Here is a 972,359-nt window from a genome sequence, read left to right as displayed (position 1 = left end):
ATGCACAACTGCCTCCCTTTGTCCGCCCGGTCTGTACCCCCGGAATTTTTGGGCGGCAGCAGCCTGGCTCCCATCCCAGTGACAGCACAGTCCGGGTGGGACCCCCTCCCTGTTTGGGGGCCACAATCACCATCACTTAAAAATAAACCTCACGATCAAAGCAAATATCCGAGTCTTGATTTCATTACGGATTATTTGAGTTCCAGAAGCTGATTCCAGCCCCACCGATGTTTTTTGGGGGGGTTGAATGCATCGGTTTTCTGTCCCCACAACAGAGGGACAGACGTGACAGCTGCTCTGCCGTCACCATCTGCCCCACGTGTGATGTGGGGGTGCCTGCGGGCAGGGAGTGTCTGTTGGTCCCCAAGTGGGGACGGGGGACCTGAACACAAGCGGTGATTGCCCAAGGATGAGCAGTGCTCGCTGCCTGCCCCTGGTGACCGAGGGCAAGTGACCAGCGACACGGGAGCTTGTGAGGAGGGTGTCAGTGTGACAGGATGAGTCCACAGGATGCAGATAATTAGCCTTGTGGGTGATGGGTTTTAATCAGAAATGTTCAGCCGTCACCCACTGCCCCTCTCCGTGTGCCTTGGCAAGTCGCTGTTCCCTGGGGGAAGCAGCACACGGAATCCTGGAGCCCTTCCCCATCCCCCAGGCAGGTGGTCCCGGTGGCTCCAGGAGAGATGAGCCGGTCACTTGGCTGAATGCAAACACAAAACCCGCTCAGTCCATCAGTCCAATGAGGGGAAGAGCCTCCTTTCATCTACACTGAGCGTCCCTTGCCGGGTGTCCCATCCCTGGAAGTGCCCAAGGCCAGGTTGGACGGGTCTTGGAGCACCCTGGGACAGCGGAAGGTGTCCCTGCCCATGGCAGGGGCTGGAACAAGATGATTTTTAAGCTCCCCTCCGACCCAAACCATTCCCTGATTCTGTGACTGTCATTAAAGCCCAGCAGCCGCCTCGGGCGCGGTGCTGCCGGGTGGCCGCCACTCTTGCAGCCCCCACACCCAACTTGCCCCGGCGTCACTTTGGCGCTGGTGACCAGCTTTAATTCCCTGGCACGCTTGGCTGAGCACTCCCCACCCCCTTGCAACTGCCTCCTATTCCAGGAAGGCGCGCAGGAGCTTTTGCCTCACTTTTCACACAGCTTTCCGCGGCTCCAATGTCATTGCCTTGGCGACCGGGACGCTACTCCGGTGTAGTGCAGTAAATAACGTAGATCCTCAATCCCAGGCTACTCCTGTCTGCGGGAGACCTCCGGGGGAACTCAAAACGCAGGTAGGAAGGAAAAAAACTACCAAAGGAAACCCCTTGCTATGGGTATGTGTGAGTTTCTCGGCACGACCCTCTCCTGAGCGCTCGATAACGCGGCTGCAAGATGATTTGCGGCCGCTTTGCTTCGTGGGCTTGTGGCACAACATTAAAGTGTCTTGGAAAGTTTGCTCCCAAGTGCCTTGGCTCTGGAGTTAAAGCACTTGCGGAGGAGGCTTGAACGGGCGAAGCAGAGGAGGGGCTGGATGCCGGTGGGATGCGGGGGCCGGCGGCCACAGGCAGGTCCCTGAGTGGGGCTGAGGGCTGGGCTGCCGAGGAGGGAGGGGGAGCAGCGGCCTCAGCCTCCTGCCCCATCACGAGCCGCTGTCAGTGAGTGCAGCCAGAGAGGGTTTCTGTCCAACCTGCCTCCTCCTTGGAAAGCAAATCGTTGATAAGCTGCTGGACTCCAAGGAGGGCTCCTGAGATTCCAAGTGAACTGCAGGAAAGCTCACTCACTCACTCTCCATTGCTTTCACAAGCCTCATTTTGCAGGTGTGGATTTAACAGTCCGGGACAAAGGAATGATAGCACAGGGCAGCGTTGGCACCTTGGGACTGGCAGCATTTTTGCGAACATTAAGTTGTTTGCTGTGGGCTGGATGAGCCTGATGGGTCTCACTGTGCAGAGGAGAGAAGGTCCAGGGCCAGTTCCCAAGTCATGGAGCAGCTCCGTGGGAAGTCCTGCTCTCCCAGAGAGCCCTTAGGAATTAGTCATAGCCCTGTTACATCGGCTTTGGGCATTTATCTCCCTTTAAGGTGGCTGCAAAACGCTGCCGTGTTTCGTTCTAGGCTGCTGGAGGGGCGGGATAGCTGTGAATTTGTTATCTGCGAGTGATAACAAATACCGGGCATTTCTGAGTGCTAAACCGGAGCCCTAAAGTTGATGATGGGATCAGAGATGCTCCTTCCAGAGAGTGCAGAATCTCAGCGGGCAGGCAGTGCTCCCAGCAAGGCTGAGAGCCCATGGTGCCCCTCACCGTCCTCATTGTGACGAAAAAAGCTGAGTTTTAATCTTTCTAGTAATTTATTCAGGCTCAGGAACCGTGAGTGAAACACGGTTGGATAGACAGAGGTTCATCTGCTCTGCTTCTCCAGGGAGTTCTTCTCCCATATTGGGGTGGCTGTAAGGACCTTGGTCCGTGCTTTTCCTTCTCCCTGTGTCTCTGGGGCTGGGTTTTCCACAGCAGCCTGGAAAACTGAGAACGTGGAGCTTTTCCACACTAATCTTTGGAAATTATTTCAGCGGCAGTTCCCAGGGAAGTTTCATTGGCAGAAGGCACCGGACCCGGTGCGACCCCGCCGGGTCCCGCATCCCGGGCTGGCCGCCCCAGAGGGAGCAGGAGGCTGGAGGATCGCTGCTCGCAGGCTTTCTGTCCCCGCTGCCGGGATCTTTCCCGTGTGCAGTCTCCCTGCAATGCCCTGGCCAGCAACAGAGGGAAGCAGCAATCCAGCGAACGCCCGAGCCGGCTCTGAGTGCGCCTCTCCCAGTGAACGCCGGCAAATCCCGCCGGCAAATCCCTCCGGCAACCCTGGATCCCAGCACCAACCCCCTGGTTTGCACATTTTGGTCTCTTTTCCTCTAGAAACCTGCAATAAATCCAGTGCAGGTCCCTCCCGAGCTGTGCCAGCCGTGCCAAGCATCCACCACTGTCTCCCTTCCACATCGAAGCAGAAGGGATGGAGATTTCCTTGCTGGACCCTTCCCTGGGCGAGGAGATCTCCACTTTAATAAGTAGTTTGGGGTCTCTGGAGGTGATAATTAATCCTCCTGGTGGAGTCTGGCTGGAGGACTCTTGCTGGAAGAAGTCAAGGATGATAGCCCAGGTCTTCCCTTTGGTGTGGGGAGCTGGTGACAGCAGGGAGCTGACACAGGGCAGAGGCAGAAGAGGCTCCAGACTGGGTGGGGCAGGGAGCTGAACCTGGGCTGTGGCTGGTCGTGAACTCAGCCCCAGGTGCCATTTACTCATCCTTGGGAACGGGAATTGCGCCCAAGCCATCAGGAATGCTTCCAGAGCAATGCAGAATTAGGCTCTAAGGCTCTTCCCAGTTTAATTTTGATGCGCACAAAGAGCTCCCACTGCTTCCCACCAGGTGTCTTTTCCTTCTGCAGGGCCTCACCACCACAGAGCTTTCCCAGCTTCCCAAATGTGAATGTCTCCACCATTCCCTGCATAACAGGGCTCTAAATGGCACCTCCTTCCAGAGGGGATTTCACCAGCACCAGGCAAAATTTGGGGAACCCTATTTGAAAGTAAATTGGTCGGTAAATTCTTTACCAACCCAGGTGCCCGGTGCCAGGCTGTCACTCTTGCTGCAGAGGCACTTTCCCAGGAGGAGCAGGGATCAGAGCAGCAGGGATGTGCCTTGACAGCACCACCGACTCCAGCTTCCCTTTGTGCCACCTAGCTCAGAGCTCAAACACGAGAAGAGGCTGGCCTGGCTTTGCACACTCAGCCTGTGCTTTGAAAGAGTGAAAGGGAACTTCCAAAACGCCCTTAAAATAGTCAGATTTCTTTCCTTTTGAAAACGAGAGCAGCCACGTGGTTAGAGCTGGTGTCACCCGTGATGACCACACAGCCGGGGCGGTGCGGAGGTGCTTTCTCCTCTGGAGGAAAAGGCCTGGCTACTTCCTGAAGCTGCTCTGGGCCAGGGAAAGCAGCATGGAAGAAGGGTAAGGCCACCAGCAGTCACCTGCATCTGTTCTAGGCTTTTCCTCCTCTCAAAGCTGCCCTGTAGGTCCTTTCATTTCTCTGTGTGTCACACGTGGGATGAGGAGGGACGGGAGGACACCAGGCTCTGCCTGTTAGCTGTCCCTGGCATGGGACCTGTGGGGAATGAGCCCTCCTGTGCCCTCCTGTGCCCTCCTGTGCCCTCCTGTGCCCTCCTGTGCCGTGGGAATTCCTCCAGGCAGGGTGGCTGCGGATGCTGTGTTTTGTAGAAATCAGCTCACGGGATCTGCTGACAGGGAAAGCTTCCCTGCTTTCATTTTAACTCCCTCCCCTGCAGCCACCCGGTCTCCAGCTGAGTCAGAGGGGCCCGGGCCACCCCGAGCATCCCTCACTCAGAGAGCTCGGCTCGGCAGCTCAAGCCCAAAAAGCAGGAAGTTTCGGGTTTTCACTATGAGATGTCGCGGCTGGGACGGGACGCTGACACCAGCGGGGGTGAAAGGGGCAGCCAGATGTGCCTGGGGCGTATCCGAGTCAGCCAGGGCAGGGGAGAGGTCCTGCTGCTTCCAGGGAGTGGGTGAGGGAGCAGGAAGATGGTTGCCCATCGAGGCAGCACGAGGCTCAAGATGGCTCCGTGCAACCTCCGGCTCCGGCTGCTGGGTCCGAGAGGTTCTGGGCACACAGGGAGAGCTGGGCTGGGCTGCTTTCCTTCCATGCCTGAGAGACGCCAAGAATCCTTGTGCAGGGGCGAGGGGAATGGACTGGACTGAGCATGGCTCTGGTTGTGACTGTGCAGCAGCATCCAGGAGGCTTTGGCTGAAAAACGGGTTCATTCCACTGAGCTTGGGTCACCCCTGCCTGCTGCCCTGGCCTGCACTGCTGGGGGTGTGGGCACTGTCCCCCATGATGGCCCATGGGGGTGTCCTGTGTGTCCCCAAGATGGCTCTGGGGGGCTCTGGTCCTGTGTGTCCCCCATGAGGGACACTGGGGTCTCTGGTCCTGTGTGTCTCCCTGTGATGGGCCCTGGGGGTCCCTGGTCCTGTGTGTCCCCATGATGGCTCTGGAGTTTCTGGTCCTGTGTGTCTCCATGATGGCCCTGGGGGTCTCTGGTCCTGTGTGTCCCCCACGAGGGGCCCTGAGGGGTCTCTGGTCCTGTGTGTCCCCCACGATGGCCTTGGGGGTCTCTGGTCCTGTGTGTCCCCCACAATGGCCTTGGGGGTCCCTGGTCCTGTGTGTCCCCCACAAGGGGCTCTGAGGGGTCTCTGGTCACCTGTGTCCCCCATGAAAAACCCTGGGGATGCCAGTCCTGTGTTTCCCTCACGATGAATCCTGGGGGTCTCTGGTCCTGTGTGTCCCCCACGAGGGGCCCTGAGGGGTCTCTGGTCCCTGATGTGCTTCTGGGAGCGAGTTGGGATTGAGGAATTCCCGCCCTTGGCTGGCTGATTTGCTGGAGTGAGATGGCACGGCACAGCGTGGCACGGCACGGCATGGCATGGCATGCTGGCAATGCTAACCCTGCTGTTTCCCTTTGCCCCCAGAGTGATTTATCCCCTGTCAGACTCCCCCGCTCTGAAGATGTCCCAGTCGTCCGCAGCTGACGAAGGCACCACGTTCGAGCACCTCTGGAGCACGCTGTAAGTGGGGTGTGAGCGTTCCCCATGGGGGTGTTCGGAGGCAGCTGTGGCTCTTTGGTGGCTCTATGCCAAAGGCAAATTTCCTTTCGCATCCTCTGCTTTCCACAGACGCCTTTGCCACCTGACAAATTCTGCTCCCAGGTCCCAGACTCTCTGCCCAGGGATTCCTTTTGCCAAACAGCACGGAACTCTCTGTCTCATGGGTAGCTCCCTCCTGGCTGCAGGGCTCCAGGGCAGCATGGGGATGGTGTCAGGGCCAGAGCAGAGCTCCCCTCAAGCTGGGACCCTTAATTCCAAAATTAAACATCTTCCAGCCCCACCAAGACATTTGTAACTCTTCTGGCCCTTAGGCCTCATGCCCTAATCCAGCAAGGGAGAAGGACTGTGCTTCATTTTGTCTTCTTCCTCCCTTGGTCCCCTCATGTGAAGACATCCCAGGGGGACAGATATGCTGGAGCAGCTGGGTGGATGCAAAATTTCCTATATTTCTGCTTGCTTTACCTGCCAGGTAAAGCCTGCTCTGCCATGTGGAAATAAAAGCAGAGGATGGAGGAAGAAGTTGGGAAAGGGACACGGTCTGAGGGGACAGTGAGTTGCTGGTAGGGGGGTGGTAGGAGTGGCACAGGCTGCGTTGGAGAGCTGGGGAGATGACTGTGCCCTCACCTTCTCCTCAGGGAGCCAGACAGCACCTACTTCGACCTCCCTCCAGCCAACCCCACCGGCAGCAACGAGGTCTCCAACCGCACAGAGGTCACGATGGACGTGTTCCAGATGAGAGGCATGACTGACTCGGTGATGGTGAGTGTGCTCAGACAGCAGGGACGGGGACCTGCACCAGGCACAGACTTGATTTCCCTGCAGGGGTGGGCTGGGGGCTCTGGGGGGAGGCTCTGGGGTGTTTGCTGGTCCGTAAACCGAGCCCAGCCTTGCTGGTGCAGCACTGCTGGCACTGGCACAGGGTCTGGTCACCTGTAATCGATGGCACAGGGCTCTGGTGCAGGGTCTGGTCACCTGTAATCTCAGGGGTCAATAAAACCGTGACTATTTATTGTTGGGTAACATCAGTGCAGGCAGCAGCGGGGGCTCGGAGCTCTGGGGGAGTACCAGGACAGGAGCCGAGCGTCATTCGCTCTGGGACAAACGGTGTGGAGTAAAAGCCATTTGTGAGCTGCTGCGGGGGCAGAGCTGCCGGAGGGGCGCGCCGTGCTCCCAGCTCTGCTCCCACCACAGCCGCAGCTCCGTGCCGGTGCCCGTCCTGCGAGAAGCCTTTGCTTCTGCCTAAGACAAAGTCTTGGAAAAGCATCGCGGGCGCGCGAGACATCCCGGCCGCTTGCGCGTGTTCGGTGGCTCCCGGGAGCATCCCTGAGGCTGCCCTGGCTCTCCGCTGCATCTCCCTGCGGAGAGACGCTGTTTCCCTCCAGAAAGCCGCCGTTTCCCTCGCTGACAGCTTGCCTCCCCTCCCCCAGCCCCTTTTCCCTCGCTTTCCGCTCGTTTTCCCTCCCTTCCCCGGCCTTTCACAGCGGGCAGGGGCTGGGCAGAGCGCTGCTAATCGGGGCTGTGCCCCTCGCTGAGCGAGCCCTCGCCTTTCCCCTCGCTCCCGCTGCAGCCTAAGCCGAGCCCGGCGGGGCCGGAGCAGCCTGGCGGGCATGACAAGAAGTGCTCTGGTAACGGGATGCCAGCGGCCTGAGGGAAAGGCGAGAGAGGGGAGAGGCTGCGCAGGGTCCGTGCTGATTCCCGCTGCTCGTGGCGCGCAGTGGTGCCAGAGTGGTGCTGGCGCTCTGTGGCTGCGAGCACGTCACCCCAATGCTCTGCCAGGCATCTATCCCTATCTGTTCCTGCCTATCCCTCTAGATATCCATCCATCCATCCATCCATCCATCCACACATCCATCCATCCATCCATCCATCCTCACCATGGATGCGTATCTGTCCATCCAGATAGAGACAGCTCCGTATCTCCCAGACACGGAGCTCTCACAGAGTCACAGCACTGCCTGCTCAGGGCAAGGGTGGGCACCTCCGTGTGCTGGTGACAGGTGCCAGCCCAGCAGGTCTCCAGCCCCGTGCGGCTGGAAGAAGCTTTTGAGAGCGGGATGCGGGCAGGTTTGGTGGTGGAGCTGGACCCCCGCTCTCCCTGCAGTGGGAATGGTTGGTATCGCCCAGTCCATCACTGGGCAAGCTGGGGCCTGCCCTGTGCTTTAATGAATACTCATGAGGGACAGAAGGGGTGGGCCCTGTTTTGTTGTTGGATGCAGCGAGTTGACAGAACTAAGGGAGATGAAAAAAGCAAAAAAGCCAACAGACGGCGGCACACGGGTGGCCGGCGCAGCATCCCTGGCGCTGCCTGCCCGGCCCCGCTCCCGCGCTCCTTCGTCCCACCCGCCACCCCACCCCGGCCACCGCCCCGACCCCATGACTCCCGTGGCAGGAGGCTTCCCGGTGCTGCGTGAACCCCAAGACAACTAAAATGCTCTACATCAGCGACCCGATGCAGCATTACACCACGGTAGGTGCTGCTTGCTGTGGGTGGGGGTTGCCTTGATGCTCTGCTTAGAATTATCCTCTACTGCTGGGGCACCTGCTCTGGCTCTGCCTGCCCAGCCTGGCTGCTGCTGCCCAGGATGCTCAGGGGTTGTCCCAGTGCACACCCATCCCCATGCTACAGCTGCACGGAGGAGCTGGGGCTGGTCCAGCCCCGCTCATGAGCCACGAGCCGTGTTGGTGCAGGATGCTGCAGCCTCAGTGATCGGTCACTGTTCCTCTTGCTTTGCCCCATCTGGTGCTTGCAGAGCCCAAGGTGTGATTTGAGCCTCAGGTGCCAGGGGTGCAGGCTCACCTACCTGTGTGTACCCAGGTGGGAGGGATGTCAGCTGGAGCATCCATCCGAGGAACACCTGGAGGTGCTGGACACCACCAGCACCACTTTGACCTCCCCAGCCAAGCCCACACCACACTCCTGCCTCCCCTGGCAGGCTTCCTTTCCCTGGTGGGGATCCCTGGGAGGGTCGAGCGGGTGAAGCAGGACCTGTGCTGCAGGTAATACACTCCCAGCCCTGTCCTCAAGCGCTGAGGTTGTTTCCTTAGGGAAAGGGGGTTGTGTCTGTCCCTGGCATTCGGAACAGTCCAGCACAGGCACAGAGGCAGTTGGAGATAGAAGGAAATCACTTCATTCCTGGTTTTTACCTTAAGTGTGTTGGTACCAAGCCCATGTGTCCCGTTGTCGGGGCTGTTCCGTGGGAGGTCGTTGCTGCAGTTGTGTGAATAATTATTCCTGTGTGTGTAGGTACATATTTACAGACACACACACACACACACACCTGCCTTCGATTGGTCTTTTAGGGAAATGTTTCCATAATGTCATCAATTTTGAACAGCAAGTCCATCGTTTTGCCCTGCAAACGATGCACCTGACTCTGGATGTCTATGCCAGCAGATTCCCAAAGCCCAAGCACTCAGGATGCTGCCTCTTGCTTTGTGCTAAGGCAGCCCAGCTCAGGGCAGCCAGCCTGGCTGGCAGAGGTGATACCCTGGGTCTCTTATCTCATCATTCTTCCTGAGGGAAGGTTTCCTCCCATGCAGAGCTCAGGATGCTCCATTCTGTGGTGGGTCCCCATTCACTTGCCCATTTACAGCCACAGGCTTCAGCCATGAATGGTCCTGGCTCTCAGCATGAGAGCAAAACAGCTCAGTCCTGATACTCCTGGATCATCTGGGCTGTGTGCAGCCCCATTCTGCAGCAATCCCTTTTCCCTTGCTGCTGTTCTCGTGGTTGATCCCTGAGCTTTGCCTGTGCCACCTCACTGCTCCCCATGGCAGCTGCATTTCCCAGTTGGATGGCAAGAGCTTTCCTAACGTGCCTGTTTTGCCAGAGTTTCTCATAAGTTTTTCTCCAGGTGAAGCCTGGATTAAGGAAAGCTTGGCTTGTCTTCGGCTGGGCTATTTATAGAGCGGTGAAGAGGAATAGAGGGATTTAGGCACATATTTTAGGGGAGAAAATGGTTGGATGTGTAAAAGCAAGCCAGATCTTGTTCAGCATTCCTCCAGTTAGTCACAGGCTCCAACGACCTTGTGAGAGATGCAGGCAACAGGAGAACTTCCCTGGAGAAGGATGATTGCCTTTAAACCATTCCACATCGTAGAGGGTTGGGTGAGGTTGGGATCCCAAGTTAAAACACGTCTCCTGATTCCTGAGCTGTGAGCCTTGCTGCCCTTTGGAGAAGGCTGAGCCTGCTGGCTGTGCCTACGGCTGCTTCCACAGCTCCTGGCTTCCCAGAGCTGCCCCAGTGGGTGCTGGGGACAGGGACAGGACAGTCCCTGCCAGGCATGAGGGCAGTCAAGGGGGGCTGTGTCGCTGCTCCAGTGCAGGGAGCGAGGATGACGCACAGCGATGCACTGGACACTGCGCGTGGTCACCAGCACTGCCACTGCCTCGGGGCTGCAGGGTGAGAGCAACCCCTGAGCAACTCGGGAATTGCAGATTTCTGGGGGAAAAAACCATTCCACTTGCTCTGAGAAACAGTTGTATTTGAGTCTGATTTTCCAATGAAATGCTAAGGTCGCTTTAGCCACACGGCTCTTGGGAATGTTGCTGTGCTTGGGCTGTGCCTGCGGGTAAAGGAGCTGCCAGCTCCTATTGGAAGAATCTGAGAGTAATTGGTCAGAGGAGGAATAAGGAAAAAATTGTAAAAAGTCATGATTTGGTCCAACAGGTCTGGAATAAGAGCCAGGACCTGCCTAAGTGGGTCCGTTTGCCCTGTGACTTTCCTGCAGTGCGCTGCATCGCAGCCGCGTGCTTTGTAGGTTTGAGGTTTTCCCCAAATTAGAGCAGCATCGGGCCCTGGGAGCAAACATCCCGCTGGGAAACCAGCTACAAATCACTGCTCGGGGCTGGTTGGCTCAGGGCAGCACTCCCGGGAGCGGTGTGTAGGTGTGTGTCCGTGACCAGCGAGCACACGAGGGACAGCTCGGAATACAGGACGGCCGCTCGGTATCGCCGTCGCGATGGAGCGATGTCATCGCCAGGGACTGCTGCTCTCCTTGGCAGGGTGGCCTCACCGAGCTGTGACACTCTGGCTGCTGGAAGGGACACCGTGGAGAAGAGCCCTGCGTGCAGGACAGGGCTGTCACTCCCTGCCTGCAGAGGGACATTTCCCACACCTGAGCAAACCCCACAACATCCCTGCCTTCTCGCCGCTGTCAGAAGCGTGGCTTCCCCAAGGCAGGTGCGCTAGAAATCCGGGATTGTGGCACCTCGCTGCCTCCAGCGAGGATGGAGCAGCTCGAGGGGGGTGATTTAAGCACACGGAGTTTATCCCTCACACAAGTGGTGACCTGTCGGAAAACCCGAGCCACCCAGACCAGCTCTTTTGGCTCCCCTCCTGCACGCTGGCCCTTTAAGGAGGCTGTAACAGGACACCCCAGCCCTGGAGAAAGGTGGCTGAGGTTTCCCTGTCTCTAAACTGGCTGGTGTTTTCTTTTTTCCCTCCTCCCCTTTTCCCTTCCTCCAGTCCCAGTTCAATTTGCTGAACAACAGCATGGATCAGAGCATCGGCAGCAGAGCAGCCTCCACCAGCCCCTACAGCTCCGAGCACACCTCCAATGTCCCAACGCACTCGCCCTACTCGCAGCCCAGCTCTACCTTCGACGCCATGTCCCCGGCTCCCGTCATCCCCTCCAACACCGACTACCCTGGTCCCCACCACTTCGAGGTGACCTTCCAGCAGTCCAGCACCGCCAAGTCAGCCACCTGGACAGTAAGTTTCGTGTCTTCTACCTTGGCTAGGGAGATGCTCAGCACCGCCGGCCGCGTCCTCCCCGCCGACACCCAGCGCGGCGGCGGTGGGGAGGCTCTCACGGGGCAGCTGCGGGATGCAGCCCCCACTGATGGGGACTTCACCGGCGCAGGCGGTGGCCCTGGGAAGCAAAGCGTGCTGGAAACATCGGCGCTTGCTTTCCAGGGGGTTTCTCCCAAAGGGCTGTGAAGCACAGCGGCTGGGATGTCACTTCTCCCGCCGCAATTCCCTAAACTGTGGGTAAATGTCCTCCGAAAAGAAATGTCCTGGGGAAGTACCTGCCTTGTTCTCACGGTGCTTCCCGGCGTATTTGCCAGCGGGTGCTGTCAGAGACGAGGCTCGTGTCTCCCAGCTTCGCTGTAAGTGCCTGCTTGTCATTTACAGTCTTTCTCCATCCCGTACTAGACGAGTAATGTAATCCCTGCAAGTCACAGCAAATAAGAGAGCGGGCTTTTAAGCGCAGTAGGTTTTGATGCACAGAGGGATGGCTGCACAGCTCCGTGCTGTCTGCTCGGGAGCCGGGATGCAGCTTTGGTCCACGGCTGCTCCGACCGCCCTCCTGCTGCCGAGCACAGGAGAGCTCTGCGAGCAGGGACCCAGGGACCGGGCAGAGCGCTCGGGGGCTGCTTTGCTTTTTGTGGCAAAAGGTGCTAAATTCGCATCCTTGCTACTGGCTCAGCGCAGCGTTTTTAAGGAGAACCAGCACTTGTGGCCGGTGCCGGAGGCATTCCCACAGCGGGTGCCTCTGGAGTACCGGGGAGAGCCGCTCACCACGCTTGAGCCGGGCGGGTTTTCTCCTCCGGGAAGCACTGGCAGAGCAGGAAGGTTGGGGCGGGACGACTGACACACCGCAGCAGCAGCAGTTTCCTCCGGGGCTGCGGTTTGACACTGTCATGGAACGGGCAGAGCAGCCCAGCGATGTTTAAGCCCCGGGCGTGATAATGACCTTTGTTTGCGGAAGGTGACGTGTTTAATTGCCAATACGGTCCTTCCTGCGGGAGACAGAAAGCATCCTTGGATGCTGTCGTGCAGGGACACCCCGGGCAGCGGCCGGCGAGATGCTCCCGGTTGTCCTGGGGAGGATGCAGGAGGGGACGGGCTCCGGTAGCGGCCGCAGCGCTGGGGCTGTGTCCTGCGGAAGCCAGTGGGTGTGTGGAGTGGGAAAGCAGCAGCGAGCCGGCAGCGGTCGGGCGGCTGAACGCAGCCGAATTCCCGGCTGGTGCAGCCCAGCAGCTTCCCCGCAGCCGGTGGCTGCAGCTTCACACGCACCGGGGGCTTGGGGCAGCGCCGTGGTTAAACAGGACTTGCCCTCGTAGGGGTGGTAAAGTCTCCACTCTTTCCACTGTCTTTCCTTGCGGGATGTTGCTCAGGGATGCATTTCATTAGGAACTGAATAAACCAGAGGTCCTCGGGCAGGATGTGACTCCAGCCCACTCCTATCCCTCCTGGGGGATAACTCAGTTACAGGTAAAGCTGCACAGGGAAGGGAGGCATTCCCGTGCCACTCACGCGTCCCAATGGAAACCGAAACAAGGCGCTGCAGGGTGTCTTGTCCCGACATGCTGGGATGGGGACCAGAACGTGTCCGACGCTCGTTTGTTTGCCACTGTCCCCAGCTAGGAGTGCCGGGGGATGGCTTTGGGATGGAGCAGATGCAGCGCAGCAGGGCTCCCCTCCTGAAAGCCATCCCATTCCCCTGGGATCTTTCCGCGGTTCTAACTAAAGGGAGTTCAGGCTGTCCCTCATCACACTGTGCTCCTGGAACTGCCGTGTCCCACTGGGAGCTCCTGTCCTCACCAGGACAGCATATGGCTGTTTTTCCCACGCCTTTGAGGGAGATCAGGGCAGGCACACGATGCCAGGAGAGCAGCTGGACCCGGGAGCTGCCCGGAGAACACGCTCATTCTAGAAGTGGCTGGGAGCATCCGGGGAGGATGCGCCCACCAGCCGGGGCTGGGAGCCATGGCTGCAAGGAGGGGTCTTAGGAAGGGTCCACAGTGAGGATGTGAGTGCCTGAAGTGACTTTAACACTTGGGAAGGCAGTGAGAGGTGTGTGGCCCTCTGAGCCACCATGCCAGGGTGGCTGCATCCCCCAGAGCAGGTTGGCTGCAGGGCCAGTGCCCACCTGTGCTGGAGCTGAGCCTTGTGGGCAGCACCAGTGGGTTGGCAGCATCTGGCACCCTGGAAAGCACAGGGGACGTTTCATTTGAAGCAGTGATTCCTGCAGGATTGCCAAGGTGGGTGCAGTGTGTCCGGCTTGCCACGGTGCCATGTGAGGAATGGTCCTGCTGCGGTGACAGCTGGTGTCACTCCGTGTCCTCCTGGCTGGGGCTGTCACAGGCATGGTCAGTGCTGGAAGATGAAATTGCTGCCTTCCTCCCACTCACCGTGAGCTCTGCAGCGCCACTGCCACACCTGAGAGTTCGTCCTGGTTTAACGGGGAAAGGAGCTCAGCAAAACAAATGTGCTCCATGCTGTCAGTGAACACACAAATAATGCTGGATGGGACAGCGTGAGCCTCCACAGGAGGTGGGAGCACACATGGAAGATAAGGAAAAGCCATTGGCAGATGCAGGCACTTGGGAAGGGAAGGTAAATGTCCGGTCAGTAGGGCTGGGGACAGAGAGGGACATGTGACAGGGCAGTGATGGTCACACCAAGCACAGCAGCACCGACTGTCCCGGTGCTCTGCAGGACACGTGTGGTTTGGGGCAGCATTTGGGAAGAACCAACCCAGCCTGTTCCTCCTGCAGAAGCCTCATGGCTTTCGATACGCTGAGCTTCGCTGTGCCCAATAATTTATGCCAGGATGGTTGATCAATTTCCACCAAGCATTGACCACAAGCTCGGCAGAGCCAACATGCTGAGCAGAAATTTGGAGCTTCCTGCACTGGAAGGAGTCTCAGCTGAAGGTTTCCTGCAGTCTGGGGTTGAATCATGGAGGATCTGGCCACGGAGGAATGGACAGCTGGTGAGGAGGCAGTGCCAAAGCAAATGGTTTGTGTGAGTCACCTTGTCAAACAATCCAGCATCATTTTTTGATATAATCATGAGCTTTGGCTGATGGAAGTGTGTAGCCCAATGGCCTCCTGGTTTTGAAGGGTTTGGACTTGAATCCCTCTGGAACATGTGGCATTATCCATTCTCCCTCACTTAGGAGAGGAGGCTCCTAAGGACCAGGTGAGCTGGCCACTCTGGGCAAGTGAGCTGGACAAGTGCTTGCTCTGCAGGGCTGGGCAAGCCAGTGTCACCCAGGGGAGCAAAGTGTCCCCAGGCCCTGACACACACACACAGTGCTCCTGTCCGCACTTCAAACCTTCTGCTGACAGAACAGACATGGCTTGGGAGGGAGATGCGAAGAAGATGAACGATTTGGAACAGATGCCTTGTAGAGCAACACCAGAGAAATGTTCTGCATGGAAGTTACCCCCAAGAAGAGCAAGGGGGCTCAATCGTGGTGTGTCCAGGAGATGGTTCCTGATAGCAGCCAGCTCTTTAATCTAATAGCAAAAGACATAATGAGATCCAACACTTGGAAGCTGAAGCCAGGCAAATTCAGACTAGAAACAAGGTGAAATATTTTTTTTTAGCAGTGAGGATAATTAACCATAGGAACAATTTACCAAGGAATGTACCCAAAGAATCCCAGCTCCTGAAGGATTCAAATGAGGAGTCTGCATATCTCTCCAGAGATAAGATGTGCTTTAGCAGAAACCTTTGACTCAATGCAGGAGGAGAAGGAAGGGGTCTGAGGGCAGCACTGTGGGCAATGGGACCGGAGCATCATCAGCCGCTCTCTCTTGCCTCAAAACGCTGATTTTCTAATTTTAGAAAAGAGGTGAACGGAGAAAGGTGAAGCCTTGGGACTGACTGAGGTGTGCCCTCGCAGAGGGACTCTGGGCAGTGGTGGGTGACACTGTCTGTCCCAACCCCTGGGCTGAGCACTGCGCGTCACCACCAGCTCTGGACGGCAGCAGCCGCGCCGGTCCGTGCTGTGAGAAGCCCTCCAGGCTGCTGCCACCTCCCTTTTCATTTTTAATGGCCTTCTTATCGCGGAGAGCAACGGCCAGATGCCGAAAATAAGGTTTTCCCTGTGGGTTGGAAGCCCCCCTCTGGCAGGCTGCTGCGGCGGGGCGGGCCGAGGACCGGGAGCTGCGGCACGGCAAGACGGGGCACGCCGGCATCCTGCCCGCCCGCCGGGGCCACCGGGGCTGCGCTGCCCGGAGCTGCCCGGACACGCTGCAGCCGCAGCCGATCGCGGCGGTTTTCTCGCCGCAGCCCCTCGCCACGCCAGCCAGCTGGTAACTGACGGATAATTAGGATTTTTCTCAAGTCGGGCTGGCGGCGGAGCGGGGCTCCCTCCCCGCCGGACGCTGTCACATGTGCCGGAGCTGCAGAGGTGTTAATGGGGTCTTTGGCCTCCCGCGGCCGGGCTGCAAAGGGACGTGGGGGCTCGGGGCCGTGGTGCGGGGGAGCTGCCCGGGCTCACACGGAGCCCCTGGAGCCGGGGGGAGACGGACAAGCCCCCGAGCTGAGCAGGCAGGGCGGTCTCTGACACAGGCATGGAGGGTCCGAACCGCACCCAGGCTCTGGTTGCTGTTTCGGGGAGCAAACAGCCTGCGAGGGAAAGGCTGGACAGGTCCACAGCCAAGGAGAGCTGCTCCTGCTGCCATGGACAGCAAACCAGTCTGCTTCCCAGTGCTCGGCCAGTGGGAGATGGCAGTGCGGAACTGGTTCCACTTGCTTGATAGATCTTGCAGCTGGAGCACGGGCACTGGGGAGCTGAAATGATTTCTCTGTCCCAACTGAATGAGGAGGATGGGAGTAATTGGTGTGGTGGGAGGCAGGCTCTCCCTTGCTGGTCGCTGTCTGAGGCTTGTTGGGGTAGAGGCAGATATAAAGAGGAGGGGAAAACCTTCAGGAGCATCTACAGTCCAAGAGATCCCTCTGCAAACTCTCTCTGGCATTTTCCCATATCCCAGGGAGGTTGCTGTCCAACAGCCGTGGCCTGGAGATGATCAGGGGCCACACGCCCTGAGGACGCTCTGAGTGTGCAGATGAGCGTGGGTATTTTGCCATGCCAGAAGTAGGAAAGCAACCTCGGCACCAGCCTTCTCTGGAACCCATCGAAGCCAACCCACTGGAGGCTTTCCACCAGCTTTCTCAGGGTGTGGATGAGGCTCCAGGAGCTCCAGACACAACGGAATTAAGAAAAAAAGGCAAAGGAATTCAGTGTGTGATGTTCCAACACGATCCCGCTATCAGCTCCATTATCTTGAACGTGTCTGGTATGCACAGGTCAAGGGAATGGCTTCCTGGCAATGCTGCTCCATCGGGAAGGCAGGAGAGGTGGGAGAGAGTTGGGAGCCCTGATCTCTGGTGCATGAGAGGGGGAAAGGATGCTGGTGTGCCCTTGGCAAACCCACTCACTCCCCATGCCCACTCAGGCAGTAGCTGAGAGAGAGCAGAGGAGCAGCCCCTCCTCCATGGCACAGCCCTCCTGGGATGCTCCAGAGCCTGTGTTTTCCCCTGAACCCTGCTTTAGCTGTGCTGGTTTTCATATTTCATTCCCAGCAGCAATTCCCAAGACCAGCAGCAATTCCCTTCCCTTCCCTTCCCTTCCCTTCCCTTCCCTTCCCTTCCCGCCCGCTCCCTGCATCCTTGGCAGTGTGAAGTAACCTCCTTGCTGGATTTGTGGCTTCCTTTTTGGGTGGGAGAGAAGGGGTTGGCTTGGTCAGGGGATCTGAGCATCTACCACACAGAGGGAGTCAGACCTACAAGAAGAGATTAAACCCCAGAAGTGCCAGCGCTGGCTCAGCAGTGACTGAGAGAGATCCCAGCTGGAAGTTATTTTAAGGATGTGCTCACTGTGGAAGGCAGGGAGAGGACTCCTTTGTGGGTGAACCAAGGGATTTTAATTAGCAGTAATGGCATGCTAATTAAGGTAGAAGAATGCAGGCTGGAGCACTGGTAGCCTCCCTGTGCTGCTCTAGCGGGGGCCCTGAGACCTCAGTGGTCTGTAGGGCTGGGGGACCTGTGGGTGACAGAGGTCCCCTGCAGCTGATGATGGCTGGGGTGATCAGGGGGGCTCTGCTGGGTGCCTTGAGACCCCCTGTCCTGGGCACAGCTGGTGGTGGCTTGGTGTCACCCCAAGGCATCGCTGCCATGGTGCGGGGACCGTAGGCACAGGGAGGCGGGGTGTTCCTTATGGCCATCACCACCGTGGTGCAGGGACTGAAGGGAGACAGAGGTGGGTGTTAGGGCATCCCTTAGGGCCATCACCTCAATCCATCACCACCACGGTGCAGGGACTGGAGGCACAGGGAGGTGGGTTTTGGGGCATCCTTTACGGCCATCACCTCAATCCATCACCACCACAGTCCAGGGACTGGAGGCACAGGGAGGTGGGTGTTGGGGCATCCCTTACAGCTGTCACCTCAATCCATCGCCACCACGGTGCAGGGAATGGAGACATGGAGAGATGGGTTTTGGGGTATCCCTTATGGCCATCGCCCCAGTCCATCACCACTGTGGTGCAGGGACTGGAGATAGGGGTACCAGGGTACCTCTTACAGCCATGCCCAGGGCAGTATCCCCACTGCCCAGCCCACCTGTGTGCTGGACAGGTACCTCAGGCCCTGCCGGACACTCCCCTCTCCTCTCAAGCACCAGTCATACTCAAACCCGGCTCGTAGTAAATGAGCAACAAAGTAGCTTGGGAAGGAATTTCCAGCTCAGTGAGGAGTTTACAGGCCGGTGATTAAAAAATGGCTATTAAAAAAAAATTAGCTGTGCCGCCGGCACGTCTTCCAGGATCTGCCGTAACAGATTCGTCCGAGCCGGTTAACGGTATTTGCGGTTTGCAAGATGCTACATGTCTGGGGAAGATGACAGACACGTTATTATCACCTCTCGGCTGCGATCTGCCCCAACCTGTCCCAGGATGCAGCTCCGCAGCTGCTTGCTGGGGAGTGCAAGGAAATTAGCAGCCGGAGGCGGCACTTTTCTTCTCTCTGCCTTGCCAGGCCAGTGGCTTTATTGGGGATCCATTGACTGCAGTCCTGGACACGTCTTGAGTAGAGCTAATGAGAAGCCTGGAATGTAGGAGAAGAAGAGGAGGAGGAGGAGGTGGCTGGTAGGGAGGAGGGGGGGGGGAGGATTTGTGGAAAAAGCAATTGTTGAGCAAATCATTTCCTTCAAGAGGGAAAGGAGGCCTTGGCTGCACCTTCCCCAACAGGCAAGTCTAGACGCTTCGGTGTCAACAGTTGACGATAAATAAGATTTTATCAGCTCCAAATCTGTTGGGACACATCCTCCTAGCGGTTCTGCTGCCCAGGAAGGGCTGGGCAAGATGGACTTCGCCAGGAGGTCTTTCCAGGCAGAGGATTCAGGTTATTTTTGGTGTGAGGCTGTCAGCATCCATGAGGAAAACCACCTCTCCCTGCTCATTCTCTGTGTGGGGTGGCAGCACTGGTGGCCTGTGGAACCATCCCCTGATCCTGTCTCAGGTTGGGCAGTGATGGATGCTGAGACTCCACGTCAACGCTGCATCCACGAGCCACTGTGGGGCATTCACTCAGTGGAATCTTGTGATGTCCAAAACATTTCCATGGGGCAGCAGCACTGGGATAACCATGGTGAAGCCTCACAGTGGCCGGTGCCACCATGGGGTGACTTGTTTGTGTCCTGTTCCATCTGGCACTGGTGCAGCACAGCCTCGTCTCACCCAAAAAGCAGCTGCGTTTCAAACACATCCAGAGACCTTCTGTGGTACCAAGCTCTTGGGGACACAGAACTTAGAGCTGATAGGCTGCTAGGGGTTAAATAATTTGGCTTTTCCATTTTTTGGCTTGTTCCTAGAGCTCTGGACAGACAGCACTGGCAGGGAAGGGACAGAGACAGATCTGCCGTAGCAGTATCAGCCCAGAAGTTGAGGGTGACACTGGAAGCTGCAGGAAACCCCAGAGGAATACAGGTTCTGTGTGTTCCATAGGCTCCAGGGAGACTGTCAGTGCTGCTGCTGCTGCTCTGTGCTGGTTGGAGCAATCGAGCACCCACAAGCCACAGAAACCTGTTGTGTTCCTCAAACACACAGTGACACCCAGTAACAGACGCTCTCCGGTGCTTTCCAGGAACAGAGATGGACCTTAGTCCTAATGTAAGCACGGAGACAGACACCAGCAGTCCCCCGGGCAGAGCAGGGTCTGGAGACACAGGCAGGAGTTGCCCAGGGCAGAACACACCCAGGCTCCTTTGTAGGTCTGAAAGGAATCCTGGAGCTGAGGTCTGGATGTACCAGGAAGGTGTACAGGTGCCCCAAAATGTTGTTCCTACACCCAACAGCAAGCTGGCAGCAGCCCAAGTGACCTGAGCTTTGGCTGTGACCCAGCTGCCACATGTGGCCAGTGCTGAGAGGTCAGTTTGTCCAAACACTGCAGAGTGGGGAGGATGTGAGTGAACAGACCGAGGTTGCCCCCAGTGCAGGTGGCAGGAGCACGACCGTGGCACACAGAGAGCCGAAGCAGCGAGGCGGCCGCGCTGGTCTGGGTTACATCCCAGCATTTTGATCTCTGGGTTCTGCTCTGCCACTGCCTCACATCACACTCGAGCAGCATGTGGTGCCTGTGGTCCCTGCAGGGTGCTGTGCAGGGTATGGCTGTGCTGGGACGTACCAGGGCCTCAGGTGATGCAGCACAGCCCGGCAGAGATGTGCATGGCGGGTAATTAGCAAATACAGATAACGGAGGAGAGAGGTGCCTGCCCAGGGACACTGCTCAGCACAGGTTTTGCTGTCCCCTACAGAGAGTGTGCGTAGCCAAGCTGGGGATGCAGCACAGCTGGGGCTGCAGAACCTCCTGGGATCCCAAAACCACGATGCTGGTTGTCCTGGTGGCCATGAGCAGCCTGGGTCTGTGGGACCGGGAGCGCTCGGCTGGAGATGCGGCAGAGGACGGCTCCACACCGAGAGGAATCAGGAGCGCGGCCGCCCAGGGCACAGCCTGGACTTTTCTTGCCCAGAATTATCAGCAGGGAGTTCCTTAAAAGAATAGTTTGTTATTGTGGAGGGATCTTTGAAGGCGATCCCGGAGCTGTTGGGACACGATAAGGTTATCAGCGGAGGCAAGTCTGCGCGGAGCGGCCGCCTTCCCCCTGCAGGGCATCCCTCTGCTATTTAACAGAGATTTATCCATGTCATAACATGGTATAATGAGAGAATTTGTTACCAAAGAACTTGCCATAATGCACCTCTGCTCTTCCAGAGCAGTTATAGTTCCCAGGCATGTTGAGGGCTGCCCGGGAATGTCTACATGAAAAGATCCTTTGACAGGAGTTGTCAGTGTTTTAACACCTGGCAAGCAAGAGCCCCCTCCAAATAACCCTTGTTTTGCCACAGTGGTTCCTCTAGACGAGGGCATTAAACCCCATCGTGGTGGGCGAGTGGGTTCCGTGGGCTGCAGCCACGTGGGAGTTTCCTCTCTGGCCAGGCAGAGCGGAGTCACCACATTCTGAGTGGAGCCTGCGCTTCCAACTCAGGCCTGATCCCTGAGAATCCCTGCTGGGGGTGCAGGGTCACACCCAAGAAGCTAGCCTGGCCATGGAGGCAAGGTGTAGCCAGCATCCTGAGGTATAAGTGCAAAATTTGGGGATTTCAGTAGAAGTTGGTGTTTCCAAGCATCCTCTCTGGTTGGGCAAGTCCAAGTGCCTACAAAAATAAGGATTAATTCTTGCTGTCAGGTTCAAGTTTGTGTTACACCTCTCGGTCACCACCCTCCAGTGACCACAGCACCTTCCTGCTCCCCCCAGCACCGAGCAGGTTCTGATCTTGGGACACCCACGACACCCCATTGTTGTGCCTCCAGGAGCCAGTACCAGCCCAGTGCTGGAGGAGCTGCAGGAACTGCTGCTGTTTGCCTTGGTGGAGCCTCTGACCTTTATGTCTTCCCAGAACTTCCCCAGAGACCACCCAAATGAGACAAACCTGGAAATGCTTTATGTTGTTTGCCCTGTCCCAGTCCTGGTGGTGGGAGCACCTCGCTCATCCACAGGCAGATCCGCTCCTGCAGCCAGGGCAGGGGGACTGGGACACACAAATCCTTCCTGCCTGATCCACAGCTGCACTGGGACATGCTCATGGCCAGGAAAAGTGGGGACTGAGCCATCCATGTCAGCCCCTGAACACCCCCCAGCCCTGTGCTGAGCCCCTGTTATGGGCAGCCCCAGCTCAGGAACCCCCCGCTGGCGGGAGAGCAGAGCCTCCCCTGGGCACACCTGTATTTGGATGGCTTGGGACAAGCTTTAACATCCCCACAAACACTCTGCACGGTGGTATTTTTTTGGCACTGGGCACTGTGTTGTGGGGATGAGATAAAATACCTGGAGCGGGAACATGCCCTGCCATGCAGAGACGGGCTGCTCCGAGCACAGGGGTGGGCTGGTGTATAGCAAACACATTCCTTGCGAGATGGAAAACAGCGTGGCACAGATGAGGTGGAAGGGAATTGCACATCCCCACACATGGGCAGTTCCTGGAAGGTGAAGGACAAGTTCTCCTTCCCCAGCCCTGCTCTGAAGGGGCACACGCTGCAGCCTCCAGAGCTTCCCCCATCCAAGGGCCTTGTGAGAGAAGTTTGCCGCTGAGCAAACCCCACTGTGCCCTCACAGGGAAGAATTTGGTGGCCACAAACCGTTTTCTACTCAGCAGTGACTGTGGGCACTGCCTCCAGCTGCCACAGAGCATCCTCCTCCCACGGCCAGCCCGGGCAGTGGTCCCCATCATGTCCCCACCCTGTCCCTTCCATGAACCACTGCTGCTGCAAAGGATGGAGTCAGGATCAGGACAAACCCATCTGTGTCAGAATGAAACTCCCAGGTCCTGCCTAATGAGCTGTGACACTGCTAAGCACGATTTCCTCAGGCTGTGATGCGCCAGTGCCCTTGGTGCTCCCAGCCCTTGGTCAGGAGCCATGTGTGAGAGCAGATTTGGGAATGTTTTCAAAACGGGCTGAGCGATGCACGAACGAGGGCTTTGCTGATTTTCAGTGAGATTCCCTCTGCCTCAGTGCAGCGGTGACCCAGCTCTGCCAGAGCCCTTGCCCATCTGGGAAACCCTTCCCAGCCCCAGGAGGTGGCTGTACCTGGTTTATGTGGAAAGCAGATACCACATAGTGTGGGTGAAATGGTCAGATTTCAGTATTTCCAGGGGAAAGGGAAGAGAAGGAACCCTGCCTTTATACCAGAGCAGCAGAGGAAGCCGAGGGTGGCCAGGGGAGCACCCTCCACCCCACCAGTGATGCTCACCTGAGGGATGTCTCCTCTTTCCCAGTACTCCCCGCTGCTGAAGAAGCTCTACTGTCAGATCGCCAAGACATGCCCCATCCAGATCAAGGTGTCCACCTCGCCGCCCCCGGGCACCATCATCCGGGCCATGCCCGTCTACAAGAAGGCAGAGCACGTCACCGAGGTGGTGAAGCGCTGCCCCAACCATGAGCTCGGCCGCGACTTCAACGACGGTGAGGGCTCCGAGCTGCCCGCATGGCCTGGGGGGCCGTGTGTCCCTCGTGTCACAGCCCTCGTGTGCGCAGGGTGAGCCCCCCGGGCAGCCACAGCTCTAACTGGAGGTTTGCCTTGCAGGCCAGTCAGCCCCTGCCAGCCACCTGATCCGGGTGGAAGGCAACAACCTGTCCCAGTACGTGGATGACCCGGTGACGGGACGGCAGAGCGTGATGGTGCCCTACGAGCCCCCGCAGGTACCCGGCTGCTCGCGGCGGGGGGAGGGACCGGCTGCTGCCTCCATGGTTTGGGTTGCTTGGCACGGGGCAAAGGGTCCAAGTGTCCCCCTTGCCCTGGCACATCTTAGACCACTCACTGCTCGCCCCTGGCAGCGGTGGCAGCTACACTCCAGCACCTGCAGCTCCCCGCCCTGTGAAGCATCCCAGAGCAGCCTGGTCTTGGGAAGTGGGGTGTAATGGGATACCCCCTCCAGCCCTGCCCTGGGTGCCCCCCCAGTCCTGGTTCAGTCCCCTCTTTCCAGCCGGGACCATTCCCACACCATTGCTGGCGTTCCCCTGCTCATCCTGCCAAGGCACCAGCCCTGTGCCAGAGGGTCCAGCCCTGATTCCTCACTCCCCGGGGGTCCCAGCCTGCCACCTCTCCTCTTCTTCACTCTCCGGGGGTCCCAGCCTGCCTCCCCTCCTCTTCTTCACTCCCCGGGGGTCCCAGCCTGCCTCCCCTCCTCTTCTTCATTGCCCGGGGGTCCCAGCCTGCCTCCCCTCCTCTTCTTCACTCCCCGGGGAGTGCCATCCTGCCTCCCCCCATCACTTCCCGCTCAGCACCTGCTCTCCCCTCTCGGGCAGGTGGGGACCGAGTTCACCACCATCCTGTACAACTTCATGTGCAACAGCAGCTGCGTGGGAGGGATGAACAGGAGGCCCATCCTCATCATCATCACCCTGGAGACGAGAGAGTGAGTGGCTGTGGGAGCAGGGATGGGCATCCCTCCCACCGCGGGAGGGCTGGGGAAGGAACCCTGCCCTGCAGGGAGCACCCCCAGGGAACGGGATGGGGCAGCCCCAGCTCGCTGCACGGGAATGCTCCCTTCTGCCAGCTTGGAAAAGGGCTGGCACGGAGGGACCAGGGACCCAGCCCAGCAGCTGGAGCCTTCCTCTGCCCCATGCGCGCCTCTTCCCCAGGAGCCAGCTGCTGAGGGGCTCTGCTGCTCCCTGGTCTGGTTTCTGCCTGGGCTGAGTCCCAGCGCCCTTCCCGAGCGGCAGCAGGGCCGCTGATTGCTCTGCTCTCCCAGCGGCCAGGTCCTGGGGAGGAGATCCTTCGAGGGGCGGATCTGTGCCTGTCCCGGCAGGGACCGGAAAGCCGACGAGGATCATTTCCGAGAGCAGCAAGCCCTGAACGAGAGCGCGGCCAAGAACGGCAACGCCAACAAGCGCAGTGAGTCCCCTGACAGGGGGCGGGGGGCTCAGGGCACCCAAAGTCCCTGCACTCCCGAAGTTTGGGCTCAAATCCACACTCAGGGGTGATGCTTTGACCTTTCCCCACTAAATCTCACACATCGGACCCCCTTGCAGAGCCCAAAGATGCCTGTGCACGGCTCCCGCGGCCAGATACATTTATTCATTATTGACAATAACAAAGGGACGCTCCCATGCCAGGCCGCAAGGGAATGGTTTCAGCATCCTGCACGGCTTGAGGTGCTCCCTGCCATGTCCTGTCTCCCAGGACTCCACCAATTCTCTTCCCTTCTCCTTTCCAGCGTTCAAGCAGAGCCCCCAGGGCATCCCAGCGCTGGGCACCGGCATTAAGAAACGGAGGCACGGGGAGGAGGAGATGTACTACGTGCCCGTAAGTGTGGCTGAGCTGCAACAGGGTCAGAACTCGGCTTGGGACAGCGCTGGCACCGTCCCCTCTGCCAGAAGCATCTTGGGGAAGAGATGTCGGGCAGGTTGGGGCTGCACGGGCTCCTGTAGGACAGCAGGGGCCTTGAATAGGAGCAAAAGCATGCACGGGTGCACATGTCCAAGGGATTCCTGCATCCCGAGCAGTCCCTGGCCACAGTGACAGCCTGTGGAAAAAGGGAGCATAAGGTGGGATGGGAGTAAAGCAAAGTCCTGGTCTTGTTCCCTCCTCCAGGTGCGAGGCCGGGAGAACTTTGAGATCCTGATGAAGATAAAGGAGAGCCTGGAGCTGGTGGACCTGGTCCCGCAGCAGCTGGTGGATTCCTACAGGCAGCAGCAGCAGCAGCTCCTGCAGAGGCAGTGAGTCCTGCCACAGCCCCCGAGACCTCCAAAGTCCCTGAAACCCTCACAGCCAGAGACCCTCACAGTCCCTGAGACCCCCAAAGTCCCTGAGACCCTCACAGCCAGAGACCCTCACAGTCCCTGAGACCCCCAAAGTCCCTGACACCCCCCACAGTCCCTGAGACTCCCCCAGTCCCCCAGGCCCCTGCGGCCCCTTGAGACACCCATGGTCCTTGAGACCTCTCCTGTCACTGAGACCACCCACAGTCCCTAAGATCCCCACAGTTACTGAGACCCCCACAGTCCCCCCAGAGCCCTGCAGCCCCTTGAGACCCCCGCAGCTCCTTGAGACCCCCACAGCCCCTGAGCACCCTTGGCAGGGAGGTCTCATGGGCTGGAGTGGAGCTCCAGACCAGAGCAGGGCAGCTCCATCCCACCCATCCCAGTCTGACCAGCGTGTTCCCTCCCGGAACAGGAGCCAGCTGCAGACACCTTCCTCCTACGGCCCTGTCCTTTCCCCCATGAATAAAGTCCACGGCGGAGGAATCAACAAGCTGCCCTCTGTGAACCAGCTGGTGGGGCAGCCTGCCCAGCACAGCTCCGGCTCTGCACCCAGCCTGGGCCCCATGGGTACGTCCTCCATCGCCAGGCCGGGCACGGGGCTCTCCCTGCCCAGGCAGTGCAGGGTTATCAGGTCTGGGTGGTATCTAAGGGGTGCATTTGTTGCCACTGCCCAGGACCCGGAATGCTGAACAGCCACCCCATGCAGCCCAACGGAGAAATGAACGGGGGCCACTCGTCCCAGTCCATGGTGTCCGGGTCACACTGCACCCCCCCGCCACCCTACAACCCCGACCCCAGCCTCGTCAGGTAAGGAAGGTGCCCGGTGCCCTGTCTGTCTTGTCCTCTGCTCCTTGCTGTGTCCCTCGCTCTAACCTTCCCATCTGTCTGGCAACTGGTCAACTGGCCACTGGCCCCAACTGAGAAATCACTGCTCCGCAATCACAGACTGTTCCTCTCACCTCAGCCACCAAAGCCCAGCTACCGACCAGTCAGAAACCCCCACTGCCCTCATGCAGCTCCCTGGGAATCCACCCCGATCAATCAGAAATTAAGTACATCCAAACGAGGGTCTTGCCCTACATGTCCACTGGCATGTAGCTTCGTGAGCTTCCCCCTTCCCCTTCCGTCCAGCAACACCTGGAAATGGGTCCATGTGGCTTATTTTCATCAGGAATGCATTAACAGCTCTGCAGATTTTTAAAGTTTTGGCCTTTAAAAAGACCATGGATGTTTTCACAGACCCTGGGCCAGCATCTGCATAGGGCAGAACCCGGGGCATGCCCTGATCCCCCTCCCCAGTAGCTGGAGCTCCCTCGTATTATGAATTCCTGAGCCAAAATCTCAGACAATCAGGAGAAAAACATCTGTAGTTTAAGGAATGAACATAACCCCACACTTGGCTTTGACCTTAGTGGCAGTGGAGTTCTCCACGTCCCCCACCTGACACGGTCTGTCCCACAGAGATGGGACACAGCTGTTGTTCATGAGAACTTAATGCCACTTTATTTTCCAAACTTTCTCTGCAGTTTTTTAACAGGATTGGGGTGTCCAAACTGCATCGACTATTTCACCTCACAAGGGTTACAGAATATTTACCACCTGCAGAACCTATCCATAGAGGTAAATGCTTTGGGGAGATCTGTTCTTACCACTTGTTTCCAGCAGCTGTTGGTCTGAAAAGCAAAACCAAAACTGTTTTGGAGGAAGGGAAACCTGTGCCCCAACCCCTCACACAGAACATGTGCTCCCAGGATTGATGCCTCTCATTCCTGCCCCCTTGGTGGTCCTTCAGAGGTAGCGATAGCTCAGGCCTTGGTAGAAACCACAACCAGTCTCAGCTGCTTCCTCCAGACTCTCAGAAACAGCAGAGATCAAAGATCCCAGGGTCCCAGCTCAGGGAGATTTTCCACCTAACACAGAGAACACAGCTGAGGTGCTCAGAGGGACACCCCAAATCCCACTGAGCCAGCAGGGACACCCCACTGCAGTTCAGGGAGGTTTAACCTGGTCTCACCTCTTCCCCTGCTAATCTTTAAGATGAAAGAGGCTGAAATAAAGAAGTTGAGCCCAGGGCATTTTTATTAATGGAAGCTTGGAATGAAATAGCCCAGGTCAGGTAAAAGCTGTCAGAAAAAGCATGGAAGGGATGCTGGAAGTACCTGTGTGTGTCTAGAGCATCAGCCTCTGCTGCTGCCACACTGCTGGTATCAGGGGTGGCACCTGAGCCAGGGCTTCCCCAGCCCATCAGGGGAACAAGAAAAAGGAAAACAAAAAAAAATCCTGAACCCTTTGAGCCGTGGCAAGCCCTGTAAATCCTGGAGTTGGTGTTTTTGCTGAGACAGAGCTCCTGCCCAACCCCATTTTGCCCCAGGCAGGCGTAGCAGTGTCTCTACCTGGCAGCTACAACATCCTGCAGGAGAGATGATGATTTGTCACTGGTGGCTGGGGCCAGTTGTGTAACCTGAGCCTGGTTTTGGACCATTTGCTGAACTAACTCTGTGACCGTCTGTCAGCTGTCCAAGAAAATGTTTAGGAATGGCCAAAACCTGTGTCAGGGCAGAGCTGTGTGTCTGAGTCGGCGTTTGTAGCTACTAATTGCGTACTCGCTGTCTGCTCCAGTTAACGCTCCCGTGAGTCTCTGTGGCATTAACATGGATCCCCGGCAGCTCCCTGCTGTGCTGGTCTCTGTGCTGGCACAGCTCCCCTGTCTGAGGTCACCCACCTCTCCTGGCTTTGCGAGAGCCGCTGTCACCCACATCTCAGTGCTCGAGGCAGGTGCCATTCCAGCCTCCCGGGCCAGGACCAGAGCAGAAGCAGTCCCAAGTGCACAGGCACAAGGATGCTCCACACGCTGCTCTGCCACCTGTGTCCAAGGGGAACGTTCCCTTCCTTCCCTCCCACATCTGTTTGATATGAACCCCTGCCAAAACAACAACAAAAAGTCTCCAACCTGCAAAGCTGCAGTGGAGTAGCTGGGTTACAAACGAGGAATAACCCAGGGGGTGATGGACCCATGGCCATGGTGGGAGGTCCGTTGGGCATCATGCCCATGTGTCCCCCCAAAAGCACGACCTGGGGGTCCAGGGCTCGCTCCTGCTGGTACAATCACTCCTCTGGCGGCCGTGCCTCAGCGGTGCTGTCCTTGCAGGATCTCGGAGCACTGAAGATCCCGGAGCAGTACCGGATGATTATCTGGCGGGGCCTGCAGGAGCTCAAACAGAGCCACGACTACGGGGCCCAGCAGCTGATCCGCTCCAGCAGCAACGCCTCCACCATCTCCATCGGCAGCTCGGGCGAGCTGCAGCGGCAGCGGGTGATGGAGGCCGTGCACTTCCGCGTGCGCCACACCATCACCATCCCCAACCGCGGCGCGGCCGACGACTGGGCCGACTTCGGCTTCGACCTCCCGGACTGCAAATCCCGCAAACAGTCCATAAAGGAGGAGTTCACGGAGGGAGAGATCAACTGAGGGGCTCCAGAGGTGTGAGACACCAGGGGGGTGACAAACTCCCCCCCCTTGAAATGTATTTGCAGCCTTGCGCACCTGGAGAAGTTTAATTTTGTTATCCAGGGGAACTGCAGGCCCTGAGCCAGGCAGGAGGCGCCTGCCCTGAGGAGGAAACTGGAGGTGAGGAGGAGGAAGAAAAGGAGGAGGGCAGCCGAGCCAGCTCAGCAACCAGAGCAGGATTTCTGCCTGCCCGTGACACGGGGGGCACGGGCCGGTTTGTGTTTTCCTGGAGCGTCCCTGCCTCCAGCAGTGTAAGGATGGCACGTTCTTCTCATCCCTGCTCATCGTCCGTGTTCTCCGTGGTGTCCCAAACTGAGAGGGCTTTGTCACTGCGACACGGACTCAGCCCTGACCTGTGCAGGCATCGCCAGGGACTGGTGTGAAGCCACATCCTGCTTTTCCATGGACTGCCAAAAGCACCCCTTCCCTCAGCCCTCTGTAGAGCCAGAAAGAACCTGTTTGTCCGTTCCCAATGTGTTCTTGTACTTAAAGGTTGGTGTATATAAACAGAATGTACATACAGTAAACTCATTGTGCTGTAAGGAGAGAGAAAGATTTATTTTCATGTAAGCTATAAAAATTGATACTGACTCCTGAGACACTGCAGTGTCAAGTAAATTAATTTCATGTTGTAGCATGTAAACATGCAGCGAATCCTGTCTCCAGCCTTATCTATTCAAAACTCAGTTTTTTTCCTCCTCTGAATCTCTTGCATGCAGTTGTGGAGGAGGGGGAAAGCCAGTGATTGTCCTGGGAGGTCAGAGGTCTGGATAATCCCTCCCTGCTCCCTTGGAGAGTTTTGTTGACAGGTCAGACCTGACAAGCTGGAATGCCATGGCGTAAATTCCATCTCTTTGGAGCATGGCATGGACTGGGTGACCAGTTCTGTTCTGTTCCTGGTCACTTTTCCCAGCTGTAATTTCTTTGTTGATTCAGACAGGGAAAAAAGCCTTCACAGAAAGCAAGGACATGAACAGGTGTGTTCCCTGCCTTAATGTTCATTCCCTTCACATTTGGGAAGGCAATGTCCCACAACAGGTCTTGGAAAAGCACTGGAAGTCACAGGAGCTTCTGCTGTGGAAGGGAGGGCAGGCAGGGAGTTGCTGCATCTGTCCCCTCAGCCCTGGTCACTCAAGATTTTGGGCAGCCTGAGGGAACCTGCACAGAGATGGTGCCACCCAGCACATCCCCACTGCTGCACCCTCCCTCTGGAGGCCTCCAAAGGCAGCCCTGCACCTTCATCCCATCACCCCCAGGCTGGGGAAGGGGCTGGATACCCTTCCCAAAGCCCTGGACCCTCTAAGCAAGAGCAGAAGAACAGCTTAAGTCCCACCAGGGCTCACCTGAGATGCAGCTTCTCCTGCAGGCAGGCAGTGGCAGGCAGAGAGTTCCCTCTCCAGGGGGGACAGGAGTGTGACCACTGGACGTGCTGCACCCACAGCCTTGGGCCCCGGACCCTGCTCCAAGGCCCTGTCTGGGTGTCCCACAGCAGCTCCAAGCCTGCAGCACCCAGAGGTGACCTCTTGTCCCTCCTCTCCCTCGAGTGCTGGTGAGCCGAAGGTGCAGTCACCATCCCTGAGGCCATCCCACCCCTCACACCACCGGGATTGGGAACCTGACTCCTTTTGGCTTGGGAACTCCCCAGGCGTGGCTGACAGTGAACCTGTGGCCCCAGGAAACAGCTCAGGAAAGCACTTTAATGCTTTAAAGCTTTTGCACCAACCACTCGCATTTCCAGCGCTCCCGGGGCTGTTCCCAGCAGTATTCATGGATCACTGGCAGGAATTACATTTTTTGTAAGCTTATCTTTGGAAATGTGTTATTTTTATAGATGTGGTTTTGTTTTAGATGTTTCGGGTTTTTTTTTTTTTTGTAACACAATAAAAGCGCATGTGGGAATTGCTGCATCTAGCAATTAAAACTGGACAGAAAGTGCCCTCCTAACCCAGAGTAAACCTTCACCTGTAGGACCTCAGAGGGCCTGAAGCTGCTGAAACCAAAAAGGAACCCACCAGTGAGTACTAAACTGCTACAGTGAGTACAGAGAGGCAAAAGACAGCTTCTGGATACATAAAACTCTTTTTTTTCCCTCAATAAATGGCTAAAAAATAGCGAATGAAATGTAGAACAAGCATTAAGAGCTTGAAAAATTACAGTTAAAAACAATTTCCCAAAGAGAACACAAATGTCACCACTATTTCTAGTTTTAGGAGTATATATTCCATAGGTAGGAATTGGAAATTGATTGAACTAAAGGTTCTTGCAAGAAGTTTATGAACTAACACCCTGAAATGGAAGAAGGCAAGAATGTTGTTGTAATTCAATAAAAATACAATAAAAAAAGCTTTCAAAAGATCTTGAAAACGGGCATGTGACAGCCAGACAGGCACCGTCAGAGCCACACACCTGCAGAGAGCTCCACGCATGACAAAGGTCCAAAGCTCCTGTCAGAGCCACCGACTGGCCTGTGGCTCTGCCTTCTGCTGGGGTCGGTGTCCCAAACAGGATCATGGAATCCTAGACTGGTTTGGGTCAGAAGGAACCTTAAAGCTCATCCAGTTCCACCCCCTGCCATGGGCAGGGACACCTTCCACTGTCCCAGGTTGCTCCAAGCCCTGTCCAACCTGGCCTTGGTCACTTCCAGGGATGGAACAACCAGGGTTTCTCTGGGAAATCCATTCCAGCCCCTCACCACCCTCAAAGGGAAGAATTTCTTCCATATATCCAATCCAAACATGCTCACAGACCAGATGCTCCTGTATTTTTTTAAGCATTATGTCACACTGGGAAGGCAACTTGCTTGTGACTTCTCCTCCAGGCAGGCAGTGGCTGTTCCCTCTCCAAGGGGAGACTTCTCCCTCATCCCAGCTTTTGGTGGTCCTACACCACCCTGCCTGGCCCAAGGAGCATTTCACTCTTCTCCTGGGAAAACAGAGCTCCGTGGCCAGCAGCACTCTCCAGGAGGAAAAGCCACCTGGACGAAACCACATGGAATGTCTTGCAGGCTCTGGCTGACATGGTGGGAATCCTGCACCGCCCCAGCACCGAGTGCTCCGGGTTCACAAGTGCCTCTGTCTGCTGGGCATTCCCAGTGAGAACATCAAAACCTCCATCCAGGCCTACGTTGAGGCCACTAGGTGGGAATTCCTCCCCGTGTCCCAGCTGAGGGGCTGTCACACGACCTCGGCCTTGACTCTGGCCGGATCCATGGCACCGCTGCGCAAGTCCACGGCAGATCCCTTCCTCCAGGACTGCTCGGCCGCTGCAGCGACCCGGATTGTCCAGAGGAGCTGCTCCTTGGTGACCACGGGGGGCTCCTGGCCTGTGGGACAAGACCGAAATGCTGCATGGAACCCACGGTCCCCTGTGAGCACAGATCCCACCACAGCAGCTCCCGGCGCTGTGGATTTAAAACCCTTCAGCCCCCTCCTCCTGCCCTGTCAGTGCAGCCACGACAACTGAAATACTGGGGAACAAAAATCTCTTGGACTAGACCCTTTTTAAGGTCTCTCCCTACCCAACCCCGTCCATGATTCTGTGATTTTTATCCCTTCTGGGCAGCTAGGACTCTGGCTGAGGATCTCTTGGCTGTCACAAACAGCTGCTTTCATCACAAAGGACACTGAGGTCCAAGGCAATTTCCCCTCCCAACTCTCACTTCTTCCAAGCACATAGTTTCAGATCATCATCCCACCCATCTCCATGACCTGACAGTGCATATCCCAACAAAGCCAATCCAAAGCAACACCAGCCATCAATTTAAGCCTTGTCCCACCTTTCAAGGTTCTCAGGAAGTGCCGTAAGAGCTCCCTGTGTGCATCTCTGTAGCGCTCAGCTTGGGTTTGGGGACAGATGGACACAGAAGTCCCGTGCTCTGTGATGCCCAGGGGGTTCTGGTTGTCCACCCTTAACGTCCCTTGAGACCCGTGAACCTGAGGGAAGGAGCAAAACAGGGAAGAAAGAACATTTTTAAGTTACCACACTTTTGATCTCACACACGTGGCCAGGTTAGAAAAGCCCTGGTGTGTAAAACCAAGACAAAAGTAGGTTCTGAAATGAGGAGTCCCACCTGCCCCAGCCCTGGGATGGCTCAGACACGACAGAAACACCAGGGATGTGCTTTAGTACAGTGTGATACCACCCGTGTGATACCTCACCTGAGCAAAGCCCCTTTTCTAAGTGTTTAACACGAATTCCTCCCCAAGACCAGCCCCCACAGCTGTAATTATTCACAACTGTAGGCATTTACACTTTTCTTCCCCTTTAATATGCTGAACTCCTGCCACACAGCTGAAACCACCCTGGAAAGGACAAAGGAAATCTGCACAATTTCAGCCTTGGGAGGGCTGACACCAGCTCCTGCTCAGCTACGATTCATGCAGCTCCTAACACCACAGAAAGCATGGAACAGAGGGAAAATTTGGGTGAGAAAAGAGAAAGTGGATCATAGATTGAAAAAGGACAAGAAGCCACTGCTGCTGAGGCAACAGCCCAACAACCAGAGGTGGCACTCAGAGCTCTGCTCTGGGTGACAAGGTGGGGATTGGTCACAGGTTGGATTCGATGATCCTGGAGGTCTTTTCTAACCTCAGTGATTCTGTCTTAGAGGGGTTTTGGGAAACGTGCTGCAGGCACACTCAGAGGGGAAAACTTGTGCTGGGCTGTGGAGTCAAAACAGACTGGACTGAGCATCAGGACCCCACCTCCAGCCGCTGGTCACAGCTCCTGGTGCAGTGCTGGCTGACATCCAGAGTGACAATGGCTCCGCTGGGGAACTTCATGCTGATGGCGACCGTGTCCACGTCCCTCAGGCAGCCCATGTCTGGGGACAAAACAGGCCTGGCTCACCCCAGGAACAGCACACCAGCACATTCCACAGCTACAAACTGCTCTTCTTCCTTCAGGAGGTGATACTGGCTTTGTAACACCTTCCCACAGGACGCACTGGTGACAGCACTCCAGCTGCTTTCACCAGCATTCCTGGCGAACGCGGGCAGCTCTGCAGGAACACACAGCCCCAGGCCCAACTCCACCTTCCCAGCCTGCAGCTCTCCCTAACGAGGGCGTTCACCTCTGCTTCCAGGATCAGGCAACGTCCAGCACATTGCAGAGGGTATAGAACCCTCCTGGAGGGCTCTTGTTTGCTGCTTTTCAGTGCTGTGCCACGGAGGAGAGCATTGCATCCTGCCCCTCCTCACCCCAGCCAGCCAAGCTTGGCAGCTGCTGCAATTACCTTAATTAAAACTCTGCATTTCCATTTCAAAAATGGCAGCTTCCACCTTTTATGGATCGTTTAAATGAGTGTGGTAACCCAGAGCGTGCCTGTCAGCCCGACACGACCCAGAGCAAACACACAGCTTTGTGGTGGGATCCACAGGGAAGGGCCAGAAAAAGCAGAGAATGAACATTTCATTGACATTCTTGTGAGCTCAGAGCTTTGCTCAGTGTTTTCTGCACTCTGCTTCCACACCTGGTGTCCTGCAGAGTAACGTTCAATGATAACTCCACAGCAACTGCTTCACATCAGCAGGAAATTCACCACATTCAGGCATCCTCGCCAAATACCCCCAAGGAACCTGTTTCACCAGCCTGTTTTTACAACTGCTCCATGATGGAACAATGCTCATGGCTACCATGCTCTCATTCTCTCTTTCTTCCCAATTTTACCACTGAGGTCCAGAGCTACCCAATAAACCATCAAAAGGCTCATTCCTACCTGCACAGAAGGCATGGCCCAGGGAAAATATTGTATCTGGCACACTCTCTCCCAACAACAAACTGATAATATCTATGTCATGCACGGCAGCGTTGTAAAAAATTCCACCTGGAAGAACCAAAACTGCGAGTTAAGGTCTCCACATTGAAACCCACAGTCAATGTACATTTCTGAATTGCAACAGAGACGGTATAAAAAGCCCCCACAGTGAAGGAACTAATACTAAAAGGACAAAAAAAAAATGCACAGCAATGAAGTTTGGTAAAGAAAACACTCCTTAAAAAAGCCCCATGGATCTTAAGGCTACACAAACTCAGGGGAATTCCCACAGAACACACAGCAAGAGACATTTCCAGGCTGGGTTAGACAGGGCTTGGAGCAACCTAGCCTGGTGGAAGGTGTCTCTGCCCATTGTAGCAGGTGGAACAGATGAGCTTTCAGGTCCTTTCCCACCCAAGTGTCTCCAATTCAAGCCCAGACTCTTCAGCAGGAACCTGCTGGGTACCTGAAGCTTTCAGGAGGCTCAGAGAGGCTGCTGGATAGAGGCTGCTGATGGTGGATATCCGGTGGATCCTGCCCAGCACCTGGCTGTCCCGCACCTTCTTGTACAAGAACTGCAGGGCTGGGTCAAAGCGCCTTGCAAGGGAAACAAGGAAGGAGGTGAAACCAAGCTGATTTGAGGACAAAGTCAGGAAAGACTGAGGAATCAGTGCTGCTTCCAGACACGTGATTTTATCAAGACTAAATCAGAGGAAAATTGCTGATCTTACTTGTAGAACCCGCACACGAGTGGCCTTGCACACCTGTCGGCCTCATCGAAACAGGCTTCTGCTGTCTGCCTGTCCACGCTGGGCAGCCCCTCGCAGAACACACCTTTACCTGTGCAAAACAGGACACACGTGGGGCTCAGGGAGACACAGCTGCACAAAACACCTCCATCTTGCAGTAATGTACACAGCTCGTCATGTTTCTGGTTTTTGATGGCATTTACTCCCTTCTGCCTGCCCGCTGTGGTTTCAGCTGTCCCAGACCCCAGGAGCAGGACTGTTTGGTGACAGCTTTTCTGTGAGTCCTGGTAGGATTTTAGGATGAGATACTGCCCAGTCATACTGGGATCATCGCAAGACAAACCCCACTGGTGTCCAGCCATTAACACCAGCAATGATCTCCATCACTTTAATTACATAATTAGAGTCTGCACATCTCCAGGGCTGCTGTTGAAACACAAACACGCTCACAGGTGCACGTCAACTGGCACAGGGAAGAGCTGAACGTGCAGCTGCTCCTCTTACCTGCTCGTAAAGCATCTCTTATCATCTCAGGGGCTTCATCAGGTGGGGAACAAATAATGGCTCCAGAGACCCTGCAGGAATCAAGAGAGATCCTCAGTGAGGATGAGGTTTGCACTAGATTGAACAATGCTCAAAAGCTCCTTTTGGTTACAGTTAAAAAAGCCTAAAACCCCATCGCTCTGGAAGAGCCAGCTGGTTATTAAAGGAACTTGGTGTCTGCTTCCAGGATGAAATATTGAGTGACACACATAGGTTAAAATCACAAGTGGTATGTAAGAAATGCACTGCTTTTCCTGCATCTTAAAGGAGAAAGTCTTTTAAAGGTGTCAGTTAACACACAAAGAAATCCAAACTAATCATGTGGTAGAGTTGCTGAACAAGTGATCAATGCGATTCTTTACTTTCTAGTATCAAATCAGTCTTTCCTAAATGCTCTGCCTTTTGCTCCTGCAGTATTTAAAACACAAATTTTAGACCTGACTGGAACAACACCACTGAAGTGATGTTACAATTGTTCAGTTCAACTGTAAAGCAAAATGCCACACTCCTCCCTATTTACACCAACCCTCACTTATCTCTGAGAGTTTCAAGAGCCTCCAAACTCAGCCAACTGCTCTGAGACAGGAAAACTGGCAGGCAGCAGGGAAGGTGTCATTTATTGTTGTTCTCTGGGAATGGAGGAAAATGGGGTTTTCTATATTTCTTAACAAAACTGCCTATAACTAAACACCTCCAAGTTTCCATTAATCTGGGTATGTGAGTTCACTTAAGCTTCTCAGAGACTCCTGAAGGACCCGTGGGTAGGTGACAAAAGGGCCCCTCACTCCCACACGTGTGGCCAGAGGCGCAGCCTGGGACTGCTACAGTTCTCCAGAGGGGGAGGCAAGACTTGTATGGAGCCCCCCGCCCGAGCAGAGCCACGCACGGGAGCTCGTGGCCGCCAGTACCGCGGATCGCCGAGCGCGACGGCGGCGTCCTGCAGCCGCAGCGCCCTGGTGCCAGCCGGGAGCTCGGCGCCGAAGGCACGTTCCACCTCCTCCGGCCGATCCTCCACCACGTACAGCAGGCAGCAGCCCGTTTCCTCCGCCAGGCTTTGCAACAAGGCTTTGCTCACGAGCCCCGCACCGAAGAGCACGAGGCCAACGCTGCTGCCACCATGACATGAGGGGGGTGCCGGGCTGTTGGAGGCATCAGGTGCAGCCCCACTTTGGCCAAGAGGTGCCATCCTGGTGTGGAAAGTGGCCAGTGGTGAGGGGTGGCTGGCGGAGGTGGAGGGCGTTGGGTCGTCCCTGTGCGCGGCGGTGATGGGGTGGTGGGGAACCAGCAGCTTGTGGTAGGAGGGTGGCGAAGGGACCATGCTGTAGCCGGTGCTGGATCCAGTGGTGATGATGAAGGAGGGATGGGAGAGCAGGGAGGGCACGTCGAGCGGCAGGGGCAGACTCAGGCTCAGGCTGGAATCGGGACCTGCAGAGCTGAGGAGACAGAGATCAGAAAATATCCTGAGCTGGAAGAGACCCACAAGGATCACTGAACCCATCTCCTGCATAAGAACACCCCAAGAACGCCATCATGTGAGGGCATTGTCTAAACGCTTTTTGAATGGGGTTGGGTGAGACAGAGAATTAAAGAATTATTAAGGTTCGACAAAACCTCCAAGATCATCAGGGCCAACCTTTGACTGATACCTCCTTGTCAACTAAACCACAGCACTAAGTGCCTCCCACAGCTCCCTCAGCCACTCCTCGTAGGACTGACTCCCCAGACCCTTCCCCATCTTGTGCCCTTCTCTGGACACGCTCCAGCCCCTCAATGTTTCTTTTGTAGTGAAGGACAGAAGGCACTCGAGGGGCCTCAGCAGTGCCCAGCACAGGGATGAGCACTGCCCTGGTCCTGCTGGAGACACTGTTTTGAGGTCGGGTGAGGCAGGGAAGGGCCGGCTGAGCCCGAGCAGGGGTCGGTGGGGTGAGACTGAGATGGGGCGGGTGAGGCAGGGAAGGGGCGGGTGAGGCAGGGATGGGGCGGGTGAGCCCGAGCAGCGGTCGGTGCCTCACCGGAGCCCCGGGGCGCGCAGCCCGAGCTGCCGGAGCAGGCGGCGGTTGCGGCAGTGGCGGCCCGAGCTGAGGTGCTCCAGGATGCGGTCGCGGCGCACCCTCAGGGGCAGCTGGCACGGCGTGCACAACAGCGTCTCCACGGCGCCGTCCGGGCCCGGCGCGCTCGGCCCCGCCGGCTCCCGCCGCACCGACAGCTCCGAGAACTCGGCCGCGTAGTCGTGCAGCGTCTTCCTCCTCCGCCCCATGGCCCGGCCCCGCTGACTCGGAAGCGGAAGGCCCCCCCCGCCTCACGCCGTTGCCCGGCAGCGGCCCCGCTCCGAGCCCCGCGGTGCCGGAGAGGCCCCGGGCCCCGGCCCAGCGATGGAAGCCGATGGCGGCTCGCAGGGACCAGCGCTCACCGAAGCCGTGGGACAGCTCCGGGAGGAGCTGCGGAAAGCCAAGGATGACCACAAGATGGCCATAGGTACCGCGGGAGGTGCCCAGCGCACACCTTTACCTGCCTAGGTCTCATTCAATTCGGCTCCTTTGACCTTGAGAACATTACAGGGTGCTGCTCACACAGCGAGGCTGAAAAGCCGCTTCTTTTGAAAACACTTTCTTTCTCCCCTTGGGAGTGAAGAACATGAGGAAACGCAGCAGAGAAAGCCCCGATCAGAGTCCTGGGGCACGCAGTGGCAGAGCAGGGCTCGAGGTGCCCACTCCCCGTGTGCTCAGAGCAGCACAGAGCACACAGAGCCCGGTGGTTTAACACACATGGAGTCACAGAATGGTTTGGGTTGGAGGGAACTTAAAGCTCACTCAGTTCCACTCCCTGCAATGGACAGGGACACCTTCCACTGTCGCAGGTGGCTACAAGCCACGTCCAACCTGGCCTCGGACACTGCCAGCGATGGGGCAGCCACAGCTTCTCTGGGCACCCGGTGCCAGGGCCTCCCCACCCTCACAGAGAAGAATTTTTTCCTAATATCCAATCTAACCCTGCTCTTTATCAATGTGAAGCCGTTCTCCGTTGTCCTGTCAGTCCAGGCCCTTGCAAACAGTCTCCATCTTTCTTGTCGGCTCCTTGTGGTACTGGAAGGCCACAACTAGGTCACCCTGAAGTGAAACCACCTTTTCTTCTCCAGGCTGTACAAACCCACATCCCAGCAAAGCACCACAAGCCACATTATCACCCAGAATCACTGTGGCTGCAGCATTAACATGACCCAAGTCTGTTCCCAGACTGTTCCCACAGTGGCTTTGCTTATGCTCACCTGCAAAAAGCAGCCACAGCACGTTCAGCAGGGATTTGCTTTACTAAGAGTACTCCCACTTTACAGGTGCCATCTCTTCCTTGCAAAGACAGATGGAGATCCAAGAATCCAAGCTTCGGAGAATCAGATCTGAAAAGGAAATGCTCCAGAAGCAGCTCAGAGAGCAAGAAATCCAGCTCCAAGCTGTCTCTAACAAGGTACAGCCCAAGAGTGTGGTGGCTGTGGCTGGCAGGAAAGCTGGCAGCTGGGAATTTAGGATTTTTGCAACAGTTCCCTCTCTCATAGGCAGGAGGGGCACCTGTAGCTGCGAAACTGAAGTGTAAAATATTTTCCTTCCAGTTTTGCAGCCTGACAGAAGAACAGAAGCAGGAAGAAACGATGGTGATGATGGAGGAGGAGAACCACAACCTTCAACAGGTGAATTTGTGCAAAGCCTCTACAGAAAAGTCTGGTATTTGCTGCTTCATTGGGTTGGGAGAGTTTGCCATATAAAACCCCTAGTCAATCCAAGTGGTTTTAGAGAAAACACCAAGTAATAACAGCTACCAGTACTGGTGAGGTTGTTAGTCTGTAGATTCTGCCCAGGAAGCATTTGGACTAAATACTGGGAAGATAAGGCCAAAACTGCTTCCTTCCCGACAGTAACAGCTGGATTTCTGTATCTGCTCAGGTTGTTATGGAACAGGAATCCCAGCTGGCTGAGCAGAACAAGCTGATCAGTGAGTTACAGGAGACAATCAGCCAGCTGCGGGCCGAGGTTGTGACCACCCGCCTCCACCTCCTGGAGCAGAAACAGGCCAAGAAGGAGATCCAGAGCCAGGCTGAGGCACTGCAGCTCAAGGAACTGCAAACCAGAGTGGCACTGGAACGCATCAGCACCAAGGTAAGCGTGGCCTCTTCCACCTCAGAACCCTGTCTCCCTCTTGGGACACACTTGGGAATCTGAGTCCATTTGTTCCCCAGCTGCTTGCTTATAAAGCAAACAGGCCTCAAATACCAGAAACGCTTGAGAAACTTGAGTTCAGATCAGATACATCACCAGATTTCTAACATCGTACCAGACTCGAGGTAACAAGAACCTTAAAGTCATCTCCCTGCAGGCAGATGTACCTGGGGAAGAGCCTTGGCCCACCTAGACCCACATGATTACCACAGCACTTTCAGTGAAGCCCAAACTGCCTGTAATTTCACATAGACACTTTCCATCTCATCGTTCACCAGTCCTTTGCCCAAGAGACTGACAGTGCAGTCTCTGTAAATCCATGCAAATGCCAAGGGAATTGCACAAAAAGACTAAACACACCTGCTCTCCTCTTTTATGCAAAGTTTGAAAGGTATCGAAGCAAAATAATCCAGGCTACGTTCAGCGTGGAGGGCATCCAGGACCCCCCGGGTGAGCTCACGGACGACCAGGTGCTGGAGGCAATGCAGGTACGTGGCTCTTCCAAACAACTTCCAGCAGCCAGGAAAGGACTGCTGAGGTAAGAGAACACTTTGCAGTGGTGCTCTCAGCCTTCCCACCTCTTTACATATCGCTGATTTTCAGAAAATCTTTAACGAGCGGACGGAGTTCCAGCAGATGCTGAAGAACAAGGGTAGCAGGGTGTCCCGGGTCAGCAGCGACAGCCACGCGGCCTCACCTACCACAGCAAGGAGAAAGTACTCTTCCAAGATAGAAAAGCCACCCTGATGGCTGAGCCAGAACCCATCACCAGCCTCAGGCTCTGGGTTCTCAGCTCTGAGCTGGTGACTTAACAACAAATTAAACTCATTTTACTGACACCGGGTTCTGTGGGAGTATCTGATTCAATTGTTTCAGCCGACTCAGAGCACAAGTCACTTTAAGTCCTTCATCTGTTAACACTTGACTGCCCAGAGAAGCCTGAAGCACAAGGATTGCTTGGCTATAAGCAGCTGGGAAGTGTGAAATTCCCATTTTTCCTTTGGGAAGCTTCTAAGTGACACAACTGAACGTCCACCAATGCCAAAACGAGCGACAGTGCCATGGCTGCAAGAGCTGCTTTATTTTTCCATTCCATGTGCAAGTCCCAACACGGGGATGTATTTGACACAGTATCAGTTCAGTTAGAGCTCTGACATACCATTTTTACCAGAAGAGAGTCAATGTGGAGGTCACCCTGGCTCAGGGAGAGGTGTGAGTTCACACCAGTGCTCACCCACGCACAGAGGTCACCCACAGATTGCCAAACGAGAACTGCTCCAACTGCCCGTATTTTGGAAGGTAAAAATATGTGGGTAGGGCAGAAAGCTCCAGGAGGATCACTCTGGGCATCAGTGCCTGTATTTTGGGGGGACAGGGAGTTCAGCAGTGTCAGTTTGAGGCAGCTCTGGATGGACCTGAACCTCCTCAGCAAGAACAAAGCCAGTGCTCGATCACAGTAACTCTCCAGGCACACACAGGGTCACCACAATTGCCACAGGGATGGAGGACGGCCCTGAAATGCACTGGGACACACAAACCCTGCAGCCGACTCAACAAACCCCTTAAAAATGGAAGCTATGCTCATGCCTGAGCACAGAAACCATCATGTTAAAACACATCCCTCAAGTTCTGACAGCAATTAAACGCTTCTGACAGCAACTAAATGTCCGGTTACTCCAGATAAAAATAAAATTGTGCAGAACAAGATGTCAGCAAAGTGCTTTGGCATTCTGACTCCAGGTTGTACCCAGCAGAGGACCTCCGTTCCACACTGTCAATTACTGCATTCCTCTGCTGCCAAAATAACGATCCAGATGAAACACCAGGAGGAAAAAGTGATCTTGCAGAAAAATGTGACTGTGCTTGCTTTAAACATCGTAATGATTTTCTCTACTGCGTTCTGACATCCAGCACCTTCTCTGCCTTCAGCCCACATTGGAAGATGCTGCTCTTTCTGCCCAGGCCTAACACTGACGATCTCTGTTAAGGCTGAAAGATCCCAACTCTCCTTGCTGTAGCTCATCAAACTCTGAAGCCGCTGCCTTCCCAGCAGGATGCTCCGCATCTTTTCTTTAAAAACCCAAACCACCTTGTTGTGCACCAGTTGCGTTGTTGAGTATGGGAACAAAACAAAAAAAAAAGGAAATGGAATCCTCTCTCGGCTCAGGCAGCTGCTAACGGATCACAGTCAGCAGAGAGGAAACTGTGGCCAGGTCAGTTTTTGAAGGATAAAGTACTTTCAAGTTCCCATCCGTGTCCACCACTCGCACCTGCTCCACCACCAAGGGTAGGGTCAAATTCCCTGGTCCACAAAGAGCATCTGATTCCATATCTGAACCAGAGCCTTCCTTGTTCTCCAAGGTAGATCTGTTCAGTTCTGCAATTTTCTGTTAAAAGCAAAATACAGAGAACAAGATCAATTCTGTGGCAGAAAATGAATCAGAGGGAATAATAGTACTGCTGAAATACAAATCAGCTTCCGTGCTCTTCTCAATGCATGTGAGCAATGACACATTTGGTAGAAGCCCCGCCAAGAACAGAAGGATATTTTCCTGAACTTCCTACCAGGATAAGGGTGTCCATCACATCTTTGCAGATCTGTAAACTGGTATCGCTCGTCACTTCCAGAAACAGGTCCCGGGTCTCTTTTCTAATCTGCAAGAGTTTCAGAGATGAAGCAAGTCAGGAGTCAGAGCACCTCACCCACAGCCCCCTGGACACGTCCCAGTACAAAGAGCTGAAGGCTTTCACTCAGTTTAAGCAGGGGCAAAGCTCTGCTCTTCTTTACCAGTCAAAAACCACGTTCTTGCCCTTCCACAAAGCTTTTGCACAGGCAGGCTGGTGCTTTGGAACAGATTTCCAGAGGTAAAACTGTAACTCCCAGGTCCCTCTCAGTCTGACAGTGGGGCCCATATGACACAGGCTGTGAGAGTTTGTATGTGGAATGCAAGCACAACTTTCACAGAACTGCGTACGTCTTCGAGTTAAACACCTCTCAGTAGAGGGAAACACTGTTTAATTATTAACATAAATTAATAACGAACGGGAAGTACCTTTGTTTTCTCACTATTGGTTATTGGTGGGAAGGAAATCACAGCACCTTCAGCATCCACCAGGCACGGGTAGTTGTCTTTGCCATCCAGCAGCTGCAGGTACCTGCCACGAGAAACAAAGCAGCAAGAAGTGAGCAACTGAGAGAGCAGCTGGACACAATGGCAAGAAATAGTGACAAAAAGAATTAGTGTGTGATCTCTGCACGAGCAGTGAACGCACAGGGCAGGGCCACACGCTGCTTTACAGCACATCTGCTACTTTGTCAGCTTTACCTCATCTCTGATTCACTTAGCTCACCACGTGCACCACACACGCTTCATTCCTCTCTGCTTCCCTTGTGTCTGCTGTTCTAAACAGATCTGCCCCATCCCCAGTGCAGTCACCTAAATGTACATGGGGTAAACCACAACAGGGCACTGACTTGTGCAGCCCAGAGACGTTCTGACGCTTCTTCTGCTTCCGCTGCTCCTCAGCCTCCAGCTGCAGCTGGCGGAGAAGGTCCTTTGCCTTGATCTCCTTCCGACCCAGGGGCATGATCTGCACCACACAAGAAAACAAAACATTTGAATTCAATTTCACTCAAACACCAGGGTTATAACACTCTCCTGTAAGCAAATCAATAATTAAAACAATACTCCTGCAAGTTGTCATGTCTTTTTCAGCACAGAAAAATTTCCATTTCACACAGACTGCTGTAACACCCACTTGAAAAACAGGCTCAGTCACTAGTACTAAACCAGGCACCTGGTACAGCAGGGAAAACAGCACAACCTCTAAAGTAAAGTTCCTGGAGTTTGTTTTCTAGGCTCTTTGGGGTAAGAAACTACCCTAAAGCCCTACCTTGAGCGCATCAGGAGGCTGAACATCGTATGTCAGAGGAGCTTTGATGAGCTGCAAGTCATGGGTGGCAATCGTGGCCGCTGTGCGCTTCTCACAGATGTCCTCATGCAGCTTAGTCTGAAACATAAAGGATGCCATCAAAATAGATCAAAAAGTCAACATAATTTACCCCTCCTGAGTGCAGATTCTTCTATCTTTAATGTTAGCAGCACTACCAGCCAGGTGAGTATGAAACAGAGCCCATCCCTTCACCTGTATCTGCACTACAGTCCAAATGCAAAGGTAGCAAAGCCTGACAACACATGACACCTTTCTCAACAGGGAAAACAAGTTTTATATCAGAAAATGATCCCAAATACTCAAGTCTTGCAACCTGAAAGCAGCTCCCACCTGCCACCTAAGGGACAGGTCTGTGGGCATGATACGTCAGTCAGAAAGTTGGGTGTGAAACATGGCTTTAGCACAGATCAGGGAACCTGAAGCTAACGCGGGGGATCTCTACACACGGACACAGGGTTATTTTTAGCTCTCAACAGGTTCCACAGCACTAACAAGCTGCTGTTACAGTCACAACGCAAATATGAGTGCATCCACCGCCCTCATGGCAATACCTGAGCTATGATGGGCCCTTCCCAACAACCAGTCCTGCTGATTTTGGATTGACTGGGCAAATGCTGCTGGCAGGGACCACTCACCCTGTACCCTCACACCTGCAGGGTGAGGAGCTCACCCGAAGTTTCACAAACTCATCTGCTGGAAGGAGCCTGGAACAGTCTATTTCCAACTCTGCCTTTCCAAATGAGTACCACGAGACCGCAGCTGTTACCTGCATGGACAGGAACCTCTTGAGAGCATTTCCCGGCTTTAGGTTCACTCCCTTCAGCACACAGCACACGATGAAGGCTCGAACATCTTTGACACCCGGGCTCACTTTGACCACCAAAGGTGCTGGGTTCTCGGAGACGTGCAGAACCTTCACCAGCAGCTTGCTCGCCTCTTCCACCTCATCCTGCTCTCCATCCCCACTGTCCTTCTTCTGTTGCTTCTCCCTCTTCTTCTTCCTGACCTCTTCTCTGGCATTCTCGGCCTTCCCCTTCCCACGGCCCCCGGCCCGCAGGTACTCCAGGATGGCCTTCGTCTGGCACCCATTGACCATCTTCTCCAGCCGCTTGTCCCTCAGATGGTTGCCCCTAAAGTTGGCCTCCTTCAGGCGGGGGCAGTCGGCCAGCGCGGCGGGCAGCTCCCGCAGCTGATTGTTGGCCACGTCCAGGCTCTGGAGGGGACAGAGATGGGACGGTCAGGGGTGCGCGATGCGGACCCGGGGCGGGGCAGCGGGGTCCGCTCCCACCTTGAGCGCCGGCAGCGCCGCGATGTCAGCGCCCAGCTCCTCCACCTCGTTGTCGGCCGCGTCCAGCCGGCTGAGCAGCGGGAAGGGCGCGGGGGACCCGGCGGGGGGCAGGAGGCCGCCGGGCAGCGCTCGCAGCCGGTTCCCGGAGAGCAGCAGCTCCTGCAGCTGCGGCGCGGCGCGGGCGAGCCCCGGGCCCAGCTCCCGCAGCCGGTTCGCGCTCAGGTTGAGGCTGCGCAGCTGCGGAAAGGCCGGGGCCGCGTCCCCCGCGCCGTCCCCCGTCCCGCCGAGCGCGGCGGGCAGCGTCTCCAGCCCGTTGCCGGACAGGTCGAGCAGGCGCAGCGCGGGCAGGGGCCCGCCCAACCCCGCGCCCAGCCCGGCCGGGCCCAGCGCGTTGCGGCTCAGCACCAGCGTGTGCAGAGCGGGCAGCGCGGCCGCCACGCCCGGGCCGAGCTCCCGCAGCGCCGCGCAGCCGCTCAGCTCCAGCGACTGCAGCAGCGGCAGCGCCAGCAGCGCCTCCGGCAGCCGCCCGCCGCCCGCCGCCACCCGCTCGGCCACCGCCGCGCCCGCCAGCGACAGCTCCCGCCGCCGCTCCCGCGCCGCCGCCTCCAGCTCCGGCCACGGCCCCGCCGCCGCCATCGCGCCCACACCCCGCCCGCGGCCGGAGCCACCGCCCAGGGACCGCCCCCGGCACAGGTCCCGCCCTCGGGGAGGGTCCGGCCGCCACCCGAACCCGCTGCGGGAACGCAGCAGCGGGAGAGCGGCGGCGCGGTCCGGCCGGGAGGGGCCGGGCGCTGCTCCTGGATAGTGATACCTGAAACAAGGGCAAAACACGGGACTGCGTCGCCGCCGAGCAGCGCGTCTGCCCCAGCAGAGCTGCACAGGTCCAGGTTCAGCTCACACACGTACAGGTACACCTCACACACGTACAGGTACAACTTACACAGGTAGAGGTACAGCACACACAGGTCCAGGTTCAGCTCACACACGTACAGGTACAACTTACACAGGTAGATGTACAGCACACACAGGTCCAGGTTCAGCTCACACACGTACAGGTACAACTTACACAGGTCCAGGTTCAGCTCACACACGTACAGGTACAACTTACACAGGTCCAGGTTCAGCTCACACAGGTAGAGGTACACGCACACAGGTCCAGGTACACCTCACACAGGTAGAGGTACAGCTCACACACGTACAGGTACACCTCACACAGGTCCAGGTCCAGTACACACATGTACCCCCAGGTGCTGCAGGAGCCATGCCCTCATTCCCCCCTGCACCGATTTCCATTGTAGCAGCTGGAAAATGCAGAGGTACCCTCCAGATTGGCTAAAGTAATTTATTAAATATGTGCAATAAAAATAACTGACATTTAACACAAGTGACTCCTTTTCTTGAGAAAATCTCCCAGATTTCAATACTTGCTCTGTTCATCCAGCACTTTGGAACACGCAATCACTATAAATTGCTTTCTTGGGGTAGTGGAACACCAAGAGGTCTTTTGGGATGAGATCAGCTCCTGCACACAGGGACATGGGCTGTTCTGGAATAATCTGAAGTGACACAGATGGAAACACCTCAACTGACACTCAGGCACAGTTCACTTGGACAGAGATGACACAGAAACCAGCCCTGAGCTCAGGACCACGCTCCTTCCTTGCATTCCCACTGCAGTCCTGTTCTTGCCAAATCCAGTTTCCAGTCCAACACTTTGCAGACCTTCTTTCCCTTGCTCAGACCTGCACCCATGCAATGGTTTTCCTCTGGAACATTTTGCTCAAGACCTCATGGCACAACATTAAACCTCACAGTGTTTTTCACCCCAGTGCTTATTTTGCCACTGTGGCAAACCCAGGTTGTTTATTAAGGGACAGCCCCAGGAAATCCACTTTTAAAGATGACACTGGTGGTCCTACTGTGTTCCAAAAGGGTCCTTTCACATTCTAAGAAGTTGCCATTTTATCACTGCTAAGTTACTTCCTTATCGTACCACAGAGTAGTTTTCATCCTTACACCTCTGAGCAAGATCAATGGTTATTGTTAGATATTTATTATTTACTCAGCATACAGAATACTAGGCTCTCAAATAGGAACCTGTGTTACTAAAGGGAAAATAAAAATACCTGTGTATTTGTTAATATAGATATGATTGTATGTATGTTCCTAATGTGTGTGTAATTATTGAGATATGTATTTGGAAGAGTTAGAGAAACAATTTATACCAAGATTTTTTGAAATCCAAGCATACTGATCTACCTGGAAAATCCAGAAGCTGCTAAGTGGGCTGCAGGCAAACTAGAAAAACTGTATTACAAAATCAGCTATTTATATATTGAACACCACCACACATTCACTCCATGGGAGCAAAAACCCCCAAATTTCCCCTTATATTATTATGATCACTCATTCCCATGCCCATGGTACCAATTCCATCCTGGAAAGCAACAGCTGGAATGTTACAGGTAGAGATGTGAGAATTGCTGCTTTGGTACAAAGCTTCATGCCTTGGGTCTTAATAGACTTTGTCTCTCTGAAGCTGTTAAAGACATGCTGCAGTCTGTGGCTGGTTGTGTTAATCAAGATCTAACTAGAAAAGCTCAGTATTTGAGCTGAAAGTGCACTAAAGCAGGCAAAAAGGTCTAAATTTACTAATTCAACTCTTCAGGGCCCAACCAAGTTTATTTTTTCATTTCTGTAAGGGGCCATTTCTTGGGGACACAGACTTGGAGGGTTTAGTTTAACCCTCCTGCCAAGTGGGCTCATAAGGCACTTGGTGCACAGTGAGAGAGGCCACAATATCCTGTCACCTCCTACACAGCAGCACAACACAGGAGAACATCCAATCAGCCCTCTGGATTTTCCATTTGGTGCTAATTCCTGGGATTAAGCAGTGCTTTGGGTACAGCTCTGCTGTCTTTAGAACCCTAAATCTGACATACATGCAAGGTCAGGCTTCCCCCACGCCTGGCTCCTGTTCCTCGAGCACCTCAGGGGACCCAGGGAAGAGACTTCACTCCCCTGATGTAATTAATGTGCTTGAACCCATTAAATTACAGACATGGGATTGGAAAGGAGAGCAGAGTTATCTGTCAGAATAATGTTTGTGGCCCAGAATATTTGGTACTTCTAACAGGAGCATTCTTAGGAGCAAAGCCCAGTGCTGCAGTGACAGCAACGCCAAGGGATGGCCGTGGGGATCACACTGGGCACTGATCAAGGCTAAAAACAGCCCACAGAAAAGATGATACAAGTTGCCCACAATTCTTAAATAGCTCTGAACAGCCACGTGCCCAGTTATTAAGACAAAGGAAGAAATACTTGTCTTGTCATCGCTTTGAGTATGTTTTGCCACTGCTTTTATTTGGGCCCCCTCGGGCTCGGGTCCTGTTTCCTACTGAAGGAGGTTGAAACTTTGCTCCTGAAGGACCTGGTTTCCTCAAACAGTAGCCACCTACTTTGGCTGTGAAGAGAAAAATAGAGATCATTATTGCAAGCACATCTAGTCCCAGCAGTGAACTTAATCCACTGTTTTGATTCCCAAGATCTGTTAAGTCTGAATGACTGAAGCAACCAGAAGCTGACAGGCATTGTGCCTCAGCATGTTCCACACCAGCAGAGGTCAGACTCCATGGTCAGGGCTCCTTTTCCTATCTCTAGGAAATAGCTCTGGAATCAGTTTATGCAGGCAGGATTTGCTTCTGTTTCCAAATTCTAAGCAGCAACAAACTAACAACTGCCTGGCATCTCATCAGCCAGGACAAACAGCAAAGCTGAGGACAGACTGAACTGTGGATCCAGTTTAAGACTGGGAAGTGCCGAGTTTAACCCCTATGATTCATTAAGGTCAGCTGGAATGGGCAATTCCAGAGCTCCTTCCAGGAACCTGGAGTACTGACATGCAGATATGAGCAAGCACAGCTCGGATAGAGCAGGTGAACTCTGAACATGCAGCTGACTAAAAATCTCCAGAGTCTGAAGGAGGAAAGGTTTGGATGTAACTGGCTGAAAGTTCTGGTGCTGCAGGCAGTTTGTTTAACTTCTGTGCTCTGGAAATAAAAGGATTTTCCACGTGCTTCATAAAGAGAACTGTTAAAAAAAACACCACCTGACATCAGCATCAAAGTCTCTCTGACAGTAAAAAAGCTGCACAATGATAAATCTGTCAAGTTCCTGGGTCTGGACTGGAAAGGAAAAGCAGTGCACAGCACTCACTGTTCAGTTCACCCTATAATTAGGATCAGATTAGAAGCCTTTGATTGGCCACTAAAAGCTAAATCAGGCTCTGGTTCCCTGTGTCAGCGTTCAGGAGCTTTCCAGAACACTGTTCAGCTGATTGTTCTATTCATGGTCATCCTGTTCCGCAGAAAAAAACCCTGAACTGATCAATTTATCCAATCTGCCAGTTTTCCCCACCAGCTGAGCTTGTGTCCTCCTTTTAACATGATTGTTATTGCATGATTTTGGGAATTTTCTCCCCAAGCACACTGCTCCAGCACAAGAACTATCACTTAGCTCACACAAATGCAAACCATGAGTTGCACAGACCCAGCTCTTGGGGATGAAACACTTTCCTTATTAAGCAAACGTTATTATCACTAACTAATGTCTTACCAGGCTGCACCAGAATGGTTTTGTTCATGGGGGATGTCCTCCGCTGGTTCATTTTACAGCCATCTCTGTCCATCAGGTGAGATCTCCAGGCCTGAAGTCAATTACAAAGAAGGGATAGTACAACTCCAGCAAAATTAGCCAATGTCACATGGGGAAAATGATAATTGTGTACAGGCTTTATGGCAACAGCACTTTAATCTGCTTTTTCAAAGTGTGAGATCCTTGATATGGAATAGAAATTAATATATCCATTATTTTAATATATCTTGAAAGGTATGTCACATGAAAACAACCCATAACAACACCAGAGTGAAGGGTGGCCTCACCTCCTCTCCAGGGGGAAAGTTCTCATGGCACAGAGGGCAACGGTTAGCCACGTTTTCTGGTTTGGCAGCTGAAATTGTTTGAAAAATAATGTAAGAATTGCAAAGAGAGGCTAATTTCAGACACAAGAAGAGAATTTGCACAGCAAATAGCATAAAACTACCCCATGACTAACCCAGCTCCTGCCCCATTATCATTAACTGCTCCCAAAGAAGCTCCATGTTTAATCATCTTCATCAAAACAAGATCAAAAGGAATCACAGAATCCAGAATTGCCTGGATTGGAAGGGATCCTAAAGATCATCCAGCTCTCCCTTGTGCTGCCACTCTTGGCCCTTGTACATAGTCTCTCTCCACCTTTCTTGTAGCCCCCTCAGGCACTGGAAGGCCACAATTAGGTCACTTCAAAGCCTTTTCTTCTCCAGGCTAAACAATCCCAATTCTCTCAGCCTTTCCCCATAGCAGAGGTGACCCATCCCTTTGATCAGCTTGGTGCCCTCTCTGAACTCATTCCAACAGGTCCATGTCCTTTCTGTGCTGGGATAGCGCTCAATCCACAGGGATATGGTAGAGATTTTCCAGTCTTTTCACTCACCCTCCCCACACACATTCACAGAGGCCAAGCACTGTAAAACTCAGGCATTTATCCCAAATCTTCTCCCTCCTGAGGATTTACTTAGATCCCTAAGGCTGAAACACAAGCAGCCTGACTTGCCAAAGATCCCTGGTGTTTGAAAGTCTGAACCTCTGATGTTCCACCTTCCTGTTTGGAGCTACTCACGATTGCAAATCCTGCTCTTTGTGTGTCTGGGCAGCTCATCCCTGGGCACGGCCTCTCTGCAGCGTGGGCACTTCCCAAAGCTGTCCCTTTTGTCACAGTCAGTCAGCAGGTGCTCCGTCAGGCTGGCGATCTCCAGCATCTGCAACACAGCCACGAAGGTTTGTGCTGAGCAAATAGGGATGGGATTTAAAAAAAATCACTTTAGCCTCACCTTCCAAAAGGACAAAGGGAAAATTCCATTTCAGTCCATTTATTAATTCATTTTCTAATGCTGCTCTTTTCCAAAAGCGCTACCCAAATCACACAGGTGTGTTCAGAATTCACCTGCCTGAGCGTTAAATATCTGACAGTGCCTCTAAACCAGAATAACAGCAGTCAATGTCTTTAGTAGCTGTGGGAAGCTCAGTCTGACCTGTTTGCAGTGCTCACACCGGGTTAACATGGGGCAGTGCTTCCAGTAATGCAGATCCAACCCTTCCTCTGTGAAGGACTTGTTCCTTTCACCACAAAAAATACACAAGCTGGGAAAAAAATACAAACATCAGTGACACCAGAGAGAAATGGATGAGCCCTGTTCCTTCTGTTCCAAGCTATTCTGAAAAACAGCCAATATCTTGAAGATGTTCTTTTCCCTGTGTAGTGCTGACCTGAGGATGGGGCAGGTACTGGGAGTAATTTATGGTAAATACAACTATAGAGCATTTTTTCCTAAAGAAAATTCCACAAAAGTTCTGACAGCAGCCCACCAAAACTGGCTTTCCTGGATCCAGAATTCCCAAGGGCTTCCTCTCCACCCTCCCCCTACAACACCCAGCAAAGCCACACCACATTTTCCCCTTATTTCACACTGGCAGCTGAACATTAAACTCTGGCTATTTCTTATCCCACAAGCAAACACTCAGAAAAAAAAAAAAAAGTACAAAGTCACACTGTCCAAGAACTTAAAAAAAAAAAAAAAAAGCAGCTAGGATTGCCTGGCGATAATTCCAAATGTGTTAGAGGAGATTTTAGTCTTTATTGTTTCACTGCTGAAGGTATTAGCTTTGATCTACTGGAAAAACGTTATTACTGTTAGGGGCTCACAGATGACACCAAGTGCTTAAGGTGATTAGAGGCTCATCTCACTTACTTATCCAGGTAATTTGCAACAGAGGAAAGTTCCTCCTGAATATTTGCTGCTGTAGCCTGGGGGCTTCCATATAGCTGGTAACCTGTAAGGAGAGAACTATTAAACCAAAATCACGTCTTAATTCATCTATGTTTCTTAACTCTTATTTGAAACTACCTACCTCGAATCTCTGTCTTCCGAAAATCAGATTCTTTCTCCTATTGAACAAAGAAATTTAACTCAGAAATTTGCCTTCCAGGGAGAAAAGGAACACACTATATTCTGATTTCTGTCTGGAATTTTAAACTTATAAGCAGAGCCAATGCACTACAATGTTTGTGCTTCTGGTTCTAGGGCAAACATCTTGTATTAAGGTACTATTTTATATTATAAAGGTATTATTATATTGTTATATTATAATAAAGAATCCAGATTTTACACTATGTTAGGAAAAACAACATCCCAGATTTTACACTATGTTAGGAAAAACAACACCCCAGATTTTAAACTGGACTGCTGAGGAGAAAAGTCACCCAGGGTATGTCTGGAGTTTCTCTCTTTTTAATGAGCCAACTCCAATGCTCATTGTCTAAGTCCATGATACCCGAGGAGCAAAGGATTAAAATAACTTTAAACCAAAACATGCTCACCTCTTCAGCTTCAACCTCTTCTAGTAACTCTAACTTTAGAGCTGCTGGGTGGCCTTTTAGAACTTTAATTTCCTCCTTTGTCTGTTTCTCTGCTTCTGTTGCTGCTTTCCTCTGCGCCTGGCAGGAAATACTCTGTCAGTTCGAAAAGCTTTGGAACCATCCCTCATACACAAGATATTGCAAAACACATCAGCACAGTGCTCATGGCTGATACAGGACAGGAAATCTCCTGCTTGGTTAAGTGATGAGTGTGATACAGCCACACCTCCCTTCTCCCGAATTCCTCTGCACCACCTGAAAGGAACACACAGCACAGCCTTTGGGCTTACTGTTCCCAATGGCTGACAGCAGAAAATAGCATTTGTGCATTTTCCCAACTGCTTGTCCATCTCTGTACTCCTTGTTGGCTTTATTCCCAGCAGTGAGTATAGGGAACACACTGAGCCTGCTACACTAAGGAACATTAACCACACACCTGAAGACACTCTGCTACCTGTGCAGCATCCAACCTGCCACGAAATCAGGATACTACTCAGCCAACTGCCGTGTCTGAAGTGGCCCTGTATGTTCTGCCCTCTCATTGCATACCCTCATTTCAGTTTCAGAAGATTTCCCGTCGATTTTGGCAAACCCATCGAAGAGTGTTTTGTAGCGCATGGTCTTGCGGGCGCCGGCGTCGTCCGGAGGGAGATGTTCCAGCACGGCTGCCCTGTGCTCCCTGTACATGGCAAAGATGATCCGCAGCACCACCTCACGCACCTCGTGGGCCCTGTGCTCCAGAGCCCCCGTGGCAAACTGAAAATAATTGTAAACAATTATGTCTCTCTTCTCTCGTATTTTTAAGGATTCGTTTATTAGTCCAAGACTCTCCTGCAGCAGGAGAAATCTTCCTACAAGACAGGTTTTGCAAATACTTTTTAACCTATTGATTCTTTTTTCCCCATATCTTGATTCATGGAATCCTAGAGTGGTTTGGGTTGAAAGGGACCTTAAAGCTCATCTCATTCCACCCCATACCATGGGCAGGGACACCTCCTACTAGACCAGGTTGTTCCAAGCCCTGCCCAACCTGGTCTAAAATTACCAGCACTGTTGATCAGGGGAATACACCTCTTCAGAAATTCTCAAGCACTCCAAACCAGCCAGGAAAGCCCCCAGAAAACCATCAGAAAATCCTCCATGTGCTGTAACCTCAACCTCTTACCTTCATGACGTTGTTGATGGTAAACCCGGAGTTTTCAGTCCCCATGGCTCTCAAGAGAGATTCCACCAATTCCACATGGCTCATTGCCAGGTGTGTTGGGGAGTTTGGTTTAAATGTTTTAACCAGGTGGACTGGAATAATCTGGAGAGGTTTCACTTCAGGGCACAGTGCCATTTCCTAGGAACACACAGAGGCAGTGAGCAGGCAGACACCGCATGAGGACAATTACCTGTCTCTGCAAAGGAGAGTTTTCTCATCTCTGTAAGTCACTTGCAACAAAGAACACATGAGTCACACCTGCAGCAGCAGCAGGTAGCCCCAGACTGCTCCAGGTGACCCTGATTTGGCAGGGGGGTGGACTGGATGATCTCCAGAGGGCCCTTCCAACCCCAGCTATTCTCTGATAAGATTCTGTGATAAGGTTCTGTGGTAAGCTGTAACACTTCACAGCAGCCAACCCTGGTCTCACAGCCCACTCTGATCAGGTGTTTCCCACCTGTGAGCTCCCAAATTTGAAGGGAAACACCCACCTGGATGAAGGTTGAAGCCAGAAGACGAAGACGGGATGAGGAGTCTCCTGTTCTAGAAAGCAAATGTGGCAGGGTTTTTTCCACACAATGAGAAGTTTCTAGCTTCCCTAGTTTGTGTTTTGGTATATATTGGGTAATGATCATTTTTAGAAGTTTCAGGGAAGCCTGAAAAACCTAAGTTAGAAAGAAAAAGGAAACACTGAGCAAAAGTAACACAGAGCCCCCTGTTTTCAGACAATACAGTAAAATCTATTCTTAATCTGGAATTAGAGTAACACCCTTAATGGAAGCTACTTCAGACAACTCTCTTCCAGAAAACCTGTTGCTAGGACTTAGATGAAAGGCTTCAGAAATTGTTTTATAAAGAGTAACAACTCGATTTTCTTCTTTTCTTCTTATTTAAGGTTTATTTGATGCCCAAGTGTCCCTCAGCTAAGTGCAGTCCCTTGAGCTCTCAAGTGAAGTAACTAAAAGTTACTTCATTGCTGTATTTCAACTTTAACAAACAAAAAGGCCCAACCTCACTGCACATTCACTGCATCAGCAGATGTTTCTCAAGCTCATGGCTCAGCCCAGGGTAGTGTTCTCCATCTGCTCAATGCCAGATATTGCCCAGTTGTTTTAGAGTTTTGAGGGGTTTTGGGTTTGGACTTAACAGCAGATTTATAAACAATTTGTTCCAAGTATCTCAACCCCACGGTTCTGCAATTTTGGCTGCCAGTTCTTCACTGGAGCATCAAACCTATCCCAACTTACTGAAGACACGGTGTCTTTGATGGCCCTTTCCACAAGGAAAACAGCAGCTCTCAGCATGCTCCTTAAATCCTCCTTTGGAGTGTCCACTGACACTTCCATCAGCTTCTTGGACACAGCCAGTAACGCGTCCTCTCGACACGACCAAGTTCTGGAATACGCTCCTGAAACCTGGGCACAAAACAGGTTTGTCTCTTAAAAGGTCCCTGCAGATATTTCAACACATATTTAACATTTATACAGAGAACCAGACTCACAAAGAACATATCAACTGAAGCATGAAATCCCCAGGTGTTCCCCACAGGAATCTGGCTTTATTAAAAGCACACATTTTGGAATGTGATCACAGAAATGGGATTAACAGGTCAGGGTCATGGAGCCCTTCAAGACACAGTGAGGGTTTCTCTCTCTCTGCAAAAGACAGTGGCAAGTTATGGGTATTCTGGACCAATATCCTAAAGCAGCCTGCTGGATCCTGCCTGTTTGTCAGCACAGCAAGTAATCAATCACCAAAGCTACAGATCTGTAGAAATACTGAAAGCAGGCATCCATAAAGCCAAGGCCTAATTTTAAGTTCAGATTTCTAAATAGCAGCTCTGGACACATAAAAATCCACTCAACTCAACACAGAGCACAATAACCATGGATTTGTTCTACTGGTTCTTACCAAAGTCTCTCCAAAAACCTCCACAACGGGGCTGGCTTCCCTCAGTGCCTTCTCTGTGAGTGGTTTGGGTTCCCCAGCATTGCCAGTCCTTGGAGCATCACCCACATCCTCTTCAGTCACCTCTGGCTCAAGGTAGGCAACAGCTTCATCCACCTGCTTGCAGATGGTTGGGAGAGGCCTCTCATCGTAAGGTAAAAATTCAACCTAGCAGAAAAAATAAAAAATTTGTTGTTCTGGAAATGACTCAGATGTGAAGTGGTTTTATCGCTAACTGGATTCACCTCAGTGCAATTTTTCTCACATCAAAGCAGCATCACTCCCCAGTTAACCACGAGAATAACCCCGTTGTTTGGAAGGTTGGACATCAGATTGTTTGCTCTGACAGATTTCTGCAGTAACAGAGGGAACACTACTCACATTTTCCTTGGAAAATGTTTCCTTGGAGGTTGTGGGCTGCGTCTGAGGAGAAAGAGGGGACTGGTAGGGAACAACAGACTCAGAAGTGGGATCCACCAACTGCTCTTCCAGCACAGACTCTGCCCTCTGGGGCTCTCCTTGGGGTGGGTCTGCAGGCTCAGGAGGGGAGCTCAGGGGGCTCTCAGTGCCACTCACAGACCCCAGAGGCAACTCAGGTGGTTTTCGGATCTGAAAAAAGGAAGGAGATTTTTTACAGCAAGGCTAAAAATGTGCTAAAATCAGTCAGTACAGCTACAACTCTGCCAACAGGATTCCGGGGGTTTCAAGTAAATATTAAACCTGGCTCACAGGTGTGTCATCATTCCCACTGGATGCAGCTTTATGAAACAGTCAAAAAACAATTCTGTGTGGGTGCACGTGTGGAGAGATTATAAAACTTCCTGTTCTGAGAACATTACATAATTGTATGTATGTACAAAATCACATGGATTCTGTATGGTTAGCCTTGATACCAGCCTAAGCCTCCTCTACCCCTCCAAAATAGGAGAAAGTACCTTATTCATGTGCATCATGTGAAATTATGCAAAAATTTCAGGATCCTAATGCCATTTTCTTGAGACCTCAACAGTTTAATGTGATTTACGGAGACTAAGCATGTTCATGAAACACCACATTGAGAGTCTTAAGTTGGGGAAATCCCCAATCCAAACAGAAAGCTGAAAATCTTGAGCAAATCTCAAAATTTCTATTAACTTGTGAATTAAGCTGGGTTGCTGTGCCATTTCTATTTAGAACACCCTCCTGAGTGTGGACTAACAGCACCCACCAGCAGCTGTGCATCCAGGAGGTCGTGCAGCTCCAGCTGCTGGTACACCTTCAGCCTGTACTCGTCCATCTGCTCCTTCTTCTTCTTGGCAAGGTCATAATCCTCCTTCTCTACCGCGTAACGCTTCTCCACCTCGTACCGGCCGAGTCGCTCCCCCACCTAGGATTGGTACAAATCACCTTGGAATCATATTCCTGCACACTTCTTGGAATCATTTTACTGAGCATTTCTTGGAATCACCTTACTGAGCATTTCTTGGAATCGCCTTACTCTACTTGCCTCATTGCCTCCAGCCAAATGACTCAATCAAGCTATCTGACTTTAAAACTATTCTTTTGGGAAATATATCGAAAATCATTACGATTCCACACAAACAGCAAGGCCCTGATAGGCCACTGGAGCACTGCTCCACTTAGGAGCCAAAGATCTTTCAACACCACCTTCTGCAAGTCTGCAATGGCCTGTTTGAGCTTCTTGGCGTGGTCGTAGCACTCGTGACGCACAGCTTCCCGCTTCTTCTCATCCAGCCTCCGGATTATCTGAGCCACCTCTGGGTCCTGGTACATGTCAAAGGCCAAATCGTCCAGAGGTGAAATGGAGTCACGTTTCCTGAAGGCATAAAGTGAATAAAATAATTTACAATAAGCCAGGCTTCTCTTTTCATTAACAGGGAATTAACAAAACACAGAGACCAACAACTACTTCACACCAAGCAGAGGTTTTGCCAGGGTATATGCAAAGAACATCCTTACCCAAGGTAAGTTCCATCTAAGGCAGGGTCATCTGATTTAATTCCCAAGTAGTGATCTATCAGCTTCTCTCTGGAAGGCTTTGGAAGGGTGGAAAAAAAATCTTAATGCACATTCACCAGTATCAGGTGTGTGTTCAAGACAGAATTCTGACTTTCCACAACCAACATCAGCTCTGCAACGTAGAGCACTTTTGTTTGGGGGCACATTGAAGCAAGGAGAGGCTGAAAATGAAAATGTCCCAACCAATTGTGTTTTAATTTTTGCATTCCCATATTAGGGTCAAATTTCTTGCTTCAAGAGAACATTAAAAATAAATTAATGCAACACAGCTCTGCTACAGCACAGAACTGGCAGAAGAAAGGTTCATCCCCTCACTCCAGGAACCTGTTCTTGAAGAGATGGAGCATCAGTAAAAGGACAGGGATGCTTTGCACTTACGCTGCTCATGCTGTCAAAGTCTGCTGGATCCCCAATGATGTTCACAGCTACCAGGGCAACCTGCAGAGATTCACAGAAAATGGAAACATGTGAGCTCATTCCTCTCTTCTTGGAACAAAAACCAGGGCCTGTGGTCATCAGGGTGGTGTGGAAGCAGAGAGGAGCACTGAGTGTTAAATGTGCCTCCTGCTCCACTGAAAATGTATCACCAAATCTACAACCCCGTTGTGCTGTTCCCTTTCCTGGTCTGGGATGGAACTGAAATGAGTCCCTGCAGAACTGAGGCAGGTGTTTGTGTGTCTGTACCACAGTGGCTGTGCAACACCTTCACTTAATGTCACAACAGGTCCAAAACACTCAAGAGTGGCTTTGTGACCCCAAAGCTGTTCTCAGAGGGAGTTCCTTGTCCTCAACACACACCCTGCTGTGTGGGCTAAACCTCAGCACAAACAAGAGTGACAGAATGTGCCCTTGACTCGTTTGTTCTGGATGAGGTGCATCCAGCTGATCCCAACTCAATTCTAACCTGTTATTTGTGTTTTGTGCTTTAAAACAAACTAAAATAAATACAGGAGCTTTCTACCAACATTTTTTGCTTCTACAAATCAAGGGAGCAGACTTCTGTGCCTGCTCTTTACTAGGGAAGTGTCACCTAGGTTACCAGGTAAGGATTTTCAACTCACCTGCCCGTACAAGTTGTATTTATTGGCATAATTTTTATGGAAAATCAGCTTCAGGTACTGGCCAACTGCATCCATGTACACAGATTTCAACTCTCGAGCTCTGAAATCAGTCTTCTCATTGTCTGAGAGAGGGACATAACTGGGAAGGAAAATGTAACACGTGAGCAGAGGATACATCCAAACACACAGGAGGATTTCTGCTCCTCAGGTTTAAAACTCCCTCATAAGTGAATCAACGTGTGCTGTTTTCCTGGCAAGACAATTCACCTGCATCTCCAGCTTTGTCACAGAGCTACACAAGCCCAGGATCTCCCTGCTGCTCACACAGCGTATCCACATCACACACAACCCACAGTGAGTACTATTTTCCCCTGAAGCTTTTCTTATCAAGACAATAAACTCATTCAGAACTTTCTGACTCACCCGAGTCTCTGAAACCTCTCTGACTGATAGGGAGCAAAGTATTCGGGCAGACTCTCACTGATGTAGAACTCAATTTTGCTTGCAATCATGTACTGGTGAGCGAGCAGCTGCAGCTTCCGGATCCGACACCTCTCCACCAACTGCAGGATGATTTCCTGGGGGTACTGACAGAGCCTGAAAGAGACACGGTTTCAGAATTCAATCATCCTTTTAAAGAAGACTTCACTTCCAACTTGAGCAATATTTAATTATGGAACTTTCAAGTTATTAATTGTAAGCCAACATCATAACTGTTGTAAGAAGAATCCCAAGAGTAGAGTGGAAACATTTTTCCCTTCCCTTTACTGTGTGCATATGTTCAGGTGCCCCGCACATGTTTAGAGCATGTGCTGAGACAAACACATTTTTCATACTAAGCCAAAGCAGTTGCAAACTCCAAGACTGCCAAGAACACAAATAGTTCCCATTTTCATTATCCAGGACTTCATTTAAATACAATGCAGTGCCTTTAGGTGTTAACCAAGGTGCTTTCTTCCCCCAAGATGACGATTCCATGGGATTAAAGTAACTTTTTTGCTTTATCAGTTTAGTCTGGGATGCTGCAAACTGCTCTGACCACGCACAGTACATCTGCCACTCATTTTAAACTTGGTGCTTCAGAACTTCAGTGCTCCAAGACCATCGCCTCACAGTACCTGGGCGACCGCCACCCGTTCACTGTTGGTGCATGAACCATCAGCTCCCGAGCACTGAACCCATCCTCGTGTCCCGACGAACTGACCACGGTGAAACCAATCTTGTGTGGCATCCTGGGGAGCTGAGCTGGTCAGAGCCACAGCCTTCAAGCTTAAACTCATCCCTGGAAGGATGATAAAAACCCACTGAGACACTACAGTCAAAGAATTGCATCCTGTGGTCTGTCAAGTCAGTAGATGATGAGTACAAATATATATTCCCTTTAATTAACACTGGCACCATAAATGTTTTTATGGTGCCGGTTTGATTAGTGCTGAGCAAAACGAGGATATAGCTCACTTGCAGAGCAGTCTGACATTACATTAAACCTGCTAATCCAAGATGGAGCTTGAAACTAGGAACTCCAAATGCACACAGGAGCAACCTGCACCAAACCTGTACCTGCACCATGGTCTGTGTGTTGGAGCCAGAGGAACAAAAAGCAAAGCACAAGGTCAGTTTAGTCTCTTTGGGAACGCCACGCACCCACCGCGGCTACTGCTAGGGACACAAGACAAGCACCGGGACCGCCGCTGCCCAGCCCGGGCCGTGCCGGTGTTACGGCACCAACACCGGCCCCGTCCCTCCCTCCCCCATCGGCCCCGCAGGAGGCGCAGGCCCGGAGGGGTCACGGCCGCACCGCTCCGGGGGGACGGCCAGAACGGGCGGCGGACAAAGCACGCGGGGGCCTGGAGGGACCTCGGGAGGTCCCCGGGGCAGAGGGAGAGCGGAGCGCGGAGGGGAAGCGCCGGGCCGGGCCCCACCTGGCTCAGCGCGGCCCCATCGCCGCTCTCATGGCAACGCGGCCCCGCCGCGCAGGCGCGACCGCCCCGCCCGCCCCGGGGCGCCTGCGCGGGGCGGCCCCGACCCCGACCCCGGCCCCAGCCCCGGCCCCGGGCGGGGAGCGGCGCCGGCCCCGGCCCGGCTATGGCGGAGCCGCTGCGGCCCTTCCGCCTGCGCGGGTGCGGCGGCCCGCAGAAGTTCGGGGTGGCGGCCGGGAGCCTGCGCGGGTTGCTGAGGAAGGGCTGTCGGCTGCTGCAGGTGCGGGGCGGAGCGGGCACTGCCGGGCTGGGTGCCGCCGGGTGCTACAGGCGTGAGACGGGACCGTGCGGGGCGGAGCGGGCACTGCCGGCTGTGGATGGTGCGGGACAGGCGGGGAGCTGCTGGGTGCTACAGGGACGGGACGGTACCAGGCTGGGATGCTGCTACAGATGTGGGGCGGGTCTGCCGATGCGGGACGGGACCGTGCGGGACTGGGATTACAGGGTGCCGCAGCTCCGGGCCGGGGCTGGAGCCGCTCGCAGTGCGGTGCGGGGCTGGCCGGAGCCGGGGTCTCACCCGCCCGCGGGGCAGCTTCCCTTGCCAGGCAGCCGCCTCTGCCTCTACGAGGACGGGACGGAGCTGACCGAGAGCTACTTCCGAGCGCTGCCGCCGCAGACGGAGCTGGTGCTGCTGGGCCCCGGGGAGAGCTGGCGGGGCTGTGAGTGCGGGGCCGGGCGGGGGGCGCGGGGGCAGCGCCGGCGCCGGGGGCTCAGCCGGTGCCGCCTCACCTGCCCCAGGTGCCAGCGACATCGAGCGGCTCCTGGCCGCGTTCTGCAGCCAGCAGGACGCTGTGGTGGAGGCTGCGCGGAGGCTGCTGACGGACGAGCGGGCTCCCCACAGGCAGAAGCTGCTGGCGGATCTCATCCACAACCTGAGCGAAAACATCCTGGCCGAGGACAAGGAAGACGACAAGAAATGGTTTGAAGGTGGGTTCGTTGCCGTAGGAGGCTGCTAAGGGACTCCCAGGTCTTGCCCTGCCCTGAGAAGTCGCTTCTGTAAATTTTGCTGCTCTTAAGGCAAAGTCTGGGAACTCTTCTGGCTGGTGGGATTGGGTACTTGGTCTGGGGTTTAGTTATCCCTTCCATCCTGTGTCTTTAGGTTTCTTTAAAGTATATGCATATTTTCTATCAGACAACGTTTTTAAGAGATGGTGTTCCCTATTGCTTTATCAAAGATATCTCTGAAATACATTTTCCCCCATTAATATAAGCGTGCATTTATGATGTTTTAATGATTTACTAATAGTATATTGATAACTTGCACATCTCAGCCAGCTAATCTTGGTTTATCTTCTCTTTACACTCTGCAAGTCCCCCTTCCCATTCCCAAGCCACTACTGCAGTTCTTCCCCAACAATTCTGTTTTCCTTTCACAATCTCTTGGTGTTCCACATAGACGCAGTAACAAGAAACATTTAACAATACCAGCTACGGCTCTCTCAGCAGATGCTCTACAGCATTCTTTTAAGTGCTGAGAGCAGGGTAGTCCTGAACTAGTAAAATAAAAATGGGAAATAAAAAAAACCCTGTGCATCCTGTGTTAGTGAAAAGCCAGGATGAACTCCCAGCTGGGCAGGAGCTGTGCTGAGGTACAAAACACTCTTGTTCCCTCCAGGGCTGGAGTCTCGGTTCAAGAACAAATCCAGCTACCTGCGGCATAGCTGTGAGAGCAGAATGCGGGGCTACATGAGAGAGGTAAAAGTTTCTGTTGAAGTAACTTATAACAAGCTGTAACAGTAATTCTGTGGCCACAGGAGTATAAAGCACTTTTACAGTGTAACATTGTGATTGTAGAAAAGAGCCTCAGGCTGCCACAGGAACGGAGGAGTGATTGCTGGGTTTCCCCCCTCTAGGTTAGTGGTTTTATTTCAAACGTTCATCCTGCAGCACGAGATGCCTACAGAGGGATAATCGACCTGATGGCAGATAAACTGAAATCTGTGAAGTACAATGGGTGCTACTTTGACAGAAGGGAGGAGGAGGAGGCAGCGCGCCTGTGCACGGCAGAGGGGTGGTTCTCCTGTCAGGTACCTGCAGCCTTCCTGAAGAGTCACGGAATGGTTTGGGTTGGAAGGGACCTTAAAGATCATCTCATTCCACTCCCTGCCAGAGTTGTTCCAAGCCCTGTCCAACCTGGCCCTGGACATTTCCAGGGATCCAGGGGCAGCCACAGCTTCTCTGGGCAACCTCACCACCCTCACAGGGAGGAATTTCTTCCATATACCTAAGCTTCCCCTTTTTCTGTTTGAACCCATTCCCCCTTTGGCATCAGGGGAAGGAAGGGGTTTCCTGGGTGCGGGTCAGGCTGGGGGGGATGTGGGGTGCAGGATCACTAGCACATGGCAGGATGAGTGTGACACCTTTCACAGGGCCCTTTCGACAAAGACGACTGCCCGTGTAAGCATTCCATCAACCCCTACAGCAACAGGGAAAGCAGGATCCTCTTCAGCACCTGGAATCTCGACCACATGTATGTACAAAGCGTTAATCCAGACTTACCTGCCTTGTGCCCTTCAGCTGCATCAGAAGCCTTAGTCCTGTGCAGTCAGCTCTGCTGTGAATGTGTTGTGAGAAAAGGTGCTGGGATGCTGCAGCTGATCTGAGAACAAAACCCTGAAGACAGATGAGATGCTGCCTCTCATTAGCTGCTTTGCTTCTGTGCAGCTTTGCTTTGTATGGAACCCCTTCTCACTGCACTAGCCGTGTGAATTCTCCTCTCTGGCAAAACCCCCTCTGACCCATTTCAAATGTAGGTGTGAAGCAAACAAGATCTGCTAAACTGATTTCCTTGGGGGAAAAAATCATACAACTAGTTATGGAGAACGAATTCCAGTTTTGCCTGGCTCTGAAAGGAAGATGGAGGTTTGATTATTCTGAAAAAAACTCTTGATGGCAATTTTGTCTTCTCTTTTGTGTCCCCAAGAATTGAGAAGAAACGTGCTGTTGTCCCAGAACTGGCAGAAGCTGTCAAAACACGAGACGGGAGAGAAGTGAACTGGGAATACTTCTATCAGCTGCTGTTTACCCTGGATAATTTAAAACTCGTACATATTGCTTGTCATAAGAAAACCAATCATAACCTCAGCTGTGACAAAACCAGAATTTACAGAAAGAGGAAGCAAACCCATGAGATTTCGTAGTGCTGTCTCTGGAAGGGACCTGCTGCTTTTTTCAATCATGTCAGCCTGTTGGTTTTAAATAGCTCCAATTTCTTAAATAAGAACTATTTGAGAGTCCCTGGCACGAGACTGGCTGGGTAACCCAACCAGAACCTCTCAAAGCACACTCCAATATCCTGTTTAATTCTCCTCTCCTGCCTTCCCACTCCTTACAAGCTTCCCTCAGCTCAAATCAAGTGTGATAAAGGCACAAAATGAGCCAGAGGCTGACACTGATTCTACCCTGTCATCTCTGGCCAGTGTTGGCCCAAAACTCACAGTACACAGAAATGAAACTTGGATGAAACATTTCTTACAAACTAATCTGCAGGGGCTCATAGATTCTTATTCCTTTGAAGATTAAGCCAAACAAAGAAGGATTTAGAATCATGTTTTACTCTGTGCCTTTTGCAGGTAGCAACCAGTGTATTTCAGGAATGCCAAAGGTGATTCAGCAGCAGAGCTGCCACCTCACCTGTGCCAAACTCCTGCCCTCATCCCCGACCGCCCCTTTGCCATTGTTTCAAACATGCCTCTCCCAGAAAGAAGAGCAAGGCCATGGCATATCCCCGCATTTTTGCTTTCCCCACCTTTATTTGCCATCTTCCCTGCTGATTTCCCTCTCCTTTCTAACACTTTCTGCCTCTTCAGCTTGAGTTTGCTTGAAGCACCAGCAGCAAGGACAGCTATAATGATCATGTTTACAGTAACATTTACTCACTGCCTTGGAAAATATTGCTTTGGTAAAACATTTCCTACCTCAGGCAACAAAATCACAAATGGTTCCATTTTATACTTGAATTTTTTTTTTTTTTTAATACCAGCTGATAGCAACTGAACTTTTGGGATTGTCAGTGTAAATCATGTGAACTTTTTAAATAAAAAAATGCCCCCACATCTGTGTGTGTGTGAGTACGTGGAGGTGCACTAGAGATTAATCAGGTGTGATAGAGCATGAAGGGAAACGTGTTTATGAATGGAGCACCAGCACCAGCTACTTCCTGCTCTGTAAATAATAGGAAAAGCTGTTTTCCCCCATAGTGTTAGTCCTGGATCAGTTAGTCCACGTGGAATTGTGTGGAAATGGTGTTTCTGCCTGAGCTCTGAATTACTGGATCTTGGAAGCTTTGCTATAGAGAGTATTGATTTACTTTAAACAACAAACTCAGTCTCTTTCCAAACACTGTGATCTGAAAAGTAAGGAGATGCATTTTAAACACAGGATTTCCCATTCCACTGCACGCAGTTGATCCTTCCAGCTTCCCTTCCTGCCCTGTTGGACACTGGGGAGGGCAGCACCGGCAGGGTTCTGGTGACAAACCCCGTGTCACCCATGTGGCATGTGTGCCCCAAACTGAAAATGCATTTTGCGCAGTGAAATGAATGTCTGTGAAACTGTGTTTGCTAGAAAGAGCCAGCAGTAAACACAGCACTGAAGGAATGCTGGGAGGAGCTGCTGCAACACCGAGCTGGGCTGGAACCATGAATATGCGATTTAAAAATCTGGATTTTTCCGTGTTACAGAATTAGAGTGAAAAAGAGCCAAGAAATATCTTTGACAGAAACAATGCATCAGCTGGAGTGGAAATGGGAATGCATTACCATGCCATGCATATGCAATTTGTTTGCCTTACAACTTTTGAATGTTTAACAGGCTCTAGCTGTAGAAATTAATATTTATTTAAACCATCTGCTGATAGCATTTTCTCTTTATTTTTAGAAACATAGAAGGAGCTATAACAATAAATATCTGGAAGCTTATTGCATAATCACAGTTTCAAAGAAATATTCCCACAAACACCGGGTGAATTAAGAGTTCCTGGAATCAGCTGAGGTTGCTCCTTTGTTTTTTAAACATGCAGAGGGGGCTGCCCCACAGCCTTAGCAATCTTCCTCTGTCCATCAAATCCAATATTGCTTGTTTATCACCACCAAAGCATTTGTTTCCAAAATCCCTGCTGGAAATCAGTTGAAAATCGATGAAGGACAACACTTAGAGCAGCATGTGGAGGGAGGAGGCAGCACCAGGGTGTGGGTGTTTGGGGAGCTGCTGTGCAATGAAAATGTGCTGAACTCCCAGAGATGAGCACACTGAACCCACTCTGACATGCTGCATTTCATTTTGCCAGCAGAACTGCATTTTAGAGGTTTAACTGGTCCTCAGTTAGGTGTAAACAACCCACACAAGGGAGACCCTTGACCTTCTTTGTACCAGGGAGTCAATTTGCTCCTTTATTACCTGGATGCCATGGACATCACAGAATTAAAAGAAAAAGAACCTTGTTCCAGCATCCTTTTCTTGACTGTTTTGAAAAAAAAGGAGTGAAAACAAATATTTCCTCAAGATACGAGGCTCAAATTTACAAAAAGGCTATAAGAACTTCTATTTTCCCTGGGTTTTTTTCCTAAATATCAGTGGTAAAGTGCTAAGTTATATTTTATTTCCAAATCACTGAAAATTCGGTCTTTGCCCCAGATAACCACTGGAATACTGTATCTGCTAATTCCAGCAAAACAAACTGTCCCAGTTCTCTCCCTGAGGAAAGGGAAACAGACACCTCATGTTACTGACACAGCCATTGCCATGTGGTCACAAAGAAAAAGAAGAAGCATTTAATTTGTTTACAGTTTGCTCTTAGACAACATCCTCCTCCTCCTCCTCATCATCATCATCTTCCTTTGCGATGAAATGGAGCTTCCTGGCTTCTCGCCTGCTCCTGGTCATGCTTGGGAGCACAACTGCTGGGAGATCCTGGAGGGAAAAGATCAAATCAGTAAGGAAATCTGTGGTGGCAAATGGCAGAACTCCTGCCTCCACCAGTTCCCATCTTCCCTCAGCTGACACAGGAACCAACCCTCAGCTTGCAAGCAGTGGCACAAACCCAAAGCTGAAGCTGTGAGACTTTGAGGGGAGTCTGCCCAAACCAGATCCATGGGCAGTCTCAAGGCTGGCCTTCCTTCCACAGGTGTGAGAGGATTTGCAGAGGGTGAAGGGCTCCCTAAACAAATCCTCACTGCTCCCTAAATACCACAGGAAATACCTAAAAGAGGGTGGCATCACTTCCCCCCAGGTTATGCTTGTTAAAGGCATTCAAATCTAAAGCTCTGGCCCTTGGATCAGTTCAAAAGCTGAGGTAGACAGAAACCAGTTTCCATTCCAAACAATCCCAATGCAGCAGGGCTGGAACTGCGTGATCTTTAAGATCCCTTCCAACTCAAGCCATTCTATGATTCTGTTAAGAACCAAAGACTTGCAAGAAACTATTTTGCCAACAATGCTGTGTCTCCATAATGTCATTATCAGTAAAAATACCTATCTTACAGAATTGGACTAAAAAAATCTAAATAAGAAAGATTTTACATCTGAAATTAATTTGGCTAGGCAAGTAGTTTCATCTCTGATGGAGACAATTCTATCTGGGATACAGGGGTATGACTCCAGGTATCCAACAACACAAATTCGCCAAGAGTTTTGAGGCAAGTTTTAAGCAGACCAGGGCTGAGTCTGAAGCAGGAACAGACTCATCATCTCACCAGCTCAACATCTCCAAAGAACCGGTGCACTGGCATGGGCTGGTTGCTGTCCTCATCCGAGAGGCCGCTGCTGTGCTCCAGGAGCATCGTCCTCCGTGGGCGATCCGCATCCTCCGAGGTGGCCCCGTCAAAGCTGCCACAGCTGCTCTCCTCTTCGCTGAACACGTGATGGTGGTGCAGAAACCCCCCCATTTTTAATGGAGTACCGCTGGATTTTACTGAGTGTGGCTCCAGAGAAACACCATGCTCCTTTTCCTGCTTCCCTTCATCAGTCTCTGGAATGCTTTCATCTTTTTCCTGTTGGATAATACTGCTGTCTCCTGGATCTTCTGAACCTACATCCCCATCAAATGTTTTAGGTGTTTCCCCCAGTGCACCAAGGTTTCCGCTTTCATATGTGAGTCCTTCTAGCTCTGATTTTAGACTGCTTTCTTCACATTTCATCTTCTTTGCGTGCTGTCCTTCAACAGCTTCATGCGATGAACACTGTTAAAAAAAATAGACAAGATCCTAAAGCTCACTTGAAATAAACAAGAATAAAATCACAGTATCTCTTTAGTTGCAAAGCTGGCTGTGGAACAGAGGCGCTCCATCACACGAGTGGCATCCTGATCTGAACCTTCTAAGAAAAGTAATTAGTAGAAAATGCATGTGAAGAGACGAGAAGAGGAACAGACAGCTTACATAAACCACAATGTACAGTCCATCACCGGCGAGCGGAAAACACTTCTCAGAGAATAAACTAGCACCGTGCGAGGTCAATCACCATGTTCTTATTTTCTTAAGGATGATGCTAATAGGAATTACTGTGCCACGCCTGACTGTCATCACCCGGCAGGGCGAGTGGCTAAGTCTGCTCATATTTCTGCACTGGCACAAACAACGTCGTGAGAGAAGGGGGAACGGCGATAAATTTACTCAAATTCTCCTGATAATTCCCACATCGTGATGCTCAGACTGTAGCTGGTAATAATTACCTGCGATCCCCCCACGCGGTGACCGCCCTGCCCCGCGGCCTTTCCCTCCCACACCAGTCCACCCGGCCCCGTTCCTCGTACCGGGCTCGCCGTGTCGGCTGCTTCCCCCGCGGGCTGTGCAGGGTCGGCTGCCGGGGCCGCCTTCGCGGAGCGCCGGGCCCGCTGCCGTGGCCGTGGCCGGGCCGGGCGAGCGGGGCCGCGGGTGTCCGAGGGCCTCCGGCCCCGCGCCGCGCCACCGGCCGCCATCTTGGGCCGCGCGCGGGCCCGCGCTCGCCATCTTGTGGAGCCACTCGGCTCAGGAGCCCTGGGGCGACGGCCGGCACCGGGCACCGGGATAAGGGCTCCGGGCCAAGGGCAGTCTCATCCCGCCCGGTGAGGTCGGGGAGCCCACGGTCCTTACAACAGCCCCCTCACACACACAGCAGCCCCTCACACACAACAACCCCTCACACACAGCAGCCCCTCGCACACAACAACCCCTCACACACAACAACCCCTCACACACAACAACCCCTCACACACAACAGCCCCCTCACACACAACAGCCCCCTCACACACAACACCCCCTCACACACAGCAGCCCCTCACACACAACAGCCCCTCACACACATCAGCCCCTCACACACAACAGCCCCTCGCACACAGCAGCCCCTTGCACACAACAACCCCTCACACACAACAGCCCCTCACACACAACAGCCCCCTCACACACAGCAGCCCCTCACACACAACAACCCCTCACACACAACAGCCCCCTCACACACAACCCCCTCACACACAACAACCCCCTCACACACAGCAGCCCCTCACACACAACAGCCCCCTCACACACAACAGCCCCTCACACACAGCAGCCCCCTCACACACAACAACCCCTCACACACAACAGCCCCTCACACACAGCAGCCCCTTGCACACAACAACCCCTCACACACAACAGACCCTCACACACAACAGACCCTCACACACAACAGCCCCTCACACACAACAACCCCCTCACACACAACAACCCCCTCACACACAACAACCCCTCACACACAGCAGCCCCCTCACACACAACAACCCCTCACACACAACAGCCCCCTCACACACAACAACCCCTCACACACAACAGCCCCTCACACACAACAACCCCTCACACACAACAGCCCCCTCACACACAACAGCCCCTCACACACAACAGCCCCTCACACACAGCAGCCCCTCACACACAACAACCCCTCACACACAGCAGCCCCTAGCTTGGACCACAGACAGCGTCACCTTAACAGAAGCTTTGCAAACGGAACATAAAGCAGCTCGTCACGGGCCACAGAATCACAGAGTGGGGTGGGTTGGAAGAGACCTTGAAGATCATCCAGTTCCACCCCCCTGCCATGGGCAGGGACACCTCCCACTATCCCAGGCTGCTCCAAGCCCCATCCAGCCTGGCCTTGGACACTTCCAGGGATCCAGGGGCAGCCACAGCTTCTCTGGGCACCCTGTGCAAGGGCCTGCCCACCCTCACAGGGAACAATTCCTTCCCAATATCCAATCTAAACCTACTGTCTATCAGTTTGAACCCATTCCTCCTTGTCCCATCACTGCAGGCGCTTGTAAATAGTCTTGCCCCATCTTTCCTGTAAGTTCCTTTCAGGTATTGGAAGGCTGTAATTACAGTTTCTGAAGGGAACTTACTGACCTCCCTCCCGGCTGCTGCTTGGGGAAAAACCCAGCCCCATCCTGCCTGGGAACTATGTAGCTTATAAACATTTGATATCTTTTGCTTCCCATTGTGTCTCACTCTGGAGCAGTGCTCGCTCCCATTCAAGACATGGTCGGAGAGTTATTATTCAGATGTTCCTCTCTCTGCTTTCCACAGCCCTCAGGGAACAAATTATGTCAGTAACTCAAATCCCTCTTTAACTTCAAGGACTCAGAGGGTAGCAGATGAATTTCTGCGTAGTAAAGCACCCAGATTTAAGTACGTAATTATCCTGTCTGATGTTCCCGGGGAGGTGCTGCGGGGAGCGATGGCAGGTACCGGTGCCCTGACGGCCACGTCTCCGCGATGGGGCCCGCGGGCTCCATCCATCACATTAAACACAGCTCCTTCTCCAGTTAATTCAGTGCTTTGGGGATGCTGTGGGGATTTTTATAATTCTGTCCATCTGAGGGCACAGGAGCTTGTTTCTTTATAGCAGCCTTTAATGTTCTTGCTCATTGCAGAGTCATCCCACGAGTCTCAGTGGTACCTGTGCTCCTTCATCCAGCTTGGCTGATTAAATGCTTGTCCGTTCATCCCGGCCTTAAAAAACAGAAGCAACAATTTAAATTGCAGAAATAAGTGGCAAGACTGTACCTATGGGGATATTCAAGAAATACATTTTTTCTCAAAAGTATAAAATCCCCCAGTTAAACCATGCAGGTTTGGAGACTCGCCTGCACGTTGTTGTGCAATTTCCCTTGGTGCTCAGGGTTCGTCTGTGCTTTGTTCTCTGGGTGAGATAATTCATATTCTTCTCCAAAACCTCCTCGACTTGCTCCACTCTCTCACAGTGTTGTTTCTTGCAGCCATGGAATACAGATGATTGTTTTTATTAGGCAGTGAACACTTATACTGTCTTGTAAACAGCCGCAGACTAAAACTGGCTGAATAGCAGCATTTCTGCAGCTGGAAAACGTGGTTCTTGTTTTAATTTCCACAACAAACTGAAAATAGTAAGGAAAATTTAATGTTGCCAATTCTAATAAATACTTTTCACAACACTGTATGTTTCTCAGTTTTTAAGCTGCTTTGGAAAGCTGATGTGACTGAGCACTGAGAACGGGGTGGCAAAGCCCTGAGCAGTCCCGTGGCCTTCAGTGACCTGGCGTGGGGTGAGATACACAACTAAAAGCTCCTGAGGCTCTGTGGGGTGGCCTTGGACACTTACAAAGGACACAGCAGCTTAGATGGAGCTGGGAGGGCAGGGCTCCCTCCAGAGCTCTCGTGTCACACTCACCCTGTTCTCCCCTCTAACCACGTTATTTTGGGGGCAGGTGGTGACAATTTCACAGCTGCAGATGTTGCTGCATTTTCTGAAATACGGCCGAGATAAAAAGTGTCACATAGCGCGGGAAGCACCCGGGAGAGACTGCGGATCCCTCTGAGATCCATCCCCATCTCAGCAGCAGTGACTCCCAAGTGACTTGAAAGGCGACAGGGGGACTGCCAACAGCCAACAGCCCTCGGAGAGAATCAGAGCAGCACGAGCTATTTACATTAAACCCACATTTCCACATAAAAGGGGGCTTATTCTCAATACTAAAAAATGGGTTATATTAGAATCTGTTGTTTAAGCAGGCAGGGAGGAAAAAATAAAAAGAGGGTTTTGTGAGCTCCATCATTGCTGTGAAAACTGGCGGCTCTGCAGCAGCAGCTGATGAGCTTATGGAGCAGGAAGGGAGAGCCGGGCTGTGAAACTCGATGTGTAAATGAGCTTCTTGCAGCACTTGTCTCTGCGCCTGTCACTTGCACCAGTGTCCCTGTCTGTTATAATCCTCCCAGTTCATTTGGCTAAACATGAGTGACATGCCAGGGACAGCAGCCAAAAAAAATGCTGCCTGTAAACATGCTGGCTGTTAACTGTTGAATGTGAGGTCTGTCAAGCTCAACAGCCATCCGGCAGGAGCGCTGGCTGGCCTTTTCCTGCCACGGGAGAGGTGGGTTGGGTTCAAGTGGCTGAAATCTTCTGAGGAGAAAGCAGGAGGAGGATCCACTTCCCAATAACCAGGACCAGGATCCTCGCTCCCTGCTGCATCCTTCTGGCTGCCTCCTCAGCAGGAAGAGTTGGTCTTGTGCTCGAGATTGGAAGGAAAAAATATTTAGCTGCTGTTGCCTTCCATCACACGGTGTTGTCGTACCAGCTCAGGTAATGTTGGTGAGCATTGAGGCTGGATGGGGCTCTGAGTAACCTGGTCTATGGAAGGTGTCCCTGCCCATGGCAGGGGGTTGGAACTGGATGATTTTTAAGGTCCCTTCTAAGCCAAACCATTCTGTGATTCTGTGATTCTATGAACTGCCAGTTTTGGACACTGTCTCCTGGGAAATTTTCTGGGAGTCTGTACCCCATTGAGAACTCAATATTCACAAGGATCTGCAGCTGCCATGAGCACTGCTGCCCTGAGGACCTTTGCACCACTCACATGGAATAAGCCCCTCATTTCCATCACAGAGGAGTGCTCGAATCAGTAGCTAGAGAGCCTTGACACAGAAATCACAAGGAATTTACGGTACATAATGAAACTTTATGCTTGCCACGTGAGAAATCTCTTTGAGTCTTATTTTAGATTTCTTGCAAGTGTCTTATCAAGGACCAAATGTGGAAAGGCAATATCTGAAGAAATTAATTAACACAACAGAGCTGTACGTGGGCTTTGTGAGAAAGAGCAACAAAGAGGAAACCTGTGACATTCGTTAATGACAAACCATAAGGGACATGGGAGAACAGCGAGTGCAGAGAAGCCCAGGCTGGGGGGTTGCAATACCTGTCTGAGGGGCTGTTTGGCACTGGGCTCCCTGTGATGGGTACAGCTGGAGACTCCAGAGCTCTGCATGGACCCTTTCCCAAACCCTTGCCTGAAGCCTTGCTGCTAATGGTTTTGTCCCCCTGCTATTGATCCATGTACCCACTTCTCATAACAATCCTTAGTGTTTACATGGCAAACCCTTCCCAAGGCACCTCCAAACACTGCCCAGTGAATTCCACCTGCCCCAGGTCTCCTGCCCTTCCTAAGCCCCTCATTGCTCCTGGCATATTGATTTTTAAAGTGTTTCACAAACCACAGGTAAATCTCTCACAGCACAAAGCGTCTCGCTGAGTCCAGATCCTTACCTTTGCTCCAGGAGACTGATTACATGGATTTAATGATTTACTGGCAACCTGGCCCCGCTGTTAAAAAGCCTCAGCTACAGAAACCTTTTCCTGGCTCAATTTAACGGCAGCAGTAACTGCAGCCGTGGGAACAGGCGCTCCCCGCCTCCGCTTCCCGCTTCGTCACGTCGCTTTGCTACAGGCTTTAATTAGGGTTTAATTAGGGTTTAATTCCCATCGAACTCCTCGGCCGGGGCAGCAGCTCGGGCTCAGCCGCCGCCCGACGCTGGGGGTCAGTGTGAGACCGGCGGTGTGGCCGCGCCTCTCGTGGACTCGGGGGACAGGGGACACGGGGGGACACGCGGGATGGGCGACACCGGGAGATACGGGGGGACATGGCGGGATAAAGGACACGGACAGGCACCGAGGGACAGGGAGCTCTCTCCGGTTCTCGTGAGAGGCTCAGCCCCCGCCAAGCCTTTCTGCCCTCCTGCCAGGAACCCAAAGCAGGGAAACACAGGATGGTTTGGGTTGGAAGGGACGTTAAAGCTTATTCCGTTCCACCCCCCCGCCATGGGCAGGGACTTTCTATTTGACCAGGTGGCTCCAAGCCCCGTCCAACCTGGCCCTGGACGCTTCCAGGAATGGGGCAGCCACAGCTTCTCTGGGCACCCTGTGCCAGGGTCTCCCCACCTCCCGGGGAAGAATTTCTCCCTAAAATAGAAGCTGTATTTTCCTTCCTTCAGTTTGAAACCATCTCCCCTTGTCCTGTCACTCCATGCCCTTGTCCATTGTCCTCTCCAGCTCTCCTGGAGCCCCTTTAGGCACAGGAAGGGGTTCTAAGGTCTCCTCAGAACCTCCTGTTCTCCAGGCTGGATACCCTCAGCTCTCCCAGCCTGTCTCCGTGGGAGAGATGCTCAGATTTTGCCTGATTGCTTTTCGGGAGACCCCAGGGAGCTGGGGCAGTTGTGTTCAGCAGCTCTGAGTGTGCTGCTCCCAGCTGGCAAAGGGGATCTCAGGAGCAAACAGCTTCCCCCTGTTTCCTCCAGCCCCCACTGCCCCCAGGTAGCTGAGCCTGGTCCTGGCATTGCCACCCTGCTGTCAGAGGGACAAGCTGGGAACACCACACTCAGCAAGGCTGAACTTCATCCAGAAGCTGAGCCCAGGCTGATCTCAGCATAATTTGCTTAGTTAGATTTAAAATAATAATAATTTTAAAATGCCCTTCCTCTGTCCTACATGCCAGTGAACATCAGGCTCACCCAGCCCCAGACTGATTTTCCACCAGTGACAGGTAACATTTTGGTGAGTGTTGTACATTATTTACCACCATATCTCTGGGGAGATAAAAATTCTTTGAGTGAATGCAAGTGTCTTCTCTACACACCTGACAAGGGTGGAAGTGGCTGTTTTACACAAGGCTCATTAAATATAAACCCACCATGTTGATTTCAGCATCTTGAATTACTTAAGCCAATGTAACGGGATAAATATTTGATGGTGAATTTTATTAAATTTCCAGCACTATTATGTTACTGCTAAAAATATAAAGATTTCTTTAAAGCCTACTTGGTGGTCTCCAAAGGCAGATGATTGGAAATCTGACTCAAAACCTGCCTGCAGGGATTGCTTTGGGGATGGGAATGAATAATCTCCTTCCCTCTGTCCTCTGCAGGTAACAGCAGATTCTTCCGGCTCCCATCAGGGTTAGTCAGTCCCTGAAAATAGCGACAAGAGCCCAGGCCAGGCATGGAGCTGTGGGAGGGCACACAGCCGAGGCTGTGCCCACCGAGGGTGGCTCTGCCCAGGATAACCCTCAGGAGCAGCGTGGGAGAGCAGGGAGCGTCCCACAGGAGGGTGACTGTGGGGTCGCTGCTCACAGATGTTGATTGGGTTTGAAGTCTCTCGGCTGTCTGAGCTCTCAGGATCGTGTTTGTCTCCTCTCCCAGCTTTTGCACTTTGCAGCTCTGCTTAGAAGGCAGAATGGAGCAGAAGCACCCTGTGACCCGAGAAATGGGCACTTGTGCGAGCTGTGTGTGTGCCCCAAATCCAGAGGGGCCAGGGCACTGCCCCCACAGAGCTGGTGGTGTGGTGTGGGCTGGGGTCACCTCGGTGAGCACTCACAGCCTCTCTGCCAGCCATGCAGAAAGGGAAATCCACCAAGGGACTGAAAAGAGGACATCACCAGGATGTTTTTAAACTCTGATTTGACAAAATCCTACCAGATTTTCTCTCATTAGCACTTGCCTCTGAACGCAGCTTGAGGTGAGACCTACCTTTCAGCAGAACTGTGGCCCACACCAGAGCCCCATCTGAAAGTGCTGCCCTGTGAATTAGAAGCACATCTCGAGTCAGAGCATGGCAAGTTGTGCAGTCCCAAATCTATAAATATTTCTGTTTGCCTTTGAAAGGATTGCTGCACAGTGGCACTTTCTCTCCCTGTCACATAATTAACTCTTGCTCACTTTCTTGCTTCACTGTCTTGCAATAACTCAATACATAAAGTTTAAAACCCCTCAGCAGTTTAATTCTTGACATTTAAGTCACGAATTTTTGGGCAGATGAAATGTTCCAGGACAGAGCTGGTCCAAGCAAAGGCACCGCCCATGGACGAGCACCTGAGATGGAGAAGGCAGCTGAGCCAGGTGGCACTTTCTTAGCAGAGCAAGAAGCCATCAGCATTTTCCTGAAGCGGTGTATCGTTCCCTGGTAACCTACAGGAGGAGGAATTTAAGCCCTTCCAGGAATCTCATCACAGTTCAGTAGCTCCCTGAATTAAAAAAGAATAATTACAGCTGAAACACTGTGGAGCAGGGCTATGGAACAGGCTATTGAGGTCAGTCCCTTGTCCAGTCTCGTGACTTCTTCCAGAACAGGAGCAAACTCGGTGCCAAAAGGTGCCCACTTGGATTTCTTTCTTTTTACGTCTGGTTCCCAGTGGTGGAGGTTGTGTGTGAAGAGCTGTAACTGCACCTCGGAGAGGACCTTCTACTGATGGGGATCCTCAGACAGCATCTATCTTCAAAAGAGCAGGAAGAAACAGTCAGAGGAGACATGTTCTGTTCATGCAACAGCAAGCAATATTGTTCCATTGGCAGGAATCACGCTAGGACAGCGGCTCCAGTGGCCCAGAGCGCCGCGCTCTTACGCGTTCCTTCTGACTGGGGAATGCAGTGCAACAGAAGTGATTCCGTTATCAGCCCTGGGAGGCTCTGGTAATGAACCCACATCCTCATTACAATCTGTACTAACCCACATCCTCATTACAATCCGTACTAACCCACATCCTCATTACAGTCTGTACTTCCTACATCAGGTATTGCCTCTATCAAGCATCGCTGCTGATCTCCTGTGTCTCGACTCTTTTGAAGCAGGTTTTCCAGGAGCAGCTCCATTACACGATGCCACAGCTCTGAGTCATCTCCCACCTCTCCACAGGGCCAGCTGCGTGCCTTTGTCATCTGCACCGCTCGCATCCTGTACAGAAGATGTCACACAACTGTCCAGACACCATCCCAGTGTGTAATAGCTGCTCTTCAGAGACAGATTAATCATGTAAGCAGAGAAAGACTTCAGCCAGGCACTCCTGCTCAAGCAGCGCGTTTCTAGGGCTCTTTTCTGCATGCACTGATAGTGCTTAATGCTTAACACAGAGTTGGAATTAAAAACCGCCCAGGAAGAGGGTTTAGGGCTCAGAGCGTTCTAATAACGCTCTCACAGAGCCAGAAACTTGACTGCCACATCTTCCTGTCCCTTTCTGTGTTTCTTCCCAGGGAAGAGGGGTGACTGGCGTAATCCCAATCCTCCCAAGTTCCAGTGGAAGTGCCTTGGTTTCTTCTTACCATTGTCATGGGTAATTTTCTTCACTACATGACCCTTGCTGGTTATCCTTTTCAGCTAAAAATACCTGCTCCTCACATGTCCGTCTGGTGGGCAGGAGCCGCCAGGGCTGTTGTTTTGACGCTTTGATTTGATGCGAGGACACACGAATAGAAAGCCACCAGTGAATAGAAGAATAAATCTATATGTTCCTTGCTGTCACTTCAACTAGAAAGCAAAGCTGGCAGCTCTCGCTCTTTGGGGAATCTGGGATTATTTGGACAAAGGTTTCCCCATGGGTGGCACACTCGCAGGAACAAAGGAGCGGCATTCACAGGAGGAACAAGTGTCCTGCAACCAGTGCGATCAAAAGCGAGCCCCGGAACCGTGTGTACACCAGGTTGGGCAGGACAGATTGAACAACAATCAGGTGCACAAGAAACCCATTCAGAGAGAGGGTTCTGAGGGAACTGAAACAAGCATTGGCCTGGCTTAGTCTGCAGACAATAGCACTGTTTAAGGAGAAGCTGCTACACTCTGTGTGGCTGTGCTTTTGTTATCCTGCTTAATAGGAAAAGAAGCAAACCAGGTTCCTGGGCAGTACCCAGGAAGGCAGTGGGCAACTTACCTGTGCACGACTGGCACAGTTGCCATGCCCATCCATATGCCAAGGTTTGTCATTGCTTCTCAGCCACCCAGTCACGTCACCACAGACTTCTGCTCTTGTGCTTAACTCAGTGCGTTTTGGTATCAGAAGTGTTTCAGGATAGATTTTAGGGGAGAGAAACAGAGAAAGCACTAACCCCTGTTCTGGCCAGCTTGGAGCATCCTGTGCTGCTCCAGGGGCCAGAGGCAGCAGCACTGTCATCTGTGGACCTCCTGTCCCACCTCCCAACCTCCTGTCCCACCTGCAGACTGCCTGTCCCACCTCCCAGACCTCCTGTCCCACCTCCCGACCTCCTGTCCCACCTGCAGACTGCCCGTTCCACCTTCCAGACACTGTCATGCTCTTCTCCACCAGCATCAGAGCCAGCAGAGCTGTTCTGGCCCTGGAAGTGAGCCTGGCCCCGTGCCAGCCAGCATCCATGGCAGGGTGATCCTCTCTGTAATGGATTTCTTCCAGCAAGGGAAAGCAGTGCAGTGCTCCTTGTTGCTCACACACAGCTGAACACCAGCTTCTCCTCCCCTCTAAGCTCTCCAGAGACAAACTGCTCTGGTCAAGAAGTCAGAAGACTGGAGCAGCCCCTGGATTGCGCTGTTCCCCGGGGACAGCACTGTTTTTACCACTGCTGATGTTCCTGCTGTGTTGGCAAGGTTGAGCTTCCCTCTCTCCGTGTGCAGCTTCCCCGCACTTGACCCGTGGCTCTGCATTTGCAGCTCCGCAGTTCTCCGCGCTTCGTGCTTTCGCTCACACTCCTGCGCAGGAAACAGGCACATCCCTCGGCTTCGTCTCCACGCTCAGTAACCACGGAAGGAGAAACCCCTTTGGAGTGCCTAGGTTGCATCTTTGGGAAGCAGAACTGTGTAAGTGTGCACTTCCATAAGTACTGCAGACAGGAGTTTATTAGATTCCACTAGCATGGCAACTGCTGCATTACAGATGCCGGAGACTTTGGAAGGAAGCCAACCACCAGTTTCTCAAGGAATATTTTATCACCATTGAGCTGTGCTGAGTGAGGATTCTTCTCCTCAAAGCAGGGAGAGCTGGGCAGGAGGAGGAGAGGGGCCACCACAGTCAAGTTGAAGCAATTCTTTCTTCTGTAGTTTAATCCTCTTCCCTCCCCCTGATATGCAGTTTATTTAATTGCGGAGACAAGATGCATTGCTTTCTTGAGGGATTGTGGGAGAATATTTGTAATCCAAGGGCTGTAATTGAACTCGGTAATAATAATTATACTTCTCTTCATTAATATGTCTTAAAGCTCATTACAAACTATTTTTGTGCCAGCATCTTTGCCAAATCCCTACAGGGTTAGAGATAATTTCTTATTCCAGTAGAGCAGTGACTTTAAGGACTTTTGCAGAGCAGCAGCAACAGCCAAACCCCTGAGCTCGCTGTTGAGGCCAGGGAAGCGTGATCCCAAGGGATATGAGGCACTGGCCAACATGGTACAGCTGGTCAGGGGCTGGCCTAGGATGGGGAATCCCCAGGCTTGGTGCCACTCAGCCTGCAGCAGCTTTACTGCTCCCTGCTGGGGATGGAGCACCTCTCCTCTGAGGAAAGGCTGAGAGAATTGGGATTGTTCAGCCTGGAAAAGAAAAGGCTTTGGGATGATCTAAGTGTGGCCTTCCAGTACCTGAAGGGAGCTGACAAGAAAGATGGAGAGAGACTATTTACAAGGACCTGGAGTGCCAGGACAAGGGAGAATGGCTTCCCACTGAAAGAGAGCAGAGTTAGATGGGATATTAGGAAAAAATTCTTCCCTGTGAGGGTGGCGAGGCCCTGGCACAGGTTACCCAGAGAAGCTGTGGCTGTCCTATCCCTGGAATTGACCAAGGGCAGGTTGGATGAGGCTTGGAGCAACCTGGGATAGTGGAAGGTGTCCCTGTCCATGGCAGGGTGTTGGAACAAGATGAGCTTCCAACCCAAACCATCCTGGGATTCTGTGATTCATCTGAACTGGGGTTGGTTGGGCTCTGAGAATGTTGTTCCAAGCTCAGTAGTCAGTCAGGGCACAAAAAATCCTGCTTGAATCTGCCTGTCCAGAGAAGGGGAGCCATTCCTGAGCCACGAGGCTTTCCTGAGCTGTTCCGCCTGGCTGGAATGCCTGCGGAGCTGCGCCCACCGCCGGCATCCAGCTGTGTTCTGACAGGCAGCGCCTGACACGAGGTGCCTGTGTCATTGTATGCCCCGAGGAGTGCATCTAAAAGCGGATGCTTTTCATACAAGGATATCTATTCCAGATCACAAGTCTGCAATTAAAATGAAAAATTCAAACTCATTTTACTCAGACAAGAGATATGAGGGACGTAGTGCATTAAGATGTGTTCCAAACTCTCAAATCCCATTATTGCTGGAGTGAGGTCCCAGTGCAAATCCCAGTGTGCAGAGGGCAAAATGTTCCCCAGGTTTAAGATAATGTTCTGCCCCTCTCCAAGGAAGGGATGTGGCTCTTTCAGAAATACTGCTCGTTCAATATTTAAGCTCAGTCTGTGCGACACGCGAGGTACCTTAGCATTCATTATCCTGTTTGTGCCAGCATCTCTGCCTAGTCCCCAATGCACTGGGGAGAACCATTTTCCTGCTGCAGCAGCAGCACTGAGGTGTGCTGTGGCAATTACAGGGGAATATAAATTTCCAGCTCTCCTGAAATCGCAGCACTCCTATTAAAGCAGCCCACTGGCTATGTGCTAAATTTGCCCAGACAGCGGCAGGGCCAGACAATGATGGCCTGTGGAGATCCTCCGGAATAGGCCGTGTGCCGCTGGGTTGGCTGTGGATGAAATGCACTCTTCTGTCACCAGCTCTCCGGCTCAGAGCAGTTCCAAGAGAAAAAAAAAGAAAAGAAAAAGGAGCAGAACAAGCGGCAGCAGCACAATAGGCTTTCTTTGAAGCAATTCTTCCAGGTTTGTGTGTACTTGCTCCCTGGATCTGCAAGTATTTGTCAAATAAATTCAATTAATTTTCTCAAACAACCGTTCCTGCTTTTCATTGGAATCTCTCCCACTGAGCTCACCCATCGCATTTTAAGTTCCCGTTCCCCAGAGCCATAATAGCCAGGAGGAGCGGAGCTGCAGTGGCCACCCAGCTGGGCACAGTAGGGGACAGTTCTGCCACTTTTGCTCTGCAGAGCCCTCGCTCCATGAGCAAGGAAAGCTCTGAGCTGGATCATCAGCTCCAGATGGAATTTGCAGAGACAAAAGAGAAACAGATGACAGCGGAGGAAGTTTGGAGGTTTGAATGGCAGGAACAGACTCCTGGAGAATCCTTGCCGTGTTCTGCCTTGGAGCAGAACGGAGCAGAGGTCATGTCCATAGCTGTCCTGGCTGGGGAGGGACCGTCCCCTCCTCCCCATCACCCCGTGGCTGCGCATCCCTGAGCTCAGACCAGACCCCCGTCTCACAGGGAATGCCAGAGAGCCCCGGCAGCAGCCGGCATGGCTGAGGGCAGCAGAGCACAGAGAAGCAACTTGGAAGTCCTCTCTGCCTGTCTCAAAGCCGCCTCTGTGCTGTGAGCGCAGCTCCATGCGGGAGCCAGACAGCTGGGATCAGACAGGCACCGCACCGCCAGGCTGGTGCTTGTCAGCTCCTGCCGAGGGATGCGGAGGAGCACGCGCCGCACGCCTCCGCTCCCGCTGGAGCATCCTCCTCTGCGGCTGGAGCAGTGCAAGGGCTCGTCGGAGGGACGCTCACCCTCCTCCACCTCCCCTGTCCCTGTCCTGACGGGAGGGAGGGTGGAAGCCTCACAGAATGGCTGCGCTCACAGCATGCCTGTACCGGCATCTTCCTCCCGAGCCCTTTGCTTCTGAGAAGATTTTTGCCTCTGAGTTTCTCATCTCCTTCCAAAACATGACACATCCCTTAAACTGACTTGAATGTAAACGATGCAAATGCAGGGAGAAGGTAATTAGTCTCTGGAGGCTCCAACTGTGTTTTAAGCAATGAAGTCATTGGAGATGGGGACCGTTTCACCTCACTGAGAAAGGAAGAAATCCCTCAAGAGTTGGTTTGGGGAGGGGTGGGCTTGCAGCCTATCACTACAGAAAGCTGCCACCCTTTCCTAGCAAGAACTGCCTTGGATTTAAGCTGCCTTTAAGGCTTCGTTCCCCAAAGCGGGACAGGAGGAGGCTCAGGCAGCAGCCCCCAGTGACACACACTGTTCCCATCTCCATCTGCTCAGCCCATGCAAACACCCCACCCCTAAAAACCCCCAAATGCTCATCCTCTGTGCCCTGACGTTCACCCCGTGGGTTCTGCCTCCCTGCAGCACCAGCTTGCCAAAACCCACTCCTACTCTTGGCCATGGAGGCCTGAAAGTCATTCCTACCCTGGCCCAGGAGCTGCAGCTGCGATCGACTGGCTGGGCTCATATGTTCCAAATCACCCTAATGGCACTTCAGAAATGCAAATAAAAGTGAGATTATGATATTTTACGTAAATAAGCAATGTGGCAATCCCAGCCTGGCTTGGCCTGCCAGGCAAATTCACTGGAGAGATATTAACATTGAAATATGTGAGCGTGTTTGCATGGAACATTTATTGTATAACTCTGGGCTCCAATAAAGCCTTGTATAAATTATTCATTTTGGAATCGAGATGAAATGCCAAAACCCACCCACCAAGGGACTGCTTTTATTACTACCAGAGATCTAGTCTTAGTTAGCAGCTAAGCTGTTAACACAGCTCACAAGGTGATTCCAAATGGGGAATAACCCATTGCCTCCGTGTCACCACGTGCCCTGTGCCAGGGGCAGCAGCTGGGCACCGCCACACCCGCTGCTTTAGGGGGGAAAACCGTGTCCTGAAGAGTGTGAACTCCTGCCCACTGTGCTCATATGGGGAGCTGCGAGGGCAAGGAAGTGTTTGTAGAGGAAACCAGAGCTCGGACAGGAGCCCGGCACACTCGGAGCTGCGGCCACCTCGCTTCGAGCTGGGCTGCGGGAGCTCAGACCCCACGAGCAGCCCCCACGGAGCAGAGTGGGCACCGCGGGCTGCCTCAGGGCAGAAGAGTGTGGCTGTCGGGCACAGGCAGCGCCAGCACCTCCTGTACCAGGGCACAAAATCCCGGGTAGAAGTTGCCATGGCAACTCCTCTTCTTAAACACTGCTGTTAAACAGTTGTATCGAGGCCTCCGCAGGCATCGCCAGCCCCCTGCAAGCTTCGTCACGGGGGCCACAGTCATGACAGGACCCTGTCCTGGTCCTGGTCCTGATCCTGATCCTAACCCTGGTCCTGATCCTGGTCTTGATCCTGTTTCTGGATGATGCATGGGTTTGTGCTGCTCCCTACCCGGCACACTGTGCCGAGGCATCACCACAGGTCGCTGTTCTTTCTGGAGTTGAAGGCTGACATTAAGGAGCCAGTTACCAATTTGCTGTTGAAAATTGCTTTTTCCCATCTGAAATACCTGCAGTGCCCAAGGTGCCCAGGTGTAGCTGCAATTAGTCTTCCACTCGCCCCTTCCTCCCACCTTACGCCTCCCCCTCTGCAGTTGCCAGGAGGCAGAACAAAGTGATGGATCATGGATGTGAGTTTGGGGACTGCTGGCTTCCCCGATTTGAATGGGGAGGGCTGCAGGGACTTGTTTTGAGCTGTATGTAGCCTGTCCAGCCTCACCTCCAGCCCACTCAGGTGGGTGGCAGGATTCTCCTTCAACCTCTACACAGCCACTGCTTCCCCCTTCTCTTCCAGCTGGGCCAAAGACTCAATGATCTCGGAGGTTTCTTTCTAACATAAATGATTCTGTGATTCTGCATCAACAGCACCAGACATTCCAGCCAGGGAGTCAGAAACCCATGAGTGCCATTGCAGGCCTAAGACACCAGGCCCTGCTGGCACATGACATTCTGGGAGCTCATCTGGGAATGGCAGCAGCAGCAGCAGCCGTGTTCTATTCCAGCAGTAGCAGCCCAGCACTTGCACAGTCCCAGACATCCATAGTCCCAGGCACCCCGTGCAGCCACAATAAGTTCTCCTTCCCTAATGCAACTTTTTTATACCAGCAGCTGTCTCAGCCTCCAGCAGGGTTTTATGGATCATAAGAAAGGCTAAGTGGAAGTTTTCCTTTTTTAATTTTTTTTTTTTTGGAAGCAGATCAAACACTCCGAGTCGAATGGCTTGGTGTGGTCTGGAGCAGGGAGCAGTGACAGGTGGAGGGGAGCTGCTGGTTCCCTGGGAAGGGACACGTGTCCCACAGCTGCACCATGGCCCTGCACCACCCTCCAATGACACCACTTTTGGCCCCAGAGGGATGGGAAATGGGAGCCACAGAAGGGCAACAGTGACATGGTGATCTTGTGCTCCAGCCTGCTCCTGGCTTGTTTTGGCTGCAGGGTGGGGAATACTCTCACTGCAGGGAATGCTAATAAGGGGTTTGTGTGTGAGAGAGAAAGAGAGGTGAAACCACCTATCACAACTGTGAATAATGGAATTAGGAGAGTAATAATTACCCGTGCATGAGATTCCAGGCAGAACAATCATCACAAGTGCTGTATCACTGACTGTCTGGGTCTCCACAGACATCTCCCACCCCTTGGTTTGTCTCACACTGCACAGCTCCGGGCAGCTCCAATGCTCCACCACAGCTGGCAGCCCTGGGACCAGAGCTGTCAGGACCAGGGGAGGCCTGGGAGAGCTTTTACTTTCTTGGGGAAGCAGCCAAGTGATGTCTTTCCCTTGTAACCCCATGCTCAGAAGCTGAAGACAAGCGCACCCTTGTCTGCAGCTGGACCTCATTGGTGGCAGACTCCATGGATGGGTTAGGAAACATGCCCTGGGAATGCGGACCAGGCACTGGGACTTCAAACTAAACTTCATTCTGGAAAAGTCTGGAAAATGCATCTCGGGCTTCAGAGGCCAAGCTGTGACACCTCATTGTGCGGCAGAGATGAGACAGTTCCAGATTGTGACATCTTCAGCGGGGATTTTATCTCCTTGCCCACAGCGGTGTGATTTGGGAGGCTCTGTGCTTTGGCAAAGAGATGATCAAGTGGCTCTGAGGACATGGAGCCAGCGGTGTCACAGCCTCTTCACTAAGTTGGTGTTTCGAGCCTGTGCTGGAACACTCATTGCACAAGTTGCCGAGGCTGTCTCTCCTCAGCATCAGCTGGTGCTTGCAGGGAGGGGCCGGCCAGATTTTGACTGCTAGCTTGGCTGGGGCTGCTGCTCACCTCCCTGGGTGTGCAGGGGAGAGGGAAATTGGATCAGGACCTGCCCTTCCTGTGGGAGACAGGCGAGCATCCCTCATGTGCAGGTGCAGGGGGCTGAGCTGTGCCCCCCAGTTTGTGGAGTGCATCCATCTGATCTTAGTCAGGGGCTCATTGCACCACTCAGTGCTACGTGGGGGAGTTTGCCGTGACTTTCCAGCTGCATCATGCCTGGCAAGTGCATCTCAGAGGGGCCACGTGCCAGGCCCCTTCCCACCTGCCCCAGCCACTGGAGGAGAGTCTCATCCTGTGCTGGCATCTTCCCATGCAGTGTTGCGTGGCACACAGAGGAGATTCACCCTGCAGAAATCCAAACAACGAGGAAAAGTGTCAATAAACATATATTTTTTACAGCCCATTATCTTACCCTTGCCATCTTTTAGCCTGTTATTGCACCAAGCCATTAAATCCCCTCCATGAGGGCAATATGCCATTTGTGTAACACAGCGTAATGGGACCATTAATGCCTCCCCTCCCCGCCACAGCACTGCTCCAGGAGAGGCACTAATATCCACATTCACAAAACCAATCCCTTAGTTCCAGGTTATTTGTCCTAAATGCAATGATATTGCCAAAATCCCCCCTAAAATTAGCCCAGGTGATTTTAACAAAACCAGTAAAGCATATTAATTAATAATCCCCGTGTTGGAAACATGAATACAAACAGGTCGTTCTAACTGTCTATGAGCTCTTTCAGGAGCAGAAGGGCTTGTGATTTCTTGATGACAGTCACCAGAGGACAGGAATAATTTGCAGCCGAGTGGCTCGATGGAGTCACAGCTGACTTGTCCTGAGAGCGGGGCCCCATTTGTTGCTGTGAGACTGGCGCCGTGCTCCGTGTTCACTGGTATTTCCATTTACTGCCTTTCCGTGGTCTATTTTTAAAAAATAATTAAACAGCATTTCCAGTTCAATACTGTTTGGCTCTATTGGTGATACAATCTAAGGTGCAGAATTAAAATAACAAACAGAAGCGGTGCTGTCTCCTGAAGCCTGGAGCCCCTCTCCAGGATGCAGCCCCGTCCCAGGGCTCCCTGCTGTCCCTGTCCCTGCCGAGGCCAGCTCGCAGTGGCGGGGATGGGGACGGGGATGGGGATGGGGACGGGGATGGGGATGGGGATGGGGATGGGGATGGGGATGGGGATGGGGATGGGCTGCCAGTGGAGCAGAGCCCAGCTCTGCCAGCTCAGCCCCCAGCTCCCCTCTGCGCTCTCCAGAGTGTCCTTGTTCCCCAGCCCACAGCTCCACTCAGAGCACACAGCTGAGCCATCTCTGCTCTTTTCCTGCTTCTGACGTAGCGGCTGAGGCTGCTGGCAGAGTTTGCCAGCCAAGGAGAACGTGAGAAACAGCGTGCTGCGATTATTAGCCACCCCCTTCTGAAAGGCTTGTCATTAGCAGGGTGACATGGGGACAGCCACCGAGGTGCTGTGGGCTGTGGGCATGCAGCGAGCAGGGAGGACTACCCAGGGCCAAAACCAGCTTGGGGAAACCCTGTTTTGAGCATGTCTGGCTCTAGAAGTAGGCCAGAGCACTGTGCAGCATGGGGCTGGAAGAATGGAGTGACCCAGACGACGTCCCTGAAAGCAGTGGGAGAAGCCGCCGGTGCCAGGCCTGGACACGCCAGCTCCAGCAGCACGACCACAGAGCTAACACAGAGTTATAAATGTTTGGATGCTGCTGAGATATGTATCGACAGCAGCAATTAATCCCCTGCTTTGTTTGCTGACCTGCTGCATAGGAAGGGTCACACTCAATTCAGCTACTGAAATACGCCGTTATTGTTGGAGGCAGCGACTTCCCTTCGTGTCTCTTGCCAGCTTTTAGAATTCATTCTTCTAAATCCTGGCACTGAAAAGCAGCACCCCAGGCAGCACTGGAGGCTCACGATGGTGGAGATGGGAGTGCTGGCGAGGATGTCCCAGGGGATGTGTGTTCAGGACAGCCAGGGAGGCTGGCACTGCTTCCCTGCCAGCCCCGTGCCTGCAGCACCCGTGTGCCAGCGAGAATCAACATTTTGTGGGCTTTAACCTTCTTCCAACCTCTCCTCCTCCTTTTCCTCCTCCTCCTCCTCCTCCTCCTCCTTTTCCTCCTCCTCCTCCTCCACACAGCTCCAGCTCCTGCTGAAGCAGCTTTGGGAAGGCTGTGGCATGGACATGCCTGCCAGTGGGTAGGGCCCCCACCCCAGCAGGGGGACTTGGCCTCACCCTCACAGCTTTCCCTGCCTGCGCATGCAATCCAAGGAGAAATATGTGCTGAACTCACTGCCTGGTCACGCCACCCGCTTGGCTGCTGCCCTCGAGGTGCCAAACATGTCCTGGGAGCACAAACTCACCACATGTGACTGGTCCCAGCTCTGTTCTGGCTTTTCCTTCCAGCACTGTCCTTATGCATTTTCTGTCAGGAATTGATTCCCACTCTCCTTTCAGAAAAAGATCAAGCAAACCCTTATGTCTCCCTTGGCTGCTTCCTTTGAGGATTTTAAGTCGTTACCCTGGGTTTGAAGTTTGATTAAAAGGGAAGCGAGGAGCCCTGGTGTGGGGAGCTCAGGCTGAAGCCGTTGTGGGTTGGAAGCACAAGACCCCAGAGACCCCGACTCGTGCAGCACCGGCACCTCCCGCCCCACACAGGATCCTCCAGCCTGCTCAGCCCATTCTGCTGCTGCAGGGGAAATCAGAGCCTGTGGCCACCACTCTCTGCCCTCATATTTCATTTCTCCTGAACAGGACCCAGTCATTGGCTCCTTTCATCTCCTGCCCAACACCCCAGCACAGCCATCCTCCAAAAGAGCCATCCAGGAGCACAGCCGAGTCCACAGCCGTCTGCAGCTCGGGAACCATCTGCCTCCCCATTCCACGGCAGCAAGAGCTTTGTTAGGTAACACCTGTGTGTTAAACCTTCATCCCTCACTGGCTGCTGATGCTTAAACAGCAAAGCTGAAGCACGCTGGAATTTACAGGATTATTATGTACATGTCGTCATCTCGAACAATGGACGTGAATTTGTGACAGACGATTTGGGGACGAGCTCAGAGCAGGAATTGTCTCCCCGAAGACAATGCCCTTGATGGATAATAGCAGAGCCACCTCCGAACAATCGGGGGCTGATTTTTATTTTGGCTTGAACTCCGCTTTCTCAGCACAGGTGTCCAATTTGTCCCTGCCTGTATAAATCCCACCAGTTAAATGACTCAGCTGTTGGCACAAATCAGCCCAGGAGATGTTTCCCTGGCTGGGTTTGTACCTCAGGAAGGCAGAAATACCACACCCATAAAAAACCAGTCAGCTCTGACATCCTCATGCCCTAAAGGAGATTTATTGGGATGAATGAGGTTAAAGCAGTAGGGGGTTTCTGACCCACAGCTCAGGCTTCCCAGCACTCCAGAGATCCACCTGATGGCCAAACCCTGCCCCAGGTACCAGTGCAGGCAGTGGCTGGGATTTATGGCTGGGGCTGGCAGTGGGTTAAGCACCATAATCTGAGTGAGCATTTCTGTAACCTTCTGACAAGGGTAATAAACCGGAATGAGATGCGCATTGTTCCCAGGAATTTATCAAACTGAGATTGCCTTTCCCCTTTGGGAAAGGCCGCAGTGCGCCTCATTTTATGGAGAACAAAAGACCAAGGGCAGCTGCCCTGGGGTGCCAGTGAGTGTTTGTTTGAAAACCTTTAGGTGAAAGGAAGTTCATAGTAAAATGATGCAGAGCGAGGCCAGACCTCTCAGCCTCACAGTGAGCCTGCTCCCATCCCATTTTACCTTGGCAGCCTTGTGAATCCCACAGTTTTCCACATACATCAGGCATGGATTGCCCTCACTGGGGCAGGGCTGTTCTGGGCAGGTTGGTGTGGGCAAAGCAAGGTGAGGCCAACCTGTGCAAGCCCACCCTTTGCAGAGAAAATCTCTGTAATGCAGTGTTTGTGTGCTGTGCTGCTCTCACAGGAGCTGTGGTCAGCACCTGCTGCCCGGCCATGTGCCAGTCAGCACCCAAAGGTGGGAAAACTGAGAAAACTTGAAGAAACTTCAGAGCACCCAAATGGAACCATCTTTTTTGTCATTTTTTTTTTTCACTGGAGCAAGTTAACGCATGGGTGTTCCCACCTCATTGCTCCCCCTGGCCAGGCTGAGGTTCCCAGGTCCCCTCAGACTCCCAAATTTCCAAGCTGCCTTTCCCCTCCCCCCCCCCTCCCTGAGCTGCTGAAGCCCCATATACCTCAGCAGCTCCATCAGGAACCACAGCAGGCTTGAGCTGTGGGTCCTTGCAGAGATTCTGATAATTTCCCATTGTTTGAGGCTGAGAAGTAGAGCCTGGATTGTATAAAGTAATTAAATAAAGCCGTTGGTCCTCCCTCTGAACTGGCTGTGCCAGCAGTTTCATTATGGTTTGTTCTCTTTGGAATGTGACCTGGACAGCTCTTACACCACCCTAAGGTTTCACTTCAAGGATCTTAAAAGGAAATCAATTATTTTTAGAAATATAAATATTTTATGAAGCTGCTTCTTTTTGTAATGATGGAATAAAGAAAAATACGGCCACTTGGCTCTTCAGTGACAGGCGGGAAATGCAGCAATCCCACCTCGGAGCCTGCGGTACCTGAGTCACCTGCTCCAGGCATCTTAGCAAGGAGTCTGCCATGGAATATCCTCTGTTAGATTATACATCTTGGAGCTGCCCGAGTGATCAGGCTCTGGCTGAAGACTGCCATGCCATGGCTCTGCCAGGGGAGAGGCCGCAGCTCCCTCCGGCCTCCCTGGTCACGGTGCATGGGCAGGTGATGGCAGTGGCACGAGTGGCCAAAGCAGCATTGGGGACCTCCTTGCTGGTGGGTGATGGTGTGCTCCAGGGAGGGGAGGTGCATTCCCTGAGCTCCAGACACTCTGTAGCCCAGATGGTGTGAAGGTCTGTGGGGGTGCAAGTGGCAGCGGTGCCTCCAGTGCCTGCTGGGAGCCTACAGGAAAGATGGAGAGACACTATTTACAGGAGCCTGGAGTCACAGGACAAGGGGGAATGACTTCAAACTGAAGGGGGAAAGAAATGGAAGAAATTCTTTCCTGTGATGGTGGGGAGGCCCTGGCACAGGGTGCCCAGAGCAGCTGTGGCTGCTCCATCCCTGGAAGTGTCCAAGGCCAGGCTGGATGGGCTTGAAGCAACCTGATCAAGTGGAAGGTGTCCCTGCCTGTGTCAGGGGGGTGGATGATCTTTAAGGTCCCTTCCAACCCAACCGATACCATGATTCCATTATTCTATCAAAGGGCAGATCCAGGGATGCTTCAAAGATGCCATCAGAGCTGCACGTGTGCTTGAACTTCCAACCCTGGGGGACCCAGCCCTTGGGCGGGCTCCATGTGGGAGGGAGCACCCAGCCCTGCTCCCTCCCTCAGCCTGGGACCCCAGTGTGGCTGGAAAATGTGGGCATTTAAATCTTGAAATTGTTATTGTTTCTATCAAAGGAGTGAAATCCCAGCTGCTTCGGGGTGCTCTTACATAATTTAGGCCAATCAGCGCTTCCTCACGCAACACGCGCTTAACTTCCACGAGCCCTAAGGCAGTGCATTTATATTCTGTTCTGCTGCTGTGAAATGAGTGGTGTGACGGTGACAAGAGGAAGAGGGAGCTTTAAAGAGAGAGAAGAAGCCAAAGAGAAAGAAAGATAGTTGAAAGAAACAGAAAGACAGGGAGAGGAGAAGATACAGAACAGCAAAGTGGTTTATAATGGAAGGACTGTAATTTATTTTGACACTAATCATGTATTATTCATTCAGAACAAAAATAAACCTTATTAACCAGGAAAAACAGATCTCCCATCTCCAGCCCACGTTGTGACGAGCGAGTCGCGGCGGTGAGGATCCTGACAGCCGCCTGGCTCCGTGCCGCGTCCTGTGCCGCGCGTGCCGGTCCTCGCCGGCACCGCAGCGCCCACGGGCTCAGCGCGAGGAGCTGCTGCCCTCAGCCCCCCTTTGGCTGCCAGGAAGGCCACATAATGCACTCGTATTGTTTCCATCCCCAGACGTTGTCCCTTGTCTCCGAGGCGCTTGACATCTTTTCCAGGCTATAAATAGCCGGGTTGCCGCGCAGCACCGCGGCGATGGGCCCGGCGGTGGCAGCGCTCTGAAGCCCAGAGGGCAGTGAGTTTGTCCCCGTGAGTCTGTAGCTCAGCACAAGGGTACGGGCACAGCCCGTGGGAGCACTGAGCTGGACACACTTCTGCCAGAGGGTGCCGAGGAGCTGGCACACGTCACCACCGCGCATCGGCATCCGCTGCCAGCGCCAACACAGCCCGTCCCACACGGAGCAGGAGCTCTCCACAGCAGATCTCTCTCTCTTCCCCACCCCGGTGCTACCCATCACTGACCCTGCTTTGTGCTCCCTTCCATCCCTGTTCACAGCACAACAAACACAGCTCATCCGCTCCCAGCCTCAAACCAGCCTGCCCCAGCCGCTGGCAAGACTTAGGGAAGGATTTTAAAGCATTATTACTGACTTACGAGGCTTTAAATAATATTGGACTCTGCGTATCTTTCAAATCTACTCTCTTTTAACACCCCTGATTGGGTTTTAGGGGCTGAGCCTGGAGATGGATGGGGCTGTCCTCTCCGTCGCTCAGCCATGGGTGCTTTGCCACCTCAGCGTTTGTGTTCCAGGCCTTTTAAGCCAGTCTTAATTCACACTTTGGAGCTTCTCTTTTAACTTGAAAAGCAAACACATTTCAGCAGCACTTCCCTTTGCTGTCATAAGAAGTGTCCTGGGCAGGTGAAGGGAGTTGAGTGCCTCACCATGCCCAAGCATCCTGAGGTGCTGTTAACACCCCAGGAATGTCGAGCCCCTCTGGGTTGCGTGGGCTTTATGCACCTGGTTCACCCCTCTGCAAGAGTGGTGGGTCTGGGAATGACTCTTAAAGGAGATTTTTAAGGAATGGAACAGGAATGTTGCCTGTTGGTGGCATGCTGAGGTCAGCCCTTCCCTGGTGTCACCAGCGTCCTGCCCCTGCCCATCCCAACTCCTCTCCTGGTGCTGGGGTGGGTTTTGTGCTCACCCCTCATCTCCACATACTCTGCATCACCAGTTCAGTTTTATTTACTCATTATAACACAGAAAAAATTAGAAGGGGCTCCCCGTGACCCCTTAACAGGAGCGAGGGTGGTGGGAGCTGATGGAGGCGAGGTTGGAGCAAGCAGGAAGCCACAGGACAATGTGCTTTGGGAAGCAGCAAATTATAAACTGGGGTATTCTGTCTCCAGAAAGCTCAAGGGTTTGATTCTCTAGCCAGGCCTTCAGGGAAAAGAAGTAGAACAACAATTATCAATTTGTTCTTTGTGTCCAAGGGCAAATTCAGCACTTAGAGGACAGAGTTGTTGCTGGCTTCTTTTTCCCTGCTCTTTGTAATCTTGATTAGCAGAATGTACTTTAGTCTTTGAAATGAATGATTCCACCTCTCTGGCCCGGAGGGCTACTTCCTTGGAAAACATCCTACATCTGGGAAGCCTTGGGCCATGCTCTGGCTTTGTCTGGGTGAGCTGCCAAAGGTGCCCAGGGGCTCCTCCCAAATTCCCCCTCCTGTATCTGGAAGAGCAGCTTTGCCCAGAGCTGGCTGTCACCTGACACTTGCCAGCGATGGATGGTGCTGTCGGTGGGGTTTTAGTGGCTCGAGGCTGGAGGGTGGCAGAGCAGGGCAGCCCCCAGGCACCCACCCATCCACCCACCCACCCCTGCCTGCCCCTCAAGCCCACCTTTCTCCGTGGGGTTCCCATCACAGCCTGTTCCCTGCACTCCCTCTCATTATTGATTCCATTCCCTGTTAATAGCCCCTGTCATAAGCCACATCGACAATAATAAGGCATTTTATGGTGATCTATGGGAATTTCCAGAAACCACATTCTTTATTTATTCAGCGGTGTAATGGTAATTCAATATTGTAGCGAGGCGAATTAAGGGGTTTTTTTACTCCTGGGCTGGAAGATGTGACTTTCCAAAACACAATTGCTCCTGAGCAGAGGGGTGAGAGGAGTTGTGGCCATCCTGGCTTTAATTTACAGATAATGGACATTTTTTACAGTCATTTTTTACAGTCATTATTTGAATATATCAGGTCCCGCTTGACCTGTCTGAATAATTCTTGATGGGTCTTGAACCTCGTTCATAAAGGGAGCTTATCCTTCAGCTTAAGGAAAGGATGAAGCATTAACAAGAAATATAAAATGTAATTTGCCCTCTTCATGGCCAGAATAATTCCTGGTCAGGGCTGGTGGTAGGAGGCAGGAGCACGGCATGGAGCTGCTCTGCTCGGCACGGGGACATCGCTGGTGCCACCCAGCCTGGCCCCTCCTGCCTTGGGCTGGTGGTAGGAGCAGAGCTGTTTGCAGGCAAACACGGGCTCTGCTTCTTTCTTCCTTGTGGGTTGTTTTTAGAAGTATAGGAAGGAGGATGATGCCAAAGCCAGCACGGAAAGGCTCCTGGAATGAGCTACATGATTCAAAAAGCCCGATGTAATTCAGATTGATAACTGCATTAAACTCGCGGGGTTTCCCTTCCGTAATCGAGTCACACCTACAGCACTGAGGGCAAAATGATGTTAATCACCAGCAGCACTGGGCGATGGATGCAAACTCCTGGCGTCAATGCCGGTGCTTGGGGACGTTAATTAGGGATCCTGATTTCTGCTCCTGCTCTCCTCCCCATCCCACGCTGAGTGCCAGGGGAGAGCTCGGGCTCTGGCTCTGCCCTGACTGAGCTCCTGACTGCTCCTTGCTGCCCTTGTCCCTGCGAGCATCCCCAGCACTGCCAGCCCTTTCTCCCTGTCCTTTCCTGAGATATTCCTTTCCTTGATGGATCTGCAGGCACCTTCCACACTGGCAGGTCTGTGGCACCATGCAGGGGTCCAACTTTGATGCAAAAAACACCAGGACCGGAGCTTGCAGCCAGAGAGGACATGGTTCAGTCCTGCCACTGGGATCCGGGTGAGAAGCTGGAGCCGGAGCACATTCCTGAAGGATTCTCCCAAGAAGCTGCAGCAGCATGACCTCGGTTTTCCCCCTCCCCCATGTGATGCCTGGATATACAATGTGGACACGCACAAACACACAGCGTCCCCCGGCCAGGGAACACAGCCCTGGTGCTCTTTTATTTTGACATCAGATAACCTTGATAAATTCTCTTATTAAATTTAATATCTTTGATCAATCACAGTAAAACTTGAGGAGATGAATTATTAAAATGAAGAATTGCTTTCTAGGGTTTATGGTTATTGTGCTACCTAAATTAAACATGTAGGTCCTGTTATTTAAAAGAAAAATACTCCCCTGTCCCTAAAGCCAGGTGTATCACCTCAGCTCGGCCAGAGATCTCCGATAAGCAGAAACCACATCGCCCTCCTTGCACACGCTAATTACACAGTGCCCTGTTTTCCTGAGCCATACGCAGCAGCCAGTGCCACCTGTGCCATGGTGACACCAGCTCGAGGTGCTCTGAACCTTCCCCCATTAAAACCCCAGAGCTGAGGGCATCACCCCTTCTGCTGCCGCAGCTGCTCAGACCCAAGATATGCATGGTCCCGAAGCCCACTGGATGTTCCCACTGCAGGGATGAGCATGCAGCCTCCATCTCTGCTCTCGCCCATCTCAGGGCTCCCGAGGTGGTCTGTGCTCACCAGGCTGCTCCATGAGCAGTAAAACATTGATGCTTGAGCCACGTTTCTTTCGGAGCACCAGCAAGGTCTGTGCGTGCCAGAGGAGGGATGAGGAAGGCTGCTCACAGCTCCCTTGCCCGCATTCCACAGGTAATCCCTCCTGCTGCCCATAAGCAAGGGCCATTTTTCAGAGGTGGTCTCTGTTCACTGACTGCTCCGCTCTCCAGCTCCCGCTCTCCCTGTGTGGCTGGACAAGGTGTCATTACAGTGATTGAAACCCAGCTCAATTTCCTGCAGGGCCTGTCTGTGCTCCGCAGCCACCGTAACGCTCACGCTTCCATTTCCCAGCTAAGTGCCTCCGTCTTTTCCTGGCTGTTATTCTAATTTGATAACATTCTATATTTTTTAAGCTTAACTGTACAGGATGTAATGAAAGTGGTGAACATGTCAGCACCAAAGGGGCAGGGATGGGGAATGGGATTCGGATGGGAAGGTGCCGTGCAGCGCTCTCCAGCATGGCCAAGGGAAGCATTGGGCTCACAGGATCATGACTTAAAACTTAACAGCAGAAACGTTTGGGGCAGAGAAAACAACTCCTCCACCCAGCAGACCTTGAAATGAGGTTTAACCTTTTCCAGACTTATTTCAGTGCCTAGAAGTCCAGGAGAAAAAGTTCAGGGTTTTTTCTGTGTGTGTGTGTGAAGAGACCCACAGTGACATATATTTTGGGGTCAGCAAGGAAAAAAGAAGTTGGGGATCTGACGGGAATGGCATGCAGCTGGCTCTGGTGGGTGATGCCAGCCCCTGTCTCCTGCTTTACCTGCAGCTGCGGTGAGCAAGTGACTTTGGCCATCACCAGTGACCTCCCAGATATGTCCTTACTGGGCCTCACCAGCAGTGCCAGGGCTGCTGGGGCACCCAGCCAGGCTTGGAGCCCCTGGAAACATCAGCAGATGGGGCAAGGCCAGTGTGCCCCACAGCTCAGCTCTGTCCATGTCCATCCGTCTGTCCATCCACCCATCTGACACCTGCACAGCCTCCCTCCTGAACCCAGGGAGCTCAAAGATCCAGCTTCTTAGGCTTGAAAGCTGGCAGCTTTATGTGGCTTTTTTTCCCCTCAAGATCTCAGGGAAAAACAATTAGAAGGGATAAAATCAAATGTTTTTTAAAAGAATGGGTTATTAGGCACATGCAGTGCTGCCTTGTCGGGATGAGCTGCAAGGGACCAGCAGGGTTCGGGGTGGATTATGTGTTTAGAGGGATAAAGAGCAAATCCAAAACTACAATTCTGCCTGAGGGAAAACCTACAAGGGTATCGGTATGTGAGGCAAGAAGCCGAGGTCCAGGCAGGAATTCATAATTACCTGCTGCCTCCTTCCCTGAAACTTTGCTGTGCCATCAGTTACAGGTTATTTTGGGACAGAAGACACTGAGATGACGGGCATGCTCCTGCCTCAGCCACGCAGCAGAGAGGCCAGGCAGGCAGATCTCAAGGTGGGAGAGCTGTTCCCAGCATCTTTGCAGCTCAGGAATTTTTTTGCAGCAGTGTCATGAGGAGTAACGACCAGCCCAGCTGCCAGAGCAGGAGTACAGCAAGCTGCCGTGTTTCAGGAGACTTAATCAAGGTGAACTACATTTCTCACCCACCAAGAATTTTCTCTGTATCCTTAAAACCAGCTTTAACCACTAGGCTGCAGATATTTTCCTCCCACTGCTTCCTCTGCGTTGGTTCTTTCCATGACAGCGTGTCAGTGCCCCTGCTCGCAGCTCCTCAGCAGTGATGGACGAGCGAGCCCCCGGCTGCCGGCAGAGCTGCCGAGGCAGACGGGCTCAGCACGGGCTTCCCTGTGGCACCGGCCTTGCTGGAGCTCTGCTGGACACGGGAGCTGGACTTTCACAGGCATATTTTGGTTAGGGCTAGCAGGGCATCCAGCTGTGCAGCGCAGCTGCCGAGGGCAGGGCTGCAGATGAGAGCAGCCACCTGCAGCAGCAGCTCCTCCCCTGGGCTGTGACAGTCCAGGAGAAGCTCTTGTCCTCCTGGTGTGATTCCTCCCAGATGTGACACTTGGGCCACAGCATGGAGGCAGCCACAGCTGGGGTCAGCATCCTGGAGTGCCTAGGTGGGGTCTGGGATGCTGGGAGGAGGCAGGGCAGGGCAGGGCAGGGGAGTGCCAGTCCTTGCAAAGGTCTGCCATATCTCCCTGGGTGGCTTTGGACAGACACCCCAGGCCTCCAAAGCTCAGGTCACCTCCCAGCAGGTGGGATGGGACCAGCCAGGCCCCAGGAAATATTACTCTTATATTGACTCCTCCATTCCTTTGGCACCTGGAATTAATTTTGTATTTGTTTGGACTGTGGTGGGTTTAACCTACAGGAAGAGCCAGCCCTTGCCAACCCCCAGCAGTTTAATAGCTAAAGCGTTTGATTAAAAAATTTAATAGCCCTGGAATGATGGAACAGCTTCTGTCCACAATGTATTAAGCTTCTGGCATTCAGATTTATACGCAGTGTAAACTCCCTTTATATGAAAACATTTGTTTCCTTTCCCGCATCCACAGCAGAGCTGCCCCTTCTCCTGCTTCATTTCCAGCCACTTGTTTAATTGCACAGTTTTGGGAAGCTGCCACATATGAGGAGGCGGATTCCAGCGGCCGTGATTTGGAGGAGCAGAAGGAAACGCCAGTGCTGGCAGCTGCAGCCAGCCCAGTTGGTGCCTGTGTGCTGTGTGTGCTCCAAAGAACCCCAAAATGAGCAGCTTTCCAGGGGAGAAGCCACGGTGAAGTCTTGTGCCTTCATTAATTTCTTGTTGCGGCCAGTTTAGTGCTCATGTCCGGGCTGGGCTGAGCGACACTTCTGGTGGCCTCTGCCATCCTGTTGAGTTACACATCCATACCCCTCTCTCAGGAGCACTTTGCAGGAGCCCAGATAAACTCTTGCCACTAGCAGACCCCATAAATCCTCGTTACCCTTTGCTCCAACCGATCTGCCCAGTGTTTCTCCTCTCCCCGAGAGCTCCCAAAGCCACCATAACTCTTCTCCAGGTCAAGTAGTTCATGGCAGACAGATACATCCAATTTACATTTGCTGCCTCAACCTCATGTTTTTAGGCAAACCTTGTCCCTTCATCCTGGAGGAGCAGCTTGGGCTGGGCAGGCAAAGCCAAGTGCCAGGGCCACGTCTCTGGGAAAGGCAAAACCCAGCCAGGCTCATCTGGGACAGACCCAAGGGCAAGAGGGAGGGGACAGTTCAGGGATTCAACGCTGGCTCCTTCTCCCAGAAGGACATTTTTGTCAACCAGCGTCTCTCAGCACCGAGCCCATGGCCAGGAGGGCACCAGCAGAGCCTCCTCCGCTCATCTTCTGGAGAAACTGGCATTTAATTTCCCATCACTCCTAATCCTCTTACTCCCGTGGACTTTGCGAGGGTGGATTTTGAGCTGTTCCGAGCTATATCATAATGTCAGGCAGATCCACTGGCTTTAGGCTCTGCTGAAGGGCTTAATAGAGATTTTTGTCACCCTGGAGAAGCTTGGGAGGAAGGAAAATTTCCTTTGGGTTGGGGGGCTGGTGGTGGCTGGAGCTGGGGAGCACAGAGGAGCCCAGCTTGGCACAAGGAACTATAAATACCCAGCCCGTGTACAGGCTCTACAGCGAAAGGAAATTGCCGATTATCTTTGGCGACACTTTATTAGTGAAGAACAGTTTGTTCTTACACTCCTCTGCCTGTCTGCCTTTTTTAGATGAGAAACTACATGAAATATGCTGTAAAATACCTAATGTGCCTTTTTGGGGTAATAATTCAAAGTCCATGTTCATAAATTCACATTTTGCTAAAAAAGTGGGGGGAAAAAAATAGAAGCAGGAGATCCTGGGTAATTTATAACCCTTGCTCTGTGCTATCGCTCCCCAGCCACCACGATGCTGCTGCTCGGGGATTTGGATCCTGCACGGAGCCAGCTCTCTGCAGTCCTTCATTTCGGCTGTTCAGGCTACATTAGGTTTTTCAAAGCTGAAGAACAATTTGGAAAACACATAAAGCCACTTCTGAAAGCTGGAGGGAAGTATCACATCCCTGGGATGGAACAGCTCCGATACCTGTTTTGATAGACTGGCCAATTAAGAATTGCCAACAGAGCTGGGAAATTTGCATTGGAATGTCGTTTCTGTCGTGATGAATTGGAGCTCCCTACCTACGCTCTACCTGGTGGATGATCTCATTTCACTTCTAGTGAGGTTCTGTCACTGTGCCTACACTCATGGCATTACTCACTCCACCACAGAGAACACTCTCATCTCTCCCAAGAGAACCAGCCAAGGGGGGCTGCAGCCAGGGACCCCCAAAGAGGCTGTTTCAGGTCTCCAGTTCTGCGTTCAGGAGATGCCCAGGGCAAAGGCAGCTGCAGCTCTGGGCTCTTCCTTCCCAAGGCAAACAGCGGGACAGCTCTCTGTTTGCTCTCCCTCCTGCTCGCAGGATTGAATTATTATCCCTGCAATCATATTCTTAAGGTTAAGAACAAATACATATAAGAACCTCGTGGAAAATTGGTCCACTTTGGAGCTGACAGAGGAGCACAATACTTCAAGCTGTCCTAACAGTTTCTCTGCTTAACAGAAACATTTTTCATTCCATTAGTGCCAAGTGCCCTCGTCATGCTGAGATTTTAAGGCAAGTTTCTGTGTGAAATATGAGGAGTCTCCACTTGAGGCCACGTGGAGAGGGCTTGGTGCTCTGTCTGAAGGGCCAGGGAATTCTCCAGCTCCCAGGGAGCCCAGAGCAGGCACATGGGCAGCAGCAAAGCCACAGCACCCCAGCCGAGAGGGTCCCCTCCTAATAAAGCCCTAACAAACCCAGATTAGGATTTATGGTGCCTCACAGACAGTTCTTCAATACCTTGAGCCATGACCTCAGTGCTGGTTTTGAACTATGGTTCAATTTTTGCTTGTTGGGATTTGACACTCAGCACGTGATCAATCACTGGAACGTCCAGGGCTGCACAAACAGGGATGTGGAGGGGAATTAGGGAAAGATATTTGGATGCACGGCTCAGCATCCTGAGTGCCTGGAGCTGCTGCATCCCAAACCCCGCCAGCACATCCCAGACCTGCAGGAGAAGTGCTCTGTTCCCTCTGGGAAGGCCAGGATTCGGTTCCAAAGAGGATGTCAGGACCTTCAGGTCTGATAACAGCTTCAGGCAATCACTGCACCCTGTGAGAGACCCCAGGGTCACCATCACTGCACCATGACCGGCCCCGGAGAGAGATGCAGGAGATGTCAGTGGAGCCACTTTGGAGACATCAGGAGCTGGGGACAAGGATGTCAAGGGATAGCAGCACTGGGGCTCTGTGGAATGAGCAGTAGCTCCCACTTAGCTTTTATTAACCAGATACATCATGTGCCAAGCGGGCAGGAGGAAAATCGATGGCAAGGACTGAAGTAATGGACAGTGATCCGGCAGCTGGAGCTGCTTCCCAACGCCTTCTGTAGCCACTTCTCAGGGGCCTTGTGCAGACAGGCTGTGGATCTTCCCAGCAGAAGCCCCGACTGATGAAAAGTATAGATTTACAGGGATTTGTGGACACTTCAGGGCAGAGGGCAAAGCCTTTTCTCACAGAGAAGCATCCCTGGGTGGACCCAGCTGCATTCCCATCCCCAGCACGGAGTTCACTCGTGCTGCTGCACCTCCCTTTTGGGATACCAGTAACTACATGAGAGCCTGATTTCTTCCTCCCAGCTCAGTCCAGATCTGACATCTTTTATAAAAATTTAAATCCCCACCAAAGGTAGCACACAGACAAGGACAGAGCCCAGACATGGCTCAGTCTTGACGACTTTATTAAAGTTTTAATATTCCTTTCACCTCCAGCTAATCTGGCAGTCGTGATTGGGACAAGGAGAAAATCAGGCTGAGGAAATGATGAGTGCTGTGCCTGGAGCTGTGTTCCAGTGAGGGCAACACTCCCTGGCTTGGCTGCCCCCGTGCCCCCACTTTCTGCCACATTTGGCATCTTGTGGGAGAGCGGGCTGGCATCCTGTGGAGCCCTTCTCTGGCTGCCAGTGTTAATAACACCCTTACAAAAACGGTTCAACCAGGATGGATGGATTTGCTGGAAACGCCCGCACCTCCCGCAGCTCCTGCAAGGACACCTTTTAAAATGGAAATGAAACGCTGAGAGAAACCTGATTTGCTTAAAATAACTGTGGAGGTTGCATTGTTTTGTGCTGGAAGAACAAATAAACAAACAGAAGGCGCAGGTTTGAGGAACGAGAGCGCGCTGCGTGTGACACTTTTAATACAGAGTTATGGATGGCACCATCGCGGGAGAACATCCTATTGGGATGGTGGAACATGGCTGCTTGTGCAAACAACCGCATCGCCAACCTGCGGGCCGGGGGATTATTAATGAGCGCTTCATCAGGACCTTCTTTTGCAGAATTTCTAATGACTGCTTAAAGAAATATGTAAATATGCATCCGTGCTTTGGCAGCCTGTGCCGGTATCACCGAGTGCTCTGTCCCTGGGAGCCTTGCAGGGGTGGCTCAACCAGGACCAACGGGGCTGTTGCAGCCCGAGCCGGGGTCTGCAGCCCCCTCCCCAGCTCGTCCCTCCCACAATTCTGGAATATCCTGTGCAAGGAGAACGCGGTGTCGGGTGTCACTCGCAGGGAGCTCCAGCACCGCAGGAGTCAGGACGGCGGAGATGCTCCTCATCCCCTGGCTCAGCTGGGTTATCAAGAATGAGAGATGACATTAAGGGAGAGGCTCCCTGGTCCCGTTACTGCTCCAGAGGGATGAGCTTTGGGATGAGCATCTTTTGCCAGCAAGGCTGGAGGGAGCAGCAGGAGCATTCCCAGGCAGCACCGGGCAGGTCGATGGGAGACAATTGAGGTGTCACTGAATTGTTCTGTCCTGGACGCAGCTCCGGGCAGTGAGAGGCTGACAATAAACAGAACTTGCTGGGGGACTGTTGGTGAAACCCTGCTTATGGCCAGCTGTAAATTCGCTGCGGACACTTCCACCTTTACTTCTCACCCAGGGAACAATATCCCCTCACTGAACTGGGATATACTGCTGTCGTTCTGCTCCACCAGCCTCGCCGAGGAACTCGTAAAAATTAAGGCACGGATTTAGCTCAGTGAGATAAGGGCTCTGTGGTGCCAAAACCCAAGCACAAAGTCGTTTCAGCCCAAGGAGGCTGTGGCAGCAGTGCCAGCTTCCCTCTTCCATGTTCAATTTGCTAAATTCTTGGAAACTACGATTAAAGAAGTGGCAGCAGTTGCAGAAGTTTCATCCAGCTTTTCTTTAACCCTTAATTTTTTGCAAGGAAGGATAACATGAGATGAGCACATGCTGGTGGCACTCAGGTCCCACATGGGCCTCAAGCAGCAGCTCCCACCTTCTTGCCTGCCACCAGAGGAGCAGAAATGGGGGAAAATTGGGTCTCCCAGCCAGCCCACACCGCCCTGAGCCTGTGGCCCAGCTGAGCCCTCACCCTGCGCTTTGCAGTGCTTTCAAATGACTAATCAATTATTCTTTATTAGGGTTATTTCTTTCATTAGTCGTTTCTTCAATGCTTTCAATGTTTCATTAGTCTCCTCTCAAGTTACAGTGGATTTCGAGCACTGTGGAAGAGGATAATTCATTTTATTAGGTCATTTATTTTCTGGGCACATTTTTAAAGGTCAATTAATCCATCTAAATGGAGGAGGAAGTATGGAATAGCATATAGAGCCTCCCTCCCCCTCTGCCAGAGAGCCCAGGGTGAGTTCACTAGCCCAGGTAGGGAGGGATGCACCGGTGCCTGTGAATGCCACGTCCTGGTGTGACATTCCATCTGGAATTGTGCTTCCAGAAGCTACTGGAAGCTATTCTCCAACTCCTTCCCAAGTATGGAAGAGCTGCTCAGCCCTCCCAAACTGAGTGTGGTTGCCATGCCCATCCCGGTCCCCTCTGCTCAGAGCATCTCCTGCTACCAGGATGGGTCCTGTCACACCTCACAGCTCCCAGCAGGGACAGCAGAGCTCCAGAATCAGCACAGGGTGGGCTTTGGTGGTGAAGGTCCATGGAGAGCTGGTCAATCCCGTCTGACACTCCTCTATCACTCCTTAGAGGACCTGAATCCAGCTCAGCCCAGGGAGCCAAACCCAGGATGTGCATCGCTGCCACTGCTGTTTCGGCTTGTGTTTACATTTATATTGATGCCCATGGTGTAAAACACCAATTATTTTAACTGGAAAATCCATGGACCGACCTAATAAAGCCTCCCTTAAAACAGGGATGGAAAAGCATGAACAGCTTGATGCCTCCATAAAACGTTAAAGGTGAGTTTTTCTCCAACAGGAAAATACTTGGAAATCTTTGAAAAGTCAAACCCCTCCCATGCAGGAGCTGGAGAGGAGCCTGTGTCCTGCCTGGTGACAGGGAGGCACGGACACCCCACCTTTCTGGGAACAGCAGTGAGGCTGCAGGTGATTCCTCTCGCCACCCCCGGTCTGATCCAGCAAGAAGGTGCCACTCTGCCAAAAACACCCTGTTTTGGGGTCAACTCAGCAGCTTTGTCAACTGCTGGACTCTCCACGTGGGGTTTTGGCAATGATGAGCTGCAGCCAGCAAAAAGCCGGGCACTCCTTTCTGGAAAGAGCCACCAGCCAGGGAAAATACAGATAAAACACCCCAGCATGAGGATTCAGAGAGCAGTTTTGGGTGATGTTGTAACAGCTTGGTGAGGAATATTAAGGAGGATGTGTGATTAGTCCCTGTGCATGGGAAGGGGAAGCACGGAGCATGGGCCGCTCCTGTTCACTGGTCACCAAACCAGACACGACACTCATTTTTAGGCTGTTCCAAACCTCCCCAGGGGTGTGCGCCAGCCAAGGGCACAGGCACAAGGTGCCCTGGTTCAGATTAGCTCCTGCATCTTCCACCTTTGCACAATCTCATTAAAGGAGCAGAAAAGCTTTGCCGGGGGCTCTTTATAAACCCCGGACTGCCGAGCCGATCGATGCCACCTCCACAGCTGAGGGGATGCTCCTCTAATTACAAAACAAAATATTTTTTTTCTCTCCTTCCAGCGCAGGAACGAGTTCCAACCTCTCGTGATGCCAGGCAGGTTTCAAACCACTTATTAAATAATGCAGAGCAAGAGTTAAAAATTGATGTTAAACTCGATTTCCTGTAGCCTCCTGAGAGGCTGCTCAGCTCGTTATAGCCGACGTCTGCGCCGCTCACCGCGAGCCTGCAGCATGTTAGTGCTTATCAAACTCGTGGAAAAGCTCCTTTATTAATCTCCTTTCCCATCCCTGACTTTTCCAGGGCCCTGAAAGGCTCTTTCTAAAGGAGCTGGGTGCTAGGGGTGGGCAGGGCTCACTCTGCTCTGGGTCAGGGTCTCATCACAGTGCCACAAGCTGCTCCCTCTGTGTCCTGGCACAAGCACCCTGCTGTCCCTGCGGTTTTATCCAGAATAGTTGCCTAAAAACGGAAGGGCATGGATGGGCTCTTGGGGCTCCTCTGCCTCCTGGACTGCAGCAACTGCCCCGCCAGGTGCTGGCAGAGGGCAGAGAGATGAGCTGGATCTTTCTGAATCCCAGAGGATTTTCGGAAGCCTCGTTGTCCCTTCTGGTGGTGCCAAAGAACTGATGCCTTGAGAGGCCACCTAAAACAGAGACTAGACAGGAGTAAGGAAATAAAGGGAGGTATTTATTTGAAAGGCCTTCAAAGGTACCCCTGGGGAGGCAGAGGCTATTGCTGAGATGGACCCCAAGATGGACAACAGGTCACGAGTTCTTCACACTTTTATAGGTTTGGTTCATTTGCATATCGGGGTTAATTCTCCAATTAAAGCTTCAGTTTAATGCTGTAATTCCCCTCAGCTTACCCCCCCTTAGCAGCTCTTTGGTTTATACTTTTTGGGCCTAGGACGGTCTGGGTGTCCTTGCAGAGCAGGCTCGGAGAGGCTTTGTTATGTCTGCCCAGCACGAGAGAGAGAAATGAACAGGCTACAAGAAACTCCAGAGTTACACACCAGGCAGTGCAGGATTTGAAAAATAGAAAAGTTAAAAGCTAAGGCATCATTCATAGGCAGACCTGCGCTGAGAAGATGCTGGGGACAGGTGGGATGTGTGACCTCGGAGCAGGAGCAGCTCCCATGGATTTGGGTTTCAGCACCAGCCACCACCTCCGAGGGGATCCCTTTGCCACACCCTGTTTGCCCTCTGATGCCACAGCAGCACCTGAGCTGGGAGATTAAACCTTTGTAGATGTATCCCAAGTCTCCTGCAACAGGCTTAGGTTTCAAACAGACCAAATAAATATTAATAAACCATAAAGAACCCAAGCTCCGTTAGCAAAGGAAGGGGATAACAGATGGGCTGGAGGTAACAGGAACATTATTTCCAGCTGAGGAGCTGGGCTGATCCACGAGCTGGTGAGAGCAGCCCTGGAGCTCCTCCCAGTGCTCCAAGAGCCCCGAGATGGGAATGCTGTGAAGGACTCCAGCCATGGCCCCACGTGCCCCGGCGCTGGGCAAACCCAGCGCTGCCACCAAGCACTGCCACCACCACTGCCACTGTCAGTCAGGGCATGTAGGACACCCTGTAACCCCTTGCCACCACCACCCAGGGCACCCAGGGCACCCACCATTCTCTGGAACTGCCACCCAAAGCACTTGTGGCACACAGCACGTGCCACCACTGCCACCCCGGGCATGCAGGGCCCTCAGTACCCCAGTCACCAGCACCCAGGGCACCCAGCACCCACTGTCACTGCCACCCAGCACACCCAGCACCCCCTGTCACTGCCACCCAGCGCACCCAGGGCACCCAGCATCTGCTGTCACTGCCACCCAGGGCACCCAGGGCACCCAGCATCTGCTGTCACTGCCGCTTAGGGCACCCAGCACCCCCTGTCACTGCCACCCAGGGCACCCAGGGCACCCAGCATCTGCTGTCACTGCCACCCAGGGCACCCAGGGCACCCAGCATCTGCTGTCACTGCCACCCAGGGCACCCAGCACCCAGCACCCGCTGTCACTGCCACCCAGCACACCCAGGGCACCCAGCACCCGCTGTCACTGCCACCCAGGGCACCCAGGGCACCCAGCACCCGCTGTCACTGCCACCCAGGGCACCCAGCACCTGCCATCAGCACAAAAAGCTGATAGCCCAAAAGCAGGGCAGGAGGTTTTGTACTCGGGCACTGTCCAGCCACAAGTGCAAACAGCAATCACCAGTGAGGGAAAACTTCCAGGAGCCAGCAAGAAGCAGAACGATCTTCAGAGAAGCTGTTGAAGTGAATGAGAGAAGAAAAAGCCGTTCAGCTTTTTAATATTTTGCGCCAGGCTTGGAAGAACAAACAACCTCGTGAAAAGGAGCATCCTCTGTATTCGGGGGAACCAGGGGGCTCCCAGGCTGGGGAGGACTTTCCTGCATCCCATAAAGCACTTTGTGAGGTCTGCTGCTGGGAAAATGATGAAAGGGGTGGGAATGCATTGAGGGTTTTCTCAATTTGTTTTGTGTTTTCTTTTAGTAGGGTAAAAAATGTACAAAAAATGGCCTGGCCGCCTCGGATCCTCATCGGGGGGAGATCAGAAGGCTCCTGGCTTTGCTGACGGTGTGTGGGGGATGAGGAAACAAGAGGGAAGGTTGGCGTTTATAAATTGTAGCTATTAAATCTAAATGGGGGGAACGAAATGGGCCATAATTGAGCTAACCAGTCGTTTCAAGAGTAAAATCCCAATTTCGGCAGTCAGCAAGAAAGTTTTCATAAATAGAAATACCAACTGTTCAGGTGGAGAACTTAAAGATCTCCGCAGAAGTGAATGATAAAAGAGTTACTTGAATACATTCAGAGCCCATTGTTCGAGAGAAGAAAGCAGTAAAGAAGAGGAAAATAGGGCTCCTCAAAGTAATGAGTGGAGCAGATGAGGGAGAACAAAGGGCCGGCAGCTCTGCACCCACTTCATTTGTTCGCAGCTCATTGAGGGGAATGAGAAGCGAGAGGCAGCAAGCGCTGTTTGATACCACTGAAAGGGTGGCGTTATTAAAGCTCAGATAAATAACCCAGCAGGCACGGGCTGCGGGCTGCTCACACACATCGGGCTCCTGAAATGGAGTTTGGGGCTTCTGGAGAGGGATCAGCGTCTCTGGGGTTGTTGTAATGGATCCAATTGGTGCTGGTGCCTCTGGCAGTGCCAGGGGCACTGGCTCCGTGTTCTGCTCAGGATGTGCCAGGACAGATGGGCCAGGAGATGTGCCTGCAGAGGTGTGCCAGGAGAGACTTCAGCAGAGATCACGTTAGGGAATGTCCAGAGGAGGCTGCGAAGGTGGGGAAGGGTCAGGAGGGGCCACACGAGGAGCGGCTGAGAGCACTTGGGGCGTTCAGCTGGAGGAGACTGAGGTCAGACCTCATCAGGGTCTGCAGCACCAACCTCTGCTCCCTGTGACAGGGACAGGACCTTGGAGCTGGGCCAGGGCAGGGTTAGGTTGGATTTTGGGAAAGGTTCTTCCCCCAGAGGGTGCTGGGCACTGCCCAGGCTCCCCAGGGAATGGGCACGGCCCCGAGGCTGCCAGGGATGCCCAGGGTGGGATTGTTGGGGGGTCTGTGCAGGGCCAGGAGTTAAACTGTGGTTAAATCTTTGTGGATCTCTTCCATCTCAGGAGATTCTGTGACTCCATGAGAGATGTCCCAGTGCCTTGGACAGGCTTTGAGCCAGCACCACACTCGCTGCTGCCCATAACCTCTCCTACCAGGCTGTTTATTGTTTTGGGCTGCATTTATTTCCAATTATGATTCAGTTTATCCCAATTAAATGCCACTTATACTTCAATGTAGTTATCCAGTCCAATACTCCTAATTAGTTTGTAAAGTATTAGAAGTCAATTTTAATTATTTCCAGTGGGTTTCGAGGAAATCTCAATTAGATATCTGTGCTTTTACTCCAAGCAGTGGCTATTCCTTCCCCTCCCTAAGCGCCATTTCCTTCCCCACGGTTCCCTGTGCCCTCTGGTGAGTCCAACAGGAGCCACGGGGATCCACGGGGAGCTCTGGAAGTGGGGGCCACCCAAAGCCAGCGAGGTGATTGGGCCAGGCCACCCCTCCCTGGCAGCAGGAGCATCCCTGCGGGGGGTACCAGGCAGGGCGAGCGGCTGCCACAGCCTCCGTGCCAGCTACCTTCGGGAGCCTCCTCGCTGATAATTATCTGTACTCACACGGTGCCTTTTTTCGGTAATTGCTTCGTTTTGCACGGGATTTAATTACAGAATCCACATGGGGAAAGCACGGCACGGTTCAATTTTCTGGGGCTCGTTAGCAGCGGGGGGAAGCTGCAGCTGGGGAGGTCTGGCCTGGATGTCCCTGTCCTTGGGACAGTCCTGTCCCAGCAGGGAGGTGACAGGTGTTGGTGCAGAGAGCGGAGCAGGCAGCATGTGGATCTTTGGCTCCACTTTTACTTATTCCGTGCAAAGCCAAGGCTGAATTGATTTGCTCCAGCTCCTCCTTGACAGGAGTGGTACTCACTAAACTTAATTTTGTGCACAAAATCCCTCTTTTAAACCCCAGCTTGCCAAAACAAGGAGTGGCACGGTCAAAACGGTGTCACCTCAGATGCTGTTGAGCAGCTGCTGGCGCTCGCATCCCTTCCCGTGTGGATAAAGGCTCCTCCTTGCACTGGGAAAGATGAGTGGCAGAATCCCCCCTTTAGGGTGGCAAAATAACAACACCAAACAAAAATAACAACATCCAAAAATAAATAAAAAAAACCCAAAGCAATTCTGGGCTTTGACTGCAGATGAATCCTCCTCTTTGCTCATTATGAAATACCTATTATCTTCCTTTATCTCTAAGCCACCAGTGTTATTTCAATTTAACAGTGTATGGGAAATACAAGGAAATATAATAGAAGAGCCATGGATGCACTATTTAATGTCAGAATGACAGATGCTTCAATTAGGCAGACACGGCTATTTCTCCCCAAAATAGATAAAGATGAAATTTTTATAAGATTGCCCTGTTTGTGTTTCCGATACGGTGCTGGTACACGCTTTCATCACAATACAAATGAATACAAAAGCTCCGATTTCAGTGGAAACCTGAAGGGATTTGACAGCAGTTTTGCAAGCTGCCGAGCTGACTGGTCATTCCCTCAGCACTGGGAATGCCTTGGCTTTGGCAGGGACAGAGTGGCACCGTGGGCAGACTCAGGGCACCAACACAGCACGGCACTGACACGGCACTGGCACTGCAAGGCCACGCTCTCCCAGCCCCCTGGGAACCCTTGATGCCTCTGAAGGTCTCTCCTTTCCAGTGCTGCTCCATTCCAAGGCGTGTTTGTACAGTAAGTGGGTCAAGGAATAGTCAACAGAAAAGTTATGTCTGTGTTTATCCAGGAATTATAGATATAGCCTGAATTATGCATGAATTAAAAAAAGTCAACACGAGCGGCACAGTAAACACGTTGGCTTTGCCAGGGGTTTGAAGAGGGGGGATCAAGGGAGGGGGGTGCAGGGGAGGTTCCTGTGGTGTGGGAGTCAGAGGCAGAGTGATGCCATGGGGTGCCAGGATGCAGGAGCCGTGTCCTGCCTGTGCCCTGGAGCCCAAGGGACTCCTGCAGCAGCGCTTGTGGCACTGAGTTTATTCCTGGCTTGAGCCTGGTGTTAATTGTTTCCCCCTTGTCAGCTCTTGCCGTTTGTCCCAGGTCAGATCCCTCACCCAGTGCTGGGGATGTTTTGGTAACGAAGAGCTGCAGACGTTATTTATTGCTCTATTTCAGCCAAAACAAGCATTACTCTCATTTATTTATTAATCACTTTTCAAATTCAAAGGAAACATCTGTGCAGATTCGCAATTAAGGGGGTTTGTGGCTCGAGCGAGATTTCCCTGTAACTTCTATAAATAGATCCGGTGTTTACTGCTCATTGTCTCAGTAACTCTGAGCAGTGGTGATCATCCTGATAACCCTTCCCGAGAGCTGTAACCTGTCCATAGCCCTGTGACCCGGCTGCATCCTGAGAGAAGGAGGAGGAGGTGATGCTGCAGTGCTGCTGCTGCTCTCCAGCAGCATTCCCACCAGGATAGGCTGCTGGTAGGAGAGAATCCTCCTTCTGTGAGGTGGGTGATGGAAGCAGCCCCATCCCAGAGGTCACACCAGCCATCCCAGCAATCCCAAGAGCGTTGCTGCCGCTGCCTGACCACCCTCGAGCCCTGGGAGGAGTCTGTTGCTGCTCTGCAAACCCTGAACAAGGGGCAATCCCAGACCCCTCGTGCCACCAGCACGTCAGGGATGACTGTGCTGAACTGCTCTCATTCCTGCCTGCTTCCTACATGCCACTCATCCATCACAGCCTGGAGCCTCATCCCACCACAGCACTGGGCTTTGCTGCTCCACTGGGGGCATTCCGAGCTCTCCCCACTCCCCAAAGCCATCACTGTGCTCCTGAGAGCCTGGACCAGGCTCCTGAAGTGCCATGTGTTTTTAGCAACAGTGAGTGTATTTATAATCCAAAGGCATCCTGGGGGATGAAAATTATAAATGAGGTGTTACGACTCAGCAGTTTGATGCAGTTCTGGGACTTAAAACATTTGTTAGTGATAAACACATTAATGCCATTAGCATTTCAGAGGAGGAGAGGATGATGGAGCACAGGAGAGACCTCAGGACATCCAGACAGCTTCATCTCATGGCAGTGACGTGTGACAGGCAGAACATGCTGCCAGCACTGCCACAGCGAGTCACACCTTGACCCCAAGGCCACCAGGCCACCAAGTTTTGTTCTTGCCCCTGCTCCAGCACATGAGAAGCATCTCATGTCACATCTCATCATTTTGTGTCATCTCATCTCATCTCATCTCGTCTCGTTTCATCTCATCTCGTCTCATCCCACACTCCTGGGTACTGGGGCTGCTTTTTCCCCATCTCATCCCAAGCCTTGGCCCCAGCCATGCTGGCTGCATTCTCAAAACTTTCACACCTGGGAACTAAACTGCTCCTGAGGACTTTGAGAACTCCATATTTCACCAATTTCTTCCATTTCACTTTCAGGTCTATCCATCACCGTCTCTTAGCAGGAATTTCCATATTCCAGCCGTGCTCTGCTCTGCCAGCCATCCCCTCTGAGCGGGCTCTAACCTGGTTTGCCTCACGCAGATGTGACTAATGCATTTAACCTTTCTTATGAAGCATATTTATTGTTTTCAGGCCTCCACTTTCCAAATCTGCTCCCAACAGACATTTGTCTTTTTGAGGTTCCCAGGGTTTCCTGTGCAAAGCCTGAGAATCAATACAGCTCCCATCCCTTCAGCTTTCCCAGCCGCCGGATCCAGATTGGATTTAAGCTGGGCTCCATCCCCCGTTAGGCTTTAAGCAGCCCGAGATGGAGCTTTATTGACTGCGGTGGGAAAGTGTGATTTATCCCTGCTGCTCATCAGCTCTATTTGCCCAACGGAGCCGCTCCTAGGGATGGCTGGGAGTGGGACTATAAACATATTTCACACTCTTCTCCTGAAAGAGGTAAAATACAGAGTAGACGGCTCTATTCTATCAGCCTCTGGTTATTCTCTCCAATATTTATTTCAAAGCCCTGCACGAGCCCCTTTTGTGCGGGGAGGAGATAAACCTGCGTTTGAACTAATTGCAAATCACTTTTCCTGGCGGAGGAGCCGTGCGAGGGCGGCTTCGCTGGAACAGCTGCGGGTTTAGGCAGCGGCTCTGAACGTGCCGGGGAACTCACCCAGGAGGGAGAGAGCTCAGCATAAACCCGGGGCTGAGCCCTTCGGTGTCTGCCCTCACCCCACGTGCAGCAGGAGAAGCTTTGCCTCCTGCGCGGCAGCTCGGAGCCGGCTCCATGCCATCCTTTGGATGCAAAGCCGAGCAGATCCTCCTGTCCATGGGATGCCTCGTCTGGAGGCATCGGCAGCTGCTGCTCCAGGTGCCGGTGCCTCTCCCGGCACAGCTCCCGCCCCGTCCCGGCGGGCGATGTGCAGGAGCAGATGCCTGGCACGGGGCTGGCAGAGCTCTGCCTTTGGGAAGCCTGGGGGAGAGAGCTTTGCTGGGATGTGCTGCAGCTGCTCAGCCGCGCCACGCTTACAAACCCGCGCTCCAAAGAACCAGTGCCAGCGCTGGAACTGCGAAAGACCTGGCAAAAAAAAAAAGAGGAGGGATGTGGAAGGTGGGCAGGTGGTCCCTCAGCTGCAGCCTGGAGCCTGGCTCCCTGCTGGCATCCCAGGCAAATCCCTCTAGGGCTCTGACCTCTGGGCAAGCACAGAGTGTGGTTTGTGAGCTGCACGAGGACCTGGGGCCACTCAGGTCCTGCTCCTGCTGGGATCCACGTTATCACTGCTCCGTTGTTGGCAGAATCCACAGGCAGAAGCCAATCCATGTGCCAGCCATGGCCATCTGACCAAGAGGGGAAAGGGCCCGTGTCGCCGGGAGCTGGGCTATTCCTGGCACTTGCTGTCACTCTTTACTTGCGGGTAGTTCCTGCACGGAGTTCTGTTTCCTCCCGGGAGAGGGCAATGCCACACGCACTGCGGCCACCCTGCTGGGAGGGCTCCCGCCTGCTGGGCCGGGGAGATGCCCCTGGAGTGGGCAGCAGGACAGGACAGTGCCCCCACTCACATAGCTCCTGCTGCTGGCGCTCCCACGGGAGGCAGATCCGTCTGAAAAACAAACCTTCCCTTGCCTCCGCTGAAGGTGGCCTGAAAATCCCAGAGTGTGTGTGCTTTAGCAATTCAGGAGAAATTAAACCAGCTTATTCTCAGGAAATCATCCGTTTCCCGGAGAGTCTGGGATGACGGCTGCTGGCACCCGCCCAGCGCGCTGCTAACAAGCGAGCTCGGAATATGAGGCAGCAGATCCGATGCGAATTATTTTTGCAAAGCCGGAGGATTTCATCTCAGATGAGCTGCCAAAGTGGGAAGTTTTAATAAGTGTAATCCTCCAACATAATTAACCAGTGAAGAGATTGGCCCTGGAAGGTTTAAGCGCTGCAGTCCGAGGGCTGAGAATGGGTGCTGGGACTGCAGCCTCAAGCCCTCCTCCTTCTAATCAAGGGGCAGGGAGGCAGTCCTGGAGCCCGCCCTCCTCCTGGCATCAGGTCTTCCCCAAGGCAGCAGAAGCAGGGAGAAGAGCCTTGGATCCAGCAACCTCCCCCAAACTGCTCCTCAGAGAAGCTGTGCTGGGCAGAGCTTCACACCAGGCGAGTCTGGGATGGCCCCTCCGGTGCTGGTTTAACACAGGGAGATTTGGAAGCTGATGAACAGGAACTCTGCAAGGTGCTTGGATTTGGGATGAGGTTCCTGTCCACAGGTCCCCACTGATAGGAGTGGGAGCGCCAGTGCAGCTGATCATCCTTTCTGCTGTCAGCCCCGCGCGATTCCCCAGCGAGCGGAGTTGCTCAAAGGCGCGTATTAAGGCAACCATGTTGTCTGCTCTGCCCTGCTCCTGTGACAGCTTCCCCGGCATGGCCGGAGCGGGAGGCTCTATTCGTGGCACGTCAGGAGTGCGGATGAGCTCTCAGGAGAGCCCTTCTTTACTGGGAAGTGGCATCTCTGTCGTGTAGTCCAGAGAGAAATCAATGAGAAAACGAGTCAGGGATCAGCGGGCGAGGCTGATGACTCGTTCCTGTTACGCTTTGGCTTTTATAAAGTGGGGGAGTGGTTGTGGGGTAACAGGGGCTGCCCTGTGGTACTGGGCCTGCTTTTCCCCATCCCACCTGTGTTTCCCAGGCAGCGGCTCCCCTGGGAGCCTGGTACAGCATTCAGCAGGTCAGCTGTCCTTGGGGTGAATTCCTTCATGCTCAGCAAGTCTTTCTTGCCACAAGTAACAAGAAAGAAATAGAGGAAAAATGATCAGATTTTCTCCCTCATTTAAACGGTGGAATATTGGTTCCTGATAGATAAGACAAAGAGGCAATAAAGGGTCGCCTTTCCATTAGATCTTCTTAATTGGGCTTTTTTCTGAAAGCACAAAATCAATATTTTCATCTACATGAACCCAATAAGCTCTTTGGGTCACTTGTAATAACACAAATCTGGGCCTCGTACATGTGGGCTGCAGGAGTGTGGGCAGCTGCCTGCTGCAGCCCTGGCACCCACGGCATGGGGAAAAACTGCCCTGTGCAAGGAGCTGCTGTGCTGTGCCACAGGGATCAGGGCTGTGCCACAGGGATCGGGGCTCTGCCACAGGGATCGGGGCTCTGCCACAGGGATCGGGGCTGTGCCACAGGGATTGGGGCTGTGCCACAGGGATTGGGCTGTGCCACAGGGATTGGGGCTGTGCCACAGGGATTGGGGCTCTGCCACAGGGATCGGGACTGTGCCACAGGGATCGGGACTGTGCCACAGGGATTGGACTGTGCCACAGGGATTGGGGCTGTGCCACAGGGATTGGGACTGTGCCACAGGGATTGGACTGTGCCACAGGGATTGGGGCTGTGCCACAGGGATCGGGACTGTGCCACAGGGATTGGGGCTGTGCCACAGGGATTGGGGCTGTGCCACAGGGATCGGGGCTGCGCCACAGGGATCGGGGCTGTGCCACAGGGATTGGGCTGTGCCACAGGGATCGGGGCTCTGCCACAGGGATCGGGCTGTGCCACAGGGATTGGACTGTGCCACAGGGATCGGGGCTCTGCCACAGGGATCGGGGCTCTGCCACAGGGATCGGGCTGTGCCACAGGGATTGGGGCTGTGCCACAGGGATTGGGCTGTGCCACAGGGATCGGGGCTGCGCCACAGGGATCGGGGCCATGCTGGCATTGGGATCCCAGCTGCAGTTCGGTGTTGGAAGCCCAGCTGGGTGCCAGTGTTGGGATCCCAGCTGGGGGACAGTCGTGGGATCCCAGCCAGTGGCTGCTGTTGGAAGCCCAGGTGGGTGCCAGTGGTGTGTGAGCGATCAAAGACTTCAGCGCTGGAGGAAAAAGAACCCCAATTCTGAGCCTGGCATCATCAGTCAATATCTGCCAATTCCTAAGAAATTGGCCACCTTGAAGTAACCGAGGTGCAAAATAGAGACGATTAGAAAAATTAAACTCAGGCTGAGCTGGAAGAAAGGCCATTCAGCTCGCTGCAAACATTATCTGCTCTAATTGGAAGCTTTGTTTAATTTGGCTTTGAAATTGAATTCCTTCTCCTTCCTGGAGAACTGTTATTACCTTAATTCTCTGCTTTGAATAAGACCATTTATACGGTCAAATCCAGCTTGTTTGCAGCACAGCAAGCCCAGGAGCGGAGCAGCCACTGCCTCTCCCGCGCCTCCAGGCCCCTCCTCAAACCCTGTGCTGTTCCCTGGTGTCGATGCACGTTCACCCTCCCCATGCTGGCCTTGCTTGGTAATTACATTATTCATGCAAAGAGCGAATGATCTGTTCGCACTTCACCCTCCCTCGCAGGCAGACTTTCCACGTTCCCCGTTTGCCTTTAGGGCAGCAAAAGCGGAGGCAACTCCAGGGCAGGGAGATTCCCAACCAGGGACACTGGGCTTCCCCAGGGAAGAGGAGCATGTCCTCATGCATCCATGGCTGCTGCTCCTCGGGATGAGACATCAAAGTGGATTTTCCTCTTCCCAGTGCTCGCTTATTCCACCGTCCTGTTGCTTATTTGCAGAACAGCAATTGAGGGAAGACAACAGCGTAATGAAGGAATTGCATCCCAATTTCCAAGTGTGGCCAACAAGATCCATCAGGCACTTTGGGAAAATCAAGAACTTTATCTCCAATCAGCCAGCTTTTATCTGCTTAGGGATAAACAAGGCTGAGGAACCAGCGGTAGCAACAGCTGCATCGTAAACAAGCCTGAAACCAGACCCTTCTGCTGGAAGTAAATAATTGATCTCCGAAAAATCCTGCTTAGGCAAAGCCATTTCAATTACCTGGCAGATGACGACGAGTGTGGAGAGAGGTTAACGGCTCTGAAATATTTAAGGAGATGTTTGCCTGGGCGCACCGTAGTTTGTCTTTCATTTCCCCTAAAGAGGGAGACTATTTGAGAGGTGAAGTGATGGGGAGGCACAACCCTTTCCAGCCCCAGGCTGGACTGGGCTTGGAGCAGCCTGGCCCGTGGAAGGTGTCCCTGCTCATGGCAGGGGGGTTGGAACAAGAAGAGTTTTAAGGTCCCTTCCTCTGCTCCAGTCCATTCCCTGGAGGTGACAGGTGTCCCCTGGGCGGGTACATGTGGGAGAGGAGCACTCCAGGCTCCAGGGGAGCACACGGTGCCGGGCCGGGGTGCCGGGCCGGGGTGCCGGGCTGTGCCTGAGCTGTGCCGCGCCGCTCAGAGCGCGCTATCAAAGCCTCGGTGTTATCGCCGCGGCGGGTGCGAGCAATCGGCTTTGGTTTCGTGGGAGCTTTGATCATGCTACCTCAGCTGTGGGAAATGCGTGGCTCCCTTTGTTTCGCTTAACTTCCCTTTCTTCACTTTCATCCTCATAAATAATTTATTCTTGTTTGTTCTGTTCACTTTCATATTTTTGTTTTCTTCCCCATTAAAATTCAGCTTCAGTGGCTTGTGGAGAAACTTTGAAGATCTCCCTCCCTGCCCTCAACCTTTCAGAAGGAACAAATTCCTCCCAGATGTGGTCACAGGGAGGGAGACACTTAACCCCTTCTCTCCCGGCTGCTCCTCACAGAGTGCCCACCCTCAGCCCTGGTCCCCCACACCTCTGGGGCGTGGAGCATCTCCAAGGATGCAGCAGGTCCCAGGAGTGAGAGCAGCTGTGCGGGACATGGACAGAGGGACTGACCTGCCGAGGGACTGACCATGAGGATGAAACTGCTTCTGACATTATAACGCGTTCTGCTTCGGATCTGCCGGGTCAATAAAAGCCTTCTCTAAGGAGGGAGTGCTTCTCTCACGTTGAAAAGATTTTAAATTTTCAAAGCAGAGCACATATTTGGTGGACAGAAATGCCCTCACGCAGCTGCTGAGGAGGTCTCTCAAAACCACAGCACGGCTCATCCCTTGCCCTTACCCTGGCCTCAGCCACCTGCCCCCTTCCCTTTCCCTGTAGCAGCTTCCTTAGCAAATCCTTTTTTTTTTTTACAGACTTCTCTTTTTTTTACATTTTGCCACTATTTTTCCACACTGAAAGACGGATTTTATTGTATTCACCCTTAAACCCTCCAACACAAAGTGCATCTGCCATTTCCCATTGCATCTCTTCTCCTCATGTGGCTCGTCCCAGGTTCAGTAACTCCACCTGAGTTCACATCAGCATCTGGGGGTGTAGTGAAACACACCTGATGGCACCAAGCTTTCCCACTTTGGTGATCAACCCTCAGGCTTTAAAATCCCCAGGTGAGAGCTGGGCTGTGTCTAGCATGCTCTGGAGCTTTCCCGGGCTAGGGTTGGTTGCCCTCCTGGAGAAACATACCGTCTGCAGCCTTTTCCGAGCATCAGGAAGGTAATTACTCAGAGGGGAAGCGAGATGCCTCTGCATTAGCAGGTATCATTTGTTCTGGGGTCGAAAATTGCGCTGCTGTCGCTGGTAATGCCCTGACAGCAGCACCCGAGGCCCTTCGGAGGGGGAGGGTGCTGCTCCTTGCTGTGCTGAGCCCAGCATCTCTCGTCTCCTCGGGTTACCATCCGTATTTAAAAGTGTATCCTGGAGAATTGGGCAGTTCAGGGAGGCTCAGCGTGCGTGTGCCAGCTCCAGCTGCCCAGTGCAATGCAGGGGCAATTACCGGTGATTATCAAACATGTCAGCGATGTGACTTACCCCAGAGGAGCTGGGAGAGCTCTTTAAACTGCTGATCCTGCAGCCCACAATCCAGGGGAGGACCCGGGAAAATTGGCTGAGAGCGAGTCTGGCCCCTCACACGCAGCGAGATCCTCCTGCCTGCGAGGCTGCCTCTGCGGAGACCTTGCTCTGATTGTAGCTCCTGTCTGAAATTTCTGGGTCAGGATTATTGATTGGGATCATTAATTGGCCTGGCTGTGTGAGGGTTGGGGCCGCAGGGCTCCGAGGTGCCTTCGTAGGCAGATCTCCACGCAGCCTGCTGAGGCTCTTTGCTGGGGCTCCTGGCAGCTGCTGATGGCTCTGTGCCTTTTCCCTTTCTCTCTTCCATGGCTTTTAAACACCGGGATGGACCCTTTGCCCTCCTCTCTGCCTGTTCCACCCCTGTGCGGCCATTCCCTGCTCCTGGGCTGGCACCGTGGATCCCTGGGGATGCAGAGGGACTCGATCCAGGTGTGCAGGAGGTCTCCCTATGGGATCCTCAGTGCAGCTGGCACAGTTTTAACTGCTCCCACAGGAGGGAGAGGGTGCCAACCCCACCCGTGAAAAGGCACATTCCTTCCTAGGGAAGCTTCCTATCTAGGACTCTCCTTGCAAAAGTGTTTCAAGCTGAAGGGCTTATGGCAAATAATCACCCTCGGATGTGTGTCTCTCTCTGCTGCTGTGGGATTTATAACATCCAGAAAACAGACAAGCCCAGGATAGCACCTTAACCAACACGTGTTATGTCAGTTCACACCATGTTACCCTCCCTGCATATTTTCCGTGCTAATCGGATTTGACTTCCCTGCAAACTGACAGCGCTCGCAGGTTGGCACACAGGCACACACCACTCCTGGAATTAAAAATAGTCAGTAATCGGTACTGCTGGGCAGCTTTGATCTCAATCCCATGCAGACCGTGATGGTTTTCCAGCTCAGGCACACAAGCCGGGCATGGATAGGAGTCTGTCTGTGTGGGGAGGCAGGTGGGCTGCTGAACATCCCGAGGGGTGTGCTGTGACTTCCTGTGCCTCTGCAGCGTGCCAGAAACTACCCATTTTAGGGCTGGGGATCGAGGTTGAGGTCTCAGAGGGACCTGAAATTCCAGATCCTGTCAAAATGAGTGGGTTCACTTCCAGTGAGTCATCCATGTGAACCAGCAGGCTGGAGCCTGAGGTGGTGCGGCGGGCTGAGGGGCCCGGTGGGGCCCGGTGGGCAGGAGCAGCCCGGCACATCGGGCACTGCTCCGGCTGCAGGAGCAGTTCTGCCTCTGCTGACACCTCTGCAGATTGCAGTGCACCGGGTTAACTCGCAGCAGGCAGCTCTGAGCGCTGCCAAAGTGCTGCTGCTCATCCTGAGGAGAGCTCCAGCCACCCGGAAAGCGGGGAAGGGTCTCCCGAAATAGCCTCCTCGGCTGCTGTGGGAAGAGGCTCCGCTTTGGGGAGGAGCCGAGGATATCTCACGTCGTGAGCTGCGCTTTGGTCGTGACAGACAAAGCAAAGGCTCAACTCCCAACTGCAGGGCTTTCAGCAGCAGTGGCTGGTTGGAAGAAAACAGGAATTTCTTTGCCCCGAGGAGGGAGGGAAGACAATAGGTAGAGTTGGGTTAAACAGTAATCACAGGTTGAGGGAAAGAACAGAGGAATTTAAAGCTAATTAAAAGTACCTGAGGTTTTTAAAAACCACTTCTAAAGCAGATAAATGGAAATAACCCACCGGGTGCTGATGAGCTTTGAATTTTGTTAGGAATCACAGAAGAATAAATTTAGCAAATCACCAGGAAAGGCTAATGCAGCCCTGGCGCTCCAGCGCACAGCCAGCACTGGTAATTCTCCAAATTCCTGACAATTATCCATTTCAGGAGACACTTCCACTTATCTTGCTCACCTTAAAACCTTCCTATTGAACTCTGCCTGTGATTAATCTTTGTTCTTGCTCACCTTTCTCTGTTCTCCATTATCGCTTTCCTGCGCAGTGACATCCATCCTCACCTGCCTGCCCCTTTTCCTGTGGCTGCTCCATTTCAGAGGGATTAAGCTTTTAATTGCAGGGAGTTTTTTTGTTTCATCACTGCATCATCACAGAGCTGCCTGCCAGCTCTTTGAGCCTTCTGGGGCAGCTCAAAGCCTTTCCAGAAGGATGGATGGGATGCTGCCGATGGCAGCTTCCTTCCGGGAGAGGAGGATTTGGTTCAGACCCCAACCAGACACTGGTGAGGGTGGCAGCTTTGGGCTCTTGAGGGATATGGAAGTGGGAATTTTCCAGAAACTGAGGGGTTTTTGAAAGAAAGATAAATGCAAGATGGAAAATACCAAGGGAAGGAGGATGGCAGCCTTGAGATGTCCCGGCATCCCTGGCGACGGAGCTGGGGAACAGGGAGGGGAACAATGTGGCATGGCAGAGTAAGGAAGAGGAGATAATAATAATAAAAAGGGAAATGAAATAAATACAAGAGAAATCCAAGCTGCATCTCAATAGACTGTAGGGTTCAATGAGCAGCTGGGACAAAAAAAAACCTGCAAACACCGTGGTTCCTGAATAATAGAGATGGGAGAGCAGGTGATGATAAGACGACCGAAGGAAGGAAGGAAGGTGGGAAAAAATAGAAAGGAGAAATTACTGGAGGGAGAAACCTGCAGGTGATGTGCTATTTTGCTATGCTAATAAAGAGATGAAAGCAACTGGAACAGGAGCAGAGACTGGAAAAAGTCTTACTTTTGTTGGAAAGTATAAGAGGATAAACGTTTTTAACATTTATGAAGTAGCAAAATAAAGCAAAGAAAGGCTCAGAACATCAGCTCGTAGATGAGGAAATTAAAGCACATAAAATATTTATTCATTTGTGCTTAGTGGCTGTCAGCCATGCATGCATTGGAGAAATGGGATGTTTCTAGGCACAGTTTTATTCTTGCTCCTATTTTTCCCTCCTTTCCCAGGGATGAACAGGAACAATTTGGTGAATAGTAGCTGAACGCTCAGCTCATTTTCTACATTCCATTAATGTTTCATTTCTTAATACCCTTGAAACAAAAATGGGAAGTTGGTATAAAACATTATTCTCCTTTCAAATCATGGAGAAGAGGAGCGTGGTTCCAGGCCAGGCAGCAAGATTACAAACTGGCATCTGTGCTAAAATGGGAATGCAGTGCTGGTGTCAGTGCCAGGCTGGAAGAGGCCCTTTAATGAGCCACAGAAAGAGGGATGTAACACAGGTTTTTCCGTGTCACCAGCTGTCTCCAGCCTGGCCCAAGAGGACCATTTCTGAACAAAGCTCTTGGCTCCTTGTCTCTGAATATTTCACCTGCCATCCCCACCAACACAGGGAGCAGATTCTTTGCTCCAGGCAACTTATCAGTTACTGCACTGGCAAGGAAAGCAGCTTCCTAATGACAGATGTGGGCCTCAATGGCTGGAGGTGGCACCGGAGCTCTGCGTGTTCCCCAGATCTTGGTTGGATGCTTCACTCAGAGGTGCTGCAGGAACGGTGACACCGGCACTTGTCGGGTGCGCCTTGATCTCGGCAGCAGGGAGAGGGGCTGTGAGGAAGATCCAGCTTTGGAGAATCCTTGTCTGTCCCTTCTTGTGTCTTTCTGGAAGAAATCCAGCTGTGCTCGGGGGGCAGGAGCGAGGCACAGATCACCCACTGGGTTGGGGCGCTATGTCTTTGTCCCCAGGCAGGGCGAGGGGTGGGCAGGGGCTGCACCTGGGCGGGACTCACCTGCAGGGCCGCCGGGATGAGCAGCACGGCGGGGCTCGGCCGCTCTCTGCACCGGGATCGAGGCACGGGGAGGGCTCACTCAGCCCCATCGCCTGCGGGGCAGCGCCGGCCCCAGGCAGTGCCGTGTCAGCCCCTGGCCTATTGCTGACTTCAATTTGTTGGATGGCGAATCCCGGGCGCTCCAGCCTTGGCTGGCACCGCCTGCTGCCTGTCAGATACATTTACTCTCCAACAGCAGCATCCCGACTTGACCAGCCCTGAGCTCACTCGCTGCTCCTCTCCTTTAGGAAGAAGTTCTTTCTCTTAGCCAGGCTGCCCTGATTTACCTGGGCAGATGTGGGCATGTGCCCACCTACCTGCCCCGTTTGGGCTGTGGGAGCCCAGCGAATCAGACAGCCACGATTTCCTGGGATGGGTGGGCAGATGTGCCTGGAGGATGCAGGGATGTAATCCCGGGTGTGGAGCAGCTCCATGGGCAGCCTGGGGCTCTGTGTCCCTGTTGTGCCTGGCCTGGCTGGGTGTCGGGGGTGGCAGGAGCACGGGGATCTCCAGCTGGATGAGGAGCAGGCAGCCAGGGCTGGAGCTGCACCTTCCTGGGCCGTGCCACGGGCAGGAGCTGTCCTGTCCTTCCAAGGTCAGGTCAGCGCTTGTTTTTGCAGAATTACAAGTGCTAGTGTTACATTACGTGTTCTCCCGGGTCTCTTGGGGTTAATGGCAAAGCTGCTGGTTAGCCCAAGGGATTTTCTAAATCCTCCCCTTCCAGGAGTGCTCTCGTGGGAGAGCTGTGCGTGAGCCTTGGGCAGGGTGGGAAGTGCAGGAGAGCCTGTGCTGCTGCCTTTGCAGCCTTCTGTAAAGCACAGAGGTGTCAATATTAATTTCATCATAAAGCTCAAAACCTCCCTTGATTTTTCGCCTTATCAGAAATGATAAATTCTTAGAGAATTTCTTAGTCCGGATGCTACAGTTCCGGTGAGATACTTGGATAATGGAAGGTAAAATCAATCCATTGACTTCAATTGGGATCTGCCAACTTGTATCAGCTGAAAATATGCTATTTTTTTTGTCTTCTGGTGACAATCTTATCGAAGTAGGGCTAACCCTGCCTGAGAAAAGGAGAAGCTGATAACCCCAAGCAGTTCACTGCACACCCAGATGATGCAACTTCCATCTCTGATTCGGGATCAGAGTTTTCTCAAGGACAGATAAAAACAGAAGCAGCAATTTCTCAGGGTCGTGGCTGACAAAGCACTTTAACAGCTTCTAATGGCACTTGTGGAAGGTGCACAGGAGCTCCTGCACTGTGGCAATTACAGAGTTCGTGAGCTACAGGTGCCACGCGTCACAGTCGTGCCCAGCTAGGAGCCGGGTGCCACAGAGAGCTGGTGAGCATCCCCTGCCTAACCCTAATCCTTGCCTAACTCCAATCTGCCAGCTGCTGAAATCAAGGAAAGCCTTGATTTACAGGGCTCCTTTTTCCTAGGGGGATGAAGCTTGCAAACACAAGGGAGGGGGTGGTTGATCTGTGTGTGGATGTAACTGTCAGGAGGAAACCAGCAGCAGAGTGAGGGATGTGTCCTCTGCCTCGCCATGCTGCTCCTGCCTGTTCTGCTCTCCTCTGAAGAGCATCCTGTGCTCATCTCATCCACACTGGGCTCCCAAACCCTTCCTATTCCCTTGAGGCCTTTGGCATCAATGTTCTGCATATAGACTCTCTCTGAAAGCCCTGGCACTTGATTCAATCACTGCTTAATCTAACCCTCTAATTTAATCAATGCTTCATGGACAGGGTCTTTGTTTAAAAACCCAAACAAACACAAAACCTTCCAGTCTCTTTTGTGATCGCTTTGTGCAGGTGTTATTAGGTTAATGCAATCAGCATCGATAAAGCTGCTCTCCATGTAATGAGGGATCAGCTTTGTTGTGGGCGCTGTGGAAGGGAGGGAAGCAGAAGAAAGAAGCCACAAGCTGGATCCTTGAGATGTTACCACTGATGCCACCAGACTCAGGGTGACCCTTCCTGCTGCAGGAATAATGGGAGGCACCAGCAAGTGTCCCACCCCCTCTCCAGATGCTCTGAGTGAGAATCAAGGTGTGCTGCAGCATCAAGAGGCCAGGAAGGATGGACACAGGCAGGAGGATGGAGGTGGACTGCACGGATTTCCAAGCTTGTGCGGCTCTTGCAGTGGGAGTGAGGGCTCTGGCTGCTCAGGGTGAAGCTGCTTTTCCTCCCTGGAGCTCCAGCTGCAGGTTCTGCCCACCCCATGCCCACTGGTAGTGCTGGGAGAGCACGTGCTTGGGGCTGGCTCCTGGCTGAACGATACGATGCAACAGCTCTCGATAAGCACGAATCCTTCAGCAGTCGTTCCGTGTTTAATCAAGTTTGTAGAGCCTCAGGCCATTCATGGGGGGAAAAGTGTTTTCCATCTGTAATAAGAGGAAAGTTTGGCTGTCAAGGGGTGTAAAGCCAGATAATGAAGTTATTCTTTCTCGTTGCATTTTGCTGTGAGCTTCTTGAGAACGCTCTCAACAAAGTAATGATGCATGGAGGAGAGGTTTCCAGGCTTCGTAAGTGGTGGCAGCACCTTCCACTTGCAGGGCTTAGGGGTGCCAGCATGTCTCCAGCTTCATAAAGCCAGCCCCTATGGAAGTACAGGGTGGATGGGCTTGGTTTAAAGGGATAAAAATGCAGAGGTGCCCTTGATACTGCAGGTGCAAACCCCGTGGGGCAGAGACTGGGGTCTCTGTGGAACAAGACCCATGGTGCCTGCTGGGATTTTTCCATCCTAAAATTGCATGAATAGTGCTGGTGGACTGCCCTTGCCATCTCTGTCATCACCTGTTTGGGAAATTTCCCTGATTTTGCCTGCAAAAAGCTGTGGTGTTTTGTTCATGTTGCATTTCTACTGAAGCAAATCAACCACAGGAAAGACAGCAAGGGAAAAAAACCACAGAAACAAACTACAGTAAGTATGAGGAAGGGGATAAAAAAACCTAACAAAAACATCTCTACCTTCTTGGGTTTTTTTGGGAAAGCTCAATTGACTCCCTTGGAGCCCCCAACAAAGTCAATGATACTTCATCTTTAATTTGATTTTTCCCTTCAGTAAGGGTGGTGAACATTAATGTCACCGTAATTCTGCAAAGTACCATTAGATAACGGGGGAATATCAAACGTGAAGATTATGTGTGGTATCAGTGGCAAAATATTATACTCAGCAGTGATTTAGAAGAACATTGATGTCTCAGGCATGCTGTGAGAGATGTCAAGAATTGGACAATAAAATGTCTCATTCTTCAAACAATCACTCGGGGCTGACGCCTGGCTGCTGGGGAGGCAGATGGGCGCCCGTGGAGCTGAGCAGCTCCTCTGCAGCCGCTGCCCTGCCCGCGTATCTCCGAGGGCAGACACCTCCTCTGCGCGGGGGAGTGATGGATGCTGCCCATTTCCAGCGGGTCGATAACGGGATCGCTGTAGACCACCGTTATTTTTGTGCTTAATTCACTGAATAAAATGAACCAGGTAAATCACTCAGAGGAGACGGGAGCGGATGTTAATAGGCACATTTGCAGCGCTATCTAAAAATGAGCTCTGCAATTACTGACTCATGCCAGTGCTCCTGTTTGGTGGCGCGGCTGGAGGCAGCGCTCACCTGCCCCGCCAGTGCCCTGGGGAGAAGCCCTCGGGCTCCCCAGAGAGAGCTGGGGGCTGCAGTTCAGTGGGGCTCTGCCAGGGTGATGCCCAGACCTTGGCAGTGCATCACAGGGGAACAGGGCCCTGATTTTTTTGTAGGCTTGCAGGCCTGAGGAGGAACGGAGCGGGGTTGGGCAGCTCTTCATAGACTCATAGGATTGGGTTGGAAGCGACCTTAAAGCTCATCCCATTCTAACGGAGGTGGTGCCAAGCGATTTGGGCAGTGTTGCCATAGAAGACACGGCGCCTTTCTCCACAAGAAATGAGGAAGCTGGGCCACGGGCTGTGTTCCTTCTCTCCCTGGGGCGGGCGTGGAGCCTCCTGAGCATCCTCAGCCTTGAAGTTTCCCAGCCTCCATGAGAGGCTCTGTGGTGCCAGGCTGGACCAGGCGCTAGACAGGCGATGTGCAGCACTCTGCCAGCTCCCCAAAATAGCACCGTTCCCGAGGCTGGATTAATCCCTGCGGAGCCTCGCTGCCAGAGCAGGCCATGGATGGGTGCTGGGAAGCGCTCCCGCCAGCACGCAGCGTTCCCGTGTCGGCAGGAGGAGAAGGAAAGGGTGGGGGGCCCGGGTGACATGGCCATCGACCCGTTTATCACGGCGGAGCAGAATTAATCGCTCGGATCAGCAGAGTCATTGTGGCTTACAGAAAACAAAACAAAGGCAATTATTATTCCTCCCTTGTCGGGGGGCCGTGGCTAATCTCGTTACGCGCAGCAGCGAGGCGCCGGGGAAATCTCACGGTGCCGATAAAGCGCTCGGCAGCTGCACAAAGCAATTACGGTGAGACCGTGGGGCTGTGCTGGGGGCTCAGCCCTTCCCTGGGGCCAGGCAGGGCTGTCCCCAGCTGAGCATGTCCTCTCCTCACAGGGAGCCCTTTGGCAAGGTAAGGTGGGTGCTCTTCCTCACCTCCAGGTGCCTCCTCCCATGCCAGCGTTGATGCCTGCTCTGCCCAAACCTCCTCCAGAACCAAAGCAATTTTGGGGCTGTGGGACTGATTCCCCCACAGGCACCCTGAGTAGCATCATCCCTGTGGCCAGAATCAGCCAGAGGCGTTGCCATGTCACCCTCCTAGCACTGCTCGGCAGAGATGTGTTGTCCCAGAAGGTGTCACAGCTGCTCTGGGCGCAGTGCAGGCTGGGATAGAGCAGCGATAGAGCGGTGCTTGGGTTTTTTTATAACTCTTAAATCATCCCCCAGCTCTCGCTGCTGCTTTAAATTGTAACTTGGCTTTTAAAAAGTTTATCGTGCACTAATTCATTCAGCCCGTTCATTTCCATTCTGCTGACAGGGGACAAAATTGCTTCTTTTTTCATCCCAGAGAATTCTAACTTTGTCAATTTATGGCGCCTTTTTGATTTAATCAGGAAATTTCCTAAACTTCCGTGGCAATAACAAGACATTTTTCAAGCAGTACCTGAGAGCGACCCCGGTATTATTTATAGCCCTGGTGCACACGATATTTCGGAAGGACTTCCCATGAGTCCCTGGTGGTCAGAAGATGCAGGTTGTTCCCAGCATCACTTGACTCTGCTCCCGGGGAGCAACTGGAAAACCCCTTGTTTTGCCTTTGTTTTGCCACTGTCTGAAAAGTCCATGTGTTGCCCTTTCCCTCTTTCCACCCTGGAGGAGCCCAGACCCCTGGGATGACCTGGTCATCCTGGCCACCTCCACTGCCAGCACGTCACTTATGTGCCACGGACGGAGCCGCTCTGGTGCTGCCCTGCAGAGCTGGTATCACACTGCTCTGTGCTGAAACACTGTCATTTCACTCCTCCAAACACTGTCAGAGCAAGCCATGGGAGGGATTATTTTTGGCTCTGTTCAGTGTAGTTACCTAGCAATTTGCAGGAGGCTTGGTGATACTGGGGAGCTACTCAAGCGACGCGAGCTGCACTGCAGCGAGCGATTCAGTTGCTGCCTTTGGTTCCTTCTGCTGCTCACAAATAGTCCAGGTGCCAGCTTGGAATCTTACAAATTTGTTCTCCGTTGGACGGATTTCAGCCCCGTTGCTTGTGTGTGAAATACTTCCTCTGATCGTTGCTTTTGAGCGCTCGCCGCCTGTGATTCCCCCATCACGCCTGGGCTCGGCTGCCGGCGCGCAGCAGAGCTTTTCCTCTGCCTCGTGAAAGGAAGGGAAAACCACGGCATGTGCTGATATGGATGTTCTGTAGGACAGCGCTGGGAAACCTCTTTTGATGTTTTGCTTTCACATTTCTCAAGTTGAAAAGAAATAACGTGCGAACGCCTTCCCCTTCTGCTCCCAGCGCCGCATGCTCCCCTGCACGCTCAGCACCGCCGCTCCAACCAGCCGTAAATACTGTTTGTGTTTGGCTTATTATCTCCAAGGTAATTTATGCTTTTCTGCTCATCCAGGGCGTTTACAGGGCTTCTGTTCTCTGCAGAACTCGAAGTGTTGTGATGAAGAACTGCTGTTGTTCAGTTAAACAGCAATATTGACTGCCAAGCACCAAGCAGAATCAGTGTTTTCCATTCTCCCAGTGTCAAACTGGAGGGGAAAAGCCTGAAGGAAAAGCCAAAGTGGGGCAAGACAGGGACAGTAGAATCCAGATGGCAAAGAGCCATGGTGATATGGTAAATTGTCAAGAATCTTAATTAGGAACAAATTAAAGATACTCCAATTCCACATATAACATGACCCATGTTATTAAATTATTGCTAAAATGCTCTAGACTTCTTCCTCCTACGGGCATCTCTGGCATCTCTCCCTGGCACTGCTGCCGGGCTTTGTGCCCATCCTGGTGGGCAGTTCCATATCCCAGTTGAACATTTGATGTGGGCAGGAGGTTGGATCCCATCGATTACCGTGGCTGAAGGACACTTGCTGAATCTCATCAGGTTGTGGCAGTGCACATTCTGCAGTGGGCGGTGTCTGCATGGTGACGTTTGCAGAGACAGACGATGCTCTTCAGGGGAAACGCCTTCAGGAAACTTCTTCCGTGGCACATCCATGTTGGCTGCATCTATTATCCAACCATTTTGTTCTCCGAAGCACTGCAGAGAAGACAAAATGAGAACCACGGTCCTTCCGGAGCTCCAGCGGGTGCTGGATGTTTGCTTTAAATAGAATTAACCATGCAAATTGAATCATGTGAGCGTAAATTAGCACTCGTTCCACCAGTGCTCTCGGTGTCGCTTAACCTACCATTTACCCCAAGACATCTGCTAAGTGCCATTCTTTCGAGTACTTAAACAGCACCTCTCGTTACCAGAGAGCCCCAGCCCCGCGCACCAGCAGAGCTGCCGCAAGCCTGTAATTATCGTTAAAGGACTATTGTGCTCCTGGCGCTGATGAAGGCAGCGGGTGAGGCTTTCCAGGCTGGCTCCCTGCTTGCCAAGGGGAGGATGAGTGGGGCTGGGGCTGAAGCCTGCCTGCTCCCTTCCCGTGCCCGCTCCGGCAGCGGGGAAGGTCCTGGCACATCACTACGCTGGTGTTGCCTGAATATCAGCAGCGGTGGTCGGTGTAAGAAACTGAAAATGCACTGCCAGAGGAAGGCCGCCCAGCCAGGGTTGCTGCCCGGCAAGGAGATATCAGTCTGCTGGAGGATTGCAGCCCACACTCTCTCTTGCTGGCATTGCTTCCTTTGAAGCCGAAACGGAGGGAGAGGGCCCAGGGCTGCAGCCAGCACCGTGTGGCTCCAAGCCTTCTACAGAGTGAGCAGTTATTTAAGCTTTGATGTCATAACTGGGAGAGTTAATGGTTAACCTCGTGGAGAAGGTGGTGTGTGGGCAGGCTGGAGGCACCGGCGCTCTGCCCTGCAGCACAGTTTTGCTGCTGCGTGTCACATCACAACTGGAAGTGCAATGAGGGGATGAACAGGTGGAGGACGATGGCATTGCTGATGCCCAAGCAGCTCAAAGGGGTGCCTTGGATCCTCGGTCTGCTCTTTGGCTGGGCCCCTCCTAGGAAACGTGGATGTGATGCTCATTGGCTTCTCGTTTTTCCAGCCTCTTCCTGCAGTGTGAGAAAACCCATTGTGGCTGGTGTGAATGGAGTTGGACACCATTCCTCCACAGTGGTTATGCAAATTCCCGGCCATAATGACACGTTGTCGTGTGTGATGCTGCGAACAGATGGCCTGAAGACAGGCTCAAGATCGGAATTAGTCCTGGACTCCTGCAACGGCACTGGGAGCATATGGACCTCATCGATCCCTGCTTTAGCCTTAATAGCAAAGGGAATGGTAACATATGAACGACAGCCAAAGGAGAGCAGAAAAAACAAGATTGTGGTGATTCAGTGGTACTCAGGCTCTTCTGAAAAGCTGAAACGGTCCCTCCTCAAACTCGAGCATCATTCCAGCAGCAGACGGGGCTTTGCTGTGGAGGATCCCGAGGGCTCGAGCAGCTCGTCTCTGCAGCAGCACAGACCGGTCTGCGTGCACCCAGATCAGAGCCCCTCAGCCCTGTTATTTATGCTGTGGCTTCCCAGCGGCATGAAAGCACCAGCGGTGGTTTAGAATTCCATTTGGCACTTTGTTTTACGGGGAGGCTTCGGGAGCTGCGGTGATAGATGGCTGCTTCCCTCCTGTTTGTCACATCCGTGCTGTATGACTTATCAGCGGCTGGTTTCTGACTTGGAGCCGGTGCGAGGGGCTTTGGAAAATGGGGCATCACTTGTTCATTGCTTATAGCTTTGTAAATCCGTGAAGGACTGGGCTTCTTCTGCCTTTTATTTCAGTCTAATGGTGTTTTAAGGCAGCTCGCTGATGCTGCTTGGGATTTCTCCAAGGACCAAATAGGAAACTGATACGTACCATGGAAGTGCTGAGCAGAGAAGATTGATTCTGTCAGTTAAACATCACACAAGCATAAACAGTGTGTGCTGCTGTGCCTGCTCCCCTCTGACATCAGCAGAACCAAACCTTCCCGTCAGCAGGCGAGCTGTCACTTCAAGCCCTGAATGCAGCATCTGGATGAAAAGGGACTTTTTTTTTTTTTTTTAAACTCTCCTATTCCTAATCAGCTGGGTGTCTGGGTCCTAATATTTGCCTAGAGCGAGTTCTTTCAATAATCTGTAAGTGGTCCCCAAGGCTTGTCGCTCTGAAAGCGCACAAAAGGGATCTTGGTGCCTGTGCTGCTGAAATTAATTGATCCCGGTATTTCCTTGAGGAGGGATAAAAAGAAAAGAATAATGTGGTTTCAGATCAGGACAGTTGAAATCCCAGGGAAGATGGTATTCAGTGGGTGCCCTCGGCTGCTTTGCCAGGCTTCAGGGGAGCTCTCATGCCAGCGCTGGGTGCACTGGTAGCCAATGGCCAGGAAACACCCCAGGATTTCTTTGTCCTGGTTGCACATGCCCTGAAAACACCCACTGGAAAGGTCTTTCAGCCCTCCTCATCCTCAAGGACAGTCTGTCCCTCCTGCAGTCCAGTGCTCTCCGGCCACCACAGACCTCTGTCGGGGACCGGCCCCACGCTGACCCCCAGCCCTGGCCGTGCTGTCAGCATCTCTGGTTTCCATGGCAACTGCAGAATGCCAGGCATGGAGCTGGTGCACACCACAGCATCGCCAGTTTTCCCTGGTTCCTTCAGGAAGTGGGTGGCACAGGCTGGAGCTGCCCACGGGACCCCGGGTGTAGGACACTCTGCACAGCCAGACCCAGCTGCAGGGGGTTTATTTCAGAACCACCGTGCAGGAAGGGAACTCTTCCACCCTCCAGAGAAGCACATGTGGATATTTTTAGCAGGGCAGGAAGACAAACGAGCTCAGCTCTTCCAAGCATCCATCTGCTTCGTGTGTTCTGGGCCCCACAGCCTTTCCAAGTAAATTGAGTCCTGTGCCAGGCCCCGTTTGCTCTCCTGAGCTGCTCTGCTGCGAGGCCGTGGGGTTTGCTTTTAGGAAATGCCCATCCCTGCTTTCTTCTGCACAGGGCAGACACGTGCCTCGATTCCTGGGAACTCAGCTTTCTCTGATGCTGTCCTTGAGGCAAGAATTCAGGTTTTTATCCCTTGCCTTAACCAGAGGCAGCTCGGCTGGATGCTCAGGGCAGGCCGTGGCTCGGTGGTGTCCGTGGCTGCCCGCAGTCCCCGAGCAGTGCCAGCAGCACCGTGACTCCCACCCCTCGCCCCGGGCCTGCTGGGATGCTGCAGGTGGAGTGAGCACATGAGGGGAATGAGACTGATAAAATACTGTCCCAGGATAGTTCCAAGAGCAGTCTCCCGGTGTATGAGGCTCCCTGCTGTTTTCCAGTCACTGACACTGAACTGAGCAGCTCTGATCCCAAATGTGCTCCCAGCTCCCATGGCAGGGGGTACCTGGCTGTGCCAACGGGAATTACGGATGCTTGGAGCTGATGGGTAGGGAGAGGCGGGTTACACCTTTCCTGCCAGTCCTGAGAATGTGCAGATCCTTGATGCTCATCTTGGTTTTTGTGAGTTTTGCGCTGACGGGGGAAGGCGCACGAAGAAGAGAGACCGGGGAGATTTGGAACACACAAAGCACAGACCAGGGACGTTTGGGACCATCCTGGCCTCGGTGAAGTTGCTCACGGAGCCGCAGAGCAGAGCTCGGTCTCCCTGGCAATGGTTGCCATGCGATCGCTGCTGTGGCGCTGCATCTGCCTGACTTCAGTCAAACGCGCCCTTCCCAAGGGAATGTGCTTGTGTCGGAGTCCCCAAGGAGGACAGGATGGATGGGCTCCCGTTGATGGGGAGAGGGCAACAAGAGGGAGCAACCTGAGGGAGGTCTGAACCCAGAGGTGGAGCTGCCCGCAGTCTGCAGCGAATATGGGAAGCAGACGTTGTGCAGAAGCGAACCCCATGCTCCCCAAACTGCTGGCAGGGTCCCTCCCAGAATCCCATCCCACTGAGGAGCACGGCTGTCAGACAGAACCCTGCAGTGGATGCAGTTTTCCACACATAACATGGCCTGGAAGACATCTATAACCTGTTTTTCGGTGGTTACTGAACCTTTCCGGGTCGATGCCCAGGCTGCAGTGTGTCACCGTGGCCTCTGCGCTCCTGGATTTGATGGAGGAACAATTTCATTTAAGTGCCTTCCCAGTGAATGATCAGAGTTACTCTGTGAGATAACTCTGCTGGTTTGAACAAAAAGTCCTCCACAGGAATGCAAGTTCCTCATTTTAAATCCAAATGTAAAATTAAAAAATTCCATTACCACAAGAAGCTGGTCGGAAACCAGTGGCTTGGGTAAAGCATTTGATCACACATGGAAAATTATCGAGTCAACATTGAAAATGGGTTGAGAAACACATGCTGGCTGCTCAGAATCATCTGTCACCGCTGGGCAGAGCCAGGTCCTGGAGAGTGAGTTCAGGATTGGTTGGAGTTATCTGGAGAGAGATGTCCCAGTGTTTCCAGATTCCTTGCATGTGACTTCTGTATCCACTTTTCCACATGAACGGTAACGCTGAAGCGAACGTCAGTCATCAGACAGGCATAATTGGATTTGGAAAATGTGATATTGTGAATTAAGTTGACTGATGGGGAAGTGTCAGTTTTATTAACAATCTTCCTTCAGATGATAATTTTATATCTATAAGGATGAATTACAAGAGTGCTTGAAAGCATCAGTCTCAAATGATGAAGTCATTTTAATAAAGGCTGACTTTCTCTTTCATATACTTGTTTTTAAATATTTTATCTCCTTATGGGAAACTGTGTCCAATTCAGAGCCAAAACTGATGTAAAAAATGCCATTTTCATCTTCACACGGAGAAACACCTTCACCCTCAGGCGAGCTCCCAGCTGGGTGCAGCCTGGCCTGTCACCTGTTCTTGGGGTTTCAGTGCAAAGCTGAACATTGAACAAATCTTCTTCCTTCCATGGTATTTTTCCAGAAGAAAGAGGTGGGAAATGCAGTAAGAGAAGGAGTAAGACAGAAAATCTGACACTTGGAAATGTCCCCACCTCCCTTCAGCTGAAGAAAACTTGTCATTGGCTTTATCCACACATTTCACAGCAAGGGGCTGGTTTTCCCCTCATCGTTCCAGCCATGGTGCTGCTGGGATTGAAGGGTTTGGGCTTTTTACGTCAGTGCTGTGGGGCAGCTCAGATGCAGGTCACCATTTCCCTTTTCTACCTCAGTTTACTCTGATTTGGGAGCGCCTCAGTAAATGTTTGATGTGCCTCCAGCCGCAGTGGAGGCTGGAGCCGTGTCCCTCACGGTCACTGGGTGTGCACAGCCTGTGGTCCCCTCTGACCGAGCCTCTGTCAGGGCACGGTGGCCACTTCATTATGTCCCTATTGATCAATTAAACACTTCGTGCCTTATTTATCCCGCAGCCAGGAAGGAGCACTGCAGGAGCAAAGAGCAATCGTGTTGGACTAAAATCTAAGGAAGAAAAATGAGCTGGTAAAAGCCCTGCTGCACCCGGCTTCCCCCTCAGAGGAGCCTTGAGAGATTCAGAGTGGGTTTTTTTCCCAATGAAAACGATTTGATGAAAGCCCTTTCTGGCCAAAGTTTCGGTGTTTGCGAATCGTGACATGGTGAGGGAAGGAAGCTCTGTGCTCCCAGGGGAGTGGAGCCTGAAGCACAGCAGAGCTTTGTGGAGCTCTGGGCTTTTGTGCCCAGCCAGGCACTGAGCCCCTTGCACCCAGGAGCTGGGGATGGGCAGATGGGCAGATCCCAGCCCTGGGATGAGGCACAGGCAGCAAGCGCAGTGCCCATTCCCTGACACAGAACCCTGTTCCCACCAACCTGATGGGATGGGTGACGTATTTATTCATACTTGAGAGACAAATGGAGGGAGGCAGCTGCTGGACTGCCCAATGTTGAGATGAAAGATACCTGCAGAACACCTGGGGAGGCTGGAGAGACAGAGCTGCTGCTGCCGCTGGGGCTGCCACAACTGTGAGGACACAAACCCCCGCAGTGGGTCTGTCCTGACCCACTGCTGGCGAGGAAAAGGTGCCATGTCAGGGTCTGATATGCCCACCATTTCTCCCTCGCAAAAGGAATCCCCAGTTTCAAAGTCTGACTAGAATTCTGGCTGCTTTTTGGTGAAGATCTGAATCTGGTGAAGCGGTTTTGTTCTGCGATATTTTGAAGTCAGATGCTTTAGTGGCACAGAGAGCGCGGGGCTGGATTTGCATGTGAAATGAATCATGCCCAATGTGATTAAAAATGCCATAAAGGATGAATTTAAGATTTTTTTCTTACTTACTATTAAAGTTTTTCAGTAATTTTCCACCCCCTCAGCTGAGCATCGTTCAGATGAACTGGAGAGAAACTTTCTCTGCGATTCATTACTGAGGGGTCTGAGGGGAATTCTCTGTATTTCAGTGAAAAAGGAAAGCTAAAAATAAAGGTTTTTCCATCAGCAAAGTATTTGTGTAGAAGCTGAGACTGTGGGGAGCACAAGGGCAGCAGTGTGCCTTGTGAGTGGTTGGTGGAGACTGACCAGGAAAGGGAGAAGGAGCAGACAGGGTGTGGTGTGGGATGGGCACGGCGAGCACCCGCTGCCTTTCAGCGCGTGGCAAGGCCCCAGAGCCACGGCTGGGAGGCAGCTTGGCACTGGCATAGACACTGACACACTCAGATCTGGAAAACCCAGTGCGGAGTGATGGAGAAAGGGCAATCTCCCTGCCACAGGATGGTTCCACAGGCACAGGAGATGTGCTGGGAAGTTGGGACCTGCCTTCAGCGCCTGCTAAATTTGGGGACTGTGGCAGAGCAGAGGGTGCTCTGGCTCACAGGGGCGGTGTAGGGTCTGGGCAGAGCAGCTCCAGCATTGTGAGCAAACAGGAGGCTGGGCTGGGATGCCGTCGCTCCCTGTTCCAGCAGCTGAGTACTGCCAGTGTGACCCTTTGAAAAAGCCACCGCTGGGCTCAGCCTGCGGATGAGGAACTGCTGTGCTCTCTCCTGCCCATCTCGGGCACCAGTAGCACGAGGCTGTTGCCAGCCCCGGAGCTGAATGTGAACACCCGAAGTTTGCACAGCACCAGCCCGGCTCTGCGTAGCTGGCTGGCACAGATGTGTAACTGGGTGAGGCCCAGGAGCAGCTGCTGCTGGTACCCGCACCCCACCCGCTCCCCATCCCATCCCATCCCCATCCCACCTGCATCTCCATCCCACGCACATTTCCATCCTGCCTGCATCCCCATCCCACCCACATCTCCTTCCCACCCACGTCCCGGTGCCCACGGACACAGCAGTTAGTCCCTGAGGAAAGATTATTTGCATGATTAGAAAAAAGGGGGAGGAACACTGCAGGCAGCAAACCACGCTCCTTATCCATGCTCTTATGAAACAGATGCGTGTCAGCAGATGTCTTAATGCAGGCGTCTAAACCAGTGAGAGCAGAATCAGCCTGTGGCTGGGGGAAGAAAGGAGATCCCTCTTCACCTCTAAATGCTGGCTGCAATCGTATTTGTATGTAAATGCAGTTTCTGTAAATGCACACTAACTCACCAGTAGCTGCAGGAGCCATTGCGTATTCATGGCAGAAGAGCTTTTTTACCCGAACAGGAGTTTGCGAGGGTACTTTGCATGATTCTTTTCCTTTTTCTCTGCGTGTCGGAGTTTGACTAACATGTTGAAAATTAAAAAAATAATTGAAACGGATCATATGCAGCTCAGCAGGGGCCTTATTTTCCGGTGAGTGGCAAGGGAACGGAGGAGCGGTAACGCGCAGCTTTTGTAGCCTTGTCACTTTAATGAATTCTTTAGGAACATCAGCGGCAGCGCAGGGGGGCTCCGGCTCAGCCAGAGCAGCAGCACAGGCTGGGTCGGAGGAGTCTTATCCCAGAGAAGGGCCTGAGTGTTTTCCCTTAATCTGCAGTCTCCTGTTTCCTTGTGAACGCAAACTGGAGATGGGACGCGCCGATGGGAGGAGCGCTGGCGCTCGGCTGAGCTTCTCCCCAGGAATGGCCCCTTCAGCGCTGGCAGAGGAAAGGACCCTCCTGGATACCCACGGCCAAGTTCAGCTCAGGTGTCACATTACCCTGGTGCCCATCGTGCTCAGCCCGGCGACAGTCACATCCCCGGTGGCATCGGTTCCTCGACAGCCGCCGACCTCCCGGCGTGTCCGGCCGTGCCGTCCCCCAAACCACACCACACCCCTCCAAAGGCGCAGAGCAAACAAACCTGGGGTCGCACGAGTGGTCCTGGAGCCCCCAAAACGGACTCCCAGTTCTGCCAAGGGAGGGTCTGCCAAGGACGGCTTCCCAGGGAAAATCAAACCCAGTCGTGGCTTGGAATCGTGTCTGCCTGCAAACATTTCCATGCCACATCTGCTGCTTTGAATTAGGACCTGAATATTCATCTCCAAAATGTATAATTTATACTTACAGCAGACAATTCATAATTTAAGTGTTATTGCTCTAAATTAAGTATTACATTTAAGCTGGCTGTGGAGCAGATAACTAAAACCAAGACACCACAAAGAGGAAACCCACGCTCAGGTGGTTCATACCATGAGGTCCCAGCTGGATGTCAGCTGCCAGGCACACCCAGAGGGAGGATGCCCCATCCAGAGCAGGGCAGGACCCAGCCACTCCTATGCTCCCACCTGCCCCTCTCTCTCCTCCAACAGCAGTTGCAAGAGAAGGAAACAAAAAAAGTCAGGAATGAAAAAGGAAAATTAAACATGAAAATTTAATTAAATCACCCTTTGATCACTCTCTGTGGAATGGACTTCATTCGGAAGATTATTTGTTGGAGAGCAATAACAGCTTCTAATTAGGAGAGGATTCAATGTGGAACGAGGGGGTTATTATATTTTTTAAATCAACCCGGTTTCCCCTACACCAATCAACAAGACCGCCTGCACATTACCAGCTAAACATTATTAAAGTTGTATTTTACAGCCTGGTTACTCGCCAGTGTTTATGAGTGTGAAATATCTGGTTTAAAGCTGACACAGAAATATCATCAAAGCGGTCCACAGAGAAACAGCTTGTGCCTTAATTGCAAAAAGTGGGTGCTGAGAGCAGCTGTCTCCCATGGAAGGCAGGGTGGGAGCAGCCTGGCTTTCCACACAGAGCCTCCATGGGCACTGCTGTGCTGGCGAGTGCAACCACAGCCCCACCATCCCCAGGACCAGCCTTCCCAGCTGGGATGAAGAGCTGGAGGCAAGAGGTAGAGGTGTGGTGAAGAGTTGGGACCTTGGGCATCAGTCAGCCAGGCTTTATCTCCCGCTGAGTAAATCCCCTGGAAGAGCGGTGTGGCTGCCTCGGCTTTGTGAATGAGGCCCTTAAAGATTTGCATATATCATAATCCATGTGAGTCATAACCAGCCAGTGCTTCAAATGCTTTCTGAAAGAAAGAACCAAATATCCCCATTAGAGCTTTTATCCCCTGCTATTTCATATCACAATAAAATGTCAAAAGGAAAAGAGAAGCAGATTTCTGATATTATTACTTTGAACTTTTCTTGGCTATACTCCCCTGAAGCATGACATTTACTGAGGAGAGGGAGAAAAGAAGAGGCTGGAATATCTCCTTAATCATCTTTATTTCAGCACTGTGGCATTGAGCAGCTGGACCATGTCTCCTGCCTGGATGGGAGAGATGATGGGTGGCACCATGGCCCTGAACCCTTCCTGTCCCCTGGCACCACAGAGGACCTGTCACCTCCGTGATGATCTGCCTGGGTGCAGCTGGAGAGAGGCAATGGACATTTGTACCACCACCATCATCATCATCATCATCATCACCACCACTGTCATACCAACATTAAGATAAATTCAGCAACACATGGTGTAGTTTGGTAATATCATAATATCAACATCTAGCACTTTTGAAGGCATCTGGTGCTCGATCCCGAGCTCTCCCGACAGGAGCAGCCTGAAGAGCCAGTCCCTGGAGATCCTGGCACAGGATCCTGAGGGATCTGTCCTAACTGTGTCTCTGAGGTCTGGCTTTGCCACAGGATTTACACCACAGCATAAAGGTGCCTGCAGGGAATTACAAATGAGTCGGTTTGTAAAAAAAATCCCAAGTCATTAAAAGTTCATAGTGAAAGGAAAAGTGGGAATAGATGTCATAAAAAAGTTAGAAGGATAAAGTGGTTCTTCCATCAAAAGCTTTTACAAGCCCATTTAAGAAATCCATTTTAACTGTATTTTAATTTCTTTTATGGACCTAGTAAAGCCAAATGGTGTCGGGAGATTCAGAAAGGTGGGGCATTAGCACTGTGCACAACTCCCATTTCTGAAAAATCCCACTTTTTCCATGGACTGAGCTTCCAGGGGCTATTTTGATGCATGGAAGCAGATGCAATTTAGCAATTTCATCTCTCATGTTTAATTTTCACGTGAGCATGGCAGAGTTATGCCCTGGCACAGCAAAGATCCGGGAACAGGATGGGGAATTTCCAACAGGCAGTACCTGGAGAGGGAGGTTCTTGGAACAATGCTTTTCCTTTGGGGTCAGGTCAGCTTTTGGGGCAATTAAAAAAATAATTAAAGCCACCAGAAATGAAGAGCCTCATGCCATGGGGACTCAGTGATTGGGGCAGAGCTGGCAGGTGGAGATGCTGACCTGCTCCTGCCAAGGACATGCTGCACGTGGGACTCTGTGCCAGCGATGCCAAGGGTGGCTGGAATCCTGCAAAACTCAGAGCCAGGTCATAAGTGACCATGTGAAACCCTGGCAACCAGGGAAGCACAGCAGTATTCGGGGTCCTGCCCACACCAGGGGTCCTGCCTGCACCAGGGCCAGCGTGTTTTGGGGGTGGGGAGGGGAGCGTTGCCACGCTCAGGATGGAGAGTTGTTGTTATGGTAACAAATGACTCGTATTCTCCGAAGGAAGCACAATTTCAGCTTAATAGGGGGAAAACGCAGGGAAGAAGAAAAGGATAATATTTCAAAAAGCTTTAATGAGACGTGAATGGTACGCGCTCGTCCTCTGGAGTGTGTAATGGTTCAGCGGGGAGGACGAGCCGTGTTTACAACCGGTCCCACGCGCCCAGTGAAGCTGAGTCCAGGGAGAATCCAAACTTCAGGGTGCCCGCTCAGCTCCTCTAACACCAGCCAGAACACCAGGGAGATTCTGGTGGCTCTAAAGCCTCATCCCCTTCCAAAAGGTGCTGCCTGTGCAACGGCACCATGGGAAAGGCAGAGCTGAGGTGCCATCCACAGGGAAGCCTGGTGAAGGGGGGACTCCAGCAATGCTGTGGAAGGACGATGATGCCCGTGTGGTGGAGGCAGAGCTGCCCTCATCCTGCCTACCTGCTCCCTTCACCCTGCCTGCCCTCTGCTGCAGCCCCCTGGTCTGGGGGCATCTGTCCAGTGTGGCACAGCTGTGCCATTGCCTCTGCTGGTGCAGCCAACGCCAGCCTGGGCTGCCTGGACTTCCCTGACAGAGCTCCACACGGGCTCCTGCCTTCACTTCCTCTCCCCAGAAGCCGAGGAAAAGCAGTGCTTTGATAAGGAATGCAATCATTAGGAATGTGCCAGAAACCAGGTATTAATAGAAGCACTATTAGAGGATTTATGGATGATTTAAGATGCAGCCCATTCTGCTTGTGAATGCCTCGTCTGTTTAAGAGCAGTAATTGCCTATTATCCAGCAGCTTCTAATGTGCTTGGCTCGTGCTGGCGTGACACGCGAAGATGCAGCACATCTTAAAAACAGCCAATGCCAATTCCAAGGACCTGCTTGTAATTTCAAACACAAGAATCCAATAAAACTCAGATGGTGGCTGAGAGGTGAAAAAGCCAATGGCACACGGTGGGCATGGGCACAATGACCAGGGAAGAGCTCATAGCTCGGAGGTGGGCACAGCTCTCAGCAGGTGACAGCTCTGCTTATCCTCTGAGTGTGTTCTACCCCTCCTCCCCATGTGCCACTTGTCTGGGGCCCTGCAGCAGAGACAGTTTCATGGATCAAACAGAGCCAGGTAACAGCCAAAGGGACGTGAAAAATGCCGTGGCACCAAGCGCGCCTGAGAGCCTCCTGGGTGTTTATCTGCCTGTTGTCCTTTGCAATACACTGATTTGAATTTTTTTCACAGTATTTTGGAACATTTTCGCCCTTTGAAGTGCACTAATCTGCCAGAGAAGCCTTAATTTCTGAATCGGGGGTGAGATTCCCCCCGCATCCACTCCCGCTCTGTGCAGGAGGCCCTGGGATGCGATGCTTGGGGGAACATCAACAACCTCTGGAGCTCCACAGCAGAGCCCAGCTGTGCACACCGGTTTATTGCAAAGAGAACGGGCTAAAACCAGCCAGCGATGACGCAGGAAGAAGACCAGACCAGTGCCACTCTCACTCCACACAGCCAGCCCTGGGCCTCCCTGTGCAGCACAAACCCACCTTCACTGTGACCTGCAGCAGAGGCTTTTCATATCTGCTGAAAGGAATTTTCTGGTGGCAAAAAGCCTTCCTGGTGGTGGAGGGAAGATCCCGCTGTTCATCTCACAGGCTCTCGCTCGCTCTGCGAGGAAGAAAAGCCTTTTGAACAGCAGCCACAGCAGCCAGGCAGCGCCTTCCACTGTCTCCTTGGAGGCTTTTAATTTATAGTGCCCACACTTTGACGTGTTGATCTTCCTGATTGCACAAGGAATTGAATTGGATTCAGATTTATTTGTTCTAATTTGCGCCTCCTGTTACTTATCACCGCAGCATCACCGGCCGCTGACGGGCTTTGCTCAGGCATCCCAATTAAAGCCTGCGAAGTGCAAATACACACAGGAGCAGCTGGAAATGCGATGAGCAAAGAGCAAACAGGCAAACAAGCCAGAGCCCACGGTGACTACAAACCAAGTCATTTTGGTGCGAGTTTCACCAAGAGGAATTGCAGCTCCATTCGTTTCCCAGGAGTCTCTCCTCCTGCTGCTCCACCAGCGAGGAATGGCAGCCAGGCTGCCCTGGCCATGATCCCACTCAGGTCGTGATACCCTGCCTCCCCCGTGTCCCTGCCAGCCACATGATTTAGAGCCTCATTTTTGGACAGCTGAGCACTGGCTTCAACCAGCTGGTCTGCCAAGAAGGGGACAACAAGAGTGACCTGCGTGATCCAGCCCTTGGAGGTCTGCTGATCCACAGCTGCACTCAGAAGGTCGGGATTAAGAATGAGGAGTCTGAGTAAAGGTTAAAGGGCTTTGGGCTTCTCAGTGGCTGATCCCTTCTGGCTCTAACCAGCACCCACAGCCTCTTGGTCTGGCCAGCGCCTTCCCTGCTTCCTGGCTGAGCCCTCGCTCCCAGCTCCGCTGTCAGGAGAGATGAAAGGGTCCTGCTCGGGCTGGGACTGCCCATCGTTTCTCTCAGCATCATTAATAGTCTGTTGGTGCTATTGGAAGAAAAGGCCTTGCTTTTAAACTGGGGAGTCCCATCCTCTGGGTCTCTTTATCCTCCCCTGTCCCTGGCAGCCCTGCAGGGCTGTGACTTCCATGCCAGGGGGCCAATTGTCCCCCCTGCTCCTTCTAATAAGCTCAACAGACTGAGCTTTTTAATTCCTTTAGGGGAGAGATTTTTCCAGTCCTCAGCTCACCTTTGCCTGCCTCCTTTCTGCAGAGCATTTGCTCTGTTTCTGCTGCCATCAGGTGGGATTTTCTTCTCTCCTTATTAAACCCCCCCCCGTGTTCTCATCGCAGGTGGCACTACAGCAATCCATACATAAACACCAATAAAAAACAAACAGTTTTGGCCAGGCACGCCATCATTTCTGGCTCTCCGGAGCTCGGAAGTGTTTGGAGTCGGCGCTCCCTACGAGGCAGCTCGGGGCACCAGGGAGCATCGCAGCGCTGCCTGACCCGGGCACACCTGCCCTCCCGGGAAGCATCAGCTCCCCACCTCGCTGCTTCCTGCCGACAATGTCATCTCGCTCCCCGGGCCTCCCGTTGTGCCCCGGGAGTGACAATGACACGGCAATCAATGGCAATGATCTCCCGAGTAGCCTGGCTGATAAACATGCTCTCGAGGCTGCTACGAGCGTGTCTGAGCTGCTCGTTCTGAATAAATTGGGGTTGATGTACACACTGTGAGTTGTGTGTACTTCAAATTCATCCTTTCGATTCACGGTGCTTGCAAACCCCGGCTGCTGTGGGGATAATGGGAGCGCTGATGAGCTCCCTAAAGAGCGGCCAGGGCGTGCTGGTGGGATGAGAGGGACCCGGCCAAGCGCCCACCTCTGCAGCCACTCATCACTGTGGCTGCTGGGGTTGTGCCTCTGCTCCCTGCGGATCAGGGCCAAAGAACAGGTACCTGTGCGCTCCTTAGCTGGGCTGCCAGGCTGCTTACCCAGACAGCAAAGCTCTGATCCCAGGTGATCCACTGGCTGGGACAGCAGCCACTGCCAGTGCTGAGGGGCTTTGGAAGAGGAGATGGAGCTGGAGCTGGGCTGGGACCCAGTGGGTGATGCTCAGGGCCAGTCATTGCAACGCTTCAGCCCAGTCGGGATGGGTGTTTTGCTGTTTGCTTTGTGGGGGCGGGGGGAAGTTGACCTGAGGCGTCCTGATCTCCTCTGTCCCCGTCCTCGTCCTGTGCCTGACCCGCAGCCAGCAGCTTTACATAAAAACATGGTGTTTGCACAAGCAAAACCCAGACTCCCTGCCCCCCATCCCCCAGGGCCTCCTGAGCAGGTATCCATCATCGCCTTTGTTTGGTTGTCTTAATTGAGCTTGCTATTTATAGCTGATTATTGGAACCAGGTCGAACTTATCTCGGTGTGGTTTCCATAAGGAGAGAGGCAGCGAGGAACTCTGAGTCCCTCTGCCCGTCCCCGGCGTTGTGTTTGTGCTCGGTGATGGAAAATGGGGGGATGCACGAGGGAGGAGATGCACCTGGCGGGGGATCCATATGGGGGGATGCACACAGGAGGGGATGCACATGGCAGGGGATCCATGTGGGGGGATGCACACAGGAGGGGATGCACACAGGAGGGGATGCACACGAGGGGATGCACACGGGGGGATGCACACGGAGGGGACACACATGGAGGGGATGCACACGGGGGGGATGCACACGGAGGGGACACACATGGAGGGGATGCACACAGGAGGGGATGCACACGGGGGGATGCACACGGAGGGGACACACATGGAGGGGATGCACACGGGGGGATGCACACGAGGGGATGCACATGGAGGGGATGCACACAGGAGGGGATGCACACGGAGGGGATGCACACGAGGGGATGCACACGAGGGGATGCACACGGGGGGGATGCACACGAGGGGATGCACACGAGGGGATGCACACGGGGGGGATGCACACGGGGGGGATGCACACGGGGGGATGCACACAGGAGGGGATGCACACGGGGGGATGCACACAGGAGGGGTTGCACACCTGCAGGACCCCACTACTCCTCTGCTCAGCACCACCACTGCCTTGCACCTGCCAGTGCCTCACAAGCCCCAGGTCAGCCCGGGAGGTGCAGCTTCGTTCTGCAGGACATACACATTCGCCTTTTGATCCCCAAAGTGGCTGCTGAGAGGGATTGCTGTGAAGTCCTCGGGACACGAGTCCTGAGCTGCGTAATTGTGCTCCCGGTAAGATAACGAATGGCCACAGACAGCAGCTCTGGCTGGGCCTCCGTGTACTTCAGCTGCTGTTTAACACAATCGTTTTCTTTACTGGCTATAAATATGTTGGAATACTCTGACCTCGTGAGCCAGCATTATTCTTGGAGGCAGAATTATTTCTTGCTCTGTGGCTCATCAGTTAGTCTTGGCCTTGAAGCTGCCTGGCCCTGACAAGCATGTGAAGCCCCATTTTACACAGCAAATGAGACGCCCACAGCAGGCCTTGGGGGAGGCAGGGCAGCAGGGGGGAGCACCCTTCCCATGCCAGCCCTCACTGATGCTCTCCAGGTGATGATCCACGTGCTCACAGTGCTGCCACCACAATGCCCGAGTGGGCAGTCAGGGTCCCAAAATCCATGGAGCCCATCCTCCCACATGCAACTCCCCTGACACAAGGTGGACATTGCACGTCCCCGTGTCCCCGTGGAGGCTGGAGCGTCTCTTCCCATGGGTGCAGCTGATCCAGGGCAGGTGGAACTCGTCTCACGGCCGCTGCCTGCTCCTGCCCACATCAGCACTGTGCTCTCCCTCCATCCGCAGCAATTTGCTTGCATGAATAATTAAGGCTGTAGTCTCCCATGACTTGCTCCTTGTATTCACTGCTAATCCCAGCATTTTGTCCACATGCCTCCCCAGCAGTGCCACCTCTCCCAGTTCGGATCAGATCTGCCTGCCCGCCCACCAACCCTTGAGAAGCCTTTTTTGAAACCCTGTGCAATCTGGCAGACAAACACAACGAAATTTAAGGAATGGAAACATCCAGAAAACACTCAGATTGGCCTACAGAAAGTGAGGTGGGAGCTGGTGCTGGGCCTGGGATGTGCAGGATGGAGACCCAGCACTTTTGGAGCAGCCTGTGGAAGATGAAAAATAACGGAAGGAAAGCATAGGAGAAGTGAATTTGGCAGCAGCGTGTGCCCATATGGCTGGTTTGTGCTTCGTGTGTCTCTCCATATGTTGCACGTACGTGTGTTTGTTCGCCCCCGTGCACTTTGCACGCCAGCGCCAGCCTCAGCCCCAGCAAAATCCTCCTGTAACAGACTGCCGAGCTTTAGGAATGCTCTCCTTCCCTCGGCTGCTCCTCAAAGCCATTTATCCAAACGCCTGTGGTCACTGAGGACCATTCCAGCTGTCTTTTCCCTGCCTTGGCTTTGCCCTCCATGAGCTCTCCCCGTGAAGCCTGGGCTGTGCAGAACAGGCAGCACTTGGGGGGCTTGGCCAGCGGGTTTGCCACAAGCCGGGTGAGGTTTGCTGGGAAGGAGCCGCTCTCGCTGCCTTCAGTGCCTCGGCTGGAGCCGTGTTCCAATCAATAATTCAGGTGCCCTCGCAGTGGCCACCAGCAGATCCCTCCCTGTCTGCTTAATGGGAAATCATGTTCCGGTGCTGAGCAGGCAGCTGTAACCCAGGGACGCTCCGGGCATCCTCCCACAGCTGGGCCAGCCCGCACTGCTCTGCTCCTCCAGCCGGGTGGGCAGCTGAGGGGCTCAGGGTGTGCCGCCCTCTGACACCGGCAAGACAGGACCCGAGGGTGAAGCTGACTGTGGAATGGGAATCTCCAGGGAAAAAACTCCCGTGGGGCTGCAATCATTACAGCCAAATAGGTCCCTCCAGGTTCCAAGCCCACCCTCCAAGTGTGATTTCAGCTGAAAATTCAGAACCCTTTCCTGGTACAAATCATTCAGGCAGGGTGGATCAATGGGAGATATCATCTGTGGCTCTCCTCGGTGGCCAAAAACGTCTTGTCTGTGAACACAAAGTCATTAGGAGTGTGATTAATAGCGTCTGAAGGCAGAAGCTGGGGTAGGGAAGCTATCTGTGAGCTCTGTCCTCTGTGTAACCACAGCGAGGGGTGCCCAGTGGCACGGCCACCTCTCCCAAATCCCAGCATCGAACCCGCTTGAGGGGCTGGCAGAGGGCTGATGAATCTGCACCTCATCAACTGCCTCGAAAGTGATGGAATGCCTTCGTTTCCCAACAGCTTTTCCTTTGCTTGAGAGAGGGAAGAAATTCTGCAGTCGCTGGAGCTGAGGTGAATATCCAGAACCCTCCATGAGCAGGAAAAGTGACCCCAGACTGTTAAAGATAGAAATAATGACCAAAACTGGTCTAAAGGAGCAGGAGAATTTGTGGGAGGATACAAAGAGAGGAGAGTTGACCACAGTGACCAGGTGGCAGATGCAGGGCTCTGCCCAAGGTCAGAATAGGAGGCAGAGGTTTCCCTGTACAGGGAGGTCCATCCTCCACCTGCTGCCCTGGTGGGACAGCAGTGCTGAGCCACAAGAGCAGCCAGCAAGGATGCGCAAGGTCAGGCAGGATTAGGGAAGCAAAAAGCCGTGAAGATTTTAGGAAGATGGTTCAAAGAGTGAGGGAATTAAATCTGGAGGTGCCATGGAAATGATGGCCCATAAAGTTAATGAGATATTGCCAAAGAAAGGGTAAACAATTAGGACTATTAGCTGCAAAGATAAACCAAGACCTATTGCCCTCAGAAACACTGAAACTAATTAAATTGAAAATTACAACATGGGAGTACAAAAACAAAAGCAAATAAATTGAGAGAAAGAATTAACTGGCTTAATATCATGATGATAATATTATTAGCAATAGGAAGTGGGGATTGTATGATTAAAGCTGTTTATTCTCAGGCTCTTTCTCTGGAAGCAGGCGAGGGACACAGAGCAGGCAGGAGGGACCCACCGCTCCGGGGGTGCTTGGGGGTCCCAACCCAGCACTGTGGCCCCTCCTGGAGGGGATTTGCTCATCCTGGTGCCCTCCCCAGTGCCGTGCCCGTGCTGTCCCTGCTGTGCCAGGCTGGAGGTCAGGCTCATCTGCCCGCAGACCTTCCCGTGCCCTGCTAAGGAGAGCCCTCCAGGAGAATCATTATCACTCCAATTACTGGTTCTGTTTAAAGGGATTAGAGCCAAATTAACTTTGCACTTTGCCACCCAGAAATAATCCTGTTTTAAGTGGACAGATTCTCTCATAATGTCCAAGGAGATGATGAATGGGTGAGGTGCTGCTCGAGTGGATTCCGGCCCTTCCTCGAGGGCACCTCTGGAGCGAACAGAATTCACCTCCTTGGAGCTGGTGAGGTGGGGGCTGACGCATTAGCGATGGTTACAGCAGCATCCCAGTAGGGGTGACAAGTTGAGGAAGAAAAGGCAGGCTGGGAACAACAGAAGGACGCTTTGGGCAGGACTTTGTGCACCTTGGAGGGAATGGGAAAAAGAGGAACGCAGTGTTTGCAGATCACTGGCTCCCACAGCCAGCCCTGTCCCAGCTGAGATTGCTGAAGGCTCCAGCTGATAAAACAGCCTTCGTACATCTTTTGTGCTTTTTCCCATTTTGGGAAAGTGATCTGCCCTGCTGCATTGCAAAGCCAAGGCTCAGGTATGTGTGGCTTCTCTAGAAAAGGATGTCTCCTCCCTTCCCAGGTTGCGGATACCCAGCGCAAGCTTTAAAGCCGCACACACAGGGCTGCTGAGCCCCTCACACGCTTTCGAAGGACGGAAATAAAGCCAAGCAAAAGGCAGCCAAGACGCTGGAAATTAGGTGCAAGCTGAGAAGTTTGTGAAGGCAGAAAGGGGCGAGTTTATGGCGAGTTTATCCACGAGTGCCTGGCAGCCCTGGCCCTGGAGTCACAACGGTGTTGGCAGAGTCGCTGCGGCTGCGCTCATGCCCCACTGGGCTGGGTGCAACCTCTGCGATATTTGTGATCCGGGGAGCAAGCAAGGGGCCTCTTTTTATGGTCCTTTCATTATGGTGCTTAATTTCTTCTGCAGAAGCAATTACCTTCTCCAGGAGGGCAGCAATATCGCTTTCAGATGTACGGCTGCTATTGCCACCCCCCAGCTCCACCGCTGCCAGCGCTTCTGCCACCACCGCCGGAATAGCAGTCAGGATGGGATGCAGGAGCCAGCAGCTCAGGCTGCACCGGGACAGATAAGAGACTTGCAAAGGGGAAGATAACCCCATCCCCATGCCAAATATTTACCTGAGGGGGCTTGTGTATCGCATCCAAAGGACAGTCTACAAGGGCTGATCAAACACTCAGTGACCTCCAGGAAAAAAGCAAAAGGGATAACGTGTACCTGGGCTGGTGATTTCATGGTCTGTTTTCATCACCAAGTTCCCTGTTTGTTGAGGAAACTGCAGCATCCTGCATTGTTTGAATTCTGCTTATTATTTCTCACACCATCTTCAATTAACGAAAGGAATTAGCACCAATACACGTAATTTTCTATTTTCATGGGCTAAAAAAAAGTTACTTCTTCGTCCAGTTAAATGAATATAGGAGGAAATCCAGTATTTTTTTCTAGCCAGGCCCACTCTGCAAAGGTGTTGGAGGGGCCTGACTATAAACCATATGACCCAACTGGGTGTGATACAGCCATCAAACAGGAGTTTGTTGGGAAGATTATCCAACTTAACAATGTTTCCCCTCTAATTAAAAGTAGCGTATCAAGGGTTAGAGTGCTGGGATAGAAACTGAGGGCAAAGGAAAGGATTGCCTGGTTCCATGTCGGAATACCACCATGGGAAGGAGCTGGAAAGATGCTAAGCAGGACCAGGACCACGCAGCATCCCTGGGGAGATGGCCCAGTGAGGGCCACGGATCCGGCTGCAGCTCCGCAGTGAGAGCTCTTGGCAGGATGTGACAGGGGAGTGATGGCCACTGTGGGGATGGCATCGGGCAGGGATCATCCTGGCATTGTCTTCTGAGGGTTGAAGGGAACTAAGTGGGGCAATCACAGCCGGGTGGGACAGTGATGACTCCTCTGGGTGTCACACAGAGCACGGGCCGGGCAGGACGGGGACACTCGTGAGCAGGCAGTGGCATGGCCTCAGAGCTGCTGTGTCACAGCAACTCTGCAGGGTGTTGACATTGGCAGAGCCCAGTGCCACCGGGAGCCATGGAGGAGCTCTCCGAGGACTCGAGGTGTGATAGATGCTGCCCATCAAGAGGCAGCCAGAGCTGAGCTCCGCTTGCCATCCAGTTGTCTGCTTTTAATGGATATAAATGGTTACCTTTAGCACTGAAAAAGCTGAATAGATACAAATATTACTGATAGCATGTGGGTGCACTGGGCCTCATTATCCTTGGGTAATCGAGGTTATGTGGAGCTCTTCTCCTGTATCTGTCACTGTCTCTCTTGGCAATGTGCTGAAGCAGGGAAACCTTGAGGACAAATTGCCCAGGGAGCTGGGGAAGGGCTGGGACCCAGATCCTCACTGGGCAGAGGGAGCACTGGCCTCCTGTCGTGATGCCCCGCAGCCCCAGGCAGCCTCTGCTGGTACACGGTTTTGACTAAACCCCTGCAAGCAGTCACACATTCGGTGAGTTTTGTTTCTCTTGCTCTTCATGAGTCACTGGTGAGAAGCCAGCGATGGACCCACAGCTATTCCTGAGTTTCTGCGGGAAGCATCGTGATCCATCCTGCGTGCCCAGGGCTGGTGGCACACAGGAGAGCACCTTTTCCTCCCCCCAGAACCCGTGAGCTGCCCTTTGCTCCGCGCGAACGCCACTCTGCAGAGCTACAGCAACATCCCTTCCACAAATAAACCCAGTTCTGAGGCTGCCCTTGGCGGGGAGTTTCATGGGGTTCCTCAGCCTGGCAAAGCTGGGGAATCCCACAAGCCACACACGGCTCTTCCCACTCTTGATGGGAGTTATCTCGCAGCACACGTTGTGTGTTTTACAGCGGAATCTGAAGTACAACATTTGCAAGCGCCGAACGCTGAGCGCTCACGCTGAGAGGTGCCTTCCTGCAGGTACTGCTACTAATGAAGCTGAGGCCATAAAATATTCCTGGAAAGTGCTTACAAAAGGCTTTCAGATATGTCAAATGATGTTTTTCACGTTATCTCAAATTTGCTTTCTGTTTCTCAGGAATACTCAGCCTTTCAGCTCCTCCCTGCCTTCCCCCCCCCCCATTTGGAGGAGGAGGAGGGAGGTGTGCTGTGTGCATAATCACACAGCTCCCTTACCCAAACCTCTCTGAAAATATTGAGCTGCATTTTGGCACTGAAACACTCAAAACTGACTCGTAAAGCTCTGACTCTATTTACTTCTTGATTAAAAGGAGGGAAAAAAGCCAAGTGTCAAATACTTTTCCTCCAGTTGGCTCCTTGGCTGAGGGGAGGAACAGCCCACAGAGGCCTCACCATGTCCCCACCCAGCTGTGCCATCCCGAGCAGACCCCGAGATGCTGTGTGTACCCAGACCCATCGCTGACTCTTCCCCCATCACTCCCTCTCTGTCGCAATGATCACCAAAACCAGCTTCTCCTCAGAAAAGCAGTGCCATTGTGGAGCTGATCCAAGCCCATCTCCTTGACTCCCTTTTCACCATAGGCAGGAAACCCATTAATATGATGAAAATGACCTCAAATTGCTATTGCTGGTTTATTTAATCTGGCCGGGCTCTTTTCAATGCCCAGCCACCGTCAGCGAAGACAAATTGCTTGTCGGATGTTTAAAGGTTTTGGGATGTAGGACAGCATTGATTTTGTGTGTCTGAAAAGGTGACACTCCCTGGGCTTGCAGCGAGTGGGGCCTTGGTGACAGAGACCTGCTGGTGCTGATCCTCCCACTGATCCTGTGTGTGTCACTGCCACACAGAGCAAGTGGCCAGTGGGCACTGTGGAAAACTCAGGGAACAGAGCAGGAAGAGGAGGTGAAGCGATGGGGAGGAAGAAAAGCATCAGGTCACTGGGCTCTCTGCTGTTGTCCCCCGCACTGTCCACCCTGCAGCTCTGCCAGGGGGTGGCTGGGACCCAGCACGGCACCGTGGGGCCCCTCCGTGCCCGCTGCTCCTCCAGGCAGCCAAAAAGTCACCACTGACTCCTTCAGGATGCGCCGAGCAGATGGAGCGCTTTGCCTCTCGCTGGGAAGCGTTATTGCCGGTCCTTGACTCAACAGGGATAAGCATTCCCAATTCCAGGCACTTATTGAGCCTGGAGGGCAGCGGGGTCCCCGTGGTGCTGGGCTGGCACTGCGGCCACCTCCTGCTCTCCCAGTGCCGGGGCACTTCTGACCTGGACCCTGCAACCACGGAAACAGGTGGGAAAGTCTCCATCACTGCCAGGGCATCCTGGGGCCACCAGCCCCCAGAAGAGCCAAAATTGCCCTCCAGGACTACGTGTCCCCTCCGAGAGCCCTCAAGCAGAGGGTGCAGGGCTGCCCCTCTGCAATCACGAGCCTCTAAACCAGGGCAGTTCCACACCTGATATAGCCTACATGCAAAATAAAACTGATTCCTTGTTCCTGCTTCCTCCCACAAATTCCTAGGAATAGCCCTCAAAGGGGAAGCTCCAAAGAAAGGAGCGATTAATTCTCGGTGGCACATTTAAACACCGTTTTTATTACAATTCAGCCTTTCACGCACTTTGCCCTTTTCCGATTCATTCTTGCTCTTTTGAGGTGGAACGAGGCTGATGTTTTGCAGCTCCTGTTTTCAAGGGGAGTTTTTAACTCCTAGTTTGCTGTTGTGGCTGTGCTGGGGGTGAGAGCCTTTCCCAGAGGATGCAGCTGGGATGCTCCTGGGGAGCGGTGGGTGCTCTGCCCTCCCAGCACAGGCAGAGTGGGTTCAGTGGGATGCAGTGGGGCTCAGAGGGGCTCAGTGGGGCACAGCCTCCAGTTCCCTGGTTCCACCACGCAGTGCTCGTGCCATGGTGTTTTACAACACACAGCAACAAAACCTGAAATGTACTGGAAATAATTCTACTATCAAATGCATTCAGCTCTGTTTGTTTGCTTTTAAATTAACATTGGGGATGAAATGATTCACTGAACTACAAAGAGATCCCTCGACTTGACAAGAATCGCAGGCAGGATTCCTTCCACTTTCAGTTATCACAGGAAAAAAACATTTCAACATCTTGTCTGCTCAGTGCAAGAAAAATAGTTCTGTGCTCTGTGCTGGGGAAACAAGGAGCTTATCAAAACAATCTCCAGCATCAGAGGGACGAGATGGCAGAGCCTCCGGTGAGGCACCTTTTCTCTCGCTGTGCACAAGCCTGGAGCTGCTGCAAGGAAGAACAGGGCTCTGAGCAGCTCAGGGCCACTTTCATGGACTGCTGGCGCCCGTGACAAAGGGGATGGATCCCACAGGAGCCAGAGCAGGAGGAGCAGCCACTCTAAGAGGCTGCTCAGCGCCAGTGCTGCAGCCTGAGACCCTAAAAAAATGGGGAAAAGGGAATGTTTCTCAATGATTTTCCTTCAGAGAGAAGGATGGAAGTGTCCCAGAGGTACAGGGAGAGGACGAGCAGCAGGCTCTGTGCCCCCATCACCCCACACACTGCGTGCAGATCCTTTGGAGGTCACTCATCCCTCTGCACCATGCACATCCTCTCAGCCTGAGCAAAACCAGACGGATTTGATGATCCTAAGAGGTCTTTTCCAGCTTAAATGATTCTCTGGTTCTAAGAAAAGCTTCTCCCTGCTCCCTGTCTCCTGCCTAGATGAGGATCCTTCCTGCAACCACAGCAGGGCATTGCAGGATCCTTGACATGATGATTAGGAGCCATGGCAGAGCAAGCATGGCTGGATAAGCCGGACTAGTCAAAGAGCACATAAGCTTGGAGTCATAATTAGACATGGCTAATGGGGACAGAGGGACAGGAGCCACGACCTTGAAGGTATCGGGGAGGAGGACTGATAACAAGGAGGCCAAAGGGCTGGGGGCTGCTTTACCTATTCTGAGAAGTCATCAAACTCCCCTGAACGACTTAATTGCCAAGAAGTTTTGGAGGATGTGCTGACAAACTCTAGCAGAGCTGAGTGAGTGAGGAGAGCAGTGGGCTGGCAGCAAGGCCATGCTCTGCTGTGCCCAACCCCTCAGGCTGCCCCTGCCACTGGCCAGGGACGGACACTCGGATCCCAAACAGCTCCTGAGAAATCCCCATCTGCCTGCCAAGGAGCAGGAGCGTCCAAGAGCTCCCTTTGCAGGGCTGGTGTCTGTGCAGCAAATGTTTCTGGGTGGTTTAGGGCTGGGCAAGGACAGGTAACTCCACGAAGAGACCAGGAAGGTTCTGCTGCCGGGAAAAGCAGAGGGAAAGATGGATGCCAAGGAGACGCTGTGGGAGAGCATCTTATAAAAAAGTCATCAATTTCCAAATCATTTTAGTGAGCAAATTCCTTTAATTTTGGTGTCTTGGGGCCAAACACAAAACAAACAAGCCTAAGGAGTTAAACACTTCTCTCCATGGGTTGGATTTTATGAAGGAAGCTCCAGCTTCCAGGTCTCCAGATGTGCAAGGACTTCTAAAAGGCCTTTTTGACACAACACCAACACTTCCTCTGTGGGTGGGCTTTGGGGAAAAGCCAGAGTTTGGACAGCTGCTGACACAGGCAAGATGCTGAGGGGTGTGGCAGTGTAGGCTTAGGTTGGGTTTTATTTCTTTTTAATCAAGCTGGTTTGCTCACTCCGGTTTGAAAACTTCCGACTTTTCCTGAGTCAACAAGGTCACCTGACAATCAAGCTCCCTGCTTCCATCAGGGCCCTTCCACCCACTTAATGAAAACAAATGCTGCTGGGACAAGGGCCATCCTTCTTTCTGTCCTCTGGGGCCCCGAGAACGGGCTTGCTTGAGGCTTCTGCTTATAGATGTTGTGTTAACAAATGAACCAAGTGATATTCTGGCTGCTCCCAGGTACATCTAATTCCCGAACCATAATGGAGCTGTTCCTGGTCCTGGGTCACTAATGCTGGTGGTGTCGGCCTCTGTGTCTAGTCCTGGGCACATGAAATTCATGTTCCTCTAAGAAGGTGCAGAGTAAAACCCCTCGGAAGCTGTTTCCCACAGCAGGTTTTGAGGGGCAGGGGAGGGGCTCAGTGGGCAATTAACAATGGCTAATTGACGCCTGCCTCCTTGCCCAGGTCCATACCCTCGGAAGGAGGGAGCTGACATCGCCTGGAGGGGCAGGTTAATCCCCTTTTATGAAGTTTGAGTTCCCAGCTTTGTAATAAATCCAGTGTTTCGGGTGGTGAAATGCCACCGTCTTTTAAAAGCAATGTTAAAGCTTCCTAAACAGGTCATGGCAGGTCCTGACCGGGAGAAAAGCCCCAAGAATCCAGGCAGCAGGAGGGGATGTTTGTGCTGTAAGCCAGTCCTGAGGCCGTGCCGGGAAGCAAACATGACCTAATGGGGATCAGTCGGTTTGCAGCAGGACCTTGGCTGCAGCAGCTTCTATTTCCAGCAGCATCGAGCTTCCCTCACTTCTAAGGGCCTTCAGCCTGTAGGATGCCTTTTTTCCCCTCAGTATTCAAGTGCTGGCACAGTCTCTGGCTGCCGGCCCTGCGGGTACCGGGGGATGAATGAGGGCAGTTGGAACACAAGGGAAATAACAGCTTACTTTTATTGGGAGATAAAAAAATGGAGACAAGGCGGGAGTGGAAAGGGGCTTAAATAAAACTCTGCAGCTCAGGCTGGAGGCAGTGGAAAGCAGCAGGGAAGAGGCAGGAACTGCCACGGGCATCTCCAGGCTGGTAAACACATCCTGTGCCTGCCCATCTGTCTGTCTGTCTGTCTGTCTGCAGCCTCAGCCCATGCTGGCCAGCACCTCGCAGCCTCTGGCACTGACTCCAGGAGCAAGTGGGCATCCCTTTGGAGGCAAACATGGGGAACCCAAGTCCCCTGCCTTGCCCTGTCCTCCCTGCTGCTTTCCTTCCCTCATTGCTGCTCACCTGGAAAACGGCCACAGCTGTTGCATTAAAGAAAAAAAAAAACAACCAAAAACAAAAACCCCAAAAAAAAGGTGTTAAGTGCTCTGTTTGGGGCATAGCCCAAATATCTAGGCTTTTCTCCCAAACTCGTTACATTTATTATTCTCCTGGGAGTGTTTCCTTCCTCCCTGCGTTGAAATCAGCGAGTGTATCCAGCGGCAGGAGCAGGGAGGACCCGGGTGGATGAGGAGCAGGAGGATGTGAAGAGGTTTTCCCCAGCTGTTTCAGAGACAGCGAGCCAGGCTCCCCAGAGCCCTGCGGGAGGGTGGGATGGTGGCTGTCACCTCTCCATCCACACTGCCCGCTGGGTGTAGGAGAAAAGGAGCCCAGGAGCCTCATGGGGTGGTCAGGATGCTGCTGGAGCACCCTCGGAGCGCTCCGGGGGAGAGCAGCGGGGGCTGAGGAGCAGCCGTGTCCTTCTGCCAGAGGACAGCAGCAGCCAAGGGACACTGCCCACCGTGGGAGCCAGGCAGGGCCACCCTCGCCGGCGCAGGGAGCTGCTGGGGGGCTGCGGCGCCTGGGTTTTACCCTTGAGCTCTTGTTTTGCTGCTGTTCTCTGGAGCAAGACACCTTCTCTTCCCACAAACAAAGCCATAAATCCTGGCGCAAGCAGGCTTCACGGGGAGAAAAAGTGAAGCTGGGATGACAGCGCCAGGGAGCTGTGTGAGGAGGTAAATTACTTGAAATATTGCTGAAAACTTCCATGCCGTAAATATAGTTCTGATCCCAGCTAATCAATCATCACAATTATTCTATAAATAAGGGAGAGGTTGGCTCTGGTGGTACCAGACTTTTTTCCGCAGGCCTCTGGAGCAAATTTGTTAGCACCTTAAAATAAACTATTTGCTCCAGGTAGTTTGTTTGTTCTCTCCAGGCTGCACCATCCTCTCATTCATTTTTCATCACCTTTGGATTGGTCGTTGGGAATCTTTTAGTGCTTTCTTCCCTGCCTGGCTCTCGCAGAGGGATACTGCAGGGAGCAGGTTTAAAAACCAGCCAGACAAAACACATCCAGGCGGGTCTCAGCCCAGAGTTCTCCCCCCCAGCTCCTCGCAGTGCTCATGCTAAGGAAGCCTCTGTTTAATGTCTTTTCCACAGGGCTATAAACTCACAACAGGCCATTTTTTTCCCTTTTATAGATCAGCATTACTAATTTATTGGCAGTTTACTATTTGGAAATGTTCTCATATAAATTAATGGGAAGGTGATATTACACCTAAGGCCCTGGGGGAGGAGAAAGCCAAACAAACCCATGGGCCCAGTGCTCAAGGAATGGCAGCATGTTAAATCACCCCTTTGCTCTGCAGAGGCCGTCGTTCCAAGGGCAGAGCTCGGGCTCTGTCTCCTCCAGGACTCCCACGGATCCCATCCTGGGGAGCCAGCCTGGTTCCAGGGCACACAGGTTGGCATTCTTCACTCGCCACATAATTTGCTTCTCTCCAGCTCCCAGGACCACCTGATCTTCCTTCCTAACTGTGCTTTCCAGGTGTGAAGACATTCCCAGCCACTTCACCAGGGATTTAATTACCTGCCAGAGGAAGATGCACCCAGCTCAGACAGCTCCAGTGCCCAGTGAAAATCTGTGCAATTGTGCAGTGAAATGGGATAAAAGTGGCTAAACCCAGACAAATTGGTACTGGGGAGGGGATGAGGAGCCACAGTGTGTGTGGGAGGGAGGAGGAGGGTTTTTTCCAGAAGCATGAGCCATTGTTAAAGACTGATCCTTCATCTCATGCACATCAGGGGCAAAAATGGAAGTTTTCCACCCCAATAAGACCTCCCCTGCTTGATAGAAGTTTTCCCAGTTCCAGGTGCTTCCCAGTGCAAGCTCAGAGCTGGAGAGGGGCTGAGTTCTGTGGCTGCTGGGGGGTCCTGCAGTGTCCCACACACAGGGCAGGACCCAAAGCCACTCGGCTGAAGGGGAACACCGTGTTCATTGACACACTCCTTTTATTTTATCAAACTATTGCTATTTATGAGGGAGGCTTATTGAGTTAAATCACTTCTCCCGCAGTAATATAAAAATGCTGCGGCTCGGGAATGCTGACAGGCGGGAGAGCCAGGCTCACTTTTCTTGCTGAGCAGACGAGGAACAGGAATGATTATTTTGTATCGCTTTGCGAAAGAGACCTTCTTGTAATATACCTGCTGTGCATTGATAAATAGCACCAGCAGATAATAAGGGCCTTGGGCAAGGAGCAAGGAAGAAAAAAGGCTTTCCAGCATGTGAACACAAATGCTTTAAATGTGAACTAAATTGGCCTGATCATTCCTCAGATTTGCAGAATTAAACCGTGCCCAATTGTCAACATCACTGAGATTGATGAGACAAATACAGCCAAAGCAAAGGGAATCTGTAACAGCCCTGCTAGAGACGCTTGCAGGGTTTAAGAGCCACACACCGTTCATGAAACCCAGTGCTGTAATTTCATCCCCATCCGAGCCACCTGCCAGCAATGGGGAGCTGGGAAAGTTCATCAGCCAGGGACACAGGATGAGGACACTGGTGCTGGAGCTGGAGATAAGCCGAGCTCAGAGTCAGACCTCTGCTCTTACAAAAACCTCATTGCATGGGAGCTGCAGGGCTCAGCCTGTGAGCGTTGTGCACCCCATCGAGGTGAAACCCCGAGATTCAGCACAGGTAAGGGTCCTGGGAAGCAGGATGGGTTTCTTTGCTTCGCCCTCTGTAGCACACCGGGATGGGATTGGCTTTCCTCTCCTGTGAGGAGCCTGTGACAGCCCCTCTCCTTCACAGAGCAGAGGAGACCTTTGCTTCAGCTCCACTTCTCCGGGTTGTTAACAGCTCCCAGCTGACAGGCACCGTGAAGGAGAGACGCCTCGCTTCACCTTGCAGCAGCTCGATGGAGAACCTGGGGAAACCATGGCAATGCCGAGGCCAGTGTCACCTTTCTAATGGTGCCGAGGATTTCTCAGCAGAGGTAACAAAGGCAGGTACCTCTCCTGCTGGTGAAAGCCTGGTCTCTCTGTGCCCTGTCTGAGCCCCCTGGGCTCTCCAGCCCCAGTCTCATCCCCCTGGGGTCTCCAGACCCTGCCTGACACCCCCGGCTCTGCAGCCCACGTGGCAGAGGTGAATCCAGCCGAGCTCTGCCTGTGCCTCCATCAAAACAAAAGGTACCTGAGGACAACATGCAGGGTGGGCAGGTGGATTCCTGCTGCTTGTATTGAAGGTGATTAAGATGCTCACTCATCTGTCCTCAGGGTCCTGCTTCAGTCAGGGCTTTGCAGCCTGGCCAAGGAAGCCAGTGAGTGACAGATGATTGATTTGAGCTCATTCCTATCAGCCCTCACTCCTATCAGCCCTCACTCCTCTCATCCATGCTGGAAGAGTGGCAGAGCCAGAGCAGCTTCATCGACACAGTCCTGGACACCTGCCTTCAGGATTCTTGTACCTGGAGATATCTCACATGAGGAGCGTGTCCCCACCACACCCCACACAGAGACATGCTGAGGATCGTGGCATCCCACACTACCCTCAGCTGAACCAGGGGCTCATAAATTTCTTAAGCCAGCGCTGGAAGTAAGAGCTGTAGGGGAACCTCAGGGCTGTTCCTGAATACCAAGAAGAAGAGGAAGCACTGAGCTCCCTGCTCAGCTCCAAGGACAAAGCGTTGCCCAGCTCCATCCCCATCCCCTCTGCAGTAGCCTGTGGGTGGCTCCTACGGGACCTGCAGGCACTTAAGGGCAAAGACCAGAACCTGGGCAAGCTCTGGGGCTGTCAGGGACAGACATTTCGGGGCTTTGGCTCACTCTGGGGCTGGAGGAGGGGTATGGAGGGGGCAGGCATGTTCCCCGCTTTCACTGAGATCCGAGGCTTTAGCGCAGTTCTGCTGCCGGGCTGCTAAGTCAGGGCTTCACGCTTTCTAATTTTTTCTTTTGTCTTGCATACACACACGAGACAGATTTTGCTTCCACAAGGGATATTTATAGGACATATGTTGGAGCTTGAAGAAGCTGATTAGCAATGTTTAGCTTAAAAAGGGAAGAAACTGCATGAGAGCAGCCTGGCCAGACAAGTGCTACACAAGATGTGAGCTTTGGGGAGCAGCTCTGTGAGAGACTGTTGAAGGTTACTGACTCAAACAATGCACCATTGGCAAAGCATCATGTGCCAGGTTTGCACCCCACAGCTGAAGGGAAAGAGGGAAGGTTTTGGGGGTGTGGTGGCTAAACTTCTGGTTTGCATAAGAGCAGCCCAGGTTCAGAGGGGGTGAGCACCCACCACTGGATGGTGACCTTTGTTGAGCAACAAGCTGGGTTTGGAGCCAGGCAAAGGAAAAGGCTGATAAGAAGCAGATCCTACGAGGTGGGGTAATGCTTTTTCATCAGGGCAAGGTCCTCCCTTGCACAACCAGCTCAGGTGTAAAACTGCCGCCCAGGGGAAGGTATCAGGACATTCACACATAGGCCTGAGGGTTTTCATCCCTTCTGAGGGGCCATAACTGGCTCAGCTATGTTGGCAGCAGCTGTCATGTCTTAAAAGGGGTAATAAATCATCAAAGACCCCCAAAGTGCCCACAGACTCATTTCTGGGGCCCTCCACCAGAGGACTGCGCAGTATTGCAACACTCAGTGTAAAACTTCCATCGAGGGAGCTACCTGGGCATTCCCACCTGAACCTGAGCCTGTATGAACACACTGGGGTTTGTAGGCTTTCCCCACCCCCAACAGACCGAGACCATCACTTCAAACAACAGACATCTAAATTGCAACAATCGATTGCAGGATCCCCAGGTGCTGAGATCCTTCCACTATCTACCCTTATCCTTTCTTTGTCTTTATTTTCCTTTTATATTTTCTTAAGTGATACCTTTATACTTTTGTATTGCTGTATTTTTATTAATGATAACCAAAACGGCTTCATTTTTTTCCCTTTCCATTGCAACCAAATTGTTTTAAAATAAACCTCTCACACACACACATATATATATATCTAAAAATACTGGTCATTCAGCGTCATTTCACTCTGATTTGCCCCAAGGGGCCTATTAACAAGAACCTCAGTTACCCTATTTTCAGCTCCCTCCCTTCCTCGCTGGGCCCCAGGACTGGCTGAGCATCACGGGGCTCCTGGAGCTGGGGATGTGAGGTGGGCTCTGCCTCCTCTCCTTGGGGAAGGACTCTGGGGACAGAGGCAGCACCCCCCCTGGAAAAGCGAGCTGTGGCTGCAAGGCTGGCTGACACCTCCAGGCAGACAGCCCCTGCAGCAGGGAGGCTCTGGGGACTTGGGTGACTCTTCTAGGCTTGCAGAATGGGATCATGAAATCCCATCCAGCTTTTCCCCATCTCATCCCTCCCCTCCCGCTCTCCTGCCTTGTAATTCCCTTTCAGGGGTCCAGCATGCCAGGTTGGAGCTGTGTCTTGTTAGACAACCTGGTTTAGACCATTAGAGGAGTTTGGGGCAGTGGGGGATGCTTTCTGAAGGGAATGCAAGTCTCAAGAGAGCTGCTCAGTGTATAAAATCCCCGAGGTGCTTTCCAGAATCCTATTCCCTGTCAGCACTGGTCTGAAAAACGAAAGGACGATGCTACAAGGAGGCAGAAATTGCATTATACTCCTCTGTGCTTCACAAGCTCCAAGTAACACTTCTGCTTCTCCTGTATGAAAGGAAAATGGGTAATGACAACCTACTTCTACTGAAGAGACAATTTTCACTCCTCCTTGGCAAGCGTAGCTGGGGCAGTGTCTTTCTCTCCACTCAGAGGCAAATTAACAGATTTTGCCTCAGAACACGGTGGATGAAGTGCAGCACAGCTGGCAGCGTTCCCCTGCTGTGGTTCACAGCACCCTTGGGGTGCCCACACCTGATCCAACCCATGGTGGGTGGGTGGGTGAACACACAGGGGCTGTTATGGACAACCTGGGAAGCACAGACCAGATTGCAGGGAAAAACCCTCTTTTCTCCCCTAACACGGGTCTGCATGAGCATCTGTGCCCCCCAGCACAGCAGCCAGCCCCAGTCAGCGCCTGCAGCTTTTCACCAGCACCAGGAACTTTACTCTCTTAGAGCGACGACTCTGAGAAGAACAAGTTAGACAAATGAACTCGCTAATGACTTCCTTCCCTGCTACTTAAATGGTGGGATAATTCATGGTTCCCGCTCCTGCAGCGGGCTGCTCCATCGCCTGCCCGTGCAGGCGGCCCCGGCAGCGCTGCTGAGGAGATGAGTGAGACAAAGAGGGCCAAGATTGCCGAGTGGCACCGCCCGCCTATTCAAACACCACAAAAAATGCTGTGCTGGCTGCTTCGGGGAGGCACGGAGTGCGTGCTGCACGTGTCACTGGGCAGTGACAGGCAGGGCTCTCCGGAGGGCAGCAAGGATGCACACTCTCTGGCCAGGTATCTCCCTCCCTGTGAGGTTTCCGCTCCAAGCATCCCAAAGCAGCCCTGAAAACCTAAATAATCTCCTGTGTATAAAAGCTTTGCCTGAACACCTTCTTTGGTACTGTCGAAAACCTCAACCCTCCTTTGATCTCTTTTGTTTCTGGAAGCTTCTGGCTGGTGATGTTGCAATGTGGAATTGAGGCCAGAAGCTTGAGAAGAGGCTCAGGGCCAGAAGAAGGCTGATGATGAGGGCATGGGACCTTTCCATGCTTGCTGTCACTTGCCTGACCAATGTGCATAGACTAAAACAGATGTTTATAGCCAAAAATCCAGTAGCTCAACCCGCACTGCCAGGCGCCAGATCCCCAGCATGGTCCTCCCTGCAATCCTCCACCAGCTCCACACACTTGGCACAAATGGGGAAATAATATTTTTTTAAGTGGGGCTGAGTTAAGAGGATTTGTTTGAGATACAAGATAGCTCTCATTAACGTTTGCTCGTTTGGGTTTATTTAAGCCTTAATTGATTGTCTTTTACTTAACTGCGTTCCAGTATCTCTCGGGCTCCATCGAACGCTCTTCCCTTCTTGTCTCTCACGATCTTTCATGTTGGTGAGCTGGGTTTAATGGCTGATAAAGTCCGTGGGCTTGCAGTAAAGCTGAGCTTTCTCTTCCAGGTCCCTGCACATGCAGCCCCCAGGCAGGTGTGCCCAGGTGAACCCCGGGTTTTGTTACCTGTCTGTGCCGCAGCTGCCGTAATCAGCAGCTGAGAGCACTGTGAGTACAATCCTGGGATTGTTTGTAATGAACACGCCGGGGCTCGAGGCTCCTTCCCTTCCGGAGGCAGACTGGACAGAGCCACAGCCCGTTTGTAAGAGGCTCGCTCCAGGAGGTGGGGAGGGGACAGCATCGGCTTTGTGGCACCACCGAAGGTGGGATTCCTTTGGTGGGGGAACCAAGCCCTAACCACCCCAAGAAGTGAGGATCGTGCTTAGTGAAAACCAAACACAGCTCGGCCATTATTTAGGTACTTTTGTAGCCCTGGATCTGCCTGGGCTGGGATGGAAGACTTTGTTCCCCGGGCAGCTGCCACGTCCCAGGATAAGCTGGTCCGCAGTTCAACCCCCGAGATTTCATCCTTCCCACATGAGGTTCCTTCTGACCAGGAATCCAGCCCCAAGGAACGTGGGGATTTGGATGCTGAGCTACAGCACTTCTAGCGGCAGCTGGAGCCGATCCAGCGGGAGCGCACGTGAGGAGCAGGGGCTGGCAAGGCGTCCAAGGGACAGCGCTGACCTTCCATCCAGCTGCCCTGTTCACAGGAGGCTTCTTCTCTCCGGAGAGTAAGTTTCTCTGGAGGCAGAAAAGAAACCCAGTGAGCCAAAAAGGCAGCAGAGAGACTCATCTCTCCACAAGCCTTGCTTTCCGCTGTGGCTGTTCAGAGCCGAGTGAGCCGTGGTCACTGACGTGCCCCTTCCTTGCAGGTGGTTTGTCCCCGTGAGGGACACCCCGGCAGCGCTGGCTCTGGGCACCACGGTTCTGCTCCTCGCTTGTAGCCAGGAGCAGCTTTGAAGAATGTGTCCCCAAATGCATACAAAAACTTCTTTTATTGCAGCAGCTGAACAGAAAAGCAGCTCGGCTTTTGAGAGACACACTTTTCTTACAGTACACCAGGAATAATGTCGCTCCTTACTGGCAGCACCCCCGGAAAGAGAGAAAACGCATCAGGCTCTGATGAAACACCTCCCAAAATAACCAGCGCCTCTCCCCGCAAGCTCCCCTTTGTGCTCGGCTGTCTTTGGGCGAGCACGGAGCACGAAAGGCACTTCCAGCCGAAGGGAATTCGGTGGTGGCTGCGTATCTCTCGGTGCGGGGGCCCGAGGCGGCGGTGGCGGATCCGCGCTCCCGCTGGCCCGACACTGTACCTGCGGGCCAGCTGTGCAGATCAGGATGGAAACTCTCCCAGGGTTGGCTCGGGAGCAGGACGCCCGCTCCGGGAGCAGGATGCCCGCTCGGCCGGCTGGTGGAGCCCGCTGCAGAAGCAGCCGGGCCCGCTCCGCCGGGCAGCGGGCCGGGGCTCCCCGGGGCTGCTGAACTGCGGGGGACCCCTCGCCCTGCCCGCAAAGCACGGATTGAACCCGCACTCCCCTGCTGCCCGCCCGGCGGGGACGGGCTGTACGGGACACCGGGGCTCCGCGCGGTGACACCGCGGTCCCGGGATGCGGAGCTGCTGGGCCAGTGCCCACCGGCGGAGCGGGGGCTTCGCTCCCCGGGGCCGCCGGCGAGCGACTGCTCGCGGGGTCCGGGGAAAGAAGCTCTCCAGCGGGGGAAACGGCTGCCGGAGGCGGCGTCCCGGGGAAGGACGGGCCGTTCTCCGGCGGGGTCCCGGCACTGCCCGGCGATCCCCACGGAGACGGAGCCGCAACCGGGTCCGGGCGCGGGTGCCGATCCGGGTCCACCCCCGCTCGGCCGCGGCGCGGAGGGGCCGCGCTCCGCCCCCGCCTCCGCCCCGCGCAACTTCCCCGCGCCGCGGCCCCCCGCCCCCGCCCCGCGGGTGCGCGCACAGACGCGCGCGCGCCCAGCCCCGCCGCGCCGAGCCGAGCCGAGCCCCGGTGAACCGCACCGCGCCGAGCCGCACCGACACGCGCATGGGGCGCGCAGCCTCCGCGGGCGCGCAGCTGCCCCGCCGGCGCTGAGGGGCCGGAGCACCGGAGCACAGACCCCCGGTCCTCGCCGCCGCCGCCGGGCATGCCCGCCCCGCCGGCCGCCGCCTGCCCCGCCGCTGAGCGCCGCCGCGGGCGCGGGGCGGCGCGCCCGGATGGAGCGCTGAGGCGCTGAGCCCCGCCGGGCCGGGCCGGGCCGGGCCGAGACGTGACGATGTGGATGCGACGGCTCCCGGGAAGCAGGTAGGGCCGGGGAGCGGTGGCCCCGCGGGGCAGCGCCGGGCGCATCCCGCCGCCGGGCGCGCTCGGGGAGCGGCGGAGTTAAACCATGAACTTGGAGTGGGGAGCGGGGAGAGGGCTGGGGAGCGGAGCGGGGTGCGGGACGGGGAGCGGTGTGTGGAGCGGAGCGGGGAGCGCGCGGCGCAGCCGGCGGCTGCCGGCGCCCGGGGAGGCGGCCGGTCCGCGCTCCGCTCGGTGCCGGGCTCCCCCCGCCCGGTTTCCCCGGCCCCGCTCGCCCGCCCTGCCCAGGAGATGGATCCGCGGTCAGCGTCCCCTCGCCGGCTGCTCGCTCCCCCCTGGCCGCCCCGGCGGGGGCCGCTCGGGGGAAGGGGCTGGAGGGGCGGCCGGGGCGCGGGCAGATGGATGGATGGATGGATGGATGAATGAATGGATGGATGGATGGATGGATGGATGGATGGATGGATGGATGGATGGATGGATGGATGTGTTCGGGAGATTAATCGAGAATTGCAAAGCAGAGGAGACGGAGGCAAAGTGTTACGTAACACATTTTCATTACCGCTGCGAAGTCATCTGAGCCGAAATCTTGTTATTTCCATGGTGCTGTGGCTGGAGAGCCCTGGCCCCGGACCCTGCCTGCGTGCGGCCCCGGGGCCCCAGCAGTACCCGGGCTTTGGTGGCTTCAGCCCATCTCAGCGGAATCGAGTGAAAGCAGCAGTGGGTTAAACAAGTGAGACCCTAAAGAAAAGTGAAATCCACGATCTGTTTCGTTCTCCCCAACCCGGTTTTGTATTTGGAAAGTCCTGGTTTTGAGCGGTTGTGTTGGGCAGGGGTCAAACATCCAACGTCCCTCCACCGAGCGGGACGGTGGTTCCGGCACATCACCTGCTGCTGGGGAGAGGGGTCCCAAGGCGAGCAGTCCCGAGCCGCCACCTCACTCCCGCAGCTCGCAGCGGGCCCTGTGGCTGCTCCCCGGGGAGCAGGACTGGGTGGGCAGGGGAGCAGCGGGGTGAGCGGATGGGTGCGTGTAGCCCCCACCGCCAGCCCTACCCCACGCAGCACCTCGGGGAGCCCATCAGCCCGCGCCGCCCCCCGCGCCCCTGCGCTCCGGCAGAACATGGCTGCAGCGTGGGGGCACGGAGGGAGGCGGGCAGGGCCCCCCGAATCCACGGACAGCGAGTGGTGATGCGAAAAGCCTTTGTCCGCCACCCTCGGGAATCGCTGGAGGCTTTGCCCCTCTGCCCGGGCTGTGGATGGAGTCCTGGAGGGTGAAACCTGAACTGAGGTTTTGTCTGTGCTGAGCAGCTGGGGGAGGCCCTCGGCCTCTCTGTTACACTCCCGTGCCGCGCCGCGTATTCCAGAGGCACGTGGCGAGCCGGCTTCCAATGCCCCCCCGTCTTTGTCCCGTGCCTCCGGCTGGTGCACCCCGACAGCCCGGGCACACCGGAGATGTCTGACATCGGAGACAGCTGCCGCCGGAGATGTCTGTCCATCCGTCAGCCGAGGATGCGCTGCTGCGTGTGGGAAGGACAGAGTCTGTGGTGATGTAGTGACCTTAGGAATTCCTCCCGGCGAAAGCACCCGAGGGTTTTCTCAGGGTGCCACGCGTTTGGATTTATCGTGTGTCCGGTGAAAAGCCCAGTGGAGCTGGAGGGCCGTTTCCCAAGGCTGGCGCGGCAGAAAGCTGTAATCCTGGGAACAGAGGACGCCCTCTGCTTTGTTATTTTTGAGGAGAGTTTAGCAATGGAAACAGGAGCCCTCTGCTTGCTTCCCTCCTCGATTCATTCGCCTTGCGAATTTCTGTGTTGTGTATCCTGGATCCCCAGCACCAGGCTGTCCTTTCTGCCACCTCATCAGCTTCCAGTCCCTCCGTGTTTTATTTTTAATAAGAGATAACTTTACTGCTAACCTTGCCTGCTGCTCTCCCTTCTCTCTAACTCTAATTGCTTCTGGCTTTATTTCTGACATTTCCCATGTCATTTCTCCTCATTTTCTCGAAGACTACTAGAAAAATAGCTCCAGGAGAAGCAGTGGAGCTTTGCAGCGCCCGTTTCACCCCACGCAGCCTCTGCCTGGAGCAGCTGCCTGCGGCGGGGAGATGGTACCGTGCTGCTCCTTTCAAGTCGGATTCCTTTCGCCCGGGGCAGTGGCAGTGCCTGACCTCGCGGTGAGACGTGCTCCTCCGCCGGGGAGGGCAGGACCTGTGCAACTGCATTGCTCAGAATTATTCGGTTCCTGTCAAGGGGAGCTGCTGCTCCCCGGTTCAGAGCAGGGCTGAGCGAGCAGCGCTGCCCTGAAAGCCTCTGCCAGGTCCCAGGGATGCTCCAGCCTTGCTCTGCTCTTGGCAGGTGTGGGTGCTGCGGGGCAAAATCTGTTCTTTGGGGAGGTGGCAGTGGCTCTGTCACTCCCTGAGTGTGCACAGACATAGGTGTACGTGCACACGCCTGCGTCAGTGCCTGCGCCCGCCTGTGAGGGCACGGCAGCTTTCTGCAGCATGCCAGGCTTCCAGCGCTGCCGAGGACTTCCCCTCCATAGCTACGAATATAATGTTTTAAACAATATGCCACGGTTTTTACAGCATTGAGCTGTGGAGTGATTTGCAGTAGGAGTAAAACCACCGTTTGCAATTTCTCGGCGATTGTATAAAACAACTCATTAAAAGCATACATCCCTGCACATTGGCTCCGTGGAAACTTTATGGGCCTTGTAGTTACTGCCAAAGAAAACATTTTCCATGAATTTCACTCATCAGGTTCACACTGTCAAATGTAGATTCAGCCGCTCGTCAAAGATGCAAGCCTTGCAGTCTGGGAAGTAATGAGAGCAGTAAGAAGTGGGAGTTAATGGCCTCCACTGAGGAGTCCTTACTCATCCCGCATCCACACAGGGGCTGAGCTGGCTGCTCCCGGGTGGATTGATTGCCACAGAAATTCATCTGGTGTCACTGGCTATGATACTTAACAGCCACAATAATGCTTGAATAAACTGCACTTTTATGCAGCGGTTCGTACCTCCACGCTGGCAGCAATTTCCCAGATGAGGCGAGGGGAGTGGCGCGGGGCTTCGGCAGCCGCTTCCCGGAGCATGAATAATTGTTGTAATAACGCTGGAGCCACTGCCTTGTCTTCGTGGTGTCTCCAGTGGGGTGGCGGGTGGGAGCTGTTGTGGTGCCACTGCTTGCCTGGGATGTTTGGGGGCTGGCCCGTGTGGCAGCTGCTGTGCCAGCCTTCGGCAGGCAGGACACGGGACGGGCGAGCTGCCGGCCCAGCTGCTCCCGGTGCCGGAGTGCCATGGCTTGGCTCTGCCTTATGTACATGGTCATCTGCTGGAAAGAAGGAGTTGCTAATGTTCCTTCAGAACCCAGCCTGTAACAGGGAATGGCAGCCAGGCAGAGGCCAGCTCTCCAACCTTGTTCCCACCTTCTCTCACCCAATCTGATCCTCGAGCTCTCTCAGCATGCCTTATTTACCTCGGTATCTATAGGTAGGTACGGATACAGGGCAGTGGTGAGCACTGCCAGCAGCTCCCAAGGGCAGCTCCATAGGGTGTGAATAAGCCGTGGGACTTCCAACAGGTTTGAGGTTCATTATGAAAATGTATGCATGCTTAAGCCTTTAAATATAGCTAATGGGAGAAGGACTGGGAGGAAAGATTACCAAGATTACCGGAACCTCAGTGCGCCGAGCAGGAGGAGCAGGAGCTGCTCTGCTCTGGGTTGTGGTGCCTGTTGTTCTCCTCGAGGGCTGGTGGTGACCAAGTGGGCAACAACAGTTCCAGCCCAACAGAGTTTGGGTTTGACAGCAACACTCTTCTAGCAGGATAATTTCTGGAGGCTGAATGTGTTGGGTGGGATCAGTGGATGGTGTGACATTGTTGGCGCTTTCACCCCCTCCTTTAAAACAAAAGGGCTTTCCTTCTGTTCTGCCTTCCATCCTTCCTCCCTTCCACCTTCCTTCCCTCCCACGCTGGGTGGTGCTGCTGGGAGGGGGCTCCTGGCCAAGCCCAGCATCCCAGCAGCCACCATGGGTTATGAGGGGTTGTTCCCGAACCTGCTGCTTGGCCCTTCCTCACCTTGGCTCACTGTTTTCATCAGAGCAAATTTTATCACTAAGAGGATGTAAACTCTGGACCTGAAGTGACTCCTTAAAAATGGAATTTGAGTTTATATGAATATTTTTCTGTGGCTCTTCTTACTGGGACTTGCACCTACAGACTTTGATAGCTTATATAATTTCCTGTGATGGAGATGTACTTCATCTAATTTCACTTGGAAATGCATTGATTAAATCAGAACTGCTGAGAGATTTAAACTGAGTCTCAGTGGCCTGAACTTAACTGTGGGAGGTTTACCTGCCTTCATCCTTCAACATTAATTTGGTTTTATGAGGATTCCTTGTGAAATGAGGTTTTCTCTGCTGCTGAATCTCTGCTGCTTTCTGGGTTTGTCAGTTGCTTTCTCTGGCCTCAGAGGCTCTGCAAGGCAAAGCTGCGCTAAAACCTCCGTTCAGTGCAGCACTGAGCTCCTTCACTGGGGATGTGGTAGGGACTGACAGGCATTTTGGCTCCATCACCCCCCAGTGCCCCTCGCACTCTGCCCAAGCTGGAGGCAAAGTGCCCACACTGCCTGTGGCGTGGTGGCAGGGCCGGGTGCTGTGCAGTGGGGTGCTGACATGAGGCCAAGGTTGCTGGGTGTGATGCTCTGGGAGCAGGGTGGAGACCTGCCCCAAGTGCAGCTGTGTGGGAGTGTCCTACAGTCAGTGCTGAGAGATTTGGCATTTATGGTCCCAAGCAACACTGAGAAAAGGAGGAACAACCCAGCTTGGCTGGAGGTGGGTGAGCAGGGGTGGGGTCAGTGGGTGCTGGGTGCCCAGGGCAGGAGGCCAAAGCACTCACTGGGACTCGCCTGAGGACTTACAAAAATAAATAAAGCACATCATTCACAAAGTGCTCATTTCCAACTCTGATCTGCAAAATGTCTTCTTGTGACTTGGAAATGATGCGTAGGCAGGAGATACGCTTTGACATGCGATGATTTTTGTTGAAGTTTGCTCTGAAGGTCTTTCTTGGCAGCTCCGCTTTCCTGGCAGTGCTGGAGCATCCCAGGGGCACTATGTCCCTGCTGCCAATGGCTGCTGTGTCCCCACGAGCCAGAGCCACTGGGAGCAGAAGCTGTTCCCTGGCACAGCATCTCTGTGGGTATGGAAAGGACTCTTCAGCTCCTGCTGCAGAAACTGGCAGGGAGGAGAAGCAGCGCCTTGGCTGCAGAGCTGCTCCGGACCCCAGCTGAAGCATCCGTGGGATGAGGCTTAGCCGTGGCGAGGCGGGAGCAGTGAAGCTTCGCTGGCCTGGCTGCTCCACTGCTGGAAGTCAGCTCCACTGACTTCCAAATAAAGGCTGAGCAGAAGCTGCTTCAAAGACAACACGTAGCCTGGGAGCGGCAAGGCACTTCCTTCAAAAGGCAAGTCTGGATCCTTGAGGTGGAAAAACAGGAGCTCACCAGAGGGCAGATGCCTTAGCACAAGAGAAGCGTGGAGATGGGAACGTGCCGGTGCAGGGGTGACCGTGTGCCGCAGGACACCGGCAGCACAGCACATGCTGTGTGAGGAACCACCTTGTGCCACGCAGGAGAGCGGATTTGTAGCTTTCATCTACAGCTTGGTGAGAATTGATGGCTCCTGTCCCCAAGGGTATTGGCTGTGCCTCTTCTGCAATATCCTGGGATGGTCAGAAGAAACTCCAGCCATGTTTTATAGCACTATAAATAGGGGATGTGGCTGTGTGATGCCAGCTGAGGAGCTGTGCAGAGCTGCTGTGCTCGGCATGGGAAGGCTGGGGACATGCTGCTCAGCAGCAGCGTTCGAGGCACTGGTGAGAGCAAATGCTGCTAATTGATGTTGCCACTTCACTGCACGCCATTCAGGTTGAAGATGTGACAAGGTCGGGGGCAGCTCAGGTTGCCCCCCCGGGAATTGCCTGCCTGGCGAGCACACGCGGCTTCCTCAGGGACGCGTTCCGTAATTGCCTGAGTCCCGCGCGTGACCCCAGCCCTGCTCCCGGAGCCTGCGATAGCATCTCTGCTCCCTTTGCAGGACTCCAGTAATGAGGCATCAGTTAATTGACATGGATGAGGACATCCACTTAAGGACCCACCGGAACGCGGGTGATGAATGCCAGGAGATGAAGCCGCGCATCCCGCCGGGAGCGTGGTTGGCTCTGCCTCATCCTGGCCAGAGCCAAAGCTTGGCTGAGTCCGCAGCGGCGGGGCGTTTATGTAGGGAAGGTGTGACCATTCCAGATGCCAGCAAGTGTTATTTTAGAAAGAGCTCCAAAATGAATCAACCTGTCTTCTACAAGTAGCTGTCATTCATGCGTTTCCTTACAAAGTTTTTAATGGAAAGGACAAGGATGACTTATTCATCTTCCTGTTTCTTGTCTTTGTAAGGGGCTCTATTTTAGCATCATCCGACATGATACACTCAGGACTTACTCTGGGCTCCTGTCAAAGTGACATATTCTCTGGCAAAATCAATTTTGCTAATTTTGATGGATGAGGATGGATGCGCATAGGTGCCTTTGAAGGAAGTTGAGATTCTGAGGGATGCAGGAGGTCATCCCTTGCTGCCAACCCATTGGAGATAATGCTGCAAAAGTTTAATCTCTCCCGCAAAGGGGATTATTGTTTTTTAATGAGATGCAGAGCGCAGTGATCCCTGACTCACTGGCAGTTGGGCTCTGAGGGGCTGTGCCCCCAATGGCACAGTGTTCTTGAGGTCCTGGAGGCAAATCCTCATCGTCACTTTGATCCATCAGGATTTTGCCGTGGCTGCAGTTGGGAGAGCCTGTGAGCTGCCTGGCTTCTGTATGCGCAGTGAGATGGCCATGGCAGGGAGAATGGCTCTTCTCCATGGAAAAGAAACTGCTCGGTGCTAAAAGGGATTTAAAACTCTCTGTGACAGGATCAAGAGTCTTTGCCCTGGAGTTCATTCCCACTGCCTTCACTTTCTATTTTAGCTTGGCTTTTTCATCATCTTTTTGGGCTGTTCTTTCTCCATGCTGCGTGTCACGCTGACCCTTCTCTGGCAGCGGGATGTCCCTGTGGTGGGGCTGGGCACAGCCGGTGCTGTCTCAGGAGTTGGGGGGGGGGGGGGCAGGAGCTCCCCAGGACCACCAGCCAGAGCCTCGGCTGGGCAATGCAGTGCCCTGCACTGAGCTCCCAGCTCCCAGGCCTTGGCTTTCTCCAGGCTTCCCTACTGACGATTCACACCTTCAAAGAGAGCTCTGCTGCTCCATTTTTTCCTATTGTATTTCTTGCTCCATAAAAGCCATCTGTTCCTCTTTCTGCGTTCAGAGTCTTCATTCCTCTCATCTTCTCCATTTCTGTTAGAGTTTATGGAGCTTTTGAAATTATTGACGTGTTGCCTGTGTTCATTCCTGGGGATGGCTGCTGAGGTTTCCGGGCAGGCTGTGCATCTCTGGGCTGCCGGGGACTTCCCAGGAGAAAGACAGGTTTGGATCTCAGCCACTGCAATGCAAATTGAGAGCAGCTCCACCAGGAGACTGTGGTGCTGGAGTGAAGACCCGAGTTAGCTGGACTTCCATGTGTGGACATCCAGCCTTTGCTGTGGGGAAGGGTCGGCTGGGCCTGTGCTGGTCAGCCAGACGCTTCCAGCAGGTCAGTGCTTGTCTTTGCTCCTGGGAAAGCAAGGCACTTTGGGAAGCCATCATTAAAAATCCCGTTATGAGGTATTTTCTCCCTGGGTCTGTTCCATGGTTGGAGGCGTTTCCCGTTGATACGGATACCACTGTACGCTCTGATGCGCGGCTCCTGCGAAGACACATTGTGTTACAAAGCCACCACAGACCTCTTTTAATTGTTTTGTTTTAAAGCTTGTTAAGCTGCTACTTTAGATGTACTGAGCCAACTTATCTTATTTTTGTTTTAGATCAAAGCGTTTCCCGCATTCATTGTAATGACACGCTCGAGCACATTCATTTAGAAAATAAGATCAGTGCTGGGTTATTTATCTGGAAAGCGGTGGGGTTAAAGGGCAGCATAAGCTGTAGCTTTGTGCCATGGTTTTCCTCTCTGTAGGTCCTCCAGAGCCGAGGGCTGGGTTGAATTATTTGCTATCCCTTGGAATCACATTGTGAATATGTATTCAGAGGAACAAAATCCCTCATAAGCTCCGGTCTGGGATCTGGCAGGACTATTGCCATTCTGGTGGGGAGAGCCTCGCTTCTGCCATGCCATTCCCATTCCATCCCATCCCATCCCACCCCATCCAACAGTGCTGGGCATTGCATCCTGCTTGGACACCCCAGTGCAGTCCCTTTATCCAAGGGAGAGACCTGATCATGCTGCAGTTGATTGTACAGGAGGCAGATGTGTGGCAAAGGAAGAAAATTCATGAGCAAAACAGGGAAAGCAGAAAATCCTTGGATGGCAGCTGTGGGGAAGTGCGCTGTCCTGCCTGCGCCTGTGTCCACAGCAGGGAACCCCTCAGCTCAGCCGCTGGCCCTATTTATTGTGGTTAGCATTAACTAACAGCAGGGATGATCTCTAAGCTCTGGTTTTAATGTGCTTCTACATATGTTGCAGCCCTGTTCCCTCAGCAGACTGATTTTTGTACATGGGGGAGTGTTTTCTGTCCTGTGATGGGGATGGGAGAAGGTGGCACTGTCTCGTGTGCCAGGACCTCCTTGGTCGCCATCAGTATGTAAAGCCTGGGCAGCAATTCTGTGGTGCACGAGAAGGTGGAATACACGAGGAGGTTTGGGTAGAAGCTAAAATGAGGGGGGAAACCCCTGATTTCCTTAGGTTTATGGATTGTTTTTAATATCAGCAAGAGCAGAGCTTGAGACTGTGGCTCTTCAACAAGATTTTGGTGGATCTGGGTATCTGAAACTTCCCAGCAAGTTGTGTCTGAGCTGGAGCTCTTGCTGCTGCCTGGTCCCCAGCGCTGGTGCAGAGCTCAAGGGGGGGATGAGTGGGGTAAGTTGGCGACAGGTGCCAGTTTGGGCTGGAAAGCCAGCGCTCACAAACCCCCTTTATCCGGGAGGGACAAAAGCCGAGTGTTATCGCTGCCGGGTTGATGAAACGCCCCACTGTCCGTCCCTGCCATGCTAAATGCACGCAGTGTTTGCTGGCTGGGGCAGCCGGGTGGCAGTGGGGGAAGCGACGGCCGTGCTGTGCCCACTGAGGGGGATGCTCCAGCAGTACCCACACCATGTTTGCTGGGAGGGATGCTCCAGTGGTACCCACACTGTGTGTGCTCAGAGGGATGCTCCAGTGGTACCCACACTGTGTGTGCTCAGAGGGATGCTCCAGTGGTGCCCACACTGTCTGTGCTCAGAGGGATGCTCCAGCAGTACGCACACTGTGTGTGCTCAGAGGGATGCTCCAGTGGTACCCACACTGTGTGTGCTCAGAGGGATGCTCCAGCAATACTCACACTGTGTGTGCTGGGAGGGATGCTCCAGTGGTACCCACACTGTGTGTGCTGGGAGGGATGCTCCAGCAATACTCACACTGTGTGTGCTGGGAGGGATGCTCCAGTGGTACCCACACCGTGTTTGCTGGGAGGGATGCTCCAGCAATACTCACACTGTGTGTGCTGGGAGGGATGCTCCAGCAATACTCACACTGTGTGTGCTGGGAGGGATGCTCCAGTGGTACCCACACTGTTCGTGCTCAGAGGGATGCTCCAGTGGTACTCACACTGTGTGCTGGGAGGGATGCTCCAGTGGTACCCACACTGTGTTTGCTGGGAGGGATGCTCCAGTGGTACTCACACTGTGTGTGCTGGGAGGGATGCTCCAGTGGTAGTGATGGGCTGTGCCCACTGAGGGGATGCTCCAGTGGTATCTGGGCTGTGCCCACTGAGGGGAATGCTCTGGCGGTACCCAGGTTGTGCTTATCGTGGGGGATGCTCCAGTGGTATCCAAGCTATGCCCACTGCAGGGGATGCTCAAGTGGTACCCAGGCTGTGCTGCTGGGGGAGATGTTCTAGTGGTACTTGCCCCATGCCCACTGTGGCAGATGCTCCAGGACCACCCACACTGTGCCTTGCCAGGAGGAATGCTCCAGCAGTACCGTGGGGTGCAGGGCCTGAGCCTGCCACTGTGCTGTTCCCCTTGGGGAGCACTCAGGCCAGTTCATCCCCTGGCTTGTCTGGGACCTGTCTTGCCATGCTGGCAGATGAGCCCGCAGCACTTGCCAGGGAGCCAGACTGGGCTCAGAGCTCCTGCTGCCAGAGTGGTGGCAGATAAATGACCGAGCACTGGTTTTGCACAGAAATTTGCTGGAGACATCTTTGTCTGAAGATGCATGCAAACTTCTGGGCTTCCCACCCACTTTGGCACTTCTCAAATCCTGCCTGAAATAATCCCTGAAGACCAGGGAAAACACTCTCAAGCAGATGTCCTGCCCTCTCTAATCAAGCTGAGCTGGACTGGCCATAATGGGCAGTGTTGGCCAGCTCACTGTGTTAGCTCTCACACTCATCATCAGGCTGCCTGGAGGCACTGGGCCCTTTGTCCCACCAGTGTCTTTTAAAACATTTGAAAATGGGAACTGAACTTGAAACTCAGGGTTAAAGGTTGGCCCAACTTTGGCAGCAACTGGGCGCAGCTCTTGCCTTCGCAGCGATGCCATGCACGCCTGCTCTCTGCCCGCTCCCTTTTACTCTTCCCCACATTGCTCTGTCAGATCCTGACTCTTCCCACTGTGTGGGTGTGGGATGCACTGGAGACGTCCTGCGCTGGCAGGCCCCAGCACCAGCCCCAGGCGCCTGCACTGGGGCTTTGCCCTGCCTCTGCCTCTGGGAAAGGACGGGCCTGGAGGCGAGAGCAGCCGGGGCCGCGCGCTGCGGAGCCAAAGCTGTGCGCTGACGGCGTTGGCAGGGGCTGCACCTCCCGCATCAGCACATTGGCTGATGGTACCACTGGGTATTAATTATGCCTTCCGCACTCGCGGCTATTCAAATGGTAAAATTGTTTATTTGCAGCTGGGTGAGCTCAAGGCAGAGGCAGAAGAGCGAGTGGCTCCCCCCCCGCCACGGCCGCCCTCCTGTCCCCCTCTCAGGGCTCCCCAAGCACCACCAGGGATGGATCCCACTGCCTCCATCTTGGCATTCCCATCCTGGGGGGACCCGTGGCTTCCCAGCCCCACCCAACCCCTTTCTGCCCCGTTTTCCCAGGGAAGTGGGTGTTCACTGTCTGCCTGGCTGCAGCAGCGTGGCGGGGAGGATTCAACCTATTTCACCCTCTACTGATTTCCCTCCATGATAAATCCCATCCCCTCCACCGTGGGAAGCCGCATCAGTTTAATTACTTGTGGGGAGAAAGGGGCAGCGGAGGAACTTAGGACTTGTTTTAAATATCACTTTTATTAGCAGGTAATCCTGAAGCTCAGGACTGTAATATAGATAGGTAGTGATGTGGCACATTTAATTTACTTAGGTGCTATTGTGTGTCAGCCTTTGTGCCTTAAGTCCCAGTCCTGGCTTTAAAGAGCTTGGCAGCCATATTTTCACAAATTTATAATTATCTAGGAAGAAGCTGGGGCTACAGATGGCACAGTGGGTTGTATGTTCCCGATTCCCATTGGGTCTGGGATCAGAAAAACTCATCCCATAGCAGAACACAGCTCAGGAGAGAGGTCTCCATGGTGCTGCTGATGGCAGGGGTGTGGGGTGGGACGTGGTTGACGCCATGCGGGAGTGGTCCACAAGGTCTCCTGCTGATCCCACAGCATCCATCATCCATGCCGCCCTCACACGGGATGGTGCATCTCCCCTCCTCCCAGCCTTGGGGAGCGTCCTGGTCCAGCCCAGAGTGCAGGATGGCAATGCTCCATTTCCATGGTGATGGTTGGTAGTGTGACAAGAAAGGACAGTCGCTGCACTGCAGGGTTCATCACACAGGACAGAGGGAAGGAGAGGAGAGCAGCTGCAGTGGTGGCTGCAGTTCCCACCTCAGCGAGGACACACAATCGCGGGCCAAGTATCTGCCACTGAAGTTTTCCCCTCTTCTTCCTGCTCCAGTGTGAAAGTCACCCGCTGGGATGCAGCGGCCTCGTTCTATTCTGTATGGAGCCAGCGAGTTCCTGCACGTACTCTCATAACCTGCCCCGCTCCGAGCACCTTTGTAGGACACGCCGCGCTGCCAAGGATGCTTTTCCTAGAGCTTTCTTGCCTTGTCTTGCCTGGGTCAAGGAAACATCACCCCAGCTCTCTGACCACAGCTCGTGCTCCGGGCATTCACAGGAATATTTCTGTCCCTGCCTCGCTTGGTGTTCAGAGATATGAAATGCTCAGAGTGCGTAAATCACCCCAACAAGGACATAACCTTGATTCCCTGTGCAATACCGATAGATTACCTAACAGGAGGCATGAAATGGAAGAACGGCTCCATTTGTATAATTCTGCATTAAAAATCAGCCTATTCTGCAGTTAATGCTCCTCTGAAGTGTCTCCACAGGCAGGGGAGAAAGGGGCCAATGCTGGAGAGCAAAAAAGGACCTTATGAAAGGGACTGCACTCAAGTGAGCCTTTGAGGCTTTGGGGAAGTGGGTTAGTGCTGACGGGTGGTGTTTTGATGTTTGTCAGAGCCGTGATCCCAGTTAATTTTCAGACACATTACCAGAGCCAGGGGGTTCTGGGAGCACAGCGGGTGCACTGGACTAATCCATGTCCTGTCTGCAGCATCAGGGTTGCCTGAGGTGCCGCCACCCCTGAGAGTGCCCAGGACTGGGGCAGGGGCTATTCTGTCCCACTCCATGCAGGATGCTTCTGCTTTCTCTCCCTGCACGTGGAGGTTGGTACCATGTGCGCAGTGGCGGCAGCAGCCAAGTTCCACAGCAGCCTCTTCCCGGCTGCCGAAGACCGCGGCAAGCTCACGTCCTCCAGCATCCTTGAAATTAATCTCTCTCTCAAGAGCCAACTGTCCTTCTTCAAAGCACACAGCTGCACCTGGAAGCATTCAGGAAGGGGTTTCATACAGGGGAGGACTCTGAAAGGTGTGTTGGATGGGGAGGCCGTGGTGGCTCCAGTGCAACATCCACTGTTCCATCACCTTTGGAACCAGGATGGGCTCGGGTGGGCTCAGGAAATAGCCCCGGAGTGCCTGGTGTGCCTGATCCGTGTCATTAGCCCGGCAGTTTCCTTGAAATCTGCTCTCGTGCTTCTCGCAGGTAAATATTTGTGGGAGTTCCATTTCCTGTGTGTGAGCGTGGCCGCCTCACCATCCGTGGAGCCAAGGGAGAGGATTTGTGGCTGCTGGGAGCCAAGGCCTTGGATGAGGAGATCAAGGACAGGATTTCATTTTCTCAAATATATCCGCTCTGTGTTGCTTTATCTAACCCAGTTTCAGAGTTTTATTGAGTTTTTCGTAGAGTTTGAAAAGTATTTTGGGATACCATTCCCATTCACCTCCAAGATGGGAAAGGAAGTAATGTGAAAATTGCCCACGCTCCTCAAATTTCTTTGCAAAATAGGTTGTGTGTGCTTATAGGGGGGTGAGGAACAACCAAAGCCCTGATTCCCGTGCGAGGAGCGTAACCCGATGCATCCCTCTGGCCCATGTGTGCCCCTGGCCAGGACTGGCTCCGTGCCCCCAAACTGAGGCAGGTGGGTGCTGTGTGTGGGTCTGGATGATGTGTTCCCTTCCCTATGCCGGAGCCCCTCTTTGGGTGCAGTTAGGGAGTTATCCCATGCACTGGGAGCAGCACAGGGGGCTCTCCCTCTGCTCTGCTGTCCCTGAGGAGCAGCTCGTGCCACTGAGGAGGTGTTTGAGCTGTTTGATGTCTCGGCAAAGCAGGAACGCCCTCCCGGCCTCCGAGCAGCGGTGACTTTGTGCTGGCGCTCCCGAGAGGCGTGCGGTGCTCTCCTGCCTGCTCGGGCGACGGGGAGGCGGAGGCGCGGGGGCTCCCGGGGCGCTGTGCCGGGCCGGGCCGTGCTGTGCCAGCCGCAGCGGGCTCTCCTGGGACAGCCCAGGTTTTCTGGGGCAAGGACAAGGTGGCAGGAGCTCCCGCTGCCTGGGTGTCCTTTGGGACGTGTCACTCCCCCTGCCAGCCTTGGCAGGGTGCTGGTGTGGGGCGGGGGCAGGGGTGGCAGGGGAGGGCCGGGTGGTCCTGCCTCTGGCCGCGCCACGCGCTGCCGCATCCATCCCCGCCGCCGCGCCGGGCACATCACGCTGCGTTGCCACGACAACGGCAACTCCTACACGCTGCTATTTATTCTGAAGGACACTTGCTCTTATCTGTTGTTGCAAAGCCCTCAGAAGATCGCATGCCACGCAAAATTCCTCCGAGGTAACCGGACTTGGCTGCTTCTGTCCCTGAAGCCATCTCCTGGGCACATGCCAGCCGATGTGGTGGCGAGGAGGACACTCCTGGGGTGACAGCCCCTTGGGTGGCATCACTTGATGGGACACGGGTGGGACAGTGACCCAAGCTGTCCTCAGGGCAGAACGGGGTCTGCCCCATCTGGGTGTCCCTTACTGCATCCATCCCAGAGCCTCTGGCCTGGGGAGCAGTGGCAGCAGTGAGGGACACTGGTGTGGGTGTCACCAGCGCTGCCTGGCTGCGCTGGGACACAAGTTTCCAGCATGACCCAGGGGAAGACAAGGGTTGGAGGTTGTTTCTGCCCACAGATCCTCCTGGTGCTGCTGTGAATGATGCAGCCACGCTCAGGCAGGTTCTGCAGGAGCAAGCCCCTGCAAGCTCATGCTGCCATCACTGCAGCCTGGAATGTCACAAGGAGACAGCAGGAGATGGAAGCAGGAAGGAGGAGTATCTGGTTTTCCTGTGAGCTGCCAATCCCAAGCACCGGCATTTTGTCTTTCAGAAGTTTCCAGGCAGTGGCTGGGATGCAGCAAGCACCAAGTTTGGGCTGGGCACATCTTCCCTTGCTCTGTTCAGCAACCGTTCATAAAAGTTCTGAGTGTGACAACACAGAGAGCTGGGAAGGGGGTGAGGTCTGGGGGTGGGCACAGATGATGTAAGAGGTGGCACCTAGGGTGAGTGACATGCCAGGAGGTGCCCAGCACCTTTCCTTCCTTGCAAGGAGAGGTGTCAGGTGATGCTGGGGAGTTTGGCAGAGGCTGAAATCAAGCCTGACACACTACAGGAGTGATCCTGAGCATTGCAAAGGTGAGTAAGTGTTTGATGATCCGGCTGGAGCATGAGCTTGTGACTCCTCGCCAGTGGAAGCACGACATTGCCTACAGCACGTGGGGGACACTCTTCGTGCTGCCACCACTCTGCTGGCCTCTAAAAAAACCCACCACCACCACCACGGTTTGGGTGGTTTGTGGTTTTTTTGAAGCCTTGAAATCCTTCCTCCCCCAGCCTGAACTATTTTGGTTTCTGTTGTCTGTTTCTGGCTCTTCCCTTTCTCCTTCTGCGCTCTTTCCTTGCGTTGCCTTCTCCCTCCCCAAAATAAATGCTGTTACGCTTTGAAAAAATACCCAATTAGGAAAAAAGCAGAGATCCTCTGAGCAGAAAAAGCCTGTGCCTGGGAGTATCCAGGTCAGCTCCTTTAGCTTCGCTTGCTCAGGCACGGAGGGAGTGTACAAATGCTTCTGTCAACCAGATGCACATTCTGTCGTGCTCCCAAGGACTGTGCGGGCGCCGCTGCGGAGGATTAGCCTGTTTAGCCATGTAAAGCTCTCATTAACTCCTGCTGAGTTCAACAAAAGTCTTTCTCATGTAAAAGCTGAGTAAAATGGAGGAAAGATTTTTGGGCTTTGGCCTAATAACTTTTTTTCCGGGGGGGGAAAAAAAAGCAACAAAAATTTGCCTATCAGAGATTTTCTTGCTGCTTTACGTGGGGCAGCATCGGAGGAAACATGAGGCAAGCAGGGCCCTGGTGCTGTGCCACCGGGGAAGGGAGAGGGCTGTGACGTGATGTGACGTGATGGTGACATGAAAGCAAAATTGTAACTACTGAAGCTGCCAGCAGCTCAGGGGGGTTCCAGCTACTCTGTGGCAGAAAGGGCAGCAAAAGGGGCTGCTCCTCCTGCCCTCCGTGTGCTGCAGGGTCGTGTTCAGCTCTGGGTGCCCCACGCCGTGGGAGGGGATGTGCCGTGCTCCGTGGGAGGATGTTCCTGCTGCGGCGTGGGCGACTGCCATAGTGGGAGATGGGCTACACGTGCAAATGCAAGAGCCCACGGACTCATCTGCTCCAGCCCTTTGAGGGACTCATCGTGCTGCCTGTGGGCTTGGGAAGCAGGGGATGGGCTCTCTGATACCCCCACATCTCAGTGTCCCTGGAGTGAAAGCTTGTGCTGCTGGAGCTCCACTGGGCCGTCTGCTTTGGATAATTCACCCAAAAGGGCTGAGTTCAGACAAAGCAGGCACTGGCCGCTTCTCCAAGGTGTTCCCTGGTAAAACCCATCCTCAGGTCATTCCCATCATTCCCAGACCAACTGAAAAGTCACGGTTGCAAATGGGGATCCTCAGCCTGCCATGTTGGCAGTGGTAGTTTTCAGGGGGAGCGAGTGCAGGGTGCCCCACGATGCCATTTTGGGGGCCTTTGGCTGGAGAACCAGGGAGGATAATGATACCCATGGAGCTGGGGGATGTTTTGGGTGGCTGGGCTGGGAGATCTAGGGTGTGCCATACTGAGAGGGAGTGAGGGGTTGCCCCACTGCCCTTCTAACACGGTCCCTGTCTGTCCACAGGTCAGGTTGCCCGCTCGGAAGCCATGCTTGGATTTTAATAGCCATGTTCCACCTAGCCATGGACCTTGCCAGCTGCCAGCCCCCAGCCACCGGCACTGGGGGGAGGCTCTCGCCACGGCCGGCGCTCCGGCACAGACTGTCCCGTGGCTCGCCGTGGGGCACGGGGAGCGGGGAGGAGCTGCAACGCCCCGGCCCCCCCTGGACCTGCGCCCCCGCGCCCCCTCTGCAGAGACCCCGCTCCCGCCGGCCGCCCCCCGCTGCCCCACTGCCCGCTGGCCGCCCCCTGCGCCGGCCGCGCTCCCGGAGAGGCCGGCGGCACCTGCGCGGCCGCGGCTTCGCCCCGCGGGACGGGCGGCCCACGGCGCTGCCCGAGGTCATCGTCTGGGGCCCCACGGGCGAGGAGGACTCCCTGGAGAGCAGCACGCTGCCCGGCGCCTTCGCCACCACCACCACCACCGCCGCCGCCACCACCGCCGCCACCACCGCCGCCGCCGCCGCCGCCACCGCCGTCACGGCTGCCACGCCGCCCCGAGGGCCTCCCAGCACCCCGGGCCCCGCGCCCGGCGGGGACGTGCCCCGCAGCAGCCCCGGCCGCAGCAGCACCGCCGAGCCGGCCGCCGGCCACAGCAGCGGAGGCAAGGATGCTCGCCCGCCCCGCGGGCTGGGAGACAGCACAGGTAGGGTCTGCCGGGGGCCGGGGTGGTGGCGGGGACATCAGGAGGGCTGGCGGGTCCTGGAGCAGAGCACGAGTGTCCCGGTGGCAGCGCTGCCTGGGACAGAAGTTAGTGTGACATTAAAGAAGCGCTCGGAGGAGAATGGCGGTGCTGATTATCGCTTTTATCCGAGGCGTTTTCCAGCCACTTGCTGTGTTTTCCCATTACAGTCTCCATCCACAGCCCATCTCCCATAATCGCCCTGAGCGCCACGCTCGGCACAGCAATGCCTTCCCCCAGTGCTGGCTGCTGTGTGGACATGGATGGGAAAGCTGCTTCCCATTTATTGCAAATTATATTTGTTATTGCTGATATTAAACCGTGGGATACCGGTGGATAGTTTACAGAATTTACTCACTGTGCATCGACTGCTTTAAGCCCACTGCGATTTTCTAGTCGAAATGAAAAGGAATTTTATGGCCTAATCTTAATCTCAATTAATTTATCCAGCCTGCCCTGCTTGGCAGAAAGAGACGATGCAACCAGGATGTTGTTCCTGACTTAAAGGAGTTATTTATAGCCGAAAAATAACTCCCAGCCTACACACCTTTTACAAAACGCTGGAATTGCCTGGATAGATCAGTGAGGGAGTATTGATAAGGGCTGTGGCTTTTGCTGTTCCCTGCATGATGAGAGCATCAGCCTGGTCTCCCCAGACCTGCTGTGGTCAGTGCCTCTGGCCTCAGTGGCATCACCCAGTCCAGGAGGGTGGGGTCCAGTGGCTTGTTGCCATCAGCCAGCTGCAGGAGCCCCTCTGCCTGCACCAGCTGTGGGAGGATGGCTCCTGGCATGTGCTGAGGCTCTGGGACTTATTGGAGTGGGCTGCCTTGTTTAGGTGAGGGCGAGCTGACAGTGATGCCACCCACCCGCCGGTGCTACCACTGCTGTCCTGCGTGGCCGCAGAACAACGGGAGCTGCAGCCCCGGCAGCTCCCAGAGGGCCAACTGCTTTAATCTTCAGGCTTTAGCTCTCATTAGGGGCTTTTTCCAGGATCGGAGTTTTTGCTAATTAACTTCTCTTCGAGCAGTGAATGCGATAAACTCCTTCCCGGGTCTAAAGGCCCTGTTTGATCCCAGCTCGTCCACCCTCAATTGAAAAGCTCCTGAGCTCCAGATCCGCTTTTCCTTCCAGTGCTGGGGCTGAGCACCCAAGAGAGCTCTCAGTATGCTCCCAGTGGGAGCACCATGCCCCTGCCATGCCTCAGGACAGCGTTTTGGGAGCGAGCAGCCGACACTGTCTCAAAGCAGGGTCTGTGCCCGTGCCAGTTTTGCTGGTGCGGCGCCTGTGCGAAGCCGTGCAGCTTCCCAGCCCTGTTCCACTCTGTTATATAAGCTGTAGCGGCTGGAAGTGTTTGTTCTCTGCTGGGAAAAACATATGGCTACAAATGAGGATGAGGTAACTCGCCTGTACGGTTTATTTGCCTCAGCGAGCATTGCCAGTCCCTGTCCGGTGAGGCGCCTTGACGGGAGCCTGGGGCGGGCGCGGTGCTGCTCACGCTGCCTGTGGTCCCTCAGCTGTCCCTGGCAGCTGCCTGGGGGGCTCAGGTTAGTACCACCTGTGTGTGGCACCCACGGGAGCCGGGGTCACTCCGGGAACTGGCAGAGCTGTGCCAGGGCTCCTGGAGCCACACAGATCCACACTCTCCCGTGCTCGATTCCATCAGAGCAGGTAGCTGCTGTTGTGCTGCTGCCCCCATGTCCCTCCTGTGCTGTGCCCTTGTATCCCTCTGTGCTTTGCCTCTGGGTCCCTGGTGGTTCTGTGGGACCGTGGGGTCCTTGGGGTGCATGCAGGGTGGTAAAAAGAGCCGCTTCACTTCAGCAGAGGCAGCAGTGCTCGCTGAGATGAGCAATGGGAGCAGCTCTGCTCTGTCAGATCTTCCTCTCGCCCCCCTTCCTCCTCGCTGAGAAGCGAGAGAGAGAGAGAGAGAAAAAAAGCCAGAAACAATGCCTTCATGAGTCGCTGACAGCAAAAACAGGCTTTAAAAAATTCCCCTGGAAGAGGAATTACTCGGCTCATAGGCAGGAGAGGCGGCAGAGGAGCGATGGCTGGTAATGCCTGGGATGAGAGGAGAGGCTGGCGCGTGCCGTGGCCCGGTGGGTGCTGCCACGGGGGCTCAGGTGACCTGCGGCTCAGGTCTTCCTGTCCCGGTGCCACCCCTGACGCGCAGCACAGCGCTGCTGGCATCAGCTGGGCGTGCAAGATGTTCACCCAGGCATAGTTTATGCTTGTGCTTTTCAAAAATGTGCATCCTTCTTCGGGGCTGTCGTAATCATTTTACTCTGGAGCAGGGAAAGAGAGGAATAATTAAAATTCCAGCATGCTGCAAGTGGGAAGGGCTGTGAGGAGCTTTCACCGGGCACTCTCCACGTGGGCTGGGCTCCTCCGTCAAGGCAGAGCATCCCCGGGTCCCGCAGCCTCAGCCAAAGCAGAGAAGAGTGGAATGAATCAGAGCTGTCAGAGCAAGGCAGGAATTGCACTCGCTGGTTTGTCCGAGGCTCCTTTCAGGAGCTTTAGGATAAAGCCGTCTTTAATTAAACCTTTAAGTGCTTTATAAAGCAGAAAACTCCATGTGCTGCCTGCTGCTCTTAGTGGTATTTGATGGCTGGTCGTGGCGCATTTGGCACCGCGCTCTGTGAGCAGCGAGCTTGTGGCAGAGCTGGTGCTCAGGGACACCCCTTCCCCAGGGCTGCCGTTCTCCTGGGAGGACGTGGGGATCATGTGGGTGTTGGCAGCTGGATCTGAGCTGGTGGTGGCCCCAGGCCACTCACCACCCCCTCCCCACTGCCAGCCAGCAGCGTGTCAGGAATAAATAATAATAGAGGCGTTGCTTCCCACTGGTGATGACCCTGCCTCCAGAAAGAGGGGTGCTGGAGGCGAGGAGATAGTGGATGCAAAAGGCTTCAAAGGAATTAATTAAAGATAAAATGTGTTTAAAAGAAAACCCTGGGCAGTGAGGATGGAGCTGCCTCTTTGATCTGCAGTGCCAAGGAGTGGGGAGATGCCACAGCTGGGGGACGGAGAGAGGTGAAGGGGCTGGACAGTGTCTCCTGGGCCGGCACCACCGGTCACCCTCCCTGGGAGGTTCCCAAAGGATCCCTTGTAGGGCCGTGCATCAGCTGCAGTTCTCCAGAAGGGTGGAGGATGATGGTGGAGGCAAGGAAGGAGCGTGGCCATCAGCTGAGCTCTCCCTGCAAGGGAGACAGGACACTGCCCGGGATGTGCAGATGGCAAACGTGCCTGTGCACATCCTCCCACATGCATCTCAGTGAGCCAGAAACTCTCCTCTGCTGCTCTCCAAGTATTTATTGCTCGGTGATATTTGCTGTAACACCTGAGAAGATAAGTCCCAGGGTCTTTAGCATAAGCCTTCAGGATCTTCCTTCTTGGTAAGAACATTTCGCAGCAGCAGCAGTAGCGGGAAGATGTTTTCCTTCTTTCATCAGTCCAGCTCAAAATACCAGGAAGTTAACCAGGAACCTTGGTGGGTTTTTCACTGAAAAGCTGCATTTTCATCTCAGGATGACTAACACTCCCTCGGCTGGGTTTCGGAGTGATCACTGATTTACCAGGTGGAAAACCAAGGGGCTTTGCTGCCCCCAACTTTGCCAGCAAGAAGGTGTTGGGAAGAGCAAACCCAAGGCGGTTTGTGGTGCGGTGGATTGGGCAGCAGAGGAACTGGCTGTGTACTGTAACAAGGCTTTTCAAGAAGGCTTCTGCTGCATCTCCACCCCTGTATCAGACCCTTGTGGCTTTTGTAAATTATTCTCCTTACAAGCTATTAACCAGCAGTAGGTTCATGTTACGGCCAAATCTGGCTGATCCCCCCTGGGAAAGGCCGGCGGTGGCAGCAGGGAGGCCACACCACGCTCCTGATTGAATTGTTCTGTCCGCAGGCAGCTTTGTCAGGGGATGAGGCTTTTGGGGCTCAGATGTGATTTCTGATGGCTGGGGAAGCTGTAAAGCCTCTTGAGTCCAGCCGGGTTGCCCCAGCTTCTCCACGACGCTGACGAGGAGGCATTGGCATCCTGGTGCCCAGGGCATGTGGGAACAGAGGAAGGAGACTCATGGCAGGGATGAGGATGGGATACTGAGGAGAGGGAGATCCACACAGCACACGTGTGGGGAGGGGCTGGGGTGCCTCCGGTGCAGACCTGGCTGGGGGTAGCCGTATCAGGCCCGTAAGAGTAACTCCAGTTTTCTCCCTTTCAGATGAAATAGAGCTGTTTTCTCCTTTCTTTAATTTTATGCAGCTTCAAGGCCTTGACGAGAGTCTTCAAAGAGTTGCAGCTCGTAGCTGTTTTTATTGGGAAAATGAAAAATACAGGCTGCCTAACCAGAGCTGTTGAAATAAAGGCCTTGGGGGATAGAGGTTCTCTTTGTTTTTAATTAAGAGCTTATATCTCCTGTTCGCTGCCATTGCGCGCTCCTGCAGTAGCAAGACATTAGTCTCAAATGGATTTTCTCGTGGAATTAATTCCATTGATGCAGAGCTGTCCGGGAGCCGTTTCAAAAGGTGGCTAGAAAGGCCAAACCTCAGCACTTTCATCTCAGCAGCAAATATATGGTCTTTAAAATAACAGATAAAAAAAGCCCTGGCATTGGCTTGCTCTGAGAAGATTGGGGTTTTGCCCGGGATGTGGGGAATCGGGAGCTGAGTTGTGCTGCCTGCTGGGATTCTGTGGCCCCTCTCCCCCTACCATGGGGATGAGAGGCCCCGGTGAGAGCAGACTGCACACGGATGGCACGAGAGTGGAAAAACCCAGCGATATTTCAGCATTTCCGAGGGTTCAGAGAGCGCCTTTGAAGAGCTTTCCCTCCTGGCAGGCAGCACGCGGAATTCTGCTGCACTAGCAGAAGCGCAGAGGCTTGGACACACTTTCAGTTCCATTAAATACTTCTCCTGTAATTACCCTCCAGTTAAATGGTCACTGCGTCAAATTGCCTGGTAAAAGCCTTGGCAGGGGGAGCCCTCGCCGGGCCCTCACAGGGCTGAGGCGTTCGCAGGTGCCGAGGCCGGTGCTGGGTGTCCCTCCCTGCCCTCCCGCCGCTGCTGTCCCTGCAGCTCCCGGTTTCCACGGTTAATCACGTGTAATTATGTGGCCGCCGGGTTCCGTGACCCGCTGGGATCGGAGCTTTTGCCGTGGAGATGAGCAAACAAAACCCAGGCACTGCAATCCCTGCTCCCAGGGTCTCTCTCTGGGGGCACGGGCTCTCCCAGGGAGTTATGCCTGTGCCAGGCAGCTTCCCACACTGGAGGAGGAGGATTTTGCTCTATGAGCTGTTGATTTTATCTTCCAAGTCCCCTTCCTCCATCCAACTGGACTTTAAGGGCTGTGTCTAAAATACTGCTTTGCCCTTGGCAGCATCTTTCTCCATCTCACCTCACCCCCCAGGGTGCTTTATGTCCCTTACAGGACACTCCCCTCTCGAAGGGTGCCCCATCCATTAACCCCACCCCTCGGAGATTGGATATTTGTTTGATCTTGATCCGTATGGCCCTACATTCTTTGAGGGCCTAGAGGAAAGGATTTGATATATTTATAAGTTAAGAATAAAGACCTGGCAGCATTTACTGCAGCAGGTATCGCTGTAGGGCTTCCCAGGGAACCATCCTGGGCCACCTGTCTGGTCCCTTCCCTCTGTCCATCACCACCACTGAGACAAAGATCTCCTGTCCCCTTGAAATCCCCCTGGCTTCTGGTGCAGAACTAATACATGATGCAAAGGAACTTTGCTGTGCCGGTACATATGGCAACTTATGTGTGTGATGGAGTCTAAAATTATCCAGCCTTTCTTAAAATCCATGTGTCCTGCTCCGAGGAGCTGCCATCCTTCCCAGTGCTCAGCCACCTGCAATCTGTTCTGCCTGTGCCTTTCCCATTACGTAAATGCAAGGATTAATTGCATCGTTAGGTTCTCCCTCGGCCCTGCCACCACTGCCTGAGCTCCCAGTGTTGCGGAAGGTCTCGTCCCTGACTCCGCTTCTGTTTTCAAAGGAATCGGGCACTGGGCTGGTTTGATTTTATTTTTAGAGTCTTTCCTTTTATCTCTCTCAGCAGCGTCCCACTGGGAGCTGCTCCAAGACTGCCATGCAGGATGCGGCCGGGCTGGCTGCTGCCGGGGTGGGCGTCACTCCTGACCTGGCACGCGTGGGCACGAGCTGCCACCACGCTCCTCGGGCCCGTCAGGACATGCTCCCATCGTCAACACCCTCTGGGAACTCATAGCATGGGGCCAGAAGTCTTTCTCCATGCCTCACCTTCAGGAGGTGGGGTGCCAGTGGGCGGTGGGGAGCCCCTGTGGTATTTTCCCTGTGAATTCCCCTGGGAGATGAAAGCCAGAGGTGGAGCAGCTGAGGAGTGAGTGCCATGGCTCCGGCTCTGGGTGGAATTGGCTGCTGCCCACCCTGCCAGCACGGGGGCCATGAGCGAATCCTTCCCCACGAGCGGTGGCTGCCCCAGTGCTGCCCGGTGGCCCCCAGGCAACCCCAGCCCCAGCTGAGCTGTGGCCCTGGCACTGACGCCGTCCTTGCCACAGATGCATACAGATATATATACATATAAAACTGCTTATTTTCCTGTCATTCTAAGACTTATTTATTTATTAAAACTACCATCCATCAGGAGCTGCAACATCTGTTTGTGAAAAATAGCACATCCTTGGGCTGCAGCCAGGAAAAATCATTTCATTATGAAATTGCAACTGTAAGGCAGCGCAAAATCACAAACATAGTGTACAGCGAGCTGCTTTTGTTTCCAAACTGCTCATTAGGAGTGATCCACGAGCCAAAATGATACCCCATGGAAGGTGAAGAGGGGGAAATGAGCCCACCCGACCTGCAAAGTGAGCAGCCGTCAGTGCCGTAATTATTATCCCTGGTGAATCCCACAGCCGGTGCAAGGCTGCGCTCGTCTCCCTTTCCGTCCCGGAGGGGAGACGTCTTCACTTCTCTTCCGTTCTTCGTGCCTAATTCGGGCTGACAAGGAACATACTTGAGAGGATAGGAAATGAGGAGCCTGGCTTACAGATTATTTTGTGTAAGGCAGGAGAGAGGATTGCAGCACCGCTGCCGGGGGCTGTGTGTGGCCCCGCACCAGGAAGGGCTGGGAGGGGGTGGCAGGGGGGCTGTGTGGGGAGGGGGACTCTGCTGGGGTCCCCTCAGTTCCCATCCCCACTCTCTTTTTTCTTCTGTCTGCAGGTCTGGCAGTTCATCAGATAATCACTATTACCGTGTCCCTCATCATGGTCATAGCCGCGCTGATAACAACCCTTGTCTTAAAAAATTGGTAAGGTCCCTCCTGCTCTGCTTGGTTTGGGGGCTGGTGTGGGATGGGGACAGGATGGGGATGGCGGTGCCCATCCAGCTGCAGGTGCCAAAGCCCGTGGCACCTGCCGGGATAGTTTTGGAAAGGCATTGCAGGAGAAAATGGGGGATTTACACCAAAACCTCCAAAGGAGGTTGGCTCATGAGGGTTCGGCTGTGCCCCCGCAGCTTCCCCACCTCACACCACCTGGCCCGTGGCTTTGGGGACCAGCACATGCCCGGGGTTGGGTGGACAGGTCTCACATGGGACACGTGCGCATCGCCGCTCCGGGGCTGAGTGCCTCAGCACGATGCCGCCTGGAGAGGACGGAGCCGTGTGTTGGGCCACAGTGGATGTTCCCAGGATCTGCCTGGTGCCGGCAGCAGCTCCTCCACCGCCTTCCCTAAGGAGCTTTGATGCTGCTCCTAAAATCCCCAGCCTGGCTTGGCAAGAAGCATCTGCATCTCCTGCCCTTCCTTGGGACCCCAGGGGCTGAAGGGCACCTTTGAAGCCCCTCAGGTGCCACGGTTTGAAGCCTGCCCCAACCCCCAGGGCGCTGCTGTGCTCCTCCAGCTTCATTTTCTCCCGTTTATTCTCTCAGCGTGGCTGGGCGTATGGCAAAATAGGTTAGCTTTCGCTCCAGGCACTCCTCACTTTACCTATTTTCCCAGAGAAACTGGCCTACTTTGAGGTCAGCGTTGCTGGCGTAGCGACACGGCTGCAGCACGGGGCTGAGGCGAGAGAGAGCGGCCGCACGGCCCTGTCAGTGGCTCTCCCCTCTGGCCTGGCCAAGCTCTGCGTGGGTGCTGCAGCAAATCGATTCCTGCAGCCAGGAGGAAATTGCAACATCGGGTTGATGAGGAGCCTGCTGGCTGACTGGGATGAGGGAAGAAGCCCTTTGCAGGGCTATGGAGGCATCTTCATCTTGGCAAAGCCGTAATGCGGCGCAGCAGCCGACCAAAAGTGCCGAGGTTCTGGCCCCACAGCTGAACTTGCTTTGGGGAGCAGCCAGTGACGCTCTCTCCTGTAGCTCAAGCGGGATTTAATTCACTAAACTTCCCTGGTTGCCACAGTGTTTCAGTGAAGGAGCAGGGAAGATAGTTTATAAAACACTTGTGGGGTTTGTCTCCCGTCGCAGCAGTGAGCGGTACGAGTCATTGATCCGGCTGACCACAGCTTGGCAGAACAGCTCAGTAACTGCTGCTGAAGCCGAAAAGGGGAAAAAAATAAATCCAGTGATCAGTGTAGAATAGAAATGCTTTACAGTAAGTGAAATTGAGAGCTCACCAGAGAAAATCCCTGGCAGGGGAGTGTGGGCAGCACCCAGGTGTGTCCCAGGTGAAGAAACAGTACCTGGGAGTTTGCTCAGCTCTGACCAAACTGCCTCGGTCCGTTGGGTGACCCCGGGCCGTGTGTGCGTGCTCCATGGCCGGGCTGACCCACATCGCACACTCCGGCCCCATCCCCAGCAGGGACACAGCCGCCGTCCCGTCCTTCGGCTGGCGCTTGTCGCCCTCGGGCAGGATGGGTGAGCGATGGCTGCATGCCAAGCCAGCGTCCTTCTTGTCACTGCTGCTCCTGCACACGTGCCGTGGGGAGACAGCAGTTGGTTTAGGGCTGTCTCTTTCGGTTGCATCAACCGGAGCAGAGCCGGCAGTGCCCTGCTGCTGGCAGATGCTGCCGCCTTGGCCAGCGCCACTCTCGGCACAGCCCCGCGCTCCTGTCCCCAGAGTGTCCCCACGGGTGCCCCTCCGCAGACAGTGCCAGCATCTCCAGCTCCCACCGCCCTCAGAGCTGCCACCTCCCAAAACTCCCGCATTCTGCGAGGCGCTGTCGATCCGATCTGGAAAAAGTGGCATCTTAATTAAATCAGTGTCTAGACCCTGAAATAGGACCAGGCTGATTGAGGGCGGCTCCTGCGAGCTGGGGTTCTCCTCGTCTCTGACATACTGAGCCAGAAGTGTTGTGCAGCCACGAGATCCTGATGAAGCCTCCAGAGCTGGAGGAGCCTCCAGAGAGCAGGGCTGCCCTGCCAGCCGTCCCTCTGCTGTGTCACACCAGGTCCTGAGCTCATTTATCCTGAGAAGTTCCAACCTGTTGGTGCCTGCCAAATGGAAAGGGTTTCACTTCATTGTTCTCACCTACATATTTTCACTTAAGAAAAGGCTTTTGCTTCCTGCAGGTACAAATGTGTGACTCATTAAGTAATTCCTCTGATGGGAAAAAGCTTGTGTCTAAAATATAAATTTGATTCTTAAAAAAAAGCACCAAGCCAAATGACTGCTTGTGGCTGATCTTTCCAATTCTGAATTGGAATTGGAATTTCTGAATTCTAATCTAGTATTGAGCAATCTGTAATGACTGGTCAGTCAGGTGAGTCCCCTTGCCAAGCTTCAGGGATACACTATGCATCCTGTCCCTTCTGCTCTGGCCTTTCAGGCCATAACAGACTTATAAAAATGATGGAGAGCAACATTTTACACAGGCAGACAGTGGGATGGTACTGGGGGGATGGTTTTCAGCTAAAAGAGTGAAGACTTAGGTTAGATCTTAGGGGAAATTTCTTCCCTGTGAGGATGGTGAGACCCTGGCACAGGGTGCCCAGAGAAGCTGTGGCTGCCCCATCCCTGGAAGTGTTCAAGGCCAGGTTGGACGGGGCTTGGAGCAACCTGCGATAGTGGAAGGTGTCCCTGCCCATGGCAGGGGGGTGGAACTGGATGGTTTTTAAGGTCCCTTCCAACCCAGACCATCCCATGATTGTCTGATTCTCTGTCCCCCGGCCCAGCTGTGCACAGAGCGGGCGCCCGCGGCGCAACAGCCACCAACGCAAGCTGGACCAGCAGGAGGAGAGCTGCCAGAACCTGACTGACTTCGCCCCCGCCCGCGTGCCCAGCGCCCTCGACATCTTCACCGCCTACAACGAGACGCTGCAGTGCTCCCACGAGTGCGTCCGGACCCCCGTGCCCGTCTACGCAGAGGACACGCTGCACTCGCCCGGGGATTATAAAACGACCTTCAATGGAAACAGGTGAGGTGGGCGCCGTGGTTTCCCGGTGGGTTGGGGAGAGCCATCCCGCTGTGGTGATGGGGTGCTCAGGGGTGATGTTCTGGGAGCATGTGGCAGAGCCACCTGCCTGTTGGGTGCTCACCCACTCATAGTTCAGTGTGGGACTGGCCCCTGACCCCCAGTTCTGGCAGCAGCGCTGGGTGGGTGCCTCAGCAGCCCTTGGCCCTGCAGGGCTGGGCGAGCTCAGCACCACACGGTGTTCAGTTCCCAGCTACTGCTGCTGCTGCCAGCACATAAAATGCCACTGGATCCATTTTTCCAGCGCCCAAGCTGTCTCCTCAGTGGCACCGGCAAAGCTGCCGGGCTGCAAACGAGCGGGTGATTAATGGAGGAGCAGGCGGCGAGAGCCAAATGAACCGTTTGGCTGCTGTGAAATAACGGCGGAGTGTTAATGAGGAGCGTCACTGGCAGCCAAGGGATGTGGCCGTGCTCTGCCAGCCCCTCGCCTGCCCAGAGGGAGGGGATCGGGAGCAGGATGGGGAGCGATGGGGTTGGGAGCGATGTTTCCCACACCAGAGCCCTTTCACTGGGTGCTGGTGTGGTTTCACCATATGGTAAATGTGTGTCCCCATCAGAGGTAGAGGGGAAGCCAGGCACAGAGTTTTGAGGGAGAAAATAAGCAGCTGATGCTCCAGGCAGCCTCAAGGAACCACGGCATTCGTGGCAGCCACAGCCCATGTCTGCCTGCCCCAAGGGCAGGCCTGGAGCCAACAACTTCATCGATGCCTCTTCAATCAGCAGCTCTTGCGTGTGTTTGGGGTTCTGCTCATCTGCATTTTCCAGGGCTTCCTCACATCTTGGAAGGTGGAGAACTGGCAGGGATTGTCACACCTTTTTGTTGGGTACCCACAAGCCTTGGTCTGATGTGAACCCCCCCCAGCCAGGTGACAGAGAGTTCCTGTGTTCTGGTTGGCAGGGATTATGGCTTTTCTGCCAGCCAGGGATGCTTTCTGGGACCCTCTATCCCAGAGCACTTCCAGACAGCCTGGCAAGCCCAGGCCCACTCAAAGCATCACTCTAGAGAGGTGTAATTTTTTCCCCCTAAGAAGCTGATTGTGCAGCAGGCCACCCCGGCTTGCACCGTGTGTGTTACGTACCAGCGTGTACAAGCCCCTCTTTCTGCTCGCTGCAGACCCTCTTCTTCTGACCGGCATCTTATTCCCGTGGCCTTTGTGTCTGAGAAATGGTTTGAAATCTCCTGCTGACTGGCCGAAGCCTGTTTGACTTCTGGGGGCAGGGCAGACGCCAGCGGGCTGTTTCCTGGTACGTACCGCGCTCCCCGCATCCATCCTGTGCCCCCACTGTGCCCATCGTACCCTGCCTGGTGCCCTCCTCCCATCTGCACTTCTGTCAGTGTGACTGGACATATTTCCTGCCATGGATGGGGTGCTGGGAGCCAAATGGCTTTTCCGGGGAGGTTAACTGCAGACAGGCCCACGCTAACAGACAGGGACTGGGATGGACATGGACTCAAAAGCAAAGGGTCCCTCGGGCAGCCTTGAACTTCAGCATGATCCCATGGTTCCAGCCCACCTCTAAAACCTCAACAAGCCACAGTAATTTCCGTGTTGGGAAATGGCTTGATCTGTAATTAACCTCTGGTGGCATGATGGACAGCCCGCCTAGTCCGAGCACCAGACATCCGGCATGCATGCTCCATCAGTATCTGAAAGCTCATTTGGTGATGTTTGCTGTCATGAACACTTCCATGCTCACTGCCAGGGTGCTGGGGTCCTCCTCCTCCTCCTCTTCCCTTTCTTCCTCCTCCTTCTCCTGCTGCTCTGCAAAGACAACCCTTCGAGCACAGTCCCCAGCAGCCAGTCACACCTGGGGTGTTGCTGTGACTGAAGGAGTGCACTGATGTTGTTCTGGTTGCAAGGGTACAATCTTTGGGGATTTTCTTCTTTTCTGTTGAGTTGGCCTGAGCCGTTTCCACCTCCTTGTGTCACTTTTGAAGGGGGCACAGCTGATAGCAGTGGCAGGAAAAGCCATTGAGGTCTGTGTGTGCCAGCTCGCCCTGGGCAGAGGTGCCCGCTCCGAGCCACATGCTCAGATGAATTAATTGCTCTGTCTCAAGTCCCTGCTGTAATGAATCATATATTCAGTGTAAATGAAATTTCCAGCCTTCCCTGGCTGCAGCTTACTCGGAATAGCCTGTTTAACATTATGCACAGCTATTGAACACAGAAATATAATTAGATTAGAATGGAGGGGAATAAAAAGTTAATGGTCTCGGCCGTGCCGAGGCTGGCGGTGTCTGGACAGGGCAGGTGAGGTGTGTGCCAGTGCAGTGGGGCAGAGAGCAGGGGTTTGTCTGGCATGGCCCCACTGCCCCCCAGAGCCTCCTCTGGCTGAAGCAGCTTCACTGGTGAAGGTGAAGGGCTCTCACTCCCCATCCACTGACGTGCTCATGTTTTTTCTCTGACTCTTTTGTTGTGGCCACTGTCTCAGGGGACAGAGGGCGAAGGAACCCAGGCAGGAGCTGGTGCCAGGAGTGAGGACAGCAGAAGAATGAGCAGTGCAGTTCTGCAGGGAACACCAGCCTCAGCAATAACCCACTGGGCCTTTTCCACCCTCAGTTTTGTAGTTTGGGATGTCTTTCCATTGACTTAAAGTGAATTAAAAAAAAGAAAAAAACACGTAAAGCAAGCCAGCTACACTCAATGCCATCTACAGCTCTCCATGCCTCAGGTAGAGGGAAGGAAGGAGCAGCTCGAAGCACTGTAGGAATCCTCTGTGGATCCCACTGCTCCTGCCCCCAGTCCTGTGAAACCCCAGGCCAAAGACTGTGCCCTGGTCACCTCCACAGATTTCTTTAAATAGCCTGAAGCCGTTCCATTACGCCTTATTAAATCCTTGAAATTCTCATTGACCCGTTTTCATGGAATCCATAAAACGTGCATTGACGTGCTCTGGAAAAATCTATCCGGCTCGTACCTGGAGCATTAGCTCTGTAATGGCACTTCAATTACAGATGCAGTTCTGGAAGCTGCTGTTTGGTTTCATTAACGATAACAAAATGAGATTGATCCCCAAGCTGTTCTACCTGTTCTCTGCGTGTTTACTGTGCATAGGTGTATTTGCACCAGGCTGTTTCTGGGACACACTTGCATAAGTGGTGTGTCCCAGTTGAAACCAGGTGCTGGTGGGAAATCCCGCAGGTGAAATGAGCATTCCAAGTTTCATGTGCCACTGTGCAAGGTGCAGATGGCGTTGAGATGAGCTCCCTGCTAGGCTGTCCCTGCCACCGTGGTTGCCTTGTGCTGTCACCAGCTGCCAAGTGCCAGAGGAGCAGTGGGATGGAGGGAAGCGCCAGAGGAGCCTCAGAGGCATGGAGGATGCCTCTCCAGCTCGTTTCTAGAGGAAAGGCTGGTGGAAAAGGAGATGCAGCTGCTTGGGCTGCACCACTTCCGGGGGAATGAGTGTTTCCTGGCTGGCATGCACAGCTGCAGCAAGGTCACCTGAAGGGGACAGTTGCTGTTGACCCACTACACCACAGCAGAGGCAGAGGATGCTCTGGAGCACATGCAGCTTTTTGGCTGAAGGGACTACATGCAGCTTTCTCCTCACAGCCCCTTTGTCCTGGTGTTTTACAAGTTTTAATAGACAGCACTTCACAGCTCTGAGCCGTCTGGTTGGCACATTAGTGCTCCTGATGGTGTGGGGCCAGAGCTGGAGGCACAAGGCAGGTGGCATGTCCCAGGACAGGGATGGCAGGACAGCGGTGCTGCAGGTGTTTCGTTGACACAACCACTGGGAGCCAAGTTGGAATTTAATGTGAACTTCACATCTGACAGTCCATCAGCCTGGTGTGAGGACTGACCGTGGTGCTGCCCAACTGGCACCCTGGCCTTGGGTGATGCTGAGAGCCTCATCAGGCTGGGCTGAGCACTTGAGGCAGCAGATATAAGGGACAGCACTGCGGAGCATCTCCAGCCTGGAGAGCTGCAGGGAACACCAGGGTTGTGTCACGAAACCTGATGAAACTCATCTAGTTACACAGGGAGCAGATGTTGAAGCTATTTCCTGGGGTCAGATTCCTCCTGCACCTGCAGGAGTCATGGGGAGGGTTCCTGTGCTGCAGGCATGGTCCCCGCCAGGACACCGTCCCTCCCCACAGCAGGCGACACCGCCCGTGGCAAGCAGCTGGTGGAGCTTTCCAGCAGATTGCTTGTGCCAGCAGCCAGGCCCCACTGGAGCACCAGCTCCTTGGTAGATGTCACACCTCGGTGGATGTCACGCCTCAGCAGTGGCTGCCAGCAGCTACTCCTGCAGGCGGAGAAGCTGGTGCGTCTGCAGCAGCCTGGTGTAGCAGTGCAGCCTCAGTGTGGCCCTGGGATGGGTAGGTGAGGAGTGGAGCAGTCCGTGAAAGCTCTCAGGAGTTACCTGCAGGGAGGGACGAAAAGAAGAGCTCCCCTTGCCCTGGTGCCAGTGGTGCTGGAGGAGCACCCAGACAGAGGCAGGAGCACTGCCGCTCTGCAGACCAGCACGGGACGTGTGACAAAGACTTGAGTGGCTTTGTCCGAGCACCGCAGCACAGGGTGGCTGGTTTGACTTGATCTCATCCTGGCTCTGGGGCTTTCTGAAATGGAGTTTGAGATTCCACATTATTCTTGTCCTTAATCCCACTCTCTTTGACTGAAAAACCCCATGGAATGAGATTATACAAAAATCTGTAAGGTTGATCAAGCGCTGACCTACTTTGCACAAAGAGGCTATTTGGGATACAATACCAATTGTACATCCTGCCATCGTGCATTAACCAGTGCTCACCCGGAGCCACGGGAGGCTCGGCACCGCTGGCAGGGACGGGGCAGTTTGGGACCCAGCAGCTGTGCTGGTTCGGTGACATCGGCCTGACCCTGCCCTGGCACAGGGCGGTGAGAGCTGACGGCGTTGTGTGGTAATGCCGCGCTCAAACACGGCAGCAGCTGCTGTGCTGGCCCCGTTCTGCCTAACAACAGCAAATGGTTTGTGTTAACATTAACAGATAATGAGTCATCATAAAAAATCCCGGCTTGTCTTCGGAGGAGTAGCAGCAGTCCCAGCACTCCCAGCACAGGAGATTAAGGACTCTGGAAAATCTGTCTCGCTAATTAAGACTTCAGGGTTGTTCTTTGCGATGGTGTATTGGGCATCTTGCTTTAAAATAGTGGTTTTTAGAGAAAGAACCTTGGGACAAAAAGCATGCCACGTTCTGGATGCTGATCCCAGCCAGGCAGAGAGCACAGATTAGGGATGTGTGAATTAGGGATCCTGGGATTAGGGAATCCTGAGCACTGCTGTACAGGTTGTAGGTACCTGCTTGCAGCTGGCTCTGGCACACCCAGCTGTGCTACAGCCCATGCAATGTCACGGACATGTAAAGCAAGTGGCCACATGCCAATGATGCGGAGTGATTGTCTTCACACTGAGGGTCCAATATTGTATACAGAGAGATCTTCCAGTAGACGGTAAATAAATAGCTTAAGGACTTTGATAGGATCTCTGGTTTGGTGCTTAACCAATTCCTTATTGATTCTTTAGATTTAACTTTAGAAAATCTTGTTAGTGCTTGTCATCATCTGCTCGTCTGCCAGAGCACTCGCTGCTCAAGGCCCGAGTGTGAGAAGCTGCAGAACGCAGGGATGATCAGGAGTAAATCCCACTCTGGAAAAGGCCTTGAGGAGAGAGATGTAGTGATCCCAATCCCCAGCACAGACTGGCAGCTGCGGAGAAGGAGGAGGAGGTCACTGGTACCCTGCTCCCTCCATGCTCCACTCCCCCAGGAATCCTGCAGCTCCACAGCCAGGGGGAAGGAGGAGGAAACCTCCAGGTAGTGGGGGATCATCCAAGCAGTGACACAAGACGTGGTGCAATTCCCTGTCATGACATAATCTTTCTTTTTCTTCTCGTCCTCAACAGGATTCCATTGGTGAACCTGTAAAAAATATAAAAAAATAATGGGTTACCTGTACCTACCATTTCTGTTTACCAGTAGGAGACTCAAAGAGCAGCGTTCTATGGGCCAAATATATTTTTATAAAAATGAACACGCCTATAGGTAACTGCGTTGTCAAGGAGCGCGTTTTTGGGAGGAGAGAAAGGAAAGTGTGCGAGCAAAGAATCCCGTGGAGGAGGAGGAGGAGGAACCAGCAAGGGATGGAAAGGGAAGGATGAGCGCCTGGAGCCCGGCCATGGACGGTGACTCTGAACCTGTGCCAATAATACCATTATGTGCCATGAACCGACGCAAAGACTTTGCAAAGAGCCGAGTCAATAACGCCTGGAAATGTTGTGGAGGAAGAGTGGGGCATCTCTTCTGGTGGGGTCATCCATTCCGGTCCATACGCGTACATACATACGGTATATGTAGAGAGAAAATATATATATATATATACACACACAAACACTTTTTGTACTGTAGCAATTTTTGAAGATCTTAAATACTCATTTTTAAAGATGATGTCATGGGCTAAAAGTCTCATTTCTTTAACACGCATCATGCAAACTGGGTGATCTGATGTTTTCTACTTTGGCAGCTTGCCTGTCAACCTATATGTGTATATATAGGTAGACATATATACATATATATACGTGTGTGTGTATGTATAGACATATATATGTATGTATACATATATATATATCATTTTGGTTCTTTTTGGAAATGCTTTTCCAGCGTTGCGATGTGACCGTGGTGGGAGACAGCCGGGACTGCGCTGCCGGCGGGAAGCAGAGGAGAAGCTTCCCAAAACCATCCAGAGCGCAGCTCAAGGCAGTGCTGAAGGTATTTCCCGGCTTCTGTATCCCGATAAATCATCAAGGTCGATGGGAGGAAGCCGGAAATCCTGGGCCTGCCCTGTGTCCACAGAGCTGTGATCTCCGCCACGCTAGGCATGACACCTCGGGGCTGAACAGGGCAGATTTTAGGGGCGGACTTCCAAAAGATTGGCCTCTCTTGGCACAGAAGACAAATTTTAGGAGTGGGATGTGGGAGGATTTTTGGAAAATGGCTTCTAAATTGGCCACAGCACCAAAGTGTACTCAGCCCTGTGTGAGAAACAAGAGGAAGGAGCTCGTTGCCTCCTGCCCCAGCCTGGGGCTGTGGGATGGAGAGAGCCTCTTCCTTTGTTCTCCTGGTCTTGGCTGGCTCTGCTGCAGCAGGAGAAGACACAGCCATCTGTCCACAATCCTGGAGATCACTTAATAGTGTTTAAAGGGAATTTTTGCCAGGGAAGCACGATTCTGCAGGCTCCGGCTTGATGTGTTGATCTAGAAACGTCCATGCCCATCCAGCTCCTGCTGAGGTGGGTGGTGGTGGTGGGTGCTGACCCTAAACCCTCTTTCCAAGTCTTTCCATGGAGTCGGGTGCTGCCATGCTGTGCTGCACATCGTACACTGGGATGGGTCTCTCTCGGGTCCCTTCGATGTTAAATGGGTGGGAACGACAGCAGAGATCAGACCAAAGTCCTCCAGTTCTTTTTGTAAACTGCCCTTGGTAAATACTAGTGCTTTTTTAGAACTGTCCAGATCCACGTTTCTACTCCCCCACTGATTACTCAGCTCCTTTTCTTTATGATAATGAACGTGCAGTTTAAAAACAAAACAAAAAAAGTAGAACCCTGGTGTTGCGCATAGCCACGCGTGCGGTCTCTTGTTCCCATGTCCTTTTCTGTCCTTTTCCCATGGAATTGCACAGTCTGGATTATTTGTCCTGAATTTTTGGACACTGCCTCAGACAGAAGTCTTCCTTGCCAGCCCTGACAATTACCTGCGGACTCGAGCCAACCATCCCCCTGGGGAGAGCAGTATCTCCTGGGTGGCTCGTGTCTGGCTCTCCAGAGCATTGGATGCCTCCAGGGAGGAGAGGGGACAGTGTCTTGCTAGAGCAGTGGCCCCCAAAGCTTTAGCCATCCCTGGGGAACGTGGGGAGTGTCTGTCCTTGGGAAGCGTGGAGTCTGAGCGACTGCTCCAGCGTCATCTCAGTGTCCTGGGGCTTTCCTGTGACGCTGGTGTCAGTGGTGCAGCCCCTGCCACAGGCTCTCCTCCCTTTGTGACTTCATGGGAATCCATCCACGCCAGCTTGGAGCCACGTTCCTTGAGCTTCTCCCCTTAATCTTCCTATTTATTTCATTCCCACAGGTATTCCAGTGTAATCGCGGTAGCAGTATGACAAGAAATATATCTCAGCTCCCTCATTCCAGGGCATGTGAAGCAGCATTCTGTTTCTGCATGGATGGAACCTGCTGCCTGCAGGGGAGTCGTCAGGCAGAGCTGGGGGATGCCAGGGCAGCATGGGCAGCACTAGTGCAAGCAGTGGTGATGAGGAGGCACCTGGCTCCCAGGAAATTCCCTGTGGAGCTGGGGAAGAGGAGGGGAAAGCGTGTGTGTGTGTGTGTGTGTGTGTGTGTGTGTGTGTGTCAGGGAGAGAGAAGGAAGGCGAGTCACTGTGACCCCGAGGATGGTCACAGGTTTCAGAGGGCGGGACTTGCATGAGCTTCCCCCACAGTCTGCAGCAGGACATGTCCTGGTTTCCCCGGAGCTGAGCGGTGAACCAGGGAACAAAAGTAGATGCACAATCTTCCCTTATTTATAAGGACCAACAGCACTTGCACTTTATCAGAGGAAGCCTCCCCCCATCCATGCTGGGCCAGTGCGGTGGAGGGAGAGGAGGAGGAGGAAGGGCTGGGATGGAGCCGCTGATGCAGTGATGTACGAGGCAGGATCCAGGCGTCCCAAGGTCTTGCACAGTGAAGAGAAATGAACTGTGGTGATTTCATTCCCTCCTATTGATGAAAGCCAAAAAACAAGAAAGAAATGAAAATAGAAAGTCGCATTTCCATGGCATAGTCTATTGAGTAGATCGTTCCACCATGGAAAAGCAGGGAAGCGTGGTGTTCTCAGACATGCTCCCATAGGAGCCTTGTCATGTTTTGGGCACATCGTCTCACCCCGAGGTCCTGGAAGCTTAAAAAAAGAAAAGTTTTGCTCCTTGCTTTGCTGTAAGCCCTCAGCCCGCTGCTGCTTGTTTCTTTTCAGTTCATTTTCCAGATTCCTTAGCCCCTGAGTAGTCCCTGAGAAACACACCATGGCAGCCGAGAGGCTGCCACATCCCCAGACGTGTCATGGAGTGTCTGTGTGTCACTTGTGGCTCTGTCCTAGAGAAAGTGGTGTGGGACAAGCCACCCATGGCAAGGAGAGGTTGGTTCTCCTCCAGCTCTGCGGCAAGTCCAGGCTTCCCAGGGCCGTGCGGGACTCTCCTCCCTCCACATCCCTTGCAAACCCTGAGCAGGAGCCACAGGATGTGCCGCTCCCACTGAGCCAGGGAGTCGGCTCCGCTGCTGCCACCGGCACCAGCGGGCTCTGTCCTGCACCAAACCGAGCTGGTTTGGGGCTCTAGGTCCGAGCTCCCATGTCATGGCACCAGCAGGTAGGGCGGGCAGGGTTTGTTCCTCAATCCCCTGACCTTTGGAAGCCGGGGTCCCCCGAGGGCGGCTTCACCCCACAGCACCCCGGGCAGAGCCGGCCCTGGGCAGCCGCCCGTCTCTCCAGATCCGATCGTTTACCTTCACTCTGTCTTCCCAGCTGGAGAAAGGGCGGCCGGTGGTGGTGGCAGGAGCCGTGCTCCAGAGAACACCAGTGCTCCATGGGGCACCATGGGGTCAAGGGCACCGAGCCTGCCAGGAGGTCACCGCAGCGATGGCAGCGCCGGCGCGGGGACGGATTTCAGGTTACCTCTTCTCCACTGGCAGCTTGTCACGAAGGAAGGTAGTTCAGCTGAAACGGTAGTTAAATAGTAGATATTCTACACATAATATATATTTTGTAAAAAAAAAATTAAAAAATAAAATAGAACAAAAATATATCTATCCTATCTCAGCCCGCCCATTTCAGGATGAATGTGGTTGGAATTTTCTTTCAACCAGATATTAAATCTGTACGCAATTTTTTCAAAACCAGCAAGAAATCCCTCGCCATTTCCAAGTCTGTGGGTTTGGTCTCCCGAGCTCATCTAACGCTTCTCACACATTTTTAAGAATTACTCTCAGCGTTTGTAGGTACATTTTTAATAGTGTCACGAGTGGAGATTATATTTACTTTGAAAAAAGTATATGTTGCACAAAAATGTACACTAAGGGCACAGATTTCTGACCCAGATTCTTCTATTTTAGGTTCCAAGGGGTTTATTTTTTTTGTTTGATAGGACATGTACAGTGAAGTTTACACTTTATTTTTATTTTGCCAAAACCCGTTTTCTAACATGAGACAGTTTTACTTTGTAACTGGTTTTACATCACTGAGTACTTCTTTCTTTTCCTGGGAAAATCCTGCACCGGGAGGCATCCGGTGGAAGCGCCGTCGCCTTTTGGCATTGTGGCTGCCCCACGTGCCCACAGCGCGAGCTGGGGCGGTGCCAAAAGGACCTTTTCTTCCCGAGCGGTTTTTAATTTGTCTCTGTCCGTGGAAGCCGTGTATTTGGAAGCACTGTAAATGCCACCCTGTCCCCTTGCCCTCTGTATATTTAGTACTCTGATGTTGCTATTAAAACTGATATGAGAACCGCGCAGCCGGTGGTGACTGGGTTCCTCCGCGCGCGGCCGCGGTCCCTGGGGAGGGGACGGGGTTGGTTTGGTGTCCAGAGGGATCAATGTCTCAGCAAGAAGGAGTCCAGAGGCTTCTCTGGGGAAATCCCACTGTTCCCAGCTGTGCATGCCTCGGGTGAGCAGCTGGGAAATAGCCCGGCCTTCGTCCTGGGAAGAGGGTCTTGTGCATCCCCTTGGAGTGTCCGCCATGGCAGCACCACCTCCACACCCTGTGGCACAGGCAGGAGGGTGCCCGGTCCCCAGGCTCACCCAATGTCCCCCAGATCTCTGAGGGGACCCTGTGTGCCTTGGGACAGCTGCTTGCAAGAAGGAAGCCATTTAATAGGACTGTTGGGGAGTTAATTAAACATCACTAATGATGTCTTAAACAGCTCTGCTATGAAATCACTTCACCCAGCTGCATCTTTTACCCAAGGAGGAGTCCTGGCCATGGGTGGGTCACTGGTAAGTGATGGCTCTGGGTTGCACATTGGGTGTGGAGCAGGTCACAATGGTTCACACTCAGGCTGGCCCTGCTGCTGCACTGCTTGACAGATGGACAGACGGATGTGGGGACTGGGCAGCACAAGGAGGGCTCTTGCCAGGCAGCAGGGGCAGCTCCCACAGCCCCCTGTGCTCCCACAGCATCCCCCTTTCCCAAGGCACTGGGACAGCATGGCTGTCATTCCTCACAATGCCATCTGACCTGGAAGGGGGGAAAGCCTCTATTGGTGTCCATGTTGGCTTTGAAGAAGGATGGTCTGGGAAGACAGACATCAGCCCAGCCACCTGCCACTTGCATTCCCAGGCTGTGGCAGCAGCCTTCCCGCAGTGCCAGGACCCTCCACAGCTCTCCGTGCCAGGGCAGCACAAAACCAAGACCAGAGATGATGCCCAGCCCCAGCCCAGACAAACCTCCAAAAGCTCTGTTCTGCAGGAAAATATATAGAAAAATGGGGAGGGACAAAGCGAGCTGCTCTTCATTTTAGGGCCAAATTGCCAGCTTAAATCACTGAGACAATGTGTACAAGCGAACAGGATGCGAATGGCCTCAGAGCTGCATATATCAGCCGGAGAACTCTGTTCATTTCCAGATGCAAGTGGGATTTCAGGGCATGAAATACAGTGTTAGGATCTCATTCCTTTCCCTGCTATTTATCACAGCCGGAAACGTACTCACCAGCCTGAGCTGTTCCAAGTGTCGCTGCTGGGAGCGTGGAGGAGAAATATTGTGCTGAGCCGTGGGAGAGGGATTGGGGTGGGACAAGGCAAGCAGCCAAAGGGAAGAACCAGCATCCCTACTCCCTCCAGCACCCATCACCCCGGCACGGAGCTGGGAGCATCCCCTCCTGCTGCTGGTCCCGCTGTGCAGCGAGGGCCAGGGCACGGCCACCACACACCATGCCCTGGGTTAAACGGTGCCACGAGTGGTCCCCAGGGCTGGAGGGGCTGTGACAGGGTCACCATCCCCTTGTCAGCACTGGAGGCTGCCAGCTCATGTCCCTTCAGCTCTGCTCGGCAGGGCGAGGCTGGGAAATGAGGCTGGAAAACAAAACACCACACACTGGTGCCGCAGCACACAGTGCTGATAAAAAGTAGGACTAAGCATTATCCAAGTTTAATTATTATAATTATACCGGGGAGAAGTAATTGCTGGGGATATTTTAAGCTTCAATCAACACGCTATTTTGAAAACCGAAGCCCTGATTTACCCAGGGCGAGGTGGTTACCATCAACAGGCACCCGTGCTGCCGGCAGCCAGAGGAGCCCACCGGGAGGGTTTGTGAGCTGCTCGGAGCTTCTTGTCTGAAAATAGGGATTTGGGAGGGCAGGAGGGTGAGACAAGCAGTGGGAAGGTGGAAAGGGGTCCCCCATGTCCCACAAAGCATTGATTAGAAGCCTGGATCCAGCACCAGGATGGGCTGCAGGAGCAGCATCAGCTTCAGGAAGAAGAGCCATGCAGGATGGGCAACCCCAGCTTGGCGGTGGCTCTGAGGAAGATTGGCTGGAGCTGGATGATGTAGTGATGCTGAAATCATTTAAGCTTGTTATGGTGGTTTCTATGGCTCTCTGGCTGGATGTAACAAATTGTCTGCATCATTTTCCAGATGGATCATTCTTAAATCATCCAGGACAGGCTTCAGGGCTCTGCACTGAAGCAGCGGAAGGCACTTTGGTTCAATAAATGCTGGAACTGTTCTACATCAAGTGCTATTTCTTATTAAAAGTGTAAGTACATCATCCCAGCTGATGGGTCTCCAAGATCTCCACACTCTCCACCCTCTGAGTGCCCTTAGAACCCCACGGGGATGGGGGACAGGAATGGGGGGCCACGTGTAGGTGCCTGTGGTGGCAGGCAGAGTGGCTCTGCGGCAGAGCAGAGGGAGCACTGATGGATAAGGTTGTCCAGCAGCTCATCCCTACTCCCTGCTTCCCCCTCCCCAGACAGGTACCAGCCCCCGGCATGCATCCATCTCCTGGCGGATGGCGTGGCCCACGCACGTCTGAACAAAACCTTTTATTAAAATTGCAATTAACTGACCCATCAATAAGTTCTGTCAGGACGGGGGATTTATCACTGCTGTCGTTGCTGAGGCAGCCCGTGGGTCATGCCAAGCCCCGCGGTGCCCTGTGGCAGAGCGAGCTGCCGACGTGCCCGGCCCCATCGCCGCGCTTGGCCGCGGCCGCGCGCGCCCGGTGAACGACGAGCGCTGAGAGAGCAGTTTGTTACTGCCAGGCAATTTGTGCTAATAAGCAGTTCGAGGCAGCGAAGCCTCTCAGCAGAGATGAGTTATGGCAGGAGGGCTTGGAGAGGAAGAGCCCTGAGGATGCCGCAGTGGAGGAGACCTGCATGGCACATGTTGGCACAGACCATGGTGGGCACAGTCTGTGGCGGGGCTTGTCCATGGTGGGCTAAGTCCACAGTAGGCTCAACCCACAATCTCCACATGCCCACCTGGGATGGGCAGTGAGGAGGCTGCCCATGGCTTGTGCTGTGGACTGGCTTTCCCGTGGGTCTTCTCCTGAGGACTCAGGAAGCACATGTGGATGCAGTTCCCAGGTTTCAAATGCCGGGCTTGTATTGGATCTAATCTCGGGTATTTCTGGTGCTGGCAGGGACTGAGCCCCAGGGCTGCGGGACCTGCTTGGCTCTGCTGGCAGTGACATGTCTCTATGTGTTTAATAAACGTACCAGAATGAAATCCCCACTGTTCCTGCTCATTTTCCGAACATGATATTAACTGAAAAGTGACATTTTTCTTAGTTCCTTGTCAGGCCAAAACAGGGACAGAATTTCTTCGGGGGTTTATTATCTTTCCCTTGCAAATTTTCAAGCGTGAATAAGTGCTGTGGCTGGCGCAGAGGATGGAGGCTGGAGCTGGTGGTGGGTGTCCTGGGAGCCGGCTCCTCGTCTCTGCCACAGCAGGACCAGTGCAGGAGGGGCAGGAGCAAAAACCCTGGTGGCACTTGGGGGCAAAGTGACATCCTGGTGTGAAGCCCTGTGTGAAGCCCATGTGACACCCAGGTCAGCAGCACCAGAGCGCAGCAGGGCATCACTCAAGCAGCGATGCCAGGGGAAACACGTCCACCTCTGCGGGCGAGCGTGTCCTCTCAGGAGTATTTATTGACCTGTCAGAGGGCTCCGAGGTGGCTGACCGCACTTTCCCCCTGCAGTAATTGATTCCAGTCGGCTTAGGTCAGGGAACAGCTGATTTCTCTGCCTGATACTCGTTCTGGCCTTCGATAATGCAGCGTTTAGGAATAGAATACAGGATTCACCAGCGGGGGCACATGACATGATGTGTCCGATGGACAGCACGAACAGGTATGGCCACATGTGGCCTTGAGGCTTTATTTTCCCAGAAAAAGCCACAGTTAAGCAACACTAATTCAGCCTCTGGCTGCCAGTGAGTGTTTCCAAGCTCTCTGCTAACCCAGAGGACTGCTCTGCTTGTGGTGACATGGGGCCAACCCTGCCTGAAAGCTGGGATCCAGCTCAGTCCTTTCCTCTGAGTCTCCTCTCTCCAACCGTGCAGGCTCTGTGACTGGGGTGATCAGGACTGGCCCGTGCCCGGGTTTCACTGTGAGGGACATGGTGCCTTTGGTCTCAGCCAGGCTCAGTGTGGGCAGTCAGAGTGCAACATCCTAGCTCAGGGCTGGCTGGCCAGGGGTCCTGAGCACTTGCAGGTACAGGAGCCAGGCTGCCACCCTCCCCCCGGCGCCTTTCCAATTACCAGCACATCCTTCTCTACTTAAAAGCCCAGCCAGTACTCTGCCCTCACACTATAAAAAGCACAGCTTGACATTTGTTTTTCCTTATCTATTTCTCATCCGTGTTTTCCTTCTCGTCGCTTCAGCCTCCGCGACAATGTCCCAGCCAGCAGCTCGGCACAGAGCAGTGGCTTGCAGCCAGCACCATTTGTGAAATGGGTCTGGGAAGCCATGGGAAGAGCCATATCCATGTAACAGTCCATAAAGCTGTCCATCGGAGCAGTTAGCCATGCTCAGCCCTGGGAGAGAAAAAGCCCCACATTCACCAATTTGCTCTCAATCAGCCCCAAGAGCCTCTTGGCTGAAACCATTCTGTGTCCATGGATGCTGTTAATGCTGGGGCTCGTATATTTGCCCTGGCATTCTCCCAGGGGTTTAGGAGATGGGAACCCTCAAAACCTGGCCGTCCTGGGCAGACACTGGCATGCTGGAGCTTTGCTGTGGCTGTGTGTCCCACATTACCTGGGAAGAACCTGGCTCGGTGTCCCTTGTCCCACCAGCAGTTTTCAAAGTCCAGCAGAGAGCGTGGCTGAAAACCAGGTGCCAGGAGTAATGGTTTAAATGCCACTGAAACCTTTTCCCTGAGTGTTGGCAGGCTTTAGAACTGTCTGGCGTCAAATAAGGGACTCACAAAGACACTGAAGTCACCTCTCCTTGGGCAGAGGGAAGGGCAGAGCAGTGCTGGGCTGTGCACGCATCCCAGAGCCGGCTCTGCCTGAGGAACGACTCTGCAGGATGGGAGAAGAAGCAGCCAAGAGCCCAACAAAACCCTCTCCTGAGCCCACAGCACCGCTCGGTGCCAGGGAGGCTGGGAGTGGGTGAGCAAGCCCCTCTCCGGGGAGGCAGCCTGCTGGCAGGGACAAAGGCAGTGACAGCTGAGTGACACCGAGCAGCAGCTGCCAAAGCCCGGTAGCATCCTATCCCCAGGGGGCTGGGAAGAGACCGGACAGCGCAGCCTCGCTGGCGGCAGCCGGCCAAAAGCGCTGGGCACACGGAGTGAGCAGACAAAGCAGGGGGACGAGAGCCCCCGGAGCCGCTGGAGACCTCCGAGTGTTGCTGGGCCCCACTGAAAGGATTTGGAGCTGTTTGGCTGCCAAGCACCACCCTCAGTCCCGCCGGAGCGACATGGAGTGTCAGATCCAGCCTGGCTTGCAAAGAGAGGAAAGAAAAGGGGAAGTGAAGGTTCCCAAGCTCCATGAAATTCCTTCCCAGGGTCCAGCTGCAGTCCCATGTGAGGGAGCCAAGAGGGGAAATGCAGCATCCCTGCCAGGGCCAGGGCCAGTGCCGCAATTCCCAGGGAAGTGAGGACATTGAGGCTGTATTTTCAAGGTGAAAAGGATGAGAAAAGGGAAAGGGGTAGGAGAAAGAAAGGAGATGATGCATCGGTAGGATGCAGCAGGAACGCCAAATGGGCACTTCTCAACTTGAGGAAAGTTTGGGAGAGCCATTAAAGCCAGAGATCAGTGAAGGGGGAAATTGAAATGTTAGGGGCTGGAACGGAAAATTAGGCTCAGATAATGGCCCTGGGGTTTAAAGCACCCTCCAATAATCTGTTGTGAAGAGCTGTTAAACACTCCCATTGGAGATGTCTCTGTATCCAGCTGTCCTGGCAAACAAAATCCCCAGAGCTGTGGCACGACAGGCATGGGGTCACAAGGTCCTGCCAAGCTCCCTGGCATCACTGATCAATGCTATGGATAGCATCCAGAGATGAAGGAGAGGCTGGAAATGCTTGGGCAAAGCAGCAGCAGTGAGACCCAAAGGACAGGATTTCCACAGCCAAAAAAGCCACAGAAACCGTCTGGATTGCTCTGGACTTGTCCCCTCTTGCCACAGTACTGCCAAGGAGATGGGACTCGTGACACCCACAGGGAGGTCCCGCACCCAGTGCTGGGGCAGCAGCAGGAATAGTCCTGTGCCTGGAAAGTCCTACAGTTGGACTGGGAAGACAGGAGGACTCTGGAATTAGGCAGAGTCAAATGCCTTTGATCTAAAATGGATTTGGAGTGGAGCTGGATGCGCTTGTCCATCCATGTGTTTGCTGCCAGGAGCATTTAGCGTGGCTGGCCTCCCTCTCCCACCAGCACTTCCAGCCAGGCTTTCCAACAGGCTGGGGCTGTTCCAGTAGGACCCTCAGTGTAAAAGGAGCAATGGAACAACCTGGGTTTGTGGAAGGTGTCCCTGCCCATGGCAGAGGGTTGGAACAAGATGAACTTCAAGGTCCCTCCCAATCCAAACCAGTCTGTGATTCTGTGATTCTAAATCCCTCCTGCAGCTTAAAGGTGCTGACATCCGCTGTCAGCACTCCCACAGCAAACACAAGTGCACGTGGAACATGGACACAAGCACAGCAAGCTGCTGCAGACCCTCTCCCTGCTCACATGGACTGTGGGAAGCTGAGGGAATCGTGAACATGGCACACACGGATGTGCCAGAGGCTACAGCTGGACACAGCTGAGCCAAAGCAGAGCTCTGGAAGTCAGCTCCTCTCACAGGCAGGTGTGCAGGAAAGCAACTGCCTGTGGGGTAGGAGCCTCCCAGGCTTGATTAGGCTGGGGGAGACGTTATTTAGGAGCCAGGTAGGGAGCCAGTGCTGTCTGGGGTTCAGCCCGTGCTTGTCCCTTCTAGGGGCCCAGTGGCAGCTCTTCCCTGGCAGGTATGTGGCAGCTGGGGGGAATTGCTCCTATTTTCCAGCTGGCATCACACACATTCCCTTCCAGCCCTCCTGCTCGCAGTGATAAGCCTGGCTTAGGGAGATGTGCTAATCTGGCAGTTGCTATGAGACCCACTTGATATCTTTGATGCAGTGTGGAGGCAGGTGAATCATTAGGAGGAATATCAGGTTTTCTGGCACAGCTTGAGGAGACGCTGAAGTTTCCCCATGGTCGGCAAGATGCAAACACTGAGGTCCCAGCAGCTGGGAAATGCATACCCCGGAGAAGCTGGGAGCATCGGCTTCTCCCTGCCACGGTCTCTCTTCCTTGTGGCTTTCCAAACTGTCAGCCTCCAGCTGCTGCTGGCTCCTTACAGAAGAAATGTTTCCCAGAGTGGATTCTGAGGAGGGGCAAGCTGAGGATGTGCTTCACTCTAATTCCGGAGCCATCTCTGCCAGCTGAGCCTGCTCCTGGGTGCAGCCTGGGGCTCTCCAAAGCAAGCGCAGATGGAGAGAGCAGGGAATGATGGCTGGAAGAGGTGGGAATGCCAGCCAGGAGGGCTGGTGCTGGTGCACTGGGGGCAAGGGAAGGGCGCAGCTCATTCCTCCTGGTCCTGGCATTTACCACAATCAGGATCACCAAGCTGGGGTCCCAGCCATGGTGCTGCACCCTGCACAGTATTTTATGTAACTGGGGGAAGGAACCAGCACAGCAGAAATTTTTAATTATGTATTTGACTGGAATAGTCTCAGTTTGAGTTCATGCAACGTTGGTTAGTTACCTCAGATAATTAGAAATTTTACAGCTGGATAAAAAGTTTATAAAGCACTGAAAAGGGTAGGGCATTTGGGATGGAGATATTTGGTCCCTCTGCTGGTTCTGGAGAAGGGAAGAGTTTTGGGCTTTCTGAGGAGTCCCAGTTCCCACTGGCCCCTGAAGGTGGTTCTGCTGGCAGCTATGGCCCCGCTCCCTCCATGCACAGGCTCCTTGGCTGGGGACAGAGGGTTCAGTGTGAGCTACTGGTTCAACCCAGGCACAGACTGGTGGTAATTAATGGGAATCAGTAGGCCCTCAAGCTGGGGATGGGTGGTTGTCCCGGCAGCGGGGATTTAGGGATGGTCCAAGGCCAGAAGATGGTCAGTTTGGAGGGCTCATGGTTCCCCCATTGTCTGTCAACACACCCTGAAGTGCTAATTCAGGTTTTGTCAGCGAGGGTTTTTTCCCCCTTGGCATCCCTTTACTGAAGGGAGCAGAGGTTCAGGGAGGATGTTAATGATCATCTTGATGTTTTCAGTGTATCAGGGAGGGGTGTTTGCTCCCCCAGTGAAAGCCCTGGGGGTGCTGAGCCAGCGGGTGTTGCTCTGCTGACGGGGTTCCGCTGCAGTAACGCAGCAGCCTGCCCCATTCTGGTCCTCGGGGGAAGAGGGATTCAAGGAGGGAAGCATTAAAAAAGTACCTGTTGTAAAGGAGTGGAACAGCGTGGGCCATTATTTACTTTCAGAGTAATAGCTCAGCACGGCAGCAGCTGAGAGGTGTCTCAGGGCGGCACGCGGGGAATAAAACTGATGGATGCTGCATTTCCCTGACACACAGGGCTCGTGGTGGAGGGACAATGCTCCTGTGAGCAGGCACTGGGAGCCTGCTGGGGCTGGAAACCTGGCGGGGAGCAGCCCTGAGCTGCCTGCAGAGGTTTTGGCTGCTTTTAACCCCAGGATCTCCTGGGGCATCTCCTGGTGCCTGGCTGGGCTGCTGTCGCTGCGGGTGCCCATCACCCTGCATGGGGAGCAGTTCTTCTCCTTGAGCAAACCTGCCAGGATCCCTCCCTGGACAAATTCATGTCCATACAATTTAAATTCTTCTTTAAAGCCTGTGTGATGACCAGGTTTGGTGCTATAGATAGGAAGAGTTACCGTGGGTGAAGGGTTAAGTGCGTGGTGGCTCACGCAGATGTGAAGTCTCCTCGCAAAAGTGCAGCCTTGCAAATGGAATAAAAGTGGTTTTTTGAGGTATTTTAAATCAGTTTTGTTTATGTAATCTGACAAGTTATTATGTGCAGTCCTTATCTGACTTCATGATTTATGGGAAAGAACCTCAAATCTATATTTAAAATTACTATTAAACACAATTTTTTTGCCTCTTCAGCTGAGATAGAAGCACCATTAGCAGTTGTTGCCCTGGAGCTCAAGTACTTCATTAGGAAAATGAATTAGGAAAATTAATTTTTCCCATTAAATCTTCCTAAGATCCTGATGCTATATTTGCTTGTAAATGTTCAATAATAATAATTATTTTAAAAAATAAGGTTCAGCTAGTTGTGATCTTTGGTTTCTCTTCTCTTTAAGCTCCTGGGGGTGTGTGGCTGTGGGTTGAGACCAGGGGATGCCACTGCCAGCATGGTAGGTTTGTGTGGGCAGACTGAGACCTGGTAATGGAGAGGGGGAAGAAAAGGCCTGTCTGGTTCAGAGAACTTCATCTGGTGCTGCTTCTTGTTCAGTTTATTGATCTTTCAGAGCATTCTGGGAAATGCTGGAATTTCCATGGCTCTCGTTTTGGTTCAGCTCACGTCCTGGGCACTGCGATGCTGGGTGGTGGGAGATGCTCTGGAAGATTGTGGTGCTCCTGTTCTCCATCCATCTGCTGCTTCAGTCCTGCAGAGAAGTGGCTTTTCAAGTGCAGATGAATCTGAATTCATTTGGCTTTCTCTTCGTGAGCCCAGAGAAATGCCAAAGCCTCTTCTCATGTCTCAGCTACTTCTGGCAGGTTTGAGCTCAGATAGGAGACGGGTTTCTGTTTTCATGTTCCTCCAGCTTCAGAACAAAAGAGCTGATGGCATTTGTACATACATACACATGTATTGCTCCCACCTGGAATATTAATTTACGCTGAATTCAATCACATTTTGTTACATCTTCCTAGTTTAATTTTTTTCCCCTACTTGAACATTATTCCTACATTTTGATTTTAAAGTTGCTGGAGTTGGGGTGCACGTCCCCTCCAGAGGCTTGTGTCTCTCCGAGGATGCTGCCAGCATCATATCCACAACCACATAAGGATTGTGGAGGGGAGAATCCCAATGCTGAGCTGAACAGGAGGCAGTGGTTGTGTTCCAGAGAGCCAACCTGTGCAGTGGGATTTATGGAGAGATTCAATTATGGACAGCACAGTAAATTTCTCTTTAATAGAGCCTTAAATATTCACTGGCAATATTTACATAAGCATTGTAACAGCTGCAGAGGAATCATTAAGGACTACTCATGGAGATAATCTCGATTTTAAAATTCCTTTAATGAGCATTTTCAGAGGGATTACAGCCACAGCTATCTGGTCAATAAAAAGCCTATCCTCCTTCACAGGGTCTGCAAGCAGACTGGGAGGACAATCAAAAATAACCAGGCAAAAGTATCTGGATTGAGCTGGGAATTTTTCTGGCTCCTGTTAATTTTTTTGGCAGCCAGGTGTCATTCCAGAGGGATGTCATGTGTGGCAGTTAGACACCAAAGCTGTGCAATCAACCACACCCAATCAAATGACCAATGGCCCCTGTGAAAGGTTTCCCCATCCAGCTCAGTGGCTGGAGTTATTTGTGTTTCCGTAGAAATGCAAGAGGGATTCCCCTCTTCCCCAACTCCCGCAGAAGGCATTTCCAGGATGTTCTACAGGAACTGCTGCCGTGGCCAGTTACTGATCACTGAGCTGTTTCTGGGGCCAGTTTGCTGTTGCAGGTTGGTTTGGTTGGTTGGTTTGCAGTTTTATAACCATCCTTGGCTCCTCCTGCTGAAACCCTGCCCTTGGTACCTCTGGCTCAACTGCTGCTGCTTCTCTGTCTTGTGTGCAAAGTTTAACCTCCTCAGAGCCTTGCCTGAGGTTCCCATGCAAGAGGTTTGCTCCATGGCTGCTCCGGGAAGAGCCGGGTTCCCATCTGAGAAGAGATGGAGAGACCCCAGTTCCAAAGGCTCCCGAACCCGTTCGGCGATCGGGCCGTGTGTTAACAGAAGTTGAGCAGACTCTAAAGGCTGGAAGATCCCGACTCCTTCTCCTCCTTCAGCAGCTCAGTTGGCCGAGTGTGAGAAGACACTAATTTGAGCTGGCAGCAACTTATGTTCACTTTGGAGGAAAACAAGGCATCGGAGAATAGGCAGGAGCAGAGCTCGGCTGCAGAGCGGCTGCGAGGCGCGGGGAGGACTGGGGGAGCTGCTCACAGTGGATTCCCAGGGAAAAGGACATATTAAGCTGCTGGGCTCTACCTAGCAGCTCAAAAGCCTTTCTCCAAGGCTTTGTGAGGTGCTGGTTTATGTTTTCCTGGAGGGGAAGGAGTGGGAGATAAGGGGCACGAGGCAGATGTTGGCAAGTGCTGTGTCTTCTGCAGCCTCTTCCTTGTGCAGGTGGCTGAGCAGAGCAGTGAGCATGGGCTGTCTGCAGACCCATGTGCGACCCTCTGGCAGGCCTGGCACAGCAGCACGAGCCTTTTCTCCCTCCCCTTGACCTCACAAAATGGGAAGATTTCAAGTCGGAATCATAAATATGGATCGTGTTGTTTTACGAGTTTCCCACATGGAACAGAACTTTAAATTAAGCACCGTAAAGCTCAGCTGAACGTGGTGAAAGAACAATCCAGGGCTGAGCTGAATGTACAATTGCCTTTCCCTTTCCTTTTCTTCCTCCCTGGTCCTGGTAAATCCAGTACACCAGGAACCACAGTCGGGAGCTGTCCCTGGTCCCAAGCGATGCTCTGGGCTGAGTTCTGGCAGAGTTTGGCCCCAGCTGCTCACCTCAAATATTTCCTTGGAGTTTTACATGGCAGCTTAGTCCCAAACCTTCCCAGTGAGAGCTATTTCAGTAACTCTGCCCTGCCTCCGCATCTGCAAAGTTTACAGAATAAACCTGTTTGGCACTGGAGCTGGTTTGGAATGGCTCTGTGGGAACAGCCCTGCTTCCCTGAGCCAGGAATGTTTGGTTTGAAACCTCTCTAGTCCCATGAACTTTTTCTGCCTCCCAGGCTGGGGTCTGGGCCTGGCAAGCAGCCCTGCACTCAAGGACTTGCTCTGGAACAAGCCCAAATGCAGGGAAAATGTGTTTCCTACACAGGCAAGCCTGGATTTCCTTCTGCTTATTCTGCCCCAGCAAGTTCTGGTTCCAGCAGTGATGTCCCAGAGCCACTGAGGAGCAGCTCCTTGGCCTGTGGAGAGAAGGTTTTGGAGGCTGCTGCCTTGAGCTGGTCCTGGGGACGGGGATGGCAGCCAGGGGGGTTTCCAGGAAACCCAGGGTTTGTCTGGGCAATGCCATGAGGATTCTGTGTGGCACTGCGGATGCTGGGAATTCCAGGGCTGTGTCCACCTGCAGGTGGACATTGGGAATCTGGCTCCATTCACCAGCTCCAGGAACATATCCCTGCTCTGAGGTTCACTGCAGGCTGGGAGGGCATCTTTTCCCACATCCCACTGCGGAGGCTCGCTCATATTTAAGACCCTGCTTTCCTCCGAGCCAGATTTTCATCCCTGGCTCCATAGAAACCGCAGTTTTCCTGGGCTGTCAAATATTGTTTTGCCTGTACTCCCAGAGGAGACAATGAAAAATTTCAAAGTAAACACTTGCCAGTAGGTGTAGGGGAGAGCAGTCAAGACCCACCAGATATTCTCCCTCTCTACCAAGACTATACATGTTCATTTTAATTTCCAGAGGTATTTATAGCTCCTTCCTTCCTTTCCAATTATCACCATGAGAAAATGGTGGAGGGGAAGAGAAAGCAGGAGGGAACTGGCTCTGAAGTCTGTCATTGGGATATTTCCTCCCTTCCTTGTCCACTGTGGTCCCTGCTGCAAACATTGGAAGCTGGAGCATGTGCCACAACCTGGCCAGGGCCAGAGAGGCATCCTGGTGCTTGGGAAGATCCAAAAGGTGCTGGCCCGGGTGCTGCCTTCTCCCCTGCAAGAGAAGGGAGCTGGGGAAGGAGAGCAAAGGGCAGAAAACAAGCTGTGATTGCAACTTGTGATTGTATTTGGTTTGTAACAGCCAGAGCAATAATCGTGTTTGTGGAGCTGAAAAGGGAAGGGAGACAAATGGTCTAATTTGGATCAATATTAATTTTATGCAATTTAACTTTTTATTACAGCAAATCGTTCAATTATCGTTCTAGGGATCCATCAAGGGAGGAAAAAAGCCCTTTTAGCTCAGAAAATGCCCAGCTGAATGGGGAAGGTGTTTGTGGGCTGAGGGAATTTTTTTATTGCTGCATGTTTGATCAGCCACACATTTCTGTGTGGAAGGAATCCGTGCCTGCAGGAGCAGCAGCAGCTCCGCAGGGATGGGAAAGCAGGGATCACTGCCAGGATCGCTGTGGAGAGCGAGGGTCAACGAGGCACCTGAACCTCTGCTCCATTGCTGGCTTTTCCCTGGCACTTGAGGCAGCCTCTAATCAGGAAAATGTCTGAAAATTTAGGAATTAGACCCCTGGCATTTGCTTAGAAAGAAGCAGCAAGAATCCATGCCCCTTGTCCTCTCTCTGAGGAGACATCCATGCAATGAGTAATTAAACTGCTGTGGGCTAATGAGAAGCCTTGTTGGCTTCTCTCATCTTCTGCCGGGGCATTGCAACCCACCGGCTCAGGGCTGACATTGCTGCTCTGATCCAGCCCTGGCCTCTGGTGAGAGCAGGGACCTGAATAAGTTTCTGTTTGCACTAAAACAAATGATGCTCATAAATTGAACAAACCACTGTGGTTCCACGGCGAGTTTCACATTCCCCACTGACCTTTCACAAACACGGAAAGGCTCCTGTGGACAAACCCAATCTTTTCCTTACAAGTCTGAGCAAGGTGCTGCCTGTTTTGCTGAATTTAAAGACTTGAGAAGGTCATCAAAACCGGTACGTGCTCGGTTTCAGCGGTGCCCCAGCACCGTGCTGGTCCCAGCTTGGCTCCTGCAGTGGGATGTGGGGGCTGGACAGCACGTGCTTGGCACATCCTCGGGGATGTGCTGTCTTGATTTGGCATGGAAGGCCAATTCCTGCGTTTGTCCTGGGGAGATGTGGCTGACAAACCCAGAGTGTCGGCATCCTCTAAAGCCATCAGTGTGAAATGCTGTGAAAGGAGCTCTCACAAGTGCCTGGTTTAGCTCTTTCCCTCCTCAATCTGCAGCACCACCTCACCAGTGCAGAGACATTAGCTGGGAACCACTGGTACCGCCTCACGCACACCAAGGATGCAAAGTGTTAAACCCAGCATTTGTCTCTCTGAAAATTGGTACAGGCTTTGAACATTGATTTTTACCTTAGGGCTAACGTGTTACTTTGGGGAAAAGACTGTAGAATAAAGGATGTTTTGATCTGTTTTTGCTTTAACCTTTTAAAATACATCTCGAGCACAAATGCTGACTGCTCATTTGTTGCCCATTTTTGGTCACCTGCAACCCTGGGAGGGAGAGTGGTGGGAGATCAGAAGGACAGAGGGGTTATTGCTGCCTCCAGCAGCTCGGGCTGCAGGCTGTGGCACAGCATGTGCCCACTCACCTCGGGCCCTGCCACGGGGATGGCACTGGGCAGATGCTGAGCCCGTGACTGGAAGGACCAGCTGTGACACAGAGTGGTGGCCGGGCACAGCCGCCACACAGCCCCTGTGCTGCCTTGGCATTCATCTCCTCTACCTTCAAGCACCAGAAGCTTGGTTCAGTGCCCTCAGCATCCCCCACCAAAAGGGAAGTGCCTGCAGGGGCCTGGGGATGCTCACCATGTTCAAACCCAGGTGTGAGCACAGGGGTACCTGGGAGCCATCACTCCCCTCCCACCAGCTGCTGTGACCATGTCCCCAAGCCTCATGTGGGGCAGAGCTCAGGGATGGGGCAAGTCCTCAGTCCACAAAGTCGTGAAGAAAAAGCTGCCTTTGGGCCAGGTCCTCGCAGAGGGCTTCTGTCCCTGTGCTGACACAGAGATGCTCAGGCACTGCTCCAGCCAAAGATTTTTGGCAGGAGCAGCAGGACAGCCAGAATAGCTCCTGCTTTCTGCACAGGCCTGAGGGAGGTCTGTCTCTGTTACTTCTTTCTGAGAACCACAGAGAAACCCATCAGAGACAGATGTCCGAATTTTAAGGTCATTTGTTCCCTTTTTATATAGTAATATATTAGCTGAGCAGAGCAATACTCGGTAAGCGCCTTAGGACAGCAGAGCTGTTTTAGGGAATTGGCTGAGAGATACTATCTCTCCCTTAAAGTGCAATAAATAAATGTAGTTTCCTCTTCAAAAAACGTGGGGAAGCTGTGCCATGAATCTTCCAGAAAGTTAGAAGGCCTTTGAAGCATTTGGCTTGAGACATAATCGCTCATGTTATGCATTTAAAAACAAGCAAACCGAGAAACCAAACTGCAAACCTTTCCTTCATGTGCAAAAGTTTGGGAAAGTTTCATTTGTCAGGGTGAGTGATGGCAGAGAGGGCCCAGCCCTGTGCCCAGATCTGCATACGGATTGCCTTAGGGGAAAATTTATGGGTTTGTAGCATCTTTTACATGCTCTACTAAATTCCTTGTGTTTTATGCCGCGTTCTTCACAGCACCGAGTTTGTCGGGTTGTGTAACACCTCTGGAACATTTATGGATGAGCTCCTGGTGCCACGGGAGGGGCTCTGCCCTCATGCCATGGCAAGGGAGGCTCCGGCTGCTGCGCTGGTCCGGGAGTCCCCAAGGAGCCAAATCACCAGCCAGAGGGGCAGGGGCTGGGAGCAGGCACAGGGTGAAGACTCCAGCACCACGACAGATCCAATGCCGTGGCGGAGGCAGCGTTACTTGTTCTGAATGCTCACACTTCAGCTGGATCTGGTTTTCACGGATGCCATTTCCCTAGCAGGAGGTTCCAAGCATGCATCTCCTTGGCCGGGGTTCCCCTGCTGCAAGCCAGGGCTGGGCCAGAGAGCCTGGCTAAGGGCTCGCCCTCCATCACAGCCATGTCTCAAGGACCCTGCTCATCAGCAAACACAAAAGCAGGGAGCAGAACCAAGCAGGAGTTTTTCAGGACAAAGCAAGCCAGCATAAAAGACTGTTTGGAAATAAAACTTATTTGGAATTCATTGTTCCCTTGCAGCAAATCGCACTTTTAAGGTAAAAAAGCCTTTTGACTAAGTGCAAAAGCTTGTACTGTGTTCTCCTGTAAAGAAAAACGTGTGATTTGTGTTGCTTTTAGTGCAGAGCCCTCCCAAACCTACAGAGCAGGACTGTGAGTGGACTCTGGAGACGCCCCGGGCGGCTGCACCCACGTCTTGCCCAGGGATGCAACACAGGCTGGTGAGTGCAGCATCTGCCCAAAAAGTCCCAAAAATGCTTCCGGGGAGCCCAGGAAACCCTGCTCCAAGTTTCAGCAGCTTCCCAAGACTGGGATCACATTGAGCACTTCCCTCCATCTCTCCTGCCCCTCCTTGGTCGTTCCACCCCATTCTCACTTCAAATGCAGCAGAGGTCACAAATTCCAGAGGAAACAGCCTGGCATCTCTTTCCCATGAAATCTCCCCAAAAGGAGGCAGAGCAGCCAAGTATTTTGGATATCTCCGCGAGGTTCCCACAACGCGTGCGGTCTGTCCTTGGCCGCTGCTGTGCCTTTGTCCCCGCTCTGTCAGGAAGGTGCCGCTCCCCACCAGCACCCAGGGGGTCTCCAGCTGGGTCACAGTGGTGTTTGTAGCCTGAAACAGGGAGAACCACAATTTGTTGTGTCCAAACTTCTCACTTGCAGTGGCGTTCACTGTCCCGAGGCAGCAAAGTGCACAAAAACTCTGCTGATGAAGTGGAACAAGGTGAAACAGCCCCTTCCCAGGGCTGCAGTTCCCAGCAAGTTTCGCTCATTTCAATAATAGAAAAACACTTCAGTGTATTCCTGACATTTTCACATCAAAACATAATTATGTTTCACTATTCAAATATTTAGAAGACAGTTCTTAACCGATCCTTGCTCCATTAATTTTTCCTATTAATTATGTATAGATTTATAAATAGCAATATAATTAATATTTAACAGTATTTTTATTAGAGAATTTCAAAAGCTTATTGAAAATCTGCATATCTGAAGCCCTACCTTTTAAGTGGAAGGACAGTTGGCTGCTTCATCTTCTTCCTCGCTCTCTGTCTTATCAGCGTAAACACTGGCCACACTTCTCCCAGGGGAGATATTTTTAGTTCAGGGTTTTTGCTTTTTCATCATCATTTGTAGTGGGATATATAATTGGGTGCTGCTAATTACAGCTGATCCCATGCAGGTTTTATTCCCGAGTGGGAGGCCAGGCGAGGGCTGCGCCTCTGCCCCGTTCTGTCCCAGGGGAGTGCTGCACCTGAGGCTATGGCTGGGTAATTAATCACTGTGAAGCTGATTGAATTCCTCCTGCGATGGCTCAGAACAGCCTGGCGATGTCCTTCTGACTGCCTGTAGGCTGGGATGTGCCTCGGTCCCTGCTGGCACAGGGGCTGCCCTCATGCCCCGCTCATTTCCAAGGTCCTTCTCTCCATAACCAATGCCCACCGAGGCTGAGCCGCCGTGGAACCCCAGCGACTCCGTGCTGGGCTGTGCCATTCGGAGCCCAGCAAGGAAAACAAGTGATGTCAAAACAGGGGCCCCAGCAAGCAAACTCTGGGTGCCCGGGTGCCAAGTGGGTGACTCAGTGCAGACCTGCTGTGCCAGGTGCCATTGATGCCTTTTCCTGGTCTTAAAACCAAGAGTCATATACAGTTAGAAGGGGAAAAGGGATTTTACCTTGGTATTTATTTTAAGGATCCTCAGGTGCACACATCCAGGTCATATGCATCGAGATGCACCCTGCCTGAGTATCCCCAAAGATCGGGTATAACATTATAGGTGTTACTAATTAGCAGATCTATCACAGATTCCCCAATGAGAGGCTCAAGTGAGCCCCCCTCCCCAAGGAACCTTCCCCTGGATGGTTCTATCTTGGTTTACAGAATGTGTTCTGGAGGGGACCTTGGGGTCTGGGGCACACTGATCCCTAGCTACAAAGTTTCTAAAATGCTGAGTCTCTTAGCTTGACAAACAAGTCCAAGAATGGAGGCAAAAAGCACTGAGAATACAGAAGTTGTAAAAAGGTATAACAGGGGTGTAAAAGAAAAGGCAAAAATCTTCATGGCATCACCATAACCCAACCCATCTGCATGTTTGTTCCATTCGTGATGCCTTTTACTTTCCCAATGGCATTTCCCTCACCTGAGTGCAGCATTCCTTGCCTTGGAATACGGGCACAAGCATTTCTCAGCCCAGTCTTCCTTGACTCATCACTTCCTCGCTGTTTTCTGAAACAAAATTCCAGGTTTTGTTGGTGATTCTATGCAGAGCGTAAGGTTATCCCAGCGCCGCTATCCCAGCAGCATCCCTGACTGCTGCGCTCCAAGCCTGTGTTATCCCAGCGGGGTTATCCCAGCACTGTTATCCCAGCGGTGGTCCCCAGGCCCTGGGAGTGATCCATGGCTGCGCTTCCGTCTCACGTCTTGCGTCGTTTCCAGTCTTCCATCACTTTGCTGAAATCTGCGTACAGCGATGGCACTTGGGTCATCAAGATTAATAACACTAGAGTTCTGCCGGCGTTTAGTCAGGGTAAAACACCTGGAGCTGCTCTTTTATGACTGATTAATGAGGGGGGAAAAAAACCACCGTGGTTCTAATTGGCATTTGAGTTCTTTCTGAGTTTTAACATTCATGCTATGCAAATATATCAATTCCTAACAATGTCTAACAAGATCATTTGAAAATGAGTCTCCCCGGGGGATTGCAATCACGGCTTTGGGAAAGGCCTGAGCCCGTTTGCCTTCCATGGATTTACAGAAGGCGACAAGAAAATACTATCTCCTGTTGGATGGCTGATGCACTTCCACCGGGTTCGACCCAGGTGTGGGAGTGACCCCACCAGCCCCCACCTCAGCTGTTGCCCACCCTGGAGTGTTGGGAGATGTTTCTCATCTGATGCTGTGTTCAGTGCCAAACTCTGAGAGCAGCAATGGGCTCCCGGTCATTTTTGACCTTCATCTTCACACCATCCCTTTGTTTTATCTCCATTTCCTTCCCCACAACCTGCCAACAGGAGCCAGCGATGCTGTCCCAGCAGCTTGGAAGAGGAGACTCCAGCCCTCTCCTCCCTGCCTGGCACCAGATGTGTCAGCAGAGGGAACAGAATTGCCCATAATTAATTTATCCTCATGAAAATTCCATATCTGACTCCAACTAAGAGCTGGTGCTCAGGGTGTTGCATAACTTGGCTCCGTGAGGGAGAAGAGGGACCCACCAGTTCTGCCTCAGCAATGTGAGGTGTTCCCAGGGGTCTTGTTTACACAGGAGTGGTAAAACAAGTCCTCGACACACTTTAATGTGCTAATTGGGGGTTATTACGGCCCTTTTTATTTACGATTAGATTACGAATGTAATACTCCATCTCATTTTGCTCTGCACTAAGAGCTGTGAAAGGATGGTAATTACCTCTCGTGTAAACCTATACTTAGATAGAAAAAATGACGTGTGAAATGAAAGGCCTGAAGAAATGGCATAATCCATGTTTGCTTTGCGCAGACGTGCAGGAGACGCGCCCGCTCCGCTCCTGGAAGTGCGTGGTGTTCCTGCAGGACCCACGGCCCTGCCGTCTTCCTCCTGTCTCCTTAGTACTAAGGTGGCCCTTTTGCATGGAAATGCTGGCTGGGAGGGGATGAATAATTCATCACCAGCACACGGAGCACACTAGACAGATTTTGCCCCAATTTCCCGCCTGGTTGGAATTCTGTGTGAACCGGGCATTACTGCCAGCCCCAGAGCCTGTCACAGCATCCAGAGGAGACCAAGATGTCCAGAGAGCATTGCCTCCCTCTCCTGTTCCAACTAGGTTTAGGACTCCAATGTTTTTGGCTGTGGAGGATTTGCTGGCAAGGGCTCATGCTGCCCCACGCTCAAGATCCCCCTTGCCTTTGTCCATCTTGTTGCATGAAGTGCGTCATGCCACAGCAAGAAAGTGACCAATGGATTTGTGTTTTTAAAAAAAAAGTCCAAGTTGAAGGCTATAAAAGCCAGAGGTTGGCAAGAAGCAAGAGAAGGGATCGAGCACCCGAGTAGGCTGCGACTCCCACCCTGTGTCTACAGGAATCCAGCGTCAGCTCCCAACGCTGGCAAGAGAATCACTGCTCCAGCAATTCCCTCACTGCTTTCGCTGTTCTTTTCCCCCGTTTTTGATCTCCGAGGCCTCAGGGCGATAATTCTATTTTGACTGGAACAATAAGCCGAAGCTCTGGCCTGGCAGGGATGCATTGGGGTTGTTGTTTATTTTAACTGGCGGGGCTGATCCGCAGGATGCTCAGCTCTCAGCCGGGTGCTGAAGGCGCAGCTCAGTTCATCCTTGTGCTCTGCTGCTCTGCAGGAAAGGTCAATATTTCCTTGGGCACAAAGTTTCTCCGAGCCTCGTGGGCCATGACAGCCACTGCTCCCAGCTCGAATGTTCGAAGGAGATTTAACAGGGACTCTGGTCCCACCACTGTCACCGCACCCCGAGGTCCTTGTGAGGGTCCGTACAGCATGAAAGCCTCAAGGGACAGGGGGGATCCCAGAGATGGAAAATCCGGTGTTTGTGTCTCCTGACGGCACCTCCATCTCCTGCTGGGAGCGATGACGGTGAGGCAGAGGGATGAGGTGGGCACTGCTGGGTCCCCTCCAGCCCCAGTGCCATGCGAACATCCTGTGGGGGAGCAAGGTAGGACCCCCCTCAGCACCCATCTCGTTTTGGCAATAGCGAGACAGGGGCACATCTCCACCGGGTTCCATCAAGAATGAAATTCCACATCAGTTTGAAGGCATTTTTCCTCCTGGTTTGAAGTTTGCAGGAGACTCGCAGAGGCAGCTAATGGAGAGGTTTAAGCCTTTGCAGAGCAAAGCCTGCTGACCCAGTTAAATCACCTGTCCCCAGCATAACGAGATGTCTGCTAAACCCCTCAGTGCCACTGGGAACCACTGCAAATCCTCTCTGACAGCGTGCAGCAGCATACCAGGGATGGGACAACGGGGAAAGCGTCCCACTGGCTGTTTGCACAGCCACATCCCACCCTGCCAAGTTCAGTTTGGTCCTAGGAAGGACAGGATCCCACCAGCACGGATGCTGCAGAGCTCCACATCCCACCAGCACGCCCGCTCCTCTCCCTGCATCCTACTGGTACGTGAGCTCCAGTGCTCTGCATCCCACCAGCAGGCGAGGAGGACGCTGACAAACCAGGAGTGGACACATTGCACGTGTGACCACGCAGGGAAACATCTCTGCCAGGAGCTGCCATCATCCTCCCAAATGTTTGCATTGCAACAGATGTTCCTTTCTGCGTTTCCTTTCCCTTAAGCTTGTGGTTATTACGGAGAGGCGGAGGTGCCAGGTGGGACTGTAACTACCAAAATCAGGACTCATTCAGTGCTTTGATGACATCCATTAGCTCCAGGATGCAAGCACCAAGATTTCTGCAATTACAGCAGGTAACTCTCTGCGTCTGCAATAATCTCACTTGAAGTGCTTCTAATGGGTTCAGTTTCTGGGTTTTGGAGACCAACATCCATATGCACCTATAGCTCTGGAGCAGAAAACTACTTCCTGTGCTCTGGCTCCTGCCTGCCCAGTCTGTGTTTGCATATGCAACAATATTTTGGGGAAAAAAAATCTCCTTTCCGCTGCCATCTGTGTGAGGATTGAGACTCCAGTGGAGGTCAGTTCAGGGAGGTTTCAGCAAGAAGAAAAATGCCTACTCAGACAGAGCAAGATGGGACATTCTGTGTGGCCACTGGGAACTTGTTTCTGGATCACTGTGGGAAAAAACCCAGGGGATTGTAAGTAAAACAGAAAAAAAACACCAAACCAGTCGATTTTCAAGATGTGAAAGATGAATTTTGGGCTGTCTGGGGAATCTGTTCCCTCAAGGACTCTGTAGCTGGATAAATAGTACCAGTTTTCTCATATTTACTCAAGGAGGGAGGAGCTTGGTGCTGCCCACCAGGATCCCCAACAGCTGAATGGTGTTGGGATGATGGATGGGCTCCCAGGGAGATGCCTCTGCACTGGGCTGATTCCTCTTGAGCTGTTCAGCCCAAGCAGGAGAAGGGAATAATTCGTGGGTGTTCCTGTTTTGGAAAGTGCCTGATTTCCACACGGCTGAGAACAGGGACTGTGGTCTGGCTGTGCAAGCAGTGCTGGGACAGAGCCAGGGAAGCAGCCTTGTTGTCCTTGGTGCAACTCTGTGGTGGATAAACAGCCCCGTTTAATCTTCAGGGCCTTCGCTCAGGCACCTTTCATCAGGACTGTATTCACTTCTTTCCTTTTTTTAATGAGGGAATTTTAAATCCAAGAGGATTTGCAGCAGAAGTGAGCTACATATCCCAATTTCCGCACCCAGGAAATCAACTACTGAGTCCAATTGTTGTCAGAAACATTTACCAAAAAAAAAAAAAAAAAAAAAAAAAAAAAAAAAAAAAAAAAAAGAAGAAGAAACTCAAAATCTACACAGAAGAAGAAACCCAGAGTCTTTGGTGTGAAGGGAAGAGGCGTATCTCCCTGGAGAATATGATAATTTATAATGAAACATTATCTACAGCCCCATATGTTACATTTTCTATTTATGGCTAATTTGCTTAAGCATTTCTAATGTACCCCCCAAGGGAGGACAGTTTGTCTTTGGGCAGCTGGCTAGCGCCGAGGGAAGAAATGAGGCAACGTTTCATCCGCGCACGCCGGCAGCCGGGAAGCAAACAGCACCCGCTGGAAAGGTGCTTGGAGATTCCTTTGGACAGCTGCTCCTGCAGCCGCTCACTGAGGGGGTGCTGCCATGGCAGAGGGACATTGGGGTGGGAGCTGGGAGGACCTGGCCATCCTAAACATCCCATGGTCTCTGATCACTGCCGCAGCCCCCAGGCTGAGCTGCATCCACGGGCTCCAGAAGTTAACATCCTGCACTTAAAACTTCTGGTAGAAAAAACATAGGGATCAGCTTTTCCTGAGCCACAGCATCGCCCTGGCCTTTCCCATGAGGATGTCATCAGTCCTGGCTGGACCTGCTGGATGAGAAGCCAGGGAAAGGGCTGTGGCCCACCCTCCTAGAGCAGCTGGGTCAGATCCAGGAGTGGCACTGAGTGAGGGAGCCCTGCCGCAGAGCACAGCCCCGGTATGAAAGTGATGGATGCTCCTCTCAGCCTTGCTGGGAAGCTGAGGAGACCCTGGGATATAAACATGACAGTCTGTGTGCCAGTGTGACTGCTCGGCTCTTCCCAGGTGATATTCAGCTACAAAACATTTCAATCGCATCCTCAGCGATAGGGGGATAACCTGGATGACTCTGAATCACTCTCTGCATCACTAAAATATTCTCAGATCTGATCCTGGGTGTCTCAACAAGATGTTCACAAATCAGCCCAGGAAGACTTGTCCCTGCTTCTGATGTTCAAATTTTGCCCTTGAGCTCTAAGAGAGGGAAAAAAAAAGAGGTTTTGAGCTTTCCTCCTGCTATTTGACCCAGATGGCTCCTTGCAAGCACACGGAGCTCATCCGGAGCCCAGGGCGCCAGTCTTGAGCTCCCGGCAGCCACGGCCCCACGGCAGGAGAGAAATCCATTTGGCAGAAGTGAAGTTTGCCAGCGCAGCCACGGCTCGTGGCGGTGACGTGATCTGACTTCAGAGTGAGGTGATGCCTCCTTCAGTGAAATTGGGGTTAAGGCCCTTCACACCAGCAGGGATGCAGAGGCACTTCCTTCCCGTGTCCCTCATTCCATCTGGGCTCGTGGCTGCGCACATGAGGGACAGCGAGATCATTAATTGATCAGCAGCATCAGTAATGAGCTCAGTCTCAGGGAACGGGTGCCAATCCCGCATTTCGACGTTGATGAGTGTGCATGAACGTGCACAATTAGCTGGAATGGTGATCCACAGTGAGGGGAGGGGGCGCAGAGCTGGTGCTGGTGGGGGTGTGTGTGTCAGGCAGGGATGTGCACTTGGGAATGAATAATCTGGCATCACCTCCTGCCTTTCCCGGGCCAATTACAGCCCCGTCCAGCTAATCAGCAGTGGAGAAGCAACTCACCTCCCTGGGTGCTCAGATGACAATTTTATGGATACTGCACACCCCTGCAACATCAATCCAGCTCCCAGCTTTGCCCAGATTATTGATTAAAAGTGTATTAACGATCGATAGCTGGACTAATTGCACGGCTGCTGTAATGGCTGCCTCTCGCAGGTCTCCACTCCTGCCACAGCCACGATGCTCCAGAGTGGTGACAGCAGCATTCCCTCTCCCTCACTCCTGGAAGCTGCACAGCTGCCTGATGTGTGGCCAGGGATCTAACATCTCCCAATACAATATCAGCCTCCCGGAGTCGATTTCAATAGCAGAAATCAAAGGGAACTATTAAAACTCATTACCATTTTTATCTCCAGTGCTGCAGATTTGCTATAATTTTATTTGAATCTGAAAGCAGATGGTATTTGTGCAGGGCACCCTTTCCTCTCCCCCTCGTTGTAAGGAATACTCAGTTGTACCCATCAGTGGCAGAGCAGCCACCACTCACATCCCTTTCCCAGGATGGCTCTGGAGAGACGAGCAGGTTTGCAGTGCAGAGTGCGGTGGGTGGCAGCACCGCTGGGAAGTTGAACCGCAGGGAACAAAGTTCCACAATGTGGGCAAACTGTTCAGCACGTTGAAGTGCCTTAAACCGCTCGGTGGGTGCACTCGTTGGTGCCTTTCCTGTTGTCTCTGAGCTGCACAAGGATGAACAGCAAAAATGAGCTTGATTAAGCAGCTGCTGGGCTCTGGGAGCTTCCACATTCCCCAGCCTGGGCATCTCCTCAAGCAGATGCTGAAGTGGCTTCCTTTTGCCAAAAATCAAAGTTTAGCATCTGTTTTTACTGTAAACCCTGATGCTGCTTCTCCAGTCCCTTCCAGTGCCTTGGCTTGGGTGTGCTCCTGCAGGAGCTTCCTGGTACCTTGCCAAGATGTCAACAGGTGCTGAGGAGCTGCCCTGGTCTCTCTGTGCCCCTCTAAACAGACAGACCCGAACCCCACTGTGCCCAGGATGCTTCCCCAGTCCTTGGCACCGCCTCAGGCACAGGGTGCTGATGCTCAAGTGCAACGTCAAGAAACTCAACACATCCTACTGGGCTGTTGAGAGCAGCTGCTGGGAAGAAGATGATCCAATTCCCTCCTCGGAGGAGGGATGCCAGCCAGCAGCGTGCTGGAAGGAGATGGCTTGGCAAACATCACCACACAGGGATCCTGCTGGGGGCCTGCAGTGGCCACCTGGGTCTTGCTGCCCCTCCCCACCTGGGCAGATTCATTTTCACGTTGCCCCCTCCCCGGGAGGAGCCGCACGGCTCCCCTCACATCATGTGTGAGCTGCGTTTCACTGCAGCCCACGAGCTGATTAAAGTTAGAACAGTTTAACGCAATGCTGGCACTGAGTCGTCGCTCCGAGCAGCACGGAGCAGCACAGGGAGCTGGGGTGAGCGCCCCAAGCCCTTGGGAGTGCCAGGCTGGCCTGGGGCCAGCAGCAGGAGCATCCCACAGGATGCTGGAGTGCAGAGTCATCTCCAGTACCAGGGTTCCCGTGGTGACAGCAGCACCACATTTCCCACACTGCCAGAAATTACCATCAAGTGGCAGATTAACACCTACCCTTCAAGTTCCAGAAAGGGAGAGCCACACGCTGTGAGGAAAATCACCTGTAGAAGACTTTTGAGCCATTTTCCTGCACTCCCTGGGTGCAGGAAGATTCCTGCAGTCACTGCTGCCTGTGCCATGGGACGCTCAGTGCCTGACACATCCTCACAGCTCAGCCTTGGACAGGTTTCTGCCAAAACAAACTGATGGGTCAGATAGGGATTGATGGCCATTCCTTGGGAAGGCACCTGAACCCATCCATACAGGAGCAGATGCAGGCTTTCCCAAAACTCCATCTTTTCCGGTGAACTCCTACCCCCTCCCCAAGTGCTAGCGTGGGAATCTAATCTTTTGCAGTGAGCAGAGGTTCCTTTTTGACAGAGAAATTAATATTCATTAGCCATCAGGAAGAAAACGCTGAGCTGTTTATCATTGCTTCATTAGATTTAGCCAAATACCAACTAAACATAATTACTTACATAAACTCCTGTGGCAGAGCTTGAAATTTGTAGCCAAAAGAGAAAATGTAAGGAAGAACAGTGGAGATTGGCCTCGGGGTCTGAGCTCACTGCTGCTCTTGGAGCAGCCGAAAACAGACACAGCTTCAAAAAGCGTCTCCCAGCCTTTGTCATCTCCTTTTCTGCTTGTTTATAGCCACTGAGAAAACACACCAGGTGGCCCCAGAAAGGAAGTGGAAGAAGAAAACATCCTCACTTGCTCTCTTTGGATGCTGTTTTACTTGGTCCACCCTTGGGGGATCACAGGAAGGCTGGACCTCCCTCCAGTCTTGGGTACGGGCCAGAGCAGGGCCAGCAGCTCCCGAGGTGCCCTGTTTGGTTTTGTGGGTGGGGAAATGCAATCTGTTCCCACACGCTTAATTAAACTAATCTAGCCTTCCCCCTCCCCTTCTGCTTCTCTTCCAATAAAAGCAGTGGCACGGGGCTGGATGGGCCCCAGCAGTGACATCCTGTTGAAGCTCTGATCCATCCCAGCCCACCACAGGACACCTTGGGATGTTCTGCAGTACATGGTTATCATCGTGGGATGCTCTCCAGCATGAGGAAGGCAGGTCACCGCCGTGGGATGTCCTCCAGGGCACATGGAAGCCAGGTCACTGCCATGGGATGATCCCCAGCGTGAGGAAGGCAGGTCACATCTCCTCCTGCCTGTGTCCTGACCAACGTTAAACACCTTTGGCAGACACCTGAGGGGAAGCAAAGGCTCTTCTCTGCCTTTCAGATCCACTCTCTAATTACAAAGCTCGTTCATTTTAGCACCCTGCTATCCCATAATTGATGTTGGGTACCTCTCACAATGAGCCTGATTTAAATGTATACATGTTTCTCCTTCTCCTGAAACCCTGCTGGCTGTGAGACACCTAATTAACAGCAGAGCTTTCAAAGTCTCCCTAACAAATGCATCCCCGTGTTTCTGAGCACAAGGACTCTCATTAGTGAAGCTGTGCTTTGTGATTATTTATACCCCTTCTATAATTAAAAATTCTGAAAACTAATTACAATAATCCATCAGTTTTCCAACATCCCGGGACTGGAACCTTCACCTTTTTTTTGCCATTGCTTTTTTCTTTTACCCAACATTCCCTCAGGCATGGCCACCCACGAGTCCACTCCCAGGCCATGGGTGATCCCTGTTCTTCCTCTTCCCTGGGGCTCCTTCTCATGGGGCACCCACTCTTCTGATGTGATTTGCTCTGTTGTTGCCAGGATCCGTGTTTGCTTTGCCAGGCAGGAGTGGAAGCAAACAGCAGCGATCGCTCCTGGCTCCAAGAGGAGCTCCAGGGAGTGTGGAGATGCTCACACGTGTGTGCAAGGAGTGGCAGTGCCGAGGAATGGCACACGGTTACCATCCCTCTCCCAGGACCAGATGTCCCCTGTGTGCTGCCTCTTGAGGCTCTGGACAGGTATTCCCATTGCCATGGCAACAGACAAGCTGAGCTGGGTGCTGTCACCTACAGCCCCCACTTTCCCCTCATGCCATGACCCCCCCATGGCACTTTTGGGTCCTTCAGAGCAGCACTGAAAAGGGACTGTGAAAAATGACTTTGGAATCGAGTGAGTTCCCTGGTCGGGCTGAGTCTGGGAAGTCATAATCTTAATATGAGCATCTTTAAATATCCTCACTAATGGGCTCATTCTTTAATTTCCTGAAGCAATGACAGTCTCAACAGACCCTATATCACAGCTAAGATGGGATCTGTCACTGAATGGCTGAATTATATTTCATCCTTTATTTTTATCAGCTCTGCTGACTTATTTATGACAGTTAGAGTCTCAGCTGGCTTTTGTCTGGCCTGTACTTTGCTGCTGCTCAGAGAGGAAAAAGCAATAGTTTATAAAGCCATTTTCACAGCATCCCCATAATTTTAGGCTGTGTCTGAGGCTTCATTTTGAACGAAACTCTGTAGATAAACTGTTATTCATGGCAACGCCTGCAAAGTCCTCAGCAGCCCCCAGAGAATGCTGCCTGCTCAGAACGGGCTTTCCCTCAGATTTATTTGCGAAGAACAAAGGGCAATTTTCCCATCCTGGCAGCAGCAGCCCACGTGGCAGATGCCACTCAGGGGGGTTATCTTCCAGCACGTCTTTTATTGAAAACATAATCAAATTCCAGGCTGTGTGTGGCAGGGGAGTGAGCCCTGGAGAGCACTTCCCACATGGAGCTGGCTGGGTTTGCTGTGGGTGGACGCTGCATGGCCAGTGCCAGCCACAGTTCCACCCTGGGCAGGTGGCACAGCAGAGGGGCCCCCTCGTATTTCCCTGCCGGGCATCCTGGGGTGGTCTGTCCCACATGGCAGCAGGGCAGTTCATCCCAGTGTGAGGACAAGAAGGCGACTTCCCACTTGCCTTGTCCCTTGCCTCACTCCTCCCAGAGCCTTGCCCCTCGCAGAGCGTTGCTCCTGGCAGCACAGCCCACAGTGAGTCTCAGCCAGGCTTTAAGCATCTGGGCATTATGAGTCCGGGTGTTCCTGAGCCAACAGAGCAGTTGGCCGTGTTGTCCTGGACACATTCCCATGCTCCCTGCTCTGCTCGTGAGTTGGCTCTGGGGTCATGAGAGCCCCTGGGAGCAATGAGCATCTCCCAGCCCAGGCACTGCTGGCCCAGCTCAGCTGCTCTGTGGCACGGGATGGCTGAGTGCCATCTGCCAGCCTCACCTCGCAGGCCTGGGCCGCTCCCGGTGGGGCACAGACGAGCTGCTGGCAAATGTTGGTGACCTCCAGGCAGCCGCAGTTTGGGGACAGGGAATTTTCCAAGCAGAAGGGGAGAGCATAAAGGAGCCGGGGGAGCGGAGGCGAAGCACAGGAGCAGCTCCAAGAGCTCCTCCCGAGACCCAGCAAGTGCCAAAGTTAATACATTTAATATATTTCGTACCCGCTCTGCCAGCCATTAGGAATGTGCTTGTTTTGTCATTGCTCTGAGGCAATCACGGGAAGCGTCTGTCCTCTGAGTGCACGGGGGAAAATGAGAGTGCCCTGAGCTGGAGTGGCCAGCCAAAAATAACGCACGGCTTTATCCTTGGAAGGAAACCGGGCACTGGTTGGAGGACAGAAGTTGGGTGCAATACTTGAAGCAATGTGACATTTCCATGTGTTAGGGGCGTGTGCGCTGTAGGAGACATGCAGGGTGCGCGTCGCCGGCCCCTTGTGTGCCGTCACCCGCGGTCAGAGGAGAGCAGCTCTCCAGGAGCCACGTCCCAGTCCTGTGGCCTTCCACTGCCTCACTTCACCGCAGCTAAAACCTGGAATAGCCACAAAGCAGTGAGTGACCCGGATAAAACACTGAGGTGTCCATCTCCTGCTCGCCAGTGGATGATCCCTTAACAGTGTCTCAGCTCTGAATGCTGGGCTGGCGCTGCTGTCAGCGTGGGCTCCTTTGGGGAGCAGTGACCATGGCCTGCTGGGGAGCCTCCCAGCCCATTTCACCCATTTCCCCATCACAGCTCCAGGCCATGAGAAATTTCTCTCAGCTGTATGAATATTTAAAGTAACTTGCCGGATCTCAAGGGCTCCCCACCTCGCCTTCTTAGGGGTGGTAATGAGCTCTGAATAGGAAATTAGGAATAATTATAACCCATTCATCCCTTTAATAATGAGTCAAATAATTCCAGTGCCTGTTGGCAGAACTTGTCTGGAAGTTCTCCATCCTGTGTGATCTGAAGTGCTGCCTGAGTTAGTGGCTTTACCTTACGGACTTTACAGTGCTTTTAGCTCAGAGTTAACTTTCCAGTTCCAGCGGTGACTTGAGGAATTCCCAGGCACGTCCAAGGACAGAAAGCCAAATTCTGCATTCCCAAAGCTAATATATAGAGAGACAACAACAGAAAAAAGGAGCTTATGACTAAACACTTCGGGAGCTGACGAGCAGAGCAGTATTTTAAGCTCCTGCCTGCTATCTTTGGACTGTGACTCTCTGATGACTAACAAAATATTTGCTTTTTTTCCCTTTATGGGCCTGTGATTTCACTGTCTGAATCCTGTCCTATTGACCCAAAGAGCTTCAATTTCAAAGCTATTAAAACCTAATTTTCTATACCAGGCTCCTGAGACAGACACTAACTTCCATAGAATAATTCATTTCTTTCCTCTGAAAAAAAGCAAAGAAAAAAGGGGGAAGCAAAGGACATTGGAGTGGTTGTTCAAAGGGAAGTCCAGGCCGGTGGCTGCCTGTGTTCACTGCTGATACTTCCCATCGCAGTGTCCTTCCAGAGGAGGAGCAGGAACGCTCAGATCAGCGCCTGTGGAGCAGCAGCTCTGTTTGCACAGGACAACTGCGGTTCCCTGATAACACCCAGACCCCTGCGCTGTCCTGCCATGGGCAGCACTGGCAGCCAAGGTCTGTTCTTCTGGGACAAAGCAGATTTCCAGCCACCTCTGCCTCCAAAACGTTCGAGTTTGCTGTATCCCAGGCACTCAGCACCGGTCCACAGCCGAGCCTCACGCTCTGTGCTGTGACCAGTGGGGAAATGGGGGTGTTTTGGCGGGCTGGCTATAGCAGGGCCATGGAGCCACACTGATTCTCCCTCCTCTGCCCACCCCACGCAGGGCCTGCTTGCATGCCAGCAAACCCTAGAGCTGGTGCTGCTCTGCAGAGACGCCCTTTCGTACTCTCCATCGTGATAACGCTTTGTTGGATAAGTGCTTTTTAAACCCTACAGATAGATAGAGTATCTGGAGTGGCATTTTAAAAGAGAAAATTGAGACAAGATTCATTAGAGGCACCAGTAAATGTCAAACATTTTATCAACTGTGTAAAGTGCCGTGTTAAGCTGTCTTTTCCCCCCCAAAGCTTGATTAAAACTATAAATGCCTTTTTAATATTAATATTATTCTCTTCTCTGTACAGCTTGTTTGGTTATTTGCAGTGACAGGAATGGGATGGTTCTTGGTGGAGGAGGCAATGTGGGCATCAGGAACCCTGAGGCTCTGCTTGGTCCTGGCAGTGCAGCTGCCCACCCCACACCCTGTCCCACTGTGGGACCCCCGTCCCAGTGCCTTGTGCCCTGCCAGACTCAGCCCTGCTCCGAAATCCTCCTGCACGCATCACTCTCACACGTGGCATGGTGTCTCTAACAGGTCCCCCTCGCTAAGCTGTGTTTAATTAAAAGCTGGCTCTCTGTTGCGGGTGCTAATTAGCGCTCTTTGCTTGGAGGCGCAGACTCCATCAATATCTAAATCCATAGCTGAAACCCAGCACAATAATAAATACTGTGCTGGCTGCTTCACCAGGATCCCAAAGTTCCCACTGTGAATCTGCATGGATCCAGCTCCGGCAGCACTGAGTGGGTCACCCAAGCCAGCCCCCAGGCTGGGAAGGGTCCACGCCTTTTCCCAAAAACTCCTGGAATCTACATGAAACTTCTGCTTCAGTGAGACTTCCCTTCAGGAACTGCTGGTGTTTGCAGCCAGGAGAACAGCCCTCCTTGGGCAGAGCCATGGGGCACACCTGACCCTCAGTGGGTCCCTGCAGGATCATTCCAGGGAGCCAAGCTGTGTTTTCTGCACCAAGATATTCAGAATCAGATTTTCAAGCAAATTATTCACTATAAAAATGACTTCTGTTCCAGATGCATCCAATCTTCTTAAAGGGTGCAGCTCCCAATAGCAGAACAAACTCATGAAAAATACATGACCTGGAGCGTCTCTGGAATATTTATTTTTCCAGCAAGTCTCACTCAGGGCATCATGGTGCTGCCAAGGGTGTGCTGCACTGTCAGGAGCTGGCACCGGTGACCACCTCTGGGGCCACCAGCTCTCACCCTGCCGGGTTTTGAGGACCAGCCAGTGCTCCTGTGTGCCACCCACAGGTACCTCACCGGGGAGCTCAGAGCTGTGTCTTGACCACAGGATAAGCCAGTGATCACTGTCCAGAGAATTCAGTGCTGGATCCACCAGTGAGGTTTTTGTGCCGGGTGGCAGCAGCTCCTGCCCTGATTGGTCACCTGGGCCAGGGGGGACAGCGGTTCCTCCGGCAGCTGGATGAGGTTGAGCCGGTGTTTGTCCTGTGCTTTTCTGATACTTTCCCTGAAAGCTGCCTTCAGCCAGGAGCTGCTCTGGCAGCTTCACCTGCCTTCCTTTCCCTAATTGCATGAATAACACTCCCCTGCTGTCGGACGGACATGCTGGCCCTGGGAGTTAGGCTGGGTGGTGGCATGGCAACAAGGCTATACATTCATTTTGTAGCACTTGATAGATAAACCAAAATACAATAAACAAATTAACTCTGTGTGAGGATTAAGGCTGCCCGTGCTCAAATGAAAAGGCTCTCGCTAGCCAGAGCTTTCCGCTCGCCCGGTCCAGTGAGGGGAGTGGTGCAGGTGCCAGGAGCCGTGTCCCGGCTGCCTGGGGGAGGGAGACAGCCACAGGAGCCCAGCTGAGCCCCCAGCAGTGATGCAGTGATGGCATGGGGCCATCACTGGGAAATTGTAAAGGAATGTCAGACTCGTGCTGCTGTGTCAAATCTCCAAACTCGTCCTTAAAGAGCAGCTCTTCACCAAACACGACACCGCTCACTGCTAGAGACGTTAACGATGCTGCCCATCTGCCAGCACTAGTGCTTGGCCTCGGCTGTGCAGGCGCTGTTTGGCAGAGCCACTTAAAAAGACGGAGAGGAAAAAGGGATGCAGAGAGCGCGGGGGGAGCGCAGAGGTTGCTCTGTTGCAGTAAAACAGAGATTTAATGGTGCTGGGCGAGACCACTGTGCGCGCTGCGGGCAGTGCAGGCTGCAGGCCCGTTGCCTTCGCCTCCAAGTACTTGCCCTTCAAAGATGAAGGAGCTGGTAACTGCTGTCCCCAAACAGCCTCGGTGGCTTTGGACATGGTGGTCTCCTGCCTGGCACCTGCAGGGAGCCTAAATATCTCCACTTGCACCTGAGGGGTGTCCTCAAGGGAGAAGTGCGGGATGGGAAACAGCTTCCAGGGGTAACTTCATCCCTGCATCACCTCTGATACTGACCCGTGGTTATCAAACTGAAATCCTGTGCCAAGAGCACCACTGCAGCAAGCTGGCATCAGACCTTTAAGTGCCAGAGCAAGGAGGTTATTTATTTCTCAGATATGGGCTGGCAGCAGGAGGTTCACACAAGCCCAGAGAGAAGGGAGGGTTGACAGCTCCAGCCTGGGCAGTTCTGCGGATCACCCCTGATTCCCAGTTACATAAAGCTCCTTATGCAGCAAACAATCATGTTATTAAAGGCAGAAGGACAAGGTCCGATGTAATCCAGCGACTGTGACTAACTGGATTTAAGGGCTCACTCCCACTGCTCGGTGCAGTAGCAGAAAGATCCCTCAGATCTTAAAGGAACTAATTTTGGCAAAGATCCTTGGCAGTGATTGTTCCCCTGGAGAAGGGACAAGGGCATGGAAGGAGGTTGGCGTGGTTAAGATTTTCTCCATTGGCTTTTCCAGCACCACAGTTTGAGCAGCCCACACAGGTACGGAGGTGGGTTTGTGCCTGCAGAGGTGGATCAGAGGCTTAACTCCAATTTTCCCCCAAAACCATGCCGGGGAAAACCTGGTTTATGGGGGGAGCCCCACTGTGCCCTTCTGCTTGTTTCCTCAAACTCTTTTGGGGACGACAGTGGGTTTGGTCTCTGGAGGTGATGCTTCCCACCCACACTTGGCTGGCTGCTGCTGTGACTGCTCCAGGTTTGGCTCCAGTGCCAGTGCCCTCCCACTTCCGCCCAGCCTCAGCGAGTTCTCTCTGGCTCAGCATTGGGATGAAAAGCTCTTTCTCCTTTCATCCAAGCAGGCACTGAGGGATGTCCATCATCCCCTGGGTGCTTTCCTAGAGATGAATGCATTCCCATGGTCTGTGGTGCTCTGTGTCCTCCCTGTGTCCGGAACTTTTCCAGGTTTCCGTCTCCAGGTCTGGCAGGATGAGTTGGGTGTTGGTGTTCCTGCGATGGTTTTGTTCCTGCTGTTTGTCACTCCTGGGAAGCAAAGAGTGTGATTCGGTGCCTGGTCTGAAGGGGAAAGTGGGCTTGGGGAGGGCTGTTGAGCAGGAGGCTTTGGGAACAGCCAGCGTTTATAGAACATGACAGCAGTGGCATTTGCAGATAATTTTGGATATTAAGGGAAAATAGCAGCATTTTCTTTCCCAGCTACACAAGGTATTTGTGCTGACAGCCTTCCCTGTCCCTCCTGATCCAGCACAGACTCCACTCCCAGCACTGACTCCTGAAACTGCTCATGACTTTAGTCATCCTGAGGCAGCACCAGAGGGTTTCATCCTTCCTGAGGCTCTGTCAGCCGCAGTGCTGCCTTCAGCACTCCCACATCCAGAGCCCCAGTCAGCACCCACTCTGGGCACTGGTGCAGCCTCTGCTGAGGCATTTCAGCTCTGCCCTCAGCCGCACCGCCCGCCCTCCCTCACCCCCATGCCCAGGCTGTGCCACGCGTTGGAGGAAAGGAGAGCAAGTGGAAACAATTGGATTGACTCCAGCACCTGCCAACCCTCCGCCTTCGCTCAAGTGGAAGAGAATCTTATAATTGTGAGAGTGTGCTTTAATTATATATTTGCAGAACGAGAAGTTCGGCTTTGGCGCTGACGAGGAGGCGCCTGTTAATTGCCTCATTTGATCACCCAGTGCCAGCGTGTGGCTGAAGCTTCTCTGGGCTGGCACAGGCAGCACACAGGCCTGCCGGACCTGGACTTGTGGGGACAGGAGGCAGTGGGGGCATCCCAGTGGGACCAGGACAGGCGTCCTCCCTGGGAAATGCCACTGGGCTCTATTTTCCCTGGCCTTACCTGTGTTGATTAAACCACCATACGCTGGGGTGCCATATGCCATCGTTTCCTACAGCCTTTTGAAAGTGCGAAGAAAGAGACAACTGTGAGACTGGCATCGCCACGCTCAGCACCGCGGCATATGCTTTTTGGGAATACACTCAGCCCATTATCATACCGGCAACCGGTAGCAGGACATATTGCCGGGCTGTTCTGGAGGCTTCAAAGTACAAGCAGTGGCCTCTGAGCTGGCCCTTCCCAGCATGAGTTGGGATTGGGTCCCACCGGGACGGCGCCGACGCCCTGCGGCTGCACCACCCCACAAGCTGTGGGTGTTGGGGCTGCCCCTGAACTGCTGTCACCATAACCCAGGGCACCGCGGACCCAGAAACGCAGCTCAACTCACCCACACAAATCATCCTTCCAGCTCTTGCGGCGGCGATCGCTCCTTGGCCCACGACTGCGTGAGATCTGGGGCTGGCCGTGGGCTCACCACTTCCCCCATTTCCCATTTCTCATTTTTCCTCTCTGGAAAATCCTGCAGAAGGCTTCCCGGGCTCGGAGTGCCACAGCATCCCCGCGGCGGCCGCTCAGGCCGGCTGCCTTATGTAAGCGAGGGAGGGACCTTGCAGAACTCCCTCCGTTCCGAGGCTGATTTAATTAAAAGCCAGTTTTATGGTGCCTGCGCTAATTATAACTTTTGAGCCCAGAGGGTCAAAATGAACTTGTTGCTTATAATTCTGTAATTCAAATCTGCTGCGAAGAGTTGGGATGCTCAGAAATTTTCCAAATAATTCATCTCTATAAATGTGCTTTGCTGATACGGGTTTTTTCTCACTTGAACTTTTTTTGTGCGCTCATATGCAAAGGCGACCGCCTGGGGATGTGTTCCTTGAGAAAAGTAAGGATGCTGATCCTTGAAACTATTATGCTGGTGAACAGTAATAATTATCCATGTTTTTTAATACTGCAGTGTAAGATATGCAGGCAACTGAGCACTGCGGAAGGGAAAACCGCCCCAGGGAAGCACCGAGTGCTTTTCTCTGGTGAGAGCGGTGGCAGATTCCCGTTGGGATGAGGTGTTGAGAGCAGAGGCTCCAGAATAAGCATCAGCCTGCTTCACACAGGGCAAAGAAACCACTCCTGAATTCTCTTACACCTACTTTGGAACACGCTGAGAAAACTGAAAGGAAAAATAAAAGACTAGTCTACATTCAGAGCAGGAAAGGGCAACGCGGGGTGGATTCTGGAGCAGAGACAGGTCTCCTGGGCACAAGCTGTTTTTCCTGAATGCACAGTGAAAAATTGTGGCAAACTGTCCCAGGAGTTCTTAGTTCCCTATCCAGTGATGTCAGAGCTGTTCCCATCCTACCTCACCTGCCGCAGTGGCTCTTGTTCCGGAGGGGCGAGGTGGGTGAGCAGCTTACCCGCTGCTCGACACCAGTGTTCCTGGAGCCTCAGCCTGGAGCCAGGGGGGTGGCAGCTCCAGGACTGGCAGCGGGCTCAGCCTTGGGGACTGTTGATGGAGCAGAGCAGAGGTTGGGGTAGAGAGCTCAACCCCCTCCTCACAGGAGTCCTTCCTTCCTGAGCGTGAGGAGCTGGCATTCAAAAAGGGAAAACCCAGCTAGGTTTGTTGAAAAGGTTGCAATCTGTTAATAAGCAAATTGCTCACTTAATTACGTTAATATGCTTTCACTGAGCTACTGTTACTGCCAATACAAAGGGAAAAAAAGGAGAAAAGATAAAAAATCTCCTGGATTAGCAAAGCCTCGATTACGGACAAGTGAGGGACGTGACCCTTTGTAAAGCTCCATTACTGCCCGTTGTGTGGGATCCCTTTGGTGCTCTCCCACGTGTGAAGGTCTCTGGGGAAGACGCAGCTCTCGGAGTCGGGGATTCCTGCGGCCACACGCTGGTTGGGATAACAATAAATCCCAGGGTTTCAAGGTGACCCATGAGGGCACGGCCCCATCAGCCCTTGACGATCCCACGGGAATGCTGCCATGGAGCAGCAGTGTCTCTAAGCGTATGCTTAAGCATGCTGCTAATTAGGGCTGGCGAGAACGCGTGCGGTAATTACATTTTTGTGCCGTTAAAACAGCAGCTACAATTGTTGGATAAATAGACAGAGCAAAAGCAAATATGTTTGTTTCTCCCTTACCTTGTACGTTACAGGAAGAAGCACCAGCTGCCTCACAAAACATATTTGTTATTCACTCAGAACACACTTTAAAAACCGGCAATAAACAGCAAAGTCAAAATATTTGGTTTCCACGGCAAGCTGAGACTGCAGAAGGACTTGTCACGGGGTGGAAGCTGAGGAGCAGCAAGCCACAAATTTGTGGCATTAAAACAAGGAAGGAATATTTTGAAATCAAAAGGTTTTCTGTTCAGCTTGGGCTTTGACATTGAGCTGCCACAGCGTCAAGTCACATCGTTCCACGGGCATGGATCTGCACCCCATGAGGGAGCCAGCCACCTCCACCTTTCCCGAGGGAACAAAGCTTTTCTGAAACCCTCCTGTTTGCTGACTCTTCACACCTAAAACACTCCAATAACCCCTTCGGTGGCTCATTTCAGCAGCATGTGGATCAATGATGACAGGAGTGGGCAGCTGGGCTTTTCCAAAGGATGCTCCTCCAAGGTGGAGCAGATGAGCACTCCTGGTCCCATAAAGGTCCCATACATTTGTGGTAATGGCACAATCTACCAGAGCAGGTTGCTCCAAGCCCCGTCCACCCTGGCCTGGAACACTTCCAGGGGTGGGGCATCAACAGCTTCTCTGGCCAAATTTTCAGGCACTTTAGAGACCCATTAGCTGGGGGGGGAGGTCTGGAGGGACCGATGGGCACCAGTGACAGCCAAGCACGTGCCATGCCCACCAGCCACCTTCCCCATGCTGGGAAGCCCAATAATCTGGTTTTCCTCAGCCCCAGAGAGAACAATCACAACATAAATATTCATCTGCTCAAGTGAAAGCAGGAGCCCTTGTTTCCTCGAGTGGAACTAACTGAAAAGCGATGATAGTTTTCTGAAAAATGCGAGATTATGTACACAGAAGCAATTACATATAAACTTATTAATTATTTAACAGCTTGTTAATGAGCGAGTTTCGGTCTCGTAGCTCAGCTGACCCACCCGTTTGGGCAGGGGGAGCTCAGGGACCCAGGTGCTTTTCACGTCTTAATCGATGAGCTTGGGAGGCCACGCTCCAGGAGGGGATAGGAGAGGCCAGCTGCGGGCTGGGTCCCAGCGGCGCAGCAGACCCCCTCATCTCCAGCTCCAGATGCCTGCACACAGCCTGGAAGCATTAGCTGCACTATACGCTTTTGAAATTCGCATTAAACATGTATAAATGGAAATTATTTTATTTTCTAATGCAAGCAAAAAATTTGCATTGATAGAAAACGCCTGTTCCTGGTGCAGCGCTGGTGTGCGGCACAGCCAGGGCCTCCGGCCCTGAACCTCCTGCAAGTGGAGTTTCTCACTTTCGCTGGAATTCCCAAACATCCCAAGCACTGAGATGTGTTGTCATAGTGAACTGTTTCACACTGTCAGCTGTGGGAGGGCTCAGGTCAGGTCCTGCTGCATCCTTGAGGTGTCTCCGTGGAGGTGACAGCAATGATAAGGTGGCTCCTCGATGCCTGTGTGGTGCTGCTTTCAAAAATGTTTTTCACATCCTTCTGACCCATGCCAGGATCACGATACTCTCCTGTAAATAGGTGTGGGTTGAAGTCAATGAGGTGTTTTCACTGAGCTTGGTGGAAGATCTGTGCATAATAAAAGTAAAAAGCACTAAATGCTGGGAAATGCCAACAAGAGGAGGATTGTTACCTCTGGTAAGCAGGGTGTGTACATCACCTACACACAGATCGCTTACCTGTGGGTTAATGGACATGGAACCCAAAATATTCCATGTAATTGTATATGTGGGTCCCTTTGCACATAGGAAAAGCCCTGCCCAGCCCCAGCCTCTGTCATGCAGCAGTGGGAAGGTGACAATTCCCAGCTGTGGAGCAGGATCAGCAGGACTGTGTGAGTGGGTGCAGCAGTTGAACTCAGCTGCAGAGAAAGCTGCTCAGATGGCAGAGGGTGAGGCTTTAAATGCCCTCATCAGAGGCTGAGCTGCTCTTTGGTGCCTGCATGCCCTTGCTTTCTCTGTGTGTTTCAGAGCCAAGTGTCCAAGCCCAGGGAAAGCTGTGTTTCTCTCTGAGTTTGCATGGAATTGATGGCAGAGAAAAAGGCAGGAATATCTCCCAGAATGAGTGATGGACTCCGGGCACACCATGTCCCTGCTCTGCCACAGAGAGCACCAGCCCTTCCCCTTGCACCTGCCTCTCAGGGACACCGTACTCCCCCAGATGGCAGCCGAGCTGCTCCTGCAGTTGAGGAAAACGCAGGAGCGGGTGAGGAATGGGCAGAACTGGTGAGCAAAGCAGTGGTGGAGTGGGGGGCACGCAGGGGGTGCAGCAGCCGGGGGGCACTCCTGTCTCTGCTGGGTCTGAGGATGCTCATTGCAGCGGCTCGGCCGCAAGGCACCGATCGATGAGTTTGCACTTAATTCCCTTTCCTCTTCAGACGCGAGGACAATTTAAATTGAAATGTCACCTAGATTATTCAAATTTGATGTAATCTGCTTCCAGATGCCAGGCCCGCATTGACGATAATCTTTTTTCCCCCATGAGCTAATTTGCCTATTCCTAAGGGAAGCGATGCAAGGTCTGGTTAACATGACTCTGCAGAGGCTGTGTTGGGATTTGGGCAAACAAGGTTTATCGCTGGGGCTGGCAGCTCCTCCCTAACCTGCTCTGTTAAAAAGCTCTTTCAGAGGTGTTGGCAGCAGGGATTTCCACGTCTCAGTGGAAAGGCTTCCTGCAGAAGATGTGTAGGTTTAGAGGGGAAAAAGGAGTCCCATTGAATTTTTCCATTTGTGTGGCTGCTGAGGAGTTCCATTGCATTATTCATCCTGGGAACTGGGTAAACCAGGGAAGTTAAAGAGAGAAATTGCTGCTGTAAGTCGAGGTGTATTAACATGCAAATGACGTTTTTTATTCCTAACAATAGAACTGCTGGATTTTTAATTTTACACCCTGTGTGCTCAGCTCACTATGCAGACATGGGAGTCCTACGGCTCTGGCTGTCATCTTCCCTATTTCCATTGCTGTCGAGCAGCTCTCAGATCCATGATGATTTTATGGACCTGCCCTTTTCCGCTGCATCTGTTGGAGCAGGGGAAAGGATCCAGGCACCCAGGGAGTCCCTGCTCGGCCCGAGTGCCAACGTCTCTGATACAAAATCACAGAATGGCGATTTCCCCACTTGGAGATTTCATTGTGAGGTTTTCAATCACAGATTTTTTTCTTTTTCACAGACCTGTGTCACCTGCTCGGGGGAAAGGTGTCAGCGATCCATAGGACAGACGGTGTCCAGTCATGTCTGAGCTGCCCTGCCCACGTGGCTCTGGGGGAGGTGACAGCCAGGTCTCCCAGCCATGCTCACCAGAGGTGTCTGTTGGTATGTTTGATATCCAGCTGGAACACCACGGTGCTTGTGCAAGGGCAAAGGCATTTCAGAGGTTTAAAGGTACACGTTGACCCTGCTGCTTGTCAGTGTGATACTCTGGAGCTCTAAAAATAGAGCATCTCTGACCGAGGAGAGATATTTTTGGAAAAGCTCGTTACTGCAGCCGATCCGTGCCGTTACTGCAGCCCCAGGTCCAGCCTTCCCCTCGTTTCCTTCTGCACATAAATTCTGTCAAGTGCCAAGAAAGAGATGCTGTGTGTCCTTGCAGGGTGGCAGCCCTGGATGATGAGCCCCCCCACTCCCAAGCTGGGGTCCCTGTCACACCTGATGGGATGTGCAGCCCGTTTGCCAGCTCTACTCACTCTCCAGGCCATCAGGTATGGCTGGGAGAGCAAACTAACGAGGTGCTTGCAATCAACTAGTCGGGCTTGAAGCAGGGGAGCGTCAGGAGATGCAATTAGTCATTGCTGCACCACAGGGAATCCTGATTTGAACCATTAGGAGTGGTTGTGCATGTGCTGAATCAAAGGGAATACCCCCAGCAGGTTATTTACCAAAATCACTGCTCCAAGCAGGCTTTGAGAGGGATTCCTACTGTAGAGGAGTGGGAAGAAGTGATGAACTCCAGCTGGAAATCTGCTCAACAAGAGCAGGAGTATGAGGTGTATTTTTCTTTTTATAAATGAAAAAAGAAAAATCTATTCTCTGGTCTTGGCTGCCAGCAGACAACTCCGTGATCATGATGGAAACTGTCTCAGACGGCTCTTACGAGCATTGAAATTAATACCCTCCCTCATTGGAAGCGGCACATCCAACTACTCCCTGAAAGGTGAACATTAATATTCTGATTTTCAGTCGTTAGATGCGTGCTTCAGCCTCAGAGCCGCAGAGATGGGGGATGAGGGAGGAAAACACCGCTCTGAGGTTGGGTACCCCAGTTCCATCCCCACAGCATCAGTGGAGGAACCACCTCCAATCCTGTTGGAAAGGTTTTGCCATGATGTTCCTACATCACTTTGCTGTCTTGGAGTGTTTCCAATGTGAGAAAAAGGGAGAGGAACCTTCCTGGGTGCAGCCTCGTTATCTGTGGCATTTCGGGGCAATTTATGCCCAATATCTCACTGACTCTCTGGTAGGAAATTGTATTGTTGGTTCCGTGGCTCCTGCAGCAGCTGTGTCAGAAATATTGAAATAAATCGATCCAGCTTGGGGTTCCTGTATGATTTTATTGCTGATTTATCAATGCAGGCAAGGCACAGCATGAGTTATGCTGGCACGAGGAGGAGGGAGGTGAGGACATTGTGGCCTGGCTGCCCACACTGTCACCAAGAAAGGCTTTGGTGTCTCAGCAATCCCCACTGCCCCCACGAGGGATCCAGCTGAATTCTCTGTGCCTCAAGGTTTCCTTCTTTTGCTTTTTTAATCCCCTCCTAATTGGGGAGCCAGCAAAAGCTTTAAAAAAAAAAAAAAAAAAAAGGAAAACAAACAAAATTAATGAGCAGTGTCAGGGGAGGAAAAAAGCCTTTTCTGGCTGGAGTCCTTGGCACGGGCAGGAATTCACCGCTCCTCTTGGAGAGTGTTAAGCTGGCTGTGAGCTGCCAGTGGAGGAAGTCAAGTGAGAACCAAGTGCCTGGAAGCAGAGTTTGCCACAGCTGCCCTCTGCTCGGCTCCTGGAGCGCCTCGGCCCCAGCCGCAGGTCCTCCATGCTCTGCGCCCAGACTAAATGGCTTTTGGATCTGCAACTCATTTGTCAGTGAGAGCAGACAAGCTGTTGCTGGGACTGACAGTGTCCTCCCGGCTGCTTGGGCTCACAGGAATTCCCAGACGAGGATGAGTGCTGGCCTTGTGGCCAGCAGCAGCACTTAAACCTTCCCTGAAGACCCATCTGCAGCTGGCCCTTGGATTACAGCAGCCAGGCATCCATCCCCAGGCTGGCTGCTGTGCCCCAGCAGCAGATCCAGAAATCCCCTGGAGCATCCCACACTCTCTCCACACTCCCTGGAAGCTGTGCTGCCCGGAGCTGCTCAGTGCCGATGTTTGCCAGCAGGGACACAAGGGCTACTGGTGCCGCAAGAGGCTGACACACTGAGCCACAAACTTGGGGGACAAGGTCCACTTGTCTGGGAAACACCAGGATCTCTACTGAGCCTTGGAGCTTCCCAGCTCCTCTGGGACCCCGGCTTCACTCAAAGCAAACACTGGCAGGTGCTTACATGGGGGAGGAGGCCGGGATGGAAATGGTAAATTCCCATTTGTGTTTATACAGAGCAGCTCCTGGTATAAACATCCTTCTCTTCCATTTCCCCTTGCGCAATCTGAGGCTCCATTTTCTTACCCTTGTGTTTGACTCTTTCTGGCTAGTGACTATTTCGGGGTTGAATTTTTGGCTTGTTCTCACTTTGGGGTGCTTTGGCTGGTTGACATCTCTTGCTGTTGGGGAACTGCTCAGTCCATACACCGAGTCTTGCCTTGTGTGCTCCTTGTGCACATCCTTCCTCCCTTTCTCCATGGGCATCCCAGCCCTCCAGAGTCATTTCTAGTCCACGGGCAAGGGATGTTTTTGCTTCTTTAGCAGCGCTCCTTTTCAGCAGAACCTTCGGATTTTGCCACAAAGTTTTAGGTAGGAAGAACAGAGTTTCCTTGCTTCAGCATGAAGCGAGGAACCCACATGGAGACATTCAATGCCTCGTAGGGATTATTAGATACAAAATGCATTGGAAAGAAAGCATACCATAAATCCCAGCCTTTCCATAAACTCTAAATCTGTTACACGTTAGACCGTAGTCTTCTGAAACAAAAGTGACTGCACCAAATAGAGAGTGTTATTGTTTAAATATTCCTGCTGGGAAATGCTGCCTGAAGAGCAGACACAGTAGCTGCCCTGATGCAGGATTTATTGGAGCAACTTGGCACCAGCCTGTTTGTAGGGAGCGGAATATGCTTGTAGAGATTATACCAGATTTACAGTGATTAATAATGGATTGGACATGGCAGACTTCAAAGGGTTCGGCTCCCGCGCAGTTCGGTGTGGGTTGAGTCACAGTAACGTTCGTTGCAGGGGTTCAATCAGCTGCCTTCCCTTGGAGAGCAGGGATTTGGGCTGGACAGCATCGGCCAAGCCCCATTCCTTGTCCCCTTGTCCCTGTGGCTTTGCGCAAGCAGTGGGATGGAGGCCGTGGCGTGCCCATGTTACACCTGGCGTGGTTGTGTGTGGAGACCAGCCCAGCTCCTGAGAGCGCCCATCCAGCTCCAGCACCCCAGCTGTGCCCTGCTTGGGGTACCCTGTGAGACCCCCAAACCCATGACTAACTGGGAACAGTGGTGCCCTTAATTATGGGATGGTTCCTCTCCAAGCCAGAGCCAGGAGCTCACCTGCCAGGAGGATGAGCAGGGATTTTGTCATCAGGCAGAGGGATTAAGTGAGCAGGGAAATGTAGGACATCCCTCTCGCTCGCAATGTGCACACACAGACCTCGAGCTATTTTTAAAGACCTTTCAGCACCCACTGTGGCCGTAACTTTCAGTATGAAATATTTGAAATCTGCTCCTTGCAGCAGGAACTCCCTCTCCCACTTTGTCCAGGGGCTCCCAGCCATGCTGAGCATGGCACTGCAAAAAGAGCAAGGCTCAGAGAACTAATCACAGCGGTGTTAATTGTGTGTTGGTACAATCATGCTCTCACCAGGTCTCTGCCAGGCAGGTCAGTGGTGCCTGTGAGCACACCCTGCCCACCTACCTCAGTTCTCCCTCCCTCTCTGCCTGCTCAAGCTGTCGGAGCTTCACCTGTGAACACAGGATCCCTCAGACACACTGGGAAAAGGCCAGGGATCCTCAGACAGATGTATTTCATAAGTGGTAAGTGCTCTGGCGTTAATCAAAGGTTATTGTGTGTGAGGGTTGGGAGGCATCTCCAGCTAATGAAGATGTTTCCCCTGTATCTGCCGTTATCTGGGAGGCTGAAGAGCTGCAGAGGCTCCATCCTGCTCCAGGCAGAGCTGATGGGATTTGTGGCGGTCCCAGTTGCCATGGAGAAAGTGTTGGATGGCTTTAATACATCTCCGTGAATTTCTCCCTGGAGTTTTCCCATGACAAGCTGGACTGGAGGTAGTGTATGAGGAGCTCTAATCTTCCAATTGTATGAAAATATGATTGATGGGGAGCGAGGGGCATAAACAGCTTACAGGGCTCTGGCAGCACATGGGGTGGGGTGGGGGGTGCCAGGAGGGACCAGCCATGGTCCAGGGGCTCCCTGAAGGGTGCTGCACTCACAGCCCTGAGCTGTCCCCAGCCCTGCTCTGCCATCCCAATCCGGGTGTCACTGATCTGGGGTGGGATGGGGACAGCAGCTGTCAGGCAGCCCCACACAGGACTGGGCTCAGGCTGCCTTCTCATCACCGGTCCAGACATGTCTCCTGTCAGCCCTGCTCTGGCCACGGAGTTCCCACCTCTTATTAACATCCATTCACCAGGAATTAAAGGAAATTAAATCTTATCTGTTTTCACATAGTTTCAAAATCTATTGTTTGCATTTGCCTGTTTGCTTTTAAAGTCGCTGAAAATACAAATGATTCCAAAAACTGAAGGAAAAAAAAATCTCTGGGTCAGTGTGCCAAGCAGCCACTCTCTCTTCTGCCCAGGTAGTTTGAGTGTTCCCTCAAAGTCCCCTCTCAATTCATCATCCTGCCTGCCCTTTAACTAACTAACCCAAGCTGGAGGTTTTCAGGGAGAAAGGAGACGGCAGGCAGCTTAGGAACAACAGATAGAGAAGAGCTGAGTGTCAAAACCTGCCAAGGTATCTGGAACCTTCAGGAGCAAGCCCTGGGTGGCAGGTTTGGAGTGCCGGCTCCTTCCTCTTGCTTTCTGCCTTTTTAGTTCATTGTTTTTACCCTGGGTTTCCTTCCTGCTGCTTTAGATTCCCTAAACCTTTTCTCTTGGGCAGCTCAGTGTGAAGTCCATCGATCACCAGCTGATGTCCCCGTGCCACGGTCCCTGCTCGGAGCAGCCTCCTCCGCAGCCGGGCACAGCACTGCAAGGGGCTGCATTTGGTGGGCAGCTGCTGCCAAAGCCAAAAATAGAGTTACCAGGCTCCTTGTTCTCTCCTCCCTTCATTTCCCAGGGTTTTTGGTGAAATCCCTGCGAACACAGTCACTTGCTGGAGCACTCGGCACAGAGGACGCTTCCCATGGAGTGCTGTGGAGAGAGACGCTCTGTGTGAAGTGTGTGCTTCAGCTGATGCGCCAGGGCTAAAACGTAATTAATTAGCAAGTTTATGGTCTTTTCCCATCTGAAATTAAAAACAAAAATTATGCAGAACATCCAAGGTAATTAGGAAGCTGCAAGCTACAACACACCTTTAAATGGGAGCTCTGGAAAACACGGTGTTTGGCAGCAGATTTTTAATAGAACAGCTGATAAAGGCTCCTGCCTTCTCCGTGTTCCTGGGAGTGCTCCCCACACTTCCCCCTTCCCTTATGGATCTGGCTTTGGGCTACAGCAACTCCCAGATGTTCTGCTCTCCATGATCAGGTTTCCCATTTGAAGTCTGTTGGCCAAGATGAGAATATTGGTCCACATTTTATGTGCTGACTTTACTTGGAGTTTTTTCCCCTGGCATTTACAGCTGGCCCCACCCCCTGATGCTTTGGCTGTGCAGGATGTTCCACCAATTTATTCTAGTGGAGAACACGGAGCAGGTCATGCATATTAAATGTGAAGTTTTTGCTACAGTTGCTTCAATAATCTGAAAGAAAAACATTTTAATGTGGGTTTTTTCTTGTTTTTCCCGTGTACCAGCTGCTGCTTTTGGCAGGGCAGCTGCTCAGCGGGCGGCCGGCGGTGCTGATGCTCTTCCCGGGGAGCGATGCCCAGTGTGCCAAGGGCATCCCCTCCCTGCCATGGTGGGGAACAGCTGAGATGCCTGTGAACATCCCACTTTCCATGCCTCTCCACTGGCACTAAAAGCTGCAAATTGAGGGTTTATGCTATTTTTGTTTTCAGCCAGGTCTGCAGTGCCAGCAGCATTGCCTGATGTGCTGTTTCCCTCTTTGCTACCCTCTCCCAAACCCACCTGCATCAAGACTGGAGAACTTTTCTTGTGGGTTTTGTGCCTTTGGTGTGCATTTCCAAAGGCTCCTCAATTTTCCAAGGGAGGGAAAGGCTGCTTTGTGGAGCCGTGACCAAGGGAGCAGCTTTCTGGCCAGCTGGGTGGTGGGTGGGGATGGCCAGACTTTGTCCTTCAGCCCTGGGATGGCCAATGGTTATTAATCCAACTAGTTAAATTATTCTAGAGAAAAAGTGTTCTTTTTTTCACATTTCTTAATGAGTTTTCTATTTCCAGCAGTTTTCCAGCAATTTCCAGTGGGTAAGTTGAGTGCAGAGCCCCTCGCAGAGCAAGGAGGGGATCGACGTGGGAAATGATGACGACAAAAGGAGAACCACCAGGGATGGCAGAAAGATCATCCTTGCAAAAATGCCAACGTCAGCCCTGGTAGGAAGAGGAGAAGAAAAACAGTTTGAGAAGGAAGAAAATGTGCAAACCTCTGTGGGAATGGTGCCTGCATGGGAAATAATACCCCAAAAGATCATATTTGGGGGTGTCAGAGGTGGGGAAGGTGGGGACTCCTCTCTGCTTCATCAGCATCACTGGGCGGTGCCTGGTCACGTTTATGCTGCTGCTTCTACTGTTTTCTCCGTGTTTTCTGTATCTCTTTGCTTTCTGCTGTGGTTTCCCTTTTGCCCCTCTCTCCTGCTGCTGTCACCTGTCTTCTCCTCAGGTTTTAGGCTGCTCTCTCCCACAGAGGGTGGTGGGGAAGCTGCTGGGGCCAGCGGGTGCTGAGTGGGCACTGCTGGCACAAGGGCCTGTGTGCTGTTAGTTTGGCTTGGTGCCTGCAATCGATATGAGCTTGCTTGGGGTAATTGTTTTGTGTCTCTGGAACAGTTTATTTGGTTTCTAAAGTGCTCACTTTATAGAGTTATTTCTCAAGCCTTGTCCGAGCCTCTTGTCACGTCGGTACTAAGTGAGTTTCAGGGCTATTTGCTAGTCAACTTTGTCATTTCTATTTCATTTTTTAGTTTGCTCTCTACGTACACTGAAGTGTAATTCTGTTTGGTTTTGCTGACTTGGGCCTGAAGAGAGACACATTGCCGCCTTCTGAAACCCCCTCCAAGGCCTTCACCTCCCTGGCAGCCCCCTGAGCTTTGTGGGGTCTGCCTTTCACCCCCCCCGAGCCCGTCTGCCCTGACTCCCCTTCGTGGGGCTTGGGCAGGGACGCTGTGGGACACAGGGATGTGAGGGTGCAGGGATTCAGGGATGTAGGGATGTGGAGATGCTGTGCCCCACAGCCACACCAGTCCTGCTCTGCCCTGAGCCCCTGGAAAATGAGCAGTGAATTAAAGGACTGCCCACGAGCGCGGGGGAGGAAAGAGAAAGCCTGATCTTTCCAGATGACATTTACGCCTGCAGAAGGCCGATGTATTTTATCCACTGTCACATTTAAAAGGCACTGAATTCATTATACTGTTGAATAAATCATTATTTTAAAAAACGTATTTATCCAGAGAAGAGCCACAGCTTTTCAGTCAAGAGCTGCTCCTGCTCGGATAAACTCTTCCACCACGGGAGCTTCCAGCTCTCCCCTCACTGACAGTACTGGTAGCAGGTTTTTGGGTCCCACACTGCCCTGTGCATGGGGACGAAGATCCAGGCTTTGCTTGGGGGAGCAGCTGAGGGCTGACAAGACACTGAAGTGCTCGCACGCCTCTGTCACAGAGGGTTAAAGTTGTTGAGCTGAAGCTTGGTAAATCAGGCAGGAAAATAATCAGCTCCCAGGTGAAGTGAGAAGATGCTTGATGTTTTACAGCTTCTTTCATACACTTTACAGAAACTAATGGTTACACAAATAATACCTGGGGGATGATAACAAGCTATAAATAATTCAGGGTTCTCTGGCACAGAGCTGCCGTGTGCAGGTGAGAGGAGCACACGGCACCTTGGGATGACTCACGTCCTGGGAGACTGGTGCTCTTTCACCATCCTACAGCTCTCTTAGCAGTGTCCCTGCCCTTTTCCCAGCCTTTCTGGCCTGGCTCTGCTTTCTCCCCTCACACCCAGATCACCCACTCCCCCGGCTGCTGCAGGAGCTATCAGCAACACCCTGTGCCGACCGTGCTGGGAGAAGCCTGAGGTTTTCCATGTGTTCTGGGGCCACACAACCAACTGGCCAAGCCCATCATCCTCCAAAGAGTTGTGCATAAGCTGCTATGCCCCAAAGCCACTGCTGGTGTCTGTATCCAAACCGAGCACCTCGGAGAGCCACCGCCCCTGGCCGGCTGTGGGTCACGCCAGGCTCTGCCCGCCTCTGCCAGCCCTTTCCACAAACATTGGAGGTTTTTTTGAGAGCTGTTTGTGTGCAATTCCCCGTCCTCGGATGGAGAGGTTTCAGTTTCTCTGCCGCTAAATATTTTGACAGCCTCTTGTCTCGCAGCCTGGCACAGTGTGACATGTTGTACGGTAACAGTCCCCTCGGCTCCCCGCTGCGGCACTCCACGTGCTTCGCGCCAGCACACCACGTGCTCCCCACACCGAAATGGGCTCCATCCAGCAGCCACAACCCTCCCAGGAGGAATCATTCCCAGCTCAAACCCCGGAGATGGGAATGGGGGCAAGGGAAGAAGGCACTCTGCCACAGCTGCCTCAAAGCGGGAGATGGATGGCTGCCGAGGAGGGCTCAGCCTCCTTTATCCCAAAGGATTCCCCACAGCCGGATCCCTCCTGACTGCACGTCTGGATGTCTTATCAGTCATGAGCGTGTTGTTCTTAATGAGGAAACAACCAGGAAAGTTGGTGGCAGGACCCACAGCTCAATAAAGCAGGGGAACAAAAACCTCCACTGCAATTTGGAATCGAGTTTTCTCTTCCAGCCTGTGTCGCGGGGAGGAATTGATCTGTCTAATCTCTTATCTGTGACTATGAAATTGTATTTCCCTCTTAATAGCCCTACAAATGTTACAGATGGATAGTTTGGAAGACAGGCTGCCAGTGGTAGGAATACTAAAAAGGATGTTGAATTTTGCTTGCTTTGGGGTGCAGCAACCAGCATGGAATGCCAGGATCCCTGTTGGCCTTGGCCCCACTCTGCAGGGACCCAGCTCAAACACTGACATTTGCACCCCATTCCTGGTTAGCTCGGGCTGGAGGGCTCTTAGGAGCTGTTTAATTTAGGCATCACAAAGCTGCCCCATCCCTCCTCACCCTGTTACTACATTGTAAAGGGGAGGAGAAAGCAGCAGACCAGGCTCTTTCTCTGCTCTTCCCAGTTTCCCATGTGAAAGCCTGGTTTTCCCACATCGGGATGGCCACCAAGTGTCTCAGGCACTTAGACTCCCCATGGAGCAGTGAGTGGCACCTTCAGGGGGCAGAGGGGGCTTTTCCCTCCAGAGCTCCATCAGCCAGGTTTCCCCATGATTTTCCTTGCAAGTTCACAGCCGCTGGCATCCCCCAGATTTTTCTGGATTGCAGAGACGTGAGGGGACAATGTCCTTGTACCCCCAGCTCCTGCCCTGTCCCTGATGGACTGTCTGGCTCCACAGCATCTCCAGTGTGGATGTGATGTGTTGATGTGAGGTGCCTCTGGCGCTGCCATCCCTTCTTCTTCCAGTCCAGAAGAGTTTCCCAGGACCAAGCAACTGAGGTGAAGGAGAATGGGAACACCGCGAGCCACTGCCACGGAGCTGTTTGATGATGAATTTGGAGCAGTCAAGGTGACCTTTTTGGGATGGGGCCTGTGCTTGTCCCCATGCATCCCCCGTGCCTGCCCGGCCATCAAGCCCTTTTTGCCATCAGGACATTCATCACCACACTATCACAGTATTTAAATGAGTCAGATTAATCACTTTATCATCCAAATACAGGTGGATTAATGCAGTCACTTAATACTCTGTTTAAGCAGCTGATGTTTTTTAAAAAAGCTCAATAATTGAGGGAATTACTGGAAAAATTAGAAAAATTAACAGTTTATTTACTACTTATTGTCAGAGCTGCCAGCCAAGAAAAAGTGGGATCAATAAGCACTTGTTTCACCCTCCTACACCTCTCTCCCCTCAAACAGCACCTCTGGGAACACAAATCTGGGGCAACTGCCATGGCCAAAACTGAGCAGGTAAGCATGGAAATACCCTGTCGTGGGAAGAACTGAGCTCCATCTCCACGTATTTTAATATGGGAAATGTCATCTGCTGTTCCAGCTCCTCTCATAAACAGGGAATGTGCCTGTCAGCAAGCTGAACCCGTAAAAGTTGAATAATATTTGTTGATTAATGTAGTCAATGGATTTCATATTTCCTTTAAAATAGTTGCTCCGTATTTCTGTAAATTATTCATCCGGTTTATAAGGCAAAGCAAATATTTGTGAATAGATATGAATTATGTGATTTATAAGAATGAAATATTCATGAGTCATTTTCATTATTCACCTCGTCCTGGAATTGCTACATAAATCTGATCAAGCAAATAGATTTGGCGAAGCTCAGCCCGAATTTGCAGGTATCGTGGCGCTCGCTGGCTCCCGCACGCTGAACCAGAGTGGGTTTGGGCTGAGCTCCTGAGCCGTGTGCTCAGCTGTGGCTGCTCGGGCTGGTGCCCCACAGCTCTGAGGACAGGCAGGGGAGGACAGGGTGGCTGAGCCAGTTGGCCCCACTCGGTGCCAAAATCAGCTTTCACCTGAATTTCAGCAGAGGCAAGGGCAGGAAGAGGAGACTCACACTTCCCTCCCTGACAAGGACGCCGGCGCTGACGGGAGGTCGCGCAGCCCCGCGGGGAAGGATGCTGGGGGGAGGTGTTTCGACTCGGAGGGATGACCGCAGACAGGGGGAGCATCAGCTGTGCAAAATTAGGGAAAACTGGATAGAAAGCCTGGCTGCTGAGTGGTTCCAATCCAAGCACTCGCAGATGCCCTTTGCCAGCCTTCAGCGAGGCAAGCCTCAGTGCAGCTGCGAGAAGAACCCCGAAGTCTCCCTGGCTTCCCACTGGCTCCTGCCCACTGTGCCCACTCCAGGGGGGAAGGCTTTGTCCCTGATCGCTCCCACTGACTGCTGGGGAGCCCATTCCCTCTGAGAGCTGGGCAGCTCTCCCATGTGGATCACCCAGAACATCATCTTTCCCCCCGGCCTTCTCATTAAAAGTGATTTCCTTTTCCAACCACTCTCCAAAGGAGATGCCCAAACCACTGAGCAGTGGGAGCAGCAGGAGAAGCGTCACAAGAAGGACATGCATGGGTGGGGGGTGTTTATCTCAGTTCCTGCTCTCCAAAAACTGGAAAACGCCTTGGTGTTGTGGAATGAGGACAAGTGGGAAAAATCCTGCTGGCAGAGCCCAAGGATGGTGGGGGACAATGGGACTCCTGGCCTCAGCTGCCTCAACGGGGTGAGTCTGAGAATGAAGCTGGTGCCAGTCTTGGGGTTAAAAGTAAATTAAAATAACACCAACATTAAAAACCCTGACAGAAGCTAAATTTTAGGATGTGAGTAGCACCTCCAACTACTCTGGGACCGTGGGTCCACTCCAAGTGATGTGCGTGCTAAGCACTGCTTGGACCGGTGCCACCCGGCCCTCGCTGCTGCGGGTAATGAACTTGGGAGATGCAAGATGAGCACTCTAAAATTCAGCTTTGGGATCTTCCTATTTTCCAAAGTGTTCGAGTGCTTTCTTCTTAAACAGCAAGCTGCTGTGTAGGGAATACTGTTCTGCAGAGAGCGCTGTGCGTCTTCTGCCACCAGCGTGTTTTGTTCAGTGCTGCGCGGGGATGACATAAAATCCATGTGCTTATCCAAGTGGAATTGCTGACTCTATTACCCTGGTCAGAGAAAACCGTCTGTCTTCATCCTCCCTCTGGTCCATCAGGAAGGGGATAGCAGTTCAGTGGCCTGGTGTACTGCACATCCCAGATCTGCAGCTGGTGCTGACCAAGATGAGTTCAGTGGAAAACCTTTGGGGGTGCAGGACACGAGGCCGCGGCTCCTCTCCATGTGCTGCAGAGGTCAGATTGACACATAAGATTATTTAAACCTATGGGAGGGATGCAGGTACTGAGATCCCTGCCATCACAGCCTGATCCCTGAGATCACAGCCATCCAAGGCAAAGGCACCAGGGCAGGTGCTGTTTTAACGCACCTGAGGAAGGATGGAGAGGCTCTGCATCCCAGGCTGATCCTTCCTGGCCTCTGGCTGCTCTCCTGCAGCCCCTCTCCCAAAGGTCACATTGCTGCCTCAAGGCAAAGGCAGAGATGTTTCATTCCAGCCAAGGCAGCTCCAGAGTTGTCGTACTAAACTCCAGACCTGTTCATCCGTGGGATGGCATTTTTCCCCTTGCCGGCTCTGGAATAGCCACAGAGAAGCCATTTATCAGCCTGGTGTGCACATCCAATCTCCGGGGCGCTCTGCTTCGCCTCCCATTATCAGCCGTCTCCGCGGTGCTTAACGAGGCAGCTATTTTGAGGCCTAATGAATTTGAAAAGTTTTTGACCCTTCTATTGCAGTGTCTCCAGTAGCAGGAACCTGGAAAATAGCCTTAATGTCACACAGAGCATTATGAGCCTGTGCAGTTATTGCAGGTGTTCTGCTCAGGTGTTTCACAGGGCTTTGGGAGAGCTGCCAGCAAACAGGAGCTGTGGGAGGTTCAGCAGAGAGGGATTTTCCTTTGGAAAAAAGCTTTTCCTTCCTTCCACGGGGAAGCCAAGGGTTTGGTGACTTAGAGATGACAGGATCTGTCAAGGACAAGGCAGTAAATTGTCCCTCGGTCGCAGCCCTGCTCCAGAGAGACTCGGCTGTGTCACTGCTCCCAGGCCAGGGCGTGCTTGTTGAATCATTGCAAGCATGTCTCAATAAATCCAGGACCCAGCTCCCATCGGCTCAGCACGCAGTCCCCTTGCCTGGGCTTGCAGGTCAGGGACATCCCAGGTGCTTTCTGGGTGCTGCATCCCTTCCCCTCACACCAGTGGGTCAGGAAGCACGGAGCTTCTCGAGGGTTCGTCTTTCCAACTTTCTTCTTTTCCCCATCTACTTTCCCAAAGGACTTTGTTCCTCAGTCATTTATTTTTTAAAGGAAAACCAAGATGAAAATCCCCAGCCCTCCAAGGGCTGTTAATTGCTGCTACTTCAGAGTGCACAGGGCTGGGAATTACTTTTTTTTTTTTTTTTTTTTTGCTCAGCAGCTGATGGAGTTGGAAACTTCCTCCAGGGCAGCAGGAATCCTGTAACAAGGGCTGGGAGTGGGGAATAGAAGGCCAAAAGCAGCCCTTCAAGGAATGTGGCCTCTTCCCATTCCCCTCCAGAACACTCCAGCAAATCCTCCTGGACTTCCCTCACTGTTGCCTTGTGCCAGACATTTGTTTTGTCAGCCCCAGGGAACAACCCCAGCCTAAGCCATCATCAGCCCACAGAGACATCAGCCATACTTGTAAGGTCCGTTAAATATGATTTAAATATTTTTTTACTCATTAACAACAATTTAGACTGATTCTCTCTTTTTTTTTTCCGGAAACTTCAAGTATGACTGTAATAGCTTTGTAATTTTGGGCTCTATCATTAAAATTAATGATATCCTAATGCTCTATGTGCACTAGAAAAGTCTGATCAGTTTTTTCCCCTTTATATATCATTACTAATAGAACATTTTAATGGCTGTAATTTCCAGCCCTGTAGATGGAAACCTAAAAATAGGAAGAAAGCCTATTTCATCACACCATGCCAGCCCCTAAATAATTCAATTACATAGACTGGAATATCTGAAGCTGGGTGTGTTCCCAGCTGCAGATAACCAAAAGTACTTGATACTGCTTTTAAAGTGGGTTGGTTATTACAGGGTCTCATTCTCTGGTCCTGGGGAGGCCAGCACCAGGGATGCTGGGGTGCAGCCCCCTGGGTGCAGAGCTCCAGCAGCTTCCCCTGCTGGAGCCAGGGCTGGAGTCCCTGCTGGGGTCCAGGTGGATCCAGGGCAGCAGCAGAGCTTCAGAGACTCAGCCCGACCTGTAGTAAGTACAACCCACCCACGGCTGGCAGGCAATGCCTGCAGCCAGCATCAGCAAAGGCTCCTCTGTGGATGCCTCCAGAACCCTCAGATCCCTCTTGCCGTGTTTTCCCTGCAAGCAAAGTCTGTCTCTCCGGGCTCTGCTCCTCCGCAGGGAGAGGCGAGAGCATCACCACAACCGAAGCCTAAAGCTCCCCTAAACCTTTGCTAAGCACCCTGTTTATTACTCCCCACGGTCTTTCTCCTGCTGTAGGTACTTCCAAAGCCTTTCATCATCCCACACACTCCCACGCGCAGCCAGCACACTTCTCATCTTCACCTCACATCGTTTATCAGACACATTTCTTCCATTTATTGGTTTATGCTTCACTTCCACCAGCAAGAGTTCACAATTAAATGATCACTCTGGATATATTTTTTTACATCTCTCTTTTTTTCCTTGCCTAAGGCTGAGGAATGGCTCTGGTGAGCTCGTTACAGAGCTGGTCTGTCCCTGTGGTGGCTGGACCCAGCCGTGGGCGGGAGGGGAGGGATGTTGTGGGTCAGCTTCCAGCCCACGCATTTTCTCACCTCAATAACTCACCGTTTTGCTCCAGAGCAGCAGGGTTTCGCTTGGCTCCAAGCAAACAAAACACAGCCGTATCATCTGCTGTTTGTTAAATACTAAGCTGAGATTTTCCCTTTTTTCTATGCCTTTTCTAGGTTAGCTTTGCCCGGGCTCCTCATCCCAACGCAGCTGCGTGGGCAGCCCCAGCCAGGTAGGACTGCACCAAGACCCAGGTGAGATGCTGAATATTGACTGTTGGATGCTGATGCTGAGTGTTCGTTTTATAATCATGGCCTGGTCTGAGCTTTTCAGGCATTTGGCTTTTCTGTGGTACCCCTTGGGTGCCATACCTCAAACATCACCTTGTGCCACTGAACAGGGAGGGACAGCCAGGCTTGGAAAGGACAGGGCAATGCTGGCACCAACACACCTAAACCAGCAAGAAGCCCTGTGCCAGTGCAGGGATGGCAATGAGGCACCGAACAGGGGGTTTTTGTAAGACCTCAGAGCTGGCCACATGTTCAGGAGAGAAAGAAAATTTATTCCACCTCATCCTTGGGTTCCTAGTGTGGTGATTCCACAGCACCAGTCCACGGTTTGGTTTGCTGTTCAGGTTGTTGTTATCACCCAGAGAGCTGCTTCCCCAGCAGCCAGTGGTAGAATTATACATGAATTTCAACCTGACGAGAGCAGGCTGAGTAAAACAAGGTGCTGTTCCATCAAGGCGCTGATTTACAATGCATCAGCCCTGACCCTGCTGACACTTCCCATGGAAGGAAGGAAGCGATTGCCTGCTCCACATCCTCCACTGGAGCATGGCACAAGGAGTCTGAGCCGTGATGTTCTGACCATAATATTTAAGTGTTTGGACTTGTTCCCAAACAATTGCAACATTAAAAGATATTTAATCCATTATGGATGCAGATTTAAGGGCACGGTTACTGAAAGGCACCAGGGTTGTCTCCTTTGTCATTTAAATGACACAGGTCTGAAAATGTGGTGCTTTGGCTGTGGGAGAGGAAGGATTTTCCTTTATCATGCCCACACTGGGATACCCTGGTGCTCTTGCCTACCTGCTCTGGTGTCAGCTGAGCTCCTCCCTACAGGAGGCTTATCCCATGAAACTGGGATACCCTGCTCCCCCTGGGTGCTGCCCACATATCTCACCCAGGCCAGGATGCCCGGGCTACCCCTCGGCCCATCACTGCTGCCCTGCCAGTGGCCAGCAGCCACACGACAGAATCACCCTCAGCACTCCCACCAGCGTGTGGGAAACAGCTTCAGATACACAGCCCTCTCTCAAGGCTCAGGGGGCTGAGCTGCCCGTTTCTGAAGCAGGTCCTCGAGTGTTTGCAGCCCTGTTCCTGTGTACAAGGACCAGCATTTCCACAAGAACATAAGAATTTCTCATCACACTTCTCCGTTCCTTTTGCAGTGGGAGGTTTTCCTGCCTGGCATGGGGGGAGTGTGGAGAAGACCCGTGAAGTGGTGCTGACCCCGCTGAGCTCTGCAGGTTCTGGGAGCACGCACAGGATGGTCAGGTTGTGAGTATAACACTTCTCTGCAGTGATGAATCCAGCGCCTGCATTCGGAATTGATGCGGTTTTCTATCTTAAAAATCCTGATCGGTTTTTATCAGTGGCATCACGCTTGTCAGTGTGAGAGCTGCTCCGCTATCAGCTGGAGGAGTGCTACAGTGCGGTAAAAGATACTGGAACATGTTCAAAGGTGTGTTTGGCTGCTCCTCTCCCCCTTGGAAGCTCCATTCCCAGTGGGTTGTTGCCTGCAGTTGTTGTCCGCAGGCACTGTGACACGGAGCCAGGCACAGATCAGGCAGAGATCCGCTCCCTTCTGAACATCCCCAGCTCTCAGCCAAGCTCTGTGAAGGCGATTCCCAGGCGCAGGGGTAGGTGCTGGCTGTGACCTGCAGCAGCTGTCCCTGTGCTCTCTGTCACTCTCCAAAACTTCTCCTCTCACAAGGGTTTTTCCTTGTGCCCTGGGTGGCGATTAAAGTGTGATCAATCATTGTCAAATAAAAGTCGTCGGAATATGGCTGTGAGGCTGATTGCCTGTAACCAGTGTAATTAGACAGCAAGGATTTTCTTCCTTTTCTCTTTCTGCAAGAGGACTAAAAGCCTCCCAGATTGGAGCTCCTGTGTCTGCAGCAAGGTGAATTCACATCTGACCTATTGTTCAAATAAGAATTCTCCTCAAATCCCACCAAAGACCTCTCCAAAGAACAGCAGAGAGACATAATCCCTGAAGTTTATTGCCATTTCAGTACGTGTGGTCAGGTTGATTTTGGGGATGATGGGCAGGAGAGCAGGTCTGGGTCTCCTCAACCCTGGTGCGGTGCTGGCACTGCTGTCCCCAGCCTGGGTGTCCCCAATGTCCCATACCATAGCTGTCTTCTTTGCATCTCCAGTAACTCTGTACTGATTTCCTCAGGCTGACAAAAGTCGGCTGTTTCCGTATTCCCTGTCGCTGCTGATCTGTCCCTCCTCACTCTCCAAATCCTCTTTCCATTTCTATTGGCATTAATGAACTGCTGCTGTCCCCTAGCGCCGCTGCCCCCTCACCCACCCAGAGCAGGCTCATGCTCCAGCCAGCTTCACCAGCTCCTCAGGCCTCAGCATCCCCCCAAAAAGTCCTTGGTATCAACAAAAGGTCCCCGGCATTACCCGCCACGGGCCCCTGCCTGTGCCAAGCATCAGTGGGCTGCCACAGCCCATGCACTGAGATACTTTCCTAAGCACTGGATAATTAAAAAATAAAACAGTAAATGGAAGTAATTCCCACTTAGGAGGAAGGACCTGCTGGAATTCATGCTGGGAAGGAGGATTCAACAGCTGTGCATTAGCATAATGTGGAAATGGCATGGAGAGCAGAGCTGAGTAGAGCTGCCCCCCTCTTCCTCAGGTTTCCCAGCAAGAGGGGAAGGCAGGAGAGAGCCCAGGAATGGGGGGGTGGCTGGGAACCCCCTCAAGCAAGCACCAGCCTTTCTCCCCGCTCTCTCCAGCTCAGCATGTGCCAGGAGAAGTTTCCTTCGGAAAGGTGAGCTGGGATGTGGGAGCCCTCCCTGGGGCTCCCAGCCCCCCACTCCTGCCTCTCCCTGCCAGCTGCTGACATTTCTCCTTGGGCTCTGGCATTTATTTTAATCCATCTTGGGTTTGCACTTCCCTCTCAGGATTAACAGGCAAAGTGGCAAGATGTTGATACAGAAAGGTGAACTCACCCAAAACCAGAGCCCCTGCATTAGCCACAGCCCATGGGGTGAGAGGGAAACTGAGGCAGCTTCAGCATCCCATGGGAGGGATGGTAAGCCCAAAATCCCTGTGGGGCAGCGTTCTGTGCCCTCTGAATGCAGGCAGAAGTCACCATGCCTGGCACTGACTTACCCTGAGATGGCATCCCTGGCCTTAGGGTCCCCTCTCTCCATCACTGCCTGGCACCACATGGGAGACAGACAGATGGACAGACAGACAGACAGACTGCTCTGTATCGCTCTCAGGGCACCACATGGGAGATGGACAGACGGACAGACAGACCACTCTGCATCGCTCTCGGGCGTCACCTGGGTGACAGATGGACGGACAAACCCCTGTGTGTCGGGGCGGCCGGACGGACAGCCAGCCTCTCGCTGTCCAGCGTCCTCCCGGCCGCACATCGTTTGCCCACAGGCTCCATCTTGTGGAAGATGCTCCCTCGAGGAGCTGAAGTGGGAAGCCACCCCCTGGCACGGGAGCCGGCGTGCGTGGATCCACTCGGCGCTGCCAGCGTGGGAGTCCTCACGGGGGGGCCGTGCTCGCACCTGCAGGCACCCCGGTTACCCCGCACTGCCTCCATCGGCTTAATACCACGTTCCGCCCCTGTACAGCTAATGAGAGAAGCAAATGTGGTGGAATTTATTTCAACAGATGGAGGACAATTTTCTTCTCATAATTTATCCGACGCACCGCGCCGTACCAGCTTGCGGAGCCTCGGGCTGTGACGTGGAGCCACCACGGCTCTGCTGGCAGTGCCACCGGCAGCTCCCACCATCCAGGCAGAGCAGCCTTTCCCCGTTGTACCTCTCAGCTGTGGGATAAAACCAGGCGGTTTTCAGGCTGCTGGATGTGCTGCCTTAGCCAGGTTTATTTACCATATAATGTGACACAGTGATTTCACTGTATGCAATTTAATGACACATTAGGAAGGAGTTAATCATGGGAAGCAGAGCTCGTGCTGAGTGTTTGGCCACAGCCTGGCACGAGAAGCCTCTCTCCCAGCCCTCGTTCCCTGACCCAGAGTGGTGCAGACCCGCAGGAGCAGCAGGTGGAAGCTCTGTCAGCACCATCATAGCCAGCTTTCTGTCCCCAAGTGGCCCTTGGCAATCCTGCTGTACCCCTAGGCTGGGGACACGGCTGGAGGGACGCAGTTGGAGACTGATGCTTGTAGGAAAACAAGACACGCAAAACTCTCAAGAGCACATCCAATTTCCACTCATTAGGCCATAATTTCCATCATTTTAATTACATAAAAGGCAGATAAATGGCGAGTATGCTCCTACTTGTGCCTTTTCTCTTAATTATTGGTCCTTTGCACGGGCCAGTTTGCAATGAATCAGCCTTTAAGCAGCGCTCACTCGGAACATGCTCGGCTTTATTTGAATTATCTTGTTGGATGATCATTCCCCAGAACATAATAAAACAAACATTAATTACTACTTCAGCGAGTGTAATCTTCTTGAAAGCACTCGACGCTACTCGAATGCCACTGTAGCCTCACGCTCCGCACTTTGAGGCACGCGGGTAAACGTACTCATCCTGCAGGTCTGAGTGCACAAGGCTGTGGCTTCGGGAAAGGATGGTTAGAAAACGTGCAGGTGTTCAAAGGAAGAAGCTGAGCCTGCTCTCCAGAGAGCGTGGAAGATCTGGTGGCTCAGTGGGATGCAGCAGGGCAGACCATGCCACGTTGGACTGTGCCGCGTTTTGCAGCACTCGGTGCATTCGTGAGCGTGTAAATGGCAACTCCCAACCTCCCCTCCATTCCCGATGGCATTTCCAGCCCTGTCACTAGCACGCCCTGGATGCCATGGGATGGGTGCTGCCCTGGCGAGTGCCAGTTCACCCACCAGCAGGATTGGCATTGCTGCTGGCCGTTTGGGCTCGTCCGCAGGCAAGAAGAGATTCAGCTGGATGCAGCCCAGCCATGTTTTAGCCAGGAGAGGGAAGAGATGCAGCTGTAGCCAGGCAGCAGTAGGACATTCTTCCAGCCAGTTGAAGTTCAGCATCATTAGACATTCCTCATACATTCATGTATTGTGCATGGAAACCCCTGGCAAGGTCTTTCCCTGGCAGTTCTCCCTCCTGCTCCTCCACCTGCACAAACCCAGCCCTTGGGTTTGCTCCTGGAGTTACCCAAAGCTTTAGAGGCAAGGATGGTTCCCCTTGCCCATGGCCCCACTGCCTCCACGGTGTATTTCCAAGAGCATCCCTGTGTTTCACTAGATGCAGAGCTGCTGTTGGGGAGAAGGCAGCTGCAGCCTTAAAGAAAAAAATCAATTGAGGAAAGGGGAGCCCTTTCCAAGTGTTGGCCCATATGCACACAGAGACTGTAGCATCCAGCAGCCCTGGCTCTGGAGGGTCTCTACTCAAATCCAGGTCCATGCCAAAAAGAAAACAGCTTTCAGTGTCTTAAATATTCACTACTGGCACTTTTAAAGACTGATTTTGCATCCGTGAAAGGGAAAGGAATTGAAATACACTTTTAATAAAAATGTTGTTTCATGTCATTTTGTTACCATCCCACCCACCTTTAAAGGGCTGTTTTCCCAAGGATGAGTACATCCAGCATGAAGGGCACAGGGAGCCAGTGAGAGCCCTAGTCCAGCCCCAGCATTCTGGGGAGGAGAAGGAGGAGCAGGAAGAGGAGGAGGAGGTGGAGGAGATGCTCTGAGGATAGAGCCATATGTTGCCAAGTTAATAAAAGACCTTGAAAAGCATAAATCCTCGGCATCCTGGCTGCTGGCCCAGGTGCATAATTTCCTTGCCATTGGGGGGGAGCAGGCAGCATCTGTGCAACTCCAGCACGGAACACTAATGAAAAAGCCCAGGATGAAACACTCAGTCCCCGGGGACAGCGAGGGAACCCAGCTCTCTCCGGCAGAGCCACTGTTTTTGTTGGAGAGCCTGGCAGGCTGGAGTGAGGCTTCTCCCCTCTTTCCGTGCCAGGGAGAGACCATCCACCCCGAATCCAATTTCCCCGAGCACCTGGGGCCCGGGGAGGTGCAGCATGGTGGGAGCATCGCCAGGGTGTCCCCTGAGAGCACGGCCAAAGACCTTGCCTGTGGCACAGAGGGAAAGGACAGCCCCTGCAAAGGGGGAAAAGCTGTGTTCCCGCTGCACAGAGCTGAGCTGCAAACCTCCCTGCTCAGAAAGGGAATACTGGGATGTGTTCAGTGGGGTAAGTGGGGACGGGAGCCAGCAGTGAGGGGTGCAGGACCCTGCAGCTCTGCCTCTGCCGAGTCCAGTGCAGCGTCAGGAGGCCCCAGGATCTGCCAGCTGTGGGACATTTTCCAAGAAACAGTTTTTTCTCAGTAAAGCAAATACTCCTTGACCCACATGAGGCTGAGAAGGAGTAGTGAAGCGATTGTGTGTATGACTCAACACAATGCAAAGCTATTTGCCTCCGCATTTGCCAACCTGAACATCCAGATGTACACAAATTAATGAGCATTATGATGAGCCTCATTAAAAGAACTGTTCTTCAGGGGGAAGCATCTTCCCCAGTACCAGTGCTGTGTTCTGTTTGCTCAGCTATTAGCTGATGGCAAACTGTGAAATTCTCGGTTTCATTCTGATGCTTTGGTGCAGTCGGTCCCTTGCTGGAGCAGGAGGTGACAGTGCTGGATGCCACGAGCTGTGGTGGTGGCAGAGCTGGCTCCAGCTCCTGGCCATTCCATAGGGGACATGTCCCCCACGACTGCAGCTCCTCTTTGCCCAAAAAGAGCCCCTCACATCTGATGCTGGGTGAATTCATTTTGTATCCCACAGTGCAATCAAAGATGCCAGGCTTTTTCAGGGAAATAAATACCACAGTGGTATCTTTTTGCCTTTTGTGGACCGATCCAAGGTAAATGTTCATCCTTGCCTTAAGTAGAGAACCAGAGCCACTTCTCGAAGCCTCATTTTGCCTTTTGCCATTAAATTATATTAAAAGGGTTTTCAGGTTATCTCTTAAGTAGGTGCTTCTTATTCCAGCCACATTCCCTCCCTTCCAGCCAGGCTGCTCTCCCCAGAGCAGGAGCTTCCCTTGCCTGTGCAGAAACATCTCAGCTGTTTCTCTTGTGGAGATTTCAGGCACATTGAGCATGACGGCGTGTTGTAACAACCCCATTCCTGGGGGCACCCCTTGCTGAGCCCAGGTCCCCCTTGCCTCCTGGCCCCACCTCTGTCCTCTGGGAATGCACAGTGGTGGAGAAAGGAGCTGGATGCTGGTGCGGCTGCAGCCCTGCTCACCTGCTGAGGCTGAGATCCATGTTTTCTGTGAGGGAGCAGTGAGACTGGGACCAGTGTTGATGAAATCTGCAGCTGAGCTGCTGAAGAGGAGAAGAAGGAGAAGGAGGGAATCCAGCTCATGACCCAGCAGTGGAGAAACCACCGAGCCAGCCTCACTGGCTCCTCAATGCCGAGAACACCACTGACTAACTGAAAGCAATCCCTGGCCCGGGCCCCATTTGAAACCTGAAGCAGGTTTTTTTCTTTCAATGGATGAAAAAAATAGTTTCCAAGAAGAGCATCAAGCCCTTAATTAGGATTTCAATTCTGAAATGGCAGTGGGTGCAGCAGAGCTGGTTATTTGGAGAGCAGATGCCCCCAGCCCAGGGAGTGCAGCCGTGGCCACGTGGCAATGAGGCATCTGGCAGCCCCCAGAGCCAGCACTGATTCTCTCCCGCATCTAAAAGCAGACATGAGTGGTGCTTATTAATTTGAGTCCACCTCTGAATGCACTTAACGATTCAAGTCCAATTAGTTTTCAGAGTGCCCAGGTAGGAAGTAATCATTAAAAACATGTAAATTAAGTTACTGGGGAGCTTAATAGATTAGCCATTGACTTTCTAGCTTATGTTGGCTCTTAACCTTCAGCTTAAATTCATCACGAACAATTTCTCTGAGCTGGCTGCGCAAGGTTAGAGCTGGGGGCTGTGGCTTTGCTGAAAGGAGAGCTGGCCATGCCGTGGCACCTCCCTTGGGAGAAGGAGCCCGTGCCAGAGCCCCTCTGTCCTTCCAAAAGGGAAGACCTTAGCTGCTGCAAGTGCTTCATCTGCAGGCAATGTGCCCAAACTGGGGAGCTGCCTTCTGGTGGGGGGTGGCCCCTGGGCACAAAGCCACCTGGGGGTGTCCCACTCCCCTCTTGCCCCACTCTGCCAGGATCCAGAGTCCAAACCCCTTTGCTGTGTGGGAATGAGCATTTGATTAACTCCCAGAATGATGTGTATCTGGAACGGGTGCCTCAGCAATGAGCTGCGGGAAGGGCAGGTCCCTGCTCAGCTCTCCCACTGCCATCTCTCCTGCCAGGCTCCTTTCTGTCTGAGCAGCCCCATCCCCCAGTAACCGAATTTTAGTTGCAACTGGAATTAATAGGAGTTAATCTGAGATTATAAGTGGACTCCTAACTAATGCCCTAGTAGATTAGGAGGGCAGCCTAATGGAAAGACAGAGTCTCCTGGGGCAACACAAACCTCTTGATCAGTGGTGAGAGGCACCTGCAGAGCCCCCACTGCCCTGGGGCACCCCCTGACCTAGACCCACTCCCCATCCCAAGAAGGAGCTTTATTACAGAAGGGAAAATGAAGGAAAGATATCAAAAAATATCTCAGGCTGGGAGCATTTGGAAAAGCTATTTCTAAAATTGCAATTACCAGGAAGGAGAACAAATTGCCACTTCAGGGACCGTCGCACATGGAGAATCAGAGCTTTGGGAAATAATCAGAAGAATATATTCACAGAAGTGCATTATTTATATTGAAACATTTTGAAGTAAAGGTCACAAGGAGAAGCTGAAAATTAGTAAATAGGAGAACGCGAGGATCGCTTTGCTGCCATAATGATTACGGTCCATTTTGATTATGACTGCATTAGTCACCGAGGTGTGTAAATCACCGCAGAGCAGCCACGGGTGCGGCTTTTGAGGAGTTAAGGAGTGGGGGATCCTCCTGCACCCCTCAGCTCCAGACCAGGCCATTGGCTTCCTCTGCAGGTGCCCCCTTGGCAGAGCCACGTGGTGCTCTCCTTGAGCCCTTCCAGGAGTCGGTTCCCCATTCTCTCAACCCTTGTGCTCAGCTCCTGGGACCTCAGGGGTCCCACAGCTCCAGCGCTCACAGTGACACTCAGGGACCCCGCGTGCATCACCATCCTGCTGCTCAGCTCACCAGGTGCCAGGTCCTGGAAGGTACTGAAGGCTCCAAACACCTGCACAGAGGAATCCCAAGCGCAGAGTTTTTCTCCCCAAACCCAAGAGCGCGTGTGCGATGCAGCAGCGCTGCTAATCTTCCCTGCCTTCAGAGATGACTCCTTGTAAGGCAGCGGCCTCTTTTCCTCCCCTTTTATTATCGTAGATCATTTTTAATACTGCGCCGACCTGTCAAGCTTCCCCCAGCTCCATGTCAGCTATTACAAGGGACTTAGAAGAGATACACGGAGGGAGGTCTCACTGGGTGGTGCAAAAGCCCAGGCGAGGCAGGAGATAATGGTGCTGGGATGTCTCCTGAGCCTCCAGGGTGCTGAGCAGCCCAGGCAACAGCCACTGCCCCTCAAGCATCATTCATGGGATGAGGAATGAGCCAAGCTGGACCATGAGGCTAACCAGGCCGTGCTCATCTTTGGAGACAGCCCCTGGCTCCTGGAACCCTCCCTCCTCAGCAGCCCTGAGAAAATATTTGCAGCTTATAAAAGCAGCGAAAATGGGATTGATTTACTGTAGTGACATCTCAAAGCATGAAGTGGCACTTTTACACTCGCATCACCCATTAGACATCTGAAGGCATCAGCACAGCCCATTTCATTTTTAAAGACATACAAAATGCTCGGAGGAAGCCATTTGACATCCCCATTCTGGGAGCTGTGATAGCATGCTGGGAATAATACAGATGCATCACGAGTCTCACATCTCGTCGTTCCGGTCCCTGTTGTGTCAATATGCTGCTGAAGAGCTGGCGAGTGTCATTCCTGTGTGTCACAGCTGCTGAAGGAGCTGCCCATGGACAGTGCCTCTAAATCAAAGTGGCAGCCACAGCCATGTCTGGTGGGTGCTCCAGCCCTGCACGCCAGGAGCAGCTTGCAGAGGTGGCAGCAGCATCCCATGGGAGATGCTGGAGCACCTTATGGGAGGTGCAGCGGCTCCCTCCATCCCAGCCATTTCCAGAGGCAGTACATTGGAGCAATGTCTCTTGCCCAAGAGAAGGAAAAGGCACTTTGGGCAAGGAGCTTCCCTAAAGATGGGCTGGGCTGGCCACCGAAATCGCTGCCTTGCACTGGGTATCCCATCTGCATCCAGGAGTCGGGAGCACAGGGTACACCACCCCGGCCTTGGGTACCTCAGCACTCACCCTCCAGATCCACGGCTCTTCCCCAGAGACAACTCCGTGTTGGAAACATTCATAACTTTTAATGGGATTAGTCCATTTCTGATGCCAGGGGAAGGAGCCTGACCATGTCCTGCACTGCAATCGCTGTGCACCAATAGCGCCAAGCCCTGATTTATTAGCCCAGAGATTTCACTGCCTGGCCACTGACAAATGGCCACAATTTTACCCGCCCCTGTCCTCCCAATCAATAGCTTTTAATCAAATCCAATCTCACCATATTAAATTAAGTGTCCAGAATAACCCCGAAGTGCTGAGGGTGCTGGTGCTGGCACAAGCCGGTGTCAGGAGCTGTGGGAATTAATCACCTCTGTGCTGCCGGCACAGGGAGCCCAGGGGGAGAAAGGGAGGTTGGGCATACAGGAACTGTCTCGGGATACTTCTAACCGTGGATTAGAACCATGGAAGCTCCTGGATTGCTCCCATACTTCCGCCGAATTTCTGCCGTTTCCTTACGGCTCCTTGGGGTTTGCGCTATTCAGCTCTCACGCTTCCAGTTAGTTTTAGAGCTATTTCTGCGTATGAATTATTCCCTGACACAATTTTGCAGCCCTGGTTATATTTAGAGAGAGCTCATTCATTGGGTGAGGCTCCTTGTTTTCTGTTTTGTTGAGTGAGATCCTCCGGTTTCTCTATCCCATCTTTCAGGCTCCGGTTGATCTGAGCTCACTAATTACATTGTGGGACAGCAGATGAGGTCGAGCCCCCATGTTCTGCAGCAATATTTATTTGTGATAAGACAGAAGGCAGCCGTGGGGAGACGTCCCCCTGCGAGCGTGCCATGGCTGCATCAGCTTTTCCCATATCAGCTGTGGAATAAATTTCCACCACGGAAAGAGAAAAGCTGCTGCAGTGGGACCTGGAGTACTTTGTGATGTTTCTGTGTATTAAGAGCTTGGTTCTCTGCTGCCACGTCTTCTCCAAGGCTCTCCAGATGGCTTTGTGGGACAGCCAGAGCCTCGTGGTCCCCAGGGGGTTCCCTGAGGGCTGTGGCAGTTTGTTTATCCATCCTCACCTGGCTGAATGACCCCCTCCACCTTCCTTTCCTTTGTACCCACCCCTCCTCAGCCAGGCTCTCATTTCCCAGCCACCTCTCTCACCTCTGTACCTTGAGATGTGTTTAATGCAGCTCTGGGTTTTCCTCCTCGTTCATCTGCCTTCTGGAAAACATTTGACTTTTTGCTACATCATCGGCATTTTCCAGGTACTCCTCTTGCAGGTGTCCCAGCAGCTCTTTGGAGAATCCCAGCAGCCCCCAGCTGCTCGCCCAGCTCTGGGTGCTGCTGACGTGCCCTCATGGGCAGCACGACCTTGGTTCTGTCACTGGCTTTGGTGACAAGCCCTCTCCTGGAGCTCCTCACCCGTGCCCAGCATCCCCACACTGCCTTCGGAGAGGACGGCGGTGCCACTGGAGCTGCGCCAGCTGTGGCAGCTGGAGCCTGGCAGATTGAAAGTCTTCATTGCCTGTGATAATTAAAAATCTGAGAAAGTTTCCCCAAAGCACGGAGCTGTCCCAGCCCAGCCACAACTCTGCCCTCCCATCAGCCCAGCCACACACTGGGGAGTTCAGGGTGCATTTGGTTCCACTCCTGCAGCTGACAGTGAGGTAGAGCTGACTGAGCCTTTTTCCCAGGCAGGAATTTGATCCAAGCCCTGGACTAGGGATACTGAACAGGCTCCTTCTGCAATCTGCATCACCATCCCACCACTCATCCCATTGCAGGGAAGGCAATGCCGGGGAGCACAGGATCTATTTTGGGATCTATGTGTGGTTGTGTCACAAGGAAGGTGCCATGAGGAATGAGCTTGACCAGCCAGCAGCTGGGGAGGAAGAGCCAAGACAGGGACAGGGTCTGCCTCTGTCCTTGCCTGTGTGCACCAGAACCAGTGATGGCCACCAGTCAGGGAGGCAGAAAGACTTTAATATCCATCTCCAGTCCTGTGTGAGCAGTAACTGCAGCTGCAGATTTACGGTTCCAATTAATTGTGTGAGTAAATTAGAGGCACCCAGGTGAAACCACAGAGAGAGGGCATTTCCTGCGTGCTGCTCCTTCCGTGGTACCGGCCCATCCCTGCCCACCCTGGGAGGTAAGGGGGGCTCTGGCAGAGCTTGCTCCCCTCACCAAGAAAGGTGTCAGGGACTGGTGTTTGTCCCCAAAGGCTGGTGCTGCTTCCCTGTGTGAGTGGTCTTTCCCAGCATCACTTCCCCCCTTGAATCCTGCACTTCTCCTGTCCTGGTCCCCACACTCTGGCCACCCATCCCATCCTTGTTTGGATGCATGGCTCTCCGAGTACCCTCTAAATGGCACAGGGGGCTGCAGACTCCTGCCCGCAGCCCTCCTGGGAGGGAGTTGTGTCTTGTGCTGGGGGCTCCACACTCCTTCACTGCATCGCTTCACCAGCCCTCCAAACCACAGGCAAGCCACTGCTTCCCCAGGGAGTGCTCCATCACCCCTGCCGACAGCACACCCCAACTCCCTGTCATCAAGCAAATCTTATCACACTCCCTCCTAACCTTTGTGCAAAGGTTGTGAGAAATGCCAGGGCCATATTTCAAAGGAAATACGAGTCCGAGCAGTCCTGAGCTTGTACCATCTCCAGAGGGGCTGAGCGGGGCTGCCGGCTCTGCCTGCAGCGGGCATTCCCAGCCCCCGGCCAGTGCCGCCGCAGCCGCCTGGGGACGGCTCGTGGGGAAGGGACCGGCACTCTGAGGCTGGCTGGGATGAATCAGGAGAGCCGGGCTTGCCTGTGCTTCCTTATCTGCCCAATAATTGAACGGAATAAGCTCTCTTATCTCTCTGGCCCGGCTTTTCCCTGACAGCCCCGTTATCTCTCAGCCCTTGGAGATTGCGAGCAGCCGTCAGGGTGCTGCATCCATCCACTCCTGACGGGATTGGGCGTTTCGGGGCACGGCCCCTCCTCTGCCCCTCGTCCTGCCGGAGGGGCTGTCTGGGAGGATGCTCCAGCCAGCAATCGAGTCTGCCGCAGGTTACCCGCATGGGAGGGTGGGTGCCTCTCCCCTTGGTGAAGGTGGAAATGATCCCCCGGTAACAAATACAGAGAACTGGTGCATCCCTTGTGTTACTGCCCACCTCTGCTTTGCACCCTTCAGCACGGGCACCCCAGACCCCTCCGTCAAGCGCAAAGATTATGGGGAAAAACATGGAACATTTGGGCTTGGTTATTTTATTTATTCTGGATTGGGTGAAAAAATAAGTATAAAAGCATCTGTGAGTGCATGCCACTAGATGGCAATGAGAATGGCAGAGGTCCAGGGGGCTCGAGGCCAGGCCACCAGTGGCACGGACTCTGGCTTTTGGGAAAACCCCTCGGAGAGTGAGCTTGGCCCCTCGGTCAGGGCACCCCAGTGCCCCACAACCTCCTGCCATTCCCAAGCCTTCCTGGGTAACCCAGGGAAGCAGAACACGAGCTGTTCTGCTGTTCTCCTCCTTGTTTTTCTACCCAAGCCCTCGGGGTGTTTCTCCTGGCCCAGGCGAGGCCAGAGGAAGCTCTGGTGCGGCCGCGGGGCCGGCAGGGGCTGCTCTGCAATGCTGTGCGTCAGCCCGCGCCGAGCCGAGCAGTAATTGGGTCTCTTAGGTAAAACACGGCGGATTGCAGGCGGCTGCAGCTGCACGACTGATGGACCACGGAGGAGACATTAGCATGTAAAATGATGACCATTAACTTGATTAAAGAAAGGACACAACACGCATCTTGTTCTCGTATCGGAGCCACTTCTTCCCACGAATCGTTGGTTGGGGATTTTGATTTCCTTAAGCCGGAGACAAAACACTTCGGAAGTGCTGGGTAATTGCTTGTGGGCTGAGTTTTTCTAGGCTAACCTAATCTTGCCAGGGATTTGCTTTTAGCCCTCAAATGTGAGGATGGATTTTCTTTAAGATCAGGATGAAAAACACTGTCATAATTTAGCAGCAGAATAAACGACTTCTGAGTGCTGGATTCATGCAGGATTTTCCTAAGCAATGGCTAACCCGAAAATGCAAGCCCCAGTCCTATTCACAGGACGCAAGGACCAGCTGGGACAGTGCAATCCTGACCACACCTGCTCCTGGGAAACCGACTGTACTTGTGGGAAAATAGCTGGGCAATGCAGCACAGGAGTACAGCACAGGAGAGTTGGCATGCAGAAAGCTCTCCTCGGGGATGTCTGGACAGCATCTGGGACCAGAGGGATGTCCACAGGTCCTTAGAGATCGAGTCCTGCTGTCCATCCCTCCTCCGTCTCTTCACCAGCCCAGATGCCAGCACGGGTCAGCCGGAAAGCCACAGGAGCGGGCAGATGTGCTCGTAATTAGGATGCATCGAACCAGTTAAAGCTGAAGACAAAGAAAATTAGAGAAAATGAAGAGGAAATGAAACGGCTCGAGCAGATGCAGGGGAAATATTTTTAGGCCTTCTAAGTCCATGGCGTCTGTTGTTTGGAAGAGTCCGTGCTGAATCCTCCCGGGACTTGCTTCCTTTCAAATGAGGTTGCCATCTCCCAGCGCTGCTGGGAGTCGTGTCCGCGCAGCTTCTGTGGAGTACAACCAAAGCACTTAATTTTCATTAAAAAGATGACATTGGGAGCAGTTATGAAGGACAGGCACAGGAACTGGTAACCACGTTCCTGAGGACGGAATGGGACACGCAAATGCATAAATTACCGGGCTCCTTTTCCATGTTCAGTCTTCTGCTTTTCTGCAAAGAAGATTGGCTTGATTGTAGGTGCTTCTCTGATATCTCTTTGTAAATCCTACTCACATTTGCATTAGATAATTCAGTATATCCATAAATTAGTGTCGAACATCAGTTGTTTTTACGGAAGCCTTGCATAATCCCCGCCTCATAGGTGTTCACAGCCCATCCCAGAATCCCAGCAGAGGTTGGTGAGTGTTGGCAGCAAGGACTCATCCTTCTGCCATCCCCCAGGGCTCCTATCAATTTATGGCTGACCTATCACACACTGGGCACTGCTCAAATCCAAAGGGGCATCAGCAGCTCCACTTGATTTAAGTCTCCATAAGGTGGGAAGTGATGGGGCAGTGTGCACCTCCCTCAGCATCGTGCTGGGGCAAGCATTGCCCTTGCTCCAGGAGCAATTCCCTGCACTGGAGCAAGCCAGGGATGCTTCCAGAGCCTGAACACCACGCTCTGCATCCCACTCCATCCCATCCCATCCTGCCACTGTGCTCCAGCATGAGCCCTGTCCTTGAAACCAGGGCTGGATAAAACAGGGTCATTTTTATTTTTCAAGTTTTCCCTGTTCATGAAAGCAAAGATTCGTGTGGCTGAGCCTGAAGACAAACTGCTTCAAAGAGCAATTTTAATTGAAATGATAATGATGAAAATTTTGCCTCCAAAATTGAAGAGTGTGTTACCGTATCCTTTCCCTCCTCCCGTGACACATGCAGGCAAAGCAGCAACAAAAATAGGGGCCTTTTGTGAGAGTCTCTGTATGACTCAGTTTCTTCAGTCCACAGATTATATTTTTCTCTGTAAAAGACACTAAAGCACTACCTTGTCCCTCTTCTGTGCAGCTTTCCTCACGTTCCTCCTCTTCCTGCGCTCCGTGCTCAGTGCGGGGTCCTTTGCTGATGCTTGGGGAGCCCCTCGACAGAGGCTGCATGGCTTGAAAGGGTGAAATTAAAGAAGGAAATTTAAGAAATTTTAGGAAAAAAAAAGGCAGAGGTGTCCTGGGATATATCCCCAGGATGGGCTGGATGCCAGCGGGGTTGGGATGGAGCCCTGAGGCCGTGTCCCCGGCTGGAGTGCTGCCAGCTCCCGGCAGGAGCACAGAGCCCCAGGGAGCAAAAAGCTCATCCGCTACCCAAACAGAAAACGGCTGCTGGTTCCCCTCTCCTCGGCATTAATCTCTGTCCCTCCTGGGAAATTACGCCATGATAAATCTTTATTTCTCATGATGGCTTGCCAGCTTTAATAACGGTTTTGCGGGGGATGGGAGATGCTGGCAAATCGGAGCATGGGCTGGAGAATGCTCCTCTCCCCCAGCACACACTGATGGGTTGGGACTGATTTATCCTCCTTTCCCGAGCCCTGTTTGTCCAGCTGCCAGATAGGGCCAAGTGAGTAACTGTTTCCTCAGTAAATTTAGTCTCCTCTTAATCCTCAGGTTGCCTTGCTTTCCTGGAATTTATTCAGTACCCACACAGAGCTGTATGGCATGAAAATGTGGGTATTCAGACCCTCCCCTCAGAAGGGCTGCCTGGTCGCTCCATGTGCTGGAATGCAGAAATTGAGCAGCACTGGGGAGTTACTGTAATACTGTTTGTGTTACTCAATACAAACCATTTGTAGAACTGTGCTTAAGAACAATGGAATTTGTGCTTAGCTCCTGTGGCATCCAACTGGCAAATGTGAACAATTGAGTTTTCTGTTATTTGTGGAAATAACTGAATGGCCAAATCCAATTACTCCTGGAAATTCTGCTGTGATGCAGAGAGCAGCCTGAGCTCCAAGTGCTTCTTTCTGAGCCAGAGTGGCTGTTGCTCCTGGGTAGCTTCAGGATGCTCAGGAGCCTGCACTAGGCCATCCCACTCTGCTCCTACTCCTCTCCTGCTCTGAGGAGGGAGTTGAGAATACACATTAAATGCCCAGTGAAAATGTGACCTACAGCTGAGGAAGATGAGAAGAAGACACTGCAGGGAGAGAGAAGAGCTGCTGGGTTTCACCCTGGGGGCTGTGACAGCCGGTCCGTGGGGCTGCTACATGTACCCTTACTGAGCAACCCAGCATCAGGCTGGCAGGATCCCACCTCCTGTCCCACCTGCTCAATGGGGTTTCTCAGGGAAATGTTGACAAATAAACCCCAAAATGACACTGCTGCAGCTCCTGCATCCTCTTACATAGACCCTGTCATATGGGTCCTGTAAGGGATGAAGAAAGGGGAGCACAGGGCTCCATGGTCAGACCTGAGCTGGGGCAGCTCTGCTCGCCTGGCAGTCAGGGCAGCAGAACAGCTTTGGACGGTTGAGCACCAAATGTTTTCACAGGGAGTTACTATAGAAACTATCTCAACACCTTTTTCTGTGCAGCCTCGTTGCTGCTAATAAATAGCCTCATTATTTTGTAAAAAGTGCTCGGGAAACCAGGGGCAGCACGGCTCAGGCCGAGACAGAATTAATGGTCGAAAATAGTGGGACCATTTTTCCCTGTGCCATGGAAAGCAGAGAGGCCGGAGCTCCATTAGGGAGAGTTATGGCTCATTTCTCTGCTTTTGCTGTATTTATGTTTTATGTATTCAAAAGTGATTTCAGCCACAATCCCAAATTACCAATTCCCACATTACATTAAACGGCTGTGAACAGGAATGGCTCCTGCCTATCAAAATAAACCAGTGAGTGCCATGCAGGGAGCTGGCTCCTCCCTGGCACTTGCAGCCAGCCCTGCTTTCAGGGAAATGCTCCAGGGCCTGCTGAGGGGCTGCTGTCCCAGCTGGTACCAGGGTCATCACCAGTGCCCAAGGCAGAGTATCCCTAATTTCCGTAATTAATTTCTCCCTCTCTGCCCCAGCAGCCCCAGCCACCTTCACTTCCCTGCCCAGTGCCTTAAGCCAAGCCATTTTCATTTCCCTTCAAGCCCCAGTGCCCCTGAGCAGGAGCAGATTGTTAAAAATATTAACAGGAGTAACACAATAGCAGGAATAACACAGTAACAGGAATAACATCCCTGTGGCGAGAAGCTAAAATACACATCGCTCTTAATGTATTCACAGGTCCTGTTGATACTCTGTGTTAGTGCCCTGCCTCTCCCAGACAGAAACGTGTTCCATCCAGGCAGGGCTGGGCTCCAGAATGTGCTGGGAAGCACATGGGCTTGTAGGATCTGCACTGGGTCTTGGATCTTCGTGGACATCAGCTTGACTCTGACTGCTTGGGACCATCATCATCCCATGGTTCACACCCAGACCTCACTCAGCACAGTGGCTCCTTGCTGATCCCATCAGTGCTGGAGACGCTCACAGCTTCCATGAATCTGGATGATCTTGTCTGACTCGGGTCCAAAATCAAGCTTCCTTGTGTCATCTGAAAAACTTCTGGATTTGGATATAGGCTACATTACAAATATCACTCTCATCCTCCAACCTGAGTGCAGTCCTACTCACAGTCCTACTCACAGTCCTATGTGCAGTTCAGTGGTGGGTCGCCCTGGTGAGTGAAAACGGAGCAATTTTAGCCAAAAGCTCTGCCACCAGCTCTCAGACCATGGTTTCCTGACAGATCCCTGTCTGCCTCTTGCTGTGGGGAGCATGACACTCAGCTGGGATGCAGTTTGCACCACCCTGCCTGCAGCTGCCTGACTCTGGCTAAATTGAATACCATCATCCATGGATCTGAGAGGCAAATACCACCCAGGAGAAGATGAGTTGGATATTTACCTTCAGGGAGGCTGGAAGCTGGCAGTGCCCACATCAAACCCTCAGTGTGGGCAGCAGGTGGCTGTGACCGTCCCCGTCATGACTGTGGGCAGGGGCATCTTCCCCATCCACCCACTTACAAAACCTCTTGCAGCCACAGTTTCCTCTGCTTTGCCCAGGAAAAGCTGGGCATCGCTATGATATGCTCATGCCACATCCCTGTGCGTTGGCATTTTTGTGAAGATCTGAAGGAAAACTAGAACTGAGCACGCTGGTTTGCCCCTGGCAGGAGCCACCACAGACAAATAGAGAACACGGCTCTCCACGGCTCTTCTTGGGGATCACGCTAACGACTTGCGTGGCGCAGACCCAACATCTCGACGGGAGGCAGCCAGGCATCAGCGAAAATGATGGGGAATATAATGAATCATTTGTCTTCCCTGAGAAGGAAGAGTGGTGGTGGAAAACACAGACCCTTAACTCTTCCACAGCCGCCTGCCGCTGCCGTCAGCGTTCACAGAGTCCCCAGTGGACTGGCAGGAAAGGAAAAAGGAGATGAAAGAGGACATCACCATGCTGGCATGTCCCAGTTTCTAGGATGGATGTGGGCTTGCTCTCCAGAGCAGCCTGGCTGTCAGCAGTTGATTATTTTGCTGTTAATGATACAGAACCCCTTATGGAAAAGGATTTCACTTCCTCGGTAAGGCTAATAAAGTGGATTTGGCTCCGTGCACTGCATCCTTTGTCTGAGGGGCCAAAGACACCAGAGGCTTTTGGGGAGCTGCTCCTCCAGCACACAGTGATGGCGGAATCCAGATGTGTTGGGAGGCAGCTGAGCAATCCAGAAGGGAGCCCGAACCCGGAATGCTTCGGACCACGATGCTGCTTCTCCCTGGAATGTCCCTGTTGTGACAGGCTTCCTCACCCAGCTTCTTGGACAGGAAGGGATTCATGGAGAACAAGGAGCCACCCCATCAGCCATGACCACAAACACATTCCTAACCCCAAACCAGTCCCAGAGGGGCAGAACTGCTGTGGCTGCCCCAAGGTTCCAGACTCCCTGAGGGTGCTGGAACTGTTGACAACTGGGAATAAATTACAGTTCCCATCTAATCAACTCTTCTCATCATTTCCAGTTGAGCGAATTAAAAATCTTCCAGCAGCACAGACAAACTGCAGCCCAACCTCGCGTCTGATAAATGTTCCTTTTGAAATCACGCCCAATGGGGGAGCCGATTAAACTTTTAACTTTTTTAATCCTATAATTTATTTAAAACGCATTTGCTGAAAGAAAATAATGTAGAAGATTTTTTTCTTTGTGATTTCTTTGTGATTTTTTTTTAGGGGGAGCCGATGTGAGAGGCAGATAACACAGTGCAGCAAGCTCGCCTCTGATGTTATCGCTCAAACCGAGTCCTGCAGCTCAGGCTGAAATTCCCAACTTTCAGTGAAATCTGAGATTCAGCTGGGGCAGGAGCTTCCCTGAAAAAGTCCAGCAGTGTAACCCCAGTTGGAGCAGGCAGGACCAGAGGAGCTACCAACAACCATCTCTGCTCCCAGTGCCGTCACAGCGCTCTGCCTTGCCAGCCCACCAGCGCAGCACTCACTATCCCACAGGAGTTTCCCAGCCATGCAGACAGGTCCCATTAACTGCCACACTTCCCAAGGGGAATTTGCATGGAATAGCACAGCATATACATGCTCTGCAGCCCAACAAGCTTCCTGGGATTATTATTATTGCTGTAATTACCAAAGGAATTAGTAATGCTAAACTATCAAGAGGTTAACTGCACCAGAGGCTAACGAGCCATGCGACACATCAAAATGCTGGGAAGCATTTTCCCAGCTCAGAGTCACACCGTATTTACCTGGTCTACTCATCCCTGGAAGTGGTCAAGGCCAGGTAGGATGGGACTTGGAAAAACCTGGTCTATTGGAAGGTGTCCCTGCCCATGCCAGGGGCATGGAACTGGATGATTTTTAAGGTGTCTCCCTACACAAAACATTCCGGAATTCCATGATTCCATGCTTTCCCCAGGAAGCAGTGCTCAGGTTTGCTTTTTTCCAGCCCCATTGCTTGGCACACAGTGCTGAGCTGGCATGGTCATTTTGACAGTCCAGCTCTGGCCAAAGCAGGGGCACATCTTCCCTCCAGGAACTCCCCCTCTCCGTACGGCTCCTGCCAGGGGCAGCAGCCTTAACCTGGGTTTTGACAACCTCCTCTTTATCTGCTACTGACAACAAAGCTGTAATTGCAGCCCTCAGCAGAGCAGATAGAAGGAGCTCTCCAGGCCCCACAAGGAATAAAGGGCATTGCATGATCCAAGACTTGTCCTGAGATAACTGTGACTCTGCTCCAACAGTGGTGGGTGACAGAGAGTGATGCTCCTGGCCACTCAGTCCCTGAGCCCAGCCCCCTCCTCAGTGCTGACCTTCCAGAGCCACAGAAAACTCACATGACATCCCGTGGTCACACCGGATCCCTGCACATCCCTTTAGTTCCAGCAGATACAGGGATGGGGGGTTCCATGTGTTCCCATTTGTGGGATGAGGAGCGGGCATCCTGCAGATGCGGAGCAGTTGCCGCCTCCTGCAAGCCTCAGTGCCATCTCAGAATCAATACTCTGCCAACAATGATGGCAATAAGTTTAATTCTTGATGAATGGCAGACATAAAACTGAGCTATTGTGTTGCTGAAAGAAATTGAATTAAGGGTGAGCAGAAGGGACGCATCACTTGGCAGTGTGGCTGATAACGCTGCCTGCTTGGCCAGCTGCCACCAGCAGCCCTTTGGCTCCTGACGCGGCTCCTGACGGTCCTGGCAGGTCCCTGGGTGCCCAGTACTCCCTAAAACCAACCCATTCCATGGTTCAATTGTTGCTGTACAGGGAAGCGGGTCTCCAGCCCCCTCAACATTCCCCTCATCATGCCCTCCCCAGCATCCCTCCCAACATTACCTGCATTAGGGCACATCCTGGCACTGGGGACTTGGTGGCCCCTTCACCCCACCCCGTGGACATGCAGGAAAGGGAGTTTGGTCTTGGCCAAGTGTTTTGATTTGGACAACCTTTCCCTTGGGATGGACACTTACTTATGTCTGATTATTTTTCCCAGCGCGTCTGTGACAGACTCCAGGTTTCCTCTGCACGCACAGGAAGACTTTCTTCATTAGCTGCTAGACTCCAGCTCCCGAAGAGCAAATTAGGGGACATGAATATGCAAATTAATGCTTCTAAACTGATAGCAGCATTGCTGCCTCCAAGGGGATCAAAGCTGGGTGACATTTGGCTTCCAGCTCTTCACATTCGGGAGTGGGGTTTGACACTTTCTTTAATTGTTTTTTGCACTGGAGACAGCTAAAAATAAACCTTCCACAAAGTTGTTTTCCCATTCACTCTGTTGGGCTTGAGTTGGGGTTTTTCAAATTGTTTTTGCCCCGTGTTGCCCAAGCTGGCAGCATTCCACCGGACGGGCTGAGGCTTTTCCAGTCTTCAGGGGCCATCCCAGTGATGCCCTGCCCAGTCCCCACGTGGGCCACAGCAGTGGCACGGACACAATGGCCGTGGTGAGATGGTGTGGCACTAGGGACAGTTTGGGGACATGCTGGATGGCAGGAACTGCATGGGGTCACAGATAGCTGAATTTGGGCTGCAATTCCCCCAAAGAAGCCATTCCCCACCTTCAAAGGTACTTTCCAACAACATCTGAGCCCAACAGCTTTCCATCCCTGCAGCCAGCCATGAAGATCCAGGAGTACATCCTGTGGCCACCACCAGCACCCAGATGCTGCAGGCTGACAAAAGTGCCCATGGCTGGGGCTTTGAGAGGCAGAGAAGGCTCCACACCCTCACATCCTGCATCCCCACAGGGCATCTCCATCCTGGGGCACTGCCCAGGTAACTTGTCAATAAGTATTGGGAATTGGGAGGAATAATAAGGAATTCCAACAAACTCCCTGCCAGAAGCAGCTGTCGGTCCATGTCCCACTGCCCTGGGCTGTAAATGCCCTTGGCTGGCTCTCTCCCTGCTCTCTGCCAGCCCAGCCTCTACTTAGAAGTAATTAGGAGATAATTAACATTTGTAGCAAACAGCAGGAAACATCTGGGCCTGATAATGTACGAGGAGCCCTCGAGGGTGATTAATGGGGCTGCCGGAAGGAGAGTGGCAGGTGGCGTGGCAGAGCATCGTGCTGGTGGGGTTGGGATGGGATGGGATGGGATGGGATGGGATGGGGATGGGGATGTCTCTGGGGGATGCTCCAAGGATGGGGATGCCTCCTTTCATCCTCCTCTCAAGCAAAGGTGGGAAAGCAGCACCGTCCTCCCAGGAAGTTTTTCAGTCAGGAGCCAATCACTTGGAAGCAAGCTGGACTCAGAGGAAGAACAGAGGGCAATTTGGTGGAGCTGTAATTTATTTTGTCTGACTCCTACTTAATTAAGTACTTCATTTGCATAACCCTGTGCAGTAAGTCACTTCTGTCATCATGAAATTCAGCCATGTGCAAACAGTCTGCAAAAATAACACACATAATTCAAACTTACGTTTGTTGTAAGAACGAGTTTACATGATGCGATTAAACAGGCCTCACAGGCAGCCCAGAACACCCTTCCCTTTCTCCTTCCTCTCCCTTTCCCCTTTCCTTTCTCGTTCCCTTTTCCTTTCCCTTTCCCACCCCTTTTACCCCTTCCCCTTCTTCTCTAAAGAGAGGAATGAACCTTTGCATTGATTTCTGGAGAAATATTTGGGGTGTTGCTGGGCTTCACTTGCTCCTCTCCAGCAATTCTCTTTCTGACCTCCCTGCTGCAGAGGTCTGCAGTGCAGAGGGAGCCTTGGGTTCCCCTGAGCCACTCACACATTATTTCCCTGTAAATCAGCAAAAGGCCAAGCCAAGGGGTCCTCAAGGCCTCCCATAACCTTATTAAACCTTTCCCTCACTCGTGCCCTGGCCTCTCCGGCCTTTCACTAGCAGTGTGTGTGTTGGACACTGAAGAAGCCGAAAATGCAGCTGTGCGCAGGCAGAGGTATATTTTTAGGGCTGCGCTGACCTTCCGCATCTTGCTGCTGTCCTCCCCATGTGACACCAGCAGAAATATCCCCGGTGACACTCGGTGGCCGTGCACGGCTGGCCTGCGAGCGAGCAGCTCCACGTGCACGGGCTCAGCAGCCGGTGCAGCCGGGAGCGCTTAGTGCCGTGGGATGCTCAACAAACCCTGCTGACATTTCCCAGTGTGACATTAATAAAGGTGGGCTGGAGCAGGGCAGGGAGCTCCCGAGGCGCTGGGGAGAAGCCAGAACATCCCTGAGGAGGGGGACTTTGAGGTCTGTCTGGTCCTGCCCTGCTTGTTCCTTATTCACACCCGTGCCAGAGCAATGCCCAGCACTGTGGCAGCAGCCCCTGGGCTCCCCCACCCAGTGCCGTGCGGGTGAGCAGCCCTGCTCCAGCCTGGCATTTCTGGGGCACCCGTGTCCACAGCAGCTTGAGCAGCGACTGCCAAAGGACACACATGGACCTGGTGTGGGGAACAGCATCCTCACAGGCAGAGGCTTTTTGCCAGTATTGGAAAGTTTCTGAGGTGTTTGTAAAGTTCTGATTTGCTAAGCACAAACAGGTCAGCTTTGCTGGTCCCTCTGCCAGCCTGGATGGCTGCTGCAGCACTGCTGAGCCCGAAGGTTGGGAGGATTTCCAGACAGCCGAATGCCAGATGCTGGTGGCCCCCAGGACAGTTTCCCTCAGATATACACATCACAGAAAATTCGTTTGGCCGTGATCGAAGAGGCTCCAGGAAGAAGCTGAACACACCCCCTCTGGTGAGCGTCCCCTGGGATTCCCCAGGGCCACACAGCCAGGGTTGTTGCTGTCCCAAATCCCCCTCTGAGCAATATTAGCAAAGAGCAACAAACCTCCCCATGCCCCCTTCGGCTGCCAGACCCACATGGCCAGGAACATGCACATGTGGTTTTCACAGAGAGAACAATCCCAAGTGCCTATAAATACCTAGAAAGGTAAATGCATTAACCCTATCATGATCCCAGAGTGTAATTACATACAGCCTGGCTCCCAGGTAAATTAGTACATTAATAACAATTTTGTTCCATAATTACTGTGGTATCTTGATCTTGCAGCTATTTGCCCACTCACTTCCACGTGCAAGGGCATTCCCACCACCATTCCCACTGCTGGAGCAGCCTTGGCCAAACAGCTCCAGGCAGTGCTTGGGAAATCTGTGTGCAGACTACCAAAGTCTACTCGTAGTTTAGATGAAGATGCCACAAATAAACCAGCCTGGTCCTCTGTCCAGCTGTAGGGCTGATTCCCACCAGAGAAGATTTTCTGCTGGCCAAGCTCCCTGGGGAGTCAGGTGGGATCAGTTCCAACATGGGAGGAAAACTTTTACTGGGAACCTGTTCCTGGCATGTGTGGGATGCTCCACTGTGGAGTGGGGCACTGGGACAGGGTGACCACCACACCAGGACTGAAGCTACCAGTGGATGCTCGGACACTCCCAGACCCCTCGAGGGCCATCCCCAGGAGGGGCTTCTCCATCGGCTCAAGAGGAAGAAGGAAGGGAGCATCCACTCGGATCTCCATGGAAACCAGGGAGCGGTGGGGAAGACTTTAATTTGAAGTGCTGATTTGGCGGAGGCCCTGGGAGCCATAGACAGGAGATGAGCTGCATTAAGGAGCAGCAGGGGGGGGGATGCAGCTCTGAAAATGGGTGCCAAAAGGGTATCTGATACCATTAGGATTGAAAAGTTGCTGTGAAAGGCAGGGAGTCAAATGGGACCAGTGTAGCAGCAAAGGATTTATTTAATTCATTTGGCCCCTTTTCTGGGCACAAATTATCCATGTAGAGAGTTTTTCTTTTTTTTTTTTCTGAATTTGCTCATTAATTTGCAGCAAGGGGGCAGATGGCTGATGCAGGCAGAGCTCAGAGCATCCTCCTGCCTGCACCCTGGGCGAAGGCAAACCCTGACACCATCCCCACACCGCAGGGACTGCATCCACCGGCACCATCTCCCAGCTCCCTCCACACATACTTCATATTTTGGAGATAAACAGAAGACTGGAGCCTCCAAGGCTTTGATTCCAGGACTTTTCATTTACTGTAATTACTGAAGGATGTTTCCCCTGAGATAAGATCTGTGTGACATTTGCGCAGCCGAACCTCTTGGCACAGCCCGCTCTGCTCACACCTGCCAAACAGATTCACAGCCGCAAACAACCAGGTCCTGCAGCAGGAGACAAGGCCAGCGTCTCTGGGGAAGCCATGGGGCAGCTCCCTCCACCTTCCCAGGGACGAGTGCGGGGTTCGGCGAGCCAGGGGAAAGCAGGATGAGAACCCGATGCTAATCTGGGCTGGGAGGTGAGGAGCAGCTGTCAGTGCCCAGATCGCTGTGCCCCTAAAATCAAGTGCTCTCTAAGCATGAATTTGGGGTGCACTCTGATGTACCCTTATGCTGACGAGCCAAGTGATCCACTCTTGCTCCCACAAACCCTTTCTCACCACCCAGCAGGATCCACTGCAGCATCAGCCTTGCCAGAGGGGCCTTCGTTGCCTACAGCACCCACACGGTTTATTTAAAAACCTTAATAGTATTTGGAAATTACAGGCAAATGCTCCATGTTGACCTTCACTAAGGTGGCTGCAGTTTCCCACCTCCGTACAGTAAATCAGTGGGGTAAATGAACACGGAGACTCAATTCATCATCAAATGTCAAGCCTGAGACAGAAAGACGGGAAATGATTTAAAAGCAACTGGCAGTTTAGAACTGCTGCAAATTTCTCATTATGGAGCTGCGAATTGTTATGAAAAACTAATCTGTGTTTTAAGCTTTGGTCTGCCCAGAGCTGACAAGGCTCCTTCCTTCACCCCTCCCTTCAGTTGGGGTGAGTCCCATCTGACACCCCCAAAAGCCTTTGAGCATCACCCCCCCCCTTGGATGCCCCACTCTCCACAGACCCTGCAGGAGCTGAGCTCCATTGGGTGGATATTGAGGTGTGGTTTTGAGCAGCATCCCCAGCTGAGCATCCTTTCCTGGGAGTTCTCCCCCAGGCCAGCTCCTGTCCCGGGCAGAGGCCACAGCCATACAATGTCACCATCCTGCAATGTCACCAAGGTGCCCATCACCCTCCTCCCTGCGGGACCAACCAGGGAGTGAGGATGTGCTTTGCAAAGTCCTCCACACCCCATCCATTGTGGCTGAATGGGAGCACAGCCACTGCAGCTCGGAGGCTCCTCATCCCTCCTGCCTGACTCCTTTCTCCGGAGACGCTAATAAAATGCATTTCCTCCAGCCAGCGTCTCGCTTAGGGAACCTTCGCCTGGGCGTGATTGAGTGCACTTAATATAGTCGCTCTCACCGTAGAAAGGATTCTGAGCCTCCTATTTGACAGCCTTGATCTTAAAGAAATCCATTAAGAGCAGCTTTATCTCTGGGTTTTGTAACCATTAAATCAGGTTTTATCAAGTCGGTGATGTGCTTTCAGAGAGACAAGTGGGAGAAACGGGGAATAAACCTCCCAAACTCCCACGCTGGGGCTGCTGGGCTGCATTTTGGTGACATGGAAATAACCAAGAGAGGGTTTGTCTTAGTGGGAAGCCCCTCAGGGTGATGCTGCCTCTCCAGCAGGTCACAGGAGCCTTTGCTGGATGCTGCTGTGCTGCTTCCACGCGTCCCAATCAGCTTTCAGTTTGGCAGAGGCGCTAAATACTCATTTCAGCTAATAAAGATGCCCGGTAATGTCATATTACAGGGCTGGCAAGCTCCCAGCAAATATTATGGTGAGGCTTTGTTTAATTAGAGGGTTCTCAGGCAGTCGCAATTTCCTTCTCATAATGGGGAAAACAAGCTGGGTTTAAAAGTTTGGGCTGGCGGCAAACCCTGCTGAGGCTCAGGCAGCCTGAGAGCTGGTTTCCCAAAGGGCCTTCAGCTGCTGCAGGGAGCTTCGCCCCCAACTCCTATGTTGGTTTTACTTTTCTTTTTACCTTATTTTCTCATTACTAGTTGCCATTTTTTAGTTGCCCCTCCCTAGCCCAGGTGCTGGGGGCCAGGTCTCCCTGCTCTCCTTATTCCTCTGGTGCCATTCCACCAATGCCTTTGCCAAGGCAGTGACACTCCAGTCCCCAAAAGGTCTCATTTGCGTCTACTCCAAGAGGGACAACACCACAGAAAATTACTGAACCCATGGCAAGGGCTTCTCAATCCTTCCCTCTCTGTACACCTCGGTGATGAGACACAAACCGAGATTTTTAGAGCAAATTAATTCCGTCATTACTGGAATCCAGTTTCCTTCCTGACATGAATGCAAATGGGAAGAGCACACCAAGCTGCATGCCAGGCACGGGTGCTCGAGTTCATTGTCATCAGCAGGGATGACTTTATTAACAAGTGGGAACCCAGGAAGCTGCCCCCACGCTCATTGTGAGTTTGAGAGGCAGCAGCAGCAGCAATTCCAAGGGCCATGGCCATAATGCCAAGCAGCTGGGACACAAGGCATTTGTATTTCCTACAGGAAAAGTTTTATCAACTTTTCTTAATGACAGTTCTGTAGCTCTTGGGCCACAGATGTGTGCTGCAGGGCAGCAGGCAGCACCATTCAAGCACCAGCTCAGCTCGAGTCCCTGTGCTGGCATCCCCTGAACGTTGGCACATCATTCACCACTCGAGCTGCCTGTGCTGCAGGTACAGCACCAGCTCATTCATAAGCCTCAAGAAATATCGTTGTGTGAAAATGTAATAAAAATTATTCAGCTAATCTACTTTAATAACCCAACTCCAGGGCCTCTCTGTGCTGCAGACAGTATAATCAGTTCTAAAATATGAGCTGTCATTTCCCATCAGTTCAAGGGAGGCAGAGGAACTCGGCACCCGACTTCATCGGGGCCACTAATTCACCAGCCTCAAGCCTGTGGAGAGTGAGGCAGCATTTCCAGAGCTGGTGGGCTGCTCTTCCCTCCCAGTCCCATTTACAGTCCCTGCCCTGACCCCCAGGATGCTCCAGGGGATGGGGGTGACACAGGGGACCTTCAGCACTCATCTCCACAGGACAAGGATGCTGAGGATTTCCACCTCCCCGAGAAGAAAATGCTGCCACACTCTGACAGTTACGTACAGCAATTTTTATGGTTCAAGGATGAGTAAGAAGTATCAAAAATCCCATAGAACTGCCTTAGTGTGTACAAAACTCTCTGTAGAATATAAAATATACTTTAAAAATATTCCGCAGAATCAAATCTGCAAACTTTTTAAGTTAAAAAAAGATTCAAGGTGCCTAAAATATCGTCACACTTAACAAAAATACAGATCCTGCAGTCACAAAGTGCCGTAACAAACACATCCACTCGTCTCGATTGGGGCGGATGGAGCCGCTCGGCACCACCAGCACTCACAGCAGTGCCCAGGGACCCCAGTGACAGAGAGACCTCCCGGCCTGGCAAGGTGACAGTGAGGGGCTGGGGGTCATGACCACGCTCAGACAGACACGGGTACCCCCGAGGCGGTGCTGACGAAGCCGCTGGGCTGGCGCAGGAACCAGCAGCTTTGCAGTGGCAGGCGGGCAGCCTCACTGGTACAGGACCTTCACGCAGAAGGTCTCCTCGTTCTTGTCCTCGTGGTCGTTGATGTGAATCAGGATCTCCTCCTCCCCCACGGTCGGGCTCGGGGCGAAGCGCAGGCCAATGGTGTACACCTCCCCTCCGGCCACCTGCGGGAGAGAGGGCCGGAGGAGGTGGCAGCACCTGGCCAGGGCCCTTCAGGTGCCCACTCTCCCCAGGCCAGGGTGGCCCTCGTGCCGGGCACCCACCCAGCATCGCCTGGTCTGGCCAGATGAGGGGCCTGAAGAGGGGGGAGTGTTGGCAGCAGGACGTACCTCGAAGGAGTCCTCCTTGAACTGCAGCAGGTCGGGGCGGTTGGTGCATAAGAAGTAGAGCCGGGGTGAGGGGTAGGGGTTGGTGTAGGTGATGCGCTTGTTGCAGCCTCTCCCACCTCCCGCGGGCAGCGAGATCTCAAAGGCCTGTGGGGCAAGCAGGGGCCGTGGCAAGGCGGCACAGATGGCAAGGTGGGCAGCAGCCACAACGGGCACTCCCCCAAACCCACCACAGAGAATTGCCTCCCACACGCTGCCTTCCCTTCCCTCCCCTCCCACACCTCACATCTGCTCTGCCAGCCAGCAGAAAGAACCCACCCTTGATCAAAAGCAGCAACAATTAATTACGAGTGTGAAGGACAAAGGGCTGGCAGAGCAGTGGAGACTAGCCAGCTCCTTCTCATTCCCAGGGAGAGTTGTGGTGCTCCCTCAGATAACTAGATGGACTTGATGACCCTGAACAGCACCTTCCAACCCCAACTACTCTGTGATTCTCTTAACACCCCACAGCACAAGCAGCATGTGGCAGGACAATGGGGTAGCAGTGCAAATGCCAATCTGAACCTTTCCCAGTACCAAGGGGTTCAGGAAAACATTTTTAGAAGGAACACATTAGCCAGGAAAACTAATTTTCTGTCTTTGAGGCAAGGCCTCCGCCAGCACAGCGCTAATCGAAAGCAGCATGCTGCAGCTCTAATTTCACAACCGGGAATACTTCCGAGCTGCCGCTCCTCAGCATGGGGCTGCCTCCAAAACAGCCTAAAAGACATTTTACCAGGGGCTTCAGTGAGATTAGTCAAATATCCCAAGGGCTAAATGTGTGTTTATGGTGGCAAGTGCCAAAAAAACCACAGATGGAAAGAGAGGAAGAAGCAGAAGATGGCCCCAGGTTATTGGCTGAACTGAGACCACTGATCCGGCGCCATCACCACGTTTCTCAGTCGCGAGAGCTGCCGTACCTTGGAGATGAGAGGCTGCCTGCAGGACAGGCAGAGCAGCCAGGAGGACACCAGCTGGTGGGACTCCACATCCACCAGGTTGAGGTAGATGAACTTGCTGCCAGCCCGCCGTGGCCTCACACCGATGTACAGGTCCTGGATGCCATTGGCAGGGAGGAGGAAGGCACCGTTTGGATCCACCTGTGGAACGACACCTGGAGGTACAGCCACCCACAACAGCTGATCCCAGCCCTGAAAAGTCCAGCTTGGAGCATCAATTAGACCAAAATGCTCTTAAAAGCCTGTACCCCTACTCCACCACTATTGAATCCCGTCCCTCCCATCCCCAGGAATACTCTGGGACTAATTTGTGTCAGGAAGGACAAGAGCCACTTGGGAACAGCCAGGGCCTCCCCAGCCCAGGGGTTCCCCCACATAGGCTTTGCCTGAGGAGCCTTTGCCTTTCCCTTACGGGACAGCAATGGAGGTTTTCTCCCTTTTTATTATTCACATTTCCAATTACGGACGAACAAATTCTAAAGAAATTGTGAGTCTTCAGACAGTCTCATTAAAGCAGATAATTTGCCCTCCGGGGTTTCGCGCCAATGATCCTACACATGACAGCTCTAATCAAAAGATAATTATCACAAATGCTTTACGGTTCTCAGTTGTTCACAACTCCGAGTGGGTTGCCTTTTGCTTTCTGGAGGGGGTTTCTCTGGGCTGGCCCAGGCCAGCCAGCCCCCAGCCCGCCACAAGGGTTACCTCCAGCTCCTGGGGGTGGGAGGTGAAGGCCTGCACCCTCCGTGGGGCCGCGGTGCCGCGCAGCAGCAGGGAGAGGCGGGTGAGCTGCCCGGCCGTGCAGGCGACGTCCAGGCGCTGCAGCGAGTGCAGGTAGAACTGCCAGATCTGGACAGGCGCTGCCAGCCAGGTGTCCCTGCGCACGGACAGACGGACAGGGCTCGCCACACACCACGGGAGTCAACGTTCCCCACCCTTTTGGGGTCCTGCTACTTACGTATAAATAGCAACAAAGAACTTTTTGATCTGCGGGCTTGGTCCTCCAGCTACTTTGAGGAAGATGTCCTGTGGCTCGCCAGGCCCCTGCATAGACACCAGAGCATTGTCCCAGCAGTTGACCAGCTAATGAGGACCCCAAAAGTGTCTTCCCCTTAATGGGGAAACCACCACCAACTCCCTTATGAAAGCAGATGCTTTCAGCACCTCGTTAAACTATGTTATTAAGTTATTATACAGCTTGGCTGAGCTCCCCCAGTATTTTTAATTACAAAAGAGGATACAAATGACTATCACATTCCAGGTCTGTATCTGTAATCAAATTTTGGCAAATTTTCTGCAAGTTTTCTAACAAGCCCTAACCCAATTACCATACTAACGCATTTCCGCAACAGCAATTAGCAACTATCCCTCGTCGCCATTTGCATGGACATGCCCAAGCCTATTTTTCCCTTCCATCCCCTCCTGCTGTGGAGCCAGCCCAGGAGAACCTTCTGCTCAGGGAGAGAGCGGGATGGTGCAGGGCTGGGCACGGAGCTGCCCCACTGCCTCAGCGTCCTTCAGCAGGGACAGGCTTTGCTGTGCACCCCAAGGACACACCGTCCCACCACACGCTGCCGGCAGCTGCGGATACCCTGAGCAGCAGGAAGGTCTATCCCAGCCCAACAAAAGGCTGCTTTTCCCCAGCATCTGAATCATCTGGTACTTGCTCAAAAGAACAAGCGAGCACAGGCTGCTGCATGATGCGATAAGGGGCAATGCTCAGCCTCCCCCGCCAAAACAATGCAGCTCCTTTTAATTGGGAATAAAAAGCAATTCCAGCTTCATCGCTGCCACTGTGTCAGTGCCACGGGCTGGTACACAGCTCTGTGGTTGCACCCACATCGGCAGCTCTCTGCCAACCAAAATAAACTGCAGGAGAAGGACGCGAAGAACAGCGATGGCGAAGTGTAACATACCAAGGATTTGGTTTCACAAATGATGTCAGGGTCGCTGCAGCGAACAAACATCTCGGGCTGCCCGCCTGGCACCCCCACCGGCGTGCCTGTGGACAGGGACCGAGGAAACCACCTTCAGCTTTTCCTCTGCCTGTGCCTCTCCTCTGCACCCCACACAGCTGCACACAGAACCCCTCCTGCTGGACTGCCAGCAAACCACACGGGTGTGCAGGTGCAGGGAATTTGGGTTGAAGTTAACGGAGAAAGATGGAAGGAGAGCAAGTGAGGAGCCCAGGGCCATGAAGGGGTGAGGAAGCAGCAATGTACTCCCTGAATGCTGCTGTGCCTCCAGAAAGGCTCCATGAACCACAGACGATGACTAACAGGGAAGACCCCAAACCCTGCCAGACATGTCATGGACTCACCAGGGAGGGTGTGCCAGGGAGGCAGCCGAATGGTTTTCTTCAGGAAAGTGAGCTCTGGGTGGTAGAAGCGGAAGGTCTGGTCCACCACATGGGGCTGCGGCTCCACCTTCACCCGCAGGAGCGCAATGGGCTTCCCCCCGCTCACCTGGAAGGAGACCTGTCCCGGGGGCCAGCGGGAGAGGGATGGGGTTTTCCAGTGATTCTGCTCCTCCCATGCAGCCCCTCAAGCACTGTTTCACCTGGCTCCCTAACCTGGATGAGCTTTGTCTGCTTGGCCCCGCTCTTCCCAAGGGAGTGAGTGTCTGCATTGGCACCGGTGCCCAGCCCAGCTGGCCCCTGCGGGATGCAAGAGTGAGTTCCCTGAGGGTGCAGCATCGCTGCAGCTGCGTGGTGCTCCCCATGGCTGTACCAGCCTGCTCTGCATCGGCAAACACAGCCGAGGGGAACACTTCCTACCAGGAACAGCTCAAAACGGGCCCGTGCCTACCTGTGCCGCAACCACGGCGGGGTCTGCAGAGAAGGTCTGGTATTTGAAGGGGATGCGGACAGTCTCACTGGGGCGCAGGTAGACCTGAGGCTTGAGGTCATCACGGAGATGGAACATATCCTCCTCCACCGGTGTAACACTCTTGGTCAGCTCTTTGAAGTGGCGCCACTCCCTCGGGTCCAGTATGACACTGGGGCAGTGAGCAGCAGAGGTGCTGGTGACGACTGGGTGGGAGCTGATGCCACCCTGGCATCTCCCCAGGCACACACAGGAGCCCCCACCTGAGCTCAGGGTGGTCGACCTCAATGGTCACGGTGTGCTGGACGCTGTATGGGTTCTTCAGGGCGAACTCAAAGAACTCAGCTGTCCCCAGCACGGCGTGGACAGTGCGGGTGGCTGTGATGGCCTGGCTGAGCATCTGGTAGATGCTCTCTCCCTTGATGTGATCCCGGTAGGCATTGATGACCTGCAGGTCCCAGGTACGCTGCTTCGGCCAGCCCTGCCAGGAGAGAAGGAACCATAAGCCCGGAGCCACCACAGGGGCTCCAGCCCGCGCCCTCCTGCCACCAGCACCCTCGTGCAGCCACACCAGCACCATGTGCTGCAGCCAGTGGGTGGACACGGCCTCACTGAGGGTGGCCAGGGTGTCCAGGCTCACTTCTGGCCGGCGACTGCGCAGTGCGGCCTCCAGCTCATTGTCCACATCCACCAGCCTCCGTGCCCACGCCGTCCTCCCACCTGTGGGGAGAGAGCACCGTGGCACCAAGGAAGGACCCCAAGATACTGCAGTCCCCAAGGCCCCCACAAAGCTGCAGGGATGGGAAGGGGAGCAGCAGAGGGGGCAGCTGATGCACAGGTGACACTGCAGCAGCAGAGACCCTGCCCACCTCAACCCATGGGGGACAGGCCAAGCCCCAGCAGGACTCACCACCAGCAGTGTTCGGGGAGCGCCAGCTGCCACGTGGGGTGGTGACAGTGCTGTCTGGTGCAGTGACAATATGAGTTTGGGATGGCAGCTGCCCTGGGGTCTCCTCACACGGGTGACCTGCCACGAGCAGAGACAGGAGTGGAAACCATCCGTTTTCATTGTTATAAAATCTACTGCCAATTTTTACCTCCCTGCAGCTCTGTTCAGCCAATTTACACAAGCAGGAGGGAATATCTGGAAGCCAGTGATGCCCTAAGAGCCTCATGTTCTCCCCAGGGCCTGTTCTATCACACAGCCACCTGCCCAGTGATGGAGCAGCACGGACAGCACACACCATCCTGAGCCCCTCACCGGCTCCTGCTTCCATTTCTGTGTTCTGCCTCCCACAGCATGGCCACATGCTGCTGCATCTCCCCACTCCCACAAAGGCTGTGCCAAGTGCAGCCACACAAGGCTCTAAACCCACCGGCTATTTGCCCAGCCTACACATCCCATCCCCATCCTTCAGGAAAGGGCACCAAGCTTTGCCATCCTATATCTAAAAATATTTTGAAATTTAAAAAAAAAAGAGGATGGGAAAAACACCAAAGGGCAGCTGCTGTCCTGGCACAGCAGCTCTACTTCTTCCCTTGGTCCTTCTTCTTTGTCAGGGTGTGAGTTAAACCACTCCCTGGGTTGTGGATCTCAGATTCTCTTTCCCAGGAGCTTATCGGCCCTTTGCAGGCAAAGTATGGAAATGACGATTGAAGATATCCTATATGGAGCTAATCTCTCCTCTGAAGATAAGATTTTAAAACCTGGAGTCACTGCACATTTATAGGACACAGAATTAAATATATAAAATAAAAGCAGCCAGCAGGTTCTGGGAAGGATGACATCCCCATCAGCCTGGGTCTCACTCAGGTACAGCCCTCCACATGCTGCGTGCCCCACCCAAGCCTTTGGGTCGCATGAGCAGTGGGTTCTCACCAACATTGGCCAGGCAGAGGTGGAGGCGGCCCCTCACAGCCACACGGACACCGAGGGGCCGCAGGGCACCGTGCCGCAGAGCCTCGCGGCCCATCACCGTCCCGTCCGGCTCATACTCAGTCGTGGCCACCTCCAGCTCATGGTAGGTCCTGACAGCCCTCTGGCCCTGGCGCAGCAGGGGCTGGGGAAAAGGCAAGGACAGAAAAGGTGCAACGAGTTACTAGGGAGTCTGGTCCGGAAGGGTCAAGGGGTCTGGGTACGAATGACACTGGATGTCCTGGCTCTGCAGGGCTTAGTGCTAAAATACTGCCAGAGTTCCAGGGAAGGGCAAGGAAAGTTAATGCTTTGTCATCACTTTGGAGGAAAAGATAACAAATCCTGTGATTAAGGGCTTGTCAAGCTGACACCAGACTTGGCTACACAGAGGGGCTGACAGCATCTCCATTACTGAAGACACAAGGACAACGCAACAGCCTCTCAACAGAGGACCAAAGGGAGAGCTGGGCTCCTCCCAAGCACTCCACACAGGCAGGGGGGTCCTTCAGCACTCCCAGCCATGGGAAAAGACCTTCAACCTAACCAATACCTCCAGTTTAACAGCAGCAGACCCAACATGGAGCAGGGAGTCTCCATCCCAGACATCAATCTGGAGGCTGTGCTCGGCCAGGTACCGCAGGAACCAGCGCTGCTCCCCGGGCCGCAGGAAAGCCGGATCCACCATGTACTTCAGCTGCAAGCCCGGTGGTCCTGCAAGACACCACACTGTCACAGACATGGCATTTGGCGTGGTGGGCAGCCTCAACGTGCACCTCACGCAACTGACACTCAGTGCTTTACTTCAAACATTTGACGTTTTGAATGTTTTTCATGATGTGCAAACCAGCAGAGGTTTGCTATTAACAGACACCAGCCCATCCCTCAGGCTAGAGGCAAGCCTAACCCACTCAACAGAATAGGAGCAGCCACACACAGATGCTAAAAGCAGAGCTTACTGGTGCTGAGGGTCCCGTCCTCGTTGACCCGGACAAGGAGCTGCGCCAGCACAGCCAGCCCGGTTGCCGGCCCCCTGTCTGTGCTGACCAGCTGCAGCCGGGGCGTGGTGACCGGTGGGAAACGGTAGAACTGGAAGGTGAGGAAGACAGTCCTCGGCCACGGCCCCTCCGTGCTACCCTGGGCATCCCTTGAGGAGAGAAAGGGGTTTGAGTTACTTGTGGCACAGCACTGCCACTCTATCACGAGCTCCTCGTGCATTTGGCACATGCCAAGAGGCGGAAGAACAAGAGAAGATTGGCAGCACCACAAGTATTTGGACTTTTCTGAAGACAGCGGCCATACGGTTTGCCTTAACTTTCCAAAAAGCTTTGTAATTCCAGCTGTCTCCTGCCATATGCTGTGATGGAGGCGCCCAGCAAAGGCAGCGTGTTACCTTCCCACAGCACACTGCCAGCCATGGAAAAAACAGAAGCGGGGCCTTATCCAGCCAAAGCCACTCCCTGGGTGCCAACTTTCCCAACTCCATTTGCATTTCTGGAGAAACCCTGCATTAATGAGCTCTGACATCACATTGTGGCTCATGGATCCAACTAAAAAAAACTGGATTATGACTTAAAAGTGCCCGGGAAGGACAAAAGAATCATCACAAAAACCCTCTAGGGCCTTGCCTCCATGGCAGGTGCTAGAAGAGGCACCTCTGCAAGGACAGCGAAGTGGGCTGGGGGAATCTGGGGAAAGGACTCTGCCCAGGAGGCCTTTGGGATCTGCCCACACAAGACCCCAAGCTGCCATCCCACCTGCCAAACGCCAGGAACTGCAGGACTATTTCATTGCCTTGTAGAGGGTCAGCTTCCTCCAGCCGCAGGTTGAAACTGCCCAGCTCCACTGGCTCCGAGATTTCCACTGGCTCCTGGTTACAGTCCAGGATGTCCGGAAAGCCGGCGGCGTGCAGGCGCGCCAGCGAGGCGCGAGACAGGGACACACGGGAACTGATGGAGGAATAGCAGTGAGCTCCACAGAAGGGGCCACGGGAACCCTGGCAGGCCAGGTGATGGGGCCACAGGAACCTGGGGAGGGGCAGCCAAGCATCACCTGCATGCCTGCAGCCCCACAGCAGCCATGGGCAGCTGCAGCGGGGTGAAGGGCAGCGCCCGCAGCTGGTCGCTGGCACAGGGCTCTGCATCCGGTGAGCCGAGGTCGACCTCCAGGTGGGTGATGCCCGCATCCTGCTGCAGGGTCTGGCCTGTGCCCCGTGGCGAGGCCACGAGCTGTGACACCGAGAGCTGGTGGGAGAGTGGTGAGTGTGAGCACCCGCAGCCCCCTGAGGCAGTCTCTGTGGCAAGGTCGACCAGCAGCCCCTCTTCGCTAAAGGAGCTCGGCCACTGCGTGCCCCAGTGCTGTCATTCCACCAGGAAGTGGCACAGCTTGGCCACACAAGGGTTTGCACCTCCGCTGCCATTTCCCTGCTGCTCGCTCCCTTGGCAAGAGGAGGGATGAGCACATGCAGCAGGAAGATCAAACTGTTTAATGTGGCCTTATGAGGCATTTCATTTCATCAAAAATATTTGTGTGCATTGATTCCTGCATCAAGATATAAAACAGCATAAAGAGGCCTCTCAGTATTCATAGCTCTCCTTAAATCCTGGGAGCTCTGCATGAACAAACTGTGTGTCACTGTCAGCACATACCGGGGACGACAGCACCCAGCAAATCTGGACTGTCAAAAACCAGAGCTGCCCTCACTCCTGGGGTGTGAAAAGAGCACAGGGAACCTCACTCAGCACATCACAGGCAGGAGCTGTTTTGCTGCCTGGAGGAGGTGGATTTGAGGACACTTGGTGCCTCTTGGCCGCAGCAGAAAGGAAAACAGGCAGAGGATGGGTCCAGAAGCACATCCTACATATGGGCCATCCCCTGGGGAATGCCCACCACCCACCCCCACTGGTGCATGTGGCACTTACCCCTGGTCCCCGTGGGGAGACTGGCACTTGCCGTGGGGTTGGCACTCCTGTGGAGAGGGATAGGAGAGATGCTGTAGAGGAGCCATCACCCCCAGGCCCCATAACTGCAGCTGCACCCACCACCACCAAACCTGCCCTGTCCTCCCACCAGCCCTTTTCAATTCTAGGGGTGAAGGCAGCACAGCGAAGCAGCTTACCCAAGCTTACCCAAGCAGCATTTCACTTTACTTATTTCCCAGTAAGACTGCTGCTTGGGGGTTAACACAGCACGTCTCCAGATCCATCCGTTATTTTGCCGGGAATCAGGCTAGCTCTGCCACAAACAGCAGCTCCCCCATCCCCTGACAGCGCCGCGGTGCCCCACGGCCACATGGTGCTGCCTAAGTGGGATGCTTAATGAGACGTGAAAGTTTTAGGATACTTAAGGTTTTCATTGCTTCTCTGTTATTTTTTGTCACTCCCTTCATCTGCTCGAGCATTTGTGCCCCGAAACGGTGGGAGCTTTATCCTGTTTATATTTGGCTGCTCCCTGCGCCGGCACAGCTGAGCTCGCTGCGCCGTGGAGCCGCGGGTCCTTCGCGGCAGAGCAGGGGCACAGATGTTCCATCTCTGCATCCACGTGATGCCGAGACCTTAATTTGCTTTCCCCACCACGTATATCCCAGCTATTCCGTGCTGGCTGCTGTGTGAAGGAAACCACCCCGTCTCCCTCGTGCCTGAAATACTGTTTCCTTCCAGTTAGGATGGCTTTGGCTGGCGTTAAGAAGAGGATGGACAGATACAGCAGCAGTACCAGCATCTGAGCTGACAGAAGAAGCTCTCAGCCTCCCCTGGGCCAGACAGCAGCACGTTTCTCAACAGAGCTCTACAAAAAGTTAACCCAATAGTCCCTTCAGCACCTTGGGATACAGGCTGGAGGGGCACAGCTCTGGGACCACCGCTGCACTTTGCAAGCTCTCCCTGGTGCCATAAGCCCCCAGGAGCCGGGAAAATGCTATGGAGTTTGTCCCTGAAAATCACCTTGATGGGGATCTCCCCTCACTAGGGACACAGCCCACAGCCCAGCACACTCCCCCAAGCTAGAGCACACCAGACCAGCACCAGGATGGAAACTCAGCGTCAGCATTTGCTTCCCTCTCCCTTCACTACACCACAACTCCATCAGCATCCCAGCCACCTACAGCTGAAAGGCACTAGGAAAAACTTTTCAGGCAGCACCAGGAAGGTATCTGCATGATGCAGCCTGTGCTGCAGGGAGATGAACCCCACATACCCCAATATCACCAGACTCCTTCATCCTTCCCTAAAGCTCTCTTCTCCAAGGCCCCTCCCAGCAGCAGTGCTGGCTCCTCACTGGCAGAAACACAGGATTTGTCACAGCAAAGCCATGGTGCCACTGCCATCGTGTGGAAGACACCACAGCACTGAAGCCGGCATGGAACAGCAACCCACTGGTGGACCATGGACTGGCTCATCAGAGAGCCGGGGAGATGTGACACACACTGAAACACTGCCTGCTGCCTGAAGCATCACCCTGAGACACAGCTGGGACCCCAGCAGGAGCAGCACTGCAAAGAAAGGGGAGTTTGCTTCCCACCAATCCCAAAAGGGGGATGAGAGAGAAACCAGCCAGAGAGGATTTTCAGGAGCACAGTGCATGGACACAACTTTGTGCCCAAACCCAAGCCCACAGCATTTTTCCTTCCATCTCCAACAGACCAGAGAGGTGCTGGAATCCTGACCACACAGCTCCAAACTGTAGACAGATGCATCGGTGTACACACACACAGATGCTGCCTGCTCTTCCCTGGCCAGGCACCAGCACGTCCTGCACACATCAATCCAACCCACACTGCTGTCAGGCTCCCTCAGCAGTGGCACAACCAGATTATTTTTCCTCAGCTTATGACTGACATCTCTCTTGCCCCCGTGTCTGGAGAGACTCTGAATCCAGAGAGAGGAGCAGCAGTACCTGCAGTGAGAATGTGCTGCTGGTGTGGCCACTGCGCCCGGTGACCTGGAATGGGAGCGGGCTGGGGCAGTGCTGGCAGTCCCTGGGGATTTTGCACATGGCTCAGCAATACTACCACATGGGAACTTAACAAGTTAAAAGGAGCTGAATTCAACTTGACAAAAACTTGCTTCACTCCAGTAATTCATAACTAGCTCGCTGAAACTCGCTGGAAGTCTTGTTTTCTCTCCCAAGCAGACACCAGTGCCACAATCTATATTTTAAATGTCAGCGATCTGGAAAACACTCACTCAGCGATGGCGTAGGAGGCTGCTTCGACTCGTCCCTGTCTTTACATAGGATCTCCGCAGCAGTTACAAGATGTTCTTCCGAAACAGTGGAAACATGGAATTGGACAGTCCCAGACTCCACGTGCTTCCCCTGAAATCGGCAACAAAAATGCTTTCAGACAGTGTGTTACACGTAGCCTCCCTCGTGCCTCCGACAGCGGCTCCCTCGCCCTGACGCAGAGGCAGAGCTGCCAGGGGCCAGCACACCCTTACCTGCCGGGAGCTCCTGCTGCTCAGCGGGGTCTGGTAGACCAAGGCTCGGCAGGGGCCACGGCGGGCACCACCATGCAGGGGCAGGACCACCTCGGTGTCACCGGTGCCCGGGACAGGGCTCCAGACAGCCCAGCGCACCGAGCGCATGTCGGCCGCCTCACCGCGGGCACTGCCAGACAGGGCCTGGGGATGGGGGAGCACAGTGAGCACCAAGCAGCCCCACCTCGCTACCAGACAGGCACTGGCTCTCGTCCCCCACCATGCCTCCTCACACCTGCCTCTGGCATCACAGAAGCCACTGCTCTTCATCCTGTTCTGGAGACATTTCACTTTCCAGGACCTTATGCATCTGCAACCCCTCCCTCAAGCAGCTGCACGAAGGGATATGCGTTGGACCCCCATCCCTGGCAGAGGGGAAAGGTTTCCACTTACCCAGCACATCCACAGCCTCCCTCACACCGAAGGAGAGGCACAGAAACAAGAGAGGGCTCTGCCAGCACCCACCATCCCCCTCACAGCTAATTATGGCACCGAGGACAAGGACAAGGTGATCAGCTTTGCAAGCAGCTTTGGGATTAACCACTCTGGCCCAGGGCTGCACCACAGGAACTGGCTCCACCACTGCACCAGCCAGCACTCCCCACACAGCCATCTGCCTCTGGAACCCCAAATCTCTGTGGGACCTTGGGCTTTAGCTTTCCAACAGAGCTGGACCCAACAACAACTTCCAACAGCTTAGATCAGTGTCTCCTTCCTTCTCAGTACAAATCTCTCTGGTCTGGCACACACATCCTGCTTTATAAATGCCCATTTCCCCTACTTTGACTCTGGACAGCTTAACAAGAGGCGTTTGCTACATTTTCAATGAACATCTTAGTGGGACGATTAAAGCCTCCTAACAAATGCTTGGCCATCGATTCAGACAGCCAAGAGCTGATGGCTCCAACAGCACAAGGTCTCTGGAGGGGATACGCAGTACTCATTGAGCTGGGTTTAACTTGCAGAAAGGTTAAACTAAGATGTGAGTAAACGAATCAGTAAGTAGGTGAGAGTGTATTGACTGCAGAGACCACCCTCAGATTTCTCCCACCTTTACAGTTTGAGAACATCAGGCTGAAGCACCCAGAAAAACCTCAGCATTCAGGGCAAAAACAAAAAAAAGAAGCAGGAGGGGTTAACCTCTTTTCAGCATAAATGCCAAATTCTAAAGAAAAGCCTTTTTTATATTAGAAAAAAAGCTGAAAGTTTCCAAATTAGCTTGCCAGAACACTATGGGAATGCTGCAGGCTACATTCCTCCATCTACATATAAACAGTGGAGAAATGCAACCACATGTAATTAAAATAATTCACCGAGCCCGTATGCAGGTGGTTTTGTGCAGTGCTGTGGAAGGCACCCGCACACTTTGCAGGGCCCTGCGTTACAGCACAGCCATGCACAAGGAGCTACTGCGACTTGGAGGAGCAGGATGGTGAAACAGGGGCAGAGGAAGGAGTTCCTCAGCAGGACTCACTCCTCCAGCATGGATTCCTGCTCTTCCATACGCACAGAGACAAGGAGCAGGCACTCTCAGCCCTACCTTCCCACCGGCTCTCCCCATGCTGCAGAAGACATATTCCAGCTGGAAGCAGACCCCAAATGCCGGGTGAGGGACCATTTCACTCAGCTGGATGCGGCTCCTCAGCGCTAGGGCTTGACCTGCATCCCTGTGCAGGATGGAGAAGCGGCTGTGGCAGGCATCTGAGGCAGGAGGGAAGCGGCACCGGCAGCAGAGGGGCTCCCCCCTACCTGGCTCCAGAGCTGGGCACCCCCCAGCTGCCACCCGGTGACAATTCCGCCTCTGGCACCAGCACCGTGACCTGTGGTGCCCGGACAAAGCGCAGGCCATTGTGGACGCCAACGTGCAGCCGCCGCTCCCGAACCACCACCTCTTCACCGTCCGGCATGGTGTTAGCCTGAGACAGGAATGTTTTCCACCTTGGGCAGCGAGGTGGCACGGGGTGGCACAGCGTCACTCCCCATGCTGACCACAGTGAGAAGAATTAAGGTAACCCTTCAGAAACTCAAAAAGCAGGACCCATTCCCCCAGCAGTTGATAGATACTAAAATCTTTTGTCTTTATGGCAGAGTTGGTCCATATCTGGCAAGAAAGGACCTGGCCAGTGGCTGCCACTCCAAAGAGATGGGCTCAATACCCACTGCATCTCATCTCTGCATTCCCCACAGCAAAGCAAACCCAAATTCTGCTTATGAGTGTCTGGATGTTCAAAACAAAGCCCACGCAGAGCACCCACGTGCTAATCCAATAGGGACGCAAATTAAAGGCTTCCACAGCAAAAAAAAATTGGAGACTCCAAGGGAATCAAATGCATGAACATCATTTATCTGACACTTTTCACCCCACCCACAAAGGAGACACTAGAATTACTGCTCTACACTGTGCCTTCCCCTGCCCCAAGCACATTGGCAGTACCTAGAATCATGGAATCACAGAATGGTTGGGGTTGGAAGGGACCTTGAGCTTTTTCTTGTTCCACACCCTACCATGGGCAGGGATACCTTCCACTATCCCAGGTTGCTTCAAGCCCCACCCAACCTGGGCTTGGACACTTGGACACAGGGATGGGGCAACCACAGCTTGTCTGGGCACCCTGAGCCAGGGCTGCACCCTCACAGCACTCCACTTACCTGAAGTAAGCGATCGCTGTTCAGTAAATCCAGCAGTTCCTCCTCAAACTCCTCCAGGGAAGGGTACAACCGGATGAAAAGCCGCTCCAGATAGCAGGTGACCGTCTTCATCAGCCGGGGCTTCTGCAAGCAGTCGCCTGAACAACAAGGGGGTGGCCACAGGTTTCCCAAGCCACCACTGCTGGGGTGCCCTGCAGTGTCAGCAGTGGCTCTGCCCACTCAGCTTCTGAGCACGGGCCTGAACACCTACAGGGACTCAGCTGCTTTCGAAACTTGCTCAGCTTCAGTACCAACAGTTACAACCCCAAAGCCATCAGCAGTAGGTTTTCCAGGCAGGAAGGTGAAGAATAATTCAGCTGCAGAACTCTGAAGAATTTTTTACCTTCTGAATCTTCAGCTCACGTATTTTAATTGCAGAAGCTCGAAGGGCAAAGTGCCATAGGGAGAGATTAACAAAGGCCAAGTGGGCAAGAGCTCATCCCCCCAAACCTTCGATGATGCACCCACCTCCGAGGAGTTTAAACAAGCTGCAAAAGCTGTTTCCAAGACTCTGCTGAACGACTGCAATTAAACCATTACTTATGCCTAGCAGCTTCCCAGGAGCAAATCAATTAACGGACAGGGAACTGACTGAGCCATTTGATGGATTCCAGACTGAGCTCTGAGCATGAGGGCTGCGGCCCCACACAGAGGAGATGCTCTTGACAAGGGGAGACACTGCAGGGAAACCACTGTGCTCCCAGAAATCCCATCCCAGTGCCCTGCCTGCCCTGCCCACAGCCTCCCAGGGACCCGCTGCCTTAAAGCAGGAGCAGCACAGGCAGAGGGAAAGGGAAGGAGCCCTTACCTGTGTCTCCACGTGCCGGCAGCAAGCCAGGAACAGTCTGCAGCCCAGATATCAACAGGTTTTCAGGCAGGAGGTGAAATATCGCTTCCAGGGGCTGGTGGGACTTCAGGGCATACTGCAGGTGGCTCTTCTCCATCACTGTCATGTATTTGTTCTCTAAAGAAAAGAAAACATCCCAAAATGACCAAAACTGGGGAGACAGCTTCACAGTCCCAATGTTGAATGAATCATTATCTGTGAAGACACGTGCTAGGAGCAAAGGAAAACCTGAGTGTGCCCAGCCAGGCCATTCCCAGTTGGCAGTAAGGCACGTCCACTGAGCAATACCAGGACACGGACCACGTCCCACATCAAGCAGACACTCACAACACACATTTGGGTAAGAGAAGCCACCAAGAAGGGACCGAGATGCCATGACTGGCTGCTGCTTACTTTCCACAGGGTCCTGGAAGCGTGGGTGCAGTAGGGCACGCGGCGTCCCATGGTACAGCTTCAGCCTGAAAGCAAAGAGCACATGCGCAGCGGCCAGTAAATCCACCCTGAAGCACATCTCCATCTTCCACTACATCTCCATCTTCCACAAAGTCCCTGCTCAGCAGCAAAACCCATCCAACCCATTCCGGAAAAGCCGTGTCCTTTAGGGAAGGGACAGGAATCCCTTCCAAACCCATCATTGCTTCCCCAGAGTGAAGAATTCCAGGCTTCTAAATGCCAGCTCTGTTTCTGCAGCCCCAGGACCACCCTTTCTCCCCCCAAAGCAGCTGTGCACGTTGCCACCTCAATTCCTAGTGTGACATGTCACACAGCAGCAGGAGAACCTACGCTCTGTCCTCAGTGGCCGGGTCTGTCACCTCTGATCCACCGTGGAAGAGGGGGATGATTCCAAACCCACAGGAAAGATGCTGAGAGCCCCCATCCCCTTTCCCACCCATCACTACCACTTCCACGACAGCAGCGATGCCAGGGTGGTTCAAGGAGGTGTGGAAATAAACGACCTGGAATGGAAAGGAGAGAGATGGGCTATTTCAGAGCTGGCATGGGCAGCCACAGGCAGAGCAGTGCCTGTTGTGCTGGGACAGTCAGTGGCACAACCAGAACATCCATTAAAACTTCCAGACAGAAGCTAATGGCAAATGACTTCCGGCACTGCTATGAAATCTCAGCCCTTAAATCTCAAACATCATCTCTTTTTTTTCTAACTTTTTTTTTGTTGCCAACACCTGTTTTCCAGGGTAACTAGCAGGCTGCAGACCCCGAATGAGCAGGGCTTTGATGCACCCCAGACCTACAGTATTAGAGCAGGAAAAATTAGCTGGAAACCACCCTGCAGCAGGGAGGGACATGGGAGTAGCCTGGACCTAAGGGCAGGAGGGGATGGGACACAGGTCACCTCCCCAGGATAGAATTTAAAGCTAGGTTAACCTTTCTATTAAAAACTCATTATCTCAGTGTTCCAGGGAAAACGTTTACTGCAATATGGGCTGTCAGGAAGGAATAACAGAGAGAGACATTCCTGCATCAACCCCGGGACATAAATCGTTATTCCATTAGCCTTTATTGCAAGGTGCTGGATTAACGACCTGATCACTGTGCCTGCAGAGCAAGGCTCACCCTGCAAAGGCACAGGGAGCCCTTACAGGGGATCCCCTGTGCCACTGAGCTCAAGGGCCCCTCCTGAATGCACACAGCAGTTTCTGTCACTGCACTCCTCTCCCCTAGACCCTGAGGACAAAACCCACCACACACGCAGACTCTGATCCCTGTCCCCACGCCCTCCTGCTCTGGTGAGGCCGGCGAGCACACGCAGGCAGAGGAGCAAGGATGTTCCTCCTTCCCTCACCTGTCACAAATCAATTCCAGCTCCACCTGAACTGTTCACAACAATGAGCTGCTGACTACTGCACAGTTAGAAGATCCCACCTCACACGCAGACCACCCCTCCTCTGCCAGACCCCAAGCCCTTCGGCTGCAGGGACAGGCAACGCAATTCAGCCACCACAGAGAGGCTGCAACACAGTCCCCCAACACCCCAAAACTCCTGCCAACTGCTCCCAACCGCATGGCAAACACCCAGGAAGCCTGCAGACATTGGGAATGTATTTGGAAAGGCAGCTCTTCCCAGCATTCAGCTCTCTCTGCAGCACTCTCTGCCCTAGTTTTAATCCATCCGTCTTCAAAACAAGCCAGGGTGGGACGGTACTGAAACACTCAGGAGAGAGACGCACGCATCAACGCCCCTCAATGTCACTGTCAATGTAAAGGAAGGAAAAGCACAGGGCCAAGCTGTGCTCCACTTCACCTGCAGCCCTGAGGAGGTGGAAACAGGAGCTATGAATTGGAAAACATGGATCATGCTACCGGGCAGCAGGATCTCCCCTTTAAGGGACACCCTGGTTTGCCGGTATCAGCAGCGGATGGAAGCATGGCCTCGGGAGAGTTTAGTCCCCAGATAAGGGGAGAGAAGCGCCGTGCAGGAGGGTGGGCAGCTGCTCCTTCCCTTCCTTCCCACTTGTGGGGAAACACTGCTCTCTGCCGCCAGCTCTGAACACAGCAGGTGGCACACGGTGGCACATCGCTGCTCCCGCGGTGGCACCAGCCTCAGAGGAAACCCAGCAGCCCAGTTTCCTCAATAAAACGTACAGAAAGCTTAATAAATGGGCAGTGTCTGGGATGCACTCTGGGCAAAAGGTCAGGAAGCGCTGGGAGGGAAAAGGGTTTGGTGCTGTGTTTCCCCAGACCCTCGGCAGCCCCTACCTCATTGAATGCCGCCCTGGCCGAGCGCGGTGGGGCAGCGCCGGCAGCTCGCCAGCTGCTCCTCCACGTCCTCCCAAAGAAGTGGTGGTAGGTGGCATCGAAAAGGGAGAGGCGCAGCTGGTATTCCGCTCCCTGCAAGGCACAACACACCAGCTTTGGGGATGCTCAGGGACAGGCCAGCTCTGTGTCCCCAAAGCTCAGAACACACTTTGGTAAGAGATATAATTCCCGTTTTCTAAGGGATGCCCAAATCAGGCACATGGCCACAGACAGCTTCGTGCATTGGTGCAGAACCTGCCTCCAAGCCAGAGGCTGACGGAACAAAGGAGAAGTGGGAAAACTGAACATTAAGCATAAAATAAAGAGGCAGCTGATGTTAAAGTGCTTTCCAGAAATTTTAATTCAAATACACTTACCTAAACTAACAAAAACCTAAATGAAAAATTAATTAAATGCTAAGTCAGATTTGCAGGTAATAAGGCATGGGATTGAAACACAGCTTTGTGCTTCCAGGAGATTTCCAGTTAGTTCCCCCCAAAACCACCTTGTTTTAAAAAACACTGCTGGGAGCTCACGCCCACACACACAGACAGGAATGCTGAAAAGGGGCTTAGAAAAACGATGGAGAGTGACTTTGTACATCCACAGAAAGTGACAGAACAAGGAGGAGGGGGGCTAAACTCAAAGAGGAGCAATTTTGGTTTGATCTTAGGGAGAAAATATTTCCTGTGAGGTTGGTGAGGCACTGGCACAGGCCACCCAGAGATGCTGTGGCTGCTCCATCTCTGGAAGTGTTCAAAGCCAGCAGGTTGGAAAAGGCAACCTGATCTAGTGGAAGGTAGCCCTGCCCATGGCAGGGGAGTGGAAGGAGATAATCTGTAAGGTCCCTTCCAACCCAAACTATTTCATGATTCTATGAATAGTGAGACTCAGCAGAAACAACGGGCGCAGCAAGACACTTGCGGGGTCCCCTCGCGGAGCCGATCTCCCCTACCTGGGAGAGGGCAGCGCCGTGCAGGTACTTGAGGACGCAGCGGAAGGCGGTGGAGCGGGGCGGGGGACGGGCCCGGCCCCGCTGCGGGTGCGGCGGCAGCGCCAGGTGCTGCCGGAACACCCGGTCCCACTCGCCCATCGCCTCCCGGGGGTCGCCGCTGCCTCCCGGCGCCAGCTACGGCGGGCGCGGGGCTGGAGCACCAGGGGACACGCAGCCTGCGGGAGGGAACACAGCCACACGGACCGCGCACGGTCAGCACACACAGCCGCACGCACCGACCGAACGTGGGTGGGGACGGCCGCTGCCCACGCCCGCCCCGTCCCGCCCCGCACCCGGCTGGGTATGCACACGGGTACCGCCAGGGCAGCGCCGGCCCGCGGCCGCCCGCCCACGCCCCCACGGGATCCCCGTGCGTGGGAGCGGGACCGGCACCGGCCCCGTCCGGCAGCGCCCGCACCCCCCACTCACTCACCGCGCCCCGACGCCATCTTCTCGGGCCCGACCAACCGCGCGCCGGCCCGAGGGGGGGACGGATCCACCGCCGCCGCTCACCGCCCCGCCGCCCTCCTCCCGCGCCCCATCAGCGGCGGGAAGTGGAGACGGTCCGCAGCGAGGCGATCCCGAAGCGATTCCGCCCCAGCGCGGGATGCGGCAGCAGGACAGAAGCGGCGGCAGCAGCGGCGGCCTCCCCTCTCCAGCGCGGGTGGTCGCGCCCGGCTCAGCATCGGGTTACTAGGGCGATGGTGCCGCACCGGGCGGGGCGGGTCCTTGCGCTGGGCCCGGCCAGCTCCGCAACCAATGGGAGCGGCGCAGCGCCCTCGTCATTTGCATGCGGCGCGAGAGGCGGGCGGCGCGGCCAATGGGCGGTGGGAGGGCGGGGCGAGGCGCAGCGGGGCGGGGCCGCCCCCCACGAGGGCGCGCGGCGGAGCGGCGGGAGCGGCGGACGCGGGGCAGGTGCGGGGGCGCGGGCGGAGCGGGGCCGGGGCCGGGGCCGGGGCCGGGGCCGGGGCCGGGGCCGGGGCCGGGGGATTGTGGGGGCGATGGAACCGGGCAGGGCCGCGGGCAGAGCTACGGGCGAGGCCACTCCGCCGCACGCCCCTCCCGACGCTCCCTGGTGCGGAGAGCGGGGCCCTCGCTCCGCCGCCTGCTCTCGGCCCAGTGGGAGCCTGGGCCGTGCGGGGACGGGGGGAGAGGTTGGCTGTCCCTTCGTTCCCACAGCAAGGCGAGGTGAACACTGTTCGTGATGTGCCTGCGGCCTGTCACCGTACACCGGGAGCGGCAGGGCACGAGCCCCGGTGACACGGTGAGCCGCCGGCGAAGCCCCAGTGACACGGGGGTGGCAATATTGGATTTTCTCCCGAGCCGATTTGTGCACAGCGAGTCAAACGTCGCGGTTCCTTCAGTTTCCTGCCGTTCCTTAGTCCGTTCCGTGTCTCCCTTTGCCGCCGTGACCGGGGGGCTGCGGGTGGAAGGAGCCCCGAGCCCTGTGGCGGGTCCCCGCTCCCCTCACAGCCCAGCTGTTGCTGCCGCTGCTGCCTCACCATCTCTTCTGCCACGCCGGAAGCTGGCGGGCCTCTGTCTCGCCAGCCTCCATTTTTTTGGGGCTGTTTTCTTCGTGGTGGGCATCCCTGTAGCCCCTTGCCTGTTCAGCCTGCGGCCGGCACGGGACTGCTCATGCCGGCGCCGCAGGCTCTCGTCCAGGTGAGACGTGGTCTGTGCCACTGGCAGGGCACCCAGCCTGCTTCCCAAAACCGCAGGTTTCTTCCCCAAGCATTGCTGGGAGCCGCGGCGCAGCACCGTGGGTGAGTGCCAGAGCAGGCTGGGCGAGATGTATCCAGTCTGTATCACATCCCTTATACAGGCCTGTTGCATATATGCAGTGATTTTCCAGCTGGTGAGCAGAAAATGCCTCTCTACGCAGCTGCCAACGGCAGATTCAAGAGAGTTGCTGGTTTTTATTAAGTTATTACTATTATTGTTTTGATGAGGAGGGTGGCAGGGCCAGCTGTCACCTCCTGCTCATGGCCTGTGGGTCTGTGGGTCAGACGCATCACGGAGCAGGAGCAGATCGACTTGGCACTTGGTTCCCACCATCTGTGGGGGTAGCAAAGCTACTGATGGGCTGGTGCTGGGAGCATCCCCAAATGGGACAGGGTTTATGACCTTCCCCGCCTGTTATGGGCTTTTCCTGGAGCTGCTGTGGCATGGAAAGAGGGCAGCCTGCTGGGATCACCCACCCTGGCAGTGCTGAGTGGTCCCTGTCAGCATCAGCATGGTTTGGAGCAGGCAGTGTGTTTATTGGCCCCATCGCTGCCAGGACCATGCTGAAATGGCAGAAGAAGTGCCAAGATGCTGCCATGAAGCTGAACAGGACCCGGCTGAGGGAGAGGAACCAGGTTTTCCTAGTTTATAGCTGCCAGAGCACCACTGCGTGAGCAGCCTGTCCCAAACCCTGACCCCTTTTTGCTGGCTTGGCCTCTAATTTTCCTGTTAGATCCAGCTGCATTGGTGTTGTTATCACTGTGGCATCGCTGAGCCGCGCTGCCACAGGGACCAGCCTGCTCCAGTTACCAGGGTGTCTCCAAGCCACACGCTCCGGGGTGGGTTTTTGCCCAAGATAGCCAAAAAGCCAAAGGCGCTGAGAAGGCGTGATGAGCGCGAGCAGAGGAGGATGGGTGGCCAGTGGCAAAACGCGCCAGCCGGGTGACCCTGGTGCTGGAGGCAGCCCCGCAGCATCACTGCCGACGCTGTATTTGATTTTTTTAGGAGAAACACACCCGGCGCGGTTTAAGGCAGCGATGATGCAGCTCTTGCCCAGGCTCCCCGTCGCCCCAGACGAGCCTCCCCCCCGCCTGAGCTGCGCAGGGGCGGCTGGTGGCAGCCGCTCGCTCGCCCACGCGCTGCCGGTGCCGGGCTGCGGCGCCGACACGGTTAAGGCACCGGCGGGATCGGGAGCCGGCTGCAGCCACCGGCGGAGCCAAACTTGCCGAGTCAGGATGTGAGAGCGGCAGGGACGGCTCTGCAGCATCCTTGGGTGCTGTCGCGTCGGGGCGCGGAGGGCTCGGCTTCCCCCTCCGCCAGACGCCTTTTCCCGGGGACAGAGCGGGAATGGGGTAGGAACCGTCATCCGCTGCGTTTGCCGCCGGCTGTAGCAGCTGCTCTGCGCCGGCACCGGCGCCGCTTCCCGAGACCCGCGGAGCCTGCAGCCCGCCGGCAACCGGGTTTGACTCATTTCCTTGTGCCTCCCGACCGCGCATCGCCCTCCGTCCGAGCACCGGAGACAGGTAGGTGCCGTGCTGGGTGCCGGCGGGGCCGCGGCGGTGGCTCAGCCGTGCCTGGCGGGCAGCCACGGCGAAGCAGGGACCTGGCAGTGTCACACACCGGGGACCCGCGGGCAGCCCGGTGGACCCCGTTACTTTGGCACTGGTGTACGTGACGGCAAAGCCGGAATAACCCCCGGCCGACGCGCCGCGTGTGCTTTTGGGCTGTGTCATTGACTCGGGCAGCTGAGCAGCGCCGATGCCGGCGCTTTGGCGGTCACGGGCGACCTCACGTGTCGCAGCTGAGTCCCCAGCGCCCGCCTGCCGCGTTGTCGTGATGATGGGCTGGGGAAGGCGCTGGAGCCCACCCGGGCGGTCGGAGGGGCCCGGTGGGCTGGGAGATGCTGCGCCGCAACAGAGGCTCCCGGGCCGAAGGAAGGGGCAGGGCTGCCGCTCTGCGGATCCCTGCGGCGCCGGTGCAGCCGGGGGAGGGGGGGGCACGGGACCAGCACGGGGCATGAGCGCAGAGGTGACGGCAGGAGGTGGCAGGAGGTGCCGAGGCGACAGAGCAGGGCAGCGTGAGTCATTGAGCTAAAGTCACCTTCCCCTTGGCGTGGAGGAGAGCATTTGCTGCAAACACAGTGAAAAAGGGGGAGAAATATAGGCACAGGCACCTGGCATGGGGAGATGCTCCCTGCAACGTTACCTTGCATCCCTCACCTGACTTGGGCAGGATGCTGGGGTGCCCAGGGCAGGGGTCCCGTAGCTCTCCTTGCCCCAGAGCCTCACCCTTGGAGGATCAGGCTCACCAGAAGCAGCAGTTTCATCCCTACATTTGCATTAATTCCATGTCCAGTTCCACCCGGTCCTGCCCTGATGGCAGCATGTCTGGCGGGCTGCAGTGTGTAGTACCCCCCATGCTGGCCCAGCTCCCGGGGGCTTCCCAGCCATAAACTATCCGTGTCACAGCACCCACACTCCTATACCCCGTTGTGCTGCCAGGGATGGCAGTGGACCTTGGTGGGAGCACAAATCATGAGGGCATCCTTCACCTGGCTCCTGGGTGCATCCTGCAGAAGAAAACACTTTTCTTCTCTCTCGGGCCATTGCTGAAACTCCCACAGTTGCAGACTCACAGCTGAGTTGTGCCGTGAGGAAGCTGGAGGTGCAGGAGCAGTCTCAGGGAAGCACCAAGCTGCCGACACAGAGGGGATTGGGCTTTTGGTGGTGCCTTTGGCTCAGAGAGCTCAGAGGGATGAATTGGCCCCAAAGGCTGGGACACTTTGGCTTCTCAGGGTGCACAGCCCTGACCCGTGTGCCCGTGGTCCAGCCGTTCTTGCCAACAAAGTCCCTCCAGCACTGCCAAAGACTTGCCAGCCACTGCGCTTGGTACCCGCAGCACTGCTGGGAGGCAGCAGGGAAGGGGCATCAGGTCCTGCTGAAAATCGCAGAGATCTGAGCTCCTGGCACCACAGCCTCCTGGGATACAGGATCGGCCGGTCCTGAGCCACGCAGGAGTCCGGCATTGGGGCCGTGCAAGCAAGGAGCTGCACGGCTGCGCTGGGACACGGGCGTCCGGCTGTCCCCCCCCGCAGACGTCCCCCAGCTTCCCTCAGCTTTGTTAAGCCGCCGCTAACGAAGTGACGTTGAGCTGGCATGAGCGGGCAGGACAGTGCCCGGCCGGTGGCTGCTGCTGACCCGGCGGCGCTGCTTGCTCCCTGCCCACTGCCAGGCGAGGCCGCGGGAGCTGCGGAGCCAACACCCGCAGCACCCGGGAGAAGCTGGGGGGTCACAAGGGCTCGGGGGCCTCAGCCGGGTCTTGGTTGTAGGGCTCGGCAGGGTCCCGCTCCGGGCTCAGGTCAGTGCTGCGGGTTTGGGAGAGAGCGGCTCCCTCCTGACTTCTCGAAAAATAAACCCGGTTTTACTGAGGCTGTCTGGGCTCCGGCTCCAGCGCGACTGTGGCCAAGGGAGACGCACTCCTGCAGCGCTCAGGAGGAGGGCGATGGGGATCTGTGCCGGGGGCTGCAGCCCGGCTGGGAGCTGCGGTGGGCGGGTGGGCGGCTCCGCGGGGATGGGCTCGGCTGCCGCAGCTGCTGCCATTGGGCTGCGTGGGCTGCAGGGGCTGCGCCGGGATGCAGGCACGCCGGGCCGGGATGCCGGAGGGATGCAGGATGCGGGAGGGATGCAGGATGCTGGCACACTATGCTGGGATGCAGGATGTGGATGCAGGATGCAAGCATGCCCTGCTGGGATGCAGGCAGGATGTGATATGCAGGCACACCGTGCCGGGATGCAGGATGCAGGCATACTGTGCCAGAATGCGGGAGGGATGCAGGATGCAGGCGTGCTGTGCCAGGATGCAGGCGGGATGCATGCCAGGACATGAGCACACTGTGTAAGGCCATGCTCCTGCTGAGCCCAGGGCAGCTGGGAAGGAGCCCAGAGATCTCTCAAGTCCCCATCTCAGAAAAAGGGCAGCTTGTGACCTGCAGCGTAAAGATGGCATCTCACCGGCCTAAAGAAAGATGGGATAAATTTAAATCCCAGCCCCAGTTCTGTAGGAAGTGTCACTGTTTTCTGTGATACTGGAAACTGCTGACAGTGTTGCAGGAGCAGGAGCACAGCTCCCAGGGAGTCATGCTGGATGCCCCTGGCATGGGGACAGGGAGGGTCTCCAGGGACACCCAGGAGGGTGCCTGGGGTTGAGCCCTCCCTTCCCTCGAAGCTCCCTCACCTCTGTGCACACAGTCACATGTGGGCTGCAGAAAAAGCCAGACTGTTTTCTTCGCTTGTCCCTTTCAGAGGAACCCCCAGGGACAGCTTCAGGGTTTTCAGAATGTTTCAGTTTTCAGGACTGTGTTTCCTCACCATTTCCTGGAGTCTCAGGACCCCCACAAGTTTGGAGGGAACAGCCAAGCTGGGAAGTCAGGGGAACAGGGCTGGGGCAAGATGGTTTTGGGATCAGTGGTGGGTCAGAGGGTGAGTCCCAGGGTCTGGGGCTGGCAGGGCTGCCGTGCCCACGCTGCTGCCCATGCCACATGCCCATCCGGCTTGAGATCTTCTGCAACAGGAAGCGCCGTCATGCGCGTGCCCCAAAAAAATTCATTTCTTCCTCTTTTCCTCTTCCCCTGTGGCAGGGGTGAGGCGGCGAGTGGCTCCGGGGAGCCCAGGCTGGCTCCATGTATCCCGAATCCACCACTGACTCCCCAGCGCGACTCTCGCTGCGGCAGACGGGCTCCCCAGGGATGATTTACAGGTAAGGGTGCAGGGCAGTGTTGGTGGGACTCTGTGGGGCTTCAAACCCAAGCCTGTGGCAACCCAGAACCACCACACTCCCTGAAACTGCTCTGATGCTCCTGAACCACCTCGGCACACTTTGTGTAAAAGCTTCCAGCACAAAATCCCCACACAGCAGCAGCAGCATTTTGGGGTGCTGGTGCCTGTTATGGGCATAGGGAGCACTTTCAGGGTCGTGCCAGTGCCTACTGCTCAGTGCCCAGTGTGATGTGACATGGGTGGGTGCCACTGACCCTTCCCACAGCCACTGACTCTGCCACTCAGTCCCTCTCCTCCTTTCTAACGGGGTTTGTGGGACTTTCTTTCTTCTTTCTCCCCTTTGCTGTCGGAAGTGCGAGGTACGGGAGCCCCAAGCGCCAGCTCCAGTTCTACAGGTAACCAGGCCCTTCCTCCTCCCCAAAATCCCCCTGGCAAGTGGCTGTGGCCCCTCCCCCTGCCCAGATAATGCCAGCACAGCACTGCCCTCCCTGCCCACTCTGCCAGGGTGCCTCTGTGTGGGATGGGCATCACAGGTGTGGCATCCCCTCATCACCTGCTCGCGGATTCGGAAGCGCGGTGCGGGGATCCTGGGGTGTGGCTGGATGGGGGGGACCGTCTTCACGGGCTGTCCACGTAGCAGAGTGTGGCCACACAGCTGCAGGGAGCAGCCACTGTGGGGTGTGGGGCTCGGCTCGGCTCGGCTCAGCTTGGGGGGAGTGTCCCATGCCAATGCTGTGCCTGGAGGAGCCCCTGGCTTTTCCGAAGAGCAGCTCTGGGAAACCAGCCAGCTGCTCCCCAGCTCCTGCCATTAGGAGCAGTCTCATTAAGTGGTTCAGGAGGTAACATTCGCCCCCACCATCCTTTTACCGTCTGAAGTGAGGGCAGTGCTTTCCCCACACGCTGTGCCAGCAGCTGCTCCAGTGCTCCCAGGGCCACAGCAGCCTGGTGGTGTGAGACTGGGTCTGGCCTGGCTGCTGTGGGGTGGGGGACCAGGGGCTTCCCCTCGACAGAACCGCGGCCCCCCCCACTCCATCCCGCACATGACAGGAGGAGGTGAGGCTGGCCAGCACTGGGGTGGCTCAGTGGCACTGACAGTGTCCATCCCAGTGCTGCCACCAGCACTGCCGAGCCCCAGCCACGGGCAAGTTTTGGCTGCCAAACTGGCCTGAACCACTGGACACATCTGGTGCAAAAGGCTCCCAAGGCCAACAGGCAGGAGCTTGTCCTTAGGCTGCCTTCAGGCAGCAGCCACCTGTGTCCACCACCCAGTTCCGTTTTGGGAATCCTTCCCGGGGGAGGCTGCCTTTCAGTCCTGCCACAGCCCAGCTCCGACTCCACTGCCGCGGGTACCACAGGAGGGCTGTGTCTGCCGCCAGGCACCGTCTCCGCTCCCCGATGGCCCCAGTGTCCAGCTGTCCCCACCGCCCTGTGTGCTGGTGATGGGGGACCTGTCACCGCAGGGCGAGGGGCGGCGGTGCCAGCGTTGATAAAGCAGCGGCACATCCTCGGGCTTTTAGCAAGGCGCCATGAATAATTTAGCTCCCCTTCGCATGGAAGAAAATCCCCTAATAGGGCTAATGGACCGCGGCGAGAAGCCGGGCGCTGGGGGCCCGGCGCAGCCGCCAAGTGCTTTGGACGCCAAGCGCCGACACTCCCCTAATGCAGAACAACGCGGCGGCCGCGGCTCTTATACCTACCCCGGGGCAGCCCGGCCGCCCAGAGCTGCGCGGCTGCTGAGCAGCTTCCCCGGCGCGGTGAGTCGGGGCCAGCAGCGCGGGCGGCGAGCGGGGCTGGGCATGGTGGGCAATGAGCAGGGATGGGCACTGCCATGGGGCAGCCGCTGCGGGCAGCAGGGAAGATTTTCCGTGCACGGTAACTTGGGATTTGATGGCTTAGGGTGGTTTTCTTTTGGAGTTTGGGGTTTTCCTGGCTTTAGGCAGGCTGGTGGCTGTCAACTTCCCGGCTTGGCAAGCCAGGCTGGCCAGACATCTTTCCAGGCAGCTGCCCTGCCTGACACCCACTTGTTGTGCCCCTGACGCTGCTAACGGTGCCATTATCCTGCAGAGCCTGTGCTCTGTCCCCCATCGCTGCTCCTTCCTCGCAAAACAGCCTCTCCCGCTTGGGCATGGCACAGCTTATCCTTGGCAGCTCCTGCAGCCCTGCTGCCGCTTGTCCCAGGAGCACCGGGATTTCTGCTTTCAAACAGCTGTGACTGCACCCGCCATCTCCGCGCTCTCTCTGCCATCCAATACTGTTCTGCCGAAAATCAGGGAAGTGTCCAGATAGGGCGGCTGGTGGGTTCCCACCCCATTCCTCAGAGCAGCCCAGATCAACTCCCCAGCTCTGCTTGCTGCAGCCGTTTCACTGCTGTAGAGCAGCAGTGCAGCCAATTCAGGCTTCTCCCTGCTGCTGTCAGGTGAGGGGATCCTATCAGGGAAAGGGGATCCCACTGGAAACAAGGAGATCCCACCACGTACCCGTACCCAGCAGGAGCCACTGGCGCTGCCGTAATTAAAGCTACCAGCCACAGAGAAGGGCTGGTGCTGGAAGTGCCGGCTCCAGTCTCCAGCTTTGAGGTGTGGCTCTTTGAGGAAGAGGCTGGTGACCAGGATTTGGTTTGGCTTTGCCACAGCAGAGGGAAAGGTTCCCTTTCCATGTCTCCCTGCTTTCCCAAAGCCTTGCTACAGAGCAGGAGCACAGAGTGGTCTCTGGCAGCACGGGATGTCAAAGGAGACTCTCAGGGTTTTGGTCATACCTGGCCAGTTGCTACTCCATATCCTCTGGGTTTCCTTCTCCTTTCCTCTAGAGGTCACACCTCAATGGCAGAGAGCACTTCACTTTTGCCTCCTGCAGCTGTCAAGGTGAGCTTCGCAGGGAAAGAAAAAACCACCAGTGGGAGCCTGGCTGGAGCCTGATGCCGGGGTAGATCTGTCACAGTGCATCCCCAGTGGCCACCCCGGCACCAGCACCGCAGTTTTGGCCCCAGTCCCTGCTCCTTGCAGACACTGAGAACAAGAGAAGTTGCAGAGAGAGGCACAGAAATCGATGCCAATGCCACCACCAGTGAGGTCCCAGCCATAGAGGCAGCAAGGGCTCGGGTGTGTGAGGAGCCCACCCTGCGGCAGGCTATTCTCGGCAGCCGCACTGGCTGGGAGGTCGCTGCCGCGGTGGTGGGGAAGGTGTTGGCTGGTGGCACACATTGCGGCAGCGTGACGCAGGCACAGTGAGCACCCAGTGCCCACAGATCCTCTGCCGATGTCCACCCTTTCCGGGGAGCCCCACGGGGACCCCTTTCCCGTCCTGATTTTCCTTGCCCGCTGGCACACATTGCCAGATTCTCACCAGCAGTACTTGCGCCACTGCTCACCATGCCTCGGCCAGCTCCTGCGACCCACTGCATCCCTCGCAGGGTTGCAAACCAGTGCAGCCCAAATGGTGCGAGCTGGGAGCCAGTGCAGCCGGGGCACAGGCCACACTGCTGCATCATGGCTTGGGGCAGCTGTGGCAGGTACCACTGCAGCCTCAGACATGGACTGTGCCGCATCCCTGTCCTGCTGCTTCTCCCATTGTGCTTCAGCTCCCACAGCAAGGCTTTGCTCTGCTGAAGAGACTGGCTTTGCTAGGGTCCCCCACATGTCCTGGCAAGGGCGGGTGCCACCACTCCGGCATGGCAGTGCGGGCAGGGCTGTGCCCTGTGTAGCGATGGAGCCCACGTTGTGCTTTCCCAGCTCTCTCCGTAGCACCACAGAGTGTTTGGCGGCGTGGCTAGCCGGCAGAGCCCACGCTCGGGTGGCAGGATGCTCTCCATGACCTACAGTGAGAGCCTGCGCAGCGTGGCCAGCCGGCACAGCCCCGAGTGGGGGCTGCCCCCAGCCCCCCGGGCGGCCGACGGGCTGGAGCTGCGGCGGCTGCGGGACGTGCGGGCGGCGGCGCGGGCGAAGACTCTGGAGGAGTTCCTGCGGATGCACGGGCTCTCCCTGGCCGACAGTACCGCCCGCGCCACTGGCATGAAGTACAGGTAAGGCAGCGCCGCGAGGGCCGAGGTGAGGGGATGACACAGGGGACGCTGCTCGGTGCTGGTTTGACACCTCGTCAGGAGAACGGCTCTCACCTACGCTCACCTCGGCTCCCCTGTGCCGCGCCGAGGCTGGGAGGAGCCGATGATGCCCTTGGCACGGCATGCGCCGGAGAGGTGGCAGCCGATCAGCGCCGTTAGCACTTTCCTACTTGGTGATCTTTGAGCTTCTCACTTGACGTTCCTGTTTGCTATTTGGGCATTTGCAGATGCAAACACCCTTTGAGCTTTAAAGATTAGGCACCTGGAGCAAACAGCCGCCAAAGGGCTGTTTCTGCCACAGAGGTGTAAATCTCCATCTGATGGGGATACATCCCTGCCTGACTGGGGGGTACATCTCCGCCTGACAGGGGTTCATCTCCATCTGATGGGTGTAAATCTCCATTTGATGGGGTACATCTCTGCCTGACGGGTGTGCGTCTCCTCCTGACTGAGGGGTGTGCATCACAGAGCGGGTGCATCATTAATTTTGTATGTGGGTCCTGGTGCAGGGTGTATCAGGATTTCAGCCAGTGTCCTTCTCAGGCGGAGAAGGACAGCTGGAGAGGCAGCCACAGCCCCTCAGAGGGATGGGGCTGCTCTGCTCCGCACTCTCACCTGGTGTTGCGGGTGGGGCAATGGGGTGCAGGGCCCAGCACCCCCAGTAGCCCAGGTCAGGCTTTGGGGGCACCAGGGCTGAGGACAGTGGCTGTTCTCCAGTGACAATGCAGGGGTGCCCCTTGTCCCCCACTGCAGCGAAGCCCCCAGGAGCTGGCAGCTCTGCCGGCTCCTGCCGTGCTGCGCTGTGCCATGCCGTGCCGCGCCGCGGGTCAGGTTCCCCTCCGCTCACAATGACCGCGGTAACATTTACACAGTGGCAAGAGTCCATCTAATATTCATGGAGACATTATTTATTCATGGGAGCAGCTGGCACCCCAAAGGTGCTCCTTCTTTGGGCATGTCCCCGCTGCCCCCAAAATTTGCGGGGTTTCTCGTCCTCTGGGGGCTGACAACTGCTGCCAGGTCCCCCCCGCAGTGGAGCCGGCGCTGATGCTCCGGATTACCAGCTAAGGAGCTTTGTGACAGAGGGAAGCGGAGGAGATTACAAGAATTTTCATTAGGTTTGGGGCAAATGTGCATAATTTCCTGCAAGCCCCGTCGCTGCATCTCGCTCCATCCTGAGGGGCACGGCAGGTGCTGGCAGCCGGCCCGTGGCCCCAGCCGCAGAATGGTGCTGTAGTGTGGTGGCTTGTGTCCCTGCTTCGGCACGAGGTGCTGGGCTGGAGTTCACCTCACTCGACTTCGCTTGCACTGGGGAAAATACGGGGAATGTGCTGCTGGGGCTGTGGCCCCGAGGGCGACAACTTTGGCAAACAGCTGGGCTCTGCCGCGGGAGAGCCATCAGCATCGCCGCCACCTGCGCTGTCGCCCAGCCGTGGGGTTGGCGATGCACACGCCTTGCTGCCAGAGGGTTTGGTTTCGGACCCGTGCGGGGGAATCTGTGCTGCTGTGCGTGGCCGGAGGGAGGCAAGAAAGGACCTCTTCACTCCGCAGCCTCGGCCCTCGCTGCGCCCCAAACCGGGGCTCGGCCAGCAGCCGCGCCCGCGGGGGGATGCTCAGCGGGGCGCGGGGGAGTCCCGCCCCGCCACGGCCACTCTGGGGGGTACCGGCAGCGGCTCTGCCCCTCCTGCCCCCACCTGCCCGCGTGCCGCTCGCTCGCTTCCTGAGCTCATCAAATATTGAGGGCAGGAGGGCTGACGGGAGCGCTCCGCGCCCGCCGCCTCGCAGCCCCCCGCCGTCACGTTGGCGGCGCGCGGGAGGAGCTCCCCGCCTCGCCCGGGGCGCCGGCTAAATTTAGGCAGCTGGCGCTGCTGCCCGCCGGAGCAGCATGCAGGTCTCCTTTGTGTGCTCCGAGCACAGCATCAAGAGCCGGAGCGCGGAGGACCGGCTGAACCGACAGAATGCCGGCAGCCCCAGCCTCGGCACCCGCGGCAAGTTCCGCGCGGTGGCCATGGTGGCCCGCAGCCTGGGGCAGCTCTCGGTGCAGAACGCCCCCTCCTCCAGCGAGTCCAGCGTCAAGCAGCCGGGGATGAAATACCGGTAGGAAACGGGCACTCCTGGGGCTTTCCCTGCTCCTCACTGCGATCGGGGTGGCGGCGGGGGACTGGGGGCCGGGGGCGCCGCACTCCCCTCATCTCCGGTTCGCGTCCGGCTCGGTCGGTTTCTCGTCGCTAAAAGTGCTGACCGTGCGCCTCCGTGCGCTTCCTCGCTGTTTGCTCCCGTCCCCTCAGGGCAGCTTTGATCCACCGCGCGTAAAATCTTCAGGATGGGGGAGAGAAGGGACCCTAAAATTCAGGGCAGGATTAGTAGTATCCTCAGTGTCTGCCAAGCCGGGCTGGCTGCCCAGCCGGGGGGGGTCTGGGAGTCACGGTAGCGTTAATCCAGGATGCCATGGCATCCTTTCGGTGCTGCCGGAGACTCAGTGCCCTGCGAAGCAAATGCAGAGCTGTAAGCAGCTCTGGCTGCCCATGGTGGTTCTGGAAACGGGGCGGTGATGTGGTGCCCCCCCGGCCAGCACCCACAGGGCTCACGCACTCCATGTCCTGGCTCTGGGGCAGAGTGCTGGGGGCTTCCCCCATTGAGGCTGAGTGTGCACCCAGGTGTGGGGCTGGGGCTCCCCCCAGAAGAGCAGGGACCCCAGGACAGGGTAGGGCCCCCCCACAGATGAGCTTGCACGCCACGGTCCGGCTGCCAGCGGCCGTGTGCCTCCACTGCAGAGCCAGATGTGCCAGCATTAGGCACAAAGTGTGTCAGGCCAGCAGAGCGCTGGGGTGAGCCTGGCCATCACCCACCAGTGATGTCCAAATCAGCCGAGTCCCCTCAGCTGGACACTGGGGAGGGGGCTGGTCCGGTTCTGTCCATCTCTTGAACACCAAACCCTTGTGGTGCTGACAGCAGTACTGGGACAATGCACGGTGGCATCCTCAGGGTGCTGTGCTCCTGCCCCGCAGTCGTGTCCTCATCCAGAGGAGGAGCATACCAGCAACACCCTCTCCCAGGCAATGGGTGATTAGCTCGGGGGTCCCCACTGGTGGCTGCTGGAGGGACGGTGGCACAGGGGGATGCTCCAAGCAAATGGATGGGATAGGAAAGCCATAGCACAGTGTGGGGGGATGCTTGGCCTTCCCGAAGTCTGTCAGTATCTCCATTGGGCAGCCGGTCAACACACTTCTGGGCTGGGAAGCCGAGAGCAGTGATGGCCACCTGCCCAGGGGAACCCCAGCGATGCTCTTGGAATGGCCAGGATGAGGTGGATGCTGTGCACTCCCTGTATCAACCCCCCATCACAGGGCCTTGAGCCACTGCTGCCCCACAGCCATGGCCTCTCCCCACCGCGAAATGCTCTAAAAACACCGCGGGACAGGGGACCACCGGTTCCTCCAGACGTTGGGCAATAACATGGCAGCACAGAAGGATGCTGCCCTGACTCGGTGCAGCCCACGGTTGCCCGCGGCCGGGCCACAGCCGCTCCCTGCCCGGCTGCGGGTGCCCGTGTCGGCGGTGCCGGCGGTGGCGGTGCCTCTGGTTGCTATGCGACACCCGCGCGGGCGAGCTGCCGCGGCTCACCTACACTTTATTTATTTTAACGCTCATTTCTTGAGCCTTTGTCATTTTTAACAAGTAACTGGCTCTCCATCACCACAGCGAAGGCGTCTGCCAGCCTGGCCCCCTTCCCGAAAGCTGTTCTCCAGTTCCTTGTGCCGGTCGATTTTCTGGGGTGCTCCATTTCTCCAGGATGTTGCTCCACTCCTGAGCACCCTCGCCTGGTGCAAGCCCTGTGCTTCCCTGTGCCACGATGCAGAGAACAGGCACAACTCATGCCATGTATGGGATGCTTCAGTCCTGACCACCGGCATGCCGGCTCCTCTTCCTCCAGTCTCATTCCCCAGTGCCAACGGCACTCTCAGGACAGCCGGACACCCCGGCCTCATCACAGGGAGCTGCTTTAACAAGGTCACTGCTCTCCCAATAGCCCTGCCAGGCACAGCATCACTGCGCAGATGCAGGCAGTGCCACTACCAAGCTGTGGGATGCCCAGCCTGGGATGGCTCGTTGATCAGATGAGAGGGGACTCCCATTGTGGAACCATCCCAGGTGGGGATGGGGAACAGGGGCCACCACCATACCTCCCTGTCCTCACACCCAGTGTGTTTGGTGGCATGCAGGATGCATGATACAGCATTTTGGGGCTTTCTGGCACATTTCCTAATGGTCTCTGTCTTCCAGGAACCTCGGGAAGTCTGGGCTGCGTGTGTCCTGCCTGGGTCTGGGTAAGTGCCAGGGTTTGCCACAGTCCCTCGGCATCCCCTCAGTCCCGCAGCAGCTGCCAGAACTCCCTGGCCAGGGCAGCGCTTGCTTGCCCCAGCAATGTTTGCAAAGGGAAGGAAAGGGTTTTCCTCAGCCCTGCGGCTGTTTTGAGTCACGGCCCAGAAATTGCCAAATTATTTTCTCTTTTCCTGACGTGATAAGAAGCGACTGGGCCGTGCTGGGAGCACCACAGTGCACGCGGCAGGGCCAGCTGTGGCCACCACGTGCCAGGGCTGTGCTGAGGGAGCCAGGGTGGGTGGCTAGGGGCTTGGGGTGGCAGAGCTCGTTGCTCACCACGTTCACCATGCACACATCTCTCTCTCCCCTGCAGGAACATGGGTGACTTTTGGAGGGCAGATCACAGATGAGGTAAAGCTGCACCCCTTCACCCCATCCCTCCCCAGCCTTTCCCTGGTGAGCGGGGAGGGTTTGGGGCCAGCACAGCCGCGGCTGTGGCCTGGGTGCGTGCGGCATGCGGGAGCTCACCAGCGCTCTGCACACGCGCCCGTGTGCCGGCTCTCGGCCACCCCCTTCACCGACCCCGCTCTCTCCTCGCAGATGGCGGAGCAGCTGATGACTTTAGCTTATGACAACGGCATTAATCTCTTCGACACGGCAGAAGTCTACGCTGCTGGCAAGTAGGTACCCCACTTTGGCAGTGCCACAGGGGTCTCACCCCACACCCAGTGGCACTGGGAATCTCCCAGGTTTGCCAGCTGCAAAGCAGCTTCCAGGACGGGGCTGTGAGCACTTGCTCACAGGGGAGTCGTGGTTCTGGCAGTCCCATGCTTCCCGTGGTGGCCTGTATCACCCTCCTGGCCGTGCACCCTCCTGGCACAGTGAGCAGCAGCTGTACCCAGGGCACGCTGGCCCAGGGCATTGGCGTGTGCCCATGCATTCACTTAAAATTAGCAAGTTCGTGCACTGGGGGTAGCTCAGCTGTGGACACTGCAGCTAAGGGCCAAACAGCATCCCCACAGCCACTGCATTTGCCTCTTATTCTCCCGGGGTCTGGAGCCATCGCTGCCGGCTGCCACCACTCCCCATGGCCGCAGCAGCCAGGTGTCAATGGCTGATGTCCCCTTCCCTTGTAGGGCCGAGGTGGTGCTGGGGAACATCATCAAGAAAAAAGGGTGGAGGTAAGCCGGACACCATCCCTGTTTGGCAAAGCCATCGTCATGGTGCCGATGGACTGGGGAAAGCTGGCAGAGCAACCCTGGGCAGGAATGTGCCATCCCAGGCAGGGTGTACGGGGCTTTGCACCTGCCACCACCAGTGACTCTCTGTTTGTCCCTGCAGACGGTCCAGCCTGGTCATCACCACCAAAATCTTCTGGGGAGGAAAGTAGGTAACACCTGCCCTTCAGCAGAGCAGCCGGCACGGGTCAGGCTCTCACCCCGCGCTCTCACCCACCTTTCCTTTTCCAGGGCTGAGACGGAGAGGGGCCTGTCCCGAAAACACATCATAGAAGGTAGGGGTAGGGGTGAGGGCAATCGCCAGGCGTTGCTGTCCCCGGTGCCAGGCTGTACCTCACCGTCTGCCTCGCTGCTGGCAGCACGGGGCCCAGCACACCTGACAGCCCCGTCCGTGCCACAGGTCTGAAGGCATCGCTGGAGCGGCTGCAGCTGGAGTACGTGGACGTGGTGTTCGCCAACCGGCCCGACCCCAACACGCCCATGGAAGGTGGGTGCGCGCCGCGGTGCCACACTCCTTCCTGCTGCCTTTCATCGCCGTCGCGGTTGGTTTGCGCCAGGCTTGTGTTTCAAGGGCATCTTCCCTCCCGAGCAGAATCCACTCCTCCGCCACCACGGTCGGCCCGCGCCACAGTCACACTTCGGCCGCCCCCTGCCCAGTGCCAGGGCCCTCTCGGGCTGCAGCGGGGCGGGTTGGCGGTGCAGTGGCAGGTCACTGCCCCCCATCCCAGCAGCGGTGACTCCACTTTCTCTAAATCTCTCTTTTATCACCAGGGGACCCATTTAGTTCCTCCAAGTCCAGGACTTTCATCGTAGAAGGTACTCCCTGCCCGCACTCTGCCCGCCAGCCGCTGCCTGTCCCAGCGGCGTTTCCCGGGGCAGAGTCCCCACTCCTCTGTGATCCCCCATCCCTGTTCCTCCCTCTCAAGCAAACCCCGCCATGAGATGCAGAGGCAGCGGCAGCACAACACAGACACCCCCCGGCCCTTCAGACTGTACTGCAGTTTAAAGGACAAAAAGCAGAGAAGCTCCCACCCCCCAGGGTCCTGCCATGGGGTGCCCTTGGCACATGCCAGGGTCTCCGGCAGGGTCCCTCCTCACCGGGGCGGCTGTGAGCATGCTGGGGTGTGTGCCCTGGTGCCGGCCGGGAGAGCCTCGTGCCCCTTGCCCTCCCCGCTGCCCGCCTTTGGCTGCAGGAGCACGCCTTGGCTTGGCCCCAGCCCGCATGGCTCAGGGCTGGCTCCCCCCCAAGACCCCTGAACACCTTACACAGGGTCCAGGCTTCCCTCCCTGGGTCTGTGTGTGTGGGCAATGCATCAGTCCCTCCCCTGCAGCAGTGCCAGTGCTGGTAACCCCACAGGGCATGAGGCCACTGGCAGAAGCCTCAGGCTGCTCTCCATGCTGGGAGAGCCTGGCACTGGCACGTGGCATGTCAGGTCAGCTGTGGTCCCCGGCACGTCCTGAGTGGCTGCTCCCTCTGTCCCCATCCTGCTCTTCTGAAAGCATCCCCCAGACACAACCCCGGACAGCTCCCGCCGCAGCATTGGGCAGGGATGCTCGCCAGCCATCAGCACGGTGCAAGCCCTGTTCTATCAGTGCAGCCCCTGCTAAACCCCACCTGCCACTCTCTCCTTCCCTCCCGGCAGAGACGGTGCGAGCCATGACCCACGTCATCAACCAGGGGATGGCCATGTACTGGGGGACCTCGCGCTGGAGCTCCATGGAGATCATGGTAGGGGCCCAGGGGACCAGGGCGGCTGCAGCAGAGCAGCCCCAGTGACGCATCTGACGTTGATTTAATTAGACAGCAGCTGTTGGGAGCCAAGCGTGTGCAGATGCACTTAAGCCTTAATTATTTTTCGGGGCAGCCGCTCAGGACTTGGCTGGGGGGCTCTGCAGGGGGCTTGGGGGGAGCGGCGGGGCACTGAGGGTCCTGGCTCTTCTGCAGGAGGCATACTCGGTGGCCCGGCAGTTCAACCTGATTCCACCGATCTGCGAGCAGGCTGAGTACCACATGTTCCAGCGGGAAAAGGTGGAGGTGCAGCTCCCTGAGCTCTTCCACAAGATAGGTATGACAGTGGGGGTTCCTCCCCAGCCCCCCAAAGCACAGTGCTCCTCAAGCCCAGTGATGCTGAGGCCAGGCACCACGGTCCCTGGGAGAGCTGGGAGCAGCAGTGTCATCCCCCTGTTCTGCTCTGTCCCCAGGCGTTGGAGCCATGACCTGGTCCCCACTGGCTTGTGGCATTGTCTCGGGGAAGTACGATGGGGGCATCCCCCCCTACTCCCGTGCCTCGCTGAAGGTGAGCTGCACCAGGGCTGGGAAGGCACGTGGGGATGGACAGAGCTGGGGGAGCAGGGCCAGGGGCCTTGCAAAGTCCCCAGGGGAACAGGAACTCCAGGAGCCACAACCCAGGGAGTTTGGGGATGCCCTGCCTGTGCAAGGTGCTGGTGCACCCTGATCCCTCCACAACACCCCTTCCTGCTCCCCAGGGATACCAGTGGCTGAAGGACAAGATCCTGAGTGAGGAGGGCCGGCGGCAGCAGGCAAAGCTGAAGGAGCTGCAGGCCATCGCTGAGCGCCTGGGCTGCACCCTGCCCCAGCTCGCCATCGGTAAGGGGATGGGGGACAGCCGAGGGGGACACCAGGGGTATCTGGGCCATGCTCAAGCTCTGCTCTCCCTCCTGTCCCAGCCTGGTGCCTGCGCAATGAGGGTGTCAGCTCTGTCTTACTGGGGGCCTCCAACGCCGACCAGCTGATGGAGAATATCGGAGCAATACAGGTCAGTGCTCCCAGCAGGAGCAACATTTGCCCGCAGCACTCATTGCTGTGCTGCACTGTGTGGGGAAAGAGGGTTGCAAACCCAGCTCCATGACAGGTTTTGCTTGTCATGAAGGCGAGAAGCAGAGACGAGGCTTTGCTGGGCTGAGGGGGCAGGGTCGGGCCTGATTCAGGCTCTCCCTAACTGGGTCACCCAGCCGGCAGGCTGGGGCTTGTGGCACGAATGTGGCGGGGTGGAGGCGGTGAGCATCCTCCCGCGCGCACCAGGGTCACAATCCCAACTCCCAGCTTTTTCCCCGTCCCCCGCAGGTCCTTCCAAAGCTGTCGTCTTCCATCGTCCACGAGATCGATAGCATCCTGGGCAACAAACCATACAGCAAGAAGGACTACAGATCCTAAGCGCGCCCGAGCGCGCCGCCCGCCGCGCAGCCCTCGCCGCCCGTTCGCTTGCTTACGCTTTGTTGGAGCAAAGTGGAGAGTGTGGTTTGCACCGCGAGCGCCGAGAGCCAGCGCTCCCGCCCGCGCTGCCCCGGACACGGCGCCGCAGCCGCCCGGCCCGGCTCTGCGGCGCGGGGACGGCCGGCGGGAGGCGAGCCCGGGCTGCCCGGCCGCCCTGCCCGCAGCCGGAGCCGCCGCGGGGACCCGTTGCATGCGTGGCTCCTGCCCCCGCGTTGCCGGAGGCGGTGGGCGCGGGGTGCACGCGGTGCTGTACGCCCACGAGGCCGACAACACGAAGCTGTTCCCCAGCCTGCGCCCGGCCCTCGCCTCTGCCCTGCGCCGCCGGCACCTCCAGCGCCGCACCGGCACCGCGGATCCCGGCGAGCGCCTGCTCCCGGGGAAGGGGGTGGGTGGGACGGGGACAGGGAGGGAGTTGTCTGCGGGAAGAGCCTGCGGTGCCCCGGCCGAGCACGGGGCAGGGCTCTGCTGCGGGGAGGGGCCGGGCCGGGCCGGGCCGGGGGAGTGTGTGTGGGCACGTGTGCGAGTGTGTGTGTGTGTGTGTGTGTGCATGGACACGTGCAGACGCAGGACATACAGACGCGTGCATTTGCAGACAGCAGCTGTGGAGGTGAACGCAGCCCACACGGGCCTTCAGCTGTACCTGCACAAAGCTACTGAAAGCCTCTACACATGCGCCCACACACACCCATTAGAGGGGTGTGTACAGACACAAACACTTACAGTCACACACGGACAGATAAAGATACGGGTGTAGCTCTACCTCCACCTCTATCCCTGACATCAGTCTCTGAGAGATCAATACGTATTTACATATATAGATACCTGTATGTAGATGCGTACCCACACCTCTGAAAATTACATATATAATGTATATAAACACACACATGTGGACACGTGTGTGCCTGTGTATATACAGACATACATAGCTCTATGTACTGATCCATATATGTAATATATAGATGTGTACATATCCATGTAAATATATTGCTACAGCAGCATCCATGTTTGTATGGATATATGCACACATGAAAATTACAGGTATGTACATAAATGTGTGTATATGCAGATAGATGTGTATATACAGATATGTGTGTAGATGTATCTATATCCATACCCAGCTCTATAACTATACACTCATCTCCGTACATCTATAAACACATGCCATATATACATATGGACACAGAGGTATTTGTAATTTAGTTATAGCTATAGCTACATATATATAGCTGTATGTCTAGCTATAGCTATATATATATATGGATACATGTATGATAGATACAGAGAGATGATACATAAAGCTATAGAGAGAACAATAGAACTATAGCTACATATCTCCATCTCTTTATAGCTCTGTGTGCAGAACAAACTTTTTTGCCAATACCTATATATGTATCCATATCCACATGCATTATACCCAGTTTCCTCTCTCTGTACATACATAAAAACTGTAAATGTATGTATATATTGCAAACCCTCAGCTCTGTACAGTGTGTGAGCTCTGTGCACTGTATGTGAGCTCTGCACAGTGAGCTCTGCAGTGTGTGAGCTCTGTGCACTGTGTGAGCTCTGTACCCTGTGTATGAGAGTTCTGTGCGCTCTGTGTGTGTGAACTGTGCACTCTGGGCATGCCTATGAGCTCTGCACTGTGTGTGTTTGAGCTCTGTATTATGTGTGTGTGAGGACTGCACTGTGTGAGAGCTCTTTGCACTCTGTGAGCTCTGCACCGTGCGTGTGTGAGCCCTGCTCACTGTGAGAGCTCTGTGCACTTCATGTGTGAGCTGTGTGCACTGTGAGAGCACTGTGAGAGGTCTGTGAAATGTGTGTGTGCTCTGTGCACAGTGCACGTGTGTTTATCTGCTCTGTAGCCACGGCTGCAGCTACAGCCCCACCATAAACATGTGTGTACAAACACAGGAGGGTCTCTCCTGACCCACTCATGACATCAGAGCTCCCCTCTGTATATGGTTCAGAGTCTGCGTGCACACCTCCCACATCCACACCCCTACACCTTTAGGTACATGGATTTACCTGCAGCTATACCTATACAGCTTTATCTATACATGTACATCTGTCTACAGAACATCAATGTTTGTAAGCAAACAGAAACATATACACTCATCTATATGTGTGAAATGACAAATACGTATGTGTCTGTGTGTATATACACATGTATACTGTCTAGGACAGCTATACACCTTTACCTACATCTACCCTTATGTAGAAATATATAAACATTACAAATACATACGTGTCTGTACATATACACACAGACCAATACACCTATATAGCCATACAGAGATACAGATATGGAGATATAGAGATGTGTAGATATATAGATATATCTACACATGTATGTGTATGCATGTGCATATGTTCAAATTACAAATACACATTTATGTGTATTTGTACATACACAGACACATGTATGTGTATATACACCTCTGTAAATATATATCTATACACCCATACCACATATAGACCTATATATCTGTTATCTACCCAGAGCTGTGTCTACATACACACAAGTATGTATGTACATAAATACACGCGTATTAAAACCACAAATACATTATACAGACGTATAATATACAGATGTGTATGCAGATACACACCCACATAGCAGTACCTAAATAAATTGGTATTTATAGCCACGTATACTCACATAAAGATTTATATGCACACATATAGATCTAAAACTTACAGTTCTGTGTATATCTACACGTGTGTGTACACAGATCTACACATGCTATAGATGAAGAGGTACATACATGTATGGGGGTGACAGACATATGCACATGTATGTGCACTCATGCAGAGATTACAGTATCTCATGACATTCTCATGTCTGTGTCCATGTGTGCGTGGACACGTGTGTGGACACGCACACATCTGCGTACGTGTGTGTGTGTGTAGACATCTGTGTCTGTGGACACGTCTGTGTGTGTGTGGACACGTGTGCAGGACAACAGGGGTACCAAGACCGTGGCCAGGCCCCACCAAGGCTGCCCCACCATCCCTTCCCCTGCCAGACTCCACTGCATCCTTCCCAAAGGATTTATTAAAACACAGAACAGAAACCGGGACGCACAGAGCACGAAGCGGATGCAGGGGCGTTGCTTACAGCTGCCGGTGTCACCACGCTCGAGGTATCCCCATCCCAGTTCCAGCTGTCCCCTCTGTCCCACCCACATCCCCTCCATCTGCCTGCCCCAAGCCCGGCACATGTGGACCCCCAGCCACACCACAGCAGTGCCCGGGATTCCAGCGGGGCAGCAGCAGGCGTGGGTTTGCTCCAACACCACAAGGATGCAGAGACAGCCCTTAGGGGGAAGCTGGGGAGCACAGCCGGCTGGGACATGGCAGCAGTGGCTTCCCCTCACCCCCAAACGTGCCAACACAACCAGACAAACACCGCAACTCCAGCCCTCCCTCCCTCCCTCCCCTCCACCCACCTTGCCCAAACTCTTCAAGTCTTCAATAAGAAAGTGCAAAAAATGTACACGGACACAAAACCCCGGCCCCACCGCTCCCACGGGGGCCGCAGCAGGCGAAGCACACTTGAAGCGGGAGCGGGACAGCCCGGCAGCGCCGGCGGCAGCTTGTCTTCCACGCAGGCAACACTGGCACAATTTCCCCACCGACCTCTGGCGACAGCGGCTCATGGCCAGGGACAGGGGACTGTCCCCCAGGGCTGCTGGGAGAAGAGGGGAGGGCTACCCATCAGCCAAATCTGGACCCTCCCCACATGCCAACCCCTCGGGCACCTGGGAAGGGCTGCAGGAAGGATCTGCTCCCACCTCCACTGCGGCTGCTCGAGTCAGAGGCCACAGCCAGACACTGGCACTGGAGGGGCAGTGCAAAATGGAGCCTCCAATTTACCCCCCACCCCTTCACGTTCCCCAGCAAATGGAGCACAGAGAGCGGGAAGCACAGCCTTACCTCGGCTAGGAGTGGGAGCTGCAGGGGAAAATCGTGGGAACTGCTAAATATCTGTGGTGACAGAGGAAACACCTTGCTCACTACTGTCCTTTGGCAGCACTTCTGGACAGCCCAAATCCACCCTCTGAATTTCTCTGCCCAAGAGTAAAACCCCAACCTACCAGTCACATAGGGTCCCAGAGGCATCTGGCTGTAGTTGACAATCCCACCTGGCCCAGGACCACGGAAATTTGGCCCAAAGTTGTTGTTGAAGATCTGGGAGGAGCCAAAGGAGCCCTGGGGAGGCAAGGAGGGAGAAAAGACATGGACCTGCAGCCCTGACCTGACCATGACCATCACAGTGAGGGGCTCTGTGCCCCCACAGACCTGGGCAGCTGGATCCCCTCCACGGGTGGCCAGGCGGCTGAGGATGCTCCGCTCTGACATCTGCAGCCGGGCGGCCACGGGCGGGATGCGGGACAGCATAGAGGGCAAGCGTGTCACATCAGCCTTCATGTCACTCAGCAGCTCCTCGAGCTGGTTCAACACTGCAAGTAAAGCAGGAGGTACTTGGGGGGACGCCTGCCAGACCCAGCAAGCTGAGAGGAGCAGGCAGCTCCTGGCTGAAGGAACACAAACTGGGGACACCTCCAGGCCAGGCTCCCCAGGTCAGGGTGGGGAACCCTTCCTAGCCTCAGGGCAGACTCCCCCAGCCCTGCAGGCACGCACCCTTGTGCAGGACAGCGTTGGCAGGCTTGTTCCCAGCCAGGGACTCTTTGGAGAGGTGCTGGTGGCTCTCGGCAAGGCACTCCACTTCTGCCAGCCGCGCGTTGAGCGCCATGGCCGGGTGACTGGGGTCTTGGGTCATGTTGAGGTACGCCGCCCTCCGCAGCTGCTCCTCGATCACCAGGGCCTGCTCCAGCAACTGGGAGGTACAGGAAGGGAAGGACTCAGGACCAGACCCCGCCCCACTATAAACCAATAAACCACGGAGCCCCTCACAAAGTCCACTCCCCACTTCACTCACAGAAGGCGCAAACCCCCTCCAGCCTTCGGGGCACCGCTCTGGTCCTCCCACCAGTAAGGACTCACCAGCCCTCACCTGCCACTCACCTTGAACCGCCGGGCAAGGAACTTGTTCTTCATCTCGAGGTAGTTCCCCTTGTGTATCTCCGACTTGAAGGGCTCATTGAGGATCACGTAGCGTGGGTCATTCTGGATGTCCTGCCAGCGGGCATAGCCATGACTGGTGTGGGGGAAGTGTCAAGGGCAGAACCAGCCAGCCAACAGCCTGCCCACCACCCCACAGCGACACCATGGCCCCAAGCCCCCTCCCTGCTCATTACTGCAGCGCCAGCCCAGCTCCCACACCCCAGAGAGGCCTCTCTCGCTTCACTGCCTCCTGCTCTGCCTGGTCAAAGGGTACGTGACAATTCCTGCCAACAGCCAGTAGTCGTGTCGGCGGTGCCAGATGTCATAGATCTTGCCAGAGGACATGGCAGCCCTCTCCTCGTTCTGCCACAGCGTGTGCAGCTCTGTGGAAGCAGAAGCAGAAGGGAGACAGCCTGATCAGGCAGCCGGGCTGCGGGTCAACGCACAGCATGCGGGCAGGGCGAGCGATGGAACCTCCCAGGGCCACAGGCACAGTGCAGACCCAGCTCTGCTGCTGCCAGCAAAGCACCAGCCCATCCATGGCCCATGATAAGGGTCACATTCCTTGGACAGGTTCAGAGCCTCTGCAGCAGCTTTGCAGGAGAGGCCAACACCTCATCTCTCACTCTTACCTGTGAAGCCACCGTCGGCAATGTTGAACATGAATCTGAAGTTCATGTTTCTGTCATCCTTCTTTCCTTCCTCCTCTTCCTCTTTGTCACCATTTTGCTGGGCATCACTTTGCTCCTTCTCCTCCTCCTTGCCATCCTCTGCTTGGCAAACACAAGGAATTGGCCCTGTCTAACTGTGCTCCACCGCCAGACACACTGGTGCCACCCCTGCCCCATCAACAGCCAGTCACTGCTGCAAAAGCCACCAACCCCTCCCAGCAGGTCCCATTGTTAGCACAGGCAGAGCCCACCCCAAGAGGGTCTTGTTCCCACTCACGGCTCCTGAGCACAAGCGCTGCTGCTGCTGATGGCATCACTGCCACCATCCTGTGGGCACACTCTGTCACTGTGCCAGGCACCAGCCTCATTCCCGGAATTCTTCCCACTCTTCTCTCTCCAAAGCCTCATGCCTCACCTGGTTTGACTTCTTTATCCTCCCCCTTCCCTGGGCTGCTGCTCAACTCCGCCTTCTCCAAAGGCTTCTCTTGCTCTTGAATCCCCTCGTCGGCAGGAGGGAACAGGCCTACAAGAAATGCTTGACATGGAAAATGCTCTGCAGGGAACAACCTACTTATCCAGACAGACTTTCCCTTTTAGGGTAAAGTAACTGTATTGTTTGTATGTCCAAGGCGCTAAAAAACTTCAAACAGAACATTCTTCTGCATTTTATCAAATAAATGTATTTAGTTTTCACTCTTCCTTGAGACATCTGGAGAAACGAATGCCCCCCGAGATCACCATTTCATGCAATTTACAACCTGTTTTTTCAAGAATTTCTGCAGGACTTTGTAACATTCAGGTTTCCCATAGCGACACAGAGAAGAGCCACAGCCTCACCTTTCACCAGGGGCTCAGAAGAAGGCTCAGCCTTTTCACAATCCTCTTGCTTCTCTTCCCTTGGCCTCTCCTTGCTGTCACAGCTCTCCGGGTGCTCTTCGCTCTCCACCTCGGCACTTGCAGGCACCTAAATGCCAAGCACCCATTCCAGATCAGCAGCCCTCCCTTCCCTAGGGAGCACCCCAAGTTCCCAGGCAGACCAGGGGAAGCTTCCTGGAGGAGATGCTGAACAAAGCCACCTCACCTGGCTGTCAATCACCTTTCTGGGCTTCTGCTCCACCGGGTCCTTTTCCTCATGGAACCCCAGTTGTGCTTCTATTTTGTCTGTAGGAAGAGCAAAGCCAAGAAGTTGTTGAACAGGGCCTGATGGGCCAAGCACCTGCAAAACCTTCTAGTGTCTTCATCCAGCTCCCTCCCAAGCCAGACCCCAGCCACAACCCCCTGGATACCTGCAAGGGCCCCTGGTCCCGTGTGTGTGTGTGCTGGGCTGGCCGGGACAGGCGTGTTGGGATCTGAAGACACAACCTCACTGGATCTCTTGCTCTCCGGGCCCTCAAGAACCAGGTCTGGGGTGCTGTACTTCCCATTGACATGCTCGAACTCCTGGACCTGGGCCAGACACACATCATCAGGTCAAACAGAGCAGGGACATTCCCAGCTGCTGCCATGGAGTGGGCATGTCCAGGCTGCTCATCCAGAGTGACCAAGTGGCAGGACTGCTGCACCCACCCAACTGGGAAAAGTCTCCAGAACATTCCTGAAATGGCCCATTCATAATCTTACTCACCCACCTTCTTCCTTACTAGTGACATGACCCCGATGCGAGTCAGCACGTGCTGGCGCGACAGCCCTTCCCGGGGAACGCCGTCCGCAAAGGTTTCGGCACCGTCTGCCCCGGGCTCACACAAGTGTCTCATGAAGAGAGAGACGTACGCCCTGCCAGGGAAGCCAGATCTCAGTCCTGGCCCGCGGCCTCCCCGCTCAACCCAGCACGCCCATGGTCCCTGTCACCCATGGGTGAGGGAAGTCTCACACCCAGGAAGAGAACAAGAGACGCCATCTCGATGAAACAAGACACTGCCTCCTCAAGAAGAGCCCACAGTGAAGGGGTGCAGGCTCCCCACCCTGCCTGCCTGCCAGGACCTCCATACCTGAACTCCTTCTCGCTCTTCCCTCGCAGATCCCGGACCAGCCAGTGGGAGTTGAAGGCATCCTGGGGCGGCATTCCCCAGCGCATGATGGCATTCAGGAACGCCTTGCGCTGCCGGGCGTTGAAGCCCAGAACCTGCAGGAAGCGAAGGTTATCACTGGGATCACAGAGTGGCCTCAGCAGCATGTGGCATCCTGGAGCCTCACAGCTGTGACAGGCATTGCTGGACCAGGACTAACATCCCAGTGATTCAGCACAGATGGATCCAGCCAGCAGGCAGCCCGGACAGGACAGCATTGGCCACGCTCTGGCTGAGGCTGGGGCTCACCTCGATGTTCCCCCCAACTCTTGCCAGCAAAGGAGGTAGAGGTTTGTCTCTGTCAGTCTTCAGCTGTCTCCGGGATTGTCTTCTGCCACCTACAGCCAAGCAGCCTCAGTGATGGAAGGGCCAGGCAGCAAGGAAAGACACCTCATGTGCCCCAGGCTTCCTGCCCTCCCTCCCGATGGGAGCAGAACCTGCCAGAGCCACCTGCCCAGGCTGCAGGGTCCCTTCCAGCCACTCCCTAGGCGAGGACACTCCTCTGCCCTTCCCAGGCAGGGGGGGAACCATGCCTGGTCCTTGTGGCGGACCAGACCACAGTCCTGCAGAGGCCAAGGAAGAAGCTGGCTGCCTTCCCTGCCCTGGAAAGCTCCTCACCTGATAGAAAGCAGGGACACAGTCCCCTCAACAGAGGCCCTGGGCACACCAGTCCCTCCAACCCAGACATTCCTGATGCTTCCAAATCCCAGGGAGTATCAAACACATCAACTCACTCTGGCCTTCTGGCCTCTCTTCAAAGTCTTCGTCCTCATCCTCAGAGCCAATGGAATACTCTGACTGGTTGTCAGAGAGCTCGTCCTGCCACTCTGCAGAGCACAAGGGAGGCCAGGTTAGAAGACCCTGCCTGGGAGGGATGTGCTAGACAGGTCAGAGCCTGCTTGTGGGTATGACACGCATTCACTGCCAGGCAGCAGGAGAGGGGGACAGAGCAACAGGAAATCATGTCCTCAGGTTTTACAGAATTAGCATTCTGTTATGCAGCAAAAACCCAATTTGAAGTATTTTGCCCACAGACATCTCTTTCCTAGACTCTTCCAGCAAAACCAGAGTTTACAGACCAACAAAGGAAAAGAAAAAATCTTTGAAAAATTCTACATTGGAAAGTTTAGGAATCTGGGAAGTACAGATCCAGGCAATCTACCAGCTGCAGAGAGGCACCAAGTGACAGCTCTGTCCCATGAGCCTAGCCAGGAGCTGAGCATCTGTGGCCATACCTTGGTCCTCCTGTGATGTGTCATTGTAGTTGACCTGCTTGCGGATTCTCTTCCCTTTCCCCAGGTTCCTGGCCAGATCTTCCTGCTGCTGCTCGTAGTGGTGCCGCAGCAGCTTCTCCCAGTAGTCAGGGTCCACATTCTCCTCTTGCTTGATGATCTCACGTTCCACCTCCTCCTGCAGAGCCAGAGACAAGGGGCTCGAGCAGTCACAGAGAGAGAGCAGGGAGGGTCCTGCCCCGTGCCGAGCGCTCGCAGGGACAGGAGAGGCAGCAGAGGGAACACGGAGGGATGTACAAAGGGGTGATTGTAAGACGTGATACTGATCACATTACCACACCGTCCTCTTCTCTCACAACATACTGAGCCACTTTAAAGGAGCTGAGATACTCATTCATGTTCTGCAGCTCCGTGTCGTCAGTCGCATCCTGGTTTCGGTCCAAAAGCTTAGAGATGGCAGCATCATCGTAGTGGATCACACTGCTGTCATCCACATCCTTATTGTCACCTGGAGACCAAAGCGAGGGGAATGGCAGCGCAGATCAGGGTGCTGGACAGTCCACTCCTGAGCCAGGCAAGCTCAGGTGAGGTGAGGGGACAGGGAGGGGGACGAGTCATCCCAGCAAGGAAGAGTTACACACCTGGTGGGGTGCCACCATGCTTTTTTTTCATGCCAGGAGTTGCTGCACCCCCTTTTGTTGAGAGCGTGTCCGAGAAAGGGGTAACAGCATCTGGCACGGCAATCCGCTGTCCCTGAGACACCATGCCTGTGGCACAGGGAGAGGAGAGTGAGCCCCAGCAGATCAGAGAGGGCCCTGCCTCACACAGAGCATTCCCACCTCACCCTCCACATCATCCTTGAAGAGTTCTTCTGTCCCAAACTTGAGGATGTCGTCCAGCTCTTGCTTGGTCATGGAGCCCGACTTGGAGCCGAGCCCCGGGCGGACCACCAGGTGGGTGAGCATCATCTTCCTTTTGGCCACCTGGGTGATGCGCTCCTCCACAGAGGCCCTGGTCACGAAGCGGTAAATCATCACCTTCTTGTTCTGCCCGATGCGGTGAGCTCTGCTGAACGCCTGTGGGCAGAGGATGGAGCTGGCGAGGGTGGCACCGGGCCAGCTGGACAAGAGGGCCGTGCTTCTCACCCTCCAAGCTGCATGAGGGGCACCCATTTGAGGACAAGTATGAGGAAGAAGTGAGAATGTCACAGGGAGAGCCAGTTTTATGTGTCAGGTCTCCCCTAGACTGCAGAGTGGCTGGGGTGAGGCCACAGGGTGCAGGAAGGGGGCTGCTGAGCAGAAACACCCACAAACACAGCAGAAAGTGTCAGCAGCTCTCCAGAGAAGATACTGAAATCCCAGTAAGGGTGTGCAAAGAGAGGGCAGAGCCAGAGAGGTACTTACTACACAGGAAGGAAAAGGGAAAGTCAGAAACCTGGATGTCATTGTGGGGATTCCAGTCAGAATCATAAATAATGACAGTGTCGGCCGTAGCAAGGTTTATGCCCAGACCACCGGCGCGGGTGGAGAGGAGGAAGCAGAACTGCTGAGCCCCAGGAGCTGAGAACGACAAACCCAGAGGTGGGAACAGGTGAGACAGAAAGGAGCACGGCTCACAGAGAGGAGCAGCACCGTTTTGGAGGGACAGAATGGCACTCGAAGCTGACAAGCAGGAGGCAGGGGTGGCAAGGAGTGAAAACACATCGCTCCCTGGGAACCAAGCACTGCAGAACCCAGCTGCAGAGCAAAGGGGAAGCTCTGTCATCTGCTGAAGTCTTGAAGGGAAAGGCAGGAGCCCCTCCAGCTGAACAGCTGCTGGCACACTCAGGGTTCCTTGTGGGAACCAACTCAAGGGCTTAACAGCACAATACGAGCAGCCCCCACTGTGCCCAGGAAGCCAAACCTGTGAGTGTTCCACAAGCTCTGGCCACTGGCAGACAACCTGCTGCTGGCCACACACTGCCATCCCCCCCATGCCCACCCCTCAGAAAGGCAGGAAGGCAAGTACCATTGAACCTGTCGATGGCCTCCTGGCGCAGGCCGCCGGTGATGCCCCCATCGATCCGCTCGTACTTGTAGCCTTCATACTCCAGGAAATCCTCCAGCAAATCCAGCATCTTTGTCATCTACAGGACAAGGCAACCTCAGCATGAGAGGGTCTGCATGGCCAAACCCCCCTGTCTCCCCTGGGGACCTGCCCTGCCCTGGCATGGTCCTTGCCTGCAGCCACGGTGGTGGTGGCACAGCGTGGTCAGCAAAGCAAGCACAGCCAACAGGCAGCTGCCAGAGGAGCAACACTGGCATCTCGTCTTCTACAGGCAACTCTGCCAGCAGGAAGGAATCGTGTCTGACTGTCCCTCCCCAAAGAGAAGCCTCGTGACTGTTGTCTCCTTTCTATCCCCAGCTAACAGAGCTCTTAAACACGACAGGCATTCCCTCAGGAGCGAGCTGGGACACGGCCCTTCCACCGTTACTGCCATGGCTGCCTGGGGGAGAAGCTGCCACCAGCTATTCCACCTATCTCTCTCTGTTCCCAGCACAAATTTCCCATACATAATTTTTAAAAATTCCTTAAAAAAAATGTATTTATTATTCTCTCTCCCTGCTCTCACCTGCGAGAAGATCAGAACTCTGTGACCCCCATCCCGTAACTTCTTCAGCATCTTTTGGAGCAGCATCAGTTTCCCAGAAGATTTGACCAAAGAATTCCCGTCATAAGATCCATTGGGCAGCACCGGGGCCTCCTGTGAAGGCAGCGTGGTCAGTGCCCACAAGGACAACCCATGTTAACCTCATGGAGAACTTCACTTGCATTTCCAAAACAAAGCCCTTGTATGAAACCGCTCTCACGGAAACCCACAGCATTAATCAAAGCAGGGTCATGGAAGCAGCCACCACCCAACAGCCTGAGACATGTCCCAGGGTGCAAAGGCAGGGGACGTACCACAGCTGCCACAGGGAACAGGTATGGGTGATTGCAGCACTTCTTCAGGTCCATCATGATGTTGAGCAGTGAGACCTGGTTCCCACCACCTTTCGAATTCAGGGCTTCGAAGTTCCTCGTCAGTATGAATTTGTAGTACTTCCTGCAGGAGAGGGGATGGGACAGACACCGTGCCAGCTGGGGCAGGTGTGGGACTGGCACAAACAGGAGGGCACTGAATTAAACCCCCCTAGCGTCACTGGAGATGCAAAAGGGACATTTGGAGGGTTTTAAAAGCAATTCAGCACCCAGGGCTATGTGCTCTGGGGGAGTCACAGCCCTAACAGTGGGATGGAGTGGGGGGCACAGCACCTCCACCACGCACCTCTGCTGGGTGCCAGCCAAGCCCTCCTGCCCACCACACTGGGAAGAAGCGACAGGCCCTTCCTGCAGGTGCCCTGAGCTGCAGGAGATGCCGCTGAAGCTGAACAGGTCAGCCTGGCACAACCAGAGCTGGGGCAGCAGCGACGCTCCAGGCTGACCCAGGCACACGAGCAGCACAGGCCATGTCCTGGTGCCGGGAAAGGGAGAAGGGGGTTCAGCCCCAGTGTTTTCTCCGTGCCCCCAGAACCAGCAGAGCCACACTGCCAGCCTGCAATGTCCCCAGGACTGCACAGAGGCCTGTTTAACCACGTGGAACACACTCCTTGGTGAGACACAAAGCACTCCCACTCTTCCTGCAGCAGGCCCCAAGCCAGCAGGGTGCCTCTGACCCCTCAATCCCCACTAACACCTCACCATGTCAGGGGAAGCCAGACACCCCTGGGGAATGCACTGGAATCACTCACTTCTGCATCTGGCTCAGCTCCACTCGCACGATCAGCTCCGTCTTGGCCGGCATGTTCTTGAACACATCGGCCTTGAGCCGCCGCAGCATGTGGGGACCCAGCAGGTCATGGAGCTTTTTGATCTGGTCCTCCTTTGAGATGTCTGCAAACTCCTCCAGGAACCCCTCCAGGTTGCTGTGGAAGCAGCCAGACCCCCATGGCGCTGAGCGACAGGGGCACGTGAGAGCGAAGGGATCTGCTGCTTTATGACTTAAAAGCCAGGGCAGAGCTCTCGAGGCACGTGAGGAGATAATGCTCATGTGCCTGCACCAAAGCCAGAGCGAGGAGCCACCCCGATGGCCCAGGTAAGTGCAACTTACTTAAACCTCTCTGGAGTCAGGAAATTGAGCAGGTGGAAGAGCTCTTCCAGGTTGTTCTGAAGCGGAGTCCCTGTGAGAAGCAGCTTGTAATCGATCTTGTAGCTATTCAGTACTCTAAAGAACTGGAAAAGAAATGAATTTGGGTGACAAGGACTGCAAGGAACCAACGTGTCACTGTGGAACTCTGCAGGCTGCACATGGAGACTGAGCAGTGACCCCCACGCTGGGCATGCAGGACAGGGTGCAGCATGTCCTGCTCCCAGCCACTCCCACTGAGCACAGGCAGCAATCCTGGGTGTCCCTGGGTCACACCACTTGCCTCCTCCTGCACCAGGGACAGTGTGAATGTCCCAGGGGCTGGAAGCTGCATTGAGCCTCAGGTAAAGGGGAGAGGAAGGAGAGGGATCAATTCCCTTCCACTACAGCCTGTCCAAGGACTGTCTGCCTCTCCTGCTGCTGAAGGGCTTGTAATGCCAGAGAATGTTAAAGAGAGAAAAAAAAAAATCACTCACAAATGCCTGCCACCTACTTTGGACTGGTTGTTCTTCAGCCTGTGTGCTTCATCCACCACCAGACAGGCCCACTCTATGGAGCCCAGCACAGCCTGGTCAATGGTGATCAGCTCATACGACGTGAGCAAGACATGGAACTTGATCTGGGCTTCCTTCTGGAGGAGCAGAGGGAGAGAAAAGCTGGGATAAGAGAGCAGGGAACAGGACAGCCTCCACCTTCACTGCTGCTGCACATGACCCAAGGTGAGAGGGGCTGCACTGTCTGGCACAGAGCCCACAGCAGGGCCAAGTCATGCCAGCAGAACACCCAAACACAAGAACCAAGCAGGAGACTACAGAAATTAGAAAGCTCTGGCAGGAATCTGTAAAGCTCATCACAAATCTCATGCATTTGTAAACAATGCCAGCTTCCCTCCGTGGGACACAGCTGAGCAGGGACCTAACCAGCCTCCCTCTCCAGGTCAAATTCTCCTCTCCCCTTCTTACTGACAGGTAAAGCAATGGGGCAGCCACAGACTCAGCTCCCACCTTCATCCGGAAGACCTTCTTCCCACTCCGTATGGCGTTGTCTTCAAAAGAAAACTCATTTTCCCGGATCACCGACCGGCTCTCCTTGTCCCCCGTGTAGGTCACGACGTAGAAATCAGGTGCCCACATCTCAAACTCACGCTCCCAGTTGATGATGGTGGAGAGGGGGGCACTGACTAGGTACGGCCCTTTCGAGTGGCCCTGCTCAGGGAGACAGAGCCCAGGCTGCTCTCCCCGTGCCCAGCAGCTCTCAGCCACCTCGGGGACTGCTGGGCGCTCCACTCACCTCCTTGTACAGGGAGTACAAGAACACAATGGTCTGCACCGTCTTCCCCAGCCCCATCTCATCAGCCAGGATTGTATCTGTCCCTTGTGCCCAGGAGAACCTCAGCCAGTTCAGCCCTTCCAGCTGGTAAGGGTGCAGCGTGCCTCCTGTGGCATCGATGTACCACGGCTGCTTGTCAAACTTCACCGTAGGCTGAAAGGAGAGCCACGGCACAGAGCACTGAGAACCACCTGCCCCTCCTTCCCCTGCACCCAAGCACATCCCTCTTTAGCTTTGTAACATCCAACAGCTCCAAAGGAGACACAGACACGGTCCCTGGCACAGCCCAGCCCCACGGGCTCCTCACAGTAACTCCACCCCAGAATTTTCAGTGAAAACAAACTGGGTCCCCAAAGGAACCAGAGGAGGAAAACATCACAGGACAACAGCAGACAGCCCACCCTCCCTCTGGGGTCCCATGCTGCCATGCTGTCCCCACCACTCACTCACATCCACAAGAGGTGTTTCTGGAGGCTTTTCCAGCTTCTCCTCTTTCAGCTTTTTCCCTTTCTTGTTCAGCTTCTTCAGAGGGCGTGTGTCCTCCCCCAGCATCAGCTCCCTGGGACAGCCAGCACACGTCAGGGAGGGCAGGAGGTGACTGTTCTCTCAGCTCCGAGCCGAGGGACAGAAACACCTCCCACACTCCACTGCCCCTCTCCCCACAGGAGCTCTTCTGGCCCATTTAGCACGGGCATTCACAGGGCATTGATTTTCCCCTCCCAACAGTCCACACAACAGTCTCCAGAATGAAGAACAGCAAACTCAGAGTACTGTGGCTTTCCCCCAAAGCAGACAGGCAGCAGGGCCATGGAGACCATGAATGTCACAGCAGTGCACACACAAGGGAAGGGGAGCACAGGCTGGAAAAGAGCAGGTGGGATTGCCCAGCAGCCCTGAAATGGCACATCAGGAGGGCCAGCCTTCCTCAGTGCTGGGCCACTGCTCTTTGAAGAGAAGTCGCTGCGAGCAGTGCCAGTGTGCTCAAAAAGAGGGGCACCTCTGTGTCCCCCTTGTCCCAAACACCCACTCAGGCTGCCCTGGCTCTGCCCGGCTCCCCCAGCTCCACTGCCCATGGGCTCATACCTGTGGTTCCAGTAGAGGAGTTTGAGGTTCTCGTAGTAGGGGATGTCTATGTCATCGATCTCCCAGGTGCACTGGTCATAGGGCAGGTCCTTCCACTTGATCAGGTAATGGATGTCTCCCTTTTTATCAAAGCTGTAACGCAGGGCACAGAAAGCTGATCAGTGAATGCCACACCGGCCCCCAGGAGCAGCTCACCATGACCTGCTTCCACAGAGCTGGATGCTTCATCCTCTGCTTTCACCTACAGGCCAGGACATCCAAGCTGAGGTAGAAAACATGAAGTATCGACACTTCCAGCAGAAACGCCTATTCATCTGTGAGTGTGTCAAACCATTAAGCTTTACAGGCTGCTTTTCCATTCCACTGGACAAACCTCATTTCCCTGTTTCACCAGGCCTGGATGGATACCAGTGCTTCCCCTCTCGCCTGCAGCATTCACCGCTCTAGGAAGTTCTGCTTACACTACAATCAGAATAAACCCACTTCCAAGTCTGACTATGTGCCTACAGGGAAACCTGCTGCCTTGTTAGTGGACAAGATAAAGCTCACACGAAAATCAGACAGGCAGCTTTAGTTCTTTCCTGCCATGCAGCCTTCAAGCAGAGCTGCTGCTACTGCTTGATACTTCAAGCAAGCTGCCACTTGAAATGAAGAAATTCAAAAAAACATGTCTCCAGCCACTCGATGCACAGCCCATCTGCGCAGCACACTTCATTCACAGGGAATTTCTTCCACAGCAAAGAAACGTCAGTGTAAAGGTTCTGTAAGGGAGTTGGCCACATGCTCCAACTCTTCCCCTCAGCACCGTCCCCATCAGCATCAGAATTTACAGAATAATTAGGCTCTAACGGGACCCAAACAGTATGACTGGGAAGAGTGGAACAACACTGTGCATCTACCTTTGGGAAAATTGGCTATAACTCTATTTTTAATGTGCAACATAGCAGAAATGAAAACAAGGCAGCATGGATCCCCTTCCAGCCTCAGCTTCGCCCCTGGAGCAAACCTCCAAGGCAACAGAGACCTCAGCACAAGCCAGAGGCTGAAATTCCACCAGCCCAAGGTTTTGGCCCTGCAGAAGGCTGGCTCACAGGCTCCTCACCTGTGGTTCAGGATGCGGTGGATCATCATCCACTCAGGCTTGATGCCATAGCGGTAGAACCGCTCCTCCATCTTGGCATACTGGGGGTCCTTGTTCTTCCGCTTCTCCCTCTGGCTGTCCTCGTCCCCAGAGCCGTAGTCGAAGGCTGGTGGCTCATCCATGTCATTCTTCCGTTGGTAGTTGCGGTACATCACGGTGTGGTACAGCTCCAGCTGCAGCAGGAGGGAGCCACGCTCAGCCCGTGGGCGGTGGGGCAGAGGGCCAGGCAGGGGCTCTATACCGATGCCACGTGGGCTCACCTGCAGCTCCTTGACCCAGGAGCAGTGCCAGTAGGAGAGGCCTGCCCACTTCACAAAGAACTCGCGCTCCGGGATCCCCTCCAGCACCTTGGGCGGGGGCAGAGCCAGCTCCGGGTCCGCGGCGGGCAGCACAGGTGGGAGCGGGGCAGCCGGTGGCTCCTTCCAGGCCCAGTGCAGGATGCGTTGGACTTTGCCCTTCAAGGGAGGGCACTGGGGATACAGAAGCAAACAGGCAAGAGTACCGAGTTTAAGGTGAGACCCTGTCAGGGGCCAGGGGAGCTAGAGCAGGGAACTGGGGGGCAGAAGGGGCCCCTCAATGCCGAGTAGACGGCAGCCAGCACAGGGTGCCTGAGAAGTGTCTGTGACACTTCTGCATCCCCCATGGGGACAGGTCTTGCCACCAGGCAGAAAAGGCCCCTCTCCTTAGGCCACATATCAAACAAGGCTTGAGGTCCCATCAGGAACCAGGCCAGGAAGCTGCCAGCCAGCAATACCCACAGGGAGACCACAGTGGCAGCAGAGCCTACCAGAGACACCCTGGGACCTCAGGCACAAGCGCCTGTCAGCGACACTCCTCAGGGAGGGGTTTGGAACAGAGGGCAGGAGGCCAACCCTGGGGCAAGGCTGTGAGGGGCAGCAGCAGCCACAAGAGCCACTGGCAGGCCAGGCAGGTGTGGGAGCAGGGACAGAGCAAGGAATGGGAATGCTAGTAACACTCACTGTACAGCGTGGGCAGAGCCATTCACCGTTTGGGATCTCTGGCAGCGGCGGGTTCAGGCAGTGGAGGTGGTAGGAGGATGGGCAGGTGTCACAGCACAGCAGCTCCCCTCCGTCCTTACAGACCCGGCAGAACTCCATGTGGTCATCCTCCTCCTCCTCGCCACCATCCTCTTCCTCCTCCTCCTCCTCCTTTGGCTCCCACTGGATGCCCTCCTTCTCCTGGAGAAGCACAGCCAGTGTAACACCGAGAGTTTCCACCAGCAGGCCACCCACTCCCACGGGGCCCCGACCCCACTCACACAGTGGGGGCAGCTCCACTTGCCCTCAGGGGCCTTCTCCAGCTCGGGGTCCAGGCAGACCAGGTGGTAGGCACGGGGGCAGGTGTCGCACAGGATGATCTCCCCGCCCTGCTGGCACACCTCACAGTAGTCCTGGTGGTCCGTCTCGTACCCGTCTCCCTCTTCGCCTGCAAGCAAGGGACAGGTGACAGTCAGAGGGGTGGCAGAGCAGCCGGCTCTCCCGGAGGGAACGCGACACTTGCTCCTCTACCATACAGTTAAGGAAATAAGGACAGCGTTTCACCTCAGACCCCTCCTGTTAATTCCCACTACCTCTCTGTCCCTCAGCACCACAGTTCACCTTTGCACACAGCATCATCTCACCTCTGTCTCTCTTTCTCTCTCCACACTGTATCATCCTTTGGTTCCTTCAGGCTCTCAATGGAGAATGCCAGAACCTGGAGAGGTTGCAAGGGAGGCCGGTCAGAGAAACCTCCCCAGGCACCAGCACCAGCTGCAAACGCACCATGCAAGGGTGACACGGCCAAGGACAGGACTCCTCTCCTGGGACTACTCTGCTCTTCCTCGGGGCTCCTGGCACAGAGGCAGGAGCACTCTCAACACAGCATGGATGGCACAAGGAGGAGAGGAACAAGGCCTTGCAAGTGCCGGAATGGCTCATCTCAATTCCCAGCTCTGCCACAAACTCCTGGCACGGAACTCCGACCTTCCACTCCTCCAGCACGCAGCAGGAGCTGCCTACCTCCAGCACCAGGGCCCTCACAAGGGCAACAAGCCACAAGCAGTGCCCTTCACACACAAGACATGGGGCCAGCCAGCCAACCCAGCCTCGCTGACCAATGGGGAGGCTGGCCAGTGTCACACCCTAACTCTCAACCCCAGCCCAGAAGCCACCCTTCCATTTCTTGGAAGCAAAAATCCATCAGAAAAGCTAGGAAGCCAAAGGATGCGCCTGGATCTGAAACATCTCATCCCAAACAAGGACACAAGACAGAAAGGCAACGTGCTCAGCACAGGGGGCTGCTCTCCAGAGCAGCACGAGGACAGAGGTGCTGTGGTACAGCATCCACCCGAGAAGGGATGAAGGGACACACACACAAATGTGGTCACACAGCCGCTGGCAGATCCTGACAGATCCTTTCCACCATGGTTCACACGCCTCCCTGTCCCTGCATCACTACCACAGCTCTACCACCTGCCTCTGCCTGACTGCACACCTCACCCAGACAAAACATTCCCATCTTCACACGGTCTCACCCACAGCCTGCCCTGCTCTGCTGGGAGCTTGCCACAAGCCACAGCTCTCCAGGGGCTGTTCCTCAGAAAATCACTTCCCTGGAAACCCCACAAATTCTGAAACTTCCTTGCAGGCACAAGCGCACCAGCAGCAGGGCCTGGACACCAAGAGAGCACCTCACACGCCACTCACACAGACAGGCACAGGCACATCCTGTCCCACCGAGCCAGTGCCAGACACAGCCCGGAGCTGCACGGGCCAGGGAAGCACCATCTGAACAGGCAAATCCAAAGAGAATAGGAACAGAGTACAAAGGATGGCCTACTCCTCTTTTTCTTTTTCCTCTTCTTCCCTCTCTTCCCCAGGCCAGCCGAGCACTCAGAGCGCATGGAGGAGCTGTTGATGCTGGCGCTGTCAAAGTCAGATTCTTCCCGTTCCTCCTCTTCGCTCTGCAGAGGGAAAAAGCAAAGCACACCCAGTCCAAGTGCTGGCATCCCAGCTGTCATTCCACTGCTGGGACTGTGCTCTCCTGGATAGGAACAACCCTATACTCCCACCCAGTGCATCCAAAGGCCCCTTTTTCCAGTACTTGGCAGAACTCTCTGCTCCCTCTCTCTCTCTCTCGACACCCATTTCAGCTATGCCAGCCCTCCTGCGTCCATGCGTGCAGGCCTTCATACTTGGCATTCCCAAAACGTGAAAGGAGTCAAACAGGCCCAGCATTCCATGGAGTCAAAACAAAATAATACATCTGAATTCTTATTCAGGAGACTCAAGCATGCAAATTCCCAGCCTGCACACTCCTAACCAGGTGCTCAGGCTCCAGCTGCAGGAGGCAGCCCGAGCTCTTTGTGACTCTCTGGAAGGTGAATGTGTGGATCTAGAGCACGGGATGAATTTTTTGTGATACATGATTGAAAACCTGCAGCAACGAGTGGCTCCTGCACTTCAGCCTTCAACGCAGAGAGGCGCTTGCAAACAGGTTGTGTTATGGGAACTAGAGCAGGAGCTGCAACACAGTGAACTAAGGGGGTTTGACCAATATTATCAACACCTAGAAGAGCCCCACCCCCAGCCACTAGTTATCTAAGGAAATTATTCTTTAAAATGCTGTTAATTCCTTGAAACATGCCCCATACTGGTGCGTTGAGAAGAGCTCGGTGCGTTCTGGCTGGGCAGCTCCAGCATCCCAGGCGATGCCACGGGACTCCAGCTGCCCATGGGCAGGCCCTGCTAATGCAATTAGAGCATCCCAGAATTCTCTGTGATGTACGGTTCAGCTGCAGTGCAAGCCCTGAAGAATTCCTTTGCAAATGAAATCTGAAATGATGGCATTACCACCCGCACTGCTGAAAGTAAACAGGGTCGTGTGATTGTAGCAAAAATTGTGGCCAGACACGAGTCTCACAAATCTGAGCCTGGACACGGCTGCAAGTGAACGTGCTGATCAGGGCCTGGTGCCCCACAGAGGGGCACGAATGAGGCTGTGACACCCCCGACACAGGGTGGCTGTGCCATCCCCAACAAGAGCTTATCCCAGCACTTCCTTCCCAGACCCAAAGCCCCGCAAACTTACAGAGGAGCCCTTTTTCCTTTTGCTGGGGATTCCTCCAAATCGGAATTTCAAGCCTGCCATCTTTTTCCCCTTCCCTTTTTTCTTCCCATCTTTGGAGCCCTTGATTTTCTTCCGCACACCTGGACCTGGACAAATTGAAAACTTGCTTGGTACTCAATCGCCACCCAAATCACCCCCCAGCACAGCGAAACCGCAACTTCCCAAGGCAGAACATGGCACAAAGGGAGATCCCTCCCTTTCCCACTACCGCTCAGCTGAATTAATTGCCAGAAACTGCCAAACATCCAGCAAACCCAGAGGCTCAATCTGCCATGGTTCATGAACCACATGCCTCTCAAGGACCTCTGCAAGGGCAACGGGAGCTGCAGACACCCCTCTGGCACCCCGTTTCCCCCTAGTTTGCTAAAGTTTGCTCTGCTGGCAAAGCAGCAGCCGCACATCGCCGGCAAGAGCAGCCCCCCAAAAGTGGCACCCACCCTTCCCCTCCTTGGTCTTGGCCTTCCTGACGACGGTGGGCAGGGCAGAGTGCTGGGGGCTGGCGGGGAGCGCCGGGGCGATGGTGACAGTCTCCACAGCTGCAGCCACAGCTGCCGCAGCCGCCGCCGCCGAGCTGCCCTTGAAGGGGTTGTTGGCACTGAACTCTCGCCACTTGGCACCGAGCACCGTCATCATCTTGGACATGGGGATCTTGGGGTTCTTCTTGGCAATCAGAGGCCTGCAGGGCAGGGGAGAGGGAGAACCACGTGTTAACAGCAGCGTTGTGTTGTGTGTCTGCTCCTGCCCTCCCTTGCTGGTGCTTCAGCCCAAGAGACGTGGCAGCAGTGCCTCCCAGCAGCAGTTTCATGGGGAGGCAGCAGAAACCAGAGCTTCCTTAAGCAAACATATGCAAGGGGGGGCACACCTAAACCTCCTCAGAGACTGCCCTTCCCTGAAATACCTGCTGTGCTCTGAAAGGCTCATGGTACAAGCAGAAATTCATTAACACTCTGTTTTTCTCATCAAACTTTTCAAATAAGCACACACAAAATATTGGGCTTTGAAGAGCAGGAGAGACAAATGCTTCAGCTGTTTCCAGTTAATCCTGCAAGTAAATGGAGTTCTGAGGACTGAGCTGGGAGGAAGAAGCAACAAGGAGCTGGCGATGCAGAATTGACTTCACAACTTCATCTCCTGACTGAGCAATGCCCAAACCTCAACCACCAGGTCCACAGTCCCCTACCTGAGGAACTGGCTGAAAGCCTTGTAATTCGTCAGAGTATGATAATCCTCTTCTGAGAAAACGTAATCTACGTCATCGAGGCCCCATTCCTCCATGAGCTGGGCTGAGCTCTTGGGCTCCTGGAGATTCAGAGAGTCATCATTAACGCAAACAGCCACAGCTCTGCAGATGAGCAGCACAAGGCTGGGTCTCTCACGTGTTCCATATCTCCCTAGTCAGTGATATGCAGGGATTTGTTTCTGGGATTTATGAAACACCACATGCAAGTGCTTAACAAACTAATGCTTCATGCAGTCCCAAGAAACAAATTAACGTGGCACCATGCAAATGCTCCCCACCATGTAGCACTATACAAGGCCTTGGCAGGTTTCACAGCTCCAAGAGACTCAATTTCTCCCTGCACATGAGATAAGCACCAAGGAAACACAACTTCTCCTCTGCCAGTCATTCACCTGCAATCTCATCCTTGCCAAACCTAGGGCAAGCTTCTCATGAAACTCCCAATTCCTCTTGTCCAAGCCTGGCTTTAGGCACTAGCACCAGCTCAGAGTAAAGGAGTAATTTGTACCTTTAGACTTCCATCCTCATTGTCATCCTCCTCTTCATCCTTCTTCTTCCGTTTTGGCTTTTTCTCCTTCTTGTCTTTCAGTTTTTTCTTCTTCTTTTTGTTGGGAGAATAGTCACTCCCTTCACTTTCTGATTTCTCCACGATCTCCTCTTCATTTTCTGACATTTCATCATTGCTCCCCTAAAACAGGAAGGGGCAGTGAAGAACAAGCCTGCCCCCACTTCGCTCTCCTCCCACAAACCCTCCCTGCCACATGAAACCTCCCATCTCCAGCAGATGGATGCACTCTGCTTCCCGACAGTCAGAAAGGAGCAGGCTCCGATGGCTATACTGTGCTGGAAGAGCCGGGACTGCTCAGGGGGTATTTCTGTTTATTTCTGGGAGAGATCATGACCACAACACTGACGGTAACAGAATTACCATCCCAGGGAACGTGGCCGCCTGCTGGGCAGCGCACTCAGGTGACTTCCCGGGCTGCCAACACACATGGCCAGGGCATGTCCAGCCTCTCACCAACCAGCACCCCCAAGTCCTTTCAGCCGGTCTGCTCTCGATCTGCTCATCCCCAGCCGGGATTGATACCGGGGGTTGCCGCGATCCAGGTGCAGCACCTGCACTTGGTTTTGTTGAACCGCATGAGGTTCCCCTCCTCGCGCTTGTCCAGGTCCCTCTAGATGCCATCCCGTCCCTCGGGAATACCGAGAAGCACGCGGGCTCGGCGGGAGGGACGGACCCCCGCCAGCACAGCGGACAGCGCCCGGCCCCGCCAGCCCTTCCCGGGCCCGATCCCGGTTCCCTCCGCCCCTCCTGCCCCCGGCCCCTCCTGCCCGGAGCCACCGCCCCGGCCCCGGGCGCTGATCCCCAGGGCTGCCGGGGCTCGGCGGCCATCGCGGCCGGCCGGTCCCTCCCGGCTCGGAGCAGCCCGCGCCTCTCCTTCAGCGGGGTTAGGAACAGCTGGAATTGGGCACAGGATAATTGGTTTCCATGGGAACTGCTGCAGTACAGGTTGAATCTCCCTCTCCGCTGCCTTCCCTGCCAAGGACCTTCATCTGCCTGCGCTGAGGTTCCAACCACAGCCCGGCTGTTCCGCGCGGATTTTTTTCCGGGGGGTTGCAGCACCGATTCCTGCGGCGCCGCGAGCTCCACTGCGGCTGGAGCCGGCGAATTCCCGCGGCAGTGCGGCGTGGCACCGCTCCTGCCCCGCGCCCCCATAGCGCCCGGCGACTGCAGCGGGCACAGGCACTGGCCTCACACCAAGGCTTGCACGTCACTCCCACCCGCCTCTAGCAGGAGGAAGGCTCATCTGCCCCCAAAACTCTTGAGAAGTTCAGGAAAAGGAAGCCCCATTCAAGGTCCTCTATCTTTTACCCTCTGACCCCAAGGGCAGCCTAGGTGCTGCTTCGTGCCAACAGCTCCAGCACCAGCTTCTCCCTGGATTTGACAGATGAGGGGACAGTCGGCCACAGGTGGAACCGAGGTTGGTTAGAGCTGCCCACACAAGGCATTAATTAATAAACAGGAGTGCTCTCAGCCTGTTATTTCCTCCCCACCCCCAGCGCAGCAGCAGCCAAGCTCAGCAGAAGCTGCACACACAGCTGCAGGGCTCAGGCAGGTCAGCAGTGACAGCAAAGGGGCAGAGGTGAAAACACCTTGGAGTTGTGTTTTATTTTTATTTTCCCCCTCTCAGAAAACAGTAAAGGGAAAAAACTGTGCCTAATGATGGGAGAAGTAGAGGGAGCAGAGAGCCCCAGCCAGCTTTGTGTGGTAGCTGCAGAAAGAGAACATCACCATGGCCACGATGGGAACAAGCTTCCTCAGGGCCATGACTTCTGCAAGAGACAGTGCAGGATGGAATCACCTGCCTTTAAACCAGCAGTTCATCACACTCCTACCCATACCACATGCACTTCAATGTGATACCTCATCCAGCAGATCTGTTTACAGCTCTCTTGGGAAGATCAGCAACACCCAGCCCCGCCTTGGCAAGAGGAGGGCATGCCCCGTTGTGCTGGATGAGCGACTTCTCCCCAGCCACAGCAGGGGAAGTAGGGGGCTGAGGAACCGTCACTACTCGCCCTTTCTTCCCAGCAGCCTGTCTGCATTTAGGCAGGAAAAGGGCCAGCACACAAGATGTCTGCTCCTGTCCTCACATCCAACACTGTCTGGGCATAGGACAGTGAGAGGCAGAGCCCATGTGGCACAACACGGCTCTGGGAGCAGTGCCAGTCAGCCTTCTCCACCCAGCAGCACACCTCCAGTGCAGCCTCAGGGCCTGACCCTCGAGGACACAAATCCTCACCTTTGTTTTCCTACAGAAGGCCCAAGAGTCCTTCCACGTGCCAAGCCCTGGAGGCCCCTGGACTATCTCACTTGCAAACACCTGGAATGAGTGTGGCCAATACCAGTATCCACAGAAACCTCCAAGCTCTGCCCCAATCATGTCCCAGCGTCGTGGTTTGCATCTCCTTCCTTGGGAACATGAGCCCCAGATGCTGTGCTGGTGCAGCACACATCAGCAAGATTTACTGCTGTCCCCTGGATGCTGAACTGTGGTATGGGCAGGAGGAACTCAACACAAGGGGCTGGACAGTACCGCTGCAGGTACCAATGTACTCATGAGAGCCAAGCTGCTCCTGTGGGGCAGGCGCCTGCATCACTGCCAGGAGGCATGGAGGTCCCTTTTCTCCCCAGCTGTTCCCCAGAGACCACTGCCACCCCCGAGCAGTTAAGCTGGGCAAGAGGCACCATGCCCTGGTGCTGGGTCATCTCCCAGGGCTGGGAGAGTACCTGCACAGTGAGGGAAAACCCTGATAATGACCCTTCTTTCCATCCACAGAGACCCAAGAGGTGCTTGCCAGCAGCACTCTGAGCTGCTGCCTCTGCCCCACAGCTGAGGAGCCCCAGCCCAGTGTGAGAAAATGCAGTGTTACCTCCTTCTTCCTCCTCTTGATTTTGGCAGCCTTGCCATCTTTCAGCTTCTTGGATTTCTTCTTTTTCGGTACCACAACTTGGTCTTCTGTAAAAAACTCATCCAATCCTTCCAGCACCCCATCATCTTCTTCTGGGGACAAAAGGGACAGCTCACGTGGGCAGACTGCACAGGCACAGGACACTGTGCTCACCATCAGAGGAACACACCTGAGCAGCAGCTTCAGGCCACGAGACACGGAGCTCTGTGGCCTCTCCTGCAGACCCTCACGCTGGCAGCTGCCCCGCTGGTGCCCCTCGAGGGTCCTGCCCAGCAGCACCAGCCCCAGCTCTTCCCATGCCCAGATCCTCCTGCCACTCACAGCCAGCACGGAGGTGTGGTCAGCCTACACTGCGCGCTTGGGAGATGGGCACGGGCACACCCCGTGTGCTGCTGCTCCTGCTAACCTGGGCCTGCAGACACTGGGGGAGCACTCGGCTTTTACCTTTCCGATCCCCAGGCAGAGCTCACAAAAACGCAGTGAGTGGAGGAGAGGAAGGATCCATGTGGAAAATGGGTGCCAGGGTGCCACAGCTCCCAGGTTGTTCTGGGCTGCTCACACCAGCTCAGGGACCCGGCCCTGGGCAGAGGCACTGATGCTAGCACACACCTCCCCTTCCTGTCATTATCTCCCCAAACCCGGTGCATCCCAGCAGCCCAGCCAGTCTCCACACGGCTTTGGGCCTGTGTCTTTATTTTTAATTTCTGAGCTCATACAGCACCACCTCGGAGCCGTCAGGACATATCGCTCACTCGACTTTTGTGAGACCCTGGCACAGGCTGTCCAGAGAAGCTGTGGATGCTCCATCCCTGGAAGTGTTCAAGACCAGGCTGGCTGGGGCTTGAAGCAACCTGCTCTAGGGAAGGGTGTCCCTGCCCATTGCAGTGGGGTGGAACTGGATGGTCTTTAAGATCCCTCCCAACCAGAATCACCCTGTGATTCCATGATTCTCTGACTCACTCTGTGCTGGTTTAGGTCTGGCAGGGCGGGCATCGCTGCATCAAGCCCAGCCCGGGGGACCAGCCCGCCCCCAGGCACCGCTCGGGGGGAAAAAACCACCTACTGGGGAGGACCCGGCACAGCCCCCGCTGGTCCGGGGAGCGCGGATCGCCCGTGGCACGGCCGGACCGAGCCGGGCAGCGATGCCACTGCCCCGCCCGTGCCTCCCGCCCGCCGCCGCCTACCCGACACGTCCTCCTCGTTGTCCGCGTCGTCCAGCAGCTCCCGGGCGGCCGCCGGGCCCCGCATGCCGGGCGGGGCAGCGCCCGCCCCGGGCCGAGCGCCGGGGCCGAGCCGGGCGCGGCCGCTCCGCGCCAAGATGGCGAGCGCCGGCCCCGCCCCCTGCGGGGGACACGCCCCCGGCCACGCCCCCCGCGACACGGGCCACGCCCCGGGCACGCCCCCCGCCCGCCGCTCCCCGAAAACCCCCAAATCCCCCCAAACCGCCCCCCGGGGCCGCAGCCGCCACCGAGCACGGGCTATGAACAACTCTGCCGCTGTTTATTCCAGAAAAGTGAAACTGTACAAAATGGCCGTCAGCGGCGGTGGGGCTCAATCCTCCTCTTCCTCCTCCTCTTCATCCTGGTTGATCTGGAAGTAGCGCAGCTCGTAGCTCTCCTTGCTGTTGGCCACCACGCGCAGCCAGTCCCGCAGGTTGTTCTTCTTCAGGTACTTCTTGGTCAGGTATTTGAGGTACCTGTGGGAGAACCATGGCTGACAGTGGTGCCCCTCTGCCCCCTGCCAGCTATTTTGGCCATTAAATCCTTATTTCTGTGGGCTCCCACCTCCAGAAGGACCAACACATCCCACCGGCCACCTCCTGGCAAAGCTCCTGCCAGGAAACACTGCAACCAGGGGAATCGCATCACAATGCCATGACGCAGATCCTGGAGGATCATTCCCGCCCCAACAAGGCTGCGACCCCAGTGCCTTGTACCCACCCCACAGGGAATCTGCACTGGGATGGTGAATACCCGCTGCTGGGATGTGCCAGGTGCGGCACCGACATGGACCAACAGCGTTGGGAGAAAGGCGGGTGCTCACAGGGCAGGGCACGCCCACCGCCCACACAGCTCTGCTCTTCCCACGGCTCTGCACGCCCAGCCAGCCCCTGAGCCACCTCTGCCATGGCACAACCCCAGTTTGTTGATGCTGGTCCCCAGGACATGCAGCCAGGACAAGTGGGAAAAGGGCCAGAGCACCATGGGACGAGGGGAACAATCTGGGACACCCTGGCACAACCACATTTTGCCAATGCCAGCCCAAAGACAGGCAGCCAGCAGAAGGTGGCAGAGGACCGGAGCCCCACAAGATGGGGGGGGGGAACAATCCGAGAGACCTCGGCTGCAGACACCCCTAAATTCTCCACTGAGCACTTTTTGGCTGCAGCTCCCCCCACCGCCCAGCCCAGCAGCCTTCCCAGGTGGAGTATCGAACACATTCCTCTCTCATACATCATTTGGGGAGACAGCCACTCAGCGAGTGCCAGGTAGCACAAATCCCAGCACAACTTCGACACTGAGACATCTCTTCCCTGCTAGCCCTCTCTCAGTGCACACTGACCATCTCCTGCCAAAAGCCATCTGTGGCCACACTGACCAACTGGCCCCAGCGGTACATGGGCCTGCCCCACCTCACCTCTTGGAGAACGGCACCTCTGACGTGACCGTGATCTTGCTCTTGCTCCTCTCGATGGTCACCACGCCCCCACCCAGGTTTCCTGCTTTGCCATTCACCTTGATCCGTTCCTGCAGGAACTGCTCCTGCAAGAGGAACACAGCTGTGAGCCAGTGCCACAGCTCCCACTGGACACAGCCCCCCAGCTGGCTTGTGCCTGGTGCTTTGGAGCTGGGAAAGAGACAACAGTGCCCCCATAGCCCAGGAGAGCAGCGGAGAGCCCCTTCCTCAGGCCAGGCTAATCCACCCCATCAAAGCCACACCTGGGTGAGGTGCTCAGGCCTGAACATATCAGACTGGCATGGTGGGGATGTTCCCGACCCTCCAAGGGGACAGTCAGGACAGTGGGGTCAGGTTCCTCTGAGCTCCCCTCAGCCCCATCCTCACCCAGGCCCACGCTGGAACATGGTTAGGACGGCCATAGGTTCATGATCTCAAACTGCAGCATCCCTGACCTCGCAACATCCCTGGCATGATGGGAACTCACCGAGCAAAGATGGACAGGAAAACTGTCCATGGACAGGGACAACACTCGTGCTTTAACCACGAAGTGTCCCAAATCCAGCCTCATGCCCAGCCTCAGCACTCCCTGCTCCTCTGCCCACGGGACGGCGTCAGGGGCACGGGGCAGGGCCAGGGGATAGCCGGGGATGTGTGAGGCCGCCGGGAGCGGAGCATCACCCTGGGAAGGCCCCCCGAGGCGGCGGAGCCACCGCGGCTCCCCGGGGACCCCGCACTCACGAAGTTGGCGGCGTCCATGATGCCATCCTCCACGGGGTGCGTGCAGTCCAGCGTGAACTTCAGAACCTGCTTCTTCTTCTTGCCACCTTTCGCCGCGGGCTTTTTCTGCTGTAGTGGGAAAGAGAGTGAGGGAGAGTGAGGGAGAATGAGAGAGAAAGGGAGAGGGAGCGCTCTGAGGGACCGACCCCGGGTGGCAGGGAGGGGCCGGGCCGAGCTCCGGGCGGGCGGACAGGGGAAGGGCCCAGGCACGGATCGGGTTCGGGGACAGCGCGGTGGGGATGGGACTCGCCCGCCGCCCGCCTCCACGACCCGCATGGGCGGCGGGCGTCGCGTGGGGCCCCGGGAAGGCGCGGGCTGGGCCCGGCCGCACGCGGAGAAGAGCGGGCGGGGGCAGGCGGCGTGGCTCGGCAGGCGGCGGGGCCGCGGGGGGTGGCGGGGGCTCGGGGCGGGGCGGGGGTGCCCCGGTGGCGGCGGGGGGAGGCTCGGGGGGGCCGCGGCCGGTGCCGGTCTCGCGCTCACTCACCGCGGGCGCCATGGCGGCTCCGCGCGGGGCAGAAAGGGAGCGCGCCCCGTGCGCCTGCGCACAACCACGCTCGGGCCGCCCCAGCCGAGCGCCGACAGCGTCGATCGCTTCCGGTCCCACCCGCGCACGGCGCCTGAGAGCGGACAGTGCTGCCTGGCCGGGCTCTGAGGGGGCGGGGCCTGCGGGGCGCGGGCGGGCCCGGCCGGGAGCGGGGGCGGAGCCTCAGGGGGCGGGGAGCAGCACGTGGGGTGCGCGTGCGCTGCGCCCCTGCACCGCCCGCGGGGAGACCCCGCCCCCGCCTCAGCGTGCGCGGAGTGACCCCCGGCACCCCGGGGCTCCTCACTGTGCCCGGAGTGACCCCCGGCACCCCGGGGCTCCTCACTGTGCCCAGAGTGACCGCCCGGCACCCCGGGGCTCCTCACTGTGCCCGGAGTGACCCCCGGCACCCCGGGGCTCCTCACTGTGCCCGGAGTGACCCCCGGCACCCCGGGGCTCCTCACTGTGCCCAGAGTGACCGCCCGGCACCCCGGGGCTCCTCACTGTGCCCGGAGTGACCCCGGCACCCCGGGGCTCCTCACTGTGCCCGGAGTGACCGCCCGGCACCCCGGGGCTCCTCACTGTGCCCGGAGTGACCCCCGGCACCCCGGGGCTCCTCACTGTGCCCGGAGTGACCCCCGGCACCCCGGGGCTCCTCACTGTGCCCGGAGTGACCCCCCGGCACCCCGGAGATCCTCACTGTGCCCAGAGTGACCGCCCGGCACCCCGGGGCTCCTCACTGTGCCCGGAGTGACCCCCGGCACCCCGGAGATCCTCACTGTGCCCGGAGTGACCCCCGGCACCCCGGAGATCCTCACTGTGCCCGGAGTGACCCCCCCCCGGCACCCCGGGGCTCCTCAGCATGCCCGGAGTGACCCCCTAGCACCCTGGGAGCCTCAGTGTGCGCGGAGTGACCCCCCCCCGCACCCCGGGGCTCCTCAGCGTGCCCGAAGTGACCCCCTGGCATCCCGGGACTCCTCAGTGTTCCCGGAGTGACCCCCTGGCACCCCAGGGATCTTCACTGTGCCCGGAGTGACCCCCTGGCACCCCGGAGATCCTCACTGTGCCCGGAGTGACCCCCCAACACCCCGAGACTCCTCACTGTGCCCGGAGTGACCCCCTGGCACCCCGGGGCTCCTCAGCATGCACGGAGTGACCCACTGGCACCCCGGAGATCCTCACTGTGCCCGGAGTGACCCCCTGGCACCCCGGGGCTCCTCAGTGTTCCCGGAGTGACCCCCTGGCACCCCAGGGCTCCTCAGTGTGCCCAGACTGACTCCCACTCCCCGGAAGCTTCACTGTGTGCAGAGTGACCCCCTGGCACCCCGGGAGCCTCAGTGTGCGCGGAGTGACCCCCTGGCATCCTGGGACTCCTCACTGTGCCCGGAGTCACCCCCTGGCACCCCAGGACTCCTCACTGTTCGCAGAGTGACCCCCTGGCACCCCGGGGCTCCTCACTGTGCCCTGAGTGACCCCCCTGGCACCCCGGGGAGCCTCACTGCACATGGGGTGAGCCAGCACCACGGGAAGCCTCGGTACGCACCGAGTGACCCCAGGGCTCTCACTGTGCACAGGGTGACTGACACCCGCGGCCCAGGGCTCCTCACTGTGCATAGGGTGACCCCCGCTCCTCCTGCGGGCTATCACCAGGCCATGCATATGGCCATGTCCCCGCAGCCTGGGTGATCCCGTGGCTATGCAGTCCCGTGTCCCCACACGCCGAGGGCCGTCCCTGCCGCAGGGCCCCGAGGAGCGCACGGGGCTATTTTTGGGCCGTGGCGTGGCAGCCGGTCGCCAGTGCCAGGGGGCCCACGTCACAGGGTCGGCCAGGCCCTGCCGCCTCGGCATCGCTCTCATTCCTGCCAGCACACGGTGAGCAGCAGCACAGCTCGGCTCGGATCCCCCGGCCTACAGACAGGGAGAGGTAAAGCCTTCACCTGGCCAGGACACACCTGTGCCCAGAACGGGGACTCCCGGCATGTGGGGCACCTGACTGCCTTCAGTGCCAGGCTGCCATCGTAGGGCACATGCCTGGGCAGGGCTCACCCCATTGTAGGGAATGCTTCCTCTGGGGGGACACCCTGTCCTGGAGGAACCCCCGGCCCCGTCCTGTGGGATGCTCTGCTGCAGGGGATGCTCCTTTGTTGGGGACAGCCCATCCCAGGGGATACTCCTGCTCTGGGGAACACACACCAGGGGGACAGCTCGCTGTGGGAACTATCCCACCCGGCCCTGCAGCCCTCAGCCTGTGATACCAGGGGAAGGGGCACGCTGGGGGCAGCCTCGTGCCACGCAGCTCATAACCTAAAAATAGTCAGCAGCTCACAGGCCCTGGGGCTGGATTAGTCCTTTCTGTGGCAGCCACAGTGCTTGCACAAACTGCTGCCACACGGGGTCTCTGGGCACAGTGCTTGGCTCTCAACCCCAGAGATGGCGGGCGGCATTTTCTCCCCACTGGGGAGCTGCTCGGAGCTGGAGAAGGCCAACTGCCACCCGCTGGTGTGCCTGCTCTGCCACGAGCCCTACCAGCACCCCTGCCTGCTCGACTGCTACCACAACTTCTGCGCCAGCTGCCTGCGAGGCCGCGCCAGCGATGGCCGCCTGCGTTGCCCACTCTGCGGGTAAGGGACAGCCCTGTTTGGGGCACGCCAGGATTAGGGGCACAGCACAAGGCTGGAAGCCTGGCACAGCACTGCTCCCTGCATCCCCAAAACTGGCCTGGGTGGGTGTTCCTATTCTTGTCCCCATCCCATCCCATCCCTGCAGGCACCCCTCAGTTGTGAGGGGAGGCACGGGGCTGCCCCCCGTGGACCGGCTCCTGCAGTTCCTGGTGGACAGCTCAGCCGACAGCGAGGAGGACGTGCAGTGTGCCAACTGTGACCGGTGCTGCACCAAGGCGGTGAGGGCAGCGGGGTGAACAGGTGGGTGGGCAGAGCTCCCCTGCCAGAGCCATGCCTGCCACCAGCTGTGTCCCCTCACACAGGAGCTGGACACCATGTACTTCTGCAACACCTGTGGGCAGCCCCTCTGTGCCCCGTGCCGTGAGGAGACCCACCGTGCCAGGATGTTCGCCCGCCACGAGATCGTCTCCCTCTCCAAGCGCACCAAAGACATCCACAAGAAGTGCCGTGAGTGCCATGCCAGGCTGCCCCATGCCATGCTATGCTGCACTGCGCCATGCCAGGCTATGCCATGTCCCTGTTCCCTGCAGCACTGCACGAGGAGCCCTACATCATGTTCTCCACTGAGAAGAAGTCCATGCTCTGCATCAACTGCTTCAGGGACATGCAGGGGTGAGTAACCCCAGCCCCCTCCTTGCTGTGTGCCCCATCCTGTGCTTTGCCTTGATGTCTGTGCCTGCAGGGAGAGCCGGGCACACTGCATCGACATTGAGACGGCGTACATGCAGGGCTGCCAGCGGCTGGACCAGGCAGTGATGGTGGGCAGGGCTGGGGGTGGGGGGGTGGTGTGGAGGTGCAGTGCTGTCTCCCGCGCTGCAGCCACCCCGCCACCCCGGGCAGGCTGTGAAGGAACTGCAGACATCCACGCGCGAGGCCATTGTCCTGCTCAAGGCCATGATCGAGGAGGTTCGCAACAGTGCAAGTGAGGAGGAGGCGGCCATCAACTCCCTCTTCAGCCGCATGCAGGTGCGAGGCAGCCACCTGCACATCAAGCCTTGTGCCTGCGGGACAGAGCTGGGGCAGTGGGAAGGGACTGGGGTGGCTGCAGGACACAGGGCAGCTGTGCCATTTGCAGGAGCAGCTCTCAGAGAGGAAGAAGACACTCCTGAAAGCTGTGCAGAGGTGAGGGACCACGGGCTGAGCCCTGTCCCAGGGCTGTCCCTGCTTCCCAAGGTGTTTTGGGATGCCTGGGGCTGGATGGCTCCCTGGGATCCTGCAAAGGCTGTGCCATGCCCTGCTCTGCTGCAGCCAGCACGAGGAAAAGGAGAAGGCATTCAAGGAGCAGCTCGCCCACCTTGCCTCCCTGCTGCCCACACTGCAGGTAGGGCCTCACACCAGGCAAGGACATCCTGACACCAAAGCCAGGCAGTGACAGACCCCCTCCACACACACAGGTCCATCTGGTGACCTGCTCGGCCTTCCTGAGCTCTGCCAACAAAGCCGAGTTCCTGGACCTGGGCTATGTGAGTGTTGACAGCACTGCAGGGTGGTCGGAGCATCCTGCAGCAGTGCTGAGTTCATGGGCAAGGTGCCGGGCACCCCTCACCACGCTTCATCGCTGCCTTTCAGCAACTGATGGAGAGGCTGCAGAGGATTGTCAAGCTGCCACACCGCCTGCGGCCGGCCCAGACCAGCAAGGTAGAGCCCCTCCTGCAGTGCCTGTGGGCAGTGCCAGCTGCCAGCTCTGCCCCAGCCCCAGCCACAACTCTCCTCTCTTGCCCCCCAGATCAACAGCGAGTACCGGGCAGAGTTTGCCCGCTGCCTGGAGCCCCTCCTGATGCTCAGCCCCCGCCGCTCCGTGGTGGGCAGCGCTGGCGGCATCGGTCCTGGCATCACCGGCACGAACATGTGAGGTGCTAGGATCACACCCAGGGCACATGTGCTACTGTGTCCCCTGCCACGTGCCACACTGCACAGCCCCCTCAGCATCTCGCCATGCCAAGCTTGCCCCTGCTGCTGCCCTTGAGCCTGTCACCTCAGTAGTGGTACCAGGACAGCACAGGCACAGCTGCACTGATGAACAACAGGCTTCAAGTGACACTTCTGGGAAGTGGGGTGGGTGGCTGCAGGGCGGGCAGCAGCAGGGCTGGCACCCAGGGGCCTGATTGAGCCTCACTCTGTTCCCCAGCCCAGCCCCTGCCACGGTCCCTGGAGGGCTCTGCCCCCCTCTCATGGGTGCTCCACCTGGGCCAGCTCCTGCTCGCCCACATGCCCGTGATGCTGCAGCCTCTTTGCCCGCCACTATTTTTATCAGAATTTCAGGGAAGTGCTCGGCCATTCTTCACCCAGGATATATTTAGGCCTATTGATGTCACGGCAGCACCAGCCCTGCCAGGCCCTCCTGGCCAGAGAGGACAAACAGGCACTGCCGCCCCATGGGGACCGCTCCTCGCCCCCAGCCAGGCTTGGCACTGCAAGGTGGCTGAGCTCCTGGGGGCTGCTGGCCCCAGCACAGGCAGGGGGAGCACAGCGCTGCACGGTAGGACCAATGGTGGTGGTGGTGGTTAGCATGGGGAGACCATGGGATGGGGGGAAACACGGGCAGTAGGGCCTGCCAAGGGGCCAGGAGATACCAGCAGTGAGGGAGCGAGCTGTATCCCGCCCTTTACTAACTGGAGGGTGCCGAGCTCAGCTCTTGGCTTCTCACTGCTGCAGCTGATTCCAAAGCTGCAGGAATCAGGAGAGCAGCCCACAGAAATTTAATTTTTGGGGCAACAGAAGGCACCTCTGACTGAACCTCTGTGCTCGGGTAAGGGAAGGGACATGTGGGACTGGTGCATCCCCAGGCTCACCGGAGCCAAGGGGCAGTGGGGCTGAGCTGGCGGCATGGTCCCTAGCACCTCACCCCCACTGCTGCTCACCTGCAGCATTTCACTGTCGCCTCTCCATGCAGGCTCCCCGGTGGCCAATGCTCCAAGACCCTCATGGTGCCCAGCTGTCCCCCCACCAGTGATAAAATGTCCACTGGCCCCATGGTGAAGAAGCCAACGATGCACCGGTACATCAGCACCAAGGTGCTGCTGGCCGAGGGGCGTGAGACCCCCTTTGCCGAGCACTGCCGCAACTACGAGAACACCTACCGGGTAGGGAGCGTGGGTCAAAGCGGGATGGGGCGGGACACGATGGGCCAGGTTGGTGCTGCTCATATGGCTGTGCCCCCCGGTCCCCACAGATGCTGCAGATGGAGATCCAGGGTCTGAAGGACCAGGTGCAGGAACTGCACCGTGACCTCACCAAGCACCACTCACTCATCAAGTCCGAGATCATGAGCGAGATCCTGCAGAAGTCGCTGCAGATGGACGTGCAGATCGCAGCTCACTACTCCGCCGTGGAGATGATGCGCAGCGTCTTTGAGGAGGTACAGCTGGCACATGCTGGCGGAGCAGGGCCCCTCTGTGCCATACTGCCACACACTGCCCGTCTCCCTCTCCTCCTTCCAGGTTTGGGAGGAGACCTACCAGCGGGTAGCAAATGAGCAGGAGATCTATGAAGGTACTCGTGACCCCGCGCTCCCTCCCCGTGCCCCCTGTGCCTGCACTGTGAGGGTGGCTGTGCCCCAGCCCACTCCTCCTGCCCCCAGCCCAGCTCCACGACTTGCTGCAGCTGCGGCAGGAAAACAGCTGCCTGAGCACCATCACCAAGCAAATCGCACCCTACGTCCGCTCCATCGCCAAAGTGAAGGAGCGGCTGGAGCCTAGGTGAGGAGTGCAGGGGCTTTCAGGGCCAAGGGGGATGTAGCTCATGGCTCACACCTGTCCCACCACAGGCTGCAGGAGCCCCAGGAGCCCAAAGAAGAACAGGCCCAGATGCTGCTCAAGATCTGTGACGACAATGAAATGCTGCCAAGGTAGGTGACAACAAGTACCTGAATGCCAAGCTCCTCCCATGCCCTTTCCCAGACATTGACCCTTCCCTTCTCCAGGGATGCCTCGCCTGGCAGCAACAAGGGGGCTTCAGCCAGCCCCAGGGAGGGCTTCATGCCCAGGGACACCCCTGGAGACCCCTCCCCAAAAAACAAAGACTGCTGCAGGGGCCAGCAGAAGAGTGGAGCAGAGAGTGCTGCCCCTAAAGAGCCAGCACCATAGAGCCCAGTGCCAGGCATGTGGCAGAGCTGCTGGGCAGAGCTGTGCCCCAGTCACTGAGCAGCTCCTCTCACCCTGTGCCATGAGCCAAGGCAGGAAACAGCCTGGGCAGCCACGTCTGCAGCACATACAAAGACCTCAGGTGGACTTGCTCCTGAAAAACTGCCCTTCTGCTCTCCCTTGCATGTGTCAGAGTGAAATAAAAGGGTGCAGTTGTCCATGTCTGCGTGGTTCTGCAGTGCTGACAAAAGGGATCTGCTGGCTCAGGGTGCCTAGCTGCTCCTAAATCCACAACATCTGCAAATTATGGCGAAAAGTAACAACCCCCGGTGCAGGGCAGAGCCAGGGGTACATGGCCGGGTGTTGGAGCATCCTGTGAAGTGCCGGGCAGCAACACAGCAATGTGGGCTGGGTGCCAGGAACAGCTGCTCCAGAGGTTCCCTGCACACCTGGGCTAGCTAAGAACTCACCAATCACTGCAGCACAGAGGGCAGGGTTTCATGGATTACTCCAGCTTTTCCCTAAAGCTTCACATGCCTTCCCCACACCCAGTAAGCTGCTGCCTCCTCACAGAGCTTCTGGTTACAGGGTTTGGGAAAAGGAAAGGTTAAGAGAAGCTGCTGGTCTCAAAAGCGCCAAGAGACGCTGAAGGTTTTGCTCAGGACGAAGTTTACCCCTTCCTTTCGGTGCCAACGCAGCCTGCTTGGACAGAGTCTACACAGCTGGAACTGGCACTTGTGGAATTAGGATCATAGTGCATTTACTATGAAGAATAACCTGGGAATGAGGCTTTGTTTCTGTTGTCAGCACATCAAACTCAAGTGACAACTGCTTGTTTCAAAGTTCCTCTGATCAAGGGCACAGCAGGAACATTACTGCCTACAAAAAAATTAGTTACAGGTTAACCTGCCCGAGGCACCACTGGCTGCAACATCAGATTGAGCTTCCCTGAGACACGAACAGCCCAAGCAGGAGCCTCTGAGTGCCCAGCACAGATCAGCACTCTCCAGCTGGTGTGTTTTCACCTTTGTTCTTTTCTCCCAAGCCAAAAACCCGCTCAGCAAAGGACAAGTCACCAGCAAGGGCATCAGGCAGATCCTCTGTGATCAAGCAAACCCAGTGCAGGATGAACTCTGCATCAGTTTGGATGAAAGGAGAAATGGAGGGTCGGGATTAGGGTTAAGGTCAGGGTCAGGCCCATCCCTGTGGCTGCACAGCCCCACAAGTAACTGAGTCAAAATCGTGCCTCAATGCAGCACTGGAGTGTTCTGAGAACCCACCAGGAATTATAAAGGATTCCAGTTTCCATGATGGCATCAGTACCGAGAGAGACCTTCAAATAACCAGACAAAAGTTTGCAATGTTTTCTCATGGGTTTTTTTTTATAAAAAAAGAAAACCTAAACCCAAACCCAAGCCATTCTCACCAAGTGCCCCTTCCTGAGCCGTACCGCAGCACCTTCCCCATGGAACACCACAAGCTCCAAGCATGAACTGACAAGCAACTCATTTTCATTCCAGCAAGGAAGAATAATGTAGAACTCAAGAAAACAGTGAACCTCTTTGGTATATAACAACAAAGTTATACCACACAGCTCAGTGGGAACCATTTCCAAATGGTCACTACAAAAGAGCGTTAGCTAGCCCAACTCTTCTATTGGTTGGAGATTTCCCTAAAAGCATCTCCTATTTGCCCTGACATCACAGCTTTTGCCCAAAAGAGCAGGGGAGGATCTCAGGGACTAAAGCCCTTTGCAAGCCTGGCAGCTGTGGTTCTTTCACAACCCAAAATCCTGGGATCTCTGCAAGACAGAGGCAGCCTGGCAGGATAGGAAGCAGCGTGATTTGGAAGCAGGAAGAAGGAACAGAGGTGGCAGCGGGAGGCAGCAGTTGGAGCAGTGACACTGCATCCGCAGCAGCATCCGAGGGAGGAGGAGCGGACCCAGAGGCGCTCGGATCCAGCGGTACAGGGGAGCAGCAGAACCCTCCCTGCAGACCCCAAGGCCTAGAGAGAGAGCCAAGCGGTGTCGTGCTGCAGGTGCTCTGGTGCTCCGAGGGCAGGCAGAGCCAGAGGCTGCTCCCACGGCCGCTCCAGCTCCAGCTCAAGGAGTTGGGCCTGAGCAGATTAAAGCTGTGTCACCAGGCTCACGAGGTCAGAAAGCTTTAAAATCGAATTACGCAACAGGAACAATCTGCTGCCCAGCACCTTCCCCACCCAGGAGGGCAGTGCCGTTTTCTGGTAGAATCAGTTCCAGAGGCATTCCAAGACAATTCAGCTGCTGCAGGCAGTAGGATTCATTCTCTTTAGGGTTGCTACAGGCTAAGTTATCTGGAAGATCCCTGAATGTGCAACGAAGGACTGATCTCAAGGAGGAGGAACAAGCTTCTGATCTGTGAGTGACCCAACAGGCTGCCCAACGCCGCAGCCCTCCACCAGCTCCTCCAGGGTGGCCGGGAAATACCAACAGGCACCTCCCAATGCCAGTACCACACAGGCACTGGGCGCAGCAGGAGCCGGGCGTTTGCTCAGCCAGTCTGGTTTTCGCCCATGTTACAGTTCCAATTTGACTCCTTTAATAAAAGGGAGACCTGACGGCACCTTCCTTTTGTACTCCAGGTACTCTTCTCCAAAGAAGTGAATGAGTGTGATCTCCTCCTCCTCGATCCGCTCCCTGAAGAAGCGCCAGGACGCCAGTGCGTAGCCCACCACACAGATGGGATTGCAGAGCAACACCTGCAACAGATGCTGCTGGTGAGCGTCCCCTCGAGAATCCAAGGCTGCCCCAGCCCCACAGCTCATCCCCCTCCAGTAACATTGACACAGAAAAAGAAAAGATCCCAACGCTCCCTGTGAAACTTCATTAGTAGTTTCTCCCCAGAATGAAGAAAGCAGCGCGCAGGCAGCACTGGCTCCACCCAGCTCTCAAAAGCTCCATGTGCCACGCTTATGGACTCTCTCCAGAGAAATACAATGCAATGCCAACCCCCACCCAGCTACAAGAACACACAGCTCAGCCGCAGCTGGCCAGAGCTGACCCTCTAGTCAGGGAGTTTCCTTGCCCTCCAGCACAGGACTGGTGTTTGGAAGGAGCCAGGTTGAGTCTGATCACTCATGAAAGGCATTTTCACCACAGGGATACAGAAAACTCTGGACACCAGCTTTAGACCAGCAGCAAATCACACCCCAAGCCTCCGAGGAGATTCTCGCTCAAACTCTGTCTCCACCACCTCTCCTTACAGCACAGACAAAACTAAGGCAACAGGATCTTCCCAAAGATCAGATGGGGCAGAACGCTCAGGCATTCCTATTTCCTGTGTGCCAGTGGGAGGCAGCAGAATCCATGCCCAGGCCATAGAGTGCTGTCTGCACCCCATCACAGCGCGGGCAGCACTGAGAGCAAAGACTAGGGTCATGACACAAAGTATCTGAGCACGTTGGATACAGTACCTGTGTTCCAATACTCCAGTAAAACCATCCCACGTAGGACGGGTGCCGGAACCACCCATACACCCCACTTGTCACCAAAGTGTGGGTGTCAGATTTCTCGTTCTGAACGATGTGGTTGAAGTTGGAGCCGGCCGTAAGCATGGCCGCCTTCCTCAGGCAGTCCCCGAAGATTACCATCAGCAGCCCCACGGTGCTCAGCCAGGTGATCTGCTTCAGCTCTGCATGGACAGGGAGGGGCACAATGGGTTTGCACAGGTCTCGAGGGGGTGCAGGGGGCTGCTGGGCGAGTGGGCTTTGCCCCCCATCTCAAAGCAAAATGTGTGACGGCAGCAGCCATGCGCTGCCATTCCACACCAAACAGATAAAACCAGCAGCTCCTGCCTGGTGTTAGCACAATTAGCCCAAAGGGCCCAGCCACAGGGGCTGAGCAAAGCCAGCACGAAGCACAGCCAAGGATATGCTCAGACTGCTACAAAACAAGAGTGGGGAACAGCTTCCCTCTCTCAAGAATGAACAGAAGAGCACAGCCAGTTTGCCCCAGACTGGGGCAGATTTTGATGACTTGATTTTATCCCTGTCAAAAGATGACACCCAGGTGTACCTGACGCGTCATTCCTGTACCACCAAGGCAGGAAAGGGCTGAAGATCCGCTGGCACAGCATATCAGAGTGGGGGGGGGCTCCCCCCTGCCCTCCCGAGATCCAACCCAAGAGGCTTTGAGCACAGAGGGATTATGACCATGGCAAAGCTGCTGCAAGGCTGTCACGGGGCAGCAAGCTGAGGGTCACCTGCACTTTGCTATCAGAGAGATGGACCCCAGGCGAGCCATGTGCAGCTGGGCAGAGTCAGGGAGGGACAGGGTGGCCGACCTGGGAAGAAGAGCTTCTCCAGCGTGAACTCCACCCAGGAGGAGAGGGCAGCTAGGTTGTACTCGAAACTGTGGTTGAGTAGGAAGGAGTCCAGCGAGAGGCTGCGCGGGTTATTGATGGCTGTCACCAGATACTCCGAGTAGTGAAAGAGGGAGAGGGAGCACATGTACCTGCGGCGGCAGGAAAGGAGAGCAGGTTTAATAGCGCGGAGGGCACGACGCCCGCCCGGCGGCCCGGCCCGGCCCTGCCCTTACCATCCGAAGTGGCGCCAGGCGGAGCGGCCGGCGCTCAGTAGCAGCCCGCAGCCGAAGGCGAAGCCCAGGAAGCAGGCCCGGACGGCGATCTGCAAGCACAGGGAGGGGAGAACACGCTGCCACCGCCACTCCGCGGGCCCGGGGTATCCCGACCGCCGCACCCCGGGCCCGGGACCGTTGTCCACAGTCGCATTTCACCCCGCCGCCCGCCGGGGCCACCCCCGTACCTTGTAGAGCGGCCGCGGGTAGAGGAGCAGCAGTGCCGCGTTCACGCCCGCCACGTGCAAGGCGAGAGCTAGGCGGCCGCGCAGGCCGGGACCGGCCAGCAGGGCGGGGGACGAGCCGAGTAGCAGCGGCAGGGCCGCTACCGAGGCGCCGAGCAGGAAGGAGCAAAGGCTGGCGCGGCCCTCCCGGCCCAGCCTCCCCCTCCGCGCCGCCGCCGCCATCATGGCGGCCCCGCCCCGCCCGCGTCGCCCGGGAAACGGCCCCGCCGCTCTCGCGAGAGCCCCGCCCCGCGCAGCCGCGGTAGCAGAGGAGCGGCGCCGTTCTCGCGAGAGTTGCGCGGCGGGTGCCGTGGGGCCGGTTCGGGCCGTAGCCGCCGGGGCCGCTTTCGGTCACGGAGCCGGCGGGGTTGGCAACCTTTGCGACCGTCCTGTCCCACCGCCCGCCCGGCACCGCCACCGCCACCGTCACCCCTAAACCACATCACCCAGCGGCAGGTGCAGGCGCTCCTGAAGAGCTCCAGGCGTGCTGGCCTACACCACCTTCCTGCTGCCTAAGCACCTGAACAGGGAAAACATTTTCTATTATCTGTCCTGAATTTCCATTCTTGCAGCCTAAGGCCATTAACCCTTGTCCTCTCACTGCAGGCACGGCAGAAGAAACCAGGCCTCACCTCACTACAACCTCCTGTCAGGTAGTTTATTGTTTACTATCTCACACCCGGAACCCATTCCAGCAGGAACTGCTCTGGGGGTGCCGCTCAAACAGCCAGACTTCCTTAAAAACACGGTCGGGAGAGCCCGGCGCCACTTGGGGAGCATGGGCGGATCTGGGGGAGGGAGAAAAAGCACAATTGTTTGAAATAAAGGTGTCAGCCTTTCATTCCAGTCAATGAAACAGACTTTATTTATGCCACAGGATTCCTTAAATAACTTAGATGTGCACAGAGAACTACCTAGAGATGTCACAGACATTCAGTGCGGCCCTGGCGCGGCACGACACGTACAAAAGCTTTGGTGTGCATGGTAGGACAAACCAGCGAGTCGCACACAGCAGCACAAAGACTCACGGCCTCACACGCCCCTCAAGCCACCACACGCCTCCGTCCTGGCTCTGACACAGGCAGGAGCGTCACCAACGGGATCAAACAGTGACAACGGCTCTGGAGGCGGATGGCAAGTGCCTGGGAAGACTCCTGGAGGCTTTCAGGGAGCTTCAGCCACCCTGAAGCACAAGGTCTACGGTGCTGAGCCCATCAGCAGCAAAGCAGCGACGGCGGCAGCAGGCTGGGGCGGGCAGAGGCATGGGGCTGGCGCAGACTGGACACAAAACGAATGGGAACAACCTGGATGTTCGGCAGGCGCTGGTGGCGAGGGTGCCAGACAGGTCACTGCTGGGCAGCCTCCTGCATCTGCGCCTGCCGCTTGGCTTTGGTCTGCAGGTACCTGCCCTTCCCTTCCTCGAAGCGACGCTTCTCATCCTCTGTCTCCGTCTGAGGCCACAGAACAAATGCAAAGCCGAGGCATCAGTGTGCTGCGAGTGTGTGCAGGAGGGAAACACACCTCCCCTCACAGAGGGGGAAGCTGCCCTCTGTCAAACACACAACATGACTGCCAGTGTGCTCCTGCATCGAGCAGGAGACCTGTGCCACATCAAATATTAACCAACAAACAGCCCCAGTCAGGAGCGCCACATCAGCAAAGCCCTGCCAGGATTAGGGGAGCTAAAATAGGCAGGAGGCTGGAATAGGGATACCAGGGGGAGCAGAAATTAGGGATATGGGGGGCTCCATTGCCACTCAGGGTCCCCAGGTGCAGGGCCCGCATGCAGCCTGTCCTCTACCATGAGAAAGGAGAAAATCCCCAACCTCCCCATCAGCAATTTTCAAAAGAAATAAAAAATAAAACCAAACCAAACAAACCCAAAACAATAACAAAAACAAACATAAACCCCTGCGACCTGCCCTGGAAAGTCTCATTCGTGCTCATATTTTTCTGCTGAGTAATTCAAGGGAAGAGGATTTCTTGGACAAAAAGGCCAGCTGGGCTCTGCCCCAGGAGGAGCAGGAGAGGTGATGGCTCTGCTGGCTCCAGTCCAGAGAGAAAAGCTCTTACCAGCAGCTGCGGGACGGGCAGGGGCTTCCCCTCCTTGCTCAGGGACACATAGGTGAAGAAGGCGCTGACAGCACGGTACCGCTCCCGAGGCTCATCCACAAACGGGTCAGCATCAACAAAGACTTCTATTTCCATGGATTTATTGCTTGTGAATGTCATGCGTCCTGAGACAGTGATGACGCAGCCTGTGAAGCAGAGAGGAGCTGGTGAAGGGAGCAAGGGGTCCCGCATGTTTTATGCTTAAGCTGTGTCTTAAGCGGAGCACGGGACTAACCAAACAGGGATTAAACTTCTCTGCCAGCATGTCCTGAGCGCACACCCAAGGGAGCCAGGGTGTGGCAACACAGAAGACCACTGTGCCTGCCACCACCCTTGGTACCTTTTTTGATCTTCTCATGGAAGTTGATGGCATCCACTGAGGCAGTGACGATGTTGGTCTTGCAGTGGCGGGCAGCCACGATGCCAGCAACTTCATCCATGAGCTTCATGGTGACACCTGTGAGGGGAAGGAGAGGGTCCTGTCTCAGGGAAATCAGTGGGATTTGGGGAAAACCACACAAAAGTCAGTAAGGCCTTAGCATGGACAAAGCTATGCTGAGGAATTGGACCGGAGACTGAGTCCCAACTTCAGGAAAACCCAGTACCAGCACAGGGATTCCTGTCAGTGCCACAGCGACATCCTCACAGACCTGTGATTAAGATTTCGGTCAGCTCTGTCTCTCTCAAATTTCTCTGAGCAAACCTCACCCTTGCAAGGCAGTATCAGTCCCTGTGAGAGACTGAAACAGTTCATGCCTCAAACATTGATATAAAGTTTTAAAGAAGCTGCAGCTACAGAAACCTCACTGAAGAACTTTGGACTGTAAGTCGAACTGCTGATTAGATAAAAGGAAACCCATTGTTCAGTCACCTCGGGCTGAGGGAAAGGTATGCATCCACAATAGGCCAAAGCCTCCAGCTGAGTTTGGGGTGGGGGGAGGGAAGAGCACAGCTCACAGAAGCCAGGTTTACACAGACTCCCCCCAACTGGGGTGGGAGGAGGAGATTTTGGGTGCATGGTGCAACCTCTGGTGAGAGGCAATAAACACCCATCCTCGGATTACACAAACCGGCCCAGCTGTGGAACCCCCAACCCCACAGGGCACATCCATGGGACATTCACATGAGAGGCTTGGCCTCACAGGACTGCATGCGATGCAACAAGACCCAGAGTCTGCTGTGAGAGACTGCCCCCCATGCCTGGACATGCCTACCTAGCCTGAGCATATATACCCATGGGATTCTATGCTTTCTGGGGGGACCTTCACCACCAAGACGACCAGCTGGAGAGGATCAATGAACATAGCTGGGATCCACAGAGTGGTGGTATTTTCCTTATTCTGTCCCTGTCACTCTTTCTGTCCCCCCACCTATTTTCTACTTCTTTCTATCCTTCTTTCTCTCTCATATTTACCATCAAATAAAACCCTTACTATTGTCACTGGCATATGGTCTCGTTTGCACCTTAATTCAGGCAGAGGCATTTCTAAGAACCTTAAAACTGGATCGTAACAGTCCCACAAACCTCCAAACAGCTCTGAGCCATGTTGGTTGTTTTTTAATGGACATAATTAGGTGTGTTATCCCAGCCCTCAGAAAACACACCTCTCCCTAGGCTTACACCACACGTGCCGGCCCTGCAGGTGATGGGCACTGCCTGCCAAGAGGAAATGACTTCAGCTAATTGCAGCCACACGCTGGGTGTTTGTACTCCGGGATTTGCAATCTCAGAGGCAATGACAAAACTGTAGGATTTACAGGTCGAGTGCATGAGTTTTTGGGGCACAGAAAAAGATGAAGCTTTCATCTCAGCTGAAGCAACTCTGGCCCTGACAGTCAAGGCAAAGGGGCCTGTGTGCCTCCAGAGGCAGAGCCCACCAAAAACACTGAGCCTACCAAAAACACTCTCCTACCACACTTTGCTCCATGGAAAAGCCACCTGGACCTGCCACCCAGCTGCTGCGCAGGGCAGTGCTCACTCACCTCCGTGCACAAAGCCCAGCAGCGTGCAGTCCGACGGGCCCACCAGGTGGATCAGGCTGGACTGGCTGTAGCCAACAGTGTGTGGCTCTGGTTAGAGAGCAAAGCAAGGTGAGAACTGCTCAGCTGGCACCCATACACCCCCGTATACTCCCATCTAAAGTTGTCCAAAGGAAGAAAATATGGAGGTGGCTTGTACAAAGCTGAACTATTTTGAAACCAGTGGTTAAACCAGGCTGGAGAAGTTCCAAGAGCAGAGCAGAGACTGTTCACCACCTGATGGGTTGCTGCCTCCCTCTAATCCCCACCCATCCACTTTATTCTAGCTCAGCTCATTTCTTTCTTTTCAAGCTTTCAAAGAGCATGAAAGCAAACAGGAGCGAACTGGGTCACACGGCTGTCTGCTTCCCCCTCAGCTGAACCTGCCAAACCCTGCTGCACAGAGCCCTGTTCTCCCCTTGGTGGGAAGACCGTCACCTTCATCCCCCCCAACCCTGGCACATAATGGTGACCCCTGTCCCACCACAACCTCCAGGTGACAGAAGTCACACCCCCGAACTCCCAGCAGAGGAAATCCTCTCTCAGAAGTGGCTGTGTTTTCTATCTAATGGGAGGTGTTAAAGAAGCTCAGAGGAGGGAAAAGCAGCCAAGTCCCACTCAGGGTGACCACCCATGCAGCAGTGCCCACCAAGCCTTACCTTTTGTCTGCCTATCTGTGAGCAGGGAGGACAGAGGGGAAAAAAGCATTTGAGCAACTTTCATCCCCCATCACCTCCCCCAACATTCCCCACGTGCCACCTCTCCACCTCTGCCTGAAGACCCCAGCCAGGCCTAGAGGCCACCTTTGCCCAGCACTTGCCTTTACCCCTTGCTGAGCAAAACCACCTCTAGCTGCACACAAGCACACAAGGGATGCAAGGAGTGATACAGGAACCGGGTTTTGGAGAGGAGATCTCACCCACCAGCCCCTGCAGGGCATTACAGGTATCCATTCAGCTCCCCTTCCACTCACACACTGTGGCTCCAAAATCCCGTCCCCATCCCTGGTGTGGTGTTTCAGAACGCACACTTGCAGCTACAGGGCCCTGGGGATGGCTGGAGTTGCCCTGGGGACCAGTATGGCCTCCCAGTACTGCTGGGCAATTTGCATTGGCTACACACTGCCCGTGTTACCTGGGTTGATGACAGGTAAGATCACATCACCATTTCTCTGCTTAGTTTCCAGCCGATCCAGCTTTTGCTCCTCATAACGCTTCTTCCCCTCGTCCTCCTGCTCCTTTCTCGCATACTGGAATAGAAGGCTGGTAAGAAGGGGGTTGGCAAAGCCACTGGCACAGCTGGGAGTGCCAGCAGGGCCAGGTTAGTGCCATTCCCCAGAGAGGACAAGTTCCAGTTTTGAGGGACCCAAGCGAGCTGTCCTACCTGGATGGGGGGAACCTCAAGGACCTTATTCACATTCTTCAGGGACAGTGGCACATACCACAGTGTCGCCTTGTTCGTCACCTTCTTTGCCCCTGGAGGAGAAGGGGGCAGCAGGTGATGTTGCCAAGGCCAGCGGTGCTGTACCTGCCATCGGTCTGGGGTCGGGCACACACCAGCAATGCCACTGGCATCGGTGGCCCCTTGCCCTGCTGGCTGCTGCCAGGCTATAGCTTGCAGCAGATGTGATAATGCACTTTTGGGAAGGTGTCCCAGCAAGCGGAACTGGTTGTCACAGCAACAGCAGGAAAAGGGACTTTTTCAGGCCAAAGAAAGCCACAGGCAGCAAATCAGGCAGGAAGAGCTACCAGCAGATTTTGCTGTTCTTCACTACAATGGAGCCATAAACCCCAGGGAGCCTGCCTGGCCTCCCCCCTCAGCACCAGCCCTCCCTGCACCCCCAGCTCTGTCAATAAACACGCTAGTTCTCCCCTCTGCCGAATGCTGCCAGTGACAGAGCAGAGGACGGGGTCACCGCTGCGAGCTCTCAGCTTAACACCATTATTCCTGGAGTTTTGGAACACAGCCTCCAGCAGCCACCCACCTGTTAAAATGTTTTCAGACATCACGTTGACCTGAACCTCCACAGAGTGCCGGGAGGTGTAGGTGATCTCAGCACTGACGTTGGCCACCTCGCCGATGCACATGGGAGAGAGGAAGTCCGTCCGCTCCACCCGTGCCAGTGCAGCCACACAGGGCTCCTGGGGAGGGTGAGACAGCCAAAGTACTGATCACAGCCACGCCACGCAGGACCACAGCTGGCGGCTCCCTGAGACCAGCCAAACTGGCCATGCCATGTGCGGCTCCGATTCTTCAACCGCCACCTTATCAGCCACTGGCCACGCTTCCTTCCCCATCTGTAACCAACACCAGCGTTGCCCCGACTCGCCTTTCTCGGGAGTTAAAACATTTACAGCAATAATGAGCAATAATGTCTCTGCTGGTAAACCACAATTTCAGCAGAATGCTTCTAGCTACTGGGACCAGGCCCCAGCTGCAGCCAGAGACACCAGTGGTTTGCATGCAGGAGCAAACAAACACTCCCAGTGCGGGACTCCTGCTGCCCCTGAGATGCGGTGGGGGGCCAAGGCTGGCAGGCACTCTGGCACCTACTCACCCCGGCCTGGGAGTTGCAGTGGCGGGTGCTGATGATGGCTCCTGCCTCCTCGATCATCTTCAGGATGGTTCCCCCGTGGACATTCCCCGCGATATTGGCATCATCTGGGCGCATAATCCTGCCGAAGGAGGCACATGAGACCTCACAACCCCTGCCGCGCCCCCAGCCCGGTCCCGGTGCGGCTGCCCGGAGGCAGCGCATCGCCCACCGGCTGAGCTGCCGGGCCATCGCTGCTCGCACGCGGCCTCCTGTGAGCGGCAATGGAAACTGCTCCGAATTACCGCTGAGAGCGGAAGGAAGCAGGGCGCCTCTGCCGGGGCAGCCGGCGCCTCACCGGGGCCGCACCCCGCCGGGCCCCGCTGCGGCACAGACCGAACCGGGCACGTGCCGCTGCTCCACGCGGCCTCCCGGCAGCAGCCGCCCTTTCTGCCAACGGCGAATAACGGCCCCGGGCGGAGCTGAGGCAGCGGCTGCTCGCCGGCCCGGACAGGAGCTGCTGTTTCAGGGCGACCGTGCCCGGGAGCCGCGGGGACACAGACGGGAGAACGGCGGCTGCCCTTCCCGCTCCCAGCCCCCGCAGAACGGAGCACGGGCGCGGCGCTCCTGCGCTCTGCCCGCGGCCGGTGTCACTGGCAGCGTAACCAAGGCGGGCGGTGCCGCCGATGCCGGCAGCAGGGCGGGCAACATCTCGGTTGGAGACCGGCACCCGCCCGCGGCCCCCAGCGCGTCCGCCTCCCTGCCCAGCCCTGCCCGGGCCCCCGGCCGTGACAGGGCCGTACCTGGACACCTGGATGGCGGCTGGGCTCGGGCCCGCGGCCCCCAGCTCCGACATGGCGGCACCGGCGCCCCGCCCGCAGCGGCGCTGCGGCACGGCCGTGCTTGGCCACGCCCCGCCGCGCCCCGGACACGCCCCGGACACCGCCCCGGACACGCCCCGGACACCGTCCCGGACACCGCCCCGCCATTGGCGGGCAGCACGCGCCTCGCCCCCGCGCGGGGAGGAGCGCCGGGGCCGCGGGGAGCCGGGGCAGGGGGCGGCTCCGGTGCTGCCCGCGGAGTCGTGTGACCCCACCGGGACTGGGGTTCCTCCGCCGCCCCGGGAGTGCCCTGTCAGCGCGGGGACTCGTGGGAGCCAGGGTCTTCGGGTCGGCACGGGCAGCACTCCCCCCCGCCCGCGTTCCCGGCGCCGTCGGTTCTCTCCGGTTGGGACACAGCTCCCCCGGTCACCCACGGATTTTGGGTCGGGTGGTGGCGACGGTCCCGAGCAGGCAGTGACAACTCGCAGTGGAACGCACGCAGGGTCCGGAGGGGGTCCATGATGCGGCCCGGGGGACCCGGGGTGCCGGGAGCCGCGGCACTCACGGCTTCGCCGACGGCGAGCTCTCGGCTCTCGTTGATGCGAGAGCGGCGGCGCGTCTCCGTGAGGGACCGGAGGGTCGGCGGGCAGAGGGGCGCGAGGGTTAGGGAATGCCGAAGCTCTCACCTTGCACGGCTCGGCAGAGGCAGCAGGGAGGCGCAGGAGCCGGGGTGCCTGCAGCGCGACGCCCGGCGGGGACATGGTGCTCCCGCGCTCCGGGCCACTACCGGCTTTATGAGCCGCCGGCGGGGCAGGGCGGGAGGACTGGGCCGGGAGGGCGGGGGGCAGGCAGGGAAGGAGGCGGGCAGGGCGGCCTCGCCGCTGTCCTCGGTGCTGATCGAGAGGCACCGCCGCTGACCGCGGTCCTGACTGCGGGGTGGTCCCCGCCTGCCCGCCCACGCCGCCCGCTGCATGTCCCGGTCCCCGCGGTAGCGGTCGCCGCTGCCCGCGCTGCCCACGGACCCGCCGTCGGTTCCCGTGGTGCCGACACCCCGCGGCCGGCTGAGGCGGGGCAGCTGCCCGCCCAGCGCCCCCCGTTCTGCCTGCCCTGCCAGGACCGGCAGCGCACGTCGGGCCGGCCGGAGGAGCCCATCTTTGCCGCGCCTATCGCGTGGGCGGACGGCGGGCGGGGACACCCGTGGATCCGCTGCTCAGGGCGGCGGACAGCGGCGCCAGCAGCCGGGCACGGTCCGCTTTGGGGTTCCCCCGGACCTTCACCGGTCCCGGTCCCGGTCCCGGCCGTCACTCGGCAAAGTGCGGCTGCCCAGCTGAGGCCAGGGGGAGCGGTGCGGGGGTCCCGAGCAGCGGGCAATCGCCGCGCCGCGCCGTCGGGCGGGGCGGGCAGAGGGGCGGCCCCGGGGGCGGGAGAGGAGGAGCCGGCGGGGCCGGGGGGCGGCGGGGCGGGTGCGCCGTGCAGTGCCAAGCGGCGGCCGGGGCCGCCGGGGCCGGGGCCGCCGCCGGGGCCGCTGGGGCCGCCGCCGGGGCCGCTGGGGCCGGGGCCGCCGCCGGGATGGCGCTGGAGCGTGTGCTGCTGGCGGCGCGGACAGGGCGACGTGGAGGCGCTGCGGGGGCTGCGGGCGGCCGGGCTACTCCGGCCGGGGCTGCGGGACGCCCTGGGTGCGTCCCCCGCGCACCACGCCGCCCGCGCCGGCCGCCTCGCCTGCCTCCGGTACCTGGCGGCCGAGGCCGCGCTCCGTGGGGACGCGCGGGCGCGAAACGGGGCCACGCCGGCCCACGACGCCGCCGCCACCGGCAACCTCGCCTGTCTCCAGTGGCTGCTCACGCAGGGGGGCTGCGGCGTGCAGGTGCGAGCGGGGTCGCGGGGGGCGGCGGAGGGGCTCTCGGTGGCGCGGGAGGCCGGGGACACGTTCCGCGGTCCCGTGTGGGTGGCTGTGGCCGTGGGAGACGGTCACGCGTGGTGCTCCCAACTCTGCCGACGGCGAGCCGGGGTCCGTCTCAGCCGGCACGGGCAGGGCTCCACTGTGCCTACCGGGCGGCATCCGACGGACCCGGAGAGTCCCCGGCATCCCGGAGGGGTTCAGCCGCGAGGGCAGCACATATTCCCCGGGGCTGCCGCCCCCTCCCGGGGTTACACAACGGCGGGACGGAGGCGGTAAACGGCTTGCCCCGGGGCCGGCCGAGGGTTAAAGACATGTGACGGCCGAAGGAAGAGGAGGCGGCGGCGGGGCTGGAAGCGGGGATTAATCGGGAAGTAAGGGGTCAACACATCGGCGACCTCCTGGCCAGGGGCCAGCCCTACCCGCGCCCCACCGAGCGTCAAGGGCGGACGGGCCGGCGGCACAGCGGGGCTCGGCGGCGAGTCCCTGCGGTTAGCGGCTCCGCGGCCGGTAGAACAAGGAGGGCATTGTGCTGCACTCACTGTGCGGACGCAGGCCCTGACGGAGGGCAGACACGCTGGTCCCATGGTCCCTCCAATGCCCTGTGCTCCTGCTCCAGCCCCGCTCGGTACGGACAGGAACTTCATCCTGGCCATCCCATCCGCCCGGAAGCAGGTCCGGGCTGGGGGATGCCCCATGGCTGCCTGCGGTCCCCAGCCCCCTTGTCGGAAGGGCTTGGTCCCTCGTACTGACAGCCGTCCCACTTCCTCCTGCAGGATACAGACAACTCTGGTGCCACCATCCTGCACCTGGCAGCCCGCTTTGGTCACCATGAGGTGATCGACTGGCTCCTCCGCTTTGGAGGCAGCGACCCCACGGCGGCCACCAACACGGGAGCACTGCCCGTCCACTACGCTGCGGTCAAAGGGGATTTCCCTTCCCTGCGACTCCTCTTGGGACACTGCCCCAGGTAACGGCCCCCACTGCTGGCAGCGAGACAGGGTCTGCCGGAAACTTGGCATCCACCAGCAGGAGAGGGGCTAGTGGGAGGACAGGGTGCCTGCTGTGGCCCTAACCCTCCCTCCAGCCACTGGCAAGGTGCCAGCACTGGGGACGAATGCTGCAGCCACCCTGATCCCCCAGCTCCAAGGGCAACGCGGCCACGTTATCAGGCTGGGCAGCCAGCTGCACCTTCTTTATGGCCCAGAAAGAAAGGGCGAGGAAGAGAGGGGCGAGCGCTGGCAGAAATATTGTCACTGGCCGCTGAGTCGGCTCCTGGCGCGGGGCGATAACACAGCCGCCTTTGTCCGCCCGCTGTTATGTAAATGGATTAGGCTGACCGCCGAGGAGAGGCTGCTCCCCGCGCCGGAGACGACCTTTCCGTTTGCCCAGGTCCGTGGGCATTGCTGGACATGGCAGCCTCTCTCAGACGGCTCGGTCGCGGCAGCATCCTCGCTTTGCCTCCTGAGCGGTACCTGGGCCGGGCTGGTCCCCGGGTTACATGACATAGCAGCCCACAGGGCCCGCGATGCCGGACCTCGCCACGAGGCTGCAGCAGGCGATTAGGTGGCCCTTAATCCGATTTCCCGTGGTGGGCAGAGGCCACTAGAAATAACCCACAGACCCGGCCAAAGAGAAGCCGGGGGGATGCGCTATTGCTCCACATTGTCCCTGGAAGGCTCCAGGGCTGTAGATGAGAGGGGTTGCACAGCTCTCCCACATCCAGGGAGTCCTGAGGCAACGGGATGTGAACCGGGGCTCGGCACCCCTCTGTCTCTGGGTGCCACAACCCCAGACCCCTGCATCCTTTCCCCCAGGCAGGGCCACAGAGCTCATTGCAGGACCCCTGCATCCCATGGCACTCACTGGCCACAGCTGTCCCAGCCCCAGTTCTTTATCTCCTTGCCCCAGGTGGGGCTCATTTTAGCCCTGAGCACCTCTGGGATTAACCCCTGCAGCCCGAGCCCAGCCCCAAATCAGTCACTGCTCCTGCTCGATGCCCACTGTGTCGGCCCAGGTGTGGCACGGCGCTCGCATTGCCTTTCACGCTGCTTGCCGGGGCTGCTCCGCTGCTGTCACCGCCTTCCCCCTGAATTATTTAGGGCTGGCCCTGTTCCCAGCCCCGCGCCTGCCCGGAGGCTCTGTTACAGCTGCGAAATCCAATCCCTGGTGCCGCTGCGGGATGCTGGCGCTCCCAGCCCACCTTCGCACAGGCCCGCGGGGCCCCCGGCAGCCGGTGGCCCAGCATGGGGTCCCAGCCATCTGGCAAAGCAGTTTACTGGTGCTGCCCAAGTGGCTTAACCCCTTCCCAGTTACTGGGAAATGGGAATCAGGGGCTGACCCTGTGCCTGTGCTCCCGCTGTCCCCCATGCCCCAAGCCCCATCCCCAGCCCCTGCTCAGGGAGCACCCAGCGCTGTGCCAGCCTGGCACTGCTGGACCGCGGGGCAGGCACTCTGTGGCACGGCACACCCGGCACAGCGGGAAGGGAGCTCTGGCCACAACCTGTCTCACAGTTACAGGGATCAATTATTAAGGGCCTGCGATCATTGCGATAACAGAGCAGAGTATTTATTGCTCTTCCTTTTTTAAATATTCAACAGGTTTTTTTATGGAGCACTTAATAAAACAGCTTCCTGTGGGGTGGGGAGGCAGGATGCAGGATGTGGGATGCGGAATAAGGGTCTGTGGGGGATGTGGGGTAAAAGATATGGGATTCAGGATTTGGGTTGCACAATTTGGGATACACAGTTCAGGACGAGAGACACAAGGATGCCAAGGCCTTTTGGGGCAGTGAGGGGACTCTGATACCCGGCAGCTGGGCTGGGCAGTGCCATGGTGAAGGTTGGCCTTTCCCCACCGGCTCCACGTCTGGTGCTGTGTAAGCAGCTTACTTTAAAATACGACTAAATTGCAGTGTCCAAAAACAGCCGGAGGAAGGAGCTTAGCCTAAGCAGGCTGATTAACTTAGTGACCTCCCGCTGCAGCTGCAGCCACCGCCACCGTATGGGGACCTATGGGAAGCCATGGGGTGGACAGCTCCCAGCCCTGGTACTGCCCTGCCTGCCCGCAGCTGTGTCCCTTGCACCTCCCCATGTTCCTTGTGTCCCTCAAATCCTCATGTCCCTATATCCTGCCTGCCCCCTGTCCCAGCACTGGCAGTAGCAGTGGCCACAGGTGACAGGTGCTGTGCCCCACTTGCAGTACCCTGAGTGCCCAGACCAAGACGGGGGCCACCCCGCTGTACCTCGCCTGCCAGGAGGGCCACCTGGAGATCATCCAGTACCTGGTTCAGGACTGTGGGGCTGACCCCCACGCGCGCGCTTATGACGGCATGACCCCACTGCACGCCGCCGCCCAGATGGGCCACAACACTGTCATCGTATGGCTGGTAAGCGCTGTGCAGGCACAGCATGGCACGGCGTGGTGGCACAGCACGGGGCGCACAGCCTCAGTGCTCAGCCCACCTGCCCACACAGATGAGCTTCACGACGGTGAGCCTGTCGGAGCGGGACGCCGAGGGGGCCACAGCCATGCACTTCGCTGCCAGCCGCGGCCATGCCAAGGTGCTGAGCTGGCTGCTGCTGCACGGCGGGGAGATCACTGCTGACAGCTGGGGCGGCACACCGCTGCATGATGCCGCCGAGAATGGCGAGCTGGAGGTGGGTGCTGGTAGCCAACAGGGTGTCAGGGCGAGGGGGGGGGGCTTTCCTCCAGCCCTGCCATGCACCCCCACTCTCCCCAGTGCTGCCAGATCCTGGTGGTGAACGGTGCCGACCTCAGCATCTGTGACCAGGATGGCTACACAGCAGCCGACCTCGCTGACTACAATGGCCACAGCCACTGCGCGCAGTACCTGCGCACCGTGGAGAACATGGTACGGCAGTGCCCGGGGACGAGCGCATGGGGAGCACACCGGGAGCACGCAGGGCCTCGCCACCCCTGCCCTGCTGCCTGACCCCATGGCTGTGCCAGCAGAGCGTGGAGCACCGCGTGCTGTCACGAGACCCCTCGGTGGATGGGGAATGCCGACAGCCCGACTCGGGCATGTCATCGCCCAACACCACGGCGTCGGTGCCCCAGGCGCGCTTCGAGGTGGGCTCCCCTGCCAGCACCCTCTCCAACTACGACTCCTGCCACTCCAGCCAGTGCAGCACCGGGGAGAAGAGGGGCGGCCCCCCAGGGGCCCCCGCCGCCCGTGAGTGCGGGGCCAGGGGGCGCGGGGCGGGGGGTGCGGGTCCAGCCCCCCCTGACCCCCTGCCCTGCGCAGGGGTGCCTGAGCCGGCGCTGGCGGACATGCAGGCGTACATGGACATGCTGGACCCCGAGATGCAGCCACGGGGCCGGGGCCCAGCAGGCGAGGGCCCTCCACCGCCACCACCCCCTGCCTTCCCCCCACCACCACCCCACCCCCGCCACCCGGCCACCCCCGCCACCCCCCGGCTACCCTGCACCTGCGCCCCCCAGTGCCCCCCACACCGCTGACATCTACGTGCGGGCCAAGAACAACCTGCGGCATGTGGAGAGCCAAGCACTGCGCCGAGAGGTACGGCCCCATGCACCACGTCCCCTGCACCAATCCCCATGCACAGCTCAAGGGACATACCACCCGGGAGGGACATGCCACGGGGCACCCATTCCCTTTTGAGGAGTTTTTGCCTGCACTGGGAGGGGACAGTCCCAGCTGGAGGCCACATGCCTTGCCTGCAACGCTGGCTGGGGGGGGGGCTGGGGCTCAACCTGCAACGAGAATGCAGCAAGCTGGGGCCAGTGATGCTCTGGTGGCTCCATGGCACTGGGTGGGCCCACTGCACCGGCTGGGGCACCCGGCAGCACCATGCCATGGCAGCCGCGCCCATGTGGCCCCGGCGATGCCACCGGCACCATGCCGAGCTGGGCGTGGGCAGCTGCGCAGGCGGTAACCCGAGCGGCCGGCTCCGGTGTCGCCCGCACCACAGGTGTCGGGTGGCACAGCCAGCACTGCCAGGAGCTGAGAGGGCTCAGCCAGGCGTGCACAGGTAAGAGGGGTGCAGCCCCCCATGGCGGGCTGGGGGAGCATAAGGATGCAGTAGGTTTGGGGTCGCCCTGACCCCCTACCATGGCTCTCGCCACCCCACCGGGGACAGGATTCTGGCCACGGTCAGGGCACTGGCAGAGCCCAGCACTCTGGGGGATGGGGCACATGGGGTGGGGGTCTCGGTAGAACAGTGTGTGCCAGGCACGTGGCGGGCTCGGGACCCCACAGCGCTCGATGCACAGGGCCTTGGCTCTTTAGTGCTTACCGCAGTAACGGGCTGTCCTGGGGAGATGTGGGCATGTGGCAGAGCGGTGCCACAGTGGTGTGGGTACCGCATGAAATGGGGCTCAGCGGCACGGACCCTAGCGCCAGACCGGGGCTTGGACTGCCGGAGCTGGAGCCAGGCTTGGCACAACTCCCATGGCAGCTGGAGCAGGAAGCACCGAGCTGACGTTTGTTGACTTAGCTGGGGCTGGCGGCGGCGGCGAGCACCCGGGCTCACTGTGAAAATGCCATGGGTGGAGGTGGCATACGGAGAAATACAAATAGCGGGGCCCCCAGCAAGGGGAGCAGGGCTGTGCCGCGGTGACACCCCAAACCCGGGGAGCAGGCACAGCCCCCTGCAGCGCGGCTCTCGGCAGCACAACTCGCAAAGCCGCTGTGGAATGCGCCGGGGTGAGCTGAGGCTGCGCTGCCTGAGAGCCCTGTTCAGAGGGAGGTTTGGAACCGGGCCCCAGCCCCGCGCGGGATAAGCTTCCGGTAATCTGCGGGGCTGGGGCTCGGCGCTCCTGTTCCCAGGGGGTTATCCCGGGGGAGGCTTGGCCAGGATCCTGGGCACAGGCTATGGGGTCACAGTGCCAGGCACTGATGCCGCACGCTGCCACCGTGGCACGCAGCCCCGTTTGCCGAACAGACCCCAGGGCACGCACCTGTTGTCCCTCCTGGCTCTGCATCTGGCCCAAGGCAAACCGCTGGCACGGTCCTACTCGACCACGGCCCTGCGCCACGGTCATAGCCAGGCACGGCGGTGCTGAGGTGGACTCCCCTTGCAGCTGGCATCGCGTGACAGCAGTCCCGAGGGCCTGCGCCGGGCCGACTCCAGCAGGCGGTCAAGGAATTTCGGCAAGCAGCCGAGCACCGGTGACTACTACAAGCACCTGGGGCACGTTGTGGCCGAGCAGCCAGGCCCCCAGCGAATGGCGCACACCGAGGAGGTGAGACCCGTGCCGCGAGCCTGTGCACAGCTCAGTGGCACCGGCACCGAGCAACGCCTGCCCATGCTCTCTTCCAGGCATCACCCATCTCGGCGGACACCATGAGCAATGGGAGAGCAAGCCTGGTGCCGAGCTGCCGCCCCCACCCCCGCCCCCCCACTGCCCGACACCTCCTGCCCGACGCCCCCACCGCCGCCCCGCTCGCCGAGACTCCCGCCGGGCCCCGCCGCTCCTCCTCTTCTACGGGAAGTAAGTGGCAGGGTGCCGGGTGGGCACGGGGGGTGATCCTGGGCACTGTCCCATTGGCTGCACTGTGGCATTGACCGCCTTGGCTCGTCTCCTCCCGCGGCACTTCGGCCGCGCGGCTCCTGACAGCCTTTCTGTCCTTCTCTCCTCCGGTGTCGGCGCGGGGGCCCCCACGCCCGCTCGCCCCTGCCTGCTCTCACTGCTGGCCGCTTCTCTTCTCTCTTGTCTCGCGGTGGCCAAATCCTTCCTCTGCCGCGCGCCCTGCGCCGCCTCTCTGCTTCTCTCCCTAGGAGGAAAGGCGCTCAGGCAGATGAAGAGTAAGTACCGCGGTCCCACGCTCCTCCCTGCTCAGGGGGTGCCCTGGCGCGGGGCACAGCCGGAGGGGCCCGTCCCGGCGCCGTCCTGTGCTGCAGCCACGGGCCACCGATGGCTGCTGGGGCTGCCACCTGCCCGCGGCGCTCCCGCGGCCGAGCCCTCGCTGCGCGTCGCCGGCCGGCGGTGCCACGCGGGAGGCCAAGCGCTGGTGCGGGGCTACCGAAGCCGCCAGGCAGGGCTGGGCAGGCAGGCGGGCCCCACGGCCCCGCGGCCCCGCGGCCCCGCACACAGAGAGCCTTTGTTCGCGCTCAGCCGGCCGGCGTGACCCCGCCACGTGAGCGCACCGGCCGCTCCCCGCCGCTGACTGCAGCCGGGCTTGGCCGCTGCTCGGCGCCCGCTTTATTAGCGCCGGTCCCGGGACGGGGGGTCTCAGCCGGCGCTGGATGGCAGCGCGCGCGTCCCGCTGGGCCCTCAGCACCCGCAGCCCTCTGGCTCCGGCGTGGCGCAGCCGAGCGGAGCGAGCTGCGGGCGCCGGCCGCGGGGAGGGGGCTCTGCCTTGGCACGGTACCATGGGCCATTAGGGACTCACGCATGGCTGGCACGGACGGTGGGTGCTCGCGGGGCGGGTGGCACGAGCAGTGGGCAAAGCAACCCCGGGGTGCCGGTGCCACGCAGCCCTTTGGGCACCGGGCTGGCAGGGGGTCTGGCTCAGGGTATTGGTGCATCGCTGCCGGGAGCTGCCAGGGGAGCGTAGGGGCCGTCCTGCAGTGCCGGCGCTGTCACCGGCCATGGAGCCGTCCCTCCAGAGACACGCTTCTGTTGCAGCATAGTGCCTCGGGGGCATGGGGTGACATTCGGGGCTGGGGCCAGCCTGGGACCCTTGCAGCTTAGTGTTGGGGTGCTGCTCCGGCAGGGTGCCATGGACCCTGTAAACTGCTGTTGGAGTGCTGGTCTTACGGATCTGCGGAGCTGGGGTGCCAGGTTGTTGAGTGCTGGGGGGTTGCTCCACTGGGGTCTGATGGACCCAGGAGTTGGGTGATGTGCTGTTCCTGTGGACCGGTGAGCTGGGTGTCAGGACGCTGCTTCAGGGGCATTCCAGGGGCTCCTGGATGGCGGGGAGGGGGGCAGTCAGCCAGCCACCCCTCCACCCCACTACCCTGCAAGCTGATGGAGGATTCACAGAGGCAGGGAGATGGTGCTGGCGGGGTGCTTACTGCCCCTCCTGCCTCCCTCCAGGCACCAAGTCCTTCAACATGATGTCCCCCACCGGCGACAACTCGGAGCTGCTGGCCGAGATCAAAGCTGGGAAGAGCCTCAAGCCGACGCCACAGAGCAAAGGCTTCACCACCGTCTTCTCCGGCAGCGGCCAGGCAGGGGCCAACGTAGGTGGTGATGGGGGCCAGGGGAGCCGGTGGCGCGGCGCAGCACAACACGGCAAGTGCCCACCGCCCTCCCTCCCTCCTTCCACAGGCAGAGTCGCCAGTGTCGTCCCCGTCACCCACCAGGACGCCCACCCCGCCGGCCACCCCCGAGGCTGCTGGCCACCACGCTGCTGGCAGGGGGCTCACCAGAGCCAGTGCTGAACGGAAGCTCACCGGTGCCAGCAGTAGGCGCTGGGGCAGCGGTGGAGGTGGAGGCGCTGGTGCCGAGCCAGGACGAGCAGGGCCGACCCATCCCGAGTGGAAGCGGCAGGTGATGGTGCGCAAGCTGCAGCTCCGCATGCAGGAGGAAGAGGAGCAGCGGCGCAAGGTAGGGGGGTCCCACGTGCTGCGGCGGCGAGCGCGGCGCGGGCATGGCCCAAGCAGCTCAGGACCTGGCGAGATGGCGTGCGCGGCATTGCCTCCGGCTCCCAGTTGGGCTGGGGGACCACCCTACCTGCATGCAGGGGCGTCACACCCCGGGGATGCCACACACGGCGGCAGTGGCACGAGGTGCGTGCGGCACGGCCTCAAGAGCCCCTTTGCCCTCTTTCCCGCCGCAGCCTGGGAGCCGCTCGCCGCCCCTGTGCCGGCGCGGGCCACCTGCCCGCGGGGGCATGCCGGGACCCGCCGGGCAGCCGATGCGGGAGGAGGACATGCAGCACCTGGAGAGGCAGCTGGGGAGCCTGCGGGTGATGCACGAGGCGCAGCCGGGGCAGCCGCTTCCAGGGGCGCCGGAGGAGGAGCTGCCACCACTCGTGCCGCTCTCCGCGCCCCCGGCACCCCGGCGCTTCGCCCTCGCCCAGGAGGACGTGCCTGCCCGCGGCAGCCAGTCCCCCACACTGCCGAGGAGCCCGGCCACACCACCAGCCACGCTGAGGGACCGGGAGGGCCCTGGGGCGGGGGGAGCGGTGGGCAGCCCCGGTGCCCAGCACGACGCCCGGCGCGAGATCCTGGGTTGCGGTGTCTCCGTCCGCAGCCTCAAGGCCAACTACGAGGGGCCAGGGGGGCCCCCTGCACCTCCCCCCAGGGTCACCAAGCGCAAGCGGGTGCAACCCCCTGGTAGCACCCGCCGACCCATCCTGGAGGAGGAATACGGGGATGGGGCACTGCGGCGGAGCAGGCCAGCGCTGCCAGAGCCAAGCAGCCCACATGAACGCACCAAGGGGTGCAAGGAGCGCGCCGTTTTCCTCTTCCTGGAGCACTGGAAGAAGCGAGCACTCGCGGCGGTGCCTGGGGAGGAGCGGCCGCGGCGGCCGGGGAGGCGGCGGCCGGCAGCGGGGCGCCTGCTGGCCCGCTGGAGGAGTGTTGCCCGCCGGGTCCCAGGGCGTCAGATCCGGCGGCTGAGCCGCACCACAGTGCTGTACTGGCCCCAACACTTCCTGCCCCACGTCGGCGGCTCGCCCATGCCCCACGACAGCCTCCCGCTCGACCTCTTCATGCTGGGGCTACTTCCAGCTGCTGGAGATGCCCCTCAGCCCCGAGGAGCGGCGCTTCCGCCACCTCCTCTGCTACGAGATGTTTGACCGCCTGGGCAGCCACAGCTGGCACCGCGTCCGCTGTTTCCACCGCACCGTGCTGGAGCAGGTCGAGGCTGGCCCCCGCCACTGGCTTGACGGCTTTGAGGACCTCGTGCAGGAGTTTTTTGGGGATGACCCTGTGGCAGTGGCAGAGAGCCTACCAGAGCCCCCCACCATGGCCCCGGAAGGGCAGGGGGCAGCAGTGCCAGTGCCGGAGCTGGGGGAGTTCAGCGAGGAGGACGTCTGCCGCTTCATTGACCGCAGCTTCTCCTTCTGGAAGGAGAAGGAGGCAGAGATGTTCGACACCTGATCCCGGCGGGATGCTGCAGGCTGTGCCAGTGGTGTGGCGTGGGGCGGTAGCAAGCTCAGGGGACAGCTATGGCCTGGTGCCCGGCTGCGCTCGCCTGCCTCTGTGGCTCGTGGTGCAGCTCAGCTTGGCAGAGGGCTGGGTGTTGTTCTGCGCGGCCCCCGGCCGAGGTTGCAGTGTGTGCCGCTTGCCGTGGCTGTGTGTTGTGTGGGAGGTGCAGCGGCGGGCTGCGCTCTCCTCTGGTGTGGCGTTTGCGGTGCCGGGGCAGCGTGGGCCCCCGCGTGTCATGCAATAAAGCTGTGGTGTGCTTGCAAGGGCTGGCCACGCCACGCGCTCCTTCCTCCTCCCGGCGCCGGCGGAAGGCGGGCAGTGAGGGGCGCGTCGGCGAGCCATGTGCTGGTGAACCCCACCAGTACCGTGCCAAGGAGGGCGGCTGCCAGAAGGATGTGATGCCACGCACCAGGACGATGCTGCGGCCCCATGGTGCCGGCAGTGAGGGCGGGCTCCCGGCAGTGCCGGTAACACGGCTGTCTGTTGCAGGAGAAAGAAGAGGAGGCGCGCCTGGCCAGCATGCCAGCCTGGAGGAGGGACATCCTGCGCAAGAAGCTGGAGGAAGAGAGGTGAGCCAGGGTCGGGGGGATGCCGCACCAGCCGGTCACTCCCGAGGCTCTGCTAACCCCACTCTCCCCTTTGCCTTCGCAGGGAGCAGAAACGGTGAGTGCCGCAAGCCCCTTCCTTGGGTGGGCGGGCACGGCGGCTCCCGCGGCTCTGGTGACCGCGGCGCCCTGTGCCCTCTGCTGCTGAGCAGGAAAGAGCAGGAGAAGCTGAAGCGGGAGGAGGAGGAGAAGGAGAAGGAGCAGTCGGAAAAGCTAAGGACTCTCGGGTACGATGAGACAAAGCTGGCGCCCTGGCAGCGACAGATCATCCTTAAGAAGGGGGACATAGCCAAGCACTAGCCACGCCACACCGCATCCTGGCTCTTCGCAGCAGGAGGAGGCTGGCAGGTCCTCCCATGGACCGCGACATGCCTCGGCACCCTCCTCCTGCCGTGGATGGCCACATAGCCCAACCCAGAGAAGCCCCCACCACCGCCCCAGGCACCCGTAGCCCTCCCCACGCCCCCATCCCGCTGCCGCCAGCCCACCGCCACTTTGTGCTGCCCGTTGCAAAGCGAGCTGCCGCGGCGTGGGACATGCGGCTCCGTGCGCACTGCCCGGCTCGGCCGCTGCGGCTGGGCTCGCCGCACGCCCCGCTGGCACCACTCGCCGATGCAGCGCGCTCGCCCTCACTCCTGCCCCTCCAGAGCCGCTCACGGCCAGCTTCCGGCTCACCTGCGCCCAGACCGCCTGCCTTTCCAGAGATTAAAACGATAAACCCCGCCAGCAGTGCCCCGCGCCTTCCTGGGGCTGCTCACACCTTCCCCCACCCACACCATGCTCGCCGACAGCGGTGCCCCCCTCACCCACATCACCACAATCACCCCCATCACCCACACCGCCTGCATCTCTGCCAGCACCCACGTTGCCTGTCACCTGTGGTGGCCACATCACCAGTGGTGGCCCTGAGGCCAGCAGTGCCCTGGTGCCCGGCCGACGCAGCCTTGTGAAGAAGGGCCAGGGCTGGCGGATGGAGAGCACACCACTTTATTGGGGCGGGGGAAGGAGCGCCCGGCAGTGGGCAGCCTTGAGAACTATCCCGTGGGTTCGCGGTGGGCTCGGTGCCCGCTCGTCCCGCGAGTGGCTGGGCAGCCGACGTGCTGGGGCATGGGATCCTCCCCGGCCCTGGGAGCAGGGGGACATAAATAGAGGGGACAGGCAGGTGGGAAGGGGACATAAAACTGACATAAAATGTCTACACGGCATAAGTAACAATACTTAGGGTATGGCTGGGATGAGGTGCCCAGTGAGATGTGGAGGTGTCGGGACCTCCCTGTGCCAGGGTGCTGATGCTGGGGATCAGGGTCCCGCAGACAGGCTCTGGCGCAGTGCCTCGGCGCAGCCGGCCAGCTCCATGCGCTCCAGGGCGGCAAAGACGTGGTCCAGTGTGGCACTGGTCTGCTGGCACCAGCGCTTCAGCATCTCGTACTGCTGGTCACGGATGTGGGCCACCTCCAGCTCCACCAGCTCAATCTCTGCCTCCCGCAGCTCCAGCATCCGCATGAACTCCTTCCAACGCCGTACTGGCACCACGTCGATGACGGCATAAAGCTGGCTGCCCTGCAGCAGGGCACTGCGGGGCTCCGGGGGTGCAGAGGGCTCCCCTTCGTCACTGGGGGGCTCACACGGCAGAGCCTGGTGTTTGAGGCTCTGCCTTGCTGTGCCAGTGGCACGCTCTGTCGCCTGTGGGGAGCACGGCTGGATCCAGCACAGGTTGTCCCACCTCCGGGCATTGAACTGGCACCATGGTGTGGCTGCAGCCCCAGCCATGGAGGTGGTGGCCTGTGCCGTGGGGAGGGGACCACCTGCCAGGGCATCATGCCAGAGCCTCTTCCTCTTGTGGTAAATGGCAAGGGCACCCAGGAAGAGGGGCCCGGTGAGTCCCAGCAGGATGTACTCCAGACCTGAGCCTGCAAGGAGAAGTAGGAGCATTCCCAGCAGCTGGCCGGCAGGGTGACTGCACACCACCGCCCCTGGCCCCCTTGTCCCCATACCTTGGTCGTTGTTGCTGCCGCACACCTGCTGGCACTCTTTCCCACACGTGTCCAGGGTACTCCTGCAAGGAGGTAAGACCCGTGGGTGCCATGCTGTGCCATGCCATGAGCCCCACATGTGTTCCTGGCTGGGACACAGGGAGGGTCAATGCTTACGTGTGGCATGGCCGGCACTCGTCACCCTCTCTGTAGAAGTCGGGCTTGCAGCTGCTGTCGCAAAGTGTGTCCTGCACGTCCGAGCCTGGGAAGAGGGTGGGCATGAGGCAGGGTGGCACAGCCAGAGGTGGCACAGCTTGGCAGGTTGAGCCGTGGGGTAGCTGGCAGCACTCACAGGGTCGCTGGATAAGGCGTCCAGTGCAGGGCTGGCATTTCCGGCAAGAGAACTCGCTGCAGGGCTCGTCAAGGCAGACACGGAAGTGGCCGGGCTCACAGCCACAGGCGACGTTGCTGGTGGCCGAGCAGTTGCTCAGCACACTCTGGAAAGCTGCAGAAAGCAGGCGGTGAGCAGCATGGCACCACGCTGCATGGCACAGCACAGCGTGGTGTGGTGCCAGCTCACCTTGTCGGTCACACTCGTAGCAAGCCTGGCACTCGCTGAGGGTGTTGGGCTGGGTGCGGAAGGTGCCGGCGGGACAGGCGAGGCACACGCTGCCATTCTCAGGGCTTGTGCAGGGCTTGGACAGGAATGTCCCTGCAGGGACAGTGGGGTGACAGGGAGCACGGCCACCTGGAGCAATGCACCTGCTGTGCCATGGTGTGCTGTGCCCTGCCGCACGGACCGGGCAGCGCTCACCTGCGGGACACTGGGGGCAGCACTGGTGAGCAGTCTCTATCCAGTTCATGCCGGCGGGGCAGGGGGACCTGGTGGCACGTCTCCGCAGGCGAAGGAGTGGCTGCACCAGGACCCGCTGCCTTCGCGGCACGGCGTGGTCCCGCCACCCTGGGGGCTGCGATTCGCTGGCCACCAGCCACAGCGCTGCCAAGATCACCTGGAAGCAGGGAGAGAGCAGGGCTGCAGGCAGCCGAGGTGCTCCAGGAGCCGTGCACCCGTGGGGACGGCCCTCACACCAGCTCCTGCTGGGCTACCGGAGACAGAGTCGTACCTGGAACTGTGTGGACACCGGTGCCTGCACGGGGCAGAACGGCTGAAGCCGTGTCCCTCTGCCCCACAGCTGCGTGGGTGTGCTGCCCCAGGCCCGGGAATGCCCCGCGGCAGTCCCTGTGCTCTGCTTTCCCCGCAGTACACGGGCAAGCAACTTCCTCCTGGCACTGCGGGGGCCACTGTGCCACAGCCTGTGCCCAGGGGGCTGTCAGGTGCCCCCGTGTGCTCTGCAAATTGTGCTTCCAGGCTGGCTGGGGAGCGGCCCTGGGATGCTCGATCGCCTGTGCCAACAGGACCCCTGCCATATCCCCAGGGACGGCGCCGAGTGAGTCAGGCACACGGACTGCTGGTGGTGCCAGAGATCGCCAGCACAGGGAGGTGTCGGCAGGCGGGCGCGTAGGGGTTAAGGCTGTCAGCTTTGACTTTCCTGGGGTTTATCTCCCTCAGAGAGGAGGTGGTTTCCTCCCCGAAAGGAAGCCGTGCCTGGCTCACGCTCTCCCCGATGCTATCGCGCCTCGTTACGCGCGTCCCAAAGTAGGTCACTGCTCCCCCGCAGGGTGCCAGGTGCTGTCCGCAGGGCAGCCCCGCTCCCCTGGAAGCCCCGGTGGGTGCAGCGAGCAGTGCCCACGCCGACACCCCTTCTACAGGCCGGGCCGGGGGCTGAGAGGACCGTGGCGCTGACAGCGTGGGCAGGGAGCCAGGGGATTCCTCGCTGGGGGCTGGATTTCCCAGCCGTGATGGCCCCGATTACGGCAGTTGAATCATTTTCTACTAAACCCGCCGCCACCGGCAGACTGGAAACCGCTCTGGGCCGCCCCGCACGCAGAGCGCTGCCGGCAGATCCGGGCGGCTGCCTCAGCCCCGGCTGCCAGCGGCACATCTGAGTCACCGCTGAGGCACGACCGTCCCGCAGCGGGGCCCTGCCCGCGCACCCCGCCTGCAGACGGGCAGCTGCTCCTGCCCAGCGCGGGGAGCAGATGCCCGATGGACAGGGGAGCCGTGGGCACGGGGCAGTCCCAGGGCTGGCTGCGCGGTGAGGACAGCCACCGCCGCTTGTGCCCTGCAAGCGCCTCTCCCGCCCGTAACGCAGCCGCCGCTCCCGGCGCCCGTGCGCCGGGGCCGCCACCCGTGTGCCCAGCCCCGCAGGCCGTCGGCATAGCCAGTCCCCGTGGCTCTGCCCTTCCTGTACCTTCCTGTGACCCCCCACGCTCCCCATGGCCGCATCCTGTCTGCGGCCGAGATTTCACGGCTTGTGGCCCCCGTGGTCAGGCCACACCGTGAGTGTTTTGGTGCAGCAGAGCCCAGCCCCAGCTGTTAGCCAGCGGGGTAAACGGTTTTGGCACGCTTGGCACTGGAGTTAATCCAACTTCCTCCCTCCCTCCTCCAGACCCGCTACGGCCACAGCCGTGGGACACCCCACAATTGGTGCCAGGGCTCCATGGGACCCCCACGCCACCGCACTCACCCAAGCCACCCCAGGGCAGCAACACTTCATCCTTGTGGCCGATGCGGCTGGGTCATGCCGGGGCGGTGAGGGGAGCGGGCAGCAGGTGCAGTGGGGTGTCGGGGCAGCTCAGTGCCCGGGCAGGGTGCCCCGGCACCCCATGGCTGCCGTCAGCAGCACGCGACACGTGGTGAGTGAGCGCCAGCCCTCCCCAGACAGGCTTTTACGCCCAACCGCAGCAGGAGGAAATGCTTTTTTGGATATGAGTCCAGGGGGTAAGAAACCACATGACGGGAGTGCTGGGCGCGGGAGGGACTTGCACTGCCTCGCCGCGGGCCCGGCCACCGCCCTCCCTTGCCCGTTGGCACAGACCCACGGTAGCGGGGGGAGGCAGGGTGTGGGGGGAGCAGTGCTGACCCCCACCCCAGGGATCCATCCCCAGCCCGAGCTCCAGGACGGGAGGCTGGAACTGGCCCCAGCCCCCTCTTTGTCTGTCCCGGTGGGGCTCCCTCAGCCGTGCAGCACCCACCCGGTGCTCCCCAGCCTTGGGTGCCGCTGAAGCCAAAGGAGAGGCGAGGCGGGCATGAGCGTGCACCAGCTGGGTTTATTGCTCAGCTGGGACGTGGAGTGCAGCCTGGCATGGGGGGGGCAGCCGGGGCTCTGGCCACCGCCATGTCCCACCGTGGCTCCCACACTCCGGCCCCAGGTGCTGCCATCCACTGCCACCCCTCAGGGCAAACCTGCCTCAGCCCTGCACCATCCTCTCCTGCCACCAGCCCCAGCCTCCTCCCTGCACTGTCCACAGCATCGTGCCACCGGCACCGCGTCCCTCTCGGCACCTTCCCCACTCACCACTGCCAACATCATCATCCCTTCCTCACCTGCAGGAGCTGACCCAGAGCCTCCCACAGCCCCCCACAGTTCCAGGGCCCCCTGCCCGACAACTCTCACGTCTGTGGACAAGGGTTCAGCACAAGCCACGTGCCATGTCCAGCCCCGCACCGCCATGCCCAGGACACATCCTCGCCAAGGGGACTGGTCTGCATCCCCATCCATGTCCCCGTCAGCGTGGCATCCCAGTGCCCGCTCTGCCCGGCCCCGGCATTACGCTACGGTTAGAAGCAGGAGAAGCTCCTTGGTACATCCATGCATCTGTCCTTTCCACGCCAGCGGCTCTCAGACCTCCCTGCAAGACACAGAGTGGGGAGAGATGCCTTCAGCACTGGGACTCGGCCCCTGGGAAGCCCCTGGAAGGGCTGGGGCATCCCCCGGCAGCAGGCGGTGTGTGCTTACGAGGCCGTCAGCGTGGAGTTGAGCAGCAGCGTGGTCCGGATCCGGTACAGCTGCGCCAGTGTCAGCTTGCGGTGCTGTGCCGACTGTGGGTCCGAGAGGGTCCGGCGGGCAGGAGCCGGGGGGTCGCGCCTGAGCTCCCCTGGGAGGGATGCCGGGCTCTCCACTGGCTCCTCTGGCTCTGAGAGCTCTGATGTGGAGCTGCCACTGCTGCCGGGGGCAGCCAGAGGTGCGGGGTCTTGGCTAGTCCGGGGGGAACCAGCACAAAGGTCGGAGAGGCTGCGGCTTTGGCTTAGGGGGCCTGGGGAAGTGGGGGAGAGGAGTTGGGGCAAGCTGGCCTCCGACTTGGACTTAAGCGCCCTGGCCGGGCAGGGCAGGAGCTGCACGGGGGTCCGGCGGCGCAGCCGGGGCGAGGCAGGCCGTGGAGCCGGAGGGGCCGGGGAGGGCTCCTGCCCCTCCTCGGCTGTCCCCTCTGGCTGCTGGCCGAAGTCCCGCAGGGAGGCAGGTGAGAGCGTGCCATAGGCGCTGTCGATGGAGGACGAGCGGCAGCCGCTGCCTGGGGAGGCCACGCCTTGGGGCAGGGGAACAGGCAAGGCGCCTGCAGGCAGCTCCTGGATGGGGGTCTCTGCGGAGGTGGGGGTCTCGGCAGAGGTGCCAGTGCCGATGGAGGTGCTGGTGCTGATGGAGGAGCCGTCTGAGGTTGAGCTGAAGGGTTCTGCGTCCCAGTCTGGGGAGGAAAGCTCGTCGCCACCGTCTGCTGCCACCATGGCGAGCGTCTCAGTGGAGCCGTCGGAGGGGCTGTGGAGGCAAGAAGATGAGGAGGGGCCTGTGCCAGGCTGAGGGTGTGCAGGTCCCCCCCTCCTGCTCCCTACCACTGCTGTGAGTCTGGGCTGGTGCTGCTGTGGCGCAGGATGGTAGGTGAACTGGCAGCTGAGGTGCCACTCTCACCGTCCTCCCCCTCCTCCTCCTCCTCCTCTTCCTCCTCCTCCTCCTCCTCCATGCGCCGGCGCTGCCGCAGCCGCTGCAGCAGGTTCTGGGAAGGGGAAGGCATCAGTGAGGAATGGGGTGTGCACGGGGCACCCACGGGTCCTCCACCCACCCATGTGCCCTCACCTGGGCATTGCGCACTGCCTCGACCCAGCTGCGGCACAACTGCCCACTGGTCTGGAAGGTGTAGGCGGCCACAGCGCTCCCCAGCTCGTTCAGGTAGATGAGGAGGAAGGAGCCTGTGGGCAGGGGCTGTCAGCAGTGTCCAGGGACCTCCCTGTAGTCCCCTTTGCCCCCAGTGCTGCTCACCCGGGTCCCTGAGCTCCCGGCAAATGACTCTGTCCACCAGCAAGGGCTGCCGGATCACCTTGGTGCGCTCAGCCTTCTTGAAGGGCTTGGTGATGAGGAAGAGGTCGGTGAAGAGGAAGCAGTAGACGTCCATCTGGGGGGGAGAGTGGGGCCATGGGCACCAGTCAGTGCAGTGAGTGAGGCCAGGTGGGCAGGGGCCGGGGCCGAGACCTCCCTGTTCCCTGCAGTCCTCACCTTGCTGTCTTTACCTTCCCGCATCCGCAGGCTGCCCTCGAGGAGGAGCTGCCGGGTGTCCTCCGGGGAGGTGCCGGGGATGGGGGCCGTCAGGTCCAGCCGCAGGAACTCCTTAAGCAGCTGCCAGGAGCCCCCGGTGTCAGCATGGGGTGCATGGGGTTACATGGCATAGGTAGTATGGCATGACATAGCATGGGGTAGCTTGGCATGAAGTGACATAGGGTGGCACAGCAGGGTGACTTAGCAGTGTGGCAGAGGGTGGCATTGAGTGGCATGGCATGGCATGGCACGAGACAGCAGCTCCACCATGTCCACCCTACCTTGTCCACCTCGTCTGTGCTGCCCTCCACCACCTCATAGGCGTCGATGCGGCTGAGGATGGCATCCAGGCGCTGCCGCTCCTGCCGCTGGCGCATCCGCGAGTTGACATCGTTGATGAAGCGTTCCACAGAGCTGATCTGTGCCAGGACTGGTGGTGGGTTTGACGGGCCAGGGGCCACTGACCCTGCTGCCCACTCCCCTGATCCCTTACCATGGTGGTGATGGCGTCACGGGCGCGTGGGTCATCCGTCTTCTTCAGGATAGACTTGAGAAGCAGCGGGTACTTGGTGAGGCGCTGGTGAGGCTTCACCAGCATGTCGCTCAGCTTCAGGCGGCTGCACTGCTCCTGCTTCTCGGCCCACTGTGGCATGCAGGCGTTAGGACTGGCACAGCCCCGGCCCCGGCGCCGGCCCCTGCCCTCCCCTTACCGTCACATAGGTGCGGAAGAGCTCGCTGTCCCGCAGCAGCGCCCGCATGTACTCCATGCAGCCCTCCTCCTCCATGCAATACCGCACATAGGGCTTGAAGAGGGACCCGAACTGGGGGGCACAAGGGGGTCACCATGCAGCGCACAGCATGGCATGGCTCCCCACCATGGCATGGTGTCCCCACTCACCGTCTTGAAGCCATCAAGGAAGTCAGTGGGGTCAAGCAGTGCCCTGGTCTGTCGTGCCTTGGCCAGCACTGGGGCCATGACACTGCGCCACAGCTTGCAGTGCAGCCGGATGATCTCCCCAATGTTGCTGAAGAGCCGCTCAGCATCCACCTGTGGGGGTGAGGTGGGCAGTGCTGGGGAATGGCACCTCCACCCTGCGGCATGGCAAGGCTGAGGACCCATCCCCGAACATCCCTATCTCCTGCAGCCCCCTCCACTCACCTCACAGAGCAGCCCTGACTCCTGCAGGTTCACCAGGCAGGAGAGGAAGAGCTGTAGGGGGAGAGTGGGGAGCCGGTGAGCTGCAGCCACAGCCCCCAGCCCCAGCACGGTGCAGTAGCTGCCAACACTCACATCAGTGATGACTTTGAGGTTCCGGATGTAGGTGGCCTCGGTGTGCAGCAGCTCCCAGATGGCTTCCTGCTGGTGGCACTGCCGGCGTGACAGGGCCTGCCAGGCTGAGTGTCAGCGCTGTGCCGGGGCCTGGGCAGAGCCCCTGTGGCTCCCCAGGCCCTGTCCCTACCTCTGTGCCCTGGATGATCTGCTGCCAGCTGTCCTCCATTGTCAGCCCAGCCTCATCCCCGTCCTCCTCCCAGGAGTCGCGATCAAAGCGGAGCTGGGGCGGCAGCTTGGGCAGCCCGAAGGTGCTGTAGGCATGCAGCCTGTTCACCAGCTGCTCCAGCTTCTCAGTCTCCTGGCCAAAAGTGGGGGACAGAGTGGCTGGGTGGGGGCCAGTGGGCGTTTGCCACGGACCCCATCGCCCTGCCTGTGGAACTAGGGTCTCGAGCCCCAGGGAGACCCATCCCAGCTCCCCAGCATAACCACAGGCAGTTCCCACACCCCCTCCCCATGCCTGCAGCCCACCTACCCGCCCGAAGGAGCCTGTGCTAGTGCCGGAGCCGAAGAAGCCGCTGAAGCGGCTGGCGGCGCGGTTCTTCCAGGTGTCAGTGCCATTGGTGGGCAGAGAGCTGCTGCTGTGCAGGGCTGCCTCAGGGCTGGGGATGCTGGTGTCCCCCAGGAACTCTGTTATGTTCTTTCTTCGCCGTCCCGGGGCCTGCAGCGGGGACAGCCAGTGTCCCCGGGGTCAGTGCCCAGCACTGCAGCCACAGCACTGGGATGGGGACAGCCAGCATGGCTGACCTCGAGCACCGTGGGACAGACAGACAGACAGATAGCAGCCCCGGGCAGTGGGGTCCCCCGGCCATGCTCCCCTGCCCGCACTGACCTGCCTACCTGCATCCCGGGGGTGCAGGGCCCCGGGGGTGCAGGACCCCGGGTGCTGCCTGGCCAAGCCCGGCCGGCCATGGACAAGCGGCCCCAGCAGCGCGGGGGCTCAGGGCATCCCGAGGGTCGCAGCACCCGGCCGAGCCGCCCGTCCAGCCGTACTCCCGGCTCGGACCGCAGAGCCGGGGCCGGGCAGGCTGTGGCCGGGCTCCTCCGAAACAAAAGGAGGTGGGCCAGCGCCGAAAACCTAATTTCCCTCCTCGGCAGATAAGCTACCAGAGCTGAACAATTCACCGGCGGAGATCAAAGCCCCCCGGCTGGTCGCGAGAGCTGGGTCACGGCCAAGCGGCTCCCGCCGCCCCGAACACCGCTGTACCGGCTGCTCCCTGTGTGTCCCTGGGCCGTGCCGGGATGTGGCCGCTGCCATCTCCTCACCGTGGCACAAAGGGCAACAGGGCCGGGGCTCCGTGCCTGCCACCAAGCCCTGGCAAGTGGCTCGCTGTTGCCACCGCCGCCGGCACGGCCCCACACCCTGCCACGTCCCCAGACCCAGGCGGGAAGAGCTGCCGCGGGCACCATCCCCATTACTCACTGTGCTGCCGTATCTCCAGGCGCCCCGGCTGCCGCCAGCCCCATCGCTCCTGTGCCACTTAGGGCCCACCTGCCCCCAGGAAGGCAGTCGGGACGGAGACCCCCGCAAAGGTGGCTGGTTGCCCGCTTGTCCCCTGGCCCTGCTAGAGCCTTGCCGCTCCCCCAGCCAGGCATCGTAGTGCTGGACACGGGCAGCCACTAGCCCTGGCCACGCAGCCAGTTTGCTGCCCTCAGGGCCTGCTGGCACAGGACCAAGCACTGTGTCCCCCTGGCCGGACCCTGCAGTGCTGTTCCCCGCGGCCTGGCACCCTGCTCCCACGGGACCGACGCCCAACCAGGTCCCACGCCTTATCTGGGGCCAGGGTCCACGGGGCAGGACAGAGCTGTGCTCAGCAGCTGCCAGACGCCACAGTGAGAGGAGGGCCAGCGGCCAGGGCGAGTCCTGGGGCCAGGGCGAGTCCCAGGGCCGGGGTGGCACCGAGTGGCAGCCGTTTCTGGGGCCCCCAGGGTTCCTGTTTGCCTTTGCTTTGGTGCCAGCCTGTACCTGGCACAGCCAAAGGGCTGGTGCCACTGCTTGAGCTGCTACACTACCATGGTGTAGCCAGCATAGCACAGCACAGCCAGCAAGGCACAGCCAGGAGACAAAGGGGCTCTTGGGGACTCTAGGGGGATCTTCAGCCCATACCACATGAGACCATGGAGAAGACACCATGCTGCTGCCCCATGACCCATCTTCACCAGAAAGAACGGCTATGGGGGCATCACACATGCTGTCATCCCATCCCCAATTCCTCCCTCCCCAGAGCTGGCACTGGCACTCACCACGCTCTCAGTGCCCTCCCGGCGTCCTGGCAGTGGCTCCAGCACTGGCCCCAGGAATGCAGCACTGCTGGCAGGGTGCAGGATGGGCAGGCTGGCTGACCTGGCGTCCCGCACTGCCTGCTCCACCTTCAGCTCATCCCCGGGCTTGGCTGTGGGAGTATCAGGTTGTCAGTGTCCCCTGGGAGCTTTGGAGCAGCCAAGCCTCCCTCTGGGGCCCCGCAGCACCTTTCACCCGCAGGTAGTGTCCCCCGAAGCGATACGCCTCGAACTGCAGGGACAGTGGCGTGTGGGACTGGTCCAGGTAGATGTCCACCTTGCCCAGCTCGATCGCCTTCCTCTCGAAGACTGGCAGCAGCACTTCCCTGAAGGACATGAGCCCCCCATTTGTCTTTACATCTGTCCCCACACTGTCCCTGTGCCTGTCTCCAGTAGACTCACCCCAGCGACTTCTTCTTCACAGCTGGCACGATCTCTGCCTCGATGTCGATGCTGAGGTCGAACTTCAAGGTGAAGCACTCCTTGCTGGGGTCCTGGGGGGAGGTGGCAGCTGCTTGCCCAGGGGTCCCTCCCTCCCTCTCTCCCACCAGGGCCATGCTGCTGCCCTGCCGAGTGCCCCAGGGAGAGGAGCCTGTGCCTTACGTCCGTGTGCCTGCGCCAAGCCTTCTTCTTAGGCAGCTTCAGCGCTGAGCTCCTGCGCTCCCTGTGGGCACAGGGAGGGAAGGGTGACGGGAATGCCGTGGGCTGGGGCTGCACAGGGGCTGTGCAGGGCTGGGGGCTCACCCTCTGCTCTCTGCCGGACCCTCCTCCTCCTCCTCCACATCAGAGGCAGGGCTGGTGCGCGGGGGACAAGAGCGTGTCGACATGTTGCGGGCCAGGATAGAGCCTGCAAACGGGCATCGAGCTGGGCTGTGGCAGCTCCCCCAGCCCCGAGCTGGCTCCCACTGCATCCCACTCCCGTCCCTGAGCTGCACCAGCCCCAAGCGCACTCCATCACTCCCATCCCTGTGCCGCAGCACTGCCGCAGAGCCGCGGGAGGAGCGGTGCCACAGCTCCGCGCCTGGCTCACCTTGCGGGGACAGGTCGAAGCGGATGTGGCCATCGAAGTGCATGGCGCCATGGAGGCTGCCGTCACAGAGCTCACACAGGCTGAGGGGGCCGCTGCGGCTCAGCTGCCGGCACTTTGCGTGGTGGCATTCCTGCGGGGACACGAGTCCATCAGGCAGGGCCTGCCCGCGGCTGCCAGCTGTGGCATGTTGACAGCAGGGATGACCAGCACCACGAGCAGCAGGGTCCCCTGTCCCATCCCCAGCTGCAGCCGGCACATTGTTCACAGGGAATGCTGGGGCCAGAGCGAGCGCAGGGAAAGCAGCATGAGCAGGACGTGGCCATGTGGCAGTGGGTGCTGTAGGAGCATGGGGATGACACAGGGGCTTCTGCACCACAGAGCCCCTCCCGGCTCCACTGCAATGAGCAGAGACCCTGGGACACCTGCACATGCTGAGGCTTGGACAAGGAGCTGAGGGACAGCTGCACCGTGGCACCAGCACCTCACCAGCGGCCCAGGAGGCCGCCCTGGCACCCCACAGCCCCTTTGTGCTGACGAGAGCCATGTCCCCGCGGCAGGACGGAGGAAGCGAGCGTCTGCAGCCAAACAATGCTCGAAGCCGGCGCGTTTCCTCCGATTGTGTGCGGCCACGGCCGCGGCCCCAGCCCCTCCAGGCATTCACAGCAGGTTATTTTTAAACCCCCGGCCAGGCCCCCCAGCGCAGTGTACAGCTTGTGTTCCCTGGCCAATGCCCATCTCACTGGGGCTCCTACTGGCCCCACTCCTGGGGATTGTGGTGCCACCAGCCACCGCCAGCAAGTCCTGCTGCACCGCTGACACATGCCCGTCCCCGTGTGGGACCCCCATGGCCACCCTGCACGCGGAGGGGTGCGAAGGGCTGCTGGCAGGAGCCAGCCCTGCCCGGGCTTGCCTGTAGTACACGCGCTGCTGCGGGGAGGAAGCGCCTGTGCAGCTCCAGCCGCCCCCACTTCCTGCCCTCCTTCCTCCCGGCGCTGCTGAGGTCAGAGCTGACGTGCTCCCACCACCCGCGCGCTCTCCGAGGGGTCGTTGGCCCCTCTGCAGCACCCCCCGCCATCCACGAGTGACCTATCCCAGGCCTCGAGACAGCCTCAGCCCCAGGACACCCTGTACCCCTCAGCCCTCCTCCTCTCCCACCATGTGTCCCACAGCGTTGCTGCCATTGTGGCCATCGTGACACCTGCATGTGGGAGTATGGCCGTGGGCTCCGGGCAGTGCCCGCAGCTGGTACTCATTCAGTGAGATCCCCTGGGACTCTGGGCAGCCGCCCCAGAGGGATGCGGGGCCCCTCATCCACCCTGTGCCAGCAGCTCATCCCTGGGCTCATGTCCGGGCTCATCCCCACAGGAGGGGCCAGGCGGGATGGCCAAACCCCTCTGCCCACCCCAGGAATCAGCTCCCGATCTGAGCCCCACCCCACTCCCCGCACACGGCAGCTCCCCCGCCCCTCAGCAGGTGCCTCACAAAGCAAGGGGGATCACGATCCTGCGCCGTGACACGGCAGGATGAGCCCCCAGCCTGACCAGACCCCCTCTCCCGCTACTTGCCAGGCACCGTCAAGGGTCTGGTGACAGCAGCGGGGTGGCCTCAATCGCTCCCGGCAGTCCCAGCTGCACTCCTGGGCAGCTACAGCCCAGTGCCACGTGTGCCCCAGCAGCACCGGCCCTGCCACCCCGGCGTGCAAACAGAGCACCGCCGGCACACCCCCGGTACGCCCGGGCCGTCCTGCCTGCTGCGCCGGAGACACCGCCCGTGGCCGCGCACAGCAACCGCGGGGACTCGCTGAGAGCTAGGGCGTGGGTCCGGCCCGGGCCCGCATACCCGGAGGGAGAGAGGGACCCTAAATCCGCCCTGGCTTCACGTTAGCGAGCAGGAGAACAGACGGACTGTAGTGGATTAGCCCAAATCACGGCAGCTCGGGGAAACGGGTAAGCCGCTGCCGTGCCGTTAAGGGCCAGCAGGACCCTGACAGCAGCAGGGAATGCACACCCGGCACAGCAGGCCAGGGGCTGCCGACCAAGGCAGGGGCCCTTCAGGGAGCGGCAGGTTGGCCAGAGCCGTCCACTGCCCCTTCTCACCCCAAAGACCCCAGGCAGCAGCTGCCCGGGGCTGCCGCCACCTCCCAGGACCCACCTTGGCCGCCCTCCTCTCTCCGGCGCAGTCGGGGTTCTGGCAGTGCAGCACTGTCTCCTCTTCGGGGCACGGCTCGGCTGTGGAGAGAGCTGGGTCAGTGCCTGGGTGCCCCACACCACGAATCCCGGGTTTCAGAGCTCGGCAAAGCACTCAGGCTCCCGCCCACCCCACAGCTCATCCAGGGGAATGAAGCCCCGTGCCCAAGAGCCAGTGATGCATCCCCGCCGGGGAAACGCACTGTGTGCTCCGCAGTGACAGAATCCGGCACCTCCTGCTCAGCACCCCGGGATACAGGATGAGGACACGGACCTGCCCCAGCTCCCCCGGGGCTGGCACGGCCTGGGGCTGCAGCAGCAACACTAAATCTGCAGCTGTCAGCCCCCAGCGGGGCTTAGGAGCCACTTTAAGCTTTGACAGTTAAATCGGCCTTAGGGACAAATCCTATTTTGAAGGCTTTTGTTATGTGTCGAACCTAATCGTTTAAAAATAACAGACTCCGGGCTGCTCGCGGCGGCAAACGAGCAGTACAGACACCCTCTGGCAGGACTGCCCTGCTGCAGGCAGGGATGCACCGTTGGGAAGCTGCCTGCTGGGCAAGGAGCCGATGCCAGGGATGTGGAGAAGCCAGGTGGCATGGCTCTACCAGAGTGGCACGGCTCTACCAGGTGGCACGGCTATCATGCCAGCCCAGCGGCACAGGGACTTCCCCGCCGCACCGCTTCCGTCTCCCGCATCCTTCCTGCCAACAAAAACAGCATCCACGCCGACCCGAGCCAGACCGCGGCCAAGGCCGGGGTTAGAAACAGTCTGCGGGACAAAACAGTCTGCCTTTTGAGGCAGCACTGAAAAAACTGTTGCTTCTGCCTGGAGAGGGGGAAGCAACTCGGAATGGTGTTGGTTTCTCAAGCTCCCATCTGGGAGGCGATCCCGGGGCTTGCTCTGGCGCCATGGACGCTGCTGGATGACGATGCAGGAGCAGCCGGGCAGGGCTCAGCTCGTCGGCCTCCAGGAGCAGAGCTAGGAGCCGGGCTGGGAGCCGGGACCCGGCGCTGCCCCCGCGGCAGGAGCACAATGAGGCCTCTGTCCCCGCGGCCGCCCCGCAGCGCCCGCCGGGCTGAGCCGGCCCCCGCCCCCCGCCGCTGCCGTTTCACTTGACCTATCGGGAATAATAACGGAAACAAATAAGAAATTCTTTCATGCACCCAAGGGAAAGTTTTCCAAACTCACCAAAAACTAGAGGCTGGCCGCAGCGGCCGGCAGTGGCACGGATCAGCCCCACGCCGCAGCCGCCGGCACGGCCAGAGCCGCGTGGCCGTTCCCAAAATCCTACCCTGCCCGCGGTTCACACATGCACCAGGGCCTGGGACGCGCGGACTGGAAGGTCCTCGCAGGGGGCCCCGCTTTGTGGCAGAGGCAGGAGAGCGTCCGGGTCCCCACCAGACACTTCGGGGGCTGCAGGAGAGACCCTGTCCCCATCAGCTCCTGTCCCCGCCCGGTCACCTCCTCCTTCTCCTGCTGCCGGCTGTGCTATCACACCCGGCGCTCCCGGTGACGGTAAACGAGTTTTGAAACCGGATCGTCCTTGCGGCAGGGCGCACGGCAGCGGCGGCCGGCTGCTTCAAACGCCTGCCGGGGCCGGGGGGAGCGGCGCCGGTGGCACGGGGCGGTTTGCTGAGCGCTCCCCAGCTGCACCTGCCGCATTCCCGCGGCGTCCCGGCGGCACCCAGGAGCTTCTCCCAAACCCTCACCCTCGTTGCCAGGGCTGGAGCATTTGGGCGGCCACGCTCAGCCATAGCCTGCCAGTTGCCCAAAGCCCCCCAGCCACCTACCCCCGAGCTCCTCGCTGACGTCCAGGCTGGAGCTCCAGGAGAAGCGCTCCACTGCCCCGTACTCCAGCCCCGCCAGGCCGGGCGGCAAAGCCTCCAGCTCGTAGGCACCCCGCTTCCTCCAGTACAGAAACATCCTGGGGTTGCGGCCGGGAGGCCCCCCGGAGCCGTGCCCGCCCCGACGGGGCCACCGGTGGGACTAACTGGGGGAGACCAGCTCCGGCTTTAAGAGTGGGTCCCGGTCTCTGGACAAGCGGTGCATTGACGCCGCCGGCGGGAGCCGCGGGGCGGCCGAGGGTGCTGCTGGAGGCTGCCCAGCGCCCGCGCGGGGGGCGCACAAAGGGCCTTTCTTCAGCCTCCTACAGACATTGCACAAATTTCACTTTCCACCGTCTATGGAAGACATTCGGCCACGGAGACAAGACGCGCTTGTGATGGAAAGAATCAGCATGAAGAAGGGGGCTGTTTGGCGGCTCTGTCGTCCGTCCGGCTTTTGAGGGGGCAGGAATGCACCGCCCCGAGCTCCGGTTGTATCCCTGCACCCGTGGGCACACGGGGCCCCCAGCCTGCATAGGGAAAACCAGGGATCTTCAGGGGGATTTTCCTCCTGCTAAATCCAAGCAAATAAGAAAGCACCAGATAGGGCTTAAACCCCCCAAAGACAGCAAAAGATGGCACCTTCATCCTGCTCCATGCAAAACTCCCAGGCCAAGACCATCCCAGCCCCTAAACTCATTCACAGCATCTCCTCCCAGAGGCACCAGGTGCTTCTCAGAGTTATGTTGCTTCTAGGCAACCTTTGCCAGAAATTCCAACAGAAATCGATGCTGCAAAGGTAACAGATGCCAACATATTGCAAAATTAATCCTGCTTGATTTAGTGCATCCTTACTGTTTGAAGTGCTGTCACAGACTTCCCATTGATCACAGAACAGTGTCCCCACCTTGTTGGTGGGATGCTTCACCGAGGTTTATGCTCCAAAGCCCCCAGCCATCCCGCTGTCCCTCTTCCCCTCAGGGAGCACCAGAAGCCAGTGAGATTCCCCTTTCCCAAGGCTGCAGCACTCACCTCTGGGCCCCAGCAGGCACTGGCACTTTGCATCCCCCCTGAAACGCCCCAAACCAGACACTTGCAGCTGGGCACACACGGGTTACTCACTTGTCCCCCAGGTCCAAGGGATGGAGCCAGCACAGGATCCATCGCCCTCAGCCAGGTGAGGTGGATGTGTGGGGCTGGTAACAACACCAAGGGGGATGCTTGGCCACGGTGCTTTTAGTGTTGCCTATTTCTCTCATGTCCTTTGCCTATCTCACCTTTCCTGAAGCTTTTTCCACCCTCTCCCTCATGACTTGAACTCCCATCTCACCCTGCCTGGGATGTTCCCCCTGGCTGCACCATGGCCCCTTTATTTACTTTAGCCACTGTTCAGGCCCACAATGCTGGCCAACTTCTTCCTTTGCTGCCAGATCCAGCCATATGGGGATAATTAGGCCTGGATTAAATTTAACTCTTTACAAGGCTGCAACACGGCCCAGCCCCTTGCAGCTCTTCTCCAGCTCTGTCCCCTCCCCACCTCTCATCCCAGTTTGTTTGTTTACAGCTGCTCATTCCTGGGGTTCTAGGAAATCTCTTCCCAAACCAAATAAAAGCAATTTTGCAGATTACTCACACCCACAGCAGCCACCAGCTAAAAAGCTCTGGCCCCAAGTGGTACACCACATTCCTCCTTCCTCTGCAGGAGACCTGGCCCAGGAGATTTGAACAGGCACTGGGCTTGGGGGGCTGCAGACTCCAGGGCTGGACTGTTCCCCAGTCTGGGCCGAGGCAGAGCCATGCCTCATTTTGCAGGAGCTGCTGTTAGAAGCCAGGTTATTTTTGTAGTCACAGATCCAGTAAGAGCCCAGCATGGTGGTGTTACCCATAAAGAATCGGTTTTACCAAAAATGTCCTCAACTTGACCCAAGGCGCTCACCTCTGTGCGACTCCCACCAACCCTGGCTTCCCTTGGGAGCAAATTGCTAATTGACAAAAGGCTGGGAAGAAAAAAAGTTGGTGTCCCAGTGGGGCAGAGCAGGTGGGGTCAGGTAAAGCCACGCAGCCCAGTGCTACACACAGCACCTGGGTGACAAGTTCCTCCCCACTCCCATCCTGCTCCAGCCCCTATCCGCAGCAGTCTGTTAGAGCCAGGGACATGTCAAAGCCAGCCCAAGCTGCTCCCAGACTGCGCTCAGGGCACTGAGCTCACCCCGCAGCACGGGATATGCAGCTGGGACAGCACAGGGCAGGAGGCAGCAGTCCCAGCAGATACAGGGCAGGCTGTGACAGCGCAGCACTGAGTGGCTCCACCTTTGTCATTCAGGGGGACAGAGACTCCCTCTGGTGCTCCTTCCTCCCCCTCTCCTCGACCAGCAGGACACCCAGAGCCATGGGCCAGCCACAGTGCCAGAACCCTGACATGGGCCCTTCCACAAAGCCAGGGGACGGTGAAGTTCCGCTCAGGGCACTGCGGATTGCTCTGACACCCAGAGCTCCCTGCACAGGCAATGGGAACATGTCCTGACCAGAGGCAGAGCGTGTGTGCAACAGCAGCTGCCCCCAGCTGTGTCAGCCACAGCCTAGGAAAATTTCCAAACCGGTCCAATGTTTATCATAGATATTTATTACAAAACACCAAAAATACAAACTGAACATACAAAACATTATCAAAACACGGCCCCACTGTAGCATCTATGTGCCCAGGGCCTCTGCAGCACCCAGGGCTCCTGCAACATGAGGTCCCACATAAACAACCCCTGGCTGAGTACCCCGAGCCTTCAAGTGTAATCACACTCAAAGGGGAACTCCCTCCTCTTCAAATGCTGCTTCTTCTTCCTCAGTTTCCCTGAGCCCATGATGCTGTAGTTGTAATCGGATGTGACATAGGGGATCTCTCCCTCAATTCCTTGCTGGAAAACAGAAAAATTAAACCAGAAACAACTTTAAGAACTCATATCTTCAGCAGAGGGGGAAGCACTTCCCTCCCCAGGCTGATGGAGCTGATGGTGGGAAGGACCCAGCAATCACCAAACCCCACTTTGGCATCTGAAACATGAGCAGAACATTCTGTTCTTCCTAAGTTTCTGTGCTTAAGGACAATTTCACAGAGAGATAACCATCTGCTGATGCCCAGGCACCTCCCAGCACGCATCAGCCTCAGGAGTAAGGAAATGGAAAACCTGACAGGCAGCTGCAGCTCAGCTAGCTTCCACCCCCTCCTATGAGCTCCTACCTGGCCCACAAGCACACAGTTAGGGATAGCAATGTTCCCAAGCAGCAGACAATTCACTAGTCTCAGATTCTCTGGAGGCACTGGTGTCAGGATGTGGTAAAGCTTCTTTTCCATATCAACCCCTCGGACAATTCCTAATAAAAACACATGCAAAGCTCAGTCACCAGGCATCCCTGCTCATTGGCACATCCCTACAGATGATCGAGCACCGAAGTCCAAACTGGAACATTAAATTTAAGTCACAGAAGGAAACTGAGAAACTACTGGAATTTTGCAAAAGCCAAATGGAATCTGCTTTTGAGAACGTGAACCAGAAAGTGAGTCACTGTGGAGTTCTGAGAGAAGCTCCGAGTGGCACTGTGCAAGGACACTCCCCACAGCTCTTACCACCTGTTAACCAAAGTCCAAGGACTTGGCAGTACAGGCTCTAACAGCAGAGAATACACCACTACTCCTGTATCTCATCCCACTTCTCCAGCTGGTTTTAGAAGAGCAGGTAATTCTGTCACTCTGCAACCTGTCTGCCAAAACACAGCAGGTAAGAGCAGAGCTCCAGGTGTGCTCACCGAAGCCCAGGCAGTCGCAGACCGGTGTCTGTGTCAGCAGGACTGGCCCGTCGGTCTGGCACCGGACTTCCTCCGGAATGCAGCAGAGCCCGACCCAGCTGGCGTTCACTGCATACATGATGTTGCTGGGAGCAACATCCGTGTGAATAACCCTGAGTGCGACAGCATTGAAAGGTACCTGAGAGAAACAGAGAAAAGTGTTCATCAGCTCCACATGGATTGAGTTTGAGTCCAGAGATAAGACACTGCTGAGTACACAGACCCTGCATGATCCCACACCACACTCACACAGAAGCACTAGGAGGGCACACAAGGCAGCTTCTGCACCAATACCTGCACATGCAGAACACAGAGCACACGTGTGCCACACCGGCACCTCGACAGAAGCCTTGCTTCCAGACACCCTGAACACAGTCACTCTGCAGATTAGAGTGTTTATCCCTCTTCTGAGAAATACATGCAGCAGGAACAGAAATGCCCATCACTTTCAGCTGGGCTCTCTGCACCACCCACAAGCCATCCCAAAAAGCTCCTTTACCTGATACGGCACCAGGCTGTGCAGTGGGAGCACCGCCCCGATGTCAGGGCTCTGCAGGTGCCCCAGATATCCCAGGATGGACATGTCGCGCAGGATGCCGCTGTGCACTCGCCTGCCAGAACAACCCCGTGTCAAGGACGATGTGTGGCTTTGTTCAGCCCACAGACCCCACAGAGCACTCAACGTTCTACTTACGCTTCACCTGCCACCCCTGCCCGAGGGAATTCCGGGTGGACATACAGCAGCTTGTGCTGCGGAGCTGACATGTCCTCCCCTTCGGAGTACTTCCAGCTCTCCGTGCTGCCCACTCCCAGCTGCTTGCACTTGGATTGCTGCTTGCCCTTGGTGTGCAGCCCGGCACTAAAGTGGACATGCTCAGGGGTCAGCGGGGGCATGGCCTTCCAGTCACACACATCCATCTGAACAATGTGGCTGGGTGCCAACAGCCGGATGATATCAATGAGGAGCAGCAGTCCTTCACCTTCAGGAGCACAGGAAACACACAGTTGCTGCTACTACTGCAACAGGTGGGACAGCAGCGTAGCTCAGGGCAGACGCACTGTGTTCTTGCTCCGCGTGGTGCTGCGCCACCGTTACCTCCCTCCCACGCCTCTCCAGAGCAGATTGACCCCGCTTACCTTTCACCCAGCCCATGGTGTTGATGACTAGAGGCACTTCCTTCTTGTAGCAGCTGAACACGTACTTCACAACATCAAGGTACCTCTCTGTGTCCTGCTCGCAGCTGGTCTGGCCGTAATACACCATCTTACGGGGCATCTGCTGGTGAGTGAAGGGGGGACCTGGCAAAGAGAGCACCAAACATCCAGTGCCTTCCCCGAGTCAAACCAAAACACTCCCATCCCTGTAAGCACCCACATGCCTCTTCTCCTGAAATAACCCGTGCTCTTCCTATATGGTAATTGTCCTCCTTGCACAGCCTACACATAGGGGAAACTGGTCTGTCACTTGCAGGCTGGGAGTTTTGTTTGTTTTGGGTTAATATTGGGTTTGTTTCTTTGTCTGAAATCACTGCTTATGCATTTGCAAATCTTTGAAGAATGGTCTACGACAAACTGGTTAAAGAGCAAACTGGCCTGGCCACGTCCTTTTAAACCAAATCTGCAAACCACAAATACCAGCACTTTCCTAGGCTCTGCTTTTTACACGCATCACAACAGCCCTGATTTGTGTGGATCCACTTCGGATTTCTCAAGTTAGTGTTACCCATGGATACATATTTTCCCAAGGAGACGTTTCAAATCAGAAAGGCTGAACATCCCCTTTGATACACCTTAGCTTGTACTACCACCTCTACAACATCATCTCTCTTTAAAGCAGACAAAATGAGCAGGAGAACAGCTCTGTGTTACTCAGGGAGCTTAAATGTCCCTACAAGAAAACTCAAACAGCCTTTGGTTTATTCTCTCCAGGAAACTCTGACAGCTGTGGCAGCAGCTTCCCCTCAAGCAGAGCCTCTGCCTAGAACACCCTGTTCATCTCAGAAACCAAACAGGTCTCTGGTAACCGCAGGAGCAGCAGAACACATACCCAGCACGGGCTCTGTGATGCTGCTCAGGGACACGCACCCGGGCGGCGTGAATTCCGTCTGGCCGATGTCACATTCCATGTACTCGACCACAGGAAGGCTGCAGGGAGAGAGACTGTGTGGTAGCATCCACCAAAAGAAGAACTACGGTATGACCTGAACATATCAGAAAGACCACCTGATTTTGTTACAGGTTGCAAAGCTAAAATTCATGAATAAAATCTCTCCTTCATTCAACCACACTCATGGTGCATTTTTAAGCATTATAACTCCCCTATTGAACCCAAACTGCTTAGTGCCCAATGTGCTCACATGCTCCAAGGAAGCAATTTAACACTATTTCAATAGAAATGTTCAGGAAGCAACTTTTCTGAAATCAGCTCAAGACAAGAATGCCTGTCTTGATTTTCTGATTTTTTGTTTGTGTTTAAAAGCTATCCACCTTCCAGTTCTGATGGCTCTTCTGAGAGTCCTGTCAAACACTCTTCTTTTCTTTTTTCCTTCTCCTAAATCTCACACAGCACTTAAAAGACTGCAGAACATAGAAGGACTCACCGGTTCAGTAACAGGTTAATTAGATATCTGTTGAATGTCGATTTCCCAGTGTTTTTTGGGCCACACACCAGCACCAAAGGGACACCTTCATCTTCCGCTAGAAAGACAAGCAGAAGGACAAGTGAACTGGACTGACATCACTGACTCACCCCAGACAATGCCTAAGCTCTAGACGCACACTCTTTATGCAGAAAAACATGACCCTCAATCACTGTGTGCTGGCCAGGGCACTCTCTCAACCTTAACTCATGAAAAGCCTCACAAATTTTCTTTTTTTCAGGCTATCAAAGCCCTAACCTGGTCAAAGGCCCGCACTCACCACAGCAGGCCTGGATCAGCTCCTCCAGCGCCAGGCACATGCTCTCCGACACCAGCAGCCCGCGGTCGGAGCTGCACTTCACGATGCCCACAGACGCCAGGACCGCGTCCTCTGGCGTGAAGCTGGACTCCTCCTTTTTCTAGGCGAGAGGGTGAGCACTCAGCACGGGGTGCGCGAGGCCACGGCCTGGGCGCTGACAGGGGCGGCCGCCGCTGGCTCTGCACGGGCACCGCGCCGCCTCACCTGGGGCTCGAAAAGCCGCGACAGCGGTGGGTGGCTCAGCAGGAACCGCGTCACCGGCGTGTCCAGGTGCTCCAGCAGCACCACGGCGCAGTCGGGCGAGAACCGCGCCATCAGCTTCACCCGCGCCTCTGCAATTAGCGAGTGCCGCCATCACTCTCAGCCCCGCGCCCGCCCGGCCGCGCCGCCCCGCACGCGAAATGGCGCCCGCCCGCCCCGCACCGCTCCGCGCTCAAAATGGCCGCTCCCCGCACCGCCTGTGAAATGGCGCCCGCCCGCGCCCCCGTCCCAGCCCGCACTCACGGCGGCGGACGCGGTGCGAGCGCATGGCGGCGCGGGCGGCGGCGCGCAGCTGGCGGAGGGTGGCGGCGGGCGGGCGGGCGCCGGGCAGCGCCTCCAGGCTGAGCGCGCAGTGCGTGGCCGGCGAGAAGACCGGCAGTCCCGGGTGGTGCGAAGCCACGGCGAAGCCCAGGAGGCGGACGGCACCGTAGAGGCAGCGCAGGCGGCACTTGCCAGTGAAAGTCAGCGCCTGCAGGACAGAGCGGGCGGTCAGGCGGTGCGGGGCGCGGCGGGGCCGGCGCGCTGTGGGCGCTGCTCACCTGCCGCGGCGCCAGCAGCAGCACGGCCGTACCCTCCGCCGCCTCCACGGCCACCAGCCCGGGCTCAGCCGGCGGCACCATCCCGGTGCGAGTGAAGGAAGCGGCGAACTCCCGCCAGGCCGCCTCTGCCCGGCTCGCGCGGGCCAGAGCACGGGCCGCAGCCCGGCGGGGGCGGCCGCGCCGTGCGGGCATGACCGCCGAGCCTCCTCCGCCTCCCAGGGCCGCCCCTCGGCCGGCACCGCCCCGCCCCGCCCGGCGCGGGGCCCCGCCCGCTGCCACCGCCCCGTTAAGAGCCGCCCGCGCGGTGCGGGGCCGCCTCGCCATGCCGCTGCTCGCCCTGCTCCGCCTCTGCCTCTGCGCGGCCGCCGCCGCCTCCTTCACCCTCCGCGGCGATCACCGCCTGGCTGGGCTGTTTCCGCTGCACTCTGCGGCGCACCGGGACGCCGCCAGCATGCTGGTGCGCGGCTGCGACGAGTGAGTGCCCGCGCTGCCCGTGCCCCAAACGCGCTCGGTCCTCCTTAACAACCACTCTCGATTCCATAGCGCTGCCGTCTTCAAGAGCCACGGCTACTGCCTGTCCCAGGCTCTGCGCTTTGCCGTAGAGGAGATCAACAATTCCAGCACGCTGCTCCCCAATGTCACCCTGGGCTACGACATCTATGACACCTGCTCTGAGCCTGCCAACTTCCACGCCACACTGTGTGCCCTTGCCCGCAAAGGCAGGCAGGATGTCCAGGTGCTTCCCAGTTTCCAACACTACGAACCCCAGGCCGTGGCTGTCATTGGTCCTGACAGCACCCAGCTGGCCCTCACCACAGCTGCTGTCCTCAGTCTCTTTCTTGTACCGGAGGTAAGTGCAGTTCCTGTGGCTGATGAAGAACAAGGCTTCCCAGGAGTGAGGGTTTCAGAGAGGGTGGGCTCGGAGCTGAGGAGCCTGGCAGACCTGGAAATGCAGCCCCTCGGTGTGTGCTGTCCCAGGATCCTTCCCAGGCAGTCAGTGGCTGGCTTGCCATCCATCACAGCTTTCTGCTGCTGCAGCACACTTGGCACTGGGTCCACTGCCTGCCAAGCTCCAAGTCTTCCCTGGACAGGCTGCCTGTGCCATTAGCTTTTCACCCATTAGCAGGGGTGCTGCTGCCAGGCCAGTGCATCCCCCTTCCGCTGGCTCTCTTTACAGATCAGCTACGAAGCCTCCACAGAGACACTGAGCCTGAAGCGGCTGTACCCCTCTTTCCTGCGCACCATCCCCAGTGACAGGCAGCAGGTGAAGGCCATCTTCTTGCTGCTGCAGCACTTTGGCTGGACCTGGGTGGCACTGCTGGGCAGCAACAACGCCTACGGCAGGGCTGGCCTGGATGCTCTGCACGAGCTGCTTACCGCAAGCAATGTGTGTGTGGCCTACCGAGGCACCATCCCCGCCAACTCGGATGCCAGCAACCCAGAGTTCCACAACCTGGTCCGAATCCTCACAGACATCAAGGTCAATGTCACCGTCATGTTCTCCACCAGACGAAGCACCCTCCCATTCTTCGAGGTCGTGGTCCAGAGGAACATCACAGGCATGGTGTGGGTGGCCTCTGAAGACTGGGCATTGGCTCAAACCATCTGGCAGGTGCCTGGCATCCAGACCATCGGTTCGGTGATTGGGATGGCAGTTGAGAAGCCGGAGTCCACGATGCTGGAACGCTTTGAAGCTTGGAAGATGTCACAGGAAGGCACTGTGGCTGAGTGTGCCAGCAGTGCAGAGGCAGGTGGGGAATCTGTGGGGAGCACGCGGCTGGACTGCCACCCAGTGCTGCACCAGCTGCCGTGCCCTTGCTGCCATCTCCGACATGTACGATGCTCAAGGCTCCTTCAGTGTGTACTCGGCTGTGTATGCCGTGGCCCATGGCCTCCATGACCTGCTGGGCTGCGCCTCGGGGGCCTGCAGCAAAGGCACTGTCTATCCCTGGCAGGTAAGAGCAACCTTGTGGAAGAAGACCTATGAGGATCCCTTCCCACAGGGAAGGATTTTTCCATTGTGCCCAGAGGTTTCCTGTCCAAAGGCTCAAATCCCAGCTGAAGACCCTTATGGGCTTCAGCTGTCCCTCACAGTCAGAGCAGCCAAGACCTAAACCTAGACTCCATCCTAGGTCACTTGTTCCTCTACCACCAGCCCCTCACTGGATGGGATTTCCTGCAGATGTTGGGGGGCTGGAAAGCGGCTGCAGCACAGAGGAAGGGTCCTCCAGCACATCTCCCTCCCAGTGGCAGGAGTCATGCCATTGGAAGGGCTCCTCTCTTACTCTTCTGTTTTACAGCTCCTACAAAAGATAAGGCAAGTAAACTTCACCCTGTACAAGAGCCAAATCTCTTTTGATACCAATGGGGACATTCGTAAAGGCTATGACATTGTCATGTGGAAGTGGAATGGCCCAAACTGGGCTTCTGATGTGATAGGAACCTTCCGTGTGAACCCTGACAGGCTGAGCATTAACCCAGGCAAAGTCCTGTGGCACACAGAAGATGGCCAGGTACTGTTCTGCACCCAGGTCTTATTTATTGCTCACTTCTGAGCTGACTGCATCCCAATGCCACCAGTTCTGGGGTGTTTTCTCATAGCAGGGCAAAACTGAGGGCAGAGGCAGTGTGGGGGGTGCCAGAGTGCTGCTGAGCCTGAACTCTGCTGCTGCCTGCCAGCCTGATCCTGTCTGTGCTCCCGGCAGGCTCCCATCTCAGTGTGCTCTGAGGCCTGTCAGCCAGGGGAGAAGCAGCTGCAGCAGAGCCACCACAGGTGCTGCTTCAGCTGCATGGCCTGTCCACCGGGAACCTTCCTGAACACATCAGGTCAGTACATCCTGGGGGCCGCTCCTGCCCCTTCCTCCCCTGCCCACATCCTGCCTCCTGCTCCCATCTCACCATTCCCAGCCTCTCACCTCCTGTGGTCAGCAAAACCTCTGAGCTGACCTGAAGGCAGTGGGTCTGGCTCCTGATTGCTCACCAGTGGGTATGCAAAGCCCATGCCCTGTGCTTTCCGGGCACCACCTGGTGAGCCCACCTGGGCAAACAGAGCCCTTCTCCTGTGGCCAGGGGATGGGGATGTCCGGCCCGATAGCTGTTCCCTACACCGCATCCTCTGCCAGGGAAATTCAACCTAGTGGTTGCCTTTGTGCCCCAGATGGCACTCAGGGCTTCCCCACTGTGTGGTCACCAGCACCTGGCATATGGAAATGTCTCCCGCCTGGGACAGGCACCAGTAGTCTCCTGCCTCAAGAGTCACCAGCCACAACGACAAACCCCTTCCTGGCAGCTGGTACCTCAACACCCTTGGCCTGTGGAGTAGGCAGGGGCAGCTCTGGGGATGGTGGGAGCAGAAAGCCCCCCTATATGGTCCTGTCCCATTCAACAGCGGCTGCTGCTTCCCAGGTTACTGCTGGATCCACGGGCCCCTTCCCACCCACAGCCCCCATGGCCCTGAGCTTCACACAGCTGAGCCCCTGTTGAATGGGACAAGCCCCCATGGATTTTGGGAGAGTCCATGGGGTAAACTTCAGGTGGGGGGTCTTTTGGGAAAAGAGCCCCCTCTGTGCCCCCAGGCCTGGGAGCAGGAAAAGGAAAGAGCAGGACGCAATGGGTGAGCAGAGTCCAGGGGGCTGCGGGCCGGGCCCCGCACCGCCGCAGAGCACTTACCGGGTCCGAGGTGTGCGAGGTGTCCGTGTCTTCCACAGACCCCTTTGACTGCCAGGCCTGTGGCCTGGGCGAGTGGGCCCCAGCAGGGAGCGAGGTCTGCTTCAACCGCACCGTCGAGTTCCTGTCCTGGTCCGAGCCCCTCTCCTGGGTGCTGCTGGCCCTGGCTGTTCTTCTCATGCTGCTCATAGCAGCGCTGGTTGTCCTCTTCGCCCTCAACGCCTCCACGCCTGTGGTCAAGTCTGCGGGCGGCAAGACGTGCTTCCTCATGCTGGGCTCCCTGGCCTGCACCTGCAGCAGCCTCTTCTGCTACTTCGGGGAGCCCTCGCGGGCGGCGTGCCTGCTGCGGGTGCCGCTCTTCACCATCAGCTTCACCGTGTTCCTCTCGTGCGTGGCGACCCGCTCCTTCCAGATCCTTTGCATATTCAAGCTGAACGCGCGCTGCCCGGCGCTCTACGAGGCCCTGCATGCGGCACCGGGGGCCGTGCTGTTCGTGGCCGCCAGCACGGCGGCACAAGTGGCGCTGTGCCTGCTCGCCGAGGTCGCCAGCCCCTCGGTGCCGCGCCGGGACTACGGCGCGCGGGCCGAGTGGGTGGTGCTGGAGTGCACCCAGAGCGCCGCGGCCGACGCCGCCATCGCCTACACGGTGCTACTCAGCGCCGCCTGCTTCGCGCTCAGCTACGGGGGCACGGACCTGCCCGCCGCCTACAACGAGGCCAAGAGCCTGACCGTGAGCCTGCTGCTACACCTGAGCTGCTCGGCCGCCGTGCTCTGCTCGCAGGGCGCGCTGCGCGGCCGGGCCGAGCTGGCGGCGCGGGTGCTCGGCACGCTGGGGCACGCTCGCAGCGCTGCTGGGCGGGTACTTCGTGCCGCGGGCCTTCGTCATCGTGCTGCGGCCGCACCAAAACACGGCCGAACACTTCCAGATGGTCATCCAGGAGTACACGCGGCGCCGGGCCGCCGCTTGATCCGCGGGCACCGAGCCTGGGCTGCGGGGCTCGACCCGCACCACGCCTCCCCCACCGCGCACACAGCCCCGCGGCCCCGAGCCTGCCCCGGCTGCGCGCTCGCGCAGCGTCACTGCCGGTGCCCGTGACGCCACGTCCGGCGCTGCCGGATGCCGGCGGGCTCCGGTGGGCGGCCATGGCGGCGGCGGCGGCGCACAGCGTGAGGGTGCTGCGGGAGCTGAACCGGCAGCGCGCGGCCGGGCAGTTCTGCGACGCCACGCTCGGCGTGGGCGGCCGCGAGTTCGCGCGCACTGGCCGGTGCTCGCCAGCTGCTCCCGCTTCTTCCGCGCGCGCGGCCCCGGCGGCCCGTGGCGCTGCCCGACGGCCTCGCCGACACCTTCCAGCTGCTGCTCGACTTCTTCTACACCGGGCATCTGGCGCTCACGGCGCACAACCGTGCCCGCCTGCTGGCGGCCGCCGAGCAGCTCGGCGTGCCCGACGCCGTAGCGCTGTGCCGCGCCTTCCGCCCGCGGCCCCGCCGCGCCGCCGCCGCCACCGTCCGCCCCGGAGCCCGCGGCGGCCCCGCAGCCCGGCGGGCAGGCGGTGCGTGAAGGGGCGGGAGGGGGGCGGCGGGGCCGGGGCCCGGCGGGGAGGCGGCGGCGGCGCGGTGACGCCGCTGTCCCTCGCAGGGCTCCCCCTCAGCCGCGGAGGAGGCGGCGGTGGGTGGCGGCGGGCGGGGGGACGGCGACGCCGAGGCCCCTTCCGAGGAAAAAGGTGCTGCGGAGCAAAAAGAGCCCCCCCGCTCCGGGAAAGGCGCCGGGGAGCAGAAAAGGTACAGCGGTGCCGGTCGAGTGCCCCACATGTCATAAAACTTTCTCAGCAAATATTACCTTAAAGTGCACAACAGGTAAACGCTCCGGCTTCTCCTTCCCTTGCGCGCGGGGGGACGCGCCGCCCCCACGGCTCGGCCCCTTCCCGGGGAGAAAAAAGGGCGGCCCCATTTCTGCCAGCTGATCCCAGCACCTCGGCATCCCCCGGGGTGGTAAAGGAGGGTCCCCTCTGCCCCTGGGGGTGCTCTGGCCTGGGGGAGGGTTATATGTCTATGAAGGGCGTCCCAGAGCTGCATCGACTGTCCTGGGCTGTGGCTCAGGAAGGCCATGTGAGGGGCTCCTCGGGGGCTGCGCTGGCTGCAGGTGGGCAATGGCAAATCCTCCTGGGCTTTGAGGTTCGCCCGGGCTGGGGGAAGTTTCCGGGGTTGCGGGGGACACATGGCTGGGCTCTGTGAGGAGCTCCAGGGTGGATCACCGAGAGCAGGGCAGGGCCCTGCAGGGAGGGCTCAAGCTTTGCTTCACTGGTGTTGGGGGAGAATCTTGGCCCTGCAGAATTGGTGTTCCGTGGAGTGCAGCGGGCACCAACAGCTGTGCTGTTGAGGGGATACGAAAGTGGCATAAAAGCAGCTTTAGGGCAACTGTGAATAGTAGCACTGTGGGGGTGGGGGGGAAGTACCCACCTCACCCTTCCCTGTGACCTCCTGAGCCTGTCTGCACAGATGCTGTTGACAGGCAGTGATGGGATTCTGTATTTGCATCCCCCCAGGAAACACACTGGAGAGAAGCCATTTGAGTGTTCCAAGTGTGGCAAATGTTACTTTAGAAAAGAGAATCTCCTGGAACACGAAGCCAGGAACTGCATGAACCGATCGGAACAGGTATGCCCAGGAGCTGCCCTGCTGGGCTGGAGCGTGGCTGCCATGTGGCAGGAGGGGAACTGGAGCCTTTTCCCAGCCCCAGCCCATGCTCAGCTCCAAACAGACCCCTGTCAGCACTGTGTGGCATGTGTTCCATGGCTGGGACCACCATAGCCAGGGCCCCTGTGGCTGGGACTCAACGCGTGATACACAGCGCAGCCCTCACTCCTGTTTCAGCACACCAGGACACTGCTGTACGAGATCCTGCTCCTGGGGGTGCGGGCTGAACGCTGTAGCTGGGTGGCAGTGCCATGTGCTGGGCAGGGGGCTGAGCTGTGGGCTCCAGGTTGGGCTCTGGGTCCTGCAGAAGCTGACACCACCCCATCTCTCACAGGTGTTCACGTGTTCGGCCTGCCCTGAGGTGTTCAAGCGGCGGATGGAGCTGCGGCTGCACATGGTGTCACACACTGGGGAGATGCCGTACAAGGTCAGCAGGGCCTGCATCCAACATCTCTATGGGTGCTGCTGGACACTGGCATGGAGCAGGGGCAAGACTTTCCCTTCTAGAGCAGCCCAGCCCATCAAGAGCTGAGCGCACCAGTTCCCTTCTCTGGTCCGTGATAGCCCACTGAGGGTTGTTCCCTCATCTCTGAGCCAAAATATGATCCAGGGTGGCACCACAGCCAGAGGCTTCCTGTGGCTGTACCAGGAATCCGTGTTCTACTCCCCCACCGGTCCTCTCCTTGCTCTGAAACCACTCTTTGGGGGCAGCTGGAGGCTGACCCCATTCTCCTGTCTCGCAGTGCTCCTCCTGCTCACAGCAGTTCATGCAGAAGAAGGACCTGCAGAGCCACATGATAAAGCTGCACGGCGCACCCAAGCCCCACGCGGTAGGGATCAGGGGCTTTGGGGAGGGTGTGATCCTGAGTGTGGACCTGGCCTAAGGAATGGCACAATGTTCTGTCTGGCTCTGTCAGTGAGGGGGTGGGGCACAGAGCTACTGGAAATGGACTCGTTTGGGTACAGGAGCAGCCCACAGCCCCAAGCACTGACCAGCATTTCATCTCTGTTGGGCTGTCCCATCTCACTGGGTGTCTCTAAGCCAGGGGTGCTGCCGTGGCTTCTGCAGGGAGGTCCCTGGAGCAGCTGGGGAAAAGCCGGGTCTGAGTGGGGTCTGGTGAGGGTGTACCCCAATCCTAACCCCCTCCTCTCCTGTGGCCTTGCAGTGCTCAACCTGCTCCAAGTGCTTTCTGTCCCGGACAGAGCTGCGCCTGCACGAGGCCTTCAAGCACCGCGGAGAGAAGCTGTTTGTGTGCGAAGAGTGCGGGCACAGGGCCTCGAGCCGCAATGGCCTCCAGATGCACATCAAGGCCAAGCACAGGTACAGTGTGACCCGTGTCCTCCATTATGTCACCCTGGCTCTCCTGGCTGCACTCCCTGCCCCGCAGGCCTGGGGGTTGGCTGGAAGTCACCCTCTTCCCAGAGGAGCTGAAGCTGACGGAGGCAGAGGTGACGGTGATGTTTCCCTGCCCACAGGAATGAGCGGCCCTACGTGTGTGAGTTCTGCCACCATGCCTTCACGCAGAAAGCCAACCTCAACATGCACCTGCGCACGCACACTGGCGAGAAGCCCTTCCAGTGCCATCTCTGTGGCAAGACCTTCCGGACACAAGGTACCCCTGGGTGTGGCTGGAGCAGGTCATGCCAAGTGCTGTGCTCCAGCATCCAGGACCTCCAGAAAGCAGCTTCCCCAGGAGCAAAGCCATGCTCTTGTGAGTGCAGGCCGATAGTAAGGAAAGCATGTTTTTGTCACCTGCACCGCCCTTGTGGCACAGAAAGGGAGCAAGCTGGCGTTCCTCATGACCCTTAGCTGGAGCAGGCAGCTACTGCTTGTGCTGCTCTTGCCTTCCTGGCCAGCCTGACAGCCCCTGAGATGGGGTGCACGGGCTGTGCTTCTGACTGATCACTCTCCCTGTCTCTCCCCCACTGACGGCAGCGAGTCTGGACAAGCACAACCGGACACACACTGGGGAGCGGCCGTTCAGCTGCGAGTTCTGTGAGCAGCGCTTCACAGAGAAGGGGCCGCTGCTGAGGCACGTCGCCAGCCGGCACCAGGAGGGGCGGCCCCACTTCTGCCACATCTGTGGGAAGACATTCAAAGGTAACGCTGGAGCTCCAGCTCTCAATGGGGCTCTGCAGGAGCTGCCTCCTTCCCGTGGGTGGGTTGGCATTGCTGTGAGCCTGTATGACATGGAGCTGCTGCCTACGGCCTCTCGCTTCCCTTCCCAGCGGTAGAACAGCTGCGTGTCCATGTCCGCCGGCACAAGGGAGTGAGGAAGTTTGAGTGCACTGAGTGTGGCTACAAGTTCACACGGCAGGTGAGGCCTTCCCCGGCTCCAGGGCCGCCGCTCTGCGCTGGGGAGCCAGCCCTCACTGGGTCTCTCCACATGCCCCTTCTTTTGCAGGCTCACTTGAGACGCCACATGGAGATCCACGACCGAGTGGAGAACTACAACCCTCGGCAGCGGAAGCTGCGGAACCTGATCATCGAGGATGAGAAGGACGTGATGGTGGTGCTGCAGCCGCCACCAGAGCTGGAGGTGGGCTCAGCCGAGGTGATTGTGGAGTCGCTGGCCCGTGGGCCACTGCCCGAGGAGGTCCCTGTGCAGAAACTCTGCTCAAACACGAACTTCTCCCCAGCGGACGTGATTGAGCAATCGCTGATTATAACAACAACGATTCCTGAAGACTGTGAGACGTAGTGTGGCCACCCATCCCCTTCTACTGAAACACAGTAAAGTGTTAAGCTGAGCCACTTTCTGCCACACTTGTTATTTTGAGCCCCCACCCCTCCTTTTCTGCCAATCTCCTATCTCAGGCTGCAGGGAAAGGAAGTCACCATGACATTGTTATTGAGTATCAAATGAAGAAATGCCTCAGAATGGTCGCTCCAGTCGGTGTCCATGCGTGGTGTGCAGTGGGATGGGACTTATCTCCATGTCATACTGTGACTCACTTTCTGACGCTGGAGGAGCTGGTGCTGCCCCCCCCCTTTCCTCCAGCCCTCTCACCCTGCTTGTGATTAAAGCTCACCTTCCCCCACAGAGAGCGGCTCTGCCCTTTCCTTAACTCCTCCGTTTAACTTGTGCCTTATTTCTCCTTTGTTTTGTTAAGCTTCTGTCCGTTGCTGTTTCTTTCCCCTATTATAGGCAGGGCATGACCCGTGTCTGCTCAGCACTGGGATGACAGAGCTCTGAGTTCACTTGAAACACACTCCAGCAGCCACAAAGTGCCTGTGCTGACTAATAACCCGATCCAGGGTTGCTGGGAGAGTGAGAACCGTGGCCTGAGTGGTGCCAGGGTGGGGGAGATCTCTGTGTGTACCCTCCACACCCCAGAGTCGCAGCCATGCTCTCTCCCCTTTCCCCCTCTACTCACCAAGGAGGCAGAGAGGCTCCAGTTCAAGCATATCTGGAATGAGAAACTCCCAATAAAATCTCACTCCAGGTCCCTTCCCCTCACATAATTGTGTAACAGGTTTTATTTAACTTGACTGCTGCAAGTAAATTTAAAAACAAACTATGAGAATAAAAATACATTATCTGCAAATGTAAAATGCCTTTGTTTCAAAGGATGGAGTTCAACTGTACTTGAAGATTCAACACAATGAATTCTACAAAAAATAAATACAGATCTGTAGCTGCTCAGTGGGTGGGACTGGGGGTCCAGCAGCGAGCGTGGCCGCGTGCGCCGGGGTGCGTTATTTATAGCTCAGCAGAAATGCCTCAGGCTGCGGCGCCGTCGGGAATTGGCCATTGCTCCCAAAAAAGCAGCAGCTGCCCCGAATCACCAGCCCCTGCACCCCCCGGCCAGGCTCTGCCCGCGGGTTTGACACCAAGGGGACGCCGCGCCAGGCCCTGGGGCCTCCCTGCTGGCACACGGCGGTCTCAAGGCACTGTCAGTGTTCCAGACTGGAGAACAGCTCGGGTTCCCCGTGGCGGAGGGGTGCAGCAGCGTCAGACAGCACTGGGGCAAACCACGTTTCTGTAAAGCTGTGAAGACGCCGATGCTGCGGAAATGGGGCTCGGATGCTCCTCAATCCAGGGGCAAGCCTGGAGGCGAGAGATTGAGTACACGGGGTTTCCATCTCTGGATTCAGTTTAAATGCAAATTTTTCCTCTATTGGCTAAAATTTAAAGACCAAAAAAGAAATGCATCCAGCCACACCTTAGCTTCTGCCACACTTCGGGGTTCTCCTGAAGGTGCAGCACTTGCTCCCAGGGAGCCATGCTGCAGGTTCAGCTGTTTGCTTCTTCCAGAAACATTCCACAAGTAAACTGCACGCAGCTGTTCTTCAGCAAAGGTAGATAAACAGAGCCCACCTGGCCAGGGCACTTGGGCAAGTATAAAGGCAAATCTTACACAGGCCAAAATAAAACTGCAAACCTCAAATAAAAAGAGGAAAAAACCACTAAAATAACTACCGTTCAATTCCAACACGTGCACAGGAAGCCTGTCTCCCTCCGAGGCACAGAATATAGGGGGGTGTCCAGACCACTGCCCTACCAGACAGACCCCTCCCAAGAAAGAAACTGAAGGAAGGAGTTTGTTGGCAAATGAAGCATTACAGGGTGAAGGAGCTCCCAGTGAAAGCTGTCCGGTCACAAGCCATAAGCAGCGGTGCTGTGGCGTGGTTCAGCACAAGTGCTTTCCCCAGGGATCAGCTCTTGGGTCCCTGTGGGCAGCGCAGTGCCGTCTCCTGCCCTGAAGGGCTGAGGAAAGCAGTGGAGGCCTCGCTGCCTGCAGGCCCACAGCATCACGTCCAACAGCCAGAGTTCTTGCTCCCTCTGTGATCAGCATGGTTTTGTTTCCAAGCACTGGTTTGCCTCAGCCTTCTCCCAAAGCAGTCCAGGTTCCGGATGAGGGACTCTGTCAAGCCGCTTCCTGTGCTAAGGCAGCTCATTGAGGTTCTGGTTGTGGAGGTTTTGGTTCTGCCTGCTCAAGCTGATGGTGTTGTCCAGTGTGATACTGTCGTCCTCCTGTGTGGTTTCTGGCATGAACTGCCGAAATATGCTGACGCTGCCGTGCCAGAATATGGGCTCGGGGAGCTGGCCCACGATGCTCCACGTTCGCGTCTCAGGGTCGTAGGCTTCCAGGACGTCCGAGAGTTCAAATGTGTTATCGTAGCCCCCTGAGACATAGAGCTTCCCGCCAAGCACAGCCACACTCCCTCCAACATGAACCTGCAATGTAACAATAAACACACACTGCGATCAGGGGGTGTTTGCCTGATCCCACAGCTGATCGAGGGGGTGGGTGGGATCTGGGAGCTGTTCCTTGGAGGGAGCTTCACGCCCACCAGCTGCAGGTTGGGCTCTGAACCAGTGCTGCCCACAGCTCTCACATGCTGGGCTGCACACTCTGACATGCCACCACATCTGGGACTTGTCTTCCCAGTGACTCCAACACACTTAAACCAGCTCCACATGCAAGGGGTTCTGATTCTAAAAAGCTCTTGGTTTTCCAAAGGAAAACCCAAAAGAAACTCATTTGTAACACTTAAGACATCCTAGAGGCAGGCAAATGTCCTACCTGAAGCATGGCAGGGATTTTATCCCACTCGTTCTTCGATGGATTGTAAACATCCACTTCAGCCGAGTCGTCTCTGGGGGAGAGAACACAAAATTACTCTTCTGCATTCTAGAAACGCCGCTCGAGTTCTTCGCCAAAGCCAAATTTAGGCGGGCAGGGGAGAGAAGAGTCGGGGAGGCAGCGTAATCCCCCCGGACTTCTGTCACCCACCCTGCTCGCCAGACAGGAGGGCGACAGTGACAGGTGAGGGACGTTTGTGCCTTAGAGACACGCGCTGCTGACACAAGAATGTGTGGAGGACAAGGTCAGGGCAGCTGGAGAGGAGCTGTCAGTTCTTCCAAGACAGTTCTGGTACAGATGGGATCAAGATGCTGCAAGGCAGCTCGAGGCAGGGCCAGCAGCCAGACCAGGGCCTCCTCTCTCCACTCTGGGTCAGCTTTGGGGCAACTGCAGAGAACACCTGAACCTCACTACTGTGCATTATTTACAGGTATGAAACTAGTCCCAGCATGAGGGATTGTCAGGGCCTTTAGCCTGAGCTATTAAACCAATCTGCCACTTCTACTTGCAACCCGCTCCTCTGCCCTCCAAAGATTATCCCACAGCTCTAAACAGAGCAGCAGCCCGGGCACAGCACGTGAAGTGAGGAAAGAACACCTAACCCTGATCATCTCCCCACTGACTCTTGCAGATGCAAAGTGATCTGAAATCCTGAAGTCTCAATCATTGGTACTTTAAAATGGGAAAGAAAAAGGAAATTCTATAGAATCAGTTTGTGACAAGGAGCTGAGCAGCTGCAACACCCTGGCAGGATGGACTGAAACCAGCTGACCAGAACAGCCACCAGCAAGACACTTGGCTGGACCTGAAAGGATCAAATAAAAAGTCTTGGGCCAAAGCTGCTACTTTATGCAAAGCCAAGAGGAGATTAAAAGAAGATAAGTGCCTGGAGGCCATCACAGAAGTCTCTGTTTGCTCAGAGTCAACACAGGGAAATGAAATGCTCCAGCCCTAGCATGCCTTCCCGTTTATTTTTAATTAAGCGGATAACTGAAGTATTTGCGCCACCAGGACAGCTTCAGATGGGTAATTAAGTCCCAATTTGGAAAGGTGCTTAAAAATAGTGACCAATCACTTCATCTTCAGCCCTCTTATCTCTGCTGAGACGCAAGATGTCCTCTCCTGCACTAGAGTTTAATGTTTTCTAGGAGCTTATATGCTTATTTATAGTAACGAGGGGGGCTGAACCAGGAGCTGAAGAAACCGAGAAGCCAATTTCCAAGCAGCGCTGCTGACTTCAGACGGATTTACACCTGCCTGTTCCCCAGCCCTGGGTTACACTCAGACATTTTCACACTATTTTATGGGCAGCTCTTTGAGGCCCACCAGCACAAGCAAGGAGGTGTTACAGCCCTCCCTGCACCATCAGGTGCTGTCCCAACCCAGTGTTCTCCCTCCACCACCTGCAAAATCCACCTTCCCAGGGAAGCTCTGGGCTCTCCTCATGGGGAGGGAGGGAGGGAAGTGATTGCTCCCACTACTCACCGTATGAAGTACATGAGGCCGTTGAGCGTGACGGTCTTCGGGGCGAAGGACCAGGGGGGCAGGTGGCCGCAGTTGACAAGGGACCAGAGGTCACTGTCAGGGTCATAGCACTGCATGACCATGGACTCTTTACCAGCCAGGGAGCCGATGGCAAAGAGCTTCCCACGGCACGAGGTGGTGGAGCAGTTGTCCATGGGGTACAGCATGGGCTGCAGGGCCTCCCAGCTGTCCAGTGTGTGGTCATAGCGCTCCGTGCTGTCGGAGGCAACCACGTAGAGCAGCCCGTCCAGGACCGTGGAGCTGTGGTATTCCCTGGCTTTCAGCATGGGCGACACCTCCGTCCACTCGTTCACGCTGGAATTGTACCTCCAGACGCAGTCGTACAGCCTGGACCCATCCGAGCCCCCTGTGGCACAGCACGACACACGTCAGAGCCGGGCTCCGCGAAGGGAAGGGCGACAGAGGAGAGGGCTTTCGCTCGGCACGTGTGCCACAAGGATTCTAACGGAAGTTTTGCACTGTTTCTTTCCCAGCAAGCCAGGGAGGATTTCTCCCACGTCATTCCTAGTCCATATCCAGCTGTGACTCAAAATGAGTCTTTCACATTTTACTACCTCTGTCCTCCAACCCCAGCTTCTCTCTTTTGCAGCCTGCCCTCCATTGCTACCCAGAAGCTGCCAAGGCAGTGGTGCTGCTGGCAGATCGGGAACCTCCCAGCCCTAACACCGACCACAACAACCCAAGATCCCCAGCAGCAGCCTGCACACGGCTCCCAGCAGGATTGACCTGCCTGGATTCACTCCAGGAAACTCCCAGGGGTCATAAGGGCTTCTGTAAAAACAAGCCACATCCATGTGGTAACCCATCATTTTTACAACCCTGCCCTTAAACCAGGGCCTTGTTTTCTGCTTGTGACTAGAGAACACACAGCTTTTCTGTTCACCTGCACAAGACTTGCTCTTCAAAGCTCTGCCAGGGTGTCTTACACACCCAGGGCACACTGTTCCACAGCAGTCAGTGTCCTGGGCCTCAGTTTGTTACAGCTGTCACAGGGATGTAGTTCAAAGGAGGCATCTGCATACAGCTTAACAGCCAAATTTACATATTGGTGTCACCTTGACAGAAGTAATTGCAGCCCCAGCAAGAAGGCAGGATTTGTGCAGGGGAAGGTACTGTGACTCACAGGGGCTGGCAAAGGAACCTGCGGCTTCCTGACATGCCTCTGCCTCAAGCATGCGCCTAGCTTGTGATTCAGGGGGCTCTGAACCTGAACACCTTCTTCAGAGAGAAACTCAAAACCTTCTTACATCACCCCTGTCCTCAGTGACGGTTAAAAAGTTCTAACTACAAGATCTGTGACTTCTCCCAGCGTGCTCAGCAGCATTAGTCACGACAAAATAGCTCCTGGACTGAGACCAGCTGCTAAATCCAGCACCGACTCCAGGAGTCTCCATGCCTGCTGGCAGGCTGCAGGCACCCAAGCCAAGTCCCAAACTCTCTACTACCCAGGAAAAGCCAAGTGCCACTGCTACAAAGCACATATTTTCAACAGAACTCTCCAGCCCTGAGGGGTGGTTCCCCTCATTCCCTGTATGCCTTACCAGTGACATAGATGTCGTTGCCCAGCGCAGCAACACTGTAGCCCCCTCCCAGGTGCTCGGGGAACTCGGCCAGGTAGCGCCAGTGGCCGGTGCGTGGGTTGTAGCAGTCGACGGTGACAAGCTCATCGCAGTCACGGTCACAGCCACCGACGAGGACAAGGATCTCAGCGAGGGCGGTGGAGGGGCCGCGGGCGCATGCGAGCACAGGGCCCCCGGTCGTGGCGGTCGAGGCGGGCAGCCTGGAAGTCGCGGGCCTCACGCAGGAGGCGCAGGCAGGGAGGGCAACGGGCCACAGCGGCTCGCTCTCCACGTGGGCCAGAAGGTAGAAGCGGCGCACAAAGGGCAGCGGACGTGGGCCAGGAGCTGGGGCAGCAGCGGGGCACGGGTGGCGGGTCAGCGCGCACCAGCGCAGCGCCAGCTGAAAGGCAGCCTCCTCCTTGGGGATGCAGAGCCGTCGTCCCGCAGGTAGGAGAGGAGGCGTGCAGCGGCAGCCGCTCCAGCTGGGCGCCCAGCTCTCCCACGTGCCGCCAGCACGAAGCGGTGGGCGGCAGCCGCCAGCTCCGGGCAGGCGGAAGGCCTCCGCAAAGTCCTGCATGTCCAGGGCGTTGGCGGGCTCCAGCTGCCGCGCCAGCCAAGGCGCCGCAGGCCTCCTTGACAGCGGGGAACTTGCAGCAGGTCGGCGGCGCGCAGCAGGCGCTCGGCGATGTCGGGGCCCAGCCGCCCTACGCGGCCGGTGTAGGCGAAGTCGAGCAGCCGCCCCAGGCACTCGGGCTCGACGCCGTGCAGCCGCACACGCTCGGCCCGCGACTCGCGCAGGGCCCCGCCGAACATGGCGCGGAAGTATCCCGAGGCAGCGGCCAGAACGGCGCGGTGAGCCCCGAACTCTCGCCCGCCAGCCACCACCGTCACGTCCAGCAGGCTCCGCTCGGCCCGCAGAGCGCTCAGACCCCGTAGCAGCGACACCGCGTGTGCCGGTTCTCCCGTCGCCGCCGCCGCCGTCGTTGAGGCAGCCGCTGCCGTCCCGCCGGTGCCGGTCGCCATGCCGTGCCTGCGGGGAGGGCACCTGGGTCACGTCCTGCGCGGACCCGCTGGGACCGACCCCCGAGCGATTCCCGCGGCGGGAAAGGGAGGCGGAGATCAGCAAGGAAGCGGCGGGCGGGCTCGGGAAGCCCGTCCCGGCCGGGATCTCCCGGGAGCGGCCGCTGCGTAACGCGGCGGCGCTGGAAGCGCGGCCCGCTCGGGCCGGTCCCAGGGCCCCGTAGCTACCGCGCCCAGCCCCGCGCCCTCGGCCCCAGGCTGGCGCTCAGCAGGAGCCGCCCAATGGTACCGGGAGAACACAAGGCCGGCCCCGAGCGCAGACAGCGCTGAGGGAGCCCCGCTCTGAGTCCGGCTCCGGGTACCGCCGTTAGCGCGGGCGGAGGGGCTCGGCTCGGGGTTGAGGGTCCGGCTCAGGGTAGACCCTCCGGCGCCTTGCCTGGCCTACCACCACCACCAACCAGGCCCCGCAGTGAGCCCAGGGCCACCCCCTCCCTCCCGGGCCCGCAGCCACCCGGTAAGAGCCACCACCAGACCCCGCTCACCGCCCTGCTCCGCTCCCCACTCCGTTCACCGCTCCCGGCGCCGCCCCCGCCCCTCCGCCGCTCCCAGCGCGCCCCGCGCCCGGCACTGCGCACGCCCGGACTACGGCTCCCGGCGGCCCCGCGCGGGCGGCCGCCCCTTCACCGCCTCCCGCCGGCACCGAGCGGCTCGCGGTGTCGGCACTGCCCGGCTGCCGCCGCCGCCCCGGCCCCGCCCGCGCCACCCGTGCCGGGACATGGACTCCGACTCCTGCGCTTCGCCGTTCGCCCCGGAGGTGAGCTGGAGTCCCGGGGGGAAAAAGGAAGGGAAGGGAGGAGCGGGGCAGGAACAGAAGGGGAGGGGGTGCATCTCCCACCGCCCGGCCCGGCCCGGTCCGGCCGCCGGTGCCTGCTGTCTGCCCCCCGCCTCGGGGCCGGGCCCGGGGCCCGGGGCCGGGGCCATCTTGTGCCGCCGGGGCGAGGAATGGCGGCGGCGCCGCCCCGCCGTGCCCGCCGCGGGGGGGGCTGCCTGGGGGCCCGGTACCGACGCCTAGGGGCGATGGGGGGGGGGGGGGCACTGCCCGGTTCCGCCGCTGTGGGGGTGGGGGGGCGGTGCGGGGCGCGGCGGGAGCGGCGGCGCCGCCTCCCACTGGCGGGCCCGACCCCGCGGCCGCCGCTCACTCCCGCTCCCCGCAGGACTTCTCCCCCGGCTCCCGGCGGCACCGCACCGTGGAGGACTTCAATAAGTTCTGCACCTTTGTCTTGGCCTACGCCGGCTACATCCCGTACCCGCAGGAGGTGAGTTTGCACCGGGGGGCCCTGGGGGCACCGGGGGGCCCTGGGGGCACCGGGCTGGTCTGTCAGACCAGCCGCTCCAGCGGTCACGGCCCCGCGCCGGGCCTGAACAAAAGGGGAACCGCGGCGGCTGGAGGCTCTGGGACGGGGCGGGTGGTGCCCGGCGTGGGCGGGGTGAAAAACGTTGGATCCGGTATCTCTCCTGCTGCTCCCCGGTCCCGGGAGCTCTGGCCGGAGAAACCCCGAAGCGGCGGGTGGTGAGAATGGAAGCGTCAGCGCCCCGGGGCACGGGAAACAGTGCTCAGCTGCCCCGGGGGATAGGGCACAGCACTCCAGGGGACAGCACCCCTGGGGACAGGGGACAGCGCACTGAGGACAGGGAGCAGGGCACAGCACTCTGGGGGACAGCACCCCTGGGGACAGGGGACAGCGCACTGAGAACAGGGGACAGGGCACAGCACCTCAGGGATGGGGCAGAGTGCCCTGGGGGACAGGCGACAGCGCCTTGCGCCACACGTGTGTCTGCTTCGAGTCAAGCTGTTACCTGCTTCCTAAACGTATTCCAGGAAACACCGCTGAGGAACAGCCCCAGCCCTCCCAACAGCACCGGAGGCACGATTGACAGTGATAGCTGGGATCCCCGCTTCAATGACACCCCCTCCTCTGTCTCCCTGCCCTCCAAGAACAGAAAGAACTTTAGTCAGCTTAAGCGAGCAAAACCATACAGTTCCCTGTTCCAGCGGGCAAAGGCCAGCAACTTCCTGCCAGATCGAAAGCAAATCGATAAGATCAGGAAGAAGAAAAAGCTGAAAAGGAGGGAAACAGAGGTGTCTGCAGAGGAGGACTATGAGGAGAAGCTGCTGGATCTGGAGGCGGAGGACTCTTACGCAGAGACGCCGATGAGCCCCTCGTCGGAGGGCGACCCTCAGTCTGTGACCGAGCACTGCTCGGTGTGGGACTCTGACACCCCGTCCAGCGTCTCCTACCCTGCTGTGACGGCCGAGCAGACAGTGGAGATCCAGAGCGTGGGCAAACGAACAGTCATTCGGCAGGGCAAGCAGGTGGTGTTCCGGGATGAGGATGGCACTGGTGATGACGAGGACATCATGGTGGATTCAGGTAGGTGGCCTGGCTGTCCAAGAGGATTGGCCAGGTGGAAGTAGTGGTGCTGTGCCATTCTCTTTGATGCTTTTGGTAGGGTGAGGATAATGCTGAGGAGCACTGCCTGGGTGGAATTCAGGAGCAGTTGGGTTTTTGGCGGGAGGGATCTGGGTTGGCTCCTTTTGCAATAAATTGAGTGAAAAGCTGCGACTTTATAGAAGCAGCTGGTTCTCCTCTTCTGGATTACCGTCTCCCCGGTACTGCTGAGAGTCTCTTCCTGTGCAAGAGAGACCTGGACAAAGCAGCAAAGTGCCTGTCTTTGAAACCCAGGTAGTTAATTTAGCACGAAAGGAGAGAAAATTCCTGGTGTGAGAGGCATCAGCTGCTAAAAATGTATCTCTGACATTTGTCTTTGCAGATGACGACTCGTGGGACCTGGTCACTTGCTTCTGCATGAAGCCTTTCGCCGGGCGGCCGATGATCGAGTGCAACGAGTGCCACACCTGGATCCACCTCTCCTGCGCCAAAATCCGCAAGTCGAACGTCCCAGAGATCTACATCTGCCAGAAGTGCCGGGACTCCAAGTTTGACATTCGCCGTTCGAACCGCTCCCGGACGGGCTCGCGCAGGCGCTTTCTGGACTAGGGGAGAGGCGCGTGCTGGTGCGCTGAGTGGGCGGGTGAGTCGTGGGTGCCGGCCGGGAGGCCGGGGAGGGCTCCCCTGAACTGCTGCTGCTCAGGCAGGAGGGCTGCCCAGCCGGCCTGTGGCCCAGGAACAAGGAATCGCCGAGCCGTGGGCAGCCGGGGCTGGGAGAGGCCACTGGGCAGAACTGCGGCGAGATACCGACTGTCTCGAGGGACAGACAAAGCTCTCTGAGCTCAGTGGAGTTCTGTCTGGTTACGATGACTGGGTGATGTACAATACCTTTGCCACGCAGGTTTTCTCATCTCATTGGGAAACTGCAAATCTTCCCTGTGCTAGGAAACTCCTCCTCCTCCCAAAGAAGGAGGGGAGGGGGAGTCTGTGTGAAGAGTCTGAAAAGTAAATGGCCCTGTGTTTTAAATTCAATGTGATATTATACCTGCCCATTTGTCCATGTAGATCAATCTTAGATATCCTAAGGCTCCGTAGGAGTCAGCATCAGTACTACCGGCCTCTGTGCGATCTGCTTCCGCTTCCACGGGCCTGAGCATAGGGGGGTTCTGTCATTTGGCATCATCCAAGTGCAAACGAGACTCGGGGCTCCCTCCTGTGCCAAGGGACAGCGCCCTGGCAGGAAAGAGCAGCCCTTTTCCTGGACAGGCAGCGTGGGGGATTAACGGCATCAGATTCCTTCCTAGAAGGTCTCTTCTTACCCTGATTTTTTTTGTGATTTATTTGCATGATCAGCTCAAATGTGTGTATGGGGGGAAACTGCTCCATTTCCTGTCCCTTCATTAACCTCTACGGTGCTGTTTTAAGAAGATGACTCTCCCTTTTCTCAGCCCAGAGTTCAAACATGGACTGTAAAAGGGGCCAAAGGAAACGTAGAACCTGGCAGGTCTGGTTTGGGATTTGATCATGTCCAACCAAGTATGACAGCTGAGTTGATTTTTGTTTTTGCTATTTGTTTTTTGAAACTGGACTGTAACCAAAAAGCCAGAATCTTTACTCTATTGGTAGCAATGACACAGATCAGAGTGAAGGCAGGCAATGCAGCTACAGGATGAAGTGCAATGAGGATCCGTCTGGTGTGGAGTGGACAGGAGAGCGCTGAGGCCCTGGCCAGCACTGCAGACAGGACCTCCTGGGCCTCAGCCCATGGGAAAGCCCTTCAGGACCATGATGGGAAGTCACAGCTCGTACACAAGGCCAGGGAGATGCTGGTATTGTTCCTCAATGACCAGACAGATCCACATGGATCACAAATTGGGTTGATGTTTCAAGGTGTTTCTCTGAAGCTATCCCTGAGGAGCAGTGTGTGCTCTGTCCAGTCAGAGGCTCAGAGAAGCACTGGCTGGTACAGCAGCTGCAGCCAGACCAGCTGTGCCGGCAGGAACTGTCCCCATGAGTTCTGCAGTCACAGCATTGGAGCACTGCCTTGTCTGAGCACTGGCTCACTGGGAGATGCATCCTGGTGATGACTGAGGGTCTTGCCAGGACACAGGGTCAGGAGCCCTCCTTCAGACATCAGCCCTGGGGCTGCCAAAGCCATAGGCAGCCCAATACCACAGGGCCTTGGGCCTCCACAGTGTGGGGCAGGGTGACAGAACTGCACAACATGCAACTGTTCCCTCCTGGTTCTTGATAAAAATCCTGTTCCACCAAGCTGTAACAGCTGACTGGGTTCAGAAAACTAACTCCAGCTTCTGTGAAATCTCACAACCACGACTGTGCTGTGCTGCCTTCAGAAGCTACGTGGAACCACCAAGGAGTTTGCCAAAGACTCGCCCCCAACGGCTGCCTGACTGTCCTTTGCAGCCAGAAAAATAACCAAAGTTCTCCAGTGCTGCCATTTCCCCAGAAATGCTTGGGAAGATCCTGGCCACAACTGCACAAGAGTTGGACCTGGTCTGAAATTGGTATCTCTGTGTTTACAGTGTGTCTGCAGTTCAGCTGGATCTCTGTGGAGTGTGTTCCTGAAGCTTTTGTGGAAGAAATGGTGCACTGTCAAGTGAACTGGCTCTTTTTGACAGAGGTTCAACACTAATCAATGTGACTGACTCTTGTTCTGTTTCCTTTTTGGATTTATCCCAGTGGATGGTGTCCAGCACGTTACAGTATCAGCAGAGAGAAATAAAAAAGTAACATCTCCATTCTTTTAGTTCATCACTTTCAGCCATGTATAATTACAGTTTAATTCAGAACTTTATTTTTTCATTAAAACTTTTAATGAACCATGTTTTTTTTCTTAAATGTGAGACAAATGAACAATGAGTTCGTTTTATTCCAAACTCAGGAGTCTGCTGTTATGATTTACTGGTTTGTGAGCTGTTGTGCCAGACAGCAGGAAGACCTGACACTTCAAGTGCTCTTCCTGAAACAATACACTCAGGAAGGGATAGGAGGAGCTGGCAGGTATCCCCACCTTTCTCTGGAGCAGCTGCTCCTTGCTAGCCTCTGCTGAGAGTGTGGGACATGGTGATGGAGCCGGGTGGCTGGGCAGGGTGGAGGGACAGGAGGCAGGCACTGCCCAGAGTGGCTGAAGGCAGCAGGGACACTGTGCTGGGCTTGTGCCAGGGGCCTGCTGAAGGGTGCAGTGACTGAGCTGGGGGACAGGGCTCAGGCCAGGATGCCGATGGTGCTGGAGCGCACAGTCCTGGCACCAGGTCCCTGCAGCCTCAGGGACAGCTGCAGAAACAGCCCTGGGGCAGCACTGCAACCCCTTGCAAGGACCGGAGATCTGGCTTGACCCAAACCAAGCCCTTGTGACCCCTCTGAGAGCTGTGCTGAAAGAGAGCTCCCTCCCTCCCTCGCTCCCCACCACCAGGCAGCATGGAGGACTCCAAACCACCCAAGGGCTGCCAGAGCCTTGGTGTCACCTTGCAGCTCCTGTATGTGCCACAATCCTGTAGGCACTGCTGCTCAGCCAGCTGCCATCAAAGCAGCAGCCTGAACACCTTGGCAAACTGAAAAGGTGGCTCAGCCTTTTGGAAGTGGCACTAGGTCACACTGGAAGCTAAGCTGGAAGCTCAGCTCTGCTTGCTTAGAGCTTCTGTTTTAATTCTGTTGGTAATTCTGAATTACAGAGTGATAAAGAGAAGTCCCAGGGGAGTAGTGGCTGTAAAATGGCAGCTGCTCACAGCAAGAATATGGTGGTGAAGGCTGTGGTTCTGCAGTGGGGCTGTTGTTAAGAGTCTTGGCAAAACTTGGCACTGACAAAAAACAAGGAAGAAAGGAGGAGGTGGGCTGGGGAGACCGACCGAGCATCTGGCTCTCAGGGATGCTCTTGTGGGAGTATTCTGCCATGTCCTAGTCTCTACAGGCTGGCTCCTCACTTCTGACCATACACCTCACACAGTGACATCAAAAAGGAACTGGAGGAGATTCAGATTTCTGCCCAGTCCCACAGAGAGTGCTGTTACGTTTGCAAAACCTGCAACCCTTGCTTTCCAGGGGTTTCATCTCAGGAGCGTCCTACAGATGCAAAGGGAATGGCAGCTGCTTTTCAGCTGAATATAATTTATTGCACATTTTACATTTAATTTCAGATCGACAGAATGCTGGCCCTAAGTGAAATTGAGCCCTGCACCAGGAACTGGTCACAACTGGAAAGTTTTGGTTTTAATAAAAACAAATGAACACCCCTTCATAATATGAACTTGTTTTTTAGAGGGGAGAGCATCTCTTTTGGAAACCTCATTCTCCTCTCAGGTGCAGTGACCTGAGCACAGAGAACCAAAGCTGCCCAGAACAGGGGCCAAGTCCACATCAGGAAAGGAGTTACAGCAGTTGTCAAAAGCAACTCTGCACTGCCAACACATGGGTGTTTTCCCCTCTGCTCTCACCCATGAGCAGCAAGGGCTGGTCTGGACTTAGCCAGAGCAAAACTATGACCAAGCCACGATGATTCCTTGTTTCTCTGTAAAAGCCTCAGTGATGCTGATGTACCCAGTGTGTAGCAGATTCTACAAGGTGCCGTTTCCAGCTGCTGTGTCACCAGGCCAGGACTGCCCTTCTGCTGGAAATCCCTGGCAGGGCTTCTAGGCAAGATAAAGTCAATGGATTTATGCCGTAACTGCTGCTTTTCAGAAAGGGCAGATGAGTGTTACATTTTCAGCTTTTTATCCATTTGGCCTCCCTCCTCACTTTGGTATGGTTTACTTTATGAACTACATTTATTCTTACTAGAAATAAATTAGATGTGAAGAGATAGTTGCAGCATCTGAATCAAATGAAATTAATTGCTGTCCTTCTCCCTCACTTGCTTTCCTCTTTTTCTGGAAATCCTTGACAATACATGGTTGTGGGTGGCAGAAAAATTAATAAAACTATGATACACTGTGTCCTTGTCTGGAAGAGCAGTGTTGGAAATGAGCAGCTGGATGGACTGGTGCTGAAGAGGTCCATGTTACTACAAAAGGCAAATTCATTCATACTTAAGCACATACTTTTCTTAACAAGTGCATTTCAAACACAGATTTGAGATTGAAACAATCACTGACCTCTCTCCAAAAGTATTTGCACAGGGGACTTCCAGGAGGTGGCCAGAGAACTGAAATTCCCCTCATGAGCAGGAGAAGGTGTGTTACCTACCCCAGGAAGTATGTGGAGAAGTGAGAACAGGTCTTCGTCCCTGCTGAGCGCCAGGAGGGAGGTGTGAGTGCACGAACGGGCCGTGGCCAGCTGGGAGCAGGATGCCCGCTCAGCCCCTCGGCAGAAAGCACTGTGCACTCAGAGTCACACTGCTTTATTGGGTACCGAGCCACAACTCAGATATTGCCTGGGAGCCGCCTAGAGCAGCAGGGTCTGTCCTTTTGTCCCTAACAGAACCGGCAGGACACCGCCTGCTATACAGACAGTAAAAATAAAAGTGTCTCTGTTCAAACTCGCAGCGTCCGGGGGAGGTTTTGCAGTTTCCGTTGACCCAGGTACCATGAGAGACACGTGTTCCCCGGATTAGCCATCGGCATCGATCCTGTGAGCTGTGGGGGAGAACAAGGAATGGACACGTGCTGGAGCCCACCATTGTACCACAGACAGGCAGGAACATTTCTGGCCACTAACGAGACACAACTCCAGTATTTGGAGACATTGCCTCCAATGCACTTCTGGAAGCTCTGTCAGTTGGATGTGCTGCTCACACTGGGCAGGGAGCTGGTCTAGGGCAAACAAAGGTCTGTGCCCTTGACAGGGGTGTCAGTAAAAGTTGTCACAAGCAGATACTGGTTTCACAGAGCTATTCCACCAGGGAAAATATTTTGGCAGGTAAGATAAATGGGGACAAGGAAGAAATCTGGCTCAGGCCTCCATACATTAAATTCAGTCCCCAGATCGCCACCCAGTGCTGTGAACTGCACAGAAGGATGCTGGCACCTGTGGGAAGTCTCTGCTTCCAGCCCCAGTTAGAGATACAGACTGGCTGGTACAAACAGCTGCAGAGTTGCTGCTGAGTTCTTTTGGGCCTTACTGCAGAAGCAAGTCATGGTCAGTCCATACCAGTAACCCCAGTTCTGAACCCCAGTTCTGTGTGCTTCACCACAGAGCTGAAGTAGTCCATTACTGGTTCCCCAAGGAAGATGCTGGGCAGCCTGTACTACTTACATTGCTTTGGTATCCTTAGGGCCTCATTGTCAGCTGACATCACTTGGTGCAGAACTCCTCGGAACTGATAAAGCACTTTCAAACTCTTCTCCTCACCCACACAGGGGTCGTAGAAGCCTGGAAGCCCAGCCTTGAACCAGAGAAGGACAGACTGAGCATTAGGGAATGGACTTTCACAGCTCTCCAGCTGGCCAAAAACATTTATTAGTGCCAAGACAAGGTGTCATAAAAAAAAAAAAAAAAGGAGTTTTGTTGCCAGCAAGGTGAGACACTGGGGAATCACCTCTGCAAGTTTTCAGTGCATAGAAGTAAACCAGGGGGTTGGGAAGTTCCTGGTGTACAGCCCCAAGGTCTGTAACACCCACTGTCCCACACTGCAGACACTGGCACTGGAAAAGCCCCGAGAAACAGAAGCTCCTGGAAGTTTGTAATACTTGGTATGTAAATGGCATCTGTGAATTGATCCAGAGCCACTGGAGAGATCCCCTGGCAGGACACCATATGGTTCAACCAAAATTCTGAGCCACACATTTGAGTCCCTGAATCTGGGCTTTGACAGAACAGCTACGTACCTTGGAGGCCTCTGTAAGGATGAGTTTAGAATCCTTCACCAAGCACTGCAGAGGCACAGTCACATCTATAACCTTCACCTTCTCATTCTTCCTGCTGTTGTCGTTAACAAACTTCCCATACCAGGCGTTCACTACAATCAGACCTGCATTTCCCAGGAAATCACAGCTGTGGTGGAAGGCTTCCACTGACAAAAAGACCATCCCAGCATTTTGTGTTGCTTTCAGTGAGACTTAATTCTCCTGGCCTGGACCCATGCTTCCCAACAAAGAACAACATTTTTAGCTGGGTGTTTGTTAGCAACCTTCAGCACTAGAATGGAGTGACAGGACTTCAGTGCCACACTGATGTGACAGTCCACGTGGATTTCAGTTCACTTTGGAACATTCTGTGGAAAATTGCTAGTAACCATCAGAGATCAGATTCCCAGTACAATCCAGGAGAAAACCATGTAAGGGAGCAATCAGTGAAAGCTGAACTTCAGACTACAACTTTTGCACCTATTTATACACACACCTCTCTCTAGTGGAGAGGTGAATCCAGACTGTTGCCTTCAGTCTGTTGATCCACTTCACACCATGTCCCAAGATAATATTCTGTGATCCCTCTTAAGCTCAGGTACCTGGAGCTGAGTCATAGTGGGGCTCCCCCACTACGTGTGCAGCAGCAACTACACTGCACTTCATCAGTAGTGGGAATGAAGAAACAACGTGTTTGCATTGTTTCTTCTTCTCTTCAAATTTATAGAACAAGTAAATGATACAATAATCTTTACCCATTCTGGCTTCCTCTGCTTCAATTATCCTTCGGACTGACTCCTGCATTAACCGGACCTGTCACAACACAAGTGGCAGAGGAGAAATCATGCAGGGTCAGACACCATGGCCAGAAGAGAATGGTCCAGAGTGAAAAGAGTTTTCTTTCACTAAGAGGACCGAGTTACAAGAAAGACTCACTGCAGCTTCAGCCTCCTGCTTCTTCTGTAGGATGTCGCTGGCTGTGCTCTCCCGCTGCTTCTCCAGCTCTCTGGCAGAAGGAAGACAACATCTCATCAGGAACACATGGCTGGGATTCAGGCAGAAACTGGCAGGGTCTGCTTACCCACCCCAATTACAACTGACCCACAACCTCACACAAATGAGCCTGAGTGAGACTTCCTCAGGAAAGTGCAAACTCACCTCTCCTTCTGTGCCCTGAGGTAGGGTTTGATGACCAGCCTGTGCATGGCAAAGTAGATAACGAGAGGTCCCACGGTGGCATAGAACACGGCGCTGGGAAGCAGCTGATCTGTTAGGTGGACAGGGAAGAAGTAGGTCTGGCTGGCCCTATTCAGCCTGCAACAAAGAAGAGCAGAGGGACGGTAAGAGGAAAAGCAGAGCGGGATGTGCTTGATGAAGCACATTTAGCAGCAGTGTGTGCTGCTGAACCAAGGGGAGATGAATGAGGAGCTCGAAAAGGTGAAAGCCCAACAAACTGAAAAAGCCAACGGTAGGAAAGGCAGCTGACACCAGCCAGAGCCAGACTTTGAAGCAGCAGCTTGTGATAGTACCTGACCATTCTAAAGTTCTTTTTTTAATCTTAGGAGAATTTGCTTGGTCATTAATTTCAACAGAAAAAGGGACAAATGCTTCTAGAGAAGGCCTGTGTTCATAACAATGGCATGGGCCTTCAGGGCAGGTGTACATGAATATTTTTCTGATGTTTATAACAATATTTATTTTAGAAAACATGAGTTTCCTTGGGCCTGAGTTCTTTAGGCCCTCCAGCAGTTTCACACCCTGCCTGTATTTGGCCCCAATCCAAGTGCACCACAGCACAGGGACACTTAATGAGCTCTGTCCCTCTGTGAACTGCACCTTATTAATGGTAAAATCATCTGCATTTGGTAATGGTAGTTCCCTAATTCAAGCATACACTTGTGTACAGCATAATACACATGGAATCCAGCTCTACTAATATTTTCAGAAATCTTCCATTCACTTACCAGAATGCTCCAAATCTCACTTTAAGCTGTATTCCAGAATATTCTGATGCCCCCACACACACACACACACACACTGAGGGGGCTCAGGCTGTGAGTCACACCTGTGGAAGGCACCCGCTGCTTACGGTGGGCTTACAGCTTGCCTTAGAGCTGAGGGCAGCTGCACCCCCTCCAAGTGATGTATCAATACACCTGTATTGCCCTGGGACTGGGACTTTCCCACCTGAATATTGGAAATAGAATCATGGAGGTTATGGTCAGCCTCTGTAATTAAGAGTTGTGATCTTGAACTGACTTGATTTTCAAGGAGACTCCTTGAGGAACACCAACGCTGACAGTGGCTCCTAAAACACTGTGTCTGGAAATCTTCCTCTCTGCTCCATACTCCACTATGGTCCCAAAGAAACCCGCCCTAGAATGACAGAACCAAGAACTGTTAAGACAGGGAAGACACTTGAATTTCTCTTGTAATTCCCAAACAAGTAAAGCATGGAAATGCATCTGACTGCAGCAGATGTTGGCCTCTGGAAGATTCACTGTGTATCTCCAAGGTGAGATTAGCCCTTCCAGCTTGCCAAGTAGTAAACAAGAACTTCTGGCTTTCTTGTTGGGAATGATACAGAGATATCATACACAAGTATTTTAAGTTCCACTTAACTCCAGAGGCACAAAGGGCCAAGCCTCCAAGACATTCACTTCAGCCTTTTAAAGGGTGAAAAGCAGATTCCCAAAAGCCACAGAAGCATTTGGTTTGTGTGGAACCTGGAGGCCTACAGCAGCAGGAGAGGTCAGAGTCCTCAGGCTGCGAGCAACGTGAATTCCCTCTTGAGCACTTACTTGAGAGAACCTTTCACTCGTGTTTGATCCTCATCCTGAAACTTATGCTGGTAACTGACCATCATGAAAGAATGGGGGATTCCCAGCTGAAACACAAGAGGGACAAACGTATGAAAATTGGCCACTGCTGAACTTTCCCCACAATTTCCTTTCTCACCCTTGAAGTAGCACAGAACACAGAGCAGTGCTTGCCACTTACAACCTCTGCTGTCCGTGTTGTCCGGACCTTACTCTAAGCTGACCCATGTCAGCTATGACAATGCCAAGAGCTGTGCTCTGCCAAACAGCTGGTTACCTACATTAGGTCTAACGTGGGATATACCAGCTGCTCCTTTAACCTCTAATCCCAAAGCAAAATACTGGTGGGACAGGAAGGTGAGGCCCCTGTCTCCCACAGGGCAGGATCACCGTCCCACCTGTGGCTCTCACCTGCATTGCCACAGTGAAGTGGCTGGTTTTGGTGTCCCGGACAATACTGGTGTTCATGGCTGACTGGATGCCCCACCGCCACTGCAAGTAGCCCATCGTGTTCTTGTCCAGGTTGCGGGCCAGAACTGTGGTGAGGCCGGGGCGGACTCCGCGGGATGAGAACTGCAGGGCACAGTTTGTGGTGATGAAACTAGACAAATGAGGAAAAACTTGTCAGTGAAAAAAAACACAGGCTCCCAGGTGGCCTCAAATTCCTTCTTGCCCAGGAACTTTGCTGCATGCCCAGAGACGGTCCTGCAAACAGCATGGTGCTTGAGGCTTTCAGGGAAAAATCAAAATTAACTTAGACTGCCCTGACCGCAGTGGCGCTCAGGAGAGCAGGCTGTGCCCTGGTTTATTGTCTGCACACAGCGCTGCCCAGGCAGCCGTTTGCATCCAGCCTTCCCCTTCCTGCCCTGTGCAGGTAACATCCTGGTCTCTGAAGAAGAACACACTGGGCTATTGGCACAGAGCAACCCTGCTATTTAATAATCCTTGGGCATCAGCTCTAAAAGCCAGCGCTAAAGCACTCTTCGGGGAACAAGAACCCTGTACAAGCTCTAAGGAATGGTATATTTACTGAATTCAAAAATATAAACAGAGGGAACCTACATGAGCTCCTGTGATGCTCTGACACGTGGCTCCAATCACAGCCCTTACCTTGTATTCTCCTTTGCAACCTGAGACCTCTATTCATTTGTAAACAGACATGACACTAGTTGCAAATTTGACATTATTTCTGTAAAATATGACACATCATCTCCTGTTTTCTGTCAGAAACTCCCTCTCACACATGGAAGCATCAAAAGAGCTCCCCATTTTTTGTTCTGCTCCCAGCGCAAACAGCTGTTGCTCTGATTGGAAATCCTGCCTCAAGTACCACGATTAATGAGAAGATCAAGTACAAATCTTAGGATGTGGAACACAGACCTTCCTTAAACTGGAAATATGGAAAGGGAGAGCACCAACACCCAGAAATAATGCAAGTATTTTGACAATATAAGTATGACCTTAAGTCTAAAGCGAAAATACCTTATTTTGTAGGACAGAAAACAAATCCAAAATTAATGTGGAAGAGAATTCAAGTCATTTAGTTCCTTATTGTGGAATATTAACCACTAGGCCATTTCTCTAATATTTACCATCTTGGTGTAAGATTACGAAATATCTTCAGCCCAAAGAGAGGTCCGTGAAGGTCTCCAGCTCCAAACTCCAACTGTTGGAATGCACAATGCCAGAGTGTTAGAAGAAAACATCCTTTACAACTGTGACAAAGTATGTCACAAGCATCATTTTCATCACAGCTGTTTTACACGCCTGGTAACATGGCAACATTTACCACCTCTTTCAGCACTCTCCCTTTTCTGCAGCTTTGCATTCAGAAGAAAAGGTGTCTTGCTGAGTTGGAGCTCATGGGTAAAACAAAGCCACTTCTGTAAGCTACAGGTGACTGCTGTTGGCACCTGATTTGGTCACTCTGGGAAACGTGGAGAAAACTCTTCCCTCACAAAATCCTGACACAAATCAAAAGCCTCCAGTCTGTGAATCTCAAATGAGAAGAAGACTCCTCCTGAGCTGAGGAAGCAGGCTAGCAGGAGCTTGTGTGCAAGAAGGAAGGCGCAGACAGCTTCCAGCTATACCAGTGACACCACAAGCATCTCAAACACAGCCCAGCTTTCAGGTGCAACATGGGACCTTCCAGCTGCTCAGACCATATCTGCTGGGGGGGTCAAATTATTTTCCCCATAACTTCCTACCATGCAAGCAAAGCAGTTTTGGAAGCAAAGGCCAACTACTGCACTGCCCTAAAGTGCCTGCTCACAGCACTGTGCCTTCAGATGGAGAAATTAGAAAGACTAGAGACATCAGGTAACAATTCTGTCTGCACAAGTGAAGTCCAAATTGCATGGCCAAATGGAGGGGGGAGAAAAATAAGAAAAAACAAGGTTTGGTCTTCCCTTTGTCTCATATTCCTTTAAGAATTCCTTTTTCTACACTTTATAGAACATGAGAGATGAACCACAGCTGAAGTCTCCCCCTGCCCCCCCCAAATAGAACACTGGGTAATAGATTGAATATAACGTTGTATAACAGGTGTACTCTTACCTCTCCCCATCCCTTGGCAGATGTCACTCGTCTCAGTGCAAGATTAATTGATCCCCCTCCATTCCCATTCTGGGTGGAAAGGTTACCAGACAGTATTGCTGTATCTGTGGAAGTCAGGGGTGCCTGAAAAATGAATATATTGTTACTAGTAACTCTGATCCCAATTCACGCATTTAGTGCATGTTCTGCAAAGACATAATCACCACTGAAAAGTGTAAATGGTTTTGTAGTCAAACATCAAGCATGGCAAAAAGTCAGATAATTCTTACTGTACCAGACACTTGTGACACCTGTAATGTACCACCTTTAAGTCCTGACCTTGAGCTGTAAACCCTTCTCATCTCTCTAGCAGACTAAATTCTCTGAAACAGGAAATGCTTCCCATTCTTTTCCTTATGCACATCCTCAAGACTGGGTGCCATTTGCTTTCATCCACTGAACACACCCCTTTCAGTGAGAACTGGGCACTGAGCATCCCCATTGGCAGGAGGGCAGGACCACTGCAGCCCACAGACCAGTCACCCGAACACTACAGAGCCAACCCAGCACTTGGCTGGCTCCAAGCTGCCTCCTCCCACCCGTGCTGGCCACCACGTCCCCCCCAAATCCTGTTGAGAACCCCTGAGCAGCGTGTTCTGTGTTCCGTGGTGCCTCATTCGCTCACGCCCTGCTCACACGGCATCATCTGCCCTCCTCACCTCGATGGACTGGGATATGTGCATTTTGTTTATCTCAATCTGGGGAAAGTTGCTCCCAGGCACATCTTCATACTCCTCGTCGTAACGATCAAACAGGTCAGTGGCATCTATTCCCACACTAATTGTTCCCTGAGGGATGACAAGTGAAACAGGCATTTAGCATTAGCAAACATCTGGCGTACACAGGATGAGTGGCTGAACCATTCCTGGCATGATTACATTTTTGTGCAGTTTTCCATTGTCCTGCAATTACTTTTACCACTCTAAAATGCATTTCCTAATGCACAAGGCAAAAGTGAATGATGAAAATATTTCAAAACAGCAATATAAATTATCAAACAGACTGGAGAAAAGGCAGTTTTTCAGCACAAACTCCACTTGCAATCCCGGGAGGTCATTTTTCTGTTGTGACACATTACAGAAGCAGGTAGAACACCTTTACACAGCAGGTTTCTTCTTTCCCCACAACTGACTGTGCCCTGTCAGTATTTGAAAGTTGAAATAATATATTCTAGAAATTGATTTTCTTCAATGGAACTTAGTCAGAAAACCTCTACAGACTTCTTACGAGTTACCTAAACCAACTTAGGACTGAACTGTATCATTCACTTGCAATTGACCTTGTTAGTCAAATATTTTGATTTCTTTTTCTAGTTTATGTTTAGTGATCAGAAGGAAAGCTTGACAAAGACATACTTTTAGCAAGTGGTAAACATTTCCTTTCTCAGACCATAGAAAAACTTATTCCTATGGAAAACTAGGCCACAGCTCAATAGTCTGGCTACCTGCTGCTGTGCTCCCTCAGACTAACTGCAGGAGTGTGTTTCTTTGAAAAGAGCACAATTAGATCCTTGTCTGGGTCATATAACTTCAAGATGCTTTGGAAACCTTCCCTGCGGACCCATTTGACAGCATCCCAGCTCCTATAAAACGTACGGATTGCAATAAAAACCCCCCCTCTGTGTGCAAGCACAGACTGAACTCTGAGCAGTTTGTGTATGGAAACTATATAGCTGGGTAGGTACAAACCCCACTCACACTGAGGCCAAGCACAGATGGAATAAATCCTTATTTCAGTCTGAAAGAGCGTTTTTCCTTGATCGCTCCTCTCTAATCAAATGCTGGACCATAAATAAAGGAAGAATTGCAGAGTCTGGCAGGACTTGAACCTACTCTCTGCCTGGGCTCCCAGGCTATCTATTTGCTGCAGAGATTCCTAACCTCTTCTCAGTGTTTATTTTCTGATTACTTATGAAGCAAAAATTGGATAAATATTTTAAAACTGAAAGGTGTGGTTATTTCCAGTAGAACCCTGGAACAGGGGCTGTGGCCCAGCTGTTTACTAACCACCCTTGGCAGATGGTGAATTTCAGAGCAATTGCACTCATTGTTCTGAGTGGTGACACCAACAACCAGCTCCTGCCCTTTCAGGAACTATCTGCAAAGTCACCTTCAAGGGACTCCAGACTCTACAGCTTCTCCAGTTTCAGCCCTCTCCTATGCCATGCTGTTCCTTGAAACGAGGCCAAAAGAAGAGGGAAGCAATGGAAAACCTCTAACCACCCTGGAAGGGTGCAGTCCTGTACTAGCAAACACCCACTGGAGACCATCTTGCTGTACTTGGCTTACTGGTGCCACAATGCTGCACCCTTTGGAAAGATGCACCAAGATGCACACACATTCCTGAAATTCACTGCACCTCGTATCTCTAAAACACACTCAAAATATTACGATTTTCTTTTTCACACATATGAATTGTACAGCAAATATCCCTCCCAAGGAAAAAGGAAACCACCTGAACCTCTCCATGAAAATCCACAAGATCTGTTCAGAGAGAAGGAGCATCTTGCCGTTCCCTCCCCGGCTCCCCAGCAGACCTCCTACTCCTCTGCCTTTCCCTCAGGTGAGAGGTGGACCCTGGGCAGACCCTCCACCTCCTGCCAAGCAGGTGAAGTCACCCTCGGAGGTCTGTGGATCCTGGCAAGGAAACTGGTTCAGGCGCAAGCACAGGAAAAGCAGCAGATGGTAAAGTTAAAAATATTCCCAGAGAACGAGAGCACCCCTATGCCACCGGATAATGGAGGGGACTGCTGCTGCTCCCAGCTCCCATCAGCCACCTGCTCCGACCATGGGAAAGGAAGAGCACAGGAGAGAGCTGTAATGCCTGCTCAAAGTCAGCGGTGCCTGCACTGTGCTGCAGAGCAGCAGCTCGGCAGGGCAGGAAGCAGGAGTGGCACTACAGACCCATCGGAGCTGGGATCAGCTTTTAAAGTCACCTTTATTTGCCACCCTGCCAATAGGAAACAGACTTCACTGATGGAATTCGCAGATGTGCCAGAGGATATATACTTCCTCCTTACTTTTTTCTTAGCGATTTACCTTCAACCAACCTGGAAGTTGTGCCATGCTTTGCCTTGAGGGACCTGCATTCCTTAGATATTGGCCTTCCACAGCAGGAAAATAACTGGATTTAATTTCTCCTAACAGGAAGTTGTTCTTCTTAAACCTAGTAACGAACTTTTCAACCCTTCTGCACGTCTTTGAAAGGAAAAACAAAGCTCTAAAAGCAAATAGGAGACTCAATTTCAACCCTCCAAATTGCCTACATCTGGTTATTGCTCAACATTTCTGGTTAAAATGCTTTATTTTTGTGGAACTGTTTTATAGAACCAACAAAATGTTGGAAATTTTAAAATAACTTGCGCTCGTGTATGAAATGATCACAGCTGCGCTCCCCAATTCCACGGGAACACTGCCTGGAGAGGCATTTCCATCGGCTGCCAGCCGGCAATTGCTGTAAACACCCAGATGGCTAATTTTATCCCAGGACACAGGCTGAGGCTCACAGTGCAGCTCGCAGCCACGGCGAGGCGCCCAGGGAAAATGTCACATTCCTGAAGCAGGGAGCAGCAGAGTGGGAGATAACTGTGCCCCTCTCCGAGAGCATCTCTCTGACTCCACTCACCCGCACCTCCAGCAGGGATAGTTTGCCTGGCTCGTGGCACCCAGAAATCCCTTCCTGCCTGGAATAAAGCTGTCAATAGATACTCACACAACACTTTATGCTTGTTTATCCTTCCAGTACAAACCAGTTCTTAGTGTCTATGCCCTACCCACAGCCTGGGGATCTGTACAGTCCACTTGCTTTGCTAAGAGCAGTGCAAATCCAAAGGCAGTGCCAAGGTAAATGCCTCAAAATATTACAGCTCTGCTTAGATGGATGCTTTCCTTAGGATCCAGTCCTAAGCACCACTGCAATCCCACATCTGTCCACTCAGAGGACACTGTGATTTTACACTAACATATGAATTCATTCAGTTAATTGATGCAGCTCTCGGTAACGTTAGTCGCTGCATAAGAACCAAGATTTTTGTAATTCAACAAGCTTTGAAACTTCAGTCAGGGACCATCCTGACAAAGCCCAGGTTTGCCTCACACACTCATTAAGCCAAGAGCCAGCAAAGCCACCATGAATCTGAGCTATGGATACGCTGGCCAATCGCCACGTCCATCTTTCCCTGCCATCCCAATGGTATTCCTGAGCACCTCTGACCAGCCAAGGTTAGCTGTGAGGTGAGTCACTCGGGGTCAGAGTCTGCTGCTCAAACAGACCAAGATGGGAACAGCAGCTGGGATGATTCTCATCCTGAGGGCACGATCACGCTTTCCAAAAACAGGCACTAACCGTGACACTGGCAGGACCCCAGTCCTGTTCAGGTTGACTTTGCTCACAGTGCTGCTGCCCAGCTGGCTCAGGGCTGCCTCAGATTTGTTGCTAGTTTCATTTGAATAGCTCCCTGCATTGTTGTGACACTGCAGCAGTGCCAAAGGGAAAAACTGTCAGGTAACTGCAGTGAGTTACATTTTATTTAGAAAACTTGGAAAGAAATCATAAATATTTCAGCGTTAGGTCTATTTTCTGAAAATTGCTGAAAAAGGTATTATGTCCCAACATGTTTCTCTAAGAAAAGAAGACCATTCAGTAGGGGATTGTTCAAAGAGTGAGCTGTTCTCCCTATATTATGCAGAGAAACTGCAAAGACAGAAAGTCATGCAGCAAGTATAGACACATGAGGGGCTCTTCCCTACAGGCCCTCACCTAGGCTCCGCACACCCTGCACACTGGTGATAATTACAGATCCACTCTTGAGACCAGGATTAAGTCTTTGCTTACCTTTGGATTAGTTCGCTGCTGCAGTCTCCTCTCTTCCCTCTCTCTCTGCAAACGCTCAAATTCTTCCCTGATTTCAGCTGCAGTTCTCTTTCGTTCCACAACCTGCTCAAAAAGAAATGAAAACCAAACGATTACCAGGCAGAGGCTGCTCAGGGCATTGTGGTGCTGGAGGGTCAGAGGCCCATGGATGCAGGATGCACTACCACGCTGCCCTGGCTGCTGAAACCACCCTGCACAAATTTCAATAGGCAGAGTTTGGAACAAAGCACCCGGGCCAGATTAAAGGGCAGGCATGAGAGAAAACCCCATGCCTTGTGAGAAGGGAAAATGGTTTTGTTATTTCTATTCCCTTGACAAAACCAGGGCAAAGATCTTTCCAAGCAAAACTACAAGACACTGCAGTGCAGCTGTTACCCTCAGCGATCCATTAACTGCTCTACCAAGTGTGGACACAAAAATGAAAATGACTGAAAGTCTCCAGCCTGAGGTAAACTGATTCAATGAGAGTTGTGTGATTGTAGGCTATGCTGGTTCACAGCTGCTTACCTGACAAGGCTCAGGGAATTTTTTACACAGGCCCAGTTTTGGAATGGATAGAAGGAGTATTTGATTTGGCTTTTCAAAATAAGATCAAGTCTGCCAAAAGCAGTTCAAAAACATCTGTTACATCCTGGATCTGCTCCACATTTCTAGCAACTGACTCCAAGTTTGACCTTGGTGCTGACCTGACCCAATACCATAGGATTCTGCTTCAAGCAGCACAGTGCAATCAACTAGGGCTGGCAGAGGCCAGCAAGGGACTCAAGAGCTGGACAGACATGAATGGAGAAGTTCTGTTCCAAAGCCCATAAAACCCAACCAAAACTAAACCAAACCAAAACCACAAAAAACCCCACCCCAACAAGCCCAGGAAGAAAAAGTAATTTCAAACTCAGAAACTAGTTGATGCTGAAAAAAACAAGTTTCAGATGAAAAAGATGGGATTAGATGGACAATAATGACACATTTGTCTCAGATAAAGATGTTGCCTGTCATGGTAATATCCTACCAGGGAACTCTGAATGTCAGGTTTATTGTTCTCTTGTCAAGTGCAAAACCAAAAGGTTCTTTGAAAATCCATCATGGTGTTTCAGCAGGGACAGAGAGAGACAGAAATAACTAACCAAGAATGCCTTCAAACCAACAGGCATTTATTACCAGCCAGGTGTCAGTGTAGCTGATAGAACAACAATGGCAGATAAAGGTGGGCTTAGTCAAAGCCACTGGCCATAACGTGCTCAATTTCTCTCACCTCCCAGCCTTCCATCTCCAGTCCTCTCCTCCCATATATGTCATAGATGGCTCTGGTCTGTGGATCACTAAGCACTGTAAATTGAAACCAAAAGAGAGGAGAGAACTCAGTTTTTGGTCTTCTCCTCTGATTTCGGACCAAAACACTCATGATACTTGGAATTCAAGCACAGATCCTGGAAACATCTTGTTCTACAGTTGCACATTAACCCCTTTGAGGCTTCCACATGCTTTATTGAGAGGACATACTGACTTTTCCCCCCAACAAATCCAATTTTTTTCTTCTTCTTTTTCTGAAACAAGAAAGTGGAAAGAACACAAGAGACATGCAGCCTAAGTGAATGTGTAGGGGGGTTTCTAACACCGCTTTCTTTGACTGAAGGTGACGCAAGCCCTCTAACAACCATGCAGATTATGAGTAATTTGGCCAGAGCAGTCCCTGGGCCCTACCTGGAAATGGCACCCACCTCTGTCTGGCTTTCAAAGCTCTATGGTGCTTCCTTTGATCTTCCTCACCATCCATGTCCACTGATCCTTTCCCACCTAGTTCCCCACACGTGGTACATGCCAAGCACCAACAGAGCAATTTCCACGAGGCAGTTCACACCTTGCCAAACATTAACTAAGAGATAATGGCAAAGGTGTGTGTAGAATCTGAACCTCCCAAAACCTCACCCAATGCAATGGACAACACAAAACACAACAGGAGACTGCAGAACAGTTACTTTAGAAAAAGAGTGGGCACAGAATTAGGAAGAATCTTTAAAGGGTAAGGCATATTTAAATGCATAAGTTCCTATAACACACCTTTCTGTAAGAAAAAAATAAATCAAAAAATCACTATTTCCTCTTCCAGGGTTTCAAGACCAGGTTTATCATTATCATGTATTTCTTGTGGCTGTGGGGAAACTGATGTGTCCCCAGGGAGCTAGGGGAGTACAGTAAGGCAAAAAGAGGCTTATACTGGTAATTAAGTTTTGGTCTGAACTAGTGGAATATTATTGGACTTGCTAAATGTCACAGGCAGACACTGCTTTTTATGAATTCTGATAAAATGAATCTTTTGTCATGTGGTATTAAGAGATGGAAGAGGAGAAACAGAAAATAGGCAGGAGGTAGAATGGCTCATTTCCAAGATGTCAAAATTTTTGCTTGTAACATACTACACTCACATTTGGTACTAAACCCAATTTCCATGTTCATTGCAAGGCAGAGCCAAGAGGAGCCAGAAAATTCAAAGGGAAGCTGCTGCCTCTAATGTAAGGCCACTCACCACACTAAAATGAAATTACTGAAGCACTGTGAGTTTTTGTTCCCCACATCATCAAGGTCAGACCTTCCCTGCTCTCCCAGCAAAAGCTTCCACATGTCCTAACACCTAACCTAGGGACAACAGGAAAGACTCCACACATGCTCAAGTCCAACTGGAAGGAACAAATGCTTATCAGTCAAAACTAGGGGAGTAAAAAATATTCACTCATATTTGATGTTGAATGGGGGAATATTTATTCATAATTTTGCTTTAGTTTGTCTTTAGGCTCCAGGACTGGGTGCACCAGGTTTGTAACATGGATGACTCCTATCAGCTTCTAATCCACCTGCACTCCAGGTGCAACTTGCACACCAGGATTTAAGTAAATTTCAGTTTAATTCAGTGTATTTGAAAAGGGCTTTGGCACAAGAATAAACTCTAACTGCTATGAATCAGTTGTCCTTTCAGTCTGAGCATACAGAAGAACTTGCTGGAAATGGAGACCACAGCCAGGTGACAGGGAACAGAACCCAGGGATGCAGCAGTTCATCAGTACAATATGAAACTGCCTCTCTGTTTGAAGCTTTTCAGTCTTTATTCTCCTATGGAAGAGGTCTTCAGAAGTAAGGGAAGTGATAAGAAGATCATTTACAACATGCAGGAGGTAAGACAGACACTCCACATCTCATTCCCTGCAGTATTTATATGGCATTTCTCCTCTGACTTATGGGACAGAAGCAGGAAACAGCATTGATAAGTACCAGAAAATTTAATTATTACTCTGTAATAATAAATAGCTTCAAAAAGCATGAAGACACAGCTCTCCCAGAAACCCCCTGCAAAGTTCAGCCTCCCCCTGACCTTCATACGCTTGGTGGACAAGGTTGAAGAGCCGCTCAGCCTGGGTTTTGAGCTCGGGGTCGCGGTGCTTGTCGGGGTGGTACAGCATGCACAGCCGGCGGTACGCAGCCTTCAGCTCCTCCTGGGAGGCCTGTAAAAACCACCAAAAATGAACTCAAGGACAGCCAATGCCCCTTCCAAAAGGCCACTCTCAAGATCAGCCCTGAAAGGAAAGTCTGTCAGCTGTTTTGGCCCAAAATCAAGAATGGACTATTGCTTCATTACATAAGTTAATAAAATATTCAGTAAACACACCAGGATTGTCCACACTATCTGTAGTGCAACAAGGGACCTCAACAGCTCATCAGTGTATACCCAGGTATGAAAAACTGTGTAAAAACCCCACCACCCAAGCAACCCATGTTCAGATGTTAGTTGTATTATGCAACTACTATCCCCTCCAAATCAGAAGAGCAAGAAAAAGCAGAGTTGCATCAGATAAAAATACATAAATCCAGAGATGTACAACAAATTCTACACATATTTCAATCTTAAACCTCAAGGAGACACCTTAGCTATTCAAAAGCACTGACTTTCCACAGCTGTAAAGGTAAGAAATGTAAACCCATGGTTCTACACTCATCCCAGCACCTGCCTTGTGCTCCCCAGTACCCCTTTCTGCTCCCCAGGAGGGTCTGTATTGTGCTGCAAGGGAGGAAGCTGCATCATCTGCCCACAAAGCCACAGACAGATAACCATGAGAACAGAGTGCCACCAAATGCATCAAGAACGAACCCGCCTTGTCCTTTACTGCAACCACTCTGGGACCTCAGATGGCACCTGGCCTCGTTCCAAGGACATGGATGGCTCTCTCAGAATCAATACAGAAAAACCCCTGGTCCTTCCATTATCATCTCCCAGCAATGTTATTTTTGGACTCTTACCAGAGTCCTGGTAATCTCCCCTCTCTCACCTCACCCTGCTACGTCCCTTGCATTGCAGGTCCTGCCCATTCCTTGGCGATTGCTTAACCTACTTTTTAGAAGTACAGTTGCTAAAATCAACCAGAGCTTCCCCCAGGCAGAGCTTGAAAGAGCCCAACCATCCAGTTCCCAAACTGTCTGGGCAGGAACCAGTTCCTGGGTACAGGAAGCCATTCCTGGAAGAACACCCAGAGTAAAAGAACCAAAACCTGATGGTCCAGGCTGTCGTCCCCAGGGGCTGCCACAGTCAGGACCCAGTGCAGTCAGTGAGGGGGGCACTCAGACAGGAGTGGATTTACAGACACAAATTCCATTTACTCTTGACACCCTTCAGGAAGCAAAGCTGCCACAGGTTCCTAGCTTTCACTGGGGAAATAAAGGTCCTAAAAGGTAATTTCTTAAAGTAGTATCTTTTTTACCACTTGTGGCAAGGAGGGTTTCCATCACAGAAACACACTCACTTCTGTCTCAATGCCAGGAATCCTTTTGGATTTGAGGACAGATCAGAATGTTTTTTCTGCATGTTTGTACTGTTTCATGTTAATGTTTTGAAATGATACAGCAAAAGGGGAGCTGCCAAATTTGCTGGTCCCAAGACAGTAAGGACAGCTACAATTAGCTTTTTTCTTTCTACTACCTTGTGCTTTCTTTGATATCAAATTTAAACTTGACTGGGAAGACAGGGGAACATACAGGCCCAAAATGGCATTTTAAAATCAAATTAATGATAAATGGTTTAATGTGCTATTGATTATGTAATAGAAATGAGCAGGTTCGTTTTTCATAAATGCCATGTTCAATAAAATGTTAGATTGGGCATTTCATCATCACTGAGTAGTTTGGGTCATTGGTTCAATATTCCATGAGCAACAGTCTCTCTGAAACCGCTAAAGAAACCCTGACATCATTTTTAGACTGCCAGGAAATGCAGTCACAAAAATTGTATGTAAGTTACATTTTTATTATCAAAACCCTAGTCAATATTAAAAGGCCTCCCATCTCCCTACTTGAGGTTTAAATGGCCTCATTTAAGGTCTCAAACACAGCACCACCTTTTTAGCAGACTAACATCTCTAAAAGATGAACCATTCACACACACACAGAGGCAATTCCTGCTCACAGGATCCTGCCTCCATGAGGTCACTACAGTTCCAAGCTCAGCTGTCACATCACCCTGTGCTCAGTACCCAGACATGCTGTTCACCGCATCCACTACAGGACAGTATTGCTGAAGATAATTAGCAAGGGGCAATTAACAAAGCACACACTCCTCTCTGTTGGAATTACTCCCTTGCAGACCCCTTTAACTCAGTTTCCAGCTCCCCGCTGCACAAAACCCGAATGTCCTGCTCTGGAAGCCTGGCTAAGTTAACCATTAAACTTTCCCCAGCAGTCACAACCCTTGCGCGGTTCCCACCTCACCGTTTTAACCTCTGCACGCTGCTGACGTTTTGGAGGGGAATTACGAAAGCTCCCAAGGAATGTACAAGCATGGCCCCGTCGGCTTTGAACCAGATGTGGGCTCGAGTCGCACAGAATTTTTTTATAAGTAGCTCAGCATCAGGGAGTTCTGCAAACAGCGTGGCCATCACAGGCTGTTCCTTCAGGAATGCAGCAGATTCCCACATATGAGACACAGGAGACTGGCCCCGTAGCTCAGGGACTGACAGCAGTCCCAAAGGGAACTCTTCCAAGCTATCAGACTGAATCGCTTCCAAATCTGGATCTCCCATTGCACGCAGTGGTGGTTCAGTACGAGCCTCGTCCAACTACAGCGGCCACACCCAGGCTGGCGGGCTTGATGAGCTGTCTATACATATATACACACATGCACATATATATAACAGATCGATATTGCTGCTGCACTTGCTGAAACAAACTACAGCACAGTTCCTACATCCAGATCTTTGGGGATCTGCCTAATAATTACTATAAAAAAAGCAGTTGCCTCCCATTAAGTTCCAAACTGTGCCGGTGTAACAAACCTGCACCAATTAATAGCCATCTATTCTTAAAAGTGAAATCAAGGACTCTCGACCCTCCTTTCTTTGGCGGGAAAGATGTTTTGCAAAACAGTAGGTGTTTCCAAATTGGAAACGTTCGGGAAGTCTCCACAGCCGTGCCCGAGCCCGCGACCGAGGGGACGCGGGTGTGCCCCGCGTGCGCGGAGTTGCATCAGGAGCGCCTCGGGAGAGCCCAAACCGCCACAATTCTGAACAAACCACGCATTTCTCCGTCCCAGCCGCCGCTCACCCGGCGCACTCAACCGGGAGCCCGCGGCCTGGCCCGAGCTCTCCCGCCCCGCCGTCGGCAGCAGCAGCAGCCCGGCCCGGGCGGAGAACACGCCGCAGGGGCGCCGCTCCCGCCGCGGCGAGCACGAGGGTCTCGTCCCGCCCCGCCCCGCGCGGCCCCAGCCCCGCGCGGCCCCGCGGCCGCACCTCGCGGCGCACGTTCAGCAGCCCGTAGTAGTCCTCGTTGTCCGGCGCCTCCTCGCCCAAGGCCGCCGCCATCGTCCCGACCTCTCACCCCGCGCCGCGCGCTGCGGCGCCAACCTGCCGGCCCGGCGGTCCGGCCGCCCCCCGGCGCACGCGCGCGGGGCACCGCCCCCCGCGCTCTCGCGGCCCGGGCGCGTGCGTGTGCGCGTGCGTGTGCGCGGCGCGCGAGCCGGGAGGCGGTGGCGGCGGTGGAGGCGGCGGCGAGGGGTGAGTGAGGGAGGGACTGAGGGAGGAAGCGCGGACCGGCACCGGCCACCGGCACCGACCGGCACCGGCACCGACCGGCACCGGCCTGTTCTGCCGCGCTCCGCTCTGGCCACGTTCCCCTCGTTCTTCGCCCCGGCACTCTGACGCGTCTTTGCCGGCGCGGTCGCTCCGGCCCCCAGCGGCGGCTGTGGCAGTGCCGTGGGTGCTCAGGGCCTCCGTCCGCCCGCTCCCGGGGGATAGCGAGAGGGAGGGCGACCGCGGGTGCCCGTCCCCGGTTGCTCTCCCGGTGCCCGTCTCGGTGTCGCCGGGCCCTCGGTACCTGCCTGAAGGGCAGTCGCTCACTCCGGTCATTGACGGGACCTGTAGGTGCAGGCGGTGCCACGAGGCCTCTCTCTCCCGTGACAAGAGGGCAGTTTCCAAACCGTGCTGTCACCATCGAGTCGCTATTCCGTGAGCTACTCCCGGCTCCGGCGGGGCTGGCGGAGGGCGGCGGGGAAGTCCGGCAGCCCGGTACCGCGGAGGGTCCCGGGGCAGGTCTGACTGCACGGCACCCGAAGGGGAGCACAGCTGAGCTCGGCGATGTCAGACCCGCGGGCACAGCACGGCTGATAGGGGCACACCGTGGGCAGAGCGTGTGCTCGTTTGTCACCAGTAGATCTGGAACAGTTTCCCTTGCATCAATAGCGCTGCTTTGGCTTTTGGCGTAGAGAACGCGGCCCTGGGGTTCACGCCGTGCTGCCCTCCCCGATGGTGGGTTAACCACGAGCGGGCATTCCCCAGGCCCGACCAGTACCGAAATGGAATGAAATGCCCCCAAAGTGTGCAGAGCTCAGAGCGTTTAGCAAAAGGGCTGCCCAGCCGGTCCGCTAACCTGAACTTCGTTTAAGGTGTGCTGGTGGACAGACTGGATATTAATGCTGTGATAAGGCTGTCAGGAAGAAAAATAAGGCCTTTCCTTGCTCATGTGTAGATGTTGCCCAGTGGCTGGATCTGACGTGTGTGGGGATGCTGGAATGGTTTTTGGGTACCGCTGTCTGTAAAGAAGAATGTTTGAAAGACCACTCATTAACACCAGTGCAGCCCAGCATGAAGCTGGAACCACATTCCGGTTTCAAAACTCAGCTAGTCTGCTTTGGATTTTATCTTCAAGTAATTTTTATTTGAAAGCAGAAACATTTTAATATTTAATAAGTTTTTTTTCTTCCTGATACAAGGGTAGTTAACAAGGAAGTATTGATCGTGTTACAGCAGTTCCTCTGCACTCCTGGTGAGTGAGATGCAATGCTTGGAACAAGAGGTGCACAAAGACTCCCTTTCTGAGAGACCGTGTGGAAATGGGTCGGGAAGTACCTCTAGCACTGCTTTTCCTCAATGAACCCACCTGCTAGACAGATTTTTTTCCACGTGGTTTAGGAGTCATTGAGTCTGTGCTAGAATGCAAAGGAGATTCGAGTTGTGAGGATGTCAGTTGCCATGGCAACACTATTTCCCCTGGATTTTGGTCCTGTCGTAATTATGCTCTTTTTCTAACTGATTTGGGAGCTTTGTGGTCCTTGGGGATCTTAGTGCCAGAGTTACTGGGGATCCTTCCCCTCACCAGATTGATCTAATGCTTTCCTAAAAGACCCAGCTGCTCGTTGCCAACGCTGGCTGCTGTTCCCTTGCATCACAGATGATTCAGGGGAATTTTTTGGGAACGTTCCACAGGTGTCACATCTTGGCAGGGAAATATAGGAAGAGAGAAATACGACTTTAGGGAGCTAAATATGAACTGTGCTTTCTAAGCATGTAGAGAGAGCTCTTTAAAATCCTGCATTATAACAGAGGAAATGTAACATCTATGGCAAAAAGCAATCTGATGGGAAAAAGGAAGAAAAAAAAGAAAAGTACTCGTTTGTGCTTTACTGACTTGCAAGGGTTTGGCTTGGGGTGCAGTATTCCTCTTCCCACGTTGGTACTTGCAGGTGGAAGCTTTGTGGTGCTGTGTGGATCACAGTCCCTGCAGCCAGAGAAGCAGCCTCCAGGACTCAGGTCCTGGGTTCAGCTGAGCGTGCGGTGTCAGACCTGTGACACCCTGGCTGCTGCTTCAGTGCTCTCTAGTAAGCTGTGAGTAGCCTTACTAGCGGTGATTCACCTCTGCTGTGATAGAGCCAGAGACACCAGAGACCTTCATCATGGAATCTGCTCTCACAAGTGGGCTGGATGGAGCTGCCCCCCTGTGTCCGTGAGGGTGGCAGGGGACACTGTGAGGGGCCCAGTGTAGCAGATTCTCTCAGTGACTGGGATCACAGAGTCAGCGCTGGGAACCTGCCCCCACGCAGAGTGCTTTTGCTAATATTAACTTTAGTTCCACCGCAGCTCAATGGAGGGAAAAACTAGAAAGTGCCATAAATTCAGCTGGGCTTGTCAAAGCTGTCAAATTACCCCCTGACAAAGCTCCTGCCTGTAATGACTACAGCATCAGCTGGAGGGGATGTCTGCGATGGGGTGACAGTGCCGGGGCTCAGCACTGTTAGACTTGTGATGGATTGTCATTGGGGGCTCCTGGGCGCCAGTCGAGGGTGACGCTCTGAGCAGAGTTAGTTTTCAAAAAAAAAAAATCTAAAAATCTAAGGATGTAGACCAGCATCCTGCCCTCTGTTCTCAGCCAGAGTAATGCTGACTGCTAGATTCTAGTAAAGGTGTTTCTTGGCCCCATTTGTTAGTATTAGGAGTCCAGAGAGATAATGTCTTTACACGTATAAAAGGTGCTATTGATTTCCTGTTACTGTTGTCCTGAAATGTGCACAGGGTGTCTATGAAGCAGTGACAATTCTCCATCACTAGCTTTATGGGAAAAGAATGCTTATTGAATCTCCTCCCATAAATATAATCTCTTTCTCCCTTCCAGAATTTGCTGGCCCCTGTGGGAGTCCCTCATGTTATGTCTTTGAGAAAATTGATTTTTGTTGTCTCCGCTTTGTACACTTGTGTTTAGTATTATTTTTAATTTGGCTCATGTGATGTGAAGGCTTCCCTAACATTAAACATGCTTTCTCAGTCTTGTATTGCTTCTCCTTCATATAGATTAACATTTTCAGAATGTTTTAAAGTAAAATAAAGATATCTGCCTGGATAGTCTCTCTTCTTGTTGTTGGGAATTTTTTTAGTCTGAGCAAATCATTGCCCTGCTCCTTCTCTCCAGACAGAGCTGAGGCACTGACAGCTTTTCAGCTGCTTACAGGTAAATTCAGGGTAAGTTTCTGAAGTGAACACACACTGATTGATTATGGCTGAATGACACCATAGCCAAGAGCACAACTTGCAGTGTTGTCTGGTCAAGGAGCAAGGTGGTCTTTGAACTTTAAGAGTGGCAAAAATACTGTCAGATTTGTCCTTTCCTCTGTGTAGCAAATGACTGACTATGGGATTTTTCCTTTCAGGGAGGAAACGGCAACATGAATTCATAGATGATGAGTAGGATGCCAAAGCCAGAGATGACAGTGCTCTTGAAGAAATGCTGGGTAGAACAAAAAGGTAAAAGGAACAGCTAATTGAGTGCATTTCAGAGCCTGTGGGACTTTGTGGGGTACCTTTCCTCACGAGGCAAACGGCACACCCCCTCAAACCGGAGCTCAGTGTTCTGAATTCCCTCCTCCTCTGTTTTGCATGAAGTCCCAGTGCCACCTCTCACTCCTGACCTGCTCTCTCTTTGCTCGGGTTTGCCCCAAAGTGGCATCATTCTGTACCTAAAACCCGTGTGAGTTGTCTTTTCCACTCTGTCCCTGCATGCGTCCGCTGGCAGGTGCAGCAGTTCTCCCTGCCCCACCAGCCCAGCCGTCACTCCAGGCCTCTGCTGCCATGGTTGTGCTGAGAGCAAAAACAGAAATGAGAGCTGCACTGGACCAGTCCATTTGCAGCCAGTGTTGTGCTCCAGAGGGTCGGTCAGTCAGCCATGGCCTGTTCCTGCTGTGGCCATGCCCCTGGGCAGGTGCACCCAGCTGTAGTGTTGGGAGTGTTCTGCAAACAGGTGCTTCTGACAGGGCCGATTTGCTCTCTGCTACTATGGTGCCTGTTACTGCATTTTGTGATAATGCTGTTGAGATGCCCAGAGGAAACACTTCTTATTGCCTCTTTCATTCTCAGAAATTCTCTCTGAGAGTCCACCTGGGGACTTGGGGAGGTAAGAGGCAGATTTACCTGCAGAGCACCACGCAGTAGAAAGGCCTTGTTACGCTCATCCAGTGGCAGCAGAAGTGGCTGAAGCAACTGATGAGAAGCAAGAAAATCTTCATTAGTCATGTAGCTCTCCTTGGGATATTTTCATGCTTGTTTGTGCAGGCTGACTTAAATCCCTCAAAAGTCAAAAGCAAATGTTCTCCTTGTAACTGTTCCAGGTTTGCAGTGATGATCTGCTTGTTGCCCCTGCCTCTCGTCTCTCTCTGGCAGCAGCTGTGTGGGACACAGGGTATTTCTGGGGCAAGCCAAGGAGCTTGTCAGTACTGTGTAAAGGGTTGATATATATAAATAATAGTTTCTGCTGGAAGTGTTGTTTTCAAAACAGCAATCAGGGAAGAAGTCCCTGTAGTTCAGGTGTTTGTGCCATTTGGCCAACCAGAGCTCTTGGTCTCCTTGGAGCCTTCCAGCCCAATATGACAAGAGCCTGTCAGGGACAGAGCTCTTTGCTCTGCCCGTGTTCAAAATATCTGCTAAATATACTCTGAAACACTGATTGACTCTTTTGGAATGGTCCTAACTTGTATAAGCTGTCCTACAGTTCAAATACATGATTATATAATTTTTAGTTTAATAACACCAGAGATGAGAATTCAAGGATAGTTAAAATAGTAATTAGCAAGTTTCTGTTGTTGTCAATCCGTATTTTGGGAGATCTGATAGTTTTGTTTGTTGTTTTTCTGGATATGTGTATGTGAAGGCTGTTGATGTATTTTTCAGCTATTTCCATAAACTTGGATGTGAATCTGTTATACTCTTTGGGTTTCAAAATTCTTCACCATCAGTCTGGAGAGCTTTGAGTCTGTAAAATTGGAGAACAGCCAGTGCTGGCAGGACCCATGTCCCTACAGGAGTGCTGGTTCCCCAGAGCCAGGTCGTGTAGCCATTCCTCGTTCCTCCTAGTCCCTGTTTGAGGTTCTGGAGCCCAGCCAGCACGGAGCAGTGGTGGCTACAGCACCCACAAGGCCAGGTGAAATGTGGAACAGGGAGGCTTTTCACTATTTGCTGCAGTTTTGAGAGCTCAATAGATGTGTTATTTTACCGCTCATGCCGTTAAATGTTGGCTCAGGGCAGGCGCACGGTGCTGGTGCTTTAAGGTGGCCAGTGGCCACTAGCTGTGCTCAGCACTGCCATTGCCGGCCCCAGCATTGCAAGACGTGCTGTCTGCTCAGCAGTGGCTGGAAAGCTCCGAAAGGACCAGATTTGGCATCAGCACAATCACTTCTGCAGGCGTTGTGCTTCGGGCGCTGCCAAGTCCTTGCTGCTTCTGCTTCCTTCCAGCACATGGTATTTGGTGTGACCCTGGGGACAGACAGTTGCCTGCTGGGCTAGCTTGTGGTTTTTTGGTTTTTCCCGCAGTTGTGTCAGCATTCAGGTTTTCAGTTGTAGGGAAGCAACGGGCAATGCCTGTTCTGATCTGCTGGTTGTCCTGCATACACTGGCATCGATGAGCACTGGCAGCAGTGGGAGGTGGTATGTGTCACCCCTCTGGTGACATGGGCTGACAGACAGAGCTCTTGAGCGAGGGAGCCTGTCTAAGGGAAAAGTCACATTGTTTGGGGTCCTGTAGCCTCACTGCTGATGCAAGTTCTCTTACTGAGGTGGAGCTTTTCAGAGCACCTGAGTGTTCGTGTTTAGCCCACGTCTCGCAAGCAGTCAGGCAAGGAAGGTGAATCACTGCCTCGTATCCTTTGATCTGAAAGTTCAGCGCTAGTCCTTTTCTGTAATTTCTTAGTCACTGTATTTGAAGCTCTTGCCCTCAGAGTTGGGGGCAAGGCAGGAGGAGGAGATGCACTTACAATTCCTCCATTTTTGAAATACTTGATTTGAGGTAGAATATTGCATGGACCCACCAAAGCATTTTAGCAAGGCTGTGTCATGTATCAATGGCTTTTACTAGAAGTTGGGGCTCCGAGGTTTTCTGATTTTGTCTGTGGGGTTTTATTTGGTTTCCTTTGGGTTTTTCCCCAAGAAATTGTGGATGTTTTTGAATAGTACAGGTTACTTCCTCCGATGAGCTACGAACAACCTTTCACTGCAACCCTGGGAGTTTTAGTCCAGATACTTGCTTTCAACAAACTTGCTATAAACCATACAAGAGCTTTTGTGCGGATAAACTTCTGATATTGCTACTGAGAACATAAATTGGAATTTTGATTGTGAAAATTATTGGCAAAGTTTGGTCACGTGGAGCAGGTTTTACAGCGTGTGTGACAGGCTATTGATGACATAAGCACAGATCCAGGAGAAGATCCTGGGCTTCCTGTAAATATTCAGGTGAAGTTATGCTGACTTACTGTACACTGTTTCCCTGGCAGAGGTGGCCCTTTAGATAAATGTTAAATAAACACTAAATACAGACTGACACTGTCAAAAGCAGGATGTAGCTCACTTAACACTGAAAGTGGCACTTCATAGAGACCTTTTGCAATTTGTAGTTCAATAAAAAGGGTAATCTGTGTAGAAATATTCTGTGCTTGCCTATTCTGTCCTTGTCTGCCAGTGCTGACAGGATCGTGTTCCTGGTTTTACCTTCGTGGTGTCCCAGGCTGAAATACTTCATATTTCACACTCTGGGTTCTATAAATAATTGATGTGCCTGTCTTAGCAACTGAGGATCAGCAGCAAATTGTATTATTCTGGAGTAATAGGGGTTTTCTGCATTCTTTACTCTTTTTCATCTTAATTTTCACTTTGCTACTGAGATTGAGGAACTGATTTACTCCACTTCAGGAGAAAAAGTATTACTGTACTGGTATTACTGTTCCAGTCCTTCAGGGGAGAAAGTTCAGGGGAAAGTCAGAACTCACAAATGAACCCATCTCAGTGAAAACGAGTTATTTCTGTGTATTTTCTGCAGCTACTGTTTGGATATATTTCTCATTTCGCGCAACTCTCATGGGTCACATGGGAAAGAATTGTCTTAAAGGTTAGACAAGGTTTAGGCAGACCTAGAAAGAAACTGCTCTGTGGCTAAAACTAGTGAGAAAATATTAAACCAATCATTTTTGCTTATAAGAACTGTTGTGTACCCTTGCTGACAGAGCAGAAGGGTTTTGGTATGATAAGGCACCCTTGGGCCACCCCAAGAGAACTGGAGCAGCTCCTCTGCCATGGTGCCACTGGGAGCAAAGCACGAGTGACTCTAGTTTGTGACACTGGGTTTACTCTTCCATTTGGTTTGCCTATTCATAAATAATGATGGGAAAAAAAGTCAGGGAAGTTCCCCCTCATTGTGAATTTATAACGTGGCAGAGCCCAATTGGGATGGAGTCCTTGAAAGATTTGGGATAATGCTTTCAGCAATGATGCTTTTTAATTGAAAGCTTGAGTGCTCTGTGTGTTAATGATGCTCCCTGAGGGAATCACAGGAGAGACTTGGTCCAGAAGTGCCAGGATGGGTTTTTGGGCAAAGGGCAGTGCTGGGGCAGTGCTGTCTGAGCAAACTGACTCAGGTAAATTTGACTTTACCTCTGGCTTCTAGTTCTGGAATCCACATGACTTTGAGCACCTTCTGTCTCTGTTACCATCACCAATTCTACTTCCTTTGGTTCTGTTGTTCTTCCATCGTCGTCTTCCATTACTCATTCTTCTGTTCTCAGTGCCTGAGGCTGACAGTTTCATACCTTGGTGACTGGTTTGGCTCCCAGATCCCTATTTATTCAGTTAATGTAGACAGCAGTCCAGTTCTAGAGGAGTTGGAAGAGATACTTATTTAAAAACAGGAACACAACTTTAGGAGTATAACTTTAGGGATCTTAAACATCCTTCCCCATTTGTTCCAGCTGTGGCTAGAGATCCAATCTCAAACTCACTTGTACTGAGCTGGGAGCTGTGCATCTGCTGCAGAGCCAACACTGCATGATGGCTTCTGGCACTGAGAGTTTGCAGGATGTACACTTTCTCCCTGGGAAGAAAGGTTAGGATGTGGGTTAAACCATTCCCAGAGAGCAGGCAGGCTATACAGCTTGTTACAGGAGGATGACAGCTTAAAAAAAATTAAAAATCTAATCCTTCCATGACCCTCATTGAAGACTGCACTAAAATTCCAACCGAGGAGGCCACAGATGACAATCATATTCCCTCCTTACACAGAACAACTTGCTTGTCTTATTAGAACAGAAAGCAGAGAGAAATGTCCTGGATGTAGTGTAGGAAATTGTCTTTACTAAATCTAGCCCAGCGTTTATGAGTACTGTATATATTATTTGATTTTGCCAGAATTACATAAACATGGGGGAAAATTGTTAATGTAAGCTGACTACCGGAGTAAATCACAGCCTAATTATTCTTTTTTTCCCTGGCTAAAATTAGAATTTGATATAGTGGTCAATAGACATTTTCTTTAATTTTTGAGACATAATTTCTAATAGCTAATCCAAATGAATTGGAGAAAGTTGCCGCAGAATTGAAAAAATAAATTATCTGAATTTTATGGTGACTTACTGGTAAATCCCCTTAGTTGGAAGCTTTAATTTACCTCATATTTCATTTTTTTTCTCCTCTAACTGGCTTATGGGTGTATATTAGGGCAAAATGATTGTTACTTTCTTAGTGTCACTGGGGTGCTGGGAGCAGGAGCCAAAGTGAAGGCAGACCCCAGGCTGGCTGCAGGGGCAGTGTGTAGGGCATGGTGGCACAGCGCTCCCTGGCACTGCTGCCTGCAGCAAAGGCTAGCCCTTGGCATCCATGTCAGTCCTTCTGGAGCTGTGTGACGCTGTACTGGAATGATCGAGGCTCCAGCACTGCAACCCCTTGGGTGGCCACGTGTTTCCCACCCGGAGCTGGTGCCCCTGTAGAGGAGCTACATTGTTGGTCCTGTTCTTGGTTAAACAGGTAAATGGCTGTGTTGAGACTACTGGTTTAAATATCCACAAACTTTTTATGGGGCTTTGCACAGCAAAACCATCTTTCCTCAGGGTCCATTAAAAGGGCTGAGGCTTTGGAGTTGTACTTCATTTTAGCCTGCGGTGAACTCCCTGTAGCCAGGAGAGTTTAACTGGAGAGAATTTGACTGTAGTCTTCATATTTCTGAGGGAAACAAATGGGCTCAGAACTGCAGAAGGAACGGCAAGAATGATGGACCCAAAGCCCATAGTGTAGAAGGTGACTGAGCTTGATCTCCTGCTAGGGTAGTATGTGCTTTTGTCCATTCTGAGGGAGTCCAGTATTCTTAGTTCCTGGTAATGTATATTCTCTTCAACTTCCCCACATAATATCAGACAAGTTACTTGGATGGCTGAGCATTAGGTGGAGTATACTTTTTCAGAGAACCTTTTGGAAGAAATGCATGTTTTGGAATGTTTACCTGGTTTTGCTAAGCCTAGGAATTGGCAGTTGTACATCACAAATGCAGTGACATGTTGTAACAGTGGGTTTTGTCCACGCACCTTGTCTTGGTTAAGTCTTGGGTTTATTCCTTGAAGAAACACCTTTAGATTCCATAAGTGGAGAAAGTAAAGGGCAAAACCATTTAATTTCTACCATGTGAAGTTTTTTTAACTATCTCTTTTCACACTTGTGAGAGTATTTTTGTGAAAACACTTGGCATTCCTTGCTTCTAAATCATGAAGTAACTTTTTGCAAACAATTTACAAGAAATGGGATTCCAACATTGTCATTATGGCTGTTAAACCTGTCTGAACTGTTTTCCTTTGTGCTGCTTGCCATAGCAACGGTGATGTGTAATTTGCTGAATATCCATAACAGGATATTTGAATATATTCTTTACAGTTTTACTTCTGCATATAGCTCAGTATGCCAAATCATCACATTAACCCAATTAACCAAGCCAGACCCACATCTGCCATGTATTGACAATTAAGAATTTTAAAAGAACTTGGTATTTCACCTCCCTTTTAATGAAACCAACCCAGACACCAATCACCAGCATAGCAGCAGCTTTTATCAGTGCGCTCATAAAAATTATTCATGATTCAGACTGCACAAACTCCTGGCACATCTCCTCTCTTGCTGCTTATCAGCTGGAGGTGGCTCTGTGCGTGTGCCCCTGGAAAGGTAAGAGCGAGCCAGTTTATCCCACGCCATCCATGCACGAAATCTTGTGCAGTTCAGTACCTCTGTGCCTTAACAGCAATTGGACCGAGTTTTAAACAGTGGGAGCTGGGAAACTTCAAAGATACCGGCAGCACTTCAGTTCAAATGGCTTCTTTCTTATCATTTCATTGCACACGAATTAAATGAAAATATTTGGGGCTTTGCTGGCACTCTGGATGAAAAATCCCCATTTAGTATGTGTGGTATTACACAGGTCATATTGCTGTAGTAACCTGTGTGTACACATTACCTATGTAATGCTGTAGTAACCTATGTGTACAGAATCACACCTAACATTAGGTAATTTCAGGTGTGGGAGATTCAGTTCATGAGGGGTTTGTGTCTCCTGGTAGAAAACCTCATGTTGATGAGGAGAATGAGTTCAGTAGCTAGATGGAGCAGAGTTCATACACTGCTTCAGTAACCCCTTAAAAATGCTTTATTCATCCTCATCCATGCAAATTCTTATTGTGTCTTTATGGACCAGGAAGGATCTAGAAAGCCAGGCAGTGCTCCCAAAGACACGTGATAGAGCAGGGTACACACTGCTGTGGAGTCAGGGTGGTTGTGTTAGTTGGGGCAGCGGAGCTGTTCCCAACTGGTGCAATGGCAGTTCCTATGTTCCCAGGCTGTGCAGCCAGGAGAAGGCAGCCAGTGTCCTGAACAACCTTGTCCCTCAGAGCATGGACCTCGTTACTTTAATGAGCCAGAGATGTGCAGAAAGAACTGCTCAAGCTTTGGAGGGAAGAGACAGATGTACACTCGTGTGTGCGCAGAGCTGACTTGGCATTTCATGTAGTTTGTGGGTGATGTCAGGGTGATGTGACCCATGTAGAGTCCCCATGGTTACCTGTCCATAGGGTGTCAGTGAATACTGCAGCAAGGGCTGTGGCTGGAATGAACGGTTGTGCCAGTCTCCCTGGCAAGAATGGGAAGGCTGTTTGTGGCAGCAGTTGCTGTGTGTTTGCAGGGAGCAGCCTGAGTTCCTGCCACGAGCATGAGAGGCTGCGAAAACAAACCCAACAGCTCTCCAGCATCCCTGTGTTTGGTACCAGAGTGAGGAGCTGTGTTAATCGGAGGAGCTGTGTTAGCCCCATCATTTCTCCCATCTCCTTTTCATTACTTGGTCTTGCCTGGATACCCACATGGAAACTGAAGCTGTCTGGGAATGCCGGCCTGACGTTGCTGGGGCAGGAGAGCAATGTGGCTGGAAGTGAGCTGGCTCAAGGCAGAAGCACTGCAGGCTGTGCTCCTCGGCTAAGCCAGGTGCCCATTTCTTGCTGAAGAAGAGGTGGCAAGGCAGGTCTGTCCATTGGGGCTCCATCACCTGCCACCCCGAGGAGCACTGGGGAGGAGTTCAGCATGGACTGGCCCTCCACACCTCAATGAAGTGTCAACCAAAGGCTTGGGACTTGCATCAGGAAGTTGCTTCCCCTCCCTCAGCCCTGAGGGATGCATCTGTTAGTCTGATACTATTTTTTGCAATAATGCAAACTCTGAGCTACAACAACGGTATGGCTACCTCATGTCTCTGCTAAGCATATGGACCGCCTTGGAAGAATAACCAAAGAGAGACATAAATTCCCTAGAATTCATCAAGAAAATGGTAGCTCTTTGCCAATGTGGCAACTAGAAAAGTTTTCATTTCCAGCATATTTTGAAGCACTGAAGGAAACAACTGTCTTAGCTGATCCTGTGGCTGCATTAGTATTTGTGGGTATTTATAGGACACTGTACCAGATGAGCTTTCTGACCGTCGGGAGTGAGCCTGTCATTCTGGAGCCTCTTCATCAATGTGCCTTTCACGCTCCACAAGATTAGCAGCTGCTGAAAATAGGAAAAAGGAATTTTCCTTTCTTCTGTCTTAGAAGAGGCCCATCACACCATCCTCCTTTCGTCTGGGCTTGGAAACGGCTTCGGTCCTTAGCAAAGCCAAAGCACCAACAGGTCTTTTTAAAGAAGTTCTGCTCCCAGGAGGATATAAGGGAAAATATCCTTTTTGTGAGTTTAGTCACACACATCAAAGGAAACAACCGTTCCAGTCTTGGTTTGCATTGTGCAGGCATTAGCTGTGGTCCAGTTCCACAGGGATCTGCTTGAAGAGGCTGAAGTGCCCGTGCTCATCAAGCTTTCACGGAGATGGGGCAGACTCAACCAAGCCAGAACACGCTCCTCCTTGGGGCACGTCAGTTTTGAGAAGGACAGAGCGATTTCTTTGGTGTCGTGGGAGCCCCTTCACAGCCCCCACCCCCCCGGCCCCCTGCAGTGTGTGCTGAGTGGGATCTGTGACACTGTCTCACAAACCGTGCCCGAGAGGTGGGCAGGACTCTCTCAAACCTTTAACATCTCGTTGGCCATCGTAACTTGGTTCTCTCTGGAAATCACAAATCCTCACCTCCCTGCACAGTGCCAAGAACGCCCGTTTCACCCGAGCATCGTGCTGTGCACCCCGGAACGCTGCGGCTGGGGAAGAGGGCCTACAGCACCCCGACTGTTCAGCAGTACTGAAAAATGGGGAAATAACCTTTGCAGCGTCGGGGCCGCCGATCAGGGCAGGGAAACAGCTCCGGGCATCGTCCGTCAGTTAGAAACGGGGTAGAGCCCGGGAGCTGCTCCCCGCCCGGAGGGTTCTTCTCCGCTCTAGGGGCTCGGCACCTCTCCCTCCCGGCAGCGCTGGGACCAGCCCAGCCGGGCAGACCTGACCAGGACACGCCGGTTCGGCACCGGCGTTATCGAGGGCGGTGACAAACACGGTTCGCAGGTGCCGCCTCTCACAAAACGGCCCCGGGGCGTCCCGGCGGGGGTCATTTCGCTCTCTCAGTGTAGCCTCGGCTCCGGTGCCCGACGCGGGGCGGCCCCGCCGGGCGGGGACTGGCGGCCGCGCCAATCGCCGCCTTTGTTTGGGGGTCACCGGGCGCGGGAGGGGGCGGTGCCCGCCGGGGCCGCGCGCAGCCAATGGGCGGGGCCGGGGGCTCGGCCGGCCGGCTGACCGCGCGCCCCATTGGTGCCGCGCGCCGTCATTCTGGCGGACGGCGCTGCTCGTTGGCCGCTTGCGCGCGCCGAGCCGTGCGTCAGCGGCTTAGTCCCGCCTCCCCCGCGGGGCGATTGGCCCCGGCGGCCGTCACTCGCGCGTCCTCGGCCCTTCAGTGGCTGCCGCGGCCGTCGATCACGCGTTCCGTCCCCGCTCCCTTCGTCCGCCCAGCGCTGCCGCTGAGTGGTTGAGGCGCGTGCCACTGAAGCGCTGCCGCACTGCCATTGGCGGGGCGTACTGTCCATCGCGCCCATCCCCTCCGGGCGCCCGCCCCCCGCCGGCCACGATTGGCCGCCGGGGATGTCAGTGCGGCGGATCGACCAATGGGCGGCGCGGGGCGTGCGCGGTGCGCGCGGGGCGGCCGGGCCGGCGGCGGGCGCGGGAGGAGGCGGCGCGCGCCTGGTCCCGGTCGCGAGGAGGCGGAGGAGGATGTGGCGCGCGGAGGGGAAATGGCCGCCGAAAACAAGCCGGAAGGTGAGAACGCGGCCGGGCCGCCCCCGCCCCGCGCCGGGCCTCGCGCCGGGCCTGCCCGCCGGGCCGCCCCCGCCCCCCGCCGCGGGGCGGTGGCGGCGGCACAGGCCGGGCCGCGCGGCGCGAAGTTTGCGGCGGCGGCGCCCCCGCGGGGCCGGGCTGGGCCGGGCCGGGGCGGCGGGCGGGCCATGTGCGGCAGGAAGGCCGCGTGGCGCGGGGGCTGCGGCGGCCGGGCCGGGCCGGCACGGTCCCGCCTCCCGCCGCCCGCCGGCACGTGCCCGCCCGCCGCCAACATGGAGGCCCCGGCGGCGCGGCCGGCGCGGGGCCGCTGCTCGCCACGGACGGGCCGGGCCGCCCCCGCCACCCCCCCCGCGGCGGCGGCGGCGCACGTGCATCGCGGGCGCGCGCCCGTCGGAAGCGGGGTGGCCTTGGCCGCGGCCCCGCCAGACCGGGGCCTCCGCGCCGCGGGCCGGCCGGGGGCGGGCGGAGCGGCGGGCGCGAAGGTGAGCGCGGCGCGGGCCCGGCCCCGCCGGGGGCCCCGGGGCGCCCGACTCAGGCCGAAAGTTGCCGGCGCGGCGGGAGCGGGGCCGGCGCGTCCGCAAGGGGGAAGCGCCGCTCCGCCACCGCTCCTGCCCCCGGGCAGGCGGGAGCTGGGCCGTGGCCCGGGTTCGGCGGGAGGCGGGTTGGATATTTCGCGTTATTTGAGCTTAGTTTGTCTCGGCCGCCTCGGCCAGCGCTGCGACCCCATACCCCGCCGGCCGGGTGGTCGCGGCCGGTACCCGTATCGGCGCCTCCATCTTACAGGGGTGGGAGGAGAGGGCGGAGGGCAGTTCATATCCCCTGCCTAAATCCGGTTGAGCGTGCCAACACCCCAGGGATTGCGCTGGTCGTAGCTGGGCACCTCAAGGAATGGTGTTTAGTTAAGTAATAGGGATTTTTTTTTTTTCCTTATCCGCCACAGCAGATGTACGTCCTCTCCTGGAACCCATTTGCATTCTTTACTGGGAAACTCCTTCATAGAATACAAGGGTTCTTATCCCACCTTTTGTCTGGATTTTTTTCTCAGATTGCTTTGGGAATATATTTTTAGTGGGTTGTTTCTTGTGACTTGGTGCCTGTACAGCCCCCTTGGGCATAGGTTTGAGTTTTGCTTGCGCCGTGTCCAGCGCCGTGAAATCCAGAGGCTCTGCAAAAATCTAATATTTAAGTAGTAGACATGATTTTGAGTGTCGTTGGCTTCATCTTTTACTGATCTCTTTGATGCTTCCAGATCCATTAGTTCGATCTTTCCTTTGGTCTGGAAAACGTCGGTCTTCATTCTTTTCTCACTTGCGTTGAAGCACACGATTAACTGCACTGAAGTAGTGAAATGCCACCTGCCTAACAGGGGTTTAAGCGAGGAGAGAGCGAGCGTTCACCTGGACTTCCTAGCTCAGATTGTGACGTTTTGGTTCTCTTGAGGGTGACAGTATTCTCACCAAAGCACAGTTGGGTTCGATTCACTTTTCGGGCTTCCTGTGCCAACGTTCGATGGATTTTTCCTGTGTAAAGCACAGGTTTCAGTGTGCGCAGCCCTGTGAGGCTGCGGCTCTACGGACCAGGCAGGTCAGTGCTCCCTGACTGGGAGGGTAATTTGTCCTTTCCGCTTGTTATTTACTGCAACTTTTGTCATGTTTGGTCTTGGTAACTGGCTTCAGGGGGCGGCTGAGGTGTGTCTTTGCTGAGGAGATGGGTCGGCGGCGTGTCTGCTGTGTCGGGTAGGGCTGTGCAGGAGCTGCCAGCGAGGCGCCCGCTGTGCCCGGCGCTGCCGTCCGGCGTCTCCGCTGCTGGGCCGGCGCTGTCTCTGCTCTGTGCCCGTGCAGAGCACGGCAGCGTCGCGGAGGTGGGAGCGGAGCAACCCCGGCTCAGCACCGGCGCCCGGAGTGTTCTCGTACGAAGTCACAGAGCTGCTCCCCCGCTGACCTACTTTTGCGGTGGATTTTCAAGGAGACGAGATATAAACCATTCATTCCGTAAACCTAAACTCCACCTGTTAGAAACTTAAATGGGAATGCTTTTAAGGCATGATTCAAGCAGAGTGTTCCACCAGTAGTGCAGGTGCTGAAGGAGAGAGCACAAGTTACTTTAGATTTTTGTTACTTCAATGAGTTAAAAGCGGATGTAAATGGCAGCTCGCGGGCCGAGCGCTGCTTTCATTGGGGAGCCGCCTGCTCCATCCCCCCAGCGCGGTGCAGCAGCGACGAGCCTCTGAGCAGCAGCACACGGCTCTGCAGACCTGCCTGGCCTTGGAGCGCCCTGCCGAGCTGCCGTCGGGGCTTCTTGTACCCCGCGAGCAGCGGGAGATCCCCGGCGGGAGGTGAGGTTTGGAATGAGGCTGGCGCCACTGTCCCCTGCCTGCAGGAGAGAGTTCCACGGCTTGGAGAACTCGGGTGAGTTCCCTCTTTCCTGGTTTCCTCGGGCAGGATGAGGCTGGTTCGGTGACCGAGCGGCTCTTGCCATCCTGCAGCAGAGGGTTTGTGGGTTTTGTAGTTTCTGCTGTGTTCTGTGTATCTGAGCTGAGTCGGGAGGACTGACCCTCGGCGGTGCCATCTTGGCATCTGTGACAGCTCTGAACTTGGTCAGGGGGTGCTAAGGGGGGTGTCTTTTGAAAAACTTCCTTTTTCTAATTTAATGTTCAAAAGGGAAAGAATGTACATGGACAGCCTTTTTAATTCTGTGTTCTCACAGCCAGGTACCTCTAACCGAGAGCTTTGCAGAGAGTAGTGCCTGTGTGTTTGGAGTGTGGCTGGCGCAGGGGCCCAGAATTTTGCTGTGGCGCTGACTTCGGTTACGTGCAGTTGAATTTTCTGTCTGTTCTTTGAGGCAGGGTCATAGGTGGGATAGCAGGAGGAGGTGGTGTTTCTCCCTGCAGCTCCTGAGCTGAGGGTGCCAGTGGCATGGGCTCACCGAAGAGGGCAAGTTTGGGGAACAGCAGCCTTTTGAAAACAAAGCATTCCCGATTTGGTTGTTAAACAGCAAATATTTACTTCCCTCTACGGAAGTGTTGCCTAAGGTTTTATTACTTAAACAAACCCGAACTTACAGTGTGCTGATGGTCGGGGTTGTGTGCTGCAGGATTGGACTGTTGCGGGGAGGAGGCAGCATTTGACGCTCGGCTCAGTCCACTCCTTGTCCCAGAATTTTTGCTGAATCTCAGCATTGGGATTTTACCAACATTTCTGTTGTCAGAATCGAAAGCAAATTGTCTCCTGGTGAAGTTTCTAGACCCTCTCTGTGGACTGTCAGCCAGCAGGACAGGTTCAGGGAGTGGGCTTCATTCTTTTTTTCCGAACAGTAGGAACTATATGTTTGTGAGGTCAGTTTTTTGCGTACTTTTGGTATTACATTCGTGTTATTCCCGATGTAAGGCTTAGGACTTGTTTAAAGCTCTGGATTTTAAATTTAATTCTGCATCTCTTCTTGTTAATGATTTTCACAAGTACTTTGGCTTAAAGGTTTTTTGGTTTATTTGTGTCAGTTTTAAAGCTACATATGTAGGAAACCTTCCTGGAGATGTATTAACTCAGATTCCATTTTCTGTATCAGAAAATGATGTAGTGAAACAATGATGTACAAGTATGGCTAAAACAGATACCTTTAAATTTAGTATTTAAAGATTCAGTGCTGACTTTACATTACTAGTGGTCTTAAATAGCTCTTATAAAGACCTCCTTACAAAGGTGGATGTTGTTGGAGGAAGGGCCCATAGCTATCCTCCCTCTGTCCGGACAGCCTTCAGAAAGAGGAGGCTGGAATGTGACCTTTCTTTTTCAGTGTCCCTCTGTCTCTGCTTCAATAAGCCACCTATATCTGAAAGAAAAAAATACCCCAACCAACAAACCCAAATATTGCCAGGGAGTGAAACAAGGCTGGGTGGAGTGCTTGTGGAATACTGGCCTGGTTAATTGAAATGCAGTGCTTCCAGCAGCTTCCTGCAGCTTCGGTGTTCCCTGGCTTCCTCTTCCACACCTTGCTGAGTTTTCGCTTTGTAGTTTTCTCCCCTCACTTAGTCTCTTGTTTTCACCTTCCGTGGCTCCTGGCAGCGCTGTGTTGTGTTTGTGCCGTGTTAAACCCCGTGGGTTTGGAAAGGCAGGTTTGCCTGTGGCTACTGGTGCCTGTCTTAGCTCCAGTTCTTTGGAGTACAGCACCCACCCTATTCCCAGGGCAATGCTGAAGGGCCACTCTGTGCTGAGGAGCAGTCATGGCACTGACCACGAGAGCAAACTACTCTCACTGGACATGGAGCGCTCGCCGTCCTTCTGCTCACATCGCACGCTTTGGTTCAGGGGACTGGGTTTTTCCAGTCGGCTCTCCAGGTAGGTTTCCAAACTCAAACTGTTTGTGGTGTAAAAAGAAAGAACTGAAAATATCTGTGACTGGTGGCTGCCAGCACGTAGGGTCAGAGTAAGTGACTGCCCTGGCCTTAGCCACTACCTTGGGACTTCTGGGAAATGTGTTTTAGTGTTGAGAACATCTGTAGTATTGGAAGCTGAATAAAGAGATAGTTTATTTGCTAAACCTGGCTAATAATATCCACCACCACTCCTTGGCTCCATTGCTATTGAAGTTGATGATGTAATTTTAGTGAAAACCAAGGGATGAAGGAATTGATGACATGTCTCAACCAAAGAGTTGTTGATGATGGTAAGGAATGGTTTCATCGTTCTGGTGCACTTCTCAGATTTAGCAGCCAAGCAGTGGAAGTCAGGCATGAACATGAGGAGCTGCAAGGAGAGGCTGAAGTGACTGTACTGTTTGAACACTCCCAAAGTTTGCTTTGAGAGAGGTACTTTCGTGCACCTTCTGACTGTAAAGGAATTCTCTTACTCCATTAGCAAGTGCTTGGAAGCCACCAAGGTGGGAAAGAGGAGCTTGTTTTGCTGGTGGGAGAAAGTAGACTCCAAGTGTTGTGCAGGTCGATAAGCATATGGCACAAGAAATAAACAGCTCGTGTCACCTAGCCCTCAGCCAGTGTGCGGGCCTTCATTAGGGAAAATTTGGCTCTCAACTCTTCCCCAAAATGCACTATTTGCAGTTTTACCTAACTGGTGTTCACACTGAATTTAGTTACAAAATGTCAAGAAACTTTCTGCTATGTGAAAAGGACAAAGGGACTTGAGAGTAGCACGTTACTGGTAGGAAGAACTGGGCCACTGATGCACAGCAGCAGCTTCAGCTATATTTGTGTTTCTTATGGTCTTAGAATTGTTTTTAGAGCTTGTCATAGCAACAAAGTATTTATCACAAATATTCCAAGACACTGAAGCTAGATTCAGTAACTTCTAGAGGAAAATTGTTCTGTTGCTCATCTTTCATACTGCCACCATTCCTGTGATTCCTTCCTCATCCTTTTTGGGTTTTTTCCTTCCTTGCTTATTCCATGTAGGCAGCAGTCATGGCCATACACATGCTGGTTTGTGTTGGCCTCTTGCTCTTGTTGTTTTTACCTTTGCCTGAGCTGCTTAGGCTTACTTTGCAGCCTCCTCTCAGCCCCGGGTTGCATCCCATGCTGGAGGACTGGGAATGCCTTTGCTCGGCCAGTGTCTGACCAAATGCTGGCATCCCGCGGAGCCGTGCTGAGACAGCAGCACTGCAGAGCTGAACCTGGTTATCTTCTCTTAGCCACCCTTGATTGATATTTAGAAATCTGCTTTTGTTGCCAAGAGATTTACAATTGTAATCATACAAATATTTCTAGCAAACAGACCAAGAGCTGTTGGGTTTGCTTCTATTGCTGCTTGTTTATGGATGGAAGATGCCAGGATTGAAGTTTAACTGTGAGAAATAGCATGGCAGTCCTGCAGTTGTTTGGATCTGGAGTCTTTCTTTGCATTTATTTCTTCCAGAAGGAGTTTGTTGGATTTATCTGTGTCTGGAGGTCAGCAAGTGACCCGGTGACTATGGTGGCCTCTGTGTATTGTGTTTTTGTGGTGCCACTTACACGCTGTAGGGCCGCGGCTCTGACACCTCAGTGGGTGGTCAGTGGTGGTGGGATCAGCTGGATGCTTGCCCCATTCCCAGATAAGGATGACATTGGGATTTTAGTCGTTTGTTTTGTACTAAAGTGCCCATTTGTAATGTTTAAACACCTCTTCCCTCTCTTGAGGTAGTTAAGGAGATGGCCAGTCCTAAGTTATTATTTCATAATAATGGGCTTATAAAACTTGTGTTTGTGAGTTTATAGCTTACTTGTGATATTTATTTCCAGTATAGACTTGTCTACAGATCAGTAGCTGATCAACACCCTTTTGGCCATTTCTGTATTCTCCAATTACATGTTATATAGACAAACTGTGGTAGTTAATGGGGCTGCAGGTCTAAATTCACCTCCTGGATCACCAAAGATTTAAGAACCAGTTAAAGAAAAAAAAAAGGGGGTAGGGGGTTGTTTGGAGAGTGGGGGTAGAGCACAGACTCTCTGTGATTTGCTGTTGTGCACTTTAAAGTTTTATGGCCCATGGTGCATCCCTTGGGAGGATAAAGTGCAAGGAGCATGAAGAAACCCATAAAATGACGAAGGGTTTATGTGGTATAATTAATATGGAACTTTCCATGAACTTTATAATACTTACACTTTTTAAATTCTACATGAGTTTCTGGTTTGCTAATAAGTAATTTTGAAGATTGCTAATGGGACTTAAATTTTGCATTTTCATCCTGAATTATAACAGGACACATTGTAGGCTGCTATATTTTAGTCTGTAGCTTCCTTACTCGAGTTCTCAGCTGTGGCTGTGCCTGCCTTGGGAAACATTTTTGAGCTGTGGCCAGCTCTGCACTAAAAACCCCCGTGTCGATAGAGCTTTACTGACAAATCCTCCCCGTGCCAGTGTGGCTCTGCTTGCACAGACACTTTTTATTGACACTGGATGGATTTGCAGATCTCGGTGGTGTTAGTCGCACCCGTGGCAAAAATAAACAAGGAGAAAGTTCAAGTAAAAATCTGGATTTGCACAGTAAAACCAAATCAGTGCTGGGAGGTTGCAGCTCCTGTTTTTAGCTACCGAGGAAATTTTAGTTGGCGATAAATGGAGGAATTTGCCTGCTGGCTGCTCTGGCTGTGCCGTCGGGTGAGCGGGGCTGCAGAGCAATGTGGACTCTTGTTCCTCTGCCTTCACCAGGAGCCCCCGTGGTGGTGGATGGGCTCGTCAGCTGCACAAGCAATGGCAGATTTTATTCAAGCCAAGGGATAGCACGGGGGGGGGGGGGGGGGGGGGGGGGGGTTGCTCCACCTCCCTAAAGATGTCATGGTGTTATTTGTGAGGAACAGGAGCAGGAAAATGGTGGTTCGTTTGGAAGAATGGGAACTCTTGTTCCACCAGTACCCTCAGTGCCACTGGGTGAGCAATCCTCCTCTCCTGTTCCCAGCTTCCCTGGACTTTCCTCCCTGTGGGAATACATTGTGAGTGATTCCAGAGGGCTGAGAAGCAAGTTTGAAGGCAAGTGTGTGTGCATCATTTGGGGCTATGGGTTCTTCACCCTCATAGCTGGTTGGCTGATTTAATCCTTTTCCAAGGTCAAACCTGGTTTAGAGGTCACTGGATTTAGGATTTGCATCCCGTATCGTGGTGGTTGTGTGTTGTTCTGACCACACGGCTTGAGGAGTCCATAATGAAAAGCCTGTTGGATCCAGGCAGGAGCAGTTGTTTTCCACATTGGGGATTTTTTGGAGTGAAGAAATGCCATTGCTAAATGCAGAAAAGGGGGGCATCCGTGAGATGTAGTTGTGTTACAGGATGGTAAGAATGACCTTCCATTGCTGTTATAACAGAAGGTGGGAGATACTAACAACAGGAATTGGAAGGTTTAGTGTCAGCAAGTTCTGACAACTTCTACCAAAACATTTTAAAGGGCTCTGTTATCCATAGGCACTTTCTGGATTAATAATACTGATAATTGATGACAATGGAAGAAAGTTAATAAAACGAGCTGAATAATTAGAGGTCTGCCAGCCCTGCAAAATAATGGAATGAATGATAGAGGGCCTGACTGATACGGAGGTAAGGGGAAGTAATACAATTAATGTCAATTAAAATGTGCCCATGGAAAATAAGCTGATGAGATGTAACTGGGATGTAGTTTGGCTGATAAAAGCAATAATGTGTGCTGTAAAATATTCTGTGCCTTAATGAATTGAATGTAGAGCAATGCAGTGTTTTGAATGAGAAATGGAAATGGTGTAAAATGAATGCAGGGAGTGTGAAGTGAGTATTGTCTGCATTGGCTGGTGGACCTGGAAGTGGCTGGGGGCTGCTGGCATGGCAGGCCTTGCCCGGCTCTGGTCTTTGCTGCAGGCAAGTTGTGTCTTTGTGGATAACCCCAGGTTATCACAACTTGGGTGTCTGTGAGGCTTTGAGTGGCCTGAGTGCAGGGAAATAGCAGTGACAGTCACACGTGCAGAACACTGGCTGGGGAAAGGATGTGGCCAAAAAGCCTTGTAGAGTAATGGTCTAAAATAACTCAATAACCAAATAGAAATCCTGGAATGGCGTAATGGAGAGCACCCTCTCCCTGATTTCTTTAGCAGTCCAGCAGAGATCGATCTACCCATCTGCTCCTTGCCCAGGAAGAAGTTGGGAAGTGGCAGCCCTGTTGATTTAGTCCGACACAGGCGCACAGTAAAGTTCCCAATAACTCAGGGAGCGTGCAGGACTTGTAAATTACAGAGCAGCTCACGTTTATCATACACATCGCTGCTTATCTTGTAAACTCATCTGCTGGGCTTGCACGAGCAGTTGATTTAACAGCATGTATATTGTTGAACTTGACACATCCAAGAGTCTAATCAAGCTTTAAGAATACCGGGGATGTCTGACTGCTGGTGTGAAGTCTCTGTAATTCCTAAGTCATTTCTAAGAATGATCGTGGGCCAGGCTCTGTTGGGTTCACTGCAGGTCACGGGGAATGTCTGTGTCGTACAGAATTGCAGAGGAGTTTTATCATAGTGCTGGCATGTGTTTTATGACATAAAATGATTAGATGTGTAAAGTTAATACCCTTTTTCTGTACATTTCCAAGTGGGAAATTACTATAAATTAATTTTGTAGGGTAAAATGCCAGTGAGTAACTGTACTGCTTGTGTAGCACTGCCCAGGATCTGTCATGGGACACGAGGCTGGTAGAAGACAACAGAGATATGGTGTGTTTGGAGGGAGAACTGGTAAAGTTCTGCATTGTGGCTGGTCTCTCTTACCCTGCTGCTCCATTTCCCTTTCCTGTGGGGACTGATTTACTTGATAAACACGTGCATTTCATGGATGCTCTGATTCTTTTGGTGGTGTTAGAGGGTGATAGAGAGACATCTTCAAGGTGCTGCTGCTGGGACTGCTGCAGGCTGGTGTAGGATTGCAGGGCTTTTTGGGACTCCAATCTTTGAAGGGGAATTGATGCACCTTCTACATATTTAGCAATAAAAAAGAATAGTTGTGTATTATTTAGTATTTCTCCTTTTGAAATACTCCTCCCTCTTTTTGCCTCCTTGGGCATGGTGAGGTAGGAAAACTTCCATCCCTCTTCCTCACTCTCATGTTGAGGAACTACATTCACTTTTTAGCTAACAGAAGTAGAAGTAACCTGGGATTGATCATGTGTGGTGTGTTTTAGTTTTAAATGAACTAATAGACCTTGAGTTGCATTTCTGCTGCAGCTTGACAAAATTATAGCAGGTGCTAGGGCTCTGTGCTTATTTACTTGCAAATCCTGTCAAGTGTGAACTTCATTTATGACTTCCCTGGCAGGTTGGGCCGCTGTGGTCACAGCTTCTACAGTGTTTCGTTGCTATTGCTTGTAAAATTTGCCACTGAGGGAAATAATGAGCTAAAATAGGCACAGGTAAGCGCACACAGGCTGCTTGTGCCCAAATCCATCAAAGCTCTTTTAAAACTTTGCAACCAGAAAGAATTAAACTGTATTTGTATTTCTGAAATAAACTTGTAGTTTCAGCAGAAAGCTGTTATTTGTCTTACTGCCATGGCAAATTGCTCTTTTTGGACAGGGGAACTGGGGGGTTTCCCAAGTCTTGTCGTCACTTGAGTCTCCTGATTGCAACCACCCATTCTCCTGTGTGTACATCATGTGTCTCCTCTTCTTTCTAGATGATCATGGGAACAGCAATGGCAGTCATGTAAAAATCTTTTTACCGAAGAAGCTGCTTGAATGTCTACCAAAATGTTCAAGTTTACCGAAAGAGAGGCACCGCTGGAACACTAACGAGGTAGTTAAATGTCTTATTTATTCTTAAATGTATCAACTTACTTAATGCTTATGGACTGTTTTGTGAGAGCATGCCATGCAAGTTGCAGGATATGAATTCTCTGGCTCTGGAACCTGTTCCATAAATAATAAGTCCTAGTACATGCTGAAAGTGAGCTTTAAGTGGGAGTTGAAGGCAAATGTGTAAATTGACTGCTAGTACAGTAGGAGTCTATTGCTCATGTGTGTGTGACTTGTCTCAGAGTCAAATCTTATATCACCTTAATGACCCGTTTCAAAATGGTTTAAAATTAGATAGGTGTGTTTGTACTGTGCTGAATAAAGTGTTACCTTCCTGTGCATGAAGACTTCCGAACAAAAAAGTGGTGTATGTTCTTTCCTGACACACAGGGTCCTGGGAGATAAACCAGCTTACCTCTGTCTGAGTAATCTTGTTAAGAACAAGAGAAACACAGAACTGGGTGTTTTTTACTGGAATCCAGTTACCCTGAGTATGCTGGTTCACAGGTCACCTGTTAATGTGTTAAGGTTGGGGTCATTTAAATAAAAAAGAAGTATTTAAAATTCTTTGGGCTAAGGTGAAGTTAAAAAGCAGCCCAGGTAGCTCTACAATCCCTAGGCTGTATTCCTGCTGTGCAGCAATGCTGGAAGTCCCATAGCAATATGCACAATGTGTAGTTTTAGTTTTTAGTAGCTCTGTCTTAGTGTAGCTTTGCCATATTTGTGGGAATCACTTAATAATAGAGGCAATCCACTTGGAGAAATGACTGTAGAACTCCAGTTAGCATCTGCTTGTTGGGAGCTGACTGGTCCTGTTCCTCTGCTCCCTCATTTGTAGATCTAAACTTGTTAACAGAACCTGTGCTCACGAGTTTAACACCTGCAAGTGGCAGCTGAGTGCAGGATCAAACACGGCTCACTTGTGTGTGTGTGTTTGCTGAGCGTAGAATCAATCACAGAGCAGTTCCTGTGTGTATTTTTCAAAATTGGAGCCTTTACCCCCCTTCCTTCTGGTGTCTGGAAGTCACAATCGGGTACCTATTTTTAACATACCCAGTACTGTGATAGAATGAATCGGGTCTTTGGGGGAGTTGCTGGCCTTGGCTTTTTTGTGTAGATGTTTTTGTCTTGGGTCATTTAAATTGAAATGTAAATCTTAGAAAATGTGGATTGCAGTTTATTCTGTGATAGTGTTTGTACGAGTGGGTACAGGGCATGGAGCAGTGGCAATTCCAGTGGCTCTGACCGATGATGTTTGGACAAAGACAGTTGGGGAAAGCAAGCTCTGCACAGGTTTGTGACAGAAGGATGCTCTTCCCTCTTACTGGAAAGAGCTGCTTGGGGTGGGGTTTAGTCACTTCAGTATTTGTGCTTTGTGCACACACTTGCACATGTGGCTTTGGGCAGGGTTGGTGTGTGGAGCCTCCTGTGGGTACAGGATGTGGCAGAGTTCATCATGCAGCTGAAAACAGAGGAGAATTTGGGAGTGTGGCCGTTCTCCTAAGGGTTGTGTCAGTGTTCTGGGGAGCGGGGAGTGAGCGGCTCTGCCAGTGCTCACCAGTGTATTGCTGGGCTGGGTTTGTCTGGTGCTGTAATTCTGGTTGGATTGTTTGCTAATGGACACAGGTCATCAGCTGGAACATTAAAACCAGACCCATCCCTTGTCTTTTTGAATATCAGGCTCCTCACTCTCATTTGTATCCCCTCTTCACAAATCTCTCACTGTGGCTGTTATGCCATGGGGATGTGGAGCCGGGTCTGTCCATGGGTTATAGCTTGTGCTGACTCTGCCAGCCTGTGTGGTGTGGCTGGTAAAGTATCCATGTTGCACGATTTAAATGAAAGAGCTTTTCTTGTGGCCAGAGATTTTTTGGCCTCATTAGCTAAGAGGGGAGGAAAAAATAGAAAAAGCCAGAGTCTTATGCCTAGATGAAGTCTTGGAAATTTGTGTTAATTATGGGGGAGGAAGGAGCTGAGCTTCCAGATTTTATTGCCTTCCCCACCCCCAATCTGAAAGTTTAATTTTGTGCACTGTTATAAAACTTGAATTTTTCTTAGGGTATAATTGAATAATAATGTTGGACTACATTTCTGAGGCATTCCTAAGGGAATAAATTTTTTCATCTGCGTACACAGGTGTTCTGCCTGTGCTAGTGAAGACACAAATTGTAAAGTAGAGAAGAAAAAGATGTATTTTATATTGTGGTATTTCCAGAATTTTTGTACTGATTTCAGAATCCCTGGTCCTGTGTGTGAGGTGTCTCCTGGACAGGGAGGTTTAGTAAAAGATGGAAAAGAAATGAAATGCCTAAACAGTTTACAGATCTGAACGTGTGTGACAATGCTGTCCTCCCTCAAATGGTGTGTGTCGGGCAGTCACGGGTGTCGAGTCTCACCATGAGCTGCAGAATGTGAGCGTAGCAGGCATTGGTATGGGATTCCTCCCCAGGGGTGATGGGGGCCAAACCCCCTAACCCAGCTGTGACCTGACTCCTTTCCAAAATCCTTAAGTGTTCCTTTTGTGCTCCTTTGCATGGGCATGGATCATGGAAACTTGAACACGGCTCTTGCCTGTCTCTTAGGGCCCTGAAGCCCAGCACACAGATGTTCCCAGCTGTGGAGGTGGTGGGTGGCCGGATGGGCACGTGCAGTCTCTGGGCCTGGACTCCATCGAGTCCTCGGTGCTGCCAGTGCAGAGGTCAGGAAGCAGCCAGGGTAGAGCATCACCATGGGAACACTGCAAATAACTTTTTCTGAGCACTTGTGTCTGCAGCTTGGGAATAACGGTCAGATGTTACTCTGGATTGGGTAGTTGGGATGGAGAAACTGTGTCCTCTGAGAGCTGGGTGAGTTGTGGTTGACTTTACACTTAGTAAAATCACGTGATGAGTAGCAAGAGAAATGGAGCGCTTAAAAATGGTTCAAACACGTTATTGAGGTGCTTGCTTTCCATCCGATCGTGCATTTGCAACTGCAGTGTTTGATGGAAATACATTTCCATACCAAGATGTCATCTTGTCTTAAATCAAGTTTATAGCGGTTTTATATTTCCTACTGAAGGAAGTGTTCCTTCTAATTCAATTTTTTTTTTACCAGAGATAGAAAATCTTAAGTTAAGCCTAGCAATTTAATTACAGATTTACATTTTTGAAATGCTTGTAAAGGTGCATTGTGCTTATTTCTCCGGCTCTGGGAGAGTATAGAGATGGGGCTTTCATACAATTTCTCACATTAAGACAAATGAGTTAGTTGCCAGAAAGTTCTGCAGTGCTTTGTGCTTGTGAGAGAGTTCCTCACTCTAAGGATTTAGTTGTTGTTCACTATGAACCATTTTAGGGTTTGTGAAATGCAGGTCCAGTTTGGTTTCAGTGAGTGGATGGAGCAGAGGCTTCTGGCTCGGCATGCTGGCAGTGCGCTTCGAGTGAGAATTTCGGAAGCACTGGATCTTAGCTCCTTTCCATGGCGTGGGGCTAGGCTCCCCAAGCAGGGCTGCACAGAGCCACCCTCCAGGTGCCCCAGCTGAACTCCCGTGTCCCCTGACAGAGGTGGCAAAGGTGGGGCCTCATTACCTGCTAGTCACTTTGGGCAGCAAGATGCATTGTCTGCAGGAGATGCATCCCACTGCTTTCTGTCTAGGAAGCAGGGGCTTCCTGGGGTGCTGGGGCTCAAGGATGTTGGAGTAACCTTGAGTCTGCACAGCACTTGCCAGGCACTGGATTGCAGCTCTGAACAGAGATGCCATTCGTTAACAGTTGGCAGCCGCAGTCATTAATCATCCTTGTAAACACTTAATGACACGGTGCGAGAAAGAAGAAAAAGTTAAACATTGGAAATGTAAAATGCTATCTTGGGCTTTGATTCCAACAGGATTCTCTATTTACAATCTGTTGGGAGAAGCCCAGAACTTCCATGGTAGAAAAAGCCAGCAGCAATTGCTCCGTGTGCTTGGGCTTGTCTGGAGGGGCATGGCAGAACTGCCCTGCTCTCTAGAGTCAGCCAGCATCCACATTTTGCAGATTCCAGGCTCAGGTACTGCTTGGGAGAGTATTCAAATAATGCAATTATGAAACTCTGTATTTGAGCATTATTTAGCATAGGAAGAAACTCTTTGTGTCTGCAGCCTGGGGGCCTGAGTCGCGTGTTCACTGACATCTCGATGTGCTCTGGCGTTCTTGCTTTGCTCGCATGACACTGACATTCTCCTTTTCGCTTGACAACGAGTTATTTGCCGTCTTTTCTCTAAAGTGTAGAGAAGATCTTGAAGGTTTGGAGAATTGCCTGAGGGACGTGAGGAGCCCAGACTGATAAGGGGGAGCGAGTCTGGAGCCTTCGGGCTGGCTGTGATGCTCTGAAATGCTGGCAGGGAGGAAGTGAAAGCAATAGGTCTCTGCTGCCTGCTTCTCCAGTTCCCCTCGGCCGCCGGCAGCTGAGTGTTGGGCAGCTGGTTACCGCACGGCTCCTGTCGCCACACGTTTGTTCATCAAAGCCCTGCTCTGCTACAGACCCGGCAGCATGGCTACTGCTACTGCTTTTTTTTTTATCTTTTAAGGTTTCTAACTGCCTTTTAGAATTGACTCTTATATCAGAAAACTTTAAAAACCTTCTTGTTTTAAGGCTGCCTGGGGTGGTGCGGTGTATTGTAACTCTGCACTGCATGTTCCAGTTCATTCCTTATTCACTAAAGTAGCTGAATGTGTTATAAATTTGTAGTGTTGAGCAAGTGTGTGGGACCAGTTTATGTCACCAGCACAGTTGGAGCAGGGAAGGGGTGTTGGTCCAGATCACAGTGTCCCCTCAAGATGGCAAAACTCTATAGAAAAGGAGCAGTGCTCAGTACAGTTCCCTGTGGACTCTGAAGTCCAGCGTATTTTTTTTAATGCTCTACATCAATTCATTCAGGTGTGTTCAGCTGGAGCACGGAGTTCCCAAAGTCAGAGGCCACTGGGAGCTGTTGCGAGAGCCCTGTGCCTGCTTAGGAGCACTCACAGGGCTGGGGCATCCTCGCAGTCTGTGTCAGCTCTGGGGTTTCTCAAAAGCAGTAAGAATATTGAATTTAGACTAATTGCCTGCTGCCCACGTGATCGCAGTATAAAATACTCCGATGGTAATGGCAAATGCTGTTACTAGGAAGTGCTGCTGTTGGTTTCTGTTCTGCCTGATGATCCCGCCCTGGAGAAGCAGCAAGGAGGTGGTTGCAGACCAGCTCGTGTGCGCTCCCATATAGCGGCTCCTCCCGCCCCAGCTGCTCTGGCACTTGGGGGTGTGCTTAGCATGGTGCTGAGCTGGGGATTGAGGCACGTTATGACACGGGTTTGGAATGGCAGGCAGTTGGGGGCAAAGTGTTTGCTAAGTGCTGGAGCAGCCAGAGCATCCATAAAATCCAGAGTGCCAGTGTCAATTCTCACCCTTCATTTCAGTGGTGGTGGTCTGCAGTGCCCTGTGCCTCAGAGAGACCTGTCCCACCTTGCTTTGTCACCAGTGAGCTGGGTGCCTGCGCTGCCAGCTGGTGGGACCGTGCGTCCAGACCCCGCCCCTCCTCTTGGCCACCAGCAGGAATGTGAGGAACCCCACTTGCTTTAGAGAAGAAAGAGCTTGGCAAGTGAAATGCAAGGGAAACTGTTTGTAGTGTGAGGAAAGCAGAGTGGTGGTAAAGTGTTGATACACCTGACTGGGGCTGTCTGGCACGTGGGGGCGGCTCCTCCCGCTGCGCGTGTGGTTGGGGTTTGAGGCTGATCGGTGAACGAGATGGCAATTTCTCTAACAGAAGCACTTAATTGTGGGTTTATTTTGTGAAATTAATGAAATTTAGTGCTTTGCTTAATGTGCAAAGCAGGAATGTGGTGCTGGCATTCTGCTTGCAGTTCCTCAGTTGTGTTTACAGCCCTAGTGACTGCTGTGAGTGGGCTGGGGATTGAGCAAAATTAGGAGGTTACCTACCAATCCTGGTAATTTTGAACAAGGGCAGTAATACCTGCTATGCTGTTTATGCTCAGACACAGAGAGGATCCTCATCTTCCTCTTAGGAAAACCTAGCTTTTTTCCCTTCCCTTTGGTTCATGTTAGGATGAACCTAGTGAAAAAGGGCTGATCTAGTAGTGCTGGGCAGTTAGTATGTCAGAGTGCTGGAACTGGAATGGCTCCTGTAAAGCAGAGCAAACAGAGGGAGGGTTGGGAGTAATGCACTGCCCTCCTGATTTTTTTTTTTTTTTACTCCAAGTGAACTTTTTTGAATAAATTAACTTTATTACACTTAATGATACCCTAAATAAAAAAATTACTTCATCATTAGTTTTAGCATATTGTACACAAACTATAAAATGGTGATGGTATTTAACCGCCTGACTGTTTGTCCTTAGTAACCTGTCGAAGTACTGCTGAATATTGGTCAGTGGTATTAGGTTTTTTTGCTGTTTGACACTTCCAGGTTCCTCCACAGAGAGTGGGGTGTTATAGATGACCGTAGTTCAGCAGCAACAAATATGTGTCCAGACACTTGGACAGTGGCTGTACTGTGGCTCCAAATCCTTTGTCTGTCTTGTGGGAAAATAGGATGAAATATTATTTCCTCCAGTTGATGGACCTGATGTGCTTTTCCTAACCTGTGTAATCGTCCTTGTTAACTGTATATGGTTATCCTGAAGTGTAGTGTCAAAAGCAAAAGTGGAATCCGGTGTGTGGGGAATAAAAAGTTGGAATTACCAGTTATGGAAACCCTTCTTGAAACATGAGGGAGTCAGGAAAGTGGATTAATTCAGTTAATATTTACCTGTTTATTTGCAGGAATGCCAGAAGTAGTGGTAGGTATCACTGCATTGTGTATCTGAGTCTCTGGCTTGCGCAGCACTGAGTAAAATACTCACTGGTGTTACACAATTTGTACTTCCAAGTTTGCAAGGAAAATGTTACAACAAAGTCAATTTAGAAAGTCAGTCTCTCTGCCAGGGCCCGGCATGTACACACACGAAGGAATTGGTTTACTTGGCAAATGAATGGGAACTGAGGAGATTATATTTTGTAAGGGATTGCAGTCCTGTCATCTTGGTCTCAGGTTTGCTGCTTCTAAGGGTGGCTGTTTCATTTGGAAGAGAAAAATCAGAGAATTTAGATGGGAAAGAAAAACTAGATATGAGGGAAAAATTAGTGCCAGTGAAAGCAAAGGTTTTCTGCAGAGGCAGTGCCTAAGGAAAAGAGGGAAAGAAGCAGTGATCTTTGCGGGGAACAGGGTCCTAGGGAGGGCAGGAGAGGGCGTAGTCTGCTGCAAAGGGGAGAAAGTAAAACCAAGTCTCATTCCTTTGATTCTGGTGTCTGTGTCCCGTTGACAGACCACAGGAGCTGGGAGCTGTTTGCAGCATGCAGCCCTGGACCGAGCCAGGCACTGGAGAACCCTGTGGAGCTGCCCCACCTTGTGCCCCATCATTGTTGTCCCAGGGCTGAAATGTTCCTGGAGTTACCTAAAACTTATCTTTGTGCAAACTTTTTGTTACCTGAGAAGCTGTGAGGGAGCCCCACGACGTTGGTCTGTCCTGCAGGCATGTCCCTGTCATGCAGCTCTGAGATTCCTGAGCTCTGGGGTCTTCCTGGTGGCACAAGTCATGTTCATGCCTTCAGACTTAATTACCTGATGAGTCACTGCAAGTCTGTGTCCATGCTGTTGAGTTATTGCAAAGTTTCTGGGTTCCCAAACTGCTTTCTTTCATATCGAGGTCGTACAGTGTGAGCTGTGGTGAGAGGAGGCAGCCCAGCACACCAGTGAGGGAACAGCGGAAATGTGGGCTTACTGGTTTGGCTCACAGAAATTGGAATTGATAAATGTTAGAAATAATGGCAGGAACTGAGTTTTAAGGTCAACAAGCAATAGCTTTAGCAGGAGGGTTTGCCAGACACTGTTGCTGAGGGAGAATATGGACTTACTTGCATTCTCCAGCAGGTTCCTGACTGTGACACACATGAAGCAGGAATGACGTGGAAAGATGAGACATGTTTTCTGGAAAAACATCCAGGCAGACTAGATCCTTGTGCTACGTGTCATTGTTACATACGGTGATTCTCTTGACACTGGGGGCTTCTTTGCCTTGCAAAGGCAGGGTTTTGTGCAGGGAGTTTGTTTCTTGGCTTCAAGCACAGAGCTGGTTTGGTCCCGATAAGAGTCTCCCAAAACTTAATGCCTTTCCAGGCAGGGGGAGGGATGCTGGAATGAAGAGGGATGCAATGCCCTTGGTGGTTGTCTTTCTCCAAAAGTTATCTGATGTAAATATTACATTCTCTGCATAAATTTAGTATAGATAATTGACTGCATCTTGCTTGGAAATGGGTACCAAAGGTTGTTTTATAGCTTCTGTGTAATTGAAATTCCAGGAGGAGAGGCCTTTGTCTTGGAAACCACATTTGAATTACTTTTTTATTGGAGTGTTAAAGCAATACGTTACGATGTGAGGGGTTCAGTGTGCATGTGTGTCAATAATTACCAGATTTCCACAGTTACAGTGAATAAAGCAAACTGTTGAAAAAGCATGTCAAGCTTTCTCTGAAAAGCAACGGTCTGACAGTCGTGTTGACAGCCAGGAGTGTTCTGACCTAAACAGAGCCTCCTTGGCACAGGGAGCAGTCAGTGCCAATGCAGGACCTGTAACTGATGCTTGGGCTGTGCTGCCTCATACCCTCAGTGCTGAAAACAGTTTGTGAAACAAGGAACCAGTGCTCCAGCATGGAAATGGGAAAACTTGTAGGAGCCTGTCTACAGGGAGGTTAATAATAACAGCAAGCCAAAGTGGCTGGAAACAGGAGTTGCTCAGTGTGGCCAGGGCAGTGTGGCCACAGGAATGGTTGGTTGTCCACAGGAGGGTCAGTGGCTGAAGGAGGGTCGGCAGCCACCGGCACAGGAGAGCGGTGCTGCCGCGGGCTGTGTGTGGAGTGCGAGAGCTTTGATGTGCTTCCATAGAAGGTTCTAGTTTTACTCACTGAAGCTCCTTTGTTTTGCAGAGATCTTGATGCAGACGCCCTTTTGGATTTCTTTTTAATAGTGTGTGACCCTTCACCTTTGATCCCTTGACCTGCATTACTTTGGTAACCATTTCATTTTTTAATTTCATTTCATTTTTAATTTTGGTGTGTAAGCTGTAACATTTCATCATTTTAAACTGTAGCGTTCTTTGACCTCCCCAGATGTCTTTTTTCTTTTCTATGAGGATGCGCAATGTTGGTTTTTCTTGAATAAACATTATTTCACTTGTTAATAAAATATGTAATTTTCGTTGTTTTTTGCTTCTTTCAAGTTTAACTGTGCGTATGTTGCCTGTATAATACTTTACTTTTTTTGATCTGTGTTCTCCCACTTAATCTATTTTGATATTTATGTACATCTTTGCTTTTAATTTACATTTTCTCTTTTGTTAGTAAAACCCATGCTCGTGGCCTGTCCGGGGCCCATCTGTGTCCCCTTCTAGTCAACTTTCATAGTTTAAAGTAACCTTGGGAGCATTTCAGATACACTTAAGAGTAAGAACTATTCTGTGCTGTTAAAATTTTCTTCCCTGTCCTGAAGTTAACTTTTCCTAACCATCAGCTCCAAACTGATAGCTGTTTTAATAAAAGATTAGGCTTTAGACCAAAATGAAAATCTCACTTGAAACTCAATTTGCATTTATTTTTCTGTTATCATTGGAGCCCAAAGGGAAGTTATCAATGCTTGGAGCTGTGCTTTAGGCACGGCTGTGCTTAGGGAAGCAGCGTTCTGTGTACGTGGGATGGCAAAGCCCCCAAAGCTTAGTTGCTTCTTTCCATTTTCCTGTTGAAAGGGAAGCAGTGGATAAGACAGATTTTGGCCAGATTCTATTTTTATCTGGTAAATGATCATACGAAATCCACTGAGCACAGCCCACTGAAGTACAGATTACTTTTTAAGTGTCTCATTATTTTATTCTCTAACATTTAATGCTGAAGTTTTAATTGCACACAGATGAAGCTGCTAAATGAGCACTGAAATGGATTTAGGTCTTCTCAGAGCCTTGTTGATGCTTATAAAACTTTATATCGTTCTTAGGACTACAGATTAAAATTGTAGCAAGCTCTTCACATAGTGCCACTGGGCTCTGCCCGTGCCTGGCCTCTGGAGGAGCCTGAAGCTCACCCGAACACCCTCCTGCTGACCCTTTCCCCAGGGAAACTGGGCGGCATCAGGCTCTGCTCCCCTGTCTGGGGGTCCTGTTGACCTCCAGGGCTGAGCCTGAGTTGTCTCCTTCCCCTGAGTCCTCTGTGAGTTCTGAGGGATTCAGCCCTAGCAGGTCCTACCTGAGCAGTGGGGATGCACCGTCAACATCAGAACCTGGTTCAGGAAACAGCTGGTTTGAATTGGCATCCCTGCTTGAGAAAGGTATTTCACTGATCGCTGTGCTTAACCACAAGATCCCTGTTTTTAAACTGCCCTTGTGTGGCAGAATTGCCTGTTAAAGTAGTGGCAGATGCAGTATTCACAGAACTCCGTGCCCAGCACCTCTGTGTTACTGTGTGAGTTTCTCTGACTTTGTGGCTATGAGCTGCGCTGGACTGTCACAGCCTCCATAAATGCTTGAAGCATTCAGGTGGATTTTTCTTTCCCCTCCTGTTCCAAATTTTAGCTGTAATAGTTTTTGTAGACCTGGAGTTGTCAGTTCAGGTACACAGACTGCTGCTCCTCACTGAGCCTGTTTGGGATAGCTGGGATTTGGCTTTGGCTTGGGTTTAATGCTACCTGTCAGCCCGAGAAGAGGAATCCTCCAGAAACCATCTTACGCCATTTCTGCAGTCTCCAGAACAGGGTTTTTAAAACTCAGCGGGGAAAAATACTTATTTTGCCTAAGAAAACTCCTCAAAGACTTTTTCTCCTTGTAACACATATTTTATGTTGGCAGCAGTTACATGTGAATGCCTTGACTTTCCAGGGCAGCAAGTCTTAAAAACATTTATTTAAATGTCTGGAAACTGAAGGGAATCTCCCTCCCTGTGCAGAGGGCTGGCTGTTGGCTGCCTCCTGCTAGAACAAATAGCAGGGAAAAAGAAGAAATGGAATAAAAATATCTGATGTTGGGAATTGGAGTCAATAATATAAAATCAGAGCTTAAAAGACGGTTAGAATGTCTTCTTTTTTTTTGTCTCATTTCATGTTTTGTCATGTCCATCCTGCCGTCTTTCATAAGGTAAGCGCTCTGACCCATGGTACTCTCTGGGTGTAGCTCCCAAGGTGGTGGGATGACAGAGTGGTGCATGCTTTGTTGTGATATTTCCACATATTGTGTTAGATGCAGATGGTTATTCAGAGAAATCGGTGTTAATAATATGGGTTATGCCTGTTCAGCTATTGCATGGGCTTCCAGGATGCTAGAGCTGCTGAGGGAGGAAGGAGGTACAGCCCTTGGGAAGGGAGGAGATAGGAATTTTTCAGTATAAAACCCAGTAAATTTTGGTAAGAAAATCTGCTTTGTTGACCCAGCAATAGCACTGTCATTTGCCCCAGCGTAAAATCTGTCCCCAGGTTTTTGCTGCAGTGCTGCTGGATACAGCAGGAACAGCAACAGCTGACCCTTGGATGGCAAGAGATGATGGAACTTAATTCACTTTACTGAGCTTGTTTTTCACTGAGCAGGAACTCAAATACATGTTTTCGTCAAACACTTAATCAAAGAACTACACAAATGCTGCAGAATGTTTGCAAAGCAAAACATTTGTCTATTTAAATATTGAGAGAATACTCTATTGAGAGATTTGTTCCTGCTTACAAGATTTTTCTGTTACTCAAAGCCAGAGTGTTGATAACATCCACTCCTGAAACAAGTCTTAATTTTGAAATCTATGCAGTATGTTCTGCTGCTGAAGGCTTTTATATTTTAACCTTAACAGAAGGCTGAAGGGCTGAAATGAAATCCTTGGCACACGTACAAGATTCAGAGTGTTGCATGTCTTGCAGTTCAGGTGATGCAGCTGGGGTTGGATATACCTAATCTGCTTTATTCAACCTAATAGACACCTGTGTGTCATCTGCATGTGCTGCTCATTTAATAAAACATAGGCAGCAGCAAATTGCTCACTTTGGTCTGACTACTTCTGAAAATCAGATGTATTGGTCAGCACAAACACACCATTTTCTGTTAACACTGAAACTCATCCAGAGGTGCAGGATGAAAGTACAGGACAGGTCTGTATGCCTCGCCCAAGACTGTACCTGGGAAAACACAGATTTCCGTGCAGCACCTGACCTTATGCAATAAACTGAGCAAGTGCCAGCTAACCCTACTCATGTTTCAGGGCTGGTGGGTTCTAGGCATGGATCCCACTGCTCCCACTGCTCTTGTGCTCAGAGGGGAAGGGAATTCCCCCTTTCTAGAGCAGAGCCCGAGTGCTGTTCTGACCTTGCACTGGGGCACCGCTGTTGGGCAGGACTGGGATCCTTGGCAGCCACTCTGCAGGGAGGTTGTCTTCAGGGTGGGGGTGAATTTCTCAGGCTTGTCACCCTGCTTGCTGCTCTGGGTGTGCGTTGGTTTGCAAAGTCCTTAAATAATTTAATTATTGCTCCTGCTTTAGTTTCTAACTTCTCGACTTGCATTAAGGACTCTGATGGCTGAGGGGTTGAGTTGGCACCATTGGGCAGCCAGCCCTGGCCCTCTCCTGTGCTTCTGCTTTTCCTCTGCTTCAGAAGTAGAACTGTAGCCCTTGACACCCTGCATTGGCTTTGTGTCTGCTAGAGCAGGGTTCTCTGCCTGTCCCCCGCTCGTAGCTGCACATCCAGCTCAGAAAATGCTCAGTGATAAACATGTGTTTTTATTTCTCCTTCAGGTTTGGCTTGTCTGCTTTTCAGCTCTTCTAGACATTGGAAATTCCAGTTTGTGTTTATTTTCTCTGGATTCCTTCCCACAAGACAGAAGTGAATTCAGCATGGATTGTTGGGGAAAGCCTTGGCTGGGAATAAGGATAATTGCAGCCTCTGGCTGTGCCACAGTTTCACTGATTATTTCTTTTAAGTTACTCACCTGCACTGTATCTGTTTCCTCAGCTGTAAAATGTGGGTAATTACCTCCATTGTAAAATGTTACAGGGTCTGCTGGTAATTATATGAACGAAGTGCTAATTACAGTGATTATCCCTTGGACCTAGTCTAGATATGGATGATGTTCCTGTTGTGATGAACGTATGAAACAAATACTGCAACTTGCCTTTCTCCGTTCTTTGCGAGGGGCCTGGAAGGTGCTGCGTCACGCGATGCGTTCCCAGTGAGAAGCTCTGCTGCCGTGTCATCCAGGTCCCTCTGTTAATTTCTTGTCCCCCTCCACCCTCATGTGTTACAGGGCTGTGGGCTGAGGAGGGGCTGAGGAATTACTGATTCAGTAGTTGGATCCACATATGATCTGATAGCCAGGGTTTATGCTGTGGCTTTGCTTTTCCTCTTGGGATATGTAGAAGGTGGCAGCCAGGGAACAGTGCTCCTGAGGTACAGGTTGGGTTGGGGCCAGTCTGCGCTGCCTTGTGGCCTCTGTTCCTTAAGAAGTTCTGACCTTGATGCCAGGAGAGGTGTCCTTCCAGCTGTGGAGATTATTTCCCTCCTGTAAAAGCCTACAGCTTGCAAGACTTTATTATCAAACATTTTATTTGCCTTTCTCTTCTCCATTTATTTAGGACACATTTTCTTTGTAGCTGGGAATAGCTCTGCTGTCCCCTGAGCAGGGCTGGGTAGTGGAGGAAGAATTGATATTCTTCAAGGTAGAAATGAAGTGTTCTCATCCAGAAAATCCTGCTGCTGCCACTGGGAAGGTGCTGTAGTTTTTGATGGTAGTAATAAGTCACGTCGTACATCCGGTAACAATGAGAATCTCCTTTCCTACCCAATCCCTGCCTTCCCTGGGCACAGACCTCATGGCACAGTAACAACAAAAATCATGTGCTTGGTTCATCTTGCTGCAGCTCTGCCTGCTCTGTTCTGCCACATCTGATTCCCTGCCTTCCTGGGTTCTGCTGAACAGATTTTCAGCCTTTGCCTCCAGCTTCCATACACCTGCTTCCCATCAGCCTCAGTCTTTCTTTGCCCTGGAAGAGCAGGCTCAGTTATGTCTTCAGAATTTGGTAGCTGAGGAGCTCTTCCTTTCTCAGAGTTTGATGAGTGCAATGAATTTTGAACTTTCCAGAGAAGGTTTTAGTTACAGTCCAGGATGATGGTTTGGAAAGGCTTTGTGGCAATGAAAAGATAGTCTTTAATTGCAGTTTTGCACCTCAATTTTCCAGACTAGATGCTCTTCTCTGACAGCTTCTGATTGATTCTATAGCCTTTTCTTTTCCATGACAGGATGCTTGAGTGCTCCAAGGATGGGAGCAACGCGCCACTCCTGATAGGTGAAAGCGGTCATTGCCAGGCAATGAGGGTATGGAAAGAACTTGCCTTGTTAGGTGGAAGAAAAAGTAAATGAGGGATTATCGTCCCTCCCACGATTTGTTCTTGCCTTGCTTTAGAGCATCTAAACTAGAGATGTGTGTCTGTAGTGTGTCTGCACTTCACCTAATGCTCATCTGCCAGACTTGTTTAAAAATCTTTCATTTGGGAAGGAAAAAATTCGGTTTGTTCCTGCAGGAGCATCATCTATTAAGATGAATTAATTTGGTGTGAGAGGCTTCAAAAGTGAATGATGCCATATCCATGTTCTTATTGCCTGTTGCACAAGTGAACTGATTTGTGTGCTCTCTGCAAGTCACATATTGAAGGATGTTAAATTACTGTGTAACCTGGAGGGTAATCCGTGATTCAGATTTGAGATTTATCCAAGTCTAATTTTGCAGCATCCTTGCAAAAAGTGGGAAGGTGTACAGTATCTGGGATTTCTATATCTTGGCACCACTCTGAATGCCGTACATTAACAGTGTAGATAACACACAAATTTTTAAAAAAAACTTAAATGTTTAGTAACATAATAATTATAAACTTTCTCAAGTCTTCCTTCTCTTAAAAATGAGTGCACTGTTTGGTTTTCATTGAGGTGCGAAGTGTTGCATAAAATCACTGCAACTTGTGACAAAAATGCTTTCAAGTATTTGAATGAAAATGCAGCATCACCATGAAAACAAAAGTGTTAGTGCAAAAGTGGTTCCAAACGAGGTGCTGCTAAATGAAGGTTTTCCTGGTTTTGAGAGCAGGTTTTAAGCACTGATGTACCCCGTGGGGGGCAGCTGCACACCCTAGAGAAGGAGCTGAGCACTTTGTACTTGTCAGAGGTTGCTACAAAGAAATCTATTCATTTTTACTTCTTTCTGTAATTACCTGTCCCTGCTTGGCTTTGTGAGTCAGTAGGTTATAGACAAACACGCTGGCTGGTTGTGAGCCGAGCAGAGCAGCGCAGCAGAGCCGGCAGTGCCGCTGGCCGCAGCCCCCACGGTTGCCTGTCCTGTCCGGGCTGTGCCAGTGGCCGTGGTGCTTTTGGCATCGCCTCGTCACCCAGCCCCGCTCGGTACCGGGGACGTGGCGCGTGCCGGCGGCACGGCCTGGTGCCCCGGAGCCGCCGGCCGAGGAGGCTGGAGCTGCCTGTCCCCGCGGCCGCGCCGGAGGAGGAGGAAGAGGAGGGTTTCCATCGCGCCCCGTTTCCAGCTGCCCCCGTGTCTGTACGGACGCGGAATCCCCACAGGAGGGTGCTGCGAAGGCACTGAATGTGCAGGTTTGCAGGGAAGATCAGGGCTTGGAGGAGACGGCGATTGTAGGGCAGCCAGCGCCGTGGCTCTGGCAAGGGCAGCGCCTCAGCCGTCCCCGAGGAGGGGCGTGGAGGGTGGTCGGTGTTGGGGCTCGCAGCACCCCGCTGCCGTGCTGGTGGGCTCCCGTGTCCGGGTGTCGGAGTGGGAGCGACGGCAGTGGAACACTGACATTCGGGTGCTACTGGGTCAAGGGCTTGGTAGCTTCAAAGCATCCCCGGGCTGTTCCCCTGCCTCCTGCTCGTGGCTGGTGTTGGGACCCTTCCCCTGTGAGCATCGTCCGTGGCCAACGGGTCATGTGGCTTCTCTGCAGCGAGCCTTGGGGCCACCCAGCTACTTTCCTGTCTGCATGTAGTATGTTTAGTCTGCACAAGTGGCAGAATGCATTTGCTTGCAAGTAGAGACAGCCTCCAAGTTCTGTCCTAAAATACTTTGTAGGTTGGACCATTTTATTCAGCGTGATCAGATGAGAAATAATGACAAAACCTCCCTTTGGTTCCTGGTTGTGTAACCCTCTTCCAAATATTTTCATTAAAGGGATTATTCATTTTGCATAATACATGCTCATGCCAGAAAACTTGTCTGACAAGGCCAGTTAAGCGGCACTTTCACGTGATTGTCCCTTTAGCTGTGTGCTGCTTCACCCTGAAATAGTGTGATCATTTAAGAGTGAACAGCCCTCTACCCCAGGGGCTGCACACATCCGCTCTGCCCCTCACTTACTTCTGCTGCTTTTCACTTTTTGAATAAACTTTTGAAACTGAAGATTATATAACTGAAGTAGAGTTAACTGAACTGACTTCTCTTTGGGATGACCTCTAGGATGTGCAGGGGGATTCAGTCTAATTCTGTTGTATGGGAGTGTGGGAGCTCTGATTCCTTCCCTTTAATGGCAGCAGGATCAACTGAAGGAGCTGTGTTAGAGAGGGGGTGTAAAATCAGCTGCTCATTGCATCACAGCACCTCACTTGGAAACCTGGGACTGAGATCCATGTGCGAGTCCCTGTGGGGTTCCCTGCTGGCCACGGGGGCATCAGGCCATGTGCCGGTTCAGTACCTGGGTTTGGATCCCAGGTGTTTGGATGGAGGACAGTGTCCAGCAGTGATGGCGCTTTGTGTTACTCTGTGGGTTTGACACTCATCTGAAATTGCATCACCAAAAAACCCTTTTGGTGGGATGGGTGATCCTGAAGTTTGGCTAATACACACTGTGGAAGAGGTGCCTGACAGTAGCGGGGGCTCTGCCTCAGCACCCACATAGCAGGATGGAGCTGGTCTCATGTCCAAATGGTGTTAGATCAGCTGCAGGCAAATACAAATAGACTTGGATTTTGGCCCTGTAAAGGGAGACTTTCAGCTTCCCCCGGGAATTCTGCCTTGGCAGAAACCAGCTGTAGTTCAGTGGTTTCTGTTACCAGGCAGAGTCTGTTTGGATGTTAGAAAATTAGAGCAGAAATTCCTGCAGCAGTCAGCTGTGTCTGCATCACCTCTGTGACCTCTAACTGCTACTCCTGCAAACAGTTGCCATTAAACACAGTCAATAACCCCCTTCTGCATTCCATCGGATCGTCTCTTCCTGCCATCTCAAATGAAAAATAAACAAAAGAGCTTAAGCGTGCAACGTGCTAAATAGACTAATCAGCTGTGAAAATATTTTATGGGGGAATCTGGGGCAAGAGCTGTCAGTGGGAGCGAGCTGATTGGAGCTGCAGCAAAACAGCTCCGGGAGGCGGGCATGGGGACAGAGAAGGGAAAGGTTTGTTCAAATGTATGTGTGCTATGTTTTTTACCCCTTTCTGAGTAGTTTTAGGAAATCCTTCCCTCTGTAAATTGATTACCTCTGCACATCAGAAGGCCTTGGCTCTAAGTACGTGTTAAGCTGCTGCTGTGCTGATTTGACTTTGCCTGTTAAATGTAAAACAGGTTTTAATCTTCTCATTTAGATGTTTTAATAGAAAGTAAATGTTTAACTTGCTTTGCTGTGGCCTCCAAATCTTTAATCCGTGGGAACATTTTTAATGAAAGGAAAACGTGCTTTTGTTTAAAGCACGGGGTGATGCTGTGGGCAGCAGTGCTGGTGGGGGGAATTGCAAACCCACATCACATATTTTTGGCTCTGGTGGATCCCGTATTTGGGGATTATGGGTTTAGGAATATGTTGGGGAGAGTGGCAAGGACCACGTCTTGGGACAGTCTGTGGCTGGGAAGGGGTTTGTAACCATGCTATAAGTTCAGTGTTAGTGATTCCTGCCCCAGAGTTCAGAATTGTCCCTGTGTTCTGATGGTGTTACAGGGCTGTTGCTGCTCCAGCAAGGGAGAGCTGAGCAGAGCCGTGCACTTGCCAAGGAAACCGCAAAGCAGGCAGCACCGGGTTTTGTTCTGCACACAAAAGGGGGGGGTTCTGCTCTTCTGTAGCCACTCAGCTTATTTATGATTTAGTTTAATGTAATTTGTTAAAAAAGACGTGTGGCTCCAGGACACACAGACGGCTGGAAAAGTACCATGACAAAGTCAAAACTGAGCAAGGAGTGGAACACACGGTGAATGTGGATAGAAACCGCCTGGGGGCAAGCCCAGGCACCTGTGCCCACTTTGGGGCAGGACCCACAGCCATTTGCCCCTTCAGATGCATTTTATGCCTCAAATTAGAATTGGGACTTTACTAGGTTAAAAGTGCAGCAAGTCCTGGAAGATGGAGAGTGCTGCCAAAGGATTTACCTGCGTGTTTCCCACCAGCCTGTGCTGCCAGAACGGAGACGCTGTTCAGGACTGCTGAAGGCAGACAGGCACCTACATGGAAGGGCTTCATAAACACCACTTCCCTCATTGGAAAGCCAACTGCAGTGATAAAGCTTTGGCTGGGTAAATAAAGTGCTCTGATTTCCAGGCCTGCATTGTAAGTTGTCAAGCTGTAATTGTGTAAGTGCCAGGGTTATAAATAGCGGGTACAGCTGGCAAGCCCCAGCCATGGCACACCGAGGCACCGGTGCTCCGTAGTGAGAATTGGGAGGATTGTTCTTTTTGGGGTTTTGGCTTCTCCCTTCGCACTCCATGCTTTTCCCACCTGGGCTTGCAGGGACTGGTTCCTGCAGCCAGGCCTGGCTATCCTTCCTGGGATAGGGGCCAGCTTGGAGGCAGGAGCATCCTGCGGCACCTGGATTTGTACTTGATCTGTGCATCAACCGGGCCACGTGCAGAAGGCAAGGAGAAGAAAACTGTTGGTAAAATAATAAATCTACTTCAAACTAAAACAGTTCATTACTGCAGCATCAATACACTTAAGGGGCTGGTGCTGCATCACAGGTATGTGAATGCCTATGGAAAATGGTGTCATATGGTGTGTCCCAGCAGTATCTGCAGTGAAGTATTCACTGTTCTCCACAAGATGACTGGGGAGCAGTTTGCATACATCCATGGGGAAACAGAGCTGCTCCTTCACTGTGCACCAGAGGGATGAGTTAGGTTTACAACATAGTAACTTAAATGTTTAATTTTCTGAGTTGTTGTTCTAATTAAATTAATTCGCAATTGTTTTTCTGTTTGCCTTTTTCCTTTGACTTTTTTTCCTCTTTGACCAAAATCTTAATAACCCTAACAAGTCACGGGCACACCAAGATCCTGGGACAGTGCTGGGGGCTGAGGAGAGCAGAGCCAGGGCTGTGTGTGGAGGGTTGCGGTGTGACAGGAAGACGGTGGTGGAAATGTTTGCCTTCCCTGTGGGAGTGGGTTGAAATGCTACATCAGACACGTGTCACCAAAATAATAAAAGTACTATGAAAGCAATCAAGTATGCGTTAGCCACTTGGCGTGTTATAGGTGGCTCCTCCCCGTGCAAGGCCAAGCCGTTCTGAATTCATCCCCCGGGATTTGGCGTTAAAACATGTTCGCTGCCAGCTGACAGAAGAGTCAAGCTCGGATTTATTACCGGCACCTGCAGTAAAAAATGACAGATGATGCGAATGTATTTAATTATCATTCAGCGCCACGTCTCTGCCTGCTCCGGTCGCGGGGCTGCAGCTGGCACACACTTTAACTTAAGTCAGTGTGCTTATCTGGAGAGGGGCCCGGAGGAAGCGGCCGGGGGAGCCGGGAGCTCCTCCGGGGCCCGGCTGAGCGAACGCGGGTCTCGCCACACGCTCGCTCAAACGCGTTGCCCCATCCCCGGCCCTCCCGCAGCTCCGCTCCGCCAGGGAACGCGTTATCCGAGCACAGTGCAGGAATTCCCCGGAGCGCCGGCCCGTGTCTCTGCCTCGCCGGTCCCTGCGATGGGGGGTCCCCGCTGGCATCCCCCGTCCCGGCGTGCGGGCACGTCCGCTCCCACAGCCGTGCGGCTGCCATCCCGCGTCCCAAAGGCCGCTGCGGTTTGCAGCAAGGTCAGGGGAACACGCCGGGACTGCCGCAGCGGCGCCGGGAACGAAGCGCGGCTCCGCGCCGGCGTTCACGTGTGCCGGTGTTACACGGAGCTGCGGTGCTCTGGGCAGCTCTGCTGTGTGTGTGTGTGGTGTGTGCAGTTACATGGACATGCAGGCGTAGAGATACATGCCAGAACATAGATACACACGTGCATGCACAGATAAACACATGCATACACACATACACATGCATACGCAGATACACACGTGCGTGCTTGGCGTGTGGGAGGTGGCCCAGGTGCTGCTGCCCAGCTGCCTCAGCCCCAGGTGCCGCGGCCTCTCCCAGCTGCTGTCAGTGAGCACTGATGAGGCTGCCGGGGGAACTGGGACAAGCCAGGAGCCTGCCCGAGATGCTCTCCCTTTCCTGGGGCAGCCCTGTGGTGCAGAGCCTGGTGTCCCCTCGGCCCTCGGTCCCCTGCCATCACCCCCATGTCCCCCTGGCTGCCAGTGAGTGCTCCTGGTCAGGCAGACCTGTGGGCTGCCACCATCTGGCCCAGTCTTTTGGGGGGAGATGGGGGGAAGGCAATCCGAGGGTGAGCTAGGCAACTCCTGCCTCCTGAGGGATGAGGATTTGGGGTTGTTGAGGGAGGTGTCCTGCTTACCTCCCTGCTTTGTAAGAGAAAAAGCTGCTGTTGGGGTTTTGTTACCACTTGTTTGTTGCCTGTGCTCACCAAACCATGCAGCGAAAAGGGGATTTGGGGAGGATTAAAATATCTGATTCTTGCTGGTTACTGAGCCTTTTGGACATGAGCTCCAGCAGCTTTGTGCTGCATGGAGGAAACAGCAGTCCATGAGGAGAGTTGGTCGAAGGAATTAACTATAAAGGATCAGAAGAATCTAATTTTTTGCAAAGTAAGAGGAAAACTGAAGAATTTTGATCTTGCCAAAATGCTTTTGACATTGGAGTTTTCCTTGTTTTTAATAATGATTAAAAAAAACCCACTTAGTTGAAAGCAAAAAATAGAATCCATCTGGAAGTGAGGGGTTTTCCTCAGTGCCCTGTCACAGGGTGTCCTCACTGCTGTGCAGAACAGGGAGATGTTTGCTTTTGGGGGACACTTCTGGCACGAGTATCTTGCACACCAAAACCCATTTGTTTTGGTGGATGGCGTTTCCCCCAGGGGTTTTGGCCGGAGGAGCTGGGCAGGTGCATAGAGGTGTGCTTGTGGGTGCTGCTCTCTCTTAACCACACCAAACCCCACACTCAGAAGTGGAGCTATCAGCTGGGGATATTTCGGAGCGGGTGGTGAAACGAGGCAGTTTTTAGTATTCATGAAAAATGCTTGTGACAGCCTTACCCCAAGTAATGAGCAGCCACCTGCAGTTCGGAGCAGTGCTTGATAATGCTGTAATTAGATTGGAGATGCAAAAAAGCTCATTAAAATTAAATAACATATTTGTCACTGTTTTAAGAGGTGCAGATTGCCTCGAACCATGCTGGTCTCTTGACCTTGAATATTTTGGAATAGTCCTCGCTGTGGAGCGCATGAAAATAACGTTGGAGCATCCCACGGGCAGGTTCGTGGTGGGGGTTTGAGTGCAGGGTTGCAGGTGCTCACCTGCCCTGGTCACATTGTTTGGCACCTCACCATATGGGGCCATGCTGCCAGCACTGGGATGGCACAGGGGAACACAGGCTTCCAAAGGCATGGGTATCTACCTCTTCAGTTTTTGAAATACAGTAAAATGTGTTTTGAGTCCCCTTCCTCCCTCCTGCCTGAAAAGGAACATGCAGAGTCACGACAGTGTCTATTAGCAAGACTGTAATTTTCCAAAATTAATTTTTAATGACTAATTTGTCTTGTTTTCAGATGTTTTATACAACACCTATTGTTTAAACCCCTTTTGTTTCTCTGCATGTCACCACAGTGGAGGCGGGTGTTGGGTCAGGATCTCCAGCTGGGACATCTACTGCTGACTTGGCTCTGTCCTCGGGAGGGCTGCATCTGCCAAGGAAAGGCAGCTCTGGGGAAGGGCAGAGGTCATCCTTTACAGAAGGGATTTCCCTTTTTCCTGCCCCAAAATGGCACTGCTGTCAAAACACTGTTGCCCTTAGTCCAGCTGTTGAGGCCACATGCTGCTCTTCCCCTCCAGAGATGCTGGCTGGCCAGGGCTTCTCTTGCAAATAGCTTCTATGCACAGAGAAGAGTAAAACAAAAAGGGGGTTTTTCTTCCTCCTCCTCACTCGTCGTGAGTAATTACACGTAGGTGTCTCGGAACGGGAGTGTTTACAGACGCTCTGTATTTTCGGCATGTGGGATTTTCCCACTCTAGCACTTTTGTTGTGAGCAGCAGCAAAAGCTGCACTCAGCCTGGTGCCTGGATCACCATTGGTTTGTTTGGGAACTGGGGAAGAGAAGGGAGTGCGCCTGAACATGGAGTATCCTTGTGGGATCGTGGCCCTTCGGTGCCCACAGGAAGGCAGTTCGTAGCACAACTTCTGGCGCCTTACAGAGAAACTTTTTATCATACATTTTTATCCCGCTTATGAATGATCTTGGAAGGGCTCAGATTTGGGTGGCAGCAGCTTGTGCTGCCTTGCCCTGGGCACACTGCTTGGCTTTGCTTGCTGCCATTCATGTCAATGTTTTCTGTTATATTCCTGGCACCAAATGGGAATTTTCTCAGAGCTTGTTCTGACTAATGTTGATGAAAGGGCAGAAATTCATTATTAGAGTGGAATAGCTGGTGATAGACTGGGGTTCCCAGGTGGATGAGTGAATATCAGCAAATGTCTGTAGTGAAATTTTTTCTGCGGATCCTCGCCTGTGACTGCCCCCGCTCTGGCTGCGTGGGCTGAGCTGCGAATGCGACACAGCCCCGGGAGTTGGGAACAGCACTTGTACACGGCTACCCAGGTCCATGCCAAGGGGCTCCCCACAGCCAGGGCACCCACAGCTTCTCTGGGCAGAGGTGGCTGCACAGGGTCCCCAAAACCAGTGTGAGAACCCGTGATGGGCAGAGAGAGCCTAACCTTAAAAGAATTAAATCAAATAAAGTGTTTTCAAGGCCCAGATTGAGATGGGACCCATCCACCTCTTCCTCTCATCTGGGTACTTGATTATTGGCAGAGTAATCTTTGTTCTTTGTCTGGGGTGAGGTGGTTGGGAGGGAGTGAGCTGTGAGTGAACAGTTTCATCACCAGTAAGTATTTCCACATAAAACAGAATGTGTGATTCCTGTTGTGCTTGGAGCAGAGTGAAGGGCTGTGTCTCGGGCTTCTCATCAGATCCAGGTGGGTCCTCTAGGCTAGTCTTAGGCAACTTCAGAGGAAAAGAACCCCTCAAAAACATTTGGCCTTTGTGGTTATGCTGAGGAGTCTGCTGGCAGAGTAAATCCCGGGTAAACATCCTCAATTTGCTGCCTCCTGAAATGGAGCGGCTTTTAGAGTTTGGAGCCACAATTTGTATTCAAATGAAGGTCATTTGAAAGGTGTAACACAGTAAACAGCCATTATTTCATTTTGATAGTGGTACTAAAATTATAGTGTTGGTTGAATTATTTTAGTATAGGACCATTACCATCTCCCTAAAACACTTAGAGGGGTTTTATATCAGTGCTGCAGTCCTGAAATTAGAGGAAAATTAAAAATCACACGACTGTGGTAGAAAAGTAATTTATTTGCGAGAATGCCTTCATTTTATCATGGAGTCTCTTTCCCTTCTGCTCTGCCAGGAGAGAGATGTACTCCCGACACCCAGACAGGCTCCCAGGGTTCGCCTTGATGAACCAGGAAGGCATCAGCTTCCCACGAGCCAGGGCTGCCATAAGCCACCCCCAAAACTTAATTTAAAATTTTTTTTTTCTTTCTCAGTAAAAGCGGCTGCCATGGTATTGCCTGACTCAGTGCTGTCAGCGTGTTGATATTTCAAACATACTCATGTAGGGGGGTAGGTACACGCTTAAAGTCTCACTGCGTTCATTTTCTTCTAGGAATATATGCAATAGAAGTTGGAGTTAATAGAGTGGCAGTGATTTCCCTCATCGGGGTGGCTGGGTGAGGGTGCCTGGATGGAGCCCGGCAATTATGGCTGCTGTTGGGTGGAAGGGGGGATGCTCAAGGGCTGCGCTGGAGCGGGAGCTGGTGGACGTGAACGAAATCTTAATTGGGAAATTCCCGTAGATTATTACAGCTGCCTTCATTAACATTTTCACACTTGGCTGGTAACAAATGAGGAGAAGGGCTGTGTGTGCCACTGAATTTATAGTGTTCTGAATCTGCTTCGTACCTGGGGTGTGCCTTTGAGCAGAAGGGATCCTAGCTTTTTGTGGAGAGGTGTTCTGTGAGGATTTCTGTGAAAATCTTTACTAGTAAGGAGCTGGTTTTCAGTAAAAGGAACGAATACCATGCAAATAAAATTCCTACCTGCATCTCTGGCAAAGTTCAGTTTGGATTTGGATCTGGTTTTTGTGGGGTTTTTGATCCGTTTGTGCTTAAACTCCGGGGTTTATTAGTTGCACAAGGAGGATATCAAGTATACGTCCACTGTAAAAGAGCATAAACTCCTAGGCACTGTAAGTTGAGCTGCTTTAACAGTACCACAATTGACATAAACGAAGCATCAGCCATGAAAGATGTTGGCCATGGAAGGCCACCACATCATGTTGAAGGAAAAGGACATGCCTTGTGTCCCTTCCCCAGCCTCAGCAGGCCCTGGCTTGCTCCTGCTCACACTTCACTGCTGGAGCATGCGATGTTGGCAGTGTCGAAATACATCTTCATTATGAAATCACAGGGTGCTCACACACTGGGCAACGTTGGGGTGGATGGTCCCATCCTGGGGTGAAGGCTGCTCTCACAGAGGAGCTTCTTGGCAGCTCCTTCAAATTGAGGGGAAAACCTACAGCTGGATTAGGATGCCCTCGGAGATGAGCGTAGCAACCTGTTCCATATTTATTACGGGCAACAATTTGACTAAGGGAGAATTTAGATTAATAACATTCAGCCCAGAGAAGTAATTTCCTTTGAGAAAGCGATTTACATGCACTCTGCCAAAAAGAGCCGTCACCGTGTGCTCTCCCTGTGTCAGCTCCAATAATGAAGTTGGAAATAACATGGGAGGTTAATAGGTCCTACTTATCTCCTTAGCGCCGCAAAGGAAGATTTACAGTGCGGAGCCTGGTTTGCATATTCCCGTTGGAAATGGAACGGTTTTTCCCAGCCGAGATTGATGAGACATTGCAGGGTGTCTGCTCAGCTGAGGCTGTAAACCTCCGTCCCAGGGACACGCTTCTGCCAGAGGGAGCTGCCTTTCCCGGGTCACTGGCCAGGGACTGACTTAGATACTGGAGCCACCATTCCAGTGATAATTATTTTTATCCATCTGTCTCCTCTAAGCCTGGAAGTTTGTATAGACGTGGCTGCCACACCGTGTTAGGAGCTGGATTGAAGCCCAGTGGGTTTTCCCTGGGAGCTGCCCATGGCGTGCGAAAGGGAAAGTCATCTGGAGACGTGGTGGGAGGCGGTGCCATGGAGGGTGGTGGAGGATGCCTGTGTTACTCCTCAGCTGCCTGTGTGATGCCAGTCTTCTGGGCATGTGTTGGGGTATGTTGTGTACTGCCCTCGCCCCAAGGAGGGGGGGTCTGTGTGCTGGGCCATGGGGCTGGGAACTGCTGGAATGTGCTGGGGGGTTAATTGGGACCTGCTCCCCTAACTGGAACTGGTGATGACCTTGCTGCCATGGGTGAGGACGCTGCTGCCTGGGCTGTTGGTGAGGCTGGAAGCAGCTGGAGCCGCCTGTAGTGGCCCTTTCCCCCTTGTCTGGCTGGCCCGGGGATGGTGGGGACTGGGGATGGCGGGAGCCAGAGCCCTGTCACTTCACATTACTCGTACGAAATCCCGGAGGACCCGTGGCACGTTATGGGCTATTGCAGGAGCTGTTTTCCCTGCAAACAGTGGAGCTCTCTGACTGGGCTCAGAGTAAGGAAAATCCCCAAATTCTGTGGCTGCTTTCCTCTCCCCCAGCTCCTCCCACTGACTTTTGGGAAAGAGCTCTGTGGCTGTTCCTCTCTCCCAGGAGGATTGTGTTTAGGTCTTCCTAGGTTGTTGGACTCTTCCAAACTGGGAATAAACCAAACTTTTAAAAATAAACCAAAATTCATTCCCTCTGGATTAAGTCACACAGTGCCTGAAACCTGCTTAGGAGTGGGACTCTGAGAGGGAAGGAATTGTTAATAAATGTTCTGTCTGCACAAACTGTAAAATATTCATTTCAGTCAGTTATTTCACGTTACTGAGCAAGTGCAAGAAGAATGAACTTTCTGAACAGCTTAAGGTACAATTCAGTAATAACCGGAGCCATTTAATGAATGAAATATTTAACATAATTTGCATACATTAAGCGATGGGATGACGTTTTTCTACTTCTGTGTACTCTTTGTGTATCTGGAACAGCGCAGCCTTTCCTCTTCACCTGTGCTCCAGGGTAGGCACTGAGGCAATGGCATTTTTCCTCCCCATTTGGAGCCAAGCAAACAGGAGCCACACCAGCTGAAGGCAAGGGCATGTGCAGGCACAGCCGAAGTGTTTTCAGCTTGGCAGCATGGGTCGGGTGAGCGTCGCTTCTGCTGCCATTTCTGCTCTTGATGCGCCCAGTCCCACAAAACACGATTTGTTTCCTTTTTCTTTTTTCTTTTTTTTTTTTAATCAAATAGTATTTTAAGTGCAGACAAGAAGCTGTCTGCACATGCCAGAGACTCCTCTTGGCAGCACGATGCGCAGGGCCTGGGAGCTGCCCTGTTCCGAAATACTCCCAGAGTATAGCTGGGACTGGCACAAAGCCCATCCCTGGGATGGGCCTGCCAGGCTGTCCCTTGTGGCATGCTGGTGTCTGGATGCCATCCCTGTACGCCCAGCACGTTCAGCACTGCTGGCCCCTCCAGAGTTGTGGCTGGGCTGCTCTCGGGGAGGCTGAGCCTGCCTGTGGTGTCCTCGAGAGAGGCATCCCTGAGCTGGCACTGATCGGATGGTTGCTGGGTAAATCAGGGCCAAGTAAGGCAGTGAAAGCCTCAGGAATGGGAAATAAGGGGGGAACCTTGGTGCTTTCTCCCTTAGAAACAGAGAGAGCTGAAATGAAACAGGTGTTGGGTGACCAGCACTTCATTCTCAGCAGGTTGCCGTGGGAGGAGGTAGCTGCTAATTTCCATGTGACCTGAAACTGCAGTTCATAATCCAAACAGTGGCAGTGCTGGATTCTCAATTATACCCAATTAAGGTGTGACTTCATTAGTGTTCCCTAACTTTAGTGCACTTTAATTCATTAAACTCTTTTTCTTCTGTTCTGTAAGTGGTCGCCCTTCAGGAAACTGTAGAGGGAGATGAAGTGTCCCAAGGAGTGCGTGTTTGAGTATCTGTATATAGATTTATAGATTTACAGATGTATAGGTCTTTCTGTATCCTGTGGGTGGGGTTTGGGTGGTTGCCCAGAGTTGCAGCCCTGGGGAGCACAGAGGGGATCTGGGGTGACTGGTGTGGCTCACAGTGATGCAGGTACATCCAAGGTGTCCCATCGTGCTGTGCCCTGATGCCCTGATGCCCTGATGCCCTCACTTACCCAGTGGTGATGCCATTAATACTGACCCTCACAGGTTGGATGAATAATGCATCTTGCTCTTCCAGTCCCCATTACTTTGTGGTTTTTGCATCCCACGCATTCTGTGTTGTGTCAATCATTTGCCCAGTTTGCAGTTTGTTCAGGGCTCTGGGCTGGTTTTCCAGCCTGTCTGAGCCTCACTCGGAAATGCCTTCTGTCATGTTCAAGTGGCACCTTCACACTGCTCGCTTCCAGGTCATTGGTAAATATGAAGCAATAAAGGAAATATAAAAGGAGTTCGACCAGGAATCCCCATCTGTCTGGGGCTGCAAAGCTCCTGGATGTCAAAATTGCCTCTCCAGAACTTTAAAGGCTTAAAACCAGAGAAGAGCAGAGTAATTCTGAAACACATCCCTTTCTTTGATCTGCAGGATTTTAATTATTTTAGAGGTATATATTTTTAAACTAATATGAAATTATCCCACTCCTGGGGATGTGAAGCACAGCCTGGCACAAGTGTTCAGGGTCCCCTTTCAGCAGCTGGATTTGGGCTGCCTGAGCAGAGGGAGGGCTGTTTTCATCCTGCTGTCAATGTGCCTTGACAGAGCGTTAAAGTCAATATTACCCCAAAAATGTTCTGCTTTCATAACAGGCAATTTTGTTGGTGTTGAAAATGCTTTGTTTGATTTCGGGAGCCATTCATTACAGGATCAGGGCTTCAAAGTGAAGCCAATTAGTTATAGAGCTGTTTTTAAAAAGCTTTTTCCAAACACCAGCTTGAAGGTTAGAATGTGGTGAATGGGGAGCCTATGCTGGGGCGGCCCCACTGTGGTGTCAGGTACCACTGGGGCCACATCCCCCTCGCTGAGGCCAGGTCCTGGCGGGAGCGGAAAGCTGCAGCCACGCTACGTGTGGTGGCTCGCCCCCTTTCCTATATTTAGTAAGAAATGCATCAGCATCCCTTTTACTCCCTGAATTCCCTCTGGGAATGGAGCTGGTAAATAGCTGTCTCACTAAAAATAACATCTGCAGCAGCCACTAGCAGCCACGTTCCCTTCCCTTCCCTGGCTGAGCACAGAGCCAAAGGGCTCCCGCCCTGGGAGCAGATGTTGGGATTTATGATTATTTAAAAAAAACAACCAAAAATCAACCACTTAGAAATATAAAGAGCATGAAATTGCCTGTGATGCTTAACCTTTGGAAAGCAGCATCCATGCTCTCTGTCGGCTCTTTTCTGTGAGAAAGGACACAGCAGCCCCAGCACAGCCTGTAGCAATGTTCCATGTTGCTGGCAGTCCAGAGGTCACAGGAGTGACATGGCATTGGCTCTGCCTTTCACCAGCCTTCTGGTCAACCCCTTTCCAAGGAGAAATGCAGGGAATCCCGGACAGTTTGGGCAGTTTGCTGGCCTGGCACTGCTCAGAATGGGAAATGGCTTTTTCACACAAGCAACATCCTTTTTTCTGGTCATTTTTTTTCCCTTGTCCTTTTTTTTAAAATGTATTTTCTCAAAAGCAAGGATTAACTAAACTTTCAGAAGTCTGAAAATAACTCACAAAGAATTTACAGTTCCCTCATGCTGCTCTGTTTTTATGGTTGTTTCCTTTCAGTGCCAACACATATGATAATTCCAGGTCAGAGGGGCAGTTTCCACAGATGGGAGCCAGCTGGCAACTGCCAACCACTCTGAGGGCAGATCTGCTGTGCCCCCCAGGCCACAGGCCCTGGTTAATTGTCATGGCTGGATCCTGATGTGGGGCAGAAATATTTCCCCTTTCATGCCCCCATGGAAGAGAGGATGGTTTGATGACAGCTGTGAGCGTCATGAGTTCACTGGAGCTGATCAGCACTTGGGAGCTGCCTCCAGAAACTGGGCTTGTTCCCGATTTTGTGAAGAATCCATCAAAGTGACCCTGAGATCAGCTCATTTGGTCAAAGCATGCTGTGAATAATGCCAGGCTCACAGGCTCAATCCCCAGTGGGTCATACAGTTATGAATTTGATTTGATGATCCTTGTGGGTCTCTTCCGACTCAGAATATTCTGTGACTCTGAATTTACCAGGGAAGATTTGGGGAGGAAAACCCCCCCCAAAAAAACCCTCACCAAAACCAACCAATCCAGCAGCAGCAGCCAGGAGCTGGGAACATCAGAACGACTGGCTTGGGCCTGAGCTGGGCCTGGGACAGAACCACTCTCTGAGGTGTCAGAGTCATCTCCCGCAGAACAGTGCAGAGCGTCCTGGCTTTCAGAAGCTCTATGGCTTCTGAATAATGAACAATTAATTATATAAATAGCTGAATAATGCTTTTTCTGGCTGCTTCTGCTTGTTTACTCTTGTATTTGATATTGGTCCTTCCATTTAGATTTTTTATTTCAGTGGAGCAGCATGAGGTTAGGGACTCCTGTACAGGTCAGGCAATGTGCCTCCAGGAAAGACAGCCAGAAGCCATGAGCCTCTCATAGGCTGTGGTTCTTTTGGCATCTTGAATGCTTAAAACCTCTTCGTGAATTGTACTGGTGCTGCACAGGTTCATTCCAAACACTGAGTTTTCATCAGCCTGGCCATGCTTGGGTACAGGGCTGTGCTGTGCGGCTCAAGGCTCTGCCATGTTCTCTGTTCACGAATGCAAAACATGAACAATTCTTATAGGAATGATGATAATGAGTAGCATTGGTAAATTTTTTTAATGCTAAATGTTGTTTGCACAATGATACAGGACACTTGTGTGGTATTGACAGAGCTGGGAGAGCCTTCAGTGTAAACAATGGAAAACGAATAAACCCGTTCAGTAATGACTTCAGGTGCAGCAGCTCCTCTGTTCAACTGGATCTTCAGGAAAAGAGATTCTTGTGCTTGGGCCGAAGTGCAATTGATGGAGCATGGAAGCAGCAGCATCCAGGACGGACTCCCTTTTGCACTAATTAAGATGTGAGACTGAGGTGGTGGCATGATAGCAGAGCATTGGTCGAACCAGTAAAAATGTCCTAGGCCCTGCTGTTCCTGGATTCCCCTGCTATTCCCAGATTTCTGTGCTTTGTGGCTCTCAGTCTGACCAGCAGCATCATTTGAATGTAGCTTTTATCATGATTGAATATGTATCTTTTAAGAAGGATTTTAATTCTGTTTGAAATAAGAAAATGCCATAAATCAGCAATAGAATATTTTAACATTTACAGTTTTAAATGAATTCCTGGTGAGAGTCTCTTAAGCCAGATTTATATCTGACTCTGCATTGAGCTGTTGTTATGCAGGAGTGAAAAACTCTGACAGAATTAGGCATAATGCAAAAACATGCTGAAAAGACAGTTCTGCAGGACTGTGGCACATAATAATGTCAGGGCATATGGGAGTGAGGAATATGCATGAAGGGGCAATTTCTAGGGATATTTCCCTTTTAATGATCGTTGTGTTGGAAGGGCTTTGGAAGGGCTTGCTGCTGTCTCCGTGCAAGAGAAAGGGAATGGAGCAGGCACTGGTGGTGTTCTCACCTCGTTGGGCCCAGCTGCCCCGCTGCCGAGATCGGGGCTGGTGTGTCCCCCTCCAGCGGGAGGGATCGGCCAGGCTGTGGGGAGGTCACGGCATGGGCAGCTTCACAGGGGATCTGCTCCATTCCCCATCTTGCAGTTGGACTTTGCCACTTGGAGGAGAGCTGCAGAAAATTCCATGTTCCTCTTGGTTTCTGTGGGAGTTGAGAGCAGGGCAGCATCTCTGGTGGCGCATGCCCACTCTGGAGCAGGGGAATGTGCTTCGGCATCTTCAAGCCACATGAGTGTTTGAATTGTGTAAAATAATTGAGGTTTTTGCTATTATGCTGTAATTAATGCATTGTAAACACAGGGGTCTTAGTGAATTTTTTTTTTTCCCCACTGCATATTTGCCTTTTTCAGGCTGCAGAGGACAAGTGAACTGAACCAGCAGTGCCAGCAGGATGCCAGTGTTCATGGTTCTTTAAATCACAGGGTTTAGTCCAAGGTCATTTCAAAGAAAAAAAAAAAATCACATAATGACCTATGGGTGTTTTCCAGTAACTCAAGATTGGGCATTATTTGTTACTGCTCTGTTTTACTAACTGTCCCTCAGTGTGGGGCCTAAATGGAAGATAAAATCCATCCTAATCCTATTAGGCGCAGACTGATGCGAGGGCTGACTTTGCTCTTACTTGTGACTGAGTGTTTCAGGGCAGCCATGGCTAGGGGGGGTTGTGCCCAAGTGTGCTCTTGCTGTTCTAAAGACCCACTGCGTGTCTCAGTTTGCTCTTGTCTGTGTGTTTGGCAGGTGAAGGAGCTGAGCAGATCTCATTCAGCTCCGGTGCCTGTTAGTCACTACTTGTGCTCTTGATTGGGGTTTTTTTCCTTCTCCTTTTCATGTGTTCTAGAGCAAATTATTTCATGTCCAAATCTAGTTTTTTCATACCAGGTTTAACCCTGAAAATAAAGTGTTTGAGTTGGCCATTTGCTACTTTTCTTTTTTTCCCTTTGTTTACTTTTCCCCCTTTCTTCTGCCCCTCTCTGTAAGTTTGCAGCTGTTTTTTTGTTGAGCCCAGGCTGCCATGGGTTTCACCCTTGCGCTTCTTTAACCCCAGGAGTGTGTCTGAGCTGCTCCAGCCCTGGAATCTGAGGACAGACAGCTCTCCTGACGGTGCTGGGTGCGCGAGGCCCCAGCAGTGCTGCGGAACACTGTCGCAGTCAAGTGACTTGATCAACCATCACAGCTCAGGATTCCTAAATGTCACCCTATAATATCTAATTAAGGTTGCAGTTTGAAGGCATCATGTACTTTAATTGAAAACTGTAGAGTAATCTATTCCCTTTTTTTCCTGTTAAATTAATAGTGTGGACCTTTAGCAGATGGTTGGTGAGACACCATTATTAATGAAAACATCCCCCCTCCTGCGATCCCGCCGCTTACTGCCATGCAGGGAACCAAGGCGAGCATCTCCCAAACCGCAGGCATTTCCCACTCGGTGGCTTTAGTGTCCTGTGGCATCAGACAGTGCTGCCAGGGCTGCCCTCAGGCCTTTTCCTCTAGAGATGAGCTCAGCCAGGCTGGCTGGGCAAGAGGGACAGCAACAGCCAGTGGGCTGTGGGCTGTCTCCTGCTCTCTGCAAACCAAGGGAAGGCAACGTTTTGGGCCCCAAAATGGTGGGTTTTTCATCCATTAGGGTAACAGACCAGGGGTCTGGCTTAAGCTAGTCTGTGGGATTTTCACAGGTATGAATAAATGCCTCTTCACTTGGCAGGAAATTCATGGCATGAGTTGGAAAACCAAATCCATGCAAGTCTGTCCTGACACGTGCTCTGGCTGGGCAGCCCTGGGCAACCTCTGACCCCCAGTCACAGCTTGTGCTGCTGATGCAGATTGTCAGCAAAACAGCAGAAATATTTGAGCTTTATCCCCTTCTCAGCCTCAGCATAGTCAGATCAATGTTTCTGCTTTGAGAAGTTGTGGACAGGTAACGCCTCAAGACCAAACCAAGTCCTGCCTGCAATGGCAGTGAAACATTTTGGTGTAGGAGTGTTTTGTCGCTGACAGGTGTTGTCAGCCCACAGTCACCTTCCTGTCCCTGCTGGACACTTGCGGGCTTGCTTTGCCCTTCTCCTGCTCCTTGTTTCACCCAGCTCATGAGCAGTATCCCTCTGATAGTGTTGCTGGTTTAGGCCAAACAACTGGACAAATGCAATGGGATTGGGATTTTTGTTTCCGTGATGCCGAACAAGGTGGTGTGAGCCCGCTCTGTGTGGTGTTTGGAGCAGTTTGTAGTTGCGATATTCAGGATATTAATGGCTTTGAGAGCAGGGATGGGTAGAAAATGAAAATGGCTCAATCCCAGCTGAGAAGATGGTCCATAGTCAACATGCATTTTGATTTTCATTTCAGAGCAGAAGGATGATAAGGAAGTGATGGGCTGGAATTTGTCTTTATAGCAGAGAGGATGTGGTGAATTCCTAAGAGAATAAACGTGCTTGCTTAAGAGATCGCAGCTTTATTAGCTCTGTGGTCTAAATCTAGGGATGAGTACAAACTCTTCTGCTTTCTCCTAACTCATGCATAGATTCAGGCTTATTAATTCGGGTGTGTATAATTCATACGAAGTAATAACTTGAAATTCAGACTGGTTTTTTTTTAAATGAATTACATGTTGCTTTGAGACCAGATGGTGACCAGAGATGCTTGACCCAGGGAATCCTTCAATCCTTCTCCCTTGCAGTTTCTCTTTTTCTATTGAGAGGTCAGGTGGGAATTGTTGATAACCTTGTGATGATGCAGGATGACCTGGAGGGGGTTGATCTGGGAGGAAGGAGCTAGCGCTCAATCTGTGGCTTTAGGGAACCCATTGATTGTCAGTTTCGGAGTTTTTTATTACTTAATCTTTTTCTTCCAAAAAAATGTGTGTGTTCACTGCAAACACTTCAGCTCAGAGCAGAGCTGGCAGCTTTCCTGTGTGCACGATGGGTCATGGGCCTCTCTGACACCACCGGTGTCGGATCCCTGCCCGTCGGTCTGTTCTGTGCTTTGTGGCCATGTCCTCTCCAGCTCCTGTGCACGAAGACGAGCAGCTTTGCAGCAGCTGCTGGGCAGCACTGAGTGCTCTGAGTGAGCTTCTTCTGCCCTGCTGTCCCTGTCCCTGCACCACTGGCTGCGGTGCTGCCACTCGTCCTCACCGTGGCAGCTGGGACATGGCGGGTGAGATCAGGTCGCCCATGTGCCACAGCTCTGGGCCGTTAACGTGCTGACATTAAATATTGAAGTGTCTGAGGAGCTGCAGTCACGTAGCATTGGGTGGGGAGCGTGTGGTGGCTCTGCCATGGTGCCTGAGCTGGGAACAGCAGGCTGAGCGGTGCCACAACTGGCATGAGGCTGAGGGAGCAATGGGAACATCCTTGGTGGCAGTTGTCTGGAGACGGTGGAGCTGCGTGTGTCCTGTCTCACGCAGCTTGCTGGGCTTCCCAGCTGGTGGCTCCCTGGTGCCAAACAAACAGGGAAGTGCCAAATAAAAATAAATGCGCACTTAGATAAAATGCTTTCAGCCCGAGCAACCAAGTCTAAACTAAACCGCAGAATTATCTGACCAAGTTTAGGATAAAGCATAACTTGAGTGATTTGAATGTTCAGTAATCTCACTGCTTTATGGGTGATTCCCTGAGCTGGTCAGTCAAGCCTGTTTTTCTCAGCAGTGTCCTGTGGGTGTTTGGCTCAGTCCTGCAGGCGCTGTCGGGATTGGCCGACACACTCAGAAGTGGAGCTGGATCCACACAGCTTTCAGTGGTTCACCCTTTCCCAGCAGTGCTTGCTCATTTTATGCTGACGCTAATTTCAAAGCTGGGATAGAGGGGATGTGGGTCTGGGTGGGACATCCTGGTTCAGGGGCTGCTTCCCATGGTGTGTGGTGCCCTTGCCCATGGAGATTAACTTGGGTGGCCTTGGGGTCCACCTAGTGCCACCTGGCCTGAGTGGTGCTGCGGGAGGACAGAGCGTTTGTGTTGCATGCACGCATCCCTTGATTTCTGTCACTTGCTGTGCAATCACAGAGGAGTCAGGACCAGCCAGGGTTTCAGAGCCGGCTCTGTCTCATCTGACCTTGCTGGTGCCATGCTGCCTTTTGTTTGTAGTCTTGGGCAAGAAGCAATGGGAAAAGGGTTTGATAGGAGACAAAAGCAAACAATAGCCTTGCTCCAAAGAGACGATGAATGGGATGTAATTGGATTTTTTTGTGAGGACATTGATTTGACCCTGTGAGACACAGAAAGAATCATTAGGGGAATTAACACGCATTAAAATGCAGGGTTTTATCAGAGGGCTTTTATTGTGCCATAGTTTTGTTTTTAATTATTTAATGACTTTGTGTCTTCTGGTGATAAATCTATTTCTTCCCTGTTTTTTCAAACGGAAAAAGGGTGTTGGTGTGACAGCAGGGTGCTCAACCCATGCAGCTGCTGAGCCCCAGCCCTTCGTCAGCAGCCCTGCCCGTGCCCCACCATGCTGGCAGGGAGCCACTGGGCAGAGGCATCTCCTGGAAACTTCTGATCAACCACCAGTGCTGAGCTGAGCACTTTCCTCTGCACAGCTTACACAAAGTTGTAGTTACAGAAAGCAGAACATACAAGGAATGGGGTTTAAGTGGGTTTGGCAGCAGAGAAGCACGTCCTCCTTCCCCAGTGTGTATCTGTGGCACTGACTGGCAGCTTGGCCTTTCCTCTGCCCAAACGTGAGCAGGCTGGGCCAGGCCAGCAGCGTGGAAACCCATGTTCTGCCTCACGTGGGAGCCTCTCGTTGCTGCAGCTCCTCCAGTTGGTGACGGTTTGGGATTAGGATTTCCCATGTGCCTGGCATGGGCCATCAGGAAGGAACAGAGTGAATGAGCCGTGGGTAACGCTGAGTTCCTTCACATGAAATGCTTTGGGTTTCTGTGCCATAGCAATGTATTTGTTCAGCCACAAAAGTTAAACATGGCTTATTTCTCCTTACAGCAGTTGATTTTTAGTAGGAATAGGCAAAATCCCAGACTAATCTGAATCCCCCAAACTGTCTCGGCATTGAAGGGGTTGGTTTCTGTAAATGCCTGCTTGCCTGGTGCTGGGGAGGATGTGCAGGGAGCTCTCGAGTGTTCCTCAGTCTCTCTAGAGCTCATCTTGCTGTACAGCATGAGGTGAAACTGGTTCGTAGCATAGTGAGCTGAGGACACATAATGTGGGATGGGTTGGGAATAGAGCTCTGCTGATTGCAGCACTTTTGGTGGAATTACTGCACTGGCTTTAAAATACCCCAGAGATATTTTTTCATATTTTCTGAAGAATTTTAGTTACAGAGTTCTTTGGTGGTTTTGGCCTGTTGGGAATCTGGGGTTAGACCTTTTTGGCCATGCAGCGTCCAGATTTCAGCACTTGGATCTGATTCAGCTGCAGCTGCTATGAAAGTATGAGGATTGGGAAAGGTCATCAATGTCGGTGGTGGAGGTCTGCATTGGCTTACTTTGATACTGAATTTTATTCAGCCATTAGCCATTAGCCAGAAATTAAAAAGAGGAGTGTTTGGAGCTTTGTGCCACTGCTTCATCATCTGCTTGTATGGGGATCCCTTAAACCTGCAGAGACTGGCTTGGGAAACAAGGGGTGCATCGATGGATTCCAGGAGAATTTATTTGCAGTGTAAACATGTTGGTCAGGAGTCATTAATATGACATTCACACAGCTCTAATAAAGTACATAACACAGAGATCTGGCACCGCCGCAATGCCCAGAGGACATTAAGTATGAGTCTTAAAACCAAGAGTATTGGAAACAAGATATTTTTACGTCTCGTTTGGGAGTAATATAATTGCATTTTGTGGCTCTAGCAGATGCTTGGGCCAGCTGGTTGGAGAGCATTGTGGGGGTTTTTAGCTTTGGTACTGTAAGCGACAGCCCTTATATAGAGCTAGCTAAAAAAAAAATAATAAAAATCCTTCTCCTGGTGGAAAGCCCTGGTGCTGGCGTGTGTTCTGCTCTTGGGAGGTACAGCCTGGGGACACTTCTGCTGCGGTGGCTGTGGAGATGATACTGCACCTGGTTTGGGGGTCTGATTTGAGGCATTTGTACATTGAAGGCAGCTTCACTGACCTCACTTGTGCAGCTTTTGTTATTCAGGTCCCTCTGAGAGGGCCGGGAGGCAATTTCTGGAAGACAACCATCAACCCCCTACATTTTTCTGAGTATATCGGAGGGGCTTATTTTCAGCACAGTCGCAGGAATCTGTGGCCATCTCTAGATGTCGGGACACTGCTGGTATGGTGACAGTTGCCACCTTGCGACCACCCCGGGTTTGTACCCAGGAAACGGATGAAGGTCTGTCCCGCGTTCCTCAGGCCTGTTTACAGGCGCTGTCGTGAATTATCTCGCCGGCGCCGATAATTTCCTGCAAACAAATCAGTTCTGATCTGGAAGTAATCGCCCGTATCATTCCTGCAAGTGGGAGCAATGACTTACGTTGATGTCACCCGCTGGCTTTTTATGGCAACGATTAATAATTCAGTAATTCTCTCTGCAGTGATGCTGTTCTATTTATAAATATTTCATTTAGCTCCCCGTGTCCATATTGTCGCTACCCTCCCCTTTGCTTCCTGACGTCACGCCGGGCTTGCGGTGATGCCGTGGTCACCACAGTTACCAGCAAATTCTCTGTGCTGGAAAATGTTAATGCCTTTCCTCATTTGCAACTCTTCATTGTCCTGTTTAAGCCTGGCCTTGGTGGCGTGGATGTGAACATTTACCGAGCGCGCTCTGTCAGTCAAAACCTGATTTCAGCTGCAGCCTGGCCCGGGGTAGGCGGCTCCGTGTCTCTGTTATAAAACTTTCCAGTTCCCAACACAGCCATGCAAGTAACTCTGTTTTCTTTCTGCATTTCTCTTTCAGGAAATTGCAGCTTATTTAATAACGTTTGAAAAGCATGAGGAGTGGCTAACAACCTCCCCCAAAACCAGGTAATGTTCTCCTGCTCAGCACATTGACTCTCTCGCGCTGATGACTTGACTCACTGATCAATGCCTTGACCACCAAGTGGAAACTCCCAGTCATGTTTGATGGCTTGTGACACCAAACTCTCATTAATTGCCTTAATGAGCATTTTATTGAATGAAATCAGATTGATTAAAAATGGAACAGCTACAGTCTTGGCAGGTTAAAGTTTTAACCCGATTGCTCAGGATTTAATTGTATCCGTTCAGATGAGCGGATCTGAAGCCTCTGAGCAAGGTCGCGGGCTGTTTATCTTGACAGAGCTCCCTTGCCTCTAACTTTAAATAAATAAAAAAGCACCAGCCCCACCATGTGCTGCCTGTTCACAGGCAGGAATGGGGATTGTTTGTGTTCTGGTGTTTCCCTTGGTGGGGTTAAGTGTTTGATGGTGAGGAGGTCCCAAAAAGCTGCATTAACAGACATGTTTGCAGTTTATTATTCAGTAAATGTCATGTCTTCTTCGTGCTGCCATAAATGTTTAACTTCTCGCTCCCCTGGGAACCCAGACGTGGAGTTTTGGCTGTGGATGTTTTCCTGCTGTTTCAGCTATGTTCTGGCTCCATACTAACGCAGAGAACGACTCTTGCTTTCTGGTCTTGCTGGGCTTTTGCTGTTTTTCTTTTTCCCAATCCACCCCTTTCCTATTGCAGAGGGCTGGGTCATTGGAGGGAGCCTGCTGGGACCCAGGTGAGAGAAAAGCTTATTCTGGCATCCTGCATCCCAGCACCATCCATTGCAGGGGCCAGTGCCGCAGGTGCCCGGAGCAGCGTGCTCCACGTTTGGCATCACCTCCTGCTGCCATGAGCAGGGACAGAGGTCACAGTGGGACACAGGGAGCGGTGCCATCCTAACAAACAGCACAGATTGATTCCAGGTGTTCCACAGCACCCAGCTGAGGAGAGGATGGACGTGGAGGCCTTCTCTGCACCTCTGCAGTGCAGCTGCAGGTGGGGCGCACAGAGGAACTGCTTTCCATGAAACATGGGGAAAAAAGAGCTGTGTTGTTTTACTTCTTGGGTTTTTTTCCTCCCAGACTGTATATTTTTGTGACATCTGTAAGTAGTGCATTTGCTTGTCGTATTAAAATGTGTAGCACCGGGGAAGGAGATGTGGCAAAGCCAATTGCTTTCTCAGTGGTTCTCCAAGACCTGGAGCTGCCACTCCAGGTGGTGGAAGGGCCCTGAATGGATCTTTCCTGCCGGTGGCAGCTGTGAGGCTCTCCTTGGCTGCAGAACAGCAGGTAATTCAGTTAATAATAGGGAAGTTCTTTTCTGGGTTGGTAATCTCAGTTTCAGAATTAATTCAAAACAATTTCTGGCTGAGCCTTTGCCAGAGAAGCCTTTTAAGGGGTCAGAAAACACATTAACTAGTCTGGCGCTGCATCGTATCATTAAAGATACGAGATTATAAATGTTTTTGTAGCACCATCTTATGATCTTAAGAGTTTGGTTTGCTAAAGGCAATGCATGAAAACAATTTTCTGATTAACATATCCTTACCTTCCTCTTGTGTGTTTACACTTGGAAGAAAGAATGTCCCAGGAGAAGGAAAGTTGTGACAGGAGTTCAAGGTCCTTCTGAAATTGTTGAGTTAGTTTTCTATTTTTTTTTTTTTTAATATAAAAATTAATTGGAAGAGTTAAATGCTGAGTTGCTACAATCAGGGCTCCTGGTATTACAGAATTAATGACATCGATTTGGCACTGAACTGGAACACTCCCCGTTCTTTGTTTGCTGCTGTGAGTGCTACTAATTTCATCTCACAAAATTAATAAAAATTAATTGCACCACTGACACACACGGAGTTTCCTAATACGATGATGTATAGTGTGCTCTGAGGAGCCACTGCTGGATGGATGCCGTGGGGGCTCCGGGCACGGCTGGACGGTGCCCGTGGGAGCTGGTGCTGCTGCAGCTGTCGGCAGAGGGTTGATATTGGTGACGGGGTTTTGGTGCTGCCCAGCTCAGCCACCGTCGAAGGAACTGCTGCAGATGGTCAGGCCAGGCTGGGCTGTGATGCCTCCTCACAGGTCACTGAGCTGAGGCAGAGGGTGGCAATGAGGGACAAGCTGGTTTAGAGCTGGTTTAGAGCCAAGCTTGCTGTTCTGAATGTTTTCATCTCTTTCCTGAACAGAGGTTCCCATGTTTACAGCGCAGTTGGGTATTGCTTTAGTCGTGGACATAGAGGGGGAGCCTTCTTGCCATTGTGGTGGCCTTGAAGGAGCTATGACAAACCATTGGAAAGTCCCTAAAATCACTTTTTTATGAAACTTCTTGTTGAATGACTCCAGTTGATTGAATACGCTGATATAAATGTACTGGAGCATTATTACAATAGTCTTTTGAGCACTCCAGTTGATCAACATAAATTAGTGAGTACACCTTGCAAGCATCGACCTTGAGGCTCCCTTGGAATGGTGTTTGGTTACTTGATGATGTGCTGGGTAATCCGCAGCGGGTGTTCCGTCAGCGGGGCGGGGGAAGCGTTCTGCTAATGCAGCAGGGCCAAGTGTCTGACATTTCCAAGTTTAAATGCAAATCACGATGACAAAAAAAAAATTACTTGACATTTATATATCAAGTAGAACTTAATTATTATTTATTTTGGAATTTCAATGACAAAGTTAATTTTCTGAGTCCAGAAACATCCTGCCAGAGGAAGATGCGTTGCTTCTCTGTTTCCAGGTGCCTTCTGTCATTAGCATTTGCACAGTATTTTAACAATATTCTTGAGTGATCCGAGGTGGCTTCACTACTTCACAAGTGGGCCTCAGGCAATGGAAAAGCCTTGGCTGTGCCCAGAAGCTGCAAGGTCAGTTTTCCAGATGAGAATGTGGTTCAGCTGTGTTCCTGCTCCTTCCTGCTTCATGTCTTGGAAAGAACACGAGGGGATTGCTGGGGGACCAGCCCTGCTCCATGGCGAGAGCACGATGGGTGCAGTCCCTGGAGTCTCTCCACCTCCTGTCCGGCTGCCCGTTGCCCAGGAAGCACACCCTGTGCCTTACCTGTCCATCAGTCCAGCGTAAGGAACATCCCCTCTCTGGGATATCTTTATCAGCGGCATCTTAAAGGAAAGTTAGGATCTTGCAGTATATTAATTCTGTATTAAATAATTAATAGTAAAATTAATTGAATTACTCCGTTTTCAGGTAAAAAATAGGGTAATAAATATTCATAACTTATATTATTAAGGGAATTTCCATTTCCTATGTCGTTAAAGTGAGATTAGCTAAGGTTGGGTTTAAATGAAGATTGAAAACAATTGTGCTTTGGAATTAATTCACTGTGTTAGGCCATTACCTTGCGAGCCTTCTTTCCAGTGTGCTCTCTGTGAGAGCTGTCCCACTGCATGGAGTGGATGCTGCTGCCAGGATGTCCTGGCCCTTGGGAAATGAGACAGGGGCTCACTGTGGAGGAGAAGCTCATGGGAGCTGGAGGCTGTGAAAAAGCAGCTGCCCAGAGCTGTGATTGGTGGCAAAAGTTCTGTCCATCTCCCATTGAGCTTGTTGCAAATAAAAGTCCTCTCGAGACCTTGTTTAGACTTTCAAGGCACGTTTTAAAGGTCCTGCTCTCTCACGTGGTTTGTACTCTCCATAGGATCCAGGACCATTAACCTTGCCCGTGGGCAGTGCTGATACTTGGGTTTTCTGCTCGTGCTGCTGGGAGCTCTGCCGGCATGTTTGGGGTCATGTACGACCTCTTTGCCTCTGTCGAAGGCAATGTGTGTGTGCTGTCAGCACTCCTGGCTCGGGATGCTGCTTGACATAATCCCTACTAAATGTGGCACATCTCTCTTTACACTTTATAGATTTCATGAGTCTCAACACTTTCTTCTCGCTGCTTTCAGTATTTCCTTCTCTTTATTTTCCCTGCAGAGAATAAACAGTGCAGAGATGATTTTAAGAGCCCCTAGTTCATATAGATTTTTAGCTGCTGTAGTCCAGGGGTGTTGAGACACCAGTAATGAATTCTTTTAACAGCTCACCATGTTGATTGTAAAGTGACCTAAGGGCAGAGTTGCTGGGAGCCATCCGGATGCCTGGCCTGACTCAGGTGATGGTCTTCAAGTATTCCTTCCAAATTCTTCCCATGACAAATCCAGCCTGGTGTGTGCTGGTGCTCTGGGAGAGCTGGTTTCCCTCTGTATTTAGCTGGCAGCTCAGAAGAGCTGTCTCACAACAGAAGAAGCCATTGGTCGACCTGGACAACCAAGGTAAGAGGTCTGTGTTTTTGTTGTGGATTCACCTGGCACAGAGGCTGCAGGTTGGCTTTTCCAGCCCACCAATGGCTCTGCAGCCCCTGTGTGTGGTCACCAGGCTTGGGCTTTCCCACATGTCGGAGGGATACGTGTCAGAGATGATGGCTCCACAGCTGGTCCATGCACAGGAACACCTGCCCCCACTGCCCAGCTTTGCAGGCACACAGGGCTGGGGTGCAAAGGCTCCTTCTCCTCTTCATGTGGGCTCATGAGAGCCCTGCAGCATTGCCCCTTGGAGGAGAAGAGAACTGTGGAAAACATGGAATCATGAGAAAAAGCAATTATCTGATAACAAAGCAGTGAAATTATTCAGTAAACCCATCTGCCTGCAGCAAGGATTGGTAGGTTTTTCTGTCAATGGATATGGCCAAGGAAAACAACATGGCTTTGGACTGACATTCAGTGTTTGACCGGCTCTGACTGTTCTTGATCTCATGTTACAGGGTGGGAGGATGCTCAGGGTTGAGGAGGTGTGTGTGATCTCCCTGTACTGGCCCTGTGATTGGGGATTAACAAGCTACGAGGCAGATCAACGAGGAGCTACCGTTGTCCTGGGTAGAACAGAGGAAAGGGTGCTGGAAGAGGTGTTGGGTTGGGGCTTCTGATGTTCACACCCAGACCTGGCAGACCATTCCCTATTGTCCAGCATTCTGTGCTTCCCATCGAAGGGGACCGTGAAGGACAGGGCTTAATGGCCATTGTGGAACCACCTTGGGCCTGCCCTTTCCTACATCATATGTGCAGGCTGCAGAGGGGCAAAAGACCTGCTGTTTGCTCTTCAGGCTGTTTTAAACGGCAACAAAATGAAAGTCTTTGTCACATTTTAAAGACTTATGCAACTTAATTTATATTTATATGGCACCGAAGAATCATCTTTTGTCCAGGAGGTGAGATATGCAAAAATAACCTTTAAGTTGCTCCTAATTGACCCTTAATGATATTCTCTTGTTTCTTCCAATACATTCTCTGCATCAAAAACACCATCCAGCAACTGCTTGTTGCATCTTAATGGCTGCAAATAGCAACTGCTGAAAAAGAAACTGTTTATTTGGGTTCTTTATTTATTGACAAGGATTTTTGCCTCTAAGAAACCTGGCCCTGAGGTTGGAGTGCAGGGCTGAAGCAATGCACCATGACCATCTTGGGCTGGCAGGGATTGGGGTGCCTGAGCCCTGGGGAGAGGGTTGCTCTGTGTTCAGGGGGTGGATGCTTTGATTTCCAGATGGGGACAGTGTCTTACGTATGACAAGCACAGTGTGAGTTAAGTTGCCCAGTGGAATGTTAGCCAGCGTGTGCTGGTAACATGGAACTGGGGAGAGGATGTTTGTGCCTGTGTGTATGCAAAGCAGCTGGAAGCATCCCAGAGGACCTGCTCCTCAGCCTGGAGAGGGCAGATTGGTTTGTGTCGTGGTTGTTGGAAGATGAGGAGCTGCCTGCAGAGCCTGGGCTTTTTCTTTTGGTGCTGAATAAGTGTGTGTAGGCAGTGAGCAGGCTTTGCTTTCACTGTGGTGTGAGGAGTAATTGCTTGGCAGGCACAGGTACTGTAGGTGTGCATTGACATTGTAGTGAAACACTGGGCAAGTGTGTGATCCTGCTCAGCTCAAATGCGGAGCAGTTGGTGGGTGAATGAAGCTGACAGCACCGATACAGGTGTTCAGGTTTGAATTTTTCTTTTTTTTCCTTTCTAGTCCTGAAAACACAGATTTACAACAATCTGGCAAAGATTCTCCTCAAGTTACACTCGGTTGGCGTTCTTGCTACGCACACTGTAACAATACTTTAATATAATTAAATTTTAAATTCCGTGTAGAATCTTGTGGGTAGGCAGATGTACCGGTATGTTAAACTTTATGTCACTTAAAAATGGTTCTCAAGTACATCAGAGGGAGCCCAGCCAGCTGTAAAATGATCTGCTTTATGGCGCTGCTTCGCAGCTTTGGTGTCTGTGTTTTAATTACAGATGTACCTTAAGTCTCACACCCTTGGATAACTCCACCAGGCCGTTCTGTTTCCTGTAAGTTACTGACAGGATGTAAAGTGACATGAGGAAAGGTGCTGCTGGGGTTTTCCAGAGCTGCTGTTTGTGGGAGCGTTGAGTTTCTGACTCGTGCTGCTGCAGCTTTGTTTCCTGTAAACAGACAGTACAGTCTCCTGCCTGGGGCTGCTGCACCTGAAGCGACATCACCAGTATGACAAGTGGTAAAAGGGGTTTTAGGAGCCACTTTGCAGCCCTGGGCAGGCAGGCATGTGTTGGGACTGGTGTGAGGAGTGGCTTTGTGGCCCCAGGCAGGCAGGCACACGTTGGGACTGGCGTCAGGGCGGGTGGGCATCTGTCCCTCCGTAGCCCCTCTGCCTCCCTGGCTCATTCTCAGCACCAACACCCGCCAGCCACCCACGAGCTGAGATGAGCTTTGCCCATGTTTGCTCCACAGTAAGTGGAGCCAGTGGCTGGGCTCAGTGCAAGATGGAGGTTTCCAGTGCTGTGAAGTGGGAATCTTGTTGCTTGGCAGGCGGAAACCATTAATGGTGCTGTTTCTGGAAATAAAGAAGTGGCTTTGTCCCGAGGCATCCCACGTGATGATTTGCTGAGTTGTGCGGCATGATTTATGCCTAGACGTGGGATTATTGTTTTCTATTGATTCTGAGGGAGATGAAGCATCAGTAAAAGCCCATCAGAAGCCTCCTGGTGGAATGTGAAAGGTTGAAGCTTTCCTGACAGAAATCCTGTTGCCTCTTTGGTGGTGACTCGAAATCCTCTGCCCAGCCAATCTCAAAGCATCACCTTGCAGTCCTCCTTTTTCTCCTTTCAGCACTGCCTGTCTCTGTCCAGCAAGGATGTGCGTGGTGCTGCAGGGAGGTGTTGAGGTGAGAGGTACTGGTGGGTCCCTTGGGGATCCTCTGGCCTCCTCTGCTCTGCTTCCAGCAGGCAGCAGCTGTGTCACTCCCTGTCCTTTGTCAGAGCTTGTGTGATTCCTGCTGCCATCAGTGAGAGTGAATTGTGAATACAGGAGAGTATTATTTCTGTATTTATTTTGTAAATGTCAAGGATGAACTAAATTAAGATAAATAGGGCTGTTCCGTCTCACTGTTCAATTTACAAAATTTTGATGAGACCAATAACATCTGTCCTGGTTCCATCTTTTGGCCAGCTGAAGGCAGCTGCAGGTCTGACAGCTCTGCTCCACCTGTCCCCCCGCAATATTTACAGACAGGAGATCTATAAGTGAAGCATTAAGCCATTTGGTTCTGCCTCTGCTCTGACTCCAGTGGAGAAGCTGAGAGGGTGATGCGGCTGACAAAGAGCTCCACCCTCACAAGTGGAATTGTTGTGTTGCTTTAAGTGCTGTTGTAAAAGGCGAGTGATGGGTGAACACATTGCTGTGAGTCGCAGCGATGAAGCTGGGTGGAAGTAAAGCCTTAGTGAGGGTGCCTTATCTGCAGCCTTCCCTTCTCCTGCTTGTCCTGGGAGGGGGAACTGTGGTCTCCTGCTTTCCTCTGGAGAACCTGGACACCAACACTCACCCTGCTTATGTGGTGTTAGGTTATGGGTGCATTCCTCTCCTTGTATGTGGGTCTGAGGACCAGAGCAGCATATGGAACGTCCCTGCTGTCCCTCCATGCCCTCTGGAAGGTGACCATTTATTTCTCATCAGTCGAGCCTCTTGCACAGCAAATGGGTCATGCAGGGGAGATCTTCTTGCTGGATAAGCAATTAGCTAAAATAAACTACTCAGAGGACAAATTATGCAGGACTCTTGCTCTGTAACAAATGAATTAATTGACTTTGGTATTTGTGGGATGTTCCCACTATTTTATTTAATTCTCTCTGGCTAAAGGGCTCCTGTGTTTCCCCCTGCTCTTATGCTGCTGCAGTGAGCAAACAAGGTATTAGGGGTTGATTTACATGGTTACAAGCAAAGGAAGCAAAGTGATAATTGTGGGAACCTTTCCACATTTCCTTAAGAGAGACAAAACCTCTTTTAGCAGCGTGTCCAAGAGCCTCTGTTTGACCTGTTTCTCTGGGATGCCATCAGTTCTCTCTGCAACCTCATGAAGCCCATTCACAGCAGCAGGGCAGCGCAGCATTGGCTGGAATTGTGATCCACACACACTTGCAAGGGCTTTGGAAGCACCAGCGCTGCAGGGCTCTGATGGGGCTGCTCCTAGAACCACAGTACAGTCAGGAGCCACAGTGGGCTGGTGCAGGGATGGGGACAGCCATCTCTGTGGCAGTAACCCCAAGTTGTTTTGAAGGCTTTGTCTGGATCTTTGCAAGTGGCAGATGCTGTAGCAGTGCATTACCTGGGATATTGCGTGGAGCAGCACTGCAAAAGGATTACAGCTTCTGTCCCTCGGCTGGGCCGGTAACTCATGAAACCATTTGGCCAAGTTGCTGGGTTTATTTACAGTAATTAAATTAAAGCCCTGGTACAAATCTTTGCTGTGTAACAGGATTTGTCAACAGCTAAGAAAGGCTGTTCCGTCTCACTGTTCAATTTACAAAATTTTGATGAGACCAATAACATCTGTCCTGGTTCCATCTTTTGGCCAGCTGAAGGCAGCTGCAGGTCTGACAGCTCTGCTCCACCTGTCCCCCCGCAATATTTACAGACAGGAGATCTACAGTTGCCAAGTAAATACTCCATGCATAAGGGGACGTTGAGTTCACCAAGTAGTGCACAGCCCCAGCTCCCAATGCCAAGGTGAAACACAGCTCTTCCACTCTTCAGCTTCTTGTTTCTACTTTGCAGTATTCAGGCAAGATGCCTAAGGCCAGGGATGGTGACACTGGCAGTGGCATGGCCTGGGGACCCGTCTCCCTGCTCAATGGCATTTGTAATTCCAGACAGCTTTAGAAGACCCAACCAGTCTGTGCAGCAAACTTTTTCTGATAAACTGTGCCCTTTGAGAACAGCATTAGCCAAGAGCAGGGCAGTATTTTGTGCTCTGTTTTAAATTTAGGATATGAAAGATTTGGAGGATTTTATAATCGCAGCTTTGTGTGCTTGCTCTGCCTCCTCTTCTCCCTCTAGTTTTACTCCCAGGCTTTTCTAACTGCTGCTCTGTCTGGTTTCTTTTCCTCTTCAGTCCTTCATCTCATCTCATCTCATCTCATCTCATCTCATCTCATCTCATCTCATCTCATCTCATCTCTTCAACTCCTGAAATTTATAGAGAGGTCACTTCTAATCCTGCACAGATCCCAGATCTGGAGGGACTGTTATATCTGTTATGGCTTCCTTTAGCCTGCCCACCTGCCCCTACCAAAATCCCTAGTATTGGGTGAGATGGCACAGCCAGAGGCATGTGCAGGTGGGAAACCAACCAAAGCAGGTGATGTATGGGCACAGTCCCACTGTTTTAGTGTTGATGTGCCAGAGTGGGCAGTGGTTAGAGAGGGGGTTCTGCCCTTAGGAAGGACATGAGGGCACTCTAGGTAACATATGAGAAGGATCAAATGAGTAGGGTTGGAGTTTTTTTCTTCAGATTATATTGTTCATAGGGGAGCTAACATTTAATCTTAGTTTCTTGCTGATACTAAAAATTTGGCGAAGTTCTGGAAAGTGAAAGTCTTGCATGGCATTAACACAATTGCAGCATCTGACTCGTTGCAGGGATTAGATGAGTCTCCACTTGGCGCCTGAACAAGTAGGTTTCAAACATGCCGAGGATTTGACAGTTGCATCAGATCACAACTGGTGGGAGGGAGGTGAGAGGAAAGCTGTGGAGGCCGTGCTTGGATTCAGGCAGCCTGGGGAGAGGCCGGGATTCCCGGCACGATGCTGGCAGGGCGATCCTGTGGGAAGCATCAAGTGTCCGTCAGGGAGTGTTTCATGTCCTGGCGGGGTTCTGCTGAGCAGAGCGGGATTTGGTTTGGGAGAAGCCGAGTGCCAGGCCCGCTTTGGGCCCGTGTTCCCGTCTTGTGCTTCTCCTGTGACGGCCGAGCTGAAACGTCCTTGTGAGAACATCGCCCTTGGATTTTAACTAAACAGAAAAGGTCATGCTTTCCCTGCACCAGTGTGTAGGGAACAGTCACCCCTTGACTGATCTGTGTCAACCTGAGCTCAGAAAATAACAGAGGCAAGAGGAAAAGGAGGGTTTTGATCAAAGGAAATTGGGCAGACATTGACCCAGTGATGCTGGATGCTGTGCTGGGTTTGGGGACAGTGAGTGTGGGGTGACACGAGGTTTAAAAGAGCAATTCATGCTGACTTGTAGGGTCACAAGTTAGGGCACAATAGAAAAAGGATTGGCTGTTATCAAAAGTCGGTTCAGGCTAAATTAATCTGAGAATGTGTAATTTCATCTGAACTCAGAATACTGGAATGTAATTAAATTCCGAAGTAGGATGAGCTGAGAGGGTGTAAGAAAAGATAAGCATCAGAATAAGACAATAATTGAGTTTGTATTGTAAACACATTCCTGTAGGAATTTGGGATTTTTTAAGCTGCTTCATTAGAAATTTTAAGTCGAGAGTACTTAACAGCTTGGGCATATTTTGGAGAAGTAGTTGACTACTTTTGTATTTGTCTGTGTTCTTTGTTTGCAGGATTTTCTGTATTTGGGGTTTATTCTCCCTTATCATCTACTAGTTTATTAATAAGTTTGAAGGGGAGTAAGGCTTAAAATTGGAAAATGTGTATTTCCATATAAAGCTGATTGTTTTGTGGACTCATGTTTTTCATCTTAATTTTCCCTAAAATGGAATCTTTAATATATGCAATTGATGAATTAGGTTAGTACTAAAAACACTCTTAATTCTGACGTGCCTCACATGAAATACTGAAGCAAATGTGTTGTCTTTGTTCTCTGCACAAGTTACTTGCTCAGTCCGTCAGGTAGGAAATGAGCCAGCTCAGGTCACGCCGTGCCATTCTCCTGTCACTCATGGCAGTCGTGGAGCCAATGTGTGAAGGAGAGCTCATGGCTAGGATGAATGGTGTATTGCATCGTCATTTAAATAGAGCTGTGAACACTGATTTGAACACTAATCAGCCCAAAACCTCCTTGTCAGGCTTTTTTTGAAGATGACTACAATTGGCGGTTTGAGACTCCTTTCTCTGGTGCCAGCATCTGTGCAGTGAGTGTTGGATGGAAAAAATGGGCGCTGCCATGCTCTCAGCTTGATCCAGACCCCAAACGGTGTGGGCAGAGGAGGTGATGATGGGAATTTAGTGCCTTTTTGGTGGTCCTGCACAGCCTGCTAGGTACCGGTACCTTACGTTATGGACTTGGGTAGTTTTTCACAAAAAAGTTTTTGCAGAAAAATTGTGGACAGGCTTTCTTCTTATTGACTAAAAATACCCTTAATTCTGAAAAATTACTTTGCGGATCTTCATATTTCACAGACTATAACTAGATTACTACCTTTTACTGGAATACTTTGTGTTAATGAAGACCGATTGGAATTACATAATAGATTTCCTCTAAAGAAGGCATTATGTGGTTATTTTTTACTGTCTGGCATTCTAGTTAATTGCCTTGTCATCATTAATTGATGGGACCAAATTGATATAAATAAACAGATTATATTTGTGAGGTTCATTTGAAAGAGAGGAAGGGCTGAGAACAGGCTGCCACGGGTGTTCCAGCATGTGCCAGTGACTGTTAAAGAGAGCTCAGGCTTGGTCAGTGCCACTACTTGTGAACCCATTTGGAGGATGAACTGTGAGCTCTGCCCTCCTGCCTTGGGGATGCTCACTTTGCTTGAACAAGGCTGGGGTTGCTTGCATTGCCCCATCTTAAAACTGACCTCAATAGCTTGCTCAGTCCTAAGCTTCAGGCCTACAAAGAGCTGATGGTCCTGGCTGAGGGCTGAGGACAGGCAGCCCAATCAGCCCAGCTTCCGGGACAGTTTGAGCATCTCTGGTTTCCAGGTTAATCCAGATTTATATACATAGTTATTATTAATCAGCAATCAATGGAGTCCAAGGCAAATTGACATTTTTAAGTCAATTGCAATATTGCATACAATGCTTTTGCCTGGACAGACCAAGCCGGTGGTGGCTGTCTCCAGCCCTTTCCGTAGTGTTCTGCCCATCTTCTGCTGGGCCTGGCTGTGCTGATGGGGGACAGATGTAATGCTGGAGCACAGCTGGGGAGTTGCTCCCTCCCATACCAGCATTGCCAGTTCCTCCGGCGTTTGCTGTTTTGCTGCCTGCAGTGTTGGAAGTTCATCAGCTGTTGAACTGCATTTACAATTTGAAGTGGTTCTGAATTAAAATTTATAATTAATTTATTATTACTCAATTTTCAAATATTTACAGATTTTTATAGTGTCTCAAGTCATGAGTCAAGCTGCATGCTGATAGCAGAGGGAGAGCCCTTTTCCTTCCTCAGACCTCTGCTCTCCTCCTGTCCCCAGTGAGATTTTTCCCAATCCCCAGCAAAGCCGACGTGGCTCCCACCAGCCCGTGTGCTGGGGAGGTGACCCCTGCCAGAGCCCAAGGACATGGTTCACGTGCATCCTGGCAAATTTCCCTGGTACATGGTGTTTTGGATGAAACCAAGGTACGGCCCCACTTTGACACAGTTGTGAAAACCTTGTTAGCCTGGAGCTGGTGGTTGTTACAAGTGGGGAAATTGAACAGGAAATAAGTTAACTAAATAAATAGAATTTTTCTTCCATTTTCTTCCTTCCCCATAAGAATGCAGCAGTGTTTGCACACACGTGTGTTGCTGCTGTGCTGGGAAGCGACCAGAAGTACCACCCGGAGGAGGAGGCCATCTCCAAATAAGTCTTTTAAAAGTTAATTGGAGCCCTTGGTCCTCACCGTAGCAATCTGTGTTCATGGAGAAAGCAATTGGTAAGGCAGAACAGCTGCTGGCACCTGGGGGCCAGCCCTTTGGTCTGTGTGAGCACAGAGAGGGAACTGGGCTCTCCTCGGTGCACCAGTGGAGATGGTGGTGATTAATCTGAAAATAGTTTAAAGCATTCATGAATTGTAAGAATTAATTCCCAATAAATCAAATGGTTTCCCCATGGGAGTAGGGAAGAGAAATAAATGAGGGCTAAAGAAATTGATAAAAAACCTTGAGCAATAAAGAGATGAATGCCAGTTCTTTTAAAATTATATTTAAATGAACAAAGTTGATTTAACTGTCTTTTTTCATACCTTGTACTAAGATTTAGTTCTACAGCATGACATTATATCAAGAAATAATTTGCAGAAAGACTTTTTAGCATTTCATGTGCATTCTACTTAATGACAATTTTAATATTCTGTCTTTGGTCCTACATCGTTACGAGGAGGCTTCAATTGCTCGGTGTGCCAAGGACTTCATAAAGATTGTTTTTAATTTCTTTTTCAAGTCTGTTACAGAGTTCAGAGCCATCAACATGTGAATTATCATGTTGCTGAGTAAAATGTAGCTGTTGTTAACTGCTTGAACTAAATATGCAGCTTTGGGACAGTGCTGTTTCCAGAAGGATCTTCCTGCCTAGGGAGGTCCAGATGAGGTGCTGAACTGAGTTCTGACCTGCTATGTCACTGGGAGAGCAGAGCTCACCCACCTGATTGTGCTTATGAATTACACAGATCTTTGTTTTTAATCTGGTTTTTTTTTTGTTTTTTTTTTAATTGGCTCTAAAAGGAAAGTTGTAATGGTGGAGTTCATCAGGCTGAGTAGCCATGATAGGCAGAGATGGTGTGTGAGTCTTCCGTGGAGTTCGCACTTTGGGGATGGCTGCAATACACTTAAACATAAAGGGCAGCAGAGTAAATGGCTACTGAGAAGTCAGATCCTGTTGTTATTTGTATCACTGTTCTTAGTGCTGGTAGCACTGTTACCTGTTTTGTAGCTGTGTCAAGAGCAAGGACACGGAGCAAAGACATTCATTTCCGAGGCATTCATGAGTACAGGTCTGAGCACGGGAGGAGCGGTGCTGGTCAGAGTTGTTGTTGTTGTTGTACAGGGGTGCCTGGAGCTGTCCTGTTGCTCTCAGCCTCTGCAGCCTGACGGGGACACCCACGGGGGCACGGGCAATGCTGTGCTTCCCCGTCACTTGCAGCTGAAGCTGCTGTGCTTGGCACCTGCCTGCACTGTGCTGCAGGGACATCACTGCTGGGAGAACAGTTGGGTCCTGCTTCCATCAACAGAGCCCCAGATGTTCCAGGGATTAACTTCTGTACCAATGCACCATGCAAACAGAGTATCTTCACGATGTGTTTCTGTGGCACCAACATCCTGATCACACCTTAAATAGCCCCAAGGAGCTGCTTTTGGGGTAGGACTTGTCAATGGGTATCCCAGCCCACACCAAAGAGGTGCCCAGCAGCTGTGTAGTGGTCTGCAGCTTGTGTTGCAGCCATCAGCATTTACCCTGATCTTGCAGAAAGGCTTTCCTTGGCAGCCCCTGGCAGTCCTGTGTGACGGCATGAAAGCCAACTTGGCACTGGCATGGCTCGTTCAGTCCTGTTTGTTGGAGCCGCAGGTAATTATTCCCATACTTAATGAATCACATTACTTTTATTGATGAACACGGAGGCTACATGCTGGAAAGAGGAGGTAAGGATTAAGTTTTATGGCCTACTGCTGCTATGAGAAAGAGCATCTAGACACCAATTAATGCCCCTTGATGGGATTAGCCATTGCGTTAACTACAACTCTGGATAAAATTGCTAAGTCTGTGACTTTAGACTTCAACTTCTTAAATATTGTAGATATTAAGTTCACTTACATCGTAAATGCAAATGACATTTAATTCTAGATACAAAAAACTTGCAGTGTATTTACATTTCCTTGTGATTTATACCTCCTACTACATGGATAAGAAGACTTTCCTGAAGTTTTTATTTCATCCTTGCAGAGTTCAAAGACAAATTTCAAACACATAGTCTGTGATTCCTTCAGTTGCTGTGCCAATAATCCCAACCTGTAGTGAAGAGAGCGGAGGTTTTAACGGCAGCAGCTTCTCCCCATGACATGCCACAGTGCTGGCTTTCCAGCAGTTATGGTGAAGTCTGAATATCTACATTAAGGTCTTGAGGGGCTTTTCTTTAGTTTCTGGTCCCGCTGGTGCAGGCTGGGCACATGCTGGGGTTTCTTTTCTTTCAGGGCAAGTGTGAGTCATTGCCTGAAGGTCAAAGCCAAGCGTTTATTTAGGAGGGGGGAAAAAAGTGTTTGTCAAATTTTTGTGTGATCTGCCAGTGTTACAGCTATGATGGACAAAGTCCCCACAGTCTTGAAAACATTTGCCTGCATAAATATTATTTTAAAGCTTTCTGTCAGTACAGAAGAGAGCTACCTGTTGGTCCTCTAGGTGTCTCCCTGGGCCAGTGGGGCGATGCCCTTGACACAGGGGTTATGGCTTTGCCTTGGCCTTGGGTGACTCCATCCTTAATGAGTCTGGGTGACCTCCTAAACCAACAGTGAGTGGCCAGGTATCTGTGTGGGCAAGGGCGGGTGAGATGTCCAGGGCTGCAACTGCTTGAGATTCCTCTTTCGGTTTTCCATTTGGGCTTTAATCTTCTGATAAGCCACAGGTACAGTGGGGGGAAGTGTCAATAAATGAAGACTTGAAGAGCAGCATTCCTCAGGGGGGAAATAACTTCAGTCATCAGATTTTTTTCCTTGGGCAGAAACAAGAAATAAGAGATGAGAGCATGATGGCAGTCAGGAGGCACTCCTGACTGACAGTCCCTGTCCATCACTGCTGCAGTGTGAGGGCTGTGCAGCTGAACACAGTGCTGAGAGGAAGGAGAGAGGAATAGATGGTCACCTGGAGTTCATCACCTGCAGTGTTTGCTAGCCCCAGAGCTCTGCCTGCTCTGCTGCATGGCAGGGCATTAGCTGAGTGGGAGGCACCTTGTCACACTCCCGCTTGGCACTTCTCCCCATTCCCAAACTGGCCTGGATGAAGACAGATTCAAGGACTTGGTCTTCTTTGTATTCCTAAGGAAATGAGGACAAGGATTTGGTGCAATATTTTCTTGAAAGGCTGTCTCCTTTCATGGCTTCCTCCAGGACTCCAGCTTTTCCCAGCCAGTTTCTGCATCAGTAGGTTGCTCCTTTGGGAAAGTGGAAGTTAATTTCTCATTATTATCATGCATAGATGCAGAAGGTGGAAGATAGTCCCTTCCTGTTGTCCCTTGGCTCCATTATAACTTCATAGCCAGAGAAAATATCATGTAGGTGAAAAACAGCATCATCCAGACTGTTTGCAGGAGCCATTTCTCAGTGTGGTGGGCGGCAGGGATGGAGGGGGCTTGTCACCCAGGCCCTGAGGGCAGCTTCTGCTTGTGCACTGGTGAGGTACAGGAAGGGTCTGGTGTGTGGTACCTCTGCTTTATGGCAGCTGCGTTAAACATCCATATTCCTGTATAAAATACCCTCCTTGGATTGGAATTGGAATAAATACAGATGATAAAATAAAAATTAACTTTCAGAGCCATGGACCTTTTCAAGGAGTGGTTCTGGCTGATCTTGCTCTGTTATCCTGAAAAAGAGACTCTTCTGGATTTGCAGTATTTGCAATTCCCTTTTGGCACCCCCAGCTCCTGAGGCAGTAAAACGTAGTTTTCATTAAGTGATATGTCTGACATTTACCACATCTCGATGTGACAGTTTAGAGGGAACTGGTTAAACTGAACAGCATTTTTAATATTGCAGTAATGTAATTAAGGGGAAATCTCGGTCCTTCAGGCCAGAGGGACCTAAATTTGTGCACAAATGGAGAGGCAGATATGAAGCATCAGTTGACCAAAATATCCTAATCTTAACTTGCTTTCTGTTTATTCCCTCTTTTCATCTGGTTCCTGTTAACAAGAAGGTAAGTAGCTTTAGATTCCTGTGACCCAGGTAAGCGACTTAATCCAAAAGAAACACTGGACTTAGAGCCAGAGGTCAGCATGCGCAGCTGAGCTGGGTGTCAGATCCAAGATTACATCTCTGGAAAATCTTCCCTGGAAATCCCATTTCCTCCGTTCCCCCTCTCCTTGTCTTACTGAGGGACACTCCGGTCTATCCAGTGGCCCAGATTGCTCCTGAGCACTGTCTGGAGCCCTGGGTCACCCCAAGCAATGACCAGGTTCCCAGACCCATCAGCCCCAGGGGATGATTGTTCGTGTTAAAAATAAGTAGGAAAATAGAATTTAGGATCTTCTTCCTGGCTGTAGCAGGAACAATTTGGGCAAAAGTAGCTCTTAGGCTGTTGTGGCAATTTCTGGGAGACTTGGCAGTGGATAGCAGGGTGAGAGGGGGGAAAGCATCGAGATCTCATCAATACTTGAGACAAAAGGCTTTCTGCTTTGCAATTACTCTTCCTGTCCTTCCCCCTCCTTCCTTCAGGCCACAGGCACAAAACCAAAATAGAGATTAGGCAGCTTTTAAATGCCACAGGTTCATAAAGGAGAGGAAATCCAGAGCTGATCAAGGATTGCAGCCCGTGCTCAGGCTTGTGACTTTGTCCCTCTCATCTGCAAAGGGAAAAAGGAAATCCCCAAATTCAGGCTGAGTGGCAAAACCCCCAGAGATTTGGGCTGGAGTCGCATCTGTCACATGCCCTGGGAATCCCTGGCAGGCCTCGCCTGCTGCGTCTTCCCACACCATCAATTGGCTGCTCTGGGCTATGTCTGAATGCTGAGGGATGAGCAGGGCAGAGCTTTCCTCTCTTCTTCCTTACAGCGGGTGAAATACAGCAGCAACGTAGATCAGGTTAAAATTGCGTCTCGTCTCATGAAGTTATCTTTAAAAACCAGCTGCTTTCTGTGAGCCTTAAAGCAGCTCAATACCCTCTTATCAAAATCGAAAACCGCTCCAGAGATCCTTAAGAGATTTTGTTTCATTGGGCTCTATTTTCTATAAATCTCGTTAACTGCTTTGCCAGTGCCCTCTCACTGTGTTCCTTTTTCATTGCAGAAATCAACCAACAAACCTGTTTCCAGCCCCGCAGAGCAGCAGTGAGGCTGCGGAGCTCGGCTCTGCCCTCCTTGTGCCCATGTGGTGCTGGTGGCGAGGGAAGCAGGATTTCCCTGGCATCAGAAACCTCCAGGTCCTTTGAGCGTGTGTTTCGTGCAGCGCCGTGTGTGTGAGTGCAGAGGCAGCAGGCAGGAGATCGGCTCGCGCTGCTTTGCCATTGCCTGCCCGGACCACGCGCGTGGCGCGTCAGCCACGGGGCGCAGCCCGACAGTGGCTGGGGGGTCTCTGGTGTTGTGAGAAGGGTTTGAGCTGACACGTGCAGGGACTGGGGTTTTATAGAATGAACACTGAAATGAGATACATAATACCTCTGCTGAATTAATGCACTATCTACAGTGCTGTCAAACAGACACCGTGGCTGCGCTGACACCCGAGTGTTTAGTTTCAGTGTGATGCTTAGGAGGAGGAGAGGAGGAGCAGCCTCCCTGACCCCTGGGTCCATGGAGGATAGGAGGAGGTGTAGCTTGGGAGGATGAGGCTTGGGTTTCTGGTCACAAGCAATAAATATTTGTGTGTATGTGGGAAAAATGCTCACTGCCCCTGCTGCCGGTGCAGGATGCTCACTGCCTCCCAGCTAGGAGGGTATTTGTTATTTCTCAGTGTTACAACAGACTTGTGATTCGGCTCAGCAAACAGCAAAATCTCTCTACACCCAAACTTCTACTGGGCATCACCGTGCTTTTAAAGACATTTCAAATTGCTGTTGTAGTTTTTAAGTGGAAAATGTTTTCCTGTGTCTTTGAAGTTGAGAAGGTGCTCAGAAGGAAGCAGGTTACTCCCTGTCTAGCACTGATCTAAGCAGAACAGTGAAACCATTGTATAAGCTCGTGCTTTTATCCTTCCCTTCTTTTTTGCTTGTTTATTGTCATTTTAAGCCAACATCCATGTCCCAGTGCAGCCTTAGAGGTGGTTGGCATCTCATTCTGCTGATGTGTTAGCCAAAGAGAGAGATTGTCTAATTAAATAACAACAATCCTTTTTTTTTCCTAAATTTTCTTTCCTTCTAATTTTCAGCATGTAGCAGTCAAAATACATCCAATGAAAATTTTAAATGTTGGCTATTTTATCAGACTTCCCCTTTTTTTTCTTTAACCTATCACTAGCATTTCCCACATTAGGTACAAGATCCTCAACGGAAAAGTTTGCAGATTGCAGACATCACTTCAGCCAGGTAACAGCAGCAAAAGGGGAACATTTATTCGATGCCAAATCCTGACTGTTGCTGTTCTGTGGAGCCTTTTGCTGGTCTGTGGGACATGGTTCTGTAGACACTTTCAGTCTGGTTTTGTTTCTTTATGTAATCCAAACCTGTTTCTTGCTTTCAGACCACAGAATGGTTCTATGATCCTGTACAACAGAAAGAAAGTGAAATACAGGAAAGATGGGTATTGCTGGAAAAAAAGGAAAGACGGGAAGACCACCAGAGAGGATCACATGAAGCTGAAGGTGCAAGGAGTGGAGGTAGGAGCGTGGGCTGTGCTGGGCTGGGAGGTGATGGCTCCCCAAGACACCTCAACCCAAGGCTGTCCATACCTTCAGAAAATTACTCCTATTTGCTGAATTCCATCTGCTCCCCCTGGCCTGGGGCTTAATTGCTGGCTGGGGTTAAACCACAACTGCCCCCACCCCCAGCAAATACACTTGTTCTTTATCCCTCCTTTGGGCAAACTGTGAGTACAGCTTCCCCATCCGCCTGTGTGGCTGCTGGCTGGGCTGTGTGACTGTAGAGTGGCTCCACACTGAGCATCTTCTGGTAGACTCTGTGGTTTTTGTGACAGGCACTGCCCGAGGGCAGCCCGGCACCCCAGCTTGGGCTGCACAGCACTCTGTAACCATGGTAGCTTGAACGGGTCTGGTTTGATTCTCACAAATCTCGGCTAGGTTTTGGTAGCAATTGCTGTAATTTCTGTGTGCTGATGGAGTGTTGGTCTTGCAGTATGCAGGGGTAGAATTTCTGTTGAATTTGGCCCGAATCCATGTGTGTTTTGAGAGAATCTTTGCTCTGCTGATGGTATTCAGCCACTCAGACACATTCAGACAAGTGATTTCACCTGAGGCATTATTTCTGGAATAAGCCTGTTTGTTCTATAATATGTCATTGTTTGACACCACTTTTCTTTCTTAACCTCCATCTGCATGAGGAAAGAGCTATTTTCATCACCCTGATCACTTCTGATGTTAAAGGTTTGCACAGGTGTTGATAACAAGTACATTTATCCAAGTTTTATATTTATTAAATGTCAATAACTTGTTCTGGTAGCAGAAGCCCACCCGCAGAGCTGTGCCCAGCCCGTTCCTAAGGCAGCAGGGCTATATTCCCAACATTGGATACCAAACTTGGGGCCAAAGTGGTCAAAGGCTGTTAAAATGTGTAATTGCAGTGTTCAGCTGTCTCATTTTGGCCAAGGAGCGTGAGGCTGCCGGGTGTGTGTTTGTGTAGGTCGGGTTGATTTTACAGCTGACAGCCTGTGAGCCTGGCTGGGGTCGGGGTAACTGGGGTGTCCATGACAGGCAGTGCTTCACCTGTGTCTCTAGGCCTGTCTGGCAGCTTCCACGCTGGACTTTGGGCTAAGCTGAGCTTTCCAGCTTCACCCCCAGGCCTGCCTTGGCAGATGCTTTGCAAGGCACTAACCTCCCTCCTGTTGGGGTGACGGGCACCCTGCGCTCCCCACGTGGTGCTGGTGGTTGACACTCCCCCGGCATCCCCGAAGCCAGTGCCAGCAGTGGGAAAGGGACGAGTGCCCAGAATTCATCTCGTGCTCCAGCTTCCTCCTAGCCCATTTGTCATTCTTACATTCTGTCTGCTCTAATGAGGTTTTGGGGTTTAAAATAGTATTAAATGGATTGCATTATATTACACCAGAGAGGCATAACTTTGTTCCATAATTTTTACATCCAATAACAATGTTTTATTATGACAAGCACAAGAAAAAAAAAATCATCATCACAGAAATGGTGCCTTGTTTTTGTTTCGGGTTTGCAGAGTGTGATTTAATTAACTTCTGTAAACTTTCATGATGCAGAACACCAGACTCTGCGGTCCCTTTACCTGTAGCAAGAGGTTGTTGATGACTCTTGGCTGCCACATGAGCACATGAGGAAATAAATGGGACTTTCAGGAGGGCTGTTCCAGAGATGGAGCTATCCAGCCCTTTAGTGCCTGACTGCATGGATGTGGTGGTGATTGTGTTTAGCTCAAAGAGCCCTGCACTGAACCCATTAATTTTTGTTTTACTGAAGTGTGTCTTCTGGAAAGTAACAAATACAGATGGGCACATCATGGGAGCTGGAGGAAGCGCAGCTTTGAGGGTTTCTCCTTGTGGCTGATCACATTTGATACTCAGGAAAATATGTTTTAAACTATTTGCTTTGTGATTTGGATGTACCAGGGTTTGGCCATTCATTCCCGCATCCTTTTCCAGCTTGAGAGCCCTTTAGTACCTGATTTTCTATCTTCAAGAAGGTACTTGTACCCTCTCATCCACAGGCAGCACCTGGGTGGTCACTGCCAGTCTCTGTTCTGAATGATGCAGAAAAAGTCTGTTTTCTTGACCTCCAGGTGTTTCTTGGGCAGAATGATGTAGTTCTAACCTTATTAATTACTTGACCAGTACTCCATTGTACTTCACAGCAGCATTTGGGGTTTAGGCTTCTGATACCATTCTAAAAGGAAGCAATGTTCTCAACTAGGACACGTAGGCAGCAGATTTAAAATAACAAAAAAAGGCTTTTTTCAAATTTGGAGTGATACCGTAGTTAGCTGCATTAGGGTTTAACAGGGCATGAAATAACTGTCTGCCTTGTGGCACTGCCAGATCATCTCAGCGACTCTTGCAGCCAGAAGATAAATAGGGATCATTGTCGCACTGATGGAAAAGTACTTGCAGAGCCGACAGCCAAGAGCATCAATAGCATCCAAACATTGCTCTGGAAATGGCAGCTCAGAGGCAGCTCAGAGGAACACACTGGCCTGTGAAACTACTGACCAGCCAGTTCTGAACAGGGCTTTGTATTAGAAGATTTAATAATTAATTCCTTCCTGAGTGTTGTCGATGTGATGGCTCCTTTGTCTTTCCAAGTTCTGGGTAAAGAGAAAAATGCATTTTGAAACAAAAAGTCTACACCAGATGCTCAGGGATGTTGACATCTATCAGAACCATATAGAAGGATTTGGTGAGCATGGGTGAGGCAGCTAAAGCAAATTTAGGACATAAATGAGGAATAAACTAATTAGAGTAGGAATACACTCAAATAAGGATTAGGAGGAATAAACTGTTTAACCAAGCGGATGTTAAATGAAAACAGCCTGAAATCCTCAAGCTGTTGCCCTGGTTAGCATTGCTGTGCAGGAGGGGTTTGGGTATTACTTGGTTAATCTGATCACAGTCCTGTTAGAAAAGGCTGGATAAACCAGAAAGGAGAAGTTAATTTGGCCTTTCCCTTAATACACCTCTTTGTGCAATTCTTTGTGGAATCTCCGGTCTGTGATCCTTTTTAAAATTCTAATTAATTAGGATCCCTGGTGATGTGTTCCTAATCAATTCACATAATTAAAAATTTTAACTAATAAATAATAGTAAGGGGAGTGTTGGAATAGCTTTGCCGTGATTCCGGGCGGTGCTGCTCCACGTCGCAGGCGGCTGGCTCAGCGGATGGGTTTCTGCCTTTTCTTGTGCGTGAACTTTTCCAGGAGAGTGTAACTGCGCCTTCACGTGAATTCGTAGTAAACTGCTGCTAAAATTAAAACGAGGTCATGTTTTTATAGTGAATTTCCCTCTTGTCATCTGCGTTTTGGAAGGTCGACGCTGATCCTGCTGCTCTTTATCCTGTGTTGAGGATATTTTAGTCTCTCCAAACCCCAGTGCCTGAGAAGTGGTTATGGAGAAGGGCTGTCCCACAGCTGGAGCAGAGCTCTCTATGCCCACAGTCCCATTCCAAGCACCAGAGCTTCCGTGTTTGAAAAACCTTGTTCTCTTGTAGATTGGGTGTATGTTATCTTGGTACAATATAATAATCTTTATGAATTCCTTAAAAAAAACCCCCAAAAAAGTAAAACTTGATTTTAGTCTTATTAAGAGAGAAACTCCCTTGTGGAGATGGAGATGCAAAGTATCAATTTTGCATGCAGGACTTGTATTTAATTAATATCATAACAGTCCCTTAACACTATTGCAGATTAGTCCATGAGGACAGGAATGAAAATTTTAGATTATTCAATTACTGCATAAACCCTGGGACATCACCATCAAAACTTCACACAGGTTTCCAGAGTATTTGGGTTTTGGCAGCATCCCTGTGCCTGCCCAGGGCTGCTGGAGTGGGGATGGCATCAGTGGCCTCTGCAGCCTGGAGCTGGGGGCACCTGTGAAGGACCAGACTTTTCCTTTTGGTAAATGACCAAATGGGCTCCTCTGCATTGTGGAAAATAACCCACCATGGAATATTGAACTGCAAAGTAGTTTTACATCTCTCCATTCCCTGCTGTCATGGGTGAAATCTACTTGGTTGTCACGGGAGAGTGGGAGCAGCCTTGGAGGAAGCACGTTGGAGCAGCCCTAATCTGGAGAGGGATTCCTTGGGCAGCCTCAGCCAATTCACTCCAATTCGCTTTAATTTACACAGGCTTTGCTCGCCCTCAGAGGTGATCTGTGTAGTTTGCAAACTAATTAGGATCACATTGTTCAGTCAGTCTGCTTAATGCATTCCAGAGAAATACTGTGGAATGGCTTCGGAGGAGGAAGGAGAGTTTAATGTGAGAGGCTTTCTGGAAATACGACACACACGTGTGCATGCATTAACACAAACACACGGCTCTGAAAAAGGGAGAAACTGCTCACAAGGAGGGGCAGTTTTCTGTTCTTCATCACTGCCGCAAATAGCATTGTCCTGACATCTCTCCTTAGATTTGACTGATTCCCTTCATAACCAGCCTCTCCGTTAACCCCCTGTAGCTCATCAGAGACCATGGAGTCCAACAGCATCTCCCTGCTTTTGCTGTGGCACACTCATCTTTGCCATGGCACTCAGCTTTGCTGTGGCACACTCACCTTTGCAATGTGCACATCTCCACAATGGGCACCAGAGGCAGATGCTGGTGCAGAAATGTGGAAGTGTTGACTGCTCATGAGCTGTGGTTGGGATTTATTCCTGTTCCAGCTGGTGTTTACGGCACCTGGAATGCAGGGTTATGACGGCATCTTAATGATTCCTGTGTTGGAGGCAGTCCTGGGAAATGGGAGCATTGTTTTGCCATTTCTGAAGGGGAGTATGGATTATTGTTAAATCCGGAATGGATCTCCTGGGAGTCTCTTCAGAAGGAAATATACATACCAGTAATCCTTTTGTGTATCAGGGTCCTGATGTGTTCTCCCACAGTAATATAAAGTCACAACAAATTCTCTTGAGTTCATCTTTTCCTAACGCCCTGTACACGTCCAGGAGATTTTATTCTTCACAAGACCCATAACGTTCCTAATCCTTTAATTGTCATGGCTTATTTAACTTCATCAGTAAAAGTTTTCCTAGTATCTGGGTGTTTCAGAATGAAGGTTCAGCTGAGATCAGGGCCTTGGGGGATGCTCTGCCTGGCAGGTGCCCTGTAGGCAAGTTCTGCCCAAGTCAAGGGCAACCACCGTCCCTGCAGTGCAAGGCAACAGGTTTGCAGCAGCGCTCAGGTAATTGTTCTGTAATTGACTGCATCACAATTTTTCCCCCTGTTTAATAAATAGCATGAATACAGCTGAGACACATGTGGTAGGGTTGTAATTCAAATCCCATTCACTGAAGTCTGAGCATTTTTCATTTAGCATGCAAAAAGACAGTTTCGATGTAAATGATTCCAAAAGGATCTCTGTGGACTAATGACATTAACATCAGGCTAGATTGGAATTGTTGAGTAATTGGTGCTGCAACTACACCCCGTGCTGGGGGGGGAGAGGAAACCAGGACCTGCAATAGTGGAAGTGACCCTGCCCATGGCAGGGTGTCCTTGAGGTCCCTTCCAATCCAGACCATTCTGTGACGGGTCTGTGGGGGTGTCAGTTTGCAGAATCCTCTGCTCATAGGGAATCTTGCCTCTTGACTTGCCTGCAAAGCAGTGCTAGACATCGTACTGCTTTTTGCACCCCTGAAACAAAACAGCAAAACAAAAATTTTAATAAATGTATATACACTTTTAGGCATCCTTATGAAAGGAAGCATTAGAACAAGTATACAGACACAAAACAAGCTGGCAGGCCCCCCGTACCCCTCTGAAATGTGAGGCTTGTGTTGCCTCACGGGCTGCATGGCACAAACTCACATTGACATTTATATTGACTATTTCAGTTTAGAGAAATTCGAAATTAAATCTATTTTTCTGCCAGCTCTGTGGGAAAATCCATTTACGAAAACAAAATCCAATAGGAGATCTAAAGATCGGTGGCCAGAAATGAAATATATTGAGAATAAAATATATGGAGATTGGGTTGCTGGCTCTGTGGCCTGGGTTTAACGTGCCGGGAACTGGGATGGAAATGGAGGGGTACTGGTACAGACTTAATCCCTGGGTTTGCAATGTAGATGAGACAGTTTACAGCAAACCAAAATAAACATCAGTGCTTTTTGGACCAGAGTCAGTGGTCAGCATTTACCTTTTTGACCACACAGTTCCTTTCTATGCTTGTGTGGACAAATATGAACTCCAGACAATGCCTGTCCCTGGAGGTCGCCCCTGGAGAGGGGTCAGTGGGAGCCGTGCTGCGAGGAGAATCCATGCCGTTCCTCACAAGATTAAGAGGTTTCCTAGTTCTGTAGGGATCCCTGTGATTGCACGGAGGATCCAGATGCTGGAGCAGCGTGTGCCTTGTAATCTTGTAATTGCATTGTGGGCTGTGACGGAGATAAGGGCTTCCGTGGGAAGCGAGGAGCCTCGGTGGCTCTGCCTTCCCTGCCTGGCTTTTAGTGAGCTCCTCTTTATTTATTTATTTCACCGTGTGTTGAGCAGGAAGGCAAACCTCGTTTGCTGTATTGCTGCTAATCTGTATGTGTCAGGGGTGCACGAAACATCTTAATTTCCCGAGTTCCTGTTGGAAGGTGGGGTATTGCTCACCAAGGTGTGTTTGGGGAGGGGGAGCAGGGAGAGCAGAGTCTTGTTTGAAGGTGTGAAGGTGCTGGAATTCCTAAACACAATCTGGTATTGTCCCCAGCAAGCAACACGGACACAGAACCTGGCAAAAGGGGATTTTAGAGTGTGGATGCTATTTACTTCCCTTCTTTATAGGCAAGGGATAAGGATTAATTAGACGGTGTTTAGATACTTTTTGGACATAAAAAGCATTAATTTCCCCTTAGAACCCTGGGGTGAAGTGAAAGGGAGACACGATGGAGGGGAGCAGGGAAGGGCTTGGCAGCTCCAGCAGCAAGGGGTTCTCTTGGTTCCCAGCCGGGATCTGAGCCAGGAATTGGTGTGAAGCAGGAGCTGTGCTCTGAATCCTGCTGTGTCTGCTGTAGGTCAGATTGAAGTTGCCGGGGGAGGCGGCTGTACTGTGTCGGTGCTACAGCAGGGAAGCCCGAGTGACCCTGTTGGCAATATCGGGAATGCAGAAAGTGTGAATTATTGTATTTCGGGGAGAGAAACTGTTTTTCTACTCTGTGCTTGTTCCTAAAACCATCGCAGACGTTGGCTTACATGTAGCAGCAGTTGCCTCGTCTTTGCAGAATACCTTTTCCTTGGAGCGGTGGGATAATGTGTTCGTCCGCTCCGGTGTTCCCATATTTCTGCTGCCATCGCGTGGCTGCCGAGGATCAGCAGCGTGCTCCGTGCGGGAGACCCCGCTGCCGCCCCGGAGGGCTGCCGGCGGCCCCGCTGCAGCCGGCCCCGGACCCCCAACCCTCTGCTGCCCCCCTGCTCAGTGTTGTGGTGATGCTCCCTCCGCAGCAGGAGTCCCTCCGTCCTCCGAGGACAGGAGCTGGACACAGGGAGGGCTCGATGTCCATCTGTAACTGCAGCGCTTGGTAGAGCTGCACTTGGTTTAATGTTCTGAGTTCCTCAGAATAAGGTACAGTAGCTCTGAACTCTTCTAAGGTGAAGAGTTCAGGCACCCAAATTAATCAATAAAGATTCCTCTCTCCCAGTGCAAAGCCTGAGGGCTGTTGGGGCATGTCCTGGTGCCTCTGCGGGGTGATGTGTTGGTGGTAGCAGGGCTGGGTGCCCCAGCACCTCTTTGCTCCAGCCAGCACTGGCCGGCTGCAGCCCCCAGAACGGCATTCCCTCTGCACTCTACGCTGGACACCACCATGCTGCCGGAGTGGCTCCTTGTCACTTGCCATGACAAATACGTGGTGTTTTTCCATTAAAAGGCCCCGTGCTCCAGAGGACTGCAGCATCTTAGAGCACTATAAATATGTTTGTGAAGATTCTGCCTTCCGTCTGACCCCAGACACTCTCTGATACTGTGTGGGTGTTTCTGTTGATGGTTACACTTTGCCTGCAGTTTTTGTGTGCTTGTTGCCATGAAGAAATTTTGAATAAAAGCAGGATGCGGCAACACCAGCATGCTGGAGCACTGTGACGGGGATTTGCAACGCCTGTGACTGCTGCACTGCCTAATCCTCCTGCAGCGCTTCCTTCTGTGCATGATGGGAGCAATGGCTTGGCCCTTCCTCGTCCATCCATTGGTCAGGCTCACTGTTGTCCTTAGGGGCAGGTTTCCATTGTGTGTGTAATGTCCTACCATAGCCAGGACAATTTTTTTTAGTGTCTTCCTACTAACAGGAAGCATGTTTTTGAGCTTAAAAAGGTGAAATGCCATCTCCTTTCCTGCCTTCTGTGTACTTCCCTTCATGCCCGTGAAGAAGAGACATGGTTAGAGCTCAGTGACTCTTTAATCTCTCCATGTTGGAATTATAAAAGGTACATTTATAATGACAAAAACATGATCAATTTTTGTGTTAAATCATGAACTTCCCTGTGAACACTTGCTGAGGTTTCTGCCCCTGGCTCCAAGCCTGGTGGTCTAGACCCACCGCCCTACGCTGTCTCCATTCCTAGGGCAGGCAGAGGGAGCTCCCGGACCCCAAAAGCCCTTCCTGCCTTGTTTATCCCACATTTGAATTAACACTTCTTGAACTATCGTAGCTGTATAAAATACACAGAAGGGTTTCAGTCACAAACCCAAAATCTAATGGTTTATTAATAACTGGAGGGAACTGGAATTTAATATTTGCCTGTTGTCTTGTCAATTCTCAGCATTTAGAAGCCCAGCAGCATGGGAATGATTCTATATATAGCAACTTTATATGAATAGACTGCATAGCTTCAAAGTAAATATTAATTCCATAATGCTATAAACTGTTATTTATCATGACAGAAAGCCATAAAGTTATTTTACTGGAATATAGCCAGTAAATTACATCTCCTAGATGAGATACAGCACATGTTGAATTCCAGAAGCAATTACCCAACATACTTTATACATGTTGGTGTGAAACATGCTCCAACAGGAGCCAAGCTGAGGCTTCTGTGGAAAACCCTTTGCAGCCATCATGGACTCACAATGATGTGTTGGAAGGAGATGGCACTGGTGCCATCAGGAGCACCGTGCCACAGAGCCATGACGCACTGATGCTTCCTCTTGAGTATTGTATATTTGACTTTCTAATTACCTAAATTACTCATTAAAAGGCCTCATAACTGCCTGACTCCAAGTTAAGGCAAGAAGTCCAGGTTTTAGTTATGCTTTTGTTCTAAAAGATGTTGTGCATTTAGAGTTGATCACTGAAAGGATTGATTTTCTCCTGCTATTGCCCTAAGTGCAAGTGTGCGTCCCCAGCAGAGGTGGGGGCCACTGGGGAACACGGGCAGGGCTTTATCCTTCTTCGTGAAGTGTGTGTGGGGTTATACTGCCTGTGCCAGCAGCTTTCACATGCTCTGGTTTGATCTATGGATCAGTTTTTCTGCGTGCATAAGGAGTGGTGCAGAAGTGGGGGCACTTCCAGCTCTGCACATCCTTGGCAGAGGACACGTCGATGGAGCCACTGCTGTGACAGGGCAGAGGATGTTGCACAATATTACAAATTTCAGTGAGTTTATGAAGGCTATCACTGATTGCAGTCTTTGGTGGGGACTGACCTTCAGCATAGATTAGATCTTCCATTTTATAGCAGAAAACAATATCAGGGAAACATTAAGGCTCATCAGCAGTTAGATGCGCTTGTGCTAGCAGAACAGTGAAGGCTGTCTGCCAAACATTATTGACTTCTTGTTGTCTTTTATCCACAAAAATAACTCTTCTTATATATAACCTGTGAGAGCTGTGCAGTGACTGCTGTTGGAGGAAAACCCCAATAGAGTATTGAAGAAAATAGTTTTAAAGAATTTTAGGTTTAGTTTCTTTAATGACTAAGAAATGTCAGCCACCTGTGCACCAAGCGTTGCTCTAAGCAGAAGAACATAAAGTTCATTGTATCACATTTGTAAATATTTTATATATTTTTGTGAGAACTGGAGAGAGAAAAAAGCTCATTTAATCAGAATCATCTGTAAGATCAACTACATTGCCTTCAATACCAGGAAGATTAAAACTGTGAGGTTGGCATTTGAGAACTTTTCAGATATCAAAGGATTGGCTCAGCGTGCAACCATCCAGTATTTGAATTGTAAAAACACCTTTGAAATTGCTCAACTCTTGATTAAACAAACAAAATCTGAAGTGGATAGGGGATAGGTTGTGATTTTAACATTAGATTGTCAAAATCAAAGAAAAATATGTAACATTTGTTGAAAGTCCACAGTAGGAGGAAAACCCCAAGCACAAGATCTGTAGCTGTAATGTTCCTTGATATCCTGTAACCAGGAGGACACATTAATTAAAATACAGATTGCAAGGTGAAGATCATCTGGCCAGCTGGGATCATCCGGCCTGCACAGCAAACTTTGGAAAATTCCACCTACTGATGCCTGATTTCAGTTGTTGTGCCTTTATCTTCCAAAAAGACGCTGGTCGTGATTTAGGGATGGGCAAAGGTGGAGAGCTTGCTGCATGCTTGGGAATGATGTTCCAAGGGGCTGATCACTTGTACTGGTCAAACACTTTGTGTATGGCCATGCTGGTTCTACCCCCTCTCTTTTAGGAATCCACAGCTGGGTCTCTTCCACCTGGCTGAGAGTGCCATGACAGGTTCTTCCAAGCCCTGTAGAGTCTGGGACAGATGGCATGTCCCTCTCTGCTGGGCAGGTGACGACTGGGGTTGAATGTACGTTCCACCTAACCACCGATGGGATGGGAAGGAAGCGTGGTTGAATCATTGAGCCAATTCCCAGCTCAGATGACAAGGAGTTGTGTGACAGGCTGTGCTTCAACATAAGCGTGGTTGGTACAAACAAGCCCAGATGCCCTGGACATGGGGACAAGGCAGGGGGAAGACTGGGGTGTCAGAGGGCTCTGACAGATGGCCTTCGTCGGGAGCACAGGTCTGAGTCAGCACAGCTGGGGACCTCAGTGCCAGCCAGGACATGAGTCAAGGCCATGCCCTCTCCAGTTCCCTCGGCGAGAGGCACTCAGAAACAGAACCTGAATTTTAATGTGTATTTATAAAATGCTTCTGGTGGCATCATATGACAGGCAGATCAGTTCTCTGCTTTCCACTGTGCCACATTACTTTTTGCCTTGTATTTCTGATCAGGGCAGTTCTGCCTTTTCTCTTGTGTGACTTGTTTTAAAACAACATTTTTGTGGCTCTTTCCAGAGGAATACAGATGTTGCCCCGTTTTCTTTAGCTGCTGTTGCTGAAAGCCTTCCCATGCTCTGATAATGCCCTTCTCCTTCCAGCAGCTCCCCTTGAACCACTGATGCACTCAGAACTCTCTTTGCCTGCCATCCCAGTTGTCACCTTTTCTTTGGAACCCATTAGTGGTGCCTTGGCTCTTCCTGCCTCTGTTTCCAGACCCTCTTCTTCACCATAAAGTTTTTTGAGTTTTGTCTTGTTGACATGTTCTTGTCCTGATTTCACCCTTGTTTCTCTAGTTCCCTTTGTCCCTTCCAATTGTGTCTCCTTGTCCATCATCTCCTGTCTCTCCAGCTCCGTCCATCAGAGGTTGTATCCAAGGTGTTTCTTCCTCTGTCCTTGTTCACCTTGCCTGTACTTTGCTGCATGTGCTTTGGGACACACAGTGGGCCTTGGCGTTTCTCAGTGAGTACCACGTGCCTCTGCATGGTGTATACATGATTAACTGCAATGATGGTAAGTGTAGGGCGTGGTGAGTTTTTTGACAGGAACTACATTGCTGTGGAGGATACATTTTGCTTCCAGTGACGTAAATGTCTTTCACCAAGTAAAAGGAGCATCTAGGACCTTCACAAAAGTTGTATTTTTATAGCATGAGGCTCAGGGTAACAAGCAAGAGCTTGAAATGCTTCATCTGTATGGGCAAAGGGGTATTGTTACTGTAAATAAATAGAAGTACCTCTGTATCTCTGACTCCGGATTTTGGAATTTTGCTCCTCAAGATCTTGGAGGAACTTATTCAAGAAATGGGCTCTTGGGAGCGCACAGCCCTTTTCTGATCTTCACTTTTTTGGGGGTAATAATTTGAGTTATTACTCAGGTAACCATCATGCATTGGGTCTGCCTTGACTTTGGGTCATTTATGGTCATTTTTTGAGTTTGGTGTCATCAAAACATCCTGAAAAAGCATGGACAAATCCCAAGTGAAGAATCACAAAAACTCCCCCTCTCTTCATACTTTGGTGCCCAGGTAAAGTGTTTTCTATCCAGGCTCTTGGAGGAGCATCCTTATATGACTTCAAGGAGAGGAGCAATCCCCACCAGGAAGCCATCAAGAAAGTGGATTTTATTATATTTTGCCAGTAAAAAATAATGCAGCACAGTTAATACTTCTTCAAGTCCTGTGGGATCTTGCTGACTAATGTGAAATGACAGTTGTCACAATATTCCATATAAATACCTGTCTATTTGCAGATGTCTGTTCTATTTTTAATGTGATCCCACCTTTCTTGCTGTGAGGGAGAAGGGGATGATCGATGGACCCTGCACCTATGTCTGTCATTTATGGTCTTCTGTTGTTTATATGAATTCCAGGGTTTTAATGCACTTGCTGGCCTACCATGGTAATGGTTTTTCATAGAATTTCACTGCCAAGTATGAACGAGGTGGTGCTGAGCTGATGGCTTGAGGTGATGTGGGCAGTGGGGGCCTGCAGCCAGTGTGCCAGAGCAGTGTCAGACCACAGTGATGGGTTGGGAGAGTAAAACTTGATCTGAGGGAAAAAAACCAAATATAAATAAATGAGGAGGATTTGTAATGTCACGAGTGAGCAGGTACGAGGACAGCTTCACACCATGGTTTGATAAATTTCAGGCTGTTTCTTTAGTTACAGTTTGACATGTCAGAGCTATCTGAAGCAAACATCCTCAGGTCACTGGTATTTTTCCATGTGGGTAACTTGAGCCCTTCCCGTGTTAATTTGCATATATATATATATATATATATATATACACACCGTTTGTAGCCATACATATATTTACACTGCTATAGCTTACTTGCACATGTTCAGTGAATTATTCATGAGGGACATTTCGAATTTTGATTCATCAGCATCTTGCTTCATGCAGGCTGTAGATGCACCTCTGACCTAAGAGGTAGGAAAGTTTGTCACAACATGGGACACACTTGCTTCCCCACAGCTCTGGCAGGGGCTTCTTTCGAGCCTGGCCAAGGGGAAGCACCCGGTGCCACCGTTCTCCCCTCAGTCCAGCAGAACACGGGGCTGGTGCACCCATCAAACTGATGTCCTGCTCCCATGGCAACTCCTGATTTCTGTAGCCTGAGTAGGGAAAGTCCCAGCACCAGTGCTCCCAGTCTGACCCCTGTGGCACTGTCCCACTGACTGGTGGAAGGCGCTGTCTGACGAATGGACACGCTGTGCCAGGTTTTGGCAGCCTCAGACAGCCTTTTGCTTTTGAATAAAGCATTTCTGTAGCCTGCTCAAAATCTTCCAGTGGTGTTTACATTTTAATAGGCACTGCTGTAGAATGGAACATATTTTTATTGCTTACATTTATCAGCTGGAGCAAAAGCCGAGTGCCTGGGTACAGCTTTGCAGGGAATTCGCTCTTCTAAGTAATCAGTACATAAGACTATTTAGGAGAAAATACTGTAGGATTTTAACTTGTCAGAAAACCATGCTGTGCCTGCGTTTGATTGCCAATATACATCATCAGAAAGAAATTCTGTTTAAAAATAGAATTTTCAGCAATGTCAGCATGGAATAAAATGAGTGGGAAGTGGAAAGTCACATTTCTTTGTTTCATGTTGAAAGGGAGACCACTAATACTGTTGTTTTAAAAAGCAAAATGAAGAAAAGTAGGTAAGCTTTGAGAGTGTTTGTCCAAACACATCTACAGTGGAAGGCTGGTTCACCTCCATGACTGCCCTCATGGCAGTTTGGTACTGGGGGGTCTGGCAGGGGAGGCAGTGGTGCCCAGTGAAGGGGTTTTGGTGTCATTCCTCCCTTGTAGTGGGAGCACCTCCCTGGTCCCATAGCTGAAGAGGTGGTTTGCAGTCAGAGGGCAGTTCCTGTGCCGTGCCCCTATAGCCATGGAGTGAGCAGCAGGGGCTGCCAGTCCCCTCCTTGGCAAGGATGTGCAGCACAGGGCGATGGCCACATGCCACATGGTACAGAGTGAACAGCCAGATTCCCCAGGGAAGCCTCTCCATCCTCTCCTGACCTTCCCAGGAGGCAGCTCCGTCAAACCTTGGATGCAATTTAAAAGTACGCTTGCCAGGTGTTTGTTGAAAAACGAGTACTGCTGGTGGGAGCGGCAGCACAGGCTGAGGGTGGGAATGCCATGCCATGCCCGTTCCACAGGCTGTCGCTCCTGCTGCTGATGGGGCACAGCTGAATTTCAGAGCTGCCTTCCTTGCAGGCTGTAGCAAATGGCTCTGGAGGCAGCAACACGTCGGCACTTCTCATCCCCCGGCATCTGGAGTGCCGGTGAGAGCCGGCTCTCCAACCAGGACATGGCGTGGCATGATTTAGGAGGAAGCTCGGCTTTTGCAATCTGCAGGCAATTTGGGCTGATGGATCTGCTCACTGGAGCTGATGCAGGTCTGCTCAGGACAAACAGCTTTGTCTGCAGAGCTCCTGCTTGGGAACATTTTGGCAGTGGTTTGATGGGAAGTGCGGTGGTGATGGATGGGCAGTGTCCCACCAGCCATGGGTTGCTTTAAAAAGTTAATCAGGTGCTTTAAAAAGTTATTCAGGTACTTTAAAAAGTTAAACTAAAGATTTGTTTTGGGGTAGAATATCGGGTCATTACTCAGACCCTGTTTTCAGCTGGAAAAAGGGAATGCTGATGAATCTAATGCTCTCAAATCAATTTCTTTTAAAACAAATTGACTTGATGTTTTGCTTAGTGTGACAATCTGCAAGCTGCAAACACCTATCGGCACATTTACCAAGAAAAGTATGGATTAAATTGTAGTTAAAATAGAAGTTAATGTTCAATACATAGCAATTCCAAGCTGTTTCAGTTGTCTGTGTTGATTTCCCCCTCTCATCGCCTGCGGGAACATTTCTCCTGTTCCAAATGCAGACAAGGCCCCAGGTCTTCTGGCAGAGGCAGAAGGCAGCTCAGAAGCCACGGCTGGCTGTGACAAAGGGAGAAGGGAAGGGAAGGGAAGGGAAGGGAAGGGAAGGGAAGGGAAGGGAAGGGAAGGGAAGGGAAGGGAAGGGAAGGGAAGGGAAGGGAAGGGAAGGGAAGGGAAGGGAAGGGAAGGGAAGGGAAGGGAAGGGAAGGGAAGGGAAGGGAAGGGAAGGGAAGGGAAGGGAAGGGAAGGGAAGGGAAGGGAAGGGAAGGGAAGGGAAGGGAAGGGAAAGAAAAGAGGCCCAGCATGCAGCTCCCTTGGTGTCCCTGGCCAGTCCCTGCTGCAGTTCCAGCACCTTGGGTGGATGGCTCACCACCTGCCCTCGGACCAAAGTACTGCCTGCGGAGACCTAGAATTGGAAAGACATGAAATTAGGGAATAGTAGGGAAATAAAAGTGTAACTTAATGGGGGTTTAAAACAGAAGTTAGTTTTGACCTCAGCTAAATGACCTCTCAATAAGCATTCCCTTCCTGAGTGACATTTTCAAGGCTGTAGAGCATTAAAGACGGGGAGTTGACAGCAGCCAACTGGGATGGGCTCAGAATAGCTGAGGGATCCTTCTGCCCTTCTCCACCCACCAGCATGATCCACAGGTGTTACCTGCCTACACTGGGGCAGTTTGGTCAGTGTCCAGCAGCTCCTCCATGCTGCTCCATCATGGCTGTCTGCCTGGGCATCCTGCCTTCTCCAGGGAATAAATAAAGCTCCAAAAGGGATAACTGTGGTGGCTCATGCAGAAAAATGAACATAAAACGCAGTAGTGATAACAGAAGTGGTTATTATAATCTGCATGCTCTCTAAAATGGGAAGGGATGTTTGATTATTGAGGTTAAGAAGTCTCTGTGTCACTACTAATGAGTATGGTGTCACAGGGATTCCTTCTTGCACTACTTTCGCTTTTTTTTGTCTGCATTTCTGAGTGTTTTTCACATGTTTCATCTGCTTGTTGGCCTTTTGGATGGTATCTTCCCACTTCAGTAGGGATAATCCATCAAATTCCAGAGTGTCATATTATTAAGGCTGTGTGGTGCCCTTTGAGCCTGGCAGTGCTGGCCTTGCTGGCTAAAACGTGCATGATGTGCCAAGAGCCTTGTGGATCTGTTTCTTTTGACCTCTCTCACTGCTAAAATATTGTCCTGTGGATATCAGATGAAAAGGGTACAACCCTATTTCTTCAAAGATCAGCCAATCTAGCCCAGAGGTGTAATAAAATTCCAAACTTTGCTTTTAGGAATCATCTTGTGTAAGTAATATTTTTCACAGTTAAGTGGTAGGTACACAGCTGAGAAATAAAATACCAAGGCTTCATGCCTTGGAGCTGTTTAGGGTTTATGTTGTGGTTGTGGCTCAGTTTCATTAAAAGTTACATGATGTAAAGAGTGTCCTCTGTTGTGAGTAAGGTGCTTCAGCACCGACTTAGTCCATCCTGCTGCTGCTTCTCTTGTAACAAGAAGTGGTGTGCCGTCTGCCCACAAAAACCTTCAAACATTTGGCCTGAAGCTCTTGGCCTTGGGGGAGAAGCTTTCAAGTTGCTCACATGAATCTCAAGAACTCTGAAATAACTGGATTTGTTGTTAGAGTTGAAGTAAGGGCAGAGGCACTGGAGAGCCCCTGGTCAGCAGGACCCAGCTTGGTCATGCAGGCCCTAGCCACAAACTTCCTGGTCCATGAGCACCCTGGTCTGCACTGGACGGGGAATTCCCACAGAGGGCAGGGAGTACAGAGCTGCTGGACCAGAGCCTGGGTCTTGTCAGGTTGTTGGGTAAATGGAGAAAGCCTCACTTCAGGTTCCAGCAGTAGGACTCTGCTGGTTTCATGCACAAAATGGGTTGTCTGTTGCTAAAACAGACTCTTGCCGTCTGCCTGTGGGTCTTGTGCCATCAGCAGCTGCGTTCATGGGGAGGTTTTACGGCCACGTGGTGTCAGACAACAAATCCAGGCTGCCATGCGAACCTGGTCATTAAGATTCTGTGCTTTTGCCTGTTAATGGTACCACAGAATAGTGATAATTATACGAAGCATCATTTAACATCATTGCCAGTGTGCTCTTTGTTTATTTATACACATTCACATTCGCAGTCAGCAGAACCCGGGCTCTAAAAAGCTCGCAGTAAGAGGAACATCCCGTGGCTATCGCTCCGTTAGGTGGCTGCAAGGATTGTCACTCGTCTCGTTATACCTTGGTCCATTTTCTGAGTTGCCCAAGGGACCCTCTGTTTTTATTTCTTGGTTCACCCTTGCGCTACATGAGGACCAGTTCCCATAGATAATGCCTGCCACTACTCCCTCCTTCCCAGGAATCCTTTCATTAAAGTTCATTAAACTTTTTACGGACATAAATTCAAAGTGCTGAAAATTGCTGGAGTTTAGTATGGGGAGAATATGAAAGGTTTTTCCATTCCTGATTAAGTGATCTGACTTTATTTTAGTAAAACAATCTGGATGGCCAAAGCAGGGCTCCTGTGAGGAGGGCACTGGGTTCAGAAAACCCAGTGTCTTGGCTGCCAGCACCATGTCATTGTTGCAGAGTCAGTCACATTGAGTGTATCACACCACAGAGGCAGTGCCAGCAGCTCCCTCTGGATTTGGGTGGGAGAATTCTGCAGGTTTTTTGTCTGCATCTATAGTGCAAATGTTAAATCACCGTTTTGAAATTGTCAAAGTAAGTGGTTGCGTACTTGAGTCACTGATGTGAATCCCCACCCTGCTTGTAGCTCTGATTCCCAAACTGCTGCCAACATCAGTACCTGATTTGCATTTATTTTTTGCTGGTGCTTGCTCCTGTTGTTCTTGGATAAAAACCTAAATATCCTAAATATTTTGGGACTTTATAAATCCTGTAGATGTGTATGTAGAACTTACCCTGTCTCTACAATGAACTTCAGTTGGTATTTACTGATAGGCCACATTAAGGAGGATCAAACACAGTCATGCTCACTTCAGTTCTGTGGGATACAGGAGCCTTTGGTGGTTTTGCTGCATGGGATTGAAACTCTTGACATGTTAAACAAGGTACGACCTTGCAAGTAAATGTGTCTGTTATCTGGAAGTCATGGAAGCAGATAGTAAAAATGGACTGTATTTTATTTTAGAAGGAGTCAGGGCATGACATGCTGTTCATAATTAGTCATAAGCTTATCTCTGCCCGACTACTTTTTATGATGTTTTTATTTTTTATTGATATAATCATGCTTATGCTGATCATTCCTCAGAGGCAGTAGTGGGCTCACTCCAACAGAATTGTCTCTTACTTTGCCAGTGGGATCTTTCTGGGTTCTCTTGGGCTGGGCAGTTTGTAGCAGTGACATGTTGAGCTCCTTTTCCTGAGTGCTCACACGTGAAGCTGGGAAAAAGCCAGTTGCATGTTCTTTCCTCCAGTAAAGAGGGGGCTGTTGTTGGGGAGCACAGAACTCTCCTGGTGCGTTCATCGCATGACAAGGACTGTTCCCAGGTACGGATGGGAGGAGGTTATCCCACTCTGCTGCATTGCTGTGCCTGCTTACTCCCTCTCCCCCTGCTGCCGTTGTGGCTGCTGTGGAAGGAGAAGTGCAGTCCCTGTTAATGTCCTCAGGTGTCGGGAAGCTGGATAGGGAAGGTTTCCTGTCAGACTCTGGCAGACGCAACCTGTGAGCTGTTACAGCCAGTAAAGACTGTGGCATACGTGACTTTGGCTGTCTTGTTCTGGGTGAGATGTGGGAAATGGTGGTGAAAAGTCTGGGTAAATGAGAGGCCAGGCAGGTGAGCCATGAAACTTTTCCATTTCATCTTTACTTTGCGGGCTGGCTGTGCTCTCCTGGCTCAGGCATCCTCAAAAGTGCCCTGCAACACTGAAATCACTTTGCAAACTTTTTGCTGTACCTGCAGGAGACCTTGGATTATAAAATAGCGTTTTATTATCTGCATAACGCTGGACTCTTGCAGTAATGCCAATGTCAGAAAGATTGTTAATAAATAATGAGCAGCAGAATGAGCCAAGGGTTGACCTTTTGTGGAGCACCATCTGTCACTGGAGCAGCACTTGATCTTTCCTTCCAGCACTGATTTCTTTTTCCATCCCCCTTGGGGGATATTGTAGGTTTCACACTTTATTAATAGCTTTTGTCTGACTTGTAACAACTCTTGTAAAATTGAGAGGTTCCCGACTTTCATGGGAGACAAATATTTGGGGAACTAAATCATGGATGTTTGTGGAACTGCCAGTGACTATAAACAACCTTCCTCAAGCCAACTGTGTGTGGCTAAGGAGAGCTGCTTGGAATCATCCCCAGTTCCCACGAGGTGGAAGAGTGTCTCAGACCATCCCTGGGATGCTGGATCGTAACCTGGATTTATAGGTGCTGTGTTTCCCACTTTCTATATTGTCTGGAAGTGGGAAGGTTGAGAAAGGGGGCAAAATCCAGGGAAAGAATTTCCTGAGTATTTTAAGCAAGGGCTTGCTTGTGCACTCTATAGAAGCCAATCCAGCACACAGCAGGAGGCTGCCTGCAGGTGAGCAAATAAGTCACAGCAAGCACATGCTCTGGTCACTGTGGGGTAAGCATTGTGTCTGGCTGGTCACCTGCTTTGGGAGGAAATTACTGGAAGATAAATGCCCCAGGTTTTCAGGCTGTTCATAAATAAGTACCTGTGGAAAGCACGCAGGCTGGGTGTAAGTGGCCCGCTGGGCAGTGCAGTTCCAGTTTGCTCCCACCACCCTCTGTGGCACCGGTGCCATCAGCTGACGGAAATGATAGTCAAATGTGATCTGTGCAACATTTTCTTCCTCACTTCTTTGTAATTCCAAAGCCTTGAATCATAGAAACCAGAGGCAGGGAAAATCTATCAGGTGATTCCTCCTGCTACTAGAGCCAAAGATGGGTTATGCCCTGGGGTGTGTTCCCTAATGTTGTGCAGAACCTCCAGTGTTCCAAATGATGAAACTTTCATCACTGGGCTGGCAGGTGAGTCTGACACATGATAAATCATCCTGCCACTGAGGTTTCTGTCATGTTCTGCCTGAGTTGAGGAAGAGTTTTCTTCTTTCTATCTACTGTAAATTTCCTGCAGTCTACGTAAGTCCTAGTCCCAATGTCTGATGGTTTCTTCTCTGCAGCTTTCCAGCCATATCCTCCTTCCACCCACATGGGTAGTGGGACACGGCCCAGCTCCTGGCGGGGGTGGGTGGTGGGGTTTTTTTTCCATCCTCCGTGTTGGTTACTTTGAAGGTAACTCAGATTTGGCTCATTTTAGCCTCTGCATCCTGACTCAGCTGGAAAGAGGAGCTCCTAGCATGACTCCCTACATATCATCTGAAACTTTAAATGGCAGGATTTACTAGCTCAGTGCATTGCTGGGTCCTTTTTCAGAAGCATCTTCTGCTTTGACTTGGCTGCAGTTTGGATGCAAATCATTCCCCTTCCCACTCGTTAGCACAGGCTGATGGTTGTAATTATATTTGTAATGTTAGAGACAGAGTCCAATAGCTCCAGTTGAAGAGTACTCCCTGAGTGACATTCCTTCAGAATCATTTGCCTTTTGGGCAACACAGTGTGGTTAAATGTAAAAGTGTTTGAAACCAGACTAGGGCAGTGCTCAGCACTCTGGATGAAGTGGGAGCACGGGGTCCCGCTGGGTGAGACAGGGGTCCCTGACCCTGCTGTCTGGTTCCCTTCCCTTAGTGCACCAGAGTTCATATTTCCAGGAGTTATTTTTGGTCCCAACCACGCATCAGTTCCCCTCCGGTTTATGTGAGAAGTGACCCTTGCCTGCATCCTCCTGCTCCTGTCCTCCCTGCACAGTCTCCCTCCCCTGAGAATACGCTGACAGGAGCTTTCTGCGTTCCCCGCCACTCTGGAGTAATCTAATAGCTGGAAAAGACAGAAAATGTAGAACTTCTCTACTTTGTCTCCACTGGCCACTGGCAGTTTTATTTGGTTATCCAGAATTTTGCTCATGGAACTGCTGCTCATCAAGATGAGCCACATCTTTCTCCTCCTGAGCTGCAGAAACAACTTTATTTGATTCAAAGTATGTGGAATGATAAAACTTGAAAGTCAATTGACTTAAATGTGGAAAAAAATGCAGCTTGGTTATTATGGCGTACGCTAAATTTTAATAGCATTTAGAAAGTGTTTTGTGGGGTAGAAAGAAGCAGCATACCCATCAAAGCTCAGCTGTGTTCTGGTTTATAGTGCAGAACACTTTGCTGCTGCCATCCAAAGGCTTTAAAATGTAATAAGGCTCAGTTGAACCCAAGGGTTCCAGGATCTCTGTAAAGGCACATGCACACACAGAGTGGAATAAAAGGTTCCAGTGCAGAGCAGGTGGGATCAAGGCAGAGATGCTTTTAATGGAAAAGCCTCTTTGACTTTTCTGTTTCATAGAAAATTATCTACTAATGCGTACAACTACTTAAAAAGTCATTTTTTAAAAAATTTTGAAGGCTTGGAGTATCAGTAATGTATTATGCCTCATCCATTTAAAAAACCCCACCACAATTGCAGTAATGTACTAATCTATTTTTAAATATGCTGAAAAAATCAATGAGAAGCTGCAGTTCTTTGGTTAAAAAAGTAAACCCGAAGAGTGAATTATTGCACCAGTTTGACATCCTGGTTGTTGTTTCTGACTCGAGCAAGCACTGTCACAGCTGATGCCTAGTTTTCATCTGTAATTTTGTTTTTCATTGTATTTCTTTTGTAGAGATTCTGGGCTCTCTTGTACAGATTTATAGGCCTTTCATCTTTATACGCTAATAATATGTTGTTATGCACTTTCTGCCAACTACTGCAGAGAACGAAGCCCGTAAGTCTCTCCCTGGGTTCATTTAGGTGTTCTGTCCTGTTAGTGAATGCATGGCTTTCTGGGAATTCTACCAGAATGGCTTTCTGGGAATTCTCCAGTCACTGGCCCCATCGTGGTTCCCACTGGGGAGTGGCTGGCAACCACTTGGGTGCTTTTCTTTTTTCATTTGGGCAAAGATGCAGATGCCAGATAGCTAGGGAGCGGAATAAAGAGGTTACACAGCCAGTGGTGCCAGGAGTTTCAAGTAAAAATGGTGAACAGTGTAACATGCTGACTGGCATCACCAGAATTAGATGCTAGAGATGAGATACTTCGGTGTGTTTGTTGCAGCATAATTCATGAAAATGTAAATTATAATTGTGTAGATAAATCATGCTCCTCATAGATTTCATTCTCTCTGCCAGTGGAGTAGCTACAGCAAGGAAGGTTGTTTAGGATTTTCTATAATGCCCTCAGGAGTTCCTGATGTCTCATGTAAAAGCCATTCACCTCTTTCCAGGGCATCTCATGCTGGTGGCTGTCAGGAGCAGGAGCTGAGGCTAAACTGAGGGGATGGATCCAGTATGGTAATGGCTCTATTTCATGTCTGCCAGTGGCTAATAGCCCCAGATTAAATACAGAATGCATTCCTGTGAATATTTGTTTACCAGTGTGTTCTAAGGATCCTCCCTCCCACACACACAGACCCCTCAGAAACACAGCAGTGCCTGAGGGGGAGACATGGGTAAGAGCCGCTTGTCCTTCAGCTTCTCTGGGGTCTGGCTGGGGAAACCTGTGCATGGTGAGGAGCAGAATTAATCCTCAGCTCTGAACAGCAATGCTGCTTTTGTTAAAGCTGGCTGTGAAACACAACTCCCGGAGTTGTACAAATGCCCCATCAATAGTGTGGTGGCTCATTGCCTTGGCCCCGGCGCGTGCAATCTCCATTATTTGCACTGCTGGTAAAGGCAGCATTTCCAGCAGATTCGCACTACTCCATTTAGCTGGGAACAATGATTTATTCCCCCCTTGCCATCGGACATCCTCTGCTTCCCCAGCTAATAACGAGCCTGGCTGTGAGGAGGGACACGGGAGGGATGGCTCTGCTGTGAGGAGGGGATGGAAGGGATGGCTCTGCTGTGAGGAGGGGACAGAAGGGGTGGCTCTGCTGCAAGGAGGGCCACAGGAAGGATGGCTCTGCTGTGAGGAGAGGCATCACACCAGACATCAGGAAGACAAGCTCTCACTCCCCATTGGATGGCGTTAAAACCTGTATGTTACTTACAGCCACAGCTCCTTACAGTGAGTTATCAGCTGCTGTAGACATTACTAAAGCAGGCTTGATTTCTGAGCAGTCTGGCACCCTGAACAGGGCTATGGGTGGGAGATCTTGTCTCAGTGCTGGCGCTTTGGGGCCACACAACCCCGTCGTTGGACCTTTGGGGCTTCTTTCTTTCTTTCTTTCTTTCTGTCTTCTGGCTGATGTTGGGGCCTGAGCAGACATGGCAAGTCTTGCCTCAGAGCATCAGTCCTTCTTATCTCCCAGGGATCCCCTGCCCTGCACTCCCTCCCCACCCGTGTTCCCTTCAGACAGTTCTTCAAGCAGATAAGAAAGCCAGTGACTTGCTGGCAGGTGAGCACAGGGACGTTTTTGTGCCTTTGTTTGTTGTTGAGGTGTAGAGATCACATTAGACTTCCCTGACTCAGCACTTTGGGCATTTAGAGTAACCTGCCTAGAAGAAAGGCAGGCTGTGGTCAGAGTCACTACGCAGGGCAGGGATGGGGCAGGGCACGGGTCAGCTGCAGGCAGAACAGCTCTTCCAGCTCTCACGAATCCTGAGTGTCTGCTGCTGGTGGCAGAAGGAACCAGACCCAGGAGACCTCTTACTGCTGGGTGTCTCTGCCTTTTTGACTCCCCCCATTGAGCTCACAGGTGGGCTGATGGATGAAGTGCCTGCACACAGTGGGTGAAGGCTGAGGTGCCCTCAGTCATGCATGGCTGGTCTGCATCTTCTGCTGTGAGTTAACAGCTCATGTGTGATGGATGGGTGCAAGGAGCATCCATATCCTGGGAAAAGGACAGGGAAAGGCATCCTTGCTGTGCCACTTTAGATGTTTCCCCTCTTTAAAACTGTTCTAACTGGGCAAACCAGTGTGACAGAGCCAGGCAGTTGCTACTCAGGCAAAGGAAGAGATCTGTGGGTCTCTCTGTCCAGCTGTGCTGCAGGTACCTTCACCAACCACATCTCCACCGTTAGTGCCGACACAACAGCAATTGGGTTTCACAGCTGCCTGCGCGTGTGGGCTGAGCCATTTGTCCATTCCAAAGCCTGAGCTCTTCCAGGGTCATTGCTTCCCAGGGTGCAGCCTCCTCTCCGGAAGCTCACCATTCAATTACAGGTCCCAACTGACCACTGCTTTCAAGATCTGTCTGCTAGACAGCTTTAAATCCATTAAATGTGTGTGTGGTTTTAACATTTGAATGCTGTTTGGTACGGAGTCAAATGCCATACAAAATTTTAAGTGCCTTCCAAATATGTGGCCTTTGTCAACCAGAATTTGAACCTCCTGAAGGAATGAAATCATGTTTGCTTGACGAGCTATTTCCCGTGGAACCAGGTTGGTGAGCATTAAGTACATTAAAACATCCTTTAATTCCTTATTAATTGAATCTCGTATCAATTTTTCCACTGCTTTGCCCAGGACTGATGTTAGACCAGTCAGCCCAACGTGAAAGAATGAAGGGTTCGTTCTGCTTGACCTTTTTGGATATTGATTAAAAGAGAAATTATACAGAACTTGCATATTACATCCTGCAAATGATCAACATGGCATTGTTACCTCTGTGTTTGAATTAAAAGTCTGTAAAATTGGGCAGGTGACAAAACCCGAGCGTGACTGGAACCAGTGGTTGGGATGCTGGGTCCCTGGCACGTGGGGGGGAGTTGGTAGTGAAAGGGCATTTGGGCTGGGCCTGGTGGGAGATGTGTCAGGTACATCAAGGCTGATAACATCACTGTGGTTTTGACCTAGGTCATCAGGGGAACAAAAAGAGTGACAATTTTTTGCTTTATCCAGTAATATAGTAGAAGAAGCCAGCTGAGAAGCCTGCAAGTTTCCTTAATCCTGGAAAAAACTGTGGAGGGTTTTTTTATATTTAAACATTCTTGCTTCAAGCTTAAGAGTGTTCTTATTTGGGAATCTGTTTCCAGTTATTTGCAATGTGCTAATTACCCAGTGGCAGAACCTAAGTGGGTGTAAATTGTCATATCTCTGCTGACTTCAGTGGAACTGTGGCAATTTGCACTTCAGGAGGATCTGTTGCCTAGATTCTTGCCAAATTTGAAATCCCTTTGCTCTAACTTGGCTGGGGAGCCTCGGGCTCGAGGGAATACAGAAGAAAACAAGCATTTTGCAGGGCTTAAAATCCTGCTCGTCTCATTGATTTGTTGGCGTTCATGTTTGTTATTCAACCCGCCGCGGAACGTAATGGATACTTGAGCCATCTCAGTGATGAGAAAGGAATCCTGCCTCAGATCGCGCCGTTGCCTTGGAAACGACTGCGGCGGTTCCCACGCGGGCTCCCCGCGGGCTGGGGGCACCCGGGATAATTCGGCGCAGAGCCGGCAGCAGCACGCACGGCCCTCCAGGCGGGAGCCTTTTGTCGCAGCCGCTGCCGTGACCTGCATCTGGCCAGGACCTCGGAGCGCCGGCCATGTGGCTGGGGGCGGCCAAAATCCCCTTCCTCCCCAAAGCCCGTGGTTTGTCAGACAGCTCACCCCTCCTTCCAGAGCAGGCTGCTTGGGATAAGCCTCGGTGTGTGTGGGTGTGTAAATTGCTGGTGGGGGATTCCAGGCAGCAGGGCATAAATACAGATCTTGTTGGTCATCGAGCATCGTGACGGTTCCTGCTGTAACGGCCACTTAATTGATTAATCCTAATATAGAAGATTCATGCTGTTATCTCCCTCCATGTCTTTTTCAGCTCAGTGTCATCTTGGAAGACAACAGAAATGGCTCTTGCATGGATGAGAGCCACGGGGAAGCTGGTGACGATGGCAGAGCCTTGAAGGCGTCAGTGTTTGGCATTCGTTTGAGTCAGTGGTTCAGGCGATGCAGCCCTTTCTGCATCTCTTTTACTGCTGCACGTACGTGGCAGAGAGCTTAATAACCCTCCAGCGAGCGGGCTGACCTTCTTAAAGGAGATAAATCCACAGGCATTGAGAGATTTTTCCAGAATCTTATTTATAGACCATCTGCTTGTATGTCTTATCCCTTTCCCCTTCAGGGGAGTTTGAAGACTGTGAGACCCCATTTCCAGCTGAAAGGGGGCAAAGACTGGGGTGTGGGAAGCAGAGTGGGTTGCAGAGATGGCCTCTTGCCAACACCCTTGCATTGACCCTGCCTGCCCATCCCGTGTTTATGAACTACTAAATGTTAAGGCAAATACAAGCATTGATTTCATAAACAGGTGTAATGGACCAGGTAGCAGATTTTTATGTACTTTGGGCCTAATTCATTAACATTTTGCCTGTATAGGCATATCGTTATCTTTATGTGGCTCCTCTGGTTGGCCATATGGGTTTGTTGGCTGCATAGTATTTTTCAGCAAAGATACAGCAAACTTGCCATCTGGGTGATGTTTGCCTGACTACTTGAAATAGTTTGGGGTTTTTTTTTAAATATGGATGGTGAGAAGTCTGTTACCCAGGATTTTACCATGGGTAAATTAATTACCCATGCACAGTTTGCCCCCCCATAGTGCTGATGCCCAGAACAGCACAGGGTGTGAGGAGCTGGCTGGGGGCCTGTGAACAACCTCTCCGTGCTGGGCAGAGTCACCTCTGTCCTGTTCTGTGCTCAGCTCTGCAGAACTGGGGGAGGTGGCTGGGGAGCTCATGGAAAAAAACCTGTTTCTTTGCAAACATAGTTGATATTCCAATAATACAGGTGTATTTTATTGCACTGCTCCTGAACTGGTGCATTCCATAAAGTTGATTTATGGATGCAGAGATGACAGCAGCTGAAGTGCAGGAGCCATTGGTGTTGGGGGGGATGTACTGGAGTATGGCTCAGCTGTGGGGCTGGGATGATGCTCCTGGTGCTGGGGGATTGTCACCTGGGAGCTTGTTTCCAAGCTTCCTTCCAGGGCAGGAAGGATGTGCCTGCTCTTGGTGACAGGACCCTGACCAGTGTGGCCAGGGAGCCTGGTGAGCATCACAGCTCTGGTCAGTATGGCTCTCCTTGCCTCACTGGTAGGAAAAGAGGGAATGTGCAATACCGTGTTACTGAGCAGCATCTGGAAAATTGCCCTTAGGCCTTGCATTCCTGCTTGTAACCTTTGTAAAAATACTATTTCCCATTGCTGCTTGGGTTTTATAATGTCAATATCCTAAGCTCTGCCTCCCAGTATTTCACCGTGCATATGGCACTGCCTTCCCTATCCCCTGGAGCACATCAGCTTGCTAAGTGGGCTTTCAAAAATAGTTTTCAAAAAAAAAGAGAATTCATGGTAGACTTTGTTGTTGGCAGGGAAAGAAGTTTTTATCACGGTCTGGAGCAAAATGCACAGCAGATTTGTAATTGAAGTTCACCTTTAGCATTCCAGGTTGTTCTGGCTCTGACAGAAAGCCATTGTGGTGGATCATTATCTGCAAAGATTCCTCTCCTTTGGGACTCTCTGACTCCCAGAGCCATTGCAGTGGTGGTTAAGGCAGTGATGTGAGGTGGTGTGGGGCAGCCAGTTCCACCAGTGCTCCAGTTCTTGTGGTGTTCCTGTCTCCAGACCTTCCCTCCTCTTTGGGAAACACGAGTTCCCTACTGTTAATTTTTCAGATTTTATCCCACCTAATGCTTCACTGTCGCCTTGCTTTTCCCCCGTGAAGAGCCCAATTAAGCAGCTGTATTTAGATTATGGGAGTGATTGCCCCAAAACACATGTAGCCCAAATGTGCAGTTCCTGCTCAGCGTTGTACCCTCAGTAAATGCAACAGATCTGCAGTTGGTCCTGCAGTGCCACTGGCGGGGATGGGATTCAGTGGAGTTATTCTGGAATTCAGGGAAACTAATACAAATCATGTATAATACTCTGAGCTGGAATACCGAGTCCTCGCATCTTACATTTTGACATGTCTATTATGTATATGCAAATTCAGCCTTTTCTGCAGAATTTCCTTGGAGATAAACGTTTTATTAGTTAAAGAAGAGGACACAATACGTTAATGGAAGATAATGAACACGTAGCTTGTGACTGGGAATACAGCGATGAGAAAGAGAGAGATTAGGTTTTACATCACTTTTATTCTCAGAGGTGTGTTCTAATTTCCCGCTGCCCAGCCTGGGGAGGTCCTGCTTGCAGGCCAGGTAAGGCCACACTCAGTTAAATTTCTGTGTTTACCAATACTTTGCACATTGGAGCAGCTAAAATGGACGTCTCATCTGTCGATTTAGGGTGGCTTGCACACACTGCTGAATGTTAGTTGCAGTTCCTTAGCCTCAGACAGCATGTGCTAAGGAATGGCTCTTATTGCATGTGCAATCCTTTGGGCGATTCAGAGGGAATAGCAGCAGCAGTGGGGCATGATGGGGCCATGAGCAAGGTGGCACTGTGTCATTTACAACTCTATACAATGGAGGAGGGCAGTGTTCAGGGGACATCGGTGCAGAGCAGAACAGAAAACGACAGGTCGGATCAGGAAAATGGGCTGTTATATGAGCAGAAATAAAAAGCTTGTTTAATCTGGCAAAACCAGGGCTGGGAAGTGATGCAGTTGTTCCATCTACAAATGTCAAAGAAATAAAGTGGGGAGGTGAAAATCATATAAAGTGAGGGCTGGCTTTGGCTCAGGAATGACCAGAGCAAGAGTGGCTGCAGGTAAATGCACATTCAAGATGGTCCCTGTTTGTCTTGGAGTCTTGAGTCTTTGTCCAAGCCTTCTCACCAGAGTCAGGTGCCAGCTGCAGGGCTCATGAGGACAGAAGCAGGCAGGAACCCATCACTGAGGGTGCCCATGGTGTTCACACGTGGGAGTGCTGGGCTCGGTGGCCAGGAGTCGTTGGTGCTGCTGAATGCCACAGCAGGGCTGCTCTGGGCAGGAGAGGTCCTTTTTCTTCCTACTTTTTTTTTTTTTCCCCTCCTCTCCAGAACATAATTAGATTTCTGTTGTGTGTTAGGATGGGCTGAAATGTTATTTGAGGTTAAGCCTTGTGGCAGAGTCATCATAGGACCCTGGAAAAGCCCCACCCCATTCTGAAGTGACACAATCTGTACTCTTGAGACTCCAAACACCACCGTGCTGTGCAAATACCTGTCTGCATTATTCTCCAAACGACTCCATTTCACATGCTGCTGTTGTCATCGTGATGAACCGTTTCACGTACAGCTTTGGGATGATGATTTCTAAATTTAGGGCTTGGCTTCGTGGAGCCTCCCTGGCTGTGGGTGTATGACAAAGAGCAGTTCTGCTCGTGGGTGCCAGCAGTGGAGCTGGATGGCTCGCGCTGCCATGTGCTCATCCCCCTCACACAGCTGAGCTTTGGCTCGTGTTTAAATAAACACTCTGCAGTTGTATAAACGGGGGATAACACGTACTCCACTGGAAAGCCCGATCTTGCAAAGTCAGCACCTTCTGCAACTGAAAATGCCTCTTTTTGTATGTTAAGGGGAAAGAGGATGATGAGGATGATCACAACAAAACACATAACCTGCAGAAAAAAAGCGCTTTCCTAAAGCTGCCTATGCTGTTGTGCAAGCACAGGTCTTTGGGTGGGTTGTATTGCGCTTGGTAAGTTTTAGTGGCCTGAGGACCCTTCAAATACTCTGTTTCCTTGCACCATTTATTGTGTGTCTTTAAAGTTACCTGAGGGGAGTTTCAAAACTGGGTTTGTGCCGTTGGCAGTAATAGTAATGGAATTAATAATTACGTTTCTGTAGAATTAATAATCACATTTTAATAGAATTTTCATTTGCAAAGTGCATTACAGCTGGTCTGTAATTAATTGCATACCTGTAGCAGCACCGAGCTGTATCAGAGACTCCACTGTGAGATCATTAGAGAAGTGCATCAGTTTTTAGGGGCTGTGTTTCACTCTCGCTCGCTGGAGCAGCCAGTTTGGTGCAGAACTCGCTTGGGGCTATGCATCTTGCCAGTTGCTCATGCTCTTGCTGCTTTTCTGCTTAACCAGTTTTTTCCTTAGTTCTTTGTACGTGTCCACTTGCTCAGTATCTGGGTGATGCTGAGGATGGTTCCTCTGAGCTCGTTAGTTTGTTATTGTTTGAACTGCACTCATGGTAGATGTATTTACTGCCAATGTAAACAGCAAAGTTACCAGGCTCCAGTGGAGTACACCTTCCTTTGCTTTAGGTAGTAGAACCTGAAGAAGATTGTTTCAGTGGCAGAAAATAAGACCTGTGGTCCACCAAAGGTCACGTAGGGACCATGTCATGTGCTGAGCCTGGAGTCTGCAGCAGCTCCCCTGACACGGGGAGGTGAGTGCTGCCCCATGCAGCACGGGCAGCAGCCACAGATCAGAGATCCCTTCCCACGCGGGATTTGGCTGTTTTCTCCTCTACAGTCACAAAACAGTTCCAATATTTCGCGAGAAGTCTGTCCACTTAGAATAAAGTAATTGATACAAGCAATTTCAGTCCCCTTTAATATAACAGATCTCAAGTGTGAAACCTCCTTAGTTAATGATCAGCATAAAATAAAAGTCTTTTTTAATGTAAGTTCTCAGTTAATTTTACAGTTCGGTTGAAGTGAAAATATCATTAAACAGGGTAGCATTAAACTTTATACTTACTGGGCCTCCCCTACTCTGCAAGGGAGAGGTGAGTTGGTGTCTTGACAGTCACGGTCAGATCCAGCCTTAGCCCGGGTCCATCCCTCTCTTTTCCTTGACGTCATTAGAGATACACCTTTTTATTACAAACTAGACTTGCAAGCAAACCTTGACATAGAGCGACGATATTTTAATTTTATAAAGCCTGCGCTGGCATGGTGAAGTGGCATCCCTCATATTAAACAGGTAATGGCTAATTTGTGAGAGGCGCGCACTGAATTTAAACACCAAAAAGGTTTGAAGGTCACCTTTGCTAATGTTACGTTCAGCTGTCGTCCTGTTTATTTCAGTTCTGAGCTGGCACGAGCCCTCGGTGCGGGTCCGAAGGCTGTGCGGGCGGCAGAGGAGGAGGATGAGTGAGCTGCCGGGAGGAAGCACCCGCAGCGCCTCAGCAGTGGTTCAGCACCCGCCTGCAAGGAGCTTTGAAGGGTAGGGAGTGCGCAGCTTTGTGCTGCTGACAAAGGACAGGGGATGTGGTTTCGGCTTCTCCTCCCACTGCCTTCCCATCCTTCCATTAAGTGCAGGTTTGATTGATTCTGTAGTGAGCCAGGGAGGAGCGCGCTCCCTTCCCTGAGGCAAGGCACGGAAAGGGACACGTTTACTCCTCCTGAACCCAGACCAGGCTCTAAGCTAGATTGCATCAAAATGCAACATTGTCACCGATGAGCTTGGAAAAATAAGGGCAGAATTGCATTTTTCCATTTAAAAGAGGGTTAATGCTGTAAAAGAAAATATAATGAGGAAAGAAACAGTTGTTTGCTTGAACTGCAGGAGACACAGTTGTTAGAGAAAGAAACATGAAACATTCTCTGTTAATTTGGGGAAATACAGGGGTTCTGGGAGTCAAAAAGTCCAGCTTCAGGAAGGTAGGTGCACTCAATCCTCTTTCCAGAGCCATCATTCATGAGCTCTGCGGTGACCATGGGCTCCTTTCAGGGGCAGATTTGCTCTGCAGGATAGTCTTTGTGTTAGTTTCAGACTCTTTATCCAATTCAGTTAATCATCCCTTTGAGATTTGTGTGTGGCAGAGAAAAGTTCTGTAGAAAAGGAGCCTTCCAGTCCTAAGGGTAAACTTTCAACCAGAAGTAGCATTTGCTGTTGGTGGATTTGGAGGGACTGAAGGTTTTTAAATGTGTTTATCTGTGCTCCTGTTGTGGAACTTGGAAGCTGTTGATTGTGGGGGTTCGTGACGATTGCGGTTCTTGGGCAGTTCCCTCCTCTGAGCTGCCCTTCAGCACATGGGTAGGACCCAGTCAGTGTTTTGGGGCAGCCTGAGTCATTGCTCTGTGGAATTTGCAGTGTAGTGGGACATGTGGTGACAGAGCTGCTCATGGTGCCTGGGAGAACAGCCCTGTCCTCCCTGCCTGCTCTCACCTTAACGAGCCGATGTCTTCATTAGCCACCCTGCTGGTAATCTGCTGCTGATGAAGATTAATAGGGAAAATATTTTCTAAACACTTCTGCCTGCGTTTTCATTAATCTGTGCTTGGAAAATTAATCTTGTGGGGTGACCTGCAAAAGGTGTTAATTGCCATTTCAGGGGAGGATTTATCAAAAGTTTGAGGAGGTGCTGCAGCCACTGCACAGCAGTGGCAGGAGGTCCAAAGGGACTGTTCCTGTCCTTCAGATCCTTGAGCTTAATGTAAGTAAAACCAGTTGTTTTCAAAAGCTCTTTAGGTCAAAGTGCAGCCTTGGCTCTGGTGAGGGCCAAGTTCCTGCCCTTTCAGGTTCAGCATGGAATTAGAGAAGAAGGAACAGGTGAATAATTGAATTAATGTCCATCCTTAATACTGTATCATTATTTTTGAAGACTGCCCAGATGAGGAAGTTTTGTTGGTTTTGTGTTTTTTTACGGTTACCAATTATGAAATTCGGCATGAAAATGACGCTGTGTGTTACATGAGTGGCTTTGGTGTGATGATGATTTATTGTCCACTTTTCCTTATGAAAGCCACTTGGTAAATTCCTTGTGATTTGTAAACCTACAGGCAGCATATTGGATAGAGATGATGGATTGTGTGGCCGAGGGAACAGATTTCTGCCTGCCCATGGGACTCATTTCTAATGACAGTTTTGTGGTGTCAGTGGGAGGTTGGGAAGCAAGCAGCCCAGAATTTTGTGTTTTCTTCTGCTTTTCCTTCAATCTTGAACTTGGTTTCAGTGACTCTTGCTGTTCAGTTTTGTGCTGCAGCCAGTGCTCAGTCTCAGCAAAGCATTTTCACTTGGCAATGAACAAGCACGAGTGTCTGTCTGCACCTTTCTTCCAAATGCTGAAAAACTTCTGCTTGCAAAAATGAAACAAACACTGTTTAAATTGACACGTGTCGCTGTGAATCTTCTTGTGATCTGTCAGCACTGTGAACCTGTGGATACTGCGAGTTACCCGTGAGAGCACTGATCTCCTTCTTTAGCTGGATTCAGCCAGTGAACCATTTTGGAAAGTGTTTCAAGTTTCCATGTATGGGTCCAGGTTTTATAAGAGGGGACTCCTTTCAAGGGATGGCATTTCACCATTTCAGTCTTGAAAAAAGCTGAAATAGTCAGTCATTTCATGTTCAAATAACATTTCAGTTCTTGCTCAGCACCATTCTCCAGCAGTTCTCTTTCCTGAGCCAGCTGTGTCCTTCTCTGCAGAAGGACAGAGAATTTCCAGGATGCTGTTTTCTACAGGAGGAGGGACAGGGCTCAGAGCCACGGTTCCACACCCCAGACATGCCCCTGCTGCTTTGAGGGAAAACCAACTTTTCTGTTGACATCAGCAAAGCTACACTTTGTACTCGCAGTCAAGGAAAAAATTGTTTGGGTTGAGCAAAATGCTCCTCTGCCATTGCCAGTAAAACACCCGGAAACCAGGAGGATGGAGAGAACAGATCTAATGACATAAAGTGTGGAATTCTCTCTTATGAGTCTCATGATCTTTTCCAATCACTGTCAGCCTTGAAGAAATGTTGTGAATGCTCTAATTGGCTGTGATGGGGAAGACGGAAGATTCCCTCTGCATGAGAAGAGGTGATGTACTAAAAATGATTCAGCGTTCTGTTTTGTCATATAGCTCATCAGCGCTGTCTTGCTTTTATTGAGAAAATATGCAGAAAGCACTTTAGAAGCAAAACTGTTGAACCTGCCAGCTAATCACTTGACTTTCATTTGTCAGTGCTCTGTGACTGCCACGTCCCCTTCTCTGTGTGCTGCCACCAGAGGCTGTGGCATGGTGGGACCCTGCAGCTGGGGTAGAGTTGGAGGAGGCTGTGCTGGAGCCAGGCACTGCCCTGCTGCCACCATCACTCTCCATGCAGCGAGGCCTGGGTGACCTCCAGTGATGCAGATGTGGGAGACTTTTCAACCCTCATCAACCGCTAAAGAACCTGCAATTCCACTCATGTCCTTTGTGAGCATTTTCAGCCTCTTAGCTAAAGAGTACCAAAGGTTGTAGGGGGACGTGTGAAGTGCCACTAAGATTCGTTTGTGTGAAGCCTTGCATCTAATTAATGAGCAAAGCTGGTGACAAGTCAGTGAAAGTGAAGGTAAATCCCTTTGGGTCAGTTTGTGTGCAGGAGACGTGGCAGGTGATGTCCCCAGGGGCTGCACCTTTGCAGTGGTGTCTGGGCGCTGTGGTTGCAGCTGAGGAGGTGCAGGAGCAGGTACAGGGTCCTGGCACGGTGGAGTCAAAGGTCTCGGGGCCAGGTGGTGCCTGGTGTCCTGTACATGGCAGGACTCCAGCTGTCTCTTGGAGGACAGTCCACGCAGATGAGTGCAGGAACAGCTCTTGGCAGGGCAGCCTGTAGCCTTTCTGCCCCAGGTGGAGTGACCCAAAAGGCAGGAGGAGTGGGATGGTCCAAACCCAAGGTCCATGATGCCACCGCCTCCTAGTCCCATTCCTGAAAGAATGCAAATGTTGTTGGCAACATGTAGACAGATCCTCTTTGGACAGCTGTACTTGAATGCCAGTGATAGAAATCACTATTATTTTACAAGAAGAAAATTTGCTCTTAGCTTGCCATCTCTGCTTTTACCCTCCAGAATGTCTCAGGGCATATGGGAGATATTTGCTTTTGTGTTTAGAGTTGTATTTTCCTTCCTCAGCTGTCCAAGTCACATAACTGTTAAATAGCCGTGAAGGGCTCTTCAGAAGGCGAAGTCCCAGCGATAATGTCACTTCAGGTAAATCCCAGTGATAATGTCACCTCAGGTAGGCACCAGGAAGGGCTCTGAGGTTCCACAACTGCTCATATGGGGAGTACCCCCCGATTTTGTGTATCCTGCCATAGCAGACCTCTTCCAATGTTCATTATCTGTCATGAAAACTAGATTTCCCTTCTCTGATAAAAAATTAATGCAAGTAAAAGTTGACCTTTTCACTGCTTATTGAACGTCAGAAACACTCAGCTGTTTGCTGGTAGTGAACTTCAGTAAATTTTGGTGCAGTAATCTTGAGAAATTAATGCTTTTCTGTTTGGGTTTTTGGGACAGGAATGAAATATTGATAAGTTGGTTGTAAGCAGTATAAACTTAGTATCTACAACAGCTTGTCCAGAAAGACATTCTTAAATGCCTGCTTACTGTTGCTCCTGTCACTGCTTGTGAGCACTAGTGAAGCTGTAAGGATTTTAAATCAGAATGGGAAGATTTAGTACTTGCATACATAATAATTTGTTTTAGGTTGTGTAAATGCTTTTTAATAAAGGGATTCTCTGGAAGGAGGCTTGAAAGTCAGGTCCTTCTGAGTTTTCTATGCACTTCGATTCAATTTTCAGAATTCAGGAGCTGCTGAAGACCTTAAATGGCCTCCTGAAATGGAAAGGGAGTATCAGCTTCCACTGGCAGCTCCCTGTCTGGAGCATCCAGCCACTCCACAGCCCTGTACTCTCCGCTCAGGCTGTGTGGAGCTGCAGTGGAACTGTGTCACCTTTGCAAAGAGCCTGAAATGAGGGATGGACATGGGATGGAGTCACTCACTGCAGCACCTACTGCTCTTAATTGTAAGCAAGTGGAACAAAGAGAACAGGACCCAGAACCTGAGCCCTTTGCAGTGTGGGATGTCTGCAGATAGCTTCAGGGCTGATTTTGCCCAAGGGAGGTTGCCAAAAAAAGATCCCAGCAAAGGCTTCTTGTCCATTCCAGCACAAAATTAATCCAAGATAAAACTGCGTGTATAATTAATAGCTCCCAAAAGTTCTCTTAGATATTTATATATTTCCTATAAGTTGGATTTGTTAGACTTGTCCTTATTTGCCCGTGTCAGACAGACAGTGAACACGTCAGACAAACGCCCCTCGCGCGATGTGCTCATGCCCTGCACGCTGTGGGATCGTTCCAGATGTGGCTTGTTTCTGTCTTGTGTCTGCAAAACTACCATCTCAGCCTGCATTTCCCCAGGGCACTGTCACATTTTGTCTGGTTCCCCCATGCTGTGATGGTCTTTTTTCTTTCCCAAAAAAGAGAATCAGACGGATAATAACCAGATTTCCCACTTGGGTGCAGCCTCCCTGTGATGACCATCGTGGAGGCAGCTGGGCTGGAGATGTGGTGCTGCTCTTATCACAGTATCTGCTACCTTAATCAAGTCTCCACCAAGACCAGCTCAGTGTGTTTTTTGTGTGCAAAGCTTCCCCAGATACAAAGGTATTTTGACCTCAACCTATCTTCATTAGCCTCTGCCTGATCCGTTCAGTCTCAGCCCCCCAGCAGCTGAGGCAACCAACACAGACATTAATGGTTCGTGCAGCTTTGTATCTGATTTTCCATTGATGTTGTAGGAGACATGATTAAAGCCTTCAAGTAAAGTTGCAGCTAAATCCTTGTTATAGCCCAACCCATTATTTTTTTGTTCTCCTATTAGGATTTTAGGCATTTCTTTGACATTTTTATTGCCAGATTAGGAGGAAAACGCTTGACTTGTTTGCAGTGTTCTCATTATATCGTCTTTCTAACATTTCTCAAAGAGAATAAATATAAAGTACTTCTGTGGATTGTGTCATATTTCAGTGTGACATTAATATGCTTCACGATTTTCCAGCTCACGGTTCTTCTCACCGTGTGGTGACAGTCAGGGAGCCCTTGCACAGGGGTGGCATGGGTGGCACAGGCTGCGGAGGCTGCGGGGGTTGGTGGTGTCCTGTAGGTAGGTTGTATGCCACTGGAGAACCACCCAGGCAGTGCTGGTTTAGAACACGGGCCTGTGGAGTTGGAGCAGCTTCTTGTACCACTTTCCCCCTTACTAACTGCCCACTCACATCAGGGATGTTGGGAATGCTCTTCCCTTATCTGAAGGTATGGGAGCCTGGCTCTCATGTGGAGCATGTGTCACCCAGATCTGCTCTCAGTGATCCCTTGCACACAGGTGTCATCAGGCGGTCTGTCCGCAGAGCTCGTGCTGCCCTGTTTGTGCCCAGGTCCAAACAGGTCACCTGCCTCCGAGTCCCTCTGAGTATAGGTAGGGGAGGTGAATGTGGGAATCCTTCCCAGGGAAAATTCCCGTATCTTGCATACCTGGCTGAGCACAGCCTGCTTGGAGCTGAGTTTCCAGGTTTTTTTGGGTTTATCGTGTCATTCACAGTATCCGCAAGAGCGCCTACAGGCAGTGCTCACATTGTGTGGCCTCTCTCCTACAAATCAGTGATTTTGCTCCTATCAGTCACATGAAATATCTCCCAGGTCTCCAGAAAACTCTGGAGATTATTCTGGAGTATTCAAGCTGGTGACACAGCCAGGCTGTGAGAGTCTTTGAGGTACAGAAAAGCGATGGGCAGGAGTAATGGGGAGTGGGATGCTGCGGGATGCCCAGGTGTGTTATCCTGGTCATCACCCTGCAGGGGGTTTTATGACTGACAGGTTTTGGGTTCAGTTTGAGCAACACGAGTAGCAGGGAGTGAGGTGGATAGTGTGAAGCCTTTTGTGTCAGATCAGGAGGTGGGTTGAAAAGGATATTTCATTACTAATTGGCCATGACTGCTGGCCCTAAGGAAATTTTGAGCTCTTGGAAAGCTCGTAATCCCGTCAAGGATCCAGTGCACACTCCTGGCTCGAGTTGTTCCCAAGGGAAAGTGATGATGTTTTCCTCCTACATCTCACAACTTTGCCCCTATCCAGACAGCATCCCTCCAGTATGCTTTTCACCCAGGCCAGGGTGATTAAGCACTTAAATTGATTAATCAAATTTCTTGTGATGAGAACTACTGTCATTCATTAATCTGAATGGGATTATAAATAAGAGCTGGCAGAGAAGGGAGACAAACATGTTGACAGATAGACCTGCTGCTTTGAATACAAATCACACCACTGCATCTGGAGGGTCTGAGCTCTTGGCAGTCTTGGGATAGAGCTTCCCTAAAGGTAAAATTAGACTGAGATTAAAGTATCCCCGTATTAATAAAGAAATATGCATTTATGAAGAGGCAGGCACTGCAGTGGGGGTGTGGGGATGCATACCAATGATCCTGCAGTGGGCCGGCCAGTGGGTGTTGCTGCCTGTGGAAGCATCAGTCCCCATGTACACCGATTTCTGCCGTTAAGCCAATGTCATTAGAGGATTCATTTCTAACAGTGAGAAAGTTAAAACCTTGCAATCCTTGCAGAGACTTCAGAATCCCACAGAGGGAAAACAGGGTTTGAAAAAGAACCCATTAAACATTTAAATATTTCATTAAATATTGAACATTTCAAAAATTGCTTTCTAACGAGTCCCGAGGTAAACAGAACAATATTTGTTAACAAAAGCCACCAGAAGTGACAAAGTCCTGCAATGCACAGGCTGTGTAACCTCTCCTCCCTTGATCAGCCATCACATGAGAGCTCTGGGCTCGGTCCAGGAACTATCATCTGGGTATGGCTGCCAGTGGCATTGAGGGCATATGGGGGGTTTGAAATGTGTCAGCAAGAGCTGACAGGACTAAACCCAAAATCCCTGCACCAGGCTGAGTGCCTGCGCAGTGGGCAGTGCCCGGGGCTGCACAGCGCTGTGATGCCACAGCTGAAAAGTGAAGGGTCAGGTTCTCTGGGTTTTGCAGCTGCCTAGAAGTGTTAAGAAGTGTTTTGGAATCTGCTGTCAGTACCAGGGACTGCTTGCCCAACCTGGCAAACCGTAAGCAATTGCTTAAGTTGTGTCGACATCGATAAAAGGCGAACCTTGCCAGCAGCGCAGCTCAGCCCAGGCTGAGATCTGAGCACGTGGTTTTGTGCTGTGCTGAATCAAAGTTGCTATTTATGAACGTCAGAGGAAAATCCAAACCTGTCTAATATCTGTGTTTCTCCAAGATGAGTGAGAAAACACGTTTAGCAGCGTTTTACTTTTGATTTGCAGCAGTAATGGGAAATTTTGGATGCCTTCGTATATTATGACAATTCTTAAGTCAAAATAAGAGCTCTTGCGGCAGCCTACTGGCCCTGGGATTCCCCAGGGTTCAGACGTGGTTTCCCCTCCCTGTTTAGTGTTTTAAGAAGCTGAACTGGGGCCAGTCTGCACGGGGAAATGTTGAGATCTCTTGTCGCCTCCCTGTCTGCTCAGCGTGCCTGTGCCTTGCTGTGCCCTCCGAGAGTTGCCACAGGGCTGCTGCTCCGCCCGCCTGCCGAGCCCCCGTCAGTCCCCCCCGGCTGCGTCTCGCTGCTGCGGGAGGACAAGGGAAGATTGATGGCACGTGGCTCCCTGCGCGTGGTGCTGGCATCGAGTCAGGGGGTTTATAGCAGCACATTGGCTTTTCTCGCTGAATCCTGATTAATGGAGTGGGCGGGAGCCGCCGCTGTCTCCCAGCTCCCGCAGCTCCCGCAGCTGACAGGGACGAGCCTCATCTGACGTTTGAATGGATTTGGAATGTGGCTTTGGCTTCAGCATCCCTGTCCTGAAGGAAGGATTATCTCTTGCAAGATAAGCCAGTCTCAGAAGGCACTCACTTCTGGTCTGTTTGAGAAGAGAGGTGACACACAAAACATGAGGGGTTTCCCCAGTGGTTGCTAATTTGGTGGCCAAGAAGCCCAGTTTTCAGCTGCCTCGCTTTTCTAGCTGGGCTTTGCCCTCTCGGAGATCAGCAGAGATTTTTGTGGGTGCTGGTTACAGAAACAGATAGACAATCGCTCCTACATGTAAACAAATGTATCACTGCAAATAGCTGACAAATTCCTCTGGTCATGATTTGTATGACATCCAGAAGAATAGGTTTCAGGAAGATTGGGTAGTGTCTCTGCTGGATATGGAAAAGTTGGTGAAAAGAATGGGATAGCAGTGGTACCTGTAAGAACAGATTATGGAAATGTCTGTGATAAAATCACAGAATGATTCTATATATCATGATAGGGATGGGAGAGTAGGGCTTATAATTGCATTCTGACTGTATCGCCAAAACAGAGGTTGCTGCATTGAAGGATGCTCATCTGAGCACTTACAGGCTGCTTTTCCAGTTTCCCTTCCATGCCTGTGAATCCATATGTGCTGCACAGCCGCTGCTCCTTCCCAGCGCGTGCTGATTACAGCAGGCGAGTGTGAGAGCCGAGCGTGGTTGGGCTCAGATACAGCCACTGCTTCAGGAGACCTGTGCCCTGTCATCTGGATGAGGAGAGGAGTGAAGCCAACGCCTCTTTTGGCTTCCTGTGGAGGTTTGATCCATGGCAGCAGTGCTGCTACTGCCAGCACTGTGCTGCTCCCTCATGGATATTGGTGAGGAAGCTCTGAAATGGTCAGTAATTACAGAGGGAGATCCCAGCAGCACGGGGATGTACCAGGGAGCTGATCAGCTGCTGGGCTGAGCACATTGCCCAACACCACTACAGAGCCAAGAGCAGAGGGCACGGTCCTTTTCCCCCAATAACCTGCACAGATCCTGCTCCTGGTATCCAGAGGCTGCCAGGGTGTTGGAAGTTGAAGCCTTACCACCAGAAATTTACTCAAGTATATTTTAATAATGTACAGCCATAGGTCTTAACGTGATTTGTTCTCTAAAGATTGATTTAGCTTCTTATTAAGGGAATTGGGAATTCAGTGTGAAAATCTGAACAAAATCTAGGCGGTTTTTAGGTTTTTTTAAATATCCACTCGTGTAACTCACTGGGGAGAAGAATTTCAAAGCCTGTCCAACCCTATCTTGAATTTTTGATTCTCCTGCTTTCTTGTTTCCATTCCCAAGGTATGCCTGTTAAGGAAGAGCACCTCAGCGTTATTGCATTATTTTTAAATAAGCCACAATCACTTTAAGGAGCTCAGGATAAAAAAAATCCACTAATAATTTGATTTTATATTCCCCCTCCCTTCCCCCAGTTTTCAGAAGTTTGGTAATGCCAGATGTGCACTGCATACAAATGGCAGGGCAGGCAGCTGTAATTGCACACTCTCCCCTGCTGCCCAGAGAAGGCTTTTCTCTTTAATTACCCCTGGAATTGTAAAGGGATGAGCTGCAGCAGAGCTGGCAGGGCTGGACCCTCCAGCACCAGTGTGGGGGCTGCACAGAAGGTGCCTGCAGCTGGCTCCTGGGGCAGGTGTGGGGGTCTCATCCCAGGGAGCTGTGCAGGAGGGATCCCCCACGGCGGCAGGACACGGTCTGTGCTCAGGACATCCTTGGCCACACACACAGGGTCATCTCCAGGGCCAAGGATGCACTCCTTGATAGGAATGGGACCACAGGGCCACCACCATGGGCACCCAGCAGCAGGTCAGAGCATCCCCACAGCCTGGTGTCCCTCGGCCAGTGCCGCCCGGGGCTCCTCTGGGGTCAGGCTGATGCCGGCCCCCTCCGTGTTCTCCACACAGCAGTCAATGAGCTGCTGAGGTGGCGTTTCTCCTCAGACAGCTCAGAAGTGCCTTTTCTCTTCTCCTGGAGGTTTTGTAAACTTAAAAGAGAATCATGAAAAAAAATGTTCTCCCCTGTCCAGCCCATTAATTCAGCCTGCTCAGGACAGAATTAACCTTGGCAAGCCTTGCAGAGGAGAGAGTCATTCTAACCTTAAAAATCTGCTGATTAAAGCTGGTTTCAGGAATTCGATTTCACTTAATGCATTGGCTGAGTGCCCAGCCTGGCATTAACATCTCCACAGACACACAGGCCTCCGCAGCTTTTACCTTCCCACTAAAAAAATAATTAGAAAAATAAAAGAAAACCCAGCCAATGAAACTCCCTTTGCCTGTTTTGAGCAAGAATTCATTTTAAAGACTGCTTTAGCTAAAGGCATTACTCTTGCCCTGGTTACCTGTCTGCTCTGGCCAGGCAGGGTGGTAATTCCACTCTCCTCATTAGTTTCAGGGAGGTGTTGAGCCGGCCAGGTGCTCGGCAGCCCTGGGCCATCCTGGGGCCAGAGGCAGGGGTCAGCAGGTCCAAGTACAGGAACATCCCACACCCCCCCTCCCCACAGCCCCCATGTGCTGAGCCATCAGGCTGCAGATTTTGTGTCATCCACAGTGCTTAACCCATTAATCTTGAAAATCCTCCAAAACAATGACACACAGATTTCCTAGGTTTCTATTTATATCAACTTTTTCTTTTTATCCAAAAATTAATGTAGTTTTTATTGCTGTCATCACTCATTTTGCCTGCACTCCACGTGCTGGGCTCCCAGGGTCTGTTTCACCCCTGCAGTGTTTCTGTGCTGCTGTGGTACCTCTCAGTGCCCGTGGGGACAGTCTCTGCCATCTCTCCGAGGCCAGGAGCTTGCTCAGTATGTGGGTCCTCTTCATCCCAGCTGTCCAAGTTAGGACATCCAGCCTCAAAACATCCATCCAGAGTCCGATTCCCATGTTCTGCCGGCATGGGGAAAAAAAAAAAAAAAGAAAAATTTAAGAAATCCCTTCTGTGTTCTGTGTGCTTTTTGAATTCTGTGAACTGTTAGGATTTTTTTAACAGTTTGCTGAAATGTCGAGAACCAGTTTCATGGAGGTGGGAGGCTTTTGTGTGATTCATTATTGACAGCTCTAGAATTATCTGCGAGACAGCTCTGGAGAGGGAGGGCAGCGCTCCTGCCTGCTGTGCACCATAAGCTGCACAGAGCCCAGTGCTGGGGTTTGTTTTAATCAGGGTGAAGTTTCAATCGACTCCACTGCAAATTGGGGCGGGAGGCAAGTCGGGGGGTGCTGAAATAGATTGATGCATATCTCACAAGGTGCTATGGATGTCCCTGGCTGCTCTGAAGGCTGCTCCAGTGGCTCCAGATCAGCTTTCCCATCCTCATTGGGAAGCAGGTTGGACTGGGAGATGCTGCACCTCCCAAAATGCTTTCTGGAGTGGGGGGACCAGCTCTGAGTCAGCAGAACTGAACACTGCAGACCTTTCTGTGCAGCCCTTGGTGCCATGTGCCAGGAGTCACTGTCAGGGCGGCTGTTCCCCAACCCTGGGGAGGGATTTAAATGTTAAGCTTTTCTTTGGATTATTTCTGCAGGGCTTTTTTCCTCCTCTATTTTTCCTCCCTGCATTTCAGTGTGTAGAATGTACCCTTGACACATTTTAAAAACATTATTAATCTTTGTCATTTGTGTTTTAAAAATAACTCGGTGATAGCAGCCAGTCCTTAAATCCTGTTTAATTCAGGCCGACCTTGTGAGCAGTGATCCTGGGGAGGGGGGACTGCCGCAGCCTCCCATGTGCTCACCAAATGCGCATGTCCAGCAGCACGGGCACCCCTCTGCACTTGGAATCTTTGCAATTAAAACCAGTTTTGTGTGTTTGGGTTGGCACTGGGCTTGGTTTCCAACCAAAAAGTTTTAACGTACTGGAAATGCAGTGTTTTTCCTGAAGAAAGATTTTCTCGGTCTTGCTGATTTCAGTTAATCAGAGAAGCAGAATTCATTAGAAAAAAAAAAAAAGAAGAAAAGAAACAAACTGTATTTTGCTGTCTAAAATACCTGACAGCAGTTTTTTCAGTTTACAAACACAACATTTTCAGTTGAAATACCCAGGAGATAAACCATGGAAAAAGAGATGAACGTGTTGTATTTGCCAAAAAATAAAAACACAATGGAGCAAAGATTCGAAGGCAGCCCCCAGACCAGCTCTGTCTGTGTCGGGGTGCTGAGCACCATGGGAGCCCCTGTTTGCTCTGGCCAATCCAGGGTGGCCACCCTTGGGCGAAGGTAGCATAGCAGGGGCTGTTAGGGAGGGGGTTCTGTGACCTGTAGCAATGCTTACAGTGCTACACTGGGGTGCCACAGTGCTGTGTTGTGTGTCACCAGCCCCAGACCAACAGCAGAACAATGTCCTCATTCGTGGGTCACGCGCTGATGCCCCATCCCCAGTGCAGCCTCTTGGGATGGTTCCTCCACTAACCTGACTCTTGCTTTCTCTCTTTCTGTGTCCCCAGTGCCTGTATGGCTGCTACGTCCATTCCTCCATCATCCCCACGTTTCACAGAAGGTGCTACTGGCTTCTGCAGGTAGGATGACAATGAGTTCTCTCTCTGGGGTCACCTGGTGGAGCCGCTGTGGCCACATTCAGCTGCTGCCGGGGGGATCAGCGTTCCATGTTTTACTGCCTGGGGGATTTTGTTCGCCTGTGAAGACAAAATGGGTCTTCTTAGTTGTATGTCTCTGTTTGGACAGATTATATGTTTTCTGTAGCAATACAGAGCTGATGCCAGCTCAAACATTTCCTAAACATGGAATTGGCTCAAGTGAGACTTTCTGGAGGTTTCTGGTTGTGTTGTTCCATCCTGAAGCAAGGCAGGAGCGTGAATGCTGCACAGGCATGCCATGGTGTGGGAGAGAGATCAGCCCTGGGCTGTGCTTGACTTCGAGGAGAACCCTGGGGCTGTGTTTGAATTTGGGGTGAACTTTGGAGCTGGCCCTGCAGTGGATCTGCTTTCCTCCGGTGAGATGTTTAGTTTCCAGGGAGTATTTTGGAGTCACCCAATGATTTTTCTTCTGGCTGTTGTGGGAACAGCAAAGTCCCAGGAGGAGTCAAGCTAAGTTTTCCTCTTATTTACACAGGGTTTGGGCAGCTCCCCCGGGGCTGCGGGGGTGTTCGCAGGACCAAGTGTGGGAGTTTGCCCGGGGGGGGTGTTTGCTGACCCCACCTTTGAGGAGCTGTTCACATTCTTGACTGGTTACCATGGTGTACAAAGTGGAAGCAATTTGTTTTCTTTTGTTAGGAAATAGCACTTGACACATATTGTAATAATATTGTTTCAAAGATTAAACTCCCATGGTCCTGAAAACAAACAAGTTTGAGGAAAGTGACATCTGTTTCTAGAAGCAAATGGAAAATAATTCCTGTTTCTCCCTGGTTTTGCAATTCCAACTTCCATATTAAAAAAGGAGACACTGCTGCTGTCACTGGGGCAGGACTGACCCCTCACAACCCACAGAGGATGGTGCCCACACCACGGACATGCACCAGATGTCCCCCTCCTCTGTGATATCTGTGTGCTCTCAGCTCCATTTGCATCCACGGCATATAAATGTTGTGTGCAAGGAAAGAGGAGATGCTTGGCTGCAGTGGTGGGAGCAGCACTGCACCTCACAGAGAATTGTGGCTCCTCTGAAAACGCAGCATGACTGCATCGATCCTGTTCTCTTACGGGCTGCCCAGGCTGTGCTTGTCCCCCTTGAGAGCTCCTGCCCCCATAGGTCACTTCTCTCCATTTGTGAGCTTTGTGTTACTTTTTCTTGTTGTGATGTGCTCTCTAGACGTGTTGCTGGCCCTGGCTGCTATGGCACTTAGCTGGCATCTCCCTGATGGGTTGCACTGCAGCACTGTAGGATCTCTGAGCTGTTCCCCAAAGTCTGGCCCCATCACGTTCACAGGATGTGCATCGATGTTTAGTCCTTTTCTTTGCTCTGGTAATCACTTCTTATCAAGAGGAGTGGATGGGAAGTACATTTCTTAGAAGCCTATTTATATAAAATGTGCTGCAGGACGTCTCACTGTGGCTGTGGTAGACTGGTATTCCTCAACAAGGACATGCTGTGCCTTCGCTGTGGGAGGAGGAGGGGTCTGTGATTCATGGCAGCATCTCCCAGGCATAAACGGGCATCCTTCAGTCATGCGCTCAAGGTTATGCAGTTGGCAGAAAGGAGCTGGCCAAGAATATTTTCTGTCGTCTGCGCAGTGTTTGTGTTCAGCTCCGTGGTGAATTCAGGAGCAGTGACACCAGAGAGAGAGAAGGTGTTTTGTGCATCTCCTTCGGAAGCTTTCATTTCAACAGCCGTGGTAAATGAGTTTGATATTGAAAAGTAGGTACAGCCAGGGCAATGTGTAACATTAACCTCCAGCAACATGTTTGGCTTTATAGTTCACAGAGCCACATGGGTGACTTTCCCTGTTCTGGGGAGGCATTCAGCACCTTCCTGGGACAGGCGGTGCTCTGTCTGTGAGTCTCTGCTCAATGGGGAGTAAATACAATTAGTCTGCAATGCCACCCATGTTTTATGGGATGATCCTCCTCCAAATCCTATTGTCAGGTTAGATATCAATTAAAATTCCCCGTGCAATTTTTCTTGATCTTTTCCGCCTTGCCTTTGTGGCATAAAGGCCAGGACTCAAAGCAGCCACAGGGACTCACAGCCTTTCTCATGCATTTACACGGTGCCATAGCCGTTAATTATATGGTGGCATCTGATTTCTTACTTAAACAACTTTGTGTTGTCATTTATGATTGACATGATGTGCCTGCTCCCTGCAGACCGGTCAGAGGGATGAGAAATGAGAACCAGTCAGCTGGAGCTGCACAATGCGGTTTCCTGGATCTCTGTTAGAAGTTCTTGTGCTGTCAGCAGAGACCATGGTGGTGGTGGCTGTGGCTGGGGTCTGCTGCATGGGGCCTGCACCTCCTCTCTCTTCTGAAGAGGTTTCACATTTTTGAGACATTCCAAGCTTTCTTGATAATGGATTTTAAATGCTGCATTACGCCAAAGACCTTTCATGTTTGTAATAGGTGTTGCAATTGTCAACCTAGCATTGGTGTGTTCCTGCTGGAGATGGTCCAGCCCTGGGTGCTGGCAGCCCCTTCCATGGATGCTGCCTTGGACACTCACTCTTGGGCCTGAGTGAAGGAAGCATGCCCAAGGTGGTGGTTTCCTATGTTTGGTTCTCATATTTTTCTTTTGATTTTCTGATCTCTAGAAATATGAGATCATGCTGTGAGTGACAGGCAGAGAAGATGGGGATGAGGACCCGGGTGGCCTCTTCACAGGTTGCTGGGGAGGACTCCTCAGCAGTACTTCAGTTTTTGTTGTTTTGCATTATCTGTTCACTTCTGAGAAGATGCAGAGCCCTGGCTGTCCACAGTTCACTGAGCGTGGAGCAGAGCTGCTGAAACCTTTTTTGGAATGTGGGTGATGGCAGATCCCAGCCTCCTGCAGAGGCTTTGGCGCAGCTGTGACCCTGAGTGCATTGGTTTGTCACTGGCAGGACTCAGGCTGCCCCTGTTAGACCTTCAGCATAGTACCAGATTTTGTGTCAATGGAAAAAGAAGAAAACCCCCTGTTTGTACTCATACTGACTAATGGAGGGGAAATGTGGATTCTCAGACACGGATGAAATTCAAACATTGGCACAGCTGAGCAGGAAAATGCAATGTTCCTTCTGTGCACTGGAAATTGGCACCCCAGGAACTGAAAATTAATCTGGCTGCCAGGCTTCCGGACGGGCTGTGGCTTGCCAGGGTTATGGAGGCAGGCTTTGCCTTCACCCATCGGCAGCGATGGGCCCCTTGCTCACTCCCACTCCGGTGCTGTACAGCTGGAGATGCTGAGCTCGTTGGATGCTCATCGTGTCCCACCCTGCCTGTAGCAGGTGCTGATGTCTTCTTTAGTGCTGGTGTTCAGGTGCTATGGCGATGGGAGGCAATACATTTTTAAAAAGTGTTGCCCTTTTTCTTAATTAAGAAGTACATAAACTATAGGATCATGCTATAGGATCATGCTAAAAACTTGTAAATTTAGACCTCTTGGCCAGTCGAACAAATTAAGACTAACAAGCCTTGGAGAGAGGTCTGTCGGCAGAGGGCTGTTTCACATTGCACATGCATTAACTGCTCACTGAATAATTCAGAATTGGTGCAGAAGAGTGTCAGTGGCACTGTTCTGGCAGGTGAGCCAAGGAAGCAGAGTGGGATGCAGGCTGAGCTAGGCAGGCACGGGGACACACCAGAGCCCCACAGAGCCCTGTTGTAAATCCAGTGTTTGCAGTAATTGCTGAAATGTGATAATCTAGTTCTCTGGGAGCCTGCGGGAAAAGTGCATTTCATCTTTATTGCTCACACACTCACAGGATGCTCCCAGCAGCCATGGCAATCGTGGGATGCTTTCCTGTGGGGTAGGAGATGGCAGGGGAAGGTCAGGGACATCATCAGTCATGCCAGGTGTAATATCCAGGCAGGATGTCTGTCACGGAAGGAGCAAGTGGGAGATGCTGTGGGGGCACTGGTGGTGGGCAGTATTTGGGCAGTGGTCTTTAATTACCATTCCTGCGGGTCTGTGTGCACCAGCCGTGCCTTGCAGAGTATGTGTAAGCACTGATGGAATGTCAAAGGTTTTGGCAATATTCTCTTTACTCTGTTTTTTCCCAAATTCTTCCTTCTGATACACTTGAATATTCAGCAGTTTGTTACTATGAATGTCTGCACTGATGCTTGATGCCCCCTGAGTGTTCCCTTCCTAAAATACATCTTGTCTGAAAGCTGTGGGCAGAAAATATCGAGACCTAAAAAATCATTTAAAACATTTTACATGACATCTGTCACTGTCCTGCAAAAATTTAGTGTTTGTTCTGTATTTTTTTGCCTCGGTTTTCCATTGTGTCCTAAACAAGGGGAAACCCTTCCCATTTCTTTTTGATAGCACCCCATCAGAGTAGCATTTCCCTCTCTGATCGCTTGTGCTCCGCTGCGTCAGCAGCATCTCCTGTGTCCCTGGCTGGAGCAGCGACAGACAGCTTGAGGATTTGGGGCTTTTTCAACATAAATTGGAAGCATTACAATCTCATAAAAATTCTCAAGACTTTTGCTTAGTAATAGGTTTTTATTTTTCATTTGGGTGAAATAAAAGTGGCTGGGCAATAAAGCACAGAGGATGCTGTGCTGCACATGGGCACTTAGCTGGGTCCTGTATGTTGGGGGGTGGGGTACGAGTGAGGCCCCGGCACAAGGAGCCTGTGCATTTTTGCTAACGGGATTATAAACTGTTGCTGCTGTGCTGGCACGTTTTCCCAAAGTGAGTTTTAACCCATGTGATGAAATCAAGTGGTGTAGAAGTCCAGTAGAGCATGGTATGTGGTGCCAAACTATCACCAGTGTGGCTTTGCGTCCCAAGCATGCTCAGGATACAGATGGGTGTTCACAGAGCAGACTTGTGCAGCAGCTGTGCTTTAGCTGCCTCAGTTCCTGTTCCCAGTGCCCTGCATGCATGTGGAGCTGTGCTGGAGAGGAGACAGTAAGTGTGGGGGGAGCAAACACCAGTTCCAGGAGAGCAAAATTGTCTTCTGTGTTGATGTAGCTCTGAGCTGCAGCAGCAGAGGTGCTGTTGGTATCAGACGTTGGCAGGATGCAGCAGTCAGTCCTCTCGTGTCGTCATTGGGCTTCACGATGTACAAGCATTTTCAGAGGATGAGGAAGTTGTGGATACCCTTTTCGTGCTTCCTTAAGATGCCTTTGACTTGATCTCTCTAAAGGATGCTCTCTTCTTTCCCTCCTTTCATCTTCTCAACAGCTCTTCTGAAGGCACTGTACTCGTTGCTGTGTCTCTGCTGCCTTGCAGTCACTGGAACAGCTGTGTCTCAAGACTTCCCATCATGTTTTTCAGGGTTCATTAAAGATCTGAAATACTCATGGAATCGGTGGAGCTGTGTGAAAACTATTGCTCAGTCCAACTGAAATTCCAGGGGTTCTGTGAACTCTTTTGTACTAATTGTCCAGTTTCATTATTTTGACTTTTTTTTATTTGGTCACGTGCCTAACATACTGACTCCTGAAAGTGAATTTCAGAGCAAACATGTAAGAGAAGCAAAGTGTCCTGCGCATGTGCTCCCAGTCACCCTGTGAGTGTCACAGAGAGCACAGCCTGTGTGCTGCTGGAGAAAGGACAAACCCTGGAGCCCTGTTTGTTGGGACAGCCGCCTGCATTTGCAGCCATCCTCACACGTGAGACTGCGAAAATAAATCAGGATGTTGTTTCTGTGAAAAACATTTTCCATGACAGAAATCTACAGTAGATAACATAGAGCTGTGGCTTGGGCTGGACTGTGCCCTGTATCTGCCTGGATCCCTATGAACCAGAGATTCTGCAGGGTGGGTGAAGTGGGGCTGCGAGAGCGGCAGCGCGAACCCTCTGCTGATGTTCCAGTGAAGGGGAGGCAAAGAGGATTACAAATGAACTGGTGTGTCAAAGGCTAGAAACATTTTAGCAGAAGTGCTTTATCTTTTGTAATGTTTTTATAAATTATTTATTAACACACTTGCTGCATTTTCCTGAGAAATTGGGTGGAAGAGCAGAATGTATAGATGGTGGATTATATTCCAGAAGAAAGACGCCTGTGATTAAAAAACAATTTCCAACCCTTTCAAACACATAACTTTATTTTAGACAAGCAGGCTTCTATTTTTGTACCGCTCTCCACCATTTTAAAGAAAATCCCGGATTCATTCCCTAGATATATGAGACTGATGTTAATGCGAGCAAACTAAAAAGCAGTCAGAGTGCTTTAGTTGTTGCTTAAATAATCTGTTGTCATTTATAGAAGAGATGCATTTCCCAAACTGCTGGGGGATGTGCCTGGGTTGCTGATCAAGAGAAGTTCTGGCAGGGGTGACGGAGAAAAGGCCAAAACATGTCCAACTTCCACAGAAAGGGAGAGCAGGTTTTGTGCTTTTGGCTCTTGGTGGAAATGATGCCCCATTTGCCCTGGATGCCTGACCTGGGGGAGGGAAAGCATTGGCTCTGTCCCTTCTCGGGGGCTGCAGCCCTGCCATGCGCCATGGCACGGCCGGGGGGCAGCCACAGAGTGGCTTTTTGTGCCTTATCCAGCAGCTCAGCTTGAACAGGAGCCCCTGCCGTACCTAAAATGGGTTTTGCCCCTGTGGTTGCAAAGGGACCCGACAGCACAATTGGGTCAGGGGCTCCTGGGGACCCTGCAAGAGGCCTGCTGTCACTGGGGAACATCAGCATCTCAGCAGGGACACCAAGAAGTGACACGACTGGAAGCAGGATTACTTTTGCTCCAGTGCCCACCCCCGTGTTCTCCCAGGACGGCCCCACAGAGCGGGACTGTCATCCCTGTGATTCTGCTCTGGTTCAGGCCAGTGATGCTGTCACCGAGACATCCTCGCGGCAGGGATCGCAGCCATGCGGCAGCACAACTCAGCTGGAAATGAAATCAAACCACGGGCTCCAAGACACTTATTAATATGCTCTGTATACTGAGGATTAGGCTTTTGGTGACACTTAAATTGAATTCTAATGCTATTTTGAAATATATAATACGCTGAATTTACTTCACCTCAGGTTTGAGTTAATGGTTTATTAAATTATGCACCTTGCAGTAGTGGAGCTCTTTCCCAGTGTAGGACACTGAGCCTTTCCAGGAGCAATGCAGCGATTCTGCTGAGCTCATCCACATCCTCCCTGGTCAATTCTTAGGTCTGCAGGTGTCGGTGAATGTATTATACTGTTGGCTGGAATTTCACCCTCACTGGAGAGTTACAATTGGGGCTTGAGTTGGGAATTCTGTAATGCAGCAAATTACAATTTGAGTTTAGAGATCTGGAGTTCGTTCTGGCGTGGGCAGTAGACAACTTGGAGCAGATGCTGCCAAGGCTGAAGTCTCTCTTTCTAATGTGGGATATTTCTTCCTTTAATACGCAGTGTTTTGGCCTGCAGTGAGTTACCCTCTGTATTTTTTCTGTTAAGGAACACTTTTGTAAGTGTTTTGGATAAATCACTTCCCAGGTGCCTGCAGGTTTGAATGCTCTTCTTTCTCTCCTCTGCCTTTGTAAGCATCTTGCTTATTACCCTGGTTGCTTTTATTCTCAAAATAATCTTTCATTTCTGAAGGAGTCTCTAATCCCTTTCTATCAACTGGCTGCCTCAGCTGTCACTGATGTCTGCGCTGCCCTGGGTTAATGAAGCTGTGATGCCTCTTCTGTCTCGCACTGCCTCAGTGATGTGAAGACTCTCTGTCCCTGTCACCTCCTGCAGCTGCCACCTGCATCCTGCCACCTGCATCCCACCTCGGATGCATCACTGCATCCCTCTTGCCACACCCATGGTGATGTCTTGGGTCAGACCAATGGATGGGAAAGTGGCTCTTAGACCCGTGAATATATATACATGGTGCACTACCCTTAGTGAAAGGCAGTAAAGGTTGTTAAAAGCAGCCCCAAATTCATGGTGTGCACTTTAAAATGCTGTGCTCACCTCTGAGGCCGTGGAAATGGTGTGTAGGGACCACAGCCTTAGTCCTCTGTGAGATTATTCAATGGTCTTCATTAGCATATTAGTGAAGGGGCAAAAGCCAGAGGAGAAGGACCAACCTAAATGGCTTTTGCTTCTGAACAGGCGTTGTTCCTAAGGGGATCATTTTCTGTGTCAAGGAAAAAGTGCACAATTTTTATCACCGTACATTTTTTTCCATTAAATGTCAGCTTTGCCTCTGCTCCTCGTGCTGCCGTGGGGCGTGTATCGTACGACTGTCTGCTGGCTCACTCTGGGTATTGGCCATGGGCAGCAAAGAAGGCATGACAGAGTAAAATAGAGGTTGAAGTTTTTATCAAAGTCACTGTAAAATCTCTTCTTCCCAGGAAGGTAGATTTCCCAGTAACGTAACCAGGACAAAATAAGTCTGTTGAATTCGATGTGTCTTCCTATTGTTCTTGTTGTCGTACGGCAGGAGGGAATGGCTGCTCCCAGTCATCCCCACGGTACCTGGTGCTGCCTGGCCAGAGCGACGGCACACACACCACTGCTCTTCTGCTGAGCTGTCATGACAATCACTATCTATAACTCAGTTGAGCCATCACAGGCGCTTTCTGCTGGAGAAGGGAGGGAGGAGGCTGCTGGGATTTTCACCATTCTTCAGTTATCTTTGTTTGTGGCACTCTTCAAAAGCTGGCGTCAACAGCTCTGTAATCGCAGCCTTTATTTCTGAATGCAGAACACTGGTGTTTATTCCTCTCTATAACTTAGACTTCAGCCACTTTCTGTAGGGATTTTGCTGTTTTCAAGACACAGCACTGGTGTCTTGAGTGTTTTGGAGTCCAAGGACCTTGTCAGGTTGGTTCAGCCAAGCATCTCAGAGTCTTTCAACCACTGTTGACCAGCACAGACGCCTGTGTCTGTCTGGTTTTACAGTGCCCCCATACAGATATTTAATGACTTTCTGAAACATAATCAGTCAAATTTTGCGCATCTCATGCTTTTGCACTTCCTGCACCTGTCCTGCTGGGAATTTGCTTTACATGCCTAGTGTAAAACTTCATAGGAAAAGGAATCCTAGTGGAAGGTCCATCCCCTCCTTGGCCTGCAGTGGAGAATGGAGCCACAACATCAGTTCTGCTATGAACAGTCTGAGCGAGGTGCAGATCCAGCCCCAGCTCCTCCCACAGCGCTTGGCACTGGCACAAAGAGCTCCAGTGTCAAATGCTGCTGTTCTTTTGGGTTTATTGAACGATAAATTCACCACAAAAATATGCAGAAAGAAAAATGAATGCAACATCTCTCGAGGTCACTGGTTCCACGGAGGAGATGTGAGTGTGTGGCACATCCTGTGACACAGCAGACACACATGTCATGAGATCGACTCTGAGTCCTGTATTGTGTCCTCTTTTCATGGAAAAATACAGCAGATACATCCTGTAACCTGCTACCTGTGCAGTGCAGCACTCCGATAAACAGTAATTACAACTATTATGGGATGTCATCTCCTCTCTGCCATTTATTGACCTTTTCTTCCGTGTAATTTTCTTCTCAGGGGTCCAGATAGCTCAATATCCTGGGAAGAACAGCCATGTGAGCATCTGGGCAACACAGCCACCATGACTTGCTCAAGTGCTGAAAGGTGCTGGATTTTAGACTTGTTTGAAGTTCACATTGTGGCGGCAAATCTGGAAACCTCTGAGAGAAGAAGGTTTTCTGAGTTCACCTTGTAGTTGTTGGGGGATAGGCAAGTTAAAAGTGTTGGGTGCTGGGATGCTGCTAAAAGAAGTTGACTAAAATAGCTTTTCTGTCTGTAATAGCATTTCAGATCCTCGAGCCTTTTCGAGTTCAAAGTCACCTGAAATCACTTGTATGGTGAGAAACATTGTCCTTCCAGGGAGCCAGCCCCTCATTTTTGGGTTTTGTAGAATCCAGTAGGAAATCCATAGCAGACTGAGAAAATAATGTGACCGAGTAAGTTTTGGAGGGGCAACTCTGAATTTGGGAGAAGAGGCGGTGTCACGTTTGGGTTTTAACAACAGTTTGCTGAGATTGTGTGAATTCACATTGTCAGCTAAGAATATAAATTGCTTTAAAATGTCACCTTATTCACAGCTTTACTCTATGCGAAGCAGACCTAGGCATTGCCTTTGGGCATGGCAAAGGAGAGATAATGTGTCCCTGTCCCCATAACCTTCAGGCAGAGCATCCCTCCCCAGAGCTCCCCACTGCCCCAGTGCTGCAGCGACTGGGGCTGCCTGGGCTCCAGTTCCCACCCGCCCACGTGGGTTCCATGGGAGGAGGGAGAGGATGTGCTGCGGGCTTGATTAGAAAGTGCTTTTGCTTTTTCTCTTGAAGGATGTTTGCAGTGAAAACTGTACATGAAATTTATACTCCTCTCATATGATTCTGACTGGTTTTAGTGCACAAATTCTCAGAAGAAAATGTATTCAATAAAAATTTGATGTGGAACTATAGCTCAGCAGAATCTTTTTTAAGAAATCCAGCTCTGGGATATTTATTTTGTATCTAGTTTCAGTTTTAGTGCCTATTCCTTCTGCAGATGCCCTCGTTAGCCTGCTAACAGCTCATGAAGAGCTCAGCCCCTCTCCTGCCCTCATCCTGGGCATTCCTGCAGCACCTGTGGGGAAGGTTTGGGGGGAAGCACAGCTCTGTGGATTGTTACTTAGGGCTGCTGCTGTTGGCTTTTTCCACAAGCAAATCCTGCTTTTTGTTCATAAGGAACACAGAGGGCTCAGGGCTCAGTCAAGTGGGGGGCTGAGCCTGAAGTAGGTAAATGTTGCCAGGTTGGTGGACAATGATGTGGCCGACAAGAACGTGGTGTGCTTGGTTTGTAACAAGTCTGCTGGGAAATAGTTTTAGCAGGAAAAGCGTGATAAATCTGAATTTATTCTCCTTTGATGCTCAGCTTGCAAAAGGAGACAGTTTAGGGGAAGTAGGAAAGGAAGGCCAGGATGGCCACAATGAAAATTGCAGGGTAGACCTGTGAACCCCCAAAGCATCATTCCTTGCTGGGGAATAATGTCCCTTTGGACTGTATCAGGATGTGATCCCAGTATCTGGGATGGGTTAGTGCTGGTGTGTAGGGGAGAAGAGACAGAATTCTTTCCAGGCTTTGGAGCAAGTGACAGTGATGAGTGAAATCCTCACTGGCCTCTTAATTTCCAACCCTTGTTCCAAAAGGTTCCTGTTTGTTGCCCAAAATTGCAAGCGAGCAGCACTTCCTGAGACAGGCATTTGTCCCACTGCCTCCTCCCACCTGGCGCTGGGAGTGGTGTCCCAGGGTTGTGGTGCCCGAGGAGGCACAAAGTCACTCTCCAAACAGAAATCCCGAGGCTGAATCCTTTGCTCAGTGTTTCAGGGGCACCAGAAGTATCTCAAGCAGATTTCTGGTCCACTGCCCCCTGAATCACCGCCTCCTCAATGCATTTTAATGCAAAGCTTGAGCCTCAAGGCAACCAAGAGCTTTTTCCTAAGGTTTAGTGATAAACTTGTGTCTCCTGTGAGTGAGCAATCTGCTGCTTCACCACTTCTTTCAATTTAGAACGGAGTGCACTGAAGCCCTCTTGCAAAAACATTTATTATATCAAGCAAAACTGAAGGGTTTGGGTTCTACTTCTCTAGTAATTTTTTTTCTTTACTTCTAGTGTTCTCATATCAGATTCTCACTGGAAAAATACTACCCAGAAGTATGGAAAATGGCATATGGCTCTATGAAGTATACCCCCATCCTAGGATACACCATGTTTCTATTTTGTGACAGTCCAAGATTCAGTGTGTGGCCTAAATATTGTGGCATCCTATTTTATTTTTGAATTGTTGGATGGACTAGACACTATAGCTCATGGACAACACTACCATTTTTTCCTGTGGTTTACCCTTTTTCTAGATTACTCTCTCTAAGTTTCAAAATGGAACAGGATTTCTCCCTGGTTTATAAATTAGGGCCATATTCCAGCAGCACCCAGTAGTGCTGCCATATTTTAGGTGGTGTCAGGGTTTCTATTATAAACCTTATTTTTCAGAGGTTTAGAGCTGAGCCATAAAAATTGGCTGTGTGTATGTATAACAGCTGCAGCTCTGCCATGCAGAAGGGGTGCTCACATGTAGTTCCTGCAAGCAGACCAAACCACACTTCCTACTTGCATTTGTACATAGAGCTCTGCATACTTGTATTAAAACTCAGCGTAAGATTGTGCTAAGTTTTTATTTCAAAGTTAATTGCTTGGAAGTCAGGAAATGCCCCTTTTGGCAGGGGTGTGGGAGAGTTGCCGGAGGGGTGCTGGGTCCTGGGGGATTCTGATCTGCTGGGGCACAGTCAGGTTTCCTTGAACCAGAGCTATGAGATGGGATACAGCCTTTCTTGGGGCTGGCTAACAGATCTGCTGATGGTTTTTGTGTACTTGGAGTGATTAGCTTACTCACCGAGGTATATCTGGCCCACACAATAAAAATCAGCCATAAATATCTGTGCTCTACCAAAAAAGACCCTGAGAATGGATTTGCACACAGGCTGTACCTCCGATAATAGCTCCAAGCCTAACGCGGCTGTGAATGTATATCACCGGTGGGTTTTCTTCTGTTGACGTATGAGTAAGATACCAACAGCCTCCTTTTAATAGCCCTGCATAATGCTCGCACCTGCTGCAGTATAATTTGCTGCATTTCAGCAAATAAGCTGGCTGAAGGGAGTGAAGAATATCATCCCACAGTGCCCTGAGCTCCTGTCAGAGGAGACAAACTGGGGCTGTTTGTGGCCTGGCACCGTGTGCAGCCATCGCACAACTGTGAGGGTGTCTTTCTGCTGCGGCTCCAGCAGCCACCAGCACAGGGGTGCTTCAGGTTTGCAAACACCCAGATAAGGAAGGACACAGATTCGAGCCGAATGTCAAAAACTAAAAAAATAAGCCCCACACAATCTGCAAGTTGTTGAGAACCTCACTGCAGCTAGATGAGTCTTCTGTGACATTTTGGCTCTCGTTGGCTTTCCATCTGCAGGAGTTTTATGTCAGTGTCAGACAGGCCTGTCTTTAAGCTCGTGTTTTTCTGTGTGATAAGGCATTCTGACCTTAAGTGCTGTTGGTCCGCGTTAATTCTCACCTCGAAATTCTGCCTGGTCAGATCTCTCAGGTGCTGTGGTGGAGCACGGGCTGGTTCTGCTTTAAAAGTCTCATTGAATTCCTGCCAGGAGCACATTTTTATCATCTTCTCTGCAGGTGCTCCATGGTTTTTCCCATCTGAATTCAAACCTGAGCAGCAGCATTGTGTTGGCTGTGCAAGGTGTCACGACAGGGTGTGTGGCATTGCATGGCCGTGGGGTGTTATGCCACAGCTGACCCCAGCTCCATCTCCCTTCAGTGTGAACAGAGCTCGGCCACGTTCATGAACACACCTGCACAGCCTCGTTAATTAATATCATGTTTTACATTCTATTTTAATAAAGCCTTTTCATTACAGAGCTTGTTCCCATGGTAGGATAAATTGGAATTCTTTGTGAGAGCATTATAATTAAGCTGTAGTGCAATGGGGAGGGATGTGTGTATGGGTACAAATTGAGAGAGGAGAAATTTAGGTTAATGGAGGAAATTCTTTACTGGAGGCGTGGTGAGACACTGGAACTGGCTGCCCAGGGAGGTCGTGGGTGTCCCAATCCTGGAGGTGTTCAAGGCCTGGTTGGACAGGGATTGGAACAACCTGGGATAGTGGGTGCTGACCCTGCCCATGACAAGGGAGGGTTGGGACTGGATGGTCTTTAAAGGACCCTTCCAAGCACTTAACATTCTGTGGTTGCATGTGTCTTCCTTAGGAAGTGTCTGGCTAAAATGTCTCAACAGCAGGCAGTACCAGCGGGCTCGGCAGTGCTCCTCTGCCTTGTGCCTCAGGGGACTGCTGCCCCCGAGGTACTGTTTCAGCCTCAGGTCATATTTCACAGGCTGGAGAGATGGAAAACAACCTCTCCAACAAGGCAGCAGTTCCCAGTTTTCAGCTCACTGGACAATTGCAGCTCTCAGACATGCCCGTGGTGGCTGGGGCAGCAACAGGAAGCAGGTTTCAATGCTGAGGTTGGTTCTGCAGGGGATTTATTTACCATAGGCTGGAGCTGGGGGCTGTTTCCAGGTGACACCGCAGCAGAGATGGAGCAGTGAGGGGTCTGCCATAGGGAACAACTTTGAAGTGTTTCTTCAGTTTAGTGTAAAATACCAGGAGTGGCAATACAGGAGGTGAAATACTTTGTTATTTTAGGTCTGTTGTGGCTTGCTCCTGCAGTTTAAAAATCAATACACCTAGTGCATCCACAGCTGTTCATAATGGGAAGAGTTGCTTTGATGAGCGCAAGGAAACAGGGGTTCACCATGGGGTTAGAGCATCCCTGTTCAAGAAATGCAGTTCAGTGAGAGGAGGCGATGGAATTGTGTCAGAATTACTTATGAATTTGGGAACAGATTTTTATTTTCTCTTTGACAAAACCCAGGGTTTATAAAAAGAGAAAAAGCCTGCCCAGGAGGGGTGGTTGAGTTCCTGCCGCCAACCTCAGGCATGCTTATTTACGAGCTGTGCAGCAAGGAGATGGAAATGCTTCATTAGCAAGCAGCAGTGCATGCTAGCTGGAGAAGATCCTAATGGAGTAAATTAGGAGGGAAACATCTGTTGCTTTCTGCTTTGGTTTTGTGTTCAATCTGGTGCTAATCCTGGCCTTTTGTGACCTTTTTATAGGTCCCCTCATCCTAAATATGAGACATGTTTTGTTCATTAGCTGTGGATGTGTGTTGCAGCTTTGAAGAGAGTTCATCTCTACCCTTGTGGAGAGATTTGCTTCCTTCTTGTTTTCCTTCCTTCTCAAGACCTTGCAGGCAAAATGTTAGAGATGGAGGGAAAGGAGGGGTAGTAAAAGCCTGAGCCAGGCAGAGAAAGATGTGTGTATACATGTGCACAGATATATAAGATGCAGAGTTCTGTCTTCTTCCCCCATTTGTATAATGATTTTATCATTAAAAAATGACAGCTTACAATGGAAATTTTAAGTCTTGGTGGTTTATAGCAAATTCATGGCATGTTCAGGAAAAAGTATTTCTCACAGCTTCATGTATAAATATCCAGGTTTGGTGCAAAGATAGAGGTGGCATGCAGAAATTTCCTTCCTAAATCCTAGTTTTTCCACCAGCTAATATGGTAGTGGCAGACACAGATTTGCTCTGCTGCTCCACGAATTCTGAGGAGCTCCCTTGTTAGCAGGGAAGGGGATAGGAGCTGGTGTGTGCTCTCCAAGGAGCTCCCCTGTTTCCAGGGAAGGGGGCAGGAACCAGTGGGTTGTCTCTGTCTGGCACAGGGAGCATCGATGCTGCAGATCTGAGCCACTCAGCACCAAGTTTGCAGTCACAGAGTTTTGTTCAAGGCTTAAAACACTTGCTCAGATTAATGACCAAAAATGTCAAATGTGTCCACAGCTAATTATTCATTAGATGCGTAATTAGTGTGAGATGATCATGACATTTTACTGTTATTAATTTTTATACCCCAATAGGAATTAAATCAGGCTGTGCTCACAAAACAACAGTTGGAACTGGCACTGGAGATGCTGTTGTGGAGCTGGAGGATGCTCCCGCAGCGCTACCCGGCTCTCTAAGGAAGCATTGGTGCTGCTGGGTTTCCTGAGATCAGTTCTTAACTTCCTGTTGTATCTTTGCTCTCAATGGAAGGCTGCAGGATGCAGGCAGCCAGGCTGAGCCTCTGAAATATTAAGCCTAGTTGGCTCCATTAAAGTAATGATAAACTCAAAAAAAGCAAAGCCAAACGTTTTGGGTTCTGTTCATCAGAGACTGGCGGGTTTCTGGCTTTGTTGTCTTTTAATACCCCAAGAACAGATGCAGGTTGACAAGTGGCATCAGCCAAGGGAGTCAGCTTTATAAGTTTGTGTTGAAGCAGGCTCTGAAGTAGCCAGCTGAAATCTAATTTGTAGCCAAGTGGAATAAATTGGAACTGATAGTTATTCAATTAATGGCATGGGCAGTAAGGTGAGGTCTCCTCTCAAAATAGCAGAATAAGGTTTCTTGTCAGGGAGGTTTGGAAAAACGGGGCATGGCAGCAGGTTTTCTATCAAATCCAGACATTAATCATCTGAGTAGCAGGAGGGAGATGTGATTATTATAGAGAGGCTCAGCAAAACAGTTGGAGTGAGCACTTCCCCAAAGGGTGATGGAATCCAAGCCTGAGCCAGTGGACATGCCCTGGAGCTGAGGATTCCCTGGGCAGTGAGGCATGCACCAGTGCCTCAGTCCTGCAGGAATCAGCAGCAGGAGCAGGGGTGGGCTGTCTTCTGCTCCTGGGTTCCTCCAGGCACCTGTGGCATCCTGGGCATGGAGACTCAACCTCTTCTGTCACTCACCTGCTAAAGCAGAGCTCCTTTCACATCTGAAAATGTTGTCTTTGCATGCTGAAGAGTTCAGTAAGAACAGGCAATTTGGGTGTCTTTTTAGTGTTTTTTGTGCATCTGGAGATGCAGAGTAGGGGGTTGACTCATGCATTCACCAGACTTCCTGCAAACTCTGTGGTGTGATAGCTCAGATCTTGGGATAACTGCACAGATCTTTGGGTAACTGCACAGTCATGAAGCTGCCACAGTTGTCTCTACCACAAGCAGACCAAGAAATAGAGAAAGGCTTTTTTGTCTTTAATCAAAAGAAAAATTTCTCCCTATGCAAATGATGTCTGCAATAATATCAGCGTTGCCTCAGGTTTGCACAAGCTGAATGAAAGAGAAGCTGAGTTCACGGTTTTCAGAGAATGGTTTTATCAGTTCAATATATAAGTAGGAAAGGAAAACTCATTTTACTTGGAATATTGGAATCCTTTGGTTGCATTTAAGGACAGGCCAAACAAATAATTTAACTGAAAAGTTCACGTCAGTTGAAAGCTGACTGGATCTGTGTGAACCACGGCTATCGTAGTGGAGCTGTGGGACCTGTGCTGGGCCCTGAGCAGCCTAAAGCAGCAGCAGGACACAAGAGCTTGTGTGAGAATGTGGTCAATCAGACTTGTCTGGGTTTTGGCACAGAAACTGTCCTGGCCACTGGGAATGGGTACAAGGGGAAATTTATGCAGATTAGCTCAGATATGGAGCTAATAGAATCACATAGATGAGGTCTAAACTATGAAACATTTCTCAAGTTGTAATGCAAATATAGTCCAACATCTGTGGCCTTTCATTAAAAGCGAAGTTACAGGAGTGAGATTTCACTCAGCAACACTAATTTGTGCCTGTGAAATTATTAACAATTTGATATTGTGGCTTTCTCATTATAAACTTCTGTGGGAAAGGGGAATTAATTTTTCTGTGCTGTTAGAAGTTGTCAGAGGAGATCCCTCCCTTCCTGTGTAACCGGATCAGAAATTCCTCATGTACGTGGGTTGACCCTTTCCCTCTGGGGAACACATTAATTGAAGCTGCACTCTCATTAAACTGGTGCTGCAGGAGAGGAGTGTAAAAATAATGCAGAATAACAGTAGCAGGCCTGGAGGAATTTGTAGGGATGTTAAGCAAGGAAGAGGGTAATACATCAGGCGCTTCTGGATGGGGACGGTGAAGAGGAGGCTGCTGGCAGCAAATCTTTTCCACTTGTATGTAGGACGTTTTTCTGTGATCAGGACTATAAGGACAGTCATAGAATCTTCTTATTGCAGCAACATCTCAGCCAGCTCTAGGTATGCAAGCTCTTTATCATCCTGCTAGGAAGCAGAAGGTGCACCAGAATGAAGAGTGGCTCTCTCTCTGTGCCATACCTTCTGGTCCCTTTGGAGCCTATTACCATGGAGCACCTTCCCTGCTCCCACTTTTCCCCCAGCAGTGCCAGCACACACCTGACAGCACACCAGGGATGAGTGGGACGTAGACCAGTTCTCCTTTTCCCATTGCATGGCAACCTGTTATCTTTGACTTAGATAAATGTCTGCTGAGGGAGAGGTCTGAGTTCAGCTCACCAGACCCGTCTGACAAACCCACCGTGTTTCTGGCTATTTTGGGTTTTGCTGATGAGTGCTTCTCCCCACTTCCCTTACATCACACGCAGAGCCAGCACCTCCAGTGTTGTTTTCCTGTTGAAAACTGCCATGGCAAGGGGAGAAGCAGGTGGTGCAGGAGGGATGGGGCTTTGGGTGCTCATGGCTGTTCCGTCTGTGACACAGGTGACCTGCTGAAGCCAGCTTGCACATCCTTTCCCCCAAGCCATTTTCACTTAGTTTGGATGCCTTCTGGAACTTCTGTGAAAAAAATGTGCAACTCCATTGTGAAAAAAACACCTTTCATAAATGGGGAAATGAGAAAAGATGCAAGAGAGCTTCCCTGGCACTGATAGCTCATATCACCATGGCTGATGGCAGAGACCTGTAAAGATGATGAGGGGTCTGGAGCATCTCTCTTACGAGGTGCGACTTAGGAAGCTGTACCTGTTTAAGCTAGAGAAGAGAAAACTGAGAGGGGATTGCATTAATGTCTGTGAATGTCTCAAAGGTGAATGTCAAAGAATGGTGCCAGACTTCTTTTCAGTGATGCCCAGGGGACAGGACAAGGTGTAGTGGCCATAAACTAAAGCACAAAAAGTTCCACCTCAACATGAGGAAGTACTTCTTTCCATGGAGGGTGGCAGAGCACTGGAACAGCTGCCCAAGGGAGGGTGTGGAGTCTCCCTCTCTGGAGACATTCCAAACCCACCTGGACATTTTCCTGTGTCACCTGCTCCAAGTGACCCTTCCTTGGCAGGGGGTTTGGACTGAATGATCCCTAGAGGGCCCTTCCAACCCCAACTATTCTGTGATTGAGTCTGAGATTTACAAGTTAGACAGGACCTGTGTTCTCAACAGTGCTCCATCCTACCTGAAGCAGTAATGATGAATGGTTCTCTTTGGCAGTGCAATATTGACAGGGCAATTCACTCTGCCATGGTTGTGCTCACACAAAAGCTCAGGAGAGCTCCAGGTGTTCTCTCTTTCATATTGCATTTATGGCCTGATGGTTTCTTGCTGACAAAACTGCCACAGTTCTTAATATCAGCCTGTCTACATTCATCACATGCAACGGTTTGCCATCCTGTTGGGCTCCAGAATAGCATTAGAGGCAAATGGAGAAAGCATAGGAAGCCAGGATGATAATTTTTTAATCTAATCCCCCGTACCAGGGAATCGCTGGTGCTCTGATGACTGGGAGTTGTGATGCAAAGCGGAGAAATGCTGGATGTCGTTTTAGTGACGCATGTGGAAATGTATTTTTCAATACTTGTGTCCAGCTGCAGTGCTAAAAAACCCCTCACGGCCTGCACAGCTCTCCTGTCCAGTCCTGCATGAACCCTGGAACTTCAGGAACATGGAACAGTCCTTGGAGGGAGCCTCAGGTCCCATTGAGCATCCTTTGTGTGGATTCAAAGGCAGGGAATGTCCATGCTCTGCTCTGCCACCCCTCAGGAGTTACTGTGTGCAAGAGCATCTGTTGATCCTTGTAGAGACTGTCCTGTCACTCATCGAGGCAATACTGTGTGACACTGTCAATGTCTGAGTGTGATATTCCTGCCACACACACAGGCCTGTCCTGCTGGGAACCTCAGGCTGGGAGAGAATTAGGCATTTGACTTGTAGCCATGGTCTTCTTTGGCATAAACATAATCTCATGGCATAAACATCAACCCCATGTGCAAGGACTGTTGGTGGATCTTGCCACTTCCTTGCTAATGGGAAGCTTATCAGTTTTTCACAGCAGTTCTGGCAGCGTCCCTTTGAGGTTGCTTTGGAGTAGTATTCAATATTTTATCAATCATCTGAAAGGAATTATAAAATCATTACCTGCAAGTTTCATCACCACTTTGATTTGTGAAGTTTTGCAGGGTAATAAATATTGATGAACATTGGTCACAGAAATTAATCCGAGCATGGTGATTAGAGATGGGAAGAGCTGTCAGCACATGTTTGAGTTGAAAAGCAAGCTTTTGCATGAAAAGAAGGTGAGAGAAGAAGGCTTGCAGGGTAATGGATGTCCCAATCTGGGGACAGGGGGACACTGTTCAGTTCTGTGATGAGCAGTGCTAGCCTGCAGCCAGCCATGGTCCTTTTGCTTTAAAGGTGGGAAATGACAGAGGTTTAGAGGAGAGATTCTGGTGAGAGGACAAAGCAGCTCAGAGGCAGCCACACCGTGATTTGGTCACAGCCTATTAACTGCACTTGCATTGAGGCAGTTGCAGTGGATAAAAGCTCAACAAGAGATAGACCTCAGAGGGCCCGAGTCAGCAAAATGAAAACTTGCACGTGTGTTTGCTGTGTGAATGGTGAATGAACGTAGTTACCAAGAGAGCGAGAGCTGTTCTGGGACTGCCCCTCTGGAATGTGCTGTGTTTGGGGAGGTGTGTGTCCTGCTCAGCCAGGGTCCCTGCTGAGGACTGGAGTACACCATCTGTGTCACTGTGCTGGGCAGCAGGATCAGTGTGAGCACTGCCATCCCCTGGTCTTAAAAGCTAGGAAAACAGGAAAAGAGAGGCGTTTGTAGGATGAACTCTGCAGCTCTTGGACCCTGCAAGTCTGCAGGGCCTCTGCCCAAAGATCCTGCATGGCAGGAGGGGCCTTTGTGAAAGAAAGAAAACTGCTGGAATTGCACATCTGGGATGCTGGTGGAGGTGGGGGTGAGTTTGAGGCAGCTGTGCTGGTGACCCTGCCAGTCCTGGCATCAGGGAGTCCAGGAGATGTACAGATGCTGCCTACTTCCAAAAAAAAAAAAAAAAAAAAAAAAAAAGTAAAAATCCATATCCCAGCCCAGTGGAAGCCTGTCTCTGGAGGCAGGGCTGCCATGATGGTTCAGGACTTTGTGGGGTGGGGGCCAGATTTGGGAGGCAGCGAGAATTGGCACTGCCAGTCAGCAGGCAGGACAGTGGCTCTGTCATGAACGGGGGAAGCAGGGCTGAGAGGATATTTATGTGCGCAAGGCTGTCAGGGCTGGAAAGATGAAAATCTGTTGTGCTCTCCCAGGGCTCCTAACTTTCTCCCCTCCAGGCAGCTGGCAGGATTCCTCTAAATATTTGAGACGGTAAAGGGCTTAAACTGGATTACTCCTGGACATGAGCAATTATAATTGTAAATGCACCATTATCTGAGCACTCTCCTGATGCTATTTTGGCACTGATGTGTGACACAGTGGCAGGAGGGTGTGAGGGTCAAGTGCAAGGTAAGGAGAGCCCTTCCCTGGGACCTCGCTGGCTGGTTTGCAGCAGACCCGACTTCCCAGCACACATCCTTTGCAAGGCCTTTTGTTCTCCTTGTCCCAGACTTGCAGGAAGGGCTCCCAGATGCCTCAGGCTTCAATTACTTCATTGAGTAGCAACTGTATTTATTAAATGGCTAAATACCCGTTAGGAACAAGGATAAACCCAGTGCATTTTGCTGTGTATGAGTTTCAGCTGGAGCTTTCTGGACTTGAATGTAGTTCTGAGAAGCCTTGGGTGGCTCTTTGGAACAAAGCTCAGCGTTCTGTTTTTTTCTGATGAATCTCAGAAAACTCTGAGGGTGCTGGTCCAAGGGCTTTTCCAGGTGGAAGAAACACAGGACAGACATGGCTGCACAGACAAACCCATGGAGACAGAGTTGCTGGGGAGGAACGTGGCAGGTTGAACTGTGAATCAAAAGCAGAAGGAAAGTGTGAGACCCAGCATGGAGTGCCCCTCCCTCTAGAGGGGGACATGCTGGCATGGGGGGCAGCTCCCAGCTGAGTCTGTCAGGGGCAGGGGCCTGGGCTGGGGCTGCCAGCATGGGGAGGACACCGTGCCCATGGAGCCTGGTGTCAGCCTCAGGCGAGGGTTGAGGGGCTCAGCAGGGCATGTGCTGCAGCAGCAGCAGGTGCCCCAGAAGCACTTTGCCTTTATGGTTTCGTATTTGAAGGGTATGAGGTGTTAAAAGAAGCTGATGTTTTTAAAAGTGTTTGTATTTCCTTGTTGAATTTAACTGGTCTGAGTGATTGGCAGTGTATTGTTAACTGGGAAATCAGTCTGTTGGGGACAAAGCAAGATCCCTGATCCTGGCAGCACAGGTTGTACTGGGGGGAAGCATGCCACACAAAATCATTCCCCTTCCTGGTGCCAAGAGGTCATGAATTTACCTCCAGCCTGGCTTCTAGAGAGATCCCCGTGTTCCTGTCATGCAGAGGAGAACAGATCAGAGGATGTTCAGCGGGAGCTTGGGAGACTGGTGATATATGAGCCTCTTAAATGAAGTGTTTGCATATTGTGGTGTGGGAAGCAGGTAGCCAGTAATCACCCCCCCACACTCAGCATCCTCAGCATCTCTCTAGCCCGTGGGAAAACAGCTGCCTTCCATTTCCAGCAGTACCAGCCTTGCATCTTCCATGTTCCCTGCCTGAAAAGCCAGGAAAAAGATGACATGGGCGAGCATCCGGCATGTTAGGAGAGACCATCTACTTGTCTGGAAAGCTGGGCAAAATCAGCTGATGCAATTTTTGCTATGACTTCTGTTGGGGAAATGAGGTCAGGGTTTAGCCTTGTGATGAAATAGCTTTCAGGACCATGTGAGGCTTAATTGCAGATCTTTAATTAGCTATCCAGCGTGGCTCATCCCTCAGCAAAGGGTGTCACTGGCGTGGGCAGCACAGCAGGAGAGCAGCACCATGGGGCCACCAGTATTTAGGTTAAAGCTCAGCACATGTGCAAGATAGAGTTCCCTTCACAGGAAGGGTTGATGGGAACAAAGACAAGACACCTTCAGCATGTCCCTTGAATATCTGCTGATCTCTGGTGCCTTGCTGGGTGTTTGAAAATGGTTTGAAGTTAAGGTGTCGATAAAAGGAAAGCTTCATAAAACAATGCCAACAAAAATAAATGAAATCCTTTTATCTGATTCCTCGCTGGTCCCCTGAGGTTCATGAAACATGGGATAGGGGGACTGCAAGGTCATCTGCAGAGTAAGCTGGAAAGGCTTTCTTTCTCTCTGCATGAGCAGCTAACTGGAGCATGCCAGAGAGTGTTTACGGCAGGATTTTGGCTTCACAATGGATTAAAAGATTTTAAAATCCATCTGCAGAATATCTTGAACTTTAGGGTTGTTGTGTACTCAAAATAACGTTAGTTCTTTAATGTTTGATGTGCTGGAAGCCTGGAGGGGAATCAAAGGGTTTGAAATGGTGGGAGAAGGGGAGATAGAGGAGGCAAAGTTTGCTCTGTATCTGGATGGAGCTATTGCTCCATCTTTTCGGGGATTCATTTGAATTTGAGGAGTCTCTTTTTAATTCCATACTTCAGCTGATTCTCATAATTTTTCAGAAATATCATCAGAATTCATTTCAAAGTCCCAAATGTGTCGCTCCCTGGAAGAGTTAAGTAGTGGGTAAGAGTGTGAGTCAGCATCTTCCAAAGGCTCAGGGTCCTGCTGCCATGGGTGCATCTCGCTGTGGTGACCTGGGGTGTGGAGGTGTCCGGTGCTGTCACCCAGACGCACTCCAGGCCAAGTCCACTCCAGCCGGCAGCTCCAGCAGGTGGGGAGCACAAAGCTGGGCATCTTGGCCTGAACCAAATCACTTTTTAATTGCCTCAAGGAAGAAATTGACTGGTCTTCCCTTTTGTGAGAATCACAGCAAAATTCTGCTCAATACGTGCAGGTGATGGATGGGCTCCCACCAACCTGGCTCTGCCACTGGTTTTGGTTTGTGCCGCTGTCCAGTTCAGAGCATTAATTTTCAATCCAATAAGACTGAACTGTCTGAGCCCCCTCCTGCCCCTCCAAGCAGCTGCTGAAGAAAGCTCTACTGACACAGGGAATGCCATCACAGTAATTCATTAATAGTCAAAGAAATTTATCTTCTCTTAGTCTCCACTTACTCTGTTTGTTTTTCTTAAAGCAAATGGCAGGTCTTGATTTTCTTTGATGTGCAAGCCAGTAAGGCCTGGAGGACTTTGACCCTTCTGGCAGAACAACCCTGAGTTTCCCCATGTCTCAGTGAACAGGCAGAAACCTCTGAGCATGTTGTTATGGCAGATTATTGCCCTGTCATCTTCATTTAAGTCTCACTGCTACAAAAAAAGCTTTCAGAAATACCTCTGAGCTGTAGCAATGGCAGGCAGCTTTTGCTGTGGCTGGTGGCCATTTCAGACAGGTTTGTTGCTATTTTTAGATAGATTTTATAGGAAATAATCCAGTTAATGGCAGAATCTGAATCTTACCAGTCCCAGATGGTTTTTTTCTCTCTGGGCTTTTTCCATTTTTGTGAAGTTTGCTGCATCCTGGCACAAGTTTTCAGCAAGATAGCAAGAAGAAAATCCAGGATGTGGGACCACCTGTAATCTCAGGTGGAGCAGCAGCATTCAGTATTGCTTCATACTGTACAGCCAGGGCAGAAAATGCAAGGAGGATCATTTTTACTGACTAGGAATACCACAGTTGGATATGTCATTGTAAAAAGTGAGATCAGAAAAGGCAACTATAATTGAAATTTGCTGTGTAGAAAAGTATTGGTGCTCCAAGGAAGAATTGAGGGTCAACACAGGTGGTTTGCCAAGCCTCTGCAAATTGCACTCTATTGACTCTTTTGCTTAACTTTATTTCTAAGTTAATTCTGTAGAAACAAATCTCTTGATGTTCACATGTTTGCTCCGCTCTTATAAGGAATATGTGTCTTTAAAATTGCAGGCAATGTTATGGTAAAATTCATTATTACAATGTGCACAGGGAAATTATACTAATATAAACATTTATGTTGGAGTGTAATTGTTGAAATTTCAGCAAGTCATTCCAGTTTAGTGCCCAACCTGTAACATGAAACACTTCTCTGGTCACAGCTCTTTCTTGCTTATGGGACCAATAAATGAATTCACATTTGCAAGTTAGATAAACCCTTTGAATGTATTATTGATGCAAACAAATGAGGATTTGGGCTCTAGACAATACCTAATGAAGCTGACTCGACACAAGGCTGTTCCTGTTGAAGGGTGCCACAGCTCAGGGCAGGAAGAGCGGTGCCTGTTTCATCCCAGAAGTATCCTGTGGCTAACACTCACTTTGTATGTTCCTTGGCTAGGCATAAAGCTGGGGGCATCGTGATAAGGAATTAATTGCTGGGGATCCACTGGCAGCGATTAAAGAAAGTTCACAATCAGCTGATGGTTTGTGACTGTATCTGCACTTTGATCTCCTTGTAGACTCAGGGTGTTGACTGTCCCAATTATTTTCTCTGGTAAATATTGCTAATCAGAAGGTCTTTTAGAAAAGGTTTTCCCCTTTTCTGGAGATGGTTGCTTTTTTCAACTGCAGGCCCAAATTGGTGCTAAATAACCTTAGTTAAGCCCTGCTCTGTAAAGCTGAATTGTAAATGAAGTGTGCAGCATTGAGTCAAACACCAGTGGAAAAGCTGCAGCAGGACATGATGGGAAGCGCCTTCAACCTGCTGGGGAACTGAACATTTCCCTTCTTGACAGGAGAACACCTGGGACGCAGAGGTTACTCTCCTCTTAGGCTGAGGAGGAAGGCGTTCCCAAGCTTAGGACTCACTCCAGGAAACAGATCAGATGCTTTGCAGTGCAATGTGGGGTGAAGCTGCTACAGGTGCTTCAGCACTTCCTGGTACAGCTCAGCATCAGGTACAGAATGGAAAGGGATGCTTGGATTAGGATTTTGGAGTAGCTCATTACCAGTACTTGCCCTGTTACAATGAGTTTCCATGTACATTTTTTACCAAAAGGCAACTGTGAAAAAGCCCTTGGACTAAACTCCCTCTGGGGGGGGTAAAGCAACCTCCAGTAGATTTTAATGGGTTCTTGTCAAATTACTGAAGAAATAAATCCAAGTGCTCTTGGAGACTGAATGTTTCTTGTTAAACTCTCCAAAAAAGAATAGGATTGATTTGGAAATGTCACTTGTGATTTAAAAGCTTGAAGGTGAGAACATCAAGATGTAATTAGCAGCAGCTGATTTTTCTTCTGTTTACTCCTTGTGGTCTGTGTGAAAATGCGATGCCCCAAGTGACTACTCCCACGTGCAGCACTGACCCTGTCCTTGGGACTGAGACTGTGCAGCCAGGAGAGAGGGGTTGTGCTGTGCCAATTTCCAATATTAGGAAATAGGAATGTGAAATACCATTGTCATATCCACCCCAAAGCCAAGGGGACAGCAGTCTCCAAAGGGAAGGAGCAAGGTGTCTTTGCTGGAGAAGCAGAGAAGGAGAGGATGCTCTGTGTGTTTCCCTGTCTGATGAAGATGAGCAGACATGTGACAGGCCCTTTGCTGAGAATCCCTGGAACAGGAGATGGGGCTTCGCACGCTTCTGTGTTTTTGGATCCTCCCTCTCAGTTTTGCCTTCCCAGCTGTGCTTTGAGTATTGACCTTCTGCTTTCCTGGGCTCTTTCTTTCTGGGGAGAATGCACATGTTATTGTTCCTTGTTATATTAGCATTTGCCAGTGTCGTTGGTGCTTTCCAAAATTAGATGTGCTACAATAAAAAGTCCAGAGTTACTGCCCTGATTTGAAGAGACTTTTTAAAGAGGTCTTCTGCTGTTGGAAGGCAGTCTTGCAGCAATTAGTTGTAAAATTACATTTCAGGTGAACAGAGCTCCTCATTTTAGAGATTAATTCTTCTGGAAATACCATCTTTCATCACACTAGGTATTACTTTTGAAATAAACTCCTCTTTTTTTCAAAAATAGAATGTGAGCCTATAAATAGAAATCATATTGTGAATTCAGATTTAAACTGAAATCACTGATATAAAGTACTCAAGATACCGTCTTTGAAAAACGTCTGATTGTGATAATCCCATGGTATTAGAATTATATTGTGCAGCCCAAGGTTTGAAAAGACCCAGGCTCTCCTTTTTCAGCTGCAGTAAGTGCAGCCATTGATCAGGTTCACCCGGTCCATTCTCCGTCCACTGTGCCCTGATGATGTGCATTTCTTCCGCTCCCATTATCTTTGTCGAATTTGAATAAGATTCAATTTCCTGATGTGGAAAGCTCTTTGTACCTTGCAAATCGTTATCCTTACTTGTAAAAGAGGACACGTTCATTCTGTCATGGGTAACTGGACAAAGGGACAAGCCAAGGGTGCCACCCTGTTGTTGGCAGAAGGCAGATGAGGTGTGCTGGGTGCTTGGCAGGTCACCTGCACGTGTCCAGCAGCTGTAGCTGCTCCTGGGACACCTGGGACTACAGTGTAGTGTCTGGAGTGTGCTGGAGGGCTCTGCTCAGGTCACAGAGGACAGAAGGGGATGCCTGCATGTGGTGCCCAACGCAGCTCGGGTTCTTTGAGTGGGCTAAGGAAGATCTGCACTGGGCGTTCCCTGTGTCTGGAGTAAGAGGTCCCAGGCTTCCTGAACTTCATCTCAATGCTTTCACCTCAATTGCCATTTCTGTTGTGATACTGTGAATGTGTGTGAATCCCACAATAATTTATGGCAACTGAGGTCAAGGAAGTGTTGGTTGCTGTGCCCAGAGCAAAAGGGAGAAACTTCTCAGTTTTGCTGCTGCTACCAGAGCCTGATCCCTACCTGTGGCTCCTTACCTGGCGAGCTTGTGCTGGCAGAGTCAGGTACAGCCAGGCCGAGGAAGAAGGGCAGTGAAGGAGGCAGCCCAGGGCTGATGGCTGCAGCACAGCAGCTGAGACATTGCTGGATCTGGATCTGGGGAAGGCAGTGTGAGGTAGGCTCCTGCTTGCTGGAGCTGTGGGCCCTCAGTGCCAGCCCTTCGGTGCCAAACTGGAGAGATTCCTAGAAACCACTTCCCAGTTTGAATTCTTTTTTTTTAAGGGAAAACCCCATCTTGAAACACGTGAGAGTGAGTGTAAGCCGCAGCGGGAGAATGCTGATGTTCCTCTGATGGGAGCAACACAGCATATGGGCAGCACAAGGCTCAGTGCACCTGCAGGGAGCAGACAGCAATATTAATGCCTTCTATGTCTGCTGAGGAAATTGCTGGAAAAATCCTTCCGTGAGTCCTTGCTTATTGGCAGGGCGAGGAGGATTTTTGGAGCAGGAGGGTGTCGTGCTTGGCAGCGTGCCCCACTTGTGTGCCCGCAGGTGCTGCCTTCCCTGGGCAGAAGTGCTGTGTCTCACCTGTGCTTGGCCCTTGGTGCTGGCACTGCAGCACTGGGGACAACGCTGGGGACAATCTCACATGACAACAGGCCTGAACAGCTGGGCTGTGCTGTGTCATGCCAGCCACTGTGCACAGCCCTGTGTGCCCTTTTCCCTGCAGTGCCACGCAGGAGAGTCAAGGGTGCATCTCTACTGGAACCAGCAGCTTTTTGCATGGCAGAGCTGCAGATCACACGGAAGAGTCTCTGGGCTGGGGCAGGGTACGCACAGCCCTGTGCTGCAGATTCTTGCATCCCTTCATCCCTGTGGCACGTCACCCTCCTGTCTCCTTCCCGGGCCTGGCAGTTTCCTGTGAACGCTCTGAGAGTGTCCTTGCAGAGTCCTTCATCCATCAGTGTTTTTCTGGTGCTGCTCTGGTGACATAATGAGCCTTTGTCAAGGAGTAAATCAGTTCAGAGGAGGAATGGCTTGACCCAGGTGATCAGCGGTGAGTGATGCTGCCTGGGGCGGAGCAGCGGGTGCCCAGAGGTGCCAAACGGGGCTGGCATTTCCAGAATCCTAACGCCCTGGCCAGTCTTTCACTGCCACGGCTGGGAAGCAAGCAGTCAGTGCAGGAAGAGGATGGGAGTCAGGGAATTGCTGCAGCCTTTTCTTGCTAAATACATGTTGAAGTGATTAACAGGGAGAAGCATCTTCAGTTCCCCTGGATAAAGCTAGGCTTCTCTGTTTCCCAGCTGCTGACATCTGGTTTCCCTCTGGTGTCCTTGCAGCTACTGTGATCTCAAGAGAGGCTGCAGAGATGATGTTGCAAAGAGGGACCAGGTCTGCCACAGCTACAGAGGACATAAACTCTTGGTGCTTGCCTTCTTAGTTTCTGCTGCCTTAGCCATTTTTAAGAAAGAAATCTACATTAGGCAGCCATTGTTCAGTATATTTGATGGTATTTTGCCCTGGTTTGAGTGTGTAAACTGTTTAATTCAGCACTTTTCCTTTGTATCTGGGTGACATAACTAAATTTGAGTTCAGCTTCTGTAGCAGCAGAGTGAAAAAGGGGACCCCAGGTTAGGGAAACTTGATCTTTGGTTGGTACCACAGAACTCCTGACAGCTTTGCTCAGCCGCTCTGGCATGTTGTGCTGTAGCAAACCTGAGACTGGGCCTTCTCCAGCTCCTTTCTGGTACCCAACCTGTGCTCACCTGAAGAACAGCTTGGGGTGTGCCAGGTGTTTGTTCATCTGATCTGTTCTCAGGTTACAGTTTAGGTTAGGTTAGGTTGTTAGTTGTCTCTAATGTATTTTTTACCTCCTCCCCATGACAAGCGATGAAGCCACCTTCAAGAGTGTGAGTCACTGACTGTGTTACATCCACCATGCTGTGCCAGTGTGCAGATATTTAGCAAGGAAGGGATTTTTTTACTCACCCACCTCTGTATTCTCAGGTGTTTCCAGCCCTTGGGTTAAAGGCACGAATGTGTACAGGTGAATGCGTGTAGCTTGCCCATGAGTGAATCCCAGTGCCCGTGGCTCCCAGTTGGGAAGACATTGGTGACAGTGCTGTCCCTGCGTTGTACAGAGGTGTTGAGCACTGACAAAATCTGCCCTAATGCAGCTCAGAGCTCAACTTTGAAGCCAAAGCCCTTTATGGTATTGCTCAAAGCAGAAATACAATTTTGCTGGTTCCTGTAAGACCCTGTAGGACAGACCTGCCTCTTGTGTGGGATCCCCTGAGAGGAGGGGCAGTGGTGTGATGAAGCAGGAGGGTCAGAGTAATGCCAGTGCCACATCTCAGAGCAGCAGCCTGTCTCCTCCAGGTGTGGTGGGCAGAGCGACAGTGGTGGTGCTTTGGGAAGGCTCTTCCCAAGGTGTTCCCCTGCCCCGTTGGAGGCTCCACATCTCATCCCCTCCCTTGCAATGCCTTGGTGTTTGAAGAGGGAGTGTGAGGCTGCCCTGATTAAAATTTAATGAGCCTTGGTATTATTGAGGGCCCTTTAGTGTCATTTCTGCACTCATTGGCAAATAAATACATCAGCTGGCGGTATGGGGGCGAGCCCTGTCCCTGCCAGCTGCCTGGGTGGCCGTGGGGCTGCTTCTGCTGGAGATGATGGGTTGAGGAGAGAGCAGCTCGGGGCAAGGTGGGCAGCTGGGTGCCCGTTCATTTTCTCTCCAGCAGCTGCTGGAGCAGTGGTTCCCTTTTATTTGTTATTTGCATACTTTAGCCATTGGAATTGAATTTGTGCCCATTAAAACTAAACTAGTGCTGCCTGGAATTCTAAATAGGCTCTGGCAGAGCAGCCCATTAACTCTATCGGAGCAGGTTCTGCAGATGCCTCCTCCACAGGCGCACGATGTGGCTGGGAACCACTGCAAATCGGGGATTGTTTGCATGTTCCCAGCGATAATTGGAGTGCTGCTATTAGAGTCAGTGTATTAAAATTTTCAAAGTCATCAACATGGCTCAGAGCTGGGCTTAACTTCCTCTGCTTCAACAAAAGGTGTGGTGCAAACATCTCACCAAATTGTTTTGCAATTGCTTGGGCTTAATTGCCATGGGCTTAATTGTCTTATTACCATGACCTCCCATGGGGCCCCTGTGCCCCATGTCCCTCGTGTGAGCCTCTGGCTCTGCTCTGGCAAGCCCACTGGCACCTTTCGAGGTTGCTCTGCTCCATCCCTGGCAGGTCCACTGGCGCCTCTGATCACAGCCATTTCTTCCTCATCCTCCTGATATCCCTTCTGCTCTTGGGGTTCTCATTGGTGTGCCTAAGACTTTGGCTGCTTTGACTTTCGGTGTGGAGCTCTTGGCAGGGACCCCAGGAGCAGCCCTGGCCCTTTGCCTCCTCAAGGATTGCTTTGTGCTTTCTTCCCAGCCCTCATCCCCTTCCCATGCACTGGGTCCGTCCCAGCCCTTTCCTGGAAGAAGTTCAGGAGACTCAGGTAGCCTTGCCAGGGCTGGCAGCATGGCTTGCCCGGCAGGTCTGGGAGTAAATGGACACTATGTGTTGAACTTGCTATTAAAATAATCTCTGTTGTTCGGTAGTCTCTAATGAGAAAAGAGAAAATACTCCTGAGCAAAGTGGTGCATCTTGTTTACACATAGGGGAATTCAATTTAAAGCTTGTATTTTGCAGGAAAAAAAACCCAACATGTTCAACCAGACAGAGATTCTACAGCAGAGTTTATGAGACCAGGCTTGGCTGCTTGGTCCTGATTCCAGCCAGGATCCTCAAATTCTGTTGAATTATGTATTGGTTATCTTAAATGATTATGAAATAAGTGAATCACACTGGTGTTTTTCCAGTGTTAGTCACTTCTCAGCAGTTTTTGCTCAAGACACTTCCTCGGCATGCCTCCATCAGGCCCTTGGGTTCAGTTTATTTTGCTTGTCTGCATGTGTGGGTCTGTGCAGGATAAAACAGTCAAGAAACTTCCTTGTTTGAGCCCAGGGAGATGGGTCAGCACTGCACAGACACAGACATCCCTTTCAGGTTTTTTCTTTCTGGAGCCTCATCTGTTCCTGGGGTGTCCACAGAGACTTTGGGGCCTTCCAGGCCAAGGGTTTTCTCACAAATGTAGCATAGTGCCACCGCAGCCCCTCTGTCCCCGTGCCCCACCAAGGTGGGATGACCCACCATTGCCTCAGGTGACCAGTCTCCATCTCGTGGTCCTTCCTCATGTAATAATAAAACCCACTCCAGGCACTGCTCTGCAGTCAGTAAATTCAGCTGTCGTGCTCTGCAGAGCCAAAGCATGACCTGCCCAGTGCTCTGTGCTGGTGCCACCGGGCACTGGAGGGGGAGAGGCTGGGAACCGGCACCGCGGCTCAGAGCAGCCCAAAGCAAAATTTCTTCAAGAATTTGATATAAAGTGGCCAATCTGACTCCTTTGTAATTGCTTTGAATCCAATTAATGCTTCCTGAGTAGATGTTAGGAATCATAAAGAGGAATCCAAGTCTGAGCTTGTCACCTAAACTACGATAATATTCCTTCAAAGGAGGCACATTTGCAAACATTATTAATTACCTGGGGAACAGCTCAGGGTTTCAACTGAATTAAGGGGGGAATGTATTTTTGTGATTTTATGTTTGATTGAGAGCAAGAGATTACCTTATTCTGGAACAATGGAGCAGTTCTTTGTCACAGACCTGGCAGCAAAACACAGGGAATTAGTCTGCACCAAGTCCCCCGCCCCCAAAACCAATTTACTGGGAAGGACATTATGCCAGGAATTACCTGGGGCCAAAAGAGCTTTTAAAAGTGTTTAGCATGGGCTCCTCTAATCAGAAAAATCGAGGAGCACAGAGCTAAAATTCGGCTTTTTTTGTTTTCCATGAAGTGTTGTTTGGCTTTGAGATGTGCTGAAGCTGTTTGGGTTGTGTTGTTCTCTGGGTGGGCTGTGGGTGCCATCCTGGGGTCCTCCAGAAAAATAATTAAAAAAAAAAAAATTCAGGTGCTGACACAGGGCAGGAACCTGTTCTGAAGTGCGAGACTTTGTGCGTGATCACTGGAAATCTTTTATGGAAATTATCTACCCACACAAATGTGTGAATTTGCATGTCATGTAGGCAAAACACAGCAGGCTTACTTGTACAGAAGTGCATGAGAGCTCGGTGGCAGCAGCGTGTGAATTCCCAAGGCACTGCTTGCCAGGTGTCCTGAGCCTGGTTTTGCAGAGTAGGGTTGAGTTTTAGGGAGAGGAGGGGTGGTCTGTGGCAGAGCAACTCCTGATCCTTTGCCTGCTGGCTGTCTCTTGGCTGGTCAGAGCAGTGAAGGTCTCAGTGTTGGCTTGCTGCAGGTGGGAACCGAGATGAGGTTGGCGTTTGCCCCTCCTGAGCCAACAGGCACTGGCAGTGTGAGAGCTGCTCTGGTGGCACTGACAAGCACCCCCTCACGCAGACAGCAGTGTCTGCTTCCACTCTGTTAAAAGACTGGCAAAATGGGAACACACACCTATGAATTGGATGATCTCCTTCGGGCCAAAAGGAAATGGAAGTATATGAGAAATAGGAAGATGAGGACGCTAAGAACATCGGTAGAGTCTGGTATAATAAATTACCAGATTACAGGCTATCAATTCACCTGTCTAGGTCTTGCCTGTGTCTAAAGCACAAACATGTTTGATCATTAAGCCCAAATCATGCTCACAATTATTTTTCAAAGCATTTTCAGGAAAGTAACAGTAATTAATAATCTTTAAAGTCTGTACAAGTGCCAGTTGTGCTGAGGTTTCCTGTTGGAGTAGGTGTGCATTGCAGGCCCCAGCCCTGCTCTGGATGGATGTTCCTCACACGTGGAATGCATTACTGACCCCCTCTTGGGCAAAGCACAGCACACACTCCCCCCCAGAGGAGCAGGGCTGGCTGCTGTGGCCTGTGCCAGCGACAGCACACTCCCAGGGAGCAGAGATGATGAGGTAGGAGGCTATTTATGGTTCTGTCTGCCTCGGCGGAGTGTGCTTGAAATTAAGATGGTGCTGATAAATGGACAAAGGAGAGAGAGAGGCTCAGAAGGCATTGGGCCAGGGCACTGGCAACGTGGAGGTGTTCTTTGAAAATCTCTTTAGCCAGTGATTAAATGGTGTCCAGCACTTCATTCATCTGTCTCAGGGCAGGGGAGGGCAGGAGATTGTAACACAAGACTGAGGGTGTCCCATGCCATGATTTTCTTGGCTGAGGCATCCAGCAACACCTGCAAAGTTACATGTCACCATTTTGCTGTATTCAGTCTAAACATAAAGGACATTACTACTTAATATTATTCAAGTAAAGTTAGGACTGTTCCCTGGGTTTGCTGACAGTCTTGCCATGCAACCTGTAGGAAAGCTGGGCTCACTTCCACTGCCTCCATGCACCCACCATCAAGGAACCATAAACAGTTATTCCATAGTGGCAATTAACCACCCATGTTCTGTGTGATGTTGTGTCCTGTCAGTACACAAGTATTACACGTGTCACAGGACAGCTCTGAGAAACTGATAAATGGTGACATCCATGTGTTTGCTTTCCTTTCCCATGAGGATGCTCTAATCTTGCTGTGCTTTCATCACAGCATCTGGGATCTTGCCTGCCCCAAGGGCACAGCTCCAAGCCACCAGCAGGGCATGAAACAGCCACGCAGCACATGGAGCTGGCAGTGCAAGGCACTGCCTCCCCTCTCCAAAAACAGAACCAGAGAACACAGACTGCTTTCCCTGTGCATGGAGTCAGTTATCTGGTTTAATTCCAGCTGAGAAACCAGGGCAAGGAATATACATCAACACTGTACACATTCTAAATCACCACAATCAAGCTTAAATTCTTTTTATTCTTCCCTGTAAACCTGTCCTGAAGTAGGTTAGTGGATCAGAGCAGATCTGCTCTATATTATTTATAGGTTTCCTTGTGGTTCTTGCTGCTTGGCTGGATGCTGCTAGAGGACTCCATGTTCCAGCAGTCTTTCTCTTTGCTGCAGCTTTAAAACTTTCTATTTTTGTCTGCAGGAATCCCATCTCCCCAGCTCCCTACTCTGCTAAATTCAGCACACTGGCAGTGCTGAAAGTCTTTCATCGCATGCTGTGCCAAGATCTGACTACGGCGAAAAGCGCTGCACTGTTGTGCTCGTGTGTGAGCACAGGTAGCACAGGCAGTGCCCGGCACTGGCACAGGTGTTCCCTGCTGTGCTCCTGGGGCCAGTGTCCTTCAGAGGATGTCTTCAGGGAAAGCTGCTGTCCGGTGTGAGGAGGATGCTTTGGCTGGGATGTTCCTGCCCAAGTGTGGTTGCCCCTCTGAGCCAGATACCCTTATGTTCAGGAGCATTTGCAGCAAAAGCAGTCACTGTCTTTGGCTATGAGATTATTCAGCAGCTCAGGCAGCAGCCCAGCACAGGGCTGCCCTCCCACAGCCTGAAGCAGGAGCCCTCAGCATTTTCACCAACTCTCGTAATTCAAACCCACTGAGAAAGTGAAGAGACTACGCATCAGCTGAATGTGATAGGCAGGGTAGGGCTGCATAATTTATAGACCTGCACTCCTTTTTGATGAGATTTTTGAGTCAAAAAGCTCTGGGAAGGGAGTGCTATTTTTTATTGCATCTCTGAACTCAAATTATGTCAGATTCTGTGGGCACAGTCTGTGGTTGTTAAAAAAAACCCCCACCAAAGTGCAGCCTCAGATTGCTCTGGCTCATGAGCACTGCTGGTCCTGCTCCATGCAGAGTAAACCAGCTCCTTGCAGATCTGCACCAAGCACTCCCAAGGATTAGCTCCTCCATATCCAGAGGAAGCATAGGCATTCACAGCGTGCCAGGGATTATACCACATCACCAGGTGCTGGTCCTGCTCAGCTGCAGGATGTCTGGGTGGCCAGGGGCCAGTTGCTCCCTGCTGTATACAGAATTACAGGATCCAACTGTGTGCTTTTAAATGATTTGGCTGGGATTGCCCTTGTGCTTGGTATCTCTCTGTCCCAGGCCCCTTTTCTGTGTATTGCATGATCTGCCTGGACCTTGGTCTGTGACAGCTTCTTGGAGCAGCCACCAGCACCTTCCTTCCAGGTGCTTGGTGGCCCGTGCCTGGTGCAGTGGTGTGACACTCATCACACTTTCATTCCCACCCATACTGTAACCTCTGAAAGGATGGAAATTCAGGATCACACTCTGCTGTTCTGCACATCGAAGGTAGTTGTGTGGCAGGTGCAGGTACACTTGGTGCTTTGAGTAAACAGCAGCACATCATCCCAAACAATTCTGGTCTCACTGCAAAGGTGGGTGCCTGGTGGTTGGAGTGCTGGAGGCAGAGGCTTTTGGAACAAGGGCTCCCTTTTTGAGCCGATTATTCAGAGTGAATCATTGCAGGCAGTACTGACTGAGGTCGGAGGGGCTGATATTGCCAGCTGCACTGATTTGTAAGGATTTGGGAGACATACTGATATTTTCTGGAGATAAACCACTAGGAATAGGGAAAATGTTATAAAACTGTGGCCCAAGTTCCTGTTCCCTTATCTCTCTGTGAGTGTTGTCAAGAGTTTAAAATACATGTGTGATAAAGCACTTCCTGGAGCAGTTGCAGTGACGGTGTGTCCTGAAAAGCATCTCCCTCTTCATTGGGAGTGGGAAGCCAGAAAAGCCATGCCACTGGGATGGGAGTGTCACTGGGATTGGTCAGACTGGTGTTGGAGCACAGGGTGCTCTGGATAATGAGCCAGCAAGAATCAAAACCTTTTATAATGTATGTTTTTAATGGAGCTGGGAAACAGGGAAAAAGTAGGAAAGCTGTTTCTGAGTCCTGCAGGTATTTGGGGGGTGGTTACGATACCATTAGAGGGAGTCATGGGCTGTCAATGTTTCTCTTAATATGGAACTGAAGTCAAGAGCAGAAACTTTATGTAAGAATAAAGAACAGAGGGATTGGTTAAAACCAAGTGCATCCTAACCCTGTTACAGAGTCCTGTCTGAGATGCTGCGGGTGGTGCTGGATGGTCCCATTCAACAGGGGCAGGATGGGGAGAAATCACTTCTGGAAAGGTCCTATTTAAAGGAAATAGAAAAGATCAATATTAACAGACTAGGAAAAGACAAATGACAGTGTTGTACAAATACTGTGTCAGATGAGGAATTGTTCCCAAAATTGTAGATAAGACAGTTCTGTCCTTTTTATCTTGTAATACTGAATAAGAGGACAATGAATTTTGCTAAAGAGCAGCACAAGTTCAATCTGATTTAAGGAAAGGAAATACAGTGACACTGCTGCAAGATGTCATTCCCTTGTTGAGTGTGGTAAACTCAAAAATGGAATGAAAATGTGTGGATGGTGAGAGAATCCAGGGAAATAACAAGCAGCCTTGTATGGGGGACTGCCAGAAGGGATATCAAAACCTGGACCTTTCTGGGACTGCCTGCACTTCTGGGGCCCTTCACAGCTTTTTGTCTGTGTTCTGCTGTGTGACCACCTTCTTCCCTCCCATTCCACAACGCTGTTTTGGCTCCATGGATGAACTTCCTTCCTGTCTCAGGTCTAACCTGCTGCCGCCCATCATTTCTACTTCGCTTGAAATTCACCTGTCAGGGCCCATGGCAGCTGTGACGTGGATGTGTGGAGGAGCATCCCTGATGGGACAGTGTGGGCTTGCACTGAAGGGCAGGCAGTGTGCTCCCAACACAGCCTGCCAGTCCTCCCCAATTAGGGTGATGGCTTTCCATGTGAGGCTGGGGCACCCATGGAGACCTGACTGAGCTCCCTGCAGTGAGCCATGCAAAGATAATTGAAGGCAGCAGCTAAAGATTCATCAGCGATGCTGGAATCCTTCCAGGGGTGCTGAGCAGACAGCGGTGCTGGGCTGGAGCAGGCTCTGTCGTGAGCCTATGTGGAGTGGGACCCCCACACTGTTCCATCCTTGGTGGCAGGGTGGCAGGGGTCTGCTCTGTGCTGGGGGTGTCCTGGGGTGTCCTCCCTCTGCTCTTCATATTCATCCTGTTAACAAAGGGCATCCCTTATCATCGAAATATTTTCCATAGGCCCTCTGGTGATCGCACGAGCAGTATCAGAAGTCATTAATTCTGAAATGTGGGCTCCAGGGGACACTTTCAGCAAGTTCAGCTGGCAAATAAACCTTTAAACCTTTCCTTGTCAATGCTTCCCCTTTCAGGCAGGTGCTGAGCTGTCATTCACCAGCCTACAGCCCTCCTCAACAAGCCAGCTGCAAGCATTCCTCCTCTGCATGTCCTGGTGAAGCCAAAAGGGCAGAAGATTCCCTAAGCCCCCCAGCAAAGCTCTTGTTTTCCCCAAGATAAGTATTTCTTCAAAGGACTGTGGCAAGGTGGCTGTAGTTTATACTCTTTTAAATAAAAATCCTAACAGCTGGTATGTGAGCAGTGAGTTTTGGGTTTTTTTAAGTTTATTTCTGCTGATGCATCCTCTAAGGTCTTTCTAATGTAATTTGGGATTATTTGTGACTTCCAAGGTGTCAGAGGGTTCACACTGCCTGGTTGAGCCTATTACTCTGAGCAGCAGTTGGAGAAGGGCTTTCCCATCAGATGACTTTTGCTTATCAAGCAGGGAGGCAATACCTAATACTCAGTGAAAAGCCTAAATCTGGCCTATGGAAAGGAGTGAGCTCTTTCTGAAGTGCTTCAGTGCTGAGACATGTCTAAACCAAGTTCTGGGGCAAGGGGTGGTTCTGTGCCATGGGGCAAGCAGCTTCCTGTGAACACTAACTGTGTGTGATGCCTGAGCCAAATACCTTTCAGAGCTGCTTAACAGCTTCTCTTTTCCATTTTGGTGATATCTTTCTAAATTATACATTAAACTTATCAGGCTGAGTAATGCATCACAGCTTCCCCGTGTCAGACTTAATGTTCCTTATTCAGCTGCAGCTTTGTGTTTGCCTTTCCCTTCCGTTTATAATCAGGCAAACCCTGGCTCCTCCTCTCCAGGAGCTGCCTGCAGCAGAGATGCTCTGCAGGAGGAGCCAGGTACAGGGGGCTGTCCCATCCCAGGGCAAGGCTGGCTCATGAGAGCATGACCTGCCGTGCTGCAAAAGGGTCCTGGAGAATGCTGAGTCCATGGAACTCATGCTGTTGGCCTGTGGGATGTGGGTGCTTTGCTGTAGGTGGGGGATTGTGTTTGTGAATAAATTTAAAAAACACCCAAAGAATCTGGGCGAGCAGCACATGGGGAGAGTGGCCACAGCAGTGTGGTGGCACTGGAGGTTGTGGGTGGCAAGGGACTGACACCAAGGCTGTTGGGATTTTAGGTGCTACAGGAAAAACAAGTAATTTGCTACTTTTCCTTGCCAGTATGTCTGAAGACAGATAGTACTTGGTTAAGTGCAGCTCTAAAATGGAAACTCAAGCAATTTTCTTTCAGTGGCTTCTCAGATCATTGCACAGCAAGATGCAGCTAAGGAGAAAGGCATGTCTCTAGTTTTTAAGTGCTCTGTGTTAATGCTGGTGTCTTCTGTGAAATTACCAGGCTTTGTTGCTGTAATTCAGTGCAAGGAGGAATTCCTAATTTTAGGGGGTTTTTTTCCTTGTGTTGTGAGGCCTTTTATATTTCTTCTATTGTCTGTTAATACCTCACTCCCAGGAGACGGTCTGAGTTCCTTCTCTTTCCTTGCTGCCTGTCCCCTGAGCTCCCTCTGTATCACCCCCCTGTTTGAACCCCGGGTCCTTTGGCCACATCAGGCCCTTCAATGTGCAGATGCTCTTCAGGACTGCTGCTGTTTGAAGCAGTCCTTTTTTATTGTTCCATTTCATTTTATTCTGATGTATAGATAAATAATTGGATGCCTTTAGGAGGCTGCAGCTGTACTCCTGGGTCATGTATCCACCAGTTTTCTTCTGCTTTTTTTTTTTCCCCTCAGAAGTCAGGAGGCAGCTGTGGGAATCAGTGCTGCTCTTTTAATAAATGCAGTCACACCACTGCCTGTAGCACCTGAGTGGGTTTTGCTGAACAGCGCAGCTTTTTCTTTTTGTAACACACTTTCACCTTATTATGTTTACATTCTATAGGAAAACAATGTATGTTTTCAGCAGAATTAATCAGTATAATTATATGTGATTTCCAGTGTCAGGTTCAGCCGAAGCACCGATTCAGGGTGGTGATTAGCCCTCTCAGCAGCAACGGGGATGGAGAGCTAATCTGTGCCAAAAACTCTGATTTTGAAAGATGCCATTTTATACTCCACTTACAAATTGAATATTTCCTCTGAACGCCCCCAACCAATTTGAATAAAAATGTATTTATACCTGATGGCAGTGCACCGTGTTTGTTTTAGATTGCAGCTTTGCTTCTGTTTGCAGAGGCTGCCATTACTCAGACAGATGGGGCCTGAGTCTTCATGAACAGGTCTGCCCCTTTGCATTTGCCTGAAGTTATACCAAATGAGCTGCATTCGTTTAAATCTGCATAGTCTTCATCTTCTCTGATCCCTAAAAAAATAATAAAGTCCTTGAATATTCTGTGATTCTGTAATACTCTTTTTGGACAGTGCAGCAAGAGCTCCCACATGAGCTGTCTGCATGTGCCTTGTGGTGTGTCCCTCCACACAGAAAATTCCTTGACTCCTTATAAAGTTCATGAGGCAGGTTCAAGGTTCATTGCAAAAATGGAAGAGTGGTTGATTTCTTTATTTTCTGTAATTTCAGCCTTTCAGAATAGGGAACATTTTACAGACACAAAGCTCCAAGAGAGCTTTCATTTGCTGTTTCAGTCTTTTAGAAAGTACAATTACACGGGAAGGAAGCTCCCGCACTGCAAAAAAGTTCAAATCAATTAAAACTATTTACTTTGTTGCTAATGATTCCAGACCATTGTAATTTATGGGTAAATAAGTGGCTTCAAAAGCATGTTCATTCAGTGAGTACACAGAGGAAATGTTAACGAGTTCTTGGGTAAATTAGGTCTTGGTTTGGTCACAGACTCTCCCTGCAAACCTTTCCGGGCCGGCTTGCCACACAGCCTGAGGGATTCCAGCTTTTGGAGGAAACTGCAGTTCCTGATGGGTTTTCAGCATTCAGAGAAACACAGGTAATGGGGGTGGCACAGGCTGGTGCAGCCAGAGCGGACAATCAGTGTTAACAAGGTGAGGTGCATCCCTTTATGGGTGTTACAGTCCACTGGGTTCGTGCTGATGCTCAGCAGGGGTGAGACGATAAACAGCAATTACTGGGCAGTTTTTATGTTGGCCACAAATGTATTTTGCAGAACCTTTTGAATGTTCTTTCAAAATGGACCTTTTTTTAGCAGAACTTAACAGCGTTAAAAAACAGGAGTCGGTGCTGTTCTTGTCAGGGTCTCACTTATCCTGTGGACAAGTTTGCTGCAGCTTCAATTTGCCTGCTTGGAAAATTGGCTGTCACATGCCAGGGACAGCCAGATCTGTCAAGCTCCACACAGTTTTCCTTTATTAGCTCTATTGGGTTTATTGCTTTTCGTATGCTCTGAGGGATGATAGTTGTTTAGTGACAAGAACCTGAAAAATCATTCAAGTTGACAATGCTTTTTAGATTTCATTTTTTCCTTGTGTCTCTATCTATAAAACAGAATGACTTGAGGACACGCTGAACATAGTGGGGAGTTTGCTCTATTGCTGGGAACATGCCTTCAAGCTCTGAGCTCTACTGTTGTTACCATCCCCACATCAGCCAAACTGCAAGAATGGGCATTTTACCTGTCCTGCTGCAGCTTCTGGTGTGGCAGGGATGTGCTTTGGTTTTCAGCAAACTGGCTTTAATCTCCTTAGGCGTGATGGTTGCTCCAGTCATTTCCAAATTGTGTGTGCAAGTTGGGATGGAAGATTTTTGTGATGTTTTCCAGGTTCTTGCAGTACTGAGCCGACTGAAACTTTTCTGACATAACACCAAAGCATCAGGAAACCTGGAGAAGACAGCATTCGAAATAGTGTTGATGGAGGATCTCCTCTGGCTGTGCATGGGTGTTTCTGCCTTAAGAGGGGGATGCCACGTTCCTCAGAGCACAGAGTCGAAAGGCTCTGCAGGGAATCCCTGTGTTCACCCACGCTGGTTTTGCTGCCTCTCATCTCATTACACGTTCCTTTGCAGGTTCTTTAGTGCTCCCTGGTGTGGCAGGCAGACAGCACATACCATGTGAGGTACCTGCCCCTCAGGGGGGCCCAGCAGGACATGGTCTCCCTCATGCTTTCACATCACAGCATCTCCAGCACCCTGGGAGGGGCAGCACTGTTGTTCCAGTCCCAGGGTTTGGGAATAGCATAATCAGCTTCTGCATGTGTAATGAGAACAGAATCCCCTTGGCTGTTCTCTGCTCCATCTCTCGCTGTGAACACGTAGTGGAGGAGGAAGGATGGCAGTGCTGTAGCCACTTCACAGGGGCGATGGGCACTGGTGGTCCTGGCAGACACTGTGAGTGTGTCCAGCCCTGCACAGGGCACCTGCACTTCTGGGGTGTGTCCTGAGAGTGAGAAGGAATAACATGGGGAATCCTGGTAACTTGAATTCCTGCCATAGCTGACGTTCCCTTGCTCTCTGCAGCTGTGGCAGGTGACGGAAATGCCTCTGATGGCAATAGAAATGTTCCTGATGAAGGGGAGAAGGCAGCTGCAGCTCCTGTGTCTCTGCCAAGATGAAAATCTTCATCGTTGAGTGGTTTGCGAAGGCACGACTGCAGTCACCTCAAATCGTGCTGTTGCTGAGCGAGCACCAGCTCTCCATTCCAGCAGTATCAGAGAGAAACGATCTGTGGCTGGATGAGTGAAGTCACTCGTCTCTAGCAACAAATAGGAGGCATCTGGGCAGGGTCTCTGACTCAGGCAATCTTTGCTGGTGGAATAAAAGGCAGAAAAACTATGTGGGATATGTACAAAAGCTAAAATGTGGGTGGGCGTGTAAGACTCTCAATACTCCGCTCAAAAACAACCCTACCAGCAGTCATGTGTGGCACACTTAACAACAGACCCTCAGATAATTCTCACACTGTCTGATGAATTTCAAATCTGAGAGGTCCAAGCTGAAGAACAAAACCTGGTGTGTCCTTCATTTGAAGGACAGCAAGATGAGGGTCTCCATTCCTCTTCCATGATCTGTGCAGGCTGGAAAAAAAATGAAAAAGCAGTAAATCAGAAAATGTACAGAGCACTCCTGAGCCTGGATAGTGCAGAGTATTGCTGTTTCTGGGATTTCAAGGACTCTTGTCATAAGCTGTTCGTTCCTCAGCGTTACCTCTCTCTTAGATGCTTCTTCAGATGCGTCGATGCCTAAGCTCAAAACCCCCTTTGATCTGTGCTTACTTTGCCGAGCATTTACCAACTTAAAAGTGCCTGTGTTAAACTTTAATGTTCCCGTGTCTGGCACTGGATGTTCCAACTACTGCTGCTTTTTTGGGATGTCTCAGAAGATACCAGTGTATGTAGCTGGGTCAAGTAGCTGATGGGTGAAATGAGCAGTGACTGGCTGCGTGTAATAGTCTGCCCCTGTTACTGAAATTCAGAAGCTTTCCTGCCTTTTTATATTTTGTAAGGTGTACCATGTCATGGGCGTTGTGTGTTCTTCTCTCTTGCTGATGTGAATGTAGACCACAGGCACCAGCACTCAGTGTATAAAATTTCTCAGCTTCATACTCACATTTGGCAAGTAGATTAAAAAAATGGGGGGGGGAATTTCTGCATATAACAGCAACTGCTTTGCTATTTGTTGTATTCTTCAGAAGGCATTGCCAAAACTTCACTGTTTTTTCTTGGAGCATACTGTGAAATAAAAAGATGAGGGAGACTCTCCAGGAGAGATGCAGCCATGGAATTACCAAAGAAATTGATAACTCTCATGTGCCACATCTCCAAACGCTCGCCTGATAAATTTGCTCTCACTACTTAAAAATCTAATTGGATGAAGTGTCGGCATCTGTCATCGGCTCAGCCTGAGCCCAAGGGCTAAACAAAGCTCACCTTTCTCTGCTTAAATAACACAGCTTTGGAGGTTATCAGGGCACTGTCATGTGCTGGGAGATTGCCAGGCTGCTCCTGTGCAGCGAATTTGAGACTGATGGATCAGGCTGAAGGGCAGTTTGCTTTGCTGTAGCTGGGCTTTAGCACCTTCTGCTCATCCCTGATAACATCTCCGTTAGCAGCCAGGTCACTTGCTCTGCCTTGGCAGTTTGAGGCAGGATGGGTCCACTGTCCAATTTACCATTCTTTTCTCTTACTGTGTGAGAGGGAGAGCTATTTGGGGCAAAAAGGAGCCAGGAAGGAATGTGTGCCCCTCCCTTGTGTTCAGAGTTGTGCTGGCACTGACCAGAGCTGTTTGTCCACCCTGGGAATGGTTCTGTCCTTGCTCTGATGTAGTGAAACAGAGAAACAAAATCCATTTGTCAGATCTCCCCAAGAGAAACCTGAATGTCTCCATGGCCAGAAAGGAGTCAGAGTCCTTGAAAAGGTCTGATAAGAGATAATTCCACTCTTATCAGCAGGTCAGAAACCCCTCCGAGCTGCACAGAAGCACTGGTGGGGTCACATTTCCTTTTAGGATTCCAAGGCATCCACGTGCGAGTCTCCAAGTGTATGTGCAGGAGGCCCAGAGGGCAGGACTGTCTCCCAGCCTATAACAGGAGTGCTGAGATGCTAATCCCTGTTTGTTAATCCCGTTGTATCGGGGAGACTTCTGAGTGGTAGTGAAGAAAAAAGAAGGTTGTCTAGTAATCTTTTTCTTGCAGTTCAGAAGAAATTCAAATCTGATACTCTTTTTTTTTTTTTTTTTGCTTTAGGATTTGATGTTTCTGGTTTAAGGTGCTGCCTCAGTTCCCAGCTGGCTGCTGTGGATCCCTTTCAGGATGCCATGGCTAATGAGTCACAGCCAGCAGCTGTAGAGAGAATGGAGCGAGGCTGGCATGTCCTTGACGTGGCAGTTTGGGGTGTCCCTGGTACCTGCCCATCTCTTCCTCTGGGCACAGCCCCATGTTGCTCAGCTTTTATGCATCTTTTGTTTGGACCCTCCACTTTATGAGCCCTCTCATGCAATTCAAAAGTAAAGTTGGACTCCAAAAGGAGGAGAACTTTGGATTCCCTGGCACCGGGGTTCCTCATGTCTGGAAGGGCACAACAAAACCTTCAGTGAATAACCTGTGTGCTGTATAGCAGTGTCATAAGGGTTTTGCCATAGGAACAAATGTGTTGCAAGACTATCAAAGGCAACATTATGAAAGTGTTTTGAAGGTTATTGATGTTATTCCTCCGGGAATTGTATTACCAGCCACTGATATCAAAAGTAACAAATTTAAAGAAGCTATAAATGATAGAACCCTCGGAGCAAGAGCAAAGAAGAGAAATAAAAAGGACTTGTTGGCTTACCATGTACTGTATAGGCTGTGTGGAACATTAAATAGCATTTATCTGCTGTTCCTTCAGGCAGGCATCAGGCTCACATGTCCTCCTTTCCAGGCACCTGGAGCCTTGTGCCCCTGCACTGTGTCTGTGCGGGTGTAGGGAAAGGGGTCAGGGCTGGTGAGCACAGCTCCAGCCCCTGGGATGCTGCTGGAGCTGCCATCACCTTCCAGCACTGCAGAGAGCTCCCTTCCTGGTGGGCAGGTGGGATGTGTGGGGCTGTGAAGTGCTGAGCTGCTGCTCTGCTGCCTCGTGCAGATCAGCCAACCCTTAGACACATCCTTAGTCCATCGTGCCACTGCTGTGGGGAGTGTACACTGGGTGTGAGGGGCAATCCTCTTCCAAATGATTTAAAATCATTTTTATATGTACAAAAGTAGCTTGGAGCTTGGTGAAGCTTTAAGAGCAGTGCTGAAGGACAGCGTGTCTCTGGAGGGACAGCTTATCATGAGCTCTCAGTACATTCTCCTGGGCTTTTCTTGTTTAGTATTTGGAAATGTCAGCTTTCTATTACTTGGTCCACCTACAACAATACCAATTAAAAAAGTAAGAAGTGAAGTATCTGCCGGTGCACATAGAACTGTTTTTAATTCACAGAAGTGCATTAATATTTAACAGATAATAGTGTTATTGAGGCAAACTAGGCCATCAGCTTGAGAGAAAAACTTGCACCATCTTCATTCCAACTAGAATTGGAAGCAGTGCATTCTGTTGATAGAAACTTTGAAAGCACTTGGTGAATGTCAGTGGAGCTTTGAAATTAAAATTTCTTCTTACTTCAGACCAACTATTATTGTATCTCTGGCTTGGGTGAGCTGGGAAAGGGCAGAAGCCACTTGGGGCATGATTTATAATGCTGGCATTTCTGGCCGATGATGGGGATGGAAGTGTTCCGAGCTGAGCTCTGCCTGAGCTCGTTTGAAATGCAATGACAGAATTCCCATGTAAAGGTTGCAATAAAAACAGAAAGAGGGAGAAGAGATTCTGTACTTCAGAACGAAAAGAAAATAAAGAGTCCTCACAAATGTCAGCTGAGGGATCTCTGGCTCACACTTGTGGGGAAAAATAGTCCAAATGCAGTAGCAAATCTTTTACAGAGCAGCAGCCTGCAAAGAGAGCAGCACTGTTACAGCATATGCAGTACCTCAATATTTACATTTGTGTCTGTGATTTGTTGGGACTTTGCCCATGTGTGCATGGGCAGCATAACATGATTTCAAAGTATTCATGCAGCTGCAGGGCAAAACTCTGCTCCACATCTGCAGTTTTGGTGGCCGGGAGGTTCCTCACTGGTGCTTTATGGGCAATCAAGCATTTGCTTTGTGTTACCCCACAAAGATTTGTGTTTTGCTGTTAAATCAAGTAAGCCCGATGTATAAATTGGGCTGTATCAGTTAGCAAATTTTTTGAGATTTGAATTTTTGAGATTTCTGAGTTTTGAAAATGAAAAGCACAATTCAAGTGTAGGACACTAAAACATCATGTGGCTTTGATGTTCTCCTCTGTACCACTTTGCTTGCAGAAGAAATTCCACTATTCTGGAAATGATTGCAATATACAAGTGTAACATAGGAAAACATAGAGGCACTGTGCAAATGTAAGTCTTCAAAGGTGGAGAGCTGGAGTAGCAGAATATACTCAGTATAGCAAGGGATGAGTGTGCTATAATAAGCCTCATTTGTCAGGAAGAGTATCTCAAAGGAGTTCAAACCCAAAGAAACCTTTGCTTTGCCCTCAGTGCTATTGTTTGAAAATCCTCCAGGCTTTTGCAGAATGAATTGTAAAACTGCAGAGAGCAAGTGACAGGGAGGAGGAGGAGATGCCTTGGTGATTTCCATGGCAAATCTGTCTCCCTGTAGAGGCAGTCGGTGCTGGATGCAGCAGCTGGGTTAAAGGCAGCTGTTGCTGCTGTTTCACACTTTTCCTGAGCGGGGGTGTTAAGAAGGAGTATCTCTGAGCAAGCTGAAGTAGGGCACGTTGCTTTCTCTAAGTTTTCTCTGCATGCTTTAATCATGGTTGTGTTTTTCTACACAAGCAGTGGCATAGCTGTAGAAGGCTATTAACTGAGTCAGACAGCTGCCCTGGCACCTCTTCTGACCGACGGCTCAAAGCTATGAAAGTCTCGGGCTGGTCTTTCAAGAATCCAGAGAAACAGTGAAAACCACGGGTTTGAAGAAGAGCCTTGCTCTGTGGGTGGCAGCCTGGAGCCCACCGTGCTTCTTGGAGAAAACCCTTTGGGGACATGGGTGGGAGCCAGGCTGTGCTGAGCGATGCGCTGCTGTTGATGCCCTGCGTGCTGGGCGGTACCAACGCCACAGGTGCTCAGGTTCCACAGACTCGGGTCTCCTTAGACCTTCCCATGAAACCACTTTCATGGTCTCTGGGGCAAAAGGCAGGACAGGAGCCTTCCCTGCTGCCTCGCTGTCCCTGGGACCCCTGCGTCAGCACCAAAGCTCCCTGCATGTGCCTAGATAAACACAGTACCAGCTCATGGCAGAATTATCTTGTCCCTGTCAGCTGCCTGTGTAAGTTAAAGCTTCCAGCTGGGAGAGGTGACACAGATGAAAAGAAATTTCCACTGTCCAGAAGAACAATACCTGTGTGAGAAAGAGAAGTACCTTCTGTTTTATTTTGCTGCATGTTTCTGGTTGTGCAGCATCATTCTCCTGTTACACTTTTTACTAGCACTAGAGGTATTGCTATGAAAGATAAAAAGCATCTCAGAAATCAATTTCTTTTGGAACTTTGGAGACCAGGAATTACTGCATGTTATTACTCTGTGTCTTTCAAAGTGTACGTTAAGTAAACATGATCCTCAGGAGTATTCATCGGCAGCTCTTTCTGTATAAAATATCTTCAAATCACATTTGATGATGTATTAGTGAGTGTTTGGTATTTGTTCTGTATTAAGACTCTCTTATTTTGCTTCTCACACTATTTAAATGCTGCCTGATGATGCCCACACTGCTCTGTGTGCTGTGCCCTTACCAAGGTATTGAAGAGGAACTGGGGAACATGTTATAAAGTATACAGCCGGATTAAATCCTGATTCTCTTTAAAACAATTGCAGGAAATCTCGTCATCTCAAAATAATTTTTTGCTTTCCAAGCCTTTCAATATTTGCCGTACGTGGAGCTGTATCGTCCTGTAGCCAGTCTCTTGTCTCAAAAATTATTCAACTTAAACAAAAAAACTCAAAAGAATTTGGGCTGAAAAACTGGGAAAATGACTCTATGTTGGAGTTGTGGGCTGGCTGACCTTTTGAGACAAGCACTGTATCCATAGGGTATAAATCTTGAGGCCCCAGTCATGGCTGGGATGCAGCGGTGGTGAGGATGGTGGGGGTTGCCCCCACCCCAGAGGGGACCCAAAGCTCCTGTGCCCAGGCAAGGACAGTGACAACTGGCACCAGTTCCTGAGCAAGTGCATGTCAGGATTAAAACCACACATGCACCAGTGTCTCTCTGCCTGGCTGACTCCAAGCATCCTCTCTTCCTGAGGAAGCTATTGAAGGACCAGAAGTTCCAGCAGTGCTTTTGTCAGCTGGAGCCATAGGGACAAGGTTAATTCAAGGTGCTCTGCTAGCTAAAAGGGATTTCCCAGCAGAAGGAGTCCTGCTCTGCAGCACAACAACTGCTTTTGTGTCTGGCTCTGGGGTCCCACTCTCTCCCCCGTGCTCCAGTGCCTCAGCTCGGGTGCCAGGGCTGTGCTATATCTCTGGTAATTGTCTCGTTCTCCCTAATTAAACATGCCCAGCTCTAGATAAATTAAGGCAGTAGGTTGTGCGCTCAAAGGCAGTGGATTTTTTTTTTGTTTTCACATTTAGTGTGGAAGATTAATATATTCTAATGCATCAGCCACCAGGTTACCTTCCATAGCATGACCTCAATTAGAAATTAGTTCAAGGATAAAGAAAATGCTGGGATTCAAACCAATAATCTTGCCCAAAGCTAGCATTTGGTCCCTGAAAAAATTCCATTACTTCAGTGTCTGTGTTATGTATTTGTGCCTTTTTCTTCAGGTATCCCAGACTCTGCTCTCAAACCTTTGAAAATCCAAAGGAAACCCTCCAGAAAGACACTGCTATAAATAGTAGAAGATTCTGTCATCCATGTGTCTGGGAATAGTTTCATTCACTGGTTTGATTTTTAGATAACGTATAGATGATACACAGGCACTCCCAGTACCTGTTCCTGAGTTACCTGTGGGTACTGAAGCATCATGTAATGGTAGCCCCTCAAAACCACAAAAACCTCTTTATATTCTCTTTTTTTGGGACATCTTTACATTATCTTTTTTGGGGGGTGATAAGCTGTCAGATATTAATCCTGTCACCCCACAGCGATGGATGTGAATTATCTTCCCAGAAAGCTGAGATTCCTTTTCAGCCTTTTGGATTGAGAAATACAAAGTAAACCTTGTAAATGAATAGCTGCCAGAAAAGAAAAACCTGTTACAATTTTGGGGGTGAACAGGGACAGAGGGGGGCACAGGAGCTGCCTCTGCATCCCACTGTCATACTCCTCTCCTCCTACCCTTCTGCTTCGTGGTGTAGCCTTTAGAGCTGGAACAGGCTGGTTTCACCACGTGTAGAACTTCACAGGTTTGACACAACAGAACTGACACAGGTGTCCAGTGCTAACCAGGGCAAGTGGCTGCGTTTGGGGGTAATTCCTTGGCTGAGATGAGATTCACTGATGCTCGTCACCCCTGAGGATAATTTACTTCCTTTCATCCTTCCAGCAGGGAGTACAAATGCAAAACTTTCAGCTCAGAGGTATTTTTCCAAATAAAATTATCTTCAGCTGTGGTCATCGGTGATTTGGGAGCTCCTGCCAGTGAGATTTTGCCTTGAGCTGATTGCCTTGGCTGAGCAACTGAAGAGCAGCTGGAAGCTGGCCAGAAATGGCTTTTGATTTTTGCTTTTAAAAGAAAAAGGAATAGAAGAAGAGAACCAAACCAGCATGCTTTGGGAAGGCAGAGGTTTTTGCAGACTTCTCCTTGGAGGGGACTGACTCTGGGAAGTGAAGAAGAAGCAAAAGGTGGTTGCTGAAATGAGAGTTTTCCCTGTGGCTGAGCCGTCGTGGAGCTCTGGAGGAACTGACCATTCCTTCACCCCAACATTGGTCAGCCCTTTGCTGGCTGCCCATGCCCCCTCTCCCCCCCCCCCTCCCATCCCAGAACTGTTCCAGTTTTGTGTTTCTGCTCCTGTGAAAAATCCCCACATGGAGCAGGCTGGTGGAACAAACAATCCCTGTTTTAGTCAGATAGTTTCCATGGTGTGTGGTGGGCAGCAGAGGAGGCTGCCAGGCTGTTCCAGCCACTGGGATGGAGGGCTGCAGCACCATTATGTGCCATTATCACTTTCTGGATAATGTGTACACTTTCACCATCACATAGTTTTTCTCCCTCATTTTTCATGAGAACTGGCATTAGATTAATGGTTAAGCCATGGAAGAAATGTAACGCCACGCCAGTCTGATTTATTGACCACTTAGGGCTGATGAAGCTTCAAACAAGAGTCAAGCAGATGTTGCAGTTGCATTTTTCTTCATCAAAACCAACGACTTTTTGTGTTTAACCACTTGTTGTACCATCTCCTGCTTACCCCCCAGCAGCAGTGGAGGCAGTTCCTCTGCCACACTGAGGAGGCACAAGAAGCCAAGCAGCCTTGTCCAGGTCAGGGACAGATGGCAGCGCCTTCAATTCGGGTGTGGGGGAAGCAGAGCAACTCTGCTGAGGCTCCAGGCACTGGAACGATGGGCAGATTTCCAGCAGGAGTGTTTCCAGAGCCATCTGCAGCCCAGTCCAGGGCTCCCCTTGTTCCCCCCTGCCACACCAGTGAAGGGCCTCTGCCATGGCGTGTCCACTGTCCTGACACCTTTCCTGCATGGAAGTTACATTTGTAATTTTTCTTTCAGTCTTTCACATCTCTCTTGCTCTCCTGGTAGGTCACCACAGATAGTGATTCGCTGCTGATCATGAGTTTTCCAAAACATTTGTATTCTCTTCATTTGTGTCAAAACATTTCAGTTCACCAAGTGGATTGGCATTCATGAGGTTTGTCAGCCTAAGGTCAGCTTTTAGATGTAGCCATAAGGAACAAACCTGTTTAGTCTGTGTTTATTTTGTATGCTTTTATATATAAAAAGTCTAAGTTCCAGTGCCAGTCCACTGCTGAGGTCCACTTGTTTGTGTTGCACTGAAGCCAGGAAGCCCCATAATCCTGACCTGCTTGGTGACAAACAGGCACTGTCAGGCTGTGAAAAACACAGTTTACCTGAGAGGAAGGTAGAAGCACCTGCAGAACTGCCACATCATCCACGGCTGTGTCTTTGCTCCCTTCTTTGAAACTTCCCTGAGAGCAAGAGGTGTATTTACATGAAATCTCTGAAGCATATTACTTTTTATTACTTCATCATCTAGATCACTAATTATGTTAAATTAGCTGATGGAGACTATTTGGGTGTATGGGTAATCATTTTTACTATCTGAACCTCTTCTGAATTATGCACGAGGACTGTGATGTTTCAGATGTACTTTTTGTAGAACGAGAAGTTGTGATGGTTTTCTGTGTCCTCTGGCTGCCTCTGTCTGAGGCAGATGTGCCCTGTGAGAAGGAAGGTTTTGAACACCTCACAGTTGAACACAAAAGGTCCAGTTGTTTGTCTACAGAAGAATCTCTGGAATAGAAGAGCCAACCATTTTCTTTGCTTTAGCACTTTCCAAAACCACTCTGAAATAAATTACTAGCTGTTTTTTATAGGGTTTCTTTGCCACTTCCCTGTGCAGTACAACTCTTTTAGCACTGGCTGCAAGAATTTGATACTGCTTCCTCACAGAATCTTCACTGAGAAATCCCCTGCTTGCAGTTCTGACCATAGAGGGGGAAAATGCAAGTTCCTACTGGCACGTCTTCCTAACTTGAAAGAGCTTCTCCAGACAGAGGGATGTATCTGCTTACCAAGCAGATGCTCTGCAGGGCTGCTCTGCTTGTCACAGTGCTATACATGGGTACCAGTGGCCCTCCCCCCTGCCAGCACCTTCTTAACCAGCCTGGAGGAGCTGGGAGACACGACCAGCTCCCCCTGATCTTGGGGATGCACAGGATGCTCCCTATGTGCGGGGTGCACGAGGGAGTCACGGTCACCCCACACCCAGCAGTGCTGAGTGCCACCCTGCCCCTGCCCTGGGCTGCTCCGGGTGCAGCTCCAGCGTGCTGGGCCTCGGTGCTGTGCTTTGCCCATGAGAAGTTCCCTTCCACAGGTCTCCTTGGTGCAGGTGTCCGTGTCCTGTTCCAGCTCTCCCCTGGTTTCATAAGCAAGTGCTGCCATCAGCACAACCTTTGCAAGCGGATGATGGGTTGTGTTCCCACTCCCCCCCAGAACAGGGCTCTAACAGCATTAATGAAACATTAGAGTTTTAATTACACCATTATCCTGTTTATTTTTATAAATAATTCCAAAGCAGTCATTAAAGTTTGCGAACTTAGGAGTAAATGACTTAAGGGAAAGAAATCATCTCCTCAATCTTGTTATTATCTATTGAACAATCTCCCTGGGACGCTGTTGGGGAGCTGGCGGAGTTGTTGCTGTTGTTAAGATGATTCATTTACTCGCAGGGTGGTGACACAGAGCTCAGCTCCTGCTCCAGGTGTCGGTGGGACGGCACCGCAGTGCGTCAGAGCAGGGTCCTCCCCCCGCAGCCCCGCGGGAAGGGAGAGGAGAGCGGGATCAGCTGCGGGATCAGCCTGCAGGAGCCGGCACCTCTCTGTCCGCCTGCAGCTGTCCTGCAAAGCGCTCTTCCAGTCCCAACCGTCTGCAGCTTGCAAACATCTTCAAAAGACAAGGAATTCTCCGGGCTTGTCTGTAAAGAGCCCATCTTTGGGGCTCTCTGTAATACTGTTTGTGAGCCTCCTCGGCTCTTCCCTCCTGCTTTCTCTCACTGTATGGAGAGTGTGGCTGTTCCTGGTGTTCTCAGGTGACTTTCTCTATATTCAAAAAAGCTTGATGTGGACCAGAACTGATGGAAGCATTGTCTCAAAGAAACAAAAGGTCCCTTAAACCAAAGCATATTACCTGGTGTGCATTGTCAGTGGTGTTTGCAGGACTCTTGCAACTATTTGGTGTTGTAAGGGTTGAAAAAGAGGTTCATGCTGAGCATACAAGTGGAGCAGGAGAGTTGCAAGCAGAGGCCATCAGGATGGGGGAAGCCTTGTGCAAACTCAGGTGCTGTCTTTTGCCACCTGTCTTAAAGAACAGCTCTTATCTCTGGGAAATCCAGTACAGTCTGGGGTCTGATCACGCTGCTTTCTGTCACAGTTTTAATTAGGAAGTTAAATGCAGAGAGTGCTGGCCCCAACGATGTAACTCTTGCTCGCTGTCCCTGCAGAACCCAGACATCGTGTTGGTGCACTACCTGAACGTCCCGGCCATCGAGGACTGCGGGAAACCGTGCGGCCCCATCCTGTGCTCAATAAACACCGACAAGAAGGAATGGGCAAAGTGGACAAAAGAGGAACTCATCGGGCAGCTCAAACCGATGTGTGAGTATCTGGAGCTGGTTTTGCTTCTTTGCTGTATATTTAGAGTCCAGCGTCTCTCACCGCCAACAACCATCCTGTGAAGGAGTCATTTGTCCATCCAACTCAGCTTGCATCTGCACACACTTTCTTTCCAATATTCAACACTTCTGGGATGTATGGTATGAGAGCGGCCCAGATTGCCCCCAAAAAGGTCCCCTCTGCACACTGGGGGAAAATGGTACCTGTGTTCTTGCATAGGGTTCAAGGCCTCACTTGCGAAGAGCCTATGCAGTACTGGCAGGTGGATTCCCCCAAGGGCACTCCGTGTTTGGGTGGCCATTGTCAGGTCACAATGGGTTGCTGTAGCTTACAGGTGGCCCCATGGAACTGAGTGTTTTGAGTTGAGCATAATTTCCTACAGTTTTGAACTTCGCAGCCTAAAGAGAAGGCTGCTCAGGTATGCAGAGGGATGGGGAAGTTTGCCCTCAGACAGGCAGTTCTTTGAACCTCTCTGCATCTGCCTTGGTGTATAATATTTTCCTTTGCATCAGTTATATTGTATGTCTTCCCCTGGAGAGCACATTCCAATGTGCACAAAAACATCTTTTGGCAATGAAAGAAAAATGAGACATAAAGTGGGTCTATAACCAAGAGAAAATTAACTGCAGGAGCCACAATACCAAATCTGAGTCAACAAATACCAGGTCTGCTTCTGTGCCTGCCCCCTGCCCCTGCCTGGATGCTGGTGTCATGCCCAGCTTCCTGTAATTGGAGGTCACAGTCACAGAGTGCATCCTGATGTGTCTCTGCCATCCATGAAGGATCAGCCTCGTGCTGACCGCAGCATTGGTAATCTGAGTTTGCAGTCCTTTGTTGCATCCTGAGCTGTGCAGGCCCTTGTATTCCTTTTCCACACAAAGCTGAAGGGCAGAGGAGAACAGGGAAAATGACACATTTGCCCCTGGGGCTGATAAACTTAGAAATCCAGGATGTTGGTGTAGCTGAGACTGGACAAATACCTTAACATTAAACAGGAAAGGAAGCAGCAGCCTGTTAAAAAATCTGCAGTGCATCAAGAAAATTATGTGAAAACTATGACGAACTCGCCGTAAATTTAATAACACTTGGCTCTTTTATGTCTCAGGAGGGAAGAGTGAAATTCTGCGCAATTATTCAGAGTATATATGCATGTACACGTCTCTGTTTATGGGTACATATCCTGGGAAACACATCCTTAGAAATGTAGCTACAATAAAAGCTTTGGATTCTGATCAGACCTAGAAAACAAAGAGGACACGGATAACCGTGTTCGGGGAACGCAGAGGGGCACCGCTCGCCAAGAAGCCATCAGATTTGGTTCCAGTGTAGGGTGTGCCATGAAATTCTGGAGCCAAGCACATTAGTTTCATCACATTTTTGCATTAATCACATTCTTTCACAGACTTCACAGTTTGATTGCCTGATGTTTCCAAATTTCTCTGCCCTAAAGCAGATTTGTCAATGGCTTAATCAAAGCGTTGTGCACGGTGTCGCTGGTGCAGTGACAGTCTTCACCTTTTACCTGTTCTGTGCTGGGGTTTGTTATGTTTTATTCCTCTGGACTTGGAAGCTCTGTCGGGGTTTTGTTTTCTTGGTTGCTGTTTTCCATGAGAATTTCACATTTAAGACAAGTTAGTGATGAGTACAGCCAGGGTGTGTGTGGAGGTCCAAGAGCTCTGTACCTGCAGGGGGGTTTCCCATTTCAGACCACTGATGTCATTCAGGGTTAAGGAAGAGAAGCTGATAGAAGTTCTGCCTTTGGGGCAAATGCTTCCTCCTGGTCAGAGGTTGGTGGCAGTGTCCAGCTCTTGACTCACTGACAAGTGCTGTTTGTTGAACTCCTACTCAGCCTGGGCTGGAGTCAGGTGTTAAAGCTGTTGACCTCTGTCAGGTATTAAAGCTTTCCTATCAGAATGGAGGGTAGCAGACAGGCAGTGGTGTGGCAGCCAGCGGTGTGGGAGCATGTTCTCTTGGCCATGTGTGCCTGGAGAACTAAAAGCCATGTGGCAGATGGCTGGCAGGGTGAGCGGCATCGGTCCTGGAGTCCAAGCCAGGCAAATACATCAAACTGTTTTCCCTGAAATGCAGAGAGACCCTGGCTGGGATGATCAGGGAGTTTGTTTACATTTCTTGCATCCATAATTCGCTCAGCTCCCTCTTCCTTCCCCGCTGTATCATCCCAAAGTCAGTCCAGGCTTCAGCAAGTCTTCAGTAGCGTCAGGGACAGGCACCAGCTCCTGGTACCAGCCTTGTCATCCCCGTGAGCAGAGCAGGGCACTGAAGTCTGGGTTCTTGAGAGGTGGCTTCTGCCCTGCTCCTGAAGGAGACCTCTGAATGCAGAGAGAGCTTCTTGGCTGGCTGCTGTTCGCTCATTCTGTGACTGTGCTTACACTGGTGGTTATGGATTAAAATCCACCTTTTTGGAGTGGCCATAGAGCTCTGAGAGCTTTGTGGAAACAGCATTAACTTGTTCTAACATAGCTGGTGTGTGAACTAATTAAGAGACTGAAATGAACCCATCTGAACATCCGTGAAAGGTAAATGCTGCTCTAAGGAGTTGAGGTTTTCTTAACACCTCCAGCTGAGTTGAGACTGTAAATAATTAATTAATCAGCCTGACTTCAGCTTTCATGGCTTTGGAATTTTGCTTTAGTTCTGATCTGTTTGTCACCTGCCTTCAAGCTGGGATGTTCATGACCTCCTGGTTGCCTTCTCTGGACCATCGCTGTTGGCTTATCAGACCTCAATTTGGCTGTCCTCAAGACTGAAGCATACGAGCCTGGAAGGCCTGATACACATTCATGACCTCCCACAGGATGATTCCTTTTTCCTTGCAGGCCTGGAGATGAGGCCCCTTATCTCAGTGGTGTAAGCAAGGTCAGGGAGCCCAGGGAAGGCTGTGACACCTCCAGTGATGGCAGACCTGGGATTACCCAGCAGTTGGGAGCATCTCAGCTGGGTGTCTCAATCAAAAGGGTTGTTGTGTGTGTGTGTGTTGCTTTGGTGTGAATGCAACTTTTGAGTACATTTGTGCAAAGTGAATAGCTATAATACATGAAAATTCTGCAGGAATGTTGTCCGAGACACCTGTAAGTCATTTCAGGATGCCTGGTGTGAAGAATGAGCCTCAATTTGGCATTGCTTTCAATTCCCCCCCCACCTTGTGGCCTGTTACAGTCTTGCTTTGAGATTTCTCTGAACAGATTAGCAGATGTCCTTAGAGGCATCTGGTGGTAAAAGCAAATTCAGTGGCAGAATCCATCACAGCAGAATTCTGTATATAAACTCCATATGATCAGCAAATTGTGGGCCAGCTCATGTTGGGGGTTTCTCCAAATCATCCCCTTTTGGCTCTCTCATCCTTCAGCTGGCATGTATGACTTACAAGCTCACAGCTGGTGCTACGTTGCAATCCTTGTTCCAGGTCCACTATAATTGAGAGCTATCTTCCTTTCAGAGGAAAAGCTTTTTGCATTCCTCTGCTGCGTAGGAACTGAGGGCTCCTGTTTGTGCCGCCTGCACGCAGCCACAGCTGGGGAAGCTGCAAGTTCCACGTGTGCCCATCAGTCAATGGGCATGGGCTGCTCTTGCCTTTTCCCAGAGTCCCTAACTCTGTGTCAGTGAAGCCATCAGGCCTCCTGGAGGTGACCTCAACCTGCATCCCTGCATTGTCATCACTGGAGAAGGCATCAGACGCCTGTAGCTCAGAACAAAACTCAAATAGCAGCAATCGGCATTAATGCGGTTTGAAGAATTGAGTTGTTGGGAGTTTCGTCTTGACTTGAATTTATATTCAATTTCAGTAGCTCTGTTTAAGGAGTGGGGTTATATTTCATCTTAAAAGATCAGTTGTAGAAAAATGCTATATGGGATGATTTTTACATTTCCCCAAGCAGTTTGTCAGAGCTCCAAAGTGCCCCTCAAAACTGAAGCTTGCCAGCTTAGCTCAGCTGGCCACGTAAAAAGCAACGTGGATTCTTCAAAAAGACATTGGGTTTAATAATGCTGACATCCAGTTTTACTGCAATAGTCTGAGTTTTTATTAAAAAGATAACATGATAGAAGGTGCTACATAGGTTCTTATATCCCACCCACCACTTGGACTTAGAGTACCCCGTTCACATTGTCTGCATGGCCAGCATCAGCTTCCTGCTCATCAGCCACCTGCTCGGCTTCTCATCTTCCCGCCAACCCTTTGACTACTGCAGGTGTGCAGCTCTAAAAACGAGTCCCATGCAAGAATACACTTTTCCTCTCCCTCTGAGATCTGTGGTGGCCTTTATGTCCCCAGAGGAAGCTTGCTCCCATGCCTATATGGGCCACTTTGTAGGGAAACATGGTTTCCCTTGTGGTCAAATTTTACCTGATGTATAAAGTCCCACTTTGCCAAAAGATCAAAATTAGAAACTGTGTTTTAGCTGGTGCCTTTCAGCTGTGTTTGGAGACACCAAAGTGAAATAATCCCACCGAGTGCTGACAGCAGGCCAGCAGGAGGAACCCACTGTTAGCAGTAATGGAAACTAACTTGAGGAAACCTAAACCAAATAGTTTCCTGACCCCTTAAAACTTGGGTATTAAACCAGATGCAGCAATTGCCGAACCTCTCTGAGGAGGCTGTGGGCACACCAGCCTTTGTTTCCTGTTCTTCTGTAGTATTTTATGTCCCCTGTTAACATTTGGCTGTAGTTACTGGCAGACTCAGTCCTAGAGCATCCGCAAAGGTGTCAGTCTGCGTGTTCCTGGCAGTGCCACCGAGATGTGAAAGCCTGGGGAAGGAGGGCTGGGAGCCTTGGGAAAGGCTCAAGGCCCTCTCTGTGCGGGCCGTGCTTATGAGGAATTTTTTCCCCAAAATGGCCAAGCAGGATTTTTGCTAAAAAAAAATCCTGGAGAAAAAAGAAAATTAAAAAATAACACTAGAGAAATGGAGAGGCTTTGCCGAGCTTCTGTGGGTCCGGGGCGCCGGGACACGCCGTCCCGATCCCAGTGCTGATCGCGGTCCTGATCCCAGTCCTGATCCCAGTGCCAATCCCAGTCCTGATCCCAGTCCTGATCCCAGTGCCGATCCCAGTGCCGATCCCAGTCCTGATCCCAGTGCCTATCCCAGTCCTGATCCCAGTCCTGATCCCAGTGCCGATCCCAGTGCCTATCCCAGTCCTGATCCCAGTGCCGATCCCAGTCCTGATCCCAGTGCCGATCCCAGTGCCGATCCCAGTGCCGATCCCAGTCCTGATCCCAGTCCTGATCCCAGTGCCGATCCCAGTGCCGATCCCAGTGCCGATCCCAGTCCTGATCCCAGTGCCGATCCCAGTCCCGGCCCGCTCCCGCCGCCCGTTCCTTATCCGCTGGCGCCACCTGGCGGCCGCCGGGCGCTGCTCCCGGCGCTCTTCGCAGAGGAGGAGGAGGGGGAGGAAGGATGCTGATGGTGCCCTTGAGCCGCAGCCGGGGGAGGGCGAGGACCGCACGGGACGAATGGGAGAGGTGGCTTCCACTCTGCTCGTCCACGTGCGAACAGCATTGGACTTCACGCGTCTGTGAACAGTGGCAGGAGTGCTGCTCCGAGCAGCTTCGGAAGAGTCGTGTCCTGCTACTCCCCTTCAAGGGACATTGGACTGCACGTCTGCCCACTCTCTATGAGCATCCCACTGCATCTCAGCAAACCTTCAAGGAAAGGTGTTGCTTTGGAAGACAGACATCCCTTTAAAGAACGGCTCCGAGCAAAAAACCCGTGAGAGTCCGTGCAGGACATTAGCATTCAGGGGGTGTCACTGCTGTCCCCAGCAGTGAGGCTCAGGTAAACCTGTCCTTCACAACCAGTAATGAGTGGAAACGGAAGGCTGGAAAATCAGAGCCAAACTGTGTGTGGGCGTCTGAGCATGAAAGGATAAATCGAATGGAAATATCCTTCAGCCAAACTGAGAAATCAGAGCAAGGCCTTTACTTCTGTCAACAGAAACGCAGTGGAAATTGGAGGGACAAGGCTGCCATTTCCAATTGACCATCGCCATGGAAACACCTCTCTGTGTCAACACTTGGTGGAGAAGAATGTGGGCAGCAAGGCAGGAATGGGCACTTGGACAAAGGACCCGCTCACGCTCCCAGCAGCACTTTGGGGATTTTTAAAACACTTTGTGTGGGTCAGGAGTGGCTGAGGGCAGGACTTCTGACACCAGGGCTTGCAGCAGGCTGTCAAGATACATCAGGAGGGAGAGGCAAACAGAAACCTGACCTTGATGATTCTAGATATTCCAGCTTTATCAGTCTATCCAACTTACCAGTTTCATGTGGGAGAGCTCATTGTTGTTACTCAAGTAACAAAAGACTTATCAAATTGGGGTAGAGGAGTAGCACATAGGGTATAGGGAATGGCTTCCTCATGTACTGTACATGTACATGTATGTGTAAGCTGTGTCCTGGGTGGGTGGTATGGAAGAGCAAGGTCTTTGGAACAAAACCAGGAAGGTAAAATGTTTGAAGGGGCAAAGAGAAATGTCTAAGAGCATTCAGAAAGGGTGAAATGATCAGATTTAAATGTGGGAGGATATTTTAGGGACAAGTTTTACTTAGAGTAGAGAAACGGGAGGGAGGGAAACAGGTAAACAGCTGTTGATGGTGTTAGGTCTAGAGTGATGATGAGACAGTGATGTAGAGTTCAGGTGATGAGGAGGAGGAAGATATCTGCAAGACAGGAGGACTGCAGGCCTGGAAATTGTGGAGGACTGAATACCACCAGCAGCAGAAGGCAGCAGAAGTAGCTGGGGTATTGTAAGAAACTTGGACAGTCATATATTTCTGTGTGCAAGTTTCCCTTGGATTCTGAGCAGCCTTTCTGCTGATAATTCAGATCATCTTTCATCCCTTTACTCCTGATGGTCGAAGTCCTGGCAGTGCTAATGACTGAGGAGCTGCTGGGCACTATCAGGAGGTCGTTTTCATTGCCTTTTCTTCAAAAGAGAAGAAGGAGAAGAAAAGTGAGAGCCCAAGCTCACAGAAAGAGATTGGAGCAGCATTTGCACTCTGAGTCGTGGACCTTCCCCCAGCCTCACTTCTCTCCTTTGAGCACCCAGGGAAGCACCAGTAACTGCCTGGCTGCGCTGCCTCTGCCTCATGCTGCAGGCACTGTTCAGAGGCTGTGTGGCAGGAGGAATGTGCTGCTGCTGTAATGCAGCAGCTTGTAGACCCCTCCATGCTATCACTGAAAAGGAAAGTGTTGAAGCAGTTAACAGCTTTCATTTTAAGTTATCAGGAAATGCAGTGGGAGTCTAAACAGGAATCCGGATTAAAATCCTTTCCAGAATTTCTGCTAAGCTTCAGACTTTTTTTTCCTTTTGTGTTCATATATTAGGGCTATATTTAATCAAACATAGTTCTACAGTGGTTTCACTTTTTGAACCACTAAGAAGCAGGAAGAGTATGTGTGTATGCTTTTTATTAGCCTTCCTTTCATAATGCACTTTCTTCCCTATAGAAATCTCCTTTCCTGCTGATTCATTATGTGTCAGGAAACCAAGCGTGACATGTTAAAAGCCATCTTGATAGTGTTTGGTATTCAGTACTAACAATTCACCAGGCACAGGAGTCTTTCTTTAAAAGAGGGAGGAAGAAAATCTGCATATTGGATGTGCCAAGATAGTGGATAATTTGCATTAAGCATCCAGACATTCTTTTTCTGCAATCTGTCACCCTTCACTGGCTTTTTATTTTATAACCTTCATAGCATACGGGGAACATAAGTACTAAAAAAAAGTGGCACCACGTGGACAGAAACTGGAGCTGGAGCCCTGTAGGATCAGCTGGAGTAAGGCTACAGAAGGACCTTTCCTCAGCAGCAGTTGATCCTCAGTGGGACTTTGCTATGCTGGAAGGACCTGAAAATAATAGGCATGGTCCTCTAAGTACCCAGCTATAAAGCTGTCCATTATGCCTTAGCTCCTAGCTCACAGCTTGATTCAGACTTAAGAACCATCATCATGAATACACAAACCTCAAGTCATGATTCAATTCCCAGACTTGCCCCCACGATGCACTGCTCATCCCAGGATTCAGCAGCAGTAGGGAGCAGTGCTGCCATCCTGCTGTAGAGCAGACTTTCTGTACCCAACAACACGGCCTAAAGCTCACTTCTTTAGCAAAGTGTTTCTAAAGTAACCAGAAATGACTTAATGCAAAGTTTCTCAATAATAATTACAGTTCGGCAACTCCGTGTTGTATAGCTGAAAGCATCCAAAATACCTGACTGCATTCTAATCTCACTGACAATGTATTTTTTGTAAAACTGCTATTTGAACATCACTTATTAGACATAATATCACAGGTGACAGAATACTGTAAGAAATGAATGTGAGCAGAGGTAGTGAAGTGGCAAGCATGTCTAACTTAGGTGTAAAAACAGAGACTGAGTGTTAAGAGGAAATTCAAAACTGCGAATGTACTAGAAAGCAAAATCTGTTGGGTACGATAACAATAAATGTGGTCATCAAACAAACATAGAGGGACTTATTACTAAGCTATCTGCAGCACTTTAAATAGTGTTATGGGGAAAAATACTTGTAAACCTTATTTACAGTATTTCTGCAGGTTATCCAGCATGGCCAATAGAAATGTGAATTCTGCAGTATAAAACTAGACCAAGATGAGATGCTGTTAGGCAAAGTGACATTAGTGGGTGATGAGGCAATACAGCAACAGGTTACCAAAAAAGCAATAAAACTGCTTCACAGAGCAGATCCAGAAGCTCTGTTCCACCAGCTGCGTGTGACACACTCAGTGAGCAGCATCAAAGAGGAGAACAGGAGACTGTTCCCAGGATATGCCGCCCCTGTGACCACAGTCATTAGATGTCACACACATTCCTTCATTTGCTTCTGATCTCTTTGCACGATGCTGCTTTTGGCTTGTGCCCCAGCCTCTGGCTGTACAGGAGCATCAGCCCAACCTGCTGTTGCCAGGATTTCACCCCATCACATCGGGGACCTTCACCATGCAGGGATCTGTGTATTTGCTACAAAGCCTAAGTCCATGGGACTTTTAGCTTTGGTTTTGTATATTCTGGTTAAGGATTTTAGAACACAACATGCAAGGAATGTGCCTTGATAGACTATGGCAAAGACACTCCTGAAAAGAAGCTGCCAGGCATGAGGACACCTTGGAAATTATGTTGTCACTTATCAGCACTTTCCAAAATCTGCACATGAGCTCTGGTGCATTTAAAGGATAAATAAATAATATACACATATAAGTTGCTCAGAGAACCATTAAAGGAGACAGAAAATGCTTTGAGTCATTTATTACGGATAAAATATTTTGTGCTATTTCCGTTAAAAGTCAGGTTGCAAATATCACTGTTATAGGAAATTCTGCAACTAAAATATTCTGAGACGGAGCCTTTATTCAAATCATGTATCTGCATGCAGTCTAGCATTCTTATTTAAATAGCTAACAGGCCCAGAGAGTTCCCAAGAAAAGAGCTTCAGTTTGCAACATGTTCTGTAACATCACCCACCTGTCCGTTTTCCCAAATTACTGAAAGGTCGTCCAAGTCTGGGGAGGAACTCACACAGTGTCTGTTAGTCACTCCCAAAAAATGAGTCAGCCTTCACTGCTGCCACCCGGGATCTGACAATGAAGACCTGGCAGAAGGCTTGCATTCGCTGTTACCCTGATGTATTTTTGGCTGCTGATTTTACTATAAAGCTGATCTTGTTTTCATATTAGACAGAAAAAGATTCCAAAACACTTTTTGGAATTACACTGCTTTACTTCAATGAAACCAAGTCTTTTGTTGTTTTTGGGTTTTCAGTGAAGGTTGCAGAGACTACAGAGAGTCATTGCAGGTGCACAGTCCCTGTTAGCAGCAGACTGAAATAGAGCCAGATGCTCTACTGAGGAGTTTTTCCTCTGTATGTACCTAATTCAGGAATTGCATTTGGAAGCCTGTTGATACCAAGGAGCAGAGAATAGTAAAGCAGTAACCATTACTATTGCTTTTTATAGGTCTCCTTTCAGTTCTGACAGAAAGCAGCAGGAATGGATTTCTGCTGGTCATTTGGAGTGGCTTTTGATGGTTTTGGCATGGTTTTGCAGTTTCTGATGGGAAATTTTACTGTTCTCTTTGCAGTTCATGGCATCAAGTGGACATGCAGCAATGGCAACAGCAGTTCAGGGTTCTCAGTGGAACAGCTCGTGCAGCAGATCCTCGATAGCCACCAGACCAAGCCCCAGCCTCGAACACACAACTGTCTCTGCACTGGTACCTTGGGTGAGTACCTCGGGAGGGCACAGAGTGACTCAGCTTCATCCAGTCTGGGAGCAGGGTTTGTAGTACTAAGGTGATAAAAATGCTGTCTCATGAAACACCAGGACACAATGAACTCAGGGTTGACAGGAGAAGTCTCAAGCATAGAAAGATGCAGCTGGAACTTCTGGGAAAAATGGCAACACTTTCTAATAAATGCAGTCTATATATGACCTTCTCAAAAACGTATATTCTCTTCTACATGTGCAAATTCTGTTACCAAAGCCTCAAAACCTAATGTTCTTCCAACTTCACTCTCTGAATTCCTTGCCCTGCGCCTCACTTTTTTGGAGAAGTGCTCAGATGGTTAACTACAAGGTATCACTGAGATAAGACAGGTCTTATTTAGGTATCATGAAAATACAGATCTCTTTCCTGTTAAAGGAGATTACTTTGTTTTGGATGACACTACAGCAGCAAGAAACAGCATCCTTAGTGTTAGCATTTCCCACAGACAGTGGGGAGCTAAGTGATTCACTTTCCAGCTCATCTGCTTTATGGCTGCTCCTTTCTAGCACTTTGGTCAAGTAAAGTACATGACACAGTGACTAGTCTTTAGCAAAACTTATAAAGGAAAGTTGTCGGTGCTTCACAGGGTTTATTTTTTTCTTTTCTTGAGCAGTTGCATTATACAGTCAAGGCTTAAATAAGAATGATGACCTCTGAAATACCTGAGTTTGGATTAAAATTCACCCCTTTAAGGCTCAGCATTTGATCCAGGCTTGCAGATCTGAACATGAATCCTTTTATTCTTCCCTTTGATGTTTTGTCTTGTGCTAAGTCTGCTCAGTGCTTTTTTAATATAACAGTATTGCTTTGTTTTGTAACTGGTTTGCACACTGACACACACATTCTCAATTCCTCACTGTCATCCACAAATACAGCAGCATGAAAGTCTTTCCCTTGTTCCTGTTCATTTCTATACCTAGGAGAATAGAGAGATTTAACATTGTATTTAGTCTCAAAAGCACTGTCTTGAACTACTTTAAGTGACCTCATTCAAATCTTGAACACATAATACAGAAGTTCCCCTTCAAGGGCAAGGAACAAAAGATTTAGCAAATTGCAGTGGCTACATGGATGCTTTATGTCGCCCAGAAGATGGCATTTGTAATTGTAGCCATGAGCTATAGGGAGGAGGCTTCTTTCCCCCTTCAGTCATTTTACAGTTCTGTAATTAATGTTCTTACCTCATTCTAGGGAGAATTAATCAATTTAGGAAAGAAACATCAAAAATTCCTGGGCTGCTGTTCTTTAAACAGCAAAAGCAGTCCCTGTACTGGAGTTTGTGACTAAGGTTCCTTTGCAGACAGAATTGTTTGCTTCATCCTCCTTGATTACAAGCTCTCAGGAATGTAGGTGATGTTACCTTCTGTCAGGCCAGTAAAGGTGCTGGCTGGCTTAATTCATGGAGGATTGTCTTCTGGTGGCCCTTGCTTGAACATTCTTCAGCAGCTCCAGTGCTGACCATGTGCTCTGTGTGCTCCTCTCAGAGTACAACATCTCTGTTTGTCAGCACAGGAATGGCTGAGAGTCAGAGAAACGCATCACCATCCTTATGGGAGAGCAAGAATGCTTTGTATGGTTCATGGGTTACTTCTTTAATAATTTGATTGGCACCTGTAAGACACAGTGATGACAGGAAGATGTGGGTCACAGTCTAGGCAGCAGGGTGATGCCAGGGACAGGGGCATGATGTGGCACCCATCACCTCCAGATTACTGGGCAGCATCCATGCCCCAGGAGCGGGTGTCAAACTTCCCAATGTCGCCCAGCGTAGAGAGCCGAGCATCTGTGTTCAGGGTCTGAGACATTGTCCGTGGGGCAGATAGAACAGGGCCCTGTGCCACAGCTGACAACAGCAGCACTTGCTCTGCAGACTCTGCACTGAGATTAGGCACATTTAAATAACTCTGAAACTTGTCATAGATGCCAGTTCCTCTCTGCCTGATTGGGGCACAGAGGAAGGGGGCAGGTGCTACACGGGGTGAGGGTAGGGGTGACTGTGTGCCTGTTGTGAGGTTGCTGTCGTTGCACGCAGTGGATCTGTGCATCAGACAGGAGCTGTACTTCTGGCACTATTTGTTTTATATATTTGTTTTATTTCCAAGGTCTCTCCTGCTCTCTCATGCATGTGGTCTATCACTCTCGCACATGTATGCATAAGCATAGCTGTCCCTTGCTACAGCCATGAGACACACAGCTAACATTGTCCTAATTTTGTATTTACTGAACGGCAGATGTTGTTGTTTTCTGGCACAGGGGCAGGAAGCAGTGTGCATCACAAGTGTAACAGTGCCAAACACCGCATCATATCACCAAAGGTTGAACCAAGGACAGGTGGGTACAGCGCTCATTCAGAGGTACAAAATAACGATGTCTCTGAAGGCAAGAACGAGCACAGTCATGGCAAGGCCTCCAGCCGAGAGAAGAGGAACGGCAAAGTGGCGAAACCAGTGTTGCTCCATCAAAACAGCACTGAGGTTTCTTCCACCAACCAGGTGGAGGTCCCTGACACGACCCAGAATTCTCCTGTGTCCATCAGCAGTGGGTTAAACAGTGACCCAGATATGGCAGATAGCCCAGCTGTCACTGGTGTGTCCAGTATGGCTGTAGCATCAGTTATGGGAAGTTTGTCACAAAGTGCCACCGTATTTATGTCAGAAGTCACCAGTGAAGCTGTGTACACCATGTCACCCACCTCTGGCCCAAATCAACACCTTCTGTCCTCAGATGCAGCTGCACAAGGACTGGTACTTGCTGTGAGTTCAGATGGACACAAATTTGCTTTTCCAACAACTGGCAGTTCAGAGAGCTTGTCAATGCTACCCAGCACTGTCTCCGAGGAACTTGTGCTCTCCACAACTTTAGAAGGAAATAGAAAAATTCCAGAAACCACCATGAATTTTGACCCAGACTGTTTTCTTAACAATCCCAAGCAAGGGCAGACTTATGGTGGAGGAGGTATGAAAAGTGAAAGCATCAATACCAACATAAGGCAGTCACCCACAACAGAACGTAGCTTCAACTTCAATACAACCCTCACAAAAGAAATTAAAACCGAGGACACATCTTTCGAACAACAGATGTCCAAAGAAGCATTTTCCTCCACTTCTGCATCTAACACTCTCACACTCAGTACTGGTTCAGGTTTACTTCCATCTGGAGGAGGTCTGAGCCCAAGTACCACCCTGGAGCAGATGGACTTCAGTGCCATTGACTCCAACAAAGACTATTCTTCCAGCTTCAATCAGACCGTCCAGAGCCCTCACGTCCATCAGACCCCTTCCCCCAGCTTCTTTCTGCAGGATGCCAGCAAATCTCTTCCCCTTGAGCAAAACACTCACAACAATTTGAATGACACAAGTAGCTCATTTGTGAACACGTTAGGAATCTCCAGTGTGAAAACAGAGCCCTCGTCCCAAACCACTTCCAACTGTAATGGCACAGTGGAAACCAGAATAGAGTCCACCTCTTCTCTCCAGCTCATGCAGTTCCAAGCAAACTTCCAGGCTATGACTGCAGAAGCTGAAGTTCCCATGGAGACCTCCCAGCAGGCAGAAGGAAATGAAAATCTACTTAAATCAGGGGATCTTCAAGCCTGCAACACAGAACACTACTTGCAGCCTGAGGCCAACGGGGGTATCAGGAATGGGAACAACCTCCCTATTCTCCAAGGAAACATGGTACAAGGACTCTATCCTGTGGCCCATCCTAGCTTAAATAACTCCTCCAACATGGAGCTTAACTTAGACCACTTTGACATCTCCTTCAGCAACCAGTTTTCTGATCTAATTAATGATTTCATATCAGTAGAAGGTGGGAGCAATGCTCTGTATGGACACCAGCTGGTGTCAGGTGACAATGCTGGACTGTCTCAGCCTGAAGACAGTAATAGAGCGACGTACAACCAGGCTGAAATGTGCATTCCTTGCTGCAGCCCTCAGCAAGCCAACATGCAGCTCAGCAGCACGGAGAACGGAGCCAGCACCATGGCATACATGCACGTGGCTGAGGTGGTCTCGGCAGCTGCGGCACAAGGCACTTTGGGGTTACTGCAGCAGAGTGGGCGCTTGTTCATGGTGACAGATTATTCGCCAGAATGGTCTTACCCTGAGGTAAGTCCAGGGCTTTTACTCACTGATGTTTACTGCTTTATCTTTCATTGCTTTGTTAATAAGGGAACTGTTTTGTTAAAGCTTTGAAAAGGCTTTTAAAATATTTCTCTTCAAGTCAGAGCGTTCAAGGCCGTTTGCATGTCTGAGTGTATTTTTAATTAAGCACTTCATTATCCTGACAGGACTCTTTCTTCGCTTAGGAAGCATCTGAACAGAAAGGTATTGTTTCATTGAAAACAAAGTCTTTCCCACATCATGGCTTCATGGTGCTACCTACCACCAGTAGAGCAATAGAGTTTGCAGACTGGAGCTGTTCCTTAAATTTGTCACTGATGTTCTTAGAATAACTCAAGGCCTGCACAGCCTTAATGAGTTCAGCATTTCCCTCCATCTCAATCCCTTCCAAAATCAATCACATGCCCCATAAGCTGAAAATGGCAGCAGCACAGACCTTACTGATGTGAAGGAATGCGTGAGAAAAGAGGCTGTTTGAGCCACTAATGGGAAGAGAAGGTTGTTTTGAATTTTAAAAAAAGTTTTGTTTTCGTAAGTCTGGCCTTGAAGCACTGTTGTGTCTGTGTACGGAGGTGTGCAGTAACTGCTCAGGGCCGGTCTCCCTGTCCCCGCTGCGCAGCGCTGTCCGGTTCGCAGTGGGATGCGGCCCCGCGAGGCTGATGGGGACATTCCCGGCCTTCGCCGAGCGGCTGCGGGCGGGGCGAGCGCGGCAGCCCGGGGCCGGGACCGGGGCCGGGAGGGGCCGCAGCGGGCTGGAAGAGGCATCGGGGGCCTCGTCCCCTCGGGGCGCCGCCGCCGCCCGGGCCCGGCTGTGTCGCTGCCGGCGGCGGCCGCCCGAGGGCAGCACGGCCGCGGGGAAGGGGCGGCGGGCCCGGGGCCGCTCGGGGCCGGTCGCCGTTCGGCCGCGCTCTTCCCCGCCGTGGCCTCTCCTGTCATGCTTGAGTCTCTCCCTTTTTTTCCCTCACAGGGAGGAGTAAAAGTCCTGATTACCGGCCCGTGGCAGGAAGCCAGCAATAATTACAGCTGTCTGTTTGATCAGATCTCAGTGCCTGCATCTTTAATTCAGCCAGGGGTACTGCGCTGCTACTGCCCAGGTAAGGAGCACTGCTCTCCTACATCTGGTGGTTTCAGAGCCTCATCATGTCATATACGTGTACAAAAGTGCAAAGGCATCAAGAAGCTTCTCCTTTGACCAATTTAGTGTGAGAAGAGCAATTTGGTATCTTGATACATCACAGCAGATCACAACAAATATTATTTAGAATCTCTGAATTAACTTTAAAATAATTATTTGAAATAATTTAAAATAATTCTAAGCATTCCTTTCATTTTGAAAGAGCAGATTAAAGAATAGCTGTTATTCAGGGGTGCACTCACTGCTCTGCTGACTCAATTTGCCTACATTTTGCCCCTTGCTACTTACAGCATGAGAACACCTCTAACCTCCCCACAGCGCTTTTCAGTAGTGATGGCCCTCAGTATGTGACTTTAAGTGGATGCAGAATAACTTGGCTTCATTGCTGGGCCCCAGCTTCCCACTGGAAATGCAGTGAGGCTGCTCAATCTTCAGAAACACATGTGATTCTGCCTCCTGCCAGAACAACCCATTAGATGACTCTTAAGCTTAAAACCTCCATCTTTGAAAATACTAACTGGTATTTTTGACTTTTGAATCGTCTAGTCACAAAAATACTGTTCAGCACCCCATCTCTTTACCTGCTCTCAGCTCAATACTTAGCACACGGGGATATCCACAGGGTAATTCCTAGCTGTGGGTTTCTGCTGGGAGTTCTCTGTCTTACAACATGCACTTTCCTTTTAGCTCATGACACTGGGCTTGTGACTTTGCAAGTTGCCTTCAACAATCAGATCATCTCCAATTCTGTGGTATTTGAATATAAAGCCAGAGCTCTGCCAACCCTGCCTTCCTCCCAGCATGACTGGCTGTCCTTGGACGGTAAGAAGCATGTTATATTCCTTAAGAAAGTTGGCCAAATGTGGGACTGTGAATGATAGAGCAGTTCCTGGTGGGGGAGGGATGTAGCAGGGCAAGTTTGTCCTGACAGGAAGGGCTGTGGCAATGTTAATCAAAGTCCTCTCACTGAAATGTCTTACTAGTTCTGTTGATGTGAAAAAAATGTTGCTGCCTTTTTTACAAGGTGACAAAGGGGAGGGGGGTTTTGTCTGAATGGAAAGCTGATCATACTGCCCAGTTTCTAGAAGGAGAGAAGCATTTACCCTGGAATTGTCTTTCCTGAGAACTCTGAAACTTGAGATTGTCTAGAAAAATGTGTATTTATGTAAGCAGAAAATGGGGAGATAGTGAGGCATGTACAAGAGGGACGTTCCTTAGAAGTTGGGATGGTACCACTTCTTCCAAAGAGCAGCATGGATACAGAGCACTGTGGGTATTGCAGAGTGAAGGGAGGTTTGTGGTGTGGCTGCAGAGGCACAGTTGCAAACAGAAATAGAACTGTCTCTTAATGAGGAGGTGCACATAGTCTTATGTTCAGCATCAAAATCAAATTTGCTTGAGAGGATTGTAAGAGTCCATAGGTGCTTTTCATGTGCTGCCGAGGCCTCCCGCTGCCTGTGGAATGCAGCTGATAGCATGTGATGGTGACTGATACTCAGCCGTTAGCAGTCTCTCCAGGGTGGCATGCCAGGTGGGTAGGTTTTGAATCCCTTGTCTGACAGTTCTCTCAGTGTTGCTGAACTCGGAGGAGCTGAGAAGGCAGCTGTGAGTGCCGTCTCTGGTGCCCCTGCAGTTTCTCTGGGTGCTGTTGGTTAGCAGCCCAGCTCTCAATTAGAGGTTGTTATGCTGTGGTGATGGTGGAAGGGAGGGGGACTGCAGCAGTGAACAAACTAGGGCATTGCTAACAGGGAGGGGAAAAAAAAAGTAAGAGGACCGCTGCATTGCAGAGGCCCTTCAGGGAGAAAGACTGAATAATTATACTTACCATGACTTATCAGAAGCCTCTGCCTTGATGCACAGTGCTCCAAAGGGAGCAAATTACACTCTTTTTAAAGGACCAGCAACATCTTCTCATTTATTGTTAGAGAACAAATGTTAGCTTAGCCTAGCCAAGGTAAAAGCTAATGTGAGTTGATTCTATCAATTGAATGAATACACAAATCCCTGACTTCTCTGTTTGCTTTAATTTCCCTGCTTAAAATCCTTGCCCTACTGACTGTTACATAGTCTTGAGGGAAGATTTTCAAGGAGTATTTGTAGTCACAAAATATTGACAAGAATTTTAAAATTCTTTTTAATTAACTCAGTGGAACACTTTGAGTTCCTTTGCGCACTGCATCGTTCAAACACAATTCATGATTCCAGCTGGAATGACCACTGCCAGAGAGATAGGATTAACAGCTATACCCCAGGAACACCCTAGGAAAAGAACAAGCAATTTCCATCTCATCTAAGTTTAGATAAACAATTCCCTTCCACAAATCTTTTTAAAATAGTGTCACTCTGTATGTGAACTCTATGTTTTCAGTTACATTAAGACAAAAATCACTATTTTTTTTGAGCACAGCACAAGTACTGGCCTTTGGGATTGGGGACCAGTTCTGCTAATGACTGGGAAAGGTTGTGAGACCATCTCCCACCATGCTCCTGCTTCTAGGACTGAATTGAAACAAGTGTAGGAATGCACAGAGAAGGAGTTTGAAGGCAGCATGTTCTGTGCCATCCTCTGAAAGGCTCCTTCCATTGTCAGTGTCTGCTGTGCCATGAAGGACTGTGCACCCTGTTCTGAACTATATACAGAGATGCTTGTTTTATTATGAGTTTTTTGACACCATGGATGAGTTAGATCTTTTACAAATGGACAGCTGACACCAGCAGCTGATGTAATTCCATTTTTTTCCTAGTTAATTAGAATAGTGGTGTTCCTTCTTTTCAAAGCAAACCTTTTTTTCATAAAGGAAGCACTCTCATGTGATCCTGATCTCTGTAGATAAACTTGGCAGCCTTTTCTGTTTTCTATGTAAAACTCAGTTTTCAGAAGCCATTGTTTGCTTTTATAGCCATTTGGCCTCACTTTTCATTCACTGTCTGCAGAGAGGTTCTTTTAAGAAAAAAACAAGAAGCAAATGAGGCTTGAAAAACAAAAGGCTGAACTGAAGGGCAGGGATCCTCTCATGGCAGATGCATAACAAATTATAAAGGCATTTCAGTACAGATTCCCAATGGAAAGCAAGTGTGTTTGCCCTGCACTGAAGCCTTTGCTGCTTTCATAAAGTGTCTGTAGAGATGATGTTTCCTTGGCATGGGACGTGATCAGAAATTCCAGGGAAATGGCTGTGAGTGCTGCTGGCATTACACTATGCATCTGCAGGAAAGAGGACAGAACCTAAAAATAGGGGTAGGCCATGTGTGTACTGATGAGTCAAGTGTGTATGGGTTGGACCAAGGGTGTGACTGGTACTGAATGTAAATGGCACTGACGCAAGAGCACCTGACAGGCAGCCTTTCAGCTGCTGCTGGGTTCTCAGTTTATGATCTGGCTCTCTTTCCCGGCCAGAGAACGTAAAAAGACGGGGGGGGGGGGGGGGGGGCAGTTTGGTGGCTCACTTGTGTTAGCATGACGTGGCCATACCAGTGGTATCCAAACTCTCATTTTGGTGTGGAATCATCTGTAACCAGTGTGTGTGTGCTGCCTGTGGCATTCCACAGTTTGACAGGTACATGATTTCTGTATGGTGGTAATGTTCATCACCAAAACCCACGGCATGTGTCTATTTAGCGGGACCAGTTGCCCTTCTTAGCATGTGATGAGATGCAGGACACCAGAGTCAGGTAGGAGACGTGTTCAGTATCGGCAAATGTTGTTTAGCAGCCGTAAGAGACTTTTGGTGGTGAAAAAGTCTGTGTTGATAAGCAGTATCACTGTTCTTCACTCCTCTTTCCATCTGGGTAGAGGTGACTGGTGTTTACATCTTGGATGTTACCATAAAAGATTTGGGTTCTCTCTGGGAAGAGGGATGAATGTTTTTGTACCGTGTTACAGGGCTGTGGTGCAGCTTGCTGGGATGTGTGAGCATTGGTAGAGGACACAGTTACCTTGTTCCTTGCTAGGAGCTATCCAGTAAACTTTACAAGTTTCTATTCATCCTCCCCTCTACTGATTCCTCTGCAGTGTGGAGGCTTTATTCTGTTTATATTCATGCTGAGATTTGTTTGGAGATTTTTTCCTTTCACACACTGTTATTAAGGACACTGTTTCAGGATGCCGGTCTCCTACTGCTCTGACTGCATTTCCCAGATCGTCCTTTTCCGTTTTGAACATAATGTGATTGAATTGAGGCAAGGAGTATTTCATTTCCTATGCTAAGTGTTGTCTTCTGAGCCAGCCTGCCTTCATGGTCACACATCGGATTCCTCTGGGAAGCCGTGTCTGTTCTCAGCCCGATAGCTGAACGTGCCCTGCTGCCCCGCGGAGTCTATCCTGGGGCCCGCGGCTCCTCTGTGGATCGTGGGACCACAGAGACAATCTCCGGAATTCTATGTCAGGTTTTAACGCTCCGCAAATTTGCCTTATTAGAGCCATAAGTAAAAGTACAAATATTGCGTGTGTAGCAAAGTGAGGAGAACTGTGCGTATGAGCGGGAAGGTGACCCAGGGATGCCGCGTCCCGGGCCCGAGTCGCTCGTGTGGCGGCACGCTCCGGGGCGCTCCGGGAGCGGCGGGCGCTCGGTGCCCGCTGCGGGGCCGCTGTAAACACGGCGGCGGCCGCCAATGGGGCCCGGTGACGTCAGGGCGGGGCGGGCCCGGCGGCGGGCGCGGAGCGGAGCGGGAGCCGGGCAGGGCCCGCCCCGCCGCGCCGCGCAGACAATGGGAGGCGGCGGCAGCCGCCGCCCGCCCACAGCCGCACCGGGCCGGGGCTGAGCGCGGGGCGGGGAGCCCGTCGGACGCGGCCGGCGTCCCGCGATGGGGGCGGCGGGGGGTCCCGGCGTGGGCTGAGGGCGGCGGCGGCGGGACCTAGCGCCCCTGCTCTCCGCCCGGGCAGCCGGAGCGCCCTACGGCACGGTCTCGGCGCTCCCCCCTTGCGAAGTGCCCGGGTGCCCCGGGGCGGGTGCCGGCCCTCCGGGACTTGCGGGTGCGAGAGGGTGTCGGGCGCGGCGATGGCTCCGTGGGCACGCCCGGGGTGATCGGGGCGGCCGTCGGTTCCCAGCCCCCTGCCTAACCCTCCGCTCAGGTCGCCGCTGCCTTCGCTGCCCGCCGCCGCTGCCCGCGGAGTGTTTGTCACGGCGCGGGGCGAGCCGGGGGGCGGGCGGCAGCCGTGGACCGGCCGCGGGCTCTGAGGCGGCGCTGGCCCCGGGGCGGGGCGCGGGGCGGCGGGCACGGGGCGAAGAGCGGCCCGCCTGTCCCCGCATGCCGGCCCCTGCCCCCCGGAGCCCGCTGCCGACCCCGGCCCGCGGCCCCAGCGCTCGGGCTGCGATGCTCGCGGCCGCTGAAGGGCGCCCCGGGCTCGTCCTCCGCCGCGGCCGGCCGGGCCGCCCCGAGCCCCAGCTATGCCGGCCAGCATTAGCCCGTCCGCTGCGGCTGCCGGCGCGCGGGGGGGGCACCGCTGAGACCCGCCGGTGCTGCGACAGGACGGCGGAGCTCCAGTTGGCTGCGAGGATGCGAGAGACGACAAGCAGGTCTGGGGGGAGCCTGCTCTGCCCGCCCCTGCTGCGGGGTCTGCACCAGATGCTGGCTGGAGTCTTCGCTGATGCCTTGTAGACTCCCAGGTCAGTCCTCTGGTGGCAGGTCTTGTCACATTATTTGCCTGGAAGCAGGTAGAGGGACTGCAGAGGGGTCCGGGACCCCCAGCCCTTGCAGGTGGACGTGCACATGTGACAGAGTACTGCTTTCAGTAAGTATTGCAGGATAAAGTGTCGCGCAGTGCTTGTTTTGGTTTAAATCTGCATGCTTCTGTGTTGTGCCTCACTCTGCTACACTTCCACGATAACTGCACGCCTTGCTGCTCGTTGTGCCCCCCTTCAGTGTGCCCTCAGCCATGGGACGCAGTCGTGTTTTCATGTACTCTCCCTCCCGTGTTGGTCCTCAGCCCCTCCCGGGTGATGTTGCGATGCGGGCTCCGAGTTGTGACAGCACTTTAATTGTAGCATCACGTGTGCAGCAGGACAGATTACATCGGAGTGCCTCCAGCTCACAGCCTCGTGTTCTGGGCTGGTACGGCACAGGAGGAGGTCGGTAGCCCAGACCTTCTTGGGGATCTTAGGGATGCTGGAGGCACACGCCTGCTTCGCACCGCGTTATTGGAAAACTTGTTTAGCAGTGTGCTTTGCCAGAAAGAGCAGGACTAGGAAGAGGGCTTCAGGAGACTGTGTAGACCACTTGCAGTTTAGACGGGGTAAACATGACTGATGTCAGACTTTCTGAAAGCTTCCAGGAAAGGTGATCTCTGTCTCTCTTGCTGACCTGTTCCAGTGCTTCACAGTTTTGCAGCTTGCAGCAATTCCTATTTATCTACCTTTGCAGCAAATAAGAGGCCATTTTATAGCATGCTGCTCTTCAGTCTGATGATTTCAGAGTGACTATTTTGACTCTTGAGGTTGCAGATTTAAGGATAGAAAGCTTGGGTCAGAATTGTTACTATATGCATACATACATGCCATATACAGTACTTCAAGCACAGATACTGCATAGTGTGGCATGTGATGCTTTTTTCCTGTTTATAGCTCCTTTAGTATGTAGCCCTTGGAAGAGGAGGTCTCTAGAGCCCTGGGTTAGTACAACTGGGCAAGTGAGCAGCAGCACAGCATGTCCTCCCAGGCTGTTGCTCTTTGTACACATCCAAGAGCATTTTTCATGTACATTTCTCATAGTATTGGCACATACAGGAAGCACAGCCAATTTCTGACCTGAGATGTGGAGACTGACCTTAGGCAGCCAAATCTTTATACAAATTACAAAATAGCACAAGAAGTGTTATCTTTAGCAGTGTTCCCTACCTCTAAATTATATAAAGTACATGTTTAACACCTTCCTTTGTTTCCTGAAGCAGCTGTTCCTGGATAGCATTAAAATCTTGCCCTCCCAAAGCCCTGGGGAAGAGAAGCCTGAAAAATAGGGCAGCAAGTGCTTTATTGCTGTTGGTATAGAGACTGCCACTTGGGGAACAGTCAGCCTGAGCAGCCCTCCTGCTTCTCTTCTCTAGTAATGGCATGATAAAGTAGAGAAGTACCCTATTTTGAGGGAGCACTGGCTACTGGGGATGACAGAGAGGAGCAGAGTAATCCCAGATGGCATGGCAGTAATAGCTGAAGTCCTACAGCACTGGAAGAACTATGGGCAAAGTGTTGACAGTAAGGAATCATGCCCTGGCAGGTGGATTACTGGCTTAAAATCACTGCCAGTACCTGTGTGTGCAGGTCTGGATGACCTCATGATTCCTGCCCATGCCCAGTAGTGTTCATTGCTTGGGTGAAAGCGTGGGGTTTCTTCAGTTGCTGCTTAGGCTCAGAGTGTACAATACAGTGTTCTCCTCATCTCGTGCCTCAGTAGTTGTGGCATTTCTCACTGATCAAAAGCCCTGGAAGTGACCTGCCTCAATAGCATTTGTCCTAGAATATGAATTTTGAATGCTTTCATTTGCTGGTAGAGACCATGACCTGTAATAACTTACTGCTAAAGAGAGGTTTTCATAGGGTGCATTGAGGATGTCACTGCAGTTTGCTTCCAGAAACAGCTGTTCCTGCAACAATGACACCTCAGAAATCAGCATTAAATGATCAGATTGATACTGCAACATGGAAGATGTTCAGGATTTGTACTGTACAGAAGAATTGAGCAAGATTTTATTGACCAGTGACAAATGATTTGCAAAATAGAAACAGAGCAGTGGCATTGTGAGTGACGTGGCCTTAGACTGCTTCCATCCCCACCCACAGTTTGTGCTGGATGAGAGAATATGGTGTGTCTGGGTTGCTCTGCAAAACAGAAAAATGTCTTCATGCTGCATGGCTTTTTTTACAGTGCTCAGCTGTCACACTTGCTCAGTTCAGTCTGTGTGCGCTCGTGCAGGGGATGATTTAATGCAGAAGCCGCTGGTAAAGAAACAGCTCAGGCTGGGAAGCCAAAGCCCTCAGTGTGGCTCCTCCACACCAGAGTATTTAAGCAGAGTGCTTGGGAACACATGCACATGCAGATCTAGCACACCACTGTTAGCTCAGTGTTTAGATTCTGTGGGGGGAATAATTATATGCTGGGCAGATGCAGCCCCAGTGGAATGTGCAGGAGGTCACAAACCCTCATCCTGTAGTCCTTCCAGCCAGATACCGTCTGTCATTTGGTTGTGCAGCATGGCAAAAATCTCCAGACCTCCAGGTGAGAGTGTGAAAAAAGAGCAAATGGTGTAAACACCACTGGCTCCTAAGAACTGCCAGTTTATTTTTCATCTGTATTTTTCAGCAATATTTCCCCTGTAGTAGTTCTGGCTGCACTGCCAAGTCATGTGTGGCACAGACAGCTTCTTGCTATTTGAAGCTTGCTTGGCAAAAGGACTGAAGATCCTGTGGGATGTGTTCTTGTCCAGTACAGCAGTGTGCAGAGATCAGAAAAGCAGCTCTCTGTGCTCATTTCTTGGCCTGTTAAGCAAAGGAGGGCTTGTCACTTACTGCTGTGCCTTGGTATCTTCTTGCCCTTGGCCATGGTGGTGTTTTGGGTACCACACAAAGGAAGTGCAGAACTGATGCTTGATGAAGGTGTGCCTTTACTACCTGTTGTAATAAAGTGTGGGCAGAGGCAATGCTCTGAGCTGTGCCTGCCCATGGGGGACACTGTGTGCACAGCTCAAAAACACAAATCCTGCTGTTGGAAGAGGCCTTCGGGTTAGGCAGCAGTGGGGAGAGCTGTGTGGAGGAGGGGCTGTCGTGGGGGTGTAGGTGAAGTGTTTGCAAGTGCTGTGTTTTGGCTCCCCTGTCAATACAGGGTCTGTGCAGTCAGGAGCTGTTACCAGGCTGCACGAGGCACGTGCTTCTGCAGCCTCCAGTGAAAACTTGGGTCACGTAAATGGCTGGCATCTGTTCAGATTCTTACTGAGGAAATGTAGTGTTTATTGGAGGACACCAATGGAGAAAATGGAGGTGTGGCTTCCAGAATCTTGGAGATGAAATTAACTCCTTTGCTCGCTGCATTTTCCACTCACCGTGCCTGCTGTTGGTACAGGTGTGCTTTAATTTAAATTGTGAAGGGATCTGGGTTAAGAAAACAGCACTGGATTAAACCAACCCTGCAAACAAACAAAAAAAAGGTAATGTGAAACAATATCCAGGTTGTCTGGGTGTAACTGTGCAAGCATACAGGCTGTAACTCTGTAAGATGCTAGCTGATGTAAACAACCATGTATCCTTAGAGGATTTGTACCAGAATAGTTTTGCATCTTTAGAAATGTTCAGTGCATAGCCTGCTATCATTATTGTGATCAGTAGTAGGCTCTCTTACAGTGCAGATGAAAATGAAGCTTGTTCTGCACTTAAAAGATGGTTTGTGTTTTAGGGAAATGAGTGCAAGACTCAAACCAGCTGCTTAGTGCTGGTCAAAATCTGACCAGGCAGCTCCTCCCAGTCCCTCCCTGCTGGGACAGTTCAGCTCTCCTCGGGTAGCCACCACCTCTCCTTGTTATGTAAGGGGGAAGATAGTGAGAAGTAATTTTGGTGTGACATTGATATTGTCAAATTGGAAGATGAATAATTTCCAGGAAAGATAGAGTGTTCACAATATTTTCTGTGAGATTATTCTGTGTCTTGGAGATACAGAAATGTGGTTATTTTCATCACCTTTGGTGGAGGAAGCCTTGAAGAAGGCTGCAGAAACAGTCTCTGTAGCTTCCTAAAGAATATTAAAACATTTTTTCGATTAATATGTAATGGAAAAAATAAATGCACAGATTTGCATGTTTAACTTTTTAGCTCACAAAAAGATATTAAATTCTATCACCAAAAGCAGAATTTTTGGGCAAAACCATAAAATTGTGAATGTGTTTGTATCCACATGGATTTTTGTTGCATTTGGACAGAGTGAGGGTGCTTCCAGTGCAAGACATCTCCTTGGGCTCGGGCTGTTTAGATTTCCTGTACAATGTAGCCGGAGAAAAGCTTATTTGGACAGTGATTTTTTTATGCTGTTGAGCTCTCATCTCTCATCTCATCAGTGCACTGCAAGAGACTTGCTTGTCATGAGATCCTCTGTTGGCTGTAAAAGACAAGAATGTGGAAACTGTTCCTGTAACTTCAGTGCCTTCTAAGCAGGCGGCCCTGAAATGAGCAAGACAGAAAAGATTGTGACTAAAAACATGAGAAATAATACAGGATAAAAGGTCTTGAACTTCTCAGAGTGATACCTGTAATGTTCAGCAGTGTGGCTCTTGTAGCCCTTCTCTCAGTTATTGCAAGGTACATCTGTTGGCTCATCAGCAGTGTGTGAACTGGCTGGACATGGTCCAAAATGCTGCTAATTCGGTGTGGGAGAAGAGCGTTTCATCTCATTGCTGAGGTCAGGAGAAACCTTGGGTGAAGGTGGTCTCTCTCCTACTCCCCCCTGCCTGTCCCGCCCCCCACCCCCCCCATGTTTTTGCTTTTTGTGGTTTGGTTTGGGTTTTTTTGGTTGGTTTGTTGTTTTTGTTGTAGGTGGTGTTGTTATTTTGTTGTGGTGTTTCATTTGGTTTTTTGGTAGACTAGCATGGTGCATGAAGTGACCAGTCCCTTTTGAAAGGGCATCTTGGTGTAATTGATACTACAGAATCATGAAAACACTATACATAAATAATTTTGGAACTGTCATCAGTTGTGGCTTGCTTAGGCCGCAATTTTGGTTACCTGGAAAATGGGCAGCATAGAGATACCTTCTCTGCACTGCTACCCCACTTACCTCATTTGCTGCCTGGAGCTTTCTGATTTGGGGGCACACCCTGCTCTGGGTGAATTCTGGTGGTCTCTGCTAGACACGGACGGGGCTCTGGCTCTGTCCACGCTGTGCTGGCGCTCCAGAATGTTTGTTTCTACTTCCATTTTACCAATAGCAGCATATTTCTAAAATGCCTGATCCAGTCAGAATCAGTTAGTCCTGCTCTTAGTATTTTCCAGGAGCACTGCCAGTTGTCTGAATAGGAATACCTGGGAGTACCAGATGCTGTTTCAAATTCTGTTTCCTAAGAAGAATTCCCTGCTTTCTTTTCTTTGGCTTACAGTTTCTCTCCGGGGATGTTGGTGGATGACAGATGTACCTTTGGTAACTTCACTCTTCTGACAAAAGCTGACAGGAAGTTTGCAGTGTCTTTAGTTTGGGATTAGGAAAGGTGGAGGCTTCACATGTTACAGATCATAAAGCCCAGAGAGAAGAGCTTGGAAAATAGTCACAAACAGAGGACCCTCCATTTCTGTTCCACAGTGGTTTCAGGTTGGAAAAAACCCAAAGGGGGTGAAAATAGTAATCTGTACTACTGCATTTCACTGGAATAGTTCTCTTTCTGTTTCCAAATGTACAGAATTATTCTCTCTTGACCCCTAAATGAGAAGGAGCAAATCCCCAGAATCTTGCAGTCCTGAGCTTGTTGGTCTATTACACTGGTTCAAGCCAAATTTCTTCTTTTACAAAGATGCTACTTCTGCCTGTACAAGGCTGAGGGCTCAGATGCGATACCCGGCGTAGCTTGCTGCTCTCAGCTCTAATAAATGCAAGTGCTGGTACCCAGCTAGGGAGAGTGGCATTACCTGTGTGGAACAGGGCCGTTCCCTGCAGGGCAAGTGTGGCCACTTTTCCAGGTGCCTGAGCTGTTGCAGCTGTGTTTGCACAGGCCGTAGGCGGGAGGGACGGCTCAGCAGGGCCAGGTCTCTGTCAGTCTCTGCAGTGGACGTGCTCCGCCTGGCAATGGGGAGGGAGGAGACAGCGGTGTGGACTGCACTGCAGCACACTGCAGCACTCCTGGAACAAAGATTTGCTGGGCAAACAGGGCTTGTGTTGCTGCCGTGTGCTGACCGCAGCTTGGGGACAGGGCCCTGACACCGCATCAGCACCATGAGTGTTTGGTCACGTAACTGCCACTCCTTTCCCAGGGGCTTTGCAGTTAACAGGACAACTGAAGGATTGGTAAGGCACTAATAATAAATGTTTTGGACTAGTGAGCTCACCTCTGAGATGAGGCTGGATGGGAGGTGCTGGCCACAGTCCTTTGTCCCTGGCTCTTGAGCAGCCAGGGTGGGATGCTGAAGCTGGCCAGAAGGACATGGAGCTCTTGCCTGCTGTCAGACCACAGCAGCCTCTTGGTGAGAAGGGAATGTCTCCAGCCAGTGAACCCGAGCTGTCTTGTACCAGTGATCTGCAATATAGTCCTTAGTGCAGTACAACAGAGATCCACATCTCTCCAGTACCCTCTAGTGAGAGCTGTAACTTGGAGTGTAGCATACAAGTACTCCTACAGCCTTCCAGGGAGGGCTCTGTGTTCTTCTTGGAGAAGACTGACTTGTTTAAAACTTGATCAGAGCTTGTTCATTTTGGTGCTGTCAGTGGGCTTGCTTCTGGGTTTATGGGTGTTCTGCACCACCACACCATCTCCATGGATGCATGACACTGACCAGGACAAGGGCTGTCTCTCCCCCCAGTTTACTGCACGTGCTGTTAGCATGATACCAAGATTCATTAAATGCTCACTATCCACAAAACAGTCCTGCCCAGCTTCACATGAGCTGCATGAAGCTTATCCCTTATGGGTCACAGGACAGAAGGAGTTCTGCATCTGCAGCCACTCCCTCTGCACTGACTGGCTCTATCCAGACAATCATTGCCTCAGTTGATCTCTACGGCATCAGGTTCAGCAATGATCTGTTAACCTGTCTGAACCTCCCTGCTCCACCATTCAAGCCTTAGCAGCTGTAGGATAGTGTTATGTTACAATGCAGCAAGGGGAAAATCAGTAACACAGCCCTGAGACTGTTGCAGGGACCAGAGGGCTCCAGAGTTGCATGGCTTTCCAGAATGGTGTTACAGGATTGTCAGCGTCCATATGCTGATTCTGGTAGTTCTGTTTCTGGCACTTGGCTGAAGCTGTTTTCCAAAAACGGGAGCCTGCCAGGGAAGGAGCAAGTGCCCTGTTACAGGCTCCTTTTCCTAAGCACAGAAGGAAGCAGAGGAGTCTTTTTTTTCTCCAGGTACCATTATTGCATGATTCCAGGAGGCAAGCCAAGCTGAATTCAGGACTCTTGTAAAGTAGGGGGGGTGTCTAAAATGGCAGATATGATCCTACTGAAATGCTCTCTGAATAGGTATATTTTCTTAGTTTGTGTTTGAAAGACTTTGCATTACCCCCTAGTATTGTGTGCATACAGCTGGACTCACAAGGAAAGGGATTTGTCTTCTGCCTGCATTTTTCTGTTTTCTGTAAGGAAGTTCTCTGAAATTGCAGTCAAAGGAAGTTGAAGTTGCTGCAGGAAGTTGAAGAGCTAGGATACTGCAGGGCAAGTGTGCGCGTGCAAGCAGCGCAAATCTCCTCCATCATTTCCAGGACAGCTATTTGTGACTTTCTGCAGTTGTCTGTCAAAACCTGAGCTTCCTTTCCATGGAAATGTCCTTACTCTGGCTTTCTCCAAACTAGATAACCAGTTCAGGATGTCCATATTGGAACGACTTGAGCAGATGGAGAGGAGAATGGCTGAAATGACAGGCTCCCAGCAACACAAACAAGGAGTAGGAGGCGGGAGCAATGGGAATGGGAACAGTGGAACACAGGTGCAGGTATGAACCCTGCTGTGTCCAGACACGACAGCTTTATGCTTTCTTACCAGAGGTTTTTTTGGGGGGTGGGGTTTGGAAAGGGTTATAGTTTGTCCTAAATAACAAGTCTAGTTTGTGGGGTGTCTAACAGCAATTGGTTTTTGGTCGCATTTGTCACTGTCTCAGTACTTGTAGAAGCTGAAGGCTGCCTGTTCAGGGCAAGCTGCAGCTCCTCTCCATGGTTAAACTGGGATGTGTGTGGTGTTTCAGTGCGTTTCTGGGACTGGGACCCTGGGCAGCTGCTTTGAGAGCCGCGTGGTGGTGGTGTGCGAGAAGATGATGAGTCGTGCATGCTGGGCAAAGTCCAAACACTTGATCCATTCAAAGACCTTCCGAGGAATGACACTGCTCCATCTAGCCGCTGCCCAGGGCTATGCTACTCTCATCCAGACCCTCATCAAATGGCGGTAAGACCCAGCCCACTGGACTCTAGGATGTCAATACAGGCATGGCAGGAGCATGTATAAACTCTGCCCTGTCCACATTTCTGGTTGTCATGTACAAAGAGTCAAGCCCCTGAACTTGTTTCCATCTCCTGATCTGATGGGACCTGTCTCTTGAGAGCGAGTCCAGTCACTGGGTGTATCATGCTCTTCGTGTGTCTGTGGTGGGGGCACTGTAGTAAGTACATGTGTTTGTGGGCATGTGCATGGTCACTTCTCTGTGGTACAGTGCTTTGGATAAATCTGTGCTTAGACAATGATCCTGACATGGCTACAGAGCATCATTCCTTCTGTTGTTTCCCCTGCAGCACCAAACACGCAGACAGCATTGATCTGGAGCTGGAAGTTGACCCTTTGAATGTGGATCATTTCTCCTGCACTCCTCTGGTAAGAGCAGAGTCTGAAACTTCTGAGAGAGTCTGAGGGCCCTTTGTGGAGTTCTTTCTGATGTGTTATTTTCCTTAAGTGTTTTGCTCTCTGGAATGTAGATGTTCCTTGTGTGTCCCTGCTGTGTGCATGGTAAGACATGGTACTGTCAGCTTCCTGGTGTTTTGTTGAGAGAGAACACACAGAACAAAACCTCATCATTGAGAAACATGAGGAAAGGGGACAGACAGATGGTTCTGGTTAGTGTTTTACACAGATTCTAGTCTCCACTCTCATGCTGGGAAAAGAACTTTACATGCTTTCTTTCACATTGTCCTCTGTGACTGTTTAACTGTAGAGGTTGTAAAGTTATAAACTGTCATGGTCACTGGAATCATGAAATCATGACTGAGAACTTAGACAAGCAAAAAAGCCAAAGCAGATGGAATGAGAACTGCCAGTTTACAACACAGAGTATTGATTTTATTGTTCCCAACCTTTGGTCCTGTCTGCATGTTTCTGACCTGAGAGATTCCTTTGTGTATGAGGCTGTTCTGTCTCTGCAGTGATGTCAATGTCACAAAAACCCCCAAAACAAAACTGTCAGCTTGATTTGTCAGTTGGAGGTTTCTCTGTTGTAGGAGAGAATAGCATGTATTCAGTCCTCTGTATTGGCCTTTTGTCAGGCTGGGACATTTATAAAAGTTATTTGCTGGCTTTGGGCGTGTCATGGTTTTGTTTATCAGAATAGTTTTTCCTTGAGCTGGGACTAGATTCCACTGCATTAGCAAGAAAGGAGAAGGCAAGTCACCCGGTGGGTCAATTACGTTTTCTTCTTTAGATGTGGGCATGTGCCCTGGGCCACATGGATGCAGCTGTTGTGCTGTACAAGTGGGACCGCCGAGCCATCTCCATTCCTGACTCCCTCGGGAGACTGCCACTGGCCATTGCTCGGTCTCGGGGCCACGTGAAGTTGGCGGAGTGCTTGGAGCAGCTACAGCGAGATGAGCAAACTCAGCTCGGGCAAAACCCCAGGATTCAGTGCCCCTCCAGCACAGACTCCAGCACAGACAACTGGGTGTCCCAATGGCACAGTGAGCTTGTTGCTTCTCAGGAGCCTCAGAAGGGAGTCACAGTGATTTCCAGTACAAACACAGGTAAAACATCCTGGAGGGCATGCACAGTTTTGCTGACATTTAACATGAGAAACTGTGGGGACAAGGTGCTCACCTGGGCAGCAGGTGCCACCTGTAGCCCTGCTGTCCATGCTTAATTATTTTCTTGTGCTCCATACCCTTGCATAAGCATCAGGAAGAGGGGCGAATGCCTGCTTTGGAAAGACTTGTGTATCTTAGGAGTGGTTGAGCCAGTATCCTCCCTGGGTGTTTGTTATTCCCTTTGCACATCCTCTCAGGTGTCAATAGAGCACAGCACAAACTTTGGCCCGAGGCAGAAGTTGTTGTTTCTATAGGAATCATGGGTTGCATGTTTAGTTTTGACCATTGATCTATTTGTTTACAGAGCTGAGGCGGCCAAGATCAGAACCTTCCAGCTATTACAGCAGTGAGACTCAGAAAGATTACCCTGCACCCAAAAAGCATAAGCTGAGCCCTGAGTATTTTCAAGCCCGGCAAGAGAAGCTGCTTTCCACTGCACTGAGCCTGGAACAGCCAAGCATTAGGAAGCAGAACTCCAGCTCCAAGCAATCCTCCACTGAGACAATCAGCCCCAGTGAAGGGCTGAGGGACTATGGCCGGGAGCTCTCCCAGCACATCCCAGAAGTTACTGGGTACCGGGGCTCTGGCAGCCAAGCAGGCATCAAATGGAACCCAAAAGACATTTATATTGGTGTGTCTGCAGTGCAGGTGGCAGGGAGCCAGAAGGGCACTGCCCTGGGGAAGGACGCTGTGGCCCATCGGCTGCGCCAGCGGGAGCAGATGAATGTGTTGATGATGGCCGACAGGGAGATGGTGGATGCAGAACTCTTGTCCTACAGGGACAACGCAGGGGATGAGGACTGTTTACACCACATGGATGAACTGCAGGTAAACACACCCACAGCACCAAGATCTGCAGTCTCATAGAGCATGGAGGCTGCACAGAGGATCCTGGCTGTGAGAAACTCCCATGGAGGCCTCTAGAGAATCTGAATTGTGCTTTGAGGAAGGAGGTGGTCACACAGTCAATGTATATTTTCTTCCAATTTCAGCCCAAACATAAAGGCTAATGGTTAGGGTTGTGCACTGGCATACACTTCAACAATGTACAGAATGCACAAAATTGTTTGCAGTTCTGCAAGGAAAAATGAAGATGTGGCGCCTCCTGATCACAGCAGTGTATGTGACTCAGGTGACCCAATAGTCCTGTGGGAACAGGGCAGCAGTCCCTACAAAGACAAGATGTGAGAGATGTAGTGCTGTGGTTGCAGGCCAAGCCACTGCACTTCAGAGGGAAGGAAATAAGAGTGGAGAATGGGAGGGACAGTGGGTTTGGGGGAGGAAGAATCCCACTAGGTATGGAATAGAGGAAATAAAAATAGAAGCAGGAGAGACATATGAGAAGTAGTCACTGGGAGAAAGGTACTGTGGTTGTCTGAGCAAATGGATAATGGGAACACAGCCTTAACTGTTCTGCCTTGGCATCTCTGAATGTTTTCCTCTGGCATTGCAAAACAAGAACAGTTTTCTGTTCTCTTGAGTTGAAAATTCCTATGAAACTTGCTGAGCTCTGAGGGATATCGTTCAGAAGGATTCCTGACAATGTTTTATCCCAAGATTTTTAACTTCTCTTGATATGCCTTTATTGTTCTGTCATGCTGTACTTTACATCTTGGCAAAAGAGTGGCAAAGTCACTTTTCCTTTGGAAATAACATACTAGTGACAGCTGTCAATACTGTAGAGGGAGGGATCAGAGACCTTTCACCAGATCTCTTGGGCTCCCCATAAAGGAAAATAAGAGGTCTGGGGAATATGAAACCCTACAGTGCTTGGTCTGAAGAGGCAGAAAAGCAAATGAGCGCTGGTTAACGGATTTCTCTCCACTCCTGCAACAAACAGTAGACTCCAGCTTCCACAGGTTTGGGGAAAATGGGGCATTCTGTCTAAAGCTGGGCTGTAACATGGAAGCACAAGGCACCTTCTACCAGGCAGCAAAGGTTTGCTGTTCTTTCCCCCTTGACAGGTGAACATGATGACACTTGCAGAGCACATTATTGAAGCTACGCCTGACAGGATCAAGCGGGAGAATTTTGTGCCAATGGAATCACTGCTGGTGGAGAGGACAGACAGTGCTGCCATGAGCACCACCATGAGCTGGCTGGCCAGTTACCTTGCTGATGTCGATCACTTGCCCAGTGCTGCACAGATCAGGTCAGTGAGAGCTGTGAGGTTGCTCTGGGTTTTGGTGTGGTGCGAATGCTGGGCGGGCAGCATGTTCTGACTCTTCAGCCTGCAGATGCCGGGTCTCAGTGAGACTCAGTTCTGGTCTGGCAGGCCCAGGCACACTCTTGGGCTCTGGTGTATTGTTGCCAGCACAGCTACAAATTCATGGAATGGGGGTTTCACTCCAGTCCACATGCGTGCGTGCAGTACAGGCAGGCTCAGCCGTGTGGGATGTTGCTTGGAGAGATGGAGGGGAGCATAAACTTCTGTCTTGAACTCAGAAATGCTGTTGTCCTTATCTGTGATGTCAGCCCAAGTGCTTTGTAAGCCAATAATTCCTACTGTGATTGGTATTTCAGAAGTCTGTATAGTGAACCCCTGACCCCTTCTTCGAACACCAGCTTGAGCCCTGCAGGCTCACCAATCAGTGAAATAGCTTTTGAGAAACCCAGCCTTCCCTCGGCAGCAGACTGGTCCGAATTTCTGAGTGCATCCACCAGCGAGAAGGTAGAAAATGAGTTTGCACAGTTAACTCTGTCTGATCATGAGCAGAGAGAACTCTATGAAGCTGCCAAACTCGTCCAGACAGTATTCAGGAAATACAAGGTATGTGGCCCAAACGTCCAGTGTCTTCCTTGTCAGGTGTGTGAGAGAGAGTATTAATTTGTCACAAACCAAAATGTGGGTAGTACCCACTTTGGGGACAAAAATACAGTGTCCGTTGTAACCTTTTCAATGCTTCTGGCATTTGCTTGTTGATGTTTGCCCAACTGTATGGGGAGTGCATGCCATGCCATGGCACACCTGCTGTGCCAGAGCAGCACTCACACAGCACATCCTCAAAATGTAGCCCAGAGGTTCTGCTTAGTTGTTCACTTGGCGTAAAGATGCATTTTGAAGGTTTGTTCCTTACGTGAGTTGACAGTAGGGACAGCTCCAGGAAATGCCTAGGCCTGAGTTGGACTAGGTAGCGTTGATAGGAGAGGTTTGCCCTGCGAGCAGCCGAGAGCCACATCACCTGTCGTGGGTTTTGGTGCACTCTGACTGATGCTGCTCCTTTCCTTCTCCACGCAGGGTCGTCCTCTCCGGGAACAGCAGGAGGTGGCCGCTGCTGTTATTCAGCGTTGCTACCGAAAGTACAAACAGGTAATCAAGAAAGTGAAATTTTATGAAGCGCATGTAAGTGCCCTGAACATACCCCTTTGTAGTGGGAATTATCCTCCTGTTCCTCTTGTATGCTTTTCAGCATGCGGTAATGAAGTATGTTGCTCAGGCAAAATTGAAAAAGGAAGAAAATTCGTGTTCTGAATCTTAATTTTGGAGGGAATCCTTGAAATTATTTTGTGAGAATGCCTGTGTTTTTGCTGTGAGATGGAGGACAGTGATGTATTCCATATTGGCCTTTATGCATGCTGTAGCCTGAGGAGACTATTCTCTGACTAGTTGCTTGCCAAATTTCATTGTGAAATTGAAGTTGGTTTTGCCTTTGATAAAGGTGAAGATGAAAAACAGGTTGTTTTATTTTGTACATACTAAACTTTTAAACTATGAGAAGTCACATGTTGTAGCTTGATGCAAGTTTTTCCAGGACTGAGACTGTTCTCCAAACGCTGGTTGGAGACATGTTTTCAGGCTGAGTTCTCAACCCCAGAAAAAGAAGATACCTTTCCTTTTTGGTTTTTGGTTGGGTTTTTTGTTTTGGTTTTTTGTTGTTTGTTTGTTTCGATGAGGGCTAGAGCCCACATCCCTCTTTGCACTCTACCCTGCTAGACACAGTCTGTCTAATGCCTGGCAACATGTTACAGAAAGCGAGGCAAGACTTGTGCTCTTTTACAACCCTCAAAAACATTTATTTGGGAAGCCTTCCTAGTGTTAGGTGACTACATTGTGGTTCACATCCAACCCATCACATGGCTTTCATTCTGGAGTGGTGCTTCCTGTAGTAAGGGAAGCTTAATTGCTTTCAAAAACTGCTTGACAAATTGCTTTGTCTTGGATTCTGGAATTGCTTCTTTTTGAAAGAGGAGAGGATTGTTTGGGTCTTTTTGTTTTGGTTAGTTGGTTTTTTTTTTTTTCATGCTTTATTTGCAGAACTAACATTAACTATGTATTTTTCTGTTTCTCCCCAAGCTTACTTGGATAGCCTTGAAGGTAATACAAATACAAACACTATTTTGGAAACAGTTCCCCATGGGTCACTAACTTTCCCACTCAGTATAAACAAGGAGAACCTGGCATTTTGGAGAAATGTTTTAATAGTGTCCACTAATAAATGCCTGTGGTTGAGAAATCACTGACAAACCAGACCTTCTGGGAGTTGTGTATGGACTGCTGTGCCACAGTTGCATCAGCTCCGATGAGCAGGGATGGGCTGAGCTGCTGGGAGCGCTTTGCAGCCAGTTTCCAGAAGACAGGCTTTCCTTTAGTGCTCCTGATCAGCTGTCTCTTGGTGACCTTTGCCTTGGCATTTGGGGAGCACAAAACATTTATCCCACCCCTGCAGCCAATGTCCTCTGCATTGTGCTTGCCTGTTGAAGTATTTTGACCGTTCATCTTTGAAATGCCTGTTTGCTGAATTCCTAAGGTCAGCATCTCAGTGCATTGCTGCTCATGCTGGAGGCACAACTGTTGATGCCAGTCTTAAACTGTTCACAGTCAATAATTTCCTTCTGTAAAGATGGGTTTCCCAGCTGTGCAACATCTTGCTCTTGTCAGATTCTAGAATCAGCTGAGCTTTTCTCAGGGCTACCCGGAGGCAAGGCGTGCTTTTCCTGGAGAGAATATGTCCTTGGGGTGATCTTCCATCCACCGCTTCCCCCTGCCCTGTGGTTGTCTGGAGGACTGTTCTGTCAGCACAAGTGGGTTGGGCTCTGGGACACTGAGCTCACCACGGCTTTCCCCTTTGGGGGAGGAGTTTAGGTGACATCTCCACTGATCCCCTTCCCAGAAGAAGGGAACAAGAGGAGGACAGGGGCAGCTACTCAGGTCTTAGAGTTGAATGCAAACATATTGGGGTCTGGTCTATCCAGTGACTGCTGATTTCTCTTTCACATGCCTTATTCCTCTGATCTGTTACCGCACTGATCAGCTCAGGCTTGTGACTGGATTGGAACAGTCACAACTCATGGCACGGTTTTGTATTTGAACCCTTCTGTTCAGGGGTTTGTAACTCAGCCACAGAAATCCCATCTGGGCTAAAAATTCGAAGGAAAACCATGACCAGCCCATGAATTTAAAATCACAATCTGATCCATTAATTTAAAAATGTTAAAAAGAAGAAAGAAGGAAACAACCCAATAGAAATTAATAATGGCAAAATATAACTGCTCCTAATGACTGCTTCAATTCCAAAAAGTGAAATTTGGTAAATGGTGGTCTGTGATGATACTGGAGGGGTTTTTGCTTCGCGGTTTGTTGGGAGGGATGTTTGTTTGCTTTTGGGGTTTTTGGTTCCAGCAGAGTGGAAAATACTGAGATGTGTTAGGATGTTACCTTGTACAGGGCAGTAGCTGCTACTCATCTGTCTGATAAAGTGACCAGAAGTCAAAGCTGATAAAATACCCAGGAACAATAGACACATCAGCTTTGAAAGTATTAAAACATATCAAAATAATATTAGCAAACACTGAAAACCTCTGTTACAGTAATATGAGTGCAACTTCTATACATTATTCTACATTTCTGTCTTAGAAAGGACTTAAAAATATGCATGAATGCACATGGTTTCTGTTAAGTGGTTATCGCCTTGCATGCTGTGAGAGGAAAAGAATGTAGAATGAAGATTTTATTTTAAAAGAGTTTGTGCCTGCTTTACTTGGGATCACAGGGCTAGAAATAATACAGTGCTAGATGTAACTTGGGAAGTGTGTGACCGCTCATGCAGATTTGTGAGTTCAGTAGATGCTTGTTATGGATTTCTGATGAGATTTAGTTTTGCCTGTGTCTTAGGCTCAGTATTAGACTTGTAACTGTTGTGGTTTTGGGGATTTTTTGGGGTTGTTTGGTTTTTAAGAAAGATGGGACTTTTTAGTAGGGCCTGTTGCAATAGGACAACTAGTAATGGTTTCAAACTGAAAAAGGGTAGGTTCAGATTAGATACAAGGAAGAAGGTTTTTACAGTGGGGTTGGTGAGTCACTGGCACAGGTTGCCCAGAGATGTGGTCAATGCCCTATCCCTGGATGGGGCTCTGAGCAGTCTGATCTACTTGAAGATGTCCCTGTTCCTGTTGGGGGGTTGGACTAGATGACCTGTAAAGATTCCTCTCAACGCAAACTGTTCTATGATTCCATTAATCCAGACAGACTATTCCAGAGGTGGCAAAACAGATAGTTTTTTGGTTTTTTTTTTTTCTTGATGCAGACAAAGTTCTGCCCCTAATCTTACGGTTGTTCCAGTTCGCTGTCACCATTTTCTCATACAATTCCCAGTCAGGGAATAGATACTCGTTTACTTCGCATCATGTCTTAGTGGCTCAAGAGTCTTTCACTGTAGGAACCTGCTTCTTGCTGGTCTTACTGGGATGCCTCAGCTTCTCTTTGTTTCTGTTGTAGTATGCACTTTATAAAAAGATGACGCAAGCTGCCATTCTTATCCAGAGCAAATTCCGAAGTTATTATGAGCAGAAAAAATTCCAGCAGAGCCGACGAGCCGCGATGCTGATCCAGCAGTACTATCGCAGCTACAAAGAGTGTGGCAAGAGGAGGCAAAACCGTCGGGCGGCCACCATCGTACAACAGAAACTCAGGTGAGCCCCGGGGGTGTTGATGCTACTGGGATCTTTGTATGTTGTTTTTATGCTCTTCGAGGCTGTGCTGTGCTTCACAGACAAAGGCCAGTGGGAAAAGGACTGTGGTTCATAGGATAATTATTCTTGCATTTAGTAGTATTCTTCCCCAGTTTTGCCTACACTTCAGTGTTGGGGTTTTTTGTGTTTAGAAGCAGTCTGCTTACCAAGAAGCAGGATCAAGCTGCTCGCAAGATTATGCGGTTTTTACGACGCTGCCGCCACAGGTATGACACTATCTTTTGGTATCTGCCCTTCCTTAGAGCAATGTGACAGTATTCAAGTGTGTCTGCAATGAATGCAATGTAAATATAGCGGAACCAGCTCACTGCAGATCTTCTAATCAAAGAACAAAGCCAAGCTGTTTCCAGGATGCACTGTCAAAAGTGAAATCTTTAATTTAGGACTGTTGCTGAAAGAGAATTGTGTACAGCTCCATTGCTTATAATGTAAAGCAGTCCAGGTGGTTTGACTTGGGGAAGTCTAAAAAAAAGTTTGTTAAATCATAGCTACAGCTTCTGAGTGCTGCACAGAACATTCATGGTATGTGGGAAAGTGCAAAATGTGATGACATCTGGTGTGTGCTGGAAATGCTTTTAGTTTGGTCACAGAATCATTTGGTTGGTTCTCCTCAAGTGCGTGTTCTCTTCCATGTGGGTAGGTGGGATGTGGCAGCAGAGCAGCACAGGTTAGTTCACATCAGCCACTCCACAGACATGAAGATGAACCAGCTCCTGCCAGTGTGGGAACAACACAGGCTTTCCAGAGTGCTCCCCTGTGGCAGCCAGCCCTGCCATATCAGCAGGGTGTTTGCTTTGGTTTTTAGCTGAAAGGATCCCTTATATGATCAAGTTGCAAAGTGGGACTTTGCCTAGACAGCGGTGAATTCCAGTGTTTCTGACTCTGCCCGCTCCATTCTCACTACCCATGCATTTCATCCCCTCAGGAGCTGGTCACACCTGATGCATTTTGAAGCATGTTTAGTTCAGCCCAGTGACATTTAACAAGGAGAGCTCTTAGAGAGGCATGTGATAGCCTCTTGATTTTATAAACAGACACAGTCCTTATTGCAGGATTTCAAAGCTGCACTTTGCAGAAGGTCAGTGTGGCTTATGCTATGGAAGTACATTTTACCTGCAGGTTCAGTGGGAAGTAACATGTATGGACAAGAAAGAGGGCTTTGTAGTTCCCAGGCTGATTCCAAGTGCACTTGAAACAGCCACAGTTACTGATGAAGAAGCACAAGCGACTTCTTGCTTTCATCAGGGCATATGGAAGAGACCAAAGGGTTTGTTCTGTTGCGTTTGTTGTGCAGCATGTCCTGGAGGTTCAGAACTTCTGTATCCTCTCAGATCTGCTTGAGATCCAGGCAGTCCCTGGGGGAGCCAAGTTTCCATCCAGGGAGTTTCTGGGGTCAGCCTGACAGGCTCTTACAGCCGACTCAGGCACAGGCCCAGAGAATGCCGCCGGTCTGGCTGTGTCCCTGGGGTTCCCACCAACATCCAGGATGTGCCGTGCACTCCCAACTGGGCTCAGTTAAGACTCCAGCTGTTGAGTAACACAGACTCTGCAGGGCTTAAATTGCCCATGATTCCAACAGTTCTTGACTTCAGCTCATTGCCTTCCTCTTTCTCAGTGTCTCCTCTTCCCTTTGTAGAGAGACTCTGCTCATTTGCACCACTAAAGTTTGCAGGCCAGACCCAGGGTCAGTCTCCTCTCTCCAGCAGTGTGGTCACTGCTCTGGGCATCCCTGCAGGCTGGGTTTAGCTCTTGGGGTGTTCCAGACAGAAGTTCAGGAGCAGGGGAGATTTACTGTCATTAGGCTCTCTCTGGCTCACATCACATTGCGCAGCGCTTGAATTTCTGCAGCAGTGCAGTCCTGTCTGTGTCCACGGGCACTTTGGTTGCTTGGTAATTCATCCATGATTCTTGGCTAGGATGCAACAAAGTGAAGAAGTGACTTGTTTCCACTGAAGATGTTAACAATGTTTCAAAACTGCCTTGCTTTTCCTTCTAAAATAGAAATGATAACAGGGTTATGGTCACATACTTTCTCCAAGCAATCATAAGAGTTTAAAACTGTGTTAATGTAACTATCATTAGTAATTAATAAATCTGAACAGGAGCATTGTGGCATTGGTAAATGATAAAAGTGAAAGTAAGACTTACCAAAATGACAAAAGCAGCATTCAGAATCTGCTTGAAAAATACATAAGATTACCAGATTTATGGAACTGATTAGAAATGTGACAGATTAGGGTCTCATTCCCCATTTTCCTCCTGCTTGGCAAAAAAGCTCTAGCAAGCAGGAAGACGTTTTCCAACAGCGTGTACACTTCATGCTCTGCTCACTTGAGCTGCATCTGTGTTCCTGGGGTCACACTGCTTTTGTATCTCGCTGAGCCTTGGGTTCCTCAGGCTGCTGGAACCACACAGGGATCTGGTCCCTCTGCTCTCTGCAGTCAGTGACAAACTCTGAGCAAATCGAGTTCTTAGAACTTTACTGCCGTGCAGGATTTTAAAGACAAATTGGAAGCCTTTTGCTTGTGTAAACAACTGTAAAGGGAAATATAATACTGGAAACTATACAGATCATCTGCTTAATAGAACAGAGCTTCACTTGCTCCAGCATCTCAGCTGACTCAGACTGATCTGTTTGCTTCTTTGCTCCCTGTCCTGATGGGCAGATCCCTGCGCTTCCCCTGGCACAGCCATATCCTGGCAACAGCACCTGCATCCCTTCCTTCCCAAACCTGGCTCTGCAACCCTCTTTCTGAGCTGCCTTGTGGTGCAGGTACACTGGGGTACCAGGGAGAATTGCTTGCTTCTCACCTGCTCTTCCTCAAGCTTTCTGAGTTTTCTTTGTGTCTTAATAATGACATTATTCCTCCCTGCTTGACTTTTCTTGCCTACCTCTTTCTAAGGGTAGAGTAATAAAGCCTAGGATGCTAAGTAAGTTTCAGATCACCTCTGTGTAAGCCTCCTGATTATATCCCTTCAGTTTCCCATGTGTCCAGTGTGACACTCAGGGTACAGCTGATGAGGATGGCACAGGAACTTGGGCTAAGAGCCTCACATACTCTTTTCTGCTTGTTGGAATCCCATTGCAGTCTCTTCTTGTATTGCTCAAAATTAGCACACTGCTGCTATAAACAAGAAATTAAGAAAGCCCCAGTCTCCAGAAGGAAGCACTTCAGCCATCCAAGCTTCTGAACATCCAGGGGTGAGCCATAACAGCTAATACCTAATGTTAGTTAATGCTCTGTAGTATAAAAATGGCACTGTGAAGCCACTTGTTAAACCACAGTGCCTTGTCAGTGCAAGGGATAGAAATGACAACTATTTTTGGAAAATCTGAGGGAGTGAAAGAAAAGAGAGCATGCACAGGAGCATCAAACAAACAGGGTCTTGTAGCAGATTTCTGTCATTTGATAGAGCTGGGGGAAGAGGCTGCAAATGCCAGTTGCAGTCTGTTGTAAGGAGAGTGAGCTAAGTGAGAAGACAGTAAATTCTTAAAATTCAGAAATTCAACCTTCAAAAAATGGAATTGTTTAACCTAGATTTTTGTCCATGAGCAAATTCTGTTGCTGGGCCAAAAAATTACTCTCAAGAGCTTATTCTGTAGCCTTGAGGTGAGATTTATTCAGGGTTTCCCCTGGCAACCGTCTGCTTGGTGGGGTTTTTTTTCTGTTTAAAATTGATCGAAGTCTACTTTAAGCCACTTATGAGAACTCTTTCTCTGCTTGCATTCAGAAGAGCTCAAATGGTCATCTTGTCCTATTTTGCTTAGTAACTTTTTGGCACAAAGGCTTAATATCTCAAATGTCATTCTGATCACCTCAGGGATCTGATCTCTTGAACTGAATGTTTGTTTCCTGAGCAGAAGGTATTTCAGGTGTTTTGGGAGAGTTAGCGGGAGGTTCTGCAGTTGGAGCTCTCAGTAGTGGATACATAGATGTTGATGAAAATCAGAAAAGGTGTGAGTTTTAGCTGAATATACTCTTAGAGAAGATGCTGGAGTTGTAGTAGCCAAATATTCTTCGGTGTCATGGAGACAAAAGGGATCGTTCATCAGCAGGAGTCATTCTGACCGTCAGACATGTATTGTTTCCTTTTGACTTTGAACAAAACCCCCATATTTATCCATCTGTTGTCATATTCTCAAAAATCCGGTAAAGAACATGCATCAGCATAACACGGTATCAACATGATTTGTCACAGTTGTTTGTTGAGAATGAGAAACAGAAACTTCCTGGCCTCCCAGGAGAGCTTCACCCATCTTCCCATGGTGCCCAAACCTGTCAGCTTGTACTTGACTAACTTCCAGCCTGAAGCTGGCCGCTAACACATCCTGAGGCCGAACCAAAGCTTTGCACAGTTAATGATTTTGGGAAGACTCCCCCTACTTAGTGATCCCCAGATGTGACACATCTAGAGCTGCAAGGAAATCCAGGAGTTCCAAATGGTTTTGGATTTGGTGAGCTGAATTCATGTATGGTACAGTCAGCTTGCACTGGGAAGGTAACCTCATATCCCCTATTCTTTCTCTGATTTGTTGGAAACTTTTACTCTTCTGGGGGTATCTAAAGCATTGCTAAGCTAGGATTATGATCTGCAGTGTTTTCTATGGAGTAGCATTTGGAATGAGATAGAAAAGAGATGATTGCTGCAAGGGAAGGCAGGATGCAGCTAGCAATGCCACGAGGATGAGAGTGTTGGGTTTTTTCTACTTGCTTATAACTTTCTGCCCTAAAGCACCTAAACACAGGACTACTTTTCCCTGGTAAAGAGGAGTCCCGTAGGCAGGAGTGGGAAGGGTTCTTTCTCTCCAGGCAAGCAGAAGTGCTGTCTCCTCCTCCCTGAAGTGAAGCTCTGGGTAAGGTACGGTTGTTGCCATGTGTGTCTAATGGCTCTTTGGTATTGTTTTGCACTCTGAAGCCCTCTGGTGGACCATAGGCTGTACAAAAGGGTGAGTGTAGCTGCCTGCTAGCCAGTTCCTCTCTTCCATTTTAAATATATTTGCTTTCTGCTTGCTTGCATGGGGCTGCGGCCGAGATATGCCAGTAAGTTTCACCTCCATTAATTATATGAAAGAATCCTGTCTAAACTAACCCTACTGCAATGACTAACACTGCTGCTTTTGTAACAGGACAGAGCTCTGCAGTAGATGTTACCAATGCATGAATGTGTGAAAAAGGACATGTATATTCATCATGGGCATGCTTAGATGGCGTTGTCGGTGGGGTATTTTTTCAGTATCCAAAAGGGCTGTGAGTAGATGTTGGAATTTGACAGGGTCTGCACTCAGACACACTCAGTGAGTTCTGTTGTCATGGTCTGCAGCAGCATTCAGGGTAGACCATAGGAAGCTGCACTACAGGTGCAGCCTGCTCTAAATGGGTGTTTATTTCTGCCTGAGCCAGATGGAAGCAGAAGAGCTCCTCACACTGCTTTTTACTCCCAAAGGTGGTTAAGCACCAGTGCTTATCTTCTAGAAGTTGGTCTTTGGTAAGTGACACATCTGGTTGCCTTATAGGGCCAGCTTTTTGACAGCTGTTTCTCTCGTTTGTTAATCCACATATTGGGAAGGAAAACAAAAAAAAAAAGACATGAAGATGCTGTAACTGTGTTGTAGTAAGTGCCAAGAGAGCTTCTGTTGGGAGTCTCATTCTCAGCATGAAGAGCCCACTCACCTGTGTGTTCAGTCATGTTAGTGGCTGGTTGGCTGCATGACAGCAGGGTGGCAAGGGGTGGTGCTGCCTGGAATCAAAAGAAAAGCTTTCCAAACAATATTAAAATGGTACTATAAAGAGCAGTTCTTTAATGAAAGTTTTCAGATGTGGAAAATGTAGGTATGGGCACATGTGGTATAGGATTTTTACAATTTTTATAATGTTAATTAATTAGTCTGTCTAGCAGGTGCATCCAGTAGGAGGCTATGGTGACCCACCCTTGGGCCTGCCCCTTGGAGTGTCTCCAGTTCTTTGCCCCGTATCTTGTTTTCATTCTCACTGGTGCAAAACAAGATGTCCTTGTTAGAAATTCTTTTCTTGAAAATAAGACTAAATAGAATTTCAAGAATGTGACATAATGTGTTCAAAAGGATTAGCTATTGTTTTAAAGTGTGAAAAAGGGTAAGAAGGTGCTAGAAACTATAAAACTCTATATTAAAAATCTGCAAAGCTACAAATACATGAAAAAGCTAAAAATCTTCAGGTATCAGTGAGAGAATTCCATGGCAGATCTCTCAAGGCATGTGCCTCAGCTGCCAGCAGGCTGCTCTGTTCCGTCTCGCACCTGAGAGGTCATTAGGGCAGCAGGGTTTTTGTCAAAAACTGCCGTCAGAAACATCACTGTTTGTGTGCTTATTGCTCCTGTTTTTAGCAAGGGAGGGGTGGCCTGGACCCCTGCTTCCATGTAATGTTCTGTAAAGAAAACTTTGTTGTTGATCACGGAGTTTTATTGACTTGGAATTGCAGAGATCATTTTCAAGGCTCAAGAGTGAGAGCATGAGCTGGGCTAAAGCCTGCTGGAGCCACCATTATTTGTTTAACTATTTAGGCTAACAAAGAAGCAGCAGCTGATGACATTTGTTTCCAGACTGTGACTTCTATGCTACCATTTTTTGTTGTGTGTCCTTGTTTCTTTACAAGTTAAAATTTGGAGTTTTTACTAATAACAGGTGAAGTAGGAATTGGATGAAATGAGGGCAAAGGCCTAGACGTGCCCTGAGGGCAGGGGTTGCTGTCAGCAGAGGCTGGTATTGGAGGAGAAACAGTTGTTGCACTTTTAAGGCTTTGCGTGTGGAACAGCATATGAGAAATTAGCAGGAAGCAAATTCTGGAAGTTTGGTAGCATTTCCAGGTTTTGCCTGGAGTGACCACTGATGTGTGATTGATGGGGAAATGGGGCAGCTCTCTGTCTGGAAAAAGTAAACTGTGAGCTATCTGAAAATGTACTGACTACTGTTCTGCCAAAGTAAGTCTGTAATAGCAAAACATTCTTTGCTGCTCTGCATTCTGGTAACACCCTGTGTGTCTGCTGCTGGCGTGCACACACATGAAGAGCATTCCCAGGCCTGCTGATGTGCACAGGCTGACACAGCCCCTTGTGCTGAGGGCATGCCTGCAGACGTGTCTGTCTGTAATACACGAACAGGGTGTTTTCTGTACTCGTGCTGTTGGAGATAATGGTCGCAGCATTTGCTCCTGGGTTTCAGTTTTAAAACCTTTCCAAATTGATTGGTTTTTTTTTTTTCTGGATTTATTTGGGTGACATTACACCAGGATCAGTGAGGAAGGAGAGGCAGGAGATTTTACTGGCCAACTCTTGTGAGACAAGACTTGTTATCCTTCTGCAGTAGAAATTAAAATACCTTTTAGGGGAAAAAAAACCCATCCAGTTGCTGTTGCCTTTAAGTAACAGTTAAGGAAACCTGCTTCAGTGGAGGGATTTCAGCTACTCACCATGCCCCACTACACAAATGTTTGCCTGCGTATCAGTCAAACTATCCACTGTAGCCTCCTGCAGAAGAGAGCTTTGCTCCCAGTCTGGGTGTAGAGTTGAACAAATAGCACAGCTGCTTGCAGCGTGACCCTCTCTGCCCTACCCTTGGCAGGAGATGATCTGGAGCAGATCACAAGGAGTGAGTCTTTCCCATCACTAGGTGGTGACCAGTGAGGCACCTTCTGCCTACAGCAAAAGTTGCTCCCTGGGGCGGAACAAGTGCACTTGTTACCTGTGACCATGAGTAATAAAAACTGTCTTCATTCACCTTCCATGTACAAATAGACCCCCTTACCCTGCCATGTTCTCATGGTTTGATTAAATGCTGCTCTCCAGTTTTGGGGGAGCAAGTGTGTAGCATCTGAAGTCAGTTCTCTGGTAAGTACAGCTGCATTTCATACCTGAATAAACAACATCTGCCATGTTTTGTTGTTCTCTGCATACTCTTCCCTCTTTTGGCATTTTAGCAACAAACCTTTTCCTACTCCTGTGCATCTGGGACTTGTATATTTTATGTGGTTTTAATCTGTGCCGTGCAGCAGGCATTGCATTGAGGTACCTGGTTTCTCACATCTCTTAGTAAGATTGAGAACGGGGGAAAATTTCAAGGGGTAGGAAAGTCCCATTTGTTTGAGTTCAGGACGATGTGTGAAAATGTCATATTGGGATATGCGTCACTGTACCTGCAACAAGAGTTTTCAAAGTAATTTCTTTTTTCATTTACCTCTTGCAGGGGCTGAATGTATTTGGAGCTCAGATGTGTGTGTTAAATTGCAGACCGCGTGCTCTCGGGTGTCGTTCTTATTGGGCCTTTCTGTCTTTTTTGTTTTGCTGCCTAAATGAGGTATCTGGAAAAAGGCAAGATCTCCCTTGTCTTAAATATCCCACAGACCATTTCAGCTCTCAGAGCAACAGGTAACTCGCCAGCCAGCCTTCTCTGGCTCTTGCACCCTGTCCTGTAAACTGATCTTCAGCATTCGGACTCATTCAGCATTTCCCTGGCTGGGCATTACGGAGTCACTCTGATGAAGCAGCTTTGTGTTACGCTTTACCCATGAAGCCATCGTTTGCTGTGACTTTTCCTGAGTAGGGCTGGTTCATTTGCTGACACCTCGTACAGGACTGGGGAGGGCACGGGGAGAGGAGCTGCCACTCGCTGGGGCTGTTGCTTTCTACATTGCTTCAGCACATACTGATGCACCCTCTGTATGGTGTCCAAATGAGCAACACAGTGTGAAAGGCAGAAACTTGGGCTGGCTGGAGCAGTTTGGGAACCAGGATGTATCTCCCAAGAGTCAGGGTTCAAAGCTCATGTTTGAAATCATCTTCTCTTCTTTCAGTATGTCAGCACCATGGCTGTGATTTCAGACACCTTAGCAGTGGTCATCTCTATTGCACGTGCTTTTTCCTTCCATCTGCTCTTCAGCACTTGCAGAGGGAGTAACTTTGTGCCTTAGAAGTGCTTACTGTCTAGAGAATATGTTATTGAGGAGGTGTTTGTTCAAGGCTTCATCGGTGCGAAATCAGATGTACGGTCCTTGCAGTTTTGTGCATGGTTTCAGAGCTGCTGGAATAGGATGGTGCTTTTTTGTTTGGAGACCTGCAAAAGCCAGGTCCTGTTTCCCATTCTGGGGTGTTCCACTTGCAGCTGGGTGTTACTTGAACTGTCCTCACTCCAGCCCCCATTCAGCTCGGGGAGGTGCTCCCAGAAGTGATCCAAGCCAGCGTGACAGTGCTTGTAGACTCTTGGAGAGGTTTGCACACCATCCAGCAGCACCTGGCCTGCTGCTATCACTTCCAGTGCCCTCATTTCCTCTGTTGTTTAAAAAAATAAGAGTCTCACTGCAAGTCTACCAATCTTCTCTAAGAACATTCTTTCTGCTGTTCAATTCTATAAATCCCAGTAGTGTTCTTTTTTCTTAGAGCAGTATATTAATGCTTGTAACAGCAAACGCTACGCTTTGGTTCTCTTCCCCTGCCTCAATTTAAGAGTGGAAAAATGTTAACCAAAGAAGATTGCCTTGTAGCATGAAGGCAGTGCTATATTGTTCACTTACAATCTCTTGTAGCAGCACGTACTCAGAAGATTTCTATTTTCAAGGGTCCTAATTTGTCCAAAATTCTTCCCTCTATTTTTTAACTGCACTTAAAAATTTGGAGGGTTTATTACGCTGAGTATTAATGAAGAGGAAATACCAGCCCCTGCTATCGAGACTATATTGCTGTAATCAAATCAAAGTGCCACTGAGTGAGGAACTCAAGAGAAGAAGAGTTAACAAAAGACTGAAAGGACTTCAAAGACACAGGAAAGGCTGCAGTACAGACTATCCAAGAAAGAATTAATTGGTTGAAGACAATTAGTTTTAGATTCTCTTGACAAAATGTTTTAGATAAAGCATTACCTTAGTGCATGCACTGGTTCTGGCACCTCCTGTTTATCATGGTTTGAGGAAGCAGCATGGTGTTCACAATAGCACCTCAGTGCTTCCCCAGTGCCACTCTGGCCATGGATTGGTTCCATTTTTGGTAACGTTTGGAGGTATTTCAGTTCACTGTGGCTGTGCCTGCTGCAGAGCCTGTGGTGAGCAGGACTGCCCTGCACCAGCTGCCAGGAGAAGGAAGAACTTCCCTGGCATCCCAGGGCCAACTCTGGAGAGAGGAGGAGAGACTGACAGCTGCAGACTGCAAGTTTCCATCTGTACCAGGCAGTCTGTTAATGGAATAAAGGACTCACAGGACCTCCCTGCACTTCCCCTGCAGTGAGACACATGCACTATTGCATATATTGAACAAAGAGATCCACTAATTAAAAAAATATGGTAGCTTAGTGAATTTGGATGGTCATCATCTTGAGGCCCACGTGTGTAAATGCTGTGGAATGCAGGGTTTGTTTTAAGCCATTACATGCTAAATAGCATCTTTCACTAATGTACCTCTGGCAGATTTCAGTTTATACCCTTAGGGCAATTCTCTACTATTTTGTGTCCGTGTTTTTCAGTAGTAATTATTACACCTGCATGTAAATGATGTAAATCACACCTGACCAAGGAACGTGTTGCAAATGTAAAGTGTTCAACACTGTCCCATATGCCATCCTTGTCTCTAAATTGGAGAGACATGGTTTTAAGGATGGACCACTGGCTGGATGAAGATTTGGCTGGATGGCCACGTGCAAAAAGCTGTGGTCAGTGGCTCGTGGTCCACGTGGGGGCCAGTAGTGGGGCCACTACTGTTCCACATCTTTATCAGTGCCATGGGTGGTGGCATCAAGGGCACCCACAGCAAGTTTGCTGACACCATGGAGCTATGTGGTGCAGTCACACGCTGCAGGGCAGGGATGGATCCAGAGGGACCTGGACAGGCTGGAGAGGTGGGACTGTGTGAACCTCAGGAAGTTCAACAAAATAAAGTGCAAGGTCCTACACCAGGGTCAGGGCAATCCCCCCCACACAGGCAGGTTGGGAGAAGTGATAGAGAACAGCCCTGTGGAGAAGGACTTGGGTCATGGTTGATGAAAAACTCACCCTGAGCTGGCACTGAGTGCTCCCAGCCCAGAAACCAATTGTGTCCTGGGCAGCATCCAAAGGAGTGTGGGCAGCAGGGGAGGAGGGAATTCTCCCCCTCTACTCTGCTCTTTTCAGAATCCTGCACACAGTTTTGGTGTCCCCAGCATAAGAGGGATGTGGAACTGTTGGAGCAAGTCCAAAGGATGCCATGAAGCTGATAAGAGGACTGGAGCACCTCTCCTATGAAGACAGGCTGAGAAAGTTGGGGCTGCTCAGCCTGGAAAAGAAAAGGTGGTGGAGACCTCACAGCACCTTCCAGTGTCTGAAGGGTGCTACAGGGAAGCTGAAAAGGGACTCTTCATCCAGAACTGTAGTGATAGGATGAGGAGTAATTGATACTAATTGAAAGAGGAGAACTCAAGGTTAGATATTAGGAAGAAATTCTTTTCTGTGAGGATTAAGAGACAGTGGAACAGGTTGCCCAGAGAAGCTGTGGCTGCCCCATCCCTGGAAGTGTTCAAGGCCAGGTCGGATGTGGCCTTGAGCAACCTGCTGTAGGGCAATGTGTCCCTGCCCATGGCAGGGGAGTTGCGCCTAGATGATCTTTAAGGTCCCTTCCAACCCTTTACATTCTGTTTCTGTGATTCTCTGTTTCTGAACAGGACCTGTATTAGTGCAAACGCTGAGTGCTGCAGTAATTAACTTCTGTTGGCATGTGTGTTCCAGGCAAAGAGATGGGATAGTTCTGCACCAGTACAGATATTGCATGCTGTAGGTTGAAGTTTGCAGCAAAGCATGTCTTGCATTCTTCCAGCAAAAGTGCTTCATTAGTGTAGCGCTTGCATGTGAAGTGCTAAAGTAAGGAATAGCATGTCTCAGTGGAAGAGCCACCAGCTTACTTAATGTGCATGTTCTCAGTGAGATAATAACAGGTTAATTTTACATTACAGTACTGAAGTGCAACAGAAAACACTTGGAAGTTGCACTGCAAATCATGCATTAATTGATGGTACCTTAAACACAGTTAATCTAAGCCTTAAAAACTGTCCATTGCACAGAGGCACAACACCTTTTCTAGCACAGCACCAGGGATTTTGGCTCTCCTGCTTCTAAATGGTGCACTACTAGACATATTGGTTATAAATTCAAGTGAGAGGCTGCTTTTCTGCTCCAATAAAATAAAACTAGATAGACTGAAGATGAGTAGCTTGTAATTTGTGACTGGTTTTGGCTTACTGTGCCAGCCCTCCTGTTTCTTGCAATGAGAAGGGGATCTAGCTGTACTCAGCATGAAGAACCCCAATGAACTTAGATAGAACTCAGGCTGTCAGCCTGAGTAGAGGCTTGTTGCTGCCTTCTGTGCAGTGCTGGAGTCTCCACTCTCTTGATGTCAACAGGCTCTTTTAGACACCATCTTGTGTAGAGCCAAAATCTTCTGTAGAAGATTTCTCTGTGAAGTTGTAGCAGGCAGTCAGGCTCGGCATAGCACTGTCCAAGTAGGAACTGAGAACCCCTGGTGCTGCCTTGTGCCTTCCTCAGCCTGGGGACCAGAGCACTGCTTGGCACCTGGGAGAGCCTTCTGGGCTCCTGTTCTGGGCTTGGATTTCAGGAATGCTGGGGCCCCTTCAGCAGTGGCCATCAGACTCTGAACACACTGTGTGCATTTGGACTAGCAGAGCCCTCTGTCTTTCCATACATGATATTCTCCAACAGTGGAATTAAGATAATTAGCAAAGGTCTAACCTGCATACAGTTTAGTCTGATTTGACCCCTGTTGGCCACATTTCACAAATACTGAGAATGCATTTGAGTGCTAGAGCTTTAAGTCAGCTAAAACAGAGGTAAAAGCACCCAGCTCCCTTTTCACTGTGGTTCTGACTAACAGTACGTGCAGAAAAATGACTAAATAAAACGTGAAATGGAGGTGTATTTATAGAGATCAATTTATAGCCTTCACTGTATCCTTATATTAGGCTGGTGCAAGAGCCAGAAGAAGATGTGTGGGTGTAAGTCTACGCACAGTAGCTACAAACTGTCACTGCTGCTTCTCAGCTCTCCTGACATGTTTTATTACTTTTATTTACTTGGGCTTTGTTAAATGCTTTCACTTGTAGCTGGTTGCATTACACAGATTTGCATCTCTTACACTATTTTTTTGTATTACACCTTTGTTACTTGTCCTTTCAAGTTTTTGCAACATCACATGAGCACTTGAGCCTGTACATGCTTAGCTAGATCACCTTTCATTTTGAGCTGTAAACTGCTCCTTTTGTGGGGGACTTCCCCTTGCAGGAGCAGAGGGAGGACATGTAGAGGCAGGTGGCAAAGGGACCTCACTGCAGAGGAAATCCCTGCAAGCGGAGGCAGAGCCAGCCCCAAGCACAGCTGGGCACCTTTTGTTTTAGGGGCAGCATGGAAATACCTCTGGATTTGGTCTGGCTCCTCTGCAGGGAGCCTGCACTGACACACAGCCAGGTTCTCAGCCTGAGCAGAGGTTTTGCTGCTGCCCAGCTCCAGTGCAGAGCTGTTTCACTCAATGGGATTGAAATGATTCCCTTTTTCTTCATCCTTTAATTTAATTTTTAACTTTCTTGGCTTTCAGTGATGGTTTAGTTCTTGTGCTGACAGGTTAGAGGAGGTAAGGTATGGCATGCATTTGAGAGAATTGAGAACTGGGGCATGAGGCCACATCTAGGAAGAGTGACTTCCACACTGTAGGTTCATCTCCCTTGGCACACAGCATCCTGCACTGCTGGGAAAATACACCAACATGCTACCAGCAACATAAAACGTACAGGCACCAGCAGCTGGAGTACTTGTGAAACAAAGTACCTTTCTTCACACCCATACTGGTTCTTCTGCTTGCACATAAATACTTTCTTACGTTAAGTTCTTGTATCAGCACCAGGCTTCCTTTCCAAGCTGGACAGACTGATTTTCCCCCACTGTGCTGTCGCTGCCTCAGCACCGTGTGGAGAAAAGGGCTCAGCACTGAACAGCCCCTTTGCCACGACAAATAGGAAGCAGCTGCAGGGTCAGGCAGTGAACAGCAGTCCGGGAAACCTCAAGCAATCAGGCCACCAGAACAAAACCCAGCTGTAGTTGCCACTACTGGGGGGAAAACATTAACTGGAACCAAGTGTCTCTCCAAACGTGTTTGTCTGGGATCTCCAGTGGTCCATTCTTGCGCTTCCAACTGTTTATGGTGTTGGGAAGGCGTTACCCTCCTGCCATGTCTCTGGGAGCTGCCTCTTCTGCACGGGAGGTTGGAGTGATGAATCCTTGTGATTGTTCTGTCTTCAAGAGATTTGTAATAGAAGTGTTACATAGCTCCTCTTTGTTTTTTCAGAGTGAAAGAATTGAAAAAGGCCAAGGAACTTGAAGATACGCAGCAGCATCCCGTAGCAATGTGACATTGCTTTTCAGACTGTTTTCATTTTCTGTTTTTAGCAGAGACATGCAACAACAACAAAAATAACCACTGCAGTTCTGGAAATACCAGCTGCAGGATTTTAACAGTAATGTTTTGGTCATTGCATTTGCACTTTCATGGACAACTTTTAATTTGTTCAGCAAGACATCTTGGAACTCAATCTTCTGTTGGATCGTGGGGAAAACAAGACACCAGGAGGAAACCGTGAGTTGCTTCATTCTCCGAGAAGGAAGGAAGAAGCGATTAATTATCCTTTTCATATAGGGCTGTATTAAACAACATGTGGAACTGTACAAATATTATACCAAAAATATTGTTCAGAAAAGGTGGGAATGCACAAGCAACACAAGAATGCTGTTCCTGCACCTGTCAGTCATCTCCAAGAAACTGAAGCTTTGAGAGTCTCAGTGGAGGGGCTTAGATCAGTACATCTTTATTGGGTCCATGCATCCTCATTTCCTTCGCACTCCTGTCTTTTGTGTTTTATTTAAACCTCTACAGCACACTTAATGCAACTTTTTAAATCTGCAGGTTTTTAATACATCCCGTGGGAACTTACAGGAGGGGTTGGTGTATGAGAGACACGGGTATTGCATGAGGAACAGAGAGAGCAGCTTAAGCAAGTTTTACACTTTTTTTTTTTTGTATTTTTACTAGAACCTGCAAACATATCAGCTGTCATGTACTTTCTCTCATGTTCAGCACTTTATTTTCTAGCCTTACCTTCATGTACTATTGTTTTAATTAAGTTCTTAAATAATTTGTAAAACATGTAGCTTTTTCTCTTATGTACTTGTCAAACCTCTTGTCATTTTGCAGTCACGTACATATGTTGCCTGGACATTTTATGCCACCTAAAGATCAGTGGTGCTGCATTCTGGCCAGTAAATTTCTTATTTTGGCTACTTCATCAAAATCTGGGCAGTTTCTGTATATATAGAAGGTAGAAATGGAAAATGAGAAAAAAATATTTGAAAGGGAATATATTGATTAATTACTAAATATTTTATTCACAAAGGGTCAATAACTTGGCAAGATAAAATTATTATTTGTATAGTTTTGTCTGAATGAACGAGAAGAGTGTGGATGTATTGTTTGTACATATTGTATATATTAAAGAGATATGTGCATGAACTCAAGAAAAAGAAATGAACAAAGCAAAGCATTAGTGGCTATGGTCTGTAAAATGAAACAAAAACTTTATTTCACTATAAGAAACTTTATTTTAAATGTTCTTTAGAAGAACATTTTTGCTAAAGCATGACTAAATGGCAAAAAAAGAGCTACTGTATTTAGACTTAGGAAAAAAAGGCAGAGCAACATTACTTTAAAAAAAAAAAAAAAAAAAGAAAAAAAGGATATGTTTACATTTGATTTTGGCTACCAGGAGTTTGGTTCAGTTGGGTTTAATTTATGTATTCCTTCCTTCTTTTTTTTTACCCCCGTCTTTTTTTTTTCTTTTTTTTTTTTGCCAATGGTGCCAAGTAATGTGAATGCTAATATTGCTTAAGAAAATTAAGTTACTTTTGCAAAGCAGATAATCATAAGAGTACAAAAACCGTATTTAGCTTAACACCATACACTCACTCCAATAAAGAACACTTAGAATGAACATAAAATGAAAAAAAAATAAATAGTACGAAAGTAGAAAATATGTTTCACATTTTCATATCTCCTGCTGGAAGTCAGAAAATGTAATAAAAATTGCACAAAAAATTTTAAAAAATTAAGTAAAACTTAAAAAAAAGATGCAAACTGATCCTGTAGGGGTGTCATGGTATATTGCTATTTCCACATAGTGAGGAGCCAAAGAAATTAGATTTTTTTTAAATTGAACTACTAATTTAAAACTGTCACAGATTCTCAACAATGGGAACCAGTTCTGATCTTCATTACACAGGAATGTAAGGGAAGAAACTCCTGAAGTCCGTGTCATTACTTGTGGGTCACGTACATGTGTCTGAGATCAGAAACTGCTCCTGTCTGTCTCGCTCATGGCAGTTTGAAATTTCTGAATGAACTTGTGTAAATTTGAGATTGTTAGTTTTGGAATAGTTGTTCTTGCTTGATCCCGGCCACCAACTGCAATGTTTAAACGCAAGGCTTGTTGTGAAGCCAAAAAATATTCACACATAAGAAGCTTTGAAACTGGTGTCTTTAAAAGAAGAGTAAAAACAAAGATTGTGGCAAAAAAAACTGGGGTCAGTGCTCTTGGTGCCTTTTCTATAATTGTACCTGTTTTTAATTACTTCTTTTCACTGCCAGCATTGAATTACAGTAGATGTGCTATAGCTCATTACCAGAATTCTCTTGTACATTTCTGAACTGCTGCTTTATGACCTGATTCAATTTTAAAAAAAAGGGAAAAAGGCGAAACAAATGGCCTGGCGCTCGCACTGTGCCTGTGGGCAGCCTCGAAGCCTCGATTTACTGTCTGCAATTGGAATCTTAACCATCAAATTTTCCTCTCACGCCAAAACAGAACAGGAGACGCTGAAGAATCTCCTTTGGAATGAATTGGAAATGCTCTGTATTAGTACTGGAAGAACTCTTGACATTTTGAAACTGAAATATTGCACCCATTAACGAGTACGTAACAATATAGAATTGATCTGTTCCTAACAAGAGTAGTGACCTCAGTGGAAATGTTTTAACTCCTTGTCTTTACAGAAAATGATTCAGTAATATACAGAGCTATTTCAAATTACTCTTCCAGATCCATGGGCCTGGTGGTGTATCTACTAATCTAGATCCTGCTTCAGCCAAACGTTTAAGCCTGTACTGGCTGTTAAACATGCAGGCAGTTCTGCAGCACAGCTCCAGGACTCCCGGCATGCTTGAAGCCAGGTACAGCTCCCAAGTGCTTTGTTGTGTCGGGCCGTAACCCTTCAGTGTGTCACTGGGGAGGGAGGAGCACTCCCCCACAGTGAAGTGATTCTTCAAACCCTCTTCGTGGTTGTGGAACTTAACATTTTCACCTAAGATAAGTAAGTGCAGCTTTCTAGGAAAATTCAAATTCCCAAGTGCCAGGAGCCAGATCTTCTGTCTTCTGATAATAGAATCGCTCCTTTGTGAAACACATTCGACAGCAGTAATACTGTGTGAAAGAAATACAGAATATAACATGAACCCCCTCTCTGGTTGCACGCTTATGGCAGTTCCACACAATAGCTGGTGCCCAATGGGGGGTCCCCAAGACTTGCATGTAAAACTAGTATAGATGTCTTCTCTTTTGTAAGTTTTATTTTTGTAACTGTGCATGTAAAGCATCACTGAATCAATGGATCTGTTGAAGAACTCAGCTGCTGGAACCATGCAAAATGTTTTGAATTGCCCTTAAAATATGGAAAATGTTTTCTGAATGCTTTATATTCTTTCTGCTGTAAATTAAAAAAGAAAATTTCCCCATACAAAGTGTGTGCCTTCTTCTGAATACATCTCTTCCATCCTACTTTGAGAGCGAAGTAATCCTTTAGTCACTGTAAGGAACCACAAAAAAAAAGTTTCTGCTCTACATGACCTGCTTGTAAGTATATTGCATCTGATTTTTTACAGGTTGTAGTGTGACAGTCCACAGCCTGCCCATGAGCAGGTGCAGCCCCCAGAGCTTTGTTTGTAGTTCCTCTTCAGTGGACAATCCCATCCAGGGTTTTCATGAGAAACCATGTAGACCTGGTAGCAAAATGCTTAATCCTACAGTGTACACAAAGCAGAGTCAAATGGCAGAATTGAAGAGGGCTGCTGATGCAGAAACCTAAGAGATGCAGTCATTACTGCACTAATCAAATACACAGCTTGCATGAACTGGTCCTCAAGAATGAAACTTGCACCAGACTACAAGGCTGGCCCAGCAGACAAAACCCAAAACCAGGTTTAGTAAATTAATCGTCTGGTCAGTCTGAGACTATGTTAGTACCATTATGAGCAAGCTCTTCCAAAACTCAGCTCCACAACAGCAGATGAGATTTCATTAAGAGAGTTTCTTGACTGCAGAAAAAGTTCAATTATGTTTCTCTTTAAGAATAAATCAGCATTTAACTCTCCAAATTGCTCTCTCATTTCCCCCCATTTTTCCATTTTACATGGCTGTTAATTGCTGGGTTCTTTACTATCGCGGCGGGTTGACCGTCCTGAAAGCAGACAGAAACCCACCAGCTGTGTCCACTCCCGCACCTCCTCCCTTATCCCCAGGGGTATGGCGGGAAAGAACTGGAAGACTAAACATGAGGGAAAAGAATGCTTGGGGTGAGATAAAGTTTAATAAGGGGAAAAAGAGAAATCACAACACGTGGTGCAAAGGCAGCCAGTGCCGCCCTCCCACCAGTGCCTTGCGGAGGGCGATGTTCCCTGGCGGAGTAGCCCCGGGACTCCACGGGAGCACCGCCAGCAGCAGCCGAACCCCGGCGTGGACCGGCCCTGCTCTGGTCACCGACAGCGGCGTGCGGGTGCCGGGGCAGCATCGGCTCCAGGCCCCGCCGGCACCCGGGGCAGCGAGCGCGGGGGCCCCGCCGGGCGCCCCTGGATCCAGGGCGGGGACGAGGACAAGGAGAGCCCCGGGCCGCCCGCGGACACCAGTGACAGCACCACGAAATGCACGTGTCTCTGTGTCCGTGTGTGTGTGTACGTCTGTCTGTCCGTGTGTGTGTCCGTGTCTGTGTGTGTATCTGCGTGTCCGTGTCCGTGTCTGTCCGTGTGTCCGTGTGTGTGTCCCCGTGTCTGTGTGTGTGTATCTATCTGTGTGTCCGTGTCTGTCCGTGTGTCCGTCCCTGTGGCCGTCTGTGTGTGTATCTGTGTGTCCGTGTCTGTCCGTGTGTCTGTCCCCGCGGCCGTGTCTGTGTGTGTATCTGTGTGTCCGTGTGTCCGTGTGTCTGTCCCCGTGTCTGTGTGTGTATCTGTGTGTCCGTGTCTGTCCGTGTGTCTGTCCCCGTGTCTGTGTATCTGTGTGTCCGTGTGTCCGTGTCTGTCCCCGTGTCTGTGTGTGTATCTGTGTGTCCGTGTCTGTCCGTGTCTGTCCCCGTGTCTGTGTGTGTATCTGTGTGTCCGTGTCTGTCCGTGTGTCTGTCCCCGTGTCTGTGTATCTGTGTGTCCGTGTGTCCGTGTGTCTGTCCCCGTGTCTGTGTGTGTATCTGTGTGTCTGTGTCTGTCCGTGTCTGTCCGTGTGTCTGTCCCCGCGGCCGTGTCTGTGTGTGTATCTGTGTGTCCGTGTGTCCGTGTGTCTGTCCCCGTGTCTGTGTGTGTATCTGTGTGTCCGTGTCTGTCCGTGTGTCTGTCCCCGTGTCTGTGTATCTGTGTGTCCGTGTGTCCGTGGCTGTCCCCGTGTCTGTGTATCTGTGTGTCCGTGTCTGTCCGTGTCTGTGTGTGTATCTGTGTGTCCGTGTCTGTCCGTGTGTCTGTCCCCGTGTGTCTGTGTGTCCGTGTCTGTCCGTGTGTGTGTCCGTGTCTGTCCGTGTGTCTGTCCCCGTGTGTCTGTGTATCTGTGTGTCCGTGTCTGTCCGTGTGTGTGTCCGTGTCTGTCCGTGTGTCTGTCCCCGTGTCTGTGTGTGTATCTGTGTGTCCGTGTCTGTCCGTGTGTCTGTCCCCGTGTCTGTGTATCTTTGTGTCCGTGTCTGTCCGTGTGTCTGTCCCGTGTCTTGTGTATCTGGTGGTCCGTGTCTGTCCGTGTGTGTGTCCGTGTCTGTGTGTGTATCGTCTGTCCGTGTCTGTCCGTGTGTCTGTCCCCGTGTCTGTTGTGTGTATCTGTGTGTCCGTGTCTGTCCGTGTGTCTGTCCCCCGTGTCTGTGTGTCTGTGTGTCCGTGTTGTCCGTGTGTGTGTCCGTGTCGTCCGTGTGTCTGTCCCCGTTGTCTGTGTGTGTATCTGTGTGTCCGTGTCTGTCCGTGTGTCTGTCCCCGTGTCTGTCTGTGTATCTGTGTGTCCGTGTCTGTCCGTGTGTCTGTCCGTGTCTGTGTGTGTATCTGTGTGTCCGTGTCTGTCCGTGTGTCTGTCCCCGTGTCTGTGTATCTGTGTCCGTGTCTGTCCGTGTGTCTGTCCCCGTGTCTGTGTGTGTATCTGTGTGTCCGTGTCTGTGTCCGTGTGTCTGTCCCGTGTGTCTGTGTGTCTGTGCTGTCCGTGTCTGTCCGTGTGTCTGTCCCCGTGTCTGTGTGTGTATCTGTGGTGTCCGTGTCTGTCCGTGTGTCTGTGTGTGTATCTGTGGTGTCCGTGTCTGTCCGTGTGTCTGTCCCCCGCGGCCGTGTCTGTGTGTGTATCTGTGTGTCTGTGTCTGTTCCCGTGTCTGTCCCCGTGTCTGTGTGTGTATCTGTGTGTCCGTGTCTGTCCGTGTGTCTGTCCCCCGTGTGTCTGTGTGTCTGTGTGTCCGTGTGCTGTCCGTGTGGTGTGTCCGTGTCTGTCCGTGTGTCTGTCCCCGTGTCTGTGTGTGTATCTGTGTGTCCGTGTCTGTCCGTGTGTCTGTCCCCGTGTCTGTGTATCTGTGCGTCCGTGTGTCCGTGTGTCTGTCCCCGTGTCTGTGTGTGTATCTGTGTTCCGTGTCTGTCCGTGTGTCTGTCCCCGTGTCTGTGTATCTGTGTGTCCGTGTGTCCGTGTCTGTCCCCGTGTCTGTGTATCTGTTGTGTCCGTGTGTCCGTGTGTCCGTGTGTCTGTCCCGTGTCTGTGTGTGTATCTGTGGTCCGTGTCTGTCCGTGTGTCTGTCCCCGCGGCCGTGTCTGTGTGTGTATCTGTGTGTCCGTGTCTGTCCGTGTGTCTGTCCCCGTGTGTCTGTGTATCTGTGTGTCCGTGTCTGTCCGTGTGTGTGTCCGTTGTCTGTCCGTGTGTCTGTCCCCGTGTCTGTGTGTGTATCTGTGTGTCCGTGTCTGTCCGTGTGTCTGTCCCCGTGTCTGTGTGTCTGTGTGTCCGTGTCTGTCCGTGTGTCTGTCCCCGTGTCTGTGTGTGTATCTGTGTGTCCGTGTTCCGTGGTCTGTCCGTGTGTGTGTCCGTGGTCTGTCCGTGTGTCTGTCCCCGTGTCTGTCCGTGTGTGTGTCCGTGTCTGTCCGTGTGTCTGTCCCCGTGTCTGTGTATCTGTGTGTCCGTGTCTGTCCGTGTGTCTGTCCCCGTGTCTGTGTGTGTATCTGTGTGTCCGTGTCTGTCCGTGTGTCTGTCCCCGTGTGTCTGTGTGTCTGTGTGTCCGTGTCTGTCCGTGTGTGTGTCCGTGTCTGTCCGTGTGTCTGTCCCCGTGTCTGTGTATCTGTGTGTCTGTGCCTGTCCGTGTCTGTCCCCGTGTCTGTGTGTGTATCTGTGTGTCTGTGTCTGTCCGTGTGTCTGTCCCCGTGTCTGTCTGTGTATCTGTGTGTCCGTGTCTGTCCGTGTGTCTGTGTGTGTATCTGTGTGTCCGTGTCTGTCCGTGTGTCTGTCCCCGCGGCCGTGTCTGTGTGTGTATCTGTGTGTCCGTGTCTGTCCGTGTGTCTGTCCCCGCGGCCGTGTCTGTGTGTGTATCTGTGTGTCTGTGTCTGTCCGTGTCTGTCCCCGTGTCTGTGTGTGTATCTGTGTGTCCGTGTCTGTCCGTGTGTCTGTCCCCGTGTGTCTGTGTGTCTGTGTGTCCGTGTCTGTCCGTGTGTGTGTCCGTGTCTGTCCGTGTGTCTGTCCCCGTGTCTGTGTGTGTATCTGTGTGTCCGTGTCTGTCCGTGTGTCTGTCCCCGTGTCTGTCCGTGTGTCTGTCCCCGTGTCTGTGTGTATCTGTGTGTCCGTGTCTGTCCGTGTGTCTGTCCCCGTGTCTGTGTGTGTATCTGTGTGTCCGTGTGTCCGTGTGTCTGTCCCCGTGTCTGTGTGTGTATCTGTGTGTCCGTGTCTGTCCGTGTGTCTGTCCCCGTGTCTGTGTGTATCTGTGTGTCCGTGTCTGTCCGTGTGTCTGTCCCCGTGTGTTGTGTAATCTGGTGTGGTCCGTGTCTGTCCGTGTGTGTGTCCGTGTCTGTCCGTGTGTCTGTCCCCGTGTCTGTGTGTGTATCTGTGTGTCCGTGTCTGTCCGTGTGTCTGTCCCCGTGTCTGTGTGTCTGTGTGTCCGTGTCTGTCCGTGTGTGTGTCCGTGTCTGTCCGTGTGTCTGTCCCCGTGTCTGTGTGTCTGTGTGTCCGTGTCTGTCCGTGTGTCTGTCCCCGTGTGTCTGTGTATCTGTGTGTCCGTGTCTGTCCGTGTGTCTGTCCCCGTGTCTGTGTGTGTATCTGTGTGTCCGTGTCTGTCCGTGTGTCTGTCCGTGTCTGTCCGTGTGTCTGTCCCCGTGTCTGTCTGTGTATCTGTGTGTCCGTGTCTGTCCGTGTGTGTGTCCGTGTCTGTCCGTGTGTCTGTCCCCGTGTCTGTGGTGTATCTGTGTGTCCGTGTCTGTCCGTGTGTCTGTCCCCGTGTCTGTGTGTGTATCTGTGTGTCCGTGTCTGTCCGTGTGTCTGTCCCCGTGTCTGTGTGTCTGTGTGTCCGTGTCTGTCCGTGTGTCTGTCCCCGTGTCTGTGTGTCTGTGTCCGTGTCTGTCCGTGTGTCCGTGTCTGTGTCTGTGTGTATCTGTGTGTCCGTGTCTGTCCGTGTGTCCGTGTCTGTGTATCTGTGTGTCCGTGTCTGTCCGTGTGTCTGTCCCCGTGTCTGTGTGTCTGTGTGTCCGTGTCTGTCCGTGTGTCTGTCCCCGTGTGTCTGTGTATCTGTGTGTCCGTGTCTGTCCGTGTGTCTGTCCCCGTGTCTGTGTGTGTATCTGTGTGTCCGTGTCTGTCCGTGTGTCTGTCCGTGTCTGTCCGTGTGTCTGTCCCCGTGTCTGTCTGTGTATCTGTGTGTCCGTGTCTGTCCGTGTGTGTGTCCGTGTCTGTCCGTGTGTCTGTCCCCGTGTCTGTGTGTGTATCTGTGTGTCCGTGTCTGTCCGTGTGTCTGTCCCCGTGTCTGTGTGTCTGTGTGTCCGTGTCTGTCCGTGTGTCCGTGTCTGTGTCTGTGTGTCTGTGTGTCCGTGTCTGTCCGTGTGTCTGTCCCCGTGTCTGTGTATCTGTGTGTCCGTGTCTGTCCGTGTGTCTGTCCGTGTCTGTGTGTGTATCTGTGTGTCCGTGTCTGTCCGTGTGTCCGTGTCTGTGTATCTGTGTGTCCGTGTCTGTCCGTGTGTCCGTGTCTGTGTCTGTGTGTCTGTGTGTCCGTGTCTGTCCGTGTGTCTGTCCCCGTGTCTGTGTGTGTATCTGTGTGTCCGTGTCTGTCCGTGTGTCTGTCCCCGCGCCCGCTCGCGCCGCTCCGTTGTTGCCGTTGCCGTTCCCGTCACCGCCCGGGGCGGGCAGGGTCGGCACAGCGCCCCCCAGCGGCCGCAGCCGCGGACAGCGGCCTGCGAGGGCACGGCCATGGCCCGGCCCCGCCCCAGCCCCGCCCCGGGGCCGGCCCGGCCCCGCTCCCGAGCCCCGTCCCAGGCTCCGCCCTGAGCCCGCCCCGATCCCGCCCTGGGCCCCGCCCATCGCCTCCGCCCCATCCCGCCCCGGGCTCCGCCTGTCGCCCCCGCCCCGATCCCGCCCCGGGCTCCGCCCATCGCCCCCGCCCCGATCCCGCCCCGGGTCCCGCCCCGTGAGTCGTCAGCGCGGGGCGCCGCGCGCAGTTCCCGCTGGACCCGCCCGGGTGCTCCCGCTGTGGCCCCGTTCCCGTCCCGCCGTCAGGATGTGAGTGCGGGGCGAGCGGGGGCAGCTGGGGAGCGGGCGGGAGCAGGGCCCGGTCCGGCGCCGCGGGCGGGGGCTCCGGGAGGGGCTGCGCGGAGGGGCGGTCGCGGCCGGCGGCGGAGGCGAGGCCCGGCCCGGCCGTGCCTTGGGGCGCGCCCCCTGCGCCGCTGCTCGGGCCGGTACCGGGGCGCTGGCCTGGGCTGCGCTGGCCTGGGCTGCGCTGGCCGGGCTGTCCCGCCAGCCCCGGGCGCGTCTCAGAGCGGGGCCCCGCCCTGCCGGGGAGAGCGCCTGCTGGGCACCGGGGCGTTGCTCTGTTCGGAACCTCGCAGGAAGCCAGTGTCATTTCCGAGGCTGTTCACCTGGAACTGGCACTGAAGCAGCACCGAAGGGTGGCGGCAGTGCCAAAACAGTGATACTGTATTGTACAGGGCCGGCTCTGAGCCTTGTCCTGGGTCGCGCGTTGTGCCTGTACTCACTAGATGCAAGTTAGAAGCTAACGTGCAAACGTATAAATACAGGAAACAGTAAGACTGGGCTGTTTGGAGTGCCAGGATGCTCTAAACAAGCATCTGATGTGGAAGAACATGGACAAGGAAATTGAGTACAGATAGTTCCAGAGAGACGCATTAAAAACCGGCCAGGTGGTGAAAAAGTAATGAGGAGTATGTGCAGAAGCTCTTGCATCCATTAGAGAGTGTTGTAGCTGGTGTAAAGAACTCTGTTATGAATTCAAAGCTTACCAAAGGTAAATTCTTGTATTTGCCAAATACTTGTTTCTTCTGGTGCTTTCTCTTGCTCTTTACCAACCATTTCAAAAGAATAGAGAAGCATTGCTGGAAAATCACATAGTTAGTATAAGTATTAAGGTTTTGCATTTAATTTTTTGTAAACTACTGTTGCTTGAAACTTAGTACTTGTGTTCATATGGGAAAGTAAGGACACCCCTGAGCCCAAACTTCTCATTCTTTGAGCCCTATGGACCACTGTTGGAGCTGTCCCCTGCCTCATTGCAAAGTGTGGTATTAGCAAGCCACTGCTGCCTCTTAGCACAGCAGGCAATTTGTTGACAAGATGTTTGGGACAGTGTGTGACTTGTGCCCATTGTCAGCTGTTAAATCACCATTTCTCCAGTAAGAAACTGCCCTGTATTTATTCCAATGATACAAGTTCCCTGTTTTCAGCACTGTCAGATGTATAATGATGACTTTCTTTACTGCAGGTCAGCCAACGTCCCTGGAAGCTCAAATATGGCTGCTGGAGGCAATCGCCGGCTTCAGCAGACTCAACACCAAGTAGATGAGGTAAAAGTCTGGTCTGATAGTAGTGTCATCCTCTTCCTGCAGGAAACCTATGTAATTAGAAGGGATATTTTTGCTAAAGCAGTTTCCCCTTCATTATATGAAGGGGAAGCAGCGAGAAGTTCCCAGTGTCCAAACACTAGCTGCAGTCTTGGTGCTTGAGGATTTGACATAAGTAAAGATAAAAACCTTTGCTTACAGAGAATTAAGTTTCTTCCTCATGAGTAGCCATGAGAGCTGACTGCCAAATGTGATTTTTGTGGAGTCCGAAAGCCAGGCTGGCTGGCAGGTTTTTTTTTGATGTGGTTTACTGTCATGTTTATATGCCTCAACTCCTTCTGAAGCAAATCAGGAATTATTTCCCAGGTTTGAAGGAATGCCAGCACTACTGACTTTTTAAAGTAGGCACTAGGGGCTTCTAGCCACAGGTGAATTTCATAGTTTTCTTTAAGCTTATGACTGCATATACTAAAAGGCAGTAGCTCCTGCTTCTGTGACAAGAAAACGCTGAGTACCACGTGTTGCTGTCTGTTGGCTGCAGTATGTTCCACTGTGTGTCACACAACTGGTAACTTACTGTAAGCATTGAACTGCTCTAGGTTGTTGACATCATGAGAGTGAATGTGGACAAGGTATTGGAGCGAGATCAGAAGCTGTCAGAGCTGGATGACCGCGCTGATGCCCTGCAAGCAGGAGCTTCCCAGTTTGAGACCAGCGCGGCCAAGCTGAAGAGGAAGTATTGGTGGAAGAACTGCAAGGTAACCTTGGCTTGTGTGCTTATACTGTGCAGTATTGCAGGTCAGCATCTCAAAAGGCAGAAAAAGTTTAGCCAATGTTATTTAAGTTAAAGCATGGCTCGGTGGCTGGGTGAAGTAACAACAAGCTGCATTACTGGCCATGTTGCCCTATGCAGGATCTTGTCTAAGATGGTAATGGCCAGAGGGGAAGCATGTCAGTAATCTGAGGCTTTGAGAAACAGGAAGAAAAGGCTAAAAATGCATAGCTTGAATTAGTGTGCAGGAAGTATTAGAAAGTGGAAGAAGCTCACTCAGACTCCTGTACTTGTAGCTGTTGCCAAAGGTTGGAGTCGTCTTTGGTGAGTAACTAAACAGCTTGTGTATTCCCTCGGGACAGTGTTTATGGGGAGAAAACCATATTGCTCTGTTTGCCTGTGTGCATGGCCTGCCATCCCTGAGTGCTAGTAGTGGACTGAGCTTGTTGACTGAAGAACTTTTGCTTGCCATGTTAGATCTGACAAACAGTGCTAAAAGTCCCTTGCAGGGGCTGTTTTCCTGTACCCTGAGGGGCAGTCGATGCTGTTGCATGGTGTGTAGTAAGTGTTGTATGGCTTTTTTTCACAGATGTGGGCAATATTGATAGCTGTTGTTGTCATTATCATCATCATCATTATTGGTAAGTTTGACCAAAATGGGGATTTCTCCTAGATTTGGAATGGATGGTGTTAATTTGCTGACTGGTACAGTTTAAGCAAAGCCAGGATATTCAGGTGGAAGTATATCCAACATGAATTTGAAATAGCAGTGAGGGATTTAATAATTGCATGCAGTGAGTGGCAAACTGTGATAACGTGGGAGCTCCAGTACCAGAATCTCAACCACGAGTGAGGGTGACAAAGGTGAAAGTGGAAATAGCAAGGACTTGGAAACCAGGAACAGACTTGGGGTTTTTTTTTAAAGGTGCCTGTTGCGGAAGTGTAACATGAGATTCCACACGCCTTCCTTGTCTGAGAACCGTTATCATCTGCCTTGGCTTCCTGCTAGAGGAACCTTTTTTGGTGTGGCTTTGTGTAGAGGTTTTGCTGCCGGGTGAAATGAGAGACTACCGTTGGGTTAGGATAGAGAGCCAGGGCCTGTATGGTTCAGTCTTTTGAGTCTTCATGTAATCGCCAAGTATTTAATGGGAAGACAAAGTTTTTAAGTTTGTGCTATAACAGTAACAAACACAGCAGTAACCATTGACATCAGAGACGTAGTCCTGGTGTGCAAGCACAAGGGAAAACTACAACTAAGAAAACCAACATGGGCAAATTCTTAGATTTAAGGGATTTAAGAGGGATTTATCTCTATTATCTTAAATTCTTAAAATGCACGATTATTATGGTGAGGTGCTGAAGGACATCGTCCAACCTTTTTCTTCTCTTTGTAGTCTGGAGTGTGTATTCATGAGTTACAAGAAGAAACTCAGATCAACTGAACGTGCCTTTGAGAATCTTCTTCAGCCTCTCCACTTCAAACTTGCTGCCTTCTCAGCCCGTTTACTGCTGTTTAAAGCAAAACTATTTTGATTACTGAGATGTTAACTAACTTTACTGGTCGCCTTAAGACACTCCTGTCATTAATTACTAACCAGCACAGCTCACCACTCGCACAGTGCCTTAATGAACCGGGGCGCGGAGCTGCCGGGGCGGGCCCGGCTCCGGGGTCCCGCTCTGGATCCCGCCGGGCCACGCCCCCCGGCCACGCCCCCCGGACCACGCCCCCGGGCCACGCCCCCGCCGGGCCACGCCCAGGGGCGGGGCGGCCCTGCACGTGGCGGCGGGGCATGCGCGCGCACGGGGGCCGCGTGCGGCGCCGCGTGAGGGGCGGGGCGGTGCCCCCGCGCGCGCCGGCCCCGCCCCCCGCGCGCGTTCTCCTCCAATAAAGCTGCTCTGACCCCGCCCCCGCCTCCTCCTCTGTCCGCGGGGCGCGGCGCACGTGGCGCGGGTGTGTGGGAGCGGGGCCGCCGCGTGCGCCGCGTTACGTAACGGCGCGGGGCGGGGGCGCGGCCCCTCAGGGCGCTCCCGGCCCGGAGCTGGGACAGGCCGGGGTCGGCGGGAGAGGCGCGGCCTCGACGGGGCTCGGAGGGGCGGGAAGGCGAAGCGAAGGCCGCCAAGGCCCTTTGCGAGGCATCCGCGCTGGCAGCCACGAGCTGAGGGGAGCGGCGCGGGAGCGCAGAACCGGCCCCGGTGGCCACTCGGCTCGGCGGAGAGGGGGGCGCACCGCTCCTCCCACCGTCCCGTGAGGCGGCGCGTGCTCTCCCTGCAGCACCGGCGCCCCTACCGCAGGCGGAGGGTCCGGCCGTGCCGAGGGGCCGTGGCAGCCGATGCCCCCCGCGCTGTGGCGTTCAGCGGATCCGGGATGGACGCGGGCGAGCGCCGAGGCGGCAGCGCGGAGCACGGCGCGGGTCGGGCCGCGGCTGCCTGGGCTGGGGCCGGGCGGGAGGCGGCGGCGGCCGGGGGGGCTGCGGGCGCTCGGTGCGCGGGAAGCGGCCCCGGCGGGACGGGGCGCTCCGGGCCGGGCGAGACCGAGCTGCACAGCCCCGGCTCGGGCGCCGGCAAAACCAACAGGTACTTGGGCAGCGCGCGGGGGAGTGCTCGTGGGGGCGGCCGGGCGGGAAGCGGGGACCCGGAGCGCTGCTCGGGCCCTGTCACTGCGGGATCCCGGGGGGTCACGGGCCGCGGCGTGTGCAGGTGAGGCGAGCGTGGAGCTGTTCGCGGCTCCGATAAGCTGTGCCTCATTCTGAGATCGGCTGAGCCGCACACGTCAGCGACCCTTGGGTAGCTTGTATGTGTACTACAGCTAAAAACTATTTAGCGGTACCAAAACAGAAATTACTGAAACAACGTTTTTCGTCAAAGGTCAGAAATACAGTAATTTATTTTTTAATTATAAAATTTATAAGGTACGCAGCGTTGGACAGGCATGTAAACTTACCACGCAATACTTACACTTATGTAATGGTTTATATAGTAAGAGTACAATACTAGTAACAGTGTCAAATGGACAAAAGTTAGCATAAAAAACGGTGTTCGTATGTCATCTGCAGGATTAAAATCTGTGGATTGAGGATACTGACAGCTTATTTTTTTAGTCAGTGAAATAAGCAAACGTAAGGAGAGGGAGATTTTGTCTGTTAACAGTTCTTCAGCTGTTGAAGTCAACAGCTGAAAAGTATGATGAAGACGCTGAAGTCACGAGGAATGAAATCTTTGTGTCAGGTGTATTCTGAGGACATCATGGTTCCCTGAGATACTCATAACCAGGGTCAGCCTTCAAGGCTAGAAAAACTTAGATCAAGAATCAGCGTTTATTAATGATTTTAATACCAGTGACATTAGAAAATCTAGAGTAAACATCAGCTTATTTTTAGTTGCTAAGCATCTTAGCAAGCGGAGTGGTTTTGATGTGATTTTGCCATCCATGACATTGGAGTTGGGAAGGAGGAAGGTAGAGGAGAAAAGCTTCAATTGCAAAGATGTGAGAAAGATACAAGAGAAAATTTAATGAATGAGCATTAGGACATTTCTGGATACTGTGTGACTCTGCAGCCATTCTCATAAAATGTTAATTTAGGGAATAATTTTAATTGAGTGATAGGAAAAAAATCTCCTATACCAGAATTCTCTGGTAAAGTTTAACCTGTGTTCTACAGTGAGCAGCTGAATTGGAGTCAATCCCACAGAGATATGATGATGATGATCCAAGAAATGAAAAGGTGTTTGCCTGAAGAGAAAAGGAGTTCCAACAAGCCCAGTACCATCAGTGCCCTCAACTATGCCTTGCAGTGTGTCCAGCAGGTCCAAGGTATGTGTAGAGAAAATTTGGAAGAACAGCAGCATGGTTTCAGTAGATGTGTCTGACAACAGGTAGCATTAAAATAATGCATTCCAGTTATCCTGAAAAGAGTTGACTTTCTGAAGCATTGTGGTTTTGTTGCCATTTTTTTTGGTAAACAGTCATATTATCTTTTGTATTGAGATACCTCCCTACTGCTTCTCTTTTTTTCAGAGTCCCATAGCTAAGAGGCGCCTAATAGTAACTTTCTATGTATATTGAGAAAATAGTAGTCCCATCCCACTCTGAAAAATTATTGGATAGTTTGTGTTTTTCAACAGAACTAAGTAGCTAAAATTGTACTACTTCCTTATGCTTGTTTTCTGTAACAAAATGAGGTTACTCCAGTAGTATAATCAGTATTCCTTTTCCCTTTGTCACTACACAGACCTTCCTCATCTCACCTTGGACTTCACCAAAAAGATGACAAAAGTACAAGGGCTGTAAGAAATACTTTCAAAGTAGTCTCCTTACTGACTTCTTTGTTTGTTTTGCTTTTTCTGTTTTGTTTTTTTTTTTTGTTTTTTTTTTTTCAATTAGCAAACAATGACTTTTTCCAGGCTCTGAATGACCGAAGAGTGTTTCAGACAGATGTGGTGACATACAGCATAGAAGAGTTGGTGGCAGTTGCATCTGAACACACTCCAAAAAACACTGTAAGAATTCAGGAACAATCAAGGAGTTAACTCAATTTCACTAAATTTAGTCTCCCAGCATTGTTTTGTGGAAATAGAATGTGTAAAATTGAAAGGCCTTTAAATTTTAGCTAGACAGACCTTCAAGTATTTAAAGATAAATCAAAACTACTTCTTATCTGTGCTGTGTTAGAGTACCCAATGATAGTGAGTGAAGAAATATTAATTTTTCTTCTTTTTTTCTTTTTTTTTCTTTTCTTTTTCTTTTTTTGGCCAGAAGCAGCAAATAGCTCTTTGAGAATTCATTTACAGCAGAGTAATCACTTGAGACAGCAGAAAGTTTTTGAAACCAATCAGATCCATAGTTGTGAGGGACTTTTGGTTTCTATTTGTAATCTGCATTTAATATTTTTTTCTGGTTTTGCAATATATGTCGTGCTTTCTGGCACTGCTTTAAAGTAAAGAGTGTTTCTTGAATTCAGTACTGCTAGTTGCTATATCAAAAATATTGCAAATGCTTGAAAAACTAAAAAATTGGAAAGCTCTCAGAATTTTTTATGTGTGGAATTGTGATGAATCCTCTGAAATTTGTGGAGGAGTGTGTGGAGTAATAACCATTCATTCTGAGCAAAGGCAAGCATTAATTTGTTTTGAAAAGACTAATGCAGTCTTATTAGCATTTGTAAATCTTGAGTACACTGCTGTAGCACTGGAGAGTGTAGTAGATCACACACTACCAAACTCATTTTTGAACCTCACCCTGAGGGGTGTAGTGGTTTGGAGTTGGTTGGTTTGTTTTGGGGTTGTTTAGCTTTTTATCCATACATTATCACTACTATGTTTGAAGCAACGATTGCCTTTAATGTTTGTTTTCCAGGACACGTTTGTGGCTGTATTTTCCTTGCTGTCTGGACGCATAGTGCATATTTCTGAGCAGGCAGCATCTATTCTGAACTGTAAGAAGAAAGTGTTGGACTCTTCCCGGTTTGTGGAGTTGCTTGTCCCGCAGGATGTGAGTGTGTTCTACACACACACCGATCAGTCTCACTTGCCCCTTTGGAACATGGAAAGTCAAACAGGTGGGACTGGACAATGCTCTTAAATGCTCTGTGTGTCCTTCTGTTTTTGCAGAATGAGGACAGAGTAGTAGTTAGTTTTGAATGCTTATGCTAGCAATATGCATCAGCATCATTTGTTCCTTTCCACTTTGAAAACTGGAGTGGCTGTGGGACCAGTACTAGCTAGTGTCATAAAGACTTAACTCTTACTTGGGGTAAATAAAAGACAGATACTTCATTGTTTTGTGTACCCTCTTACTCATTCCAAATACTGCTGCTTTTTGAAAAGAAAATAAGTCTGACTGTGATTTTAAAGTTGTTTAGTCTACACCTTATGGTTGCTTAGGTGCTTTGTCTTTATGGTCCGCTCGCTGCCTGCTGTCAACATAGCTCACCAAACCCAAGTTTTAAGCTATTTTCTATTTAGTGCTGGATGTGTCTGAACTGAGACTTTTGAGTCCTGTGTTATTTGTGAGCAGTTCAAACATAGCTTGCAGGCCAAGGCTGTGTCTTTTGCCCACCTTGACACTGGGCTGTTGTGGCGTCAGTTCTGAGAAGTCCGAAGTCCTTGGTGTCAAAGGATGTGAGACATCTGGAGGTTTTGAATGCCAGGGATTCCACAACTTGGATGCCAGTGATGTGCTGCACCCCAGTGGAGTTGTGGTTTTCTTGTCCGTATATGGTTTTTGGAACTTGGCTCATAAAGGAAATACCACCTTTCCTTTGCACAGTGATGCACTGGAGAAAGTTTTTTTGGTTGGTTTGGATTTTTTTGTTTTTGTTTTTGGTTTTTTTTTTTTTAAATCATATGGATTTCCTCTGAATTTAGTCCAGGTCAGCCACTTTTCTAAGAGTGAGTGCACTAGAGAGGAGAGATAACACTTGAGGTGGGAGCAGACTGTTGAACAGACAATTGAGTAGCTAATAAAGGAGTAGGTTGTGAGAGTAGGTTCAGTCTTGCTCAGTCAGTCTAGAGAATGCATAGTTTAACATAGTTCTAATAGGTGTGACTTTTTAAAGATATTAACTGATACTTTCAATGTGTTCATCTTACTAGCTTCTCCATATGAATATGCACAGGTGAAGTCCTTTTTCTGCAGGATCAGGTAAGTGCATTATTACAGTTTTATTTCTGTGAAGGCTGACAGGGGGTACAGTACTAGGCAGAAACTGTTCTATTGTTACAGCTGACCAGTGTGAGCTCTGGAAGCTCTGTCACGAAATGGGCTTACTGTGTTTAATATTGGCATCCAGTAGGATATTTTGGACATCTTTCCCAGAGTGATGCACAAACTTGCACGGGGACAGAAGGAAAACTGTTGATAGATTCTTCTCTTGGACCTATCAGTTTCCTTTAGTACTGTCATGCAGGAGAATAATCTTGTGAAAAATTGCTGCTCCCCCTTTTACTGTTTGAAAGTGGAGGCAAAGAGTGTTTTGCTTGAGATTAAGATTGCTTGAGAGTTTGTGACAGAAGCCTTAAGAGAAGCTCAGGTCACCTGAGTCCCAGTGTGAAGCCTGACTCCTGAGACTTGTGAGGCCTGACTTGCTGCTGCTATGGATGCTGTTTGTTGCTTAGTACCCAGCTAATCATAGAGCTAAAAGAGGAAAAAAAATTGAGATTGGCCTTCAGTCTTCAGTGCAGTTCTGTTCCAGGCTCGGGTGATCTCTTGATTTCAGTAAGAACTGTTTGCTTCTGAGCAGATATGACACTTACTCCGTCTTTCAGTTCATCATTGATTAATAATTTGTGTTTCAAAAACCTGAGCTCTTAAATCACCTTTGTCTCTCAAATTGTGGGAGGGTACGTGAAATAAATATAGCAGGACAGATAGCAGTGTTAGGTTGGGGGAACTGTTTGTTGGATATATAAACATTTTACAACAGTTTTTCTCCATGTTTTTATACAACATCGGTCTCTACTTCCCTTATGTAACTGATCTTTTGATTATGTTGGCCTTATGACTAAAAATATTTTCTCACAAGCACACACACTAGGCTTAAGTAAGAAAATGGTTTTTTGTGAGTTAGACTTCAGCTATATCCAATTTCCATTTCTATCTTTTGTTTTCCCAAAGGCAGAAGTGTCAGAAGTAATTTTTATGACATTTGCTTCCCTCTAGAAACATTTTACAAAACTAAGTGTGGAGTAAGAAAGTAACTTTTAGGGTAGGTGATAATATCCCAAAATTTCTCTCAATTCTTTCTGTAAGAGCTGGGTGAGATACTGAAATTATAACAGGTGAGAAAGCACTTGCAATAGAAAGTGCCAATTGTTATTGCAGCTATTGCAAAGCCTTGGTTAAGATCTCATAAAGAATGTTTTGTGCTGCTACTGTTCACACATGTTTTAGGAAGACAAATTATGGAGGACAATCAAAAAACAGCAACAGTGAACCAAGGCTGGAGGAGTCTTACTTATGTAGGTCTGTGAAACTAAACTTGAGGGAGACAGATTTTTTTTTTTCCCCTAAAATGGTACAGAGTAAACAACAAACAGAAAAAGAACTGTTTATTTTGGAGAACACAAAACCGAATGAGTGGTTCTTGTGAATATGCTTGGACTGAGAATTAGAATGTAGTCTTTAACCATTAGAGTAAGAGTATCTCTAGACAGCCTCTGAATGTAAGTGTTGGAGACAAAACACCTACTTGACTCTGACAGGAGGGAGGTCAGTGTTGCTGAGTGTGTTGACCTTGGATCTCAAGGGAGTGTGCATAGGACCTGATTATTTGGGTTTGTGTGCTCAGCATAACTTCTCTGGGCAGGGCTCTTGGCCCTGGCACATAGTATGTGAGTCTTGAAACCAGTGTGTTAATCCCTTTTGCATTTCCTCAGGGGTGGCAAAGATCAAGACCAAGAAGCGCGTTGTTACCCCTTCCGAATCACCCCGTACTTGGTCCACGTGTGTACTTCTGGCCGTGTGGATGCAGAGTCCTGCTGCCTAGCTTTGGCTGAAAAAATCCACTCTGGATATGAAGGCAAGTCAGGAGGCTCCAATGGAAAAAAGCCCAAGCTAATAGAAAAAGGCAGGGTATGAAAGTCGTCTTCCTCTGTTCAGAACCTGTGCTTGGGTAGTCTCACCTGTGTAAGTTGCAGCTTGTGTGTGCATGCATGTGAATCCAGAACGTCTGTGCTGCCTTTGCCAGGCCCCAGAGCATTTGACCTCTACTCATTATTTTTATTGTTGAGAGAAGCCTGTAGTAGCTAAAAATCTATAATATTTCTATGAGTTATCAATCAGAAAGCATTGAACAATTATAAAGTTCAGGAGCCAGGAAATACCATGAGCTAAAGTAATGCCCAAGTTTTCTGTCTTAGTGCATATTTTGTTTCTATTAGCTCCTCGAATTCCTATGGATAAAAGAATATTCACCACCACTCACACCCCTGGATGCGTTTTTCTGGACATAGATGACAGGTGAGAGATTTGAGTTCTTAAGACCTGTGAGGTATGTATGGAGAGGTAGAAAAAATCCCTTGGTGTGATACAGCTGGAGACCCAAGTAAAGTAGCTGAACTGTGCAATTGGCAATATTTAATTAAACAAAACAGTTTTGTTAGTCCACTCATGGAAAATGTCTCTCACTCCACAGATGCCATCTCCTTTGTTGGTTTAAAACACATGTTAAACAGAACTGCAGTCAGTTTTCCTTACCCAAGGCAATGGGGAGCTGTGGTAGCACCAACAGTGGAAAATGGGCATAACTGCTGACATTTTGCCTATGATCTGTTGTCTTCAAGATCCCTTTTTTTTCCCTTTGCATGTAGACAAGCACAAAACTGCCTGCAAATGTGAATATCTGTTAAATCTCCAGGCACAGAAATGTTTGTTGTGGGCATTTATGTGTCAGTATTACAGTGCAGGATTATGAGATGGATTGGGAAGTGTTCTGTAGCCTTAGTTCATTTCACTGTACATCGTGCATGGGCACTTCAATGACTAGCAAAGGGTTAAGGATGTAAGTAGTCAAAACTATATTATAACTTGTGATAATGTGTTTGGGTTTCAGAGCAGTGCCTTTGTTGGGTTACTTACCTCAGGATTTGATTGGAACATCCATGCTGATGTATTTGCACCCAGAAGATCGTCCTTTGATGATCACTATTCACCGGAAAAGTAAGAGCTGCTTTTAGAGGAATTTCTGTTGGTTTTGATTCCTTCCTTATCATATTGCTTGACATGTGACTGATCTGTGGTCTAGACAAAAATTAACTAATTAATTAATGAAGTCAGTTTGAGATCAAAGCAAATTCAGTCCCAAAGTTCTAGGAACCCCAGTCATTAGTGTTTGTACTTGCACTACTGTGTCATAATGTAAGCTAAACCTTGTTTCTTCATTGTGTTTTTCTTTCAGTACTGAAATTTGCTGGCCAATCCCCTTTTGAACATTTACCTATCAGATTTTGTACTCAAAATGGGGATTATGTCATACTGGACACCAGCTGGTCCAGTTTTGTGAATCCTTGGAGCAGGAAAGTTGTGTTCATCATTGGCCGACATAAAGTCCGGACGTAAGTTGGTTGTAGAATTGATCAAATAAAGTGCTTTTCATTGATTACTCTGCAAAACAAAACAGTCTAAGTACCGAACTAGAGATGTAATGTTGCTCTTGCAGATGTGACAGCTGCCTAGCATCTGTCTTCAGCCCATTCCTTCAGAACAGCATTAGTCTTGTTTATTAAGTGTGAAAATAAATGAATTACTTTGAAGTAAAAGGTAAAGCCAACTTTTTATTTTAGCAGGTTTTTGCATGTAGTTGATGTCCAAATACTGTGACAATGGACATGTCTAAATCAAAGTACCAGTTTTAGATGAGTAAAAGCGAAAAAGCAGCATAAAATTAGATCACTTTAAAAAACAATTACCTATAATTCATTCATGGTTGGCTCACCAGGAAAATCCAATTAACTGACCTTCTGGCATGTTTTCTTTTGGCATATTTACTTGATACAGCATTTAAATATTTACCAAGGTAATGTCTTTTTAAAATATACTTAGTATTGAATGTACAAGTTAATTTTTCGGATGTTTCTCCTTAGTTTTCAAGAGATTTGAAAATATGACTGACTGCCTTCTTACCTCGTTTCTCTTATAGGAAATGGCTTTTGGGGATGGCCTTCTGGCTTTTCAAAATGATCTTTTATACAAGATTTTATGGGGTATGAGTTTGTCTTCTGAGTGAAGGAGACAGAGGGGTAGATGCTTGTCAGCCTTAACTGGTGTCTGTGCTGGTGTATTGACTTCCCTGGAGCTTCCCTGCTCTCATAGCACTGCCCCACTACCCCAGCAGAGCAACTGCTGGGACAGATGACGTTTGTGTTGACTCAGCAGAACAGTCAAAATAAAATAATAATAATAAATTAAGAATCTGTTCTAACTGTTTATAGCTATCTTTTCTTCATCAAATGACAATGAATACTGAAATATTGTTGGCTCTCTCCAGAAGCCCTCTGAATGAAGATGTCTTTGCCCCAAGAAGTAAAGAAATGAGCACTGTGGAGAAAGAGATAAGAGAATTACAAGGACAAATTTACAAACTGCTTCTGCAGGTAAAGAAGACAAAAGAATTTCAGAACACAGGCTGGCCTTCTGAAGGAGAGACTAAAAAAATTAATTGAGTCTGATTGGGAGGCTGTTTTGAGAATGTTCTTTTAAAAGGTCTGAAAGGAAAGTTCTACATGGACACAGGCCTGCCTCATTGCAAAAAAAAAAAAAATCTGTTTATTTTTGCCCAGTCTTTATGTTGAAAGATAAATCAGCATCTTGAAACAGTTTGAAGCATGGTAGAGAACTCTTCGTAAGCAAGTGGTAGAGCCCAGACAAATACTGACTTTTCACTTGATTTTCTTTGTTTACTTGAAGTTCTGTGTTGCAAAGTATGTTGTTTCCTGCATTTTGTTCTCTCAGAGGATGATTTTTTAGATTTTTTTTTTCCTTTCATACAGCCAGTTCACAGCAATGTTTCCAGTGGTTATGGGAGCCTTGGAAGCAGTGGCTCTTATGAGCACTATATCAGCATAGCATCTTCAAGTGACTCCAATGGGAACTGTGCAGAAGAAATACAGGAACCAGTAAGTCTGTAAATGTGTCACTGCCTGCAGGGTAGTGAAAATACACCTGTAAAAATGAAAGTGTTTACTGTGTACCTATGTACTTCTCATCATGAGTTCTACTGAAGTGGGAAGAATAAAGCCATATTCAATCTAAATTGGTCAGTTACAGAGTGCTGTCTTTTGGTTTTTGCCCTTAATTTTGCTGACTGCTGTAGAAGAGAGTGGAAGCAGTGCTGTCATAAAACAAGCATTGCAATTACCTAATTTCTTTGTGAGGCTCCTGGGTAAGTCATCGGCTTATTCCCACTCTCAAGGCTTGGCATGGGTATTAAAATATTCAAATGCTGAGGCTGTTTGAGCTTTATCATAGTTAATTTACTTAGATTAACCATGATAATTGGATTAATTAAGTTTACAAATACCGATAGATACTGGGCTTAGGCTGATAGTCTACTCCCTTGCAATTGGAAGAATACAAGAACCCAAGTCAGCTCCTATGGCCTCTTTGTACTCATTTTATTCTGACTTCACTTTTTTTGCGTGTCTCAAGATGACATTGCAACAAGTTTGTGCAGATGTCAACCGAATAAAGAACCTGGGGCAGCAGCTGTACATTGCATCAAGGAGCAAGCCACAGAATGCAAATGAACAGGCTGTGAGCTCAGAAGTTCTGGGAGGTAAGTTAATGTAGTTATGATCCTTAAGGTAACATGAACTCCTGTAGATCTGTAGCCATGAGTTTGGCTACCTGGTGTTATGCTGAAGAACTTCAGATAGCATTTTTTAGCATGGCTTAGACGTGGGAAGAGGTTTGTTTTGTTTAAAACCCAAACAAACAAGTCCCGCCCCCCCCAACTCACCCGTAAAAATGACCTCAGCAGATCCAATAACTTTTTAACTCCTCCTTGAAATAGGGAGGAGCATATCTGTCTCTTCCTGGGTTAACAGACTTGTCCTTTTTCATATTTTAACATTTTCTAGTGAAAATGCACATGTCTTGTAGCACATAGTGTGGAAGCTCCCCTTAATTACTTTGTGGACTCTTAGAAACGATCATAGGCTGGACAATATGGCCCCACTTCCCACTGAAATAGGGTCTTAGTTACTGAATGCTTAATATTATACTACTGCACATCATTTACAGTTTGTACATAGCACAAATACATGGAGAAACCTGGATGCTCCCTCAAATATCATAGGAATCTGTATTAAAACGTTTTGCACTGTGATACTCTATTAACTGCTGATCTTGTCTTAGAGGACTCTACTGTCCATATTGATAGGACTCTGGCCAGCATATCCATGGTATACAAAGCTGTGAATTACTGTTAAATAATAGGTTGGATTCTGTGATGTGTAAATTGAAAAAAGATTAATATTAATTGCAGCTTTATTTACAATTTAAATGCAGGGGGGTTTATATACTGTTTTGTGTTTGCTTGCATTTTTGAATGGATGTTTAAGGTGGTGGTGGGGGTTGTGGTTTTTTCAGGCATACTTTTCCCTTCTCCTTCCCTTGCCTCAAAACATATAAATTGAGACGAAAATGCAGAATAACTTCATAATGAGAGCTATGCTGTCATAAGCCATATGTCCTTGTATCATTATATGGATTCTAGTGTATATTTATCTGAGTGTGCATATATCTGTGTGAGGGTAGTGTTTAGATGCCCTTGAGAGGAATCTTTAAAGGTTTCCTCTGTTCCAGGGAAGAGGCACACTGCTTCCTGTTTTCTTCAGACACTGAGAGGTGATAGCACAGAAGAACCAGGCAACACATTTTATGATGATCCAAAGAAGACTCCACATCTTCCTTCCTATCAGCAGATTAATTGTGTTGATAGTATCATCAGGTAATAAACTATGAAACAATTCTAGTGATACAAGTTTTAAGATTAATTGGTGGAAAGTAAATATCCAAGCAGTTTGCATTGGCCTTAAACTGTCTGGGATTTGAGTTGTGAGATAAATTTGGGATTGTTTGTAATGTTTTCTGCCTCTCTGAGCATTGGGATGGCTTGCCTAATCTGAATTACACAGTACTGAAAAGTTTAGGTCCTAAGATTCTGTTTGCAATTGTTTGTTGGCATTTGTCGTTGGTGCAATAGGAATTTAATTTTGATGGTTGTAATATGTCAGTGTCTTCTCATGACACACTCAGAGAACAGCCATATAAAACAGAAAGTTGATATAATTTATAAAATGTCAGTATTTTTTAACCCAGTGGATAATGTAGTCTTTTTTCTTTTTTTTTTTTTTTTTCCTTTCCCCTCAAAGAGTGATAGATTTTATTTAAAATACTCCTTGGAAAGCAGATACGTATCCAGAACTTCCTGCAGTGAATTTAAAATACTAGTTAACAACCTCTGGATCTCCAGTTTGGATTGTTCAAATGTTTGTATCTCCAAATGGAGAAAAAACCCCCCAAAGTAGAGAGAGCTTCCTGTGATATGCTTTCATTTCAGATATCTAGAGAGCTGCAGTATTCCAGCATTGAAAAGGAAATGTAAGTCTTCTGCAAATACATCATCGTCATCTTCAGAAGATGACAAACAAGTCCAGCAAAGTCAGCAGGAAGTCAGGGCATTGGAAGGTAACACAAAGTGTACTGACAATCATATTAGAACCACAAACTGATGTGGGTTTTTTTTAATATGTCTCTGTTGTGTGTTCCAAGGTTTGTCCACTTTTAAACTGTTGTGTTGCTAACAGTATTTTAGTAAATATTTGCTTAACTTGCCTAGATCTCCCAGTTAAACATAAGCTAAAATGTTAAGTCTTTGAATGTAGAATGCATCAAAAGAACTTTTGTTTATTGTTGTTAAATGAACCTTCTGTTGCTCACTCATTTTATGCCACATTTAGTATGTGCTGACATTGCACTGGCATGTAAATGTTTTTTTAGTATATAAGACTGTCTTACTTAATAGTCTGCATAGTTGCTGGTTATTTCTGAACCAGTGAGACTTGGTGAATCGGGAGCATAGTGCTTGGAGTGGAATTCCATGTAGAAACTTTGTCATTTGCCAATAGATACTGCTATGCTGTCAGCAGTTGAGTCCCACACGCCAATATCTGCTGGTCTGGAAGAGACGCTGAAAGACCAGACAACTGCAGGCATGGTGGGAGCTCCTCTGGCAGACCTGACCCTGTCCAACAAGGCTCCAAGTGTCATGTCTGTCACCAGCCAGTGCAGCTACAGCAGCACTATAGTGCATGTCCCACACCCTGAATCAGGTACTGTTCACACTCACAAAACACTGACTGGTATTTAAATTTACACAATGTTTCCAGCCTGAAGTACATGGTGAGGAAGTTTTGTCCTTTTAAGATACATCCTCAATGAATGAGAATTCTGAAATGCTAAGGTACTTCTCAGGGCACTGTGAAGAAAAATTTGAGCCTGGAAGTTTTGAGAGTATTTTAGTAAAATAGTTTTAACAGACTGCACTGTTTCCTTTCCCCTTGAACTTCATTGCATATACTTCAGACACAACAATGTGCTTTTAGCCATTGAGGATTCAAATAAAAATTACTATTGAGCCAATGTTACTTCATTTTAATGCAGAAAGAAGCAAAGAAATGAGTATCTAGCTGCTCTTGCACTAAGAAAATATGAAGAAAAGTGCCTCTAACTTAAAAGGGAATTTGAAGTTTTCCAGACCATGCACAGTAATTTGCTCAGTTGATTTTAGTGTAACTGTATTTGAGTGTAAAGGGTGTTTTCTCCCCATGCCTCTGGTCAGTAGCTCAGACAAGGTTGTTTTCTCTGTAACACTCTGGGTGTTGTGGGAGTTGACACCAGAAGGGCAGAGAAGAGAGTGATTTTATTTTCTTCCCTCTTCAAAGAAGTGACTACGATGGAGGATGCTGCCGTTGGAAGTGAACAAATTGAGCTGCCTCCTGTGAATGCTCAGAGTCTTGCAGTGCTGCCTGAGGACTTAAAGCCAGTTGGGCTGACAAAAGAGACATTGTCAGCCCACACTCAAAAGGAGGAGCAGAACTATGTTGACAAGTTCCGACAGAGGGTCTTGCTCTCTCCGTTTAGGACTTACCTTCAACAAGGAAGCAGAAGTAACAACAGACATTCCTGTGGCCAAGGTAGGAAGCAGCTTTGAGAAATAAAGACTTGTTAGATGACTTACAAAGACCAACCTAGCCATGGAGTTTGGTTCTCCTTTGTATAATTTAATGAGTGTCTTATTGTGGCTGCAAACAGAATGCTTCCTTTGGATTGCCAAGATTTGACAGCAGCATTGCCCACTCAGAAGGCCTGCTCCATCTTGGATCTTGTTATCTTATACTTTTCACAAAGCAGATAGTTACTGTAATAAACCCTGCAAATCCCAGGTAGTTTGTTGCCTCCCCTTGAAAGAATGTAAAAGATCTGATTGGGATAAGCCAAAGTGATCTGTAAGAAAATTGATGACATGAAGGAAAATATTGTAGATATGTCAGCAAATCCATCACTGGCATTTGGAAGAATTATCCAGAAGAAAGTCAGCTCTCTGAATAAGCCACAGTCATTTATCTAGGTGTTTTTCTCTTTTTTTTCCCCCTCTTTTTTTTTTTTCCCCTAGGCCTATCATTTCAGTGAGTATGTTTATTTTTCTTCCTCCTTAGGCGATTCCCCTTCAAAGCAGATGAGCCCAGCTAGCTGTAAAAAAGGAAAGCATGGAAAATTCAAGCGCCAGAAACCTCAGAGACAATGCTCAGATAGCCACTCTTCTAGTAAAAATAGAAATAGTCTTCCATGTGAGAAGAGAACAAATCAGAAACAGTTGTTCTCTCCCTCGGAAGTGTCCTATCTGAGCTCCTCCAGTCGTAGTGTCCATCCTCCTGTGGGATTTCCTGTCTATTCGGATCCAGTGTCTACTTTTCCAGCCTCTTCTGGAGGAGAGCAGCTTGCCCTTCGCTCATTACAACCTCAGTCCATGTCTTCATCACAACTATGCTGTGGAACACAGTCATACCCAGTCTTTTATCCCCCAAACATAGGCACATTTATGGCTGTATTTTTTCAGGGTTTCCCCATGTATGCTCAGATGCCTCAACATGTCTTTCTCCCTAGCCCTCAGTGTGTTTATCCCCCCTCTTCATACCCATGCACCACACTACCCCCAGCCCCCGCTCCTTGTGCTCCATCACCAGTAGCACCACACTCTGTGGATCAGCCCTTTCCAGCCTCTCCTCACTCATCCGTGGAGGACCAGCAAGAGGGCCAGTGTGACCAGGCCCTACTGCTGAGCAGCTCACGGAGCAGCTCCCCACTTCAGCTGAATTTGCTTCAAGAAGAGCTGCCAAAACCTATGGAGCTTTCCATTAGTGCTGATGTTAAGCCACATGCAGAAGATAAATGCGTAAGTAAAAAAGATTTTTCATGTAGAGAAGAAACTGATTTTCAGTGTTCTGTCACCAGAACCATTGGTGATGATCTGTGTGTCACGGACACAGATTTTGTTAGCTGCTTTTTCTGTTGGCTGTGCTATGTAGGCTGCAGATCACAAATAGCACAGGAGGTGGAGAAAGCAGTTTATACTTGTGCTTATGGGAACTTGTACCACTATAGTGTTGGCACTTAGTAAATGACAGAAATATGAGATCTTCTGGTCTAGGCTGCCGCAAGCTGCTTCTGCTCAGCATTTTGGCAGCAGCCTCTTCATTGGAACTGTCAGCTAGAATTTGGGGTTTGGGGCTTTTATGCATGTGGAACTTGGTTAGTGCTGCACAATTTGCATCCTTTTTCACCCAGTCCCACAGTCTCTGTGGAGAACCAAAACAAAGGGAAGATACTCTTCTAATTACTCCCTCTGTCTCCCAGGGATGCAGCTAATGAAAGAAGAACAGGGATCCGTGTGGGTCGGTTTCCATACATGGGCATAGAAAAGGCCTCTCCAACTTCCGCGGTAAACTCAGAGGCAGGAATCTGAGCTCTGCAGGCAAGGAAAAAAATGTTGCCTCCTGAATCCAGATTGGGCTGGAAAGGCTGGATCAGCTGAAACTGCAGGGTAGGGTCCTGAAAGGGGAGCTGGTGTACCTGGAGCTGCTGAAGCCATTGCTTCACATAGTGAATCAGGGGAAGACTCTCTCATTTTCCCTGTAGTGCACCTTTGCTTGATGCGTATGGCTGCTTCATGCCATGTAACAGGATGTGAAGGGAACTGACTCCTTCTCTCTTGTCAGCAGAAAATGTTAACTTTATGTAACAGTACAATATCCTGACAAAGTGGGGAAGGATCTACAGCAGAAACCAGTAAACTAGAGTTCAGATGCTTGTTGATTTTCACCCATGCAGAGTGTTATCCTGAGTTCTAAACCGCCACTCATTTTCAGAGCTAGAAACTCCAAACCTGTTGAATTGATATGAGAACTTGGTCAACGTGTGACAAATTCAATAGCTGCATGAATTTCCTTTTGCATACTTAAATGTAACTTCTGTGGATGTTTTGGATCTGCTTTTTGTCTCCAGGATAATGATCCAGAAGATAGTGGTAACAGTGCTGCTCTTGAATTTCCTGACCGCTTGTTGTACGACGACTCACAGTTGGTTTCAGGTTCAGCAGCATCAGGCACTGGATCAGCTTTGTCTGGTTCTTTAGGCTCTAGCTTCAACGAGGTTTCTGGTCATGGCACAGGTAGGGAAGTCCAAGATTTAGGTATTTGGTGCTAGATGGCTTGCTAACACAATAAATAGCAAGATACTCTATTGGGGATGGGAAATCCATGTAAGAAGATCTTTTACTTTTCACCAGCTTTCAGTGTTTGAAGCCAAGTTTTTTTCAGTCTTTTTCCAACTGTAGTTGGAAATATGTGTCTAAGAAGCTAATGATTTAACCTGGAAGGCACTCCTTTCATTTTTCTCATTATCACTTTTCTCTGCATTAGATAATGGTTTAGATCTTACTTGACTGGAGGTAAATCTGCATAGAGCAGGACCTCTCAGAAACAGAAGTTTAGCCAATTAATTTTGAGAAAAGCGAATAGAGCTTTGGAGATCTTGAATAACTTAAGAGAATGCACTTTATCTTTGAATTCTCAATAGGTAGTAATTGCTAGAGCAATAATCTGGGAATACCTGTGTTTGTATTACAGAAGTAACTTGCAAGAATACACTGGTGGTGTTGTACTTTTTGTGCTGAATTACTGGGATTTTCCAGGCATCTGCTTCTTTTTTTTTTTTTTTTCCTTCCATGGTCATTCTCAGCAGGTAGTGGGAAAAGCGGCAAGTATTTTGCCAGTAATTGTTCTTCTGAAACTTCCAAAGAAGAGAAGAATCAGGAAGCAGAAGAAAAAGGGACAGCTTATAAATCGAAACATGAGTCAGCCTGGGTGATGATGGATCACACACCTGAACGAGTTCAAATGAATTACCAAATGCCAAACAGGTTGGAAAACATCAACAATTTCTGACGTGTAGTTTGGAATTGTGCATGGAACGATAGGATTAAAGTGAGACTGTCAAAACAGCACACATACCAGTGAAACTTCAAGAAGTTGTATTGCATTATTTTTGTGCAGTTTAGGCTTGGTTATGTACTTACTTTTGTCTATTTTTTTCCCATTCCCCCCACCAGTTACAATAAGGTAACATGTAACCTTTTTTGCTGAAGTATTAATGGAATCGGTTATTGTTCTGCACTTTGAATGCATAAGGGGGTAAAAGTACAGGTTATTTGCAAGTTGCTTGCAATTAGCTTACGTATAATTTGTAATTGGATTCCATATTAAAAAAAGCACCATATAAGGCCATAAAGCAAAACAAACATCCCCCCACCCCCCCAAACAACCAAAAGCTCCCAACAAAGCCAACAGCAAACAAACCCCAGACTGTTAGCCCAGTGTTGAAAGCAGCCTTACAAAGCAAATAAGGTACAAAGTACAGTCCCCTTTCAACACTCAATGCTGTCTGGGCTTTAGCCATAGATTGTGGTCAAGAGACTCTCACAACGTCAGTGCCTGTCTTGCTTCATGTAGTAAAGCTGTGTTCATAGGTGTCTCTTCCCTACAGAATCAAAGAGGAGGTTCTAAAGCAGGATCTGGAGAAGCTGGCAGTCATGCAAAAGCAGCAGCCTTGGTTTACAGACGGGCAGAAGAAGGAGCTTGCAGAGGTGCACACTTGGATCCGGACCCAGACTGTCCCCCTGCAAATCAGCACACAGGTGAGCAGTGGGAAAGGACTCTGGAGATCATCCCTGCCTTGGCCAGCCCAGGCATTTCCAACCAGTGCTGGGTTATGGATGTCAGTATAAGCAGGAAATGAGCTTGATTATGCTAGCCAGATGAGAAATGCCAACATACAGGTCTTGCCATTGTATTTTTTTTTTTTCCCCAAAACATGCAAATTCTGTACAGGAACCACCAGTAGCAAAGTTCTTTCAGTCACAGTGTTGGATGAATGGGAATAGTGTCATGATCTCATGTAAGGCATCTAGAGTTGTTTTTGCTGTTGGTATTAAGTCTTTTGCTCTTTTTCTTTTAAAATTTTTGCTATAATTGAGTAGTATATAATGCTGGGATATCAGTAAAAATTAGAGCAAGTGTGTTCAGGAAGCTGAAAAATGCTCAGTCACAGAGGAGGGTCAGGTGTATTGTAAGAAACACAAAAATAGCCAGGTTTTGGTAGGTGTATTCATTCATTTAATCTTATACTTGATTATTATAGCTGGTATAACTCTTGGGCACTCTGCTAAACTGCTTCTGATTTGTATTAAAGTGTATCAGAGAATGTCCTAATCAGTTTAAAGTGCTCCCAGGTGCTATGGAGAACGGCAAGACAGATCCAGTCCCACAAAGAACTAGAGCTTCAGTGTTGAATTGAACAGAAAATGTTAAGGCTGTGTTCATGTACTTGTGCAGCAGAAAAATCTCGTGTCTGTTTTAGCACTGCATGCTGGGCTAGGGTTGTCAAATGTGGCGTTCTGAGATGTGGTATTTATTCTTAGAGAAGGAAAACTAAGACATGTATGTCCTTGGCTATGGAACAAGACCAGAAAATTAGTCTTTGTTTTCCTAATACCTCATTGATCAAAATCATGTGTCCTGTTGTGGTTAGGAACACTGTGTTTGATTCAGATAGCAAAATTACGTCCAGTGATCTTGTAGAAAATTCTGTTGAATGTTTATAATCTCAAATGTTAGGAAATGTATTGATATGCAAGCAGAAAGTCATGTTTCCAGTGCAGATTGTGAATTTGCAAATACAACTAGGCTTCTGACAGTAGCAAGAAATACAGAACTTCTGTTTGGAAACTTTATTTCAATATTGTACCATTTCTCAAGAACAAGAAAAATGTGGTCTATCAATACACTCAGGCATTTGAGCTGTTTTATGTTGGTCAGTGTTGTTGCTGTTCAGGCTGCAGTCCAAATCTTCAATAAGGAGCTTGCTTATAAAGCTGAATGATAAGGTCTTCAAATTCAAGAAGGTCACATGCTTTTGTATCTCAAAGGTAGAACTGTATGTTCCACTAACTAAATTAATTAATCTCTGAGGCAAAGTAAATTGCAGGTGCAAGTATCTGCAAGATACCTGTATAATCTCTGCTCTCAGAGAGATCTCACCCCATTGGTGAGAAGTTTCAAGAGATTGTAATGTATCATTCCATAGGATTTGACCTTTTGAAATACACTCATAAGAAGAATTGAAATGACTATTACTTGCTCCTTTTCAAAGGGCTGTGTTACGTGTGACAGCAGGGAAGCGAGTTGTGAGGCTGCAGTGGCTGATGACAGCGTGGAAAACAAGGGAGAGCCACCCCCAGTCGTGCAGCGCTGAGGACATCAGCACCTGTGTCAGTGCAACTGCTTGGTGTAATTCCCATCCTCTTTCCCTCTGGCTTTGCTCCATACCAGCAGTGACTCTACATGGCCATCTCTTACCAACATGAGCAGTCACACATGAAACTCAATCTTCTTCCATTGCCCCTCCACTCCTGGCATGACTCTGAAGACAATCTTTCAGTGGGAGACTGTTTCACTTTCTGACCTCACAGACTTGACACAGAATGGGTTATGTTTGTAACCTTTAACTGCTCAATGATGAGCAAAATACAAAGATTTTTTTGGTTTGGGTGTTTGTTCTTTTGAAGTTGGCAAGTAAGTCTGAAAAGATGCAGTGTTTAAGAACCTATGGTGATGAACCTACTGATCAGAGCATGTTTACTCTCCAAGTAAGGTGGATGTATTGAAACCAAGCTACAGTAGAGTACTCTGCATTTTGTTCAATATTTAAAGGTCTAAACTAAAGATCCAAATATTGAGAGGCTCTGAAATTGCTGTAGCTGGTTTGAGAATCCAATAGGCTTTTTAAAGAGCAGCTGAAACTGGCCAGGTTATTCTGCATCAAATGCCTTTTGCCAGCTTGTGCCCATTGAAAAGAGGTATACTGAAGTGAAAAGAAGCAAATCTTTTCCCTATGTTTTTTGTGAGATGTGTTTTGGAGTCAAGTTATTTTACAGCTCTTGATTTTAAAGCTGTGTTTATCCAGACATATACAAATGAAGTGAGGATAACTGGTTTGTGACTACATCAGAGATGAAATTACACACAGCAGTTTAAAAAAACCCAGCCAACCTGAAAGTATCAATCCACAGGCTCTGCTTTTTAAAAACAGACCCATGGAAAATTTCCTCTATCAAGGCAAGTAGATATCAATTAAAGTAGTTGCACGCAATCTTTTATTTTACGTTGGTAGTGCTTGGGAAGGTCGGTTTGTATCATAATGTTTTCTTTGTTGAGTGGTTAGAGTTGAATCCAGACATAACAAATAGGAAATTATTTAAGCAGTTTCTCTGATTTGTTTTTGTTGTGGTGATGCCAAAACCAAAAAGAATTTATTTCATTTCTTCTGCTTTCAAAACTCACATGTTGTGGAGCCAAATTTGAACATCAAACCCCATATTCATTATTCCTTAGCACTGTTGACTTCCTGCACAAGATTTAACCTCTTTCATTGTAATGGAGTCTCTGGATGTTGAAATCCATGGATGAAAAAGGAGTTTGTGGTTCAGAACATGGTAACCATTTTCAGTATGTAAAAGGACTTGTTCTCATGAATGTCTCAACGTGCTCTTCAAACAGGACGTGCTTGGCTAAAACCTGGCAAATTTTGTCTGATTTCCCATCTGTTTATCAAAAGCTGGATGTAATCAGGTTTTCCTTGTGGGGTTATTAATCACCTTAGCTTTCTCAACAAAGAGTTTTAGAATGTAGCATGTTATTTACCCTTTTGTTCTGTGTAATCCTTTTGCTGCTGTGTGAAATATTTTCATTTCTCTAGTTTCAGTTACTAGTAAGCTTCAAGTTGTTGAATTAATACTGTGATCTGCAGGTCATTGAAGGAAAACTATATTTATCTAAAGGTTTCTTTACCTGAAAAATTCAATCCAGTGACAATCTTTCTTGTTAAAGTTTATTTTAAGGAAAGTTATTTTTACAGAATTTTGAGTTTTCAAGGCTAATTTGACTCAGGCAGCATTCTTTTTAGGGGCTTGGGTTTTTTTCAGTGTTTTTGCCTGCTCTGTTTATACCTATTGGTTTCTATTTATTCTTAAGCTGCATTTCTTTGTCTTTCAGTTTTTTCAGCTTGAACTTGTTTTTTTCTTGTATTGTAAATCAGCAGAGGTCCACACACCCTCCGTACTGCTTGTGTTCAAACTTCAAACACCTCTTAAGAGACTTCAATAGGTGTTTACATGTAGCAGGTTATGTATTCAAGTAGGAAGATGTGGGCAATACCTTATACCTTCCTGTTCTTCTTACAGCATTTTCCAAATACACTATTCTGCTTTATAACCACACTGCCTAGAATATTTGCTCTGAAACATGTAATAAGATACTTTGTGTATAGGTTCTTTCTTGATTGGGGAGCTTCTTAATTAACTTATCTGTCAAATTAGACTTATGCACTAGAAACCATTCTACTTAGCTGTGCTTAAATTAAAATGATGGCTTCAATGCATTTTGAGACTTAGTGAAATAGATTAAATTGAATATTTCAGGTAAGGACAGCTGTCTCCTTCAAAATAGTTTGGAACCCTAAGCCAGAAGGAAAGTTAAGATAGCAGCCAACTCTTTCATGTACGTTATTTTTATTTCCTGCGTTTGAAAATGGTTGTTTATTTCCCAAGTATGAAAATGAGCTGATTTGCAATGTCTTAGCAGGCAGACATGTCATCTCTTTTGTTAAACAGTGAGACGTAGTTCAGGAAAATGGCAGTATGTACCTAACACTTGAATAATGCTTTTCATCCATAGGTCTGTGAACATGTCAAAAAGATGACTGTTATTATCCCAGCTGTATAAAAAGAGGCAGAAACACAAAGGTGCATACCCACAGTTCATTCCAAATTCAGGAGTAAAATTTTGGAATCTTCACTTGCTGTATCCTGCACTGTCTTTGCTACAAGTGACCAAAATTCTTTATGTAGAAACCTGATCATGTTTCCTGTGTTTCTTGTTTGGAGATGTTCTTGTACCCCCCAGTGCTGTGAATTTGTGCCCTAGAATCACTGAGCAACAGAAAGCCCAGACAGTTTTTGAATTGCTGTGAATACCATAGACTCTCTGGCCATATATAATGAAAATTCATGTGCCTAGGAGTTTGAATTCCAAGTTTGTAATCCTGGCTAAATCTTAGGTGCAGGATCCCTTTTCTGGGGCTGTGCAAGTCCTGGGTTATGGAAAAAATTTTGATGTGGGAGAATAATATAAGAGGAATGAAGAGATGAATCAGTGCCCTGTGTGATGGTGAGACAGTTATTTGCCCAAAAATCAAATGGTCTTGGCTGCAAAATCAGCAGATTTTATCCCCTTAGGATAAAAAAAAAAAAAAACCAAACTTTCCCAAGGTACTCTTTACCCTGCTAGAACCACAACTTCATCTTGTCATGAAATGCCTTATCAAGCCTTTGATCTCATTTCCATAAGCTTTCAGGAACTGGCAGTTTTTACTTCGGCTTGTACTAATCTTTCAGTCCTTGTAGTGTGCTCGAGTGATCACAGTGAGATGCAGTTCTGATCAGAAAGGCCAATGGAGTAAGTGTTGCAGCCAGATTTGCACCTGCTGTTTTGTTTCTGTGGCTTTTGTTTTGCCTGGCAAAATGTTGCAGACAGTTTAGAGCTGCTTGGAAGGTCATTTATTTGGTGGTCAGAGGGAAAACATGCTGGAACAGCACTGATGCAGTTACTACCCCCCGTGGGGGTGTCAGCAGTTTGGAAACCCTTGGAGGATTTCGCTGGCAATTTTTTTTTGTTGTTGTTGTATTCATAAATGTAGAATTATGTTTTTAAGAGATGAGTTGTTGTGCAGATATTTTCATGGCATTGCTATGAACAGAAGGGACCCTCATGTATTTTTACAGTGTGGTAAATACTTGCTGAAGTAGTAATGTATTGATAAGTTTATCTTCCAGCTGAATCAAGTTTTGAATCACGATTGAATGAATTTTTACATCAGTTGGTAGGAGTATTTTATTGAACTAATATTCAGCTGTGGTTGAATTTGCAGTTGTGATTTTAACTGTACACTTTAAAGGAGCATCTGATTTTATAAATAAAACTGAAAAATATGCTGCAAAGAACTGTTTCAAATGTGTGTTTACTTTTGTTCTTGGTAATGTGTAGAAAATAGACTTTTAACAGGACACTCAATATTTTTTTTGATTGTACATGGGTCAGGGTACAGTGTCCATGGGGTTGTGGGTACAGTGAAAATGGCCATGTAATGGCCATTTATGCAGTTTTGTTGAGGGGGTTTGTGGTTTTTTGGTTTCTTCAGACACACCTTGCTCATTCCAGGATATGTTCTTTTCTTTTCTAACTCTATCCCACAAGGGCAAGCACTTTTTGTGTGTGAAATATTATATATGGATTTCTAAATGGGTGGGATTTGGCAAGCAGGCCTTAAAGCTTCTGTCTGTGCTGACTTTTTTAGAAAATTTTTGTTCTAGAGGAAACAGAATTTTTTCTGAATTTTACATAAAAAATTAATAGGTTTAATTCATAAGCATGTCTCATAGAGCAAGGAAGTTCTTAACTAATTGCAGAGCAACCATTTGTTCATCTTTTTCTGCTTTAAGGGACTTAACAGAGAGAAGTGATCGATAGTGCTTAAAGAAGCCTGCAGGAGAAAGGCAAAATCACTGCAGGGAGTACAAAGTACAGAACAAAAGTAGCATCATACTGAAATCAGAAAAGAAGGAAGTAATCTTAGATGAGTACATAACTGAAAGTGCTTCTGGTAAGGTAAGTGATGCAGTTCCTTGAAATACAGGCATCTTGAAAGTAACATTGGATATATCATTGCTGAAGGTTTATTGATTTTTTTTTTAAGGGTTAGTTGGTCATTTTAAGCATTCTTAAAAATGTGAGTCAAATTATCTATCTATTCCAAAAAATGAGGATAAATGAATAGGCTTGTGAAATGAAAAATGTTCAGGATGGTTTTATGTTTCTATTCAGAGATCTAGGCTCTGCCTGTCCATGTTTCTGCTTTGTCAATAGCACTCATCCTCCTGCCAAGTTCTGGCTCACAGCTGTAGCTGACACATTTGTGTGGATGTCAGAGGTGAGCTGCCTGCTGTACTGCTGTATTGTTGGCAGATGGTGAGAAATAAAAATTGGACCTGTGATGCTTAATCATCCCATTCTCAGAAGTAATGGGCCTGTGTTTTCCATCGTAGGTTTGCTCCACAGCAGCGTGGTCCCTGTCAGGATACCCATCACACGCTGCTGTGTGGCTCTGACCGGGGTCTGCCTGCTGGGCTCCCAGCTGGAGCTGCAGTTTGCCCTCTGGCACCGGTGCACATGGGCTCAGGATGCTGCTGGCTGACTTCCCCAGCTACACTTTCCGATGGAAAAGCAAACCTGCCTGGCTTCCAGACCCTTTCTACAGTCTTGTTAGTTCTCTGTGACAGTTCCAGCCCTGTCTGTGGCCTGCAGGAAAAGCTCCGATGTGAAAGCTGGCAGGAGCTGTATGTCTCAGCAGGGTGGGGGAGAAGCAGAGTTTGCCCTCCTGTGTCATGAACTGGCCAGGCTCTCTGCTTGTGGGCCCTGGACCTGAGTTTATCTGGCATCTGCCAGGAATGTCCTTCAGGAAGGAAGCACTTGGCTGCTCAGCAGTGTCTCAAACAGTTGTGTCTTCAAGAACTACCGGTGATGTCCAAAGACAGTCTGAGCTCCTTCCTTTCCAGAGGCAAGGACTCTGACCGACAAAGTTTCAGGCTCTGATGGAATTCTGGTATATCAGAATTAGCTGAATTCCCCCTCAGCCCCTGCTGCTGTGAGCTGACCTAGCTGGAACAATAAATTGATTGGGCATTGCTTCTTTAGATGCCAGAAATGTTAGCAAGTATTTTGCAGTTTTAAAAGCTAAAGTTTCACTATTTATAGCTCAATTACCTTGTCTCAACCCCATCCTCAACACCTGACAGCTCTTCATTTCTTTACTCTCTTAGGTAGATGGCTAGTGAACTTTTTAATTCTTGTAATATTTTTTCTATTATCATTCACTCTGGTTTTATTTATTTAGCATTATGCTTGCAATTTTTGAAAATACATATATTTTTTTTCCCCCAGTCTTCTTAGGCTCTACACTTCTCCCTGGCTATATGTCTATCTTAGCTGGTTATTCATTTAGATAAATTGGAAGTCTTTTCTAACAAGTTTTTATTGGCTGCTGAGGTAGCAGAAAAGGAGTAATTTCCAGAGAGGCACTGACTTGATGCCCTGTGTAAGAGAAGAATGAAAGTTTAACAGATTTCAAATAGCTGCACAGGGCATCCTGCTGCTCTGACTTTGAGGACATTTTTCTCTATTACAGCTGGCATCACCTGTCTATAATTCACATGAAGTGAACAAGCTGTTTTAAGCCTGTAGGCTTTGTTTAAACAGCACAGTCAGAGATTTATCATGTGTACTGTTGAGATCAGTGTAGCCTGTGTATCACTGTTAGGTGTTTACTTCAAGCTTCCTGTGAGCCTTGATTGGCGTGAGGTTTATATAAAGTATATATTGAGCAGGGGAGCGCAGCTCAGACAGTTCGTGCATATTACCAAAACTGGCATCCCCCAGAGACGATTCCTGACTGTTTAGCTCTATTTCTTGCAGTTAGTATCAGAAGGTACCCAGGAGTGAGAGGGTCTGGTGCTACTCTGCATACAAAGAAGTCAGGCTAGAAGCCTTTCGTAGCTGCTGTTTTGTCCTCTCCTTTATTTACCTTACATGCCAAGATACAGCAACGTTATCAGTGAGTGGTAGCTCAGGGGAACAAGTCTCACTGTACTTGTGTCCAAGCCAGGAGGTGGCTTGTCCTGGTAACACAGATTATCTATGTCCATGTATCACCTTCCTGCACCTGTGTGTGCAGGCACATAAGTGCAGGTCACAGACACAGAATCTTTCAAATGGTGTCATTCCTGCCTCCACTGACTGTCCAAATCTGGGTGTAAAGTCCTGACAATCATGTTTACCTTCTGTACTGTGCTTGATGATAATCATAGACAATTCTTAAAGCCCATGGTATGCACAGGCAGCCCTGTTGTCATGGGTAGCTGGGGGCTGGGAAAAGAGCAGAGAAATAGATTTGTGGGTCTTGTTACAAGTGACCGAGAGAAATAGTCATCTCCAGCAGCAGTGGGAGCAGATGCTTGATCCTGACGTGTGCTGATTGTTTTTGTGGTGCCTTGGGGATGGCAGGAGGGGACTGGGCACTGTTAAGCTGCCATCCCTTCCCTGCTCAACATCTTCAGGGAATGGAACAATGACCCTTTCTTCCTGGCACCCTAATCTACATCAAGTGACAAAGGAGAAAGTCCCCTTGCCTCTGGGCAGTTGAGCTCTTCTGGGAGTTTTCACAGAACCCCTCCAGAATCTTACTTCCCCTGCCCAAGTTCTCTTTGTGTTGTGTATTTATCTCTTTCTCCCATTACTTTCTTCCTGTTGTGCTGAGCTCTAAGAAAATACTACATTGGTCACAACATAATTGCAAAACATCAAGAATTTATTCATTTCCAAGTAGCGTAGAGTCTAAAGTTAGGCGCTGCCTTCATGTTTCTTCATTCTCATTTTAAATCAAGCGAATCTATATACATGTTTTCAGACATCTGTATAAATTATGCAGCCAGTCAGGGAGTTTCCTGTTTACACACAATATTTCCAGAAGCACTCAGAAAGATTCCCACGTTTCTTGTACTGTTTCCTGTCCTTGGTCAAGAAGCGTCCCAGCAAAGCAATTCGAGGATGATTCCCATAGAAAGTCTGAAATCAAACAGCATTAGAGAGGTTACTGGTGGATGATCGTTGTTCTCAGTGGGAAAGTATACTCTGCACTACCCCCACCCTTCCTGGTCATCCAGCCCTGTGTTCTGACTGGAGAAGGAGGGGACTGCTCAGTGTAACCTCTGCTTTAAATGTTGCACTAAAACTTGTCTCTGTGTCCTGAGATTTACATTTGATTCACCAGGAAGTGAACAGGGATTATGTTCTCCATGTACCTAACGGTTCATAACAAATCAGATAATACTGTGCAGCCTGTGCTTGGGGTGGGAGGGGGAAATACTGGTGCCTGGGCTGATGAAGCTGGAAATTGGCCTTTACTTAGCTGTTTTTCGGGGGGGGGGGGTGGGTGCGGGGAGGGGAGTGGAGGGTTTAGAGTTAAATAGTCTGGATTACTTGCTCTTTTTTTTTTCCTTTTCCATTTTCTTCCCTCTCCCCTGTCTAACTGCTAAGTAATTCAAGCTTCAAGAACCCTTTGGTGTACAGCTTTAGTCTATACTGTTCATGAAGTCTAGGGGTCTGAAATGATGTCTCGGTAACAATTCTGTGTAGTTTAAAATGTAGAGTGTTATTTTCCTTGTTTCAGTGACAGATGGTCATTTACTTACCTCTTTGATATTTTCCCCTGGGTTGTAGTTGCTGGGGGTAAGACCTGTTAGAGGGGAGACACAATGAAATGTTTTACCATTTAGAAAACATGAATTTGGCAAGTAATTCTCATGTGCCAAAATGCTATAGCCGACAGAGGTCTTGGACTGGAACGTGCAAGGGTAACATCTGTTGCTTTCCAAACCATCCATTGCTATTGATTCTGCACTTTCTGCAAGTAGTGATGTTTTGTAGGACTGCTGTTTTGTTCTATCTGCCAGCTCCTCTTAGGCCAATATTCTCCTTGCCCTAGTTTTGCTGTCTGGAAGTTTTGCAAAATTAATTTGGAGACTTTATCAGGTAGTGTTGAGCTGCAGGCATGGCTGCTCAGCAGGTTTCCCCGACGTCCCAGTTAACTGAATGACAGCTGTTTGTTGCCTGTGCATCATGTTGTATTTCAGCAAGTACCTGGGAGCTGGGTTACGGTATCTGTGGAAGCTGGAAGTGCAGAACATGGGCACCCTCCCATTGCTGTGGTAAATCCTCACCTGCTTTGTTGTCCTCAGTCAGTGTGCCCAGGAGCTCTGGCAGGAACTGGAGCAGGGAGGTGCTTCTGAGGCTGCTCAACCTCTCCAGGTTTAACCTCGAATCTTCATCAGCTGCCAATGGAAGATGACAGAAACAGGCATAGGGTGAGTCTATTGCTTTGCATCCCTGTTTGTCTGTCTCAGGTGATTTTTGATCAGATCTGTTGGCCCCACCTGTTGAAGACTTTCATGAAAGCACCAATCATCCATCCTTATTTAATTATTATAATAGGGAATAATTGATTTTGTGTTGCTTTCCTTCCAAAGCTTTGAGAAAAGATACCTTCCTGGAGTTAAATCTCAGATTCTCATTTCTCTGGCAGATGTTTTGTTAAGAAAGTTTTTGACCAACAGCAGCCCCTCCTATCATTTGAGGTACTCAACCTTGTCCTTCCAGTATACAGCTGAGACTTGTATACAATTTTTAAAATTTTATTTTAGTTCATTTCTTTATCAACTAGTTCCTATGCTGGAGCTTTCCTATGAATAATGACAAAACTTCCTGTTTAAAACTTATTAACCTGCTCAGTTTTCTAAATGCAATAAAAGGTGTGGAAGGGCAGGAATAAAGGTAGGAAAACTTACAATTTATTTTGGCAGCTGTGCTTCTCATCACGTATCAGCCATCTCTCATTTAATGTGTGTACCAGTACAGATGTTACTACTTTTTCCAAAACAACAGCTTGCTGGTAGCTGATAGAATTAATTTATCTATGCATAGCGAATTTAGAATTCTGTGGCTAGCCTTTGCCCTGTGGCAGGTTGCCAACAGAAGCCCTTAACAGTGCTTTATTCCAAGTAGCTTGGGTTTTTGTAATCAGAGCAGTAAATTTCATCTTTGCTAATATAGAGCAGACATCCAAACTTGTGGGCAACCAGAGGGTGTCACTATCAAGCACTATTTGTGTAGATGAATACAATTTTGTAGTTGTACATGTTGGTGACCCTGTGGAGTTTCAGTTGCTCTGACCTGCAGGGAGGAGTGTGACTGTGTAGCTCATCACATGGATATGTAAGAAAATAAACTGAAAACATTTGCACAAAACATTTCAAGAACTTGCCCAAAGATCAAGACCTTGAAGACCTTGGATGTGCATGTTATTAGCTTATTCACTGCATAAAAGGACATTTGCAAAGGACAGCAGGGATTTCATTGTAGGACACAGAATAAGAATATAAAAAATTCCCAGTGCCATGTGGAGATAATCCAGATTATTCTTTAAAGCAGGGCAGTGCTAGCAGGTAAATTTGCTTTAAGATTTAAAAGAACCCCCAACCCTCTTTAAGAGAGTTCTTCTTCTATCTTATCACTCCTAGACTCTTTGTATTAGTAAGGAGGATTTAAGAAGCACAGTGTCTTGAAACTAATGCAATAATGGTCAGAGCCAGCTATGATGTGACAGCTATTACTCATATTGAGTCAGGGGTACCTGGAAATGCAAATTACATAGTGGAAGGCTTGAGAAGGTGCTGGCTTAGTGACTCCAAGATTTTCAAAGCAAACTGGGGACTGCTGATACCTATAAACCAGCACAACAGCTGTTGCAAAGCAGGTAAGAATAGCCACTTTTTAATAGTCAGCTTTATGCAATAACTTTTGGGTTGGTTTGCCTGTTCTTTCAGAGCTCATTTCAGGAAGTCTTCCAGTACCAGTCAGGTCTGATGACAGTAACCTTCCGGATTCTGCTATGCATTTTTGCTAAGCCATTTCAAACTTTGAGCATCTTTCTCAAGCAAAGATTTATTCTTTCCCTGGGCTGAATGGAATCTGAATTAGTGCAAACAGATAGCATTCTCAATATATAGGAGTGTAAGACAGACTTACCTGTTCTTGATGTTTGCAGTAGGTTTCCCCCTTTTTAAAAACAAAATAGCTCGTTTCAAAGGGTAGAAACAGGAGAGACTGTACAGCCAAGTTTGTTTAAGTTACCCAATGCCTATGAATGCTCAGACAGACACTGAATACCAGCTCAAATTCAGTGCTGTAAGGCTCAGATACCTTTTTCTCCTCAATGAGTACCTTTGCTTCCTGGACCTCAAAGCAGCAGGGGGTAACTGCTTAGGGCACCCAACCTCCCCATTGTACAAGACCAGCACCCACTGATATGTCCCTTGTGCTGCTGGTGTCCTGAAGGCATTCCTGCTTTTCCTACAGCTGAGCAGCACAGATTGAGGCCCCTTGGAAAGCGCACCTTCTGCTTTTCTGGTTTTACTGCTCCAGGCCCTGCATTATAACCATTAAAATCAAAAGACTCTTACCTGAGTGTTGATACGACGTCTCACTGGCATTGATGATGGGGAGAGACAAGAGAGGACAGGAGAAGCTGACGATAATGAGACAGCAGAGTATCAGTTTATGCATCGTGGCTGTGTTGGATGTTTCGTTTTGTCTAACCCTGTAACTCAGAACTCCTGTCTGACTGTAGCCTCAGCTCCCAGTTTCACCCATTATATAGCCACTCATGATCTCATAAATACCATCATGTTCTCTCCCCCCTTCAAAAAAAATCCAATGAATTTATTGCCCATTGATTCTAAATGGAAACCACTTTGCATTGATGTAATTTTTCAAGGTAACAGTTCATAGACAATAAATTTACTGTCTTATAGCTTGGTGTACAAAATGGATATTATATCAAACCAAGCACAGTAAAGTTTATAAATCTGGCATTAAAAAAAAAGTAACTTTCAGTTATAAATCATGAGTTAACAAAAGGGTCAGACGTTGGTTGAAATGACCAGGGCAGTAAGACAGCTGATTTATGAGCCTTAGCAGCCTTGACGCAAAGCATCTGATATGAAATGCACTCTTTTTTTTCTCTTCTTTGTGAGATGGATGAATGTGTTGTGTTGTATTTGTTGTGCCAGAAAAAGTAAAAAAGAGAGGAGTTAAAAAATCTTGTTAACTTACAAAGATATGGGGAATTCAAATTTTTTATTTGTTTTGCCCCCCCCCTTGCAGAATTTCACATCTTTTTATTTGGGAAGACCTCATCCAATGGTGCCCTAGAGAACTGTCTTGGCAGAGAAAGTACAGCTTCCATCTGGAGACTTCTTGGTACATATAAATTGCTTTGGTTGATATTAAACATAGGTCCCTCGGTAGACTGGAAGACCCTTTTCCATTTCACTTATCTTCTCTTTCAGTTGGAACTAACTACTTAATTCTGAGTATGTTAGCAAGGTTTTTCCCCTGTTTGCCTTTTGCTTTTGCCTAATGCTAACACAGGAGTTGCCTTATATAATCTCATCACTTTAGTCCTTGACTATTTCTCTCCATCTAGTGTATTTTGTCTTATTTACTTCCAATTTTATTTATCATATCACAGAGCAAGGACTGAGTGGACTGGTCCCTCACCTCCATTCTCTATGAAGTGTCATATCCAACTGTATAGAGCCTTGAAAATAATAAAAATACTTTTATTGCTTATGGCAATACTCTTTAATGGTGAGAAGATAATGCCTGTTCGTAACAAATTGAGGTTTGTTACTTTTCTGTCTCTCTACTCAAATGGTTTCATCTTCAAATGCTGTTCAAAATACTACAAAAACCAACTAATGTTACTAAAGTTGTTTCCTTATGCTGAATTTTGTGATAATTTTCAGTTGAAAAAGGGTGAGCTTACCTGCTTCTCATCTTTTTCCTTTATTAGCATTTCCTGTTGAAGATTAGTTTTTATATTGTACATCCCGTGGCTTCTAAGACTAATTTCAAATTGGCTACATCAGTCACATAGAACAGAAGTATTTCTGCTGCAGGTCTAACTCAAAGGGAGCAGTCCCCCCATGGGTGGGCTAACAGGGTGTCCAGAAACACCCTGTGGGCTCTGAAAGAGGTTGAAGTTGGAAGGCACCTCTGGAAACCACATAGTCTAGTCCCCCTGCTCCAAGCAGGGTCAGCCAGAGCAGTTTGTCCAGGAGTGTGTCCAGTCAGGTTTGAACAGATCCAAGGATGGAATGGGACAGAATTCCAAAACTAAGCTCGGTAAGGTCCTTGGCATCCCCACCTAAGTTCAAATGCTCTGATCTGAGTGCACAGGTGGGGTGTGGGAGAGATGGGAAAGGACCTGCAGAGGTCCTGCCAGCCTAAACTTCTCTAAACTTCCCTGTTATGCACAGAGAGGGCTGGTATTTGACTTGCCTTGACTATTGAATATATGCTTCAGGTACCTGAACTACAAATCCTGTTTCTCTGGACTTCTCTTTGCTGAACTGAATGTTTATGACAAAAGAATTTCTCTACAGAATTAACCTAATGCATTTTATTCCTCTCTTTCCCTGTGCTTCCCTATGAGAGAAATAAGTAACAAGAGAGGAATTCTCTCTCCTCATCTGAGTCATGCAGCTCTTCGTTCCAAAACTGCAGACAGTAATTAGGTCTGATTTGATGCATGATCTCACTATTGGTGCTGGATGCTCTGTACCAATGCTTCTCCTTCAGTGAACTATCAATGACAATGGTATTATCAATATTCACTCTAAGCATCCTCCAAGGAAAGCTAATGAAGCGCTCTTACAGCAACTGCTGTCCTTTGTCTTTTCTCAAGGAAGACTCAGCCTCTTAGAGCCATCATGAAGTGCGTCATGCTCAAGTCGGGCAACTTGCCCGCAGCTTATTGCCTCTGCTCAGGTCTGAAGTTGTCACTTAGACACTCTTTCCTCTCCCAAAATGTCAAAGGCATCTCCCTCGGGCCACAGTGCCAACGTCATCATGCAAAGCGGAGAAACAGCTCATCCTAAACAAAGGTACAAAGGATCCATGGGAGAGGGAAGTCAATGGGAATGGCACTTTGAAAACTTGGCAATAGATTGGAAATTCTTTTGCAATATTTTGTGGTGAAAGTTTTCAAAGTTCTTATTTATGCTTATTTATTCTTTCAAGGGGCTCAGGGCAGCAGTAGATAGATAAATTACAGCAACAGGGTTAGATAAATTACTGAGCAAATTCTAAGCATTAAATATATGTTAACCTATCATAAAAGATTATCCTTCATTATCAGAAGAAACAGCAATTCTTGGTTTAATAGGATGGCTCATGAAGAACAAGTTGCTAGTGAAGCCAAGACAACTTTGAAAAAAAATAACGAAATGAAATGACACAACGAAATGAATCAAAAACGTCCCCAAAAATTATCTACTACTGTGCAAAATAGTATGGATGAAATGTAATCTATAATGCAACAGTTCTTTCCCCTGTTGTTAAGTGCTTTATGGCAAGCAAACATGAGGTATTAGTCAAATACTGTAACAGCTGGCAAAACCAGGAATTCCAGACGGTGTGATTTACCAGTAGCATTTGTATGAGGGACTTCTTCAGAGGATGTAACTTCTGGTGTAAAACTTTGGCTTAAATTTAGTTTACAAGAAGAGAGGTGTGCAGTAGAATGATTTTGTACTGGCACTGTAATTGCAGATGAGCTCGTTATTGTATGAGCACCCATCTCTTGAATTTTACCGCCGTTTTTAACTTAGCATCTTGTTTCAATGAGTTATACGTGTTGGCTGGTATGACACAAAAACATTTGCACTGCTGTTTATTTTTCTGGTAAGGTCTAGTGTATGGGGGCCTGGGGGGTTTTTCTTTGCTGTTACTGCAGATATCTGTCCTCATTAACACCTAAAAAGTTTACTTTGATGTAAAATTTAACATTTTAGCTGATTATTCAGCTTTATAACATGATTATTAGATTCATTTTTCATGCTGAAATAGCTACCCCGTGAGGTCATATATGTAATAAGGTGGTTTTTTCCTGCTACTGGATTGCATTGCCCTATTTATACTCTGCATATCTTGAAAGTAACATTGGATATATCATTGCTGAAGGTTTATTGATTTTTTTTTTTTTAAGGGTTAGTTGGTCATTTTAAGCATTCTTAAAAACGTGAGGTCAAATTATCTATTTACTGAGCCTGTTTGGAGAATAAGGAAACCAAAGGAAAAAGCTAACCATAACTTGGGTCCCTGCTGTTAACTTTCTTTTTGAAGATGCTTCCTCTTCTCACTGTGTGTGAGCTGCATTGCAGCACATTTGGGGTCTGTTCTCTGTAACCACACAGCACTGTTTGGGTATGCATGGGAGTATTTGATCTTTTGAATTTCTTTCAGTGCTTTGTAATACCTCTGACAGGTTCTTACCTAGGCTCTCTTGTTCTGAGGTGGGTTGAAGGTGTGTAGGTGAGTGTGTGCTTGCCTGGACACAGGGGTCTGTGTGATGAAGATGATGGGTCCTTAGGCCTCTCTGAAGATACTTTATTTTGCTACAGAGTTGGCAAGGTCTAAAAATTCTCGAGCATGGGATCACAGCTGCCCAAACACTGCTCCTTTGTAGTACAGTTTCCACCAGTTTGAGGGGAAAAAACCCTCTTGCTCTTTGGCCCTGCTGTGCTGGCCCACTATAGTCTGGGTATATTCTCCAAGTGAAGCTTGACAAACTGGTCCCTGATTCCCCTGTCCTCTCAGCACTGCAGAATTACCAACCTGAACCTTCATGCTGTTTGACGTGAAGGAAAGTAAATCTGGCGTGACTGAGGCTTGGAAATCCAGCACATCAGTATCTTACGGGAATTGAATTCTGGATAACACAGCCGCAAACAGAGGAGCAGAAACCAGATCTTGAAATAAGGCTTCTTTCACAAAAAAAAAAGTAATGGAACTAACTACGCAATTACAGCTTATTTTTAAAACTGAAATTATGACAGCAGAGTGTGTAAGGAAAGAGAGGAACACATCTGCAGCAAGCCTGGAACTTTCTCTGTACCTTTCTCCTGCTATCCCAAGGTATCCCAAATAATCTGTTCAACTCTAATAAGAAATTATAATCTGGGTAAAAGCAAAAAACCCCCTTCTTTGTTTCATTTTTCTGGTCATTACACTGGTCATCACAGAAAGGAGCACAAAGCAGTCTTGCTGAAAGGCATAGGCTCTTTGTTAGCTCTGTCCTTCTCCTCATTTCATCCGTCCCAGCTGTAGAGCAAGCAGGAGCCTTGGGCTCATCTCATGGGAAGTGCACAGGTTTCTGTAACACTGCTGCACTTGGAACCAGTAAAAGTTCCCAAGTTGGGCTTCTTTGTGGTGGAGAACTCCGTACTGAGACGTAAGGTAAAACTTTGCAAGGTAAAACTTTTAGAGTAGTCCAAATCAGCTCTGAGCTAGCCAGCGCTCCAGTCCTTCCTTCCCGAGGTGGGGGGTGTGGGGACAGAGAAGAGTTGGGAAGAACAGAGCCAGGTGAGCTGGGTTTCGTGCCGGGTTTGGGGGAGAACAGAGCCAGGTGAGCTGGGTTTCGTGTCGGGTTTGGGGGAGAACAGAGCCAGGTGAGCTGGGTTTGGTGCCGGGTTTGGGGGAGAACAGAGCCAGGTGAGCTGGGTTTCGTGCCGGGTTTGGGGGAGAACAGAGCCAGGTGAGCTGGGTTTGGTGCCGGGTTTGGGGGAGAACAGAGCCAGGTGAGCTGGGTTTGGTGCCGGGTTTGGGGGAGAACAGAGCCAGGTGAGCTGGGTTTGGTGCCGGGTTTGGGGGAGAACAGAGCCAGGTGAGCTGGGTTTGGTGCCGGGTTTGGGGGAGAACAGAGCCAGGTGAGCTGGGTTTCGTGCCGGGTTTGGGCCCGGGGCTGGCGGGGCTCGGGGGGCGCTGACCCCGGGAGGGCCCCGTGCCGGGAGGTGGCGCTGCGGAGCCTCGGGACCTGTGGGGCTTGGGGTCGGGGTGTGTGTGTGTGTGTGTGTGTGTGTTTGGCTGGGGTCGGGGTGTGTGTGTGTGTGTTTGGCTGGGGTTGAGGGGTCAGGGTGTGTGTGTGTGTGTGTGTGTGTTTGGCTGGGGTCGGGGTGTGTGTGTGTGTGTGTTTGGCTGGGGTCGGGGTGGGTGTGTGTGTGTGTGTGTGTGTTTGGCTGGGGTCGGGGTGTGTGTGTGTGTGTGTTTGGCTGGGGTCGGGGTGTGTGTGTGTGTGTGTGTGTGTGTTTGGCGGGGGTCGGGGTGTGTGTGTGTGTGTTTGGCGGGGGTCGGGGTGTGTGTGTGTGTGTGTTTGGCGGGGGTCGGGGTGTGTGTGTGTGTGTTTGGCTGGGGTCGGGGTGTGTGTGTGTGTGTGTTTGGCGGGGGTCGGGGTGTGTGTGTGTGTGTGTTTGGCGGGGTCGGGGTGTGTGTGTGTGTTTGGCTGGGGTCGGGGTGTGTGTGTGTGTGTGTTTGGCTGGGGTCGGGGTGTGTGTGTGTGTTTGGCGGGGGTCGGGGTGTGTGTGTGTGTGTTTGGCTGGGGTTGAGGGGTCGGGGTGTGTGTGTTTGGCTGGGGCTGGGGGATGTGTGTTTGGGTTTGAGGGGTCAGTTTGTCTGTTTGGTTTTGGGGAGGTTGGTGTGTGTGTGTTTTGGTTTGGGGAGGTCAGTATGTGTATGTGTTTGGTTGTGTTTGAGGCTGTTGGTGTGTTTGGCGGGTTCAGGGGTGTATTCAGATTTGGGGAGGTCGGGGTATGTGTTTGGCTGGGTTTGGGGGTGTTGGTGTGTTTGTGTTGGAGGGGTTGATGTGTGTTTTGGTTTGGGGCAGTTGGTGTGTTTGGTTGGGTTTGGGGGGGTGTTTGGGAGTGCTTGTGTGTTTGGCTAGATTTGGGGGGAGTCAGAGTATGTGTGTATTTATATTGGGGGGTCCATGTGTGTTTGGGTTGAGTTTGGGTGGGGTCAGTGTGTGTTTGATTGGGTTTGGGGATGCCAGTTTGTGTTTGGGGGAGTCAGTGCATTTGTGTGGTTGGGTTTGAGGGGGGTCAGTGTGTTTCTGTTTGGTTGGGTTTGGGTTTTTCTTCATTATTCTCTTCTGTTTCCTTCTTGCATATGCACATATTTCTCAGCTAAGTGACTCTTACCTGGTTTTTTGAAGAATGATTTAGCATGATCAAGAGACTTCTTACTGTGGAGGAAGTACCTATACTGTGTATTCCTCAGGCATTGGTTTTTCTTGAGTAGCTTTACTGGTAGGAGTCAGCATCAGTACAGGCACTGGTACTGTATTGGAGGCTCAGCCTACTAAGGAGCACCCCAACAATGTGTGGATCAAAGCAGAGCAGACAGGTCAGGACAGAGTCATTATCCAGGAATGGGTCTTGCATGGAGAGTGGTGTGATCTGCTCTGCTTTCCCCTGTGCTGCTTCCTTCTCCTATCGCCTTTGCTGTCTTGGCTTTTCTAGAAGCAGTCAAGGCTGGTTCTCATGATAAGAAGCTTGGAAGACCTGCCTTTTTTATGTCATTTAAATCTCTGAAATCAGAGTTAAAGCATTTTGTGCAGGCTTTTGGCCTTCATGGGGCTTTTATGTAGCAGACCCTTTGTTAGTCCTTTCTTATGCCTTGTGCCATTTAATGTACTATTTTACCTTTCCCCTCTCTTCCTCCTGAGCTCTTGTCTCATCTCTGGGTGTCTGGTCACCTGCACCACTGTTGCAAAGAGCTGGTGCCAGTTCACTGCCCATTGCCTTGGGCTCCCACTGCCCACAGCTCAACCTGCAGCTCACACTGCAGCTGCACACCAAGCTGTCTGCACTAAATGTATTTCTCAACAATATTATCAGCAGCCCAGGCTGTATTTCTCTTTTTAAAACAATAGCATAGTTTTTCTGAGGTTTAATTTAGGTTGTAATAAAAAATTATCAAGCTTATCCTGCTGCAGAGATAGGTGTGATTGCTGCATACTATGACATTTTTCTCCTGTTCTTAAACTTACACCATTCACTATTTTTTAAGTAGAGTATTGAGGGGTCTTCCAAACAAATTATTGTCCTGGAGGCTGCCTATGCAGACACCTATTCAGCTAAAGATTTAAAGGAATGAATTCCAGCTTAACATTTCTGTCTCCTAAGGCTTCAAATGCAATTTTTTAAAAAACTGGTACTACTAATGTCAAAAAGGGAAGCAGCAATTCCCTGCTGATTCTTTTCTTAGTAGTTTGGATGATGGGGTGGGCAGGCCAGGCTGTTGTCTTTTACTTTTTCTGGCCCAAAGTGAAGAAGTGCAGAAATAGTAAAGAAGCAAATTGCAAGAGATGGATGAGGCATAAGAATCGTCTTCCAGATTTCCCTGCCTGAGACTACTTCATACTTTGTTAACTGCATGGTGCTCTGACTCATTGCTTTCTTACTAAAAACCCTTTTATTGGAAACTTAGTAAAATTTTACTGTCTTTTAAGTTTATGCCCTGTTTCATTGTCTAAAAGAGCTAGAGGATAAGGACTTTAATCTGCAGTGGTGATAGAACAAAACAATGTTGTCAGAGGTGTCCTTGTGCTTTTTAAAAAAATTTTTTTCTATCTAGCTTTTCACATTTGGTGTACACATGTTCTTCCTGTTTTTATCACAGATTCTTAGAATTACTTATCACTCCAATATCCATAGCTGATATCAGAGGACAAATTTCAGGTACTTCTGTAGAAGTTCAGTGTGTGGGCAGGAGCCACTGACTAATTAAGAGGAATGCTAATAATCGTTGGCATTTAGCTGTCGTCCACTTAGCGTAGGCAGTAAATGAATGGCGCACAAAAGCAGACTTTAATTTTTTTACTTTGCTTTCTGACTGCATAATCCCTTTAATCCTTTGCTATCAGAGTTTTTTTATTAATTAAATGGAATCTCTGCAGGCTCAGTGATTCACATTTCAGGGCAAATACGTGTATTTAATGGGGGAGGATTGGCATAGGTCTCATTGGGCAACTTGAGGTTTAAAACAGTTCTTTCAAGGTTATTTTGTAAATGAATGTGTGTTCTTTGGCAGTCAGCCGTGTAGGATCTTTACTGTTTAAGAGCTGAGTTCCAGTTTAGCAAAGAATTCCTGCTGCAAGTGTTAACTGATTTCTTTGTGATCACTGACTGGTGTTGACTGGGGTAGAAAGCTGTCCCTGGGAACGGGAGTGACCAACAGGAGTAGGAATTAACAAAGGTGAAGGAAGCAGATATCAGATCTCTGTCTTTTGATGTGGCAAGTTCAATGTTTCTTGGTCTAATGGGGTCAGAATCCTCTTTCCTGCAAGAATTCCCAAGGCATATTTATGATATAAGAGGGTTCTGAAGAGCAGTGAGTCTTTAGTTGGGTACTCTTGTTCTTTTGCTACATATGCATCTTTTATGAGTGAGGGTTGTAACAGACAGGACCAGCTGGTTACTTCTGAGCAGAATCTTCTGCAGAGATATGGAAACGAGGAAGATCCATCTGTGCATGGTGCATGCATATGTTTCCTATGCTTGGAACAGTGGAATTAGGACCTGGATCACCAGGAAAGGATATATCTGATGAGCTTGTTCTAGCACAGTCCTGTATTTTCTCTTGATGCTCTTGCTGCCAGCTGTGCAGCTCCTGTCCTGTAATGTGCAGAAGAACTATATTCCGGTGAAGGAGGAAAAATGCTGCAGATCTTTGCAAAGAACAACACTCCAATTAGCTTTTAGATGCCATTTATGATCTTAAAGGTCTTTTCTCAACCTAAATGATTCAGTGGTTCCTACTCATGGCATCCATATCTCCACTAGTTCCTGTGACAATCCTCCTTCCTTAAGCTGAAGAGAGTGATGGGGAGGTGTTTCTGGCTGTTTGCTCAGCTCTGTTCTTGGCCTTTTCAACTGGGGAAGTGAGTTGATTTTACAAAGCTTAGACCACATAGTGTCCCATCCCAGCACCCATGTAGCTTTTCTAAAAATCCTCTACAAGACAATCAGGATTTGTGCTTAGAAAGAAATAATCCATTACCAACCACCATATGTGGAAATAGGATAAAGCGGGAAGCCTCCAAAACTACTTTCATTTAGTGCTTGTTTCTGCCACCATATTCATGTTTTATTTATATGATGATCTCTTTATGTGTCCTTAGGAATGACTGGAAGAAGGTGCAGAAAGTTATATAAGGTCACCTAATTAGCACTGCCACAGCACAGTAAATCTTTTTCCTGTTCTGTAGTTCCCTGAGGCAGATTTAATCACTCTTGAAAAGCACACAGTGTTACATGTTACAGCCTCACTGTTCCGTGTGAGAAGTGTTCTGATCACAGCCCACCCTACTGAGGAGTGCACGGTGAGAGGCAATGACAAGAGAATATGTTACTGTCATACCCACTGGGTTCCTGAGCACAGTGCCTGTTCAGCTTCTGAAATCTTTTAACTCTCAAGTTAAAGAAGAGCAGCTTCCTTCTCTTATTAGAACTCTTAAGTTTGAGGGGACCATCAAGAATTTCCTGTGCTTACACTTCTACTTCTCTAAGGTAATACATGTACTGAGGTGTGCCACAGCAAGGCAAAAAGTTGCATTATTAAGGATACCTGTAACAATAATAATGTGAATGGGGGTGTGGGATTTTGGATCTTTTGTGATGAGGTTGTAGCTTGATAAGACAACTGTGGTGCTGAACTGCAACGTGCAGCTTCTTTGAAGTCAATAATGTATTCTTCCCACCACTCCTTTCAAATACCTGTTCACTGTATTTTCCATTCTAGTTTAAGAAAAATATATATTATCCTTTAAATACTCCAGTAAATATTGGTTTAGGCATGTCTGTACGTTTATGTTAGAATTGTATTCGTTTTCAAAGTTGCTCTGAAGTTTGTATGAAGGCGCACTGACTAAAAGTAGTGCGATGCCTTGGTTTTTTCTTTTTGTCTTTTTGCTTTCTTGCAGACCTGCTTAGTGTTCTCTTCAGGTTAAATGGTTTATGCTTGTTCTAAGTTGACAGTATCAAAATATCAATGCTGTGAGTACTAGAAGGATTTTTTAATGTTAATATTTCTCAAGTCTATAGTGTTGTAACTAAAGGCAAATTGTCTCTCTTACCTCTCCACACACCTTCCTCTTTTTTTTTTTTTCCCCCCCCCCCCCCCAAAATTGGGTTTGTTCTAAACCTGCTGAAGTGTTTGTATGCAGGAGAAAAGTGAGCTAAAGTAACCTAAGATTTGGTTTAAAACTGACTTAAATGGGTAACTCGGATATTTTATTTCAGTTTTGAATGGCTTGTTTCAGTTTGGGTTATGTAAACTGAGAGTAGGCATAACAGGTTTAAGATGCATTATAAGTCATCCATTAATTGAAGTAGGTGTCTTTGTATGCAATTTTCCATTTTCTAAATCAAATAAAACTTGATTTATTTTCTTAAAGCAAATAGGTTGGAACAGGAGAGATCTTCCCTGGTTTCAGGATGTGTTCAGGTGGTGGTTTCTGTTTGTTAAAGTACAATCCACTTTGGTTCAGAGAATTGGAGGAATTGTCTGATGCTTGACCTGACAGGCACCCAGGATCTAGAAGGTAAAAGGAAACACCATAGGTGATATGACAACAAACTTCTGCCAAATGGTGTTAGAGGGAAATTCCATTTTCTATGTAGATTATATTAAAATTTCTTATTACAGTGAGGGCAATGACAGTATCCAACAGCTGTTATGCTCAGCTCTCTGTTCCCGATGCACAGCTAACACAGAACCTGTGGGATGGAGAACCTCTTCTTACAGCCCCTGAAGCCTCCCTGTATCAGGGAAGGCTTGTCCATAGCTGAGAGAGGAACTGAGGGGACACTTGGTAATAAAATAAGACTTAGTATAATTTTAAGAATGAAACTTACCTTGACTTTAACAGGTGACAAAAAGCCAAGTGGAGTGGTACAAGTTGCTTGTTAAATAATACATCCTCTGTGTTAAGTCTCATCAGAGTGGACCGTCTCCTATGAAGGTTTTTGCATCATCTGTGTTAGAGTCAGAATGACTGTCAGAGAAAACTGTGCTTCTGTCCTGTGAAGGATCTGATAGAAAGACTGAAGATAAGAAATCATATTCTGCTTTAAAAAAATCATCTGACGTTTACATGTTTTAGAGGAGCCACTACAGTTTCAGAGTCTCTGTCATCCAGAAGTATCAGGCACAGACACACCTGTTTCTATATGTGGAGACGGAGGTGAGAAACAGAAACCCTTTCGCTAGGAACCTTCCACTTTCCTTAGCCACACAATTCTTGCAAGAAATTACGAAGCCAAGACATGTGACAAACACAATTTTAATTACTGATGCCACTAACTATGCCAGGAAATTGTGCTGGTTCTGGAAGCAATAAAAAAGCAGCAGGCTCCTCTGCTTATACTTATCTTTAAAGAGAATTCGTCTCCTCCTTCCAGGCCTTCAGAACTCTGCTGACATCACTTGGGCCTCTGCGCGTGGTCTGGCTAAGAGGGCACTTTCTGACTTCCAAGAAAAACAAATGGAAATTCAAAAAGCTTGCATCTGGCCTGTTACCTCATCCTCGGCCACCTGGGCTGCTTGAGAGTCATTGGGGCATTCCCAGTTCCATTTTGCTTGCTATATAATAAATTAAATGACTGTCAAAAAGAAGAGACATGCACAGAAAGCAGACAACATTTAGTGCCCAAAGAGTTATCCTAGAACTACAGAATGATTTGGGCTGGAAAGGACCTTAAAGATCATCTAGTTCTACTCCCCTGCCATGGGCAGGGGTGTTACCAATAGCTCAGGATGCTCCAAGTCCTGTCCAGCCCGGCCTTGAGCAATTCCAGGGATGGGGCAGCCACAGCTTCTCTGGGCAACCGCTGCCAGGGCCTCACCACTTTTTTAAGTAAAGAATTTCTTTCTTAACATGTAATCTAAATCTCTTCTCTTTTATCTAAATCTAAATCTCTCCTCTCTCTGTTGGTGTCCAAAGTCTCTCTCCCTCTTTTTTATAACTTCCCTTTAAGTCCTGAAAGGCTTCCATCCCCCTGGCGCCTTCTCTTCTCCAGGTGAACACCCCCATCTCTCCCAGCCTGGCTCCAGACCAGAGGTGCTCCAGCCCTTGGAGCATCTTTGTGATCTCCTTTGGACCTCCTCCAACAGGTTCATGTTTTCCTTGTGCTGAGGACCCCAGACTTGGACACAGCACTGTGGGGTCTCAAGGGCAGAGTGGAGGGGGGAGAATCACCTCCCTCAGCCTGCTGCCCGCTCCTCTTTTGGTGCAGCCCAGGATGTGGTTGGCCTTCTGGGCCAGCCAGGTAGAAGGACTGATCTGCATTACTTGTACATGAACGGGTGTGCTGATTTTAACACTAGCAAGGAATTAAACTCCAAATAAGCCACTTTCTTTTCCCCCATCCCTTCCAGTGAGGGAGAGACAATAAAGGAGAGATTATGGGTTGAAATAACAATTTCCTAAAATCACAAACCAGTGGACTGAGACACACAATAACAACAGCTGTATTAATAGCAAAAGTATACAAAAGAGAAGGTGTTTTATCCACAAAAGGGTATTCACCATCGGGAACAAAAAACCCATGGTGGCAGGTGCTTCCCATTGAGGAAGGCCTTTGTCCTGACCATTCCTCTGTCCTGTGCCACGTGGTATTTGGGAAACAAAGGCAATAGGGGAAGAAGAGCTCCCATGGTGAATGTCCCCCCAGCCTGAAAACAACAAAAAACAGAGACAAACAATCCCCAGACGCTCTGTTGTCCAAATCAGAGTGGGGTAGCCACTTCACTGAGCTCGGTTTTCTGCAGATGCTTGTGCAGCCCCTTCTCTTCTGTGCGTTGGGGCAAAAAATGTCCCTGCTGTGGTGCTGACCTCGTGCCACGGGGCCCTGCTGGCTCTGCAGCACCTCAAAACTGTCCGTTCAGCACCACGGTCTCAGCCCAGAGAAAATGGGAGGAGGAAGTAGCAGGCAGCAGAGGAACTGAGGTCACCAGAGTTGATTTGGTGACAGTCCCTCTGCTCTGGTGAGCGAGGCAAGGTGGTGAACTTCCAGTTCCAGCCCCCCAGCTTCTCTTGCCAAAAACCCACACCCCAGTGCTGATGTGTGTGGTGTAGAATAAACAACTTGGTCACACCCATACAGTGCTAAACTCCACCTCCCTTCTCTCTAACTGGGACAACTGATAAGTTTCTTCAGATATTGAACAACGTGTGTGTTCAATAAAAGCTCCCTGTGAAGCCAAGATCTATCAACTATTTGTCATTGCCAAAAAATACTTCTTTTTCACAGCCCTTCTTCTGAATTATGGACAGCCAGGCTTTACTGCTTCCTTCTGCTTTAATTACCAGTAGTAAAAGATGCACAGTGCAGTTTCTTTCTGTTCACCCTTGCTGGATGAAAGATTTCTTAAGGTGCTCCACATGCAGGCAGGAAGGCTGCTGTCCTCTGTGTTAAGAAACAAATTCAGCCACAAATTCTATTCAGGAAAGCTAGTAGAAATTTGTGGATGCTAAAAAGCAGGACCAGAGGAATTTTCCAGTTGCTGAAGCATTTTGTGAAGTTTTTCTTTCTCATGCTTTAGCTGAGAAACAATGAAAGACGGTTTTGTAAACTAATTCTCTATCTCTGCACCTGGGTTTGTTTTCCAGCCTTGTTTTGGTACTCTGGGAAAAAATATTCTGAATGGGTGTTAGAGAACCTCAGCTGATCCTTTTAGAGGGTGGTTGGTCACGGGACCAATAGTCTCCTACCGCTGTTGCGGACCACGTTATATAAACCGGTTTTTGTAATTAATTAAATCGAGCTTTTCTCCTTGGACATGTGTGGTGATTCTGGCTGTTTCTTGGTACAACAGTGACAGAAATTTAATTGTGATTACAGCGTTTATTTTAATCTAGTCACTGAGGATCCCTAAACCTTACTATGTAACACTTTGTAAAAGCAAAGAACAAAGTATTTTAAAAAATTGCATGTGACACCCTGAATGATGTCAGATACTGACACCATTTCTGCTTCTGTGCTTTGCATAGTAGCCACTTGTCGTATTATCTAGCTTTGACTGAAGTTTTACTACCTGCTGTAGATTTTTTTTCAGAGGACAAAAGGGTAATTTAAAAAGGAAAAAAGGAAGGTACAAATATGTGGCTTTTTTGCAGATACAAGCTTCCTAACAAACTTAATTCATGAATCTGCTTATTGCATTTTCATAGCATACTGCTGGAAGTGGTTTTATAGCTGTCTGCTACAAGCATAACAAAAAGTAAGATTTAAGCAAGTTCTTTAGAACTTTTATATTAAATATCTGTTTATGAGGGGTCTAGAATGGGATCAAGCTTCTAATACATTTGTTCTATGTGATCACAGTGAAGGCAAATTACACACCACACAAGAATGAATTATGTTCAAGGAAGTGCATGATTCTATGGCTGTAGTTTGAATTTTTTATAGAAAGCCACAATTCATAGAATTTGAATATTGTATAAATCTGTAAATGGCTAAACATTCCAGCTGTATTGGTATTTGTAGTGGTGCTCTTGCTATGCATTGGAATGTCCTGTTTGGGTGCTTGGTGGCAAAACAGATGAATTCACCTGTATTTATTTTCAGTTCTGTGAGGACCACATGAAATACAGCTCTGCTGCCAAAGCTTTTGGGGAGTGAAGAAGCACTGCACACTGTGAAGTACCCTGACCTTCCCTTTGCAATTGTACCACGAATTACTTCACTTTTCAAAATATGGTTTCTTCCAGTCTTTCCTTGGTTCTTATTTATAAACGTGTTTGCTTTCAGGTGTATTTGGGGTATTTCACAGAAGTACAAATTAGCCAATCTCGTGCTGCTTCTGTGGCCAGGTGATGTGCATTGTTGTGAAATGCAAATGTATCATCTGCACACATTTGACAACAAATGTTTGTGCCAACAAAATCTGTTTATCATTAATTCAGGCCTCAGTACTCTCAAATGACAGAAGTCACAGGTAATATTACCCACATAGTTCTTTGATTGAAAGGAAGGGTGTTCCTAACATTTTCTTCAGAATGTACCTTCTTCTGTGAATGACTATTCCCTGAAACAGTCCAGAACTCCAGTTCTGGTGTAAATGTGTCCTCACTGGTCACTAAGTAGATTTATTTCTGCTTCAGGTACGGACAAGAAAAATAAGGGGTTTGCACTTTATTTGAAGCATTTCAAAATATATGCAGAATTTACTAGCTGGTATCTCTTTTCCCAAGGAGAAAACACCAGATGTTTTCTGAACGTACATTAATTCTCTACCTTATGATTGGGCTAGAAATTAATCACAAGCAGAACTATTCTTTTTATCTTGTTCTAAGATACAGTCAACGGTGAGTACATATAGTCAGTGATGCAAAGGTCACTCTTTGATTTATAGATACATCTTAGATTTATAAATAGTTTGGTGGCTTTTCATGCGTCCTGTTCATGCCTTCAAGTTTGCGATCTTGACGTAATAGTCACTCAGTTCTCATGGCTGAAAGTACTAATAGAAGACTTGAGCTAGGGATAAAAATAAAAACTTCACAGCTCAGGCTTTTTATGGTATTTATTTTCTCACTATATAAAACTATTTTATATTTACTTGTATGTAAATTTATCAAAACTTGTAAGTGTGGCTTGGTGAAAATAATCTGCTATTGTAACCTGCTGAATAAAGAGATGGCCTGTCATTGTTCAAATGCAAAATAGTTTTCCCTTGCATTGAACTCAAAGAGGGGAAAATCACTCTTAACCCCCATATTAGTGCATTTTCATTCTATTTTTTGAGTAACATTTACTGAATTAATAAAATAGGTGAGTTTTGTAAATGGTTAAAAATGGTGTTGCGAACGCCGTGACTCAAATATGCATTTTTTTTCTCAAGACCAAAGTAACAGTATTTGATCAGAGAGACAGATAGTGTCTGGTGTTATAATCTTTCCAACCTCAGTTACAAAAATAGTACCACAAAGATACCACACGTTCAGCTGCAAGGTACATAAAAGTTTACATCACCTAAAGATCAAAGCTGAATGATGTAGGACTGAAGGTGGTGCAGTTCAGCTGCAAAGTAACAGCTATTTCTAAGTTCAAGTCAACCACAGCTTCTCTCAGTGTTTCCACTGCCTCCCTCAAGCCAATCAGTGTAATACAACAGCAGATGCTGCTGTGGAACACTTTGCAGCTCAAGATTTTTATGGCTTCCTTTCCCCTATATGCAAGGGGTGCAGTGGTGAGGCCAGGGATGTTTCCAGGGCTGATGGGATCAAATGAGCTCCATCTGTGTTTGCACACAAACCCCAAAACTGCTGGGTTTGAGCCAGACTTTGGGAGGAGCTACAGCTCAAGAGGATGGCTGGTAGTAAGAGAGCATGTGTGTCACCAGTGACTCTACAATGTGTGACAGATCTCCTTTTTAGCTTCAAATGCTTTTGGAATGTATGTAAATTATGGCTCAGGTACCATTAATGAGGGACCAGAAAACTACTCTGCACTTCTGTTAGAGCTTTTAAATGCAGTATTTCTTTCTACATGTAGATCAAGAACCACTTCTTAGAAATATTCTTACTCCTAGAGGAAAAAAAGTAAGCAAACTGTTTTGGGGGTTTTTTTATTATTTTTTTAAGAAATACAAAAAAAGCACTTTTTCCTCAGTGGCTGGGCTATTTAGTGCTTTAACACTCAAATGCTGACACCCATTCTATTTACATAAACAGGTTCTTGTTCTGTATTCCAAAAGAAAATTCAAATGTGGCTGACTTGGACAGTTCAATTTCTAGTTCACCAAAAGATCTCTGAATTCTGTGGATTTGCCACGGTCCTGATATTCACCTTGTTCTTCCTCAGGGAAGTGGCAGCTGCAGGCATCATCTTCCTGAATTGACTGTTCAGGTGTGTGCACTGAAGAACAGAATCACAGAAATCAATTAGGTTAGAAAAGACCTCTGAAATCACTTAGTCCAACCTTCGACCACACACGTTGTAAACCAGACCAGAGCTCTGAGTGCCATGTCCAGTTGTTTCTTGAACACCTCCAGAGACAGTGACTCCACCACCTCCCTGGGTAGCCTGTTCCAAACTTTAACAACCCTTTTTGGGAAGAAATTCCTCCTGATCTCCAACCTGAACCTCCCCTGATGTAGCTTAAGGATGTGTCCACTTGTCCTGTCACTGGTTGCCTGGGAGAAAAAACCAACCCCCATCTGGCTGCAGCCACATTTCAGGGAGTTGTAGAGGGCAAGAAGGTCTCCCCTGAGCCTCCTTTTCCCCAGGCTAAACAACCCCAGCTCCCTCAGCTGCTCCTCAAAGACTTACCCTTCAGATCCTTCCTCAACTTTGCTGCCCTTCTCTGGACTCACTCCAGCACCTCACTGTTTCTTGAAGTGAGGGGCCAAGAACTGGACAAATTTCCCCTTTCTGTTTTATTTATTCAGCCGTCTTATTTCGCCATTCCTCAGTCACAAGTGCACGAAGTTGGGAAGAAAAAAATCTTCCAAGTTATTCTACAATCTGAAATTATTCCTCTACAGCATGGATATCTGACAAAACTAATTTATCATACTTTGTTTTCCCTAATTCAGCAGGGCCTCTAGTGCTCTGTTTGTCATGGCAATGAAAGGAAGACCAACATGAAGGAAATAGATTTTTGGACTGCTATAGTCTTCTGTATTTAGAATTACACTAGAAGATTCAGCCCTTATCCTTAGGACAGGGGAAAAGAAGAGAAAGGGAGAGAGAACCCCCCAAAAAACCAAACAAACCAACTATAAACTTCATTGAATGGAATTAGCTTCATCTTTGTGCTGAACTCTTGAGTTTGCCCAGGGCTTAGCTCTTGGGGGGCAGTGCTGGATTCAGGCTGACTCTGCACCTGTGGAGCAGTACGTCCAGACTGATGTCCCCTCTTCTACTGCAGCCAGAGCTCCAAGACACTCACTCACTCCAGGCCATGGGTACTCTCTCCGAGCAGAGAGAACTGCAAAGTGTTACAGCCCCGCAGGCTTGGAAGTACTTCCCCGCTTGGAAGTATTAAACCGAACTGGCCTTTAACTGGAGCAGCAAAGCTCAGCTGAGCTTTTTCACCTCTCACGAATACTTCACTTCTAAGGATAAACAGGCACTTGACCTAACACCCACAGTGCTTTCTGGAATAAAAATTCCAAAACTGTTTCCCTTTCAGTTGCTTCTCACTTACAAGGCCAAAAAAAAATGAAGCCACTGCAACTATCTTTGAAAGACACTTAACCTGGATTCCTGATTTCTGTCTAGTTTCAAAAAGAAAAACTGAAGAGTGTATTTATCTTACTTTTCTTGAAGACAGTGTGTAGTTTCTTTTTCTGCCAGACACTGAAGCAGATGCACAAAGGCAGCAGAAACACTATGCACGACAGCCCAGCCACAGCAAGAGAAATCCTGATCATGTCTGTCTGGACATCATTCCCTAGGAAATAAACAACATTCTCTAAGAGTATTTACAGAACAAAATTCTACTGCCCCTGAAGTAGCGGAAAACTTTTGTCGCCCACCTTGCTTCTGGATAAGTCTGCAACACTGGAAATGCATAGAAAAAAGGACTTTTGCTTTAAATGGAAAATGAATGAGCTGTACTATGTTTAAGTAGATCATAATTCTTTACCTCTATAAGCAATATTATACAATGACTCACCTGGCACAGTGATAGAAACTGGAATTTCAAGAGACGTGTTAGGTAGAGTAGTGACTAAAGTGGGATTAACTGAAGCATGTTTGCAAATGACATCTTTTGCTGGAGTTCCAGGCTCCAGGACTTGGTTTCCAGAGCACCTGAAAGACATTTACAGCAAACAGGGAAAAGAAAAAAAAAAATTTAAAATCCAGTCAAGTGTAATAGCTGTAGCTTTTTTTTTTTTAGCTTACTTACTTTGTCCAGTTTTTACAGGAGCCATTGGGCTGATCATTAAAGGTTCCATAGCGGCAAGTCCGGCAACCTTCAACAGACAAGGATAGGTAAAATTGTACAAGATAAGCATTTAAAACACAACATGTGAAACATTAATTTTGCCTGCTTGTACAGTGACAGAATTACTATTTCATAAGCCACTCTGAGTATGCAAGGCAAGTCTTTCCCTGTCAGCCACAGACCAGTACAGTACTTGGCTACAAAGCCAGTTGATTTGGCAGAAGATGCCACAAACCATGCCTAACTCCAGGGTTCCCAGTTCAGTTTCCCTCATGCTGGCAACCAAAGCACTGCCATGCAAAAGGAACTAACTGGTGCATGATTTGAGCTGTAGTAGGGCTCAGAGTGTGGTGAGTTTGTCTGCTCTTTAGCTTACTCCACCACCACGCAAAGTGTTTAGCAGCAGTGGCAGCTTTTATCTTGAGAGGTCCTTCCTCTATCTGCTTCTGCACTGTGCAAGAGGCAGTGCAGTGTGTCTGGTGCAGGAAGCAGAGGGGCTTTCAGCTGCTGGGGAAAGGTGATCCTACCGTTCCCGGTGCTCTCCTGGCCCACGCCACAGCTTCGGGTGCAGAAGGTGCAGCCATCACCGCCACAGTGATAGCCCTCCTTGCACGTGCATTCAGCATCACTTGTTGAGGAACACTCTTTTAAATACCGGAATATTCCTGCAAGGGAAAAAACAAGTCTTAGGTTACAGCATGCACAGCGTGGAGCAGCAAAGGCTCGGACCTTTGCTCTCACAAAAATCAGGCTGGTGGCTTTAGCGTAGGCGCGTAGCGTTATTTGGCCAGTGGCGCGTCTCCCCGGGGCAGGTGCCGCGTCGTTGCCGCGGGAGGTCACAGAAGGGCTGGTGGCGTCGCCGCCGGTACCTTCGCACTTCCGACACATTCTGCAGTCGCCGCGTCCCGCCGCGCTGGAGAAGGTGCCGGCCGGGCAGGGCAGGCAGGACGCGCAGTCCGCGCTCGCCACGAACGTACCTGCGGGGCGAGACACAGCGGTCACCGGGGGCCGCGCCCGGCGCATCGCCCCCGCCCCGTCCCGGCCCTTACCCGCCGGGCAGTCAGCGATGCACGGCACCGCGGCCGCGGGCCCCGGGCTCAGCGCCAGCGCCAGCAGCGCCGCGGGCAGCAGCGCCCGGCCCGGAGCCATGGGTGGGAGCGCGGCGGCGCGGCCGGCGGGACTGCGCGCGTGGCGCCCGGCGCCGGCCCTTAGCGGCCGCCCCCGGGGGCTCTGGCTGCGTCATCCCGGGGGCGGCGGGGAAACCCCGGCCCGGCGGGGCTTTCCGGACCCTCCCAGAGGCGCGACCCCTCAGCTCTGCCTGGCAGCGCCCGCAGAGCTCTCTCACCGATGCCCGTCAGCGGCCGCCCTTTTCACCGCTGGGGCTTCCCGGTGAGTCCCGCGCGGAATCCCCGGGGGGCGAAAGGGGAGAGGCGGGGCTGGCAGGCCCCAGCAGAGGGGAGATGCCGAAACCACATGGGCATGACAGGGACACGCACGGAGAGCCGAGCGCCACGGTCTGGCCGGCAGGGCGTGGCGTCCCACCCGCCCGAGGGAGCGCGCACCGGCGGCACGGGAGCGGCGCGGGCCGGCCTCGCGGCCCCGCCCCCTGCGGCCCCCAGCAGCCAATCCCCGGGCTCGGCCCCGCCCCCTGCGCCTCCCCGCAGCCAATCCCCGGCCGCGGCCCTGTCCCTCAGCCGGGCCCGGGGAGCGTGGGCAGCAGCGGACGCGGACAGCGCTGCGAAGTTAATTGCGGAGTTGTAACTGAGGAGCGAACGCATCTGCCGCGTGTGCGTGCCCGGCACACGGGCAGGCACAGTAAGGACCAGCCTGTCCAGGGTTTTGGCGGAGCCCACTGTGGGCAGTACACCAAGCGCCCTGTACCGGGAGCTGAATCCTGCACCGATCCCAGGAGAGCGCTCAGCGAAGTCCTTCCCTATGACCGGCTCTCCTCACCTGGACTTGAGCTGCTCTGCCGGAGCTCTCGTGAGCCCGGCACCCTGGGGCCGGACCAGGTCTGCACCTGCGGGCAGGGTTTTACACAACAGGGTTTTGCAGTCCGAAAGGGCCCCGTTAACAGCTCTGTCTCTCCTTCAAAACACCGGAACTCCTTAAAACCAGGGGCAACATTATCCCTGAGCCATGGCCATTCCCTGTGCACCGTGAGCCTCGGGAAACAGAAGTGTCGGGCGGACGCTTCGGGCAGAGCGCGGAGAAGAGCAGGGCTCCGTTCTGCTCTGTTCGCGCGGGGCTGCTCGAGAAGGAGCAGCAGCAGCTCGGTTCGCGGTGCCGCCGTAGGAAGTGACTCTGTAAAGGTGGGGCCACCGGAGCGCTCTCTGCATTCCAAGCGACCGTGAGAAAAGCGGTGCGTGCGGGACACGGACACGCAGTACGGGCGGGCGGCGGGGCCGAGCGGGGGCGGGGCCGGGGCGGAGCGTCCCAGAGCCGCCCGCGGCCCCGCTGAGGTGAGTTGTGGCCGCCGCCGCTGCGGCCCCCGCGGGCCCGGCCCTGAGAGCCCCGCAGGCGGCGGGCGGGGGGTGTCGGCGTGGGCGCGGGTGCGGTGCCCGGGTGCGGTGCCCGGGTGGCTGCGCTCCGGGGCCGGGCTCCCCCGCCGCGCCCGGCAGGCGGCCTCGGCCCCGGCACGGCCTTGTGCCGTCTCTGCTGCGTGGAATGGCGCCGTGTCCCAAAACGAACAGATGAGATCGTCGGGATGCGGCCTTTCCACCCGGGCTGCCTGAGCTGGTGCACCTTCAGCCAGCCCCTGCCTCTGGTAGCGGCCTCTGTGGTTGGGGCACTGAAGGTGTGATTTTTTTTTAAAACCCGCCCTTCTTAAGAGTTTCTGATTCAGCGCAAATCACCATCTCCAGAGAGGCATGGGTACTCACGCCGGGAAATAGGTTTGGTTGATAGATTTGAGGCGGCTTTGGCTGGCACTGAGGAGCAAATGGCAAACTGGCATTGTGTAGGTAGCTTGTTAAATGAAATGGCTGTTAGGTCTGTGTAACTTAGTTCTGCCTTCTCAAAAATCATCTTTCCATAGTAGTGGGACAGCTATTTACATATGCACCTGCATGAAGAACAGTACTAATGCTCAAGAATTTGGCAGTATTGTACAATAAATGTCTAAAGGCACTATGAAGAGACTGCATTTTGCTAAACTAGGAGAAAGAGTAAAGGTTTCAGGATCAGGTGCTTGTTTTCATCTAAAGAATTAATGAAAGATATTTTTGTTAGTTAAAAAGGGATGCAAACCATTATTTAGACTATTTTTCTTCAATAAAAAGCACATGCAGCATTTTTGTATTGTGGCAATTCAGGAGTCTTTTGCTAGTTAGTCAAATTCATACGAAAATTTTGCAGAATCAGTGTGTACCCACAAGACAAGCTATTAAGAAGCTCTAAGTTGTCCTAAAGTTATTACTAATACCTGTGATTTGCATGTACTTGATCAGTGGGGTTTGCATTGACAGTACATAAGGCTGCTCTAAAAGTAGGATTTGATATAGTGAATTTTTCTGCTTGGGCTGGTTCAGCATGCTGCAGGATTTTGTGCTGGATATTTTTTAGAAGTAACGTCATTCTAAAGGAGGCTACCAATAGGGAGCAAACCTGAAAACAGGTGAAATTGCAGCAGGGTGAGGATGGTTTTCTTTTGTGTAGGCACCTAAATGTGTATCACATTTTATGAAGAGCTCTCAGGTACTACAGGCATTTCTAGATGGAAGATGCCTGCATAGGACAAAAATCTGTCTTTCTAGAGTAGTAAGCTGTGAAATACCTTCTCACATCACAGATGCTTTCACAGACTTCTGACAGACCAGTATGAGTTAGTGAGTATTTTATATGATGTAAAGAAATTGTAACTTAACCTTCAAATGGAAATTTGGCCATTCACCTAACTTGAATTTAGAAGCTAAAAAAAAAAAGTCTTAAGCCTGGTTTGTTCCGTTTGCTAAATCCTGTGGTCTGCTCCCCCATCACACATGTGCACATGTGTTTCTTCCCCCACAAAATTGTGAAATAACCCAGAAAATCTATTGGTGAGATTTTGCAGGGGCACTGGTCGAGTCATTATTAAGTCACAGGAAACTCTTCATGAAGCATGCTGTGTGGAAACTAAAAACCAGACATGAGGTCAAAGCTCATGCAAGCCCTTTTTGTAAGTGCTGACCTGGGTAGGAGTCAATCGTCTCGGAATGAATGAGGGTGTGCAAATTGAAAACAACTCTGCCACCCACCCTGAACCCCTTTCTGGCAGACACAGGTCATGTAAGCTCTTGATTAGGCCAAGCTCCTTCCTCTTCTGGTGCTGATGTGCTATGCCTCCCACTGCACAAGTGCCTTAATCTTTTAATATCATAATGCATTCTTTTTAAAATCTCCTTAGTTAAACAGGATTGCTATGAATATTGATTAAAGCTAGTGAACCATTTTGAGGTGGTTTAAATGAAAGAACATGCAAAAGTACAAATTACTGTTAAATTTCAACATGAGGATGGATTTGTAGGAGGGCATTTGCCTTCTAACCACATTGTATCTTTCTACCCCTCTCAGCCCCTTCCTTCACAACCATCTCCCTGATAGAAGCCCCTCAAGACATGGCCTCAAAGAGAGCATTGGTGATTCTGGCAAAAGGGGCAGAGGAGATGGAAACTGTAATCCCAACTGATGTTATGAGAAGAGCTGGGGTGAGTATGCAGACTGTGAAAAATCTCTGTGAGTGCATGGTCAATCATTGCCTCAAGTTGATGTTCATTGCCAGGAATTCAGTGTGTAGTCTGTTGTGTGAAATGAAAATTTACCCTCATCACCTTACTGGTTAGCAAATACTTGTGCCATGGACGTAATGAGCATGCCTGACAACTGACATTTGTTGGTAACCTTTCAAAAAAGGTGACCTTTCAAAATACAAGTCTAATGTGGACCAGAGCAAATGTTTCAAGTAAATCCTACTCTGTCAGAAAACACAGCTACTTCCATGTATAGTAACTGGAAGTACCTCTTTTTAGGGGTTTGAAAAGCTCAGTACATTACAGCTCATGACATTGAATAGCTTTTCTTGAGCTACTTTTGAAATTCGGTTATAAACTACAGTTCTGGCTGCTGGGATTCCTCACGCTGTTTGTTACTCTTGCAGTTGTGGTAGCACACCGTTGTCATCTCATCAGGAATGAAAATAATACTTTAAATAAACACACCAACTTCCCTTGTATAGAAATGACTGAAATAAAAATTACCTTCTCCCACACCTTTGTCATTCCATCACTGTGCTCCCCCAATTTAGGTGTCATAAGAGGAACAAGCTTTCAGTAGTGCTTTGCTTTTCTGTGTACTACTTAAGAACTCACATAAAAGAAAAATGCCCCAGATCCTTGATTTGTAATAATAATATTTGTTCTCCTGTTAGATCAAGGTGACTGTTGCAGGCCTAACAGGAAAAGAACCAGTGCAGTGCAGTCGAGATGTCTTCATTTGTCCTGATGCCAGTCTTGAAGATGCCAGAAAAGAGGTTGGTCATCACCCTGCTCTGGTACAATGGCCAGCATAGTCTTTGTCACAGTTTCTGAGGTGAATTTGGAAAGCTTATGCATTACTGCTGGACACACGTTGCATGTTGTGTTTGCTCCGTGTAGCAGTGAATTGGAGAACTGCACATCCCACCGTGCTCCCCTTCAGTATTGTCATAGCCTGCTAGGTTCAGACAGATTTCTTAATTCTGCCCAGGTATTTGTTTTTGCAAAGTGTCAGTCACAGAGCTTTATTCTTCCTGCTAGTTGACCCAACAAAATACTGTGATTTGGACCAACTCAAGAATTCTGAGGAGAAGCTAAATAATGTTATAGTTAGACCTGTACGTAAGGTTGGAGCAAAACCACTTGTCTTTACTACAGAAGAGCTGCCACTTGCTTGCTGAAGCTTTTAAGTGCCCTAGGCTTAAAAGTTAGTTCTGTGAGAGACTTTACTGATAATAGGCTTTTCCTGGAACAGGAAATTGTATTTTTCCTGTGATTAGAACTGATTCTCTGATCATAAAGTGTTGTTCACTTTGAATCAGCTGCAGTGGTCTTCAAACAGTGTAATGTATGTATCAGACTCTCTTCAACAGAACAGTTTTACCTTTTCTTTGTATAGGGGCCTTATGATGTTGTGGTCCTTCCTGGGGGTAACCTTGGAGCTCAAAACTTGTCTGAGGTAAAGTTCTGGTATTTTAGGAACTCACGGGCATTCTCATGAGTAGTGGGGTGGTCAGCACTTGCTTAGTAATCCTGCAGATTCAGTTCAGCACCTAACTGTTAATGGTCTTAAGCCTTCTTGTGACTTTATAGGTGGGACAGCTGGGTAAATTCTTGGACTTGGTACCTGGTAAAGGAGAATAAAAATGAAAGGGTGTTGTGCATTGTGGGAAGAACTCTGTTCATATTCATATGAAGATGAAACGGTTGCAAATGAAGATTTAATTGCCTGAGACACAAAACTGTCCAAACCCAAGAGACATGCTCCTTTACAGTATTCTGTCTCTGGTGCAAAACTGTTGCAGTGGTGGTATGAATTCCTTGTGGAAGGCAGGCAGGCAAACAAATTGATCTATCAAATAGGATTTAGGTGGTATCACAGAGTTTTTAAGGCCTGGAATATGAGACAAATATCCCATATAAATCTTGACAGAGACTGGTGGTATCTTATGAATACTCTTTCCTTGTGTCACAAGACACAATTCGTCTTGTGAATTTTCAAACAACTTTCTATGGCCGTGGGTTAACCAGGGTCAAGTACTTGCTGCAGTTCCTTCTGATTTCCTTCCTCTTTCCTTCTGGGGCAAGTATATATTGGTTTCAGTTTTTCTCTTTCTTGATGTTCTCATTGCCCTCTGTCCTGAGGCAGAGTGGGGAGATGCCGGTTGGTTTTCTGTATAAAACATGTTCTGTTTCACAGAATTTTCAGTGAAAATTATTTCAACCATGCTTCAAATAACCAACTCCAAACAATGACTTGTGATGTTTCCTCGTACAGTCTGCTGCTGTGAAAGATATTTTAAAGGACCAGGAAAGCAGAAAAGGCCTGATTGCTGCAATATGTGCAGGTGGGTTACTGAAGTGTCTTGCTTTGTAAAGCATTTGAATATTTTGAAGGAGCATGAAGAGAGTTTCCTGTTGCAGAAATCTGTGTTCCTGTAATTTAGTAGCAGGAATTTATGAACTTATGAATATATATAATATATACACGTACCTTTCAGCATCCGAATTTTTTGTAAATTTAATAGCAGAGAAATCTCTAAAACAATTGTGAACACTTATCCTGCAAGTTCTGCTTATTACCTATCTCCTTCCAATCAGTCATGTTGCTGTCTTTAAAATGAAAAGATTGGTAGGATGTTTTTTTAAGTATGTGCTTATTCTGGTGATCTCCCTGCAAGTACACAGCAGTGACAGAATGTCATTGCTGTAAATTTATCTCACATAACCACTCCTGCCCTTTAGCTTCAGAAAGAAGGCCAGAAATATAGAATTACAGTCTCACCCTTGCTGAGTTGCAGCAAAAAATGGACTTGGTTTGAGGAGAGGGTTGTCTGCTTATGTGTTCTACACAGCTTGGTATCCAGATCATGAACTTTGTAAGATTCATGTTTTAAAAAGCAAGGTGAAAAATTGCCAGTACTCGGGACTCAAAGCTGAGAGTGAGGAGAGAGATGATGAGTGCATAAAAGGCAGTCAGAGTGTGTTCTAGGAGGGGATTTTCACTTTTGTTTTCTGGTACATTGCTGGGGTTTTTTTTTGCTTTTCTTCTTCATTTAGGTGATAGTCACACAGAGCTGTGAACATTCCTCAACTTGGTGATGATAGTCTTCAGCTTCTTTATCTGTGTCTCTTACAGAACAATCCAAGTTCACCCTTGCCCAGTAGAGGCCTTTGCTTGTAAGCAGGATGATTCGTAGAGCTCATTCCAACTGAAAGCAAAAGAGGTTATTTCCTCTACTAAATCCAGAATTAAATGAATGCACGGAAATGAAACTCATGCCAGACAAATCCTGCCTTCAGTTTCTTTTGGAATTCCCATAAAGATTTTGTGTCTGATGACTTAGCACTTCTTGACACAAATTCCTTCCTCAATTCAGGCTAAGGAGGAAGTATGAAAAGAAACCAAAAACTGAACAGTTAGGCCATGATCTGTCCAAAATACTGTTTGGCACAGAACTGTAGCATGTAGAGACTTGCTCAAATGAAATTCTATCTGTTAAGTCTCTAATTTAGGGTTTAACAAGGTTGTAAAGTATTTGTAGGTAGTTAGCGTTCAGATTGAAGTGCAGACCTTTTGTTTCTTAATGTAAAGCAGTTTTAAATAAAGTGTATTATCTGGAAGTTGGTTGTTCCCCACTCCTTCAAAGGCACTACAGTCATGGGTAGGACATCAGTGTGAACTGTAATGTGAGAGCTTTTTGCTTCAGAGGTAGGGCTGGCATCAGTTTTTGTAACAAGTAGTCTGTCCATAGTGAGCTTTGGCCCCTGGAGGTCCTAATGCCCAAATGTCTGTTCTAGAAGTATTTGTAGCAGAGGCAGTTCCTCATTGGTGCAACTTTGTGTTCTTACAGGTCCTACTGCCCTTCTGGCACATGGGATAGGGTATGGAAGCAAAGTCACAACGCATCCTTTGGCCAAAGACAAAATGATGAATGGAGGTATGTTTCTGTCCAAACCCTTCTTAGGTTTTCTCTTTTTTTTTTTTTTTACCTGAACCCACAGTTTAAAGATGGGAAAAGAGCTTGTTTATCTTACTTTGTCTCTCTGAATTGAGTCTGTATCACTGGCAAATAGAGGGCTGTATTAACATTGTCATCGTTGGGGGAATTCTGCTGCTGCTATCATATTAGGAGCATTTATTGCCTTAACCTCTTGAGGCTGAGCCACCTCTTTTTGGTTCTTTGCCTCAGTGGTCCCAACAGCAAACTCTGGGAGCACCTTTCCCACTCTCCTGTGAGTAGTGCTTTGGTTCTGTGGCAGCTGATAGCTCCACACCTTTTTCTCCTACCTAAGGGAAGTGGTGATGAAATGCTAGGAAGGTCATTCTGTGAGCATTAATGAGTCTGGAGGTGAGCAGATGGGTTTCCCCAATTTCTTCTGCATGCATTTGGTAAAAAAGAAATTTGTGAACAGCTCCACAAAAGCAGTCTGACTTCTGAAAGTGACCCCATGGGAGCTGACAGGCTCAGTGAGTGTTTCTGGAGCTTTTGGAGTCAGAGGGGCATTCCCATACCTTGGGAATGAGCTCCCTCTGGGCCCTGTTCTTCCCTGAGGACGGCAGGCAGGGATGAGCTGCTAGGAGGCAGTGCTGAGGTCCTTGTGCCCTCTGTGGCAGCTGTGGGCACTGTGCTGGACACTGACCCTCTTCCTGTTGTGTATTCCCCCAAGCACACTACTCGTACTCGGAGAGCCGCGTGGAGAAGGATGGGAACATCCTCACCAGCCGTGGGCCTGGCACCAGCTTTGAGTTTGGGTTGGCCATTGTGGAAACGCTGCTGGGGAAAGAAGTGGCTGAACAGGTGAAGGCACCTCTAATACTGAAAGAGTGAAATGCTGGTGTGGGATAGGGACTAGGACAAATTTAGATAGAGAGTCTTACCCTTGTAGAATAACTGTAATGTGCACTGTTGTAAATACACTTTAATTGTGGGTGAATTTAGTAACTGTACTTACCTGAACTGGGATACCTTAACAAACCAAAGGTCTTCATTTCTGGAAAGAGATTCTGTTAGCAAAAATCAAAAAATAGCAGCCAGCATCTAATAATCCTGTTTAGTTCTTGGATGGCATTTAACAATCACATGGAAAACTGCTGAGTAAATAAAAATGAAGCATCCCTACTGGTGTGTTGTTCCTTTGTGTGTTTTCTCCCAACTCAGACCCATGAAACCTTTTCACCACCATGTACTATTCAAAACAACGTCTGTTTAGATTCTCACACAGTTCTTCTGAAGTCTGAGCTGAAATGAGAAGGTGGTCAAACACTGGAACAAGCTCCCTGGGGAGGTGGTCATGGCCCCAGGCCTGCCAGCATTCAAGAAGTGTTTGGACAACGCTTCTCAACAACACTTCTCTTGGCTGTATGGTTTAAGTTCTAGGTTGTCCTCTGTGGAGTCAGGAGTTGGTTTTAATGACCTTCATGAGTCTCTTCCAGCTCAGGATATTCTCTGATTTTATGACATAGATTATTAAGTTGTAACCTAGAATTAGTTAAAACAATGTTTAATTCCTTGTGTACAAATAAGGCAAATAACTAGTATTAATTTTCAGACAGTGTGGAACTGAATTAAAAGTGTGAATATTCATACCTTGTCAAGCACCCCAGAGTTCTTGCAGGTTGAACATGATGCCTTGAAATTTGTCTTCTGCATTAAATGATTTGAGATCCATTGAGCTATTTGGACAGCTGATAATCAGCATAGAGCAGGAAGTTTGGATTTGGTAGCATGCCACCAGTAGGAGTGCTTGTTTCTCCTTACTATAAATTGGAAGTTGCTACAAGCCTGGCTTAAGTGAGCCTATGTCAGTTTAGAGGAGTTGCAGGACAGGTCTCTGGAGGAAGTAGTGGAGCTGTATTCCCATGAGAATTAAGAATTTGGCATCATTTTCCATCTTTGCTACCTTTCTTTCACCAAATAGTTCTGGTGTTACTTAGCTCTGTCAGCAGTCATGCTTAAGGATGGCACCTCACTGGACTCTGAAGTTACCATGGCATCTGGAGATCTGGTTCTGCGTACATCTGAACTGCATAGTCTGAACTTCAGAAAATTATTGCATAGGAGCCTTTATGATTGCTTATTTTAATGGGAAACAAGTTCATTCTCAATTACTGCATTTTCGTAATGAAATACATGGATACTTTTGCAAATTCAGAATTAAGAAATGTCTCTGTGTTGTTAATATCTACTGGAAGAACTGCTTCAACTCTATTCTCTGTCTCTTAATTTGTTTAGGAAATATTTCATATGTTTCTCTAGCTTTGAAATATGCTCAAGATATGCAAAAGTTGTAATCTATGTAAGATTTGACATGTTTGTGTGGTAAATCTGCACGTCTAACTGGTATTGCCATGCAAATGCAAACCAAATGATGGAAAGATTCTTTGTCCTAGAATCTGGAATAATTACTTGGTTTGTAAATGGGCATGATTCAGAATACAGGAAAAGCTCTGCATTCCTGGGTGGCAGCACTGCTTTGTAACATTAAAAGGAAAATATTTCCATGTTTATATTGTTTTAGTCTTGCAGAAATATTTTAATACAGAGCATTAGCAAAGTGGCCATAAATTTGATTATAAATTTTTTTTTATTCCAAGTCTGAGGGAGTTCAGTTTACAGAAATGAGGTTTTCAGTGTGTATATTTGGGCTTTCCCACTCCCATTAAAATGGTAATAGGAAAAACACTCCGAAAAATGAGCCTAGAGCCCATGGATGTATCTGCTTAACTTGCAGATTCTTCCACCATGTTCAGCAAAGGACTTGGTAAATGAAATACTGTAGTGCTGCTTGCATCACAGTTACCTTCATACAGCTGACCCTGTTCTCAACCTTTTATGTTGCAGATGTCCAGCAAAACATGAATTTACTTGGGTTCTCTTTCTGCTAAGGTGTCATTAACTCGGTCTTTCAGTTAGGGTAAGTGTATGAACTAAGATTAGGCTGATTTTCCTCCTAGGGTAAGTGTTAAGAAGGAATTTGCTGATTTGAGGGAAAAAAAAGTTGCCTTCCAGTTAGAGAAATGCTTTTTTCCTCACTTTTCAGTATCTCTTTTCCTAAAATCCTCTTTTATCTGCTGCTGCAAGATGAGCTGAGGTACTTTTCTGCTCATTGTTTCATGTACACTAGAAACTTTGTGCCTTTTTATTATTGGCAAGCTTTAATTTTAGAACCTGTGGTAATTTGGTATCTGCTGCCACTGAACTCAGCTTAAACTGAAGGGAATGCATCTACTCTTCTCTAACATTTAGCATTTTGTTGCTGGCAGCTGGAGGGTTTGGGGGTTGGTTGTTTTCCTGAAGAGAAGGCAGTCAGTTGGCATCTGCTGTATACCTCAGATCATCTCTCAAGAATAATGTGGGTTTTTTTTCTCTTAATTCTGGTTATTCTGTGGGCTTGAATGCATCATTGATAATGAGTTCTCTTAGGGAATTGAAGAGTATTATATGGCTTAGGAGCAGGAATGTACACAAGATGGCATAGATGCTAGAGCCATCAGTGAATACTTGCAGTGCTGACAAATATTTTCATTCAGACTGACAAGCTTCTAAATGAAGAATAGGCAGAAGAAACATGTGGAGAAGTGAACAGTCTGGTTTTGCTGCAGTTCTTTGCAAGTTCCTTTCCAAAAGAAGAAAGTGAAGTACACAGCACTGTACTGTGAGCAGGAGCAAATCCTCTGAGCAGTATGTCCCTCTGAGCAACAGAGAAAGGATGCTTTTCTAGAGAGACCAAAGTTTTACTTTGAAAATGGGTGGAAGCAGAACCATAATGGATACAAACCAGCCTGCACACTAGTACTTAAAGCTGTAAAAGCACACAAGGGAATATGCTTCATCCAGTAATTACAAACCTTGTTAGCCACTTATGGCTAACAGCTTGCTGGTCATTTATGTTATGCTTACCATTTGGTATGAAACCTACAGCGACTGTCAGAGCAAAAAATGGTTACTTAATCAGATTATTTTGTTCTTTCAACAAAAAAATGTATCATGATGCAAACATAAGCAGTGATCCCAAAATGATAAAAAATACCTGTCTTCCAGCAGCCTGGATGACCCATGGCTTGGTTGGAAAGATAACTGTGTGACAGAGAAGTAGGAAGGTGCCAACTACAGAAGGAATTGCTAGCACTGCGTCCATACTGTCATTCATAGTCTCATACTCCACCTCCAGAAGAAAGGATGCATTGCTGTTCCATGGAGACTACATTTTAGTAGGGCATGGTATGCAACATTTGAAGTTTGAAAAATAAGCAAGAAAACACTGGGCAGACTAATGAATTGTTGCCCAAAATTGTAAATAATCTTTTAGCATGTTTAGAATGTGGTCTTGCATGTGGTATGAAAAGGAAGCAAACTATGTAAAATGAGAGCAGATGTGCCTCCCTGCTGCCCTGATTTGTTGGCTGACAGCCTGGCTCTGACAACATTCCCTAGCTCTGAACTTCCATGGATACTCTGCAGTTCTTGCAGCATTGTCACTTGGCAGGAAGTCAAAAGCTTTCTGGGATGAACAGCAAAAAGGGACAGACTGTCCTTGCTGACACAATTTATCTGGCCTTCAGCCTCTTCCTGCCATCTCTTGAGAAGCATCCAGGGAAGGGCAGGGGTGAGGAGCAGGTTTTGTGAATCCCTGCAGTGGTGCTGCCTCAGACACTGGCCCAGCTCCTTCACTCTCAGCATGTGTCCTGTGTGGAAGGCATCCTAGGGCAGACCTTGTCTTCCAGGGGCATCTGTGGATGCTTGGCAGAGCTCTGTGTGAAGAGCAGGCCCAGCCACACAGCCCAGATGGGAGGGAATTGAGCCCGGGTCTCTGTATCCTGAGTACACTCACAGTAGGTTATTATTTAAGGGACTAGGCAGCATTTCTGGCTTGTATTTTTATGGCCACTCTTTGAGAAGCAGCGCTGACACATGATAGGCTCCAGAATGAAGTCCAGACTTGGGAAAACCAGTATCCTGAGTTTTAGGTAACTCGGTTCTTCCATGTTGCCGAGCTGCATTGAGGGCTGCTCTGGGTGATGCAGCAGTTAAGGGTTGCAGTGCTCTGTGTCACACTCAGTCTTTGTAGCAGCTCTAGGAGCCTTTCTGCTCTCTACAAGACTGTTTTGTGTGCTAGAAGGCATCACAGATTGAGAGGAAGCTTTTATACTTGGGCTTGTTCGTTTGCTTTACTTCATTCAATAGCTTCTAATTGTACCCTTTGTACAACCTTAAATAATTCCTCCCTACATAGGGTTTATGGCCCTCCGAGTCATGGAGATACTTCTGTACTTTTACAATTTAATTCAAGGCCATTCCACTAATGGTAGAGGGAGGAAGAAGTAAAGTTGTCTGAGGATCTCATGCAAGCACTCATATTCTAAAGAGCAGAGTTGGATCTAGTGAGACTTGTGTAACATTGGTAACACTGAAGTCTTCCTCAGCTGATGGAAGTTTCCCAGCAGGACTAGGGACGTTTCTGTGCAAATCCTTCTGATTTCTAAATATTGATGGTGTAATTATTTTTACAGCTTACAGTGGCAGCACCTCTGAGGCACAGACATGCCTGCAGTTCAGGCATGTACTTGGTTCAGAAACAGCTTTAAAGTACTGCACCCATCCTCTCCTCATGGATGGTTATAGTAGAATTTCCTTTGGGATTCTCACTGTTCCTTGCAGTCTTGTAGAGCTGCTGTTCTGAATCAAAGGAATCTTCTGAATTCAAATGGCAGTTTCTGCAGCTGTTTCTTCAATTAAAATTTTGTCTGCTTTGTGTTGAACTGTGTAGTTTAACTCTGATTATGGCCCCAGGTACTTAAAGATCTTTGTTTTTCAGCAGAGTATAAATTGAAAGTGTAATTCTGTGACTTTGTCCATCCAGTCTTGTAGCAAATAGAATTTTCCTTAATTCTGTGCTTTTATTTGCTGTTCAAGACTTAGTGAAAAGCAAGGTGATTCCTTTCTAAGCATCAGTGACATTCCCCACTGGTAGCTGTCCTGTATTCTGACCAGGACTTCCCAGCATCAATTTTCAGGGTTTTGATAGGAGCTTTCAAAGTTAAATGCATCACATGCTCCAGACAAACTGCTTTCAGCTTCAGGACACTCAAAGTATTGGCCTAAATTTGCTGCCAGTTCCTAATGAAAATTTTCTTGAGCGGTGACCAGCATTCCTTCAAACAGCATGGAAACAGTTTTTTCCAGGGTTGAGCAGCAGCTTTGGCCACTGAGAGCCCATCATGGCTGGTCACACCTGGGCTTCCTCAGCACCCTCTGCCTATGGCCCAGGAGCTCCTGATAAGATGGGGCTTGGGTGTAACTTTGATCTTTGATGAGCCTGACTTGCTGAGGAGGCTTCCTAGTCTGATTTTGGACTTGCCCCTTTGCTTTAGAGCTGCTGGACGATTGATCACTGTTAACTGATCAATTAACTGTTACCAGCTGAAACTTTCCTTCCTCGATGATTCTATGGTCAGACACTGGAACAGGTTGCCCATGGAATTTGTGTATGGCCCATCTTTGGAAATAGAAGGAATGGAATGAAATGGCCTCAAGTTGTGCCACAGAAGGTCTAGATTAAGTATTAGGAATTTCTTTTTCACAGAAAAGGTTGTAAAGCAGTGGAAAAGACTTCCCATGGACTGTGGTGGAATCGCCACCCCTGGAAGTGTTCAAAAAATGTGTGGATATGGCACTTGAGGACATGGTTCAATGGTGAATGTGGTGGTGGGTTGACAGTTGGACTTGATGATCTTAAAGGTCTTTTCCAGCTTCCATGATTCTGTGAATCCACAAGACCTGCTCATCTGTCCTTGTTCAGGTCCTGCAGGGCTGTGCCTCTCAGTGGTGTAAGGTCCTGCTCTAGCTGACCATCACCAGTGCTTTTGGATCTCTTTGCCATTGGGAAGAAGCTGCTGCTGCTGCCTCCTGACAGCCAGTCCCAGTGTTTGCTCCTGGAGAGTATGGGATTTGGTGCTGGGAAATACAGCATCATCTGCTGGCTCTAAACCTGACAACAAGGGTAATTCCTGCACTGTAGTCGGAATCACTTTGATTCTTAAAGACTCTGTTCAGGGCTTTTGCTGCTAGAATTTAGGATTTTCAGAATTTCTGTACTCTGAAGAGGCATCCTTCTGTTGAGGTTCTTACAGTTACAGGTCTTCTCCTAAACAAGGCGTTTAGTTTCTCTGTGTTGTTGTTTCAATGAGTTATGCTGTCAGACTGGTCTCTATGTCATTTCAGAACCACTTTTTTAGGTTGCACACATTCTGCTCTAAGTTGTATCAACTCTGGGAGCTGCCTACTTTTGTGCATTGAAATATTTTCAAGTTTTAATCTGTTCTCCTAAGAAACATACTACTACTTCCACATATGTGCAGCTCTAGTCTGAGACTCATACTTTCTCCTGTATTATTTTGTATATAACTTGGAAAAAGCACTCTCACACTGAAGTCACCAGCTAGGCAAGATAGTGACTGGCAGATAGGCAGGAAGCAAGCTGCTACCCTGGGTGGTGATGAGTCTGATCACTGATGGGCACAGCACTGTCATTTGCATTTTTCACAGGAAATCTGCTCTTCGGTGGGGAATTGCAGTCTCTGAGAGAACCGGTAACAGATGATGCATTTATCTGTGCTGACTTTACTCATGACCATATCTGATATGTTACTCAGCTGTTCTTCCACCGTGTTTGCAAAGGAGTACTTTGCCTTCCTTTCAGTCATGTAGAAGGTAAATCAATGCTTGTACTAGGAAATCAGGAATAATGCAGCTCTGATCTCCTGGATGGGCTCACAGAGACAGACAAAGGCCTTGCTGTCAACTTTCAAATAAATCCCTTGCAGCAAATTATTTTCTTTCCTCCTTCCTCTTTGGAAAACTACAGAGCATTAACAACTTTAATAATAATTTCAAAAAGAACTAAAGGACACTGAGGATGACATTCCCTGGCTGGTGCCCAGTGATGGTTCTGTCCCAATCACCCATAACGAGGAGAACAGATGAAGCCTCCCGTGCCCTGCCCTGCCCTCCCCTCCCCTCCCCTGCTCTTGCTCTCCACAGGCATTTCCAAGATCACAAAGAGCAGCTGGGGGCTTTGGCCTCTCTACCTTTGGGTCTTGGCCACTTGTGCGTGACTATTTCTTGGGGAAATACTCAGTCTCATCAAATCCTGCAGGGCTGCAGGCAGTGAACCTGCCTGCCTCCAGTTGTGCTGCTGGAGAAAGCCAGGGTTCTGCAGTTGTGTTGCATTGGTTGCTCCCTTGCACGTGACTGACTAGCCCAACTAAAGCTCAGGTGTTAAATTGTGAACTGAAGTGCTTGTAAAACAGCCGCCTTACTCATCGTGCTGCTCCAGGGCATGCAATAGCATCCTGTCTTATCATGGTGACTGCTTTTGATCAAGTTGGTCCAATTAAGCTCAGATGACGGGAGAAGCGTGGCCTGCGAGAGGCAGCATGTCCAGAGCACCCTGCAATGGCCTGTGAGGTGTCAGCAGCCTGAGAGGCTGAGCAATCTCAAGCTCTCCTGTGCGCTGTGTTGCATCACCTCCAGCTCAGGTTGGACTGCTGGCTGTGCCTGCTGCCTCTGTCTTAGTGGAGAGGTCTGCTCCTCCAGAGAAAAGGTTCATTGCGGAGTGATGGGGTCCTTGGCTATTCCCACGGAACAATATTGTGTACTGCATCCAGCACTGGCCATGATATGACTGGTAAAACCTATAGAAGAAAATGTCCTCACATGGTCTCCTCACTCTTAACAACGTGTTTAGACTGTCAGCCTTTAACAAAACACTAGCACAAAATCATTTAACTTGAATTCAGGAACTAACCAGTTCATCCTTCCTTCTTCTTCAGAGCCCCATGACAGTTCTCCCTCAGCCCCTGTATAAGGCAGGAGCTCACTGGCACTCACCTCGCTGGCATCCATTTTTAAAAGTGTCTCAGACAGGGCTGTCTGTCCCCGTGGCTTTTATCGAAGCAATGACTTCAGTTCATTGGGTTTTTTTCACCATGATGAGAAATTACTCTGAAAAGACAGCCCTGCCTCCCACTAGCAATTGAATCGCATGAGCACAGAATGTGTCAGGGTGTGTAATCTCACCTCTGCCCTGCGTTGCTGGAGGCCTCTGCATTGCCACGTGCCTGTTGCTGTGCTGGTGCTGTGTAGATTCTGCATCACAGCAGCCCAGTCCCAATTCCAATTGCTTAAGATCTAAGTGCTGGGGTGTGCAACTGGGATGCAGGAAAACTTTTCTTGAATAACTTAGCAACATGACGTGGGACAAATGAAGTCACCAAGTGCAGCCTAATATGGTTCTTTCTTCTGGACCTTGCTTAATAGCCAGTAAATGACAATACAGGGATTGGGAGGCAATGAGTAACCTGTCAGAGGCCCACTTGCTATTCACTGGTGTCTCCCTTGCACCTTGCCATGGAGCAGTTGGACTCAACATGGCAAGAGTTGATGTGGTCCTTTGTGTGAACTTCCTTGAAGCTGGTAAGTTCCTGGAGAGCCTTACACCTCACCACTGCAAAGTTTATAGGGTTGGTTGTGTGTTCCAGTTGCCTTCCATAGGGCACTCAGTAGTGCTGACCCTGCCCTTGAAGTGGTTGTGAAAATAACAAACAAATTAACAAAGGTAAAATAAATATTATAGGTAACAGGAACTTGTCTCTCTGTCACCTGGGTAGGTGGTGGGCAGGGGAGCTATTCTGTGTCAGGCCTGATAACCCCATGCTTGATTCAGAGACTTTGTGCATGGAAGGCCTCTTAGTATGTTATCATGATAGCTCAATGTGATTAGTAATTAGCATCCTTAAGCAGATTCAGAGTGGCTATGGTGGGATAATCTGGCATGGTTTTCCTTCTGGTGTTTCATGGCACTGTATTTGCACTTCTCTTCCTTTGTGGCTTTCACATGTTAATAATTTGGGGACGACAGTTTTAATCTTCAGAAAGAAGCATGTCTTCCTCTGAATCACTTTGTAAGGAAATGAATAGCAGTCATGGTTCCCATGTTTCAGTGGCATGCCACTTAAAATTTGGAATACCTAACACCTTTTCCAAAATTAACCACAACTGGGATCAAGGTGCACACCAATATATAAATAATATAGCAACAGTCTATGAGCAATGACGGGTGTGGCTTCTATTTATGATTCAGAAAACATAATGAGCTCTGTGGATGAAAATAGGCATTTGGGTGGGGATTATGCAAGGCCCGAATTACGATGCAGGATGGGTGGGGGTAACACCTCTTTCAGTTTACAAATGCTAATCACAAGCTCAGCAGCCAGAAATTTCTGCACTGCTATTTAACGAATATTAATAAGTATAATTAAATGTTGTGTGTTAGATTTTCAGTGCCAGGAAGCTGTGTGAAACAGAACATTTGCTGTATGTTTTCAGTTTTAAATGAATATAAACTGTTCTGAAAAGCAAGCTGACAGGAAATGAAAAGATTAGCCTACTTTAAAAACAAAAGTTTACCCTAGGAACGCTGAGTACACCCAAAGAAAATCAATAGGTTACCTAACTGCAGAGTGCCTACAAGCAGATAAAATGAGGGTTTACCTTCATCTCCAATTTCCTTCTTGACATAATCCAGAGAGTATGTATTTAACATACAGATTATAATAATATTAAAAGTGTTTATAAGGGCCACAGTCTGTAATCATGAGTTTGAAGGTTGGGAATTCCACCATGACTGATCTGGCCATCATCTTAACCCTGCATTCTTGACAAGACTTGGTTTGAACACCATCAGCAACTACTCTACTATAATAACTGCCCTTGCAAAATTGGTGTCTTTGTCCTGGACTAGAAGGATGCTTTCCTTTATCATGTCAAACGTAACATTTCACTCAGACTGCTTAAAAACAAAACCAAGGCTGCAGCAGGAGCAAATGTAATGTTGTTGAGTGCTCTTCTGCAGTTTCAGGACGGTAGTAATTGTGCCTGTTGCAGTCTGGGAGTGAATGGAAAACTTGATGACAGCAACAACAATCGGTACATTTAAATGACTGCAGATTTTAATTATGTCGTCAATCAGCATACTTCCGAATCAGGTTTATTTTCTGGTTTATCTCTTGTGATGCAAAAGAAGCTGATGATCAGCTACAGCTCTGTGTTACTTACAGACTTTATCTGTTTAACAGCAAGTTAATATGGTGAAGTTAAGCTAATGGGTTTTTCAAGTCACCTGGTACCAACACAGCCTCTTCTTTTCAGGAAAACGTATAGTGAGGCAAACATTCTTTCCATTAGTACCAGCCAGACTCAGCTCCTCTGGGTTGATTTGCCAGTCTGAGACTCGCTGAGTAAAGGGTGTTCTGCCAACACACAGCAGCCAAGCAGCACCAGGCAACACCAACCCTTACCCAGGGTGAATATGACAGATGCTTTTTGCTGTCACTCGTTACTCTGTGCTTTTGCTTGTGCTATCAACGGTTTTGAGCCTGGGGGAGAAGTCACCCAGGCACCCCCCTCCCATTCTCACCAGCTTTGCTGCCAGACACATCTCAATGATCCTGAGTTCACCTTAGGGTTGTGCTGCATCCAGCCCTCTGGAGTTTGTTGTGGTACAACCCCTTTGCCCCAGCACAGCTGCTGCCTCCTGACACCAAAGAGTCCTCAGTGATATGGCTGGGTGGTCACAACAGTGCTCCTGAGGCAAGAAGGAGAATGCTGAGGGCAGGGAGAGCAGTGTGGCTAACCTGCTCCTTGAATCAGGAGGCTGTGAGCAGCATTGCCTTTCCACACATGAACATCTTTCTTCCGTGCTTTAACACAAATTCCTTGACTCTGTGAACTTCAGTTTATCACGTTGATAACCGCTTTGAAGTGTGATTATTCCAGTCAAATCTAGCTGGCAAGGGGCTTACTTCTCAGAGGCAAGCTGTCAGGCCTTGCCCAGGTGAGTCCAAACTCTAAATATTCAAACGTGATCAGGCTGTTGCAAAAGCATGTTGTGTCCTGACAAGTCTTATCATGTGCCAGGGGATGAGCAGAGAAATGTCTTCTGGCCAGAACTTGCAAAGCTTCCCCCACAGCTCCTACAGCCTTAATTACTCACTTGGAAAACAAAATACAGTTTTTGGATCATGCAAAGAACAGGAATCTGATGTGTGAGAATATATGCAAGGCTTCCACCTGCTTTTGTCAGTGACCCCTTCACAGAAAGAACAACTGAATTGTGGACCAAGTCCTCAGGGAGACCTTGTTACTACAGAATTTAAAAGATAAAACAGCCAAGTTACTTAAACACCGTAAGACTTGCCTGTAGGTTACTTTCCTTGTACTCAAGAGGCATGTGAGCTCTGTAACCTGTTTGAATGTCTTGCTCACAGCCAAGGAGTTCCTTGCTTAACTTCTGAAATGTTAACTTCTTAACATTGTGCTGTAACTCAGCTGACACACAGCTCACAAGAGGGGAGCTAACATCATTACAGCAACTTTTTTTTTAATACTCAGGACTGAGTAGCCAATACCAATATCTCAGGAAAGGAGCATGCAATTTATTTTCCTAGGAGAGAAACAAATGGAGGTTAGGTTAAGTCTTAACTGTTTTAGGAATTTCACAAAAGGTCATGTAAGACCATTCAAAAGCACAAGTTTTATAACGGTTTTAAGCTTTTCAGCACTTAAATATGAAAATAAGCTTGTACACAGAAGCAGCTCAATTAAAAATCCTTCTGCTGCTATATTAGCTGGTTTATAGGGAACCATGTCTACTGCTAACAGAAGGGAAAATACGCAGGTCTGGAGGTACTGTAACAAATACCCTATTTTATACCAGATATGTTTGGGCTAGAATGGGGAGGGGGAGGTTTGAGTATCAGGAATGGAGTGGGGCCCCGAGGCAAAAGCCAGGAGAGATTTGTAGGGCAGTTGCTTTGGTTTAGATGGAGTTCTACTCGAATGACAACTACTGAGTCTGTGCCAGCTCTAACAGTCTACAAGGCAAGAGCTGCAGCTTGGCAGCGGTGACCTGGTTGCTGCAGCAGTGATGGTGTAACTGAGAGGGTACGTTATTTTGGGGTCCTAGAATTGCAACCTTCCGTTTAAATATGAGCAGTTTTAAGTATAAATTTTACCTTTTCCATGTGACAAAAATCCAGGGGGTGGAGGGAAAGCAGAGCTTTCTGTGGGCTGAATATGATAGCTGACAGCCTTGCACAGGATTAGGTAACTTGTTTACATTTTGAAGCCAATCTGCATGGGCTCTTAGTGCTGTGGCACAGCAGTAGGTGTTTAAGCACCTTCCTAAATGAAGCTCAGCAATCCTTCAAGGTATAAGAGCCAAGGGGTTGGGCATTACTGAAAAACTGCATCTGACATTTTTCACATCCCGTAAAATGCCAAGGATGGTACCCTGTTTTATTCTGAAAAAAGCCCACTGACAGAAACATCCACACTGCCAGATCAAGGCAAGTATTTACCTGCAAAGTTGTGTGATGCTTTCTATCTTCAGTAACCTTATCCATGGCTTGCATACTATGGTGAAATGCACTTGCTTTGTGGTAAGTATTCACAATTTCTATCCCCTCTTAACCATGCTATTTTTTACCAGGTGAGAAATTGAAGACAGGAACACTACTGCCCTTTCCCTTCTGTACAATGGTGGCTAACATGCTATAGGTGACTCTAGAAAAAACCAAAATCATTAATAATGTTAGGCCAGATAACTTAATCTTACAGGATGTTTTATTGTCAGCACAAAACTATAGATACCATGCTTCCAGGTAGTAAGGTGGAATTAAAACTAATGGTGTGCAGTGTGACCTATTGAACACTTCTACAAAAATCTTAATTCTAATTAAATGCAAGCTGAACATCTGTTGCACATTTAACACTACTGACTTCGAACTTTCCAGTAAATGCAGAACTAAAATGCACAATTGCATACACTATTCAATAAAGCAAAAACCAAAATGTATCATAAATAAGTATTTTATAACTTTATTAAACTCAAGACATGACAATATTCAAAATACAAAGTGAATTATTTTTTATTCAATACTGTACACAATGCAGAAATATCAGTGCATTTCTATAGCATGTATTTCACCTTCATTTAGTTTGTACTAAAACAAATAAAAAGTAAGCTTTAAAATAGCTCAAACATCTCATTCAGCAGTTTAAACTGTAAACACCTTGTTTACTTCTGTTAGGAGGAACACAATCTTCTGTACCCCTGTTAATGAGCACCCTTTCTCTTGTGCTTATCTGTAAGAGAATAAATGTAACCAAACTGAGCACAAGAAACTACTAAGGTGGCACCTCAGTGAACTTCAGTGAATGGCTGAGGCACAGTGAGGAAAAATTAAACAGCAAGAAGCAGCATCTGAAGCAGCAAGAGATGGGACTGACACTGTTCATAAATGGAATCATGTTTTTTCCTCATGTTTTTTACCCTCCTCCTCCTCCCCTAAAATACTGAACAGAAACCACAACACAAGACCAGCTTGTGCTGTGTTTCTGTATTTAATACAGTCATAATTTCAGACTCTAGGTGAGCACATAGTTGTTACTGCCTACCTAATAGCAACCCTGTGGCTGCTCAGGACACATTCACACATTTCTAGGATCCAGCAGGAAAAGAGCAGCAGCAGAGGCTTAGCAATAGCTGGTCCAAGTCTCTTCTAGGAAAAACTGCAAAATTGAGCCAAGTGTGTCTAGCAAGTGAATTCACAAAACCTAACTCACTTTAAAAGTCTATTAGCATCAAATTAATTTTTAAGATAGATTAATCTTTCAAAATGCACTTCCAATACGCCTGCCAAGTCTTGAAGTGGGTATCAGATCTTGCAGTTACCTTCTTATCAGGCTGACATATCCTAGTAAAAGAAGACAGTCTGTTCTCAGTAGAATTACTGTGTAAAAAATTTTGGAAAATATCTGATACAAAAGCTGTACTGCATTACTTGGTCTGTTGTCTACTTTATAAGTGACTCTTAAGCAAAGACTGATTTTTTAAATTTTTTTTTTTAATAATGTGACTACCAAATACGTTCATCTAGGTAGCATACAACTGGCCAACTGTGACTATCCCTCCATGTCTCTTCAGGATCTTTGTAGGTTTTCAGCTTACATACCAAGACAAAAAAAAAGTCTTAAGGAACATATCAAATATATGCAGCATAAGAGGACTTTACCATCCACTTTCCAGTTCTCAGAGGACAAACTGCTCCTACTTCATTATCTGTGAACCATAAGAACTTTGCAACATGATAAAGTTCAGCTCCATCCCAAACAACTGAGCTGAGACTGTGCTCCCAGACACTAAGGGGAAACCACGTAGGACAGGTGTTTTCGTTTCAGGGGACCACCTATGTCCATTCTGGGTTTTGAGTCCAGTTTTACTGGGGCTGAGGTGGCTGTGCAGTCACCAGACCAGGACTGAACCTCAGTGTTAGAGCTCCTCTCCTCTGCTTCTCTGAAGAATTTCTCATACTTGTCCAAATATGGAGGTCTCTCTGGTAGCAGATAGTAGTGCGTTGAACTGGCCTTCTTACCATTTTCAATAATTGGAAGAATGCAAGGGACCCTATTTGAAGATCCTTCACTATTTTGTCTTTGTAGAGCTTTGCTGCTGACATACTTAGGATCAGGTGCAAAGCTCTGGGTGGGGGGCATAACCCCATTGAGGTATGATGGAAGGCTTTTGGGACTGGGGGTACGGGAATTGCTGCGTGACAAAGGTTCTCGGGGGGGTACTTTGGGAGGCCTGTCTTCATCACTGTACGCACTGGAAGCGACTTCTGCTGACCACCTTCTGTAGTCTGGTTTGAGAGCCCTTGGGGGTATGGGAACCCTTGGTGGAATCTCTGGTTTATCTTCATCAGAAGTTGGAGACGACCTGTTTAAGTGTCCAGTTAGTCTTACTATGGGTTTATTGAGAGATCCAGCTGGCCCGGAATGGGACCTTCGCAGGCGTCGATGCAGCTGCTGTGGAGGAGGATAAATACTGGATATGTACACATTTAGGCTTTGTGTAGGGTTGGCATCTTCTGGTTTTGGTCCTGTTGGAGTATCGAAATATGCATAGTTGATTTGTCCACAGCCCCTAAAGCTCCGACGGCTTGGAGCACTGGATTTAAAAGGGGGAAGTTCATAATCTTCTAACAAAAAGTCAGTATCTGAGCTAGTCAGGAATTCTACCTCTTTGTCAACCTCATCTGGAGTAAAGTGTTCAGATATAGGCAGAGGGGGTAATGGCCTGGAGCTGCGATCATTAGAAGATGCAGACAGAAATTGAATTGGTCCATTTTTTATTGGCATGTGAGGAGGTGTTTCTTCAGAAACACAGCCCATGGTTAATGACAGTTTACTAAAGCCAGGAACAAGATGGTCGTCGTATCTTGAAACTGACTGTTCATTTTTGGGACTTACAGGAGGTGGACTGGATTTCTGAGATGGGACTTGGATGCAACTTCCAGCAATGTGGTCATTCATGGAAGCCTGGTTGGAAGAGTGCCCTAAAAAGGTGAGAAATTCTTAGAGACACTTTTCTAAGTAACACTACAGCACATGACTTTGCCACTGTATATTTAGTTCCTTCTAATGCAACAGTAAATAATGTCTGTTTAATGTCTCCAGGTAGTGAAATGCAGGTATTACAGATCTTATCTGGTCATGTATTTATGCACTTAGTTAAGATAGCAGCAGAATATCTTATTGCTTTAGACCAGTGTTCCAGTTAAATGAGGTAGTTCAAGAGACTCCACGCATAAGCAAGAGAGCTACAAAGATCCCAGCATAGGACTACAACAGAACAACTGGTTTTTATACCAAGTATTTTTTCTGTCCAAAGTGTAATGGCAACTCAGAGGCCTCCTATGTACAAGGCGAATGGGAGTGTGTGTGTGTTTTTGTTTAACTCGATCGTGTTATTTCAAAGTGGTTTTGTTGGTTGGACCTGAACAGGAGCACTTTCCTGAGCTGCCAACAGGGGGCAGCGCGGCCCAGCCGGGAGCGCGTCGGTGTCAGCGAGGCCCGCAGGGTTTTCCCAAGACAAATCCCTTACACTTCCCAACACGTATGTGTCAGACTTTGTACTTACCAATGGATGGCAAATGTTGCTCGGTTGATGGGTTTAAATTATATGTCACTGCTATAGGGTCCACATTAAAGAAAGCACTAAAAAAAAAAAAGAAAAAAAAAAAGCCTTCACTGTAAATAAACCATAGGTCTGTACTGGCACAAGTATTCGTAACATTCATTTCATATACTTGAAGATGCAGTAGATAAATTTTAGCCTCACTCACTTTTCAAATCCACTGTGGGTACCCCAGCAGGTTTTCAGACTGCCCATGCCTTGACTGGTGTGAAGAAATCCGGTTTTTAATGGGACTCTCATCTCCTGAGCAGCAACCCCTGCAGTTGACATCGTGCAGTGTTCTCTGAGGATGTCTCACAACCCTTGATATTCAGGACTTGGCAGGTTTCCTGCAGTTTTCATTCCCTTCAAGAGAGAGGACATAAATATCAGAAATGCAAACTTGATGTTCCATCTCTCATCGGAAATTTCATTATTCAAGGAATTAATATAGCTCTGTAGGAAGGCCTTCTGTCCTAATACTTCCAACTGGAAAACTTGACCATACTGCTTGTTTTGAGTCTGATTGCAAAATTAAAGTACAGAACAGGCAAGTTCTCTCAAAAAGCTAAACTGCATAGAAAAAAAGCATAGGAAAAAAGGAAAAATATGTTAAGGTATTGATATATGGCAATTGTGTATCCACAACTTCAGTTCTTGAACACAGACTACTAGTTATTTATGTACAAAAAGTTTTTAAAGCTTTTTAGAACAATCTAGCCTTCTAGTAGCTATCTTCAGTCGTATCTTTCTACTAAAGATTTTAGTTTCCAGTGTAGCCAACATGTAGTCTGCTGTTAAGTATTATCTTCCATAGCCTTTGCTCCAATAAACAGCATTATTGACTACTTGAATTAGAATTCTGAAACTTATTTTACATAAAACAGTAACTATTCTTAACAAACGTAAGTGTTAAGATACTTCAAAACAACCTCAAGTCTTGTAGCTATTTCAAACAAATTGGAAATCTAGTGATTTGAAATAATCTCAGCTGAAACTGCCCTGCTGCATTCAAATCTATTTTGAATGTGAGAAGAATGCTTAATCTGGCCCATTTACAATAGAAAAAATGTGTTGGCAATTGCTATATATTGAGTAAGTAATCACAGTCTACAGAACAAATTGACTCACAGGACTTTGTTTAGAAAATTCATCAGGGAGGGGAAGGGGCAATGTAAAATTAGTCAGCATTCTGAAGGCAGGCTATAAAAAAGACAATAAAAAAGATGTTCTCTGGGTCTCTGCTTCATCTACACAAATATCCTAAATTCAGCAAGTGCAATACGGTCTGTTTAAAAAAAGACACAAAAAACCTACCAAACCAAACCTCACCCAAAACAGTTTAATTTGTATCTCTCTTGAGAATCAATACCATGACCATATAATATTAATGTGAATTTCTCCATACCCTTCCACCAAAAGAATTCCGTCTAAAGAAAAGTCAACCAACAACTGAGGGCTGGCTACATCAGTGCTCAGCAAACATGGCAAGAAAACCCCTTCAGAGTGTGGTACTGCAAAAAATGCAGTACAGACACAGGTAGTAGCTTATGGTTATGGTAAATCTGCCCATTCTATGCAGATGTGTAACCTTCCTTTTCCTTTAGGAGGAAAGATCCATTATACTTGTCTGCAGCATGAGGGATGGGCAGACTCCTAAGCAGGACTGTAAACCAGGTGCCTGAGGATTAGTTTGCAATCCAGCATCACTATTTGCAGTTTATAAACAACTGTTTGAGAAAAAACAACTCTGCTGTGCTCTTTCGATTTTGAATTGGGTCCAGTATTGATCATCTTAAGAAAACAGTAGCTTCTGACCATGTGTACATTTATGATATGTGAGATGTAATCCCATTCTCTTTAAAAGTGTGATGGTTTTCTTAATAATGACTGTCTGTGTCAACAGAAGTGGGATTGTTTTAGTCACTGCCAGATACCAAATATATTTTAGGCAGGCATTTCAGAATAACTCTAGACAGGAGACTTTAATAGAAGTGAACAGGGGCCAAACCAGTGTTCTATGTACTGCAGCACAGCCCTACTTCATTCAGCCCTCCTGATTTTAGTAAAGACCATGTTCTTCCTCTTCAGACAACCTCCTTAAAAAGCTAGCTTAACCCTGGAAATTTTTGCATAACACAGTTAAGTTGGACACCTCCCAGTAACAGGAACTGCAGATATTTCATAGCAAAATGAAATAAAAACACGGAGTCCCGGGAAGCAATAACATAGTCCTGTAAGTGCAAGCAGAAGCACTGTATACAGGGGAGCAGAACACTAGAGAGACCCACTTGTCAAAATGACTTAAGCAGCACAGTACACATACAGCACCAATTCTAAAATTACTTATCAACATAATTTCCAAATAAAACATCCATCTTATCAGCCCACACTGTATTGAGCAGTGATTTTTTGTGCCTCACAGATCCTATCCTATTAGCAGCAAATCTACAAAAGAAATTAAGAAAATTCATTACAGAACTTAAGAGAGCTTAAGGCTAATGCCTGCTGTCCATTTCAGTATTTCTGAAGTCAAACGCAAGTCACAAGTTAAAAAAGCACTGGTACAGAACACTGATTAGTCAGCAAATGATCATACTCCACCTCAGTCTGTGTACAAGATCTGGCAAGACCATGAGACATTGATTATGATATATAAAATGAGAGGAGGGGGAACAACTTCTGTAGTTTGAGAGCACATGTAAGGTGCTAGCTGTGATAACATACAACCCTTGCAGGGCTTGTTAAGAAGCCCAACCTCCACCAAATCCCACGCCTAAACCACTACTAGTAATTACTGTGTCAGCTTTCTGAATGCTGTCTAAATCTCAGCTCTCAAGACTGATAGTTGCACAATCACCTCTCTGAAATCTCTCTGGAATGCTAAGCTCAACATCTGAAACAGACTTAAATATTTACATACTCTAGGAAAAGGTGATTTTCACTTGTTTCAATAAGTCTTTACTTTTTAAAAATAAAGCACAAATTATATAGCCATAAAACTTCCTTCATTCATCAATGACCTCTTTGCAAATTCACAGGTGATTTGCCTTGACATTTCAGAGAGTTATGAAACCGTCCTCTGTGCCTTTAAGCTAGGATATCAGGAGAGGTAGTGCTCTTTCACTAAACCACCTAGTTACTCTTTCAGTGGAGTCTAGAGTTGGTGCTTGTATTTTAAAACATGCATAAGCTTGTCTGAAGACAGTATCTTAAGAGGGAGACATAAGAACATGTAACTGAGTACAGACTTTGTATTTTAGACAGCATGCTCTTACTAAAGCTGAGTAGTACGTACTCTATTCTAGTAATTGGTTTAAAAAAATTACAAAAGTCAGTCATGAAGATATAAACAACAGTTTTCACTGTTAACTGCTGTCCCAATTCTGCGTCCTTAAAAGTTTAAGGATCTAGACTTAACCATAAATAACATCAAACTGTATTTGCTAAAGAAAATGGACACTACACAGTAATGAAACATTCTTGATCTCACATTTGTGTGCTGTTCATTTGCACTGAATGAGCTTTCAGTTACTCTGCTTGTCTGACCTAGTTATGCACAGTTTATGGCATTTAGGAAGGTCGAAGCACTTTTGAAGATGTTACAGTTTGTGTTATTCAAAAGAAACGGAGTACAAACAAAAACTATGGCTGGTGATTTCTACAGGGCATTTACAAGACAAGGCAATCTGAAGGTTTGTTGGTGCTTTAAGAAGCTACTGACACCATTGCCTGTAAAGGTAACAGTGCAAAGGAGTGTAATCATCCAGGTCTGCTTGTATTAACAAAGATGAATAACACCAAGTATTGGAGATTATATTGATTTTAAGATTTTTTTTTTACAAAGACAAATATACCTTCAGACTTCAACTGGATGGCTATGTGTAAGCTGAAATTAGTCAAATGTATCTATAAACAGTTAGGGTATCTGCATAGTGAGAAATGTGGAAAGATTTTTGTGGTAAGATGAATTACAGCAAATATCCCAAACATACCATTTTCCTACAGATACATAATAAATACTTGTGTTATAACAATAGTAATCCTCTGTTTAGAAACTAAGAAGCATGTGCATATATTTTAGCTCAACACCTATCACTAATCACACACAGAATCTTGTTACTCTGTTCCCTGTTCTCCCAGCTCCAATGCAACCAAATATTTGAGGCAAGTCAAGTTCATAACAAAGAAAACCTTTCTGGTATGCACAGCAGACCAAAGCATGCTCTAGAATGTTTCACTTAATGGGTATGGAATACAGCAATTTGCTGTACAGATTTCTGAATGCCAGTACAGACTTCAGACAGGTTTTATAAAGGCAACACTCTTGACAAGGAGCTTACATACTTGTTGTAAGAAATGGGAAAGAGGGGAAGAAAAAAAATAAGACCTACTTACCCCTTTTGGGAGGGGAAGAAATGTGTCTACCTTAAATCCACAACCTATTTTTGCTCACCTTGCCACCACATTATCTTTAACAAATCTCAGGAGCAATTCACAGGAGGAGGGGCACATTTTTGCACTACAAGTCATCCACTCCAGCTAGCTGTTCCTTATTTGACAATGTGATGTAATTTCCTTCTTCTCCTCTGACTTTCTATTTAACATTAGTACCTGAGATAGAGCCACCCCTTTTAATACTTAAGTATTTCAGACTTCCAACTGGACTTTAAAAACATAAGTGCTGTTAATATACTTTCTGGAGCTCCAAATACTTTAAAAAATGTTAAAACTTCTGTTTCTCTAGATCTTATCCCTCAAGTACTTCTGTCTTTGTAGCTAGATGAATACTGAGTAACCAACACTTAGCAGAAACAGCCTCATAAGAAGGTTAGTTTAAATCTATTCATTTAATAAATAATTAGATCTTCTTTACTATGCACCAAACCTCCACAGTGCAGTTCAGTATCCCTCTGAGTCACAGACTAAAGCATGCTCAGATACAGGCCTCAGAAGATATTTCCATTCATAGGAATTATATTCTTTACAGTTATTGTATAAATTAATTACATTCTTAACTTTGAGATATTTTTCTACACATTCTGCCAGCCAGAACTGGACCATTCTGTGGCAAAGAATTTAAGAATATGATCACTTAGTAAACAGTCAAATCATGGGTGCTTGCAAATAAAACTAATCCTATGGGTATACAACAGACAAATCAACTGAACAGCAGACAAACTCTGTATTTGGATTGTAACAGTCAGCTATTTGGAATATATTCAAAGAACCACAGTTCATCAAGGAGTTTAAGTTCAGTTAAAATTTGGGCTACCATTTCACAGTCCTACACAGCAAATGGGAGTAACTGGTAAACTGCCAGTAGAAAACTAATAATTAAATAGCAAGACAATTGCCTTGCCTCTGCTTGTCAGATTTCAGATGCATGCTTAAGGTATGGTACTTCACCCTCCTGAAAATTTTAATGTGAATATAGACAGCTTACATTCAGGAAATAAAAATTCCTTTATAGCTGACTCAGAATCATAACCACAGTGTAAGACACACTGTGATAAGTTTTAATTCTCTTTTCCACTACCGAGAACTGGAACTGTTTTTCTCCGGAGTAATTCCCATACTGCAGAGCAGGGCAGACCTAGGGCTTCATCAAGAATATATGCCCCCACCTCAACAGATAAGTTTCTATTAAAAAAAAGAAAAAATCAGAAATTTGTGCCATATAGGTAAATTGCTAAGGAAAGAAAACTAGGTTTGTGCATAAAGTAAATTGAGTGAATAATACGGGTGAATTGAGCAGTTTAACTGGATTACAAATACAATTCACAAATGCATTTATGATGCAGAGGCATCATTCACCTGCCATTCCTGTATAACACAGACTCAGGTATTCCCAAAATGACCAAAGAGACCTTGCCCCCAGAGCCTTTCTCATCCAGTTAATATGTAATGAGGTACTGTTATCTTTGGATCAAGCATAAGAAATTTTTTGCTTATTGCTTCAGAATACTACACAGGGCCCTTGGTCTATGCTCCAGTGACAGGAGACCACTGAAGTCGCCAAGTCCCCCGGCCTGCTCGCTCTGCTGTCACATTCTCCACTGCCAATACTGAAGGGTACAGCGGTGTCTCCAGATTTAACCACCACAGACTGGCTATTTTAGAAAATCGAGGATAAGTGCGTAATGAGGTATTAAGTCACAAAGAAATGTTTATTCTAAATTAAGCCATCCTAAATTAGCGTGCGAAGCGCAGAGCCTGAGCGAGCCCACAGTGCGGTCTCTTGTTTACTCACAGGAGCGAGAGGAGCAGCTCGGATGCGAGTGAGAGCACACTGATACTGTTTCGGGTCAGGAAGAAAACGCGTGGCACGCCACGTTGGTTTCCAAGAATGTGGCTGCGGGCTCCGCTGACCCCGGGCGAGTCCCGTCCCATTTAGATGGGCTCCCGCCGCGGCGAGCGGAGCGGGTGTCGCACCGAGATCCCCCGCCAGCTCCGGGGCGAGCGGCGCCGCGGCGGGTCCGGCCCTGCTGCCCCCCCCTCCCCTCAGCACAGCAGCACAAAACGCGCTCCCGGCTCCTCCCGGCGCGCGCCACCGGGCCCGGGGCCGCCGCCACCCCTTCCGCCCGCCGGTGTGAGCTGCGCCGCAGCTCCGAGCCACGGGCTCAGCCAACCCCGGCGCCGCGGCCCGACCAACGCGGGTGTGCCGCCCGATCCACCAGTCCCCGCTCCTCTCCCCAGCGGCAAGACCCAGCACAGCCGGAATGGGCTGGCCCCGAGCCGCAGACAGGCAGCCCTGGTAAGCCGGCCGGGCCCGGGGGCCGCCATGGCCGCGAGGGGCGCGGGAGGTGCCGCCAGGGCCGTCACTCACCCCGACAGTGTCGCGCAGCTCCGCGCGGCCGTCGGCGCCACACGCATGCGCCACCCCAGCGCCCGGTCACTGCCGCGGCGCGCGCCGGCCGCCGCTCTTATGGAGGGGGACGGAACCGCGCGTGGCCCCGCCCCGCCTCCGCACGGCGGGCCCGTCACGGGAGGCCTTAAAGGGGCGGCGGCCGCGCGCGCTCGTGAGCGTGTGGTGGCGGTTTCCGGTTTTGCCGGGCGCGGGGGCCGCAGCGCTTCCCGGCGGGGGCCTGGGCGCTGGCGGTGCCGCAGCTGCTCCGCGCCCGCCAGCGGGAACGGCCCCCGGGGCGCCCTCCGGGCGGCGCCGCCCCCGCCTTGGCAGCCCCCCTCTGCCCGGGCCTGCGGGACCGGCCGCCTCCGGGCTCAGTGAGAGCGGCGTTCGCCAAGCGGGCTGCAGGCGGGGGTGAAGAACCGCGGGAGCCGAGGAGCTCGCGCTCGGCCGCTCACAGCGGCGGGACGGCAGCGCCTGCCTAGGGATGCTGAGGCAACGCTGCCCGGTTCGCCCGCGCTCGGCGTCCTGCCCTGGCCCTCTGTTTGGCGGTCCCTGGCCGGCGCGCTAATCCCTCAGGGGAACTGCCTGCTGCCTCCCGCTTCTTCTGTCCCTGGGTTTCCGTTTCCTCGGGCGGCAGTCATTCGTTCTGTCCTTCCCCGGCCTATCCCGGTCCTGTTCCCACCGCTGTCAGGGCACCTCGCTGCCCATCTCCGCGGGGAGCCTCCCTCCGCCTTCCCTGGGCTCGGAGCCGTTCCCCGCCGGCAGCAGGGAGCGCTCGCTCTCCCGGCCCGGCTCCCGAGCGGGCGGGCCTGGGGCGCGGGGCCCGGGCCGGGAGGGAGGCGGCGGCCGTGGCTCCCCGCGCTTCTCCCCGTCGCTGCCGCATGGTTTTCTCTCGTAAACGGGTCCGGGCGGTAAGGTGGGGCCAGGCCTTGCCCACGCGTGTGGTGACCGAGTATTTTGCAGTCACAGAATGTCCCTGTCCTTCAGTATTACCGTAAAGAGAGAAAACACCAAACCTTTCGTTGTTGTAGGAATTGGTCCTGTGAATGTCAGTTTTCTTGTAATAGGCATATTTGTGTTGAAATAAATCCACCTTCATGCGTAATGATTTATTTAGCATCTTTAGAAATTATGGGTGGGCTGTCACAGATTTGACAGAGTATTTTGTATCTAGACATAGATTTGTGGTGGTAAATAAACCGCAGTGGTCAGAACAGGAGGATTCATGGTGAAAGCTGCTGTTTAAAGACTTGTGAGTATTTATGGGTAATGCTGTTCGCTACAGCATAAACAATAAGAATCAGGCTTTTGATCAGTTTTGCTCTACAGTGCAGTCATTTCTTTGTAGGACAAAGAAATATCAATGTGGGACTCTTGAAACTCCCAGGAGTGAGAGGTGCTAACAATAGGATTAACAAAATGTGTCCTCTATCTACACCCTTTGAACTGGAATAGTTACTGATATCTTAAGAAAGAAGAATGCTTGATTTCACTGTATGATGTGGTGTATGTCTGCAGTTGACTTCTCTTTTCTCTTTGGTGTTTCTTTTGACCTCTGCTGAAAGTCCCCCAGCTGCCCTTGTTCTTTTGGACAACAAGATATACTGCATATTTTTATCATAAGAACTGTTGTACTGCTGTAAAAATACAGGTGATTGAGAAGAAAAGGCATGGCTATAAACTAGGAGAGATTTTCAGTGTGAAAAATGATGAAGAGGTCATCTAAAGTTGACTGGACATGTTATGGAGGTGAGAGAAAGTGAAAAGGATATAAGGGGAGGTAGAAGCCATCAAAAGGAAGGAGGGGAACCAAGGATGGGTTTGTGATTTTGATGTATTGGGGTACATGTAACAGAGACTGCAGGATGTTTGTGTTCTGGACACATGCTGGTGGCAGTGGCTTGTGCTGAACTGTACGTGCTCAAAGACTGCTTCCGAGTATTTGCTGTACTTCTATTGTTCTGGACTTAAAGACCGTGACTAATTGTTTCTGTGGATAAGCTGGCCGTACAACATGAGTTATCTCAAGTTTAAATTGTCCTGGTTGCACGAGGAGAGGAGAAAGTAATCTTTTTTTGGTTTTTTTTTTTTAAATTCTGGTGTGTTGATATACATACTGACTGATAGTGCAAACAGCCCTAAATGTTGTAATGAATGGATACAAAGGACAAATTTGTCTTTAAAATGTTTTTCAGAGTGTTGACATGACTTCAGCAGGACAAATTCCTGTAGTGCCTCTGTAGAGGAACATGAGGAATAATAGATGTTTGGCTTCTTTACTTGTTTATACCTGAGAATCTTTGATCCAGGAAAAGGTCTTCCTGGCATTCCTTGCAGGTGTTATCCTATGGCCTCTGTATTTCTATCTTCAGGTCTTGTTTTATTTTGTTAGATAATTTTGGAGTTAGTTCATGTGCATGTAATTGTATGGAGTTTTTGGGTCTTACTGTTAAACAAGTTTACCTATGGCCTTTGTTCACTAAAACGCCACACCTTAGATTTCTGATTGTTCTAATGAATAAAAAACGTTAGTAATGGTGTCACTTGCAATAGTTTCTGTGCTGACTTGAGGACAGAGGAAATTGAATTCTGCACCAACAGTTACATTCCCATTTCTCCACCTCATAGTTCTGCAGGCATGTGTAAACCACGTTTTGTAATTTGCTAAGTGCCCTAAAGACTAACTCCTAAGTAGTCTTCAACACCGTGGGTCATCAATACTAATAACAAGTCTGCTAAAAAAACGAGCTCAGGTAGTACTAGGAGAGGCCTTAAACCTCTCCTGTCTCCAGGTTTGGAGATGGATAGCAGACTTGTCTGTATTTAATAAATGAAATGTCTGAATTCTGTGAAAAAAAGAATAGCATGGACTTTCATTCATTATACTATCTTTCATTCAAGAATTCTCTTTGCAGAGGGAATCCCAGAGATACTGAATGTCCTTTGATCAGTTGTTATGTTTCTAGCTTGCTTTGCAGCCTATACCTTTCCGATGATCTTGGTCCCCTTGATATTTCCCATCTTCAACACTTAAAATTTTCAGTTGCTACTTCTGTTTGTTTTGAGAGGAGAAAGGCATACATGTAAAGCAGCAGCTGGAGAAGCAAAAGGCAAAACCTTTTTAGGAAGCTAGAAAATTACAAAAAATTTCATACTGAAAGACTTAGTGGAAAATAATGATATTTATTTAAATACAGAATTTAGATAAAGCTCCTGTACAATCATTCTTTAGATGGTTGTGATTTTTTTTTTAAGCCACCCTCCATAAACAACAACTTTGTTTTACAGTAGCTGCTGCTGTATTATTGCTTAATCGTACTTATTTGTGGTAGATGCTCTTGAGCAAGAAGCTTGGGGTTTTTTTTCCATGCTCTCTGGTAAGCATGCCTCCTGTCTGGTTACCTGAAAGGGAATGAGTAGCTTAGACACTTTTCTTTTTGGCCTTGTTAATGACTAGAAAAGGTAATTGTGGTCAGTCATCAGAGAGGAAAAGCTTTCCTGAAGAGAGGTAAACAAAGTGCAAGTTGGATGCTGTGGTGTTAGTTTTTGCATGACTAGTTATGTGAGTGAGGGTGGTGTGGATACACTGCTGCTGCACTTCCAGAGGTGCTTCTGCAGAGCCAAGATCATGTGTCACAAGTTATTTCAAATGTAGCCTCTATGAACCCTTTACTAAGACGTTGCCTCAGACAAGCAAACCTAGCAAAATGCAATGCAGAACGTGGTTTATGAATAAGTCTTTCCATCATGAGAAGTCCTGAATTCTGTCATTATTCACCAGATTAAAATTCAAGACACTGGCCTTGGCTTGGATGCTGACTTCCAAAAGAAATGAGTTATCATGTGGTTCTTAACCTCTTTCTTAAAAATCACAGCCTTTGCCTCAAGCAGAATGAAGATGTGCAGAGTAGGAGTTAAACTGTGCAATCCTTATGTGGTTGCATTTTATCTTACTCAGGTACTTATCTGTGGATCTACATATGAACGTTTAGGTTAAGGACTCTGGTGGTACTCTCTGACATGAAAATGTAAACAAGCTATGCAGATAATAAAATTCTTAGTTACCTATGTTTTGAACATGTGCCACCCTAAACTGAGTGAAAGCAACTTAAGCATGTTTATTCCCGGGGGAAAACCAATACATGTGGGACATGTTAGAATTGCTGTAGTCTCCCTGAACTGACAAGAAGTCAGAGACTGGTGCAGTGGCTGTAAACTGTTGTGCTGGTACATGAGTGGAAGAATATCGTCCAAATTACAAGCAGTTAACCTTTATACTTCTCTCCTTACTGTACTGGGGATGCTCTGTGGTGTCCTGTGGTGCTTCCTGTGGGATAGAGAAATGTAGGGAAGGGGCAGAGACAATGAGTTTAAGGCAGATCACAGATCAGCAGTGCAGACTCTCGCATAACAAGGGTAACATACTATACAACTGTACAGACCTGATGCTGAAATTCAGCTTCGAACAGGGGCCATTACTCAGTCTTTGTGTGAATTGTCCCTATACAAGACTTTAAAGCAATTGGATAATGCTAATTTGCCTCTTAAGCCATCTGTAGAAGCTGACACAGATAGCAAATCTTTTATGCTTCAGGCATGTGGAAGTGGTTTGTGATGCAAACATACTATCTAAAAGTGGAAATACAGCATGGCTTTTGTGAGTTCTTGTCTCTGTACCTTGATTATATCTCTGAATGCTGCAAATACCAGAAGTTTTACTTGCTTCAGAAACTAGTCACAGAAAGCCTGATGAAAGAAAAATCTATTAAGGCTCTAGGGAAAGTGCCTTGTATCTGACTGCTGGGAATTGTGAGAGGAAGTTGCCCACTGCCCTAAACATTTGTTTCCTTTTTTTAACCCGTGCTAGGGCAATATTGGGTTAGGTGGACCTTGGGATTTGGGGCAGTATAGCTGCTGTTGGAATGCATCTGTATTTTTCATTCCCTTTTATATTTCAGTCAGACTTTTCCATAATTTTCTGTTTACGTAACTGGGTATACAATGATATATTTCTGCTTACGAGATTCAGCTCAGGCCCTTGTGTCTGCAGTTGTGTCCTGAATCTTTTCAGGAAAGGACTGTGCTGTTCTTTGAGTCTAGAGACCATGAAGAAGGGAACAGGGTTAGGAGAGTGCTACAAAACTTTTTCAGTGTAAGGATTCCTTGTTGCTGTGAATGAGGAACATGTGCATACTTCACTGGTCAGATTTGTATGAATGCAGTTGCACCAGCCAGGTATAGGGCAGAATGAGTGTCTTGCATTTCCAGTTTAGCCAGAAGACCCACAGAAGGGAGGAAACGCATGGGTCAGTAAAGGAGGGCTAAATTAGAGGTTAGCATATTCAAGTGTCTAGACAGCGAATACAGACATACTGCAAAATTCAGTCTGTCAGGGAGTGGAGAGTCTAGATTAAAAAGCCATTTCAAAGGCATGTTCCCTGAATGGGGTAATCATGTGCTCAGACTTTTTCAGTGCATAAGCATAAGCCGAGTGAGGGAAGAGATCAAAAAAGGACACAAATATTGACACAGAGTCTGTAGCAGCTTAGACTGGAATGGAACTCGATAAATTAAAAATAGCTGGTTGTTCACACTTGTGTTTCCCAGAAATGGCCACAGCCACATCTGTTTTTTACCATCCATTCTCTGATACTTGAACAACTCGCAGAAATGTTGCCTCCTTCCTCCTGCTGTAGAGACATTGTTACACAGTCCTCCCAAACTGCGTTCATTCTTGCTCTCGGGCATGTAAACTGTGCATGTAAACTGGTCATCAGGAAGCCGAACTTTAGTCTGGTGAAATACCCGGAGCTCACTTAGACTGTGTGCTTTTAGGGCATTGTGTGCTTTTAGGGCAGTGTCGAGGGGTGTCCCACTGGAACAGGATGCTGGGCACATCAGCAGAGGAGCTGATTCAAATCCCAGTCTAACTACCCTGTTGCATCCCATCTCCTTCCTTACAGAGCCAGAGGGCTTGTTGTCAGCTGACGGGCTCAGCTGTGTTTTTATGCCCTTTAGGCACGGTTTCACACAACTGTAATGTTGTGCATAATGACAGTTTGGGGGAAGTTCTCAGAATCCACCTACGTGCAGTTTTAGGGTCTGCACTACCACTGAAGTTCCTTTCCAGCCTTCACAGGAACATGTTGTATTCTGTTACCTTTGTCTACTACACTATTTCTTTTTTGGTGTGCTTGTTTTGTCATGGTCATCTCACTGCGCTCAGTACATGGATAGACATTGTCTTTGTGGCAAAGCTGAGTGGCCTGACAGCTACTGGATGCATTCACACAGTATTTTGCAGGTAGAGGTGGTGTCTCTTCTTCAAAACAGCTGGAGCCTTGTTTTTGTGACCAAACAGGAGCTCTAGAAAAATACCTAAATGTTGGTAGCATCTGTAACTGTTGTATATTTGTATTGGCAAGCCTAGAAGTCATCAGTCTTTTACAGTCATAATTAGACAGTAGGCTTCACCGGGACTGGAAACAATGGTAGGAGTCAGCTCTTTGTTTCTCTGTGCCTTTTTCTGTGCCTTGTTCTATCATTTTTAGCTATTAAAGACAAAATGCCATAGTCCATTCTTTTGATAGAATAGTTGATTTATAGAGTATGTTAAGTAAATTTCCCTGTCTGACCATCCAGGAGCCACTGTGGCAGTCACACTTGCACCACCTGAGCAGGGGCTGAGGCCCCTTTGCAGCTACGCACCCACATTTCCACAGTCATACCAGGTTTCCCATCACAGAGTCTCAGACATCCTGATCCATGAAATAATTTAATCTTGGCAAAATAACTAAATAACAAAATAACAGCTTGAGCTGGTGCCTCTGAGAAGGGACCCCAAACAAAGGGGCTTTTATATCCTTACAGTCTAAGCATTCAAAAGTCAAGGGGGTTGTGCTGCTGTCTCTGAGTGTCCCTGCCCTGGCTGGAGGGTCCCCAGGCCCTTTGTTATGCAAAGGGCCAGCAGTTCACGACCTTTTGCTTGGTGCTCTGGCCACCCAGAACTCTACCTGAACTGTAGCTGCACCCTGAGCTACATACACTGAATGGATTCTCCCAAAAATACCATCAATATCCATGCTTGTGATCTCTACAGAGGAAAGAGTAAGCAAAACTGTCAGCCTTCTAGAAGTATAGCAGGCTGTTGAATAAAACCATAACCCAGGGAAGCTGGAGATGCCTTGTGTATCACATGGGTATTTTTGAGACCTCTGAAAGCAGGGCAAGGAGATTCCACAGATATTACAAGATTTGAAGGTGGAATAGTGAGTGTCTTTGGTGAGTGAGGGAGGTAAGAGCAGACTGAGCAGGAAGGACAGTGGGAGTAGAGCTCATCTGGTTCTCATTCTGAACCAGTAATTTCAGTGGAAAAGCTGTGTATATATAGAAGCAGTATTTGGAAACAGTTCTAAGTGTATCATTGTAGAAATTAATAGTTTGGTAACTTGATTCCCAGCTAGTATGAAGTTAATTTTATTCATATTTAAGATTCTGTCTGTATAGGGCATGTGGAAGGGGACACAACTGTCTGCAGAGCATTTGTATTTTGAGATGTGTTTGTATTTGCACTACTCATCCTGTACCACAGATACCCCCAACAAATTGAGACAGTGCTGGTGAACTTGCTTCTGGGGTTTTTTTTTTGGCATGTCAAAATCTGACATGTGTTTTAATGTCTATTTATGAATGACATCTTTAATTCCAGAGCCTAATGCTCTACTCACCTGAGTGCATTTGTGCCTACTAATAAAACACTAGTTTTCTGAGAAGTGAATCTCTATAGAACCAAATGGTTTTGCTGGGGAAATAGGTTAATCAACATATCTGAATTTCGGCTCTTAGAATTAAATAGCTGATAGATATTTTAAATATTTATTTGAAGTATTTTAAAATGTTGTCTCTAGACTATAAAAATACAAATAAAGGGAACAATCTGATTCTGTATGTTTCTCCACTCCTCCCTTCAGCCCCCCCAAAAAATTCCACCAAAAAGTACTTTTTCCTCCTTTAATTACCACATCAAGCTATATCAATTGGGTTTTTTTCAAATGCTGAACTGAACTCTCATCTGTGTTGAAATTTATGAGAGATAATTAATTTATGAAATTTCTTGGGTTTAAGTACATTGCAGAACAGTTCATGGGAATTTTGAGCAACTAAATATCTTGAGTTTTTAGCACATCTTTAACTACTTAAATTAAATGTTGTTTGTTCTGTCATAAGCATCACCTTCTAATTGTTAATCAAAATGGTGTAAGTACCTTACTCTAATATATAACCTTTAGTCAGTTTGGAGGCATCTGCTGTTTATATTTTTAGTAAGGATTTGTGGTAATGAGATGGAGACGTTGAAAGTAGGGATGAAGGTAAAGTATGATTGAACTGAATTTACTGTTGAGCTTAAAATATGGAGAGGAGAGAAATATTCCTGTTGCATGGCTGGAAATAGCTCTGCAGGGAGAGCAGTGGCGCAAGGTCTGGGTGGTGAGGCTGCACCTGTATGGCCAAAACCCTACACCCTCAATTCTAGAAATTGCTGTTGCCTTGAGACCTCATTCTCTTCCATCCTCTGTGGGATCACTGCAGTTTTGGGAGCTGTTATTTGTTGATGGAAATGTCTTCTCTTCCTCCTGAGATCTGCTAAATGTCTTTATGGGTTCAGGGCAGAGGAGACAGTCCCCAATGAGTCCCTACTGCATCTTGTGTGACCAACTTGTGCAGACTTTGCTGGGCAGGCGCTGCAAGGTGGTGGTGACAGTGGTGGTGGCCTTGGCGTGGAAACTCCTGTCCTGTTCCTGGGTTTTTCTGTGTTTTGTTCTCCCTCCATTGCCTGTACTTCCTCCTTTGCCATTCCTATGAGCTTGTGAACGCAGAAAGAATAATTTTCTTTGTAATTTAGCACCTGGGAATCCTATCCCAGATAAATTTTAGCATTTCCAGGAAGTCATAGGTACTTCTCTTTAAAACATAATTAGTTTGTCTTTGTTTTCTCCTTCTCTAATTGGCACTTTCCATTCTAATAAACCAACACCCACAAACTGTGCAGCCACATGATCTTTTCAGTTAATACAAATCGTCATTTCCAGTCCAATAGACTCAGTTAATTGTGCAAACCTGCAACACGCCCATAAAGTGGCTATCAGGTTTGTTATGCAACAATGACTCATGAAGGAAATGTGGAGTGTAATTAAATACAGTGATGCAAAGATAGAAGTATGAAGCCAAAATCAAAGTATAAGTGATAATCATCTGTATTAAATGTTTGTTTCTGCATGTTGTTTTCAGAAATAACTTAAATTATAAGTTATCTGGCTGCTGCACACATGCCTGGCATATGTTTTGACAAGTTAAAAGTGACCTGCAAACCTGTAAATAAGCTGAACCAAGTCTGCTATCAAAATAGTCTTTTGAGGAAGGAAAGGTATGTGGCTCAATCTCAGACTTGTCACACAGGCAGGCATTTTCTAATTCTGGTGTGATCTCCCAAGTTTTCTGGTCTTGTTGGAAGCAATAGTTTCAAAGTAAAGCCTCCATGAAGTTTTTGCTGTTAAATGGTTTCTAGTAATACAGGCCTATTCTCCAAGTTACTTTATTATTTCCACACTCCAGCAGGGAAAGATGCTGTCTGTGTATCAATGGAGAATTTTGGGCTTAGGCAGAGGACAGATATTTTGCTGATGGGTTGATTTCTCTTAAATGCTCTTTTTATAACTTTGAAAATAAGCTTCACATACAGAAATGTTCACATGCAGGAGGGTGGCTGCACAGCACTCTGCAATTATATTATTTTTAGCTTTTCCCAAGCTGATTGCTGTATAAGAGAGCACTTTCTTGTCTAACACACACAACTTACACTGTGCTAACCTTTGGCACATTTGTGGTAAGTACGTTAAGAATTGTTTTTCTTGTCTGTCAGATGGTATTGTGTTCCAGTGCAGCAGCTGACAGCAGTTCAGCAGCATTGTCTCCTGAATGCAGCTGGCTGACTCCCAAAAGACAGCTCACATTTCAGTGGAAAAGAAAGATAATCCAGAAATATGTGTAATGAAAGTAACATCCATTCAGGATCTTGTGCATGTGTGTGAATACCGAAACAGTGCACTAACTGAAGTTCTGAATTTCAATCTTCTGCTTAGCTTTGGATCCAGTGAAAGCCAAGAGATTTGTGGGGGGGAATTAACATAACATGAAAGATGCCCTAGTGGGTCAGACCAACAGTCCATCTGGGCCAGTAATTGAACTCCTGTGGGAGCAATAGCAAAGGCTACTTTGGGGAAAGCTTACAAGCTGGATGCTTTTGTGGTCCAGTCCTCCTGCGATTTCCCAGCGGCCATGGCAGTTTCTGCCATGTATTTTCTGGTTACAAATCAGTTTGTCCATGCCTTTGGTCCCATTCTGAACCTGCTGAGTGCAGCCACCTCCACAGCTGCTGCTGGTAGCAGAATCTGTGCATTTCTTGTTCACTTTGTGTAAAAAAGTTTTCTTTTATCTGTCTTAACCGAGTTTGCTGCTAGCTTCTGCTCTTACAATTACAGGGTCTGGCAAATTACACATGGTGAGAGCTACATGTTCAGCTTGTTTATTGCCTTTATGAGTTTTGTTAACCTCGGTTGTAATCCTTCCAATCTCCTGTAGCCTTTCTCTGCTCCTGATGGAAATCCCAGCCCCGTTGGTCTCTCCTCATGAGCTCCTGTTCCTTTCATCATTGTAGTTACCTTTCTCTCTGCATTGCCCTTGTGCAGAGATTGGAGCCACTGTGTCCTTCTACTTTTTGTTGTCTGTTTTTGGCAGCTGCCCCATTTTGAACCACAGGTTGTGGAGGGCTATGGGGCTGACTCACTGTTCTGAGTCGTAACTGCCAGTTCTTGGCTCATCATTGCATAGGCCTGACTTAAACTGATTTTCCATAGATGCCTTAGTTTATGTTACCTGCACTGAAGCTCCTCTGCTTCCTAAAGCAAGCAGAGGCCATAGGAGTTACCTTCTCTGCACTGTAGAATAGTCCATGTAGTCAATGTATTGACTTTAAAATATTACATTTCCATCGAATTTATGTACATTGATAGTTTTGATGTATTTACACAGTTTTGCTCTTGCAGAAATTTCTCTGAGAAATGGCAACAGCCATTGCTTGTTTGTGATCACTGTGTTATTAGTTGGAAAGAAAATGAATTTGTTTACTTTTTTAGTTCAATTCCTTCAAGTATGAAAGTATATGCTTGTGTTAGTGGGAACAGCCATCTAATTACTCTAAGTACAGTGGGTTAGGATGCTCCTTTTGCTGGACTGGGGCACCAGCCCCATGTGAGTGCTAAGCAGGAACATAGGCAGAAGATTTCAGCAGTCAGCAAGTCAGATGTTTTCAGGCTTTTTTGTTTTTTTCTGGGCATTTTTCCAGGAGTTAGTGGAGGGTATGCTTCATGATTTAAGGCGTGGAGGTTCTTGATTCAGTTTGTAGAATGAGTTGGTTATGGGCTATTTTAAAACAAACACAGTCTAAGGAACACGTGGCTTTAAGCAGCACTTGTTTCAGTAGAGTCACCAGCAAAGGTGCCCCTTCAGGGCAGGGTGAGCTCATGGTGGCTGAGGGGCTGGTCCAGCATGCCTTTGTGTCCAAGAAAGAGGACAAGGAAGAGGGCTTGGAGCAGGAAGCCAACCATCAGCCTATCATCTGTGACAGGTCACGAGCCAACTGCTGAATCCCTAACAGACAATGGACAGAAGCTGAAGGTTCCTCTGCCCCATTTCTAGCATGTTTTGCTTTCATGTTCACTAGCGGCTTCTGTTGGAAGCAGAACACAGGGATGGAGTTGAGTAAGGTATTACGTGTTATATAAAACAAATCATGCTTTGTGTAAAATAAAATTTACAGTGGAATATTAGAACACATTGCCAGGGAGTGATAAACTGTTTTTTGATTAGGCAACTGCACTGTAGTGTGCTCGAGAAGAAGAATATTGGCAATTGTCCCAGGGATAGTGCCTTCCTTACCTGTTTGTTTGCCAAGTAATTGCTGTGTGATACCTGAGTGTAGGGGGTTGATCCTGGCTGCATGCCAAGCACCCACCAAAGCCTCTCTACCACTGTTCTCCACACCTGGACAGGGGAGAGAAAATATAACGAAGGGTTCATGAGTTGAGATAAGGACTGGGAGAGATCACTCACAAAGTACTGTCCCAGGCAAAACAGGCTTGAATTAGAGATATTAATTGAATTTATTACTTACGAAATGAAGAGCAGGATAATGAGAAGTAAAATAAAACCTTAAAAACACTTTCCTCCCACCCCTCCCTCCTTCTCAGCTCTACCACCTCCCCCAGTGGTGCAAGGAGACAGGTAATGGGGTTATGGTCAGTTAATTATTTTTTTCCCGCTGCTCAGAGAGAGGGAGTCCTTCCTCTGCTACTAAATGGAGATGCCTAATAACATTTTATGCCTTAAAAGTTATATAAAAGAAGATATCAACAAGGTTGTTTGGCAAGCAAATGAACAGGAAGAAGTGTCACGAGTGTCATTATTTCTTGGTGTCAGAGTGAAAGGGTTGATTTGATAATTTGTCCTGATAGCTGAGTAACCTTGAGTCACCAGAAGTAAGACTTGACTGCTCAAGTCAGATTTAAGGTAGCTGGGATATCCCAGTCTGCGATCTTTTTTGTTGTTGTTGAAATCCTTTTCCCCTTGGGTGGGGAAGCAATCTGTCAGGATTTTCCTCATGCTACTATTCACCTGGAATTCCTTCAGGGATGGTTTACACAGCTGGACCACATCTGCCATCTGCCTGAAGTTCTGTAGAAGTTAGCACATGGCACAGGAGTCATGATAGGTTTGTCTCCCAGTAGAAGTTGTGGTTTCATCTGCACTGCTGTGTCTGGTGGTCTCCAGGGCAAGAGCTGAAGACAAGGTAGTTGCTATTCATCATGTCTGCTTATGAGAGATTTTTTGTGACACCCTGGGGAATGCTTTGGAATGAGGAAGGAGAGACTCCAGTGGATGCAGTTACCTGCAGAGTGGGAAAGTTCTGGCCATCCTTCATCTTGCACTGAGGAATTCAAGCAGAAAAGGTGGCATGGGATCTTTCTTTGCATGCACCTGCAGGTATTCTTATTGCTGAGAAGATTTAGTGAGTAAACTGATGAGAGGACAAGAGCAAGAAATCCCAGGACCATTTCTAAGCAAAAGGCAGGAAGATATTTAAGGTGTGGGGGATGGTGTGGTGAAAGTGAGAAGTCAAGGGTGAGCAAAAGGAATGAGGGGGCAAGGAGGAGTCAGATGAGAGCAGGGATCTGAGTATGTTTCTTTGACAGCTAGGAAACTAAGGGAGGAAATTGTCAGAAGAATTTCTGTGGTTGAAAAGACACATTTCTGTGGGTATGTGTAAGGAGGGGACTTTCTCACAGTGGAGCACTGGAACAGGTAGCTCAGAGTTGTGCAGTCTCTGCCCGTAGAGGGTTTCAAGATCAGACTGAATCAAGCCCTGTGCAACTTGGTCTGACCTAATGGCTGGTGATCCTGCCTGCAGAAGGATGTTGGAATAGACACCTCCCGAGGTCTCTCCCACTGTAAATTGTCATACAATCCAGTGTGTACTAAGCACAGGAAAAGAGAAAGCTTTAGAAGCACCTTTGTCCAGATTGCTCAAATTCTGTTTTTCCAGATGTGACCCTACCCAGAATACATGTGCATTGTTTGCTTTCATGATATTTAAAACCAACACAGTGTTTAACTTTGGAAAAGTTGCCTTCTAAACTGTGTTAGCTTGAGGGATTCCATGTATTACTTTAAGGGTTTTTTATGGCAAATGAAGCCTTCTTAAAATTTCTTCCTGAATATGAGAAGAAAATGTTTTCTCAAATCAGGGGCTAAGGACAGAAACTCCCGAACAGCTGCTGTGTTTAAAGACAATGAGTTTCACAACTGCCAGACCCAGCTGCTGATATTTCCCAGGAATTTGTTTGAACATTTAGTTTAACTTTTTTGGTTTTTTCCAGTCAGCTAGCTGTGGCATGGCTGAAGAAATGTTTATAAACACCTCACAATGAAGTTGCAGGATTCTCTGAAAATAAGTCTGCTCAAAGAACCTGGATTCCATGTGTGTGTAATCCTACAGCCTCCTATTCAGACAAATAGTAAGAAAAGGACATTGTTCCCTTGGCTGTTCTTTGAGGTTGAGTCAGGAAGGGTGGAACAGAGCGAGCAGTTGGCCAAAGGTGAGGGTGCTGCTGAGTCCCTACCCTACCTGGCACGGGCTGGAGGCACTTGGCACAGCAGCCTCTGGCCCCGAGGCCTCTGGGGAGACTGAGCCCTTGCAAGACACAGCCTCTAACTCCGACCTTGGAATGGACTGCACTGACTGGGTAGTGGCTGCAGAGCAGTGCATTAGGCATGCTCAAATGGAAAGTGAAATAAAAAGCTGTATATGAAGTGATCTTTGTTGCTAAAATGTCAAAATAGCTGACATACATTCTGGCAATTTGGGAGGGAAAAGGTTAAGCAAAGGTATTGCATGTAGTGTCACAGTTACAGCCTCACCTGGGCCTCTGGCCAACAAAGCCAGTATTTCAGGTTGGATAGGATTCAGAAGAGGCTACTCCTCTTAAGTATGTTAGATCTGGCTGCTGTCTCTGAAGAAACTAGACTACAAAACAGAAATGAGAGAAAAGCTGAGCCAAGGTGTCACTTTCAGTGCTGCTTTTCTGTGTAAACTGGGAAAATGCAGTTGTACTTCATCTGTGTTTAATTGAGTGAGAAAGATCATGCTGTACAGATTCTTCAAGGCTGCTGCAAACTTGGCTTAGATGGGTTCAAGGGCACTGCCAGCCTTCTGAGGACCCTCAGTAACTCCTCTGAGTTGTATCAGAGGGGACAGTCCACAAGTCCTTGGTGTTGGTAGGAGTGATGTGCAGTCTGCCCACACTCTTTTCCAAAGGATTACTCCAGTCTCAGAAAGACCACCCGTGACTAGCAGTTCTTACTTTTATTTGGCTAGGCTCTTGCAGTACTGTGTATTTAAAGCACCATTATAACTAGCCAGCATAATTCCTGGAGAAATCTCCTTCAGAGCAGGTAAGCCCTTGTGGATAGGAGGTCAGCTTGCTGAGCCATATATTGCACTTGTATCTTGTCTGTAGTTGAGAGATGCCGTTCTCTAAACCCCACATTAGAGAACTTCTTAAGTACTGAAATCTCCACTTTTGATTGATCCTGTCTCACCAGCAGTCCCCTCCTGTGGTCACCTGTTTATTCTTCTTGCTGAAGGATTAATTTTCCCTAGTCATAAAAGTACTAGCTCAGATATTGGCCAAGGTTATGAAGTGGGGGCTGGACCTCTAAGAGGCTCTGGTGGTGATTTTTCCACATCAGAGAGAGGCACTGGAGCCAGGGGGATCACTGAGAGTGCAGTGGGTGTTGGCCTTTTTGACTGAAAGTGATGGGGAATTGCACAAAGGAAATTCGATAACCAGGTTAGCTCTCTCTCTGGGGGGAAAGCTATTACCTGTAGTGCTCTTTTATTTTTTTTTTAATTTTTTTTTATGTCTTTCTTTAAGGAAGTTGGTATTGGGACCGACCTCCCTTAGGCAAGACACAGAATTAGATGGATCCTTTTTTTTGGTCCAGAATATCTACTCCTCTATTGCTACTAGCAATGGAGAGACTCTTTCTTTCTGTTCTTAGGCAATTACCACCATTATTCATTGTGGTGCTGTTAGGAAGTTAGAGCAGTTATTTGCATTGGGCTCAGCAAAAAGCTCCGGGAGTTGTCACAGCAGGCAGTTCAAGTTTACTTTGCAGCTTTCCCTTGCTGTGATGAGTGTGTTAACTTCAGGAATGTCCTCACCTTGTGGCCTCTTTTGTAGTTTGTCTCCACAGAACCAATGAGGTGATTTCAATTGCTCCAGCCTCTGCTTGCCAGATGTTTCCTATTGTACCAAAATATGTGCAGTGCTTGCCATGTGCAAACTTTTGTATGAGTGTGTTAATCAGAGGAAAGGAAAAAACCCTCTGTGGCTGATTCCTCTGCTCGGAATGCTGAGTGGGAAAGCTGGAATGCTTACTGAGCCACCAGTGGTTCTGGCAGCAAACCATTTCTGCTGCTTACTGAGCAAAGAGACTAAGGGAATGGACAAGTTCTGTAAGGAACAGTCAGCGTGGGTTAATGAACATCTGTTTTGTTGAAAGTTGGCATGGCAGGGTGTACTTCTAATATTTGCCTTCTCCAATGCTTTCCAAAATGAAGTCATGCCCATAAAGGACGAGCAGTGCAAAGATCCTGAGCTGATTTTTATGAAGCTGAAACACTGTCAGGATACCTGACTATGTAAGGATAAGGAAATGGAAGTCCCTAAAGCTGCTGATGAAGAAGAGAAATAGATTCACTCTAACACAAGGCAAAAACTGGAGATGCTCAGTGATGGAGGGCCTAGAGTTGTCCTGTCTGAGCAGGAGGCAATGCAGATGGCCCAGTGGGTACAGATCAGAGGAGAATTCATTGCTCAGCTGTTTGCCTTTCTCCCTTGTTAGTCTGCTCCCACAGCCCTGTTGCAAACACCGGATATCGGGGCTGTGCTGGAGCTGTAGCTTCACTTGTGACTCAGAGGATGTTGGGAACCACGGATGTGTCAGCCAAGATGTCAAGCCTGTTTACAAAGAGCACATGCAGTTAGTGAGGGTGCTTTATTCAGCAGTGTAAGAAACTGAGATTTTTACTCATTAATATTTGTTCTTTTTTCATTTAAGCTTATTGATGACTCTGATGTAACTGTATAAATTGCAGAAGCTAGAGAAGCATTAACCAAGGTCTGCTGTCCAAATACACACAAATTCCCAGCTGCATAGATTACAGCAGGTTCTTTTTCTTAATTGAACATGCTAATTCCTTTTAATTCCACCTCAGATTTAAGAGACCTGGGCCTGTGTTGTTGAGAAGGTAACACTCTGGGCTTACTGGAGCTGGTGAGTAAAACAGCACAGCTTGCCCCGCATCCTGGTCTTGTCAGCTTCCAAGTATTTAGCTTTAAAATAAGTAAATGTGTTTTTATGTTAGAATTCAGCAAATACTAAGATGTTTTCTGTCAGGTGGCTTTTATGAAAGCTGTTTGTAATTTTGAGTTAAATTTTTAGTAATTAGAAGTTAAACATGTCTTGATTTTGGTATGGAGAAGAAAAAAAGAGTGTTCTTGGGAGTTCTTGTCTTTCTGCTTTTTTCATAAGAGCTTCTTGCACAGGATTACCTCACATAAACTTGCCTGTTGGGACTGTTGTGGGATTGCTGCAGTTTTAGTCTTTTTTTTTTGTCTTGATGATCCATGCAGACTTATTCAGTGTCAGAAAACCAGGAAGGATGTCAAACCTTTGCTTTTGTGCTTTGTGTAGAGAGATAAAGTTTTATTAAATTGACATTTTAACAGCTATAAATCTTTATGCCTGTCCATTGAGATCTACTGTCTGTAGAGACTGAAACAAATACCAGCTTGCAGAGTGCTGCATTAGCAAGAGGCAAACATCTATTCTAGCTGGCATTGTTTTAGAGATGTTAACTCTCTTATGCTCAACTCTTGGACCAGTTCTGTCTTTATTAAAAAAAACTCCAAACAACAAAGGTCATACCAAACTGTCTTCACCTTTTCAGACCTTACCAGTGATACATTCAACTGAATGTTGACTGAATCCATTTTAGTCTGCATTTAAATACAGTGGGTGATCCTACCTTATGTTTCTTGATACTATTTATGCCTTGCCTTCCTAGGCACTGCCAGATGTCTCTAGACTGCATTTAGTGCTTATATTAAGTAAGTTAAAAACTTTAAAAAGGTTGTTTTGTCAATTTCTGCAGGGAAAGGTCTGTAAGAGACAATTTGGTGGATGTTCATCCTTGACAAATACACAGATATTTTGAGTAGGTCTGCTGTTAATCTACAGTGCCTACTGCTTGAAGGACCAGCTTTCAGAATCATCTCTCAAGATGGTAGGTTTTGAAGTTTGCATTTTTCTGTCTAAGCTAGTGAAGACTGCATAAATGGACAAGTGCTGCTTGTAATTCCGTGGATTTCATGAGGAATTGGAAATCTGTGGACACAAAGCACCTAGAGGAAGCATAAGGCTAGACTGCTTAGACACTCAGATTGTCTTCAGGTGAAGGTCAGCTGGATAAGTATCCAAGGCAGAATGCACCGATTTTATTGGATAGGTGTATGTAAACACAGAGGAGCACAGACCAGGAGCTCTGGTTGATTGGGGCACATGAGTGAGTCACTGGCAGGATCTAGCAGGGATGTAGCCAGCATCATAGATGCGCTCATGTTACGTGCCCAGTTTGGGAAACATTGGCTTGTCATGGAAGAACATGAGGAGGAGGGTAACACAAACCTGTAGGAGATGCCAAGTTTTTTTGTTCATGACTCACCAAGGCAGTAGCAAACTGTGCTTGCTGCTCCCTGACTAATGCAGAGGTTATTCCAGAGCATTCAAAGAATATTGGAGGTTACTAGTTCAAAGTTTTTATGCATTACATCATTTTGTTGCAATGACTGACTCATTTGGTCAGTTTAGTTGGTAAGTAGGCAGTGGTAAGAGGGAAGTGTTGGAGAGGGAAGTCTAACAGAGTATATCTGCCTTGGCTCAGCTGACAGTAGAGTTTGCTCTCTGTCCTAATTGCTTCTTGATAAGATTTATCACCTTTCCCAGAGGCAGAATGAGGACAGCAGTACCTGCAGGCAGTCTATGAGTCTCAAACAGAAAACAAGTTGGGGGGTGTGTTTGGGGTGTGGTATTTATTTTGTAGGTTAAAAAAAAAATCCATTATTTCCTGAAATACCATGGCTTTGTGTATGGGAAGCAGTATTTCTTACCTGTAAAGCAGAATGCTGTTGGCTGCATGGAAAGGTAAGAGACTAACCTAGAAGAATTAGTCTTTAGGTGTAATACACATGTTCTGAGGCACATTTGTCCCTAAAAATCTCAATTTTTTGAGAGCAAAATAAGCATAGCATTATCCAACAAAGGCAGTTAACAGCAGTTGTAATGTCTTGTTTTCCCCTAGCTTTTTGTGAGTCTGTCAATCAGTAGCACCAGGAACAGAATGTTGCCTGTAGTATTAAGGAATACTTGCATTATCAGGGAGACAATAACCTGGATATATATTTCCTAAGAGATAGGATTCTTGTATCAGAAGGCATGCCTGAGAAAGTAGGAGAATGATACTCTGTTGTATTCCTCCAAATAAGTTACAGAGATACTCGCTTTCTTGTATATTCTAATTATCTACCATCTAAATACTCAGAATGATGAAACTGTATGTTTACAGATTTTCAGTAAGACTTTTAAAAAAATATAAGTATATAATGCAGAATGCCTTTTTTTTTTTTTTTTACCTTGGGCAGAGCTCTTTATGTAGCATACAGGTCCCAGGTTTTGAGTTTGTCCTGCATCCCCACAAAGGTGACAGCAGGCTGTAAACGTAAACAAAACCTTCTTTAAAGGGTTTTAATTTATTTATTTAATTTTAAGCTTGCCTATGATGATACTACCAGTGTTTGAGTTGTGGCAGATCTCAAAGGATTCAAGACTCAGGACAGATAGATATCTCTCTTCCCTACACCATGTGTTAAATCAAGAGGAATACTCCCTATTCTGAAGCAAAGAAAACCTGCTTTCCTTTTAAGTTTCTTCAGGACATAACTGAATTTGATCTCGACACATATTCCAAATGGAAGATCTGTTTACTGTATTCTTGTGTAAATTACTTTGCATGTTTCTCTAGGTTACAATGTAAACATCATCTCTCAGCAAAGCAACTGTAGTTTCGAACCTGTTGTATTGGGGGAATAGAATGTAACAGAATATTTCTAAAAAGGGTTTATGCTAATGAGCTGGAATACATTAAACTGGTGTGGTCTTTTCGGTCAGTAGTCCTGGACTTCACTGTTTGCAAAACCCACCAAAGTGACCATGACTTTTCACACATGGTGCCATTTGTTATGAACGATGGTAAACTTGCCCATCTTTGCTTATCCTGCTCCTGCCCCTGCACAGTAACTGCCCAGTGTTGTGCAGAACTGCACTTGTTCAGGTGTCCTTGACACACTGCTGTGGGCACACGTTCTCATGTCACTTTTGGTGTTGTCAGGTCATGAGGTTATGGATGCTCTCAGCATCTGCAGCAGAAAGTTTCAATCTGGAAGGGTTTGCAAGTAGAGCATGGTGGGTTTATCACTCGGAGGAATAAGTCAGTGGAGTTAGGCCTTTATGAAAAGACAGCGTAGAGAGAAGACTGACAGTCTAGGGTATGTCTACGGGTCACCTGTATTAGGGAAAAGTCAGGCAAATAGCTTCCTTCAGTAGGAATGTGGTATTAGAACTATTTTAATGTGGATTCCAGGAACTGATTTAGTGTGAATTGATGTTACCAAGATGCTGTTAAGGAGCTGAAAGACCGTGGGCATTTAAGAGGGCTTATCTCTACTTGCCCCAGGACCTATCATGCCTTTTGTTGTGTGCCCGTTAGCTGCAGTAGTCAAAGTCCCGGAACTCCTTGATTTGCAGTTTAGAAGGTGATATAGAAAGCTACCGTTCCCTGCATGATTTTCGCTTTTGTCAGGCACAGGATCTGTTTCTCAGTGTGGAGAGAAATGCTGTTACAGCTGGAGCCCAAGGCTGATTCGTATACATTTATCTGTCTTTTGCAGTCTGAAATCACTTGGCACAAGCAAGATTCTCCTGCTGCAGTTTGCCCAATGCCTACCTAGGCCTTCTAGAAAATACCCTCTATAGTAACACAGAAGAGCCAGTTGCTTTTTGCTGAAGGATTTGAACATAGGCAGTGTTTCCTTTTATGACAGGAAAGCCCTCCCAGTTGAGAGAGTTGGGTTAAATGACTGGCATTTTTGGAGGATGGAATATTGAAGGCTCTGCGGACAGTATTGAACATGAGCTAATTTGCAGAAACATGCACACTGATCCTGCCTTTGTGGCAACAACCTTCATGAAACGTGAGACTCTTAAGACTCTGTGTTCACCTAAAGTGAAAACCTGTGTCCTGCTCTTACAATGAGCTGTGAGAATATCCTGAACTTTACACTAAAATCTATGGCAAACACTAAGTCCAGTGTTGATTTTCTTATTCCTCTCCTCTTCCTGTGTCAATTCTGTGAATACAAATGCAATAACCCTCATAGTTATGGACACAATCTTTGCTGCCTGGCTTTCTCTTATTCAAGATTGTCAGGAGCTGTGGGGAACAGTAGAGACGTGTGCTGATTGCTTAGGATGTAGAGATTTCAGTGAGAATAGGGAACAGTGCAGAGAAGCATCCCTGTTTGATGTGCAGCACAGATCAGATGCTGTGTCCAGACTAAGGAGCAGACACTCCAAAATCCTGCTTCTCCAGTTATCCAGGTCAGGTACCTAAAACAAAGCATGCTCTGTCTACCTGCTGTGTACATGCTTCTCTTCTGTCTATGGAAGTGAAGCAGAGATGAAAAATGAATTGTTAGCACACACCAAACTCTTACTTCAGTGTAGGGTCAAGTCATGGCTGGAGCAAATGTGCACTGAGACTTAGCATATTATAGATTCTGCTTAAACAGAGTTTAAAATAAGACTATCTTGCAGACAGCACAGGAAAGGAAAAAGGGATTAATACTTGTGAAAAAGTTTTTGTGAATGTTTTGTCTTTTGCATATTCTTGCCTTTATTGCCTAGACGTCTGAGCAGGAAAAGAGAATTCACTGTTAACATGATCACGCATATTGCATAAGTGCGAGTATCAGGGAACAGTTTGTGGCCTTTTCAATTGTTTGTTGTGTCTGTTTTCAACGTGGGAATGCTTGAATTATCTGCCTTCTCCTTAGAGGGACCTTTGAGCTTTTTCTTCCATTAACTAAGAGATTACAAGGCTAGTGGACTGGAGTGTAGGTAATTTTCTTTCAGCAAAGGTGATATCAAATCACTGTTAAGCACCCAGTGTGCTTGAAGAGTGAGAGGAAAAACAGAGATTTGGTTTGGGTCATTCTCTGAGTTTATCTGGGTCTACTCCTTAACTTGGTTAATCAGAGACATGTTCCCAAAAGCTCAGAATCTAACCAGACACAGTGATGCGGAGGTGGGCATTGTTGTTTCAAGGCTGTGATTTTTGATGAGCAAATATTTCTTGCCTAAAAGGAAGACAGAGCGTAATCTAAACATGAAGCACTTTCTTAACAATTTTGCATTATGCTTTTGTCACTAGTACAGGAAGTGCCTGAGGGGAAGACAAGGCTTCTCCTGGACTTTCCCGTTTTGTGCTTCCTGTGGTCAACTTAAAATACAGTGCCAAATTATGTTTAGAAAGCTTTTAAAGAGGCAAGGTTAGCAAGAAATTACTTCGAATTTTACATAGGTAGTTGAGAATCACCCTCTGCATTTGTGTTATTGCTACCTTAGTGAAAGTCCTGGCTTCTTTTTGGGAGCAGGGAGTTTCATTGTAAAGAGCAAACTGATAACCATTATTGTTGGACAGACCCAAAAGCTTTAGTCCAAGATTGTAGCTAGATCAAACAGGCAGTGCCCTCTGACACTTCTGCCAACCTTTTCCCAGACTTGGCATGGCTGTGAGCTGGCAGCTTGCAGAGCTGGCCATGCGGTTGGACCTGTGTGCTATGAAAGAAAAGCACAGTGGGTAGAATTTGTGCTTTTGTGTACCACTTGGATATCCCTGCAGTTCTTCCTTTTGAGTTTCTGCAGGTGGTGTGAGAATGTTTAACACAACCCTGTACAGGCACAGAGCTTGCGGGATGGGCAGTGCAGAATGAGGCATCAGATGCCTTTCTCAGGTAAAGGTGGGTGAACAGGCTCTGCTCCAGACCTGACGGCACAGTCTGCAGAGTCATCTGGGAGTGCAGACCAAGCCAGTCTCGGTCTCTAGCACCGCACTGTGGTGTGCAGGACTCAGCATGTTGGAGCTACTCAAGCACTTCTCTTTCCTGCTCATTCATTGGGAGCCTTAATGCTTTGGGCTACTGGTTGCTGCAAACCACAAATGCTAAGAGACAGCTTTTCTAGAATCTGTTTCATGTCTGAAGAGCTGATTGACAAGATGGTTGGTATTTTCTATGTCACAATGTGTACTCCAGCTCACATTGCTTATTTTCAGTTCAGTTTGCCTTGAGCTGCAAACACACCTATTTAGAGTATGAAGGTACATTTCAAAGGCATTGCTGATCTCTCAATATAGCTGTAATTGTAGCAGCTGCTTTTTAAAACAGGCATTCCCTGGAAATTCATGCCAAAAATGTAACCAGACTTGGCTATTATACTGTTAAACACCAGGGTTTTTTTTATCGATATGGTCACAGTTTACTGCCCTCGTGCTGTGGTTACTAAAGATAAGTAAAAGCACACTATGTATAATAGTGTTGTAGTATGAACCTAGATTCCACAAACTTCAGAATTTGGAGCACTACATTCTCCCTCTGGTTCCTAACCATCTTTTTACAATCTGAAAAATTAATTCAAAAGTAGTTTCACTCTGATTTTGTCATAACGGGTGAATGGCCCCTTGATGGTTTCTGAGAGATTAATAAAGCTTTGCCTTCCTGCTGATGAGAAATAATCCCCATATGAAAGCTAGTACAGTGTGTGTTTTGTAGTTGTGCCCATGTCCTCCTGGCCTCTTCCGGGAATGCATGAATAATAAAGTTAACTTCTCAGCACACAGCATAACCATGATTGTGGAACAGCCTTTCATTTCCAGATTCCACCTACATACTATCATGAGCCACTTCCTATGAGGAAGAGGCATTAAAGACTGAGCAGGAATAAAGCTCTAGGAAAAATGAAGTTTACTTTTCACTTGCTTAGATTGTGCATTGCAGTATATAACTGTAGCATATGTCTGGAAATTATATCCTGTTTGGATGATATTCACTTTATAGCAGTACTTGGCATCCAGAAAGAAGTTTAACACTGACATGCCTGTATTAGTACTCAGTTAAGTTTCTGAGGGGGGGAAAAAAATCAAACCAGAAAAAACCCAAACTAAGGTGGCTGGAAGACATTTACAGATCTCAGTCCCTTGGCTAACACAGAATTTAAACAGGAACACCCACTGTGATTCTTAGAACATACCAATACATGTTGGTATATACCAACAAAGGTGTTTTAAAAATGTTTTGCCATATTCATTCCTAGGTGTTACCAAATGGTAGATAATGTTCATCTTTGTAACCAATAGTTTTGAGTATTTATGCTTTTAATCATAACAGTGTGGGGGTTTATTTGCTGTCACAACATCAGCTAACTGTTGTTTGCATTCAGTTGTGTGGCAATAGGCTGTTGGAAATATGTCCATCATGTGTGTGTAAAAGTAAATATGGCCAGTGAAACTGTGTGTGTTTGTCCTCAGTACCCTGAGCCTCACCTCTCTCCTTCTTACAGTATCTTTTTAATCAGCTGACAACAGAGCTTGTGTCACAAAGCAGTCAGTCTTAGAAATAGTTTTGGTCTTGTAGGAATCCTGACAAAAGTCTGTGAGGTCCACACAGATGGTCTGGAAAACGAGTCACTTGCTAGTGCTCTGACTCACCCCCATAGATGAACAATTTTATAACTTTTAAATAATTGTTTATGAATCATGTGGAGGGCTGTAAAGGAAGATGTATGGCACTCATTTTCATGCCAGTGCATTTCTCTAACTCTGATAGGAATTTAGTGAATGGTAATCAAAGGAGAAGAGCACTTTCATGAACATCTGCAGGAGCACTGGGACCTCAACGAGAGTAGAAGTGGGAAAAAACATGAAATTTCTTTGCTCTCTCTTTCTTGTTAGGTTTTTTGGGCTTCATGTTACCTTTTCATGTCAGTATTTCCTTCCTTAATCATTGGACTGTTATTCATGTCTTGATTGTTACACTTTGTGCATGATTTTACCTTGTAAGGGTTGTACACTTTCTTATGTCTCAACAGCAGTCTCAGCACAAGGGAGTTGAGGCTGCACACCCAGGCTTTGGGTCACAGCCTAAATTGCCATGCTGAATCTTACAGAAAGCTAAAGTGGTGTCCCCACCACCCTCTTCATTTTAATGGGGTCTGCACTGTGAGATAAGCAGGAGATGTCTGTGCTCTACAGAGCACAGGGGTTTTTCAGGCTTTTCTCAAAATATATTTGATGTTTGTTCTGTGCTGCTGCTCCTGCATGCTCTCAAATTTCCCTTCTGAGAAGGTTCAAAGATGAGGGGCAGTTTCCTAATAGGGCACAGCTCATTTCTGTCTCTGACGTTCTACTTTTGCCCACTAGTTTGCATGAGAGCATGAGTCACTACCCTTTATTTGGTGTCATCAAACTGTAATGATTCAGCTCTGAAAAGCTGGATTTACAGTCAGCCAAATGAAACACACATGTACATGTAAGTTTGTAAAGCAGAGGGCTTGTCCTTGCGGTTTTTAGAATAAAATATGCTGGTATGTTCTAAAAACCACTGTGGGTGTTCCTGTTTAAATTCTGTGTCAGCCAAGAGACTGAGATACATGGAATTCTTGAGTAACATGGCAGATACACAATGTTCCAAGAAATCCTGCTGACAAATTTTTTATTGTATTATGGTCTTTCCTGAGTAATTGTGAAGAAAAGTGAAATACCTTTCACTTTATACCTGATCTAATGAAGAAAATTCTAAATCTACTTTCATTATTTCTGTGACCTGAAGTCAGTGCTTCTTTTATATAATATGAATTTATGGATGCAGAACAGTAATAGCCCTTTCACATCTGTTTCAAAATGTAACATGGAGTGATTTGGTGGAATTAGAATGGAGTAATCTTGCAGTAATATTGTTAAAGCACTCTGTATCATATTACACATTTGCAAGTTTTCAGTGGTGGTGTTTCAGTCTTCAAACATAGTTTAAAATGCTGTTTGACCAGGATAGTATGTGATATAAGATAGTTTGTATAGGAAACTACTTTCTTTGCTTCTGTAATAGTATTGACTTGGGAATGAAAATCCTACTTACTTGACAAAATATATCCCTAGTCATACATGAACTTGAAGATTATTTGAAGACTTCTGACCACTATGAAGTGAAGAGCCTGGTCTGGCTCATCAGGTCTGATCTGTAAAAACCTGATCTTTGCCTATGTCCTAGAGAAGTCAGGACTTTCCTGGTATGGGTTGCTGGGACTGACAAAGTTCTTATCCAGTGATGAGGATGGTACTTGTAGCCAGAATATCGGTCCCAGGAATGTTCCCATCAGCTTTATGAGGAAGAGTTTTGAGTCATGTCCAGGGATTTTCTGTGTATCACTGAGATATGTGGCTGACTGTTTGTAGACTGGACCGTTTTCAAGAAATCTGTGCTTCTGCAGTCAGATCCTGCAGCCACCTTAGGTCAATGATGGATTTTTTAGCTTCTTTAATGAGTCTGGGAATCTGATGCATGCTTGCCCTCTCAGAAGGGCACACAGGTTGCTTGTCAGTTTGATGGGGCTCACATGCTTTTAACCAGCTACAGAAAAAGTACTGCTTAATTTGTGTAAACAGCTCCAAAGGTGGAAGGTTTGGATAATTCACATCTGCTCAGTCAGCTGTGGTTGTGATTTTTGTGTCCCCTGTCATCTCCAAGCTCCTGCCCACACTCCCAGTTTGGGATTCTCCAGTGTATGCTGGAAATTGTATGAGACTTTTTTTTTGAGGTTATGGTCTTTCAGAAAGATGAAATCTCCCAGACTCTGCAGGCACAGCAGTCTCTTCAGGTCCTAGAGTTATTGTTTAATCTGTGGACTGCATGTTTGGCTCAGGAAGAGACAAAGCAGGAAGGATTTGCCTGTTCAAATACAGACTTCTGCTTTGGAGTGGTTATCTCGGTTTCCTCAGTAGCCAGTGGAAAGAAACAGGTGTTGCTGGGATGTGACTCATCCCATCCAAGGCCGTGTCCCAACAACCATCTGGCCACTCAGACCATCACGAACAATGTGGTACAAGTTTCATCAGAGCATGGCTTATTCATACCAGGAATAAATAATTTCCTGTACAAGCTCAGAGCATCTTTGCCATTAGTTGAGTTGCCATTTATTTGACCTGTGCATATTTCTCTTCACAATAATAGTTTGACTACTATTGTGACAGGTTTTCATTGTCTAATCTCTGTTCCCTGTGTTAATTGAACAGAGAAAGAAATATGCACAGGTTAAGAAAGATTTTGGCTGTTTTTAATGGAATATATGTCCAAGAGTTTGTCCACGTGCATTTATACTTCATCAATGGAGAGTGAAACTGCAGGTTTTCCATTCATAGCAAGTCAAGAATAACAGTCTAATTACTGTTAAACAGTTGTTCTTATTTTACCCTTGGGCTGGCAAATGCAACTTCTGGAGGACTCTGAATTTTAATAGGGTCTCCACTATTTCAAGGCAAGAGAAGTTTTGTGTCACAGGAAACTGCACACTTATGGTTCTATCTGTGCTGTAGCTCTCATTTCAAGTGTGCCAAAAAGGATGGTATTCATGGGTAGTCTCAAGAGATTAATCTTTCTCTGTTAGCCAGTCTTGATGAACAAATCCTGGCAATATTCCTCTTTCAGGATCTTTACAGAATAGTTTGACATCTAATGTTTCTTTTAGAATATGAAACCAGACTGGTAGAATTGCTGGAGTGTTAATTTACTACCTGGAGTCTGTCTCCTGGAGGAAGAGGAAAAAAACTGGAAAGCAGTAGTCTCCCACTGGAATCTTGGCCTGAGGTGAATAGATGAATGACAACATCTTTGTTCTGCAGTAGGGCCTGTCTGACCTTTCCTTTCCTGCTGAGTTGTGAAACAACAAAGTAAACATTTAACTGAATGTGGCAGCTTGAGACAATTGGCCCTATTGTAGAAGAAAAGCCAGTCCCTTTACTCTGCATAAATTCTCTTTGCTGGCAATGCTAATAGAGCTGCTGTGGAAGAAAGCCAGGCCTTTCTTTGGGCAAGACCCAAGTTTAAGCAGAAATACAAATAGTGTGTGGCTTGGTTGCTGGAAGTGTCTTGGATGTGGCAGGGCTGCTGAGGATCACCCATGAACAGAGCACTTTCAAAAGTATTTTGTTTGTAGCATTGGAAATCAATTTGCAATACTGAAGTTTTCAAAGTCCTGCCATGAGGGTTGTTGGGAGTGGTTGGATGTGATTTCTTTACTGATAGAGCAATGCCAGAGTGGAATTGCTGAGATGTATTCCTTGTACAAAGAGGAATAATTTCCAAACTTGTTTCTTTGATCTCATGGCACTGTCATGACATTGCATTCCCAGCTGAGGTGGGCTTCTGAGCATGAATAAACCCATGAGTTCTAAAATGCTATAAATTTACCTGAGCTTAATGTTCATCCAACTCACATGTATGTAGTCTGTTCTCTTGTTCCAGGCTTAACAGTTCATACCAGCTTTCAGCTGTGTTTTGTGATGATTTGTCACAATATTGGAGTCTGCATGTTCTCCTGAGGAAGACCTTGCTAATATGGATGCACTACCCCTGACCTTGCATATTTCTAATCCATGAGAACATTTTTGTCCTGCCTTTTTACTGTACATGTAGAAAATAAACCTTGCAAGTAGAAAGGGACAGCATGGAAATACCTTTATTTTCATGGTAGTTCTGCCTATCTGATGAATCTGCTGCCCTGCTCTGTTTATTGTGTGCTTTTTTCTTTTAGAGCAGACTGATAAACAAATTGCTTTTGAACAGATTAGATGTCAGTAAGGATGGTGCATCTTTAATGGATATATAATGCACTTATATTTACAAGGAGTATTACTTTCTCCTCTTAACTATGCTAGAATGCAGATGCCTGTTTCTTCTGACTTCCTGTAATTAATTTGATTGAATCATAACTGCATTTGGAATATACTTGCTTTCAGAGAATATTGGTCTTGTACAAAAAAAAAAAAACAGGCAGTGTATCAGCTGCACAAAGATCTGCCTTGTATCGATCCCTTGGCCCCCAGAGAGCCTTTTTCTCTCTACAGCACCTGAATATTCTCAGTCTATTCAATCAGAAGGTTATGGAGCACCTCTGTCATGTATGCAGAATTAAAATATTTCAGGGCAAATGTCAAAAGAGCAATGAAATACGTGGTATATACGCAGCTGACCACTGAGCCATGCCATTTTGTGCATAGGAAAGTCTTAGTTGTTTTGGACTCCCTTTCTGGGTCCACTTTCTTTTTTTCTGAGACTGTGGTCTGGACAGTTTTCACAAGGATGTATTTCCCAAGCTGTCTTTTAGAGGAACTTTCATCACACCTTTTGATTTGCCAAGCCCCTACCCTGGGAAGGCAATCTTGCCCCTTCTTTGTGAGAAAAATTAAGGGTATTAAAAGTGACACTTCCCCAGTTTTTTAGACATGTTGCTCCTCTGTTTATTCTTTCTGCACAATGTAAATGTGTTCCTCTTGGTCACAGAAATTTTTTTTTATTAAAAATGTTTATATTCCAATATTCGTTAAATTGCTGTACCTTTGAGTTCATAATGTCATTGTACATCAGTACTTTGCCAGATGGGCACCTACAAACTTCCTAGGAGATGTCTTTCTTAAAATTTTCATGACTTAGACTTATCAAAGTTCTCATGTCTTCTGTTTTGTGCAGCTCCATTTGAATGAGGCTGGACTTCAAGAGCTGGACTTGTTGGATTGTAACTCAATGAGGTTTTTTGTTAGGTATTTTAAAGTGGGCTGTGCACAATTAATACAGTGTATAGAAACCATAATACCTGTTCTCCTCCGTGTCTTAAAATGGATCACAATGTTGTTTAAAGAGAAAAGGAGTCTAAACAGCTGAATCATTTGAGGTGTCCAATTTTTAGCAGTGAATGTTACAGCCTAAGGCTGGCCTTGCTGAAAGCACAGACAGGACAAAGCCACTCCTGTGTGTTTTTCTTCTTTGGAGCAAGGTGATTAATTGCTGAAGTAAAATATTGATCAGGACGGGGCATGGAAATACTATCTTGCCTTTGCTTGTGTGGATGAAGGATTATGGGGAAAGTTGGTATTGCCAATTAATGCCTAAATACTGCACCTTACAGTCTTCCTTTCCTGATTGCTCTATTTTGGGGTAACTCTCTAAACAGAGAACGTAAAAAGAAACTAGTGAACTGGCTTTAGGGGCTATAATGTAAGAGAGGAGTCATCTTACATGGAGGTAGTGAAGCAGTCTTTTGTGGCCTTGGGGAAATAGGCTCTTTGCTGTTCATGCTAGGGGTTACCTGAGTGCAGTGTGGCATTGTCTATCTGTGTGTGACCCTTCTGTGTGCTCGGCCCTGCAAGTCATGTTCAGTGGTTTTCCCTGATTCTTTCAGGGAGATCATCTCTGTGCTTTAGACTTTCATCTCCAAAAGATTATTTTAGCTTCTCAAAATGTAACAGAAGACTGTGTGGATGGGAGGCTTAAAAACTATTGTTCATCTCCTTCCCTTGTGGGAGGTCTTACTCGTGTCCTGTTGGCAAGCAAAACACACACTTCTTTTTCTATAGAAGCAAAATTTATGATCCTTCTGGCCTGTTTAAATTCACTCAACCGTTCTGGAGTTCATCCAATCCTAAGTTTTCAGACTTGAAACAAAACACAGGCATTGGTTTGTTAACTCTATCTCAAGTATGGAAGTTTTAAAGCTGGGTTGGTTTTTTTTTTTTTTTAATGATGTTTTGCTTCTCTAAATAAGGAGCTTTGTAAGGACTGACTCCAGGCTGCCTTTTTTTTTTTTTTTTTTTTAATACACCATAGCATTAAAAAACTACTTGTACACTGTCAGGATCTAAGATAGAAAATATATATATATATATATATATACACACATAAACCAATGAAAAAACCCCTTAAGCCTTTTCTTGAATAAAAGTATTTAATTCACTATTTCTAAAGGCAAGGTATTGGAAAAATGAGGATGATTTGTCACTAGTGCTTCTTACTGTGAGGTGGTTGTTCAGTCATTTGAAATTTATCAACGCTGTCTGGGCTTCTTCCTGAGAATTTTATCCAGCTCACACTTGCTCCTTGCCTTCAGAAGTGACTGTGTAAAACTTTAGGTGTTTGTGGTGTCAGATCACAGCAGAGTATCCCATTAGTCTTCTCCAGATTTAAATTCTAATGATTTTCTTTTTCAAGATCCACCTGCCCAACAAGTTTTGTTACTTTAAAAAGTCATCTCTGTAGAAGTTTGATGTGTGTAGCATTTCAAGTGAAGGTGCAGAAACCTTTTGGAATCTCAAAACACTGAGGCAGGACAGGAGGCAGATAAAGGTCTTGCCTGCACAAGAACCCTGTACAGAGTCGCTGCAGGGGAAGGGGGTTTGGGTCGCAGAACTGTGTAGAGGTGGGAAGGAAATGACAGAGGGCCTGTCCTCTCCTGCACTGCTTCTCCTGGAGAGGACAGAAGGGATGTACAAACCCAGAAACCTCAGGTTAATTTTTTACTCCTGCCTTTTCCCAGTCTTCAGCAATTCAACCATCACTATGTATATCCAGCTTCTTGCCAGAAACATCTGCTCTGTACTGCCCGAGGAGCTCTGCTCCGCTTTTTGTGGAATTCTGACTGAAGCCATTTCTTTGTTCTGTCTCCCACAGTTGTAAAAGAGAATAGCAATTTAAACATGCTACAGGAGGTTTTATGCAAGCCTAAAAAATACTCTTATGGACAAGAGTATTGTGCTGTTATTTCTTCAGTTGGGTTTACTGTCATGAAATTTTCACAGCAGCTGCCGTCACACAGGCTCTGGATGGACAGCGTCTATCACACTGGATGTAACGACTTAAAACCTGATACAGACTGAAAGGTCTAGTTAGTAACTAAACTAACTGTTTAAAAAAGTGACTAACTGTTGCTTAGGCTTTGAGGGAAACACTGAGTTTTTGGGAGTGGGCTTTATACTGGTCTTTTACTCTTCAAAGGTGTACATATATGTCAGTGCTACCTGGATTTTCATGAAATGAAATTACAGGATGCCAAGGGAGAAAGGAAGGGGATGTTAGTTTCAGTTTTCTCTTGTTAGAAGGAGAAGATTTTTACTAGAAATGAGAACTCAGGTTGTATGAAGTAAATTTTTTTCCTCAGTGAATAGTGTTCCTTTAAAAAGTCCTGAGTTCTCAGACCACCTATTTAATATTTCTGCATGTCCTAATATTTGCCTAATAATTAGTGATTAAGGTGTAATAGTTCTATTTAATTCCTGTGTTAAGAGCATTTATTGGGTAAATAAGGTTAATGACAAAGTAAGATATTTGAGTGTCAGGATCTTGTGTTCTTGTTTGTCAAAACTGCCTTTTAGATGGGTATTTGAGTATTTGGTGAGGATGAGTACAGTCCCATCTATTAAAATTTCTGGCAAATTAAGAAGTAATGTAGTCGTAGATATTCTTATTTTCATATACCTTTTGGAAGATGGAGCTGTTGTGCAAGAATGCTCTGAATCAAACTTTGTCAAGTTTGTCTCTCCAGCCTTTTTGTCAGCTGGTTTCTGAGCAGGTGTGGTAGCTGGTGTGTTATTACACTGGGGTCTGTTGTGACAGGAAGTGGAGGAGAATTTTATTGACATGACTTGAGGACAGCAGAGAACTGTAGATCAGGCAGGAGCTGCAAAATCCATTTAAATTTGGGTTCCACTAATTCAGCTACTCCCAGAGCTGCTTTCTCTGAAAGATCAGCAAACTCTGTTTTCTATGAAAATGGCAGCATAACAGGCTGCATGGTGTGTATTCAATATTTCCTCCTTGTTTAAAAGAGCATCCTTTTCCTGCAAGGACAGACCAGGTAGAAGTCAGTTTACAAAATCAAAGTGACACAAGTGTAGCATTAGCAGAACAAAATTAGGTGGTCAGGAGAGATGCCCACTCTTAGTAGCTGGTTCTAGTATATGCCTCTCTCTCTGTAGCTAAAAAAAAGAATATAAAATTAGAAATAACTTAATGTGCTTCATGAGTTCAGTTTGCAAACACAGACACAAGTAACAAGAGTGTGTCTCAGGGTCACATCCAGTTGTGTCACTTTGAACAGCATTCATTCACATTCATTTGGCTCCAAATAATATAGTTTGATTCATGTTCATCCCAAGTGCAAAATTTTGGGATATATAAAATACTTTTGTTATTTCCATATGAAGTTGATGTCACCAAAGTGACACTGCAGTCAAGCAGATCCCCTTTCATTATTACCCCAGCATTTGACCAGCATTCTTACTGGATATGCAGTGTGTGTTAATTAGCATTAACTTTTAAAAATATTTGTAAGAAATATTGTCTCCCACCAGAAATGCAAAAATTGTTGCTTAGAAAGCCAGTAATCAAATATTTGATTACTTTTATGTAGGACAAGTAGTCTCTTATTAGGATTATATGCTCATACTTCTACAAAGATGCAGATTTAATCTATTTTATGATGAAAGATTAAACCCACAAATCCCATTTAATAGTGAATCTCTAGCAATAAGTAGCTATGCCATTTTATGGCTAATATCCAACGTGAGAGTTAATAGCAAGGGCACAGTTGTACCTGTTCCACAGTGAAGATGAACTTGAATGTTGCCTGCAAGGCAAGAATCAAACACTCGGTGGGGAACATGGCTAAACATTCTTGGAATGGATAAATTGTTTTGCAGTGATTTTGCTAATTATTGGTTAATTTATTTGCTTAGTTTCAGAATAGATCTCTTCAGACTAAAATGTCCATGTAAAATGTTTTATTGCAAATTCCTGATGGTCAGTTCCTTTACATTACAATATTTTTTGTTACAAATAATATGTGCATAATAGAATTGGTTTGAAATGGCATTTCTGAAATACATTTATTTGCTGGTTCTTATTATAAAATGTAACTCCACATTAGTATAGCTTTTGAGTTACACAGTTCATTCATATTTTTGGGATCTGGAAATCTTGAGGGGCTTTTTTTGTTGTACTGGTTGGTATGAGTGTATCTTCTGTGTATCCTGTCCCCCTGAATGTGCTGACACAGTTTCAGTAGTTTATCCATTGGATATTACACAAATAGGGCAGAAGGTGAAGCACTGAGGTGCTCTGTAAACTCTGAGTGACATGGTGGAAATCAAGGTGGCTGAATAAAAACCTGTTACCCAACTTGTGAAAGCATGAGTCAGATGGGACTTGAAAGAGGATTTGCTGCACTGGGACTATTCTGCAGTCAGTATTGTGCATACTGTCCAGTTTATGCAGAGTTCAGGAGGCAGCAGTGGTAGAACCCAGAGGTTCTGTCAGTTATCCAGGGATCTGTGATGTCAGCAGTTTAGTGGTAAGTTTATGTACAATACGTTCTGCTCACAGCAGTGGCAGTGATTTGGAGCCATATTTGGTGGTTTAACTAATACTCAGAAGTAGAAACAAAATACAAGTTCTAGAGATTAATTCAACATGCCCAAACCCCCAAAACCTTCTGCACAAAACCAGACAAACCCAGCACTTTAGTATGAAATATTAATGCTGTGACCTTAGCGTGAAAATACGGAAAAACAAGTTACCACATTTGCTGTTATATTAGAAATGTAGCAGTAGCAATAGATGAATAATTTGTTATGAGCAGTTGATTTTAATAAATTTATTGGTATGTTAGCCTTTTGGTTTTGGAGATTGAAGGGTTTCCTCAAGGGGTGGGCACAGGGCTATCTGTTTCTATGTCTTGTAAACATGTTCCTTTTATTCTTCAGGCAAATACAGTAATACAAACTCTATTGAATGGATTTAAATTGACATAGGGTTTCCAGAGCAAGACAAAAAATGTATGTGTTGTCTGGATTCAGTCCAAAGCATCTTTACTTCTGAACTGGCTTAGGCCAGAGAGACAGGATGTTCCACCAAGCAAAAACCATGTGATTAAAGAACATGAACAAACACAGAGTATATTATTAACAAAACACCAGACTGCACTTCACGTTGGGTTTTCTGGCTGGTGACCCATGGAGTTGACTCAAAAAGTTAACAGAGAGACAAAGGTCCAGTCTGTTCTAACATAACTAATAATCACAAAAGATCCTCTGAAGCCTTCTCTCCTGTATGGTGGTCTTAAAGAGCTGTTCACACTGGTCCTGACAGTGGTATAAATACATCCCAGTGAGACTCTGTGCTCAGGAACATGTCCTGAGAGAATGTTACAGCATCTGCTGCAGAGGGGTTTTATCTTGATTCACCATTCTGTATGTGTCTAGAAATTAGGCTCCCTGTTGCCTGCAGGCTCATCATGCTGTCAACAGTATCTTCATTTCTCCCTTGTGTTCTGACTCACACGCCTGTCAGTGCCATCCTGTCTGTCCTACTTTGTGGCCTCTTCCATTTTCAGGATGTGGCTGAATCCTCCACATCCTGATCAGCAGCTGTCTAGGCCACCATCTGTGTGGGCAGACTTTGAGTCACTCTGTTTTGTGGTGAGGATGCATGTAATTGAGGCATGAGGTGAAGGGTGTATGGTGTTTGAAGACTTGTGGAGCACTTGAATAGCAGCTGACAAAAAATTTTGATCATAAGGAGGTAGATAAAATGGAGTAGTCTTGGCTGGTCATGTCTACCCTTACAGAAGATAATTGAAACAAAATTAACATTTTTTGCAGTTGTTGATAGTGTTGGGAGGTTCTGCTGCTGGGCATTTGCATGACTTTGACCCCAAAAAACCTGGAGAGATCCATGAATCTTCACTGTGTAAGTATTTTACTGGCTGTACTTTCCAAATAAAAGGAACCTGTTTATAAAGACATAGAAACAGATATCCCTGTGCCCCCCCTCCCCAAGAGGGAGCCCTTCACTCTCCAAAAGTTTCTTCAGGAAATTCAATCAGTGTTGGAGTGGCTGTCTCCCGTCCTGTCCACATCCATGCCTTTTCCTGGGAGGCTGCACTTCTCCTGTCCTCTGCTAGCAAAGGGCTGAGGTGCCAGTGAGCCTGTGAACGTGTGTGGATCCCGGTGGTCTTTTATAACATTCTGCTCTCTGGACAGTGTGCAGATCTTGGGAAAGGGCATATCAGGGCCATTTTCATTCACTTTTCACAGAAGGTTACTCTATTATAAATGAACTTATGTATTTGGGGTCTTCCTTCTCAGGGTTACACAAATATTATAATTTTTTTCCATTGGTATTTAACACTTTTAGCCAAATGGAGAGCTGTAGCTGCAGTTTAATTCCTGTTTAGTGTTCCAGTCTCATCATATTAAACATGCATTCTAGCCAGGAGGGAAAGGAGCTGTGGAAGCAGTGGGTGTTAGATCCCTGACAGGCAAGGCGCTGCTGTTGAAGATGACAGCTTTTCCTGTACTGCCCAGAGCATCACTCAGGAACTGTCTCCTCCCTCGCAGAGAAGCCAGCTGCCTTCCCACCCCATCCCCACTGTTAGTCAGCAGATGCACTCCGCTCTTCCGGATCCAAAGCAGAAGATATTGTTAACGCACTTCCTCGCTCTGCTTTGTTAAGTAATTCTTCGTTGTTAATGCTGAAAGGGAGATTTTCCCGAGGCGCTCTGGGCAGGAGATTTGCTTTGAAAGCAAGGAGAGGGCTGTGGAGCAGCACGTCCCAGGGCTCGGGGGGATGGCCCGGGGTGCCCACCGGGAGCGAGGAGTGCGAGCCTGAGTCACAAAGCTGCAGAACCGGGAGGGCCGGGCTGGCAGTGCTGCTCCTGCCTGAGTCACCCTGAGCCGGCAGCAGGGCAGCAGTGGCCGCTGCAGTCTGGAGTGAAAGCTCACAGGCAGCACACGGCTCCAAAGGCGGCTGTCTGCCTTTCGCCGGCCTCTGGTGACAGGAACAGTGCGGCCAGCAGCACCAGGCCAGTCCCCTGCACTCGGCACTGCTGAGGCCGCACCTCGAGTGCTGTGTCCAGTTCTGCACCCCCAGTTCATGGCAGATGTTGAGGGGCTGGAGTGTGTCCAGAGAAGGGCAACAAGGCTGGTGAGGGGTCTGGAACACAAGTGCTGTGAGGAGCAGCTGAGGGAGCTGGGGCTGTTGAGCCTGGAAGAAGAGAGGCTCAGGGGAGCCCTCATCACTCTGTACAACTCCCTGACAGGAGGGGACAGCCAGCTGGGGGTCGGGCTCTGCTCCCAGGACACAGCGACAGGACAAGACACAGCCTTAAGCTGTACCAGGGGAGGTTTAGGCTGGACATTAGGAAGAAATTCTTCACAAAGGGTGACTGGGCATTGGAATGGGCTGCCCAGGGAGGTGGTGGAGTCCCTGTCCCTGGAGGTGTTTGATGAGAGCCTGGATGTGACTCTCAGTGCCATGGTCCGGTTGACAAGGTGGTGTTGGGTCGCAGGCTGGGCTCGATGACCTCAAAGGTCCTTTCCAACCTAATGGATTCTGTGATTGTCTCTCTGAGAAACATTATTCAGTTGCAGGTAATTGGTAGTGCTCTGGTTTCCTGTGCCTTCCTGCCTATTCATTTGTGTTGGGTCTGCACAACTGCATTATAAATGTGGAAATGTGCTTGAAACCTGATGAGCTTCCAACACAGAATAAAACCTAGAGTGCTTTTAGATCTCAAACACCAGAACGGTAGGGCTTTCTGTGAAGCTCTGGTTCAGGTTTGCATGTAATAGTGAAATTAAAACTTGGCACTTCTTTCAGGCTCATTTAGAAAAATTGTCCCTAGGTAATGTAACAATTAAAGGACCAAATTATCCTTCAGTGCTTGCATTCTTCAAAAAAAGGCAAATATTTTAGAATCCTGTAGCAGTCAAGAGGTACCAGTGAAGTCAGCTGGCCTAGAAGTTATTTCATGTGTCCTTGGTATGAAAATGCATTGAAGTTTCACAACAAAAAGGCAAACATAACTTACTGTGACCTGTTTTCTAGCCTTGGGACAAGATTAAATTTGAACTGGTGACAGGTATCAGAGTATTTGCTTAAGCAAACAGAGTAAAAGTTACCTTAAGTCTTTTGGAATGTTCAGTCACCCATTTCTGCATGATTTGCATGATAAAATCTCAAAGAATGGAATAGAAACACTTTTCATATGTAAAGTAACAATCATCAAGTTCTTCCAGAATGTTCTATCTTCATACTGAAATGTTCTTTTCCGTAAGTTAGGTGGAGTAAAAAGGCAAATTTATAATCTTAAAGGCAGTTTTCTGATGGTATCCCAAACAGATTAAGCTACAATTGCATTTCCTTAATCCAAACATTTTGAAAGTAAAATTCCTTTTACTTGGAGTTCTGTCACTGTTGATGTCCCAAGATTTTGTTTACTAGCAGAGAAGTTCTAGTCAGAAGCCATAAGTAACTTTTTTTTTTTTGGTCTCTTGTCTCTCCTTGCAAAGCCTCTCAATTTCTTAATGACACTTAAACTTATTCCTGTTTTTTAATATAGTTTTCCAAGATGCAGATTTAGAGTTATTTTAGTTATTTCTTGGCTATTGTCTCCAAATACTTGAGAGAGGTCTTAGTCCTGGATTGTCCTGTTTGTACTTCTAAAGATTAGTTTTTCTCTCTGACCTATGAAACTTCCTTATTTTTCAATGACTTGCAGAAAATAAGCATTGGCAATGAGATCTTCAGACATCTCGTAGGGCTCCAGGATGCTGATTCAATAATACCTCACTTTCAGTATTATTTAAATATCACTGACTTTGTTTTAAGCTATGATATATGATATGATATATGATACGACATGCACCATCTTGCATTCCAGAAAAGAAATAATTATGAGAGATACCTACCTTTTCTGTATTACTGTTGACAGATTTTACCCTGTGAATGTCATAATGGACAATCTGATTATTACAGGTGTTTTCATAGATTGATGCATTTGTTTTTATACTAATGTACACTTCTGATTGTCTTTGTCTGCTGAAAGGTAGGGGGTTGTTTTGGTTTGAGTTTCTTTTCCAGTTCCTCATTGCCTCTTACTTCTGTTATCTGTTTCCCAAGCTGCTTACGCATAGTTGCTGCTATTTTTAGCTTCTTTCTCGCTTTCATTAATCTTGAATTTCCAAGATTGTCATTATGACATTTGGGACAAATGTTTTCTAATTAAATTCTTTTGAACTGCCCTGATTTATGGGATCTGTCTAAGAAAAGACATATTCTAGATATAATTTGTCATTGCTAGAGATGCACCTTTTCCTGACACAGATATAGTCAGCAGCTCAAGGTTTGGCTACAAACCTACCTAGTTTCTTGTTTTTCAGGTCAAAGTAACATCCAGTCAGGCTTTGCATGGCATGAGGCAGAAACAGGATTTTCTAGCATGGTGAGTACTTGTAGAATCAACAGGCTGATGATTTCTAATGACCAAGAATTCAGGAGACTCTGCATCCTAAATACAAGCAAAAGGGGGTCAGTAATCTGCCAAGTAAATTCTGTTTCACCCCTACATGTTTTAGAGGTGGCTTCAGGGAGGAATTTAGAAAAGGCTCATTGTGGAATGACTTAATGTGAGCTCTCATGAGGATGGAAAGGAGCACTACCAGGGGGAAGTTCACAAATGGAGGTTGAAGGAGCTGTTTAAAATTATAATATGGGTAGGGATTTAATGATGGTGTTCATGAGAAGACCTTAAGTAGGAATCATGTAGCAGAGGATGTTTTTCCCTTTAGTACTCACTGATTTCAATTGTAAACTCTTTTCTCTTTCATTACTTTGTTAGATGTAGACTTTTCCAGCCTCTTTTGCCTTTTTTTTTCTTCCAGAGAACCTAGAGCAGAAGTGTCTCTTTTACCAGATTTTAGTTTGCTGCTTTTCCAGGCCATTTGCATTGAATGGTTCCAGGAATAGCTAGAAAAGATCTTGCAAGGTCACAGAGTTCCTCTGTGTTATCTCCTTGGCCCAAGGCAGGATCTAATAACATTAACATGCTCTCAAGCATCCTGGCAGACTATCTTAAAAGTCTCAGGTGATACAGACTCTCCTATATCCCTAAGCAATTTGAAATTATTTTTAATAGAAATTTTTGCCCACTAATTTATAAATGAGAAATAATATAAATAAATAATCTAACATGATTTAATAAATTGTACAGGAGCACTCAGGTTTTGACATGAGCAGCAGAGACACAGGTTTATGAACTTAACTGCTGTATTTATGAAAGAAGGCACAATTAAGTTATGTGTAGGCTGCTGCAATAATGGCTATGGGCCGTTCATTCATGTTCATCAGAACCGAAGCCCTCTGAGGTGTGGTCTGCTGATGCACAAGGATTACATCCACAGGCCTTCAGTCAGTCCTGGTCTGCCCCAGGATGGTCAAGAAGTGCCACTTCAGTGGTATCCTTTCCACTTGCTTCTTGGGTAAAGAAAAACAAGAATATCATTTTCAGTGATGCAGCAGATGTTTCAAAGTCCTCCTCAAGGAGAAGATTACCCTGCTACCTAAATTAGGCTTATTATGGAATTTCAGAATGCAAAAAGAAGTGTCCAAGCTAGGTTTGGGTTGGCTAAGAAAGTTTTGGATTTAAAACATGTTGGCGAGGCCTGTGATACTGGCTTTTGACCAGAGTTTTATGGTCTTTTATTTGTCTGGTGCCTGTTCTGTCTCTAAAACACGAGGAGCAAGGAGCAGAGCAGGAGAGAAAACACAATTGGATGATGCACTTGGTTTGCTGTAGAGGAATCATTTACGTTTGCATTGCTTACTTGCCTCCTGTCTGGTTTACCATGACCTGCAAGGGAACATTCCTCTTCCACAGCCAAGGCATTCAGGCAGAGTTAATTGAGCAATTAAATTATCAGGTGATGGAAATAAAAAATCTCATCCGCATAGAAGGGTTTAGCAATCTGGCTCCTTTCAGTTTCTGACTTACTATTATGTAATGTGTGTGTTGCTACTCAGGTGCACTCTGTGCAAAACAAAGAGGAAAGCAGCTGTTCTGACTTATGCTTTAGAGGACATGACATCCGTGACTTTTGTCAACTGACCTCAGAAGAAGGTGACAGTTGGGGTTTCTGAGGAGACTCTGGGATTGTGGACAGTCCATTTAATAGAACCTCCCTTCCCAACTCCTGCTTTCTATGGAGTCTCCTATCAGGAGTTTGTAGCAGTGGCTGAGATAACAAACATGTAATAAACCCTTTCTTTCCAGTTGGGTGTGTTCCACATGTAAGTATCCATGAAGGGGTGAGCAAAGTTAGACAGTGTCCAAGTGCTGATGAGTTTATAGAGAGTTGCAAAGGGAAGGAAATTCCATTTTGGAGAAGAGTAACAAAGACAATGATTGTCTTGGTGAAGATCCAGTTGGTGTGACAAGTAGAGGCAATCTAAGGTGCATCAGTTTTCTGAGAATACTGATGTGATGTTTGGCTATGCCAGCTGTCCAGCTTGGCAATTCTGGGAGTGATACATGTAATAAAAGCACATCAGAATTCTAGATCCCCCTTCCTGCACAGAGCTACCAGTACACAGATTGTTCTTTTAGCTACAAAATTGACACTGGTAAAAACTGCAGCTGTCCACAGCATCTTCATGCTTCTGCCCTCTTGAAATTCTCAAGAGAAATTAATTCTGAGGAGAGATCCAGGCTCAGTGTTGTCCAGTATGCTTTAAAGCTGAGGGAGAGACTAGCCCTGGTCATCTCTTCTGTTGAGGAAAATGGATGCACAAGGTTCCCAGGACAAATATGAGTTTTTCAGAGCTAGAAAAGATCAATTGATGCAATAAGCTACGGAGGGAAGCAGTAGACATGCACGGGTCTGTGGAATCATGTGTTAGTCAAACAGGAAAAGAGAACACATATGGAAGATGACTGTGCTGTCTGAGAGTTCAGCAGGCTCTGCTAGTCCTACACCCAAAGAGATGATAATTTTACTGATGGACTGAGTAACTGTGTACCTGCAAAAATCACTTATTCCTCATGGGAGAGGGGAAGAAAAAGGTAAGGAAGTCAAACTAACAGCAAGCCTTTTTTTATTATACCAGGCAGGAGATTAATTATATTACTTTGAGGTTGGACCTCTAATTTTGTATATAAAGGTCATGACTCTTGTTGGAGAGATCAATTAATATATTAGAGTATCAGACTCAATGCAGAAATACCATACAAAAAGTGTCCAGGGCACCTTTGCTGCTGTTTATTTGCTGTAGCAGATAGTTAATCTGTTTGCTACCTGTTCTATTTCTCTTGCTCAAGAGCATTAGCAAATGTTTATCTGACGGAATGTTCTGTTCCTCTCTTATTTTTTTTTTAACCTCCTCTGTCCTAAGAGAATGAAGGAAAATCCCAGAGCAACTCCAGGTTGGAAACATCATGTTGCAAGTTGGACTCTAGTCAGAGTAATTTTGTTACTGCTGATGGGGAAAGAATAGAAAACAATGGGCTGCCGAACAGGGAAATGGCCTTTAACTAAAAAGGTGAGAAATCAGAAGAGAGGAGATGATTACAGCACTTTGACTCACCTGAAAACGCTCAACAAATTGCATGGCAACGTGAAAAGGTTATTTACACCAGTAGAAGTAAAAGGCAGACTTGTGAGCAGCAGCAACCACTGTCCACTGTTGGAAACAGCACTGCTACCTGATCTACTGTGGCTGCCCTCCTGCTGTTTTAGTGGGAGGCTGGGCTTGAAGGATCTCACTCAAAAATATCCAAAGCCCCCAGTGCTAGTCCCAGAGGCATTGCTTTCCAGTAGACCAATTAATTAATTAATTTTCTTCTAATGCTGTTCATTCAATGTGCACCGAAAGTGTGGCACATGATACAAATCCCTATCATTCTTCTGTGTACGTATGATGCCAAGGAAGTGGTGGCTACCAGTGCTGGTTAACACTTGAAAATGACAGAAATCCTGGTTGCTACTGGCAGAAGGGGAGTGGGAAATGATAGGCTGGTAAATGACAGGCTAGCAAATGACTTGTCAGAAACAAGCATTCATATGATACATGGTGAGTACTGGAATGCCACTGTCAGAGGTGGACATTTAGGAGGGAAACAAAAAAATGATAAGATGTTAAACCCCCTCATCCCTTTTACTATGTTCCAGGAAAAGGTAAATTTTACTCGTGACCCAGCAAATGTTCTCAAATTTAGTTCCCACAGGACAATTTGCTGAGCCATATGCACTTGTCCAGTCAGGATGCCCCTTCTTGTTTCTGTGGTTTGTATTCTGGTGCGTTTGAGGGCTGCTTTGGTGTTTTAGGCAGGCATAGGCCCTGAAAGAGACTGACAAGCTTTGAGACCAGCGTGGGGATGTCCTTTTTCTGTTACTTCATCTCTGTCTTTTCTCTGCTTTCAGTGGATGCAAGAGGCAAGGAAGGATGTCTGGCTTTGGAGCAATCCAGGAATATTATGGTACCTGTCTGTATCTGTTCACACTGAGTGGCTGTCATGCATCCCAACATCTCTGCCTCCCTAAGGTATCTGATTGTTTGGGATGGAATGTAGATATCTACATGTAGACATCCAGCTAGTCTCTACCTTGTTATTAGGTATTTTCAGGCAGAAAGAGGATGACAGCCCCTGCCTCTCCTGTCTGACAGGCACTCTGTATGGATGGAAGAGGCTAAATTAAAACCAGCAGAAGTGGACTTTCTGGTTTTTCTTGATAACTGGTGTAAAGGAGAGAAGGGAGCAGTCTGTGCACTGCAATTAACATCAGGTGCTATTGCAACTCATCCTGTAATGCGATATAGATACAATCTCAGCAGAAAATTGAATGCTGCGCTGAGTCAGAAACAGAGCAGTGCTGGGTTTTGAAGAAAGTAATTAGCCCCAGGGACCCAGTGGTTTCTCATTTCCCCTGTGGCAAACACAGGGAAGTGGGGCAGTATTTCCCATAGGCTTCCAAAGTCAATTTAGACAAGGTACAGAGCCAATTTATAAATCAAAGTTTTAATGAATACTTAGCAAGAGGCAGGCACACCTTCGGTCTTCCTGCAGTGTCCACCAAGTACCACTCTGTGCCATTCTGCTTTATTTTGTGAGCTCTGGGTGCCCCATCTTTGTCTGGGCACTGAGCCAGCCCAAGCGCCTGCTAGAGAACACAGCCCAGTGTAGCAGTGCTTTGACAGTGTGTGACAGACCTGCCAGGGTCCCCATTCACCACCCTTGCCCATGGCCAGGTGCTGTGACCTGTGCTCATCTCACCACCTCTTCCTGTCAGCCCTTGGCACAGAAGTGGCCCAACCCTTCCTTGTGCTGCCCTGCACTTGGCCTTCACAAAAGCAATGATCTGAGGTTTTGCAGAGCTCACTGATCATGAATTCTGCTTTCCTTCTCCAGCAGAAGATCAGAAGTATACAGAAATAAGATTCTTGGTAGCCATGAAAATTTTAATTTTACTAAAGACAGGATGTATTTGGCTGAAATGCTGCAGCTTACAATTAATACAAGAAGCAAAGAATTGAGCTGTTCAGGTAACACAGCAGGGATGAGAGCAGTCTTAATTTATGCTCTGTCTTTAAATGAGAATTAAGTTTAGAGCCCAAATATAAACAGCCTGTGCCTGCTCGAGGTGACTGCAAGTTCCACCATCCAGGATTCTTGCTTCTGCTTTCCTGACACAGCCCTTGTCACCTTTCAGCAGTTTGTCACATCCAGAATAAAATCTGCAAGGCCTCTGGGGCATAATCACATCCTTGTCTCTTGTGAAATGCATAGTCAGTTTGAGACACTGCAGTGAAATGAAATGCTGTATTTCAGTGAGTTTGCCACACTGGTTTGTGTGTTCCTGCACCTCTTTCCCCGAAGCTGTACCCAGCAGCAACAGCCAGTACCTTACGTGATTCCTATCTTACATGCCAGCAATTAACACTTTTGTTCAACATCTGTCCAGAAGTGCATGGCCAACGTAGCCTACTCTATGTGTTGCCTCAGAGGAGAGTTTTTACCCAGCCTGCTTTGATTCAGTTGATGGAAAACCAAAATATGATAAAGATCATAATCTGCAATATAATTATTTCCCTAGTTTTGTATCTTAAAATATTGGTTGCAGGAGTTTTCTTAGGAAGGAAATGCAAATCTCGTCACTTGTATTCTTAAAACTGTCGTGGCCTTCTGATCCCAAGCACATTCTCAATCTTCTGGATTCTCTAAGTGCCCTCTAGTGACTAATTCTCTGAACTGTGTTGGGTTTTCCTTGCCGGTGGGAGACCAGCCATTGAAGGGGTGGTTGGTGAGGGCAGGAGCTGGATAAACGTCCTGCTATTATTCTGAGGGCAGCACTAGGTTGTTCTGCAGAAGCAAACAGAAGTGTTTGTTGAGCAGTCTGCAGAGAGCTCCGGGCAGCAAAAGAGTGAATGTGTATGTACTGCTGTTGTGGAAATGTATGAGCTGAAACGTGAGTCAAATCAAATACAAACCACTGGAAGAAAGACTATTTGGCTGTCCCTGTGCAACACTTGAATGGTTTAGGTGAAGTGTGGCATTAATGAAATTTTCCTGAATATTAAAGACTCATGTTCATATCTTCTGTAGTAATTCACTATGCTGAATTTATTTTCTCAATGAATTGAGAACTCAATTTTAATGAAAATAGGTCAGTGCTGTTAGCATTGCTTTTCATTCTGCAGCAAAATGCTGGTTCTTATTTCTGGTGGTGCTTTAGGTATGGGGTTTTTGGTTGTGTTTTTCCTTTTCCTAAGTAAAAACTCAAGTGCCTTTTTAAATGCCTAATTGAATCCATTAATATAGCCAGTGTAGGAGTTCGGTTCAGGAACTGATTTATCTGGGCTATTGAACTCATATGACAATGTGCTGAGGGCCAGATATGGAGGTGGTGTTCGGACTGGCACATACAAGATTTCTTTATGTTCTTACATTGTATTAACTGCCCACCAACTTCTTTACGCCTACTCAGTTGGCAGGTAAGGGATGCTGGGGCGGTGTAATTTACGTGGTAAGCTCATCTTACCATAGAAGCATTAAGAACATATAATTGAAATGCACCTCACCTTGTTTGAACTTGCTTCTTTTTTTCTGTCCTACTCTGTATTTACATTGTGTTCAATACTATAGGCCATAGACCTTATTGGCATGACTGGGCATTTACAGAAATATAAATTTTCTTCTTTAACTGGTAGTGTAAGTGTTGTGGAAAGCAGAGTTTCATTTGGATTTAACAATGGAGCAAAAGCTCTCATATGCCTGGAACAGATGTACAGGGAGAGTTCAAGGGAAGAAGGCAAGCTGGGATTGGCTCTAGAAATGATCTGGAAAAGTGGACTGCAAAAGGAGCAGTTGGGATTTAGAGGATGTGTCAGCCTGTATGGTGAACACCTGTATTCATCTGTGTAACTCCAGTGGTAACCAGCAACAGGACACGAGGTCATGAAATGAAGCTGAGCCAGGGGAAGTTCAGGTTGCACATTAGGAGAAGGTTCTTCACTGAGAGGATGATCGGTCACCAGAACAGGCTCCCCAGGAAAGTCAGCATGGCACCAAGCCTGTCAGAGTTCAAGGAATGTCTTGTTATATGGTTTAGTTTTAGGAGGACCTGTGATGAGCAGGGAGCTGGACTTGATCATCATTATAGGTCAGTTCCAGCTTGAGATATTCCATGATTCTAACTCTAGCAATTTTTGTCATTAGCTGAACTAATTTTAAGTAATTGTAAGACTGTTATGAACTTGCCATTGAAGAAATGTCTTGGTCCCCGATTTGCAAACTTACAGGTGGTCGAGGGTTGATCTGTTTTAAATTATTATAGTGCAAAAGAGGGAAGATGATCAATAATGTGACTTTTTGTTAACTGCACTGGACAGAATGAGGAATTTACTGCATAAAAGAAAGAGTTGCATCAAGCTTTCTGAGGGATTATAGGAAAATTTGGAGTAATTCCAACCTTGCTTGGAAAAAGACTGTTTAAAAGAGGTGGGCCTGATGCTTGCTAGCAAGTGCACAGGGCTTTACTCCTAGATTCTTAAGTAATCATGCTGCTGTCTAGTTCTCAAGAAAAATACTGGGGAACAAAATAAAATAGTTCAGTATGAAGGGACCTCCAACTATCATCTAGTTCAACTGTCTGACTGATTCAAGGCTGACCTTCCTTCCCTCTCCCCTTGCCAAAGTACTGTGAAAAATCAGTGGGCTGGTTTTGTGTGCATGGAAATATCTGGAGTCATGTCTGTGTACAAGTGGAGAAAATGCAGGTGCTGACACCTTGTTCTCTAGACATGAGCTGAGATGTTTGGATCTCCACTGTAAGAGTTCCTGACTGTAGCTTACTCAAAGTATGATTTTGCTAAAATACAGTGACTGCCTAAGTGGAATAGGAAGATGCTACAGACCAGGACACTCTGGTCTCAGATACAGTAACAAAGAAGCTGTTTTAAAAAGTCATGTAAGATGAGTGATTGTTTTTCCCCTAAACCCTTCTGAAAACTCACCCAAAATTTCATGGGCAATTTATTTTATGTCAGACAGAAGTCTTGAATCCATGGCACTAAATCCTACACAGCTTGAAGAACTTAAGATAGTCACTGTGTTTGTGTACACATAAATATATATTTATCTAAAACACTTTGAAAGCACAAGGTGGTGAAAAAGCAAATGTGCTGTTTAATATCACTGGCAATGGGTTTGCCAAATCAGCTGTGGTGCTAAGGCTTAGTACAGCATACATGACTCAGTCAAATACTCTTTCAGTGAGGCTAACCACTGGAAACAAATGGGTAAGAGATCTCAACTTTTTCATGAATTCTGAGTGCTTTCTTGTTGTGGCTCAGGAATGCTATTCTCCAATTTAGTAGTCCTGCTAAAACCATGCTGACGCTTGTTCCTCCTCCAATGGAAAGCATAAAAGGCAAAGATCACAGGCTGAGATAAGAACAGTTTAGTGGAAACAGCAATGAGATAAAAGGAACAGTAACAGCAACAATATTAATAACAAAAGGTATAAGACAAAGGCTTTTCCCCATCCCTGGCAATGGCGTGAGGGGGTATTGAATAACATTAAGGCCCTGGCCAAAACTAGGACATTTCTTTAATCAAACCTTTCTGCTTAATAATTAGCTAATAAGGAGTGGCCTTCCAACCCCACCACCACCCCCTGCCCTCGACCCTGCAAACTTGAACCTCATTCTCCCAAACCAGGCAAAGGCTGCTTTGTTTTTCCTTTTGAAAGACTTTAGTGCATGGGCAATAATTAACTTGTCATTTCAATGCACAGTAGGAAAAGAAGGGTATTTAGTGTTTTCTGTGTTATTGCCAGGTTGGGGTGGGCAGAAAGGACAGATTAAGCTGGATCACGTATTCCTCCCAAGGAGCAAGAAATACTCAGTGTTTCATTTTGAGCACAGGGAAGCTTTAGTCTTTTCTGTGCTATGGAAATGAAAGCTGTCCGGTATATGACAGCATCACTAACCTGGAAATTGTGCAATTTGACTGGAGCTAGGCTTGGGAATTACTCTTCTGTTACCTATGCTGCTCTGGATTTTCCTCACTTACTGCTCTGCTTGTCACCCCACCTCCTTTCCCATGGAGCTCAAGAGGGGAAAAATGGAAGTCCTCCACACTAAGTAGCTCCCCCCCCCACTTTAAATGAAGTGAATTCTGATAAATTAGAAAAAAAAAAGTTACTTAATTTGAGAGCCTTTTCCACTTCTCCTTGTGTCTTCAGAAGGGAATACAGTTTCTGATGTTTCCTTACAATATTAGCGAGGCAGCCCTTTTGTGTCAAGGTGTCTGAGCTGTACTGCTATGACAAGCCTGCGTGGTTTGCTCTGAGGAGCTCTCTGCAGCTGTGCCCACGGTCTCCCACAGAAACACAGCAGTGCAGAATGTACACATTCCTGGTCCTCCTGAAGGAAGAGGGGTTGGTGTGATCTCTTCCAGCATAGCCTTTCCCTCATGACTCTGCTTGTACAGGAGCAGGCTGCCTGCTGTTCTGTAGGAAGTGGGGGAGAGCTTGCAGAGTATGTGCACAGGTCCATCTGCAGACACAAGAACTTGGTAACTCATCAGGCCTCTCTTTGCTTGGGTCACTGAGTGTAGATTAATCTTTGCTCCAGCATCCAAGTGGCCTTTGGGTGTTCTGAAGCAGCAGCCCCCAAGCACCAAACAACGTCCATGGCGAGTCTGTTTGCTATAGACTTTGTATCTCTCCCCCTCAAAACATCAAGTCATGTTTGGAAAAGAAGCTGCCAGTTCCAGATGGATCATGGAATGACACTGTGGATCCACTGAACTGAACTGGAAAATGTTTCAAATTAATTTTAAGATAAAAGGAGAAAAAGGAACACCCAGCATCACAGAACAGAAACCCCGCTCTTCAAGAGGGATAACAACATACTCTCTGTTGGTGTCTTGCACAGAATTTCACTCAACTGGAGCTAATGTCTGCTTCGGAGGAAAGGATTATGGGGATAGTAAGAGAGGTTTCCAAGAAACAGAGGAATGGTCTGATCTGAGCAAAGCAAATAATGAGGCCTGCTGGCAAATGAAACAGTGAGCCTAACATCAAGCTGTAAATGAGCAAAGATGAATATGCTGTCAGAAGCTGCTTTGTGGAAAGACTTAACAAAAGTGTTCAGTGAATGCAAACCATCTTGCACCCAGAGAAATTAGGAGGGAACAGCACAGATTCATAGCAATAGGTATTCACCACCAAAACCTGCTCTTTTGAACACTGTTGGGTTAAACTAGTACGAAGTAAATGAGTAACTTTACATTTCAACAGCAATTTATGTGCAAGCTCACAGAGAAGAGGAGATTTGTGGTTTCTGTTTTGTCTAAAGCCCAAAGGATGCTAATAAATGAATGCACAGCAGGAATTGCTTTTGTTCTCTCCTTTGTTGTTACCCTGGGAAGGACTAGAGTCACTTGTCCCACTGTCCCCAAGTGGGCAAACTGTGCTAAATGGTGTAAGAGGCAATCCGTGTAAGTTTTGAGCAGACAATTTTATTTAATTGACTGTGGAATAAACATGAGCTTAATGTCTCAAATATGTTTATGAGGAAAAATCATTGTATAAAATGACCATGACTGCCTGCCAGCATTAATGATATAACCCACTCTCCATGCCCAGGTGGAACAAAAGGAATGGGACTTGTAAGTATTGTTTTCATCTTCCCAGTGTTTGCAGAGCTCTCTAGCGCATGGGTAGTGGTTGGACTGAGGCTGGTGGGAGCAGGGGTTGTTGTGCTGTGTTCTCAGTTGTGGTAACTGCAGGAGTGGCTGAGCCTGGGTCTTTATCAAAGCAGGCAGTTAACAATTGTGGGTGTGTGACAGGCTTAGTCCCAGCCCACGTAGCTGTCCCTGAGCACCAGAAGCTGGGTGAGAAGTAGCTGGTGTTCCTACAACTACTTCTGATGGCAATGGCTCCTCCCAGCACTGCTGTCTCTTGCTCCACCTGTCTGTTCTGGCAGCAGACCTGCCTGCTCATGTTCTCTTACCAGCTGTGCCACCTGACTGGACCTGCTTCTGTTCCTGTCCTTCATCCTTAGGGTTTCAAATCTCCTTCTTCTTCTTTTTTTTTTGCCTTTGCTGCTCAGAGCATGAAGGATCTTTCCAGTGGCTGTGACACTGGAGGCACGTAAATGAAAGGGATGCTGTCAACCTGTGGTTTTGAATGAGAATGTGATTGTTTTCTTCCAGAGCAACAGCAATGATTTTAATCGGTTCATTGTGAATGTGGCTTCTAAAACCAGTTTGTTCTCTCAATAGGCAGCAAGTGGAGAAGTGACTGTTGTGGATATTATGCATGAGACCCAGGTGCAGACACACAGCATCCCGCTGTGGCCACAGCCATATGGATCAGCACTGAGAAATGGCATGTGGCAACGCTGAGTTGATGGAGACCCAGGAGCTCCATATCCGGGCAGGCAAAAGGAAAAGCTGAGCACAGACAGGTGAGGGATATCCCAGTACCAAAATAGCTTCAAATCTGCCAGGAGGACTGAGGATAGAATATAGGTCAAAATGGGGACCCTGCAGTAGCCTCAACAGAAGCCTGCAATGGTGTCTGGCATGGAACATGTGTTGTTTGGGGCAAATAGGTGTATTTTTGAGATTATTCCATTACTCAAATATGACTTCTATGACATTGGATTGACTCTCATCTCTGTTCAGTTTATCTTGCATGAGCATTTTCACATGGGAGAAGGAGATGAAAAGGTATCAAATTGCTGAAAACAGCAGTGCAAAAATGCCAGTGCATGCCAAGTTTCTTGCTCAGTTTTACCTAATCTGGCAGAATCAGGCATATACCTTAGGGTCAGCCTGGGAACAAGGTGCTTACAGAGAGCCCTGTCTTACAAAACAGCAAAGGGAAGAGTTTTGCTGGGACTGCCGACATGCTTTTTGGGAGTGGTTTTTGAAGAACAACATTTGAGGATAGGTGAGGAACCCAGTCCCGCTTTTCATTTAGAGAAGTACAAACCCCCTTCTACCCTGCGAATGTTGTGGTGTGAGTGAATAACTGTTAGTGTTGTAAACAGGTAATTAAACTGCTGTTTAATTACATAAACACTGATGAAGAATACTTGACCAATATAATGGCCAAACTGATGTCAAAAAATTGAACAATACAGATCAGGTGGCAGGAAATCTGTGGTGATAAGAGTGCGCAGTGATCTCTCATGCCTGTCCTTGTGTGCTGCAAGATTTTCCCAGTTTGTCACAATTTCTTGTCGGGCTTTATGTGAGCTTGTCCCCTAGCTGAACCCTACTTGCCTCAGACAGTGCTCTTTGGCGTCTTTTCCAAATGTGATTGCACCCTCTACCACATGAATTACAGCTGGTTTTCTACAGACAAATGACACAATTCCTTTTATTCCTACTGTGGCTGGGTGAGTTATGTGCCATCTTCCTGCTACAATAAATTCTACGAGACCTAAATACTAATATATACTAGGGATTCTTGCAGTGTTATGGTAACCTCTGAAGATAAAATTAAGAATGTTTAATGATTAAGGCTCTGAATTTGAAGTTTAAAAACAATAGAGCAGACTCTACTACATAATTGTAGTAGTACATCTTTGTTTGCAAACCATGAGGAAATTTGAAACACAAGTCCAAAATATGGCACTATAAAATAAAATTGCCTAATTTCTTTAGCCTAGGAAGGGGAAGACTGTTAAATAGAAAAGTGCAGCATGTTCTGTGGCATCTGCTCTACAGGCCTATCAAAAAATATCTCTCCACCCGCTAAAAATCTTAATATCACGATCCGCCTCACCAGTGCCAATTTGGGAATGAGGGCCCGGAAGCTGCATCTGTCCGGGGCGGGAGTCGCTGCAGCGAGCGCTGCTGCGCCGAGGCCGTGGGGCGGTGGGTACTGACGTGAAGAGGGGGCGACTTCTCCGACCCGGCTCCTGCCGACCCCCGCCGCAGCCTCGGGACTCTCGGCGGGAGGCGGAGCAGGTGCGCGGGCAGCGGCGGCCGGGACCCTCCCGCGGCCCGGGCGGGGGCGGCCGCTGCCTCTGCCGGCGGCGAATGGCGGGGCGGGGGCGGGGCGCGCCAGCGGGGCCGGGCTGGCGTCACGGCCGGCGCAGTGCGGGCCGGGCCGGGCCGGGCCGGGGCAGGTGAGGCGGCGGGGGCGGGGCGGGAGCGGCGGCCGGGAGTGCGGGGGTCTCTGCGCGCTGGCGGCGCGGGGCGGACGCGAGGCCGACGCGAGGGCCGGGGCCGTGAGGGGCCGGCGGCCCCGCCCCGGGGCGGTGGCGCGGCGCTCCCGGCGCGGCTCCTGCCCGGCCGGCACAAAGGATGGGCAGGCGGCGGCCGGTTCAGCACCGGGGTCAGGCCGGCCTTCCCCCGCGGCGCCGATGACTGTGGGGTTTTTGGAGCCCTCGGTACCCGACGCAGAAAAAATTGGAACCAGATTCTGCCAGAAAAGTAAAGACTTATTTTCGGCGTAGCGGTGCCCAGGAGGAGCGGTGAGGGCAGGCGACCCTGCGTGCCAAGCACATTGCCGATGCACACACGTTAGTGCGGATAGCAGCCAGCAGAACCAGCATCGCCTTCAGACTGTGATGTGCAGTTGTTGGTATAATAAACGTCACGTGCCAAAAATTCAAAATAACTGTTGACACCGAGGGCTAACAGCCCCACTAAAGGAGAGGTTTCCTGCCTTGCCGCTGTTGTGATCACCAGGTAGATTTACCCGAGGGTAGATTTGAGATGTCTTCCGGTGAACATCCAGTAAGTTGAGAAAAATGGGGGATGAAGAATATAGGCTTAGTTCATAGTTCTACACTGATTTTCTGCTGGAGCAGTGACATGCTGTCAATAATAGCCTTTCATTCCAAGTAATTGCAGATCACCACGTGTATTTTTGAGCCATGCATAGGGGTTCTTTACTTCTGTCACCAAAACGTTGCGACTTATGACTTGGAATGCAATCTCTTTGCAATACACAGTAAAGAGCAGGAAGATAAAGGAGGATCTAGTATAATAGGTGAATATAAGGAGATAACACCCTGTGTACAAATGGCAAAGTGCAATAGTAGTGAAGGGGGCTGCTAGCTCCTCTTCATTGTCATGGTTCTGTGAAAGGGTTGTTAGAGCAACTGTCGTGAATCTGATTTGGTTTTCTTTATGTCTTCTTTCAGGTATCTCCTCATTTTTAACAAATTCTCATTGTGAGGAAATTACTTTGTCCTGGAGGCTGATAAAGGTGCTCTGCAAAGTAAGTACTCTGCTTGTGAGAGACATGGGTCTGAAGTTATTTTCAGTAATTTGCAGAAACAGTGTCAAGGGGAACTCTGGTGCAGACATCTTCATGAAGTCTCCATATGCTTCTCTTTCTGCTGGTCCCTGCATGGGACTTTGTGGCTAATGAGCTGTCCCAGCAAGATGCAGCTTGCTGTTGGTGCTGTGTGAGGTGAGGGTTGTCAAGATGTGCAGCTGGGGTTATGAATTGCCTGTTCTTCTCTCTTGCATTATATACATCTTGGTCTGAGGAGAAGCAGTCTCGAGGAAACCCTTGATACAATGTTAGCAATATTTCAATAGATGTCTTATCACTCTCATCCTTCCTTATCCTCCTCAGGCCCCAAATGCACTCAAGTTACTCCAGCTGCAGTCTTCTGTGAGGTGCTTGGCAGACAGTTTTGTATTGTGCAGTGTCTCTGGATCCTTCCATGGAGCTGGGGATTGGTCTGTGTAGGCATCATCCACCATGCTTAACAGTGCTTGAGTCACCGTGATGGTAAACATGGGCTTATGGAGTTCTACTTTTGGTAATAGTTGAAGATGCACAATAAATTGTGGCTTTGTGTAGACTAAGGGCTGCGGGAAGAAAGACCAGTGTGTGAAATGTGCTGGAGAAAGAAGCAGAAAACATGAGATTTAGGGGAGTTCTGTACAGCCAAAGAATAGAAGAGCTGGGAGTTTTTTCCCAGGGGAACTGTAACCAAAAAAAGTAAGAAACTTATTTTACTCACTAGTGTGCAGTTGTGAGGGTTTTCTGAAGAGGGGTGGGGTGATGCGGAGCCATTCTAGTGCAGCAGCAGCTTTGGTCTGTGGGCAAGGAGGCATAAAGAAAAGGTCAGACTTCACTCATGAGCTGTTTCCATTTCTGGCAAAAAGAGTCAAGAAATCACACGTGGTTCGTTTATGCAGCAGATCTGTTGGCATCTATCTGATGTGCTATTTTGGAAACCATTTGGCTGTTTTACCCACCACACTGTGTATGCTTTGGCTACAGAAGTGATCCTGATGAGATCCAAGGAGCCTATTCAGCACTTGAGTACCATTTAGCAATGAAAGAGGAGTAGCAGTTCTGAGGGTGGCTTGTGGGGTATGTATCATCTTCTCATGATTCAGTTCCTAAGGATCAGACCCTGTCCTTGCAGTGGAGATATCTCTGCTGAATTCAGGAATGGAAATAGGAATAAAACTGAACTCGGTCATTGAGAAAAAGGTTTTCCTTAAGCCTTGGCCTCAGCACAGGCGGCAGGAGTGATAGGATCAGTAGCAAAAGGATTTTTTACCAAAGTGATTCCTTGTTGCAGCAGGGGTCTGGAATCTGCTGCCAAGCCATGGCTTTGCATCACTGTAAACGCAGACTGAGATTGGGATTTATTTTTTCAGCTTGAGTGAGTTTAACTTTAAGTGAATTCTACATGAATGTAAACCCTTTGCTGACCCATTGTCAACTTCTGGGAAGCGTGACATATGACTGTTAATTGTTTTAAGTATTTCAATCTTCATCCCATGTGGTGGTAGGCAATACCTCAGTAACCTAGACAGTATCTCTGGTGTCTCATTTGTGCAAAGATGCAGAGATGTGCCCATGAAACACAAATGCCTTCCATCGAGAGATGGAAAGAAGAAGTTGTAATTAACACAAAGGCCACACTTCATATGTGAAATGTTGAGAAATGACTTGAACTTAGGTAAAAGAAATAAAGCAAAGTTTTTCTTAATCGACCGTTTTGTTCTGAGCTATTTGTCTTCCAGACCCCTACCCATGATGATTCCACCATCTGCACCAAGCCCTGTCAGTGATGCTGCACTCTTGTCAGGTGTGGCTTCTCAGGAAGTCTGGAGATCACCAGTTCCAGGCTATTCTGGACTGGCCACACGGCACATAAGTCACCGGGCCAACAACTTCAAGAGACACCCAAAAAGGAGGAAATACATCCGCCCTTCACCACCACCACCACCGAATACTCCATGTCCTATTGACCTGGTTGACTTCGGGGATCTCCAGCCTCAGAGGTCTTTCTTGGAACTCCTGTTCAATGGGTGCATTCTCTTTGGGCTTGAATTCAGCTATGCCATGGAAACAGCCTATGTTACCCCTGTGCTGCTCCAGATGGGGCTTCCAGACCAACTGTATGGAATGGTGTGGTTCATCAGCCCTATATTAGGTAACTTTTCTTCCCTCTTATTTTTCCCACTACAAAAGGTGGTTTTTTTATTTTTTGTTAGCAGTACCTTAGCTGTTGTTGAGTATATTCTCACGAGGTTAAGAAGTACTAACCATAATTTTAGACAAACAAATAGGAGGATAATTCTTGCTGTGCCCCACCTGAAATAAGACCAATGTGCTCCAGAGATCTGTTTTTTTAACAGCTTCTCAACCTCTTAAAACTTGTGTGAGGGTAAGCTTTGGTTTCTCTATTCCTGTATTTAAAAACAAGCATAAGAGGATTGGTATATCCATTTATGTCCCTATTTAAAAAAGCATACAGAGACAGTTTTCAAGGTGTGTGAAAAAAACCAGAGTGGGATTGCTTTCTCCTGTTTAACTTTCTGAAACAAATGAGGTGTTCCAATGATGAAAGACCATTGACCACTGGTGATAGGGGCATTGGATTACTTGCCTTAGCACAGAGGCAGGGCTGGGAGTGTATCCATCACTATGGATACCACTTGGAAAATTTTGTTCTGCCTGTTCTTGCACTCACAACATGTGCTTCAGAAGAAGAGATGGGCCCCTCCTAGCAGGCTGGCACAGATTAATACAGGCACTTTCCTACTTGTATATTTGCTTCCTGCTGTTTTCCAAGCTAATCCTGCAGGGGACCTCACATCTAATATGGGATAAATGAAATAGCTTTTGAGGAGCAGAGTGCTTAAGAACGTGTAACTTGTACTCTGACTCTTCACCTGGTGTCAAACTCTCTGTTACTGATGCAGAGTGAAGTGCCCTGCAGTGAGCAGCAGCACATTATGTTATTCAGTCCTTGTGCTGTGTGTGCCCCTGGGTGACCAGTCCTGTCCTGCATTTAATTGCCTTTTAAGGCATGCCTGTTTTAACTCCTCTGTGAGACAGGCTTGTTCATTGGTGATTCCTTTTTTCTAGGGTTTTTGCTACAGCCTTTGCTGGGAGCCTGGAGTGACAGGTGCACATCAAGATTTGGGAGGAGAAGACCTTTCATTCTGGTCTTAGCAGTAGGTGTGTCTTTTAGAAACGATGGGCATAACACTTCAAAACGTTGTGCATCTCTCTTCTGTGACATCCCTTGTGGCACTAAGCTGAACAAAATGCTCCTGAGGTGTTGGGTATTGTGGGTCTGAAGAAGGTGGTGAGTGACATTGAGCTGATGCTTTGGCAGCTGGAGATCCACATATAAAAGCCTCTCAGAGAATGAAAGGATGATGTTTTGAGGGTCAAGAACGTGGATGTTTTTGGCCAAAGCAAACTCTAGACATTTGTTAAGCTCAAATAGTGGAAAAGGATTATGTATATCCTGTAAGCCACACTACTTTCCCAGGCTGCATTGATCTGAACAAGAGCAATAGTGCTTGCTGGTAGAATAATGATTTTGGAACCTGGAGCTCTGCAGGCTTCTTTTGCTTACAAATAGTGACCGATTTTGTTTTGGTTTTGTTCCCAGGAGCATTGCTTGGGCTCTCACTTATGCTGAACGGCAAAGATATAGGGAGTGCCTGGTCTGACACTGAGAATAACCACAAATGGGGGATCATCCTTACAGTCTGTGGGGTTGTCCTCATGGACTTCAGTGCAGATTCAGCAGACAATCCCAGTCATGCCTACATGATGGATGTGTGCAGCCCAGTGGATCAAGACAGGGGCCTCAACATCCACGCTTTGTTAGCAGGTATGTTTTCTTGGTGCTTCCTGGGTGATGTGAGCCTTAAGCAAACAAGCCCTGCTGTGAGAAAGCAGGATGTAAATCACTGGTCTTTTCCTGAATAAACATAATGACCAAATACTGAGAGGTATCACTAATTAACCATGAAAAAAAAAATCTATGTATTGCAAAAGGTTTTTGTAACTACCACAACTCAAACAAGGTACAGTCCTGGGTTGTTCATCTGAAGATCCGTCACATATTTTGTAAGACCTATGGAAAGAAAATTATCCCTTGAGGGAGGAGGTTTGGCTTCCTGCAGGTGTGGAATATGCGTTTTGTATTTGCTCTGTTGGAGGCGAAAGTGCATACTGGGTGCTGTGATCCCTCACTGCTGTCATCTTCAATTGCTGTGCTGTCCTGTCTAGGACAATATTCCACACTCTTGAATGTGTTTGAGAGTAAGAAAGGAGAGTGTTTTAAGACTTTGACCATGTGAATGGAGAGAGAGAGGTGCTCTCAAAACTTCCCTGTTCATCGGTAGTAACACAGTGACAGTTTTGTGCACTGTCAACACAGTGCTGAGTAATGAGCTTGCTACGCTTCTGAAGTGATTGGATCTGTCTTGGATGCAGTTAGATCTGCATTCCTCATATGAGGAAAATGGATTTTCACTTTCAGGAAAACAGTCTTAGCTGAATGATTGCAGAGCCTTGTCACAAGGCTGGTGGACACTTCTGTTTACGGACTGAAATAGATAAAGGTAAGGTATTTTGTTCTTGGCAAAGAAAAATTACAATTTTTAATTACTTGTATCATCACTTTCACAGCACTTGCTCCCTCTTTCTGTACCATGTTGGTACATCCAGACTTTCCTTGTAGCACAGCTGTGTTTATTAGTGCATTTGACATGAAAAGGAGTCAACTGGTAAAACAGAAATGTCAGATTCTACTCGTGATTCATTGGACAAGAGATGCTGTGCTGCTACTGACTTGTGGGACTGGATAGGAAAGATAATCTTAGCTCTGTTTTTCCACCAGGTCTTGGAGGTGGCTTTGGTTATGTTGTTGGAGGAATACACTGGGATAAAACCAGTTTTGGAAAAGCTGTAGGAGGGCAACTTCGTGTCATCTATGTCTTCACCTCAGTTGTACTGACTATTGCTACTGTGCTGACTCTAGTTAGCATTCCAGAGAGACCCTTAAAGTCCTCTAACAGGAAGAAAAAGGTGATGAAAAGTCCAAGTCTTCCTCTCCCTCCTTCTCCACCTTTCTTCTTTGAGGACAGTGTAAATGAAAACTCTGCTTCTCATAACTCAGCTCACTTACAGGCAAGTTTTACAAGTCCTGTTTCCCCCATGAGCCCACTCACGCCAAAATATGGGAGTTTTATCAGCAGAGACAATTCTTTGACGGGAATTAATGAGTTTGCATCATCCTTTGGGACTTCAAATATTGACAGTGTGCTTATAGACTGTTTTACAGGCGGGCATAATAGTTACATGGCACTTCCAGCTAGTTTGTCCAGGCAGCCTGTCAGTGTCAGCTTTCCTCGGGTGCCTGATGGCTGTTTCCATGGAGCAAATGGAATTCTGGAGCAAGGGGAGAGCAGCTTAACATCAGGGCCTGACAGTGATGTGCTGAGAGTGGGTTCACTGGATGCAATAAAGCCACGGTCATCGGGGATCTTGAAAAGACCTCAGACCTTGGCCATTCCAGATGCTGTAACAGGACACTGCCCAGAGAATAACAGAAGAAGAAATGTAACCTTCAGCCAACAGGTAAGAGCAGGAAATCAATGATATGTCTATGTAAACATGAGTGTTATTAATCTTTTCATATAGTTTTAAAAGTGTGGTGCACAAATTATTCATTAAAGACTCTTGTGACAGCTTCCTCATAAAAGTCATTATGGGAACAGCACACCTGCTATGACTCTATCAGTAAAGTAGTGGGTAGAATGTGAATTATGACTGGCAGTCTGTCAGCTGCCTTTGTCAGGGTGGCAGAAATGGGAATGTCCCACTCTTAACTGGGCCAGGTGTGAGAGTTAGGTCAGTATTTTTAGTCCTGCTTCACTACCAAGGGAGCTACCACATGAGAGCAGAAAAGGTCACATTTTTATTGAGCCTGTATCTTCCCTTTCCACAGAAAGACCTGCAAAATAGGGCCAGGGATAGGATTCTCCCATGAGCTTCTCCTTATGGCAGTCATTACATCTGGCTCCATCAGGGAGGTGAGCTTTCCCTTACTGAGGGATAAGACTCTGACTTCACCTCCCACTGTTGGTGATAACTTGGAATGTCTGAGACCTCTGCATGCTGGCCCATTTTTTTATGATCTGGGATGAGGTAAACTGTCCTCTGTTATTTTTTGTTTTGGTTTGGGGATTTTTTTTTGGGGGGGGGTGGTGTCTTTTTGTTTTGTTTGTTGTTGCTGTACTTTGACCCAGTTTGTGAGGGCAGACTTTGTTAGGGCCAGGATTGTACATACTGGGCACACTGAGGTTGAGCATCGAGGTTAGCAAGCAATGAGAATGTGTTTCAATTAAACTCATCCTCTTCTTCCTCAGTGTCTCTAAAACTTTAGGATCCACATGTGCCTGAATGTGGGTACAGCTCCTATAAATGCAGTGGAATTTACACATTCCCGCTGTGCCTGTGCATCTGGATGTGGTTGCCAAGTGCCCTAGTGAAGGGAAGAGAACTGTTTCAAGTGTACTGAAAGCTGCAGTGCAGTGCTGCCATTTGACACTTGTTCCGATCTAATATACTTTTCAGTCTCCAAGTCAACATACTCCAGCAGCAGAGTTTAACTTTCAGATGATCAGATAGGCGTGCAATATTGCATACATCTGCTTAAAGGATGTTTGTGCTTCCCTTACTGTGCTTGTTGACCTGGCAGTTCTTATGGTGCAGGTTGCCAATATCCTGCTGAATGGCGTGAAGTACGAGAGCGAGCTGAATGAATCAGGAGAGACCTCAGAGCAGCCCCTCTCCGTGAAGCTGCTTTGCTCAACCATCTGCCACATGCCCAAGGCTCTCCGTAACCTCTGCATCAACCACTTCCTAGGTACTCCCAAAGCTCTGGCTTGCCTTCACTGGGAAGTACTCTACCCCGGGTGAACCTTTTTCAGTATTTTATCTATTGCTGCAATGGCTGCTAACTAGAGACAACGTGATTTCTTCCATATAGATACCAATGAGGTACCTTCTTAGTTTCTTAGAACACTTAGAAAGGAAAAAAATACCCCAAACACCCAAACAAAGCAGTAAAGCCTGTGTTCCTAGAAAGGGAACAACAATGGCCTAAATCAGCACATCTGTTAAGTGGAATGTTCACACCAAGCAGAAAGATGAGATTAGTTGCATTTCCATGCTTACACCCTGAGACTGGCATTTACTTTCCTCTCTCTGACAGCTCATGTACAGGGGTCCCAGAACATGCCAAGAGGAGGTGTGGAATGTGGCATTGCCTGTAACCAGCATAGTGTTACCTTTAGTCTTTAACATTGTGTGACTGGTGTTTAGGAAGGGCTTGCAGTCACTCCAGTTTACACAAAATTGGACAGAAGGGACCAGGTAATTAATACTCATTGGCTGTGAAAGGAATTAAGGGATTGTCTACATCAGTGACCTTGGTGACAATTTGTGAGTAGAGATTTTAACTGTGTCAGAGGCACTCTGGAGGCTGCAGCCATGCCATAAGAAGCACTCCTTCCAGTCCTACGTGGGAAGGTAACAGCAACCTGAAATTACCATGGGATGAGCCATTCTGTTATACTGAGCGCTGTGTCCTGTCAGAACCTGAAGACAGCACAGACTGCTGTCATCTATTTTTCTGTCTTGCTAAACCAGTATTTTGTGGCCTTTAGTCAGCCTCTAGGATTCCACTTAGGAATTCAAATGGTAAATCTTGGTCTTTAAAAGCCTGAATGTCTTTAACAAACATTGCAGCATTATGCACAGGGAGCAGCGGTCTCAGATAAATGTGGCTGGGTGTTATGTAACACTCAGGTTGCACAACCTGTCCTAGGGTGTGATTTGTAATATAGCTGATAACATCCATGTAAACTTATAAGGGGAATCAGATATTCTGAAATCCTAATAGGTAACTTCTCACTTCTTTCAGGGTGGCTCTCATTTGAGGGGATGTTGCTCTTCTATACTGACTTCATGGGAGAAGTAGTGTTCCAAGGGAACCCAAAAGCACCTCACAACTCAGATGAGTATCAGAAGTACAACACTGGGGTCACCATGGGCTGCTGGGGAATGTGCATCTATGCATTCAGTGCTGCTTTCTATTCAGGTACTTGGTACATCCATCTTAACTACTGCTTTGGGAAAAGATATGTTTCTTAAATGTGGTGTTTCTGCAACAGGTAGCCCAGTGTTTATGTTGCACATAGCCTACCACATGGCACAAGTGCTGAAGCCAAGTGTTCTTTTTCACCCGATCACCTCTGCTAGTTAGCTTGGCCTGCACTGACAGCAGGTGAGGTCAGCAATCCAGTGAAAACACATCTCTCCTTGGATGTGTTTCCTTTCACAAGCGGCATTTTCGATGTACATTGAATCCAGAAATACATGCAGTCACCATAGGCACAACTCTGGTGCAGCAGCACCCAGTGCCTGTGTGTCCCAGACAGAGCACTCAGGTGTCATGTGCCACCCCAGCACTTTGTCACGTATGTCATGCCTCTGCCTGCCCACCCCCACCAGTTCCCATTTAACCCTCTGGGACAGGGGCACTGCTCAGCTCTGCCGTGCCCTCTGTGCAGATAGGGCAGCAATGCTGCATCATGGCAGCTGGATTTGGAAGGGGTCCTCGGCACTCACATGCAAGCCACCAATTCCTCAGAGATGTAGTGGTTGCCAGTGAGATGTGGCTGCCTAACCAAAGGTGGACCCCTCAGCCCCACTGACCGCTGGCAGTGGGGAGGGCTGCAGTTCACCCCGAAAGCTGTACCGTTTTCTTGCAGCTGTGCTGGAGAAGCTGGAGGAGCGGTTTAGCACACGGACACTGTACTTTGTGGCATACTTGGCCTTTGGGCTGGGCACGGGCCTGGCCACGCTCTCCAGGAATGTCTACGTGCTGCTGTCCCTGTGCGCTACCTACGGCATTCTGTTCGCCACGCTCTGCACGCTGCCCTACTCCCTGCTCTGCGACTACTACCAGAGCCGAGAGGTGAGCTTCGGGCCGGGGAGGGGACAGGAGCCCCCGGGACACCCCCTTACTCTGTGGCTGTGTCCCCACAGTTCGTAGGCTCGCAGGCGGAGGGCACGCGGCGTGGGATGGGCGTTGACATCTCCTTGCTGAGCTGCCAGTACTTCCTGGCGCAGATCCTCGTGGCCCTGGCCATGGGGCCGCTGACGGCGGCTGTGGGCAGCGCCAGCAGTGCCATGTACTTCTCCAGCCTGGTGTCCTTCCTGGGCTGCCTCTTCTCCTCCCTCTGCGTCACCTACGAGCTGCTGCCCACCGAGGAGCTGCCACCCACCGAGGAGCGGCGTCCGCTCCTGCCCCGTGCGCGGAACGAATAAATGGGAGAAGCTGCCACAGCCTCTGCTGCCTCACTGCGTCACCCTTGGCCTCCCTATCGTGACAAGATGGGCTGTGCGCCCCTGGGCCGGCAGCAGTGGGCTTGGCAAATGGAAAGAAAGGTCTGCGCTGGCTTTGGTGAGCTTTCCCCCGCCTGGTGGGAAGGTGAGGGGTGAGTCAGCGGCGCCTGGCACTGCTCGTCCTTCCCCTGGGGTGGCAGAGGCCCTGGGGCCACAGCAGCAGGAAGTGGTGGGGCCGTTCCTCCAGCTGCCTCGTGGTGCTGTCATCCCGGGGATGACTGGTATTGTCCAGCATGAGGCAGGAGACCTGAAAGTCTGGTGCCTGGGCAGGACAGCCTCACTCTCTCGAGTGGCAGTGAGCTGCTAGGCTGCACACTGCTGCAGAGACTGCCACCCTGGGAGTGGGTGACCTGCCAGTTTGGGGGGCAGAAGGTGCCACCTCCTGGCCAGGCAGAGCAGCCTTGGTCGCCTGTGAGGCCTTTGGGAGCTGCTGGTCCAACCTACAGCCTCTGCCCGTGGGAGGCCTGGCTCTGGAGGGTGCTTTTCAAAACTTCGGAAAAGCTGAGAGCAACTGGTCCTGCTTGGGTGGTGTAAGTCCTCTGCCAAGTGCCGTGGGCTTCTGGGTGCTCAGAGCTCCCACCAGCAGAACTGCTACAAGACACCACAGTGGGCTGAAAGCGCTGTGGCCTGGCTCCCACACCCCACTCTGGAGGTCCTGGCTGTGGTCCTTGGTGATGTTTGCCAATACATCCATATTTCGTTCCTCGTTAGATTTTAATTAAGACTACAGGTGTTTGTGATGACTTAGGAGGAGGATTTGTCCAGAATCCAATTTAGCAGTTGTCCATAACACAGCTTTGCAGAGAAAGGTCTTTTCCCATCAACCTCCCTTGGGCAGAAGGTTACTCTGAAGAAGTTTACTCTTAAGAAAAATCATTTGTATGGAAGCCTGCATCACATCATTCTTGTTTATACAATTTTACCATGGGACATTCTGAAGTCTGTATGGGGATCAGTGACTTAAGTGCTTGTCAGTTAGAGCTGCATCTTCCACATCTCAGTTAAAACAGTAAAAGGGCTTTGGGTTTCATTATCTGTGAGATTTATTAATTAATCTGATTTTAGAAGGTGGTGTGTGAGAATTTGTACAAGTTCTAGTTAAGGCCAGGAGTTAATTTTAAGTCATAAATAAAACTATTTCTAAAGTTCCTGTCAGTCTGCCTCTGTATTTGGGTAGGCAGCCAATGTTTACCAAGGCTGAGGGGCATTTTGGTGTTCACATGTGCTGCACATGGCATCCCTGAAGAGATTGTATTTGCTCACCTGGTCCCTAGGTCCAGAAGAAGGGTTTTCTCTAGAGAGTCACTCCTTTAAATGGGTTGTACTTCACTGCTCCCCTAAGTTTATTCTGATCTATGATGCCAAGGTGAAATAATATGTGTAATCTTTAGTTGTGGCTTACTGTAATCCAGTGCTGAAAGCATAATACATGACTTGTAAGAACCTCTCATTTTTATCATCTGCTCCCAAGTGTTACTTTTTAAAAAATTTATTTTAGAAGCAAGTTTCATGTTACTCAGTAGTGACTTAAACAGAGGAATACTACTGAAGTTATGAAGTCAAGCACTCAGAGATAGGGGACTGTCAGCTATCAGATTGATGAGTACATTCATTTTCATTTCTTTGTTTGGGCTTACATAGTGTCATATCTGCAAATCTGTGCCATTTCTTCGATTATGGGACAGTTCAGGACAAAGCTGGGACAAAATAGCATGAGAAACTACATTTGGCACTTCTGATTTCTGACAATCTAAAGGCTTGACTTTGGAGAATTTTTCTTTTCTTGTTAGCCTGCTTTGTAATTTTAATTTCTTTTCCTTATCTTCTCAAACTTTTAAAAATTATTTTATTTTTTGTTTGGTCCCTCTAGCTAATGTGGTATTAGTTCTTAAATTTTTTTCTCCTCTTAAGTTTTGTAGCCAGCATTATTGCACTAAATGGATTGTGAGCACTTTACTTTTCCACGTAGCTGGAGTTGCAGATCATTTGGTTGCAAGTGAAAATCTTCAAAAGATTCATAAAATCAATGTATTTGATGATAATGTTTGTCTCCATTTCCATCTGTAAATAATATGAACTACATTTATATAGTTATAAAACTATTGCTATGCCTGTATGCATTGCCCAATAGACTCTATATTACATTTTCTATTTTATGGGATATGGACTTTATTTTGCATATGTATTTATGTAGTGGTACATACATAGTACTTTTAAGTCAACATCAGTCTGTGTTAATTTGGGGTTTTGAGCAATACTAGTGGTGTCTGGAAGAAAAACAGAGCCTGTCACCATCATGCAGAGCTGGAAGCTGCACCAAATCCTTAGAAATAACTTTAAAAAGAGGCATTGCTTAACTTGCTTATTCTCTTCCTTTGACAGACATTTTGTATTTTACAGAAATTACTGTATATGGTCACTGGTGAACTGTGAGCTGCAAGGTGATGTTTACCTTCTGGAATCCAAATGCTTCAAATATTCTGTCTAAATTTGCAAGTTAGTGATTAGAAAAACGATGCATGGGTTTAGGCAGGAAAATGATTTTATGCTGTGCTGTTTTTCAGTGATGCCTAAAGGTTAATTTTGATTAAGTCCATATCATTAAAGGTGGCTTCATGGCAATTATTTGTGGATGTTTGTAAATGTATTTATTACACACGTACAGAAGCAGAGAAAATGGGGAGAGGGATGGAGAAAAGACCTAACCAGTTTTCACATTTGTAATTAAGCTACCTGTAACCATTTCAGCATGTCTGCAGCTCACTCAGCCTTTGCTGTTTCTCAGAAAAGACAACCTCATGATTTCAGAACTTCTGCTGTTCTTTGATTGCAAAAATAAGTCTTTTCAAGAATCAAACAGAATAAAATTGTGTGTGTATATATATATATATAGTATGTATCTATGTATATATAAAGAAAAACAATATTGGAAAGTATTTAAAAGAGTTCTCTAGTACATTTATTTTCTACAAATGAGTAAACATCTTGCACTCGATAGGAGAGACAGTTTATTAAAAAAAGAATTTGCATAAAAGGTAGCTTTCTTAATGTATGTTCTCCCTCCCTCAGACTGGGAGACAGCCTCAGGAGAGAGGAGAAACTTTTAGATGCCATTATCATAACAGCACCCAATGGATTGCATAAATCAAATACACATCTTGAGAACTCTTTGAGTACCAGGGGCTGAAATGCCAAGGGAGATCTCCAGCATCTGTTTATCTAAATAGACATTTTCCAAACCTGTGGTTGTTATTTCATAATGATTCATTTAGCCCAGCTTTTCTGCAGGGAAGGTTTTTGTGGATGTTCACTGGGGAAATGGCTGTAGCAACTTTCCATTGCTGTTCCTGTGCCCCAGGCTGCTGCTCCTGTAGCACAGTCAGTTGGCAAATTTCAGTCTGCAACACTCAAGACAGAAGCAAAAGCTGCAGGGCAGCAGCACTGGGACAGGCTGGAGGTCTTTTACTAGAATCCTTACTTGGTATTGCAGTTCTTGCTGTGTCCTAACAGGTTTGAAGGTTCTGGGGAGACAGTGTTCTATGCTGTACAAGAAGCTTTTAATGTTAAAAGCCTTGTCAACACCCTCTCTCATATATACCATGCAGAAATGGTAAATACATGGAATAATGACAATTTTGGGTGATTGCAGCTTGCTGCCTAATGCCCCCAGCCCCAGTGGTGGCCACGTTCTCTTTAGATCTAGAAGGCAAGAGCACAGCCCAATACCCAAAAAGGGTTAACAGTAAACAATGGGGAGGTTGCTTCATCCTGTGTGGAATATGGAAGTCCGGGGAGCAGAAGAAAGCAGGCAATGAGTAACATTAATGAGATGAATTCCAATGCAGGATGTGCCCAGAGTAGCAGTCTGCAGGCTGGGGAGCAGACTGCAGTGGGGGTGATTCATTATCAGCTGTGTATGTAAGCTGTATGCAAGCTTGTTTGTTTGTTTGTTTTGTTCTTGCTTTTTCTAGGATCCGGGGATAGCTTTCTCTCAAAAAGGATAACAAATCTTGTTGCAATAGCCAAAGGAACAGCCAGCAGAGGAAATCACAGCATCAGAGCAGAGATGAAGATTTTGGGTTGTGTGAGTACAGTGCTAACCAAGCTTACGAGAGCTACTTGAACATGAGAAATATAACAGTATTGCTGTCAGTCCTGTGAAGAATTACTGTGCTGGAGGTTTGAGCTTCATCCATAGCTTTCTTCAAGCCTGGCTTTTGCTGTGTGCCAGCCTGATGATACCCTACTCTGCTTCTGCTTTATGCCTGTTCCTTTCAGTTGTTTTTAATTTACTACAGTTATCTATTTTTTAGCCCACACAACTCTTTGGGGAAGAGGGGATGGAATACAACTGAGTAAGAGGAATGCTGCTTCCTACCAGGAAAGGAAAATGTTTGCTCCTTTTACCCAAGCTCTTGCTGTAAATTATTTAGTGAAGTGTTTAGAGCAACAAGCCCTTGAACCTACATTCCTATGCACTCTTTATTATGTAGAGCCCCCTTAACCAACAGGGGCTCTTCATGGCTCCAGAGAAAATAATCTTTGGAAAGGTAGGTTCAGTCCAAGGTGTAAATGGCATTCAGTGCTCAGAGCTACCTGCTGCTGGTTTTCTCTACCACATTCCAGGAGGCCTCAGACACCCCCCTTTTTTCCAGCCCTGCGCCTCTCACCATTTGCACGGTACTACAGTTGTTCACTGTAATTTGTTCTCAGCCTTCATCTGCTGTCAGCATCACAGCAGCTGAGAATTATGCTTTGTGTGCCCAGCGTGCCTATTTTTTTTTTTTTTGAAAGCTTGAGCTGTCCTGTCCTGGTGCACAGTACTGTGCATCTGTGCACAAAACCCCACTGCTTCCACAGCAGGCTGGGGTTATAGTGGCCCAGAGGCTGTGCATTGTTGTACAGACTGTTCTTCTGACTCACATGGAACGGTTTATACATCTGGAAAAAGTTACTAATTGGGTCCATAAGAAGAGACAGACGCAGTACTTGCATGGACAACGAGGAGGGAATTAGGTGAGGCACTGCCAGACTCTCCTCTTAGAACTTCCTTCATTTACCTCCTGTTACCACTGTGTCACGCAAAATTAGTGTGTGATGCCAATAGTCCCTCACCCTCCTGCATTGCAGAGCAGCCCCAGAGCACTTACTATGGCAAAGGGCATGAAAACAACTGTTTTATTGCCTTGTGGATGACTGTGGAATGCTTTATTTAGTAACAATGTAAGGCTGAGGGGTTGTGTGGGGTTTGTTTTGGTTTTGTTTGTTTGCATTTTTTTTAGTGGGTCAAAAGCCAGGTCTCCACAGAATTGTCTTAAAAGAAACATTACAGACAGACCTTGTGTTCAAAGGGGAAAGCTCTGGAAAGGAAAAGCTTCGTGGCACCTTTGATTATGGTAAGAAAAACACTGTGGATGCAAACCTTCCCCATGGAGCAAGGAAAGGAAATCTAGAGTAAGCTAGGGAGGAACTTCCTACGAATCAGTGCACCAGAGTGCACTCACCATTTTATACAAAACGTGATGCTGGATGTACCAAATACACAGAAAAGGAGGGAGGTGTAATAGAAAAGCACCACCATTTTTCATAGCCTCAGTCACTTCCAAGAATAGCTTTTTACTCACCTAATCTTTCATCCATGAGCAGAAATAAAACCACTCTTTCTCAGTATTGTGAGAGCAAGCCAGACCCTTTTCTTAAAGTGTTTTGTCTACTCATCCTCTGTTGGGCTGCTTACACTACCGCTTTTACTGAGATGCAACACTGGAAACTTGTCTTTGCCTGATGTTTGTAGAATCATCTAGGAATTGCACCAAAGCAAACCCCAAAAAGCATAAGGTGCATCTAAAGTAGGAGAGGGACTTTGGTGGATTTCTTGCCTCTTCAAACAGGGTCAAATATGTGATTAAATAGTAGGACTCAAAGGACAATTTCCCCAATCCCTCTTTACATGGGACCAAAATCTTTCTCTTTTACTTGTAAATGAACAAACAGGCCCAGAAACTCTCTAGAGAAAGTAAACAGAAATACAGCTGCACTTCCATTTGCATTTGTCTGTGCCAGGCCTCCCCTGAACCACTGGACTGCTCTGTTACAGTAAATCACAGCCAGAAGTCAAACCACTTGACAAGTGGAGCAGGCCAATGGAAGCTGGCAGAGGACATGCCATTACTGCGGGCAGAGAAACTGGAGCCAATGGCACGCCTAGGAAATGCTGTAGGTGCCTCCTGGAATGGTTCTATACCTGCCTTAGAGCAGCAAAACCTCATTTATGCACCAAATTTGGCAACAGTGAACTTCGGTTGAGAAGAGTCTGGAGAAAGCAGCAGATGGACTGTGTAGAGTGTAGAGGTAACACTTTAATGGGGTCAGATGCACTGACGGGCAGAACGCGTCCTCGGGCCCGGGCGGGCCGGCGCAGTCCCAGACCAGTGCGGTCCCCAGACCGGTGCGGTCTCGGGCCGCTCGGGAGCCTCCCGGCCGGGGCGTGTCAGGCCGCGGTGCCGGCCGCGGTGCCGGGCTCGGCCGGACCGTCCGCAGGGGCAGCCTCGGGCTGCTGCTCGCGCTGTCGTCGCCGGCGCAGCCTCTCAGCGCCGGTCACCGTCATGGGGTGGAGCGGCAGGAACCCCGCCAGCCCTGCCCGGTGAGACGCGGTGAGACGCGGGAGCGAACCGGGGCCCACCCCTGCCCCCACCCGCGGCGCCCGCCCCACGCCTACCCAGGAGCTTCTCGGCGGGCCGGGACAGCTGCGCGCCGCAGCCCAGCCAGTACCGCAGCCGCTCCAGGTTGAGCCCCGCCACCTTCTCGCCGTGCGCGTTGGGCAGCGGGTCAAGGCAGCCGAGCTGCTCCAGGTACTTCCCGTCGCGGGCGCGCTTGCTGTTGGCCGCCACGATGCGGAAGAACGGCCGGTTGGTGCAGCCCCCGAGGGCGAAGCGGATGACGACGTGGCCGCCGCGGCAGCCCCTCAGGAGGCGGCCTCCCTGCGGAGAAAGCGCGGGGCGGTCACGGCCGGGCCGGGCCGGGCCGGGCCGCTCCGAGCCCGCGGCACTCACCGAGCTGCACCATGGCGGCGGCACGGCCCGCGCGCGGCGCGCAGCGATGACGTAAAGGGGCCGGAAGCGCTTGGCGTGGGCTCGCGCGGTGGCTGCCGGGAGTTGGAGTCTGAGGGGCCATGGCGTCATTGGGGCATCCCAGTATCACTGGGGGAGCGGTGCTGCTGGGGCCGGAGATGAGCGCGGAGCCACGGGCAGTCACTGGGGCTCCCCAAAAAGGGAGGGTACAGCCCCAAAGGGCCTGGAAATTCATAGGGAGGGAGGGAGGGGGAGAGGGTGTGCGTGTGTGTAAAACACTGAAACTGCAAAGTTTGTTATTTTTATATATATATTGACAAATAATTTTACTTTATATAAAAATTAATTTTAAAATACCTCCCCGTATCTGCTGTATTTGTATGTATATTTTTTAATATATATCCTATATATCTAATATATATATTAGATATATATACCCTATATATATATAGGATTTTAGAATGTAAGATATCCTGAATATAGACTTACATGGCTTTCAAATACAAATATAGCTTGAGATGAGGCTTGAAAACGTAAGCAGAGGTGACCCGCACGAAGGGAGCAGCGCTCTCCCCGTGTTCCCGTGTTTCTGTCTCACTGGCACGACCCAAATTCCGGCACTCGGGGATTTTGACTCGCTGCCGCCGCCCGCTGGCGAGCGCGGGTATTGCAGCCCCCCGCCGCTTAGCGGCGCATGCGCACTGGGCTGGCAGCTCCCTGGTGGCACCTGCTGGCGGAGCGCGGTACCGCAGCTGCGGGGTGCACGCATGCGCACGGAGCGCAGGGACGCGCTGGTGGCACCTGGTGGTTAAAGGCGGTACTACAGCTGGGAAACGGGGCTGGGGTCGGGGTGTGGGCTAGGGGTTGGGGTTCGGGATTAGGGATTAGGTATGGGGTTAGGGTTTGGGTTAGGGGTTGGGGTTCGGGATTAGGGATTAGGTAGGGGGTTAGGGTTTGGGTTAGGGGTTGGGGGTTGGGGTTCGGGGTTAGGGTTTGGGTTAGGGGTTGGGGTTCGGGATTAGGGATTAGGTATGGGGTTAGGGTTTGGGGGTTGGGGTTCGGGATTAGGGATTAGGTATGGGGTTAGGGTTTGGGTTAGGGGTTGGGGGTTGGGGTTCGGGATTAGGGATTAGGTAGGGGGTTAGGGTTTGGGGGTTGGGGTTCGGGATTAGGGATTAGGTATGGGGTTAGTGTTAGGGGTTGGGGTTCTGGTTTAAGGATTAGGTATGGGGTTAGGGTTAGGGGTTGGGGTTCTGGTTTAGGGATTAGGTATAGGGTTTTGGTTATGGGTTAGGGTTTGGGGTTCCGCTTTAGGGATTAGGTATGGGGTTAGGGGTTGGGGTTCTGGTTTAGGCATTAGGTATGGGGTTAGAGTTTTGGTTAAGGAGTAAGGGGAGGGCTTTCCATTAAAGTTTTGCTTAGAAGTAGGGCTTAGAATTAATGGTTAGTGGTAGGTTAGGCTTGGGGCTTGGGTTAGAGCTCTGGATTTTAGTTAGGGGTTAGAATTAGGGTTATTGTTGTGCTTATGTTACGTTCTGTAGTTTTATATGACCCTGTGTTGGCCAGGAATTGCATAGCTTTGTATATTTGTTTGTTTTGGTTTTGTTATTGTGGAATGTGTGTTGCAGTTTAATGCCCTGTACTTGTATAGACATTGTGTTTTACCCTTGGTTTTGTATTGTACTAATGTGTATTTAAGTTGATTGGTTTTTCGAGAAATTGAAATTGTGGAGGGTCATGTCGTTTGTTCTGTCACCTGTATTGCATTCTAAAGCCCTGTACTTGTATGGACTTTTGTCCAAGGGAGTTTCGCATTTTGTAGAGTCGTCCTTGGTTTTGCATCAGTCTGCATTGAAACTGGTGTAAAGGTGTACTCTCTCAAATGACTGAGCTGTACAGAAATATATTTGAGGAAGTGTAACTGAAGAGAAGTCATTCACTAAAGTTGTAATAAAGATTTGTTTGTTCCCTCTTTGTCTCCCGTGTTTCTTTGGTGTGATTTGCTCTTTTTTGTTTGTTTTGTGTCATCTTTGTCAGTGTCTCTCCCTGTCCCTCTGTCTCTCCCTCCCCTTTGCCCCTCTTTGTGCCTCTCAGTCTCTCTCTCTCTCTCTCTCTTGTTCATCTTTGTCCCCTTCTCTCTCCTGTTCACTTCTCTCTCCCCTCTTTTCCTCTCTTTCCTCTTTGCTTTGCCTCTTTTACTCTCTCTTGTTTCTTCTTGGCTCACTTTCTTTTCTCTTTTCTTTGTCTCTTTTCTCTCTTCATCTCATCCATTCCATCCTGTACCTCTTTCAGGTGACAAGCACACACACAGAAGTAGAGGCTTCCCCCAGCTGCAGTTGTCCAGTGCCCCTGGGCAGTGTCTGGCCATCCCAGCAGTCAGAGGTTCAGAGAATCCCTGAATCCCTGGGTTGGAAGGGACCTTGAGGATCATCCAGTTCCACAGGCAGGGACACCTTTGCTATCCTGGCTGGCTCCACGCCCCTTCCAGCCTGGCCTTGGACACTTCCAGGGGTTTTTCTTCCACAGCTTCCCTGGGCAATCTGTGCCAGGTTGCCCTGCTTGCTGTTAATGTTTAGTGCATTTCTTGTGGTCTTTTCCTTCCCCTCACATTGCTCTCTCTGTGACAAGAGCAGCCAAGTAGCTGTACTAAAATTTGATAGTTTTTGATGTCTCTTGGCATTAAATTATGAATGTAACATTTAAAATGTGTTCCATTTATAGAACTCCAAAAAGGCTTCTGACTTCAGACAAGTAACAGAGACATTCCTAAAAATTACATTAAGGCAAACAAGAAGAGTTGTTAATTAGAAGGTAGGATAAGTAGGGAGCAGCTTTAAATTGACAGTAAGTGCATTATGTCTAAAATTAGAGATTATCTGCATTTTAATGCCTTTGAATTTGCTTTCCTGTTGTTAATGAAAATAAATACTTGTATTCTGGAGATCTTTCTCCCAGGCATGGGATGCATGGCAAAAAGAGGCACAAGACGCAAAAGAACATTCTGACATCACAGATGTGGACAAACTACTTGTTCTTCAGAAGGAGGAAGTGGAAAATAAATTTTAAAAGCTGAAGGTGCAATTAGCTGCTTGTCCATGTACAGCATTACCTTATATGAAAACTGTGGAGATATGGGAAAGATATCCTTGCCAAAGGTCTGTTCCTTACAAAACTGGCTGCACTGAGATTTAGAAACAATAGATAAGGTGGGTTTCTGCTGGATAACAATTTTTGATCAATTGGAACTGGCAGTTCAGTAACTTCCAATGACATACTTATGCCAAGTTTCATTTCAAAGAGCAACAAGTCTTTATTTTCTGAAACAGAGAATGCTATCAGAACAAATTACAGGTGCTTCACAGGAATTCTTGGGGTGATTAAAAAAAAAAAAGAAAGATTTAAAGGTGGCTTCTACCCCCAGCATTGTGGGCACTCCCTAAATAAATACAAAGAATTGCCCTAAATAAATGAGAACAGTTCCATGCTTTTCACTTGTTTCAAAGGTGGGGGCTGAGGTTCCCTGCCAGGATTTGATGTCAGAGAGGCCAATACAGACTTGGAGCATGGAATCATTGACGTTAGAAGGGACCTTTGGAGATCCTCAGTCCAACCCCTCGCTCAAACCTGAGCAGATTGCTCAGGGCCCCCCCAGTAATGCTTTGAGTCTCTCCAAGGATCGACAGTCCAGCACCACTGTGGGCAGCCTTTTCCAGTGTTTGACCATCCTCATGGTAGGGAAAGTTCTTTCTCATGTCTGTGTGCAATTTGTGGTATTTTAATTTGTGCCTATTCCCTCTTTTTTCACTGGACACCACCCAGCACAGTGTGACCCTGAATATTTTACCCTCTCCCATCGGGTATTTATGCACAGTGGTTACGATGCCACCTCTTCCCAGAGCTAAACCATCTCAGGTATCTCCTCAGCCTCTTGCATGTCAGATGCTTCAGTCCCTCAATCACCTTGGTGACCTTTTTTGTGTATTTCACCTTCTCTCACATCCCGACTCAGTTTATCCAAAATTCAGAATGTTCCTTCACTGCAGGGCTGAGGTAATTTCTCAAAGCTGGGAATATCAGGTACCACTCTGAGCACTTCAAGGAAGATAAAAACATCCGTCCACTGCTCCAGGCACCACACTTCACACCCTGATGGGCACAGCTTGGTTTCACACTGCTTTCTTCCCTGTAGTCTCAAAGGGCAGTGCTACCACATATGACACCAATTTTTCTGGTGTGTGTTTTGAAGTTTTTGTCCAGACTAAAAAAAAATCCTTCCAGTCCTGGGACAGTCTGCCATACTCTAGCACCCACATGAGTTCACCAGTGTTTATTCTGTCTCAGTGCACCTCCTGCCCAATGCCATCTCTGCCACTATGAACTGCAGCCTTGGAAAAAAGGCCAAGCTCTCTTTAGAAGAGTTTAAATCATAATTTAGGTCTTTGTCAATACAGAAAGTGGACAAGAATGAGACTTGCTAATTACCAGGCTCCTGTTATGAAGTACACTTAAAGGATTCTGGATTGGTTTGGGGACCACTGTTGGTCTTAATCCTATGGAATACTGAAGAGGAGCAAAAGAGTCTTGGGATCTCCCACTGAAGAGTTGTTACATCCTGGAATGGAAGTCATGTTGGTCAGGCTGGAGCTCCTCAGTTTCTCAGGTTTCCTTTACCACTGTGGACTCTTCTCATCTGCCTCTTCCTTCCAGAAAAAGGGCTGGTTTAGGTAGTTTAGCTGGTTTAGGTAGTGCCACACAAGGCCTTCTGGGTTCTTCTCTTAGACCAAACCATGCCCTTCAAAACTTCACACAGCTTTTTGATGCTTATGAGTTATTCTTGTTCCTTAATAGGGTTGAAATGGGTTATTTTGGATCATTTGCAGTTGTAGCATCCTCTGGGAGGTCTGTATCAGTAGATTTATTCAAAGTATTGCACATTAAGGATGCTTCCATTTTGGCCCAGTGAAAATATCCCCCACAGCATGAGATGATGTAACAGTGGTTTGAAATGGTGTCCTGGGTTGCAGTGTATTCTATTACCATCCCCATCAGCCGTTGAAATCAGGTGGGGCAGTGTTTCCTTGCCTCCTCCCCCCAGACTATCTTGCTGTTAATGGCCCATCATTGTCCTGCCGCCTGACTCAGAGATAACTCCCTCCGGACTATCTCCTGTTAATGAGCCTAATCAACACTTGGCCTCATGACTCGTTACCCCATTGTGAGATGCTCCACCCAGAGGGAGGAACCAAGCATCCCATCGTGGATATAAGCTGAGGCTGAACACCAGAGACAAGGCCTTTCCACTGGATTTCCAGAGGACAGGAGCTACACAGCCACCATTGGACTTCCTGAGGAAGAGCAGACCCTTTCTTTCTACAGGATCACCGCTTCAGAGGACTGCAGCCACCATTCTACCAGACTGCTACCACCACCCTGCCTAACAGGGACTCAGGTTGTATCTTGACTCTGTCAGTTTGAACCAGTGTTTTCTTTTAGTTTTTTTTCTTTCCTTTTCTTTAACTTCCCCATTAAATTGTTATTCTGACTTGGTGCCTCCCACTGGTTTGTTTTCAAACTAGTACAAACGGCAAAATGAGGGAGGAAGTGACAGTCCTCTTTTTCTTTTTTTATTTGTTTGAATCACTCATCCCACTTATGCAGGAAAATCTGCCTGTCCTTCTTACCTGCTCTGTCCTTTTGTCTCTCCTCCATGCCTTTCTCATGATCTCTCTTCCTTTTTTATTCTCTGCTGCTCTGGCTGAAAGCCTGAATCAAGTCTTTCTGCAGGTTGTTGATCTGCAAAACATGGAGTCACCCGTGTTCCTGACCAGATCAGAGAGGGACATCTGGAACCTCCAGGTCCTGGTTTGGTGGGATTGCTCTTTACCATCCAAAGATTGCTAAGCTACTCTTAGCAATCATCGCTTCAAATAACACCACCTTTAATGTGCTTTGGCTGTTCCTGCTGAAATCCTAATGCCAGAGGCATGGAGAAGGAAGGGAGGGAAGGGAAGGAAGGAAGGGAAGGGAAGGAAGGAAGGGAAGGGAAGGAAGGGAGGGAAGGGAGGAAGGAATTCGTAAGGAAGGAAGGAATTCGTAAGGAAGGAAGGAATTCGGAATTTGGAATTCGGAATTCGGAAGGAAGGAATTCGGAAGGAAGGAAGGAATTCGGAAGGAATGAAAGAATTCGGAAGGAATTTGGAAGGAAGGAAGGAATTTGGAAGGAAGGAATTCGGAAGGAATTTGGAAGGAATTTGGAAGGAAGGAAGGAAGGAATTCGGAAGGAAACCCCATCTTGTTTCCCTTGATTTCAGACACACAAACTGCACCTCACCAGTGTGTTTTATGCTACATCTGTACCAGAGGTGTTTTCCATGCTCAGTGCCTATTGAAGCCTCCAGTACCTGTTCCCTCAGGGCTTTGATCTCCTCAGTTTGGGCTCCCAGCTCTTGGTTGAAGGTGAGCAGCTTCTGGGTCAGCTCAACCTCATTCCTCACTGCTGCCTGGGCCAGTTTCTTTGCCATGGCCGCGATCTCCTCCTGCAGGGCTCTTATCACCACATTTTTTCCCTTTGACTCTGTTTCCAAACCAGAGAGGTGACCCATTTCCTTCTCCAGCAGCTTCTCACCCTGTGGGCAGATTCAGGTGCCACTGCCAGTCTGCAGCCACAGAGACTCCAGACCCCCTGCCCAGGGCTACCATCTCATGGCCATCAGCAAGGGTCCTGCTGTCCCCAGCTTCCCACATCCTCCAGCCACCCACTGTCCCCACACCCTGCTGGGACTCCCGGTGGGACACAGCCATTTGGCAGGATTCAGCTGCTCTGCCAAGGACAGGGATGGCATTCCTCCCTCCCTCGCTCCCCAGCATTACCTTCTCCCGCAGGAGGAGATCCACCTCGGGAGTCCCCAGGGAAGGGGGTCCTCTCACAGCGCTTGCACCATTCCCTGAGACGCTGGTTGAGACTGGAAGACAGCAAATTTATCACCATGAGAGGTGGTTGCAGGCAGCAGAAATGCTCCCTGCAGCATCCTTTTCCCTCGTCCCACCACTACTCCAAGGCAGTGGCCACTATTCAGGGCATGAGCTCACTTCACAACCAGCAGAGAAACCAAAATAAAGACTCTTAGAGTGCAAACAATCTGCACAGCAGAGAGAGTAATTCACCTCTGGGAACCAAAGCAGCCTCCAAGCAGCAGAGACACAGCAGAGAGAGGCTGCCCTTATTTTCCAGCACTGCCCAGCCCCTCAGAAAGCTGAGCTTTTTTGTCTTCCCACGTGGGAACAGCTCTGCTCGCTGCCCTTAGGGCACGGGGATCCTTTGGGCTGTTCCCCAGCACAGGAGTTCGTGCTACCCTGGCTGTGTGTGTCCCTCCCTTCGCCCTCGCTGTGGTTTCCAGTTCAGCACCGGGACTGCACGGTGCTGCCTCCATTCTGCACTTCGGCACCTCACTGTTGACTTTGTGTGGCTTATGACTGCTCAAAAAACCCAACCCCACAGCAGGAAATCCATAGCATCGAGCCCCAGACCACAAAATTCATGGCAAATGTCATGTTCTCCAGCTGTGCTACTCCCCCAAACCCTCACCTCTGCCCTGCTCTATCACGTACTTCATTTTCAGAGGTGTGTCACGTATGGATCCAGTTTAAAGTGCCTTCACTCGAGGCAGCCACTTCAAAGGAGGAAAAAACACCCCTTCAAACAGGAGTCGGGAACAGGCACGAGTCAGTGGTGCAGATAAATCAGTCATGGCCCTTCTGGGTCCCACACCAGGAAAAAGGAAGAGGAAATGTCCCTCTGCAAGGGCAACAGCATTCCCCCTGGGATGTCACAGCTCATTTCTTCCCTGACCCGAACGGCCACCCAGGACACCACACACGGATTGTGATCAGCTCCACTGGACAAGGACTCGCACCCACTTGCTCAACACTCGTCCCTTTTCTGCTCCAATCAAGTTGCTCTGTGAGGACACCAGGACACAAATGGCTGGTTTGGCATCATGGAGTACCTGGGCTCACTGCAGAGGTCCTGCTGAAGGTGTCCAGAGAGGCGGCACTGGCCGTGCTCCTGTCCTGGGCACTCGTGGGTTGCCCTGGCAGTGGTGGATGTGGTGCATGGCCAGGGGCTCGGGGAGCTGCCTGCCCAGGGAGTTGGGGGGAAGCTGCCACTGCAGCAAGGGCAGGCACAGCCTTATGCAGGCACAGAGGAGTTCCAGGACACCAGGGTTTGGGCTCTGCAACCACCTGGAGATGCCCAGTCCACCCTGTGCAACGTTTCAAGAAGGAACAGGACATCTAGGGTGGGAGAACATCATGTTATCTGCACGATTTTAGGAAGGATTTTAGCCCTGGATTCACGTGCACCGTTGTGCAAAACCCAGGCACAGATCTCAGCGGAAGCACAGTTTTAGTCCTTTCCCATTTCCGTTACTCAAGGGTCAGATATTAATCAGGACATCCAGACTCTTTGCTCAAGCAAAAGGAAATTATTGGGGTTTGCTGCTTTTTGGGCTTTCCCCTCTCCATCTGACTGCCCTAATTCTGCCCATCATGCGCACGGTCCAGCAGCGCTCCCTGCACAGCTCTCCTGGCTCACACAAGGTCCTGCCCCATCGTTTCTCCCCTTCACTCCAGTGAGTCAAAGCCTCCCGTTGCCCTTCTGCCTTCCCATTCAGACTGGGAATTCGGGCACTGCCTGCTGTTCTCTGGATGAGCAGAGCTCTCCAGGACACTGGGGATAAGCCACCACCCAGGTCTCAGTTACAAGGGCTGCACTAAACATCTGCCAGCGTGGGGTCGGATCTGGGTGTGGATCCTTCCACACCCGGCTGTTAACGGAGCCCCAGACCCCAGTGCAGGCTCCCTGCGAGTCCAGCACCTTCCCCTCTCCCGGGGCACATCCCAGCCCTGCTGCTTTTGCTCGTGCTGCTGCCCACGGCGCTGGCTCACTGCAGGATTGCACAAAAACCTCACACTGGCCCTGTCTGGGCACGGCAGGATGCGGTTCCCAGCCGGGTGCTGCTCCTCTGTACAACACGTTCCTCTGAGACTCGAGAGGAGCCATCCCTCCCCTTGTTAGACACTTCACAGCCGAGGTGCTTCCCTCCCTGCAGGCAGCAGGGTCAGGCTTCAAAGCTGCTCCTCCAAAGGAGGATCACAGAGCGAGGAAAAGGCACCGCGTGGACCGGCTCTGCATCGCTGTGCAGAGCCGATTCTGTGTGCATCCTGCCTTTGGGAATTCAGCTGCTCACCGCTCCAGCAGGATCTAGCTTTATCTAGGCAGCACCTTGGATTCTTCAAGAGCCAAAATAATAAAAATAATATTGGAACTTTTCAGTTGCTCTAGGTTTGATCTAAACTCCAACTTCCCTCTTAGTAAGTGGCTTGGGAAGAAACATAAAATGCGAATAGAGGAAAAGGACATTTTCCAGATCTACCTTTGCTAATGCAACCCTGTCCTGTGCTCTTCCTTCTTACCGAACTGCCCGAGTTTCTTCAGCAGAGGGAGCTCCAGGTTTTCGTTTGACCCCCTCGCCTTTCCCGAGGATTGCCCGGAGGAGCTGGGAGGGAGTTCCTGCTTCTGGAGACTTCCCCGGGCAGCAGCATCCACCTACCCACCTTCCCTGGGCACCTTTCCCTGGGCAGCAGAACGCACCCACCCTTGCCCGGGCACCTTCCCTGGACATCCCCACCCACCCTTGCCCGGGCAGCCCCACCCTACCTGGGCAGCCCCGTCCAGCACCAGCTCGAAGGATGCTCCCGCGGTGCCGAAGCTCAGGATGTCCCCCGGCCTCACCCTGACGGCCGCGTTTTGGACCTGGCAGCTGTTGACAAAGGTGCCGTGGGGGGAGTTGAAGTCCTGAAGGACGAAGCTGTTGTCTGAGGCGGAGAATTCCAGGGCTGCATGACGATCTGCCACACCTGCGGACTGGGAGCAGGCAAGGGACAGGCAGGGAACGCTGCTGGAGGTGGCTCCAGGTCTGTCCCTGCTTTGCCAAGCCCCTTTTCTGGTCGTCAATCCCAGCATAAACTGGTACCTCTGCACTTAGCGCGGAGGACTCCAGCACATCCTCCTCCTTCCCCTCCGTCCAAACCACGGCTCGTTTCAGGATGCTCAGCTGCCTCGGCCCTACCTGCAGGACGATGTCGGCCCCTCTGTGGCTCCCGATGGTCGCGGTGTAGGATTTCAGCTGGAAACACCCCGAACTCTTTGGAAAGGCTCGCCTTGCCCAGCCCCCTCACCTGCAAGGCTTGCACCAAAAACCCAACTTCTCATTCAGCAACCTCCCACCCAACACAACCTGAGCCACGAGCGGCTCAACCAACTCACACACTAGAATTGTACAAGATGACCCCAAAAGCGGCTCTGTCCCAGCTGGCAGTGTGGCTGCAGTAGCCTTGGAAACCTTGGCCATGCTGGAGCCTGCTGCTGCCTGCCTGGGTGAGTTTTTCCTCTTTGATTTGTTTAGGTTTTTTTTTCCTTCCCCTTTTCCCAAGCAACTGGCCTGGCAGCAAAACACAGCTCTGCGCCGGCGTGGCCGCAGCGATCCTGTGCCAGCTGGGGACACACGTGGGAATGCGTATCACAAACCTCACAGGGGCCCTGCCACCTGCCAGGGCTGCCAAAGAACCTTTAGCCCTCATTTTGCTTATTTTTTATTTAATATCTCACACACACACAAATGGGTATGGCAACCTCAGGCAAGGGGATAAGCATCGCTGTCAGGTGGATGCTGTCAGCCACTGGTGCTTCTCCATCAATATCCCTTGGTCCTAGGCTGCCACATATCCTTTTACAGCAGAAAAAAAGGGAAGAAGCCACACTTGCCACCACCAAACCCCAGCTGGGCCTCACAAGTCCTGCAAGATTTCATCATGCTTCATTTTGAGGCACGAGCAGCAGATTTGGTAAAGTAGAGCTTCTGTGCAAATCTCTGCCAATTTGAAGCCATTCACTTTAGACCTGTCGCTCCCTGCCCTTGTGCAAAATCCCTCTCCAGCTCTCTTGGAGCCCCTTTAGGTACTGGAAGGTGCTCTAAGGTCTCCCCAGAGCCTTCTCTTCTCCAGGCTGAACTCATGGGTTGTGCTGGAATGAGAGTTACCTTCTGCAGATGCTGAAACACATGCAAACCTTGAACACATCCTGATCTCTCACCTGCCAATGTTTTCCCCTTGAACAAGCAGCCTGAGGTTGGGGTGAGATGAACCTGCTACAGGACATGCATGGAAGAGACAGCTGTGCTCTCCCCACTTTCTTCTCCATTGCCCTTGCCTTCAGGAATACCCATCCCCTCACAGTGCCACAGGGAAAAGCCATCCTAGGACAATGATGGTCATGGCTCTGGGAGCACCCACACTTCTCAGCACCCCACATCTCCCTCTGCCTCCCAAATACCACCAAAGGAAAAGCATGCAAGTAGCCAGAGATGCTCATTAGCCATTTGGACATTTTTGGCATGATTCCTGCATTACTCATAGCTTGTGTCACTGAGGTCACTGCACTTCACCACAGCTTTTCAGCTCTTTTCCTTCATGAGACAGGAGGAGATGTAGGAGAAGATGCTGCTTTTGCCAGTCTATTTCATTTGTTTTTTGACAAAGCTCAATAAAACTTTACCTTAGAACTGCTCAGACAAGAAACTTCACTTTAGTCATCCAGATTTTCTAGGACCACTGCTACAGCTGCATTTCTTCACCAAGGAGAGAGGACTTGATGCCCAGTGGGCTCTTAGGGGCACCTGTCCCTGGGACACAACCTCCAAGGAGCTGCACCACCTTTCCAACCCCTCAACAAGACCCACAAAAGGACTCCCCACCCCAAGTCTCTCAGTCTGGGGTATATTCTTATACTCTTTGATTCCTTCTCTTCAGTAGGCGAGTCCTTTAGTTAATGAGGTTATTTTGCCCATCTGAGATGATGCCTTGGGGCACAGCAAAGTAAAACTCCTGTGACATAACAAGAGAAATTAGGAGATGTAATAGGAAATAATAATTAACAAGAGAGACTGTTGTGTGGTTTTGGGCCAGCATCTCTTCTTTGTTTTGGTCACTTGGACTCTCCTCATACCTTACATCAACTACAGCACCAATCCAGCCTCTGCTGAACGGTCCCTAACACGGACATGGCTCAGCGGTGGACCTGGCAGTGCCAGGTGTTGGACTCGATGATCTTGGAGATCTGTTCCAACCTACAGGATTCCAGGATCACATGGACATCAGCCTCACACCAGCAAAGCCACCTCCACATCCCATCTCAGTCTGCCCAAGGGAGCCCGTGGCTGGATGTGCTGATTGCTTTGTAGCCGATGGCTTTGCTGGAAGCCCGGGAGGCAGCACAGGGCTGGGGTGCCCAGGGAGCAGCCTTACAGCAGCTGAGGCATCACAAACCTGGGGAAGGGCCCAAGTGCACAACGCACACACAACGCACACACACAGCGTACAAAACATTTATTCAGACCAGTCTGCCTGCACAGGACGCTCAGCAGTGCCTTCACCCCCGGCACCGGCGCACGCAGCTCCCAACCCCCTGGAGCCACCCACTTGCCTCGAATGGAGCACAAGACACAACAGGGAAAGCAACCAAAGCAAGAAATCCATCCTCTCCCTGAGGAGCAGGAGGCCCCTTTCAGCTGCTTCCCACCAGACCTTGGCAGGAGTCGGGGCTGGCTCTGGGCCACCAGCCCAGCCCAGTTGGGAGCCAGGGAAAGCCGTGGTGCTGCTCTGGCAACACGCTTCCCCTTCCTCAGAAAGAAAAGACACCCAAAAAAAGAAACATTTCACTTTTCCACTTGGAAAATCCTTCTGCAATATCAGTCTGATGGCTTGGAAAAGTCTTTCTGGAAGTGAGGGGGAGAGGAGGTGAGAAGATGCACTGGGTGGTCTCATATCAAACACCACAAGTGACACCTTTGGCACATCCAGCCTTCATTTACTTCACAGCAGCAGAACTTGTGGTGATCAGGTTTCTTTCCCCACAGCCTTTTGTAAAACCCAGTCCCAGGGAAAACATGTCCCATCCTTGTGCCACAGCACGTCCTCCACGTGGCAGCTTCCACGGAGCCCTGGCTGCTTCTGCACCCACACACCAAGCCCCTCTTGGCATGGTGGGTTTTAAAAAACCCTCAACCAAGCAGCATCACAGATTCCTCTTTTTTTTTTTTAAGGCATTTGCTGGCTCGCTGGCATTTTCTCCTGGATCTCCTCGTACTTGGGCGGAGGGGTGAGGGGCTCTATTGTGATAGGGACACTGCTGTTGCCCTGTGCCAGATTTAGCCTGATGTCCTTCAGGTGCAGCTTCTCTGATTTGATCCTGCGGACCTTGAGGGGCTTCAGGCGCTTGCTGAGGCGGGAGCTGTGCCGGCTGGGCTGCCTCTCCGGGCTGGGCTCTGTGCCCGCGGCTCCCGGGGCCTGGCTGCTGTCATCCAGCCCCGCCAAGGACTCGTAGGAGGGCAGGGAGATGCTGAGCCTGTTGCTCCTGTCCGAGTCTCTGGGCTCAGAGTAGCCCGTGTTCATCACCTCCTCGTAGCTGGGCACGTAGTACTGGGAAGAGATGTCTTCATCTTCTTCTTGACTAGAGGGGAAAGAGTTAAGGCTGTGGGTAGCACATCACTTCAGCTTCGTTGTGGGGAGGGGATGGAGAGGAAAGAATAAAACCACCCCACCCCACCAGAAATAGTTTTTGCCCTTCTGCATTATATGCCAGTTTCCTTTTGCTTAACAGAACAAATCATGACCCCACCTAAGTTCAGACACATTTTCCTTGTGATTTATGGCCATCTTTGATTATCACTTTCTCTGCCCACAGACCCTTTTCTATTGCCCAGTGGTGATTTCTTCCCTCAAAAGAGCATCAGTTTTACTCCTCCACTCTCAAAACCCAGTCAAAATACATTAGAAAAGGACATCACCCCTCTGTCTTTGTCATTCTGATGTCTTATGGGTTGGGTACCTTGGGGTCTTCTGCAGAGAGATTCAACTCTGCTCTATGCCACCATCTCTGCACAGGTACCTGCACTCACTACTTGCCATTTCCTTGGCATTCTGAAGTTACCTTTCCAATCAAACATGGAAAATCAGTTTTCTGGGTGGATCTGAAGACCCTGACAAGAGCCAGCAGAGCCATTGTCCCCTCCTGTCCCCTTGCACCCTACATCGTCCCAATGCTCCCCCGCCTCTCTCTGCACAGCGAGCTGTGTCAGTGGACACGGACTTCCCCTGCGCCTGTGTTTGTGCTGCGGCAGCAGCCTCTGCTCTGCTCCACGAAGCTCCCTGAGCAAACAGCAGAGCCCTGCAGACTTTCACCGGGTCTAAACTCCATGGCCAGTCTTCAAGGCTGTTTGGCACCTTGGCTGCACCCAGCGAGGCAGAGACAGCCCCTCTCTTGCCCCTCTGGCTGCTCTCCCAGTGTGTGGCAGGAGCCTGCTGCTCTCTGCGTTACCCACGACCCTGCCCAGTGTTCTCTCAGCTCGCTCCTGTGAGCCAACAGAACCAGAAGTGGCACCTCTCCCAGTGCTGCCTTCACCACAGCTCTGTGTAGACCCCACCTCACAAACCAACAAGGCTCCGTTACACTTACAGCTGCAAAAACGCAGCTGGAGTCATTCCTTTCCTGTCTCCAGGACATATCAAAACCCTAAACCACAGCATGAGCATCCTTATTTCAGCACACGCTGCCTTCCCCTCCTTACTCCAGATCTTCCTGAGCAACAACAGCCCTTGGTTTCATTCCCACACCCGATCCCGCTCCCTTTGTCCCCAAAATGCCTCCTCCTCACCTGTCCTCCTGCTGCGAGGGCTCCGCAGACACCTGGCGCTGCACGTGAGTGATGGCCAAGTCTTCGCTCTGCCTCTTCTTGTCACGGATATTGAGGCAGATGGAGAGCAGGAGCAGCAGCAGACCTGCCCCCACCAGCACGTAGGCCACCGAGAAGGTCTTGCTCTTCAGGATGCCCCCGGAGCCGCGGTCGGGCTTGCTGCTGTTCCCGGCGTGGCTGCCGGGCTTGTCGGGGGGCCCAAAGCCGGGCACGAGGTTCCACACAGCCATGATGATGCCGAGGACGAGCATGCCCAGCCCGATGGCTGTCAGGGCGTAGTGGGACCCGTTGGCCCGGGACTGGGCCATGGCTGCTGGAGGGCCGGGCTGTGCCCACGTCACCGCATGGCTCGGGGCAGGGGGGCTGCAGCCCTGCTGGCATGCGTGCGGCCCCCTCCCCGGGCAGGCAGCAAGCTCTGGGGGCAGAAGGGAAGCCGTGGTGAGTGCACGGCAAACAGCAAAGGCTCTGCAGCCACCACGACACCGATTCATCCAACTAACGCTGGAATCTCACGCTGCCGTGCCTGAGGAGTGCACATCAGGATAGAGCAGGGCAGCTGGATCCTTCCTGCCCATTCCCATTCCCACCCCTTGCTACTTTCTCAGCTGTAATATCCACCAACCTTTGAAAACAATCAAATCGCTGATGTTTGCTAAGGGCTTAGATTTCCTGTCCTTAGGAGTGTGATAGCTTCACAGCACCAAAAGAAGGCCATCAAAATCTATTTCAAGAGCTGTTGTCAATGCAAACCAACCTGGAAATGCTCAGAAACACCTCTCTAGCTGAACAGTTTCTCCTCTCCCCCTGTTTGGGAGGGAGAAGGGCTCCTCACGGCGCTGGCTGCCTGCCCTGGAACGCCCTCCTGCCCGGAGAACAGAAACCAAAACTGCCTCTCTCCCAGCCAACTCGACCCTGTGGCTTCCCCTGGCTGCTGCTGGCAAGGGCTGCTGGGATGGGGAACCCTCGGTAGGGCCCCTGGCTCACTTCAGGCCGTCTCTCGCCCTCCCTGGAGCAACACACGCGAGTGTTGAGTGCCCTGGCTGGATCCCTCAGGGATGTCTGAGCACCAACATTCCCGACCAGCCAGGCCACGGGTGGGAGCTCCTCCTCTACCGCTTCCTCTGAATGTTTTCCAAGTCACCAGGACCAGACGTGCTCGATTTCCAAAAATAAGCACACGGAGCCACATCTCCTACCAACTCGCCTCCCTGACCTCAGGTCCCGTGACCCACGGGTGGCCAGCCTGCATCCTCACAGCTGAACTGCCCCATCTCCACCCCAGTGAGCCTTGCAGATTTATGGATGTGCCATGTCAGGGATCTCTCCTTCCCTCCCCAGCTTCTTGATGCTGGGTTGGGCTCGAGGTGGCCCTGGGCTGTGCTGTCAGTGGTGCTATATCCACACACCCCCCCACAACCTTCAGCTCAGCCCTCTTGAGCTCAGAAGCTTCATGTTTGCTTGTTTAGCTTGAGCACACACCCAGTTTGCAGGGTCAAGGGCCAGGATAAAGCAGCACTCCCAGAAAACAGAGTGGCTGCAGCAGGAAAAGGCACGCACGCAAACCCGGCGAGGAGGAATCTGCAGAGAAACTTCCCCGATCCCTGCCTGAGCTCCAGCATGGCTGTGGAGACTCCTGGAGGGGTGTCCCAGCCCCTCTGGACACATCCCAGGCCCCACATGGGTCTGGGCAGGGTAAAGTCTTGGCTCCCACAGTTTGCTGGGGTTCTGGGACACTCAGGAGACGCCAATCCCAGCCCCATGGGAGCTGCCACAGGCAGGCAGGGGCAAGCCTGTCATTCCCTGCCGTGCCCAGCTCCAGCATGGGGCTGCTGCTCTGTGTGCTCCTGGGGGAAGGCATCCCCTGATTCCAGCTTTAATTCCATCCTAGTGAGCAGCTGTTGAGGATGTGGAAAACACTGCGTCCAAAACGTCCTCACCAGCATTCCAAGAGCCATCCTCCCACCCAAGCACTTCCAAGCCTGTGACTGGTGGTACCAGCACTGGCCTCTGCCCTCCCACACAAAGGTTTTGCTCTCTGCTTGTGCCCTGTGGGGTTTTTTCCTCACCTGATAATGCAGCTGAGCTCCCATCCTTGTCACAAACACATCAGCCAGCCAAGACTTCACCTGAGAACACCTGTGATGGCCTTGGGGCAGGAAAACCACACTGCACCCATGGTGGGCACAGAACACACACAGGGCTGGTCACCTCTACCCGTAGTGTCTAAACCTCTGTGGCTGTTCACAGCCTCTGTGGCTCCCCTCAGGCACCTCAATCCTGGAAGCGGGCAGGATTTAAGCTCCTACATCACCTCTGTGCCTGGAAGTTTTTCACAGATCCCTTGCAGTGCTACCCATCAGCCCAGCAATCAGATTAAAGCAGGAGACTTTCTATTCCAGTCTATCTCTCCATTGAATTAGCTGCTCTCCTGGCTTTCCAGAGCTGTTCCTATCGCTGCTCCAACAGTGCCCTGACGTCAGTATCCCGGGAAGGGAGCTGCTGCTGTCTCTGCCTCAGGTCCAGCATCCCCGGTGCTGTCTGGATGCTCATCCCACCCTCACAGAATGGTTTGGATGGGAAGAGACCTTAAAACCCATCTCGTTCCACCCCCTGCCATGGGCAGGGACACCTTCCACTATCCCAGGTTGCTCCAAGGTCCATGCAACCTGGCCTTGAATACTTCTAGGGGTGGGACAGCCACAGCTTCTCTGGGCAACCTGTGCCAGGGCCTCACCACCCTCACAGGGAGGAATTTCTTCCTAAATATCCAGTCCAAATCATCCCTCTTTAAAACCATCTCCCCTTGTCCTTTCCCAACAGGCCCTGTAAAAAGTTTGTCCCCACATCAGGTGGGTGAGTGGTGCCTGAGCGCTTCAGCCCCCTACAGCCCCCTTCCCCTTTCCTCTGCATTCAAGCCAGACCCCTCTCCATCCCATTCCCTGCTTGCCCATGCCCTGCCCTGGCAATGATTTACACCAGAATCTCTGAACCATTAAACTCCTCCAGCAGGGCTGCAAAGCCCGGGGGCCACCCACACCTCTTCTGGGCTTCCTGCACCTCTCCCCTACTCCTGCAGGCTGCCAGAGCCCTTCGGGATGCTCTTTCGACATGGCCAAGTGATAATTGGGCATGGGAAGGTTCAGGATAAGCCCGAACCATACACCCTGGAGGCTTTGGCACAGGCGCCCAGGTGGAGCAGCAGCAGGAACAGCTTCCCTCCGTGGGAGACAGACCCCCCCCGACTGGGTCAGCCCTGGATCACGTTCCGCATCCCGGTGCTCCTGGAGGAGCTTCGGCCCCGGCCCCGCTGGGTGACTCACGAGGAAGCCCGACACCCCCCGCTGCCCTCAGCAGCACCCACGCTCCTTTGCCTTCCACAACCTTTGGATTTTCCCTGCCATGATATCACCTTCCCACTCACGCTCCAGCAGCAACACCTTTGTCACAGGATCACGAGAGATGAGTCTGCAGTCCAGGGAACAGGTCAAACCCCGATGCAGTCACCAGACGTGGGATGAGCTCCAGGGCTTCCTTGCTCCCCAGGAGTCATCAGAGCACGGCTCCCAGGACAACACTACAGAGCAACACAGCCGCTCGGAGCTGCCTCCAAAAACCAGGCTGTGACTCCATCACCAGTCATACCACTAATTTTCTGGAAAACTCTGGGGGAAAATAAACTCGTTCTCCAACCATTCGAAGATTCCAGAGTCTCCTCTGTGTTAGATTACAAGGCTCTCCCTTCATCCTCATGCTTCCACCCAGAGAACCTGCTCATTAACCCCCTTCCCTGCTAATTGCTGGCCCAACACATCCTCAGGAGCTCACTCCTGCAGTGGCCACAACCTCGTGCTGAGCCCTCGTTACACAGGGGTTCAACCCATCAGGAACACAAAACTCCATGTGGGGTCTAAAAAGCAACAGATCAGGACTTGTGAGGTATTTTCATAGAATCCCAGAATGTCTGGGTTTGGAAGGGATCTTAAAGACCATCTCCTTCCAACTCCCTGCCATGGTTTCTCTCTTTTTGGCCCTTCTTGCTATTCCTGTTACCCCTGCCCCAGAAACAGGGATATTTCCGGCCAGATGCAGCCCAGGGGATGCAGTAAATACCCAGAGAAATCCAGCTGAGTTAGGAAAAGAAGCATTGCTGCTGATTTAGCCAATTTCTGATCTTTTGGACAAATCCCAGCCCATTTTAGAGCATCTCACCAGGGAATAAGAACCTGGAGGGACAGCCCCATGCAGACTATCAGGACTTTTCCACATTTTGCTTATACTTCCTGCCTAGAGCACAAAAGAACACATCCACATGTCCATTGCCCCGGCATTCCCTACAGACATTTAAGAGCTATTTTACCCTCTTTTTTTCTTAAATTTCATTTTTAACAACCCTTCCTCAGCTGTACGTTGTAGACAGCGCTGGGGGAACAGCGATGTTTTCCTCAAACCCCGCCCAAGGCTCTCCCCCCTCTCCCACTCCAGAGGGAGCCCAGGGCCCCCAGCTCTGCCACTTCCTGCAAAACAAGGGCGTCATGGGAAAGCCCATTCCCAGGCTCAGGATGCTGCAATCCACCCCGCTGGCTGTGGCCTCCACAGCAGAACAACCGTGCCAGGGCTCACAAAACACCCCATTTCCACAACATGGTGCCTGACCATTCCCAAGCCACATGCCTCTGCCTCTGCTGTGTCCCTGGGAATTCCCAAGGGTTTCTGAAGCAGCACGGACCACACAGGCCACGGCAGGCGTTCTCCAGAGCTGTAATCATGACTATGCAGCAGCCATCACCTTGGCCTTTGGCACTGAGATATAAGAAACTGCCTCCCAGACTCCTTCTCCCCATAATTCCATTACATCCATCCAAGCGGCGCCTGCTGCACAGTGGTAATGGACAGGGACAGAGAGTCCCTTTACATTTGTGTTTCAGGACGTTGCCATTTGTTCCTGGGGACAATGCTGCCGTGGCCACCGAGGCCACGCTGGCACGGGCTCTCGGCAGGTCGGCGAGCCCTCGCTGTGCCCTGGTCACTGTGTAAACACGGTCCTGTGGCTGTTCCTGGTCCAGGCTCTGGGATCGGCACGGGGAGCAACTGCCAGACTAATGCTTTCAGGGCCAGCTCTGCTAAACCAGGGATGGGGGCTTGGGGTGATTCCTATGATTTTTAGCTTTTTATATTTTTCATACATTTGTAGCTTTTTAGATTGTTGATGCATGGCTGTAGCTTCTAGTACTTTTTCCTATCTTTCTTCCCTACATTTAGGAACAATAAGCTAACCTTATAGACACTTTCCTAAAATATTGTTTAGTCTCATTCCAAGAAGAGAACCAGCTACTAGGACTTTCTGTTTTCCAACCAGAATGTGGACCAGACGTAACAAAAGCGGGGCAAAAGAAGCCTCTGGACTGCTTCCAGTGTGGCAGGACCCCAGGAATTATCTTCAGGTTGCCCAGAGAAGCTGTGGCTGTCCTACCCTTAACCAACTAACCCTTTAATTGGACAGTATATGATGAGTGTACTGATCGACTAACCTTATAAGAACTGTAGAATTACCATACCATATTGTGTACCTGAAAGCTTTCAAGTAAAGGTTTGCTTTTATATTCACTCTAATGTCGTTGGGAAGATCTATTCAATTTTCCAGGCAGCAGGGGTGCTCACCTCTCTTCAGGGAGCTGAATTCCCTGTGCACCTCGGCCTGCGAAAGCATGCCTGCGTGGGAAAATCCCAGCACTTTGACTCTTTCTCCTTCCTGCTTTCCTTTGGACACCACTTTGCACCTCTGAGTTTGGAATTTTTTTTAATTCTCCTAATCTGCTGTTTCCGCTGAGATAAAGCCATTCCTCTGCAGCCTCCTCCTGGTTTTTGTTCTGGAACCTCTCCCCGTCTCCGTGCCAGATAACACCCAGATAACACACCCTCCTCCAGAGCCTTCCAGCACTAGACCTTATCCATCTGCCCTTTTGATGTCCTCTGAAGCAGAACCCAGCATTTCCCCTTCCTCTCAGCCCTTCTGGAGTGCTTTATGCCGGAGCCCCTGGATGATTATCTCCCCTTCCTGCAAGCCACTAACCTGGCACCTCACGCTGCCATCGGCCTCGCCTCCTTCGTCATCCTCTGCCTGGATTTCCAGCAACGCCTTTTTCCCCAACACAGCATCACCTCTCCCCATGCTTTTCCAACGAATAAGACACACAAAGAAAACCCACTGTGGATGGTCCAGGAGCCCCCAGGGCAGAAAAGGAGTGAGAGGTGACGCTGGAGGACACAGAGCCAGCCCGGGGACACGGAGCTGGCTGGGCAGCCAAGCGACACGGAGCAGCCAGGCACAGAGCAGCAGTGTTCCGCAAGGTGGGCACAGGTATTTTGATAGGGATGAAGGTTGCACCAGGTCACCTGCACTGCTCACACAGGATATTCAGCTGCTTCCACAGAGCCCTGACATCAGTTTCTGCCTGTGAAATACACTGGGAATGAGAAAAGCATGGAGCAGCATTGGGAAGCAGACACATACCTGGGCTGCCGGAGGGATCCCTCCTCCTGGGCTCCAGGTGAGAGAGCAGGCAGACAGCCCTGCCCAGCCCTGGCCCTCTGGCATCTCCCACGGCACCGCCACGGCGCCAGGCACCAACACTCAGCTCTCTCCAGGGCACCGATGGCCAAACATTCCTCCTTTTCCAGGCATTTCCCTTCCCAAAGGTTTTCCAGCCTGTGTAATTACACAGCTAAAATCAAAGGCATTTCACATACTTCCGAGTCACCTCAGTCCAGGGCTGGTTCACCAGCCCCACACCCACATGTTCCCCACTGACACCTGGGAGATTTCCCTTTCTGGCTCTCATGCCAGGACATCTGGGGCTGTGGACAGCTGCAGGATGCTTGGATTTGTTGTAGAGGGATGTGCTGTGGCAGCATCCCATCTGGCCTAGGTCTGCTCCAGAGAGGCTTTAAGGAGCCAGAAGGCCAGGGCCACACCTCCTGGTGCAGCTTCACCTCACCAGGCTCCATCCACCACACAGAGCCAAGGGTAGCCCATCTCACACGGGACACACTCATGGAACCGCTGGCTTCTGCTCACATATCCACACTTCCCAACAAACCCTGCTACCCTGGGCTCAGCACCACTTGTCCCCACCATGTCACCTCCAAAAATCAAACACCAACATCAGCAGGAAACCACTCTGGGACACGCTTGGGAGACACCTGCGGGTTTGCTGAGCCCCTCAAAGCTCCAGGCCACTCTTTCTTCGGCGGGAACGTCACGACAGGAAGGGTCGAACCCCCAGTGACCGGCGCTCGGCTCCTGGACCGCCCGGCCCCGACCTGGCCCGTGCAGGTGTCCTTCTCCTTGGCTTTGTTTGCTTTCCCAGCAGCCTGGCCCACACACCGCTCCTGCACCTTCCCGGGGGCGGACGCCGCCAGCCGCGGGCTCGTGATCCGTGACACCCCTGTGGGGCTGCCACCCGTGGGAACCGGCTGCGGGGTGGGTTTGCCGTGGGGGATTGCCTGACCCCCTCCCTGCCGCTGATCCTTCCTCAAAGTGCCAGCTGATCCTTCCCGAAACCACAGCCGCTCTTCTCCCCACTGCTAGCACGGCCCCCCGGTCCCTGCCAGGGCTGACGAGGTGCCCGAGCCCAGGTGCTCCCAGGGGGGACCCCAAGGCACCGCCGCTCCCCAGACGCCGCCGCTCCAACCCCGGAGTGCGCGACCGCGCTTTGGGGGTCTTTGCTCCTGTTCTGAGGGGTGTTTGCCCCGCTTTGCAGGTGTTTCCCCAAGCTTTGGAAGTGATTCCAGCTCAGCCCGAGCCGGACCCAGCTCCCACTGCCTCCCGTTCCCGGTCTCCGTTCCGAGCCCAGTCCGCCCCGCTCCCGGTTCCCAGCGCTCCGAAGGATTCCAGAACAGGGGGTCCCGTCCCTTCCCGGCTCCCCCGACCCCACGTACCTCCGGCGGCGGCTGCGGTGGGTCCGGCGGGGCCGCTCCGCCCTCCCCGGCCCGGCCCTCCCGGGGCGGCGCTTCCCGGGACAGGCCCCGCCGCTCCCCGGCCCCGGGCACCGGGATCCGTTCCGGGAAACCGGGAGAGCCGCGGGGGCGGAATCGAAGGGATTTCCGAAAACAGTAGGGAGACCACTAGAGAGACCCCCAAACCCAGGTGTGGGTCACACTGGGGATGCCGATCGGGTCACCCCCTCGGAGCAGTTGCAGCCCCCATCTCTGCTTTCATGGAATCCCGGAATGGTTTGGGCTGGAAGGGACCTGAAAGACCATATCGTTCCACCCCCTGCCATGGGCAGGACACTTTCCACTATCCCAGGTTACTCCGAGCCCCACCCCAACGTGGCCTTGGACACTGCCAGGGATGGGGCAGCCACAGCTTCTCTGGGCACCCTGTGCCAGGGTCTCACCACCCTCCCATGGGAAAATTTATTCCCAACACCTAATGCAAGTTTTAGTTTTTATTCTAATAGTTTAAAACCCATCTTTCAATGGACCTGCTTTGTAAAACTGTCTTTTACTGATGAGTGGAGCTTTTTCTCAATCAGTTCCAAGCTGTGTTTGCAGAAGCCTCATTTTGAGGAACTCCAATCACTCAGGCTCATCACTGCATTCAACAGAGCAAAGCCAATATCCCTGCAAAGCCAAGCTTGCACTCACAGAGAGCCTGGAAAACACTTTTTATCAGGCTGCTGCTCTATAAACACTCCCAGTTAACCACTCACTTGCCAGGAAGAGCCATTTCAGGCATGGCCCTCACCACAGCTTCTGGCCACATGCCTTGGTCTCATAGCCAGACATCCCCATGGTTTCCAGACTGAACCATGGGGAGCAGAGCTGGGCTCTGGCAAACTTCAATGCAACTAATGCTGTGTCCAGTGTCACCTCTCCTTGGCTGCCATCCCAGCAGCAATGGGGATGTGTTTTTCCAGGCTCTTCTCACACCCAGCTGTAATAACAAACACCACCAAGGACACAAATCCTGTTGGAGATGATACTCAGGGTATCATCCCCGATCCAAGCAAAAAAACTGCATCACTATGCTGCTGGACCAGCCACTGCAGTTTTTCCTGTCCCTTAAGCCCTGCGAGACCTTGTGAAGGCAAAAGCCATCACGAACCCAATGAAACGTGTCATATCACCTGGCGTGACTCAGCTCCACAGCCCTGCCTTGGGGCCACTGGTGTTTAGGATGCTTGGGAAACCCCCTTTGCTTCCCTGCATCTCTCCCTACAAGCACAATCCCGCATGGAGCCGATGGTATTTTCCACTGACTCACCTGCCCTGGCGCACGGCAGCGAGACCTCCCCCCTCTAATCAAAGGGCAATTCTGAGAGCCGTGCTATACAAAGAAATAATTATTAAACATAACCGCATATGTTTTTTTCCTTGGATGGATGGTTTTGCATTTTCTGGCTTGGCCACTGGCTCAGGCAAATTTGCCCCACTTCAGGCAGATTTCCCCCTCTCCTTCTCCACCTTCCTGTGTCAAACACAAACCCGACATCCCAAGCAGCTCTGGCAGTCAGGGGACATAACAGGGAATTGTTTTCTCTGCAAGAAAGTGGGGGGAACATGGACTTCACACGGCAACTGTCACCGATCCGGCGCAGGGAGAGTTCCGTGCCTGAGCCAGGTCAGCCCCCTGCAGAGGCCCTGGAGACCGTGAGCACAGAGGGGACATTCATAACATGGCTCCTCGGGTTCCCACTCCACAAAGCTGAATGTTGGCCAGGAATGGGCTTTTCAGTGGCAGTGGAGCAGGATCAAGGAGGGGGGGCCTTGCCTTCACCCCTTGGATGCCTGCTAAAGCACCTGCCTCTCCCTGATGCACATTCTCTGTGGGATAATGTATTCACATCCATCCCTTGGGCTCATTTCCTGTTCCAGCTCCGCAGCCATCCCAGTGTGGGGATTTATCTGTGGCAGCTCAAATCCTCCCCGTGCAAACACTCCCTGCCCAGTTCAGGGCGGGCTGGGACTTTTCCAGAGTGTTTATCCAGCCAGGTATGCAGGGTACAGAGCACAGGAATGCCAAGGAGGGAACTGGAGCCCCACCAGAGCCACCAGCAGGCAACAAAAGGGCCTTTCAGAGGGGCATCTGATGCCCTGCTGCATGCAGAGGTGCCAGGGGCTCACATTATCCTGCCTTAGAAATTGCTCACTGGCACATTTCCCTGCTTTTTCCTGCTCAAAGGTGCTCAACATGTATGTTAAAGTCACCAGTGGAAGCCTAGACATGTTGCTGGATTCCTCCAAAACTTTCCAACAGTGAGCCAAAAGCACTGCTCCAGGTGACTCCTGGATACCCACAGCTGAATGGCTGTGGTATAAATACCATATTACAAGGCCATGGAGCGATAGGGCAAGGTGAAATGGGTTCAAACTGGCAGAGTGTAGATCTAGATTAGATATGAAGAAGAAATTCTTCCCTGAGAGGATGGTGAGGCCCTGGCACAGGGTGCCCAGAGAAGCTGTGGCTGCCCCATCCCTGGGAGTGTTCAAGTCCAGCTTGGGTGGGGCTCGGAGCAACCTGGGACAGTGGAAGGTGTCCTGCGCATGGCAAGGGTGGGATGAGATGGGCTTTAAGGTCCCTTCCTATCCAAACTATTCTGTGGTTTGATGATTAATAGAGTTAATAGCGAATTAACACCAGAAATATAATATATATATATAAATATAATACATAATGGAACATGGTAGGGCCCCAGCTTTGCCCCCAGGATGAAAGCCCATCCCAGCCTGCTCCATGGTGGGCTCCCTCAGATCCCATTCCCAGCCCACATGCACTGGTCTATACTTTCCTCTCTCTTCCTCACGCCTTAGTTTCTACACCCCACTTTAGAGTCCCTGTCAGGGCTGCAGGCTGGGAACCTGCCATGCAAGTGGGAAAAAAGAGGAAAACCAGCCACTTGGGAGGCATTTCCGCACGCTCCCGGTGGGAGGGTGTGACCTGCCAGCATCTCCTGGCAGGGTGAGGATCCGGTGTCCCCGGGGCTGCCGGGACCTGGCGGTTCCGGTACAACCAGTTCAACCACCGTGCCAGGTCACCGTCTGCCACTCCGAGCGCACGCACGTCTGCAGCTGGAAAACAGTGTAAATAAAGCCTCTGTGTTAACAGTAATAACAGTAAATAACCTGCTGCTTCCTCCTGGAGCTGCTCCGGGGGCTGCTGCATCCCACTGGTGAAGCTCTGGCTTGGGCAGGATTTGGGAACAGGAGACCCTGGGCTTGAGGAGAACACGGCTGGAAGAGAAGAGCTATGGTGGTGTCGTGTGGCTGGTTATTTAAAAGAGCTGAGCAGAGCTGAATGTAGCTTTTCAAAATTAGGAGCAGATGGTAAATAAGGGCTTGTGCCCAAGAACAGGAAAATGCTGGGAAATCAAACACTAGCAGTAATAAAACTCCAAGGAAACCTTCTTACCTGGATATGAGGCCTTAGCTCAGCTCCAGTGTCCTGGTCGGATGGAGCAGAGCCGCTCGGTCTGTGCTCTGCTGGTGCTTGTGTCAGGTTGGGGCAGTGGGAAGGTAAAGACAGGGGCTGAAGTGGGGACAGCTGCAGGGACAGTGGCAGAGCAGGATGTCCCAAAGGATGTCTGCAGTGAGGGATACCCACGGGCACTGCTGCATCCCTGGGGCTGCGCAGGCAAGGACTCAAAGACATTTCCAGTGTTGGCTTTATACATACAAAGCAGCACTAGTAGAAAACTCCTCCAGGGAAAACACTGAAAATAGGTGAGTTTATGACAGGCACATTCCCAAATTTTCAGCAGTCCTGAACAATAAACCAGCAGCCTCAGCAGCAGCCCTTGACACCAGCTTTTGGGGGGATACCAGTGATGCCTTAAGAGGCCTCCTAGACACAGAGACTAGACAGGAGTAAGGGAATAAAAGTAGGTATTTATTTGAAAGGCCTTCAAAGGTACCCCCTGGAGGCCAGAGGCTATTGCTGAGATGGACCCCAAGATGGACAACAGGTCACGAGTTCTTCACAGTTTTATAGGTTTGGTTCATTTGCATATCAGGGTTAATTCTTCAATTAAAGCTTCAGTTAATGATGTAATTCCCCAGAGCTTACCCCCCCTTAGCAGCTCTTTGGTTTATACTTTTTGGGCCTAGGACAGTCTGGATGTCCTTGGAGAGCAGGCCCGGAGAGGCTTTGTTATGTCTGCCCAGCACGAGAGAGCAGAAATGAACAGGCTACAAGAAACTCCAGAGTTACACACCAGGCAGTGCAGGATTTGAAAAATAGAAAAGTTAAAAGCTAAGGCATCACCAGCACCACCCACACTCTGTGACCAACCCCATGCCAAACCCCACCAACCTCCTGATGATTTATTCAGCTATTTGGTGTACACCGGTTTAGCTCTTTATCACCAAAAATCCAGCCTGGGGAGATCACCAGCTAAAGCCATGGGGTGAGTCAGTGCCAAGGCAGGAAATGTCCCAGACTCACCCCTGTTTCCCTGCTGTGACCTCTCAGCCCCATTCCTGACCCACAGGTTACCAGTGCACGGCTGTGGCATGGCAGGTAAATGCAGCTTCTGTTGTAATGTCACCCAGAGATGATGCCAGGACCAGCACAGCTGGGTTACACACCAGGAAAGGGTGCTGGGGACATGGGGTGTCCCCTCTGTGGGGTACCCTGGCCATCCCACACAACACCCCATGCCCTGATGCGGTGTTGGGATATTTTCCTTTCTCAGTCTAAAGTCCTCGCCAGAGAAAAGGCTCTGCAAGCGTCTGCACAGCAAGGTGCATGGTGCAAAGTGCACCAACGTGGGCGAGTCACACCTAAAACAAACACACCCGGGGCCTAGAAACTCGGGCACTGCTCACACGGTGGCAGCAGCGCAGCACGGTGCTGCAGCAACCAGCACGGCAGGGATGCAGCAGGGATGAGGCTGATGTGAGGGGGATGCAGCAGGGATGCAGCAGGGATGCAGCAGGGGATGAGGCTGATGTGAGAGGGATGCAGGAGAGATGCAGCAGGGATAAGGTTCCTACAGCCTCCACTGCCAGGCAAGTGTAGGTGAAGGGGGACAAAGCCACAAAGAAGACACCACCCTCCCTCCCCCCTCCCCACCCCCAGCCCAGGACATCACAGACACAGGGAGCGAGGCCCCTCTGCTTGCCGTGGCTCTGGGGCAGGAGGTGACACCTGTGTCCCCCTACACAGGGTCTGGTGTGGTCCCCACAGCACAGGGGCAGAAGCCTTACCAGGAGTGGTGGGGCACCCACAGCTCTGCCACGTTCCTGGCTCCCAAAACTTTTAAAACCATGGATGGGATGGATGAGCACCCACACCCCATCCCATGCACAAAGGACAACACCAAATCTTAGCAGGGAACTGCTCCAAGTGCAGCGAACGCTGCCACGGTCTGTGCCTGGCTCGTGTTTGCCACGCTCAGCAGTTATCCTTTAATGCCACCTTTAATTCGCATTAATGCTGCAGGTGATAGAGTTGGAGAGCCAGCTGGCTTCTCCTGAGTTTTTCCTATTTTTCTTTGCTCCAGCTCTCCCCATTTCACACTATGGTGGCTCTTACCTGCTCTGCAGCTGCTCCCAAACCCCAAGGAGGCTGTTTCTGTTGGGGAAAAAAAACAGAAGAAAAGGTACCTTTCTTGATCTCTTGATCTGTACCCTCATTATGGGCTTGAAAATCATTGCAGGTTGCCTTTGCTCCAGCCTGCAAACACAGTCATTGACGCCAAAATGGCATCAGGCCCCACTGGAAGTGCTGGCACAACCCTACAGGTCACCAATGTCATCTGAATAATAGTAACAATAGTAATAATTTATCAACTTGTACATTGGTAACAATAATTTATCCATTAACAAAAGTTGGAGCACACCACTTTCTGATTTCTCCATCCCTCCTGCTGTTCTTGATCCTTCTCATTGTATTTTCCATATCCAAGAGGGAAATCAGCCTGTTCACCCCAAATCCATACCTTAAACCCTTGAAATCCCCATTTCATACAGAGGCAGACGGTCCCAGTCTCCTGCCAGCATCATTTCATTCGGGAGCAGGCATTTGGGTGACAACTGGTCCAGGGAAAAGCTGGTCCAGCCTTCTCCTGCATGCTCCCATCACCCCGGAGTCCCCGAAATCCACGTGGCACTCAGGGTGTCCTGCACCCTAGTGACACAGCAGAGATGCCAACACCAGTCCAGGATCTCCAATTAAACCACATGGAGTTCATCCATACTTTAAAATAAGCTTTATTTAGATCTTTTATAATTTTATATTTGCATCCATGCCTTCAAGGATTCTCCCCAGCTCACGGGGGGAAAAGTTAAATCTAATGTTACCCATAATTCATATGCTATTTAGCGAAGTTCTCTTTTAAATAAATCATCCTCTTAGTAATTTTTAGAATTATTCCCTAATTTACAAAAAAGCTGAAATGCAAAGGAAACTACTTGATAACCAGGAGATCGCTCATCTGTTCTGGTGGTTTAGAGTTTAAATTATAAAAATGCAAGAACAAAAAAAAAACCAAAACAAAACCCAAAAAACAACAAAATGTATAAAAATGCTTCTCTGCAGAGAAAAGATGCCACAGGGCAAAGCCTGCCCTGCCACCCCAGGAGAGCCTGGGGGGGCTGGTCCCTCTGTCACCCCTCCATGGCCTCTCTGCATCATCCCTTGGAATGGAATACACAGCGCGAGGGCATCGGTTTCGTTCGGTGATTTAAGACAAAATACCCTTTTTTTTCTCAACAAGGGCGCGCGTATCGGAATTAAGAAAAATAATACACTATTATAGTTCATTAAATAAATCTTAATACATTTTTTTTAAGAGCTTAAAATTATATTGTAAGCATTAAAGCATAAGGTACTTATCTTGGCATAAGCAGAGCGCGGCACGTGTTAGTGGAGAGGGGAAGCAGCCGCTGCGCCGGGGGGTGGTTTGGGGGCATTTCCAAGGGATTTGGAAGAACAAGCTCCACCTGTGCTTCCAAATCACCCCAGAGCCAGAAAAACCTCCCCAGTGGGGACTCGTACCGATTTCCCCAGCCCCCCTGAGGGCAGTAACACTCCAAACTGGAGCAGGGTGGCCGGCCCTATCTGGGCAATGTCTTGGGATATGGGATATCTTGGGATATCACCTTTCCCCTGCTCCCAGCTTGTGCCAGATCCCCCTAAATTTTACTTGAAGCAAAGGGTGAGCCCCCCAAAAGCAGGGAAAAACAGCGGGCAAAGCTCCCACCAGCTTCCCCCCGTCTGATTTCCCGGCACGTGTTTAGGTTTGCGTTTTCCAAGGCGTTAAGTGCTCCTGGGGCAGCCGAGGGAGCCCGGGGTGGGGGGTCCACGGCTCCGACACCCCCAATTCCCCCCAACAGCAGCTTCCCAGGACAGTACAGTACAAACACCCCCTTCCTCCTCCCCGCCCCATCCCAACCGACGTGGAAAAATATAAAAATCCCAAAACTTCTGCAATAATTTAGTTAGAATAGCTCCTCTGGGTTTGTGCAAATAAATTAAAACAACTAAAAAGGAACGTTAAAACACTTATTTCCAGACCGGCAGGCGTAACAACCAGCCCGGGTTGCCTCCGCGGGGCTCGGCCAGGAAGACATCACAGCGAAGGAGACTTTCTTTTGTTGTTTTTGTGTGTTTTCTCTCTAAGATCCCTCAGCTGGGCAGGTCCTTTGTCCCCAAGCAAGGACATCCCGCGGGCTGGGCTCCGGAAAACAGCGGGTTTCGGACAAGAGACGTCACAAGCACAAAGTGCACAATATTTCTGGTATTTACAGAGACACAGCAGTCCTTCAAGTTTCAAGTTTTGTCAAAAGAACAAGAAAAAGAACAGAAACCCCCCCCCCGAAAACAGGAACAAAACCCCAACCCAAACTGACAAACTGAAGTGACAACAAAGGAGTTACCAGGATGGAGAAAAACCAAAAAAAACATGGAAAAAAGGGAAAAAACTGTAGTTACGACACAGCTGCATCGCTCCCAAGACAACAGGTAACACGTCCACAGGCGGGACGGGGGATGTGGGATGTGGGATATGTACATGTGCGGTGCCGGGAGAGGCTCCGGCGCCGTCACCAGTCCGCATCCTCCTCGATGTAGTAGTCGGGGGCCGTCCCGTCGAAGAGACCGGGATCGAGGGACTTGCGCTGCTTGCCCCGGGCAAACACCCTGGAGATGGAGCCAAAGCCCATCTTCTCTTTCTTCTTTTTCCGTTTTTGGTCTTCCAGGTCTTCTAGAGACTGTGGGAGGAGAAGACATGAGTTTGGGCAACCAGCTTTTCCTTCACTATTTTTCCCCTTCCCCCACACCAAGGATAATGGACCATGTGGTCCCAGTGCCAAAAAACATTCAGTTCAGGTCCCAAAAAATATTTGCATCCAGATGCCACAAAATCTTTTCATCCATGTCCAAAGTAATGTTAAGATCCTGGACAAAAATACAATAATATTCCTGAAACCTGTGTGGTGGAATTTGCAGCGTAATTGGGCCCCCTCTTCACATTCTGGGATTTTGGCCTCTTAATTCAACTGGATCGGGATTCCAGCTCTGAGAATAAATGGTCAGAGCATCTGTCTGGATTGCAAAAACATCCCAGTTTTAGGGACAAATACAGAAGAATAACCTGCTTTGGCTGGGCCTTATAAAAACCAACACTGCAACAGGCCTGAGCTCAGTGAATGCCTACGGCATTACCCAGGTTTCGGGGCAAATTATGGGAATATGCGACATCCCAGATTTACAATCCAGGATGACTTCCATTCATCCTGAATCAGTGCCTCTGACCCCCCCCCCCCACCTTCGAGTACTTTCTAGCACAGGGAGGGGTCTCACAAGCAGGATTTGAGAGGATTTGTGCCCTACCTGTACGATTGGATTGTGCAAGTTCTTCTGTACCGGTCCAGGACTGTCCCCCTATGACACAAGGAGATTGATCCATTGAATCAACCCCAACACAGCCTGAGACCATCCACCCCCCATAGCAAAAGGCAGCATTTGTGCAGCTGAACTGCAGTGGGGCTGGGACAAACCCCAGGGCAGCAGCTTTCCAGGTCAGCCAAGCCCCAATGTGCTCCCCACTCCAAACCCAACGCTGTTTTGGGAAGCAGAGGCCCCGCAGAATCCCCAGAGCCAATCTCCCCAAATCAGGGCACCACAGCCCCCACCAGGCAGGGCCTTACGTTGCAGAGCGAGTGCGTTCGATGCCGGGGCGAGTTGATGTCACTCGGCGTGGACGACCGGTCGCCCTCGGCCGCGGAGGCGTCGGAGATGATGGACGGCTGCCGGGAATGACAGGGGCTCACTCTGACCGCTGGAAGGCAGGGGGAAAACAGGGAGTCAGCACCAGCAAAGCCTCTGATGCACTTCCATAAACATATTTGGGGGGAGTGGTTTTAACCAACTTCTTTCCTCCCCGGAAGGGGTTTGTCCCTGAGACTTGCCCATGTCCTGATCCATGGGGTGCCCACCTTGCCGGTCCGCTGAGTGCTGGGGGTGTGAGTGGTAGAGGGTCTGCTGGCTCTGCCGGATGGCGGCGGTCAGCGGGAGGTCAGCCTGCATCACCCACTCCTGGTTGCCGTTCAGCACCGTCTCGCCCGGCATGGCCAAGGAATGGCGCTTGGGCACGTCCTTGGTCAGCGTAGCCAGGGACTGCTTGGCCTGGGAAGGACAGCGAGGTGGTGGTGATGGAACGGGAAAACCATATGAACATCTCCTGGAGCAGCAGAACAAGCAGCAACACACTGCACACCAAACCCACCCTCCCCTGGGCAAGCAAAGATCCAAACTGTGCCGCTCCCCGTGCCAGGGATATCAAGTTATTTCTGAGTGATGTTCCCTGTGCCAAAGATATCAAGCTCCTTCTGAGAGATGGAGTTTTTTCCTCTAAGTATTGCAGTAGTGCAACCACTGCAGCACTCAGATCTATATTAATTATCCAGCTCACCATGGCCAACTCGGCCTCCAGCTCCTTCATGCGGTTGTCCTTCAGGTCGAGCTGGGAGCGGAGGGCACTGGCGTGGTCCGTGGCCTCCTTGGCCTGCCGCCGTAGCTCCCACTTCTCCCGCTCCAGGAGGTCCTTCTCCTTTGCCAGGGCTTTCACTGCGTCCTCGCTCTCCTGCCGGGACAGGGGGTGGCCATCAGGAAGGGAAAATCCACATGCTACTAAAAATGCCTCTGTCACAACCCCCTTGGGGACCACCCAACCACAAGCAGTATCTTCAGGTGTCACAAGAGCCCTGTGCTGGCAGGAATGTCAACCCTTTTTGGGGAGATCCGGAATGCAGCCGGTCCAAAAAGCAGTGCTCACTGTGCACCTGGTCAAAATTACATCAAATTCCCCAGGTCTGGCTCTATTTCCTCCAGCATTTATTTAACTTTAACCTGCTGTGGTCCATCCCAACTCCACCGGAGTCCAGCTGGAGCTTTCGTGGGATTTTCCCTGATTACAAACCAGGTTTCACGCTCAACCTGCTGCCAGCCCTCTGTGCCACGAGACCATGGTGCTGGGCTCTGCACTCACTTTCCTGTGCTGTTCGTAGTTCCGGATGAAGTCCCGGAGCTGCTCCTCTCGGCTCTCCAGCGTGGCGTACAGCTGCTGCATCTGGCTCACCAGGTCTGTCTTCTCCCCCTTCAAGCGCTTGCGGTCGGCTTTCATGGCTGTGGGAGAGAGGATGACTCCAGCATGGGGGGCATGGCAGCCCCTTGACTCCATCTCTTTTATTCTCCAAGGAAAAAGCACCAAAATTACAATCCCGGGGCCTGGACTGGGAGAAGATGCCCAATTCATCCCCGTCGCTGCACCCCTCAAAATGCCCATCACGTCACCTCTGTGGCTCCTCACCACTGCCCATCCCCCAAGGCACAGCTCAGACCCTGGAAAACAAGGTTTGGGAGCAAAACTGCTGCCTCAGCCTCGGGGCCTGGCGCAGGAAAACCTGCTGCTCCCTCTCCAGGATAAATAAACCACAACCGGTTTATTTTCAGCAGCGAGGCGGATGCTGGCAGCGCTCCCATGAGCCCAGGCACGGCTCCCCGAGTGTCCCCTTCCAGCTCCATGGTGCTGTGTCGGGATGAGGGGATGGAGCAGAGGCACCGTGCGATGTGATGGGTGTTTCAACAGCCCTGAGAGGAACCCAAAACCTTCATGTTTTGCCTCCTCATTCACCAGTGAGGGATGCTCGCTGACCACGGAGCCCGGGACAGCTGTGGAAGGCTGGCAATGCAGGGAGAAATCTCACAGAAACCTCACATAGGACAAGGAATTTCAGTCATTTCTGTACATTAATGCTTTACCCAATACTGAACCTGATCCTTGGCAGTGCTGCAGAAGTGCCCTGTGGCTCCCTGCTCCACATACGTCCCATTCCACCAAAATAATGCCCAGTTTAATAATCAGATCCCAAATATTTCATTATACATTCCTGCTTTTCCACCCTGGGCAAGTGCTGCTCCTGAGGGAGCGGGATGCTATGAAACACCCTGTGCCCCTCCAACTCTCCCTGCACTCATCATATTGAATCACTGAGTCTTGCAAGTTGTTGTTTGTATTATAAAAAAATTCTAAATACCCCCAATGTCTCCAGAAGAAAACAACCCCAAAGCCACCAGGGGCTGTGTCTACTACAAAAGCTGCCAGAAGATGATGCAGCACCATGAGTGGGACCTGTCTCCATGCACACATCCAACCTTTTTCCATGAGATTACAGAAATCCTGGCAGGTGTTTCAGCCCATGCTCTGTTTTCTACCCCCTGTAATGAGACACTTCATCTGGGGGTTTAACCTGCACCATAAGGTGGTGCCTTTGGGCTCCTCTCAGCACATGGGGGATAAAGACAATGTAAGAAATATAAGGAAACCATGACTGTGGCACTCTGAAAAGGGGAATTAATTTCCTTCACACACCTTTGGCACCCTTGGCTTTGAGCCTTTGCCTTCACCCAGCACAGGGAGCTCTGCTCCCAGCCTCCTCTGGCTGGGAACCCTCAAAAGGCATTTCCACCTGCGTGTAAGCAGGGAGAGCATCATTATTTGATGTGCAGTGAAGCCCCCAGGCACCCTGAGGCAGAATAACCTGGTAACAGGGATCACCCAGCCCCGCAGACGTGCTGGAGTAGACCCCAAAATCAGAGCAGCCTCCCCTCATCCAGCTCTCTGCAGCTCCCACATCCCACCCCAGCTTGTCACAACCACAGTCTCGAGAATTGGTTTACTCAGGTGTGCACAGGTTTTACTCTACTTTTTTTACTATTTCTTACTCTAAGTGTGTGCTGGGAAGATGAACAACAAAGCAAGTGCTTGGAGTGGAGCTGTAAGGAAAGGAGGGGGTTTGCAGTGAGAGGAGAAGAAGATGGGGAAAAAAATCAGACTAAATAGTAGAAGAAGAGGGAGATGTTTGGGACTATAGAGATTTTTATCTGTTATCTGTTTTTATGCAAGAGATTTGGACCAACTATTCTGCCATTAAGCACTGGAAATAAATCAGAACACAGAAAATCAGAAAATGAGGTAGGAAATGCTGCAAAAGTTCACATTGTCCTGTGACAAGGTGCTCTTGGGAATCTTCCTCGCCCACTTCAATGAACACGACTCCTCCTGGGACAACTCAGCCCCTTCCGACACCGGGACTTCCCTTACTTTTTTCCCATCTTAGGAAATTACGACAGAAACCCTCTAAAAACAATCACAACTATGTCCATGTCTTTGAAAAAGCCCTTTCCCACTGCCTGTGTGTACTTAACCACCACCTTCCCCTGCCCAGTTCCTTCACAGGAACTAAAAACTTGCTAAAAAAGAAAAATTAATGATAAGTTGACTGAGCCATACAGGGGTGAGATCCAGACCCCACAGACACATATATATCTGTATATGTAAAATTTAATTTCCTCAAGGATACTGTGAGGCTCTTATAAAAGTTTAAGTCACATTTGCCAATCTCTCATGCTGGAGGCGACAAAAGACTCCTAATGAATTTAATTAAATAATGAGTCCCCTATACCATACAAACTCCTTTAATTAGTGGCAGCGTTCATGGCCCTTAAAGATTTATAGAAAACTCTTAATCGGTTGCCAACAACAAAAAAATAAAATGCTCTGAAGTACTGTTCGAAGAAGGATAACTATCTCCCAAGGCTGAGTATATATTGATATACTAATATTTACCAATATTTATGCCAGTGTATCAGTATGACAAGAAGATGATGAGGTTTGGGTATTGAAAGAGCAGATTTTTTCCTATTAACCCAACAGGACAATTTACCATTTGTTTCATTTCATATTTGAAAGATTTGCTGAAACTGACACACTTTTTTTCCTCCCCTCTATTACTCTCCTTCCTCCAAGACCGATTAGCTCCTAAGCTTAAAGAAGATTTATCAGTCATTTGAGAACTTCATTCCAAACCAAATTAATAGGAAATTAATTGAAAAAGGCAGGAGAAAAATAAAAAGTGAGGCAGAAGTGAGCTGTGAGGGCTGCCAGCAGCTCCTGGACCGAGCCCTGCTTACTGCAGCAGCTTAATTCGTCCTTAGCAAACAAGCCCAGCTAATTACTTGGTCGGGGAAAATGAGCCTTTGCAATCCATGGCCAGCCAAGGAGGAATAAAACAGATTTTCCCTGTCTATCAGGGCCATCTGAGGAGGTGAAATGCCTTTTTCCTTTAATCTGATGATCCAGGGCCAGGTTTCTGTATCCCAAACCCCCACAAGTATCCAAATAAACTCCCCCAGCCCATTGGCACGGTGGGCTCTGGCCAAACCTCTGACCTCTTCATAAACCCAAGAAAAGAAGAAAGAAATCCTAAACCCAGACCATGAGTGGAAAGTACTTCTCCTACTTGCATTATTAATTTTCTCCTCATCCCCAAAGCACATGGCAGAAGGAGGGGGGGACCCAGCAGCTGCCCTTGGACTCGGCAGCTCGGCACTGGCCTCGGCAGCAAGGGATGGGGCAGACGGGTTGGGATGAGCTGGGTGAACCCCCCAGCTCTCACCACCACCCCCACCTGCACCAGGTCACCCTATGCTCCCGTTATTTGAGCTTCCACCTCCTGCCACTTGATCCGTCCCTCGGTCCTTGGGGAGAAGAATGATGGACACAGAGACGTAATGGGACCAGCTCTGCGCTGAGCTCCTCCTGCAGCCAAAACAATTAAAAATCCACCCCCTCAGAGCCTTTTATTCCCAGCTCCATGTGAGGAGCCAAAATCCAGTCGCTCCACCAGAGAGGCACAGCCTTGTCTGGGACAGCAGCAGGGCTGGAACCACGCAGTGATGCCACCACTGAAGTGTCACCACCCCATGGGCCCCAGTCTGATCTCACCATCCAACAGCTTCCAGCTAGAAATTAGCTCCTGTATCCTAAACCCAGGCATCTCCCTGGGAGATAAATACTGCCTTCCCCCTTTGAAAATAATAATATCAAATTAAGGGGATATCAATTATAGAACATCCTGACGTGGAAGGGACCCAAAAGGATCATTGATGTCCAACCCCTGGCCCTGTGAGGTAGAGGCCACATCATTCAGCTGAGGTTCCCTTAGAGGACGTATGAGTAATAGACTACTTGATAATATGATATGAGATGAAAATCCACTGTTTGAACCATAGAAGCAGCATCTCTGCCCAGTTTCACATTCCTGGGATGAGGCAGCAGAGCCCAGACACACACCAGGGCACTGGCAGAAGATGCAGCACACCCCTGAACTCCAAAGAGCAGCTTCCTGTGACTCTCATTCACTTCCAAGTCATTCTCTCACCCCACACAAGGTGAATTTTCATGCCAGGAACAGAATCAGAGCTGACTTTATCACTTACTGAATCACACACATATTTTCTAATGCAGGGAAGAGCATCCTCGGGGAGCACCGCTGGAACCCCAGCGATGCCCCGCACAACAGGAATGTGCAAACCCATCCTGTCCCATTAACATTTACTTAATTTCTCCTGTTTCTTCCTCCCAACCATGAAATTCAATATTGTCACCATGACTAACCCACAAAATCGGGATCACAGTGCTGCTCCTTGCTTTGCAATTAAAGAGGCATGTGCGGTCCTTGGGTGCAGCTGTCACCGTCAGGAAGATCTTAATGTTGAAAACATCAGTGTTCTGTGGTGCCAGGCAGAGCCAGCACTCGCTCCTGGGTGTGTGGAGGTACAGAGCAGGCAGGAAATTAGAGCCCAATGTCAAATTTCAGGAAAAAGGTGAGGCAATTCTCCTTGGGGGAATTTACCTGGTGACAGCCAAGGGCTTTCCAAACCTGACCCAGCAGTCAACAAGGTGGTCAGTGACTTCTGAAAATTTAACATGGGTCTTCAAAGGAGAACAACAGGTTATCTGTAGAGGTCCATGTCCTTATGGTGGAGACAGCTTCCTTGGCTGGGTCCACAGCTGGGACATCCATCAGTCAGGACATACATCCAGTGGGACATTTGTCTCCTGGGACACACATCTGCCAGATCACACATTCTTCTGGGACATCCATCTGATGCAACCCCCATCTTCTGGGACATCCATCTGATGCAACCCCCATCTTCTGGGACGTCCATCCACCGGGACACCCGTCCATCCATTTCTTTGCTACCCACCCCCTCCTTGCAGCAAGTTGAGGGTGCTGTGGATCTCTGTAGGAGGCTTTCCCCAGTCTTAATACTATTCCCGGGGAGTCACAGCTTTGAGCTGAAGGTGAGGGAGGGAGAAAACCATGCTACAACCCATTTGTGCAGCAGACATGAAGTCGGTTCATGCCTTTCCAAGCAGCAGTGAAAGCCAGCCTGAGGTTTCCACCCTGGCACTCAAAAAGGAAGCAGAAACCAGGTTTGCTCTCTGCGTGATAATCCCGCAGGCGAGCTCCAGCAGATTGGATAAACCTTCCCAGAAACGGGGTTTCTGCCATTAGCCCACACGCTCATGGATGTCACCCAGCCAAGAGGCTTCTCGAGTTCCCCAGGCACTTGGGCACGGTCCCTGCCCACAGCAGGACCAGCAGTAATAAAGCTGTCTGCAACTTCTCCCACCAGGGATTTCCACCCCAGAAATCCAGACCACATCCACACCTTTCCAGCCAGGACAGGGGAAATAATAACTGCACTGATGCTGGAAGCATAATTCAGAGTCCCAGCTGTGGCAGAAGTGGAGAGGGTGATAGGGTGTAGCACTATGGGATTTTAATTGGATATTAATGGATTAAAAAAGGGCAAGAGATGGAATTAGCCCAGGAAAAAGTGGAATAGAGATGAACAAAGCACATGCTGACAGAAATGAAGAAACTGGTTGAGTTGCTCTTGTAGAGAATCCTGTGCTGGGCCAGACCCCTGCTCCTTCCCTCCACAGCAAGGACTTGTTAGTGCAGCACAGGGAAGATGCAGCACAGGCTTATCAGCTTTATCCCTGTGCCAAATGCTGTTGGGAAGGGCTGGAAATGCACCTCCAAAGGGGGACAATGAACCCACCCTCCACCCAGACCATCACAAACCAAACCCTGTGTGGATGTGCACAGTAAAGACTCTTAAAAACTGTTGGAGCCCCAAAAGCAAACCTGACCTGCAAACCCTCTCTGCTTCCCTCTGCAGCATGGCCCAGCGAGCCAAGATCCATCTGAACCAGCTGCGCTGCATTTCCAGGCTCAGAGCCAGCAACGATGACAGATTTCCATATAATTTATCTGCTAATGACATTCCACAGGACCCACCATGGATCTTGGGCTGCTGCAGGAGCAGGGCTGCTACAGGCACGGGGATGCTGCAGGAGCAGGGATGATGCAGGCGCAGGGATGCTGCAGGAGCAGGGATGCTGCAGGCATGGGGCTGCTGCAGGAGCAGGGATGATGCAGGCGCAGGGATGCTGCAGGAGCAGGGATGCTGCAGGGACAGGGATGCTGCAGGTGCAGGGATGCTGCAGGAGCAGGGATGCTGCAGGCATGGGGATGCTGCAGGCATGGGGCTGCTGCAGGAGCAGGGTTGCTGCAGGCGCAGGGATGCTGCAGGGACAGGGATGCTGCAGGGACAGGGATGCTGCAGGTGCAGGGATGCTGCAGGCGCAGGGATGCTGCAGGCGCAGGGATGCTGCAGGCACGGGGATGCTGCAGGCGCGGGGATGCTGCAGGCGCGGGGATGCTGCAGGAGCAGGGATGCTGCAGGCATGGGGATGCTGCAGGCATGGGGCTGCTGCAGGCGCAGGGATGCTGCAGGGACAGGGATGCTGCAGGGACAGGGATGCTGCAGGGACAGGGTTGCTGCAGGGCCAGGGATGCTGCAGGCGCAGGGATGCTGCAGGCACGGGGCTGCTTCAGGCGCGGGGATGCTGCAGGCGCGGGGATGCTGCAGGCACGGGGATGCTGCAGGCGCAGGGTTGCTGCAGGCGCAGGGATGCTGCAGGCGCAGGGATGCTGCAGGCGCAGGGCTAATGCAGGAGCAGGGATGCTGCAGGCACGGGGCTGCTTCAGGCGCAGGGATGCTTCAGGCGCAGGGATGCTGCAGGCACGGGGATGCTGCAGGCGCGGGGATGCTGCAGGAGCAGGGCTGCTGCAGGAAGCAGGGTTGCTGCAGGCGCAGGGCTGCTGCAGGAGCAGGGTTGCTGCAGGAGCAGGGCTGCTGCAGGAGCAGGGATGCTGAGGCCAATGCTGCTGGATGTGGGGCATCCTTTGGTGAGGACGTGGGGCTGGGGATGCAGGGATGCAGGCTGTGAGGAGGGAGCTGCTCTTGGGAGATGCTCTCTGGCTGCAGGACACAACTGACACAGATCCCTAAACTCCACGCCAGCGTGGCCAAGTTTCCCTGTGCTCCTGGCACGGCCTTATCCTGCAGTTCCTTACCACAGAGCCATGATTTCCCCAGTGTGTCTGTCAGCAGATCTGTCTCCCCTGGCAGAACCAGGCACCAGGCGCCGTTTTTCCTCCATTTTTGGCTACATTTCTCTATGGACAATTTTTCATGGAAAGGAGAAAGGATTTTTTTCCCCTCCAGCTGCTGATCCTGTTTTCAAGTTATCTGTCTCAGTCACTGTTGCCAAGCCTGCTCTGCTGCCCAGAGCCTCCAGCCCAGATCCAGCCCGGACAACTTTCCCAAAAACCACAAAAGCTTCTCAATATTGCAGGATGGGGAAGGAGCATCAATTGAAAAAAGCTTCTTGCTATGTGCCCATCCAAATGCCAACTGAGATTCTCTCTTCCTAGCCACCACACCTGCAGAGAAGTCCTGGAAAACCAAGCTCAGAGGCTCGAATAGTGGCAAATAAAAGCCCAAGAAAACCCCAACATTATATTCCTTAAATACTCACAATTTTCAAGCCAAACTCACTTTTTCTCTGGACTATCCCCCACAGAAGCACTTAGATGCAGCTTCTTAGATGACTTCTTACTCTTTTTTTTTTTTGTAACTAGTATTACAATAGTTCTGCTTTTCTGCATTTTGCATTTATCAGCACTTCTCCCCCCGCCCCATCCACACAGAGCAAATATTCTCTAATTAAGATTTTTCTCCTCCAATTACAGTTCTATAAACCCAGAGCATTTCCTGCTGCCGGAGGCTGCACCGGTGGCTTGGGCGGAGGCAGGATTTTGGAGGTATTTTGGCTGTTGCTGATATATAGGGATGTTTTTGTACATCAGAGAGTGCTAACATAAAATTTTCTGAAATCCCTTCCCCAAATACTGACTCAGTCCAACTCCCTGCTCCTCCGAGCATCTCGGCATCCCAGGCAGGGGGAGATGCAGAGGCCCCACAGCTCCCCACGTGCCGCTCAGCCTCTGAGCCTGAAAACTTTTGACAGCTTCTCCTCATAATCCGCAAACACGAGCTGACAAGTGCAAGTTATACTCGGTATGTTGGGGATTTGAGATGATATTTAGAGCCACGGCGCTGCCAGGGTTTGACACGTGAGAGCCGTCCCTGCTCAGGATCATCCCCTGGCTCCAGCTAACAAACCATCCTGCCTGGATTTATTGTCAGCTTGGTTCTAGAGTGGAAAAGCTGCAATGTTGTATTTTGCCCTACACACCCCAGTCTTGGGGCTTACTGGGCTGGTGAGGGAGGGAGAGCACGGCCCCGACTGCCACAAAAACCCCCAAATGCAGGCATGAAGGAAGGAGGAGACCCTGAACGTCACCTGAAGGTAACTCCACGTGGGATACAGAAAGTTGAAGTCACCAGGAAACTCACTGCTTCCCTCCTACAAGTCCGAGGGGCTCTAATCCAACCCACCCCCACCTCCAGCTGCATTTCAGCTGCTGCCTTGGCTCTACTCTACAGCTGTGGAGGAATTCCTTTGCAGTGCTGCAATCAGCCCTCACATCTCATTTCCCAGCCTATTGCTGCACCCCAGTCCTTCCCAGCTCCACACCACCCCTTGCTGGGGCAGGAGAGCAGGGGGGTCCCAGGAACACCAAACCCCCGTTATGAGGGCCTGGTGAATGCACTCTGCAGAGTCCAAGTGAAAAGGATGGCTTTTCCTTTCCTCATTAATCAACTTTTTGAAAGTTTAGGGTGCTGGGGAGAGGTGCAGCAGAAGGAGGTGCAGCCCTTACCCTGCAGAGCCTCCTTGGCACGAGCCAGCTCCTGCTCCTTCTGTGCCAGCTGCACCTTCAGCTCGGTGGCCGAGAGCACCTCCGGGGACTTGCTGCCATGCGTCTCCTCCAGGTCCTTCGTCAGCATTTCCTTCATTTGCCGGAGCAGGTGGACCTCCTCCTGCAGCTGGGCCACCTCCTCCCGCAGCAGCGCTGGAGGAAGAGGAGACACAATGCGAGGAAGTGAGTGACGGCTCCCGGCACAGCCCCGCGCCCCCGCTGGAAACTCAAACCCCGGGGAAATGCTGCTGGGGTGGCCCCTCCCTGCTGGCAAAACTGCTCTGCACAGCCCAGAACCTGCACCACTCTGGGACCAGAGAAAGAGGAGGAGGGATGTGATGGGAAGGCACTAGGACAGAGAGGGGGAGCCGCCACTGGGTGATGGCATTTGAATTTAAAAAATAAAAATCAATGTTAATATGTAATAATAATAATAGTAAGGAGAAACCAAGAAGGATTTTCCTATCCAAACCACTCACTGACAGGGCTGGAGTCCAACAGAGTCTCCTGAGCTCCCACACATCTCAGCTCTGTTTCCAGCCACCCACGTGCTTAGGGCATACTCAACAAAACCACTGTGAGACTGGAAAAGGGAAGATGATGCTTCCATCTGCAGCCACAAATGCTGAATTTTGCAGATTTACACCCAGTGATTGCTCATTTCTCCAAGCAGCTGCACTGCAGGAGCATCCTGGCAGAACCCAGCTGGGATCCCCTGCACAGCAGGCACTGGAGAAAAGCTCCAGCACCTCATTTCCTACAGCTGCACCCACTGTTTAGTGTAATAAAGTGCTTTTCTGCTATTTCCACATTGCACCCATCATCCTTATCCTGCAAAACACTTTGGGGCTGTGCATGCACCTCCGTAATCCTCCATCCGAGTCTGGGTTTGCTTTCCCTCCCCTTTAAAAACAGGTGGAGAAAAGCCCTTTCTCATGCCAAACTGGTTTATTGATTTCAGAGAATCATGGAATGATTTGGATTGGAAGGGACCTTAAAGACCATCCAGTCCTACCTCCTGCAAATGGGCAGGGACACCTTCCACTAGCCCAGGCTGCTCTAAGTTCAAGCCGGACTTGAACACTTCCAGGGATGTGACATCCACATCCTCTTGGGTTGGCATCATGGACATGGGGAGAAAAAATGACCCCCTCAGCACACACGTCACAGTTACCAGAAAAATGAAACAGAAATTAAACCCAAACACCTCCTCTCCAAACCACCACGGTTGTGTCCTTTCCCTGGTGCCCCCATGTAGCAGCCAGCCTGGGGGACACCCGCTGGACATGGAACATAGGGATTTTCCCCCTTATTCTTCCTTGGGTCGCTCTGCACGTGCATGGGCCGTTTCCTTTCCGGCACCGCTCGCGGAGCGAGGCCGGGAGGTGACGCCGGCGGCAGGACAGGGAGAGGCGGCTCCCCCCGGCAGCTGCGCCAGGAAGGCATAAAATCTGCTTCACATACTTGAAATGCTTCCCGAATGAAAACTGGCAAGGCCCCATTCTGTAAATTATTTAGCAATAAAGTCACTAATGAGGAACAGTTGAGCTCTGGGCTGGGGGGTTTGGTGCAGCCTAAAGTGCTTTCTTGAAATCTGTGCAAAAAGCAAGAACTGGAGGTGGCCAAGGCCAACAAGATCTTCCCCAGAGATGGGAGAAATGTAGCATGTCCCCTCCAGCCTCTGGGGACTCAGAGAGGATGTGAGGGACTCACACATGGTGGAATATTTAGTGTGCAAAACCCACCCAGTGCCTTCCCCAGCCACAGAAAGCCCCCTGCAGCCCCACAAAATACCCCCACCTGCAACAAATTGCTCATTTTTTTTCCCCACTGATAACTCGTTTTCACCTTTCCTTACATGCCACTTCGCCAAGAGCTATTCCTGGGAAAAAAATGAACCAGCAGATGAGTTGGGAGGCAGGGCAGCTTGCACAGGGGTGACTGATCCTGATGGATTCCCGCAAATTGCAGCATTTTGGTGGGAACCAAGAAAATCCCCATGCAGCAGGAAGTGATCTGGGAAAGGGAGAGGGCAAACAAGATCAAGGACAGGCAGCCGGGGGGAATTCTGCAGCAAGGAATTCCAGAGGGATCCTTGGGCATGGCCTAAGATGCTGTAATGCTCTGTCCAGTGCAGCTCTCCAAAAATGCACCCATCCCCTCTGGTCACGGTTAGAAACACTTAAAAAAACTCAAAAGCATCTCTCCTCCGAAACAGGCAACAAGGGAATTTCATCCCCACTTAGTACTCGGCTCCTGATCCAGGCAGAAACTGCTGAAGGATTAAAATCCAAAATCTATGAGAAGCTACAGATGTAATCTGAAGAGAAGCATTCAGCACCATGCTCCCCACGCTGCTGGCTGCAAGCCAAAGCCTATGGAAAACCTCAATTATTGATCAGCCATATATCCAAAATTCTTGCTTCTTTAGACATATAATTAGAGATAGACACATATATATATATGTGTGTGTAGAAAAAAGGATTATGCTTTGCAATATATAGTTATATTTGCTACATATATATTATTATATATATGGCAAAGCCAAATCCGGTTTGAATATATAGCTATATAAAATTGGAAAGCACAGTCCATGCAGCCAGGGTTTGATAGGAAAATCCCTCTTTCCGACTCCCTCTCAGGGCTCCTGCCAATGTCATGGAATCACAAACTGGTTTGTGTTGCAAGGGAGCTTAAAGCTCATCTTGTTCCACCCCCTGCCACAGCCAGGGACACCTCCCACTATCCCAGGTTGCTCCAAGCCCCGTCCAACCTGGCCTTGGACACTGCCAGGGATGGGGCAGCCACAAATTCTCTGGGCACACACCTATAATGACACTCACTTGTGTACAGGACTTCCATCACTCCAATGCTTTCTGATATTGTGCACACCAAAATCACACCAATTTTCCCCCCAAAGCACTTGTCCCCAAGCAAAGAGTATCTGTTCTCCATCACTCTCCTCCAAGCTTCCATCCCACCTTTCCAGCACCTCCTGCTCATGAGGGTCCTATGGAGAAATCCCATGTTATTTGCATAATTTGCATTAAGAGACTCAGCTTGAGAGGGATATTTAAGCTTCATTTTAAAACGGGGGGGAGAAAACCCCCGTTGCTCTGCCAAGTTTAAGTACCTAAATAAACGACCCGAAACGAGCCGTTTGCAGGCAGCTCTTAGTGATCGATACAGAAAAGTTCCAATAGCTGGGAAAATGGGGTCAATTATTCAGGAACCTCATTTCAGCCTCTATTTCTTCCATGTACAAATGGCTGAGGGAGGGTTTCCATGTGATTGCTATGAGCTGGGTGGAGCTGTGCCTCTGTTTGAAGCTGCAAAGGAGTTTGAAGTGAGCATCAGCCCTCTCGAGCAGGGACCAGGGCTCAGTGCCCCTCACAAGGGACCCCACACGCCCCCAAACATGATGCAAAACCAATCAGGAGAATAGAATATTTTTAAAGGCCTTTTTTTTTTGCAGTTCACCCTTGAAAATGTCACTATGTCAAGGTGTGAAGTTAAATATGCCATTAGGAACTGCCTCCTAAATGCAACAACCTCAATGCAAAAAGCTTCCACAGCACTTTTCCCCCACTATTTTTGTCCCTTTTAAATTTTCCCTCCTCTTTTTAACCTTTTTTGGAGGGGGGATTGGGTGCCTTCTGTAATTCCTGACTACCCAGAGGAGAAGGAGGTACTGCATTGCATGGACAAGCCCCATCACTCATTCCAACCCCTTCCAAATCTGCTGCAAGTGGGCAGCAATGAAATTAATGCAATTTAAACACTTCCCAGATTAATTGATGAAAACTACCGTTCCCACTGAAATAACTGGCTGTTAATTATATTTTAGCTGATCACGTTAAACTTCCACGACACTGCTGAATTCTGCATCCTTTATGCTTCAACCACTGATTGGTGTTAACAGACAACACAAATGAGATTTTTCTGGGTTTCTTTTTAATTGTGGTGAACATCTCCAGACAGCATCTGGGGATGAAGTTTCCACTCCTGCTCCTGCAAATCCCATCTTGGACTCCTCTGGGCAGCAGACCAACCCTCCATGCAGCAGCAAAGCCTTTTACTGGCCTTGGAACAGGCATCACTTTAAAGACATCCATTTAAAAGCCTTTTTTTTCCATGTAACTCAGCTGACACGATTGCTGCACACACGTTTCTGCCTTTGGAGGGGACATATTAAAAATGGATGCAGAACAAACGACGAGGCTCGTGTGGGTGAATCAGTATCTCAGGTGAAAGCTGCACTTTGTGCCGCTTTCATGAGTTTGATAGTGAGATGGCTTTTGCTTTGCTGGGCACAAGTCAAGGGTTTGTTTTTATGCAGAACATCAGCAGGATAAATATACATGTACACACACCTCTGTCCTAGGATGGGAAATGCAAGGGTCATAAAGAACATTATTAGAAAAAAATAAGGATTCAAGACCTAGGGATGAGCTGAGTCTGTATTTTAAAGAGCATCTCATCACCTCTGGTTTTTAAGTAGCTTCCCAGCTTGGGACCTCCCCCTTGCAAATGTGCAGCAAGCTGGAGAGGGACTTCTGACAAGGGTCTTGAAGTGAGAGGACAAGGCTTCCCACTGACAGAGGGCAGGGTAGATGAGATATTAGGAAGAAATTCTTCCCTGTGGGTGTGATGAGGCCTTGGCAGAGGTTGCCAAACGTAGCTGTGGCTGCCCCATCCCTGGAAGCGTTTGATGCCAGGCTGGACAGCACTTGGAGCAACCTGGGACAGTGGAAGGTGTCCCTGCCCGTGGCAGGGGGTGGAAGGAGATGGGCTTTAATGTCCCTCCAACTCAAACCATTTGTAAAAAGACCCAGCCACTGCCACTGCCCAGGACTTGCTGGGGCAAAGCTGACACATCCAACCTCTCCCTTCGACACCTGGACAGCACAATGGACTCACAGTGGCTCAAAATGAGCCCCCTCTCCACCCCACAGCATCACCTCCTCAAGGGGATAAGCACAGGGGCCTGACATTTGTAAACCACCACTTCAGCCCAGTCCTGCTGCGCATCCCAGGCACATCCCTCAGTACGGAGTCTCCTGCAGCACTATGGCACTCCATGACCTCAGAGGAGCTGCTGGCCACCAGTGCTCCCTCCTGGGTGGGCAGCGGGGCACTCAGCAGAGCCTCTTGGATTAATAAAATGAATTTTGGCTTTGCACATCCACCTTTTACTTTAAAATAAGCTTTTATTTCCACCCTGTCCTGCTGCCACAATACTGCAAGCGAGCTGTCACACCTGGACATAGGTACAGACAATCTGTAAGAATTTCAGGGTAAAGCTTTCACCCAGCGGCAGCAAATCCTTGCAAACACCACTTCTGAGCATTTCCTGAGTTAGACACCAGCTTGGCCTCAGTGTGCCCACATGGTCACAGCTCTGGGACAGGACCCCCAGACACACGCGCCGACCGTGCCTCATCACCCAGCTGGGGCAGGATGTGCAGAGACCACCTGCTTGCCAAGTTATCTCCATGTCCTGGCATTCCCCACCCCAAAAAATAAGGATTATTTCCACCATACAGTTGCTCACTCTCTGGTCTGCCCTGGCCACACGCTGGCGGGTGTCTCACATGGGATATAAGTAAATAAAACCTGATCTAAACCCCTGTGCACGCTGGTGGGAGGGTGGGCAGAGAGGCTTGGGGGGCACAGGGCTTCGGGGCCAGGCTGGCGGTTGTGGAGGCTGCCAGAAGCACCCACGGCTTAAGAGCCACTGGCTAGTGAGCTGCGACCCCCGCGGCAGCCCCCGGAGCCGGCTCCGAGCCCTCCCCAGCTCCCGGCTCGCTCCAACTTCTCCAGGAGACAAGATGGACTACGGGGCACCGGGAGCCGCCCGCCCCGGCCCCCCCAGCGCCGCGGGGGTACGAAGCCCCTAGCCCCTGCCCCTCGCTGGCCCTGGGCGTGGGGACAGCACGACCACCACTGCCACCCTCCCCGCGGCCCCGGCGCGCTCCGGCGTTGTTTTGTTTCTCCCAGGAGGAAGCGAGCTCCAAGCACAAAGCGAGCGAGGGGAAGCCGTGCACGCCGGGCTGCGACCCCTCCCGGGGACCCTGCGGAGACCCCCTTACCTGCGTGGGCTAAGCGGGGGCACTGCGCCCTGCCCGGAGCATCGTCCGAGGCCGCCCCCCGCCGTGCCCGGGCAGCCGGACAATGGGCCGGGCGCGGAGCGGAGCCCTGCTGGCAGCGGCGCGTCCCCGCCGTGCTCTCCTCCTGCTCCGACTTCATGGCGGGGCACGGCGGGCCCGGGGTGGCCGGGGCGCGGGGTGTCCCCGGGCGGGCGGCTCCTCCCCGGTACCGCCCGGCACTGCGCGGAAGTGCGGCCAGCGCTACCTGCGCCGGGAATTTGACCTCTTGCCGGTCGCTTGATGTCACGGCTCGGAGGAGTGGCTCTGCCCCGCACAGCCCGAGGTGCGCGGGACGGGGGCCCCACAACTCTCCCGGAGCCCCGGGGCCGCGCAGGAACCCGCGGCCGGCCGGCGGCGGAAATGATTCCCGGCTGGAATCATCCATCGCTCCCGCCGCTGCCACCCACCGAGCGGGCGGCGGCCAGAGCCACGTCCCGGCGGCTCCATCGCGACCGCTGTTCGCGATCCTCGGCCAGCGCCGGCAGCACGGGGGGGAAACTGAGGCAGGAGGATGGCGAGGCAGCCCCGGTGCCACGCACGGTTCGGGCCAGCTCGTCCTCGCAAGGCAAACACCTGCAGTATTTTTTCTCGCAATGCAGTTGTTACTTATTTTACATGGGGTGCGGTGGGTAGGGACACAGCAAAAACCGCAGAGACCACCTGCCTTTCTATGATAAAAGCCACATAAAAATACACCAGAACAACCAGACTCTCTGAAACCCAGCACACTCGTGCAGCTTTTCCATAGAATCATTAAAGTTGGAAAAGACTTCCAAGATCAAGGCCAACCTTTAACCAAATAGCACCATGTCCACTAAACCACATGGCAAAGTGTCACATCTGCTTGTTTTTTGAACACTTCCAGAGATGGCGACTCCACCACTTCCCCTGTGGAGCCTGTTCCAATGCTTAACCACTCTTTCAGCGAAGAAATTTTTCCTAATATGAATATTTTTGTTCCCTACGGTCCAAGTGCACTGTTATGTGCCTAAACTCTGCTGCCTAGGCTGCCTGTTTCCAAGGCCCCCACAGCAGACCTGCTTTATAAATTGTTTCACCCCACCAAAGCGATGAAGAACTGGGCAGAAGCCCTTTGGGTTTATTAATTTTTGCCTGTCTCTTCACCGTTAGCCTCACTAGATGAGCACTGCCAGCTGCTGGCCAGCTGCTGGCTTGGGGATGCTCTGGAGGCAGCCCCAGCCTGCTGCCACCACACACCACTTGCTCTGCCCACGAAGGCAGCGCTTGCACAAAGCTCATAAAACACAGTTAAAGACAAAAAAAATCACCATATTCCACTTTGCCAACAGCACCAAGCCTCCACCAGCCACTGTGAACCCAGCTCCCCCGCCCTACAGCAGCAGTATCTCAGGCATGGGGAAACTGAGGCACACCCCGCGTCCATGGGCTTTGATGTTTTGGGGAAGTGGGTGACAATAGGTTAAAAAGGTGGGAGGAGCGAGCTGTCCTGGCTAGGAGGGGATGCAGCCATGGCCACCTTGTACACCCGGGTCAATAAACCAGGTTGTCACCCACCCCGTGACCCTCCAGGCCTCACAGTGCCCTGGCGGGCATTGCCCCTTCCTTATCCTGCTGCTTCCTCGCCAGCGGCTTGGGAAGGGGAAGGGAGTTGATTTTGTTGCGGAACAAGCCCTGGTTCTCATTGCAACAAACTCAGTGCATGCAACAGGCTGGCACTGCTACACAGCCGGGCACGGCTCTGCTGCCAGGTGTGCGGTGCCCCATCGCCCCGGCCATCACCGACCTCAGCTCCGGGAAGCCCAGGAAAACTCTGCGTCACCTCCCATCGCTCCCTGTTTGCACAACTCCCCTCCCCGGGGATCAAGTCGGAGCGCGCCCGTGCCGACTCAGCTCCCGATGCAGCGGGAACGCTGCCACGGCCGGAGCCTCCCCACGCGAGCCGGGAATCACCGCCGGCTTCGGGGCACCTGCGGGTTTAATCCTGCTCTGTACGTAATCCCAGAGCAAACGTAGCCGTGTGCCTTGGTGTGTGACCTGCCACGGCACGGGAAGGTGCTGAGCTGCAGTGCCCCGAACCAAGGCAGAGGGAGGAGGTTCTCCACGTCACAGGCATTGCACAAGCCCAAAGCTCCCCAAGAGCTCCCCTTGGAGCCTCCTCCCTGGCAGAGGAGCCCGGTGAGCGAGCGGGAATGCTGGGCTGGGCTGAGTCCTGACTTCTGCTGACTAATGGTGGCCCGGCAGCGTTACTCACACCCGCAGCACCCGCAGCACCCGCAGCACCCGTCCGTGCCGAGACAGCCGTGCGGGCTGCTCTTTGACCCAGCGATGGACCCGCAAGGATTCCCCTGCTCTTTCCTTTGTGATTAACAATCCCTTTGGAAGGCACGCAGAAAAATGGTGCTGCTCAAGATGGCTCATGCCTCGGCCGGGTTTCAGGCACCGAGCGTGTCCCTGTGTCAGGCAGCAGTCACCCTTTGGCTGTGGTTAAACTGGGGTTGGGGTCTTGGTCTCCTCTCCTTGCTCTGGATCAAGCCATTGCTGTGTGGCTGGTGGTGGTCCCTGGCCTTAGCCAGGTGGAAGCTGAGGCCAGGGAGGGATTTCTGTCCCTGGAGTCACTCCCCGTGGATTGTGGCTACTGCTGGTGCTGGGAAAGGGACAAGTGCTGGTGTCAGTGCAGATGGGTCTAGCCCTTCATTCCAAACTGGCTGGCCTCCTTCAGCCCTCCCTAGTCAAGACCCTTCTGCAGGGGCAGGAGAGACCCTTCCCATGCAAGCCTGTCTCAGAAGGTTTCTGCAGGCTGATCCCAACTTGACAACCTCCACCAGAGGACAAATCTGCATTATGTATCCCATCTCCAGCTTCCTGGGCTTGGAGGTCTCACCAGGGTTACGGCTCTGAAGCAAGCAAGCTACAGGTGGTCCCCACCAAAAAATGTCCCAACTCTGCCAAAAATCCCAACCATCACCCTGAAGAGCAGGGCCCACCAGAGACTGGCAAAAGAGAGTCAAGTTGGGGTCAAAAAGTTGTCCAGCCCCAGCACAGCTGCCCAGCTGGGCAGGGGTGCAGTCCCCGTCCCTGGAGTGATTTAACAGACATGTGGATGTGGCACTTGAGGACATGGGCTAGTGGTGGCCTTGGCAGTGCTGGTTGGACTGGATGATCTTAGAGGGCTTTTGCAACCTTGATGATTCTCATGATTCTGTGAAAAAGCAACTCAGCTTCAGCATCGCTGCTCCAAAGGGAACAGTTCTCCCTCCCTCCAACATGGAATAGGAGCTGGTGGCTGATCAAATGCAGCTTGAGCATATGGCTGGTGCTCTGTGTCACTGCCCTGGAGGCACCGGCTCCTGCAGCCACTGCTGAGTAACCTCAGCCCTGCCCGAAGAATCTCTGCAGAAGGCCAGCAATGCATCCATGTACCTTCAGACAGGAGCTGGCCCTCGAGAGCCACATTTGACCTGGAGGACAGAGCTGTCCACAAAAACGACCCAAACAGAAAAATCTGGAGGCCTCATACAAGGTCTCCTGCTTCAAAATGCCACCTTTTCCCAGGAAAACTTACTAAATCTTCTCTGCCATGCCCATGGAAACCCTCTTCTCCATCCCCGTCTCTCGCAAAATAAAGATAACAGAGTGAGGAGATGTTTCAAAACAGAGCTGATTTCTTTTTTCCCCCTGGTTTTTCTTTCAAGGAAAAACTTCTCTCAAAAATGACAGATTTTTGTCAAACATTTCACTCATGACAAATTGGCATTGTCATTGAGGAGAGCACTCGGCTGGGAATTTCGGAGGCGCTTCAGGAACCTCCATCTGCTTTTACTGAGTTAAAATCCGATGGCGGCGAGGCTGGAGAACGTAATGTGTGAGGCAAGGATTAATTAACATCGATCTGGCTCCAAAACCAGAGGCGGTGAGAGTAATTTTCATTGAGGAACTTGGCACTGCTTAGCACCTCCTCCTCCTCCAGTGCTGCCGGAGTATTTTAAGCTCCTGAAAATCACACGTGCATCACTGAGAGTTTTTGCAATTATTAATTAAAGCCTCAATAGAGAGAAAAACCTAATTTTTTTGTTAACTCCCTACCCAGGCCATACACAGCAACTTTCCCCTTCTTTAAAACAGCACTGCAAAAGCTGTTTGCAATGTAAAGAGGCAAAAAAGCAATGGGGAAAGGGCAAACATCATTATGCTGGTTCCAATCTCATTTGGTACAACTTCCTGAGCTCATGACAGTTATTTCTATTGTGTTTTTTAATTTTATCACGAGGATTATAGTTATCATCACAGACATTTTATGCCTAACTTCTGGGCTCTTTACAATATTTTCATTCAAATGCTAAAAGGCTGTAATGAGACTAAGATAATGGCCTGCAAATATAAATGACACAGATCAGAATAGGGGGAAATTGGTTAAAAAGGAAAACAAATAGAAATTATCCATCCTAATTTGCATTCAAAGACAGTAGCTGGGGAAAAAATTAATGTATTACGGAGAAGGAGGTTTCACCTGGTACCTGAACCCAACAGAACCTGCTGCACTTCTGCAACATCTGGATCCAGCTGCAAATGTCACTGACTCATCCCTGCCCTCCCCAGCTTCGTCAGCACCAATGAGGCGAGGGATGGCACAGACAGCTGCACGTTTGTGGCCGTGGAGGGACAGGGTGGGCATCGATCAGCAAAACGTGAGTTCTCCGAGAGCTTTGAACCACTGAACCCCACCAGAATCAATATTTTCCTTTTTAAAACAATGCTGGGGGGAAAAGCACATCTCATATAGATTCAGTGTTATTCTGGGTTTTACATTATTCATTGAACCTCATCCCATGTCATGCTGCAGTGAATATATTACCATATATGATGATACAAAAATTACATGACTCCTGCAAATACCCGATAAAGTGTCAGGCTGGGCTGCTAAAGGAGCTGCAATTGCTCATTAGCACCGTGTAATTACGCTGCCATACGCTGGGGTTGTGCCTGTGCCACCAGACACTTTACGGGGAAGGAGAAGGAAAATAATAATAGTAATAATAATAGTAATAATAATAGTGAAATAATAATAAATCAGGCAACAACAAACCCCAGAGCTGCGTGGTGGGTCTCAAACTTCGGGAAACATTTTCTTGTTGAAGCCTTATCTCCCCTGCAGCACATCCAGGAATGTCACTGCAAGGCCACCAAGGACCATTGTGTCCCCAGAACCTCCCAGCTCAGCCCACCCGAGCAGGGATCATGGGGGCACCTGGAGGGAACAGGCTGCATGCAGAGGCGTAACAGGGAAAATGGGAAGGCTGTCGGGAAAGGTTAATGATTTATCCCTGTGTATAAATGTGCTGCTATTTCTAAAATAGGCTTTGCAGCCTCAGTGCCACACGTGATTCGAATGGGGCTGAAGGTGGGCAGCTCCACTCTGATATTGGCCACTGTCTCTGTACCCAGGTACTATTGCCTTTTTAAACTATTTTTTTTAAGCTGCCCTGGAGCTTCCACAGAGTTTCAAATCAGCAACTCTAATGCTCCGTCTTCATCAGCCACTCCACTTACATATATATAAAAAAATATATGTATATTGGGAATTCAGTATAGAAAACAGGTTTTTATGACACCCACACAACCTGCCACATTCATCAACACAAAACTTACCCAAACCCCATTTCTTTACACCCAAAACCTGCCACTCACCGGGCACGAGGCTTGTTCACGTGCATGGACTCCAACTGATGCTATAGCACAATTTTTGATTGCTTGCAGGAATTGCAAAGACAAAAAAAAAGTGGGAATGAAGCCTGGCTGGGATGGCTGGAATTTGTGAGGCAGGTTAGGAAAGCCCAAGAGGCTGCATGGATCAATGACCCCGTGAGCCCGGACATATCCCGTTCCCCTCCCGCCACTGTGTGTATCAACAGAATATTTATAAATCAATTGAAAGCAATTAATCAGCTACAGAAAGATAAGGGATAATGAAGAAAAGAGATTAGCTGGCGATGCACAAACAGGGCTCCTCCAGGGAGGAACTGCTGTGGTTGGAAGCCTCCTCTGCAAAGCCTATTAGCTCCACTTAAAAAAGAAATTTAAAAGAGGCAACCTGAATAATTAAAAGGAAGAGTTAATGGTTCATGCTAACAGCTTCTAAAAACCTGCAGCAGCCGTGTTTGTTAACCAAAGGGACCTGCAGATAAACCACTGCTCCACGGCTGCAGCTGGAGCCCCGCATTCCTGCATGGAGCCCAACATTCCTGCATCCCCTGGCACGATGGATCCAGGGAGGCTCACATGGACACTCTGAGTTGCACGGGGCCACTGTCCTGCTGGGTTCACTTAAGTGACCAACCCTTTGAGCTGAGTTATAAACAGTAACAGAGGAATGACTCCAGGATGTGAGAAGAAGCCTGCAGGGATGTAAATCCTAATATTACCCACCCAGTGTATCCCATGGTACAATCACCAACGTGCTCCTTGTTGGCTAAGCCAGGACTAAATATACTGCTGGGTTGGTTGCCAACTGAAAAATTAACCTCTTGGCAGGACAGTCAACATTTCTGCCATTTTCTGTATGTTTTCCTACTGATTTTTCCACCCTAATCCTTCCACGCCAAACTCTGGGGAGGGGCGGCTCAGGGCAGGACCAGCAGCACTTTCCTTGGCTGTATTGCAGCCAATAATTATTTATTTCACACCCAGAAGATGCCAACACCAGGGCTGGGCTTAATCCAGTCTGCAGGACAAGCACCACCACGATGAAGAACTGGGTGCTTTTGGCCAAAATAACATTCTGAAGCTGCCACTTCATTTTTGAGGAGCACCCAAAAAGGCCCCATCCCCCAGCTGTGACATGCATCCTGGGGATGTCTGTGAGGAGCTTTCCCAAATTTATGGGGAAATTGGCAGCCTCCTCTGGTGCTGTGGGATCCCACCTGAGAGCTGGCAGCAGGTGGGCATTTAATCAGAAAGACCCACCAATTCAGAGGACTAAAGACAGCATTTCAGTGCAATACTTGCCTTTTTCAAGTAGTACTCAATAAAATTGCCAGGTCAGGGTTGGAGCTCACAGGATTTTTCCAGAGAAGGAGGGTAAACATCTCCCCACCTTCCTTGCCAGCCTGCAAGGCAGCAATTTAACCTTCAAGGTAGAGCTCACATTCATTTAGTAGCAGCTCTTATCTACAGGCTGGGGCCAGAATAATTCCACCGAGAATAATATATAATAGATAAAAATAACTGCACTGCAGCACAGACACGGATGGCACGAGCAGCTTCCTCCCTGCCCATCGATTTCATGGCAGGTGATGGGCTGACAGCAGGAAAACTCCCCTAATTCTGGTGCTTAGGGGGCTAATGTTGATTTAACAGGATAATGCTGGTTTTGGCAGGTGTGAATCCACAGGCTGAGCCCACATCAGGCTCTCTAGAAGCCCCAGTGCATCCTGCTCCCACTCCACTGCCCTTCACCCTGAAGGACCCAGAGTTCTGTTTCAAAAACCTTCTTTTTCCCTCTTATTTTTAATATTTTTAAAATAGAAATAAAATAAACTTGAAGGTCTTTCCAAGTGCCTAAGCAGCAAGAGGGATAATATTTATCTTATCTATTATGCACCATTTGTTGAACTTCTGTCTATGCTTATTAAAAATGTTCACAGCAAAGTTCGTTCTACCCTGCCAAGAGGTTCAGGACAAAAATTGAACACCTGGAGGTTTTAAACCATTTTTTTCCACCAAAGTCTTACTACCACACTAAATATCACAGCAGACCTGACAGTGATGAAACAAATATACCCATGCCCATAAAATCACAGAATGGTTTGGGTTAGAAGGGAGCTTAAAGCTCACCTTGTTTCACCCCTGCCGTGGGCAGGGACACCTTCCACCATCTCAGGTTGCTCCAAGCCCCGTCCAACCTGGCCTTGGACACTTCCAGGGATCAGGAGTCCGCAACATCTTTGGGCAAAATAACCAACTTGACCCCAAATCAGTACTGGAAATTAGGTTTTTCAGTCTGAAAATGAGGAGGCAAATGCCAACCAGTACCAAAAATATGCTTGTTTTCCCAAAATACCCACAGTATTACAGGATGGGAGTGTGGCAATGGGTGGTGTAATGCTGCCCCATTTATTTCACATACATTCCCAAAGGCAGGAAAGGCCATTTAAAGCTGGAAGGGCTGTGCTGGGTGCCTGCCTGGAATTAAACACCACACTAGGTAGCAAAGTTAATAAAAGTGACAGCCTTTTATTAATCTTGGCTCCTGCTGCAGTGCTTGGAGGCGGCAGGGAGCTGCTCTCATGGAATTATCAGGGCACTGCACCAGGCAAACCTGGGGCTGGGAGAACAGAATAAAATTGAATTTTTAAATAAAATAAAATAAATAAAATAAAACCAAAGGGGGCAGCAGAAGGCACAGAAGCTGTATGTGAAAGCCAGCAGCACAAGCCCAAGTTCTGGCAGCATCAGGGTGAGGACATATGGGTTGGAATGTGGGGTTGGATCCCTTGTGGAATGAGATCAGGGTGGAAAAACACATCCCAGGAGAAGATGTGAAAATGCACTGAAACTCAGCTAAGCAGAGAAAAAAAAAATCCTATGTTTTATTTCCATCCAGATGAAGCAAACCACTGGTGCTTCCTGGGGGAAGCCACTCTCTGCAATGTTTTATCTGGAGTGCCCAGGGAAGTCGAGCATTGCAATTCCTGCAGCAGCAAAGCGCCAGGTGAGTGAGCAGGGAGCAGGTGAGAACATCAAGCTCCAAGAAAACACAATCCCAATGGTCCCAGATGCTGCACCGTGGCTGGAAATAGGTGGTGGAATGATCAATTTGTTTTTTAAACTGCACTAAATGCCTTCCCAAGCTCCCCAGGAAATATCCAGTGCTCGGTTAAGGTCACGGGGGGGATGTGCACACCGTTCCATGCCCTGTTTTACTTGGTCATAGAATCCCAGGATGGTTTGGACTGGAGAGACCTAAAAGCTCATCTTGTTCCACCCCCTGCCATGGGCAGGGACACCTCTCACTATCCCAAGTTGCTCCAAGCCCTGTCCAACCTGGCCTGGGACACTTCCAGGGATGGGGCAGCCACAGCTCCTCAGGGCAACGTGGAAAGCTCCTGCCACTCTTGCATGGGACAGCAGCCAGGGGACAGTGACACTGCCACAAGGAGGAATCCTGGCTCCAACATGACATCCTTGACATTCCCGAGATCATCCAGGGATAAACAAGGGGCAGCAGGCAAGAGAGATGCGGCGGGAGTAAAGAGGAAGAGAAGGGAGAGTTTACTGGAGCAAGACGTGCAGCAACAGCAGCTGCCAGTTTTCATCACTTCATCACAAATCTCATAGTAACGATTGCATCTGGATTCTTCTTTGCTTTCTTCTCTTCCCAAACTTTATTTTTTTAACTCAGGCTCATGAAAATCTCATAAATAAACTTCCATGACCAGTACAGAAAAGACTCTTGCATTTTCCCCCATGTGCTGCACAAGGCTCAGCAAGCAAAGCAGACAGCAGGAACCCTTATCCCTTCCACATGTACTTCAGAACCCAAACCATGATTTTCAAGCTAGAAAATGAAAATAAGGAATACATGATCCTAAGAGACAGGTAGCCAAGAAGCAATCGTATTATCTCAAAGCTAAATATGATCAAGAGTAATAATTCAAGTATGGGTTTCCAATGTGGTACTTGAGGAAGACAAGAAAGATGTTATTTCCTGCTATTTATTCACATAAAGGCTCCGAAGTCATCCACCTTTTCTACACTGCCCTCACAGGACCTCTCCCGAGCTGTGCCCAGCACTGGGCATCTTCCCAGAAAAAACACTGTTGTACTGAAAAAATGAGGCCAATAATAACAAAAAATACCCAAAGCAACGGGGGGATTTGGAGGAGATAAAAAAAGCCACAGGAAAATGCAATTCTTTCTACTTGGTGCAAGCACCAGGGTGTGGGACCACGACGTGAGAAGGGGCACCCAAAGGACTCCAGGATTAGGTTTGAAACTGGAAAAATTGAAGAAATAACTGGTCATTCACACACCAGACACCCACTACCCCCCCCCACACTGTTGAGTGCACCCAAAAGATTTCAAACATTCAAAATTCTTCAAAACTCCTTTTTACTGGGTAAAACAGGGATTTTTTTTAATAATCCAGCTGTTTGGTGCTGGGACAGGATGCTGGCCAAGTCCCCTCTCTCAGGGCCCACCCATGAGACCAGAAGAAAAAGTATCTAAAATTCAGGCTGGGTGAAAGGGTCTCCATTTCAGTACTTCTAAATATAAAAGTCTCAGCAATGCCTCAAATAATTCAGAAGCTTTAGGAGAGGCACAGCACAGCCCCAAGTTGAGACACTTTTGGTAACTCCTCTTTTCACCAATTTCCTCCCAGCTACGCCACAAAAATGATGGAAAAAATCCCTTTATTTTCTTAAGGGAGATTCACCCTCGCACCACAGCCCCTGCAGGAGTACAAATATTTGATGCAATCGGAAAGAAAACAAAACCGTCCCAAAATGACAACTGAGAGGGAAACAATCTGGGAAGTTTTAACCTTCAAAATCTGTCTCTTAATTCTGGTTGTGATTTCTGCAGGCAAGGGAGGAGAAAAAACACAGCCCGAGCGGTGTCTGCTCCTGCCTTACAAAGGCAACTTTAAACGGGATTTTAAGAGAACATGACTAGGCCAGAATTAATGCTATTAAAATTCAAAGTGCAAAGACAGCCGATAATCCCAGCCGGTTCCTGGGACAAGAATCCGATCGTGCAACACACAGAGATTTGGTGCTGCTCACTGCTATTGATTTCCTTTTATTGGAAGGGAGAAAAAAAGGGAGAAGGATCAACAAGGAAACCCAAAGCTCTTTGGCAGCCCAGCCAGCCCAGCTTGCTTTCAACACCCATGGCTCAGCAAGCAGAAAGGAAACTGCTGGCAAACTGAACTCAAAAACATAGAAAAAATAGAGATTTGGAGACAAAACCATGCCCTGGGCTGTCAGACCTGCCCAGGCATGGATGTGTCTGCCTGGGAGAGCTGTGGAGCAGCAGCACAGCATGGCCTGGAGCAGGGCACAGGGCAGGGAGGAGGTGATGCAGCTGCAGAACAGCCCCAGAGCATCCGCAGCAGGACACGGCCCATAAACACAAAATACCTCCCTCAGAGCTGCAGCACTGCCCTGGGAGCTTTGGACACCCGAAATCCCAAACTTGATCATGATCCTGTGCACCTTCATTTCCTGCACACATCAACCAGGCTCCGCATGTGCAGGAGCCACTGAGGGACCACTTCAGAGGAAACAAGTGGAAATGCAGTCACTGTATTTATACACACAGAGTATTTTTATTTTTTAATTATTTTTTTAAGCACATGGTTAAATACTGCCTTGATTTTGTACCAATTAATCCTACAGCCAGAGATTTTCCTCTGTTCTTCAGCCACTTGCAAAATTCTCCCGAAAGAATGCTGGGGGGTTATAGAGGAATTATGTTGGTTAGTGAGCCAGTTATTATCCCTCTGATAAGAGGAGCTGATCTGGGCAGAGAGGCATTGGCTCCACACTATTTGCAAAGAAAAATTAAAGCAGAGATAGTGGCAGGTTTGCTCAGCTCCTGCCTTATCTCCAAAGCGTGGCAGAGATATTATTTGATCCAGCTCCGGCCAGGGAAGGAAAGCAGGGCTCCAGGGGAATTCAGCAAAGGCAGTTTTTCCAGGCATTGGCAGCTCTAAGCACTGCGGAGAAAATCAAAATACAGCAACAGAGATGTACGGGGGACCTACATGCTGGGAGTTTTGGGAACAGACACCTGGAAATTGGGTGTCCTGTGACTGTGGTTTATTACATGGGGAAAAGCACCCATGCCACCTGCAAGGTGTGATAAATTGCCTTCCTTAGTGGATGTGACCGAGCTGGACAGGCTGAAAGCAGCCCTGAGGGGAGGCTGCACTCCCAGGAGGACTGGAAGCACCAGCTGCCCTCCAGAGAAATCCTTGCAGCATCCCAAGCAGCATCTCCAGAGAAAACATGTCCAAAAGAAACTCTCCTCTGCCTTCACAGCTATAAATAGGGCAGGACTGGATGTTATCTGTGAGGCTTAACACACTTGTTTCATTTGGGAACCCGTGGGAAATGATTTGCCATTGAGGAAAATTTTTTTGTTTGTTTGTTTTTTGTTTTTTGTTTTTTTTTTTTTGTTTGTTTGTTTGTTTGTGTTTGGGTTTTTTTTTAAATAATTTTTATTTTTATACCTTTTTTTTTTTTAGATTTAGGGTCACCAGTCAGGCTCCCTGGAGCTATTCATTGCCCTGAGCCTGGTTGTGAGAGGGCAGCACCACACAAAGCTCTCCTCAACGTGAACAGAGATGAGGACATGGTGCAGGACCATGAGGTTTGTCCCAAGGCCAGCTTTTCCGTGGGAATTGCATGTTTGGGAGCGGGTTCCTTTCCACCCTCCTTAGCAGCTGTCATTATCTGGGCTCAGTTAATACCACCAGATCTCATTTATACCTTCAAGGGGGTTTATAAGCCTTTGCCATCCCGTAACAGGAGCACAAGGAGATTTACAAATGTACTCCAGGGAGGAAAAGGGTATCCTTGAGGAGATAACCATATTTTAGGAGCTGGGTTTTTAATTTTAAGACATATTTTAATTCAAATTGTCTGGACCTGAGGACCAGACAAATGGCATTTGCTCCAGCCACTTCTTATGGTCTCTGCTCTGCCATCGCAGCAAAGGAAGGGAAGAAAAGCAGATCAAAAGAGCCATGTGGGGAAAATAATGAGTCTGGATTGTGCTGGTGGCACAAGGTACAACACAGAGTGAGGCAGGAACAGAGAAATCCATATGTGATACTGAGTTTCTTTTACCTGCTACTGGGCTTTTCAGTACCCCAGGCATTTGAGGAAAGATACAGGTAAACCCAGAGGAACTGCAAACCTGCTGCAAATGTGAATTGAAAACTTAATTCTTAGATAACCCAGGAGGTATTTTTGAGGGAGTCATAACAGTGCCTGTCCTGATGAAGCAAAAATGGGGCACAGAGGTAACCCCAGGGACTGAGCCCTCAGTGCCGGCAGCATTTCCTTCGGCACACGGATCACCTGAGCGAGCACCCAGTGTGGGATGAGGGGTGATGGAGGAAGCAAACCCCACAAGGGAAGATGGGCTGATGGCTCTGCAAGCACTGCCGAAATATTTTAGGGAGGAGCTGTGCCTTACCGAAAACATGGAGAACCATCCCAGCTCCCAGCCTGAATCCCAGCCATCCACACATGGCATTTCCCTGGTCAGGTAATTGCCACAAAGCCTATTACTTTCCACAGCAGTTGTTGAAGGGTCATTAGGACAAACCAAATGAGAGGCTAAACTCTCCTGAACAATTTTAATAATTACAGCCCTTTCATACTCTGCAACATCCAGCGAGGCAGGGATGAGGGAGGCTGCCAGGCTGACCAAAGGGATGCTCAGCCCCCCACAAAGGCTGAAAATGGATTGTTTCCCCCTTGTTTTCTGCAGAACAATTACTGCTTGCTCCTTGGACTCACTTGTGTAGGATTTTACTGTCTCAGGGTACATGTCCTTACCCTCAGCTCACACATGGATATTCCCACCAGCCCCTGTGGATCCTGCAATGCACCATGGACTCTGCACTTCCCAGGTCCTCTCTACCTTCTGGAGGGGTTCCCAAGAATAATTTATTGCAGTCTTGACATTACTCACTTATATATGGAAGCCTTTTTAATTTAAATTGTTTAATTTGAAGTCAAAAGCATATTTTAAATTAATACCCACAATGAGGGGAGGAAGGAAGCACACTCCAAAAAAATATTTGCAAGAGATAATTCCACACATGAATACTCTCCATCATCTCCCTATCCCCCAGTTCTCTTATCTATCCCCAAAGCTGCAAATGTTAACTTCAAAGCCAAACACTGTTTCCAACTGGAAATCCATGGACTGGTCCCCAGTGGATGTGGGGAGCTGGGGAACAGCCGGGATGCTCAGCCCCAGCCAGTGTGTCCTGGGAACTGGTGGGTCGCCTTTCCTCAGGGATCAGTCACCCTAAAATCCCCACTGCACCCTACTGCACATGTAACACACACACTGCCCTGGCTGCTGCATCTTCCCACGGAAAACACCGAGGAGCCAGACCCGCCCTTGGCACTCTGCAGCACGGACTGCCCAAGGACAGGGAACTTCATGGTCCTCAGTGCAAGACATTCAACATCCCAGAAATAAGCCCCAGGAGGATGTGGGGAGCTGGGGAATGCTCCATCTAACTGGATTAAGCTCCAAAATCATCTTTGGAGATGCAGCTAAGCAGCAACTCTCCCCAGAGCAGCTGGGGCACTACAGATGCAAGCACAGACCTAATTCCTCTCCACGCAACAGACCCCTGGCATTTATCTCTGCTGCCTAAAGATCCGCTGGAGCCCCGAGGATCTCACCATGAATCAGCATCAGCCAGGGCTCTGCTCCCTCGACCCCCCTCAGCACAGCAGCATTAATTTCCCCCCTAAAATACCTGCAGCAAAGCACAGAGCAAGAAGCAGCATTTCAGAAGAGCTGCAATCCCGGGCTTTGCAGCCCCGACATCTCACATGAAAGGGAGGAATTTCCCTCCCAGTGAATAGCGGTTTATACATTCTTTGGCAGCCTGTTACCATTAGCAAACACAGTCTGTATTTCTGCCTCGCTCATTTGTTTGCCAAGAGCATTGGAAAGGAGTATTTTATCCGCTGCCAGATAAAACCCATAAGCAACCGTGCCCAACGTTTTGCTGCAGGTACGAGGTTTGTTCCTGCAAACGGACACCTCCACTCACCCCGCCTGAATAAACTGCCCCCCAAATGGCTCTGAGAGTTCAACACAAGGGTGGGGGGCAAGGAGGTGTCATCCCAGCCCCTCTCCTGGCTTGGGATAAAAGGTGGTGGGAATAAGGGGGAAAATTGGCAGCACCAGAGCACGGTTAAAAAGCTCATGTTGGATTTGGGATGGAAAAGAGGAAAAGCCCTCCAGCTTCCAGCCTGAGCTGCCACCTGCGCTGCTGCCTCAGCGAATGCCAGTTCCTGACAGTGCCTGAAGCTCCCTGGAGTTTTGCCTTCCTGCAGCTCTGCCCCAAGCTCAGCCCAGCTCCTGGACACCTTAATCCTCGGTTTAAACCAAGCTGCTTTCAGCTCGTGCCCCAGTTCCTTTGCCTAGGATATAATTTAAACAAAACTCCCTGAAAATGCTCAAACCAGACATTTGTGGTTCCACAAGTATTATTTTTCTCCCCTTGGTGATCTGCACATCAAACACATGAAAAAACAGACAGAGGAAAGGGCTTGTTTGAGCTATTTTCTCTTTCCTCTGACCCAGCTCTCGCAGCCGAGCCCTTCCCACATCCCCAGCACAGCAGAAGCAAAGTTCTGTACACACATGGGAAGAGATCCTGGGAAAGGGGAGCAGCCAACTCACAAAGTCCCATCATCCAGCCTCAGTAAGCTTAAAAAGCCTTTTTCCCCCCCCTAGATTTTAATTTAAGTTTTTCCCCCATTTCCTGCCTGTATTCTGCTCCTCCAGCTGGAACATGCTCCCACGCAAAACTCCTCCAAACCCGCACCAGGGGCTATTCCTGTGGGAAAAGCAGCTCCAGTGCTTGCTTGGAGCCCCAGCAAGGGAAAAAGCACCCCTAGGACAACACACACTCCCAGCATCAGCTCCTTGACCCCTTATTGTGAGACTCCCCCACCCCAGCAGCCCCACAGCCAGATTAGAACTACTGACCTGCATCTGGGAAGCTCCCAAATCCCACTGGCAATTCCCACAGCCATCCGGTTCCACCTTTCATTTCCAGAGCAACCTTTCCCCTCTTTACTTGGCTTCCAAGTTCAGTTGAAGACATTAACCTAATTACAGCTATCTCTGGCATCGTTTTCGTCTCCCTCTCACTCCCCCTGCATTCAGGCAAGGTCGATTTTGCAGCTTATCCCAAAAATTCCTGCTTGTTTGGGTTTTTTTTTTGCAACAATTCCACTTCAGCCAAAAGGCAGGTGAAAAGGAGATGCTGTAGGGAAGTGAGAATAAATGGAAAAAGCTTTGCCAAGGGTGGCATGAGGGGAAAAAAAATCATTATTTTAAATTAAGAATACATCCACTCCCCGGATGCTGTCTGAACTAAGGATGGGGTGATTCTGGAAAAGGCTGGCAGGCATGGAGCAGGCAGCTCAGCTTTATTCCCTACTGGCAGCCTGGAGGTAATCTGGGGGGCACAGAGAATGATCCCCATTTCACCTCTGCAAGCCACGTGCCCGGAGGAGCTGGAGAGCTGGGATCCCTCACTTCAGGGTGCATTTTCAGCGGCTATTTAAGATTTAAGATTAAGCAGGATTTTCAGGAGCACCTAAGCCGTTTAGGTGCCTAAATCCCACTGACAGTCCCTTTGAACACTGCTACCTTCTCAAATCCCAGCTGGTGTTTATTGGTGTCAGTAGACACTTAAACAGCCCCAGGCACACGTCCTAATCCCACGGCTGGGAAGCTGCTGACCATCACCAGCCGACCCAGCTCTGCAGTACGTGGAAGATGTGGACAGAGAATCCCCATTTGGGCACTTCCAGCTTGTTCCACCTCCAACCCTTCCCTGTCTGACCTGGGAGTTCAGGTTTCCCCCTTTTTCCCCCTTTTGCTCTACCTGGGTGAGCATTGGGGTGGAGATCACAATCCATAAAGTCTCTTTGAAATGGTTGTACAACAACCCCCCTGCATTTCCTCCTGTTTCACACAGAGCCCCACCCCTGTCCTGGTGTAGGATAAACCTTTGAACCAAGGGACAACCCATGAGGGGGATGTGGCAGCACCCTGGACCCACGGATGGGGCTGCAGTTCTTGAAGCTGCCCAGTGCTCCAGCTGTGGGTGCTGTGAATCCCCCAGGCAAACACACCATCACCCCAAATTTGGGGTGATTGTTACCTTTTTGAGGCTGCAAGGAGAGGGGATGCAGCTGCAAGGGGTGCTCTTGGGGGTGCAGAGCCTCCCAGTTTCTTTCCTGCATTCTCAAGCCATTTTAATTCTATGAACCTCTCTGATAATGCAGGGAAGGAACGTGCCAAGGCATGTGTTTGGCTTCTATCATGTCAAATACATTTTAATTGGTGATAATTCCTGTATGCCTGGTATATCCAGGTGAAAATGCACCCTGTGTGCTCCTCTCTGCTCTGCAGGTTAATGTTCCTCAGGCAAGTTGGTATTAAAACCAAGGGGCTGGAGCAGTGGGAATAAAAAATCAGCTTTTAAAGGGCAGCTCTCCCCAAAGCATCCTGAGATGTTTAAACTTAGCTCCAATCTGGGAGCAAACTCCTGTTTTAATAAGTGTAAGGGATTTGGGGAGATTCTCCCCTTCCTTGACTGAACAGGAGGGACATGTGGCATTAAAGCAGCACCCGAGGGGGGCACATTCCCATTTTATCCCACGTACAGGCACAGCAGCCAACCCTTCCCCCCGGGCACCTGATGCTCAGGGGGGATGCACAGCGCTCCATCACCTCCTCCAGGCTGTAATATTTTGATCAATAGCTTTATTCACATCCAGAGGCAAATGAAGGCACCTGCTGTTTGCTTCTCCTTCCCTTCGACCAGGCAACAAACACGGCAAACCCGGGAGGGACGGAGCCCCCGCGGCAAATCCGCACTGACACGGATGGTTTGGGCATTACCCGCTGGGCGAGCGGTTATCGACCTGGGCTCCAGGTGGGTGAGCAGCCAGAAACCTGAATGGGGCTGTGATTAATGCACATGCACACACAGAAAGAGCTGGATTTATGGGATACTTTTATTTCTTGGTTCATTCAGCCAGCTTTAATGACACTATGGCCAGATGGATGCTCCATAGCATTGAGGTCTCTGCCTTCTCCCTCTCCCCAAGCTGGCTCTAACCAGCACTGGGCTTCTGCAAAGGCAATATGAGGGGGGTGCTGGTTTGGGGGGCTTGATGGCAGGATGAGCCACAGGATGATCCAAAGAGCCTGAGGGACCCATGGCAGCTCCTCCTGCACCAAGCAGGCAGGGGTGACTTTTAGGCACCATTTAGCACAGGTAGTCACCACCCTGGGTGAAATACTGTGGTCCAGGTCTCCAGGGTTTCCACCCTCTTTGTATTTCCTCCCCACTGCCCACCACCTTTGCAGGTCCAGAACTGGCAGGTGGGAATGGTAATAATTCAAATGTTCTTTGGGGAGTGCTGGCAAGAAAAGCACAAATCTTCCCTTTGAGCCGCGAGTGAAAGGCAGTCTTTGTGCTCAGGAGCACCGCGTGCCTTTGGAATCCGTGCTGGAAATCTGAATCCAATCTGATGGGTGCTTTCATTTTATTTTTTCCAAAACAAGCCAAACAACTCTATATAAACAAAATCTGCCAAAGCTCCTGTTCTCCCTCACCTGTCTGATTATTTCTTCCTCTCTTGCTTTGCTGAATCAAAATAAACAAACACTATCTATTGATTCTGACTGCTCTCTGAAGATTTGTGGCAGAAAGCTGAAGTTCCTGAGTTACTGTGGAGCAATAACTGGATGCCTACTGCTTGGAAATGCTTCCTTGGAACAAAAAAAAAGAGATAAAAAAGTGGCTATATCATAGAAACGGACATGCTTTGCTTCCTCAGACTGGAAGGAAGTGTGAAGTAAGACTTTGTTAATAATTCATTTTGACAAGTCTCCATTCTTCCTGCCTTTTTTTTTTAATCCAGGATACACTAGGAAAATCAATACAAGAAATACAGAGTTTTGCTTTTATTTTATCTTCCAGAAAGCAGCAGGACTCACAGACCCTGCATCTCCTTGCACGCAGCACCTCCAACCATTTCCACCAACCATTGCTGCAAAAAGACACTTTCCTATTTCATCTACACAATGGCACAAAATTAAAGTACCTTCTGCAACCCACAAAACTTCAAATTAACCTTTTGCTTGCAGAGTAATTAATGCTGCAACACCACAAATGACCTGGTTGGATTCCAATACACCAGAGAGCTGCTGCAGCCCGATTGGGATGCCCTTGGTCCGCGCCAGAGGCGGAATTATAATCGTCTTAAGGAACGCTGGTCAGCTCAGTAATTGCCTTACATTGTAAAATCCCGCAGAAAAAAACTTGCCCTGCAGCACATTTGATATGTTCTGGTCCTTGGCCAAGCTCTGCACAAGACTTTCTCCCCTTTAAATTTTACTTTTTTGGGGTTTTCTCTATGGTTACCGTGGCAGGATTCAGCACGTTTCATGCACAGGGACTGAAAGCACCAGTGAAACAACAGAGACCACAATACAAGGTCCTCAAGACCAAAAATCACAGGAAATCACAGAAAAGAAATCTGGATTACATCAGCTGCAATAATTCAAATTGGGCTACCCTCACCCTAAAACCAGAACCCAGCCCCAACTAACACCAGCCCCAGATTTCTGTGGTTTTCTCACCACCACAACCCAGAGTGATGGTCAGGCCCCCTGGGGCCACCAGCCTTGTGTTCCATTTATCTTCACTGGCAACTCTATTAAAAATCTCAAATGCCTCACTCATAAAACATTGAGATTTTGTCACAAACCTACCTTGAGCTGACCTCTGGCCATCAATTACACAGGAGAGCCCATGGAGGGGGGAGCACTCAACCAGCTCTGCTCACTTCCATAGCTTTGGGCAGCACCCTCTGCCACCCAGGTCTTCCAAACGCACTTCAATGTTCCCACTTTCCCCACTACCTGCTAACAAACAATGAGGAAAGACCTCACGGAAGGTTTTCAAAGCAGTTGCTGGAAATCAGGAGCTTCATCTAAGCCCAGACAGGGTTGATATCACCTCCAGCTATGCAAAACCAACCCACACGTGGCTTATAACAACATTCTCTTTGTTCACAAAGCCCTCAAGTTCATTGCACTGAGCTTTTTCTTCAAAAAATTGGGATTTGCCCCCAAAACCTAGGAGTGTTGGTGTGGCACAACCACCCCAGGTGGTTCCCCTCCAGGAGAACTTGGTGCCTGTGGCTGCATTCCCTGAGGCTGGAAACAAGCTCCCTTCTGCCTATCAGGCTGCTGGATTTTTTTCCATTTTAAGACTCAAGATCACTGCTTTAAAGAGGGAATTAAACTGATGGATTGTGGATGGTGTAAAACCTTGATGTCCTAGGAAACTGCACAAATAAATGTTACCAGAGTAACTAAAAGGGGAGACAAGCTGATTCTGACACTAAGGAGGATTGAGACGGTCTGAATTTTCCCCGTCTTCCCTGGATCACAGTCCTGGTATCACCCATGTACAAAACCACCTGCAAATCAGTCACCCTGCAGGAAAGGAGTTGATCAGACCAACTCCAGCACAGAGAATTCTCCTTGTGTTTCCATTGAGGAGACCAAGCCATGGCCACCCACCTCCCACCACTGCTGGTCTTGATTTGAGACCAGAAGCAACCTCAAAAAAACCAAGAGGTTTTTTTCCAGAAAGCAAAATCAGCACTAATCATGTTGTCAGGGTATCAGCTCACACTCACTGCCAACACATCAGGCCAGCTGTGCATCTGCACTTGCTCATTTGGCCACTAACCTGCTTTAGCAATTACAGAGATAATTAAAACATCGCCCTGCAGATGTTCTGATTTCTGTTGTCCCCATCTCCTGCTTCTGCTCTGGAGCTCAGCTGGAAGATGAAGGATGGGGGAAACTTTCAAAGGTGCAGATCAGAGTGTTTCCGTCTATTCTCTACAGCAGCACGACTCACACTGATGGGAGAGGTGACTGGTGTTGGAAGGTGAGGAGGACCAAGGCAAGCCCTCTGCTCTGCACAGGGATGCTCTTTTCAATTTGCAGGCCAAAGTGTCACACTAAGTAACCCCAGTCAGGTGCAAGAACAGATGCTGAAATCTAAGAAATTTCATCTGAAATCTAAGTAATTTCATCTGCTGGGGTAACGCAGTGCCAAAGCCACCATAAGCCATGGGGAAGAGCTGGACCTTTGCTGACCACCCCAGAAAACCAGGTTAACACCTGCCCCCTTTCACTGCACATTGGGAGACCATTTCTGTGGTCCAAATGTTCTCAAGCTGGTAAAGGTTTTCAAAATACCAGGGTTTGGAGAAAGGGGGATGTTCCAGCAATGCTCTCTAATAACAAACACCAAAGCAATCCCTTCCAGGAGGAGATAAAGAATTTCTTCCTCCTCTGGCAATAAATCAAAGGCCACTGTTCAGCTGATGGGAATTGATTTTTCTCCTGTCCTTTGCACTTAGAGTGAGGTGGGACCGTGGTGAGAGCCCCCAGACGTGACAGAGCCCAATTGATGGCAGGGAGGGGACGCGGTGGGGACACGTGGCACCAGCACACGGCATTCCCGACCCTTCTGCAGCAGTGGCACCCTGCTCCCACCCTGAGCCCCATGGAGAGACACTAATGGAATAGTTTAGGTTGGAAGAGCCCTCTAAGATCATCCAGTCTAACCACTAACCCAGCACTACCAGACCACCCCAACTGCCACATCTGCTGTCTTTTACATCTTCCAGGGATAGGGACTCCACCGCTGCCCTGGGCAGCCGTGCCAGGGCTGGATAACCCTTTTGGTGAAGAAATTTTCCTTAATATCCAACCTAAACCTCCCCTGGTGCAACTTGAGACCATCTACTCTTGTCCTATCACTTGTTACCTGGGAGAAGAGATTGACCCCCACCTGCCTCTAACTTCCTGTCAGGGAGTTAAAAGAGAGCAAAGCCCCAGCAAAGCCCTTCCCAAAAGTAAAGGGCACAAGTGAACTTTAGTTGGCAATGAATGAGATTTGATCCAGATAAAAATAGGGGGGTGGGGGAGGAATTCTCTTTAGCACAAGCAGAACAAGGGGTGAATCCAGAGCTGGAAAGGGATGGGATGGGGGGCAATCCCCCTGAACCCTCCTGCCTTCACAAGAGATAATTAGGAGCCTGCCTGGCTGCCCAGAAAAACAGGCATCTGCCATTTTAGCTAAAACATGGCTCCAGTTGTTAATTAAAAAGATTTTCACTATAGGTTCCATCAAACCCAAACCTCTTTGGCTTTTTATCTGCACAGAAGGAAAGGAGGGGAATTAAAAAACAGCTGTCTGTAATGCAGATCACCCAGAGATCTATCCCCCTCCCCTCACCAAACTCTTTAGTAACAATCACTGAAGGCAGTGATTTGCCCCCTTCTGCACCCAGCGCTGCACAGCCACAGGACAGGGGACACTGGATTGATTTGGTTTCCCTCTAAACCCCTACAGTTTAGAGGTTTTGTGTAGAAGCAGAGGCCTGATTTAACAGGTTATAAAGCTCCACTGTTTTCTCACTATTGGCTTTATTGCAGCACGTAAGATTTTTAATGAGAAATAAATTGATAGAGATACATTACCACAGGGGAACTCTGATCTGCTCATTTGCCAGCTATAATGGCACAGACCACATTTCTGAAATCCAGAGGGAAAAACGCACTCACGATGTATTTATGTCAGTATTCAGCTGGAATGGGCACTTAAAGTGTCACCTGGGTGGTGATGGTCCCTTGCAGTGATGCTGGTCAAGACAGTGGTGGTGGGACCAATGTAGGTGATGCCCAGCAAGTGGCTTTGCCATAGGAAACAGAGCCTAGAAAGCTGGAAGGAATAGCTCAGCTGCACCAAACCAGGGAGATAAGCACCTCTCTCACCTCTTTGCACCCACTCTTTGGTATCCCCGTGCCTTGGGAGCAGTTGAGGTGCATCCCATGGTAGAGACATCTCCGGCTGTCAGTATTTACACCAGCCAAACCCAGCAGGGAGTCCTTTACACATCACCTGCTGTGCCCCAAGGACACGACATGGTGGGTAAAAACCAGAACATACTGGTATTTCAATAAAAACCAAAAAAAGAAGGAAAATATGGCATAATGGGCAAGTGTTGCCCCATCCCAACATGAGCATCGTATCTTCATCCTTGTGCCACCTCCTGCAAAGCTCCTGTTCCCTTCAATCTCTTCCTTGACATGGGCTCTCCCACCTTTCCTCCAGCTCCACTGTACCCAAGGCAGCTTCTCAGGACCTGCCCAAAATGCCAGGACACACAAGACAAGGTGATGGCCTTGGGAGGAGAATGATGGCAGAGTGCTTGTGACCACAAAGGGGACCTCATGGATGGGGGGACCAGAGATGGCTTCCATGCTGCCCCCAGATGTGCTGTCAGGTGAGATGGCTACTGCACATCTGGATAAATCCCTTCCTTTTTTGTGTCCCTTATCAGAAGAGGCAGGTCAAAGCACAAACAGTTCAAAAATGATGTCCAGGAATGCCCTTTCCACAGCCCTGCCATGGACAAAGCCCTGGATTCCTCTCTTCTCTCTCCCTCCCACGTTCCTGCCTGCACGCTCCAAGCACTGCCATTCCTACATCCACACACCACTGCTCTCCTGTGCCAGTGATCTGCATCCGTGCAGACTTACCTGGAAATTACTAATCTAAATGTGCATTCACACTTATATGGGTAATATTATTATTTTTAGTACGGAAAACAACTCCTTGCTTTTTGCCAGCTCCCACCTGTCATTTTGCAGCCAGACTTGGGCTGATGACTTTATCATTCATCCACCCCTTTCCATTGGAATATCCCCCACTCCAAGAGGAGCACACAAATTACCTGGGAAGGTGGTACAAGTGTTGCCACAACCCTCCTGGTAAGACAAAGGGTACAGGTTCCTTCTGTGATGCCCCCCCGCCCAGAGTTCTGCCCTGACACGCTGTCTTCTCCCTGATAGCAAAGTGGAGGCATCCTTCAGTACTTTAATTAACAAGTGCTGGAGCAAATCAAGCCAAATCTCATCTTCTGCCCTTTCTTTGACTTTTTCATTGACTATTAGGGGGAGAAGAAAAACAACTCCTTGAAGGTGAAGCTTTGATGTTCAGAGATCTGGGAGTAATCCTGGTTCCTACAGTGATATTCAAGGAACTCAGGACAAACGTGTATATCCTGTATATCCAAAGGAGAGAGCACTTAAACTATAGGAAAACAACTCTAGGTAGCAATTAATGTGCTTGTAAAATAATAAAGATCTTTATCAGCTTCCAGCTTGCCACTGGTGGTTAATAATACACATCCTAGTGCTGCTGGACAATGGTATTTGGAGAGCTGTGCCTTGTGCTGCAGCATTGGGCTGGAGGACGCAGCTGCTGGGCTAAGGGATGCAGCCACATCCTCATCCAAAGGGTTTTGAAACCCCAAGCAAAGCAAAAACCAGCAACAGACCTGAATGTTGCAAGGTGTTTATTTCTGATCAGAGAAAAGGAAGGTATAATAAAGGGCATTTCACAATGAAAAAGCATCCAGGTTTCCCTCCACTCTGGGGTGGAAGGGTTATGTGTCTGCCTTTGCTTTGGATATAGCCCAGAGCTGCCAAGTGCTTCCAAAACCAAAGTGAACAAGCTTGCAAATTATGGCTGGCACATTCCTCTGGAATTTTTTTTTTTTTTCCACTCTTGCTGTATTTTCCAAGCAAGCAAGAACTGGCTCCTTCCCCCTCCACAGTCCTGGCACTTTGCATGACACAATTTCCTCACCAGGATTTACTGGAAACACACACAGCCCTCGACCTGAGACAGGAAGGTGGCTGCAATTAGCTTCCAACATTTTTATTCAAAGAGCATCCCTTTGCTGTGTGCTGACAGTGGGCAGAGCACACGTGTGGCCCTAGGAACACCTTTAGCATCGCCCACGCTGTGCTTACAGCTTACAGCACGGCTGCTTCTTAGCTAATGCCTTGGGTATTTTCCTGGAGAGGAGCTAAGGGCTGTGGAATGAGCTGGTAGCTGAGGGAACAGAGTACAACAGCTCATCTTGTCTGGAAAAGGCACACAATGTTCAGAAACTGGCATCTTTATAGCCTTTAAAATTGTTCACTTCTGAAACTGCTGCAGCCATTCTCTTATGAATGGAGAAGGACCAAGAGAACGGCTCAGCCCTGGCAGGAGGGGGAAAAAAAGACCCAAAACCTCCAACTCTCCCTCCCCAAAGCACCCTCCTTAGCTTTAATAACTCATTATCGTATTATGAGGCGAAGGCTCACAGGATTATGGTATTTAGTAATATTATAATGGATGTGAGCCAGCCTTCAAGAGTGCTTTTTGTATTCCTGCTATGTGCTGACCTGGCCTTGGACCTGGGGTTTGTGTCCCACTGTGCTATCAAAGACAAATACCCCGCTCCCCATCAGTAAATACACATGCATTTAGTAAATACATGCTTAGTAAATTACATATATATATGAATAGATATGTATGTGTAGCACAGGTAGGTGGGAATTTCAGAGCTTGAGGTTTTCTGGCTGCTTCCACTCAGACAAATAGATTATACAATCCTTCAGCAGCAAAATAAACAGCTTAGAGCAAACAAGAAGCTTAATGTGCCAGTACTTTGTATTTTCTGGCTGGGGCTGGCCATGGCTGAGGCCACTGAGCCCAGCCACTGCTGCTCCCTCTGCACAGCCCAGAGACCTGCCCTGGTTTCAGCCCTTTGGGTCACTCAGCACTTTGTGCAGCTGGATTTTCCTTTTTTTTGCTTTGGTGCATGTCTTGGGGTGACTTTATGATGTGTATCCCCCTATTCCTGCTCTATGCCCAGAAATTAATTTTGTGCCTTTAAACTGAGCCTGAGAGGGGGGAGAGGAAAAAAAAACCAGAGTGAACTTTTCAAAGCAGCTGTTCAAGGACACAGACACACACTCCTCTGCATTCTGCTGCTGCGGGGAGAAGAGCAGAGGAAGCACCCTTCTTGCTTTCCAGCCAGCTTTCGGCTCCTTTTCTCCAGAGGGTGATGGAGAGTTGAACTTTGTTTCCTGGGACTTCAGCTTTTCCCTTCTTCCTTCTTCTCTTCTGGGCTGTTTCAACATCAGAACACACTGGGAGAATTTTCCACCGAGGCCCCGGAGGTGGGCCCACACCCACCCAGCTCCGAGGAGGAGGAGAGAGAACACACCTACAGAAGGACTCTGAAATCTTCCCAGGTTTCTCTCCACAGTGAGAGGTTTTATTATTTAGCATTATTATCCTTTTCTTGTGTGTTTGTTAAATAAATAGTTTTTTTATCTCTTTCACTTTTCTCCGAGGAAATTTTTTTTTCCTGAACCTGGTGGGGGAGGGATAGCTGTAACCTGCCTTCTGTCAGAGGATATTTTCCTCCAAATTTGTCCAAACCACCACAGTGCACTATAGACTTGGGCAGTTTCTTCTGGCACAGATCAAAGCAGAAAGAATAAATTGGATGCTTCTGTGCTCTGTGTGCAGAACCATCCTCAGTTTCATAGAATCATGGTTTGAGTTGGAAGACACCCTAAAGATCATCCAGTTCCTCCCCCTGCCATGGGCAGGGACACCTTTCACTAGACTAGGTTGTTCAAAGCCCCATCCAATCTGGCCGTGGTTCCCAAGATGAGTTTTAAGCACTCCCAGGTACCACCCCTGCCTCTTCATCCCTCACTAAGAGGAAACTAAGTTCACAGCAGAAAACTGTACCCAAAGTTGCTGAATGCACAAGAAGGCAAAGCAAAAGAAAACATGTTTTCCTCCACCTTTTCTCAATTATAGCAGCAAATGAGTTTTCATGCCAGCAGAATTAGAACCGAGACCAAAGGCATCATTTTAATGTGAAAATGAGAGACAGCTTGGGTGGTTTGCTTTGTTGCAAATATGTAGATGCATTTTTGCAATTCCAGTTTAATTTCAAAACTTCTTTTCGCTGGAGGAGGGCACAGCCACATCCTACCTGCTCGACCCAGCACACGGGGGCTCTGTTTCCTCTCCCGAAGCCAGGGAAGGTTTCTGCCTCAGTAACACCCTCCCCCAGCCCTTCCCCCACCTTGGGGGTTGGAATAGATGACCTTTGAAGGTCCCTTCCAACCCAAACTATTCTATGATTCTTTGATTCCCACCCCATCACCACCAGCTCTCACTGATTTCACAGGTCTGACATCACCCACGAGGCCCCAGGGCTGCAGCCCATCTCCCATCACATGGCATTTCTGGGAACACCTGCAGCTCTGCTGCCCTCCTCAAGAGTTTGGAAGCATCACAGGAGCAGTCAGACAAACAACTATCCACATTTCTACTAAAATAAACACAAATTTTTTAATTCCAGCAAGTAATCCTGCATAAGAGGGAAGGACTATTGTAGCACGAGTGAGAGGAGGCTGTGTTTTACTCTTTTCTCCAGCATTTTCACACCATCCCTCTCCCAGCCACGTTATTGAATCAGAAACATCCAGCTTCATCAAGGCTTACTTTGTCTAAACAGGATTTGGGGTCTCTAAGGGCCGCTGGAGAAGATCATGTTTAAAGAGAGATGTTAAACCTCAGGACAATAAGGGATGTGTTAATGCACTGAGAGCCAAGTTCCTTTGCTGCCACTCTCTTCTTCCCAGACAAAATTACACAGATTAAAAGAAACACATGAGAACTGGATCACCCCACTCTCTTGCCAAGTGATCAAATTAACTTCCTACAACCCATCCCAAATCTTACATTTCACACTTGTGAACTCTTGCCAGGAAACACAAGAAACTATTTCCTAGTGGGGAGTGAAACAGTCCCAGCAGCCAAGGACAGAGCTTGTGGCCAACGCCAACACCTAACCCAGAGCATGGAATGGAGCAGAAAGAAGCTGCACCATGAAATTCTTCATGAGGACAATCTATATGCAATGGGACTCTCCTCTTCTGTGCAAACAATCCTCTTACAACTTCAGCTTCCTCACAGACAGAAATAATTTTCCACCCCCAAAAAAAGATTTTCATGGGATATGGGCCAACTTAAGAACAAGTCCAGGAATAAGGAACTTTTGAGAAATTTGCACAGGAGGAAGACCCCTAAGATGAAGCCCAGTGAGGAGGGATCTGGCCATACTTCCCCACCTCATCACCTGGAGGAGGAGGAGGTGGCACCTTCCCCAGCCAGGCGCTGCAAAGCCAACGAGACACAATCCTGAGCTGTGTTTCCTGCTGGCCCCCTGGCCAGTCAGTACGGAATATTTTAGACTTCAACGAGGCTCTGAGATTCCTCTAGACCCCAGCCTGTGCAGTGTTTATATGCTGTAATGGCCCTCCCCTCTGCTTCAAGCCTCCTTATGTAGGAAAACCTCCAGTGAAAGCAGTGGGAGGCTCTTAATTGCCTCTGCTCCAATCAATACAAACAGTGCTCGGCAATGCCAACCACCACAGCGAATGCTGGCTCCCCAATGGCACAATTTCCACATTTTCTTACTGTTTCCACTGCAAAAGAAAGCAGGCAGAAGGTACTGGATCTATTGCTTCCAGGATGAGCCCACCAAACCCTGTAGCTGAGGACCTAGATCCAAGATGAGCCAAGTTTTATGTGGAACCATCCGGAACATCAACCACCAGCCACTGCTCTTCTAAAGGCTGGAGAGAGCTGACACCAATCCCTGCACGTGCCCAGCTCTCCTCCTTGGCTGGAATAATAACAAGGAAGCCCTGGGAGCACTGCTGCCAGGCAGGATGCAGAGGATCTGAGTTATTCCTGCCCTTACATGAACCGCTGCCACCAACAAACTGAGCCTGAGAGGACGGACCACAAGAATTTCGATTTAATGCCATCTGCAAAGCATCTGAACTTCTCCTCAGCCGGAGGCACAGCAGAGGGGATTTCCAAAGACGCTGGGGCAATCTGAGCTCCCCGATCATCTCAGTTCCTGGGATACTTCAGAGTCGGTGTTAAGCCTGCTTAACTCGAACAAAGCACAAGAGAAGAGTCTTCCCTCACATTACAAAATCCTACTTCAGACCCTGACAAAACACAGCAATGCCAGAAATGTATCTGAAAAATCCAGGGTTAAGCAGTTCTTCAGGATGGTACTACTTTTATCTGAAGTGAACACTAAATTGTCTTTAAAAATATGTTAATTGACAGGGTTTCACCAAGTTTATTAAACAGTTCTCTCAGGCTTTATCACAGGCAAGTCCTAAGCCCTGCAAGTTTCTAAAGGCCTTCCATCCAGTAATTACAGTCTTGCCTATGCCATTAGATGGCCCGTTATCCTCATTTGGCTCTCCTGTTATAATTACTGAGATCATTTTAACAGGTAATTTGGCGTAGCTGTCATCGCCTCTGAGTTTAATGCACCTTCACTCACAAGTGCCACACACGTGTGTTTCCCTTCCAGTCCCCAGAGCAGCCCAGATGGCTACGGGTGGCATTTTCTGGAGCATGCCAGGACCACGTGCAAGGTATCGGGATTATACACCTGAGCAGGGTACAAGCAAGACAAACAGGTGGCTTCTCTCCAAATGACTCGGGATAAGGTGTGGGATGCCAAATTAAGGCAGAGGGATGGCAGGGGAGGAGGAGTAGACAAGGCAATGTTGGCGAGCACAGCAGTGACAGCAGATTAGACTTGAAACAGACCAATCATAGATATATATTAAGACAAAACATATCACAGAGTCATAGAATGATTTGGGCTGGAAGGGACTTGGGAAGCCCCACCCAACCTGGCCTTGGGCACTTCCAGGGATCCAGGGGCAGCCACAGCTTCTCTGGGCACCCTGTGCCAGGGCCTCCCCACCCTCACAGGGAGCAATTTCCTAATATCTCATCTAAACCTCTGTCAGGTTCAAGCCATTCCCCATTGCCCCACCTACACTGAAGGACAGCAGGGACCTGCTGCTCTGGGAATGGAAGAAAGCCCTGGATGAGCCCACATGAGCTTCTAAGCAAGCTCTGACTCTGAGCAGAGCTGCTGCAGGGTAACCTTGGCAAGCCAGAGCTCTGCCTGGGACCTCATTCCCCACCACTCCTCCTACCTGTGGCCTCAGTAAGTGCTTTGTGGTTTTCCTTCTAAACCAGGACTCTCTGAAAGCACTGGGAGAGGACATGGACTTCAGCCAGGCTGCAAAGAGCACCAGGCTCCTTAATTACTTCTTTTCCCCAGCTATGCCTGTTTGTGCACTGCTATATCATGGAATTTGTCAGTGTTAACAATGTAGTCCTCTCCAGAGACCCATTCACTCAACAAGGCTGCAAATGTGATTGGGAAGAAATTAATTTAGGGTGCAGTAATATATCAAAAAGGAGATGGAAATAAAACAAGAGCCCAGCCCTGATGTAACAGGAATGTCAGCTGACCAGGGGATCAGCAGCAAGACTGTGGTAATGATAAAAACCATGGAAACTGCACCACAGCCATTTCTACAAACCAAATCCCAGAAAAGAAACCACAAACCAACCCACACTTTAATGGAAATCATTGGGTTAAAGTGGGATCCAAGGTTTAAAATGCCTCCTTATGATACATTTCCACAGTCTTTCTTCAGGTTCTAAATGTACTCATTCTCTGTTTCCCATAAATCCGAGCTTTCTTTTTACTCTCCTTGTGATATTGTGGGGGAAGGATGCTCATTTCATAAACTCTGCACCTAAGACAACAGCCAATAAAACCCAACAGATTCCCATACAAAGGACTTCAGAAGAGCTGATGAGGAGGAGGTGCCACCAGACGAGAGGACGTGGAGGACTGCGGAAGAGGCTTTCCAATGCAGAGGAGGTTACACAGCCCACTAAGCCCCAACTTGCTTGAAAAGCACTTTTCAGACGGGTATGAGAAAAATAAAAAAATCAGAGTTAGCTTGGAAATTGCCTTTCTTATAAGCTGAAGAAAGGGGAGAAGAAAGGGGAAAAAGGCTGAAATCCCAACCAGCAGAACACGGATCCTCCTGAGGGTGCCTCCAAGGTGTCCCTCACTCAAGGGTCCTGCCCTGTTTTGGCAGGGAGGGACAGCAGAGAAGCTCTGGAGGGCCCTGAGACAGCAAGAAATCTCCTTTTTTGCAAGAAACTAGACTTAAAATCCAACCCAACCATGAGTGCAGCCAAAAGCACCTGGCAGCTACATAAACCAGTCCAGGTCCTGCACTTGTTTGTGCCTTCAGTCCTGGCATTTGGCAAGGAAACATCATAACCCTGTCCCAGTGATTTACACCCCTGCTCTTCCTTCCCCACCCAGCACTCAGGGAACATCTGAAGGGTGCAGGTCTCCAACAAGAGGGGAGCTTGGGGGACACCCACATGAACAAACCCGCTCGTGTTTTACGAGAGATGACGAATTCTTCTTTCAGAAGAGGAACTGAGCACCCTTTGTGGCTGCTGTGACTCTAAATGCTTGTGAGAGAGCCGCCATATGGGCTCAGATTTATCACTTGTGTTTCCTAACTTGCACATCTGTTTTCTGTAAGTAGCTGTCCAAGTCAATGCATCTCCCCTTTCCTCATGAACCGCCCACGGAGCTTTTCAAGGACAAATCATTGCTCCTTTCAGTGGTTATCTGCTCAGTGGGCTCCACTGTGTCACCTTAACGACCTAAAGTGCTACTCACAAAATCCCAGAGTGGACATTACCTTCCAAAAGAAGGGTAACGCTTGCAGTCGTCACTGGCAGTGGGTGTAATCAGGATTCTGAATGAGAAGAGAGTCATCTGTTCCCACCAGCAACCCAGGAAACTCCCTGTCAGCTCCTCAAATTCCATTAAAGTCAAGAAAGTTATTCTCATTGCCCTGTGTCAGGACATCTCCTCCTAAACTGAAAGCTGAACAGAGGAATCTGAGAGAAAAGGGGAATTTTTCCAAGGTCAGAAGTATTGGGAAAGTGGCACAAAGCCAGGGGGGTCACGAGGAACTAATGAGACTTCCCAGACCCCATCTCATCTGGACACGAGGAATGTGTGGCATGCAGAGGGCAGAAAGGGCCATCCCAGATGCGGGAAAACTTGGTTCCTGTGGATGGCCACTGGAGCAACAAACCCTTATTGCTTTGAAATTTTAATGAAGAGCCAGAAATTCCTCTTTCTTCCTGAAAAAAAAAGCCAAACCAAAGGTGACCTCAAACATTTCTCTGCCAAAAATGTTGTGTACAATCTCTCATGCCTTCTTTCTTCAGTGTTTACAAGAAACCTACCAACTTGGTACTGAAGGGCTGGGATAAATGGAATAAAGTAATTGAGAAAAAAGACCGCGAAAGGAAACAAAAAGCATCTACTAGATGTTCCTGCTCTGAAAGTTAAGGACACAGCTCTGCATGGCCCACCAGGCTTCAGGGCAGCAGTGCCACTGGGCTTGCAGTGCTGTGGGGACAGAACCATACATGCACAGGCAACGTGGTCCTGCTCCAGTCACTCCATCACTGGGAATGGACTGAGGGCAAGGGCTGATTTCAGGTCACTTCAGTAGCTCCGAGTGACTTGGAGATGAGCAAGATGCTACATCAATGGAAAGCAGGGGTGTCATCTCACCCCTCCAGGCTGCGAGGTGCTCTCAGGCAGGACACATTTTGCTCCAAGACAAGTGCAATTAGGCAGTAAAAGAGTTTTAAAATAAATGAATATGCTCAGCTGTTAATGATGCCCTTCAGCAGAACTGCCCAGAGTGGGCTATTGCCATCCCCAAGAGGAACCACGGGCAGCCCCTCAAGGGTTAAAGAGCAGGGAGGCTCTTGTGGATGTAAAGTGGGGAGATTAATAGTGAGTGTATTAAAAGTGATAAGAGAGTAAGCAGCAGCTGAAACAGATTGCAGAGGATATTTGAGAAGAAACTCTCCATCCACAGAAGAAATAAAAGGTCAGTGTAGAGAGAGGGTGACTTCTCTAAGAAATGGCACAAGTGCTTTCCTGACACAAATATTGACAGCCGAGACAGATACATAAAATGTATTCATCTCCCTGCCCTGATAGCATGGAGAGACAAGTACCATCTGAACAGGGGGACAGGAGAAAGGAAAAAAGCAGGATAACAGAGCAGGTAATCAAAGCCAAGGGCCACTCAGGGCAGGCAGGAGTCACCCAAGCAGGACACTACTCGTCATTTAATATTTACACTAAAATCCTGCCTCTTGCTCCTGCTCCAAAAAACCCCCCAGCAACAATAGAGGAAATTTATCTCAAAATGTCTCTGAATTCACCAAACTGCACTGCAACAGATTAAACTGTAACAGCACAGCCCAGAGAGGACAGACAAAATATTAAGCAGAATTAAGCCTTAAAGGATGTTATGGTCCTTGGAGAAAAATGAGCTCAATTTCTTTTATCCTTATGTTTTACAGCAATTTTAAAAAGCCTCTTCTTCAGAGAATGCTCAGCGGTGACTTTTAGACCAGGCTTTCAGCAGCTGCCCCCCCTCTCTTCTCTAACATATATAATCTAAATTACAGTGGTCACAAACAGTATTTCCCTTGCAAGAGCTTTATTTCAGAACACTGTCTGCTGCAGTAGTGGCAGAAGAATTTACAATCTGCCTTTGCCCCTGAAATGTAGATTTACAGGAAGAGCGTTTATTTTAATTCCAGACTAATGATTCTCTCTTTCCATCAATGTATTTAATTCCTTGAAGAGCTCAGTTTCCAGAGTTATTTTGCAAGTCTTCCTCCTACTTCTCAGTTAATTATTACTGACAAAACAGCAAAATGTGAAGTGCTACTCTCATTTTGGACACACTGAGATGTCCCACTGCTGCTGGGGTGGGTGAGGATGGAGACTTTAAAGTGTCTAGAGCCACCAGCCAGGTTTTCCTGCAAAATGATGCTCTGCCCCCAGCATCAACAGCAAGCCCACAACTTTTTCATTGAAAAAGAAAGGGAGAATTAATAAAGCAGCTTGTTTTCTCCTGCAGGACTTCATGCACCAAGGGAAAGCAGCCTCTCTGCTTTCTGCTATGTCTAGACACTTCTGTTCTGTACCAGCCGAGCCCAACTCACCCATCAATAGTCTTTAAATATTGAGGAGGGCTCCCACTGCCACCGCTGCTCCTCTCGGCCCACACACCACTGCCGGGGACAGCCAAGGCCATCAAGTAGAGGAGGTGGCATCTGCCAGCTCGGGGGCAGTTGCTTAAGTGCACAGTGGCAGCCCCCAGGAAGCATATCCAGCCCAGCTTGAGTCCTTAATTATTAATAATATTTAGATAGCACTGGCAGAAGTGAGAGAGAAAGCCCTGACCCCCACTGTGTGCCACGGCCGGGCCTCGAGCAGCTCCCGCGCTGCCCCGCCGGCTGCACAGCTCTGTGCTCGTGTCCAGCAGCTCTGCCAGGCTGGGATCAGGGATTAACTTCTCAGCATCAAAAGGCATCTCTTGCTGAGCTGGCAGGGAAGCCTCAGGTGGCACTAAACACAAACCATTGGGGGAAATCAGTGTCGGGGTTTTGGTTGCGTCATTTTGCTGTGAGCCGAGAGCTGAGGCTGTGAGCAAAGCCCTGAAGGACAGCCTGGCACTGGGCAGCATGAGGGCAGGTCAGCAAACCCAGGCACAACAACTGGAAATCCAGGTCTAAGCCGTGTTTTTCCTTACAGCCACACAGGATGGTCTTGAAGAAACTGAGCAATTGCAGCCAAGCCTGGATGCAACTCTTCCTGGGTCTTTAGATGCTGCAGCACATGGCCAGGCACTGTTTGGAGCAGTGCTGATGGATCCAGCCATTATTTCAACCATCAGCTGGGGTTTTATTTACCACACTGGGAGGTTTCTCTGCCTATTGAGTCCTGGCAGCTTTGCTGGTGGCTCTTGGCTTCATCTCCTTCCCAGAGCCATGCTCTGCCTTCCCCCCGGTCACAGACCATTCTCCTTTCTTTGTTCCTGGAGGACAGCTTTGTTCTCTGCATAATAACAGGTGATTTACCAGCTGTCACATTCAGGGGCAGGAGGATTTGAAGGCAAACTCTGTTGAGTAAAATGTGCTCCTGGAATCCCTCTGACTGCTACAACCACCAGAGACAGAGGATGACAGAGAAGGCAAAATTCACTTCTATGGCAGAAAGACTCCACTTGTCCACACACTCGGTTTACAGCCCTGAGCTCACACTCCCAGCCCTCCATACAGACCAAAGGATGCTCAAAACCACCCAAGACAGATGCACAGGTCTCATCTGAGGCTGCCCAGTGCTCACTAACAGTTACTTGGGCTGCTATAATGACATCTCCATTCCTTGCAGAATGAGATGCCAGAGCCAGTATTGCCCCCCAGGCCCACTGCTCACAGCTTTCTGCTCCATCACCATCCTTGGATGTACCAGCACCTGCCTCCAGACCAGAAACAGCCATGCTCATCATCGCTTGGATTTTTGCAATAGAAGAAAATAAGTAGAAAAACAACCCACAAGTAACTCAGTAATAAACCAAAAAATAACTCAAATCCACTGAGTTATCGCAGCTGCCACACTCCACTCCAGCCAACTCCAAAATCCCTTCCAATCCCAGTTTATCCCTCATCCCTCTACATCCAGACTGACATTCCCACCCTGCCCCTGGCATGAACCCTGAAAATACAAAACACCCAAATAGTTCAGTTCCTCCATAATTCATGACAAGCAGTAAAACACGATGAACAAGCATGGGGAAGGATGGGGGGAAGACACTGATTCAAAATCAGCACAATTCCTTTTCCTTTGGTGCCCAAGGCACTGAGTTATACTGATTTAAAGGTGGGGGTCATTAGGCTGTGGGCAGGATCCCATCACTGAAATGAGGTAGGAATTAATACTCTATCAGGCCATGCTGAGGCGCAATGCCAACCTGCAAAGATAAAATTATTTAGCCAGTTTTCCCCCCCCATCCCTCCCCAGCTCCCCCACCTCCTTCTCCACCTCTCTGGCTCAGCCATTCCTGCATCTCCGGGCAATTCTTCTTCCCTTTTCCATCAAACCAACACACACGCAGGCATTTCATGGCAATCCCTACCCCACGGACAATGAAATTAGAAGGGAACAAAAGAGCAAACCTCGCTGCTCCATGGCCTCGCGCTCGGCCGGGCAGACAATGGTCCCAGCTGCTTCCCAGGAAGCACCCAGCAACAATGAGCCCAGCTCCGGTGCCGAAGAGGGTCCCAGCTCCCTGGGGGGCAGGAGGTTGTCACTGGAATATGCATCTCATTGGTTACCTGTCAGCTTTCCTGGGCGGTTATGAAGTACAGCCGCTGCCGGAGGCTATAATGGGATGTAATAACGAGGCGGCCCTTCCACAGAGCAGCTTTGATTAGGTGATGGGAACTGGCAGCATCCGCTGGCTTTTGAAAAAAACACAAGCTCAAAGCTGTAAAATAAAGGGATCGCCAGGAATGCAGCCACTTTTTCAGGCTAAGAGGGATGGAAAAGAGAAATAAATTACTACCTTCGTTTCTTGCTCTAATCTCTCCATCTCTCGCCTCTTTGGAGGTTCCATCGTTGCTGTCCCTCTAGGCTCAGACATTATTTCCTGACTCCTCAGGTATGCTAGAAAAATGACATGTTATAATACCAGGGAATTACAGACTGTGCAGGGGGAAGGAGGAAAACTCCCTGCCCCACAAATCACTGCCAGCATCTCCTGTCAGCAGCTCGAGCTGCAGCCTGGGGAGGCACCTGCAAATTCCCTGGGCAGGACTTTGCCATGGCTGGGATTCACCTCTCCCACCTTTCACATGGGCAATATCTCAAACTCACTGCAAAACTTTTGACAAAAATAGGACTTGAACGTGGCTGCAGCTTGGTGACTCCAGACCCTGCCAGCGGGGTCATTGGGTCCCAGCTGACAAGTCTGGCTTTGAGCTAAATGCAACTTTTGTGGCTGGTAACACAACTGACCATGCAGCACCTTCCACACACCCCGGTTCCAACACCACCATGCCCCGTTTTCCCTGGCACAGATGTCCAAGCTAGCACTGAGGCATGGCAGAGACCAGAACAAAGGTATTTTTCCTCCCCACAGGCTAAGGAAAACATGTGCAAGCAAGATGGACATGAGAAAACCCTGGGGTTTGGAATGCCAACTGGAAGAAATAAAACCTGACTAATAAAGCACAGGCTGTGGAAGATGCTATGGATGCAAAGGGTGCAAGGCCAGGGAGAAGAGCAGCGTGCAGGGTAATGAACATGCCAACCCACGACTCCACAGAAAATCAAATTCAATCAATCTGTCTGTGAAGGACACGCAGCGAGACAGTGGCTGGGAGAAAGGAGGCAGAGAAGAAACTGTTGGCTTGGCTATTTCAGCCCAAAAAAAAGGAAAGGGAAACAGGGTTAACCCCTGACAAAATGGTATTTCCCTCAAGCAAGCAGATCTGTATGAAGGTGTGATTATTTCCAAGCAGCAAGCGATGCATTGCCATGCAAGATTTGCACGGGGCAAACGCTCAGCCGGGCACAGGGCCGGATTTGGATTGGGTTGCTGTGGTGAGGACGAGCATTCCAGAAGTAAAGCAGCATTCTGCAGGCTCAGCACAGCTCTTCCTTTCAGCACGAAGCCCATAAACAACAGCCCAACAGCTTAACAGGGCTGAAATATGACGGTATTCAAAGGGGATGTCAGGAGGATTAACAGCCCTGCTCCTTCCCGCTGAAGCCGTGTTGGGACTGGAGAGCCGATGCTGTGCTGAGAGCGTGAGGTTTTACATCTTCATTAAGCACCAGCCATCGCTGGGCTGGTGGGGGAAGGATTTCTCCTCTCCATGACCATGGTAGTGACATGAGGGACGGCTCCCACTTGGCACTGCTGACACCAGGAGAGGTTGGGAATGGGATGATCACCCGTGTTCCCCTTTGGTACCACATACCTGGGGAAAGCATCACCAAGGATATTCTTTACCATGACTGAGGGAACCACACAGGTCTGATGGTCATTAAGACCAGCGATGGCCCCTCAAGGGAGAACTCATCCTACCAGAGCAGATTTGGACAGGGGCAAGTGATTACAGGGTGTTTGACCAGATGATAAATCAACACGAGGATTGAATAAGAAAGTCTGCTAGCAGGCTTTGTAATATTCGAATACAACAGAAAAGAAAAAAGAACCACTGAAAGAGCAAACAAACACAAAGTGCCATTATGTTTCCTCTGTTCGCCATGCAGAGGTGGGGCTTCACGGCACCTCAGGACACCAGGCAGGGCTTTCCACTCACACACAGAACACTTCAGATGCCCACTCTGAATACTGGGGAGCACTGTCCCTGTGTGAACCTCAGTCTGCAACTCTGCTTCATAAACTGCAGGTTTGGAACTTCACACTCTTCAAGTGCATTAATGCACTTTTTAAAATAGAAGTGAGCTCAGACAGTGGTTCCTGTTTTTATGGGCTGATCCACCTACACATCTGGTCACAACATGAGATTTCAAGCTAACTTTTCAAAATTGCAAAGAGCTATCCCAGTTCTGCACCACTGATTTGTGCTGTTTTACATGACATAAATATTTATACAATTACTGTTACTATCCTTCAATGACCAAAGTTATCACATTTCAAAGGATCTATATTTAAAGAACACAATACCCTGATGGAAATGTAGCTTTAAATTTTAAATAGCCGTGTTCTTCCTCACGCATTGCACACACACACACACCGAGTCATTGGAGATGCTCCAGAATTCCCATATTCTCCTCAAAGCCACAGTAGCTCCTTGCCACCACTCCACCTCAGCACCCTGCATCCCAAACTGAGCATCCCTGCTGACACCTGGCCACCTGCCCACCATCTCCAGGAGGGAAGGGCAGTGACAGCATCATGGTGAGAAACACAGATTTATAACAGCACTGGGTTTACCATTTTCTGGACAAAGCCACAAGGAAAAGCAGTTTATTTTTATTAAAGTAAACTGGGGGTATCACTGCCTATGAGAGGGGCACGCTGGTTTACACTGATCCCAGCTGCTGCTCTCCCATCCCCTCAGATGAACAGGAGTGCTCCAGGTTTCCCTCTGTGTACCTGATAATTCAATACAAACTGTGTATTAGCTCTTCTGCGCTTTTCTGAACAACCTTACCCACCAAGTGATGATGCAAAATTAGAAAGAATAATAATAAATCCAGATTAGGAATTAATAAACTGGGATTAAAACACCTTCACAAATAATTTCACGCTCCCTACATGTGGATGGGTGTAATTACTGGGGAAGAATAAAAGCCAAAACTCACTTGGGTCAGTGCAATTGTCTTTCTTAGAAGGAAAAAAAAAAAAACAAACCATGATGAATTATTAGCTATAGAAATAACCCAAAAGGTTTTCAGGTTTAACATGGAAGCAGCAGCAGAGAGAAGTCAGGGAACAACCTCCATTGCTGTCCCCATCCACCCCTGAGGTTTGGTTTATCCCTTTCCCCTCTTTTCTCCTGACTTAAGTGAAGCAAAAAATAAACATATCTTACTACCTGTGGTGTGCAAACTCAGTCGTGACTCATCTACGAGTTCCTCTAGTAGGAGTAACACAGCTTCAGCAGAGGAGGAGAAAAAAGGACCAAGTCGAAAAACATATTTAGGGAAGATGGAGGGAGGGAAGGAGGGAGGGAGCGCTCGCTGTCCTCCTAAAGCAGTGCCCCCACAGCTGCTCCATTCATAAATATTTCACCGATCCGAACTCAGCCTGCCAAATCTGAACCACTGCTTTGATGAAAAATATAAAAAGGCTTTTCCATTAGTGCTTTTGATGTTTTTTGCATACAGAATAATGAATGCAGGAGATTCATCTTCTTCCCCTCCTCTGTCCTCCTCACTTCAGTCTTTTATCTGGCCAAACCTCCCAAGGACAGAGAAATCAGGATTTGAGCAGGAAGACAGAGCAGAGCTGTTGGCCTGTGTGCATTTTCCATGGAATCTCAGAGTCACAGAATCATTTTAGTTGGAAAAGCCCTCCAAAATCCTCAAGTCCAGCCATTAACTCAGCTCTGCCAAGGTCACCACTAGCCCACGTCCCCAAGTGTCACATGTATATGTCTCTCAAATCCCTCCAGGGATGGGGACTCCACCACTGCCCTGGGCAGCTGTGCCAGGGCTGAACAACCCTTTTGGTGAAGAAATTTTTCATAATATTCAGCCTAAACCTCCCCTGGTGCAACTTGAGGCTATTTCCTCTCATCCTATCACTTCCTCTTGTCCTGTTTCCCCACTGTTCTGCCTCTTTCTACCTCAGGGGACAAAACAGAAAGGAGATGGGGGTACCCAAAGGTTTTTTGAGTGCTGTTGGCACTCTGTTTCCACCTGGCAGGATCATATTGACCATGACTCTACCAGGAGAAAGAGAACAGGAGTTTTAAAACCCTTCAAAAGCACCCTACCAAGGACAGGCAGATCCCAGCTGTTACCCCACTTTTGCTCACGTGGCACAGCTCAGCTGGCTCCAGCCTGGATTTTGTGAGCTTTTATGGGAGGAAGCAATCCCCTGTGCCCTGATCTGGGCTGTCCTGAGCTCCCCTGCATTTTTGGGGGCTCATTGGGGGGAATCTCAAAGGAGAAAGGAATCCTCCTTACAGCTCAGCAAAGGGAACGACACAGCGCAGAGGCAAAGCCAAAACAGAGGAAGCAGTACGTGACCTTCTCCCAGCCTCTTAATGCTCTCAGGAACTTAATAGCTCAACATTTATCTTAACTCAGCAGAGATGTGCCAGGGATAAAGTATCCATCTCCCTGCACACCAGCTCCAGCGTTTCCAACCCGCCACTGCTGAGCTTTAAATTGCAGCTTTTATCGCCTTCTCGCACTTCTGCTGTACCACAGCATCCAAAGCAATTAAATCCAACCTATTTTTTCTGACTTTTATTCCTTGAAGTGGAGCTTTCTTGTGTGGGGCAGAGATTACAGGGTTTGGGCTGGATTTTGATTCACATTTATTTTCCATTAAGGACTCGGCTCCACTCATCTCCTCTTCCTCCTGTGAAGCTCGCTACGTGCTCGGCAAACTCGGCAAATAGGAATTTGAAAGTAGTTTAAAGGAAAACAAACAGAAACTGATGCCTTGCAGAATTTTTGCAACAAGAGTCCTAGAAACACGCAAAGCATTTTAAGGGACTTGAAAGAGAACGATGTCTTATCACCAGGAGTGGGATGCTACTGTTTGCAGGAGAGTTATTGCTGCGCATTATTCATCCTCCTGGTTTGTATTTATTAGGAATTATTAGGAAACCCATCACCCACTCAGCTGCAGGGCTTCTTGGCAGCACTAACACAGCAGAAAACTCCTTGTGCCCAAGGGCCCCTGCTTCTTTGGGGGTGGTGGTCTTCCTAATCCTATTTCCTGCTCCATAATCCCAGTGCAGGAGAGGAGTGAAGTACCTCACTATGACTGGGAGATGCCCCAGTTTCAGGTGGAGGACATGGAGGTCTTGGACACTTGCTGTCCTCGTGGTCACAAGTGGGGTCACCCCAAAAGGATCCACAGGGACACACAGGAGCACTCACACCTCATCTGGATTATTTTAGAGCAAGCTGTGTTCTTCCTTTTGGAATCAGGAGGGACTAACACCTCCCAAGCACTGCAGATCAGTTCATTCTTGTGCTCCTGAACACCAGCAGACCAGATGAAAAAGTTGCCAAGGAGACCCCAACACAGCACATATGCCCCTGGCGTCCCCCACTATTCTGCAGGTGCACTCCTTGCACCTTTTTAGCCCAAATCTCCTTCCCGCCTGCCTCTTTCACATTCACCTGTCTCTGAGCACACCACCCCACTGCTCCAGTATCACAGGGCAATTCACTGCATTTTCTCTGCTGGCTTCTAACTATGCAACCACGAAAAAAATTAGCTGAAAAATAACCTATTTCCCATCTGAACATCCATTTCCCAGAGGACTTTAGCTTTTTAAATTATGCCACCTTCTCCCAGCAAACAAGCCCTTCTGAAGGGCAAGGCTCAAGCCACTGCAGGGATGCAGATTTTAAAACCATTCATTATGCAAATGGCTCATTTATTGCTGCTGAGCTGAAAGCAGGAATTCCAGGCATGCAAATAAAAATAGTTAGGGAGCAACAGCCAGTAAGTGCCTGATGGCATCTGCTGACATGGGTAACACACAGCATGGACCCTGCAGGCAGCAGCTTATGGTGGAGTTTCAAACCATAGGATGAAATTGGTCTGCAGCCACCACCGGTGACTCCCTGGCCTCTGCAGGACCAGCAGCATCTCCAGCTGGAAGTTCTGCCAGTGCTGCAGGTCCTGCCATACCCCTATTGATCCTGAAGTCTTACTCGTCACAAGATGCCTGAGCTAAGCAAGGCTGAAATTCAATAATTCAGGGTGACTGGACACAAGGGGTAGAACTGAGGTGTGAAGGGGTTATGGGAGATTTCATTGACAGGGTTGCAACAGCGCCAGAAGCAAAGCTTTCCCCAAAACCTTAATAAACATCCCGGGGCTGGGTGGGAACGAATGCTAATTAGCATCTGATAAAGATTTGGAGAGAGAAGCCGGCTGGGAAAAGAGACAAAACTCAAAATTAGCCATGCAGGCGGGAAATTTTAAGCAGGACTATCCTGGGAACAGCCTGCCTCCACAATTCTCTTCTCACAGTGCCTGGAAGCACAAGGAGTGTAGGATGCTCCATGGCCAAGGATGAGTCTTTGTCCTCCAGGAACTGAATCATGTACAAACATTTCTGAGGCCCAGCGCCTTCCAGCTACTGAATCTAATTCAGGTCCAAGTCCTGGAAATGACCTGGCACGGGGTATCAGTTTGCACTGCAGCCATGGGAAATAATAAGGAATTTAAAGAGCAAAACAGGAACATTGAGCTGAGTATTAAAGAACCTTTCAAGTTCAAACATGGGGAAAAAAATGCGATGCCGAGCCAGTCCAACGTCAGCACTCAAGGTCAAATGGAAAAAGAAATCTCTGTGGAATTGCCTTTAACAGGCTATTGTTAGTGCCATTATGTTTAATATCATTAACACAGAATCATTATGTAAATTCTGGTTTTTAAGCTCAGTTGTCACTATCACAAGTTAGTTTTAATCTAGAAGCAAAGTAAAAGCAGCTGGTGCACTGACCCGGGCTCGGCACACTCAGCATTCATATTCTCCCACTGAGTACAAGATTTGCTCGTTTTAATGTGCTCCTATATCCTTAAACAGCATCAGCAAAAATCCAGTTCAAAATGTGATTCAAGTCTCATTGCAATTTTTGCTGCCAAGTGACTGAAATGACAAGAGATCCCGGCAGGAGCTGGTCGAGTGTTCATCAACGAGCAGATTAATTGCTAAGACAGAAAGGTCCTGATACACAACCACCCGACAACAATCGGGTAATCACTCATTATGTGTCTATTACTCAAAGTCCTGGAGCTGGCACAACACCCGAATCTGGAGCCACATCAACCCAAGCGATGACAAATATTGTTTCCTGTTTAAACAGCCGAGCTCAGCAATTTCAGACCCAGGAATTGAAAAGAATGAATTTACCTGAGCCCATCATTTCACGGCAATAGCTGTGTTATATTTAAAAAGAAAAAAAAAGGTTTCTACAATGGAGAGACTGTTCCTGGCTCCAACAAGAACATAAGCAATAATGTATGTGCAACAATACCGCGATTGACCACGTGTTTCAATGAGCATTCACACACATGGTCCTGACCAGATGAAGGACAAGCGCTACAGGCTGAATGGGCTCCATTGAGTAAAGCTAATTAGCTGGATAAGCATATGCAAGACCAGGACCTAAATTTGTTCTCTGCCTCTTGGGACAATGATAACTCCTTTTTCTTGTTGTCGCGCCACAGAGAGAGAACAACTCTAAGGAAACGCTCTAACCCCTGGCTGCCAGAGAGCATTTTTTCGTGCAAAGGTGTTAAGGTTGGGAAACAGCAGCTCAGGTGAAAGAAGAGCATTGTCCATGCTCTTGTCAGGACTCATCCCTCCCAAGCTGTCATTACACTTTGCTAATACCCAGCCGTGCATAACACCACAAAAATATTTGCTGTGATCAACCAGCACAACCTTTGGACAATGGATCTGATAATCCAGAGCTGCATCCAGCAAGACAAGGCTCTAATTTCACTCATATTGCCACAGCAGAAGATGCAGTCTTGTTATTACAGCCTCGATCCCATGACTTGTCTTTGCACGGTGGAGCTTTGGAACAATCTGTGCTCGTCTGGCTGCGCCCGTTGAGGCAGCGGCAATGGAGAACAGGAACAGCGGCTGAGTGGAGCGCAGTGCTAGAGGAATCTCAACACACTTCAAAATAGAGATAACCTCCACCAGATCCCTCTGAAACAGGGCTTTTGCAGAGGACAGAGGAAGACACATAAGTCTCGGGAAAAAGCTGCCCATGCTTTCCGAAAATGCAGCCCCAGCTGTGGTGGTTATTTTCTCATCCCCAGCCAGAGTGCAAAGCAAATATCCCAAGGGAATAAAACCAACCTGGCCACGGAATAATGCTCTTACCTGCCTAATGAGAGCACCTCAGATCAAGGGGCATTTGCAGAGAGCTTGGGAAAGCCTTGCGTGCATAAGGAAAGGAAATGACTGTCAAGGTCTTGGTCCTATCCTGACTGGAATTACTGGCAAAGTTCCCACTGGCTGCAGGAATAGGACTGAAAAGGTTGCAGAGCACAGAGTGAGTGACAACAAAGGGTAGAAGGACTTGACAGACACAAGATGCGGCATATGCTCCACCAGGTGACACAGTCGTGTCTGTGGCACTCAGTGTGGCATCACCGCTCCTCACACAGAGCCATGCACAACCTTGCAAACCCGACCTCAACCCCCACATCAGATCTGACGTTTTTAAAAGATAAAAACTGATGCCATTCAAGTCTTTTCAATTCAAGTTCAAGTCTTTCCAATAAGATTTGTGCCATTCGTATCTACTTACATTGTTATTTATTAAAGGAAAATGAAACACAACTGAAACACTCAGTAACCAAACGAAGTTCTCCCTACATTTTATTCCTTCTTTAATCTAAACATAAAGTCGTAAGAGTGGGATATTTGCTATAAGGAAATGAGCTGTCAAGTGATTTACAGTCTTGCTTTGTCTCTGTCCCAACAGCTCCAAGTCTTTTCCAAGACCTATTTTTAGCAAGCTGTAAAAATTAGAGGCAATGAGGGACAGGGTGGGGAGCTAAGCGTTGAAAAACGTATAGAGCAAACTTATCTATGTCTTCACTATCCTCATGCACCTCTAATTGCTGGATCTGGATACCACAGGGACAGTCACAGTCAGTGTTATATTGCCTCTACTGCAAAGTGCCTTCACACATGAGATCACCTGGGCAGCCACAGACCACAAAGGAGCAGTGGTGGGAGAAACATCCCTGTGTCTGGGTTTGTTTGCTGGGGTTTTGGTGTTGGGTTGTTGCTGGGTTTGTGCTTTGGTTGGTTTTTATTAATAACTGCATAGTGCCATTACGTACCAGGAACTCATACCCTGTTTATACGGCAGACAAGACCAAATTCAGCTGGAGTCAGCACAGGCTTTCCTTTACTCCCAGGATGCCTCAAATGGAAACCCCCACACTCCCCCCATTTCTCTTAACCCCTAGCTCAGCTATTAAATCAACAAAGGCAGTTGCCTGATTCACATTTTATTGGTCATTCCAGCCAAAATTATTCTAATAATTCCCTTTAACAAGAACCAAGGTCCTCTACTGCAGAAACTTTTATTTCCAGCACCTTCGCTTGCAAATGATGACAATAATTACTCTAAGTCCCATATAGCATTTTCCATACGGGAGCTTTAAGAGCTTTAACAATGGGAAGTTATTACCAGAGCTTTAACAATAGAAAGTTATTACCAGCATCCTTATTTGTGAGAATGAGGCGCAGAAAGATCAAACAAATTGCTGAAGATCATTCAGCAGCTCGCTGGCAACTCTGGGAAAAGAACTGTAATCTCCTGACTCTCCATCCAGAGCTGATTTGGACAGGGAAAAGAAAAAGCATCCTTGAAGCACGTATGAAAAGGGTATGTTTTTAAAAGCGCTGAAAATGAGCTTTTTCAAAAGGAGCAGTGAGGGCAAACATCTGAAGTTTGATAAAATTCTGAAAGAGATTAAATGATGCTATTAATTATTGCATAGGTGGGAAATGGATAAGAAGAGAATGCATGTGCCTTTTGACCACTTTCTCATCCCCTTTGGGATGTCACATAAACCCCAACAACCACGTACCTTGTTGTACAAGCAATGTCACATTTAAGGATTAAAACTCTTTTCTCTCCCTCATCTTTCTTTTTCCCTTTGTTTTGGCCCCTGAACTGTCCAAGTTGACACATCCAAAATCAACAGTGAATTTTGACCACCTTGGCCAACACAGTTTGCTCTGAAGTACCAAACACATGCTAAGTCTCCATGAAACTCTTCCCACTCAGAAGTATTTTAGGAGACTATTTAGAAGAAAGAACGGACCTTAATCAGCAGAAGAACCATGGAGAAACAGAATATTTATCTGAAGCCACATCCTTAAACCAAACAGGATGAAATCCTCTGAGGCAGCTATTAAGGAGATTGCCCAGCAGAAAGGAAATTCAGCAAACCCTATTATCTGTAACAGGCTTATCCACTGGAAAAAATCATCAGAGCAGCGACAAGATAGTTTTGAGAGACAATTAATGAAAGGTAGGGAAGAGGGGAGATTGTAACAGGGTGACAAGGAGTGAAAAATCCATAAAATACAAATTGTCATGGCTGATCAGATATAAGGACATTACACGACCCATCACATGTCTAGAAGAGGAAAGGGAGTCAAGATGTTCACAGTGTCTTGTGTCTATGGCTTTGCCAGGGGCAGAACTGCTTTTATCTTCTTTAATACAGCAAGAAGAAGAATCCCCCTGCTAGTTCTGTTGACAGCCATGAACTGGATCAAAAGAGCTTCCACCAGCACCACTCTACTCCTCCTCACAGCCCAGCCCTCCCCTGCTCCTGCCCATGGCTATGTCCTAAGCAGAAGGAGCTGTCTTCTCCAAAGCATGATCCCATATGTTTAAACCAATGGCAAACCTCCAACAAATCGAAAATGGGTGAATGAATAAAACCCACTGGATGGTCTTAGACTGGAAATCTTCCCACTGGAGGAAACCACCACTCCTTGAGCAGGCCCACAGTGGAAACAAAGAGCACAGAGCTATGGCTCTACACTGCATCACTGCTGGGATACCAGGCTTTCTCTTACAGAATTATTTTATGTTATTTCCAGCCCAGACTCCTCCTAAATCTCTGATGTTAAGTCAGAGCACAACATCAGACAAGGCGGGTAACGCTAAATATGTACGTCCCTCTCCCTTACCTTCAAAGTACTGCTACCCCCACATGCTCATCAGCAGTGGAACCAGGCAGAAAAACAAGAAAAAAATCCCACTGAGGAAAGGATGAGGGCTCCTGGCATGAGAAGATGTCTGTGCCATCAGTTCTGGCTGAAGATGGGACAAGCAGGGACACACAGATTAAGGGATTTGCCAGAGCTAATGACACAGACAACTTTCCACTGACTTCACTAGGCTTTGGACCAAATGTCTGTACAAAGAGCCACACTCAAGAGCTATCAAAAAGCTTAATTCATTAGCATTTTTAAAGTCCTTTTAGATCGTGGAGTGATAGGCTATCAAAGTGCAAAGTCATTTTATTAGTGATAACAGTCTAAGAACAACAGCAAGTTGAATCCTTCAGTTTAAAGCCTGACGGGACAAATGGGTTTGCAAGACAAAGATGCCACAAAGTCCTAAGAGATATTAAAACTTCCTTGCATAAACTTTTACTAGACACTAGTTTTCTAAGATTCCCTTCAACTCCACAAATTCTGATGGTAATTAGTAATATTCATGCAGCAGGATGGACCCAAACCCACTGAGGGAAAGCAGGAGGATGTAAAGGCTACTGCAGCCCCTGAGAGCTCTTGTTGGAGTTGGCAGAGCTCACGTGCTCAGTGTGCTGTGTCAGGACCATAGGGACCCCACAGCTCTGAATTCCTCCCATCCTCTTGGGAAGCAGAAAAAGAAGCTGTCACGGGCTCTTTGCACGTGGTTCTCCAAAATTATACCGGGGAATGGCTCCCAGGCAGTGTGAGAGGACACGAGGCAAGAAGCTGGCACGGCTGCAGGTTGGCCTTACATGCCGATACTCTTCTCCAAAATAAAATCTCAAGCCTATAAAAACATTGGCAGCAGGCGCCGGAAGATGCACAGTGTACTCTTCTATCGTTTCGCTGGTGGAATAGACTTCATCCTGTTCCCTCTGGCCCCAGATCAAGCACAGCTCCTCACAGGAATTTTCCATTATCCTGTGGCAAACACACCAGGGCAATCCAGCCGCTTAACCAACTTACACTCTGACCCCCCTCTCCAGCAGCAGCGAGGTCTTGCATAAACACAAGCCATTTCTTGTAGGATGCACCAGTTCCAGCACCACAGCCCAAGTGAATTGGGGCTGGAATTCCCAGGCTGCCTGACAGAACTGCAGTGGGGCAATGGAGACATCATTAGTCTTCTTTGCTCCACCTCTGCCCTGCTGGCAGACCCTGCTGTCCTGCATTTGGAGTTGCTGAGTCCCTAATTTAATTCCACAGCCCAACAGACTCAAAACCAGGGGAAGTATGGAAGCTCTCAGCAACCCTCCTCTGTTTCTACTTCAGTAAATCCTTTCCTTGCCCTGCTTTTCTACTAGGCTGCAAACTCCTCTCCAAATCCATACAGCCATCACACCACTGCTCACAGCTGGATCTCCATATGAAAGGCACAGTGAGTGCCAAATTCACCCCTCAGGAGCTCAAAGGGGAGCATCTCCATGACTTCAGCTCCCATCCTCAGGCAGAGGGGCTCAGGAAACGCATTGCAAACCCCACAGCATCTTTGTAGACACAGGGATCCACTAACACAAATGTCCTTGAACCACCAAGGAGCAGGAACCCCCCTAGCATCACGGGGTGGTGCGAAGGGATTGCCCAAGGTGCGCTCATGGCACTGATAAATGCACAGAGCTTATCCTGACATTCCCTCTGCCACATTTCTTTGCACAAGAAAAACGTTCGGCATCTCCTTATCCCTGCTCATTTCTGATGTGGTTTCTACTTTCCCCAGTGTCACAGGCAGTGACAGGCATCCCCGAGGCTTATTTGTGTTTGGAGGCATCTGCTAAAGCAGGAAGGGTTGAAGGAGTCTACAGTAAGAAGGAGCCATGGAAGAGCACTGTGGTTTCCGTGGTAGGGGTGACCAAGTGACTAAAAATCATTTGGTTTATTCCCTCTTCTGAGAGATCTGGTCTCAAATAATGCGATGGCTCGGCTCCAGTAACACCATCACTCCCAGCAGCATGGTTCATATTATCTTGGACAAGGCAGAAGGCTGCAACTCCAGAAACACATGCTTAATTACGCTGCAGCAAACGCGCCGCCTCACTCAGTCTGCTTTGCAGGAGAGGGGGAACACGGGGATGTTTCACCCCCCAGACATCCACACCCAACTCCTGACAGCTTGCAGGTGCCCACTCTGTCCCCTCAGCCACCACACCCCTTCACTAACCGGTCTGGAAACTAACTAAAAAAGCCTTAAGCCTGCAAACAGCTTCTGTACGAGGGAGAGACTGGAATCGATGCCAGCTCTGCGGGAGAGGGAGAGCAGAAACCATCCCCAGCACAGGGACAGTCACACAAAGGCCACATTGTCCCACACTGCAATTAACTCCAGGCGAAAAAAAAAGGCCAAGGCTTTCTATTTGTGAAGGGGCAAGGCTTTTCTAGGACATATCCAGCAGACGGCAGGTCCCTGCCCTGCAACGTGCAGGATATTGCTTGTGCACCCAAAAAACCGTTTAGGGTACAGACCCCCATTGCACTTGGTGCTGCTGTCTGCTCAAGGAGCTGCACTTTCAGTGTATCACCCCCAGGCGTCTTTCTAATATGAGTTTTACAGGGGAAACAAGATACAAAGGCTTTCAAAGCCTCTTTACAATTTGTCGGCACTTTCCTCAGGCTGGAAGGGATGAAGTTGTTGGGAATATCATGAAACAAGTGCCACATCACCTCTTTGAAACTCAAATAGCAAGAGACCACATCAAGTCTTCAAGTATTAATCTGTACTTACCAACTAATCAGCACTGACAAAAATAACCCATCTAATTATCAGAACACTACCACCTAAATAATGAATTATATGCCTTATTAAAAAGTATAATAGATTAGAGGACGTGAAACAATTGCAATTAGTAAAACAAGAAACGCTGGGAAACAAAAAACTGTACAAGTGTGATCTGAATTGTATAAATTAATGTTCCAAAATAGCGACTGATCTCCTCCGACACATCAAACGACAGGAACTTTTGAAGCCTATCACAAGTCAGTGAATGCAATTCACCTTAAAACTGCTGAAAACTCATATTAAGACATGGTCTTTGCTGCTCTGAGTGTTGCTTTGTCCATGACACATCCCCAGCCTGGGGAGGCTCGTTACTGGGAGCGAGCCCACTTCTGTGCATGTAATTGCTTTGTTAGGAGGGGAATGGGGTGGGGGACAGGGATGCTGCACAGATTACAGCCAGGGGAACAAGGGATGCCTCCAAGCACTCAGCACAGGAAGCATTATCAGTTTTCCTTTAATATCACGGGGCCCCTCGGTGCTGCACGTTAACCAGGCTCAGCCCCTGCCCTATATAACAGCACGAGGTGGGGAGGGAGGTGAGGGACACACTCATTAAACCTGTCCCTCACTGCCTTTGGTCCAGCTTTTCATCCCACGTGTGCCCCCATGGACATTGGGCATTTCCCCATCCCAGGACTACTCAAGCCTATGCTTTTGGTGAAACACGCCCCAGTACCATGTTTAGCCCTTTGCTTATTGACCCTGCCACTGTTACCAGCACAACACACAGATCTTGGGCTCTAACCTGAGAGAGGGCAGGGTTAGATGGGATATTGGGAAGAAATTATTGGCTGTGAGGGTGGGGAGGCCCTGGCACAGGGTGCCCAGAGAAGCTGCGGCTGCCCCTGGATCCCTGGAAGTGTCCAAGGCCAGGCTGGATGGGGCTTGGAGCAGCCTGGGACAGTGGAAGGTGTCCCTGCCCATGGCAGGGGGTGGAATGGGGTGAGCTGGTCCCTTCCAGCCCAAACCATTCAGGGATTTTGTGATCTTTGCAGAGATTCTATGACAGATGTCCATGGTCTGCAAGATTCTCCAGGTCTTCAAGCCCCCTCTGCAGTCTTCAAACACCAAGGGGTGAATAAATCCCAAAAATGCCGTTGGCTTTCTTTTTTTCACCAGAACTACTGCTGTTCCATCCTCTGCAATATTTACCTTTCCAGGGCTTTAATGCTTGCTGCAGCCCTGACACCACTCAGCTGCAGAACACACTTCTAATTGTACCCCAAGGTATAGCACAGAGGAAAAAATGTAGCACAAAAAGAAACCAAAAAAGCTTTAGAGAAAAAAACCCCAAATTGTTGACTGCAAAATACTTTTTAAATAAATAAAAGAAATCTCAAACTCTACATGTCTTTGAGCTGGTATAATAGCACCTGAACAAAGGTAATTGATCTTTAAAATAACCAAGAAGAAAGATGATGAAATTCTTCTTCAGTTTAAAATAGCCTTTTAATAACCTGAGTGCTGTTCATGTGGACTAGAGGTTATGACAAGGACAGAGTAACTCACTTCCTGCTCAAAATTAATTTTATTTAGCTCAGCCCTCAATAATTATTGCCATTCCTTGTTAACACACTCCCAAATGTCTCCCTCCAATAACCTGCACCAACTTAAGTGAAGAAAAAGAGGCTTTGGGTTAAACTGTCCCTTGTAGTGGTCAGTACATTGTAACTCACAGCTGGGTTTACAGCATTTTTCTCCTCATAGATAATCAACAGGTACCTTTATTAAAATAAAGCATTTTTGATTTACTATTCTAGCTTACTCCACCTTTCAAAAGAGGTTTTCCCTCAAAAGAATGTGTTAACACTTCACACAAAAATTTTTTGCATCTGAGCTCACTTTGAAGGGAGAGTTTCAGCTGGAGACAATTAGGAAGGTCAGGAATACAACCCAAAGAGCAGAGAGGAGGGGATGATGCACGGGCAGGGGCCGAGACCCCGCTATACATTAATTTAACTTGGAGCATGAGGCTGTTGACACCAAAGCCTGGAACTGGTGGGGCACTTAGAATCTCACATAGGAACGCTTGGATGTTTAGATCCTTCGAGAGAAATGAGTCAGCCTTTAATTCAGGCATTTTGCATTATACTAGAAAACAAACATTTCAATTCAAGCTAAAAACGTACAACCTCTTGCCTACTTGCAGCTCTGCCACTGAGTGTGTCAATGCATGGGAAAGAGAAAATGACTGGAGAAGAAGTTAACTCTAACCCAAGGTGAAGCCAAGTTGTTTGTTTTCATTACTAAAACCCACAGAAAAGAAATGCAAAACATGAAGCAGCCCAAAGCCAACGGTGAAATTCACATTCAGTCAGAGGATTTTCCAAGGGTAAATGTTTGTTTTTATCCCAGTGCACTTAGGTCAGCTTGAATTTATGTTAATACCATCAACAGAGCAGTGCCAAAATACTCAATGCCTGACAACCTGTAGGTTAGAGGTTGTTTTAAACTATTAATTTGTCCTAAATGTAACCACCCAGTACTGCCCCTTTCACACTGCACACCAGTGTAAAGTCTGCAGCAGCTACAGTAACACTGATTTTGGCCACAATCCTTGGAGACTGCAGACAGCCCAACACCCTCATTTTTTCTAAGAATTATTTTCTTACTAAATCCCCAATCTCTACATTTTTGCCAGCTACCACAAGCATGGTGGCATTTGCTTCCCAGGTTGCCATCCCTTGCCTACCTTTCCATCCTAAATCACTGTCCTGCCCGATGCTAGCAACACTAAAGTTTATCACCAGTTGTGAATTTAATTAACATGTTGTTTCTCCCTTCAACCAGATCATTAATGGAGTTGATAAATCAAATGTGCCATTGTACTCCGTAACAGTGGATTTGTGATATTCCCCAGAGGTCAGAGGCCACATAAACCGAGAGATGAAATACACTGAGACATAAATACAGCGTCCTCATCTGCGGCAGTCGGATACAATCATACTCCAGTGAGGGGAGCATTATGTAAGAGAACTTTGTATCTGGCCTCTTCCACAGAAATGCCACGAGACCAATGCAGAAAAACAAAAGCTGGCTGACAGTCCATTTCATACATTTCATTTGTGCTGCCAGGTCAGTAATATTTACTTTTGTTTCATCAGAGCTTGGGCAGAAAAATACCACCAGGGCAGAATTTTTATTTATTTTAAATTAAGGATGGAGATGAAAATGGGGAATGCTCTGATTGTTGTCCTTGAAACTGTTTGGGATCTTCTGCCCCTTCTCATGAGAATTGGCTAGATGTGGCTTGGAGCAACCTGGTCCAGTGGAAGGTGTCCCTGCCCACGGTAGGGGATTGGAATTGGATGATCTTCAAGGTCCGTTAAAACCCCAACCAATCTCTGATTCTATGATTGAGCTGGCCCCCACATGCTTACCCAATGCACATCACACACGGCCCCTGGCATTAATGAAATCATTAACAAAAAAGAAGTATCATGAGGTTGTGATGAAAACGAAACCCCAAAGCAACACAGATTAGCTACCAAACCAGCCCCACAAGAGTGAGCCTCAGTGTCCACCACAGATATCCAGCATGGCAATACCTGTGACCTGAGCACCCGTCTACGGCCCAGATTCCTCTGCTACCTGGTGCATAGGGTTTTGCACAAATAGCAGCTATCAGAAAGCATCTTAGAAATTAATAAATGAAAACAACAAACGTTGTCCCTCTGCAATCACGTGGCTTGACTTTTATTTCTACTTTTCTCTCAGGATTGTACTGAGCAGCCTCTGGCTGAGGAGAAGGTCCCACCTCTGAGAGCAGCAGCAGTGAGGAAGGTTCCCATGGTGAGCCGATTGAAATGCTAATGAACAGGGCAAGGCTGGGTTCATGCACCCGACAGCACTCACCTCCTCACCGCTTTCACCTGGAGGGCCTCAAAGATCAGGGTTCTGGACGTAGGTCACAACCCCAAAACCCCAAGAAGGTCGCAGTGGATGCTCCGGGACACCAAGACTTGGCAAAAGAGGCGCTCCCTGAGCGGGTCAGGGAGGGACACTGGGCAAGGAGCAGTGCTGGGAACACCCTCGAGGAACCAACCCTGCTTGCAGGCACCTCCAGATGCGATTTGACGCAAGCACGACAGGGCAGCCTTTCCCAAACACAGCCCCAGTTACACTTAAGCGGCGATGTAGCCGTGGGGGGGAGATCAAAGTGATGGGTGGGATCATCTCGCCCGCTGCCCTGGCTCACGCGACACTCAGTGGGAAGAGACCAGCACCCCCTGGGGACTGCATCTCCGGCTGGGATGTCTGAAGAGCCTGGGAAGAAATGCCCTCCGGAGGAGCCGGTCCCTCCCCGTGCCCGCGCCGACCAGCCCGGACGAGCCCCGCACCTGCCCGAGGGCTCGGCTCCGGCGTGACGAGTCTCGCCGTGGGAGCCCTGCCAAGCTTCGAGGGCTTCGCAATTAACTTTCACAACAAACCAAAGCCTCAAGAGCTTCTAATCTCCAAATAAGTAGGAGATGTGGGTCCCCGCCAAGGCTTTTGTGCCCTGGTTTATCGGCGAGGCGCAGATAAGGACCTCGCTGCTCTGACTAAGCACAACCACACAACGGCAGCTCCGGTTATCCACCTTCATTTCCACAGCAGGAGAGCCGGGAAAGGCACGGGGTAGCTGTGCAACAGGTTAAAACACAGGGAACGTCCGCCTAGCAGTGCAGCCTTGTGCAAATAAGCTTGAAAGAAATGCTGAAGAGCAAAGATGAAAATTCCTGCACAGGTACCATGCTCTGCAAAAATCTGGTTGTGCTGTTCTCTATCCTAAAAAAAAAATTAAAAAACTAAAACTATGAAACACGCATATACATTCAAGATTTCATCACAAAGTAGCTGATCTTCCCTGCCACCCATCAGTTACAAGAGGTGAAATAATTGCCAAAACAAGTCCGGGCTTGCCTGAATAAACAGGCAGGAAGGAAATTGCTGTGTGCAGATCCCAGCCCGGCAGGATCCTCATCAGGATTCTCTGTTGGCAACGGCACTTGTCACACAGACAGACACCGTGCTCGTGCCTGCGGAGTTCAGCGCCTGACCAGCACCTCATCGTGATAATACTTTTAATAACAGCCAGAACAACTCTCCTGTGAGTAACGCGGCTCTCCCGCACACCTTTCCTCTCCCCGGGGAATGGAGACGCTGCTGCAGCAGCACACGAGCACACATGCTGGCCTCGGCTTTACCCAGCAGTATTTTGGGCAAAATTCAGAAAGAATTGGCTATATATTTCCCAGGACAATTCTTTGGCATCCTCCTTGACTTACTTCGAGCCTCAACCATTGCATCTGTGGTAGCCTATGCCTCCTCTTCCCACCCTTGTTCCCTGACAGACTGGAATAAAGAGAAACCTTTGTATTTTTACCTATATTCAAAGTTCTGTAGCGGTTTATTTTCCTTACCATTTTTTACTAATTTTCAACTATGAAAACTTTTTGGTGTTATTAATTACCAACTTAATCCTGCTTTCCTAATAACATGTACGCAGATTTACCATAAGATCAGAGCAGCTCTGCTAATCAGGGATAAACCCAATGTACTAAAGAGGGTTATACTTTTATATTAGTCTTTCCTGTTAGTCTAATTAATGGTATTACCCTCTAAACTGTGTGCACACACTTAAGGAAGAGATGATGAAAAAGTGCTACAAAGGAACCAGAATATATTAAATAACTTCGTGCCAGTTACCTCCAGCACTATGTCCATCTACTTGTAGCCAACAATATCCATCTCTCTTTCTTAGTCAAGATACTTGGTTTGATAAGTGGCTTTGGCCATTGATATAAAAAAGCGTGAGCAAAATTATCTTCAGAGTATCACTTGATTTTTCTGCTTCCCCTCTCCTCACCAGATTGCCACAAGGATATCAACACTCATTTGCTGATTCAAGTCCAGGAAATATGAAAAACATCAGTGCAGAATAAGCTTGTAGTTACATCGGCAGAAACAACTGAAAATGAATTAGCAAATGAGAGCTACCTCACAAAAACTGCAGTTCAGCAAAATATCCCCCAATTTGGAGTCTTTATGTACAGCTGCAACTAAAAGGAACCGGAATAAATCACAGCAAGTCTTCAAGGCTTGGATAATTTTCCTTGAGAGAATACAAAAGCTCAGCTGCTCCCAGCTCGGAGGACCCAACACCAACATTTTTGAAGGCATCTGGGTGACTTCCAGCACCCAGCTGAGGTGACACTGGGCAGGGTTCTTGCAGCGGGTATCCCAACCCAAAAGCCAAAGCCCCTCAACTTGTGTCTTGACAACAGACAGGTCCCTGCAGCCACACAGGGGCCTCTCCAGCCTCACAGGCTTGACCCACACTGTGGGAAAGAACTGGATGAGGTCACTCATGTTCCCACAGGTGTCTCAAACCAAATTCTCTTAGTCCTAATCCTGACCCACCTCCTGGTGTAAGGATGGTACCAAAGGGTGGAAACAACCCTTTGAAATTATAGGAACCTTGGCAGCAGCATCAAATCCCACGTGCCCAAGAACCAGGTGGATCAGCAGGTTTATAAGGGTCCTAAAACAGGCATAGCCCTGCAAATTTACATCTCAAGGGTATAAATACTGCTTTTACTGCTCCCAAGGCTACTCATAAAGGGTTTCACTATGAAGGATATACTGGATTTCTCCCTGCACAATATTCCCATCCACCGGAAAACACAGCCAGGCAAAACCAGGTTTAGCTGATCATCGTGATGAGGTCAAAGGCATCCATGCTGACATCACAGTATGGACAGGCTGTCACCGACAGCTCAGCCAGCTCTGCTCCTCTGATATTATCTGTATCGTTTATCTGCCAACAAGCACAGTTAATGCTTATCTGAGTATGGGGTTTTAATCCTGCAGGGTGGTCATTACCACGGTATTGTCATGCTAATTAACAGGTAGAGCTCTCATGGCTTTTTTATGCATGTTTCCCCAACCAAAATAAAACAAATATAAAATAATCACAATCACACATCCTGATTTTGCATCAGGCTATTTCCAGGACCTACAGTCGCCCTGGTCCATGGCAGTCCAACCCCGGCAGCAGAGGAAACACTACAGTCCATAAGCCACAACAGCATCAAAAAAACCCCCAGCCCAAGATAATACAGCTCCATTTAAACAGGAAAAAAAAAAATCTTTGAGGAACCGACAAGGTATTCAAACCTCTTTAGTAAAGTGCTTTCCATTAATCCTGCCACATGTGAAATGCTGAATCAAAGATGTTCGGTAAATGTGCCTATCAGAGGAATTATGCCCAAAATCAAACTGTTCCCTAATGAGTGCACTCAGAAATGACAGTGATAAGCAGGGCATAGGAGATGTGTTAAATGACATAATTTACCAAAATATGCTGGAAATGATGCATGTCCAAGGAGGAAAAGCACATAAAAAGGACCTCTGCAAAGGTGGTGAAATACTAAGTGCTTTTTTGAAGCTTTGCCCTGCCTGAAAGGAACAGCAGATGGTTCTCGGTGCCATGCTTGGAGCACCCTCGGCAGCTGTCCGGGGCCACACGCTCCTCCTGGGAGCCACGGCCGCTGCAGACCTTTATACAACTCCAGCAAAACCTGAGCAGCTTGTGAGCAACTTCTGGGACCATGAGTGAGTACCAGAGCTGGAGCGAAGCCAGGCAATGACAAGGGCATGAGAACGTGGGCAAGCAGGGCAAGGTGGCAGCTCCTAAGCCCTGTTCCAGCACGCCCTGTTCACCCTGTTCTCTGCCTTTGCTGCCTATGCACTCAGCAGCTCCTAACTGGGGCAGACAGCGCTGGGCAGCGAGCTGCGGACGTGCCCACAAGGGGACCTTGGGACCAGCTGGTGACAACCCACTCAGCTCCTCTGTTCCCAGGCTCAGTCCCAGGTCTGCCTCACCCAGCAACAGCAACAACAACCCCCCAAATCCGTGCACAGCAGCATCAGGATACCAGGGCCTTGCAGGAATCCGTCCTGAAGCCAACACAACCGCCTGGGCACCTTCTAGTTAAGAAATCCTGCAAAGTCCGCTTATATTACAACGTGCTGCCCCAAACCAGAACTTTTTGATATTAAATACAGCTTTTTCACTGAATAGGTGGCCTTTCTGTGGTTTCTCTATGAGCTTTATATTTTTAAAGGTTTGTTTTTTCTTTTCCCTCCCACAGGAGCTACACAGCTTTGGCCTCACCACCTCCCTCTGCTTTTCATGGAAATTTAAGAACCCCATTAATCAGCCCTCTCACCCTGAGCTGTCAGTTCTGGACCTCTCTTGACCGCGAAAGGAGACCATGCAGGAAACTAAAGCTCATTTGAGCAAACCCTGTGTGGCTTTAAAACAAGCTCCCTACCCAAGGATGACAAAAACGATCTTTGCAGATTCAATTACATGATGCAAATGTGGGGAGCACACCGTGCCTCCACCTGAAATGGTTCCCCCACTCCTGCCTGAGCCATCACTCTGGCAGGAAAAAAAAAAAAAAAGATAAATTTGGGCAAAGCCATTTAGCAGCCTTGGATATACTATAGGGGATATAAAAGGTCAAGGAATTAATGTTAAGAATCTGTACTGGATAAAACAACAGGTTTTGCCTGAGCAGATAATGCAATAATTGACGAACGTAAAAGCAAATAATTGGGTGCATTTAAGGCTAGAACAAACAATGATGAACACACAGAGAGAATATTTTACCATCACAGGATGAGGAATCTGTTTTCTGAATGTGCTGCTGTTACATAAAATCACACAGAGATGTTGTTCAGCTTCAAGGGAGAATCAAAAGCTCAACAATTAACTCCGAGCTGGGCTCTGCTCATTCTCACACCCTTGTTGAGGAGTCACTCCAGTGAAACACTGCAGAGGGACAGGGCTCCAAGATGAAAATGGATCCCCCAGGGTCCCCTCCAGCAGCACTGCTGTGCCCAGACTGTGACAGCCCTGCCTGTGCCCTCCTGCCTTCCACATCAGAGGGCAGCTGCTCTTCAAAACACAGCTGCATTTGGAGATTTTCCTACTGAAAATCTCAGTATGATCCACTAAAACCTTTTCAGCAGTTCTCCAGGTTTCTTCTAACATGTTATTTTTCCCCTCCTGCAGTTTAAGGGAGTGTCTGGACCATCTAGATCTTTGGCATCAAAAGTAAGTTGCTCAAATCTATTCCTCAAATCAATTTGCTTTGCTTTCCACCCATAATAGAGCAACTCTCCCTGGAGAACAGGCAAACACTTCCTGTGCTTGTGCACCTGCAGCAAATTTGGACCCACAACCATATCTTACAACAATTGGAAATACCCTGGAAAAAAAATACCATTTTATGATGGGAGGGCAGAGACCACTCAAACCAGCCAAGAACCAAAAGCAGAATCTTACAAATACCTTTTAACTCAGCCCTAAGGGTTATGGGATACTCCTGTGCACATCTGAAAAAGCAGACGAGGCCAAAACTAAGCATTTTGGGATATTCTGCTGTTAAAAGAAAGCAAGGAAGCTGTTATTGGGGAATTAGCCATGGCATCACTGCTGCACAATCCCAGTACAGGGATCCCCACTCAGCTGATGATGGCCAACAGTAATCCCATGCTGCTTTTCCAAGTTAATTTCCAAGGAGGATGATGGACAGTTTAGTTAAAAGCAACAGGCTGGAGCAGTGTGGGTGCACTGCCAGCCCTCATCATCTCTGTGCCATGCACACTCACAGGCACTCACCACTGGAAAACTCTCCAGCTGTACAGTGACTGAGGGAATAGATCATGTTCATGAGGGCAAGTTCATATTCTGGCTGAAATTAAAGAGCAATGAGAGTCCACTTCTGCAAATGGCATGATTTGGTAAGAATTAAAAGGCAAAGGAAACTCAAAAGATTCAAGTTTTAGGTTCTCTGTTCCAAACATGGTCAATGGCCTCAATCTGCTAGAGCAAAGGTACAAGCTCTGCTTTACCTTTCCTGCAATAAACTACTTCCCAGCCACATCAGCTCCCCAGGTTTGATTGCTGCTGCAAGAGAGTCAGAGAAAAACCTGCAGATAGGCATCAGGATACCACTGTGCTCCCTTACTCTCTTTACATCCCACATATTCACACCAAACACAACTTCCCCCACGTCCAATACATGCTACTTTCTGCAGAAAGGCAATTTAACTCCCCGCTGAGGGAGAACATACATTCTGTGAGAGAGGTGGTGATGGAGAGGTTTGGGATTCTCCTCCAGATGCCACCCAGCAAAGCAAGACAACAAAGAAGAGATTGCACAGGACAGCAGCAGGAAAGGCTGTGACACATCAGCTCCCTGTCAGATAAACCCAAAGGTTCAGTTCCCAGCTACAGCCTCTGAAACCTGTGAAATCTTAATTTAGAGGAAGAAGTGGCATGAAAAGACGTGAGTCAGAATGACTCTGTAAGGACCAAAAAGGGTGAGAAATTGATTTATGGATGTCCTCAGAAGAGATGCTCCTTCCACAAAAAACACTTGCAGAAGCAACAAGGGACAAGGATGATTCTCCAAGACTGGGATGAGCCCGGGCCTGGACCATGTGACAGCAGAGCATCGCTCAGTCCCTTTTCCTTATTCAGTGGTAAGGGTGATCCTCTTTCCCAGACTCTGGGTCCATTGGGTGCCCACAGGAGGTCCAGGATGCCACCACACTCCACCTTTCTGTGGGCATCTCTGCTCCTTTCCCATCGTCCAAGTGATCCGAAAGCAAATTCTAGCCTCATGTACTTAAAAATCTTGGCTGACCACATATCTGAAAAGCAAAGCACAAGAGCTTTTTCCATTCCTCTGGGCAAACACAGCCCTGCCCACTGCAGCTCTCCCACCACGCAAATGTCAGAAATCCTCATGACAAAAACCCATTTCTCGCTAATTGCTCTGTGCAAAAACATTTCTCTGCTGCAGCTCATCTTCTGCACTCCAAGGCAGAGGTCTTTGCAGTTCAGCAATTTTCAGACACAGACCCATCACTTTATCAAGCCCAGCTGAAAACCAGAAAAGTGACCCAAAAGCCACCCACACCGAGTCTGGGTTGGAACAGCCGGCCTGCATCACCTGTGGTCAGCTCTGTCCCCATCCCAGAGGCTCCTTGCAGGGATCTGGAAAAGGAGAACACTAACAAGATTAGGGAATCAGCAATTTATCGGATTATGGAAGCTAGAGCTAGACTGAGGGGTATCGGGATACCCCTGGGAGCCACGGCCTCCAGCCGGTGTCATGCCCAATCATGATCAATACCGCTGCAAAGTTGTTCTTCAGCCACGCATCATCCTCCTGGAGAGCCTCTGCCATCTCAGGTCCCCTCCAATCACAGCCTGTCCCCTTCACTCAGCCTCTCGTCCTGGGGGGACACCTCCAAACCCTCACCAGCACACCCTCCAAGCCTCCAGTTACCCCCCCCTTGGCCATAGGTGCAGAAGGAAAACCTTGGGAAGAGATTTTCCTCACCTCTGCATCTCCTGCAGACAAACTCACTATGGAAAGAGCTTCAAAGCTTTCAGAAGCAGTTATTCCACTTCCATATTCTGGTGAGACTGCTTCTTTTTCCTTAAAAATTAAACCCATCTGACCTCCTGCTACCACAGGACACATTTCCAAACACCAAAGTAATCTACCTGGAGGTTCCACAAAATCCATCTCAATACCCAAAAACATCACCCATAAAAACTCAAGTAAAACAATACAGAAATGAAAAACAGGAAGAGATTGTGAAGAAACAAGAAGCAAACCCCTGAGCCTTCAGCATCCCACGGGTCAGGATGTATCCTGAAAAACGAGGCCCTGGGTGACAGATTCCCTGGGGTTTTACGTGTAGCTGCTGCCCCGCTCCGCACGCTGCGTTACGAGCACGGGGTTCTGCAGCTGCTGTGTCAGGACCAGAGCACTGATCTCATGCTTTGCTGGCAATGAGAAATTGTGAGGATTGAATTTTAACAAGCTGGAGACTGAAGTTTTGCTATACATCGTGCTAGCGCTGGGGTTCAGTGCGTGGTGTACAGTGATGTATTTGAAGCACAGAGAGGAGTAGGGACCACTCAAGGAAAGGTGTTTGCACCCCAAGGCTGGACAAGGAGCCCCTGCTCAAGGCTGTAAAGCCTCTTTTGGTACCTCAGAGAATTCCATATTCAGCCCAGAGACAGAGAACACCAAGTCCACTGATGTATCTGGAAGAACAAAGAATAAGTAATGAGAGGACAGACTGTCCTTTTGGATGACATCCAGCCCCACCAGTGATTATCTGAGAGTGCCTGAACCCAACCCACAAAATCATACTTAATCTTCCCCAATTTAAGACTGGGACTTATTTCTACGTCCTTCTCCCCACCTGCAAATCTAACACCATTTTCATGGTTGTACTTCAAACTGGGGAGTCAAAAGCCCTGGGTTAAGCCCTCCTTCAACTTCAGTTTTCTTGAGCTTACTCATCCTTAGGAGCTTCATTATAACTCCCGTGGACAAAGCCTAAAGCAATGATAATCTAAATATTATGCTAACCATGCCAGATGAGGCTTTTGAATAGGAAAGCTCCAGAAAAGATATTTAAATTAACATCTTCAAAGACTAAGATGTAGCAGGGACCTGGAGTGTTATCGGCAGCCAGTTTCCCGCGTCTAAAGCAACCATGGGAACATTGCTAAGCACAGATTTATTTCCCAGCACAGGCAATTGTTTTAGAGCACGAAACTAGTTGCTCCCTGAACTACGCAGGACAAAGGGAAACAAAGTAGGAAATTATTAGAAAGAGTAATAGTACATCAAGACCTTGATCTTCTGATAAGCATGGTACAAAAATGCTCCTGATACCCGACTGGGCAGCAGTATCCAAATTCCTCAGGCTTCTTTACAGTATCAGCTCTCCAGCTCTGGAAGAACAAATAGCAGGGAAGATTTCTGAAGAGATGAAAATGGTACATTTTCAACAGCCTGAGATGATTACTCACAAAATAGCAACAGCACAGAGGTAACTGATTGCCTCCCGGGCAAAAGTCAAAGTCTTTGCATTGTAGCTATGAAAGGATACTGAGATCAAAGGGAAAAAGAGAAAACTCTATTTTAGGCTGTCATGAGCAGAAAGGTCCTCCTGGCCCCTTGGCATCACCACATACCAAGATACAACTGAAATCTTTCTTACGCTGCACATACCCAAGATAACTGCGCAGCAAGGAGCAACCCTTTATTCCACAAGCAGGGTGCAGCTCCTGCCCCATTCCCAGCTGAATTTTGGCAGCATCCATTGCAAACACCACCAATCCTCACCACCACAGGCCAGGACTCGGCATCAGAGTGTGCCACCGCCTCTCTGAAATCAGAAGTGAGATAAGCCAAACACTGAGCGAGGTGTTATTAATAACACTTAGCAATTGATTGCGCGTTACATCTTCAAGCACTTTACCAACATTAATTAATTAAGGTGTTTTCCATTTAATGTGGGAAGGAGACCAAAGCAAAAACATGAGGCTGAATGGACCAAATGCCTGATACAGCATGGCAGGTCATCACCAGACTTCAGATTTCCACACAGATATTGCCTTTAAGCAAACTACTGAAAATACAGGTGTAGGTTGGGCAAAGCCATGAAGCCAAAAGCCCAGAGGGGCAGCCAGCATGGACAGTGGTCACAGCTAAGCATGGACCTGCCACAGCAATGCTCTGCTGCATCCCCCCCTCATCACCAGCATCCCACCCTGGACCAATGGCCAACATCTCTTGCTCACAATCAATTCCACCAATACTAATTCAAACAAGGATTCCAACATGAGGGTGCTGACACACGGCTGCAGAGATGCTACCGAGTGCTGCCTGTAATTGCTGTGCTAAGAGCTGGGGACATGAAGTATTGATTTCCACGCTGATCTGCATCCAAGTTTAGACAGAGGCTGCAGCCAAAATACTTCTCCCAGCAAACTCACTGGTTAAAAGAGACTGTCAGGGTTGAGAGGTTTGCATGATTAACACACTAAGGACTGTAACAATGTACAAGTTCCATTCCTGCCTACCTACACACACCCACCATCCTGCTCTCCCCTCTTTGCTGAATTCTTCCAGTTTTGATTAAAATTACGGAAAAGAGGCCCTCGAAACATACCTTGCCATGGCAAAAATAGCACACTGTAGTGGAGAAAAGTCTCAGAGTGCACAAAAGGGGCAGAGTTATTACCGCCAGCTGTCTTAAGCTGCACCATAATTACACAAATAACACATCTGACAAACTCAGTATTAATTACCAACTGAGCATGGCACAGAGACACACATTCACCTCCTTCCACACGACTTGGAACTGACCTGGAGCAGCTGCCTGCAGCCCTGTGATCATGAGCTCCTTCCCACCACAAGGAAGAAATTCTTCCCTGTGAGGGTGGGGAGGCCCTGGTACAGGGTGCCCAGAGAAGCTGTGGCTGCCCCATCCCTGGAAGTGTCCAAGGCCAGGTTGGATGGGGCTTGGAGCAACCTGGGGTAGTGGAAGGTGTCCCTGTCCATGGCAGGGGGTGGAACTGGATGATATTTAAAGTCCCTTCCAAGCCAAACCATTCTGGGATTCTATAAGCAGAGGAACCCGATGATTCCAGCACGTGCTTCTCCTCCCGGATCAAAGCAGACCCCACGTGCCACCCGAGCACCACCAGCACACCCCAAATCTGCACTTGCAGGCTGCCACCCTATTTTCCCCATCCTCCTGCCTGCCTTTAATATATTTGCATAAATCAAACAGCTTGGCAGCCCTCCTACTTAGGAGACACACAACAGCAGAGCTATTCAGAGATTCTTGTTTTCACCCCATCCTTCTGAACGTCGTCTCAAAATCCTTGAGGAAAAGCATACGGCTCACTATAGATATCTTGGGCCTGTCTACACAAACACAGAGTGATGTAGGAGAGCATTTATGGCAGCATATAAACAATAGTACCAAACTTAGGGAGGAAACACAAAGCAGAGTGAATCTACTCAGCGGGTTTTGTGGAGATCAAATACTCTCCCCCTTCTCCTTGCTAAGCATGACAGACAAAACACTCCTCAAATACAATTTTACACTTAACTGATTGACTTCTGTTACGACACCAGTGGTACAGGGCTGGATATATCACAATTTTAATAATAGCTTATTAAATTAATGGGGAAAGACAAAGACTCATCCACGGCCACAAGACCATGGAGTCACACCTCGCTGGGGAAGCGTCCTTTCTCCTAACTCCTAGTCATCAGCATGCTGAGCCAAATTTCCCAGCTTAAAGAGTGGGAAGATTCAGCAGTTGCTGCAGGTACCACTCTCCCACCCAGCTGAAGGTGGAGCCACTCTTTTCCACCCGGCACAGGGATGCCACAACTCCAAAGCACGTGTAATCAGAATTATTAAGCAGAAACATGCAGGCTTTGGGGAATGGAGCGCATTTCTTTGGCACCTTTACAGTGTTCCAACTGTTTTTCAGCATGCTGATAGCAAAGGAACATAAAGAGGAGTTTTTTCATCGCTCAACAGATTAGAAAACCTCTGAGGAAAACAAAACAAAACAAAAAAGCCCTAACCCTCAGAGAACCACATACACCCCTGTCCCTTGCCAGGACATGCTGCAGAAACATACATCTCCCCTGAAGTGTCCTGGAGAGGAAACGAAACCAAACACTGAACAGGCACACAGAAATCAGTGCGAGCATGAGCAGCCAAAGGATTTTACCTGCTTTTCTGGCTGGAAGCCTGCATTTCCACATGCATGCCCTGTACAGCGTGTCACCATCTGCATTCCTGATGCCCCTGCTCCACAGGGGAGGACGGAGGCTGGCATCCTCCTTTTGCCCTTTCAGCAGATTTTTATAAAAGCAAGAGCCTCAGTAGCCTGGCTGTGGTGTACAGCAGAGTGTGGCTGAGATTATCCCAACAGGCACCTCTGCACAGCAGTTCAGAAAATCCCTGGCCACACAGGTAACTTCACTTCCTACATCCCCACAGCCACCAGGAAGCTCAGCTGAGTAAGTGGAACTCACACCCCACACCCCCACTACCAAAACAGTGAAATACAAGCTGGATGGAATAAATCCACTAATTAATCCCTCTAAATCAGTTTGCATTAATGCCACCACCAACAACACACCGGCGATGCAATCGCATCAGTTCCAACCATGGCAGGGGGGTTGAAACAAGATGATCTTTAACATCCTTTACAACCCAAAGTGTTCTACGATTCTGTAATTCCATGATTACATCCTGCCGGCAGCAACTATGCCCCGCCAAGCGCTACGCTACCTTTGAAAAGCTTCACCAAAACGCTACTGTTATTTAAAATAGCGCCGAACCACCCTACCAAGAGATACAGTAAATAAGTAACGAGTAAATAACAGCTACTGACGTTTTTATCACACAGGTGTAAATTCAGTTATGGGGAAAGGGGAGGGCTCGCATTATTTTTGTTCTGACACCAAGGCTGCTCAGGGTAAATTGTCATGCCAGCCTGTAATCATTTGGGAAATATAAGCGTTCAAATACAAAAGTATTCAAATACAAACGTATCAGCGATGGCAACACACTTTGATTAGCAGGAAACAGAATTTCATCTTGGCGAAAGCACCACCAGCACTACAGGGGCGATTCGGACTCAGTTCCTTAACCTTCACACAAAGTCTCTTCCCGCTCCCCCTGCACCCGGCTTTCCACGCTCGGCCCCGAGGCATGGAGATAACTTTTCAGGGATGTGGGGGGCAGAGGGGGTGTGCGCATCGCACAGGGGCTGTCCGAGCCTACCCCCGACCGTGCCGGGGGTGCCGGCTGTTCGGGGTGGGCTCCGGCCGCCGTGCACGGACCGAGCCCGGCAGCCCCCGACCCCCGGGCCGGGCCGAGCGCGGGGCCGGCGGCAGCGGGGGAGCGGCGGGGCCGGAGCGCGGATCGCGGCGGTAACATGGCTGCTTTCCTACCGAATTACGAAACGGGCTGTGGGCGCGGGATTACCGGGGAGAGCCGGCCGGGGAGGACCCCAGGGCAAGGAGCGGCGAGGGGATGGGAACAGAGGGGGTGGTGACGGTGGCGGGAGGATGTGGGGGGCAGTGAGTATTTGGGGCGGGGGGGTCCCTCCTCGTGCCGGGGCTGCTGGAGCCGAGCGAGGCGCCGGCAGCAGCCGCAGCAGGGAACAACCCGGCTCCGAACCCAGCGGGGAACCCGCAACCACGGCCCGACGGGACGAGCCGGGCACCCCCAAAAATAAACAATGAACAATAACACCGAGCGGAGGCGGCGGCCGGGAGGGACCCCCCTCGCTGCCCTGACCCCCCTCGCCCCCTGCCCGCGGCGGGACCCACCTTGCGCGCCGTGCGGGCCGTGCTCCATGGCCCGGGTCGCTGCCCAGCTCGGCCAGGCGCCGGCCGGTGGCCGCCAGCTCGGCGCGCAGCGCCGTCACCTCCTGGCCCGCCGCCTGCAGCGCCCCGTCGATGCGCAGCGCCAGCTGCTTGTTGTCGTCCATCATGTGCAGGATTTTGGCCTGGGGGGAGGGAGGAAGAGGAGGAGAGAGAGAGGTGAGAGAGGGAGCGGCGGGGGGGGGCGGCAGGGGGCTGTGCTGGGCAAGGGGGGGCAAGGGGCTGCCTGAAGGGGAGCAGCGAGAGGGGAGTGGGCGGCGCGAGGGGGCGGCGCGAGGGGAGGGGGCTGGGGAGGTGAGAGGGGGGGCTCTGCGAGGGGGGACAAAGGGGAGGGGGATCTGTGCAAGGGGGTGCAGAGGGGAGGGGGACTGTGAGAGCGGGAGGTGTACAGGGAAGGGGATGTGTGCAAGGGGGTGCAAAGGGAGTGGGGCTTTGCAAGGGGGGACAAAGGGGGAAGGGGCTATGCAAGGGAGTGTGCGGAGGGGAGGGGGCTGTGCAAGGGGAGCGAAAAGGGGAGAGGGGTTCTGCAAGGGAGTGTGCAAAGGAAAGCGGGGGTCTGTGCAGACGGAGTACCAGGGGGAACAGGTTGTGCGGGGGGGGTGGGGGTACCCCCTACCTGTTGCCCCCCCCGGCAGCCCGGGCAGGGCCGCGACGGAGGCGATCGCGGCTCGGCCGAGGGCATCCGCGGTGGGTGCGCGGTGGGTGCGCGGCTGCGGCGGGCGGGGCGGGGCGGGTCCCTCCCGTGCGGGGCGGGGGCACGGGGGACCCTGCGGCGCCCGCGCCGCGCTGAGAGCGAGACCCACCCCCCCAGCCCCCCGGGAAGTTCAGGGGTGCTGCGAGGATGCTGCAGTGCCCGCGGTGAGCTCGAAATGCCACTAATGAAGAGCCGTTCTGCTAACTGCGTTCAGGTTCACCCTGAGAGTGGCCGTGCCCAGCAGCTGCCTGCAGCAGGTGGAGGAAAATGGGCCCCAAAAATCCCCCTGGAAAGATTTTGGGGCGGAGGGAAAGAGCCACCTGAGCGCTGTCACCACTGCAGCAGTACTAGTGCGAGAGCTCTTACACTGGCGGTTCGCGTGGCATGAACCCAGGGTGAAAAATCGAGAATTATTGGTATCATCCATTCGCTGGCGACTGCTAGAGGGAGCGCCGATGTTTCCCTGTGCCTTATCCATCCCTCAGAGGGATCCACTTGTGTGTTTGCCAGGGCTGCAGCAAGCCTGCAGAGCTGCCACCCTGCCCGTGGCAGCTGTGCAGATGGCTTCATCCTCACTGAAGTGAAATTATAGAATCACAGAGTGATTTGCATTGGAAAAGACCTTAAAGACAGTCTCATTCCAATCCCCTGACATGGGCAGGGACACCTTCCACTACACCAGGCTGTTCCAAGCCCCATAGATAGGGATGCTTTGGAAACCATGGCCCATGTGGCTGTACCTCCCCAATCCATCTCTACATCCCAAACCTGCAGGCAGCTGTGCTGTGAGTTGTCACCTGAGCCACCCGTACCTGGAAAAGTTCACAAATGGGTTTAGGAACTGGGCAGGAGCCCCCATGGCAGTGGGGTGGGAGCCTCACAGAAACAGGAGTGGGTGTGGGAAGCACAGCGAGGAGCCGGGACGGTGAACAAGGACTCTTGCTAAGGGGAAAGTCAGAGAAAATCATGAGCCATAAGGAAAGGGGACAAACAGCCCTGCTCAGTTTGCTAAACCCTCCGATATTTGCCTAAATTCAGGCTTTTGGCTGAACAAGCTGAGAATTTGGAGCAGTTCACTGAACTTCAGGGTATCCTTCTGCAGCACCACTGGCACTGCAGAGCCCGAATTCAAAATGCAGTAAAAAGGATAAAAAAGGGCTCCTGTTCCTGAGACCTGCAGGGATGGCTCCAGGAGAGGCTTGAGATGAGGTAAAGCAGGAGCACATCACCATCCCACACATCCAGGAACTGCAGGGATGGGGCTCTGCAGGAGCAGAGGGTTTGGTGTGCAGAGTCCCCAGGCAGCTTGTGGGGACAGAAATGGGGTAAATCTGCTGTGTCAGTCTGCTGAAAAACATAAACAAGAGCAGCCTAGATCCCCTGAAACCTCAGGTCTGATCTGGATCCTGGGGACAACCAGCTCTCCAAGAGTCAAAAGGATTGAGTCCTTGTCAAGTGGCATCCAGGCCTTACATCCCCCTGGATCAATCCATCTGGATATTGTAAAACAGAGAAAATTTAGCATTTATTCAGTGAAATGGTACAGTGGCTTTTGCAAGGGACAGTTATTTCTGACTGAGGGCTTCCAGCAGTGTCTGCAACCCAACCTAGGTGCTGGGCCAGGGCACTCAGAGTATCAGTGGAAAGGTCTGTTTTCCTGAATGAATTCCCAGAGGGCCAACAAAAAATCCGCAAGGAGAATAACAGCAATTTTTGAAATTCTTTCTCCATCATCTCTGCAGCTATCCCCAAATGAGATAAAGTTCTTTAAGTATTTAAAGAAACTGAATTCTAATCAAGATAAATGCCCAGTTTCATACCTAATTTGCATGAGTATGTGCTGCAAACTGTGTTTGCAAATGAGAGAATTATGTATGTAACCAGATAACCTGAGCGTGCAATCCCAATACCGTATATGCAAAACTTACTCATTGCACTTGAAAAAAAGTAAAGCTTCAGCAAAAAGGGACTTGGCTTTAAAGTACTGGCACATTATTTTTATCATTTAAAAATCAGGTTAAAGCTGATTTGAACCTTCCAAGAACATATTTAGCTGCTGAGGCAAATTCCAGATGATGTTTCTTACTCAATCTAACCTTAATAATAGACTGGTTGAGTTGCTGCACTGTCAGAGCTGGATTTTTAAAAACTTACTGACTAAGAGAATTTCTACATTAGCACATGATTATTTAGAAAATGTGTCCTAGAGTTGGTTGTGGCCTCATGGGTAAATTAAAAACCTCGCTTTAAAAACTTTCCTTACTACTTTCAAGTCCCCCTGAAATCCCCTGAATATCTCCTGGAAATTTTCTCCCTTTTCCCATGCTCCTCCTATCCTTACTGGGGAACAGCTGGATCCATTAAAATTGATTTCGATCTCTCAGAGCAGAATTTGATTTCTCTGAGCTTCCACCTGGAAGGAGCACAGAGTGTCGCAACAATCCAGCAATATCAGCCAGAGGAAAAGGCACAAGGATGGGGCATTCCCAGCCCAGCTGGGTTGTACCAGCTCCCTGTCAGAAGGCCAAACCTTTGCTGGAAACCTCAAAATTGGGATGAAATGAAACTTTAGGAAATGAATTGTGCCTCATTCTCTTTCTCCCATTAGTTTTAAATTAAGAAAAAATGGAAATTAAAGTCCCAAAATTAGAAACATATTTTTTCCCAAAATTGCTTTGATGATTTTTTTAAAATTTTTTTTTCTTCCAGCTTTTACCAGGAGGTTGGCAGCTCTGCAGGGAGTCTGTGTCCCCAGGGGATGGGAGTCCCTGGCCGTGTAGATGAGGCATAAAGAGATTGGGAATATTTCCTAAGGACACAAAGGAAACCTGAGTCGATGCCAGTAAGTCACAAATCTTCATTCAAACTTACTACAGTGCAGCATCTGTTCAGGTGCTGCAAGGGGAGCCTTGAAAACCTGGAAAACACCCTCAGTTTTGGGCAGCATGTTCTAATAGTGTCATCACATCCAGGCAGGCTGTTCCTCAAGAGTACGTCAATGGAATAAACATGGATGGAGGAAGATTTGAGAGTTCTACCCTTCATTTTTGCTCTTGTTGCAACCTAAGGAGTGCAGTAAAGGGAATATGAGAAGATTTAGAAGATGAAAAAGGGCTGAGAAGCACATGAGTACCATTCAGGCCTTCCAAACCCTTTAATTTGCTATTCAGATTACCACTTTTTATAGTTTAATATGTACAATATGCAAAGGAACCAGTTTAACTAAATGGGAAAAGCCTTCTGTGTTAAGGTTGAACGTAATCTAATAGGGCCCTTTGACTTGATTCAATTAAATCCTTCTTTTTCCAATTAAATAATCATCCAGAATTTAATAAAAATGAATTTCCATGTGTCATCCTGCAGAATGATGACCTCTGTGATGGGGAAGCTTATGTAAATTCTGCTGATCGCTTTTTATCTGCCTCTGCCTCACTTCCTCCAAAAAAATTGCCTTCTGTCTGTATATTTACATTAATTTCTCATCTGCTGCATGTATCTCTGTTTGCAGGAACAATTCCCAGCTGAAAGGGCTGTGAGTATCACCAGCTTTGTTCAGCACATACTCGAAAATGGACCTTCTGTGATGGGAAAAAGATCTCCAAAGCGGGATTTTTGATCCGTGCCTCAGGTTTGCTCTGCCCTGGCACACTGTAGGGCCAGCTTCCAACTGGCCCCTTCCAAATCTCACCAGAGGCATCTGTATGGCCATTTATCACCAAGAAAATCCAGTCCAAGAGACCAGCAACTCCAGCAGCAATCCCCAGGAAAAGCACAGCATGGCCCATGTTCCACAGTCTCTTCCAGCACATCTCCACTAAGTAATTCCCATCAAAGTTACAATGGTTGTTAATATCTACAATTTTTTTCCCCTCTGCAAAGGTCACAATATAATTTGTGTATTTATAACTGTGTTTCATCCCCTTCTCACTCATAAAATACAGAGCACCAACTCTTTCCTTCCTCGGCTGGGATATACAGCAGCATCTTAATGCAAACCTTGCTGATGCGGCACTGCTGTAATAACTTGTTAACGTAAAAGTTATTAACTTATAAGTTATTAAAACTGAATTAAACAGAGCTAAGGATGGACAGATTAAAAATTTGAGTGAATATTCTGTTTCTCCCCGTGATGCTGCAATGCCACATTTCCCCATCTCTCGATCTGTGCGGGTAAAATGGTCCTGGTGACCTTCCTGTGCTGCGCGTCCCTGGGGACCATGAAAACAAACCCATTAATGTTTATAAAGTGTCTCAGACCGGGGGAATTACATCACTGCGGTGAGATACAAGCTTAATGGATCAAAACAAACCTCAGCTCCAAACCCCCCAGCTTAGACACATCTCAGTTACCCAGCGCAAACCTCGAGGAATCCCACTGAGAAGGGATAATTGAGAGAAAAATGTGATCCCAGAGATTTTTCTGCAGTAAACCCATTTTACGTTAATAGGAAGCAGATTTCTAGACCCCTTTGCAAACGAATGACTTCCACGGCATATTTCACAGCTGAGCGCATCCATGGCACCAGCTTTGGACGCGGGGCTATTAAACCCAACATTTGTTTAATGAATTACAGCAGTCCCTGAATCTGTATGTGCTCGGCCTGTGTTTAAATGTTTATTGGGAAGACGTCAGCAGCCAGCTCTGCATGAGCAGGTATCGGCCTCAGTGATGAGCTCCCGCTGCAGTGGACCCAAAACTTCAAACATTTTTTGGGGTTCTGCTTTCTTATCGAGGGCAGGTTACCCAGGAGGTTCAGGGTCTCTGCTAAACATAAAACCGTTTGGATTCAGTGCAAGTTTGGGGGGGTTTCTCCCCGGTGATGTACTGTGTGAGAGAGATAAATTGTTGTGCATCTCCCACCTGGCTGGGGTTGGTCTGTGCAACTGAAGGGTGAATTAAGCCATTAACACTCGCATGTTCAAGCAGGGTTGATGTGCTGGAGCCGTTTCCAAGATGACCCCACCCTCACCTCACCAGTCAATCTACAAACCTTGACAAAAAATTAACTCTGGTTCACCCTCCTGTTTTCACGCATTCTCCACTGCAAACTATGCATGAAGTTCTCCCTTTCATGGCACGTAGAGACAGTAGTGATGGTGTGCTGTGATCATTTTGCTTTCCTGCAAAATACCTCTGATTTATGGTGATCTCCACCCTAGAAATCCCCACCCAGGAGCAGTTCCTACAGAGTCCAAGGATGGTTTGGGCTGGAAGAGACCCTAAGGACCATCTCGTTCCACCCCTGCCATGGGCAGGGACACCTTCCATTAGCCCAGGGTGCTCCAAGCCCTGTCCAACCTGGCCTTGGACAATTCCAGGGATCCAGGGGCAGCCACAGCTTCTCTGGGAAACCTGTGCCAGGGCCTCCTCACCCTCACAGCCATCCATTTCCTCCTCATATCCAGTCTAACCCTGCCCTCTGGCAGTGGGAAGCCATTCCCCCTTGTCCTGTCATTTCAGATGAAGTCTGTATGAAATGCCATTTCCCCCTCCTTTCTCCATCACAAATTAGGGAGCAAAGATGTGGTTGGGCTTTTTCAGAACTGCTGAGGTGATTTGGGAGATCAGGTCCTGCTGACTTACTCCAAGACACCCTCTGTCCTCTTGGGAAGGGAAGAATGGGGAGCCTGCAGAGACATTGGCCTCGCAGCCCCTATTTACCGCGTGTTCTGACACTGATGAGGATCATGTGAAAACTTCAGTGAACAGGGAGAATGTGAAGCACTCAGTAGGATAATAGGTGCTGTGAAAGAAATCCTGTGATCAATCAGCAGACAAATATATACTTAAATCAGGTGTTAGTGGGACAGATGCAGGAAAAGTGATTATGGGTTTGCCTCTGTGTTTCCCTCAGCAACAATGATGACACGCCGGGGTGGGTCACCCTACCCTGTCATTAATGGAGCATCAGCATTCATCTGACAGCTCCTTTGTCCTGGGAAGTGAATTCCGATGAAGATTTGACATTAGCAGAGGCACGGTGAAGCTCAGATGCCTTTGCATTTTCATGACCCTCCAGATGCTTTCGCCTGATGGATTACAGGTAAGATCACTGTCCTAATTTGGGCAGGAGGCAGAAATAAATATTTGCACCCATCTGTTTCAGCTGTGGCAATAAACACCACCGGCAGAACCAGTGGAAGAGCAGCCCTTTGCTCCCTTCACAGAAAACAAAACTGGAAACAGGGGCTGCAGGGCAGAACACATGGGAAGGGTCAGCTGGAGCATCCTGGGAATGGAAGGTGCTCCAGAGAAATGTGGTTTTTTAATTATCATTTTGTAAAGTAAGTGAGAGACAAGATCTCAAGGGTGGTTCAGGCCTCTAAAATAATCCTAAAATAAATGCAGAAATG

The 972,359-nt window shown here is 50.6% G+C and overlaps 36 protein-coding genes and 4 long non-coding RNA genes across 93 annotated transcripts; 18 read left to right on the top strand and 22 right to left on the bottom strand.

Annotated features, from left to right (window-relative positions):
• The first annotated feature begins 3,884 nt into the window (after positions 1-3,884).
• TP73 (tumor protein p73) lies at positions 3,885-29,374 on the top strand. Of its 4 annotated transcripts, XM_010405845.2 has the most exons (14): positions 3,885-3,980; positions 5,514-5,609; positions 6,284-6,407; positions 11,117-11,362; positions 22,725-22,911; positions 23,033-23,148; positions 23,755-23,864; positions 24,201-24,343; positions 24,666-24,754; positions 25,043-25,167; positions 25,625-25,779; positions 25,887-26,019; positions 26,739-26,832; positions 28,361-29,374. In XM_010405845.2, the coding sequence occupies exons 1-14, from the start codon at positions 3,970-3,972 to the stop codon at positions 28,679-28,681; spliced, it is 1,950 nt and encodes a 649-aa protein (XP_010404147.1). In that variant the 5' UTR covers positions 3,885-3,969; the 3' UTR covers positions 28,682-29,374. The 4 variants fall into 4 exon arrangements, with proteins under 4 accessions (XP_010404147.1, XP_019145352.1, XP_019145353.1 ...); XM_019289807.2 differs by lacking the exon at positions 26,739-26,832 and having other exon boundaries at positions 3,903-3,980; positions 28,361-28,478; XM_019289808.2 differs by lacking the exons at positions 3,885-3,980; positions 5,514-5,609; positions 6,284-6,407 and adding an exon at positions 9,838-10,051.
• Positions 29,375-31,459: 2,085 nt separating this feature from the next.
• On the bottom strand, positions 31,460-38,119 carry LOC104693287 (myo-inositol 2-dehydrogenase-like). Its single transcript, XM_039564026.1, has 9 exons — positions 37,780-38,119; positions 36,676-37,200; positions 35,729-35,799; positions 35,207-35,315; positions 34,942-35,072; positions 34,437-34,544; positions 33,424-33,542; positions 32,496-32,652; positions 31,460-32,042 (listed from the first exon to the last, which is right to left on the bottom strand). The coding sequence occupies exons 1-9, from the start codon at positions 38,022-38,024 to the stop codon at positions 31,894-31,896; spliced, it is 1,614 nt and encodes a 537-aa protein (XP_039419960.1). The 5' UTR covers positions 38,025-38,119; the 3' UTR covers positions 31,460-31,893.
• Positions 38,064-40,812, top strand: CCDC27 (coiled-coil domain containing 27). The gene is made up of 6 exons (XM_010405844.4): positions 38,064-38,242; positions 39,099-39,229; positions 39,372-39,449; positions 39,703-39,915; positions 40,359-40,463; positions 40,579-40,812. The coding sequence occupies exons 1-6, from the start codon at positions 38,140-38,142 to the stop codon at positions 40,720-40,722; spliced, it is 774 nt and encodes a 257-aa protein (XP_010404146.3). The 5' UTR covers positions 38,064-38,139; the 3' UTR covers positions 40,723-40,812.
• A 215-nt stretch (positions 40,813-41,027) lies between these two features.
• Positions 41,028-45,856, bottom strand: LRRC47 (leucine rich repeat containing 47). The gene is made up of 7 exons (XM_039564027.1): positions 45,218-45,856; positions 44,696-45,142; positions 43,870-43,986; positions 43,451-43,566; positions 43,029-43,131; positions 42,541-42,630; positions 41,028-42,362 (listed from the first exon to the last, which is right to left on the bottom strand). The coding sequence occupies exons 1-7, from the start codon at positions 45,851-45,853 to the stop codon at positions 42,150-42,152; spliced, it is 1,722 nt and encodes a 573-aa protein (XP_039419961.1). The 5' UTR covers positions 45,854-45,856; the 3' UTR covers positions 41,028-42,149.
• Positions 45,857-46,543: 687 nt separating this feature from the next.
• Positions 46,544-60,965, bottom strand: CEP104 (centrosomal protein 104). The gene is made up of 22 exons (XM_039564052.1): positions 60,887-60,965; positions 60,083-60,246; positions 59,388-59,561; positions 58,965-59,103; positions 58,282-58,341; positions 57,844-57,920; positions 57,532-57,700; positions 57,092-57,250; positions 56,266-56,493; positions 55,849-56,052; positions 55,185-55,352; positions 54,429-54,602; positions 53,899-54,075; positions 53,283-53,489; positions 52,695-52,811; positions 52,226-52,262; positions 52,066-52,147; positions 51,349-51,457; positions 50,937-51,075; positions 50,158-50,225; positions 49,832-49,922; positions 46,544-48,680 (listed from the first exon to the last, which is right to left on the bottom strand). The coding sequence occupies exons 2-22, from the start codon at positions 60,193-60,195 to the stop codon at positions 48,547-48,549; spliced, it is 2,826 nt and encodes a 941-aa protein (XP_039419986.1). The 5' UTR covers positions 60,196-60,246; positions 60,887-60,965; the 3' UTR covers positions 46,544-48,546.
• A 50-nt stretch (positions 60,966-61,015) lies between these two features.
• DFFB (DNA fragmentation factor subunit beta) lies at positions 61,016-64,996 on the top strand. 2 transcript variants are annotated; one of them, XM_039564058.1, is made up of 7 exons: positions 61,016-61,163; positions 61,476-61,602; positions 61,682-61,870; positions 62,559-62,638; positions 62,797-62,970; positions 63,313-63,413; positions 63,867-64,996. In XM_039564058.1, exons 1-7 carry the CDS (start codon positions 61,050-61,052, stop codon positions 64,081-64,083), a joined length of 1,002 nt encoding a protein of 333 aa, XP_039419992.1. In that variant the 5' UTR covers positions 61,016-61,049; the 3' UTR covers positions 64,084-64,996. The 2 variants fall into 2 exon arrangements, with proteins under 2 accessions (XP_039419992.1, XP_039419993.1); XM_039564059.1 differs by lacking the exon at positions 61,016-61,163 and adding an exon at positions 61,175-61,263.
• A 238-nt stretch (positions 64,997-65,234) lies between these two features.
• On the bottom strand, positions 65,235-68,873 carry C21H1orf174 (chromosome 21 C1orf174 homolog). Its single transcript, XM_039564060.1, has 3 exons — positions 68,694-68,873; positions 67,636-68,121; positions 65,235-66,853 (listed from the first exon to the last, which is right to left on the bottom strand). Exons 1-3 carry the CDS (start codon positions 68,856-68,858, stop codon positions 66,737-66,739), a joined length of 768 nt encoding a protein of 255 aa, XP_039419994.1. The 5' UTR covers positions 68,859-68,873; the 3' UTR covers positions 65,235-66,736.
• A 94,302-nt stretch (positions 68,874-163,175) lies between these two features.
• AJAP1 (adherens junctions associated protein 1) lies at positions 163,176-201,594 on the top strand. The gene is made up of 6 exons (XM_039563979.1): positions 163,176-163,284; positions 179,965-180,641; positions 187,876-187,963; positions 190,767-191,009; positions 192,181-192,311; positions 196,953-201,594. The coding sequence occupies exons 1-5, from the start codon at positions 163,256-163,258 to the stop codon at positions 192,251-192,253; spliced, it is 1,110 nt and encodes a 369-aa protein (XP_039419913.1). The 5' UTR covers positions 163,176-163,255; the 3' UTR covers positions 192,254-192,311; positions 196,953-201,594.
• A 19,292-nt stretch (positions 201,595-220,886) lies between these two features.
• On the bottom strand, positions 220,887-237,104 carry LOC104693282. Its single transcript, XR_752516.4, has 2 exons — positions 236,807-237,104; positions 220,887-235,603 (listed from the first exon to the last, which is right to left on the bottom strand). It is a non-coding gene; the product is annotated as an uncharacterized LOC104693282 (long non-coding RNA).
• A 45,465-nt stretch (positions 237,105-282,569) lies between these two features.
• Positions 282,570-305,511, bottom strand: NPHP4 (nephrocystin 4). 2 transcript variants are annotated; one of them, XM_039563898.1, is made up of 29 exons: positions 305,283-305,511; positions 304,811-305,025; positions 303,817-303,948; positions 301,885-302,057; positions 301,495-301,559; positions 301,063-301,218; positions 300,216-300,352; positions 299,316-299,482; positions 299,107-299,233; positions 297,528-297,710; positions 297,276-297,405; positions 295,014-295,060; positions 294,145-294,335; positions 293,850-294,041; positions 293,052-293,239; positions 292,646-292,806; positions 292,060-292,240; positions 291,091-291,207; positions 290,821-290,900; positions 290,444-290,661; positions 290,163-290,352; positions 289,928-290,011; positions 289,676-289,832; positions 289,272-289,357; positions 288,314-288,399; positions 288,061-288,232; positions 287,317-287,496; positions 286,361-286,504; positions 282,570-286,195 (listed from the first exon to the last, which is right to left on the bottom strand). In XM_039563898.1, exons 2-29 carry the CDS (start codon positions 304,946-304,948, stop codon positions 286,055-286,057), a joined length of 4,023 nt encoding a protein of 1,340 aa, XP_039419832.1. In that variant the 5' UTR covers positions 304,949-305,025; positions 305,283-305,511; the 3' UTR covers positions 282,570-286,054. The 2 variants fall into 2 exon arrangements, with proteins under 2 accessions (XP_039419832.1, XP_010404143.2); XM_010405841.4 differs by lacking the exons at positions 301,063-301,218; positions 301,495-301,559; positions 301,885-302,057; ... (1 more) ...; positions 304,811-305,025; positions 305,283-305,511 and having other exon boundaries at positions 299,316-299,504; positions 300,216-300,302.
• A 227-nt stretch (positions 305,512-305,738) lies between these two features.
• On the top strand, positions 305,739-324,489 carry KCNAB2 (potassium voltage-gated channel subfamily A regulatory beta subunit 2). 5 transcript variants are annotated; one of them, XM_039563920.1, is made up of 16 exons: positions 305,739-305,764; positions 311,208-311,326; positions 311,700-311,741; positions 319,688-319,731; positions 320,100-320,137; positions 320,327-320,406; positions 320,863-320,907; positions 321,068-321,112; positions 321,196-321,239; positions 321,365-321,451; positions 322,608-322,693; positions 322,910-323,030; positions 323,167-323,261; positions 323,452-323,572; positions 323,653-323,741; positions 324,050-324,489. In XM_039563920.1, exons 2-16 carry the CDS (start codon positions 311,250-311,252, stop codon positions 324,137-324,139), a joined length of 1,104 nt encoding a protein of 367 aa, XP_039419854.1. In that variant the 5' UTR covers positions 305,739-305,764; positions 311,208-311,249; the 3' UTR covers positions 324,140-324,489. The 5 variants fall into 5 exon arrangements, with proteins under 5 accessions (XP_039419854.1, XP_039419853.1, XP_039419855.1 ...); XM_039563919.1 differs by lacking the exon at positions 305,739-305,764 and adding an exon at positions 307,731-308,094; XM_039563921.1 differs by lacking the exons at positions 305,739-305,764; positions 311,700-311,741 and adding an exon at positions 307,731-308,094.
• A 2,750-nt stretch (positions 324,490-327,239) lies between these two features.
• Positions 327,240-351,084, bottom strand: CHD5 (chromodomain helicase DNA binding protein 5). Of its 4 annotated transcripts, none has more exons than XM_039563891.1 (42): positions 350,989-351,084; positions 349,766-349,896; positions 346,836-347,015; positions 346,268-346,386; positions 345,525-345,763; positions 345,049-345,173; positions 343,798-343,921; positions 342,236-342,402; positions 341,937-342,155; positions 341,217-341,426; positions 340,918-341,129; positions 339,816-339,947; positions 339,183-339,291; positions 338,694-338,885; positions 338,408-338,608; positions 337,897-338,034; positions 337,368-337,489; positions 337,009-337,182; positions 336,182-336,323; positions 335,850-335,981; positions 335,246-335,363; positions 334,673-334,797; positions 334,083-334,314; positions 333,880-334,005; positions 333,574-333,746; positions 333,242-333,416; positions 332,741-332,833; positions 332,256-332,344; positions 331,929-332,062; positions 331,569-331,713; positions 331,227-331,386; positions 331,022-331,101; positions 330,778-330,904; positions 330,356-330,463; positions 329,902-330,039; positions 329,544-329,652; positions 329,231-329,363; positions 328,847-329,042; positions 328,505-328,665; positions 328,300-328,414; positions 328,139-328,189; positions 327,240-327,893 (listed from the first exon to the last, which is right to left on the bottom strand). In XM_039563891.1, exons 1-41 carry the CDS (start codon positions 351,050-351,052, stop codon positions 328,182-328,184), a joined length of 5,877 nt encoding a protein of 1,958 aa, XP_039419825.1. In that variant the 5' UTR covers positions 351,053-351,084; the 3' UTR covers positions 327,240-327,893; positions 328,139-328,181. The 4 variants fall into 4 exon arrangements, with proteins under 4 accessions (XP_039419825.1, XP_039419824.1, XP_039419826.1 ...); XM_039563890.1 differs by having other exon boundaries at positions 327,240-327,890; XM_039563892.1 differs by having other exon boundaries at positions 327,240-327,890; positions 349,766-349,893.
• Positions 351,085-351,283: 199 nt separating this feature from the next.
• RPL22 (ribosomal protein L22) lies at positions 351,284-353,850 on the bottom strand. Its single transcript, XM_039563925.1, has 4 exons — positions 353,745-353,850; positions 353,222-353,329; positions 352,442-352,566; positions 351,284-351,500 (listed from the first exon to the last, which is right to left on the bottom strand). The coding sequence occupies exons 1-4, from the start codon at positions 353,754-353,756 to the stop codon at positions 351,356-351,358; spliced, it is 390 nt and encodes a 129-aa protein (XP_039419859.1). The 5' UTR covers positions 353,757-353,850; the 3' UTR covers positions 351,284-351,355.
• Positions 353,851-355,594: 1,744 nt separating this feature from the next.
• Positions 355,595-362,428, top strand: RNF207 (ring finger protein 207). Of its 3 annotated transcripts, XM_039563905.1 has the most exons (18): positions 355,595-355,704; positions 356,209-356,401; positions 356,547-356,679; positions 356,764-356,908; positions 356,992-357,073; positions 357,144-357,219; positions 357,302-357,427; positions 357,537-357,583; positions 357,710-357,782; positions 357,856-357,924; positions 358,031-358,099; positions 358,188-358,309; positions 359,355-359,544; positions 359,634-359,819; positions 359,902-359,953; positions 360,042-360,159; positions 360,228-360,308; positions 360,384-360,546. In XM_039563905.1, the coding sequence occupies exons 2-18, from the start codon at positions 356,211-356,213 to the stop codon at positions 360,544-360,546; spliced, it is 1,923 nt and encodes a 640-aa protein (XP_039419839.1). In that variant the 5' UTR covers positions 355,595-355,704; positions 356,209-356,210. The 3 variants fall into 3 exon arrangements, with proteins under 3 accessions (XP_039419839.1, XP_039419841.1, XP_039419840.1); XM_039563907.1 differs by lacking the exons at positions 355,595-355,704; positions 360,384-360,546 and adding an exon at positions 361,132-362,428 and having other exon boundaries at positions 356,211-356,401; XM_039563906.1 differs by lacking the exon at positions 355,595-355,704 and having other exon boundaries at positions 356,211-356,401; positions 360,384-360,765.
• On the bottom strand, positions 361,905-365,574 carry ICMT (isoprenylcysteine carboxyl methyltransferase). Its single transcript, XM_039563924.1, has 5 exons — positions 365,341-365,574; positions 365,114-365,202; positions 364,860-365,029; positions 363,991-364,208; positions 361,905-363,276 (listed from the first exon to the last, which is right to left on the bottom strand). Exons 1-5 carry the CDS (start codon positions 365,560-365,562, stop codon positions 363,094-363,096), a joined length of 882 nt encoding a protein of 293 aa, XP_039419858.1. The 5' UTR covers positions 365,563-365,574; the 3' UTR covers positions 361,905-363,093.
• A 643-nt stretch (positions 365,575-366,217) lies between these two features.
• On the bottom strand, positions 366,218-374,057 carry ACOT7 (acyl-CoA thioesterase 7). 6 transcript variants are annotated; one of them, XM_039563917.1, is made up of 10 exons: positions 373,548-374,057; positions 372,065-372,182; positions 371,492-371,648; positions 370,891-370,982; positions 370,642-370,756; positions 370,167-370,181; positions 369,472-369,558; positions 367,829-367,945; positions 367,450-367,634; positions 366,218-366,827 (listed from the first exon to the last, which is right to left on the bottom strand). In XM_039563917.1, the coding sequence occupies exons 1-10, from the start codon at positions 373,832-373,834 to the stop codon at positions 366,723-366,725; spliced, it is 1,278 nt and encodes a 425-aa protein (XP_039419851.1). In that variant the 5' UTR covers positions 373,835-374,057; the 3' UTR covers positions 366,218-366,722. The 6 variants fall into 6 exon arrangements, with proteins under 6 accessions (XP_039419851.1, XP_039419847.1, XP_039419849.1 ...); XM_039563913.1 differs by lacking the exon at positions 373,548-374,057 and adding an exon at positions 372,844-372,950; XM_039563915.1 differs by lacking the exon at positions 373,548-374,057 and adding an exon at positions 372,273-372,441.
• Positions 374,058-374,430: 373 nt separating this feature from the next.
• Positions 374,431-386,175, top strand: ESPN (espin). The gene is given in 19 exon segments (XM_039563926.1): positions 374,431-374,463; positions 374,465-374,725; positions 375,535-375,728; positions 377,961-378,147; positions 378,236-378,418; positions 378,502-378,633; positions 378,735-378,954; positions 379,027-379,160; positions 379,162-379,302; positions 380,826-381,011; positions 381,094-381,164; positions 381,166-381,236; positions 382,785-382,930; positions 383,019-383,177; positions 383,179-383,218; positions 383,221-383,297; positions 385,334-385,413; positions 385,496-385,507; positions 385,602-386,175. Coding segments are annotated over 19 exon segments (2,475 nt in total). The 3' UTR covers positions 385,750-386,175.
• Positions 386,176-386,413: 238 nt separating this feature from the next.
• Positions 386,414-390,469, bottom strand: TNFRSF25 (TNF receptor superfamily member 25). The gene is made up of 7 exons (XM_039563911.1): positions 390,011-390,469; positions 388,237-388,432; positions 388,003-388,134; positions 387,775-387,927; positions 387,600-387,684; positions 387,444-387,505; positions 386,414-387,359 (listed from the first exon to the last, which is right to left on the bottom strand). The coding sequence occupies exons 1-7, from the start codon at positions 390,038-390,040 to the stop codon at positions 386,749-386,751; spliced, it is 1,269 nt and encodes a 422-aa protein (XP_039419845.1). The 5' UTR covers positions 390,041-390,469; the 3' UTR covers positions 386,414-386,748.
• A 104-nt stretch (positions 390,470-390,573) lies between these two features.
• On the bottom strand, positions 390,574-401,716 carry PLEKHG5 (pleckstrin homology and RhoGEF domain containing G5). Of its 5 annotated transcripts, none has more exons than XM_039563899.1 (23): positions 401,469-401,716; positions 399,640-399,716; positions 397,489-397,618; positions 397,203-397,305; positions 397,062-397,122; positions 396,861-396,952; positions 396,648-396,784; positions 396,423-396,571; positions 395,602-395,670; positions 394,654-394,839; positions 394,309-394,479; positions 394,140-394,235; positions 394,008-394,058; positions 393,747-393,896; positions 393,559-393,669; positions 393,342-393,491; positions 393,130-393,267; positions 392,810-392,929; positions 392,576-392,708; positions 392,393-392,505; positions 392,152-392,312; positions 391,283-392,077; positions 390,574-391,175 (listed from the first exon to the last, which is right to left on the bottom strand). In XM_039563899.1, the coding sequence occupies exons 1-23, from the start codon at positions 401,599-401,601 to the stop codon at positions 391,166-391,168; spliced, it is 3,336 nt and encodes a 1,111-aa protein (XP_039419833.1). In that variant the 5' UTR covers positions 401,602-401,716; the 3' UTR covers positions 390,574-391,165. The 5 variants fall into 5 exon arrangements, with proteins under 5 accessions (XP_039419833.1, XP_039419836.1, XP_039419838.1 ...); XM_039563902.1 differs by lacking the exon at positions 401,469-401,716 and adding an exon at positions 400,867-400,934; XM_039563904.1 differs by lacking the exon at positions 401,469-401,716 and adding an exon at positions 399,949-399,962.
• Positions 401,717-404,103: 2,387 nt separating this feature from the next.
• On the bottom strand, positions 404,104-409,297 carry NOL9 (nucleolar protein 9). Its single transcript, XM_039563908.1, has 12 exons — positions 409,097-409,297; positions 408,801-409,026; positions 408,501-408,628; positions 408,258-408,396; positions 407,939-408,035; positions 407,386-407,483; positions 406,476-406,637; positions 406,033-406,318; positions 405,838-405,949; positions 405,300-405,477; positions 404,734-404,867; positions 404,104-404,410 (listed from the first exon to the last, which is right to left on the bottom strand). The coding sequence occupies exons 1-12, from the start codon at positions 409,286-409,288 to the stop codon at positions 404,279-404,281; spliced, it is 1,884 nt and encodes a 627-aa protein (XP_039419842.1). The 5' UTR covers positions 409,289-409,297; the 3' UTR covers positions 404,104-404,278.
• A 277-nt stretch (positions 409,298-409,574) lies between these two features.
• Positions 409,575-413,822, top strand: TAS1R1 (taste 1 receptor member 1; the record flags this gene model as incomplete). Its single annotated transcript, XM_039564136.1, is given in 6 exon segments — positions 409,575-409,946; positions 410,274-410,990; positions 411,397-411,609; positions 411,802-411,922; positions 412,624-413,594; positions 413,596-413,822. Coding segments are annotated over 6 exon segments (2,529 nt in total), but the record flags the coding sequence as incomplete, so codon positions are not given.
• Positions 413,823-413,882: 60 nt separating this feature from the next.
• Positions 413,883-419,005, top strand: ZBTB48 (zinc finger and BTB domain containing 48). Its single transcript, XM_039563909.1, is given in 13 exon segments — positions 413,883-414,011; positions 414,014-414,070; positions 414,073-414,464; positions 414,466-414,577; positions 414,580-414,616; positions 415,306-415,417; positions 415,791-415,883; positions 416,200-416,286; positions 416,623-416,777; positions 416,933-417,069; positions 417,393-417,557; positions 417,686-417,774; positions 417,862-419,005. Coding segments are annotated over 13 exon segments (1,839 nt in total). The 5' UTR covers positions 413,883-413,905; the 3' UTR covers positions 418,159-419,005.
• KLHL21 (kelch like family member 21) lies at positions 418,920-425,685 on the bottom strand. The gene is given in 12 exon segments (XM_010405960.3): positions 418,920-420,639; positions 420,989-421,061; positions 422,534-422,939; positions 424,135-424,318; positions 424,320-424,429; positions 424,432-424,584; positions 424,587-424,619; positions 424,622-424,661; positions 424,663-424,704; positions 424,706-424,768; positions 424,770-424,799; positions 424,801-425,685. Coding segments are annotated over 12 exon segments (1,803 nt in total). The 5' UTR covers positions 425,176-425,685; the 3' UTR covers positions 418,920-420,345.
• Positions 425,686-425,854: 169 nt separating this feature from the next.
• On the top strand, positions 425,855-430,462 carry PHF13 (PHD finger protein 13). The gene is made up of 4 exons (XM_039563923.1): positions 425,855-425,986; positions 426,387-426,488; positions 427,052-427,604; positions 428,005-430,462. The coding sequence occupies exons 1-4, from the start codon at positions 425,948-425,950 to the stop codon at positions 428,229-428,231; spliced, it is 921 nt and encodes a 306-aa protein (XP_039419857.1). The 5' UTR covers positions 425,855-425,947; the 3' UTR covers positions 428,232-430,462.
• A 1,927-nt stretch (positions 430,463-432,389) lies between these two features.
• DNAJC11 (DnaJ heat shock protein family (Hsp40) member C11) lies at positions 432,390-451,576 on the bottom strand. 2 transcript variants are annotated; one of them, XM_039563910.1, is made up of 16 exons: positions 451,470-451,576; positions 448,070-448,199; positions 445,958-446,031; positions 444,667-444,768; positions 440,493-440,621; positions 439,795-439,917; positions 438,831-438,904; positions 437,650-437,839; positions 437,221-437,306; positions 436,679-436,795; positions 435,578-435,733; positions 435,356-435,425; positions 435,175-435,232; positions 434,402-434,544; positions 433,830-433,959; positions 432,390-433,210 (listed from the first exon to the last, which is right to left on the bottom strand). In XM_039563910.1, the coding sequence occupies exons 1-16, from the start codon at positions 451,539-451,541 to the stop codon at positions 433,185-433,187; spliced, it is 1,680 nt and encodes a 559-aa protein (XP_039419844.1). In that variant the 5' UTR covers positions 451,542-451,576; the 3' UTR covers positions 432,390-433,184. The 2 variants fall into 2 exon arrangements, with proteins under 2 accessions (XP_039419844.1, XP_010404131.1); XM_010405829.4 differs by lacking the exons at positions 445,958-446,031; positions 451,470-451,576 and having other exon boundaries at positions 448,070-448,150.
• Positions 451,577-451,684: 108 nt separating this feature from the next.
• On the top strand, positions 451,685-687,127 carry CAMTA1 (calmodulin binding transcription activator 1). 7 transcript variants are annotated; one of them, XM_039563897.1, is made up of 25 exons: positions 451,685-451,733; positions 455,156-455,249; positions 469,710-469,862; positions 475,641-475,759; positions 513,787-513,854; positions 533,391-533,526; positions 577,585-577,656; positions 630,917-631,070; positions 641,203-641,343; positions 643,642-645,497; positions 646,480-646,606; positions 647,335-647,469; positions 660,116-660,255; positions 660,505-660,701; positions 661,046-661,124; positions 661,945-662,260; positions 662,625-663,148; positions 664,285-664,472; positions 664,844-665,090; positions 665,559-665,630; positions 669,036-669,229; positions 669,421-669,495; positions 674,207-674,237; positions 677,619-677,689; positions 683,630-687,127. In XM_039563897.1, exons 3-25 carry the CDS (start codon positions 469,748-469,750, stop codon positions 683,691-683,693), a joined length of 5,121 nt encoding a protein of 1,706 aa, XP_039419831.1. In that variant the 5' UTR covers positions 451,685-451,733; positions 455,156-455,249; positions 469,710-469,747; the 3' UTR covers positions 683,694-687,127. The 7 variants fall into 7 exon arrangements, with proteins under 7 accessions (XP_039419831.1, XP_019145300.1, XP_019145301.1 ...); XM_019289755.3 differs by lacking the exons at positions 451,685-451,733; positions 455,156-455,249; positions 469,710-469,862; positions 475,641-475,759; positions 677,619-677,689 and adding exons at positions 484,742-484,821; positions 666,615-666,635; XM_019289756.3 differs by lacking the exons at positions 451,685-451,733; positions 455,156-455,249; positions 469,710-469,862; ... (1 more) ...; positions 674,207-674,237; positions 677,619-677,689 and adding exons at positions 484,742-484,821; positions 666,615-666,635.
• LOC109145531 lies at positions 484,821-493,426 on the top strand. The gene is made up of 2 exons (XR_002046939.3): positions 484,821-486,929; positions 488,563-493,426. It is a non-coding gene; the product is annotated as an uncharacterized LOC109145531 (long non-coding RNA).
• A 6,086-nt stretch (positions 687,128-693,213) lies between the features above and the next one.
• VAMP3 (vesicle associated membrane protein 3) lies at positions 693,214-697,015 on the top strand. Its single transcript, XM_039564120.1, has 5 exons — positions 693,214-693,341; positions 694,558-694,639; positions 695,236-695,394; positions 695,998-696,049; positions 696,803-697,015. Coding segments are annotated over exons 1-5 (315 nt in total). The 5' UTR covers positions 693,214-693,339; the 3' UTR covers positions 696,823-697,015.
• A 1,033-nt stretch (positions 697,016-698,048) lies between these two features.
• Positions 698,049-720,585, top strand: PER3 (period circadian regulator 3). Of its 2 annotated transcripts, XM_019289779.3 has the most exons (20): positions 698,049-699,219; positions 699,790-699,905; positions 700,762-700,963; positions 702,000-702,048; positions 703,782-703,924; positions 704,286-704,364; positions 704,957-705,063; positions 705,302-705,458; positions 706,391-706,496; positions 706,893-707,018; positions 707,551-707,677; positions 708,709-708,853; positions 709,466-709,593; positions 710,034-710,237; positions 710,850-711,101; positions 711,624-712,360; positions 713,470-713,635; positions 714,205-714,385; positions 715,009-715,159; positions 716,674-720,585. In XM_019289779.3, the coding sequence occupies exons 1-20, from the start codon at positions 699,102-699,104 to the stop codon at positions 716,773-716,775; spliced, it is 3,396 nt and encodes a 1,131-aa protein (XP_019145324.2). In that variant the 5' UTR covers positions 698,049-699,101; the 3' UTR covers positions 716,776-720,585. The 2 variants fall into 2 exon arrangements, with proteins under 2 accessions (XP_019145324.2, XP_019145327.1); XM_019289782.3 differs by lacking the exons at positions 698,049-699,219; positions 699,790-699,905; positions 700,762-700,963; positions 702,000-702,048 and having other exon boundaries at positions 703,888-703,977.
• Positions 720,586-724,019: 3,434 nt separating this feature from the next.
• UTS2 (urotensin 2) lies at positions 724,020-728,065 on the bottom strand. The gene is made up of 4 exons (XM_010405819.3): positions 727,709-728,065; positions 725,411-725,521; positions 724,883-724,926; positions 724,020-724,256 (listed from the first exon to the last, which is right to left on the bottom strand). The coding sequence occupies exons 1-4, from the start codon at positions 727,809-727,811 to the stop codon at positions 724,140-724,142; spliced, it is 375 nt and encodes a 124-aa protein (XP_010404121.1). The 5' UTR covers positions 727,812-728,065; the 3' UTR covers positions 724,020-724,139.
• A 16,635-nt stretch (positions 728,066-744,700) lies between these two features.
• TNFRSF9 (TNF receptor superfamily member 9) lies at positions 744,701-748,196 on the bottom strand. Its single transcript, XM_039563878.1, has 7 exons — positions 748,097-748,196; positions 747,917-748,024; positions 747,575-747,712; positions 747,009-747,075; positions 746,775-746,911; positions 746,415-746,549; positions 744,701-745,009 (listed from the first exon to the last, which is right to left on the bottom strand). The coding sequence occupies exons 1-7, from the start codon at positions 748,194-748,196 to the stop codon at positions 744,885-744,887; spliced, it is 810 nt and encodes a 269-aa protein (XP_039419812.1). The 3' UTR covers positions 744,701-744,884.
• Positions 748,197-748,343: 147 nt separating this feature from the next.
• On the top strand, positions 748,344-756,900 carry PARK7 (Parkinsonism associated deglycase). Of its 3 annotated transcripts, none has more exons than XM_039563879.1 (7): positions 748,344-748,436; positions 751,599-751,732; positions 752,452-752,553; positions 753,177-753,236; positions 754,056-754,125; positions 755,632-755,718; positions 756,449-756,900. In XM_039563879.1, the coding sequence occupies exons 2-7, from the start codon at positions 751,643-751,645 to the stop codon at positions 756,607-756,609; spliced, it is 570 nt and encodes a 189-aa protein (XP_039419813.1). In that variant the 5' UTR covers positions 748,344-748,436; positions 751,599-751,642; the 3' UTR covers positions 756,610-756,900. The 3 variants fall into 3 exon arrangements, with proteins under 3 accessions (XP_039419813.1, XP_039419814.1, XP_010404120.1); XM_039563880.1 differs by lacking the exon at positions 748,344-748,436 and adding an exon at positions 749,486-749,509; XM_010405818.3 differs by lacking the exon at positions 748,344-748,436 and adding an exon at positions 749,680-749,844.
• A 12,794-nt stretch (positions 756,901-769,694) lies between these two features.
• ERRFI1 (ERBB receptor feedback inhibitor 1) lies at positions 769,695-779,782 on the bottom strand. Of its 2 annotated transcripts, none has more exons than XM_039563876.1 (4): positions 779,688-779,782; positions 773,028-773,224; positions 772,823-772,899; positions 769,695-772,238 (listed from the first exon to the last, which is right to left on the bottom strand). In XM_039563876.1, exons 2-4 carry the CDS (start codon positions 773,147-773,149, stop codon positions 771,043-771,045), a joined length of 1,395 nt encoding a protein of 464 aa, XP_039419810.1. In that variant the 5' UTR covers positions 773,150-773,224; positions 779,688-779,782; the 3' UTR covers positions 769,695-771,042. The 2 variants fall into 2 exon arrangements, with proteins under 2 accessions (XP_039419810.1, XP_010404119.1); XM_010405817.3 differs by lacking the exon at positions 779,688-779,782 and adding an exon at positions 779,112-779,360.
• On the top strand, positions 772,163-773,712 carry LOC120411104. The gene is made up of 2 exons (XR_005603518.1): positions 772,163-772,246; positions 772,687-773,712. It is a non-coding gene; the product is annotated as an uncharacterized LOC120411104 (long non-coding RNA).
• Positions 779,783-815,276: 35,494 nt separating the features above from the next.
• On the top strand, positions 815,277-848,759 carry SLC45A1 (solute carrier family 45 member 1). 15 transcript variants are annotated; one of them, XM_039563863.1, is made up of 13 exons: positions 815,277-815,347; positions 818,821-818,882; positions 821,828-821,974; positions 822,856-822,976; positions 830,223-830,407; positions 833,105-835,369; positions 836,308-836,400; positions 836,843-837,067; positions 838,082-838,821; positions 839,959-840,112; positions 841,172-841,348; positions 842,022-842,227; positions 842,299-848,328. In XM_039563863.1, the coding sequence occupies exons 6-13, from the start codon at positions 834,868-834,870 to the stop codon at positions 842,578-842,580; spliced, it is 2,379 nt and encodes a 792-aa protein (XP_039419797.1). In that variant the 5' UTR covers positions 815,277-815,347; positions 818,821-818,882; positions 821,828-821,974; positions 822,856-822,976; positions 830,223-830,407; positions 833,105-834,867; the 3' UTR covers positions 842,581-848,328. The 15 variants fall into 15 exon arrangements, 14 of the variants coding, with proteins under 14 accessions (XP_039419797.1, XP_039419798.1, XP_039419808.1 ...); XM_039563874.1 differs by lacking the exon at positions 815,277-815,347 and having other exon boundaries at positions 815,428-818,882; positions 833,105-833,181; positions 834,957-835,369; XM_039563873.1 differs by lacking the exon at positions 815,277-815,347 and having other exon boundaries at positions 815,428-818,882; positions 833,105-834,294; positions 834,957-835,369.
• A 231-nt stretch (positions 848,760-848,990) lies between these two features.
• On the bottom strand, positions 848,991-849,934 carry MRPS16 (mitochondrial ribosomal protein S16). Its single transcript, XM_039563877.1, has 3 exons — positions 849,711-849,934; positions 849,377-849,638; positions 848,991-849,294 (listed from the first exon to the last, which is right to left on the bottom strand). The coding sequence occupies exons 1-3, from the start codon at positions 849,837-849,839 to the stop codon at positions 849,149-849,151; spliced, it is 537 nt and encodes a 178-aa protein (XP_039419811.1). The 5' UTR covers positions 849,840-849,934; the 3' UTR covers positions 848,991-849,148.
• Positions 849,935-855,245: 5,311 nt separating this feature from the next.
• On the bottom strand, positions 855,246-861,013 carry LOC104693367. The gene is made up of 5 exons (XM_039564135.1): positions 860,977-861,013; positions 859,447-859,962; positions 856,599-856,690; positions 856,130-856,354; positions 855,246-855,521 (listed from the first exon to the last, which is right to left on the bottom strand). The coding sequence occupies exons 1-5, from the start codon at positions 861,011-861,013 to the stop codon at positions 855,465-855,467; spliced, it is 927 nt and encodes a 308-aa protein (XP_039420069.1). The 3' UTR covers positions 855,246-855,464.
• Positions 861,014-862,155: 1,142 nt separating this feature from the next.
• On the bottom strand, positions 862,156-872,526 carry TMEM51 (transmembrane protein 51). Of its 4 annotated transcripts, XM_039564066.1 has the most exons (4): positions 872,477-872,523; positions 871,050-871,244; positions 864,500-864,953; positions 862,156-863,295 (listed from the first exon to the last, which is right to left on the bottom strand). In XM_039564066.1, exons 3-4 carry the CDS (start codon positions 864,844-864,846, stop codon positions 862,884-862,886), a joined length of 759 nt encoding a protein of 252 aa, XP_039420000.1. In that variant the 5' UTR covers positions 864,847-864,953; positions 871,050-871,244; positions 872,477-872,523; the 3' UTR covers positions 862,156-862,883. The 4 variants fall into 4 exon arrangements, with proteins under 4 accessions (XP_039420000.1, XP_039420001.1, XP_039420002.1 ...); XM_039564067.1 differs by lacking the exon at positions 871,050-871,244 and having other exon boundaries at positions 872,477-872,526; XM_039564068.1 differs by lacking the exons at positions 871,050-871,244; positions 872,477-872,523 and adding an exon at positions 865,293-867,168.
• A 6,206-nt stretch (positions 872,527-878,732) lies between these two features.
• On the bottom strand, positions 878,733-965,360 carry LOC104693262 (kazrin). Of its 2 annotated transcripts, none has more exons than XM_039564025.1 (8): positions 965,258-965,360; positions 892,031-892,222; positions 883,033-883,169; positions 882,457-882,627; positions 881,981-882,170; positions 881,693-881,823; positions 881,376-881,426; positions 878,733-880,753 (listed from the first exon to the last, which is right to left on the bottom strand). In XM_039564025.1, exons 1-8 carry the CDS (start codon positions 965,283-965,285, stop codon positions 880,586-880,588), a joined length of 1,068 nt encoding a protein of 355 aa, XP_039419959.1. In that variant the 5' UTR covers positions 965,286-965,360; the 3' UTR covers positions 878,733-880,585. The 2 variants fall into 2 exon arrangements, with proteins under 2 accessions (XP_039419959.1, XP_039419958.1); XM_039564024.1 differs by lacking the exon at positions 965,258-965,360 and adding an exon at positions 898,162-898,347.
• On the top strand, positions 965,311-970,115 carry LOC104693261. Of its 2 annotated transcripts, none has more exons than XR_005603524.1 (3): positions 965,311-965,470; positions 968,715-968,847; positions 969,514-970,115. It is a non-coding gene; the product is annotated as an uncharacterized LOC104693261 (long non-coding RNA). The 2 variants fall into 2 exon arrangements; XR_752510.4 differs by lacking the exon at positions 965,311-965,470 and adding an exon at positions 966,087-967,214.
• The last annotated feature ends 2,244 nt before the right edge of the window (positions 970,116-972,359 follow it).

This window comes from Corvus cornix, chromosome 21 (assembly GCF_000738735.6).
Source record: "Corvus cornix cornix isolate S_Up_H32 chromosome 21, ASM73873v5, whole genome shotgun sequence".
NCBI classification, from domain to species: domain Eukaryota; kingdom Metazoa; phylum Chordata; class Aves; order Passeriformes; family Corvidae; genus Corvus; species Corvus cornix.
Note: the sequence above shows the minus strand (reverse complement) of the source record. Positions and strands in the feature narration are given on the sequence as shown.

Coding starts and splice junctions, on each gene's coding strand:
- KCNAB2 (XM_039563922.1), top strand. CDS start 315,144: ATGCTCTCCATGACCTACAGTGAGAGCCTGCGCAGCGTGGCCAGCCGG. Junction 319,732..320,099: donor TGTGTCCTGCCTGGGTCTGG/GTAAGTGCCAGG, acceptor TCTCCCCTGCAG/GAACATGGGTGACTTTTGGA. Junction 320,908..321,067: donor ATCAAGAAAAAAGGGTGGAG/GTAAGCCGGACA, acceptor TTGTCCCTGCAG/ACGGTCCAGCCTGGTCATCA.
- MRPS16 (XM_039563877.1), bottom strand. CDS start 849,839: ATGACGCCATGGCCCCTCAGACTCCAACTCCCGGCAGCCACCGCGCGA. Junction 849,639..849,710: donor CGCCGCCATGGTGCAGCTCG/GTGAGTGCCGCG, acceptor CTTTCTCCGCAG/GGAGGCCGCCTCCTGAGGGG. Junction 849,295..849,376: donor GCCCGCCGAGAAGCTCCTGG/GTAGGCGTGGGG, acceptor CTCACCGGGCAG/GGCTGGCGGGGTTCCTGCCG.
- NOL9 (XM_039563908.1), bottom strand. CDS start 409,288: ATGCCCGCACGGCGCGGCCGCCCCCGCCGGGCTGCGGCCCGTGCTCTG. Junction 408,397..408,500: donor CGCGGCTTTTCGAGCCCCAG/GTGAGGCGGCGC, acceptor CCTCTCGCCTAG/AAAAAGGAGGAGTCCAGCTT. Junction 405,478..405,837: donor ACAGCCTGGTGCCGTATCAG/GTAAAGGAGCTT, acceptor TGTTTCTCTCAG/GTACCTTTCAATGCTGTCGC.
- CCDC27 (XM_010405844.4), top strand. CDS start 38,140: ATGGAAGCCGATGGCGGCTCGCAGGGACCAGCGCTCACCGAAGCCGTG. Junction 39,916..40,358: donor TGGAACGCATCAGCACCAAG/GTAAGCGTGGCC, acceptor TTTTATGCAAAG/TTTGAAAGGTATCGAAGCAA. Junction 40,464..40,578: donor AGGTGCTGGAGGCAATGCAG/GTACGTGGCTCT, acceptor GCTGATTTTCAG/AAAATCTTTAACGAGCGGAC.
- PHF13 (XM_039563923.1), top strand. CDS start 425,948: ATGGACTCCGACTCCTGCGCTTCGCCGTTCGCCCCGGAG. Junction 426,489..427,051: donor ACATCCCGTACCCGCAGGAG/GTGAGTTTGCAC, acceptor AACGTATTCCAG/GAAACACCGCTGAGGAACAG. Junction 427,605..428,004: donor GGACATCATGGTGGATTCAG/GTAGGTGGCCTG, acceptor TTGTCTTTGCAG/ATGACGACTCGTGGGACCTG.
- TP73 (XM_010405845.2), top strand. Junction 24,344..24,665: donor CGGCAACGCCAACAAGCGCA/GTGAGTCCCCTG, acceptor TCTCCTTTCCAG/CGTTCAAGCAGAGCCCCCAG. Junction 26,020..26,738: donor CCCGACCCCAGCCTCGTCAG/GTAAGGAAGGTG, acceptor CTTTCTCTGCAG/TTTTTTAACAGGATTGGGGT.
- NPHP4 (XM_039563898.1), bottom strand. CDS start 304,948: ATGGGCGAGTGGGACCGGGTGTTCCGGCAGCACCTGGCGCTGCCGCCG. Junction 299,483..300,215: donor ACAGCGATCGCTTACTTCAG/GTAAGTGGAGTG, acceptor TTCCTGTCTCAG/GCTAACACCATGCCGGACGG. Junction 290,353..290,443: donor GTCGACCACCCTGAGCTCAG/GTGGGGGCTCCT, acceptor TCACTGCCCCAG/TGTCATACTGGACCCGAGGG.
- LOC104693262 (XM_039564024.1), bottom strand. CDS start 898,318: ATGAAGTCGGAGCAGGAGGAGAGCACGGCGGGGACGCGCCGCTGCCAG. Junction 892,223..898,161: donor CCCCCGCTTAGCCCACGCAG/GTAAGGGGGTCT, acceptor CTCTTCCTCCAG/CGCTGCTGCGGGAGGAGGTG. Junction 882,171..882,456: donor TGGAGGCCGAGTTGGCCATG/GTGAGCTGGATA, acceptor TGTCCTTCCCAG/GCCAAGCAGTCCCTGGCTAC.
- ICMT (XM_039563924.1), bottom strand. CDS start 365,562: ATGATGGCGGCGGCGGCGCGGAGGGGGAGGCTGGGCCGGGAGGGCCGC. Junction 364,209..364,859: donor GGAGAAGCTCTTCTTCCCAG/GTCGGCCACCCT, acceptor CTGTCCATGCAG/AGCTGAAGCAGATCACCTGG. Junction 363,277..363,990: donor ACTGGAGTATTGGAACACAG/GTACTGTATCCA, acceptor CATCTGTTGCAG/GTGTTGCTCTGCAATCCCAT.
- RPL22 (XM_039563925.1), bottom strand. Junction 352,567..353,221: donor TCATGGACGCCGCCAACTTC/GTGAGTGCGGGG, acceptor TTCCTCTTGCAG/GAGCAGTTCCTGCAGGAACG. Junction 351,501..352,441: donor GAGGTGCCGTTCTCCAAGAG/GTGAGGTGGGGC, acceptor GTTCTCCCACAG/GTACCTCAAATACCTGACCA.
- CAMTA1 (XM_039563897.1), top strand. CDS start 469,748: ATGGCACTGACCACGAGAGCAAACTACTCTCACTGGACATGGAGCGCT. Junction 665,091..665,558: donor CAGTATTCAGGAAATACAAG/GTATGTGGCCCA, acceptor TTCTCCACGCAG/GGTCGTCCTCTCCGGGAACA. Junction 669,496..674,206: donor TTACGACGCTGCCGCCACAG/GTATGACACTAT, acceptor TGCACTCTGAAG/CCCTCTGGTGGACCATAGGC.
- LOC104693287 (XM_039564026.1), bottom strand. CDS start 38,024: ATGGGGCGGAGGAGGAAGACGCTGCACGACTACGCGGCCGAGTTCTCG. Junction 35,800..36,675: donor GTCGCGCTCGGCGATCCGCG/GTACTGGCGGCC, acceptor TGATTCCTGCAG/GGTCTCTGGAGCCATTATTT. Junction 32,043..32,495: donor CTTCCTGAGAACCTTGAAAG/GTGGGACAAGGC, acceptor CTTGTCCCACAG/GCCAGGAGCCCCCCGTGGTC.
- CEP104 (XM_039564052.1), bottom strand. CDS start 60,195: ATGCCACACAAGATTGGTTTCACCGTGGTCAGTTCGTCGGGACACGAG. Junction 58,342..58,964: donor AATACAACTTGTACGGGCAG/GTGAGTTGAAAA, acceptor GAATCTCTGCAG/GTTGCCCTGGTAGCTGTGAA. Junction 53,490..53,898: donor CCATCAACAACGTCATGAAG/GTAAGAGGTTGA, acceptor AATTATTTTCAG/TTTGCCACGGGGGCTCTGGA.
- UTS2 (XM_010405819.3), bottom strand. CDS start 727,811: ATGCATAAACTGATACTCTGCTGTCTCATTATCGTCAGCTTCTCCTGT. Junction 725,522..727,708: donor GACGTCGTATCAACACTCAG/GTAAGAGTCTTT, acceptor TTCCATTGGCAG/CTGATGAAGATTCGAGGTTA. Junction 724,257..724,882: donor CAGGGGAAAATATCAAAGAG/GTAAGTAAATGA, acceptor GTTTGATTTCAG/ACTTTCTATGGGAATCATCC.
- TNFRSF25 (XM_039563911.1), bottom strand. CDS start 390,040: ATGAAGTGTTGCTGCCCTGGGGTGGCTTGG. Junction 388,135..388,236: donor CTGCCCCCAGTGTCCCGCAG/GTGAGCGCTGCC, acceptor CTGTCCCTGCAG/GGACATTCCTGTCCAAGCCC. Junction 387,506..387,599: donor GAGTGCCGGCCATGCCACAC/GTAAGCATTGAC, acceptor ACCTCCTTGCAG/GAGTACCCTGGACACGTGTG.
- ACOT7 (XM_039563917.1), bottom strand. CDS start 373,834: ATGCAGCGGGCGGCGTGGGCGGGCAGGCGGGGACCACCCCGCAGTCAG. Junction 372,183..373,547: donor CCTCTGCCGAGCCGTGCAAG/GTGAGAGCTTCG, acceptor CTCCTTCGGCAG/GATTATGCGCCCAGATGATG. Junction 366,828..367,449: donor TGCCCGTCCCGCAGCTGCTG/GTAAGAGCTTTT, acceptor CTGTGGCCTCAG/ACGGAGACAGAGGATGAGAA.
- PARK7 (XM_039563879.1), top strand. CDS start 751,643: ATGGCCTCAAAGAGAGCATTGGTGATTCTGGCAAAAGGGGCAGAGGAG. Junction 751,733..752,451: donor ATGTTATGAGAAGAGCTGGG/GTGAGTATGCAG, acceptor TTCTCCTGTTAG/ATCAAGGTGACTGTTGCAGG. Junction 754,126..755,631: donor GATTGCTGCAATATGTGCAG/GTGGGTTACTGA, acceptor GTGTTCTTACAG/GTCCTACTGCCCTTCTGGCA.
- PLEKHG5 (XM_039563899.1), bottom strand. CDS start 401,601: ATGTTTCTGTACTGGAGGAAGCGGGGTGCCTACGAGCTGGAGGCTTTG. Junction 393,670..393,746: donor TCCTTGATGGCTTCAAGACG/GTGAGTGGGGAC, acceptor TGTGCCCCCCAG/TTCGGGTCCCTCTTCAAGCC. Junction 393,492..393,558: donor TCTTCCGCACCTATGTGACG/GTAAGGGGAGGG, acceptor TGCATGCCACAG/TGGGCCGAGAAGCAGGAGCA.
- VAMP3 (XM_039564120.1), top strand. Junction 694,640..695,235: donor CTCAACACCAAGTAGATGAG/GTAAAAGTCTGG, acceptor GAACTGCTCTAG/GTTGTTGACATCATGAGAGT. Junction 696,050..696,802: donor TATCATCATCATCATTATTG/GTAAGTTTGACC, acceptor TTCTCTTTGTAG/TCTGGAGTGTGTATTCATGA.
- TMEM51 (XM_019289825.2), bottom strand. CDS start 865,029: ATGAATCGGTGTCGTGGTGGCTGCAGAGCCTTTGCTGTTTGCCGTGCA. Junction 863,296..864,499: donor CCCTCGCAGCAGGAGGACAG/GTGAGGAGGAGG, acceptor TTTCCCCTCTAG/TCAAGAAGAAGATGAAGACA.
- TNFRSF9 (XM_039563878.1), bottom strand. CDS start 748,196: ATGGCTCCGGGCCGGGCGCTGCTGCCCGCGGCGCTGCTGGCGCTGGCG. Junction 746,912..747,008: donor TCCTGTAAAAACTGGACAAA/GTAAGTAAGCTA, acceptor AATGTCTTTCAG/GTGCTCTGGAAACCAAGTCC. Junction 746,550..746,774: donor AGTTTCTATCACTGTGCCAG/GTGAGTCATTGT, acceptor TTTATTTCCTAG/GGAATGATGTCCAGACAGAC.
- DFFB (XM_039564058.1), top strand. CDS start 61,050: ATGGCGGAGCCGCTGCGGCCCTTCCGCCTGCGCGGGTGCGGCGGCCCG. Junction 61,603..61,681: donor CGGGGAGAGCTGGCGGGGCT/GTGAGTGCGGGG, acceptor CACCTGCCCCAG/GTGCCAGCGACATCGAGCGG. Junction 62,639..62,796: donor TGCGGGGCTACATGAGAGAG/GTAAAAGTTTCT, acceptor TCCCCCCTCTAG/GTTAGTGGTTTTATTTCAAA.
- LOC104693367 (XM_039564135.1), bottom strand. CDS start 861,013: ATGGGTATTCCTGAAGGCAAGGGCAATGGAGAAGAAA. Junction 859,963..860,976: donor CAAGGGCAATGGAGAAGAAA/GTGGGGAGAGCA, acceptor CTTGCAGGTGAG/GGGGCTGGGCAAGGCGAGCC. Junction 856,691..859,446: donor TGCTGGACGGGGCTGCCCAG/GTAGGGTGGGGC, acceptor GCTGTCTTCCAG/TCTCAACCAGCGTCTCAGGG.
- RNF207 (XM_039563906.1), top strand. CDS start 356,211: ATGGCGGGCGGCATTTTCTCCCCACTGGGGAGCTGCTCGGAGCTGGAG. Junction 357,925..358,030: donor AGTTCCTGGACCTGGGCTAT/GTGAGTGTTGAC, acceptor GCTGCCTTTCAG/CAACTGATGGAGAGGCTGCA. Junction 360,160..360,227: donor AAGGAGCGGCTGGAGCCTAG/GTGAGGAGTGCA, acceptor GTCCCACCACAG/GCTGCAGGAGCCCCAGGAGC.
- DNAJC11 (XM_039563910.1), bottom strand. CDS start 451,541: ATGGCGGCGGCCTTGGGCGAGGAGGCGCCGGACAACGAGGACTACTAC. Junction 448,200..451,469: donor TGCTGAACGTGCGCCGCGAG/GTGCGGCCGCGG, acceptor TGGTTTTTACAG/GCCTCCCAGGAGGAGCTGAA. Junction 433,960..434,401: donor TCCTTACAGAGGCCTCCAAG/GTACGTAGCTGT, acceptor CTCTGGTTCAAG/GCTGGGCTTCCAGGCTTCTA.
- PER3 (XM_019289779.3), top strand. CDS start 699,102: ATGATGATGATGATCCAAGAAATGAAAAGGTGTTTGCCTGAAGAGAAA. Junction 708,854..709,465: donor TGTGTTGATAGTATCATCAG/GTAATAAACTAT, acceptor CTTTCATTTCAG/ATATCTAGAGAGCTGCAGTA. Junction 711,102..711,623: donor CAGACATTCCTGTGGCCAAG/GTAGGAAGCAGC, acceptor CTTCCTCCTTAG/GCGATTCCCCTTCAAAGCAG.
- SLC45A1 (XM_039563864.1), top strand. CDS start 834,868: ATGTTGAGAAATGACTTGAACTTAGGTAAAAGAAATAAAGCAAAGTTT. Junction 840,113..841,171: donor CTGCATCAACCACTTCCTAG/GTACTCCCAAAG, acceptor CACTTCTTTCAG/GGTGGCTCTCATTTGAGGGG. Junction 841,349..842,021: donor CAGTGCTGCTTTCTATTCAG/GTACTTGGTACA, acceptor GTTTTCTTGCAG/CTGTGCTGGAGAAGCTGGAG.
- ERRFI1 (XM_039563876.1), bottom strand. CDS start 773,149: ATGTCAACTGCAGGGGTTGCTGCTCAGGAGATGAGAGTCCCATTAAAA. Junction 772,900..773,027: donor ACCCACAGTGGATTTGAAAA/GTGAGTGAGGCT, acceptor TTTTTTTTTTAG/TGCTTTCTTTAATGTGGACC. Junction 772,239..772,822: donor GCAACATTTGCCATCCATTG/GTAAGTACAAAG, acceptor TCACCTTTTTAG/GGCACTCTTCCAACCAGGCT.
- AJAP1 (XM_039563979.1), top strand. CDS start 163,256: ATGTGGATGCGACGGCTCCCGGGAAGCAG. Junction 163,285..179,964: donor CGACGGCTCCCGGGAAGCAG/GTAGGGCCGGGG, acceptor GTCTGTCCACAG/GTCAGGTTGCCCGCTCGGAA. Junction 187,964..190,766: donor ACCCTTGTCTTAAAAAATTG/GTAAGGTCCCTC, acceptor CCCCCGGCCCAG/CTGTGCACAGAGCGGGCGCC.
- LRRC47 (XM_039564027.1), bottom strand. CDS start 45,853: ATGGCGGCGGCGGGGCCGTGGCCGGAGCTGGAGGCGGCGGCGCGGGAG. Junction 45,143..45,217: donor CGGCGCTGCCGGCGCTCAAG/GTGGGAGCGGAC, acceptor TGTCCCCTCCAG/AGCCTGGACGTGGCCAACAA. Junction 43,567..43,869: donor AGCCTCCTGATGCGCTCAAG/GTAGGGCTTTAG, acceptor TGTGTGGTGCAG/ATCATGCCCCTGGGTCGGAA.
- CHD5 (XM_039563891.1), bottom strand. CDS start 351,052: ATGCGGGGCCCGGCGGCCGCCCGGGAGCTGCTGGACGACGCGGACAAC. Junction 337,183..337,367: donor CTGACTCCAGAGAGGTTTAA/GTAAGTTGCACT, acceptor CTGCTTCCACAG/CAACCTGGAGGGGTTCCTGG. Junction 330,464..330,777: donor TTCTGAGCCCCTGGTGAAAG/GTGAGGCTGTGG, acceptor CATTTCTTGTAG/GCCTGTTCCCTCCTGCCGAC.
- C21H1orf174 (XM_039564060.1), bottom strand. CDS start 68,858: ATGGCGGCCGGTGGCGCGGCGCGGGGCCGGAGGCCCTCGGACACCCGC. Junction 68,122..68,693: donor CAGCCGACACGGCGAGCCCG/GTACGAGGAACG, acceptor TTTTTTTAACAG/TGTTCATCGCATGAAGCTGT. Junction 66,854..67,635: donor TCTTTGGAGATGTTGAGCTG/GTGAGATGATGA, acceptor TTTTCCCTCCAG/GATCTCCCAGCAGTTGTGCT.